Genomic DNA, 1013139 nt, shown 5'->3' on the forward strand with positions numbered 1-1013139 from the left:
TTGTTGTTGTCACAGTTTAAATTTGGTTTTATTGTGTTCTTCTTGGAGCTTTTACTTGTGGCTTTGTTTTTTTTTTGTTCTTTGTATCTGATTTGAGAATCCCCTTTAGTAATTCCTGGAGTGGGGGTTTTCTGATGATAAATTCCCTCATCTTTTCTGTATCTGTGAATGTTTTTATTTCTCCTTTATATTTGAAGGATAGCTTTGATGGGTATAGTATTCGTGGCTGAAAGTTCCTCTCTTTCAGGACTTTAAATATTGGGGTCCACTCTCTTCTAGCTTGTAGAGTTTCTGCTGAGAAATCTGATTATAATCTAATGGGCCTTCCTTTATATGTTGTATTCTTCTTTTCCCTGGCTCACTAGCCATAGGTTCCCGACCCCTGAGCTAGAACTTCATCCATATTTGCAATCTATCTTATCTCAAACTGATGAGTCTTCCAACATTGAATGACAAATCGATGAAATTCAAGGACCTTCTGCTCATAGCTTCAGGCATCTTTTGGGCAAATTTGGTGTGTATATACATGCTTGATCCATTTTGTTTCACAAACTTGAAGCACCAATTTTGCCTTTCTTTGAAATCAGTAACTCCTTTTTCATCAGCAATTCCTCTTACCTCATGCTGAACCATCTTTGTGGACACAGGAATTCCAATTGCCCTTTGTTCTTCAACCCATAACTTCAGTTCCCTCTCTACACCAGGCCATTTTGCTGACTTGCCTCTCATGGCCTTCTTCTACCATGGCATTTTCAGTAGGGTTTCTTCTTCTTGTAACCAGTCTTGGATTGATTTCTCAGTTGGACAAGGAAGGTCCGAACTTACATTCAGCAGCATGATTTCCATTCACTTTTGCAAACTGGATCACTTTTTACTTGAATTCAGCACTGTATGAAAATCTTTTCTGAGCTATTTCTGGGAAGAACATGGCAAAACGTAACCTACCATAATATTCTGGTACCAAGTGCGAAACAGTGAGCGCAAAGTCAACAACCATGAAAAAGTGGGAAATAGAAGTAAAAAAAAAGTCTACGAGTGCAAAAACAAGCATGAAAACTCGGAAAATGCAAGTAAAAAAACCCCTACAACCACTGTATAAGACGCATCCAGTTTTTAGGACCAAATTTTTCAAAAATGAGTATGTCTTATACATGGGAAAATATGGTACTTTTGCTGAAAATTAGTACCTTTTGACCCCCTTTATCCATTTTACCCAACCCCTCCCAAACCTGTATCTGGCAACCACCAATCTGCTCTCTGAGTTGTTGAGTTTGGTTTTTATGGATTCCACATATAAGTGAGATTATAGAGTATTTGTTTCTTTTTTTTTTCTGATTGATTTCACTTAGCACATTACCCTCAAGGTCCATCTATATGTCACAAATTGATAGAATTTCTTTTTTTTTAATGGCTAAATAATCATTCCATTGTGTACATATACACCAAATATTCTTTATCCAGTCATCTGTCATTGGACACTTAGGCTATTTCCATGTTTGGGCTAATAATAATACTGCTGTGAACATGGGTATGCAGGTATCATTTTGAGATAGTGATTTCACTTCCTTTGGATAAATATCCAGAAGTGAAATTGTTGGATCATATGGTAATTATGTTTTTGTTTTTTGAGGAACCTCCACATTGTTTTCTGTAGTGGTAGCACTATCTAGTAGTAGATTTTATTTTTTTTTGACAAAGAGAGGGACAGACAGACAGGAAAGGAAAGAGATGAGAAGCATCAGTTCTTCATTGTGGCACCTTAGTTGTTCATTGATTGCTGTCTTAAATGTGCCTTGACTGGGGGTGCTACAGCAGACTGAATGACCCCTTGCTCGAACCAGTGACCTTGGGCTCAATCTGTTGAGCTTTGCTCAAACCAGATGAGCCCGCGCTCAAGTTGGCGATCTCGGGGTCTCAAACCTGGGTCCTCTACGTCCCAGTCCAATGCTCTATCTACTGCGCCATCGCCTGGTCAGGCAAGTAGTAGATTCTCAATCAAAACTTTATAGGCCCAGTTTCGAAACCCCAAGACTTCTGACTTAAGTGCAGGCTCATCTGGTTTGAACACAGCTCACCAGCTTGAACCCAGGGTCGCTAGCTCCAGCAAGGAGTCACTCGGTTTGCTGTAGCCCCCCCTCCCGTCAAGGCACATATGAGAAAACAATCAATGAACAAGTAAGATGCCACAATGAAGAATTGATGCTTCTCATCTCTCTCCCTTCCTGTCTGTCCATATCTGTCCCTCTCTCTGTCTGTCACACACACACACAAAAAGAAAGAAAAAAAATTTAATGGGGACAAGTGATTGAGTTCTTGCATGTTAAATAAGAGTCTGTAGCCTTCTTATTTGAAAATCAGTTTGACTAAATAAAGACTCCATAGCTTATATTTTTGCTTTGGGTTTCTTATACAGGGTGAGGCAAAAGTAGGTTTATAATTGTTCATATGGAGTATGATGCAGTATTTAATAATAATGCAAAGAAAACTGTGGTTTGCAACCTCACAGCTATAAACCTCCTTTTGCCCCACCCAGTATATGTTACATATTCTCACTTAAAGCATTGCTCTCAAAAAGTCTGATAACTTTATTTTCTTTTTGTGTGTGTGACTGTCTTTTTGCCTAGATTCACAGACTTTTTTCCTTTTTCTAAAGTCTGGTAATTTGATTTTATATCTCATTGTTTGTCATTCTAGGTGATTTTTCTTGGGAGTACAGTGTTCTTTTAATATGTACTTTGAAATCTAAAATTTTACTTAAAATTATTAATATGTATCATAATTGTTTTGATTATATTATTATATATACACACATTATTTAGTATTTATTTATTTGGGCCTTTTCTTATACATTTTGGATCTCTTTTCCCATCTTTTTTTTTTTTTTAAGATTTTATTTATTGATTTTAGAGAGAGTAGAAAGTGAGAGAGAAGGGGAGGGGATGGGCAGGAAGAGTCATAGTAAGCTGCTTCCCATATGTGCCTTGACCTGACAGGCCCTGGGTTTACACCAATGACCTTGGCATTGCAGGTCGTTTCTTTTTTTTTTTTTTTTTTTTTTTATATAATTTTATTTTTTTAATGGGGTGACATCAATAAATCAGGATACATATATTCAAAGATAACAAGTCCAGGTTATCTTGTCGTTCAATTATGTTGCATACCCACCACCCAAAGTCAGATTGTCCTCTGTCAGCAGGTCGTTTCTTTATCCACTGCGCCACCTCAGGCCAAGCACTTTCCCCATCTTTTATATTTGAAATTTTCTATTGAATTCTTTTCATCTATATATTTTTTTCAGATTTATTGTTAAGACTTTTTACTTCTGGTTAACAACAAAATTGAGAAGATCACAGATTTCTCATATATTCCCTGCCTCCACACATGCATAGCCTCCAACCATCACTCACCAGATGATACTTTTTTTTTTTTTTTTTTTTTTACCGAGGATAAACCTTCATATCATCACTTAAAGTCCATAGTTGAATGACCCCCATTAGGGTCATTCAGGGTCATTCTTGTACACTCTGTGGGTTTGGACAAATATGTAACGACATGTATTCACCATTGTAGTATCCCCACAGAGTAGTTTCACTGCCCTAAAATTGGTCTTGTTCCACCTGTTCATCCCCTTCTCCCATTCTCTGCTAACCACTGATCTTTTCATTGTTTCCATCATTTTTCTTTTCCAGAAAGTCATAGAGTTGGAGTCATACAGCATGTAGCCTTTTCAGATTGTCTTCTTTCACTTTGTAATGTGCAATTAAGGTTTGTCTCTGTCTCCCCATGGTTGAATATAGCTCATTTCTTTTTAGCAATGGATTACAATTTATTATTTGGGTGGACTTGAGTTTATTTGTCCACCCACCTTGAAGGAAATCTTGGTTGCTTCCAAGTTCTGGCAATTACGGTTAAAGCTGCAATATATATATTTTGTATTTTTCTGAAGCTGAAAACGGGGAGAGACAGTCAGACAGACTCCCGCATGCGCCCGACCGGGATCCACCTGGCACGCCCACAAGGGGGCGATGCTCTGCCCCTCCGGGGCGTCGCTCTGTTGTGACCAGAGCCACTCTAGCACCTGGGGCAGAGGCCAAGGAGCCATCCCCAGCGCCCGGGGCCATCTTTGCTCCAATGGAGCCTTGGCTGCGGGAGGGGAAGAGAGAGACAGAGAGGAAGGGGGGGGGTGGAGAAGCAAATGGGTGCTTCCCCTATGTGCCCTGGCCGGGAATTGAACCCGGGTCCCCCGCACGCCAGGCCACCGCTCTACCGCTGAGCCAACCAGCCAGGGCCTATTTTTTATTTTTAACATTTTTATATCTTTGCAACTTCTATTTATGACATTTTTCTGCTTTGCATTCAGTCTTTTGTGTCTTCTAGTTTAGTCTTCACTGTTTAAATGATTTTAAAATTTTACTTCTAATGTTTAACTCATTTATGAATTTTTCTCATACTGATGTATATCTTTTCTATATCTTGTATCATTTTCTTCATGCCTTTTTTTATATTTATTTATTAAATTTAATGCAGTGACATTGATAAATCAGGGTACATATGTTGAGAGAAAACATCTCTAGATTATTTTGACATTTGATTGTGCTGTATACCCCTCCCCCAAAGTTAAATTGTCTTCTGTCACCTTCTATCTGGTTTTCTTTGTGCCCCTCCCCTCCCCCAACCCCTCTCTCCTTCTTCACCCCATCCCCCCTCCCTCCACCCCCACCCCTATTGCCATCACATTCTTGTTCATGTCTCTGAGTCTCATTTTTATGTCCCTTCTATGTATGGATTCATCTTAGTTTTTTTTCTGATTTACTTATTTCACTCCGTATAATGTTGTCAAGGTCCATCCATGTTATTGTAAATGATCTGATGTCATCATTTCTTATGGCTGACTAGTATTCCATAGTATATATGCACCAAAGTTTTTTGTTTTTTTTTGTATTTTTCTGAAGCTGGAAATGGGGAGAGACAGTCAGACAGACTCCCGCATGTGCCCGACCGGGATCCACCCGGCACGCCCACCAGGGGTGATGCTCTGCCCACCAGGGGGCGATGCTCTGCCCCTCCCGGGCGTCGCTCTGCGGCGACCAGAGCCACTCTAGCACCTGGGGCAGCGGCCAAGGAGCCATCCCCAGCGCCCGGGCCATCTTTGCTCCAATGGAGCCTCGGCTGCGGGAGGGGAAGAGAGAGAGAGGAAGGAGGGGTGTGGGGGTGGAGAAGCAAATGGGAGCTTCTCCTGTGTGCCCTGGCTGGGAATCGAACCCGGGTCCCCCACACGCCAGGCCACCGCTCTACCGCTGAGCCAACCGGCCAGGGCTGTACCAAAGCTTTTTAATCCACTCATCCTCTGACTGACACTTGGGCTGTTTCTAGATGTTCGCTATTGTGAACAATGCTGCCACAAACATGGGGGTGCATTTCTTCTTTTGGAGCCGTTCTATGGTGTTCTTGGGGTATATTCCTAAACGTGGGATAGCTGGGTCAAAAGGCAGTTCGATTTTCAGTTTTTTGAGGAATCTCCATATTGTTTTCCACAGTGGCTGCACCAGTCTGCATTCCCACCAGCAGTGCAGGAGGGTTCGCTTTTCTCCACATCCTCGCCAGCACTTATTCTGTGTTGTTTTGTTGATAAGCGCCATTCTGACTGGTGTGAGGTGATATCTCATTGTGGTTTTAATTTGCATTTCTCTAAAGATTAGTGATGTTGAGCATTTTTTCATATGCCTATTGGCCTCTTTGGAGAAGTGTCTATTCATCTCTTTTGCCCATTTTTGGATTGGGTTGTTTGTCTTCCTGGTGTTGAGTTTTACAAGTTCTTTATAAATTTTGGTTATTAACCCCTTATCAGACGTATTGTCAAATATGTTCTCCCATTGTGTAGTTTGTCTTTTTATTCTGTTCTTGTTGTCTTTAGCTGTGCAAAAGCTTTTTAGTTTGATATAGTCCCATTTGTTTATCCTTTTATTTCACTTCCCCGTGGAGATAAATCAGCAAATATATTGCTGCGAGAGATGTCAGAGAGCTTACTGCCTATGTTTTCTTCTAAGATGCTTTTGGTTTCACGGCCTACATTTAAGTCTGTTATTCATTTTGAGTTTATTTTTGTGAGTGGTATAAGCTGGTAATCTAGTTTCATTTTTTTGCGGGTAGCTGTCCAGTTTTCCCAACACCATTTGTTAAAGAGGCTGTCTTTACTCCATTGTATTTCCTTACCTCCTTTGTCAAATATCAGTTGTCCATAGAACTGTGAGTTTATTTCTGGGTTCTCTGTTCTGTTCCATTGATCTATATGCCTGTTCTTATGCCAGTACCAGGCTGTTTTGAGTACAATGGCCTTGTAGTATAACTTGATATCTGGAAGTGTGATACCACCCCCTTTATTCTTCTTTTTTAAGATTGCTGAGGCTATTCATGTTCTCTTTTGGTTCCATATAAATTTTTGGAATATGTGTTCTATATCTTTGAAGTATGTCATTGGTATTTTAATTGGTATTGCATTGAATTTATAGATTGCTTTGGGTAATATAGACATTTTAATGATGTTTATTCTTCCTAACCATGAGCACGGTATATGCTTCCACTTGTTTGTATCTTCCTTGATTTCTTTTATCAATGTTTTGTAATTTTTTGAGTACAAGTCTTTAGTCTCCTTGGTTAAGTTTATTCCTAGGTACTTTATTTTTTTGGTTGTAATTGTGATGGGAATGTTTCCTTAATTTCTCTTTCTGACTGTTCATTGTTGGTGTATAAAAATGCCTCTGATTTCTGAGTATTGATTTTATATCCTGCCACCTCGCCAAATTCATTTATCAGGTCCAGTAGCTTTTTGACTGAGACTTTAGGGTTTTCTATATACAATATCATATCATCTGCAAATAATGATAGTTTTACTTCTTCTTTTCCAACTTGAATGCCTTTTATTTCTTCTTCTTGTCTGACTGCTGTTGCTAGGACTTCCAGGACCATGTTAAATAAGAGTGGTGAAAGGGGGCACCCCTGCCTTGTTCCTGACCTTAAGGGGATTGCTTTTAATTTTTGCCCATTGAGTATGATGTTGGCTGTGGGTTTCTCATAGATGGCTTTTATCATGTTGAGGTATGTTCCCTGTATTTCTACTTTGCTGAGAGTTTTGATCATGAATGGGTGCTGGATTTTATCAAATGCTTTTTCTGCATCTATTGAAATTATCATATGGTTTTTCTCCTTCTTTTTGTTTATGTGATGAATCACATTGATTGATTTACGACTATTGTACCAGCCTTGCCTCCCCAGAATAAATCCCACTTGATCGTGGTGTATGATTTTTTTCATATATTGTTGGATCCGGTTTGCTAATATTTTGTTGAGGATTTTAGCATCTATATTCATCAGAGATATTGGACTATAATTTTCTTTCTTTGTGTTGTCTTTTCCTGGTTTTGGAATCAGAATTATGCTTGCCTCATAAAAGGAGCTTGGAAGTCTTCCTTCCTCTTGAATTTTTTGAAATAGTTTGAGAAGGATAGGAGTTAGTTCTTCTTTGAATATTTGGTAGAATTCCGTTGTGAAGCCTTAGGGCCCTGGATTTTTCTTTGTTGGGAGTTTTTTGATAACTGTTTCGATCTTATTTGTTGTAATTGGTCTGTTTAGGTTTTCTGATTCTTCCAGATTGATTTTTGGAAGATTGTATGTTTCAAAGAATTTGTCCATTTCATCTGGGTTTTCTAGTTTTTTGGCGTACAGTTCTTCATAGTATTTTCTTACAATATTTTGTATTTCTGTTGTGTCAGTTGTTATTTCTCCACTTTCGTTTCTAATTTTATTTATTTGAGTCCTCTCTCTCTTTTTCTTGGTGAGTCTTCTTAAAGGTTCATCAATCTTGTTTACCTTTTCAAAGAACCAGCTCCTAGTTTCATTGATCCTCTGTATTGTTTCTTTAGCCTCTATGTCATTTATTTCTGCTCTGATCTTTATTATTTCCTTCCTTCTACTACATTTGGGCTTTACTTGCTGTTCTTTTTCTAATTCTTTTAGATGCAGGGTTAAGTTGTTTATTTGAGCTTTTTCTAGCTTCTGAAAGTGTGCCTGTAGTGTTATGAACTTCCCTCTCAGCACTGCTTTCGCTGTGTCCCATAAATTTTGAGTTGTTGTATGCTCATTGTCATTCGTTTCTATGAATTTTTTTATTTCTTCTTTGATCTCATTCTTAATCCATTCATTATTTAACACCCTGCTATTTAGTTTCCATGTGTTTGAGAATTTTTGAGCTTTTCTGTTGTGATTCCTTTCTAGTTTCATGCCGTTGTGATTGGAGAAAGTGTTTGATATGATTTCAGTCTTCTTAAATTTGTTGAGAGCACTTTTGTGCCCTAACATGTGGTCTATCCTAGAGAATGTACCATGAGCACTTGAGAAGAATGTATATTCTGCTGCTTTAAGGTGAAAGGTTCTGAAGATATCTATTAAATCGAGTTGATCTAGTGTTTCCAATAAGTCTGCTGTTTCTTTGTTAATTTTCTTTCTTGAGAATCTATCTAATGATGTTAGTGGGGTATTGAAATCCCCTACTATTATAGTATTGCTGTTGATCTCGCCCTTTAAATCCATCAAAGTCTGCTTTATATATTTGGGTGCTCCTATATTGGGTGCATAGATATTTATAATAGTTATATCTTTCTGTTGGATTACTCCCTTTATCATTATGTAGTGGCCTTCTTTATCTCTTACTGTATCCTTTGTTTTAAAGTCCAATTTGTCTGATATAAGTATTGCTACCTCTGCTTTTTTTTCATTTTCATTTGCATGAAATGTTTTTTTCCATCCTTTTACCTTCAATCTATGTGTGTCTTTTGTTCTAAGGTGTATCTCTTGTAGACAACATATGTATGGGTCCTGTTTTCTTATCCACACAGCTACCCTATGTCTTTTGATTGGATCATTTAATCCATTTACATTTAAGGTTATTATTGATATGTAGTTGTTTATTGCCATTTTCTTCTTTAAAGGTGTATTCCTTTTTGTTATATTCTTTTCCCACTTTGATCTGTTTACAACAGGCCCCTTAACATTTCCTGCAACATTGGTTTGGTTGTAATGAATTCCTTGAGTTGTTTTTTGTCTGGGAAGCTTTTTATTTCTCCTTCAATTTTAAATGATAGCCTTGCTGGATAAAGTAGTCTTGGCTGTAGGTTCTTGTTCTGCATTACTTTGAATATTTCTTGCCATTCCCTTCTGGCCTCAAGTGTTTCTGTTGAGAAGTCGGATGTCATCCTTATGGGGGCTCCTTTGTAGGTGATAACTTTTTTTTCTCTTGCAGCTTTTAATATTTTCTCTTTATTGCTTAGCTTTGGTATTTTAATTATGATGTGTCTTAGTGTAGGTTTCTTTGGGTTTCTCTTTAATGGAGTCCTCTGTGCTTTTTGGACTTGTGACAGTTTCTCTTGCATTAATTTAGGGAAGTTTTCAGCTATGATATGATTGAACAACATCTCTATTCCTTGTTCCTTTTCTTCTTCAGGAACCCCTATGATGTGGATGTTATTTCTCTTCATGTTGTCACAGAGCTCTCTAAGAGTTTCCTCTGACTTTTTAAGTCTCTTTTCTCTTTTCTTCTCTGCTTTCATGCCTTCATTCCAGTTGTCCTCTAACTCACTGATTTGATCCTCTGCTCTATCTATCCTGTTTTTAATTCCTTCCATTGTGGTCTTTATTTCTGATATTGTATTTGTCATCTCCAACTGATTCATTTTTATACTTGCTATTTCTTTATTTAGGTGTTCATAGTGACCATCCATTGTTGTTCTAAGATCCCTAAGCATCCTTACAATCATTATTTTGAACTCTGCATCTGGAAGTTTGATTATTTCCATATTTCTCAGTTCATCTCCTACAGGTGTCACTTGTGGTTTCATTTGGATTGCACTTTTTTGTCTTTTCATTGTGTTTGGGTGTTTTATTTGTAGAGTTGGTTGAGTCTAGGCTTGGTGTTGTCTGCCTCCAGTTTTCAGTTGTGTTATTTCTAGGTCTTCTTGGGTTGGTATCAGCTGTTATCTGTAATCCACTTTTGGATTTGGGCAGCTTTGAAGTCTTGATTTGTTTGTTTTCTTAACAGGTGATAGTCTTGTTTACTGATCTCAGCAGGGGGCTTCCTTGAAACTGTATCCAGGAATGAGATGGCTGTAACCTGAGACTCTGAAGGCCTCTTTAGCCAGCTAATCTCACTGGGGGCAGGGTGTTTTCTCAGCTTCAGTAGGGGGAGGTGTATCTCAGATCTCCATGGAGACCTGAGTTACTGCCCTTCCTCCCCACTTCTTGTTTTCAGCTGTGTCTTGTTGCGCTGATTGGAGCTGGATAGATGTCCAGAGATCTCTGATCTGGAAGCACTTCAGCTCTGTTTTGTGAAAGGTTCAGTCACTCCCCCAGCTATGGACGCCTCCAGCATGGATGAGTCAGCTTTTTTAGTTCGTTTCCTGCATTCCTTAGCCCCTCACCATCTGTCCCTCTCCCTGTCCTTTCCACTTGGGAGATAAGCTGGTCTTTTCAACACACCTCGCTCCCTGGTCACCAGGTAAGTGGCTATGAGCAGTAGTTTCTGTTCTTTTCCCTTGTGTGAGATCCCCTCTGGGCTCAGCCTCATCCCCCCCTCTGTTCCTGTAAGCAGAGGAGATTCAGGCACTCCCTACCCGGATTATTGTGGCTTCTTCTTTGCTCCTTGGTTTTTGAGAGCTGTTCTTACAGTTCAGAGTTGGTTTTTCATGCTGATTTTTCCTAAATTGATTTGTATTCCAGTTTGGTGGTGAGAGCTGGGCGTCTGTGCATCCGCCTACTCCGCTGCCATCTTGGACTCCTCTTCTTCATGCCTTTTTTTGTGTTTGAAATAGTTACAATTTTTTTCCGTCTTGTAGGCACATCTGTTGGATGTGCTTTCAGTGTAGGATGTCATTCTTCTTCAGTTACAGCCTTCATGTTGGTCATTTGGATGTGAAATCAACTTTTCTGAACTAGTATTGGGTAAGGTAGTTAGAATAGTTTTTCTAGATTTATGATTCTAAAACTTTCTTATGTTGTTTTTATGAAAACTGAAAATATGGCCTCAGATTTTTCACTTTTTCTTCACTTTCTTCCCCACTGCATTTTTCTGGATCACCTTTCTTCTCTACCCATTGTCCTTATATTGAAGTCTTTTTTACCTGACTTTAGTACTGTTTGATGTCTTGAGTACTCACTGTCTCTCTACAATATAGGACTCTGTCCTGGCAGGGAGCTTTGGCTGATTAAGTTTGAATGTTCATGGGACCCATTATCCTCCAGCCCCTTAGACTTTACTGTGAAATCATGATTAGCATGATTCACCTGCAAATGGAGAGTGTAAAACCCTGTTTTCAATTGCTGTTCTCAGGTTGGCCTACTGTGCTTCCAGTGACTGTTGCTTATTTTATTCTCCTCTACTCTGTTCCATTAGATATTCTGCTATGCCCCTTTGCTTTCTCTTAACAGGTGTCAACATCAATTGGGGTACTAGCTTTGGAGATATTAACATCACCTGCTCAAGTTTTGGGACTCATGGGAATTTCTCATCACTTAATTTTGTTGTTTATGTTGTCCAAGGGTAAGGTTGTTGTTGTTTGCTAACTCTTCTAGTAACACTGTTTATGAGGTTTGGGAGAAATTAAAAACTATCTTCTTAGTTTATAGCAGTCTTGTGATATTTCTTAAAAATAAAAAGTTGCTAAAGCCACTGAATAAACTGCTCTAAAAAATTGGGGGATATTTCAAAATGAATATGAAGCAATAAAAAAAAGAAGCATTAGATTTTTTAAAAAATTAAGAACATCAGAAAAGCAAGTGAGAAGTCAAAGAAAGTTGTTTGATTATGCAAATGAGATGCCAAACCAACTTCAGGTCTGTGAAGGAAACATACAGACAAGGCACAGATTTGAGGGGAGTCTTTGTGGGAGAGTCACAACGGACTTGTGGAGAGTAGAGAATTAGTCCTTGGAAGTTGAATGGGGTTTGGTGAGAGACTTCCAAGCAAAGGACTTGTAAAGATTTAAGGGAAAGGAGATGAAAGGACAAGGGCCATACTAAGAGGACCTTTATACCAGCTTTGACATTTTATCCTATATTTAGAGGGGAATGGTGGATGTGTTGAAATATGGAAATGATAGAAGTAAACTAGGCTCATTTTTTCCTCCCCAGGTATATTAAATGGTCCTCTTAACACATTGTTGACCATTCACAAATTAACTCGTGTTTGCACTTGCATTAGCTATTTCAATTTTTGAAACTCAGGGTAATACAGGATTATTGTATTTGTGACTCTTCACCCTGGGGGTCAAAGTTTGAAAAACAGCACACTTCTGTATTCTCATGCAGACTCCTTTTCTTCCCACTCCTCCAGGCGTGAGACCACAAAATCAAAGATATGGTAAACAAAAACAGTCACAGTGTCGAGCTGTCTAAACTTGGATTATTTTCTAAATGCTCTCAGTTTGAATATACATATCAAGGATATTGTAAAATCTTTCTTCTTGGTGTTCAAGCCAACTAGAATGTGTAAGGTGTGTGTTTCAAAAGGAAAGTGCAGCAAAACCAGATATATTTGCAAAACATGTTGTATACCATTACACATAGGTGATTGCTATACAGTATACCACACCAAAAATAATTACTAAAATATTATAATATGTATAAAATATAATATGTAGCAGGTATGTACAAAGTTTCATTTAAATTCATTGTGTATAAATAAAGTATACTGGTTTATTTAGATTGTTTCACTTTCATACTCAATTACGAAAAAATAGCCAGTGACATGAGATAACTTCTGCATAAAATTGCAAGTCATCAATGTGTTAAATAAATGTCTCTTGGGTCCGCCTGCTCTTCCCTCTCTTGTTGTGGATTTTAGCCTTTGTAATTTCCTGCCTGTGCGGTGGCAGCAGGCTTGTCATTTGTCTTCTGGTCTCCTTCTCTTGCTAATCTATTTCTTCTCATCTTTGCTGTCAGAGATGTTTTTCAAAACACCATCTTATCAACTGTTCCACAATTGAAAGCCTTTTTCTGTTGCCCATGAAGCCCAGATTCCTGTCCAGGTGGTAATGCCTTGTATTTCTCTTCTACATTCTCCTGCTGCTTCCCACTCAACGCGCTGCACTCTGGACGCACTGGGCTGTCCTATTTCTGCACTCTATCTGGGATGACTGTGTTCCTGGTCTTGTTTACTCAGCACACTCCTCTTTCAAGTCAAATCTATAAAGTTTTCCTGACACCTTGAAGTCAACCTAAGCCTCACATTTTAGCAGTTATTTTTCTAGATTTTAAGTTTGATTGTGTTCTTAAAATCCTCTTGATTTTCATATTAGCATAAGTGCACATACCTGAAGAGGGCATTTATACAGAGCCCTTCCCTATTAGATCCTCACATTTTTTTCCTTTTCATTCCCTACCACTGTCCACTCGGAGTTCCATATGGTGAGACTATTCTCAATTGCCTGAGTGCTCTATTATTTTGATAATTTATGGACAAAACAAGCATACCCTTTCTTTTCTCTCTTTTTCTTTTTGTTTTGTAAGAGAGACAGAAAGAGAGAGAGAGAGATGAGAGGCATCAACTCATAGTTGTGGCACTTTTAGTTGTTCATAGATTGCTTCTCATACATATCTTGACTGGGGATGGAGGAGGGAGCTCTATCCAAGCCAGAGACATCTTGCTCAAGCAAGTGACGTTAGGTTCAAGCCAGTAGCCTTGAACTTCAAGCCAGAGACCATGGGATCATGTTTATAATCCTATTCTCAAACTGGCAACCCCACACTCATGCTTGCAACCTCGGGGTTTCAAACCTGGGACCTCATAGTTGCAGGTCAACACTATCCAGTGTGCCACCACTGGTCAGATAGTCCTTTCTTTTAAAATCCAACTCAAATATCATTTCCTTTGAGCTACTGATACATTTCTCATTATAACCAATCTTGATACCCTTACTCTTTGCTCACATATTAATATGTATAAAATTCTATTTTATTATTTCTTACAAACTTTGAAAAATATTTCTGTTTTCTTTGCTGGTTGTGAACTTCTTGAGGGTATGCATACATCTTTTTTTATCTTTGGATCTTAGTCTGAGGCTGGGATGAGGCATGGCCAAAAGGTTTTTTTTTTTTAAATAAGACAAAAGTCTTTATTTATTTACTTTCACTTACTCCTCCTCTAACGCTCTTTCTTTCTTTATATAGATCTGAGTTTCTAACATATTATTTTCCTTCTCTCTGAACAACTTCTTTTAACATTTCTTTTTTTTTAAATATATTTTTATTTTAATGGGTGACATCAATAAATCAGGGTACATACATTCAAAGAAATCATTTCCAGGTTATCTTGTCATTTAGTTCTGTTGCATACCCATCACCCGAAGAGAAATCGTCCTCCATCACCCTTAATCCAGTTCTCTCTGTACCCCTCCCCCTCCCCCTCTCCCTCCTTCCCTCCCCACACCCCCCGTAACCACCACACTCCCGTCCATGCCTCTTAGTCTCGCTTCTATGTCCCACCAATGTATAGAATCCTGCAGTTCCTGTTTTTTTCTGATTCGCCCATTTCACCCCACACAATGCTACCAAGACTACACCATTACACTGCAAGTGATCCGATGTCATCATTTCTCCTAGCTGAATAGTATACCATGGTGTATATGTGCTCCATCTTCTTCATCCAGTCCTCTATTTTTTTTACAGTGATTAAAAGACTTTAAGCAAACTCTTGGCCAATACAGCAAGAATCCCTAAAAGAGTAGTGTCCTTAACATGTTCACCAAGTCCAAGTTGGCCCCATAACCATGCCAAATCCCTGAAAAATGCAACCCAACCACAGTTCAGTCTGTTAGGAGCTGTCACAGGGAGCAGGAGTCCAGGAAAGTTCCCCACAGGAAAAGTCTGCATGGCACTGGAATTGTTGTCACCATTCTATACTTTGCAGCTCATGTCCAAGTCCCAATGACCGCTGCTTCTAGCTGGTAATGATTCAGGTAGACTAGAAAAAGCTATTTGCAGCATGCGTGGATATGGAGCTTCTGTTCTCCTTTGCCTGGAGAGTTGAGACCAGGTTGCTTTTCCCTGGAGCTCTGTGACTGTGGCCTGGTAAAGAGAACCTTGGGATACACTAAGCTGGGTGGCAAAGGTAAATTCATAATACAAGTTGGCAAAAGGAGGAAAGAGAGCTCTAAATTAGGAGTAGGTCCCAGCCTGAAATATGAGTGGGGCATTGAGGTAGGAGGGATAAAGGAAACACTATATATTAAGCAAAGCAGCAGAAAATAGGACTATCAACACCCACAACAGAGATCTTTGAGGGAAGAATAAAAAACCTGACTATTCAGGCAAAACATAGTTAAGTGGCCCTTGTGCGAATGAGATCAGTTTACCTGCTTCTTGGAAGAAATACCCTAGGCTCGTCCACAGTGTCGTAGATGGGGCCGACGGCCCTGGGCACCTTAAACTTTCAGTGGTAAGCCCCAGCTTTCTGGGCAAGGTTAGGTCATAGGTGGCTGGAGCAGGGCTGGAAGAGACTGAACCCTCCCTTAGAGGAGCGAGGGGGAAGCCCACCTTCCAGTGTCCCTGTTTCCTCACAGCAGAGGCGTGTAAGCCTGGCAGGCTGTAGCTCAATGACCTTCCTTTCCACTATTGAAGCAGGACCCAGATGGCATCCTATGAGACCCCTTTGGGGCATTAGAGCCTTTAAGGGTGTATCCTAAAAGCTGGTAGTTCCCCTGATCTCTATTGGGCTTTTTCTGCCTCTAGGTATCTTAAAAGCCATTCTCAGAAGATCTCGCTGAGGGGTTTGAGGATCCCCATCTGCCTATATACATCTTTTCCATATATCTGGAGCTATTTGGAAAAAAGACAGAACACTGTTATTAGCTAGATCTAATAAAGAAGGTAGTAGTTTGCAGGCGAAAAAGATTTGGTGTCTCCTGTTCATCAGCATTCAAAAGAAATGTAATTTTTTTTTTTTTTAAGTAAAAAGCATGATATGGTAGACCCGTCGGAGTCATTGGCCTGGTGTGCAGGATTCCCGGGTTCGATTCCCGGGCAGAGCACACAGGAGAAGCGCCCATCTACCTCTCCACCCCTCCCCCTCTCCTTCCTCTTTGTCTCTCTCCTCCCGCCCGCAGCCAAGGCTCCACCGGGGCAAAGCCACCCTGGGCACTAAGGATGGCCCCATGGCCTCCGCCCCAGTCGCTAGAATGACTCTGGTTTTAACAAAGCAACACCCCAGATGGGCAGAGCATTCCCCCCTGGTAGGCATGCCAGGTGGATCCCAGTCAGGTGCATGCAGGAGTCTGTCTGACTGCCTCCCCATCCCCATCCTCAGAAAAATACAAAAAATAATAAAAGAAAAAATACTAAAAAAAAGGGGGGGGCATTCCCTTGTGCTAAAGCTCCAGGGAGCATGGAGTGAGCTTGAGTATGTCCTATGAAACATGGAGCTCTATGTTGACATATAAGTCTTTGAAGAAGGAGGAACTGCTGAAATATAGTTCATCAGCATTTGACCCTAAGACAGCAGTCTTTATAGTGGGAACACCATACATAAATATTTGCTGTCTGTCTATAGATTAAGGGGGGAATATGGCAAATGCTGAAAAGCCATGATCTTTGTGCCCCTCCCCTCCCCCAACCCCCTCCCTCTCCTCCCCCCACCCTGTAACCCCAACATTGTTGTTCATGTCTCTGAGTCTCATCTTTATGTCCCACCTATGTATGGAAACATATAGTTCTTAGTTTTTTCTGATTTACTTCTTTCACTCAGTATAATGTTATCAAGGCCCACCCATGTTGTTGTAAAAGATCCTATGTCATCATTTCTTATGGCTGAGTAGTATTCCATAGTATATATATATATACCAAAGCTTTTTAATCCACTCGTCCTCTGATGGACACTTGGGCTGTTTCCAAAACTTTGCTATTGTGAACAATGCTGCCATAAACATGGGGGTGCACTTCTTCTTTTCAAACAGTGCTATGGTGTTCTTGGGGTATATTCCTAACAGTGGTATAGCTGGGTCAAAAGGCAGTTCGATTTTTAATTTCTTGAGGAATCTCCATACTGTTTTCCACAGTGGCTGCACCAGTCTGCATTCCCACCAGCAGTGCAGGAGGGTTCCCTTTTCTCCACATCCTTGCCAGCACTTATTCTGTGTTGTTTTATTGATGAGCGCCATTCTGATTGGTGTGAGGTGATATCTCATTGTGGTTTTAATTTGCATTTCTCTAATCATTAGTGATGTTGAACATTTTTTCATATGCCTGTTGGCCATCTGTGTGTCCTCTTTGGAGAAGTGTCTATTCATTTCTTTTGCCCATTTTTTGATTGGATTGTTTGTCTTCCTGGTATTAAGTTTTACAAGTTCTTTATAAATTTTGGTTATTAACCCCTTATCAGACGCTATGTCAAATATATTCTCCCATTGTGTAGTTTGTCTTTTTATTCTGTTCTTATTGTCTTTAGCTGTGCAGAAGCTTTTTAGTTTGATAAAGTCCCATTTGTTAATCCTGTCTTTTATTTCACTTGCCTGTGGAGACAAATCAGCAAATATATTGCTGCGAGAGATGTCAGAGAGCTTACTGCCTATGTTTTCTTCTAAGATGCTTATGGTTTCATGGCTTACATTCAAGTCTTTTATCCATTTTGAGTTTATTTTTGTGAGTGGTGTAAGTTGGTGGTCTAGTTTCAGTTTTTTGCAGGTAGCTGTCCGGTTTTCCCAAAACCATTTGTTGAAGAGGCTGTCTTTACTCCATTGTATTGTCTTACCTCCTTTGTCAAATATCAGTTGTCCATAGACCTGTGGGTTTATTTCTGGGTTCTCTGTTCTGTTCCATTGATCTATGTGCCTGTTCTTATGCCAGTACCATGCTGTTTTGAGTACAATGGCCTTATAATATAACTTGATATCTGGAAGTGTGATACCTCCTGATTTTTTTTTTCTTTTCAGGATTGCTGAGGCTATTCGTGTTCTCTTTTGGTTCCATATAAATTTTTGGAATATGTGTTCTATGTCTTTGAAGTAAGTCATTGGTATTTTAATCAGTATTGCATTGAATTTATAAATTGCTTTGGGTAATATAGACATTTTAATGATGTTTATTCTTCCTAACCATGAGCACGGTATATACCTCCACTTATTCGTATCTTCCCTGATTTCTTTTATCAATGTTTTATAATTTTCTGAGCACAAGTCTTTAATCTCCTTGGTTAGATTTATTCCTAGGTACTTTATTTTTTTGGTTGCAATGGTAAAGGGGATTGATTCCCTGATTTCTCTTTCTGATAGTTCATTATTAGTGTATAAAAATGCCTCTGATTTCTGAGTATTGATTTTATATCCTGCCACCTTGCCGAATTCATTTATCAGGTCTAGTAGTTTTTTGACTGAGACTTTAGGGTTTTCTACATACAATATCATGTCATCTGCAAATAATGATAGTTTTACTTCTTCTTTTCCAATTTGGATGCCTTTTATTTCTTTTTCTTGTCTGATTGCTGTGGCTAGGACTTCCAGAACTATGTTGAATAAGAGTGGTGAAAGGGGGCACCCCTGCCTTGTTCCTGATCTTAAGGGGATTGCTTTTAATTTTTTCCCATTGAGTATGATGTTGGCTGTGGGTTTCTCATAGATGGCCTTTATCGTGTTGAGGTATGTTCCCTGTATTCCCACTTTGCTGAGAGTTTTGATCATGAATGGGTGCTGGACTTTATCAAATGCTTTTTCTGCATCTATTGAAATTATCATGTGGTTTTTCTCCTTTCTTTTGTTTATGTGATGAATCACATTGATTGATTTGCGAATATTGTACCAGCCTTGCCTCCCAAGAATAAATCCTACTTGATCATGGTGTATGGTTTTTTTTATATATTGCTGGATCCGGTTTGCTAATATTTTGTTGAGGATTTTTGCATCTAAGTTCATCAGGGATATTGGCCTATAATTTTCTTTTTTTGTGTTGTCTTTGCCTGGTTTTGGAATCAGAATTATGCTCGCCTCATAAAAGGAGTTTGGAAGTCTTCCTTCCTCTTGAATTTTTTGAAATAGCTTGAGAAGGATAGGAGCTAGTTCTTCTTTGAATATTTGGTAGAATTCACTTGTGAAGCCATCAGGCCCAGGACTTTTCTTTTTGGGGAGTTTTTTGATAGCTGTTTCAATCTCATTTGTTGTAATTGGTCTGTTTAGGTTTTCTGATTCTTCCAGATTGATTTTTGGAAGATTATATGATTCAAGGAATTTGTCCATTTCATCTAGGTTGTCTAGTTTTTTGGCGTACAGTTCTTCATAGTATTTTCTTACAATATTTTGTATTCCTGTTGTGTCAGTTGTTATTTCTCCACTTTCATTTCTAATTTTATTTATTTGAGTCCTCTCTCTTTTTTTCTTGGTGAGTCTTGTTAAAGGTTCATCGATCTTGTTTACCTTTTCAAAGAACCAGCTCCTGGTTTCATTGATCCTCTGTATTGTTTCTTTAGCCTCTATGTCATTTATTTCTGCTCTGATCTTTATTATTTCCTTCCTTTTACTAGCTCTGAGCTTTACTTGCTGTTCTTTTTCTAGTTCTTTTAGATGCAGGGTTAAGTTGTTTATTTGAGCTTTTTCTAGCTTCTTGAGGTATGCCTGTAATGCTATAAACTTCCCTCTCAGGACTGCTTTTGCTGTGTCTCATAAATTTTGAGTTGATGTATGCTCATTATCGTTTGTTTCTAGGAATTTTTTAATTTCTTCTTTGATCTCAATGTTAACCCATTCATTGTTTAATAACGTGCTATTTAGTTTCCAAGTGTTTGAATGTTTTTCAATTTTTCTATTGTGGTTGATTTCTAGTTTAATGCCATTGTGATCAGAGAAAGTGCTCGATATGATTTCAATCTTCTTAAATTTGTTGAGACCGCTTTTGTGCCCTAACATGTGGTCTATTCTAGAGAGTACCATGAGCACTTGAAAAGAATGTATATTCTGCTGTTTTAGGGTGAAAGGTTCTGAAGATATCTATTCAATCGAGTTGATCTAATATGACCTTTAAGTCTACTGTTTCTTTGTTAATTTTCTTTCTTGAGAATCTATCTAATGATGTTAATGGGGTATTGAAATCCCCTACTATTATAGTATTGCTGTTGATCTCGCCCTTTAAGTCTATCAAAGTCTGCTTTATATATTTAGGTGCTCCTATATTAGGTGCGTAGATAGTTATAATGGTTATATCTTCCTTTTGGATTGCTCCCTTTATCATTATGTATTGACCTTCTTTATCTCTAACTATGGTCTTTGTTTTAAAGTCCATTTTGTCTGATATAAGTATTGCTACCCCAGCTTTTTTTTCATTTCCATTTGCGTGAAATATTTTTTTCCATCCTTTTATCTTCAGTCTGTGTGCATCTTTTGATTTAAGGTGTGTCTCTTGTAGACAGCATATGTATGGGTCCTGTTTTCTTATCCACGCAGCTACCCTATGTCTCTTGATCGGATCATTTAATCCATTAACATTTAAGGTTATTTCAGAAACATTGATACGTGAAGACACATGTAGCCCCATGTTTATTGCAGCACTGTTCACAGTGGCCAAGACATGGAAACAACCAAAAAGCCCTTCAATAGAAGACTGGATAAAGAAGATGTGGCACATATACACTATGGAATACTACTCAGCCATAAGAAATGATGACATCAGATCATTTACAGCAAAATGGTGGGATCTTGATAACATTATAAGGAGTGAAATAAGTAAATCAGAAAAAAACAAGAACTACATGATTCCATACATTGGTGGAACATAAAAATGAGACTAAGAGACATGGACAAGTGTGTGGTGGTTACCAGGGGTGGGGGGAGGGAGGACAGGGGGAGAGTTAGGGGGAGGGGGAGGGGCACAGAGAATTAGATAGAGGGTGGTGAAGGACAATCTGACTTTGGGCGAGGGGTATGCAACATAATTTAATGACAAGGTAACCTCGACATGTTTTCTTTGAATATATGTACCCTGATTTATTAATGTCATCCCATTACCATTAATAAAAATTTATTTAAAAAAAAAACATTTAAGGTTATTACTGATATGTAATTGTTTATTGCCATTTTTTTCTTTAAAACTGTTTTTCTCTTTTGCTATATTCTTTTTTTCCTTTGATCTGTTTACAACAGGCCCTTAGCATTTCTTGCAGCCTTGGTTTGGTTGCAGTGAAATCCTTGAGGTTTTTTTGTCTGTAAAGCTTTTTATTTCTCCTTCAATTTTAAATGATAGCCTTGCTGGATAAAGTAGTCTTGGTTGTAGGTTCTTGTTCTGCATTACTTTGAATATTTCTTGCCATTCTATTCTGGCCTCAAGTGTTTCTGTTGAGAAGTCAGAAGTCATCCTTATGGGGGCTCCTTTGTAGGTGATAGTCTTTTTTTCTCTAGCAGCTTTTAATATTTTCTCTTTATCATTTAGCTTTGGTAATTTAATTATGATGTGTCTTGGTGTTGGTTTCTTTGGGTTTCTCCTTAATGGAGTTCTCTGTGCTTCCTGAACATGTGAAATGTTTTCCTGCCTTAATTGGGGGAAGTTTTCTGCTATAATATGTTTGAACAAGGTCTCTATCCCTTGTTCTTTCTCTTCTTCTTCAGGAACCCCTATGATGCAGATGTTATTTCTCTTCATGTTGTCACAGAGCTCTCTTAGAGTTTCCTCAGACTTTTTGAGTCTCTTTTCTTTTTTCTGCTCTGCTTCCGTGCCTTTACTTATTGTGTCCTCTAACTCACTGATTCGATTCTCTGCTTCATCCATCCTGCTTTTAATTCCTTCCATTGTATTCTTTATTTCAGATATTGTATTTGTCATTTCTGTCTGATTCTTTTTTATTATTTCAATGTCCTTTTTTATATCTGTTATCTCTTTATTTAGGTTTTTGTAATGGCCATCTATGGTTGTTCTAATATCTTTGAGCATCCTAACAATCGTTATTTTAAACTCTGCATCTGGTAATTTGGTTATATCTGACTCGCTTAGGTCCTTTTCTGGGGATTTCTCTTGGTTTATTTGTGTTGTATTTCTCTGCCTCCTCATTTTCTCTTTACGGGAGTGGCTGTGATCACGTGCTCGGGTGCACAAGGGTTGGTGGCCTTGGCCTTTGCCCCGCCCCTGTGTGTGATGTTATGCTTGGTCCTGAGGGCACTGGCGAGCACCTTTGCTCAGCTGCGGGTCTCCGCCTGTTTCCAAGCTTTCGCCCTGCCTTTGCAGGATGATCCCACTCAAGGAACAGCTGCTAGCCTTGGCTTTACCACCAGGCAGGGCTGCGTGCCCAAGCTCAGCTCCGTAGCGGAACTCCGCCTCTTCTGGGCTTTTGGCTCCACTCCCGTGGGAGTAGCCGGCTACCAAGTCAGACCGCAAGCCTGGGTTGCACGGGTGGGGCAGGGCTGTGCTCCTCTGCCCTTGCTCCGGGGCTGGTTTCTACCCTTTCCGGGGCTCCTGCCCTTCTCCCGGAGGCTGGATTACAGGCTGCCGGCAGCTGAGCTTGACCGCTTTTGCACGCCCTTTTCTCCCCAGCCGGGCAAGATTGAGCTCACACCTGAGCCCAGTGATGGCCAGCTGGCTTCCGCCCCTTCCAGCAGAACCGCGCTTTTGTCTCCCGCTGCTGCCCGCTCTCCGGTGCGCCCTCAGCCGCGTGGGTGGGGGCATTGCAGCTCGGACCCTAAGACTCACTACTGTAGACCTGAAAGCTCCCTCCTTCTATGTGACTCTGCTCTGAATGCTGCGGGGGAGCTTGTTTGGCTGCTCTCCTACTTCCCTTTGCTGGTATTGCTGTTTCTGGGGGAAATATTCACTTCAGCTTTGGGGAGTGACTCGTCCCAGGGGTTAGGGTGGCTATCTCCCAAAATGTTTCTCCCTATGCCTCCTAGATTACACTCTCTTCCTGTTACTGTGGTTTTCGCCTCTCTCCCCCCGTCCCCATGAGCCCCAGGTGATTGTTTTTGAGAGAGATGTTCTGCGCGGTCCCTTTAAGAAGGATCCTGGGTCTGAGAAATCAGACTCTCTCACAAACAGCATCCTGACTTGTTTCCAGCTAAATACTGTCCTTACGCCTCTTCTGGGGTCTGGGGCTGCAGGCTGGGGTTTTGTTCCTGGGGCTCAGGACCCTTTCCCCTCTGCTAAACTCACTTCCCGCCACGCGAGTCTCTCCCTGCTGCCGTTTACTCCGAGGAGCTGGGCAGCCCTCTCCGCGTTTCCGCTTTCCCTACCAGTCTCTGTGTGGCTTCTTCAGTGTTCCTTGGTTGAAGAGTCCTTTTAGTTTAGTCCAAAGTTGGTTTTTCCATATGATAGTTCATAAAATTAGTTTGTAATCCACTTTGGTTCTGGGAGGTAGATGCTGGTACGTCCGCCTACTCCAGCGCCATCTTGTCTCTCAAGGTTTCTTAATAAATACTCAATTACATAATTAACCAAGCTGTTTGGGAACATTGGTAGTGAAGCCTGAGCAGGTGAAATAAATTGTCCAAAGACACACAGGTTGTCAGCAGAACTGAAATTTGAATATAGATTTTTCTAATGTCATAGTCCAAGCTCTTAACCATTAAATGTTTTCTTTGATAATTAATGAATTATATTTGTATGCTTGTACTCTTGGAAGTTTTAAAAACACTGTCTTTTATATGGTACTTTCATATTATTTCATTTCACCCTAACAATAACTCTCTGACTTTCAGATTAGCTCTACTTTATGAGTGTAGAACATGAGGCTGTATGAATAAATTATTTGCCTCAGGTTGAGTATTAGAATTAGAAAGAACCTGGTTCTTCAGAGTATATTCTAAATTTTTTTAAGTGAGAGGCAGGGAGGCAGAGAGACAGAATCCCACATGTGCCCCAACTGGGATCCACCAATCAGGCCCCTTACAGGGCGATCCTCTGCCCATCCAGGGCAGCTATTTTATTGCTCAGCAAATGAGCTGTTTCAGCACCTGAGGTGAGGTCATGATGCTATCCTCAGAGCCTGGGGCCAATATGCTTGAACTATTCCACCTATGGCTTCAGAAGGTGAAGAAGAAGGAGAGAGAGAAGGGAATGGGGAGGGGTAGAGAAGCAATCGCTTCTCTTGGGTGCCCTGACCAGGAATTGAACCTAGGACTTTCACACACCAGGCCAACGCTACCACTGAGCCAATTGGCCAGGGCTATTCTAAATTTTTAAATAAATTTGTTGATGAAAGATTCACAGAGATAATGTTTAGATTTCGAAGTTTATTAATCTTTGTTTAACACCACTTTAAAATAAAATATTTGTTTTATACCTATCCATTTATAAAGCACTTACTGGAATATTGTTAATATTTTAAAAAATGTTTTTCTTTTTCTTTTTTTTTTTTTTTGAGACAGAGATAGGGACATACAGACAGGAAGGGGGAGAGAGATGAGAAGCATGAATTCTTTGTTGCGGCATCTTAGTTCATTGATTGCTTTCTCATATGTGCCTTGATGGGGAGGGGGGGCTACAGCAGACCCAGTGACCCCTTGCTCAAGCCAGAGACCCTGGGGTCATGTCTAATCCTATGCTCAAGCCAGCCACCCCAGTGCTCAAACTGGTGAGCCCATGCTCTAGCCGAATGAGCCCGCACTCAAGCCAATGACCTCGGGGTTTTGAACCTGGATCTTCCACAACCCAGTCCAACACTCTATCCACTGCGTCACCACCTGGTCAGGCAAAAAAAAAAAGTTTTTCTTATTGTAGTAAAATACAGCATGAAATTTATCATCTTAAACCTATTTGAGCACACAGTTCAGTGGTGTTAAATACATTACATTGTGTGGCCATCACTTCCATTTCTCTCTCCAGAACTTTCTCAGTCTTGTAAAATTGAGATTCATTACCTATTTATTAAACAATAGCTCCCCATATCCCCCACTACTACCACCCCAGTCCCCACCAACTACAACCACCATTCTACTTTCTAATTTTTGTGAAGTGGCACATAGGGGTGGAATTATACAATATTAATCTTCTTGTGACTTGAATTATTTCACTTAGCATAATGCCTTCAAGGTTCATCCATATTGTGGCATATTTCAGAAAACTCTTCATTTTACATATATATACCAAAATTTGCCTATTCATTAATCTGTCAGTGGTCACTTTCCAGTTTTAGCTATTGAATAATGCTGCTGTGAACGTGAGTGTACCAGTATCTCTTTGATCTCTCAATCCTGCTTTCAATCCTTTTGGGATATCCCCAGAAATGGAATTGGATCATATGGTAATTCTATTTTTAATTTATTGAGGAAGCACCGTAATGTTTTCCCCACTTTCTGTACCATTTTACCTTTCACCAGCAGTACACAAAGGTTCCCAGTTTCTCATTGTCCTCATTACTTGTTTTCTGTTATTTTCATAGCAGCTATCCTAATGGGTAGGAGGTGAAATCTCATTGTAGTTTTGATTTGCTTTTCCCTAATGATTAGTAATGTTGATTAATGATTAGTGTTGCTCAACATCACTAATATTTGTGTATCTTCTTTGGAGAAATGTTTTTTCAAGTCCTTTGCACAGTTGGGTTGTTCATTGTTGGGTTTGGGGGGTTTCCTATATGTTTTGGACATTAATTTCTTATCAAGTACATGATTTGCAAATATTTTCTCCACTTACAAGTTTCCTTTTCACTACGTGGATAGTGTCTCTTGTACAAAATTTTAAAATTTCCATGAATTTTAATTTGTTTTTTCTTTTGCCTTTGCCTTTGGTGTCATACCCAAGAAATCATTGCCAAATCCAATATTGTGACGCTTTGGTTTTATGTTTTTCTGTAAGAGTTTTATTGTTTTAGGTCTGACATTTAGGTCTTTGATCCATTTTGCATTAATTTTTGTATATGGTGTTAGGTAAAGGCCCATTTCTATTTTATTGCTTGCAGATATCCAGTTTTCTCAGCATTGTTTCTTGAAAAGACTTTCACATTGAGTGGCCTTGACATCCTTGTCAAAAACTATTGGAATGTATGTATATGTGAGGGTTTATTCTGAGCTCTCTATTCTATTCCATTGGTCTATATATTTGTTTTAATGCCAGTACCACCTAGTTTTTTATTACTGTGGCTTTGTAGTAAGTTTTGAAATTAGAAAGTAGGACTCTTCCAGGTATTTATTTATTTATCTATTTATTTTTCTTCTTCTCCAAGTGAGAGGAGATAGACTCCATATGCACCCCAACCAGGATCCACCTGGCAAACTCCATCTGCGGTTGATGCTTTTCCCATCAGGGCCATGCTCACAGTGAGCTATTTTTTTGCACCTGAGGCAGAGACTCCACAGAGCCATCCTCAGCACCCAGGGCCAATGCGCTTGAACCAATTGAGCCATGGCTGCAGGAGGGGAAGAAAGAGAAAGTGGGGGAAGGAGAGGAGGGAGAAGCAGATGGTCGCCTCTTCTGTGTGCTGTGGCCAGGAATTGAACCTAGGACTTCCACACATGGGATCAACACTCTATCGCTGAGCCAACCAGCCAGGGCCAGAACATTATGATCTAAAAAGCATTTTTTATTTCTAAAATGTAACAACTAGCCCTGTCTGATGGCTCAGTGAATAGAGTATCAGTCCTGTGTATGAACATCCAGGGTTCCATGGGCACACAGGAAAAGCAACCGTCTGCTTCTCCCTCCCTCTCGCTCTCTTCTCTCCCTCTTCCCTTCCTGCAGCCAGTGGTTCTGCTGGTTTGTGCATGACCCTGGGCGCTGAGGATAGCTCCATTGGAGTGCATCAGCCTCAGGTGCTAAAAATAGCTCAATACTTGAGCATCGGCCCTAGATGGGGTTGCTGGGTAGTTTCTGGTCAGGACACATGCTGCAGTCTGCCTCACTATCTCAACCTCCTCTTACTCTTAAAAAAAAAAGGTAACAACCATATTGTGGGATACTTGAAAAGTAAAAAAAGTAATCACCTGTAATTCCTCTACTCAAGTTCGAGTAAGTAACTTATTTTAATTTTATTTCTGATGATTTTTATGCTTGTTTTATAACATTATTTAGTCTTTTTCCATGTTATATGGTTACTATAAATTATTATTGGTAATGGCTGCATGACAGTCCATCTGTTCAAACTGTTCATTAACACACTGTAGGAGAGAGGAGAAATGAGAAGCAAGATAAACATTTATTGTAAAGTTTACATTACATTATCTTTTTATCTTCAAAGCACCCACATGTGTTGACACTATTACATTATAAAAATGTACAATGGGATGCAGAGGGGTTAAGTAACTTAACTGTTTAGGACTTGAAACTAGTAAATTGTAGAGTTGATGTTTGAACTGAGATCTGTTGACTTCAAAGGCCTTACTTTTTACACTGTTGTTTGTATGTCATGTATTGAATTCTTCTAATCACCTCTGTGTTCTTATTATACAAAAATCTATCATACAGATAGTAAGGTAAAAGCTTAGAGGAATAAATGATAATTAGTGCAGGAACCTCTTATTTAGAATGTATTACATGCTGGGCACTGGGCTGAGCTCTTTACATTTAGCTTTTTTTTTTTTTTTTAATTAAATTAGAGGAGGGGAGATAGAGAAGCAGATAAGTCACTTCTCCTGTGTGCCCTGACAGAAAATTAAACTTGGGACGTCCATATGAGAGGCTGATGCTCTATCCCAGCGGTTCTCAACCTGTGGGTAGCAAACCCTGTGTTTTGGTTCCCCGCTGGGGTCGCAACCCACAGGTTGAGAACCACTGCTCTATCCATTGAGCTGCCAGCCGAGCCCTGTTTAGCTTTTATTACTTTATTATTTTATATATCAGAAAAAATATTGCTATGAGAAATGTCTGAGATTTTATTGTTTTCATCTAGAATATTTATGGTTTCCAGTGTAATATTTAAGTCTTTAATCCATTGTGAGTTTATTTTTGTGGATAATATAAGAAGGAAATTGAAATATGAAACTTGCAATGTTTCTATTTTAGGTGTGAAACTACATTATATTCAAACCTATAATGATATTTGCATCATTATGTAATGACATATATTGTTATTAGTTTTATCATCAAAATATTTCCCTTTTTATAAAATGAAACTGGTGTTAGCTATAAGTAGTATATGTGTCTCACACAAAAAAATTTTTCCCACAAATGAAAACTTGTTATGGAAGTAATATATAAGTTTTCACCTAATTTAAAAGTAACTGAAGATTTTACCTTTACTGATTTTAATTAAAGTCACTGCATGAATAATAGAGGTCTCACTTAGAGTTTTATCTCCCGGGCCCCTCTTGGGGTTTTAAAAGCTCTGCTTAACTTCTGAGACTCTCAGTTGCTTCTTTCAGAATTGAGAGATGCCTCTAAATTAAATGAATTATTTTTTAAGTGTTTTGTTTGGTCTTTCTAGTTTTCAATGGAAGGATTGATCTGAATGACCTAATCAACTACTACTGGTAGCAGAACTATCTCTTTGTATGTATGTATGTATATGTGTGTGTGTGTGTATAAATATTTTAAATCTTGTCTTTTTATCTTAATATTATACCTCAGCACTTTCTCAAAGTTATGTTTTTTTTAAACAATGATTTTATTAAATGCATTTACTGTATTCTGTTGGATGTACATATAACTTATTTTATATCCCTAATTTATTTTACAGTCTTGGACATTTAGGTTCTTTATTCCCCAATTAAATTTTATGATGTGAGGAACATTTTTCTATATAAATGTGTCCCATCTCAGATACTTCCAAAGAAGTAGAATTTCTGAATCAAATGATAGGATGATCAACTATAAGGTGTTGATAGCTAATGCAAAAGTACTTCCCAGAAAATATTATCAACAACTGTGTTGAGAATGGCTGTCTTAATGCATCTTTGCCAGCATTGAGAATAATTTTAAATCTCACGCTCACTTGATTGGTAAAATCCTTTTCTTATTCAGTGTTACATTTTAAAGCTATAAGCTCTTTGCCATATTTGTGATAAATGCTCTTTCATTTTGTTTGCTTTTAATTTGCAGCATTTAGTTAGTGATTATTGTTCCAGAGGTTTTGAAAAAAGTGGGTTTGTGACCCTTACTGGTTGGCTCTGAGGTAGAGCCCAGGTTTAATTACCAGTCAGGGCACATAGGGGAAGTGACCATCTGCTTCTCCACTTCTCCTCTTTCTCTTTCTCTCTCTCTCTCTCTCTCCCCCCTCCCTCCCTTCCTCCCTCTCTCACCCTCTCTCTTCATCTCTCATCTCTCTTACCCTCTCCCCCCCACACTCTCTCAGTCTCCCCTTTCTGCAACCATGGCTCGATTGGCTCTAGCAAGTTGGCCTCAGGCACTGAGGATGGCTCCATGGCCTCTGCCTCAGGCGCTAAAAAATGGCTCTGATTGCAGTGACCCCAGATGAGCAGAGCACCGCCCCCTAGTGGGCTTGTTGCATGGATCCCAGTCAGAGCACATGTGAGAGACTCTCTCTCTGCCTCCCCTCCTCTCACTAAAATATTTAAAAAGAAAATTTTTTTAATGTGGGTTTGTAATGTTTGTTATAAATTCCACATTTCTACTGAATCAGTATTTTGTATCTTCTTTGTTTTTTCCCCATACTATGTATTCAGAATGCCCACTAATATCAAGAGATTAGATCTCTAGTCAAATTATTATCTCAAATTTTATGATTCCAATGTTTTCAGTTGAGTTTTTTAAGCTCTTGAGCCAGTTTACCAGGGGCAGTTGGGAGCTGAAGGTACTAAAATTATGGGATAATATTAACTTTATCCAGGTTATCTAGAACACACTTAAGTTTGTAGTATTTCCATCACAACAAAGTCCTCTGGACTCCATGATAGTATGAAGCTTCTTGTTGGGACAGGAGGACAATACAGGTGTTCATTATGGTGGTTTCTTCTCCCCCGGATATAATACTTACAGTGTTCTCATTGGTGTGCTACCTCCCAGAATGTTCACGGCAAACAATGTGACACACAGTTCTGAGAACGAATCATTATTAGAAGGGTTAAAGGTAGATAATTACTTTTAGGAAATTTCTTACTTCTTATGAGAGTTCTTGCTTTTGTAAAAATATTAAATCTGCAATGGCTGTTACCATTAGCTGTATATTTTTTGTCTTGGAGCATCTCAAGGGAAATCAAACAGATTATCGTTTTGCAGTCTGTTGCTTACACTTCAGTATTCAGCAGCAGTTGTGAAGTAATATCCTGGGGGAGGAATGGGGAGGGAATTACAGGAAAGAAAATGGATGGAATGGGAGAAAATTCAAAAGTTACTGAAAAAGATCAGAGAAATAGAATATAACATTTAAATTTTAGACATTTACATATAAGCTCTTAAAAATGACATATTGAGAGGTCCTGACTTAGTCTCTGGGACAGAAGAACAGTGGAAAGACTGGTGAAGCCTAAATAGACTAGTTAAAATACTAACATACAAGGCATACCTTGTATTATTGCACTCTGCTTTATTATGCTTCACAGCTGTTGAGATTTTAATAAATGAAAGGCAAGACCCTCTACCAGAAAAAAGATTATAATTTGTTTTATTTATAGTAGTCTGGAACCAAATAAACAACATCTTTTTTTTTTTTTTTTTTTTTTTTTTTTATATAGTTTTATTTTTTTAATGGGGTGACATCAATAAATCAGGATACATATATTCAAAGATAACAAGTCCAGGTTATCTTGTCGTTCAATTATGTTGCATACCCACCACCCAAAGTCAGATTGTCCTCTGTCACCTTCTATCTTGTTTTCTTTGTGCCCCTCCCCTCCCCCTATCCCTCTCCCATTCCCCCCTCCCCCCCGTAACCACCACACTCTTATAAATGTCTCTTAGTTTCACTATTATGTCCCACCTACGTATGGAATAATACAGTTCCTGGTTTTTTCTGATTTACTTATTTCGCTTCGTATCATGTTATCAAGATCCCACCATTTTGCTGTAAATGTTCCGATGTCATCATTTCTTATGGCTGAGTAGTATTCCATAGTGTATATGTGCCACATCTTCTTTATCCAGTCATCTATTGATGGGCTTTTTGGTTAATAAACAACATCTTTAAGGTGTGCCAGTATACCAGAGTTAATTAATAAATTAAGGAATATTTGTTTTTTATTAGACTTACTGTGGTGCTCATTTTGCAATACGTATATGTAAATATTGAATTACTGTGCTGTATACCCAAAATTAATATAATATTATGTTGATTATATATCATAATGCTTTAAATTAAGAACTTTTAATAACTGTACTATTTTATGTAAGATGTTGACATTAGGAGAAGCTGGGTAGAGATTTATATGGGAACTTGACTATTTTTGAAACCTAATACACTGCTCACAAAAATTAGGGGATATTTTAAAATGAATATGAAACAATAAAAGCATTTGATTTATTTTTATTAAACAAGAGCATCAGAAAAGCAAATGACAACTCAACAAAAGTTGTTTGATTATGCAAATGAGATGCAAGCTCATCAACATGCTTCAGGAGGCAGGAATTGAACACATGGACAGACCTTCACGTTCTCCAGACCTGAATCCCATTGAACATGCTTGGGATACACTGGGAAGACGTCTGGCAAACCCTCCAGTGCCTCCAACAACACTTCTTGAGCTGAAAGTTGCCCTGGAGCAAGAGTGGCAGAGGATCCCACAAGAACTGCTGCACAATCTGATCCTGTCTTTGCCCCATCACTGTCAGTGTGTTTTAGCAGACCATACACCCTGCTGAACAATGTGTGGCACGATTGTCCAGTTTGACATGCTTCTGTTCACCCCCACCATTGTCACTTGCTACTCAATCATGATAATTGAGTTTGCATCTCATTTGTATAATCTAACAACTTTCTTTGACTTGTAGTTTGCTTCTCTGATGTTCTTGTTTAATAAAAAAATCAAATGCTGCTTTTTTTATTACTTCGTATTCATTTTGAAATATCCCCTAATTGCTGTGAGCAGTATATAATTCAACAACTGCTTCTGTTGGCGGCACCTTTTCCAGCTGCAGCTACAGATAGGTCAGCAAACAGTTCCTGTGACTGGAAGGCCTTAAGCAAAGAAACTAGTACCTATTTGAAAAAATTTAAATGCAAATGTAACAGCTATTTTAAATACTGTATATGTGTTCTTAGCCTTTAGGTGACACCTTTTAATGTATGTTAGACCACTTACTCTTTTTTCTAATTTTTCTAAACCCAAACTTCATTCAGAAAACAAAACCCCTTAACTAGAGCTGTTACATTCCCAGTCTATAAGTCTGAGGAGGAAGTATGGTATTGGAGTTCTCATTTTCTCTTTAGAACTAATCTCTTCATACCCTCTCCTGATCATCCTGTCCCTGTAAAAAGGGCTGAATCCATCCTGAATTTTTCCTCATGAACATCTTTGTGTTTTTCAAGACCAAAGGTCCAGAATAAATGGCTTAACTGACTTCAGTTCTCTTTGAACTAAGGAAGTTGAGCCCAACAAGCTATCACTAAAGAGAAAGTAAAGCTCTTCTTTTATTGTATCTTACTTAGCTCTATGCTGTACAAGTATCATGTGCACAGTAGCTAAGAAGACCCATCTGTGTGGCAAAATTCAGTGGATTAAAATATAACAAGGACCTGGCGTGCGGAAGTCCCGGGATCGATTCCCGGCCAGGGCACACAGGAGAAGAGCCCATCTGCTTCTCCACCCCTCCCCCTCTCCTTCCTCTTTGTCTCTCTCTTCCACTCCCGCAGCCGAGGCTCCATTGGAGCAAAAGATGGCCCGGGCGCTGGGGATGGCTCCTTGGCCTCTGCCCCAGGCGCTAGAGTGGCTCTGGTCGTGACAGAGCGACGCCCCGATAGGCAGAGCATGGCCCCCTGGTGGGCGTGCCGGGTGGATCCCGGTTGGGCGCATGTGGGAGTCTGTCTGACTGCCTCCCCGTTTCCAGCTTCAGAGAAATGCAAAAAGAAAAAAAGAAAAAGAAAAAACAAACAAACAAACAAACAAAAAACCAACAAGGAATAATATAATGTAATGCCATTTTTATTTATTTTTTAAATATTAAACTGGGACTGAAAAGGAATTTTTTTTTTTTTTTTTTTTTTTTATATTTTATTTTATTTATTTTTAATGGGGTGACATCAGTAAATCAAGATACATATATTCAAAGACAACATGTCCAGGTTATCTTAAAGTTCAATTATGTTGCATACCCATCACCCAAAGTCAGATTGACCTGTCACCCTCTATCTAGTTCTCTCTGTGCCCCTCCCCCTCCCCCTTCCCTCTCCCTCTCCTCCCTCCCCCCCCCCCCCCCGTAACCACCACACTCTTATCAATGTCTCTTGGTTTCACTTTTATGTCCCATCTATGTATGGAAAAATGCAGTTCCTGGTTTTTTCTGATTTACTTATTTCACTCCGTATAATGTTGTCAAGGTCCCACCATTTTGCTATAAATGATCCGATGTCATCATTTCTTATGGCTGAGTAGTATTCCATGGTGTATATGTGCCACATCTTCTTTATCCAGTCATCTATTGATGGGCTTTTTGGTTGTTTCCATGTCCTGGCCACTGTGAACAATGCTGCAATGAACATGGGGCTGCATGTGTCTTTACAAGTCAATGTTTCTGAGTTTTTGGGGTATATACCCAGTAGAGGGATTGCTGGGTCATAAGGTAGTTCTATTTTCAGTTTTTTGAGGAACCACCATACTTTCTTCCATAATGGTTGTACTACTTTACATTCCCACCAACAGTGGATGAGGGTTCCTTTTTCTCCACAACCTCTCCAACATTTGCTATTACCTGTCTTGTTAATAATAGCTAATCTAACAGGTGTGAGGTGGTATCTCATTGCAGTTTTGATTTGCATTTCTCTAATAACTAAAGAAGATGAGCATCTTTTCATATATCTGTTGGCCATCTGTATTTCTTCCTGGGAGAAGTGTCTGTTCATATCCTCTTCCCATTTTTTTATTGGATTATTTGTTTGTTTGTCGTTGAGTTTTATGAGTTCTTTGTATATTTTGGATATTAGGCCCTTATCTGAGCAGGTGTTTAAAAATATCATTTCCCAATTAGTTGGCTGTCTGTTTATCTTGTTATCAATTTCTCTTGCTGAACAAAAACTTCTTAGTCTGATGTAGTCCCATTCATTAATTTTTGCTTTCACTTCTCTTGCCTGTGGAGTCAAATTCATAAAATGCTCTTTAAAGCCCAGGTCCATGAGTTTGGTACCTATGTCTTCTTCTATGTACTTTATTGTGAAAAGGAATTTTTTAAATAAAAGCTACCACCTAATCAGGTGGTGGCACAGTGGATAGAGCGTCTGACTGGGATGCAGAGAACCTAGGTTATAAACCCCTAAGTTGCTGGCTTGAGCATAGGCTCATCTGGTTGGAGCACAGCTCACCAGCTTAAACTCAGGGTTGCTGGCTTGAGCAAGGAATCACTCGGTCTGCTGTAGCCCCAGTCAAGGCACCTATGAGAAAGTAATCAATGAGCAACTAAGGTGCTGTGAGGAAGAACTGATGCTTCTCATCTCTCTCTCCTTGATTGTCCCTATCTGTTCCTCTGTCTGTCTGTCTGTCTGTCTCTCTCTCTCTTACACACACACACACACACGCACACACACACACACACACACACACACACACACTACCAATATTCTGTGGCAAGCATTATATTTGTAATTCTGTTTATCAGTTTATTTGATAAAATGTATCTACCAGTAACTTTTGGCAACTATTGTGTTTAATGAATTATTATAAGATTATTACATAAGATCTTCCAACTCTGAAACGAGGATATACACCACCTAGAGTGTACCTTGTACTAGAAGACATCACCATTACAGTAAGAAAAGACAAGTTCAGTAGACTCACTTAAACAAACAATGGACCTAGCTTAGACAAATTTAAAACTTATAAGAGTATAGCAAGGTTTCTGAATATATACCAGCAACCACCAAGAAAATATTATCAAACATATGCATGCAATATCTAGAAAACCCCAAAATATGCAAGAATTTTATGTAGAAATAATTACAAAATTTTATTAAGAACATAGAGATATAAATGAATAGATAGAGCAGCTTCATTATTGGAGAAACTTAATATTGTAATGATATCTACTCTCAAGTTAATCAAAATTTCAGCAGTGTTTTGAGAGATCTTGTAAAACTGGTGCTAAAATAATTATGGATGAGTAAAAGACCAAGAGCCAAGATGAGTTTGTAAAGGAAGGGAACTACCCAAGATTGGCAAATTTATGTGGGAAAAAGGAACTTTGGTACACTGCTGGAGGAATGGTAAATGGTAGCTACTTTTGAAAAGTTAAAATACCCCCCCCCCAATATTTTTATTGATTGAAAGAGAAAGAGAGTAGGGAAGGGGGAGAGAGAAGCATCAAGTCATTGTTCCATTTAGTTGTGTACTCATTGATTACTTCTTGTATGTGCCCTGACCTGGGATTGAACCTGAGACCTCAGTGCACTGGGACAATGCTTTACCTACTGAGCCATCTGGCTAGAGCCTAAAAATAATCTTTAGCTAATAGATGCACAAAACAATTTCTTAGGGCATACTGTGAAATAAAGTCTCTTCTTCCTACCCATCTGGTAAGCTACTACTTAGGTCTCAGAAGTAACCTTTTGTCAGAAGCAATGAATGAACAACTAAAGTGCTGCAGCTAGGAGTTGATGCTTCTCATTTCTCTCTCCCTTCCTATTCCCTCCCCCCCCAATCCCTCATTCCCTGGCATCCTTGCTCTCGCTTCTCACTTAAAAAAAAAAGAATGAAAATTGGAAAGTTATATACCTCTGAAGAAAATGAGTAATAAATTCTTCCATTCTAATTCACCATCAAGTTTTCAGATTCCATTTTCTGTGTTTGCTATATTCTTTACTGATTAGATGATTTTTAAATTTCAGACAGTTTTACTGGCTCACAGAAACATGATAGCCAAAATGGAACTTAGCTTACCTGATCCTATTTTTATTTTCTTTCCTCTGGTTTTCTTTTTGATTTTGTTAGTTTAGATACATAGTCTCACATTTGACATAATTACACTTACTGAAATGGTGCTTTGAGTTCAAAAAAATGTTACCCCCACATTTGATTCATAGACTATGGTTAGATCCAAAAGGCCTGTGTCTGGGTTGAGGATGGTGAGTTTTACCTTCAGCTTTAAACCTTCCAGAGTAGTTTTTTCTGTATTAGAACTCTTCTACTGTTTTAATTATTACTTTCAAGAAAAAGATTATTAGTCTTAGCAGTTCTTTTTCTGGGAGAAGAGGTAATAATAACCTTGAAATTTGAATGCAATTGTAAACATCTTTAGAAGTCCTTGCTTGATTTTTTTTTGACATACTGTCAAAACTTCAAGTAAAGCCATTTTTTACAATAACATGAGTGACTGATTAGACTTAAATATTATGTACTAATAGAACTGAGAGACTGAAACTTCAGAACTATGGTTCCAAGCAAGAATAACGATCTTTTCTATTTTTTATTTTAATTAATGATTGGAAAGAATATAGATTAGATTTACTAAGGAGGAATTTTGAAGATCCCCAGAACCAAACTTTGAATAGTAGATGGAACCCAACCATTACTACCTAAAGCTCAAATTTAAAAGATTATTGCCTGACCAGTGGTGGAAGAGTGGATAGAGCACTGACCTGGGTCACTGAGGACCTGGGTTCAAAACCCCAAGGTCTCCAGCTCATTGGGCTTGAGCACAGGGTTGCTGGCTTGAGCGTGGGATCATAGACATAATCCCGTGGTCACTGGCTTTAGCAAGGTATCACTGGCCCAGCTGGAGCCACCCAGTCAATGCACATATGAGAAGCACTTAGTGAACAACTAGTGTGCTGCAACTACAAGTTGATGCTTCTCATCTCTCTCCCTGCCTGCCTCATTAAAAAAAAAGTTATTAACAATATCAATTAGAAGACTATTTTGTTTTTACATAATCTTTGCCCCTGCAGTATTAAAAAAGTCACTGGGAATATCACCTCTAATTAAAAAAAAAAGAGTACATGCAAGGATTTGTTTAAAAAATTACAGAGAATAGGTTCTTTCTCAATCAGCTATCAACTGTTAACAGATTTACTTGAGCTGAAGCAGCTTTTTCTCAAATATCTATTTCTGAAATGTTTTAAGAAGTCAGTTACAGGAATTTTTCTCAATTTAAAGTAATTTTATCAGTTTTCATACCTCCAGAATCTAAACTATTACTTTACAAATATAGTTGTCATTAAAAAATTGCCTGTGATTATCAGATTAGTATTTTGCTTTGAAGAAAATTTGAATAATGTTCTGTTTCACACTCTTGTTACTGAAAACTTTCAATTACAAAATGGATTAAAATTTGTTTAAGTTGGCTCTAAAAGTGTTCAAGTAATTGAGAGGAGGATAAAGGGAAAAAACCCAAAATTTCTGGAAATGCTATTACATAGTAGGTGAATGTTCTGACAGACAGACACCCCTCCTTCACCCTCTCCCAGCTCATCCATGTGTACCTGTGTCTGTGTAACTTTATGTACATTAATGGATGGAGTCAGTTTGTTTCTATTCAGCAATCTCCCAGTCTTTCTCCTAAGTATCAAAATGTGCCATAATTTATTTAACAAGGGCCCCAGTGGTGCTTATCACATTGTTTCCACCAGCCTGTCCGGTCAGGAACATTACACCTAAACTTACCTTTCAAAGGGGACATTCATATGGCTGTGTCCAGAGTCCAGGCTCACTTTCTACTCTAGAGAGCAGTCTTCTCATATTGGGTGTATTTGAATTTTATATTTCTAAGAATTTTCTTTTCCAGGGATAAAATGAGAAAACCTTAACTTTTAAGTGAAAATTGCTTATGAGATTTTATTTGTCTAAAGAATATATCTTTAAAACACAGTACAGTCAGTTGTATTTTTTAAAAATAGACAAAATAAGTTTACTTATATCTATGTAATTCTGTCTGATTACCTTCATAGGATAAATTCATTGAAGTTGACTTTTTAAATTTAAAGGATGGCACATGTAGATTTGTGATAAAAAATCACTAAATTGTTCTGCATAAGGTTGTACTCATGCCAACATGAAAGTATTTTCCAAAATTCTTTACTATTTTTTTTAAGTGAGAGAATGGGAGGAGAGAGACAGACTAGTATGTGCCCTGACTAGGATCTACCTGGCAAGCCCACTAGGGGGTGGTGCTCTGCCCATCTGGGGCCATTGCTTTGTTGCAACGAGAGCCATTTATTAGCACCCTGAGGCAGAGGCCATGGAGCCATCCTCAGTGCTCGAAGCCAACTCTCTCGAGCTAATGGAGCCATGGCTGTGGGAGGAGAAAAGAAAGAAAAGGGGAAGGGGTGAAGAAGCAGATGGTTGCTTCTCCTGTATGCCCTGACCGGGAGTCAAACCCAGGACGTCCATATGCCAGGTCGATGCTTTTCAACCAGCCAGGGCCTTTGTTACTAACTTGATAGGGTATAAATGGCCGCCTTATTTTAATGTTGCCTCATTTTCATATATATTTTTTCTAAATTACAAAGCCATTTTATCCTTTGATGCTGTGGTTATAGAAGGCAGGCATGGGTGTATACACAAGCCTATGTATGTGTGTGTGTGTCTTGTGTATGTGTATACCTGCATGGGTATATGTTTGCAAGCATGGGAGTGCATGTGAAGGGTGGGGGCATATGTGCACACCTGTGTTGTGTGTGCATGTGTGTCCGTTTTGTGTGCAAGAGTACATGTGTTTACACGTGCATATATATTTTAATTATATGGGGGGTGTATGTACTTGCATGCTTACTGGCCTCCAGTCCTGCTGGTGAACGTCATGATACTGTTTGAGTGATAACTCCTTGAAATTTTTTTAATGTGTTACAAGAAACCCTAGGACCACCCCCAAGGTTGGTGCACCATGCTGCCTTTTAGAGCAGCACTTTCAAGGAGACCTTTCTGTGGGGATGAAAATATTCTCTCTCTCTCTCTCGTCCTCTAGGAACTACTGGCTATGCGTGTCTACTGAGCACTTGAATGTGGCTTATGAGACCACAGGAAGTGGAATTCAATTTGGCACATGTGGCTATGTCTACCTACTATATCATACAGTGCAGTTTTAGAACTGCATGTTCTAAATGCCTGTACTATACCCAGAGAAGCATCTCTGGTATAAAATGTCTGCCTCATGGCTCGGCATTTGTTCTCCCCATCAAGCCATAGTTAGGACTTGGAAGAATTATAAAGGAGGGATATAAATCAGCTTGTGCCCCACTGCCCCCCCTTTCCTCATATATACAGCAGGTTATATAGCACAGTGGTTTTCAACCACCGGTCCACCAGAAATTTCATGCCAGTCCATGAAAGAGTTGACCACCCTGATGTTGTATGAAGATTATAGTCTATAATAATTGGATCTATAATCTTCATACAGCATCAGGGGTGGTTAAGTCTCACAGATCTGCACCGGTCCCCAGACTGGTGGTTGAAAAACACTGTTATAGCAAACACTGATGTGACTGTAAAATACAGTGTAGTGCACAGATTAATGGCTGTAATAGCTGATAGTGCTACATTTGCTCTGAATTTAGTGTCTCCTAAAAAGTCAGAGTTAACTTTAGTGGCAAAGAAACTATATATAGCCAAACAAAATAGTTGGCACTTTCCAGCTTAATAATTTCGCAATACATTATGAAATACATCCCTATTTCCTCCATCCTCTTTTAACATGTTTGTGTTCTTTACATAAATGAAATTTTTTTTTTTTTTTTTTTGCAGAGACAGAGAGAGAGTCAGAGAGAGGTATAGATAGGGACAGACAGACAGGAACGGAGAAAGATGAGAAGCATCAATCATCAGTTTTTCGTTGTGACACCTTAGTTGTTCATTGATTGCTTTCTCATATGTGCCTTGACCGTGGGCCATCAGCAGACCATGTAACCCCTTGCTCGAGCCAGCGACCTTGGGTCCAAGCTGGTGGGCTTTGCTCAAACCAGATGAGCTGGCACACAAGCTGGCGACCTCAGGGTCTCAAACCTGGGTCCTCTGCATCCCAGTCCGATGCTCTATCCACTGAAACACTGCCTGGTCAGGCAATGAATTTTGTTTTTAAGTGGACTAAAATATGTCATTAGAGAGCAGCATTTTGTGTTTTATGTGTCTTTACTGTGAGCACATAGAAAGTGCTAGAATGGTGAGACCATAGTGACCTACTTTTCTCCTTTTCCATATTTGGTTCTCTAAAATGAAATGTTACTCTAGTGAAATCCATTTAAAGATTTTTATCTTAGGCTTTTATGTTATGTTATAACATAAAAACTTTATATTACAGCCTGACAAGGCAGTGGCACAGTGGGTAGAGCATTGAACTGGGAACTGTGCTACTGAATGATCCCCAGAAAAGTAAAAGCTGCCACCAGAACGCATGTAGTATCTGTGCCATTTGTATGTGTAACTAGCCAAAATCTCACAATAACTTGAGGGTCATGTAGGATAGGCACACATTATTTGCATTTAAAGTGATTTATTATTTTTTTTAGTTTTGTTACTACAGCCTTTATGTTTTATTTTTTTACACCATAGGATAAGAAAAATATCACTAAGTAATTTTTGTAAATTCCTTTTAAAAAGGAAGAAATGGCCCTGGCCAGTTGGCTCAATGGTAGAGTGTCAGCCCAATCTGTAGATGTCCTGGGTTTGATTTTCAATCAAGGCATACAGGAGAAATACCCTTCTGCTTCTCCACTCCTCCTCCTCTCGCTTCTCTCTCTCTTTCTCTCTCTCTCTCTCTCTCTCTCTCTCTCTCTCCCTCCCTCCCTCCCTCTCTCCCTCTCCCCCCCCCCTTCAGTTATGGCTCAATTGGAACAAGTTGGCTTCATGGTGTCACCTCAGGTGCTAAGAAGAGCTGAAGTAATGCCCCAGACAGGCAGAGCACTGCCCCATGGTGGGCTTGCAGGGTGGATCCCAGTGGGGGTGCATGTGGGAGTCTATCTCTGCCTGCCCTCCTCTCACTGAATAAAAAACAAAAAAACAAAAGTGAGAATTTTATTAAAGATATTTATCTTATACAACAAGAATAAAGTCAGTTTGTACTGCTGGTCCAGCATCCAGTTACAATAATATTAAAATATATTGTATATTTGTAGGTGGGGCCATTTCTCTTTTCAGATTGGTCTGACGATAATGCCATAGTGCACCTCTGTCAGAATACAGGGGTACCTTGAGATATGAGTAGACCAACATACTCTTTTATTTTAAGATACGAGCTGTGATTCGGTCCGTATTTTTTTTTTTAAATAAATTTTTATTAATGGTAATGGGATGACATTAATAAATCAGGGTACATATATTCAAAGAAAACATGTCTAGGTTACCTTGTCATTAAATTATGTTGCATACCCCTCGCCCAAAGTCAGATTGTCCTTCGCCACCCTCTATCTAGTTCTCTGTGCCCCTCCCCCTCCCCCTAACTCTCCCCCTGTCCTCCCTCCCCCCACCCCTGGTAACCACCACACACTTGTCCATGTCTCTTAGTCTCATTTTTATGTTCCACCAATGTATGGAATCATGTATTTCTTGTTTTTTTCTGATTTACTTATTTCACTCCTTATAATGTTATCAAGATCCCACCATTTTGTTGTAAATGATCTGATGTCATCATTTCTTATGGCTGAGTAGTATTCCATAGTGTATATGTGCCACATCTTCTTTATCCAGTCTTCTATTGAAGGGCTTTTTGGTTGTTTCCATGTCTTGGCCACTGTGAACAGTGCTGCAATGAACATGGGGCTACATGTGTCTTCACGTATCAATGTTTCTGAGGTTTTGGGGTATATACCCAGTAGAGGGATTGCTGGGTCATAAGGTAGTTCTATTTGCAGTTTTTTGAGGAACCACCATACTTTCCTCCATAATGGTTGTACTACTTTACAGTCCCACCAACAGTGAATGAGGGTTCCTTTTTCTCCACAGCCTCTCCAACATTTGCTATTACCCGTCTTGTTGATAATAGCTAATCTAACAGGGGTGAGGTGGTATCTCATTGTAGTTTTGATTTGCATTTCCCTAATAACTAATGAAGCTGAGCATCTTTTCATATATCTGTTGGCCATTTGTATCTCTTCCTGGGAGAAGTGTCTATTCATGTCTTCTTTCCATTTTTTTATTGGATTGTTTGTTTGTTTGTTGTTGAGTTTTATGAGTTCTTTGTAAATTTTGGAAATTAGGCCCTTATCTGAGCTGTTGTTTGAAAATATCATTTCCCATTTAGTTGGCTGTCTGTTTATTTTTATATCAGTTTCTCTTGCTGAGCAAAAACTTTTTATTCTGATGTAGTCCCATTCATTTATCTTTGCCTTCACTTCTCTTGCCATTGGAGTCAAGTTCATAAAATGTTCTTTAAAACCCAGGTCCATGAGTTTAGTACCTATGTCTTCTTCTATGTACTTTATTGTTTCAGGTCTTATATTTAGGTCTTTGATCCATTTTGAATTAATTTTAGTACACGGGGACAGGCTGTAGTCGAGTTTCATTCTTTTGCATGTGGCTTTCCAGTTTTCCCAACACCATTTGTTGAAGAGGCTTTCTTTTCTCCATTGTGTGTTGTTGGCCCCTTTATCAAAGATTATTTGACCATATATATGTGGTTTTATTTCTGGGCTTTCTATTCTGTTCCATTGGTCTGAGTGTCTATTTTTCTGCCAATACCATGCTGTTTTGATTATTGTGGCCCTATAATATAGTTTAAAGTCAGGTATTGTAATTCCCCCAGCTTCATTCTTTTTCCTTAGGATTGTTTTGGCTATTCGGGGTTTTTTATAGTTCCATATAAATCTGATGATTTTTTGTTCCATTTCTTTAAAAAATCTCATAGGGATTTTGATGGGAATTGCATTAAATTTGTATATTGCTTTGGGTAATATGGCCATTTTGATTATATTTATTCTTCCTATCCAAGAACAAGGAATATTTTTCCATCTCATTGTATCTTTTTCGATTTCCCTTAACAATGCTTTGTAATTTTCATTATATAGGTCCTTTACATTCTTTGTTATGTTTATTCCTAGGTATTTTATTTTTTTTTGTTGCAATCGTGAAGGGGATTATTTTTTTGAGTTCATTTTCTAATATTTCATTGTTGGCATAGAGAAAGGCTATGGACTTCTGTATGTTAATTTTGTATCCTGCGTCGGTCCGTATTTTTGTTCGAGATCCAAGTGAAATTCCGAGATATGAGTCATTCGGGAAGCTGCCGCTAGTTGGCGCGTTGGCACATGGGTCCAGTATTGGCAGCACAACACCAGCATCTTGTTCTTTCTCACGTGTTACCCGCAGAATCAAGTCAAATCTTGTGCGCTGTACTTGTTCTTGCACCATTTTTTCTTTTTTTACTAACTTATTTTGTGTGCTATCATGAGGCCGAAAAAAGTTGAGTGTAAAGGACAGTGGTGAGAAGAAGAAGAGAATTATGTCGATAGAAGCAAGAAATAATAGAAAAACATGAATGTGGTGTACGAGTGATTGAACTGGCAAGGCAGTACAACCAGAATACATCTACAATTTGTACCATCCTTAAACAAAAGGATGCCATCAAAAGCGCAAATCCAGTGAAAGGAACTACAGTTCTGTCCCAATTAAGGACAAATATCCATGAAGAAATGGAGAAGCTTCTGCTGGTGTGGGTGAAAGAGAAAGAGCTGGCAGGAGATACAGTGATGGAGACTGTAATATGCAAAAAGGCATGTATTATTCATGATGACTTGAAGAAGAAAGAACCATCAACCTCAAAAGAGGCAGCAAAAGATACATTTAAGGCAAGTCACGGCTGGTTTGATAAATTTCAAGAGATCTGGCATCCACTTGGTGGTGAGGCATGGTGAAGCTGCAAGTGCTGACGTTAAGGCAGCTGAGGAGTACATCGCACGTTTTGCTGCTCTTATCTCAAAGGAAGGCTACATCCCCCACAAGTGTTCAACTGTGACAAAATAGGATTGTTTCGGAAAAAAAATGCCCTAGAGGACTTTCATCACCGCAGAGAAGAAGCTGCCAGGCCATAAACCCATGAAGGACCATCTGACTTGCATTGTGTGCTAGCAGTGACTGTAAAGTAAAGCCATTGCTAGTGTATCATTCCAAAAATCTTCGAGCCTTTAAGACTCGATTCTTAAAAACTGCACGTTATGTGGCACACCAATGCTAGGTCATGGGTTATGCGGCAGTTTTTTATTGAATGGGTAAATCTCGTCTTTGGTCCTGCAGTGAAGAAATATCTTCAAGAAAATAAACTCCTGATGAAAGCATTACTAATCCTTGATAATGCTCCAGCCTCCCCCCCCCATAAGGTCTTGAAGATGACATTCTCAATGGGTTCAAATTTGTGAAAGTCCTCTACCTCCTACTCAACATCACTTCAATCTTGCAACCTATGGATCAGCAGGTCATTTCCAACTTTAAAAAGCTTTACACAAAGCACTTGTTCCACCACTGCTTTGAGGTGACTGAGAATACAATTCTAACCCTTTGAGAGTTTTGGAAAGATCACTACAACATCGTGATATGTTTACGCATTCTTGACTTGGCATGACGAGAGGTTATAAGAAGAACCTTGAACTTGGTATGGAAAAAGTTATGGCCTGATGTTGTTGCAGACAGGGACTTCGAAGACAGTCCAGATTTGAACCAGAGACCAAGACCGAGGTAGAAGCATTGGAGGAGATTGTGTCCCTCAGAAAGTCGATGGGTCTGGAGGTAGATGTGAGTGACATAAATGAGCTCGTCAAGGAACATGAGGAAGAACTCTCAACTGAGGAGTTGAAGGAGCTACAGATGATGCCTCATACGGAGCTTCTGCAAGAGATTAGTAGTGAGGAGGAGGTAGAGTTGGAGGAAGTGATTTCTACAAGTGAAATTAAAGACATGCTGGCAATGTGGGAGAAGCTTTCAAGTTTCATTGAAAAGAAACACCCAGAAAAAGTTTCAACTGGTCATGCTTCAGCACTTTTTAATGACACTTGTGACATTTCCGTAACGTTTTAAAAGGCAGGCAAAAGCAAACTTCTTTGGATAGATTTTTATTCAAAATTTTTTCCTGCAAGTGAAAGTGCCGAAAGTGCAGCCAAAAAGGCAAAAACATGTAATGTTAAGCTTAGGTTAAGTTTAAAGTTAAGAAAGTGCAGTTTTTACAATTAAGTTTTTGTGGTTTCATTTTAAGTAAAGAAAGTGCAGTTTTAGTTTTGTTTAAAGAAAATGCAGTTTTAGTTTACATTTAGTGTTAAGAAAGTGCAGTTTTAATTTACGTGTCTACAGTGCCTGCATCTGTTCCTCCCTCCTCCTCCTCCGCCATTCACCTCCGTTAGCCGCACTCATCTGTCTCCAAGGTAAGAATGCAGTACTAAATAACACTTTTTTCTTTTATTTCATGTATTTTGTTATGCATTTATAAAGTACAGATGTGTGTTTCTTAATTAAAAACATCTTTTTCATAATTTAGGATGGTTTGGGGATGTTTCACAGGGCTGGAATGGATTAAATCTATTTCAGTTATTTTAATTGGGAGAAATTTGTTTGATATGTGAGTTGACTGGCTTATGAACTAGGTTAGAGAACAAAATAAACTTGTATCTAAAGGTACCACTGTATTGGCTTGGCAGCTACATGTGGAGGCTGTATTTTTATTGTTAATCAATGTCAATCAATTTTGAGCCTTGATGTAAAATAGAGATCAGTACCAGTGGGCTTCAGATGAGATCTCATTTCAATTGTTGAGCAAACTATTAGGTTTTAATCATAAGGTAGATCAAGACCTGGAAAATAAGTCAGATGAATTAATACAGGCCATGAAGGCCATCTCTTGATCCAGCACAAGGAAATTTCTGTCACATTTCATTATCACTCTTAGGCCAGGCTGCAGGTAGCCTTTGGAGAATGATTTCTTAGTGGAAGCTGGAGCTCCCCTCATGTGCATGGCTGGACAGTCCTCCTACAGCATGGTCCCCTAGTCTGCCGAGTAGTTATAGATACTGCTCACAAAAATTAGGGGATATTTCAAAATGAATATGAAGCTATAAAATATCCCCTAACTTTTGTGAGCATTTATATATACCCCATGAATCTTTTTTTTTTTTTTTTTACAGAGTTATAGAGTCAGAGAGAGGGATAGATAGGGACAGACAGAAACGGAGAGAGATGAGAAGCATCAATCATCAGTTTTTCATTGTGACACCTTAGTTCAAGGGTTAGGAACCTATGGCTCGCGAGCCAGATGTGGCTCTTTTGATGGCTGCACCTGGCTCTTAGACAAATTTTTAATAAAAAAAATACTAATGTTAAAAATATAAAACATTCTCATGTATTACAATCCATTCATTTCCTACTGCTCATGTTCATGGTTGCGGGTGGCTGGAGCCAATCAGAGCTGTCCTCTGGGAAAACACCAAATTTTTATTGGATAATGCATAACATAACGGGTCATTGTATGGCTCTCATGGAATTACATTTTAAAATATGTGGCATTCATGGCTCTTGGCCAAAAAGGTTCCCAACCCCTGCCTTAGTTGTTCATTGATTGCTTCCTCATATGTGCCTTGACCGTGGGGCTACAGCAGACCGAAGAACTCCTTGCTCGAGCCAGCAACCTTGGGTCCAAGCGGGCGAGCCCTGCTCAAACCAGATGAGCCCACACTCAAGCTGGCGACCTCGGGGTCTCGAACCTGGGTCCTCCACATCCCAGTTCCACGCTGTATCCTCTGCACCATCGCCTGGTCAGGCTATACCCCATGAATCTTATGTTATGTGATTAAGTTCCACAAAAATTCAATAGCTTTTCTTCTGCAACTCACATCTTACCTGTCAATGATTACAGGATCTGGGAGTGTCTTGTTCCTATTGCCATGATTTTCTTGTCACAGCACTGTCTGTGCATGATCTAGTGCAGGGGTTGGGAACCTATGGCTTGCGAGCCAGGTGTGGCTCTTTTGATGGCTGCATCTGGCTCACAGACAAGTCTTTAATAAAAAAAACAATAATGTTAGAAATATAAAACATTCTCATGTATTAAAATCCATTCATTTTCTACCACTCATGTTCATGGTTGCGGGTGGCTGGAGCCAATCACAGCTGTCCTCTGGGAAAACACCAAATTTTTATTGGATAATGCGTAACGTACACGGGTCATTGTATGGCTCTCATGGAATTACATTTTAAATATGTTGCGTTCATGACTCTCTCAGCCAAAAATATTCCCGACCCCTGATCTAGAGGGTCAGCAGCACATGACAGATCTCCTGAGTTCTTGATATGGCTCTAATGGGTGATGACCTGTTTGTTCATTGAATCTTTGAGGTGAACATATAGATCCTGTTCTGTTCTGACTTCGTTGCTGTACAACAACTGGAGTTTACAGTGAATGCCATTATTGGTTTTTTCCTTCTTAGGATCTCTCTCCACAAAGTACACAAAAGTGGTCTTCTGGATCTCTACGCTACCTGAAGTACAGTGCCAGCACTGAGGGGAAGAAATTGGATTTCCAGAGGTCGAAGTGCATCTGTGCCAGCTCTATGCCGCTGTGGGCTGCCTTGCTGGTGTTGACTACCCTTGCCAGGTGTATCCATGAGCAAACTGGGTTTATGCCGCTGCCCAGCACCTCCTCATTCAAGGTCGTTCCTCCATGTCAGGGTCCCCAAACTTTTTACACAGGGGGCCAGTTCACTGTCCTTCATACCGTTGGAGGGCCGGACTATAAAAAAAACTATGAACAAATCCCTATGCACACTGCACATATCTTATTTTAAAGTAAAAAAAAAGGGGAACAAATGCAATATTTAAAATAAAGAACAATTAAATTTAAATCAACAAACTGACCAGTATTTCAATGGGAACTATGCTCCTCTCACTGACCACCAATGAAAGAGGTGCCCCTTCCAGAAGTGCAGTGGGGGCCGGATAAATGGCCTCAGGGGGCCGCAGTTTGGGAACCCCTGCTCTACATGGAATATTCTCCTGAACTCCAAACATGAAAGGTGCTGGCGGTGGCTGCAGCTCCCAGCTGAGAGCGCTTCTGCGAGCAGCGAGCAGCGGCACTCAGGGCCTGGTACTCGGTGGCGGCTCTGGCTGCAGCTCATCCTGGCTTGCAGCCCATCTGGGGAAGGCAGCGCACACCCACCGGCGGATCTCCAGGAAACAGGTGAAGCAGGACGTGTGGCCTGGCGCTAGCTGTTGTTGGCAGGTGTGCATGGTGCCCTCATCATGGTGTCACCCTAGCCAGGCGGTGTTCGCGACTACAGTACACCGTGGTATCATCGGTTCTGGCACGGCACGCTTGGTCCAGAGACAAACGGGACAGCGAGTGCCGCAGCGCAGTCCCCACACAGGCGGCCCGGGCAACTCGTGGCAGGCAGAGGCACACAAAAGTCAGCCCTCTCTTCCCGAGGATCCTACATTCCAAGCCCCTGGGAGCAGCGCTGCCAGAGTGACTGAAGTGTTCCATCTAGTACTGAACTCCTGAGTGGACAGGCCCACTCCAGGCACATTTTGAGGCCAGTCAGGCTACGGGTCACCACGTGCTCCTCAGTGGAAGCTCCTGAATTCAGGCATGAGCAGCCATTGCTCTAATGACGTAGAATTTCTCCAGGAAACCTTTGGCCAAGGTGGAAATAGGTGCTCGTCCATCAGCTACTTTCCCCATTCTGCTCTGGTGTTTGAGAACATGGCCTTTCCCATCCGGAAATGAGGCGTGATCCCTTAAAGGCTGTCCCAGAGGCGCAGACCAAGCCCTCAGCAGAGCAAGAAGCAGACAGAGTTCACGCTAGAATTTCAAAAGCCAGCGGGGCCTGGGCCAGACTCGGATGTGGTTGTCAAGTCAGGAACAGGAGCCTGAGCAGAGCCCAGCTTTAGGGCAACACACAGAGCCACTCGGAAACCGGAGCAGGAGTCACATTCTCGCCCAATGTTAGTGAGGGGCGACTCATCTTTGCCTGCATCACAGACAGTCCTTAGTTGATGTATCTCGTAGGCACCGCTGCCACACCAACTGTCTGGAGGCTCCGCTCTCCCAGGCCTTCCAATGACTGGGGTGGGAGGTGGGTTCGCACCCCTGGGTCTTCCTGCTGATGCCCATACTGCTGACCATCGTCCTCAGCACTGACTTTCCATGCCCAAGGATATAGAGGTGAACCTCGAGGAGCAGTACACCCCAACTGGGAGCCCAGCAAAGTCTGAACAACGCTCTGTGCAAAAACACTTCACCTCTGGTGATAGTAATCATTTCTTGTGTCCAGGAAGAGCACCAAGATCAATTTCACTTCTATTCCAGTGGTTTCCAACACTGCCTCCTTGCTGGAACAAGAAATCTTATCAGAAGTTAGCAAACTGGACGATGCGGCGCAGGCTCTGTATGCAGCAGAGGTAAATGGAACCCAGATTCTCTACAACCAGGTGAGTGCTAGGAACCAGGTACTTACGTGTGCCCTCCAAGCCACTTCAGTCTGCCCGGCAGGTGAACAACAGGAACCTGGACTTGACACACATCACCTTCCCCGTCTACACATTAAATGGTCGGCCCATCTCCCTGGCTGGCACCCTTGGAGGAATCATCTTAGGCAACCAGATGAAAACAAACCAATTAATGCTGGAGGCCAAAGCCATGCGGCTGCAATATTACCTGAAGACAGGAGGAGAGGATAATGAGTACAGCAGGACGTGGACACTGATATAAAATGGTTAATGAATTTTATCCAGAGAACTTTGAGCCCAGAAGTTGATCTATTTGGGAACTCTCTCTCTCATTATGCACCTGTCTATAGTATGTAACATCACAGTATAAAAACATGAACATCAAGTATAAAAAGCTGTATATACTTTGTTTCTATTATTGCTATTTAGTGAAATGACTTTAAAATCAGCAAAATGCTCTTTAAGGGGAATGACAAGTGGATTCTTAAGTTTTGGTGGGTTTTTTTTTTGTTTGTTTGTTTTTTGTATTTTTCTGAAGCTGGAAACAGGGAGGCAGTCAGACAGACTCCCGCATGCGCCCGACCGGGATCCACCCGCTATGCCCACCAGGGGGCGATGCTCTGTCCATCCGGGGCATCTCTCTGTCACGACCAGAGCCACTCTAGAGCCTGGGGCAGAGGCGAAGGAGCCATCCCCAGGGCCCAGGCCATCTTTTGCTCCAGTGGAGCCTTGGCTGCGGGAGGGGAAGAGAGAGACAGAGAGGAAAGAGAGGGGGAGGAGTGGAGAAGCAGATGGGCGCCTCTCCTGTGCGCCCTGGCCAGGAATTGAACCCGGGACTTCCGCACGCCAGGCTGACGCTCTACCACTGAGCCAACCGGCCGGGGCCAAGTTTTGGTTTTTGCTGCGCATAAAGTCAGCCTGAGCCCTACACCCAACGAAAGGTCTCCTATCCCCGAGGTGCTGCAAAGTGCCAGACGGTGTAACCCAGCCCCAGTGACCTGATGGCTGAGTTCCACCTAGCTGTGCCTGGGCGGGAAACACTTCTTTCAGGTGCGCCCACCTCATCCTCATGACCCAAGGCCACCGGCCCCTCACACCCTATTACCTGCTCATTCTGTCTCTAGAATCTGTGTCATTTATTCAAAAAAACAAAATTAGTTCACTCTCCAGGCATCACCCACAGTGGCAGTTTTGTAGATCTGCATCAGATCTCTGTGATGCGGTACTGGGCTCCTCTGGGCATTTATTTAAAGAAAACCAAAACTAATTAAAAAAGATGTCACTGCAGCATTGTTTACAATAGCCAAGATACAGAAGCAATCATAGTGTCCAATGTTAGGTGACTGGATAAACAAGAAGTGGTACAGACATACAATGGAATATCAACCATTAAAAAGAATGAGGTTTTGCCATGTGCGATAACATGCATGGACCTAGAGGGCATCATGCTTAATGACCTAAGCCAAAAATGAAGGACAAATATTATATGATTTTACTTACATAAGGAATCTAAAGAACAAAATAAAAGAACTAACAAAAATGAAACAAATAGACACAGAGAACAAACTGATGGTTGCCAGGTACGAGGGGGCTGGGTAAAAAGCTAAAGGGACTAAGAAACACAGATTGGTAGTCACGAAGTCACGGGGATGCAAAATGCAGCATAGGGAACACAGTCAATAGTACTGTAACAACTATGTGTGGAGTTGGGGATTCTAGACTTACTGCAGAGATCACCTTGTAATTTATATGAACGTCTAACCACTGCTATACAACTGAAACCAATATAATATCTACTGTCAAATGTAATTTAAAAAATTTTAAAACATCACCAAGAACAAATTGTCTAAAATTTTACCACATAGTTATTAAGAATTTCTACTTCTAGAGCTGGTTATTATTTTAGGCAAAACATATTTCTCAATTAAATAAATAGTAGTTTTAAAAAGACTCTTAATGGAATGATTTAGAACCCAGTGGAATTGCTTTGTAATACCGGTAGTGAAAAACAGGAATTAAAATTCTAAATTTACACATTTTATATGATTATTTTAGTTCAAATGTGGGACCCAGGTTAGAAATAGAGTAAAATCTCTCTCCTAACAAATATATGAGACTAAAATAAATATACTAAAAAAAAACCCCTATATAATACATGACATATACTTTTGAAACTGAGAAGCACCAGGAGGATTTCATAATAATTACAAGTAACTGGATTCATTAAAGAATTTATTTAGACGAGCATTGTAAAGTCATGTTGGTATGATTTAAAAGTCACACTAAAATCCTTATCCTTGACCTAATTTCATACTCCCTCTATTGTGGGACATTGTCCCCAATACATTTTTTGTATCACTATATAGTCTCCAGCCCTTCTTCTCCAGCCAATCCTCAACTTAAGTATTTTAATTAAAGTTAAAAAAACAACAACAATGCAACGCATCATGTTTCTACACAAATGATTTGCTAGGACCAGTTTTCCATTACACAACATAAAACAATGATCGGTAGACCATTACTAAATTTTAAGCATAGTGCACAAAACCTAAATTCAGATGAGAAAAGTTAATTTCACAGGAGAACACTTTGCCTTGGATTCCAAATCAAAGTCCCCATTGTCAGATGATGGCCAAGAGTCATTAATGTCAAGTTGGATGGAAGTGTTTTAGAGTAAAATTAGCCAACAAAAATAAGTGAGTTCATTTATTTAGAAAAGCAAACAAGGAAACTGAGTGAAACGTCTACTAACTGTAGATTAAAGAAACTTTCCTGATATAATTAAAATTTGGCCTCTGCTTTAAAATACTTTTAGTTACCTAACTCTGCCCCCACCTCTCCAAGCCTATGAGTCAATGTAGACATACTCTAAATCCTGTAACAAAGGGTGACAGCCCATAAACTGGCAAAGCTTGAAGTTTATCTGTTTTCACTAAAACTCCTGAAGGCTAAATTGAAAATCCAATCATTTGCTGAGATAACTATTGCTTCCTGAACTGGAAATATCTAATGACCTAAATCCAGGTGGAAAGACAACCTGTTTCATTGCATTTTCTGTCCTTAGTTCAAAGACTGATCAACACTGGTTAGAAGGGGCTGTCTTTGTTCTTCAGGATGGAAACCTCTTATTAAGGCGACTCTATTTCTTCCTTTTAGCCTAAAGCCAACTGTACAGGGGGTTCCTTGAAATGTTTAAGAGTTAAATATCCAAATGCAAGAGACCAAATGTATATGACACCTGCATTCCCAGCCCAGGTCACCATGCTGCAGGCTCCGTAGCAGTCTCCAAACTAAATCCTCAGCCTATGAAGGCACAGACTCCAGAAACAAAGATAGGCTCAAATGACCCCAAGTAGGAGCTCTCTAGTTCCCTGCTGCTGGAAAACAAGCTAAAGGGAGTCTCAGCCGTGACTCATAACATAGGCCAGTTACCAACCACCCAACTCCATTTCTGATTGGACAGCCAGTCCCACTCTGCCCAAACTCCCAAGTACGTGGAAAGGACATCAGCTAAGTGGGAGAAGAGGCAGAGGTGAGGAGACACCTGCTGGGACCACAGCCCTATGTAGCTCAGCAATCTCCTGTCTCTTAGGACTCAAGGGGATCTAAGCCCCAATCTGCAAGTTGAGGCGCAGGTAGATGACACCACAGTCCTGTTTTTAATAAGAAAAATCTTCCCAGTGGCTCAAATTATTGTAATACTTTTCAATAGAAACTGAATTTTGCTGGTTTTTCCAATTAAGCAAACAAAAGAGCAGCAGCCTCTTCAGAACTCCCTGGAACCCTTAATCTGCCTTTTTAGAAAACTACCAACATCCTGTGGCCTCCTTTGTTGTAATTTATCTTTTGCTTGTCAAAAATCCCAACATCCGTACCTCTTTTCCCTCATCTGATCTCTCATCTACATTCAAAAGCCCATATTCCTACACCAACCCCATATTGTTCCTCTTAAAACTTTGATTTCCTGGCCCTGGCCAGTTGGCTCAGTGGTAGAGTGTCGGCCTGGCGTGCAGGAGTCCCGGGTTTGATTCCCGGCCAGGGCACACAGGAGAAGTGCCCATCTGCTTTTCCACTCCTCCCCCTCTCTTTCCTCTCTGTCTCTCTCTTCCCCTCCCGCAGCCAAGGCTCCACTGGAGCAAAGTTTGCCCGGGTGCTGAGGATGGCTCTGTGGCCTCTGCCTCAGGCGCTAGAATGGCTCTGATTGTGGCAGAGCGACGCCCCAAGATGGGCAGAGCATCGCCCCTGGTGGGTATGCCGGGTGGATCCCGGTCGGGCACATGCGGGAGTCTGTCTGACTGCCTCCCCGTTTCCAGCTTTGGAAAAATACAAAAAAAACCCAACAACTTTGATTTCCTGCTAATTCCATCCTTATCTTTCCCTGCATTCACTAAACCCACTCCCCTACCTTTCTATTATTAAAACACTTACCTACAGGAGGATAAAAAAGGAAGAGTACTAGGCTTAGAAACCCGAACTTACATCTCATTTCCACCTCTTACCACATCCAAGCAAGTCACTGTACTCCCATTCAGTTTCAAATTCCCCATGCCAGCTATAGTTGGCCAGGATGTTAAACGCAGGCTGAAGTACTGGAGGACATTTTGATTAATTGCCAAGATGCCTTAAACTCCTAAAATTCTATCTGCTATTAAAACATTTTTTATTGACTTTATTGGGATGATATTGGTTTGCAAAACAATACAGGTTTCAATTGCACAACTCAAGAAACCACCACCTGCCTGCCATATCCTGTGCCCATCGTCCCTGGCTGTGTCTCTTCCTATCCCCCTTCCCCCTTTGCCCAACTGTACCTGGACCCCACCCCACTTTACCTCCGGCCATCACAATATTGAAGGTATGCAGGTGTTATGAATATATGTTTATTGGTTAAATATATACTGCTCACAAAAGTTAGGGGATATTTCAAAATGAATATGAAGGCATAAAAAATCCCCTAATCTTTGTGAGCAGTATATGTAATTGGCTAAAACCAGACTGGGAAGTCAGTGAGTAGAGAAATCAATTAGAACTATCTTCTATATAGATGCTGAATTTAAATAACATAACATGGTTTATACACAGATATTCTTCACTCAGAGAAAAATAATTCATTTCAAGGATAGATATTATTCCTAAAAATATTTGGCTGATTAGGTCTTCCTTAGGTAAACTATGATTCTGTGGCCATAGCTAACTGAGATGTGCTCTAAAATCTTGGATGGAAAAAATAAGGTACTAGTTTTCACTGCCATTGGCGAGTACACTAAGACAAAGGCTTGGGCTAACTGGGTTTCTCAGCAAAACTCTCAGTTACCCAAGTTAGATCTGGCTTTTCAAGTCGATTAGAGCTGCATCTCTACCATGATGCCAGTGCTGCATAGGCCCCTGTCAGTTTATGTTGAGGGCAACAGATGGGTTTGGAAGCTAAGCAGGTTGACTGTCAAATCATGGTCAGCCACATGTTAAGTATGGAATCGGGTCGATTAATCAACCTCCCTGGACCACAGTTACCTAATGAATGAAAAATAAGCAATAATAGCACAACTACCTTGCAAAGCTATTGTGATGACTATATAACATGTTAAGTACATAATACAATGTCTATCCAGCCAGAGTAGAACACTCAAGAAATGTCAGTTTCTCTTCTCTGCATTCCCTTAGTTAACATACAATGTTTAAAAATCCATAAAATCCTACCTGCTTAAAGAATCTTCAGCCCCGGTCAGAGAGCTCAGTTGGTCTGTGCATTGTCCCAAAGTGCAGAAGTTGCTGGCTCAATTCCCAGACAGGGCACATTCAGGAACAGATTGATATTCCTGTCTCTCTCTCTCTCTCTCTTCCTCCCTCTCTAAAATCAATAAACATTAAAAAAATATATTCCTCGGCCCTGGCCAGTTGGCTCAATGGTAGAGCGTCGGCCTGGCATGCAGGAGTCCCGGGTTCAATTTCCGGCCAGGGCACACAGGAGAAGCGCCCATCTGCTTCTACACCCCTCCCCCTCTCCTTCCTCTCTGTCTCTCTCTTTCCCTCCCGCAGCCAAGGCTCCATTGGAGCAAAGATGGCCCGGGCGCTGGGGATGGCTCTGTGTCCTCTGCCTCAGGCACCAGAATGGCTCTGGATGCACCATAGCGACGCCCCAGAGGGGCAGAACATCGCCCCCTGGTGGGCATGCCGGGTGGATCCCGGTCGGGCGCATGCGGGAGTCTGTCTGACTGACTCCCCGTTTCCAGCTTCGGAAAAATGAAAAAAAAAAAAATCTTCCTCAGATTTCAAAATCACTATTAAGGAAAAATAGAAAAATACAATTTAAAACAACAGAAAAATACTGAACTTTAAAAGTACCAGCCTGATGTTGGTTAGAAAGATTCCTTTCTGGCACAAATAAGTAAATGGGACTACATTAAAAAATTTCTGGACAGCCTGACCTGTGGTGGTGCAGTGGATAAAGCATTGACCTAGAACGCTGAGGTTGCTGGTTCGAAACTCTGGGCTTGCCTGGTCAAGGCACATATGGGAGTTGATGCTTCCTGCTCCTCCCCCTTCTCTTTTTCGCTCCCTGCCTCTCTCTCTCCTCTCTAAAAATGGAATAAATAAAGTCTTTAAAAAAAATTTCTGGACAGAAAAAGCTGACAACACAACAAATAGACAATCAACAAAATGGCAGGTAATATTAGCAAACAATAGTCTGATAAGGAGTTAATGTTCAAAATATATAAAGAACTCACAAAGCTCAGCAAACAAACAAACAAGCAAGCAATCCAATTAAAAAATGGGGAGAGGTCCTGAACAGACACTTCTATCAAGAGGACATACAAATGGCCAACAGATATATGAAAAGATGCTCATATTCAGTAGCTATTAGATAAATGCAAATCAAAACTATAATGCAATACCACCCCACACATGTTAGATTGGCTATTATCAACAAGACAGGAAATAACAAGTTGGAGTGACTGTGGAGAAAAAGAAACCCTCATTCACTGCTGGTGGGAATGCAAATTAGTATAACCATTATAGAAGAAAGTATGGTGGTTTCTCAAAGAACTAAGAATAGAACTATCATATGACCCAGCAATCCCTCTACTGGGTATATACCTAAAAAATTTGAGAACACTGGTATGTAAGGACACATGCACCCTTATGTTCATCACAGCACTATTTCAGTGGCCAAGACATGGTAACAACCAAAGTGTCCCTCAATGGAGGATTGGATAAAGAAGATGTGGTACATCTATACAATGGAATACCACTCAGCCATAAGAAATGATGACATAGTGCCATTTTTGACAGCATGGATGGACCTTTAGAACATTATACTGAGTGAAATAAGTAAATTAGAGAAAGCTAAGAACTGTATTATTTCACACATAGGCAGGATATAAAATTGAGACTCATGGACATAGATAAAAGTGAAGTGGTTAGCAAGGGGAGATGGATGTGGGGGAGGGGTCGGGAGAAAGGAAGAAAGAGGGACAAATATACAGTGATGGAGGATGATTTGACTTTGGTGATGGGTATACGACATAACAGTTCAAATGCTGTAGAAATGTTTACCTGAAACCTGTGTACTCTATTCATCAATGTCCACCTGTTAAATTTAATTTTCTAATTAAATTTTTTTTTAAAATTTCTTGGTGACGTCAGAGAAATGGCGCCATAAGGAGCGCTCTTGATACCTCTCCCCAAAATTTCAACAAGTTCTACAACCAGAGACAGAAAAATCTATCCCTGGAGCGTCTGGAAGTTCCACACACTGAACAAGAAGGTATGATTGGGTGAAAAGTTAGCTAAATATATAATCAACCCTGAAGGAAATAAGATGGAGAACGGAACAGTCCGCCTTCCTCACTAACCTGAGCAAGGGCTGCTTTCACTTGGAACTGAGAGAGGGTGGGGGCTGGGGGCGTGGAGGGAGCCGGGCTGGGGCACAGACGTTCAAGCCGAGGAAAGAGTGTGCCTGTGGTGACTCAGCCCATGTGAGCCAACACCGGTGCCAGGCCCCAGCAAAGGCAGGTGAGCGGTGGCCGCCATACTTCCGAAATCCTGGTAGGCAAGCACAGACAGTGTGCGAGAGGTTCCTTCTAGTGCCCCAGGCATGGGTGCCCATGTTCCCAAACAGAGGAGCAGGGTCAGAGGCTTCTGTGTGGGCTGCGACCAGAGTCTCTATGTGGTCCCTATTCCCCCAGCAACAGCGCACTGAGAGTACACGAAAGCAAATTTTCCTATGCCCAGACTTCTTCCAGCAAGTGGGGCGCCTCACCCAACCATTCAGGCTACCATCCTGGGGAAGAAAAAATATGGAAGCGCTAGGGGAAGGAGTGTGCAGGCAGCTTGCAGACTGTCTCTGGAGCAGATCTGCAGATCCAATCACTGAAATTAGCTTAACCCACAGTCTACTCACTGCCCAACTGGCTTATGTGGCTCTAGTTGACAAGGTCTCTATCAGATCAGCAATCTAAGACAAGAGACGTGATTTCTTTTAGTGCCTCTTGCTCTGCATGTAGGGGCAAGGGCAACTTACTGCCAGCCGATACAGGGTAAAAAACACATTCCTACGGAACAAACCTCAGAGAACACTGCAGAAGTTAGACAGGCTAGGCTGTAGGCTTTTTAACAAGGAAGAAGCCTGCAGAAAGCAACCCCATGGAACGCCAAGGCAAATTTAACTAGATATATCTGGGGAACTGAACAGAAGTCAACACCCCCTCCCCCCTACCTGCTTAAGCTGGTGGCTCTGATTGGCAGAGCTTTCATACTCAGGGCTGTGCACTAAAAAGAGGGACTTGGTAGCCTTTAAAACCTCCTGTTCTGCAGGCAGTGACTAGGGCATCTTCCCAGCCAATGCAGGTTACAACGTGCAAAAAGCCTGGGGAGAGTAATCCCACAGAGTGCTGAGGCATACTGGACATGCCTGGAGGCTCATAGAAAGGCACCTTGAGAGCAATTGGCTCCCAACCCTGCCCGATTATGCTGGCAGCTCTGACTGACAGAGCCTTACCCAGAACCCTGCGCTGAGTGGGGATAGAGTGGGGATCTGGTAGCTCTTTGAGCCTCTTAATCTCCAAGCAGTGGCAGTGGTGACCTCATAGCTTGATCATCAGGCTGCTAATTCAGGAAGGAGAGACTAGGAGAGAGGCTCCGGGAAAACGGACTCTCCCATTGTTGGAGCCTGCAAATGCTAACAAGCCTTGACTACCAACAAGACTGAGGCCTAGTAGATGTCATCGCCAGACACATCAACTGCAAATCTCTACCTAAGCATGCCACAGGGGCAGAGCCTGGGGTACAGAGTCACTCACTAGGAAGAGGGAGAGGAAAGAAAAAGAAAGAAGAGAGCCTCTCAAAATCAATAAAAATCTACAGTCTTTAATAGTCTTTACAACTTTTTCCACTTTTTTTGTTTCTTTCATCTTATCTTATTTTTTTTCTTTTCCACCTTGGTCCTTTTATTCTCTGTTCATCTTGAACTACTTTACCCATAAGTGTTACATTTCCTATTTTTTTTTCTTTTCTTTTTTCTTTCTCTCTATGAAGGTTACACTCCAAAACCCTTAACTCTATCCTTTTTTTTTCTTTTTTCTCCCTCTCTCTTAGTTTCTCCTTTTCTCCTTTACTTTTCCTCTCATTCAATCCTCACTCACGAACAAATTATTTTATTTCAGAATCAAATTTTTTCTTTGTGGCATTTTGCGTGCTTTTTACTTCACTTTTTAACTGATCAGCATTCCCCCCCAACCCCGGCTCTCCATTCTATCTAGTTTTTGTTCCACTTAATACAATAGTATTTTTTTTCTTTTTCTTGTTTCCCTCTTATCCCTTTCACTATATCTCTTAGTTGACCATCATTTACAAGCAAATTATTTTATTCTTGATCCAAATTTTTTCCTTTTTTGCATTTTGTGGGTCCCTACCTCCTTTTTGCCCCTTTATCACTTCTCCCCACCTCAGGCCTTCCATTATAGGTAATTTTTGTTCCATTTAGCACAATATAATTCTCAGTTTTTCATGGTATTTTCTCAAAAAGGGAAAGAAAAAAAGAAATAATAATTTTTTAAATTTGGGGGGGGTTTGTTGTCTTGCTTTTTCTTTAACTTTTTACTCTTTATTAATTCTCAATAGTGGTATTAACAAAACCACCCTAAGATGCCATTAAGGGAAAGGAAATAGAATATCATGGATACAAAAGACAGATGTAGCACAGATAAATGAAAAATCTATAGAAAAATTATTTAACAGATTGGAAACTTTGGAGTTAAATGACAGAGAATTTAAAATAGAAATCCTAAAAATACTCAGAGATATACAAGAAAACACAAAAAGGCAGTTTAGGGAGCTCAAAAAACAATGAACACAAAGAATATATTACCAAGGAAATTGAAGCTATGAAAACAAATCAAACAGAGATGAAAAACTCAATTCATGAACTGAAAAACAAGGTAACAAGCTTAGCTAATAGAACAGGCCAGATAAAAGAGAAGATTAGTGACATAGAAGACAGGCAACTTGAGGCACAACAGAGAGACTCAAGAATTTGAAAAAAAAAAATGAGAAAGCCCTACAGGAATAGTCTGACTCCATCAAAAAGTAACATAAGAATAATAGGTATATCAGAAGGAGAAGAGAGAGAAAATGGAATGGAGAACATATTCAAACAAATAATAGACAAGAACTTCCAAAGCCTGTGAAAAGAACTAAAGCCTCAAATTCAAGAAGCAAACAGAACACTGAGTTATCTTAACCCCAATAAACCTACTCCAAGGCACATCATAATGAAATTGGCACAAACCAACGACAAAGAAAAAATTCTCCAGGCAGCCAGGAAAAAGAAGAATACAACATATAAAGGAAGGCCCATTAGATTATCATCTGATTTCTCAACAGAAACTCTACAAGCTAGAAGAGAGTGGATCCCGATATTTAAAGTTCTGAAAGAGAGGAACTTCTATCTAAGAATAGTATACCCATCAAATCTATCCTTCAAATATGAAGGAGAAATAAAAACATTTACAGATACAAAAAAGATTAGGGAATTTATCATCACAAAAACCCCACTTCAGGAAATACTAAAGGCGGTTTTCCAACCAGATACAAAGAACAAAACAAAACAAAACCACAAGTAAAAGCTCCACCAAGAACACAATAAAACCAAATTTAAACTGTGACAACAAAAAAAACGGGGGGGGGGGGAGAGGACGAAGATTAATAGTAACAAAGGATGATTCAGTGCAGAAGCACTCATAAGATAGTGTACTACAATGAACATGGTAGGTACCCTTTTCTTAATGGTTATTTGAAAAGATCAACAAAATTGACAAACCCTTGGCAAGACTCACCAAAGAGAAAAGAGAAAGGAAAGAACTCATATAAACAAAATCCAAATGAAAGAGGAGAAATCACCACAGATATTATAGATATACAACGAATTATTGTAGCATACTATGAAAAACTATATGCCACCAAATTCAACAATCTAGAAGAAATGGATAAATTCTAGAACAATACAACCTTCCTAGACTGAGTCATGAAGAAGCAGAAAGCCTAAACAGACCAATAAGCGAGGAGGAAATAAAAAAGAAAACTATTAAAAACCTCCCCAAAAATAAAAGTCCAGGCCCAGACGGCTCTACTAGTGAATTCTATCAAACATTCAAAGAAGACTTGGTTCCTATTCTACACGAAGTCTTCCAAAAAATTGAAGAAGCAATACTTCCAAACACATTTTATAAGGCCAACATAACCCTCATACTGAAACCTGGCAAGTGTGGCACAAAAAAAGAAAACTACAGACCAATATCTCAAATGAATGTGGATGCTAAAATACAAAACAAAATACTAGCAAATCAAATACAACAACATATTAAAAAATAATACATCATGATCAAGTAGGATTCATCCCAGAATCTCAAGGATGGTTCAACATACATTAAACGGTTAACGTAATACACCATATCAACAAAACAAAGAACAAAAACCACATGACCCTATCAATAGATGCAGAAAAGGCATTTGATAAAATACAACACAATTTTATGTTTAAGACACTAAACAAAATGAGTATAGAAGGAAAATATCTCAACATGATAAAGGCCATTTATGATAAACCATCAGCTAACATCATATTTAATGTCATAAAACTGAGGACTTTCCACCTTAAATCAGGAACAAGACAGGGTTGTCCACTCTCTCCACTCTTATTTAACGTGGTGCTAGAAGTTCTAGCCCAAGCAATCAGGCAAGATAAAGAAATAAAAGGCATTCATATCAAAAAAGAAGAAGTAAAGGTATCACTTTTTACAGATGATATGATCCTATACATTGAAAACCCCAAAGACTCCACAAAAAGATTACTAGAAACTATTGTAAACTTACCAATACAGTAAGGTAACATGATACAAAATTAATATACAAAAATCCATAGCCTTTCTATATGCCAACAACAAAACATTAGAAAACAAACTAAAAAAAAATCCCCTTTACGGTTGCAACAAAAAAAAATAAAATACCTAGGAATAAACATAACAAAAAATGTAAACGACCTATATAATGAAAACTACAAAGCATTGTTAAGGGAAATCGAAAAAGATACAACGAAATGGAAAAATATTCCCTATTCTTGGATAGGAAGAATAAATATAATCAAAACAACCATATTACCCAAAGCAATATACAAATTTAATGCAATTCCCGTTAAAATTCCAATGACATTTTTTAAAGAAATGGAACAAAAAAATCATCAGATTTATATGGAACTATAAAAAAACCCAAATAGCCAAAACAATCCTAAGGAAAAAGAATGAAGCTGAGGGCATTACAATACCTGACTTCAAATTATATATATTATAGAGCCACCACATTCAAAACAACATGGTATTGGCAGAAAAAGAGACAGTCAGACCAATGGAACAGAATAGAAAATTGAGAAATAAAACTACATATATATGGTCAAATAATTTTCGATAAAGGGGCCAACAACACACAATGGAGAAAAGAAAGCCTCTTCAACAAATGGTGCTGGGAAAACTGGAAAGCTACATGCAAAAGAATGAAACTTGACTACAGTTTGTCCCCTTGTACTAAAATTAATTCAAAATGGATCAAAGACCTAAATATAAGACCTGAAACAATTAAGTACATAGAAGAAGACATAGGTTCTAAACTCATGGACCTTGATTTTAAAGAGCATTTTATGAATTTGATCCAGAGGCAAGGAAAGTGAAGGCAAAAATAAGTGAATGGGACTACATCAGACTAAGAAGTTTTTGCTCAGCAAGAGAAACTGATAACAAAATAAACAGACAGCCAACTAAATGGGAAATGATATTTTCAAACAACAGCTCAGATAAGGGCCTAATATCCAAAATATACAAAGAACTCATAAAACTCAACAACAAACAAACAAACAATCCAATAAAAAGATGGGAAGAGGACATGAACAGACACTTCTCCCAGGAAGAAATACAAATGGCCAACAGATATATGAAAAAATGCTCATCTTTATTAGTTATTAGAGAAATGCAAGTCAAAACTGCAATGAGATACCACCTCACACCTGTTAGAGTATCTATTATTAACAAGATAGGTAATAGCAAATGTTGGAGAGGCTGTGGAGAAAAAGGAACCCTCATTCACTGTTGGTGGGAATGTAAAGTAGTATAACCATTATGGAAGAAAGTATGGTGGTTCCTCAAAAAACTGAAAATAGAACTACCTTATGACCCAGCAATCCCTCTACTGGGTATATACCCCCAAAAGTCAGAAACATTGATACGTAAAGACACATGCAACCCCATGTTCATTGCAGCATTGTTCACAGTGGCCAAGACATGGAAACAACCAAAAAGCCCGTCAATAGATGACTGGATAAAGAAGATGTGTCACATATACACTATGGAATACTACTCAGCCATAAGAAATGATGACATCGGATCATTTACAACAAAATGGTGGGATCTTGATAACATTATATGAAGTGAAATAAGTAAATCAGGAAAAACCAAGAACTGCATTATTTCATACATAGGTGGGACATAAAAACGAGACTAAGAGACATTGACAAGAGTGTGGTGATTACGGGGGGGGGGGAGGGGAAGAGGGAGGAGGAGGAACACAAAGAAAACTAGATAGAAGGTGACAGAGGACAATCTGACTTTGGGTGATGTGTATGCAACATAACTGATCAACAAGATAACCTGTACATGTTTTCTTTGAACATATGTACCCTGATTTATTGATGTCACTCTAGTAAAATTAATAATAATAAAAAAACTGTATGCTGATTCTGCTGTAACTCAACTCCTCCAGCTTTTCAGTGAAGGCTGTTCAGTTAGGATAAACCACAGTGTCACAAGGAAGTTTAGTCTATAGCCAGTACACTTTGCAGCACAGCAAAACATAGAAACAAACTGTTTCTGGCCCTATTTCCAATTGCGAGATAAGTGCAAAAGTCCCTCTGATTCCAGTTTTATGAAGTATATCCAATTGAGACTGTCTTCTTTTATGGTGGGATTCAGCCGGTTCTCACTGGTTTGGCAGAACTAAGCTCTAATTTTTTGTTGAGTTTGACAAATTGGTTGTTAAAATGGCACTTGTAATCAATGTTCCCTCTAAGGTGGATACCTGGGAAGCCTCCCAATATGGAAATTACAAATTCACATTTTTTACTCTTGACGTTCATCTCTGCAACAGTGTATTCTAAGCGCTCATATTAATAATGTTCATTACATCCACAGGTGATAAACATTGCAAGCCCGAATGCCAATCAAGAAGCAATATGGAAAAATCTTCATTAACAGTTTATTTTTGTCAGGTATTATTTAATATTTTTTCATTAATATTTTAAAACTTTCTTATAATAATCTAGTTTTGTATACTTCTTGTTCTTATTTAAGTAGTAAATGCATAAAATAATAAACCAGTACATATTGGTTTTTTATACTTAAAATAGTCATTAGGGCAGAGAACCGATTGTTAAATTACCTTATTTCCTCATGTATAAGACGCACCATTCAAAAAATCTGGGGTCGAAAAACTGGGTGTGTCTTATACATATGAAGACATATATTGCCTTATCTTCAGTTCCATCTATTACATTTGAAATGCCACACTTCTTTAAAAATCTACAGCCATTGTATAAGACACACCCAGTTTTTCGACCCCAGATTTTTTTAATGGTGCGTCTTATACATGAGGAAATAAGGTAATTTAACAATCGGTTCTCTGCCCTAATGACTATTTTAAGTATAAAAACCAATATGTACTGGTTTATTATTTTATGCATTTACTACTTAAATAAGAACAAGAAGTATACAAAACTAGATTATTATAAGAAAGTTTTAAAATATTAATGAAAAAATATTAAATAATACCTGACAAAAATAAACTGTTAATGAAGATTTTTCCATATTGCTTCTTGATTGGCATTCGGGCTTGCAATGTTTATCACCTGTGGATGTAATGAACATTATTATTTATGTATTACATAAAGTTATTGAACTCAAGTTTTTTATCTGGCTCTATGACCAACAGCTATTGGTTCTCAAACAAGTCACTTTCTCTCTGGCTCAAAGTCCTTCTTTACAGAACAAGGATCCTTCTGTCTTATACAGTGTGTCCGTAAAGTCATGGTGCACTTTTGACCGTCACAGGAAAGCAACAAAAGACTATAGAAATGTGAAATCTGCACCAAATAAAAGGAAAACCCTCCCAGTTTCTATAGGAGGATGTGGCAGCATGTGCGCATGTGCAGACGATGATGTAACACCATATATACAGTGGAGCAGCCCACGGCCTGCCAGTTGAGATGTGGACGGTACAGAGAAAATTTCAGTGTATTCTGTGGCTCGCTAAATTCGAATCTGTGACCAAAGTGCAACGTGAATATCGGCACATTTATAATGAAGCGCCACCATATAGGAATAACAATACTCGGTGGGATAAGCAGTTGAAGGAAACTGGCAGTTTGGTGGAGAAACCCCGTTCTGGTAGGCCATCAGTCAGTGATGAGTCTGTAGAGGCTATACGGGATAGCTACCTAAGGAGCCCTAAAGAGTCTGTGCGTGAGCCCACATTGAACTGCACTGAATAGATATGGAACTGGGAGAGTTTTCCTTTTATTTGGGGAAGATTTCACATTTCTATCATCTTTTGTTGCTTTCCTGTGACCAGTCAAAAGTGCACCATGCCTTTACAGACACACTGAATTACAGGGTTGTTAGAATGATTAAATGAGATAATACACCAAAGCAGAAATGCTCAGAGAAAGAAAAAGGCAAAGGAAAAATTCTGTTCATTTACTTTGTTGACACTATTTTGGAATCCCAAATAAAACCAAATGTGAACTTTTCATATGTTGTAGTTGTCAGAAAAATGTTATTAATTCTGGTTATTAGCTATTCTTTCTTTGTGGTATGTAATTCAGAGCCACTCAGCTGTTACATAACTTGCACATCATTCATTCATAAATATACTACTTCATGAAGTCAGGTAACATAATGCTCCCTTATTATTGTAGCTAATGAGACCAACGGCACAAAACTAACCAGAAGTCAGGACCTAGTCTGCACTACTATTCCTATTTACCTCCTCAACATCTGAACCAGCAGATCTTTACAAGAGTGATGCTTAGTCTTCCTGCCCATCCCCAACTGATGTGGAAAATACAATCTTACTTGTAACACATGCATATGATAACTCACGGATGGGGCCTTAGCAATTCTAATGCCCAATAACTTACTTTAAATCAAGAGCCTTCTGTTGACTGGCTTTCATGTGAGGCATAATATCAATATTCTGAAACATTCAAGTCACTTGGGAAAGTTTCATTATTATGGCAAAGAGATCAGTTGAAGGCCCAACCTTAATTATGAAATCTCTGGCAGGTTGGTGCCCACTCCTCTGGGAAGGCCGATATGGAACCTTCCCCAACCTAAGAAAAGGTGCTCTGGCCCACGAGATACAGGGTGGCCTGGGGTGCGGCTCTGGTATCAAGGAGAAAGGGAAGTCTGATCTTCTCCGGCAGCATTATCTGAAGCTCTTTGACAGCTTAGAATGGTGCCAGCTGACATCTGCTGGCAGGAAAAAACAAGATGCTCAAAGGGAAACTCGTCCGTAAAGGTCAGGGCTAAGAGGTGAGCTCCACCAGCTTTTCAGGTGCGGGGCGCAGCTGTGGGTGGCTAAAGCTAGGAGGCCCCGCTGCCAGAACAGGGCTGGTGACAGGACAGTGGCTGAGCATCCACGCACATATATCTAAACTAAAGACCTCTGTAACCTTCAAGTCCAAGTGTGGATCAGCAGGAAAACGTGGAATTTGGATCAGCAAGGGTAACCCGGGAGCAAAGGGCAGTTATGACTGTAGGACCAGTTTCAACAGCAAGTCTGCAGCGACAGACCCAATGGAAGCAACAGGATGACTAGGAAGTCCTTTTTACCTCTCCTTCAGACTTGAGAAAGAGAACTATCAAACTTGGGCTTAAAGAACCCTTTAGGTTCATAAAAAACTCAAGGGGGACAGTGGAGATAGCACCCAGAAAAGAGGTTTTTATATTAAAAAGAACATTTCAAGACCCCAAATAACTAGTTAGAGAAATTAGAGATGTGACTTAATTTGTATTCCATGCACAGGGGTTCCACAAGAAATGAAATGGATAATGTCAGGGTCCCTGATGATAAAGATCTTAAAAGTTCTGAGATAAAGAACCAGTACCCATTGCAAATTCTAACTAGTCTAGCCCTTCGCTTGGTTTCTGACTGATGACAGAGACTAACTCATTGCCATTCACAAATTGTCTGAACCCAACCAACTGTGAAATCTCACTTGCTTCATAATAAGTAAACACTTAAATTATTTTCAACCTCACTTCAGTGACAACTATCATTTTAATGAAAATACTTAACAAATTAAAACCACCAAAACCATATTCTTCTGCAGCCCGCCCACAGTCACCCTGAGAACAGACGCCCGCACCTTGTTGAGAAGCCGACTACATTGCTGGGCTGGTCACTCACAGCAGCGTGAGGGCTGCTCTCTTACAGCACAGGAACAACAGCACTCTCGGGAACTTTAGGTTATTTAAACTGCTAACTGGATATACATCACCAGGTCAGTACCCCGCTTGTCTGTGTACATGGGCCATTTACATGCTGAAATGTTTATCTTCACAAATCACCTCTCCAAGGCTAAAATGAAGGCATAAGGAGGCAGCCTCTTGTCCCACTTCGGTGTTACAAAGTAGAAGCTGATAACTTGAAGTCCTCTAACACAGTGGTCCCCAACCCCCAGGCCAGACCAGTACTGGTCAATGGTCCATTTGATACCGGTCCGCAGAGAAAGAATAAATAACTTACATTATTTTCGTTTTATTTATATTTAAGTCTGAACGATATTTTATTTTTAAAAAATGACCAGATTCCCTCTGTTACATCCATCTAAGACTCACTCTTGACGCTTGCCTCGGTCACGTGATACATTTATCCGTCCCACCCTAAAGGCCGGTCCGTGAAAATATTTTCTGACATTAAACCGGTCCGTGGCCCAAAAAATGTTGGGGACCACTGCTCTAACAGAGACAAAACTATGCTGAGGTCACTAGTCTGAAGTGGGCGAAGACTTAAATGTGGAATTTGCTGTTTCATCCTTACTCTGACATATTGTGCTTCAAAGTCAGATAAAGACCAGGTAGGTGAAAGCTCTTTGGGAGGCTTGAAACAATAATATCAATAATAATTATACTAATAGGTATACATAGAGTTGACTTTAAGCATACTAGCGCTGAAAAGCACATGCTAGACATTAAATTAACAACTAGATAATGTTATGCACAACCACCATAAAAGGATGTACTCTTATTCTCCTTTTTACACCAGGAACATAGTTGGTGACGAGTAATGTTCCCAAGGTCACACACCTGGCAAGCAGGAATGCTAGACATTAAACGCCATCTTGTGTGATCTGAAAGTCCATCTTTTTTTTCTTTATCACCCACTTATAACTTGTCTTCATTAGTGAAAAAGTTTGTTCAATTAAAGTTACCTTTCTTCCTTCTACCACACCAATTAAAAATTATGGCATCAAAATATACTAGAAATGAAAAAGAATGTATACTGATGAGCCCATACTATCTGGTAGCAATTATATTCACAGTCACTTAGGGATAACCTAGTAACATCAGTATTTGTCACAGAAAGCAATTTAAAGCAAAGAGTCATCCAAAAGACAAGACCAACTGCTATCTGTTTCACGTGAGCCTTTAAGGAAAGCTATACACAAAATAAGTTTAAAGAGCAGCAAGGAGATTGAGCCCACTACTACATCATAAAGAAAACTAATAGAGTCCACATAATAGCAAACTAGTAAATATGAAAACTCTCTAGCTAATATAAGATCATATGACCAAAAAGATCAGATTAGAAATGACATCAGTCAATATGGCAAATGAAGACGAATCCTGCAGTGTACTGATGTGGTATTTTTCACAATCATGTTAATCCTCTTCTGATTGATTAAATCTTCCTGATGTGAATTATTGTTATTACTCTAGGACAAGAGTAGAATTAAAAGAAAAAGGAGGGGGTACTCTCCCTCCCAGGAGCACGCCCTCACCTTTCCCTTCCCCCGCTCCTTCCCCAACTGACATGCATCTCCAAAACTCTAAGGGACCCCACTAACTTGGAACCAGGAAGCAATGGGCAGGGGAAGCTTGTTTGGGCTAACCCTCTGAACCTGAAGAACAAACAACTGCACCCTTCCATCTGATTGACTCTTGCCCCTCTAGTCAATAAAAGTTCCACCATTTGATCCTTGTTTTCACTTTTCACAAGTGAAAGTGGCGTGAGATCATCCTGTAAACCAGCAAAAACAATTTACAGTTTATCAAGTTACATATATCCAAGCTGAATTTAAAACTTAAATTCAGTTAATTGAATTTTTCAATTCAGTAAATGGTTAATTGAAACATTTTGAATGTTATATGTATTATATACTGTATTCTTACAATAAAGCAGATGTTAAGAAAATTATAAGGAGGAGAAAATACATTTACAGTATTTATTGGGGAAAAAAATCCATGTCTATGTGGAACTGCACAGTTCAAACCCTTATACAAGAATCAACTGTAATTATTTGTGTGGTTCCAACTCTGGGTGCTTTATTCTGTTTTTGTGACCTGTTTTGGATCCTTATGCTGGTGCCACACTGTCTTGATTACTGTAGCATTATGGTGAGTCTTCAAGGCGGGCAGTGTAAATGCTACCACCACTGCTACTAGTTTTTTTTGTTATTGTTACTTGTAATATTTTTTTTACCTCTTTCTCCTAATTCTTCTTTGTGATATTTTGTTTTTATAGCAGCTTACTGAGATGTATTTGATATACAGTAAACCTCACATATTTAAAGTGAACATTTTGGTGAGTTTTAACATAAGTATACACCTGTGCAACTATAAACATAGTAAAGAGAGTAAACATGTCCATCTCACTCCAAAGTTTCCTTTTGACCTTTTGTAATTCATCTTCTTATCCCTTCCTGCACTGCAATTTCATCCTGTTCACAGGGAACCATAGATCGGCTTTCTGTTACTTTAAATTAGTTTGCATTTCCTAGAGTTTTATGTAAACAAACTGGTCTAATTGTTCTTTTTCTCAGTCAGCCAAATAATTCTGAGACTCATTCATATGGTTCTATATATCAGAAATTCATTATATTTGTTACTGAGCAGTATTGCACTCTTGTATGGGTATATAATTAGTTCCCATTTTTGGCTATTATAATAAAGCTGCTATGAACTGGTGTACAGGATTTTGTATGGACATATACTTCCATTTCTCCTGAGTAAATGCTTAGGAGTAGAATGGTTGGATCATATGGTAAGTTTATGTTTGACTTTATTAAAAAGTTTTTGTAAGACTGGTGTTATTTCTGTTTACATTATTATATAATTTTATCTATTTTATATTGTATATAGTTATCTAAATACATGGAATTATAAAATAAATAGAATTCACTCCTGCAAGGTGGATTTTGATGTAGTTTTCTAGTTTGGTTGACATTGAAAAAACATATTGCCTAACTAACAGTATTCATTGACTCTTTACCATTTGTTTTTATTTTCAAAAACATTGTCTTTAAACTTTGTGTGTACTACCATATAGCTTATTCAGACTAAGACTTATTTTTAAATTATTTATTTATTTGTTTAAATTTTTCCATGATTTAACAGGGTGGGAAGGGAGAGACAGAGACAGAGAAACATCAACTCATTTCACTTAGTTGTCCCATCTAGTTGTGTACTCATCAGTTTCCTCTTTTTGGGGGGCAGTGTTTTGGGGGTTTTTTGTGGGGTTTTTTTGGTGAGAGAGACATACAGACAGGAAGAGAGATGAGAAGTATCAACTCGTTGTTGTGGCACTTTGGTTGTTCATTGATTGTTTTCTCATATGTGCCTTGACCAAGGCAGCTTAAGCCAAGCCAGTGACCCCTTGGTCAAGTCAGCGACCTTGGGTTCAAGCCAGTGACCTAGGAATTACCTCAATGATCCCATGCTCAAGCTGGCAACCCCTCACTCAAGCTCTACTATGGCTATATTACTGTCAATCTCTCCCGTTATGTTTGTCGATATTTGCTTTATATATTTAGGTGCTCTTATGTTAGGTGCATAGATGTTTAGGATAGTCATATCCTCTTTTTTAAAAAAATTATTATTAAGTGAGGGGCGGAGAGGCAGAGACAAACTCCCACATGTGCCCTAGTAGCCAAGCTTTTAGCATCTGAGGCTGAGGCTATTGAGCCAACTTCAGCACCTGGGGCCAACTTTGCTTGAACCATTTGAGCCATGGCTGTGGGAGGCGAAGAGAGAGAAAGAGAGAGATAGGGGGGCCAGGGAGGAGAAGCAGATGGTTGCTTCCTCTGTGTGCCCTTACCGGTAATTGAACCCAGGACTTTCACATGCCAGGCTGATGCTCTACTGCTAAGCCAACCAGCCAGGTCTGTCATATCCTCTTTTTGATTTGATCCCTTTTTATTTAAATACCCTTTTTTGTCTCTTGTTACAGCTCTTGTTTTAAAGTCTAATTTGTCTGATTTAACTATTGCTACCTCAGCTTTTTTTTTTCTTGTTTTCACTTGACATGTCCTTTTTCATTCCTTTACTTTTTTTTTTTGTATTGTTTCAAAGTGAGAGGTGGGTGTGTGTGTGGGGGGGGGAGGCAGACAGACAGACTCCTGCATGTGCCCAACTGGGAGCCACTCAGCATGCCTACCAGGGTTTGATGCTTGGCCCATCTGGGGCGTTGCTTTGCTGCAACTGGAGCCATTCTAACACCTGAGATGGAGGCCATGGAGCCATCCTCAGCACCTGGGCCAACTTTGCTCCAATGGAGCCTTGGCTGCGGAAGGGGGAAGAGGGAGACAGGGAGAAAGGAGAGGGGGAAGAGTGGAGAAGCAGATGGGCACTTCTCCTGTGTGCCCTGGCTGGGAATTGAACCCGGGACTTCCACACGCTGGGCTGACACTCTCCCTCTGAGACAACCGGCCAGGGTTGTCTCTTTACTTTTAATCCATATATGTCTTTCGATCTGAAGTAGGTCTCCTGTAAGTAGCATATGTACAGATCTTGTCTTCTTACCCATTCAGCCATCTGTGTCTTTTGATTAGAGCATTTAATCCATTTACATTTAAAACAATTATTTATTGGTATGTGGTTATTGACATTTTATTGTTTTCTGGTTGGTTTAGTAATTCTTGCATGTTCCTTATTCTCCTGTTCTCTTATATATTGATTTGTATAGTGTTGTGTTTCGATTCCTTTCTCTTTATTTCTTGTATATTTCTTACAGATATTTAGTTTGTGGCTACCATGTGCTTTATCAAGCTATGGTTATAGCAGACTATCTTAAGTTGATGGTTGCTTAAGTTTGAGTACATTCTAAAATCACTGCAGTTTTTATTCATCTTCTCCATGTTTATATTTTTGTCATTTTTTACATCTTTTGTGTGTATGTGTTTATATCTTTTTATTTATTCTTGTAATTACACATGATTTTCTTACTTTTGCTTTTTAACCTTTGCACTAGCTTTACAGTTGGTTGATCCATTGCTTTTACTGTTTGCCTTAGCCAACATTTTTTTCTTTCTTATACTTGATTATTCATATTTTCTATTTTTTTATTTTCTACTTAAAATAGTCCCTTTAGCATTTCTTGTGATACTGGTTTAGTGGTGATGACCTCCTTTTGTTTTTTCTTATCTGGGAAACTCTATTTCTTCTTCAATTCTAAAAGATAACCTTGGTAGGTAAAATAATCTTCATTGTAAGTCTTTACTTTTCATTACTTTGAATATTTTTTGCCAGTCTCTTCTGGCCTATAGCGTTTCTATTGAGAAATCAGCTGACAGTCTTATGGGAGCTCCCTTGTATGAAACTAAGTGCTTCTTTTAAGATCTTCTCTTTATTTTTAACCTTTTTCATTTTAATTATGTTGTGTCTTGGTGTGGTCCTCTGTGGATTCAGTTTGTTTGGGACTTTCTCTGTTTCTTGGACTCATATATCTATTTCCTTCACCAGGTTAGGGAACTTTTTGGTCATTGTTTCTTCAGATAGGTTTTCAAACCCTTGCCCTTTCTGTCCTCTCTCTGGTAGCCCTATGATGTGAATGTTAGCATGCTTACATTTGTCCCAGAGCTGTTTTTTTTTTTTTAAATATTATTTACTTATTTATTTATTCTAGCTGAGAAGAGAGGCATTGTGAGGTAGATTCCCACATGTGCCCCGACCAATATCCAACCAGCAACCCCAGCTAAGGCTGATGCTTGAGTACCAAGCTATATTTAGCACCCAAGGCTGTTGTGCTTTGAGGGAACTATCCTCAGCACCCAGGGCCATACTTGAACCCATCCAGCCACTGGCTGCAGAAGGAGAAGAGGGAGAGAATGGGAAGAGGGAGAGGGAGAGGAAGAAGGAGATGGCCACTTCTCCTGTGTGCCCTGACTGGGAATCAAACCCAGGAGGTCCATATGCCAGGCTGATGGTCTGTCCACTCAGCCACCAGCCAGGGCCATACCAAGCTATTTTTAGCACCTGAGGCTGATACACTCGGACTAACCGAGCTATCATCAGTATGTGGGGCAATGCTCAAACTGATTGAACCACTGGCTGTGGGAGGGAAAGAGGAAGGGAAGGGGGAGAGCAAGTGGGGAGAAGCAGATGATCAGTTCTCCTGTGTGCCATGACTGGAAATCAAACCTGGGCCATCCATTGAGTCAGGCCAGTGGTCAGCAAACTCAATAGTCAACAGTACAACAATTGAAATTTCTTTTGAAAGCAAAGTTTTTAAACTTAAACTATATAGATAGGTACATTGTTCTTAACTTAATTAGGGTACTCCTATGCTGGCCTTTGCTAAACACTCAAGTGGTCAAAGAGCCACATGTGGCTTGCGAGGTGTGGTTTGCCAACCAAGGTGTCAGGTCAATGCTCTGTCCAATAAGCCACAAGCCAGGGCCTTATTTTTTAAAAATGTATTCACTGGAGAGTGACATCAGAGAAATGGCACAGTGAGGAGTGTGACCAAAAAATCTCCCCAAATTTTCAACAAGTTTATCATCCAGAGACCGAACAATCTATCCTTAGAGTGTCTGGGAGTCCCACACACTGAAAATGAAGTGCTATCAACAAGACCACCTCCAGATGCCATTAAAAAAAAAGGAAATCAAATATCATGGATACAAAAGATAGAGAAGTAGCACAGATGTGGAAAAATCTATGGAGAAAAAATTTAATATATTGGAAACCTTGGAGCTAAATGACAGAGAATTTAAAATAGAAATCCTAAAAATACTCAGAGATATACAAGAAAACACAGAAAGGCAATTTAGGGAGATCAAAAAACAACTCAACTAACATAAAGAATATATAACCAAGGAAATTGAAACTATAAAAACAAATCAGAGATGAAAACCTCAATTCATGAACTGAAAAACAAGGTAACAAGCTTAGCTAATAGAACAGACCAGATAGAAGGTAGGATTAGTGACATAGAGGACAAACAACTTCAGGCACAACAGAGAGAAGAAGAGAGAAACTCAAAAATTTAAAAAAATGAGAAAGCCCTACAGGAATTGTCTGACTACATCAAAAAGAATAACATAAGAATAATAGGTATATCAGAGGGAGAAGAGAGAGAAAATGGAATGGAGAACATATTCAAACAAATAATAGACGAGAACTTCCAAAGCCTGTGGAAAGAACTAACGCCTCAAATTCAAGAAGCAAACAGAACACCAAGTTTTCTTAACCCCAACAAACCTACTCCAAGGCACATCATAATGAAATTGGCACAAACCAATGACAAAGAAAAAATTCTCAAGGCAGCCAGGGAAAAGAAGAATACAACATATAAAGGAAGGCCCATTAGATTATAATCAGATTTCTCAGCAGAAACTCTACAAGCTAGAAGAGAGTGGACCCCAATATTTAAAGTCCTGAAAGAGAAGAACTTTCAGCCAAGAATACTATACCCATCAAAGCTATCCTTCAAATATGAAGGAGAAATAAGAACATTCACAAATACAGAAAAGATGAGGGAATTTATCATCAGAAAACCCCTATTCCAGGAAGAACTAAAGGGGGTTTTCCAACCAGATACAAAGAACAAAACCACAAGTAAAAGCTCCAAGAAGAACACAATAAAACCAAATTTAAACTGTGACAACAACAAAAAGAAAGGGGGGGGGAGAGGATGGAGATTAACAGTAGCAAAGGACAATGGAGTGCAGAAACACCCATAAGATAGGGTACTACAATGAATATGGTAGGTACCCTTTTCATTACTTAATGGTAACCACCCTTGAAAAAACCACCACAGAAGCACATGACTTAAAAAAGGTAGCAACAGAGGAAAGAAGTATGGAATACAAACAAAAACAAATGATAGAAAAACAAAAGAGAAGAATCAAACAAGATACAAAACTAACAGAAAGCAATTTATAAAATGGCAATAGGGAACCCACAAGTGTCAATAATTACACTAAATGTAAATGGATTAAACTTACCAATAAAAACACACAAAGTAGCAGAATGGATTAAAAAAGAAAATTCAACTGTATGCTGCCTACAGGAAACTCATCTAAGCAACAGGATAAAAACAAATTCAAAGTGAAAGGCTGGAAAACAATACTTCAAGCAAATAACATCAAAACAGAGGAGGTGTAGCAATACTCATATCTAATAATGCAGACTAGATGACAACAAAAAAAACTCAGAGACAAAAATGGTCATTTCATAATGATTAAGGGGACACTGAATCAAGAAGACATAACAATTCTTAATATATGTGCACCAAACCAAGGAGCACCAAAATATATAAGATAGCTACTTATTGACCTAAAAACAAAAACTGACAAAAATACAATCGTACTTGGAGACCTCAATACACTGCTGATGGCTCTAGATCGTTCATCCAACCAGAAAATCAATAAAGATATATTGGTCTTAAATGAAACACTAGAGCACCTGGATATGATAGACATCTACAGGACATTTTATCCCAAAGCGAAGGAATATACATTTTTCTCTAGTGTACATGGGACATTCTCAAGAATTCACCATATGTTGGGCCACAAAAATAACATCAGCAAATTCAGAAAACTTGAAATTGTACCAAGCATATTTTCTGATCATAAAGCCTTGAAACTAGAATTCAACTGCAAAAAAGAGGGGGAAACCCCCACAAAAATGTGGAAACTAAACAACATACTTTTAAAAAATGAATGGGTCAAAGAAGGAATAAGTGCAGAGATCAAAAGATATATACAGACAAATGGAAATGACAATATGACATATCAGAATCTCTGGGATGCAGGAAAAGCAGTAATAGAAGGGAAGTTCATATCAGTTCAGGCCTATATGAACAAACAAGAGAGAGCCCAAGTAAACCACTTAAATTCACACTTTAAGGAACTAGAGAACGAAGAACAAAGACAACCCAAAACCAACCGCAAAAAGGAAATAATAAAAATCAGAGCAGAAATAAATGAAATAGAAAACAGAAAAACTATAAAAAATTAATAGAACAAGGAGCTGGTTCCTTGAAAAGATCAACAAAATTGACAAACCCTTGGCAAGACTCACCAAGGAAAAAAAAGAAATGACTCATATAAACAAAATCCAAAATGAAAGAGGAGAAATCACCACAGATATTATAGATATACAAATAATTATTGTAGAATACTACGAAAAACTATATGCCAGCAAATTCAACAATCTAGAAGAAATGCATAAATTCCTAGAACAATACAACCTTCCTAGACTGAGTCAAGAAGAAGCAGAAAGCCTAAACAGACAAATTAGTAGAAAAGAAATAGAAAAAACTATTAAAAACCTCCCCAAAAATAAAAGTCCAGACCCAGACGGTTATACTAGTGAATTCTATCAAACATTCAAAGAAGACTTGGTTCCTATTCTACTCAAAGTCTTCCAAAAAATTGAAGAAGAAGCAATACTTCCAAACACATTTTATGAGGCAACATAACCCTCATACCGAAACCTGGCAAGTGCGGCACAAAAAGAGAAAACTACAGACCAATATCTCTAATGAATACAGATGCTAAAATACTAAACAAAATACTAGCAAATCGAATACAACAACATATTAAAAAGATAATACATCATGATCAAGTGGGATTCATCCCAGAATCTCAAGGATGGTTCAACATACGTAAAACGGTTAATGTAATACACCATATCAACAAAACAAAGAACAAAAGCCACATGGCCCTATCAATAGATGCAGAAAAGGCATTCGATAAAATACAACACAACTTCATGTTTAAGACACTCAACAAAATGGGTATAGAAGGAAAATATCTCAACATGATAAAGGCCATTTATGATAAACCATCAGCCAACATCATATTAAATGGCATAAAACTGAGGACTTTCCCTCTTAAATCAGGAACAAGACAGGATTGTCCACTCTCTCCAATCTTATTTAACGTGGTGCTAGAAGTTCTGGCCAGAGCAATCAGACAAGAGAAAAAAATAAAAGGCATCCATATTGGAAAAGAAGAAGTAAAGGTATCACTTTTTGCAGATGATATGATCCTATACATCGAAAACCCCAAAGACTCCACAAAAAGATTACTAGAAACAATAAGCCAATACAATAAGGTAGCAGGATACGAAATTAACATACAAAAGTCCGTCCATAGCCTTTCTATATGTCAACAATGAAACATTTGAGAATGAACTCAAAAAAATAATCCCCTTCACGATTGCAACAACAAAAAAAATACCTAGGAATAAACATAACAAAAAATGTAAAGGACCTCTATACAAAAACTACAAAGCATTGTTAAGGGAAATAAAAAAAGATATAATGAGATGGAAAAATATTTCCTGTTCTTGGATAGGAAGAATAAATATAATCAAAATGGCCATATTACCCAAAGCAATTTATAAATTTAGTGCAATTCCCATCAAAATTCCGATGACATTTTTTAAAGAAATGGAACAAAAAATCATCAGACTTATATGGAACTGTAAAAATCCCCGAATAGCCAAAGCAATCCTAAGGAAAAAGAATGAAGCTGGGGGCATTACAATACCTGACTTCAAAGTATATTATAGGGCCACGACTTTCTTTTTTTTTTTTTTTTTAATTTTATTTATTTATTTTTTTTACACAGAGAGAGAATCAGAGAGAGGGGTAGATAGGGACAGACAGACAGGAACGCAGAGAGATGAGAAGCATCAATCATTAGTTTCTCGTTGCGACACCTTAGTTGTTCATTGATTGCTTTCTCATATGTGCCTTGACCGCGGGCTTTCAGCAGACCGAGTAACCCCTTGCTTGAGCCAGAGATCTAAGGTCCAAGCTGGTGAGCTTTTTCTCAAACCAGATGAGCCCGTGCTCAAACTGGCAACCTTGAGGTCTCGAACCTGGGTCCTCGGCATCCCAGTCCAATGCTCTATCCACTGTACCACTGCCTGGTCAGGCAGGGCCACGACTTTCAAAACAGCATGGTATTGGCAGAAAAATAGACACTCAGACCAATGGAACAGAATAGAAAATCCAGAAATAAAACCACATATATATGATCAAATAATTTTTGATAAAGTGGCCAACAACACACAATGGCGAAAAGAAAGCCTCTTCAAGAAATGGTGCTGGGAAAACTGGGAAGCCACATGCAAAAGAATGAAACTCAACTACAGCTTGTCCCCTTGTACTAAAATTAATTCAAAATGGATCAAAGACCTAAATATAAGACCTGAAACAATAAAGTACATAGAAGAAGACATAGGTACTAAACTCATGGACCTGGGTTTTAAAGAGCATTTTATGAATTTGACTCCACAGGCAAGAGAAGTGAAGGCAAAGATAAATGAATGGGACTACATCAGGCTAAGAAGTTTTTTCTCAGCAAGAGAATTGACAACAAAATAAACAGACAGCCAACTAAATGGGAAATGATATTTTCAAACAACAGCTCAGATAAAGGCCTAATATCCAAAATGTACAAAGAACTCATAAAACTCAACAACAAACAAACAAATAATCCAATAAAAGGGAAGAGGACATGAACAGTCACTTCTCCCAGAAATAAATACTAATGGCCAACAGATATATGAAAAGATGCTCATCTTCATTAGTTATTAGAGAAATGTAAATCAAAACTACGAGATACCACCTCACACCTGTTAGATTAGCTATTATCAACAAGACAGGTAATAGCAAACATTGGAGAGGCTGTGGAGAAAAAGGAATCCTCGTCCACTGTTGGTGGGAATGTAAAGTAATACAACCATTATGGAAGAAAGTATGGTGGTTCCTCAAAAAACTGAAAATAGAACTACCTTATGACCCAGCAATTCCTCTACTGGGTATATACCCCCAAAACTCAGAAACATTGATACATAAAGACACATGCAGCCCCATGTTCATTGCAGCATTGTTCACATTGGCCAAGACATGAGAACAACCAAAAAGCCCTTCAAAAAGGATAAAGAAGATGTGGCACATATACACTATGGAATACTACTCAGCCATAAGAAATGATGACATTGGATCATTTACAGCAAAATGGTGGGATCTTGATAACATTATACGGAGTGAAATAAGTAAATCAGAAAAAACCAAGAGCTGCATAATTCCATACATTGGTGGGACATAAAAACGAGACTAAGAGACATGGACAAGAGTGTGGTGGTTACCAGGGGTGGGGGGTGGGGGGAGGGAAGGAGGGAGAGGGGAAGGGGAGGGGGAGGGGCACAAAGAAAACTAGATAGAAGGTGACGGAGGACAATCTGACTTTGGGTGATGGGTATGCAACATAATTGAATGACAAGATAACCTGGACATGTTTTCTTTGAATATATGTACCCTGATTTATTGATGTTACCCTATTAAAATTAATAAAAATTTATTTATTAAAAAAATATATTCACTGATTTTTTTTTTTTTTTGTATTTTTCTGAAGCTGGAAACGAGGAGACAGTCAGACAGACTCCCGCATGCGCCCGACTGGGATCCACCCGGCACGCCCACCAGGGGGCGATGCTCTGCCCATCAGGGGGCGATGCTCTGCCCCTCCTGGGCGTCGCTCTGTGGTGACCAGAGCCACTCTAGCACCTGGGGCAGAGGCCAAGGAGCCATCCCCAGCACCCGGGCCATCTTTGCTCCAATGGAGCCTTGGCTGCAGGAGGGGAAGAGAGAGACAGAGGAAGGAGGGGGGGTGGAGAAGCAAATGGGCGCTTCTCCTATGTGCCCTGGTCGGGAATCAAACCTGGGTCCCCCGCACACCAGGCCGATGCTCTACCGCTGAGCCAACCAGCCAGGGCCGTATTCACTGATTTTGGCAAGAGAGGAAGAGAGAGACGGGGAAAGACAGGAACATCAATCTGTTCCTGTATGTGCCCAGAGTAGGGATTGGACCCGCAACCTCTGTGCTTCAGGACAATGCTCTAAGTGGTCTGGCTAGGGCTTTTTTTTTCTTTTGCTGTTCTGACTGGGTGTTTTCTGCTGCCTTATCTTCCAAGTGGCTGAATTGATCCTTTGTTTCATCTAATCTGCTGATGATTCCCTCTAACATACTTTTCATTTTAGTTATTTTGTTCTTTTCTTCTGACTGGTTGTTTTTTTTTTTTTATCGTGTCTGCTTCTTTGATGAAGTTCTTACTGAGTTCATCTACTTTTCCCCTAAGTTAATCGAGCACCCTTATAACCAGTGTTTTGAACTATATATCTGGTAGATTGTTTATCTCCATTGTGTTTAGTTTGGGTTTTTTCTAAAGTTTTGTTTGGTTCTTTTATTTGGAATCAATTCTGTCTCCTCATTTAGGCTGACTCCCTGTGTTTGTTTCTGTATATTAGGTAGATTTACTATGTCTCCTGCTCTTGGCAGTTTGGTCTTATGTAGTAGGTGTCCTGTGCAGCCCTGTGGTGAAGTCTCCTTGGTCACCTGAGCTGGGTAGGTTGTATGTGCCCCTCTCTTGTTATGGAGCCTTGATTGCTGTTGGGATATCAGGCTGACTGGCAGTGAGGGTTCTCTGTGACAAGAGCAGACAAGCTGTTGTGTGGGGTTGACCCCATGGTGTGAGAGTTGTTTTAGCAAGGCTCTGGTGCCAGCTATGTCTACCTTTCAGGTGTGTCATTGTGGTGCTGGCTGTGTGATGCTCTGTGTTGTCTGAAGCCAGCTACTGGGTATGTTGGATCTGTAGCCTCTTGAGAGGGTGATTTGCAGTTGTTTGTTGCTTGTGCTGGACTTGGAGGCCCTTGGGAGAGATTATGCTGCAAACCGAGGCCAGCTGCCACTAATATCAGCCTTGGGATCCTTTGGTGGGCACCATGGTGTGAACTGAGGCCTCTTTTGCCAGGCTTGGGGCCACCTGGTGGGATTTACAATACAAGTTGAGAATGGTCACTGCTTGTGCTGGACTTGTGCCTGCTTAGCAAGAGGTACAGGGAATACTAAGGCCATCTGCTGCTTGTTTGGTATTTTGGAACTTTGAAAGATTTTAAGGAAGTCCTAAGGACAAACCGAGGCAGGCCAATCGTGTGGAAAAGCCTCTGAAAATGTCTCCAACCATGTGTGTGAGTTGTTTGGGGTAGGGTCTCATGGAATAACTAAGGTGTGATCAGCACTATTAGCCAGGTCAGTGGAGAGCTGAGATTTGGCACCTGTCAGTTCGTCCTCCCAGGAGAGAGTTGCCTGACCTCTGCCCTTCCCATCCTTGCTCTGAATCTACTCAATTTAATTCTTCCCTGTACATCCCTAGTGCTTTATCTGTTGCTGCCTGTGCACTGGATCCCAGAGTAAATTTACAAGCAAGAGGGTCTGTTCTCAGGCTCTTTAAGAGGATGCTTTGGTCTACATAGCCCTCTTTCTTACTTAGAAAATGTCTTCACTGGTTTTCTCAGGCTGATGTTATGGGACTCCTTCCTGGCACTGGTATTCTGGGTTTGGGAGCCCAGTGTGGTACTGGACCCTTGACTCTTCAAAGGTCCTTTGTAGCTGAGATAGTCCTCCTAATTCTGAACGACCACACTGTGGGTTCTGTGTCTCTACCCTACAGTCAGTCTCATAGTGGTTACTTCTTTATATCCTTAGTTGTAGGACTTCTGTTCACCTATTCTTTAGGTGGTTCTCAATCATGGTTGTTCTGTAATTTGATTGCAATTTTGATATGATTTTGGGAGGAGGCCTACAGAGCACTTACCTACATTGCCATTTTGACCAGAGTCTGTTTTCTCCATTTTTAATACAAATGGTAGCATATAAGAGCCACTCACTACTACATAGGGCTTTTATTTGTCAAACTATAAAACCCACTTAACTAAAAAACCTCATATAACAAAAACTGACAAAATTCAGAAATTGAAACAATCAAGGGAAGAACTGTAGTAACTGATTTGGAAGATAGTTGGAAAATAATAAACAGGGAGAATAATGTATCAATATATTTTAGTAAATTGGAAAATCTAAGTTATGTAAATGACTAAAAAGTAAATAAAAGAAATAGAAAATCTGAATGAATCTGTGAGGAAGAAATAAGGAATTTGTCTGCCAGCCAAAAGAGGAAAGCAAATGACGCATAAGAGAAGTCAGAGAAGATTTTTTGGGTTTGTACCTTGGATATTGTTTATGACCTCAGAGTATTTTTCAGTAGAGCAATAAGAAAGGACACTCAATTGTTTGGTGACTGCAGAGAGAATTGGAGGTGAGGAAATGGAGACAGAGTAGAGAAATATTTTAGTGTAGTTCTGCTGTAAAGGGCACTCAGCATGGTACCCAGTGCAGAGTAAAGAATTTTTCCTTTAAGTTTGCAGTTTTGAGCTTATGTAAGAAATGGTTGTCTGCTGCTAGCAGAGGGGAAAGGTGTAGATGCAGAAGAGAAAATAGATAATTGATTATGACACATTCCTGAGAAAGGCAGGAGGAATTGATGAAATATAGGTGGAAGGGATTGGCTGTAATCAGGAAGGATCCCTTCCATTCTGAAATGAAGGGATCCATACAGGTACAAGTAAGCATTGGTTCTGGAAAGAATGTGCAGAAATATTTGTTTGATGGTTTTTATTTCTTCGTAGATTGGCTTAGTTATTTGGTGAAAATGAGAGGAGAAATGAAAGGATAAGAGATTTAAGAGAAAAGGGAATGGGTAATGATCAGTGCCAGGGGTCCTCAAACTTTTTACACAAGGGGCCAATTCACTGGCCCTCAGACCATTGGAGGGCTGCCACATACAGTGCTCCTCTCACTGACCACTAATGAAAGAGGTGCCCCTTCCGGAAGTGCGGCGGGGAGCTGGATAAATGGCCTCAGGGGGCCACATGCGACCCGCGGGCTGTAGTTTGGGGATGCTTGGTAGACAGTAGGAGAGAAAACAATGGGGGAGTACACTGGGACCAGAGGACACCATTGGGGCCCACGTGGTGTCCCACTATTGCTTAGCACCCTAGGTGCAGGCATAGAGAATTCCAACAAGAAGATTCTGCTAGGACAGTGCTCTCACTCACTGGTCTCAGGGCCTCTTTACAGACTTTTTATTGATAGTTCTGGAGAGCTTTTGATTATGTAGGGTGTGTTTATTGATAATGACTGTCTTAGACATACAAACTGGGGTCCTGGTGGTCAGTTCAGTTGATTAGGAGCATCGTCTTTAAACAACAGGTTTAAAGATTGGATTGGATCCTGGGTCGGGGCACACATTGGAAGCAACTAAGGAATGTACAACTGAATGGAATGATATATGAATGCTTCCCGTCCCCTCACCTCTTTCTCCCTTCCTCTCTCTGTCTCTCTAAAAATCAATAAAAATTATCCCCTGGCCGTATAGCTTGGTTGGAGCATCGTCCGTGAGCACTGGGGTTTCTGGTTCTATTCCCCGGTCAGGGCACATACAGGACTAGCTTGATGTTTCTGTCTCTCTCTCTCTCTGCCACTCTCAAGAAAAGAAAGAGAGAGAGAGAGAGAGAAGGAAGGAAGGAAAGAAGGGAAGAAAGAAAGGAAAGGAAAGAAAAGGAAAGGAAAGGAAAGGAAAGAAAGAAAGAGAAAGAAAGAAAAAGAAAGAAAGAAAGAAAGAAAGAAAGAAAGAAAGAAAGAAAGAAAGAAAGAAAGAGAAAGAAAGAAAGAAAGAAAGAAAGAAAGAAAGAAAGAAAGAAAGAGAAAGAAAGAAAGAAAGAAAGAAAGAAAATTAAAACAGGAAAATTTATTTTTTATTATTATTTTAAGTGAGAGGAGGGGAGATAGACAGACTCCCACCCTGACTGGGATAAACCTGGCAACCCCGTGTGGGGCCAATGCTTGAATCAACTGAGCTGTTCTCAGTGCCTGAGGCTGTTGCTCAAACCAGTTGAGCCACTGGCTGTGAGAAGGGGAGAGAGAGAGAAGGGGGAGGGGAAGGGGAAGAGAAGCAAATAGTCGCTTCTCATGTCTGCCTTGACCAGGGATCGAACGTGGGATGTCTGCATGCCAGGTTCTCTATCCACTGGATTAACTGGCCAGGGAAAAACTGGGAAATTTAAAAATGTTTGTACAGAGTGGGGCAAATATAGATTTACAGTTATGAATACATGAAACACAGAGTTTATTCTTGTATTATTATTTATTAATTATTATATTACTTTTCATATAATTATAAACCGACTTTTGCTCCTCTATGTATATATTTCATGTAGAAATACAATAGAAACCCATCATAAGTTAACATAAATATTACATTTTATGAAAACTGACTATATTTTCAGAAAAAAAAAGAAATTCAGAAGAATGGTATATTTGACAGTTTTGCAGATCTCTTTAATCTCTGGCATATTAGGAGACAGTTGGATTCTCCTGTGTGTTTCTCAATTCAATCTGCTGCAATATGGTGTTTTTGTTCAATTATATGCTGAATTGGAAAGGGGAGTGTTTTAATAGCCTTTTCAGATAATGTGGTTCTTTGATATTATACCATAAGTAGACGAATGGTAAATTTCTTAAAGATTAATTAAGAGTTTGGATTCTAACTCAGATCAATGACTTTTTGTATATAAAATCCATTGATATTTTCTGCTCTACATCTGTTCTGATCTAATCTGTTCATACATCTCCTGCCTATGCATGATTTTGTAACATCTTGCCTTTATAACATCATGGTTTGCTGAGTTAAGCAGCTCTTTAAATGTTGACAGATTTCATTAAATGATACAAAGAAAATCCCATTCATTAATATTATTCCTAGTTGATCAGAAAATCTTTTAAGTATTAGGAAACAATCAAATTCAAAGTGATGGATACATGTTTTCCAACATTCTAATTTTTGCTTGAAAGATGGAATTTTATCATAGGTGATCAATACTATCATTGTTTTCCTTGAAGTGACAGGCTTGCTCTGTTCAGTTTTGAGAAAATACCCAATATGCAAGTCTGAATAATTATTGCACAAGTGCTTTTCTTTGAGACAATGATCCCATTTCATTATGTAGCAGAAGTGTTTTGCTTCATTTTATTTCATTATACCAAAACTTAAGAGTTGAGATTTGGTAAAATTGTACTTTATCAAGACATAAGAAGAACTGGCCTCTTGATTTTTCTGCAAGTTCATGGTGGTGAGGAGTACAGTGACCACTGCTCCATAAATAAGGTACTTAATCTTTATTTATCCTAAGATTTCAGTAGTTTTCCTCACCACTGCTTTAGTGCCATTAGTGCGAGTGTGTGCACAGTGAAAAGGGGGCAAATAACATGTTATGAAAATAAATTTGACCTTGCAGAATCTCTGAAAAGGTCTAAGGTACTTCCAGGATTTTATCAACCACAGCTTGAGAATTGATTTAAGATTTTGTTAGTTGTGTTCAATGAAACAGAAATGAAAGGAAAAGATACACTTATTGATTAGATTGTGGACTGTGACCTGGAGAGTCCTTTAACTTTCCTCCTATATATCTACTTTTTCTGAGAGGACACCACATGTTTGTCAACTTATTTATTTGAACTATGACAGTAATCTGCTACATAAAAGGAGCAATTCATGATGCTGAAATAACATTTGGGAGTGAAGAACTGTAGCTTGGAATATTGGACAGTACAAAGGATTCAAGGACAGAGTTCTAGTCCTGCCTCCGTTACTCATGAGGTTACGTTCTGGGAATGTCACCTACCCTTTCTAATTTTCAGGTTTCTCACCTCTCTTGTGGGATTACTGTAATATTATTTGCTCCTATCTTTCACCAGGATAATTTTGATATTCAACTGATACCATCAGTTCTTTACCCCAGGTAATATCTTCATCTTTACATCATAATGCTGCATTTGGTATGTGATGAAAGAACTTTTAAAAAAACTTTATTATGAAAATTTTAAACATATACACAAATATAATTATATAATAACCTCCTGTCTGCCCCTCCCCCTAAACATTTGTAACTCTAGGAGATAGCAATATGTTTTTATATAAACAAAATGACACCCAGCAAAATTAAAATTAGGTCCTTATTATCATCAAATACTTCTTTTGCATTCACATATCTCCAATTGAATTAAAATATATTCATGTATATGTTTTTACAGTTGGTTTGTTCAAATCAAACCCACACAAAGTACAGTCACAGCATTTGTTTATTATGACTCTTGGTTTCTTTTAATTGAGAACATTTGTATTCCCCCAGCTTCGCTCCTTTTTGATGCCATTAACTTGGAGAAACTGGAGCTAGTTTTATAAACTTCCCAGTGCTTGATGGTTTCCCTGGTATTAATTAGCTTGTTCCTCTATTCCCTACATTTCTGGTAAACTGGTAGTTAGACCTAAAAGCTTGATTAGTTTTATATTTACCTTTCTGGAAAGAATGTTGTATCACATAAAAAGTGCATAATATTTCTTTTTTTTATATAAATAAATTTTTATTAATTTTAATAGGGTGATATCAATAAATCAGGGTACATATATTCAAAGAAAATGTGTCCAGGTTATCTTGTCATTTAATTCTGTTGCATACCCATCACCCAAAGTCAGATTATCCTCCGTCCCCTTCTATCTAGTTTTCTTTGTGCCCCTCCCCCTCCCCCTCCCCCTCCTTCCCTCCCCCCACCCCCCTAACCACCACTCTCTTGTCCATGTCTCTTAGTCTCATTTTTATGTCCCACCAATGTATAGAATCCTGCAGTTCTTGTTTTTTTTCTGATTTACTTATTTCACTCAGTATAATGTTATCAAGATCCCACCATTTTGTTGTAAGTGATCTGATGTCATCATTTCTATGGCTGAATAGTATACCATGGTGTATATGTGCCACGTCTTCTTTATCCAGTCTTCTATTTTTTTTTACAGTGATTAAAGCCTTTAAGCAAACTCTTGGCCAATACAGCAAGAATCCATAAAAGAGTAGTGTCCTTAACATGTTCACCAAGTCCAAGTTGGCCCCAACACCATGCCAAATCCTTGAAAAATGCAACTCAACCCCAGTTCAATCTGTTAGGAGCTGTCATTAGGAGCAGGAGTCCAGGACAAGTCCACCTCCAGGAAAAGACTGCATGGCACTGGAATTGTTGTCACAAATCTATACTTTGCAGCTCACATCCAAGTCCCAATGGCTGCTGCTTCTAGCTGGTAATGATTCAGGTAGACTGGAAAAGCCATCTGCAGCATGTGTCGAGATGGAGTTTCTGTTCTCCTCTGCCTGGAGAGATGAGACCAGGTTGCTTTTCCCTGGAGCTCTACGACTGTGGCTTGGTAAAGAGAACCTTGGGATACATTAAGCTGGGTGGCAAAGGTAGATTCATAATAGAAGTTGGCAAAAGGGGGAAAGAGAGCTCTAAATTAGGAGTAGGTCCCAGCCTGAAATATGAGTGGGGCATTGAGGTAGGAGGAATAAAGGAAACACTATATATTAAACAAAGCAGCAGAAAATAGGACTATCAACACCTATAACAGAGATCTTCGAGGGAAGAATAAAAAACCTGACTATTCAGGCAAGACACAGTTAAGTGGCCCTTGTGCACATGAGATAAGTTTACCTGCTTCTTGGAAGAAATACTCTAGGCTCATCCACAGTGTCGTAGATGGGGCCGACGGCCCTGGGCACCTTCAACCTTCAGTGGCAAACCCCAGCATTCTGGGCAAGGTTAGGTCATAGGTGGCTGGAGCAGGGCTGGAAGAGACTGAACCTTCCCTTAGAGGAGCGAGGGGGAAGCCTACATTGGAAGGTACATTGGTAGCAGAGGCATGTAAGTCTGGCAAGCTTTAGCTCAATGACCTTCCTTTCCACTATTGAAGCAGGACCCAGATGGCATCCTATGAGACCCCTTTGGGGCGTTGGAGCCTTTAAGGGCATATCCTAAAAGCTGTTAGTTCCCCTGATCTCTATTGGGCTTTTTCTGCCTCTTGGTATCTTAAAAGCCATGCTCAGAATATCTCGCTGAGGGGTTTGAGGATCCCCATCCACCTATATAAATCTTTTCCCTATATCTGGAGCTACTTGGAAAAAGACAAAACAGTGTTATTAGCTGGATCAAATAAAGAAGGTAGTAGTTTGCAGGAGAAAAAGATTTGTTCATCAGCATTCAAAAGAAATTTAAAATTTTCATAAGTAAAAAGCATGATATGGTAGACCCATAGGAGTTCCAGGATATGACTCCCCCCTTTTAAATTTTTTTAAATTGACCTTAAAATGTTTTCTGGGTACACTTTAGTAATACCTTGATTTTAAAGATTGTAAGAAATACACATAATTCGAAAGGTTTGACAAAATACAGTAAATACTCTTGCTCCATATGCAGAAGCATTGTCAGTTTAACCAGTTTAGGAAATCCAATAATAGAACAATGCATACAGACAATGAGCTATAACATGCTTAGCAGCCTCTCCTGTTCTGACAGAGGTTACTATAAATCCAGAATATGTATCCATTGTAATGTGGACATAGGACTGTTTGCCAAATGAAGGTATTTGAGTAACATCCATTTGCCAAAGTTGTCCTGGTAGGGGTCCTTGAGGGTTAACTCCAAATGAAGGGGCAGATTGTAGTATAGGACCCCTTGGACAGGATTTCCCAATCTGCCGTGCTGCTTCCTGAGAAAGTTGAAACTGTTTACACAGGGCTGCAGTGTTCTGGTTATGAATAGTATGAGACTGAATTGCTCGATCTGTCATGGTTGCTCCAAATAATTTTCTTTTGGGTAGCTTGATCAACAAGGGCATTCCTAGGCCCTGGCCAGTTGGCTCAGTGGTAGAGAATTGGCCTGGTGTGCAGGGGTCCTGGGTTCAATTCCCGGCCAGGGCACACAAGAGAAGCGCCCATCTGCTTCTCCACCCTTCCCCTTCTCCTTCCTCTCTGTCTCTCTCTTCTCCTCCCACAGCCAAAGCGCCCATTGGAGCAAAGTTGGCCCGGGCACTGAGGATGGCTCTGTGGCCTCTGCCTCGGGCACTAGAATGGCTCTGGTTGCAACAGAGCAACATCCCAAATGGGCAGAGGATCCCTCCCTGGTAGGCGTGCCGGGTGGATCCCAGTCGGGAGCATGCGGGAGTCTGTCTGACTGCCTCCCCATTTCCAACTTCAGGAAAAAAAAAAGAGAAATAAAAGAAAAAAGAAAAAAAGGGCATTTCCTTGTGCTAAAGCTCCCAGGAGCATGGAGTGAGCTTGAGTATGTCCTATAAAACATGGAGCTCTATGTTGACATACAAGTCTTTGAAGAAGGAGGAACTGCTGAAATAGTTCATCAGTGCATAATATTTCTTAAAGATTTTATTTTACTAATTTTAGGAAGAGGAGAGAGAGAGAGAGAGAGAAGGGGTGGGAAGCAGGAAGCATCAACTCATGGTAGTTGATTCTTGTATGTGCCTTGACCAGGCAAACCTGGCATTTCGAACCTCAGCGTTCCAGGTCAGCTCTTGATCCACTGCGCCACCACAGGTCAGGCACATGTTTTTTTGGTGCCAGCCTTGATCAGTGTGTTCAAGTATTGGCAGCCTGATCATTTCATTGATGGTCATTGCCTGAGTAAATGAGCTTTGGACTATGAGGTGCTACATACATGAGTAGAGGTGGTATTGAGGTACTATTATAATTACTACTAATAAAATAGGGCAATATCTTTATTTGAGCAAAGTCATCAATGGAATAAGAGCTAATGATAGTAACAAGCCTCCAAGTTAGTAACTGTAGATTTAACAGCAAGGGTAATTTTATATATGGTACAGAAAGCACTAACATTTTTTCTCCCGTCATAATAGATTCAGAGCTTGTCTCTTAACATCAAGTCATATTAAAACAAATGCCTTTAGCCTGACCAGGTGGTGGCGCAGTGGATAGAGCGTTGGACTGGGATGCAGAAGACCCAGGTTCGAGACCCCGAGGTTGCCAGCTTGAGTGCAGGCTCATCTGGCTTGAGCAAAAGCTCACCAGCTTGAACCCAAGGTTGCTGGCTCGAGCAAGGGGTCACTCGGTGTGCTGAAGGCCCGTACTCAAGGCACATATGAGAAAGCAATCAATGAACAACTAAGGTGTTGCAAGGAGAAACTGATGATTGATGCTTCTCATCTCTCTCCGTTCCTGTCTGTCCCTATCTATCCCTCTCTCTGACTCTCTCTCTGTCCCTGTAAAAAAAAAAAAAGTTATAAAACAAATGCCTTTAAACTGTATTTTTAATTTTAAAAAAAGGCTCTCTAAAATCTGTGTCTGAATGATTTTAAGGATTAATACAATTTTAAGAATTAATAAATACTATTAAATGATACAGTAAGTTTCCAAATCACAAAAAGAATTTGGACACACTCTTGGAGCTCTCTTGGTAATGAGATTTAAAATGTTTGCTATAGATGCCATAATTTTTGTTTGATTACTTCTGTTAAAAAAATATAATTAAAACATTTCACTTTATGTGGTTCATAATGAATCCATTTATAGAGATGATTATTGAACTCAAATCTTGGAAAATTAAATGAAAACTGTGAACATTTGGAAAATATTGTTGGTTTCTTCTCTTTGCTATTGAATATGTCTGTTAAAATGACACTGCAAGAAAAATAGTACTTCAAATTTAGACTAGAGGTTGAGGACAGGTGGCAAGTTTAGGAAATCAATATAATCTCTATGGAACCAAAAGTCTTGACCAATTTCTTGAAAAAGTGTTTTCCAGTTGTTGACTATGGGACATGAAATTTTACCCAAGGACATATTATTAACTTATTTCTTTCTTCAATAGGAAAATAAAAAATATTTCAAACATAGTGAACTTGCAAAAAAAAAGAAGAGGAAGCATATTATGAAAGGTGTGACTACAAGGTACGAATTCCTGCTATTATGTTAAATTGTCTATTTCTCAGTTTAAATTTATACAGTTGTCCTTAAAGTGACAAAAATTATTGATCTCTATTTAATTTATCAATGTTATATATTAGCCTATAAATGAGAAGCCATTTGGAGAAGTATGAGTTTTTGTTTTAATTTTTTCTTTCTTTTCTATCTTGAATTCAGGAAAGCACATGCATGACTTTTGGCTTGGAATGGTTTGGCCTTCAGTGGACAGCATGAAGTGGCTTGAGATCAAAACTTGATTTTGTTTTTTAAATTAAGTCCTGGATCTGATGCTGCCTCATTTTTATCTCTACCACCACTCCTCTTCCCATCTCTTCAAATAAAAGTCTATTTAAAGGGCTAAAATCATTTTATTCATTCAACAACAATGGATAGTATAAGAAGTGGTATTCTTTCTGCTTTCTCCTGAATATTTTAAGCCATTGTTTTTACATTTGCATTGTTAATAATTCCTTTTGGTTTTAAGTACCTCTGCCTGAAGTATAGCATATGCTTTTATGTAATAAGGAACCACATTTCAAACACTTGCTCAGGCTATTGGATAGAAAATGTAATATTGAAATATGTGTTAGAAACGAATGAGTTGTCTGGAAGACTATTATTTTTGAAGCATAACTGAAATTATCTTTGACATTACCTAGTTGAATAACATATTGGGTTTTTGATTGGGAGGGGTTAAAGGTTTTGAAGTGAAGTTATGTATAAATCACTTTAAGAAGACTATGTCTAGTTTTATAATTTTTTATATAATTATTTTTTTATTTTTTTATTTTTCTGAAGCTGGAAACGGGGAGGCAGTCAGACAGACTCCCGCATGCGCCCGACCGGGATCCACCCGGCACGCCCACCAGGGGGTGATGCTCTGCCCATCCGGGGCATCACTCTGTCGCAACCAGAGCCATTCTAGCGCCTGGGGCAGAGGCCAAGGAGCCATCCCCAGCGCCCGGGCCATCTTTTTGCTCCAATGGAGCCTCGGCTGCAGGAGGGGAAGAGAGAGACAGAGAGGAGGGGGGGGTGGAGAAGCAGATGGGTGCCTCTCCTGTGTGCCCTGGCCGGGAATCGAACCCGGGACTCCTGCACGCCAGGCCGATGCTCTACCACTGAGCCAACCGGCCAGGGCCATAATTTTTTAAACAAAATTTCCAAAGCTCTTTGAAATACTTTTGCCAAATCATGAATTTGAAATAAACTTTTTGCTTGTGAAACACCAATATAAAATATTTACTCTATGCATGTTGTCTTGGAAGTTCTGGAATTGAACCTGGGACTCCCGCACACCAGGCCGATCCTCCACCTCTGAGCCAACCGGCCAGGGCCCATAGTACAGTATTCTAGTATGGTCCTTTGTATATCTCTGGTTTCTGTAGTAATTTCTCCTCTTTCATTTCAGATTTTGTTTATATGAGTCCTTTCTCTTTTTTCTTTAGTAAGTCTAGCCAGGGGTTCATTAATTTTATTGATCTTTTAAAGAACCAGCTCTCTGTTGCATTACTTTTTTCTATAGTTTTTTGTTGTTGTTCTCTATATCATTTAGTCCTCTAATTTTACTATTTTCTTTCTTCTGCTTAAGCTGAGTTGCCTTTGTTCTTCTTTTTCTTGTTCTTTTAGATGTAATGTTAGGTTGTTTAGTTGGAATCTCTCTTGTTTCTCGTTATAAGCCTGTAATGATTAAAACTTTTCTCTTGTTACTGCTTTTGCTGCATCCCAGAAGTTTTGATATTTTGTGTTGTCATTCTCACTTGTCTGTATATGTCTTTTGATCTCTGCTTTTATTTCTTCTTTGACCTAGTCATTTTTAAGAAACATTTTGTTTAATTTTTACCTTTTTGTGGGTTTCTTTACTTCCTTTTTGCAATTAAATTCTAATTTCAAAGCCTTATGGTCAGAGAATATGCTTGGTTTAATTTCAATCTTCTTGAATTTGTTGAGGCTAGTTTCTGTGGGCCAACATACAGTTTATCCTTGAGAATATTTCATGCACACTAGAAAAGAATGTATAATCTGATGCTCTGGGATGAAATGTCCTGTAAATGTCTATTATGTTCATTTGATTTAGTGTGTCACTTAAGGCCAATATTTCTTTATTGATTTTCAGTTTGAATGATTTAGCTAATGCGATCAATGGTGTATTGAGTTCTCCAAGTATGATTGTGTTTTTGTCTGCTTCTATTTTTAGATCTATTAGTAGATGCCATATATATTTTGGTGCTCCCTGATTCAGTGCACATATATTAAGAGGTGTTATGTCTTCTCAATACAGTGTCCCCTTTATCTTATGAAATGTCCATTTTTGTCTCTTGTTACCTTTGTTGTCTTGTATATGTGCTATCAAGTGAGCACACCTTTGTTGTCTTGATGTCAGTATTACCAGGTATAATTATGGCTACACCTGCTTTTCTCTGGGCATTATTTGCTTAGAGAATCATTTTCCATCCTTTTACTTTAAGTCTACTTTTGTCCCTGCAGCTTAGATATGTCTCTTGAAGGCAGTATATAGTTGGGTTTTGCTTTTTGATCCAATCTACTATCCTGTGCCTCTTTATTGGTGGGTTCAAGTCCATTTACATTTAGGATAATTATTGATGCTTGAGGATTTCCTATAGCCATTTTATGTTTCGTTTTCTGGTAGCTCTGTGTCTCTTCTGCTCTTTTCCTCTGTGTTTCTATCAGATATTTTTGTTAGGTGGTATTCCATGCTTCTTTCCTCTTACTTCCTCTTTTCTTAAAGCTATGTATTTCAGTTTTGTTTTTTTCATGGGTGGTTATCATTAGCTTATTAAGAAAATTTTTTTTATATATACATGAGTCCTTTGTCTTTTGAGTGCTTCTCCACTCCATCCTCCTTAACTACTTCAGCCCTTTATCTTCTCTCCTTTTGTGTGTTTGTTGTCACAGATTGTCCTTGTTTATATTGTAAACTTGTTGGAGCTTTTACTTATAGTTTTGTGTTGTTTTGTTCTTTGTATTGGTAGAAAAGCCATTTCTTGCTGTGGGTGTTTTCTGGTGATAAACTCCTTCAGCTTTTGTATGTCTGGAAAAGTTTTTATTTTTCCTTCATATTTGAAGAATAACTTTGATGGATATAGTATTCTTGGCTGGTAATTCCTTTTTCAGTACTATGAATGTTTGGGTCCCCTGTTATAGAGTTTCTGCTGAGGAGTCTGATTGATGATGGGCGCTTTTGTGTGTGTGTGTGTGTGTGTGTGTGTGTGTGTGTGTGTCAGAGAGAGAGACAGAGAGAAGGACAGATAGGGACAGACAGACAGGAAGGGAGAGAGATGAGAAGCATCAACTCTTCATTGTGGCACTTTAGTTGTTCATTGATTGCTTTCTCATATGTGCCTTGACTGAGGGGCTCCAGAAGACTGAGTGACCTTTTGCTTAAACCAACAACCTTGGGTTCAAGCTGGTGAGCTGTGCTCAAACCAGATGAGCTCATGTGCAAGCCAACAATCTCAGGGTTTAGAATCTGAGTCCTCTGCATCCCAGTTCGATGCTCTATCCACTGTGCACTGCCTGGTCAGGCAATGGGCCTTTCTTTGTATGTTAAGTTCTTCTTTTCCATAGTTGCCTTGAGGATTCCCTTTGTCGCTGAGGTTTGTTTTGTTTCAATTTGTTTTAGTGAGAGAAAGAGATATGAATAGACAGAAAAGAAGGGAGAGATGAGAAGAATCAACTTATAGTTGTGGCACCTCAGTTATTCATTGATTGCCTTCTCATATGTGCCCTGACTAGAGTGCTCCAGCCGAACCATTGACCCCTTATTCAAGCCAGCAACCTTGGGTTTCAAGCCAGCAACCTTTGGGCTCAAGTCAGCAACCATGGGGTCATGTCTGTGATCCCATGCTCAAGCCAGAGACCCTGTGCTCATGCCAACAACCTCAGGGTTTTGAACCTGAGTCCTCAGCATCCCAGGCTAATGCTCAGTCCACTGCACCACTGTCTCATCAGACTTTTTTCTTTTTGTTTTAATAATTGCCATCTTAATGGGTGTGAAGTGGTAGTTTATTGTATTTTTTATTTCATGTCTCTACTTACTAAGTGATGTTGCCTTCGTTTTCTTTGCTTGTTGGCTGTTTGCATGTCTTCTTCTTGTCAAGTTCTTTGCCCATTTTAAATCACACTATTTGTTTTTTGTTAAGTTGTAGGAGTTTCTGTATTCTGGATATCAATCCTTATCAGATACATAATTTGCAAATAATTTCTCCCTTTCCATGGCTTATTTTTTTCACTCTATTAATAGTGTCTTTGATGCATAAGTTTTTAATTTTACTGAAGTTCATCTTATCTATTTTTATTGTTGTCTTCTGTGGTATTGTATACAAGAAACAATTCCCAAATACACTGTCATGAACTTTTCCTCCTATGTTTTGTTCTAAGAATTTTACAGTTTTAGCTCTTGCATTTAGGTCTTTGATCCATTTTGAGTTAGTTTTTGTATGTGGTATAAGGTCAGGATCTAGCTTAAGACTTCTATTTTTAGGCCCTGGCCGGTTAGCTCAGTGGTAGAGCGTCGGCCTGGCGTGCAGGAGTCCTGGGTTCGATTCCTGGCCAGGGCACACAGGAGAGGTGCCCATCTGCTTCTCCACCCCTCCCCCTCTCCTTCTTCTCTGTCTCTCTCTTCCCCTCCCACAGCCAAGGCTCCATTGGAGCAAAGTTGGCCCGGGCACTGAGGATGGCTCTATGGCCTCTGCCTTAGGCGCTAGAATGGCTCTGGTTGCAACAGAGCAATGCCCCGGATGGGCAGAGCATCGCCCCCTGGTGGGCATGCTGGGTGGATCCCGGTCAGGCACATGCAAGAGTCTGTCTGATTGCCTCCCTATTTCCAACTTCAGAAAAATACAAAAAAAAAAAGAAAAGACTTTTATTTTTATTAAATGGTCACAACTGGATGTGAATAGAATGTGGAATTTGCTGTTATTAGAAATGTGATAGCCTGTGATAATAGAGGAAACACTAGTTTTATACTATTGACATTTCTGAATGTTTCAGAGTTCAGAATAATCTTCAAGTGGTTCTCAATGATGGTGTTATATCATTTATGTTGTAATTTTGGTGTAGTCATGGGAGAAGGCAAGTATAGTGTTACGATTTACTCTGTCATCTTGACTAGTGTTCTAAAATGGTATATACTTATTATTAGTAAAAAAAATCAAGTGAAACTTCATACAAGGTGTAATTTTTCACCTTTCTTAGGGATTGAGGAATGATCTAAAAGCAGCTTTGGATAAGATCAATCAATAATACCTCAATGAATTTGTGGGTGGTCAAGAACCTTAATGATTTGCAAGTTCATAAAGAAAACACCACAATTGAAGAGTTAGAGGTAATCTTGACACCCACTTCATTTTCTGTCACACCTTTCATTCCCTGGAGCAAGTAGTTGAGTTCATCAGTTTACTCAGTTTAGAGCACAGTGTGGCCTTTGATCTTTACACAAAAGCCCTTCTTTTGTTTCATGTTTCACTCTCCTTTTTCCTCATTCTCCACTCATATACCTCTGTTTCCTGACTTCAAAAGTAGTCATTCTAATATGTATTATGTACACTGTTTTATTTTTTTGGTGGTCTTCTAAAACCAGTAGTGTTTGTGCACATATGTTTTTGATTGATATTTACATTTAAATGGTATTGTACTGTGAAATTTTTTACTCTGTTTTTTGTACTTCAAACTGTGATTTTAATATCCATCCTTGCTGTCTTATGTACAGCTAAACCTTTTCTTTTAACTGCTGAGTAATGAAAGGTCAGCTGAAGGGGGAATGAATACACCTGAGTTCAGACAAGAAAATTTTATTGAGGAGTTTTCTGCTGGGCTGACTCCTAAGAAAGCAGTCTCTCTAACATGCAGGGTTAAATAGGGAACCATTGGGTGGGGGCTATCAGGCGTTAGAGGAATGGGGAAAATGCGGTTTTGGCCGTGGATGTAAGCTTTACCCTTAAGAGGGTTACGGGATAGTCCCATATCTGAGTTGGTCAATAAGGATGTCAGGAGCAGTGATCCGGATCATCCTGTTTGTCAGAATTCTTTTCATGTACTAAGGGAGGAGGGGGTTAGGGACCCTGGCTGCAAACCAATCAAGTAATAGTTCATAATAGCATTCACTACCTTTTACTTTTGTTCTCCTGTAATGATGGACAACTAGATTGTTCCCAGCTCCCTATTACAACAGACAACTTTGTGATAAATAATCTTGTACATCGACCCCATGAGCCCAGAAGTGGGATTGCTGGGTTTACATTTATTCAACTTGTCTAAGTACTGCTAAGGTGCTTTCTAGAATGGCCGTACTAGTCTGTACCCCACCAGCAGGGTATGTCTCACATCCTACATCCCTGTCAACACTGGGTAGTCTTTTGCTTTCTAATTTTTGTCAGTATGTTAATGTGGGGTGATAATGTAATCTCAGTTGAAGTGAACGTTGTAGTATCCAAATAACTAGCTTGGACAAACGATATGGCTTAGTTTAAAGCTCTTAATACTTAAGAAAATGCTGAGTGTTAGTTTTCCTTTTCCTTTCATCATTCCTTACTCTATCTGTAGACTAGTTTTACTGGAATAATTGATGTGAGCAAACAGTTCTGAGCTTTTTTTTTCTTTAGCAGCTTTTTGAGAAATTGTATACCATACAATTTACCAATTTAAAGTACATAATTCAGTGGTTTTTAGTATATTCATGGGGTGGTACAATTATTATCACAATATAATTTTATAACGATTTTGTTCCCCTGGAAAGGAATTTCCTGTGCATTAGCAGTTATTTTCCTTACCCCTCTTCTGTCTTTTGATTCATAAAAATAACGTGTTTTTGCCTCACTGGTGGTGGCACAGTGGTTCAAGCGTCCACCCACAATGCTGGGTTTGCTGGTTTGAAGCCCCAAGGTCGCTGGCTCTGAGTGCAGGCTCATCAGCATAGGGTCACTGGCTTCAGCAGAGGAATCATCCACATATCCCCAAAGCTCACCAGCTTGAGCCCAAAGGTCATTGGTATAAAAGGCTCAAGGGTTCTGGCTTAAACAAAAGGACACTGGCCCTTGTCAAGGCACATACTAAAAGCAATCAATGCACAGCTAAAGTGAAGGCAGCAATGAGTTGATGCTTTCACCCTTAATCTCCCTTCCTGTCTCTCTCTCATTCTCTATCTTTCAAAATAAATAAATATATAAATAATAAAAGATAAAAAATAAAAATAAAAGATAACATGCTTTCAAAATTTAAATGGCAAATTGGTGTTTTTCAAAAATTTTATTTAGAAGTTCCTTTAGGCTTTTAAATATAAATGGACAGTCTGTGTAATGAAGAGCTGTGTTTAGACTAGTGTTGACAGCATACATATTCCAGTTTTGCTTTTTACTCATGAGTGGGAGCATTGTTTTTCTGCAGGCCCTGGGAGAGTCTTTAGGAAAAGGTGATAATCATAAAGACATGGACATCATCACCAAATTCCTTAAGGTAGATACTTTTAAGATAAGAAAGGAGGGCATTTTGGTTGGTTAAGAACTGTTCTTGTATTTTGGGATGTCAAGGACTAAAGACGGGGAAGAGAAGCTCAGGAAGCCCTTCTGCATGCACACTGTTGGGGACACTGCTGTGCACTTGGACACGGGTTAATCGAAGACCGTGTATATTTATGTGCCTCGTGGCATTTTTTTAAATGCTGACTTATTAATGTTAACACAAAGGAAAGGATTACAGCAGTGGAGTGAGCACGAAATTTGGGGAGTTCTTCTATATTTATTTACAACCTCTGGGAAGGAGTGCCGTGCAGGGAGAGTGCTAGTAGCTCTGAGAGAGGTGATAACATAAGGAAAGGAAGGAAGTAGGAAGACATTGGCGGTGATAAAAGCAGACACATCAGTGACCTTTCAGAGACTGTTCATTCTCACAGCTCTGCGGAGAGCTGCTTATTTGTGCTGTGAAATGCTCATTCCACCTTTCTTCTCGGCAGTCCTGTCTTCAGTTTAGGTAGAGTGTGTGCAAATCCCAGGTTTATTTCAGCATGTATTTACAAATTATTTGTGTTCTGGCCACGAGACTGAAATGCAAGATGCTTTTACTTGCATTTACAGTTTAAGAACAGCATATTAGTCATCAGGATTCTGAATCCATTCAGGAGATGATGTGGAACTAGATGGGGCACGGAACTAGTTATGAACTAGAATTTTCTCCTGGAGTGACGTCTCTCCTTACATAGGATGGCACAGGGACTGCCCTGGGGGGGGGGCATGTTCTCCTCAGCCTTCCCCGTCTGTCTGCCTCTAGAGGGTGCTCTTTGGACAGAGGAACCGAACCCAAGGGGCCCGGTGGTCGTTTTCCGGGGTGGGGTCGGGAGAGGGTATGGGTCAGCATTTCTTTTCTGTTCGTTCCTTTCTTTCCTTCTCCTTTAGTTAGGTACTTTAGTGGGATTTTAATTGATTATTGTCTTTACTGCAAAATACTTAGGGGTTGATTAAATATCACAGCACACATAGTATGGCTGGTAATCTAGGTGCAGTGAAGTTTATGTAATAGAAATACAAGTAATAGTTTATTTCTACCAGTTAGTCATGTAATTTGGTCATTCTTTTTTAGGGGGAAATGGATTATTTTTGAGCTAGGAATGTGTATAGAATAGAGAAATATGTGAATTGTCAAAAGCGCTACTTCAAACCAGCCATTACAGAATAAGCAGGTATAGTTGACTACTTAAATATTAATGGATGATATTGTAATCAGTCAGGAAATTTACACTAAGGAAGATAATACCGTATTTCCCTATGTATAAAATGCACATTTTTTCAAAAACTTTGGGGTTAAAAACTGGGTGGTCTTATACAGTGGTTGAAGATTTTTTTTACTTGTATTTTTCATTTTTTTGGTGCTTATATTTGTGCTCATTGTTATAGATGAGTAAAACTTGAGTTCAGTAGCCTTATGTAATGCATTTTTTTTTTCAAATTTTGGGCCCCCAAATTAAGGTGAGTCTTATACATGGGAATCTCTTATACATGGGGAAGTAAGGTAAATATACTGTTTTGTGTACTAAGAACCTTTATAACTTGTTCAACCACTGGGTGTCATTGTAGTCTAAATTTAGCCCTTCTTTCAACAGTTCTTCTCGGTGTTTGGGCTAAATAACTGAATGCCAGAGAAGATTATGTGAGGCGCAGTGTGCAGGATAACTGAACAGTGCTACTCAGAAACAGTCCTGTCTCACACCCCTTTTCAGAAAGCTATGGAAAAGGGTGAGCTTTCCCAAACATGTTTTTTTAAAACTGATTTTTAAAAAATAGAATACAGGCAGTCCCCAGGTTACAAACGAGATAGGTTCTGTATGTTTGAAAATGTATTTATGCTTGACTAGGCAGTGGTATAGTGGATACAGTGTTGGACTGGGACTCAGAGGACCCAAGTTCGAAACCCCGAGGTTGTTAGTTTGAGCACGGGTTCATCTGGTTTGAGCACAGCTCACCAGCTTGAACCCAAGGTCACTGGCTTGAGCAAGAGGTCACTCGGTCTGCTGTAGCCACCTCCCATCCCCCCATCCCCCACCCCTCCGGTCAAGGCACATATGAGGAAGCAATCAATGAACAACTAAGGTGCCACAATGAAGAATTGATGCTTCTCATCTCTCTCCCTTCCTGTCTGTCTGTCTCTATCTGTCCCTCTCTCTGTCTCTGTCACAAAATAAAAGAAAAAGAAAATGTATTTATATGCACAGAAAGGTTAAAATAAATACTATTATGACAAACATCTGTGTATGTTGTATTTAATAGGTAAATATATCTGTTCCAACTTACATACAAATTCAACTTAAGAACAAACCTTCAGAAACTATTTTGTTCATAACCTGGGGACTGCCTGTATATATAATTAGAATAGATGCAGTCAGTCACTACACACATTTACTCTCAAAATTAATTATGCCTTTTTTCTTTTCCAGAATCTTCCTGATGATATTAAAGAATCTATAACATATTAAATGTGAAGTACATTACCATGCATTGGAATTATGGTTATGAGTCTATTTAGGTTGTGCACATAATGTGTTCATTTAGTCTGGGAGTGCTTTATGTAGGACATTTAAGAATATACATGAGGTTGATTTGAATTATCCTAAAAAAGAAACAGTTTAAATATATTGCTCACAAAAATTAAGGGATATTTCAAAATGAATATGAAGCGATGAAATATCCCCTAAGTTTTGTGAGCAGTGTACATTTGATGTTTAAATCTGGTATTGACAAACCTTTCCCTAAAGGATCCTAGGTCTCCGTGGCAACGACTCACCCCACAGCTGCAGAGTGAAAGCTGCCTGCTGGTGTCCCAGTAACACCTCATTTATAAAACCGCAGGTGGCCTGTGAGCCATAGTTTGCTTACTCTTGGTAAAGGTATAAATCCAAACTTTTCTTTTTTATTTTAAATCTTTTTATTTTATTTTGTAAATTTAATATGATTTCAAGTGTCCTACTCAATATCACACCCTCGACTCCTTGCATTGTGCCCCCATCCCCATGCAAAGTCTCTCTGCATTCCCATTTCACCCCCTCTATTTCCCTTCCCCTGCCTCCATCACCCCTCTTCCTCTGCCAGTTGCTGCCCTGTTTTCTGTATCTATGTTATGTATATATAATTTGGCTGATCCTTCACCTTCTTTGATCCCAACTCCTCATCCCCCTTCCCTCTAACAACTGTCCTTCTATTCCTTGTAGCCCTGCCTCTGTTTCTATTTTGTTCCTCAGTTTATTGTGTTTATTAGATTCCACATATAAGTGAGATCATATGACATTTGTCTTTCTCTGTCTGGCTTATTTCATTTAGCATAATACTACTTTCCAGGTCTATCCATGCCATCACAAAAGGTAAGATTTCCTTCTTTTTCACAGCCATGTAGTATTCCATTGTGTATATGTACCACAGCTATTTTATCCATTTGTCCACTGTTGGACACTTGGGGTGTTTCCAGATATTGGCTATTGTAAACAATGCTTTTGTAACATAGGGGTGCATATCATCTTTTGAATTAGTGTTTTCAGATTCTTAGGACATATTTCTAGAAGAGGGATAGCTGGGTCATTCGAACAAGATAGAGACTATAGTACTGGAGAATGTCTCAGCACTGGGGTTCCATAGGCTGTCCCCCAGTGTCTCTCCCTGGGCCACCAACTTCACCCCCTCCTCACGTGACTCTAGTCTTCGCAGCCCTCCTTCTGCTGGAGCCCCAGGTAAGTGGCTGGAAACAAGATTTTCTGCACTGGCCCCTTAAGATGGAGCCCGCATCCCTGAGAGCTCCTGTCTCTTTCTCACAGACAGAAACCTTGGCTCTTTTCACCCCAAATGCTATCTGGTTGCTTCTACACTCTGGGGGTCTAGGCCAGGGTCCTGGCCTGGGGCTGAGGACCCTCCCCTCTCAAGGCGACCTTCCCTGCAGTGAGAGTCTCTCTGAACCCTCAGCCACTCGCTCCTGGGAGCGAGCAGCCCTGTCCGTGTCTCCACCCTTCCTACCAGTCTTGGTGTGGTTTCTGTGATTCTTGGTTATAGACTCCTCTTCATTTAGTCCAAAGTTGGTTTTTCAGGATGATTGTTCTTAAATTTAGTTGTAATTCAATTTGGTCCTGGGAGGTAGCAGTTGGGACGTCTGCCTACTTAGATGACCATTGCCATCTTGGAATCTCCATCCTAAACCCAAACTTTTCTATGTTAAAATATTTGCTATAGAGGTAATTGCAAAGTCATTCAATGAAGTAATTAGTGTAGTGGTTAAAGCATCAACTTGGAATGCTGAGGCTGCCGGTTCAAAACCCAAGGTTTGCCCAGTCAAGGCACATATGAGAAGATATGAGAAGCAACTACTACGAGTTGATGCTTCCCGCTCCTCCCCCACTTCTCTCTCTCTTCTCGCTCTAAAAAAAATCAATAGATAAAACATACCAACAAACAGTGCAGTGTGTGAAATGTGCTGATCTTCATTTTTGAGCTCAATGATTCTTGATATGTGTAAATATACCAAAATGTAAAACAAGATCTAGATGCAGAGCACGTCCAGCAGCATCCCAGAAGTTTCCTTCATGCCCCTTTGCGGCCTGAACCGTCCTCTTCCCATCAGACCAAAACAACTCATGAAGAAACTTTCTTAATGTTGACATGCTAAGATCGCATTTTTTTCTGTGACTGAATTTATAGAGCAACTTGAAACCTATGGTTTTAGTAAATGAGGCATTCAATGTAAAATAAAACTGTTAAATGAAAACATTTTAAATTGTTTTGCCATTAGAATATCTATAACAGGGGTCGGGAACCTATGGCTCATGAGCCAGATGTGGCTCTTTTGATGGCTGCATCTGGCTCGCAGAATATCTTTACTAAAAAAAATAATGTTAAAAATATAAAACATTCTCATGTATTACAATCCATTCATTTCCTACCCTCATGTTCATGGTTGTGGGTGGCTGGAGCCAATCACAGCTGTCCTCCGGGACAACACCATATTTGTATTGGATAATGTGTAACTTACACAGGTCATTGTATGGCTCTCATGGAATTACCTTTTAAAATATGTGGCATTCGTGCTGGCCGGTTGGCTCAGTGGTAGAGCGTCGACCTGGTGTGCAGGAGTCCCAGGTTCAATTCCTGGCCAGGGCACACAGGAGAAGCACCCATCTGCTTCTCCACCCCTCCCCCTCTCCTTCCTCTCTGTCTCTCTCTTCCCCTCCCGCAGCCGAGGCTCCATTGGAGCAAAGATGGCCCAGGCGCTGAGGATGGCTCTGTGGCCTCTGCCTCAGGTGCTAGAAGTGGCTCTGGTCGCAACAGAGCGTCGCCCCGGATGGACAGAGCATCGCCCCCTGGTGGGCATGCCGGGTGGATACTGGTCAGGCGCATGCGGAAGTCTGTCTGACTGCTTCTCCGTTTCCAGCTTTGGAAAAATGCAAAAAAAAAAAAAAAAAAAAAAAAAAAATGTGGCGTTCATGGCTCTCTCAGCCAAAAAGGTTCCCGACCCTTGATCTATTAGGTAACTGAAGTCATTGGTATAGAAATGATTGCTTTAAGAAAATATGTACAATAAAAAATAAGGAGACTTGGAGAACAGGGAGATTTAAGTAGCATATAAATGAAGCCTGCAAAGGTGAGCAGTGGAAGGCAAAAAGTCTGGATATTGTCAGGAATGGCTCATCCATTGAGCCCCATGGGGATGGGGATCACATATGCCCTCTTTTCTGTGATAGCAGCTCCTACCCCAGTGCCTGGCTGGTAAGCACTCCATACATAATTCCCTAAACACAGAATGTCAGGCGGGTAGGAAAACTACAAATTGCATTGGCTATGGCACCAGGTGACTGGGGCTGTGTGCCTGCAGGCAGGCAGGGAGTGAAGCAGTGAATGGCTCGTGAGAAAGTGAGGGCAGGAACTGAGGGCTTCTCTTCCCAGACATTTGGCCGAGACATGAGATGTGGTAGTAGTTAGAGGGAGATACACGGTTAGGACTTTTATTTTAAGATGAAAAAATATGAGTGTATTTATATGTTAAAGTGGCCAGGCTTGGTTTAGGGAAAAAAGAGGCATTTATCTCCACTGGTTTCTGTCTTTATGTTTTGTAGATATAATTTTAAGGTTCTTGGCAGGTGGGAGGCTTGTGGGGGAGCAAAGTGAACTGATCTCATCTATTAGGTGTTTGGCTCAGGGGCCAGCATTTAATCTGTTCACACAGCGGGCGTGGGCCCCGTGCAATCATCCCGATCGTCCCGATCATCCCGGCCAGCAGAGTCCTCACTGCTTTCAGTCTGACTGCTGTGCAGGGGGGCACGGTTTCAGCTGGATTATGGGCCAAAAGAATACAAGTGGGGTTTTTTTGTCCTTTACAAAAAAATAATTTATAATTTGGAAATTGGCCTGTGCATTATGTTATAGCAGATTTTAGAAGTCTGCATTTGATTTTTGGGCTGTTTAGTTTCTCCTTTCCCCAGGGACTTGAGGTTGCTAGTAAGCTGACCAGCCACAACTCAGATGTGAAAGGCTAGTATGCTGGTCAGTAGACACTCACCGTGAAGCTGTCCTCTCTCGGCGCCAACCACACTGCTATGCTCTGCCTGGTGCTGAGCGTCTGCAGGCCACACTTCTTCGTCAGCCGGCTTGGTTTTAGGTGGCTCCAATAGTAAGCACATGAGAGACTGGGCCGGAGGAGGGCGGAAGTGATCTGCTGTTCTCTGTTAGCTTCTGGTCCCTAACAGGCATGACACAGCTCAGCGACGAGAATTACTTCCTGCAGGAGTTGGTGCAAGTTCATAGGCTTTCCACTTGTTCAGCTTCATCGTGCCACTCAAAGCTCACAGCAGCCTCCGCCGGGAACCCTCTGGAGGTTTGAACTTGGCTCTGTGGCATCGTGCCAAGGTCCCAAGGTACCAGTGCCAGCCGAGCTACGTCCATTCCTCAGCTCTGAATCCCAGCTCCACAGGCCGTCACTCACACGCTTCTAATCCTGATAATCCTGTGTCTTTGTTTCCCATCCTTAAAAGCGGTAGCTGTTTCCTGTGTTTGTCACCTCTGTGACATCTCAGTATTCCCTTTTGGCTGTCACCTCTTCACTATCTGGCTAACAATAATTTTTTATCAAATCTCTGTTAAAATAATTGGTGTGGGTTTGGTCCCCTGATACAACAGGCAATCAGATTTGCAGCTCTGGAACAAAGAGAATGAAAGCCAGGTCCTGTCCCAGCAACCCCAAGTTCAAATCCTTGTTCCGCTAGCACGCATCAGCATGACAGGGGGACTTCCCACATTGCGATGATTAGATTGTGCAGTTCACTACGTACAGGGATAGCTGAGGTTACAGGAAAATGAGTATTTACCTACTGTCTGGTCACTAAGTCCTACCCTGTCCCTCACTCCTTTATTCTGCTGTTCCTCAGCCTTTTCAAGGCATCATCCTATTGACTCCTTTTTTCTGCTTTCTCAGTACTTTCCTGGCTTCTCTTTCTTTCTGGTCCATGTAGATGCCATTGTCATCCTTTTAGTCACTTACCCTTTTGTCCTTTTGCCACACCACACTACAAAATCGGTGTGCTCCCCCATACCCTGGCTAGTAAGTGTCAGGAGGGAGTGCAAAGCCACCAAGTGTCCAGTGGCAGCTGGGCCCTAAGTGATGCCTGGAATATGTTTCCATCTTTATTCCTCAGGCTATATAACCTAACCCTCATCACTCGGCTTTGTCCCGACCCCGCCCTGCCAGCCCTGACCCTCTCTCTCACTAGGGGCGTGGCCTCACCTACTTTTCTCTCACACCAGGGTGAATATGGAGCAAGCTTAAGGTTTGTTCACCTCCACACCTGCCAGCAGTTCTCCTGACCTGACTTGAGAAAAAAATCCCTCCTCCTTCTCAGAGGCTAAATCATCCACTGTCTCTGCTTTCTTATCACTTCCTACTGTCTTAATATATATATAATTTATTTTTTCTTCTCTACCTCCCTCCGTCCCCAAATATAATATCAGTCTCTTTAATGAAGGGACTTTACACTCATTAGTTTTGCTGAAGACATGAAGTGTGAGAGACGTGAAGCGTGAGAGAGGTGAAGTATGAGAGGAACAATCATGGATGAGTCCAAGACTTTTGGTTTGAGCAATGAGGGCTGGAGTTGCCCATAACTAGGTGGAAGAATGCAGCAGGTTTGGAGGGGAGGCTCAGAAATTCAGTCTGGACATGTTATCATGTTAGACATTCGTGTGGAGAGGTTGAGTAGGCAGTAGTAGGGTATATACGTTTCAGAGAGGAGGTGCAGGATGTAGAGATAACCTTTAAAACCATGACTTGAGAGGCGGGCTACAAAAAGAGTGTGCATAAGGAAGAGAAGCCCAAGAACTGAACCCGGGTCGCCCCACTGCTAAGAAGTCAGGGAGATAAAGAAAAACCACCATTGGGATTGGAAAGAAGGAGTCATATACTCAATGGAGGAAAACCTGGGATCCCAGAAAATGTTACCATCAAAAGCAAGAGGGATCAGTTGGTAAGTCATGTAAAATGAAAACAGTTGGATTTTAGCTTTGTGGGGAATCATCTTTGACCTTGGCAAGAATGATTTTGGTAGACTGGGTGGGGGGATGAAAGCATGATTGGAATGAGTTTGATAGAAAATGGTTCTAGGTTGTTGGGGTACAAATTATGAAGAGATAAAAAAGGGTCTCATAAAATATCTTGGGGGGCAGTTATAAATGAATGGGCTGTACCAACCAATCTGCTCAATCTGCTGAACTGTAATCCGGGCCCTTCAGCTCTTGCCCGAATAGATATTGACTATGCTGGGAGCATGGCTTTGTGCCAGGCAGAGTTATACCCGTTATGCTCCTGCGGGTTCTTGCAGCTTTTTCTTTCCGTCTCTTTGACCAATCATCTCCTTGAATGAGGAATCTGAGAGATCCTGATTATGCACTTGACATCTTATCCTTGGGACTCATTTTAATCTCCTCCTTCTGTTCAATGTTGATAACCTGATTTCCCCTTATGTTGTGGTTGTGTGCCTATTTGTCTAATTCTTCAGAGTGGAAGCTTCTGAAAACCTGGCTGCAGCACAGAACATGCAGTGAGTACCTTGAACTGCAGCCTGATGCCTGCTTGCAAGCCCTCGAGAGAATTTTATGTCTGAGCTTTCCTGACTTGGTTTTGTGGGAGAGAGAAAGGAAAGGCCTGGCTATTTCTAACGCTTTCTTCTGGAGTTTGGTGGGGGATTTTTGGTGTGTGTGTTCTCTAATAACCAAGATAACTGCTTGGAATTGCTTTGTGGCACTTCATAAGGGGGCGGTGTGTGTGTGGTGAAAGGCAGGAAGTAGTGGGGAAGAAATGGAAAAGTCCCAGCTTCCTGTGGGAGTTGTTTTCGTGTGATAGAGCCTACTGAGTAGATACTAGATTTATTTACTAAACTGTGACATTGACATGTAAAAGACTTGTAGAAGATCCTTGTTTATTTGAAATTAGTGTAGATTATCTTGACACAAGAAAGCTTTAGTTGCTTTCCCAGGGAAAGGCTTAGGAAGTATAAAATTCTGTCTCAATGAGCTCACTTCCAGACATGCTTTATGTTCTCAGGGATTGCTCTCATTTTTGGCAAGGCCCATTCTGGTGGCATCCATCTGGGGAGGGCTTTTCACCTAGGGATGTTCTTGGTTGCTAAATTCTAGCTTTCTGCTGGTTAACAGATGCATGTTGGGTTAGGTTAGGGGGCAGGGGTTCAACTGCGGCCAAGTCTCTACTGAAGTCAGCTGATGACCGTTTTGCTCATAACCATGAGGCTGTTTGTATCTGCAGGTCCAGTCGGCTGTTGCTTTGGTGATACGACGTGAAGGGTCGGTGAGAGAGTTTGAGCTGTGGTGTAAGCAGAGGTGAACAGCTGTGGTGGTAAAGAGGCTAAGCATCTCGCCCTGTGCATTCGACACAGAACCAGGGACCACACGGAGACAGGCTATGCCTGACTTTCAGAGCCCAGGGAGTCTCCTCCACCGGGGCTAACTGGTGGGAACAGTGCCCATACCTGTCACATGCTGCATGTGTATGGGTAACAGTTTGTAATGAATAGTGATATAAATACTAAAATAGCATCCTGAAAAGACTGATCTCCAATCCACATCCTTTTATGGAGTAAGAAAAATACATAATTGAGAATATGTAATCTTTGTATAAGTAACAAAAGGGAAATAGAATAAGAATCTCTACTAAATGAACCACATTCATCTACAACATCAAGACAATAAAAATAGCATCTGTACAACAGACAAATGGATAAAAACGCTGAGGTACATATGCACACTGGGATATTACTCAGTTGTAAAAAAAAGAACGAAATCTTACCATCTGTGACAGAATGGATGGACCAAGATAGAGGGTATTACAGTAAGTGAAGTAAGCCAGGTAAAGACGGATAACATAGGATTTCACTGATATGTAGACACTAAAGCACAAAATAAATGAATAAATAAAATAGAAACAGAATTACAGAGACCAGATGGATGGATGCCAAAGGGGAAGATGGTTGAGGGGTTAGATGAAAAAGGAGAAGGGATTAAGAAGTACAGATTAGTAGTTACAAAACAGTCACAGGCTGTAAAGTACAGCTCAGGAAATGAAGTCAACAATATTGTAACAACTACCTATGGTGCCAGGTGGGCACCTGAAATATCAGGGGAGGGGGCCTGTGTGTAAACTATATGGTTGTCTAACAGTTATGCTGGACACCTGAAACTAATACAGAATGTTGGATGCAAACTGTAGTTAAAAGATAAAATTAAAAAAATTAATAAAATGAATAGCACCTATAGATGAACTTTAAAAAATGACCTTAGTGAGGACGCAAGCACCCGAGTTTCAGATTCCTCGAGCATGCCGAAGCATTCGTCCCTCAGAAACAAAATCTCCAAGAAGTAACTGAGAGCTCTTCATTTTAAAAATGCTTTAATAAGTGTCAACAACACTGTTTTGCAAAATGTAAAGGTACTATACAAATTCTTAATACAAAAAGAATAAATTAAAAGCAGATTTATTTTTAATTCTGCAACTTTGTCTACAACATACATCTTCTTCATTGATTACAGTTGAAGAGAATCCAGTAAAATCATTTTACATGCTCTATAGTCAGTCTCAGGAGCAACCTAATCCTTTCCCTCCCATTATTAAACTAGAGTCCATTTTACACAACTTGTAATAAACTATTAACAATGTGTAAGAAAAACTTTACACCTAGTTAGTTAAGCAGTAACTGGTCATCTGATAGCACCTGGATGGGTTTTGCTATATTTAGAACTAAACTAATACTGAATGAAAACAAATTCAAATTTTAACATCTCCAACAATCACCTCCATATAATAAAATAAAAAACTCCACCTGTCTCACAACAAAGTCTGATTGATGTGTTTTCACCAGTCTTCTTGCTAAACAGGCAGTTTCTTACACGTATCCACAGAATCCAGTAGGGGCTTTGTATCCGACCAGGGGCTTCCTAGTTCCTAGTTTCATTTTAAAGAAATAGGGATCTATAAAGAGCTTGCAAGTGCTTGTATACTATATTGTTTCCCACCACACTGATCATTCATCATGTCAGTCTCAAAGGACTAGTACTTTGTCACTTTGTAGTCACTAAACACAGCTAAACAGTAAAACCTGTTTTACTTCATCTCTGTCTTTACTACCAGACTCTCATGATGTTTGAACTGTAATCCCCCTCCCACTCCATTCCTTTCTGCCTCCCGGAATCCAGAACCCGGGTGTTTAGAAATAATTTTCATTTCTCATTCCTTGTAGACCCGTTGGGCTAAAAGCTTGACCCGATTGACTTCAGACTATTAATGTCAAACTACTGTATGTTGTGTAACCATGTTACCTTTTCTATTTCCCCTTTGACTTTTCCTGTTGCACATAGGTCAGTTTGATTATCCACACATCAGCTTTTGGGCGAAGAAAAAAAAATGACCCGATGTATAATGCTTCCAAGTGGGGAAGGGAAAAAACTCTGCTGTTTGTGGCTTTAACCATCAAAATAAGAGCAAACAAAAAAACAAAACAAAAACAATACACCCTCACCCCAACCAACCCCCCAAATCACTTAGTAACATTATAACCAGTTTTATTTAGCCTGCAGGGTTTACCTTAAAGTGTTCTGTGAATATTAATCCCATTCACAAACTGGATCAGTAACCTAGCCTCCCACAGAGCCTCCCTGACCAGCCCTGCATTGTCCAGAGGGTCCCAGCCTGCTGAGTCCACGGGCTTTGCCAGCTGCAGCAGAGGCTGCAGCATGGTAATTTTGTTTAAGGTCCATCCACACCCTCCTGGTCTGGTGGAGTCTATTGTTACTCTTGGATTCCATGTACATGAATGACGAAGATTTTTCTTTTTATGCTAAAGCTGACTTCAGTCCTGCTTTCCCACAAAACTATCCCCTCCCCGGCTCCTGTCTCTGGCTGTACAATGCTTTTCGGATAGGAAGTCATTAAGAGTGAGAAAAAACAGCCCCGCCACCCACTTGCACCAAAAGCACAGCATGGCACCTCTGTGGAGACCGTGTGTATGCCTTTTGAATAACCCAACTAAGAGTGTGCACTTGTTACTATTATAAAAGTAGTTCTGAGGCCTTTGAAGATTGATGGCTTTCCAGTTGTGTATCAAGCGTAGCTCAAAACACATGTAAACGTGCAGCTCCCAAACCTTTTTTGCTCTTCTTTCTTCTTTTGGTGGCTGCAGACAAATGTGGTGCATCAAGGTGGCTGATGATGCTGTAGGCACACGGGCGCCCTGGGAGCTGGCATTTTCTCCAGCCCTGCTCTGCCTAGTAGACACGGGAGTAAAATCTTCCTAAGGGCATAGTTGGGTTTTTTGAATAAGTGACACATTGGTAACTGAGGTCAGATCTGAGCTCTTTGTCACACAAGTGCTACCAAACATAAAATGAGCCACAACAGTTAAACACTTTGAATGAATTGCAGTGTGCTTTTCCCTTGGTTTCCCATAAAAAATATAATGAAACACCTTGTGCAAAAAAATAGTATACAATTTTACTGGTTGTTTTAATGAGAGAGAACCACTTTTGGCAATCACCGCCTTACTTTTCCTACAAATCCCCAGAGGAGAGCAGCTCTGTCTTGGGCTTGGGAGCAGAGCAGGGCTAAGGGTGCCCACTGCTCCCCACAGGCCTGGCTCCTCCACGTCTGACTCGCGGAGCTCCGAGTCAGCCCCACCAGCCAAGACCCCGCTGACCTCACCGTCACATCAGCTTAGTGTTTCAGGCTCTCCGTGGAGAGGGGACCGGGAAGAGAAAGGGATAGAGGGGAAACAATTTACAAATGGTTGACTTTGACTCATGGTGTCTTGTAGCAGTTCAGAATTTGAGATTTCATTGCACAAAGAATGTCTTCCTCTTGGCCCCTCTTATTTTTTGTGTGTTTTTAATCTTTTAAATCTTTGGCAGCATAGAACCGACGATGACCCTCTGATGCATCTCCGACGTGTTAAGTAAGCTTCCTTTCTCATTCTCCCCACTCCCCCAAGGAATGTCTGTGTCAACTAGGCATCCCACCAGGCAGCCTCCTCTTGAAGTGCTGAGCTGGCCGCCAGGGGGCAGGCTGGCCCCAGCTCAAGTGTCTTCCCGGATCACTGGCAGTGAGTCTCCTTTCCTGCTCTCTGTACAGTCTCCTGTCCACAGGAATCTGATGCCAGCCAGCCTCTTGGATGGCTCCTGGCCTGAGGGCTGACATGGCAGGGGGCAGCCACCAAGGTGCTACTGAGGACAGGTGCCTGGCTTTCTGTGGGCAAGAAAGCCCCGGGACACACAGTGGGACCGGAAACGTCCAGAATGTCTCCTCAGTCAGGTTTCCGAGTGTGAGGGGATGCGGAGACAGGAGAAAAAGTGCTGAGGGCTGAAGCTGGTGCAGGGTGCCAGTGCTCTGGGTAAGGCAAACGAGAGGCAGTGAGGTGATCTCGGAATGGCGGCGAGGTGGTCCGTTCGAGGCCGCTGGCTCACACGAGGGTCCCGGGCTTGGCTTTCTCCTGCCCGCACCACTGGACGTCAGCTAGTTCTGGATAGAGGGAGGCATCCAGGAAACAGCCATCACTGTAGCTCCTGCAGGGAGGCCAAGGAGAGGACACGGTGAGTAGAGAGTGGCCTCTAGCAGCCTGTGTTCAGAAGTGTGTGCTCGTCTATGTGGGTTTCATACTCATCAGCAGTGTTCCCTGTCCACAGAACGAGGCCTGATGCCGCACAGAGCAGGCAGAAGGCTCTCACAGACTGAATATTCCACATAATGGGACCTAAACCTTGAACTATGCAGGAGGAAAGTGGAGCTAACGCTTACTAATGAGCTGGGCTGTGTGTCAGAATCACCTGGGATATCGCAAGAACACTCAGGTGTGGGCCCCACCCCAGAGATGCTGCTCTAGGTGGTCTGAGGTGTGCTGGAGCTTGGGGAGCTTTCGAAGCCCCCACGTGACCCTCCTGTGCAGCGCGGGACAGAACCCCTGGGCTGGACTTCCCAGGGCTCTTCTTCCACAGAACTGCTGCTCTGGGTTGTCCTCCTGGGACCTGGGGCTAAACACATCCCACCACTAGATCGTTATTCTGTCCTAGAACCACATTTAAAATGTCAAGTTTCCTCTTAGTGAAACTGGAGTCATATTTTGAATTGAGTTTTTAAAAACTGAATCAACGCTGACATATGAAATAACATGTTTGTGATTATAAGAAAGGTCTATGGAAATAATACAAGAAAGTATACAGAAAGTAAAAGGCTTTCACGTCTCTCAGGTCGGCGTCCTTCAGGGAAGGCTGTGCTTAAGGCCTAGGGTAACGTTCCTGAGACGGCGTTGGGCTGAGACTGAGTCAGTAGGTCTGTGTGGTTATGGCTGGATTATGAAGTCTGACCTCCCCCGAGAACAGGCCAATGAGGGGGTAGAAAGATCTACCTGCAAACACAGGACTTCCCATAAATGTCAGAAGAGTCTCTGCCGTGCTGCTGATGTCTCCATACCTACTGCTAGGGTGACAGGAAGAGCCCCTAATCCAGTGTGGTTCCGAGAAAAGCAAGTTTGAAGAGCACCTGAAGCAGCCTCAGGAACAAGTTTACAACTGAGAACAGTCAGTCATCACTGTTTTTCTGTGACTTGCTAACTTCTCTAGGAGCAAATGGATGAACTCATTCTGGATTTTGTTAATGTTTCTCACCTGGCTTGTAAAAGAAAACCCATGGAAGTTGGAAAATCCCAAGGTGTCTGTGAGCATACTGTGGGCTTTACTGAGTGTCCTGCGCTGGAACCTTGGTTAACGCTGCTTGAATGTGGCTTCAGAAGCAAAGCAACGTACTGGCCAACTCCCTCTCTGCCCCGACAAAAGTGGCTTTTGCCATTGTGCCTGAACAACTGAGAAACTTTTGGTGGCAAAAGGTGGTTGAACCCCACAGTGGACACAGGCTGTCTGCTGGGGTGAGTGTGGGGCTGGTGGAGTCCCCCCCGCGACTTCGCGTGGCCCTGGAGGGGCTCTTCGGCGGGCGTCACCCACACCCTCCCCCAGGGGGCACGAGTGACCCGGGCGGGCCCACTGGAGTCCGCCAGCCACAGTCACTGGGTCAGACATGGGCATACGCTGAAGCAAGGCCAAGCGGCTCTCCCACTACCAGGACGTCAGCTTCCTCCTGAGAGTGCGGGTATAGGGCCGGGGCGGAGGTGGACAGAGAACTAGCGAGTCCTGGCTCCAAGTCTTCCCTGGGCCGTGAGCCCAAACTCACTAGTTTATGGAAAAACAGTTGGAGCCAAATAAATGAAGGTTACCTGCTCAGTAGCTAAAACTTTTCATTAATATTTGTAGAGAAGACACTTACGATCTTTTATTTGGCTAAGTTCCAAATAGCCTCCCCTCTCTTTTTCCTTTAGATAAGAATTACCTCCCAAAGTCTGCATTTCAAAGACAAAGCCCAAATGAGAACCCCTGGAGAAGACCAGGTAGAACATTTATACCCCAAAGGTAAAGGGGAAAACTGTTTCCTAAATCCAGATCTTTTACAATATCTGCAGCCTTCTCAGATGAACAGGGGAGGTTCTGGGAGTGGTGTAAAGGACAGGTAGGCTCTGAATTGCTTTGTGTGCTGCATTTCTGTTCTTTCACAGACAAGATTTGTAAGACAAGCGTAGTTTTGATTCCTCAAGGAACTAAGTTGCAACTTAAATAAAGCCAAAAGGATTTTGCAGATTTAATCAGTTGAACTTTGTTTCTTAACAGCTTGGGGGTCAGGTCACACAGCTTCACAGACCAGAAACACAGGCACTGGTCCCTGTGAACCTTCTGAGTTCTCTTGCTCCCCATGTCCGAGGTCCATGGGGAAGTTCCTCTGGGTCCCGAGCTCAGCTCTCCCTGGGTTGTTGTCAATCTAACTGGCTCTCCAGTCCAGGGTGAATCCAGAGGCTCTGCCAGAGCACCAGTCACGGGCCCTTGCTTAGCCGACAGTCCCCACTGGCCAAGGTCTGCCGGTTCAGTCCGGTTCCACCTTGGGAAATGCTGGTGGTGCTCACCTAAGGCTTTCTCTTGGCCAGTCCTCAGTACCATCTCTGGTTGCTGCTGCTCTGTTAATGTGCACACGAGGTAAAGGAACAATGGTTCTATGGTTAATGGGAATCTCGACAGCAAAGCTGCAAAACTGATGAGCACAGGCTAAGCACTAAAGCTGTTCGAGGGCTTGCCAACTAACTAAGACTCATGCTAGGATAAGTTGGTCACAGAACAGGCTCCACTGACACTAGGTCACCCACCAACCTCAAGAAAATGCTCATGTATTGAAGTATTAATTTGGCTCTGAGATAGCTAACATTTAACTGAAGAAATGGAATCTTCAAGTTTCTGCCAGAAACACAATTTGTATCCATCTGTTGTTCTTCTATGAACTAGTGAGTTTTGCATTATTGTACTTGTCTCAAGGCTAAAAGTTTTAAATGAAAATTAAAAAATCTGTTTGTATGTTTATATATGTACGTTATAAATGTGTAATATTTTTCTACTTCTGGGTGGTATTGACAAAATTAGTTTGTAAAAAACACTCAAATATAAACAGTTAACCCAGATTTTTTCAAGTTCATGTGATTTAGGCTAAATCTTTAGTAAATAAAAGCTTAAGTTTATTGGTTTAATTAAACTAGATATGATTCAGAGTTAACAGCTTAACTATAATACAGAAATACAACTTTTATTCTACATGGGTTTACTAATCAAATATGTTTGCTATCTCTGTTACAAAATTTGTCAGCAAGTAAGATAACAAGATTTGGTTGTTTAATATCTTGACATAATTGTTATGAACAAGTGAACAAATATGTATTGGTCATGGTCTGTATGTTTCTCACTAGGTAGAAGCTTTTCCTGTTGATAAGCAACTGCCTTTTTTTGTAGCAAAGAAATTACTTGAAAACATCATCTCTACATGGGATGAGTTTTTTTGCATGGTGACCTCAGAGCTCATTTTACAGGTCAGGCAACCCAAGAACTCCATCCAGAGTCCTTCCTATGCTACATGGAGGCTGCACTGCCCATATCATCCTCAGTCTTCAGGGTTGGTAGAAAGGACTAGTGTGGCACCATTAAAACCCAAGAAAATTTTGTGAATCTTGGGAACTTTCCTGAACCCAGGTGCTGTCACTGGTCCAGAGAATCTAACGTCCTTTCTTAACTTACGAAAAGTATAAGCTTGCTCCCTGCAAAACAGTTACCTGCAGGTGCATGCATCAGCCTCATTCTCCATGCTCTGACCATCACACTATCCAGTGGAACCTATTAAAATATTGCTAGTTACCTAGTTTCTTTTTCCAGAAACATTCCTCAAAAGTTTAAGAATCCTGTGCATAGAGGAATACAACCTGATCTCCCTCATAGCCTACTTTTTGGAAAACGTGTCTACCGCAAAAGACATCAACTAAAGGACTCCCTCTTCCCTCACTGGAGACGACCTTTCCTGGTACTGCTTGCCAATTCCCGCACAGCTCAACTTGAAGACATCTGACCTTGGTTCACCCATCCCAAACTAAAGGCTTCACAGAACCTGAATGGACCAGCAAAGCCACCAGTGGTCTCAAACCCGAGCTCTCTGGGCAGCCAAAGCCGACGACACTGGATGCAGACAGCGATCCCAAACACCGGACCAGGCCTGTGGAGCTGAGAGCTTGATCTCCACCACTGTTCTCCTTCACTATGAAAATCATAAGAAAACTAATCAAACTCTTCTAATCTTTCCTGTTTTGTTTTGTTTTCTCTTATTTGCCCTTTCCCCCTTGCTCCTTGATCTTGTCCGTGTATATAATGCCCTTGTTCGTATCTTCTGGGTGATTTCCCAGGGTGGTAAGCTTTCAGGCTGCGGGACTTGCCACCTAAAACTCCGTCTCCCATGCTGTTGGGAGACGCTGGTCCTTCCTGTAAGCAGTGTTTCCTCTCTCTAATGCCACCATAAACAACACCCTAGTTCCCTTCGGTGCTGGCTTTCGCAGCCAGGGTCCCAGCACTTTTTCCCTCCCCTTCTCGATTATAACTTCACTTTCCCAGTCAGACACAAATACCGATGCAAACCCTAGGACACTTGCAACCCACAAGTTCCTGTGACTAAATCATACCTGCCCCAATGATGAAAAAATTGTACCAGCAGCCTCCACCTTTACAAGGAACTTAGGATAACTTTGTATTTTAGGCTAGGAGATTTACTTCCCAGATGCACCAAAACCCTAATACCCCCTACCCCTCCCACAGCTTGAATGGGCAAATAGGCAAATGCAACAATCCATGCTGATGAATCCATTAAAGACGCCACTCCAGCAGGAGTGGTTTGTGCCCTGACAGCATTTATTCTTGTCTGTGGTGGTTATGCTCCTTGGGCCTATGAACCCTAAATGGCTGCCGCGTAACCAGGCAATGCCTTGTACTTAGGTCATGTATTGTGTCCCTACCTGTCCACGACCAAACGGAGACACCTCACTAATAAACTCCCCCTGAATTTAGACCAAGTTTGATGGGATTTATTAAGAGGCATTCAGGATTCATTTCCTTTGACAGATTCCTACTTGCCGGGTTCGAAGTGAGTACAGAGGAGGCTATGGTCAGAAACCCCTTTAAGCCTTGGAAACGTCACCGACTCTACTACTAAGGCGTTAGCTGCCCCACAAAAATTCCTCGAATCTCTAGCTAAAGTTGTCCTTGACCACAGGAAAGCCCTGATTACCTCTCAGCTAAACAAGGAGGTTGTCTGTGGTTCACACCACTTGTACTTGGATTAACACTTCTGGGAAAGTTGAGGTTAAATTATATAAAATTCAAAAATAAACCTAATCTGACTCATCTTGCAATTTTGATTTATTCAGTGGGTTACCAACAGGATTGGGCTCATGGGTTTAGAGCTATACTACAATTTAGTCTTTCTAATCTATTTGTCATTTATTTTGTGTTGTGATTTTTAAAGTACTCAGTTGTTGTCTCTCCAGTCTTTGTAAAAATAATAAACCAAATAGACTGATGCTTGCCCCAAATTTTTTTCTTTTATTTTTTACTTATTCTTTTTTTTTTTTTTTTGTATTTTTCTGAAGCTGGAAATGGGGAGAGACAGTCAGACAGACTCCCGCATGCGCCCGACCGGGATCCACCCGGCACACCCACCAGGGGCGACGCTCTGCCCACCAGGGGGCAATGCTCTGCCCCTCCAGGGCGTCGCTCTGTCGCGACCAGAGCCACTCTAGCGCCTGGGGCAGAGGCTAAGGAACCATCCCCAGCGCCCGGGCCATCTTTGCTCCAATGGAGCCTCGGCTGCAGGAGGGGAAGAGAGAGACAGAGAGGAAGGAGGGGGTGGGGGTGGAGAAGCAAATGGGCGCTTCTCCTATGTGCCCTGGCCACGAATCGGACCCGGGTCCCCCGCACGCCAGGCCAACGCTCTACCGCTGAGCCAACTGGCCAGGGCTTTCCCAATATTTTGAATTGATATCTAACGCCTATGCCCTTCACAAAGTCTCCTCTGCCATGACCTTCCACTTCGATCTATTATAAGAAGCTGCTCAAATGTGGCCTTTTAGTGGATACCAACCCTGAAAGCTTTTCTCACCCTGAAGGAAGTCCATGATGTCCAGTCATGGCATCATGAAGACAAAGAAACAAACTGGATAAAGGCCTGGCAGAAGAAACATCTAGCCATATATGAGTTATCAACAACTCCTAAGAGGGACTTGATAAAAAAAGTGGAAATGTAGACCGAAACTAAAAGGAGTCACTTATGTAGAGATAAAATGGAGATGGTCAACACAGGCTCATACAGGACACTTAACCTAATCTCACGGGAATATATAGTTCTTCTCAAATCAGCAGAGGACACCAGCCAATTCCCAACTGCCAACTCTGTTGATGTCATGTCTGGACCTCCTTGTTCCCCTGACTCAGCCACCTTGATCCAAATATACAGTTTGGTTGTTGACATTTCTTGTTGTTCAAATGAGGCCAATGAATTCCACTTGCCACTTCCCTCTTCCATGGGAATAGACACCTGAGGGTGATCTTTCTCTGCTCCAGGGGACATGTACACCATCTAACAACACCTTTGATCAAGAAGAAAAAGGAATAAAACAATGCCTAAATGACATGACTGATCAGTAATGCTTTCTGCAAAAGATTCTGATCAAGAGGAAAAATGTGAAAGGATTTCGATCTAAAAATGGAACTGGAGGACACGAATTGGAGACTCACACTTGGGCCCTCAGAAGAACAGAACTTAAGAACCAGGAAGTCCAGCTTTCTGTGAATGCCTGATTAACAGAAGGCCGAGACTTGTCTCCTGACAAGTGAACACCCACCAGGACTCTCTCTCTATCCTGAAGCCAGTGAACTTACTGTTTAGACTCTGGCTGGACTCCATACCCCCTCTTTTAATACAGCCTACCCCAAATCCTCAGTGGACTTATCAGTAGCTTGCTATATATGATATAACATGCATTTCCAGGATTGTAATTCCTCTGCTATTCCTGTATAAACTCAGTTTCTGTTCATTTGAGTTTACCTCCTTATAAATATTGACCGTCATTATGGGGAGTGCTCCAGTTAGACCACAGCAATCATTTAAGTTTCTCAGTTGAAGGCAAGGGCTCCCACATCAAACAGACAAAGTGGGATACCTATTTCAATTGGCATGCAAAAACCTCCAGAAGGCTTCAAGATTCCAAAATAGCTCCACTGAAAGAGTTACTGCAAAAGTCTAATGAAAAAGTAAAGACACAGAGGTGCTTATAACAAAAGACGACAGGACTGACACAACTCCTACTACCCCACTCTACCCTCCTTTACCTGAGCACTCACAGTCTAATCTAGTGGTTTTCAGGTGCTGGTCTGCGAAAGAGTTAACCACTAGATTATATAGTCTATAACTGTTGGGTCTGTAATCTTCACACAACGTCAGGGTGGTTAACTCTTTTGCGGACCGGCACTGGTCTGCAGACTGGTGGTTGAAATACACTGGTCTAATCCTTTCTCTGAATTGCCTTTCCAATCTGAAGAGTCTACAAAACTGGAACAAAAGTCTGCCAAGTCAGTGGCCTTACAGACACCCCCAAGGTTGATGGGACTCTGAGGGCTTTTCTAGCAAATTGCTACCAGCAAATTCTACCAAATCCCTTACAACAGCCAAGGAGAAACTAAAATCAATGGAGAAAACCTTGCAAAGTTCTGGGAGATACCAGGGCTGCAGACTCTGCTCTACATGCCACTCGCTCTGGAGTCTGCAGAGTGGATCCTGGGAAAATTGGCAGAAGCTGGTGAAGGGTGAAGAGTTCTTCCTCCAGTTGGCTCTCCCAGATCTGTCTGCAGGCCAGGTCCATCCATCTATGTGGTTTATGCCACACTGGAAAACTTACTGTGAGGGAGAGTATTCTTCTAGATATTATGAAATGTAATTATAAGTTTGCTAGCCCACAGAATGCTAGTGTAACAACGTTCACAACTGCCTACTTCTTAGAGTCCACTAGGAATTAAGGATTTGAAGGGTTAAGAATTCTGATCAATGCATTCTAGAAATTGTATGAAAGCCCCTGAAATCTGATACGTTCTGGTATTATCAGTCATAATTCCAGTTATTATCTTAAGATGTTGTATGTCACAGAAATAACCAAATTCCCGTCAATTCTATTATAATGAACTGTTGTCAGATCTCTAGCAATCGGCCTACCAGGAACTCTTGACTACCAACACCACTGTTAAATCACAAGGTGTCAAATTGTGGGTGCATATTTCACACCTGAAGAAGGCTCCCCCTGACTCCTGGTTCTCTGTAAATGCTGGAGACCTCACAATCAAACTGACCAGGACAAAAAGTAGCCAACATCACAGTAGGCTGTTTCTCCCCAAGATTTCAGATCGAGAAGGTTTCTTTCCATTCCTCCTTCCCTCTCTGATCATGTTTCCCTATTTCCTACACCATAAGGGTCCTTGTGATTCTTCTGTCCACCCTTTTGCCTTGCTCTGGCCCAGAAAGATAATGCCATTGTTCACAAATTTCAGGCCCTTGAAAAGGGTGGTAATGCAACTTCCAAACAACTGCTGGGTTTGCCACAATGCTGGTGATTCTATAGTTCTGCCTGTCCCAAACTTCTGATTTCCAATGCCTCAGATTCTCTGGGGCGCATGCAGCCTCCTCACTCGTGCCAGAGTCCCTAGCCCTGGGGACCCATTTCCCTCTCTCTGGTGAATAACCCCAGACCCAGGAAACTTTGCATCTAGGCTCTGTGTCCAAAGACAGGGACACAAGGCAAGGGTGACCAGAACAAAACCACCTGTGCAGTCTACAGACCCCTACATTTCACTGGCCTGCATGCTTATCACCTTTGAAGCCCTGACCCACACACTGTGCTGTGACCAACAACACTGGCTGCACGTGGACTGACACTGTGGGGACGCTGAAACTCAAGTACACAAGATCACTGAAGACACCAGTGGCTTCAAGTGACTCCTTCACCACGGCCTTTCTGGACTTATTTGATTGGTTGGGCCGTGGGGACCATGGCTCCACAGTGCACTCCAACACTGGGCATGAGCCCACTTAGAATAATCAGAGTAGTTCCTTCTGGTGTGTTCTCTCAAAAGCTTTTACATGCCTGTTCACAGCCACTGCCACCAAGCAAATGATGCCCCAAAGAACAGAATGTCACAAAAGAAATGAAGAGAATGACCAACCTAAAGAATGTGAACCCGAGGGTGACCTGTGAACACCACACAGAGATCTGGCAAAAAACTGAGAGAACTCCAGAGCAGTGGCTGGGAGTAGCGCTAATGCCTTCGAAATTTTTCACATCTCTGTGCCTGGCTGGTGGGGGAACTCTTAACAACAAGACAGCAGGCCCCAAATGGAGCTGTTTACCACCCATCTGAGACTTAACTGAGCTACAGTTTGGGCTCTCCCAGGAATGGAACCTTAGACCTGTCAATCAGGAATCACCTGGTCAGCACTAGTGAGGGAGCCTGCCTGATCAGCCCCTGCCCACCTGAAGGAAAGTGACTGCACTTTTCCACTTCGTGTAGCTCCTCTGTCCCTGCTGCCTTCTGCCTAAAAACGCCTTTACTTGGCACAAGTCCTCAGAGCCCCTTTCTATTTGCTAGACTGAAGGCTGTCCAATTCATGAATTAGTGAATAAAGCCAACAAGCCTTTAAGTTTGTTCAAATTTCATTTAACATCATCTTCCTCTCAAAGAAAGAACCCTAATACCTCAATGTGCCAACTCAGGAGACTTGTAGTAGAAACTGTTCCGTGTCTCCTAATTTGCTCAGGACCTTGTCCCGCCTGTTCAAGGCTGAAGTCCAGCTCCTTCTCTACCGCACAATGAAGACTCTCTGTGTTCCCCAAACACCCTGTTTGTTTCTGCACCTGTGCTTTTGCCCTTGGAATAAACAGCCTCTCAGCCTTGACCTAACTGCCCCCCCAGCCTCTGAGGTCAGACTCCTGCAGCATCCCCAAGAAGCCAGAAGTCTGCTCCTCTAGGATTCCTTTTAGCACTTTGTTTCAAGTCTCAGAGCACTTCATACAAGTTTCTCATTTGTCTTGTACAGAAAATCCTGATAGGTTTACAAATTCTTGATCTGAACTTGAACTATTAGAACTCTGATCTCTAGCATGGTTACTAGAATACACTGAGGATTCATTTATTTGTTTGTTTTTATTGACTAAAATGTATAACTCTTGTATCCGCTTCTGAATAGTATCCTTATTTATTATTATTTAACCTCTGAAATGCTACTTCATTTCAATGTCTCATCGCCCATTTAGATTGTGCTGGTCTCTGAGGACAGAACCCAGACCAGCTGTTACTATTTTTATGCCCATTGTCACTGCATTTGATTCACGCAGGGATCTGGTTAAAATGCAGATTCAAGTTTAGGCTCAGGAGTTAGCTTTCTAATCAGCTCCCAGATGATGATGATGATGATGTTCTATGGACTACATTTTGAAAAGCAGGACCTAGAGTATTTGGGAGAGGACATGACTGTCAGTCAAGAATGCTGGAGGATATCATGGGGGATTTTTTGATGCTTCTGGATTAAGTCAGTCTGCCCCTGGTGCTTTGAAATATAAACTACATGACGCTGTTCTTTTCATGGACATGGGCTACTAAATGAGTACAATTGTCTGCATATATCAGTATATACGTAGAGCCTGGGAAGGTCTAAAGCAGTGTTTTCAACTGTCGGTCTGTCAGAAATGTCGGCTGATCTTCATACAACAGCAGGGTGGTTAACTCTTTCATGGACCAGCACGTATTTCTAGTGGCCGCCACCAGTGCGAGGCCTGGCGGTTGAAAGACACTGGTCTAAAACACATTCTGGGAAGTAGCATAAGAATATCTAACGTCTGATGTAAAAACATACATATAAACATATAGTTCCACACGTATCTAGAGATCAGACATAAAAACAATGGCTTCCACACCGTGCAGATGTTTCCTTCTGGAAACTGTGACATGGGCAAGGGCAACACAAATGCAACACATCTGAGAGCACAGACTCAAAAGCAGTGAAGGGGAAGGGCTGTAAGAATAAAACATTCCCTTACGATACCTCTACTCATCAGTACTTTGGTGAGTTGGAGACTCAGACCCATCCATAATGGGCGAGTGTTCTGTTGCTTCTCTAAACAAAGGAAAGCATAAGGAGGAAGAGAAGAGAGGTCGTGTTAAAGAGAGGAACTGGCACAGACACAATTTGTAGCTTATTGATACATTGGAAAGACCAGTTGACTACACACCCGAGTGTTAGTGACAAATAAGCCACGCAGAACTTTCAACCCCCATGAGTGAGTAAGAAGACCTCTCTAGTTTTGTTAGAAAGGTAGACTTTGGCACTTTTTACCCATTTCTCGTTTTCTTGTCACATCAGAGAATAGTTGTTCATGATAAGTCAATCTGATAAAAGAGTTTACTTCAAGGACCAAAATATCTTAGTTTCAAGTTTGTCTTGAGTCCTCACTATGTATGTAGGGAAACACAGGCAGGTGTCAAGACCAGCTCAAGTGTGTAGGCATGCGAGGGGTGCTTCTAAATTTCAGAGCTCGCTGTCACAGTTAATATATCTAGATCAGGTGAGACTGGGCATGACAAAGAAAATTTGGAGGCTCCAGAAAGAGAGCCTGGAATCTGAATTTCCTTACTTGGGTGAGACACTTTACCACTGGAGGAACCACAGATAAAGAAAATCTGTTATACTTCTATGAATTAATCTTGGTGAGATTCCTGGGTCCTCAGCCTTGCAGCAGCTGCCAGACCACACAAGCTAGAGCTGGGGTGTGGACGGTGTGTAAGGGAGTGTTTTCCTGATCTGTGGTAAGGACAGAGGGGAAGCTGCTGCCCAAAAGACAGACCAAGAGGTGAGAGTGGACACAAGAACACTGACTGTCAAGTTTGAGCAGGCATCAAAATCCTGTGGAGGGTTTTACTAAAACACAGACTGCTGGGCCCACCCCCAGGCTCCCTGATTCAGTGGGTTATGAATAGTCCCGAGGAACTCACTTCTAACAAGATCCCAGGTGATGCTCAGACTGCGCTTTAAGAACCACTGGCCTAGGGGAGAGAGACAAGGCTTTGGGGTCACAGAGCGCAGGGCTGAAGTTCCAGCTCCATCCAGCCATGTGGCTTTGGGCAAGGCACTTCTTTTCTCATAGCCTGACCTATAAAACTAAAAGATCTGATATTTCCTGAGCAAGGATGCAGTGAGGATTTTAAGAGCTCATATACATTAGAAGAAGCTTCCAGCCTTTGCGTACAGAGCAAGCACTTAATAAACGTTAGCTCCATTATCTTCTGTCAACACTGAGGCCCCATAAAGCCCAGCTGAAAATCACTACAGATAAATTTGCAGAAACAATAAAATGTTTGCCAAGCATGAGAGTCAGTAATACAGTCAGCGGAGTTAATTCCGCTCCTTTTTTTTCTGATGACTCAACTCACAGACAGTTATCAGATTTGTCCAGACACCCCCACCAATGCTCCAGCAAATGAGAAACTGAATGAAGAGATCCTTTACTATAACAGGTATTGACAGTATGTAACATCCACATAGAGCTAATGTCCCCGGAGCAACAGAAGAGGCAGGAACTGTGAGGAAAGCAAGCTATGTGCACCTGCCAGAGGCGACCATTCAGCAGATCAGAACATCTAAATGTCCCCAAGATCATGTCTGTCTACACTGCAAGCTATAAGCGGGGCTGCACTTTGGTTTTGTTATTTTGCTGTGGGCCACTTCTTAAAGGTTTCAAAGCGCCTGATCCCCCTTGTGTTAAGTGGTCGGCCATGACAGCGATGAAATCTCAGCCTTCTGCCTTTTTTCTTAAGATGCGTCCTGATACCAAGACAGTGGGCGCCCTGAGGCGCAGGTAAAATGGGGCTCAGGCCCAGCACGGGGTGCCTACACTGTTCTCTTCCACCCCTCCCTCCTCCGTACCTGGCATTTCAGAGCTGTCCTGGTATAACCAGACACAAACCACATGCTGTCTGCAATTCTGACCAAAGCAGCGCAGCTGGACCTGTGGCGCCCACCTTCCCAGCATTCCTGGCGCCACCGCCAACCTCACAAGGGCGCAGAGGGAATGCACATCTAACAGGCAGTGATGGAAGGAGGGGCAGGGGAACGGCAGTTCCTGGGTCTTCTTTGGAAAAGAGGAAGGTTCCCAATAATGAAGAACATTTGTTACTCTTTTCCTCACAAACCCTCTGTTACTAGGACCTCATACTCATTATACTCTTCCTGACAAGAAAGGCTGAGGATCATTCTAGAACCTGGAAGAGGAGGGTGAAAGGTCTGATAGGAACTCACCCAGATTGCCAGGTTAGGATGTGGTGAGGACTGCTTGGTGGGGTTGCTCCAATTTCACTCGATGGTGTTGAGCTTCTCTGGCTTTGAGGTAAGGCAGCTGCGTGCGGGACGTGCAGAAAAGACAGGGGTCAGACACCAGTGCAGTGCGGGAGCTTCTTTCCAGAGATGCGGGCTATAGCCCTGTAGCAGGGTCACATGGGCAAACACCCACCCCTCCCCCACATCGACCAGTTACATGCTCTGCCCCAAACCATGCAGCAGCCCCATCCTGTCAAGCTGACCTGGCAGCCTAGGTCCCTGCTCTGTCGCTCGGAACTGGCCACAGCCTCCATCATAGCAGAGACTCTGACATTCCCACAGACCTTTGGGAGAGTTCTGGGCAGGGTAAACGCAAGAGGGCCTATTTCTCCGAACACCAGGGAGCTACACTCAGGGCATTTGTAGGTGTGGCCGCAGTGTCAAATCTGTGCCTTCATTTTGAACACAGAACCTTCAGGAAGGTTCTGAAAGCTTGCTGTCTGCTGTGTTAGGCTTATAGTTTACCCTTTGGACACATCAAAGGGTGTAGGGCTTTTAATAGCTCACCTGAATCTGACTACCCATTTATTGATGTGGGCAGAATTTATCTAGTTGGGAAAATTTAGTAGAAAGTAAGTCCTCCTTAAATGTATCCTTTGCTTTCTTGGGAAAGGAACCTTTTTCATCAGGAAAACTCAGATATACTTCTTAAAATTTTTAGTCTAAAATATGTTCTAGAAGATTTTACCTAATCTTTTTGAATAAGGTAAATCTACTAGACAGGTGCTAAGATTTCGATAGAACATTAAACACTCTGTCGGGTGCTGCTGCTTCTAACAGGGCTACAGCCGAACACATCCACCCAGTCACTTGCTGAAGCTGACGGTAGACTTTGCTGGGCTTCGCTTACAGATGAAGTGGGATATGCAGGTGGTTCTCTCATGATTGCCTGGGTCACTTTCACCTCTGGGTCTTGTCGTTTGGTGGGTTGGCTCCACAATAAATAAGCCAATGGGATGTTATGATAGAATGCAGGAGCCGTGTGGTCTGGCACACCTGGGCAGCTGGCTGGCTTTTCCTCTTTGCCCTGCTCTCTCCAAGCCCCCAGAACCCCCCTCAGTCCCCAAAGATGACCCCATTTTCTGTCTTTGGAATCATCCCTTTCCCCTGATCTTGACCCTACTTTCAGGCACAAATCAACTCCTGACTTACAGTTTCCTCCATTTGCTGCTGATTCTCATTTTCTTCTGCTTTTAAAGTCATTTTTATTATTTGTCAAAACCCTCTCCCTTTCTTTCCCTACAGTTCGTATGAAGCAGTGTCTCCTCACTGCCCGAGCCCCCTCTCCTCATGGGGCTATGAGCCTGTAAATGAGTCAGTATGTGCTGGTGCCCAGGGCCCTGTCCGCACCTGGTGAGCGCTGAGTGAGTGTTGCTGGAATCCGCATGATTCTTCCGCCCACCGGATGGGAAGGGAGAGAAACTGAGGGGAAAGCATGGTTTCTCCCCTTTGTTACTTAACTGCATACTGCTCAATGCTCTGACTGCAAGAATCAGCTGACCCTTAATTTGATTATGAAAAGCTATAAGCACACTACAAAAAATGACTGTGGTTGTATCATAACACCATTAAAATGACATCACACTGACCAGTTATCCATGTGGTCACAATGAAGTCAAGTGTAGCGTTCCATGCTCTGGTCCTTAGCTGGCCCAACCTGGGGTCACACCAGCGTCATCTCGGGGCTTGAACAAGCCAGGGCCCAAAGTGAGCCTTCCTCTGCCAGGTTCCACCAGGTTTCAACCTTACTAGTGTCCTGCTCTTTAGCAAGGTAAAGGTGCACCTTTGCTGGATAAACCAACACACTATTTTACCTAACTTCTTTGATTTCTGTCCTTTCCAGGAGAAGTGGCTGGCAGGGTGGTTTGCATCCCCACTGAAATAGGAGTGAGTTGACCCAGGCCATTGGGGAGGGTCCGATGCAGTGGATCACTCCACCCCTCTGAGGCCTCTGCCACTCTTGGCAAAACCAGGACAGAATGGGAGGGGATAAAGCAGAGTGTGTGTGTGTTGAAAAACCTCAAGGATCATACATCTGACAGCTAAGTTTTCAGAATTAACCATCTCATTCCTCACTGCGGTCTCTCAAAAAATTTGGAAGCCCTTGAAAAAAGTCAACAGTTCACACCTAGGCCAGCGAGTGCCCGTGCAGGGCCACCCCGCCCCTTCCCACTCTCACCTGACGTGGCCTTGCACATCTGGGGCATTCTGGTGACTCTGCTGTGGGCCAGGAAGGTGCTCTGGGAGGAGGTGCTGTACTGGGAGCCGCTGTCAGAGGAGGTGGAGCTGGTGTGTGACAGGCGGCTGTGCTCCTTGTGCGAGGCAGTGGAGCGCTGGTACCACTGGCGCAGCTCGTCCGACACAGCCGTGCGCCCCGTGCCCTTGTCGTGGGCGCCCTCGCGGCCCAGCGATGGAGTTCCCAGGATCTGGGAGCGTGATGGCGTCAGGCGACCGGCGTCGCCATCTTCGCTGGCCCTCCAGCTCTCCCGGAACAGGCCGCCTGCCGTGTATGAGTTGGAGGTCTTGAACTGCGCCTTCACGCTGTAGTGGCCCTCCTGGTCACTCTCCAGGCTGCGCACAACCACAGGTGTGGCGCCACCCTCTATGTACAGTGGGTACTCCTTGATACGGTACTGCGAGCTGGGCTGGCTCTGGCTGTGCAGGTAGACGCCGGGGGCACTCCCGCCACCGCCCCTCGCTGCCAGGTTGGGCATGCTGCCCGAGTTCGCGGTGCCCAGCGCGCCTGCCGCCCGCTGTCTCTGTCGCTGCCGTGCGCGCGCCTTGGACGGCGAGTCCTCCGCCAGCGTGGAGTAGTTGGCATTCATCTGCGCTGGGTAGTAGTGCTCCGAGCTCGAGTGGCTGGTGCAGGAGGAGCAGTCGTCCATGGGGTCCGAGCCGTTGCTGCTACGAGTCCGTGGGGTATAGAAGTCCGGGCTCCCCGTATCATTCTCTGAGCCTAGCAGCTTCCCCTGGGATTCCAGGCTGGAGCTCCGGTGCCGAAAGTGCAGGGCGAGGCTGTGTAGGCGAGTGGGGCTGAGGTCCACTGACCTGCGGGGAGAGGCTGGTGGGTCTGGGTTTCCAGGGAAGGGCGGGGGTTGTGCAATCACGGGACTTCTGAAAGAGCCTCCAGCAAGCATGCAGCTGGGAAACAGCAAAGCTGGTTGCCCTGAAAATGCAGGTGCTTCCCATTGTTCCCAGATGAAGAGGAGGAGGGAGGAAAGCAATGCTGATCCCTGGAGTCAAGCCTGGCCTTTGCTGTGACTTGATTTTCTGTGGGAGGTGGGACTGAAGACAGAGCCCACACAGGGGTTTCCTCTGACAAAAGCGTGCCAATTGTCAGGACTTTTTTTTTTTAAGTGGAAAGGGATTCTATAGATACAAAGAGAACTAAGAAAATGCCTGTTCTAGTATTATGTTAAACCATATGAAATGCCCATTTTTGTAGTTCAAAAACAGTAGCAGGGGCATAGTTCAGGCTGAATACTATTATGAAACCCACATAAACAGATTTCCATTATCATGAAGACTCTAAAACAGAAGGTTGATGCAAAAACTTACCACTTTGTTCATAATCCCTTCTGCTTATCTGAGTCTAGACTATAAATATCCATCAATACTGCAGACAATGCTAGGGTCACATGTGAAATTAAGGGTGGCTTGTTGGCCAGCTACATGAAGACGTGAGTTCCAGTTCTGTGAGTCACCCAGGGAAGAATGCAAAGTCCCCACCATGTGGCCTTCTTCTAGTCCCACCCCACTCCATCATTGTGTTCCAGTTATACTGGCCTCCTGGGAACATGCCAAGTTCAGGCCTGTGTCCAGAGCTTTGACCTTGCTGTTCCCTAAGATGGTCTCAGACCTTGCTCCCCATCTATTTAGGTCTCTGCTTAAAGTTCAGTTTATAAGAGAAAGCTTCTCCAATGCTTCTATATTGCTCACAAAAATTAGGGGATATTTCAAAATGAATATGAAGCTATGAAACGTCCCCTAATTTTTGTGAGCAGTGTATTTAAAAGATGATCTCTAGATTGACTGGTGGTGGTGCAGTGGACAGAGTGTCGACCTGAGGATCCAGGTTGGAAACTCCAAGGTTGCCAGCTTGAGTGCAGGCTCACCAGCTTTGGAGTGGGATCACTGACATGATCCCATGGTTGTTGGCTTGAGCCCAAAGGTCGGTGGCTTGAGCAAGGGGTCATTGGCTTGGCTTGAGCCCCCCCGGTCAAGGCATGTATAAGAAACAATTAAATGAACAACTAAAGTGATGCAACTATGAATTGATGCTTCTCATCTCTCTACCTTCCTGTCTCTCCTTGTCTCTTTCTCTAGCACTTAAAAATAAAAGATGTCTCCCTCCACTCCCTAGCCCCTTGCTTTATTCATTTTCCTTAGTGCTTATCACCACTTGACATATAGTGTGTCCGTAAAGTCATGGTGCACTTTTGACCGTCACAGGAAAGCAACAAAAGATGATAGAAATGTGAAATCTGCACCAAATAAAAGGAAAACCCTCCCAGTTTCTGTAGGATGATGTGGCAGCATGTGCACATGCGCAGATGATGACGTAACACCGTGTATACAGTAGAGCAGCCCACGGCCATGCCAGTGGAGATGTGGACAGTACAGAGGAAAGTTCAGTGTGTTCTGTGGCTCGCTAAATTTGAATCCATGACCAAAGTGCAATGTGAATATCGGTGCATTTATAACAAAGCGCCACCACATAGGAATAGCATTACTCGGTGGGATAAACAGTTGAAGGAAACTGGCAGTTTGGTACAGAAACCCCATTCTGGTAGGCCATTAGTCAGTGACGGGTCAGTAGAGGCTAAACGGGATAGCTACCTAAGGAGCCCTAAAAAATCTGTGTATGAGCCCACATCCAACTGCACTGAATAGGTATGAAACTGGGAGAGTTTTCCTTTTATTTGGTGCAGATTTCACATTTCTATCGTCTTTTGTTGCTTTCCTGTGACCGGTCAAAAGTGCACCATGACTTTACAAACACACTGTATATTTCTTTACTGTGACTCTCAACTAAAATGTAAGTCTGATAAGAATAGGGGTGTGGTCTTTTCTACTGCTCTATCCCCTTAATACCTGCTACATATAGGTACTTTATATGTAGAAATGTGTTGCATGAATGAATGAATAAGGGAATTTTGTCTGGAGTGCTCTATCCTATATAAAATGGTTCATTATGGAAGATCATACCAACTGTCCTTTGAGGTATGATCCCAATGGACTCAGTTTTTGCTAAAATGGAATGACAGCTTTGGTTCTGACTCTTGGAAAATGAAAATGTGATTCATTGGAGCATCACTTTTGCCTGTTTCTTTTGTTCCTTAATGAATTTATATGTACTTTGAGGTATTAAAAAGTTCAGGATAAATTAGGGCCCAGTAGAAAGTTACATGAGGACTCTCCAGTAACCATCACCCATCTGTCCAAGGTCCTTTTGGTCCCAGCATGCTTCCTGGCTAATCCTGCTGGCCTCTCCTGCCTGCATTTCCCTTAGGCTCATACTTGCTCACTGTCTGCAGGGATTCTCCAGGCGACTCCAGGCGCCCACTGGGCACAGACTGTAGGATATGATGGGGCTCTTGGCTAATGTTGGCTGGCTGCCGCCAGCTCAGTTTTAAATTCTGCTTCATTTTAAGGAGAAACTACCTCACAAGTTCAGGCCTGGCTCTGGTTCACTGTTATCTGGTCCTGGGGTGGGGAGGCAGAGATGCCAAATTTTATCTATCTATCAATCAATCAATCAATCAATCATCTATCTATCATCTAGATATCCGTCTATTTTAAGTGAGAGGAGGGGAGATAGACTCCTGCGTGCATCCTGACCAGGATCCACCCAGTAACCCCTGTTGCGAATGAATCACCAAGCTATCCTTAGTGCCTGAGGCTGACACTTGAACCAACTGAGCTATCCCCAGCACCTGGGGCCAACGCTTGAACCAATTAAGGCACTGGCTATGGGAAGAGAATAAGGAGAGAAGGGGGAGAGGGAGGGGAGAGAAGGGGGAGGGGGAGGGGAGGGAAGGGGAGGAGGAGGGGGAGAGAAGCAGATGGTGGCTTCTTTGTGTGCCCTGACTAGGAATCAAACCAGAGATGTCCATACACCAGGCTGACGCTCTACCCACTGAGCAAACTGGCCAGTGCCAGAAATGCCAAATTTTAGAATGGAGGGTCTGGTTCAGGGAGGGAGTGGCCTGAGGGCTGGGTGGACTCACCTCGTGGAATGAACATAGTGGGGACTCCGGACACGCAGGTCTGGTGTGGACGGCATGCTGGACTGTGAGTTCCAGTGAGGGAGGCTGCGGATGGGGCTATTCTGGAGGGAGCTGCTTCCCCCTCCTGCTTCAGCACAGCTCCCTGTGCTGGGGAAGCGCTTGTGGCTGCTGCAAACCAGAGGAGGCCTGTTGGTCCCCACCACACAGCTTCCCTCCTGCTCCCGGAGCTGAGCTGACTAGCCTCCAGACAGCCACTTTGGTGCTGGGTAAGCTTGCTCAGGACTCCCTCTCTCCCTAAGATCTCTATTCTGCTTCTCAGCCTCCCCCCCCCCCCGGAAGTGGGAAGAGGAAGAGGTCCTTATCCCTGACCCCTTGGGCAAAGTGAGATGAAGACTCTTGTCAGACTTGGCTAGCAAGGGAGCATGACTGTTCTGTGAAGCCACTGTCCTGAACGTGTTTCTGTTTACAAGAGACAAATATTTACTTGTCTCTGTACCCATCTGGAGCTTGATAGGGTACAACTGAAGTAAATGAGAAAAACAGAAGCTGACCAGAAATGCCTTAAAAAACGCCCTCTCCAAGATCAGCTGAGTAATGAGCTGATAATGCACAGCTAAGACTACAGCTGTTTGGCTCCAGAATTCTGTTGGCTGAGGATTAGGGTTCTGAACTACCATATTTCCCTATGAATAAGACAAACCTTTTTTTGAAAAATTTGGGGTCTAAAAACTAGGTGTGTCTTATACAGTGGTTGTAGATTTTTTTTACTTGCATCTCCCGCTTTTTCGTGTGGATGAGGAGTTGTATGAATTTTATGATGAATAAAACTTGAGTTCAATAACTTTATGTAATACATTTTTTTTTCAAATTTCAGGCCCCCAAATTAAGGTGCATCTTATACATGGGAGCGTCTTATACATGGGGAAGTATGGTACTTCTGGATTCCTCTGAGTAGGCTTTCACTTGCCATTTTGGAATCACGCTGCCCAAGATTTCCCAAGTAATTGCTGTGGAATTTAACAACATTAAAGTCATCTGCCAATATGTTAACTATGAGCCAGAAACCCCAATTTCCTTCTGAATGACAAATCTGCACATGGACAGGGTCAGCAGCACTCTCGGAAGGCAACCCCTAGAAGGAGGAATAGGCTGATTTGGATTTTGTCATTTGTGGATGCTACTTGGGACAGCCCTCTGGTGCTTTCAGTAGCTGTGGCCCATGACCTCCTTTGGCCTTCCCCACTCAGCTCACCTGGAATGACTGTGGGAGGAACGTTTCTTGACTTTCTCATAAGGCTCGTCTAACGAGGACTCACTCCACATTTTGGGCTTTATGGGTGACTTGTCATAGTCGTTGCGATGATAGTGCATCTGCCTGAGTCCCTCCAGGGACTGGGGAGGAGGAGGCCTGTTGTGTGATGGTGGCCGAGGAGGGAGTCCCTTGTGAGGAGACTGTAAGGGGGACAGTGTGCTGGTGACCTGAGAGTCTTCTGCACAAAGACGGAAAGAGAGAAACTGAGCGTCACCTTTCCTACTGATCCCAAACAGGCCCCTCCCACCTCTGCCCCAACATCAACCCCTGGGAGCAATACCAGCATCTAGTCTTGAAGGTGCCTGTGATGCTTCCCCAGTTGCCAAGACAAGTCAACCCAGAACAAACCAAACCTCAACTCTGAGCAGCATTAAATGGGAAGAGAAGGCTCAATTCTAATTAGCTACAAATGGCATAAGCCCGAATTTCATTAAATATCATCAACTAATGACTGCTTCACACTGAATAGCAAAATGTCATCATCATTTTAAGTCTTCTTTCAATAGACAGAAAGTGTCTGATTTACTTTGGGAGGTTTCATTCAGTTCCATGAGGGCTTTGTAAATCTGTTAATTGCTATAGCCTCAGTGTCTAGAATGATTACTGCCACATAGTAGGTGCTCAATAAATGTGTTAGAAAAAAAAATGAATAAAAGCATGTCTGCTGAGCATAATTATCTACTGGGTGGCTCTAGGTATCTACTCTGCTTGTTCCAGAACTATCTTTGTACATTTTGGAACTGCTTTAGGTTCTTTTGGAAGGAGATGGGCTACAACTATGACAGATAAATAGAAAATCATGCCCTGCCTTCAGGGGAGTGACGCTCTAACACATCAATGTGCTATAGGACTTTTGGAGAAAGTGAATTCAGCCAGTCAAGGAAGGACTGTGGTCTGGAAAGGATTTTGGCAGTGGACAGGCCGAGAGGAGGGAAGAGGCCAGGCCCACATCCAGCTGTTACAGAGGGAGGGAGGGAAGAGCTCTGGTCAGTGCATGTGCAACATCCCTGCCGTGAGCACTGAGATAAGGAAGCTGCCCCAACTGACATGGGGCAGTCAATTCCTGGCCAGGCATCAGGACTAGGTCTGAAAGCCAAGGTAAATGAAGCATGGATGTGTTAGGAAGAAACCCCGGTTTAAGAACTAGTCATCTGGCAGGGCTCACACGTGCAGGCCTGGAGAGGGGCTCCTGAGGGGTTAAGGAAGGGACCCGGTGTTGAGCCCGGGGAGGGCAGTGCTGAGCAGAGAGAGGAAGGGAAACTCAGTGTTCCTCCTGAAGGCAGAGGTGGAGTTCGAGGGAAACAACACCCCAAAGCAAACCTCAACCCCCATAAGCATTCACCCAATCTTAAATCCATTTCCAAATACTGTTCTTTCCACAGCCTACTTCTCAATCCCCCTTCCGTGAGACCTGACCCTGTGGTATGCTTGCACTCCTCCTGTACCTCTCAGGTCAGGGAAGGAGAGAACCCCTACAGGGAGTGGCTGTGACGGGAGTGAGGGGTCTGGGTGAGGCAGTAATGCCCCTGGTAGTCTGGGGGTCTGGGACATGGGGAAGAAGCTAATCACAAACCATGCATCAGAATTAGCCAATGACAATATACAACTTCCCCAACTCCTCTGTTACAAAGGAATCTCATGAAATCATTTTCATTCCCTCTCCTAGAGGGACTGAAGTCCACAAAGGCCAAAACAGGGCTGGATCTGATATTCAAAGCACAGCTCCCTGTTTGAGACACACATTTCTCCCTTCCCAGGCAATAATGCTGACAGTAGAAAAATATTACGATCTCATAGCTAATAGCAGGGTCAAGACAATGGGGTAAATAACCCACCAGCCTTTCCCTACAACAGCAAGTATTATTCTTGCAATTCCTCTCAGGACTCTGACTTGGGTAGACCTTTTAATTTTCTGTCTGAATAGCCACTTATCCCTGTCCATCTGAGGTTTCCTGTGGGGCAAAAAAACCACAAACAAAACAAAACAAAACCAAACCTGCCAATTAATATATTTCCATTTCATTAATGGCCTGGCCTCCCAAGTTTGGGGTTAAATCCACAGGAACATGCTTGGAAATGGTTCTGTGTTTGGAATTCAATTCTTGTCTATGGCCATACCACCCTGAACGTGCCTGATCTCGTCTGGAATTCAATTCTTTCCTCCCCAGCCTGTGGTGGTGGGCAGGGGTCTGGGCAGGGGGTAGGGGTGGTGAGGCAGGGATAGGGGGTTGGTGAGGCAGTGTTGGGGGGTGGGGTCTGGGTAGGGAGTGGGGGGGCTGAGGCAGGGTTGCGGGGTGGTGAGGCAGGGTTGGGGGGTTGGTGAGGCAGGGTTGGGGGGTTGGTGAGGCAGGGTTGGGGGGGTGGTGAGGCAGGGTTGGGGGGGTGGGGTCTGGGTGGGGGGGCTGAGGCAGGGTTGGGGGTGGTGAGGCAGGGTGTTGGGGGGTGGGGTCTGGGCAGGGAGTGGGGTACTGAGGCAGGGTTGGGGGGTTGGTGAGGCAGGGTTGGGGGGTGGGGTCTGGGTGGGGGGGCTGAGGCAGGGTTGGGGGGTGGTGAGGCAGGGTGTTGGGGGGTGGGGTCTGGGCAGGGAGTGGGGTACTGAGGCAGGGTTGGGGGGTTGGTGAGGCAGGGTTGGGGGGTGGGGTCTGGGTGAGGGGGCTGAGGCAGGGTTGGGGGGGTACTGAGGCAGGGTTGGGGGGTGGGGTCTGGGCAGGGAGTGGGGTACTGAGGCAGGGTTGGGGGGTGGGGTCTGGGCAGGGAGTGGGGGGCTGAGGCAGGGTTGGGGGGTGGGGTCTGGGCAGGGAGTGGAGGGCTGAGGCAGGGAGTGGGGGGGCTGAGGCAGGGTTGGGGGGTGGTGAGGCAGGGTTTGGGGGTTTGTGAGGCATGGTTGGGGGGGGTGGGGTCTGGGCAGGGGGGTGGTTCACTTCTGTTTTTTCCTGCTACTTCTAGGCTCTCCCAGCAGGTTTCAGTCTCTGATTTGTGGTCTAAGCCAATGTCTGCCTCTCTCCTCCAGGAATTATGAATACTCCAAAGGAAACTATGTATGGTGTTCAGATTCTCTGTTTAGTTAAAAATGTGGTTTTGGCAACTAATGAGGTAAAGTACTACTCACTAAATATCCCCTTAAATCTTATCTCTCAGCCACAGGAAATATGAACATTCCAGTAGACAAAGTTTACCTAGCACCCATCCACTCTCAACCAACAGGAAGTGAGAGAACTGCAGGGGACCTGGCTGCCATCTTGTCCCAGCTCTTGGCTTTAGGCTGATCTGTCCCAGAGGACACACACCTCAATCCCAGTTTAATCTGTGCCCCCGACCCGTTCCCAAGCAGGAAGTAGACAACCTACCATCCTCCAGAACGAGGGCATCAGAGAGAGAACTGTCTTCACTGCCAATATTTCCATCTGAGAAGACAAAAGCAAACATCTAAGAGTTTTGTTACATCCCTTACAAAGCCTTGTCTATCAAAATCATGTAGTTAGCACCATCCCATGTCCTCCTCTTTCTAATCAGAAAGAACCCATGAAATGCAATCAAAATGCTGTTGGCTGTTTCTTTTGACAGTACCTGTGAGGTTGTCGGCTCACCCCCCCCCCCCACCCATGGCACTGCAGCGTGCCACTTTGTGCTCCTGTATGATACGGCACCGCAGTGCTGAGCAGATCCACGTCCACAGAGGCCGCCTGGCCTGGTTAGGCCACAACATTGTCGCAGCCCAACACCAGGACACGTTCTGACTGAACCAGAGGAAGTAAACCGCTATGTACTATACAAACATGAAACTACGGTAAGGGGCTTGGCTTTGCTCACGGGGCAATGAATGACTTCTCAACAAACATCTTAAGTCATTAATAGAGGAAAAAAAGCTGCTAAATATAGTTTCTATCTCCAAAACTCATGTTCACAGAAACCATTCGATTAACCATAAAAGCATGCCAATGAGGGAGATAGTAAGGTAATCCTTCCCTTTAACAGCTGGAGAAACTGAGGCACACCTAGGGAGTTGGTTTGCCCAGAGTTTTTCTATTTTCCTGGCAACATTAGTAAAAGGTCCCAGGTCTTCAGATATCAAGTTTAGTGTTTGATCTTTTTTTTTTTTTTCTTTTTTGTATTTTTCTGAAGCTGGAAACGGGGAGGCAGTCAGACAGACTCCCGCAAGTGCCTGACCGGGATCCACCCAGCACGCCCACAGGGGGTGATGCTCTGCCCATCCTGGGTGACCAGAGCCACTCTAGCGCCTGAGGCAGAGGCCATAGAGCCATCCCCAGCGCCCGGGCCATCTTTGCTCCAATGGAGTCTTGGCTGCAGGAGGGGAAGAGAGAGATAGAGATGAAGGAGAGGGGAGGGGTGGAGAAGCAGATAGGCACCTCTCCTGTGTGCCCTGGCCGGGAATTGAACCCGGGACTTCCGCACGCCAGGCCGACGCTCTACCACTGAGCCAACCGGCCAGGGCCTGTTTGATCTTTTGAAATAAAAAACCATACTAAGGAACTAAGAAGCTTAATTACTATCCTAATTCAAATGGGCTTGTATAATGAAAACATTATTTGAAAGAGGCAGCAAAATAGAGAAGATATTATCTTGAGGGGTTAAAAAAAAAAGGCTGCAGGCTTAGATGGGAGCAGTCACTCACCAGTTAGTACAGATCATAATGTGAAACAGACTGTCGGCAGCCCTCACAGATAGCCCTCACTGGGCTCGCTGGACAACGGGCTCTTCTGTGGCCAACCAGTGAGCTGCCTGTCTCGGCAGCACCCCTCCAGGCTGGCTCTGTGGGCCACCCTGGATATTTCCCTAGAGCCAGGACCCCCGAGTGCCTTGAGGGGGGCAGAAGGACAAGGGCTTTGAACTACAGGTCTGTTAGGAAGTGGGGGGAAAGTACCGAAGTGTTGGCCAAGGACAGCAAGGTGAGAGGGAGAATGATGGTTATTCCACATTTACTAAAGCAAAGGGATTGTTTTTTAATGGTATCTCTTCTTTTTTTTTTTTAAATTTTTTAAAAATTTATTCATTTTAGAGAGGAGAGAGAGAGAGGGAGAGAGACAGAGAGAGAGAGAAGAGAGAGAGACGGGGGAGGAGCTGGAAGCATCAACTCCCATAAGTGCCTTGACCAGGCAAGCCCAGGATTTGAACCGGCGACCTCAGCATTTCCAGGTCGATGCTTTATCCACTGCGCCACCACAGGTCAGGCGTATCTCTTCTTTTTTAAACTAGGCATTCTCTTTAGTTGTATTGCTTGATGGATTACGAACACCTAGCACACAGAGAGCCCTGATTTTGGCATCTTGGGGTCTAGTGTACCGTTGCTTCTCCAGCATGCTCACATTTTTAGGTTGCAGATTATATATATGTAGTAAAATACACATACCATTGTACATATATTTACCATTTTAACCATTTTTTTCTGCAGTTCAGTGGCATTAGGTACATTCACATTGTTGTCCAGACATCACCACCACCCATCTCTCGAACTTTTTCATCTTCCCAAACGGAAACTTCGTCCCCGGGAACACTAAGACTCGATTTCCCCTGCGCCAGCTCCTGGTAACCACCATCCTACTTTCTGTCTTTCTGAAGCAAAGTGTTTTAAATATGCAAAAACAATGAAGGAATACTTGCTATATACATAAATATAAATATTTCAAAGAATTTGCTTCTTTAGGAAACCAAGGATTTTAACATTTGGGAAACTTGATGGTTGTTGCTTGATTGGGGGGAGGGTCTTTCCTTCTAGTGTTTACCAAATATAATCACCCAAATTCCTAATCCCTCCTGATCGAGTTCAAGGCTCTACCAGCAGCGTGGGCAGCCCAGGCCTCCCAGCTGCAGCTTTGGGACAAAATCCCCTGGCACCGAGGAGGACAGACGGTTGGCAGGGCTGCTGGCCTGCAGTGGAGCACTTGGTCACTTTTTCCTCTGGACTGGGGAAGGCGGATTGGGTCTTGAGAATGTCAGAGCCTGGGCAGCTCAGACTGGACCAGACTGGACCAGACTGGCTCGGTTCTCTTGGCTTAACTCCCTGGAGGTTTGGAAGGAGCTTTAGCTTATGGCTGTAGGCTCTCCCAGGGAGGCAATAAATAGTAATAATGATAGTTTGATTGGCATACTCTTTCATCTATGGACCTGAGTGCACTTTATGGACTTACTAGCTCCATTTTATAGGTAGACAAATGAAGGCACAGGGTGGTTAAGTAGCTTGCTTAGGTCAGTGGGTTTCAACTGTCGGTCTGCAAAGGTGCCGCTCTGCCAGAAATATGCGCTGGTCTGTGAAAGAGCTGAGCACCCGGGTGCCGTATGAAGATCGCAGGTGTGACATTTCTGGCAGACTGCCAGCAGTACGTGGCCCTGTAGTTGAAAGGCACTGGCTTAGGTCATGCCGGGAACAGGCCTCTGGTCCACTCACAGGACGAGCACAAGTTTCCCAGGGCAGTGGGGGCAGCCTGGCGTGGGGAGGGGGCTCAGAACTGACCGTTGATGATGAGTGAGGCCCTCTGGGTGGGTTTCTTCCCAGACTTGATGCGGTTCTCGTTGATTGCATTCTCAATCTCCTGCAGCTTCTTCAGTGCATTCAGATAAGAGGTTTTTCTTTGTTTCTTCAGTTTTTTGCTGACATTGGGGTCACTGGCAAGGCGGCGGGCAGCCTCTGTAATCTGGGACTGAATGGCAAACTCTCTTTCCAGGCGTTCCAGCTCGGCTTCCTGTGAGTGAAGAGCCAGCATTACACTGAGGGGATGCTAGGCAGGGGGGCCCCTGTCCCTTCCGACCCTGTCCCCATCCCATTGTGAGCCAGCTTTCCCTACTTCTGAGGGCCACGGCACCAGGAACCCAGCAGCTGCACTGCCCAAGTCCTACCCTGCTTGACCCCGCACTGGCCCTGTTCCTAAAATCTCTGGAAGCTGGTGCCCTGAGGCACACCCACTTTCTAGACTCCTGACCCCTGTTCCACTCTGGAGACAACGATGTGTACACACGAGATCCATCACTAAGAAGCAGAGCCCTTGTGCCGAGGGCCGCCGGGTGGCCTGGCTTCATTTCCATGGTCTCCAGCAAGGCTCATGAAGACCAGGCCCTGGTGGAAGTCAGACCTATTGGGTTGGTGTTTCCTGTCGGCTTTGGGCATAGGATGCAGCCCTGTTTCGGGGCAGCTCTCTGTCCTGCTCTTCGGTGGGAGCTCCAAGGCGCCCCTCTCCCCGCCCTCCTGCACACCCCTCTGTCTCACAGTTTGAGCCCTTCACGTTGGGTTATTTCCACTCACGCAGGTCTCTTTGAAAGTGTCAGGTTCGGGTGCATGGCCCCTTACCAAAGCCTCAGCGAGCCAGGTTGGACGGTGGGTGACTCAGCACAGGGCAGTCCTGTGACTCCCCCTGAGCATCCTGATGGATGTCCTACTCCGCCCAACCCTGGGGCATCCTGACAGTTAGTCACCCCCCATCTGCACATTCTTTACTTAGTCACCACCACCCTCCCTCCCCCATTGTTTAAACCACCACAGGTAACAGAAGTCATCCCCCTGCAGCGAGAAATACACCCTAAATCAGCCCTCTATAGAATGACACTTCTCATCCTCTCGCTCCTGACTCCATAGAGCAGTGGTTCTCAAATTTTTTTGAAGTCGAGTGCATTTAAAATCCTACAAATAACTGTAGGCGCACTATATACAAATTTCTGAGAAATATGTTATAATAACTAAGTCAAATATTAAAGAAAAAAATATAAAGTCCAAGCATGCATTTATGGTAATTAAATGAAATAAATACAACAAAATTAAATTTATTCTGACATTAAAAAACTTTTTTATGTTACATGGTTTTGTTTTTTTTTTTGTATTTTTCTTAAGTTGGAAACAGGGAGGCGGTCAGACAGACTCCCGCATGCACCTGACCAGGATCCACTCAGCATGCCCACCAGGGGGCGATGCTCTGCCCATCTGGGGCATTGCTCTGCTGCAAACAGAGCCATTCTAGCGCCTGAGGCAGAGGCCACAGAGCCATCCTCAGGCAAACTTTGCTCCAGTGGAGCCTCGGCTGCAGGAGGGGAAGAAAGAGACAGAGAGGAAGGAGAGGGGGAGGGGTGGAGAAACAGATGAGTGCTTCTCCTGTGTGCCCTGGCCGGGAATCGAACCCAGGACTCCTGCACGCCAGGCCAATGCTCTACCACTGAGCCAACCGGCCAGGGCCTATGTTACATGTTTTGTTATGCTTTTTAGTATTCGTAAAAAAGAGGGGTTAAAAAATAAAAAAACAAAACAAAAAAAAGTTATCTTTTTATATACATAGATACATTTTTTAGTAAGATTTAGTAAATTCGGCAGGTCCCAGTGCGAACATGTTAAGTTTTTTCATTCTTGTGTTTATGAGAAACATGAGCCTGATGTGTCCTAGCGATTTCTTCAATGTTTGGGCATATATTTGAAAGACACACAAACTCTCATTTCCTGGTCAATACATTGAAGAATTCCTCTCTTTTTACTCTTAATTGTGTTGAGTGCAGAAAACCCCCACCATACATATCATCTTAACTTTACACCAAACAAAGGATAGAAGAAACTTGCCTCCAGTCTCTCCAGGGAACATGGGGGGTAGTGTAAACAATCCAGCACCACAGCTTAACAGCCTTTTGCAACCTAATCAGACAAGTGAGGTAGGGGTTGGGCAGACTGTCAGCTTACAGCCAATTCCCCACACCTCTGTCCCCCAAAAATCTAAACTCCAAAAGCCCTGTTGGTTTTTTGGTCCCCAACAAGCACATATTTCTCTGGAATACCACAGGGCACACCTGGAAATCTTCTAGGGCACACCAGTGCACCCTGGTGCACACTTTGAGAACCACTGCCATAGGGTCTCAGCCCATCTGTCTACAGAGGCATAAACTTCTTATAAAATTCACCAGGCCTTGCCCTGGCTGGTTGGCTCAGCGGTAGAGCATCGGCCTGGCGTGCGGGGGACCCGGGTTCGATTCCCAGCCAGGGCACACAGGAGAAGCGCCCATTTGCTTCTCCACCACCCCCTCCTTCCTCTCTGTCTCTCTCTTCCCCTCCCGCAGCCAAGGCTCCATTGGAGCAAAGATGGCCCGGGCGCTGGGGATGGCTCCTTGGCCTCTGCCCCAGGCGCTAGAGTGGCTCTGGTCGTGGCAGAGCGACGCCCCGGAGGAGCAGAGCATCGCCCCCTCGTGGGCAGAGCTTCGCCCCTGGTGGGCGTGCCGGGTGGATCCCGGTCGGGCACATGCGGGAGTCTGTCTGACTGTCTCAACCCGTTTCCAGCTTCAGAAAAATACAAAAAAAACCAAAAAACAAAAACAAAATTCACCAGGCCTTATGTGTCCCTCCTTTGGCGACCTAACAGAGAGCTCTTTCTGCGAGCTCCAGTGTTCCTCTCACACTTGTTCCTCATAACAGCTCTGCTCAGGCTGTGAGGTACGGATGGTGGGTGGCGGGGGAACCAGTGTCCCCTGCTCCTAGGATTGAGTCAGGGCATTCTCCTTCCTTTCCTTGTGCACCCCCGCCCTACCTTCACACAGATGGATGAATTTTCCCTCAAACAGAGTACTGGTCTCGGGGGAAATGGATCTGTGTCAGACAATTCCCTGCGGACCCAGAGGACAAGACATGGGACAGTGCATTTGCTGCTGTCCTCTCTGTGACTCAGTCAGCTTCTTCAAGTCTGACCTGCCAGCTGGGAGACCATGCCCCCACCTTGCCCTCCGTGACTCACAGCCATACCGAAGTCTGACAGGAACTCATCTAGCTACCAACGAGCACACTGGTGGATTTGCCAGAATCAATGTCTTTCTACACTGCTCACAAAAATGAGGGGATATTTTATTGCTTCGTATTTATTTTGAAATATTCCCTCATCTTTGTGAGCAGTATAGTTAGAGGCCGAACAGAACACCAGGCCTGGGGCACAATGCATGGGCTGGGCCTCCATTCAGCACAGACTTCTTAGCTTGGTTTAATTTGGAGTCATTTAAGCCCGAAGGAAGCAAAAACCAGGAGTGAGAAAGAAAGGTGAAGATTAGGCAGAACTATTTAGGAAATAACTTTCAGATCCTTCCGATGCCAGCTGCTCTGTTCCCTAGGAGGAAGAAGAACACTGGGATGGACCCCCACCTGGAGCCTGAAACAAGTCAGTGGGGAGAAAGACTCAACTCTGTGTGGGGTCTACCTGGCAGCTGTTTGGAAAGCCCTGAGCCAAGGCACTACCCCAAGACTTAGGATGCCCAGGACAAATTCTCTCTGCTTAAACTAAGACAAGCACACCCTGGCGGCCCTGTCTGCACAGAATAGCCTCCCACCATGTGACCAGAACAGCCCAGTGTGCTTCCAGGAGAAACGGGGAGCTCTTCCTTCCCAGAGCTACTCTGCAGCACGCCAGCTAATTCTGCAGTCCTTCCTTTGAGCGATTTCGCAACGATATATATAAGGAAGGGTGAGGAAGAAAGTGATGGACACTGAATTCTCGATGAACCAACAGCACCCTTTGCTGACAAGTGTGAAGGAGCAGCTGGTGAGATGTGGTCAGAGGCCGGGGAGGACAGCAGGGCTGGGGGAGGGGAACACTCACGAAGGCAGGGGCTGCTCTTAAAGGTTGAGTGCCTGGTGTCTTCCCAGCACAGGGGAGAGGAAGTTCCTCAGGCAATTCTGATGACAATGGAGTTGAGAACTACTTGGCCAGATGGTCTTCTAAATGCCCCCGCTGTCACCCTATTTCTGACTCTGATATAACCTCGCCCCTTCCCGCAGCACTGCGCCTGCCTGTAGCATCCCCTCTCCACGTCAAGCTCCTCATGTCTACTGATCACCAACCAGGTGTAAATCCCGTCAAGTTTCTTCCATATAATGGCTCATTTAATCCTAGGAGAGTCCAAAGAAATAAAGACTATAAACTTTATTTTTCAGAATAGGAAACTGCTGGCCTGACCTGTGGTGGTGCAGTGGATAAAGTGTTGACCTGGGACACCGAGGTCGCTGGTTCAAAACCCTGCACTTGTCTGGTCAGCGCACATATGAGAGTTGATGGTTCCTGCTCCCCTCCCTTTGTCTCTCTCTCTCTCTCTTACTCTCTCTCCTCTCTAAAAAATGAATAAAAAAATAAAGATAATATTAAAAAAAAAAGAATAGGAAACTGCCTGGTGAAGCTTAAGACTTGGATCAAGCATCCTGGTGCGACCACCAGCCCCCTGGGTGTCCTTGTGCAGATCTCAGGAGACCGGTCCACCCTTCCCACTGACTTCAGGCACCCACATTCCTGCGGACATTTTCACGCTAACCCCCAGCAAGCTCCTAGTAACAAAGGGCTGGATGCTGTTAAACAGACATGCAATGGGGATTACTAGAATGTTCTTGGCCCTGGCTAGTTGGCTCAGCTGTAAAGCACAGGCCCGGTGTGTGGAAGTCCAGGGTTTGATTCCTGGTCAGGGCACACAGGAGAAGTGACCATCTGCCTCTCAACCCCGCGCCCTGGCAGCCATGGCTCATTTAAGCAAGTTGGCTCTAGACACTGAGGACGGCACCATGGCCTTGCCTCAAGTGCTAAAATAGTTCAGTTGCTGAGCAATGAAGCAACGGCCACAGATGGTGTTGGGCAAATGAGTTTGTAAAATTTGTATTTTTTAAATTTGCTCACTTTTAGTGTTAAAAAACGGCTCTGGGCAGCACCAGGTATGTGAACTGTGAAATTGCAAATTATCTTCCTGCTTGGGAAGGGTCATTGTCTTTTTTTTTTTTTTTGTATTTTTCTGAAGCTGGAAACGGGAAGGCAGTCAGACAGACTCCCGCATATGCCCGACCGCAATCCACCTGGCACGCCCACCAGGGGGCGATGCTCTGTCCCTCCGGGGCATCGCTCTGTTGCGACCAGAGCCACTCTAGTGCCTGGGGCAGAGGCCAAGGAGCCATCCCCAGCGCCCGGGCCATCTTTTTGCTCCAATGGAGCCTTGGCTGCGGGAGGGGAAGAGAGAGACAGAGAGGAAGGAGAGGGGGAGGGGTGGAGAAGCAGATGGGTGCCTCTCCTGAGTGCCCTGGCTGGGAATCGAACCCGGGACTTCCGCACGCCAGGCCGAAGCTCTACCACTGAGCCAACTGGCCAGGGCCGGGTCATTGTCTTTCTAATGTTTGCTGGAGGAGAGGTTTCCATGCCTGAAAGTTTGTGAAGAAGGGAGGAAGCCATAGTTTTGCAGAGTTTGTGCAGAGAGAAGGGAGAAGGAGATGGGGAACAGAGGTGAGGGGCTTTTGCGAGCTCCACTGAGACTGGTGGTGCCTTTGATTCTAGGAAAAACTGGAGAAGATTCTCCTGGTTGTGAAACCGGAGAATGTGTCAGTGGTTTTGGGAGCTCTGAGTGAAAAGGAAGTGTTTTTTCTCTGTGTTTGCTTGTAGGCTGGTGCAAGACTTTAATAAAAGGAATGGCCCACCATTTTTGGCCCCACTGTTTCTTTACCATCTATCTGAATCTAATGGGAACCTGCATCTGCATGGCTGTGATGGCGATGGCTGTGACTACTGGCCACACAGATGGGCAGAGCATTGGCCCTAGACGGGGTTGCTGGTGGGCGCATGCAGGAGTCTGTCTCTCTGCCTCCCTGCCTCTCACTTACTAATAATTAAAAAAAGAATGTTCTCTAGAACAGTGGTCCTCAACCTTTTTTGGGCCATGGACTGGTTTAATGTCAGAAAATATTTTCATGGACCGGCCTTTAGGGTGGGACAGATAAATGTATCATGTGACTGAGACAAGCATCAAGAGTGAGTCTTAGATGGATGTAACAGAGGGAATCTGGTTATTTTTAAAAAATAAAACATTGTTCAGACTTAAATATAAATAAAACAGAAATAATGTAAGTTATTTATTCTTTCTCTGCAGACCGGTACCAAATGGCCCACGGACCGGTCCCGGTCTGCGGCCTGGGGGTCGCAGCTTACTACAGGCCTATCATTTTAGACAAACAACTTCCACAAAAATAGAAATGTTTACGAATGCTCAAGCAAGCTAATCATACCAAGGGAGTCACATATTGACCAATCCACTAATATAACAAGACACAAAACCTACTCCGGAGAAAAAGGAAAGGGCACTTGGCACTGTGTAGAATGCAGAAAGGTACAGAAAACCTGGGAGCCCCAACAAACAGCCAAATGAGGACAATGAAAGAACTGTGGACAAAAAAGAAAGAAAAGAAAAGAAAGACGGGGCCACAGACTAAACTTGACAAGCTCAGGTGAGCCCTGCATGGTGGCCTTGTGAACTCAGAGACCTAAAGTGACCACACAGGATGGTCTGAACTTAAAACTTTCTAACTAAAAGCAGTTCATGGTGGGTAGGCAGGTCCAAGAGAGTTATTTTTCTCTAACTAAGGTCCATGCTGACCTTCACCAAGCCTGTCTGTTGTCTTTTGCATCGACACTAAGGCACCTGGTAACAGGCCTTGGATGCGTAAGGTCATCTTTTTTGCCCCTCAGGGCAAGCACCCCACCAAGGCAGGAACCAACACACCCCCTCGTTATAGTTATTATTATCGTGTTAATTAACTGTTAACTATCTTACCCATACCCGTGTGAAAGAAGTTTCAGTACAGGGGGTCCTCCTTTAGGACAGTCTCTCAACATATGACGTTTAGAGTTTATGATGCTCACTTTCATAAAAACTTTAAAAAATGGAGAGATGAGTGCTTTGGCTTATGCTGTTAGCATTGTTACTTATGAACTATATGGGCAAACTACTTTGGTTGTGCGTGGCAGAAGAACATGCAGTACAGTGTACAGTACAGCATATTTATGTTTTTTCCCTTTTTCTGTGGCTTAGTTGTGTTTTTAGGTTCTAGATTATTGTTGGGCAGATAAATTAGTTTATGCTCACTCTGTTAAAGATGGCCACTGCTCTCACGTGGTGATGCTCTCATGTGATACAGCTAATTGCCCTTCTTGTTTGGGAAGGGGCTTGGTTATGCTAATGTGTTAGGGGAGGGCTTTCGGGCCGAAAGGTTTTAAAAGGAGCTAGGAGGCCATTTGGGGACAGTGACCACATTCTTGTAGAGAGGAGGAGCCCATGTTGTAGCAGGGCAAGGAGGCCACGTGGAGGAGAGGAGGTAGCCCAAATGGCAGAGTGCTGAAGGAGAAGCCAGTTTGTGCAGGAGAAGGAGATGGGGAACAGAGGTGAATAAGGCTGGTGAGGTGGAAGCCTTTGATTCTAGAAAAAAAGCGGAAAGAGTGGGTTTTGGTGCCCGTGTGTTTGTTTTTTACTCATTGGCTGGTACGAGTCTAGAATAAAGGAAAATGGCCCACCAGTTTTTGGCTCCGCAGTTTCTTTATGATCTGTCCAGATTAAATGCGAACCTACACAGGCCAGGCGGCTGTGGTGGTGGCCGTGGCTACTGGCCTTACAATTTTGATAGGATAGGTAAGTGACTTAGGCTAGCGTGTACTTCGACTTACACCAAAATTCTGGTTATGTCACTGTCACAGGAATGGAACTGTGTCATAATCTGAGGACGCCCTGTATATACATTTTTACTTTTTATCCAATCTCAGTGATTCCCCCTTTGCTTTCTCCCGCCTCCCTAATCTATCACCAGTCAACTTCATGTAACCTCCATACACCTTCCCCTTTGCTTCTAATGTACAAAATAAGTGGTGAAACCACCATTTTACGCAGCCCTTTCTCAATCCATTGAGACTTTGCCTCTGGCAACTGTCGACAGTTTGGCTCAAATAAACTCAAAAAAATTCTTATAGGTTTGCAAGTTTCTTATGTTGACAGAATCCAACACCAGAAAGAAAGAAAGAAGGACACACCTCTCCCTTGGGCAGGATTTTCTGTTCATCCAGTTTGAAGGCCGTTCCGATTCTTCTTCGAACAATGGGTGGCTCCTCCCCTGGATCCAGAGGATATTCCGCGGGCAGTTTGCCCGTCAGTTCCTGCAAACGTTCAACAGCACAAGGAGAAGATGGAAATCAGAAATCAGAGGGGGCGTGTGCTTGGTTTCTAGGACAAACGCACACAAGCACTTCAATGCATGGATTTGAGACAGTACTCTCAAGCAAAGTCCTTAAATAAGAGCTTCTGAAATGACATTTCATTTCTCTAAAAATGGATAAGAGCAGTCCTTTCTTCACAGAAAAGATGCACTTTGAAAAGTGTTTTCCAAAGTGACTATGTGTCAGGTAAACAGAATTAACCTTGGCTTTCATCATAAAACTTACATTTCATTTGTTAGTTTCCCAAGTGCTTCTTGCAGGCCCAGGGTGTGCCAGGCCAGGCATACTGCCAGGAAGGAGCACAGCCAAGATCTCTGGGCTTTCTAGCTCCGGTGCTCTTCCCACTGCCTCAAATCCTGCCTCGTAAATATCTTGAGATTACAATGTCTATCTAGTGAGCTTTCTTAGGAAGATTGGAATCTATATGGTGAAGTCCAGAAAAATGCATATGATGATAATTATTCCAATCAGACTGGATGCTCAGGGAACAGGCTGAGCTTAAAAGAATTAAATGTATACAAATATTTCAGTACAAACTCAAACACATAATATTGACAAGGCTTAATACAGGGCTATTGTGTGTGTATGTTGGGCTCTGACAATCTAATAGTTGTGACTATAATGGCAGTGAACTTAGTTGACAGACTTAGTGACATTGACCCTGCAAACACTGAGTCCAGGAAGTGAATCCGGATTAGAATTGGGCTCCATACTAGGGACTATGTGTGGGCTGACCAGGTGGTGGTGCAGTGGGTAGAGCGTTGACCTGAGACACTGAGGACCCAGGGAAGGTGGCGGCTTGAGCACGGGCTCACCAGTTTGGGTGTGAAATCACAGACATGACCCCATGTTTGCTGGCTTGATGACCAAGATCGCTGGCTTGAGCAAGGGGTCACTGGCTCAGCTGGAGCCCCCGGTCAAAGCAAATATGAGAAAGCAATCAATGAACTAAGGTGCCGCAACAACAAAGTTGATGCTTCTCATCTCTCTCCCTTTCTGTTTGTCCCTCTCTCTCTCACTTAAAAAAATATCAAATCTGAGTCAGCAGCCAATCAATGTGGTGGAGCCAAGGCATCAGCTGTAAGGAGTCACTTCCAGGGGCCAGAAAATCCTGAGAGTCACTGTGAGCTACCAATGGCTTAAGTGTCAGGCCCAGGAGAAGCCCAGCCCTGATTTCTAGTCCCAAATCCATAGCTGTGCTGCACAAACTCACAAAAGAGGTCATAGTTCATCATCCACACAAAGAGCTGTTGTGCTGGGTACACCAGGGCGAGTGTCCCACAGGCAGGAAGCCCAGACCATCAGATTCCAGGCGTTGACTCAGCCTCTAGAAAAGGAGTGATATGGCCTCTCCTCCCCTCCGCTGTGTGTGCGCATGTGTGCACTGGGTTGTGTGTGTGCTCAGACACATGCACACACTGAGGTGTATGGTATGTGCAACGGCGTGTGCATGTGAGTGCATCTGGGGTTCACAAGCACCCCACTCTCCGATATCCTGGGTCCCTTCCCTTTTGTGTGTGATGATCTGAGATTGCAGCCTTGAACTTTTTATCCCTCACTGCAACCATTTTGGAGCACAAGAGCCAACTGTCTTGAGTATGCAATGCTCTGCAATCTTCTTATGTTTCTTTCTTTTTCTAACGTCTAAAGTTTTTATATGTTTATTCTGCAACATTTTTATATGCTTTTCTAAAAGTCAGTTTATAATTAACATACACTGAGGATTTTATATTGTTAGGACTTTCTTTTTTACACCGAAACTTATAAAAAGCAGGGGAAAGTTACTAAGATGGCTATTGATTTATAAGTCTAAAACATCTGTGGTTTTAAAATAAAACATGTTTTAAAAAAAGGGACTACCAATTTTTCACCATCTGCTTCAAGGTAGATGAGTCAAGGCCTTGATTCTCTACATTTAATCCGATTTGACACAGAACCAGAGCCACATGAGGAAGGAGGAATTTCACGTACTGTTGTGGGGGCTTGGCTTAGTTCCTCTCATATTCTTATGTTGGTATTTCTGACAAATACTCCCACTCCACCACGTTCTGACTGCTCTGCTAGCTCTCTAGGGCAGTGGCTCTCAAAGTGTGCACCAGGGTGCACTGGTGTGCCCTAGAAGATTTCCAGGTGCGCCCTATGGTATTCCAGAGAAATATGTGCTTTTTGGGGACCAGAAAACCAACAGGGTTTCTGGGGTTTAGATTTTGGGGGACAGAGGTGTGGGGAACTGGCTGTAAGCTGACAGTCTGCCCAACCCCCACCTCACTTGCCTGATTAGGTTGCAAAAGGCTGTTAAGCTGTGGTGCTGGATTGTTTACACTGCCCCCATGTTCCCCAGAAAGACTGAAGGCAAGTTTCTTCTATCCTTTGTTTGGTGTAAAGTTAAGATGATATGTATGGTGGGGGTTTTCTGCACTCAACACAATTAAGAGTAAAAAGAGAGGAATTCTTCAATGTATTGACCAGGAAATGAGAGTTTGTCTTTTAAATATATGCCCAAACATTGAAGAAATCGCTAGGACACATCAGGCTCATGTTTCTCATAAACACAAGAATGAAAAAACTTAACATGTTCGTGCCGGGACTTGCCGAATTTACTAATCTTACTAAGAATGTATGTATATATATAAAAAGATAACTTTTTTTGTGGGCTTTTTTATAATCTTTTAACCCCTCTTTTTTACGAATTCTAAAAAGTATAACAAAACATGTAACATAAAAATGTTTTTTAATGTCAGAATAAATTTAATTTTGTCATATTTATTTCATCTAATTACCATAAAAGCACACTTGGACTTTATATTTTTTTCTTTAATATTTGACTTAACTACTATAACATATTTCTCAGAAATTTGTATATAGTGCGCCTACAGTTATTTGTAGGATTTTAAATGTGCCTGACCTCAGAAAGTTTGAGAGCCACTGCCCTAGGGGATAAGCGGAGCTGCTCTTTGTTCTGAGCTGAGGGGCCTGGTGTCTGACAGGGACAGGACGGTCAGCCAGAGGCCCTGCCGTCCGGACTACGGATGAGTCAGGAGCCTTGTGGGAGCCAGCACAGAGGCGATCTGCCTGTGGCCGTGACACTATCTCTTCTGCTCAAGTTCTGTTTTGTCCTGTCAACATTATAAAAAGAACTCTGTTATCCTTATTTTCTTTTATTTTGAAGAGATACAGTAAGACTTTCCTTAATATATGCTAACTTATCTCCCTGATACATTTCTCCAATTTTCTGATACTGACTCCTAGCTTTTTTTAGGGACATTGCCTCTATTAAAAACAAAACAACACTCTACAGATTATTAAATGCAGACACCCAAAGCCATATTTTTTAATCCTTCCACCATTTTTTTTATACAAATGCCTGTAGTTGCTGCAAACCAAAGTAGGCCATTCTGGTCATTGCCAGAGAGAGCCCTGTCTGTTCCCAGGGAGTGGACTAACTGGTCTTGGGACATCAAGGAAAAGCTTGCGTAGGATTCCTACCCTGCGCCCTCAGGGCACGGCTTTCCTAAGACTTGCACTGGGTCTGTGTTAATGTGGGTCTGCTTGAGCTAGCTCCAGTTTAAATCAGTCCAGAGCAGAATGAAGCCAAGTGCTTAATGCAATGTGATCTCACTCTACAGCCCCTTCATTTGGCCTGGGGCAAGGCACTATTACGGGAGGGAGGGGAATACAGTCTGTCTGTCCCACTTGATCCTGTCCATGTGCACACACATGCACACACAAGTCCACATACACGTGTCCATGCACAGACAGAGTCACAATGTATGTTACATTAAACATTCAATTCTTCAAACATGCTAACAGACAAATGCAGAATAAAAAGAAAGTGAAAATAAACATTCAAATAAATACAACAGTGGCCTGTCACAGCTTCTAAGTCCCAGTGAAATGTGAGACCAGTGTAGACACAAGCTTAAGGAAGTGCTGCTTGGCATAGAACTTAAGAATATTACTAGGCTAATATTTTTTTCTTTTAACTGAGTGTAACATGAGATGATGAGTTTTAAATGGGATTATATATCAAGCAAAATACTGGTTTCCTTGTAGATTCCCAGTGATGCTTCTCAGTATGATTTCCAAAGATAAATCTGAAACAGCCTCAGGAGAACTAAAGCCGCAACAGTCAGCTCTGACACAGGATCTGAGACAGTGGTGGCAGCCACTGTACTCAAGGACGCCTATCTATGAACACATGCTCTATAAACTAAGGAGCACCATGCAAACATTATTATTTACAGTTGCTTCCGTCACTGCAATTATTCCTGCCATTTGGCCTCTAGTGAGGTCCCACTTGGGACTTTGCCAGGACCTACTCTAACTGCTGTCCTAGGGTCCCATTCATGTCAACTCCTCTTGTTTCTGACGGGGCACATGAAAGGGGCTGGATACTTCCAACACAGTGTGTCAGGAGATGTCTTGTTTTCCTCTTACGATTTCCTCATGATCCATTCCCTTCCCGTGGAGACAGACGAGGGCACAGACAACACAGAGTTCCCCAGGACGGAACAGGAACTGCTTACAGCTTCTCGGAGGCAGAGTTTCTTGAGCTCCTCCAGCCGCTGGCGCAGTGTTTCCTCCAGAGCTTCCTGCCGGGACTTCAAGGCAGCCAGCATGTCTTTCTTGGCAGACTGAGAGCTATCTGATTCCTGAGAACCTGTCAATAAACAGTGGGGTCACTAGGTCAGCTGATGTGGGGACACACATGTGGACCACTAAGGAATTTAACTGCAGCCCACACTGTGGATCTGGGATTCATGCCAGGAATCAAGGAAGTGTGAAATAAAACAGGTGTTTCAGGGTTCCAAGGGTGAGGAAAGAATTCTGAGCACTTAGCAGGATTTATAACTCGTCGAAGCACTGGCAGAGAGATTTACATGCCTGAAAAAGAAGTTTTTCTTTCTTGACTATCTTACAGTATGCCAGATACCTATTTTAATTTCACTAGCAAGTTGTAATAGACTCTGTACTATGAAGGGGACAGTGAAATTCAAGTTAGTAATTTTAATATAGTTTTAATTTTTCCCCTCATTGGCAAATTTTGTTATATTTTTTTGCTCATTAGTACAAAGAAAACGCATGTTTAACATTTTGAAAATGCAGATGTGTTATCAAAATAGTCCAGAAGCTAGGTGCCCCAAAATAAGCACAGTCATACATTTTCTTTAACCATTCCATCTAAGCTGTACATTAAAAAAATAAATAAAATTAAAGCCCTGGCTAAGCAGTTCAGTTGGTTAGAGCATTGTCTCGACACAACAAAGTTGAGAGTTCAATCCCCAGTTAGGGCACATACAAGAATCAACCAATGAATGCATAAATAAGTCGAACAACAAATTGATACTTCTCTTTCTCTAAAATCAATAAAAGAATAAAGTAAAATTAGATGTTTATTGTATTTTTTAGCTTAATACTGTATCATGAGCAAGTTCCCTCTTAATAAAAGTTACACATAGTTTTACAATGTGGCAGAACCACCTGAATGCTATTCCCATTGCAGACTGCTAGATACTAAGCCTTTGTGGAAGGCCAACTGTGAACCAAACTAAAGGAAAATAAACTGAAATGCCGGCTGGAGAGATTTAGGTTGGACCAAAGCATAATGTCTAGGATGTACTGTTTACATTCTGAAATGGGTTTCCAGCTATGAAACTATTATATAGTTTACCTTGATGATTAGGCAAAGTGCACTGACTCCCTGGAAAAAGAAAAGCTGATTATTACTCTGCTTCTTATGCCCACGGTGAGCAGAAGTATTAGAAATGGACAGGTGAGGTCTGACCAGGCAGTGGTGCAGCGGAGAGAGCATCATCAGCCTGGGACACTGAGGAGCCAGGTTCAAAATCCTAAGGTCTCTGGCTTGAGCATGTGCTCACCAGCTTGAGCACGGGATCATAGACATGACCCATGGTGACTGGTTTGAGCCCAAAGGTCACTGGCTTGAAGCCCAAGGTTGCTGGCCTGAACCCAATGTCGCTGGATTGAGCAAGGGGTCACTGGCTTGGTAGGAGCCCCCTGGTCAAGGCACATAGGAGAGAGCAATCAATGAACAACTAAGGTGTCACAACTATGAGTTGATGCTCATCTCTCTCTCTCTCTAAAACAGAACGGGTAGGTGATACTGCATGTGCACTCACGGGGCCTCACACGATGCCATTTGCAAAGGAATCAAACAGCATCACATCAAGTACCTAGGGAGAAAAGTCTAATGAAAGATATGCAAGATCTTCACAATGAAAATTATAATACTTTGCTGAAAAAAACTGACCTAAAATAATAGATGTAAGCATGGTCATGGATTAGAAGCTTGATGTTGTCAAGATGTCTATATTCCAAGAATTAAACAATAAAATCATTGCAATATCAATAAAAACTGGAGCAGGATTAGTAGGGGGAGGGGATAGGGATGGTATTTTCATATAAAACATTTTTTGACAATTCAGTGAATGCATGACAGATATGAGAATAATCTAATCGGAATTACCAGTCAATTGATCAGTTTCTTCCAATAGTAAAGAAGGCAGCTCAGAGGGTTTCTGTTCGAGATAGAGCAGGTAATGCTGTGTCACCTTTCATGACCACATCAAAATTACAACTAAATTACAGAACAACCATCATTGAGAACCACCTGAAGACTAGCTGAACAGAAGTCCTACAACTAAAACTACACAGAAGACTCCACAAAGAGAGTGGTAAAAGGATCAGAGATGCAGAACAGGCAAGTCCCATGTCCATGTGTAGTGATCATGATCAAGAGGGACATTTTGGCTGCAGATGTTCCCGCTGAGGAGCAAGGGGGCCCAGCCCACACCAGGCTCCGCAGCTTAAGGTATCAGTGTTGGGAAGAGGCATCCCACAACATCTGGCTGTGAAAACCAGCATCCAGGTGAGAGGGAGGGCTTCTGTAGACCCAGGCATATTCCTAAAGGCATATTGGTTATTCACAAACTCACTCTCCAGTGTAGAGAGCAGCTTGTAAAGCGCCCCAACATATAGGAAGGAATTAAATTGACTAGCTTCAGGGCGAGGGCTGGAGGGGCAGGGGTTGGGGCTACTGCTCTCTGGGGACAGATGTGCTGGCAGGTACCACTGATCCTCTGTCGTGCCCTCTCCCGACCCAGCCAACAGGCTCAAGCGGGAGCCAAACCTGAGCTCTCCTGTAGCCTGGCCATCACTGCTTGCTCCATCTTGGTGATTCCCTGAGATCCCACCCAATTCACACACCCAGCTTGAGCTGCTTCTAACCGCTTTCTGCAGGAGCAACATACCTTGGCTCGTACTGCCGGCTTTCCTAAAATCTCTCAAAGGTTCACAAACCCCAAACAAGCAGTGACTGGCCTCAGCATGCCACGTACCTCTTCCTCAGCAACCTCAAACCTGGCACAGTGGTGACCTGTTTCAACTTGCATTGCAATACCCATCAGTGGCCCCAAGCCTGGCATAAACTGCAGCCAGTGTTGGCCTGAAACGTACCCTTAACTAAGTGGCCACAAAATCGGCACAAGTGGCAGCTAGCCTCAGCTCACATTGTGGTGACCACCAAAGGGTCCCCATCCCAGCAATAGTGTTGGCTGGCCTCGGTTCACAGCATAGCCTCTCCCAAGTGCCTGTAAGAAGCAATCAACTGCAGATCACTCTGTAGCTCCTACCAGGTGGCCCTAAACTGGCACATATGTTGACTAACTTCGGCCTGCATCTGAATCCCTCCTAAGGGACTTCAGAGCCAATATACCTGGTGTCTGGCTTTAGAACATAATAGCACTACTTAATCAGCTCCACAAACAGCACACCCAAAGGGCAGACTGGGCTGACACTAGAGCCCTACTAAAGCAACTCCCACTCTGTGGGGTCAGCTCCTGCACCACAGCTTGTCCACTGTAGTCATGGCCAGTCCTCATGGTCAGTCAGCCTGAGGGTCAATAACACCAACTGATAAGCCAACAGCAATCAAAGTTCAACTACAGCCTGACCAGACAGTGTGGCAGTGGATAGAGCATCGACCTGGGATGCTGAGGACCCAGGTTCAAAACCCCATAGTCACTGGCTTAAGCCAAAGGTCACTAGCTTGAAGTCCAAGGTCGCTGGCTTGAGCAAGGGGTCACTGGCTTGGTTGGAGCGCCCCGGTCAAGGTATGTATGACAAAGCAATCAATGAACAAATAAAGTGCTGCAACTACCAGTTGGTACTTCTCATCTCTCTCCCTTCCTGCCTGTCTGTCTCTCTCTTGGAAAGAAAAAGAAAAAAAGAAGTTCAACTACAACAGTAGGACACCCCCCCACACACATAAAAGGGACACTCATGAGTACCTGGCTCAGGTGTGCAGGCAGACTGCACCTCTGGGCCTCACAGGACACCTATTACATAAGGCCACCCTGCCAACAATGAGAGATGTTGTAGCTCTACTCAATACATAAAAACAAGGAGACAAAGAAACATGTCCCAATGAAATAATAGGACAAAACTCTAGAAAAAGAACTAAACAACATGGACATAAGCAATCTGTAAGATAAAGAGTTGACAACACTAGTTATAAAGAAGTTTAATGAACTTAGGAAATGAATACATAAATTCAGTGAGAACTTGAACAGAAAGATAGAGAACATAAAAAAGAACCACTCTAAATTAAGAATATAATAATTGAAATTAAGAATACATTAGAGCACCTGGCCAGTTGGCTCAGTGGTAGAGTGTTGGCCCAGCATGTGGATGTCCCCAGTTTGATTTCCAGTCAGGGCACACATCTGCTTCTCTACCTCTCCCCCTCTCTCTTCTCTTTCTCCCTACCCCCTGTTCATAGCCATGGCTCCACTGGCTTGAGCGAGTTGATTCCATACATTGGGGAATGCTTGTGGCCTCTGCCTTAGGTGCTAAAAATAGCTTGGTTGCCAAGCAACAAAGCAATGCCCCAGAAAGGCAGAGTATCGCCCCATGGGGGGGCTTGCTGGGTGGAATCTGGTCAGGGTGCATGCGGGAGTCTGTCTCTCTGCCTACCTTGCTCTCACTTAGTTAAAAAAACAACAACCCTGGGCTTGCCTGGTCAAGGCACATATGGGAAACAACTATGAGTTGATGCTTCCCCACCTCTTCCCTCTCTCTCTCTCTCTCTCTCTCTCTCTCTCCTTTCTCTCTAAAATGAATAATAAAAAAATCTTAAAAGCCAGCCTATTGAATGGGAAGATATATTTGCAAATAATATATCTGATAAGGGGTCAATATCCAAAATATAGAAAGAACTCATAAAATTCAATAGATAAAAAACAATCCAATTTAAAAATGGGCAGAAGAACTGAATAGACATTTTCCCCAAAGACACAAAAATGGTCAACAGTACCATGAAAAGGTACTCAGCACCACTAACCATCAGGGAAATGCAAATCAAAATACAATGACATATCACCCCACACCTGTTTGCAATGGTTACTATAAAAAAGATGAGAGGTGTTGGCAAGGATGTGGAGGAAAGGGAATCTTTATGCACACCTGATGGGAATGTATATCAGTACTGGCATTATAGAAAATAGTGTGGAGGTTCCTTACAAAATAAGAAATAGAACTAAAATAAAATCTAGCAATTCCACTTCTAATAGGGATGGAACAAGGGGGTATTATTCTAAGTGAAATAAATCAGACAGAGAAAGACAAACACAGTATATGTGGAATCTAAAGAGAATCCTGAAATTACAGATACAAAGAACAGAGTGGTTGTAGCCAGAGGCAGGGAATAGAGAACAAGCATATGGCTGAAAGTTGTTAAAAGGTACAAAGTTTCAGTTATAAGATAAGTCCTGGGAACTAAGGTGCAGCATGGTGACTACAGCTAAAGATACTGTGTTGTATATTTGAAAGTTGCTAAGTGAGTAATTCTGAAAGGGTCTCACAACAAGAAAGAAAAATTATAAGTATGTGACATAATGAATGGGTAATAACAACTTTTTGTGGTGATCACTTTGCAGCCCACATATATATGTATGTATATATATATATATCTCAAATCATTACACTATACACCTAAAATAAATACAGTGTCATATATAAATTTTATATCAGTAAAAAAGAGGTGTTGGAAGCCCCCTTCTCCCAATGAAATGGACTCTAATTTCAATTATTGAAAAATGTTGTGTAAAAACTCTAACAGGAAAATAAAAAATATTAAAACCCCAAGCAATAGAGAGATAAACCGTGGTCATGGATTAGAAGCTTGATGCTATGAAGATCTCAGTTCTCTAGGAATTAAACAAGTCACTGCTATCCCAGTAAAAATTAGAGCTGGATATTTTGGGCAGAGGGTAGGAATAAATACTTCCATGTGAAAATTTTTGGATAATTCAGTGAATGTATGACAAATATGAAAATAATCAAAATTGGGACTCCCAGAGTCAACTTGTCTGTTTCTTCCAGTGGTAAAGAAGGCACCTCAGAATCACAAGGCTGGAAAGGACTTCTACGCCTTTGTACCAAAAACTCTGCCAGACTCAAATGGGCCCCATACTTTCTTCTTTAGTCACTGAGCAGGAGATCCCATTTTCCCTCAATTACTGAGGGTCTTACAACTTTAATAATAAAAAAATCTCACTGGATCTGTATAATCTGACTTCAATTTAGGGGTTTTTTTCCTCCCTCACCCCATCCTAGCGTGTAGTAGAAAAAATCGGCCACTGCAGGAAGGCACCACCTTCATGCCTTCACAGTGGCTCACAAACATTAACTCGAATAAACAAGCAAATAAATGTTGTCAGAGTTGGATGCTGTAATTAAGTTGTACCTCATCTTGGTAGAGAAATCTCATACCTGTAAGTCATTTCTTTATAGAACCTACCTTCCCAACCTTTAATGATTTTTGTGCCTCTCTTGGATTTGTGATGTTTCAATCACAGGTTTCCAAATTCAATAGCAGACCCGAATGGAAGTACGGCTCTTAGGAAGTCTCCATTACCTCATGGCTCCCGGAGACTAAATTCACATGGTGTCACGTTCATGCAACATATTACTGAACAGGCTCCCCTTTCTAAGTGATTCGGGTTTCCTACGTTTTTAAGTCATTTAGCCCATGCGTATCAGTACTATCTCCAAGTTTATATCCATCTAATATCATACAGTGAAATAATTTTGAATCTAACCTGATTCTCTCAGTCATAGTCAACAGTCACATTTAAAGACACAGGAAAATTAAATGAGGTACTCTCTGGTCCATCATATAAAGAATTGAGGAGAATGTAAAATAATATTGGAAGGAAGTCACGCTTGAGATAGAAAAACCCCCAAAACCAGGCCTGACGAAAGTTGGGTCCAGGGAAGATGAAAGGACCCAGAGCTCACGTGAAATGTTCACTGTTTTCCCTTTCACCCCTGGCTAACCTCTCATAAGAAATGATGTTATATACAGTCAAATCTAAGAATTAACTATGTTCAAAGATGGCAAAAATCACACAACATTCAACTCCAAGAGATAAAACACATGTTGTCTCTGGTCATGGGATTTGTTAAGCTTTGGTCTTGAGTTACAAGGCTCATTAATGCTACCTAATTATTTTATTCATAATAATTATCCTAAATACCCAACCCACGTAAAAAAAGACTAGATGTATCAAGAGGCCCTTTTCATGTCTGGCACCACTAAGTCTAGCTCTTTCACACCATTATTCTGGAAGCTGTTTCATGAGGAATATGGTGCTGGGCACCAAGTTTAATCTCTGCAAACTGAGCCAGCCTGGCCTGGCCATGTGGATTTCCACGGGCTGTACAGCTCTGCATTGGATGGACGCTAAACCATTCACTAGATGTGTGACCTTGGGCAACTGACCTGCCCTCCTTACTGTGATGTAAAGACTAAGTGAAATGATGCACATATGACACCACTGTGCCTTGAACAGACAGGTAACCCCTCAATCTTGGGTAGAGATTTAACTCGAGTAAGCACATATATATTTGGACATGTGTACACACAACACATCACACACAGGTACACACACACCAGTGGAATCAGAGAGAGAGAAATCATTGAAACCACCTCTTCACTGTTAGTCAGGGAGCTATTGGTCAAAGAAAAGATACTCACTGTGCAATTTAGTGTACCATTTGGGCTTCAACGTTCACCTTTAAAAGAAGCAATATAGGTCTACTCTAGGCAGTATTTTGTGAACTATGTTTCTTAGCCCCTGGGTTTTCAGCCATGCCTTCGGGGGTGCTGGGAATGAGGGTGGAACAGGGTCACGAGATTCCACGGGTTCCGGGGCCCTACTCTGTACACATCAAGCTAGGGCAGCTCCACCTTAACCCATTCCATACATTCAGGTTCGTGTCAGACTGCATCTGAAAAGGGGTTCTCAGTGCCTTTGTTTAAAAGATATCCCCTGACCTGTGGTGGCGTAGTGGATAAAGCCTCAACCTGGAAATGCTGAGGTTGCCGGTTCAAAACCCTGGGCTTGCCTGGTCAAAGCACATATGGGGAGTTGATGCTTCCTGCTCCTCCCCCCTTCTCTCTCTCTCTCTCTCTCTCTCTCTCTCTCTCTAATGAATAAATAAAATAAAATAAAAATCTTTAAAAGATATCCCTTGTGGCAAGGGGCTCTTTTTCAGGGAATGTGGGATCCGAGCCTGTGGGCTGTAACCTGCAACCAGCTAAATATGACAATCATGAGGAGAGGTGACAGAGTTCTTAGTGACAAGGATGCCCAGTAACAGTTCCACAGAAAGAAGCTCAAGGGCATCAGGAGAAGGACCTCAAGTGGCCTGTGATGTTGAGGAGGTTTCCATGTATCCACAATGCCCGCCAGGCACCCCTGAATGGCACGGTTGACATCCTAATAGGAAGGCAGCAAGTTAGCTAGAAATCAGAAGGCAGAGACGCAATGCTAATCCCTTCATGAGAAAGGGTGATTCCAGCAAGAAACCCAATCAGGGAGGAGCTTCGGGGGCTCAGGTCAATGAGATCTTAACAAACTAAAGGTTTGTGACCATATCAAAAATTATTCCAGCCACAGAAATAATTTCAAATCAGCACCTAAACTTCCCGAATGGTACAGAGCTCTCTGTTGCCATGATTTATCCATTTCTGGTTATTTGAACACATATGAATATGCAAAACCACACCACGGTTATAAGTTTAGCCCTTCAGAAATTAAAAATATGTAAATCTGCTATCTTTGAGAGAGGCCGTGAAGGACAGGATGGACCTGGATTTCTATCACATATTTGCTATTAAATAGTACACTGCCTTGGGTTACTAACCTCTCAGAGTCATGATCTAGAAACGACCAATTAACCAACCTCTATGAGTCCTTCAAATTTGAAGAATCTATTACTTAATAACCTTCTTAGGCAGTTCCCCCTGGCTGCCAGCAGTCACTTTTGCATTTTGTACAAAAGGAACCTCGTATATATGGTGCCACCCTCCCTCTGTTCTTTACAATTTAGGCCTCCAGAGAAGAAAAATGCCCTGCCAACTCTGGTCCTTCCCCCAGTTACTGTGATAGTTTGCCATGAATTGAAAGGGAATGTCTTATGACCAGCCAGCCCCTAAAGAATTTATTCTGTCATTTTAGCAACAGACCAAGGTAAATATTTGTAAGCTTGCATGCTAAACAAGAGTGTAAGCTGTGCTGTCTGGGGGATTAGAGAAGTAGGAAGATGGATGGAAAAACTCTACTAGAGTCAAAAAAGTGAGATTTCAAATTTTATAGATTGACCAAACAGTAGCCAAGTTACTTTGAAAGGGTGTCCACACATAATGAATAGGGCAGGAAGCAAAAGAAAATGAGGTGATTTGAATATTTCTGAAAGATATCAATAATACATAAATACTTTGTTGTTGTTATGCAAAATTTAGAGCAGTACTCAAGCATATAGGAAAGAATGATCTAAAATATGGTTTGGAAATCATACATTGATCTTGTGGCCTCCTGAGGCATAAGTCTACAGCAGGGGTTGGGAACCTACGGCTTGCGAGCCAGATGTGGCTCTTTTGATGGTTGCATCTGGCTCACAGACAAATCTTTAATAAAAAAAAATAACAACGTTAAAAATATAAAACATTCTCATGTATTACAATCATTTCCAACCGCTCATGTTCATGGTTGCGGGTGGCTGGAGCCAATCACAGCTGTCCTCCGGGACAACACCAAATTTTTATTGGATAATGCGTAACGTTCATGGGTCGCTGTATGGCTCTCACAGAATTACATTTTAAAATATGTGGCATTTATGGCTCTCTCAGCCAAAAAGGTTCCTGACCCCTGCTCTACAGTCTAGCAGTTTAGAGGTAACAGGTCTGGGCTTATGTCCCAGCTCCGTGACTTTCTAGCTGTGAGACTTGGTAAAGTTACATGACCTAAGTCTCAATTTCCTCCCTTATAATGTGGGAATAAAAAACAAGACTTCTTCAAAAATTGGGAGAACTGGATGAGATAGTGCTTGAAAGATAACTTAGAACAAAGCTCAGAACATACGTGCTATGTGAATATCCAGATATTCATATTAAATAGTGTTCCTGGCCCTAGATGCCCATGAAAGCATGGAGGAGAAGGTAATGGAAATGGATTTCTACAAAACACCTGACAGGAGCTTCCTACATGTTCCACTTCATTTAATCCTCTCAAAAAGTGTCCTGGCCTGACCAGGCGATGATGGTGCAGTGGCAGAGGTCCCCAAACTTTTTACACAGGGGGCCAGTTCACTGTCCCTCAGACCGTTGGGGGGCCGCCACATACAGTGCTCCTCTCACTGACCACCAATGAAAGAGGTGCGGCAGGGGCCGGATAAATGGTGCCAGGGGGCAGCACGCGGCCTGCGGGCCATAGTTTAGGGACACCTGGAGAGTGTTGGACTGGGATGCGGAGGACCCAGGTTCCAAACCCTGAGGTTGCCCACTTGAGTGCGGGCTCACCAGCTTGAGCGCGGGGTTGCTGCCCTGAAGCCCAAGGTCACTGGCTTGAGCAAGGGGTCACTCGGTCTGCTGTAGCCCCCAGTCAAGAGGCACATATGAGAAAGCAATCAATGAACAACTAAGGTGCTGCAATGAAGAACTGATGCTTCTCATCTCTCTCCCTTCCTGTCTCTGTCTCTCTCTCTGACTCTGTCTCTGTCAAAAATAAAAAGTGTCCCTGTTGTCACAGAAGTCACTGGGATATAGAGAGGCAGAGCTAAAAGTGCAACTCTGCTCTGTGTGGTCCGTATTGGCCCTGAAATGGAAACACCGTAAGGGCAGGACTGTCTTGGTCACTGCTTGGTCACCATAGTAACGACTGTACAGTATGCAGGCATACCTGCCCTTCCAGCCCAGACCCCTTCCACAGCACTGCATGGATTAGCATGTAGGCAGAAGGAAGGCGGAGATGGAACTAGGAGGGGTTCTTCAGACATGCCAATGAAACATGCTTCTAGAGCACCTTCGTGGGCAGGTGGGGCGGTGGAGACAGACGACTGGACAGGTTCCCAGCCTTGAGAGCTTTGTCCTAATGTGAAATGCTGCCCACCAGGAGGAGGCAGGAGATAAGCCACATGAAGGCCAGTGGCAGCAGCTGCCACATAAGTAAGGAACCTACAGCCTGGGCCAACGAGATAACCTGCAGAGCTAATGGTCCCCCAGTCTGGTCGGCGCAGGGGAGGTGGTCCCTGGGGTCCCGTTATTGCTCAGTAACAACCTACTTGAATGACACGAGACTGAGAAAAAAAGAATCTTCTGATCTTTTGGCTACTTTATTATGTTTCAATCAAAATCCAAAGGATTTTATAGAAATAGACCGGTAATAATCTGGCGGGTAGGGAGTGAGGGGAAAAAGATCTGACCTCAAAAGAATCATTCTAACCAAACACGACCAGGACAGTTTGGGTGATTAGTTCAAGGTCAGAAAGTCATTTTCAGAGGGTATTTGGGAATCTTATGAGTGGATTTCCTGACGCTGTGGAAGTTACTGGTGGAGATATGGTGAAAACTTGTTCTGCTACTGCTGGCAGTTTCTGGGGAAACTGCCCCATCCAGCTGGGGAACTCCAGACTTCTCCCAGTGGGGCAGCTGGCTTCCTGGGCAGGGCGTGTGCGTGTGTGTGTGTGTGTGTGTGTGTGTGCGCGCGACACTCGAGCACACACATACAACAGCTCCTCTCCCACAGGCAAACACATGAACATATACCCTCTTTCAGCTGTGATGGAGAATTGGCTCCAATCTTTCAAAAGACCCTGACTACTCAGCACCGGATATGAGTGCGCGTCCTATGAAAGAATGTTCTCAGGAACTGTGGCTCATCTGTTTTCCACAGATGGAATACTGGTGACCAGCCCACTGATCTCAGAAAACAGAAGGGGTGCTTTCCTCTATGAGAGGAGGGGGAATTCGAAACAAAGGGAAGCCCCCCAAAAGAAAAAATCTTGTTTTCTTAAAAGTAAGCAAAGGAAATGACAATGTGTTTAGGCCTCCAGGGAAAAAAAGGAGGCATATTCCCGGCAGATCTGTAAAAGCTGTCAGGAGCAGTTCTGGCAGACACCCAGGAATAAATATGAAGGAAAGGTATGAACTCTCTTTTATGAGGAAGAGATACTTATTTGCTGTGCAAACCCTCAACGATCAATTCCTTACTTAAAAGGTGTCCTAGGAGACGATGTGAACTGATGCCACACTGCAGACTTCGGGATAGATATGTGGTCACGGAGACAGTCTCAGAGAATTAAATATGATTTTTAGCATAAAGAATGCATGCCTAGCAAACTTTTCATCAGGGTCAGAAAGGATAAAAATAGTTCATTAAAAGAGTGGAGAAATGGAAGCTATTTGAAAAGTAAAAATAAAAAATCTCTCCTGGCCCTGGCCAGGTAGCTCAGTTGGTGAGAGTGGTGTCCTGACACAGCAGATTTGAGCTCCAGTGTCGGGCACATAGAAGAATCAACCAATGACGGCATGAAAAAGTGAAACAATACATCAGTGTTTTCCTGTCTCTGTCTGTCCCTCTCTCCCTTTCTCTCTCTATAAAAATCAATAAATAAAAGTTAAAAAACAACACAAAAGAAAAGTAAGCACTTTCTGTTGGTAGCAACGAGTGTCTGGGACAGCTTCCTTGAGTGGCCACATGCCATGGCTTCAAGCATTCTCACCACAGGGTGGAGAGGACAAATATAATATGAGAGGGAAGAGAGAGAAAACAGGAATTGAACAATTGATTATAAAAACTTGCAGTAGCATCTAGTAAAACACCTAGTTGAAACTGTTTATAAGTAACTTGTACAGAAACTGCGCAATGAGGGGGCTTATCTTTCTGGCTCTGAGATGTGTTATTCTCTTGCAATACTGAGAGGGCTGGCTTACGTGGGAACAAAGCAGTCCCTAGGAGAGCGGATAACGATATTTCTTTTGCAGTGTTCAAAATTTCATCATTAGAAAATCATTCATTTAGGTTATAAATTGCCATTCTGTTTTGGTTCTCTTTAGTAGGCAAATATTCCTTTAGTAGGAACAGCTGAGGGCATAATAAATAGATCAGTATAAATGACTTTAGTGGCTTTTAATTCCCCAATATGAGAGTGAAAAGGGACAAATATTTTATCGTCTCAATTTTGACTCAGGCTTTTCCTGCTCAAACAAGTCCAGAAATATCCATTCCACAGAAAGATTCTGCAGCCCTCACTGGCTACACAGGCCAGGTAAACACACCCTAGGTAGGAGAGGCTGTGTCCTGTGCCCACCTGCAGAGCCCTGAGGGTCGGGCCAAAATGAAAGCCCCTGGAACCCTACTGTCACTGGAGCTAGAAAGGGAGGGGACAGGCAGCTTTGAGAACTTTGAGAGAATAGATGGAGATACAAGGAAGAGAGAAAGTGAGAGCAAAAAAGAAAGGATGAGGTCAAAGAGAAAAAAACCAAACCCAAAATGTGATTTATACTAGCGTAAGGCAACGTGTTTTGAGCGGAACAGAGCCACAACCACAAAGCTGGCAGGCTCTATCAGACCACTGTCTGTATGGAGAGATCAGATAGCTGGCATCCTCATTGTTACATTAGTTATTAATAAACTTCCTAACAATGGGAGGAAGTGCTAGCATTCAGAGAATGAGAATGTGCGAAGCATTGAGTAATGCATGCGGACTGATCCCAGGCTAAGCGAGGCCACATGCTTAGCATAACACATCTCCTCTAGAACGGAAACTATCAGAGCTGAGGTATAATAGCAGACTGCAGGGTGTGTGTGTGTGTGTGTGTGTGTGTGTGTGTGTGTGTTGTGTGTGTGTGTGTGTGTGTTTTAAAAAACCAAATCATCACTACATTCTTTACAATCCTGCTGATCACAGTGAAGATGACTCAACTGCCATCTCATTCCTATTTACAGACACAAGATATCGTTTTGTTTTGTAGAGAATGGGTGGCTTATGCCCCTGTATTTCCAACCAGGAAGGCAACAATCAGTCTTTTTATTCTATTTCTTTTAGAAAGGATGCACAGTACTATTCTGTGCCTGGGTGGGGAATGCAGTAAGGTGCGTGGGCCTAGGGAACACTGGGTATTTCCTAAACAAGTTGGTGCCATTTTCTTTACAAGGCTGAGAACAAAAGCTCATGTCCCTTGGGTGCTACACGCCCACTGAAATCAGAATTGTTCTGTGATAGCAGAACCCTGAAACAATGCTCAGAACAATCCTACGCTCTCCCTCCTTCAAAGGAGCTATGCGTAACCCATCAGTTGTTTTCTTTGTTTTGTCTTTTCTCTCCTCTCTTATCCTTTTTAAGATTTCAAGAAATGGGGGTTGGGAGGGGAGAAAAACAGCCTTCCAAGTTCTCACAGACAAGGATTTCAGATGCTTGTTTTGAACTCTGAAAACATCATAACCAAATGGTGTGAACTTACCGTTGTCCTCTCAAACTCTATCTGAACTTCCAAAAATTGGTTACCTGAAATAAATATGAGCAAACCAATGTTCTCACAGGGCAGAGAATACAGTGTCACCTGCTGACCCCCTGCAGTGGTCAGTCAGCAGGTTTTCTGAGAACCCACCATACAGAGCTTGTGCGGCCAAGCCAGGTGAGGCTTGTGGAGGGCAGAGGGTAGGGTTCTGCTGGCCTGGCCTGGGGGCACTGTTTCAATATCCCCTCTTCCAGGGGACTCTAAGAAGGCCAGGCCATCTCTCAGCAGATGTGTTCTGGGGACAAGGGTCCTTATATCCTTTCAAAGCCAGGCCACCAGAGCCCTTTCACAAATTGATTCAGGACATGGGTTCATAATCTTCCTGAATCCCATCTTGTGTTGGATAAGGAGGTGAGGACATAACCACTTTTATTCTGACACACACCTTGCAGCTCAGACTCGCAGGGCTCACTGCCTCTAAGGGTCTCTATTAGGGCAGGGGACTCCAGGTCTCACACGGGGCAGCCCTATGTATCACCACCAAAAAATTAGTGTATACGGGCCCCAAGCCTTTTAATACATCACTTCAACGATATTGACTTTTTCTGTTTGAAATGCTAACTGCTGGCTCATGGCATGAGTAACTATGAACTTCTGACTTCTTTAATAGATAGCAATAGTATTTATCGTTTCTTTAGCATCTTAGACCTCAGATGCCATGTACTAGATTTCAGTAATTTTAAAGGTAATAATATGCCTTCAGTTAAAAAGAAAAATTGCCTTCAAAGTTATGAACAGTTTGAAAATATACTGCTCACAAACATTAGGGGATATTTCAACCCTTCATATTGAAGTATCCCCTAATGTTTGTGAGCAGTTTATCATACTTTGTCTTTGTTTAACATCAATAAAAGTATGCACACTCTGTGAGGAGAGGGGCTATAACTTTTTAAAGATTTTATTTATTCATTTTAGAGAAGAGAAAGAGAGAGAGAGAGAGAGAGAGACAGAGAGAGAGAGAGAGAGAGAGAAGGGGGGAGGAGCAGGAAGCATCAACTCCCATATGTGCTTTGACCAGACAAGCCCAGGGTTTCGAACCCACGACCTTAGTGTTCCAGGTCAACGCTATATCCGCTGCGCCACCACAGGCCCAGCAAGGGGCTATACCTTTTTGAATGTTGTGTGTACTCCCTAGCAAAGTTTGCAAGCTGGAAAATATGTTTATACCATAGATATATTGCAGTGTTACATGGCTCAGTTGCACCCCAATTTGGGTACAGACACGGACGAAAGGATGAATGAGAGATGAGGATGGACGTGATCAGCAGTAGGAACCTGATCTGACAAGATTAGCCTTTAAAGGTCGAATATCAGCATGACCAAAGTGACACAGTATAATTAACCTGAGAGAAAATGTTGGTGGCAGGTATATGAGATTTTCTGAAAGCTCCAAATACCATGTGCTCTGGGAACCTAGGAGGTCCCTACAATGGGACACATGCAGGGTTCTTACAGGTGCTCTTCAAAATTTCACTTCAATAATCATGTGCAGCAAAATGGTGGGATCTTGATAACATTACACGAAGTGAAATAAGTAAATCAGAAAAAACCAGGAACTGCATTATTCCATACGTAGGTGGGACATAAAAGTGAAACTAAGAGACATTGATAAGGGTGTGGTGGTTACAGGGGGAGGGGGGAGAGGAAGAGGGAAAGGGGGAGGGGGAGGGGCACAAAGAAAACTAGATAGAAGGTGACAGAGGACAATCTGACTCTGGGTGATGGGTATGCAACATAACTAAACAACAAGATAACCTGGACTTGTTATCTTTGAATATATGTATCCTGATTTATTGATGTCGCCCCATTAAAAAAATAAAATTATTAAAAAAAAAATCATGTGCCATTGACATCAGTCTTGGCGATGATTTTTTGCATTTGACACCAGAAACAAAGGCAACAAAAGGAAAAATAAGCAAGTGGGACTACATCAAACTAAAAAGCTTCTGCACAGCAAAGGAAACCATCAACAAAAATAAAAGGCAGCCTACCGAATGGGAGACATTAATTGCAAACCATATACCTGATCATGTAAACTAACCTACACATGTAGCCTAACAGGGAAGCTAGCACAGATTAACCTTTGTTTAGATTTGGTAACTTTGCCTCAATTAACCTGTAACCCCACTTAGATCACTCTAAAATTTATAAAGTTTGTGTAATGCTCTCTTGTAATCTGCTGAAAGTTGCACAGAAAGACCAAGATTTACTCAGATGTTTATCAAACCTACGCAGTCCCTGACATTGCTAATTGCTAGAAATGTTTTTCAGGACAAGTTCAGGATATTTTGCAGGACAGGGGGTGAACCAGCTGAAACTACTTGAGACCAACTGGAGCAGCCTAAAGGACCTACCAGTGACCCGACCTCTTCAGCAACTTTCCTCGTCATTCCCGCATTACAATACTAAAATCTTCTCCCAGGGGTGGAAACTTTCTGCCATATTTGAACATGCGAAGTGTGTGTAACCTGACTGAGTATGTGCAGGAAGGTCCTCACCTGTACATGCAATGATGACGTCTACCTCGGTATTTACGCATGCTTTTCCCCAGTAAAGATGGATTAGAGGCTTTGTTTGGGGAACACTGGTCTGGGAACAATCCCCGGTGTGTCCTTGCAGTTAAGTCCCTTCTCATAACATTATCTCTGAGTTGTCTTTTGGATGGCAACTGCCGAGCACTTGGGTTTGATTTGGTCCGGTAACAATCTAGTTACTATCCAAAATACAAAAAGAACTCATATAACTAACTCAATAGCAGAAAAACAATCAATCTGATATTAAAATGGGCAGAGAATCTGAACAGACATTTTCCAAAGAAGACAAGCAGACCAACAGGTATATGAAAAGATGCTCAACATCACTAGTCATCAGGGAAATGCAAATTAAAACCACAACCAGCCGCCACTTCACACCTGTCAGAATAACTATTATAAAAAAAGATAAGAAACAAGCTAAATGGGAACCTTGAGCACTACTGGTGGGAATGTAAACTGGTGCAACCTCTATGAAAAACAGTGTGGAGTTTCCTCAGAAAAATTGAAAACAAGACTACCATATGATCCAGCAATTCCATTTCTGGGTATTTATCACAAGTAAACAAAAAACATCAACTGCACCCCCATGTTTACAGCAGCATTATTTACAATAGCCAAGATCTGGAAACAGCCTAACTGTCCATCATTGAATGAATACAGAAAATGCGGTGTGTAGTGTGTATGTGTATGTACATACAATGGAGTGTTGTTCCACCACAGAAAAGGCTGAAATCTGGTCATCTGCAGCAACATGGACGGACCCTGAGGGCATTACACTGCGTGAACTAAGAGAAAGAGAAGAGACTGGCAGTTGCCAGGGGATGGTGAAACGGGTGAGGAGTCAAAAGATACACACTTCCAGTTACCATATAAATAAGGCACGGGGATAGAAAGTAAACATTTTTTAAAAAATTGTGTACTGAGCACCTACTCGGTGTCAGACGCTGGGCTAGAGGTAGGTAAGAGACTTTTCAAATGATGATTCATTTCTCAGAATGCTTCTAAGGACTACTTTTTTTTTTTTTTAATTTTTAGCATGAGGCAGGAGCTGAAGAAGAGAAGACAATTTATCAAGCAGGATATTAGGTTATATGTATCATATTTTCTGAACAAAAGACAGAAATGTGGTCTGGTAAGTATAATAAAAAGTGTTTAAAATCAGGGCTGTCCTGGAGGAGTGACACCCTCTGTGTCCCTCTGTCCGTGGGAGCACATGACTAAAGGGCGATTCCAACGTGCAGTGAGGCAAGAGGACAGGAAAGGTCAAAGAGAATGGCAGGGGGCGGGGGCAGGGGAGGGGGAGGGGAGCCTCGCCTTGAGTTCTCACTGTGGCTATGGGAAACAGGTAGCTTCCGGGTGGGACTTCCAAGGACTTGCCTCACGTAAAGGCATTTTCTCCTGGCACAAGAAAAGACACAGGGACAGCAATCAGCAGCCCTAGAAGGAATGGTGACCAGATCTGTGGGTTCTAGAAATTCCCTTTGTTGATGGAAGTTTTCTGTTCTATGGTCTCTTACTCCATTGCACCATTGTCATTCCTAAGTCAAGGGAAGGGGGCATCCCCACGGAGCCTCAGCCTCACAGTCAAGGACCATGCTTCAGGCTCTGACTTGCAGGGCTGGGCAGAGTGGGAAGTGCTCCCTGGCCTATCATGGGGCATGGCTTATTCCTCCCGGCCTCTCCTGTGTCCAGATTTCCTTATGCTTAGCTGTGCAGCAGAGTGGGGGCAGGGAAAGGGCCGAGGGAATCGGTGCCCACAAATGAAGCCGCTGAAAGTGGCCAGGCCAAGGGGTCTTCATGGCCGCCTCCATCACAAGTTATCAAACATGTGAAAATCACTTTCGTATCCTGGAATAAAGATGCTTCTCTTAGTGGTGGGGGTGGATTCAGCAAGAAGGGTTTCTTCTGCTTTACCTTCTAGCCCACCAGATTGACCTTTAGTGTCAAGGCGACAACAGTAACAGAGAGGAATTACTTTCTGTTTTAAAGATGCCTGATCTCATTTCTGGTGTTCGAGGGACGTCAGTTCCATGTCAGGAGGTTTGGGGCTTCTGTTCAGAACGTCATCTGTAACTGCTGTTAGGTTACTGCCTTGCTAGCACTGGAGGCAGCCAGAGACAAGGGACCCGAGCAGATGAACCAGGGCACAAGTTAAAAGTGGGGACACCTGGGCCCCATGATCCTGAGAATTTTATCTCTTCTTCAGCAAGAAGAGTGGCTCTCCAAGTGTGGTCTCGCCCCCAGACTAGCAGTGTCAGCATCACTTGTGGCCTTGATAGAAATGCAAATTCTCAGGCTCACCCTAGACCTGTGCAGTCAAACATTCCAGAGCTGGAGCCCAGTTACCTGTGTGTGAACACACCCTCTAAGCTGTTCTGACGCACAGGGAGGTAGGAGAGCCCCTGAGCTGGAGGATCCATTCTTCTTCTGGGAATAATCACGCCACATTCATAAAGGACCCGGATTTCCAAGTGGATATGTAAACACAGTGGAAAATGCACCCTCTTGTTGAGAATAAAGGATGAGTCAGGCTTATCTGTGGCTGGACAAGGAGGTTGGTGGGTGGGTCAATCCAGGCTGGAATCTGAGACTCCGGGTCTTAGCAGGGGTTAGGAGAGTCTAGAGGAGAAACACAGGGGTGTGCTCTGCCTGGCCCTTGGCCATTCAGCAGGGGATAGGGAGTGTCTGTAATTTCAGGCAGTGGCTTAGGCTTAGAATGGCATCCATTTTAATAAAAGAAGACATTCTCTAAGTCTTTACTGTAAACCTCTAGGCCTCAGAAATATTGATTTGGCCTATTATAATGATGAAAAGTTTTTGAAATCCTGAAGCAGGGAGGGGTTGATGATAAACCCTACACTGATCTGGCTGAGGCAGACCCAAGTTTTGTTAGTCCTGAAGCTTAAATAATCTTGGTGACTCTATTTAAGAAAAAGAACATGTAATGTATTAGGTTCACAGATTTGACAAAAACACATGGTTATGTGAACACATGGCCAGGGTCCTCCCAGGGCCTTAGGAAGGCCTGTCCAATGAGGATCCCTGAGCTAAAGTGTGTACCCCTTTGCAAATCTGCCTCCCAGTCCAGGAATAGCACACACCCAGTTCCCTGTCCTGGCCCTGACCGGACGCCACCAGACCCGAGCTAACTAGACAGCTCTCAGCTTCTCCTCTTCTCTCCCCCCACCCCATTTTGTTGTTGTGTGCAGCCACTAAACATAGTTATAGAAATGACTCTGGAAGTGAGGTCTGGCAAAGACTTCTCACTGTACTTTCATGGTTCAGAAGCAAAGGCACACTGTCCCCAAGAACAATAGACGCTGACCACGGGCCTGGGGAGTGACCTGCAACAGTAATACTTCTTGCTAACATTTCCAAATAATCACTGCCTCCCTCTCTCTCCCTGCCCTCCTCAAACCCATTCCTCTTCCCGTCTCATACTTCAGCAAATGATGTCCCTTTTCCTGAAGTCTGCCAGATCTGAAGCCTCAGAGCTTTTCTGTACCTCCCAACGTCTAATGACAAAATGACTTGCCCAGGGCGCGCAGACACAGATGGCGGAATAAGATCTTTTGACACTCAGTTTCAGAAGGTGCTTAATCACTCTACCATACTCAGAGACAGCAAGTCTCTCCTTTCCAAGTGATAGAGAGTATTCTGGACTTTTGAAAGTTTCAAGAAGTTCATCTATGGATCTGGCCAGTTTGCTCAGTGGATAGAGCATGGGTGTGGTGTGTGGACATCTTGGGTTCAATTCCTGGTTAAGGCACACATGAGAAGTGACCATCTGACTCTCTTTCTCTTCCTTTCCCCCTTCTTCCCCTCACACAGCCAGTAGCTCAGTTGGTCCAAGCGCTGGCCTCAGGTGCTGAGGATAGCTTGATTGATTCGAGCATTGGTCCCAGACACGGGTTGCTCGGGGTGCATGTGAGAGTCTGTCTTACTATCTCCCCTCCTGTCACTTAAAGAAAAAGATGTTCATCTAGTCCTGGCCAGTAGCTTGGCTGGTTAGAGTGTTGTCCAGATATGCCAAGGATGCAGGTTCAATTCCCAGTCAGGGCACATGCAAGAAGCAACAAATGAATGCATGAATGAGTGGAACAACAAATTGATGTTTCACTCTCTAACATCAATTAAAAAAAATGTTCATCTAGGAACAGAATGTAGTGTCACTCAGTACCATGCCCCTGACCTGATTCAGCCCTACCTTAGTATAATTCTCTAATGACACACAAGTAAACCTCACCTGCTGTCCTTGGAGCTGACATTACTGACAGTCAGCCTCTGGCATTCACACAACACTGGAGGGTGCTTGAAGCTACTTAACTGACAAACAATCCTTCTCACACTGAGTGGTTCTACTCCCTCTCCCCCTCCCCTTTGTACTTCTCAGATTCCCATGTGGCCCAAAACCTCTGTCCCCAGACTACAGCCAGCTCCTGGCAGGCCCGCCCCACCGCCTCGTCGGCTGCTGCTGCCCCCGCCTTCCGTGGAGCCACTCCAGGGCTGCAGCCAGGCTCCGGCAGGAACTTCTTCCACGTTCTCAGGAAGGCGGCTCCCCAACCCGAGCCCCTGCTCACCTGAGGACAGCAGACTCCCGCTGCTGCCGCTGATGATCTTCCCCTTGCTCCCCATGTTGGCCAGCTTCGAGGTCTTCAGCGTCCCCGTCTCAGTCAGGTCAATGGCAATCTCACTCAGACTCCGGGCCGCATGGATCTTAGACTAGAATGAGAAAGGCCACCAGGTCATAAAGCGGTGCTGGTTCATCTCTGAGAGAACAGGAATCACTCGCCTGCTTGTAGCCCTGAAGTTTAGCAACGGGTCTCATGTCCTGACCGGCAGCATCTCTGTTTGTGCCCCCTGGCCTCATCACTGATCACCACAGCTCCCTGTGGGGGCAGGTAAGGCTCAAGAGCTGACACGTGAATAATGCATTTCCTCCTCCCCCCACCTCTCTGCCTGGTCCACAGCTCTTAATAAACCATAGTGATTATAACTATTTTGTGTTTAAAGAAGGAGGAAAAATAATTTCAGCTTTGTGAATGAAATAAGAGATACCTGAAACAAATTCATTAAATTCAATAAATTCTGAGGTGATTTAAACCTCTTAAATTGTTAGCCATGTGACCATGGAAAGTCTAGAGGACTGGGAAGTGACACAGTTGGGACCTACAAGCACAGTGCGTGCAGCTGCTCATTTGAACATGCGAGTCCCTCCAATAAGCACCGGACACGGACATGGTACTTTGCTTCCATTTTAATACCTAAACATACACGCCATGTCTTTAGATTGTGGTTAACACTCCACTCCATTTACTTCACATGTTAATTGACCCAATTTGGCTACTAGAAACAGCAGGTGAGAATAATCAGAAAGGAATTCTGAATTCACAACTGCATTCCTAAAAGTCACTGTCTGTAGTAAAGTCACTGCTGTGGTTACTACCATCTTTGGTGAGTGAAACGAGTTAGCTTTTCCTGCATGTATATTTGATGTTTGCTTTTCTTCTCTTCTTCAGGAAACCTATTTTTGTGAAAGTGCTTAGGCAACGGACTTCCCCTATATGATGGACTTTATGAAAACAAGAATCCAGGCTGGACAGCTCATATGTTTGCTAATCTCTCAGTGGCTCTGGGAGATAGCACACAGAGAGCCGGCACGAGAGGAGGTCTTCAGCCCCTTCAAGTGCACTCACAGCTGGCACTGGTGAAACCAGGTCCGCACGTGGGAGAAGCCAGCAGAGAGGGGACACTGAAGCCACAGTGGGGAAGGTACATCCCTGTCCTGTCTCCCATATTTATGTTCTGTTACCAGTGCCTCCAGCAGTCCAGGCTTTCTGGACCCCTGTGGCTCTGCCCTTCCTCTGGCCTCCGTGTTGATGCTGCCATCGGTGAAAGACAATGACTTCCCAGTGCTGAGCACTTTCCTCATGTTACCAAGAGGAAAGTCTGAGTGACAGGAAATGCTGAGACTCTGCTTGTTTTGTTCCCCGGCCATCCATGAACTGCTTCTTCCACTCTCTCAACCCCACTGGTCCTACCTTGATTGACATCCTCTTTCTGACCTCGGCTTTGTCCCTGAATTCAGAACCAGGTCACCTTTCAGGTTAGGGCGTCTTATTCATAAAATAATCCCGCTGCCAGGCCCTTGAAGGGTCTGACGGGCAGCAGAAGCAGGAAGGGCCTTCCATTTCCTTTGACGCAGCGTAGCGACAGCACCCATGTGGGAGATTTTCCTCCGCACAAACACAGAAAGCACAATCTATTACTTCCTTTCTCTCAGCACTGCTTTTACCAATGCCCATGCTTGCAGCGAGGTAACGATAACTCATGGAGACGCAGACCAGTTCAGCATCGTGGCAAAGGGTCCAGGCTCTGAGTTGAAATTCTGACTCTACCTAGTTAATCACTGTTTGACCTTGACCTTCAACCTCTGACTCTCAGATCACTGTTTTCAAAATGGAGATCCTAAAACCCATATCACAGAGTTGTGATGAGGACTAAATTAGATAATACACATAAAGGCCAAGGATATTGGAAATGGAACAGGCTGTAAGCCAGAGCCTGGCAGTAATTTGCTAAATAAGATTCAACCTGATCTTTTGGGGATCTCATTAATGACATGGAAAACCTATCTCCACTCCTGCCATACATCAACCTCAGAGGCAAAAAACAACATATGGAAAAGTGACCAAGACACCCTCCCCACGGGAAACTAGATTCTCAGAAGTTTTAAGAACTGTTGGCTTCTATTTAGAATGGAAACATGATAATGACCGACTGAACCAGTGGAGAGGGGATGCTCAGAGGGAGTGGAAACCTGCCAGGGAGATTGCCTCCTTACAGAAGCCAGTCTTTGGGCCAACCCAAAAGAACCTCCACACTTCTGACCATTTTGCTATGAGGGCCTTGCCATACAAAGCATTATTACTGCTACTCTGTCTGCAAGGTTTAATTGTCCCCTACCATCCTTTCACTCTGCCTTTGATCTAGGCGGAATGAAGACTAGCAGACTGAATCAGGAGAAAAAAAAAAGAGGAAAAGGATGTTTGGATTGTAGGCCAAGTCAAGAAGTCTCCACCCTGCATTCAGAGAGAAAGTGTCTAACGTTCACTCTAAACAACTTGAGCTTTCCAATGTTCTCCTCTGAAGTCTACAAGACATTCCTTTGCTCTGGGCTACAGAGGCTGTGGGGATCCAGCTGACAACATTTCTGATATTTGTGGGGTCAGCACATGTGTTACCAACTGTAACTGGTGCCGGCACAACCTCTCATGCAGAATAAGCCAATATACAGGAAACCAAGCAATATAGCCTCCCTCCCACTGTCTTTGGTGATGTGTGTGCATAAGACAAAGAGAGAGAGAGAAAAAATGACAAAAAGAGAGAGGCTATTTTTCTTAAATGATTTACATAATGACCCTGAAAGAAGAAAATAACCAAGTACCAGGGGAAGAACATGAGACTTCTTGGCTACCCACTCTCGCTGACTCAAACGACCAGACCGCACTTGTTTTGGGGTTGATAGGCATTACTTGGGAGGCCTGTTTTTACTGAAGCACTTCAGAGAAAGGAATGGGTGGCCTGGCCCAGTACAGTGCAGTGTGAAGCAATGGACAGTGTGCCAGCCCACACTGGCTGCCCAGAAATACCTGCAAGCTCTTCATCCCAGGCCTGGCAATCTCTACTCACCCAGGGGCCATTCTGCCCACCAAGAGCGATCACGTCATAGTTGCATAAAGAAACAAAAGGTGTTGCAATGTAACTCCTAAGGGGAATATTATCTCTGATTTAATTTGGGGACCTTTTAGAGAACCTAAACTTTATGTAAGTGTTGGCCAGGCAATGGTGTGTTGGATTAATAATGATAATAATAAAAGATAACATGTATCTCCTAAAGCAATTTCACAAGTATTGTGTCTGTGGACCAACCAAGAGTTTCACTCAGGAATTTCCTTTCCTGTTTTCTAACTGGGGAGAAACCAGGCAGGAGCGATGAAAGGCTTGCCCGGGGTCACAGAACTGGAAAACAGAACCCCCGGACTTCCACACAAAGAATTATGTTCCTCGCTCTTCCCTGTAGGATGTAGGAGTTGGTTCCTACCAGAAATGCAGGGCTCCGAAGCCTCTGTGTTCTGCAGATGCCCCGGGGACAGTGCCCCTGGGAGTGGCGTCTTGCCTTCAGTCACGGGTTGCTGAGAAGGTACAGCTGAAATTTTCCTGTTGCTGGGGGCATTTAGGTTTGGCTTCTTAAAAGACATCTAGTTAATGTGTTCTTTGATCATTACTTTTTGAGCGTTACTTATTACATCAGTGCATTGACCAGTAGCCTAATGGACAAGGCTTCTCTACCCTTGTAGGAAGATCTTCTTGGAGAGTGGGGCTTTAGTGCTTGAGAATAGCTTCCTGAGTTACCCAAAACTAAACACAGTGGGGGTTGGGGGAGGGGTTCAAACAGCTAATGTATGATCCTTAGGGTGAAGCACTCTTTCTCTTTCCCTTGTTCAAAACTATGGTGCCAGTGCTAGGGAGGGGGAGTCGGCCTGCAAGAGAAATTGGCAGGGGGTTCAGGAGGACTGCCCCATTCTTGAACAATACAGAAGATGGAATCAGTGTTCTCAGGTTTTGACTTCTAACTCCTGTCACTGGAGGGCAAAATGCTGACTCCCACCTACTGACTCAATCTCAAGCATGAGTCAAAACACTCTGGTCCTGTATCTTCTGATCTAGTCAGCCCTCGAATTCCTGTGCGATGCCCATTCCCACTAGGAGAGCTGTGGACTACTCTCATGATTCCTAACAAGAAAAACGCTCCCCCTGTACCTACTCAGCTCAGAAAGTGACCAAGCAAGGGATCAGGAAGAAGAGTTGAGAAGAGGAGAAAACATGTTACCAAGGAGACAATGACTGCTCCACGGGAAAGGCATTGATTTGAAACTGAATTATACCTTGCAGGCTTCCTTCTTTCCTTTTCTCCTGTCCTGTCTTCTTCGCATCTCCCACTAGACCCCAGCTCTCTCCCCCCCTGCCTCTCCCCAAGCCAGGGAAAGAGCAACTCCACCCAGAGGGAAAAATAAGGCAAAAGAGGAAGTCAAAAAGGTCCCAAATGGCACCAATCCAATGAGTCTTGTGCCCAGTAAGCCCACCTCTTCCCTCCTCCCCCGGACTCATACAATGGGACCAAACCTCCCACAGGCAGTGGTACGGACTAGGCCAGGGGCCGAGGTGGGTGTTGCTGTGTAGCTCTGTCTTCCACTCTGCCAGCCCTGCCTCAGGGCAGCAGGATTCTGAGAAAGGTACAGGGCCCATCTCAGAATAGCTCTTCCCCCTAGAGCTAATGAACGGGAGTGGCGGGCGGGGGCGGGCACACACGGGGAGCGCGGCAGATGCAGCTGGAAGAAGAGGGGGCAGAGTGTTGATAGAAGCTGTGTGTGAACCAGGGAGACATCACTCTCCCACCCACAGAATATGCACCCCTGTGCGTCTAGGGCAGGGCTGGATGGAATCTCCCTTGGAGGATGAGTGTTTACCAAGGCCCGAGGCTCCAGGTCTACCTGAGGGAAAGAGGGTTGTTGCATTTATTTTTTCATGTTTCCAGTTTTACGTTAAAAAAAAAATCGAATTGGCAGTTGGAGAAGCCTGGAGGGTTTTTATAGCAATTATCCTATACAGTTAGGTGGTGTCTACAAGTTGAGAATAGTTACTCCCCCCCAAAGAAAACAATATGCCACTGTTTAAACACCAAAAAGGGCTTCACTGTTTGCTCCTAGAAGAGGTTCCTGAGGTTCAAAGCACGGTCAGAATTGCTCAAAAGGGCCTTACCTGGCTGCATTCAATAGCTCGAGTGGCTCTAACTGTGGTTGGGCCAGAGCCCTTGACCAAGTTGCAAGGAATGTGCCCTCTTGAAGAGCTTGTCTCATTCCTCCTAGAGCCCTAAAAGGCAAGTCCACATCTGTGCACATCTCAGGGCAAGGGCCATAGGGCCACCCTCACCCATGCAATCCCATCACTAAACACTGAGATCTAGACAAGGACCCTCGTCAGCCCTCAGCTGGGTGCAGGTCCGCTCAGAGCAGAGTCCTTTCCAGTCCCCGCACAGGGACTTACCTTACTCTGCTTCCTGTCCAGATAGAACTGGTGCTGACTAATAGCCATTGCCCAGATGGACTTGATCAATGCCGGGCACGCGTACCACGTATGCACCGCAATGCCACTGTGTCCAAACGTCCTTCTCGTCACGGAAGCCCTGGGAAAGGAAGAATTAGGAGGGTCAGCCAGTTTGTGATGAAGAACTCCACTGATGGGTCAACAGCTTTTACTGAGAACCCACTGGGTCTCAAATGCCCTGACATAAAGATGACTGGTCTCAAAAACCATCTTTTTATTTTACTTTTTTAAAATAAAAATTGTATCTAAGATGTACAACAAGATGATCTGATATACACATACAGTGAAATGATTAGTATAGCCAGGCTAAGGAACACACTATGTTCTTCCAATCACTATTTTCCATGTGATGAGAACATTGGAAATCTAGCATTTCCAGGATACAATACAGTATCATTAGTTACCATGCTGCCCATCAGATCTCTACTTATTCCTCCTATATAACTGCAACCTAGTGTCTTTGGTCAACATCTCCCCACATCCCTCACCTCCCCACCCCTGGAAGCCACTATTCTGCTTACTGCTTCTATGAAGTTCCTTTTTTTTAGCCTCTACTTATAAGTGAGCTCCTGCAGTTTTTCTTTCTGTGTTTGGCCGATCTCACTTAGTATAATGTCCTCCAGGTTCACCTCTGTTGTTGCAAATGGCAGGACCTCCTTCTTCAAGGCTGAATAATATCCCACTGTATAAAAATTCTACAATTTCCTTATCCATTCATCTGTCAACAGACACTTAAGTTGTTTCCATATCTTGGCTATTGTGAATAACGCTAATAATTTTATTTACTGGCTCCTTAGGGGTCAGAACGGGACCAAGCTTCTGACTTGTCTGAGATAAGATGGGTCATTCCAGGTCACTGGATGGCCCCCCTTCTGGTCTTCAGCTCCTGGCGCTGGACCAAGACAAACTTCAGAGACAGGAAAAGCCTTGACAATGTCCTTTATCAAGCAGGTCATGCTGCCTATGGTGAAGGATGAACAAATTCTGGTCTGGCTGCCACGGGACCCAGCCCGTGGGAAGTCCTGAGGGAATCAGGACTTCTTTTATTGCTCTAACTCAATGTTCCTCGAAGGAGTTTGTAATCTATTTCAAATATAGTCAAAGGGCAGACAGAGTATAAAGACCAGGAGAGGAAAGGCAGAGAGCAATAAGCCCAGCTAACTTCTCCCTATACCTTGTCACCACATGCACATGTATGGAGAAGACACAGAGTACATATATGTACAGCTAACTTCTCCCTATACCCTGTCACCACATGCACATGTATGGAGAAGACACAGAGTGCATATATGGATGGTGGGAACACAGGTCCCAACATAACTCACTGAATCAGTGGCATTGGGGGAAAAAGTTATGTGACCAGGTTCTCAGTGAAGTATATTTTATAAGATAGGCAGATTATTGCACGTGTGTGTGTGTTTGTGTGTGTTTGTGTGTGTGTGTAGGGCAAGGAAAGGGGACAGTGGGTGGGGTCTGGGATAGCTGATGAGAATGTCTGATGAAAATGTGTTTTTGAAATTATGAAATCTAATTTGGAGGAAATTTGGAATAGTCCAGGACTTATGAATAATCATATTTTTTTTCATGGCACACTTTCCCTTGAAGAAAATTTAAAGCTGTTCCCATCATTTTCACTTGGGGTCTAATGATTTAAAAAAAATTTTTTTTCCATTGATGAGAAAGAGAGGAAGGGGGAAGGGGAGAGGGTGGGGAAATGGAGGGGGAAGAAGAGAGAGAGAGAGAGAGAGGAAGGGATAGAGAGGAAGGGATAGAGGGGAAGGGATAGAGAGGAAGGGATAGTGGGGAAGGGATAGAGAGGAAGGGATAGAGGGGAAGGGATAGAGAGGAAGGGATAGAGAGGAAGGGATAGAGGGGAAGGGAGAGAGGGGAAGGGATAGAGGGGAAGGGGAAGACAGAGGGAAAAGGTGAGGGGAAAGGGAGGGGAAGGGGCAGGGGGAAGGGAAAAGAAAGAGGAAAAGAGAAAGACAGAGAGAGAGGCTTTAATTTGTTGTTCCACAGGGTTGTATACTCATTGGTCGCTTCTTGTATGTGCCCTGACCAGGGATCCAACCTGTGACCTCGGCATGCACGGACAACGCTCTATCCACTGAACCACCTGACCAGGGCCTTGGGGGCTAATGATTTAATAAGAGGTCTTCTTCAGACCCACTTCTAAGGAGAAGTATAGTCTGGTGGTTAGTTGGTGATACAGATTCCAGGCAGGGTATTTCTCCCTTTGGTTAAAACAGAAGTTAAGAGCCTGACCAGGCAGTGGCAAACTGGATAGAGCATCAGACTGGGACAGAGAGGACCCAAGTTTGAAACCCCGAGGTCACTGGCTTGAGTGCAGGTTCATTTTGCTTGAGTGTGGCATCACCAGCTTGAGTGCAGGGTTGCCAGCTTGAGCATGGGATCATAGAGATGACCCAATGGCCGCTGCCTTGAGCCCAAGGTTGCTGGCTTGAGCAAGGGGTCACTGGCTCAGCTGGAGGCCCCTGGCCAAGGTACATATGAGAAACAATCAATGAACTAAAGAGCTGTAATTACGACTTGATGCTTCTCATCTCTCTCCCTTCCTGTCTGTGTGTCCCTCTCTTTCTCTCTAAAAAAACAAAACAAAACAAAAAAACAGAAGTTAAGAGGAAATGCAAGTGCAAGAAAAATGGTTGAAGGTAATGGAAAAAGAGCCGGTGAGATAGTGAGGAGGAAAATCCCAGTTACCTGTAAAGTTAAAAAGAAACTGTGATCTGAATGCCTATTTTGGCTTCCATGGCAATAGCTGCTCCTGGGAGAAAATATATATTTTTCTCTCTCCCAGAAAAGCTGCATTAGAGAAAGGAAGTTGGTCTGCATTTCAGTGAGGCAGTGAGAGCTGCAGCAGGCTAGGTGCTCAGACTCCCCAGAGGAGGTGAGAAAGAAAAGGTGAAGCTTTCTGGTCTGGGTGGGTCCGGGCGAGCACAGAGCCTCTAGCCACACACTCTTGAGTCTTGCTCCTGCCCCACTATTAATTCATCTCTTTCTTGCATCTTTCCCTTCAGGATATTCGCACCCACCCATTTTTCTCTTTTGCCTAAACTTAGGAACTGACTGTTCTCCAGGCCTAAACAACTGTAGAAACAATGGTGGGTGTTGAGTTAGGGCACACAATCCCACAGCATCTTCTGTGATCACCTCGGGAAGCACCCTGTGCCCTGAATGAGTCCCTTGTCGTCACCCCCCCCCCCCCATGTCCCATGGATGACATCTTCCTCTCTTCGTGACAAGATTTTCTCCTACCCTTGCACCCTATTTCTTTGGTTCTGACTCCCTTCCTGGTCTCGGGGAGGGACTGATCCCTGAACCATCTGGATCTCCTTTCAGATTTGTCCTCCCTGTTCCAAACAGACAAGACCACAGCAGCAGCATGACCTGCTGAATTTAAGGAGCACCATGAGACTGTCAGGGTCCTTAATGCAGTACCCAGCAGAGGCTTGGCTTATAGCTTTGTCTCTGCCACTAACCTGAAGCAGTTCCCTTCGCCTGCCTCAGTGTATTTGGAAATGGTGTCTTTCAAGCCGCGGTGGACTTGGGTTTCTACGTCTGACATCAGGATGACATCTCCCTGGCCTCTCTCGGTCTTCCCTGCGCCCCCTGCCTGCCTCAAGGCTAAGAGTGGGGATGTGAGGGCTCTGTGCTCAGCCTGCCTGGAGCTCCTCACTTTCTCTTCTCTCCTCTGCTCATCTCACAGGCGTCCCTGTCCTTCTGAGGGCCCACCTCACGCTTTAAATCCTGGCCACCGTCTGAGGTTCTGATCAGATCTCTCCTCCTTAGGAAGCCTTTCCTGGACAGCCTGGCTTCTGGAGACCTTGAGCGTTTATGCTTTTGCTGTCTGGCACTTGATACTGCTGCCTTGTGTGTGGTGAAGCAATAAGGTGTGTGAGCTTTGGAGTCAGACTTCTGGGTTTGAATCCTGCCTTTACCACTTACTAGCTACTTCTAACCTTCATTTCTCTGTGCCTCAGTTCCCCATTTTTATAACAGGAACATTAGGTTACCTATTTCCTGGGTTTATAGGGAGGACCCAATGAACGTGAACAAGTGTTGACAAAAATGCTTACAGGTTGTCAATACTCAATAAATATCACATTTCTCTGCCTCTCTCTCCAAATGTGTCAATAGTTCTTTATGGGCAGTAGACCCTGTCTTGGTGCCCAAACACAGAAGCTATGCAACAAATATGAGATTGATCACTTTTGCCTAATAGACAAACAGCCCATGTAAAAATAATATGTGAGGTTTGGGCTCTTCTCATATTCTGGGGCCTTAGGGAAGGGAATTTAGTATTATATCACAGAGAGTGATAGACCCAGAGAGAAAACACACACACACACATAAGGATATGTTCAAGGTGCCTGAGTTAGAGAATTTCCAACTGAGTACAGGCAGGATGAGCATCCAGTCCTTCTGCTCAGCCCCTTAGGCTACCCTATTTCTAGCGCTCATCCTGTCAGGCATCCCCTTCCTGCAGCTGACCCCCTGTGGCAGCATTCATTTTACTCTTTTTACCTGTTTTCCCTCCTTCCACACTTCTAAGACTGATCCAGTTCAGTTCGCTTGGACAAATAACAGTGCATTCCATTCGGGCTGGACTATTATTGTCACCATCTCTCACTCTCTCCCCCTCTCAGCCTGCACAAGTGGCTTCCTGCTTGGATGTGGCAGGGTCGTTGAACTATAAGACCCTGCTCAGGACCCTGAGAAAAGCTGGGCAAGTTGTCATTCTGCTCAATGTCACCATCTTCACCTGAGAGTGGGAAAAGACTCACTGAATTGTTCTCCATCAGCTTGTCCCGCAGGGACTGTGGGGCCTGGGCTAAGTTTCTCCTCCACCCAGTGGGCTGCTCCACGTGGATTACACCACTGGGCAAGCAGCACACCAGCGCTGCCGGCTGTCACCCGCTGCAGGGACCCAGACCAGTGCAGCAGCCTCAGGACCCTGACCGGGCGACATCCCAGTCCTGCAGCCTCAGCTCTCTGGGAGGCGCAGCAGCTTGTATGAATGCTCACAGGCCACGTATGAGGGGAGCTGGTGTCAACTCCGTGTTCCCAAACAAGGACTGGGGTACTGACGGCACCTAAAATCCACAGTAGCTCCTCTCTGGAGTCTGAGCTTTCCCGTCTCCCCAGGACTGCTACCTTACTGTAAATCCTTTTTTTTTTTTTTACTTATTCAAAGCAATTTACTCTTAGGTGTCAGGCTTGATTTTACAGAATTTTGCTGCTGCTTCTGGACTGCCTGAACTCCAGGACTGCCAGTGGCCAGAGAGACGAAAAGCAGCGGGCGCGTGTCACCCCCAGAGCCTTCCAAGCCGGGTGCTGCGTGCAGACTGGGACCCTACTGTTTGGCATCTGTCCTCACACTGACTTTACACGAGCGCTGCCTGGGACACACTATGCGGTGGGGAGAAAAGGAACTGCGTTTCTTTCACTTCCCTCCTCAAGGCAGGCACCCCAACATTACAGCTGGAGGGATCAAACAGTCTAGCACAACTGCTTCCCCAGGCAGGTCACTTCTGTGCGGGTGCGGAATGTCACACCTGACACACCCTCAGAAGCTCTGACAAGCCAGCCTTCAGATGCTCCTCAGGTAAAAACTTCCTGAAAGGATGTGGTCTGCTGCTCTATTTAATTTGGTGTCGGTGACAAAGAACTACAAATCTTCCCTAAAATGCCCTGGCACGTCAAGACAACTCCACATATATGAGCAACTAATACATGTAAGTAGATGAGATGATTGTGGAATGGTTAACCTCTCGCGCGCGGGCACGCGCGCACACACACACACACACACACACACACACACACACCCATCTTGAACCCACCACAGTTATCAGCAGAGAGGAGTGAGCAAGCTTTGCTGTCTGATTTCAGCTCTCCTCTCCGTAAGCACGTACCCTCTCCCTGCCACTATGAGCAGCAACGATGACAGCACAGAAACAGAATATCAATAATACCCTGGCGGGCCATGCCCTCCCCAAGGAAAGGATTTTTTTTCAGCTTACCTGCGAGGGTCATGAACTTCCACGGAAAACTTCTTTTCTCTGAAATACAGGTTTTCCAACTGTCTCCACTGGAATATCTGGACAGAAAACAGTACAGTTTAACTTCAGGAGTGCTCGGTTCACAGCAGCTGCAGTCCTCTCTGTGCGCAGGCTCCTTCCTTATCAAAGACTGTACAGTTGTTTTGGCCTCCTCTGCCTCCTGCTCCACACACACACACACACACACACACACACACACACACACACACTGCTCTCCAGTTCAAAACCAGGCAACCTGGGTGTGGGTTTTCCTGCAGGTTTCTCAGCGGGAACAAAACAAGTCCTTTCCAAGTTGTTGCCGGTTGCTTTGCCTTTGTTGAGTTCTCCAAGACGGTTCCCAGCTCTGCAGAGCTTTTCCTCTGAGGAGAGGGGAGGGGGCGAGTGCAGAGAGGAGCCTGCTGACGGGAGGGAGCAGGGCAGCCAGCACGGGCGGCTGGAAGGGAAGCAGTAGCCATCTGCAGGAGAATGCCCTAGGCTTCCTCCCTCCAGTGCTGAAATGGGAAGGCACTCAAATTCCCAGCCTCCCATTGGGACTCCACTTCCTGCCCACTAATGTGTAAGCGCTAGGACTCACCCTGGTGATTCGGCAGCTCAGGAAGCCTCCCTGAGAAGGGCGGGGGCTGCTTTGACCTTATTTTGGGCTAGGCAACTCCAGACAACAATCTGAGCCTGTCAAGCCCATGCTGCTTCCTGCAGCACAAAGAAAGCCCAGGGTCCTGCTACCGACTGCAGGACCCTGCAGCCCCCGAGGGCTCATGCAGGCAGGGGTGAGAGGGGGAATTAGGTAGTTCTGAGAAGTGGGCAGTAAAAAGAGTTCGTGATGGACGCCACCCCCCAGACCCTCATGGGCATTTTTCCAAGAGAGAGTCCACTGACTCAGAGCTGACTGTGAGGACTGGGAGTAATTAAGGCTGCAGTGTTGCTGGAGGGAGGGGGCAGTGTCTTTCACAGGATGAAAAAGAAAGTTAACCCTCTGGGAAATGTCAAAAGATGTTCAAGTTATGCACACATTATTTATATTTGATGCATACTGTATCCTTTTATATACTGAGAATTTGAGTTTATTTTGCTCAAAGAAGGGTAAAATAATCCTGTTCTTGTCCTCCATCCTGAAGTAGCTGACCCCTCCCAGGGGCATATGATCAAGGTGTCATCCGAGACCCTGAGTGCCATCATCTGGAGCTCTTGACCCTCTGCCACCTCCTCATGGTTTCTCTTTAAAGACTGAGTACAGTACCCCTGTGTCACCTCAGCCCCATCCTCCCAGGCCCAAGACACGGCTAGTCAGGGCTCAGCCAAAGACGCCACCCCTTTCTCAGAGGGCTGGATAAAAACCTTTCTAGAGTGGCTGCATTCTTTTCTCTTCAGAACCTGCTGGGCAGAATTTTTTGTCTGCATAGTAAGGAGGAAGACTCTTATTCTTCTGTATTACAGAGCAACCTCCTTGGTCCACAGTTCAAAGTACATGTCACTCTGAAGACAAGGGAAGCTATAATTTTCTTTCTCCTTGAGGGGCTATTCCAAGTGGGTGGTGACACATTTCAAGGAAAGTGACCCAAAGCCTGGCACTGCCTCAGACAGCTTTATGTCAAGACTCAGAGGAAATGCCATCTGAGGAGAATCTGTATGACTCAAGTGACAGGCCTGAGTCTCAGGCTCCTAGCTGATGCCGTTACATTAAATCACTCAATGAAAACCCCACAGTTCCTCTCTGACCCCCTGTTGTTAGCTATTTATAGATGTTCCACTTGAACTTGGCCACAGCCGGAAAAGCAACAGAACCATCAGCTTCCCTGACACTGACCTCATAACGTGGCAGCAGCAGAGTCCAGAGTGCCCAGCACACAGGCTCTGGAGCTCGACTGCATCTGTTGAATCCAGCATCTCCTACATGCAAGTTCTTTGCTCTCAGGCAAGTGACAGCACTTCCTTTAGCCTCAGTTTCCCCATCTGTAAAATGGCACCAATGGTGCCTCCAGGCACAGCTCAGCAACAGACCCTCAAAGCCTCACTTTGGCATAAAGCAGGCGCTCAGTGAACTTAGATCTTACCATGATTTCTAACTGTTCTCACTTCTCCCAGATCCTTGGTAATAAAAGAGAATAACTCAGAACCAAAATTTTTCTTTTAATTTCCTAGCTCAAGCTCTCACATTAGGGTTTAAGAAAAGACAGTTTGATTACTTTCATGTTGGAAATCTCTAAGTGTACAGAATTATTCCCCACTCCCCTCTCTCTTTCCTTTCTTTGGAGGTGAAGGGTGGGAGGAAGATGGCTGGTCCCTGAGGGGACCCTCAGCTTCTGCGCTGCACGCACCCTGGCTAGGACCCGTCACCGGCCTGTGACCTGAGGGCCCGTGCTCAGGAGGGCCCTTTGGGTATCGCTCTCCTGTCACCATGCTGAAATTCTCCGTGAGTGTGGAACAAGGGCCCTGCATTTTCATTTGCACGGGACCAGCAGACTGTGTCCCTGGTCCATCTTTGGTCCTGGCAGTTCTGGTGCCACAGGCACCAGGGATAAGGTGCTCACCCTGCGTCCACTGCCCCTTCTCTATCAGGAGGAAGGAGAGGAAACCTGGTGTGAGCGTGCCTGCAAACAGCACCCTTGGGCCATTTATTTGGAGTCCCTTGGCTCCCTACCTCCTGCTCCTGCAAAATACAACGAGCAAGGCCTTCCCTTGAAGTGCGCCCCATGCAGTTGATGTAAAGAGCCCTGTCCCTGCCAGAGGCCCAGACCAAACCACCCAGCTCTGCTGTGGGCCCTTGAGCCTTCGCCACCCCTGCTGCGCTCAGACTCCTGTCCCGGGCACTGCACCGGGGCTGCCTTGCTCTGGCCTCTCCCCAGAATGCTGTCTACAGACATTTTCTAACCGAGGCCAGAGCTGTGGCTTTCTCTCCTGTCTGACACACTGGGGAGAGGGTGGGAATGAGGTGACTGAACGGGCAGTTTTTCCAGACAGGACTGCACTGGGACGTTAGCGGGGTCCCAGGAATCGAAGAGGTGATGTGCACGAGGGCACCGGGGGGACGCTTTCCCCTCACTGGGCGGGGGTGGGAGGGGTGGGCGGCAGGTGTATGCAGGCAGTGGGGGGCACAGCAGCCTGATCCTTTCCCCTCACTGGGGGTGGGGGTGGGGGTGGGAGGGGTGGGCGGCAGGTGTATGCAGGCAGTGGGGGGCACAGCAGCCTGATCCTTTCCCCTCACTGGGGGTGGGGGTGGGAGGGGTGGGCGGCAGGTGTATGCAGGCAGTGGGGGCACAGCGGCCTGATCCTTTCCCCCCACTGGGGGCGGGGGTGGGAGGGGTGGGCTGCAGGTGTATGCAGGCAGTGGGGGCACAGCGGCCTGATCCTTTCCCCTCACTTGGGGGGGTGGGAGGGGTGGGCTGCAGGTGTATGCAGGCAGTGGGGGGCACAGCGGCCTGATCCTTTCCCCTCACTTGGGGGGGTGGGAGGGGTGGGCGGCAGGTGTATGCAGGCAGTGGGGGGTACAGCGGCCTGATCCTTTCCCCTCATTTTGGGCAGCAGGGGTCTGGAGGCAATGGGATGAAGCTCTGCACTGAGGGGCTGGCCACCAGATGTTCCCCTCACTGTAAATGCACCTTCTCTACACAGAGGGCTGCAAATTTCTGCCCTGGGCCCCACAGCTTAGAGGCCCTGCCTGCTAATCCCTCTGCTGAAGCTGGAACGGTAAAAACAAGCAATAGACAGAAGATGCTTGACCTTGCCCCCTTTGTAAACAGGCCATGCTGGGCTCCAGATGTGCTGGTTTGGGGGCAGCTCCTGATCCTCTGTGTCACTTCAGAAGAACCTTTCTGGCTCAGTGCAGCTTCTTCACTCTGTCACCAGGTAAAGAAGCCCATGTGCTTTGCGACTCCAGATAAAGACTCACGAGACACACACACACTAATCATTATGACTCTGCGAGTTCCTTTAGGATTTGGTATAACTCCTCTGGCCAATTATGCCCAAGGAGCTAATTAGAAGCTAAAATACATGGTCCTATCAATAATCAAAGGATTTATTAATTAATACTTATTAAATCAAGTCTTTCTAATACACTTCATCAGCGCATCTTCAAAAGCTCTGTAAACATACCTTCTTTGATCTTTTTAGCATCCCCAAGAAAAGTGAGTGGGAAATTTTCTTCTTGGTGAAAATGAGGGCATAGAAACTAGGAGAAACTGCCTAAGGCCACACAGCAAGTTAGTCAAGAAACCAGAAACAGGAGTCAAGGTCACCTGGACCATTACTCTAACCTCTAACTATGTTCCTTTCCACATGGGCCCACCAATTAGTGGGAAGAGCTTTTACTCACTAATGGCTAGTTAACTTTATGAGTGGAATGATTTTTACAAATAAGCAACAGTGTGACCATAAGAAAAAAGTATAAAACCAAATCTTTTTAGTGCTATATAGTGATTTTTCTTACTTTTTTTGCTGTCAATATTATTTCTTTCTCTTTTCAGAAAAGATTCCTTTGATTCTCTGCTCAGAGATGCCTTAGTATTTAGGAGTTTTTGAACAAGGACTAGCAACTAAAATCATGATTAAGAACAGCCTTAATAATTCGGGCTTGCCTTAATTAAATGTAGAGAAACCATTTGGCAGTGGTTTCATGGGGACGGTGTTTCACTGACACTGGCACCATGGCTGGTACTAGATGTAGAGTCATTTTTGACCAAGACTTGTGATTCCCAAGGGATCACGGATCTTCCACTTATCCTTTTTGGGACCCAATGTCCTAATGTATAAAACAGGAGATGAGAAATGTTTATCCATGGAGAGCAGAAAAGAGTGGCTAATAGCCTAACCAGGCAGTGGTACAGGGGATAGAGCACTGACCTGGGACTCAGAGGACCCAGGTTCAAAACCCCGAGGTTACTGGCTTGAGCGCAGGGTTGCATTCTTGAGCGTGGGATCATAGACATAACCCCATGGTCGCTGGCTTAAGTCCAAAGGTCGTTGGTTTGATCTCAAGGTCTCTGGCTTGAGCAAGGGGTCACTGGCTCAGCTGGAGCCCCCTGGTCAAGGCACATATGAGAAGGCAATCAATGAACAACTAAAGGGGCCGCAACTATGAGTTGATGCTTCTTATCTCTCTCCCTTCCTGCAGGTCTGCCCTTGTCTGTCCATCTGTCCCTCCCTCCTTCTCTCTCTATCTCTTACTAAAAAGAAAAAAAAGTGGCTAATAAATACTACCTTTAAGCCCTAAGTGCAACAGGGTGCATGTAAACACTTAATGGACAGGACTTGGTTACTGGATCCTATTAGCTGGTCCGATGGATTCCCACATCCTGTGTATAGCTGATAGTCATGGCAGGAAACAGCTAATGTTCCCCCAACCACCACCACCACCACCACCAGGGACAGAGGAAAGGGCCTTGACTCCAGGAGACTTCCTCCCTGCAAGTGTTTACTGATGCCGGGATAGCACGTGGGTGGTAGGCGAGCTTTCAGAATGATGTGAAAATAAAGTCTTGAGCGGAAGCTCACTCTAGTAGCACTGATTCTTGACCAGGACTTCAGGGAGTCTAGTCTCTCTCCTGTCCCTGAGGCTGAATCACCAGGTTTCTTAATGACCTCTCTCTGAGTAACTTCCTGCTTTTAGAGGGACATTATACAGAATGCCAGCAACCATCTGGTCCAGCCTCCTCCTCCCGGAGATAAAGGAAGCCCAGTGGAGAGGAGAGGAAGGTTAAGGGACTGGCAGAGGTTAAAGAAGTAACTGATGTGGGACCCAATCTTGTGACTTTTGTCCTGGGCTCTTTCTAAGACACCAGGAAGACCTGATGATAAGCGAGAACAAAACTGTTTCAGGCTGATGATTAAGTAAATGATCACTTCTCCAAAGGCCCTTGGCAGTCTACATGATGCTCAATGCTTTCCAAACACCAGCAAGGAGTTGTCTAAGAAGAATTAGACTCATGACCAGGAATAGTCTCCAGGCTCAGAGGGAAACATACATATTAAAAAACTTCTTTATTTTACTTCTGTCTGTTCACTTCTAGAAGAAGGGCTGTCATTCCCTAATCTTTGAGTATATTTATACCTTCAGTAAATAAAAATGAGTTGCCACACATCTCAAGGGCTACAGGACAAAAGAAGGAGTAGGTGAAGTTTAATTAAAATGGACGTGCACCACACAACACCCACACTTGAGTGCTCAGAGAATATTATCAGGTGAGCCCTGATGAGATTCCGCTACTATAGGAAAACCAATTCTAAGGAAGACAGAAGCATATATATATATAATTTTTTTTTTTTTGTTGTTGTTGTTGTTGGTTAACACCATATGTTAGAGGTTTTAAATATCAGTTGCACAGGTATGTGATATATTTTACTTTATGCTTAAAGAAGAAAAAAGCAAGGCCTAGAGTTTTAGGCAATATCTAATCACCATCCTCTTTCCAACCACTCAAGTAGTGGTGTTTAGTTTGCATGGCCCTATGCTAGTAGGAAAAGGAAGGATAGAATGCCTAATGTATATTTATATTGTAAGGAGCTTGCAGTCTAAATTTAGTCAAGAAGATGTAACATCCACAAAGTAGATGGCATTTGTGATATAGTAATAATTTCCTGATGGAGTTTAAAATTATCTATAGTTAATTGAGGAAGACACTAAGAAATGAAAAAATATTCTGTGCTCATGGATTGGAAGAATGAACATTGTTGAAATGCCAATGATTCCTAAAGCAATCTACAGATTCAATGCAATCTCTATCAAAACCCCAAGAGCATTTTTCACAGAGATAGAACAAAAAAATAGTAAAATTTGTATGGAACCACAAAAGACTCCAAATAGACAAAGCAATCCTGAGGGGGAAAAAACAAAGCGAGAGGTATCACATGCCCCAACTTCAAACTATACTACAAAACTATAGTAATCAAAACAGTATGGTACTGCCTGGTTGTAACAGATACACAGACCAACAGAATAGAATTGAGAGCCCAGAAATAAATCCACACATACAGGGATAAATTTATGACAAAGGAGTCAAGGACATACAATGGAAAATGGAAAGTCTCTTCAATTAGTAGTGTTGGGAAAACTGGTCAGCCACATGCAAGAGAATGAAACTAGACCATGACCTTACACCATACACAAAATCAATTCAAAATGGATTTAAGACTTGAATGCAAGACCTTACACCATAAAATAAATAGAAGAAAACAGAGGTGCTAAGCCCCTGGACATCAGTCTTAATGATGTTTTAGTGGGCTTGACTCCAATGGCAAGAAAACAGAAAATAAATAAACAAATGGGACTACATCAATTAAAAAGCATCTGTATGGCAAAAAAAAACAATCAACAAAACAAAAAAGGCAACCTACCATATGGGAGAAGATATTTTTAAATCATATATCCAATAAGGAGTTAACATCCAAAATATATCAACAACTTATACAACCAACAACAAACAAACATTAAAAAATGAGCAGAGGCCCTAGCCGGTTGGCTCAGTGGTAGAGCATCGGCCCAGCGTGTGGAAGTCCCGGGTTTGATTCCCGGCCAGGGCACACAGGAGAAGAGCCCATCAGCTTCTCCACCCCTCCCCCTCTCCTTCCTCTCTGCCTCTCTCTTCCCCTCCCACAGCCGAGGCTCCATTGGAGCAAAGATGGCCCGGGCGCTGAGGATGGCTCCATGGCCTCTGCCTCAGGCGCTAGAATGGCTCTGGTTGCAACAGAGCAACGCCCCAGATGGGCAGAGCATCACTCCCTGGTGGGCATACTGGGTGGATCCTGGTCGGGCGCATGCGGGAGTCTGACTGCCTCCCTGTTTCCAACTTCAGAAAAATACAAAAAAAAAAAAAAAAATGAGCAGAGGACATAAATCGACATTTTCCCAAAGAAGACATACATATGGCCAACAGGCATGGAAAAAATGTTCAACATCACTAATTATTAGGAAAATGCAAATCAAAACCATAATGAGATATCACTTTATACTTGTTAGGAAGGAAGGCTATTACTGAAAAGACAAGAAAAAAGTGTTGGGAGGATATGAAGAAAAGGGAAACCTGTGCACTGTTGGTGGGATTGTAAATGGTATGGCTAATATGGAAAACAGTATGGAAATTCATCAAAAAAAATTAAATCAGAACAACTATTTGATCCAGCTATTCCACTTCTGGGTACTTATCCACAGAATACAAAACACTAATTTAAAAAGATATATGCATCCATATGTTTATTGCAGCATTATTTACAATAGTCAAGATATGAAAACAACCTAAGTGTCCGACAATGGATGAATGTGTAAAAAGGGAAAATGGAGGAGGGTAGAAAGGGTCAAATGTATGGTGATGAATCGAAACTAGACCCTTGCTGGAGAACATGCTAGTATAGTGTCTACAGATGCCGGTTTGCAATGTTGTACACCTGAAACCTACATAATGTTATAAACCACTTTTATCTCAATTTAAAAAAGAAAAAAAATCATCTCTAGTTTCTGTATTAGGCTTTAAAAAAATCTATAAAATTGCTGCACCCTTTTATTGAGATATGTCCCATGCTTTTGTCTCAGATAATCAATATTCATTCATCATTTATTCTACATGATTTTGGTTCATCACTTTTATGGGTGAGAACACTGACTTGGAAGTCAAGAGATCTCAGTGACAGTTCCGACCCTGTGAGCCCGTCTGCATGTATGCTTCCTTTTCTGTACCAGGAGGGATGTGTGTGGGCATTCCTACCGCCTGTGGATGGGTTGAAGGTCAGCACTGTAAATCTCCCAAAGTCACACTGCTTCTCTTTGAAATTTAAAAATCAAGTAGCTTGTCTTAGAACATTTCCTACTTATGGGAGACCATATAGGCTAGTGCTGATTAAAAGCATGGATTTCAAAACCACACTGTCTACTGCTTACTGGCTGTCTATTATTAGCAATGCAATTTGTGTCTTAGTCTTTTCATCTTTGAAATACTAATAAGTTTTATTTTCATAAGGCTGCTGTATTAATGAATTAATACATATAAAGTGCTTAAAATGGTAGCCAGTATATTTATTTTTTATTACTGAGTTAGTGGTCAATAAATACTAGCTATTACTATGTTCTTTCATGTCCATCATTTACATGTCAGAATTATTCTTAATGTAAAAAATAATGTTCTGAATACTTTGAATATGTATCAGCCCAAAGTATAGGTCTGTGTAACTATCTTTAAAAGATGGATAATATGGTACCATGAGCATTTAAAAACTGCTTTCTATTAATTAGATTTGTTACAATGCAAGCATAAGTCCAACCCAGGTTATCAATCATTCCACTTGAGCTGCTGTTTGTGGAATTGCCTTTGGGCTTCTTGGTCCTAGTTCTTATCCAGCCAGTTTCTGGGTCCACTGTAATTCTGACCTGAGTCAATTTTGACCATTTCCCTGCTATAACTTCTAATCTCAAAACCTTCACCCTGAGGAGAAACTACCCTATTCTAATATGGCTCAAGATTACTCGAAATGGGAACCAAATCAGGTCCTCCAACAGAGGCCAACTAAGTTCACAGAGCATTTGCTTACAAAGTGCTTACGAGTACGCCCTTCCTTACCGGCACTGGGAGAGGGCTGCTGGCATCTATCTTCTGAGAGGACCGCCACCCCAGCAGAGAAAACAATGGCTAATTTTTCTCCACAGCCAGGCCTAATGGGATCAAGATGTCCCTCTAGCCAGCTGACTCCTCTTCACTGTCGGAGAACACAAGCTCTAAATTGATTTGGTTAATTCAGTGACAGATACCCAGAGCGCCAGGCCTTGACCCTTTCATGGATGGCCTCTTTTTAACCCATCAAAAACCTTTTAGCTTTGGCCTGATGAGTCATTACCATGAGAGGAAAAAGAGCAAGAGGGTTGACAAGTATGCATCAGGTCAAGAGAGAGACAGGCGATTTTATTCTTCCCCATTGGACTGAATTTCTCTTCTTTTTCTCCTGGGAGGGCCTCTCTCTAGATATGATTTTATTCTGTGGACCTTGGCTTTTCTTGCAGAAAGATGTACCATAAAACTTCAGAAGAAGTCAAAACTTTAAAGAGAAGCTGAAAGTATTTTTACTTTCTTATTCACTTCTTTTCTCCTTAGAGTGGCCAGTGGGTGTCTATGGGGTGAGTGTCTGAATGGAGAACCGGCCTGTCAGCACAACACTTGCATCTATTTTGGCCTTTGTAGCAATATGTGTGGAGGCCCAGTGTGTGTGGCTTACCCTCTCTGTGCTCTAAGCTTTCCTTTAAAAAACACTTAAAGGCTAACTACACCTGCTATGATTTATGTTGGGGGAGGATTCAGAGAAGGAATTAGTCTCAGGCATATTGGAAACATCTGAATTGTGAAGGCCACGTCACTGGCAAGGGCAAAGACTTCTCATTTTTTGGCTGTTATAAGATTTTTTTTTTTTGGATTACTTTGAAGGTCAGATTCTGGAGAAAATATATGTTTCCCTTTTTTGGTGGGGGGTGGGGTTTACCTGGCAGCTCTGTCCAGAGGTGAGGCACCCCTGATTTCCCTGGTGGAGGCATCCAACTCCACGGAAGACAGGGACAGAATGGACGATGGGTTGGCAATCAGCTCTATGTGGAAGCAAAGGTATATACTCATGACTAAAACTTGTGTAATCAAGCTAAGAAAAAAAAAAAACAGATGAAATGACACTACCCTACCCTAACGGTAGCCGTGTGAAACAAAGCTAAAAGACTTGGTAAGCCACAAATCTCGTTGGGAATAATTATGCAAGTGCAGCTTGTGTACACTTTAAACAGCCAAAGTTTGCTTCAAAGCTTGGCCCATCCTGCTGGAGAGGTTAAAGGTCTTGCAGGTGTGGCTTCTGTGGGTACCAGGAGGAGGCAGATTGTCTGCTGCCAGAGACCTTAGGTGTGAGCTCCAGCCACCGCTGCTTGGAGAGCGACTCAGGGAGTGCGGAGGCTGAGTGGCACTGGGCCAGGGCCGGCAGCGTGCTGTTCAAGTCAGGCTGCTGCAGAGAACACTTGTCGTCTTGCTGGCTGTCCTGCAGAGGTGGCTGAAGTCAGCAGACAGGGGAGCCCGGGGCCCACCCCACATCAGCCCCGATTTCCTGCTGGAGGGATGGAGGGGCCATCTCTGTAGCTGGGGCCCTGGTTAAAGTTGGTGATTTTTCTCTTAGGATCCTCTCACTGGAGCAATTGTGCATCTGCTCCACAATTTTTCTTTTCCAGAAAGAGGGGAGATGAGGCCATATTTTCAAGAGGTGAGAATTTTAACTCTCGAATCTCTGTCTCCTGGGAGGGCTGCTCCTGTTTAAAGCTCGGTTTTGTTCCTGTTTCCCTAGAGGAATTTTGAAACGGGCAGGTCAGCTTGGGTAGCTGTGAACCTGGGCAAGGTGGGGAGAGGGGGAAACGGAGCCTTCCCTGCAGTCTGCCCTAAACACTTCCCACGAACACTGTCCCCAGACTTCCTAGCCCAGTCTGGCTAGTTCTCCCAGAAACTCAGATACAGCCCTCTGCCAAAGCGATTATTGTCTCATGTTGTGATTCTCTGTTTACTCAAATGTCTTCTCTATCAGACTAAGCTCCTTGAAGGTATAGTCTGGCACCCGGCCCGATACCTGTGGCATATTAGACACTCAATAATTATTTAAGTGAATGAATGAGTGAAAAGCTTCGCGGGGTAGGAATTACGGCAACTGAAGTTCAGAGGTTAGGTCACTTTCTCAGTCACACAGCGGATAAATGGCAGGAGCTGGTATCTGAACCCTTATCTGTTTGCTTGAAATTCAGGCCACTTCCGATCGGAGGAGCCGTCAGTGGCTGAACCTGAACATCCTGTTAAAAATCCATTTCTAAACTGCAAGGGATGTGGCGAGAGGCAAGGGGCTGTTGAGTGCTGGCCCAGAGCCCCACCCGGGACGGCCTGCCCTCCTCTGGTGTCTGTCCGAGTGACGCCGGGCTCCAGACTGAGTGGGGTCTCAGGAGCTCACGGGCTTCAGCTGGAGTCCTAGTCCTGACCTGGAGTGACTCCCCACCACTCAATCCACCTGGAAACTGCCTCAGCACCCTTTCCGTCCCCCCCCACCCCCCACCCCCCGGCAGGTGCCGCCACTGAGCCCCAGGGCACCGGGCGTGAGGGCTGGTTCACACTGACACCTTTCTGGCTGTGCTAGGCTTTGGGGTCACACGGGTTCACACTTTCAGGAAGGTCAGTCAGTTCAGCCTGGGTTTTCCCTTTGAATCATTAAAAAAAACCCCAAAAAACGGAAAAAGATAAAAAAAGAAAACAGAAAAGAAAATCTCACAGAACTTGCTAAGTATAGCAGAGCTCAGCAGAAACAAGCAGAGATTGCCCAAGACAAAGTGAAGGTTACCAGATTCAATTGGCATCAGTTCCCAGTCTAATGTTTCTTGCTTCTAAGAAAGAAAAGGTGGCCAGATTAGTCAGAATTGTTCAATGGTCAGCCGTATTCCAGCAATTCATTCTCAATGTCTAGTTAGTTACTATGAGTTCTTTGGGTCCGTGTGGCTAGAGACAAAAAGTGAAACTGCGGGCAGTCCCCAGGCCTGGTGGGGACCTCGTGCACTCCCGTTGCCCTGTCAACAAGCAGAGCTGCCAGACGCCTCAGGCCCCCTCCAGCCTTCCTCTCCCTTGCAGTGTCTTCTCGCAAATCCTTCCTTACAGGAGTTCTACTGTTTATCCTTATTTCAATAAGGCTATTACACACATACGTATGAAGAAATTCTCAAAATTGGTGGTGGGTTACAACCAGCTATTAGATGTTCTGCCCTACCGTGTGCCAGGCAGCGGACATACAGTAGTGAAATAAACAAACCAGACTAAAACTTCTATATGTTTTTGTGAGAGGAGAGGTAGGCAAATAAGTGAGAAAACTACACAGTGAAGTCAGAGGATGTAGGGAAAATAGCTGTGGTAAGGCTTGCTCGCTGGTTTTCTGGCTGTAAGCACTTTGTGTGATTAGTGCATGAGCACACAGCAGAAAGCCACATTAGTGTGTAGTTCATATAAGGCTATGAGTACTTTACCTCGGGGCAGAATGCAGGCCTACCACTGTGAGGGGCGGTTTTCCTGATGGCTCATCCACCACTGTGAGGGGCGGTTTTCCTGATTGCTTGCCTACTGTTGCAAGAATCCAATAAAAAATGGCCCAACACCTTTCGGCTCCATGGTTCTTCTGTGGTTTGCCCAAATCCAATGTAAACTGTCCTGGCCTTGACCACCAGCATTACAGACAAAAGGTTCCAAGGGACCCTGGCTGGTTGGTTGAGTGGATAGAGAGTCAACTCAGCATATGGACATCCTGAGTTCAATTCCTGGTCAAGGCACACAAGAAAAGCATCCATCTGCTTCTCTTCCCATTCCTCTACAGTTCTCCTTTCTCTCCCTCTTCTCCTCTGCAGCCAGTGGCTCGATTGGTTTGAGCCTTGGCTCCAGGCACTGTGAATAGCTCAGCTGGTCTGAGCGCATCAGCCTCAGGTGCTGAGGATACCTCAGTTGATTCAAGCATCGGCCCCAGACAGGAGTTGCCGGGTAAGATCCTGGTCAGGGCACATGTGGGAGTCTTACTATCTCCCCTCCCCTCCCCTCAAAAAAGAAAAAAAAAGGTTCCACGGACAACCATAAAGGAGGACAAGAGGGGGTTGTCGGTGTTAAGGTGTTTGGGGAAGGCTGCACTGAAGTGACAGCTGAGTCAGTATCAGAAGGAAACGGGGGGACAAAGCCACGCAGCTGTGTGAGGCGGTGTAGCCAGTGCCAAGGCCCAAGGCACCGTGTGTGGCTGTTAATGTGGAAAATGCTGAAGTAAATGGCAGGAATATTATGCAGCCATATAAAAGGAAGCCATTCTGATTCATGTTATGACATGTAGAAAAACCTTGAACAATTCTTCTAAGTGAAATAAGCCAGATACATAAGGCCACAGGTTATACGGTTTTTTATATGAAATGTCTGGAATAGCCAAGACCAGAAAGACAAAACGTGGGTTTGTGGGTACTTAGGGCTTGGGGAGACGCATAAAGTGACCTGGAGCTTCCTTGTGGCCTTTCCCCTGTTTGGACGGGTAAGTCCTAGTCTGCATTATTCATGAGTCATAAGATGTTCTTCAGTTAAAACTCAGTAAAATAAATTATAAGGAGCCAGCAGACCAGGACAAAAACTCCCAGAACCCCAGTGATGCCCCTTATTCATAAGAAGACTTCCCTACAAACGCACCTCCCAACTTGTCTGACAGGTCTCCTATCAGGCCCTCCTCTCAAATCTCTGGTGGTCTCTGCAGATGACAGCTGCTCTCCCCCAGCCTGACAGCTCCGAGACATCATGGCTGAGGGATGATGTTGTCTCGGGGGAGTGTCCTCTCTGCCTCTGTGACCCTACAGTCTTTCATAGACTCAGCTAGCAAGAAATCTGGCCCCTGACCCATTCTGTATGGCTTTCAAACCCCACAGCTACAAGCATCCACTCAGTGATGTATTTAAAGACACACAGGTGTGCGCACGCACGTGCAGAGGAAATTCACTCAGCTGTGCCTCCTTGTGCTCACTGCAGGCAGGGGGGGGTCTTTGTTTCCAGTCAAATGTGAGGCCTGGAGGGAATGGCATACAGACCCCTCTGGCTCTGTGCCCTCCTAACAGGCTGGAACAGGACACCCATCACAAGGAGGCTAAGTCCGCTCCAGGGCTGGGGTTGGGGAGCCCATGGGCCACATTTGACACCAATGTGCCCTTTCGGAATGACTATAAAGACTGGCAAGGAGGCTTGCAAAACCCCACGTAGCACCACAAACACCTGCTGGCGATGCTGGAAAGAATGGGGTGATTGGATGGAGGGCTCGCTGAGGTCTCCCCAGTTGTTGGCTCAGCCCAGCTTTGTCACAAATTACGCTGTCTGTGGGTGAAGACACCATTGCAAAACCCGAGCCACAGGATATGAAAAGGAAGTCCCAGCTGAGATTTTAACATAAAAAAAATCTCCTTAACGTTAACAGTGAGCAGACCATCCAGTGGGGGAGGGAAAAGAAAAAAGCCAATAGCTAACTAGGCAGATCACAATGCTGGTCTGAAGGCCACTGAGGGCCTTGGCTGGCCTGTGAGAGCGCTGGTCTGAGGTGGTGTAATTATTAATCAGTGCCCTTGCTCACTCTCAAAAGTATTCTAGTTCGGCTACTAACACCCTGTGGCTACAAAAGGACAAATACTCTTTAGTGCCATGTATGTGAGTTCCTAGAGTAGTCAAACCCATAGAGACAGAGCAGAATGGTGGCTGCCAGGGCCTGGGGAGGAGGAAACAAGTTGTTTAGTGGGATATAATTTAAATTTTATAAGATGAAAAGTTCTGGAGATTGTTTGCACAACGATGTAAGTGATAGTAAACTGGACACTTAAAAAATAGTTTTGATGGTAAATTTTGTTATGTATATTTTATCACAATTAAATTTTTTTAAAAAATTTTAAGCCTTATGGTTTAGATGACTCTAAGACCCTTTGCCCTCAACTGGAGTGTAAAACATTTAGGAAGACAGAAACCGAGGGGAGGTTTTAGAGGGAAGGATGAGCTGTGAGCTATCCCTACCCAGAGGGAGATGAATGCCTTCTGCTAACCTAGTAAGACAGTAAATCAGGATCACCTGGAGAACTTGACAGGTGCTTTTAAAGTTAAGGGATATCTAAGATGGCTCCCTGTCTCCTGCTTAAGGAATCTAACCCACCTGGTGTCAGATGGCTTGAAGGAGCCTCACTCGGAGAGGTCAAGCCTGGAGATTTGGGTCTTTAAAAGGACTGGGTGCTCTAGTTTCTTTCTTTCTCTTTTTTCCTTCTTCCTTCCTTCCTTCCTTCCTTCCTTCCTTCCTTCCTTCCTTCCTTCCCTCCTTCCCTCCCTCCCTCCCTCCCTCCCTCCTTCCTTCCTTCCTTCCTTCCTTCCTTCCTTCCCTCCTTCCCTCCTTCCCTCCTTCCCTCCTTCCCTCCCTCCCTCCCTCCCTCCCTCCCTCCCTTCCTTCCTTCCTTCCTTCCTTTCTTTCTTATTGTGTATGTGTAACAGAGAGAGCGATACAGAGAGAGGAATAGATAGGAACAGACAGGCAGGAAGGGAGAGAGGTAAGAAGCATCAATTCTTCATTGCATCTCCTTAGCTGTTCATTGACTGCTTTCTCATTTGTGCCTTGACCAGGGGGGCTACAGCAGACTGAGTGGCCCCTAGCTCAAGCTAGTGACCTTGGGTCCAAGCTGGTGAGCTTTTGCTCAAACCAGATGAGCCCGTGCTCAAGCTGGTGACCTCGGGGTTTCAAACCTGGGTCCTCTGCATCCCAGTCCGACGCTCTATCCACTGCGCCACGACCTGGTCAGGCTCTAATTTCTTATTAACATTTATTTTGCTACTTAAAGGGACTGTGTGACTGAAATTACCTGGGAGTGGTCTGAAAAGTCACGGGCCTGACTGCATTTTTACCTAGGGAAGAACACATTTAAAGGGACAGTGTGAGATCAAAGCATTTTGCGGTTTGAATCCCAGGTGGTCAGTGTTCTTCTCAGACTAGCAAAGTCTTTGGCTTATAAACCAGAAAAACCAACTCTGTTCATATGTTACTAGGTTCATAGTTCTTTTTGGAGTCGGTAGGGCTACTGGATGCTCTTCTGCAGAGGTCTGGGATCCAACAATACTGTTTGGTTTTGATTTCCTTCTTCAAATTATATCCAATGTCAGTGGGGCTCTCAGAGTGGTGGGAATCTGCTCTGCCAGTGCTTTGGAAGCCAGTCAGCCTCAGGGGTGCTTCTGGCTCATCTGGCTGGGTGTTTATTTGCATGTTATAAATATCAAATGTTGTGTTTGACCCTGACAGTCATCACAGTCAGCATGGCTGTTTATATGGCCTTGTTAGCCCTGTCACAGGTGGCTGCTCATGTAGGGAGGACAAGTCTGAGACCAGGCACTGCTGTGTGAAATGGATGAGCCCTGGAAGACCCCACACCCCACAAAAGGGACAGATGTGTCAGTCTGGGGAAGGGAGAAAAATGAGTTCTGGTCATCTAATTGGATCTAGCTCAGGCTTTCGCTAAACTGAAGAACGTAGAAAGACCTACTGGAAAATGAACATTTTCTCTCTCTAATGCTTCTTCTGGGAACAGCTGATGTTATTATTCCTTTATTCATTCGCCCTCTTGTCTGTATGATGAATTTGCCCCTTGCTGTACTCCTCTGACTTGTTTCTAGTTTGTTTTTTAAAACGTTTTTTTTTTTTTACTTTTATTAATTTTTAGAGAGGAGAGAGTGAGAGAGAGAGAGAGAGAGAGAGAGAGAGAGAGAGAGAGAAGGGGGAGGGAGGAGCAGGAAGCATCAACTCCTATATGTGCCTTGACCAGACAAGCCCAGGGTTTTGAACCGGCGACCTCAGCATTTCCAGGTTGACGCTTTATCCACTGCGCCACCACAGGTCAGGCTGTTTCTAGTTTTAAGATTCTTCACTAAGCCTCAGGAGATTCTCGATCATCGCTATCAACCACCTTATTGACTAAGAAACTGAGGCCCAGGAAAGTGGCTTGTCTTGCAGAAGTGGAGCTAGGACTGAGCTTTCTTGCCACTACAATTAATAGGGTGCCTGAGGTGGGGCAGTAACACAGCACCCATAGAATTATGCCCAAACCGCGTAAACAGTGCCTCAGGAACCAGGTGGGTGGGACCTTCAGAGCACAGTGATAATCCAAGAGGTACTCCACGCATGTCACCCCGGGAGAGATGTGGACCTGCCCCCTCTTAAAGGTCTAACTACATCTCTCTCCTCCCATGCTCTACAGAGAAATTACTTTCACATTATTGCTGCTTTCTAAGGGATATCCACCTGGATGGGCAATGTTTTTATTTCCTGCTCATAGCATGACCTTCAAAGTGACACTATGACCCCCAGCATGGGCACTGTAGGGACAACTTCAACACAAGTACAACAAGAATGCAAGTTGGCATCCTTGGGAGTTTACTCAGCACCAGGCTCTGAAACTGCCTCCACAGGGACCTGGGGGAACGGAGGGAGCCTCAGTTCCCAGATCCAATGATCAAGAAGAAAATCAATCCTCTCACAACAAGATGTTGCCTGCTCCTTGTGGCGGCCGCACCTCTCACGTTCTGTAAAAGACTGTAACATATTTGCTATGGCAAGGGCAACAGCACTTCAATGTGGAGCAACAGGAAACTCTTTGAGAAGTAAACATACTCAAGACAGAAGACAATTAGACACACGCCTCTGAGTCTCCATTTCACAGACATAAAAAGAGAGGCACGAGAGAGGTTAAATAAGTTGTTTACTGCAACTTTTTGAATATACTAGAAGTGAGTGTAATAGCATAAAAATTACTCTTTGGTTGAGACTCTGAAGTTTACTTTGATATGGAGGCCACTTGCTTACACAACATTTTTTATTTCTGAAGGTGTAACTGCTCTAGCAAAGGATTTGATTCTAGCACAGACTAAAATCACATAGAAAGTTCCTTGTTACCTGCCCAGGAGTAGTGGTTCCTCACACTTTATAGCCTGTATCCGGATCACCCTGAGGGCTTGTGAAAACACAGACTCTCTAGTCTCTGAGTCTGTGAGTCTTGGGTGGGGACTAGGTTTTTAATTCTGACATGTTTCCAGGTGAAGCAGACACTGCTGGTCCAGGGGACACACTTTGAGAACCACTGCTGTAAAAACCTCTGTGCTGCACTGACCTGCTTCTCTACTCAGGACTGAAGGATTTAGTCTCTCCCAAGGAACCACCACCTAGCCCGCTCACAATCTCTTCCTTTAGGGTCACCTGCATTTAATGACTGCTTGATGCTAAGGCTAAGGCTAAGGCTCTATCCCCAGTCTCATGACAAAGCCTCTGAGAGTCGTTCCAAATTCAAAGCTTCAGCTAAGTCTTCATTACACTTCCGCTTCTCTCTCCGTCTTTTCCGCCATCCTTCCCTTTCCCCATTGGCGATTCTAGAGCACTTTCCAATGTGCTTCCTGCATGCAAACCCACCTCAGACTGCTTCCCAGGGAGCCCATGTGCTACAGTCTCAGAACTACTGAAAATCCCCTCTGGGAGAGGCCCTCTGGACCCCCCCTCCCCCTCCCACTCTTCCTCACTCTCATTTGTTGTCTTAGTACAACTCAGCACTCTAAAACTGTACATTAAAGGTTTCCTTAATGGTATTTAACTGTCTTCCCCACCGGACTGTAAGCTCTGGGAGTGCAGGGACCTGTCTCTTGTTCACTGTTACATCCGCAGGGACTGGAGCAGGACCTGGCATACCACAGGCACCTGGCAATTCTCATATGGGACCATTTTATTGGAGAGGGTTTCATATTCAACACCCTCTGATGAAGTTCTAAAGCTCCAGCTCAGAGCTTTCAGGTGACTGCAATTCCTGAATGGGAGGAGAGACTGAAATTCCTAGTTCAGAGAGAGAATTCAGCCACACGTAGTATTGCTGCTTTGGGAAGGGCAGGCCAATAGTCTTGGCATACAATTGCTTTGTTCCTTTCTTGGAGAGTTCTTTTAGATGGCAGACTCTCTGTGCTCCCCACGCTCACCCCATTATTCCCCTGACAGGCCTGCTCTTTGCTGTGAGGAGGGCCCTCCCTGGTGACCCATGGCCAAGGCCTGTCACCCACAAGCATTGAACTCCTCCAGGTCTCTCAGAAGAATGAGATCTGAAGGACTGATAAGGGGCAACCGGAGGAGGCCCTTTGATCAAACCCTGTGAAAGAGCCAAGGCTGCAAAATTCTAAAAATGCTAGAGGTATCAAGTGGAATTTTCCCTCTCTGGGGTGAATAGGGTATGCTTTCCACGGGGAACACAGATAATGGGAGGAGAAGCGCCCCCGCCCAGGGCCAACCAAGGTAGAGAACCCAGCAACCCCCAAATAAGCCAAGTGCATCCAAAACAGAAGCAGAAAACGAAGTCAGCAGCGTGCTTAATGGAGTGCTTAGCACGCTGAATAATTTAGCAGGCGAACTCCACTGGGAGGCAGTTCACCGTTAATGGAATATTTCCTGTAAATATTACTTCTTCTTCCTGTCTCATCAGCTCAGACAGTTCAAAAATCTTTACTAATCCAGGGGGTGACAGTAATGCATCAATTCCCTGAGCTAATACCCCTGCTTCTGAAATAGTTAGGAACCAGAAGCAAGCCACACTGGCTGCTTGGGGATAGGCCGGCGGGGCGGGTGCTGACCATTCAATCTCCTTCCTTCTCTTACCGTCTCGGAGGGGACCCCACAGTGCTCCTAACTGTGCATCTAAGTGTACACGAAAGCACCCTAATTGGATGGCAAATAAATAAGTAAATGCCGTCTGCTGAATATGTAACAAGGACTAGCATAGCCTCTCTCCCAGCCGAGAGAGCCCATTAAGTATGGGCTTGTAAGTGGGCTGCAGCCATCAACAACGATTTGCAGATATTGAATATTCCTTCTCAGGAGATTTTTTTGGAGTCACATGTTTCACACTATTTGTTCTTTAATGTTCATAGCCTCAGATGCAGCAGGCAGGAGCCTTTATTCTAACTCTCTTGGTTCAAAAATCACCTCTGTTGCAATTCATATTGGCTTCTTGTGATTAGATGGCTGGTCTGTTTGAAGAATGCCAACGACAAGGATGCAACAGAAGGCAATTCAGCTTGGAACTGAATTCCTGACGGGAAGCTGAGTCTTTAGAGTGGGAGAGGCCGACCTCCCAATGCCTTCAGTCCTGGCACTGCAAAGAAGGGGCAGACTGTCCCCAGATCTGAGCTTTCAAACTTTCTCCGGCTCCGACCTGAGGAATGCAAGTCCGCCCCTAAAGGAGGGAGCCCGTGTGACATTCTGTACAGCCTTACTTATCTCTGCCCCATGCAACCCGGTTGTGCAAGAATTAAACAATGCCTCTTCAATATAGATCACTAAATTTTCATCCAAATGTTCTCAGGAAGAAAAAGAAAAGGTCCCGCTTGTGCCAGCACCACCGCCTGAAAGTGATGGGGTAGCCATGGGACGCTGTGCTCACTGTGGGTGGCCAGCATTTTACTTTTTCCTATTTTCTTTTTTCTTTCCTTTGCTTTCTTTTCTTCTTCCTTCTTTCCTCCCTCCCTCCCTTCTTCCTTCCTTTTTTTCTGGCTTGGGTCTCTTTGCTTGACTATAATGCAAACTAAGATGAAGCCCAAGATTTACCTCAAGGACCCAGATGCCAACCTGACAATGTTTCATCATTCCCTGAGGCCAACAGGACTGTAACTTGTGAAATAAGGGCATGTTCCTTACATAGCACTCCAATTCTATATGCATACATATGCTAAAATGGGATTTTGCAGCTAGGAGAAAATAGGGTAAAATTACCTATGTAGCTGCAAGATTTTTGTTTGAGCACTGTGAGCCTCCTTCCACCTCCCTCACCATGGCTACAGAAGGCAGTTAGACATGCAGATACTGCCATCCCGTCCTCTGATTCCACTCTCACAAGTGTGCATAAAACCACCAAACCGCCGGGGGAAAGGAGAGAGGCGAGCTGAGGTAAGCAGAGGGGTGTTCTGAAGCCAGGCAGCATTTTAGTAAGTACAAGAGCACAGCAGTGGGGAGGCAGGCCCATCCTAGAGGGGGCACACGCCTGGGGGACGAAGGAATAGAAGGATTTAATGACAGTGCATGGGCTGATGTTTAACGGCTTAAAAGAAATTTCTGCAACCTGTCCTAAGATACTGTTTGGGGTTCTGCCTCATCTTTTTTTTTTTTTTTACAAGAACTCTTATGTGTAAGCAAGGGCCAATATTTTGAAGCATATAAATATGTTGTAGATTTCTTTAAATCCTATTTACTAATTTTTTACAGCTTTTGCAGGGTTACTCTTCTGCATATGTAGTTCTAAATTCTTTTTTTTTTACAGAGACAGAGAGAGAGTCAGAGAGAGGGATAGACAGGGACAGAAGACAGAAACGGAGAGAGATGAGAAGCATCAATCATTAGTTTTTCGTTGCAACATCTTAGTTGTTCATTGATTTCTTTCTCATATGTGCCTTGACCGTGGGCCTTCAGTAGACCGAGTAACCCCTTGCTCGAGCCAGTGACCTTGGGTCCAAGCTGGTGAGCTTTTGCTCAAACCAGATGAACCCACGCTCAAGCTGGCGACCTAGGGGTCTCAGCATCCCAGTTCGACGCTCTATCCACTGTGCCACTGCCTGGTCAGGCTTTTTTTTTTTTTTTTTTTTTAACACGACAGAGACAGATAGGAAGGGAGAGAGATGAAAAGCATCAACTTGTAGTTGTGTCAGTTTTTAGCTGTTCATTGACTGTTTCTCATATGTGCCTTGACCGGAAGGCTCCAGCCAATCCATTGACCCCTTGCTCAAGCCAGGAACCTTGAGGGTCAATCCAGAGACCATGGGGTGGTCATGTCTATGATCCCACACTCAAGCGAGTGACTCCACACTCAAGCCAGTGACCTCAGGGTTTTGAACCTGGGTCTTCAGTGTCTCAAGTCAACACTAGATTCATTGCATTACTACTGGTCAGGTGAACTTCTAAAACTTCTGAAGTTGACCTTGAGCATCCAAATGTTCACAAAAGCCAAAACACTGTCTCTGGGTGTTGCCACGTCTGGCTGTTCCTGACAGGTGCCCCAAGGGCAGAGAGGCTGCTTTTATTCTGACCAAGGACAGTGTTTGCATGTTGGGCTAGGCACCCATTTGTTTAGAAGGTCTAGGTTAGCAGACAGGGGTGTGTGATTGGGAGGGGACTAAAATGATCTCTTTATTCCACCTGTGAAGTACCTTGTGTATGATTCCATCTCCCCCATAGGCACTATGGCTTCAAAATGAGAGGATAAGCAATTTAGGACAGACTCTGTGACCAGAATGGCAATCTGCACCTCAACCAGAGAACCTGGAAAAAGCTACTGTCCTGCTCATCTGAACGATAATCAGTCATCCGCTTTTTTTGCTTATTTTTTCACAGGCCATATGGAAACACTGGAGTGGACTGTCACAGGAGGCTGCTGAGCCACCTGGCATGCTCATGGCTTGCTGACTCTGTTAGAACCGTGCATACCGTGGGTATCAGAGGTGCCTCAACACCCTCCAGGGGAAAGGGAGCAGGCCCACCCCTGCCACTGCCTCTACTTATATGTCGCCTCTCAGTATTATGGCGCCATGTGACATAGCCGTAGTAACTGGGTCAAAGTGTACAGAAGGACCGCTGCCTTGGCTGGAGGTACAGCTGTTGCTGCAGACGGGCCTCCAGGTACACAGAACGAGGTGCCACTCCCGGTTCCTGGAGCACTGCTGGGGGCTCAAGACAAGGAGCTCTGCCTAGCCCGAGCTAGAGGGAGTGGTACCGCCTGGAGGGCTGTCCCTCAAAGGGGCTGGCCCAGTCTTAAGTCCGTGCCTCGGAACACCCCAGCTCCGTGTGCAGAGGCACGACCAGCCACGCCTGTGAAGCCTGGCTGACCCTCCCGAAGTCTGAGCTTGGAAAGGAAGCACAGATGGCTGGGTGGTGGTCCTCAACTCCAGCAACACGTCAGAATCAACCGGGAGGCTTTCTAAACATTCAGTGGTTGGGTCAGAGATGGGGTGAGTGGGACTGGGCGAGACGGTGGCATCTATACAGTCAAATGGTTTCATGTGATTTCTGATTTTCAGCTGAGGTGAAGCATCACTGGCTTAGAGCACTGAAGGTAGACTTTGGCACTTTACACATGAATCTACATCGGTCGTCATTATAAGTCCACACAATGCTGTATAATTACAGGTCTGGACCCAGGGAGTGCACTCTTTGCCTTCAGAGACTCACAGGTGCTTTGCATGTACCAAAGATGGCCTTTTAATGATGGTGATGATGCTGGATGTGAGAAGGAACAGGTACCCTGCCTAGTTCTTCATGCTGTTGTGACTTCTTAACTGTAGCTCTGGTTTAATCTCTAGTTTTGCCTTTAAGTCTCATCTCAGGTCTTAGCAGAAGCAGGTATCACTCAGGCTAATGAAACTTGGGCTTCTCTTCCCCTTATGGGCCTTTCGAAGGCCTGTTATTAATTTCATACTCAGATGTCACCTGCATTTCTTAAAGAAGGCTTTCCAAATTACATAAGGTTCAGGGCCCATGCAACTTGGACCTGCCTCTGTGTCTCACAGAAATGTCATAAAAGGGACCTGAAACCTACTCACTGCTACTGATTTTTCCAGTGTGCCAGGTGCCTCTCCCTCTCTCTCTGTTCTGTCTCTGGCTCAGTTATGGATGGGAAGTTCTTGACACTCTTGAGCAATGCTGACTACCCCACTGCTTACTTGTCACAACTACCCAGATGTCTGATCTCGCCTCAAACCCTGCATGTCCAAATTGAACTTACTGCTCCTTCTCCTCTATCCCAGGTTTTGGTTAAGTAAGAAGCCTGGCATCATTCTAGATGCCCCTTCGGCTCTGAAAGCCATCCTCTCTCACCATACAGTTGGTCAGTCATATCTACTTCCTTAACATCTCACTTCCATTTCCCCTTATCCATCCCTACTGCTGAGAGCCAACCCCAAACCCCGCCAGCTCTGGCTATACCACTGTAACATGGCCCTGGTTTGCAAGTTCTGCCCAGCATCCTTCTGACCACCTCCACACAGCTGCCATATGATGCTTAGGACAATGAAAATATCGTATGGCCACTCCCCTGCCTCAAATGCCTGATGGCTCCACTGCTTCAAAGGTGAAACCCTCTTAGCAGAGCTTTCAGGGCCCTGGGAGCTGGCCGCCGGGCTCTTGCCCCAGGTTCCCGCCCCAGTGGCACCACCTGCTTCCCATCAGGCCATGCGGCTTTCCCTCATATGCTTTACGAGCTCAGCCTCTCAGGCTGCACGTTCCCCACCCAATCCATCCATCTGCAAAACTTCTGTCCACCCTTAGGACCCAGCCCACTTTGCTGCCTGTGAAAACCTGTCTCTCTTCCTTCAGCCCAATTGGTGACTCTGTCCTCTAACTCACCACTGACCTGTTATAGCCTGGGGGGACCAGTGATATAATTGTCACACACCTCTCTCCCTGACAGCTTGGGCAAGCCTGAGGATAGGACACGTTTCTTATTTCTCTCAGCACCCTGCTGTCTACTTGGCACATACCAGGTACTCAATAAACATTTTGAAAATTAATGAATTATGAATGAGTGAATCAATCAATCAACATGAAATCTGATGGCTTAGTTGTTCCTCAACTGGCAGTAGACATGAGAATCCCAACTACTTCCTCAGAGGCCACAGAAGCATACGTTATTAAGGAAAAACTCAGTGTAAGTAGAGCCAATACCCTAAATATATTATGTTAACCTTTCAACGGTTTTAAATGACCTGGATAAATTCCATAAATGAGAGTAAATTCTTTTATTTAATGGTTTATCATTCACACCTTTGGTTTCCTACTGCTTATCTTTAAACCTGTTTTAGAGTCTTAAGAAATAAAATTTATTGAGTTACAACTTATTTACAATTTAATAAGCCCTTGGAATGTGTTATACCCTGCTTTTTACATACATCAAGTGTTATTATGTCTTGGATCTTCACTAGTACCTCAATTAGAGAAATAAAGCAAGCTTAAACATATTAATAAATTAAACTGAACAAGTCTGAGTACTTTACTTGTTAACATGTCACTCAAAACCCTCTGAGAGGAGAATCCAGCCACTAGATCTCAATGAACTTGGCTGCAGATCGCGTGTCCACACTGGCCGTGGCCTCCCACCAGTGTGGGTGATGAAAAGCTGAAGATAGTGGAACCAGGCTTCTGTTAAAGGATCTGGGAGTATTTATTCTTGGCTCTTGTCAGCAGACAACACCATCAGGCAGGTTGAAAAGAGAGGGGCGGTCAGCATAAAGAGAAGGAGGGAGCGAAGGGAAAATGTGAGAAGAAAAAGCACAGGCACTTACAAAAGCCACATGGGAAAGAGGCAGAGGGGAACAGGAAGAGAGAGACAGTGGGCCCAAGGAAAACAAAGAGGGAAATAAGAACAGCGTCCCACTCCTGTCTTACAGGATATTGATGGAAACTGGAGAGCTTTTGGAGATAGCCACTGAATCATATGCTCTGAACAGCCAGGTTCCTACTGAACTGTTCCCACAGAAGAATTCCTTCACATCATCTGCTCAGGATCTTTTCTTAGAACTTAACTGACTTACCAATGAATCAAGTGAAAACCCACCCTAACACAGGGCCATTCCCCCATCAGTTTAATAAAAAGCTGGCTCAGGGTGGATGTTAACAGGATAGACAATGATAATTTCCCGAAATATGTGGATTTCAATTCCGTTCATGGATAAAGAAGCTTGGAGAGCAATCTGGATGACATAACAGATCAATATTGCTTTCTCTCGCCTAAAGCAAGTGTGGTTTTGATAGACTTTTAATATGCATCTCAGGGTCTGCACTGCATACTGTCTTTTCTCCATGATCTTCTGCCAGAGGATCTGAATGACAGCTCTTGCCTCAGAGATAGTTTTTCCATTATAATTTTTCAATTTGTTCTGGTCTGAAAAATGTGTGTCAATGAAAACCGAGAACACTCAAGCACTGTACTGCACCCTCTTCAAACATTCTGTCTTGTGTTGACAATGCCTTCGCATATCCCTCTGCGTCCTTTCTTTTGGGCAAATGATCTTACTTTTTCCAGATTTCTGATCACTTCTAATATGCCATAAAATAGTGACTGGATTTGCATATACACATATGCATGCACGCGCGCGTGCACACCCACACCCACACACACACACACATGCACACACGCGCGTGCACACACAGACACACCCCTTTAGGAAAACTCAGATGAGCTGCAGGATTCAAGAGTGACATTCCCCTACTTTCCCAAGGGTACAGCACTCCTGGAAATTAAGGAACAGGACAATCCCTCAAAGTCTTTTTGCCCATTTCCTTTGGGAGAGCTAAGCCAGTCTCCTCACTTTAAATAATTATAACTGCTTAAATTTCCTTAGTGACAGGGGGATAAAAACCATTTACCCAGGGAGCTCAGATTGGATTCTGCACAGTAATCTGTGTACACTGAAAGGGGCAAGGGCTTGCTGAGCCCAGAGGCCCTGGGCTGCACGGCATGGTGTTCTCACACACCTCTCTGCCCGCTCCTCTCTGTCTCACAAAGGAGAGCACACTTACCTTCCTGGGCTTCACTTTATCGTGGTAGTCATACTGGAAGATTCCTTTGTAGCTCAGTCCCAGCCACCATGGTATCCCCTGCTTGTCCTAGGACGTCAAAAGGAGCCTGGGTAAACACAGGGCCAGCGAAGATAAACACAGACCAAGAGCTCTCCGGGACAAGGGAAAATGCAAATTCCTTGAGAATGGTGCCCATCTCTCTCCACTTCTTACCTTAACAGATGTGCCCCATCATCAAATGCTGCTCAGCAGTTATAGGAACAAGGTGACCTGCAAAGTGCCCTGGGCTGGGGACCCAGCTGTGTTCCTATCCAGCGGCACAGCCATGGCCCTCTCCCCCTTTCTGAGGAAGCAGCAGACACCTTATTCTTTGTTCTCCTTCTAAGATGGTAGGTGTTCAGTGCTGGGCCCCCCAATCACCACAAGGGAAAATCTGAGAGATGCTGAACACTTTAATAAAACAAACTGAGCACAGAAGCTGTCATCATCTGAGAGCTAGAAGGGACCATGGAGACTGTGGACCTTTTTTTGAAAAAGGTTTTACTTTTTTAGAGCAGTTCTAGGTTCACGGTAAAACTGAAAGAAAGATACAGAGATTTCCAACATACCTCCACCCTCCCCCCCCCCCCCCCCCCCCCCCCCCCCCCCCGCCAACATGCACAGCCTCTCCCATTATCAACATCCCTCACCAGGGTGGGGCATTTGTCACACTGACTGAAGTCCACAGTTTACATCAGGCTCCGTTCCATGGGTTTGGATGAATGTACACTGACACGTCCCCATCATCATAGTATCATGTAGGACACTTTCACTGCCCTGAAACCCTCTGTGCTTCACTAGTCACCCCTCCCCCACCGCCTCCCAGCTCCTGGCCGCTGGTTTTGCCTCTTCCAGAATGTCTTACAGTTGGTGTCCTACAGTAGCTTTTGAGATTAGCTTCTTCACTTAGCAACTTGGACTTAAGACTCCTCTAATTTTAAAGACAAATAAATCAGAGGAAGGGTCAGTTCTGCTCTATCTGCTAAGGAGCCTTCCCTCCCGCAGCAGGGCAATGCCGGAGGGGCAGTGGGGGTGGGCAGGTCACCTCACTGTGGGAGGACAGCAGGGCGCCAGGCAGGGTTGTGTGGCTCACGCTGTGGGACAAAGTAGCAGAACTGAAGCCTGGACGTTCTGGGGATTGAATTAGGGACATCAATTTCCTCTGTTTATTCCTTTAACAGAGACCTCCTGGCACCAGACTGTAGGATGTAGATGTTGTAATTCTACATCTAAGTAGGATGACTGAACTATTAATTAAAGCTCCCAAATGCTAGGAGATGACAGTGGGTATATCAGGCAGCCTTCCCCTAGAGTTGTTCTAATTACCAGGTCTATGAATCACCTAGTACAACCTAATACATGCATTTCAAGGCGTCTTGAAAATGCAAAATTGGCTTCAAAGTTTTCAAATACTTGTGAGGCACGAGTTATTTCAAGGTAGGCACAGAGATAAAGGGCAAAAGAAATACATTCTGACTTTTTAGGAAAGTTTCAGGTATATGATAAAAAAACATTTATTTTAAAGCCATAAAACCCCAGTCTCTGGAAAGTACCTCTATGCACTGACTGCAATGGTTTCAGAGAAGAGAACAAGAGCAGACCCAAGGCTGCTGCAACCTTAGATGGACTAGGTGAGGGTTGTCATTACTCCATAAAATACAGCATCTGTGAAATCATGGTTTCACCCAACAAGGAGCCTTGATACATTTGGTTTAGGTTTGCTGGATTCATGTTTTCTTTCTCCAAGTAGCAGAAGAGCATTTGCTTAAGCTTGGAGATTCCAAAAACCAAACACATGCACACATTTGGCACTCTGAAAGTTACAAAATCTGCTTCTGGCCTCTAACGTGCTGCAAAGGAGCAAGCATGTTTCTACAGTTCTACTGGAAGGCAGAAAGCATATATGTCAAGCTCCAGGGTGGATGAAGAAATGGAACATGGCTGTAAGCAGGTAAAAAACTAGGTGAACTTATCTCAAAGACTTACAATCTATCTGAATCCATAGTAAATGGCTAACAATACACCTCTACAGACTTTCAATATCTAGGAGACTTTTGTGGGGGTAGTTGGAGAAACAAATTTCTTTTCTTTTTTTGAGAGAGGAAGGGAGAGAGAGACAGGAACATCAAACTGCTCCTGTATGTGCCCTGACAGAAATGGAACTGGCATCCTCTGTGCTCTGGGATGATGCTCCAACCAAACAAGCTGTCCAGTCAGGGCTTAATTTTTATTGATTTTTAGAAAGACAGAGAGAGGAAGGGAGAGAAAGGGTAGAGGGAAAGGAAGCATTTGTTGTTTCACTCAGTCGTATATTTTTTAGTTGCTTTCCATATATGCCCTGACTGGGGATTGAACCCAAAACATTGTTGTTTTGGGACAACACTCTTTTTTTTTTTTAATTTTTTAAATAATTTTATTTTTAATGGGGCGACATCAATAAATCAGGATACATATATTCAAAGATAACAAGTCCAGGTTATCTTGTCACTTTGGGACGACACTCTTAACCAACTAAGCTAACTGACCAGGAGAAAGCAAATTTCTTAATCTCTATTTTAACTATACGCAATGAAGATGAGGTCAAACTAAGAACAAACAGAGAATGTGGTCCAGGAAGCCCTGAGTTCCTGGTTCCCATTCTTGAAAGCAGACTGTCTTTCTGTGCATCACCTACGACTGATTCCACAACAGAGAAAGGCTCACGGTGTGATTTCTAGGAAATGCCTCTTATGATAATGTCAGGAAGTACTGTTGGATCCTTGTTTCCTGTATGGTAACAAGATGGCAGAGTGAAAACGGGCTCCACCGCTCTCACTAGCAAAACGTCCAACACTGGCAGCCAGCACAGTGCATTCAGAACCTCTTTTAATGAAAAATCCAAGTGACTACCCACTAACTTCAATGGTCACAGACTCACATGGGCAATCTCCTTAGAGAATTCATCTTTCTTATATGGAAAAGTAGACAGCTCAAAAAGTGAGGTCACACTCCTCCTGACAAACTCCAGTTTAGGCTTGAGAAGGACAGGGATGGTTGTGATGGTTCTATGAGTTCTGTGAATAATGATGAAGAGGGATTAAGAGCTTCCATTGGTGGGAAGAGATTTGGTAGGACATCAGAAAGAATATAACCATGGCAGGCTTTAAAAGATCCTGAGCTGAGCTGCTGGGTAGGACTGGAGTCCCCGCATATGCTTCAGAACCAGGCTCCACAAACAGTGTTCCAACATTTGTTCCCATGATGAAAATGCACACATCCAACAACTCAATTAAGTTGTCAAAAACACTCAGTAAATATTTCCTAAGCATCTACTAGGTGCCAGGCACTACACTAGGCTCCAGGAATTTGTAACATAATACAACATGCATCAAAAGGCTGAAGTTCAGCCCTGGCCGGTTGGCTCAGCGGTAGAGTGTCGGCCTGGCGTGCGGGGGACCCGGGTTCGATTCCCGGCCAGGGCACATAGGAGAAGCGCCCATTTGCTTCTCCACCCCCCCTCCTTCCTCTCTGTCTCTCTCTTCCCCTCCCGCAGCCAAGGCTCCATTGGAGCAAAGATGGCCTGGGCGCTGGGGATGGCTCCTTGGCCTCTGCCCCAGGCGCTAGAGTGGCTCTGGTCTCGGCAGAGCGACGCCCCAGAGGGGCAGAGCGTCGCCCCCTGGTGGGCGTGCCGGGTGGATCCCGGTCGGGTGCATGCGGGAGTCTGTCTGACTGTCTCTCCCCATTTCCAGCTTCAGAAAAATACAAAAAAAAAAGGCTGAAGTTCAATGGAAGATACAGGCAATTAAGTATAAGCACATGCAAGGTGTGTGAACTGCAATGGTGACACAAAGATGAATGAAACATGGTGCACATTCTAGTCTAAAGGAAATGAAAAACATAGCTAGGTGGAAACAAGAGAAAAGGAATTGGTAGAAGAGCAAGAGAAGCCCAGGTTGTCTGGTGGAAGTATCTTGAATTAAGAAGTGTTTTCTGCTCTGCTTTGGCCTTGAGGGAGTAACTTAAAACTTTTCATATTGAGGTAAATTAAGGAAGGGAAATAATCCTTTCTCAGCATAGAAAAGGACACACAGGTACATCGTTATCTATTATTTCAAGCAAGGGATCCCAGTCTGGGATATTATGAATAAAATGAAAGAGAATTTAGAATGGGGTCCACTCTACCTTGGACTTGCCATCATAATATTTAACAAGACAGATCCCATCTTCTTAAATAGTCATGTATTCCATTTGTCAGCCTACAACCCAGTCCTCCTCTAAAATGTCCTACATGGCCTTTGACCACCAAGAAAAACACTGTTGATTCTGCTTAAAGTTTTTGTTGTCTACATGTCCATGTATTTAGATGGAATCTTCCGACTGAGAGGCTCTGAGATCCTGATCTTCCGGGGCCCTTCTGAGAATGACAGGAAGTAGGGGGTCTTCACAAGGCGGAACCTGAGTTTTGGAGAGTAACCGAATCAAGTCCTACTACGCTAGGGGAGAAGTTCCACTGATCTAATCCCCCTGGTGAAGCAATCTTCCTGACCAAACTCTCCCCAAGAAAATTAAAAAGATGAGAATTTAAAAAAATTTTGAGGCAGGCTTGGTAACATTCAAAAAATAAGTTAACTTACCTTCACTGCATAATAGTGAACTCCATAGGTTGGGAGAGATTCCACGATGCTCATGTAGCTGGGAAGACAACACACACACACATACACACACAGGGTGGTTTTTTGGCAGAGCTGTTATCATGTACACATTTGCACGTGTGTGCATGATAAACTTCTCGGAGGGATTATTTCCTTGAAAATTAAATTGAACCATCACCCCCCTAGAGATATGGCTTTCCGGGAAGAGCTGAACAACCCTGACATTGCACAACCTCAGGAACACTGGGAAGACCACTTACTTTACGATTGCTTGACCTCTGGTCTGGCCATTCAGTTTCTTATAGTGTTCAATTACTCGGTCCTCACTAAAATCACAAGAAGAGAGTTCTGTTATTGCACCCTCCAGGTCAATGGCTGAGCACCTGCTAACGGAGATACTTCTAAGCCCGAGCAACCTCAGGAGAAGCTCCGAGGAGCCAACAGCTCCTGGAAAAGGGAACTGTCCTGAAGTGGCATTTCCGAACTGATTTAAAGAGTCTGTTTTCCCCTCAGAGAACTCTCGCTGTCTTTATCTTGGACTTATAATCACTGGACTAAGATTACAGCTCAGGTTTGGGGTTTGCTTTTTGCAAGAAATGACTCCACGAGAAAAGAGGAAGCAGCGGTGAGCAGGCACCTCAGTGCGAAGGAGCGCGGGACGAGGGGCGGGGCCAGGGGATGGGGGACAGGAGGAGGACCGACTGCCGGATCACCAGAGTGGGTGCCCTGGCCGCATTCCCTCAGGCTCTCCCTCTCACCCCCTTCATCGTCCGAGTCCTGTCTGCACAGGGCCTCGCTGGGGACAGAGCAGATGTTGACCTCAACAGAACAGCCACAGCCTACCTACCCTGGATTAGCAGTCAGGGTTGAGGGCTTCCATGGAGGACGAGAAAATTCTGGAATTTGGGTCTGGTTCACAAACCATGAAATCATTATGAAAGGCCCAGAGGGAACTGCTTTTTATCTTTGGAACTCTTCGTTCTAAAACAGTAAGAGATTAAGCTGCTGCCTTGGGAGATAATGGCCAGCCAAGGGGGTGAAGGGCCTCTCTGGTAAGTGCCTTCGAGCCAGTGGAGTGGGGGCTGCAGCTGCTCCCACTGCTGCCTTGGGAAGCGCAGGGCCAGCCTGGAGAGTGTCAGGGGAAGCACATCCCACCCGCTGAGGAGCCGCGTCCGAGGGCCTTGGCCTGTGACCTGGCCATACCACCTTGGAACGTTACTTCTCATGCTCCTGCCTCCCTCTTCCTCAGCACAGGCTAGGAGACACCACGGTGGGATGTGACCGTGGGGATGGACCCTGCAGACCGCACTGGTGGGTCTTTATTATCTGTTATGAACTCGTGACTCCAGAGCTGAGCTAAGGCCTTCTTTCACCCACCTCTTTCCTTTCCAGCTAGACCATTTCTGGGGGTAGCATGTTCTACATGTTTGTGACCTGCTACTTAGGGGTAATTTATTTACCTTCCAATGACTATATTAATCTTTATGAATATTTCTTCATTTTAGTGTTCTGAAATTTGGTGCACATAAGACCATCTGAAGAAAGCGTCTTCGTTAACAGCCGTAACTGGGGCCAGCTAGCTATGAGGGACCTTCCTACAGCATTTCTGTGGAGGCTGGGCACCTTCTGTTCAGAAAGGGCAGATGCGGCCACACTTCTCCTCAGCTCCCACGCATCATGAAGTTCTACACTGAGTGTAACAAAGCCCTCTTCTGATAAGCATCCTCTGTGGGGTAGATGCCAGCCTCAGGGACATGCAGAGTTGCCTCGGGATGTCCCTGGGTTGCTCTCCTAGCTTCCTCCCCACCCACCCCCTGAGTCAGCAGCTGCATCAGCATGTTTGCTACCACATGATCGAGCATGTGGTAGGTTGACTCCCAGGCCCAAGGTCAAGCAAGTCAGTGTAGATATGAACCTCCTTCCTTCTGAGCTCTGGGAGACAGGATCCCCCAGCTGAGCTGGAGATGGAAGTCAAGATAGTGCTGTAGCTGTGTGCGCAGCCAGGCTCAGCAGAATGCCACCGTGAGTCAGAAACGCTGTCGGGCAGACGTCTGCTGCTGACTGACTAAATGGCCTAGCCAGGGGGTCTCAACATGCCCAACAGCTGCAGGACTCGACCACCTGTCACCTCTCCCAACCTGCACCCCTGCGGAGCCCACCCGGGCGGCCACAATGCCAGTCTTCTCCTTCCTCGGTGTCCCCACCCCCCGTGTCCCACGGCCCCATCTGTCACCTCTCCCAACCTGCACACCTGCGGAGCCCACCCGGGCGGCCACAATGCCAGTCTTCTCCTTCCTCGGTGTCCCCACCCCTCGCGTCCCACGGCCCCACCTGTCACCTCTCCCAACCTGCACCCCTGCTGAGCCCACCTGTGTGGCCACAATGCCAGTCTTCTCCTTCCTCGGTGTCCCCACCCCTCGCGTCCCACGGCCCCACCTGTCACTTCTCCCAACCTGCACCCCTGCTGAGCCCACCTGTGTGGCCACAATGCCAGTCTTCTCCTTCCTCTGTGTCCCTACCCCTCGCGTCCCACGGCCCCACCTGTCACCTCTCCCAACCTGCACCCCTGCTGAGCCCACCTGTGTGGCCACAATGCCAGTCTTCTCCTTCCTCGGTGTCCCCACCCCCCGTGTCCCACGGCCCCACCTGTCACAACACACGCCCCGCCGACTAGGAACACATCCTGCCTGCAGCCCTGCTCCGACGCTCCTCCAGAAGTTACAGATGGCTTAAGGACACTGAGCTCGGTAGACAATTTCCCAGCCACCCCAGATTGGTGGTGGGGATCAGGAACCCTTCAGCCAGAGTAAACGAAATCCCAAACACTATTTGGAGGACACAGCGTTTCATGCAGGAAAGACAGACGACTGAAGCCGCCACGCCCGAGCCTCAGGCTGGGTCACGTTACATCATCTCTCTGCAGACAAAGGCCCAGGAGCTGGATGCACGGGAGATGTCAAGGGAAACGGTGACAGAGGTATGGTTCCCTGTGGGACGAGCCATCAGCCTGCAGTCGTCAGTGACTCTGGAGCAATGGGAGGTGTTCCTGCATGCCTGTCTGGATGGTGGTGGAGGTCCAGCTTTTACAAGCTAGGAACTCAAAAGAGAATCCAGGTCAGGGCCCTGGTCCAGGCTTGTTCTGCGGCCCTATGCATATCCTTCTGACGTTCTGCCTCAGATGCCTCCCCAACAGGAGCACCACATGGAGCGGGAAGCCCAAGCTTGTTCAAGGCTTGGGGAAAACCAGCAGAAAGGATTATCGCATGATTACTCAGCGTTATGATACGCCTTTCACACTTTCTAACTGCACTATGTAACTTTTTCCTTTCTTCCTCAATGATAGTCAGAATGAGGTTGGTATGGTTGATCCCATTTCCCAGGCAGGGAATTGAGGCAGCAGAGAAGTAACTTAAGTTTCCTGGATGGTCATGATCCCACAGTTCCGGGACTGGCTGAAATTCTAAGACTCACTGCTCTGCTCACTGGGCTGCGATGCCTCTCCTCACGAGTGGGGTGGAGCTCCCTATGGCTTATTTTGGCCCAAAGCTTGTCCATTACATCGGCGAAGGCCAGCCAGAGCAAGAGGGCCCTGGAGAATGCCAAATATGCATCCTTCTCTCTGAATGACCAGGCGACTTGAGACTATGTGCACCTGACTGAGGCTGTGATGCGTGGAGTGAGTGGAGGTCTCCCCAGCAATAAGCAGTCACGGTTAGTCCTGCAGACAAGGGCTGCGCTGAGGCTGAGAGGGAGAACTTCAAACAAGCTGGGGAGGCTGGCTCTGTCTCCAGCTGTATCCATGAGAAACATGAACAGCATTCATCCTTTTCTGCTCTCTCTGCTTTTAAAAAACCCAGATATGTAGGATGAAATCCAACTACAACCAGCCAGTGATAATGAAATAAGGTGAAAAGGCCCATTTGTTTTGTTTTGCTTTCAGCAATGCATCATCAGGAGGGCCCACGCTACCGGCTTACTTGTGTATAAGCTGGGCTGTGAAGCCTGAGGGCACCTGCTTCAGAAAAAGTCCCTCCCCCTGTCCTGTCACCCTCTCAGTGCACTGACACAGTGACATGAGTGCCCTGTGTCTAAACAGGCCCAGGGAAAGTGCTGGCCTGGGCACAGAGACAGAGGGATGTTCTCACAAGACAGCCACAGACCTGGATGAGGAGGAAGATGTTCATAAAGACAAAAGAGAACGTATGCATGTAAAAGAAGGAGTTTCTGTATCAGTGATAACATGTGAGATAGGACTGTGGGGGTAGGGGAGAGGGGGAGAGAGAGGGAGAGAGAGGGAGAGAGGGGGAGAGAGAGGGGGAGAGAGGGAGAGAGAGAGGGAGAGAGGGAGAGAGAAGGAGAGAGAGAGGGAGAGAGAGAGGGAGAGAGAGGGAGAGAGAGGGAGAGAGAGAGGGAGAGAGAGAGAGAGAGGGAGAGAGAGGGAGAGAGAGGGGGAGAGAGGGAGAGAGAGAGAGGGAGAGGGAGGGAGAGGGAGGGAGAGAGAGGGAGAGAGAGGGAGAGAGAGGGAGGGAGAGGGAGGGAGAGAGAGGGAGGGAGAGGGAGGGAGAGAGAGGGAGAGGGAAGGAGAGAGAGGGAGAGAGAGGGAGAGGGAGGGAGAGAGAGGGAGGGAGAGGGAGGGAGAGAGAGGCAGAGAGAGGGAGAGAGAGGGAGAGAGAGGGAGAGAGAGGGAGAGAGAGAGAGGCAGAGGGAGAGAGATGTGTATTAGAGGAGAGAGGAGTCCATAAGTCTGAAATGAGCACAGGGTGTGAAGAATATTTGGCAATAAATGAATGAGGAGATAACTGAGGGACAGATTAGGTTACAAGCAACCTGACCCTCAACTAATCCACCAACAGTACAGTCCCTGCTGGCAAACAGTTCTCCTTCACGTAGAAACTACAGGTTTCTTTCTTTCTTTTTAAAAATATTTTATTTATTGATTTTTAGGGAGTGGGGGAGAAAGAAAGACATAGAGAAAGAGAGAGAGAGAGAGAGAGAGAGAGAGAGAGAGAGAGAGAGAAAGGGAGAGAGAGAAGGGGGGGGGGGGAGAAACGGAAAGCATCAATTCTTAGTTGCTTTGCGTATGTGCCCTGACTGGGCAAGCATCGAGTTTTGAAGTGGTGACCTCAGTGTTCCAGGTCAATGCATTATCCACTGAGCCACCACAGGTCATATCCTTGTGTCTCTAGCTCCCTCACCTTTGGTTTCCTGAAAAGAAACAGCTTGGGGGGGAGAGAGAAGACAGGGCCCAGGGGGCATAAGGAATTGGGGAGAGGGCAATTATGTTTCATGAGCGAGGGAACAAGAATGCCATCTGCTGGTGTTCACATAAAGTGACCACAAGACTGGAAGTTTAGAGGTGACACATGCAATGTCCCCACAGGTTAAACAGATTCTGTTTTGGGGGGCTTCTTATAATGATATAAAGCCACTATTTATTGACCTCTACGTTACCCAATAAAGAATGACAACCGAACCATTTAGAGGGATGAAATCAGGGACGCCAGCTCCCTTACCTCTCCTATTTCCAGCCCACCTGCCCCACCCCTTGGCCTCTTGGGGAGAAATGATTTTGTACTGGAGTTTACTCCTGCTACAGCCCACCCTGTCAACACACGCCCTACCCAGAGGACGGAATCTCCCAAAGCCACCCGAGCAGCCGGAAAAGTGTCCAGACAAGAGGAACTATTAGGAACCTGTAAGCTTCATAAAGTACATTACAGGAATGCTTGCAAGAATCTTCTAATAGTTGATCAGGATTGGTTCTGCAATTTTTTTTTTCTATGAAAGCAGTCATGCTGCCTTCTGGCAAGGAGTCAGCAGGAATACAGGGAGGCTGCACTGTGCTTCTCTAAGGGCCGTGGCCAGGGCTGGTGAGCCCAGCAGAGTTTCAACACACCACCCAGGAATGCACGCCCCTCGCAACTGCGACCCAAACCACAATGTGGGCCTTTCTCAAGTGCCTGATTCATTCAGAATCAGTAATTTCGGAGCCAACAGATGAACGACAGCATCATGTTTCACGGCAGCTACATCAGGAGATGAGAAACACTGTGGGAAAATGGAAGAATCAGCCTCTCTTTTCTGAGAAGATAAAAACCCTGCGGCTCTCCCCTGTCTCAACCCCCTCACATCCTGTCCTCGAATGACAAGGATTCCACAAGGAAACTGGAGCAGCACATGAAAGGGTCTCTAAGGAGGCAAAGCTTTCAGAGTGAAATCTTAGGAGGTTTTCTTTTCTTTTTAATGACAGAAATAGGGAAAGGAGAGATGTCACACATACCGCATCATTTAAATTTAAAAATGTAGAAAACGGTTTCATGGAGACCTAAGCCACTTGATACAATTTTGAGTCGCTCTTGCTCTCCAGCTGGAGTCCATACTGACCCTGTGGTGGCCAGGAGGGAGGACTCAGTCGCCTGGAGTCACACATCCCCCAGGAAGGGCTGGCTCCGGAGAAGACGCCTGGGTACTTGAAGAGAAGCAGCTTACCAGTAGGCCAGGGAAGGGTGCTCCTTCAGGGCCTGGGTGGGAAGTGCTGGCAGCTTCTTCAAGTCACTCCTCACCACTTCATTGCTGAAAGACAGGGGAGGAGACAGACGGAATGCCAAGAAACTTGCTCGCAGAATGCCAAGGAAACCACTGCATTGTCTGTGAGAGCACACATCTGTTCTCTTTTAATGAAAACTGGTGGGAGGAAGGGGTGCTATCATCTATCTACCCATCCATCCATCCATCCATCCATCCATCCATCCATCCATCCATCCATCCATCCATCCATCCCAGAAAACATGCACAACATGCAGAGCCCAGAGCTCACAAATGGCTACGGTTCCTTCCCCAACCCTGCACACAGAGGGGGCACAAACTGCGGGCCCCTGAGCACCAAGTATCTAGGAGGAGTGTCATTGGTGTCCCTCTCAAGTCAGGGAGAACCTAGGAGGAACTTCTGAGGCCCCAACCATGAGCTCATGGGCTGAGGATGGGCTGCCTGACTGCTTTTTCCTGAGAGTTATTTCCCTTAATAACACACAATGCCAATTTCCTTCCTTCCTTCCTTCCTTCCTTCCTTCCTTCCTTCCTTCCTTCCTTCCTTCCTTCCTTCCTTCCTTCCTTCCTTCCTTCCTTCCTCCCTCCCTCCCTCCCTCCCTCCCTCCCTCCCTCCCTCCCTCCCTCCCTCCCTTCCTTTTTTTACAATGTCAATTCTTTTTGCTAGAATTGAGTACAAGCATGTTGGAACCTGTCTTTTGGAAGATGACAAATAACTACTGCTTTTGATGAGGCATGAAAATTACTTTGAAGGCATGAAATGGATTATCTGGGATGAAGAGAAGGTCCAGGCACCAAAAATTCTTTTTATCACAGACTCACACGTTCTCAGGTTTGGAAGATACTTTCACCTCCCATAGTGTCAACCAGTGTGCTTCAAAGGCTTGGCTCCCCTTTGGACACTAAGCAGACATGGAGGTGTTTGCACCCACTCTCTGCCTCCAGAGGCAGTCACTGGCACCCGCTCTGTGGTGGTTCTGGCGTTTGAAGGGTGTCTCACTAACTTGCCCACCAGAGCACCTCAGAGAACGGCAGGTAACAGAGACTCACCCTAGGGAGTCCTGCTTTGGGTCCACTGTTCTAACTTAGGCTGTGCTATCAGATTACACCCTGCACACACTAACCAAGGAAAATATTGGCCACTGGGACCTTGGGCAGTAATACCTAAAAAGAGATGAGATAGCAGCTCATCAAGTAAAAATCAGGGAAGAAAAAAACACCACAGTTATAAACAGGGAGCTCCTGAGGCATTTGGGCAACAAAGGGCCAGCACCCTCATGGCTACCTGGGGGGTGTGCCCTCCTCTGAGTCCCCACCAGCTGGACATACTGCCCACAGCATCGGAATCAGCAACTACTCTTCCAATACCAACTGGAACTGGGCAAACCACTCCAATACTTCCTCCCGATGTTTGTGGTGACAAAGAGGTACATGTATGGTGGTGGTAACATTAGAGCTGCTCCCACAAAGGGCATTTTTTCAAGTGGATTAAGAAAACATGGCAATGGATATTTTCAAATTCTGGTTTTGAACAATCACCCAGAAGGAAAAGTTCAGCTTGTTGTTGAGTCAATAAAACCAATACTGGAACTGTTATCATGTAAGTGGGAAGGCAAAGATTTATTAATAACCACAAAGTTGGAAGTATTTCTGGAGACACAGCTATGTGAAAAGTATGTTAGGGGATACAAAAACTGTGTGTGTGTGTGTGTGTGTGTGTGTGTGTATGTATGGTATATGTAATATCTATAGGAGCCAAAGTCCTTAGCCAGAAGGTGCTTACAATTTAGTGTGGGACTCAAGAGGTGTGAATTAAAAGGTAACTGACCATATGAGCAGTGTCTGATCACACTGATTAAAACAAAATTTAAAAGTCCAGAAGAAAAAAGGGCCCCCATGGGCTCTGGTGTGGAGAAAACAAGAGGAACACCATGGTTCTCCTTAATGGGAGGAGAGCATGGAGGCATATAATTTGAATCAAAAAGATCAATTGGAGTGGCTGATCCATAAGGGGCACTGAAGCTATATTAAAGGCAGATTAGGCACAGAAGTTTGAGGGCCTTCACTGCCAGGCTGAGAGAATTCAAACTGATCCAGTACAGGTGGTTCTCACACTTTTTGAAGTCAGGGCACATTCAAAATCCTACAAATAATTTTAGGCGTACTATATACAAATTTCTGAGAAATATGTTATAATAATTAAGTCAAATATTAAAGAAAAGAAAATAAAGTCCAAGCGTGCTTTTATGATAATTAGACAAAATAAATATGACAGAATTAAATTTATTCTGACATTAAAAAACATTTTTATGTTACATTTTTTGAGTTATGCTTTTTAGAATTCATAAAAAAGAGGGGTTAAAAGATTATTAAAAAAGCCCACAAAAATGTTATCTTTTTATATATATAGATACATTCTCAGTAAGATTTAGTAAATTCGGCAGGTCCTGGCAAGAATGTGTTAAGTTTTTTCATTCTTGTGTTTATGAGAAACATGAGCCTGATGTGTCCTAGCGATTTCTTCAATGTTTGGGCATATATTTGAAAGACACACAAACTCTCATTTCCTGGTCAATACATTGAAGAATTCCTCTCTTTTTACTCTTAATTGTGTTGAGTGCAGAAAACCCCCACCATACATATCATCTTAACTCTACACCAAACAAAGGATAGAAGAAACTTGCCTCCAGTCTTTCTGGGGAACATGGGGGCAGTGTAAACAATCCAGCACCACAGCTTAACAGCCTTTTGCAACCTAATCAGGCAAGTGAGGTGGGGGTTGGGCAGACTGTCAGCTTACAGCCAATTCCCCACACCTCTGTCCCACAAAAATCTAAACTCCAAAAACCCTGTTGGTTTTCTGGTCCCCAACAGGCACATATTTCTCTGGAATACCATAGGGCAGTGGTCCCCAACCTTTTTTGGGCCACGGACCGGTTTAATGTCAGAAAATATTTTCATGGACCGGCCTTTAGGGTGGGATGCATAAATGTATCATGTGACCAAGACAAGCGTCAAGAGTGAGTCTTGGATGTAACAGAGGGAATCTGGTCATTTTTAAAAAATAAAACATTGTTCAGACTTAAATATAAATAAAATGGAAATAATGTAAGTTATTTATTCTTTCTCTGCGGACTGGTACCAAATAGCCCACGGACTAGCCCGGGGATTGGGGACCACTGCCATAGGGCACACCTGGAAATCTTCTAGGGTGCACCAGTGCACCCTGGCGCACACTTTGAGAAACACTGCAGTAGACAGTAGTCAGCCCCTGTAGGTTTTCAAACAGGTAAGCGCTAGGTGGACAGGAAAACTTGATTCCCAACCAGTGTTTGGAATCTTTACCTGCAGGCTGTTGAGGCATATTTTAAGCAAGTATTAAGTTCACCAAACACTCAAGGGGGATGAATTGCTAGATCCTCTCTCTCCTGTTTAACTATAATCGGGTCCCTGAGAACAGAGATTGGAGTCACTGATTCATCAGTGCCCAGTGCAGCATCTTAAATGTCTATCCAAAGGCACTTTTATGGGATGAACTTTCATTGGATGAAATGGTGAGAAAGGCAATGAGCCGAAGTCTGTGCTTGGATTTACTCACACTCATCTCATCCAGAGTTTATTTGGGGAAGGAAGGAGCTGAAGGAGGAAGGGATTGTCTTACTACCAAACACTAGTTTGTTGGCAAACAAATTTCCCCAATGACAGTCCCAGTTTTGACTTCCTTGCTGGAGCCTGCAGTGGGTTCTCAAGCTTTCTCCCAGGGCGAGGTTACAGAGACTAATATAACAAGAAATCGCTAAGGCGTGAAGCCCGTCCAAATCCATTATGTTCTGGACAGCATCCATGGCTCTTAAACCTTCCCCAGAGACATCATGTAGAAATGTTCTATTTGCCTTTCTGCTGTCTGTAAACATCTGGAGTAACTTAGAGGTGGCCAGCCCTTCAAATGAGCTGGCCAAAAACTAGCTACAATATAGAACACTGCCCTAGTGGAAGGCTGGTCATTCATGAAGCTAAAAACCTAATGAATGTGCTGCAAGTTCCCAGCTTCCTCTCTTCAGGGTCTTTGACGCAGCCATTTCCCCCGGAGTTCGCTGCACCTGATAAATGCCAACTGATAAAACACCCTTAAACAGTTCAAGTTCTAACAGTCCTCATGCCACATTTTAAAAAATAGAAATGGTACTCTGAGAGAGTCATTTGCTAAACTGTATAAAACCAAAGTTGATTTATTTATTTATTTAAATATTAACCACATTTTATTCCAAACTTTTAGGTAGTTATTAGTGCTGCCAGCAAAAAAAAAAAAAAAAAAAAAAAAAAAAAAAAAAAAAAAAGGAGTCTCTTGATGCTGTGCTGTACTGTTATGGAGGTGGGGTTTGAGATGACACGTCTCTCTCCTATCACCTACCCCTCTAATAAAACACAGGGAGTTCAAATGACCCACTGCAGAAAAACTAAGATTTCTAGCAATACATCAAGTGAGAATTTTGCCACAAATTAGAGCAACAACAAATTTAAACAAGATATCCTAGAGTGAGGATCTCAAAGACTGAATTTAATAATACATTTAATGTAGTTCCTCCTTGATAAGTGAGTCTGGTTTCTTAGGGTTTTGTGATTTTTTTTTGTGAAAATTTTGTGAACTTTTAACATAGTTTTAAACCTGTAAAATTTAAAGCAAATTAAAATTTCTTTTTATAGATTTACAATTTGAGACTAATTTTAATTTTATTCAGACAAGAGGAAGTAACTGATTGATTTTCTACAACCTCACCCTTTAGATTGAGAATCTTTTTTTTTTTTTTTTGTGGCAGAGACAGAGAGAGTCAGAGAGAGGGATAGATAGGGAGGGACAGAGAGACAGGAAGGGAGAGAGATGAGAAACATCAATTCTTCGTTGTGGCTCCTTAGTTGTTCATTGACTGATTTCGCATACGTGCCTTGACTAGGGGGCTACAGCAGACTGAGTGACCCCTTGCTCAAGCCAGCGACCTTGGGCTCAAGATGGTAAGCCTTGCTCAAACCAGATGAGCCCACGTTCAAGCTGGCGACCTTGGGGTCTCAAACCTGGGTCCTCCACATCCCAGTCCGACACTCCATTTACTGCGCCACCACCTGGTCAGGTTAGATTGAGAATCTTAACTCTGAAAACTGACCTAGTGTCATAGCCATGCACCTTTATACTATTCAGAAAGCCAACTTCAAATGTGACATTGATATTAAATAAATGCTTAGCAAAACAGACAAGCTATCATAATACAATATTTCCTCCTTACTTTATGTTTACATTCCCATGGTATCTGAAGACTATTATCCTGCAAAATACCCTATCTGAATAGTTCTCTATACTTGGAAAATGTGAATTATACACTTGAAAAACCTCAATAAAGTGGCCTTTTGTGCACAAAACAAAGCTTTCTGTAATAATTTGTAACTTTTCCACTTGAGCATTTTGTTTCAAATTTTCATAGATTCTGTTCCTTTCAAAAGGTCCTGCTGGTCTGAAAGGTTCCAGCGGCTTCTCCCTCAAAGTCTTTAAATCTTGGGGAAAAGCCCTGGCTGGGTAGCTCAGTTGGTTAGAGCATTGTCCCAAAGCACAGAGATTTCCGGTTCCATCCCTGATCACAGCACATACAGGGGCAGATCAATGTTCACATTTCTCTCTTTCTCTCTTCCTCTCTTACTGAAGTCAATAAAAAACAAAACAGAACAAACAAACAAAAAAACACAGGAAAATATCCACAAAAACTTGTCTTTGGGCTGATAGATGTGTTTCAAGCTTAATGAATAACTTTTTTCTAAAAAGTTTCTAATAGGAAAATTTGCAGGTTTGAGTATTCGAGATTCTATTAGGTTATGTAAATTGTATTCCAAATGTTGACTATTGCAAACACAACTGTCTGAGTATTTGTTACTAATTATCTAAAAATCTCAGCAAATCTATCTGTTACTATATGATTAGTGCTAGCTGTTTTCTCTCGAGGCTCATTAAAAAAACTATAGCAAAATATACTCAAATGATCAAATGTGCTAATAATGATTTAGAACTGAGGTTGTTTTGAGTTGTAGTACTAAAAGCATTCATGTAAGTGCAAAGTAATAACACTAGTAGACTTGGATTTGTGATTTATAGACTGCTGCTTTAGATTAAGCAACTTTTTTTTCAATGTTGTCTGTTATCTGGGCAAGAAAATAACATTGTCATCTTTTTAAAGATAGCAATATATATAAATGTTTATTATTAAAAAGTGTTTCAGAATAAAATTAGCCTGGCTCTGGCCAGTGGCTCAGTGGATAGAATGTCAGCTCAGCATACGGATGTCCTGGGTTTGATTCCCAGTCAGGGCACACAGAAGCAACCATCTGCTTCTCTCTCCTTCCCTCTCCCCCTTCCCTCCCTCTTCCTCTTCTGTACCCAGTGACTCTACTAGTTCAAGTGTGGCCCCGGGCACTTAGGGTAGCTCAGGAGCACAGCAGCCTCAGGCACTAAAAATAGCTTGGGACTTCAGCATCTTCCCTAGACAGGGGTTGATGGGTGAATCCCACTTAGAGTACAAGTGGGAGTCTGCCTCACTACCTCCCCATCTCTCACCTAAAAATTTTTTTTAAAGTTCAAAACTAGCTCTTTGTCTGCTTTTCCTGTTGATCTTCTAAAGTTCTTCCTTTAACCTATGACTAGTTAAACAACATTATTTAATTTCACATAAAGGGCCTAAAACCTGGAATTTTCAGATATCAGTAAGACAACTTTTGTTTACATTAATTCACAAATGCTCTTTAAAAAGACAGAACAGATTTCAACCAAAGAAAAAAACAATTAAGAGAGGGTTTTTATTTTATTTTTTGTCAGAGACATTCCTTTATCTTTCCAGACTAGTAAACACATGGTCTGATGGTTTACAGAAGATATATAAAAAGGTCTGTATTTTTATTTTTGCTAACTGCTCTCCCTGAGTGCTAAGAACATACAGCCTGTGAAAGAGAAAAAAATACTATCAGCAAAAATAAATTCTCCAACTTCTCTTCTGAAATAGAGGTAAAAAAAAAAATCAACGTTTTTTTTGTTACTGAATGACTGACTGCCTTCATTTCTATTAACTGAGTAATGCATTGTTCTAACTCTAAAATCTGTTTGTTTTTTTTTAAAGAAATAGATTAGAGCCTGACCAGTAGTGGTGCAGGGGGTAGAGCATTGACCTGGGCACTGAGGTTCCAGGTTTAAAACCCTGAGGTCGCTGGCTTGAATACAGGCTCACCAGCTTGAGTACAGAGTCACTGGCTTGATAACAGGATCATCAACATGATCCCATGGTCGCTGGCTTAAGCCTAAGGTTGCTGGCTTGAGCAAGGGGTCACTGGGTAGGCTGGAGCCCCCCAGTCAAGGCACCTATGAGAAGCAATCAATGAACAACTAAAGTGCTGCAACTACAAATTGATGCTTCTCATCTCTCTCCCTTACTCTCTGTCTCTCTCTAAAAAACAAACAAACAAAAAGAAACAGCATTAGAAACCTGCAGGTTGATAGATCAGGGATACAGTAAGGTTTCTTAATAACCACTAAACTCTGATAAGCTGAGACTATTTTGGATAAGCATTTAACTTCGTACTGATGTCATATATACTGACCTCTAAGTATACAATCACAACTTTGCTTCTTTTTCTTTGGTCACTGTGTTTATTTGGAATAGAGAGTCTGCAGATGTGGGGCCTCCTCTGTTGCCTCTCCCGCACACAACAGGCCCTACTGAACAGGTAAGGAAAATGTGGCCCTTGGATCTTTACACAGAATCTCCTTAATATCAACCTTTTTCAGTGGCCGTTTGCTCACAGGTCCTAATAAATCTCATGCTGGTAAATTCCTGTTCTAATGATTAGCATCAGTACATCCGGTCCTCTGTAACAAAGATATTTCCAGATCCCAACAGATGGCCCGGAGTAACAGAGCTGTAGCAATCTGGTTTCAATAAATCTTGTTAGTAAAATATTCTACCTAACAGATGTCTCTTACTACGGGTGATTTTTTATTATTTCGAAGGTAGTGTGATTTGGGCAATTATTTGTGCTGTTCAGCATAAAGTATTTTTTAATTAATTCACCAATTTGGCAAATGCTGTTTAAAATGATTTTTTTCCCTTCTTTTTTGGTGGCACACTTTCAGAAGGGCTGACAGAAAGTAAAAAGTGAGGAGGTTCTCAAAATCAGAGTATGGAGATTAGCCACTAGGGTTTTCCATTAAGGTCCCTTAGAGAAAAAAACAAAAACTCAAGTTCTTGTAACACCTTACTTAATACAGCGTAGCATAGCAATGTCTTCTATTAAATTAAATTAGAATGTTACTATATAATTTGACTACCCTGGTTCAGTTGATTAAATGAGGAGTTTCCTGAATTTCTCTTTAAAAATTTTTTTAAATTGATTTGAGGGAGAGAATAGGGGAAGAGAGAGAGAAAGAAAGAGAGACAGGAACATCAATCAGCTCCTGCATGTACCCTGACTAGGGATCAAACTGGCGACCTCTGTGCTCGGGGACAGTGCTCTAACCAACTGAGCTATCAGGCTAGGGTACTTGTGTTTACCTTTTTAAAGAAGAGAATGTAATTTTTCTACAGTAGCCCAAGGTTTAAAAATATTTTTAAAACAGGAAATGGTAGTGGTCAGCAGTACTCAAACTACTACAGAGTTTTGCTGAATAAAGTACCTATAAGTCATAAAAAACTGTAGTTGACTAATGTTCAGCAGTGATTGTCAAACGAGAACTTTGTTTTCAAACTGTGCTGACACTTCTCAATCTAATATTTGCCTATAGAGCTACCATGGTTAATAGTTCTTAGGCTATTCAGTTGTTTTTAAACAGAAATGCCAACTTTACTAATTTCTCATGGTTGATAGGCATTCATTTTTTTAGAGATATACACCAGGAAATGAAATACGATGACCACATGCTGTGCTAAGGAAAATAATACATGAGAGAAAATGTTATTTTTAGATAAGACTATTTCCTAAACTTTCAACGGTATCTTACAAATTTGTCCATCATATGTTAAAATACGAACGTGTGTGAAATATATTTCTTCCTATCACAGGCAATTCTTATCTATTCATACCTGAGTCATTTTCTTCCAGCAACACTGAAACCAAGATTTCATTGTAAAGTTTAGTAAGACAGGGAAGTGAGTATTTCCCTTAACTGGAAAGAAAAGGGAGCGTTGTGTAAAAATAAGCTTCAGTGGTCTGCTGAGCTGAAAGAATTCAGAAGAACCAGACCGGCCTGTGGGCTCAGGAGCAGTTATGACTCAGGCTGCCTTCTGCAGCTCTTTCTATGAAAGGACTCAGCACTTCTGACTTCCCCTTTTTTAAAACAACTCTTCCTCTGGTACTTCAAGGAAATCGCTCCCATAATTTGTAGAATTTTAATATTCATTCTACATAAATGTAATCTGTATATATTTATAGAGACAATATATATATATTTAATATGTAAATATATAGAATAATAGCATCCTGGGCAATATAGGCTTTCAGGAAGTTAGAGCTTCGAGACCCTTAGGGTAGGAAGGGTGAGACCCTTAGGGTAGGAAGGGTTACAAATGTAACTCCTAACCTCTACGTGCTATCGTTAGTTCAAAAGGTTATGTGAGCCTCCGGGTTCTAGAATATCTTAGAATTATACCCTGGACCAGGTATTACAGAAGAGATCTCTCCAATGTTCTATGTGTTCTAAGCCGACATCACATTTTATTAATATCGTTCAGGAAAACGTGTTTACAGGGTATATACAAGTCAAAGCCATTCAGTTAAACACAACTAAGGTTGTAGAGTCTTGCATGAATTACTAATAGAGCAAAAATAACTTGCTATAAAACTAAATTATGAGACTGTAACATCTTAAATGCCTAATGTTCAGTCACCAAACCAAATGTGGTCACCTTCAATGCTTTGGGGACTTTTCCAGATGTAGATGGGAAGAAGCACCAACAAGGAATTTAGAATGACGTCTCCTGTTCCTCAACTCCAGGCCGCTCCAGCCTACTAACCACGTGGGCCTGCCCCGGCCATCGGGTGTTTGTGAGGAGTCCGCCCGCCCCGTGTAACGCCCCGTGTAACGTGTCACCTCCATGCTGGGGACCAGGGTATTTCCTGTGGGAGATAAACTGGCCTTGATAAGGGGTTTGACCTCTCCTTCCCTGACAGCTATTTCCCTCCCCAGAGAATCGCTGTTGCAAACAAACCGCGAGGCTGCCCTTTGACAAATGAAGCCAAACCAGGCTCCTTTGTTTCTCTGAAGCGAACAAGCTGGCATTCCACAAGCTCATTAGGGAGCCTTAAATAACTGCCGGCTGGCCTGCACTTCCTTGTCCCTGGCGACCCCTGTGGTGACATATTCTCATGCTCCACGGGCCAAGTAGTATTTACAGCAGAGGTTAGGGCTGGCGAAGGAAAAGATGGGGAAAGTATCTCAGAGTAAGTAGACCGGACAATGGACACCGCTGGGCCTGTGATTGTTAAACCATTTTTCATGGGACTGCAGACATCTCTGTAAATAGATATGAACTTGCACTTATCAAAACCCCCAAATTCCAATACCAAATGAAGGCATAACAAAGTAATGGAAAAAATAAACCACACAACAAGGTGTAGCTTCTATATCCTGAAAACGTTTCCTTCAACAAATTCAGCGAATGGAGACTGGCCACCTGTAGGGTTCAAGGTCCCTAATAAGGCTGTAAAAAAGCCTCAGTTAAAAAACAAAAAAGCGGCTACCTCTGCTTTATAGCAAGGATGTGGGAAACCTAGGTGAAAGGGGCCCAGAGGTCTCCTCACCCAAATAAATGTTCCCACGGAGCTGAAGGGGCTCCCTTTTACAACCCGAGGTCAGCACACTACACCCCACTGGTCAGATCCCAGTTCTCTGTTGGTTTTTAGAAGACCCGTGAGCTAAGAATGATTTTTACATGTTTAAATTTTTGGAGAGGGTATGGAAATAAAAATGAATAATATTTTGTAATCCACAAAAATATATCAGAAATTCAAATTTTCAAGTGTATAAATAAAGTTTAGTTGGAACCCTGCCGATTGTCTATGGTTGTTTTGCACTTAGAAACGGAGAGGTGAGTAATTGCAGCAGGACTGTACAGTGTGCAAACCCAAGATATTACTGTCTAGCCCTTTAGATGTCATGTTTGCTGATCCTTGTTTTACACTGTCAAATAATTTTTTGCTTTTGCTGAGATACCTGAGTGAGAACACACATCTCACATTTTGTTGGAAAGCTTTAGAAATGCATAGGAGAGCGAAGGGAAAGCAGCTAAGACCTAAGAACCAGTCAGCATGAACTTGACAAAGCTAGACAAGTACAGGGAGGCCACCAACTGAAGCGGTTAATGTTGCATTTACAGATCAAACCCCCTAAAGCCGAGATGGCGAACCTTTTCATAAAAACCGCCCACTTTTTTTGTATTTTTCTGAAGTTGGAAACAGGGAGGCAGTCAGATAGACTCCCACATGTGCCCGACTGGGATCCACCCGGCATGCCCACCAGGGGGCAATGCTCTGCCCATCTGGGGCATCGCTCTGTTGTAACCAGAGCCATTCTAGTGCCTGAGGCAGAGGCCACAGAGCCATCCTCAGCGCCCGGGCCAACTTTGCTCCAATGGAGCCTTGGCTGCGGGAGGGGAAGAGAGAGACAGAGAGGAAGGAGAGGGGGAGGGGTGGAGAAGCAGATGGGCGCCTCTCCTGTGTGCCCTGGCCGGGAATCGGACCCGGGACTCCCCCATGCCAGGCCGACACTCTACCACTGAGCCAACCGGCCAGGGCCAAAACCACCTACTTTTTGCAATGCTGGTCAACCTGGTCCCTCCCGCCCACTAGTGGGCGTTCCAGCTTTCATGCAACCAAAGGGCACTGCCACTGGCCTACCATGAAAGCTGGAATGCCCACTAGTGGGCGGGAGGGACCAGGTTGACCAGCACTGCAAAAGTGGGCGGTTTTTATAAAAAGGTTCGCCATCATGGCCCTAAAGCATAGGAAAACATACAAATTCCTTTACAGAAAAGAGGCACAATTTGTGTTTTATTTTCATACCAATTTTGCTAATATCCTATTAATGAGCCAGAATCCTCAGGCCCCAATGTTCTGTTTTCTTATGCATGTGGTTTGGTCTTTCTGTCTCTAGACCTTGATTCTAAAGAGTTGGTTTATCCTAAATTTCCTCCATGGGAGTTTGATGCAACAGAACCCAAGGAATAATGTGTTTCTGAGCCGACAATCCTGTTTGTAGACAGCTAGAACCACCTACTCTGTGAAGGCCCCAATAATGACCCTGACAAACTGGGAGGCACTCCAGCCATGCTGGTCAGTGGGCAGTGCCTACTGAAATGAATGGCAAGACTGAGGTTTGCATTTGCACAGGCTATTAGAGCAGTGTGCAGGCTCTGCAGTCTGCCTCTGTTCTCCCTAACATGATACATGGAGAAGAAAAGCAGAGGTGGAATATTTATGTTGTAATACTTTTATGAATACAGTCTCCCTGTGGGATAGCATTTTGCCCCTCAAAACATAGGGAGAAAAAAAATAAAGATATCAATTTCCATACTAGGACTGCCAGTGTTATCTGCAGCCTTATTTACACTGTAGCGATGGGCTTCACAGAGACACACAGACAACCCGACAAACCTCAACACTGTAGCCATGTGTGACACCGGTTTCTCATTCAGCCTTGTAGTAACATCTAGGCTTTTTATTTAGTACAGAAGACCCTTCTTGCTATTATTATATGGTCTATGCCCGATAGATATGTTTCAATAGGCAAGTTGAGAGCTGAATCTCATCATAAATATATATAATTAATAAATTGCCCTCTTATAAAAGGCAGAAATTTTTTTTAAAAAAATAGAGATGTAATAAAATAAATTTTTAAGCAAAATAACTTTTGTAAACTTACCTAGAAAAATCTCCCTTTGCCTCCTGTGGAAGAAAAAATTCAGTATAAGTGAAACATTCTAATTCAGAGTTAAAGCCTTTAAGATACACTACATTCTATAGTCATGACAGTTCCTCCACAGAATTAGTCCAGCTTACCTCTGCTGTGGTCCTATCTGCCACAGAACTATAATTAAGAAGGGACACATGCCTTTGCCACTTAAATATGAGACAATTAAACTTTAGAAAGTTATATACAAAGAAAGTGATTCATAATGACAAATTGCAAGTTTCCACCTCTAAGCCCTGCTCTAACTTTTTCTAGTTTAAAGATTTTGAACCAGAATGTGCATCTGGGTAGAACTGTCTATGTCTTGTGCTGCCTCTCATTTTAACATGTATCAGGGGCTATGTCCCGATTGTACTGAAGACTTTTGGAGGCGGGGACCACAGACTCGTTAGTGAATCTAGCATAATGCTTTGAACAAAGTACTTGTTCAATAAATCTTTGTTGAAGGAATAAGTTGGTGACATCCTTTCCCTTCACCTTGTAGTATTGCTAATATTCAGTATACCTCTTTTTTTGTATAAAGCTAATGGTCTTTTCCTTGTCTTTCCACAGAGCATGAAGTGACAGTCTTGGCAATTAATCCTGGCTATTTAGTGGGCTTCTCCAGAGTGGGGGAGAGCGCCAGATCCGAAGAAAACGGGGCCACTGAATGGTCTCAGTTTTCCTCAGGCTCAGGTTCTACACACAATGTTCCCTTATAGAGAGATGCTATCCTAACATTTTGGAATAACAGAATCTCCTATTTACTGCCTTGGTGCACTGTCCCCAGTAGTTCTTTCCTTCTGTGGCTATAATAACGGAGACACCAAGCTGTGGCTATTGCAGGGCCATGCACCTAAGTCTTATTCCTCATTCTTCTGGGTGTGGTCAGAAGGCGGGGAAAACTGACCTGTAAAATATAGGAGGCTAATTCAAACACCACTTCACTATCGACATCAATCAGTTCCTGCAGAGAAAAAAGACAAGGAAGGTAAGTTTGGTACTTGAACAATGACTTCATTATGATGTGTTCTGAAGAGGAGGCCTGGTCTTCCTTTTCTGAGTTCCCCTGAATCTCAAAGACTCACAGAATATCTCCGGTTCCTGAGGCAATGTCCCTTGAGTTATCTGGCCCCAGGTCCTCCCTGACATCCTCTGGTGGCTCTTTGCCAGAATGGACCCAGTGGTGCTTGGACTACCAAGTCCTCTCTAAGGCCTCAACTTTAAATCTTTACGGGAAGCTAAGAAGTGGGCCAGTCCCCAGCTTGTTACAAATCTGTTAATCTGACTGATCAATGGAGTACAGTTACTTGATCATGAATTGCCTTTTCTCTGTAAACTCTACCTCAGAACTGGTATGTAGTATGACTTTATTGAAGGAAATGTCATACTGGGATTGTGACTCTTTAAATTAAAATCAAAGAAAATTAAAAATATAGTTCCTTAGTTGCCACCTTTCTCTCATGCACTCAGTAGTTGAGTATAGCTGGTGGCTGCCCGAGCGGGAAGCACTCCTGTCCCTGCAGAGAGTCCCACTGGTCGGCACTGTGACAGAGTTTGGGCTTAAAAAGGCTCTGTCCTATTTGTCCTTCCCCTAAATATTTAATCATGATCTATGGACATGGTCTTAAAAGGACATAAACCTTTTGAAAAATATCTAATATATATTTTTTCTTTTATGTAATATATATATTTTCAATATGTATATAGCCCATATCTCTTTCCAAAGAGCTTTACTGAGGTATAACTGACCCATACAAAACTGCACGTGGTGAATAAATACAGTTTGATGAGTTTTGACAAATTCATACACCTGTGTGTACCATTGCCACTTTCAAAGAAATAAGCATATCCATCACCTCCAAAATTTTCCTCGTGTCCCTTTGTGTGTGTGTGTATTCTTTCTTTGTGTGTGTGTGTATGTAGTAAAAACACTTAAAATAAGCTCTACCTTTGTAACAAATTCTAAGTACATTACACTGTATTGCTATACATAGTTCAGATTTTAAAGACAAAGGGAAACCCAGAGTCCATTTGCACGTAAGAAAAATAACAAAACTAATTCATATATTTCTGTTGTCAAACTGCTGTTCTCTCTCTAACATCACTAGACCTATTGTAAGTGACTGGAGCACAGCAAGTCAGAGCTAGGACAGACATCCAAAACTGTAAGGGGCTTGCCCAAAGTCACAAGGCCTCAGTGTCAGTACAGGGGCTGGAAACAACTGAACTTCTTGTCCAGCATGTGGCCTTTCTGAGGGCGTGCATTCCCCCAAATCAGTTAGGACTCAGTCTTGGCAGACATATTGTCAGAACCAAACCTGTCATCAAAGGTAGCTAAGCACATATTACTGTTCATTTGAATTATAAAATAAACTCTAATTCATGCCTTTTTGTGTGTGTGTGGTCCAGAATTGGCCCCTATAATTTAAAACAATGCACTAAAGCAAGCTTGTATCTTTTGAGGGAAGGATATAGTTGGGCTTAGGGATTACAAAGATGGATAATATCGTTCACCACTGAACCACCTTAGAAGTGTGGGCTAAGAGAACTAATAAGAGCACATGAAAGAATGGGGGACAATAATTCTTTATGCTTAACTGGCAGAAGGAGCTTTATGAGCATTGTAATTGACACAAACTGTCAGTGCTGGGATGTGGAGGTATGCCTGAAATTGCATTTCTGGGATTGCCAGGTCCCATCAGAATGTAACTCACTTAACAGTGTACAAAGGATTTCCAGAAACACTATCCAGCGTTTCCGCAGCAGATCGTTTCCACTCGTTTCTACTCTATGTTCGTTGCTATTCCCACCAGCTGGCTTCCTGAAGTTGCTCCCGTGTGCTTGTTAGTGTGCTCTTCTGTCAAACATTTACACCTACGCTGCAGCCAATGGTCAATGGTGGGCTAATGTTTAACATCCAAGGAGAGGCTTATCTAATGTGTAACTCAAAACCAACCATCAGGAGACAACCGTTTTAAGTGTGAACGCAGCTTTGAGATCATTATTTGACTCATCAGCTAAATGAGAATGTCTCTACTGTGGGAAGAAGCAGAGCAGGAAAGGCAGAGGGAGGGCTTTTTAATTTGATTTGATTTCACACAGCCTATTGTGCAGCTCCCGGAAGGACTGCTGGACAGTACTCTGGTAGTGAGCATTAACTGTAACGCACTCTTATTCACAGCGAAGCTACTGAAAATGCAAAATTAAACATCTGATGTGATTTACCCAAGTTCTTTCTCACCATATTCATCCTCGGGGTACGTGGAAACTAGCACCTCTAAGTAGGGTAAGTTTTAACCTTCTCTGACTTTGACCATCTCCCAGTGAAGACATTAAACACAGCAAGAGTCAGAATGTGGCCAGGTAGAGGAAAAAGGATTAAAGAAGAAAATGGCCCAGGCATTCCTTTGTAAAATCTGATGGAAAAGAGAGCTGCATCATGACTTCTTATCATTTCTACTTAATCTGGATTGCATTCAAGAACCATCTCATCTAGCCTCAGAGAAATCAGTACAGATCGACATGGTGTGTGTAGAAACTGACCTGGGCACAGCAGGAAGACGCGTTCCTAATTGTGAAGAAAATTCCTTGTCTACCGTGCCATCTCTCCCCGATTCCTCGATGTCTACTGTTCATAATACTTCTCCCCCTTTGACATCGGCCCTCCCCACTGATTTTATCTGTAAAATTCCATTGTGATGGCGTGAGCTCTACAATTCCCCTTGTGCTTCAAAACCTGAAAGCTGAGTTAGTTCCCCACGTAGAGGAGCTGCCCCTCAGACACACACTGCCATGTCACATTAAAGAGACAACTCTACCTTTTTCTCATCTGACTTCTCTGGCGACCCAGAGGTGGCTTCTTTCATGTGTTTCTGCTCATGCAGAGAAAATAAACTGAATGGGGAAGAGTGCGTGAAAACCCCCAGACTTTCCTGGGGTGCTGGGTTTTCCCTTGACTGAGAATGGAATGAGAAAGGAGGAGGGAGAACAGGAGAAGACCCATCAGGGAAGATCTATGGGCACTTCTCACGTGGCGCCACCTAGGCCAGGGGTCCCCAAACTACGGCCCACGGGTGCATGCAGCCCCCTGAGGCCATTTATCTGGCCCCCACCGCACTTCCAGAAGGGGCACCTCTTTCATTGGTGGTCAGTGAGAGAAGCATAGTTCCCATTGAAATACTGGTCACTTTGTTGGTTTAAATTTACTTGTGTTTTATTTTAAACATTGTATTTGTTCCCATTTTGTTTTTTACTTTAAAATAAGATATGTGCAGTGTGCATAGGGATTTGTTCATAGTTTTTTTTATAGTCCGGCCCTCCAACAGTCTGAGGGACAGTGAACTGGCCCCCTGTGTAAAAAGCTTGGGGACCCCTGACCTAGGCGCTGGTCATGTGACATCTTCGGTGCCCCAGTGTGCTCAGAATCACTTGAGGATGAGTGTCTGCAGGGTTTGCTGAGCAGGAATGTCGCCTGGGAATCTAGGGTGCTCTGGGGAAGCATGTAGTAATCTTATATATACGATGTCTGGTAGTTATTGTGGCCATCTGTTTTGGGGCATCTGTTTTACGTACTACTGAATAATGTGTGCTGCCTTCTTTGATCTTTTGAAAAATGGTAGGGAGAGACAAAACATGACTACCTGCAGGTGTGTGCATGTGTATTCAGATGGGGCTGGGAGGATGGACCTGCTTCCTCCAAGTCAGCGTGGTTTCATTCCATGTGATTAAGTAGCTGAAGGAAGAGGCCTGAGGTCATTTATCAATCACATAATGTCTAACAACATTCTCAGAAAGATTTCCATCTTAAGGTCACCAACTGTTTGAACAAACAGTCCTATGAGAGCCTCAAGCGGCAGGTGTTGTGGACTTTCTCCAGAAGTCCCGAGAGCTGGAGGACCTCGTCATGGTGCTGAGGAAGGTGGGGGTGGTCTGTCCACTTAACCAAGAATCGGAATGCAAAGCATTCTTCCATGGTCAGGAATTATAGAAATTCCAACTTTCACCTAAGATTAATGAGATAATCATGACAAAAATATGACTAATAGCCACATGGCAGTGTGAGAAGATTACAGTGAGGACGACCTTTGCAAAGTGCATTTGGAAAGACTTACAGGACAGGCCTAGTGGCTTTCCGAGTGACTCCTACCAGCCGTGACCACCTTTCTGCTCGCCCACAGAACACCCAGAGATCAGGGTTTCTTGACGCCCTCCCTAAGATCATTTCTACACTCACATGAAAATGCCAGGTTCTAGTTCTAATCCCCAAATGCCCAAACAGCTCTGGAACACTGAATACATCATGGATCTTGAGTTTCATTTTCTTCATCAGTCAAATGGGAATAATGATTTCTTTTCCAATTATTCTACTGAGTTTGGTGAGGCATAAATGGAGAAGTGATCTGGAAACTAAGACAATCTACAAATATGTCTGTATTATTTATTTTTGCTCATTGGTGTTTAGATAACTTGAACTCCACAATATTGCCTCTGTCCTTCAGCATGTTTTGACATAAACAGGTATATGCCATATAGTGATATATATATATATACACACACACACACACACACACACACACACACACATATATAATTTTTTAAAGAGATAGCAGCACTTTGTGTGTGTGTGTGTATGCCTACCTATGTGTGTATATCATCCAAGTGTGTCCTGATGCCCACATTTTGTCTCCTTGTGACCATGTAACTGCCCCACCTTATTGCACAACTCACAGTGACTACACAAAGCCAACCCCAGGCAAACAGGAGCTGTGGTGCATGACAGGACTGATGTGATCTTGCACTATTCCTCTTTCTAGCCCTTTGCCGGTTTTTCATCAGCCAAGTCGCTTCATATCTGTCTAATGATCCACTGAGGTACATACGATTCATGCTGGGCCCCCCACTCTCTCATTTAGTGGCCCAGGGTTGGCTCCTGCTGTCTACTGCACACGGTCCATTTCATGATCCTAAGGAATCTTTTATAGGTCAAGGGCACAACCAAGAGTATGAGGCCACACAAGTTTGATTCTAGAGTTGAAAATGAAAGGCCTTCTCTGTTCTTTCTACTCTCTGTCCTATGACCAAACGCATTGCACATGTAATAGTCACACTAAGAGATAAGGATTAGGATTCTGTCAGTCTGAGCATCATATTTATGTTGGTTTCTTTGTCTCATAGGACTTGATTCTGGCCTTTGTTTCTTTCATCTTCAGAGAAAATGATATCTGCTCATTAACAATGCTTTTTGAAGACCTTAGATAAAGACCACTTATTCCAATTTTGTCAAGAATGATGGTATTTAGACCTAAGTGGCAAATGTGGCCCAAAACTGATTATTTAAGCTCCCAGACCAAAGTCAAAATCTTGGAAAAGAAGGCAGCATGAGACTCCCCAGCATATTGAACACGAGAATTGTAAGCTTGTTCTTTTCTGAGATGATCTGCTTGCTCTCGGTGGGTACATGTAGGCACCAAACTTGATAAATTTCCCAGGAAACATGTGAATCCTTGCTACCTGAGACTGGAAAGTAATCAACTAAAAAAAATGTACTGAGCATTGACTATGTGATTAATTCAGTGACCAGTCATGAAAGGTGATCATAAAAATTCACTCAGAAAAATGTTCATGCCACCTCTTCCTCCATCCCAAGGAGGCCAGTTTTACTCCATCTTCAGGAGGTGACTATGGGTCCTGTTTTTTTTGGCTATCATTGTCATTAAGATAAGTGTGAGATCAAGCACAATTTAATTTTGACTTTATAATTAAAAAGTGAACAGTCAATCCCTTCAGGGTAGACAGGGCTATACAGTTCAAACATAAGATTTATAACTGCACAGTCCTTTGACTAGTTCCTCCCTTCACCTGACTCAAATTATATAAATATCAAGTTACTCCTACAAGGAACTGAATGGAGATAGGTCATTCTTTATGGGAGCCAATTTTCTTGTCTCTCTGTGAAGAATATTGCTGGCTGGATCTCAGATTTCTTTATTTTCCTTATAACAACTTTAAGGTCTGTAATGTATGGGAATCCTTCTAACAAACCCCCCCCCAAAAAAAAACCCCCAGACACTGACATTTTAGACCTAGCACTTATTGTTTGCAGGGCTATTCAAACTTATTATGGAAACTAACTTTTGACATCAATTTCATTTTGTCAGTGGAGAATTTAATCCTGCAGCCTGGAGGTGGGTCAGAGCTGAGCGTATAATCTATGTCCACTCAATGGCTCCCATGCAGTACGCCAAGTCCACTGTCTCCTGGGAGGCTAACGGATGGGCCTCACTAGTTGAGGTAGGAAGCCATATCCAAAGAGGGAGAGAACCAGATGGAATACTTGGCAGTTGTGTCACTTCCCAGGGAACACAGAACACCCTTGGGCACAATTCCCGTGGGTGCTTGCCATGGGACCAGGCAGATTTCTAAATGAATCCACCCATTCTCTGGTTATAAGTTTCCTTGCCATCACACACGTCACCTTAGTTGAATTAAAACACACCAGAAGTGCTGTTGCAGCATGTGGCCATGTGGGGCACCAGTGGCCCCGCTCCATATTCATTTCTTCTTTACCTAAACCAGACAATACAGCCCTGCTCTCTTGTGACTGTAGTCTAGTTTTCTGCAGCTGGAATAGATTAGGACTGTGGTTTCCTGCCCCCCCCCCCTTTTTTTTTGTAGAAAATAGAGGGGTTGTAAAGCAAGGGAAAGTGAGAGAGAAATCCAATTTGGTCATGTGTTCTGTTTCCTGGTGAAGAAAGAGTAGGAAGGTAGGAAGGTGGTATTTGTAGTTTGGGAAAAATAATAAAACAAAAACCATTTTCTCACTTATCTACTGTTGAAGAAAGCCAAGGTCTGTTCCATGGAGAAGACGAACAGGCAGCCGGGATGAAGTGGACAGAAAGCACAGGGATGGAAAGGGAATCTATGTCCTGAACAGAAGCCACGGCCTGCTGCGGGCAGTAAGGGAGGACACTCTGGAGAGAGTGAGGAACTACGGGAAAAGCACACAAACACTGCTATCCAGGGTGCCGACTGGAAGAACTGGGCACATCAGTGGCTTTCTCCACAGGGACACTCACCAGGGAACCATCCCCACTGGCCCTGTGAGCGTCAGTTAGCTTTTAAGTGCCTCACTCTTAAATATAGGAGAACAGACCAGGGTCAACAAATACTTAAAAAAGCCTCGTACACAAAAGACACAAACCTCAATAAACAGTAAAAAAAAAAAAAAAAAGAAAGAACCAAAAACTAGACAAAAACAGAAAGGGAACAGAACATGCATGATAATATTATCAGAGCACTAAGATGATATTAGATTCAAAGACAATAATAGGATAATATATATGCATAAAAGAGAAAAGCCAGATAATATAAAGCAAGTCTTAGAAATTAAAAACATCATAGCAAAGGTTGAAAAGTTAATAGAGGAGATGAAAGGTAATAACAACAAAAACTCCTAGAAGACAGAATAAAAATACAGAGATGAAGAACAGGAGAGATGAGGTATCAAATCAGGTGACTCCTGCAATACCTGGATACCTGAGAGAAACCTTCGTTCTGTAGTTCCAGGTTCAGTCAAACTATTAATCACATATGAAGGCAGAAGACTTTTTCAAGTATGCAAGCAGCCAAATAGTTTACTTCCCATATGCACTTTCTCTAGATTACTATAGGATGTTCTCCAGGGAAATGATGGTGTAAAACAAAACACAGGAAGACCCAGGATCCAGTAAACAGAAAACCTACTGCAGAGTTGGGGTGCAGGATGGGGCAGGGGAGCCCTGTATGGAAGGCTGTGAATGGCACCATGTCCAGACCCGAGCAAGCGGATGAGGAGCCTCCAAAGGGAAGTCCCAAGAGAAACAACAAAAGACATCACAATAAAAACCAAACCAAAGACAGCTGATGAACTTCCTGTTGCACTTGGAAATTAATATTGGTATGCATTTTGGAATCTATAGGAGCTTTTGGAAAAAAATGATCGGTACACAGAAACTAAACAAGTAACTGCAAGGCCATTATTACACCTTCAGGTTAAACATCTGGTTATCTAAAAAAGAATCACAATCACAGGACGCTACGTGGATTAGTCACGCTAATGTAACGCTGACAGACAGCCTCACTTTCACCCATCACCACGCTGGGAAGACGGGAAAGGTCAATAGGAGACCTCAATCCTCAACTAACTGGGCAGGATCTCAATAAATCTAAAATGGATAAATCGAAGAATAACGCCCTTTGCCAATTATTTAGAAATACAGAGGCAAATACCAGGAGAAATAGCTAATATTGTTGAAATTGGTGGGGAAGGTGGGGCTCTTTTTCATAATAAGTCTCTTAGAACCATTCAGATTATAAACTGCATCATAGATTGTGTATGTTACATGCCACTGAGCTGGCTCCAGCCCCTGGAGACTCTGTGAAGGAGTGATGTGCAAAGTCCTGTTCTCAGCACCCTGCTCATCTCCTGTAGACTCACACCGACAGCTGCTTATGAAGTCAGTCCCTCTCATGTTTGGCCTTCTTCTTTTCCTGCTGCCTTCTATCTCTCCTAGCGTTAAATTACTTTGATGAAAATAAATATTTATGCTTTAAAAAGTAAATGAAACAGGGTCTTAGAAGCAGGAATAAATAACTTATTTTATCTGAATAACCTGGATTCCAGTACACTGCAAAAATCATTTCCCAAGAAACAGGAAGAGAGCTGATATTAAACCTGTGCTGTGTCAACCGAAGCCTCCGGTATCAGCACCATCTACAGACTACATATCTGGCGCTGCCCTCTGGCCTGAGGGCACAATGTGTGACACAAAGACCACAGCCAAGGTAAATACCTGGTGCCTGCACCCAAGCACGTAGTTCTAGCCAGCAGGAGCTACCAGTGCGCCCGGTGTGCTGCTAACTATGTTCATGCTGCATCTCGTCTGGTTTTCTCAGGAAGGTTGTGGGTAGTCTTTTAATAGCCTTGCAATCCAAAGAGGAAAATTAAGTTTGGAGATATCACAGAAGGTGCCTGCATTTACTGTATTTACTAAGAGGCGGAGCTGGGACACCAAATCTAAATTCCTAGTCACAGTCACGCTGCTACTGGGACTCCCATGTCTGACATGTTTACAGCTGTGCACAGCAGGGTCACAGCAGGCTCTCTGTCTCTGAGTCCCTTCACCTCACTGACACCAGATTTCTCCCTCTGGAAAGTTAACGGTCCCACTCAACCTCACGCATGATGTTCAAGTAAGACAATACCTGTGAACATTTTTTAAAATTAAACTCTAAGTGTGAATTTATGCAAATTAAAATATTATTTTTGATGACCAGGAGGGAGACAGGCAGTCCCGCAATGCTATTTGGTGTCCTATATAAAGTTCAGGACAGCTATCTATCTCTGGGTCACTGACATGACCAAGCTCCAGGACAGCTCCTGAGAGTAGGCTGCTTGGGCTTCTGGACTGACATCTCTCCATGTCAGCTGTGGGAGCCATGATCATAAATGAATGCATCACCATCTTCACTTGGAGAACTTGTAATACTTAGTTCGGAGGATTTATTCTTCTTTTTTATTTTCCATGAATCAAGTCCTCAGAAGCAAAACAGCCTTCAGCTCCAGCTCAGCATTTGTGGTAGACTGAACTGAGCAACAGTGAGAGAAGCTTTTTCTTCCTTTACTCTGGTTTCTGTTCAAGCATGATTTGGGGCAACTTTTTACTAGTCTGGGTTGAATGTGGCTTCATAAATTCAATAACTTTCCAGACATTTACTGCCCACGTCTGCCACCTGGTGGACAGTGCTCGAATTTTTATTCATGAACATTTTCAAAGTGCTTTCACATCCATTAAACAAAACCCAGCAGTTACACTTAACAATCTGTGAGGTATGTAAGGTTGGTATTATTTCCTTGTTACAATGAGAAAACAGGGGCTTGGAGAGAGGAAGGAATTTGCAAGTTCCTGAAACTACATTTAGTGACTCTCCCCTCCATTTGGCAAAAATTCAAAATACTTAAGTTTTATGCGCCCTGAGTTTGAGCCCAGTTTAAGCACTGGCTCAGCAATTGTCACCAAGTGAGGGTCTTTCACAGAATGATCACATGATCCAGCAATACCACTTCAGGGTATACACCCAGAACAACTGAAAGCAGGGACTTGTACAGATGTTTATAAACCTATGTTCACAGCAACATTACTTAAAATAGCCAAAAGGTGGAAGCAACCCAAGTGTCCATTGATGGATGAATGGATTAACAGGATGTGGCATATCCATAAATATACATTATTCAGTCAAAAAGGAAGGAAATTTTGACACATGCTACCATATGGATTAACTTTGGGGACACTGTACTAAGTGAAAGAAGCCAGTGACAGAAGAATAAATATAGGGCAGGGCAAAAGCAGGGTTACCGTTGTGAGTACCTGAAACACAGTTGGTTCTTGTATTATTATTTATTAATTTTGTATATTTTCCATATGATCAACTCTAAGTCTACCTTTGCCCACCCTGTACTGTTTGATCCCACTCATATAAAGTTCCTACAGCAGTCAAATTCCCAAAGACAGAAGGCAGAATGGTGGTTTCCAGGGACTAGAAGGAGGAAGAACGAGTTAGTGTTTAATGGTGCAGAGTGTCAGTTATGTCAGATGAAAAGGACTCTGAAGATGGATGATAATGATGCATGTACTCAGTGCCACTAAACTGTACCTTTATCAGTGGTTATGATGGTAAATTTTATGCATTTTAGCAAAATTAAAAAATTTGTCCCACCCCAAGTCCAATATGGTCTCTTTGAGACATATTGCTAGAACTTTTAAAAATGGTAAGTTATAGATACATTTGGATACAGAAAGTTCATTCATACCAGCGAGACCTAAATTGACTAGTCCATTTGTCATACTTGTCTAAGCTGGTAGCTTTAGTTTCATGGACTTCTAATTTATTTACAGTCATTAATTAATAAGTTTCTCCTACTAATCAATAACATCATACTGGAGGCAACAACTTGGGAACTCCAGCTTCAAATGATCCTTACAGATTTCAACGGGAAACTCTGAACAAGAAGAAAAGGTACTTACTTTGTAGATACAGGACTTAGCATTCAGAAAAAAGAGCTCGATGGTGGCATTATCCTTTAGGTATGAAATGCTTTCTATGTAGAACCTGGAAGAGAAAAACCACAGATGAATCACAGAAGCACTGACCAAACAGATAATCAACTCCTCTCCGAGCTACAGAATTTGGCATGAGGACTAGCAATCCCAATCTTAAATGCACCAAAGAAAAAGACATCATCTCTTAATCTCATACAGTATCTTTTTGAGATAAGATGGTATTTTTCAAGTCCATTTATAGCAGGTTAGGACCATCATGGCTGATAGCTCTTCCTGTGGCAAAGAATGGGCCTGCCGTCAACTTCTTAGAGTGGACTTAAACTTGACCATCTACTTTCTCTTTCCTCCCCTGCTTTCCAATTTTTAAAATAATATTATTTAACATTACTTTTTTGTTCTGATCATTGTTGAGCTGGTTTTTAAAAAGATAATTTCTTCTGCTTAATCAAATCAAGGGACCATATTTCTCTTAGAAATGGTTATGAGCTATCTTCCTGAAGTGGCGATGTGTGGTTTGATTTCTGGACATCCAGACACTTGCAACAAGTGTAACACTATATAATATTAACCCTTTGAGTAGTACGAACGTTCATGCACGTCCTTGTGCCTCCTGACCATCCAGAGTCCGATCGTAACAAAAATTTTTATTTTAAAAATGTGTAAGGCAACATTTTAAAAAGGCAAATAGATGTTCTTTTTTCCATACATTGGTCATCAAACAAACATGATTTTAGGTTAATAAGACTGTAACTGGAACTTATTTCATTTTTTTAAGAAAAACTCACTCCCAGGGGTCAGGGAGCTTGAAAAAACTCACTATTCCAAGGGTTAATGCATATTAAGCAAACAAGAATTATATTTTTATTCAGACGGAGCTTACAGATTTTTTTCCTAGATGAAATATGTTGAAATTATTTAAGTTTATATTCAATGAACCATCACACATCGACTTTGGAGTTTCTTAAATTCCTTACATAGGTAAGGTTCTTGCACTTGTCTAAGGATCAACTGTACTAAGGGAGCAGGAGTTGTGGTGACAGGGAAGAGGCAATGACTGAAATGCAGAACCTCGGAGGGGAGAAGGTTCTGAGCGCACGTGAGAACTGCTGGAGGGCCCTGGGTACCTGCCTCATGGGAACTGGGGACTCCAAGAGGGGGCTGAAGGTGAGAAAAGAAGAAGCAGGTGGTGTAACACAAGCATTACAGGTGACAGAAAAAGTCCTAGGGAGGAAGTCAAGAGGCTGGCGCTGTGGTCCCAGCTCTGTGCGACTTAGGTTAGTCACATAGTCTCTCGGCTTATTCCCCAGCATGTGAACGAAGACAGGAGGACTCAGCTGATGGTTCTACATCTAGGAAGCCACTGCTTTCAGGTACTGGGAACTAATTCAGAACAAAACAATGACAACAGCAAAAACAACAAAGCAACACTGAAGAAGGCAAACAAAGCACATCACATGCTTGATCAAGTCCACAGACCACCAAGTAGCAATCTTTTGTCTACAGACTAATGATATGTGCAGAGGCTGTTGTGATTAACACAACACAGATTTATTTAAATCTGTGAGTGAATCCAGAGTAACTTCAAGTATTAGCAGATATTTTCAATCAACAGATAGCAGTACAATTACTATCATGTGAGAGTCCACAGTACAATATGGCAGTCAAACTTGCAAAGCCTGGGAATGAGAAGGCTGGTTGATCTATAACACCCTCCACTGCAATACATACATACACACACACACACACACACACACACACACACACGTAAAAGGGTCACCCTCCTAGAGTAAGTGCTTTAGGACATGATGCCTCCACAAACATCTGCAGTGGTCTCAGAGGAACTGTAAAGTTGTATAACTTTCAATTCTCTGATAATAATGACTTGTAAAGAAGTAGCAAATCTACTTCTCAAAGCAAAGTAAGTTAAATTTGATTTCATTAAAATCTACATCCATTGTCCAGGGCTTTGCAGAGGGGTAGTTAGAATAGCAAAATGAAAACAGGAAGGAAGAAAAGGAGGGAAGGAGGGAAGAGTGTGGAAGGGAAGAGGGTGGTGGGGGGGAGAGAGGGGGAAACCCAGGCAAGGTGAAGAAAAGGAAAGAAGGGGAAGGGAGCGGAAGGGAGGGGAGGGAAAGGAGGAGAGGAGGGCAGGGTGAAAAACCTTGTATTCCACTCTAGGTGGCTCAGAAGAATGCCAGTGTGGCTGGGCAACTTGCAGGTGTGGCCTATTACAGATGAAACTTGCTTTGTGCCTTTGTTCAAGTTTTTTTTCCCACCTCCCTCCCCCCCGGAAAAAACAATTCTCCACACACCAATTTACTCCTGTGCTCCCTCCAGCCCTTGCTCAGGGTCACCACACTTTGTCTGATTCCAATGACCCCCCACAGAAGAGCTCCTCTCCCAGGCCACCATGACACCCTCTGTCTGTCGTGTTGGGTGGTAATTTTCCTGGTCCTGTAATTTTCTGTTCCTTGGGGTGTCTTCTCACTGGGCTGTGGCTGCTAACTCCTGTAGTAGTGTGTCTCCAGCACTACTTGTGGTGCCCGGCATAAACATGAGCTCATATGCAACTGTGAAGGAAACTCTGATTTTCAACAGTTCTCGCCGCTCACTGTTGGTGGGGTTCTTACTGGACAGTGAAGTGGACAATGAAAGCAATGCAGGAGGAAAGAGAAACGCAGGATTTCCCAGATGTCACCAAACTCTAGGTTAGGGGGTTTATATTCCACATCCATCCCTTCCCCCTGCCCCTTCTGACACTGTTAACACAGAAAGTTGTTCAAACAGAGCTGCTGCTTGCCTTGACTCGTAAAGACAGAATAACAGCAGAGACTTCTTGAGTTCAACAGTGAGTGACCTTAGCTGTATAATAATAATTTTGAATCTCAACCTAGTGGGTCTGAAATAACTTCATTTTCAAAGCAATGCCTATTGTCTTTACCATATTTGGTTTAATTCTTGAGAATTAAGGAGTGAAGACATCTGTCTCTCCAGCCCCAATTTTCTCAATAGTATATGAGGAAACAACACTTCTATTTTCAACTCTAATAATGGAAAACCAAAATGAAATGGCAAACTCTACTTTTCTCTTTTCTTTTTCTGTGACAGCATTCATTTCCACCAAGTTCTATGGTATTTGGCAGTCCAAGAGGCAGGAAGGTAGAGGAAATGACAAACATTCTCAGATGAAGAAAAAAAAAATCACCTCCTCTTAGCAGAAAATTTTAAAGCAGTTTCCTATTAACCTTTATCACCGAGAAGCCTGTCATATTATTATTCTGTAGCCTTGAATATTTTACTCATCCTGAACTTTCCATCTGTGCTAGGGAACTGGTGAGTCAAAAATGCCTGGAGAAAAAACAGACCCCAGATATCTCAGTTCAGGCACGGAGGCCCAGAGCACCAGGAAGAAGAAACTTATAGAGAAATGAGAAGTGGTGGTGGTTTCGGTTCAAAGTTGAGATTTTCAATTTTCTTTTTTTAATTTTATTTTTGAGAGACAGAGAGAGAATTAGAGAGAGGGACAGATAGGAACAGACAGACAGGAAGGGAGAGAAATGAGAAGCATCAATTCTTTATTGCAGCTCCTTAGTTGTTCAAGGGGGGGGCTACAGCAGAGTGAGTGACCCCTTGCTCAAGCCAGTGACCTTGGGCTCAAGCCTGTGACCTTTGGGCTCAAGCCAGTGATCACAGGGTCATGTCTATGATTCCAGGCTCAAGCTAGTGACCCTGTGGTCAACTGGCGACCTCGGGGTTTCAAACCTGGGTCCTCCACATCCCAGTCCGATGCCAGTCCAATGCTCTATCCACTGCGCCACCACCTGGTCAGGCTCAATTTTTTTTTTAATGAGCTATTTTTCCCCCTGTGAACCTTGGCAAAGGCCCTCCTTTCCAGCAGTAGATGGCAATGTTGCATTTCTTAACCTACCAGTGTGTGGCTTCCTCAAGCATCCAGTTCACAAAAATTCCAGGTCTCTGGGTAAAACCCAAGAAAATGGGTGATTTCTTATAGATTCAGAGTGTCTGAATGGACAATTCCAAGTCTGGTTTCATATTAATCCTGTACTAATACAGACATCTGGGGTGCACAAAGTGTGGGTACCCTCCCAGATTCAGCCAGTTCCTAGAGATAGTAAAGGGCTCGCTGGTGAGCATGGCTTTCATAGGCTGACCAACCAATCCAGAGCCCAAATACCCTTCTTCTATGGGGCAGGGGTTTCTTACAAGCAGGGCCACTATCCACCTTCCCTAATCACTCCAGGGGCAGGAACCAAACACCTTGGTACTGCCCCTCTGCCCCAAAGTCCTCTGTAATTATTCAAAGAAGCCAATCCTCATCCATTCCTTCCTCAGAAACAACAACACAAGCTGTCCCTCTGCCTCCTGACAGAGGCCAGTGCATCGCGGGGAAGCCCTGCCGAGCCTGGTGTGACCCCGCCTCCTGGGCAGGAGTGGAACACTGTGTCAGTGGCAGCCATCTCCCGATCTGCTGGTCTCCCTCTGCCTGAACCACAGTGAAGCCCACACTCTAACCAGTGCCTCAGCAGAGACAGCGGGGCTGAATCTCAGGGCTGCCCGAGGGGCGAAGGGAACACCTGGCCAGTGCTCTTCGGGATCCATGAGCAATGTCACACACAACCTGGCCCCCAGGAGCCCAACCCAAGACTATCTTATCACACTGTCTGAAGTAGGAACAGATATGCACTACGTCCTTATGTACTCGCACGCATCAAGGACTCAAGAGGCCTGGGAGCCTGTGTTGTGGAAGCCTCCCTTGCAGCAGCCTGAACGCTGTGCAGCCAGATGACGTCAGACGCCCCCCCCCCCCCTCGCTGGCCGCTTGCACCTCCTCTTCCCTCTCACATCCCCCCCCCTCCCCCCGGCACTTGGGAATCACTGAATATTTACAGCAAGTGTTAATTAAATGGACCAGTGATTTCATTTCATAACGAACAGAAATGTCACGTTTGGAATGCTGACTTTTGGTAGCAAAAAGGAGCAATCCTAATGAGAATGATAATTGAGAGCACTGTGAGTTTCTGTGGCCAAATAGCTCTGAAGATTAGCAATTCAATGGCAGTACGATCTTAACGGGGACACCCAGTTGAGACCTAGCGTGTTCTGGTGAGCAGGCGCCTCATTTTAGATCTGTGCTTTCATTGTTCCTGTGAGTGACAGCAAACAGCAACTGGTGTCTGCACTGGTCAGGTCACAAACTGGCTGTGAATCCCCTTGCCCAGATCAAAGCTTCCTCTTTCTTTTTTTTTCAGTTGCCCACTTCAGTTTTCTCTTTGTGAACGTCTACATTTGAGGAGAAAAGGCTCATCTTTATTTATTCTCTGACGGTACAGATGATCAGAGCTCCAGAGACTCCTGGCTGGAGAATACACAATTAAAGGGCAGCCCAGATATGGAGGAAGCACTCTGAGCACAAGCTAGTGTCTGTAAAAAGACAGAAAGACTTGCTGAGGTAGGCTGGTAACTTCCTTATTTCTTTCCCTTGACATCTTTCTTCAGCCTGCCTGGTGAACACTCTCAGAGGGCCACTGTTCTCCACTCTGGGGAGCCTGCTTCACAGAACTCTTTCGGCTCTGGCCAGTTGGCTCAGCAGTAGAGAGTCAGCCTGGTGTGTGGAAGTCCCAGGTTTAATTCCTAGTGAGGGCACACAGGAGAAGCAACCATCTGCTTCTTTACCCTCTCCCTTCTCTCTCTCTCTCTCTCTCTTCCCCTTCTGTAGCCATGGCTTGAATGGTTCAAGCAAATTGGCCTTGGGCACTGAGGATGGCTCCATGGTCTGCCTCAGGTGCTAAAATAGCTCAGTTGCCAAGCAATGGAGCAGTAGTCCCAAATGGGCAGAGCATCACCTGGTAGGGGGCTTTCCGGTGGATTCCACTCCGGGTATGTGCAGGAGCCTCCCCACCTCTCACTTAATAAACAACACAAACAAAGGTCTTTCATTGGATGTGACCTGCCATCCAGTGATCACTGGGCTGCTCGTAAAAATGTGTGTGAGAGGTAAGGGAGGTAGGGAGGACAAGGCTGGATGGGGACACAGAAGTCACATCACACAGGACATGCGGAGGACATCCTTGGGGTGATAATGAGAGTCCTGAAAAATTATGAGTAGGGAAACAGATGAAATTTATAGAAAGATGCTCCATGGCAACATATAGGAGAGATGCAAGGGGCCGGGACCAGAAGCAGAGCTGAGCCCGGAGATTTCAGAATGAAGAAAGGCCTGTGAAGGCTCTAATTATAGCGAAGGGGCGTGCGTGAGGTCAGGCCTGGAGGTAAGAGCCCAGTAAGACGCAGACATAACAGGAATTAGTGACTGAGGGGAGAGATGGGAGCAGGTGGAAGAGAGAGCAGGTGACATCACGGCTGTGCCCTAGTTTGTGGCCTGCGAGGCTGGATGGGTGGTGGTGCCAATGGCAGAGACAAGGAGGTCCCACAGGAAGAAGAGCAGGCTTGGCGGCAGAAGGCTGACACCACCTGATTCAGGCAGAGGAATGCAGAGAAGCACCTGTGGAATGTGGGGCATAGAGACCTCCACTGACCAGGGGGTGTGGGGCCTGAGGCTGGACCGCCACAGTGTCAACTCTGTGGGGACGATGAGGGGAGGGAGGGAGCGAGTGCAGACCCACCTTCTGAACCTCTGCTGTGAACAGAGGGTTGAGCAGAAGGGAGCAGCTGGAGGAAGAAGCGAGTCAGGGAGGGTATTTTTTCTGTTAGGGTGGGAGCGAGGTGGCACAGAAGGGAGCAATCCATGGACAAGCAGCTGCTAAAGACGGAGAAAAGGAGAGATGAGAGGAGGCGATCTATCTGAGGTGGTGGGATAGGCGGGAACTGAACCCGCCAGCCTTGGATGGTGAGAAAATGGTCACTCTTCCTCTTCCCATGTATGTGCATACACAGTGGGTGCGTGAGGCCACAAATTGGAGGCGGACGCAATGAAGTATGTGGGTAAGGGCACAGAAGGCTGATGGAACTCACTAATGCTAGCTTTTGTCTTCTCTGCAAAATCATAAGCGATATGACCTTCTTGGAGCAAAGGGAACAAGCTTCTGGTTTAGTCTGCAGCAAGAGGGAAGGAAGGCCACTGTGGCATGCAGATTGCGAGCAGGCATATGAACAGAACAGACTAGAAACACTGGTGATCTCTGTGAGGCTGGTCACAGTCGCTCAGGCGCCAGCAGCCAGTATATGATTTCATTCTCCCATGACCACACTCAGCAGCTCAGGGGTAGAAATAAAAAAAGTGTGTGATTGGACTGATCCCACCCTCCCAGTGTGTGTGTGTACGTGTGTACGTGTGTTGATGTGCACACATCGTGTGCCAGGCAGAAAGGGGAGGTGAGGTCCAGGGTAAGGGAGTGGTTGCAATGGTGCACAGCTGGGTTTGAACTGAATTGGCAAAGAGATGATGACAGGCACGGCTGATAGGACCTTAGAAGTTGGGGGAAATTCATACACGCCCCTCCTTCACTCAATGTTGAGCTTCCAACAGGCCACCAAGCTTTGTGACTGTGGATTCCCCTTCAGGGGGTGCTCTGCTAATGATGTCTGAGTCTACAGTGCTAAACAGGAAATGTCAGGCCTGGGAGGGCTGACCGCCATGTGTCTCTCACTCAGAGCTGGGAGCACCTGTCCTTAACGCCATCTGCAGGTGGATGCTGGTTCTGCAGACACGGCCAAAGGTCATGGATCTTGACTTGGGTGCCTCTGGTCCTCCCTGCAAAAGGAGGGACTGTAGTGGTCTCTGATGAACATCTGTGATGCTGCCTTTCACTTGTGAGGCAGGCAGTACGGTAAACGGTGAAGGGCCCAAAGTTTGGAGTCAGATCTAACTGAACAGATGCTCTAACTTCCTAGTCATGCTGGGGTGGGGTAGAATTCACCCTGCACTCTTGGGCACCCATCTCCTAACTTTAGTTAGGAATAATAATATCTGCTTCAAGGGTTGTAGTGAAGATTAACAGTCATCCTGATAATGGATAGTTCCTTTCTCTCTGACCTTTCCCCTTTATTTGATAATTATTAAGATGGCGAAGCTACTGTGATCATTTGTCATGATTTGACTGATGAGTTAGAGGGAGCAGGTCCCTTGTAGCTATATCATGGGTCAATGAAGACTGGTTCTTAGTCCTCTATCCTGCCATTTTGAAAATGTCCTGCAGGGTCCCACCAGCTTGAGGCCCTCCGAGAAAGAAATGCTCATTAAAAAGACTTACTTTGGGTCTTGGCCAGTTGGCCAGTGGACAGAGCACTGGCCAGTATATGGACGTCCCAGGTTCAATTCCTGGTCAGGGTACACAAGAGAAGCTACCATCTGCTTCTTTTCCCCTCCCTTTCCCCCTTCACTCCCTCTTCCCCTTTCACAGCCAGTGGCTTGATTGGTTCAAGCATTAGCCCTGGGCACTGAGGCTAGCTGGGTTGGTCTGAGCAGGGCAGCCTCAGGTGCTAAAAATAGCTCAGTTATTTCAAGCATCAGCCCCAGACGGGGGCTTCTGGGTAAATCCTGGTCAGGGTACAGGTGACATTCTGTCTCACCTTCTCCCCTCCTCTCACTAAAAAACAAACAAACAACAAACAAAAAATAACCCACCACCACCAAAAACACCAAAAACCTTACTTTGGCTTTAAGGCTGAGGCAGAATTCTCTTGAGTTCAAATTCACATTATTAAATATACTTGGGTCTTATTTTTCCTATTTTGTCGAAAAGAGGCAGTAATTCATCTCACAGATGTTTTGTTTTTGACAATGCCTTACAGAGGAAGAATATATAAATGTCAAATAAATCATGCTGGGATGGCAGCCCAAACTTAGATCCTCAGTGACACAGGGTTAATATTTCCACTTGATGAATTCCTAAAACTTGGCTTTAAGGAGGCTGATGTTTTCCATGGTCTCTTTTATCAGGTGGTTTTATTCCCCATTTCCACAATGGCTAATCATACACGTGTTAAACAGATGTAATATACAGATGTTTAAACAAAAGCAGAATGGCTATGAGGGGCTGGAGGGTCAGGCTGCTTCCAGGTATGCATGTGTGATGGATGCTGGACCGGGGCTGTTCCATTAGAAAGGTCAGCATCCCCACTCAGGGAAATGTTTGCATGGACTCCAGCATATTCCAGGTTTGGGTCTTTTATGGAGATCATTTATCACATCATTCCTTTGAAGAAAATGGCCTTGGGCATCCCTAGAAAGGCACTGGGTTATGAGCTGGGAATTCTTCCCAGGTTGAACACCAAGGTGAAAATACAGAATTCACCCCATGGGAGAATATGCCTTCTCTCTCAGAGAAAACAAGCTATTGGTGCTTTGCTCCTATGCTGTGCAGCTAGCTGGAAAAGGCTGACTCAGGGTCGTGGGGCTTCTGGGAGCCAGGGTCCTCCATGGCTGGTGCTAAGTGACACTCACCTTGGGAAGCGGTTGCAACAGATCGAGTGACAGAAGATGAAGAGAGGGCAGTGCAGGGAAAGATTTTGGAAGCAGCAGTTAAGAACTAATGCGCATGAGAATTTGAGAAAGAAGAAAGACTTCAAGATTGAAAGCCTACATGACCGAGTGGATAATGACATCATAAGTTCAAAGGGACCACAGCTTTGGGGAAGTGGGAGTGGGTGGGAAGACAACGAATTTGGCTTTGGACCTATGAGTCTGGAGTCCTCAGGTGACCAAGAGGTAACTGAAATAGGCACCTGAGGCTCTGCAGGAAGACCTGCTTTTGTGGAGAGGGAGCTCTGCCTGCGGCCCTACTCTCAGACGTCTGCCCCTAAAGGTTTGCTGGGAGAGGTTTTTTCCTAAGGAGCATTCTGCGAGGTACCTGCTGTGGCCAACAAGGAAAACGAGAGGGTGACACATTGCTGGGTCTTCAGTCACCCCATCCCAGTCCCCTCTATTGTCCATACCAGTTGTCCATCTGGAGCCTTCTCTGTGGGCCTGGTTTCCCAGACAGAAGTCAATGTGGAGTAGTTGGGGACAAACACTTCAACTCGAGACCTCATGTAGCCCCAAGCTTTCCTCCAAGGCTTGGTTTCCCCAACTCACAAATAACTGGGCTCATCACAGACTCCCGATAAAGAGACGGGCCACGCAGGCCAGCACTTTCTCCTCTTGCTTCATGCTGAAAAGCCCCAGGAAGGAGAAGTCAGCCTAACGCAGGGCAAGTACACTTGGCCACCTCTTATTACAGGGCACTCTGTTTTATAAGGTTACTTTTCAATGTATCTGAGGAGATTTAGACATCATTTAGGAGAACATGACATAGAAATCATGCCCTTCAATAATAAAAATGGCTAAGGTTAGCTCTGATATGTTTGCAGCTGTTACACAAATCAAAAAGGCATTAATGCAAGTTTGTTTACCTCACCAGCTATGGTAAAGATACACATACCTGTCTGTTAAATGGGGCTCTTAACTCTGATTTTAGGTCCTTCTAATACTTCCTGTGGTATCAGAATGGCTACATCCAAAGCTATATTCCTACCATGCTTTTGAAGAACTGAATTGTAAATCACTGTGTCCTGCTCTTGAACTTCTGCTCACGTATTTTAAAAGAGCTGGGTCCATGTTTTGGGTGGAAGAGCTAGTGTCCACTGGAAGACTGAGACATTCAAGCTAAATGTCTCTGCAAGTGTGTTCCAATGAAGGTTCTGGACAGGAACCTTATAAAGCCAGGATGTTCTAGCTCCACCAACCGGGGCTCAGATTCTGGTTTTGCTCTGATTTGCACTTTGCCGGAACCTATGACATGACACCCTCTGGCTTCACACAACCTTCTGCAAACCAGTGCGATAAGTCTGGTCAACTTCTTAAAATTGTTGCAAATATTAACTATAAGCAGCAAATCCAATTCTGTGCAGTTACGAAATAAAACTTGTAATAGGTTAGTGAACAGAAAATGCCCATTGTTTCTGATATTTTATCATGCCATGTACACCATTACTGGGAAATGCATTGATTTGTGGTTTACTGCTGAGGTTTAACTACTCTTATTTGGGATAATCTGGTAGGTTTCAAGAGGTCAAGTGGCACTTATAATAGAAGGAAAGAATACACAAGCTTTTGTTAGGTAGCTTCAAATGGCCACCAAAACAGAACCCAAGAGTTTGTGTTATTGTAAGAGACTCAGTTTAGTTTGAGATCTATGCTCCCCACAAAAAAAGCAAAAAAAAAAAAAGAGGCTCATTTTTTTATTCCACACAAGCATCCTATGCAAAAGCACAAATACCTGTGTCCATGAGCACACACTGACACGCTTTACACATTCATCCCCATGTCTGTATCTACTGGAAATGGAGCTACACCATCACCTCTATTGCTGGTAATAAACCAAAACAAAATTTACCTTCCTTTCTTTTGTTCACTCTACCCTTCCAGACTTCTATGAAAAAAGAATAAAAAAGCAGCAAAAGCATGAACAGCAGGTGTACATACCTGACACAGAAGTATAAAACCACTGGTCCTGACTTTTTGGGAAAGTCATGTTCCAATACTCTTCGATCTAGCTGAAGCCAGTTTAAGTGACCCCTGAAGAAAATAAAAACAATCTGATTAGGGCTTTGTATTTTACAGAAGTTTCTTGTAACATAGGTATATGTGCAGCAGAATGGGCTAGATCCCAGTTAAAGGTGGCCTGTGTCTCACTACTAAGCTTTCAATATTTGAAGATCGCAGAGGAGAATCTAGGGAACAGTGTATGAGTGGGAAATACTGTGTGACATGAGGGAGAAGAGTGACACTCAGAAAGTCAGGAGTTAGAGACCTGCTGTCCTTTTCTTAGACTGCGCTAAAATTAACGTGTCGTCAGGCTCTCTCTCACACTGCATTCCCTTCCTGCCACGCTGCAGGCTGCTTTTTCTCCTCAAAACGCACTTTAGGAACATGTAAGCAATCTCTGCAATATCTTGCTGGATACTGGCTGGGTAGAACAGCCAATAACAGGTTTTTTTTAAAAAATGAAACTTGTACTACATGTGACCTAGCCATTCTTCTCCTAGGTGTTTACCCAAGAGAAACGAAAGCATATGGTCATGCAAAGACTTTTACACACAGATGTTAAGAGACACATTATTTTTCACAGCTCAAAAACTGAAACAACTCAAATGTTTATCAACAAGGGAAAGTATAAACAAATGATATAATTATACAATGGAATACTATGCAGCAACAAAGAAAATACACTATTGATATATACAGTAACATAGATGAATCTCAAAATAATTACACTGAGGAAAAGAAGCCAGACAGAAAGAGCACAGATGGTATGATTCCATTATATGAAGTTCTAGAAAGTGCAGATCAATCTATAACGACAGAAAGCAGAGTGCTGGTTGCCTGGGGTGTGGATGTGAGGGAAGGATCACGGGGCAGAAAGAGAATTTTGGGAGAGTGATGGATTATGTTCATTACCTTGATGGTGGGGATGGTTTATTGATGCATACATGTGTCAAAACTTATTAAACTGTACACTTTAATATGTTCCATTTATTATATGTCAGTTATACCTCATTAAAACTATTTTAATATCTCAGTGAGCTGCAGAGATATTGATGATACACAAAAAGAGCAACTTGCACATTTCTTTCTTCCTTCTCTCTCTCCATCTCTCTCATTAATGTCAACTGACTTCTGGAAAAGGGTTTGGAGATGCCACAAGGAGCAAAATAAACAAGATCCCTTTTCTCCTCAAGCTTATCTGCTTAGAAAGAGACACTCAGCCACTATTTCCACCATTAATCGTATAGTAACTGTTTGCATTAGGATGAGTTATGAGAACATGTAAGGATATGATCTAGTTTGGGGTCTGAGAAGTACTGCCTGGTGTTTGAGTGGGAACTGAAGGATGACAAGAGTTAACAGAACAAAGAGCAATGGAACTGCTTTCTAAGCAGAAGGATCAGCATGTGCAAAGGTCCTGAGATGTCATGTGAGTAGAAAAGGATGAGGCTGGAGAGGGGCAGGGACCAGCAACTGGGGCCTTGGAGGCCACAATGAGGAGGTTAGTCTTTGAAGAGAGAGAGCCATGTTACAAGTATGAGCAGAGCAATCTATCCCTTTCCCCCCTCTCTCACTGAATCTCAGTCCATCATCCTGGAGGACTATGATAATGTTTACTTAGTAAACTCACATTGAACAGACACAACTGATGGCACAAAATCTCTGTAGGTGCCCGATGCTGTGTGACACCAATGTTCAGAATGCACAGACGCCTGTGAAAGGCTGGCATTTAATGCTGCGGAGGATGGGAGGCAGAAGCTGTCTGCACTGCCCCTCACAATGCCTGCTTCTCCAAGCGTGCTTCCCCAGTGCTTGCCTCCAAAAAAAATAGAACATGCTAGGAGCTTCCATCTCCATTTTAAGACTTCATTTATGCTGTATCTTTGCACAAGAAAAAAGTCTTCCACTTCCACCCACACCTGTGACCTAGAGATGATGTTTGGGTCTGTTTCTTTTTCCACCTTTTGAGACTCTCCATCTGGAAATAATTTTATTTTTCATAAAATTAATTTTCAGTTTTGGTTACTCATCTTTACAATAGTAAAGGTAAAAAATAATGGGAAAGAAAGTGTTTTTAAGGAAAGTGACTGGTCCAACTTCTCCCAGAAAGCTGGGATAAATTCCTAGCCAATTAGAACACAAACTTGAAAAGAGAAGGCTGGGGTACCACCTTTGTTTCTACTCATACCAAAATGCTGACCTCTGCACCTCATGCAACCTCACGCTGTTCCCTCTGCCTAGAATGCCGTTCCTCTCCTTCATCACTCAGCCAAGTCCGACCATTCTTCAAGACCCAGCTCTCCTCTGCCTCCTCCAGAAAGCTTTCCCTGATGCACCTCCCTCACCCAGCCTGGAACTGGACTCTCCCAGCACCCATCCCGAGCAGCCCTCTTCTGCCGCACTTCCCACAGTCCACAGAACTTACTCTGCAAATGCATCCTTTTCCCCCAACAGGCCATTTACATCTGAAAAGTACAGCAAGACCTACCTCAGAAGGTGTTAAGTCAAACGTGAGACCCAATTATTGGGGAGTAAGAAGCTTCAACCACTCCATTCCTGCCTCTGAAAATGTCCCAATTTCCCAAGGATCCTCTCTGTGTGCTCAGCCTCCTGGACACACGCTATATGCATGCTCAGCACAGTGACTGTGATCATGCTTTACTCCTAACTGGAACAGTCTCTCTGTCCCCTTTATCTGCATGCTAGCCATTGCTGGAGCCTGAGCTCAGTGCAGCCTCTTAGTGAAGTCTCCCCTGATAGCCTCAGTCTGAGCTTCCTATCAAACTTCTCCAGAGCTTCTGGTTTGTGTCGTCTGTGAGGCATTTATAGCATAGTCATGTACAAGTAGTTATTTTAAAAAAATATGATGTCTCTCCAATGAAGTTGTATGTTTTCAACATTAAAAAAAATCACCCCAGAACCTAGCATGAGTTCTGGCAAATATTAGGTTCTCAAAAGCCCTCACTCATTGATTGGATGTCTACCTCCAAAAGCAACTGATCTGTGTCCAGATCTTAATTTACAAAGGTGGCCGAGTGATCGCATGGAGAGGTCAATGTCATAAAAAGTAAAACTGAATGTTATTCAGTTACCTAGAAATGTGACACACATCACGCCAGGCAAGGCCACAAGGGGAAGCACTAAGACTGTTCAAGAGGCAGAAAAGGAACAAGGAGGCAGAGGCCGGAACCTCCACTGGGAAGGGAGCATGGCGCAGGGGAAACAGCTTAGGGTTGGCTAGTTAAAATAACTCTGGTATGCTTAGGGGTATAGGGGATGTCCCTAGTTGTCTGGTGCCTGGCCCGGGGTTGATTTAGGGAACTATTGGCTTGGTATGTGAGAGATTAAGGTAGTGGTTTGGAGCATGGGCTCTGGGCAACAGAAGAGATGTGAACAACTTTAGCTGTTAGTTTGGCTCTGTAATTAACGGATGCCAACCAAATAAAGAATCTATGAAAACTCAGAAAAGGAATCCATCCAATGACCACATAGATTTAAATTTATTCTTTTGCCTTACAGTAGTTCTTCATTAATGGTCTTTTCCTGATTCTCAAAAGAGAAATCCTTACCCCACCTCAATGGCACATTACCAACCACACAGACTGCTGGAATTCTTCTTGTTCTCTGAGAAGCATAGCTCAGTTGTTAAAGAACCTCAAAGTGGGACATTTTGCACGAAGAGACAATGCGGTAGTTGTCACTTGGCCACCTCTTTGCTCGGTGTCCTCACAGCCCATTCTTCATCCATGTTAACAGAGGATAGAGGGCTGGACTCCCTCTCTAGATCATTTTACTCCCCACATTGAACCCTTTTAAAGGATGACATTTTAGTAATGAATGTATTTAACTGGAAATATCTTTGTCCCCAAACATATATTGAGTTAACATTTATCAAGCAATGAACTGACAACAAAATAAATGGTCATGAAGCAGAGAGAACAAGGAGGCCAGAATCACCCCTGAATCGAAGAGTCTTTAAAGAAAAATAAATTTCCTTTCTCCACTTCCTATTTGAACTCCTCAACCCCAGTTCTGCGAGGGTTGGCATGATGCCAATACTCCACGGAAATGTGAGCTTCCCTATGTCTGGAGACTAGGGACCCTGAGGCGGAAGGAAGTCAGCTCCCTCCATTTTATGTGACCAAAATCTCTCCACTGAAGGGACAAGTCTCATCCAAGATCCCTTAAGATAACTGCCCAGTACTTGGGCAGAAGCTAAAAGATGGATTAAAAAGCAACCCTAGCTCTGAAACCAACACTCTGGCTGCAATAGGACTTGTTAAAATATTTTCTGTTCATTGTATGGGGTTCAAAGTCATATTTCCTGAACTCAGCAGTATCAAGCCTTCCTCACTGTTCAGGATATTTCCTTTCCTTTGAGATAACTCACAGTCCTGACACCAAGTCCCTTTCTCAAATACACACACACACACACACACACACACACACACACACACACACACACACACTTAATGTAAGACAGGGTATACCAGGGATCAGGGAGATAAAAAAATCATAGAAGCATTTTCTCAATATAGTTTAACTAAGAGATGCCTGATAACTTGGTTTTCATTATTCTCATTGATTTTTCATTTAAGAATGCACATCAGTGCATTTGCTAATAACAAAGAACAAAAATAAAAAATGCCCCACCAGACACTCAGTATTTTTTATTGTTTGACTGATAACTATCTTTAAAGCTGCACAAGATAACACTCATTGGTTTATGATGGCAGTAGGTCAAACTGTTGGGTCAATAATACATATGCAATTGCTTCCAGGCAACAGAAATTGGAGGCATTTATTTAATAGATTGCTTTTAGTCTCTGCATATAATGCAAACAGATTTCTGGTTCAAATGTTGGCACCTTCAATAGAGTTGGCCTTAAGGAGAGCTTTGTTTATGGAGAGTTACTGGAGGGTGGAGGTATATGATAAGACTATCTGAACTGATCATTCTTAGACCCCAGGGGAGAACTATACTCTGTCTTTTAGAGGTTTTCATTGTAGATAGCTGACTTCATACGGAATGAGTTGCTATGGAAAGCCTAAGCACGACAACCTTACAGATGTCCCTGGGTGGAGGGCTGGGTAGGGCGCTCTTCAGATGAAACAATGTTTAGTTTCTGGTGTCCTGACTCAGAAGTATATGCACATATCAAGCACAGCTCAGGGATATTGAGCTAGAAACCCTTAAATACTGGTCTTCCAGTGTGTGTGTGTGTGTGTGTGTGAGAGAGAGAGAGAGAGAGAGAGAGAGAGAGAGAGATTGAAGGGGGAGGGGGAGATAGGGAGAGAGAGAGAGAGAGAGAGAGAGGAGGGGGAGGGGAGGGGAAGACAGGGAGAGAGAGAGATTGTGCCTGCACCAGAGACAGACACACACACAGAACAATTAAGATAAGGAGTGTATTGGGGAGATCAGATGACTAAAATATGGGCTATCTGGTCTAACTGAATTTATGGCTTTAATTATTTACTTAGGAATGATTTACCTGTTTCAAATCTTCTTTTACAGTACTTCTTACACTGTATTTTATTTACCTCCTAAATCCAAAATATAAGGCATACAAAGAGTAAAAAAGTCTAGTTATTTCTAGTGCTAAATAAACATCTGTTAAGTGATTTTCAACCCTTTTTTTTCATGGCACAAACACACACTAATTACTAAGGTCAGTGCCCCTGACTAAATCAACCATTTTCATCTCATGGCACAAATAAATTAGTTACTAAAGAAGAAGAGGTCAGGGCCCCTTTTTCTTTAGTAATTAGTTTATGAGTGCGTGAGAAACAAAGGTTGAAAATCACAGTGGAACCAATATGGCTCAAATATGCCATATAGGTCAATATTTTTGTCAGTCTGGGGGTCATCCATGTATAGACACCACCCCTGCCCTAAGTATAATGTCTCCATATTCAGTGAGAATTCACTGTGCTCTTCCTAGTTCAGGACCTAAGCTCCACCGGGTCACTTTCTTTGGGAAGAAAGAAGTAAAAGGAAAGCCTGGATCCCTCAGGCCTCCTCAGATTGCCCTATTCTTTTATATTTATCATAGCTACACACAGAAAAAATTCTGCTAAAGCCCTTTTGTGGCCACTAAATAGAAGGTACAGCTGTTTGTCAGAATGTCTGTCAGTCTCTGAGTGACAATGAATTCTGAATGCCACATACAACCCAGGTCCAGAGGCTGTAACCACTGATTTTCTCCTCAGTCTCATGGCTCAGGGTATTTGATGAATGGAAACCCCAAACCTATTTCTAAATACTAAATTGCTTTCCCAGAGCTATCTCATATTATTGTTTCTTTCACAAGTGGAAAACTGATATTCTACTTTGTTTATTTTTAAATTGTAGATAAGCTTGTGACTGAGACTACTCATCAACTAAACCTTGTTCAGATGGCTTGGCCACTACCAGTCATGGTTTTAGTTAAGGGGCACAAGGACTCAACGGCACTGCAGAGCAAGGATTAGCCCCTTGGTCCTGGCATTGGATCTAAAGATACAATTAATTAAGGACACACTGGACCCCAGTTATCTGGATAAATCAGACTCCCCAAACAGTACTAATCAATGATTCAAGTAAAACATTGCACGTTCTTTTTAAAAAATCCTTATTTGGTTCTTAAACTAGGATTCTAGCTTCATAATGTCTGAAAACCTTTAAAATATAATCATAAATTATTTTATGTGTAAACTCTTGTGGAAGCAAGGAAATGTACCTTCTTAACAAACTTCAAAAGGGCCTGTGATAAAATAAGAGGCTAAGAACTTCCTTAATTGGCATGTGAAATTTCCTTAACTGCTATGTGAAAATACATCCTAACTGTACCTGGGTTTTAAAACGTACAGTGATTGCTAACCAAGTTTCTTTTCTTCTTCCCTCAACTTTCCAAATACTTTGGTTGTTGTTGCTGAGAGAGAAACAGAGACAGAGACAAGGAGAGAGATGAGAAGCATCAACTCGTTTCACTTCAGCTGTTTACTGATTGCTTCTCATATGTGCCTTGATGGGGTAGGGGGGAGTAGGCTCAAGCGAGCCAGTGATCCCTTGCTCAAGCCAGTGACCATGGGCTTCAAGCCAGACCTTTGGGCTCAAGCCAGAGACCTTGGGATCATGCTGATGATCCCATGCTCAAGCTAATGAATCTGCACTCAAATTGGCGACCTCTGGGTTTTGATCCTGGGCCCTCAGCATCCCAGGTTAATGCTCTACATACTGTGCCACCACCAGTCAGGCTCCAAATACTTCATAAAGGTTTTTATTACATAGATACTCATATATAGCATCTGATAGTATTCTCAAAATTTATGATAAATGATTTGAATAAAATTTAAATATATTATTATAATCATTACTTCAACTTGGGTTGTGTTTGACTTATTTCTGCTAAATAATCTAAAAGCTGTTTAGTTTTAGCTTTTGATGATGGGATCCCTTGTCAACAATTTTTTAATTTTAAAAATTAAAAACTTGGGCCCTGGCAGGTTGGCTCAGTGGTAGAGCGTCGGTCTGGCGTGTGGAGGCCCTGGGTTCAATTCCTGGTCAGGGAACATAGGAGAAGTACTCATTTGCTTCTCCACTCTTCCCCCCTCTCCTTCCGCCTCTCCTTCCTCTCTCTCTCTTCCCCTCCCACAGCCGAGGCTCCATTGGAGCTAGGTTGGCCCGGGCGCTTAGGATGGCTCCAAGGCCTCCGTCTCAGGTGCTAGAATGGCTCTGGCCACAATGGAGCAATGTCGCAGATGGACAGAGCATCGCCCCCTGGTGGGTGTGCCGGGTGGATTCCGGTTGGGCGCATGTGGGAGTCTGTCTAACTGCCTCCCTGCTTCTAACTTCAGAAAAATACAAAAACAAAACCAAACAAAAAAACACACGAGTATTTGCAAATGTCCAAACTCACCAAAATGTACACATTAAATATGTGGTTCTTTGTATATCAATTATACCTCAATAAAATTATACCTCAAAATAGATGAAACAAAAATTATGATTGAGAACAAATCAGATAATTAAATATAGGGCTTTACTGATTTAAATAATAAAATCAGAACCATAAACTCTTTAAAAACAACACCCAACATCTTGAGTGTTAAAACAGCAATGGAAATATTTCAAAAATAAAATGTAGAAATAGCATTCCTTAAATGATGGATGCCAATGCTTGACAAGTGAGTATCTCAGCCACACTATTTGGACAGATGGATAGACACTAAAGCCAGACTTCTTTGAGTTGGTTGTCAAACTGTTAGGTTTCCAGAATCTATCTGGAATGGAGAGAATCTATAACGTTGCAGGTCCCTGGCACATGTCACGATTGGCTCCAAGTAATCAAAGTTTGAGCAACATCAGCTTCTTTTCTTGGAGCTGGACAGAGAGCACAGAGGAAATATTCTCCATGGTTTCCTTGTCTCCAGAACTGGGATTTTTATACTTGGATGTATATCAGAAAAATGTTAGAAAAATCTTGCTGCTCATTCTCTTAGACCAATTAAATCACAATTCTGGGGGCAGGTCCCAGGCATTGGCATTTTATAAAACATCCTAGGTAACTAATGTGCAGCCAAGAGCCAAGAATTGAGAACCACAACTCTAGCAAAACATAAATACTTATTTTAGAATTAAATTAATACAAGGATCTTCCTTTGCTTCAGGATGTTTTAAAGGCAGCCAACCATTCATATCTCTTTTTATTTTGGCAGTTTATTCAAAATAAAAGGAGCTGCATGCTATTGAATCCTGGAACAGCAAGAGGCATTCACGGGAAAACTAGTGACATTGGAATGAAGCCTATTGTTTAATACCAATAATATAATAATATAATATAGTAATGTTTATCAACATACTATAGTTTGTAAAATATCAGCATTTGAAGAAGTTGGGTGAAGGGTACATGAGAACTCTCTGTACTACCTTTGCAATTCTTCTGTAAGTCCAAGTTTTCAAAATATAAAGGTTTTTTTTAGGTGAGAGGAAGAGAGATAGTGAGGCAGACTCCTCGCATAATCCCTGACCAGGATCCAGCTGGCAACCCCATGTGGAGCTGATGCTCAAGTACCTAGCTATTTTTAGCACCTGAAGCTGATGTGCTTGAGCCAACTGAGCTATCTTCAGTGCTTGGGGCCACGCTCGAACCAATTGAGCCATGCTTGAACCAACTGAGCCACTGGCTGTGGGAGGGGGAGAGGGAAAGAAGGGTGAGAAAGAGGGGGAGAGAAGCAGATGGCCATTTCTCCTGTGTGCCCTGACTGGGATTGAACCTGGAATGTCCATATGCCGGGCTGATGCTCTACCCACTGAGCCACTAGCAATGGCCTAATGTTTAAAAATTAAATTTAAAAAAGAGAAGGCAGAGCTAGTATTAAGGAATACTTAATACAATATTGTGGATTAGTTAACAATATTAAATATCTGTGGGCATAAAGTCTTGTGCTGTGTACTTGGACACTTCATTCATAAACACAATTTTGGGGGCAAGAGAAGCTTAGAGAAACTTCCAATTTCCAGTCTGCATTCTGCTCTATGTATCTTTTTTTCCAGGCCCATCCAGACCCGACAAAATGTCATCAACAGCAGTTAATACTGAAAGTCATACATTCTACTCTAAGGAATCATGACACTGCTGGTAATATCTTACACTTTCATGGCGTTTTACAGTTTATAACACTTTCCAAGTGTTAGTCATGTTTGATTTGCATGAGGAAATAGGCAATACATAGGCTATATCATGGACTGGAATAAAGGATGAAACTTTCAACTGAATTTGATTATAAAATACACAGTGTGGCACTTGCAGAAATATCATAGACACACATACACACCCACCCACACACACACTACATGTCTCAGTACAATGCACAATTTGAAAACATGGTTATTAAAAGATCTTATGTTAGTTTCTAGGAGCACATATTACAAGGCTAGAGCTTATTGACATATGATCACAACCTAGACTAAGTCACACCCACAGGCACAGCACTCATCCCACCCACCCCACCCCCTTTTTTGTTTTACCAGGAAAAGGAGGAAAGTTCAGATTATCAAAGAGGCCACTCATCAACATCCGTTGGCCCGAGATGCTGTCAGGCCATGACTTTTCCCTGAGTCATGGCCATGCCCTTTGTTTCTGTCTCCTGTCCTTCATTTCTGGGGGCCCCTGACATTCCCTGTTTCCCCATGACTCAGATCCACCTGCCAGTTCTTTTTCAAGAACAGTCTACAAGCTGCTGCTCTTTCCAGCTGATCTGCTGGCCTCACAGACTCGAGTGAAGGGACGGTGGGGACCACACTTTCTCCAGGCTGTGCCAGGAGATGGCTCACATTCTCTTCATCACCACCCCTCACAGAGGCCAATTCCACTCCAGAGAGTGGGGGGCTTTCCTCCAGACTGGCACACACATATGCACACACACACTTTCCAGGCCAACCCAGGGAACCAGAATAGTGCAGTCCAAAACACAGTGCCACTCGGTGGGTAAGCGGGCTGTGCTGCATGCCCCCACTTTCATTGCTGTGATGTGTGGTTCCTGCGCTTGTCCATCCCAGGACAGTGACTTTCTACCTGATAGTCAACTCCTGGCCGGTGCTGTTAAGGTGGGGACTTGACAGTCAGCAGGTGTGTTTCTTCCTCACTGGCCCAGGACTACACGCTCACTCTTTGATTTTTTTTTTATTCAATAGGGAAGTCTAACTGGGACTCATGTGAGGTCATGGGATCTTTGAGAAGAGTATTGGTATTTGGGAAATGTGAGCAGTGGAACACAATTAATTGAACCTTCTGGTTTCCTTCTAGTTAATGAGAAATGTATGAATAGCAATTTGGGGGGTTTACAGTGATTCTCAGGAGAAAGGGTAGAAGCTGCACTTGTGAAAGTAGCTGTTCTCAATGTACATTTGAAAGCATTATTTTCATTGCTAGGCTGTCTCCTTCCCACTACAGTCCTCTATTTGTGGCTCTACCCGTAAGCACAGCGATCCCTCCAGACCAGGGACCACCACTCCTGCCTTCCTTCTGGTTCAGTTCCCGACAGGCTCAGGGCCAGGGGCGGACCTGGTTTCTCTTAGCTTTCTTGAGGAAATGTGACTGCCCGTTACTTGTTCCCTGATCACCCTACCATCTGAATTGTCACTAATTCAGAGGGCGATCACATGTTTCAGTTTGCCCAAGACAGTCCCAATTTACATGGCCTTTTACTCTTAGGGTCTTGATTTGTGGTCCCCAGGGTCAGTGTATCCAGGTGCAGACCCATCTGATCACCTCTCCCACTCTCCAATGTGGCTGCCTCCAGTCCTTGCTTCTGAACCCTCCTGCCTTGATGGCACCCACTAGTTCAGTGGTTCTCAGCCTGTGGGTCGCGACCCCGGTGTTTTGGTTGTTCTCAGCCTGTGGGTTGCGACCCCTGTGTTTTGGTCGTTCGACCCCCACCAGGGTCGCGACCCACAGGCTGAGAACCGCTGCACTAGTTGATGGTGCATGGCCTGCCCTGTGCTGTCCTGGCCAACCGCTAACCCAACCCTCTCCTATTAGCATTTTAGAAAATCATCTCTGTAATTCTAAAAATTTGCAGGAGTACGTGTGTGTGTACACACACAGAGAAGAGGACATTATTGAACATTTGTTAGAACACATTCTTATCTAGCAATCAGTGCAGGGTTTTTACTGTACTCCTTTGCTAACAGTACATTGAGAAGAAAATTAAAATTTTAATAAAGATATTTAACTTATTTAAAAACTTTTTATTTATTAATTTTAGAGAGAAAGAGTAAAGGAGAGAGAAAGAGAGAGAGAGGGAAACATCAATTTGCTGTTCTACCCATTTATGCCTTCATTGCTTGATTCTTATATGTGCCCTGACTGGAGATTGAACCTACCACCTTGGCATACTGGGACAATGCTCTAACCAACTGAGATACTCAGCCAGGGCCAAGATGTTTCTTATTTGTGTTGCAAAACACTACTTCATAGAGCCAAACTGAAAGACCATTATACTTTTCTTCAGTGGAATGATCTGAATTTCTGATTTTTATACTCTATTTCAGCTTAGACACTGAAACTGCATAGATACTTTCATTTTGAATATATCATCAAATTCATTTCCTGTTATTGTTATCCCAACACTGGAGAGAAAAGTTTATTTCCAGAAGTTTTCATTTAACTTTAATAGAAAACAAACCACGCAAATCTACTAAAAAAAAAAAAAAAAAAAAATTGGTTCTGAACACAAATCTGCCTGATTATAAAAAGTAGTTTACTTAATAATTTCATAAAGAGCATCACCCTAATTACATACTTTGGCCGTTCCAGGAATGATCACAAGGCCTTTGAAATTCAAATTATGAACTTGGACTGACCCCATACCACAGGACCCAAGTGGCCTGAAGCTGATTTCCCTGCTGACAGTTGGGACAGGGGAATTTCAAATTTCCTCTCAGGTTGGGAGGGCTCGTGGGGCACTTACGTTTCATCTGTGAAGGCTATTCCAAAGTATTCCTTTTCTTTCAGATTGAAGTGAGATGCCACGAGGTCAAGCAGCTCCTTGGCCAAAAGCTTGGGCTGGAGGGGGAACAAAATGGAAAAAAGGGTAGGATGCAATTTCCGATTTACATAATTTTTAAAATGCAATGTCTCAAAGCTCTAGGGCATCAATGTAAATGACTTTTATAAAACCCAAAAAAGCAGACAATAAAGACATCCCTGAGCAAACAGCCACATACAGATGGAGACCTTCTGCTTGTGTCCTTGTGTCCTACTAGTCTGTTCCCCCAACAAATGGGACCTGCTCAGCCACAGGGCCGTCAAATCCTGTGGCTCTCCTTCCCCACACAGGAGAAGGGCTCACACTGAACTGACAGAAAGATGCCTTATTTAAGAATATACAGACACATAAAATAAATATACATATTATATGTTACAACATTATGTTTATAATAGATGGTCAATATTTACTTATTTTTAATTATTTAATAATTTAAATATGTTATTTAATACTTATTTAATTACTGACACTATAATGAATATATTCTATAATGTGTATTTGATGTCAACTATATATGAGCATATTATAAATCATAACACATTTAAGATATATTAATATATTTTAAAATTTGTTACACTATACCATAATTATATTAATATTATAGTTATTTTTTACATATTATATCTATTATGTATATATGCATTTAACATATATAGTATACTGCTCACAAAAATTAGGGGATATTTCAAAATGAAGTGATAAAATATCCTCTAATTTCTGTGAGCAGTGTATTTGCCAGGTGCCAGGCTCTGCTCTGAGCACTTTACAATATCAGCCTCTTTAATACTCAGCACAGCCCAATGAGGTGGTCCTATCATTAAATATCATTAAGCAAAATATCTCTGTTTAAGTACTGAAGCTGGGATTTGAATCCTGCCTCTGGACGCTCTGCCGTTGAACATACTATATGATGCCTTAATTAAAAATCTAAACAATAAAATTACCTCTTGCAAGAAATGTTATATCCAAAGGGCCTTGGGAACAGTATTTAAAAATGAACTGAAAATTCCATCTGGCTTCCCGAAGAAGATCAGCATTTACCTAATTATGCTTTTATCATAAGCTCTTTTTAAAGTGTCTCTGCCAATGTAAAGGAGGGTCCCAGACCTCTATTGGGCACAGGGTAAGAGCTGGTGTTCCACTCTGCTGCCTCAGGCCTGGGCTCACAGACAGCAAGCCTCTGGGCCTCAGCAATGATAAACTGACCAGTGAAACCAGCTGGGAAGGAAAGGAGTGGGTTAGAATTGAGGGCAGAGCTAGCTCCCCCCAGAAGATGTAAATCAACAGGAGAATCCATCCTGATAAAGCAAAGCCATCTAATATTCTATACTTCTGTTCACACTAAAATTTGGAAAAGTGCAAAAGCAATCTGTGACCAAGGGAATTCAAGACTTTATGTAAGACCCTCCTTCAAAAATAGTAGCAACCTGCCATGAGGAATGCAGTGCAGCACATGTGGCCTGTCCCAGAATGTCACTGATGAATTACAGAGTGGATTCTAAATGGACGGGGCTCCTGTGGCTTCTAGCTGTGTTTGCTACATGCTGCTGTGGGCTGTGTTACCAGCACCTCCTCCACCCCCACAAGGTGCCTGCCTGCCCAGATACAAAGCATTTAATGCAGAGATTGTGACTCAATATAAGGCAGCATGGATGATTTTTTTTAAAAAATATTTTATTTATTGATTTTAGATATGGGGGTGGGTGGGAAGATTGGAAGGCATCAACTTGAAGCAGTTGCTTTTTGTATGTGCCTTGATCAGGTAAGCTTGGGATTTCAAACAGGTGACCTCAGCATTGCAGGTTGACACTTTATCCATTGCGCTACCACAGGTCAGGCCAGTATCACCGATTTTTAAATTGCAATGTACCGTATTTCCCCATGTATAAGACACTCCCATGAATAAGACGCACCTTAATTTTGGGGCCTGAAACTTGAAAAAAAATGTATTACATAAAATGAATAAAAATACAACTCCTTATCACTGTCAAAACTCCCATCCATTAGCTTGTCCTCATCTGTGACTGATGATGAATCACTGTCTTCATATATTGCAGGGGTAGTCAACTTTTTTATACCTACCACCCACTTTTGTATCTCTGTTAGTAGTAAAATTTTCTAACTGCTCACAGGTTCCACAGTAATGGTGATTTATAAAGTTGGGAAGTAACTTTATAAAATTTATAAAGCAGAGCTATAGCAAGTTACAGCATATAATAATAATTACTTACCAAGTACTTTATGTCAGATTTTTGCTAAGTTTGGAAGAATAAATCCTTATAAAACAACTTACTATAGTTAAATCTATCTTTTTATTTATACTTTGGTTGCTCCGCTACCGCCCATCACGAAAGCTGGAACACCCACTAGTGGGCGGTAGGGACCAGGCTGACTACCACTGATATACTGTCTCGTCCTCAGTTCCATCGATGGCATTTGAAATGCCACAACCACTGTATAAGATGCACCCAGTTTTTAGACCCCAAATTTTTCAAGAAAGGGTGCATCTTATACATGGGGAAATACAGTAATATAATTTATCTGATTGCCCCCCTTTCAAAGTATTGTCAGTGTTTCTACGGTGCTTGCTACTTCTTAAAACACTTTGTTATAATCTTTTGTGTTTGCCTTCGAAGTTTTGTGTTCCACTTGTAAAAGCATCCTTACTCTTGGTAAATCTTACACTCAGAATGAGTTTTTTTTTCAATGGGCAAAAGTCACTTGAAGTCAAGTCTACTGAATGGGGACAGAGAAGGAGGAGGAGGTGAGCATGTTGGGTCAAACTAGTTTTATAAAATGAGGTGTGACTATAAAGTAATTATTGTGGGTTCTCAAGGGTATGGTGAGGTATCCAGCCCCAACTTAGAAATGATAGAAATAAGATTGCCTTTTCTTTGAGAGGTAACCTTTAAAGCCAACACCTCAACAGAATTGATCAGAGATACACAAATTTACCCAGGAAGAGAACAAATTACAGTCATGTACCATTTAACAATCAGTTATATTCTGGAGCGGCAAGATGGCGATGGAGTAGGCAGATGTACCAACTTCCACCTCCCAGAATCAAAGTGGATTACAATTTAATTTTGAGAACCATCATCTGGAAAAATCAACTTTGGACTAAACTAAGAGGACTCTTTAACCAAGGAACACTGAAGAAGCCACACTGAGACTGGTAGGAAAAGAGTAAACATGAAGAGGGCTGCCCAGAGCAAACGGCAGCCTGGAGAGACTCGAGTGGTGGGAAGTGAGTTTAGCAGAGAGGGGAGGGTCCTGAGTCCCAGGAACAAACCCAGCCTGCAGCCCCAGAGCCTAGAAGAGGCATATGGATAGTATTTAGCTGTGAAACAAGTCAGGATACTGTTTGTGAGAAAGAGACAGATTTCTCAGACTCAGGATTCTTCTTAAAGGGACCGCACAGAAAACTTCTCTCACAACCACTCACCCGGGGCTCTGGGGGACAGGGAGAGAGAACAGGACCAGAGTAGCGGGAAGAGAGTGTAATCTAGGAGGCACAGGAAGAAGCATTTTGAGAGACAGCCACCCTAACCCCTGGGACGAATCACTCCCCAAACCTGAAGTGAATATTTCCACTGGAAACAGCAATACCAGCAAAAGGAAGCAGGTCACCAGCCAAACAAGCTCTCCTGCAGCACTCAGAGCAGAGTCGCTTAGAAGGAGGGAGCTTTTGGGACTACAGTTGTGAGTGTTAGGGTCTGAGCTGCAGCGCCCCCACCCACATGGCTGAGGGCTCGCCAGAGGGCGGGCAGGTGGTGGCGGGACATGGAAATGCAGTTCTGTTGGCAGGGGCAGAAGTCAGCCGGCCATGACTGAGGCCTGGGTGTGAGCTCAGACTTGCCCGGCCAGGGCGGAGGGGATGTGTGAAAGTTATCAGGCCCTGATGTGGCCAGCCTGTGGGGGGAAAGGCGGGAGCCCCAGAAGGGGTGGCGACTCCCCACTGAGCAAGGGCAAGAGGGCACATAGCCCCACCTGGCGCAATAAGCCGAGGCTTGCAGCCGACCCTGAGCGGGCTCCTCTCACAGTAGCAGGGTGAAAGCCTGGCAACAGGCGAAGACCCGCAGCTGAGCAAAAGTGCTCACCACTACCTGTGGTGCTGAGGCTTATGGCCTGGGTGTGGCACATAACCCCACCTGCAGGGGCGGGGCTAAGGCCGAGGCCACTGAGGCTTGTAGACCCGGGTTCGTGATCACAGCCCCTCCCATAGAGGAGAGGTGGAAACTGCAGCAACAGCCCCAGTGGGCTGGCACCAGCAACACCCATACCCGAATGCCCTAGGCAGCAGTGGCAGAGGGGGTGGTGGGCCTGCAGACAGACCACATCTAGAAAACACAAAGGCCACACATACTGGACTCCAGTGGCCAAAGCCTTTTTATACACAGACAAAATGAAAGGCAGAGAAATGCAACACAAATGAATTGAGAAATCCCCAGAAAAGGACCTGAATAAGTCAGATATAACCAAATTAACAGCTGCAGAGTTTAAAATAACAATTGTTAGGATGCTCAAAGATCTTAGAACAACAATAGATGGTCATTATGAACACCTACATAAAGAGATAGCAAATATAAAAAAGGACATTGAAATAATAAAAAAGAATCAGTCAGAAATGCCAAATACAATATCAAAAATGAAGACCACAATAGAAGAAATTAAAAGTAGGATGGATGAAGCTGAGGATCGAATCAGTGAGTTAGAAGACAAGATAAATGAAGGCATGAAAGCAGAAGAGAGAAAAGAAAAGAGACTCAAAAAGGCTGAGGAAACTCTAAGAGAGCTCTGTGACAACATGAAGAGAAATAACATCCGCATCATAGGAGTTCCTGAAGAAGAAGAGAAAGAACAAGGGATAGAGATTTTGTTCAATCATATCATAGCTGAAAACTTCCCTAATTAATGCAGGAAAAAGTCTCACAAGTTCAAGAAGCACAGAGAACTCCATTAAAGAGAAACCAAAAGAAATCTACACCAAGACACATCATAATTAAAATACCAAAGCTAAGTGATAAACAGAAAATATTAAAAGCTGCTAGAGAAAAAAAGGTTATCACCTACAAAGGAGCCCCCATAAGGATGACATCCGACTTCCCATCAGAAACACTTGAAGCCAGAAGGGAATGGCAAGAAATATTCAAAGTAATGCAAAACAAGAGCCTACAACCAAGATTACTTTATCCAGCAAGGCTATTGTTTAAAATTGAAGGAGAAATAAAAAGCTTCTCAGACAAAAACAAAACTCAAGGAATTCACTACAACCAAACCAGTGCTGAAAGAAATACTAAGGGGCCTGTTGTAAAAAGATAAAAGGGGAAAAAGAATATAGCAAAAGAGGAATATAGCTTTAAAAAATAAAATGGCAATAAAAAACTATATATCAATAATAACCTTAAATGTAAATAGATTAAATGATCCAATCAAAAGACATAGGGTAGCTGCATAGATAAGAAAACAGAACCCATACATATGCTGTCTAGAAGAGACACACCTTAAAACAAAAGATGCACATAGACTGAAGGTAAAAGAATGGAAAAAAAATATTTCATGCAAATAGATATGAAAAAAAAAGCTGGAGTAGCAATACTTATATCATAAAAAAATGGACTTTAAAACAAAGGCTATAGTAAGAGACAAACAAGGTCACTACATAATGATAAAGGGAGCAATCCAACAGGAAGATATAACCATCATAAATATCTACGCACCTAATATAGGAGCACCTAAATATATAAAGCAGACGTTGTTGGATATAAAAGGTGAGATAAACAGCAATACTATAATAGTAGGGGATTTCAATACCCCACTAACATCACTAGATAGATCCTCAATAAAGAAAATTAACAGTAGTGACGTCACGGAAATGGCGCCGTGAGCAGTGCGTCCGACAGATCTCCCCAAAATCACAACAAATTTATCAACTAGAAACAGAAAAATTTATCCTCCGGAGTTCCACACAAACTGAAAGCAAAAGGCCTGTTATCACTTGAATCTGAGAGACGAGGGTGTGGAGGAAGCTAACTACCGCAGGGACCTTCATTTAAGCCGCGGAGGGAGTGCGCCTGTGGTGAGTCGGCCCACACTCGGGAGCTGCAAGCAGCTGCCGGCGCGCGCCCGGTCCGGTTGCAGAGCGAGCACCGCTAATGTTCCCAGTGGCCGCGCACTGCGAGTGAGAGTCCCCAGCCACCGGTGCCCGGAGCACCCCATTCGCGCGCGTGCCCTGGGCATCCTACGCACCCAGAGCGCCCTACTGGCCCGCACACCCAGGGTGCCCCATTATCCTGTGCACGGTGCACCCCAGCCGCCAGCGGCGGGGCGAGCGGGAGAGGCGCCAGGGCGGTCTTCCCTACTTGGGAGATTCTCTCCGTGGGCGGGGCACCTCACCCAGCCATTCAAGCTAACAATCAAGCGTTGGGGGAGGGGCACGCAGGCAGCCTGAAATACCTTCGGGAGCACAGCTGCGGACCCAATCACTGAAATTAGCTTAACCCATGAAATCTGCGCACCCACGGGCTCTAATTGATAAGATCTCTCTCAGTTCAGCGATCCAAGACAAGAGGCGTGATATTTTTTAGTGCCTCTCGCTAAAGGGGCGGGGCAACTTCTGATTGATAGAGCCTCCATATTCAGGGATAAACGCTAACAAGAGGGACTTGGCAGATAATAAGATCTATACTACACTAGTCGCAAGCAGAGACTAGTGCCTCTTCTTCCCAGCCAAAACAGGCTACAAAGTGTGGGAAGCCTGGGTTGAGTGGTCCAACTGAATGCTAGGCGCTGAACAGTCACCTTGACAACAATTGACTCCCACCCCCGCCTGATTACACTGGAGGCTCTGACTGCCAGAGCCTTTCCCAAAGCCTTGCGCTGAGTGGGGATAGAGTGGGGATTTCCTAGCTCTTTGAGCCTCTTACTCCCCAGGCAGAAGCAGTAGCAGCCTTATAGCTGGATCACCAGGCTGCTAATTCAGGAAGGGGGGACTAGGAGAGAGACTCCAGGAAAGCAAACTCTCTCATCGTTGGACCCTGCAAACACCAACAAGCCTTGACTACCAGCAAGACTAAAGCCAATTATATGACATTGCCATAGAACCCCATCAACTGCAAATCCCTACCTAAGTGTGACACAGGGGCAGAGCCTGGGGTACAGAATCACCGACCAGGAAGAGGGAGAGAAAAGAAAAAGGAAGAAGTTAACCTCTCAAAATCAAGAAAAATCCACAGACTTTACAACTTGTTCCACTAATTTTGTTGTTGTTGTTGTTTGTTTCTTCTATCTTATTGCCTTTATTATTATTATTTCTATTTCCTCCACCTCGGTCCTTCTATTCTCTGCCCATCTTATGCTTCCCTTTTCTTGAACTACACTACCCATGAATGTTACATTTTATTTCTTTTCTTCATCCTCACCCTCCTTTAAGGTTATATTCCAAAACACTTAACTCTCACTCTCTCCTCTTTTGTTTTTTTTTGTTTTGCTTTATTTTGTTTTTTTCTCTTCCTTTTTTTTTTCTTCCTTCGTTTTTCTCTTTTTCTTATTTTTTCCTTTCTATTCGTTTTTTCTTTTCTCGTTTTACTTTTCCTCCCATTTAATCCTCAATCACGAAATTTGGGACTCAAGGGTTTTTTTTTGGTTTTATTTTTCTTTTTCGCTTTTGTTTTTGTTTTTTTTTTGTTTGTTTGTTTATTTTTGTGGCATTTTGGGTACTTTTTACGTTGCTTTTTAACTCACTAGCATTCCTCCCAACCCAAGATCTCCATTGTATTTAGTCTTCGCTCCACTTAATACAACAGATTTTTACTTATTATTTTTATTTTTTTTCTTCTTTATTATTCTTTTTTTTTTTCTCCTTTTTTCTGGTTCCCTCTTATTCCTCTCATTATATCTCTTAGTCGACCATCACTTACAAGCAAATCATCTTATGCTTGTCTAAGATTTTCTTCCTTTTTTTTTTTTTTTGAACTTAGTAGGTCCCTACTCCCTTTTTTTGCCCCTTGAACTCTTCACCCCAAATCAGGCCCTCCATTATAGGCAGTTTTTGTTCCATTTAGCATAATATAATTCACAGGTCATCACAATATTTCCCTGAGGAGGGGAGAGGAGGGAAAGAGAAGAAAGAAAAAAGGGGGAAATAATAAATTATTACTGTTTTTTTTTGTGGGGTGTTTTACCTTTTTTTTTTTACTTTTTACTCTTTATTAATTCTAATTAGTGCTATCAACAAGACCACCCTCAGATGCCAATAAGAAAGAGGAAATCGAATATTATGGATACAAAAGAAGGAGAGGTAACACAAATAGATGTGGAAAAATCTATGGAGAAAAGACTTAACATATTGGAAGCCTTGGAGCTAAATGACAGAGAATTTAAAATAGAAATCTTAAAAATACTCAGAGATATACAAGAAAACACAGAAAGGCAATGTAGGGAGATCAGAAAACAACTCAATGAACACAAAGAATATATTACCAAGGAAATTGAAACTATAAAAACAAATCAAACAGAAATGAAAAACTCAATTCATGAGCTGAAAAACGAGGTAACAAGCTTAGCTAACAGAACAGCCCAGATAGAAGATAGGATTAGTGAAATAGAAGACAAACAACTTGAGGCACAACAGAGAGAAGAAGAAAGAGACTCAAAAATAATAAAAAACGAGAAAGCTCTACAGGAATTGTCTGACTCCATCAGAAAGAATAACATAAGAATAATAGGTATATCAGAGGGAGAAGAGAAAAAAAATGGAATGGAGAATATACTCAAACAAATAATAGACGAGAACTTCCCAAGCCTGTGGAAAGAACTAAAGCCTCAAATTCAAGAAGCAAACAGAACACCGAGTTTTCTTAACCCCAACAAACCCACTCCAAGGCACATCATAATAAAGATGACACAAACCAATGACGAAGAAAAAATTCTCAAGGCAGCCAGGGAAAAGAAGAGTACAACATATAAAGGAAGGCCTATTAGATTATCATCAGATTTCTCAGCAGAAACTCTACAAGCTAGAAGAGAGTGGACCCCAATATTTAAAGCCCTGAAAGAGAGGAACTTTCAGCCAAGAATACTATACCCATCAAAGCTATCCTTCAAGTACGAAGGAGATATAAAAACATTCACAAATACAGAAAAGATGAGAGAATTTATCAACAGAAAGCCCCCACTCCAGGAAATACTAAAGGGGGTTTTCCAACCAGATTCAAAGGACAAAAGAAAACAACACCACAAGTAACAGCTCCACCAAGAACACAATAAAACCAAACTTAAACTGTGACAACAAAGGAAAAAAAGGGGGGAGAGGATGGAGATTAACAGTAGCAAAGGACAATGAAGTGCAGAAATACTCATAAGATAGGGTACTACAATGAAAATGGTAGGTACCCTTTTCATTACTTAATGGTAACCACCCTTGAAAAAACCACCACAAAAACACTTGACTTAAAAAAGGTAGCAACAGAGGAAAGAAGTATGGAACACAAACAAAAACGAATGATAGAAAAACAAAAGAGAAGAATCAAACAAGATAAAAAACTAACAGAAAGCAATTTATAAAATGGCAGTAGGGAACCCACAAGTGTCAATAATTACACTAAATGTAAATGGATTAAACTTACCAATAAAAAGACACAGAGTAGCAGAATGGATTAAAAAAGAAAATCCAACTATATGCTGCCTAAAAGAAACACATCTAAGCAACAAGGATAAAAACAAATTCAAAGTGAAAGGCTGGAAAAAAATACTCCAAGCAAACAACACCCAAAAAAAAAGCAGGTGTAGCAATACTCATATCTAATAATGCTGACTACAAGACAGAAAAAGTACTCAGATACAAAAATGGTCATTTCATAATGATTAAGGGGACACTGAATCAAGAAGACATAACAATCCTTAATATATATGCACCAAACCAAGGAGCACCAAAATATATAAGACAGCTACTTATTGACCTTAAAACAAAAACTAACAAAAATACAATCATACTTGGAGACCTCAATACACCGCTGACGGCTCTAGATCGGTCATCCAAACAGAGAATCAATAAAGATATAGTGGCCTTAAACGAAATACTAGAACACCTGGATATGATAGACATCTACAGGACACTTCATCCCAAAGCGACAGAGTATACATTTTTCTCTAGTGTACATGGAACATTCTCAAGAATTGACCATATGTTGGGCCACAAAGACAATATCAGCAAATTTAGAAAAATTGAAATTTTACCAAGCATATTTTCTGATCATAAAGCCTTGAAACTAGAATTCAACTGCAAAAAAGGGGGGAAAAACCCACAAAAATGTGGAAACTAAACAACATACTTCTAAAAAATGAATGGGTCAAAGAAGAAATAAGCGCAGAGATCAAAAGATATATACAGACAAATGAAAATGAAAATACGACATATCAGAATCTCTGGGATGCAGCAAAAGCAGTAATAAGAGGAAAGTTCATATCACTTCAGGCCTATATGAACAAACAAGAGAGAGCCGAAGTAAACCACTTAACTTCACACCTTAAGGAACTAGAAAAAGAAGAACAAAGACAACCCAAAACCAGCCGAAGAAAGGAGATAATAAAAATCAGAGCAGAAATAAATGAAATAGAGAACAGAAAAACTATAGAAAAAATCAATAAAACAAGGAGCTGGTTCTTTGAAAAGATCAACAAAATTGACAAACCCTTGGCAAGACTCACCAAGGAAAAAAGGCACAGGACTCAAATAAATAAAATCCAAAATGAAAGAGGAGAGATCACCACAGACATCATAGATATACAAAGAATTATTGTAGAATACTATGAAAAATTATATGCCACCAAATACAACAATCTAGAAGAAATGGATAAATTCCTAGAACAATACAACCTTCCTAGACTGAGTCAAGAAGAAGCAGAAAGCCTAAACAGACCAATCAGCAGGGAGGAAATAGAAAAAACTATTAAAAACCTCCCCAAAAATAAAAGTCCAGGCCCAGACGGTTATACTAGTGAATTCTATCAAACATTCAAAGAAGACTTGGTTCCTATTCTACTCAAAGTCTTCCAAAAAATTGAAGAAGAAGCAATACTTCCAAACACATTTTATGAGGCCAACATAACCCTCATACCAAAACCTGGCAAGGATAGCACAAAGAAAGAAAACTACAGACCAATATCTCTAATGAATACAGATGCTAAAATACTAACCAAAATACTGGCAAACCGAATACAACAACATATTAAAAAAATAATACATCATGATCAAGTGGGATTCATCCCAGAATCTCAAGGATGGTTCCACATACGCAAAACGGTTAACATAATACACCATATCAACAAAACAAAGAACAAAAACCACATGATCTTATCAATAGATGCAGAAAAGGCTTTTGATAAAATACAACACAATTTTATGTTTAAGACTCTCAACAAAATGGGTATAGAAGGAAAATATCTCAACATGATAAAGGCCATATATGATAAACCATCAGCCAACATCATATTAAACGGCATAAAACTGAGGACTTTCTACCTTAAATCAGGAACAAGACAGGGTTGTCCACTCTCTCCACTCTTATTTAACGTGGTGCTAGAAGTTCTGGCCAGAGCAATCAGACAAGACAAAGATATAAAAGGCATCCATATCAGAAAAGAAGAAGTAAAGGTATCACTTTTTGCTGATGATATGATCCTATACATCGAAAACCCGAAGGACTCCACAAAAAGATTATTAGAAACAATAAACCAATACAGTAAGGTCGCAGGATACAAAATTAACATACAAAAGTCCATAGCCTTTCTATATGCCAACAATGAAATATTAGAAAACGAACTCAAAAGAATAATCCCCTTCACGATTGCAACAAAAAAAATAAAATACCTAGGAATAAACATAACAAAGAATGTAAAGGACCTATATAACGAAAACTACAAGGCATTACTAAGAGAAATAGAAAAAGACACAATGAGATGGAAAAACATTCCTTGTTCTTGGATAGGAAGAATAAATATAATTAAAATGGCCATATTACCCAAAGCAATATATAAATTTAATGCAATTCCCATCAAAATTCCTATGACATTTTTTAAAGAAATGGAACAAAATATCATCAGATTTATATGGAACTATAAAAAACCCCGAATAGCCAAAACAATCCTAAGGAAAAAGAATGAAGCTGGGGGCATTACAATACCTGACTTTAAACTATATTATAGGGCCACGATAATCAAAACAGCATGGTATTGGCAGAAAAATAGACACTCAGACCAATGGAACAGAATAGAAAGCCCAAAAATAAAACCACATATATATGGTCAAATAATCTTTGATAAAGGGGCCAACAACACACAATGGAGAAAAGAAAGCCTCTTCAACAAATGGTGTTGGGAAAACTGGAAAGCCACATGCAAAAGAATGAAACTCGAATACAGCCTGTCCCCGTGTACTAAAATTAATTCAAAATGGATCAAAGACCTAAATATAAGACCTGAAACAATAAAGTACCTAGAAGAAGACATAGGTACTAAAATCATGGACCTGGGTTTTAAAGAACATTTTATGAACTCGACTCCAATGGCAAGAGAAGTGAAGGCAAAGATAAATGAATGGGACTACATCAGAATAAAAAGTTTTTGCTCAGCAAGAGAAACTGATATCAAAATAAACAGACAGCCAACTAAATGGGAAATGATATTTTCAAACAACAGCTCAGATAAGGGCCTAATATCCAAAATATACAAAGAACTCACAAAACTCAACAACAAACAAACAAACAATCCAATAAAAAAATGGGAAGAGGACATGAACAGACACTTCTCCCAGGAAGAGATACAAATGGCCAACAGATATATGAAAAGATGCTCACCTTCATTAGTTATTAGAGAAATGCAAATCAAAACTACAATGAGATACCACCTCACCCCTGTTAGATTAGCTATTATCAACAAGACGGGTAATAGCAAATGTTGGAGAGGCTGCAGAAAAAAGGGAACTCTCATCCACTGTTGGTGGGAATGTAAAGTAGTACAACCATTATGGAGGAAAGTATGGTGGTTCCTCAAAAAACTGAAAATAGAACTACCTTATGACCTAGCAATCCCTCTACTGGGTATATACCCCAAAACCTCAGAAACATTGATACGTAAAGACACATGTAGCCCCATGTTCATTGCAGCACTGTTCACAGTGGCCAAGACATGGAAACAACCAAAAAGCCCTTCAATAGAAGACTGGATAAAGAAGATGTGGCACATATACACTATGGAATACTACTCAGCCATAAGAAATGATGACATCAGATCATTTACAGCAAAATGGTGGGATCTTGATAACATTATACAGAGTGAAATAAGTAAATCAGAAAAAAACAAGAACTACATGATTCCATACATTGGTGGAACATAAAAACGAGACTAAGAGACATGGACAAGAGTGTGGTGGTTACCAGGGGTGGGGGGAGGGAGGACATGGGAGGGAGGGAGGGAGAGAGTTAGGGGGAGGGGGAGGGGCACAGAGAACTAGATAGAGGGTGGCAGAGGACAATCTGACTTTGGGCGAGGGGTATGCAACATAATTTAATGACAAAATAACCTAGACATGTTTTCTTTGAATATATGTACCCTGATTTATTAATGTCATCCCATTACCATTAATAAAAATTAAAAAAAAAAAGAAAATTAACAAAGAAACAGCAGACTTAAAAGGACACACTAGATCAACTTGATTTAATAGATATCATCAGAACCTCTCAACCTAAAGCAGCAGAATATACATTCTTTTCAAGTGCTCATAGTACATTCTCTAGGATAGACCACATGTTAGGGCACAAGAGTGGTCTCAACATATTTAAAAAGATTGAAATCATATCAAGCATTTTCTCTGATCACAATGGCATGAAACTAAAAATCAACCACAACAGAAAAATTGAAAAATACTCAAACACTTGGAAACTAAATAGCATGTTATTAAATAACAAAATGGTTAACAATGAGATCAATGAAGAAATAAAAAAATTCCAGAAACGAGTGATAATGAGCATACATCAACTCAAAATTTATGGGACACAGCAAAAGCAGTCCTGAAAGGGAAGTTCATAGCATTACAGATATACCTTAAGAAGCTAGAATAAACTCAAATAAACAACTTGACCCTGCATCTAAAAAAACTAGAAAAAGAACAGCAAGTAAAGTCCAGAGGTAGTAGAAGGAAGTAAATAATAAAGATCAGAGAGGAAATAAATGACATAGAGGCTAAAGAAACAATACAGAGGATCAATGAAACTAGGAGCTGGTTCTTTGAAAGGGTAAACGAGATCGATGAACCTTTATCCAGACTCACCAAGAAAAAAAGAGAGAGGACTCAAATAAATAAAATTAGAAATGAGAGTGGAGAAATAACAACTGACACAACAGAAATACAAAGTATTGTAAGAAAATACTATGAAGTACTGTATGCCAAAGAACTAGATAACCTAGATGAAATGGACAAATTCATTGAAACATAATCTTCCAAAAATTAATCTGAAAGAATCAGAAAACCTAAACAGACCGATAACAACAAATGAGATCCAAACAGTTATCAAAAAACTCCCAACAAAGAAAAGTCCTGGACCTGATGGCTTCACAAGTGAATTCTACCAAATATTCAAAGAAGAACTAACTCCTATCCTTCTCAAACTATCTAAAAAAAATTCAAGAGGAAGGAAGACTTCCAAACTCCTTTTATGAGGCGAGCAAAATTCTGATTCCAAAACCAGGCAAAGACAACACAAAGAAAGAAAATTATAGGCCAATATCCCTAATGAATTTAGATGCTAAAATCCTCAACAAAATATTAGCAAATCAGATCCAGCAATATATGAAAAAAATCATACACCATGATCAAGTGGAATTTATTCTGGGCAAACAAGGCTGGTACAGTATTCGCAAATCAATCAATGTGATTCATCACATAAAAAAAAGGAAGGAGAAAAACCACATGATAATTTCAATAGATGCAGAAAAAGCATTTGATAAAATCCAGCACCCATTCATGATCAAAACTCTCAGCAAAGTGGGAATACAGAGAACATACCTCAACATGATAAAGGCCCTCTATGGGAAAAAATGAAAAGTAATCCCCTTAAGATCAGGAACAAGGCAGGGGTGCCCCCTTTCACCACTCTTATTCAACATAGTTCTGGAAGTCCTAGCCATAGCAGTCAGACAAGAAGAAGAAATAAAAGGCATCCAAATTGGAAAAGAAGAAGTAAAACTATCATTATTTGCAGATGATATGATATTGTATTTAGAAAACTCTAAAGTCTCAGTCAAAAAACTACTTGACCTGATAAATGAATTTAGCAAGGTGGCAGGATATAAAATTAATACTCAGAAATCAGAGGCATTTTTATACACCAACAATGAACTGTCAGAAAGAGAAATGAAGGAAACAATCCCCTTCACTATTGCAACAAAAAAATAAAGTTCCTAGGGGTAAATTTAACCAAGAAGATTAAAGACTTGTACTCGGAAAATTATAAAACATTGATAAAAGAAATCAAGGAAGATACAAACAAGTGGAAGCATATATCATGTTCATGGATAGAAAGAATAAACATCATTAAAATGTCTATGTTACCCAAAGCAATCTATAAATTTAATGCAATACCAATTAAAATACCAACCACATACTTCAAAGATATAGAACACATATTCCAAAAATTTATATGGAACCAGAAAAGAACACAAATGTCCTCAGCAATCTTGAAAAGAATAAAGTGGGAGGTATCACACTTCCTGGTATCAAGTTATACTACAAGGCCATTGTACTCAAAACAGTCTAGTACTGGCATAAGAACAGGCATATAGATCAATGGGACAGAACAGAGAATGCGGAAGTAAACCCACACCTATATGGACAAAGAAGGTAAGATATTTACAAAGAAGGTAAGAGCATTAAATGGAGTAAAGACAGCCTCTTCAACAAATGGTGTTGGGAAAACTGCACATCTACCCGCAAAAAATGAAACTAGACCACCAACTTACACCATGCACAAAAATAAAGTCAAAATGGATTAAAGACTTAAATGTAAGTCGTGAAACCATAAGCATCTTAGAAGAAAACATAGGCAGTAAGCTCTCTGACATCTCTTGTAGCAATATATTTTCCAATTTATCTCCACAGGCAAGTGAAATAAAAGACAGGATAAACAAATGGGACTATATCAAACTAAAAAGCTTTTGCACAGCTAAAGACAATAAGAAAAGAATAAAAAGACAAACTACACAATGGGAGAACATATTCGATAATACGTCTGATAAGGGCTTAATAACCAAAATTTATAAAGAACTTGTGAAACTCAACACCAGGAAGACAAACAATCCAATCCAAAAATGGGCAAAAGAAATGAATAGACACTTCTCCAAAGAGGTCATACAGATGGCCAATAGGCATATGAAAAAATGCTCAACATCAATAATCATTAGAGAAATGCAAGTTAAAATCACAATGAGATACCACCTCACCCCAGTCAGAATGGCACTCATCAACAAAAGAACACAGAATAAGTGCTGGCGAGGATGTGGAGAAAAGGGAACCCTCCTGAACTCTTGGTGGGAATGCAGACAGGTGCAGCCACTGTGGAAAACAGTATAGAAATTCCTCAAAAAATTAAAAATCGAACTGCCTTTTGACCCAGCTGTCCCACTTTTAGGAATATACCCCAAGAACACCATAGCACTGTTTCAAAAAAAGAAATGTCCCCCATGTTCATGGCAGCATTGTTCACAATAGTGAAGATCTGGAAACAGCCCAAGTGTCTGTCAGTGGATAAGTGGATTAAAAAACTTTGGTACAAAAAAGAAAATAACCTTTGGTACATATATACTATGGTACATATATACTCAGCCATAAGAAATGATGACATCGGATCATTTACAACAACATGGATGGACCTTGATCACATTATACTGAGTGAAATAAGTAAATCAGAAAAAAATAAGAACTATACGATTCCATACATAGGTGGGACATAAAAATGAGACTCAGAGACATGGACAAGAGTGTGGTGGTTACGGGCGGGGGGGGGGGGGGCGGTGAAGGGGAGTAGGGGGGGGGCGGGGAGGGCCACAAAGAAAACCAGATAGAAGGTGACAGAAGACAATTTGACTTTGGGTAATGGGTAAGCAACATAATCAAATGTCAAAACAACCTGGAGATGTTTTCTCTGAACATATGTACCGTGATTTATCAATGTCACCCCATTAAAATTAATAATAAAAAAACAATCAGTTATATTCTGAGACATTAAGTGATTTCATCATTGTGCAAATATCGAGTGCACCTACATAAATCCACATGGTCTAGATCAGGGGTCTCAAACTCGCGGCCCGCCGAACAATTTTGTGCGGCCCGCAGACTAATCCACGAAGTTCAAAATATTTTGGATAAAATTAAGTAAGCCTAGGGGCCTACTTGTATTTTTCATTTCTCTAGCATCCTAGCTAGATATTAGCTTAGTTAACAGCAGTTGTGATGCGAACTACAGTTTCTGGTCGTTTTGTGACACTGAGTAAACTGCATGTACGATTGTGCTTGTTGTACTGATTTTTTTTTGTTTTCAACTGCAGTGAGAAAAGTGTTGCGTAACAGTTGCCTTTTGTAGACCTAGTGCGGCCCGCCGAATGGCTGTGATCTTGCTCTGCGGCCCACATGCTGAGTTGAGTTTGAGACCCCTGGTCTAGATAGAGCCAGTGTTTTTCAACCAGTGGTCTCTGAACTGGTTCTAGTCTGCCAGAAATTTCATGCTAGTCCATGTAAGAGTTAACCACCTTGATGTTCAGAAAAGTTCTGGTGAACTGGCTCTGATCCACAGACCAGCTGTTGAAAACCACTGGTTTAGCCTACTACACATCCAGGCTACATGGTATATAGCCTATTACTCCTAGGCTCCGAGCATGTTAAATACAATAATCATTCCACAGGAAGGTCGGGCAAATGGAGGCGTCTGTGTGGAGGGGGCTGGAGAAGCAGTGGAAAGAGGAAAGGGAGCTGGGGAAGCGATGTGGTCCTATCCAACAGGTCCTGATGGCTGTGCTTCAGGGACAAGAACTTTCATGTGGTGTAAATGGGACTACTCTAGCTAATCCTATTAAACACTCAAATTACCTACTTAGCGTTCCTTCTTCTGATTCCATCCTTCCAAAAGACCTCATTGAGGTATTTCTGTCTTACATATGGTGCTGACAACCATATACGATTGTGTTACCATCTAAAATAAGAGAGGACCATTCCTTTACCAGTGAAGATTCTGGCCAGGAGAAGTCAGGCAGGCTGGGTCAAGCCAGGATTCCAGATGATGTCAAGCTGGCATCAGAGATCACCTGTTAACCCTTTGCCATTGTGCTTCTACTTCCTGGGTAAGAGGTCAAAGATCATGACCCAGGAGGTCCGTGTCTGAAAGAGGGATCCAGCACACTGACATTTTAGTTATCAGTACTGACTTATACATCAGTACTTTAAACCTGGTTAACATGAGTCTTCCCTTGAAAATGGGAAATAAAATTTCTGAGCCTGTGGAGCTAAAGCCTTGACTCAATACACTGAAAAGTCATGAGAGTAATGGCTGCCACCCTCAGAGCCTCATGGCTTTTGGACTTTTGGCCTTTTCATGGTGATGTATTCTTGTTGTCACAAACCTTTTATACTGTAATTGCTATAGTGAGAAAATTAATTTTCCTGGTGACTCATAAGCTGAAGGTAACTAAAAGGCTCTGACCAACAGCATCATCATGGGAAGAAACATTATCTCACACTCACTCTTTTCAATAATGCACCTGTTTGGATGCCTACTGTTGGTTTGAAAAATTTTTTATTTTTTTGTAACAGAGAGAGAGACAAAGAGAGGGACAGACAGGGACAGACATACAGGAAGGGAGAGAGATGAGAAGCATCAATTCTTTCTTTGCGGCTGCTTAGCTGTTCATTGACTGCTTTCTCATATATGCCTGGGGGGGGGCGGGGAGCTACAGCAGAGCCAGTGACCCCTTGCTAAAGCCAGCGACTTGGGCTCAAGCCAATGACCATGGGGTCATGTCCATGATCCCAAGCTCAAGTGAGCGACCCCATGCTCAAGCTGGTGAGCCCATGCTCAAGCCAGATGAGCCTGCACTTAAGCGGGTAACCTCAGGGTTTCAAACCTGGGTCCTTCGCATCCCAGTCCGATGCTCAATCCACTGCACCACCACCGGGTCAGGCTGAATGTTTTTTTTAAAGTTAGTCCCATTACTTCTCAATGAAGAAAAGCTTACATTTATTACCTACAATTTGAAAATGGGGAAATAAAAGCATTTAAGAAGAAAGGCATTCAGAAGATGTGGAACTACAACTCCCGAATTTCCGGTACCTTTGAAAGCCATACCCTATATGATTAACGAGTCATTATGTTGTACACTTGAAACTGACATAATGTTCTAGGTCAATTATACCTCAATAATAATACAAAAAACCACTCTATCTTCCATCATTGACAACAATCCTACCAGCTGGTAGATGTGTAGTATGAGTAAGAAATAAACCTCATTGTGAAGCCACTGAGCCGTGTGGGGTTGTACGTCATAAATAGCATAACCTAGCTTACTCTCACTGACCAGACACCAAACCTTCGCTTCTCTGGATGGTTGCTTTAAAAGCATTTAAGGCATTAGCCCTAAGTTACCTGATCTTGCAAACTAAGACAGTATCCTATACTTTTATGAACTTTTCCTAAACTAATTTAGAGCAAGTTGCTAAGTAAGCAGAAAACTTTATGCTCCTATGTACTTTGAAAGGATGTTTACAGAATCCTGATGATTATAATTTGGCAATTATTTGTGCTATAAACATCTGTAGAGTTTGTAAGAATTGGACCGGGAGTGAGGCCAGAAAGGCTGTAGCCCAGCCCAGTCCACAGGGCAAGCTGTGCAGGGCCTCCAAGTGCACCCGAGCGAGGCAACACTGTGCGTCTTGGGTTAGAGGCAGCCTGCTCTGGGCCACTGTCCTGTGACCTCTGAGGTCACCACAGGGTGGGGCAAAAGTACGGTTACATGAGTATGCAAAACACAGAGTTTATTCTTGTACTTTTTTATTAATTATTGTATAATTTTCCATACAAACAAGTATAAACCTACTTTTGCCCAACCCTGTATATTTAAGACCTTCTCTCAGCCTGCAATGAACTTTTTTTCACTCAATAGCTTTTGGAAGGAGGGCATCACCAACTCTACCACCCAGATCTGAGTTCCCACAGGCTCTGGACTTTTACAGTGGGGAACCATGCACATATCAGTACACACAGAGCTCTGGAAGAGGCATGCCTACTTCTCTGCTTCTGTCCTAAGTGGGATAGAATCAGATTGTGATGATCACAAGCACATTTCACACAGTTGTAGGACCATGAAGTGCTCTGGGCACATGCCCTTGAAAGATCCAGGTGATCTCTGTGAGCTGTCAGGTCAAGTCTAGGGAGAGGAATGTGATGACAAGGTGGCTCCCTGGCACCTCTCCAATCCTCCAAAGAACATTTTACCATCACTTACCCATTATATCACCACTTTAAACTTCACATGGTCGGGCCCCTGGCCAGTGGCTCAGAAAATAGAATGTCGGCCTGGCATATGGATGTCCTGGGTTTGACTCCTGCTCAGGGCACACATGAGAAACAACCATTTGCCTCTCTTCCCCTCCCTCTCCCTCTCCTCTCTTCTTTTTCCTCCTGCAGCCAGTGGCTCGATTGGTTCGAATGTGGCCCTGGGTGCTGAGGATAGCTCAGTTGGTCAGAGTGTGTCAGCCTCAGGCACTAAAAAATAGCTCCGTATTTGACCATTGGCCCCAGACGGGAGTTGCCAGGTGGATCCCGGTTGGGGTGCATGTGGGAATCTGCCTCACTATCTCTCCACCTCTCACCTAAAAAAATAAAAAAATAAATAAACTTCACATGGTTACATCCCAGACAAACTATAGCACCTCTCTAAGCCTCAGTGCTCTCATCTTTAAAACGATGAACTAGGTTCATGAAATGGATTACTGCCCAAAGAAGGTAATCATTATGTTATTATTAAATGTAGCTTCTTCCTTCCCTAAAAATTGCCCAGCCTTCTTAAGGGTCTGTTTACCCAGGTGAAAAACCTTTACAACCATTCTGGATTCCGCCTTGATCTCTCAAATTCAGGCAGTTACTACACATCCCATCTTCCTTATATCACCTTGGGCAAATCACTTACCCTCTCTGTGCCTCAATTTCCTCAGCTGCAAAACGGGGGTGAGGACTGTACCCACATCACAGGGCTGTTATGGGGATTAAGTGAGTTAATATCAATCTACATGAGGTACTTAGGGAGTAGCAGGAGTGTTCTATGGGTTCATTATTATTTCAGACCCTCATGACCTCACTTAGGAATTATGACAATAAACCTCTAGATAATATCAAATGCCAGCCTGATATTTAAGGCCACTTCTGTATAGAGGCCCAGTTTACCTAGCCAACCTCACTTCTCACCAATTAACTACAAATTCACTCATTTCTGTTCAATCTGTTTGTATCAAACTAAAGAAAATACCAATCTCATCTTTATTTCCATCCCTTTGCTCACTCCACCCTCTCTCCTTCCCCTTCCCATTTAAATTTTATCCTGCTCAAGGGCACTGCTTCTAGGAAGCCTTTTTTGACCAACATCCCACCTCTAAATGGTGTCTTTCTCCTCTGAGTTCCTCTAGTACTTACCAAATATATGTACCTCATTTACCTTGGCACACCTGCTCTTATGTTGAGATGAATTTATTTTAATTAAAAAAAATTTAATTGTGGTAAATAGACATAGCATATAATTCACAATCAAACATTTTTCAGTGTGTAGTTCAGTACTGTTAAGTACACTGCTCACAAAAATCAGGCGATATTTTATAGCTTCATATTCACTCTGAAATGTCCCCTAATTTTTGTGGGCAGTATATTATTTGCACTGTTGTACAACTTATCTCTAAAACGTTTATCGTGCAAAACAGAATCTCTGTCCTCATTAAACAACAACTTCCCACACCCCCTCCTCTATCAGCCCTGGCAACCACCATTCTCCTTTCTGTCTCTATAAATTTAATTATTTTAGATATGTCACGTAAGTGGAATCCTAAACTATTTGTCTTTTGTGAATGGTTTATTTCACTTAGTGTAATGTCCTCAAGGTTCTTTCATGTTGTAGCATGTGTCTGAAATCCCTTCCTTTGTATGGATAGAACATATTTTGTTTATTCAGTCATCTATCACTGGATACTGAGGTTGCTTCCCGGTTTTTGCTACTGTGAACAGTGCTGCTATGAACACAATGAGTGAATTCTGTGTAATATGGTTTGTTATATTCTGTTGCTGCTGAATGGTGGCCTCCAAATGGCCTGCCCACATCCTGATCCCCGGAATCTGTGAATATCACCTAATTTTGCAACAGTGGGATGGAGAATGTTGAGAGGAGGAGCTTTTCCAGGATTATCCAGCTGGACCTTGGTTGAATACAGCCACAGGGACAGAGGCAGAGGCATTTTTTGACACAGAGACACAGAGACACAGGAGGAAAGGCCATGTGAGTGAAGACAGAGACAGAGTTTGGAGTGATGAAGCCACATGTCACACAAGGCTGGCAGTCAGCAGAAACTAGAAGATGCAAGAAACGGACTTTGCCCTCAAGCCTCCAGGGAAAGCACAGCTCCTCTCCGCCTGCGAAAGTATCCTTTCCTGTTATGCTAGCCACCAAGTTGGTGGTGATTTGTTATAGCAGCCACAGAACACTGATACATACCCTCGGTCCAAAACCCCAAAGATCTCTTACTCCCCACAGCATTAGGCACACACCTCTGAATCCTAGGAAATTCACTATCTGTTGGTTGGATGGGATGTGAGTAAACTGGGGTCTCAGGCAAAAGCTCCTTATTAGTGTTTGCTCCGGTATTTATAGCACCAGTGACGTGGACAAAGGAGTCACATTCAAGTGCCCAGCCTTTGTCTCAGAGATGACCCTGGATCAGTCAATGGCACAGTGGGCTTCACTTCAGTGAATTCTCCCCTCAAATTCCTTTTAGTCACTATATTCTTGAGCATCTCCCAGATTCTAAATCAAAGGAATTGCCACTTCTGAATTAACTGCTTTAAAAAATTTAAGGTCCTGGCCAGGTGGCACAGTGCATAGGAGTATCATTCCAGTGCATGAGATCGTGGGTTCAATCCCGGGTCGGGGCACAGATGAGAGGCAATCAATGACTGCACAACTAAATGGAACTAAGTGGAACAAGGAGTTGATGCTTTTTTCTCTCTCCCCCCTGCCCAAGCCAATGAAAAACATAAAATAAAAATTTTTTTTAAATACCAAATGGCTCCCATCTGTGCTTCCCTGATACCAGGGTCTGAAGGCTGACCTGCCACCTCTGCTCCCCTCCCCAAGGCGGTTTTGGACAATTGTTTTGCACAGTGCCCTCTGGGCTGCCAGCAGACAGCTCCAGGACCAGGCCACACTTGCCTACCCTGACAGCACTGCAGGGCCCCAGGACCCATGAGAGCGATTCCCTCCTGCCCTGTAGAAGTAGGCGGCACCGTGGAGCCCACAGGAAGGGCCAGGTGCTGATGATGGAAAGAAACAGGTTGGCCTGACCTTCCTTTTCCAACTTTGCTGAAAACCTGAAGGGGGAGAGGGGAGAGGGGAGTGAGGAAGGAGGCTCTGAACAAAGGATGCAGTGCAGGGATGCCTCTTTGAAGCCCTGCCTGTTAGTGCACTTCCTGGAGCAGCTGGAAGCCTGGTCCTGCCCTCCCTCTGCCCCCGCCCCCCCTCTGCCCCTGCCCCTGCCCCTGCTGCGAGGGGTGAGGCAATAAGCAGGCAATGCTCACTGGCTGCTCAGTATCCCTGGGGAGGGGGCGCTGGGGAGGGAGGGGAAGCATGAGGTCATCCTGCACACAGACGGTCTGGCTGCTCCTCCTGAGCTCGGGCTGATTAGCTGCGGGGCTGCTTCCTTCTGACCCTCTCCGAGCAGCTCCTGGGTTTTGGGGAGACCACTTCCTTTCCACAGGTTGATGGGGACCGTGCTCTTCTGGGCAGGCTGAGGAGGTGGGTCATAAAGCTACGTGGGTCCTGCCAGAGGGAGCATCTATCTTGGAGGTCCCCGTTCAGTCTGAACACCAAGAAGTTAGTGGACACGAGACATGACCAGCTTCAGCGTGACCAAAAGCAGAGTGTTTCAGCAAAGCTGGTTGAAGACATGGTCAAAACTAAGTTTCCATTGACTGGATGTGGCCTGGGTTCCAGCACTGTCCTAGGTGCTTTACAGGAACTGATGGAGTCAGTCCTCACCCAAGAAGGAGGAGCACACGGAGGAATACCTTGCCAAAGGCACTCAGACCTTAACCCTAGAGTAAGGAAGGTGCTGGTCACCTATGAATGAATGCTGGATGATGGGAAGAGCCAGACAGACCAGCTACCCAACCCACTTCACTTCCGGGGGAGGGAACTAAGTCTCAGGGTGTTGAGAAGCCTGTCCAAGGGCAAGGGAGGTCGGCCTATACGCTAGCATAGGCCTGACCAGCCTTTCTGCCATTCCACTCAAGCAGGGGACTGATGGTCATTCAGAAAAGGCTGCAAAGCTCTGAAGCAGGAAGGAAAGCCAAAACAAAACAAAGGGCGATGACAAGCGGGTCCTCTCAGGCAAAAAGCGGTCGCTGGCACACACTAGGCGAAGGTCCAGCTTTCCTGGTACCTCTGGCTGCTGTCCCCCCAACCCCAGCACGGTCATCTTCTTCAGGCCACAGGCCACTCCGTGCAAGCTCCACTTACCCCATTTCATTTCATCTTCAAAGCAACCCCACAACATTCACTGATGGAGACACTAGGGCTTGGAGATGTTAGTGTGCCCCCCAAGGTAACACTCCCCCAAGGGCAAATGAGGGGCATACGTCAGGGGCTGCCTCCGAAGCTTCAGTTTTACACACTGGGTTACAGACCCAGCAGGGAACAACTAGTCCAATCAGGAGGGGTTGGAAGCTGCTTTCTCTAAATGCGATAAAATACTGCTAGCAGTGAGAGCTGGGTGGGCAGGGATCAGACTTTATCAACACTGTAGCCAGCACCTGGTAGAGTGCCTGACAAATTGCAGGCATCTGGTAAAGTATGCATGTTGTACAACCAGATAGACCTAAAGCATCTCTGCCTGATTGTTACACCAGCTCAGCCGGGAAGCTGACCCCAGCAGGGGTGAAACCTCCAGGCTGGGTCTGAAGCACAGAACTGCTAGGCAGAGACAGTATTGCCACAGACAGCTGGATGGGACCAGAGGCCATATGCTCAGATGTGTGAGCCGCCAGGTTTCAATCTAGTCATGTGCCTCCAGGTGCCCAGGCAGGAGCGGCCATGCATATGTAGGCAATGTAACTTGTAAAATCAGGAAAGGAGGTTCAGTGTCCATATTCCTAACCTTATTTTAGCTTACTTCTTCCATCTAACCCAGCATCTCCCCACAACTAACTAGGGCTCACGATCAGCCCCTTGAATCGCTTCCCTCCACCTCCTCCCCGTTCCCTCTCCTTCCAGTTAACTGCCATTTAACCTTTCTGGTTTCCCAGTTTTCTCCCCTCATCTCCCACCCCACCTTTATGTTATTCTTATATACTTTTCTTTACACTAGTTTATTCCATGGTTCTCGCCCTCCTATTTCCACATTGTTTCTTCCTCATTTTGGTAAGATACACCCTGTCTCAGGTTTAGAAAAGTTGCGGTCTGGGAAGCCATCTCCTCCATGCATGTGAATGATGCCCGACGGGAAGGCTCTGACAGGCGTACATAATTATTGCTCCTCCAGAAATGCAAAGTACTCATGCTAGCCGGCTGGGGAGCCTGCTTTATTCAGGATCTGCCCCCCTCGGGACTCTGAGCAGCGGGCAGGTGTTCATTAGGGAGTGCCTGCTGATTAACAAAGAAACCCCCAGACTGGCGCCTGCTCAGGGCAATGTCATAAGGACAGCTCATCCAGCATGGCTCCCCTCAGCAGTCTCTCTGCATTATTGAAATGATAACTGTTTAGTGAGACAAAACACAAAAAGACACACAGGACTCACTGTGTCTCCCCCAGGTAGGGCTGTCAGGTCTGCAGCCCCAATTCAGAGATGCAAATTTGGGAATGCAAAGGTTCTTGTGATTCAAGTTTCATCTTTCATAGTCATGTCTACCACTTCCATTTTTTCCCTTTAAAATGAAGCCTGCTCTGCATACTCTGTTATGACCCTACCTTGTCCTACAGTGAGTAATAAATTACTATTTTGCATGTAAACTGTCCATATATGTACTGGGTGAAGTGAGTTCTCCGAGATCAAACTGGCAGATTGGTTACCTTTCTGGTGGGCCAAATGGCACAGGACCAAATCAAATGTGAGGTCTCCATGACATTGCATCCTGAATTACTCCCTTCGCTTGATGCTCAGGAAAGAGGGGAGAAGGGCGTCGTCCAAGAGCACAGGAGATCAGAGTTCTGAGACAGGCTCTGCGTGGTCCAGACAGGAGCCATGAAGCTTTAAGCAAGTTTCAGTCATTCTAATAAACCGTTTTGAAGTTAGCAAGAGCGAGGAGCTCTTAGGAGTTTTGTATGGCAATAGGGCAGAAGAATAAGGTGAGGCCATTTTCAGGGATAGGTAAGGTGGTTGCTGCTACCTTCCCAATGTACATAAGGAGTGTGGCCCACATGATACCAGCTGTCCTTTGTCTAGAGTGTGGCATGGCTGTTCAAACAATGTGGTTTGCCTTCTAGTATGATGGTAATGAGAGTAGGGGAGTAAAATAAAAATATATACACACTCAATGTGTGTGTGTGTGTGTGTGTATGTGTGTGTGTGTGTACATACATATGTACACAAATTGCCGTGACTGATCTTAAAATTAAGTGCCCTTTTCATGCGATCTAGGTAGTAGATTTGTGGTCAGACCAAGAGAATTGAAAACCCAATTCTCTTTGATGTGTAAAGTGATCAGCATTTCCTTTCCCTTTGAAATGTTGGGGGGATAATATCTATCTTACAGGGTTGTTGCAAGGGTCTCAAAAATGATACTCATGGTCTACAGTACCCAGGGCGTGAAAGGTGCTCAGTCAAAGCAGGTTCCCCTTTTCCCCTTCAATCGGTAACTGAATCCCCACAGAAATCACTTATCCCCTCATCACTATGACAAGGACCTACTCTGATCAGAATCTAAATCCTCTTTTGACAGAACTGTCATATCCTTTATCTCAGAAACCATGAATAAATCATTACTACACAGTTTAAGGAGAACAGAAAGCAGACGACTTCCCTTGGAATTGAACTTACTCAAGCAGACTCACCCTAAATAGCACACCTCCTCCACTCCCCGTGTCTGCTCAGTAACACCCGCTCCACGCACTGCAGTGATTTACCTTCTCAAATCTGTCCCCACCTCCTGCTCTTATAGGTTAAAATGGCATTTCCTGGCTAAAGAAAAAAGAGAAAGAAGTCACCCGCTTCAGGGGTACGCCCGTCCGCAAGGGGACAGGGCGCTGGTTTTCCCATGACTGTCAGCACTTTTAACTTGGAAGTTCCCCAAGAGTCCTCCCTGTGGATCCCTTCCCTTCCCCGTTGCTCTTGCAAATTGCTGGCAGGTATGAGCTAGAGAGATGCACTGTGCTCTACCAGGGTGTCATCTTAAATATACTTACGAAGGCACTCACACTGGGGCAGGAGACAGATGAAAGTGTACAGGTACTGGTTTCCCGGGAGGGTAAAGAGGGAAGATTAACTTATGACTGAAAAATATTTATTCCTGAAGAGCAGTTTCATTCAACTCAGACAAGCAACACTGCAAAGGGCACACAGCCTCTCCGCTGTGCCACGCTAATTAAGTAGAACAGATGCTATGCTGCGGGGGTCCAAAGAGAAGCCGTGCGTATAATACTCTCATTCTCGGATCAAAATATTATTTTACTATTAACTTGCAGCCCCAGCCCCCACTTCCAGAAGGTTTGGAGAGGGCTTAGGCAATTTTAAATGATATAAAATATGGGGATTAAGAACATAAATGAGACAAAGTCCCCTGAAGATGATCAGGCTATGAGATAAACTAATGCCTGCCGCTGGCACAGGGCTTACTATGGTCCACGGGCAGACTGAAGAAACGGGCTAAGTTCACATACATAGGCAAGACTTTTCCTGGAAGTACACCCAAGAAGGAATGTATGATTCTGCATATAAGTAAGGGGCAGCAGACAGCCTGTCAGGAACGACAGAAATGCAGCTCACATGAACAGTCTGCAAGTTCAGGCCCAGTGACGCCCAGCACACAAGCTCTCTGTGCACCCTTCTCCTCACTTGGGGCAGATTTTAAAGTGATCGCCTGACACTTACTGGGTTATTCTGGGACGGACCTGATCTTAGATATTTATAAAAGTAAATTTGGCCAGGAATTTTGGAGGCAACATTTTATTAGGTTTTTAACACCTGCTAACGATGGCCATTAGGCAGCTTGGCACTGATATTCCGTCTTGATTCTGAAGCCAAGCCACAAAACAAATATAAAATCATTCCCAATTCAGGCAAAGCAAAACAGCCCTCTGTGGCCTGATAAGGCACAGGAAGGAATGACGTTCAAAAAGTCACATTCAAAAAAGTGAAAGAGGGTGATATGAGCCAAGTATTCTTGGATCTGAGTGGGATGGATCAGTAATAATAGACATCGGCGAGGCAGGGCATGGCCTGGGCCTGCGTGTTCACTTGGGTGGGTCTGCAAGCACAGCCCAGGAGACACACAGGGGCGGCCTGCACGTTGGAGGGTGGGTGGGAGAGTGGAAGGAGAAGGGGTCCCACTGCTCCCACCTGCTGCTGAGGAGCCCTGTTCTTTCCTGGGGGGTTCCACCACTGTAAGTCTACTCCTATGGCCTCCACGGCCCTTCTCTCTCGCTACTGCCCAAAGCTACCTCTTATTCAAGACCCTGTTGAATAGCCACTCTGCAGACAGAGCTGCCTGATCTCACATCCTTCTCTGGTTGCCCATCCTGGCCACCCCAGCGGTTCGCAGAGAGGACTATCAGTCTTTCCTGATGCGCTTGTCCTGATGCGCTTGTCCCAGTTTCATCTTATTCATAGTCTACTTCTTTTGAAGAATGACATCCTAAAAGAAAAAAAAAATGGCCACATCTTGGGAGCAGAAAGGGTGTCTGTCCTATACAACTTTGTTTCCATAACGCCCTGGCCCAAATGTTCAATGTTAAATGATTTTATGTGGATGGATGGATGGATAGATGGATGGATGGATGAATGAATGAATGAAGAGTAAGGCTGAGACAGGATTTGAGCAAGAGAAGTCTTTATACTAATCAAAACCAGTGTCCCTTGAGTTCCAATCATAGGTCAAGGTCCTTCTCAATCTTCACATGGGCTGTGGGGGAACTCATCTCTTCCCCGGTTCTAACTCTCACCAAATTCAAATGTCTGCCCAAACCAGCAGAGACCCCTTCCTCAGTAGGAATCAGAGAGGCATCTTCAGCTGCTAGGATCTCCACTTGTTCATTAGGACTCTCCTGGAGAAGGTCAGATGTGGGCCAACCCCTTCTCTCAGTGGATTCTTCTCTGAGCCCCAACCACCCTTGTGAGTGGAGCTGAGGAAGTGGGTGTGTGTGTCAGGGTCTGCCAGTGGAAATAAAGCAAAGCCAAGATGAAGGTGAACATCCCAGTCTTTGCTCTGGTCACCTGTCTGTCTCTTTGTGTCAAAATCATTTCATCAAAAAATAAATCAGGGGCGTCACAAGCCCAACTACATCATTTAACTGGAAGACTTTCAGTGAGATGATTCACACACAAAGCAGGACTCCCCGAGCTGTCTTGTCACCAGGGTTTGTACCTAGCAACGGTCCACCTGGGGTCAGATCGTGTACTTCTCCATCCTGCCCTCACGTACTCTCTCATTAAGGCCTTGCATTTTTTTGTCCAGAGTACCATCATACACTTTATGTTCACAATAGTGTGCCAATCTGCAGAGACCTATCATCACAGGCTGTGACCCCATGGCAGCAAGTGTCACTGGTTGCTAGGCAGGGTGTCTTCTGTGCAGGAAGCTGTCACTACTGACCCCCTTTTCTTTCCCTCCTACAAGGAAGAGTCAGTCTATGGTTCTTGTCACAAGCATAAAAGAGATTCTGTTGTCTGTGCTGCTGACTTTCAAAGCTTCTCTGAAAGGATCCTATCAAAGAAGTTAAGGATTTGAGATGGCACCATCATCAGAATGAGTGAAGAAATAATGAAAACATGACGTCTCTAAAGTCATGGTGCAGCAGAGAGACCCGGATCCGAGATCAGAGGTCCAGGTGCCTGTCCTGACCGTGCTGGCCACGGGGTTCTGTGGATTCTGGGGCGAGGAGGCTGGATACACAGTCAGCTTCCAACTGCTTCACTGTGCCTGGTCTCCGCCCTGCAGAACCAGCAGGGGGCTGCACCTGAACCCAGCACTGCTGCCTAACACTTTATAAGAGGCTGAAAGGAAAGAAAAGTTTGACTGTAAGTTAATGTTCAGGATCATACACACGTGTGCTTACTATTATAACTTTTGATGTTTAAAATTACTCTGAACCTATGACTTTCCACAGGACAGACACTTCTCAGCTGGACAAAAAGGCACAGAGAAAGGTGGGTTTTTAGACCAAATACAACTCCTCTGACCCCCTAGTAGACCTCCCCTGGATAACACGGATCTTACGAGCTGCCACCTGGAGACTTGGGCATCAAAGCCCAACTGTAAGAGCCTCGGGTCACTGTTAGTAAACAGGAGAGCTTTGGGGTTAGAGACCTGGATTATAGTCATGGCTCATGAACTGCTGGGGGGTCATGGTCAAGCAGTCTAACTTCTCAGAGCTTGAGCTTCTTTTCTATAAAATGCATATAACACTACCAACCTTATGAATATGTGAAGGTGAAATAAGCAGCCCAAGTGGCCATCAGTAGAGAAGTGGGTAAAAAAGCTGTGGTACAGTCATATGATGAAATAATACTCAGCCGTAAAAAGAAGAAAACCTTACCTTTTGCAACAGCACAGATGGACCTGGAGAGCATTAGGCTAAGTAAAATAAGCCAGTCAGAGAGAGACAAGTACCATATGACCTCACTTATATGTGGACTCTTATGAACAAAAGAAACTAACAAAGAAAATAGAAATAGACTCATAGAGAGAAGGCTAACAGCTGTCAGAGGTGATGGGGTTATGGAGGTGGATGGAAAGGTGAAGGGATTAAGCAAAGAAAAAAAAGCTCATGGACAACAGTGTGGTGATTATGGGAGGGAGGAAGGGGGGAGGCAGAAAGGGTAGAGGGGATAAATGGTGATGGAAGGAGGCTTGACTTGGGGGGTGAATGCGTGGTGCAGTGTACAGAGGATGTATTATGAAATAGTACACCTGAAACCTGGGTAATTTTATTAACCAGTGCCACCCCAATAAATTCAATTTTAAAAAAGACAGCATGTGCAGAATGGAATTCAGTTTTCAACATAATAATTTCAACATAATAATTCAGTGATTATTACTGAACGCTTGTTAATTCCACCTACACTTTCTCTCTGCACTTCCTGTGCACACCCCAGCCTCACAGCCTCATTTCATGTTGCCTCCTTTGGGTAGAAGTTCCCTAGACTGTCATCACCGGGGAAGACCCTGGCATGCACTGGGGGAGAGGCTGAGCTACTGTGACGGTCCTCATGTCTGGGTGGATTTGTATCTCATCAGAATTCATCAAACCCAGAACTTCAGGACCTTTTTAGCTGAGCCAGAAAAACATCTCTTCTTGGCCCATCGTCTTCAAGACTTTCACCTCCTTAGTCAGACTGGAGGGAGAAATAAAGAGAGCAAAAATACAACCACAACCCTGACCCGACTTGCATTCTAATACATGTGAGGTGAGCTTTGGTGGTAAGTTCGACCAGGAGAACCAGTTATCCCCTCCCTCGGGTCCCTGAAAAGCCAATGCAGACACTGTGTTTACTGATGCTCTGACTACCTCTTTCAGCATCTCTTCAAAGATACTTAGGCTGTCCTCTCAAGCTACTTGATTAAAGCACCCTCCTTGTGAACCAAAATCAATAATGAAGTCAAGGACTGTACACTGTACTCTGAAAACTGTTCCTCCAAATGTACCCTGGTGCTTTGTACAGAGCCAGAGGTTCTAAAAGAGAGGCAGGAGGTCTGGGCAGAGATGTCACTGGGGATGTTGTTCTAAATTATTGACTCCCAGTCTTGGCTGCACAGAGGATCACCTGGGGAGTTGAAAAAGCCAGAGCCAGCTGAGCCCCACCCTAGAGAGCAGTCCGATTTCATTGGACTGTGAGGGGCCCAGGGATCAGTGGAGTCTAATGTGTAGCTAGATTGAGATTTTGCTCCCAAGGTATTTATTTATGATGTTATCAGAATTCTGACATCTTTGCTTACAGACTACTTCACCTACATGGTCCCCCTGGAAGTGATGTGGCCTTTATGTGCGGGAAGGTGGGCTAGGTGCTGGGGGACATGATGGGAGGCCACTGTCCCTGACTTTAAGGAGCTCACAGTGGAGCAGCCACAACTACAGATACAGAATACCGAGGGCGATGTGGTTAAGAGTCTCTATTTAGGAGCCACTCAACACTGTGTGGTCTCAAGTTGAATGAACCACTCAATAAAATTAGAGGATCTCATTCTCATGTTGTGAAGATTAAAAGGTTTACAATAGGTAGAGCCTCCACACAGTGCCTGGCATCTTGGAAGGTGGTTAGGAGTGCTCAGTACTATACACATTATTGCAGCTACTCTTCTCAACAACACCCTGAGACCAACAGTATTGTTAGTGTTATTCCTATAGGAATGGTCACGCTGTGGTAGAGCTAGGCTTCAAACCCAGGCAGTCTGACTCTAACTCCTATGCATTTAACCAGGAGGAAGCCACAACTCCTGCTTCTGGTGCTGCTTGTGGGGAAGAGAGAATTAAAAGCCAACGAACAACCCACTAAGTTCAATATGATGGGGGAGGACTGTCATATAAGCAGGGCCTGCATGACTGAATAAACCCTGTTTCGATAAATGATAACATGCACACCAACCTATAAAGGACCTCCAGAGCACTGTCACAAAGTTGGGATCTGATTCTACAGGTTTGGGGCTGGGGGTGACGTGACCAGATGTGACTGTTATATTTATCAGAAACTCAAGAAATATACAAGTAGCTCCATTTTATGTCTGGAGACACTGAGGCACCAAGACTTGGCAGATCAGCCCACCCCAGATCACAGAGCTAGCAAGGCGTAGGTTCCAAATTCAAACCTGGTCAGAGTGACTGCTGAGTCCTCTCAAGTATGTCCTGTTAGTGGGAAATGTTTAAAACATCTCTACTTTTATTCCAAAGAGAAGCTGTAATTTAATGCTCCTTAGGGTATGCTAAATGCCCTAGCATTCCGTCTGGGTGACCGGTAGGCTGGGTAATATCCTACAGCCACAGTCTATGCTATTAGCTAGGAATAGAACATTCCAGAAAGCCAGAGGGCACGGCCCTTAGCCGGACTTGCTAGGCATCTCTGTGATTTCCGAAGGGAGAGTGAGTGTGGGTAGAGAAGGCAGAGGAGGGAACAGCCTCTGACCATGGCTTTGTGGACCTCCCTCTTTCTGGAAGTTCTCCCTCTCTTTCCCCAGGCATTGGTTCAGCAGCAGGGGAGGCACTATTATTATCTGAATTTCCTGTCATTCTCCAAGGAGCAGCCTCACGTCAGTGGGTTAACTTTGGCCTCGGTCAGGGGCCAGGTCTAGAGGGAAGATGGTCTGGATTCTAACTGTGAAGTCGCAGAGCCTCCGAGTGACCAGCACCTCTTCTCTTCTCTTCCTGAGTCCCAAGTGGGGCTGGGGAGTTAAGCAGGGTTACTCATTAAGCCTATTTGTGCTTATGAGAGTGTCTTTTATAGCTGGTACTTAAGCACTTCTTTATTTCTTTCCCCTAAAGAAGCTATGATGTGAAATTCTATGATGAGAGAATTAACATAGACATCAAGAATTTTCTCACGGTTTTGACTACTAAAATGTTTTCTCAGAAGGCTGCAAGGGATCAAAGACATTTTTGAAAACTGTTGAAATATACCTTACACAAAATTTGCTATTTTAACTATTTTAAGTGTATATTTCAGTAGCATTGAATATATTCATGTTGTCATGCAACCAATCGCCAGCACTATTTACTTTGCAAAACTGAAACTACATTCATTAAACAAGGTATCACGTATATTTTGAAGGAAAGTTAAATCAGTGATATTTGCAGGATTGAGAAGGTATGGCTGAGGGAAGAAGGTAAAATACACAAACTTACAGGTCTTTGCAATACCGTTAATTTAGAACTCCATCACTTATTCCAGTTCGACTCCTTACATTTCCCTCCCTTGTTTCATGAACAGCATAGAGAAAAGGTAAAAAAATAAAGGTTCTCAATAAATATGAAAGTCCAATTGTGCAGAAAACACACTAATTCCTCAAGACTCTGACCTTACTATTATCTGCTTTCAGCCCACTGACACTTTAAGAGAAGGAGTCACACATTTTATGTTTAAACTGAATCTGAAAACTACGGATTTTTAAAAATTCTTTTTAAAAAGAGCATCCTGAAAAGGAAATCTTAGGGAACTGAGACACTGAGTCACATTTCCTCCAGGCCTGAACAGAGGGTAAGAGTCATACATGTGTCGCTTGAAGTAGTAGCCCTGCCCTCTTCATGCGTACCAGCCATTGTTGGTCTTTTAATTCTCACTGACATGGGGCTCTGCAGAGGTCTGACTGTCAGTTCACCTTTGCCCTTGCTTTCTGAATAAATCATGGCCCTGACATTGAATAGCCAGCCACAGGAAAAGGCAAACAGATTCTTTGTGGAGTGAGTTCCTACTACGATACCACACAGAAAGGGCACCTGGCACAATAATCACCCAAACAGGTGAGACACATGACTCGGGTTAAAACCATTTACAAGGCCACAGAATGTAAACAAACTATATGGACAGTTCATGTACTGCATACACACCACAGAGGGGCCCACACTTGCTAGTGTGGGGCACTACCTTTGTACTTGGACTTCAGATAACTGCCTCTGTCTGCGAGTCAGTGGCATAAATAAAACGGGTATTTTGAAATGAAACTTTTATAACTCAACACTTTCAAAGTGACTGACCCCTGGCAATCTCTACTTAATTTTGGTTTCTTGAGTGTACACCCAGGATGACAACAGGGACCTTGCTCAGGAGTCCAAAGCCCAATTGTGAAGCAGTTTCCAAACCAAAAGGAAGAGAAGGAAGGTGGAAGTGTCCATGAGACAGCCTGGGGAACCAGCAGGTCAGTTCCTGAACTGACACTTGTGCTGGTGTGCACCCCCAACACCCACCCAGCACTCGCCGCCTGTGCCTCCTTCAGCACTTATTCTAGGTTCGCTTCCTGTTGAAATGCTCCACTCCTAGGGCTCTTCCTGCCCAGTCTTCCTGTCCTGGTGCCAGTGGGGAAGTGAAACCCTCTGCCCATGCTGACTGTGCCCTAGGACCCAGTTCACAGGAATCCAGGCTTCATGTCTCACTGTCACCATCCCAGCAAGGTTTCAAGGCCCAGATAGAACCCTGGGCTGTGTTCATGACCCTCAACACTCCAGCTGAGAGTCTGGGAGTAGAGCCATGAAGAAGTAAAAAACACTGTCTTTCCTTCACAGAGCCCCAACAAATTCCTAACCTGGTTTCCAGAGCCCATGAGCTCCTGTGACAAGCCAGCCCCGCCATCCAGGGCTGTCCTGTGAGGTCCCGTGACCAACAGCTTCATAAAAAGGAATATCGAGAAGCTGGGGGTTGTGTGTGTGTGGGGGGGCTGGCTCATGAGAGACACACTTTTTGGCTGTGGTTACAGAACTAGCCAGACTTTTTGATGGTTTCACAGCTGTATACACAAGCCAAAATGATCAATTGTACACTTTAAATATGTGCAGTTTGACATAGGTCAATTATGCCCCAATAAGCTGTAAAATATATTTAGATGTTTTTTTTTTTAAAAAAAAAAGATGGCACAAGTTACAAACGGTAAAAGCTATCCACAGTGAAAGGTACAGAAAATGACCCTGACCCACCCCAGACTCCCAGGGCTAGGGGACTTTCAGACAGAGGCTCTGGTCACACACAGAAGCAGCTCTCAGTACTCACAAGTCAAGCCCAAAATGGACACACATTAGGAAGAAGTTCTCGTCTGTGAAAATGTGTAAGCCAGTTTGAAAAATGCCAAGTACTGCAGCAGCAGCAGAGGCAGTTGGTTTTCTTAAAAACCAGTCTCTAAACACAAATTGGTTTAGTCTTCCCTAAAATATAACTCTGTCTGCAGACATGAGCTCAACCCCCTGTTCTCCTTTCCAGGAGGGAGAAAAAATGGAAAGGAATCAACCCCCTTGCCCGTGAGGCTCCTTTTAGCTCCCCAAGTATTAATTTTTGAATAATCAAAGGCTACCAGAATCTGAAAGCCTGACTTTAGAAAGGAAACTTTTGAAGAGGCTGACTTCATCCCCCAGGGCATAGGACTAAATTGATGGGGCTGAAATTCCTAGTCCAGAGAATAGTCTGCAGTGTTACAAGGAACATCAATAGGAAAAGAAATGGGGCCTGAAGGAGGTGAGCAGGGAACAGAGGCAGGCACATGTTAATATACAACATACTTCCAGGAAGGCTATTAAGAGGGGGTGATTTAAATGAGTTTGAGAGAGAGCCAAATGGCTTTTTAAGATGACAGGGTAACATTTCTCCACTTGACTACACAGACCTTAGTCTTGCCTCTGAAGTTCTTCTCTGTTCAGCTTTTTCCCTTAGTCGTGCTTTGGTGAACGGACCCTCAGACAATTAGATAATCCCCCATGGTGGCTATGTGCACAGAGCACCTATTAGCAGAGCATCGCCTAAGACCAAGGAATCCGGCTGCCAAGGGAGGGCCTGAGATAGCGGTCATTAGAATGAAAATGGACTAGAAAAGACTTTCTTTTCCCTTTCAAAATGCATTCATTAAGCACAGCAACAAACATGATGGTTAAGAGCAGGGCTCTGATATCGCACAAATTTGGGTCTGAGACCAGTTCCTTCACTCCTTGTGACTCAGTCTCATCAACAGTAGAATGGGCGGAAGAACAGCTTCTCCCAGAGTTGTCACGAAGAACCAATGGAAACATACAAGGAACCTAGAGGGTATTATGCTAAGTGAAGTAGGTCAGACAGAGAAAGGCAAATATGATGTGATTTCACTTATATGTGGAATCTAAAAAAGCAATACAAATGAATAAAGAAAAAAGAAATAGCCCCATAGATACAGAGAACAAGCTGAGGGTTGCCAAATGGGAGGGAGTAGGGGGATGAGACTAAAATAGAAGAAAATGTATAAAATGTTTAAACCTTAAAATAAATGTACTGCAATTAAAAGAGAAAACATTCTAGTGCATTCAGTAGTGTGCCTGATGTGTAAATACTCGTGATTTTTATATACTGTTTGTATTCAGTTACTTATTCTTTATATTGCATTATTATTTTTATTCATTGATTCAATAACAATCTAGACAGCGTCTATGCTAGGCCCAGCACTGTGCAACTCAGTACAGGGTTTTTCCTTAGGGAATGAGCACCAGTCTTTCCTGGAAGGAACTCTTATGATACTCATCTAACGTTTTGGTGGTACCATCTTTCCAAAAAGCTCAAAAAATTTTTTTGTTATTTTCTAGATGTCTGTAGCTGTCCTGGGAAGGAAAAAGAACCACATCTATAGAAATCAACATATTTTGTTGGGAAAACTAAGGCACAGAAAGGCCAAGTGGCTTGCTCAGAGCCATCCCATTAGTCCACAGTAGGCTGGCAAAATAAGCAAGTACCTTTATTGCAGGCCTTCTCAATGGTGTTAACAGGCAAATGTGCCCATTGCTCAGATGGGAATGTACTATGAGGCATTTCCCAAACTCACTTACCACAGAACCCTCCCCTCATGGAGAACCTTCTGGGCATTATATTTCATGGAGCACATTTTTAGGAATGCTGGCCCAGGGAATGGTTTCTTTAGAAGGTGGCCCTTTGAGATGACCATCCAAAATTAGAAATACAAGTTTTTCTTTTTTCTTTTTTTTGTATTTTTCTGAAGTTGGAAACGGGGAGGCGTCAGACAGACTCCCGCATGCGCCCAACCGGGATCCACCCGGCATGCCCACCAGGGGGCAATGCTCTGCCCATCTGGGGCATTGCTCTGCTGCAACCAGAGCCACTCTAGCGCCTGAGGCAGAGGCCACAGAGCCATCCCCAGCGCCCGGGCCAACCTTGCTCCAATGGAGCCTCAGCTGCAGAAGGGGAAGAGAGAGACAGAGAGGAAGGAGAGGGGGAGGGGTGGAGAAGCAGATGGGCGCTTCTCCTGTGTGCCCTGGCCAGGAATCAAACCCGGGACTCCTGCACGCCAGGCCGATGCTCTGCCACTGAGCCAACCAGCCAGGGCAAAAGACAAGTTTAAACAAACCAAACAGCCTCCCCTCTTTCTCCTTTGATATGCTCACTGAGCTGAAAAGAACTTCTAATGCACATTGGGCAGAACCTGTCAAGGCTCAAGGGCCTTGACACTCAGGCCCTACTGCCCCAAATGGGTTCTGAATCATTGCTTCTCCTGTGAAAGGCATCAAGATGCCAAGAATTCCAGCCAAGCTTCCTGACCTGTTTAATGAAACTGTTTAGAGCTCTCCAAGGACCAGAAAGTCAGCAGTGGGGAACGGGGAACATACAACCATCACAAAGGTTCAGAGATCATGTTCTCAGCCACTGTGCTTTTACCAACAGTTGTTCAGAACGAGAAGCTTCTGATTTTTTATCCTCTTGGGCAATATTATCCGTCTGTTGGGCAAACAAGTGTGTAACAAGTATGTTAGGCTTGCTCACTTGTATTTTGCCAGATCGGTGCATGAGCACGGGGCAGCGCCATGTGTGTCCAGTCTATGTAAGGCTGCCAGTTCTTGCCCTCAGGGAAGCAGACTGTAAATTGCGGATTGCTTGCCTGCTTGGGGGAAGGGGTTCCCCCCACCCCGCCACCCCCAACCTGTTTTGCTGGTGATTCCTGAAAGAGAGAGAGAGAGAGAGAGAGAAGTGGTTTTCCCTGCCTGCTTGTTTCAACAGTCTCAGTCTCCCACCATTGGGAGATGCTAATAAATGGAATGGCCCACCATCCTCCGACTCCACAGTTCCTTTACTGTCTGCCCAAATTCAATGTGAATCTGCATGGCCACGGCCACTGGCCTTACACCCTCATAGTCAATCTCACCTCTAGGTTAGCACTGTATCTATGTTCACATGGTGCTCTGACTCTGAGAGTCTAATTCTGAACTCACCAATAACTGCAGTGCCATTATGACTTCCTACTTTCTTCCCATTAAATTCCAGTTCCACTCCCTATTCTGCAAGGTGTTCTATCATTCATACAACTTCAGTTTTACAGAACCACTGGGCACCTTCTTTTCACTTCACTTCCTCACTCTTTCTTCTGCTTCATGCTCTGGCCACACCAGAGCCATTGGGTGTCTGTCTCTGGCCTTTATGATACCCTACCCAGTGAGTATCTTTAACAAAGATGGAGAGGGAAATATGTTTTAATTCCACCAGAAACTCCTCCTGTCCATGGAAGACATAACTTTTCCTCTCCCCTATTCCAAACATCATGGGAAAGACTCTTTTATTCCATCACACCATTTATGGACAACTCTCGTCAACTAACCTCTTGGTCTGTTGCCTGTTTCCTGTCTGGATTTTTCCCCTGAATTTCTGATTGTACTGACATTATAATTGTTTGATGATAAATTCCTGGGGCATGGAGACATTGCCTGTCTTCCTTTATTATACAGTCTAAAATATTGACCAGGACCAGGACCATGACATTGAATAAAAGCCATCTGATGATGATCAAGAGAAACACAATGATTAATAAAACTTTAGGCTTGGCTGGAAGGATCACCATTTCTAAGGCTCATCCCAGGCAGCACGCAGGTGTCCCTGCAGAAATGGTGGTGTGAGGTCCAGGCGTGCCCTCAGGGTGCCAACGGCGGGCAGCTTCACACATACTGCTGCATTCATGCCTCACAACTACCCCTCAAAGGAAGGATCAGTTAGCCACTTTTATTTTCTTTCACTTAATTTTCTTTAAAAAAAGAAAAAGAATTAGATTCAAAGGCTTAAAATGGTTTATTTGCTCATGATTACCGTTATAATTTCAAATATGGGTTCCCCTGCCCCAACTTCACATGTTAAAATTTAATGTGACTGTAATTGGAGAGTTATGAAGGTTAAATAAGATCACAGGATGTGGCCCCAACTCAGCGGGACTGGTGTCCATACCAGGAGAGGGGGAGACACCAGGGATGCCTGTACAGGGAAGGGCCACGTGAGGACAGTGAGAAGGCAGCTGTCTGCAAATCAAGGAGGGAGACACGACAGGAAACAGAACCTGCTGACACCTTCATGTGGGACTTCTAGATCCCAGAACTGTGAGAAAATAAATTTCTGTTCTCTGAGCCTCTCAGTCTGTGGTATTTCATCATGACAGCGCGAACTGACTAATAGAGTCACACAGTTAAAAAGTGGTCTGATGTCACAGGTCATGCTTGGGAGCAGCAGAGACTTCATACATTAACTTTGGTCTTGTTTCAACAGTCTCAGTCCAAGCCTTAAGATTTCGAATGCCTGCATCATTAGCTATTATTGTATAATAAAGAAGCTAATTGGCTTCTGACCCTAGTTCCTGGGAGGAAGACTCTAAATCCTCAGAATTTCCTCTGTGACAAGAGTATCTATCATTTTATCATTATCTCTAAGTCTCATAACAATCCTGCAAGGTAGTTATTATCATTTCCATTTCCATTTTAGCAAGGACAAAGCTAAGGTTAATGAAGGCAAATACTTCCCAAGGCCACGCACCATCCACACAGGAAGAGAGAACCAGGATTCAAACCCAGATCGGACTTTCCAGTGTGAGGTTTCACATCAATGCCTTCTAAGCCTTGGTACATTTTTCCATGGGCCAGTGTTGAAACAAGAAAAGTAAGTTTAATGCATGTAAACTTCATAAAGCTAAATGTATCCTAATTAAGAGACTTCTTTACTCGGCTTTCCTATCCTTTTTGTTGTGTTTTTCTTTTTGATTACATAAGGTTACAGTAATCAGCAATATATTTTAATCCCTTTACTTGGCAAGAAAAAACATTCCAGCTGCCACACTCCCTTATCATTAAATTTTCTGGTCCCTAAAAACCGCAAGTCTGGGAATGTGCCACAGAGGGACACTCCAGAAAGGCGTGCAGCTCAGTAACCGCCTCTACGTTCAGTCCTCACTGCCTCAGTATCCTGTGTTCTGGGGAAGCACACAGGCCTCAGGGCAGAATGCCCTGGGTTAGGCTCTGGCTCTTCCCTGGGTGAAACCTGAGAATTTACATTTCTAACATGTTCCAGAGTGACAGTGATACTACCAACCCAGGACCACACTTGAGACCCACTGGCTGAGGCGTGTCACATTAACTCTATTTCTTTGGCAGTGCCTGGTTCAGATATGGGACCATGAACCAAGTATGGCCTGGGGGGGCACAGAAGAAGGGGTGGGAAGGTTCCTCCTCCATGATAAAAAAGGTAGTAAGAGGAGAAGCTCCCTTTCCAGTTTTTGAGCATTGCTGTGGGAAGATGTGGCGCCTGGAGCTGAGCAGCCAGCATGTGACCAGTCTAACTGTGCAGGTGGCAAGGACAAAGTCAAGGAACGTGCGGACCTGCCCTGCAAGTAACTGCATTTAATTTCACTTTGCTCAAAGTGACGATGAATGAAAATCTATAATTTTTTCATGCTTATAATTAAAATTTGGCTGGAACATTGTTGTTGAACTAAGAGTTACATGATAGAACTACCCCCTAAGAGTTATGCAGAGAGAAAGAGAGAGAGAGAGAGAGAGAGAAAGTGTCTGAGCCAACTTAACGTGGGAGGCATTTTGAGATGATAGTATCATTTGCTTATACGTATAGGTATACCTTATTTTACTGTACTTCACTTTACTGCATTTTTTTTATAAACTGAAGGTTTGTGACGACCCTATGTTGAATAAATCTATCAGTGCCAAAACGTATTTTTAAATTAAGGTATACACAGTGGGTTTTTAAAGACATAATGCTATTGCATACTTAACAGATGACAGTATATTGTAAACATAATCTGTATGTGCACTGGGAAAGCAAGAAATGCATGTGACTTGCTTTATTGCAATGTCTACTTTATTGCAACTGTCTGGAACCAAACCCACAGTATTTCCAAGGTTTGCCTGTTTATCATTTTCTTAATCTCTAAAAGGTAGGTGAGAAGGCATTTACCCACTTTTCTGACTCTCTTATGGATACCTGATAAAATGAAATGGAGAACTAAGGTAATTTGGAGGATTATTACAGCTCTAACATACCTACATAGGAGTCTACTTAGACTTTGTTATTTTATAAATCACTGGCACTATTACAAGAGTAAGGAAGGCTAATGAAGGATTTTTACAATACTGACAGATGGCTCATTTTAATTTAGTAAACATATCTTAAGATCTATCAACATTTAAATGGAAGCACCATCGTACTGTTCTATTTCCACACTCAGAGGACTCTGCATGAAATTTTAAAATCTTCTTCCCTCAAAGAAGAAAAAAGTGTTGACCAGTTTTGAACCAACAGTTAGGCATTTTAGAGACATGAGGTTTTCACAGGAATCATCAGATTGCTGAGAGCTAGCAGGCCAGGTTAGATACATGTTCTTCTGCACCTTGCAGAATGAAAGAAAACACACCCGAATGCCCCCAAATGTCCATCCCACTCTGCTACAAAACCTGGCTAGCGTGGCACAACCCCTGTAAAGAATACAGCTATGAATGGGAAACAAGCTAAAACATGAACTTGTGAGAACTTGACTTTGTGAGTAATGGGCTAGGAAACCAATCACTAATTTGTTCACAAGGATAGTGTTTGTCCTCAGTTCTTCCCCCTTTTTTTATGTCACAGCCAATACAATACATTTGTATATAACTGTGCTTGAAAATCATTTTTTAAGTGAGAGGAGGGGAGATAGAGAGACAGACTCCTGCATGCGCCCAGACCAGGATCCACCCAGCAACCCTCGTCTGGGGCTGATCCTCAAATCAACCAAGCTATCCTTAGTGCCTGAGGCCGAAGCTCAGACCAACTGAACTATCCTCAGTGCCCAGGGCCAAAGCTCAGACCAACCAAGCTATCCTCCACACCTGAGGCCAACCAACCTTAGAACCAATTGAGCCACTGGCTGTAAGAGGGGAAGAGAGAGAGAAAGGAGAGAAGGGGAAGAGATGTAGATGGTTGCTTCTCATGTGTGCCCTGACTGGGAATCAAACCTGGGATGTCCACATGCCAGGCCGATGTTCTCTCTACTGAGCCAACTGGCCAGGGCCAAGACATCATTTTTGATAGACAGTTAAACCATCACTTGTCAAGTGAACTTACATTAAACTCTAAAAATACTACATAAAGTATTACACAGTCATAATAAAAACCAAGTTACTTGAATAACACAGTAAATTATGTACCTTTCTCCAAAAGGCCAAGATAGTTATTCCCATTTTATAGATAGAAAGCAAAGGCACATGGCTTGTTCAGGTTACTATAGCTACTGAGTGGTCCAACCCAACCTAGGCATCTGATTCCAGCTAAGAGAGTACCCATGAGGTGCCAGGAAGTCTTCTGAGCATTTTACATGTTCTAATTCACAGAATAACCACAACTCTATAAGGCAGGCACTAGTATTAATTTACAGATAAAATTACACCAGGAAAACTATAGAGGTATTTATCATTCCAAGGTTACAGATAAAGAAACTGAAGCTTAAAGAGGTAGTGCATCAATTGCACTAAGTGTTGAAGTCAATAGCTCTGTGACCTTGGCTAGTTTTGAACTGTGGCCAGCTTCTGAAGCCAGGCCGTCTGGCCCCAAAGCCTGTGCTGTCAGCATCCTGGTGACAAGCTGGTTCTTACTCTGGAACCAGACAGCCTGATTGTGAATCAGGTCTCCACAATTTACCAGCTGTACAACTCTGAATAAGTTACTAACTCCTCTGTGTCTAAATTTCCTCATTTGGAAAATGGGGACAGTAACAGTTACCCTCCAGAGAGCTGTGGATTGTCAGGTGATGGTTTAGCACCTATGAAGCCTTTAGAACAGTCTGACAGGGAAAGAAGTGCTCCACTGACTTACTGATGATTCATCACTAAGCTATAAAATTTCCCAAAGCATTTAAAAGGTGACTTGTATAATTAAAACTCGATTTACATTGAACTATCCAGGAATGTGCTCATTTGCATGAAGGATATGTACCTTTTTAACAGCTGGATTCTATGTAGAATAGTGATTTCCAAACCCTGCAGGGTCTGCTGAGGCCCCTTGGGTGAATCCCTGTTAGAAGTATGAAACAAGCTGGTGGGTTCAGACTGCCTCCATTTATATGATATTGGACACTAGGATTCTGTACATAAAAGAAGTTTGAGAACCAGTGGTCTAAAAAACAAGAGGAAAGTCACATGGTTGCTTCTGTCCATCACTATGGCTACAAGTCCTTGTCATTACAAAGTTCAGGCCCCCAGCTATGACACTATGGGGCACATCCAGAGAGGAGGCATTTAGGGGCAAAAATATCTTCTCTCTTTAATATTCTGCTGTTATAAGAAGAATAGGGCCACGTTATGAAGACATGACAGAGGAATTCAAACAAGATTTACTATTAAGGCTCTAAGCAGTGACGGGTCATAAAGCTGTAGTTAAGGAAGAACAGCCCACCTGTGCTGTGCAGGACAGGCTGGGAGTTACTGAGCTTGGCAGGGAGGCTCTTACAGGACTCCAAGCAAACACCGCAGGGACAACGAGCAGGCTGAAAATGTCAAGTCCAGGGTGGTAAGTGCCTAGAAGAGGTGATGGTGGGAATGGAGAAGGAAGGTCATTTCCTCAAGAGAGGAAAAGGACTGGCAGGCTTCAAGATGGGGACAGGGGTGAGGAATAAATTAAAAAAAGAGTCTAGGTTTTTAAGCGTGGTTGCCTTGGAGAATGGTGGGTTCACCTTTAAAGCAGGTTCAAGAACAAGATGCCCTGGATCTGATGAGGCCTGGGGACTAACAGGTTTGAATTGTATGCATGGAGTCTGAGCCGCCACCTCAGTAGTCACTTACACATCCCTAGCAGGCACTGAGGGGCGGGACTCAGGCTTGGCCAAATCTGGAGATCTTCTGAGTTACTTTAACAGCTAAATTGTTGGTTCAGTGCTAGGCAAGTGAGGGAAGCAGAGAAATTCAAGGCCCATAAGGGCGAAAGAGTCAGGGCAAATATAAAGCTCCTTCCTCCCTGACCTCTATACTAGATAACTCCTTGTTTCTCAGCAGAGGGTTTCCTTTCCTTCCTCCCTCCCTCCCTCCCTCCCTCCCTCCCTCCCTCCTTCTGATGAGTGCAACAAGCAGCAGCCCCCAAATCTTCCTGTAGCCCCTCCTTACAAGGAAGAAAGGTACACTTGGTACAACTGCACAAAGGGGGCTGTCCCAGCCACAGGGGACCATCCGAGGAACAAAAAGAACAACCACCTCTAGAGTTGTAAAAGTCACACACACAAAAAAGCCCCTGAATAATCATTTCTCACCTCTAGCAATAATCTCCTGTGCCCAAGGGAGGCACATGTAGATCTGCACAGCACAGCGACAGAAAAACAATAAAGATTTACCAAATGAGCAAGTGTTTGAATTGAGCAATGTGACGAAAATCAATCTGTGAGTTCTGGATAAAAAACAGAAACACCCAGACTAGCTCTCAGACTCCTGTGACACCACCCTTCCCAGATGGCCAGCCTTCTCTCCATATCCACACTCTTCTCAGGGGCGTGTGCTTGAGTGTGTGTTTTATGTGTGTCTTTCCCCTAGCAGCATGACTATTCACATTTCGCTGAACTGCGTATGTGCTAAATTCATTTTAATCTCTTCTCTTTTCCCTGTTGAGTGGGAAACAAAAATTAGGAGCCCACAATTTACAGGCATCACCTGAGGTTCCTTATCTGCCAAAGCTGCCATTGGGCTCCCGTAGAGGATATGTGGAAATGACTGTAAAGGGATCAAAGAAAAATATAACTCAGCAGCAGCAAAACCAAAAGCAACGAAAACATAAAATCCACTTTCCAGAGGGTTCTTCTGGAAGAGAAGGAGATGTGCTGTCTTCCCTCCTTTCCTTTCTCTCTCACATTCAGTTGGAACCAAATAAAACTGTCCTTTTAGTAGGAAATGGCCAAATACTGGCCATTTCAAATGGTTCCAAGAAATACATTTTAAAACCGATTAAAATGATCATCAGGGAGAATGGGACACAGACATGAGGGTGGGGTGGGGTGATAAAGGACGGTAAGGTGGGGGTATTGCTAAGCAACCAGAGCTTGGACCCCCTATAGCCCAGAGAAATGGCCCCCTCTCTTCAGCCTCTGCCAGGCTGAGCTGTCTGGTCCTGGAGCTGCACGTGTAACTTTGTGTGTGTGTTGGGGGCGGGGTCCCTGGATGATTACATCAATCTGCTGCACCCTGGCACTCCTCCCTCCCTCACACTGCACAGAGACTGGGGTTCTCTTTGTTCCCAACCAGCGCAGGCTTACTGCCTTTTGCACCAAGGCCTTTGCCAGAGAAAGGCGATGTAGCTAGCAGTCCCCCACCCCCTCGCCGACAAGAAGCCCTTTAGCTCCTGTGTCACCCAATGGTATCCTTTATGAAATATTTCTGATTCCTCCAAGGCACTAAATGAACTTTTGATTACATGTAGGGTTGCCATTCCATTATCTGCCTCTAACTTGTACCTGAGCATCTATTTGCTTCACCATGTGCCTTTAAAATGTTAGTATTGCCAGCCATCCCCAGAGGCTAGAAAGACATCTGTTAGGCTCACTGAGGTACTACTGCCCAGCTGTGCACCGGGAAGCCTAATGAATGGTGATGGCAGTCACGGAGAAGTCCAGAGAAGTGCTGCCTGACACTTCTCTGGCTCTTATTTTATGGAGTGGCCTGGTGGCCTGGGAGGTCCCGGACAGAAGGTTCATAACCCTGGGGCCCTTGGTCTGCGCTCAGCTTCTGCACGTGGTTTCTCACCCCTGGCTTACACTGGACCTCCTGGTGAATTCGGACCAGACAGGAGCAGATGGCAGACCTGGCTCACTCATTACAGAATGAGCCAGTGAGCAAATTGAGCCACCCTTCACAGTTAAGAATATGTGGAATCAACTCCGTATTTTTTTTCTTGGCTACATGTGCTTTGAGGGGGATACCCTGTATTTTTACAGAAGAACATTATAAACCACAAAAATAGCTGAAGATGGGGTGTGAGTGTGTGTGCACAAGTTTGTTCTGTTCACTTATTCTAAATGGTTAGAATAGTAGCATGATTAGAGTTACAGAAAATTTTTAAAGTCATATACGGGCTTTTTGTTCCCCAGCTCATTATAGGCCAGACTATTTGTCTTCAATGCTGCTTTATTTGGAGTCTGTACTAACTTACTTAACCTTTAAGACAGAGTGTCACCAGCACCGTTTTCGGACAAAGTGATGAGAAGGCTACACTGATTTAATCTGCTTATTTAATCTTCTTCCACACCTGATACCTTCAGGCTCACATACATGATGCGAAAATTCTTCATAATCACATGTCACATGCTTAAATCTTCGAAAGAGAGCTAAGAAACTGAGTTCGAAGAAATGGAATGACCTGGGTAAACCTGTCTTCAGTTCTCGACTGGAGATCAAATTCAAAATCTTTAATTCCTGTCACTTATAATGTGGTGGTAGGGGCCAACACAGCAGCCACATTACAGGTGAACTATGTCCTAGATCAGGTTTTTACTGTATGTATTTTTTATGGCACAGAGAACAGAGACTAGGACACAACATTACAAGACCTATGTTTAAACTAAACTGTATGTACTACTATGTGGTCTTGAGCAAGTCATTTTTCCTTTCTGAGTTTGTTTCCTTATCTGGGATAGTATCTGTTGGGAAAACAGCTATATTAGGCTTGCTTGCTCGTTCCTTGCCTGATTAGTGCCTGAGCCCATCATAGCGCCACGTGTGTATAGTGTATGTAAGGCTATGGGTGCTTGTCCTCAGGGTGGATTGCGATTGCCTGCTCACCAGCTATTGTGAGGGACCGTTTGTTGCTGTTCGTTCACTTGCTGCCATGAGAAGAGGTTTTCCCCTGCTGGTTTGCTCATCTGCCATTGGGAGACTCTATTAAACAGAATGGCCAACCCTTTCCGGCTCCGCAGTTCCTCTACCATCTGCCCGAATCCAATGTGGACCTGTCTGGCCTCGGCCACCGGCATTACAGCATCTATGTATTTACTTAGCATTTATGTATTTCCTTATCTGAGATGGCATCTACAATGATTAAGTAAGATAAACTTCATAGAAACTCTATAAAGAACCATAAAATGTAGTCATTACTGTGGAAGACAGTATTACATCTGGATAACCCTAAATAATTCTATTATGTTCAAAACTGCTTTTATTATTTAAATGATCTTCTCTCTATTCTTTAGAGACTGCTTTCCAACAGAAATATAATATGAGCCACAAATGTGAGCCCAATATGAAATTTAAAAAATTTAGTAGTCATATTTAACAAGAGAAAAGAAATAGGTGAGATTAATTTATGTATATATTAACCTAATATACACCCAAAATATCATTTCAACGTGGAATCATTAGTGTAATGCATTTTACTTCTTTTTTTCATATAAGGTCTTCAAAATCTGGTGCATATTTTAGACTGACAGTACATGCAGTCTGGACTGGCCACATTTCAAGTGCTCCAAACTGTGCTACACAGAACAGTTTTAATATGTCGCGATGCTTCTGTCTCACTGGCTTTCCTGGGATTAGAAACACCATGTCATGTGCAACAAAAACCCCGCTACCATCTTTAATATCCTTGAAAAACACTGACTAGTTGAAGTTGGCTCCACTTCTCTGGTCACAGGACCCCTGGTTCCTCTATTTTAGCAGAAGTAGAAGGTTACAATGGTGCTGTCAATAGCCATGAGAGAGGGGGTCAGAGGACAAGGCCCTGTAATCCTAGAATAATGCCTTACCAGAAAGCTTCCTAAACAAGAAGTGGGGTTCAACTAACTTGAAAGACATATGCACCCCTATGTTTACTGCAGCATTATTTACAATAGCTAAGATATGGAAGCAAGCTAAATGCTCAATGATAGGCAAATGAGTAAAAAAGATGTCATACATAGGATATATACAATGAAATATTACTTGGATATAAGAAAGAATGAAATCTTGTCATTTGTGACAACGTGGATGGATCTAGAAGGTGCTGAACTAAGTCAGAGAGAGAAAGACAAACACCATATGATTTCACTTGTAGGTGGAATCTAAAGAACAAAATAAACAAACAAACAAAACAGAAACAAACTTCTAGATACAGAGAACAAAAACTGATGGTCAGCAGATCAGAGGGGACTGAGGGGTGGATTTAGGTGAAAGTGATTAGAAAGTACAAGTTGCCAGCTATAAAAATAGTTGTGAGGATGTAAAATTCAGCATAAGGAATAACATCAATAATATTGTAAAAACTATGTATGGTGCCACATGGGTACTAGACTTCACAGGATGATCACTTTATAAGGTCTATAAATGTCTAATCACCAGTAAGTGTGTGTGTGTGTGTGTGTGTGTGTGTGTGTGTGTGTGTGTGTGTATAAAACTAGGTATAGTATATACCTGAAACTTTTTTATGTGTATATATATATAAAACTACGTATAGTATATACCTAAAACTAATACAATATTTTATGTCAACTGTAATTAAAAAATAAATTCATTAAAAAAGAAGCATAAAAAAGAAGTTCATTGTAGCAGAGTTGGGAGGATGGAAAGGACTCTGAAGACATAAATCTACTCATCTAAAGTGCTGGAGAAAGCCCTGAAATCAGGGAGCACTTGTCTCTGGAAGCACAAGGCTCACATCTGTTTTTCTTATCCTGGCCTATATTTCTGTAAGACAGGAGAGATAACACAGTATCATGAGCCTCATGAGAAACTAATAAGGAAGGACCACGACTCAGCCATTCCAAACTAGTGAAAATCTACTTGGTTTTTAAGATCCCCAAGAGAAAGAACCTGGAACCTTCTCTATGAATGGCTTCCATCTTCTGACCCTCACTATTGGAATACTCTTCTTGGTCTTATTTAACAGCTCTTACGAAGGCTAAACCACATTTCCCTTTCTTTGTTTTCAAAATGTTCCCCTAAATATGCATTCTGATCAGAGAAAAGTGAAGAAAGTCCATTTAAAGAAATAACCATAGGAAGATAAGACTTGAGAAGCACAATACATATCACACCTGGAACCCTCTGGTCTGCTGTAGAAGCCTCAGGAAGAGGCTGGGAGACAAACGTTATGGTGGCCTCTCTCATTTTGACGCATGCTTCTTGAATACATTTCTAATCAGTTGAAACAATCTTGGAGGACAAATCAAGACGATGTCTCCAGGTTGACTGGGAAGGATCTGGCGGGACCACCTGCCCCACATCAATGACCTGGCTTGATTTGTTATGAAATGCTCACATTCCAAATCTTCTAGCTGTCCTTAAATGGAATTTAAAGATTCAGTCACATGGTAATGTCCTGAACCTGGCTATGGATTTAGGGAAGCCTTTCGACTAGTAAATTCTAGAATGGGCACCTGAGCCCTTTCCTCCATAGGGGTGATGGAGGACTTACGTGGGGCAGTCAGGGATCTGAAATAACAGATTTCACTCAGAAATCTCAAAGGGCTTTAGAAACAGCATTAAATTTGAGGATTATGGCCATTTTGTTCTGTAACCCAGAGAAAGGAAATGCTACCATCCCAGTGGTCATGTCTATGCCACTGCAGAAAATTATCTCTGTGGTTGACTGGTAACCAGCATCCTCTTGGTGGAAGCCATTGTTAGTTGTTGATTCTGTCAGCTCAGTTTCTTCTTGCTTCCAAAGGTCAGAGGTGTAGCCTTTGATGTGTCTCTTACCCTAACAGTTAGTGATTGAAAACTAGACCTCTCATCTCCATGGCTACTTAGGAATGTCTGTCAGTCAGTCATCCTTGTGTAAATCATGTGCTTCTGGGAGATAAACATTTCCTAAAACCCTAAACCCAACTCTCCATCTTATGCACCTTGTCAAGTACACATGCAAACACTGAAAGGCATTGATTGCTTAGTCTAAGGCTTGTTACAAATACTCTGAAATTGCAACAACAATGACAAAACCTTTAGCAATAATGAAGCCCATCACTCTGTGAACTGAAAATATCAAAAAGGATATAAAGTCAAAATGTATAAGGCTGTTAAAACTTTGGGAGAATAGGGATTCCCTTCAGAAAAGATTCTGTCAAAAGAACATAATCCTGGACAACAAAATTTTGTTGAGAAAGAAGTCATATATTTCGGTCGGCTTTTGTCAAATAGTTTTGACCTCGTGTCCCAAAGTTTTGCAGAAGCCCACTCTGCAATAATGTAGAAAGGAGTTTAGAATTGTTCTCTCTTTCTTTCTGTCTCTTTCTTCGAATTAAACTAAGTAAATCCCTTTCCAAGCAATGGTTCTATGACAAGAAGTCCTTTGGGAAAGTAACACCAGGGAACCCTACAATGTACCTATTCTTTTGCTCAACAACCATTTATTTAGTGACATGTGTGCCAGGCATCAGGCTGGGTACTGGAGATACAGTGATCAAGACACAATTTGTTGGTGACTCTGGGAAATGCTGACAAGTGAACAGATAATAGCAGCGAGTGTGACAGTGAGTTGCCGCAGTGCTGTAAGAGGGAAACCATGGGGATGGGGGCAGCTAAGACCCAGCTAAGGAGGGGCAGAGGGTAGGGTCAGGGACAGCCTTAGGGGGAAATGTGTCTGCTAAGCTTTGACCTGAAAGCTTAACCGAAACCAGCCAGGGACAGGACAGGGGCAGGAAAGAGTGCTCGAGGAAGAGGGAAGCAGGAAGAGAGCTCATGAAGTGGGCTCTGGAAAGGAACGGGGAGAGTGCAAACTCTTGTTTGGCCTAATTCAACATTTTCTTGATTGTGAAGAGCTGAGAATGGCCATTCCTAAACAGTTAATAAAGCATGTTTTCTGTGATTCTAGCCCATTTCGGATGCCTCCACTTGTACTTTCCCAGGGCAGGCTGGCCGAGGGACCCTAACTTCACTAGATCACTTGAGGCCTGTTTCCTGTTTCACAAGGTGGCTGCTAAGCCTCCAAACTTTGATATAAATAAAGCATCCAGGACACAGCGACCACTCACCTGAGAATGGCCCACACTGATTCTTAACAACTTAAAGCTCCAAATGTTTTGTTAGTTCCTCATCCTATTAACTGAAGGGATCTTGCTCAATTCCACCACCTCACACCCCAATCCAGACCAGAAATTTGACTTTTCATAAGACTGGAGGTCTTTCAATCTAGCCTAACAAGGACATAATCCAAAACTTAGGGGGAATTCTACACACATGGATAAATTAATCCCAGCATTTCCTTGTCATAGTGGAAAAACTATAAAACAACAACACACCCATAAATGTACCCAAATGAATGAATGATTACCTAATAATGGTATATCCATTTCTGAAATTTATGCAGCCATTAATAAAGATGACAATTTATAACGTGGAAAATGCTATGAAAGGCAATGTGAAGTGGTAAAAAAAAAAATACAAACATTATAATTACAACCATGGAAGGAATATAAACATAAACAAAACAAACAAACATAAACATAAATATAAGATATGCCAAAATGAGAATAGTACTTGAATTAGTCAGTGTGCTGTGATTATGAGCTATTTTCTCTGTTTCCTACATTGCATTTATAATGCCTTTTTTTTAAGTGAGAGGAGGGGAGATAGACAGACTTCCACATGCACCCTGGCTGGGATCCCTTGGCAACCTCTGTCTGGGGCTGATGCTTGCAATAAGAGCTATTTTTAGCACCTGAGGCTGAAGCACTTGAACCAACTAAGCTATCCTCAGTGCCTGGGGCCCACACTCGAACCAGTCCAGCCACTGGCTGCAGGCAGGGAAGAGGGAGAGAGGGGGGAGTGGGAAGGGGTAAGAAGCAGATGGCCCTTCTTCTGTGTGCCCTGACCCAGAAATGAACCCAGGACATCCACACACAGGGTTGACACTCTATCCACTGAGCTATTGGCCAGGGCCGCATTTATAATGCCTTTATAATTTAAATCCTAGTAAAAGTATTAAGTTTTTAAGTTAGTAATTGGAATGTTTTGAAATCCAAGTGGCATGTACAAGGGAATACGAGATGAGAGTATCTATATGTGACTGTGCCCATTGAAGCAGTACCCCCCCCCCCCAACTGAAGAGCATGTAGGTGTCATTACAATCTGGTGAAGTGTAGCTTTTTCATGGTAAAATGGGATGGATAAAGAACACTGCCCTAAGAATTAGAGAGATATTTGAGAACATCAAGCAAATATAGTTATAAAAGCTAGAGTTGAGCAACAGATTTGGAATTAAATTCTTTATATCAAGTTTGTAAAATCATCATTCGTTAGGGTTCTGGGTAAAACAATGGCTTTTTTCAAAAGTAAGCAGAGCAAGACCAGCATCTATGATTCTAATTATTTCATTGACTTCTCTGACAAGGATATGTTCTTAGTTCAGAGATATATTGATTTTCTGTATCAGTGTCCCCAGATGTTCCCAGAAGTTCAACAGAGATGGCAATGTTGACACAACAGGATGGGGAAAGGAAGTTACTCAGCTCTTAAGAGGGGAGTCAGAGACTAGTGATTACTTCTCTTTCTTCCTATCTATGAAAGCTTAAGTTGAAAATAATGAACTATTTTCTAGACAACTAACCGAGTTTTAGCTGCAGCAAGAGTTATTTAGGTTATACTATAATTAACTTCTTTCAAGCATAAAGAGTAGCTAATGGCAGTTGTGGAATTTCCTTTTCTAGAGATTTGCAACAATAGATTAAATACACATCTGACCTTGAATGCCTTAGGCATGGTATGAAAAGAAAACAGAATGAACAAAAGTAGCAATCACACAGAAATAAACACCAGAGTGTGTCCTACTCTTCTCTCAGACTTTTATAGATTTAAACGGACAAAGTTTACATTCTTGCCCACCCCCTAGCTGAATCAAAGTGTGAACCACATCAGTCACATAAGAAACTTAGAAAGTTAGCCCAAAGTCATTTACCTGTACTAGGAGTTCCAGCTTCCTGTCATCAAGAAGATGTACTTGACATCGACGGCCCTCCGTCATCTGAGAATAAAGAGAAATGATGGTCACTGAGAATCTAGCAGCCTGACAAATGGTTAGTGGGTCCCCTGTGCTAGACTCTACCAGGAAAATTCCTATAGGCAAAACGTCCTCTGTGATTTGACGCTATATCATGCCAACAAGCAGCAGAACTGGTTCACTCATTCAAAAATATTTATGAGCACATTCTATGTGCCAGGCACTACTCTGGGAGCTGGGTGTACAGGAACACACAAGACAAGGTCCCCCCTGCCTTCACGGAGCTTACATTCTTATGAGGAGATATAAAATAAAATAGAAAATACATGTATAACATAATATCAGGGCATGATAAAAGTTATTCGATTTCTTTAGTCATTCTTCCATTCAATAACTTTAAAACCATACATTAGGGACAGAATTCAGTGTCTGGTCTCTGCCATCTCTGAACTGTCCCTCTTGCTGATCACCAGGGAGCAGATGACCACCCTGTGGCAACTGTATTTAATTGTGTTAACCCTCCTCTCTCTTCATTAATGACCCCTGTCCCACAGTGCTTTTACCTATAATAGAACCCTGCAGAGAAGCACACACAGCTACGCCTGACCCTTAACGTTGGTGCCTTTTCACTACCAACCCCTTGGTGTGATGTAACAGGAAGAGACCCTAGGCAGGCACCAGGAGACCCAAGCTGAGTCTTGGTCCCACAAGTTACTGGCTGCAGGACTTCGAACAAGCCTCTGTTCATCTCCACGCCCCAGTCTCTCATACAAAAATGAGTGGGTTGGGCCCACTGGGTGCTGGTGAATATTTCATAACTGTCTTTCTGAATGAAGAGAAAAAAAGCTTTAATTTGTAGCATTTGCTGGAGCCCTGGCATCACCCTCAAAGGAAATTCCCTGAAGGACAAGTCTTCTCACAGAAGTCAGCTGGCCACCACCCTCACCAAAAATTATCTTCTCGGAACTTCACCACGTCTGATTTCAAGCCCCTGTCACAATAACACTGACAGTACTTCAAACAGATACAATAGACATAAGTGACCTCAAAAGTGCAGATGATAGTAGAGTAAAATAATTAGGAAGTAATGGATTTTGAGTATTACCTTCACTTTTAATATCATTTACTTAATGCTATGTTTATATCATTTTAATAATGGCTATATTTTACAGCTGGCATGCGAAATTCCTGAAAATGTAACAATAATACACTAATATGAGCTGGCTCCCAAACCACTGTCTGCACCAGAAGCCACATTGGCTTCCTTCCAGCCCCTGGATTTGTAGACGAGCCTGTAACCCTCACTGAAGCCCCCTTTCCCCAGCTGCCAGCCACCTCGTGTAGATCAAAGGAAAGTGCGAACATGGCAGCTCCTGGGCCTCACCTAGCTGCACGCCATCAGGGTCAGGTCCCTTCTCTCGAGCGTTTTCCCCATGAAACCTGGAAAAGATGGTCTTTTCTCTCCTTGTTCACTAGGGCTTATCACTAGGGCTTATTCTCCAACCATGAGCATGTCCAAAGCCATCATGCACTCCCACGAGAAAACTCTCTTGAGTCCTTCCTCCAAAGAAGCCAACTCACCATCCTTCCATCAAGCCAGACTTCTCTAGCAATGGAATCTAAACCAAAGCCGCATGTCCTGCTTGGGTGGGGCGAAAACAAACAGTCTCTTCAATCTGAGTTTAATGACTCAGCCGTTCCCAGCTCTGAGAAAAGTAAAAAAGTTTCACATACTCAGAAGCATCCTAACAGAGGTTGAAATAGAGTAAAAAATGAGGACAAACTTCGGTCTAAAGGCTTGCTATTTTGCACATTTAAGCCAGAGAGGCAGCTGTGGATGAGATGGGCCTATGCAAAGTCCTTATTCATCTCTGAGGTCTTAAGGTCAGGTGTTCATTGTCTTAGCCACAAAATGGGCTCACATTCCATTAGAATCCATCAACCTTGTAAACAGTAGTCATCCTCGCTGAACAACTTAATTCAAAAACTCATTAGCTTTAAAAAATAAACAAGTGGGACTACATCACACTAAAAAGCTTCTGCACAGCAAAGGAAACCTTCAACAAAATGAACAGGAAACCCACCAAATGGGAGAAAATATTTGAAAATCATATACCTGATAAAGGGTTAATAAACAAAATAAAGTAAAAAGGTCTTACAACTCAATAGCAAAAAAAAAAAAATCTAATTAAAACTGGCAGAGGATCTAAATAGATGTTTTTCTTTTTTTAAATTTTCCATTAATTTGAGAGCAAGGAAAGGAGACAGATAGAAGAAGGAAGGGAGAGGGAGAGAGAAGCATCACTTATTGTTCCACTTAGTTGTCCACTTAGTTGTGCACTCATTGATTGCTTCTCGTATGTGCCTTGACCGGGGATCAGACCCACGACTTCAGAGTGCAGGAACAATGCTCTATCTACTGAGCAGCCTGGTCAAGACTAGACATTTTTCCAACAAGGACATATGGATAGCCCACAGGGACATGAAAAGGTACTCACCATCACTAATCATCAAGGAAATGTAAATTAAAACCACAATGAGATATTACCTCACACATTTAGAAGGGCTATTATCAAAGAGACGAGAAATAACTAGTATTGATGAGGCTGTGAAGAAATGGAAATACCTCTGCACTGTTGTTGGGACTGTAAATTAGTATAGCCGCTACAGAAAACAGTCTGGAGTTGCCTCAAAAATTAAAAATAAAATACCATATGATCCAGAAATTCCATTTGTGGGTATTTATCTGAAAAATATAAAACCACTAATTCGAAAAGAAAGAAAAAAATTTACAATGTAAATAAATGACTTTGATAGGGAAAAATCAATCTATCAGCTTCATTTTAATCATTCCCCGATTCAAGTTTAATGCAAGATACTAAAATTTTAAATTAGACTAAAATATGTATCATACCATAATGTATAAACAATTCTTTCATTAAAAAAGTACACCAGAAATGTTCAAGTTTCAACAGCAGTTGACAGCAATGGCTCAGCTACCTTGAATAAATTTAAGATACTCAGCAATTCAGTTCTTATTAGAAAGAACCGAACTTGACTAAATGTTCTAGAAGGAAAAGGCTAAGATCATCTAGTATATTATTTTGAAATTCCTTTAAAGCATTTATTTCAAGTTTGAGAAAACTCTCTGATGGGTGGGGATAGGGGAGAATTTTAAGAAAAAAATTCTAGTTGTTCTTCTCATCTTTAAAACAGAGTTTTGAGCTTCACTGTATCATTTTGTTTTGTTTTGTGTTGAGTGTGAGGAGGGGAGATAGAGAGACAGATTCCAACATGTGCCCCAACAAAGATCCACTTGGCAACCCCAGTCTGGGGCTGATGCTTGGACCAACTGAGCTATCCTCAGCACCTGGGGCCACGCTCAAATCAATTGAGCACTGGCTGCAAGAGGGAGAGAGAGAAGGGGGAGAGGGAGAGGATGAGAAGCAGATGGTCACTTCTCACGTGTGCTCTGACTGGGTATCGAATCCAAGACATCTGCACGCTGGGCCAACACTCTATCCACTGAGCCAACCAGCCAAGGCCAACTTGATTATATTGTAAAAAGTTAAGGATATAAACACATTTTTGAGTTCCTTATTCACATTCTAACACATTTTATAAAACAAAGGAATACTGGTATTTGAAAGACATTACTGTATCAAATAAAGCTTTTTAATTTCAAAATGAAATTTAATGGGCTGACATTGGACAATAAGAGTACATAGGTTTCGGGTGAACATCTCTATAGCATTTGAACTGTAGTTTGCGTGGTGTGCCCATTGCTGAAGACAAATCCTTTTCCACTGTTGTATCTTTGTCCCTCTACACTCCCTTTCCCCTAACCTCCTCACCTGGGTAACCATTTAACTTTTCTCTATGTCCATGAGTCTCAGTTTTATATCCTATGTGTGAAATAATATAATTCTTAGCTTTTTCTGGTTTACATTTCACTTAGTATAATGTTCTCAAGGCCCATCCATTTTGTTGTAAATGGCAATATGTCATCATTTCTTATGACTGAGTAGTATTCCATAGTGTATATGTACCACATCTTCTTTATCCAATCCTCTATCAAGGGACACTTTGGTAGTTTCCATGTCTTGGCCACTGTGATTGATGCTGTGATGAACATGGAGATGCATGTGTCTTTGTGTGCCAATGTTTTCGAGTTTTTCTGAGTAGGTACCCAGTGAAAGAACTGCTGGGTCATACGGTAATTCTATTCTTAATTTTTTGAAGTACCACCACACTGTCTTCCATAATGGTTGTACTAATTTGCATTACCACCAGAAGTGAATGAGGGTTCCCTTTTCTCCACAGCCTCTCCAACACTTATTATTACCTGTCTTGTTGATAACAGCCAAATTATAGGTGTGAGGTGGTATCTCATTGTAGTTTTGATCTGTATTTCTTTAATAGCTAGTGAAGATGAGCATTTCTTTTTTCATATATGTTGGCCTTTTGTATGTCTTCTTGGAGGAAGTACCTGTTCAGGTCCTGTACCCATTTTTTAAATGGATTGTTTGCTTGTTTGTTGCTGAGTTTTTTGAGTTCCTTATATATTTTGGATATTAACCCTTTATCAGAGCTGTTGTTTGTGAATATCAACTCCCATTTGGTGGGCTGCTTTTCTGTTTTGTTGTTGGAGTCTTTTTTTTATATGAGAGGAGAGGAGATAGTGAGACAGACTCCCACATGCCCTTCAACTGGGATTCACCTGACAAACCCATCTTAGGCCAATGCTCAAGTACAGAACTATTTTTAGTGCCTGAGGCTGATGCACTGCAGTGGAGCTATCCTCAGTTCCCAGGGCCATGCTAGAACCAAAAGAACCACTAGCTGCAGGAGGGAAAAAGGGAGAGACAGGGAGGGGTAAAAAGTAGATGATTGCTTCTCTTGTGTGCCCTGACTGGGAATCAAATCCAGGATGTCCATATGCCAGGCCAACATTCTATCCACTGAGCATCTTGCCAGGACCTTGTCGGCTTCCTTAGCTGTATAGGTTTTTAGTTTGATATCGTGCCATTCATTTATTGTTGCCTTTACTACCCTTGCCTTTGAGGTCAAATTCATAAAATGTTCTCTACAGCCAAGGTCCATAAGTCTAGTACTTATATTTTCTTCTATGTAATTTATTGTTTCAGATCTTATATTTAGGTCTTTGATTCATTGTGAATTAATTTTTGTGCATGGGGACAAACTTTAGTCAAGTTTCATTCTTCTTCAGTGGCTTTGCAATTTTCCCAGCACCATTTATTAAAGGGACTTTCTTTTCTCAATTGTGTGTTTTTGGCTTCTTTGTCAAATATTTTTTGTCCACATACATGTGGTTTTATTTCTGTGCTCTTGATTCTGTTCCATTAGTATTTATGTCTGTTTTACTGCCAATACCATGCTGTTTTGATTATCATAGCTCTATAGTATAATTTGAAGTCGGGTAGCATGATACATCTGGCTCCATTCTTTTTTCTCAGGATTGCTTTGGCTATTTGAGGTCTTTTATGATTCCATACAAATCTAGAGATTTTTTGCTCTATTTCTTTATAAAATGACATTGGGATTTTAATAAGGACTGCAAAATTTGTATATTGCTTTGGACAATATGGCCATTTTAACTATGTCGATTCTTCTGATCCATGAACATGGAAGCTATTTTTCCATTTCATTGTGTCTTTTTCAATTTCTCTTAGTAATACTCTGCAGTTTTCAGTATATAGGGTCATTCACTTCCTTTGTTAAGTTTATTCCTAGGTATTTTATTTTTTGGTTGCAATTGTAAAAGGAATCGTTTTTTTTCAATTCATTTTCTGAAGTTTCACTGTTGGCATATAAAAAAGCAGTAGACATTTGTATATTGATTTTTGTATCCCACGACTTTACTGTATTTATTTATTGTTTCCAATAGGTTTTCGGTGGAGTCTATGAAGTTTTCTATATACAGGATCATGTCATCTGCAAAAAGTGATATCTTTACTTCTTCTTTCCCAATATGGATGCCTTTTATTTCTTTCTCTTGCCTGACTGCTCTGCCTAAGACTTCCTGTACTACGTTGAATAAAAATGGAGGGAATGAGCAACCTTGTCTTATTCCTGAGTTTAGAGGAAAAGCTTTCAGTTCTTCATCATTTAGTATGATACTGGCTGATGGTTTGTCATCTATGACCTTTAGTATCTTGAGGTACTTTCCTTCTATACCCATTCTATTGAGTGTTTTAAACATAAATAAACGTTGTATCTTATTGAATGCCTTTTCTGCATCTATTGACAGATCATATGATTTTTGTCCTTTGTTTTGTTGATGTGGTGTGTTACATCAATCAATTTACATATGTTGAACCATCCTGTGCTCCTGGAATGAACCACTTCATCATGATGTAGTAATTTTTTAATGTACTGTTGTATTCTATTTGCTAATATTTTGTTTAGGATTTTTGCATCTGTATTCATTAGAGATACTGATCTGGAGTTTTCTTTTTTTGTACTGTCTTTGCCAGGTTTTGATATAGAGATATGTTGGCCTTATAAAATGTGTTAGAGAATACTGCTTCTTTTTCAATTTTTTTGAAGACTTTGAGAAGGATAGGTACCAAATCTTTGAAGGTTTGGTAGAATTCAGTAGTATAGCCATCTGGTCCTGGACTTTTACTTTTTGGCAGATTTTTGAGAGTTGTTTCTATTTCCTTCCTGTTTATAGGTCTATTTAGGTTTTCCACTTTTTCATGACTCAGGCTAGGGAGAGTGTGTAGTTCTAGGAACTTATTTATTTCTTCTAGATTGTTGAATTTGGTGGCATATAATATTTCATAGTAATCTAGTATGATCCTTTGTATATCTATGAAGTCTGTGGTCATTTCTCCTCTTTCATTTCAAATTTTGTTTATAGGAGTCCTTTCTCTTTTTCCTTAGTGAGTCTAGCCAGGGATTTGTCAATTTTATTGATCTTTTCAAAGAACCAGCTCTTTATTGTATTAGTTTTTTCTATAGTATTTTTGTTCTCTATTTCATTTAGTTCTGCTGTAATTTTTACTATTTTTTTTTCTTCTGTTGAATTTGGATTGCTTTTGTTCTTCTTCTAGTTCCTTCAGATGTGATGTGAGGGTGTTTACTTGGGATTTCTCTTGTTTCTTGATATAAGCCTATAATGATATAAATTTCCCTCTTATTACTGCCTTCGCTACATCCCAGAAGGTTTGATATGCCATGTTATAATATTTGTTTGTCTGTATATATCTTGTGATTTCTGTTTTTATTTCTTCTTTGACCCAGTCCCTTTTTGTAAAAGTACGTTGTTTAATTTTCACAGTCATGTAGATTTCTTTACTTCCTTTTTGCAGTTGAATTCTAATTTAAAAGCCTTATGATCAGAGAATATGCTTGGTATTATTTTAATCTTCTTGAATTTGTTGAGGTTAGTTTTGTGACCCAATATATGGTCTATTCTTGAGAATGTTCCATGCACACTGAAAAACAATGTATGTTCTGATGTTCTGGGATGAAATGTTCTGTAAATGTCTATTACATCCCTTTGGTCTAGTACAGTGATGGGCAATCTTTTGAGCTTGGTGTGTCCAAATTTGCCAAAAATCCGAGCATAACTCAGGTGGTGTGTCATTTTGAGAAAAAAACCCCATAATTTCACGATATTTATAGTTTAAATAACAAAAATGTATAATTGTAATATATAACTGTATTTAATAAACCAAAAACTAATTATTTAACTTACTTGCTTAGTGACTTCTTTGTTCATCTGTCAGTTGGTTTCTTTTGTTGGTCTTGATATTATTTAACTTGTGTGGGGCGCCATGAACTAAGATAAGTGAGGGGGAGGGGGAATTCTTTAACTAACCAGCCTATAAGTGACTTTTTTGTTGCTGAATTTCATTGGCTAAACCTTCAATTGAAGATTGGTATTTTGTACACTTCAAGCCCAGCAAGTGCTACTAACTTCATCTGTCAATCTGTTTCTTTTGTTGCTTTTGATATTATTTAACACTGAGAATAAGGTCTCACAAAAGTACGTAGAGGTAAAAATTATGAGTAAAGCCATTGCTATATTTTTCAGGGTGCTAAAAGTGTCTGGTATTCAGTTCTAGGCACTCCAAATATCCTGTTCGTAGCGGCACTCCTCTTGATTCTCCAAGCGGCACCTTTCCAGATTCTCAAGCTTTGACCTCAAGTCAATAAACACCTAAGCCCAGATGCTGTCTTGAAATTCTGCAAGTTGCATCTTATGTAAATTAAGATGGCTGCCACTATTTCTAGTGGTGGGAAATGGCATATATAGCACAGGCCCTCGCCTCTCCCAGCCTCCCCCTCACTTATCTCAGTAATGATGGTCAATTAGAAATCCACGACACCCCAGAACAGTAGATTGGATGATGGTTGCTGTGGTTATGTGGTTGCTGGTAATGGCGATCACAGGGTCCCCAGAGATGTGTACCCTGTGGCATTCCGCTGCTCCCTGCTCCGCTAGCCGGAAGTGAGGTCAAAGATCCCCTAACAGCCTAACTGGAAGTCCCAGAACTAGATGCTCTGTGCCAGAATTCTGTTGTTTTGGCCTACAGACCTCTGGCACAGAGTGTCTACACTACAGCAAATGTTTTATCCTCAGCTACTGCACCTAGCCGTACAGGAGCCGAGAATGAAATGTCCTTCTTGGCATGCAGCCCCATACTTCTCTGGTATGCGGCTGCATGTGGCCATATGTCAGCAAAAATGTCTACACATGTCAGTGATGACACTCGTGTCATAGGTTTGCCATCACGGGTCTAGTATGTCATTTAAGGCTATTTATTTATTGATTTTCTGTTCAGGTGATCTATATAAAACTGTCAATGGTGTGTTGAGTTCTCCAAATATGATTGTGTTGTGTCCTTAGTATACTTTGGTGCTCCTTGATTTGGTGCATATATATTAAGAAGTATATGTCTTCTTGATATATTGTCCCCTTTATCATTATGAAATGTCCATATTTGTCTCTTGTTACCTTTGTTGTCTTCTTGTTAGTATTTTCAGATATAAGTATGGTTACATCTGCTTTTCTCTGGGTATTTGCTTGGAGAACCATTTCCAACCTTTCACTTTGTCTACTTTTGTCACTGCAGCTTAGATATATCTCCCGAAGGCAGTATATGGTCGAGTTTTGCTCTTTGATCCAATCTGCTACTCTGTGCCTCTTTATTGATAAGTTCAGTCCATTTATATTTAGGGTAATTATTAGCATATGAGGATTTCTTACAGACATTTTATGTTTTATCTTCTGGTAGCTCTGTGTCTCCTTTGAATCTTTTGTTTTGTGTTCCTGTCAGTTGTTTTTGTATGGTGGTATTCCGTGCTTCATTCCTCTATTTCTTCTATTTTCTGTTTTGTTTTCCATAGATGGTTGCCATTAGGTTATTGAGAAAAAAAGTTTCATATATACAAAAGTCTTATGAGTGCTTCTGCATTTCATCCTGCTTTGGTACTTCAGACCTTTATTCTCTCCCTTTCTATGTTTTTGTTGTCTCTGATATCCTTGTTTATATTGTAACCTTGTCAGAGTTTTCACTTATAGTTTTGTGTTATTTTGTTCTTTGTATCTGGTAGAATAACTGCCATGAGTATTTCCTGCAGTGGTGGTTTTCTGGTGACAAATTCCCTCAGCCTCTATATGTCTGTAAAAGCTTTTATTTCTCCTTCATATCTGAAGGACAACTTTGATGAATATAGCATTCTTAGCTAGTAATTACTCTCTTTTAGTACTTTGAATGATTGGGTCCACTCTCTTCTGGCTTGTAGAGTTTCTGCTGAGAAGTGTGATGATAACCTGAGATTTCTTTCATCATTCATGTTGGACATTCTTATTAAAATGTGCCTTGGAGGAGGCCTGTTTGGGTTGAGGTAACTAGGCGTTGTGTTTGCTTCTTGGATTTGAGGATCTCTTTTCATAGGCTTTTCTCATCAATTCTTTGTTCGAATAGGCTCTCCATTCCCTCCTCCCTCTCTTCTTCTTCTGAAATACCCATTATTCTTATAGGGCTCTTTCTGATGGAGTCAGACAATTCTTGTGGAGTTCTCTCATTTTTTAAATTCTTGAGTCTCTTTCTTCTTCTCTCTGGATGTTTCATTGCCTAAATTTGATGTCACTTATTTTCTCCTCCATATGGCCTGTACTATTAGCTAAACTTGCCATCTCACTTTTTAATTCATGTATTGAGTTCTTCATCTCTGTTTTTAAAGTTTCAATCTCCCTAGTGATGTATTTGTTTTGTTTTTTGAGCTCATTAAGTTGCCTATCAGTGTTTTCTTGCATCTTGCTGAGTATTTCCAAAACTTCAATTTTGAATTCTTTATCATTTAACTCCAAGGTTTCACGTAATTTGGATTACTTTCTAGAGATTTTTCACTTTCTTTCTGAACTGCATCTCTTTCTTGGGTAGCCATGGTATTTGTGTTTTTCTGCCTTGAAGGCATTTGAGTGGTATTGTTAAGAAATCCAGCAAAAACAACAACAAAAAATAATAATAAAAATAAAATTTAAAGAGAAAAACCAAAAAACAATAATCAAAAACAAACCACCTGACCAGGCAGTGATGCAGTGGATAGAGTACCAGACTCAGACATGGAGGACCCAGGTTTGAGACCCCGAGGTCGCCAGCTTGAGCGTGGGCTCATCGGGTTTGAGCAAGGCTCACCAGCTTCAGCCCAAGGTTGCTGGCTCAAGCAAGGGGTCACTCAGTCTGCTGTAGCCCCCTGGTCAAGGCATATATGAGAAATCAATCAATGAACAACTAGGGAACCTCAATGAAGAATTGATGTTTCTCATCTCTCTCCCTTCCTGTCTGTCTGTCTCTCTCTTTGACTCTATCTATGCAAAAAAACAAAATAACAACAACAAATATAACTAAAGGAAAACAAAAAAATAGAAGAAAAAATTTCAGAGATATCTATCTTTTTCTAGTAAGTGGCACTGGTTTACAAATTTTAGCTCTGTATAATCCCAGCTTGAACTCTGCTGAGAAGCTGCTGTCACAAAAGTGGACATGGGGCTGTGATTGCAATGATGGGTGGAACTTCCAAGGCCTTTATGGCTTTAGTAATGGCGATTTCAGGCCTCCAGGTGCTCCTCTCTGCATCCCAAAAGAGCAGGGGACTGGACACAGAGCACCTCTGTTCTTCAGCTGTGGGGTATGCCTTTGTCACTCTCATATCCAAGAGGGAAGAAAGGCTGTATCTGGGAGGCTGGAGGGCCACACTTTGTATTTGTGTGTCTTCGTCTGAGTGGGGGCTGCAGCCAGACCATGGGAACACTGGTGGTGACCTCACACTCTGCTGCTTTGGTTCAGTACCAAACCAAATCCCTTCTAATCTTTCTGCTCCTCCCAGAAGGAGACCTGCTCACTCTGGGTTTCTCTCCCCTCCAGAGCCCCTGCAGATGAAAGCCCAGACAGTCTGGTGCTCTCCCCTCTCTGGACCCTGACTGGGAGTGAGTCTTATCTTCTGCCTGCGTTTTTACCCATCCCACTTTTAGTTGATTGGGTGTGTGGATCTTTCAGGCAAGTCTGCAAGCCCAGCTGGGGTTCCTTTGCTGAGTTATAACTGTTTAATTTGTTGAAAGTTTCATTTTCCTTTTTTAAGAGAGGCAAGGAGAGAGAAAGGAGACAGAAACATCGAGCTGCTACTGTATGTGCCCTGACCAGGGAATCTGACTGGCAACCTCCATGCTCCGGGAGGACACTCCAACCGAACTGTCCAGCCAGGGCTTAACTATTTTATTTTATTGATATTTAGAGAGACAGAGAGAGGAAGTAAGAGAGAGGGGAGAGGGAAGGGAAGTATTCATTGTTCTACTCAGTTATGCATTCTTTGGTTGCTTCCCATGTATGCCCTGACCGGGGATTAAACCTGCAATCTTGTCATTTCATGACAATGCTCTTAACTGACTGAGCTCACTGGCCAGGGCCCAATTTGTTGAAATTTCAAGGGGAGAGATCAAGGGTATCTCTCACGTCACCATTACTCTGATGTCATCTAAGTCTCCAAATAAAGTTTTAATCACAGTAATAAGAGGTAGTACATCACATATTTTACAACCTGCCAAGTGTGATGTGACACTGAGATTGTACCCATGTCTACAAGTTTTTCCTTAGGTTCTCAATTTCATCTCAATTACATTAATCTACCTTATCTGCTCAGCACTTTAAGGAAGTAACATGCGTTGAGATTTTAAGATGCACTCAAGGTCTTTCAAGTTCACTTTTCTCTTAAACAAAGTCCCGCCGCTCAGTCCTGGGGGATTTATAAGCATCACCCTCTTTGCATCAGGAATTTATAAGCTGCCTCACTTCTGGAAGGCAGAAGACAAAGAGTCAGCCTAGAAACGTGGGTCTAAACACAAACTCAACTTTGAATCATCTTGTGTTTGAAAGGACAACTTTCTTTTGACAGTACTGCTGTCGTTTTTCCTCAAAAGGAGGGCCCATTTTTTTTTTTTCATTCTGAAGATGGGTGTATCCCGTTGTCAGTTCAGAAAAGGTTACCATTCTGAGTGTGTATGCTGAAAGAGTGGACATTTGTAGCTTTGTCTTGCTTGCCAGGCATACTGAAATTTCCTGTTGAATACTAACAATTGTAAAACAATATTGCTTTCCTTGTTTTCCTTTTCAGCTGCGCAGGCACACCTGGAGCACTGGCATCACCCTCTAAGGAAATCCTTTAGGAGAACAAGGCTTCTCATCGATGCCAGCTCACTGGCTACTACTCCAGCCATAAATTGTCTCACTACAATACAATGCTATATCAAGTAGAGACATGCCAAGTGTGCTGTGATTCAAAATGTATAGACAAGTATTATTCTGAAGGTGTCTACCCCATTTATCCAACTTTTCTAAGATATACACTGAATCATGGAGACTGTGCAGAAAAATGGACTTATGGTACTAGCCTAAGTGAGCATAGTAGAATATGAAACGATCTGGGAAATATAAAGTCAGCCAATAAAATTGTTGTACAGATGGACAGGAATAGAAGATACGAATAAAGCTGGTGTGCTAGGGTAACAGGCTTATGGGGGTTCCCCCTCCCCCACCCAAATGTTACTCAAAATGGTTTTTTTTCCCCCAGTTAGAATAATGTAACAAACTTTAGAAAAATGAATGAGAGTGTTTGAGGTCAGCCATAGGATATGGAGCCTGAGAAGCTTCTTTCTCAGGAAATTTAGATGGCCCATGTTTTTAACATATCAAATCAAATCAATTAATTTAAAAACATGAATTGCAATTGTCATATAGGTCAGAAATCTGAAGAATGGAAGTCTGACACATTCTCTCCCTGCAGGCAGAATGAACAGGAAGCCAATTGTGACCATAAATGTTTCAGGAAACACAGAATCTCAAAGGGGAGACTATAAATATCTCTCTCTGAGGGCATCCGTCTATAGTAGCTTGATTTACTCCTGATGGTGAAGGCACTACTGTCCAAATGTGGCATGGGGGTCCCTCTCCGCAGGACATTACTAAAGAACAAACAATAACTAACTAGCTATGACAACTCCCCAAATGGCAGTCTGAGTCACTTGACATGGAAAGCTCAGCATGTCAAACTATGCTTTACTAAGAATATTTTCTCTTCAAACTCAAACCCATTATAATATGCTTCTCATTATGACTTTTTTCTATATATGTCACCTCTTTCTCTCTCTGCCACTTCTTGGATGTCCTCTCCCCCTCCCTCCGCCAAATAATTTATACACCATGTACATACATGTAGAGAAGTGCTCTGAATCAATAACCCTAGTTCCACTGTGTATTACATTTTCACAGAAATCTAATGTAGTAGTGTATATAACTCTAGAGAAACAGATTCTGAACTTAGAAAAAACACGTGGTTTATAAAAACGAAAATTATCCAATTCACATGTTATCATTACACTTCCTGATGCTTATTTGTACTGAAATTGTTATCACAGACACAGGGGAGTGGGGTGAGGGTGGGTGGGCAGGGGGAGGACAGCTGCACAGAGGAGGGTTCCCAGCCCTGCAAACACACTTTCCCACCTGGCTATCCCACACCTGCTTGTTTACATCCCTGTGCACAGTGAGTTACCAAGTTGTGATTCACATCCATTTTAGAGACAATACCCTTATGGGAGAATAAAATAACAATATTAAAGACTCACTAGAATTGTATAAAAGGAAGAGTTAATATTGCACAAACATGCTTCATTTGGGAAAATTATCCACGTTCCCTCAAACAACCTGAAATCCTATCTTTTCAAATTGTATCATCAAATGAAAAATTCAGATTTCAAAAGCATGTTGACCAAAGCCCAAACACAAGTATTTAAGTCTTCCAGCACTCCCTCCCTGCATGTGGCCCAGGAGGCACGAACCTCAGAACAATCCAGATGTGTTATAGCAGCACCTCACAACGCCCCTTGACCCAGGCCATTCTGAGACTCAGAAGGAAATTCCAGAGATATGACTACAACTTCCCGGTGCAACACATTGTGGAAGCTTCTGCTCTCAGGGTCACCTTAGCATAGCCCATCCCTCATTCCACTTTACTGTCCTCCTCAGACAAATGAGGCCCAATAATCCCCTAGGTGCCAAAGAGTTGCAAGATTACAAAATCTCAGTAATCCTAAAGCTGTATAACATCTAAGGAACGGATGAATGTGATACATTCACAGTGGTCTACAGAAATTCAACCCCACAGCAAATTCACACATAGAAAGGACATCAGAAAAATTAAGATTTGTTAAAAATATTCATCCACTCGCTGCCCACAATTAACCCGTACCATGGAAATTCATATATAACAGTAATTATAATGTAATATAACAGAATATGAGGGGGTCTCTGCTTATAACCCTTAAAGGTTAAAAGTTTAGTGAACTTTTTAAATTTTCCTCTCTCTTCAATTTATCTCAAGCTTACCTCTTTTTTTGTCTTTAAGTCACAACGTATTAAGTAATATGATAATAGAAGGAAAAGAGACGCAAGGTGCTAGACACCAGAAATCTGATTCAGAGAAAACGACCTTGTTTCTGCTTTGCTCCAGGACCTCTGGCAAATTATCCCACCTCTGTCTTTCCCATGAGTCTCCAGGCCTGTCCTTGAGGCTCTCCGCTCTTCAATATAGTTATAAAACTCAGATGAAAGTGATTTAAGTGAGTGGCTTTGCTAGAAACAAATTCACATGCCAATGTACTATTACATAAAAACTGAAATAGCCTCACATTCTTTAAAGCTCATCCCTCTGCAAGTCTGCATTTGATGAGGTCATAAGTGGGGCCCATGTGTTACAGAAGATCTTTGTGCAGCCTATTTTAGGGTTGCTGCATTGCTCAAATCCCCCCAATCTCCCTCTCTCTCTCTCTCTCTCTCTCTCTCTCCACACCCCCACCTTCAGCAAAAGGAAACTGGGTTTTCTCTGGTAATGCAGGAAAAGAAGTTGTGATGTTGGGTGCACTTGGGGACAAGAGAGGGCTGCTGTCTGAAGTGGACAGTTTTAGTCTCGGACACTGTTGCCCTGGAGACCACTGCTGTGTGTGGTGGAGTCACAGACCTATAGAACAGTCCATTTCGATCCTCTCCAGATGGTACCAAAGGGCAGAGGGCCAGAAAATATTATCATTAGTCTTCAGGCCTAAAGTTTAGAAGGCCAGGAACGGACCCAGACAGGTAAGAGGGAGAACATCCAGGAGCTCCATCAATGGTCTTCTGCGGTCCCAGGGGAGAGGAGCTCTAGCCCGAAGCTAAGCTGCGGGATGTGGAAAGGAAGGGCACTCTTCTCCCCCACCAACAGGGTGTGGCACAACATTTGAGGACAAGTTATTGACATGGAGGTTGGACAGGGGGGTCTCAGTATGGAAGGCCAAAGTCGAGCTGGTGCATTTCAACCCAGGTCCAGAGTGTTACAGACAATCGCCCTCTTCTGTCTGAGATCACCCTCTGACAAAATGGTCTGGAGAAAATGGACACTAGGAAATCTGAATGCGTGGGCTCTGGCGTTAGGTTTGGCACCACCGATGCCCACCTGGGGGCCCAGGACAGTAAGCCTGCTTTGGTTAAGTTAACTTAAGTGCTGTTAAGGCTCCAGAAAGATACCAGAGCTTTCTGCATTACACTCTAGCTGACCAGACACGGAAAGAACAGGAACTTGATTGTCATACCCAGGTTCTGCCCTGCTAAAGTATCTTCTGAAGGCAGGATTTTCTTTACTTCCATTTTGAGTACTTTATTAAATCCAATCAATAACACAGACCCACACACACCTGCAGGCTTTTGCTTTCTACCCAGGCTTAGAATCCCAGACAAGTTTAGTTCTGTGATTGGAGCAACCGGAGATTCTGAAGATACAGAGACTTAATTCTATTCAGCATGGATTACATTCTCCTTCTCCAGGGAGGGATCGGAAGGGAAGAGTGCCTACTCCTTCACAGGAAAAGAGAGTTGGGGATTTCCACCAGAGAGACCCCATGTGCAATCTGCGTAGAAGCTGACAGGTAACAGAGGGGGGAATGTGTGGAGAAAGGATCCTGCGCAGTTGTGAATGAAAGGCCTCAGAGTCAAGGCCTGAAGAACAGATTTCTGATGTTGCTATAAAACATCTCCCCCTCATTTAGCACCATCCTATGTACCTACTACCATTTGTGAAAGATGGATATCTCAGTGCTGAATCACAAGTCCTCTGAGATCTGACCTCATCTAACCTTATCTCTATTTTTTTCAAATGCTCTCTTTCCCTATGCCCTCAGTCCCAGAGGCCAGCCATCCTGGACTTCCGGATTCTTTCCTTCAAGGGCCACCCCTCCCATGCCTCAGGGCCTGGCCCACACTGTCTCCTTTGCCTGCAAACACCTTTTCTTCACTGATGTCCTCAAAGGACCACCCTTGCATGTTTACTCAATACCAGGCAGTTACGTGCAGCAGACACAGCAGGGACCAGAGAAACCCTGGTCCCACTTCGTAGAGGTTGCTGGCTTGAGGGAAAGATGGGCACTCACTTTCGCTCACCTTGCAGATTCAGTTGTGCCGAAACATACCCTTTCTCCTCTCCATGGGGTCCCCCCGCCTGGCAGCTTCCCGCCACAACACATGATGCCAGGCTCTGTGCCTCCCTGGCTGTCTTTCCCCGGCCACTCAGAGCACAGTACAGAGGATGGGGTCAGACTCCAGGGCCTGAGTGCTGGGCCTGTTTTATCTTGTCTGCAATGGGGAGTAGTGGTGTGTGACCCTCCCCAAGTCACTGCACCCACTTATGCCTCAACCCTGTCAAGAAAATGAAGACCATTCTAGTGCCAACCTTGAGAGGTGGCTGTGAGGAATAACTAAACTAATGTGGATCCTCAATGTGTGTTACCTTCAGAAGGCTCTAGCCAGGGAACGCAAAGTGCCTCCGGGCAGGAGGCTCAGAAAGTGTCCTCATCCCAGACAGACAACGTAACCACGCCCCACCCCCACCCCACCCCCCGCCTTCCCAACACACTCCGTCAGGATGGCCCAGCGAGGTTGTTGCTTTCTGTCCTCTCATCCCAGAGGTTCTGCCACTGTGGTGGGTGGGTGAGGAGGCTGGTCAGGGCAGGCTTCCCTGGGTGGCTGACCCTAGCACTGAGCAAGGACCAATAGAGCTGTGTGGGGACCCAGTCATATCTAGAAGGGGCACTGCATCCAACAGGGCGCCCCAGGCCCAGTCCTCCTGCACTAGCTGACAGCCATGAAGAAAGAGTTGGCACAGGAATGCTGGAGCTGGCCTAAGAATGGGGGGTTAGGAAAGTGAGTGTGTGATGTAGGCGACACACCGGCGCGGACAACAAGAATTACCAGGCCATACACCGCAATGCAGACAAAGGAGAAGACCTCACGTGAACGCGGAGGCCTCGCCCGCTTCCCTTGGCAGGCTCCGGGTGTCATTCTTACCCACACACTGTTCACAGCACAGGTACAACGTCCATTACAGAGGTGGCTGAATGAAGTGTAAGCGCCAAAGAAACAAACATGCAAAGGAGCAACAAGAACCTGTAGCCCCTTCTAACACCCTCCGTTCTCCTTCAAGTGAGGAAAGATGAGAGCAAACACCTGGTCTCTGTCATGTCTCCAGTGTCTTGGCTTTAGTATTTTAGTGACAGGCTGTTCTGGGTAGAATGAAGATGATTTTTTTCCAAAAGTAAAGGTGAATATCCACCTTTTTTTGTTTTGTTTTGATGACTGTACTTGGAATTTTCACAGGAGAAAAGGAGACCTGATGCGTAGGTAGTTTAGATGGCACCACAAACTCAAGGAGAACTGTTTTTAAAATTTCAGGGAAAAAGATAAGGTTGACCTCATAGGTCTAAAAGAGTATCAACTGTATGAGGTGAAGACTTTAAAAGTAAAAATTTGATAACATAGTAACAATAAAATTGAATGAGAAATGAAAGGTTGAGATGCCCAATGAACACCAAGTATCTGCACGGAGAACCCCCAAAGGAGAACAGATGTTAGCACAATATATACCAGGTGCCAAGGGCACAGTAAGTCCATTATCCATATCATGTCCATAGACGAGGAGTGTCATAATCTTACAGGGGCCGCAGTAGAAAATCAAAGCTGAAATTTAAAACAAAGAAAGTCTAAGGACAAAGGAAGAGCCTTTAAAGATATAGTCAAAGCAAAAAGATCAAGGAAAGGAATGTCTTCATTGTTTGGAGCCAATGGATTTTTGTTAAAAGATGAACCACTGAACTACCCAGTTCCTGTTCTGTTTCAATATTCTCAACTAAGACAGGAAATGGTAGGACTAACCACTCAAGAATATAAACCACTGCACCTCTTCCCCCAAATAAATTCCAGGTGGTTCAGAAAGTGATATATTAAAAATGCATAGGCAATTATTTATTAGACCTTTCAAAGGATAAAAGCAAAGGATGAGCCAAAAGGAAAATATATAAAGATTTGACTACAAGTTATTTTTGAAAACTTTCTACTCCACAAAGCAGCATAAGCAAAAAGAAAAAACAAACTAAAATTTTGGGGGGTAGGATGACAACTCTAAGGAAGGATTAATATGTTAAAGATAAAATTATTCAATTAGTAAATAATTATAAATTAGTTGGAAGAATATTAAGTCCCTACTGGAAATAAAACTAAAATGCAAATTACTTCATATTCTAAAACTCAGTAATTTCTCTTTTAGAGAAGAGAGCCATCTTGCTAGTAATCAAGAGAGTAAGTAATCTAGTAATCTATCCTAATGAGCTAGAAGAAATGGGGCTAATGAGTATATGTAATAATGGCTACTAGAGTGTGTACTGTATTCATTCAGCAAGTGTTTATGATACATTCATTACGTGCTAGACACCTTACTAGACATATGATGGACATGATTTTGTTCCCATACTTAAGGGGCTTCTATGTTCACTAGAGAAGCTACCCAGATTAGCAAGCAATCAGGTGGGTATAAAATACTATGGGGTGGGACCTAACACACACCTGGGAAATTGGTCCATACTCAGGTGAGGAAGTGGTATCTGGCAGAGGCACCCTGATGAAAGAAGGCCTGGAATGGGAGAGAACACACATATTCCGAAAACATGAGCCATGCAGTAGAGCTGGAACAGAGTGGTGGGTGAGTGAGGAGCAGAGGAATACGGCTACAGAACCCTATTTACAATAACAGGGAGGAGAAACAATCATGTATGCAATGGACTGAGGATGGCTAACACACTGATGAAATGGTAAGTAGCCACTGAACACTGTGTTCAAATCAACTTAATCCTAACTGATACAGAAAGGGGAGTCTGGAAAGAAGGCTCGGTGCGTAAGAAGATATATAAGCAGTTGGAAAGCTGTAAAGATATATTAAATCATAAGCTATCTTTCTCAATATGTGTATTACCTCCCCCACCAATGATCTGTAACCAGATACAGAGAGTGTGCTGATCAAATTTACAGTGGACAAAGAGGTTTAGAAGATTCAAATTTTTTTTTGATTGGGATCTTTTTTAGTGTGTGTGTGACAGAGACAGACAGACAGGAGAGAGATGAGAAGCATCAATTCTTTGTTGCGGCTTCTTAGTCTCCTTAGTTGTTCATTGATTGTTTTTTCAATGTGCCTTGACCCAGGGGATACAGCAGAGTGAGTGACCCCTTGCGCAAGCCAGTGACCTTTGGGCTCAAGCCAGCGACCTTAGGCTTCAAGCCAGTGACCTTTGGGCTCAAGCAGTGACCATGGGGTCATGTCTATGATCCCATGCGCAAGCCAGCAACCCTGCACTCAAGCTGGTGAGCCCGCGCTCAAGCTGGATGAGCCCATGCTCAAGCTGGTGACCTCAGGGCTTTGAACCTGGGTCTTCCATGTCCCAGTCTGATGTTCTATTCACTGTGCCACCAGGTGGTGAGGCTGGGATCATATTTTTATAGTTTTGTGTCCTATTCTTAGTTCATATGCTAAAAGCATAGTATCTGAATATCGGGATTAAGAGGCTTCCACTATAGTTAAACCATTTCTGAAGATCTGTGCTCAATTCTAGGTACCATATTTTATGTAGGAAATAAGAGAAACTGTAGTGAGGCCTAAAAGGAGTCTTCAGACTGGGTCAAGCTGTGGAAGCCATGTCTTCTCAGGACTCTAGCCTACGTAGCAGACTTCAGTGGTAGGGGGCCCTATAACCTATTGTTCATGCCAACACACTTTTGTGAGTGAAAGGGGAATCATTATTAATTACATGGAGATAACAGGTACAAACTGGACTGTCCTGAGCACACCTGGATTTGGAAATGTGCAGATTTGATGATTATTTAATGCTAATTTAATGATTAAATTTGATGATTTAATTAATGCCAAGGGAGAAGAACACTGCTTAGGTGGGCAGAAGACACATCTGAATTCAACAGAATGGAGAACTGTCAAACAAGCATCACTGTTCAAAATGGAACTGGTCATCCCATCATCACGTCAAGTGAGCAGGACAGGGCCAGAAGGCCGTTAGCCGGGGCTGTGGGAGAAAGATTACTGAACTCTGGGGGGAAGGGGGAAGGTGACCAGACACACTCTAAGCCATGGTGCACACTGACAGACAAGAAATACCATTCATTCTAATAACTCATGTATTTACTTATAATGCTTCTGGTTACAACATTACATACAGCTTGATAAAACAAATATTTATACCATCCATTTTATTGCTTCAGGCACACTACAGACCAGTAGGTATACATCTTTCTACTTTTTTCCCCACCAATTTCCTTGGTATAAATGGACAATCAAATGTCCTCTATTTAAAATGCAGTGTTGTGTGAAATGTTTATATGTGTCTGCTGGTTTAGTATGCATGTATTTGATAACCAAGAACTTCAATGACATTTTCTTGGTAGCATGAATTTGCCTATTTGGCTCCAATATCTAATCCAAATGTGTCATTTTCTCCACCTCTCTCTCTCCCTGCCTCTCTCTAAAATTTATGTTATGATCAGTAGGATGAGATACTATTTACAACTATGCATCTACTAAGCAATAGGTTATCACATTTTTATAGCAAATACTTTATTGATATTAAAATAAAATACATGTGTGATTGAAACAATGACGACTGTCATAATAGGCACTCTATAAATATTTTTACATGAATTAATAAATATATATTTAAATAACAGATATCCTATACATATATCATTTTAAGAGCAATTCCAAAATATATGTATTGTACAACTTAACTTGCATTCAGTGAGATATGTTTTAATTTGCCTATTCTATGGAAACGTACCCAAACACAGGTTCAGGAACATGCCCATTCTCTGTAATTTATATTATCTACATGACCACATGTGGAGTGGGCAGAATGGACAGTGATCTGCCATCATCAGTGGGAGCCAGAGTGTTTTGCCACAGAGATAAGAATTTGGGAGAGGGTTTTCCTTCCCATAAACAACACCCTTTGCACATCACTATAGTCAAACTCTCCACTAGCTCTGGAGATGTGTGGGAGGAAGGAGGTGAGAAAGAAAACAGTATTCCAGACGATTTGAAAGCTACTGGAATTCTGCCCTTAGGTCTTTGGTGATTCAGAAAGCAGAGAGGGAGAACATCCACCTACCAAAGTGGGACGGCCCTCCAGGCCACCTGCTTCCACAGGACCTGCATGGACACAAAACAGTCACTCATGCCCTAAGTGCCTGAGTCCAGGGGCCCAGGGCCTAGATGTGAAGTCCTCCAGGTTTGCAAGGAAGCACTCAGGCCCAACTGCTGACCCTTGTGAGACTCATGCTTAAATCTAACCAAATTTCCAGTGACATCACAGCATAGAATATCTGAGGAACAGGGATATTTCCAATCTGTAAAGCCACCAGCCTCACAGAGTGGTCCCAGATCCAGAGGTAGCAGCAAACCCTTGTCCCTCCCCCATCCAATATCCAAATAAAAGGTGTAGGAAGAGCCGGGAAGCCTGCAGTGCATACATTAGGGACATCTGTATGGGGCAGCCCATCCGGGCTGGAGCCTGCATGTTTACATAACTGTGTTCTCTGGAACAGACTCTGCTGGAGCCTCTCTGGCAGGGACTCCTCCCACTTGCAGGAGCTGCTCTGGCAGATCCCTCCTCCATTCATCTCGTCTGAGGTTTCAACACCGGCTGCTGCCCACGAACCACCCCAGACACCTCCTGGAGACCTGCTCCTGCTGCCCAGCTCTACACAGAGGACAAGCTCCCATAGCTGATGCATTTGTTCCCCCAAAACATTTAAAGTTGGGAGTGGGGCATGAGGCTGGGAAAGGGGTTGAAGTGGGAGGGAGAGTATTCTGAAGCCAAAAAAGGGCTCCCCTCCTTTCACTGGAAATCATGCAGGGCCTTCTAATGCAACGGCTCCTGCAAACGGGACAGCTGGGGTGCACATCATTAGGAAACACTTACAGCAATAAAGATGCTATGTGGTATCTGTTAGTCAAATCAAAAATTCTAATTGGACACAGAACAGTTTCTCAAAGCTCACGACAGGAGATAATTACTGTGTTGACTACACATAGTGAAAAAGGATGACACTGAGCCTACTGCTTGGACTGTTTCCTCAAAAGAAGGAATGTGAGGTACGATTTTGCCTGTATGTGAACTGATTAACAGATGGTAGGATTCCTAACCTTTCTTCTGTTCTGATATCGTTTATGTGTGTCTTTTCAAACACTTTGGTAACCAAACTTGAGTGTATTTTCAGCATGTGCTCCAGAAGAGCCCTGGACATGAGTCTGTGGCTAGATCACTGAATAGGGAAAGTCAAAATTTTAAATCAGAACAAATACATGAGGCAGGGGGAGTGATTATACCTGATATCCTTCATAGTGTCCAGCATAGCATGCAGCTTTAAACACAAATGAGTCTCAGTAATTATGATTGATTGAAACTATAGAGTTACAATTCTTTATTTTTCTTTTCATTTTTAGGTGATAGGAGGGGAGACAGTGAGAGAGACTCCTACATGCACCCCAACCAGGATCTACCTGGCAACCCCATCTGGGGCTGATGCTTGAGTTCCAAGCTATTTTTAGCACCTGAGGCTGTTGCATTCCATGGAGCTATCCTTAGTGTCCTGGCTGGTGTTCAAACCAATGGAGCCACTGGGTGCGAAAGGGGAAGAGGGAGAGAAAGGGGAGTGAGGGAAAGAAGCAGATGGTACTTCTCCTGTGTGCCCTGGCTAGGAATCAAACCCGGTCATCCATACACTGGGCTGATGCTCTACCCACTGAGCTACCAGCCAGAGCTGGAGTTACAATTCTTGATGGCAGAGATGGTTTCATAGGTGTAGTAGACATATGTCAAAACTTACCAAACTGTATGTACACTTTCAATATGTTCAGCTTATTATATATCACTGATATATCAATAAATTCATTTAAAACATGAGTCAGAGATGTTCCTTTCATACACACACACACACACACACACACACACATACGACAGACCACTAGGATAACAAGGAGAGTTCGATTTGCTCCAGAGTATATTTCAAAAGGGCTGTTCACATTTTTTTATATCTTACATTCTCTTTATTTGAAGTGCAGTAATTACAATTTTTCTCAGACGTGATATTCAGGACTGAGCCATGGAGACTGCAGATATCACCCACATGGCTGAGACCCGCTTTGTATTCCTACTCAGACTTTCTCCTCTCTCAGGCTTGTGTATGACTGTAACTGCCCAGTCAGCATCGCTATCTGAATATCTGTCAAACAGTCCAAACTCTTGTCTCCCATACGGAATTCCTGGATGTTCTTCCCCCCCAAACCAACCCAATCCACAGCTTTTCCCTCTCACATAATGCCAACTTTCTAGCCCCATGTTCAATTCTTTAGGCCCCCAAATTTTGGACTTCTCTCTTAATCTCGTGTCAAATCACCGGAAAACCTTGCTTGTTTCCTTAAAATATCCAGACCCTGAATACTTTTCAACATCATCACTGTATCACTTTCTAGATTCTTACAATGGACACCGAACTGGCCACCCTGCTGTTCCCTAGCCTGCCTGGCAGTCTGATCCCCACACAGCACCCTGACCACCACTGTGCAACCCAAGCATGATCAGGGAGCTCCCCAGGTCCATCCTCTCCACCAGCCCCACGCTCCAGAGCAGAGCCTTAAAGGCCCCACTGATTTCTACCTCTGAACCCCGTCGCTGGGACTGCTCCGTCACACTGATCTCCTGTTGCTTCCTTCTCTTCCGCCTTGGGAATTTTGATGAGCTCTTTCCTTCTGGAATGTTCTCCCCCAGACACACAAGGCTTACCTACCTCTTCATGCCCTGAAAAATCTTTGCTCAAATACCACCTTTTCATAAAGCCTCATCTGACTCTTGCACATAAAAGGGCAATCTTGCCATAATTTCCATCATCTGCTTTATTTTCCTCACAGCAATTAACACCTTCAGGAGTACTATGTAATTTACTTATTTATTATGTCTACTGCCTGCCTCTTCCCTTTAGAATGCAAGCTCAATGAGGGCAAGAATCTTTGTCAGTGTTGTTCACTGACACAGTCCTGAGACACAGAATACACCAACAAGTATGTATTGACTGAATGAATGAGTGAATGAATGAGCGAGCTGTGGTCCTCAAATATTTTATATTGTTTTGCCAACTGGGGACTGCAAGGCCATATTCATGTGAAAGACAGCTGTGCTACCCCATCCTCATTCTCTTCTCTTTGACAAGAAATGTACAGAGAGCTGTCCGAGATGCAAAGCAAAGAGAGAAGGGCAGGTTAGAACACTATGCCTACGCAGGCAAAATATCATGCTAGCGATGTGCAAACAAGTAAAGAAATAAGAAACACAATATATGTCAAATTATTACTAAATTTACATCTTGAGCACCTACCAAATGAGAGGCATACTATTAGGTGCCGTTGACTCAAAGATAAATAAGACATGGTCTTTCCCTTAAAAAGGTATGGGAAGGTCACTGCAACAGGTATCTGAGAAGGATGCTTTGGGAGAATACAGGAGGAAGACTCACTCTGCTTGAAGAACAGGAGAAGGAAACATTGGGGCTGGAATTAAGGAATGGAGAGGGGTGTCCTGCAGAGAAGGAATGGGAGGGGCCTCTTAATCTGAAGGCTGAGCATTTGCAAGAGGATGATGTCCAGAAAAAGTCAAATGTGTTTGGAAAAGGCAAGGGTGTGTGTGTGTGGTGTGTGTGTGTATGTGTGTGTGTGTGTGTGTGGTGTGTGTGTGTGTGTGTGTGTGTGTGTGTGTGTGTGTGTGTGTAGGGGAGATAATAAACAGATAAGTTGTGATGATTTTGTAATTACCCAGGATAGAAAGAGGAGGCCCTGAACTATGATGGTAGCAGTGGACACCTCACCCCCAAAGAATCTGGAAAGGAAGCATATGAATGAGGTGTTAGAGAAACGTATTGTAAAAGGCCAGAAGAGTTAAATACTACTGGTAAGGCAGCAAAGAGGAAGAGTGAGACAGACATGGTGAGTCACTTATCACAGGACAGTGATTTTTAAGCTGTAGGAGGAAGTGAAACAGAGGTAATCAAAAGCCCGCAGATGGAGCCAGTAATAACAATGGGACACAGGAGAGCATGTGCTCAGCCTCGAATCTCAGAGGGAGGTCCCTTTAGGGAATCATATTTAGGGAAAGTTGACAAATAGCCAAAGAATCAGCCATTTCAAAGCCCATCTGGCAGGCAGCCTCCCACCCTGAGGGTCTGATGAGGAGGGTGAATAATGCTGTGTTACTGTTTCATTTTCCCCATCAGCAGGCAAGGCTGTGTCACTCATCAGTCTTGCTCTCACCTTCCCTCACTACAGACAAGCAAGGACGCTCACACACCGACTTTTTTCTATTTCCATTATAAAACCAAAAACCACAGTATAAAACTTAACAATTTGGCCCTGGCTGGTTGGCTCAGCGGTAGAGCGTCAGCCTAGCGTGCGGAGGACCCGGGTTCGATTCCCGGCCAGGGCACATAGGAGAAGCGCCCATTTGCTTCTCCACCCCTCCGCCGCGCTTTCCTCTCTGTCTCTCTCTTCCCCTCCCGCAGCCAAGGCTCCATTGGAGCAAAAGATGGCCCGGGCGCTGGGGATGGCTCTGTGGCCTCTGCCTCAGGCGCTGGAGTGGCTCTGGTCGCAATATGGCGACGCCCAGGATGGGCAGAGCATCGCCCCCTGGTGGGCAGAGCGTCGCCCCATGGTGGGCGTGCCGGGTGGATCCCGGTCGGGCGCATGCGGGAGTCTGTCTGACTGTCTCTCCCTGTTTCCAGCTTCAGAAAAATGAAAAAAAAAAAACAAAAAAAAAAAAGAAAAAAAAAAAAAAAACAAAAAACAACAATTTAGCCTGACCAGGTGGTGGCGCAGTGGATAGAGCGTCGGACAGGGACACAGAGGACCCAGGTTTGAAACCCCAAGATCGCTGGCTTGAGCGCAGGATCATAGACATGATCCCATGGTCTGTGGCTTGAGCTCAGAAATCACTGGCTTGAAGCCCAAGGGCACAGTCATGAGCAAGGGATCACTCGCTCTGCTGTAGCCCCCTGGTCAAGGCACATATAAGAAAGCAACTAAGTGAACAACTAAGATCCCACAATGAAGAATTGATGCTTCTCATCTCTCTCCCTTCCTGTCTGTTTGTCCCTATCTGTCCCTCTCTGTCTCTCACTCTGTCTCTGTCACAACCCCCCTCCCCCCAAAAAAAACCAAAAAAGAAATTAACAGTTTGTGGAATTTTTCTACTGGGTTTTGTCAGCTCTCTAGGAATACGAAAAGAAGAATCTAGCTATATAAAAAACAAAGAACTGTGGTTTTGGCTTTTACTCTCCAAGTGCTCAGATATCTTTCCAAGTTGAAGTTATATACCTCTATGTCTAAACAGCACAAAATCTCTATTGACTAATTTACAACCTTAGGAACAGGATGGCAGATGAACCACACTGTGGCGGGTGACAGAAGCCATATTTTCCACAATAAAGAAAGAAGGAACCACAAACAAATACCAGCTTATAATTTCTCCCTAAAATGACAGACACACTCCACCCTGTTAAGGCAAATGAATGCCCACAAACTGTCTCTAAGGCTTCACCTAAAATACACCCTTGTCCTGGATGTAGCCATAATGTTCTATAAATACTTTCTCTGTTTTTATATTTGTTTAATGCTCTGATTCTGTGGCCAGTGTAAGCCTCTTTAACCTTAACCCAGCTCCATAAGATGGACCATTTATCATTTTCACTTATTTTATTTAACACTTAGGTTAGTAAGCGAATAAATAATTTTCGATGACTGTTAAGTAAATTGGCATATTGATGTCTCCTGCTACAAGAAAATTGGCCCAGTATTTTCAAAGTGGTCAGGTGGTGAGTGCAACAGAATAGAAAACCTCTCTCAACCATCCAGGACACTCGCAGGTTCTATGCTTCTTTCTGCCATTAACTCACTGCACTAATTACTTGGGTGGAATATAAATATGGAAACAGAAGTTAAAATTCTTCCTACTTAATGGGAATGAAGGGAAAGTAACCAAAGAACTGTATACAGCAGGGGTCCCCAAACTTTTTACACAGGGGGCCAGTTCACTGTCCCTCAGACCACTGGAGGGCCGGACTATAAAAAAACTATGAACAAATCCCTATGCACACTGCACATATCTTATTTTAAAGTAAAAAAACAAAACGGGAACAAATACAATATTTAAAATAAAGAACAAGGAAATTTAAATCAACAAACTGACCAGTATTTCAATGGGAACTATGCTCCTCTCACTGACCACCAATGAAAGAGGTGCCCCTTCCGGAAGTGCGGTGGGGGCCGGATAAATGGCCTCAGGGGGCCGCATGTGACCCGTGGGCTGCAGTTTGGGGACCGCTGGTATACAGCATCTGGATTTTAGCCTTTGTTGCTGAGAAAAAAAAAATGGCATTATCACTGATAACAAATCTTGGTAATTCTTGTTTCCATTCTCAAATTTTTTTCAAGATAGAAGCCCTAAGAGCTGTCTGATCATTTTTGAAAACAGAAGAATTTTAAAGAAAGTGCAAAGGCAAAAGTCATATTTCTTCTTGTCCTCCCCCATCAACCTTCTCCATTTTAGTGTTCCAGGACTCACCGGAGACTCTCGGACGGACGCAGCAGGATGCCTCCTGTGCTTAGTAAGCCTTCTCTGTCTCTGTAATGTAAGGCTTACTGGGGTGATACCTTTACCTGCAAAGTCCTTTCTGGAAGGCCAGGTGACATTTATACAATATCAGAGGTAATGGTTGTTCCCTAATTATGCTACTTTCTCTTTATAAAATTCATGTCAGGACTGAAGGTGATGAGGTACCATTAATTTCAGCGGTAACTCCATTTCCATGGGACTGGCCTTCTTAGACCCCAATGTGTCTCAAACCTCCTGAAGTTAGCATTGTTTGGCCATGTGACATAAGCAAGCGAAAGGTGAAGTACAGAATACAAAGACAAATTTCATATTTTAGGAGTCTCCCCCTTTTTTTGTGTGATAGGTGTTTCACAGATTATCTCATTGGCTCCTCTGTATATAACTTTTCTTATAAATAAAAAAAACTGGGGCTCAGGAAGATTCAGTAATTCACCCAAAGCCTTATAGCTACTACGGGACAGAGCCGGAAATCAAACCAGGACCCTATGACACCAAGGCTCCACTCAATCTGCCATACTAGACTGCATCACACAAATCCTTGTCAGTGGCAAACATCTAGTCTTGGCACTAAGACTTGGCGAGGTCCCCTAACATCTGCAAGCAGCTCCTCATTTGCAAAAAAATGATCTATATACCCACCTTTAATTGCTAAGATCCATCCATCTGAAATGTTTGACTTGACTGATAACCCCCAGATCTCATCTGTGCATGGTTCACAGACTGCACTGCACATCTGGTGTGACTTCAGCCCTTTCTACTCTGCGGTACTCGAGGTCTCTGCTCTCCTGCCAAGATCTGCAGGCTACATCTGTGCTACTGGTCACTCTGTAGTTACTCTGTTAGAAAACACTCAGCCATCCCAATAAAGGGGGATTGAGAAGGCAGAACACTGCCCTTCATTGTGCTCAGTTCCAACCCGGTTCTTGTCCTCACCACTCTCCCTCTTTTCTTCTCTCTCTCTCTCTCTCAGCAACAGAGAAAGAAATCTTCAATATTTATTGGGGCAGCCAGTGGGAGCAGAGAAATGGGTAAGCCCATGCTTCTCAGCTCAGGTTGTAGGTGTATTGCCAAGTGCCAGATCCACACTATTTGGTTTCCTAGTTCGCGTTCATCACATCTATAATACACTTGTTCACAGGCATGTGGTGAGAGCATAATTGTGCATTTTATGGTTATGAATGGCACAGCCTGGCAACTTTCCGATTATTATTTCCATTCACTGTCATGCACTATCAATCTAATTCCCCATTACACGCTTTTTTTTTTTTTTTTTTTTTTTTGTGTGTGTGCAGATGCGCACGAGAGAGAGAGAGAGAGAGAGAGAGAGAGAGAGAGAGAGAGAGAGACAGGGACAGGAAGGGAGAAAGATGAGAAGCATCAACTCATAGTTGCGGCACTTTAGTTGTTCATTGATTTGCTTTCTCATATGTGCCTTGACCAGGGGTTCCAGCCGAGCCACTGAACCCCTGCTCAAGACAGCGACCTTGGGCTTTGAGCCAGCAAGCACGGGGTCATGTCTATGATCCCATGCTCAAGCCAGCAACCTCACTCTCAATCTGGAGAGCCTGCACTCAATCCAGCAACCTCAGGGTTTTGAACCTGGGTCCTCAGCATTCCAGGTTGACTCTCTATCCACTGTGCCTGGTCAGGCTACATGCCATTTTTTCCTCATGTATTCCTCACCCATCAAGGACAAAGAAAGGCAGAAGCCCTGTGAAGAAGGCTGCATCACCAGAAGAACAGGCTGATTTCGATGGAATTAGGGAGTTTCAGCCTCAAGTTAGGGGGATAGCTTTGGGCTAATTTGAAGTAAAAATTTTTGTTAAAAGGTTTAGTACTTTGCATTATTTCCAAGATTTCTGGCTCCAAGGCTGGCAAGGTTTTATTAACTGTGCAAAAGGGGTCATACCACAGTATGAACTAGGAAAAGCTCGGAAACAGGAGGACCTAACAGGTGACACTTCACATTATATAACTCGGGACTTTCAGATTTCTAAAGACACCTAAATATATCAGTGTGGGAAATGTGGAGTGAAAGATTTGCTCAGTGTTTTACTCATTCCAGCAGGATCTACTGAGTGCCCATCATAAGCAGAGGGTTCAGTGCTGTGAACATTAAGTGAACAGAAAGAATGTAGTGACCACGTATTGGCAAATAACTGCTAGTAAGAGAGGAGCAATAAGGTGCCCGCAGATGTAGTCTGAGTTTGGGGAGAATGGTGCTCAAGTACAAATATTCTTGATTGTGGACAACTAGCTTCTTCTTGTGATGCATCATAATGTAATCGGAGCTCCAATTTAAAAACAAAAACCCCAAAAGCAACATAGATAGAGACCTGGCTTCCTAAGAAGCTAAATCCTACATGCTGAATCTGAGGTAGCTCTGCTTGAATATTTGCAGAGGGCTTACTTAGTCCAAACAGAGGCTACCAGCACATTGCTTCTTGATTATTTGGTAGTAATAAGGGCACGACACTGAACCAAAGTCTTCAAATTCCTTCTGACAATCATAGCCTTTATTCTTAGTAGCAATTTCTTTCTTCAAAATGTATTTCTCTTTTGGGAGAAAATACCTAATTTCCACTGATACAACTAAGAATTGAAAACACACACACATACACACACACACACACACACACACACACTCAGCAGCACCCAAAATAAGCATGAATGTAATTCACTAAACAGTAGAAACAACTCGGATCATCTTCTGAGAATGACATAATGATATTTTTAGGATAATGCTATTAGTGGTGATACAGGCTGCTTCAAATATCAGTGTATGCCTAAATTATTCCTTATAACACAAAGACATGCTGACCCCACAGGACAGAGGAAGGGCAGCAGCTGATGGATACAGGGAACCAAAGGAAACTGCTGTGGGGAGAAACTCTGATAAGCCAGATTTATGCTGATTCAGAAAACTTCGTACAGAAGAGAGTATGAAACCAGCAAGCCTTTGAGTACAGTGGTAACCCTGAAGCCCAGAGTTCCAGGAGCTGTGAACCAGCTCTTAAGATAAAATGGGCTGGGAAAAACAAGCAGAGAAATGGAAACCACTACCAATACACTTCGGTCTGATGATGGCTGGAATGAACTCCATAAGGCGCAATACTCAAACCTCACCCTTCTCCAACAGGCTTGACCTTGAGTGGCCACTTTCCCAAGAGTCTTTCAGTCAGAATTTGCTTATCGCAGGAAAAGTCCAAGTATCTATGTATCCTACAAAACCGATGGAGGATCTTTTCTCTTCCTTTTTTCACTTCAACTCCTGACTTTTAAGAAACATTCAATGTCTTCTTTTGTTCCTTTGTTCTATTTTCAGAGAGTAATGGACAGCAAAGAATCAGAAAGGGATAAGGTGGAGCGCACGCACAACCAGTGTCCTCAGTGTGGGCTGCGGCACCTGCTGAGCCTGTCCAGGTGAGGCAGCTCCCCTTCCTCTCCTCCTCTAGTCCAAAAACGGTACAATTTTTAGAACTTAGGTCAAATAATCATTGGAAAATCTTTATCCCATAGTTTCTTTATCCCATAGTTTCAGATGTCTCTGAAATCACTTTGAATTGAGATGCTGGAACTTTCCACATTTAATAGATCTAAATAGAAAATTTCTGCCACAGATATAATTAGCAAGTCAGGTGCTATCCACAATACAGAAGGTATGCATTAAGTCAACGAATCCACTTATACACTCTGATATTATGTAGAGTGGTTTAAAATAATTCTATCAGCTATTTAACAACATGTTAACATGTCTAGTTCTCATCTTAAAATATTTCAATGGAAATTCTTCAGATGCTAAACTGTTCCTTTTTAAAAAAAATATTACATATGCAAAATATCTAAGAACAAAGTTTTAGATCTGAAAGCGTCCCATCATTTTTTTGGTCATTCAGTTTGTCAGACTAAATGCAACTCTTATAACAGATAAGTATATGGCATATGAATAGACACACAGGCATCAATAATGTGACCATAAGGGATGTATTTATGCGGTCAAGTCAGTAAAGATCTTTGCTAGAGGAGGCCTTACTATTCCCCACACTTACTAAAGGACAAGACCCCTCTATACCAAAGTTCCTGTATCTGTCCTCTCATCCCTGCCTCTCCCATCACAAACTGACCACAGTGTTTTCAGTTCATCAGGGTTGACTCAAGAGCCCTTCTTTCACACCCTTGGTGTATGCACTATCCCACACAGCTTTTTCCAAATTCTCAAGCAAGGACTCGTACTTGGCTTTGCCTTTGACCTCAGACTATGCCTTTGCTGTTATGATAAAATGGAGCAGTGTAAACACCTGGGATGCAGTTCCCATGGGTTACAAAATCAGCAACTCACTGGACCTCAAGGGGGTCTCACTTTCCCCAACAACAAGATATGCTAATAGTAGAAGCCACGTGCCAGGTTATCAAGGGACTTGGCAACATGTCTACAAATTACACAGAGACCATGTGTCATAAATAACAAGTCTTATTAATAAAATTAGTCCAAGACAAAGGCCAAAAAAGATTATAGTGGTCCAAAACTGCAAAGGAATAGGCAGACGAACGTTCCACTAGCCTCACTCCAGGATGAAACTGGTGTTGTAACTAAACTTAAGAACAATAATCCTGAACAATCAACTCATGACTGAATGAAGAGAAATCTGTAACCGAGGATTCACAGAAGATACCACATCAACAGACTTGTAAGAAGGGCAGAGACATAAAAAGGGCTGCTCCTGTTCCCAGGAGCCAGCATTGGCTGAGGGTCCTCAGAGACATCTCAGCTGCAGGAGAGGTCAGCCCTTAGAGGTGTGGGTTCTAAGCCCCAGACCAAGTGCCTCATCCCAGAGCACCAAAGCCTAGAAAAGTTGCCCACACAGTATTTGGTGGTGAAAAGAGGCAAGGTTTCTATTTGCAAGAAAGAGACGGGAGTTCTCAGAGATGCAGGCACCTTCTTAAAGGGGCAACACAGAAAACCTCATTCACAACCATTTACCCTGGGCTCTGGCAGAATGAGGGCTGAGAGGTCTAGAGTCACATGAGGAGGGTGTGAAATTGGCATCCCTAGGGAGAGACACAGTGGGGGACAGCCACCAGAACCCCTCTGCTGAATCATTCTCTAATACTGGAGTTGCCACCTTTCTTGGGTAGAGCAATACCCTCTGTGTGGCATCAGCCTTGGGAAAACCAACTGCCCACCTTTGGGAATTTCTCTTGCTCCATCCTACAGAGATTGGGCCCTGCTGAGAAGGGCCAGAAAGCAGGGGGCTGAAAAGACTCAGGGGTGACAGTGACTCAGTTGTCTGGTGTTGAGATCAGAACTTTCCTCCTTACTTTCCTGAGAATATAACTGGTACTTCCTACTCACAGGAGACTTAGTAGAAAGTGTCTTGACTGTGGGCAGACCACATTTCTGGGTTTCAGAGGCCACACCCACTGAATTCCTAGTGACCACATCCTATGGGGGCCCTGGAGTGGGAACCTCACCCTACCACCTTTCCTGATGCCTGGTTAGCCCAGGCCTCTATACTCTACCACATATTTTCAGAGGTCAAGCCTAACAAGCAGCCAGCAGACAGACAGCATGAGACAAGTCTCAGGGAACCTTGCATCTTTTGCTGACTTGCCCTCAGACCCATTACTGGTAAAAGCTAGACTAAGTATGCAGCTTGGTCCTTCCATGTGCACCTACACCCAGCAGAGGCAGCCACAAACTCTGGATCACTTAAAGCTCCCAAACGGTTGCTGAGGGCCAGTCACTGGTAGAGTCTTACACTGGTCTGCACCAGTTTCCCTCCTAAGAGACCCAGAACAAACACAACCAGTAGTGGGTGTCAGACCACACCAACATTAGACTCAACCAGCCACACAAATGGCACGCCCAAAGGGGGAGACCAACAGGCACCATATCCTGCTGAGAATAACTATGCCCCATGGGATAGACAATGCACAGCATCTAATACACATGATTAAGGTTGATTCTTAGTGCCAGTGAGCCTGAAGGGTTAACTCCACCCATGAGAAGGGCAATAGTATTCAAGACTCACTTACAACTGGAGGGTAAATACGACTCTCAAGAAACATTCATAGAGCCAAGAGCTCAGGTGGCCTAGGGGTGAATAGCACTGAGCTCACCTTCTTCATACAGACATTGCAACATATTTGGAAGTCAGAGCAGAGCTACTTAATACATAGACAAAATAGGTAGACAAAGAAATATAGCCCAAATGAATCAACAAGAGAAATCCCAAGGAAAAAAGAATTAAATTAAATAGAAGCAACCAAACAACCAGACACAGAGTTTAAAATAATGGTTATTAGGATGGATGCTCAAAGATCTTAAAAGTAAGAATGGATGATCAGGTGGTGGTGCAGTGGATACAGCATCGACCTGGGATGGTAAGGATCCAGGTTTGAAACCCCAAGGTCACTGGCTTGAGCGTAGGCTCACCAGCTTGAGTGTAGGATCACTGACTTGAGTGTGTGGTCATAGACATGACCCTAAGATCGCTGGCTTGAACCCAAGGTCACTGGCTTGAGCAAGGGTCACTGGCTCTGGAGCTCCCGGTCAAGGCACATATGAAAAAGCAATTAATGAACAACTAAAGTGCCACAACTATGAGTTGATACTTCTCATCTCTTTCCTTGTCTGTCTCTGTCTCTGTCTCTCACTGAAACCATAGAAAAGAACCAGTCAGATATGGCAAGTACAGTGTCTGTAATGAAGACTGCCCTAGAAAGAATCAACAGCAGGTTGGATGAAGTGAAGGATCAAATCAAACATATAGAGGAAAATGTAAACATACGCAGAGAAGCAGAGCAGCAAAATGAATAGAGGCTCAGAAAGCTGAGGAAACTCTAAGAGACCTCTGTGACATCGAATGAAACAATATCTGCATCACAGGAGTTCCTGAAGGTGAAGAGAACAAGGGATTGAGAACCTGTTTGAAGAAATTATAGCTGAAAACTTCCCTAACCTGGTGAAGGAAAGAGTCAAACAAGTTCAAGAAGCATAGAGAGTACCATTAAAGATGACCCCAAAGAGGCCCACATTAAGACGTATCAAAATTAAAATGCCAAAGATAAGAGACAAAGAAAGAATACTAACAGCTGCAAGAGAAAAGCAATTAATTACCCACAGAGGAGCCCCCATAAGGATGACATCCAACTTCTCAACAGAAACACCTGAGGCCAGAAAGGATTGGCAAGAAATACATTTATTTTCTATTGAGAAAATTAAATATAATTGGGTGACAATTGGTCCATAAGAGTATATAGGTTTCAGGTAAACATTTCTATAGCATTTGAGCTATTGATTATATTGTATACTCATCACTCAAAGTCAAGTCATTTTCTGTCACCGTATATTTGTCTTTCTTTTCTCTCTTCTCCCTACTTCTCCCCCAGATAACCACTTCACTTTTATCTATATCCACAAGTCTCAGTTTTGCATCCCACCTATGTGTGAAATCATATATTTCTTAGCTTTTTCTGATTTACTTATTTCACTCAGAATAATGTCCTCAAGGCAAGATGTAAAGTGATGAAAAACAAGAACCTATGACCAACACTACTTTATCTAGCAAAGCTATCACTTAAAATTGAAGGAGAAATAAACAGTTTCCCAGACAAAAAAAGGCAAAAGGAGTTCATTATCACCAAACCAGGGTTGCAAAAAATGTTAAAGGGCTTGATATAAGAAAAGGAAAGGAAAAAAGAAATTGAGAGAAAGAGGATTATAGGTTTACAGAATAAAATGGCAATAAATAAGTACATATCAATAATAAGCTTACATGTAAATGGATTAAATGCTCTAATCAAAAGACATAGGTAGCTGAATGGATAAGAAAACATGACCCATATACATTAAGTCTAAAAGAGACCCACCTCAGAACAAAAGATACACATAGACTGAAAGTGAAGGGATAGAAAAAAATATTCCATGCAAATGGAAACAAAAACAAAGCTGGAGTAGCAATATAGATATCTAACAAGTCTTTGAACAAAGGCCATAATAAGGGAGAAAAAGGTAACTACATAATGATGATGGGAGCAATTCAACAAGAGGATACATTGTAAACACCCAATACAGGAGTACCTAAATACATAAAGCTGATTTTGATAGACATAAAGGGAGAGATTGACAGCAATACAGTAATAGTAGGAAAAAAATTTTTTTTTAAGTAAGAGGAGGGGAGATAATGAGACAGACTCCTGCATGCACCCTGACAGGGATCCACCCAGCAATCCCCATCTGGGGCTGATTCTCGAATCAACTGAACTATGCTCAGAGCCCAGGCTGAAGCGCGAATGAGTCGAGCCACTGGCTGTGGGAGGAGGAGAGAGAAAGGAGGGAGAGAAAAGCAGAAGGTCGCTTCTCCTGTGTGCCCTGACAGGGAATCAAACGTGGGATGTCCATACGTGGGGCTGCCACTCTATTCACTGAGCCAACTGGCCAGGGCCATTGGAAGGAAATTTTAACACCCCACTGATATCAATGTATAGATCCTCCAGACAGAAAATCAACAAACAGCAGTCTTATATGACACACTAGATCAACTGGATTTAATTAATATCTTCAGAACATTTCACCCCAAAGCAGCAGAATACACATTCTTTTCAAGTGCTCATGGTACATCTTCTAGGAGAGACCACATGTTAAGACACAAAACAAGTTTCAATAAATTTAAGATTGAAATCATATCAAGCATCTTCTCTGACCACAATAGCATGGGAATATAAATCAACTACAATAAAAAACTTAAAAACATTCAAACACTTGGAGGCTAAATAGCATGCTATTAAACAATAAGTAGGTTAACAACGAGATCAAAGAAGAAATCAAAACTTTCCTTGAGGCAAATGAAAATTAACACACAACAACCCAAAATTTATGGGACACAGCGAAAGCAGTCCTGAGAGAAGTTCACAGCATTACAAGCATACCTCAGGAGGTCAGAAAAATATCAATTAAGCAATCTAACCTGCACCTAAAAAACCTAGTAGAAGAACAACAGACAAAGCCCAGAGGAAGAAGGACGAAAATAATAAAAATGCGAGGGCAAATAAATGACATAGAGGCTAAAAAAGCAATACAAAAGATCAATGAAACCAGAAGCTGGTTCTTTCAAAAGATAAACAAGGTCCTGGCTGGCGGCTCAGTGGATAGAGTGCCAGCCCAGTGTATGGACATCCTGGGTTTGATTCCCGGTCAGGACACACAGGAGAAGTGACCATCTGCTTTTCCTCCCCTCTCCCTTTTCTCTCTCTTCCCGTCCTGCAGCCAGTGGCTTGCTTGATTGGTTCAAGTGTGGCCCTGCACACTGAAGATAGCTCCGTTAGAGAGCATCAGCCTCAGGTGCTAAAGATAACTTGGTATTTGAGCATTGGCGCCAGATGGGGTTGCTGGGTGGATCTCAGTTGGAGTGCATGCAGTAGTCTGCCTCATTATCCTTCCTCCTCTCACCTAAAACAAACTCAGCAAAAAAAAAAAAAAAAAAAAAAAAAGAGAGAGAAGATCCAAATAAGTAACATTAGAAATGCAAGAGAAATAACAACTGACATCATAGAAACACAAAGGATTGTAAGAAAATACTATGAAGAAAATATACGCCAAAAAATTGGACAACCTGGGTGAAATGGATAAATTCCTAGAAACATACAATCTTCCAAAACTGAATCTAGAAGAATCAGAAAACCTGAGCAGACCAATTACAACAAATGAAATTAAAACTGTTATCAAAAACTTCAGCAAACAAAAGTCCTGGACTGGATGGCTTCACAGGAGAATTTTATCAAACATTCAAAGAACTAACAAGCTATTCCAAAAAAAATTCAAGAGGAGGGAAGATTTAAGAGCTCATTTCACAAGACATGAATTATCCTAATTTCAAACCAGGTTAAGACACTATGAAAAAATAATAATAATAAAAAGAGAAAGGAAAGGAAAGAGAACTACAGGCCAATATCCCTGATAAGCATAGATGAGAAAACTTTCAACAAAGATTAGCAAATGAGATCCAGCAATACATGAACAAGATCATACATCATGATCAAGTGGGATTTATTCCACGGAAGCAAGGCTGGTACAATATTCACAAATCAATAAACATCATTCATCACATAAACAAAATGAAGTATAAAAATCACGTGATCATGTCAATAGATGCAGAAAAAGCATTTGATAAAATCCAGCACCCATTCATGATCAAAACTCCAGCAAAGTGGAAATAAACGAAACATAGCTCAATAGAATCAAGACCATATATGACAAACAAGACATACAACATCACATTCAATGGGCAAAGATGAAAAGCAATCCCCTTAAGATCAGGAATAAGACAAGGGTGCCCCCTTTCACCACTCTTATTTAACATAGTATTGGAAGTCCTAGCCACAGCAATCAGATAAGAAGAAGACAAAAAAGGCATCCAAATTGGAAAGAAAGAAGAAAAACTGTTATTATTTGCTAATGACATGATATTGTACATAGAAAACCCTAAAGTCTCTGCCAAAAACTACTAGACCTGATAAATGAATTCAGCAGAGTTGCAGGATACAAAATTAATATTCAGAAATCAGTGGCATTTTTATATACCAGCAATGAACTGTCAGAAAGAGAAATTAAGGAAACAATTCTACATACTATAGCAACAAATAGTCAAATAAATTACCTAGGAATAAATTTAACAAAGGAGCTAAAAGACTTGTACTTGGAAAATTGTAAAATATGAAATAAAGATATCATCAAGGAAGATACAAACAAGTGGAAGCATATACTGTGTTCATGGATAGGAAGAATTAACATAATTAAAATGTCCACACTACCCAAAGCAATCTATAGATTCAATGCAATTCCTATTAAACTACCAATGGCATAGCCTGACCTATGGTAGCACAGTGGATAAAGCACCCACCTAGAATGCTGAGGTTGCTGGTTCAAAACCCTGGGCTTGCCAGGTCAAGGCACATACAAGAAGCAACTACTGCAAGTTGATGTTTCCTGTTCCTGCTCCCTCCCTTTCTCTCTCTCTCTCTCTCTCTCTCTCTCAAAAATCAATAAATAAAACCATTAAAATACCAATGGCATACTTCACAGATCTAGAAAAAATACTCCAAAAATTTATATAGAGCCAGAAAAGAACCTGATAACCTCAACAATCCTGAAAATAAAGAACAAAGTGGGAGGGATCACACTTACTGACATCAAGCTGTACTACAAGACCAATGTAATCAAAACAGCCTGGTACTGGCATAAGAACAGGCAAAATGATCAATGGAACAGAACAGAGAACCCAGAAATAAACCCATGCCTCTATGGTCAATTAATATTTGACAAAGAAGGCAAGAGTAAACAATAAAGTAAAGATAGTCTCTTCAGTAAATAGTGTTGGGAAAATTGGAGAGGTACATGCAAAAAGTGAAACTAGACTATCAACTTACACCATTCACAAAAATAAAATCAAAATGGATAAAAGACTGAAATGTAGTTCACAAAACCATAAAATTCCAAGGAGGAAACATAGGTAGTAAACTGTCAGACATCTCTCGTAGCAATATTTTTGCCGACATATCTCCTTTGGAAAGTGAAATAAGGGACAAAATAAAGAGGACTAGATTAGACTAAAAAGCTTTTGCATAGCAAAATACAACATTAATAAAATAAAGACAACCTTGACTGGTTTGCTGAGTGGTAGAGCATTGGCTGGGCATGTGGATGTCCCCAGTTCGATTCTCAGTCAGAGCACACAGGAAAAGCACCCATCTGCTTCTCCACCCCTCCCCCTTACCCTCTCTACCTTTCTCTTCAACTCCCACAGCCATGGCTCAGTTGGAGCAAGTTGGCCCCAGGCACTGTGGCCTCACCTCAGGTGCTAAAATAGCTTGGTTGCTGAGCAATGAAGCAACAGCCCCAGATGAGCAGAGCATTGCCCCATAGGGGGTTTGCCAGGTGGATCCTGGTTGGGGCACATGTGGGAGTTTGTCTGTCTGCCTCCCTGCTTCTCACTTAAAAAAAATTTTTTTAAATAAATCAAAGACAACCCACTCTATGGGAGAATATATTTGCTGATACATCTGATAAGGGGTTAATAATCAAAATATAAAGAACTTATAAAACTTAACACCAGGATGAGAATTCAATTAGAAAACGGGCAAAGGACCTGAATAAACATTTCTCCAAAGAGGACATATAGATGGTCAATAGGCACCTGAAAAAATACTCAACGTCAGTGATCAGAGAAACGCAAATTAAAACCACAATGAGATATCACTTCATACCTATTAGAATGGCACTCATTAACAAATCAGCAAACAATAAGAGCTGGCGAGGATGTGGAGAAAAGGGAACCCTCCTACACTGCTGATGGGAATGCAGACTGGTGCAGTCACTGTGGAAAACAATATGGTGTTTCCTCAAAAATATAAAAATGAAATTGCCTTATGATCCAGTTATCCCACTACTAGTAATATATATATATCCTAAGAATCTCAAATCACTAATTCAAAAAAAGACATGTACACCCATGTTTATTGTTTGTAATAACCAAGATCTATAAACAACCCAACTTTCCATCAGTGGACAAGTGGATTAAAAAGCTGTGGTATACACCATGGAATACTACACAGCCATAAAAAATAAGGAAATCTTACCTTTTGTGACAGGATGGATGGACCTGGAGATTATTATGCTAAGTAAAATAAGCCAGGCAGAGAAAGACAAATATCTTATGATCTCACTTATATGTGGAATCTAATGAACACAATAAACTGAGGAACAAAATAGAAACAGAGTCACAAGGACCAGATGGACAGCTGTCAGAAGGAAGGGGGAAGAGGGGACAGGATTGTAAAAGGTGAGGGATTAGCCAAAATCATATATATATATATATATATATATAACATAGATACAGTAACAGAGTAGCGATAGCCAGAGGGGAAGGAGGCTGGAGGTAGGGGGAGTGAGGGCGAAGGGGGAATTATGGGGGTGGAAAGAGCCCTTGCATGGGCACGGGGGGCACAATACAGCGTGTAGAGGGTGTTATATTGACTGGGACCCTTGAAACCATGTCACCACAATAAATTAAAAATTAAAATTAAAAAAATTTGTAAAGAAAAGATTATAGCAATAGCAGGGGGGCAGATCATACTTGGTCAAAATGAAAGAGGGTAGAGACATTTTCTGATCCTCATTTCTACTAACAGGGTTCCTCTTTAATACGAGAAGAGTTTCAAGTTTTTGGTTTTCTTTTTTTTCTAAAAGGTTACTTCTACCCCCACAACTTTACAATCAACTGTTACTTCATTTCAAGTTGTCTGGAAGCAATATTCTATTCATTGACCAACAGAGGCGGATTTAACGGGGGGTGCATCAGGTGTGGACCCTGGGCCCTGACTTCTGAAGGGACCCACAAAACCCCAACTTTACACTTTTTTCTAATGTAAGGGGCCCAATATTTTCTTCTGCATCTGGGCCTCAATCGACCTTAATCCGCCTCGGCTGACCAGACAGTATAATGTTGATTTCATAGTACAAATATTGTTTCCAATTAAATTAATTGTGCTATTTAACCTCTCAGGACCAAATGGATTCTAATCTACTCGCATGAGGACCCTCCTGTCTGTTGTACTTTAAGTAAAACCAAATTTCATTTGCACCAGAACGGATCCCTCATTTAACAGAAGTGGCCCATACCCTGACACTCCAGCTTACAAGAGACAAGTGACACTTTTGAGGATCAAAGTCAAGATTTCCGCTGATCTGGAGATGTGCTCTGCTGGCCCTGCCCAAATCAGACTCCAATGTAATGGGGTGAAATTTAATGAATGAACTTCAAGTAATTTGAAGACCATAGGCAAAACAATGAAATGTGTCCTCCCATGCTCTCCCCAAAACCCACTTTGTTGCACATCTTAAAGATGACACAGTTCTTGAAATATAAGTGCATTTAACGCCTTAGGTACTTTCCCCGGGGTCAGGGGTGGCTTCCCTGGGTGAAGTAAGAAGTTGGCTCCTGGCTCTCTGGTGCTTTCCCACAAGTCACACTCATGCTTTTGGAAAGGACCAGGCTAATCGGATGCAGAGGTGGAAGGGGGATAGGCATAGCTGTTCAAAAGTCCATCAGGTAAATGCAGATCAAGTCAGCCCGGCCATACACCCAGGGCAGCTCCAAAGTTAAATAGGCTGTTTAACCTGAATGGCTTGGATTTAGAAATATGCCTGCCTTAGGTGTTCTGAGTATGCCTTCCATCAAAAGCAGTGAGGATTCAGACTGAAAGAAGCCAGAACAGCAGCAGCCACCGCTGTCTCTGTTGGGACAGTCCATTCATTCAGAGGGGAGAGAGAGCTTCATCCATTCATGGTGGGGTCAGGAAGTCTTTTCTGGCACTGGATGGCCTTTCTTAGGGAGTTGAACTTCCCGGGGAGCTACATGGCTGCATCCTTCAGAATGAGTATGTCTATCAAGTAACTACTGCCAGAGTATTACTAGTACAGCCATTCCTTGGAAATTCCGCAGAATTTGCTTGAATTTAACAAGCATTTGCTCTGCTAACAAGGCATTGGGAAAGGTACTTGAGTTACTGATTCCACATGGGCAGCCCAGACAGCTTTCAAAGTGCAGTACTGGTTGGTTAATCTCTTCTAAATGCAATATGCACCTACCTTTGGGACGCTGCCTGCAGTACAGAAGCATTGCGTGGGGTCATTCTTCAATGACCACGTACTAAAGGGGGTTTCCTCCTCTCCTCCTCCCCTATCTTTCTGCATCAAACTTGCTGCAGCCATTTGGGATGTAAGGAGTAGTCCATTTTGGCAGTTCCCCGGCAGCCGGCCATCAGCCGCCGGCCTCCCGCCACCCTTGTCAGAATTGCTCCCTCTTGCACCCAAAGGGCACAATTCGCCTGACATTTCCACAAAAACGCTTTTTGTCTTTTGGGTGTTTTTAGTCCCACCTGGTCTGCATACAGCAATGCCCTTTCCTTTCTCCCTGGGTAAATTCAGAAAATTTGGTGCCAAAGGAAAGTGCCTGCAGGGGAGGAGGAAGATTGCAGAAGGGAGTACAGTGCGGGCCGCACGTGGGGTGTGGGGTTTGCACTGAAAAATGTCACATCCGCGACATGACATATTCTATGCCCTCCGTTAAGAAGTGTCATCTCCCTTTCATCGGTCCAGCGTTTAAAAATGGACACAGAAGTGATGCATAGTCAATAGCCTCCCTGCGATCCCGGCTGGGAAACAAAGACACATTACCTTTTATTTTGTCGCGCGTCCGAGGGAGCCGAGGAACTTCACGTTTGCAGCGGCGGAGCCACGGAAACCCGCGTCCCATCCGCCCTCGGAGCGCAGGCCCGTGGCCTACTCCGCCGCATCCGCGCCCGAGGCGCCCGCCTGCACCTCCGCCGCACCCGCAGCCGCCACGCCGCCCCACTGCCCGCGCCCGCCGCCGGCCCTGCGTCAGCCCATCGCCTGCTCGCGTCTCTACTTCCGAGCCTGGCCGCGCGCCAGGGCGCCCCGCCGCCGGCCCGCCCCTCGCCAGCCGAGCCGGGCCCGCCGCATGGTGCGGGCCCTCCGCCCCTCAGCCGCGCCACGCCCCCCACGCACACGGATCGCGCTCGCCCCGGCGGGCGCGGCCCCCGCCGGCGGGGGCCCTGCGGGTCCTGTGCACGCCGGGCTCCGGCAGGTCCAGCCCCGCTCGGTGAGCACCGGACAACAATGAGCGCCCCGCCCGCGCTCGGCCTGCGCGGCCCGGTGAAGCCCGGGAGCCCCAGTCGCTCCAGGCTGGCCACGCACACGCAGGGCCGAAGTTAGGTTCTGAAGGAGGGAGGCTGTGCGGGAGGAAGAGAAGGGAGTCTGAAACGGACGCATCCCCCCCTCCCCGTTACACACACACACACACACACACACACACACACACACACACCACCCCCTTTGCTAGCCTAATTTTCTGGAATTTTCATCTCCCCTCAACTCTTTGGAATTGGAAATTCCTGCGAGACAACCTAGCCATGGGGCTATTATCAGTTACTGAGGAAAGGGGAAGACTTCCATTTCCAGAAAAAAAGGAAGTGGGAGAAGACCTGACAAGTGCTCTTTCCAAAAGAGAGAAACTCAGAGAATATTCCTACCAAGAACAATAACTAAGTTCACATGGCATATCTAAATATTTATTGCTTCAGGAGCTCGATTTGCCCTAGACACATTTTTTTTTTCATGAATTGTCAAAACAGTTGATAAAGGGTGAAGTAGGCAAGGACACCGCTTAGCTAAGGTGCAAAAGCTAGCTTGTCTCAGGGGTAAATCTTTCTGTGGTGGTGCAGTGAAGAGATTGTGGACCTGGAATGATGAGGTCCCGGGTTTGAAACCATGGGCTTGCCGGGCCAACGCACATAAGCAAATCAAGTAAGGCAACTATGAGTTGATATGATACTTCTTGCTCTCCCCACCCTCTCCTCTCTCTGTAAAATTAATAAATAAAATCTTAAAAAAACAAACAAACAAAAAAAAACAACCTTTCTCTAGAACAGGGGTCCCCAAACTTTTTACACAGGGGGCCAGTTCACTGTCCCTCAGACTGTTGGAGGGCTGGACTATAAAAAAACTATGAACAAATCCCTGTGCACACTACACATATCTTATTTTAAAGTAAAAAAACAAAATGGGAACAAATACAATATTTAAAATAGAGAACAAGTAAATTTAAATCAACAAACTTACCAGTATTTCAATGGGAACTATGCTCCTCTCACTGACCACGAATGAAAGAGGTGCCCCTTCTGGGTGTGCGGTGGGGGCCAGATAAATGGCCTCAGGGGGCCGCATGCGGCCCACGGGCCGTAGTTTGGGGACCCCGTCTCTAGAACTTACTCATTGCTGAATTTCCCAGCATCCGTGCATTCATCATCCATCCAGTACTCAAGGGAGAGATTGGCTCTCTTCTCACCATAGTTGAAAGAGACCCTGGCAGATCTACCACTATTATTTCCAGGACACTGGCAGGAGTGAATTTTACAAACTTTGTAATATAAAGAAATCTCGCAATCCTATCTTCCAACTGATCTTTCCAGAACAACACCCATTGTGTGTTCTTCTCTAAAGATCTCTGAAGAAAATTTTTGACAGTTCAAGAGATCTCACAGTCAATAATGGGAAACTGCGTATACAGTTAGAGTTGGAAGAAAAGGTGAATATGGTTAGCACTTAACTATCTTCCTTCAAGCTGTTTTGTGGGTTTTTTTTAGGTGAGAGGTGGGGAGATAGACTTCCGCATGCACCCCGACCAGATCTACCAGGCAGCCCCCATCTGGGGCAGACACTCAGACCAGCCAAGCCATCCTCAGGGCCCAAGGCTGATGCTCAAACCAGTTGAGCCACTGGCTGTGAGAGTGAAAGAGAGAGAGAAGGGGAGATGGAGGGGGAAAGAAGCAGATAGTCGTTTGTCATGTGTGCCCTGACCAGGGATGGAACCTGGGACATCTACATGCTGGGCCAAGAACCAATTAAGTTTTACTATGGTTTATACTATACAGTACTATGTACCTTTTAAATCATGCCATTGTTCTGGAAAGTTCCTTAAGAGCAGCCCATTGTTTGACTATTCCAATAATGCCTGGTGCTGGTTAATCTTTGTAGAGAAGTAACCCTTGCCCTACCATACCACCTTGCATCCAAGTGTCTCCAGCAGCCTCCTAACTGGGTCTTATGTCTGAAATGCATTCTCTACACCAGCTGGAGTGACTCTCCTAAAACTCAGATCTGATCATCTAACCTCTTTTTTTTTTTTTTTTTCAGAGAGAGACAAACAGGAAGGGAGAGAGATGAGCAGCATCAACCATAGTTGCAGCACCTTAGTTGTTTATTGATTGCTTTCTCATATGTGCCTTGACTGGGGGGCTCCAGCCAAGCCTGTGACCCCTTGCTCAAGCCAGGGACCTTAGGCTTCAAGCCAGTGACCTTTGGACTCAAGTCATCGATCCTGGGGTCATGTCTGTGATCCCACGCTCAAGCCAGCCACCCCATGCTCAAGCTGGTGACCCTGCGCTCAAGCAGGAGACCTCAGGGTTTGAGCCTGGGTCCTCAGCGTCCCAGGCTGACGCTCTACCCACTGTGCCACCACTTTGTCAGGTTGATTATATGACTTTTTGCTTAAACCCACACTTCTTTAGATGGCTGGAATAGCCTGAGCAACAAGTCCTCCTTTATCCATCCAGCTTTATCTTTTGCCATCTGACCCCATCAGTGTCCCGTAACCCACTACCCCCAGCTCCATAACCCTCTTCCAGGATCCTGTATTCTAGGCTCCCATTCATCCTCATCTTCTTGTTAGCCAGCGGCCAATGACTTTAGAAACAACTCACATGATGTCATTGCACAACTTAACCACTGTTGATGGCTTCCCTTTGCTCCCTCCATATTTGTCACATGTTAACCTCCCTGTCCCTCTCTGCTTTGTTACACAGGCCACCTTTCTGCCTGTAAATAACTCTTTTTTACTCTTCGCTTTCGTATTTCTTGTTCTTCTTGGCCTGAATGTTCTTCTACCCTCACAATTTTACCCTCTGTATAGCTGGCTCCTTGTCATCCTTCAGGGTTTTAGCTCAAAGGCTGTCTACTAAAAACCTTCCCTGCTCAACGCATGGGAAAAGGCCTTTTCCAGGCACTCTGTCATTGTCCTGTTTATTTCCTCCTTAATGCTTAACCACTATGGGTATTCACAGCTACATGATCAGGGCACAGAACAATTTCAGACTGCCTGGGCTTGACTCTTGCCTCGGCCATTTTCTCTGTACCTCACTTTTCCCATCTATGAAATGGGAATAAGAATACTGCCTTCCTTATAGGGATGCTATGAGGATTAAATGAATCAATATATGTGAAGCACTTAAATAGGGCCTGGCTATAGGCACACAGGCCCTGCGAGGACCTTTATGTGTTTTATTCTCATTGTACCTAGGCTAGTATCTTTTTACCCCCTAAGCCTTTTGTGTTTGGCACCCAGACACAGAATAAAAAAACTTATGGGAGAAAAACTTTATTTGTAGAATTTAAGAACTAAGAGAAATAGGCCATGACAAAACTTAGTGAATGAGATAAAATTCAAACTAAATTTATCCGGAAGTTAATGAAAATATAGAGAAGGCCCTGGCCAACCAGCTCAGTAGACGGAGCATCGGCCTGGTGTATGGACATCCCAGGTTCAATTCCCAATCAAGGCACACAGGAGAAGCGACCATCTGCTTCTCTCCCCTCTCTCTCTCCCTTTTCTCCCTCTTCCCCTACCATAGCCAGTGGCTTGATTGATTCGAGGGTTGGTCCCGGGCACTGAGAATAGCTCACCTGGTCCAAGTGTATCATCCTCAGGTGCTAAAAATAGCTCAGTTGATAGCATTGACCACAGATAGAAGTTGCCAGGTGGATTTTGGTCTGGGTGCATGTGGGAATCTGTCTCATATCTCCCCTCCTCTCACTTAAAAAAAGAAAATATATTCTCTGTTTTACCAGTTGTGATCCTTAGAGTTGATGGATGACAAGCAGTTTTGCCAGTCAGAATTCTGTAAGGGTCTGTTTTCTGATAGCAGCCAATGCCACCACAGAGAATGCAGGCAGTTACTTGCAAAGGCATAAAGAATCAAAAGATCCTTGCAAAGTGCTGGTCCATCTGCCCACCCTGACATACAGTTGTGAGGGAAGAATACAGTTTCCATTTACAGCTTCAGTTTGATACTTTTTGAAGTTTAACTGAAAAAAGAAACATAGGAGGTTGGTTTCTGGACATGTACCTTTGTGTTTTGCTTTCACTGCTTGGAAAATTTCGGGGAAAAAAAATACTTTTCCTTTTGTCCTTGTAGAGTTCAAGAAGGGTTTCAAGCCTGAATACCCTGGGCTCCCCTTGTCTCTCTCACACACACAGAGTTAGGGAACTCTGTTTTGAAAAGAACTCAACTCTCAAAGACATATTGTTCAAAGCACTCTGAGGCTTGGGAATTGGGGGGTAAAAAGGGATGGAGAATGGGCACAGCACCCCCAGAAGAAGAAAAGAGGCAACATCTGTCTACATGCCTCAAGAGGCACCTGCTAGCTGATGGGCAGCGTGCGGGCTCTGGATGGGGCACTAACTTCTAAGAGGTTTGTCTTAGGCAAAGGAGCTTGGGGTGGGGCCAGGAGGGACGACATCTGTGGCTTTAAAATGGATCTCAAGTCCATTTTAAAGACACTGAGCATCTCAGTGGATTGATAACAAGAGATCCCTTTTCTGCCTTAAGGTACAATGAGAGCTGGGGGAGAGGAAAGAGTGAGTGAATTCTTGCAAGCCTCCAGCCTCCTTGATGGGTGAAAATGTAATCAGATTTAACTGGGTTCAGAGGACAAAATTAGTGTAATGTTTTTTATGCTTAAAGTTGCATATCAAAAATTATGTGCTCACACCTGACCTGTGGGGGTGCAGGGGATAAAGCGCTGACCTAGAAGGCTGAGGTTGCCAGTTAGAAGCCCTGGGCTTACCTGGTAGAGGCACTTACAAGAAGCAATGGCTGCAAGGTGATGATTCCCACTTCTAGCCCTACCCCTTCTCTCTCTCTCTCTCTCTCTCTCTCTCTCTCTCTCTCTCTCCTCTCTGTAAAAAAATAATAATAATTATGTGCTCGATACTAATACAAAGTACTAGGTTCTTAATTCTGAAATCTAAAGTCATAGATTTACTGACAAGTTCTGGACAGCATGTGGGAGCAATTAAGAGGAGATTCAGCTTGAATCTTTGTCAGTGTAACTTTTTTTTTAAGTGAACAACAGAGAGAGCGAGCATGAGAGGGGCAGACAGGGACAGACAGGAAGGGAGAGAGATGAGAGCATCAACTTATAGTTGTGGCACATTGGTTGTTCATTGATTGCTTTCTCATATGTGACTTGACCGGGGGGCTCCTGCTGAGCCAGTGATCCCCTGCACAAGCCAGCAACTTTGGGTTCAAGCCAGTGCCCACGGGGTCATGTCTATGATCCCACACTCAAGCCAGCAACCTCGGGGTTTTGAACCTGGGTCCTTAGTGTCCCAGGTCAATTCTGTATCCACTGTGCCACTGCCTGGTCAGGCCGGAGTGTCACTTTTGGTGGGAAAAAACAACAACATAGCTCTCACTTGTGACTATATTATCTGCCTTGCTGATGACAGGTGCCAGCGTGGGGGTAGATCTAAGTCAGGGCTGCATAATCCCTTCCTAGGAGCCAGTGACATCAGACAGCCCTTGACCCTTGCTATTAAGGCCTAGTGTGACCTGGAGTCCCTTGACTTTTCGGTACCCATTTTTTCACCTTTAGAATGGGCCTGATAATAATCTCTCCAGCCTTATGAAGACTATGGATTCAACACATAACTATTTCCAAAACCAGGCAATTGATAACAGCTGATAGCTAACATTATTTGAGTACATACTCTGTATCAGGCACAATACTAAGAACTTTCCAAACATCACTTAATTGGCATAGCCCAAGGTCCCCTGAGATGGGAACTATTTTTATCCCTTTCTACAGATGAGGAACCTGGGATTTAAAAAAAGTAAGCAACATACTGAAACAACTCTGTTAATCACATCTGAGTCCAGAATCATTCTTTTGAGACCCTGAGCATCACTGCCCGTGTGTGGGCTACCATGTAGTAGACACATGAAATATGCAGGCAGTCCCAGTGAGAATGGCCACAAATTTACTTTATGTACAACTGTTAGTTATAGAATGAATGAAGCACAGCTGGAGTTGGATGGCACCTGGGAGGTGACAGTAAGTTATATTGTTAGATTAGTTCCTAACCTGAGCCATATGGACAAAGATTTATATGCTATTTTCTATCTTTCTAGAGAATAACACTGGCATCCTTCCCTTTTAGACTCTAACCAGTTTCAAGATAAAGAAAGACCCCTTTGGGGCAGGTTATAGTGTTGGACTGGTTTTAAGTAAACCCTATTCTATTTTTATACCCAATTCTTTTTCTCCATTCTCCCCAGTCAGTTAAAGGCCAATGATGAATTACTTCAATCAAAAAGAAGGAATTCCTGCTCCTCTCACGACCTGAGTAAGTATTTAAAACCGTCGTCCCAGGGGTAGAGGAAGAACTCATTTAATAGCTGTCTTTTATTTCATTATTTTTTAAAATAGCAATGTCATTTTTTAATGACTATGTTTTATAATCTTGTTATGTTCCCATTATATTAGATTATTGCTTATCATTCTTTCCTGGTTGGGAATCATGGTTTAGACTGCCTCAACTCATGGCAACAGAAACCCAGGGCAAATCTTTCTGAAACACAGAGAAGGATCAATCAAAACACCACAAGCTAATTAATGTAATTTGGAGTCCCTGGGAGCAGTTTTATTACAGTGAACACCATAAAATTGGTGTTCATTACAGGTGCACTCAAGTACGTAGGTTAGCTCTCTCTCCAAATCTTTTCTGTTTATTTACTCAGAAAACATATTAATAACTAGTTAACACTTAGTTGGCGCTTACCAAGTGCCAGATACTGATTATGGGCTTTACATACAACAACTTATTTAATCTTCTCAACAGCCCTTTGAGGCTGGTACTATTAGTAATGACATTGACAGGGGAGGGAATGAAAGTACCGGGAGAGGTTTTATGACCCATCTACGGTCCTCCAGATGATAAGTAGGCAACAGCCCATTATCCAACTCGGGCAGTCTGACTTCAGAGTTTGCTTTGTTAATCCTCACTCATCTTCCAACTGACAAGTATTTGGAGGCATCACATGCCTTATAGTGCCTAGCACAGTGTCTACCAGCTGGAACTCAGTACTCATTATTTATTTGTTTACCTTTTACCTCATTATAAAAGGGGAGCTAAGATGGAAATATACTGCTCACAAAAATTAGGGTATATTTCAAAATGAATACGAAGCAATAGAATATCCTCTAATTTTTGTGAGCAGTATATTTGTGAAATTGAATGAATAAATTTCAGCAAATATTCCCTTTTCGACTATAACTATTATTATGAGTGTGAAGTCTTCTATGCAGGTGACATCAATCAATCAACCTCTCAAGGAAGTAACAAGACTGTATTAAGATCTGGAAACAGCTCAAATGTCCATCAGTGGATGAGTGGGTTAAAAAGCTGTGGTACATATAAACAATGGAATACTATGGGGCCATGAAAAAGAAGGAAATCTTCCCTTTTGCAACAACATGGATGGACCTGGAAACTATTATGTTGAGTGAAATAAGCCAGGCAGAGAAAGAAAAATATCATATGACCTCACTCATTTGAGGAATCCAAGGAACAATGAGAACTGAGGAACGGAATTAAGACAGAGGGGGGATCAAAGGGACCAGAGGGAAAGAGGACAGAGGGAAAGGGGATGATAGGATGGGATAAACCTGAAGGGAAGGGGGGAGGGCGTTGTAGGGAGGGGAGAAAGGGAGATGTTGAGGGGAATATGGGGGAGGGGGGATGCATTCGGGGTGACCCTAGAATCTATGTAAACACAATTCACTAAATAAAAATTAAAAGAGACTGTATTAAAATGATGGGTCAGTGTGGGAGGAACGGCTCCAGGATTTAACAAACACAGGCTCCTGTCCCGTAGGGAGAAAAGGCAAGTCAGTTTCTTGGAGGTTAGATGGGGCTGGAAGCTGTCATGGAGTGACACCTTGTGATGGGATGATTTCTCCTGCCACCAAATATGAATCACACCTACCTCTAAATTATAATGGCAAAGAATTTGTTATAATCCATGTTATAAACAAGGTGAGTTCAGTGTAGCATATTTCTAGGGTTCCGACTTCACCAAATAGGAAGCTGGCTAGGCTATTTGTTGAGATGGGGATTGGATATACAAGATTAGATAGAAGTCACAAAGAGATTGTGAGTGGAAGATTTTAAATGTTGGGGATTTCCAGTGGCAGGCTTCCCCCAAATATGCCAAAGTAACACAGTGATTATTTTGAATTAAAGTTACTTAAAAAGCGGCTGGTATGAAAAGGGCACTCTGAAACTCCTTCTGTCCCTCTGAGAGCAAGAAATAAACTTTCATGGGCAAAGTACCCTTCCTGCACCAGGAGGAAAGAGAGACATTCTTATTACCAGAGATAGAGAACTCAGGGCAGAGAAGCCTGTATAACAAACCTTGTTACCTTTTACTAATTTACTATCCAAAGCACAAACTCTACCTAGATTCCTTGCTAATTAAGCACCCAAACCTAAGTTTCTTTGTCATGTCAAATACTCACAAATTTATTGTTTCTTTGCATAAAAAGTATAAAAGTTGCTTGTTTTGGTCATTTTCTTCAGGTCCTCATTTTTATGAGACCTCCTTATGTATGTATGTAATTAAATTTGATTTTCTCCTATTATGCTGTGTCATGGGCATTTAGTTCTTAGACCACCCTGAAGAACCTGAAGGGTAAAGAAAAGCTTTTTCCTCCCTAACACTATACACTTAAGACATTTGAACCTAGAGAAATTGATGAGATTATCTAGAAAAGAAACTCTAGGGAGAAAGGAGGTCTTGGGACCTGCTCTAAGACTGGTTCTCAGACATAAGCCGGCATCAGGATTACTGGGAAGGCTAGCAAAACAGATGCTGGGTCTCACCATCTCGTGCCCCCTAGAGTTTCTGGTTCATACATAGCTCTGTGTTAGGAGTGTAAGAATTTTCTTTTCTAACAAGTTCAGGTGAGGCTGCTGCTGGTCGGATTAGTACCACTCTCCTACCAGTAGGTCTTCACTTTGCTCCAGGCACCCTGGCCTCCCTGTGGTCCTCCCTGGTTCTCAGGGTGTATCAGGCCCCAGGCCTTTGCACTTCCCCAGGTATCGGCAGGAACCAAGCCTGCCCTTGTTCAGGTCTCCAATCAAACATGACTTTACTAGTGAGATCATTTCTGACCATCTTTCTTTTGTTCTTTTTTTTTTTTTTTTTTTTTTTTTTTCAGTAGAGAGGAATGGAGCTAAGTTTTATTTCTTTATCATAACTGTCACTCAATTTTTAGATGCCAAAAATCGCAGTGACCTATGATCATTTCCTTAAAAAATAGTAAATCCTCCCTTTCTGTCGCTGCCCTCTCTCTAATCTCTTCCTTGGTTTATTTTTCCTACTGTCCTTATCACCTTCTCACAGACAATATAGCTGTATTTTACTTATGTGTTTGTTTATTACCTGTCTCTCCCAGGAGAGAAGGGATTTATGTCTGTTTTGTTTATTGCTGACTCTCCTTAATCTAGATCAGTGCCTGGCACATAGTGAACATTCAATAGATATTCATTAAAAGAATAAATAAAATGAATGAATATCCTCACATGTAGAATTGTAGTTTTAAGAATTTAATTCTGATGGAAACTCTTCCTAATTGGTGACTTCCGTATCAAAAATGAAATATAACCATGTTGCTTCATTCTGGAAAAAAAATCTCCTTTGCACCTGGTGTAAAGCCAAAGGTCCTTCCTTGGCAGGTATATATTCCTCAGTAGGTACTGGTTGGGACAGGGGCATGACAGGGAATAGACTCTGCATGATCCCTGGCCTCCTTTGCTTACTCCTTAGGTATAAACAGGGACCTCCTGCCTGTCCAGCCTTACTACACACTCTTCCCTGCTGGCATGTCTCTCCCCCAACCCCCAGCAAATGAGAAACTCATGCAAGTCCCTGTTGATTCTGTTTCTGCTCACACTTTACCTCTGGGCAGAAGGCCTGCCCCTTCCCCTTCTCCTTCCCCTTCCCCTTCCCCTTCCTCTGCCCCTTCCCCATCCCCTGCCCCTTCCCCTTCCCTGGCCAGCTCCCCTCATTCTCCACACGCATCCTCCTGGCCACCCTGCCAGAGATTCCTCTCTGGCACTCTAAGACAGCCCAGGCATAACTTTACACGCAGCACTCTATTATAACCATATCTGCACATGTCTGTAATCTTTACTCAATTGGTGATTTCTCATGATCAGAAAATTAGGGCAATGCTTTGCTTATTTTTATTTTATTTCATTCCAAAGTCTTCAAAATTTGTTAATCTGTACATGGGGTATTTACTTTTGCTTTACTACTTTTCTTGGGCCAAGCATTATAATAATTACCCAATAGATTTTTATAATTAAATTCATCCAACTAATTAAAAATATAGCAAGAGCATCTGTGATGGACGAGAACAGCAACTGACCAGTGTTTATATGCAATTTCATATAACTGTCTTAATAAAGACAGCCTAAATTATAGTCAGTCTGAAACTGTAAGCTGGCTTTGTCTCTTCTATTGATAAATAAATGAGCTGGAGTCAGTTGCGATGTCACAATGCAAACATCAAAGCCCAGTTTTGGGAACCCTGCAATATGTTCTGCAGATTCCGAAAAGTGCTCGTTGAGGTTTAATGGAAGCATTTACTAATCCAGCAGGTGTCATTTCTACCTTGAGATGCATGCCCTGTTCATCTCTCCTCTTAGTCCCTACTTAGTGAACTCTAAATTACTCTGATGTTTGCTTTTGGAAATCGAAGGTACTTAATTTATATTCTTTTAACACCTCTCGTGTGGTCTAGAAAATGTCTTCACAGGTCTCTTTTCCTATCTCATCCCCCTTTTGCACTCTCTCAAAAATTCAAAGCCAGGCAAATCAACACTGTGGCATCAAGTTGAGCCTAAGTTGAGGCCTGGATGCCTGGGGACCATTTTAGTTTTGTGTTTTCCGTAGAAGAAAGGATAGAATGTGGAGAGAAAGGAAAGTATCTTTAAAATCTTCAGGGAGAGCCTCCTGTACTCTTTTATTATTAATTATTAATTATTATTATTATTATTTTAGAGAGAGAGAGAGAAACAGGGAGAGAGAGACAGAGAGACAGGAACATCAAGCAGTTCCTACATGTGCCCCGACCAGGGATGGAACCAGCATCCTCTGCACTTCAGGATGACGTTCCAACCAACCAAACTATCCAGCCAGAGTTAATTTTTTTAATTTGATTGATTCATAGAGACAGAGAGGAAGGGAAAGAGATGGGAAGCATTCATTTGTTGTTCCACTTAGTTGTGCACTCATTGGCTGCTTCCTGTGTGTGCCCTGACCGGGGATCGAAGCACAACTCAGTTGTTTTGGGACAACGCTCTAACGACTGCTAGGACCAAGCTTCCCGTACTCTTTACAAAGGAAATAAGCCCTTGGAAATGATTATACCCTAAATTGCTATCAGATAACAATAATAGCAGCTATTATATATTGATTGGTGCCAGGCATATCATTTATATTATTTCTAACCCTTGCATAGTAGGTATTACAGTCATGCGCTGCTAACATTTCAGTCGATGACGGTGGTTTATCATAGCCCACATGTGTAGTAGACAATATTACCTAGGTTTGTGTTAGTACATTCAGTGATGTTCATATAATGATGAAATTGCCTAAGGATACACATCTTAGAATGTATCCCTGTCATGAAGCAGAGCATGACTGTATTAATTCCCATTGATAGACCAAGAAATTGAGGCCCAGAAACGTTAATTAACGTGTAAAAAATCCAAACCCAGAAAGAGATGAATTTGAATCTGTCCCCAAGGCCACCAAAGCATGTCCTTTCCAAGGAGGCTTAATTTCGAGCCAAAGCAGAAACTGATCAATTAAGGGTTCAGAGCGAGGAGTCTCAGAACTGGTTCCTGGTAGAAGGGGAGGTCAAGGAAACCACCAAAGGTTCTATTCAACTAGGTGATGTTTTTGCTGATTGCTGCTCCCAGCTGCCCCTGGTCTTCAAAATTATTCCCACCCCAAGCTGAACTCTGCAGACACATGGAGGTCTCTCCAGGAGGCCCATTCAGTGACAGGGCATTGCTGAGTCATTGCTAGCGCCGGTTTCCCAACCTGGCAAAATCCTTGGTTGTACTTTTACAACAGTTTTTTTTTTTTTTTTTGGATTCCCTCTATATTGACCATAATCCTAGTGTTTAGCACAGTCACATGTCTGATTCTCCTCCTCATCCTTGAAGGGCTTTGGAAGATTCAAGCTGCATCTTTGGGCAGGGCCTTCTTATCCATCTACATAGCATGTTGAAACTAGTGTGAAGATTCACTTTTCTTCATTAGCCCTGGCCGGCTGGCTTAGTGGATAGAGTATCAGCCCAGCATATAGAATTCCCAGGTTCAATTCCAGATTAGGGCACACAAGAGGAGCAACCATCTGCTTCTCTGACCCTCCTTCTCCCCCTTTCTCTCTCTTCCTTTCTTGCAGTCATTGGCTCAGTTGGTTTGAGGATTGGAGCTCAGCACTGGGGATAGCTTGGTTGGTTTGAGAGTCAGCCTCAGGCACTAAAAATAGCTCAGTTGATTTGAGTATTGGCCCAAGACAGGAGTTGCCAGGTAGATTCAAGTTGAGGCACATGCATGAGTCTGTCTCACTATCTCCCCTCCTCATACTTAAAAAAATTAAAGAAAAAAAAATTAATTCACCTTCCTGTCAAAAAACACCAAGAAGATAATCTTAACAGTTTGGATTTTATACCTAGGTTTGAACCACAGGTAAACAATTTACTACCTGTATAGTCAAAGGCTGAATTCTAAACTTCTCTTAGTCTCACTTTCCTATTCATAAGGTTGCCATGAGGATTGCACATATATATAGAATTTTGAGCATAGAGATGTGTTTAATAAAATATATTCTATTAATATTCTGATTTGCATTCTGAAACCCCAAGGTCACCTGCTTGAGTGCAGGCTCACCAGCTTGAGCGTGGGGTCATTGGCTTGAGCATAGGATTATAGACATGACCTCATCATTGCTGGCTTGAGCCCAAAGGTTGTTGGCTTGAGCTCAAGGTTGCTGGCTTGAGCAAGGGGTCACTGGCTTGGCTGGAGTCCCCCAGTCAAGGCACATATGAGAAGCATTCAATGAACAAGTAAGGTGCCACAACTATGAATTGATGCTTCTCAGTTCTCTTTCTTCCTGTCTCTGTCTGTCCTTCTCTCTCTCAAATAAATAAATAAGTAGCTCCCATTTTCCTCAAAGCTTGACTTAAAGTAGTAGGCAAGATTCCTCTTTTATGATTATTGTAATTACTAGATCACTCTGCTTCTGACTAGAAAAGCCAAAATATGAGATACAATTAGAAACACATGATGCCAGTTAAAAATTATTTAGAAACAAACAAGTTCAGTACTTCGTAATTTTTTTCCTCGCTCTTTAGGACACAGTAGAACTGAATCATTACAATGAGGCATGTGACGGAAATGTTGGCTGTCTCTGCCATGTCTGTCTATTTATGACTTCTTCAGACTCCAGTTATTGCCAGTAATAAATAGACGGCATTCAAATAGTAGAAGTGGTTTGCGATTCAGTATTATAACTAACTGTTAGTAGCTCATTCTTTTGGTTAAATTATGACTGTAAAAAGTAAGAAAACGTATTTCATCCATAATAATAACCTAGAGTAATCAAGTATTTTCATTAAAAAATAACAAGGAATTCACACCTTGGAAACAGAATGAAATGGAAGACTCTATAATGGGAGGTCTATCTGAGTGAGTCTTTCCAGGGTGCAATTTTATAAAAAAAATATCCATCTATTTGAGTTTTAGAAGCTTCCGTACATGTTTCCTCGAAGGTGATATTTCACTAAATCGGGTCTTCCCTTTCATCTCAGGGGATTCTACAGGGTACATCTTCAGCTGTTGGCAAACCCCAAGGCCAAGTTAAAATGTCTAGGAACAAAATGCACCAGCCACCAGACAGGGGTTCCTGGGCATGGACTTTTCTACTCCCAAAGTACAGGTATCACAATCTTGATTTAAACTCTGCCTAAATCTATTTCTGGTGAAATAGGAGATCATGTTTTTTCTGCTCACACGGGCGTGTACCAGCACACACACACGTAAATCCAAACCAGGTGTGTTAGCACAACATCAGGTGTTCCTATATAGTACTTTTGATCTGATTAGCAAATGGCCCAACCTGCTTAGACCATAAGGCTTCATCAACTTACATATTTCTCAAAGCAGCTATATCCCAGTATGCCTCATACTAAGTTCAAGATCTTCTAAATGCCAATTTTTTTAAACCTAAACTATTGGAAAGGTGGGCCTTATCTATTTTATACACAAGCAGTTGATTTTTGATATATTTTATATTATTGCTGAAAATCAGTCCTAACACATTCTAAAGAGTTCACTGATTCGAAGAAATTTTATTAAATCCTTACTGTGTGCTAGTCTGGGAAATTGGGAGGTGAATAAGCTACTTCCTTTTTCGTTGTTAATTTTTTAATTTATTTTTTTAGTGAGAGAGAGAGAGAGAGGAGAAGCATCAACTCCTAGTTGATGTCAACTTTAGTTCGTTGATTGCTATCTAAATATGTGCCTTAACTGGGGGGCTCCAGCCAAGCCAGTGACCCCTTGCTCAAGCCAGCAACCTTGGGTTTCAAGCCAGCAACCTTTGGGCTCAGGCCAGTGACCCTGTGCTCAAGCTGGCAACCTCAGGGTTTTGAACCTGGGACCTCAGCGTCCCAGGTCGACACTCTATCCATTGCGCCGCCACTGGTCAGGCACTATCTTCCAATTTTTAAGTGTGGCTCAGTATTGAAGGGAAGAGATATGACTAAACTCTGAAGTTCTAGAGCAACATGATGCCCGAAGCGTATGCCAACATTAAGGGAGTACCACCTGGGTGTGTTTAATCATGGGGGTGATATAAGTTATGGCTGGGGGCAGGGGGATGCAAGAAAAACTTTCCAGCGCAAGCTGCTATTTAGCTGGGTTTTAAAAGTCAAGGATAAATGTTTTTACATCTTAATTCTATTATTTTTTCCCATTTTGTATTATTTGCAAGTCTTATGAACATACTTCCTACATTGGCCAGTGAGGGAATAATGAAAACCAATTTGGGCTACAGCGCTTGGCCTTTGATAGTATATTGTCCAGGCAGCTGTCAGAGCAACTCCTTAAAACCATAAGCAAGATCACATTATGCCTCAGCCCAAATTTCTCCAAGACTCCCTCCATCTAATTTGGAATAATGTCTGAAGTGCATACATCAGCAAAAAAAAACACAAAACAAACAAACAAAAAAACCCAACATTATTTGAAATACCTTCTCTATTCCAACTCATCTCCTCCCACTTTCTTTCTCTCTCCCTCCTTTAATTCCTGTCACTGGACAAGCCATGCTCCGATCTCTATGCCATTTGTACTTGCTATTCCCTCTGCCTGAAACTCCCTTCCCTCGGAAAAAGTCTCTCAATTCATGTAGGATTCCTCTCAAAGAGAATCCTTTCCTGATCACCATCCAAAACAACATCCTTTTCCCTGCTATCATTGTCTGTCCTTCTGACTGCTTTGTTTTCTTTACAACATTGTTCATCATCTGACATTGTACAGATTTATTTATTTTCTGTCTCCCTATTTCCTTTCAACATGGAACTTCCATGACAGTGGGCATGCTTTGTTCTCTGCTTTATATCCAGTGTTTAGAGGAGTATCTGGCTTATAATGGGTTCTCAACAGCCATTATTTAAAGGAATGACTTAATTCAGTATGCAGTTTGAGTATTTATTTAGTAGGCTGCACAGACATTGTGACACAATTGGTGAGAGTCTTCAGTCACTGAGAGATCACGGGATGATTGGGACTAACCTCATCACTGGTCAGAATTCAGATTCAATGGGTGCACCAATAATGGGTCTTGAACTTGACCACTGGGCAAGAAGGATAGAGAAAAACAGACATCATAGGAAGAATTTCCTCTAATCACAATTTTTACAGCCAACCAAAAGCTGACTCTAAGTTTTTTTATTTTTTTATTTTTCCGAAGCTAGAAACGGGGAGAGACAGTCAGACAGACTCCCGCATGCGCCCGACCGGGATCCACCCGGCACGCCCACCAGGGGGCGACGCTCTGCCCACCAGGGGGCGATGCTCTGCCCACCAGGGGGCGACGCTCTGCTGCGACCAGAGCCACTCTAGAGCCTAGGGCAGAGGCCAAGGAGCCATCCCCAGCGCCCAGGCCATCTTTGCTCCAATGGAGCCTCGCTGCAGGAGGGGAAGAGAGAGACAGAGAGGAAGGAGAGGGGGAGGGGTGGAGAAGCAGATGGGTGCTTCTCCTGTGTGCTCTGGCCGGGAATCCAACCCGGGACCCCTTGCACGCCAGGTCGACGCTCTACCACTGAGCCAACCTGCCAGGGCTCTAAGTTTACTTTTGTGTGCAAATATTCAAGCTCACTGATCATCTTCCACTCTCTACTTTTGTGTATTCCATCCATTTCTCTAGGAAAGTTAATTTGTGTCAGAGAGAGAATGCCAGAGCTCTTTAATTTTAGCTTCTTTCTCTAAACTATAATACTAAAATCCATTTTTAGTATAATACTATGAAATGTTCCATTGCAGTGAAAGTTTTTCTAGTATAAAGTTTCCCTTCTGTAGGTAATTTCATGTTACCAATCAGTAAATTTATTTGGTTGATTTTATTTGGTTGATTGAATATGGTACATGGTAAAAATGTGTTGCTCACAGAAATCAACTTTGCATTTCTTCCCTTTATGGGGTTCAAAGAAATTCCTGGCTACAGAGATTAGAAAACCATAGCGAAAGAACGTATTCAATTTTGACCCATGTCTGCTTTCTTCACTGAGAGTCATGTGAAGAAATAGAACAGGGGAGCCAGCAAAGCCATACACCCGAAACGTCTCTCATCCTGCTCTGGCAAATCATGAACACAGACCCTAGAGAGTCAGTGTAAAGCTTCTTTTTAGGGTCATTTGCAACCAGATTGGTCCAGACCATTGAGATTTTTTATTGTAGAGAATAATCCTGTCTGTACCCCCTCTAGGTACAGGGGAAGGGAGGGCAAAGATAATGTATAAGGCTATTTTTTGTAATAAGTATTGATTAATGCCAAAGCAATTCCAGTCCATAGGGGAAAAAAAAACCCAACACAACAGTAGTGCCAATAGTCAACCAGCAATTTAGAAGTCAAAGCTAATGATTAGAAGCCTGTGTATTCACTTGTAAGCTTCTTAATGCCATCTCCCCCAGACACTCACAGAAAGCACATCAGTTCCTTTGTGACCTACCCATTGTCGTCGGAACAGTTAGCACTAAGAGAGGAAGTCGGCCTCACTCAGAGCTCCCTGAGCATGCCTATTTTCATGTGTTCCCTTCTACTTAGGCAATTTTCTTACATAGACAAAAGCAATATGCTCGAGGCAAGATGAACAAGGACCCACAGGATGAAGTGAATCAAGACATCCGGAGGTACCACCAAGCACCAGATACTTTTAGAACAGCTACCGCAGGGTCACTTTGGGAGGCAATATCTATCTTTATTCTTACTTATCGAATCCTCGACCTTTGCAAAGAAGATGCATGGTTAAGTTCTTCCAAGTCTAAGAGTACATTATAAATCTCAACTTATAATTTCTACTTACAGTGAATCCCAAATATCATTATTATTTCCACTAGAATACAAAACCATCCATTCAGTAAGAATGATTCTATGATATAGGAAATGTTTCCAGAACTTAGCTATCTTAGTCTGTTTGAGATGCTATCATAAAATACCAAAGGCTGGGCAGCTCTTACACAACAAAAATTTATTTCTCACAGTCCTGAAGGCTGGAAGGCTAAAATCAGGGTTCCAGCAGGGTTGGATTCTTGTGAGGACACTTTTCCAGGTTGCACATGGCTAATTTCTTGCTGGGTCCTCACCTGGTGAAAGGGGCAAGAGAGCTCTCTGAGGCCTCTTTTATAAGGGCACTAATCCCGTTCATGGGGCTCCCTCCTTGTGACCTATGCATCTCCCAAAGGCCCCACCACACTTTGGGCATTAATTTTCTAAACATAAATTTTATGAAGACACAAATATTCTGACCATAACTTTAGACTTACCCTAAATTCATGTCTGTCTATGAATTTCTGTGTGAAGATTTATTTTCAGTTTATTGAATCATACATCGATATCTGATTTTTCTTGCAGTACTCAAGAAATAAAAATTTTTCATTTCACTTGGGTTCAGTTGTTTTCTTTCTTTTACCTGGATACAAGTTCTACAAGGATCAGCAAGATAGTTTTAAAATACCCAATCCAGAAGGAAAAGATCAGGAAAAGAGTCTAGTTGTTTCCATCAAGCTGTTTTCTTTTAAAATTGAGGATAACATGATTATGAAGGCAAAGACCTTATAAATTCCATATATGTGAAGAGACCATCAGTACTGAAGACTGTAATTTCATAGCAATGTATGGAAAGTGAACACAATTAGATCTTTTAATTCTAAAGTACTTGGCAGAGTTGGATGTTCAAGATATTTAAATTCTTTTAGAACATGTAAGTTAAGCTAAGGGTCATAAGAAGTAAAATTGACATTTTTCCTAGTATCATTTTTAGAGTCCATTTTCAGAATTCAACTGAGTTGTATTCAGGATTTAAAATTATATCTCAGTGATCTATTTTAAAAAGTAGAAGCACAGCCAGAATATAAAAGGATGCTTATACGTAATACATCTTTAGTTGATTTCAAAATTAAGTGTTTTTCTTCTACTTAAAAAAAAAATCCTGAACTGTGAATTCTAATAATGGAAATCAAACTATTTGTACAAGTATTTGAATCAGCATTTAAATCTAGGGATGAGGTCAGTGACTCAGATGCATGTGTTATTTTTGTTGTTTTTTTGTTTCTTTTTTTTTATTTTTCTGAAGTGAGAAGCAGGGAGGCAGAGACAGACTCCCGCATACGCCCAAACGGGATCCACCTGGCAAGCCCACTAGGGGCTGATGCTCTGCCCATTTGGGGCATTGCTCCATTGCAACTGGAGCCATTGTAGAGCTTGAGGCAGAGGACATGGAGCTGTCCTCAGTGCCCGGGCCAACTTTGCTCCAATGGAGCCTTGGCTGCAGGAGGGGCAGAGAGAGATAGAGAGGAAGAATAGGGGGAAGGCTGGAGAAGCAGATGGGTGCTTCTCCTGTGTGCCTTGGCCAGGATCAATCCTGGGACTTCCACATGCCGGGCTGAGGCTCTACACCTGAGCCCACCTGCCAGAGCTGATGCACGATATTTTAAAATTCATGGAATTAAAAAATATAGACTCTTTCTAGAAGACTAGCAGTTTTAACATTTTTATTTTAATGTTGCCATTTCATTTCTTTCTGGTGATAAATTGAGATGATATATTCTCCTTAATAGCTTGGTCTGATTTCACACGGCACAGAGGCTGGCTACAGGCTGCTCTGAGGTCATGTGGAGGTGTCCCTGGGCAAGAGATGGGAACTGCTGGGAATCATGGCCCATCCTGGCTCAATCTTCCCCAAGGTCAGCTGAACACACTGCTCAGAAGGCCCAGGGGGTATCAGTCATGGAGGACTTTCTCCATTTCCCCTGTCCCTATCTTTCTGCTTTTTCAGAGATGTGTGACAGAATAATGAGAAGCAGGAGGCCTATTTAAAATAATGTGACATGGAATTTTTAATTTAGTAGGACCTCCAGTTTGCTCCAAGTGTGACTGAGCATTTGGTAGCATTGTAGAAATTGGTCCCAAAGTAACTGGACATGATTGGGGCCCTTGTCTTCCTGTGCCAAGCCATCTTTTTTATCCTCAGGTTGTTATTTCCTTATTATTTGTAGAGTGCTTGGCTGCACAGTGAGTTCTAAATTATTTGTAGGATGGCAGCCAGCAGCAATATTTTATTTTTAAGCTAAAGTACCACTTGACATACAAAAATGTAAATTTCCCGTAACCATGTAGTAACTGTGACAGCCCCAGGTTTCACAATGTGTTGAGGCCTTTCTTTTTCCAGACGGAATGACTAGCAGGTCATGTAGAAGAACTTCCTCACATGTTCTCCTGGATGAGCTCTTGCTGGAGACTACCCTGAGCTCCAGCTGCAGGCATCTTTCCTGGACACCCTCTGTGAGAGCTGGGACCTGTGCAGCAGAAGCAACCTGTTGGCCTCAAGTCTGTCCATGTCTAGGGTTACTATTAAGGTTTCATAGGAGTGACTCACCTTTATGGTTTTCAGTGGTAAAGTTTGGAGAGAAGTGTTGTCAATTTAAGGTGAAACCAATTTATAAAGATGAGAACTTAAGTCACTAATGGATGGAGAACCCAGAACAACAGGGGTAACAGCTGGCGCTTGGCCTGATTTTGTCACCAGAATAAAAAGAGGGGAGGGGACCAGAGCCCCCACCGCCAGAGGCTTAGTTCCTGATATTAACTTAAAGGCATTCCCAAGTGTGAACCCATGCAAACCTTTTATAACTTCAGTTTTGAATTCTGAGCAGGCACAGGGCAGTAAGGTATAGCGGTAAAGAGGCAGGATCCGGGGTCAGCTCTATGGGTTTGAGAGTTGGCCATGCCACTTACTAGCTCTAAGATGAGGCAAAATTAATTTAAATTGTCTGTGCCTCAGTTTGTTTATTCATTAAATGGGGACAACATCTGCCTCATAACATTGTGGGAATTAAATGAGATATTTCATGAAAATCACACAGGCCAGAGCCTGGTTCATATTAAGCATGTAGAAAATATTTGCTAAAATTATTATAATAATTATTATTCCATCTCAGGACATAGAGACTTTCCAGAAAGAAGAGATATGTGTTAATGCAGCACTTCCAACTTAGTAAGAAGACAGAGATGACTTGACGAGTGCCCAGAATTGTGTGTCTGTGGAGCACTTCCAGCTAAATTCCAACAGGCAAAGCCGAGTGTTCATGAGGCTGGATTCGATACTTCTTCCCTTACTCATTGCAGCCTGCTTTCATCAGAGCTGGTGCACTGGATTTGCTGGCTTGTGTGGCTCTGGCTGAGACTACAATCAAGAGCTGATGAGTGACAGTAGTATAGGCTCCTGCCTCTATCCAACTTCTCCACTGAGTGCCTGATAATGCTGGTTTCTCCTAGATAAGCCACAGGGCTTACTTGTCCTGTGTGAATATTCCGAGGAATCAGAAGGGAAGCCTACAGCTCTACAGGCCAGTTGGTGCCTGTGGGGTTGGTTAAGACAGTCTGTGGGTTGTATTCTCAGTGAGGTACAGTTTGTTTCTAGGGTATAGACGACTCTCTCTAATCTATTGTAAAACCCAGTCACACACACACACACACACAAAAGAGCATCACTTTTAGTCATTCTCAAAAGGACTGGGGGGAAGAGACAGAGAGAGAGAGTTTCAGCTTTAGAGGAAAATGTTTGAGCGAAAGAACACTTACCTGACATCCCAGTGCTGAGTTAAAAATAATGGTAAATTGGCCCTTTAATTGCCATAGGTCCTTCACCTAAATCTTACTGGTCCCAGGAAACATTCTAAAATTTTAACTTTAGACATGATGGCACTAGAGGAAAACGGGGAAAGGAGGTTTAAGATAATTCAGTCCATCAACACTCTGCCGGGAAAGGAGCTAAATCTGGAGAGACTGATGAGTGTCTCAAGGTCCCACAGCAGGACTAGATCCCAGGTCGTTGTCCTTCTACTTGGGGCATTTTATAAAATTCCACAAGGTCTTTAGGACTTGGATGGCTCCAGCCAACTGGGAGCTTCACCCCAGGCCTAACCAAACCCATTCTCCTTTCCTACACGTTGTGGCGCTCCTGAGGACCTCTTACAATGATGCAGGTTGCCGATTCATTTTCCTGTACCCCTCACAGTTCAGAGTTTAGAGCCCACCACATCATTCAGTCAGCAGTTAGGGCCTTTGCTGACCCCTGAGTGCTAGCTGAATGCTTCTAGAACCTGCACTGTGGCCGCCATCACCAAGTATTTTACACTTGGATATAAATGACTGTGTTTGAAAGACAAAAATGCAGTTAAACAAGAACATAAAGATCCAAAATTAAGAAACAATAAGGTGCTTTGGCTGGGTAGTTCAGCTGGTGGGAGCATTTCCAATATGCCAAGGTTGCAGGTTTGGGCACATACAAGAATCCAACAATGAATGCACAAATAAGTGGAACAATAAATTGTTGTTTCTCTCTCTCTCTCTCTCCCTCATCAGTAAATAAATTTTAAAAAACCCCAATAAGGCAAATCTTTGTACGCTGGTGGGAATGTACATTGGTGCAGCCACTGTGGTAATCAGTATGGAGGTTCCTCAAAAAGGTAAAGATAGAGCTACCATGTGATCAGGCAATTCCATTTCTGAGTATTTATCCAATGAAAATAAAAGCACTAATCGAAAAAGATATGTGCACCCCCATATTTATTGAAGCATTCTTTACAATATAACTAAGACATAGAAATGACCTAAGTGACCATCAATGGATGACTATATAAAGAAACTGTGATAAGGCAATGGTGGGTTAAATCAGCAGGTTGGAGCATCATCCCCAAACACCAAGATTGCAGGTTTGGTCCCCAGTCAGAGCACATACAGGAAGCAATCAATGAGTGCACAGTTAAGTGGAACAACAGGTGAATGCTTCTCTCTCTTTCTCTCTCTCTTTCTCTCTCTCTCTCTGTCTCTTTAAAACCAATCAATAAAAAGAAAAAAAAACTTTGATATATACACACACAATGGAATATTATTCAGCCATAAAAAGAATGAAATATTGCCATTTGTGACAACATGAATGGACCTTGAGGATATTATGCTAATGAATAAGTCAGCCAGAGAAAGACAAATACTGTATGAAGTCACTTATATGTGGAATCTATCAATAAATAATGATTACATAGATACAGAGGACAGATTAGTGGTTGCCAGAGGCAGGGGGTAGGGGGTAGATGAAAAAAGTAAAGGGGGTCAAAAGGCACAAACTCCAAACTCCCAGTTATAAGATAAGTAAGTCTTTCAGTGTAATGTTCAGCATAGTGACTATAGATAATAATAGTGTACTGCATATTTGAAAGTTGTTAAGAGAATAGATCTTAAAAGTTCTCATCACAAGAAAAAAATGTTTACCTTTGTGTGATAACGGTTAACTAGACTTATAGTGGTGATTATTTCATGATATATACGGATATCAAATCATTATACTGTACACCTGAAACTAACATAATGTTAAATGTCAGTTATTCTCAATATTAAATAAAAGAAAAACAGATAAGCAAATGGCTTTTTTTCCAAAAAGAATTGTAGAGAAGTCATTCCTAACTCAAACTATTGTCCCCTAGAAAAACCTTTTTGTCTGGTTCCCACTCCCCACTAATTAAAAGTTTGCAAAAGCAGCAACCCAGTCTTTGTCCTTTGCTCTTGGTATCTCTTCCCTGGCAAAGAGGAGGTGCTCAAAAAATGTTTTTTAATGACAGTTGAATGAATGAATGAATTTTAACTAATTAAGAATTGATCTTGCCTTACCAGGAGGTGACACAGTGGATACAGCCTCAGGCTGGGATGCTGAGGACCCAGGTTCAAAACCCCGAGGTCACCGGCTTGAGTGTGGGCTCATTCAGCTTGAGCGCAGGGTCACTGGCTTGAGCGTGGGATCATAAACACGACCCCATGGTCTCTGGCTTGAGCCTAAAGGTCGCTGGCTTGAAGCCCAAGATTGCTGGCTTGAGTCCAAGGTCACTGGCTTGAGCAAGGGGTCACTCGCTCTGCTGGAGCACACCTCCCCAGTCAAGACACATATAAGAAAGCAATCAATGAAAAACTAAGGCATTACAACAAAGAATTGCTGCTTCTTATTTCTCTCCCTTCCTGTCCCCCCCCCCCCCCCCCCCGCCTCTGTGTCTCTGTCTCTAAAAAAAAAAAAAAAAAAAAGAATTGATCTTGTCCTCCCTGTGTCTTTTTTTCTTTAGGCTAAATATTTCTACTCTTTGTGTTTCTCATAAGACATGGTTTCCAGAACTTTTATCAACTAAAAACCTCTTCTGGGAAAACTACAGGTTCTCAAAGTTCTAATTAGCTGGTCACTCTGCAGAGGTTACAGCACAGTCCAGATGGAGCAGGCCGGCCAGTCTGGTTTATTCTCCGCATGTTTCTATGAATGAGGCTTTAGATTGTGTCATTTCCCTTAACCTTTAGGCATCACTCTTGGCTCATCTTGAACTTAGACTCATCTAAGACCCCCATCTATTTCTAGAAGGCCTGCTTTCAAAGAACCTATAGTCTATCTGAAGAAATTAAGAATATTACACAGAATAATAGAGGACGACACATTTTAATATACAGGTATGGGGATTTTCAAGCAAGTAATTGGTCTGATCCACTGTGATTAAAAATAAATGATTTCTGACTACATTTTGAAGAGTGAGGGGTTTCTAAATTAAATACATAATAGAAATCACATTCCAAATATAACCAGGCAGCACCAATACAGAACATAGTAATAGGGGACTAGAAACTTTTAAAACTCAGATTTGTCTACATTTAAAATTTTCCCTCCCAGTTTTTCAATGTAAGGAGAAGTTTCATGATTTTTTTTGATATTTTGGTTGATTGTGGCCAATGAATGTTGCATATGTCCTACATCTATTTTCCTGGGGTCATTCAGGCACAAGGAGAAAGGACCCACCATCTCCAAAGATTTGGACAACAAATGAATTGGCCAAAGAATGGTGGGCAGATGGAGAGAGACAAGAAAGAGAAGCTCATTTTACTAACAGCCAAGCCCAACCCTGGGAGTAACTGAGCAAAATATAGAAATATCAACACTGTAAATGCCAGGAAACATAGTATCCTTGACAGCTCCATAATTAGTATGCAGAAAATAGCAACAGCCAGATTCATCCAAGGTTGTAAAGAAACATTGAAACTGTTATGAATGAAGATCTAGAAGACTTGATAAAAAAAAAGTGCTACAGGATTTGGCAAGCACCTGTAGGTAGGGTTAATTAAATTTTCACACTTTGGAAGGAAATATATGAGTTCTGTGCCTAAAAAGTATTGATGATGATAGTTTGTGGGTGGTGAGAAATATGGGAGCCTTGAAGCAGGATAGAAAGGGTAGGGTTTTGGGGGCACATTCATCTTATTTCTTATTATATCTAAGTCAAATGATAGCTAGAACAAGGAACAGATTCTAGTAAGGCATAGACAACCTAACTTCTAATTGTGCTAGCCAGCCAAACAGAGAACTATTTATCACATGTAGATGTTAGCTTGGAGAAAAGTCTGAATTCTTTCCCTCAATAAATATCTGGGGATGCCCTTTATTCGTTTACTTGTTAATTTATTAAATTAACAGCTGAATTTTATATCTGGAAAAACAGGTTTCTCCTTGCCAACCATTTGCAAACGCTTTCAAAAATTGGAGAAATGACTCCTTTAACGATCATTGACCAAAGGACAGAAGAAAACAAATTTTGCTAAGTATTCCCACTTATATCTCTGTTGGTAAATACAGAAGCTTCCTCAGAGTATAAGCTTTTCTACTACACATTTGCTGAAATAAAATGTTCAGTCCTGCACTGGCCAGTTGGCTCAGGTCAGTTGACTCAGGTCAGTTGACCCAGTGTGTGGAATTCCCAGGTTCGATACTCAGTCAGGGCACACAGGAGAGGCGACCATCTGCTTCTACCCCCACTCCCTCCCCTTTCTCTCTATCTCCCTCTTTCTCCTTCCCACAGCCATGGCTGGTTGATTCAAGCACGTTTGCCCCAGGTACTGAGGATGGCTCCACGGAGCCTCTGCCTCAGTTACTAAAATATTTGCTCAGTTGTGACCACAGCCTTAGATGGGCAGAGCATCTGCCCCAGATGGGGGTTGCTGGTTGGATCCTGGTCAGGGTGCATGTGGGACTCTGTCTCTCTATCTCCCCTCCTTTCACTTAAACAAACAAACAAAAAAGGCCAGTTCTTTTGCTATCAATTACTTACAGAACATTTTTACATGTCTAGTATTAGACTAGAATGCTAAATAGATAGATAAACTAAAATTAGACCACATAACTACCTTGTAAGGAATTTGATATCAGATTATAAAGAGAACAGTGCAAATTCAAGACTAAAACAGCTACCTTCATTCTAGAAGTGATGCCAACTGGTGGATGATATTCCGAGAATGACCCAGAGCTAGAGTCTGAGCCCCCAACTGGGCTCCTTGGTTCAGTGACCCATGCACATTGGGCAGACTAGAATGGTTTTCCTTGTCAATGAGGGGTGGAACCAAGGATGCTTGGGTTCCTTTGAATCCCAAAGATGTAAGGGTCTATGTTACACTTTGATTTAAATTTTTTTCCTCATTTTGTCACACTTTCATCACTTATGCAAACTCATGTAGTAACTGAGGTTTTTCCTTTAAATAAATTGTTTTGACATTTCTTTGTGCTGCAGCTGATCCATTTACTAAATGCTGCCCGTGACTAGACAGGCACCAATAGCATTTTTGGCTGGGCTGCCCAAAGGAGTCTTCAGTTCCCAGCAAGGTGGAAAGACACCTGTAAACCAGAGTTTGTCCAAGTCCTCTCTAGAGGGGACATTTTTGTAAACCTTTTGGTGAGAAATCCTCTTTATTCCTGGAAAGCATCAAGTGCTTGCCAGCCCTAGAAGCTAAACCTCTTTGGAGAGAGGAAAGACTAACACTCATTTTGATCATCATAAACTCAGGTGGGTTGTAAAAACCTGTTTTTTTTTCTGATTACAAAGGTGCTTCCCACAGGATCTGAAATAATTAACCCCATTCTCATGTACTTAATAAAGCAGAAAGGGACAATATAAAACAACAGTGAGCAGATAAACTAAAAAACAACTTAGGTTCAATCTGTAAACAATGCAACCCCAAACCACAACTCCTCCCCTCATCCCAGTGCCAAGCCTTCCAGTGTCCTACTTGTATTTAGGGTGTTGTCCCTTTGAATGTGATCATGGATAAGGAATGGTGTGTTTTAGGTTTAGATCTGCTTCAAATTGAGTAAAGAAATGGTCAGTTCTTTTACACTCACACTGCTTTTTGGTTACATGTGGTAGTGATAGTCATTAACTTTTGAGAGATAGTATGTCAAGGCCCTTTGGGTATTGGTGCTCATAAATTAATATTTATGATGAAAATTAATAAAACTGAAATGGAAACAAAAAGGACTTGAAATTAAAATTTAAAATGCTCTTTAATCTGTAAAGCCATTTCCCGTGAGAGGGCTGGAAGAACAGTTAGTACCATGTGTGCTCTGAAACATTTATCAGTAGGCAGATCTCTTTATTGTAACCGTTATATTATGCTATGAATGATCTACTACTCTCTCCATTTCATTCTCCACTGTTTCTCATCTAAGCACGTTCTTGTTTCTCCCTCCCCTGTATGACTAGTTCTTCAGCTAAAGAAGAAAAATACCTCTTGTGAAATAATTTTTCTTTGTATTCTTGTATAATTATATGCCTTTCTGCATATCCTTTTTGTTAAAAATAAAAGAAACCAAACAAAAAGTTTGAAAAAGGACTTTCAGGAAATTCTATTCTATTTATGTGTCCTTACCTAAACAATCTACTACAAATAGTCTTTCATCATAAATATTAAAGACCTTCAAAGAGTGGCACTGAATATATCTCATTACTAATATATCAGAAAAGTTTTTCTTGTGCTCAGAAACCACCCCTGTTGTGGTGTCAATGCACTGAATTTTGTTTTGTTCTTACACAGTCTCAAAAAATCATGATACCATATATTCATACAGCACAAATTCAGGTTGATTCTTGGCAAAGCTTTGTCCTAAGCACAGAGTGGTTAACAAAGTGGTTCCACAGGGGGTGACTTTGCTTCCTTCCTCCACCCTCAGGGAATGTTTGGCAACATCTGGAGACATTTTTAATTGCTACAACTCCAGATGTGCTCCTGGCATCTCATGAGTAGAGGCCAGGGGTGCTGCTAAACATCCTACAATGCACAGGACTGCTCCCACAACACAGAATTATTTGGACCAAAATGTCAATAGTGCCAGGGTTGAGGAAACCCTGGCATAGGAGAAGGTGGTGGCTACATGGGAAAGGGAAACCACACAAACAGCTGTAGGGATTTTACTCAGGTCTTAACTGTGCAATTCAAGTTGTTCAGTCTCATGGAATTAATCAACATAGAATGAGATCAGGGAGAGATACCAACCTGGAGAGCATTTGAAGTTTTGAAAATTATTCACCATATGATTTTAGTTACACTTTGGATCTACTTATTTTACCATGAGATTGCCAACTCAATTTGCCTTCTATTTTTATCAGGTAAAAAGTAATTAATTATTTGGGAATTTTAATTTTTCAGGAAATGTTTTGGCTTGGTCAGTTTAACTGTCAGCCTCTTGACATACTTCCTTGGCATAAAGAGTGGGATTTATTTGTAATATAAACTTCTGGCTGGTTAGTCCCTGGCTCCAACTTTAGAAACTGCTACATTCTGGGGGAAGGGGGGGGGGTGACTGTACTTTCCCAACATTAATGTGAGAGCTTGAATGTTATTTTTTCCCTCCAGAAAAATGTCTATGTGTCAAATGTCAATGATATAAAAGTATTCCTAATTTCATAGCAAGCATGACTAAATATAGACTGGAACAAACCCTTACATGACCGTGGAGCCAACAACAACAAGCATTATCAATGGTGCTGCAGTGGCCATCTTGCCTGACAACTTCCAGAGGTGCGCATGTCTTTCAGCAGGATGGCCACAGAGGAAGTTGATATAGAACCTGTGTTAAATCAGATTTCCTATCCTGGCAGCAAGAAGATTTTTCCATCTCATCACCTTGGCTGTAAAATATAACTCAATGTCCTGATAGATGAAGTACTTTCTAAACGGCAGAGGGATACACGCTTGTAAGGCTTGTCAAGGTATGAACGTCCAGTGTTTTGGCAGAGCAAACAGCAAAGCTCTTTGATTGAAATAAATATGGGAAAACAACTTGATACTTATGGAAGTTCTGGCCACCAGAGTTAGAGGGAGAGAAATACTACTACCACCCATGTTTTTCTTGGTGATTCACTCAGAGCAGTGTCAACTGAGGCCAAGGTCAGAGGTTGATGTTTCCCATAGGCAGTCAGCTTCTTCAAGTCCTGTGGCCGAAGCCAGCCTCCCTAGCCTTCTCCAGCTGCCCATTTAAGAATATCTGAATAACTGTAGTTGGAAGAAGCAAGAATGTGGGATCGCTCCTACTGGTCTACTTCCCAGAAAGGACATTCTGCAATGTAGTGTTGAGTAATATTCAAAAGACAGGAGTCTTTGAATTTAATATGATGGTATATATGTCAGCATTTCTTATTCCCTTTTTAAAAAAATGATGTTCTTATGTTAAAAATAGATTTCTGCAAAATGTCCATCTATTGGCCCAGTAACATTTCTCCTTCTCAGTCTCGATGTGATGAGTCTGGAGCATAAATGATGACATCTCTGCTTCTTCACACTGTGTTACCTGTCTTTCCTGGTGAATTCCAAAGGGAGTAAGGGATGGAGAGTGACCCAGGCAGTGAGGAGAAGTGGATGCTCACAGGGGAAAGGTCTGGATGTTGTCTTGAAAGAACAGCTTCATGCTGAGGCTCATCCATTTTGCCTCTCAATGCAACCTGACATTGTTGTCTTCTCCATAGACACATGGAAGGTTACAGCTCAGAAATGTCCTTAGGGCTGTTCAGTTCAATCCTGAAGTAAACCATGGAGCAGAGTGGTTAAGTGTGTTAATGGTTACCCAGTCATCAGTGGCCAGGTTGGAGTTATCCCTTTATTCTGCAGTGCCACTAACTATAAAGGAAGGAAGCAGAGAAAGGGTGACACCAGAAAAGGTTAAAGGTCTTCCAGAGCCATAACTCTAGCTTGCTCCTTAGGACTGTCCCCTGTAAACACCAGATCCTGTTCTGGCCCCATTATTAGCCCCTGCACCTGAGATAGAGTCCAGAGGGCATGCTGGGAAGGGACAGGTTAGGGGTCCAGCATGTTCAGAAAGCATGCTGAGATCCTTGTTTAGGTGATTCCTGAAAGGAGCTGCTAATGGAGCCCACAGAGGCAAAGGCAAGTGCCCCAGATAGCCAGGCCAGCCCTGTCACCTCCATTCTGGGTAGTATTACATTTTCATTGTGGTCTCTCTGTGACGGAGAAGCCCTAGCCTTCTAACATTGCTAACCCACTCTGAAAATGGCTCTGTGACAGGGTAAATGACTCATAAAGTTTCTGATTTAGCCATAAATGAAACTGGGGAAGGCTCATTAGAGGCACTAACGAGCTCTCTCTCCTCCTCAGTGCTATCTTGATTTCTCCAGTGCTGTCACTGTAATGCTGAGACCCTGTGCTCCTCATGGGAGAGAAGAAAGGACTGACAGAGTGAGGTTGAACTCTAGCAACAGAGTCTAAAACAAGACTGAAAGGCAAGTCCATCTTGTAGACATTTCAGAGATCTGGGGACAGCAGGCACCACGGCTTCATCAGGGAAGGGGGAGGATGGCTGAGGGCCTGCCTGGGAGTCTGTTATCAGAGCAGTGTGAAGGGCATATGGTGCTGCAAACGAAATGTCTGTGTTCCCCTCAAACTCATATGCTGAAATATAATCTCCAATGTGATGATGTTTGGAGGTTTGAGGAGGAGCTATCATTAGTAGGATTAGTATCCTTATAAAAGAGACCCCACAGAACTCCCTTGCCTTTTCTTCCATGCGAGGACACAGTGAGAGGAAGCTGTCTATGAAGCAGGAAGCGAGTCCTCACCAGACACCGGATCTGCTCCACCTTGAGCATGGGCTTCTCAATCACTAGAATTGTGAGAGATAAATTGCTGTTGGGCTTGGGCCCACTCAGTCCATGGTGTTTTGTTGCAGCAGCCTGAACAAACTAAAGCATATGTCTTGAATTTTTATTGACCAAGATGCCCAGAAAAGGAGTGAATAAATGGTTTCACACCAAGTTTACAAAGATCTCTGAGTTTTGTGCAAAAACACAAAGCCTTCTTCCATTATGGCAAAGAAAAGGTTAAAAAAAAGAATGTGTTCTGCTTTTATTTTCCTTGAGAGAAACAAGATGTATTGTGGTTTATGTCATAAAATGTCTGATCATAAAAAGGAGGGGAAGGGATTTCATGAATTATAAAATGCTGTGAAGTCATTCTACAATTGTGGCTTATATGTTTCATATTGCAAATATCTGATATTTATGAAGAAGTCTGCTTTTCCATACGGCAAAATGTCCAACACAAAGATATAAGAGCCAATCACAACTCTTCATCAAAATAGGTAATTTGATGAAAAACAGACATAAATAAAAAAGTAATGTATACTTCTCGTTTTTTGTTTTTTTTTTGGATAATACTAAAGCCAAGTATTTACTGTCTTTAAAAATACCTGATATGGAAGTGGGTTGGTAATGAAAGGGATAAGACTGTACATAACATGAACCGCCAGTGGGAACACTCAAATGTTTCTTCTACCTAGAGACAACAGAATTAAAGAGCTGGAAAAACCACAAAAGGCTGTCTGTCCAGTACCTCTCTTGGGCCAGTGGCTATTGAAACCATCAGGCCATCATTTTATTTCTTGGGGATATATTTTTTTTTGAGACAGAGAGAGAGAGAGAGTCAGAGAGAGGGATAGACAGACAGGAATGAAGAGATGAGAAGCATCAATCATTAGTTTTTCATTGTGCATTGCAACACCTTAGTTGTTCATTGATTGCTTTCTCATATGTGCCTTGACCGCGGGCCTTCAGCAGACTGAGTAACCCCTCGCTTGAACCAGTGACCTTGGGCTCAAGCTGGTGAGCTTTTTGGTGAAACCAGATGAGCCCGTGCTCAATCTGGTGACCTCGGGGTCTCGAACCTGGGTCTTCCGCATCCCAGTCCGACGCTCTATCCATTGCACCACCACCTGGTCAGGCTCTTGGGGATCTTTTATGAGATGGGGACCACACATCCATTGGCAGGGTGTGACAGAGCATTACACTGTTGGGCCTGCTTCATGTTCAAGATGCTTTCCCTGGCATTAGACTGAAAACTCTCCGGTTTGTACATTTGTAGTTAATTTTTGGAGACTAATGCTACCTTGGTTTAAGGACTGACTGTTTTGGCAGATTCTTTTGTAAAATGACAAGGCTTATTACCGGGCATTATGATGATGTGCCTTCACTGCCTGGGCACTCACTCAGCAACCAATAGAAGATGGCCCCAGCCCTCCAATGAAGAAGGTTGATTATCGGAGTCTCTGTGAGACCCGATCTGATGAGGATAGTCCTGTGGGTGGCCCTCATCATAGAGAGGTCAGCATTATCAGATGGGGCCATGTGTGTGTGAAGTCATATGAGCAGGTATCAGCATGGGTGTTACTCAATTATCTCTGCTATTCCAGTGGCTCTGTTGTGCCTCTGGAGCAGCAATGGGGCAGGGGGAGAAACAGGAAATACGTCTCAGCTGGTGGGAAGCTAGGCAGATAACAAGCTGCCCAGGCTGATGCCAAACCTAGACTCAACAGGCCAAACATTGAGTAAGTAGATGGGGCATATCTTGGGTAGGTCTGGTGCAAACTGCCAGTCTGTGTCTTAAATATTTCTTTCTGCAGTAAAATCTTAATCTGTTACCTTGGCATGAAGTCTGTGTGCTTAGTCTCCTTTTAAACATGGGTCCAACAGCTTACTTTGTTTGGTCCTACAATTCTTTTTCAAAAATGCAATGAAGAATTTTTAATAGGTTTCTTTCTTCTCCTTCCTTTCTACAACAGTCTGGGAAAGGAGTTTAAAACCAGAATGTTATCAAATCCTTTATGAAACATTTGGGGTTAATTAACCCTGCTGGAAGTCTCAGTATTTTTTTCCCCTTGCCTCTCTCCCTCTCTCTCTTTTCATTTTAATGGAACACAGTGCAAGTCTCATAAATGCTTAAATATGTAGCTGTAAAGTTTGAGATGTCTCATGGGCACCCCTGTCTGCAAAGCTGCCAGGCAGGGCTCTACGGAGGTTCATATTCAACTGGTTTCTGCCTCTCGAACAGCATGTTCTATAAACTGGGCTGGGAGACTTTACATGCTCCACGCAACAAGTCATTTAATAAAGTTTCCTCCATTATATATCCAGGGTTGCCCTTGGAAGTCTTGCCACCTCCACATTTAAACAGTGTGGCAGAAGTATGCATTTGGCTGGTGTGACTCTCTCCTTACCCAGTTATCACCAGCAGCTAAAGCCTTCACTCTCTTGCTCATGAATTACTCCAGGCTTGAGGAAGAAGGCAAACCAGACCAGAGTCAGATACCTCAGTTTCACTTTCATTTGGCTGAAATCAAACCTATAAATCAGGCCTAACCATTATTTACACACCCTCTAGGTTTTGCCTTCCTCCCTCTCAAAGAGATACACCAATGGGTTCAAGGAAGTAAAAAGTAAGTGCCCAGTGTGGAATAACTTTGGGTCCTGCAACTATGAGTTGGGGTCCAAAAGGGGCAAAGGAAGAGACCTGATCTACCTTGAACTTTTTGCTTATAACCCTGTCCTGACCCAGCACACCTGGCCACCAGGAGAACAGAGAGGCTGGCACAACCAGTGAAGTCAGAGACACAAGCGAATGCTTCCTGAAGCTCAGTTCTGGAAGAACAAACTCAGCTGGATTTTCTAGGCAGGCCTTTTCCTGAACGCAAGGGACGTATCTGATGAGTTGACCACCTGCGGCTGGAACCAGGAGGCTGAGATGTTCTTGTTACCCAGAATCCCCTGCTCCACCTCTTCTACCTTGTCAGAGGTCAGTCCATGCCAGAGACTTCTCAGGAGAGAAGAGCATTTTTCTTATCATAACAGAAATTTCAGGTGCTCCAGTGCAATAGTCACTTGTTTACTTAACTAATATACTAAAATTTTTCCAAGTCACACAAATGTGTCTTTTATACACTGAACACTGTTTATTTCCCTTGGGTCACTCTAGAAACTCTAGTGGCTGCTGATTCACTTTCAGTGGTACTTGGCCACGGGAATGGAATCCAGTGTTTCTTTTTCCTTGTCTTTTTAAAGTTAATATCCTCTAACTTCCACTTCTTTTCTCTTAATACAGAATCCTTATTCTGGCTAAGTAATAAAGTGATTAATCAGTTAAAAATCAGCATGGACAGCCTGTAAGGGTTATATGAAAAGAATGGGCAAGAGAAACAGGACAATAAAAAGACCAGTGGTTTCTGGGGGTAGAGGAGGAGATAAACAGGCAGGGCACAGAAGACATTGAGGGCATTGAAAATATTCTGTATGATATTATCATGATGGATCCATGTCATTATGCTTTTGTTTAAAAACCAAGAGTGGCCCTGGCTGGGCTGCTCAGTGGTTAGAGGATTGTCCCGATATGCCACAGTTGTGGGTTTGATTCCCAGTCAGGGCACATACAAGAATCAACAAATGAGCGCATAAATAAGTGGGACAACAAATCAATGTTTCTCGTTCTTTCTTCCTTCCTCTCTCTCTCAAATTAACAAATAATGTAAAAAACAAAACAAAACGCCAAGAATAAATGAACCCTAAGGCAAACTATGCACTTTGGGTGATTATGATGTGTCAGTGTGGGTTGATCATTGGTAATAAAGGTAACACTCTGGTGAGCGATGTTGATAATGAGGGAGGCTATGCATGTGTGGGGGTGGGGAGTACATAGGATATCTCTGTACTTTCCTTTCAGTTTTGTTGTAAACCTAAAAGTGCTCTAAAAAAATAAAGTCTTTTTAAATATTGCAGTATAAAAGAGCTAGGGTTATAGAATGTGTCAAATGAGGGATGTGTTCAGTCAGCCAATCTGTCTGTCTATCTAGGCACTTTGGGTCTGTGAAATTTTTGTACATGTCTGATTGGGTCATCATTCCCCAGGTCATCAAGAGTCAACAAGAACAACTTTGTCCTGGCCTTTCCAAATAGACAGGCCTGTGCATGTTCACTCTCAGAGCAAACACATATCAAAGTGTTCCAGGATTTTCCTGGTATTGTGCAACCAGATATGATTCCCAATGAATGGCCTTATAGTAAGAAAATTTTATATGTTCACACTGTTAGAATGTCATTGGAGTTTAACCTGTGATTCCATACTTTAAAAAGTGTTTTCCTGCTAAAATGTTTGGTCCTGAAAGGTAACCAATAATCACAAAAGGCATTGATATTTTAGCAGAGAAGCAGCTCACTCTGTAATGGGTGAGGTGAACTGAAGGTGAAGATAGTAGCAGAAGGATGGGAGAAGGAGTTAGAAGCAGCCAGTGGGTGCAGGATGGGGGAGGGTCTGAACAAGGGAGCCGGTGGTGGAGAAGGGGCAAGAGCGCCTACAGAATTGAGAGCCTGCAGAAAGGGAAAAGATTTTTGAAAGTTAAAATGTAAATAACTTATTTGATTGCTAAAACACTTTTGACATTTGCCCTATATCAGCATTTTTCAACTGGTGTGCCACAAGAATTTTTAAAACATGCAATACCAGGCCCTGGCCGGTAGCTCAGTCAGTTCAAATGCCAATGTTGCCGATTCAAGGTTCAATCCTCAGTCAGGGCACTCAGGAAACAACCAATGAATGTATAACTAAGTGGAGTAACACTTATTGGATTAACAAGTTAATACTTTCTCTCTCTCTTTCTTTCCCCCTTCCTCTTTCTGTCTCTCTAAAGTCAATAATAATTTAAAAATGCAATACCTGACCATTTAGTTAGGGGCACTGATTTCTTTTCCCTTAGATTGTCAAATGAAAAAATGACAATAGTCAACACAACAATAGCTGTCCAGTGAGTGAATCAAAATTATACCTATTTCTTTGTCAGATCAGCAAAAAACATATTTTTTTGATGTGCCACAGAATTTTAGTATATTTGCTAGGGCTTAAAATCTGGAACTCACTCATTTTTAGTACTAATTAAATCTTTCATTGAATATATATAGTTCAAAATACAAAATTAAATGGTCTTCCATCACTGTGTAACCACTCTGAAAGGCCTTTCACTTTCAAGATCATTTGACTCAGGGCAGGCAGGTTCTACCGAACACCAGAGTAAAAGATGAGGTTAATCCCGGTACGGGGGAATTTGCCAGAGAAGCTATTGCCATGTTTTAGGTAAGAAGTCTTCTGTTTGCAGTTTCTAAAACTTAATTGTTTAGGAACAGCTTTGCTTACTTCCACAGCAATTACATTTATGTGGGATTGAGTACATGACTTCAAGTGAGTTTTCTTTGTGTGCTCATCAGCCTAATTTGGGAACTACATCATGGGGCCTAGAAACTCATGTCTAGGGCCAGACTTAATCAAAGGGAACTCTGGGAATATCTTGTTTGTGCAGCTCCACGTAACAAAGACCAGAATTGATACTGCCAAGATTTTCCCAAAGCTTCGAACATATTTAAATTTTGTAAGACCTTGTATGACTGAAGAATCAATTTCACAAACTTGTGACCTTTCTATCAACTCTATGGGGCAGATTTTATAAATCCCTGGTTACCAAACAAGGACACCAAGGCCCAGATTGGGTAAGTGACAGTTAATAAATGCTACCTCCCTTATACCAGAACCTATGTGTGATACTGTGATTTGTAATAGGAAATATAATATTTGTTCTTTACCCCTGTTCCTAGCACAGAGCTCCTAAAACCCTCTGAATTAGTGAAAAGAGTGATAAAGGTATTTATGTTAATGGAATGACTTTTGGAAAGTCCCTAAGGATGGGTGGGGGTTGGTTGCTGGGTGAAATGATTAGAGATTGGCACTTCCAGTCCAAACCTTTGGTTTCAGGAGAGGGGAGAGGGGAGAGAGACTGGAGGTTTAATTAGTTGCCAGTAGGCCCTGGCCGGTTGGCTCAGTGGTAGAGCATCGGCTCGGCATGCAAGGGGTCCCGGGTTCAATTCTCGGCCAGGGCACACAGGAGAAGCACCCATCTGCTTCTCCACTCCTCCCCTTCTCCTTCCTCTCTGTCTCTCTCTTCCCCTCCTGCAGCAAGGCTCCATTGGAGCAAAGATGGCCCGGGCGCTGGGGATGGCTCCTTGGCCTCTGCCCCAGGTGCTAGAGTGGCTCTGGTCACAGCAGAGCGACGCCCCGGAGGGGCAGAGCATCTCCCCCTGGTGGGCATGCCGGGGCGCATGCGGGAGTCTGTCTGACTGTCTCTCCCTGTTTCCAGCTTCAGAAAAATACAAAAAAAAAAAAAAAAAAATTAATTAGTTGCCAGTAGCCAATGATTTAATCAGCCATGCCCATGTAATGAAGCCTCCATAAAAACCCAAAAGCATGGGTTTGGAGAGCTTGCTGGTTGGTGAACGCACGGAGGTCTGGGGAGTGGAACTCGGAGATGGCATGAATGCTCTACGCCCTTTCCCCAACTCTTCCCTATGATCAATCGCCCTCCATCTGGCTGTTCCTGAGTCACATCCTTTGATAGTAAAATGGTGAGCCAGTCAGTAAAATGTTTCTCTGAGTTCCATGAACCACTCTAGCAGATTAATGGAACCCAAGGAGTGGATGGTGGGAATCTCCCATTTCTAGTGAGTCAGAAGCACAGGTGACAGCCTGGACTTGGGATTGGCATCTGAAAGGGAGGAGGGAGGCAGGGACAGTCTTGTGGGACTGAACCCTTAGCTTGTAGAATCAGACACCGTTTGATCCAGGTCACTTCACAATTGAGTTAAATTATAGGACACCAAGCTGGTGTCACAGAATTGTTTGATGTGTAGGAGGCTCACTCACCTAGTGCCAGAAGTGCAGTTGAAGTAGTGCTGTAGCAGTACTGAGCTGAGAAAAAACATAAAAGTGTTTCCCCTTTATTCTGCGTTTCCGACTCCAAGGTGCACCCTAAACTTCTGAGATTTCTCAGCGCAGTGTTTCAGAAGCAATGGATTTGAAGAGCAGACATTCATATCTGTGCATTTTTCTGTTTGGAATGCATGAAATAAGATGCTAGTCATTCTCCATGTCATCAAGAGTCAACATGTCTTATGACAGATCACAGCACCTCAAAAAATGTTTAATTATCAGCGTTACTGCCTTTGCAACATGTAGACGACTTCCCCAGGAGAGAGTCTTCTTGGTTAATTCAATGTGACCTTATCTTCTGTTAGGAATTCTCCTCCACCCACAGCTGTCCTGTGGGGATGGAAAACATGCACACGCCCTGAAATCTTGTCCCATGTGAGCAGTTTAGGGGATGCTAAATTCCCAGCCAGGGAAAGGCAAAAAAGAAAGGGACCCTCAGTTTAGTTATTCTAGCTAAATTTTACTGATTTTTCAGTGTGATATTATTTCTGGCATCAAGTTGTTCAGTGACTCAAAAGCTGGTTTTAACTTGGGGTAAGTCTGAATCTTAACAGATTACATTTCTGTCTCTTCTCCTTCCTTGAAATTCAGCTAATTAATATTTTGTTGATCTAGTGCTGGAGAGAATAGAAAAACAAGGAAAATCTAATTTCTATTTGAGATGCCTATAGTAGGAGATGCAGATGCCACTACAAGGCAGAAAGATAATAATAGAATTACTAAGTAATATAGGAATTTAACATTTCATGGCAGTCAACCTTTCCATATGCCCTTTCTTTCTCTCTCACCTTTGCTCACCATGTTCTAGCCATGCTGTTTTTTTTTTTCCTCTGCCTAGAACAGGCCACCTTTGTTTCTGCCTCAGGACCTTTGTACTTGCTTTGCCCTCTGCCCTCTGTTCCATGAGAACTTTGCTGTCTAGTTCTTTTTCATGATCTGTGTCTTAGCTCATATGTCATTATGACAGGTTGTCCTTCCTGATGATTTTTTCCTGGTTATTTGTTTAGTTATTATATCTCTTGTCCAATAGAATATACCCTTCATATATATATATAAGGAGTAGAGGATAAACTATGCCATGAACATGTGGCACACAAGAAGTACAGAGGTTCTAAGAAGTATACAGAGAGAAGAGAGCGAGGCTGGGAATTGATCTTTGGGTTTATCTATTTAGGTGGAAGGGGAACAAGAGCAACCAGCAATGGAAGCTGAAGTAAAAGAGAAGGAGGATTGTACAGGGAGCTGGAAGGCACGAGTGCTGTGCACCTCCAGACAAAAAGGTGATCAAGGCTTCAGAGACATTGACAGAGATGGGAAATCTGCATTGCATGTGACAAGTGAATGGTCACTGGTGATATTTTTTTCTTAAGTTAGAAGCGGGGAGGCAGAGAAACAGACTCCTGCATATGCCCTGACCGAGATCCACCCGGCAAGCCCCTACACAGCAGTTCTGCCCATCTGGGGCCATTGCTCTATTGCTCGGCAACTGAGCTATTCTAACTCCTGAGGTGAGGCCATGGAGCCATCCTCAGCACAGGCCAACTTGCTCGAACTGTTCCAGCCATGGCTGCAGGAGGGGAAGAGAAAGAAAGAGAGAGGGGGAGAGAGAGAGAGAAGGGAGAGGTGGAGGGTTGGAGAAGCAGATGGTCGCTTCTTCTGTGTGCCCTGACTAGTAATCGAACCTGGGACATTCACATGCCAGGCTGATGCTCTACCACTGAGCCAACTGGCCAGGGCCGCACTGGTGATTTTTATGGGAAACAGGACAAGAGGGGCAGGGGCCAAGACTACGAGGGCTGAAGGAGTGGGTGGTGAGGATTCGGTGGAGACATTCAGTACAGAAGGAAAGAGAGAGTTAGTATGCTATTGTGGGATTACAGCAGCTTGAGAGAACTCGCCTCTTAGGACAGAGAAGAGGATCTAAGCCTGAGTGCACACTGAGAGGAAGCCACAGAGGGAAAACACTGCAGATGAGTGGGGCCCAGGAGATGTTATAGAGAAAGCTACTGAAAGAGGGGGAGAAGAAAGGGAATGCAGAAATAAAGGGACTCGCTGGCCACACTGGGGGTGGCGGCTGCCATCCTCACCAATAAGAAGAACTTTCAGGATGATCAGCTATTACAACCTAGAATTTTACAGAGAAGTGATGGTGAGAATATCTGTTCTCTATGCTTTCCCCAGTTGTGGAGTTCTTGGGATATTTTTTAAAGATTTATATCTTAAATTAGAAGCAGCTTGTTTTAGAGTTAATTAAATCTGGCTTAATTTAACGTCTTGATGAAGCAAGTGTGACAGCTTTTACAATGTATATGTTTCTCCGTTTCATGCTTTTTATTTTCTGATATTTTCAGGTACTATATGCTCATTGTAAAAAGAAAAGTTGAAAAGCACAGAAAAGCAAAAGGAAGTTAAAATATGTCTGTAATTATACTACCCAAAAATAACGGCTAAAATATAGCATAGTGGCAAAGAGCTTGAATTCTACAAGCATCTGCTGTGGTTCAGAAGTGGCTGAGTCACTTCTTACTGTGCCAACTGCCTAGCAGGGCTGTTGTGAAGGTAAATTAGATAACATCTCCAGAACATACACCTGATTCCTGGCGTATGGGGAAGTCCTCACAGTCCACTTTTATGACAGTGGTGTTTCCTACCTGACTTCCATAGATGCTTTTTCTCTTGCAAAATGGGGATTGCTTTGTATAGATAGTTGTGTATCCTGCTTTTGTTCCCACGTACCATTAACTCATGAACACTTTCCAGTAACATTTACAACATTTCCTTTTTTATTCTAAAGTGAGCTAGGTAGGGCCCTGGCTGGGTGCTTCAGCGCACAGAGCATTGTCCCAGTGTACAGAGGTCATGGAGTCAATCCCTGGCCAGGGCACATATGAGAAGCTACCAGTGAGTGCACAACTAAATGAGATAACTAAGTGGAACAAGTTGATGCCTATCTCTCTATCTCTCTCTCTCCCCCCTATCTCCCCTCCCTTCCCATCTCTCTCTCAAATAAATGGAAAAATTAAAGTGACCTACAGGATTTCCCCAAGAAATTAAAAAACTGCTTATCGTCATTATCTTTGTTCTGAAGAACCAACTCTTTTACTCTTTGTAAAATTTAAGAACACAGCCTGCCATAATCACATAGGAGGTTCACTTTACAGAGTCACCGTAGGGGCCCTAGCCATGTGGCTCAGTGGACAGAGTGTTGTCCTGGCGTGCCAAGGTCCAGGTTCCATCCCCACTCAGGGCACTTACCTGGAGCAATCAATAATCAAGGAGTGCACAACTAAATGGAACAAGTGTGTGAAACGAACTGATGCTCTCTCTCTCCTTTCCCTCCCTCCTCCTTCTTATCTCTCTCTTTCTCAAAAGGAAGGGGGGGGGGGGAGTCAGCACAGGGCAGCAGCCAGTCCTTATTCCTTCTTTACAAAAGTAAAAGACAAGCAGAAACGAACCATTCATGCTGTGCTGGGACGTCAGGGCGGAAACAGACCGAAACGCGTGTACTCTTCAGTTCTCCACCCCGTCTCAGCTACTTTTCTTTAGATTGGGCTGTGTTTGCACAGACATATAAAGGGAGACATCTCTTTCTAATTAGTTTCCTATGTTGCTCAGTGGCTCTGTCTGTCCAAGTCATGGAGAAAGGTTGTCAAATGAGAAAGAAGCATGGCCTTAGCTCCATCAGATCCCTCCCGGGAAAGGGCTCCACAGCCCCAGGGTAGCATGTCCCCATTCCCTTTCATGGCAGCCTGTGTGACTGTTGGATTCACGGGCAAAGTTCCTCCAAGGCAGGAAATCCATCACAGACCCACAGGCCTGGTCTGAAACCCTGCACCGAAACCCTGCACTAGAGTGCCTGTATGAAATGCAAGCTCGCCACACAAACCTGGCTGTTGCTACCCTTTTAACTAGAAATAATTAGCAAATTGTCTTCTGAAGCAATTTGACTTTTCTTCTGAGAATGAACACTAACTTCAATTCTTTTAGCCATAGACATAATTTTCTTTCTTAGACAGTCCCCATTTTTCAAATGTCACAAAATCTCAACAAAGCATATATCATATTCATTTGGGTGAGGTAGTCAGCTAACTCGATTTTAATAATTCTGCTCTTAAGTGCCATTTAATGGGTGATCCATCATCGTACTCCTAACCCAAGTTACTGAGGTGTCAATGCACGAAGAAGTATATGGCTGGTGGGGGTGACGATACAGCCTTGCAAAAGAGGCTCTCTGCGGCTCCAAGTGCCTCCATTCTGCAGACTGGGACTATCAGCCTTCTACTGCACAGGGCCAGGAGCTCACCTTTGAAGTCTGGGTTGCTGTTCTCTCCTTAATTAAAATCACATTGTAATACCTGAGTGGCCCCCGATGGCAGGCTGGTTTGTCAACATGGGGCCAGTACTCTTCCAGGGTCTGCTTTGTTTTAGAATTTCTAGTATTAAAGGCCCCACAGAACTGTGTTCCATGTGTGGAGATACTCAGTCTTCCAGAAAAGCACAGTTTAAGGCGTTGTGTAGTTTGTTAGTAGTCAATGCTGGGAGGGGAAGAAGGACATTGTTCTTAGACATAAAGCAGTATGTATGGAGAATATTTCTATTTTCTCCAGGCTCTCTCACTCTTGATTTGAAATTGGTAATGCATGTAGAAAACTACCAAGGTGGTTTTTATTTTAAGCCCTTTCAAATTCATCTCTAATGCAGCTGCAAAGGATCTTCCTAGCAAAGCCAGATTTCCAGAAGTGTTTAAATGATGAATACAGGATTAACAATGAAATTATTACTGTTACTGAGCACCTTGGATGCGCTCTATAGTATGCTGAGTGCTTAAGGTAGGATACCATATCCTTAAAACAATCTCAGAAGAAATTGATTTTCACCCTATTTTACAGGAGAGTAAACAGGTTCATCACAACTGAGTAGCTTGCCAAGTTCACACAATAGGTAGACGATGGACCTGCATTTGGTGGAGACAGGTGATTGGACCTGTATCCATCTGATACCAAAGTCTCTGCTTTATCTCACATACACCATGATGCAATTTAAATTTTTAGTTGCACCTGTGTTTTCACTACAGCATTAATCACAGTAGCTAGGACATAGAAACAACTTAAGTTTCCAATGATGGGTGGACAGATGAAGAAAATGTGGTATAAATATAGAATGGAATACTGCTCAGCCATGAAAAAGAAAAAGAAATCCTGCCATTGTGACAACATGGATGGAACTTGAGGGCATCATGCCGAGTGGAATGTTAACAACATCAATGGCCAGAGGATAATCCAAACAGTTTATTAATACAAGTCAGTCAGAGAAGGAGAAATGTGATTTGATCACTCTTGTACACAAAATTTTAAAAATATGATACAAATAAAAAATAAATCAAATTCATAGAAACAGAGATCGGATCTGTGATTACCAGAGGTGAGGGTGGGGGGAGGAGTCAAAAGGTATAAATTCCAATTATAAGATGAAATAAGTACTATGAATATAATGTACAACATGATGAATCTAGGTAACACTACTACTGTATGATAGGAAAGTTGTTAAAAGAGTAAATATCAAGAGTTCTTATCACGAGGAAAAAAACATTTTCTATTTTAATTTTTGTATTTATATGAAATGATGAAAGTTAACTAAACTTACTGTGGTAATCACTTCATAACATATATAAGTCAAATCATTACAATGTATACCTTAAACTTATATAGTGATGTATGTAAATTACTGTATATCCCAATAAAAATGGGGGAAAAAAGTAAAATTACTAGCTAAGAAAAAAGAAAATAATTGTGGATATATAGATGTGTATTGGTGCTGTGGCACAGAAAACTGAATTGATTGAGCATAAGTTTTAAGATTCTAATGAGTTGACTAGAATTTTTGAGCAGTATTCATGACAACAGCACAAGGCTGGGTAAGAAAACACAAAGAACAAGCTACTCCCAAGTCTTGGCCTTCAGCAAGTGTCTGGGTAGGGCCAAGAGCAGAAGACTGAGCACAATGAGCTCCACACTGTTGGATCCTCCTGCTGGTCCCCACCCTAGTCACTTCCTTAAGCCTAAGAACTGAGTGTCTGCTTTTTTAGAACATTCTGGTTAAATAACTGGCATAGGACATTGGCCCCAGACAGAGGTTGCCGGGTGGATCCCTGTCGGGGCACATGTGGGAGTCTGTCTCTCTATCTCCCCTACTCTTATTAAAAAAAAAAAAAAGAGTCACAGCTTCTGAACCAGAGGATAATCCAAACAGTTTATTAATAACATGACCAGCCCTCTCTCTGCTGGATGGGTGGCTCTAACTTTATACAGACATGTGTGGGAAGGAGAGTCTGTCTTTCAAGCTGAAAGATTAGACAAATAGGCAGGCCCTTTTGAGAGGCTACACTGCCCAACTGTTGACGAATCTCACCACTTCTTTTTGGTTTATACTTTATCATAAGCAGAATCCAAACAGAAAGGGGATAGTGTAAACCCTCTTTACTAGGGAGAACATGGTGTCTCTCATACTGAGAATATAGTGGGAACTGGGAATCCTTGTTCTGGCTGTAATATTAATTCTGGCTGTAATATTAATTAATAGGGTTGAACAAATCACTAACTTTTCCCCCCTTCACTTCTATTTTTGTCCTTGTGTCTCTTTGGCCCGCAATTCTCCCCTTCTCTCCCTCTGTACTGTAAGCTACTTAAAAAGTTGATCATATATGGTAACTATAAACCATTGTATGTTTTCTTTCCTGTGTCCTTTCTTTTGCCTGCAATGTTTTTCCTGCTTGCAAACCCTCCTCTCTACTACAGCCTAGAAAAATCCTGTCTGTTCTTCATCTTCCTCTGAATCCTGTGAAGCACTGGTCTCCCTTCCTATGAAATCCAACAGTGTTCGCTGTCAGATTGGCTGTCGGGGCACATGTGGGGTTCCCTGTCGGGGCACATGTGGGAGTCTGTCTCTCTATCTCCCCTACTCTTATTAAAAAAAAAAAAAGAGTCACAGCTTCTGAACCAGAGGATAATCCAAACAGTTTATCCAAACAGTAGCCAGTAGACCAACTGGCTACTGCCTTGCATCCTAGTTAGCTTTTATTAATTACTTGACGGATTTACTGGTTGCTTTGAAAGTTGTAGCAAATACCGTATACGACCCTCTTGTGTTTGTCTCAGTATTAGCATGCTGACTGGCATGGGACTCAGTAAATGCATGTCGATTGGACTCTACACAGTAATGTTAACAACATCAATGGCCACCTTTTCCTGAATGCTTACTGTTGTGGGGTTGGGAGTGAGTCTCCCCAGAAAGTACTACCCTGGCATGAAGATCATGTTGAGCTGAGAACAATTAAAGCCCCAAAAAGTCAAGAAGAATTTCTTTACCTCCCACTTTTCTGCCTAAAGAGGGTCAGACAGAAAAACTTGCTTCAGGAAAGGAAGCATAACATACTCAACTCAGCACGTATGAATTCTGTGGCAGGCAGAGAGGATCCAAGCAAAGTCTGTGTGCTAGAGTCTACTTTGTGTCTAGTTGCTTCTAGATGGCCCAGCAAGAGTTTGTGTACCCAAGGTTTGTTCTTTCTCATCTACCTATGAATTGTGTACCATCCCATCCTTACTCCAAAGTGACACATATATCTCATTCTGCTTCACTGTCTTTGGAGTTTTCACACTTATGTAAATTCCCCATATGAATGTATTAAAATTTCATTTTCTCTTTCTTATCTGCTAAATGTCCTTTGAATTCTTTGACCATCCAGAAAAACTAAAGGGGTCAGGAGAAAGTTTCTCCAGCCACACACTGTCTGCCAGAATGATGCTAGGAGCTTTACATGAAATATCTCACTCATTACAACAAAGTTCTGAGGTCTTATATATCTCTGTTTACAGTGGCAGAAGCTGAAGTTCAGTAACAAGATAATGATCACATAACTAGTAGATGCTGAAACTGAGATCTGGCCTTAGAGACATAGGACAAGCATCTGTCATTCTGGCCCAATCAAGAAATACTTGATGATTGATTAAAACAACAATGGAACAAGAGAGGGACATTTGAATTTTTAAAATTTAAGTGAGAGGAGGGGAGATAGAAAGAGAGACTCCTGCATGTGCCATGACCGGAATCCACCCACCAACTCCCATCTGGGGCCAACTCTCTGCCCATCTGGGGCCATGCTCTCAACTGAGCTATTTTTAGTGCCTGCAGCGGAGGCTCCATGGAGCCATCCTCAACACCATGGCCAATGCACACTCGAATCAATCAAGCAATGGCTGTGGGAGGCGAAGGGGGGGGGGGAAGGAGTGGGAAAGGAGAGGGGAGGGTAGAGAAGCAGATGGTTGCCTCTCTTGTGTGCCCTGATAGGGAATAAATCTGGGACATCCTGTACACCAAGTTGATGCTCTATTGGGACATTTGAATTTATGGTTAACATGGCTATAGAAATGGTGGGCTGGCAGAACATAAGGAAGAATGAAATGATATAAGGATTCCATGGAAATACCTTTGCAGTCAGCAGGCTCTTCTATTGTACCAGCTATATTGCCTACTGCTTCACACCCTGAACTCTGAAGTTAAACTGACTGGGTTGGACAAGTGATTGACAATTCCCTCAGTTTCCTCATGTGTGAAATTGGACAATAATGGTACCTCCCTCACTTGGTTGCCATGAGGATTAAATATATACATGTGAAGTACACACATAATCAAGCACTAAATAAATGTCAGGTATTATTATTAAGAACCCTTAACTTAGACCAAGTAATAGGATCTAGGCTCACAGGCAGAAGTTGGGTATTTCGCAAGGTGGGAAAGGGCTCTGTTTTTATTCTTCAACCTCAAATACAACAAAGACACTGCAAACAAAGATTGATAGTTTCAGAAGGAGAGAAAGGCAACTCAATGATTGTATCTTTACGATTATCAAACATGGCATCTGGGCTGACCAAAAACTCATCATGACTGAAATGAGAGAGGTGGGGAGAATGAGAGGGAGAGAATGCACTCAGATGGCTGTTGGAGCCAAGGTGGGCACCAGGAAGGACCTCCTGCTGGTCGATGGTTACACTAGACACAGAGCTAAGGAGCCAACTTACATCTGGCCTCTTCATTTCTTCTGAGCTGTGTGACCTTGGGCTGGGTGATCTAACCTTCACATTTTCTTATCAATAAAGTGAGTAGTCATAGTCGCTACCTCATAGTCTCATTGGTAGAACTAATGTATATGGAGAGCACTCAAAACAGAATTAAATAAACATATTTAATTTATTTTACTTTTTTAAATTGATTGATTGATTTTAGAGAGACAGAAAGAGGAAAGGAGGCAGAGAGAGAGAAGCATCCATTTGTCATTCCACTTAGTTGTGCATTCATTGGTCACTTCCCGAATGTGCCCTGATGAGAAATCAACCCACAACATTGGTGTCTCAGGATGATGCTCTAACCGAGTAACTGTTGAGCGCCTATTTCACTTTCTATAGTTATAACCAATCTAGACAAGTAAGTTCCTTGGGTGTTTGAGATGTAGCCTTGTTTTCACAGAAGGGATTACCTTAGACTGAGTTAACAAGATTGCCCAACACTGTATTTTATTCTATGAAGTGGCTTAAATATAGGAATTTTATTAGACAGCATTGGGGGAATTCTCAGAATCCCTTCTTCTCAAAAACCCCCACTCTCCAATGGTTATCAAATAATGTCTACACACATTCAAAAGCTCTGATTTTGTTGTTGTTGCTAAGATATGATGTCAGCAGGTGATTATGCTGTTAATATCCTGTGGAGATCTTTTAGAGAAGTCCCTATTGTGTGACAACAGCTGAACCTTTTTTTCCCACGGGTTTATCTAAGGCAGGGGTCCCCAAACTTTTTACACAGGGGGCCAGTTCACTGTCCCTCAGACCGTTGGAGGGCCGGACTATAAAAAAACTATGAACAAATCCCTATGCACACTGCAAATATCTTATTTTAAAGTAAAAAAACAAAACGGGAACGAATACAATGTTTAAAATAAAGAACAAGTAAATTTAAGTCAACAAACTTGTAAGGTCGGTGGATAATGAGGGATGGTCACGTGGGGAACCCAGGCCCATAAACTTCGGCTAGGACCGCCCACAATCAAGCCCGCCAAAGGAAGCTTCCCAGGAACCATTTGGAAAGAAGCGATCGTCTGCCAGCCAGTGAGATTTCACCACATCATAGTAGCTCCACTTCCCTAGAGGGACCCTTTGAATATCTCCCACGCGGTTTAATCTTTGCAACTTCCCTGGCCTCCATCTTTCTTTCCTCAGGTCCAGGGAACCTTGCCGGGCGGGATGCGTGCTCAGTACCCAATAAAGCCGTCTGCTATTCCACACTTTGTGGCTCTAGCCTCTTCCTTCCTTCTCGGCGGGGAAAAATAACCTTACAAAACTGACCAGTATTTCAATGGGAGCTATGCTCCTCTCACTGACCACCAATGAAAGAGGTGCCCCTTCCGGAAGTGCATGGGGGCCGACTAAATGGCCTCAGTGGGCCACATGCGGCTTGCGGGCCGTAGTTTGGGGACCCCTGATCTAAGGCTTTATGGGCCTGGAGGTAGACTTATTACAACATCAATTGTTAAAAGATGTCCACACTAACCTCATCCTCTTCAGTTCCTACTTCCCAAGCACACAGTGAGAGTGGTACTTCATGCATTTTTGCTGCCTGGCTTAGATCAGAGCCCTCAAAGGATGAGTCGGCTCTAATTTGTTTGCCAGGGCTGAATGCCAACCAGCACCTCTTCTTGCTCAGAAAATGCTCAGGGTGCCTGGTGCTCTTGACTTGGCCAAGAGAGAAAACAGATTAGGGGTTATTTGGCTCAGATCAGTAGACACTGTGAAAAAGCCATGTGGCTGCCCCCAACCAGGGATGTTATAAACAAAATGCTCACTTAGGGAAGCACAAACAGAGCCTCATGGTGTGGGAGGAGGCAGCCCCGTGCTGGATCCAGGCTTGCAGGGTGGGGAGAACAGAGGGCCCTTCAGATTTCTAGGAACCACTAACCTCCTGACTTTATTTTAGCTGTGAATTCTCAGCAGAGTCTGCTACCTAAGAACCCAAAATTGCCTGCTTGACTCTTGGGTTGCCGCTTGTTTATTTCTTGACAAAACTGTCAAAAGACTTTCTTAAATTTCCCCTGGAAACTTGAAGGAGACATAGGAAGAATAATCCTATTCGAAATTTGATAAAGGACTTTTTTCTTTTGAGAAATTAGAAATATTGTTTTGTCCTCCCATTCATTTCTAAAATGAGATAATACAAAAGGATTAGATTTGCTTTCATTTTGTAAAAAATGAATAGAATACCTTGATAATGATGGCCTAACATTTGTTGAACATGTAATATTTATTAGGCTTGGTCCAAGTATTTTACAGGTAATCTTTACGATAACATTATGTGGTAAATAGAGTTGCTATTTCCATTTTATAGATGTCAAGATCTGCTCTGGATATTGGGACTTATATCTAATTTCCTAACTCCAGGGCACACCCTTACCCCAGGCTAAACTGCCCACCCACCTGCTCTTCCCAGCATTCCTGGTGGTTGGAGCTGGCCATGTGACTGCATTCTGGCCAATGGGATGTGAGTAGACAGGAAGGCCCATAAAGGCTTTCAAAGAGTGCTTCCCTTCTCTGTCTTCCTTTGCTCAATGACTATGCCATTGAGACCTTTGAGGAATATCAGGTCCCAAGATGACCCTGAATGACCCTGTAGAAAGCTGTCTACCAACAGAGCATTGCTGGACTTACTATGAGTAAGAAATAAATTTCTGTCATATTAAGTCACTGAGATTTCCAAGGCATCACTGTGGAAGCCAAACTTACTTTAAATGATGTACCCTGTGATAAAAATGGATCAATTTTCTGAAGTTAAAAAGTGATTGTTAGTGGATTCTTATTCCAGAATTAGCACCTAGTTCTGAACTGTGTGTTTTCTCTCAATCTTCAGGGTGTGTGGCCAAAATGAGGAAATTCTCCTCTGACTTAGAAAGATGATAGAGACCCCTGTACCCTATTGTCATCTTCCAAAGGCAGTGAGCATGACATGAGAATAATCAGATTGCACAATCATAATTTATTGGGAACCCATCTGGTGTGGTAATGAGCTCACACCCTTGGGGATGAAAACAATTTCCAGCTGAAGCTGGGTGGTGAGGTTTCCAAAATTGGCCAGCTGGTTTTCACAAGTTCCAGTGCGGGGTCAGGACAATGCCTGATGAAGAGCATCCAGTGGTCAAGCAGTATGGTCACCATTATTGTAAATAATATAAAACAAATTATATTTATTAAATAAGGACACATGATTGTTAGGAGTAACTAACTCAGTAGTCTTGTCTTCCCTTCTGCTGTGGCAACTTTGGGTTGGTACATAGTGTTATTACTGTCCCCCACCCCCAGTCTAGTTAACTCCCAGTTCTCTTTAAGATTTCTGCTTATGGATTGCCTCCTCAGGAAGCCTTCCTTGGCATCTCAAAACACATAAGTTCCCCTGTTATACCATCTTAGGCCACTATGTATCTTGTTCTCAAAGCATTGACCTCCAATTTTAATTTTACCTGAGTTTGTATAACTATTATAGTAGGCTGTTGAATAAACAAATGATTATCAGGTTTCTACTATTAGTATGCAACCTCTATAAGAATAAGAAAACATGTTTGGTTTTGCTCACCATCTCATCTCCAGAACCTAGAACAATATCTGGCACATACCAAGTGTTTGTTCATTTTTGTTAGATGAAATTACAAAAGATGAGTAAATAGTCCTGGCCAGAGAGCTCAGCTGGTTAGAGTGCCGTCCTCATACACCAAGGTTTTGGGTTTGATCCCCGGTCAGGGCACATACAAGAATCAACCAATGAATGCATAAAGAAGTGGAACAACAAACAGTTGTTTCCCTTTCTCTCCCCTCCTCTCTCTCTCTAAAATCAATCAATAAAAAAAAATTTAGGTTAAAAAAATGAGTGAATAAATAAGTGAATGAATAAATCTTAATTTAACTTGCGAGGGAGCTGAGCAGAAGTATGCCATACCCTAATTCATTGGAAAAACTAGAAATATAATTTAGAATACTTGACTTCAGCATCTGCTGCTAGCCATTCTTCTTCCCAATGACTGCTGAAAGAGACTACTCCAAATCTGCTGCCATTTACCTGGGTGCTCATCACTCCAGAACAAGTGTCTACAGCATGACTGCTGAGATCCTTCTCCACAAAGGGCCAGCCACTAACTTTTCTGAGTTCAATGCAGTATCCTGATTTATAAAACCTCTCAGTGGTATTAAGAATAAAAAATAAGATTATGCATTTGAAAGTACTCTGTTAACTCTAAAAAGACATGCATGTATGCTTTTATTTTCTTTTTCTTTTATTTTTTTTTAAAGTTAGGATGTGTGGAAAATTGCTGTTTGATTGATGAGACTCTGAAAAGACACCAGTATTTTGAAGAATAGTACTTTTTGAGGTTGTTAAGCAAAGTCTCCATTTAGTTAAATCTTATTTTTCAAGGTGATGACAGAGAGAAATTAAATCTCCCATATTCTTCACAGCCCCACGCCAACAGACCCCCAAACAAACATACAATTTAAGTAAAAAACTGGCTACAGTCCTTCCAATGGGATTGCTATATCCAGACCTCACCTAAGTAGAATTTTAGAAGCCCTTGCTATGCAAATGTAGTTTGATGTTGGTCAAAAGCTAAAACATGGAGTTGATTCCCACAATGTTTTGAAAGTAGATTAGCATGTTGGGAGGAACTAACTCAATGGGAGAGATGATTGAGATAACTGAATGGTAACCCTCCAGAAATATTGTTTTCTCACTGGAACCAGGAAAGTGCTTTCTAGGAGGGCAAAACATACCACAAGTCAGACTCAAAAATATTTTATGAACAGAGTAAAAACAGAACTCTATTGTTTACAAATACTGTCCACATCAAAGAGAATAAATTAGCAAACTCAAGAATAAACATTTGCTTCCAATTCTATTACAAAGACATGATTCCATGTCAGTGTAAGAAAATACTTGGCCTGACCTGTGGTGGTGCAATGGATAAAGTGTTAACCTGGACTGCTGAGGTTGCCGCCGGTTTGAAACCCTAGGCTTGCCTGGTCAAGGCACATATGGGAAGTGATGCTTCTTGCTCCTCCTCCCCTTCTCTCTCTCTCCTTGTTTTCTAAAAATGAATAAATAAAATCTAAAAAATATTAAAAAAGGAAAACACTATAGCAGGAGACAGGGTGTGTGATATTTGAGCACACTGGTGGGAATGCAAACACATCATCCTTTACTGACAGGTACCAACAGGCCCATAACTGTCAGAAAAGGCTAAAGCAAACACACAGACTTGCCAAAAGTTACAAACAAACCTAATAAAGTGGCTAATTGTTCTTCTTAGTGCAGCCTATTTTTCCTTCTTTAACCATCACACATGTTATAGATCATCAAAGAAAAGGCTAAGCCCCCACACCATATGCAGGCATTAAATAATACAAAGGGCATAGCCCTTTGAAAACATACATTGCCATAACAAAATGATGAAAGGGGAACAGCAAAAATAGCAAATTGAGAATCAAAGCCTAACTTCCCACATGTGGAAATGCTTGTTTGAATCAGGGCATAATCCATCGGCCCCAGACTGGTTGTACTAGGTAGGTGCTTCAGAAGACACAACCCAATCTCTTTTTAGAGAAATTGCTCATTATTAGAATTTATCACTGACATCATCATAATGAATCATGCCTATAACTGATAAAGTTCCATTTTCAGAATAGTTCATGTTTCTAGAACCTCTCAGTACAGAAGTGCGAAGACACAGAAATCATTATCTATGATGACAAACATCCACTCCCAGAGTGAGAAGACGAATTTATCTATTAGCTCGGTTGTTGCCCTATTCTTCTTATGGTGCTTGTAGGAAATGTAGTATCTATAGGTCATTGCAGGCCTGGTCTGTTGGCCACAGAGCTATTGTTAGAGCATTGGGTTAGAACAGGTATATATAAATTGTAAAAAGGACTCTCCCCACTGACACTTGAATGGTCACTCTAGCCACTGGTATATATTTCCTTCTAGAAGCAGCAGAGATGGGTGAACCATGGATGACTTTAAAACCATGTAACAAATCAGACTTCTTGGAGAAAGGTGGGAATGCCCCCTGGTACACCATTTCTCTCCTAGTTTCTCTAATACATCTTACATCTTAAAACCAGGAAGACCAGGTATATTGCTTCTCTTATGCTTTGCCCATCAGGCATTAATAATAATAATAATAATAATAATACAGAAACAAAGTGAACAACTGTAATGGAGGATGCAGTTTCTACAAATAGACCAAAAAAAAAAAACCCCAACAACAAAAAAAACTAATGACATCCAACTTAAAAAACCCAGTAATCTGAAACAGGCTTACATATGCCATACATATGTTCTACATCTTTGAGGCCAGAAGCAATTTATGGCATGGCAGTAATTCAGGTTATTGGTCTTATTTATTTTATTTTTCCTATAGTTTGTACTGCTCAACCAGGGTTGATGGGAGGTGGGGTGGGAAGGTACAGAGGTGGATTCATCATGAAGCTAATCAAGCTTTCACTGCAGTTGTGACTAATGTCTCTTTCCACAATAACTTTCCCTCTATTAAACTTTCCATCTTGATCAGGTAGCATCAGAATGGCTATGGACAGTTTTTTGGAATTCAGCTGAAGAAAAGTTGAGTTGGGATACATGTAGTTTAGGTTAGGTGAGATGTATTTATGAAGTTCACAGTCACTTCCATCTATGAAAATGAGCTGTACCGGTGTAAGTATGGCTTCTAACCATGCTCCTCACCTGAGAGTTGTACATGAAGGTAAAGGGCCAAGTTTTAACCAGGTATTACTACATCTTGTAGCACCTGGCTATGGAGAAATGTAGCCTTCACATAGGACATGGTTTTAAAAGCTAGGAGCCAGAAGCCAGTCAGTGAAGAAATCTTCTAATTATCAGATAGTAAAACTATTAAGTAGAGGGTCCAGTTCTCATACTTTCCAGTCAAAAGCAGAAGCTTGTCCCATCAGGGGTATATATAATATACAATATACACTACTATAAAAGTACCACATAATTTTTTCTTTATTAAAGGAAATAAAATGTGATTAATTTTTTTCAGAATTCGGGTGTTTAGAGGGCACACACCCATACTTTTACTATAAATGAAAAGATTGCTTGATAGTAGATTATATGTAAAATAAGCTTGAGAGAGGGCTTTCTAAATTTGACAATAATTTAAAAAATTTGAACAATATTTCCAATGACAAGTTGTGAATCTGAAAGAAACCTTTTTAAACTAACACTAACAAAAGGAAAAATTTTGATCAGTCATGTGAGAGAGAAAAGGCTAAGTTATCTTCCTCTTCTGTCTTTACAGAAATATTACAAAATCATTTGAAGAGATCAAAGAGTAGGCAATCAAACATGAAACACTTTCTAGGATAGACTATTCAGGCCACAAAACAAATCTCCATAAACTTAATGCTGAAATCATATCAAGCATCCTCTCAAACCACAATGGACTGAAACCAGAAATCAGCTACCAGAAGAAAACTGAAAAACACACAAGAACATGGAGGCTAAACATTCTACTAAACAATGAATGGGTTAACAACAAAATCAAGGAAGAAATGAAAAGATACCTTAAGATAAATGAAAATGAAAACACAATGATCCTACATCTATAAGACACAACAAAAGCAGTTCAAAAAGGGAAATTCATAGCACTACAGGTCTCCCTCATGAAACAAAAGCAAATCTCAAATAAGCTAACCATACACCTAACAGAACTAAAATAATAATAATAATAATAACAACAATAAATAAAGTCCAGAAGGACTAGAAGAAAGAAAATAATTGAGATAAATAGAGCAGAAATATACAAAATAAAGTCTAAAAAGAATAATACAAAAGATTAAGGAAACTAAGAACTGGTTCTTTAAAAATACAAACAAAATTGATAAACCTTTAACAAGAGACACCAAAAACAAGAGAGAAGATCCAAATGGATAAAATCAGAAATGAAAAAGAAGTGACAACTGACACCACAGAAATACAAGTAAGAAAAATACTACCAATAATTATTTGCCAACAAACTGGACAATCTGGAAGAAATGGATAAATTCCTAGAAATATATAATCTTCAAGACCGAGTAAAAAAGAAACAAAAAATCTAAACCAACCAATAACTACTAACAAAATCAAATCAGTAATCAAAAAGCTCCCAAAAAACAAAAGTCCTAGATGAGATGGCTTCACAGGTGAATTCTACTAACCATTCAAAGAATAGTTAACAACTATCTTTTTGGAACTAGTCCAAAAAAGTTAAGAGAAGGAAATGCTCCCAAGCTCATTATATGAGGCCAGTATTATCCTGATTCTAAAACCTGACAAAGACACTACACACACACACACACACACACACACACACACACACACACACACACACACACACACATTATAGGCCAATATCCATGATGATCATAATGCAAAAATTCTTTAAAAATATTAGCAAACCAAATTCAGGAATACAATAAAAATATTCTATACCACCAAGTGGGCTTTATTCCTGGGATGCAAGGTTGGTACAATATCCACAAACCAATCAACATGACACACCACATAAACAAAATAAAAGATAAAAATCATATGGTTATATCAAAAGATGCAGAAGAAAATTTTTACAAATTCCATGTTCCCTTCGTTATAGAAACTAACAGCTAAATGGGAATAAATGGAAAGTACCTCAAGATAATAAAGGCTATATATGATGAGTCCAGAGTTAACATCATACTTGTTTAGGAAAAGCAAAAAGAATTTTTATTGAGATCAGAAACAAGACAAGGATGTCCACATTTACTACTTTTATTCAACATAGTATTGGAAGTCCTAGCCACAGCAATCAGACAAGAAAATAAAAAGGCATCCAAATTGGAAAGGAAGAAGTGAAACTGTCATTATTTGAAGATGACATAATACTATATATAGAAAACCCTAAGATTCCACCAAAAACTACTAGAACTGATAAACAAATTCAGCAAAGTAGCAGAATACACAATTAGTATACAGAAATTGGTTATATTTTTATACACTAATAACAAACTCTCAGAAAAAAAATTAAGGAAGCAATCCCATTTACAACTGCATCAAAAAATATCTAAGAATAAATTTAACCAAGGAGATAAAAGATTTGTACTCTGCAAATTATAAGACATTGCAGAAAAAAATTAAGAAGATACAAATAAATGGAGGCATATACTGTGTTCATGAATAGGAAGAATTAACATCAGTAAAATGTCCATACTAGAGTGAGTCCAAGATGGTGACGAAGTAGGCGGACGTTCCAACTGCCACTTCCCAGGACCAAATTAGATTACAACTTAATTTAAAAACAATCATTTTGAAAAACCAACTTCAGTCTAAACAAAGAGGAGTCTATAACCAAGGATCACAGAAGAAGCCACACCGAGACTGGTAGGAAGGGTAGATACACAGAAAGGGCTGCCTTGCTCCAAGGAGCTAGCAGTAGCTGAGGGTCAGAAGGGTCTCTCACTGCAGAGAGGGTCATCCTGAGAGGTGTGGGTGCTCAGCCCCAGGCCCGGAGCCCCAGCCCAGAGCCCCAGAGCCTAGAAGAGGCACCCACACAGCATTTGGCAGTAAAAAGAGTAGGGTTTCTGTCTGTGAGAAAGAGACTGAGCTTTCCAAGATGCAGGCTCCATCTTAAACGGCCTGCGCAGAAAATCTCAGTCACAGCCACTTACCTGGGACTCCGTTGGAGGGAGGGTTGAGAGGAATGGAGTTGTGGGAGGAGAGTGTAAAGTTGGAGGCCCATGGAGAGACACTGTGGGGGACGGCCACCAGAACCCCTGTGCTGAGTCATTAGCCAATACTGCAATCACCATCTTTCTTGGGTGGAGCATCCCCTTTGTGCAGCATCAGCCTGGAGGAAAGCAACTGTTCTGCCCTTGGAAGTCTCTCCTACCCCAGAATGGTGAGGGTTCAATCTGAGAGACCAGGAAGCAGAAAGAGTGTCAGTGGCTGAGTTTTCTGGTGTTGAGACCGGAGCTTCCCACACACACACTCCCAACTCTAGGACTGGTGCTTCTACCTCATGGGAGACTCAATAGAAACTGTCCTGAGAGCAGGCAGACTACACTTCTAGGTCTCAGAGGCCGCCCCACCAACTCCTGGTGCCACACCCTACTAAGGTCTGTGAAAAAGTCTGGACAGACTGATACCTAGGGCCAGGGACAGAGCCACACCCACCATCCTTCCTAATCCCTAAATTGCTTCAGACGCTAAATTCTAACAGAGGTTTTTTCAGTGGCTGAGCCCAACAAGCAGGCAGTAGGCAGAGGCTGCAGGAGGCAGGACTCAGAAAAACTTGGCCTTTTAAGCAGACCTTGCCCCAGGGCCAGTGCAGGTAAAAGCCAGCCTATGTGTGCAGCTTGGTATTTCCATGTGCACCTGGGCCCAGCAGAGGCAACCACAAACTCTGGATTGCTTGTAGCTCCAAGAAGGGTTGCTAAGGTCTAGTCACAGGCAGTGTCTCCCACTGGTCTGTGCTGGGTTTCCTCCAGGGAGGCCCAGGGCTGGTATATACAGGGGCCAGCTGCAGAGAGCATCGGTTCAGGACCTAACAACCCTTGCAAGAGTGGTATCCTAAGGAAAGTCTCCTCACACCTGACCCAGCTGAGGTGAGTTCCACTCTCTGTGATCAGTGGCTCATGAGCATTGGATAGGGTGGAGCTTCACAGTCAGCCGGCCTGGGCACAGGATATCCTGCCCTGCGTGGCTTGATTCCACAGGGGGAAAGGAGAGAGGCTTGGAGCATGGACATTTAACGTGTGGGTCTCTGTGAGTCTATTGTTGGATCTGGTCAAGAGGCTTAGCCACCTTTGGTGGAGGCACTGTCAGCCCCAGGAGAGGACTCTCTCAGTCTTCCTCCTTGAGACCAGGGTCTCACCAGCTCTAAGAAATTCTACAGAGAGGACTGTCGGCCATACTCAGTCTGAACCTGCTGCTCACCTGGTTGAGGAGAAGTAAAATTTGTGTATCCAGCAGTGGCTGAGGGATTAAGCTCTAGAGTAGGGGCCACATTCCCTGTACTAAGCTCCTAAACAAGAGGCACCTGATGTAGGGGGTCCTACTAATGTTGTATTCACAACCTCAGCTGCCCTAACCCACAAAGCATGCAACCTGTAGAGGGGTTGGTTGGGTGAGGCCAATTTGAGCCCACGCTACAGTCTTAATACAGAAAACTCTGTGGGAAGACCAGGCAACTACAAGAGGAGGAGGAGGAGCTGAAAAGTGGAGAAAAATCTTATGGAGCTTGGGGCATTTATGGAGCTTCTGTCATCTCAAAGTAGAAGGAAGCTGATCGTTATATAAAGGTTGGCCCCACCCACACTACCTAGGCACAGATAATGCTGACACAAACAGTGAAAAGAGCAATACCTGCAGACAGGTAGCCCACAGCAGGTTACAAACCCAAGAATATCTAGAGCCAACACAACTGGTAGTGGGTGGCAAACAGCACTATCCCTAGACTCAGCTACCTACACAAGCAGCATGCCCAAAGGTGGAGTCTAGCAGGCATCAGACGCTGTGGAGAATAAATATGCCCTATAGGACAGACATTGCACAGTGTGTAATACACATGATCAAAGTTGACCCTTAGAGCCAGCCAGCCTAAAGGGATAACCATACCCAAGAAAGGACAAATGCTTTTAATACTCTCATACAATAAGAGGGAAAATAGCACCCTCAAGAAGCATTCTTAGAACAACAAAAATAGGTGACCTGGAGGTCAGTACTACCAAGCCAACTTTCTTCATAAAAACACCACAAAAAATTTCAAAGTCAGGCAGTGCTACCTAATGCACAGACAAAAAGGGAAGACAGAGAAATGTGACCCACAAGGAATCAACAAGAGAAATCCACCAAAAAAGAACTGAATAAGATGAAAGTAACCAAACTACCAGATGCAGAGTTTAAAATAATGACTTTTAGGATGCTCAAGGATATTAGAGCAACAATGGATGGACATAATGAGCACCTAAATAAAGAGATAGCAAGCATCAAAAGGTACATTGAAATCATAAAAAAGAACCAGTCATAAATGACAAATACAATATCAGAAGTAAAGACTGCACTAGAAGGAATCACTAGCAGGCTGGAAGAAGCAGAAGATCAAATCAGCAATTTAGAGGACAGGATAATTGAAAGCACAGAAGCAGAGCAGGAAAAAAAGAGGCTCAAAACATTGAGGAAACTCTAAAAAAGCTCTGTGATAACATGAAGAGAAACAACATCTGCATCATTGGGGTTCCTGAAGGAGAAGAGAATGAACAAGAGATAGAGAACCTATTTGAAGAAACCATAGCTGAAAATTTCCCTAAACTGATGAAGGAAAAAGTCACACAAGTTCAAGAATCACAGAGAGTTCCATTAAAGAGGAACCCAAGGAGGCCTACACTAAGATACATCATAATTAAAGTGCCAAAGTTAAGAGACAAAGAAAGAATACTAAAAGCTGCAAGAGAACAGCAGTTAATTACCTACAGGTAAGGATGACATCTGACTTCTCAACAGAAATACTTGAGGCCAGAAGGGATTGGCAAGAAATATTCAAAGTGATGCAAAACAAGAACTTATAACCAAGACTTTGTTATCCAGCAAGGCTATTGTTTAAAATGGAAGGAGAAATAAAAAGCTCACAGACAAAAAAAAATGTTCAAGAAATTCATTACAATCAAACCAGTACTGCAAGAAAAGTTAAGAGGCCTGCTGTAAAAAGAGCAAAGGGGAAAAAAAATCTATAAAAAGAGGATTGTAGATTTAAAGAATAAAATGGCAATAAATAAGAACATGTCAATAATAACCTTAAATGTAAATGGATTAAAAACTCCAATCAAAAGACATAGGATAGCTGCATGGTTAAGAAAACAGGACCTGTACATATGTTGTGTACAAAAGACCCACCTCAGAACAAAAGATACACATAGAGTGAAAGTGAAGGGATGGAAAAAAGTATTTCATGCAAATGGAAATGAAAAGAAAAAGCTGGGGTAGCAATATTTATATCTGACAAAATACACTTTAAAACAAAGGCTATAGTAAGGGATAAAGAAGGTCACTACATAATGATAAAGGGAGTAATCCAACAAGAGGATATAACCATTCTAAATATCTATGTGCCTAATATAGGAGCACCTAAATATATAAAGCAGACTTTGATGGACATAAAGGATGAGATCAACAGCAATACTATAATAAAAGGGGATTTTTATATGCAACTAACATCAATGGATAGATCCTCAAGAAAGAAAATTAACTAGGAAACAGCCTCCTTAAATGACACATTAGATCAACTGGATTTAATAGATATCTGTAGAATCTTTCACCCCAAAGCAGCAGAATATACATTCATTTCAAGTGCTCATGGTTCATTCTCCAGGATAGACCACATGTTAGGACATAAAACAAGTCTCAATAAATTTAAGAAGATTGAAATCATTACAAGTGTCTTCTCTGATCACAATGGCATGAAACTAGAAATCAACTACAATAGAAAAACTGAAAAACATCCAAACACTTGGAGGCTAAACAGCATGCTATTAAATGACGAATGGGTTAACAATGAGATCAAAGAAGAAATAAAAAATGTCCTTGAAACAAATGAAAATGAACATACAACAACTCAAAATTTATGGGACACAGCAAAAGCATTCCTGAGAGGGAAGTTTATGGCATCACAGGCATAACTTAACAAGCAAGAAAAAGCTGAAATTAACAATTTAACCCTGCATTTAAAAGAACTAGAAAAAGAACAACAAATAAAGCCAAAAGGAAGTAGAAGAAAGGAAATAATAAAAATCAGAGCAGAAATAAATGACATAAAAGCTAAAAAACAATACAAAAGATCAATGAAACCAACAGCTGGTTCTTTGAAAAGGTAAACAAGATAGACAAACCTTTAACCAGACTCATCAAGAAAAAAAGAGGACTCAAATAAATAAAATTAGAAATGAAAAAGAAGAAGTAACAACTGACACTGCTGAAATACAAAGAATTGTAAGAAAATCTATATGCCAAAGATTGGACAACCTGAGTGAAATGGATAAATTCCTAGAAACATACAATCTTTCAAGACTCAATCTGGAAGAATCAGAAATCCTAAACAGACTGATTACAACAAATGAAATTAAAACAGTTATCAAAAAGCTCCCAAAAAACAAAAGTCCTGGACCAGATGGCTTCCCAGGGGAATTTTACCAAATATTCAAAGAAGAACTAACACCTATCCTTCTCAAGCTATGTCAAAAAATTCAAGAGGAGGAAACACTTCCAAGCTCCTTTTGTGAGGCAAGCATTGTCCTCATTCCAAAACCAGGTAAAGACACTACAAATAAAACTATAGGCCAATATCCCTGATGAATTTAGATGCTAAAATTTACAACAAAATATTAGCAAAACAGATCCAGCAATACATTAAAAAAGTCATACATCATGATCAAGTGGGATTTATTCTGGGGAAGCAAGGCTGGTACAATATTTGCAAATCAATCAATGTGATTCATCACATAAACAAAAGAAAGGATAAAAATCTCATGATAATATCAATAGATGCAGAAAAAGCATTTGATAAAATTTAGCACCCATTTATGATCAAAACTCTCAGCAAAGTGGGAATACAAGGAACATAACTCAACATAATAAAGGCCATCTATGACAAACCAACAGCCAACATCATACTTAATGGGCAAAAGTTAAAAGGAATCCCCTTAAGATCAGGAAAAAGGCAAGGTGCCTCCTTTCACCACTCTTACTCAACATAGTTCTGAAAGTCCTAGCCACAGCAATCAGATAAGAAGAAGAAATAAAAGGCATTCAAATTGGAAAAGAAGAAGTAAAACTATCATTATTTGCTGATAAGATGATACTATATATAGAAAACCCTAAAGTCTCAGTCAAAAACCTACTAGACCTCATAAATAAATTTGGCAGGGTGGCAGGATATAAAATTAATATTCAGAAATCAGTGGCATTTTTATACACCAACAATAAACAGTCTGAAAGAAAAATTAAAGAAACAATCCCCTTCACTATTGCAACAACAACAACAAAGAAGTACCTAGGAGTATATTTAACCAAAAATGTAAAGGACTTGTACTTGGAAAATTATAAGACATTGAAAAAAGAAATCAAGGAAGATACAAACAAGTGGAAGCATATACCGTGTTCATGGATAGGAAGAATAAAGATCATTGAAATGTCTATATTACCCAAAGCCATCTATAGATTTAATGCAATTTCTATTAAAATACCAATGGCATACTTCAAAGATATAGAACAAATATTCCAAAAATTTATATGGAACCAAAAAAGAACGTGAATAGCCTCACCAATCTTGAAAATGAAGAATAAAGTGGAAGGTATCATACTTCCTGATATCAAGCTATACTGCAAGGTCACAGTAATCAAAACAGCTGGTACTGGCATAAGAACAGGCATACAAATCAATGGAACAGAACAGAGAACCCAGAAATAAACCCATGCCTTTTCAATCAATTGATATTTGACAAAAGAGATAAGAGCATACAGTGAAGTAAAAACAGTCTCTTTAATAAATGATGTTGGGAAAATTGGACAGGCACATGCAAAAAAAATGAAACTAGACCACCAACTTATACCATTCACAAAAATAAATTCAAAATGGATTAAAGACTTAAATGTAAGTTGTGAAACCATAAACATCTTGGAAGAAAACATAGACAGTAAACTCTCTGATATCTCTCATAGCAATATTTTTGCCTATATATCTCCACAGGCAAGTGAAATAAAAAACCAAATAAACAAATGGGATTATTTCAAACTAAAAAGCTTTTGCACAGCAAAAGACACCAAGAACAAAATAAAAAGACAACCCACACAATGGGAGAACATATTTGCCAATATGTCTAATAAGGGGTTAATAACCACAATTTATAAAGAATTGCTAAAACTTAGCACCAGGAAGGTAAACAGTCCAATTAAAAATGGGCAAAAGAAATGAATAGATACTTCTACAAAGGGGACATACAGATGGCCAATAGGCATATGAAAAAATTTTCAACATCAATAATCATTAGAGAAATGAAATTAAAACCATAATGAGATACCACCTCACACCTGTTAGAGTGGCGTCCATTAAGAAATCAACACACAGTAAGTGCTGGTGAGGTTGTGAAGAAAAGGGAATCCTTCTGCACTGCTGATGGGAATGCAGACTGGTGCAGCCACTGTGGAGAACAGTATGGAGTTTCCTCAAAAAATTAAAAATGAAACTGCTTTTTGACCCAGCTATCACATATTTAGAAATATATCCTAAGAATACCAAATCACTGATTCAGAAGAATATATACATTCCCATGTTTATTGCAGCACTGTTTCTAATAGCCAAGATCTGGAAACAGCCCAATTGTCTGTCACTGAATGAGTGGATTAAAAAGCAGTAGCATATACACAATGGAATACTAGGCGGCCATGAAAAAGGGTATCTTACCTTTTGCGATGGTATGGATGGACTTGGAGATTATTATGCTAAGTCAAATAAACCAGGCAGAGAAAGACAAATATCATATGATCTCACATATATGTGGAATCTAATTAACAAAAGTGAACTGAGGAATGGAAAAGAGACAGAGGCAGGGTCACAGGGAGCTGAGGGACAGCTGTCAGAGGGAAGGGGGATAAGGGTGATGGGATCAGAGAATGTGAAGGAATTAGTGAGATTATGTATACATAACACATAGATACAGATAACAGGACAGCAAATCACAAAGGGAAGGGGGAGGGGTGGACATATGGGACAAGGGGGTGGGGGTGAGGGAATTATATTCAGTGGGACACTTGAATTCATGTTTACACAATAAATTAAAATTAATAATAAAAAAGACAAAAAATGTCCATACTACCAAAGCAATCTATAGATTCTTTTTCTTTTATAATTCAGTGAGAGGAGGAGAGGCAGAGACAGACCCCCACATGTGCCCCAACCTGGATCCACCTGAGAAGCCAACTAGGGGATGATGCTCTGCCCATCTGGGTTGTGGCTCTGTTGCTAGCAACTGAGCTCTCCTTAGCACCTGAAGCAGATGCCATGGAGCTATCCTCAGTGCCCAGGGCCAACTCGCTCAATTGAGCCATGGCTACTGGAGGGGAAGAGAGAGAGAAAGAGAAGCAAGAGGGTGAGGGGTAGAGAAGCAGATGGACACTTTTTCTGTGTGCCCTGACTAAGAATCAAACCTGGGACATCTATATGCAGGGGCAAATGCTCTACCACTGAGCCAATCATCCAGGGTTGCAATCTATAGATTCAATGCAATACCTATCAATGGCATTTTTTACAGAACTAGAACAAATAATTCTTAAATTTATATGGAACCACAAAAAACCTCAAATAGCCACAGAAATCTTGAGAAAGGAAAAGTTGGAGGTATCGTACTTCTTAATCTTAAAGTATACTATAATATAAAGTTATAGAATCAAAATAGCATGGTACTGGCATGAAAACAGACATATAGATCAATGGAACAAAATAGAGAGCCTAGAAATAAACCTATATTTATAAGGTTAATCTATGACATAGGAGGTAAGGATATACAGGGAGTAAAAACAGTCTATTCAATAAATGGTTTTGGGAAAACTGGACAGATGCATGCAAAAAAATGAAAGTAGGTAACCTTCTAAGACCATATACAAGAATAAACTCAAAATAGATTAAAGTCTTAAATGTTAGACCTCAAACCATAAAACTCCTGGAAGAAACATGGGCAGTAAACTCTGGCATTACCCTTCCTTCCTTCCTTCCTTCCTTCCTTCCTCCCTCCCTCCCTCCCTCCCTCCCTCCCTCCCTCCCTCCCTCCCTCCCTCCCTCCCTCCCTCCCTTCCTTCCTTCCTTCCTTCCTTCCTTCCTTCCTTCTTCCTTTCTTTTTTTTTTTGTTTTGAGAGAGAGACAGACAGATATAGAGACAGATAGGAAGGGTGATAGATAGGAAACACCAACTTATAATTGTAGCACTTCAGTTGTTCAATGATTGCTTTCTCATATGTGTTTTGAAAAGGGGGCACCAGCCGAGCCAGTGACCCCTTGCTCAAGCCCACAACATTGGGCTCAAGCCAGCAACCTTGGGCTTAAGCCAGCAACTATGAGGTCATGTCTATGATTCCGTGCTCAAGCTGGCAACTTCAGGGTTTCAACTAGGTCCTCAGTGTCCCAGGTCACCTGGTTAGGCTATCGGACATTACTCTTAATAATAATTTGTTGATATATCTCCTTGGGTAAGGGAAAGGAAAAAGGAAAAAAAATAAACAAATGGAACTGCATCAAATTAAAAATTGTTTGCACAGCAAACCATCAACAAAATGAAAAGATAATCTACCAATTAGAAGAAGATATTCACAATACACTGATAAGGGGTTAATATCCAAAATTTATAAAGAATTCATACAACTTAACACCCTCCAAAAGTCTAATTAATAAATGGGCAGAAGACCTGGATAGACATTTCTCCATACAAATAGATGGGCAATGAACATATGAAAATAAGCTCAATGTCACTAATCATCAGAGAAATGCAAAAAACACAATGAGATATCACCTCACAGCTATCAGAATGCCTATCATTAATAAGTCAACAAACAAATGTTGGCAAGGATGTAGAGAAAATGAAACCCTCTCTTATTGTTAGTGGGATTGCAAATTGGTATAGCCACTACGGAAAACAGTATGGAGGTTCCTCAAAAAATTAAAGGTAGAAGTACCTATGACCCAGCAATTACACTTCTGAATATTTATCCAAAGAAATCCTAAACAGTAATTCGAAAAGATATGTGCACCCCTATGTTCACTGCAGTATTATTTACCATAGCCAAGATATGGAAGCAATGCAAGCATTCATCAATAGACAAGTGGATAAACAACAAGTGGTGCATATATACAATAGAATATTATGCAGCCATAAAAAGAAAGAACTCTTACCATTTTTGACAAAGTGGATGGATATAAAGAGCAATTCTACAAAAGATAAATAGACAAAGAAAGATAACTACCATATAATTTTGCTTATGTGTGAAATCTAAAAACCAGAATAAATGAAAAAACAAAACAGAAGCAGACTCATAGATACCGAGAACAGGCTGCCAGAGAAGTGGTGGGGTACTGGATGAAACAAGTTAAGATAGTGCTCTGGTCAGTTACTTAGCATACCCTCCAGGACACAAAGGTCGTGGGTTCAATCCCTAATCAGGGCACATATGAGAAGCAACCAATGAGTTTAGCTAATAGAATAGGACAGATAGAGGAGAGAATCAGTTACACTGAAGACAAACAACTGGAGATGATACAGAGGGATGAAGAGTGAAATTCAAGAATTTTAAGTCTGATCAGGTGGTGGTGAAGTGGATAAAGCATTGACCTGGGATGCTGAGGACCCAGGTTTGAAACTCAGAGGTTGCCAGCTTGAGGACAGGCTCATCTGACTTGAGTGTGGGCTCACCAGCTGGAGGACAGGGTCTCTGGCTTGAGTGAGGGATCACAGATAATGGTTGCTGGCTTGATCAAGGAGTCACTGGCTTGGCTGGAGCTCCTTAGTCAACAGACATATGAGAAAGCAATCAATTAACAACTAGGGTGCCACAACTCTGTGCTGATGCTTCTCCTCTCTCTCCCTGTCTGTCTGCCTCCCTACTCTCTCTCGCTAAAAAAACAAACAACAACAAAAAAAGAATTTAAAGAATGAGAGAGCTCTATGAGGATTATCTGATTCCATAGAAAGAGCAATATAAGAGAAATGGGTATATCAGAAGAAGAAGAGAGGGAGAAGGAAGTGGAGAGCCTATTCAAACAAATAATTGATGAGAACTTCCCAAACCTATGGAAAAAGTTAAAGCCTCAAATCCAAGAAGCAAACAGAATGCCCAGTTACCTCAACCCAAACAAGCCATCTCCAAAGTACATTGAAATAAAACTATCAAAAATCATTGACAAAGAAAGAATCTTCAAGGCAGCTAGGGAAAAAAAAAACACAATATATAAAGGAAAGACCATTAGGTTATCATCAGATTTCTCAGCAGAAACTCCACAAGCCAGAAGAGAGTGGACCAAAACAGTCAAAGTATTAAAAGAAAAGAATTACCAGCCAAGAATACTATACTCATCAAAGTTATCCTTCACATATGAAGGAGAAATAAAAACTTTTCCTGACACACAGAAGCTGAAGGAATTTATCACTAGAAAACCCCCAATGCAGGAGATACTCAAGGGGGTTATTCTACCAGATACAGAGAACAAAACACACAAAACTAGAAGTAAAAGCTCCAACAAAACTAGATGCAAAAAAGGCATTTGATAAAATACAACATCCATTTATGTTTAAAACTCCAACAGAATGGTTATAGAGGAAAGTACCTCAACAAAATAAAGGCCATATAAGACAAACCATATCATACTAAATGGTTAAAACATGAAGGCTTTTCATCTAAAATAAGGAACAAGACAAAGATGCCCACTCTCTCCACTCTTATTCAACACAGTATTGAAAGTCTTAGCCAGAACAATCAGGCAAGAGAAAGAAATAAAATATTCCATATTGGGAAAGAAGAGGTAAAGTTATCACTTTTTGCAGATGACATGATCCTGTATAAAAAAATCCCAAATACTCCAGCAAAAAACTATTAGAAACAATAAAAAAATACAGTAAAATTGCAGGATACAAAATCAACATGCAAAAGTCTACTACTTTCCTAAAAGCCAACAATGAAACTTCAGAAAATGAATTTTTTAAAAATCCCTTTTGACCCTGGCCAGCTAGCTCAATAGTAGATAGAGCATTGGCCTGGCATGTGGAAGTCCTGGGTTCGATTCCTGGCCAGGGCACACAGGAGAAGCATCCATCTGCTTTACCACCCTTCCCCTCTCCTTTCTCTCTATCTCTCACTTCCCCACACACAGCCCAGGCTCTATTAGAGCAAAGTTGGCCCAGGCACTGAGGATGGCTCCATGGCCTCTGCCTCAGGCTCTGGTTGCAATGGAACAATGCCCCAGATGGGCAGAGCATTGCCCCCTGCTGGGCATGCTGGGTTGATCCTGGTCAAGTGCATGCAGGAGTCTGTCTCTCTGCCTCTCTGCTCTTCACTTCAGAAAAATGTTTTTAAAAAAGAAAGAAAAAGAAAAACAATCCCTTTTACAATTGCAACAATAAAAAAAAATACCTAGGAATCAACTTTTGTTTTAAGGTGAGAGGAAGGGAAATAGGCAAACTCCTGTATGCACCTCAACCAGGGTCCACCAGCAACCCTGTCTAGGGCCGATGCTCAAATATCAAACTATTTTTAGCACCTGAAGTTGACACTTGATCCAACTAAGTTATTCACAGCACCCAGAGCTTCACTCAAACCAAACAAACCACTGGCTGTGGAAGGGAAAGAGGGAGTGTAGGGGGAGAGGAAGGAGGAGAGAAGCAGATGGTCACCTATCCTTTGTGCCTGACTGTGCCGAGACGTCCATATGCTGGGCCAACAATCTATCCACTGAGGCACCAGCTAGGGCCAGAAAAACTTACCAAAGAATGTGAAGGACCTATATACTAAAAACTACAAAGCATTATTATAAGAAATTGAAAAAGACACAATGAAATGAAAAAATTTCATGTTCATGGATCAGAAAAATCAACATAATTAAAATGGCCATGTTACCTAAAGCAATATACAAATTTAATGCAATCCCCATTAAAATCTCAATGTCAGTTTTTAAAGAAACAGAACAAGGAATCACCTGATTTGTATGGAATCATTAAAGACCTCAAATAGCCAAAGCAATCCTGAGAAAAAAGAATGGAACCAGACGTATCACACTATCTGACTTCAAATCATGCTTTAGAGCTACAGTGATCAAAACAGCTTCGTATTGGCAGAAAAACTGACATGCAGACCAATGGAACAGAATTGAGAGCCCAGAAATAAAACTGCATGTATATGGAGAAATGATATTGGACAAAGGAGCCAAAAACACACAATGGAGAAAAGAAAGCCTCCTCAATAAACAGTGCTGGGAAAATTGGAAAACCACAAGCAAAAGAATGAAACTTGACTAGAGTTTCTCCCCATGCACAAAAATTAATTCAAAATGGACCAAAGACCTAAATATAAGATCTGAAACAATAAATTACATAGAAGAAAACATAGATACTAGACTTATGAACTTTAGCCATAGACAATGTTTTATGAATTCGACCCCAATGGCTCAGGTACTAAGGCAACAATAAATAAATGACACGATATCTAACTAAAAAGCTGTACAGCTAAAAAAGCCGACAACAAGGCCCTGGCCAGAGGCTCAAAGGCTCGGTGGATAGAGCATTGGCCCAGCATATGGACATCCCGGGTTTGATTCTCAGTCAGGGCATACAGGAGAAGTGACCATCTGCCTCTCCCCCTCCCTCTTTCCCTGTGCAGCTAGTAGTTCATTTGGTTTGAGTGTGGCCCCAGGCACTGAAGATAGCTCATTGGAGCGCATCAGCCTCAGGCACTAAAAGTAGCTCAGTTCTCAAACATTGGCCCACGATGGAGTTGCCAAGTGGATTGCAGTCAAGGTGTATTCAGGAGTCTGACTCACTATCTCCTCTCCTCTCACCTAAGAAAAAAAGATGCCAACAAAATAACAAAAAAGGCAGCCAACCAAATGGGAGTTGATATTCATAAACAACAAATAGCTCTGATAAGGGGTTAATATTTAAAATACATAAGGAACTCAAAGAACTCAGCAATAAACAATCCAATTAAAAAGTGGGTACAGGACCTGAATAGATACTTCTCCCAAGAAGACATACAAAAAACCAACAGATATATGAAAAAATGCTCATCTTTGCTAGCTCTTAAAGAAATGCAGATCAAATCTATGATGAGCCCTGGCCGGTTGGCTCAGTGGTAGGGCGTCGGCCTGGCATGCAGGAGTCCTGGGTTCGATTCCCGGCCAGGGCACACAGAAGAAGCATCCATCTGCTTCTCCACCACTCCCCCTCTCCTTCCTCTCTGTCTCTTTCTTCCCCTCCCGCAGCCAAGGCTCCATTGGAGCAAAGTTTGCCCAGGTGCTGAGGATGGCTTTCTGGCCTCTGCCTCAGGTGCTAGAATGGCTCTGATTGCGGCAGAGCGATGCCCCAAGATGGGCAGAGCGTCGCCCCCTGGTGGGCATGCCAGGTGGATCCTGGTTGGGTGCATGCGGGAGTCTGACTGCTTCTCCGTTTCCAACTTCGGAAAAATACAAAACAAACAAACAAACAAACAAAAAAAAACTATGATGAGATACCACCTCACACCTGTTAGCTTGGCTGTTATCAACAAGACAGGTAATAAGTGTTAGAGAGGCTGTGGAGAAAAAGGAGCTCTCATTCACTGCTGGTAGGAGTGTAAACTGGTACAGCCATTATGGAAGAAAGTATGGTGGTTCCTCAAAAAATTCAGAACAGAATTACCTCATGACCCAACAATCCCTCTCCTGGGTATCTACCCAAAGAACTCGAAAACATTAGTATGCAATGACCCCCGTGTTCATTGCAGCATTATTCATAGTGGCCAAGATATGGAAACAACCGAAGTGTTCCTCAATAGAGGACTGGTTAAAGAAGATGTGGTACACATGTACAGTGGAATACTACTCAGCCATAAGAAATGACCTATTGCCATTTATGACAGCATGAGTGGACTTTGAGAACATTACATACTAAGTGAAATAAGTAAATCAGAAAAACTACTGTATTAAGGAAAGAGAAATCAAGCCTTCCCTGAGGAGGAAGAAACAAGGGAAGGGAGCCTGCAAGGGTAGCTGAGTCAACCAGTTATGAATTAACTATTTCCTATAGATCTCTGAAAGGGTGCCTGGGTCCACTTGCTACACAGAGCAAAGATAGAACTTATCCGAAACCCCTTCTCCTTTTCTTTTCTTTTTTTTTTTTTTTCATTTTTCTGAAGCTGGAAACAGGGAGAGACAGTCAGACAGACTCCCGCATGCGCCCGACCGGGATCCACCCGGCACGCCCACCAGGGGCGGTGCTCTGCCCCCCAGGGGGCGATGCTCTGCCCATCCTGGGCGTCGCCATATTGCAACCAGAGCCACTCTAGCGCCTGAGGCAGAGGCCACAGAGCCATCCCCAGCGCCCGGGCCATCTTTGCTCCAATGGAGCCTCGGCTGCGGGAGGGGAAGAGAGAGACAGAGAGGAAAGCGCGGCGGAGGGGTGGAGAAGCAAATGGGCGCTTCTCCTATGTGCCCTGGCCGGGAATCGAACCCGGGTCCTCTGCACGCCAGGCCGACGCTCTACCGCTGAGCCAACCGGCCAGGGCTTTCTTTTCTTAAAAGCTTTTAAGAAACAATGTTTACATATCTTAATTTAAAAATTCCAACACTTATCCTCTGAAACCACCTAAACTCACCCTCCCATCCTGGAGTCATGAGAGTGACGTATACCTCTAGGCAAAGGGATCACAAACCCCTTGCATGAAAACCTGTATTCTGTAAAAGGTATATAACCTGTAATAAAATCAACTTCAGGGAACATGTGTGTTTGGAGCTACTATTTCACGTGCTCCACCGGCTACTAATAAATTCTCTTTTCCTCTAATAAAGTTATCTAAGTGTCTATCCTCTGTTGGATTGCTTCCTGCTACACCATAGGATTTCACACATAGGTGGGATATAAAACTGAGACTTATGGGCATAGATAAAAGTGAAGTGGTTACCAGGGGGAGGAGGTTGGGGAGAGGGGGAGTAAAAAGGGACAATATATGGTGATGAAGATCATAGATGGGTGATGGGCACACCACACAATCAACAGTTCAAATGCTGTAGAGATGTGTACCTGAAACCTATATACCCTTATTGATCAATGTCACCTGACTAAATTTGATTTCTAAATTAAAAAGGGAAAGAATGTTATTAAGAGAGATTTCCAGGCCCTACTCTCAGACATTTTTTTTTAACTTTTTAAAAATTGTTTTGAGAGAGAGAGAGACAGCTTTCATTTGTTGTTCCACTTAGTCGTGTATTGATTTTTCACTTCCCACATGTGTCCTGACCAGGGATGGAACCTGTAACCTTGGCGTTTCAGGACAATGCTTTAACTGATTTAGCTAACTGGCCAGGGTCTCAGACATGGTTAATCCTTAAGTCTAAGATGGGACTCATGAAATTAATACATGCATTTAAAAAAAAATTTTAATGGGGTGACATAGATCCATCAGGATACATAGGTTCAGAGAAAACATCTCTAGGTTATTTTGACATTTGATTATGTTGCATACCCACCACCCAAAGTCAAATTGTTTTCTGTCACCTTCTATCTGGTTTTCTTTGTGCCCCTCCCCTCCTCCTACCCCCTCCCCTCCTCCCCCACCCCGTAACTACCACACTCTTGTCCATGTCCCTGAATCTTATTTTTATGTCCCACCTATGTATGGAATCATATAGTTCTTAGTTTTTTCTGATTTACTTATTTCATTCAGTAAAATGTTATCAAGGTCCATCCATATTGTTGTAAATCAGGGGTAGTCAACCTTTTTATACCTACCACCCACTTTTGAATCTCTGTTAGTAGTAAAATTTTCTAACCACCCACCAGTTCCACAGTAATTGTGATTTATAAAGTAGGGAAGTAACTTTATAAAATTTATAAAGCAGAGTTACAGCAAGTTAAAGCATATAATAATAACTACTTACCAAGTACCTTATTTCAGATTTTTGCTAAGTTTGGCAGAATAAATCTTTATAAAACAACTTACTATAGTTAAATCTATCTTTTTATTTATACTTTGGTTGCTCCGCCCACCATGAAAGTTGGAACGCCCACTAGTGGGCGGTAGGGACCAGGTTGACTACCACTGTAATGATCAAATGTCATCATTTCTTATGGCTGAGTAGTATTCTACAGTATATATGTACCACATATTCTTTATCCAATTATCTATTGAAGGGCTTTTTGGTTGTTTCTATGTCTTGGCCACTGTGGACAACGCTGCGATGAACATAAGGCTGCAGTATATATGCATTTTTAAAGTGTCCCTTTCCTTCAGTGATTCTGATTGAGGGTTTGTAAGCATCTGCTTGCTTCTGGACAGAAGAATAAACTGAACCTCCATCAACTCAGGGGCTCTCAGCTGGATACACATTAGAATGCCCTGAAAAACTTTGAAAACAACCATACGTGGGCTCCGGATCAATTAAATCAGGATCTCTGCGAGACAGGCCTAGGCATGGATGATTTTAAAGCTTCACGATTGAATTTCAAGTCCAGCCAGTGTTCAACAGCCATCTCTTTAGCCAATGGAGAAACTGCAAACCATGAAAGCATTGCTATGAAATAATAAAAAATACATATATTTTGGTCTCTGTTCCAGTTTCTGGCACTGAGCTCCTGAAATGCTTGTAATTTCCTAAGTGATAATAGCACTACTAGAGTACCTTCTATTTACTATATATTTGGTCTTTTAACCTGGTTCCTGACACAGAGTCCCCAAATCCCTTTGAATTTCCTGGGTGATAGGAGGAGTATCTTTTGTTTTAGTGATGTGATTCTGGCTGGGTTCCTGGATGGTGGCTGGTCACCAGAAAAGCCAAGCCATGATTAGAGACTTGGAAACTCCAGCCCCACCCGTATCTTCTAGCAAGAGAAGTGGGGCTGAAGATTAAGTTAACAATCAATCCTGCTTGTGTTTTGATGCATCCATAAATATCCCAAAATTACAGGGTTCGAATAGCTTCTCAGCAATCTGCGCACATATGTATGTCAGGAAGGTGACACTCCCTAACTCCGCGGGACAGAAGTCTCTGCGCTCAAACCCTCACAGTCCCTGTCCTATGTCTCTGTTAATTCATCTGGCTGTTCACATGTAGCCTTTTATTATATCTGAGAGTGGTAAATGTAAGTGTTTCCGAGTTCTTTAAGCTGTTCTAGAAAATGAGTAAGCCCAGAAATGGGCTTGTGGGAACCTCCAATTTGTAGCCAAGATGGACAGAAATTGTGAGTAACTTGGGGGCCTACTATATGCGATTGGCATCTGAAGTGAGGGGCAGTCTTGTGGGACTGAGCCCTTTACCTGTGGGTTCTGCAGCAACCCCGGTTTGTGTCGGAATTGTGTGGTGTGGGGGAAATCCCCGTTTGGTTGTCAGAAGTGTTGGGAGTGTGATACTAGTAGTGTGGGAGCAAAAGGAAAAAGTTTTTTCTATACAATTACCTAAACAAAATACATAAAAATGGCCATTAATCACCTTATCACTAAAAAAATAAAGGCACTCTTGGTAAACTTTTTTCAAGATAAAAACCTGTAGGAATATATAGCATATTAAAAAACAATATTTCTCATTTGTATATACTTAGTATTGCAGCACACTTTAACAAATGTGTCCTTATTTTTTATGTGGCTAAGAAGCTGTCGCCCCAAGTCTTCAAGGGAGAAAGCAGAGGGCAGGCACAGTGCTGCTGCTCAGTAAGTGTCTGATGAACTCGGTGGCGGTTAGGAAGCAATTTACTATTCTTTTCAAACCTGGTGGCCAATAAAATTCGATGTCCTTTTCAGTACACTCATAACATTAAGAGAAGTCCTGCAAAAGTCCCTTGATGTGGGAAAAATCCATTCTGCTTACTTGATGCAGAATCTTGGTTTTCGTATAACTTTCTGAGACATGAGAGAAGGAAGGCAAACAGGAGACAAGGAAAGTAGACAATGGAGGGAGAAGCCAGCGCCCTCAAATTCATTCATGAGCACAGCAACAGCTAAGACAGAACTACTTAGGAAATTACCCCCAAACGCCATGCTGTTTGAAATTTGACTCTAAACCAGGGTTTTGGAAAAACCTTCCAACGGACAAACCAACCACGTGACTAATTGACTCTCTTATTAGGGAGATTTTTTTCCAGATTTTTTTCAGATTCACAACTCATCACTGAAAATATTGCATATGATTTTTTAGATTGTTGTCAAATTTGGGAAGACTTCTCTCACATTTCACTTATATAAGATCAATTATGAACATATTTGCTGTTAATAGTAAAATTGTAGGTACATGCCCTTTAAACACAATAATTCTGGGGTGGGGGGGGATCTCGTTTCCAGAAACCATTTGAACCATCTTCACAGTCCAACTGCCGGTGGGAAGCTGAAGAAGCGGGAGCAGGGGCCTGAGAGGGTTGCCGTCCTCTGCAAAATCGTCTCAGGGCTTCGGGGCACATCTTCCAAGGAGCTGTCGTTTCGTGTAAGTCCAGACATTCCACAGGAGGGGAGGGAGGAAGGGTGGCTACATGGGCCTGCATTGTTCAGTCATTACAGTTCATTAAGGGATTTTACGCCGCCAAATTACGCCTAAAAATACAAAGGCCAGCTGTGCCTGTTTGGTTCCAAGCATGTGGTGAGCCAGCTAACAAGGAGAGAGGGCCAAAACCACTAGAGTTGACTTAGTGAAATAAACTGGGTTACAAAACGCCACCAACTGAGGAAGAGCTAGTGACACCCTGTTCAAGAACCAGGTCGGGGAAGCCCTGCCTCCCTACTTCCTCGCTTTCATTCCCCACAGTCAGACTGGCTTCTTCCTCTCAGGCTGGGCTGGGTCTGTGAGGACTGAAGTCTCCGTGGCAAAATGATACCAGTCTGGATGGATGAACAGAGAAAACAGATGCTCTCGTCTCTCCCTTTTAAGTGCTCTGCACCCCCAGCCAATTCAGTCAAAAGGGCTACCTCTGCAGAAAATTTTCCCTTTGTCTTCATACATTTGAGAGAAGTTTGTGTGAATGTCTGACTTCAGAGGTCACTATATAAGCCAGCAAAGGAACAGGGAAGTGAGAACGGAGACTTGATATTGTTGCTCAGTGTTCTTCCCTTTTTGCCTCCTGTCCCCTCAGCCATATGTCCCTTACTAGCTTGTCACCACCCCAACACACACTTTGAGAAAACAGAGTCTCTTGTAAAAGCAACACGAAATCATGGAAAGGGCATCCTCATCTTTGTGGCCAGAAAATCTACGGTTTAAATTGTTGGGCTCTGTCATTTACCCACTGGGTGACTTTGAACAACTTCAGTCCTTCTCTAAGTTTCAATAACCTCATATCCAAAATGTTGACAGAAGCACCCACTTTCCTGGTGGTTTGGAAAACTGAATAAGACACTGCTTACAAGGTATCTCTCACAGTGCCTGCTACCTTGGACAGGATGCTCAATTAATGTTAACCATGCCCCCCTCCCCCTATTCATTATCACACACTTCACAGTCCTAAACGTCTGACAATAGTTTCTGCCCTTCGCTACAATCCCCCACATTTCCCATGCTGTAAAGAAATGTACGAGTAGTTGCAGGTCCCACCTGGTAGACAGCCCTGGAGAAGCACCATGGTTTCAGCATCAGCTGCAGGACCCGAAGGCTCTCCCCTCCGCAGGTCTTCAGCACCCCGCAAGTCAGGTCCCACAGCAGCTGGCCCCAGCCACAGAGCAGATCCTCCGCGCCAAGCAACTCTGCAGCCATGCAAGCCCCAGGCCCTACCTTTACCCTCTGGCCCCAGGCCCCACCAACGGAGCTGGGTTCTTTTAGTAATGCAAAGTTCAAATGTCACCAGATCTAATCAGCCAAGGAAAATAAGCAGTCAAAATAACAGTTTCGTCTTGTTCCACTCTCCTCTCCCTACCTTCCCTCTCCACCACCCCCACTAATCTTTGGGGACCCTTTCCGCAAGGATCAGCAAATGGCTCCTAATTCAAACTGTTTTCTCTCTGTCTCTGGGCACTCTCCAGGAACAAGGTGAAAACAAGACTCACCCTGCAGAAAATCCCACATCCCTCCCTCTCGGGGACACAGAGCCAGCTTTTTGGGTAGAATGGGGGGAGAGCATGAACCCAGAGTCATCACTGAGTTCCCTTGGTTCCGGGAGTTCGTCCAGGGTGAGAAGCAGAGAGGAGAGAGCTCTGGCCTCCCCGCCAACATTCCCGAGGCATTCCATCTTGGCTCTGATCTCTTTCAAACTTAGAGGACCAATGAGGATCCAGATGGCAAAGGAAAAAAGCCATCTTATACCAACCCTGGAGAAATTGCTATTCTGTGGCCAATTTGTAAAAAACAACTCAGGCATTTTCTTTGGAAATTTCCTAAATTGAGGTTATGATGAAAAGGGCTGTAAGGAAGATTATCTGATAGATTTAACATCAACATCTTCAATTTGGAAGGAAAGTCAATAAAGGACATTAAGGTAAAAGGTCTCACATTTCCCCACGATGGGGCACTTTCTCCAGAGCTGTGACAGTTTTATTCTATATTGGATCAGTCCTGTGTGTGTCTCACCCAGGGACGGATAGCAACTGAAGATGGTACAGCTATCTGAGATTTCAGCTCAATTGTTCTGAGTTTGGTTACTATAAACCATCTGCATCTTAATTTAATAGATACCAGAGCAGAAAGGAGAGGCAACAGGTCGGAGAGGTTCAGTCACAACACACCTGGACAGTTAAGGGGCGTGTTTAGTCTCAGTAGCATTTGGTTGGATAGCCCTGAAAAAACAGTAATTATTGAGGAATATTTGCTTTGTGTACATACTTCCTATTTGTTCATTCACTCATTCACTCACATCTCCTCAATTTGAACTTTAATATCCTCAGAATGGTAGGAAAGTACATAAATTACTAACCTACTGGAATGTCCTGAAATCAGACATACCTGAGTTTAACTTTGGCCCTACTGCCTACTGTGTAACCTTAGACAGATTAATTACCTTCTCTGTCATATTTATCTGTAAGATAGGAATCATACCAACCTCATAGGGCTGTTGTGAGGATTAAATGAGACAATATACTTAAAGTGGATTGTACAGGGCATGGCATGTACCTGATTTTATTTATTTATTTATTTATTTATTATTATTATTATTATTTTTTTTCTGAAGCTGGAAACGGGGAGAGACAGTCAGACAGACTCCTGCATGCACCCTACTGGGATCCACCCGGCACGCCCACCAGGGGCGAGCTCTGCCCACCAGGGGGCGATGCTCTGCCCCTCTGGGGCGTCACTCTGCCGCTACCAGAGCCACTCTAGCGCCTGGGGCAGAGGCCAAGGAGCCATCCCCAGCGCCCGGCCATCTTTGCTCCAATGGAGCCTTGGCTGCGGGAGGGGAAGAGAGAGACAAAGAGGAAGGAGGGGGGGGGTGGAGAAGCAAATGGGCGCTTCTCCTATGTGCCCTGGCCGGGAATCGAAACCGGGTCCCCCGCACGCCAGGCCGACGCTCTACTGCTGAGCCAACCGGCCAGGGCCTATTTATTTATTTTTTGTAGCACTCAACATGATTAGGCAATTCAAGGATATTACCTACCACTGATAACATGAAGCTCTTGAGGTCATTTCAAAATTTGTGTTTATTAGAATCATCTCTTAATTCCTTTTCTCCTTCTGCTATGAGTTGATACATTAATTAACTTAATAAATATAAAGTGATCATTTTCTTTTAAACTCAGCTTTGATGAAGTCTATCATTTTTCCATGAGTAACGGCTCTGGGTAAAACATTATGCATGATTTCATTCCTGTGTGTTATTCTTTATTTCCACATACCCTGTAATAAAAGGTATAGGAGGAGAATGCTAAGGAATCTTGCCTTTCTATAAACACCCCATCAGCAAAGATAGTTTTATTTAAGAAGGAAGGAAAAAAGGAAAGCAAGAGAAGAGAGAAGAACAATGAAAGATAGAAAGAAGCTAAATTAAAAACCAAATGGTATGTAGGAAACACACCATTAACATTACCTAACCACCTTGGTATTAAAAATAAACAACAAAGACCAGCACTACTATCACAGTTAGCTTTTGCCTGTGTCCCTTACCTCATGCTCTCTGTCCTCTGGAGACTTTGGCTGTAAACCAGGCCTCTTATTCAAAGCATGTAATTATGGAACAGATAGGGACAGTTTTAAAGGTACTGGTTACTTTCTGATTAAATAATGTGACTTTAAATTAAAAAAATATTTAACTTATAGTCTGGGAATCTATAAGTCTATAGGTGCCATAATATGCTTTTTAAAGACATGCCTGGCCTGACTAGGCGGTGGTGCAATGGATAGAACGTTGGACAGGGATGCAGAGGACCCAGGTTTGAGACCCCAAGGTTGCCAGCTTGAGCGCGGGCTCATCAGGTTTGAGCAAGGCTCACCAGCTTGAGCCCAAGGTCGCTGGCTCGCGCAAGGGGTCACTTGGTCTGCTGTAGCCCCCCAGTCAAGGCACATATGACAACTAAGGAACCGCAACAAAGAATTGATGCTTCTCATCTCTCTCCCTTCCTGTCTGTCTGTCTCTGACTCTTTCTGTCTCTGCCACAGAAAGAAAAAAAAATGCTTGAATACAACATATTAATTCCTGACAACAGCGAGACCTACTAAAACTGTTCTGAAATCTCTACCACTAGTGAGGACAGGGACGTCCTCCTCAAAGACTTGCTCTGGAACCTGCAATCTGAGCCTGGTAACATTCACAAATGTCTTCCAGTCCTTGGAAGCACAGGATACAGGAACTAGTTATGCCCCAGTGTTGGTGGAGGATGCTGCCCAGTTTCACCGGCTCAGTCTCTTCAATCATGTCTCTGATTCTGCCATAGATAGACTCTATGCTGCTATCCTACTATCACAGGGCACCTGCCCAGTGGTGGGATTCAAGTAATATAACAACAGGTTCTCTGCCTTAATGACTGCTTTAAGTATAACAAAAAGATATACTGAAAGATAGTTTATTATTTCATGCATTTAATACTTAAATAAGAACAATAAAAGAAGTGCACAGAACTAGATTATGCTATAAGAAAGTTTTAAAATATTAATAAAAATATTAAATAATATCTGACAAAAACTTATTTAAGATATTTCCATATTTCTTCTTTTTAAAAAAATTAAAAAAATTTTTTTTATTTTTCCGAAATTAGAAGCGGGGAGGTAGTCAGACTCCCGCACACGCCTGACAGAGATCCACCCGGCATGTCCACCAGGGGGTGATGCTCTGCCCATCTGGGGCGTTGCTCCAGAACCATTCTAGTGCCTGAGGCAAGGCCTTGGAGTTGTCCTCAGCACCGGGGGCCAACTTTGCTCCCATTGAGCCTTGGCTGTGGGAGGGGAAGAGAGAGATAGAGAGGAAGGAGAGGGGGAAGGGTGGAGAAGCAGATGTGTGCTTCTCCTGTGTGCCCTGACCGGGAATCAAACCCGGGACTTCCACATATCATGCCGTCGCTCTACCACTGAGCCAACTGGCCAGGGCCCATATTGCTTCTTGATTGGCATCCTCAGTTGCAATTTTTTTTCACCCATGGACGGAATGAACATTACTATGGGCGCTTAGAATACGCTGTTGCGCAAATGAACGTTAAAAAAAAGAGTAAGAAATGTAAATTTGTGATTTTCACATTGGGCAGCTGCCAGGCACCCACCTTAGAGAGAACCCTGATGACAAGTGCCATATTAACAACTGGCTCACTGAACTCAACAAGAAATTAGGTATCAGTTCTGCCGAACCAGTGCAACCGGCTGAATCCCACCACTTCCGCTGCTCCAGTGGCCTCTGAGAGGCTGTGCATGCAAGTATACTGCCACTGACCATGATGCCCTTGCTTTTAAAAGGGATTTATAACACTCAGAGCAATTAGATACAGATGTGTATGTTTATGTCTGTGTCTATGCATGTCTCTGTGACTGATGTGTGTGTCTGTGTATATGTATGTATGTATCTGTGTGTCTTGTGTGTGTTTGTGTGTGTGTGTGTACACTTTCATTTTACAGAAGAGGAAATCACAGTGCAGAGGGTCAGAGTGGCCTGCCTAGGCCACGGGATATTGTGATGGAGCTGGAACCTGACAACAGGGCTGGGCGAACAAATGAGCTGGACTGTCTTATTGACTTTCAGATCCTTTAACTCACTTTCTTTATTCTTTACTAAAAATCATGGGAAATTGGCTTTTTTCTAGGCAGTTTACCGCTTAGTCAGATAATCAGCAAACTTAAAGAGTAATGAATCAGTTACCTCCTGGTGCCTAAAGAGAGATATAAATAAGAGCAATCATTATCATTTCTCTTTTTTGTTTTTCAATTTTGATAGAGGCAGGGAGAGAGAGATAGAAAGACAGGAACATGAAGCTGTTCCTATATGTGCCCTCACTGGGGATCGAACCAGCAACCTCTGCACTTTGGGACAATGCTCCAATCAACCAGGCTATCCAGCCAGGGCGATCACTCCTCTTTTCCTGAGTCTTTTGCTAATGTTTGTGTGTGTGTGTGTGTGTGTGTGTGTGTGTGAGAGAGAGAGAGAGAGAGAGAGAGAGAGAGAGAGAAGAGTGTATTAGGTATTTGGCAGAATTGGATCAGTTGTGTGTAGTTTCCTATTGGATGCCTTAAGAGGAACATCACAAGTAGGCCTGAAGTGTTGGTCCTGTGGTTCCACGTTGGGAAGGGTGCTGACCCTGAGAAAGAGGAAGTCATTGTGACGCCAGGACTCCTGCCCAGGACAACGGCAGGAGGGGCAGAGAGACTCTGCAGGGCACATGGGACCATCCAGGGCACTGACAGGCGCTTCCAGCACTGCCCCTTGCCCGGTTCCCCTCACCTGCCTGCCCAGCTGTTCATCTTCTGCTCTGTCTTCATTGCCACACTTATGTGTTTTCTGCCCCCGACTCTAGTTTGCTTTTTTGTAAAGCTGTATATATGTATTTTAAAAGCCATAAATGTCTTTGCCTGACTCTAGGAATGTTTTCAGACATAATTATTGCCTTGAGAAGAACTTGAAAAACTCTAAATTGCAAGTAATGTGTAGCGCAATTATAAACGCAAATACGTGACGATACAGGAAATCGCACATACATGGAGAAGTATATTTATAGCAATCAAATAAATATATTCAGAAATGCATTCTCTGGTAACTCATCTTAATTATTTGGTAATTATTTACTGAAGTTTATTTTAGAGAATGGTAGCCCTAAGAACGATTAGAGAACTCCTACACCCTCTGTCAAGTCAAAGTCATCTATTGGGAGGCATCTAACACTCTTCGATGGGTTTTGTTATCTTTTACTGACAGGATCTGAAGGTAAAGGACAGTTCCTCCAACATCAAAGCCCAGTCCAATGGATTCCTAAAATACCAAGACATTTCAACCCGAATGAAAGTGATACCATAAGCCACATCTCTTCTTTTGGAAGAACTAAAGAGGATCAACACACAACTAACTACAAAGTGAGCCTGGGAAGGTGCTGGAAAATAAATAAATACACAAGAACAAGGAAAAGCAGGATGTTAGAAACTTTTGTCAGCCATATTTTCAGGTCTTATAGAAAGCAGATTCCTCTTGAGTATGGTGCGCAGTTAGCTTTTCTGCGCACATACGGACCTTTTCAGCTCTTCGCTATAAATTCCCATTTTAATTCTACATTCCCTTCTGACTTCCAACACGAGACTCAAACTTAGGTTTAAATCTGTTGCACATTTTGTTTCTTCTACCCACTGAATGCTCTGTGATTAAATCTCCACGTGTAACCAGACTGCTGGTCTGGGGCAGAGCTGTATGTTAATTCATTAAATGAGGGTAGCCGTAACTCTTCATTAGTGTTCTTAAAAAAACAAAACATTTTATTGAGATATAAATTATATACAGAACACTTTGTCCACTTAAAACATACAATTCAGTGTTTTTTCAGGGTTATACAACCATCACCACAATCTAAATTTAGAACATTTTCATCACCCCAAAAAGAAACTCTATACCCATTAGCTGGCATCACCACTCCTCATTTTTCTCCCTTCCCCAGACACTGGCAACCACTAATTTACTTTCTGTCTCTATAGATATGCTTGTTCTGGACATTTTACATAAATGCGAGTTGGGGACTGGCTTCTTTCCCTAAGCGTAATGTTTTGAAAATTCATTCATGTAGCATGTATCAGAACTGCATTCTTTTTTCTCGCTAAATAAAAACCTATTGTGGATAGACTGCATTTTGTTTATCTATTCATCCAGTGCTAGGCATTTAGGTAGTCCCCACTTTGGGGGCCATTATGAATAACGTTACAGTGAATAGTCACATCCAAGTTTTTGGGTGAACATTTTTCTCTTCTCTTGGGTTGATACCTGGAAGCGGCAATGCTGAATCAGATGGTAGGTAACACTATGTTTAACCTTTCAAAGAACTGCCAAGCTGTCTTCCAGAGAGGCTACACCATTTTACATTCCCACCATCAGTGTTTGAGGATTCTAATTTTTCCATATCTTTGCCAACAGTGTTACTGTTTTTTTTTTTTTTCTTTTCTTTTCTTTCTTTTCTTTTTCCCCTTAGGTGACAGGAGGGGAGATAGTGACACAGATTTCCATATGCGCCCTGACTGGGATCCACCTGGCAACCCCATATGGGGCCAATGCTCCAGTACTGAACTATTTTTAGCACCTGAGGCTGATGTACTAAGATCAACTGAGCTATTCTCAGCACCTGGGCCAATATTTGAACCAATAAAGCCACTGGCTGTGGGAAGGGGAGATGGAGAGAAAGGGGAGACAGAGAGAAGCAGATGGTCACTTTTCCTGTGTTCCTGGACCAGGAATTGAACCTGGGATGTCCACATACCGGGCTGATGCTCTATCCACTAAGCTGCCGGCCAGGGCCTTTTTTTTTTTTTACTTTAGCCATTCTAATGGGTTTGAAGTGACCCATATGGGTTTTACAGGACCCTAATGGGTTCCTGCTTTCCTAAATGAATTCTATGGCATGGCCATTGGGTAGGGTGGGGTATGGGTAGCAAGCAGAAAGGGCTGGCTTTAGGGTGCTGGCCTGCTGCCCCCAACTTAGTCCCAAGCATGCTGTAGCAGATAAACCCTGGGAAACAGAGGTAGAGAGTATGGAAAAACCCAGCAATTTCTCTTCCTTCATTAACAGCTCCCTTCCACCTCCTCCTCCTTCTGTTCCTGACACTTTCACGCCTACCATCTGGAGCAAAAATCCAAACACTTTTGGAAGTTTCCATTTGTCACTTTATAATCCCAGTGCCAGCTCTTTGGGGAAAGGATATTTAGAAATAGTGGTTGCATGGTAAAGTGAGGGGACAATGGACAAAACCCACACCCAAACAATCTTTAGAAATCCCGAGGCATTTTAGAACTGCTCACTAACACATTTAATCCCATATTTGGGTCTGGAAAATGTCCCAGCTCTGACAGAGTCATCGTTGCGTCATCATCCCTCAACCTGAGAACCTGAGGGACCCATTTATATAAACACAAGGGCGCCCACTCTGTTCATTTGGCGGTAGAAGAATCATTTTTGAAAAATGCTTGGCTGTGTATATAAAAATATTTTGGGTCCCTGGGAAAGTAGATGGAGAAGGCAGGAGCTGCCCTCTGCCTTAAGTGCTCCAGAGCTGCATGCCAAAAGCTATGTTTAGAAATATTTCCCTGAAGCTTCACAAACCATTATACAAGTGGTCCTACGGCCATAAAAGTGATGTCATCCTATCAATTTCCCCGGTTACGAAAATCACTTCTCATATATATGCAAGACTCCAACAGAAATAAAATCAGGGCTGTCTGGATTAAAGCAGCCCAGGCCCTGCATAAGAAATTAAATGTCCCCAGCTCTTCTTTTCTTAATCTCTTGGTATTTGATCTCCATGGAACTCAGTTGCCAAAGATGAGTTTCAAGCATATTATTTTAAAACGTGTTTATGTGATCACAGCTTTATGTGAAAACATATAAGCCTTGTTTTATTTAGGAGTTACATAACTTGGAAGAGCCATAGTCTGGGGCCTGTCAGGAGTAATGTTGTAAATTAAGAGTCCTTTTCACAACAAATGTGGGTCTGCCTACTTGAGAGGTGGGTCTGCATTGAGAAGGGTAAGAGCTTGGGAACCCCTTCCTTCTCACAGAAGAAGATGAAGATGGGTTAATGCCCAGAGGAGAACTGCTGAGGGATAATTAACACTTTCTCTCTACGTGGTAACCTGGAAGACCTTAGAAAATTTGTGTCTAAAAGCTGTGAAGTTAACATTTTTCTTTCAACATAAAGGAAGGCAAGTGAAATTTATAACCAGTAAATAGGGATAAAACCCCTCATACTTTTTAACCATAGTTTAAATTCCATTTAACTCTTGATCCAACTGTAGGAACAATAAGTTAAATGAGTTTAATGTCTTTGATAGTTTCTGCAATTTTAAGAAAAATGACACATAATGAAACCAATTTTAGTATAAGCTAATTGATAGGAACAAGAGCTCATCAATGTTATAATGAAATGACATTGAACTGTGGTAGGCAGTTAGACAGACATGGCAGGGTAAGACAATAGGCCAAGCACAGAAGGCCACAGGGCAACAAGTCCCAGGTGCCTCGCAATGGGAAACAAAGACCTCGCCCCCAGGGTGACCTTGCCTCCCTTAGCTGATCTTGCAGTTTAGACCCCCTGATTTCACATTGTTGGTCATGGAGTTGGACCTTCCCCTGAGTTTCCTCCCCTCGCATATCACTAGTTTTGTGGTTTCAGAACTCTTAGAGGAGGAACGAACAAGAAAGCTGGAGAGTAACACTTAAGCATTAACCCCTAGAGATGACATTTAGGCCTCAGTGTGTTTTAGCTCCAGGCCCAGAAAAGCAGCAAAACCAAATAAAGGAGAGCCAAGGTTGACCACAGGACAAACTGCATTGACTAATGACCCCTTGCCACTGACCAATGAGTGAAGAACTCCACCCTAAGAGAACACATCTGTAAAGCCGATGGGTATTCTAGTAAAATCGTTCTCTGGGACCTCCCTTAAAGTCCCCACCCTTAAAATCCTTTAGGACAAAGGTCCCAGCACAGTCTCCCTTCCAGGAGTATGCTTGTGCCTTTCCCCTCCTCCTTCTCCTCTTCTCCCCCCCCCCAGGCACATTTTTCTTGCCCCCCTCTTTTTTCTAAGCTCTGAAGGATCCCACAGGACTTGCAACCAGGGGAGCTGTGGGCAACGGCAGCTCATCCTGAGCTAACCCCCCGAACCTGTCTCCAATATCTCCTTTCTCTAACTTTCTTCCTGCCTGGCCAATAAACTCTTCCTTTAGCCGCTGCATTTTGTCTCTTGATTGAATTCTTTCTCTCACAAACATAAGAATTGAGATCTCATCACCCCCCCATTATAAAAAAAACTAAATGATGTTATTTGAGGACCTGCTATCATATATTGTTTATAATACATTAGAGGGTTTTCCTTAGAAAAGAAGTATTATTCATTTCTAGTAAAGTCTCCTTCCTCTCTAAAACTCATCCTTCTAATTTAGCAATCTTCCTTTTTTATTTTTAATCTCTAGTGTCTTGGACTTAACAGGAATGTCATGATTACTGAATGAATGAAAATGTGTATTTTGTATAGAAGTGTAAGCTGTAACTTTTCCTGCTGCTCCTGGGCGACACAGTTAAACCCTGGAGTAGTTTAACTCCCTAACGGGAGTTACCATTTTCTCTCGTTTGGCTTCTGGAAGATCCTGCAGATTACTGTCAGCCCTCCATTCCCTTTCTTACTCAGTAATGACTTGACACACCATGACAGTGACAATACAGGAGGCTGATGAATGGGAATGGAATGGCCTCGCTAATGTAAATGGGGTCAATGTAGCTTCTGTGGGTCAGATGCAATTTTGATGAGCTAATGACTTCGGAAAGCCATTTTCTAGGCTACTATTTTGTCTTTATTTCTTAGAATGTTTTTCTCAAGGGGAAAATATACAGAGATGTAAAAGCTGTTTTGCCATCCAGAAAATCCCAGCTGGAGACTCTATACTGCCCCACCCCAGAGCTCTGCCTCCTTAGTTAGAATCACTAAATCCAAGGGTTGGGACTCCAACAAGCCCATAGTCATGCCTGGTTCTAGAGACTGTACTTCAACATGGGTGAGGCAAAAAATCTATTTTATTCTAGTCTACCACATTTCTTATACTCACCAAAAGTCCTCTCACAAAGCAACACCCACAACAACAATGACAGAAAAACCCAAAACAGTGAAAACAAAATAGAAAGCAACTGAGTTCTCTATGTTTGGTTCATCAGTGGGAGTCAGATTAGCCAATGAGTTGAACTTCTGCAGTACAAAATTAGTGCTGTTATAGGATAAACATTAATCTTTTGAGTTGCCTACACTACCACTGAAGACTACTACTGTACTGTCTCAATAAGATTGCTTATAGATAAAAATATTTACTATATTACTTCTGTTTTTCAGGAGCCATTTAAATTATAAGTCGTGTGGTCTCTGTATCTGTGGCTAACTAAGCATAGTAGGAATGGCTTAGGATTTAGCAAGAGAGCTTAGAAAACCAAGAACGATATTGAGGTCTGAGATCTAGGCAAATTATTATTAGGATATCAGGACAGTCACCACAGACATCCAGAGTCATCCAGAATTTCAAGGTGAATCAATGAATTCAAAGCAGGAGATCAAAATATCTGTGAGTAATGAGTACAGAGTTCATACTGACCAGGAGGCTGGAAACCAGGTATACTGAGAGCAAACACAACAGAAGATACAGAACAAAGCAGACCGGGTGGTCACAGCTGGTTGGAAGTCTGAGGGAAAGGAAAAGAGGCTGAAAGCTGCTTCATCTGCCATGAAATTTTATATCTTTCCTATTAGGGCAGCAGTCAAGCTCCCAGTGGGACACAAGTGACCTGCAGGTGAGTGGGGACCTGCCACAGGGCAAGTGTGCAGGGGAGGAGGAAGGAAGGTCTTGCCAGGTTACTTTTATCAGCCATGTGAAATCAAGTGTCACTTATATGACAGTGATCCCATAAGATCATAATGGAGCTGAAAATGTTCTATTTCATAGTTATAATGTAGCCGCCATAATGTTGTTACAATGTGTTTGTGTTTTAAGCTAAGTGTTGTTACAAAAAGAGTAAAAAAGTTTAAAAATATTAAAAAGTTTATAGTCCCTATCCGGTTGGCTCAGTGAATAGAGAGTTGGCCGGGTATGTGGAAGTCTCGAATTTGATCCCCAGTCAGGGCACACAGGAGAAGTGACCATCTACTTCTCTTTCCTTCCCTCTCTCCTTTCTCTTCTCTTCCCCTCTATCAGCCAGTGGCTTGATTGGTCCAAGTGTAGGCCTGAGGACAGCTCGGTTGATTTGAGCATCAGGGGATGCCAGGTGGATCCCAGTTGGGGCACATATGGGAGTCTGCCTATCTCTCCTCCTCTCACTTAAAAAATAAGTTTATAAAGTTAAGAAGTTACAGTATACTAAGGTTAATTTGTTATTGAATAAAATATATTTTTTAAAAATTTAGTGTAGTTGTACAGTGTTTGTAAGGTTACAGCAGTGTACAGTAATATCATTCCCAGCTCACTTCTTACTCACTCAGAACAACTTCCACTCCTGCAAGCTCTATTCATGCTAAGTGCCCTACACAGAAGTACCACTTTTCATCTTTTATACTGTACCTGGTCTATGTTTAGATACATTTAGACATACAAATACTACCACTGTGTTTATTCGGTAGCCTGGATGTAAGAGGCTGTACCTGATTGTCTAGCTGTGCAGCAAGATATGCCATCTAGGTTTGTGTACATGCACTCTATCATGTTTGAACAAATTACCTGATGCCAAAATTGCCTGACAACACAATTCTCAGAACACATCCCTGTTTTTAAGCGATGCATGACTATAGTTGGATCTCTTCTATATCCTGCCTATTTCTGACAGAGGCCAAGCAGTCCACGTAAGTGAAACAGTTACTTAGCCCAAGGCTCAGGGTGCCCCTGAATTTGTAAGAGGTCCTTTCCCTCAATTGGCCCTAAAATTGGAGAGGCAGGAGGGCCAGGGAAATAACCGATGGAAAGAAACTGAACTCCCTTTAATGACTTAAAGAGAAAAAATGTAATTACACCCATCTAGGCCATGAAGTCATCTGAAACTCTATAAGAAAAATCAGCTTAGACGTTATTATTTGATTTATCATGAAAAATAGAATAAAGTTTTTAAGAAACTTTTTTTTAAAGGCTCCATGTAGTATAATTTGTGGCAAATTTCCAAGCGAGGAAAAGGAAATTGGATCAGGGTGTTGATTATTTCTCCCTTGATGTAGAAACAAAGGTGAAGATTTAAGATTCTCCTTCGAGGAGCAGCCTTTTAGCAGCTAAGTGCCTTCCGTTAGAGTCTCTTAATAAACCTGGGACAATCATCTAATTGTAGCACAGCTGGGGCCAGACTTCTTGTTAATTAAGCACCCGTGATGGGCAGGTCTGCATCTCCTTCCTGAGTTTGACCACAAGGCAGTGGCCGGAGCGCTCTCTCAAGGGAGTACTTCTCCTCCTCTACCAAAACTCAGGACGCATTTCAAAATGTGAAGGCCAGAGCAGCCCCAGCAGCAGGTGTTTTAAGAAATTGTGTTTAGAGTTCAGACCCAAGTTGACAACTCCTTTCTCACCTCCTGTAGGGAAGTATTTACTTGTCGGGTTTTACACCCCACAACCTTCTGGGTTCCAGATATTGATTTCTTAAAAAAATTGTGGTAAGATAGACCTAACATAAAATTTACCATTTGACCAGAGTAAGACAGAGAGAAAGAGAGACAGACAGGAGGGGAAAGAGATGAGAAGCATCAACTTGTAGTTGTGGCACTTTAGTTGTTCATTGATTGCTTTCTCGTATGTGCCTTGATCAGGGGGCTCCAGCTGAGCCAGTCACCCCTTGTTGAAGCCAGCGACCTTGGGCTCAAGCCAGCAACCATGGGGTCATGTGTATGATCCCACGCTCAAGCTGGTGCGCCCGTGCTCAAGCCAGTGATCTTGGAGTTTTGAACCTGGGTCCTCAGCATCCCAAGCCAATGCTCTATCCACTGCACTATCGCCACTGTGCCACCACCTGGTCAGGCCCATTGACCACTTTTAAGTGACATTAAATATATTCACATTGTGCAAGTGTCATCACCATCCATTTCCAAAATGCAAAACTGACATTCCATACCCATTAAACAACTCCCCCCAGCCCTCGGCAACTACCATTCTACTGTGGGCAGAAAAGGCACCGCATGCTGAACCTGACAAGCCCAGGGAAAGCCTGCATGGTGGCCCTGCAGCCTCAGAGACCTCGAGTAGCCACACAGGATGGTCTCAGATTAAAACTGTCTAACTACAAGCAGTTCATAATGGGTAGTCATGTCTTAGGGAGGTATTTTTGTCTAACAAAGGTCAATGGTTATCTTAGTCTAGCCTGTCTGTTGTCCTTTTTGCATCTACTTTAATGTACCTGATGACATGTTTTTAACGTGTAAGGGTCTTTTCCCACTCCCCTCTGGGCAGGCACCCCACCAGAGTGGGAACCAACAAACCCCCTCATTATTATTGTTATCATGTTAATTGCTAACTATTAACTATCTTATTCCTGCCTATGTAAAAGAAGTTTCAGTTTATACATTTTTACTTTTATCCAGTCCCAAAGATTTCCCCACCTCCGCTTTGCTTTCTCCCACCTGTCTCCCTAATCTATCACCCATCAATTTCATGTAACCACTTTATGTCTTCCCCTTTGATTCTGGTGTATAAAATAAGTGGTGAAGCCACAATTTTCCAGCACTTTCTCAATCTGTTGAGACTTTGCTTCCTGGCAATTGTCAACAGTTTGGCTTAAATAAACTCATAAAAAATTCTTACAGGCTTAAAAATTTCTTACATTAACACTACTTTCTGTTTACGAATTAGAATACTCTAGGTTCTTCATATGAGAGAAACCATACAGTATCTGTGATTTTGTGACGGCCTTATTTCTCTTAGCATAACATCTTCACGGTTCATCTAGTTTATAGCATGTGTCAGAATTTGCTTCTTGGCCCTCAGCGGGTAGCTCAGTTGGTTAAAGCATTGTTCCGACATGCTGCAGTTGTTGGTTTGACCTCTCCTTAGAGCACATACAAGAATCAACCAGTGATACCATGAGTAAGTAGAACAACAAATCGATGTTTTTCTCTCTGTCTCTCCCTTCCTCTCTAAGAATCAATAAAAAAACAAAAATTTGATTCTTTTTTAAGGCTGAATAATATTCTATCGTATGTATACATCACTTTTGTTTGTCCTTCTATCCACTGATGGACACTTGGGTTGTTTCTACCTTTTTGCTCTTGTGAATAATGCTGTTATGAGCATGGAAATTCAAATAACTGTTTGAGTCTCTGCTTCCATTTCTTTTGAGTGTATGTATACCCAGAACTGGAACTTCTGGATCATATAGTGATTCTGTTTAATTTTTTGAGGAAGTGCCATAGCATTAGATACTAATCTTTTCACCTACTGTTTCTGCCTTGTTCCGTCCCTGAGCCTGTCCTGAGGCAGGCTAGGCCTTTGCGCAGAGACAGTACTGATATTTAGCATTTGTTGGCTGGCGGCCCTGGGTGACCTAGTGCTCATTTGCATGCACAAGCCTCAGCTGGCACCGCCCTTTGCTACATCTCTTTAACCTGCATTCTCATTCCTAGGCTGGGACTGGAGTCCAGCTTACATTTTCGGGGGCAAGGCACCCAGAGTGGCCCTAATGGCTCCTTCCTCCTGGATATTCAGCACTGACCACTCTGCTTGTCATGACCATGGGCCTTAGTAGTAAGGCAGGATGATTCCTCCACTGAGGGCCATGGGCGAGGGAGGGAGGTTGAGCATGGGCAGTACCCACTGAGCAAATGACTCTGACTACAGGCTAATTGAGGCTGCGGCCTCATTTAAATTACCCTGAACATATGTCAAAGGGTGTGAGTTACGGTCAGGCACCAGGATGTGGAAAGTCACCAGAGAAGAATTAGGATTCTTTCTCATCTGAAGAAGGGGTCCCTACTAGAAGCAGGGTTAGCAAGAGGGAGCAAGGCCTCAGGACCACAGCCTCAGCAGCCCCAGCCTCCACGGAAAGCAGACAGTGCAGACTGCAGGGCACTAGCCCACTGGCTTGGCCTGAGCTGAGGAAGAAACAAGCATACCTGGGGCATGCAGGTCCCTGGCACACCCTCCGCCGTTGGACACCAGGCTTCTGAGCCAATAGACTCGGCCTGCTGGAACTCTGCCAAACTCTGTCAGTGCAGATTCAGGAAGTAGTGAGGCAGGAGCAGCGAGGAGGGAGGGGGTCTGACAACTGCCAACGAGCTCTAAATGAGGCCCCCCAAACCCCCATTGTGCCCAGTGATGACAGTGAAACCACCAGTGGCTTCGGCATCTCCGTAGTCTTGAATGGCAGGTCTGCCCTGCACTAAGGACTGCCAGCTCCCTGCCCCGGGTTCAGCGTTTCCGCTGAGCAACCCTCTCCTGCCCAGTCTGTCTTTTCCCATGGACCAACAGTTGTCAACCCTGGCTGCCCATCACAGACACCTGGGAAGCTTTTACAAAATGCGTTCACCTGGTCCCACCCCTAGGGACTACAGTTCTATCTGTCTAGGGGAGAGAGTTGGTATTACTATTTTTAAAAAGCATCTTAGGGGTTCTAATGTACAGCCAAGGAAAGAACCACTGCCATCCTCTTGCACTGTGGTCACTGTCCTGCAGAGTGTTACCTAAGTGTTAAGCCAAATTCGGAGGGACCCAAAACATGAAAGACAGGAACAAGGTCCGTCGGTTATACATCAAAGCTTTATTGTCTAGCTTGGCCAAGCAGCAGCAGCTCCAACAGAAATCTGAGGGAGAGCTCACCGGCCCTTTGTTCTACATAGTTTTTATAGTTTTGTAAGTGGGAAGTACAGAAGCAAAAATTGTAATTAGGAGTCCTTTACCACTATTGGTTATAGTCATATGTCCTTTAACATGATAGGATCATGTTCAATTTGCAAGCCATACATCATTTTGGAGAAAACAAAATTTACAAGCCAACACAATGGTAGAAAGATGTCTCTTTACATATTAAAGGCATTCCTATATTATCTAGTGTTCATCTGCTATCTCTCTGTCCAGAGTCACACGTGTTAACCACACGCATTTACATAAGAGAGGTAGTTTTGGTGGGGACAAATGCCCGCGAATGGCTCATTGCTATAAGAAAAGGTTTATTTTGGCTTTTCTCTCCCTATTCCTGGCTAGCCATTCACCCTTTTCCCCACAGGTGTGGTGGAACGTCTGGGAATCCATGTTTTCCTCCCCTTTGCATTTACAATACAATGCCAAGGGCCATCCTGGTCATGCCAATCACACAGTACAGAGAGAGACTACTCTCACAATTTCTCTGCACACCTTAACCCAAATTAATAAAATGTTCTCCAAGCCTCTTAAAATATTAATTCTGTAGTTTTTGGTACCTTACAACACCTCCGGATGAAGTGGCTCAGTGGCTCCTCACTAAGAGTCTAGAAGATCAACCTGCATTAGAATCCCCTGGAGCAGTGGTCCCCAACCCCCGGGCCGCAGACCGGTACCAGTCCGTGGGCCATTTGGTACCAGTCCGCAGAGAAAGAATAAATAACTTACATTATTTCCGTTTTATTTCTATTTAAGTCTGAACGTTTTATTTTAAAAAATGACCAGATTCCCTCTGTTACATCCAAGACTCACTCTTGACGCTTGTTTCATAAGTTCGACAATTATATTTAAAAATACCACAGTTTTACGCAGGTCACATAATTTTATTTTGTGCATTTATCCATCCCACCCTAAAGGCTGGTCCGTGAAAATATTTTCTGACATTAAACCAGTCCGTGGCCCAAAAAAGGTTGGGGACCACTGCCCTGGAGGACATGTTCCAGTACAGATCTCTGGTCTCGCCTCAGTTTTTGGCCCAGTAGACCTGGTGTAAGCCCCAGATGTTTTCGTTTCTCACATGTTCTCAGGTGAGGCTCAAACTCTGGCCAAGGGACCGCACTCTGAGAACCCTTGATCTAGGTCCATGACATTCCTTAGATTCGGGTAGCTGACAGGAATGGAAGAAATGTAGTCATGCACTGTATTTACTGTTTGCAGCTTCATTCACCCTCTTCTAGAAAACTGCCCTTTACATCTGAGAATCATGGAAGAAATACTCAAGCCGGGCGGCCTGAGCCTGGGGAGGGAGCACTAATAAATGACTCCTTCTCCATGTGCAGAATGGAAAGTCAGCGCTTACGGACCTTCCACCCAACTCTCTCTTGTCCCTCCTCTGAAAAAATAATTAAGGAGTTAAAAGAAACATTTTGTTAAACGGAATCAGATTTTTCTTCCCACCATGAGGGCCCCCTCTTATTGACTTGAAAAGCCTGAATGTTAGCAACACATATTTATTTCTAAATTAAAATGGTTTCTTACGATGTGATACTTCAGTGCTTGAGTTCCCCAAAGGCAGAAATGAAGCAGCCACACAGAGACCCTGAATCACTCACTCTTTTGTCCCTGGTGGCCCAGAGGCCAGAACATTCAGAGGTTACAATCTGCCCTCAACAAAGAGTGTTTAGACTCTCGTTTTGAAAAGGAGTGACTCATCTTTGGGTTATTTTCTTGTCTATCTCCCATCTCAGCCTTCTCCCCACCCCTCCACCACAAAGCTACAGGCAACACACTTACTCTTCTTTATCTCAATGCAAAAAACACACCAATGCTGCTGACAGTGGAACCTGACTTCCTGTTATTAAGGAGGACACGCTACAATTTAATGGAGCAAGGTTTCTAAGCAAAGCAGAAAGCCAGGGTTTGCTTCCCACCTACAACTAACTAGGTCACAGCTGTAAAGGAAAAGACAAAACAAATTGAAATCTCTCCAAGGTAGGGGCACTTGATGTCATCTGTGGCTAAAACATAAACACTCAATATGTCTTTTTTAGAAGGAGGAGCTCTAAATTTTATGGAAACAAATATAGACAAAGTGTTCAGGCCTGCTGGTTTTATTTACTGTTTCTACAAAACAGAGAGGGAAATGGGAATGGTCTTCATATTGTAAGGTCACAAACTGCCTTTAATCCATGCAGAGGACTTCTTGAGGATTGTGCACAACGCATTAAGATTCCCATTTGGTCACACGAGGGTTACAGGTTTTTTAAGGCCCAGACTGTTTTAGGTCTATAGGACTTCCAAATTTGGCAAATGTCAAATACTCATAGTGGATTCTTTGACCTTGGTAAGATGTCAAGTAGGGAGAGACTATTTCAAAGTGTATTATATTTTTTTAAGATCCACCGTTTCCAAGAAAAGCATGCTTTTCAGAAGGAACATGTGAATGTGCTGTGTTTTTTCCTTTCCCTCTTACGAGCCCCTGCACCATGGGGATTTCAGTTCTCATGAAGTGGCTTGGACAGTCACACTGATCTTGCCCAGATGTTTGTATAGAATAGTCACGGTAAAGATGATAGACGACAGATAGATAGATAGATAGATAGATAGATAGATAGATGATAGATAGATAGATATAGGTAAATATATATAGCTATAGATAGATGGTATAGATAGATAGGTACATAGATACACAGAAATAGAGATATAATGAGATCATAAATAAGTAAATATCCGGAGATCTAGATAGATAAATGATAGGTAGATACATGGATAGATGATATCTAAAATAAAGATGAGAAGAAAAATAATCTATGTCCATGTACTTAGTTAGGACACGTTAGAGTCTGACTACTCACTAAATCTTCCATGGACCCAGCACCAGTCTGACCAGGGAGTTTGTTAGAAATGTAGATTCTCACGCCCTGCTCTGGACCTGCTGAATCAGAACTTGCACTTGACAAGATACCCAGGCGATTCCTTTGTATCCTGAACAAGATGCACAGCTTTAGAACATGACATCCTGGAACAGTGATTTTCAACAACTTCTGTTTTCAGTGATGGAAATCTTCACCCAAATGAAATCTTAGATGGAAACATAAGTAGCTCAGAAGTAGCATTCCTGTGATGAAGGTAGGGGTGAGGAGTCTGTCTTCCCAGACCTCTGGCGGCATGTCCCACCCCGACCACGTCTTTGTGGCAGTTGCTTCTACGTCTGTGGGGGCAGCAGGGATTCTGAGTGTATGGGCCCTAACTCTGACTGGCTGGAAGGACACAGGTGACCAGTCCGAGTCTCTGAACAACATCTGAGCACTGACATATTTTGGGTAGCCAAGCAATACTAGATGATGATTAACAATAGATTTTAAGATATGATCACATGCTGAAGTAGAGCCCAGAAGAAGTTCCACTGAAGGAGAAATCAAGAGAGCTGACTTAACAGGAGATGGAGACAACACAGAGATTGAAGAAATGGTGGTAGCCCAAGATTAGGGCTACCAGACAGAAATAGGACACCCAGTAAAATTTGAATTTCAGACAAAACAAGATGAGACAGACTTATATTCAAGAACTATTTGTTATTTACCTGAAATTCCAATTTCACTGGGCATCTTGTGTTTTGATTTGCTGAGTCCGGCAGCCCCAGTTCCTTTCTCAAGGGTACTTTTCTCAGCAGCGTGGGCTCCAAGAGTCTCACTCTAGTTTAGACCTCAATCCAATTCCCTCTGAAGAGTTCTCTGGAGTCAGTCTGCCGGGTTCAAATCCCAGATCTGCTAATGCTGGCTGTGCAACCTAAGCAAAGGATTTCATCTCTCTGTTCTGTTTTCCTTTTATTGTACAAAGTAGAGATTCATGTGAAAGCTTGCCTCACAGGGCTGTCCAGGGATTACAGAAAAAAATATCTGTAAACTAAAGCACAGTGCCCTGCACACAGCAGGAGCTCAGTGAATAAATGTACTTTACATTTTTATCTTTCAGGTCAAGGCCTCCTGGGTTTCGGAGACTTCTTTTCTGAATTTGCTCCTGCTCATTTTCTTGGGACCTGGGACCAATCTGAAGAGGGAAGTGGGGGAAAGAAGAGGACATGGTGCCTGAAAAACCACAGAAGGAGGCGCTTTCCTCTTCTCCCCCAGGGCCCTGGCCTGGCGTGTCCATCTGGTCAATGCATTTCCTTCTTCCTGCTCCCGGAGTGCCCTGTCTGCGGATGAGCCAGGGAAGGAGGCAGGAAAATGTGTCACTTGCTATTTGCTCCTTGACCCTGGCTGACCCAGTTAATTTACTCCAGGATGGAAGGAAGCACATTCAGGAGACCTTCCTTTGCCAGAGCTTCTTGGCTTTACGCAATCAGGGAGTGAGCGCGCTTTTACTTCCTCGATACTCAGTTGAGTGATGGGAGTTCTCACAGCCTGGCCAAAGGGACAAGCCCTAGGACAGTGAGAGCTCCCATCTCAAGGTCAGGTGTTCTCAGAAATCTGGCCAAGTACTGGAGCAGGCATTTGGGAATGTCTTATTTCTTCTTCTTGGTGTAAACCTGACCTACCACTGAAGCCGATTGTCTGCCAGCTTTTGTTCCTATCTTTCTTTTCATGAACTCCAATATCAGAGACTAGATTCTGACAATGGTCTTAATGGTTGGTCCTAAATGTTAAACAAAGCAAGAAAACCAAGGTATCTTGACAGGGAGTATGGGCTCCAAGTCCGCCCAGAGAAGATGCTGGAGTCAGCTTCCGTGATGGATTCCCAGCCAGAGACCCTAATGGAATCAGGCGATGATCCCGAAATGGCTCTCTGAGTGCTGCACGTTTCCCTGAAACAGTGTTCTTGGCTTTACTACTACTCCTCTTGGCGCCAACCCATCGCCTGCAGCCACAACTCTTTCCCAGGAAGCTATTGTTATTTGTGCATCTGATAGTTCACAGCAGAGCACACTGACAGCAAAATTTAGAAAGGAAAGGCAATAAAAGAGCGTCGCTGAAAAGGACAAAGCGCAGGCTTTCAGTCTCCTGGTGGGAACTGAGAAGCAGAAACCACCTCTTGCCCCGCCCTCAGTACAGCCAGTCAGGACTCTATAAAAAATCACTCTCAGGCACAGTGCAGCTTGCATGGAAGGTGGGGTCTGCCTTGGAGATTGAGAATGAGAATATGCACTACTGACCCTCCACTGGGGATCCCTCTCTATAGTGTATTCTCTGCTCTGCCCAGAAATACCCCTTCAACTGCCACCAGGAGCTGCTCCGTGTCCCCAAGTACACACAGCACACACAATGGGGTGAAAGGAGTGGTTCTGTTTGATCAGGGCCAAACATTCCAAATAAATTCATTCTCGTCTGGGAAAAAGCACTGCCTTGTTCAGAGCACAATGTTCCCATGTCTCAGCTTACCATAAAGCATTTCTGATACACCTGTTGGGATCATTAGTTCTGCCAAGAGAAGGGAAGTAGCATCCTTTGTCCTATATATTTTTTTTTTACTCTCCATTAACTATGTTTCCATTGTGGTATTGTCCCTTAAGAGAAACTAACACAAACAGAAGAGAAAGTTACAAGATTTCTTGTGGCTTGGCAAGTTGCAAAATATATGCACAAAAAAATACATGCTTCAATAATAAGGGTAAACTAGGAAATTAAGGATAATATAAAATATAAAAAAGAAAAGAGCTACTTAAAAGGATAAGTGTGGAAAGGTATCCAGAATGAACCAGTTCAACCCCATCTGTAGCTCTGAGTGTTCTGGCAGCAAAGGTAAAAACAAAAGTAAGCATATTAAATCAGAATTTATCTCCTAAAAGAAATTAACAGGGTGAAATATATATAAGGGATATTGAAAAAAACATCATATGGAACAATATCTTTAAGTGTAATTTTTTAAAAGCCTCAGAAATATTATTAAGTATGTTTCTTTTCTGGGCTTTCTGAGCCAGGTGGGGCCTTACCTGGTCCTACCTGCCCACCCACCGGCCAGGCTGTACCCAGACACCCCCACAGCTCTGTGAGTGCTTCATGCAGTGCTTCAAGACTATTCCTGCTACCTTTTGCTTTGAATCTACTTCTCTAATTTCTCTGGTCTTCATCTGGCTATTTCACTCCAGATTTTTCTAGCTCCATCTAACATGACCCATTCACCTTTCTGTGGGGCTTGTTTTAGAGATCACTGCCATCAGCAATCTCTAACATTTTGCCTGGGTTTCCTATTTTGTAAATCCTGCTCACCCTATTCTACGTCCTGCCTGCCCAAGACCTGGGTCACTTGGCCCCAGTTAAAGGCTCAGAATAGATTGCTGCATGTCTAAAAAAAAGGATACTGGGCCCTGGTTGCTTGGCTCAGCAGTAGGGCATTGGCTCGGCATGTCGATGTCCCAGGTTCAATTCCCGGCCAGGGCACACAGGAGAAGTGCCCATCTGCTTCTCCACCTTTCCACCTCCCCTTTCTCTCTCTCTTTCTCTCTGTCTTCCTTTTCCCCTCCTACAGCCAGTGGCTCAATTGGTTGAAGCACATCAACCCCAAGCACTGAGTATGGCCTCTGCCTCAGGCGCTAAAAATAGCTTGTTTGGAAGCATGACCCCAGATGGGCAGAACATTGGCCCCAGCCTGGGGTTGCTGGGTGGATCTCGGTCAGGGTGCATGTGGGAGTCTGTCTCTCTATCTCCCCTCCTCTCACTTGGAAAAGAAGGAAAAAGAAAGGATACTGAACATCAGCCCTCAATAAAGATGAATTAAATCTTAATAAAATAATCTCATCAGAGAGTTAAGAAAAAAATATCAATAGGTATATTGATATTTGATTATTTAACTTCCTAAGTATATAATATAAAGGGCGCAAAGCTATGAATAGCTAACATGTCCATCGACCTGCTTTTCTTCATGTCAGATGTCCCTATGAGGTGTTTGACTAAGTGCTGGAAGGCAGGCAATTCAGTTGCTTTATCACACAAGAGGCAGAAGTGAAGATATTCTGAGATTAAAACTAAAAAGATTAATCTATGCTGTGATAAATATTCAGAACAAACAGTTGAGAAGTGAGACTTATATTGTCCACCAGTTGGAGCACCATTTCACATTGACATCTGTTGGGCAGATAAAATATATTATGCTCACTTTGTTAAAGATGGTGCTGCCCATGTGGAGGCCCATCGCCCAGGTGATATTAATGTGTGTTGGGGGCGGGCTGTGGGCAGGCAGGATCCTTGTAGCCTGGGGCTTGGTTTTAGGACTAAGCCTTTCCCACTCTTTTTGATGTGGGGTGGTGCAATCCCATCATGCCTCAGATAAGTGACTTTGTATTAGAGACTTCCCTATTTTGTATATTGGATTAAAGGTTTTGATTTCTGCACTATAAAGTGGGGCAGACCGGGAGCTTGCTCTCTCGGTTTCTGAGATTAGCATTAGAGAGGAGAGCAGAGAAAGGCCACGTGGAGGAGAGGAGAGGCGAGGCAGCCAAGATGGCAGAGTTCTGAATGACAAGTCAGTTTGTGCAGAGTTTGTGCAGAGAGAAGGAGACGGGGAACAGAGGTGAATAGGGCTGGTGAGGTAGAAACTTTGATTCTAGGAAACTCAGATAAGTCAGTGGCTTTGGGAGCCCTGAATGGAAAGGGAAGTGTTTTCCCACTGTGTGTATTTCTTGCCCACCAGGTGCAAGCTAGGATTAAAGCTAACAGCCTACCAATTCTTGGCTCCATTGTTTCATTACTGTCTGTCTGAATCTAATGTGAACCTGCATGGGCCAGGCGGCTGTGATGGTGGCCGTGGCTACTGGCTTTACAACATCCTGGTAAGTATGGATAGAACTAATATTTTCATCAGAAAAAGAGCTGTGAATCCATTCAAGTTCTTGGTCAAGGACTTGGTTGGGACCTCAGAATTCTCCTCTATCAACCAAAAAAGAGATTTAGAACGAGCCACTTCAATCAAAAAGAACCTCATTTGGCTCTGATTTTGAGTAAGACTACACACTGCTGGTTTGAAAATCTGAGTTAGGAGCAAACCAGACTTCTAGGTGGTGGAGTGTTTGCTTCATTGGGTGAAATTGTTCACTACCGTCCACTTTAACACCAGAGAACTTCGGCCAAAAGCAAAACAATGTGGCTGATGCTAAACCGCCCTATCAGGCGATGATCAGACTGTATGTTCAGTTGCTTCTGATGTTTTATTCCCCTTGCTAGGTAATAAACTCATGCTTTAAGCAAAGAGGATGCAGTCTTCCAATTTCCCATGGCTGGAGGGCATGCATTCAATTTATTTAAATGTAATTTAGAATTTGCATGTGACCTGTCAAAGGATTCTGATTTAGCAGTAAGATTATGTGCCAGCTCGAGGGCCTGAGGATCTATTCAAAATTAGTTTTTTGTACCAAGATGTCTCCTTCTCATGAAATTCAAGACTGGGGAGAGAAGATAAAGATATTTGGGTTGGAGTGGCATTCGCTTTATCGCAGAAGCTGAAAAATGGTATCTTGTGGTCCAAATGTGGCCTGCAAAATGCTTTGTTTGCTATGCAATGTGTTTGTCTAAACTCAGAATAATAGCCAGCATATAAATATTGAGATATTTCAACTCTCATACATATATTTTAAGAAAATTGCACAAAGATTTTCTTTTGAGAAGCCAGAATTTCCAGGAACACCAGCCCCAGGTCCCTGGGTGGCAAAGCTGAGAGGAGCTGGCTTCCGTTTCTGGGCCCGAGTGCTCCCGTCTGCAGTGTGCCTCCGTCCTCACTGTCCGATGTGTATCTAGCCAGCCTGGCTCCTACATGCATCTGAGTTATAATGCCTGTATGGGGCCCTATTTTACAGGATGACTAGAATGAATAGAAGCAGTTAGAATTAAGATGAGGGATTAGGTCCTCAGGGTACTATAGAGAAGCGATATAAGTTTTATAAAATTGCCTGTTTCTGATGGGTGGGTCCCAGAAGGAGCAAGGAAAGTCTTGTCCTACATAAGCCCTATTCAAACACACATTGCACATGTTTTTCTCATGCCCCTTAAGGCCATTTAACTGAAGGAAAAAAGAAATCACAGCATCCTGAAGATACTTTTGTTTGCTGTCAGGCATGTGGGTTCAGTGTTACCCAGAGTTGACCACAGAACACATATCCAGGAATTGTACTATAAATAAAAGAAAATGAAGATGACCTGTGAATGGCTTCTGTGGCTGAACTGAATGCCAAGATACAGGTATTGCCCCCAGGAGTGATGTTGAATGGGACAGCGTGTGGCCTGGCCAGCCTGGGTCCTCTCATTGGGTGGGTCCTCAGGAGGGACTGGATAGCTACCAGCAAGGCTACGGTGTAAGCATGGCACTCTGTGCTGCTGACTTCAAATCTACAAGCACCCCTGTGTGTTTCCAGAGGGTTTACTCTTTCTTTGGTAGCTCTGCTACCTGAAAACCCAGAGCTGGGGGCCAGAAGGATAAGGGGGTTCTCTCTCCTCTCCTTCTCCTTAAGTACTGAGTTGACATCTTAACGAGATGGGTTCCAGGACCTGGCGCCTACACTGCTGCCTACATGGATGGACCTGGCCACGTCACATGGCAGTGCAAAAGCAAGGATGTTCCTGCACACGTGCAGAAGAAGAGCTTTCTCAGAACACTGGTGGCAAAGCATGTCCACACCCAGGCACACCAATTCCACTTTGGAACAAAAGAGGCCCCTTCACTAACATCAGCCCAGAATTGGTGGGAGGGACTCACAACAGGCCCGCTGTTAAAACTATTGTTTCACTCGGAATTTGATGTTCCAGAGGCACCTTCCTCCCTAAAAGGGAAGTGTAAGGGGCTGAAGAAAGGAGGTATGCATGCTATAACTGTGTGAATAGCCTCTATTTCCCAAATAGTAGACCTTTTATAGCTAGGATCCAAATGAAGGGTTATGTTCAAATTGCTAAAGGCTGTGATCTTCCTTGAGTCCCAGCTGGCAGACGAGGGCAAGATTTTCTTCTATAAGAGAGCCACGAAAACCCAGTGAGACAGAACCTGATACCGAAGACATGATGTCTGCAAGTTCACTTCAAATCTGTTTGCTTTACAGAGTAGTTCTGAGTCCTTAAACTCAGAATGCAAATTAGGACTTGTTCATTTCTGGCATTTGGCTGTTGACTCCATCCTAAATTATACTTTCTAAATAAATTCTTGGACTTGGCTAGGTTATAATGTCCTGACACATAACATCAACCCAGTTTTGAAATTTTTTCAGAGGCAAAGAAAAACAAAAGGAAACAAACTAATAGGTTTTCTTCAGATACCTCTGAGGAAGTCTAACATTTAGGACTGAAGTGCTGGCTTTGCTGCAGGCCACCAACATGTGATGCTGAACTCTGCCTTTTCCCTTTTCTCTGGCCTTATTTTGAGGGGAGGGGTAGAAAAGTTCTAAGGGACAATTGCAATTCCTTTTTTTCTTATATAATAGATTAAGAGACATAGGAACACCGTGTTTCCAAGGCGCCATACAGAGGAAGATTCTCTGCTGGCTTGGTTGTCATGACCTGCACCCACTGTTCCCATTGTGGCCTCCACTGGCCTTGCTCAGGACTGCCCTGAGCTTGGGTGACAAGCATGCTAACAGTTCCTCTCTTTTCCTGTCTGCATCATTTTCCCTTCCCTAGGCTGTATTCTTTTTTCTACCTCACTGGTGCCTACTTTGCTGGAAAACTGTACTTCAGATACTGTTTCTCAAAGCTTTGTCCATGTCATATGTCCCAGAGGTTGAGACTCAGTATGTCTGTGGTGGGGACAATGCATCCGTGTTTAGGGAACACAGGGCGATTCTGATGCATGCAGTCTGCACACATGCTTTTTGAAAATGAGAAGATGGTTGCTTGGTCCTCATCTTCCTTGACTATCAGCAGCATGGGACAGACCAACATTCCTTCTGAGAATTTATCTTTAATTCTCTTTCTACCTCACTGGTTACTCCTTATTTGTCTGCTTTGCTTGTTGGTCCACAAGCAACTGAATTCTATTCTTTGGAGTGGCCTTGGGTCCAGTCTTCTGACATTCCCTTGCTCCCATTCACACACATTCTCCAGGTGATATTACTGAGTCCTGTACCTTTAAACACCATCCTTCAGTGTTGTACTGGTAAATGTTTATCTATTAATTCTTTAGAAAAAAAAAAAAGCCCTGGTTTGTAATGTTTGCCAATTTTCATAGTGTAAATTCCCCCACCAAGAAAACTATCCTCAGTGCCTGAGGCCTGCATTTGAATCAATCAAGTCAGTGGCTATGAGAGGAGAAGAGAGAGAGAAAGCCGAGAGGGAAGGGAAGAGAAGCAGATGGTTGCTTTTCATGTGCACCTGACTGGGGATCGCACCTGAGATGTCCACACACCAGGGCAATGCTCTATCCACTGAGCCAGCTGGCCAGGGCCATGTGATCGGTTTTTGTAAGCCTGGAGAAGCCGACTCCAGTACACTCCCAATTAACATCCATGTTCATATCTCCACTCCAGACCTCTTGCCTAAATACAAAACTTACATTTTTAATGTCCTCCATTTGAATTTTTAATCGTTATCTCCAGTTTAACACATCCAAACAGAGTTCTTTCTCTCCCCAGTCCCGTCTGTCACCCCAACCCGCTGTTCCTGCAGTATTTCCCCTCTTCGTGTCAGTGCCCGTCTGCAGTTGGTCAGGAGTCATTCTTGACTCCTTGCTTCTTCTCTCACTCCCCACCCAGCCCATCTGCCAATCCTGTCAATTCTATCTTCTCTCTATCCATTTCTCACTGCCTCCAGTACATCATCTGGCCCAAACCATCATCATGTCTCATCACAATTAGCAATCCCCTTCACAGTACGCCAGCTTTGGTGACCCCCTTGCTGGTCCTCACATCCCTAAGGGCACTCGGGCGTTATACCTTTGTACTTGTGGCTTCCTCTGTCTGGACTGACCTTCCCCAAATGGCTGCCTGGCTTACTGCCTTATTCCTTCATGTCTTTCCTCAACCATCATCTTAACAGAGAGCCACATTATATACCAATGTATCATCTCCCCTCTCATCTTATCTTGCTATATTTGCCTTTAGAAACCTTATCATGAGAGCAGTTACTTCACTCTATCCCTTGGGCCTAGAACACTGCTTGACATGTAGGAGGTACTAAATAAAAATTTATGGAGTTAATGAATAGGTTGTTGGGTTCTAGATATTACATTCCCCATGGTATTTATGTTCTAAGACTGATTTTATTTGATTGAACTCAGACCACACACTCCAGAAATAATCAGTATACTTGTAAGCTTTATTGGTTTTCCAATGTTCTAATGGAGAGACTGGTGTGACCATTTGTAAGTAATTTATCCTTGTGCAAATGTGACCCTGGCATTTTTGAAAAAAGTTAGTCAGTAATGGAGGAAAATCATCAGAGGCATATTTATAGACTATCTCAAAATATCCACATACAGATTCTGATTGGGAAGGAAAAGGGCTGCTCCTGCAATCACAAGTGTAAATTGTGTTTTCAGATTTCAAGAAGTTTTTCATAATCAAGTTCTCCGCAAATAACTGGCATTCTCACGTCATAAGGTATATAAATGTTAAATAACTATATTGTACACCAGAAGCCAATATAATATTGTATGCCAACTTTACTTTTTATAAACTAAACCCCCCTCAAAACTAGCATCCCTAAATAAGTCACTTTGTTAAGACTGAGCTTGACACAAATATTCATCTTAATAAGAAAGACAGGCACTTGGCAACCCTACCCTTCAGGTGACAGTTCTGTTTGATTAAAGGTTTGAGTTTATGGGCCCTGGCTGGTTGGCTCAGTGGTAGAGCGTCGGCCTGGCATGCAGGAGTCCCGGGTTCGATTCCCGGCCAGGGCACACAGGAGAAGCGCCCATCTGCTTCTCAACCCCTCCCCCTCTCCTTCCTCTCTGTCTCTCTCTTCCCCTCCCACAGCCAAAGTTCCATTGGAGCAAAGTTGGCCTGGGCGCTGAGGATGGCTCCATGGCCTCTGCCTCAGGCGCTAGAATGGCTCTGGATGCAACAGAGCAACGTCCCAGATGAGCAGAGCATCGCCCCCTGGTGAGCATGCCAGGTGGATCCCAGTCAGGCGCATGTGGGAGTCTATCTGACTGACTCTCCATTTCCAACTTCAGAAAAATACAAAAAAAAAAAAAAGGTTTGAGTTTATGACCATATGTATGTATATACCTATATATGACAGGCATTGTTTTAGGTTGTGGGGAGTATTAGAAAAACTGACCACATCCTCTGAAGTAGTTAGTTATTAAGTGACTTGAAAAGAGAAAAAAAAAGATTGAAAAAATTCACAGATGTGGTTCATCCACTCCCAGATTAGAAAACAAAGACCCATGGCCATAGTTTCTTCTATATTGTTTCATGCACATAAGATAATATTGTTCTCAGAGGCGTGCTGATGAAACAACACAAGTGAAAGTGGATTCTTTTCAACTTTGTGCTCAAAGAAACTCTTATGTTACACAGGTGGATAGTATTCATTCTGCTACAGCAATTTATAAGCGATCTGATTTCAAAACACCTACAGAAAGTGTTCTAAGAATATGTGATTGGTTTTGTGAACATAGCTGCAAGATGGCATGTGGAGAAACCTGGAAGGGGCTTTGTCCATACGCCAGTGGAGAAGAACTGTGCAGGAGGAGCTGGGCTGGATATTTGTGATTTCAAACTGACTGGAAGTCCTGCATGCCTCTCCAACTTTAGAAGGCTGAGTTTAATCATCCAGAAAATGATCTCAGTGTGCTGGTTACTGCATAGGATGTCTCAGGATTATGGACCCAACTTGCAAGGAGCTTAAAAGTGTTTTTTTCCCTATTGGGAATAGCACTTTTGACTAAAAAATCCAACATAATCAACTTATTTCTTTCTTTTTCATGTGAAGACACAAGAACGCACAGGAACTAGCTAATTCTTCTTAAGCTAGCATTTGAGCAGAGGTTCTCAATTTGGTTGCACATTAGAATCATTGGGGGGCTCAAATACTGATGTGTGGGTCCCCTCTCCAAAGATTCTAACATGCACTGGTCTGGCAGACGGCCTGGGCATTGGGATTGCTAAGGCTCCTCAGGTGCTTCTAATGTGAAACCAAGACTGAGAAGCACTCCTTTAGGGTGAGTCATGGAATTTGACCTATGATGCTAGTGAGAGTCCCAAGAAGTAATTAGGACTTGGGGAGGAGTAGTCTAAATAGAGAAACTATCATCTGGTTTTACATTAAGCACAATATCCACCCTTTGGTCAGGACGGTGACGCTCTTGGGGGTCCTGATCACTGGAAGAGAGTTCCAGTTCTGCTTTCCACACCAGCATGGCCAGAGGTGGATTAAGGTCAGTTGAGGCCTCAGGCACAGAAAAAATTATTGGGCCCCTTACATTAGAAAAGAAGTGCAAAGTTGGGGTTTTGCCAGGCCCTTTAGAAGTTGGGGCCCAGTGTGCCTGCCATTAAATCTGCCTCTGAGCATGATGAATAAAAAGTCTGGAGTGGAAGCAGTAGGAATGGCCTTTCCACCATCCAATCTCATTCTGGCCAAGATGAAAAGTCATTGGTTTAACTTGACATAAGCTGCTGTCAGAAATGAAATCAATGTTGGTTCACCAAGCTGAGGTCACTTAAAACTGTATCAGACTAAACAACATGGACAAAATGGTCTTCAGTGCAGCTTGTGAACCAGAGTCCCTGAGATTTCATGTTCTTTATTCTCCAGAGAGGTGTGTATTTATAGAAGAAACAAAACCTACACAGGATGAGGGGGTTGGATAATAATATGTGTGACTACCCTGATCTGTGAACAGTTTCTTGGCCGTCTGCTTTCAATGGTAATAAATATTCACTAAAAGCCGTCTGCTGTATATGTTTTTGGTAGTCTTACACTTGCCTGCATGATTACATTCAGAATGTAAGCACGACACACTTAACTATAGAGACCCTGTTGTATTCTGAATTCTTAAGTTAGCTAGCTTAGCAGCTGTGATAATGTAATGGTTTGCAAAATTATAGATTGGCAATATGTCAACCTGGAGTAACACATCAAATAATGAATAACGTGGGTGCAAAAAGGTTTAATTTATATTGTGTTAAAAATACTGCTCCCAGAAATATCACACCATTTCAATTTTTCCAAGACAAAAAACAAACAAAAACAACCCTTTCACTCAAATATTCAAATAATTGTGGTAAAAGAGAATGCTTTCTTGTTTCTTTTTTCCCAATAGAAATGTTAAATTTACATTTAGTCTGAAGAGACGTATCATCTGAATCTGGTCATTTGTGCGTGCACACCCTTTGAATGACTACAAGATTTATGGTATGGACTTAGAGTTCAAAATACATAGGAGAAGAGTATGAATCTCCTCTGTTTGAATTAACATGTAAAAGTGGACACATTTTCCACCAGCAATAATGGGGCTCGTGATAATTTAACATAAGAAGTGAGGTTGTTTCTGTTAATATTGTAACTCTGGTCCTCTTCCCAAATTTTCTCACTAAAGAAAATTTATAAGAACTTTCAAATTTCATTCATTTTCTCATCTAGTGAATATCTATAACACTTCTGTTTCGAACCAGAGTCCAAGATGCACTCCCTGCTCTCAGAGCTTGTCGTCATGTAGAGGATGGATGTGATGGAAACAGGATGGAGGGAGGAGGATTCAATACAGTGTGACCTGTGCTCCTATATGGAAAATGCAGAGGGCTGTAGGAGTCAGAAGGAAGAGCTCTTTGGGGAGGGGATGGGGACCTGGAAAGGCTTCCACAGGATGTTACCGTTAGACTGAAGAAGGGTGAATAGAAAGTTAAGAAGGTGAGGAGGCCCTGGCCAGTTGGCTCAGCGGTAGAGCGTCGGCCTAGCGTGCGGAGGACCCGGGTTTGATTCCCGGCCAGGGCACACAGGAGAAGCGCCCATTTGCTTCTCCACCCTTCCGCCGCGCTTTCCTCTCTGTCTCTCTCTTCCCCTCCCACAGCCAAGGCTCCATTGGAGCAAAAAGATGGCCCGGGCGCTGGGGATGGCTCCTTGGTCTTTGCCCCAGGCGCTAGAGTGGCTCTGGTCGCAACATGGCGACGCCCAGGATGGGCAAAGCATCGCCCCCTGGTGGGCAGAGCGTCGCCCCATGGTGGGCGTGCCGGGTGGATCCCGGTCGGGCGCATGCGGGAGTCTGTCTGACTGTCTCTCCCTGTTTCCAGCTTCAGAAAAATGAAAAAAAAAAAAAAAAAAAAATGAAAGTTAAGAAGGTGAGGGAAGAAGGCAGTGTATGCCAATCCGACAAAAGCCTGTGCAAAGGCCTTGAGGCAAGGAAGAGCACAGGAGTTAGGATATATAGGTCTGGATAGTAGAGAGGATAAAACAATGGGGAGACAAGCATCCTTATTAAGTGAATGCACTAAATGTTGAAACCAGTGGTTTTCAACATTTTTACACCTGTGGACAGGTGAAAATAGGAGAATTATTTCAGGAACCACTAAGACAGAAATCAGCCTAAGCATAAGTGAATTTGACTAAGATCACTGAGTCTACAATCTTCATACAACATCAGAGTGGTTACTCTTTCACGTACGGCACAAAATTTCTGGTGGGCCAATCTGCAGACCAGTGGCTGAAAAACACTGCTGTAAACAGCACAGGCTGGGCCACATCGAGCTCTGCTCACTTAGGTTTTGGTCCTGTAACAGTAATTACCAACATGAAACTATTTCCTCAGATTGTAGGATCCTAGTAACTTAATAAAACATTCACCCCTGCTCCAAGGCAAACTGCCAGAAAAAAATGTCCACATTTGCCTTTCCTTCACTCATTTATATGTTATGTTCTTACATTCATTAGAATTTTCCATGAAGTTCATTTTTACCTTTGGAGTGAAAACATCTGGCTTTAGAGGTAGGTGAGCCTATGGAAATAGTGGGCTTGAGCAGGTTTAATTATTGGCACAGGTGTGCAAAGAGTTAGAAACACTTTGTTTTCCACGTGTCTTACATACGATTGAGAGTCTAGAAAAGGGCATTTATTTCCAGGAAGTAACAACTGTTTTGGCTCTTTTGCATGAATATCCCTCCAGGACTGCCCTGGGTGACAGTGAGGTATGACTAAGAATGTGTGTAAAAGGCCATCAGTTATTAAATACACAATTCAAGTGGTTTTTCACTCAAAGACAAGCAAACTTAAAAAAAAGGCCTTTCATCAATGATTGATTTCTATATGCCAGGTATCATGTTAGATTCTTACATATAGTATCTTAAATCTTTAACATATGAAAATAAATATTCATTAATGCAGGTGAAGAAACCGAGGCTGAGAAAACCTGGACCACTTTGTCAGTTCCACACGATAATTAGTTAGGAACAGTGTGGCTGCAAACCTTTCCGCCCTTCCCTGCTGCTCCCTGTAACACCTAAATTGTCTTCATTTCCTTTTTTTTATAACTTTTTTTTTAATTTTTATTTTTTATTTACAGAGACAGAGAGAGGGATAGATAGGGACAGACAAGAACAGAGAGAGATGAGAAGCATCAATCATTAGTTTTTTGTTGCAACACCTTAGTTGTTCATTGATTGCTTTCTCATATGTGCCTTGACCGCGGGCCTTCAGCGGACCGAGTAACCCCTTGGGTCCAAGCTGGTGAGCTTTGCTCAAGCTAGCTAGATGAACCTATGCTCAAGCTGGCGACTTCGGGGTCTCGAACCTGGGTCTTTCCGCATCCCAGTCCGATGCTCTATCCACTGCGCCACCTCCTGGTCAGACATCTTCATTTCTTATATAGCTGAATTAAAGCCTTATTATACTGACTTAAAATTGTTCTATTTATATAAACCTGTAACCCTAATCTCCCCTGTTTTACCAAACTTAGCATCTTATATTTTTTTTTCTGTTTTTTGCCCTGCCTGGCATTGGGATGGACTCATGGAAGTCTGTGGAAACATGTGAAAAAGAACCTGCCTCCCAGCCTCAGCGAGGGTGTCTATAATCCGGATTTGATGAATATATTAGCATCCTTAAAAAGGTGCATTTCTTCTCTTTCAGCTCAATGCCCAGGCAGTTAGAAAACAGAAACAATTGCCAGTGCCCTAGAAATCATCAGTTATTCTCCCAGTTGGTAGCTTCTCTGCCTTGGTAAGTCTGCCATATTCCCTTGCATGTGAAGTTCTGGGGGCAGGTGGGCTGTAGCCAATTTCTCAGGGCCACACTGCAATATCGAAGCACACCAGAGAGCAAAGTGACGGAACACAGACTAAATGGCACAGTACCTAATTTAGGCCCTGCTCTGTCATTGGCTGTATGTCCCTAGAGAGATTAAGTCTCTCCATGCCTTAGTTTCCCTGTTCAAACATGACAAAAGTAATACAGTAATCCCATTATCTGTGTAAATGATTCATGATGGTAAAGTAAGGTGATGGATAAGAAGGCGCACTGGTATAAAGATGTTATAGAAACGCGAGGCCTTGGCATCACTAAATAGGCGAGACAACTCCAATGATTGTCAGCCTTCAGGCTGCTCATGTCACTGAAAAAGCTGCCATTGCTATGAATGCAGGGAGTCCTCAGATTAGAAAGCTGGTCCTCAGTGTCTTCCCTTAAAGCAGATGCCATTTCTTACCTTTCCTGCCCTCTTTTTATATAAACATAAGACTGATCCTGAATATTGTCATAAAATCAGCAACAATATAAAACATCCAATTGTAACTGACATGACATCATATATTCTAATTAGTCTCTCTCTCCCTTGTGGGAGAGGATGGGATGGTGGGCTCATAGAAACACAGGACACTTTCGTTGTGAGTAATGTCCCTGGGGTCCTAGCCGCACTGCTTCCATCTAGCAATAGACAGTAATAGCGTGTCTGATGCTCCAATAATGGGCGTGCTTCTCCTAAGGGCCCAGACGCTTTCAGGTCAGGCTTCCAAGCCCTGGGCAACACTGGCTTGTTCCCAAGGGCAAAAACCAGGTCTTTGTATTTTATACGTGACACTGTGTTCATATATTGTCAGTTTTTCAAAAATTGGTGAACAATGAATAACAGAAATGGTAACTGCATACATCTTGATTTATTAAACTTTCAGCTGGAAATTATAATGCTTAAATAAAGGTTTCCAGGTTACTGTGGATTTTTTTTTGTGTGTGTATGTAGGATAACTCTTTCATTAGTATTGCCATGAGATACAACTCCAGTGTATACAATTCATGTTTCCAAGCTAGTGTTTGTGAACAGAATCTATTAAATAACCTTAGTTACCATACAGATCAAAACATTTTCACCAGAGCTTAAAATCACATTCAACATAAACCTGAGAAATTTATAACTTTTGCAATAACTGTTGGTCCTATGCTCTAAAGCCCCTGGTATAAAAGGAACTGCACAGTAGGCACTGAATATATACAAGCTGATGACCCTGATATTGAGCACAAGAGAGATGTCTTACTCTAAAGACCTACACATAGCCAGAACAAGAAGTTATGGTTTTTTTCATTGTTACTCAAATGGCAGAAATAAATATAACTCATCAAAAGTCAAGAAATCAACTCTTTTTAAAAGTCTAGATAACCCTTCCATATTTTTAAAGCTTTAATTATTCTTTCCTTAAATTTACAAGTCACTGAGTAGTAAGTATACAAACCTGAAAAAAGTTACTTAAATTAAACACCGTTCCCCTTTATAAAATGTGGCAGGTTGTTATTGATCAAGAGAGCCCCTTGCCTTGTTGATCTCAAATTAGACCTAAAGCATCTAAGTAGACGTCCAGAGCTCACAAAGGGGCCTGCCACGATTCAAACAGGGGCTCTGGGGGTTTCTGAGACCGACCAACGATTCCACCTCTACATGAGTGTAGGCACTGTCCCCACACAAAGGGGCCCAGCATTTCGAGGACAACTAGCTTTGCATTAACTACAGTCATCACCCAAACTGCATCTGCCACTCCAGAGAAGTAAAAATTCTTGGTATTGTTTTACAAGAGCTTCTCTGCCAGGGGCTACGGTAAAGTAAGCATGCCTTCAGAAAATTAACAGTAATTTTGAGCCAAAATCTATGGTAGTAAAAAACAATCAAACAAAAACAACAAAAAGCCCCTACAAAAACCAAAAGGATAGCAAGGTATTTGAAACAATAGTAACAAACAACAACAAAACAACAGAGGTGATTTTAACCAACCAGGTGTACAACTTAAATCCTCAAGGTGTCACAACTCCTTTAACGTCATGATTAGCCCCTTTGAAGACACTGTCACCCAGAAAGGAAATTTGCAGCCTGCTGCACTAACGGATCTGTTTCACTAAACACAGAGGAGAACGGGTTTCACAGCCCCTGCAGCACATCAGATGCTTTCCTCCACGAGCACTCACATCTTTCATATCCATTACAGGGGGCAGCCCCCACCCAATCTTGTCGTTCCTTAATCTCTAATGCACCCCCCCACCCCACCTCACATGCATAGCTGACAAAAATTTTTGTTTCAAATCATTACCATTATCTATTATGAAAAAAAAATTACATATGACTTAGTATTCGACAACCCCAGGAATTTGAATTTTTCAGGAAAACAGAACTAGCAGAGGGAGGTTATATACAATGAAATCAAACATCACCCTTTCTTTGGAGCAATTGCTGGGTGAAAACAAACAGCCGGCTGGGTCGCTTACCCTCTCCACGCTGCGTCTTCTCAGAGATCCATAAGGAATTTTCAGTAAAAGTCTTTGGGATCTATTCGGAGCCACTGCAGCCTGAACCACCATGGTGTAGAGCTGTGTGTGTGAGTATGTGTGTGAGTGTGTGTGTTTGCGCGCGCATGCAGGAGCGAGTTCCCAGCAAAGGGAGAGACAGAGGCTTCCTCAAAACAAAGTTATGGTCTCCTGGAGGTTTTCCAAATATCAAATAACTGAAAGAGTTTTTCTTTTGACCATATGAGTCAAGATGTGGTTTGTAAGAAGGTGGGGGGATGGGGAAGAAGAAAAAGAGCCCAAGTTATGCAAGTTGAGTGCACTCTTAGCAGCGTAGCTTTAGCTCCCTCCTGTCTGTCCCTGTGGGTCTGTCCCTCCGTGAGGCTGTATGTCCCAGAGGTGGGCAAGTAACGCTTCTGGGGAGAGTGATCCAGAAACGTCAACTTTGTTTCTCATGGCTTCAGATGGTAACCAGGTCAGTCGTCTAATCAGAGCTCTCTCAGACGTATTATTTATTCTATCACGTGATGCTGGAGCCCCTCGGCTGTACAGCAGGTCACATGCTCACCTTAAAAAGACTATTTGGAACATCACCATCTGGTGCAGAGATTACGGTCAAATCCTGTGTTCTGATTTCACTCTCTTCCCAACACAGGAAAAAATATTTGAAGACCAGTGACATACATAGCACTCTAGGGACTTGGGGGGAGGGTCCCTCTTGGTAGTCATAGATTCTACGTATAACCCTGAGAGTCAGACAATCATATCTGCTTTTTTCCTTCTGCTTTCCAACGCATAGAAAATAAATACAATTAATTATAAATGTGAATGCAGCCCACAAAGAGAAAGTGTGAGAGAAGGAGAAAAATGTTTGTATCATGTGGTTCAGATGAATCAACTACAAGCTACTTGCATTTGGCACCTCCTCATTTAAATGTCTGTCATAGAACAGTTATTTTTCTGTGCGTCAGTAAACGTAAAGGAGTTATGTTTGATGATACAAGGCCCTGAAAACAATCTGTCCAAGCTCACACTGCCCCATCACATTTGCCTATTATTTTCTAATCTTATTGTATAATTTCATATCAGGTGATCTTCTTAGGTTATCTGAAGGTCTAAAATTTTAACTTTTCTGTAATATTGTGTAACTGATAAACTGTTTACTTGCCCCCCCCCCCCCCAATTGCTACTCTTCCCTGAAGCTGATTACTCCTGTTGCAGAGACAATTACTATAAAGAAAAATAAGTAGGGGGCTTTCAGAACTGGAGGTATTTTAATCTTCTGTTTTTAAGCGTATTTCTTACATCCACAGCTCTTCTCTGCTCTGGGTTTTATGGAAGAGATGCCATTTCCTTTGCAATTTTCCCATGCTTTGGGGTGTTAACCTGATATCGCTCATATACTTTGGGAACCAGCTTATATTTACTCTCTACAGAGCAGTTTATTGAAAACGATGGAAAAGAACGTTCTGTTTATTCAAAGAATCTAATAGGAAGTGGGGGTGGGTTGTGAAGGGAAGGAGTGGAATTTTATACAGCTATAAAATGAATCAGGAAAAAGGCTCTGAGAAGGAGGGTCTGGGTGGGGGCAGGGGCGGGCAGGCTGGAAACGCGGGTCTGGTCACCCAGCGCAGACACACATTAAGAGGCAGTTAAAGAAAGCATCAAGTTGATGTGGGAAATACCAAATATAAAACAATCGGGCTTTGTTCGTAATTGGTTCCATATGTGCAGTGGGAGAGTTAGGGGGTGAGAGAGAAGGGAGCGACAGGGAAGGGTGGAGAGCTCTGCGGCAGGACCGGACCGGCAAGTGTCTTCAGGGAGGTAGTTCAGGCTTCCTACCTTTTCTCCTATTTCTCACTTCCTTCCTGCACAGCCTGGTTTCAATTTATTTGGGGGTGGAAATAAATCTGGAAGGATGCCCAATTATTTGGCCAAATCAGTAGAATCTCTTTCCTTTATAAAACTCCGCTTCACTACGTAACAGTGTTGAACAAAGGACAGGCACATTTTCAAAGCATTTATTTGTCTGGAGTCTTGGGAATTTTTCTGTCTCGTGCAGTTGGAGAGGGGGCAATGGATCAGATCAACTGAGAAGTCCCTGTCTCCTTCCTGACCCAGGCGAGGGCAAAGCCCCTGGGAGCTGGCTTTATTTATATTTGACTAAATACAACTTCCTGTTTCCCAGGGGTATTAATGAGCATTTCACCGAAGAGCTTAAGGAGTCATTGCATAGTTCAGATCATAAAGGACACTTTGATGAACTAAGTGCAAATAAAGCAAAAACATATGCAATTGATTAAGGTTAAAATACATATAGAAGAGAATGTTAATGGAAACAAAAATAATCCTGGGCCAGACTCCCACACATTTGAGGCCCACACATTTCATTTGCCTCGGGGACGGGAAGCATGATCATTTCTCATGTCAGCACCAGCACCTCCTCCCAGCGAATGGAGAGGAGAAGGTGGCTCAGAGCTCTCCCCAGTCCTCACAGGGTAGGTAGCCACCTCCTCAGAGAGATTTGAAGGCTCTCAGAGGTCAGCTTGTCCAAGACTATCTTTCTGATTGTGGGTGTTTGAGATTTATATATTTAAAATTAATTATTAAGTCTTAAGTATTTATTTCTAGAAGGCCATTGCTATCATACAAACATGTTACCCTGGAGGGGATATGCACACATACCTTAGTGCATATGACCACTTCAGGAGAGGTAAGGGGACTTAATGTTTACTGAGTACCCAGTACTTGCCAAGCAACATGTGGAAGTTCAGTAAAGCTGTCTCAATGGCAGAACTGAGTTTTATTATCTATATTTTACAGGTGATGAAACTGAAGCTGAGGGAGGTTTGAAAAGTTGACTAAGATAACACAGAATTGTCAAAGCCAAGGTGAAAACCAAGGTCAATCTATTTGATTTCAAGACCTGGTATGGTTCTTTATACCCTCATATGTCACAGAGGACTTTATCAGATTACATCAGGTTGTAAATCCAGAAAGGAGATATATCCAAGGGCCCATTAGGAAAGTGAAAATAATCTCTGTAATTAAAAAAAAAAAAGATAATTTCAGACAGGAAATAGTATTAGATTTAGCAAGTGTGGGGTCTTTGATGTCTGTTAGAGTTACACACAGGTGATGGAAGAGGAAGGAGCCCACAGAAATTGGAGAGGAAGCCAAAAGCCAACTTAGCAAGAGCATGTTTCTGCCAGGGTGGTGGATGAGGGGGTCCCCTGTGCATCCAGAGAACTGTGCAAGGGGCACGGGACAGATGGGCCGGATGGGGCTGGGACAGGTGCCAGTGAACCCTGGGGAGGTCAGGCAGAGAGGATACACTTCTGTCCCAGAGCCCCTGAAGCTGCTGCCTTTGATGCCTTTTGGAACACTCAAAGGCAGTGAAGTTTTTGGGTTGTTTGTTTTGAATGTTTCTTTCTCAATGAAAATGTTTATATTTAAACTCTGAAACAAAAATGCATAGGAATCAATTGAACCATATTTCAGAAAAATCAATGGTCTTGAGACACCAAAGCAAGATGTATCAAGTCAAATGGGTATTCTTGGTCATGAATGGCACAGTCATGGAAAAGGGTGTTGAGGATGAGGGCCTGTCAGAGAAAGCAATTTGCACCTCCAGTGCAGGGAAGGGCCAACCCCAACGGGCCAGCGTGCATGGGCATGGGGCGGTGCTGACTCACAGGTCAGGCCCTGGCTGTGCTGGTGCACACTAACAAGCCATGGGCAGGGTGGGTCATCTTCTGACAGAGTACATGGCACAGACATGGGGACTGGTCATTATGACTTCTAGGCTCTGTTCACAGTAAGCCTCACATAGTAGACTGAAGTGTTGTTCCAACTATTGGTCTAGTGCCTGAAATGACCATTTGAGAGGCTGACCTTTTGGCCATCTGAAAAGCCATGTGTATGCACATCTTACCTCAGTGGAACTCACTAGCACAAGTACACTCACTTGTAACACTTTCATTCATTTGGCAGAATACAAGAAGAATGGTCTATAGAACAGAAATGTCGGCTTGGGCAAGGGGGTTGGTAACGGCCACACTGCACAGTAGGTGCCATAATGAAGCTTCGGGTCAGAGGGCAACCTGAAGCCACCCTGAGCTGGGTCAGGGCCAAAGAGCAGTGAGCTGAAAAGTGCTGAGATGGTGAGCTGCAGTGCCCTTCCAGAAAAGCCAAGCAGAATCCATTCAGAAAATGAATCTCTTTTCTTTTTGTTCATTTTCATTCTTTCTCTGGTAAAAGGTGAAATATCACTTACATGAAGGAAACAAAGACAATAGAAAACAGACAGTGTGGACGCCTCTTTCAATGTCATCTCAAGTAAATTTAGCAGGATGTTACAAGGGGGCTCTTTCTCAATTTATTGGAGAGCCCGAGACAATGGGTACGAGCCATTCTCACCTTCCACATCCACTAGGGGACTTGGGATGGAGGGGCTGGGACAGTTCTGAAGCCCTAAGTTGATCTCAAGCTTCAGAGAGGAGTCTCTAAGGCTGTGAGAGGAGGAGGAGGGAAGAGGCCAGAGCCCACGGTTCCTTGCCTGAGGCCTGGTAAGAGGGGCTCTGAGGAGCTTGGTGGGGAGTGGGCACAGGGAGCTTTCTAAAGAGAAAAAGACAGGCAGAAGCAGCTGGTGGCAGCAAAGGGAAAGAAAGAGTGGGAGGCATGGAGTAACTTCCATGCCATTGTCCTGGGTCAGCTGTGGCTGCCTGAGAGACTTGGTCTGGGTTCCTCTTAGGCACTCAGTGCATGTGTGACAGGCCAGGGCACCCACCTGGAAGAGCGGGGGGTGTGGGGCCCAGGCGAAGAGAGGAATGTTAGATGACTCACTTGAGGGGATTCCTCACTTGTTCCAGGGAACTGCACTGAGAAACCTGCAGCAAAGGGAAATGGGGGCAGGGCCTTCAAAGACCCAGCAGGTACATCACAATGACGAGAGGTGGGTCTAAATACCTGTCAGTCCCAGAGGGAGAGAGAGCTTCCTGCCCTGACTTCTCCTGTCCGCCTCACCCCTGGACATGCTGACTGAGGCTGCCCGGGAGGAGGGCCCACACACCTCTTGCCCACTGCGGGCGGTACCCAGACTGGAGCAGGGGGCCGGGAAAAGCTGTGGCCTTGAGTGGAAATTGCAGTCGTCAATGACTGCCATATGAAACAGGTGAGAGGATAAATAGGATGACATTGACCCAAATATGCACATGAAGGAAACACAGTCCTAACCAATTTGGACAATTCTTGGAGTAGGAGGGAGGGAAGTACAGAAAGGAGCTCCTAACTCAGCGAACCTGGGTAATTCATGTCACATCTCATTAGAAAGAGCTGTGACTGAGGTTATGCAAACAGAAACACTGCCTACATACATAATTTTCTGTTTGAAAAGTGGCCGGAATTCAGGCCAAACATGAAACCTAACATCCCTAAGAATGAAAACATCAAGCAACACACTTATCACCAGACCTCACATGCCCAGGGCCTGGGACATTATCTGAAGTTCACCAGAGCAGGACACTACCTTTTTCTTGATTTTATTTTTTAATTTTTTTCTTTTTTGTGACAGAGACAGGGAGAGGGACAGGTAGGGACAGACAGAAAGGGAAAGAGATGAGAAGCATCAGTTCTTTGTTGTGGCACCTTAGTTTTTCATTGATTGCTTTCTCATATGTGCCTCGAGCAGGGAGCTACAGCAGACTGAGTGACCCCTTGCTTGAGCCAGTGACCTTGGGTTCAAGCTGGTGAACTGTGCTCAAACCAGATGAGCCCGCACTCAAGCTGGCGACCTCGAGGTCTCAAACCTGGGTCCTCTGCATCCCAGTCCAACATTCTATCCACTGTGCCACCACCTGGTCAAGTGCTTTTTCTTGATTTTAACTAAGGTTTGCATCGACACAGTGCAATGTTGATATTACCCATCTTTGCACAGACTTTGCCTGTTCCTGTGGCATTTGGAAGGAACTGTAGGTAGTACTGTAGCTAGCTTGGTGGACAGATAAATTTTTCCTTCCCTTCCCTACTTTTTTTCCCCTCCCCTCCCCTCCTCTCCCCTCCCCTCCCCTCCCCTCCCCTCCCCTCCCCTCCCCTTCCTTCCTTCCTTCTTTCCCTCCCTCCTTCCTTCCTTTCTTCCTTCTGCCTTCCTTCTCTCCCTTCTTCCCTCCCTCCCTTCTTTCCTTCCTTCTCTTCTTTACTTTCCCTTTTCTACTTGGACTACATCTGGGTTTCATTTAATATGTAGTTCTCCATGAACAACCAGGCAAAGAAAATAAAATAAGTTTCAACTGAATTTTCTTGTTTGACTTCTGACTATCATGGCTGGTTAAGGTCTGGAGGACTGGGTAAGTGCCTCTACTACTTGCTTCTGAGATTACCTTGTCTGTGCTCTTCTGGTAATCAATACCAAGCTCTATGATATTGGCCTTGCCCTTGTCTAAACCAATTTTGTTGTTTCATTTTATTGCCTATGCCATATCACTCACTCACCAATTATTTTTCTGAGCATCTAATAAAATAATAGCAACTCCCTTGTGTGGCACATTCCATTGCAGTTAATATTCTAAAGGTTTTAAAATATATTGGTTCATTTAATTCTTATGACACTTTATCAAATAGGTACTCTTATTTACCTTACATGAGTATGAAGACAGAGGCAAAGAGAAATGGAGCAATCTGCCCAGGGACACCATAAGTGGCTTCAGAGTCCATGAACCAGTGGACTGTCCTGTACAGCTGCTGTGTATCAGGTACTGGGCCAACAAGTGAGGAGATGAGGAAACTTTTGCTCATGAGAAGAGTTTTCTTATAGTATTCAAACTTGGCTCCTCTCTGTGGTGATGCCTGCAGTGAAGTGAAAAAGCTTATACCTGAATTTGTACCTGAAAGGTTACTGAACACCTACCTAACAGGATGGAATAAAATAATGATTGTGAAAGTCCTTTGTAAATGGCACACATGCACGTGCACATGCTCTCTCTCTCTCTCTCTCTCTTTCTCTCTCTCTCTCTCACTGGCTTGTTTCCACTCTCAATTCTGTATCCTATTTTCCTGCAGTCTCCATTACAACAACAGCCTTCCTGGCCCTCACCATCCAGCTGTCTCATTTTGTACATGTGCTATTTTGATGTCCATGTTTTATGTGATGTCCATGTTTTATCCATCTGATTTTTTTTTTTATTCAGTGAGAGGCGGGGGGGCAGAGAGACAGACTCCTATATGTGCCTCGATCAGGATCTACCTGGCAAGCCCCCTATGGAGTGATGCTCTGCCCATCTGGGGCATTGCTCCATTGCTCAGCAACGGAGCTCTTCTTAGCTCCTGAGGTGGAGGCCATGGAGCCATCCTCAGTGCTCAGGGCCAACTCACTCTAATCAAGCCATGGCTACAGGAAGGGAAGAGAGAGAGAGAGAGAGAGAAAGAGAGAGAAGTGAGAGGGGGAGGGATGGCAAAGCAGATGAGCACTTCTCCTGTGTATCCTGACCAGGAATTGAACCCAGGACATCCACATGCCAGGCCAACACTACCACTGAGCCAACCGGCCAGGTCCTATCCATCTGATTTCTTAAAGGTCATCCAGCTTAGTCACATATTTAGGGGGATAAATAGGCATTTCTTAGACATTCCTGAATTTTCTGTTTAGTATGTTTCATTTGAGTAACTAGGAGAAGAGAATCAATTACCCCAGCATAAGATCCTCTATCTCCATCAGTGCAAAAACATACATCCCATTACAAAGGAAACCAGACCTTCATTCTGCCAGGTTAGCAAGAAAATGTAGCACTTGCTGGATGAAAACCTCACATTCTAATTGGACATCTCAGGATCTTACTCAATCTTGATGGCCATGAACAAGCTGTAGAGAATGTCAAGTAGAAAATATTAATAGCCTGTGTGGAGGATTAGTCTATATTCTGTCTTTACATCCCTTGCTTCATGGACACCAAATACCACACTCATTGGCATGCTGACAGAGTTATTCAACTGTTCACCCATGGAAAGAGGGAGCTGGCAGAGATCCTGCTCACCAGCACAGAAGATTTTATTCGTCTGCACGAAGGTCCTTCACATCTGGCCTTGGTATGCTTTGCCCCATCAGAGCACCACTTGCCCTCCCCAGTAGGAAGCTAAGTCAGGCAATCAATGGTTGCAGCCTGGGATAATGGCTCTTCTGCATGGTGGGAATAGCTTTCAGCATGTGCTATTAGGAGTGATGTCATGTCCAGGTCCTGACAAATCCATAAAACTTCTAGGATGCCTGTGTGATTAAGTAGGTAATAAGCTGCCTGGTGTGAGGCAGGCCGTGTGGTTTGGCTTTTGAGACCACTCTGCAAAGCCCTTTCTCACATGCTATCTGTTGTGGATGGTTTTGATAACAAGCATTGATTTGCCATATTTATAAAGTGAAGTTTGCACAGGGTAAACTGTTAACTGCACCTTGAATGGCAAAATAAATAATGTCCTTATCCATGGTATTGGCTACCCAGGACTAGTGGAATATATGTAGTACACATTTTAAAACAGTCAATGGATGTCGACTTTTTATTTTTACCAGGTTTAACTTCTAATTTTTAGGTGTTTTAGATAAGCATTGAGTGGCTAATGATTAACTTTTTTTTTCCCCAAAGTTTCACATGTCATTTTCTTCAATAGGAGAATGGTTCATTTTTGTTTAATCCCTGTGGTACTGCAAAGGACGATGGCTTTCTTTTGGGTTGTCAGATAGCTTTCTCTCCTTTGCCCAGGGACATGTCACTCCCCAGGACAACTGCCCATTTGCCCAGGGGTCTCTGAGATAAGCCACGTGGTCTGAATTTTCCCAAGGGTAAAAAAGAAAAGCACTGCTCTGTTAGAAAGATGGCTGCCTGGAAGTCTCACATCCTGGGATTATGGTTTATCTTGAGTGTGCCATGGAGGATTCCTAATGTCTCAGAAGTCAAAAATACCAAAGGGTTTCTCAGTAGGAGATTGTGACCAGAATGGGCAAACTCTTAGATATTTCTCTTTAAACAGACAAATCCTTAGACTTAAATGAGGATGGACAGGGGATTCTAATTATCACTGCTTGCTTAGGGGTATTCCATTCTATTTGATTTTAGACGTCTATAGTATGAATATAGATAAGAGTGCTGTGAAAATTAAATGAGATAGTAGATGACAATGAGACCAGATTCTGACTTAACATATATAAAAATGTATTTTAGAGCTTATTCTGTGAGCAAGAAGGATTCACTAAAAGTTGCATTTTGGGAGGAAGTGATACCATCTAGCCTACATGTTTTTTTAGCTTAAGTGATAGAGAATAAATGGTACAATGGAGAGACAAGGTGTATTAGAGAATAGGGGAGCAGTTATAACATTGTTGCAATTGTCCAAATAAGCAATGATTAAGTCCCAAAGTTAGGATAGTGGTGTGAGATTTAACACAAGAAGTTGGGGAGTGATAAATGGGGAGGGAGGGAGGTGGGCAGTGTTTTCCTACAGTAACAGGACTAGCGCAGGAGAAGAAGGTTTGGGGAAATGAAACTGAGGAGTTCTAGACATACAGAATAACTTCTGATGCCAGAACATTTTGATGTGGAACTTAGGAGTCAAACATAGAAATATAACTCTGAGGCCCTGGCTGGTTGGCTTAGCGGTAGAGCGTGGGCCTGGCGTGCAGGGGACCAGGGTTCGATTCCCGGCCAGGGCACGCAGGAGAGGCACCCATTTGCTTCTCCACCCCCCCCTCCTTCCTCTCTGTCTCTCTCTTCCCCTCCTGCAGCCAAGGCTCCATTGGAGCAAAGATGGCCCGGGCGCTGGGGATGGCTCCTTGGCCTCTGCCCCAGGCGCTAGAGTGGCTCTGATCACGGCTCCTGGTGGGCAGAGCGTCGACCCCTGCCGGGGTCCAGCCCCGGGGGGGATCCAGGGGTCCCACAGGAAGAGACGGCGTCGGCGAAATCCAGTGAGAGAGCCGAATTCTTTTCTTTCTCTTTATTCTCTAGTTAGCATTTACTGCCAGGCATCTCTGCTCAATGCTAGTATAGCTCCCTTTTTATACACACACACTGAGTTACAATTACATGGTGTTAATCATTGCTTCTGTTTCACTATGTTTACATGTTTCTGGATAACAGTTAATTTATATCTATAAATTACAAACCAGGTAGCAAATTATTCAAAATACAAAATAACTTGAATAGTGATAACAACATCGGTAAAAGCTTTTAAGGTATTAGTACTAATAGTTAACTAACTTTACTGCTGTTGTGAGTTAAGGGGCAAAGAGAGATTAGCAGACGAGATTATTAAGGACTAACAATGGACAACCGTTTGCTCAGATAAATGGCTTTGAGTTTAAGCAGTGTCCTACCTTTTTTTTTCACAAGATTCTAAAAGGCTTGCCTATAAAGAAATTGACAGAACATTAAGAATAGCTTTCACCCAAAGATATACAGAGTGCACTTGCAAGATAGCTTAGTAGCAACATAAGACATTAATTGTTATTACTTCTATGGATTTCCCTACATTTCTCTCATTATTAAAGAATTTTGGAAAGTATGTAAATCTCATGAGAACATCTCATTGAGAAAGCCTAGCAATTGCCTTTAGTCAAAAGACAATTTTCTTAGTAAAACACTCTTTTCTTGCTGACTGCGCTTTCATCCTAGGCCACACAATGGGCCATTCTATTATACCTTACCTAAGATACTATTGTCTAGTCAAATATTACTTATTTATTATATTTAAACACTAGTTAAGTTCTACCTCTATTCTTCTCAGAGTGTATCACTATCTGCAGATCAAATAAGCAAGAAGAAAGGAATGTTTCTTTACTCTATTACATGAAAAGGCTAGGAGGAAAAATGTTGAATTAAGTGAAGGCCGAGAGGTGCTCTGTGCACAGCCACTGCCTCCTATCTAGTCACAAGTCACAATCTATTCTTTCTAACATGATTAAGAAGGAATTCTCCTACAAACTTAACCCTTTATGAGGGATATCATAGCCAGCCTCTTATGTCTATGAGCCCAGTTCAAGGGGCTTACAGGCTTTTCTGTGGAACTTACACCCTCTGTCTCATTTCCAAAGAAATTACTATGAATCTACAGGGAAAGCACGGTACTATTATCCCTGTGCCATAATTAATAGTACACACCCAGAAAAAAGGGGGGATATAAGGCCAGATTAATATAAAAAGTTAAAGGGGGAAGTATCGTGCCTTTCTTTGCGGTGACTTTGTCAACCCGCAGCTGTTGGTCTTTACTGCGGTGACTCTATCTTCTTTTGCTGTGACTTTGTCAACCAGCAGTTGTGGATCTTCTTCTGCTGTGACCTAGTTAGCCAGCATTAGTGGATCGGCTCCCGACAGACCCCTGGTGGGCGTGCCGGGTGGATCCCGGTCGGGCGCATGCGGGAGTCTGTCTGACTGTCTCTCCCCGTTTCCAGCTTCAGAAAAATACAAAAATAAATAAATAAAAATAAATAAATATAGCTCTGAGTTTCAACAGCAGACAAGTAACTATGAGACAAGTTAGTTAAATGTAAGGGTAGATATTCAAGAACTAAAATTTTACTGCTCGCTCACCTTTTCTCAGAAGTTTGCTGGAAGACAGTCTCCAACAGAACAAAGTTAGACCTACAGAGAGAAGAGCATGATTTCTAAGGAAAGAACTTATCACAGCAGAGGTGAAAAGGGAGTTCTCAGAACAATGGAAAAGAGGAGCTTCAAGAAGGCGGTCATGCAAGAGCCTCAGAAGCTGGCCCGGGTGTTGTGGGAGGATGAAAGGACCCAGGAAAATGTCTTAAAATAAGAAAAAGAGAGAATATGTTTATTGTTTGATGAGTTTCCTGGATTGAGAGGAGATACACAGTTCTGTTGAAGAATTTAGAGAAAAATGATTGAGGGGTACATAGAATATTAAGCAAATAATGAAATAAGGCAATTATTAACTCCTGAAAAAATAATGTCATAAAATTCAGGATGTGTAGCCATAGCATACAATATATCTCAGCTGTAAACAATATTTGGTAGTCATAATAAAACTGAATTTTGAAAAAAACCTGAATTTTGATTTAAACTCTGCTAGAGATATATTGAGAAGAAAGAAGAACTATGTGCATTCTTAGGGATATGGAGTGAGGCTGGAAGTAAGTTAAAGCCTCATCTTTCGGGGTGGCAGCATAAAATGTCAAAAGTTGAGTAATTAAGAAATCACAGTATAATTATATGATGAGAAGCCCTGAAGTAACTACTAGAAGCAACGGCTGAAAGGGATGTCCACAGCTGGCCCTGGCAAGAGGGGCTCAGAAATGGCAAGAAAGACTCTAGGTGGGTTTTTTGTTGTTGTTGTTGTTTTTTTATAACCCCTAGAGTACTCTAGAACATTACAATGTTATTAACATTACCATGAAGGTGTATTGTTTTGATAAAAATAAGAATTAAGTTCTAAACAGAAGGAGCAATGTTACAGAGAGTTTAAGCCAGATCAGAGCCGAGAGCCATGGGGAGGGCTTGGAAGGTGGCTGGTGGCTTTGAGAGGTCTGCACGGAGTGCTGTGAGGACAGCTGGAGCCACCCCGTCTCTTCCTGAGTGAACAAACTTGAATCTAGATATTGGGTTATTTAATGCAACAAACAGTATTTTGGGAGACTGGCTTAATTTCCTCTGTTTTCTTTTCCTTCCGAGTATATTACGGCACTCTTAGTCCATGGGTCTGCTAGCAACACAGCCACTGGATGCAAAGCCTCCAAGTTATACTTTGGACAGAAGCCCCTTAAATCCTTTGAAATGAGATGAGGATAGACAGACAAGAGGAATAAGACAAATACATCAGCAGTGCCTTTCTCAACAATTCTGGTGCTCGTCCTGAAGGGTCATTCATACATGTTGACTGACCTCACCTTCTGTGCTCTTCACGTTGGTGCGGTGTTGGGTATGTGTGTTTGTGTGTGTGTATATGCTCATTCACACAAATGTGTGTGTTATTTTTGTTCATGAATCCAGCAGCACTACGGCAGCTATAGGAACCCCAGGGTGGTGACATCTAATTATGAAACAACAGGTCTGATGTGTCCTTTTTTTTTTTTAAATATTGGAAATGATCATTTTTTATAAATAATAATTTGACCAGCAAGTTCAACAGAAAGAGCCAAATGTAGACAGGTCTTCCTGTTGACCCCTCTTTTTTAAAAAAAGTTTTTATTAATTTTAATTTATTGTGTTAACATGGATTCAAGGGGTGGGGAGTGAGGGAGTAATATGTCCCTTTTCTTTCATCTTGCAGAAGCCTTGTAATCCCACACAATCCCTAGTGGCCTTTTGTAATCCTAGAAAGAGTCAATATGGAAACAGCTGTTCTTGAGATAGTGGGGTGACATCCTAATGAGCATGCTATAAGCTGTAGAGAAAATTCAAAACTAATGGCCCTCTGATAGAAGTAATATTTCTAGGCAATTAGACTCAGGTGAGAAAGCCTTTAGTCCTTAGCAAGGATGAAAAGATAAATACTATTTTAAGGATGTCAAGTGCTCTCATTCTTATGTGAGTTTTCATCCTCCCAATCCCTATGGGATGTCAGACATTCTTCCTGACTCTCTTCTGGGAAGTGGCTTTGGAAATACTGCTCAAAGTCACCTTGCTCAGAAACCCCCTCACAGAAACTCAGCTGGAGAGCTGAAGTAGCTGAGCACAGTCCTGTCCCCCAGGGCCCCATCCCCATCAGCTGCAGACCAGGTGCCTCCTGCCAACTTGGCTTGGGGAAAACAGCCACATCTCTGTTTAAAGCAGGGAGCAAATGCTGTGCTTTGACAGAACCAAAATCCCTGATACTTCAAGGAGAAATGTTAGGTGATAACAGTGAGAGACATCTTGAGGAGCAAAGAATGGGAAATAACTTCTGTGGTTAGCCGCTTCAAATAGATGCCTTTCCTAGGGGAAGGCAAAGGGCAGAAGAGGGTTAACTTGCCAAGTGCCTCCTTCGCATAAGGCATGGCCCTGTCACTTGCTCTAAATTACCTCTTGTTAATCCTCGCTATGATCCCGTAAACTGTGTAGTATTAGCTACACTGATAAGGAAATCAAAGCTCAGAAAACTCAGAGAGATTAAACATTTGCAGATGGTCACATGACTAGGGATGGTGCTGAGCTGGGATTGAGACCTAAATCCATGCAACTTTAAAGCTCATTCTCAATATTCCTTAGTGATGTGTGTATGAAGGTCTGGCAGAGAATTCTGTTCTTCACAAGGTCTGCCCTCAGGAGAAAATATTTTGCCAGTAGAATTGATAAGGGGAAAGCAATTGACAAAATCCAACACCTATTCATGATAAGTACACTCACTAAACTAGGAATAGAGGGGAACTCCCTCAACTGGATGAACAATATCTACAAAAAGTCTACAGCTAAGTTACTGGTGAGAAATGTGAAGCAAGGTAAATATGTCCCTCTCACGGCTGCTTTTCAAGATTGTATTGGAAGTCCTAGCTAATGAAATAAGGAAAGGAAATAGGTATATAGATTGGGAAAAAAGAGTAAAACTGTCATTGTTCACAGATGACATGATTGTTCATGTTGGAAATCTGAAAGAATTTGAAAACATGCTCCTGGAACTAGTTAACAATTATAGCAAGGTTATAGGATACAAGGTTAATATACAAAAGTAAGTTGCTCTCCTCTAGACTGGCAATAAACAAGTGGAATTTGAAATTAAAAACATTGCCAATTACATGAACACCTTAAAATAAAAATTCAGGTCTAATGAAATATAAAATCTGTATGGGGAAAATGTGAAAACACTAATGAAAGATATCAACAAAGAATTAAATCAATGGAAAAATATTCTGTGTTCCTGACAGGAAAACTCAATGCTGTCAAAATGTCAGTTCTTCCCTACCTGTTGTATCGATTCCACATGATCCCAATAAAAATCTCAGCAAGTTATTTGTGGGTATTAACAAACTGGTTCTGAAATCAGTTTATATGGGTGACAAAAACCCCAGATTATTCACTTCAGTATCAAAGGAAAAGAACAAGTTGGAGAGCTAACATTACCCAACTTCAAGACTTACTAAAAAGCTACACCAGTTAAGACAGTGTGATATATTAGTGCAAGAATGGACAAATAGATAAATGGAGCATCTACATCAATATAATCAACTGATTTGGCAAAGGAGCAAGGGTCATTCAATGGAGCAAAGTCTTTTCAATAAACAATGCTGGTATAACTAAACCTCCAAATATATATATATATAAAATCTAAGCACAAACCTTATACCCTTCACAAAAATGAACTCAGAATGGATTATAGACTTAAATATAAAACACAAAACAATAAAAACTCTAGAGGATAACATATAAGAAAACATAGGTGACCTTGGATATGGTCATGCCATCTTAGATCCATGATCCATGAATATAATAATTAATAAGCTAGATTTCATTAAAAGGAAAATTTTTATGCTCTGCAAAGAAGATTGTTAAGAAAATGAGAAGACAAACCATAGATTGAGATAAAAATATTTGCAAAAGACATATCAGACAAATGATTGGTATCCTAAATACACAATAAACACAACAATAAAAACACAACCGATAGAAAGATGGACAAAAGACCTGAACAGACACCTCAGCAAAGAAGATATATAGATGGCAATGAAGCATATAAAAAGTGTCCCACATAATATATAATTAGGGAATTGAAAATTAAGACAACAACAAGATATTACTACACACTTATTAGAATGGCTAAAATCCAAAATGCTAACAACATCAAATGTTGGCATGAATGTGGAGAAACAGGACTCACACTCACTGTTTGTGGGAATGTACCAACCATTAAAGACAGTTTAGAAGTTTCTTGTAAAACTATACTTACTATTACCATATGATCCAGCAATAGAGCTTCTTCATATTTACCCAAATTAATTGAAACTTTTGTCCACACAAAAACTTGCACATGGATGTTTATAGAAGCTTTATTCATAATTGTCCAAACTTGGAAGCAACCAAGATGTCCTTCAGTGGATGAATGGATAAATAAGTGTGGTGCATGCAGACACTAGAATATTATTCAGTGCTGAAAGGAAATGAGCTATCAAACCATAAAAAGACATGTTAGAAACTCAACGGCATATTGATTGCTACGTGAAGGAAGCCAATCTGAATAGGCTACATACTGTGCGATTCTAACATTCTGGAAAAAGCAAAACTATGGAGACAGTTAAGAGATGAGTAATTGCCAGGTGTTAGAGGAGAAGGAGGGAGGAATATATGTAGCACAGAGGATTTTTAGGGCAGTGAAACTATCCCGAATCTACTGCAATAAAGGACACATGTCATTATCCATCTGGAAAACCCACAGAGTGTACAATACTATGAGTGGACTCTAATGTAAACTATTACTTTGACTGATAATGTTGTGTCAATGTAGGTTCATTGATTGTAACTTTTGTGCAGCAAGATGTCCATAGGAAGGGGGTTGTGTGTGTGTGTGTGTGTGTGTGTGTGTTATGGGAACTCTCTGATACTGCTCAATTTTGCTGTAAACCTAAAATTACTCTAAAAATACTTTTTCCTTAATTATAAAAATAGAGTGTGAGAGGTTGACCCGGAGATGACAATGGTAAGATGAGCTGGAGGAGAAATGCTGAATGCAGGAGAATAAGTAGATATTTAGTCCAAGTGAGAGGTGGAAGGGTTTCAACTGGGGCCATTAAATTATGGGTTGTATTTACAGAAAAGAATGGAGTGTGTGACTGTGCTTCCTTCCAAGAGGGAATGTATCTGGGAGCTTCCAAACAAAGTCATAATGGTGGAAGTGTTGGGGAAATGGTTTAGGGGTAGGAGCAGTTAAGGAGAAAAGGGAAATACATAATGACTTTGTGGTATTTAAATAAATCAACTTCCTGTTGGGTCTCCCCCCATCTCCATGACCAAACTCACACCAGCCCTTTGGTATACCACAGACCGCCCCACAGGAGACCCTACCGCCATCCCAAACAGCTCCCACCATGGCAAGTGGTGGTGGCTGGGCAGAAACAAAGGCTGTGAAAGAAATTTCCCCAGCCTGCTGCTCATTCTCTATTCACATTTCAGATAAAGTAATGGTGCTGCTGGTCATGAACCTCACATTATCAGAAAGCCAGGAGGCCGCCCTCTGTTCTTGACACATTCCTCTTTAAGTCATAACCTCTCAGCCCTGTGGTCAAATGAATCCCGGTACCCAGCACTGAAAGGCTAGTTCCCTCTAGGAATCCTGCCAGTGCAATGGTACCTCAATCTGAAGACAAATTACAAATTAAAAAAGAAAAAAAATTCCCCAGACTCTCATGTCTGCCCAAACACATCATTTCCCGAAAGGACACCCCTTCCCAGATTTGAGATGCAGACTGGCTTGTCCTCAAAATGTGCCAGTCTCCTTTCCCAGGGCAGGGCCAGTGTTGTTCTTGGAAAGAGAACACCTTTCAGCTGTGTTACCACCTGCATGTTTCACGGTCTGTAGCTCCCTAAAACCCATCAATAATGCAGAACAGATAGACCTATCACCAACAGAAAACCCTAAGACTAAGCACGCTAGTGATAGGTGTGGGGAGAAGCAGTGTTTAAGTTGCTATGAATGCCAAGAGTTTTCAAAGACTGTGTTTCTAAAGTCATCAGAAGAACAGAAGTGTCCTTGTCGGCCACTATTTCTTTAAAAATGAGTCACACAAATAGCCTCATGCCATATAATCTGCTCGTGGGGAAGTCTTGGTAACTAATACCTATGGCAGTGGTAAGAGTCCAGGCACTGGGACACAGGGGAGAGGGAAGTTCTCATTCTGCCCTCAGTGTTCTCCGTCTGAAAAACGCAGTGTTTGGAGCCCAACCTCCCCCCCTTTTCCGGAACTATCACTTCACGAACCAATCTGATTCCCTCAAGGAATGTCTGTTGCAGCTGCTTTTGTCTCTTCTGGCCACTGTTATATTTCCTCACCCTATGTATTCAGACTTCTGGAAGTTATTTGATTTAAAAAAAAACACTTCTCTGCGATGTAACCTGTACAGACCATCCTGTCCCATTCCAGTATTTAGAGACTTTATGATTTTTCCCCCACAAGGCATATGAGTGAGAAATAAGGAGACTGTGACAATTGCTCAATTGCGGAACAGAATCGATTCAGTAATGGGGACAGTCGCAAAGACTCTGCGGGTGGCCAAGGAGGGTCTATCATATGTGAAGTGAAAGCCTTTACTTACAAACACGTCCATGAGCAGATGTTCCAGCGTCACTTCAAAGTCTTCCAGTTTGGCAGCGAATGTCATAATGAGCGTTTCGACTAGTTCTTAGGCTGACAGCCCAAACCTGTAAATTCTCAGTTCAGAAAACACTGCTGGCGTCAAATTTAGTCACAAGGCAGAATTGCCACTAATGGGAAGTAGAAATCCTTAAAATAAAACAGACCATCGCAGACAGTACAGCTGGTGCTTTGTAACCAGAGATCTTAAAGTATTAAAAAAAAAAAAAAAAAAAAAAAAGAGCCGATCCTGGCCGGTTAGCTCAGTCGTTAAAGAGCATCGTCCCCAAATCACAAGGTCGGGACATACACGAGACACGCTCAATGAGTGCACAACTGAGTGGAAAAACAAACGAATACTTCCCTTCCCATTGCCCTCTCTCTCCTTTTCTCTCTCTGTCTCAATCAATAAATAAAAAATTAAGCCCTAGCTGGATAGCACAGTTGGTTGGAGCGTCGTCCAGAAGAGTGGAGGTTGCCAGTTTGATTCCTGGTCAAGGTACATACAGGAGCAGCTCCTTGTTCCTATCTTTTTCTCCCTGCCTCTCTCTCTCTCTCTCTCTCTCTCTCAAAACAAAACAAAAGCTGTATTAATGGTGCTATGGGACCCGACTGGACTAAAAGTAATATCACCAGGTAAAGAATCAGCCCACTGCCTGCTCTTTATAATATAACTCCACAGTCTGAGGCACTGGGAAAAATGCAGGGAACCTCAACAGCGGGTGAAAGAGAAAGAGACAGTGAGATGGGGTGAGAAGCCAAAGCGAGGAAAAAATGCAAGAAGCCGTCTGACTCTGATATTTATAGGGCCACATGTTTTTGACTCGAGCCATTTCTTGGTTCATTTATGACCTTTCAATAAATGGCCAAACACACTGGAGTGTATTGTAGATGGGGGCAGTGGGTCCCACAGAAGTTGGCTGTGACCAAGGCTTAGGCAATTCATACAGACATGCCATCAATAGTTCTTTGTGAAATACGCATCAGACCTTGTTCTGTACGCGATGACAGAAAAGCACATAGTCTTGTGAAAAACAAGGAAACGAAAATTGTGGGGGTACTAAATTTTTCCTCAGAATATTATTAGATCCCTTACACTCTCCCTCTCCTCAATTCTCCCCAGCCCCTCCTCTGCAAGAGTAGACAAACATCAAGGAAAAAAATTTAATCTTTTGTGTCAACTCCTCAAGCTTCTGCCAGTTATAGAACATTCATGAGATCTTGAAAATGTCATTGCTCCTTTTCTGCTTCCAGAGTTGGCTTCATTTTTTTACTTAAAAAATTTGAATCACGGTAAAACACAACATAAAATCTACCGTCTTCACAATTTTTAAATGTAAAGTTCAGGATTGTTAAGCACCTCCACATCATGATATGACCAATCTCCAGGGCTCTTTTTGTCTTACACAACTGAGCCTCTGACACTCATTAAATAATAACGCCATGTTCTCCCTGCCTCCCAGCCCCTGGCAACCAGCATCCTCCTTTCTAGCTCTCTGGGTGTCACCACTCTTGATACTACATATAAGTGGAATCAGATAATATTTGTCTATTTGTGACCAGCTTATTTCACTCAGTATAATGTCCTCGAAGTTCATTCATGTTGTAGCATGTGTCTGAAGTTCTTCCCCCTTTCAAGGCTGAAATTTTGTATCTTAAGAAAGATCACTGCTTTGGAAAGCTTTCTAGGCTTGTGAAAATCTCTTAGGAACACTTGACTGTCAAACCTAGAGTGGCCATTCTTGCTCTGACTGTTGTATGAAAAATAGCCTTGGTCTGCAAGAGAGTCCTGTCCTGTTTCCTAAACAATTTCCAAGTTTCACAATCCATGCAAACTCCAACCTCTGAATCCAGATAGAGTATGCCACTTAGTAGTCAATACCGATATCAAAGAATAAGATAGTTTACATGAAACTGAAAAAAAACTGTAGTCTTTTCTCTAAAATACAACTTTCCCTATTCTTGTCAGAGCTCTATAAAGTGGGAACAGATGAAACTCTCTAATTTAGTATCTTTCTGTGAATTTTCATTTTCCCAAAGGAGATATAGACCCACTTAAATTGACACTTAACATTTGAACAAAGCAACCATAAATAAAGGACAAAGAAAAAAATTTATTAGAAAGCATCATTTTATTTCTAAAGCGATTTGGAATCTGTCTGAGAAGTTTAGCTTGACAGTTGGTCATAAATTAAACATAAGTGTTCTTTGAGTTATGGTTTGGATTCTGTTTTGGGGCCTCTAATAGAAGAATTAGAGTGGGCTTCATGACAGGCATCTCTTGTTAGGCAAAGGCACAAGGGAGGGGGTCCAATACTGTGATGAATGGTTTCAATAGCCAAGAATGTATAGAAAATATATTTCCTTGATGAGCAAACTCATATTCACAGACTGCATAATTTGGGCAGTGTCAGTGGTTAGTATCCTTGAGCTAGGTCTCTAAGGAGGATGTATCAAGAACATCCTACTTTTGGGAACTAAATCAGCTATTGTGTTTACTATGTCTGTACTTGATGCAATGACCAGAGTGAGCAATGTCAGCAACAAAGACTCAACTAGCTGTTGCCATCTTTTGTTAAAACTACAGCTGCTGATCCTGGCAGGTTGGCTCAGTGGTAGAGCATCAGCCTGGTGTGTAGAAGTCCCAGGTTCGATTCACGGCCAGGGCACACAGGAGAAGCACCCATCTGCTTCTCTACCCCTCTTCTCCTTCCTTTCTCTCTCTCTTCCACTCCTGCAGCCAATCCTCCATTGGAGCAAAGTTGCCCTAGGTACTGAGGACGGCTCCATGGCTTCTGCCTCAGGCGCTAGAATGGCTCCGGCCGCAATGGAGCAATGCCCCAGATGGGCAGAGCTTCGCCCCCTGGTGGGTATGCTAGGTGGATCCCGGTTGGGCACATGCAAGAGTCTGTCTGACTGCTTCCCGGCTTCTAACTTCAGAAAAATACAAAAGAAAAAACAAAACAAAACAAACAAAAATAAAAAACACAAAACTACAGCTGCCATCAGGTCCTTAAACAGCTATGTGTCTCCCATCACCAGATAAGATGGGAGAACCATCCGTGGTATAACCAGGGACTACTGGGGAAGACATATGACATAAATGCAGTATTTTTCTGGTCTTCTGGAGACCTCAGGAGGGCTTTCAAAACCAGGTTGGCTCTTGCCCCTTTCCTTATGAATTACACTTGGACAAAGAATTTTGAATAGCTGGAATTTCATAAAAGATGAACTTGTTTATTTCATTAATCTTCTTCTTGAAATGGAAAAGAAATCAACTGATGAAGAGCAGTTAATATTTTTCATCTAAGGAAGTCTCCCATTCCCAGCACTGACTTTACACATTATTTTCTAAGACAAATTCTTAAACTTTAAGGGCAGTCCACGACAGTGATTTCTTCTGGAATATAAACAACAAACTTCAAGGAGAAGAAACTGCATAATTTGGGAAGTGTTAGTGTTTAGTATCCTTGAGTGAGGCCTTTGGGAAGGATTTATCAAGAACTTCCTACTTTTGGGAACTAAATCACTTTAACCATTTCCAAAAGGGAGAAAGTGACCAGAGGGGAGTTAAGATGAAGAGACAATGGGGAAATTAGTAGTGGGTGGTGGATGTCATTCATAAGAGATATTTATTATGAGTTCTGGTATTAGTGGATAATATATTGAGCCATGTGGGGTAAATTGTTATGTTAGAAGCAGAAGGACCACAGCAGAGCAAAGGCAGGGAAATCCTTGAAGACACATGATTATAAAGTCAAGTTCACTGCCGTCAGTGCTTATCAGTAGATGAAAATATGGTAAAAATGGCTTGGCAGACTGAATGGGAAAGCTCTTTTAGTAACTACATTATGTCTAATTGATATACATTTTGGGTAACTAGAGAAGTTTTGTTGATGCTTATATAAAATCTGAACATTTATTTGTTTGTTTGTTTATTCATTCTTTTGACAAATATTTATTCTAAAACTGGGCAAGATACTGGGATGTGTATTAGTTCTGCTAAGAAGGTTAAGACAGATCTTCTCCAAGACCTTATAATCTTGAGAAGACATGGCAAGATATGATGTAATTTTATACAGTATCTCCCTTTACCTGTGGAAGATAATGTTCTAAGACTCTCAGTGGATGCCTGAAACTGCATATAGTACTAAACCCTACACACACACACACACACACACAAACACACATACACACACACATATATATTCTATACATACACACCTATGATAAAGATCAACTTATAAATCAGGAACAGTAATAGATAATAACTAATAATAAAATGAAATAATAATAACAATATACTTTAGTCAAAATTATGTGAATGGCTTTAGGGCCATTATTAAGTAAATAAAATAAGGGTGACTAGAACATAATCCTGACCCACCACAATAGTCGATGAGATAACCTAGACGGCTACTGAGTGACTAATGTATGGGAGGAATGATAGTGTAGAGACGCTGGAGAAAGGGATGATTCATGTCCCTGGCAGGATGGAGTGAGACGGCACAACATTTCATCACACTACTCAGAAAAATGCAGTTTAAAACTTATGAATTGTTCATCTCTGGATTTTCCATTTAATATTTTTGGACTGTGGTTGACTGTGGGTAACTGAAACCATGGATAAATGGGTACTACTGTACTATCTTTTGGGGGGTATTTGAAAGAACAGTGGACTTTCTTATTGGGAGCACTTACTCTGGGACTTGGGAGACAAGGGAGAGCTCGCTAACAAAGGGGTAAAGGCGACCATTCCCCTCGCCACATGGGAAAGCCAGTAAGCAGTAATGAGTGAGATACAGAGCACACCTCCTGAGGAAAAGGTTTTCAGCAGTTCGTGATAGGAGTATGGCTGGGGCCATGATAGACCCAAGGGTTTGAACCCAGAGACCACTGGGTTTGAGGAGGTGGCAGACAAGGACTCAATAGTGGCAGCATAGGATCCTGATTTCACCCCATAGACATCACTTTGAAGGTGTAAATCACAGCTGGAAAAAAACAAAACACTTTATCCATTGATGAAAGATTAGTGACCACCAGACAAGGATCTGACTCATACCATCATGCTAGGGCTCAGGAGAACAATTAATCAGCAACATACCTTATCTGTTAGGCAAATGTGAGAATTTGTTCTGCATATTTAAATAACCTTTTTTGGTTATTTTTTCCCCATTGATTTGAGAAAGAGAGAGAGGGGAAGAGAGAGAGAGAGAGAGAGAGAGAGAGAGAGAGAGAGAGAGAAGCATCAGCTTGTTGTTTCACTTAGTTGTGACTCATTGATTGCTTCTTTTTTTAAATTTTTTATTTTTTCCGAAGTTAGAAGTGGGGAGGCAGTCAGACAGACTCTCGTATGAACCTGACCAGGATCAACCCGGCATGCCCACCAGGGGGTGATGCTCTGACCATCTGGGGCTTTGCTCTGCTGCAATCAGAGCCATTCTAGCACCTGAGGCGGAGGCCATGGAGTCATTCTCAGTGACCGGGCCAACTTTGCTCCGATGGAGCCTTGGCTGCGGGAGGGGAAGAGAGAGACAGAGAGAAAAGAAAGGAGGAAGGGTGGAGAAGCAGATGGGCGCTTCTCCTGTGTGCCCTGGCCGGTAATTGAACCCGGGACTTCCACACGCCGGGCTGACATTCTACCACTGAACCAACCAGCCAGGGCTGATTGACTCTTTAATGTGCACTGACCTGGGATTAAATCTGTGACCTTGGTGCACCAGGATGACACTCTATCTACTGAGCAACACGGCCAGGTCTGATTATGTTGTTAAATTTAGAGTTTCTTTCTATTTGAATCTTGGGTGACCACTTTATTCTCCCATATTTATGAAAAATCTTTCACAGTAGGCTTAACATTTTGGAAATAGGACTCAGATAAAAAGAAAGTCTCTGGAGGGTAGGAATTGGCTAAATTCCCTGTACAGATAGGAAGCGAGTGTCCCCTCAGTCCTCCCTAAGGAAACTGTGGGTAAACCATCCTTTTAGAGAGAACTGTGTTATGCTGCAGCCCTGAGAATAAATCTCCACTTCAAAAGCGTGAGCACTCTGCAGAGGTGAGGTCCTTGGTTCAATTAGCTCATAGTTCTATTCACATCAAACAATCTCTGTTAAGTGCAACGGTGTGCAAGCCTGAGGCAGTGAGCAACATGCAAAATGTTTTTCTGGAATGGGCTCTCTGTGACCCTAGTACAGTGATTTTCTGCTCAGCAAAACCATTTATGTGAAGGTCAGGTACAAAGCAGTGGATCGCACCACCATAAAGTTGATCTGAATTGGTCGTTAAGATAACCTAGTTAACCATTTTTATGCCTTGATTAGTGAGGCTAAACAGAAATTTGAAACAAAGATTAAATAATTACTGGGATTTTAAAAAAAAGCAAAACCAGTGGCTTTTACCTTAATCGTTCCATTATGTTCTATGGATGCAGTTTATACTTCAACCACCCCCTCAACGATACACGTGAAAGCGATGGATATGAATGTCTTATTGATGTACCATAAAGTTTCTGCCTTAACTTACAACTAGAGAGAGGATTTTTAAAAGATATTATGCGTGTTTAAATAAAACAGGCTTTTTTGATGGCCTCACAGACAGCTGCCTGCCTGAGTCTAGTTATAAAGGCTCTCCTGTCTGGTCTCGCTGTCTCTCAGGAGCCTTGCTTGTATAGGGCCCCCACAGGCTGGCACTGCAGTGGATCAGGGCAGTGGGATCAGCAGACCATACACACAGTGCCTGCCTCATTCCTCCTGTGTTCATGTTAGATGGCTTACACAACCAATTTTGTCTTCTCCATTCACAATGCAGTTTCGATTTTGACAGCCTCTCTGACAAGGACAAAGGCTCTATTCCTTCACATCTGTCTCACCCACACCAGTCCAGCCCTGCCTTCTACACCCTGATACCCGGCCTGTTCACAAGGATGAATTTTAAGACTTTCAGAACTAACAAGCAGTGAAATTGGTGTCAGGCACATGCAGTGGTGCTCTGGGCTTATGATGGAAACACATAATAACTTGCCTGATCTTTCAGGCTTGCCACCTGTCATTGGCTCTGCTGTTTGGAGTAAAAGGGACCTGTAAGAAATTCTGCCATCGACACCAGCAGGGCAAACCGGGAACGTGCCAGAATAACCAACTCGGCCCCAGTAACTGCACTCTATAATGAATACAGGTTGTGGGAGCACAGAGCCTTGCTATGTTCTCCCAAATCTTTTAGGAACGTTTTTGATGGCTCTTTATCATTTGTAAAAGTTACAAAGGATGTAAAGATTTCCATGACTAACAGTGTTGTGTTTGAGAATAAACTTGATAACTCTAGATAGAGCACTTAGAGTTAGTCTGAAATGAGAAGATATATACATTATTCCAGACAATGAAGACTCTCTCTATATATATATTCAGGCATCAACTGTAAATAGTACTTCCTTGTCTTGAATATTTCATTTAACCTATTCCCCATTGATGAGTATTTGAATGAGTCACTAATACACAGAAAGTGTGTTTTATGTATGTGCCAAAATATTTATAATGTAGACTTCTAGAAATGGAATTGCTGGCTCAAAGTTCATGTACATTAAAAATAGATATTGTACATTTCGCTTTCCATATAGGTTGTACCAGTTTATATCCCCACAATATAGAGAATGCCTCAGTCAGCCACATGGTATAAGAGCCAAGTTTAGAATTTGGGGCAATGTGATGAGTGAAAATGGAATCTCATTTTTATTTCAATTTATAATCTTCTTTAATAAGCAAACATACTGGTTAATAAACTTCTCTAATACTAATTCCCCTTTTTAAACCAAACTTTCATTGATTCAAAAGTGTCCAGCTGTGTCCCGTAAACATTCCAATAATGGGCATGAACTACCGATTAGCAACAAGATGTGTGATACATCTATCCATGGAAGTTCACATTTAAAGGCAATCTAGGAGAATCTTTATTAATAGTTCCCTTATGCATCTCTGTATTACCTACCTACCCCAAACACACCTGTTAAGATAAATGGAAATTAAAACCACACTAAACAAGGACAAAGGGTAATATGTCCAAATATTCCCCTTCATAAAATGTCCCTTTGACTTTGAGAAGCGGTATCAAAGCAAAGAAAAAGTTGAATCTTAAAAGACTTTGGACCATGATACCTAATCAGATGTAAACTGTATAAGATTGATAACATTTGTCAGCTACTCGATTTCAAATCTCCAAAACTCAGAAGCTAATCTCATAAAGGATCAGCAGCGTAGGCAATAAAGGTGCATAGAATTTCCACTGTGTGCCAAGATATACGAGAGTGTCAACGTCTTAGGTAAGGCTGCAAGCTCCCCTGAGATGTGGTTGAACACAGACTTGTTACCAATGACTTTTTATCACTAAGGCTGATCCCACTGCCTGCCTAAATTTATAGTGGGCCTTGATTTTATTCTGTTGCTAATCCCGTTATGTTTCCATTTATTCTCAAGGTCACTAGCTATGTTTGAATAAAACAATAACATTGACCTTCTGGACACAATTTCTTGAGTATTTTTGAAAGGGATAATGTAGACTCCTTTGTTTTCTTAAACATGTAAAATATCATTACAAAACTGCAACCAACACACTAAATAATTCATATAATTAATTTAACTTAATTAAACATTAAATATTTACTGAGTTCTTTTCTATTGAACGTGCATTGAGGCTGTAGTGATTTTTGTCATATACTGCAAACACCAAGCTATTAATCCTGTGGCCAGAAATACTTAAACTGGTGAATTATTAGAAGGCTATTTGTATAACCTGTACTTAGACCATTTACTGGTATTGTTTAATAACATCTTTTTTGCCCACAATGGGTTAGATGTTAGATATTCTATAGGTGAAACAGGTCTTTTGTACCTAAGAATGTACATTATTTTTCTTAGCAATAGAGACAGAGCAAGAGAGAGACATAGAGAGGGACAGAGAAAGGGACAGACATGGACAGACAGACAGGAAGGGAGAGAGAGAAGAGAAGCATCAATTCTTTGTTGCAGCATGTTAGCTGTTCATTGATTGCTTTCTCATATGTGCCCTGACCGGGACAGCGGGATAGGGGTGCTCCAGCTGAGCCAGTGACCCCTTGCTTCTGCCAGTGACCTTGGGCTGAAACCACTGACCTTGAGCTTCAAGCCAGCAACCTTTGGGCTCAAATCAGCGACCATAAGGTCATGTCTATGATCCCATGCTCAAGCCAGAGACCCCATTCTCAAGTTGGTGAGCCTGCACTCAAGCCAGCAAGCTTGAGCCCAAGCTGGCAACCTCGGGGTTTTGAACCTGCGTTCTCTATGCCCCAGGCTGATGCTCCATCCACTGAGTCACCGCCTGGTCAGGCTAATATACTTTTCTAATTTCTAAGTAAGCTCTTATTACTTAAGTAAGTCCTTTCCTTATCTATCTATCATCTATCTATCTATCTATTTGTCTATCGATCTCCCTTCTAATCTTTACTCTGTGTCAGGTATTGTTCTAAGTGCCTTACAAATGAACTTCTTTAATTCTCATAGCAGCCCCTCGAGGTGGTTATGATTTTTATCATTCCCATTTTACAGATGGGGAAACTCAGGAACAGAATGGTTAAGTCACATCTACTCATACAGCCAGCCCAGTGGTGGAACTTGAGTGTGAGCCCCATCCTCCGGCTCCAGAGTCAGTGATATCACCACTACACTGGGCTTGTGTGTGGACAGCTATCTAGTTTTGTGAACAGTCACTGGTTCCCTGTCAGTGAAGAAAATCATTCTTCTGTTGAATGAAACAGAGTGCTCTTGTGAGGAAGTAAAAACAGTTTAAAAGTGTGTGTGGTTGTGGTGGTGGAGGGGAGCTTACTGGAAAGTGGTGTTCATTTACAAGGTAATCTTAATAGCATCTTCATTGTGTAATGGAGAGATTCAATCATGGTACTAGAGGAATTTAGTTGAAGTTAATGTTGGAGCAAAAACATAGCGTGATGCAATTCTTAAAGTTGGAAGGAGTGTAAAACTCTTCTAAGGTGAACTGTGTTTTGGAGATGAGGGAACAGGCCCCAAGGACTTTGGCCTCATTTGGCCCCTCTGCTGAAGGCCAGCCTGGGACCAGTGACCCAAATCCAGATGTCATATCTTCCGGTGTAGCCCTCTGACTTCGGGCTCCTCAGACCCCATAGATCAGCTCAGGTGTCTCCATGGCCACATCACAGGAACTGAGGTCAGAGGAGGCAGTCTGCCCAATAGTGTTCCCTCACACAGGTGTTCCACTTAATGAGGTGTTGGTGGGAAGACGGTGGAAACAGAAATGTGCGGGGTGTGAGGAGAAGCAATGGCAAGGTGTTGTATCTACAAGCCTATATAAATATATCCCTGCAGGCTGTGAAGTAGCGTGCACCAGGCCTTCAGAGTGGAGTAACTGCTTTACTTACTTTTAATTAAAGGAATTATATGGTTCCCTTGTGAGAGCAGAATGACTTCTTTTTTTTATCATAATGAAGCTCTGAAAGCAGCAACTTGTAGTACTTTGAAAAAGTTGTGGAGTATATGGAGTTACACTCTGTTCTGTTGTGTTTTGCTTTTTTGGTTTTCAGGCTGAAATTGGGCAATTAGAACACTCTGCTTTCTCCAAACAGAACAGAGCTCTTTCTGTCCTTCAAATTCTTCACAGCTGCTTTTTAAGGAAGCCTAGCTTGATTTCATCATGATATTTTTCAAAAAGCTTTTCTTATGATGTCCTCTGAAAAGTCTTGCTTGACTGTGGTGCTTCCATTATTTCTACATATTATTTACGGATTAGTAAATTCTGACGAACTAAAATTCCTTTTGCCTGTTTAAAGATTAATTTGTTTTCTGCACCAGACGGGAAAGACACTATCATCTTCCCACCTGAATTATTTTGTTAAAGATTTAAAATTGAGAAACATTTACAAATGAGTTTCACATCTAGGCATATACCTACAGAAATGTGTCTGTATGTGGACCAAGGACACACCCAGGGATTTTCAAAGCAGCAGTATTCATAATAGCCCCTATATTAATATTATCCAAATGCCCATTAGAGGTAGAACAGATAAATAGGTAATATATTCCTACGATTAACTATATAATGGAGTGAAATATTGTATAGTAATAAAAATGAATGAACCTCTGTTACACTAAATAACATGAGTAGATCTATAAATACATTTTTGAACAAAGGAAGTTAGACAGGAAGGTGTGTATACCATGGTTATACTTAAAGTTAAAAAACAGTGAATGTCTTGAAGGCATAGAGATAAGAAAGGACACAGAAACTTTTTCAAAAAGATATTTTTACTAGCAACATGTTACTATGTTATCTATGAATTGACAAAAAGTGTTTTCATCAAAAATTTGAATACATATAAATAATGTATAACATTAAAATTGCAGAGGAGTGTATACAAATATATTTCTGAGGAATTTTTTTTTTTTTTTTTTTTTTTTTTTTTTTTTTAAATTTTTATTTATTTATTTATTTTTTACAGAGACAGAGAGTGAGTCAGAGAGAGGAATAGACAGGGACAGAGAGACAGGAACGGAGAGAGATGAGAATCATCAATCATTAGCTTCTCATTGTGGGTTGCGACACCTTAGTTGTTCATTTGATTGCTTTCTCATATGTGCCTTGACCAAGGTCATTCAGCAGACAGAGGAACCCCTTGCTGGAGCCAGCGACCTTGGGTTCAAGCTGGTGCGCTTTTGCTCAAACTAGATGGGCCTGCGCTCAAGCTGGCGACCTCGGGGTCTCGAACCTGGGTCCTCTGCATCCCCGTCTGATGCTCTATCCACTGCGCCACCACCTGGTCAGGCTATTTCTGAGGAATTTTTTATGTGTGATTTTTGCTCTGGGCTTGAGTCTTCATTCTTTTGTCTGTTACATTGGACTCCTCATTGATGTCCCTAAGTTGTCAATTTTCCCCCAAGTTAATTCTTTCTACTTTTGGCCTTTTTTTTTTTTTTTAACAGAGATAGAGAGAGAGTCAGAGAGAGGGATAGATAGGGACAGACAGACAGAAACGGAGAGAGGTGAGAAGCATCAATTATCAGTTTTTCGTTGCAACACCTTAGTTATTTATTGATTGCTTTCTCCTATGTGCCTTGACCGCGGGCCTTCAGCAGACCAAGTAACCCCTTGCTCAAGCCAGCAACCTTGGGTCCAAGCTGGTGAGCTTTGCTCAAACCAGATGAGCCCGCACTCAAGCTGGCGACCTCGGGGTCTCAAACCTGGGTCTTCCGCATCCTAGTCCAATGCTCTATCCACTGTGCCACTGCCTTGTCAGGCTACTTTTGGCCTCTTGATTGGTTTAAATAGTGTCCCTTCATATCTACCCGGAACTTGTGATTATGTTATTATTTGGAAATAGGGTCACTGCAGATGTGATCAAGTTAAGATGAGATCATCCTGGATTAGGGTGGGTCCTAAGTCCAATATGATTGTTACATTTATTAGAAGGGGAAAATTTGGACACAGACATACTGAGATAACAGCATGTGAAGGCAGGGCAGAAATTGGAATGATTTATCTATAAGCCAAGGAATGCCAAGGATTGCTGGCAAACAGCAGAAACGGAGAGACAGGGGATATACCCTCCTCCAGCTGTCTGAGGGATCATGGCCCTGCTGACACCTGGATTTCACATTCCCAGCCTCCAGAACTGTGAGAGAATAAATTTCTGTTGTCTAGAGCATCCAGGTTGTAGTAGTTATAGCAATCTTAGGAAGGTAATAGAGCCATCATCACAATCTTCATAGAACTACTTCTAATCATAACACTTCTCTGCTCAAGGACCTCCAATGCCCATCTTTTGTCTTCTGGATGAATTTAAGCAGTATCTCTATAGTCAGGCTCTATGCTCTGGTCCTTCTGCTGTTAGAAGTTCATGTGGGTTATGCTATAGCCTAACAAATCTCCTTTCTTGATCTTTCTTTTGCATATCCCTGTGCCTTCTTTTACACAAATTTATTATGAAATATTTATGGCATAAGTATAAATAAATGCTGTTTTAGTAGATTGAAACACTGAAATGCACTTTTTGATTTACTGACCAAACACAGTAGGTCTTTAGGATCATCTGCTCTGATGTATTCTGTCACACACACAAATTCTGATTTCCTCTACACATGTTAAAATAATTCAAATATATGCTTATGATATAATCAAACATTATAATCACTACTGTTCTAAAGTGACTGCAATGATCAAGATTTGTGACACTTTTATCTACATAAAATCCTTAGGTGAAAACTTGTTAATGTAACAGGAGGAGCTACTACCTTCCTCATCTATATTATGCATTGGAATGTTTTAAAATATAAGAAAAACACATGTCGCCTGACCAGGCAGTGGCGCAATGGATGGGGCATTGGCCTGAGACATTAAGGACCCAGGTTTGAAACCCAAAAGTCTCCAGTTTGAGCATGGACTCACCAGCTTGAGTGTGGGGTTGCCAGCTTGAGCATGGGATCATAGACATGACCCCATGTTCGCTGGCTTGAGCCCAAAGGTCACTGGCTTGAGCAAAGGGTCACTGGCTTGAGCAAAAAGTCAGTGGCTTGGCTAAAGCCCCCCCCCCCTCCCCCCCGTAAGGCACATATAAGAGAGCAATCAATGAACAACTAAGGTGCCGCAACTATGAGTTGATGCTTCTCATTTCTCTCCCTTCCTGTCTGTTGCCCTCTCTCTCTTGAAAAAAAAAGAAAAAAGGCACATAGCAACATGCCAACCTGTTGTTTTTTTTGAAAAAGTATTTTCTAGATTAGTTGAGTCCAAAGGGCCTAATTTGACCATATTTTAACAAAACAGGCCCTGGCCAGTTTGCTCAGTGGATAAAGTGTTGGCCCGGCGTGCATACATCCCGGGTTTGATCACTGGTCAGGCAGAGAAATGACTATCTGCTTCTCTTCCCCGCGTTCTCCCCCCTTCACTCTCTTCCCCTTTCACAGCTAGTGGCTCGATTAGTTTGAGTGTTGGCCCTCAGTGCTGAGGATAGCCAGGCTTATTGGAGCACTGGCTCTAGGCAGGGGTTGCTGGGTGAATCCTGGTTGGGGCGCATGTGGGAGTCTGTCTCTTTATCTCCCCTCCTGTCACTTAAAAAAAAGAAAATAAGACAAAAGGCAGAATTAACTAATTCTTGTTAATGCCAAGGCAGAGGTAATTTTCAGTTTATACTTTCTCTGGTGGTCTGGTTCCTGACTCCACAGAGGAAATAATTTCTGTTTGCTCAGGGTGAGGATGAGGCCTTTGACCTTTCACAGAGAGAATGCACAGGCAGGCAGTGATTCAGGATCCTGCCTGGCTTTGCCCTACACCAGCCCAAAGACTGGTTAAGGTAATGACCCTGTGTCTGCTTTAATGAAGAAAATCTAAATTGATCTAAACGTGGTGATATACAATTCCTACCAAGTAGTCACTGCTGCTGTTGGGAAGTGTTGTCATCAGGGCTGGTTGCTGGGGATTATTTGGAGAAGAGAAAGAGCAATGTCTTTATCAGCTGTGGAGTTATACCAGGGGCCATGCTACCCATTTTCCTTCTGATTTGTGGCTGGGCTTCCATCTCCAGCATCACTCTCAAGATATTGTGGAATGACCCCCTGTGAGACATAGTAATGTCCTGATCTAAACAGAATTTTGATGGATCTTGTGTCAAAATTTCAATTATGTTAGATTCGTTGGATAAATAATAGATTCTTCATCATGGAAATAAGCCAATGCAAATTGCTTTAACTTCCTCACCCTTTGGGATTTTACTTTCATTGTTGTCCTTGCTTGGTAGAAAAATGAGAAGAACAGCTCCTTGGATCCTCAGAAGTGACAGCCGCCCACAGATTCTGAGTGCTTCGGTTGCAGGAGACCAGCATCTCACAGGGAAGCCCCACACAATGACACTGCCTTGGAGGCCTGGGCTCCAGGGTATGGCAAGAAAATTTTTCATATGCCCCCTACCAGCATGGAGTCCGGGAACTCTTCTCTTGTTCCCTGATGGGAATGATTACCCATTCTAGAGTGGCAGCTAAATGTGTCTGGGGCAGACAAAAGGTCTAGGCCTTCAGCACCACAGCCCACAATGGAAACTAGCCCAGAGTTGATATCCCATACCTAGACAAAGTGACAGGCTGTGTTCTGGAGCCCAGGCCGGGGGTGATTCAACCGGTGTTGCTTTTGCAAATGACTTGGAGGGAAAGAAGAGGGTCTTAAAGCTAGAGTCACAGCTTAACCATGGCTGGGGGCTAAGCTTGATCCTCAGGTGGCTTCTGGAACATCTTCTTTTAAAAATTGTTGATTCAATGTTGATCATCTTTACAAGAATTCTCAGCTTGGAGGCCTTGGGGGCCCTCAAAGACCATACACATGTACATAAATAAATACACATGCAAAGAAGAAAGAGAAGCCACTGTGCTCATTTCAGTTTTTCAAACCAGAGTGACAAGTTTCAGTTATTTCAGAGGCAAAGGGTCAATCAAGAGGGTTAGTATGAATTCTAAACCATCCTTATAGCATCTAGAATGAGTATCAGCTGATGGGAAAGATGATTTACATATTTCTGTTGATTTCCCTCCCAGCTGTATTCTGAAAACCCAAAGAAGAACCTCATTGTATTATTAGTACTGAATAATCCAGAAAACAAAACTGACTGTAACATGAAATGTGGAACCTTAGGGATAAAAAGTACTTTCCATCTTAAAAATTTCCCCTTTGAGGGGTTTCCAAGTCTAAGAAGTATGGGAGAATGTGACTCCTTAGGGCTTTAATACCCCTGCTTGGCATGAAATAGAAACAGGCATTTGAGTCCCCAGAGCAGAGTTAGAATCATGGCATAGCTGCTCCCCCCCCCCCACTGTGGGGCCCACGGCAGACTTTAGAAGTCCAGCTTCTGCTTCTATCTCCACCAATGGGAAAACCAGCACCCACCTCCCAGAACTGTTTTAACCATTTCATAAAAGATGTGAAGGCATTTTAGCACACAGCCTAGCACACAGTCACTCGATAAACAATAGACATTATTTCTGCGTTGTTAATCATAAGATCCCAAGATAATGTGGTGGTGGATAATATATAATCATATATCCCAAGATATAGAGGTTAGAGTTCTTGTGGAGAGCAGGAAATTGTGGGGAAATAGCAAAGAAATGTGAAGGGGGGTGGGGGGGGCATGAGGCAGTAGTCAATGGCCCTGAATCAGGTTGATGAATGAACCAAGATATTACCAGGAAGGCTGCCATGACCCTGACAGTCCCAGACAGCTACAGGACTCAGACAGTCCCCATGGATGTTCAAGCTCAGATGAAGAACTGCTGGGGCTGGGGTGGATTTGAATGGCAAAATAGGAACTGAGGAAATTCTGGCCAGCAAGCTCTGAGACTGCCTTTTTCACTGCATTCGCCTCTTGGTAGCACAATCCTTCATTTTACATGACTGATTTTTTTCTTTGAAACTCCCATGTGTTATATTATGGCAGAGTTTTACAGTAATTAAAACAACAATAATTTTTATAAACAAAATGGGGCTCTCCCCGGTTGTTACTAAGACAAAAATATTTCTTTCCTTCTGTCCTGGGAGATTCCATTCAATGATGGTACCTCCAGTTCCTAAAGTCTGCTAAAACATGTGATGAGAGTTGGTGTGTAACAACAAAATCTCTTACTGGCAGAATGTGGAGAAACTGCGTGTGGCCCAGAAAGCAGGATGCACGGAATGACCGAATGATCCGGCCACCTGAGCTCTGTGTTCAGGAAGAGCCGGGGCTCACAGGATCATGTGGAAAGAAGCTGATGCTTGTTGTGAGAAGCCAGTTTCTCTGGGAGAGAAGTGCTGGCTTTGCCCAGGGCTGCACTCCTGATTTACTGGTTTAATGTGCTGGATTAATTTGTACCTGAGACCTCTCTCATACCTTTTTTAAAATAAAGAAGTTTAAAGGTAGTAAACGAAGCAATTAAGCCAATCAGAATTACAAATAGGCAATGGGGGATTTGGGGGCTAGGGGGTAAAGGGTGAGGAGATAGATAGTCGTCAGTATAGAAGAGCAATTAGGAGTGAAGACTATAGTAGTTTTACACGAGATGGAGTATTTAAAATAGGTTGAGAACAGGAAGTTGGAGAACCCTGCTGGCAAGCGTTCTGGAACTTTAGGAACAAAAGGTGGATTCTGGGGGGAACCTCCAGCACATTAGGAAAGAAGTCAGCCAAGCCGTTCCCTTCCACTCTTCATAATTTATAGTGATCTAAAGTAAATCATTTTTCTGCCCAAATATCCTGAAGGGCTGTAGATTTTATCTTTACTTAAAGTTATTAGAGAAGAAGAAGAGACTCAGAGACAGACCAGAGAGAGGAGAAGGCCTGTGATGACAGAAGCGAGTTTGGAGGGTTGGACCCACAAGCCAAGCAAGACCCAGGACTGTAGGCAACCAACAGAACCCCAGAGAGAGGCGTGCCGCAGGCTGCCCCGTGGCGCCTCTGAAATGACCAACGCTGCTGACACCTTGGTTTTGGATTTCCAGCCCCAGAACTGTAAGAGAAACATTCCTGTGGTTTTAAGCCACCCAGTCTGTGGTGATTTATTATAGCAGCGCATGGGAACTAATACAGACACCTTAGACATCGTCCTGGGCACTCACAAGACACACGGGGAACATTCTGAAGGATTCTTGCAGAGGTGGCAGGATCAGAACCACATAAACACTGTGTTTTGATTCTCTGATTTTCTCCCAGGCTAATAATAGCTATGAGGAAGGGGAGGTCCCGGAATTTCATCTCTCTATACGGCAGTATATTAGCAGAGACTCAAGACCACTGATCCATAATGGCAGCATGACTGATGAGCTGCGTCCAAGAGGATCAGATCTCCATGAGGAAATTTTCAAAATGTGAGATCTTGGGGTCAGAGTTTGCAGGAAGCACTCTGTGCAGACTGGACACCATGTACATCACATTGCTTTCCCACCAGCACAACCTATCCCTGCAGACTTCCCCTGGCTGGAAGTTGGAATGTTCTTCTCCATGTCCTTACCTCCTTACAACTCCATTTCCCAAATACCTTTCCTTTGATCCTTAGCTCACTGTCCTCACGGAACTCATACAACTTTCTTCTATATTCCCTGACTGGCTTAGTCCGTTCACTGCTATAACAACAATACCATAGACTGGGTGGCTTGTAAACAATAGGAGTTTATTGCTCACAGTTCTGGAGGCTGTGAGTGTGCAGTCAGGGTGGCAGCATTTTCGGGTTTTGGTGAGAGTCTCATTCCAAGTTACAGAGAGCAGCGGTCTCTGTAGCCTCACAGGGCAGACAGCAGAAAGGGGAAGCAAGAACTCTTACAAGGGCACTAATTCCATTCAGAAGGGCTTCACCCTCATGACCTCATCTAAACAGAATTAACTGCCAAAGGCCTCACCTTTTAATAGCATCACATTGGGGGCAGGGTGGTGGGGTTTCAACATGTGAATTTTGGGGCACACCAGCATTCAGTCCATCACAGTGAATACAGCTGTCCCCCTTTATCTGTGGGGGATACGCTCCAAAACCTCCAATGGATACTGGAAACCATACTATGATAAAGATTAATTTATAATTAGGCCCAGTAAGAGATTAACAACAATAACTAATAATAAAATAGAACAATTATAACAATACAGTATACTGTAATAAAAGTTATGTGAATGTGGTCCCTCTCTCAAAATATCTTGTACTGTCACTCTTCTTTTTCCTGCGATGCCTACTTTATGAGATGAAGTGAGGTGAATGATGTAGGGATTGTGATAAGGGTGACTTAAACACATGCACTGTGATATTGTGACAGTTGATCTGATAACGGGTTACTAAGTGCCTAATGGAGGTCGGGGTGGGGCGGGGATGCAGCATCTGCAGCGTGGAGACGCTGACTGGGCAAAGGGTGACTCGCATCCCGGCAGGATGGAGCAGGACAGTGCAAGATTCCATCACGTCACCCCAAACAGTGTGCAATTTAAATCTTATGAACTGTTTACTTCTAGAAGTTTTAATTTAATATTTTTGGACTACAGTTGACTGTGGGTAACTGAAACCATGAAAAGAGAAACCATGTGTGGGGGCAGACTGACATACTTGGCTTTAGTTTTCAGTTTTCACTTCTATGACCTGGGAGTTACCCACCTTTGACATCTAAGTAAGATTACACTTGCTTTTTATGCTCATATTACTGTGGTATCATTCCACCTCCATCAGAAAGACCCCTGCTCTCTTTCTGAGTGCTTCTTGAGGCTCTGCCTTCAGAATGCTCTGGAACAAACAGCTCGAGTCCCTCAGCTCAGGCTCATTCATCTACTGCCATGCCCCAGCCACTGCCTCTGCTGTTGGTGACTCTGACGAGACTGCCTCTCTTGCCCCAGACCCTGCTACCTCAATTCTGGTTTTGTGACAGGGGACACTGCTCTTCCTGCCCGCATATCTCTGTCCTAAGAATAGACATGAACCTTGCCCTAATTGTTTCAACGACATCTGAGAATATGCTGATACTTGTACTAAGGCTTTATTGAAGATTCAACAATAGGAAAAAGAAAAACTAAAGTTGCTTTATAGGTTTATACACAGTCTAGAAAGAGTCTGGTAGACAGCCAGCCTCTGGCGTGGAACCTGAACAGTCTCGAGTGAACAAGGGAGGCTGCCCAGCACCCCTTCAAGCCCAGGCCTCTCGAGGCCTGATTCAGAAAAAACTGCCTTCTTGGGTTTCAAGAGAGAAAATTCCTTTGCTCCTATTTCAAGTTCACTTTGCAGGTCTTGAATTTTTGCTTTTTTCCAGGAAGATGGGAAGTGGGTGTACTAATTTACTCTAGAAAACCCCCATCTCAACCACATAAGTATCACCTGGACACTTATTCCCAGTGACTCAAGTACAGGCACTTTGTTAACAGGAATTAATGTATGAGTGCATCATTTTCTTCTAAGGAAGATTCAAGGAGCTTAGGTATTCAGGTTACCTCATATGAATATGCATTAGTGGATCAGTTCTTTCCAGATGCCATATTCATTTTATTGACTGTATGATGTGTTCCAGCTACACAATGAGATCCTCAGTAATAGAGACTAAGTTTTATATTCCCTTTCTTCTGACTTCCCTATACCCTCCTTCACTACCTTGTTCCAGCTACACACACACACACACACACACACACACAAGACCTAAAATCCACAAATTGGGGGTGATGGGGGTGGCTGGGGAACTGGGGAAAGAAGTGAAGGGACTAAGAAGCACAAATTGGGCCCTGGCTGGTTGGCTCAGAAGATAGACTGTTGGCCCAGCATATGTACATCCTGGGTTCGAGTTACGGTCAGGGCACACAAGAGAAGTGACTATCCGCTTCTTTTCTGCTCCCTCTTCCTCTTCTCTCCCTCTTCCCCAGTGGCTCAATTGGTTTGAGCCTTGCCTCGGGCACTAAGGTTGGTCTGAGCTCAGTCAGTCTCAGGTGTTAAAAATAGCTTGGATGATTCGAGCATCAGTCTCAGATGGGGGTTGCTGGGTGGATCCAGGGTCGGGTGCATGTGGGAGTCTGTCTCACTCTCTACCCTCCTCTAACTTAAAAAAAGATACAAGCACAAATTGGTAGTTACAAAATAATAAGGGGGAAGTAAATAAAGCATAAGAAATACAGTCAATGATCTTGTGATAACTATGTATGGTGCCTGGTGGGTATGCAATTACAGAGTCCTAAGCAACCACTCAATCTAATTCCAGTGTATTCATACCTAATTTCAGTATATTCATAGTGATTATGTAGGGTTTATGAAGTCTAAGGAAGTTATTCATAATTCTCAGCCTCATAAAAATAACTTTCCCTTGTAATTTTTTTAAAAGACATTTTCTTTAATCATTCTCTTAACGTTTTATTTACTAATACACATATTTATTGAACAAACAATACAGAAAAATGACTGGTTCAAAAAAATAAAATAAAATAAAACCCATGAATTGGGTATACACAGAGGAACTGAATAATCACCAGATTTGTGGGTTTTCTCACAAAGTTTCTGAATCAGCAACTGAAGGATCGAAAAGACTTTAAATAAGACCTGCCTTCACTCTAAAAATATTTACTCTTCTCAGTTTTATCACACCTATTTCATTTCCTTTTAAATTGAAAAAATAAATTTTTAAGACTTTTCCCCCAGATTTTCTCCAGCACTAGTCTTAGTCCTAGTTACCACTTCCCCGGCCCCCTGTTGTGTACATGGCCTCATTGATTTGTCATTGGCTTTCTAAATTGCCACTCATGCATCTGCAACCCTATCCAAACCCAGAGCTCACCAGAGCCCACCCCACCACCATCTGCTGGGTTCCTTCACCAGCAAACACACAGGTATTTCAAATGTATGGCTAAGCTTTTTGCTGCTTCTTTGTCTCCTCTAGTAAGAGCAAAGAGCTCCTTGTACATTCAAAAGGAAAGTAAAATGATTGCTTCTAGGATATTTTAAAAATTCATCATTGCCGATATCTTCCCATGCAGCAAGTGAGTTTTCTGTGGTTATAGTTAGTCCTGTCAGGCCTGGCAGATTTGTCACAAAACCAGGAAGCCTTAGCACGTGGACCAACGTGTTCTGCATCTCCTTTGGCTTGTCATAACTAAGAAGCAGCAGACAATAAAAAATGCAGGAATCTGCTCCAGTCAGGCGTAGGGGATGAGACTTCAAAGAGCCTTGCAATTAAGGCATTTTGCTCATTAGGTCAATGGAAGCTATGTAATGTAATATTGTCAACACAGATCTTAGACTCAGTCATTTGCCTCTCAGATGAGGCAACACACACAGAGATCACACTGGTCCCTTACTTTTAAATTCTAATGAATACAGCAACATCCACAACTTAATGAAAGCAATAAGAGAGATTTTCTTCCTTCTCAGTGCAATCTGCATATGTTATGCTCTTCACCGTATACAGCTGGGTTTATAAGAATATGTCATGTTGATCAATAATAAAATAGTAAACACCAGGTTCTGTATCTAATTTGCATTTTTACCTCTGCTCAGGAAATTTCCAGAAAAGGGAAACATGAAACAAAAGACAAAAGTCAATACACACTGCAGGCAATTTTGACCAGAGAACCCCTTTCCCATCTACTTTGTTTGTGGACAAGCTTGACGCTCATCACATGCATCAGAGTCTCTTGGAACCAAGCTCAGTTTGCTTTTCTGTGTGGTGAATGTGATTTAAAAAGATAATAATAAAACTTACCCCAGAATAAAAGGACATTGATCAGGGAAGTAATATTTAGTTCCCTACTAATGAAACAATTCATTCATCTTTATTCAGGTCTTAAATTGAACCTGGCATAAATGCATTCCCTTTCTGGTTCATTCAATGGGTACAACTGGAGAGAAATGAGTTAAAAAATTCAGGCTTGACCATTGCCTGGTAGCTCAGTTCATTAGAACATTGTCTCAAAATGCAAAGGTTGTAGGTTCGATCCCTGATCAGGGCACATATGGAAAGCAACCAATGAATGCATGTCTAACTGGAACAACAAATGAATACTTTTCTCTCTTTCTCCCCCCCCCCACTTCCCCCTTCCCACTTCCTCTCTTTGAAATCCATCAATTAAAAAGAAAAAAGAAAAAGACTTGGTTTAAGAATGTGGTACACGGTGGGAGGTTCTTCTTACTAAATATAGTCCATTCCCAAATACTAGTTTCTTCTTTTCCCAAGCCCCTGGAAGGAATTTTGGCTATCTTCATACTAAATTCATCTGTCACATAGAATTCATTGATTTAGGATCAACTTGGTTTGAGCTTATATACCTTTTGCTTTTTTCTAGAACAAACTGTAGTTAGATACATGCAATTCACTTTCAAAATCTTCATTTCTCCTCCTAGAATCTTTCCCCCATTTGTCTTTTAGGTATATTAACTAGTCTGGATCAATAAAACATGGCATAAAATTGAAGTGTCTGAGAGAGAAGAAATGTAAAAGATATTTTTCAACAACCACGTTACTATCCCTATGTAGAACTTTCCATTTTCTGTAGTGTCATAGAACCTAGAGGAAAAAACTGACTACATTTCATAGAAAAGATAAATATATTCGTTGTTGATGGAGGACCTAATCGAGGTGAGTACAATTGGAATGCCTTGGTCCTTTGTCTACAACTTGTGTGGCAGAAGGGGACGAGCTGGTGGGAATGCTGCTGACGTCCCAGGACGGCTGTCTCCGAGGGCAGCATGTATCCCTTCAGTAAAAGAACAAGCCGCGGAGCTCTCTGTAATTACAGGGTTTACAGAGAGCGGACTGGCTGTGCGTGTTTACACATACCCACCAGCTGGACCACAAATCCAGATGCAACGTGCAGCACTCGAGGCCACAGGCTGAGTGTTAGGTTGCCATAATCAGGTATTATGTCTACTCTTGGGTTTGAAGGTGCGTGGGAACAGAGGGAAAATATGCCCTGGCTAAACTAAAAATGTTTCTTGTAGTCAAGGTGATAATGATGGATTTAGAAATAATGAACAGAAAACAAAAAACAAAATGCAAAGCATACCTAATTTATCTGTTAATTTTGGTTGAAAAACAGCGAACTATAAAGAGCTTATTCTAAATCACATAGGATTGAAAGAGAGCAAACCTGGTGCAAGTCTAGTTATGTTTTGTGAAAGTTATTGCGGAGTCTAATATTTGTGTGTAAATGAAACCAGGTGGCAGTGTTAACTCTTGTCTCCTCTGCAGTTCCAATATTACCCCAAAGGAAAGAATAAGGTTGAAGCTAGAGGTGGAATTTCTTGGAAACTACCCCTCTCTGCCTGTTGGGGTTTTTAATAATGGAAGTTTCCCATGGGCCCCTCAAAGTTGTTTTTCACCCTCCTTTAGTCTACTGCCAGGATTCTGAAATTACCTGGAATCAAGTGACATGATATCTCTTCAATAATTAAAATAGCTTTATATATTTTGCATTTACTAAGTGTCAGGCATTACTCTAAGCACTTTGCATTTATCAATTTATTTAATAATTACAACGATCCTATGAAATAGGTGCTATTATTATCTCTATTTTACAGATGAGAAAACTGAGGCATAGTAAGTTAGGTTAAGTAATGAACCCAAGAGGAGCCAACCAGTAAGTGTTGAGAGGATTCCAGCCCCTGCAGTCTGTTTCCAGAGCCTCTGCCGTTAACCACTATGATGTCCTTCCTCTAAGGTTAAGCAATAGCTAACATGCATCGCACTCTCCCTCTACACCAGACTCTAAGCATTTTACATGAATTCGCTCATTTAAACATCACATCAATTCTATGAAATAGGTACTATTATTATCCTTTTTTCTTTTTTTTAGAAAAAGTGAAGTACAGAAAAGAGAAATATTGTGCTTGAGGTCATATGAGGTCACAGTTATTATTAGTGGACAACTTAGGAATCAAACCAGTCACTCTTGGTCCAGTGCCTGCACTTTCTACTAATAATAAGCATATGTTTGATTAAGGACAAACACAGGTTCTAATTCATCTGTTTCTACTGTCAACCATAAGCAAGAGGTTCAACATTGCAGAAAATCAGTAAATATTGGTTGAATGCCTCATTTTTCACATATGGGAATTAGTATGTGATAAGGATGGCATTCTCCAGTTAATGGGGAGAAGACAGGTTATTTAATTACTGTTTTCTGGGACAGATGGCTAGCCATTTAAAAGAAAAAGTATTAGAAGATAATACAGGTGAATGGTTTTTGATCTTTGGGTTGGCATGATTGCAAAGTCAGAAACCATAAAGAAAAAATTGATAAATTTGACCCTCTAAAATTAAAAATTCTGTTTCACAAAATTCATCATAGATAATGCTAATAGATAGATAACAAATTAGTGAAAAAATTACAATGATTCTAATACCCTAAATTTACTTTTGCTAATAGACCCAAAGCCAATTAGGAAAAAACACAAGAATAAACAAAGGGCCAGATATAATCAGACAGTTTTATAAAACAAGAGCCAAAAACAGTCAATAAATATTTGAGAAGATATTCAATAAGCAGATAAATTAATATAAAACAAGATATGATTATTATATCTCAATAAGAAAAGAAATAGCTCTCTCTTCCAAAAACCCAAATCAAGGTATCATTTTAAATGTATTATCAGATTAACAAAAGGTGGAAATACAGGTGCTGGTGGTAAAAATATAAGAGGATACAATCTTTCTGTAAAGTAGTTCTTCAGTATTCTACTTATTCCAAGAATTTTCTCAGCTAACAGACCGCCGATCTCCATTAGTTGTCCAGCCTCTTTCGCTAAGTGATGCAAAGGGGAATTTGCTGGGAGCTTGTGGGAAACACTGTCCTTGTGATAAACAGAGGAAATGCTGGGAACTGTGGCAACATTGTGTGACTATGAAGGACAAATGTGAGGACCAAGTTAATTGAAAATACCAGATGAGCCAGATGGAAGAAGACTTTGGATACAGTGACATTACTGAGTTGCTGACTTAATGCTAGAATGCTCCAACTTCCAAGTTTCTTATGCAACATAATCAATTCTTTATTTTTTGTGCCTTTGATTGGATTTCTTATATTTTGTAGGTGAAGGTATTCTGACAAAATGAATCAAAACTCAAAATGTGTATACCCTCTGAATTCCAAATGTAATTTGTAGAAATTTATCCCAGGGAGATAATCAGATGAGTACACATAAATGTACACATAACACTATTGATAGCAGTGAAAAACTCGGGAACCACTGTAATGCCCTTCAAAAAGAAATTGGTTAAATATTAGGTGAAATCATTCACTTTTACACAGACAATAAAATGATGCAGGTCTATACTTACAGACAAGAAATTTTATTTTAGATATAGTATTCAGGGGGAAAATCAGATTACAAAAAAGCATGTATCAGTAAGGTTTCACTTATGTAAAATTATATATATGTATCTGATTAAAGAGATGTGTAGAGGATATTCACCAAATTGAGGATGAGGGTGGGAGTGCTGAGCCATAGATACAAGGAAGGGAGACTAGCAGAGATAAACATAGGCAGGGTCCTTATGGCCAATACTCACAGGAAAAGAAATCCTTTCTACTACACCCTTTCCTCTTTTTTTCTTTTTAAAAAGCCTTATGTCAAATGCTTTAATTCTGTATTCTTAATTTAGTGATACATTTCTTATTGTTCTTTTCTGTGGAAACCCAGCAGGGTCCAACCAAACATTGGGCATGTAGTTATCTCTTAAGAACTATCTGGCCATTATCTAATCAAACTAGGTTAGACCAGGGATCACTACTTAAACGCACACAATCTTGTGAGTAGATTTAGCAAACTCCCATCTGCTATGCATTTTGAAATCCTTAGAATTTTCTATCTTTCTCAATGTGTAGTCAAAACATTAGATTAAAACTACTTGTTATCTGCGTGCCACTAATAAATTACCTCAACAATTTTAAGCACAACAAAAAAGAAAAACCTGATACTAGAAATTTTACAGATTCCCTGAGACTTCTGAGGCCAACTGAATGGCTCAAAAGCTTAAGAGCAGCAGTATATCTACTGGGGATTTGAAAAATCAAGTCATGTTCTTCCTGCTACTTAAGTCAATACCAAAGGTAAAGATTTTGCAATCAGAAGTGCACTAGCAATTTTGCCTGGAAGTGCTCGGAATGGACGGCCTCTTAGTCCCTCCTCCCAACCCCCAGTTGCATGGGAGCTGCAGCCCAACAGAAGCCAAGTGTGTCGTCCTCATAAAATATGACTCAGAGGCATTCACAAAGCTGAGATAGCAAGGTCCTAAAATAGCCTGTTTTTATATTGGTATTTTCCCCAATTACAGCTTCACTGAAAGAATGCATGTGTTCCTAGTTCCAGTTTTCCTCCCCATAGTGCTTTTCAATTATGTCATATAGCCACTTCCAGTAGTCCCAGAAACATTTCTTATTGTAAAACAGTGCCATATGCAAGCCCCCATCTGAGTATCTAATTCCTCCACCCGACATTGCTATGACCACTGGAGAGGAAGGCTTTTCTTTAGCCTTTGGATAACAATAAATGCTTATATTCCAAAAATCATGATTTCTTCTGTGTGAACTCTGAAAGGCACTTTGCCGGTGCCCGTTACTGTGGTGCTCCCAGTGAAATGCAGCCATCAGAACATTATGCTCATTTTTAACACTGAGGAAATAGATCATTCACTGAGAGTGCAGCAGAGGCAAATTTAGAATCCAAAACTGCAGTGATAATAATATATTAAATAAAGCCACCAGCCACTTATCATATACCATACTATTTTTAAGCATGTCCATAGTACTCTCTAATTTATATGGAAGAGCATGCTACACCCCTGTTGCTGGCGCAGAGGGTCTTCGCTGACACTCACACTGATGTTTTATCCCGCCGGTAACGAGGGGGCAGATGGAGAACAGCAGCTTCCCACCACTCAGTCAGACTTGGTTTCTCTAGTTCTCATCTGAAGGAGCATCCGCGTGGAGGCCTTGCTACATTCTCTCCCAATTACCCCCTAAAATTCCTAAGTTACAGAAAGTGAAAAGAACTCACTCCAGTGCCCCAAACTGAAACATCAACATGCAACAGAATCTGGGAGAAATTTCCACTATTAGAAAGGCTGTTGGAATCAAAGTTAAATAAACAGTGGCGTAAGCATGCTTAATGTTAAAAGACAGAAAGATACACTGTCCCTCCTTTTGTATGCCCCAGGTGCATAGACTCAGGGTCTAAATAAAGCACGAACAGGGTTGGTTGTAGTGCTGTCTTCTCCATGGAATGCTTTAGAGGTGACTAGAGTCCTTGCCCCTAATTCTCCCTGCTAACATGATTATATGGGCACAAGCGCCTTGTGACTTCCAGGAAACAACAGAAGAGGAAATGTGCAGCGGGGAGTGTGGGGCATGTGTGTGTATTGTCAGGAGCTGGAGACAGATGCCATGGCAGCTCAGACCCTTTGGGAAGTACAGCCTTCTAACACGAAGCAGAGTGAGCAGAGGCTGCTAGAAGCACACAGGGAAGAGAATGTTCAGAAGGATTCCATTGATTCAGCGTTGTGGAAACCTGCACAATTGAGGAGGACGAGAACAGCTTGGTACAAGAGAATTGCACTAGGAACTGGGTGGGCAGCTGTGCACTTGAACCTACTATTCTGGTAGAGATCAGAGTCGGGGACGGGCCCTCCAAAGTGCAGTTGAGCCAATGCCCCACATCCTCCTCTAATGAAGGTGACTGGCAGGCCTGCCTGAGTGCTTGGGTATGGATGGGCACACAGCTGTTTCCTCGGCTCAGCCCCTTGAGGTTGGGAACCTGGCTGATTATAGCTTAGGTATTTGCTAATGGAACATGGGAATGCTTAGAGTCTGGACAGAGAGGATGAGTGAGGAGGATAAAAATTATATGTATGTGTGTTGAATGTAGAGAGAGGACTGTAAAAAAAAAAAAAAGACCCAGAAGGACAAGGAGCAGGGATTATCAGCCTTTGAAGGATTCAGAGTGGAGCCTATATTTGTGTGCTGCTCACTGAGTTCATGAAAAAAAGACTCATGAAGGATGAAGAAGGTCAAAGTATATTGGAAAAGGATATAGAATCCATAATGACAATAAATTGGGAAACTATCTATAGCAAATAACCTAATGGAAAAATACATAAAGCAGAAACCTTTTAAAAATATAAAGAGAAATTAAAAGAAACATTATTATTATTGATTGGTTGAATACACAAAGTTAAATAATAATATGGAACAATGTTAAAAATCATGGGGGTGTATCAATAGATATACATTTGACCTTCCATTCTTCAGGGCATAAACCTGCTCTGAACCCATACAATAACTTGTAATATAGGAGGTCACACACAAAAATAAATTTTTATGGTAATTAATAACAAAATATTTAAACAATAACAACCAGTATTGAGGAAAAACAGGGAAAAGTAAAACAATGTATAACAAAATTTAAAGAAAAGAAAAGCTAGACTTATAAAAGTCAGCCTTATTTATGACAGCAGAACTAGGATATATATAAGCTTATCAGTTCCCTGGCTTGCTGCCTTACTAAGAACACTGACATGAACACACATCTATATGAATATGCACACACAGAATCATCTCATTGGTCATGGGAGGCACTAGCAGAGCCAGGGCTAATTCCAATATCAAAAATAATAACTAGCATAGCAGGACTTAACTTGCACTGGAAAAGTTCCCTTCTACTCCAAATATTTTCTCCATCTAGGACGGTGTTGTCCCATCTGAAATTATACCATTAGAAGCCCATTTTAAGGAGTTAAGGAATGCACTTCTAGGATTATCATTTGGAGTATATGTGTCTGAGAAGAATAAGGTATGAAGTCACTAACACCTTAGCCAGAATTACTGGTCATATCACAAAGTCATCCTTTTCTAGGCTCAGGCCCCAAGGAGTATGAAGGCTCGACTAGTGTCATTGGAAAGAATAGTGAGTCATTCTGTGGATTGCTTCTCTAGGTGGTGGTGATTATACCACATATCTAAGGGGGAACTTTTGAGAAAATAAACCAGTTATGATCAAGAAAGGTTAATATATATATACCAGACCCCTGATAAGTATTGTTTTTCCTGTGATTTTATGATTTAAGTGTGGTGCAAAAAAAATTCTAGTTTAATAAAGCTTTGATAAATTACCATCTTGTATACTTCTGTGTTACTATATTTTGTTCATCATGTTTGTATTTAAATCTGACTTTGGACTGTGCTAAATAACTAAGAACTCAGAGTTTTTAACCTTAGGATCAAAACCTTAGGTTCTGGGGTGTGAAAGGACATTTTGCCTCCCCTTTCCATTGCAAATCATTAAAATGTGCAGAAACAATCATCTTTACATTTGTTATCACATACTCATGTGTGAGCTTGAAGTTCTCATGCATATATTATCGTAGGCTGCTGGGTAGCTGCTGAACTCAGGATTTTCACACATTAGGACATTCATTTTATTAGGGTTAATTGGAATTGTTTCCTGGCCCCCCACCCCCAGGTTAAGTGAGATGAAGGAAGCTGTCTTATGCAGTCAGCTCTATCTTTCTCTTAAAAATAAATGCAATGATTTGTGGGTGTGTTAGTCTCTCGTGGCACCGTGCCTTGCTTTTGTTCTCTCTCCAGTGTCACTGTTTCTAATTACTCTTCCTTTCCACACTCCCAGCCCCCACTCCTGACTCCAGAGGAGAGAGAAAGCACCGTAGATTTGCTGACTTACTTCTCTGTATTGTTTTGTCCTCTGTTTTATATTCTAAGAGTGTTAAATAGTTTGGTTCAGTTAAAGCTGAACTTCAGTCATGTGAATTTTATTCCTGGGTCTGTACTAATTCACATGGCGATCGACTGTAAGTGACAGAACGCCATGGCTTAGTATTCACTACTAAAATTATGATCGCAAAGACGACTGGCCATGGTATGTTTAATTCAAATGACAGATCTCCATCAGTGCAAAAGGTTCTATGGAGCATCAGTGCTTCTTTTAGAGATGAACTCTCAGAAGTTTTTCACAAAGGCTTGTGTGCATATATGCATGTTTTCTTGGGACAGAGTTCATAAGTGTCATCAGAGGTCACAGGAGCCTGTATGCCCTGGGGCCTCCAAGGTAACTGTTCAGAAACATTGGTCTGGGGACCCATGATGAAGTTTCCATTGCTCCATGATGAAATGTGAAAAATAAAAACAGCGGTAAGGGAGTTTCCACCAAAGACAGATTGTGTTTTATTTTAAAAGTATATATTTCCCAGTTTTTTGGTGTTTAATTTTCTATTACGATAGTTCTAGTAGGACAGTCATCCCTCCCTCTGCCCCAGTGACTTCCCTTGGCAAAATTTAGAAGTTATGTTCAAAAGCTTTTCCTTTTTCTTGGTCAGGGAGGGTAACTGTTGAAGAGAGGCAGAGAGGAGGGGAGACCGTGAGGCAGACTCCCACATGTGCCCTGACCAGGATCCACCTGCCAAATCCATCTGGGGCTGGTACTCAGGTACCAAGCTCAGGTACTGAGCTATTTTTAGCACCTGAGGCTGAAATGATTGGACCAAATGAGCTATCCTCAGCACCTGGGGCCACACTTGAACCGACTGAGCCACTGGCTGTGGAAGGGGAAGAGGGTAAGGAGGGAGAGAGGGGGAAAAGCAGATGGTTGGTTGCTTTTCCTATGTGCCCTGACTGGGAATTGAACCTAGAATGCCCATAGGCCAGTCGGTGCTTTATCCACTGAGCCACTGGCCAGGGTCCAAAAAACTTTTTAAAATTTCATTACCTGTAAAACCAAATACTTGGGAATTACAGCTTTTATGGAGGAGTCCTCTGGCCTTTTATTTTTAAATTCTAACTTTTGCTGTCTCTCTGGCTATTTTGAGAGTAATATTAATCAAGTATAATTGGGCTGCCTCTAGAGCCAGTTTACTCAACACAAATCAATAGCCATCAGCCTTGAAGAATGAGTAGGTCTTTGCCATGGTTGCCCCTGAAGGGATGGTTCACACAACACATACAGCATCTTTAGGCTCTCCTTCCCCTCAGATCTCTCATTGACCAGAACTGCTCAGCTTCTTTCCCTCTGTCCTGCTGTCAACCCCTCCCTGCATGCTCCACCTCCTCTGAGCACAGTGCCATGCCCCATGCTGTGCTCCTCCCTGGGACCCTCCACTACATACAGACTCCTGTTGGGTGCAATCCAGTGTCTACTCTACCCACTTTCCTCTGTCCCCTCCCTCAAAGCAGTCTTCCTGGAAGTTTGGAAGATAAAATCCTCCACCTTGTAATGGAAGCTTTAGTTGTCCTTCCTTATCTACAGGGGATATATTTCAAGACCCCGAGTGGGTGCCTGAAATAAACTCTATATGTACTGTGTTTTTTTCCTATATATACATATACTTTGTGGTTTTTCTCTGGCAGATCTGAATTGTCAGCATCCCTGTTGTGCTCTGGGGTAATTATTAAGTAAAATAAGGGTTACTTGAACACAAGCACTGCAATACCGAGACAGTCAATCTGTTAACAATTGCTACTCCATTACTAAAAGTCTTCTACTCCATGACTAAAGGGCGAGGAGTGTGTAGAGCAGGGGTCCCCAAACTTTTTACACAGGGGGCCAGTTCACTGTCCCTCAGACCATTGGAGGGCCGGATTATAAAAAAAACTATGAACAAATCTCTATGCACACTGCACAAATCTTATTTTAAAGTAAAAAAACAAAATGGGAGCAAATACAATATTTAAAATAAAGAACAAGTAAATTTAAATCGACAAACTGACCAGTATTTCAATGGGAACTATGCTCCTCTCACTGACCACCAATGAAAGAGGTGCCCCTTCCGGAAGTGCGGCGGGGGCCGGATAAATGGACTCAGGGGGCCGCATGTGGCCCGCGGGCCGTAGTTTGGGGACCCCTGGTGTAGAGCATGGAGATGCTGGAAAGAGGGATGATGATTCATGCTCCAGGTAGGATGAAGTGGGACAGTGAAAGATTTCATCACAGTATTTAGGACAGTGTACAATTTAAAATGTATGAATTACTTATTTCTGGAATTTTCTATTTAATATTTCTGGACTGTATTTGACTGCAGATAACTAAAACCATGAAAAGCAAAACCACCATTAAGGAGAAACTGCTTAAACAGTTCAAATAAATGAGAGTAAAAAATGGCAGCTATAAGCAATCCTTATCTTAATCTTTCAATGTATTTGTATTTTTTCCTGATGATGTTTCTTCTACCAACATTTTACTAGCCATATAGAAGGGCGGCCCATTGGAGAAGAATTGGATGAAAGTAACATGGTCAGGGAGGGTAACTGTTGAAGAGAGGCAGGAACAGAAAGAGCTGGTCTTCTGCCTGAGCAAGAATGGACTGGATGATGGAGTGCTGTCTGGAGTTTAGAAACATGGCACTTCTCATCTATCTCGGGGCTCTGAAGCTTCCTCAGACTGTTATCATGTTGTCATGCTATATCTTGGTTCATTTGCTTATATAGTAGCCATTGAATGCCTAGTGTGTACTAGAAACTGTGCTAGGCAAAGGGGAAGCCAGAGTGAACAAGTGCAGACCTGGTGTTTGCAGATGGGCTGCTCAGAGTGTCGTTGAATCAGCAGGATGGAAAAAGGTATGTTCCAAGATCACTGAGTTGACAGATTCATTGCCAAAGGAGTTTCTTAATTTCTTAAAAGTAGATGCCAGGATTTCAAACCAAGAGTGATGCACTAATCAAAGGGAATCAATGGGTTGCAAAACAAGATCCATACCATGAATCTTGAGTTATTATTTTTAATTATTCTTTAAGGAACAGGCATAAATTGAAGTCACTAATGTACCAATGCAAACACTCCTTTCTATAGAAAGAGCCCACATCCCTGAAAACTTGTATCTTACTTTCTTGAGTTGCCTTTCTGCTGCTCCATGGGGCCATTCTGTCTGTGAGGACATTTAGATCTCAGTTTCTCAGAAGTCAGTCCAGAGCAAATGTAAATCCAAGGTGGATTTAGTGTCCGCCATCCCTATTAACATGCTATATTTTTAAAAAGAAGTCTTCAAGAGATGAAATTAAATCAGCCTGGTATCTTCATTTGGCTGGGGAGGAAGTCTAATGCTGACGACCTTTAAACACTGTTCATATTAACACTGCCCACTGTGTTAATCCTGCTTTTTCTGCTGAAGGAAAAGTTTACCATTCAAATTTCTTGTCTACATTACCAAACACAGAAGGAGACTTTGCATTAAGATGAATTACATTAAATTTTTTTTTAATAGCAAGATTTTCTTTGTAAATAATACAGTGATTTTTTTTTGATTTTTTTTTTTTTTTTTTTTTTGTATTTTTCTGAAGCTGGAAATGGGGAGAGACAGTCAGACAGACTCCCGCATGCGCCCGACTGGGATCCACCTGGCACGTCCACCAGGGGCGATGCTCTGCCCACCAGGGGGCGATGCTTTGCTCCTCTGGGGCGTCGCTCTGCTGTGACCAGAGCCACTCTAGCGTCTGGGGCAGAGGCCAAGGAGCCATCCCCAGCGCCCAGGCCATCTTTGCTCCAATGGAGCCTTGGCTGCGGGAAGGGAAGAGAGAGGCAGAGAGGAAGGAGGGGGTGGGGGTGGAGAAGCAAATGGGCGCTTCTCCTATGTGCCCTGGCCGGAAATCGAACCCGGGTCCCCGGCACGCCAAGCCAACGCTCTACCGCTGAGCCAACTGGCCAGGGCCTGATTTTTTTTTTTTATCATCTGAAAATACTTCATGTAAAGAATCAATTTAGGGGGAAAAATACCTACTTTGGATTAGAAAACATTTCTGAATCAGGAGAGGAAGATATAAGGATAGGGTGGGGAAAAGGTTAACATCTTAATTATTATTGTCCTTACACTCTGTTCTTGGGACTTGACTAGACCGGGACTTGGGCATTTTTGGTGGCTGAGGATATGAGTGGAAATAGGCAGAGAAAATGACCAGATGCGCATGTGGAAAGATGAGCTTATTGGGCATCTTCTCCAAGTGAACACTGTATGAAGAACTAAGACCTCATGGAAAGCCTGGGTGATGTGGACACTGGGGTGGACACTTGGATAAGATATAAGCTGGAAGCTGGGGTGAGAGGAAGAGTGAAAGAAAGAGGTCTTGGAAAGGACTTCTCTTAATTTTGTGACTTTGCCACAAAGCACAAAGGTCTGTAACCAACATGTAATAAAACTTCAATAAATGTTGATGTTTATACCTAAAATTCCCGCCATTAGACATCAATTTATGTTAACAACGTCCTGCTTAAAATAAAAATTCTCCTGGGGAAGTTCAAGTCAATTGACCATTCATTCTTTACATTGAATGTTTAATAAGATTACTTTCTTTTGTGTGTGTGTGTGTGGCAGAGACAGAGAGGCACAGATAGACAGGAAGGGAGGGAGATGAGAAACATCAATTCTTCATTGCGGTTCCTTAGTTGTTCATTGATTGATTTCTCATATGTGCCTTGACCAGGGGGCTACAGCAGACCGAGTGACCCCTTGCTCAAGCTAGCAACCTTGGGCTCAAGCTGGTGAGCCTTGCTCAAACCAGATGAGCCTGCGCTCAATCTGGCGACCTCGGGGGTCTTGAACCTGGGTCCTCTGCATCCCAATCTGACGCTCTATCCACTGCGCCACTGTCTGGTCAGTCAAGATTGCTTTTTTAAGGATATCTAATTGATACTAGTGGGACAATGAGAGTTTAATGGCAAAGTGGGTAAGAAGAGGCAAGACAATTTAGGACCAAGGAGATTGTTGGGCAAATGAATTTGTAAAATATGATTTTTGAGTTTGCTCACTTTATTCTTAAAAATGGCGCTAGGCAGTGCCAGGTACATGATCTGTGAAATTGCTAATTATCTTCCTGTTTGGGAAGGGCCATTGTTATCTAATGTTGCTGGAGGAAAGGTTTATGCACCAGAAAAGTTTTAAAAAGAAAGGAGAGGAAGGAGGAGAAGGAGGAAGAAGCCAGAGTGGCAGGGAAGAGAGAGAAGCCAGTTTTGCAGAGTAAGAAGCCATGTTGGCAGAATGAGTGCAGATGTGGAACCAGAAGTGAGGGTCTTTGAGGCTGGTGGGGTTTTTGAATGTAGGAAAAAATGGAGAAGATTTTCCTGGTTGTGGAACCGGAGAATATGTCAGTGGCTTTGAGCCCTGTGTATTTGTTTGCTTGTCGCTGGTGCAAGTCTTGAATAAAGGAATGGCCCACCATTTTTTGCTCTACCGTTTCTTTACCATCTGCCCAAATCTAATGAGAACCTGCATGTGAATGGCCATGACAACCGGTGGCGGCTATTGGCCATACAGAGACGCTGGGCTGAATTTGGGTGCAAATGGGGTCTTGGGGAGTCAGAAGTTTCAACTTCTTTGGGACAATATTCTCAAAATGGCAAGTGAAGAAGATATCAGGAAGAATAAGCCAAATATAACAGCTGTGGTTATGCAATTTTGGGAAAAATACAGGATTCTCATAACCTCATTCTTCTTAGTTCTAATCATTCTTTGGAATATTAAAAATCTGAAATATTTTTAAGTTAAAATTTTGTAAGTTGGAGTGGTTGTTTTAAAAAAATCTAGTGCTTTCTGAGCCTCAGTGGCATTACCCCACATGCAAGCATCCACATTTGCTGTCCAGACCTAGGAAGCTCTAATTTTCAGCAAGATGTAGAGTAGGCATCTGACAGCAGTAGAAGCAGCAGCACAACCTTCACCACAAAGGATTATTTATCAGTTTTGGGGAAGGGGAGGAATTTTTTTTAGAAGACAGGAAACTATGTTAATTAGCTTTTTGTCTGCACCCACTACCCACTGAGATCCCATATCAGTATATCTCAGTTGGTTACATATTTAGCCTTAAAGGAAAATGAGGTGAGATGGAGATATTTGAGTCATAAAAGTAATGAAACATGCTTCTGGAAAATAGCTTTCAATCCTTCCCTAACTCTGAATCTCCCAGCCATTTGGTTTGTTTCTTCAATGCAAATCTTAGTAGAGTATAGCTATGGGTACTGATTACTAGAGAAATATATACATATGTTTATAATTTATATGAAGGGGAAAAGAGAAAGAGCCAAAGAACAAAGATTAAAGAAAAATAACAAAGGGTAGGAAAAAAAGAAAAGAAACAAGGACAAGGCTTGCTCTATGTGGATGCTCTGTAATTTTACCCATACCAGGTTCCCTGGCAACCCAGGGTGCCTCCCATCCCGTGGCTTAGATGTTGATGCCAGGCAGTATCTTCTAGTAATGTGACCTCCCTGGTGTGTTGGGGACTGAAAAATAAACAGGGTATTTTGCAGTCTGGATTTTGGGGACAGAGGTGTTGGGCCCAATCCCCCATCTCACCTGCCTAGTTAAGTTAACAAAGGGCTGTGCTTCGGTGCTCACCCTGCCCACCCATGTTCTCTGGAAGGACTGGAAACTAGTTTCTTCTTTGTTTAGAGTTAAGTATTGGTGGCGTTTTTTTCTGCACCTGGTGGTTTTTTTGGTTTTCCTTGGAAATATGATTGAATTGCTAATGGCCCATCTTGCCCAGAAAATAAAGACAGATGTCTTTCTGGGGGCAGCCATGTTCTTGTGGCTTGGCCAGAACAGTAGTGACTATTGGCAAGGAGCTGTGGCATCCTCCCGAACCCATCCTGTGTATATCTTTAAGCCTGTCTATTTTTCATTCAATTTCATACCATTTCTCACTCGGGACCCTGGAATAGACTCGTCGCGTGGCTTGTGGCCCTGGTGATCTTGCTGATAATTGTACTTTTTAAAATCCCCTTAGGGATTTTAAAACTGGGAGCAGGGGTGACCTGCATGTTGAGTTGTCGATGTGAGAGAAAGAATGCAAGAAGTTCGATGGGATGAATCTTGGAAGCATCTTTGTATGAAAGGAAGTGTTCTAGTTCACAAAGAACTAGATCCATAGAATTGTCTGCAAGAAATGAACATTCCTCAAGTTCTCACATGATTCACTAAATTTGCCCATCAGCTTTGTAAGTTTGGTTTTGTGGTTGAAATTAAACACAAAGCACCATCAATATACATTCTAAAGCCAAAATATAACTGGGGCCTGAAGTCAGATGTTACATGCTGGTATCTGTGATGGGAAAGATCTCATATGATGGCTGATGTGGTTTGTGGTGTCTCGCTTCCACCAAGTGCTGATTTTGAGGGAGGAGATAAAGTGATGGGCAGTTCCAGGAAAAGAGTATGCCATTTTCGTGGGTTGTTCATGTTCCTATTATGACCACCCAAATGGTCAAATTGAAATCTCTGATAATTCAGGTGTTGGAAGACTGGAAGTTGCCCTATATGAGTTGGGTCACCAAAAATTCTCATTAAATTTTGTGTAAACAGTACCATGGTACCAACAAGATACTTAGATGGTTAGTAGAACAGTGGTCAAGGTGAGTTGTAAGGGTGCAGGTTATAGAATGGGGTCTCAGGGGACAGAGCAAAATAGAAAGCAGTGGAAGGCAGAAGGGCTGGGAAATGTCTGAAGGGTGTGCCAACTGCCCCTTGACCTAAGTTCTGGGCTCCAATCTTCCCACTTATTCAGAAGCTGAAGATCAGAATCAGACAGTGCAAGTGTTTAAGACCTGGGTGTTCAACAAGATGAATTACCAGCTGTCTCATGGCTGAAATGTTGGATATACACAGATGAGAAAAGCAACAGTGATCAAAATCAACAGTTGAGAAGACACCACAGATATTGTGAAACCTATAAACTACTATGCAGAACAACAGCACTTCTGTGCCCTGGTGTAATGCCCCTGGGACTAATGCTTTCAGAGGCCAAGCACAGTGAGCACATAGAAGAGGAAGCGTCTCATCCAATGGGGTGTTGGATTGATCTACACATGTTTGCTTGTAGAACTAGCTTTTCTCCCTTAAAATTTTTTTGAGTCCAGAAAGTGCCCAGTGATTAGTTTGTCTGTTTACCTATTGTTACACACTGCTGAACTGGAAGCAACTTTACTGGGGGGTGGGGGGAGGAAGACAATACTTGCACAGGACTGGAGGGGATTTTAAAAAGATAACAGTGGTAAGCCATGGTTAACCAGGTGAGGCTGGGTGATGGGAGGCTGTGCAAGAGAAAAGCCTTTAGGTCTTGACTTCAAGGAACATAGTCTTAGGTGATTTAATCTAGATCCTATAGAAGCCTATAATATAGCAAATCCTGTAGATAAAGGTGGAGATTACTCAGAATTAGTTAACACTCTATAATGTATAGTCAAAAAAGATGCCCTTAATAATTTTTTAAAAGCTATAATAACTCAAGCCAACTTCTAGCTAATACAGCACTGCCAAAAAGAGTTTCTTCAAGATCATCAGTAGTGACTAGATGTGGCTTATGTTAAATGGCAATCACATTTGCATACAAACAAAAATGTTCTACATCTCTTAAAATGTTTTTTTCCTCTCCAATAAGTACTTCATATTCTGATGAAATCTTGCTCATCTGATTATTGAGAAGAGGAGAGACAAGGAGGGGAAGAAATATTATTTCCATAGCAGGGAATCAATCTAGGCACATATTAATTACTTCACCTCCATTATTATATTTAATCATCACACACTATACACTACTTATTAGTAATTCTATTTTTCCAAATAAAAAAAAAAAACACCAAAGAGTTTACACAGCTTTCCCAGCCACTAATCACAGACAGAACTGGAACCTGCACCTATCTTCTTTTAGAACCATTGCTCCTTCCTGGATACTGTGCTGCTTCTCAAAACCAACAGTGCAAAAGTATACTTTAGCCCAACCTCAGCTGACATATTTTATCTGTCAATGAGAGACATTTCACTGGGTACGTATGATGCAAAAATTTTAAATATAGGTTATATATCATATATACATATTTGTGTATATGCATGAGTACATGTATAGTATATATATATAGTATGTATATATATACACATATATGATGGAATATATATTCCATTAAACAGTAATCTAGGAGCCACAGTCTGAATTAATGATATTCCTCATTGTTATAAAGACAGAGAGTGAGACTTTCCAATTTACAGGACTCTGTGTTGGTACCTGTTTGTTGACAAATGTTTATATGTTGGGCAGAATTTTGCCTAATTCTTGTTTTACTTCTTATATACCACCTACCTCTAACCACAGAAGGGTACTAATACTTATCAGAAGAACCTGTCCTCAGCAGGACGGCTACTTGGTCTCGAGTCTGTCTGCTACATCAGAGCTTCTGAAAAAGCAGCCTCCTTGCTGAGGCCAGTGCACCATGCACCTCCCATGCACCCTTTCTTGTTCACCTGTCTAGCATGAGTCTAGTGCGATAGTCTACGGCAGTGTCACAAAGGCCTGCATATGAATTCCTACCAGTCTCTCCAGGTCACCTGTGTGTTCACTAAGGACTCACAAGTCTTTGAACATGGCTAAAGAATAAAATGTACTTGGGTAGGTTTACTTTGTAATTTCTGGGGCTGAGTTAAAACCATCATTTATTTTATATTTTATTTTATTTTCCTTCTTTTCCAAATGAGAGGAAGGGAGATAGACAGACTGCATGCACCCTGACTGGGATTCACCCCCTTGTTCTGGGGCTCATGCTATGCCCATCTGGGGCCATGCTCACAACCAAGCTACTTTTAGTGCCTGAGATGGAGGGTCCATGGAGCCATCCTCAGTGTCCCAGAACAACACACTCAAATCAATCAAGCCATGGCTATGGAGGGGAAGAGAGAAGGGGGAGGGGAAGGGGTAGAGAAGCAAATGGTTGCCTCTCCTGTGTGCCCTGACTGGGAATCAAATCTAGGACATCCACATGCCAGGCCAATGCTCTACCACTAAGCCAACCAGCCAGGGCCAAAAGCCATCATTTAAAGAAGCTAACACATGGAAAGTTATTAAACACATTACTATTATTATTGGGTGAAAAAAAAATTAACATGGACTAAATCCACTAATTTGCTTTTTGTTAAACTTGTTCATATTTTCCCCTAATAATTAGTTAATTAACTTTTCCATTTGTTCATTTCACAGAATATGCCCTGAACTGTGGCAACCTGCTTAGGACACAAGGCTGCATGAGGTCTGGTCCTTGCCTTCATGGAGCTCTAAAGGAAGGGAGACAGGAGAGAGCAGAGTGACGCAGAGTCATTGCACTGAGAGGACGTGTGCAAGATCAAGAGTGTTGAAGAGAGAGCAGAGTCTGGAGGCTAAGGTAAGAGGCAGCCCTTGGAGTTTCAAGCTTTGATTCTTGTAATGGAGGACCTGGGTCAAAGTAAACTTTCCATTTTCCATAAGGGACAGGTCTGTGCCACCAAACACCTTGTGAAGTGAAGATACGCCAGGAATCTCAGGTTCTGCCACAGAACCTGGTAGGTACCACAAGGAACTAAAATTCTTCTAGGGACTAAGGAAAATCCATGATACAAGAAATACATGTAATAAGACTTTTACTCGTTGCTCTTGGGGTATATTCCTAAAAGTGGGATAGCTGGGTCAAAAGGCAGTTCGATTTTTAGTTTTTTGAGGAATCTCCATACTGTTTTCCACAGTGGCTGCACCAGTCTGCATTCCCACCAGCAGTGCAGGAGGGTTCCCTTTTCTCCACATCCTCGCCAGCACTTATTCTGTGTTGTTTTGTTGATGAGCACCATTCTGACTGGTGTGAGGTGATATCTCATTGTGGTTTTAATTTGCATTTCTCTAATGATTAGTGATGTTGAGCATTTTTTCATATGCCTATTGGCCATCTGTATGTCCTCTTTGGAGAAATGTCTATTCATTTCTTTTGCCCATTTTTTGATTGGATTGTTTATCTTCCTGGTGTTGAGTTTTACTAGTTCTTTATAAATTTTGGTTATTAACCCCTTATCAGATGTATTGTCGAATATGTTCTCCCATTGTGTAGTTTGTCTTTTTATTCTGTTCTTATTGTCGTTAGCTATGCAAAGGCTTTTTAGTTTGATATAGTCCCATTTGTTTATCCTTTCTTTTATTTCCCTTGCCCATGCCCCCATGTTTATGGCAGCATTGTTCACAATAGCAAAGATCTAGAAACAGCTCAAGTGTCCGTCAGTGAACAAATGGATTAAAAAGCTGTGTACATATACACAATGAAATACTATGGGGCCATGAAAAAGAAGAAAATCTTACCTTTTACGACAACATGAATGGACCTGGAAACTATTATGTTAAGTGAAATAAGCCAGGCAGAAAAAGAAAAATATCATATGACCTCACTCATTTGGGGAATCCAATGAACAATGGGAACTGAGGAACGGAATTGAGACAGAGGAGAGATCAAAGGGACCAGAGGAAAAGAGAACAGAGGGAAAGGGGATGATAGGACGGGATAAAGCTGAAGGGAGGGAGGAGGGCGCTATGGGGAGGGGACAAGGGAGATGTTGAGGGGAATATGGGGAGAAGGGTGCATTTGGGGCAACACTAGAATCTATGTAAACACAATAAATTAAAATCAATTAAAAAAAAGAATTTTACTTGGGACCCCAAATTATTGTTTTTATCAAAAGCTCTTCTTACTGGTATGCAAGATTTAGATCTGGCCAATAGAAATGGGGGTCCTTCTTTTACTGGAAACTTAGAGCTGTGGCTTTCTCATTCATTAAAAATAATTATAATCATAATTGTAATAACAGTGCCTACTGCACAGACCTGTCAGGGTTGTTATGAGGCTTAAAGGGGACAATGTATATGAAGGTTCTTTGTAAATGCTAAAGTATGCCTAGTATTGCAGTCATCATTATTTGTATTGAAAAAATGTCACTATCTGCATTCCCTTCTATTGGAGTGGAAAGGGTTCCCCTTACCCTGATGTTAGGAGGTCACTTGTGTCAATTCTGAGAGGCCCTTTGCAACATGGGAGCTTGATGTTGCATATTGTGGGGAGTGATCCATTTGGGGTAACCTGCCCTTAAGTTTCGATGAATGCATTAATCTTAAGAATCAAACACAAGGGGAAGCATATCTGTTTGAATTGAGGTTTCTGTCTAGTGCTCAGAGGATATAATAGATCATAGACTGCATATTCTGAAATATTCAGAAACAGTCCCATTTACATATAGGCTCAACATCCGTCTCACATATTCATGTCGCTTGTTTCTAGGAGATATCTGTGTTACATGGCATGTGAGTGCACGTGCACACTTACCCACACACGAGTAAGGCACAGGGTAGGAAAGAAGATGAGAAACTATCTCATAAAATGAAGCCAATTGTGCAAAATATTACATGATAGTAAATATTTTCAGCCTCAATCCACTTGACAATCACCCTGGCTTCAAGGATTTAATGACCCATATCATTTGATTTCTGAGGCAGAAAGTACCTCATTGTAGGAGACCAGTCCCATGAATGAATAATCATAATAAATACAAATACAGTAAATATAAAACAGAGGGTTCGTCTGCCACTATCTGCTTGGCTGGATCCTGAATGAACAATAGCTCTGATCGGAGTATGCTCAGGTTTGAAGGATCCAGAGGGTCAGTATGTGTTGTCCAGTGGGGAATTCAAATAATTTAACAACCGGTCCTCCGCCCTAATGACCGTTTTAACTATGAAGAAACAACATACTGAGAGGTAGTTTATTATTTCATGCATCCCATACTTAAATAAGAACAATAAAAGAGGTATGCAAAAATAGATTATGTTATAAGAAGGAGTTTTAAAATATTAATGAAAAATATATAAAATAATAGCTGACAAAAAACAATAAAACTGTTATTTAAAATATCTCCATATTGCTTCTTGATTAGTGTCCTCATTTGCAATTTTTTTTTACCTATGGACAAATGAACATCACTACAGGTGCTTAGAATATGCTGTTGCACAGATGAACATTAAAAAAGAGTGAGGAATGTGAATTTGTGACTCACATTGGGTGCCTGCCCAGCCACCCACCTTAGAGAGAACCCCGATTACAAGTGCCATTTCAACAACCAGTTTGCTGAACTCAACAAAAAATTAGGTATAGGTACTGCCAAACCAGTGCAAACCAGCTGAATCCCACCACTGGCTTTGTCCCTTGTCTCTAGGCAAGGTTACCCCCAAACCAAACAAAATAGGGTAGCAACCGCTTTGACACTCCTCTGAGAACATGCTTAAGACTTTAAGTACCCCGATCTCAGGAAGTCTTCTGAGAGTCAAATCTGAAATGTACCTTACATTTTGTCAGGGCCCAACTACATCTATGGCAATGGAACTCATTTTCAGTGGCACACGGAAGAAAGCTGACTATTCTTACTGTCTAGAAGAGTCAATGGTGCAGGTGACCTTCTGCCTGAGTGGCAACTGCCACAATCTTTTATTGAGCACCTAATATGTGTGAAGTGCTCTCTGGGACATGTTACATTTTATAGCATTTGACATCTGTTTTCTCCTGTGACCCCCACAAAAACTTTACATGTTAGGGTTTGGTGGGGTTCATGACCTGTCTATGAGGATGAAGAAACCGATGCTCAGAGAAGTTACGTGAATTACCCAAAGTCTAAGGACAGTAAAGTTCAAACTCAAGCCTTTTGTCTCCAAATGCACATGCTTCTTGTTCTACATGTCAACCTCTCTCTCCTCGAGCTGCTATTCCTTTCCATAGAGACAAATGCACCTGCATTTAGCCCTTTCTGGCTGGGTGTTCCCATTAAGGCTTTATATTCTGGATGAATCCTAAGAATGCTCCACTGTTAGAGGGAAGCTTGACTCCTGCTCAGTCCTGAAGGTTTTCCCTTAGAGACTAGGACAGTCCAGTGTTTATGCTTGATCATCTCAGAGTGTCAGAGCACCTGCTTGTTTTCCTTTCATTCACCCCAGTCATCCAGTGCTGCTGTGCAGGAAGAGCCCAGCCTGTGCCCCTCAGTGTAGTCAAGAGGTTGAGTTGACCCTGCAGGTGGTTCAAATCCCAACTCTGCCTCTGGCCACCTGTGTACATAAACTCCCCGTGCATCACTTTGTTCATCTACATACATACAAAGATGAAACAGATAATGCCCCAGAAAGCACTTAAAACAGTGGCCAGTTCTGAGTAAGTGTTCAATAACTGTTAGGTATATTTATGTCTCTTAAGTGAAAGAAAAGTAAATAAAATAAAAATGATAGAAATGTTTTCTAATATATACATCAGTGAAAATTGTGATTCCTGATGAAGTCGTAATTGACAGCCAGCACTAATTCTCAGGTAATCAAGTCTATATAGTGATGGTGTTTAATGGAATGGGTGAAAACTGCAGGGCTATTAGACCACAAATTTACTGTGATCAGTGAGTCACAGACTACATAGACTTGGTTTTGTGTATCCTTTGGCACCTCAAACACTCTACTATTTAGCATGTATGATAATATTTAGTATGTATGATAATAGCATTTGTCCACCTAGTGCTCCATCCTCCCCCTGCACCTGGAGTGTCCAATAGCGTGACATTTCCAAACAATCCAGTTTCTCTGTTACTTTTCCACTTTGACATGTGTTCCTTATGTACCAGTGAAAGGTTTATATAATGTTCTGTATTACCCTGTCCTTTTCTCCATATTTTTCCAGCCTGTGGACATTGGAATTGGCTTCTAGCTAGGATTAGCCTGGGAAGGGAGCCCAAAACCCTCCGGCTCTTCATACCCATTTTCATCCAACTCAGAGAACAGCGATGTCACAAGCAGGGAGTGTTCTTTGCTGGTGTGCTCTTTACTCATGCCTCTTTAGTGCCTGGGGCCAAGAGGACAAGCCTCTCCCAGGCTGGGCATTGCGTGACAGCACTTTGCTGGACCAGATGTCTTTTTGGGTGCTAGGCATGGCTTGCAATGATTAAAGAGACATAGGAAAGCAGTCACGCAAGCCCCTTAACTTTGAAGGTAAAGAAACTGAAGCCTGAGAGGGGCGTGTCTTGCAGCCAGAGGCTTACTGGGAAAAGAATCCAAGTGGTTAGCACCCAGTTGGGATGCCTACGGCTCATCTTCTGCCTGCCTGATCACTTGCTAGGCTTGTGTCATCAGGGCAAGAGAACAATGTGTCAGGGCAGAGAGAGGCTTGGCTAAGAGGCACTACACTTGAGGTGGGGAGCACGCGGGGTGCCTAAGCCAGCTCAGACTTGAGTGGCAAGTAGTCATCATCTCTGTAAGGGAGAGAGCAAGCACTGCTCTAACCAAATCATAGCTCTTCACTGTTTTTATATAAAGATTACTCATTTTGTGATAATGGCCCATAAATTAATAAATGCCATTAAGTTTATGGGCTTTTCTTGGTCAGTGTCCTTTTAAGCTATCAATTTAGTTTTTAATAAACTCTCCATGACTTGTAAAACCACAGTAGTCAATTTTTGGCCTGTGCTAAAATCACATTTCTAATAGCAGCTTCCTTCTGTCTGTGTGGCAAACGAAGGGGAAAGGGCCAACAACAAAACAAGCATTAGGCCATGAGACATATGTTAGTTCACTACATTAGGCAAATGGATTAAGTCCAATGTGCCTCTCTTAGGGTCTGAGTACCTGGACAGGTGATCTTGTAAGCATGCAGCTGGTTAGCTCTGCTTGAAGAGCAGACAGGAAAGCCACCTCTGATTTAAGTGCTCTGAAGCAGAATTGGATGGGAATCGTAGCTGACCCAGCATGTGACATCTCACCTAAGAATCATACCACCTTTGCATAGCTCATAGGAATGATGGAGGATAAAACAGGTGAAAGTTCAGTAGCAAACTCTAAGTTCACTAACACAATAATAGTAACAACTATCTTATACTGAGTGTCTTCCACCATGTAAGACGCTGTGCCAAGCACTAGACATTCTTTATTGTTTTCAATGCCCACAGTTCTCTTAGGAGGCAAATATCACTCTCCTCAGGCTCAGAGGGGAAGGGTAACTTGTTTGGGGTGACACAGCTAGCTTACTGTGGCAAGTTCAGACTTCCAATGCTGGTCATCTGGCTCTGGTCATGGTCCAGTCATGGTCTTGCATTGCCCTACCATTCAAGTCATAATTTTTATTAAGGTATATTTGTTTTGTATACTTTTCAAAGATTTTCCACTAACTGCTAAAAACACAGATATAACCTAGGGGTTTTTTCCATTAACATTTCAGGCTTGTATTCTGCAAAAGGTGTGCAATTTCTGTTGATAACCAGTGCCAGAGGCTTCATACAGAACTCAACCTTCTTTCCCAAGAGTGACTAGAAGCTGTACAAACTTGGATGGGAAATGAGGTCTATCTTAGGAACTGACTATTCAAGCAAGGCCTAGAATTCCTAATGGCATTTGGAATAGATCTCCCTTGGGCTATTAAATTTGGAAGAAATTGTAGCGTTTTTTGAATCTAAAACCCTTATTCAACAGAAGACATTTTGTTAGCTCAAGGAGTTTGCATTAGTACATCCAATTAGGTTACTCGTTAGCTGGTGTCGGAACTGGGTTGGTTACTCTAGCCCCCGGTGCTCCTTCCTTCATGTCACACTATACTACCTATTGGGCTGAGTGGTCAACCAATGACCCACTGCTGACACATCTCTGTAATCCAAGCTGCAGAGAGATGGACCAGGGGTTGCAGCTGGGTGTGGAGAAGGTGTTTGAAACACAGATGCATTTGAATTAGTGACTAACCCTCATTCGTTACATTTAAATGTAAACGAAATGGCATTGCAGCCCGAAGCTGACTCTACAAATTACCTCTCCTATGGCATTTTCAGACAGACCAGTGATTATGATAGGTAGCCATTCATTTGGGTAGGTTTGATTGTAAATTATTTATAGTGCCCTGAAAAGATCTGACAAAGATATACATATATAGATTTTTTAAGAATAAGCTCTGGGCTCTAGCTGGGTAGCTCAATTGGTTATTGTCATCATAAGCCAAGGTTGTAGGTTTGATGCCTGGTCTGGGCACACACAAGAATCAACCATGAATGCATAAGTAAGTGGAATAACAAATCAGTGTTTCTCTCTCTCTCTCAAATCAATAATAAAAAAAAGAATGTTCACTATTATATCCCCAGTACCTAGTAGGATGTCTTATATATAACATTACTGACAAATATTTATTGAACAAGGTAGATATTAATATCTCAATTAACTGAAACAGTGGTGCCCAGAAGCTAAATCCAGTAACTTGTTGTGTATCACACATATTTAAAAGGTAAGGTAAAATTTGAAGTTAGATCTGTTTGCCTGCCAAGCCCCTACCTCAACCACTTTTCAGCCCTAAATTCTAAAGTGGGCTCTCATACATCAGTGGGCTGAGTATGTATAAAAACTGGCAGGGGCACAGAAGCCTGGAACCTGCCCTGGAGACTGTGATTTTGTAGGACCTTTGTCACAGCACGGCATGTAATTTGGATGCAGGTAGACCAGAGGTCACACTTGGACAAATGCTGTTCTAAAAGTCATTAATGAACGGCTGACATTTTTGAGTCCTTTCTCTGTCCAGGAATAGCTCTTTAATCCTCTCGCCAGCCCTATGATATAGGTTCTTTTATTATCATTGCAGTTTAGAGAGTAGGAAAGAAAAGCTTGAAGCTGAGAGGGGTTACGTGACCAGCTCTGGCCACTGAATTGCTCTGAGTCAGAAGAGGAACTAACTTGCTGCAGGGCCCTCGCTCTCAGCCATCGGCTCTGTAACAGGAGGGTAGAGGGGAAGGTGGAGTGTGATGACTGCTATTGTCTCTAGTAGGTTTAATCTTAGCATAAAAGGCACTAGGTCCTCAGGTGTCTCCAGGTCAAGGGAAGGCTAACAAAGTTGGCCCCACCAAGCATGGCTTCAGTCTGAGGGTACACCTAAGGGCAGAACTAAGCAAGCACTGGATGGACAGACAGAAGAAGTTGGCAGTGTCTCTTAACTGCTACTGTTTAGTGCTCACCAATGGATGAAGAGACATTTAGAGAAGCTTCCTCTTTTAGGCACAATTTCTTCATTAATGCTAGCAAAGCATATAGATAAGCACAAAAGACATAAATAAAACAAAAACTTTGGTTTACAATAGCCAAGATCTGGAAACAGCCCAAGTGCCTATTAGTAGACGAGTGAATAAAAAAGCTGTGGTACATTTACACACCGGAATAAAAAATAAGTAAACTTTACCTTTTGTGACAGTGTGGATGGACCTGGAGAGCATTATGGTAGTGAAATAAGCTCGTGAGAAGAAAACACGTACCATACGATTTCACTCATATGCGGAATCTAATGAACGAAATGAACTAACAAGCAATTAGAGACAGACTCATACATCAAGAGCAGGCTAACAGTTGTCGGCGGGGGAGGGTTGGGTGAAGGAAGTATTGGAATTGAACAAAAAAAGGACCAAAAAGAAAAAAAAAAACCTCATGGATATGAACAATAGTGTGGTGACTGCCAGGGAGGGGAAAGGAGAGGAGGGCATAGGACGATAAATGGTGGTGGGTGAAGACTTCACTTGGGGTGGGGGGTAGACACACAATATGCAGTACAGAGATGTGCTGCAGAATTGGGCACCTAAAACCTGTGTAATTGTGTTAACCAATGTCACCCCAATAAATACAATTAAAAATGTTACAACAACATCAACAAAACCTCAGAAAACTTCGTATGAGCATCGTATTATTAAAAGCTTATAATAACATCATGAACTTTGTTAAGCATCTCTTCCCACCTTTGTCCAACTGAAACTTCAATTGGTAGAAATTTTGATTGTTAAAGAAACAGATGATCATGGCCTTGGCCGGTTAGCTCAATCAGTTCTGAAACAACAAGATTGCGGGTTCAATCCCCAGTCAGGGCACACATGGGAAGCAACCAATGAATGCACGACTGAGCAAACCAACAGATGAATGCTTCCCTTCCCCCTTTCCTCTTGCTCCCTCCCCACTCTCTTCTCTCTCCCTTCCTCTCTCTGTCTCAATCAATAAATGAAAAAAAAAAAAATTAAGCCCTGGCCGGATAGCTCTGTTGGTTGGATCATCAACCTGGAGCATGGAGGTTGCCAGTTGGATTCCCCAGTCAGGGCACACACAGGAGCTGCTTGATGTTCATGTCTCTCTCTCTCTGCCTTTCCCCCTGGATAAGCCCCCTAAAAGGAAAATAAAACAGATGATCATATATCTAAAGAAATATTTATGTGATTCAAGCGCCTGGGCTAATACATTTATGAGAGGTTATATTCAGATGAAAAGATTAAAGAGGCATATGTCAGTCCTCTTAGACTTGTAAAGAGTTCATATGCAGTGTGTTCTAAATAAAATGTTGATAGCCATGACTGCTGCTTATGTTGTTATGGGGAAAGGTACAAAACACACATGTACAGAGGGATTTTAAGTGCTTCTTGTATTAATCATATATAATATTTTTTTTTATTTTCTGATGCTTTGAAATCTTGGTACCTTGTAGACTGGAGGACAGCCTGCTTCTCCTAGAGGTGGCTAACAATTAGCCTGCAAGTGCAGGTTTATAGGCAAGCTCATCAATTCTGAGCCGTACCCCCACCCACCTCCCTCGTCAGGTTCCTGCAGCCCAGGGTATCATCCCCGTGCCCTAAGCACCCCCTGGCCAGACACAGGATTACCAGAGACCACCTCCTCAGCTCAGCGCCCATCCCCATGCCCTAAGCACCCCCTGGCCAGGCACAGGATGACCAGAGGCCACCTCCTCAGCTCAGCGCCCATCCCCGTGCCCTAAGCACCCCCTGGCCAGGCACAGGACGACCAGAGACCACTTCCTCAGCTCAGCGCCCGCTCAGCTGCTGCCCCTGCCTCGCCCGTCTCTCCCCTGAAATGCCATAATGAAAACTCTTGTCCATGCTGCTTCCCTGTGTGACCTTGCATGGCGTGCTCCCTTCTCTTGGGAATGGTGAGGAACAAACTCTCCTTACAATGTCCTTATCATACCTGACTGAAAACAAAACCTTGGGTACATTTTGAGATCCTTCCTTCCTAAATGCCAGAATAAGTTCTAGTTTTTACTATGGAAATTACTCCTCCATCTGTCTGTAGATCATGAGGTATTCTTTGCATGCCCTGAGTGCCTTCTCACAGGACAGGGTGGAGTGTCTGGTACTGGAGACAGAGAAGTGGTTGAATCCCAACTACTTACCCTTCATGTGACTGCAAGGAATTCCCTCTAAGTCTCAGTTTTCCCGTCTGTAAATGCCAGTGTGAATGGCCACCTCCCATAGTCATGGGCTGTGCATGAGGTGGTGTATGTAAAGAACAGAGTACAAAAGCAGGTTGCAATTACAGTGCTTCATTGTGTGGAAGTACTGCCATTTATCCTGCTGAAAGAAAACCGTGTTTGTTTTTGATTTTGCCTTAATGCAGGTAAAATCATGACAGACTAACATGGACAATTAGGTAAAGAAAAAAAAAAAAAGAACAGAGTACATTGTTTGGCTTCCAGGTAGCAATACACAAGGTTAGCCTTTAGCAGTTATTCTCTCTAATCAGCAGTCTTGGTACTGTTGTACCTTGGTAACCCCTGGATGAGGCTCTAACACTTCACAGGGAGTATGCTCCCTGATCAAAAATTCTTTCTGCAGTGAAGAGATTGAGCCGACCTCAGAATCACTGGCCTGTCAGCTCAATGCCCACAGGTATGCTGGGAAAAGAGACTGCTTCAAGCATTAGATACTGTAACATGCCAGTGAGAGCACCCTGGGCAAGGAAAGGGAGCTGTGGGTGTGTATTTTCCCGTCTATTCATTTGCTCTCAGTATCCTGTGAAAACCTCCTCTCTGTGAAATTGGCTCAGTCACGGTTTCGGGGATGGACCATCTGCCTGGACCCCAATGTGACTCATTAACTTGGAGGGATTTCATTAACTGTTCAGTTCAGCAGCAGGAATTATCAATTCATTTAATTGCTTTGAGAATTGGCACGCCTTTCTTGGGACTGTAGCAGGCATCCATGGCTCTGCCATTTCGATTAGCATTGCAACAATTTTTTTTCTTTTTTACAAATCTTCTGCCTTCAACTTCAACGTGATTGGAAGTAAGCCTTTTGTAGCTGGTCTTTCAAGAGACCTCCATCATATATAAGGGCACATATTTCCACCCAGTATGTATATTTCTCTAGTAAATGTACACATTTAGCATAAGTGTAAAATAAATGATAGTGATATGGTTTTCTATTTGTGTACAAAGAAATAAAACTAATTAGATGGGAGAATGTAATATAACAGTTAATTTCATTATCTACTTAACTAAAGGCTAAACAGAAACCTCAGTGTCATTGCTGTCAAGTTAACAAAAATCCTTTCAAATGTACTAGCTTGCTTTTCCGCTTTTAGGAGACTGAACATTTGATGAATCTTTGATACTTCAGCTTCTGACACCACAAATTCACTAATACCTCAAATTCACTAATATGAATATCAAATCTGTCAATATAAAAGATTTGAATCAATTTTCATGTATTCTAAACAAAGTTTAGAAAAAACATGTATTTTAAAAATTCTTCATAATTTATATTTTTGTTTCTTTTTTAGATTTTATTTATTCATTTTTAGAGAGAGAGTGAGAGAGAAAGAAAGAAAGAAAGAAAGAAAGAAAGAAAGAAAGAAAGAAAGAAAGAAAGAAAGAAAGAAAGAAAGAAAGGATGGAGAAGCAGATGACCGCTTCTCCTATGTGCCCTGACCGGGAGTTGAATCCAGGACTTCCACACACCAGGCTGACACTCTACCACTGAGCCAACCGGCCAGGGCCTTAATTTATGTTTTTATGATTTGCATCTTACCTAATACTAGTGAAAAATAGGGCTATTTCTCTATTTTGAGATAATCTCAAAGTAGTTTGATAAACCTACTCATCCTCAGCTTAGAGGGAAATGGCCATTTCTAACACTGATTAATGGACTTACTGTTTTTCCAGAGTCATTTTTGGAGCAAAGTTTGTAACTTTTTTGACTGTGTATAGGTTAACATTACTAAGTAAGCTTATGTTGACAATCTTTTATTTTTATTTTTTTTATTTATTGATTTTATAGAGTGAGAAAGGGGGGAGGAAGAAAGAGAAAGAGAGAGAGATAGACATTGTTGTTCCCCTTATTTATGCATTCATTGGTTGTTCCTTGAATGTGCCCTGATCAGAGATCGAACCCATAACATTGGGATGTCAAGATGACATTTCAACCAACTAAGCTAGCTGGCCAGGGTATATGTTGACAGTTTTCTTTACGGATTGATTTTAGAGGGAAAGAGGAAGGAAGAGAGAGAAAAATATTGTAATGTTCCACTTATTCATGCATTCATCGGCCACCTCCCATATGTGCCCTGATTGAGCATCAGGACAAGGCTCCAACCAACTCAGCTTTCTGGCCAGGGCCTGTTGACAGCCTTTTATGTGTAAACTCCCTATGAGAGTTTATTTATATAATATGTTTTGTGAGAATTGTGGGTGATCATCATGGCATAAAGAAATATCACTGAGTGGACTCCTTTTTCTTCTGCCTGACTCCAGGGGATCCTTAGCCCTGCCGCCAGCTGGGTAAATGATTTCATCCCTCTCCAGCTCAGCCTCTGGATTTCTTGGGTGTGTCTTAAAGTCCTTCCCAACTCCAGAATTCTGGGAGTGTATGATGCTTTACGCTAGTGTGTGTGTATGAGAGAGAGAGAAAGAGAGAGAGAGAGAGAGAGAGAGAGAGAGAGAGAGAGAATGAGAGGTAGAGAGACAGAGAGACAGAGAGAATGAGAGAGAGCCAAGCATTCTGGTTTTCTCAGAATTGAGCAGGGTGCCTAGGACTCTGGACTTTCCCTGGGAACACTGGGAAAGTCACTGACAAACTGGGACACACTGGCCAACCTAGTCGGGTATGGGGGTGTGACATGTGCTGCGTAAGAGCACAGGCTCTGGTTGATGTGGTGTGTTATTGATGGTGTTAAATCCGAGGGTTGGGGTGTAGATGGAAAGGAGATTATACAGGTAACGTATTTAGCATATTCCTGTGCCGAAGCATGAAGTAAATGTTAGTTATTAGTATTTTTGATGTGCCTCCATAACCTGTTCTTCATATTCACAGCAATTCTGTGAGTCAGGAAGGACACTGAGACGCCCGACGATGAAATGACTTAGATACTTCTGTGGTTCCTGGTGAAATGCAGGGCAAAAAGTGAGACTTCTGAATTGAAGGGCTGGACCACACACCTGACCTGGTACCCTTATCAGTTTACCTCTCTGGGAAATGGAAATTAAATATGAAAATTCATTTCACATGGCGCCACAAGTCCCAACTCAGAAGATGGCTGTGATTTTAAAAAGCCTACATGCAGCATAGATTTCAAAGTAGTTTACAATCAAGAATTAATCTAAACACTATTGTGTATGCCCCATTATTAAAACAGAAGAGGAAACAGAGAAGAGACCAAGAGAATTCCTTTTGAAGGCTCATGTTGCGGTGACTTCTGTTAGATACTAAAAAGCAAATTGTAGTTGGGAATTGTCATTCACAAGACAGGGAGACAGATTCCTTTACATTCATAAAGTCACCTTGATGTCTGGAAGAAAAGCAGAAACTATCAGAGCTACTTAGCAGTCTAAGATGCTAACTCACTTGGCTTTTTTTCTATTAATATCCTTATCTGAAAAGAAGGGCAAGGAAACAGGGACACTGTGGAGATGTGACTAAGACGATTGTAAAGCAGACTAGAACACTGCAAACCAAACAGTCTGGGCGTTCAGAACATCACCACCTATTTGCTCACACATTTCTCTGGGCTCAGACCCATCTATTTTGCCTCTAGAAAGCATGCCATGATCAGCCCTAAACATTTCACAAGGTCTTCCTGGAGCAATGCTAGTTACAGTGAACTTTTTTGTATTTATTTCTATTGCACCAAGTGCCCTATATCCACCCATTTATCTATCTATCTATCTATCTATCTATCTATCTATCTATCTATCTATCATCTATCTATCTTCCTGCCTGTCTATATATTTATCTGTCTATTCATTTATCTACTTATCTACCTATCAGTCTGACTACCTGTCATCTATTATCTATTTCTTATTGATCCTTGATAAACACTACGGTCTTGGAAGCTGGGGTAAGCGGTCTGAATCCTTTCCACTGCTTGTCAGCCCCTGCGTGGATGCCCAGGGTAATTGGGAGGCTCTGTCCTGCCACACCCTGTGAGGTCAAGCAGCCTTTAGAACCTGCAGACAGAAGGAATATTCATAAAAAAAACTTTTGAGCAACTTCCTCCCATCCGGCCTTCCCCTCATAGCTTTACATTTTTCTTTCTATGACAGTTCTGCTTATACTTGAAGTTAGCCCTCTTTACTGCCTACACTTTTCTTGTCTGGCTAACCACACTCAGTCCCTTCAACTCCTGCCTCCAGATCGATAATACATACAGCATTCCAGATTGCCGCGCTCCTCCTTGAGGGCAGTGATGGGAACTGCTCGTGAAACTCCAGAGGGAGATGGTGAGCTTAGAGTCGGATGAAACTGCTCCTTGTAGAGTTCAAAAAATGGCAGTTTCATGAATGTAGCTAGTCTGTATTAATGTTTTTGGTAGTTTCAACTGTGTGTTGACCCTGGGAAGTTTATTGATAGATAAATCCTCTGTGTGTTTTCCACACAATGGACTGTACACCGAGGACTGGTGAGCTTGTGTTTCCCATGCTCATTCCGCTGTTCCAGCCCGTGTGGTCCTTCTAGGTACTCTGTCATCAACAGGTCCCCATCTCTCCCAGCCTGTGTCCTTCTCAACACATAACCGAGGAGTGGTCCTGTGAGGGAGCTGAGCACTGTGAAAGATGCCACTAAAACTAGCACATGTATAAACATAGATTACGACTGGTCCGTTCCCAGCATGCTGGGTGAGAGGTTGAGGGTAATGTGTGACGGGGCACTGGGAAAAACTAGAGTTACTAAAAGTTCACTGTATGAATTTAGGTAGGAAGTTTGTAGGAATCAACTCATTTAATACTCACAATAATGCTATGAAATAGGTGCTCCTATCCCACAGCGTAACGGGCACCTCTGTTGGTGCCTCTCTGAGCCCCTCTACCTGTGGGTTCACCCCGGCATCTGCGGGCTTTGCTGCTAGCGGCTCACACTCGCTGCTTCCCTCAGAGTGCTGCCCTCAGGCTGCTGGAGCTGTTTTGCTCAAAGAGAGGGAGCCAGAGGTGCTTGGGAACTGAAGTCTACCCCACCAACGTAGCAATGACTTGACTGCTGGGAGCATACAGAGACTGGATGGATCCCTTTCCTCCAGACATGGCAACTCCAAGTGCAACTGCAATGCTGGCGGCCGAGGCCAGGCAGGTCCACTTTGTGTTCTGGCAGATGGTAGAGGAACTGCGGAGCTGGAAAGCCATTCCTGTTTATGAGACTCTACTAATGGCTGGGGACAGGCAGGGGAAAAACCTCCCCTTGCTGCGGGCAAGCAATCCACAATCTGCCATGAGTGAGAGTACCCATAGCCTTATGCAGGCCACACACAGGGCTCTGACACGTGCTCAGGTACTAATCACGCAAAGTGCAAGCAAGCAAGCCTAACACAGCTGTTTTCCCTACAGCAACTTATCCCGCAGAGCGAGCCAGGGTCGGGCCGCTGCTAGGACTTCCTTCACTAGCCGTCCCATCTTCTGTGGCTTCTTTACCCACTTATCCTACTCACCTGGCTCCTTTCCTGGTTCTTCTGAAAGCACTTCCTCAATAAGTCACTTTCACTTGGATCTTTAGCTTAGTCTGCTTCTGGAAGGACTGCCTGTGTGGCTCAGTGCTGCACAGGAGGAAGTGGAGGCACAGGCAGGGTGAGTCACTGTGCAAGATCACACAGCTCGTGGGACATGCGCCCCAAGCACACTGGGGACTGGGCTCCTGTCACTGCTCCCTGCTGCTCTGATAATGAGCCAGCTTGTCGGGAAAGGACAAAAGCAAGGGCAGGGGTGGTCTGGACGATACTGGGAAAGGTCCCTAAAGCTGAGTCCTCATTTATAAGAAAGCTAGTGAGGCTCATTCAGCTGACTTCTGGTCACCACTGTTCCAAAGCCTCTTTGTTGGAATGCCCCCATCACTGGAAGTCCATTTACTTTCCCAGCTGATTTTAGTCACAAAGGTTGCTCCCAACTGTACCTATTTTCCCAAAGGCCCCTGGTGGTGGCTCTCAGAAGGCTCTGTTTCCATGAGAAGAGAACAACGAACAGCCAAGGCCATTGGCTGACTTCCCATCCATTATTCATTCTTTCCCCCCTCCAGTCCCTCAAGCACTTAGGATCCCCACAGAGGGTGGGCTGGCATTACTCTGAATTGTCACCTGTTATAAGGACAACAAAGAATCTCTCCCCCAACCCCTCAGCCAGTACATATGCTGGGAACAGAGCCAGCCCCATTCTATGTTTTCAAACATGCTCATAGGTAGCAGCTTTTTGTGTTGATTATCCATTAGGGTCTTGGCCTCAAAACGCCTTCTTTATTGGGAATAGAAAAGTTTACCCTCTCAAGCTTAAAAACAAAACAAAACAACAACAACAACAACAAAAAGAGGCTCTAGTTTTACTGGAAATTGTTCACTTGTGGGAAGATATTTGCCTGGCTCCTTGAGAGAGATGCCATCACCAACAATTTGGATTCATTGGAGGGGGCTGGCCCAGCTCCGTGAGGCAGGAACTCACAGTCCAGATATTTAGGTAATTTTCAGACCTTGTTTTGTTTCCTTCATCCTCTTTATGAGTCTATGGGTTGAACCTCATTGGTCAACAAACTTCTGAGTGCTTTGTATAAATTGCACTGATTTTTAAAAAAACTGAAACTGAAATAATTCTTCCTCTCTCCTAACAAAGCAGGGTTGGTATTCTTAGGAGAGAGGTGAATTGTTGAAATGGCTCTAGAAGGAATAGCAGTACTGTGAGTGTGTAACCCAAACAGAAAGTATGAAATAGTAAACTGTGCTGCAGGGGCAGTTGGTTGCCAGGAGGATATTTATAGCAGGGGCCTAGAATTAAATGTAAAGGAAAAGCCTTCTGAGTAATAGAAGATGGGTTGTCAAGGTAAAACTCGATCTAGAAGATATTCTTGCTCATGTCTGAAATCCTGGAGGGCTCCTCATCTACACTAATCCAGGAGAGAATTTTTTTGTGGTATTGAAATATAGAAAAAAAGAAGGTCCTTAGCATGAATAACTCTTAACAGAACTTTTTCTAAAACAAAGGGACTTTTGGCAGGACTTACTTTTCTACAAAGGCTCCCTATTCCTGGCCTTGAGGATGGTCTCCCATACTGTGGCCCTGGGCTAGCTTTGCAAGGTGGCAGGTGTTCTCAAAATGTCTCTCCCTGAAGAAAAAGGAACCCTCATACACTGTTGGTGGGAATGTAAAGTAGTACAACCATTATGGAAGAAAGTATGGTGGTTCCTCAAAAAACTGAAAATAGAACTACCTTATGACCCAGCAATCCCTCTACTGGGTATATACCCCCAAAACTCCGAAACATTGATACGTAAAGACACATGCAGCCCCATGTTCATTGCAGCATTGTTCACAGTGGCCAAGACATGGAAACAACCAAAAAGCCCGTCAACAGATGATTGGATAAAGAAGATGTGGCACATATACACTATGGAATACTACTCAGCCATAAGAAATGATGACATCGGATCATTTACAGCAAAATGGTGGGATCTTGATAACATCATATGAAGTGAAATAAGTAAATAAGAAAAAACCAGGAACTGCATTATTCCATACATAGGTGGGACATAAAAGTGAGACTAAGAGACATTGATAAGAGTGTGGTGGTTATGGGGGGAGGGGGGAATGGGAGAGGGAAAGGGGAGAGGGAGGGGCACAAAGAAAACTAGATAGAAGGTGACAGAGGACAATCTGACTTTGGGTGATGGGTATGCAACATAATTGAAAGACAAGATAACCTGGACTTGTTATCTTTGAATATATGTATCCTGATTTATTGATGTCACCCCATTAAAAAGATAAAATTATTAAAATAAAAAAAATGTTTCTCCCTGAATTAACCCTATAGATAAGCATTGTAAGAAAACTTGTTTCTGCTATGCTTCCTCTCCTCCCCATTCCTCAATCAGTATGTAATTTTGTCTTTAAAAGCTAGCCCACACTGTGTTTGAGACCACATGATTGGAAGGCTTCAGTCTCCATGTGGTCATGTCAGCATTAATAAAGGCTCCTTAATTTGGTTTCTTAATTGTGTGTGTAGCAAGATGTCTGTTTCTCACTGTTCCGACACAACAGTATCAAAGGGCATATGTGGACAGCTGTGTTAGGCTTGCTCGCAGGTTTACCAGCTGCAAGCACTTCGCTTGATTAGTGCATGAGCAGGAAGCAGCGCCAAGTGTGTACGGCCTATATAAGGCTATGGGTGCTTGTGCTCATGGGGATTGCAGATGATGGATTGCCTGCTCACCACTGTGAGGGGCTATTTTGCTGTTTGTTTGCCTGAGAAGTGGTCTCCTTGCCTGTGTGCTTGTCCGCCATTGTAAGACTGTATTAAACGGAATGGCCCAATGCTTTTCGGCTCCACAGTTTTTCTACCATCCGCCCAAATCCAATGTGGACCTGCCTAGCCTTGGCCACCAGCATTACAGCATACTGAAGTACACGTCCTATAGCTCTGTGCTGCACAAATATGACAGATAGGGATTGGAAACAGGAAGAGAAGTAACAAGATTATTAAGAAATAATTGGTGAGTTTTGCACTGTACACTGCGGAATTGCAGAGAGAGAATCTGAGGACACTATTATCAACATGACAGTGGGCCCTTGCTGGTGCCCACTTTGTAGGGACCTGAGCAGGGAACAGCAAGACTTGTAGAACTGGGTCGAATCAGGATGCATCACCCAGCTGCTCTAAGCTGAAACCACCAGGGTTATTAGTTACTGCTGGGACCATATAGCAATGAAGCCTGGTCACTGTAATTTTTTCTATATTTCTAACTTTATGAACTGTATCAAGTGCACTTGGTGGCATGGCTTCAGTACTCTGCAATAATCTTTTTGTCACTATTAGAAATTCTTGAGCTTCAGGTTTCATTAAAGAGAAGTACTCAAATTAAGGACTGAGACTAACACTGAAGACACTACCCTTGGGTCCTGACAGCATGGAAGAGCAAAACACAAAATGACACCAAACCAGTTAGAAATTTGAGGCATGAACAAGATTTCAAGAAAGAGCAGGAAGAGTGTTTAGATTCCTTAAAGGGATTTCCTTATATACCAGATTTCTTAAGTTAGTCATTTTTTTTATCTTGTAAAATGCATTAAAAAGCAATCAAGTGGTATGTGTGTATGTGTGTGTATATGTATTAATATACAGAGCATAAGGTATCACCTATACAGCATTAAAAACAAAACAAAATGCTACCATAATCAAATTTTGGAGAAAATAACTGCATCAAAATATTGTGCTGTGTTCTTAAAGGTTTTTGTTTGTTTGTTTTTTACAGAGGATCCCTTCCTAAGCTGAATTTTCTAATTTTAGTTTCCCTGTTAGGGTATTTTTCATGTCTGCCTCATTTCAATGAAAGGACCAATGAGGAGTTTGACATTTACTTACTTGCTTTCCAGCCAGTAGATCACTAAGATTTATTATGTGCATCTTTAAGTCTCCAACTAGAATCATCAAACTTATTAAATACCCACACTGCTCACTTACAAGGTAATTAACAGAGTATCAGAAGCACAGCTTTTCTAGAAAGTACAACTGTCCACTGTATTGAAAACAGCTCCAGATGATTTCATCTTCTTAGCAAGGGAGAGCTTAGATTAGACTCTGCTCAGCTCCACCTCAGGATCTCTTGATCACCCACTGGATTACAAGTGAAGGCAGGGGTGGCTGTATGTGCCTGACATACCTATGGCAAGTTAACCAGGCAGAACTGGAGTGGGCTGTCGTTTCACACCGCAAGCCAGGCAGTTCCCTCACGCTGCTCTGTGTTGTCCTTGCTTGGTGGGGGCCCCGGACCACGCAGACCCAAGGAGACAGTGACTGCCTGATGACACAGCACTCCAGTTCCCTTCCTGCACTGAATAAAGTAGCCCCGACCTGCCTGTGGGTAAATATTGAGAGAGTTTCACCTGCAGCTGAACAGGACACCTGGATGAACTCAGGCACAGCCATCCATGGCCCGGCTGGCTGCAACAGGGCTGGGCCGATTGGGAGTGACTGTGACCTAGAAGACATTCTTCCTGCAAAAGTGAGCAGGTCTGGGAGCAGACTCTGCCGCTGGCCTTGGGAGAAGGTGCCGCGCTAGAACTTGGGTCTGGGTAGGCTGGAGCTCTCTGCTGACAGGAACTATGTCTTCTATCTTTGTATTCAGTACCCAGCTTGGAGCCTCACACAGTAACCCTGTATAAATATTTGTTGGATGCAGACATCAGCAAAGTTAGAGGTTTTTAAAATGGTGATTCTTATTGGGATCATATGCCATCCAAACACCTCAGTGGAGGACACCATTGGGGACTCAGAAATTACCAATAACCATCAATCAGAGGCATGCAGTTGGCAGAGGGAATCTGTCATCTGACAGTGGGGTCCCAGCACCAAGATGAGATACAAAGATAGGACTTCAGAACATAAAGAGTGTCTGGCAAGGGCAAAGCCAGACCAGAGAGGGTTGACTGGTTCCTAAGACGGGTGCTCAAGCCAAGAGCATGGTAGAGACCTGGGTATTGAAAGGGACCCAGCAGCCATAAGAGCTGGAGTCTGCTCACAGGGTTTGAGCGGCAACACACTGGTGCAATGAAGTGGTGTGTCCAAGAACATGTGGCTAGAAACAGTGGAGCTCCCTGTCTCTCTTCTGACACAGCCCCCAGGCTGGGGCGGTGCTAAGGATGGAGAGGAGGGGTGCAAAGGTGAGGAAGGAACAGTGCCTGCACTCTGGATCCAGTGGGGCTAAACTCTCCAGCCACAGACAAAACTCAAAGTTTATAGAAGCCACCAACCCAGTTGATTTACAATTGTTTTCTTCCCCTCTGAACAAAGTGCATTTAGGTTAAAAACTAGACAATGTATAAATAAACTAAATGAGAGTATATGCACTAGTATTTCAATGTCCTTTAATAAATTTCAACTTTCAGAGCCTTCCCTAAGCAGAGGCAGTCTAGGATTCCCGGCTTTAACAGTTGAGAAAGCTGTGACCCTGCGTTTAATAGGGTGAAAGAGAGTCCTTGATGGAAGAAAGGAGATGATGATTATATAGAGAAAGAACAATGACACTTCAGACTCTGAAGTGATCATGAGGTTGACACTTCAAACCCTGAAGTAATCATGAGGTTCTCCTGCCTTCTAAAGAAAACACACACATTTACACCCACTCACCCTTACACACACACTACATGCTTTGACTGAATGAGTAGGACCTGCCTCTAATCATTATTTTCTGTGAAGGAAATTTGTATATAGGTTCTCAGTAAATGTCTCTGGGTGTGACAATGTTATGACTATAACCAGAATAGAAATGATCAGCAGAGTGCTAAAAAGATGAATCTTGCATTTCATCATTCAGTACAAACTGCATGTTCCCTTAAAACTACAGTTGGTCTTCCGTTAGTAAGGTGTGTCAGAGCCCACAGCTTGTGGGAGGGTTGTTTACATTTTGAATTTGATGTCCTGCCCTACTCAATGGCACTTGCCAGTGAACGCCTTTTCAGAAGCAGCCCTCTTTCCCTCACTGTCCACTGCCATCTAGTGAACTGACTTGGGAAAGAAACTATAGCCGGGAAGGAAATGCTTTCTAAAAGGCAACAGCTTGAACCAGTGACGTCAACTGTCGAATTATAACGTGCCTGGGGGAAGAAGGGGCAAGCTCCTGCTGAAAGAGCCCCAGTGGAGAAAATGAAATTGACCCCTTGGAGCGGAACACATAAACAAAGCCACTATCCGGGGGCCTTCTGCAAAGAGCAGATTGGGGTGAGCAGTTGGGGACAGCACAGCACATAGCTTCTGATCAGGGCTGTTCGACTCCACAGAATCAGTCTGTTTCTTTGATTGCCCTTTGCTTGAACCCAAATGCAGGGTCCCACATCGCACTGCTCACCGGGGTAGATGTTAGGTGTTTGGTATGCAGAAAGGTTGGTTGGAATGAAGAGGTCTGTACAGTGAGACATTAAAAACACATTAATGAGGCCCCCTGGGGGGACAATCACAGAAGTGAAGCAAATGTAATTATAATGGAAATGTTTCCCACATCCTCACCTCTGGCCAGTCTGCCCTCCATGTGACACAAAGGCTGTAATCTCCAAATCCAGAGCAGGCCAGGCTAGCCTCTGGGTCCCATAGGCAGCGTCACTGGACACTGAACGGAGGCATCTTCCTTCACCACTGCACACATAAACTGCAGGAGAGGTGGACATGATGCTGATTCAGTGACCACTGTGGTCTGGTCTTCCAGGGAAAATCCTGCCTGCTTCTGAATCCACCCTGCTTCTCTCCGTTGGGATTTGGAGAGCCCTCAGCCTTGCCCAGGATTTATGCACACGGAGGAAGAGCAGGCTCTTCAGGTTTCAGGGAGTAATACCCATGTGGGTACCCGGAGAGGAACAGTGGCTACTGTATTGGAACGATTGTATATGTGCATGCGTGCATGTGCATGGCTGTATATGTATGCATATGAGTGCATCTGACTGTATATGTGTGTGTGCATGTGTGAATACTAAGGAGCTAATGACATTGAGTCTCATTGTCTTATTGTACATTGTCTCTGAAGGTTGAATTTTAATGACTATGATAGTTAAGGAGATGGTAAGAAACTAAGAAAAATAACCCAATACTTTTAATAACTAAATGAGACCAAAATGAAACTCTAAGATTTATTTGTTCACTCAGAAGATCACTGACCATATAACTCATGACATCTCTCCCCTAGATACCTTACAAGTGTAAATGTTTTTAACTCCAGGAACCAGTTCAAGTTCTTTTTTTTTTTAAGTGAGAGGTTAGGAGATAGTGAGACAGACTTCCACACGCACCCTGATAGGCATCCACCTGGCAACCCCTGTCTGGGGCTGATGCTCTAGTCAACTGAGCTATTTTTGGCACCTGAGGCTGACACGCTTAGCTATCCGCAGCACTCAGGGGCGATGCTCAAACCAATCAGGTCACTAGCTGTGGGAGGGGAAGAAGGAGAGAAGGGGGAGAAGAAGGAGGAGAGAAACAGATGGTTGCTTCTCCTATGTGCCTTGACCAGGAAGTGAACTAGACATCCATATACTGGCTGATGCTCTATCCACTGAACAAACTGGTCAGGACCAGGTGTGAATTAATTTTAACAGATAATTTTGAAACAGGAGAAGAAAAAAATGACACCAGAAATCGAGGGAGAAAGGATATCAGGTAAAGGGCAAAATGGTGAAGAAAGGAGATAAAGAGAAAACCAGTGATATATTCTACCTATTTTATTCCCTACCTACCATATTTGGACGTGGACTATGTGAACACCATACTCATGCTTGGGAACTTCTGCATTCAATTGGTAAGCCTGACCTCTACTGCTAACACAACACCACACCACACCACACCACACCACACAAAAGCACACAACACATCTCTCTTGGTGAATAATACCCATAAACTATTCACAGAGCAATTAATACATTGAGTCTCTCTTCCTTTCCTCTTTACTTTGGCATTTTCTATCAAGGTCATCTCATCTAATTTTAAACATATCTCCACCAGATCTTGGGGCACCATTATCTCTCAACTATGTCATGAACCTACATGAAATAATCAAGCTGCTTTTACTGGATGAAAGCCCAACCCATAGACATTAGGGATAGTGATGCAGATTTCCTCCTAGTTCAGCATATTAAAATATATATATATATGCCAAAGAGCTTAGAAAAAGCTATGGGAACAGAATGTAGGTGGGCTTGTCCACTGATTGGGAGACCCTTTGATAAGTAGCAGACTCAAGGTTCTATACTGCCAAGATGGCTTCAGTAATATATATTCATAGCATGTAACTTAACCAGTTAATTTCCCTGCTCATTTCCTATTAAACTAGCTTTGATTACACAATTATGTCAAGGCACCCTGACCACAGATTATCCAGACTCCACTGAAACTCACATAATGTATAAGATGTGGTCTACTGTATTACAGTCCACAATTTTAAAAGCTTTGGAAATTAAGAAACTTTTCGATGGGAAAGGATACCTATGAAAGATTTCCCTCAGCTATATTGTCTTCTGTAAGTTTTCCAAATTTTATATACAACAAGTATCTGAATTTCAAAGGATTACTCAATTAGATGGATTTAGCTTCTAGTATAATATTATTGTTAAGTCTTGAAGAGGAATAAAAAGTCTCCCAGAAGTATGTTCTTAAAAAGAGCAGGGCTTGGGTGTTCACATTTGGTGTGTAGCCTTTAAATAGATCTGACAGCTCAATTTTCCAATATGATCTACAGGAAATATGAAATTAGCTCCCAATTACATCTTGTTCAGTGATTATGTGCATGGGAGGTTTCATGCAGGGTAACTTGTCACAGCAACTTCCTGAAGCTTTGTTTTCTAAAATTCTAAACCCAGATTATAGGAAATCAAGAGCACCTAAAATAATGGGAGGAGGAGCATCACATGATTTACTTTTTGTTCTATTAGGTTGTCTTCCACATATGGTTTCTTAACAAAAGCCTCTCCTTTTTGCAATGGTCTTGGACAAAAGCAGATTCCACTACTAAAGTGACAGATGCAGTGTCAACCCAAATCTGCTTTGTTCTGTCCTCTTCTCCAGGTAGCAGAACATGTGTTTTAATCAGATCAGCAATGAGCCCACCATCTCAAGGGGTACACACATATTCTTATGTAGACATGTTCCATAAATATGCTTTAATGGATGCTGATAAAAGTCTCCTTAACTAGGAGAGCCATAGGCCTCTCCCCCTCACTCCATACTGCAGTATAAAGTACAGAGGTGATGTTTCTGCTTCAGGTAGCCATTTGGAGTCAGGAGTTGAGATGTTGAGAATGGTGGAGCAAGAGGCTTGGTGCCTGCTGACCACAGAGCATCTACCCCAGCCCAGAATTGTCTGTCTGCAGATGGTTTTTCCTGAGAGAGAAACAAATATTTATCCTGTTTAGATGCCTGTTAGTAACCCTGGTAAGCCTTGGTTTTTCTGTGATACTCAGCTGAATGTAAACCTAATTGACATAATTGCTATCTTTCAAATATCAAGTTCCAATTAGTACATAATTACTAAACACAGGCAGCACTCTCTAAAGCAGGGCCCTACCTGTCTCTTCACTCCATGGCCTGACTTTTATTTGGAATGGTTAGTTGGAAAATCACCCAGATATTTACCTTCCTGCCTCTTTTCCTTCCTATAATTTATCTTTCTTTCTACAATAACATCTAGAAGTTTTTCTAAAACTCCAAAATTCATAAAGATGATGAAATATTGAATTGGAAGCAAGGAACCTAGTCTAAGCTATAAGAATTGCATATATATATGCAATTCTTATATATATATATAATGTCAACAATTCCTGTTCAGCTGAAGCCAGCCAACTATGGATAAAGTATGGTAGCAATTCTTGGTCTTCCTTGCTGTGAAATGCAGCAAACATTGCTAAGAGAAAGGTCTTCTCTCATTCTGTTTTCCATACTAACTGTCTGTCAGCATTCTCATGCCAGAGGGATATGACACTAACTTCTCAGTCTTAGAGTGTAATAAAACTAAGTCTCTGCTACTAAAATTACTTCAAGTCAAAACCCTAATCTATGCCCTAATCAGGTTTTTCTCTTCTTTGAGATGGCTCTGCTCCCCCAGAAAGTGAAGGTGATGTCATAAAGATCCCACCTACTCCTTTCAGGCATTGGGCTCCACGTGGTCCTGCTCAGTCCCTGAGGCTCCAAGTCTGTGCTGTAACCTCAGCCTGACATGTGTATAAAAGCGAGGGATAGGCCCTGGCCAGTTGGCTCAGTGGTAGAATGTCGGCCTGGCATGCAGGAGTCCCAGGTTTGATTCCTGGCCAGGGCACACAGGAGAAGTGCCCATCTGCTTCTCCACCCCTCCCCCTCTCCTTCCTCTCTGTCTCTCTCTTCCCCTCCCGCAGCCAAGGCTCCATTGGAGCAAAGTTGGCCCGGACGCTGAAGATGGCTCTTTGGCCTCCTGCCTCAGGCACTAGAATGGCTCTGGTTGCAACAGAGCATCGCCCCAGATGGGCAGAGCATCGCCCCCTAGTGGGTATGCCAGGTGGATCCCAGTCGGGTGCATGCGGGAGTCTGACTGCCTCCCTGTTTCCAACTTCAGAAAAATACAAAAAAAAAAAAAGCGATGGATATAAAATAAGAGACATTCCCCAACCACTCTTTTTTGTTTCTTTTTAGTGAGAGAGACAGAGACAAAGAGAGAGACAGCAAGAGGGACAGATAGGAACAGACAGACAGGGAGGGAGAAAGATGAGAAGCATCAATTCTTGGTTGCAGCACCTTAGTTGTTCATTGACTGCTTTCTCATATATACCTTGACCACAGGGCTACAGCAGAGCCAGTGACCTCTTGCTCAAGCCAGCAATCTTGGGCTTCAAGCCAGAGACCTTTGGACTCAAGTCAGTGACCATGGGATCATGTCTATGATCCAATGCTGAAGCCAGCAACCCGGCACTCAAGCTGGTGAGCATGCGCTCAAGCTGGATGAGCCTGTGCTCAAGCTGGTGACCTTGGGGTTTCAAACCTGCGTCCTCTGTGTCCCAGGCCAATGCTCTATTCATTGTACCACCACCTGGTCAGGCTCCCCAACCACTCTTGTTCCCATGGGCTAATCCCAATATTCAGAATACTGAGGTTGGACCATGTGAAATTACCAAGAGTCAACCACTGTTGACCAAAGAAGCTGGCAATGTCCTGTGGTTCAACTTATCACTATTGCTCTTACAGTCTGTGCCTCTCCCATAAGAGAAAAAACAAAATAATCTCACACAATCCTATCATAACAGCAATTTTTAAGGTTTCAAATTCCATATGCTGCAGGAGCAGGTCTAATAACTGTCTTTAGATGGCCTCGGAAAAGGGAAGAGCAAGGAGTATCAGTGTGTAATAGACCCAACCTTAGTTATACTACACTCTTCCACACTGCAGGCAGGACTTCTGGGCATGGGGTACATCTTTTGTGGGGTACCCTCCCATCATTCCAGACTTTCACATGACAGATTCCCTCTCATCCCTATAATCTCTGCCCAAACATCCTATTTATTCAGCTCTTGGTCCCGGGCACTGAGCCTGAGGAATGGGTTGTATTAAGAGCTAAATGTGTTCTCATTTACTCCCTTTCTTTAAAAATTTTTCCCAGCTTTGTTGATATATAATTGACATATAACATTATGTAAGTTCAGGTGTACAACTTATATACGGCAGAATGTTTACCACAATAAGGTTACTTCATACATCCTTTACCTCACATAACTACCATTTTGTTCTTGTTATGGTGAGAACATTAAGCTCTACCATCAAAGCAACTCTCAAGTATATAATACACTCTTGTTAATATGGTCACCATGTGTAAGTCAGATCCCCAAAACTTATTCATCTTTTTTTTAGGAGGGAAGACAGTGAGATATACTCCCGTGTGCACCCTGATCGGGATCCACCTAGCAACTCCAATCTGGAGCTGATACTCAAATCATCCAAGCTATATTTAATGCCTAAGGCTGATGCTCAAACCAACAAGCTATATTTAGTGCCAGGAGCCAACACTTGAACCAACTGAGCCACTGGCTGTGGGAGGGGAAGAGGGAGATAAGGAGGAGAAGGAGAAGGAGAAAAGTAGATAGTTGCTTTTCCTGTGTTCCCTCACTGGGAATTGAACCCAGGATGTCCATACACTGGGATGATGCTCTATCCATTGAGCCAGCTGACCAGGGAGAACTCTATACCTGAATGTTTGTACTCTTTGGCCAATATCTCACCATTTCCCCTATCCCCTCAGACTCTGGCCACCACCATTCTACTCTATTTCTATGAGTTTAATATTTTTAGATTCACATATAAGTGAGATCATATAGTATTTATCTTTCTCAGGCTTATTTCATTTATCATGATGTCTTACAGGTATATAGGCAATATTTTCACTCTTATTTATTTCTGCTTTTTAAAATCACAGGCCTTTATGTCATGGGCTTTCCTGAAGCATGGATCTAGTGAGATTGATGGGATAATATCCCAACTGTGATACAGCTCAGGGTTTTGTTGCCATTGGATAGCTTATAAAGTGCACAGATTCTAGCTCAGATAGTCCTTTAAATATCTAGCTTAGATAGTCCTCTGTTCCTGGAAGACTATCCTAGCTTAACACACTATGGTTGAGTCTACTATGGGAAAGATTTGAGTATAAAAATAATTATTCATTAGTTAATTAATTCATTCATACAAGAAATGTTTATCAAACATATCTACTGCAGGCCAAACATTGAGTCACATACCAAAAAGAATGTCATGATCCTTGCACTGAGAAACCTGAAATCTTATTAAGAGATGAGATAAACACATTTTAAAAAAATGAACAGTATATGTTATAGACTGAATGTTTGCTTCTGCCTAAAATTCATATGTTGAAACCTAATCTTTAGTGTGGGCTCTGGGAGGTGATTAGGTAATGAAGGTGGAGCCCTCATGACAAGATTAATGCATTTATAAGGAAACCCAGATTGTACCCTAGCCTGTTCTGCTATGTGAGAACACTACAAGAAGACAGCTGTCTATGAACCCCAAATGGAGCCCTCACCAGACACTGCTGTGTCTAGCACCTCGATCTGGGACCTTAATAATCTCTAGAACTGTGAGATATAAGTTACTATTGTTTATAAGCCACCCAGTCTGTGGTATTTGATATAGCAGCCTGAATGGACTAACACAAGTGCAACAATTGTATTAGGGATTGTCACAGGATTCTATGATTAAGTGCCAAATTAATGACAAAAATTCAGTACTATGTGCTCTGGAGAAGGAGAACATCCTGTACGGCAGGCAGGTTGGAGAGCAGGGTTCACACACAGCTCCTGATACATGGCAGGTGTCCGATGATCAGTGAAGAAGGAAAGAAAATACATTTGAAAAAGCAAAGTGAATGACCAAAGAGACTGCATGGCCTGGAGAATAGTGTGAGTGAATGCTTGGTGTTGGGAAAGTTCACCAATTAGCTGGGAAATGCTAGCAGATTGGTTTTCAGCAGGGAGAACACAGGTGTGGAGGGGCCTGAAGAGGAAGCTTGGCTAAGAGAATGTGGACCCTGGTTGGGAGAGCCTGGAGCAATTGAATCTGTTTTTGAATTGAATTCGCCAAGTAATTAGGAGCTATGAAGATGGGTGAGCAGGAGTAGCATGATTAATGTGGCATTTTAGGAGAATCAATCTGGCAGGTATGTGCGATGGATGAGCACAGAGAAGAGAGCTGAGGACAGAGAGCCATTAAGAACACTCTGTGTGCTCTTGATGTGGCCGTGAATGCACTTTCCTCAACTGATTTCAGAAGAATGGGAAGGCCTTTACGAGATTACACAGCTCCACCGGGACCTCACCATTCATACTTTAGGCTGTGCTTATAGGAAGGTCATGATTAAACTTTCTTTCCAAACTCAAAGGACATCCATTTTATGCTTCCATCTTCATCTTCACTTAGTGGGTAAAATTATTATAATTAAGAGATCTACAAAGAGGTTATTAAATAGGGGCTCTGTTTAAGCGCATGCTAATTGTGAAATACACACCAAGAGGGCAGCCTGAATGACTTTTGGGGATTGGGGGAAATGAGCTTTGGTATCTAGTACAGATTTGTACTTAAAATTCCTTTTAATGGCACTGATTTTGTATACGTTAAGGAAAAACCAGCTCGTAGAATGTGAGTGCATCGATTTTCAGATTATTTGTCAGCATTATTACTAAGTTAAATGTTTCTTTAAAAATACAACTATACATAATTAATCCATTTTCAGAACTCATTTGTTGCCCGTTTCTTAAAATTTTCCAAATCAAAGACTAATTAGTAAAGCCCTAATTAGAAATGTAAATATATGTATGCATATATTTGTTTTTCTTCTTCAGTGAATTTGTATTCTTGAAGTGAAGACCCTTGTCTCTTACTGAACTGTCTTGGAGTCAGACCTCTTTAACTCCAAGGTCAAGGGTCAAAAAGGTCCATTCTGCTGCTTCACACCACCTCCACTCATCCTATCACCAGGGATGCTGGAAGTGACTGTGGGTTGGCCAGGCTCCAGGGCTTGGGTTAGGCTGCAGCCTCAGAGGGTGGCTCTTTCAAAGCTCAGCACACTTGGATATGGCTTTCTTTGGAAACTGTTTTCTCCCTATGGTTTCTCTAAAAATTTGCACCTGCCCATTTCTGCTGTGCATTCCAACAAAGACTCAGGCAGGATAGTTTGGGCAAGCTTCAACTAGACGTGGGGAGATCTGTTCCCTGTTCTCCCTTATTTTTTTATCTTGGGCTTTCCTCTCTATGGACAAGCTCTGGCCTTTCCACCAGCTGGGCTCTACTCTCTGAGATGTAGTGGGGCTTTGAGAGCATCATTCAAGCCAGCTTTAATCTTATACCCCTCATAGCAGCCTTGCTCCAGTAAGTCTTTTGAAGGCATTTGACTCAGTTTATGGGAGCTCTGCAGTCAAGCAGGAGACCCCCAGCTTGGTAGGCAGTGAGATATTCCTTCATTGTTCTTGGTTCTCTGTGCATATATTTCCTAAAACAGCTTTTTGGAGTGTGGTTGGGTAGATCTGAGTGCCTTGGCCAAATATTCTCTTAACCTCATCTCCAATTGCTTCTAACTTTCCAAATCCTTCATTATCCTAGATACAACTTAGCCTCATTTTTCAGAGCTCGCTTTCCTGGTAATACCACTCACCTCAAAGGCAGCCAGAGACCAGCGGGAGGGAGATGCCAGGGAGAGCCAGCAGAAAGAGAACAAGGTCCCTGCTCCAAACCTTGTGTCCATCCTCTGCAGATGGCCTCACACACTCTTACTCAGAACCAATTTATTCTTATTTTTAGGCACAATTCTAAAAATATAATTTTTTGTTTTCTCAGCCCTTATTTGTTTACAGCCTGTAATTTAGAAGAGGCAGACTCACAAATAACAGGAAGAAATGACCACACAAAACCTGACAATGAGGGAGCAGTCAGAAGAATGACATTAAGCAAAGTAGGTGACCATAAAACCATCAGAGAAAAGAAGAAATGTAACACATATCTTTTGGGTCAACTAAAACGTTTTGAAATATTTAAGTGCTTAGAAAGCAGGGAGGGACATTTTAGTATGTGGAGCTAGGAGCTCCCTTCAGAGAGTTTCTGAATCCCATGGATCTGCTGAGAGGTATCCTGTTTGCAAAGCCCTTATTTAAGCTGCCAGGATTAGCACAGGATCTGTGATGCCATCTGCATGTCGGAGACCTTAGACAAGTTCTGAGTAGACTTAAATGGAATATTATGAGTGGGTGTCAAGCGAGATAATAAATTATCACTTATTATTAGTGACAGCACTGGTGTGTACTTGACTCACACTCATCAACCCAACAACATCTTAGACCACCTTGTACATTCCAGAAAGGGTGCTGTGTTCCAAGGATACAATTTGAGAACCCACACCCTGGAAAGCTTACCATCTAGAGCAGCCCCGTTTTCAAAATATAGAGAATAGTTTCTACTTAGAACACCTTCATTCAGAAAAGGCACACTGCAAGCATACAATAGCCACATGTGGGAGGTGCTATGTCACTACACAGCACAGATCTTAACATATCTGGTTACTCCTTGATCATTACTAATGCAAAGGTCCCAACCTTTCTGTGGCAGGGCTATTTCTAGCTTATAGTGTATCTCTCAGGAAGTTACAAACTGCATAGAAAAAATAATAAGTAATTACTCTTTTACCTAGTTAGATATACCATGACTAACTAGTCTTACAGTCTCCTACCATGGATTAAGGAATTGCTTATATGATAGCTCTCTCCTCTACCTTGGGCATAGGAACCAATGTAAAACTTCATTTACCTCCCCTGAACCTCACCCCTTGTCTATCAGCATCTCTAGCTGTAGTGTATTCTCTATAAATATACACACAATAAATTTTTTTCACAATAAATATTTTTGAATGAATGACTGAAAAAAATTTTTGTAAATGTCATCTGCACTTACCGATTTCAAAGCACCGGGAAACAGCACCGGTATTCAAAAACCCTTCAGATCTCAGGCATGTCAGTCATTTCCCTTCCCGGGCTATCTCAGCTTTCATGCATGTAAATAGAAGGGTTAGCATGAAAATCTTATGCCCTGCCTCATTGCCCCACCCCATTAGAAACCAGACTGATACAGAAAACCAGGAACGTGTTTCACTCCAGAAACGTGTGTAGTATCTGTTAGGAAAACCGAACGCCTCCACGACAGCTTGGTTCCCACCTCAGATTCAAGTGAAGAATGCACAGTTGAGAGTGGTTTCTGCATGTTGATTCCTCTGTTAATATCAAATTGCAGCCATTGGAACTGGGAGGTTGGCCAGATTTAAACAAGTGTTACGACCCTTTGTGTCTTCTGCCTCAGCTGAAAGCAGAGACTGAGAATTACCCCCAAATTGCTTACACTGGGATCTGCCAAGCTCTGACACTGCAGGTAAGGAAGCCACAGTTGCGAGACGGCAGGGGGTGAGGGCTTCTGATTGCGGGATGGAGGCCCTGGAACTCAGCTTCTTCATGGGCAAAGACCCATTTGCAGCAGCTTTAAAACCAAAGGCCACCTCCAAGACATTGGCACAGCCCATCTTCCTCCCTCAGTAAGAGTGTGAACTCAAACCAGCACCTGGCAAACTGATAGGCACCAGCCCTGCATTATTCCTTGCCTTTACATGATAGGAAATGGTTACTGGCCAAGCAAATCTGAGCCACCTCAGGAAGAGGGATGTCACTTACTCCTACGTTAGATCTGACTTCATGCCCAAATGTCCTCGTGCTCCCCTTCTCATTCTGGTTTTGGTTAGAAGCATGGCTCTGTGGTCACCAGGAGAATGCACCTGGCAGACCTCAGCTAGCAGAGGGCATAACTGATTGAGAGCCCTCTGCTGTATATGGAAATCCACTGCGGAGCTGGCACTGAGGCCTTGCCTCCCCTGGGCTGCTCCCTGCCAGTGACTGAGGACAGTGGAGATAACAAGGTAGACCCATTCCTGGAAGATGCTGGATTCACTCATTGGCCAGTTTAGGTTCAGGCATGCCCCAATGGCTCAAGCACTCCTGCCACTGCACAGCAGTTTAGGACACGCCCACACAAGCTTCTCTCCCTCTCTGAGTCTGTTCAGGTTGCTTTAACAAAGTCCCACAGACTGGGTGGCTTATAATCAACAGAAATTTACAATTGACCTTTGAACAACGGGGTTTGAATTGCATGCATCAACTTATATGCAGATTTTTTCCAACAAATATTGAAATGTTACAATTTTCTTAGTAACATTTTTTTCTCTACTTTATTGTAAGAATACAACATATAATACATACAAGGTGGGGGAAAAGTAGTTTTATAGTTATAAGTACACGAAGCAGAGATTATTTTCATATTTTTATTTATTAATTATTGTATAATTTTTCATATGAACAGCTGTAAACCTACTTTTGCCCATCCCATAAGATGTATAAAATATGTGTGAATCGACTTTTTGTGTTAGTGGTAAAGCTTCTGGTCAAAGGCTATTAGTAGTCAAGTTTTTTTATAGTGAAGAGGAGAGAGAGAATGGGAGAAAGAGAGAGAGGGAGAAAGAGAGATGGGAGAAAGAGAGAGAGGGAAATACAGGAAGGGAGAGAGATGAGAAGCATCAGCTCATAGTTGTGGTACTTTAGTTGTTCATTGATTGCTTTCTTTTTTTATGATAATTTCTTTTTTTAAAAATTTTTATTTATTCATTTTAGAGAGGAGAGGGAGAGACAGAGAGAGAGAGAGAGAGAGAGAGAGAGAGAGGAGAGAAAGAGAGAGACGAGGGGAGGAGCTGGAAGCATCAACTCCCATATGTGCCTTGACCAGGCAAGCCCAGGGTTTCGAACTGGCAACCTCAGCATTTCCAGGTTGACGCTTTATCCACTGCACCACCACAGGTCAGGCTGATTGCTTTCTTCTAAGTGCCTTGACTGGGGGTGGGGGCTACAGTCGAGCCAGTGACCCCTTGCTCGAGCCAGTGACCTTGAGCTTCAAGCCAGCAACCAATGGGGTCATGGCTACCATCCCATGCTCAAGCTGATGAACTCATGCTCAAGCCAGCAACCTTGGGATTTTGAACCCAGGTCCTCAGAGTCCTAGGCCAGTGCTCTAGCCACTGTGTCACTGCCTGGTCAGGCATTAGTAAGTTCTGGGGGAGTCAAAAGTTATACATGGTTTTTGGCATATGAGGGTATCTGTAACCATAATCCCCATACTGTTCAAGGATCAACTGTATTTTTCACAGTTTTAAAGGCTGAAAATCTAAGATCAGGGCACCAGTATAGGTGAGGGCCCTCTTCAGAGTCACAGACTTCTTGTTATATCCTCACATGGCAGAAGGAGGCAAGAAGTTTCTCCAGAGCCTCTTTTATAAGGGCACTCATTCCATTCATGAGGGCTCCACTCTTGTGATTTCAGCTCCGGCCAAAGACCTTAATATCCTCACCTCTTGGGGTTAGAATTTCACCATATGAATTGGGGGGGGGTGACACAAACATTCAGTCTCGTGTCCCCTCTCTCCTTCACTCAAGTTCATACTTGCACTGCCTTTTCAGGGCTCTCCAAGCCTTTCCCAGCTCTGCCCTATCATGCAGGCATTTCCTCTAAAAAATCCTTGCATATGTAACCTTGTTTTGTTGGCTCTTTCTTGCAAGGCCCTGACTCACATAGGCTCCTTTCCACTGACCCAGAAGAAAGCAAAAATCCATTATAACATGAGGCCTGACCAGGACCTTGCACATAGTAGGCATTCAAGTAATATTTGTTAAATGAATGAGAGAGTGAATGAATGAATGAAAGATCCTTACACAACTAAGGAGGTAGCCCTAGCTATAAAGAGGAATCTTTTTATGACGTAGTGCAAGTGACAGTCTGTGGACCTCCTTATTATGGAGGCCATTGCCCTGCATTCTTAAGGGAGCAGGGGTATCATTTCCTAGAAGTTGATGGAGGTAGGGGGTTCGTTCTTCTAGTGCCATGGGAGCCACAGTGAGTCCAAGTCTCTGAAACTCTAACTTAAAATTTAGCAGCACTCACTGAGCTCCATGCTCTTAAGGTACAAGGCAATAATCACTTCCTTTTTGCCTAGTGGGTCCAGAGAAAGGAGGCCCTGTCAAGAGGCCAACATTTTCAAGGAAGGGCTAAGGCTGACTCTAAGCCAGACAGATTGGTTACCCTGAGTACGGCAGGGAGGAAGAAGACGGCAGAAGAAGAGCTTGAGAACTGGTCCTATCTTAACGTGAATAGGAAGAGACACCGACTGATGCAAGGGAAGCCTTAACTCGCCCCACAAAGCATCCCTCTGTCTCCTGGCAGCATGTTTAGCATCACCTGGAAGTCTAGGACACCTGGGATGTATTTCCTCAGCTGTGGATGGTGAACCTGTTTAGAGCCAGGGTTGAGGCACAGACCCCCTACATGTTCAAGCAGTTAACCGTGAGTGCAGTAATGGTGAGAGGAAGAGTGTGAAAGTGCTGAAGAATTTTAACTTTGAAGTTCTAGGCCAGTTGTCTCAAACACTTACTACATCGCAATTCTAGATCTAGGTGCTGAGAATCTGAATTTTAATAAGCTAAATGGAGTCTACGTGGCTGGTATTGAAAACAATACAGTTGGTGATCCAGAGAGAGATGGAGCCCATTTTCTGGTGGTAACTGCAAAGGTAGGGGGATTACAGATAGAAACTTAACTGAACAAACTTCCATTGTTAGCCAAACAGAATCGAAACTCCCAGGCCCTGAGCACCCGGAGTGTCAGAGGTTACCAGCCCCTGTTAGCAGGGAGGTAAGGAGACAACAGCAGATGTTTGCAAGAGTTTGGAGAAGTGGTAGGATGAATGAACAATGAACTCATTGTCAGAGTCTGAAGTTGTTAAGCGCCTGTTATGAATAATGTTACAAGCTAGCCAGTGTTGATGAATTTCAACCTCATTTCATCCCTCCCAGGCATGACACAGAAGCAGCCAAGCGCTAACCTCCTTTCTCTGTTTGTGGCATGTCCACAGAATGAATGTCTTGCTCAGCCAGAGGCAATTTCCTGCCACGGAAACTAAAAATAATTTTGTGCTCTCTCACTTTTTCAGTCTCCCTGGCGGTAGGGTGTGGGCAAGGGAACTGGGCACATGCACTGGCCTTTAGACCTCTAGCGGGAGAAAGCTGGTGTCAAGAAACCCTGGGCTCCCAGAGACCTCCCAGTGGTATCAGCAGTCGGGGAGTCTCTGGTGCCCGGGCAGCAGCGGCAGCCATCCTTGTGAGGGTGTCTGGTGTCCTAGCAGCTCTGGGGATGCATGCTGCAGCATCAAGGCCTGATGGGGAGGTTGTGGCATCCTCAGGAGGCCCATTTGGTGGTAGGATTTGGGGCATCTTTCCTGGCCATGCAACCCTGAATCCAGCAATGCTATGGCTCACGTGGAAATTCTTCAACCTCCTGGGGTGAACTTCCTCTTTACAAATTTCCTTCCAGCATAATTCGCCAGATGTGTTTCTGCAGTCAGAAACTAGGAACCCCAATGTACCAAGTAGTTTTTTGTTGGGGGAAGATTTGGTTTTGGACTGAGCGTGCAGCTCAAGAAGGTGGCCGTGAGCAGTGCTGAGGAATCTAGGAGTCTCTGGCCAGCAACCAGGGCAAGCCAGGTGAGCATCCAAGTTTAGAGGAGGGACAGACATGATGGAAAATAACTCATTCTCACCACTGCTGACGCCAGAGCTACAGGCTTCTGTGAACAAAGAGCTTCAAGGAAAGCATTCTGCAAAAGCATCTTTGGGAAAGAAGAAAAAGTCAGAAGAGGAGAAAGTATACTTCCAAATAAGACTTGAACCTGCAATGTGGTCTGCAGGAGACCCTGTGATGGTGGGGGCAGAGCTCCAGGGCCCCTGGGAAGGATTAAACCTCCAAGAACTTCCTCATGGGTGCATTTGATAACGTCAAAGCTTTCGGGATCCACAGTGGGAGGTGGGATGGAACAAGTTTCCAAGACCTGCAGATATCACATTCACTTTGCAGAGGTGGATTAAGGTCGGTTGAGGCCCTGGGCACAGAAAAAAATATTGGGCCCCTTGTCATTAGAAAAAAGTATAAAGTTGGGGTTTTGCAGGGCCCTTCAGAAGTCAGGGCCCAGGGCGTACACCAGGTGCACCCGCTGATAAATCTGCCTCTGTCACTTCTCAAGAAGTTCATCAGGGACAGACGCTGGGCCAGTGACAGTGATGTTGCCTGTGATGTATTAGCAGCATTTTTGAAGCAGGTCAGGAAGCAGGCACAGCTACCCCTGCACTAAACTTCAAATCAACCTGTCTCTTGTGCATTCAGAATGTCCTGTGATTAATGGAGGTCCGTAGCCCAACAGTTGAGAGGAAATGACATCATGTGGCCTGCTCTCTATTCTTATTAAGTTATTAATCACTCCCTAATTATGAAAGACAGAACTTTGGGTCCCATCTCACAGATCTTCTAAAGCAGTGGTCCTGAACCCTCCGGGCCGTGGACTGGTACCGGTCCATGGGCCATTTGGTACCGGTCCGAAGAGAAAGAATAAATAACTTACATTACTTCCGTTTTATTTATATTTAAGTCTGAATGATGTTTTATTTTTAAAAAAATGACCAGATTCCCTCTGTTACATCCATCTAAGATCCAGTCTTGACGCTTGTCTTGGTCACGTGATACATTTATCTGTCCCACCCTAAAGACCAGTCTGTGAAAATATTTTCTGACATTAAACCGGTCCGTGGCCCAAAAAAGGTTGGGGACCACTGTTCTAAAGGACATCTTTGGGCTGAGCATTTGGTGGGACTATGGTTTCTAGCTTGTCAGAAAGCCCTGCACCACTCATGATTGGGGCAATGTGTGAAATCTGCATGTCCCTTGTTAAGTAATGAGTTCCCAGAACAAGGCAGATGACAGCTGTTCAAGGACTAAAGAATATGGGGTAGTGTAGAGTAGCTTGCACCCCCATTCCTGCATTTATAAAGGGTGTTTTAGTGAGGGAGCTCATTATAGGGGTGTGTATTGTTTTCTGGGTGACTAAGTGTGAGGGTAACATACAAGTGTATGGTCAGGACTGTTGGCCCCTTTTGCTGTCATTATGGGCCAGACCACAGGTTCACTGTTTCCCATCTCACAGGTGACAGGCAACCCAGCCATTCTGAATTGTATTGCTCGGTGCCTGTCACCATTTGTCCGACCAACACTTCAGTTTCCCAAATGCCGCTTCCAGAGCTTTACACATGCAGCTTGCTCAGCAGTCTTGATCCTTCACACTTCACTCTTTGACTTGTTTATTCCTTCCACCATGTCTACACTTGGTTTAGTGTCCCTTTCTCCAGGAAGCCTTCCCTGATATCCCTGCCTGAAACCATAGGTTCTCTCCTATGTTCTCAGAGTACTCCTGCTTATTGCTACCAGCAGTTGCCAGTCACTGGGCTGCTTGTCATCTTCCCCTCTGGATGCTGGGCTCTTTGTGAGAAGCAGTGATTTTATTCACCTTGTCATTCCAAGTTCCTTCAAACACTTTAACAAATGTTTGTTGAATGAATAAATGAATGAGTGAATACATAAATCTTACTCAGTACTCAATATTATACACACATTTGTTCATTTGTGGACAAAGTAAATGAACAGTTGAGAGCTGAAGACTTTCCAGTGAACTGTGTTGGAGACTGCTGGCTGCTCTTGCTCCTGAGACCACGTTTAGATGACATCTCCCACTTCTCCTCGCAGGTAGAGGGGGCCATGGAGTGTGAGGGGAAAGTCATGGGCATCACTTCAAGTTTTCTGGCTAGCAGAACCCTCCCCACTGATTTAAATTTTGTACAAGTGAGAAATATCTATTACATTAAGTCATGGAGACTTTGTTTATCTACCACAGTAGCTGCTGTTACCTTAACTAACACATCACCTTCTTGTGAACGACCGTGTCTCCTGACTGATGTCCCTCCATGTGACACCAAGGAAAGCTGCTTCCCTATCTTCCTCGTCAGGGAAGTAGTGAGATCTGAGGGTCATTTCGTCGGCACAATCCCACTCTGCTCTCTCCTGGGTCAGAGCTTCTCAGTCTTTGAAGTGCGTACATGATACCTGGGGATCCTGTTACAGCACGGGTTCCGGCTCATAGATCTAGGTGGACACCGAGACTGCAGTTCTAATGAGCACCTGGGCGGGGGCATGTTGATTGCTCACGGACCACACTTCCAGGAGCAAGAATGGAGGAAGAGGGTTTCAGTTACTCTTATGGGTTAACTGGGGAGAGTGCCACCGAACTGAAGATGTGACAGGGGAAGGCCGGATCTCCTGGTGCGGGGCCTGACGACCTGCATTTCTCACAAGTTTGAAGGTGATGTTCAGGGTGTGGTTCCCGGGAGCACACACTGAGTGTGTGCTTCATGGCTAGCAGCGTGCACTTGGAAGCCATTCCAGCTGGCTTTAAAACCTGGCCCTGTCACTCACAGCTCTGCAAAGTTGAGCAAATTACTTCATATCCTGATGCCTCAATGTACTCATCAGTTAAATGGTCATGATGCTGGCAATAATATCTACCTTATCAGGTGGTGACAAGCATCACCTGAATGTATAGAAAGTGTGTACCTGGTTCTCTGTCAGGGTGAGCTATTACTATGACACGTTTAGAGATGTGGCTCATCTACCTCTCACTTCGGTCTCCAGGCAAATTATTCAATTTCTCTTAGTTTCATTGTCTTCATTTGTCAAATGGAAATAAAAGAGCTGGCTTCACAGGGATGTTGTGCAGATTACATAAGAAACTGCATATAAAGAATTACATGACTCAGGCCCTGGCCGGTTGGCTCAGTGGTAGAGCGTCAGCCTAGCGTGCGGAGGACCTGGGTTCGATTCCCGGCCAGGGCACACAGGAGAAGCACCCATTTGCTTCTCCACCCCTCCGCCATGCCTTCCTCTCTGTCTCTCTCTTCCCCTCCCGCAGCCAAGGCTCCATTGGAGCAAAGATGGCCCGGGCGCTGGGGATGGCTCTGTGGCCTCTGCCCCAGGCGCTAGAGTGGCTCTGGTCGCAACATGGCGATGCCCAGGATGGGCAGAGCATCACCCCCTGGTGGGCAGAGCTTCGCCCCATGGTGGGTGTGCCGGGTGGATCCCGGTCGGGCGCATGCGGGAGTCTGTCTGACTGTCTCTCCCTGTTTCCAGCTTCAGAAAAATGCAAAAAAAAAAGGAAAAAGAATTACATGACTCAAAAGTCGTGGCTGCTCAAGTTAATGACAACAAGCCCGACTTCAAGCAGATTTAGGCATGCTCTTGCCCTGCCATTCTGAACCAGGCAATTGGCTAGAGCTGCTCTGCTCCAATGTTTAATCTGATGCGGGGGCGGCGGGTGTCTGCCAGCCCTTCACTGGGCACTGCTGCGCGCACGGGCCTGCCTTATTGTCCTGCTCTGCTCCGGAATTCTCTTTCATGCCAGGGTCTGACTTCAGGTTTCTGGCCCAACCTTTCAGCAGCTGTATCCAGCTCCATTTCTTTTTTTTTTTATTTTATTTTATTTAGAACATTAAATTCAGTGGGGTGATATTGATTAATAAGAATACATAAGTTTCAGGTAAATATCTGACCTTTTGATTACGTTGTATACCCATCGATTATCAATAAGACAGTTCCATTTCTTTTAATGCTGGGAGGGGTGTGAAAACAAAGCTGAAACCCTGAGAGCTCCTGTCCTCTCCCCACATGAGGAAACGTAACCTCTCCGGGGAGGTCGGGATCCTCTGCAGTCTCTAGGCCACCTCACTTGCTCTCCCCATCTTCGTTTCTGGTTGTAAAGGGACAAGAGACCTTGGGCTGTCTTCCTTCCTTCCTTCCTTCCTTCCTTCCTTCCTTCCTTCCTTCCTTCCTTCCTTCCTTCCTTCTTTCTTTCTTTCTTTCTTTCTTTCTTTCTTTCTTTCTTTCTTTCATGAGAGAAGGGGAGAAATAGAGACAGACTCCTGCATGTGCCCAGATCGGGATCCACCCAGCAACCCCCATCTAGGGCCGATGTTCTCTGCCCATCTGTGGCCATGCTCGTGACTGAGCCATTTTTAGAGCCTGAGGTGGAGGCCATGGAGCCATCCTCAGTGCCTGGGCCAACACACTAGAACAAATTGAGCCATGGCTGTGGAAGGGGAAGAGAGAGAAAGAGAGAGAAGGGTAAGGGGAGGAGATAAGTAGATGATCACTTCTCCTGTGTGCCCTTACCAGGAATTGAACCCAGGACTTCCACATGCTGGATTGATGCTCTACCACTGAGTCAACCAGCCAAGGCCTCAGTCTGCTCTCTAATTTATGATCCATGGACAGCCTTTCTCCAGTGGAAATGGCTTCTGTGTGCTAGACATTTCGTTTACCTCTCAGAATCTTAAAGAATTCTAATGTGCTCTGGCCTCAGTCCGAGGAGAGAGGTCACCAGGCTCTTTTGTAGCTGAAGTTTATGTTTAAATACCCTCTCTGCATTACGCCTCTCTGTAGCATATCTTCCCTGGTGTGCTCAGCAGTCACTTAGGTATCTGAGTGGAGTGGTCTTCATCTTAGTTTAGGCAGCCTCCTGATTCTTTCAGACTGATTGGCCATTTTATTTGCAACTTACAGTACAACCCCATTTATTCACCAGTGTGGCACAAGAGGATATAGAGCGTTCTGGAAAATGCTATAGACAGCTGTGTTTAGGGAAAATATTTGGCCCAAAGCCCACCAACCCACACCAGCATCCCCTGATACCTGGACAGTGCCAATCTCTGGGTACAAAATAAGTGACACCGTTCACTGAGCAGGCATTACAAATGCCCAAACTCCAGGCCTCCTTACTCAAGCAGAGCTATGTGGTCTAATCAGACCAGACTCAGGCGACATGAATTTGTGTCCCAGCTTTCCAACAAACGCTGTTTGTGACTTTTCAACATAATAATAATGACAGGCCTCAGGAACTGAACACCTGTTCTGTGCCAGGTACCATGATCATGGCTTGATCTGTGAGTCTCATGATAGGTGCTAACAAGGCAGGTGTTATTCCCATTTCACAGGACAAAACTGAGGCTTGGATAGAGATAAGTAGCTTAATATGTACTAGGTGATGGAGGCAGGAATTGAGCCCGGGAGCATCTGATCACCAAACAGGACTCTGTTCAACACTGGGCACCAACCTTACCTGGCTTTATTTTTCTCACTCGTAGAAAGACAGGTCTGGATCCTGTGTGCTTCCCTGTCATCTCTGGGTGAGCCCTTCCTTGCTGCCTGCAGTCAGACCCAGGAGCCTCCGAGCACCATTATAGACTCTCTGAGCAAAAGGATGGAGAGGGGAGATGCTACTAAGAGTTTTGCCGCATCAGCTCCTCTTATCAGCAGGTGAGCATGAAGCCTTGTGTGGGGCTGTTTTCCAGCTTCCTTTTACAAATTAGGTTGTAGAAAATAACGTTAATGAAGCAACTCAGCTATGACCGGAATGCAGCAGCAAGTAATCAAGTTCAGACCATGAGCTGGTTGCCATGACATTCCAAAGCATGCACCAGGATTGCTGTCTATGAATATTCCCTGCCTTGACGGATGGTGAGGTGCCTCTCTTATCTTGTAAGCAAATGTGATAACACTATTAGGCAATTACAAGTATGTCCCCCAGCTGCTTCTTTACTGCCTTGGAAATATTATTTTATATATGCCAAAATAATTGCAAACTTGTTAACAAGGAAATGTACCCTTACCTTCCCAAGACAAAAGGGTGACAAGCTTCCTTCCAGGACATTCAAAGACATCGCTACCCTGCCACATAGCCTGAGGCTTGGAAAAATCCAACTGCATTTTGAAGAAGCTTTCTGGATGGATTCTACACAAGCAGCCACAAAAGGCCCATCAGGAGTGAGGTAGGAATTTTGTCAGTCCCAAGGTTAAAAACCACTTTCCACCCAGTGTGGCTATTTCACCTTCACAATGCTGCAGCACAGCCATATCCAGCAGATGTTTATCCACAACCCACTAGGGACAACATCATAATGTTCCATGAGGAAAGCCATCCCACACATGCACGTGCATGCCTGCCTCTTGCTACCTCAGCACTCTCAGGTTGGTCCAGGGGAGAAATGCTAACATTACTGTGTATAGTCTGACACAAGGGGGACTGTGATAAACAGGATACCAGTGGGGCCAACAAGGAGCAATGGGTGGAAGCAAACAAGAAGTAAAGATGAATTCATATTCACTTTAATTTATAAAATTGATTTTGAAAAATGTCATGAACGTCTGGTCTGGATGACTCTCATGTTATCCAGGGCTTTCCATCCAAGTTATGAGAACATCCATCCATCCATCCACCCACCCACCCAGTGGTCCAATCCAGAAAACAAGGAGTCTTCCTTAAAATCACCTTCTTCATCCTTCATCTCCCCAAACATAACCAAGTCTTGTTCACTTTTACCTACTAAATTGCTCTCTATTATTTTCAACTCCACTAATACACTGGCAACAAGATGACCACCAGCAGCAGCTGAGACAACTGGCAGCCTTGTTCACCTACAAGAATAGCCTTCTTACAGTCTGTTTGCGCAGCTTACTTACCTCATGGGCCACTCCTGGGCCAACAGTGGTTGCCAGAGGTGGCAAATAATCAGAATCTCCTCCTGGAACAGGGGATCGCATGGCTATCTGAATAAATCATGGGTTTTATAGGAAGGAAAAAGAGGATGATGCTTCTTAGGGAGCAAACAATAGTAATAAGCCTCAGGGAAAAGGCACCGTAGGAGAATACATGATAATTAGTAATTTGCCATATTCCATATGTATTGTGCTTCTTGAGGTTTTAGGCACCGCCCAAGGCTATCATTTATTCCTTTGCTAGGTATTTAGTGGCAGGCTTTAGAGACACAGTGTTGAATAAAAATACACAGCGTTTCTTCCCTCATAGAGCTTGGATTCTAAAAGGGAGGGCTGCCATTCACAACGGGGTCATGTGATAAGGGCAAGTGAGGCCCTGCCAGGAGGAGGAGACCCACACGCACTCTGGGAGGCTTGGGAAGCAGAGCAGACGTCACGAAGGAGTCAGAACAGCTATCCTGAGAGGCAGTCCTGTAACTGAAATGGGGAAGGGGAGCAGACAGTGGGGGGGGGGGAGATATTCAGCCAGTGTAAAGGTGGGCCCATGAGGAGGGGATGGTCGGTGGAGAGGAGGGAATGCCTTAGGTCTGGAAGTTACTGTTGAGCTGCTGAATTAATCAGTGATGGCTCTTGCCTAACCTCTAGACTTTTTGTTTTCTGAGGTCAAACAGTTTGTTTTAATTTCAGCTAATTTGAGTTGGGGGTCTGTCACTCACAACCAAAAGTAAAATGACTGGCAGTGGTCCTGTGAGGTGGAGAGAAGACCCCACCATACCCTGGGAGAAGCTAAAGGTGGAGACAGGATTTCGAGCATGCAGACCAGAGGTCCTGTCATGCAGCACTGGGGGGTGGGGGGCTTCTGGGATCAGACTACCCAGACCCAGCTCCTGGCTTTGGGACTGTGCTCCCTCTGTGCCTAGCATTCTCATCTGTAAGTGGGATGATGGTGGCATCCACCTTTGCCTCTGACACCCTTAACAATTGGACCGATTATCCATCTATATTTCAGGCTTTTTATTCAGAACCCTCTTTCCTGTGCTCTGTTATAATCCCATTTGGATTGATCATTACTCTCTCAACATGGTCACGTTTTTCTCTTCTGTGCCTTTGCTCAAGACATTTTCTCTTCCCAGAATAACTCTGGTTCTTCTACTGAAAGCCACTCATCCTCCAAAAACCAAATTGAATTCCATCTCCCTTAAACCTTCTTCAAGTACCCCCAGCCGTCTTTGCTGCCTTTGAGGTTGCTTTTATATGTTGGGCCATTTCCCCATCACTTATCTTTTGCTTTCTTGTATAGCATCAGACACATGCGATTCTTCCCTGTACTTGAGCAAAGTGTTTGAGGGCAAGCACCATTTGCATAGTCATTGTATCCCAAGAATCCTCGGCACTCAAATTAGATACAAATCTTGGTATGTTTTCCCTGTGAAGATTAAACAGATTTTCTGGTCTGTACACGGCTTTGAAGATTGTAGCTGAGCAATCTAGGATGTAAGGTAAGATTTTCTCCTTTACACCTCAGAGTCCCAGACATTACTGCAGAACCAGTCTTCTAGGTTTGTAATGAGAAAATGCATGTGGCAATTCTGGACTGTAAAGCACTCTATGCATATAAATTACTGTTGTCATCACCATCAGCACCGTAACTGTTGTCACTGCTCTCAGACCTGGCACCATCTCCAGTGTGACTCAGCCCTCCTTTGACCTCACTTAACCTCCTCTGCCTTACATTCCTCACCACTGGATGGTGAAGGTCAGGGAAGACAAGGAATCCAAAAAGTCCCAGGTGCATGAATGCAAGGGACACTGTTTTCCAGCTGAGAAAATAAGATTGATTTGCAAGTTTGCCTTTAACAGTATAAGTGCTGTTCGCCAAACACCATATTTCCTTCTCCTGCCCCATGACTTGCCTGATGTGGAAGGACATTCCCATCGATAGCATCTCCATCTCAATAATCTTTGATTTCTCTTTTTCTCTTTCCCCCCTTGTGAATGGCAGTGAAGCATCTTATTATAGTATAACTAGTTAATCATTCAAAGAACCAAAGCATAGAGGCATTGTTTTTCTTTGATCATTTGATTTAAATCAGGAAAAAAACCCAACCAAACAAAAAGGCTCTCTGGGAGCCTTAGGATTGCTTACTGATTAAAAATCACCAATAGTTGATAACAATTCCATTATTATTCCTAGTTATATGTGAACTGTAGGATGCAATTTAGAATCAGCCATTTAAAAATGAGCTTAAAGTCACAGAGAGGGTCAATACCAAAGTAGACTGGGCACTCAGGACCCAAGCCTGACTTCAGAGAGTGCCCTGCTGGGAAGGCACCCCCCAGGCAGCCCAGCTGCTGGACAGGAGGTCAGGTCCTGGGAACAGATGCTCAGGCCACCGCCAGTCTGGGCAGGAGAGTCAGTGTAACAGCTCTGCCAGTGTGGCCAGGTGTGTGTCACTCTGGATAATTAGACCTATGTCCTGTTGCTATTCCCGCTCCCTCACCTTTTAGCACTCCTGGGAAATATCTTCCTGTTTTTTATTTCACCTTTGGATGATATTAGTAGCTCTGATTAACATTAAACAACAAGAAGGCAACGGTTGATATTTAAAGTAGGCCTGGCTCTTTGTTCACATGCCGCCAAATAGTCCGTCTCGTGGGCGCCTGGCAGCTGGCTCTGCCTGACTGGGACTGAGGAGCTGTCCCGGCCGGCTTCTTTGCGTTGCAGATGTCCCCTCCATTTCTGTGGCTTTCTGGGGCTGTCCTCACTGCCACCTCCCCAGGATGTGGTCCTACCTCTAGGACCACAGGGCTGCGGACCTGCCCTGCTTGCTCTGCGCCCCAAGGTTTCCTCACCTGTGCAGCTGGGGATGGCCACAGGTGGAGGGAGCACGTTTGCTTTTGATGTCACCAACACTTCTTTCTCCCCCTCCCTAAGACGTCTCCCATTCCTGTCTTTTTTATATCCAGAGACCTTTTGTTCTCCATCCATCTGGGGACCTTCCTCTGTGACACTTGCCACAGTCAATAATCTTAAGTATCTCTTCAGAATTTATTGCAAAGTTTGGTCTATAAACCACAGTTCCAGGTGATATTGTTAAGTGTGATCTCATAAGTGCTTGTGATGTGATGATCACATTCCTAAATAGTGTATATAAGCCACAAAAGGCATAGATGTTGCTACCTCTCTGCATGCATACATTTGTAAATGTATGTATATTTACTTGACAGAGGAAATAAAGCTTTATACAATTATATCAAAACCTAAACTCCTGGCTCCCAGGAGTCCCTGAAATCTGTTTAGCCTGGAATCAAGCTCCACAATATCTAAGTTCTCCTATGAGACATGCAACTTGTACTGTGGGTTGGAAGTCAAGCTTTGGTCGAGGTTAAGGCATCAAGGTGGAATCTAGACTCTCGTCTGCGTGCCTGGCACCTGGAGCAGAAGTGCATGACTGCTGTTCTTTCAGAAGACGTCAGCTGCAGGAGAGAGCACTAAATCCTCACGTAGCATCTGCACGGTCTGTAACTGGCCCCATTACACCAGGGGTGCCTAACAGCAGCAAGTGTAATATGGACTTGAACCACACAGACCCCCAAATTATACTTTTGCTAGAACAAAGGAAACAATGAATTGTAGAGTTCAAAAATCTCTCCTCTAATTATGCCACACCCCAAACCACCAGGGAGAACAGAGGCTGGATGATGTGGAAGCACTGAGGGGTCCCCAGAGCGGCCCGAAGATGGAAGGCGGGAGAAAGACACGTTCCTGAATGTTTAGCTGATTACCCAAGGCGCCGTCCCCCAGGGACCCTGCTCTCTCCTCTGTTTGGTGTCTCTCTTGAGTCCCCTACGTTCACTACTCAGCCTTGATGATGAAATCCAGTTAAGTGTGATTGTTTTGGAGGCTGTTGGGAAGGATACAGATGCAAACATGAGCAAAACAGACAGCATAACTTAGTTAGCTGTCCGCAGCTGGGCTGTGTGGCTGCTTTGGTTCCTAAAACAAATGTCTGCGGCTTCTATCTGAAGTTTCAGATGCACTTGTCAGTTCGTTCAGGAAATTTGGGCATAGACAACAATGTACTTTAAAATCCTGACTCAAAGAGATAGAGACAACACTGACACTGCACCCCTAGATGGATGGGACCATTTTCTGCACTTCACCAACTCAGGAACCCTCGTTCTCCATTCCCTGCAGAGCCTGCAACAGTGTTGTCAGGGCTGGGAGCTGGGCTGTTGAAATCACAGACCTCTTTCTTATTCTTTTAACCATGACAATGCCCTCTTTCTTCCTAATCAAACACTCCATCTCTATCTTGTCCTTTTAACCATGACAATGTCCCCTTCCTTCCTAATCAGACACCCCATCTCATCTCTATCTTGTCCTTTTAACCACGACAGTGCCCTCTTCCTTCCTAATCAAAACACCCCATCTCCGTGCTCCCATCTGAAGACTCCTGCTTCACTGGCATTACCCTCTGGTCTGCGGTCACGCAGGCAATTTCCAATTTCCAATTTCTTATCCCTGATCAATGGGACAGAAAACTCAAACATACAGTTAGGTGAGAGTTCCCAGGGAGCCAACTTTCCAACTTGTTCACCAACCAAACTGAGAAATATTGTGGGAAAAGATAAGCTGAATGAAGGCATTGTGGGTGGGAGGATGCTAAGAGTTCATGGGGGGAGAAAAGGGCTGGCAAGGTTTACCTCTTACTACCTTTGATCCTGCTGACATTGTTGTCAGCAGCACTGATTCCTGTTTGCTATGAGCCTCCCCACAGGTACCAAGGAAATTCACAAGGCTATCCCTGGAAATGGGAAGCAGAGATGGCTGGTGCGATGGTCCGAGTTGTTGTTTTCCCCCTCGAATTCACTTAATGAAGTGCTAATTCACAATGTGGTGGTGTTTGAAAATAGGGCAGTTGGGAGGTGGTTAGGGTTAGATTAGGTCATACAGGTGGGACCCGCACCTGTATAATGGGAATAGTGGCCTTATGAAGAAGAGACAAAAACTCAATATCTCTCTCTGTCTCTGACTCTGTCTCTCCTTATTCCCTGTGTGCACTTGCCAAGCAAAGGCCACGAAAAGACATAACAAGAAGGCAGCCATCTGCAAACCAGGAAGAGAGCCCTCACCAGACCCCACACCTGTTCTCACCTTCATCTTGGACTTCCCTCCCAGCCTTTAGAACTGTGGGAAATTAATGTTTGTTGTTTAAGCCCCTCAGGTTGATGATGTTTACTATAGCAGCCTTAGCTGATTAAGAAAGCTGGATTTTGAGTGTTTCCCATTATTCCCCATTTCTGTCTTCTAAAATCCTCCATGTAGTGTTGGTGGGCAAGCAGTGGCCATCTGGGGGAGTTGAAGAACAGGACACACCATGGCAGTTGTGGTTCTCACACAGCCTGAGTATGAGAGAGCTACAAAAGTGATGCATTTCCAGCTCAGTCTCGTCCTTTCTGAGTCACAGATAGAGGGAGGGAGACAAGTGTTATTCCATTTTAGGCACAATCTGGTCTCATTTTGAGCTAGAGAACAGGAGTTAGGCTCTTATCACCATTTCAAGTAGATTCAACAATAGTAATTTCTCATACTATTAGAATTCTATAGACTTAGTATCTACCCTGATTCTCTCATTTGTAAAGAGCTGGTCCTATTTTAGCCTTGTGCCCTCATCAGTAAGATCAGAATAAGAAAGGAGAAGATTGGTGAAACTGGATAATTTCTTACCAAACTTCAGAAGATTTGGTTCAAGACTTGACTTTGGAAGGAAGAGCATTGTTGACAAAAGTGATTTGAATAAGCATATAATTAAGTTGACTGATGTTGAATTAGCCAGAAAAGATGATGTCTTGCTAAGAGACCCTTGGGACATTGCTATTTGGGTCAAGCAAATACCAGTTTGTGAAAGCCTATAGGCTTTAAAGTATAAAGCTGACATGAAAATTGAGTAAATAATGAAACAGTTGGATTTTACATGCCAAAGCAATGTTTGGAAGTGCAAAAGTGGGGTGTATGTTTAACCATAGGTTTTCAAAGCATGTGTGGATCCCTCATGCCCAGGCAGCAGAGTAGTCCCTAACGCTTGGCCATCTCAACAGGAAACAGGACCATGGATTATTTAGGGAGGGCTTAATGGCCAAGGCTGGGGGACAACCTGAGCTAGCAGGATCCCATAAAGTCCATTGGTGGCTGCTGAGGCCCAGCTGGCAGCCAAGTGGGAGAGGAAGGACCTAGTTCCTTATGGTTCACCATCTCCTATGTGCTATATTCTGCATGGAGAGATGAGTTCAAGAACTCTTTACTCCCTGTTTTGTCCAGGGCTGTCCCCTTGACCCCCACTGTCTTGCTTTAAAGCCTGCTTACTCTTTGCCTGAATCTTGTGATTCTGTATTCTAAAAACCCATAATTTAGAGGACAAAGGGCCCATCTCTTTCTCCACCATTGGAATGAAAAGTCAGTTCCAAACAGATGAATTCAGATGGGAAAATCGAGCTTCTTAGGAGCATGTAGGGATAGGCAGAGAGGGGAAAATAGGAAGACACTGAAGAACATGTTTCTCTTGAGCATCTTGTATGACCTGTGATGACTAGGGCAGGCTGATTTCTATTTGTTATGACTACTGGAAAATTTAGAGCTACTTCTGTGATCCACTTTTTTATAATTTTTACAAGACTTTTGGTTAATATTTCGATAGACTACCTTAATCTTGGACATCCTTTTATCAATTTTTTTTGTATCTCTTTCTTTGTTTCTTTTCTGTCGTAAAGTATGATTGCTTTTTGTTTTGTTCTGTTTTTAATGTAAGATGTCTTAAAATCTTTTTAGAATGAACCTTGGGAAGCATGAACAGGTGGGTGAGTGGATGAGTGAATGAAGGAACAGTCATATACTAGAAAGATAAATGAAGTTGAGACAGTGACAAAGACTTAGACAGTGAGAGAAAAAATATATATATGCTACCCTTGTCTGACTGTTGACAAGGGAGATAAAAGAAAATTAGAAGGATTACTGAGGACAGGACTCAACTAAGGTTAGAAACACATGGTCACCAACCCTGTCATGGCAGGGTTCAAAATTTGATGCCTTTTATAATTACAGAAAGGGGGAATAAAAAAGATTTTGAGGGGATATATATGTTGGACTCAGGGCTGTGCAGGTAACCTACCATTATTCTATTTTCATTAATAAAATTTAAAATAAGAAAAAAAACCCCTCTCTCTATCAGTAGGATTAAACTAAAAATTCAGCTTTCTGATTCATTTTTACAAGTACTCAGGGTCAAGAGATAAAGTCTAAATGCTCAACTAATTGTGACCATATCCTGGACCCTCTCTAACCCTGATTTCCCCTTGTCGTCAAGGTCAACCTTGACCTTCTCACTGCCTTCTCTGGAGAGGCTGATTGAGGTTTTCTTATCATCTCATTAATTAATCCCTAGGCTATGGTAGGATTCAAGTGTTCATGATTAGCATTTTGGATTTTGCAGAAATGTGAAAGCAAGAGAGAATCAGGCTTGCCAGGGAAGCGAAGCCATGGCAGCGCAGGTCCCACAGATGCGCACATCTGTCCTCCTCACCAGATAACCTCGTCATGTTAGTGTCGCTGCCCCTCCTCCCCTCAGTTATCAGCACGTGCCAATTATTCCCCCTCAACAAGAGCTGTGCCATTTAGAGAAGCCATCAAGGGTCTTGTCATTCTGAAATCTTGAAAGTTAGTGAACACAGATGGATTTTTTTAAGATGATGCCTACAAGGAGGGCCTTGCTACTTCAGCATTACCACCCTTCAACTGAAATGCAACAAGTATAATTTGAACCTCAGTTCATTAAAAATCATCTTCCTCAATGGGAATAATCAACCTTTCCCCACACCCCACCCCCAACAAATGAAAGGATGCATTCGGATTCTTGAAATAAGATTCACAGTCTACATGCAAACACATCATGTCATTTCAGGTGGGCTTTCCATTTTGCCTGGGAACATGTGTGTTTTGAAGTGATGAAAGGTGACAAAAAGGTTCGACTGAACAGAAGCTTTTAGTTGATTTGGCGATTTTCTCCTTTTCTTTCTTCCCCATTGAAACTCCCACCTTTTGAATTTTGCCTTGTGACTTGAGAGCTAACAGCAAACACAGATTTTGACATCAAGAAGTTCTTTGCCTAACGTAAGTGAAGTTATTAAAGTTGAATAGAGATGAGTAGAGAGGCATGATAAAAATTCATGCTGCACAGCCCAGGAAAACCTGCTCTCACTGTATATAAATAGTTCTGGGATGTGGTTCCCTGCCCTCACCTCCCGGCCCTGGCTTCCTTTCCTACCCTTGGTCATCTCTCATTAGCTGCCAATTGCTTATAGTATATTTTTTTCTACCTCTGAATATGCAAGAATGTGCTGCTGCCCTCCTTCTCTGTTCTCTAATTTAATTTTAATTCTGTCTGAACACATTTTCATACCTGCTTCTTTCCCTCTTTTTATGAGCTGGAATTATTTAAGCTCTGAGTTCTTTTCCTCTAAGCACAAAGAAATCCTTTGAACAAAGTACTCTGTACATACCTGCTAATAAGCAAGCCTGGGCCAGCTCCTCACAATAAGACAGTTGTCAGATACAAAGACTATCTTAGCATCCTAGGGAATAAGCCACGGGACCCAAAGCTGTCAAAGTTATTTACCTAAAGGCAATGGAAAATAGGTCATTGAGTTTTCAACTAGCTCTGGAGTCTGAAGGGATCAACAGTCAACTCATTCAGTCATTCACAAATATGTATGGATCACTTTCTATGTTCCTATGACAGTGTTAGTCATTGGAAGCACCAAGGTGGCTATGCCGTGCCTTTGCTCTCCAAAATTTTATGATATGGCAGGCAGATTGAAGCTGCTAAATCCACTGTGTCTAGTGGAAGAGACTACAGCATTGTAACTGGCTCATCTTCTCCCAAAGATATTAACCTATTTCTAGTAATGCAATAAATGGTTGATGACAATGATAACAAAATAATTCCAATCCACTTTGATAATGAACCCATAAGTAATTGAAGGCCTAGTAATTTTAACCTACCTTCTAGCATTCATGATATTCAGCAAGTACAACTGCTATGGATGCACTGCTTGTTAAAATACTAATTTTACACTGGTTTGTAGATAACCTTGCTCTGAGCTCCATTGCCTCGACTGCCATCGTGTCCTTGCTTCCAGTTCTTCTTTAAGGTGCACCTCAGACGTTACCCTTCCTGTGAAGCCTCACTTGATTATTACCCACCCCTCCCCACTTTTTGCCCCAACCCACAGGCAAGGTTAATTGCTTCCTTCCTTTATAGTTTCACATCGAAATTGGTTGCTTCCACTTCCTTTTTACTAGTGCTTCTCACTATGAGGTCTTCATGGTTTAGAGTTCAGAATGTGTGTGTTTGTTCCACGATATTACCAGCTTCTTCTTCATATTTTTTTTTCTTTACTGTGCCACTTCTATTCAATCCTCCCCCACCCAAATCCCTAGCCCAAGCAACCACCAAGAGTAACACCCAGGAGATGAGGTTCTACCATTGTAAAATAAACTTGTCTTTCCTAGAATTTCAAAGAATTATTCATATATAGTATGTTCTCTTTTGAGTCTGGCTTCCTTCATTCAGCATTATGTACGTATTTGAAATTCATCCATTTTTTTATGAATCAGTAGTTTGTTCATTTTAACTGCTTAGTACTATTCCATTCCATGAATGCACCATGGTTTTTCTATCCATTTGCCTATTGAGAGACATTTGGGTTGTTTATAATTTTTTGGCTGGTCTTTGTTTGGACACATCTTTTTATTTCTCTTAGGAGAAATCATACTTAGGAGTGGAATGACTTGGTTGATATGGTAAGTGAATACTTAACTTCAGAAGAAACTGCCAAACTTTTCTAAGAATGGAATTTCCACCAGCAATGTATTAGATAGAGTTCCTAATGCTCCACATTCTTACGAACACTATGGAACCATTCTAGTAGGTGTTAGTATCTCATTGTGGTTCTAATTTATACTTCTTGGATGGCTACTGATGTTCCAGATCTTTTTATATGCTTATTGGTCATATTTTTGTGAAGCGAACAAATGTTAATAAGCAACTGATATTTGCTATGCATGTATCCCCTGGTCCACTTGGACTTCTAGAAAGGCTACCAGAGTTAGACTGTCCCTACTCAGTCATACATCTTACTTCTTGTATCTTTGGATGCTCTGATGCCTAGTATAGTGACTGAATTAACCCTTTGAGTAGTAAGAATGTTCGTGTATGTCCTCGCTCAAAGGGTTAACAAAAAACTCATTACTCAAAGGTTAGTTAAAGGTTGGTTGACTAATAAATCTTATTTCCCTTTAAACATTACAATATATATATTGGCTCTAATAGGTTCTCGTGTCACAAAGAAAGGTTCATGAAAAAAAAAAACAGGTTCGTGTGACTTATTGGATCAATAATATGTGATAAAATCTCTTTACAGAGAGAGATATTACAAGGAGTGAAAAGTGATTGTTCTTTTTCTTTTTTTAAAACAAAGTGCTATGAGCAGGAAAGAATTTTCTGGTCAGAAAATTCCAGCTTTCTTATCTTTAACCCATTGGGTAGGCATCTTCTCTGTCATGCAATAACTGGTATTCAAGAGGCATGCATCATTTATGTACATGTTCTGGTGACATTTTCTACATTGTTGAGCACAGGTTGTCTAAGTAAAGTGAACTCTTCACTATTAAGGGACACTGTCAGGCAATTTAAGCAATAAAATGCTGACCCTTCAGAACTGTAATCTCATCGGGACTGTTTCTTAGAATACAAATACTGTCAAAAACTTGTCACACACCCTAAGAGCATTAAGAGGAGCAGAAACACAGAGATACACATACTTAACTGGAAATCCAGCTCTAGGACATGGATTTGAGGAGTTTGTGTACAATAAGCTCCCCAAACCAATGTTTCAGTCATCATCAGCATCAATGACTTTCCAACCTGGAAGAGACCTTGAGAGATAATATAACCCAATATTATAGGCAGGAAAAACTGAGAACAAAGTGCAAAGAAGTACTTAAAGCCAGAGAGTGTTTAATGGCTGTATTTAGACCCAAGCCTTCAATATATCTGGGCTTAGAGCTTCCTGCCATACCTGGCTGCCAAGGTAGTGTTATTCACGTAATAAAAACAGAATATAAAGGTATCTCTCTCACTAAGACACTAAGTGAGTTAAAAGTGAGAGTTTAGAAACTGGAATAAAATGTTCAAACTGAAAAGATGCTAAGGTGTAGACAACATAACTAAATAGAAGAGGAGGTTCCATATGCTCTTAGGGAGGACTCAAGGTCCCCCAGGGTCCTCTTTATCTGCTGCCTGATACTCAAAATGTCTTCCTTGGAAGTTCATTCAATTGACTTGAGGTTGTGTTAAAATGCAAAACATTACATTGGGAGCCACAGCACAATCAACCACAGGCTCCCCAGTGCCTTCAGAGAAAACGGCCGGGGGCTCCCCTGGGAACTGGTTCTGGTGGGGGGAGCAGACCTTAATAACTCAAAGAATCCTTTCTTTCTTTTTTTGACAGAGACAGTGAGAGAGACAGAGAGAGTACTGATAGGGACAGAGACAGGAAGGGAGAGAGGTGAGAAGCATCAGTTCTTTCTTGCAGCTTCTTAGTTGTTTATTGATTGCTTTCTCATATGTGCCTTGGCCGAGGGACTACAGCAGAGCAAGTGACCACTTGGTCAAGCCAGCGACCTTGGGCTTTAAGCCAGCGACTCCGCGCTGGTGAGCCCATGCTCAAGCAGGATGAGCCTGTGCTCAAGCCGGTGACCTCGGGGTTTTGAACCTGGGTCCTCTGTGTCCCAGTCTGATGCTCTATTCATTGCATTACCACCTAGTCAGGCAAAGAATCTTGTCTTATTTTTTTTTGCTTCTTTTGAAAAATCAACAAAGTGCTCAGGTGAACCTTTCAAACAGTACAAATAATTGTTCTTGTTCTGCATCATACACAATTTACATTCCACCAGTTGAAAAGTACAAAACCCTGATGTGTTTCTGCTCTAAACCACCTCCCTGGAAATAAATGTGTCTTTATAGCAGTTTTCTATCTACTATCAGCAGCATTATCATTTGTTTGGTAATTGTCTCAGCACAATTTGTATCACTCAAAAGGGTATCATCATGCTGACTGCCATATGGGAATCTGTTCTGATGGGTGGAATGGCCATTCATGATCTTGAAAGAGAGGAAACAATTTCCCAAGCCTTGGGTGGGTTACAGAATAGCTTTGTAATGAGAAAAACCTAGACTGTTTCTCACTCAGCTTTGTTCTGGGCTAAGTAGTGAAGACCAGGGTATAGAATGGCAAAACTATAGAGAAGAATATGGAGTCAAGAGAAAGTTTGGAGAAGAAAATTACTGGGTTAGAACAAAGACACAGAAACTGACACAGACTCTGTCTTTGACTAAACTTGAGTCAGGTTCCTCTAGACCTCGACCTTCAGTGTCCTTCCTTGTGTCCTTGTCACTCTTGCACTGTCTAGTTGTAGCAAGAATCTTGACAAGTCGGTTTAGCTAGGATCCTCACCCTCAATATCTAATCACTTTTAACAGCTGAGCAAATTTCTCATCTCTCACTATGTCCAAGGTGATATGTGTTCACCCCAGCCATCCTGTCAGACAGCATGAATCCTGTCAAGTCATTTTGGCCAGAACCCCCTTAACCCCTGATGTCTCCTCTTAGTATTTTTCCATCCACTGACCTCACCCTAGTACTTGGCTATAAATCCCATGTTCACCATGCTGAATTCATAATGAAACCTTTTTCCACTTTTCCTGGATGTCTTTTCCCTTATTGCTATATAGTTCCTGAGGAAAATCTGTTTTTTACTGCTTTAACTCTAATTATCTTTGGTGAGAAACTCCCAAAGAGAACTGAAAGGTCCTTCAAAAATATCTAATGTTGCTCCTTCATTTCACCAAGGCCTGGAGAAACTGTTGGGGGGTGTGGGTTTTGGTGGCAGAGAAGAGAGAAAGGAATCCAAAGTCACTGCAATGTTCATTCCTGGGGCAACTTAAAGAATAGTGTTGCCATGAACAGACATAAGTTAACACTGAAAGAGCGCACACACATGCATATAAGGACCAGCGGCAGAAATATAAATAGAAAAAGCATGGTAACACCATGGATCAGAACCACAAAGTAAGCAAGAAAACCACAGGTAACTAGAATCCTAACCCTAATTCTACCCCTGATTTGCTGAGTTACTTTGGAAGAGTCACTTAATTAACCTCCCCCAGATAAACCCATCACTCTCTTCTGTATGTTGAGATAATGCATACAATTAACTAATGCTCATAAAAGTGAGTTTTATTTATAGGTTGAGAGACTTGGTGTCTCAGATCCTTATGTTCAATTTTGAGCCCTAAGTGTATGTCCCCCAGGTTCAGGGGAAGGGTCCCCAAAATTCTAACATTTGTTTGCATTGTGCTCCTTTTTATATATACAAATGATTAAAACATTATGACAAAGCTATTTTGTAGATATAATTACTAGTTTAGTAGTTATAACTATAAAATTTGTATTTACAACATGAGAAAACTGAGGCACAGAGAGGTTAAGCAATATATCCAGGCCACAAAGCCAATGGCAGAACTATGATTTAAAATCATGCTGCCTTGATCCAGAAGACAGCTCTCAGTTTCTCACTATAGTGCCTAAGAGATAGAAACTAATCCAAAAAATTGGAGGTGTGTTTGCCTTCCTTACAAGCCAGGACTTAAGGTCTCTGACACGGGACTAGGAGTATTTTCATTTTGGAAAAGAAGTGGATGTATTGGTACTGATATAATAAAATAGGATTAATGGGTTGTGGAAACTTAAAGACAGTTTTCAGATAAAACTTAGAACATTCTCCTAACAGTGCTATCTAGAAACAAGATAATCAGCTCTGGCCGGTTGTTTCAATGGATAGAGTGTCAGACCAGTGTGTGGACATCCCGGGTTTGATCTCCAGTCAGGGCACACATGTGAAGTGACCATCTGTTTCTCTTCCTCTCCCAGTGACTCAGTTGGTTTAAGTGTTGGTCCTGGGTGCTGAGAATAGCTCGTTGATTCAAACATCAGCCTTAGACAGGGGTTGCTAGGTGGATCGTGGTTGAAGCACATGTGGGAGTCTTTCTATCTCCCTTCCTCTCACTTAGATAAAAAGGGGAGTAACAAGATAATCATCTCAAAAGATTTGGTTTAAGAGCTCCGCTATCTGCTGATCATGCAACCTTGAGCAAATTACTTAATATCTTTGTGTCTCAATTTTCTCATCTCAGTAATGTGGCTAGTAACTGGACCTACCTCACAGAGCTCTTGGAAGGATCAAGTGAATGGTTATGTGAGGAATGCATAAAAGATGCCTCACAGAGAGTGCTCAGTAAACTTGTCACCATTCCTCAGTTTCGTTGAATGTGACAGCTAGATGATCAAGTGGCAAGAATAAAATAGGAAGGAAAAGATTCCTACATAGTGTGGAAGGTAGTCAGGATGGGTATTTCCTCTGAAGATCTACGAATCCAACGACATTACAACACAATACATACAGTTCAAGGCAACACAACACAATATAATATATAGCAAAACAAGATCTAGCATTTTGATCAACTCTCTATTTATATAGCTGTTGGCTTCTATCGTGGCCATTATTCATATATGATATAATAAAGTAACTGATACCTGTTAGAATCCTGAAAGTTAAGGATTAGTTCTCCCACACCTGAATGGTTTTTAACCTCTCAGAATCCTTAGTTTGAACATATAAAATATAGTAAGGCACTATGCCATCTGCAATCTAGTTCTCAGCTATTGGCTCATGTGTATCAGCCTTTCCCAGGGGCTAAATGTCAGTATGTACCCATGTCTTAAATGTCTTTGTTGCAGCTAGAGCACCTAGCACTTACTGGCACATGGCAGGCTCCCAGTAAAAATGAGTCTATTGGTGGGTTGAAAATAAATGTGAAGTTCTGCATGTGACCAGTTACAGTACATGACAGAGTAATAAATGTAATGCTTAATTACAGTAACTATAATCATGTATTTGCTTCATTTCCTTTTCAGGTTTGTAGTTTTCTATTTTTATTTAATCAGCATATGTATACATTTTTTTTTATTATCAGCTGTTTCAGCTCCATTTTGGAAAAAGATATGTATTGTAAATAAACAGAATTCCAGACAGGCCAGTTCACTGAAAGATGGCCTGGAGTTTGCAGGATTTAGGAGTCCTAGGACATATTACCTTTTGGGAAAGATACAGGCATTCCTTTCCTTATGCCTGCCTACAGATGAAGAATAGTGCATGAGCCGGCACAGGTAAAAGTCTAAAGGACAGGTGGGTGAGAAGGTCCAGGGTCAACTCTGAGAGGTACTCATTATATTCCTAAAATGGTTAATTGGCTTTAGATTCTGGGGCCAAACAACAACTCCACACCAGAGATGCTATAGAGCATTGCTAAGCCTGTGGGCTCTGGACTTACTCTGCCTGGTTTCAAATCTTGACTCATTCACTTATTATGTAATGTTGACACAGTTAGTTCATGTTTCTGTGCCTCGGTTTCCTTGTCTATAAAGGAGTAGATGGTCTAAATAATTCCTACCTTAAGGTGTTTCAGTATAACTTAATTCCAGTAAGCTTTTAGAACCCTGTCTAGAGCAATGTATGCTCTTGAAAGTGTTGGCTGTTATCTGTTATGATTCCCTTAAGAAGTACACTCCGTACCAATGTGTATTGGGCAATTGGTACAATATTACTGAGAAAGTGTTGAAGAAGACTCAGACCCCCATGAGTTTGAAGAGTGTACCCGCCCTATTTAACATCCTGGAGTCCACGAGATATAGTCAGATGTTGAAAGAAAATAAAGTAATTTAATGGCCTTTCTTCAGCTTCCAGATTATGAGCTTCAGGGAGTTTATATGTCATGAGTATTTTATTCTTTTCATCTCTATTATAGAAACTACCATTCCATCTTTCAACACAGTTGACCAAAACTCATGGCCATGATTTGACCATGACCTCAAGCAGGAGCTCTCCTTTGCAAACAATGAATGAACAAAGACATTCTCACAGAGATTAAGAATCAAGAGAAACCCCACCTCCTTTTTAGAAACAATGAAAACAAAAATTTTCTTTCCCCTTGTTTCTGTGAGGACTTACAGATCTATCAATGTTTAAGATCTGGGGTAGGACCTTATAGCAACAATGTATTTCTGAGATTATGAGAGGTTTGCACTAAGATTTTACTTCCCATATACATACTCAGCCATAAGCAAACACTCACACACTTGTAATTACAAACAGGCTATAATATGGCATTGTATCCACATCACTGAAAATAAACCTAATTCACACACTAACGCACAGAAATGACAAAATGTCAACAAGGGTGATTCTAGGAACCACCCATAAACATCACGAGCAAGTCAAATGCTAAGTTCTTAAAACTTACTGAGTTGTACTTGCTTACAGTTAAACTCCAGTCCTTCAGGGACCACTGCTTTCACAGAAAACTCATGTCATAGAAGAAATACAACTGAAAAAATAAATTACATTATTTATCAGGCAACTGAATGCCTCTCATATTATATTAGTGGCATCGAAATATCCAGTGGGTTTGCTGTAAATTTATTTTAAATATCCCTCTCATCATCTTAAATATGTAGGTCCATTTACCACCCTCAAGAAGAGTGGAAGAAAGGTTGTGTGTGCAGACTGTTAGCTTCGCATGTTCACGTCCCAAGTGGTATCCCCCTCCCAGCCAACTTTCTTGCATTAATGTCCTAGGTGTATCCTGTTGATTATAAAAGGAAGTAGACGAAGGAGAGGGACATTTCACACATTTAATACATGGCCCCTATTAGCAAAAACAAACCAACACCTGTGACTTGCTAGTAGTGTAAGTAGTATCAGCTTCATTCTCAGATGATAATTAGGTTGCTATTTCCATTTATAGCACAAAGCCAAAGTAGCAATAACAGCTATTAGTTCATTTGCACATTGCTTAACATTTGCATATCAATGAGACTAGATTGTATTTTGTCTAGCCAATGTACTTATTTTTATTTCTCCCACCCTAGCCCGCCTTGACCTCATCAACAGTTCCAAAAAATTTCACTAAGAATAGATTGTTTTCTTTATTAATTGGGGCTCAGCCATTAATTTCTTTTTTTCTTTCTTATGCATATTCACCTTCATATTTCTCACTCCTCCCCTCTTGTTCCAGAGAGCCTCCTGGCCTCCACCATGCACGATTTTCTAGGAGACATGCTCACAGCAGGGAGCTGCAAACTACACATCTTCGTCTTCCTCCCCTGGTGACACAGGTGAAAAGACATCAACACTTTTAAAAATTACTCCACAAATTACTTCGCCAATTTCATACTCATTCATGGAAAGACAAAGTAATTGTAGAAGATGGGCTTTTTCTAGAAAAAAACTCAGTTAAAATCACACCTAACATCCTAAGTATTGAATTTGTCAACTGCTTAGGCATTTTACATGCTGCTCAGAGGCTAAGACTGAGGTTATTGAAATTCCTTGACTTCTCAGTTAGAAACTCCATGTGGTAGTTCTGGTGGTTATTTGCTGGTATACCCCTGTGCTCAGAACAGTGTTTTTTCCATTGCAGGAGAATGCATGTCTGACTGAAGGAACAGAATCTTCTTGAATGAAGGCAGCCCACCCTCTTTGTAGCTCTTTCTCCCTCCCACTACCACGGTAAATTTCTTAGAAATGCTGTGGGCTAAATTTTGGAGGTGTTTAATTAATTTTTCTCCTTATATTTTTCTTCCCTTTGTTTTAGGAAGGCAGCAGGTCCCTGTGCCCCTCACTTAGGCAAAGTTTCCACCCCAGCCCATTGCCAGAAGTTGCTTGCTTCTGTCCCAACTCTACTTTCCTAAAACCAAGCTTGTTGAAAAGCTTTTGTTAGCATTCCCAGGGGGTGAAGAGAGAGGGGATGGGACTTTGAGCAGCATGAAGGAAAGGCAATATGATGTTTTTATGCTGTCTCTCAATAAATTAGAATTTGCCAGAAAATAAATAAGTATGTACCCAAACCAAAATATTTTCCTGTTCTCCCATTAGATAACTAAAGAGAGTAACTCAGTCTGTGAAATTGAAATAACAACAACTGGCTGGCATCTTGGCTCACTGACCAAGGAGCACCTAAAGCCAAATATCCTCTCTTTGAACATCCTTTGTTGGGCATGTGCATTTACAAATGGAGAGAAGAGAGACTCCCCCAGTCTGCAAAGGGGGTGGAGGTCAGATTTCATAGTTCATGAATAGTAGAGATCTTTAACCCCACTCTCTGGTAGAACTCAAGAGAAAATACATGATCCAAGGGGAATATGGTAGCAAAAAGCTTGTTGAAATGTTAATTCTGAGCAGTAGGGTTCCAGGCTGTGGCAAAAAATTTCTGGGTCTCATACAAGGCAGACAAGCAGAGTACTACCCAACTTCCCTCATGCAGAACCCACAGTGAGTGGTCAGTGGTAACCACAATGGACTGAAGTGGAGAGGTCTTTCCCATTTATTTATGCACAATCTGAGAATAGTGAGGAGATTGAAATCCCCACCAATCAAGAGGAATAAAGACTTAGATTCAAATTAATTAATTTAAGAAAATAAAGAAACAGACATTCATGCACACCTGCATATTTGGATAGACTTTGATTCATATCTGCTGTATATAGATGCTAATGTTTATGTTGTCTTATCAAAGACTTTTCTGATGAAGTCAGAAGATAGAGATGGTATGTACCAAATATAAGTGCCAATACTTTCTTTCTGCACTCATGACAGACATTCTTAATCAATTCATCACAGATAGAGTCACAGGAAATTCAACACAGGACTCCAGGCAGCCACAGCAACCAGTGAGAACTGGTACAAAATAGGATTCTTATTTGCCCTCCCTACGGTGAGTTCATACCAGTATAAAAGATGGAATCATCCAAAATTGCTTGTTCCCAGTGTCAATTATCTGAGAGAAGTGGGGGGTTATGAGCAAGAACACAGAACTCTGGAGGAAGACTTCATGTGCCTGTCTCCCTTCCTTCACCCTGCTGTTCACCACAGGGAACATCCTCAGGGTCCCTTTCTGTTGCCTTTGTCAATGGGGAAAAGTGAGGGAACCTCTGTGCTGAATCATATTCCAATACTGTCCTGTAGTTGCTGTCTTTCTCAGGTGAAGTAGCCCCTCTGTGTGACATCAGCCTGGAGGAAAGCACTGCCCTACCCCCAAGAATTTCCCTTGCCCCACTCTATGGAGATTGGGCCCTGCTGAGAAGTAAGCAGCTTTGGCCAGGGAGCAGGGGTTGCAATAGTGATTTAGTTGTCTGATGTTGAGAGTGGAGCTTTTCCCTTCACTTTTCTGAGAATATGACTGGGGCTTCCACCTCATGGGAAATTTAGCAGAAACTGTCTGGACTGTGGGCAGGCTAAATCTCTGGGTTTCAGAGGCCACACACACTGGACTCCTTGTGGCCATACCCTACTGAGGCATATAAAAAAATTCAGGATAGAATGACACCTGGGTCCCTGGGGTGGGAGCCACACCCACCACCTTTATAATCCTTGAATTGCCCCAGGCTCTAGACTCTACTAGAGGTTTTTTTCAAAGTCCGAGCCTAAGAAGCAGCCAGCACACAGAGGCAGCAGGATGCCACCTCAGGGAACCTTGGGCCTTTTGCTGACTTTCCACCAGGGCTAGTGCTGATAAAAGCCAGCCTAGGTGTGTAGTTTAGTCCTTCCAAGTGCACGTAAGCCCAGCAGTGACAGTCACAAACTCTGGCTTGCTTATTGCTACAAAAAGGTTGCTGAGGGCCAGTCATAGGCAGTATATAAGACTGGTCTGCATCAGGCTCCTTCCTAAGAGGCCCAGAACCAACACATCCAGTGGCCAGCTATGGAAGACATCAGAGTAGGACCAACTAGTCTTTCTAGCAGCATATCCAAAGGGAGAGCTCATCAGGCACTAAACCCAGGTGAGATAAATTCTGCTTTTTGTGGTCAACACCTGCACAGCAACTTACATACATGGGACGAAATAGAGCTTCACAGTCAGCAAGCCCAAGACCTGAACATCCTGCCCTGTTGGGCTAAGTTCCACAGGGGAAAGGTAGAGAGGCTCAGAGCACAGACATTCAAAGTATGAGCTCCTTGGAGCCTATTGTTGGGACCAGTCACGGGGCTTAGCCACCTTCTGGGTGGCAGTCAGCCCCTATGAAAGTCTCTCTTACCTTTCTCCTGGAGTCCAGGCTCCCAGCTAAAAGAACTTCTGCAGAAAGGACTGTTGGCCACACCCAATCTGAACCTGCTTCTCACCTTGCTGGGGAAAAATAGAATTAGAGTACCCAGCAGTGGCTGAAGGATTAGGCTCTAAAGTAGGGGCCTCTTTCCCTGTACAGATTGCCTGACCAAGAAACCCTTGAAGTAGAGGGTACTGCTAACATTGTCATTCTGACCTCAACTGCCCTAAGCTTGCAAACTGTAGAGGGTTTGGTAGGGTGATGCCAGTCTGTGCCCATCCTACAGTCTTTCTGCAGAAGACTCTGCAGGAAGATCAAGCAGCTGCAAGAGGAGGTAGAGCCGCTGAAAAGTAGAGGCAAATCTTAAGGAATTTGAGTCCTTTTATGGAGCTGCTGTCAGCCCCAAGCAGAAGGAATCTGATTCTTACACACAGGTTGGCCCCTCCCCCAACCCACACCCAGGTAAAGAAAATGCAGACACAAACAGTCAACAGAATGGTAGACCGTGGTGGGTTACAAACATCTGACATCATACCTGAATCCCACCCAGGAGGAACCAAATCAACACAATGAATGGTGGGAGGTAGGCTGCACCAATGCTAGACTCAACTAGCCACATAAGTAGCAAGCCCAAAGGAGAAGTCCAGCAAGCACCAGACCCTTCTGAGAACAACTACACCCCATAGGACAGACACTGCACAGCGTCTAATACACATGATCAAGGTTGACACTTAGAGTCAGCCAGCATGAAGGGTTTATTCCAGCCATGAAAGGGTCAACAGTGTTCAAGACTCACATACAACAGAAGTGTAAATATAACCCTCAAGAAACATTACTAGAGCAAGGAGCTCAGGTGGCCTAGAGGTTAATACCACTGAGCTCACCTTCCTTATAAAGACATCATGACAAATTTGGGAGTCAGAGTAGAGCCACCTAATACACAGACAAAATGGTCAGACAAGAAAATATACCCCCCAAAAATCAACAATAGAAATCACCATAAAAAGAATTAAATGAAATGAAAGTAAACCAAACTACCAGATACAGAATTTAAAATAATAGTTATTAGGGATGCTCAAGATCTTAGAGCAAGAATGGATGGTCACAATGAGAATTTAGTAAATATTATAAAGGACACAGAAACAATAAAAAAGAATCAGTCAGAAATGGCAAATACAATATCTAAAATGAAAATGCACTAGAAGGAATAAACAGCAGATTGGATGAAGCAAAGTATCAAATCAGAGATTTTAGAGGACATGATAAACATAAGCAGAAGCAGAGCAACAAAAAGAAGTTCAAAAAGGCTGATAAAACTCTTAGACACCTAAGACAACATGAAGACTCTGTGACAACATGAAGAAAAACAACATCTACATCATAGGGATTCCTGAAGGAGAAGAGAACGAACAAGGGATAGAGAACTTGTTTGAAGAAATCATAACTGAAAACTTCCCTAAACTAATGAAGGAAAAAGTAACACAAGTTCAAGAAGCACAGAGAGTCCCATTATAGATAAACCCAAAAAGGGCCACACCAGAAATATCATAAATAAAATGTCAAAGATAAGAGAAAAAAGAAAAATATTAAAAGTTGCAAAAGAAAAGCAATTAATTACCTACAAGTAGCCCCCATAAGGCTGACATCTGACTTCTCAACAGAAACACTTCAGGTCAAGAGAAATTGGCAAGAGTTATTCAAAGTGATGCAAAACGAGAATCTACTACCAAGACTACAATATCCAGTAAAGCTATCATTTAAAATTGAAGGAGAAATAAAGAGCTTCCCAGACCAAAAAAAAAAAAGGCAAAAGGAATTCATTATTACCAAACCAGTATTGTAATAAATGTTAAAGGGCCTGCTATAAAAGAGGAAAGAAAAACAGAAATAAAGAAAAGGAGGATTATAGGTCTAATGAATAAAATGGCAATAAATAAATACAAATCAATAATAACCTTAAATGTAAATGAATTAAATGCTCCAATCAAAAGACATAGGGTAGCTGAATGTATAAGAAAACATGACCTATATATATGCTGTCTACAAAAGACTCAACTCAGGCCCTGGCCGGTTGGCTCAGTGGGAGAGCGTCGGCCTGGCGTGCAGAAGTCCCGGGTTCGATTCCCGGCCAGGGCACATAGGAGAAGCGCCCATCTGCTTCTCCACCCCTCCCCCTCTCTTTCCTCTCTGTCTCTCTCTTCCCCTCCCGCAGCGAGGCTCCATTGGAGCAAAGATGGCTCGGGTGCTGGGGATGGCTCCTTTGCCTCTGCCCCAGGTGCTAGAGTGGCTCTGGTCGCAACAGAGCGACGCCCTGGAGGGGCAGAGCATCGCCTCCTGGTGAGCAGAGCATTGCCCCCTGGTGGGCGTGCCGAGTGGATCCCGGTCGGGCGCATGCAGGAGTCTGTCTGACTGTCTCTCCCCATTTCCAGCTTCAGAAAAATACAAAAAAAAAAAAAAGACTCAACTCAGAACAAAAGATACACATAGACTGAAAGTGAAGGGATGGAAAAAAATATCCAATGCAAATGGAAATGAAAAACAAATCTGGGCTAGCAATACTTATATCTGACAAAACAGCTTTTTAAAAAAAGGTTATAGTAAAGGACAAAGAGGGTCACCACATAATAATAAAGGGAGCAATCTAACAAGAGGATATAACCATTGTAAATATTTATGCACCCAACATAGAAGTCCTAAACATGTAAAGCATATGTTAGTGGACATAAAGGGAGAGAGTGACAGCAATACAATAATAATAGGAGATTTTAACACCCTACTAACATCAATGGATAGATCCCCCAGACAAAATCAACAAAAAAAAAAACCAGTCTTAAATGACACACTAGATCAACTGAATTTAATTGATATCTTCAGAATATTTCAACCCAAAACAGCAGAACATACATTTCTTTAAGTGCTCAAGGTACATTTTCTAGGATAGAACACGTTAGACAAAAAATTCTCAGAAAATTTAAGAAGATTGAAATTATATCAAGTATATTCTCTGATCACAATGGCATGGAACTAGAAATCAACCACAAAGAAAAACTGAAAGATATTTAAACACTTGGAAGCTAAATAGCATATTATTAAATAACAAATGGGTTAACAACAAGATCAAGGAAGAAATAAAAAAATTTCTTGAAACAAATGAAAATAAACATTACAACAATCCAAAATTCATGGGACACAGCAAAAGCAGTCCTGAGAGGGATATTCATATCATTATAAGCATACCTCAAGAAGTAAGAAAAATCTCAAACACTCTAACCCTGCAACTAAAAGAACTAAAAAAAGAACAACAAACAAAGCCCAGAGGACATAAAAGAAAAGAAATAATAAAGATCAGAGTGAAAATAAATGACATATAGTCTAAATATATATATTATAACATATTATATATAATATATGTATATTCTAATATATATCTCAATGAAACCAAGAACTGGTTCTTTGAAAAGGTAAACAAGATTGATGAACCATTAACCAGACTCATCAAGAAAAAGATAGGATTCAAATAAATAAAATTTGAAATGAAAGAGGAGAAGTAACAACTGACATCACAGACATATGAAGGATTGTAAGAAAAGACTATAAAGAAATATATGCCAAACACTGGACAACCTGGGCAAAATGGATCAATTTCTAGAAACATGCAATCTTCCAAAACTGAACCTGGAAGAATCAGAAAACCTGAGCAGACCAATTACAACAAATAAAATTAAAAGTTATCAAAAAACTCCCAGCAAAGGAAAGTCCTGGACCAGATGTCACCACAGATGAATTTTACCAAATATTCAAAGAAGAACTAACACCTATCCTTCTCAAGCTATTCCAAAAAAAGTCAAGAGGATAGAAGGTGTCCAGCTCATTTTACAAGGCATTATCCTAATGCCAAAACCAAGTAAAGACACTATAAAACAAACAAACAAACAAAAAAACAAACAAAAACTATAGGCCAACATCCTTGATGAACATAGATGCAAAAATACTCAACAAAATATTAGCAAACCGGCTCCAGCAATACATTAAAATGATCATACATAATGATCAAGTGGGATTTATTTTGGGGAGGCAAGGTTGGTACAATATTTGCAAATCAATAAACATGATTCTTAACATAAAATGAAGGATAATCAGATCAATAGATGCAGAAAAGCATTTGGTAAAATCTAGCATCTGTTTATTATCAAAACCCTCAGCAAAGTGGGAATACAGGAAACATATGTCAAGTTAATAAAGATCACATATGGCAAACTGACAGGCAATATCATACTCCATGGGCAAAATTAAAAGCAATCCTCTTAATATCAGGAACAAGACAGGAGTGTCCCTTTTCACCACTCTATTTGACATACTGGAAGTCCTAGCCACAGCAATCAGACAAGAAAAAGAAATAAAGGGCAAAAAAACTACTATACCTGATAAACGAGTTCAGCAAAGTTTCAGGATATAACATTAATATTCAGAAATCAGTGGCATTTTTATGCACCAATAATGACCTGTCTGAAAGGAATATTAAGAAAACAATCCCGTTTATTATTGCAACAACAACAGAAAATAAAGTACTTAGAAATAAAATTTACCAAAGAGGTAAAAGACTTGTACTTGGAAAATTATAAGACATTTAAAAAAATAGAAATTAAGGAAGATGAAAACAAGTGGAAGCATATATCTTGTTAATGGATAGGAAGAATTAACATCATTAAAATGTCCATGATACCCAAAGCAATCTATATATTCAATACAATTCCTATTAAAATATCAAGGGCATACTTCACAGACATAGAACAAATATTCTAAAAATTTATATGGGACCAAAAGGAACCCAAATAGCCTCAGCAATCTTGAAAATGAAGAACAAAGTGGGAGGTATCACACTTCTGGGTATCAAGTTATACTACAAGGCCATTGTACTCAAAACAGCCTGGTACTGGCATAAGAACAGGCATACAGATCAATGGAACTGAACAGAGAACTCAGAAATAAACCCATGCCTTTGTGATCAATTCATATTTGACAAAGGAAGCAATAGAGTGAAGACAGTCTCTTTAATAAATGGCATTTGAAAAATTGGACAGGTACATGCAAAACAATGAAACTAGACCACCAACTTACATCATTCACAAAAATAAACTCAAAATGCATAAAAGACTTAAATGTAAGTTGCAAAACCATAAAAATTCCAGACGTAGGCAGTAGACTGTCTCGTAGCAATATTTTTGCCAATATATCTCCACACACAAGTGAAATAAAGGACAAAATAAACAAATGGGACTATATCAAACTAAAAATCTTTTGCACAGCAAAAGACACCATTAACAAAATAAAAAGACAACCCACTCTGTGAGAGAACATATTTGCTGATATGTCTGATAAGGAGTTAATAACCAACATTTATAAAAAAAAACTTCTAAATCTGAACACCAGGAAGGTAATTAAAATTAAATTAAATCTAATTAAAAATGGGCAAAGGAACTGAATAGAAACTTCTCCAAAGAGAACATACAGATGGCCAATAGGCATATGAAAAAATGTTCAATGTCACTAATCATTAGAGAAATGCAAATTAAAACCAGAGTGAGATATCACCTCATACCTGCCAGAATGGCTTTCATTAACAAATCAACAAACAACAAATGCTGGCAGGGTGTGGAGAAAAGGGATCCCTACTGCACTGGTGGTGGGAATGCAGACTTGTGCAGTCACTGTGGAAAACAGTATAGTGTTTCCTCAAAAATGTAAAAATGGAACTGCCTAATGAAGCAGCTATCCCACTTTAGGAATATATCCTAAGACTCCCAAAGCACTAATACAGAAAAAGATATGCACCCCCATGATCATTGTTGCACTATTTACAATAGCCAAGATTTGAAAACAGCCAAAGTGTCCATCAGTGCACTAGTGTATAAAAAAGCTGTGGTACATTTACACAGTGGAATACTATGCATCTGTGAAAAATAAGTAAATCTTATCTTTTGTGACGGTATGGATGAACCTGGAGATTATCATGTTAAGTGAAATAAGCCAGGCAGAGAAAGACAAATACCTTGTGATCTCACTTATATGTGGAATCTAATGAATGTAATAAACTGATGAACAAAACAGAAACAGAGGCAAGATCATAGGGAACAGAGAGATAGCTGTCAGAGGAAAGGAGGAAGAGAGGCAGGATCAAAGGTGAAGGGATCAGCCAAATTATATATACACAGCACATAGATACAGAGAAGAGGGTTGAAATTCCTAGAGGGAAAGGGGGGATGGGAGAAGGTAGAGGAGGGCAAGGAGGTAAGAGGAGGGTGGAAAGAGACTTTGCCTGGGGCATTGGGGGCACAATGCAGTGGGTAGAGGGTGTGACATTGAGTGGGACACCTGGAACCATGTCCACACAATAACTGAAAAAAAAAAGAAAGAATCTCCCCCTCCCTGCAAAAAAGCAAAATGCTTTTGTATGTGACCTTTTGTGGCAAAGAAATGAGGAGAAATAAACTATAGTCAGTAATTTAAAAAAAAAATCTCTTTATCCTTAGAGTTCTTATATAAAGTCAAATTTGTAAATTAGATACACACACACACACACATATATCTCAATAAAATTCAAATGAACATTGTTAATTTAACCTGATGATGGTTATTTTCCCCTTAAACTACCATATTTTTCACTCCATAAAACACACCTGATCATAAGACGCACCCTAGGGTTTTAAGGAGGAAAATAAGAAAAAAAATATTCTGAACCAAATTGTGTGTAAAAATGTTTAATAAAATACTGTATTTTCACTCCATAAGATGCACGAGCATTTTCCCTTCCACTTTTGGGAGAAAAGTGCATCTTATGGAGTGAAAAATACAGTAAATAGCTGCTTTTGAATAGACATGTCTGACTCCCACGTGGCAGAGTCTTTAGACTGTGGCATGCCTATATGACCATGTGCTGGGCGAAGGCAGTTCTATCGTTTTCTTCCTGCTCAAATCTCTGCACAACCTTTAATAACACAGGGAAAGGCCCTTGGCCCACATTTAGCAAAACCACCTAGTTTATTATTAAGTAAATCTCTACTTTTTCTTCATTAGCCTGAAAGAAATATGATGATGGTGACATCGCAAGCCAGGGCTTGGCTATAAAGTGGTCATCGAATGGTATACAATTATCTCCTGTTCTTTGTGTTTTAAACATTTTTGTGTTGAAACATAAAATAAAATTCTTGTGGAAGCCCTCTGAAAAACAGTACTTGTAATCATGTCCCTGAGGCCAGCTGAGTAGTGATGGCAATAAATAATGAGTGATCCCCAGGGAAGCTGGACCTCAAGGAAAAAAATGGAAAACTCGAAGGATTAGATGAAGTAATAGCTACTATTTTCCACATGGAGATTCTTCTTTAGACAGCCTTAAAGGACATTGTTGGTCAACTAAGTTTGTAAATACGATATAGATGTTTGCTCTCTTATAATTTGCATTGGGTGTGGGGGACAGGCTGTAAACAGGCAGGGTCGTCATAGCCTAAGGCTTAGTTTTAAGACTAAGCCTTTCCCACCCTTTTAATACTAAGATCTTTTCAAATCTAAGCTTTTCCCCACACCCTTGACTGTTGCATGATGTGGGGTAGTGCACTCTCATGAGGAATCCCATTATGCCTCAGATAAGTGACTTTGTATCAGAGACTTCCTTGTTTGTATATTGGATTGAAGGTTTTGATTTCTATACTTATAAAATGGGGCAGAAGAGCCCATGCTGGAGGAGAGCAGAGAAAGGCCACGTGGAGGAGAGGAGAAGCAGCCAAGATGGCAGAGTGCTGAAGGAGAAGCCAGTTTGTGCAGTTTGTGCAGAAAGAAGGAGATGGAGAACAGAGGTAAATAAGACTGGTGAGGGAGAAACCTTTGATTCTAGGAAACTCAGATAAGTTAGTGGCTTTGGGAGCCCTGAATGGAAAGGGAAGTGTTTTCCCACTGTGTGTATTTCTTGCCCACCGGTGCAAGCTAGGAGTAAAGCTGATGCCCCACCAGTTCTTGGCTCTGTTGTTTCATTACTATCTGTCCGAATTCAATGAGAACCTGCACAGGCCAGGTGGCTGTGATGGTGGCCGTGGCTACTGGCCTTACAGACATGGGCTTGGTTTTAGTAACAGAGTCTGGTAGGTTTCCTTACAATTTTATGAATTTTCTGAAAATAAAAAAAAAAGCAAGTAACCTCTGATTGTGCCATACTAATAATACATAAATTAATCATTAATTAACATATTAATTAACTACATATATTAACGCCTTACATATAACAAAATTCACACTATGGAGGGCACTGAGCTACTAGGACGATGACATTAAAAGTTCATGTTAGAGTAGAATGATAGTGAGTGGAGGTTTTGGAAGGAAGTAATCAAATCTCTCTTATTTTTGTTTATAGGATGTAATGCAAGTGTAATAAATTTCTGTATGTAAATGGGAATATATACACTGTTCCTTTTATGGCATCATTCTTAATTATACGCAGTTGCACATACCATACAACACAGTGAAGACAGAGGTGTTGTATAGGGAAAGAAAACGTCTTTTAATAGACAGTCTTTGGAGAGAAATTTAATAAATGTTGGAATGTTCATAGATCCCCTCCCAGAGATAGACACTGGGGAAACCTTTCTCCATGAGCTCAAGGATACATAAGTAAGAATGGATATGGCAGTATTGTTTGCAATGATTAAAAAGAGAGTGAGAACTGTTCACCTGCAAGAGAATAAATATATGACTGGTGATATATTCATGTACTGCTGTGCTCAACCAATTCCTTCAGGAGGGAGAATGAATGAACTACAACTAAACACATTCATGGTGGTAACTCACACAAAAACTTTTTAGTGGCAAGAACAAGTTGCAGAAAATTTATACACTTAGAATACATATACCTTGGTACCATTTCTGGAAAGCACTAAAATATACATAGACTATTATTTATTTTTATTGCAAACATTGGTAATAGAAATATAAATAAAGATATGAGCTTATAAATACAAAATTCAATATAGGCATCCCCTCTGGGAGGCAGGAAGAGGGAAGTGATGGGGAAGGTAACACAGGGTCTTCAACTCATTCAGCAATGTTATATTTCTTAAACCAGGTGATACATACATAGATCTATAATTTTTATGTGTTTTATGTTTCCCAAATAAGTCATGATACATAAAACATTTTAGCAAGCCAGTCACCTTACATAATACTCAATTCTGCTTGGAAAACTCTTCAATGGAAACCTTTGAAGTGTCCACAGACTACTGGAACATAGCTTGTAAAGCTGAACACAAGCCTTGCCTGATGATCTCATTAGGTTTCTCCATCAAACAGGCTTATTTACCTACTTGTTATTCTATGAAGACTTATCTCCATGAAAACGTTAGTTTGCAAGTAAAAGAAACAGCAATCTTGATAAGTGTTATTTTAAAAATAAATCTTTATTGATTGATTTTAGTGAGAGAGAAAGGGGAGGGGGGAGAAAGACAGAGAGAGGAACATCAACCTGTTGCTTGTTCTTGTATGTGCCCTGACCAGGGATCAAACTGGCAACCTCTGCACTTTGGGACAACACTCTAACCACCTGAGCTATCTGGCCAAGCCTGGATAAGTGTTGTCTTAAAGCATATACACCCATGAGAAAATAGCTGGTGTCACTGTTGGTGGTGGCTCATTTCTTTGATAGAGGCAAAGCTTCTGGGAACAGCACAGCGGAAGACACGCCTTCACTGCTAAAACTCACCACCCCTTGGGAGCTTTGGGGTTCAGGTGCGAAAGCTGCAGCAAAAGTGTAACCCGAATGTAAAACTCAGTTGGAAGAGAATTCCCCCATGCTCCTCAGAAAAGGTCCTGTACATCAAAGCAGTCTCACAAGGGGACATACCTCAGTTCCTCGGATGTTGTGCAATCTGGACCTTGCATAGAAAGCCTTTGAGTCTTCTCTGTGGTCCCTTTGTGTTCACATGCAGCCCAGGACCTACTTCTATCTGGCTCACCCTTCATTCTTTTTCCTGAGAAACTGTGTCTCCTGTATACCACACTCAGAATACAAAAAAAAAAAAAGAAAGAAAAGAAAAAAGAATACAACCAACAAGAAAAATTTGGAAGACATTTGGGACAGTGGAATGAGTGTGGGATTTGTGGCCAAATAAGGGTTCGGATCCTGGCTCTATTCCCTCAATGACTATGGGGTCTTGGGAAAGTTACTTGACTTTTTTGAGGCTCTGTTTTCTCAGCTTTAAAATGGGGGTGAAAACACCTCACTCATGCACTAATAACACCAACTGTCAGCAGAGGGCATCATTGTCCCCATCATCTTGGAGCCCAGCCAACACCCATACTGACACAGCTCCTGCTGCAGGTGAGCCCACCTCTCTGGCTGAGGTGAACCTGGTCTGAGGCATCTGACACTCACACATCTGTAGGTGAATATCAGTCTTATATGCTATGGCACTCACAGAACGGGAGGCCAATATTTAACTGTGCATCTAACAAATTTATAATTCATGGGGGACGATTCTGAGAGCTTAATCTTTAAATGACAGTTTTATCTGTTTTATCAACTACCTGTTATGTCCGTAAGTAGCAAGTGTTGTGTATGTATGGGAGAGGGGTAATGGGCACAACTGTGGAGACATGAGAAAAGGTGACCCTAAGTCTGCCCTCAAGTTATGGAAGGATTCATGAAAGAAGTGACACTTAAGTCAACTTTGAGAGGACTATAGAATTTCCAGGAAGACAAGAGAAGAGCAGAAATCTGGACATAAGACTCAGCATGTGCAAAGGCCTGGGGGCCAGGGATGTCATAGATTTTTGGTGAAGCATCAATAATAAGCATAATATCCTCAAAGGCAGTGGCAGCAGCAGAGACTGAATAGATAGGCAGGAGCCTAATTACGAAGGGCCTGGATATCACAGTAGAGGAAATTTTGAGATGAAATATCACACAATCATATCTGTGTTTAAGAACAGTAATGGATTGATGAATTAGAGGGAGTGAGTTGTGGACCCCAGAAACCCAACTAGGAGACTATGGCAAGAATTCAGTCAAAAGACGGCCACTTGCACCAGAACTGTAACCGTGTGGATGAAAAGGAAGGAACAGATCCAAGATATACTGAAGAAATGAAATAATAGGATGTGGAAACTGATAGGATATGAAGAGTATGGGCAACAGAGAGGTGTGTGAAGACCTAGGGCTTTGGCTTGAGCCTGGATGGAGGAGGCTGGCCCTTGGTGAGATGGAGGACAAAGAGAGAGGAGCAGCTAACAATGATGTCATGCTTATATTAAGGTAAAAATATCTCTGGAATACCTAGGCATTGATTTAAAAACAACAACAACAAAAACACCTTGGGTATGTAACCAGAAACTTAAGAGATAAGTGTGGTTCAGAGGAAGAGTTTCTGGAGGCCTCACATAATTGTGGGCAACAGAGCCAAGAACTTGGACCTGTTCTCTGGGGAGAAGTGGAGGAAATTCCCTTATGTAGAGACTGATAATGCCTCCACACAGAATGCCTTAGTATCTGCAGCAACTCGCTATTGAAAATCCCTACAGGAATGCAGTTAAACAAAAGGGATAGATCTGAAACGACACTTGGAATGGCAACAAAAAGAAACTCAAGACTAATGTTAAATTGACTGGGAGGAAAGTGTGGAAAATAACCACATTAACCACTTAGAAATGCCGTGTTTCCCTGTGTCCACATGTTCCCTTTGACCTGACACTGTGCCCCCTCTTCACAATGGGAGCACTGAGCTAATCCATTCTTTGTGTGTAAGCATCAGCTTTCACTATCGAGGCCAAATTCATCCCACCAAATATGCTTGTACCAGAGCTCCTGCACTGTACCAATCACAACTGCAAAATAGCACTGGGGAGAGACTACGTTGTCAAAATGAGCTATTAGAACAGCAATCGCCATTTACCAATATTAGACGAATCTCAGATTCAGGGCTTCTTTGGTTGTGCCAATAAATCAGAGCTGCCCTATCTAGTACAATGACCACGAACCCCGTGCAGCTACTGGGCACTTGAAGTGTGGCCAGTCTGGACTGAAATGCACTGTAAGCAGAAAATGCACACTGGATTTGGAAGATAGTATGAAGAAAACTGTAAAATATCTCATTCATAAATTTTATATCAATTACATAGGGAAATGATAATACATTGGGTATATTTAACTAAATAAAATATATTGTTAAAATGACATACTGTTTTTTCTTTTTAAGTGTGTTTATTAAAAAATTTAAAATGATTCATGAGGCTTGTATTGCAGCTAGAACTATAATTCTACTGGCCAGCACTGAGTTAGTTAAATATTCTCCACTTCTGGACATATATATACTATGGCATGTTCTAGGCACATATTATGCTTCATTTTCTTATTTATTCATAAAATTAAAAACAAAGTAACTTAGTGCCAATGTTATTAGCTCTACCTAAGAACCTACCTACCGGTGATCTATGATTTACTCAACCTGTGAAATAAATGAAAAGTTGATTTAAGAGCTAAATCCTACTCCATTGTTATCACATATACTGGTACTGGAATTACCTTCAGAAGCATGGATTTTGGGAAAGTGAATGACAGCTACACATATACATGTGGTAAATGTAAGTCCCCCCTTCCAAATTTGTGGAGACTAAAGAATAATAGAAAGTCCACTTATGTTCTTGGGGTTATTCTAGTTCTCAAAGCTCACTATTTAAGTAAGGACTTCGGTCTTCATCAAAGTGCATAGTATCCTACACTGTGTTTTCTAAGCTGTTTCCCCTAGTGTTAAATACAGTGTTTTACTTGGGAATCTTAGGAGGAATGAGTACATTTTAGTTTCCCCATTTAGAAAAGGCGTCCGTATGAGTTCATGCTCTTTGTGTAAGATAAAGAAAACCTTACAAGGCTAAATCGGATCCCCCTTCAGGCATTTGTATTCCTTTGAAGGCACTCAGTTATTACCATTAATGTAGTAATTCCCTTTGAATATCAATGTGGAGTTAATTTACCCAATTGCTATCATCCACTTGTATTAAAAGTATCGCACTTAGTGAAAAGTGGCCTTCAGCAAAATGATTGTCTCCTGCTTCTAGCTGCCATTTGTTTCCAAGGAAAAATGATCGGGTTGCTTTGTGGACTCTCTAACACTTTCCTTTTTGTTTGTACAACCTTGACAGAAGAAAACATGTTTATTGCCTAACATTAGATATGTACATGTAATAAATCCTTGTTGGATGAATAAGTAAATGAGAAAATAACAGTCAGATGTCTTTTTCCTTCTCAGCAGCTTTGCTGCTAAGAGTTCTCCTCTCTTCTTGCTTGGGATGTAAAGAACAGATTTGACAGGGAAAATAAATAGCATTACCATCAATAAATTAAATCCCCTGTTTTTTATATATCAGAAGTTCTCATGTCACTCTCCCTCCCCTCCCGCAGTCATGTTACATTTTACCTGCCACACTCATATTCCAGCTTATTTATATATACAGCATGAGACAGTGGCTTGGGGCCTCTCCTCCTCCTTCTAACCAATTGACTAGCTCCCCCTGCAAATGTAGCCATACCCATTAGCCCTTAGGAGTGGCCACCCATGACCCTGTTATCCCATTTGATGAATCCAGTGGCCTGTGTATTTTCTCATTCATCAGCGACACCCAGATGGCTTTATAAACTCTTCAGGGCCAACGGTATTTTTTGGCACATGGTGGAAAAGGGCTTTGAGCCAGCCATGGGTTTGAAAGCCCGGCAGTGGTGCGTTGTGGTGCATTGCTGGCCTTTCTATCCACCTCTGGGGTGTGGGGCAAGCCTTGCGTCCCACATTTGCCCAGCCCTACTCTTAAAGTGCCACAGCCATCACTGTGTGGACATAGGAGCCCTCCACTGGGGAGACTGAGAAGGGGTGTCCCTGTGCCCGTTCCCAGTGCTTCCTCTCAGGCAGCTGCCAAAGCACTCCAGGCTCCTGTACCCCTGGCAGTTCTGAAGCCATTTCTGCAGCTCCTGTGATAAATTTTCTCAGAAATCAAGCTGTCTCAGGTCTTAGGTGATTCAAATGAGATGAACTGATGGATTAGAATAAGCTAACACTCCAATCTCCGATCACTCCCAGTTTACAATGAGGCAATGGTGAATTCAGACTCTTTTCCTCCTATTTCTTCATTTCTAAGCTGGTCATGGGGAGCAGGGGGATGATAGAAAGAGGGTGGGCTTTGGGGCCAGGGAGTCCCCTCTTTCTCTACTTATGACTTCCATAGCTTTGAGAAACCCAACCTCTTGGAACCTTCATTTCCCATTTATAAAATAAGGTTAAAAATATCTGCTTAGGCTCTGGCTGGTTGGCTCGGGAGTAGAGCATGGGCCTGGTGTTTGGAAGTTTGATTCCTGGTCAGGGTACACAGGAGAAGTGACTAGCTCTTCTCCATGCTTCCCCCATCCCTTTCCCCCCCCTCCCTTTCTCTCTTCCTCTCCCAAAGCCATGGCTTGAATAGTTCAAGCAAATTGGCCCCAGGTGCTGAGAATAGCTCCATGGCCTTGCCTCAGGTGCTAAAATATCTCAGTTGCCAAGCAATGGAGCAGCGGCCCCAAATGGTCAGAGTAGTGCCTGTAGAGGGCTTGCCAGGTGGATCTGGTCCGGGCCCATGCGGGCATCTGTCTCTTTGCCTCCCCACCTCTTATTTAATAAAAGAAAGAAAAAAAAAACCTTGCTTATCAAAACTCTTATAAGGATTATATATTTTTTTAAAAAAGTGAAATACTTTTTTAATAGTAAATTTTCAATAAATGGCAATTACTATTATTATTAAATATTACTTAAATATCTTATAAATTAATATTGCAATATATTTTATTAATATACTATATTATATTTACAACTAATACCAATATTGTATAAATAATATATTATGTCACTATATTACTAAATATCTACTGAAATGTATTTATTGCCTTATTAAAATATTAACATATTATAGCTATTATACTATTTACATATTTTCCATTGTAGTAATATGTTGTCATTAATTCATAGTTCTTTCTTTTTTAAGTGAAAGGAGGGAAGATAGTGAGACAGATTCCCGCATGCACCCCAATCAGGATCCACCCAGCAACCCCCAACTAGGGCCAATGTTGAAATCAACTGAGCTATCCTCAGTGCCTGAGAACAACACTTTACCAACCAAGCTACCCTCAGTGCTGGGGCTGGTGCTTGGACCAATTGAGCCACTGGCTGCAAGAGAGAAAGAGAGGGAGAAGGGGGAGAGGGAGAGGAAGAGAAGCAAATGGTCACTTCTCATGTGTGCCCTGACTGGGTATTGAACCAGGGACATCAGCATGCCAGGCCGATGTTCTGCCCACTGAGCCAACCGGCCAGGGACCACAGTTATTTTAATATTGATTAATATCATTTTGTACTAAACAAGGAATTAATTTGTTTTACTGTTTTTTTTTTTAACTCATTTATGCTTCTTATTTGAGATACACTGGCAGTGAAGTAAAGTCAGCATTTTTTCCCATTTTTTAGAGTAAACACAGGCTTTTTTATCTGGAAAAGAGTCATTTATTTTTTCAACAAAAATAGAGCCATTAAGACATTTTGGAATAAAAAGTCCTGACTATAAGTCAGGAATCACAATAACCGCAAGCTGAAGTCATTGCTAGCCCTCAGTTATGGTTCCTCCACTCTACACTCTCCTAACCTGGAAACTATTAAGACACTCCGGCAATGTTAGCTATTGTTACTAAACAGAAATGACAAGATAGGAAACAAAAAATAAAAATGACCTACCCACTATTTGTCCCTGAAAATTTTGCCGCAGGGGTCCTGCCCTGTGGAATTTGCCTATCCTATTTCGTGGAGATAGTGAGCTGGCTGCTCTGGCCTCACGGCATCTGCTCAATGTCCAGGATTTGTCGAACCTAAAGGATCCCTTAGAGACCTGTAAGTGCTTTGTGTCCTGAAGTTAGACAATAAACACATAGCAAAAGCCTACAATTTTGCTTGCACCATGCTACCTGTTAGGTAAACAGGGTGAACAAGATATGGTGAAACTTGCTCTCAGGAAGCTCCTGGCCCATTGCAAAGGGAGCAAATATACATGTGGTAACTGAGTGTGAGGAAGGCTGGGCCCACATAAGCAGAGTGTGCTGTGGACCCACCCTAGTCTTGGGCATCAAAGACTTCGCAGAGGTAGGTTTGAGCTGGCATGGGGGACAGACAGGGTACGGTGCTGCGGGCAAGGCATGTTCAAAGATCTGACATGTTCAGGGAGCTGCAAGGCCTTCCATGAGGCGACTGGGTGGATGTCATGGTTCTTCACCATGTGGTAGAAGGATCATCCAAACCAGAGTCCTCCAGCCTTTTGGCAAAATGCCAGTTCTTGGGCCTCATCTCAGACTTACTGAATCAAGATCTCTGGGAGAGAGGCTGGAGACTGTTAAACCACCTCAGGTGATTGAATGGTTCCGCTGAAGCCTGAACACTGCCAGAGTAGAGATTATGCATGAGGCATAATCAAGTCAAGCCTGGAAGTCCAGCCTCGATACCTGAACTTTTTTTCATGCCGGTACCAAGCAGTGGTGTGTTAGAAATGACTAACAGCCAGTGCTTGGATGGGAGGGCCCTATTTCATAGCTAGTTGATTTCTGGATTGTTAACTACTGTAGTAAAGATCATATGAAAAAAATGTATGTTCAACAATTGGACTTTGGGTGATGGGAATGCAGCATAATCAAATGTTAAAATAATGTAGAGATGTTTTTTCTGAACATATGTACCCTGATTTATCAATGTCACCCCATTAAAATTAATTTAAAAAAATGTATGTTCAATTTTGTAAGATCTAAAGCACAAAAGACAGATTTTTTTTATTATTATTAAGTGGTCAGATAAAAGATGATAAAACCAAGCACCAGCACAGGAATGTGATTTTCTTGAGTCTCAGAGAGGAAACTTTTTGGCTTAAGCTGAATCTACTGTCTTTCACAGACTGGCATGAAATTTCTGGCAAACCAGTGGTTGAAAACCACTGTTCTAAACAATTTACCTATCAAAATTATTTGTTGTGAAAGCCCTTATTGTAATTAAAGCTGATTGATACTTTAAAAGCATCTGTTTTATTTTGTGCTCTTGATAAGGTAGGCCCCAGCTTCACAGGGATCCTGCAGGCAGAAGGAGTTCTCCTTCTATGTATGAGCTCACAGAATCGTCCTGAAGATAGATCATCTGTCGTTCCTACTGCAGTCATGACTATGACAATTCATCCTACACACATGTCCAGACATACATTTCTGCACGGTATTCATCTGTGTATTTGTTCATACATTCATACTAGTAACAGCTAATATTTATTATGGTGTGCCCAAGACCTTATAGGCATTAACTATTTACTTCTCACAATAACCTATGATAAAGGCTACTATTGTATGTATCTTACACAGGAGGAAACTGAGGCTCAGAAAAGTTCTCCCCTTGTAAGTGGTGGAGGTAGGGTTTGAACCCAGATAGTCTAATTAGGGTATGCAATGGTGCCTCATTCCTCTCCTTTTCACAAACCAAATAAATTGCCCTGGAGTCCCCAACTTCTTTCCCATGATTCACTAATGCCTTAAAAACAGTCATTTGAAAAAGAATAAAATTGTATCTTGTTCACACCCAACTGAGTTCAGTGGTTCAATGAAAACATCACAGGTTCAATGAAAACATCACAGTGCAGTAGATCTTTGTAAAGGAATTTGATGCATGACTTATAAACAAACCTTTTTCTGGTTTTATTGGCTTTATGGTAAAAATTCACAGCATCATAAAAACATGGAATGTCTTAAAGGCTCTTCCTGGCTTCTCAAGTAGGATCCCCCTTACCTTTCCCAGAGGTCTCCAGACTAGAAACTGTATCAGCCTTCCTCAGGAAAACATTTTAATGTCAAGAAACAGTGCCTTGAATTTAAACCTGTCATGCTTGAACTCCAGCAGCTTTCCTCTTGGTTAAGCCTCCATTAAGATAAAGTATAGCCTGTCATTAGCTGGCGAATGATGTTGTGTATATTTAACGTGTTTGAAAGTAATTGTCAAGCCTCCCTTTAGTCTTACCTTGCTCAGCTCACCATCCTTCAGTCCTTATTGCTGTCTACCTCACAGAGCTCTTAAAAGGGACATTCCCATATTTAATCAGAATCCATGTATCAAGTGGGTAGAACACAATGGATCGTTTCAGGTTCTGTTCTCTCTGGAGACCTGGCAAAGTTTCCAGCAGATTCAGCATAATTCTAAGTGACTTTAAAGCCTTCTTATACTGTATGATAATTGATCTAAAAAGCCAGACAGCCTTTGACTATGCTCTTTTGATGCTTCTTTTGCTATCTATATTGTCTGTAAATTTAGAATTTTTCACATCTTATATCTATATCCAAATTGCAGTGTGCTTGAGACAGACAGTTCTTGAAAGACTTGTTAACAATGTGTGGCACTTACCCTGGGTACATAAGAGCAGGACTTGCAGGACACAATTTTTGTGTTAATTTCAAACGCTCACTCTTATAAGCTCAGCCTCTATTTCCCAGTAAGTGTCCCTTTCATAAATGGACTGATCTTTTCAGAAAAATTACTGTAGAAAACTACTTCATACCATAAATCATAAGCCATTTTTTTTTAAAGTAACTGTAGTGCAGGAAATGGCACAATGCCTTTGTGACAGAAATGAGAGCGGTTCAGACAAATAAAAAGCACCTTCTCTGGGGAATCAGCTAATTGTTAAGGCAGCAGTATCATAGTATTCTAAAAACCCTAGTTAGCACATAAAATAGTTACTGAGTTGGCAAATTAAGCTTTTAAAAAATTAATACTCCATTCTTTATAAAGAGGTAAACTTTCTGACATATAACATTAAATTAGCTTCAGGTATATAACATAATGATTCTATATTTGTACATATTTTGAAATAATTACTACAATAAGTCTAGTTAATATCCATTCTCCAGGTTAATTATACTCCACTTGCCATTCACTATGTAAGTATTTAAAAAAAAAAAAACCCTGTATTTTTGTTCAGACATAAAAGATAGGCCTCCAGTCTTAAAAAAAAAAAAATTAGAAGTAGAACTATCCTATGATACAGCAATTCCACTTCTGGGTATATATCCTAAGTAACTAAAATCACTACATTGAGAAGATATCTATACCCCCATATATATTACAGCATTATTTATAATAAATAAGACAGAGAAGCAATCTAAATGTCCACTGACACAAAGATGCATAAATAAAATGTGATATATATACATGTGTGTACATATATATGTGCATATACACACATAAATACACATATGTGTATAATACACATATAATAAAATACTATTGAACAGTGAGAAAGAAGGAAATCCTGCCATCTTGACAACATGGATAAAAATTGAGGGCATTATGCTAAGTGAAATAAGTTAGAGTAAGACAAATACTGTATGATCACACTTATATGTGGAATCTGAAAAACAAAAAATCAAAATAAACCCAAGTCATAGTAAAGGAGATCAGATTTGTGGTTGATAGAGGCAAGGGATGGGGTATAAGAGAACTGGCTAAAAGTCGTCAATAAATACAAACTTCCAGGCCCTGGCTGGTTGGCTCAGTGGATACAGTGTCGGCACACGGTCGTCCCAGGTTTAATTCCGGGTTAAGGCATTTTCCCCCTCCCTCTCCACCTTCTCTCTCTTCCTGTCTTGCAGCCAGCAGTTCAATTGGTTCAAATTTTTATCCTGGGTGCTGAGAATAGCTCAGTTGATTTGAGCATTGGCCCCAGATTGGGGTTGCTGAGTGGAATCTGGTCAGGGCACATGAGGGAGTCTATCTCCCCTCCTGTCACTTAAAAAAAAAAGCAAACTTCCAGTTATAAGATTAATAATGTACTACATGATGACTATAGTTAACACTGCTGTATGGTAAACATATTTGAATGTTTAAGAGACTAAACCTAAAAGTTCTTATCACACACAAAAATTTTGTAACCATATGACATGATGGATGTTAACTAAACTTGACATATATAATGTATGTTAAGTCAGTCTGCTGTACATTTTAAACTTATTCAGTGCTATATGTCAATTATATCTCAATAAAACTGAAAGAAAAAACAAGATGGTTCTTCGGCCAAGCCATTCTCTTCTCCTCCCTTCTTTTCCTCTCCCTTCCTTATCTTTTCTTCCCCTCTTTCCCTTTCTTCCCTTTCTCCTTCCTTTGCATGCTTTTTTGATACTGCAGCTTCTCCAGAACACACTCCTTACATCCATGGAAAGTACAGACTTGACTTGATCTCACGTGGCCATAGCCAGGTGCTCACTGTAAATTTTGCAGCAGGCTCTGGCAAGCAGGCATCACAAGAAGCCGAAAAAGAGGGGACTTCTTTGCCTACCTCACACACTGGGAGCAGTACACAAAGGATGAAAGGGAATTATGAAGGTTGGAGAATTAAAAATCAAATTTAAAAAGGACACATTTAAAAAGTATGCAAAGATGATTAATCATAAAATTCCTTCCTTTACCCTCATAGGAGAAACAACTTAATCAACGTTTCTTTTTTTCCATCCCCCCCACCCTCGCCTCTGCAAACATCATTTGTTGTGGTTAGAATTCTGAGGCCTGTGTTGTGGCCTGCCAAGAGGCCAGTCAGAAGTACATCCATCAGCCTAGAGACTCTATGAGATTGCATTATATATAAAAGGAAGAATAAAGTACCCAAGTGAATCCATCCAAAAGCCAATAGCTGTGCTCAGCCCGAGTATCACTGACAGCACACTGACTGTGACACGGGGAAGCCAGCTGCTGTGTTGTCTGTTTCTAGGTGCTTCATGTGTGGCCACCACCCAGGAGACAGTGCCTGCTCAAGTGCCCTCTGTGCAAATGCCTTAATTTTAACACTTGTGAACAATTTGCCCACCCCATTTTGCCACTTGCAGTTAACCTTGTGCATATTTATGAGTCAATTATGCAAATCCCAAGATAAAAATGCATTAAGCACCCATGATTTAGACCGGTTAAGTCTATTACATGGCATAATGAAATTACCACATGATGTCCAATTTACTTCAACACTCACTTTAAACTAACTGTCAGTAAGTTAGTCAGTAACCATACACACCAAAACTGAGCTGCAGGAGGCTTCCTTTGTCCAATCTATCATGACACCATGAAATCAGAAACTTCAAGTTAAATCCTTACTGAAGGGAGAGAATATTCCAAAACAGACTTAAAAGGGCATAGTGTGGATCAAAGGTTAAGAATGATAACATGCTGTTCCTCATGAAAGAATTTAGGTCAATTTTTAAAAATCACAGGTAATGTCGCCTGAATGGTGGTAGTACAGTGGAGAGAATGTCAACCTGGGACACCGATTCCAGGTTCGAAACCCCAAGGTGGCCAGCTTGAGTTCAGGCTCACCAGCTTAAGCGCGGAATTGCTGACTTGAGCATGGGATCATGGACATCATTTCATGGTCACTTGCTTGAAGCCCAAGATTGCTGGCTTGAGTAAGGGGTCACTGGCTCAGCTGGAGCCCCCCAGTCTAGGCACAAATGAAAAGCAATCAGTGAACAACTAAAGTGATGCAATTATGAATTGATGCTTCTTATTTCTCTCCCTTCCTGTCTGTCCCTCTCTCTCTCTCAAAATAAAAATAAAAATCAATGGGTAATGTCAACAACACAGGACATAGCAATTTTTAAAGAAATTAAAGCTCAGTCCCATCAATGAGAGTTTTACCCAGTGGGTATTGTTCCCTGAGTCATGATGATACTGTAGGTCACTGAATTCAAATGTAATTTAAAACTTTAATATGGAAATATTGATTTCCAGAGTCAGAAATAAAGAAATTAGAAAAGAATTAACCAAAAACAATTTCACACACACACACACACACACACACACACACACACACACTCACTCAAACACCTTGAAACCTAAAAATTAAAAGGTTTGAATGAGAATCAGTTTACCATGTAGAGATTTTATGTTTGAACCTTGGTAGGACCTAAACCCTCACAGTTTCAGTGTTCTTTAGATGACATGATAGTTAACGAACAAGCTATGATGTGGATTAAATTGATAAACAAAATATATGAGTGGCCTGACCCACTGCCATCCATCTCTTCCCCCACTACAATGTGTCATTTTAATAGGCTCACAGTGTGATTTATACTGTGCTTGTGTCCCTACTCATTTGCATAGGGAATGCCCCTCAAAGTCTTTGAGAACTGTACTTGCCTGAGGTTATGAGCTCAGATCCACTGATCTGATCAGAGCCTGAGAGTAAACAATACTAGGACTAAGTGTCTGAGGTAGCAATTTCAAAAGTGGGCAAATAAAAAGATTATACTGCCATCTACTAAAGCATTCAAACCCCATCCTGTCAATAAAAGGAAACAGGAATCGAGTGCTACTAGCCGTTCTCTTTGCAGTGGTACTTCCATATGAAACAGTGCCTGCTGTTCCCACAGCCCTTTGGATTGAGGTCTGCTGCCTGCAAGCATCATGACTTCAGCTCCATGTTCGGGGAGAACAAATGGATCACGGACGGGCTCTCCCAGTAGATCATCCAGCCAGCCTAGGGGCTAGGATTAGAACCTTTGGTAACAAACTCTCACTTGGAGCTATCCTTCAAATGAATGATGATCAGAGGGCTAGTGAGCATGACAGGGAGATTGAGAATTCTCTCAAAGGATGGGACGCTTCCATGCTCAAGACCCTAGTGTTAACTTTATCTTAAAGCATTGTGGTCATGCACATTAACTAGCAGGAAAGAAAATGTTCAATGACAAAAGAGTCTATTTGTGCTGAAATCACTATAAGAGCATCAAAGAGATGAGGTCAAAGCCTTCCTCAGTTGGCTTTAATTCTGCCATGTGCTTGTGGAGCCAATTTCCCCTGATGTTTTGGAATTTTCTGAATAAGAAAAGTAATATTTCTATTATGATTTAGAACTTTTGGTCCACGCATTAAAAGTTCTATGTGGATTTAGCAGAAATCAAATAGCCTCCTCGCCACCTGCGCTTTCAACAGAATGCCCCGTCTTTGAGGCAACCCTATCTCAAGAAAAAAAGCAAGCTCCACTGGGCAGAACAAGTTCCCTGAGCCGCCCGGAGACTGTCAGCAGTTCCCCTGGAACATTTCAGTCCAAGTTCAAGATGTCAGGCTAGCCCAGCGTTCTGCATGTTTTTCGGCTGGTCTGGTAGTTCTCTGAAAACGTGCTGGCTTCCAGAATGCATTAACCTACTTTCCACAGAGGGTCCCCTGGCCTTGTTCTGAAGAGGAGGAGGAAAGAGGAGATTTCAAGTGGGAGCTGGGCATGCTCTGCTTTCCATGTGTTACTACTGCTCATCAGCAATGTAGCCTGAGCAGTCGGTACTTCCTGCAATGAACAGCTCCCAGGACTGCACGGCCCCCAAGGAAGAGTGATGGGAAATCCTGCTAAAATATGGCTGTCTAATCAACCGAGAGAACTCATTTACTAAGATCCCCATTGTCCACGCTGACAGATGGCTCTCTCACTCCTGTGTTCCCTTTCCTGCACGCCGCACTATCTGGGAGGCAAGCCTATTCTCTGAGAGATCCAGTTGCATTCGCCAGCCTAGTTCTGAAACAAGACAAAAGCTCAGTGAGCCTCCCGCTCAGAGGCTGTCTGTCTTTTCTGTCCCTCCAAGCAGCATCAAAAGAAACCCATGATTCGTTCCCCTTACCTTCGTCCTCATCGGAGACAGGAGCCCTTCCATTTTGTTGGAATCCTCATGCCCGCTGCTCTCCTCTCCAAGTTACTGCCCGTGTGTGCAGTCCTTAAGCATCCCACACGAAAAGAGCCATGTCGGAGACGCCGGTTGCTCGCTGCTCCCTGGTGGCGCCACAGCACCGCCACCCTGTCTAACTTGAATTCCCTGTGCCTGAAAAGCGCTGTCCTGCAGGAGCCTGCTCCTCTCCTAACCCCCTTCCCTCTCTCTTTCTCTCTCTCCTGTGCTCTCTCTCCTCCCTCTCTCCTCCCTCTCTTTCCATAATCTGCCTACAGCTCTCTGTGTTCCATGCTCGCTTGACAAACGATCCCTGTCTTAGGTACCACATTTGAGCCAAGAAAAGTGATCTGAACCAAAACGCAGGGGCGGCTCACCCCGGACGGGAGGCGAGGGGGTGCTGAGCTTTGCCTGAGTTCACTCTCTCTAAAGCTAACAGCTGAAGGCGCTGCTTTTTCCTGTTCATTCATTCCTCTTAAGAAACTGGGACCCGGATCCACTTGCTACCATTATTCAGATGGTTTTCTGGTTTGAGTGCAGAAAAATGAAAAAGAAATCTCACCACTTGGATATTTTCAAACTTGCTTAACTTAGTGTTGACTTAACATCTGGATAGTTAACTGGATTTTTTTTCTGTTTGACCAGATGTTTAGAAGCATAGCCTCTTCTTAGGAAAAGTTCCAAACCCAGATTTATGGACTCTGTTTCTGAACAGCTGGGCACTAAAGAAGAAGTGTGTGTGCTCTTCAGGACTCCAAGTAAACCAGGACTGACTATTTTATTCTGCATTGCTAGTCACTTGTAAAAAGTAGACAATGAAAAGAAAATTTGCAAAGACCTGGGTCAGGGCATAATGAAGCTGAAAAGATGAGATTTTCCTGAACTTCCTTAGGATTGAGATATTCTCTATGTGGAAATAATTTAACAACTCTTCTTCAACTGGTGACTCCTTAATTGTAGCTAAGAACACCTATGCCATTACCAAAGATTTCACATCATGTATATGACACACATGTACCATGTATGAATTCATCAATCATATGTAAAGCTGATGTCCCCTGTCCCTTGGCTCTTGGGTGCAACATGTCCATCTAACTGCTGTTATGACTCTCAACACATCTCCAAGACCGGGCAATCCATACACTGCCCCCCATATGGTATCACAGGCTGGCCCTCTTTACTCTACCTCTTCCTCCATTCAGGTTCTTAATTCTTGATGAACACGTTTTCTTCTCCAGTTCATACACATGCATTCTAAAGAACTTCAGATTCTACACCAACTATATTACCTCTTGATTTGTTATTTCTTGTCTGGACCTTGTTTCTCTTGTTTTTGGTTTAAACATTACTTTTCCTTGTTCAGCATCCTAGTGTTTGGGGTCACTTAATTTTTTGTTTTATTCATTCAGTCATTCAACAAATAGTTGCAATGTGCCAGCAAGTGCAGGAACCTGTTTTAGTTTCAGGTGACAAAGTGGAGGACAGGACAGAAAAAGCCATGGTCCCCATGCCCTTCTGTTCTCTAGCAGATTTGATACAAAACTAATCAAGCCCTCCCCTCAGTCACCTTATTTTGTATATCAGCCTCTACTCATGTTCTTGTGTTTCTCCACAGGATCATCACCTCTCCCATGAGACTCTCCTTCCACCACAGTGCCATTCTCTGTGACCCTTCTCCTCACTGGATAACCATTAGTAACTTTCTCTGAGACAACTAAAAACTAATTTGCTCCACAAGAATTCCATTTCTTCACCTCCATCTTTAATTCTATTTCCTCTCTTCTTTCCCACATTCTCCCTCTATCCCCTTGAAGGCTTGAGTTCTTTTAGGTGGGGAAGAAAATCACTCGACTTTTGAAGGTATTATTACTCATCTGCCTCACTTACTTGCCCCAGGCATTAAAACAAGCTTGCTACCCGGCTTGTTGTTGAGACATCACTCACTTCATGTACCATACTCATTTGATTCCTCAGTGACCTGAACAAGGTATATCCACTATTTACTTTTTACTTTTGACAATTCTTTTTCAAAACATTCTGTTCTGGTCTTAATCCTTTCAGAATCCTAGAGACCCTGTCTCTGGGATTACCAATCACAATCACTTTTCTAGAGTTTAGTCCTTGAGTTTTATTGTCTTGGGCACACCTGATCACCCATCTCTTCTTACTCACTCCACCCTAATCTCTTAAAGGGTTAGTTTAAAGTGGTGGAACTGAGTGGGACTGTGTCAAGGTTAAAAAAAAACACATTAGATTGATTATATGTTTAAAGCTGGTTGACAAACTCCATCATAGTTTTTAGAACCAAAACAGGCTTCCTGAGCCAGAAGAGAGTCTTTAGGGAAAAAAAAATTGAATATCTTATATCATCACACTGCTTAAGGTATGTGTAACTTTTCTGGTGGTTCACACCAGTCACCCCACCCCTGGAGTCTGGTTTGTTCACAATGTTTTCACAGTAGTCTGAGAGACCCCTGACTAAACCAAACTCCTGGGAATAGACAGGACCCAGAACCAAAATAGGATCTTGAGATGATGCTGATGGCGGTGATGAAGATGAAGATGGCAATAGCTGTTGCGTACTTCCCTTGTACTATGCACTGCACTGGCTAATTTTCATGCAATAGGTCATACAGCCCCCTCAGCTACCCTATGAAGAAGGAACTGCTCACTGTATCCCACAAAAGCTGCAGTGAAGTAATTTTCCCACACAGGGACCTACACTGAGCTCCATGAGGCTGCTGCTAGCTAGAACATGTCCTTCTCATCTCCTCCAGCAACATCAGACCTAGAAATAATTAAGTGCACATTTAATGGTCTCTTCTGTATTAGTCAGGGGCTGCAAATTCTACATTTGAAACTATTACCTTAGGCAGTTACGTTAACTTTTAGTACCTCATTCACTTATTTGTTCATGAAACTAATATTCATCAGCCATACACATAAAAGGCACTTACTAAGCACAAGTCTTGTGTTATTAAGATAAACAGTTATTTGTAAAATGGAACATACCAGTTAATTTAATACCCATCATTTTCAGGTCCTTTAAGAATTGATTACTCCATCTCTTCTGTATATGTATAAAGTAGCTCAGTTTATTTGGGGATGAGAGGGGGCAGGAGGACAGGTGGCAGTGGTGGTGGGGTTCAGAAGTGGTCTAGCCTGGGCAACAGATGTGCAATGTCTGTTGCACAATAATCATCAGATCATTAGCCATCCGACACTGTGGAGAATGGTCAATGTTGCCAAAATATTTATAAGTGGCAAAAACTTCCAGATTCCTTTAAATGGAGGAGGGGGTATGGGGTTGCTCTCTGCTTGCAACTTTATGTTCCAAAAGACTTCCTTCAGCTTCAAAAAGGGCAGAATGTACAATCTGGGTTAACCCAGCCTTGGAAGAAAAAGTCAATGAATACCAATTATATATTCAGAAACTGGTAAAATGTCAATTAAGCTTGCACTTCAGGCAAAGGGAATGTTAGCTGAAATCTGACTCAAGGAACTTCCACCATGCTGCGGGGGCTTTTGACCAAGGGAGAGAATGTCCTTGCACCAGGAAACCTCTCTTAGCAAATACCCCTGTCCTATGGGCCATTTTCTTCCCCATTCTGATGTTTAAAAAACAAAAAACAAAAAACAAAACAGAACAAAAAAACTTGATAATGGACCTCTCTAGACCAGGAGCACTTGGAAATGTCACAAAGGCCCTTAGGTCATAGTCAGACATTCAGATTTCTCCTCTCTGATGCATTAAAATGCTGACTCTTTCTTCCCCACATCTTTACCATCTTCAAGGTTAATTTCTTTAGGGCCCTTGTCATCTCTGGGGACAGCAGACAGTCACACAATTAAGGGTTATTATCTGAGGATTGGATTCTCCTGCTTCACAAACACTTTACGATTTATTAAGGTAAGAGGATTGTGTCCTAAAAACTGTATAGGATTTTCCACTGTGACCCATCACTCTCTATTTCTTAGTGGGAACTATCTTTATTAAGACTTGAGCTTTAGGATGATAAAGAACAGAAAAGACCTTATTCCTGGTTGACTCCAGATAGGCTGGGCCACAGCTAAGAGAGTCCCTTAATAACGCTGTAAATCTCCCTGCACTCACTCTCTTGCTCTGCCCTCACTGGAGGCTGCACATAGTGGCTTTGCTTTATAATGTAATACAATGTATATTACCAAAAAAAATATTTCAATCACTACCTGCTGAAGTGCTCAATGAAAACTGTGATTTAATATTCAAATACTTGAGTTTACATTTGTATTCTTGTAAGGACAAGTATTCTATAAGTTACTGCACTATAAATATTATGTAGTGATTGACTTTTTCTCAAGTGCTTTCATGTGTTACTGTTTTTTGGGGTTTTTTTCAGGGACAGAGAGTCAGAGAGAGGGATAGACAGGAACAGACAGACAGGAACGGAGAAAGAGATGAGAAGCATCAATTATCAGTTTTTCGTTGCAACACTTTAGTTCATTGATTGCTTTCTCATATGTGCCTTGACCGCGGGCCTTCAGCAGACCGAGTAACCCCTGCTTGAGCCAGCAACCTTGGGTCCAAGCTGGTGAGCTTTGCTCAAACCAGATGAGCCCGTGCTCAAGCTGGAGACCTCAGGGTCTCAAACCTGGGTCCTCCGCATCCCAGTCCGATGCTCTATCCACTGCGCCACCTCCCGGTCAGGCTCATGTGTTACCTTTTTGAAAATCACAATAATCTTATTATGTGTGTCAGGTATAAACTACCATTTTGCAAGTTTTTTTTGGGGGGGGGGCAGCTTTTTTTCATTATCCTGGGAACAGGTCTCTACCTATCCCTGTGTTTCATGGAAAAGTATGAAGAACACAGTGACATTACTTTGCAAAGTGTTTGATAAGAGGTATTTACATTCTTTCTTTTCTTCCTTCCCTCCCTCCTTCCCCTCTCCTCTCCTCCCCTTCTTCTTTACTTCCTTCCTTCCTTCCCTCCCTTCCTCCCTCCCTCCCTATCTCCCTTCCTCCTTCCTTCCTTCTTTCTTTCCTTCCTTTCTTCCTCCCTCCTTCCCTCCCTTCCTTCCTCCCTTCCTTCCTTCCTTCCTTCCTTCCTTCCTTCCTTCCTTCCTTCCTTCCTTCCTTCCACATATTTGGTTTAAGTGCTTTTGTCAAGAGGGAGGAATCTAACAGTTGCCTGGGCCTCAGATCATTACTCCCAGGTCTGATTAGAAGACCTCTGCGAGCCAGATAAGGAGAAAGCCCAGCAAGGGCCACCAGGGGAAAGGCACCCAGGAAGCTGCTGGCACTTTTCTTCCTTCTAATCCTTACACAGGGAAGCAGTTAGATGCTCCTTTAACTCTCTCCACCCATCTCCTTACAAAAAAGGGATATCACTAGCATCTGTATAGCCTCCTGTGTCTCCTGGGGTACTTATTTCAAAGCTCCAAAATGAAGCATTGTGCTGAAGGATATTATGTAAGGAAACATTTTTCTTGATATTTCTCTCAAAGTGTTCACTTTTCTGCAATTGTTTTTCAAAACCTGGACTTGGATGAGACAAAAATCACAGTGACTGACAGAGACAGGAATCAGACGTGTTTGGGTCCTCAAGCTGTTTAAACAGAACAAGGACTTTTTTCTCCAATGGGCCTATCCCGCACTCTAGGGCTATGAAAGAGACCTCCATCTTCACTGGAGAAACACCTCATTAACTACTGAGCTAGGCCATGCTTGGCACTGGGACACTACAGGGTTCCTTCACGCCATACCCATGTGTTAAGAAACATCTTTGTTCATCTGGGCAGCTATAACAGAAATATCATACATAAAAACAGCAGAAATTTACTTTTCATGCAAGTTCAAAATCAAGTTACTGGCACATTTGGTATCTTGTGAAGACCTGCTTCTAATTTCATATACAGCTTTCTTTTTCCTGTGTCCTCACAAGGAGTAAAGGGGAAGGGAATTCTCTGGGGTTCATTTTACAAAGGCACCTATCCTAATCATGAGAGTGCAGCCCTCATGACCTAACCACTACCAAGGGGTCCCATCTCCAAGTACTATGACACTGGGGATTGAGTTTCAACACTTGAGTTTTAGGGAGACATAAACATTCAGTCTATAGCAAGAACCTATATATGTCAGACTCCGAGGTTACCAAGATAACAAATACTGACCATGGCTCTTGAAGAATTCCAAGGATTAGAAATGACAATCAATTTAACAAACAATCTGAATGATACTGAGGGTCAATTAGCATAGAGGATTGGATAACTAAAGTGGAACCAAACGTGGGAAGAAGTACTGATTTGCCCGTCATTGTGGATTAAAACTTCACCAAGGGGACTATCCTAATGGCTTCAAGGCTGCAGAGGGGAGGTCACTCTGTTGGTGCTTAGGGTGGTCAAGATGGGGGATGGGCAATGAGACAAGTGGGATTGAAGAAAGAAAAGATTTCAGGCAGAGATCAACACATGCAAAGGAAATACACGGGCGGAAAATATTATGATGCCTGATGACCAAGGTAAGACCACTGAGGTGAGCAGAGTGCTGATAAATGACTTCCAGATTATATGATCTCAGATGTTATTTTTCTTTTTTTATTATTTTTTGACAGAGAGAGGAATAGACAAGGACAGACAGGCAGGAAAGGAGAGAGATGAGAAGCATTAATTCTTTGTTGCAGCACCTTAGTTGTTCAGTGATTGCTTTCTCATATGTGCCTTTGATGGAGGTGGGGGTTGGGGGGACTACAGTAGAGCAAGTGACCCCTTGCTCAAGCCAGAAACCTTTGGGCTCAAGCCAGAGACCATGGGGTCATGTCTATGATCCCATGCTTAAGACAGCGACCTCGTACTCAAGCTGATGAGCCTGCACTCAAGCCAGTGAACTGGGGGTTTTGAACCTGGGTTCTCTGCATGCCAATCCAGTGCTCTGTGCTCTGTCCACTGTGCCACTGCTTGGTCAGGCTCAGGTGTTACTTTTCTAGATTTTAAAACTTAACTTACATCTCATCTAGTTTGAAAAAAAACTTCTATACCACACACAAATGAAATGAGTCCTGGTTTACTTTATAATACTGTCAGTGTTCTCCTGAAAAGTTGCATATTAATTTATTTAGAATTCTGCAGGAAATTCCTTTCTATTATCAATTCTCATTCTTCTAAGGTATTTAACTTTATAAGTTGAATGTATAGCTGCACAGTACTTGATGGTCTCTTTAATTAATAGTAGTGAGACCTCCTTATTAATAGAATTACATTGAGAATGTGACCTTTCCCATTCTAAACATTAAATGTGCCTCACTGTGCATTATTTTCATAGCTCTGAGGAGTTTTTCAAATCAATTCTGCATTTTAGATTTTGTTGGCCAGTTTTGACCTAGGGCACAAAGGAAAACAATTGCTTGATTCGATTCCTTACCATGTCAAAAACATGAGATTAATGCTACTTATTGATGGGCATTATTTATCCAATAACCTGGAATTGCAGTCTTCTTTGCAAATAGAATCTTAACCTTGATATCTAAATATGTGTCTTAAAAGTAAAACCACTGACTTAAAAAAAAAAAAAAAAAAAAAAAAAACAGAAAAAGAGGCACCAGTATTTGAGGTCACAAAGTCAGAATCACATTTGAATCAGACTTAAGGAATATTTCTGCTTCAGTTTTAATAAAACATGATTTTTCTAATTCAGAATTTGAATCCAAACCCGAGAAACCAAACATTGAAGGTGAAGTGTAATGCCTTTCCACACAATGTAATTAATCATAAGAACCAAGAGAAATCATAAGTTGTGGAACACAGCGGCAAAAAAAAAAAAAAAAAAAAAAAAAAAAAAAAAAAAACGAGACTATTGTTTCCTAGCATGGTTATGGAATGGCCACCTGCTCATAGCTGTAGAAAGAGATTGGACCTTTCAAAACCAAATCATCAAAGCTTCACAGGTCTTATTTCTTGCATCTAGCTTGTTGAATAATCTTTATTTACCTAGCTTCTCTTAGCCAACTTCCAATTGTATCAAATTTAAAATGGGAAAACTACTTACTAGTTTTCAAATGTTTCAAAATCTTTCTGGGGGAAAAATGTTATTTTCTTTACAATTTTAGTAAATTCATTTGCTCAACAAAAATTGAAGTTCTCTATGGAGGCACTATGCCCATCTCCCCAGGGGCACCTTGAGTGTTTGCAGAAGCACGTGCTCAAGCTAGGCAAGATGTCACTTCTTTTCAACTCTCAATGAAATAAATCTCTTGAAGTCCTCATTCAAAGTAGCCCAGATGTGTGATGTATAGGTGATGCATCAGAAATGAAAGGAAGGAAGTTTGGGGAATTAAAAACGTGTTTCTCTCTCTCTCTCTCAAGGAAATGTTGGCTTTCCTTACTGTATCCTCCTGCAAGGATCACCAGGATGCAACTCTGTGGGCACAGAGGAGCCTAAACAAACATGACCACTAACACTAGAGTGTTTCCTTTTCATGTCTGAATATGTTTAGACAGCTACACAACCAGAGAGCTTGGAATGAGAGAAAACAATGGCCAGGAGAGAAGAATGCTTTGAATTTGAGATGCTGGGCCTTGATTTTGCTTACTTTTTCTTTGTGGAATCAACCCATAGTATTGCACACATTGATCATCCTTTGCCAGAGACTGTATCTGGACAAGTCTGTCCTAGGAAAATAGCTCAGGAACAGCCTTTCATCTTACTTTTCCTATTATATGTATATTATGGCATAGCCCAAAAGTACTCTGGGATCTAATCTGCATGTCTGTTTCTTGAAGCCAGGAAAACATCATTTGCATATAGCTCTTGATTCCTGGGAGACCCTAGAAGAAAGATTTAGAAACATTTAGAAGAACTAAATATTGTTTTATTTTTTTTATTTAGTCTTAAACATTCACAAGAAAGATATGTGTTATTTAACCCCAACATCTTCAGGGTGTTCTTGGGGAAAGAGGTACTACCCTGAGTGAAAGGAGAAGTGCTAAATATCAGACCATTGCAGCAGACACAGACCCCACAAACCAGGCAAGAAGCACAACACTATATAGTTTTTCTTATCTAAATTAACTATTTGTGAAGCTAGGTTAAGTCTTCTAGGTCTGAGGACTATATTACTGAAGTGTTGGAGACATATAATATTTTGGTCAAAGAAAGAGGCAGAGGGAGTGTAAGGTACCATGTATATAAAGGGATTGTGCCTTGTGGGTAAGAAGCCACATGGACTATAGTTGGTATTATAAGTGGGCTGATTATATTAGCCTATGGCAAGGCAATGGCAGTAGCATCAAATGTTGGCAGGGTGGAGTATCTTGTAGCCACGTGAGAACAGTGTCCACAGTTGCAGCACAAGGGAAGTGGCATCTTCAACAGTTCTAGGATATGATGGTGGTGGCAATAGAGAAAATTGGTACCAGCCCAAACAACCAGAAAATATATATAATTCAGACTAGTCTTGGAAGGCATGCTGGCTGAGCTGGGCTGGATCCAGCAGAAGCAGCAGAGGCCAAGTTCCATACAGAATGGGATAGAATGATAATGGCATTCATGCCGCAATAGGCATAGAAACAGCTTCAAATAGCATCAGGCATGATTGCAGCTAGAGCTGAACCATTCTGAGTCAAGAGTAATGACAGGAGCAAGCTCTGAGAATGAGCTGCACAGAGTCTATGGTCAACAAAGCAATGGATTAGGTAGGGGTGCAGGCTGGGACCCATGTAGTTGAGTAAAGGAACCATGATGGAGACCTTACTGCTCTTTTATTTAATGTCACTCACGTGGGACCCACAGGAATAGATTGTGCATCTTACTTCCTCTTAATTATATTTGTATGCTCCTGAGAGAGTAGAGGGTTTTTCAGTCTCTGAAGCTGTAGCTGTTGGGTGAAGCCTCAAGATTTTTGACCAGGGAATTCAGCCAAGAAACTCTGTAAACTTTGACAACTCAAGGTCATCTAGAATATAAGTGGTACCCTTAAAGGATAATTTACAATAAGAAACAGCTCATATTCTATAAATACAAGGATGCTACTTCTCAAAGGCATTATAAGCCTAACTCCATTATATGAAAGCATAGGAAATCTATTTCAATTAGTCCCTCTACCCATTTCACAAATACTGTAAATTGAATCCCAGAGAGCTCACTAGACTTCCTAAGAGTACATGAATCCTCAGCCCTCCTAATTCTCCTCCAACATACTCCAATAAAGAAAATCTCCTTACAAATACTGGTGAATGACTTAGAATCTCTTCATGAATCTTTGCTCTGATTTGTATGCAATGAATGTCTCCAGTCACCCTGTAAAGTACATCGGGAAAAGACTGCCAGGTATGGTGGATGGAAGTTCAGAGTGAGTGTGAGCCTGTCACGGAGAAGGTACTCAAGAAACACCAGCTGAATGACATATCTTTGGGTTAGAAATAGACTTATAGAATTTGGTTTTTTGAGTCCATAATTTGCCAGGAAAAAAGAAAGATAAGAAAAAAAAAGAAAATAAAGAGAGATGGAACTACATAGAAATATATGGCTCACATTACACTGGGGTGCTGAATAGAAAGTAAAGAAACAGATCCAACTCTGCCCTAGTAATTAGAATTACATCATGCCTAAGCAGAAGGTATTTCCCAATGGTGGCCAATCTCGGCTGTGCCCTGAATAGAACATAAAATGTGCCATTAGCCTTCTAGGCTATGCAGCTCTGGGCTTCCCCATTTCCCATAAGGAAGGTGGGGGGTATATTCAAGTAGCCCTGCAATGCAAATGCCCCATCTCTAACACCTTACAGGAAAGGTATCCCCATCTACCTAGAGTCCTTCAAATTTTATAGATTCAAAATTCAACTATAACCTTTTTTTTTTTTTTTTTTAATCTCAAATGAGCTCCCTGCCCAGACTTTCCAAATGCTGCTATGAGTGGTAATAATTCTTTCAGTCAGCCTTGTACTCACTCTTGTCTTCTGCCTCTCTTCCTATGCCAACGTCCCATGACCCAGTGCCTGGGCCATTTTGGTGGTCTCCTTTTTGCTTTTCCCGATGTTTCTTTCCTAACTCTTACAATTGGGTACACATCATTCCCTACTAAAATACATACAATGTACTGAGAAAAACAAAGTTCAAATTCCTTAATTTGGCTTTTAGAATAATTTACTATCTTTTTCCCTATTTACCACCTCTCTCCTGTCAAACTCATTATTCAGTCATTTCCACTTCTCAGCCATGATTTCCATCTCCCTATTTTTATTCCTATAGCAAGAATTCCCCCCTTCATCAATGAGATAAAGAGGGCAAAGTGCCTAATGCCCATTACTTAATAAGCGCTCAATGAATATTAGCTCTCTTCAAAGTCTACATTCACTTCTTTTCCTTCAGGAAGCTTTCCTCAGCTACCCAGCCCACTTCTTATTTATACTGCTTATTTGACAGTTAGCTTAGGTTACCTTTATTATTATCTTTTAACCTCAACTGCATTTTAACCCTCAAGCACAGGCTCTCATAACTCTTTGTATTTCCATCACTGTGTATAGTGTCCAAACCATTGCTAATGATAGTCCTTCATGGTAGCCCCAGTCTCTGTATCACTAATAAGAAAATGCAATCAACTGCTTCTCTGTTTCCTATGCAGTGCATCAGACATCATGTGACCACACAGAAGAACAAAAAGTAGTATCAGGCTGTTGCTATGGAGACTTAAGAGCCATCTGAATTGCTATGGCATCATAAAAGCAAAATTCTAGTCATCAGTCTTTAACCAGAGGGCTGTTTAAATCTAGCTCATATTTTTAGAATGTGTGACATTTAATACATTGATGAATATTCCCAGCGCCAGAATACATTCCTTGCTTTCATATACAGATGTGATTTTTTAGTTCAACTAGCTGGATTTTTTTTCTCCTGGTATAAGATCCATCTCCCTATGAGTGATTGCAACTCTTTATATACTAATTTTTTAGATGTTTTTTCATTCTCGCTTCCTCTTTTCTCTTTATTCTATAATTAAACTCATTTTCTCAGTGGTTGCCTATTTCCACTTCCACCAGACCATCCTTAGTTAGATGTACCATATTCCTACTTAAAACATCACCCAGATCTTAATCACCACTGGTTTTACCTGATCACACTATAAGTCTTAGTTGCTAGTAATCAAGAGTCCTGAGCCCCAACTAAAGGTGCATAACTACTTCCCTAGTTATTCTTTATCTCTGAAGTTACCAATTTCTTATCATTCAAGGGGATCTCAATTTATTGTCTTTTTCAGGCTTTGTATAAAATCTCTCTTTTGGATCTGGAAAAATAAGTATGTCATTTCCACTTTTCATCTATGAGAACTGCTAACACAATTTTGTTTAACTCTACATATGACTACTTTGGATATAAGTGTATACACCCCCCCCCTCCACACACACACACTCACAAATACATTATCTAATTTGAAAGAAGCCAAAATAAATTGATTACCTTGTTAAAAAATAAGAACTCACAACCTAGTTAGCTCAGAAAAACGGTAAAAAATTGAATACACAGACAAGAAGTATACACATTCTGTACAAAGAAATCTGTTACGTTATACCCTTTTGGGTGGTAAGCTTCCTCCATTCCACATTGCTTTTATTCATCCAGCCTCAGCCTCTTCAAACCTTCTGGTTTATGTAAGAGCCTTCTCCTTTGAACCTCTTTCCTTAAGAGAGTTTCAGGATCTCTTGGGTTATTTATTTTCCTCCCCTCTTTAAACCTCTCCAGAGAAGAGCTTTCTTGCTCCCTCTGCATTTTAGACAATAAGCTCCAGCACGTCTGTGAGGATGGCATTGCCAAGGTGTGACTTGTGTCTGTGAGTTTCCAGGAACTGATGTCTCTGCCTCTACATTACTGAATTTAAAAACATAACAAATTCCTTGAGTTTTTGAGCATTTTTGAGTCAACTTTTCTTTCAGAGGTCAACAGAATCTTCCAGAAGATTATTTACTTATTAACTGTTACATGTATAATAACCCCCAACAGGTTGCAGTTGTCAGGGCTGTGTATGTAGCAATGTAAACTAAATATGTTTGCACAGAGAGTAATACCACAAAGGGAAATAAAGGATAACTGATAGAGTCAGCCTGTATTTGCTGACTCTAACCTCAAGGACTGTACTGCTATCTTTGCCAATATCTAGGTCAAGTTAAATACTGTGTTCAGAAATTTCACTCTGGGCCAACCATGGCTAATTTTCTTTTTTTGTTTGAATGCAATTTCTGGCAATCATGATGTGGTAAAGAACATACTCTTACTTCAGTAGATTTTAAATACATTTTGACTATCTGTAAACCAATGAACTGTACTCTACCTTGCTTTTTTTTCCTTCTTAATCAGGAAATCAATATCAATCAACCAACCAACTAACCAATCAATCAATCAACAATAATGCACCAAGGGATTGAGGACTTGCCTTGAGAACTGTGCTGGGGAGGCAATCACAGAGCCTTTGCTAACACTTCCACTTAACTGTTTCAGGTCCGGACACCTGGTTTTATTGATCAGAAACTAAACTCCCAGGTAAAAAAATATCATAGTGTATTGCTTTATAATCCTTACAGTACCTTATCACATACCAAATGTGCAATAAAATCATAAGAAGTAGATAAAAAATACCATAGAAGTGAATGCAGAACCAGACCCAGATGAGTCTTTAAGAAGCTTACAAATTTGTTGGGTAGAGAAAAGATAAGAAACCGTTCATAGTTAATAAATGTTGGTCTGGGCCATCACACAGGATGGTGTAGAGACCAGGAGTGCTGTGAGCACTTGGGAAATGGAGAAGCCAGTTAAAGAGAAGAATTATTGAGGAAGACTTTATGGCTCCCTGGATGTGTGGATTGGGTTTTCCACAGCAGGAAGAATCTAGAGACGCAGGGCAGAGACGGAACAGTGAAACAGAGTGGATGACCTCAAAGGACAACTCTACGCAGGGCAAGAACAACAGGCCATGCATCCAGAGCTGAGTGATCCTCACTTAGACACCATGACATAGGGGTACTGGTTGTCAGAAACTGTTACTTGGGCTCTCTGTGCTTCTAGTTTGCCTCTTCAGCAATAATTAAAGGGACTTTAAAAAAAACTAGAGGCTTTATAAAGGTAAAAAATTAATAGAAAAAACTGATTACCATTTAATGAATAATAGAAACAGTGTAAATCAGCTTAAACATTGTACATTAGTGATAAACTAAAAATTATATATATATACATCTATGTTGTATCTATATATGAGATGATATACTGATGTAGTCATAGTTGCTATTGTACTTATAGTTTGTTTAACAAATATATATGCTTAGAGTTATTGCTATGAAGTTCTACTGTGAACTCTAGTCTCCTCTAAGCCACTGGCACACTACTTAGCTTGGTGAGGCTGAGGGAAATGCATTGCTCCTTTCCAAGACCTCTGTGTTTTGTTTTGTTTTGTTTTTCTGAGTTGGTATTATTATTATTATTATTATTGAGACTTGGGGAGGCAGAGAGACAGACTCCTGCATGCGCCACAACCAGAATCCACCTGTCAAGTCCCCTACTGGGTGATGCTCTGCCCATCTGGGGCTGCTAATCAGTTGCTCATTAACCAAGCGATTTCAGTGCCTGAGGTGAAGCCATAGAGCCATCCTCAGTGTTCAGGGCCAAACTTTCTTTAACCATTCATTTGTGGGAGGGGATTTTGAAAACTGAACTTCTACAGGAAACATCTTCCAGTATGTAATTATTTTCCTTTTTATTGAGGTAACTATTTCAGTGGCCTTTACTACAGTCATAATGTTGTACAGCCACTGCCCATATCCAGTTCCAAAATATTTTCATCACTCCAAAAGAATATTGCAACTCAATGACAATAGCAAAAAATCCAACAAACAATTGAGGCAGAGGATCTCAATAGACATTTTTTTCCAAACAATATATATAGATGACCAACAGGTACATAAAAGGTGCTGAACATCACAAATCATCAGGGAAATACAAATTGAAATCACAATGAGATATCACCTCATGCTCCTTAGAATGACTTATCAAAACAACAAGAAATAACAGTGCTGGTGAGGATGTGGAGAAAAGGGAATTCCCATGCACTTTGGTGGGAATGCAGATTGGTGCAACCACTGTGAAAAACAGTATGAAGTTTCCTCAAGAAATTAAAATAGAACCACCTTATGATCCAGCCATTCCACTTCTGGGTATTTAGCCTTAAAATACAAACACAAACTCAAAACAATATATACACCTCCATATTTACAATTGCCAGGACATGGAAACAATCCAAGTGTCCATCAGTGAATGACTAGATAACTCAATTATGGTACATATATACAATGGAATTTTATTCGGTCATAGAAAGAATAAAATTGTGCCAGTTGCAACAATATGGATGGACCTTGAGGGCATTATGTTAAGTGCAATAAGTCAGAAAGAGACAAATTCATAAGATCTCGCTTATATGAAGAATCTAAACAAACACACACCAAAAAACTTACAAAGACAGAAAACAGATTGGTGGTTACTAGAGATGGGGATGAGGGTATGGGCAAAATGGGTGGAACAGGTCAAAGGTAGAAACTTCCAGTTATAAGATATATAAATTCTAGGGACAGCATGGTGACTACAGTTAACAATATTGATTGTACATTTGAAAGTTACTAGGTGAGTATATCCTAAAAGTTCTCATCACAAGACAAAAAATTTATAACTACATGTGGTGATCATTTTACAATATATACAAATATCAAATCATTATGTTGTACATCTGAATCTACTATAATGGTTTATATCAATTATATTTCAATTAAAAAAGAATTCTAGCAATGAATAGTAACAGTCATGGCAAAACACAGAATACTAAGTTCAACAGTTGTGACCTCATTAGTGCTTATTAGTTCCTTTTCCTTTATGTCTAGAACACTTAAAAACACTTAAAAAAAAAAGGATTCCTAATCATTTTTTTAAAAAAGGAAATGGTGTGGAGCATTAAACACTTGCTCCCCATATCTCCCTCTCCCAGCCCCCTGGCAACCAGCAATCAGCATTCTGTCTCTATCGATTCACATATTCCGGCATTGCAAATCAAAAATATCATATAATATGTCATCCTTTTTTGTCTGTTTTTTTTCACTTAGCACATGGTTTTTGAAGCTTACCATCTGTTGTAGCATGTATCCAAACATTATACTTTTTTTTTTTTTTTTTTTTTTTCATTTTTCTGAAGCTGGAAACAGGGAGAGACAGTCAGACAGACTCCCGCATGCGCCCGACCGGGATCCACCCGGCACGCCCACCATGGGGCGGCGCTCTGCCCACCAGGGGGCGATGCTCTGCCCATCCTGGGCGTCGCCATATTGCGACCAGAGCCACTCTAGCGCCTGGGGCAGAGGCCGAGGAGCCATCCCCAGCGCCCGGGCCATCCTTGCTCCAATGGAGCCTTGGCTGCGGGAGGGGAAGAGAGAGACAGAGAGGAAAGCGCGGCGGAGGGGTGGAGAAGCAAATGGGCGCTTCTCCTGTGTGCCCTGGCCGGGAATCGAACCCGGGTCCTCCACACGCTAGGCCGACGCTCTACCGCTGAGCCAACCGGCCAGGGCCCATTATACTTTTTTATTACTGGATAATACCTTACATGGATATACTGTCATTTGTTTATCCAATCAATAGTTGATGGACATTTGGGTTGTTTCTACCTTTTGGCTATTGTGAATAGTGCTGCTGTGAATAAGAGTACATGAATATGTATGAACACCAGTTTTTTCTTATTCTTTTCCAAGTGAGAGGAGGGGAGATAGAGAGACAGACTCCCGCATGCACCCGCAACTGGGATCCAACTGACAATCCCCGTCTGGAGCTGATGCTCTGTCCATCTGGGGCCATGCTTGCAACTGAGCTATTGTTAGCACCTGAGACAGAGGCTCCATTGGGCCATCCTCTGTGCCCAGGGCCAATATACTTAAACCAATTGAGCCATGGCTGTGGGAGGGGAAGAGAGAGAAAAAGAGAGGAGAGGGAGAGAGAAGGATGGAGAAGCAGGTGGTCACTTCTCCTGTGTGCCCTGACTAGAGTTGAACCTAGGACATCCACACACTGGGCTGATGCTCTACCACTGAGCCAACTAGCCAGAGCCAAGTTTTTAATTCTTTTGGGCATATAACTAGGAGTGGAATTGCTGGGTTATATGGTAATTCTACATTTAACTTCTGAGGAACTGCCAAATTGTTTTCTACAACAGCTTAACCGACATCAGAATTTCAGCTGGGAAATACTGAAAGTCTCAGGAAGTCTTATGTATATTCTCTAAAGGGCTGTTTGCCTGCTCCTGTCCCCAGCAGGTGGCTGGAAGAGAGAAGTGGATGTGTGTGCTTCCTGACAGGAGAGACAAGCTGCGTCTTCCCCAAGAACACAGGTGCCTACAGACAGAGGACACGATGAAGCAAAAGGAGAAACACAAGTGGCTCATGAACACATGGTGAAGCGAATCAAGAGGCAGCAGGATGGCCTTGCCTCCTAGCTTCAGAAATTTTCCTAAAGAAGACAGGTAAGATGGCATAACTATCTATAGTCAAGGAAGCTATTAGAGAATTATTTTCACAGTAAAAACTTAAACATCGAATCTGCAAGAAGATTTAATTATATCAAATACATTGAATAACATTTTAAACAATATTTTGAGAAAATATTCACATTGGAATATTAATTGGAAAAAGAATTAATCACAACTATCCTTACATTAGGGTGTCAAGTTATAAAAATGATGTTAGGAACTTAAACACAAACATCCATATGTGTGTGTGTGAGTGTGTGTGTGTGTCCATTTCTATATGCACACATGTCTGAAAAACAGAGGGAAATATGCCAGTATTTACAGTGGAACTCCTGTGATTATTATTTTTCTTTTCATACTTTTTTTCCTTTTCCAAATTTCTTATGATGAACTTCTATAACATAAGCAAAACCAAAACGAAACAAAACAATAGCAAACAACAAACCACCGAGTAGATGCCGGAGCATTCCTTCGTCCTTCAGTAACTCGTCTCCCTATATGGTCCTTCATTCCCTCATCAACCATGTGCAGGTCCCTGTCCTTCTTACAGCACTAGGCTCAGCATTGGGGGCTGCCGGTCAAACACCAAAGATGTTCTTGCCGTTAGGAACTTGACATCTCTGAGATGTGGAAAGGATGAAATTTATGAAATCTTGTATTTCATGATCACCTCTCTCTCTCTCATATCCTTACAAAATACAATAGCTTCTTTCTATTCTCAAATATATATATATATATATATATATATATATATATATATATATATATATATATAGTTCTGTCTATATTTCAAGTCCTTTGAAAAATGCCTCACCTAGTTTTGCAGATACTATTAGATGAAAATTATGAACCACATCCTGAGGTTTAGAGAAGAAGGCTCCCCACTCCACATTAGGTTGATCAAAACATTAAATAATATCTTGTTGCTCTTTTTTAAAAATTTCTCTTAATTCCTTAGATATTAAAGGGCAAATATTATTCTTAAGGCAGTTTTAAATAAAACAAGGAGAATTATTAGTAGTAGTATCTGGTATTTCTTTCTTCTATAACATCAAAAATAATGTAGCATATTTCTTTGACATTTTATTTTATTTGGGCTAGATGTCCTAATTCTTATTTTTGCTTGAGTGGAAATGCCCAGAGGGGTTAAGAATATTGCTTATTATAATACAGTAAATTATAAATGGAGCAAGAACTGGAAACCAAATCTCCAAAACCTGGCCCAGGATTTCAGTGACATTTCAAAAGGAAAACATACCTGGGAGAGAAGGATAGCTGCATGAGACAGTAAATCTTTCTTACAAAAATAAACCATCTCTCTTGTGTGTCTTTGCATAAAAAATCAGTTGTCATCAGGAAATAGCAGAGAGACTTAGGGGTGTAGTTATAGACTAAAAACTACCTGTAAAAATTATTTCCCTAATGTTCCCTATTCATTCCATTCTCTCCTCCGATAATAAATAAACTTGCTCAGTTTTTGAACATCAAGTCTGACTCTTCTTGCAGTGAGACCTCCAGGTGTTCCCTGTTACAGGAAGAGTCAAGCTGGGTCCAATCAATTTCTTACATAATTGCCAGGAACAAGGTGGTAATATTCATAATGGAAAAGACCAGTGTGAAAATGTCTTTACCAACAGGGTATTCCATTATAAAATTCATAGTAGCAACTCCTTGGGTTAGGTCCATCAAAACCTTCAGCATGGGTACAGCCCAGGAAAAGTTACACAAAGGAAGGTGGTGATTATGTACACTGTCATTGTCTCTTGTGCCCACATTGAACATATGCAAACTAAGAATCTGAAGTATTCTTTACCACTTCACAACACTGAAAATTTTCATTTGGTTTATTCAGAAACCAGCTATCATGTCTCTTTATTAGCATTTTGTCAAGTATCAGCAGAGATTCAACAAAGATTTTTCCAGGGAAGGCGAGTCAGTTTAAATTGCGAGGAACTACAAAAATATATCCTGATTCCCATGCTAAAACCCTTCCTGCATAACTATAGGTACCCATGCACAGTCATAAGGAAATATGGCAGGAATTTCATTAGTAGAAACCTGGGATATCTGGGTCTGAGTGGGACCAGTGATGAACATTAACTCAACCTTGACCTAACCTGGCTCACCCTCCAAGGACTGGTCCCAGACTCTCTCACCAGGCTGACTTTCAGCTCAAGTTGCAGAAGTTCCAGATAGGTTGTAAAACATTAAAATGTACCTATTATCAAATATAACCGGGGTACGTGAAGAACATTAAAAATTCAAATAGAAGGCTAAAATTCAATTTAAATCAAATTTTCTGAAGGTTCTGTTTTTGTAAAAGAAAAAAAAATCAAGCTCGAATCAAAATATGTCCTATATCAGGCATAGATATGGAGAGACATCCACCTTAATGGAAGGATGTGCATTAAAGCAGTGTACAGGGTCCTTCCATTTATGTTTATTTGGTATTTGATTAGTAATGCTTTTTTAATGTAAATTGCTAGCCCATAGAAATCTCACAAAAGCTGTTACTACTATTGTGATTACCAATGCTAACTGCAATAAGTTGAATTCAAATAGAAAGTGATTGGCAATTTGTACCCACCCTCTGTGCTCCAGCCCTACTTCTTTAAATAGGGTGAGTAAAGTTCTTACCTTGAGGACAGGTGATGTCAAAGGGAGGCTAAGACCAGTCAGGAGAAGACAGGCAACCCTGTCTAGGAAGGGTCCATTCAATCTCACTATTTTGCCAGCCCAGTCTCCATGAATTGGAAACCAAGTAATTGAGAGAATGGTACTATTGCTACTACTGTCTTCAAAGTCTCAGCCAGTCACAAGTCCAGAATTATCCCTATGGATATGTAAGTCTGTTCAAGCAAGCTGCCACCAGGTGGTGTTAAAACAAGGCTGCTACCAATAGCTCAACCCAGAAGCTCACACGTTCAACTCAATAATCTCCCAATGAAGGAACCTCCTAATTATACAATTGACAAATTGGAACCCCACTTATTATGTCATAGCTACTGTGTTATGATAGCTTTTAAGGGTGAAAGGACACACTACAATTATGTTGGAGCAAAAGACAGACACCAAAAATTGCACCTGTGGAGCAAGCCAATTGCACAGGGGACTTTATTATTTTCCCAGGACAAATAGGGTATATGGTTAATCCCATTATAGCAAGGCTTACATCATCATCATCATCATTATATACCATTATACTGCTCTAAAGTTATTTGTAACACAAGCAAACATACATGTAAACTTTGGTGCCTAAAATGCCAACTTTCTGCTAATGCCTGAGTGTCTATAGCTTATGAACCCTCAAAAATGAGCATATTGTGAATGTAAGCCTTGAGGTAGTAATAACCCCCAACCATTCTAAAGAGACAGGAAAGTCGTACTTATTTATCATCCACCGCATGTCAGGCCAGCTCAAAACTGTTTCCTGTCACTCTGCTCTCTGGTGAGGCAGAGTCTACAAGATGTGCCATACCCTTTGGGTTGCTTCTCAATGCTCAGTTTCAGCCCAGCAAAGCACATCACGCCTGGATAGTTCCTTGTAATTCCCAGACTTTGAAAATATACTCCCAAAGCATATTTGAGAGTGACTTGAGATGGTGACACAACTCGAAGTAATAGGTACCAGAGGGGAGTGGCTATTTGGACATAGAGTTTTTCTTTGTAATTTCCAGAGGAGCATATCTCTGCAAGGACTGAGTTCTTTTATGAGCATTGAGTCTTGGGGTGAGGGAGATGAAGGTAGTAATGTTATATGACCTCATTTGAACCTTCAAGCTGGTGAGACCTGGGATGTTGTGTCAAGTGCCATGCAATTGCAATGAGGCTGTGGGCAGAGGCAGATTTGACAGCGGGCACACCGGCATGCGCCCTGGGCCCCAACTTCTGAAGGGCCCCGCAAAACCCAACTTTACACTTTCTTCTAATGACACTAAGTTTGGTTTCATATGTGCAATTTTAACATTAATAGTACACAATAGTTTTTATTTATTTAAAAATATGGTTAACATGTATTTTTATTTTCCCTGTCTCTCTCTCAATGTTTCTTCTGCACTTGGGGCCTCAACCAACCTTAATGTGCCTCTGGCTGGGGAACATGCATCAGTCAAAGCCGGCAGGCCATCTGGGCTTTTGAAGGGTCAAGGCTGCTTTGGAAGCCATCTTTGTCAGGCAAGAGAAAGAAGGGCCTAAGGGAAGGCTTCTACCAGTTCATTAAGCTTGAGGCAAAGGACAGAGGAGACTCCCCAGGCTCTAAGTGCACAGGGGACTGGACAACACAGAAACAAACCTGGACCTGCAGAGCAAGCCAGTTTCAGAGGACTTCATTATTTCCCCACATTTTTTTACTTTTATGATTTTGTTACCTCCCATTTTTTCCTTTTCCTCTTTTCTGATTTTTGCCCTCCTTTTATCACAATGATAGATAAATCAGTCATTCAGCATTCTTTGGTATCTCATTATATTATATGTACTGATCAATTTGTTTTTCCCTCTCTACTTTTTGTTATCTTGACACTCTCCTCAAAACTTGGGCTTTGCATCTAGATAAGTCTAGCTATATTTAAGCTCCAACTCCATAATTTTACAAGCTGTGAGGCTACTCCAAGTTCAGTCTTCCAACCTATAAAATATGGGGCTTAATCACACCTGCCTAATGGGGCCATGCGATTTAAATGAAATACTGCACTGAAGCACTTAGCATAGCATCTGTCGTTCATTCTTTAAATGCTTCATAAATAAAAATTGTTATTTTCTATTACTATTATTTTCTATTAAGCTCCTTGTTTCTACTCTTTCTGGTTTTCTCCTCCTTAAAATTAACTTAAAATTAATTTCCCACTCTTATTCAAAAAAGAGTTTAATCGTACTTGGCAAGTTTTATTTTAAAGTAGTATTTGTTGATATTATTTTTATGTTGTTTAAATTTCACTTTTAAAACTTTCATCTCATTTGTTTTTAATCTATTGTTTTAATGCTCATTTATTTCCCTTCTCCTTATGCATTAGATTTTTAATTTAATTTAATTAATTTATTTATTTATTTGTATTTTTCTGAAGCTGGAAACAGGGAGAGACAGACAGACTCCCGCATGCGCCTGACCAGGATCCACCCGGCATGCGACCAGAGCCACTCTAGCGCCTGGGGCAGAGGCCAAGGAGCCATCCCCAGCGCCCTGGCCATCCTTGCTCCAATGGAGCCTCGCTGCGGAAGGGGAAGAGAGAGACAGAGAGGAAGGAGAGGGGGAGGGGTGGAGAAGCTGATGGGCGCTTCTCCTGTGTGCCCTGGCCGGGAATCGAACCCAGGATCTCTGCACGCCAGGCCGACACTCTACCACTGAGCCAACCGGCCAGGGCTAATTTTATTTTTTAACCAACTAATCACCTAATTTATTTATCTTTGGTGACAACATTTATGTTATATGCTTAGCAAATTTTCTGTTATACAATATAATTTTATCAACATTAGTTATCATGTTACTCATTAGATCCTCAGACCTTTTTCATCTTATAGCTGTAAGTTTGTACCCTTTTACTGACGTCTCCCTATGTTGCTCCCCACCGCTCAGAGGCGTCAGTACCTCCTCCCAGAGCTGAGGAGGCAGCTGAACAGACCCCCTCCTCCCAGACCCCAACCCCTGCCCCACAGCGCTCCCTTAGAGGACTGACTTACAGCTAGCTCCACTGGCCTCTTCCTCCAAATTTCTCAGCTCAACAATCTCAGCCTTCTCCTTGGTTCTCCATGCTGGGAGTGGTAACAGCTTACCCAGGGGCTGCCTCTTGGATCTCAGTATCATTTTTTTTTTTTTTTTTGCCATCCCAGCTCCCCAGTAAATAAATCTTTATATCAAATTCTCCCTGTTGCAATAATTGTCATGGGTTCCATCTCCTAACTGGACCTGACTGATATACTTACTGATAAGTGAATTTTCCTTCTTGGGAAAGGCAAAGAATTCTGAGTGTTGCTTCAGGGTTAGTGTGCGAAAAAAAATCCTACAGATGTTTCAGAAGATGACATGCCATGTTTGAGCCGTACTAATGCATTCTTCCCTTTCAATCCCCTTTAGTTTCTGCTATTTTATAACTTGTTTTTCATAGTGCTTAGCAAAGGGAGGGATCTGGGCAGAGAGAAGCTCCTCACTAAACCTTGGAAGCTGTCACCCTTCCTTTCAGCTGCTCCCGAAGCCATACTGCAAGACTCCCCACTCTGAGAAGCAAGGCTGATCGCTAGTCAGTGAGTCCCCAGAGCTGCGACTCCCTCCACACAGGTGGCACGGGGCTTTACTGCAACGGGGCTGTTTCCTGATACCTCACTCACACCATTCTGAATAGGAGGATGCTCATGTTTTTGAAATCCAGATAGAACCATTGGACTTTAGAAACCAGTCAGTGGGGTACAAGGCAGTGGTGGGCAGACGTGTGCAACCAGGGAGAAGCCTCCTGTCTGTGCCTAAGCCTGACATTGGTCAGGAAGCAGGAAGTGGTGATGCCCCTTGAAAAGGGGAACGTACAGTAAAGAGGCTCTAGAATAAAAAAAAAAATTGGAAGTGAATTGAAGAAACTGAAGTGAAGAAATTGACAATAGATATTATTTTTTCATTTTCTATCTCAAAGTTTGGTGGGGATAGGCTCTCCTAAAATGAACCTAATTATTACACAAGTCATCTTCCTGTAGTGAATGGAGAATGTTTCTACAATGTCACAAGCACAACAGGGAACATTGAATAAACATCTGACTTAGATAATACTGGATTCTAGACAGTATCTAGATCTGAGGAAATCAGCAGTGATGTTAGTTAATAAACAATAACAATGCCAAGTTGTTTTTGCCCCTATTAATAAACATAACAGATATTCACTCTTCTAAATTTACTCCTCTTTTCCTATAGCATTACATATTTGGTTATTAAATCAGTAAATGCTCTCACAGATGTCACCTGCTTTGTTTGTCATCTCGTCATTTGGTACTGTTCCATCATATTGAAAACTTTTGCATACGCTTTATTTCATTTCTGCATTAATTGGGAGTAGCAGAGGATAATACGGTTCTTTGTAGGTAATGGAAAGGCTAGTGTTATACTTTGGCTAGTAAACTTTCTTATTCAACCTTTGCTTTTAAAAAGTACTGGAAGAAGAAAGGGTGACTTACTCAAAGATATAACTATATCATCCATAAGTAATTATCAATTAGGACAATAAGGCTCAATGTAAGAGTGGAAAGTCACAGCAGACTAAATTTTCTTGCCCAAGGTGAGCTGCCATCGTCAGGATTAAATCTTTTCTTTTCCTCACAACTCTGAAGTGAGTCAACAAGGACCCACTTCACCAAGGAATAAGAAAGATAAACGACACTCGAGCTGTTAGCTTCCTTTTGCAGGCACCTCTTTTTTCTTCATTAAGTTGCCCTTCGTTTATTTTTTTATGTGGGCACTGTCATACTTGATCAACACCTAGAAAGATGACAGTGTCACACTCACATCTGAGCAGCCAGACTGAAACGCACTCGGAGAACTTGAGAAGATTAAGCAGAGAGCTCTCCTGCCTGGGATAACCCAGCTGTGCAAAAAATCAAGTCTATTGAACAGAGGGCACCAAACCACCAAACAACCATTCTAACTAGGAAGGAAAGGAATAAACTCCCTGGCAAGGCACAGAGATGGACAGAAACTCAGGTGTATTTCAAACAAGTTCATTCCTGTCTCTCTACTCTCAGCTATGTGCCTTTGCCTCAGTTTACTAAAGGTCTGATCACTCAGTCTTCTTTTTCTTCTTTTCTAGTAATTGGTATCAACACTTCTTCATATAAATCAAGTTTGTCTAAAACAGGATTTGGGTTTTCAACATTGTTAGCCATAAAACTAAAAAGCTTGTTATGGCTTTTATTTTATTTTATTTTGAATTATTAAATTGGCCTTTTTTTTCTTTTCTTTTTAATTTTAATGGGGTGACATTGATAAATCAGGGTACATATGTTCAGAGAAAACATCTCTAGGTTATTTTGACATTTGATTATGCTGCATTCCCATCACCCAAAGTCCAATTGTCTTCTGTCACCTTCTAACTGGTTTTCTTTGTGCCCCTCCCCTCCCCCAACCCCCTCACTCTCCTCCCCTCCACCCCATAACCCCCACACTCTTGTCCATGTCTCTGAGTCTCATTTTTATGTCCCACCTATGTATGGAATCATATAGTTCTTAATTTTTTCTGATTTACTTATTTCGCTCAGTATAATGTTATCAAGGTCCATCCATGTTGTTGTAAATGATCTGATGTCATCATTTCTTATGGCTGAGTAGTATTCCATAGTATATATATACCAAATCTTTTTAATCCACTCATCCACTGACGGACACTTGGGCTGTTTCCAGATCTTCGCTATTGTGAACAATGCTGCCATAAACATGGGGGTGCATTTCTTTGTACTGTTTAACACAGCTGCCATGAGCCACAGGTGACCATTTAAATATAAATTCAGTAGAATAAAATAAACATAAAAGTTAGCTGCTCACTTACACTAGCCACATTTCAAGGCAAGTGTAAATGTAGCAGGAAGTTCCTGAGGCAATGAGAGGGTTATGGAACTCTGATTCCACCATTCAGCTGGTTGTGTATTCCAATGACCTTTCTGACACTCTGAGAGCCTGCCATTTCTGCTACCTGGTTGAGCTCCTCATACTACTTCTCATGCAAACTCAGATGTTAGGAGTTCCCCAGGGCCTTGATGGCTTGGGTTATTTAGAAATTGTGCTCAGTCTTGTAGGCTTTGCAGCCTCTGCTTCACTGGGACACCAAAGGAGACTTCCTCCAAATCTCTAAAGTAGCCTCTTGAGATCACTGTCATGGTTAATTTTGTGTGTCAGCCTGACTGGGTCACGGGTACCCAGGTTGTACATAATTTCTTGTTGTGTCTGTGAAGGTGTTTACAGATAAGATTAGCAGGTGATTCAGTAGACTCAGGAGAACAGACTGGCCTCCCTAGTGTGGGTGGGCATGATCCAAACCATCCAGTCCACAGAACAAAAGATGGAAGAATGAATTCACTCTTTTTTTTTCTGCCTCATTGATCAAGCTGGGACAAGTCATCTCATCTTCTCTTGTCCTAGAACTAAGATTTTCAACATCAGCTCCCCTGGTTCTTGGATCTGAATTACATCACCTGCTTTCGTAGGTCTCCAGTTCGCAGATGGCAAACTGTGGGACTTCTCAGCCTCCACAATTATGTGAGCCAATTCCAATCACCCTCCTTATTGCGCTAAGTATACAGTTGTGCAGGTGCTTTGTTAAAGCCCATGGAAAAGCTAATCTATAAAACTGCTCTGTCCTGTCTGAGCTTCAGGACATGATGCCTATGAGGCTTGCCCATAGGGAGAGAGCCTGTCTCCTGGTTCAATCAATGGCTAGGCAGCAGTAGGAGAGTTCACACTTTTAGTCTTTGAAATGCAACAAAGATTTGGAAACCAAGGATATATAAGATAAGGTGAATAGAGACCATCTGGAGTGGCCAGTCCTCCAGCTTGGTTCCCAGAGGGACAGCAGGTTTCACATCTCATCTGGACTTGTCTGAACTATTGGGATCTTTTCCTGTGCAATTATTATACAAGAACAGTGACTAACCCCAGAACCTGTCACTTCCCGAGACTCTTATTTCTTTCCATGATTTACAGTACATTCTGGAGGGAGCAAGTTCAAGCAGATTAAAGCTGTCTCTCAGCTGATTTTGCCAGAGGCCAGCCCTTGTGTCAATGAGCCAACCTGCCTCTCTATTTGATGTCCCGCATGTCCAGCTACTGCCCAGAAATTGATTGGCTGTTTGATTATTTTCAAAGCTAAATATTCAGAATAATCCAACCGACTCCCATATAAACAGATAAATACACAAGGTTGTCATAACCTTTTCAAAGTGAAAGTTCACATCTCTTCTTCCCATTCTGGCAACAAACTGACAACAAGCTAACATATAAATAAATTTTTAAAAAGTGAAAGAAGGATCCACCACCTATATGTTTTCTTTTAAATTTTTGCAGCTGTCTTTCCACACTAGAGATCTGTGTTTTGAATTTTAATATATATATTTATCTATTGTATGTTTCATTGCCCACTTTAAACCTCATTTATTTTTACTGTCTCTTATTTGTGAACCCAAAAGTTTCATACTGAAAAATTCTTTCAAAACCCAAGCTTTAAAAGGAGAAACAAATTATATTTTTTAAATTGCATAAAACACTGGAGATTAGATCAATAGGCTTATATCCCACTGATAGGAATCCAAAATGATCCAATATTTCTGGAAAGCAATTTCATTCAGACCAATCAATGGCTTTAAAATCATCCACAATGGATTCCAGTCAATATGGTGGAATAGGTAAATACTGTGCTCACCTTCTGTCACAACCACATAAAAATTATAGCTGAGGCCCTGGCCAGTTGGCTCAGCGGTAGAGCGTCGGCCTGGCGAGCGGGGGACCCGGGTTCGATTCCTGGCCAGGGGACATAGGAGAAACGCCCATTTGCTTCTCCACCCTCTCCTTCCTCTCTGTCTCTCTCTTCCCCTCCTGCAGCCAAGGCTCCATTGGAGCAAAGATGGCCCGAGCGCTGGGGATGGCTCCTTGGCCTCTGCCCCAGGCGCTAGAGTGGCTCTGGTCGCGGCAGAGCGACGCCCCCGGAGGGGCAGAGCATCGCCCCTGGTGGGCGTGCCGGGTGGATCCCAGTCGGGCGCATGCGGGAGTCTGTCTGACTGTTTCTCCCCGTTTCCAGCTTCAGAAAAATACAAAAAAAAAAAAAAATTATAGCTGAACTTCAGAAAAACCATTATTGAGAACCACCTGAAGTCTAGCTGAACAGAGATTCTGTAAGTAGGAATATGCAGAAAAAGTCACATTGAGACTGACAGGAGGAGCAGAGGGTAGAGACATGGAATGGGCTGATCCCACACCCATGTGTGGTGGGTAAAAACCAGGAGGGATATTTCAGCTGCAGAGTTCCACCCTGAGGAACGAGGTATCTCAGGCCTACACCAGGCCACCAGTCCAGGGTTCTAGTCCCTATAACTCCAGACAGTGAAAAAAGTGGTGATTTTGGCTAAGTCAGACAGAGAGCTACTGAAGTCCCAGGCATACCTCTTACAGGGCCTGAACACAGACTTACTGATGAACTCACTTGTTTGGAGCTCCAGCACTGAGGCACAATTTGAAAGGTGTCAGGAACTTCTGAGGAGGACCTGAGTGATCTGGCTTCAATGTGAGGGCTGTAGGGGCAGGTTTCTCCAAGGCACAAGTGCTAGCAGAGGCCAATGTTTCTTTGTTGAGCTCTCCCCACACCCAGCCTGCCCAGAAATCTGGGCACTATGTCTGAGTTTCCATCAATCTAACACCATTTGCCTTACCTTGGTGATTTCCTGAGACCCAGCCCCACTCAAGTTGTGGGAATATCCATGCTGCTTCCAGCAGCATTTTCATACAAATAAAGTGTCTTGCCCCATGATGCCAACTTTCTAAAATTTTTCAAAGCTTTATAAACCCCCAAAAAGCAGCATCTGGCCTCAAAGTGCCTTTTACTTCTCTCAAAACAGTCCTGAGCCTGGCACTGGCAGTAGCCAGCCTCATTTTGTAGCTTAGCCTCTTCCAGGCACCTCCAAGTCCAGCACAAGTGGCATCTGCAAATCATTTTGTAGCTTATACCAAATGGCCCTGGGTAGGGTATAGGTAGCAACTGACCTTGGCCTGCCCCAGAGTCCCTCCCAAGAGGCCCAGAACCAACACACCTGGATGCCAGCTTCAGTCCACACCAGAGCACCACCCAACAACCTCCAAAAATGATACGCCCAAAGGGAAGGTTCAGAAGGTACCAGAGTCCCACTAAAGTGAACCCTACTCCATAGGGTCAGCCCCTGCACAACAGCTCCTCCATTGCAGTTCCAGCCAATCCTCACAAGCAATCCGCCTGAGAGGGTCAATCCTTCCCGCTAAGGTACCAACATCAATCAAGGCTCAGTTACAAAGGAGTGTACACACAACCCACGCAAGGGACACGCCTGAAGCCCATGGCTCAAATGACCAGGGAAACTGCACTACTGGGCACCACAGGACACCTACTGCACAAGGCCACTCTACCAAGACTGGGAGATGTAGCAGTACTACCTAATACACATAAACAAATGCAGGGAGGCAACCAAAATAAGGAGACAAAGATATATGCCCTAAATTAAAGAACAGAATAAAACTCCAGAAAAAGAACTGAACAAAAAGGAGACAAGCAATCTACCAGATGCAGAGTTCAAAATACTGGTTATAAGGCTGCTCAATGATCCCAGCGAGAACTTCAACAAAGTGATGGGAAACATAAAAATGGAGATAGAAAACATAAAAAAATCCAGTCAGAAATGAAGAATACACTAGAGGGAATCAGCAGTTGATTAGGGAAAACAGAGGATCAAATTAGAAATTTGGAAGATATAGTAGCAAAAAATATTTTAACAGAACAGCAGAAAGAAAGAAGAATACAAAAAAAGTGAGGATAGTTTAAGGGGCCTTGGGAAAATCATCAAGCATATTAAATTAACATTTGCATTAAAAGGGTACCAAAAGGAAAAGAGGAAGAACAAGGAATTCAAAACCATTTGAAGAAATAATGACAGAAAACTTTCTTAACCTGGCAAGGGCAATTGACCTACAATCCCAGAAAACACAGAAAGTCCCAAACAAGGTGAACCCAAAGAGGCCCACATAAAGACATATCATAATTAAAATGCAAAAAGATTAAAGACAGAGAGAGAATCTTAAAAGCAGCTAGAGAAAAGCAGTTAATAATTAACTACAAAGGAGCTCCCATAAGACTGTCAGCTAATTTCTTAACAGAAACTTTGCAGGCCAAAAAGGATTGGCACAAAATATTTAAAGTGATGAAAAACAGGGACCTACAACCAACGTTACTGCACTCAGTAAAGTTATCTATCATTTAGAATCAAAGGGCAGAAAAAAAGAGCTTCCCTGACAAGAAAAGGTAAAGGAGTTCATCTCCACTAAACCAGTATCACAAGATGTGTTAAAGGGACTTCTAGAAGAAGAATAAGGAGGAAGAGAATGAGAAAATATAAGTATATAAACAATAAAATGGCAATAACTACATATTTATTAATAATTACTTTAAATGTAAATAGATTAAATACTTTGATCAAAAGACATAGGGTAGCTGAATGGTAAGAAAATATATGTTGCCTACAAGAGGCTCCCTTCAGACTGAAAGACACACACGCTGAAAGTAAAGGGATTGAAAAGATATTTCATGAAGATAGAAATAAAAAAAAAAAGCTGGGGCAGCAATACTTATATCAGACAAAATATACTTAAAACAAAAGCTATAACAAGAGACAAAGAAGGGCCCAGTAGTTCCACTCCAAAGAAACCCAAAGCACTAATTCAAAAAGATATGTTAATTATGGCATTATTTACACTGGCCAAGCTATGGAAGCAACCTAAGTGTCCATCGATAGATGACTGGATAACAAAGTGGTACCTATATCCAATGGTAATCACTCAGCCATAAAAAAGAATGGAATCTCGCCATCTGAAACAGCATGGATGGACCTAGAGGGAATCGTGCAGAGTTAAATAAGTCAGACAGAGAGAGACAAATGCCAGGCGATTTCACTTATATGTGGAATTCAAGAAACAAAATAAACAAAACAGAAACAAAATCACAGATACAGAGAACATTTTGATAATTGCCAGATGTGAGGGAAGTTGGCAAAATGGCTGAAAAAAGTGAAGGGATTAAAAAGTACAAGTTGGTTGTTACAAAATAATCATGGGGATATAAAGTACAGCATGGGAATATAGTCAGTAACATTGCAATAACTGTGTACAGGTAATATAGGTTCTAGATTGATTGGGGTGATCTCTTCATAAGTTATATAAATGTTTAATCACTATGCTGTACACCTAAAACTAATATGATAATTATTATTATTATTTTTTGTATTTTTGTATTTTTCTGAAGCTGGAAATGGGGAGAGACAGTCAGACAGACTCCCGCATGCACCCAACCAGGACCCACCCGGCACGCCCACCAGGGGCGACGCTCTGCCCACCAGGGGGCGATGCTCTGCCCCTCCGGGGCGTCACTCTGCTGTGACCAGAGCCACTCTAGCGCCTGGGGCAGAGGCCAAGGAGCTATCCCCAGCGGCGCCCGGGCCATCTTTGCTCCAATGGAGCCTTGGCTGCAGGAGGGGAAGAGAGAGACAGAGAGGAAGGGGGGGGCAGGGGTGGAGAAGCAAATGGGAGCTTCTCCTATGTGCCCTGGCCGGGAATCGAACCCAGGTCCCCCACACGCCAGGCTGACGCTCTACCGCTGAGCCAACCGGCCAGGGCGATAATTATTTTTTAAAAATAGAATCATTCACATCCTTTGACCTAATACCTCTACTTCTGGGGAACTAGCCTAAAGACCCAATCAGATATCCCACAAACACTCATGCCTGGGACGTTCATCCCTGTGTCATTCATAATGCTGAAGAGCCAGAGAGGGAACATAAAATGTTCAACAAGAACAGGAACATGGTTAGATGAAGCATATATTTGCATATACTCTGAATGTTATGTAACCATTAAAGATCATGTTTTTAAAGAATATTTAATCCTATGGAAGATGCTCATGTTATTATGTTATGTCAAATGCATAATATAAACCCATTTGTGAAATATGAACTCAGTGAAGGCCTCAGTCTCTGTACCTGTAAAATGCTATTAATTATGGTACCTCCTCACTTTATATTTTCTGGAAGGATTCAATAAAATATGCCTTGTGAGTTCTTAGCAAAATGCCTAACACTGGCAGAAGAGCCCTATTGTTAACTATTATCATTATATATGACAGAAAATACACACACGGGAGAGAGAGGGAAGGGGAGAGAGCCAAGACTAAGAAGCAAAAAATAGTATCAGTAGATACTAGTAGTGCAAGCGATTATTATTTCCATCTTTCTTGTTTAAATTTTCAGTGTTCTACAATGAGCATATATTACTTCTGTAATCTGAGGAAGATAGTACAAACCTCACCTTACTATTACAAAATAAAGTTATTGTTTAAATAATGCATGCTCTGTGGGAGAGGTTATAGGTAAGGGTGCTGGTCATAACAGCTGAAGGAATAAAACCTGATCAGACTGCCTGTGGCTCTTGGCTATCCTGGGGTTCAGCTGTCACTTCCATAATAGAGAACCTCATTAACATGCTCGCAGACCTGCGCACACACCCACTCTGTCCATACTCTACATTCTCATTTTACCTATTGCAAGGACACTACAGGAGGGCAAAGGGCTTTTCTAGTTACTCCTAACAGGCTAACCTGACCAGGCGGTGGCGCAGTGAATAGAGCATCGGACTGGGACGCGGAAGACCCAGGTTCGAGACCCCGAGGTCGCCAGCTTGAGTGCGGGCTCATCTGGTTCAAGCAAGGCTCACCAGCTTGGACCCAAGGTCGCTGGCTCAAGCAAGGAGTCACTCAGTCTGCTGTAGTTCCCCCCCACTCACACACACACACCTGGTCAAGGCACATATGAGAAATCAATCTTAACAGGTTAATCTCATTGTGATACATCCTGCGTGGGAACCTCCTCGCTGGGCTGAAGGGAAGTCACTTGCCCCACAACCTCTCCTCACCCTGGCCTTTGTTTCCCCAGTAGGCCTATCAGCCCTCTGCCTACAGGCTAGGAAATGTGAGGGCCAGAATGAGTCCAGGTTATCTCTGAACATAGAGCTATCCTTTCACAAGTGGGAAACTGAGGCCCCAAGCAGGGCTAATATTCAGGCAGCACAAGAGGGAACCAAGCCAAGAACCAGTATTGAAATACAGAAATAGTCCTAGGGTGGATGGGAAAGAGCTGCTCTCTGAGTCTCTCCACCCTGGATATTATCAACACCACACCAAGTAAAATGTGGGAGCCTTTTCTCCTGTTGATCTGTTTTTCCACAGCTTAATTTTCAGATGCTATATTCTGAACGTAGAGGGTAGAAGAAAAGATTTTCCATTCCTATAGTTTCATACTTCTGGCCTCCAGAACTGTGACATAATAAATTTCTATTGTTTTAAGCTACCAGGTGTGTGTGCCCTAAGAAACTAATACAACCCCTTAACTCCAGACATCCTGGACTTAGATCCCTGACCATGTCATGGGGCGTCCTTCTTATACGTGGTCATATTCAACAGGATAGTCCTTAACTACCATTTACTGAGCATCGACTATGTGCCAGTCTCTGTGATAGGTGGTAGAGAAACACAGATGGTAAAGTCGGGGTCCCAGCTCCTAAAGAGGTCTGTACATCTTTAAAATACAACACTTAATGTTGGGCCTGGTACCACGATTATTTGTCTTTTAGGGAAGTGTTACTGATAGAGGATCAAGAAAATGGGACTTTTAGCTTAGATGAACTGGGTTCCTATTTCAGCCACATTTCTTGGTTTATCAGTACTAGTAAAATAAATGTATAATGTTTGAGAGTATGAATGATATCAATAGCTAATTTTTATCCAAGAGCTCACATTGTGCCAAATGTTCTCTAAGGACTTTGGTCATTTAATTTTCCAGCAGCCCTGATATGGGCACTGTCATAAACCCCATTGCACAGGTTAGAACACAGAAGCTGGGAGAAGTTAGGTAACCTGCTCAGAGTTCCAGAGCTAGCACTGAGATCAGCTAGATCTGAGCAGTAGATCCTGGATCTGAACGCACACTCTGGCTTGGGGACTCTGCTTTTATTTACAGTGTTATTACAAGAGCCCCTTAAGAGATCAATCTGTATTTCACAGACAAGGAAACTGGGATTCATAAATATTTCTAAAGAGCTGTGATAGAAATCAGGCCAAATTATGCATATTGTTTATAAAGGGCCACTTACTATTTCTCTTAAACCCTGCCTTTCCTCCCTGCCATGGTAAGATCTTTAGGGGGTAAAGATTGTATTTTACTTATTGTGGGATTTTGCTCACTGTCCCTGAGAGGGAAAATGAGAATTAAGTGTCAGCTATGGGCCAGGCTGAATTGTGAATTTGTGAATTTTGACGTTCCCAAGACCACAAAGTGTTTGGGGCTGGGATCTAACATTTAAGTAAGAATCACAAGAATGAGACAAATTAAGCAACTTGACAAACTGTCAGACATTACAGCACATTATACTCCAAAGCTGTAGCTGGGCCGCCAAGAGAGATATATAACCCTTTGAGTAGTGAGTTTTTGGTAACCCTCTGAGTGAGGACGTACATGAACGTTCGTACTACTCAAGGGTTAAACTTGAAATGCTCAGAAGCCCTGACTCTCCCTCAGTGGTGCCTCAGCATAGGGAAATAGGTTGCAGGACTTTCTCATTTCTTTAGTGGAAACCTGAGTGGGATAATAAAGCAGAATAAAGCTCCAAAAGAATGCCTAGGGTATGAACAGACATGCCTTTTCTTACCTTGAGACAAGAAGTCTTTTTTGGTGATCGAAGAAGTACCCCAGGATAGCTCCAAATTGGTCTTCCTCCCCCAGGAGGAGAGAGGGGGCACCCCATCTCTGCAGGGCCACCCCCTCACCTCCCCCATGGGACCCCACTAATAAGAGCTGCTCAGCAGCATCAGGGCCAAAATTCAGAGGCACTGAGGCCTTTGTACGGGCAGCCCTGGGAAGAAAGCCTTTGGGAGATTATTAATTATACGAGAAAGTACATTACGGCCCTTTTGCCTCTTTAGACCTCCTGCTTCTAGTGAGGGATGGAAGTGCTCCAACTGTCTTCCTAGCTTCACCTAATTGCCCCCAACACCCACCCCTGCCACCTTATCGGAGAAGAAACAGGCTGTATCAAATGTCAGCTCCAAGCTCCCAGCATCCAGTGATCTTATTTCCTCCTTAATGGAAGCACAGATCTGTGCTCCTGATACTGGAAGTCATTTAGCTTTCGCCCTGCCAGCCACAAGCTCAGCCAGCCCTCTTTATCCAGACACTGGATACCAGGAAAAGAAATATATATATATTTCTCCTTCAAGCACACGAAGCTGCCTCTGAATTCAGATCAGGAAAGCGGGAGAATGATTCTGGGTAATGTGGTAGATGCTTGTTGTAGACAGCATGGTGAACTGTTTCTAGAGAAGGTATTCAAAATTTGAAAACTGACTCACTTAGTGACATTTGAATGAATGCCCCAAGCTTTATGGTCACTGAGGAAGGGCTTTGTTCATAAATACATTTTTCACAGCCCAGGGACATGCCTTTATCTTTGCTGCTGTGGAGAAAAAATAGAGATTTACCCCAAGGCCTCAGAGGAATTGCTCAAGGCAAACCAAAGACTCGGTTAAAAAATCTGGGGTGGATCACAACTCTAATAATTAAAAGAGCAAACAAGTGTTTCACACTTGAGTGCTATAGACTGAATATTTGTCCCAAGGTGATGGTATTGGGAGATGGGGCACTTTGGGAGGTGATTAGGTATTGAGAGTGGGGCCCTCATGAGTGGGATTAGTGCCCTTATAAGAGAGACTCCAAAAAGCTCTCTCCTCCCTTCAGCTATATCAGGACCCAGGAAGAGGACATCTGTCTATGAACCAGACACCAAATCTACTAGTGCCTTGATCCTGGACTTCCCAGGCTTCAGAACTGTAAAAAACAAACATTTGCTGTTTAAGCCACCCAGTCCATGGTGTTTTTGTTACAGGAACTGGAATGGACTAAGACACTTACCATAGACTATGTGCTCTGGTAATTGCTTTATAAGCATGATCTCATTTAATTTTTACAACAACCCTATGAAGTAGATGCTATTATTATCTTTGAACTCAGAGAAGTTGAGTCACTTACCCAAGATCACACAAATAGTAAATAGGGGAGCCAGTATTTAAGCCCTAGTCAAGCTTTTAGCAATGCCAAAGATTTTTGAGATTACCAGTCCCTGAAGTGATGTCCTATTGATTAGGCTAGATCAGGGGTCCCCAAACTTTTTACACAGGGGGCCAGTTCACTGTCTCTCAGACCATTGGAGGGCTGGACTATAAAAAAAACTATGAACAAATCCCTATGCACACTACACATATCTTATGTTAAAGTAAAAAAATAAAATGGGAACAAATACAATATTTAAAATAAAGAACAAGTAAATTTAAATCAACAAACTGACCAGTATTTCAATGGGAACTATGGGCCTGCTTTTGGCTAATGAGATGGTCAATGTCCGGTTCCATATTTGTCACCGCTAGCTGTAACAAGTGATATGACGCGCTTCCAGAGCACCGGAAGTAGTACTTGTACGTGAGCATTTTGCAGCGCTGCCACATACAGTGCTCCTCTTACTGACCACCAATGAAAGAGGTGCCCCTTCCGGAAGTGCGGCGGGGATATAAATGGCCTCGGGGGGCTGCATGCAGCCCACAGGCTGTAGTTTGGGGGCTCCTGGGCTAGATCATCCCTCAGGGCTGCCCAGACTAAGGTGGTCTACCCAAACAGAAACATAGCCAGGGAACCATACAGCCCAAAGCAGTGAAAGCATCTCACCACGCCAGCGGTTCATGGGTTCTGCCTGCATAAATCCCATCCTTTGTTAGAATGTCTTCCACTCCAGGAGGTGGTCACCAGGATCCCTGGAATAGCACCTACAGATAGATGCACAGTGCCCAACCTGCACAACCCTACTTGGGAGCCCTGAATGTGTCCTCAAAACCCAACTCAAATCCCATTCAGCTATGAAGCCTTCCCTGATTCCCTTTCTGGAAATGAGGGAGGCAGTGATGGGACCTAACGTACTGGGCTGGGAGTTAGTGAACATGGGATCTGGCTTTGACGATGCTATAAATAAACCAAGAGACCCTAGGCAAATCTTAACCTTTCTGGACCTCAGTTTTTTTCTGTGGAATATAAAGGAGTGGTACTCAGTGAGTCTGAAGCTCCGCCTAGCTCTCCAATTCTATAACCTGCCCCTTCTGAACTCAAAACATTTGCAACTTAGTACTTAATATACATTATCTTTTATAGCATTATTGTATTCGCACATCTCTATTTCTATCATATTCTCTAAAAATTGGGAATTTCTTACAGGTGGGTCTCTCTAGATTCTCAATCAATACTTATTCATTTTTGGTGTTCAGAGTTCCACTGTTCACAGAGAAACTTGTATTTGACATATTTCTCAAATGCCTGGAAATCCACCATCATTGTACCAAACAGACAGAACCAAAGGTGTAGCATTCTGCGAACAACAGAAAGGAAGGAAACCAACCAATTGTGGTTTTTAAAAATCTTCTTTGTATGGTGCCTAAACATAAACAAAGAGTTATCTAAGTAATAGCCCCTTGCTAATTTACACTTTTAATATAACCTGTAAGACTGAATCACACCAATAAAGCTAAAAGGCATGTAATAAAAAGCACATTATCCTCTTCCCCCTCCCTTTTTTGCAGTTTATTATTGTGGCTGAATTAAAGCAAGCATGATGACCTGGGTCACTTAATCAGATTAAATTTAAGATAAAATAATGTGAATTTTAAAGTACCAATAGTTGGACCATTAAATAGCATAATAGCAGCCAGTTAAGGAGGAAGAAAGGTAGATGTCATCAACTCTAGAAGCCATTGTCTTGGCATTAATGAAAAAGTGTTGGAAAAGAAATATATTCCAGGTTCGCAAAAGTTATTTTAAATTCCATGTGTACATGTAAGTGAAAAACAAGCCAGTCTTAAAATAATTAAAGCCATCAATATGAACTAAGTAGGTTTGAAAGGAACTAATATTTCTTACTCATAAAAAATGAAATAATATGTGCAATGTGGTTTCTTTGCCATCTGCTACTTGAATTGCAGGGTATTATTTAAAAGTTAATTTAGCACCAGAATATGATTATTAAGACAATACAATGCCTAGTCTTAGCCTAAGCATTAAAGAAAGGCTTTTTTTTTTACCATCATTTTTTAACTTTGTAAACTAAAAGTAACCAAAGTGACTTTAGACATTTTTTTTTTTGCTTCCCCTCAGTTAGAGGAAAAAGAGCATTAGGTGGGAAGAAAATGTAATAAACTTGAGTGTAATAGCACAACTCCCCACAGACACTGCGGCAAGGTGTTCAGCTGTTCCTCCCACTCACGTCGAAAGCTTTTCTGAGAGGTACTATTTAAGGATCTTGGTGGAAATCTTGAAAGAATAGTAAAAACAAGTGAGTGGAAGTTTATATTAACCAAGCAGGCAGTCAATTCACCAGGTTTTATCAAAGAATAAGGAAAGCCTACTGTGAAATTAACCATTTCATACTCTTTAAAAATTTAGTCATGGGATTCTCCACTGCTACTGTCCAGGCCTCCGGCTGCCTTGTAGCCTCAGCCAGGGAGCCTTACTATTCTAAGCAGTCAGTCCAGTGTCTTCTTGGGAGAAAAAAAAAATGCTTCGATTTCTTTTCATTTCGAAAACTGCTAGCATTGCAATCCCCACGGGGAAAGGAAGTTCAGCCATGCTTTCTGATGGTGACATGTTCTGCTGTTTTAGGACACGGGCTCTGTGTTTGGGTTTAGGAAACCCTACCAGCTTTGTGTAAACTGTGGTTATTCCAAAATTCCCCTTAGTATTCCGGGATTTGCTGAATAAGTGTTCACCTTGTCCTTTCCATTCATGATGGAATTGACTGCAAAGATAATCAAAATCAGTTTGATTTTCTCTCTTCTATCCCTAAATACGCCCAAATTTTAGGGTTTTCTTTTTGGTTTCTTATCCTTCTCAAGGTAAATCTCACAAGAATCTCACTTCCAGTCCCAAGCAGGGACAATACCTGGGTTTAATCAAAAGTATGTAGAATACACTTGTGGGTTTTTGAATGATTTCTGTTCATGGGAAGAGGATGCTTCAGGTTTTCCAAGGAGAATGCAAATAATTAGTCTTATACCAACTACAATTCACCAGGGAGCCCTTCTCCTTGATGAGATGGAGAAATCCCAGAGACAGAGACCAAATTCTTAAATCCTTTTATCTAGAACCTCCTTCTTTATTTCTCCCTTTCTCCAATGTCCCATCCTTTCTTTAATTATTTCACATATATTTCCTAAGTGTCTATTATGTCCCCAAAACGTAACTGGCTGGTGAGGATACAGCTTTTGTCATTATACCTGATGCACTCACCCTTTTTATTTAAACATTTTATTATACAGAATAAGTTTTAAAAATAAATATGCACTCTTTTCTGTAGACCACTTAAAAGGCCATCAGATGAAATATCCCAAGTGCTAATCCTGAGAGGGCCATGTGGTTCCCACTCTGGACCATCCAGCAGGGTTGACCGGTGGTGGCCTGTTGAGAGTATCTGGTCACAGGGTCATTGGACTGAAATCCAGCCCACTCTCTGCAGTCCAGACCCGTCTCCTGGGACAGGCTTTTTTGCCTGCAGGTCGGACCAACTTCAGAAATTCTCCCAAGGTGCTGTGAAGGCTAAGCAGAGTCTCCTCCCAAAACATCATCATTTATCTCTACTTTCTCTTTCCCTAATATGCTAGCCACACCAACAATTTTCCAATTCCATGATGATTTAGTTTGTCTGAATTGGTGTGAAATAAAATTAAAGATTGTCCTAAAGTTTATACACACTGGGCCCTAGTCAGTTGGCTTAGCAGTAGAGCATTGACCTGGCATGTGGATTTCCCGGGTTTGATTCCCAGTCAGGGCACACAGGAGAAGCGACCTTATGCTTCTCCACCCCTTGCCCTCCCCCTTACTCTTTTCCCCTCCCACAGCCATGGCTGGATTGGTTCAAGCACATAGGCCCCAGGTGCTGAAGATGGCTCCGTGGAGCCTCTGCCTCAAGCACTAAAAATAGCTGGGTTACAAATGGCCCCAGATGGGCAGAGCATCAGCCCTAGACAGGAGTGCTATGTGGATCCCAGTTGGGGCACATGCGACATGCGGGAGTCTGTCCCTATCTCCCATCTTCTCACTAAAAAAAAAAAAAAAAAAGATTATACACCAGCAGAGGATTTAATTGATAACTATAGTAATTTCTTCTTCCACTTAGAAGGCATAGTTGTTTAAATGCTCATTAACTGCCCTAGATAAGAACTCAGTATAGCTAAGTTCCTATCCATAGGATTAACCCACTGAGTTAACCCTGATACAAGCATCTTCCCCACCACCAACATCATACTTTTTTACATTTGTATAAGATTTTATAGTTTACAAAGTTCTTTTGTATATAGAATCTTATGCTGTCTCACATGATTCACTTAAATTGCGGTAGGTCATAGGAATGGATTAAGATGGATTTTAGCTATGAAGACACCCAAAAAGAAGAGGAGGTTAAGACAGGGGGCTAGGAAAATAGGAGGCGAGAACAAGCCAGAGAATAAGCAAGAAAAAGCCAGATACACAGAGCTCAGTCGGTGTGAGAAAAAAAAAAACTGGAAACAGCATAACAAAGACATCTCAAAAGCCAATGTGTCTGTTTCACTAGCATTGTCTGAGCACTAGGGTGAGTTCTCTTTCTAATTCTGGGCACCTTGAGTTTCTGGACACTCTTTGTCAGGGAAGCTGTTCTTCTTTGTTCAAGGACACACCTCTGTCCACTCTACCTGCTCCTTTTGATGAGGACCTAAATTTCCCAGAACCTGTATCAGGACTAGCGTGTTTGAAATGAGCTAAACTACCATTGTTCCACAAAATTTACTGAACACCTACTACATGCCAGTACATTCTAATCCTTCCACAAATTTGCAGAGCAAGTAGAATTCTTTCTATTTTATTAAGATATTATCCTATACAATGAAGAAACTGGCTCAGAGATGGTAAGACATCTATCTGAGATAACAGTATCAGGCAATGGCCAACCTGGGATCCCATCAAGTCTCATGCTACCAAATCTTTGCTCTTTTTAATGAGTTGTGGCACCCCACATAATTATGTTTCCAAAAATTTTTGTTTAGTTTGTAAGAACTGAGGAACAAATAGTCACAGCTATATCAAATGGGATAGACAGGGGTTCTGAGATTTTCAGAAGTGCCGAAGGAAAGTGGGCAAGTATTACTAGACACCCCCAATCTACACTCATTCGGGGAACAAAACCTGACTGCAGTGAGGAAGAAATCTGGTTTTGGTCAGGGCTTGAATTTTAAAGAGGAACCATTTGCCTGACACTCTCAAGTGCCTGCAGTCAAAAGTAATAAAAGTATTTTTCCCCTTATGTCAAGACAAGAAAGAAAATGTGGTGACTCTTAGAAACATTTTTACATGACCTGTTGTGAATCTCATCATAGAAGCTGCTTGTGAAACAAAAGACTGGTTTTTGAGGCAGGCTATTTACCGTCCATGATGCCCACTTGGACCTGGAAGGCCTGAATCTTGGCTGTGCTCTGCTGTCATTTTAGATCAGGGGTCAGGAACCTTTTTGGCTGAGAGAGCCATGAATGCCACATATTTTAAAATGTAATTCTGTGAGAGCCATACAATATGTTTAACACTAAATACAAGTAAATGTGTGCATTTTATGTAAGACCAACACTTTTAAAGTACAATAAGTCTCTGAATTCTTTTTAATAACGTTGTTATGCTATTGCTAACCAATGATGAATAAAGGACTTCTTACCATTAATGAGACTTCTGGTGCTGCATAGTTTTGCTGATGGCTTTGTAGTCTGGTTGATACGTGGTGAGGTTAAGCTTCATGCAGGCATTGAGACCTCTATCCATTAAACGTGATCATAGGTTGGTATTAACGTTCTTTAGATGTGAGAAAGACTGCTCACATGCATACATAGAGCCAAACATTGTCAGTACAGCAATACTCACATGCCGCAGTGTGTGGTATGTGACGGGAAGTGCGTCCCAAGTTTTGACAATCAGCTGGTCCATGGGTTGAAGTTTTTTCATTTCTCCTCACTTGTGTTTGCTCACCAACTCTGCTTGCTGTCATGCAAATCTTTCCAAATCCTCATTCAGTGACTTAAACTTATTCACCCACATGTCTGAGGCCTTCAGGTCTGCAGCTTGTAGCTCAACATCTCTGACGGAGACGCCGGGGATATAACTCAGGTTGGTGCTGTCCACTGCACACTTGTGTGGATGGGTGATGAACTTAAAAAGACGAAAGCACTCACGAAATTCTCCAAAGCGTGTTTTGAATGACTGCAGGAGATTAGATGTGAAACCTGCTAGCTGCTGGAGATCAAGATGTTGAACAGGGTCACTTGCTGTGCGTGCATCTTTAAACTCTCCCAGTTTTTTGAAGTGTAGTAAACGACTTGTTTCAATGTCCACAATGAAGAGTTCCAGCTTGTTTTCAAATGCAAATACTGCTTGTTGCACTGTTTGCATATTCACATTGAGCTGGTTCAGATGTTCAGTCATGTCCACAAGATAGTAGAACTTCAGGAGCCACTCAGTGTTAGCTAACTCAGGATGCTCAACATTTTTTATTTCAAGAAAAGTCCAAATTTCGCTCAGACAAGCTGCAAAATGGCTGAGCACCTTCCCTCTTGACAACCAATGCACATTGCTGTGCAGAAGCAGACCAGGATAATTATTCCCAACTTCATCCAGCAGTGTTTTAAACTGGCGATCATTTAAAGCTCGGGCAACAATAAAGTTGACCACCTGAATGACCAGCGACATCACCTCACCAAGCTGCTCACCACACATCTGAGCACAAAGTGCCCCCTGATGTAGGATGCAGTGAAAACTTAGGATAGGTCTCTTTTCATGTTTATGAAGAAGCACTACGAATCCTCTGTTTTTCCCCACCATGCACAGAGCACCATCAGTACACACCGAAATAAGTTTACCCATTGGTAGATTTTTTTCTTTAGTGAACTCAGTGAAAGACTTGAATAAATCCTCCCCTCTTGTTGTCTCTTTCATAGGCAAAACAGCAAGACTTTCCTCACATAGTGTGTCACTGACAGCATACCTGGCAATCACGCTGAACTGGGATAAACGGTTTACGTCTGTTGACTCATCCAAAGTGAGAGAATAGAATGGTGCTGCATTTATGTCCTTCACTTGTGTTGCCTCAATTTGATTTGCCATCATGATGGTACGATCGTGAACAATTCTTGCCGACAGAAGCAAGTCTTTTATTCATTTGATTATCTTGTCTTTATCAGAAAAGTCATCAAAAAGTTCATTGGCAACATCAAGCATGAATGTTTTGGCATACTCCCCATCTGTGAATGGCTTTCCATTTCTCACAATTGCTAAAACACCAGCAAAGCTAGCTGAATTCCAGTCACCTTGTTGGGTCCAAACACGGAGTTGCTGCTGACTAGCTTGCACTCTGCACAGTAGCTCTGACATGCTTTCTTCCTGCTGTCCCCCGCTGGATATTTTGATGCAAATGTAGTATGGTATATGTCAAAGTGTCGCTTTATATTTGATTGTTTCATCAATGCAATTTTATTATTGCATATCAGACACACTGCAGAACCTGGTCTCTCTACAAAGGCAAATTCCTCTGTCCATTCCTGCTGAAAAGTATGGTACTCCTCATCTTTTTTTTTTTTTTTTTTTTTTTAGCCATCTTCTTCATCAAAAGGGTTTCTGCAATTAGCTAGATGACTACTTGATTAAAAGGAGGGAAGTTTACTTCCTGACCTCACAACGACCTGTGTACGTTACACATTATCCAATAAAAATTTGGTGTTGTCCCGGAGGACAGCTGTGATTGGCTCCAGCCACCCGCAACCATGAACATGAGCGGTAGGAAATGAATGGATTATAATACATGAGAATGTTTTATATTTTTAACATTATTATTATTTTTATTAAAGATTTGTCTGCGAGCCAGATGCAGCCATCAAAAGAGCCACGTCTGGCTCACGAGCCATAGGTTCTCGACCCCTGTTTTAGATCTTATGTTCTGCTGACTCACATCAGTTTGCTCTTTTCCATCTAAGTGACAAAACTGTTCAGCACTGAGCAACTATAACTTATCATCTTTATCCAAAGAAGTCCCCAACACAAGGTCAGTGTGAATTAACTTCATCAGATCAAGTCTCAAATTGACCTGTTTATATAGCTCCTGTAAACAGTTTTAATTTTATTTGCATTATTGGTAATATTACTAACATTGCTAGTTATGCCATTCGAAAATAAAATCAGTTGCTAACGTGAACTCTTTTAAGTCCACTGTGGGCAGAGCAATACAAATTTGACTTCTAGAGTAGTGAGGTCCACAATGACTCCTGTCCCTCTTGCTTCAAAAGGGGACCAGATGGCTTCATCTCTACCTCCACTCTTTTTGTCATTTTTTTTGTATGTGTTGGGTATACAGCTTGAAAGTGTTCTCGTTGCCGTGCTCTCTAAAACCCCTCCAATCTGAGGAAATTCACATAGCTTAAAAGCATTGTGACTCTGCAAGTAAGTGATGTTTCAACTCACCAGTAACAATGAGAAAGTGGGCATGTCAGAACCCTAGATCCCTCCACCAGACTGGCCAGATGCCTGCTGGGCTGTCTGGCAGCCTGGAACACAGGAAGCAATCAGAAGTCTGTACTGAGTTGCACAGGGTTTCTGTAGCTCAGAGGCAGGGCAAGCCATGGAGGCAGGCACGTGTGGTGATGTTAGGGAGCAGGAACCGCACCACATGATGGGGTGACAGGTGGGAAGACTGAGGAAAGTTTTTCTGAAAAAAATAAAGGTTCATGAAGCCAGTGGTGGCAAGGCTCAGGAGCAAGGGAAGCAGGGTGCTGAAGCCAGCGAGGGTGGCAGAGCAGAGGCTGGGATGACCTGATGTGCCGCCCATCTGACCTGGGGGCCTTTAACCCTTTTGACCAGATGAACGCCACTGTGGGAGCCTGGTTCAGGGCCTGCCCTGGAGAGGTCAGGGCTAACTGTTCCATCGAAGTGGGAAGGACTTTTGGGAGGGGGAGCCATGCAAAGACTTTTGGAGGTGATGTCCTAGTTTCATAGTTTGGGGACCTGTGGAGAGGGAGCTTCAGAAGTTGGATGCTGCAAAGAGAGTGTTATGTGGGGGCAGTCACCAAGGAGGGGCTCACGGTGTGATCTGGGAACACAGATCTCAGCTTCCTTTGATACTAAGTCAGTTTGCTAGAGCTCTAAAATGTTTAGAACTCTCACTGAGTTTGTATTTCTTAATTTGTGGAGTTTTCATGTGAATAATTTTATTTCTGAATTCATCTGTGTTATTGGAAGGGGTGCAGTTGGCTATTGCATAGTGAGGCATAGTCTTACTTTTCTAGAAAACAGACTTCAAAATAATGGTTGCTTCTCTTGAGGATAGGTGATTACTTCCTGTTAGCCTTGCTGTCCCTGCCTTCCTAAGAGAGGAGACCATTTGCCTGTCCATGAGCACGCATGTGCCACATATGTCCAATGTCTCAATTTTAGTTCATCAGCTAAGTATGAAATTATTTAAAAATGACATAATTTTTGATATTCAAATGAGAGTCAATCTGGCAAGAAAAATTATATGACGCTAATTATTCTCTGTGAATATAAATCAGCTGTGAAATCCCTGGAAACTCCTCTGTGTTTGGGTTCCTCACTGGCAGTGCAGAATAATTTCCAGCAAGTCTCACATAGCAAAAGGTTAATTATGCAATGTGAGCATAGCTTGGGTAGGAACTCCCTGGTGTGCAAAATGACAAACTTAGCTTGTCTCCCCCGTGAAACACATCAGAAGAAGGCACATGATGGTGGTCCAGTTGCCCAATAATCAGAATCACTTTTGGAGAGCAGAAGATATGAGAATCTGAGAAGATTTGATTAGAGAGGGAGGGAGAAAGGGAAGCAGAAAGAGAAAGAGGGAGAGAGAGAGAAGCTAAGTCCTCTATAACAGCAAATGTTCTGAATCTAGAGTAGAACTAGAGACTTAGAACAGTTATAATGTGATGTTGTCACATGATCCTTTTCTGTCAACTTGTGCTGCTTGCTCCTGACCCACTGCAGATTTAGACCATGTCACTGAAACTGGTAAGTCCAGAATATAACTAGATAAGAAAGGTAAATATTATTTACTGTTTCCCTATGTTTTCAGGTGGCACTGGTGGCTATTGGTGATTGAAGTGAGATTTGGAACTTAATGAACTATTGAGAACCATTAGTCCAGTGACTTTCTTTTCCCCAGGAGAGAGACCTCAATGGTTCACACTTCTGGGGGAGTCAGGCACAGCTGCTGAGCAAGGTCAGCACCGCATCCTCCGTAGCGACCAGTAATGCGTGCTCTAGCACTGTGACCAGCAAGGAGAACCTTCCTCCTCCGTCCCCCAAACCTAGGCTGAAGGCCAAATTCATGCTAATCTCCGGGGGAGATGCTCTCTGAAGGCAACAGACTCCCCTGCCATTGGCCCTGGGGCATTTTCTTTGGGGTTCTCAGAAAAATGTTTAAACCTGCCAAATGCGACCTATAGGCTGATGTAGTTGTAACCAGGAAGGGACCCTTTGGGAATGCTCTGTCTCTATGGCTGAACTCTTGTCTTCAGTCTGAGAGGCGTGTGTGGCATGGGCTCCTGCCCCCCAACTTGTGTCTGCTAAGGGCTTGCTCAAAGGATTTGAGGAGACCACTCTCCAAAACTCATTGTTAGCAGCAGGAGGCCTGGACTTGTGTGCCCTCAGCTCACTCTCTTTGAAAAGCTGGCATAGTGCTGAGGTAACATTCACTGCCCATCACTCCGCTCAGGGAAGAAGTCCTGCCCTTCTCACTACAGGACTGGGTAGCTCTGATCCCTCTGATGGAAAGAACTAACCCCTCTCTTTCAAATCCATGCCCCCCAAAATGTGTGCAGAAAGCCAGCTCCACAGAAATAGCGCAGTTTCTGCAGTGTCTTACAGATCAAGATCCTTGTCCTAAATGAGTTATGTCCACCAGCAGAACTGCACCATCTACCAGATGGGTTTGTCCACACACCCTTATTTGCTGCAGCATCCTGGGCTCTCTTAGAACAGCTGTCACAATGTGACCGTTACTGGCCGGTGTGTCCATCTCCCCATCAGATGAGGCACTCTGAGGGCAGAGCTGTGTTTATTTCACCTTGCTTTTCTTCCCTCACTTCCATACTTAGGCCAGGAAGAAAGATTTGAGGTCTCACCGATTAAAAGACAAGTTAATACATTTACCAGACAAGTGTTTTTGACCATGAACATTGCACCTTGACTACATTTTGAAAAAAATTTTTTTTCCTGCAAAGAGGTGCAGCACACCAGCGTCTGGCGAGCAAGCCTTCATGGATAAAATTCTGGCAGTCAGAAGCTCAGGCTCCTACCCAGATCTCTGTCCAGAAGCAGCAGAAGATGAAAGAGGAAGCTTAAGAGAGACTCATGTCTGTCTCCTTAGAGCTGATGGCTGTTGATGACTGACTGTGTTACAAGGAGACACTTGGTTAATCTAATTTCATTGGCCTGAAGCTATAGGGAGAAAGGCTTGACATGTTAACTTTATTGGTAAGTCCAACTTATGGTGACAGAGCAGCCCCACGGGAAACTATTATTTATTGACTCAAAGTAAAAGGAAAATATTCAAGAGGTCTCAAATAAACAATATGGCAAACCTTACATAAATGCACACTGTCTTTCCCATCATGATACCCTGTCATCTGAATTATAAAACAACAAAAACCAAAAAAACTAAAACCCTAAAAGCAAAATATCCCCAGAGTAATAGAGTCATGTGACTCTAAAGAAACTTGTCATTCTGGTAAGGATTAGCAGGAAGAGTGAATATTAACCAATTATAGTAAGTTAATACTATTTTACAAAATATCTTTTAAAATTTGCTGAAAAATATTTAGCCTGAAATAACTACTACCAGAACTATTTTTTTAAAATATTATATTTATGCCTATTTAAGTAATTGAAATGACAGCTACAGTGAGGCATCTCTCCATCCCTATCATACCTCATGACCACAAATAAAGAAACAAGGGAAATTAAACTTTAAAATCAACACCTAATGGATTAGAGCAGAGATATAGAATTATTTCAAAGGTGAATGTGTCTCAGGGCAGCAAGACAAGCTTTAAATCTGATTGAAGATATTAATATTTCAAAGACAAACCGTGTCTTTGTTAGACAGAGTGGATCATCTACAGAAGCAAGGAAGCTCACGGAGACAGAAGTTGGCAGTGTCCAGGGCAGAGGGCAGACAGCTGATGGCCAACGGGGACAGATGGACCTACACTCCGCTTGACAATTATCTGTTGATCATGCAGAGTACCACATCAGCTATTGGAGCCTGATCTCATTACCAACTCGAATCATTAAACTATCCCCTGTTCTAGTTCCCTGTGCATCAAACAACCTTCCAATCACCTATGTCCCTCAGTAGCTCCTCTGTGATAGAAGAGGCTGCTTAAGCAGACTTAGAGATCAGTTCCGCTACCAGTTCTATTTTTAGTATAAATTCATAATTTGATATTTGTGTTCTAGACATTGTCTTCTATAAGTTTTGTGAGTGTGAATCAGAATCACTGAAACTGTCCTGGGACCGTCTCAAAGGGACAATACCTTAACCCAAGGGGTGGCCAAGGCTGGCCCCTGCTGGCCCACCATTCCACTTGACATCCTGATCTTGCTCCATACTCTCTTCTTACCAATTCCTACAAGCAAATATTCTAAAATAACACATGACAGAGCCTTTTTAAAAAATCTACTTGACATAAGAAAACAGTGTCCAGCACCGAAGTGACAGCAGGGCTCTCTTCCAACTCAGCACTCACCCTGAACACTCTTCGCAAGACCCACTCGCATGGCATCACTTCCGTCTGCATGTGATGACCCTCGGTCTGGAATGCCAGCCCAGCTCCCTCTCCTGAGCCCTAACTACTCGACGGCCAATTGGACCTCTTGACTCAGAGATTGGACAAGTAACTCAAAACTAACACGTCAAACTGAGTTATCACTGTCCCCCTCAATAGGCTTCTGCTCCTTTGACCCTGCTTAAAACTGCATGTGTTCAAGCTTAAAAACGGAGTGGCCATCTGTATTAGTTTGCTAGGACTGCCTTCAAAAAGTACCACAAAATACATGGCTTAAACAACAGAAATTTTTTAGTTTCACTATGCTGGAGGCTGGAACTCCAAGATCAAGGCGTTAGCAGGGTTGGTTGCTCCTGGGGGAAGGATCTTCTTGGTTGTAGATGGCTATCTTCACTGTCTATGTTTGTGTCCCAGTGTCCTTTTTTTAAAAAAAATATAAAAACACTAGGGACTAGGATTTCAACATATAAATTTAGGGAACACAATTCAACCCATCAGAAAATGCTTAATTCCCTGCCCTCCCTCAGCTCCCACGCCAAAGCCATTAACAAGTCCTGCTGATTCTACCTTCCAACTATTTCTCCTTCACTGTCACTTCCCTCTTCTGGATCTCTGTCATTTTCTTCTTACTCTCTTCCTGTGCTTCCCATCCCAAACCCATAATCTATTCTTCATAGGAAGACTGAGAAGTCTTTCTTTAAAGCACTTGCTATGGCCTCTAAATCACTTCAGTGGTGCCCCCTAACCCAGACTGTAAAGTCAAAATTCCTCACCACAGTTTTTAAGGGCTTTTGAGGTTGGCGACCTCTTACCCAGATTTATTGCCAGACCACTCCTTACTTACCCAGGGCTGTGCATTCCAGGAAGAGTGACCCACTGACAATCCCTCAAAGGTGCCAAGTTCTCTCTCGTTTCCAGGTCTTTGAACATGATCTTCCTCCAACCCAGAAATTTTGCTTGTCTCTTCCATGCATCTGTTCTCACTTTGTGTATTACTCACACATCTTTTTTTCCCTTTTTTTTTACAGAGACAGAGAAAGAGTCAGAGAGAGGGATAGACAGGGACAGACAGACAGGAACGGAGAGAGATGAGAAGCATCAATCATCAGTTTTCCATTGTGACACCTTAGTTATTCATTGATTGCTTTCTCATATGTGCCTTGACCATGGGCCTTCAGCAGACTGAGTAACCCCTTGCTCAAGCCAGCAACCTTGGGTCTAACCAGATGCTCAAACCAGATGAGCCCACGCTCAAGCTGGCAACCTCAGGGTCTCGAACCTGGGTCCTCCACATCCCAGTCCAATGCTCTATCCACTACGCCATTGCCTGGTCAGGCTACTCACACATCTTTTCGTATTCTCATGACAGCCTTTCTTCTCTCATCATAAAATACTGGTATGGTCCATTAATTCATCTTCATCCTCCACTAGACTTTAAGCTTTGCACCAGCTTGGACTGTATCTATTCAGCACAAAATTGCATTCCTACTGCCATGTACAGTAGGAATCCTGATCTTGCTGCATACTCCCTTTTGGCTCATACTAGGTATTAAAGAGCATTGCTAGATATTTTTTAAATAATCACTTCATAACTATTATTTTCAAATAAGTCTTTCTGACCAGAAATTTTAATCAAGTTGAACCTTAATTGAATCTATTTAGATTCAAAATAGGCAATAATGTTGGAAGAATTCTACTGTGGTTTTAGTTGCAAAACTTACTAGTTATGAGTTTCATGAGGAAACAAATCCTAGTTATGTACTCACAAAAAGTATATTATGAAAATATTTTTACACTAGCGTAGTGACCATATGTCCTCATTTGATTGGAGCCACTGGTTTAAGCCTATTGTTCAGGCATAATTATTAACAACACTCCTATTCACTCTCCTAAGCACACGGGTTTCGATGATTGATTATGCAGTCATATACTCATAGACCAGTTTATAAATGATTTATTTTGTAAATAAAAATAGTGTTTTCCTAACTCTGATTTCTTAGGATAAAGTAAATATCTAGGTTTCCAAATGCAGAATATACTCTGTTTGAGAAAAATGGGGTTTAGAAACAAGAGGGTAGCAGTAGCTAAGGTCTGCTAGATGCAGACATTTACCAGAGAGCAAACAATGAAACAATAAGTTTGAATCAACTTGTGGCTCAGTATCTGAAACAAATGAGGTTTGAGATGAATACAAATCACTAATTTCTGCTTATTTGTTTTTCTTAGTCATTGAGAGATACCTTCAATTAATTTCTTACATTTAGAAAAATTATGATCAAGCCCTCACAGTTCGGAAGCATAAAGCTGGAAGGGGTTGCATATCGGTTTTCTAGAACTCCCACCTCAGATTTCCCAGCCTTGCTTTGTGATGTAGTTTCAAGTGCTGAGTACCCCCCAGTATCAATCAAACCTCCATATGTAATGTAAGCACAAAAATGCAGCTCATGGCTTATTATAAGTGCTGCTGGGACTCTGTTCATATGAATTTCCTAATTTTGTCCTCCCTCTCCAGCACCAATGTTGGCAAAATGTTTTTAGAATAAAAATGAACCTTTTTCACCTGGGAAAAGATTACTTTGCCATCTTTTGACTAAGATAATTCATATTTTAAAAGCATATTTTAAAAAATAGTTTCTACCAGAGGTAATAAAATGAAGACTCTGCATATGCACCAACACAGGGTTTAAACATGTTAACTGAAGGAAGGCCAAGGTAGTTACACGGGTGGGTGTGTGGGTGTATGTCCATGCATGCGCATGTCTACAACACCATTTACATTTGTGCTATTCAAAATATTGCACTTCTTTAAATGGTGCCATTTTAAAAACTAAAATCAGGTATAAAAATATGGCAACCAGAGAAACGTATTCTTATAAAAGGATATGAATATTTTGGGTTTTTTTCTTAAGACCAATTAATAATACAGGGCTATCATAGTATATTATAAATATATACACATAGTAACATAAACCTTTTTTTTGTCACAGAGACAGAGAGAGGCGCAGATAGGGACAGATAGACAGGAAGGGAGAGAGATGAGAAGCATCAACTCTTCACTGTGGCACCTTAGTTGTTCACTGATTACTTTCTCATATGTGCCTTGACCGGGGGTTATAGCAGAGCAAATAACTCATTGCTCGAGCCAGCATCCTTGGGCTCAAGCTGGTGAGCCTTGCTCAAACCAGATGAGCCTGCAGTCAAGCTGGAGACCTCGGGGTTTTGAACCCGGGTCCTCTGAGTCCCAGTCCGATGCTCCATCCACTGTGCCACCGCTGGTCAGGCCACACATTTTTATTAAAAAAAAACAAACAAGCAATTTAATGTCAACAGGTCCTATATCAAACATAAAACTGCAGTTTGACTCTCCAGAGTTTCATATTGAAACAGACTGAATGCTCAGATAGTCCAGCTTGCCTGGCCTCTCCATGTCGGGTCTCCTGTGAGCTACAGAAGCTGAGTTCATGCCCTTTGAGAATTGGTGGAAAATACAATTTGTCTCATTTCATCTCTATCTCCAAAGAAAGGCTGATCAGAGAGGTTCCAGATCTCACCTGCTGAGAGAGTTTCCTGTAATTAGTCACTGTCCATCTTTCTAACAGCACTGGGTACACATCTCTGAATAAAACACAAGCCAATGTGTGTACCTTTCCTTTACAGTCAATAGAAGGTTCATTATAGTTGCTCATTTCATAAGTGAGAAATGCAGAACCCTCTTTCCCCTGTACATCATGTGACAAAACACCTAATTTGGGGCACTTTTGCCCATTGCTGTCACCACTGAGAAGTGGTTAAGACCTTGGAAGCTGTATATTATAGACCTGGGTGTAAATCCCAACTCCATCAAACTACAAATTGTGTGTCTATTGTTAGCCATTCTAGGTCTCAGTTCCCTTGTTTATAAAATTAGAATAAAAATTCTGTCTAAATCAGAAAATTATTATGAGGATTACAAAGATAATGCAAACAAAGGTCACAGCAATAAATATTAGTTGTTATTATTGTTTTTGTGGGGTTTTTTGGCTGTTACTATTGCTATTCATAAAAGCTACTACTGGCACTCCTAAGCCCATGCAATAATTCTTCGTTGTACAGATAGAGTGGTAAAGTAGAAAAAAAAATACACATTTTATGATCAAACTGCTCTATATTCCAACCCAGTTCTGACACATAATATTTATGTGACATTCTGCTATTTTCTTAACCCCTATGAGACTCAGTTTCCTTATCTGTAAAATGGGGATGATACTTACTTCACAGGATTATTGTGAATTAAAGGTAATGTCTATAAAGGTAATTGAGAAAATGAGAGTAAGCACTCATTAAATGGTTGCAATTGATTTTATAATAAAAAAATCTTCTTCAACCTCTAGAATAATAGCATAGAATAATCATGTTCCTGTACCTCCATCAAGCCATAAAAATAGACAAAACCATCTAATCTCATGGCATTCCCCTCATATAAAACACAATCATCCTGGGCACCTTTGTGACCCTAGTCAGTTCAGTGTAGAATATAAAGGCTTTGAAATTTTATAAGAATAGCTACAGACTAGACAAGAACAAAAACAGGTGAGCAGAAAGAGACCCATTGGCTTTGCTTCTCTACAGAAGAATGCACTCAGCGCAGGGGGCAGGGAGGGGCACAGGCAGCTGCAATTAAGACCACGGCCTCACGGGTGACTGGCTTTTACAATTTGGAGAGCTGAAGTCAGAATCAGAATCCATTTCAGGTTTTAATTTAACATTTAAGGACTGGAAAGATGCTTTTCAAAATGGGTGTGAAATAATAAATCAATGTGACGTAAGGAAAAGATTCTAAACAAGCAATGGTTTGTCATTGCTGAAAATTCAAACATCTCTTTTTTGCTACTGTTTTGAGATGAAGGACAAAAAAAGAAACTCCAAGCTGATGGCATAGAGAGCTACCGACCGTATTCTCTCATGACACTAAGCACAGAGCACTCTGTATTCACTGTGCTCAGAGGAAGCGAGCAGATAAATGAAATGCCATCTTTCTTGTCTGAACACTTGACATAGCACCTCTGAAGATAAGCGTCTAAGATATTGATTGCCTATTCGCCAGGACTTCAGGTAAGGGAAAGAAATTCAGCGTTGGCTGAATAACCACTACAACCTCATTTCTTTAGATTGGCTTGTGTCAGTCCCTGGTGAAGAGTCTGTCTGTTTGAGGCAGCCCAGCCCACTGATGAAAACATCAGAGACTGATCTGTTTTACCTTTGTATTAGCATGGAGTTCTTGTCAGCAACTTCTTCTCGCTGTACCTCCGGGCTCCTCAGAAGTAATCTCATGGTTGATGTGAAACAGGCATAAGGGAATTTCTCACAGGGAGCCACCAGCCCATCTGACACAAGGCTGTTCAGACTTATTGCCCCAGATGGAGCCCCAGAGAGCTATGCTCTGGCATCGGAAAGGCACATTCAGGCAAAAGCAGTTCTTTTGTGCTCTGGGCTGTGGATGTGGGAGGTGAACCACAGTAAAAAGGAAACAGGTCTTATTTTAGAAACAGAGCTCAATAACTACAGGGGAGCTTGATGCTCAAGGACGATTCTTCCTTATTAAGATGGCTGAAATTTTCAGCCAAGAGCAGTTGGAGAAATGTCTCTATGCTGAGGACTCAGATCCTCTCCTTTTATGATCAAACTCTGCAACCTTCATGGTCTCACATCTACCAGCAGCCCCTGTGGCTCTACATTAGGTCAATTACTTCTGTGTCTCTTGCAGAATTCATGGATAACAGGGAATTTTTAGCACCACTTAAACTTGCTCCAAGCTTAGGTTTAAAGCATTTGTGTTTATCAACTGTTCTTTTTGTAGCTCTGGTGGCTTTTTTTTCTTATTTGCTACTATGTAGTTGCATGCAGAAATGGAAGGTGTAGCTCTCTTCCAGTTAGCAATTAGTCCACCTGTAGTTGCATTCACTACAATGTAATTTTCTGAGTCAGAGATGCTCCAACAGGAGGCTTTTCTGAACAACTCCCATCTTCCCTGACACAGCACATCTGCATTGCTAGGAAGCACCGCACTTTAGAGATACTTCCTGTATCACACTCTGATACATTGCCCAGACTAATGTGCGATAGTGCCCATTTGTTGCTTCAATAGGGTTTTGATATTAAACATTTGTTATGCCTGTTAACACATGTATTACAGAATCAGCCCCTGCCACGTGTCCCGTAGGTGAGTTACCCTCCAGACACTCTCCAGTCAGCCCAAGACAGCTGTATTTTTGCAGAGTTCACAGAAATGAATAGAGAATCTCAGGGTATGGTAGGACATCTTCTGTCCTTGGGACTATTTGCTGGTTTTGCCATCTGGCAGGCAAAGGAAGTAGTTAGGATGACTTTATTAGCACTGTACATAATAAGCATAGATCATAATCCTCATTCCAAACTATGCTCACCCATGATTCTGCTAAGAATTTTCAGCAAATCCAACCTTTGACATTAAAGATGCAATGACCATGGCAAAGAGAGTATCTGAGTCCCACAAAATCCTGTAACAAGAATTGAGCAGGATCAAGAAGGTGAAATGGGAAGAACTTCATCTAGTCCCATGAGTGACTATCCTCCATGGGGTCTCTGAATCTTTCTTTTATATTCTTTAAGATCTTCCAAAAGGAATATTTTTTGTTGCTGGACTTGCTTTCAATCTGATGGTGAAAAAGAGAAAAAAGCAAAACAAAACAAAACAAAAATACCTTTTCCTCAGTCCCATTCCACTTCTCAGTAGGGGAGCATTTTTCCCCAGATAGAAAAATACCTCAACAGTTGAATGTGGCCTTTATTTCTCAGCAACATGGATGATAATTCTTGCTTGTAACCAAGAAAGCAGCTTCTGCTGATTCTGTCTGATTCAAGCAAAATAGGCATTATGGGAAGGCTGTGGGGAGCTCACTGCACTGAGAGGAAGACTAGAGGGCCAGAGTCAGAGAACAAGTGAGAGAGAGGGGTACAGGTAGAACAGAAAGACAGTTGAGGTCTCCCACAATCAGTTAGGACAGCCAGCCCCACATCGCTGAACACTGATGCTCCCTCTGAACCTGGAGCACCTCTAAGCATCTCTACCTGTCCCTGTGCTGGTGCACTGTCTCTGTAGAGCATCTCTACCTGACCCTGTGCTGGTGCACTGTCTCTGTAGAAGCAGAGAACCAGGCATAGTAGGCAATTGGCTGGTTCTGGATCACATGTCTGCATCCAGCTGCCAAAGGACAAGAGAGGAAACATCTGGCTCTGCTCAGATTCCAACCTGGGCAATAAGACCCCATCTTACATATTGGGTGGGAGATTCCCCTAAAATTAGCAAGGAGTTCAGATGATGGCCAACTAACAAATACATCAACAAACAATACAAGAAGCAAATATTCAGAACAGATGATATTTAACAATAAGGACAATTAATGTTTCAAGGAAAATGCTCCTTAATCCTGTGTGACCTTGGTCAAGTGTCTTAGGGTTTTGGGGGGTCTCCATCTACTTAGCAACAAAGTACACATAATAAAGGCTATATTTCAGGAGGTGCTGTGAGGTTTAGAGATACTGTCCATAAAGTGCCCAGAATAAGAACTCACATACATCAAAAATGATTTATTCGTCTTATTTCAACGTGTAAATTGACCTCACCAAAGAAGGTAGTGGTAAGAGAAGGTTCAACATTTATTTGGCTCATTTACTTTCCTTAAGGACTTAGAAGGAAAACTGCACAATCTGAAGACATAAAACATGGCACGTGCTCTAAAAGGGAGGAACTGGAAAAGGTAAGGGGAGGATGGAGTGGGGAGTTCCCAGGAAGCGTTATGACACAGTCCATACGTAGCAGGGAGATCTTGCTCAGTCGAGAGCTGAAGAGCAGAGAAGGACTTGGCAGACATGGGAAAGGAGGATTAGGGAGGAGGAGCTGGTTGAGTCAGGGACAGACTTTCTCATCAACTTGCCTATAAAGCCTGACCTATAAAGGTGGCGCAGTGGATAGAGCGTCGAACTGGGATGTGGAGGACCCAGATTTGAGACCCTGAGGTTGCCAGCGTGAGTGTGGGCTCATCTGGTTTGAGCAAGGCTCATTAGCTTGAGCCCAAGGTCACTGGCTTGAGTAAGGGGTCACTTGATCTGCTGTAGCCCCACGGTCAAGGCACATATGAGAAAGCAATCAATGAACAACTAAGGAACTGCAACGAAGAATTGATGCTTCTCATCTCTTCCCCTTCCTGTCTGTCTGTCTCTATCTGTCCCTCTCTCTGACACTCCCTGTCTCTGCCACAAAAACAAAAACAAAAAACAAAAAACAAAAAAACCCAAAAAAACTTGCCTGTAGAAGAGACAGGAGTGGAACAGTGGGTGGGGTAGACTGGGGTGGTTGGGGGCTGCAACACCAGCCTATCAGAGGGCAGAAACTTCTTATGAAGAGATCTGGAAAGCAAAGAGGAGCCCTGGAGTTCATGGATCGGGTCCTAGAGTATGGCAGAAATTATATATTTTCTGGGTTTCCTTCCAGTTTGAGTGACCAACAGTCCAACTTTGTCCTGGACTGAGGGGGTTCCCTAGAGGTGGGTCTTTCCAGGAAAACTAGGATGAGTTGGTCACCTTACTTTCAGTATTAGGCTGGATCTCTGGTGGGAATTCCAAGTGGAAGCAGAGCAACTAGGTGGTGGCAGAAAGTAGGGGAGAGGCAGAGGACTGCCATTCCCTCCCCTCCCGTGGGGCCAGGGTATTTTCATAGAGATGAAATAGAAGCAAGGTGGATGTGGAACATCTCAGAGACATCTATTTCTGAAAGCAAAGGCAGGGGAGGGCTGAGGGTTCTGGGGAAACTTTGTAGTGAAGGCAGTAGCATAACTACTATGTCTGGCTTGTGGTTGACAGCCACCCTTCACACAGTGGGGTTACTGTACTAGGGAACCCGCTGACCCGTTTCCACACTGAACAGAAGCCCTGGAGACCATCCTGCTAAGCAAGAGAAGGTGAAATCACCAGGAGCATCTGGCTAACTGCTGAATGTTGCAGTGTCTGTTTGACACTCCCTAGATTAGTGCTCCCAGCCCATGCTCTGAATGGCAAAGGCATGTTGACATTGCCTGGATTTTTTCCTTCATCTCAGATCTCTCTCCTAAGCTGAGCTCATACATCCAACTGTGTGCCTAATTGCCACTTTGATGCCTAACAGGCATCTGAAAACTAGATGGAGCTCCTCGTTGATGCCCTCTTCTAAACCAGCTCCTCTGCATTGGTAAGGAAAATAAAGAATGACCACAGGAAGTTATAAATCCCAAGTATTACCAAAACACTTCCTATTTGGAGCCCAACAGGAGGTAGTCTGTTGTTTTGTTTGTCTTTAAATTGTATTTTATTGTGGTAAGGACACTTACTGTGAGAGCTACAATCTTATCAAATTTTTAAATATATGATGCCTTACTGTTGACTGTAGGTATATATAATGTACCACAAATTTCTAAAGCTTTTTCATCTTGCTTGACTAAACTATACTCGTTAATGAGTAATTTCCCATTTCTCCTTCCCCTAGCCCCTGTCAACCACCATTCCACTCTTTGATGCTATGAATTTGACAAATTTAGATACTTCATTTAAATAGAATCATGGAGAATCTGTCTTTCTGTGACTGGCTTACTCTACTTGGCATAATGTCCTCAAGGTTCATCTGTAAACTGCACATTACAGAATTTCCTGTCTTTTTAAAGCTGAATAAAAGTCCATTATATATACATAGCACATTGTCTTTATTAATGCGCCTACTGATGGACATTTAGATTGTTTTCACATCATGGCTATGCCATTGTGAATAGTGTTACAATAAGCATCAGATTTGGGCTATGACCTAGTTAAGACCTGAAGCCCTCCCAGGATCTTGTGATGTGCATTTACCATAATTTGACATCAAATGCATTAATGACTTACCTCACACCTTTCATATCCTTTGTTACTTAATTGGGCAGGAAAGATCAATAGCAATCATTGTGCCATTAGTAGTAGTAATAATACTTATTATATGAGAATCAAAAGAGCTACCAATGGGAAATGTTACATACACATGTGTTAAATCACTACAGAGATTGGCTACTAGACTGTATTTTTACTGAGTGTGATTTCCCCAAAGGAAAATGTATAAAAATATTTAAGCACTAATGTAAAGTAGCAACATTTCTGAATTTAAATTTTAAGGTATTTCTAAAAGATCCATATTACATACATATTAAACCTTCCTAAGATTCAGTCTGTTTCATTATGATTATCATAATACCTTCAGCACTAAATAAATAAAAATATGCCTTCCACTAACGGATTTTACAATAGATAGAGAGGGAACTTATTTTTCAAAGTTTGCTACCTAGAACATTGATAAGATAAGCATTTGTTTTGTATGTGGACATGTTTGCACGACAGATCAAACCTCCAGGAGTGCAAAGGTCAGGGCTTCCTTGGCCTTCAGAAAAAGCTAGAGCTCCTCATTCTGAACTTAAAGCAACTCTAATGCTCATAAATAAATGATTTGTTCCTCTACTAGAAAAATATTCCACCCAGTTGTTTTTGCTTTTTGGTATTTTGGTAACTATAGTATTTAATTATTAAAGAAGTTAAGATGACTCAGGCCAACTATATTGGATCTCCAAAATCTCAACTGTGTTGTGATCAAAAGAATATGTCCACTTTCTTATTAGTTACTTATCCATAGGCAGTGAAGGAAGGGCTCTGAAGGGTCAAATTCTCAGTGGCACAAATGCGCAGAGGCACCTGTCAGCGGAGGAGTGGTCAGAGCAGTCTAAGCTAACCAGCCACGGCCGAGAGGAACTCTCCAGAATTATCAGTAAGAGGGCGAGTAAATGAGACAAAAGGAAGTACAATTAAGAAAGGCTCTATTACTGAGCTGATTACTGCTGTGGCAAGCGGGCTCAGTCTCACAAGGGACACTCTAAGAAGCCTTGCAGAATGCCCCTCAAAACTGTCCCCTTACAGACTGGAAGCAAGAGCACTTACCTACTGACTCCCACCCCCACTGGCTGAGGGCTGCCTCCAAGGGTGTTAACTTTTTCAGGTTCAGGAGGCTTCTTGGGAAATTCTGAAGGAATCTCTGTGCTTAGAGGAGTTTCTGGCCACATGTAGTTGCTGTCCCCCAGCTGCACTGAAGCCAAATGGGACCCAGAGACATGACATGGCCATAACAAGCACTGTCACAGTAAGTCAAGACTCTAGGATGTCCCGGCAGAAGATAGGCATTAGGTCCTGGGCCTTATATACTGCTCACAAACAATAGAAATATTTCAAAATGAATATAAAGTGACGAAATATCCCCTAATGTTTGTTAGCAGTGTACTATACTTCGTAGGCTGACATTTAATAAGGGATAAACCACAGATTTTGAGCATCAATTTCTCTTCTGGAGAGACAGAGACAGAGAGAGACAGACAGACAGATAGAGAGACAGACAGACAGAGACAGAGAGAGAGAAGCAACAACTTGTTTTACCACTTAGTTGTTCCATTTAGTTGTGTACTCATTGGAAGAGGGCTGTTGCTAGGCTCTAAATGCTATTCATTATGTTGACCACTTGAGGTCCCTTCTGGGAATCCATTATTTACTCTGGGTCTGTGAGCGTCAAACACTAGTCTAAGACTCTGTAAGGCGGCTAAAGTTATTGGTGAAGCTTCCCCCTTAACCCCCGCCAACTTTTCCCTGGAGCGAGTAGCAGGGCAGACGTGATATTGGTTTCATGTCTTTGGATAGTACTCGTTCCCTCTCTGTTTGTGTCATTCTATGTAGGTCTCTGCATTAACAGGATCCTTTCAAACTGCCTTCAAGCTCAGAGTCTGTAAAAGGACAGGCAGGCTGCAACTACCACACCTCCCACTCTGACAACTCACTGTTCTGTTCCTTCTGGACTTCTGCCTAAGAACTTCTTTCCCATCAACTTACAGTAAAAACAAGGCGTCAACTCCCCTAACATCTGTTGCAAGCTTACCATGTGCCAGGCAACTCTACCAAGCGCCTTATACTCTATGTGTCATCTAATCTCACAATTATATATAGTATGTATATAACATGTAATTATCATCCCAAATTTAGAGGCAAAATGGGAGCTTATCTAGATTAAACAACTTGCTTATAGTGACTTAGCAGTAAGTGGTGGTGACAACAAATGAGTCCAGGCCTGATCCAGAGCCAGAGTCCTAAGCCAATGTGTGACATTCCAACCAGAAATCAGATAATTGCCCACTTTATTTTATCCTTAGGGAAATAATAGTATAACCTGAACCATCACCTCTCCAAAGGTTAAATTTCTGTTTCCTCCCCCCCCCCTTTTTTTTAGCAAGATACACTTTTTCCTTCATCGATGTATTTCTATTCTTCCTCTTGGTGATCTATAAATTTGTCTAAATATCATACAATTTTAATATAGAGAACACAGAAAAGCAGGCACAATATTTCACCCTGAAGCTACAGTCATTTTAATTGTCTGGCACACTCATAGAAGAATGTCCTGGAGACATGTCCCTTTCTTTTCCTTTGTGGTGACGTAGCTGCATCATTTAAGGTCTGAAATGTCTGAAGCAGGGATGTTTAGGTGCTGTCACAGTATCGGCATTGAGACATTTATGAACCACTTTAATTTTTCTAATTAAAAATAGCTTTATAATTGGTTAAAAAAAATAACTTTTGCTGAGAATTGTTTCTGTAAAACTGGTAAAGGGAAGGTGGGGTCAGGCAGCTTTCCATTGATCTACAGCCTAACTACTCAAACCACATGAGTCCCAGCTTACTGCTGAGAGTGCACAGATAGGCCAAGTGGATAGAGAATATGAGGGAAAATGTGCTGCTCCAAGGATTTGCTCAGCTCAGAGTGGTGTGAATTTTGGGAACACCCACTTGGGCTAATCTATTTCATGAACAAGGGTGACACTTTATGCTGGATAGATGGAACACCTTTAAAAGAGCAACTAGGCCCTGGCCGGTTGGCTCAGCGGTAGAGCGTCGGCCTAGCGTGCGGAGGACCCGGGTTCGATTCCCGGCCAGGGCACACAGGAGAAGCGCCCATTTGCTTCTCCACCCCTCCGCCGCGCTTTCCTCCCTGTCTCTCTCTTCCCCTCCCGCAGCCGAGGCTCCATTGGAGCAAAGATGGCCCGGGCGCTGGGGATGGCTCTGTGGCCTCTGCCTCAGGCGCTGGAGTGGCTCTGGTCGCAACATGGCGACGCCCAGGATGGGCAGAGCATCGCCCCCTGGTGGGCAGAGCGTCGCCCCTGGTGGGCGTGCCGGGTGGATCCCAGTCGGGCGCATGCGGGAGTCTGTCTGACTGTCTCTCCCTGTTTCCAGCTTCAGAAAAATGAAAAAAAAAAAAAAAAAAAAAAAAAAAAGAGCAACTAGTCTTAATAGGGCTCTTTGTATCTCAGAAAGTGAATCACCATCATGAGCTATTTGGTAATCTGTCAATCAAGTCATGTATTGATTTAGAGAATGCTCTAAGTGGGTGTTCACTTGGGCTGTGTATTGATAAAATATAGTATGGTATGGACTGTTACTAGAGTTATGATCCCAATACTTATAGAGCAATGACATTGTCATTATTTCTTGCCCACTCTATCTTCCCTTCCCTTCCAAGCTTCCCCCAACAGAGGCAGAATGGTTACATAGTACGTCTAACACTGTCATATAACTGGAACATTCTGTTGAAAGGTTTAGTAAAAAATCACACAGGCAGGAATGAGATATAGCTGCATGACAACTATTTCTGATTTCCCAGTCCTTCCTCCAGTGTGTGTACATAACATTTCTATCATGTGGCACACTCAATATCTGTGTCAGGCCTTTCTCTAAACAAGACTGCTGGTGTATAATGATAAATAGTACCACAATCTACTGTGATTCCCACCCCTCCACATGCTGGCAAAGGTCGCCTAGCAACTGTTGTTATGGGCAACACCAGAATGTTTAGTTTAATTCAGTGTAACAGGACAGCTTTGGTCTCCTGGTGGAGGTTCAATCTACGCCCAGAAGATTAAGAACCCCTCACAGATCCACACCTTCCTTGCACTTGCATAAGGTTGCATCATTATTACTAAATTTGCCCATTTAACAAGATCAAAAGGGTCATTTTGAGCATATCACACCTTCTGCAAAGGTAGTGGGGAAGGGCTCCTATATGACTGTTACAAAAAGGTAACAGCTTGTCCTCATTTCTTTCTCTTCTTAATATTCACAATGCTGACTTTAAATGCTTTCCCAACTATAAAGCCTGGTATAAAAATAAAAAGTAAAAAGAGAAGGGGGGAAAAAAGCATTTTATTAAGCCCATGCTGGGATATTTTTCTCTTTAATGCACTTCAAAAAAGAAGAATAAGAGGAGGAAGAAGAAGAAGAAGAAGAAGAAGAAGAAGGAGAAGGAGAAGGAGAAGGAGAAGGAGAAGGAGAAGGAGAAGGAGAAGAAGGAAGGAGAGGGGGAGAAGGGGGGAGGAGGGGGGAGGGGGAGGAGGAAGAGGAGGAGGAAGAAAAAGAATAATAATAAGAAGAAGATGATGAAGAAGAAGAAGAAAAGAAAAGAAAATCCAACCCTGCACAATTTTGCATTTAGATACATCAACACATCAGCTGAAAATGTCTGTGTTTGTGGATTACACCACCCCCTACTGATTGATCCTCTTACAGGCTCAGCATTTTGCAAATGAAGCAGCAGTTATCCCAGTTCTGTTGGCTATTAATTCAGCCCACCCAGGTTTCTGCTGGTTTAATGAGAGCAGGTATCTCCCACCAGAACGATGTGTTTTTGAGGTAGTCATAAAACAGTCTATATTAAAAATAGCCTATAATACCATAAGCAGCTAGCTAATGTAAAATTTAATTTCATGTCACCATACTTATAAAATAGCCAGTCAGTCTCCATTTAGAGAAAAAAGATTGTATATGAAACAAACTTAACTTTGACATGAGTTTTTTTTAAACTACTCAATAGTGAAGCAGTTGGAACTATCTGTAAATTGCTATTTAACTACTAAAACCTCTCTGTTATTGGCAGCATTTAGATAACTTTTGCATTTACTTGAGGCTGATTATTCAACAATAATTAAAATTCTTATTTAGCATAAAAGAGATTTCAGTTACGAGCTTATTTTTATTTCTGGGTTTAAAAAAAATCTTCCAGACCAGGCAGAGGTGCAGTGGATAGAACATTGAACTGGGACACAGAGGGCCCAGGTTTAAAACCCCGAGGCAGCCGGCTTGAGCAGGGGGTCACTGGCTTGAGTGTGGGATCATAGAAATGACCCCTTGGTTGCTGTCTTGAGCCCAAAGGTCTCTGGCTTGAGCCCAAGGTCACTGGCTTGAGCTAGGGGTCTCTTGCTCTGCTCTAGCCCCCCGGTCAAGGCACATATGAGAAAGTAATCAACGAACAATTACGGAACCACAACAAAGACCTGCTGTTCTCATCTCTCTCTCTTCCTGTTTGTCCGTATCTCTCCCTCTTTGTGACTCTTTCTCTGTCTTTGTCCAAAAAAAAACAAAAAAAAAAAACTTCCATTCTTAAAGAGCAGAAATACCGAAATTGTAATGATTTGAAGGATACCTGTGAGTTCAGACATTTTTGTTGTGTTTATATAATTTATAATCAAATACTTTATTAACCAGCATAGATTTCACAGTGATTCTATTTCCCTTCTTTGGAGAATTGAAGGAGATTTATTTTTCCCTTGAAAAACAAAAGCCAACTGAGAATTAATAGAGGTGATGTCAAGAATAGAGACAGCAAAATAAAGTAAGATAAAAGTAAGCAATGGAAGAACTGTCACTGCGTATGCATCGCTGCCTGGAAGGCGGGGCAGATGGTCTTCTGAGGACACCAGGACCACTCATGTGGGGGTTTCTGGGGCCATATAAGAGGGGCAAAGCCATAGTTAGACAGCCTTTTGTTTTCCTAGGCTTGTGTCACCACCAAGCTGATTTTCTTGGAATACTAAGCACACAGGTAGAAGGAAACTGCTATTTGCTAAGACAATGCTAGTGGAAGAGAGTCTGAATGCAGAAGTGAGCATTGGACTGTGGGAGAACTTGTCACTATTATCTCTACATTATCTCTTGAAGCATTTGTACCTCTCCTTACAGGCGAAGCACACAATCTTAGCAACTAAAACCCCCTCAGGTTTGGGACCTAAGAGATCTGGTACAAAGAAAACAACTCAACACTTCAAAGAAAAAGGACGTAGATTATATTGAGAAAATGGGGAAAACTCTACTGATGAGGTACTAACGACCACCCAGAGTCATGGACATGGGGAAGGAGAACGTTGCAAATTTAACAATATTCTCCAAGTGTTTTTCCCCCAGTATAGTAACATGTAGTCAGATACATCTAGTATATCTCAAAGTTAGATGCTAAATAAACACAAAATACATTCTTCAGATTAATTTTATTCCCACAACTCTCTAAGGGCTGCATTTCTATCTTAGGTTTTTAAGATATTTCTTACACATTGCTGCTAAGGATGTTGAAAGAATTTAGTGATAGATAGCCCAAAGTTATAGGTAGTACATTAACAGTAATAAGAAACAACAGAAATCCAATAAAGGCATGCAAAGAATAACTTCTGCATCCACATGTTTTTTGTGAGGATATAAAGTATAACTTATGGCACTGCCACATGACTTCTGAACAAAATTAAAACAAGAATAGGAGGCAATAAAGCCTGACCTGTGGTGGTACTGTGGAGAAAGCATCGACCTGGAACACTGAGGTTGCTGGTTCAAAACCCTGGGCTTGCCTGCTGAAGGCTCATACAAGAAACAACTACTACTACTTGATGCTTCCTGCTCCTCCCCAACCCCTTTCTCCCTCTCTCTTTCTCCCTCTCTCTCAAAAAAAAGAGAGACGGCCTGACCTGTGGTGGCGCAGTGGGATAAAGCGTCGACCTGGAACACTGAGGTCGAAACCTTGGGCTTGCCTGGTCAAGGCACATATGGGAGTTGATGCTTCCTGCTCCTACCCCTTCTCTCTCTCTCTGTCTCTCTCTCTCACTCCTCTCTCTCTAAAAAATCAATAAATAAAATATTAAAAAAAATAGAGAGAGACAATAAATATCAAATTAAGTCATGATAGATGGGATGCAAGAGGGATCCACCCTGTCCTTTGTACAACTATGTAAAAGAAGTAGCTGATACTCCCAAGTTCTTCATGGGGATGCCAGCCAGGGGTAAAGGGTGAAAGGGACACTGCTGGTAGGAACATGAAGTATTGCAGTTGCTATAGAAAACAATATGCCGGTTCCTCAAAAAAGTAAAAAGAATAACCATATGCTCCAGCAATTCCACTTTTGGATATATACTCAAAAAAACTGAAAGCAAGAAATTGAAGAGATATTTTCATACCCATGTTCAAAGCAGCATTATTCAGAGTAGTCAAAAGGTGGAAGCAACTTAAGTGACCATTGATGAATGAATGAATGAACAAACCTAATGTGGTATATACACACAATAGAACATTATTAAATCTTAAAAAGAAAGGAAATTCTGACACATGCTAAATGGGTGAACCTTGAAGATATTATGCTAAGTGAAATAAGCCCATCACAAAAGGTCAAATACTGTATGATTCCACCTGCACGAGGCACCCAGAGTAGTCAACTTCACAGAGACAGAAAGGAGAAGGGTAATTGCCAGGGGTGGGGGAGGGGAAATAGGGAGTCATTATAATAGGCATGGATTTTCAGTTTGGGAAGATGAAAAAAATTCTGGAGATGGATGGTAATAGCTGCACAACAATGTAAATGTAATTAATGCTACTAAACTAAACGCTTAAAAATGATTCTAGTGGTAAGTTTTATGTTATGAGCATTTATCACAATTTTTTAAAAAGTAAAAGGGAAAGAAGATGTCAGCACTGGGAGTGCAACCTAAGAACATTCAAATAAGTGCTAAAAAGCAGTGTGGCCAAATAAAAATAACCACCGTGAGTTTCATTCCCTGCCGGAGACATACAGACATTACACTGTGTCACATGCATAAAATCTTGCTTCCAACCTACTGTCAAAATGCCTCCTCTTGATAATTGAATCTACACAGCTCCAGCACGACAAGTCAGAGAATAATAATCAACTTTGGGATATTTATGGATAATTTTCTCCAAGGGTGAGAGGGCAAGATGACATGTGGCTAAATCAATTAGACCGCTTAATTAGGGTTAATTAAATCTTGCTTGAATGAGAGAAATGGAATAGAATACAGTTGCTTCCAGAAAAGACTGGGCAAGTCTTAGGAATGTCTACCATTTACTGAACACCTTCTATAGCTAATGAAGTGTCATCACTGCTGTTCATGAGCTAACCCTAGCTCCGCCTTGCAGGTCAAACCTCCAATCTCACCACCACCACCACCACAATCCCAGATGAAGTCATGTGACTAGCTCTGGCTAATTAGCTTAAAGCAGAAGTGACATGTGTCACTTTCAAACTGAAGCATTTAATTATTTGTACAACATTCTCCAGAGACCTCTGGTGACCAGCAATACTTGAGATGGTGGCTCTTCTATCATGGGAAGGGTCATGGGTAGTTATACCATATTAGGGTAAACATTTGTAGTTATAAACTACTAAAATTGGGTGTCATTTGTCCCATAGTTTATTAAGCCTAGCCTATTTTTGCTGCAAAACTATAAATAACCTAGTAGTAAACTGGGAACTTTACATATATAATATATAATCCTGCAATGATCCTGCAAAGAGATACTATAAACCCATTTTTCAGATGAAGCAACTGAGGCCAAAACATCACACCCAGTAAGACAGCACTTATTAAAATTCCAAGATGATTTTCTTTCCCTGTAATACAATGTTGCCTTTAACATTGTCTTATTTGACCAGTAAGAACCATTATGAGCCCTGGCTGGATAGCTCGGTTGGTTCGTCCCAAAACACAGAGATTGCTGGTTTGATCCCTGGTCAGGGCACATATAGGAACAGACCTGTGTTTCTGTCTCTCTCTTTGTCTCTCTGTCTCTCTCTTTTTCTCTCTCTCTCCCTTCTTTCCTCTCTCACTAAAACAGCTAAATAAAAATAAATTTTAAAAAAGAACCATTATGAGTCATTTTGGTTATCTCTGAATGGCTACGATATTCTTTCTACCCAAGATGAAAAAGATGATTACTCTGCCTCACTTTACTAGCATCTAAATAAGCAACATCTTTTTGGAAGAACAATCATCTTTGTAGGCAGAGACCTTCTGAGCTCTTGAATCTAGGATCTTGCACAAAGGCTCAATGTTCTAGTACTCAAGGTGTAACATGAGGGTAATCATGACCCCAGTGCTCATTCTCATGAGGTGTTAGTTCATAGACATTGCACAGCCAGAATCTAGCTTGGGTTCTGAGGAGGAAGTTAAGTCATGAGATTTTCTAATACAGGGGATTAGTGGTGATGAAGGAGAGTAGCAGGTTGAGGTAGGGAGGTGGATCAGCCCAGGGAAAGAGTGTGGAGTGGAGTCAGGCTTCTGGTTCATGGGTCAAGTACCAGCGCTGAGGTATGGGCACATTGTCTTTTTCCAATTTTCCCATGCATAGAATGGGGACAAAAGTAACACCTACCCTAAAAGAGTGGCATGTGGAGAAATTGGTTCTTAGATATAAAATACCCAGGTTGTAAATCAGAGAAACATCTGGAGTCAATATTTTTGCCAGTAGAAGAGAAGGGAGTGCTTTTTAGAAGCTTCAGAAAGCCTGTCATGGGCTGAGTTGTGTCCCCTTTCCAAAATATTCAATACATGTGCTGAAGTCCTAACCCCAGCACCTCAGAATCTCTCTTTGGAGATAGGGATTTTAGAGAAGTAATTAAGTTTAAAAAGATTATTAGAGTGGTTGGTCTTTATTAAAAGAGGAAATATGGACTCCGACATACACAGGGGAAAGGTCATGTGAGGACACAAGGAGAAGACGGCCATCTGCAAGCCAGCGTGGCCTCACGAGAAATCAACCCTGACCACACTCTGATCTCGGACTTCTGGGATTCAGAATTATACGAAAATACATTTCTGTTGTTTAAGCCACTCAGTCTGGGACTCTTGGCATAGCAATCTTAGCAAACTAATACAAGCCCTATTGGTTGCCAGTGGCCAGAGAAACTCTGAGAACCCCACTAAACACTGATGCTGGACAGCCGAAGCGGCCTTGACATATGTCCTGAATGGACATAGCAGCCCTGCAGCCACAGACAGTCCTCCAGTCCTCACCTGCCTTTGCTGCAGTCATCTTGTGAACTGACGCAAAGGGAAACTTCCAGGGTTCACCCAGGGGACCCTCAGATCAGCCTCCTACGCCCCAACAATGGATACAGTATCAGGCTCAGTAGTGACTGCCTGGAGAAACTGTTGGCCATTGCTGGGTTTCTGATTGAATCACCAATTTTTTCTCAGATCTAATTAAAGATCTAGGTCTTCAATTTAAGAGTGTTACAGAGAAATGGAGGCAAAGGCAATTTTTCAAGAAGAAACTATAATATAGCCAAACATAAGACTTAATGTTACTAGTATCAGGAAAGCACTCTTCAAACACCCACACAGGTCCAACAAGTGCTAGTTCAGAATGACTAAGAATGCCTTCACTAGTTGGCTCAGTGGATAGAGCATCAGCCTGGCATGCAGATGTTGTAGGTTCAATCCCCAGTCAGAGCACACATTAGAAGCAACCATCTCCTTTTCTTCTCCTTATTCTCCCCTTTCTCTTATTCTTCTCCTCCCACAGCCAGCAGCCCTAGGAGCTGAGGATAGCTTGGTTGGTCCAAGCATTGGCCTCAGGTGCTGAGAATAGCTTGGTTGATTTGAGCATTGGCCCCAGATGGGGGTTGCCGGGTGGATCCCTGTTGGGACACATCCGGAGTCTGTCTCACTATCTCCCATGCTCTCATTTTAGAAAAAAAGAAAAGAAATGACTAAGATGCACTTGCACACACACACAATCACACACCCTTTACCCCACTGACCTGTAAGTAATTAAGTTATTTTGACAAGACACCAAATCTACTAGGCAAAAATGTTTAACCCTATTGCCTAAGGAGGCATGGTGCCAAAAAGCAAAAGAGGGAAAAAAAAAACTTCTTTCAAGAGGAATCAAGAAGAGAGAAAATATGGAAACAAGGAGGGACTAAACACTTGTAGGAGGAGAAAGACTGCTTCAAGTGGGAAGGAGTAGGTAGCAGGAAGGAGGAGGGATGGTCAGGTAAGAGGCCTAGAAAGGAAGGAAGCTATAGTCACAGGCACACAGCAGGGCCGGAGGGACAGGGAGCCTTTAGGAGCACATGAAACCATAGAAACCTTCAAAAGAGGCTTTTCCAGCCTGAGCAGGTGGTGGTACAGTGGATACAGCATTGGCCTGAGATGCTGAGGACCCAGGTTCAAAACCCCGAGGTCATCAGCTTGAGCATGGGCTCACCAGTTTAAGCATGGGGTTGCTGGCTTGAGCATGGGATCATGACATGACTCCATGGTTGCTGGCTTGAGCCCAAAGGTCACTAGCTTGAAGCCCAATGTTTCTGGCTTGAGGAAGGGGTCACTGGCTCAACTGGAGCCCCCCACCCTGGTCAAGGTATGTATGAGAAGCAATCAATGGACAATTAAAATGATACAAACTATGAGTTAATGCTTCTCATCTCTCTCCCTTCCTCTCTCCCTCTCCTTCTCTCTCTTTCTCTCTAAAAAAAAAGAGAGAGGCCCTGGCTGGTTGGTTCAGTGGTAGAGCGTCGGCCTGGCATGCAGAAGTCCCGGGTTCATTTCCTGACCAGGGCACACAGGAGAAGCGCCCATCTGCTTCTCCACCCCTCCCCCTCTCCTTCCTCTCTGTCTCTCTCTTCCCCTCCTGCAGCCGAGGCTCCATTGGAGCAAAGATGGCCCGGGCGCTGGGGATGGCTCCTTGGCCTCTGCCCCAGGTGCTGGAGTGGTCTGGTCGCGACAGAGTGATGCCCTGGAGGGGCAGAGCATCGCCCCCTGGTGGGCAGAGCGTTGCCCCTGGTGGGCATGCCAGGTGGATCCCGGTCTGTCTAACTGTCTCTCCCCGTTTCCAGCTTCAGAAAAATACAAAAAAAAAAAAAAAAAGAGAGAAAAGAGAGAGAGAGAGAGAGAGAGAGAGATTTTTTCCAAAGGATCTAATGGCAATGGCAGTTCTTTGCTTTGCATACAACTCTTCCAGGATGTGCAGCTAATGAGAACTGGAGCACAATACAGAGAGTTGGTCTCCTTCAGCGTTCGCATGGACAAGTTGCTAGTTACACAGAGGGTCTAGTGAGCTAACAGAGACCAACGGGAGACTGAATGGCCATCTCCAGTGCAAGTCAGTGTGCTACCTATACAGCTAGGAGAGAGCCTCAGAACAACCTTCAGTCATCTCCCAGTGGTCCCCACTGCTTAACAGTGGCACATGCACACTGAATTCCGGCCTCAGGCCCTGGGATATAGACATTTACCTGGTGCCCAAAGCAAAGCAAATTGAAAATTCAGCTCATAGTGCGCCTGTCAAAAGAAATAAGATCACATTATAATTCTTGCCATTTTTTTCCTGTTAAACAAGCTAGCTTAACATTCAGGTAACCCTTGCTAGTGAGCTCTCTCCCTATGTGGGTGTGTGTCTTTCTCCCCTGAATAGTCAGTTTTCTGGAGAGTGGCCCAAGGATCCATATGTCACAACCTGGCTGAGGAAGCTGAGAGGAAAGACACATTTATTCTTTTCCTTTCAAAATGCATTGGGAAATAAGCCCATTTAGGGAGGTTCAAATCTATATAAGGAGAGGGCATGGAGCTCTCCTGGAACACAGGACCTGCTCTGAATGTCGAAGCCCAGCCCCCACTCTGTACTTCTACTTGCTGTGACTGAATAGAATACTTTGGTAGTAATTTTTTTTCTTCTTTTCCAAGTGAGAGGAGAGGAGATAGAGAGACAGACTCTTGCATGCGACCCAACTGGTACCCACCTGGCAACTCCTGTCTGGGGACAATGCTCTGCCTATCTGGCCCCATGCTCACAACTGAGCTATTTTTAGCACCTAATGCAGAGGCTCCACAGAGCCATCCTCAGTGCCTGGGCCCATGTGCTCAAACCAATTGGGCCATGGCTGTGGGAGGGGAAGAGAGAGAAAAAGAGAGAGCAAGAGAGAAGGGGAAGGGGAGGGGGGAGAAGCAGATGGGCACTTCTCCTGTGTGCTCTGACTGGAAATTGAACCTGGAACATCCATATGCCAGGTTGACACTCTACCACTGAGCCAACTGACCAGAGCTGGCTGTAATTTTTAAAATGCTTGCAAACATTGTACAAAGGTCAGGTGCTCTGCAGTACCTTTACAAAAAACAGCACTTTCGTGAGTTAAAAATAATTTTTTTGGGGAAACAGATAACTGTGCATGGCCAAACCCTATTTAAAGCCAGTCTGCCTTCTGTTCCCTTTGTCCTAAGACCCTCCTACTTACCTCCTTTCCCAGCAGTCCCGTGGGTCTATCCAGAGTTTGCACCTGCCATCTGACTGTGCATGTGCCAGGAGCTAGCATGAGTCAACACTTGCTATGTGCTAGCAGAGGGCGCAGCACCTTGTAAACACCACATTTTTATTTTCACACAACAATGTGTGTTAGATGGCTAATCTATCTGCCCAGATATAAGGAGACCCATTTTAACCGACTGAGAAGATTCCTCCAACAGCATTTTTTTCTCTGGTTAATTATATAAATTAGGGGTATAGCTAACATAAATACGACCTATAAAATTTGTTAATTCACCTGCACGTCTATATTTAAATCACATACTATTTAAATACTCCATTAATGTAGAAATATTGCCTTTTTTTAGTCTTATATTATCATTACATAATTTTATTCACTAATGTGTTCATTCTCTCTCTAGCCAATTTTGAGTCAGTTCATTTTTCCAGGGCATAGAACCTTCGTTTCCATCTCAGCTGTTTGAGATATAGCACATCGTCACTGGAAATTTTATCCCAACACACAAATACCCATTAATATAACATAAGGGCAGTTGTCTTATTTATTCAAAGTATAGGTGTATATTTGTGAGCCCCACAATGTAACCAGTTCCCTTATTGCCTTTTAAGGGAAACTTTAGAGGTATGAATACAAAGGTTTCCACTATTTGCATTCATGAGGTTGTATTCCCAGAAATAATTGCTAAATCTCTGTTCTCCTCATTTGCCTCTTTTGTGTTTACTGATTCTCTAAGGAAACCTCTGTGAGCATCCCTCACAAACGCTGATTAAAGTCATTTCAAGCCAATGTACTTTCTTTAAAGAATGCCATGGGGGGAGGGGGTTGTTTTTGTTTTCTTTTAAAGCAAATGAGACAGCATCCCAAAATCTGTAACACTTTAGAAGAATTTCGGTATTTGTAACTGCCTTCTTTTCTAAGTGATGATTTTGGTAAAAACCCTTGGACCTATGTTCTGATTACATGAATGAGATCATTAACGTCATTTTACAGATCATGAAATTGAGGTTCAGAAGTTGAAGGAACTTTGTTAAGATCAAAAAGCTAGTGTTGGAATAAAATGAAGCTGAGACTGCAGGCCTGGAGGCCACGTGTTGAATGGCCCAGTGCTCTGCTGGTGGTCTCCCATGGTGGCCCTGACCCCATGACCACTTTCTGCAGCCAATTCCCTTTCAGAGCATCTTTGCTGCTCTGAGAATCTATGCTAATTCTCCTTACTTCTTCTGACTCAGTAATTTTACTCATGGGAATTTATCTGAAGGAAAGCATCAGAAATGTGCACAATAATTTAGTCCAAGAATATTCATTACAGCATTATGTTTAAGGGCAATACCTTAGAAACTACTAAACATCTATAATGAGGGACATTTTAAACTAGCCTTATGCTCTCAATAGAATGCTAAGCAGACATATTTAACATTTGTAAAATACGAAGTAAAAAAATTAGAAGTTGTATAATATGGTCCTAGTTTTATTTTATTTTTAATAAAAGCATATATACATCAAAAAAGACCAGAGGCAAACACAACATGTTAACTTGTTTAATCCCTGTAAATGAAATTAAATGATGGTTATTTTCTTAATTGTACTTTTCTGTTTTTCCCCTCCCCCAAATCATGCCCATTCTAAAAGGATAACTTCAACAGTGAGACTTCAGGGACAAAGAGAGCAGAAATGTGTCACAGGGAATGACAGGAGAAACTTGAGAGAAAATGTCTTGTTTTATAAGCTGTTGCCTCTGCTATGTACACAAAGGTATTGCCCTGCAAAAGGATTTTCCAATTAAGGGGAAAAGATGAAGGTTGTAATCCTGGGAAGTTATCAAGTCCAAAATCTGGTCTCTGTTACAATTGTACAGGTATAATAGAGACAACTAAGTGTACAAACCACTTGGTCACGTTTTAGGTACCTTTTTTTTTTTTTTTTTTTTTTTTGCTATGGCTAAAAACCAAGCAAGCTCTTCTATAGAATTAGCTAGGGCTCTTTTTAACCTAGCCTCTGGCTCAGGGTTGTGCTAGATGTGAAGTAACAGATTTAGCAAAAATGACACATCCTTCATCCTCAGGAAGTCCACTAATTCAGCACAGACATACTGATGAAGACATAGACACAATGAGCAGGAAAGGAATGGGCACTCTCTGGGGATGGCCCAAAGTCACAGCCTGTCACCTGCTAGTATGTGTGAATATTGTCCAGTACGTACCTAGAAGGCTAATGGTATTGGATAGAAAAAGGTAATATGAGGCCAATTTGGGGTTATTGCCCTTAGAAAGTTACCATTCCATACCCTTGTCCCAAGGTTTCTAGCTGCACTAAAAAACTGGCCTCTGTACTACCCAGACTGGTACTACATCCATTTTTGGAGAGTAGGGAGCTGATCTGGGGGCACCCTTGAGAGAGGCCTTGAAACCTCACTTTGCATCAGTTCACAAGACAATTGCAGCAAAGGCAGGTAAGGACTGGGGGTCTTCCTGTGGCTGAAATACTGTTAATGTCCATTCTAGGACTTATGTCAAAGCCAGATTCGATTGTTCAACATCTGTCTTATGAGGGTTCTCAGGGTTGTTCTGGCCACTGGCAACCAGTAGGGGCTTCTATTAGTTTTCTAAGACTGCCATGCAAAGAACAACAGACTGGATGGCTTGAACAACAGAAGTTTATTTTCTCACAATTCTGCCAGAAGTTGGAGATCAGGGTGTAGGAAGACATAGATAGGTCAGTTTCTCCTCCTGGATGGTCACCCCACTCTACAAATGACTCTTAAGAAATTCCCTTTACTTGGTTGAGGTAGGAGAAGGACATATCCCTGCTCAAGAAGGAAAACACAGGACAACCTGACAACTCTCTCTAAAGAATTCCCAAGTCCCTCAAAATCTTAATCCTGCCCTTTCTTACATGCATAAGCTTGAAATGGGAGCTGGCTAAGGGGAGAAGGACCAGTTTTAGTCATCTTCTTTCATTTCTTTATTTAGTTTTTATTTTTAAGTGAGAGTGGGGGAAATACAGAGTCAGAGCACTGCATGCACTTCAACCAGGATCTACCCAGCAATTCCTGTCTGGGGCCACTCACAACAAAAGCTATTTTTAGTTCCTGAGGCAGAGGCTTCACGGAGCCATCCTCAGTGCCTGAAGCCAATGCACTTGAACCAGTTGAGCTATGGCTGTGAGAGGAGAAGAGAGAGAGAGAGAGAGAGAGAGAGAGAGAGAGAGAGAGAGAGAGAAGGGGAGAAGGAGGTTGGGAGAAGCAGATGGTTGACTCTCCTGTGTGCCCTGACCAGGAATTGAATCTGGACTTCCACATGCCAGGTTGACAGTTTACCACTGAGCCATCTGTCCAGGGCTTCCTTTCTTTAGAAAATGAGGTGTTTTAATACTTTCTAGACCTCAAGACAGGGAAAATGCTATCTGACACTTGATGTAAAAGAAATGCTTTGTGAATTATATTATTCCTCATTGCTATAAATTCTCATAAGAATGGCAGCCTAGGTTTCAAGGGGAAGGAAGGTGAGGCAGTAACGGCCATTACAAATGTTCTACAGAACTCTCTTTCCATGAAAGCTTCTTGATGGAGGATCCCAATCTATAGGACATTAATTTTTCCAAGTTTTGTTTCATTTGTCTCAAAACTGCTTAACTTCCTGTAAAGGATAACATCAGGCTTGCAGCCCAAGAAACTAGATATATCAGCTTTCCACTGAAACACCTATGAAACAGGAGAAAAAGTTAAGAACTTACAACTCTTTCAAAATTAGTAGCGGCTATCAGTTTGTTGCTAACATCCAGGGGTAGAGAGTATTTCTATATCTGCATAGATGGAAAAACTAACCTCCTAAAAGTGGAAGAAAAACCCTTCCTGCTTTCTCTGCTTGTCGATCTGAACTGAGCTAAAATATGGGCAGCCCCTTCTATCATCTAATAGCTGTCTTCTAAGGTAGCCCCAGTTCTGTCTGTACCACAGCTCTCCTCCACGTGATTGGAGAATTAAAGAGAGTGGTTCTCAGGAAAACAAATCAGGTATGACCTAGAATAGACACTAATAGTAGGACATTGTATCAAAGTATGGAGTATAAAAGGAGATGCAGATGGGGACACAAGAAGAGCCCTGATAATATTGCTTACTAGGAACTGCATATTTTAATGCATTATAATATTGAGAGTTTTGGAGAACAAAGCAGCGGAGGTAGGAGATAATGAGACCAGCAGAGTAGTGCTGTCCAGGCAGTGGGAATCTAGCTATGAGCTGAAGACACTAATCTGCCCTCAAACTGCAGATCTGAAAACATTAATCCAGTCACCAGTAAAAAGAAACATAAAAGAAAAGAAAATAGAGTTTAAATTTTGGATGCCAAAGGGGGATAAAGGTAATTTTTTAAATTATAGAATTGGGCCTGGCCTGTTGACTCAGTGGTAGAGTGTGAGCTGGCATCTGGATGTCCAGGATTTGATTCCCAGTCAAGGCGCATGAGAGAAGAGACCATCTGCTCCCCCACCTCTTCCCCTCCCCCTTCTCACTCTCTCTCTCTCTTCCTCTCCTGCAGACATAGCTCAATTTGTTTGAGCACATTGGCCCTGGGCTCTGAGGATAGCTCTGTGGAACCTCTGTCTTAGGGACTAAAGGTAGCTCGATTGTAAGCATGGCCCCAGATGGGCAAACATTGGCCCCAGATGGGGGTTGCCGGGTGGATCTCAGTCAGGGCACAGGCAGGAGTCTGTCTCTATCTCCCCTTCTCTCACTTGGAAAAGAAGAAAAAAAATTATACAATTAATAAAGGTTGTTTTAGTAAGTGACCAGATAAAGTACAAGTATACCAAAAGCCTTTATGTTCCTAAAAACTAGCAGAAACTGGTTTAAAAATGTAATAGAAAAAAATACTCCATTTATATATTTTCTATTTTATTTTTATTATTATTATTTTTTTTTGTATTTTTCCGAGGTTGGAAACGGGGAGGCAGACAGACAGACTCCTGCATGCGCCTGACCGGGATCCACCCGGCATGCCAACCAGGGGGCGATGCTTTGCCCATCTGGGGTGTTGCTCTGTTGCAACCAGAGCCATTCTAGCACCTGAGGCAGAGGCCACAGAGCCATCCTCAGCGCCCAGGCCAACTTTGCTCCAATGGAGCCCCAGCTGCGGGAGGGGAAGAGAGAGACAAAGAGGAAGGAGAGGGGGAGGGGGTAGAGAAGCAGATGGGTGCTTCTCCTGTGTGCCCTGGCTGGGAATCGAACCCAGGACTCCTGCACGCCAGGCCGACGCTCTACCACTGAGCCAACTGGCCAGGGCTCCATTTATAATAGTAGGCAAAAAGTACAAAATATCTAGGGAGAGACTAATAAAAAATGTGTACTAGAAACCTAAATGATTAAAACTATAAAGCTTAATAAAAGATAAAAAAGACCACAAAAGAGAGGGCATATACAAATTTCTCTATGACATATCTAAAATTGAAAAGTGACAGCTCTCTTCAATTATGTATGGTACAGGCTACTACAGTAGAAACTAAAATGACTTTAACATTTTTAACGAAATATTTAAAAGTTCATCTTGAAGTGTAAACCAGAAAAAAATGAAAATGATGAGAGATCTTCCCTCATAATTATTAAAACCAATTATAAAGTTATAATGGTTAGTGCCAGTTAGTACAAATCTCAAAAGCAGTAATAGAACAAAATGGTCATTAAATCGGTATTAACATAGAGTCTTAGAAGAATTTAAAAGAAGCACTGGAAGGAGCAAGAGATGAATTATCCCACAAGTAGAAAATAGCTATTTTTAAAAAGCATATGTGATCATATATACACATTTATGTAACATTATAATCATGAATGTATATTTACAATTTAAAATTCAAACTAAGTACTAGGCACTTAGAGAAATTAATTATTTTGTGGAAAAAACTTTAACAGTGTAACCTACACCAAATTCCAAAATTTATTTCAGATTTTAAAAAGTTAAATCATTCAACAAACTGAGATTAATATTTGAACTGATATCAGGATGAGCAAGGACTTTTGAAGCTTAAAGACAAACAAATCACAGAATATAACTCACAAATATAGTTGATTGTTCTTCAGCACAAGTACCCAAATAATTTATACTAAGTTAAATTCATGTCCACTCAAAACCCTAGAATGTGATCTAATTTTGAAATAGGGTTTTTGCAGATATAATTATTCATGTTAAGATGAGTTCAGAGAGACACACAGAGGAAAGACTGTCACATGAAGAGTGACGCAGCTACAAGCTAAGGAACTCTAAGGGTTGGGGACTCTTGTGCTGGCAACCACAAGGAGCTAGGAAGAGGAAGGAAGGATCTAGAGTCTTCAGAGAGAGCATGACTCTACCAGCACCTTGATTTTGAACTTCTAGCTTCTATAATTATAAGAAAATTAATTTCTGTTGCTTTAAGCCACCCAGTTTGTGTTAATTTGTTAAGGAAACCCTAGAACACCAATCTAAAATTCAGCGGTAAAAAGAATATAGTATCAACAAATGGTGCTAGAAACACTTGGATACCATATGGAAAAATAAATAAAACTTGATCTTTACTTCACACTATACAGTCATGCTCCACTTGGGGATAACGTCTAAGAAATGCATGGTTAAGCAATTTTGCCATTGTATGAACACCATAGAGCAGGGGTCCCCAAACTTTTTACACAGAGGGCCAGTTCACTGTCCCTCAGACCGTAGGAGGGCCGCCACATACAGTGCTCCTCTCACTGACCACCAGTGAAAGAGGTGCCCCTTCCGGAAGTGCGGCAGTGGCCAGATAAATGGCCTCAGGGGGCCGCATGCGGCCCGCAGGCCATAGTTTGGGGACGCCTGCCATAGAGTGTACTTAACACAAACCTGATGGTACAGCCTCCCACACACCCAGGCTATGTGATACAGCCTATGGCTCATAGTCTATAAGCCTATACAACCTGTTATGTATAAAACAACAAGAGGTTAAATCAAGCACAGAGAAAATAAAGAAATGAGTCTGCTGCTGATATAATACCCCACTGTGATCCCACTTCCAATCATTGCAATCTCTCCCTCTGTACCATGTACTCAGTTGCTTTCAGAGGAGTTCAAGTTTTAGATGGAGATCTATCCATCCTTGAGTAAACTAATAAATGAGTTTAAGTCTCCACAAGTCAACTCATCTAACAGAGGGAGACTGTCCAGTCTGCAAGTATTGACACCAAACAGTGACTTTGTCAATGGATCAAACTGCAGAACAGCTGCAACAATATAGAGAAGGCATGAAATGTCCTCTTGGGCTCAGGGTTAACACACCGATCCAATTAGAGGGTTATCAGTTGTCCTTAGTACTCATTAAATTACAAGTAAAGAGTGTTTTCTTTCATGGCCTGCCACCTTAGTAACAGGGTTGAATCATTTTTAAGATTAGAACCGTAGCCAGAAGTATTACCATTCAAAGCACATGCTGGTCTTAACCACTTCAAATTGGCCACCCCTGGCTACCTCCAGTCAAGGGACAGAACAGCTAAAAACATTCACAGCTATGATCACAGTCTTCACCTCCGTTCTTAAGAGAGACACCCAGCAATGATGAAACATGGATTTTACCAAAGCAAACTATTTCCTTGACCATAAAATTGTATTAAAATAAAACGTGAATATGGGTAAAAATCTGGACATTTCCCCAAGCAACAAAGAATGTTAGATTCCAAGTGGACCGCTGGGGTCAAGTTTTGCTTCTGCCACAAAGTTTTTTGGGCACATCAATTATCTTTCTAGGTCCCAGTTTTCTCACTGGTAATATGAACATGTCGGAGATGATCTCTAAAAGCATTATGCCTCATCACCTGGGAAGAATTCAAACACCATATGGGATCTGCTCAGTGGATACATGGTATTGAGAGATAGAGCCTGGTTTTGAGCCTTAAGAGTGGCCCATGGCTTTTTTGCTCTAGACAATGTTTAATCTTTCCTCCATAATGGTTGTACAAATTTGCATTCAGATGTGGGCTATTTGGATCACTCATCCAAAGTGTTGAAAGAGTGGACTCATCTTCCTGATTTGCCAACATTTGTCATGCATTTGCCAATACATGGGCCACATTCAATTTCTCTACAGGAACCTGGGACCATTTCATAACTGTGTGAGGTCTTTACTACACCAATTCCTAACTACCTCTGCATTTCTATTTGTCTTATAATTCTTAATTATTCTTATTTATTTAACAAGTACATATATAGGGTAGAGCAAAAGTAAGTTTACAGTTGTAAGTATGAAAAACAAAGTTTATTCTTGGATTATTATTTATTAATTATTGTATTATTTTTCATATGAACAATTGTAAGCCTACTTTTGCCCCACCTTGTACAGGTCTAATGCTAACTGCATACCAGGTAGCTTTAAATGTTCTATGAATGTGAACCTGTTTAATCTTTATGAACCATCCTATAGAGCCATCTATTGATTGGTATTATTCCAATCTCCTTTTTTTTTTTGTATTTTTCTGAAGCTGGAAACGAGGAGAGACAGTCAGACAGACTCCCGCATGCGCCTGACTGGGATCCACCCGGCACGCCCACCAGGGGCGACACTCTGCCCACCAGGGGGCGATGCTCTGCCCCTCCGGGGCGTCGCTCTGCCGCGACCAGAGCCACTCTAGCGCTTGGGGCAGAGGCCAAGGAGCCATCCCCAGCACCCGGGCCATCTTTGCTCCAATGGAGCCTTGGCTGCGGGAGGGGAAGAGAGAGACAGAGAGGAAGGAGGGGGGGCGGTGGAGAAGCAAATGAGCACCTCTCCTATGTGCCCTGGCCGGGAATCGAACCCGGGTCCCCCGCACGCCAGGCCGACGCTCTACCACTGAGCCAACCGGCCAGGGCTCCAATCTCCATTTTATAAATGAGGAAAGTGAGGGAAAGATGGTAAGTAGAGCTTAACTGCCTGATCAGACAGTGGTGCAGTGAATAGAGCATTGGACTGGGATACAGAGGACCCAGGTTTGAATCACCAAGGTTGCCAGCTTGAGCACAAGCTTATAGACATGACCCCATGGTCACTGGCTTGAGCCCAAAGGTTGCTGACTCAAGCCCAAGGTTGCTGGCTTGAGCAAGGGATCTCTTGCTTTGCTGTAGCTCCCTGGTCAAGGCACATATGAGAAAGCAATCAATGAACAACTATGGAGTCTCAAGGAAGAATTGATGATTCTCATCTCTCTCCCTTCCTGTTTCTTACTCTGCTTCTTTGTCTCTGTCACACACCAAAAAGTACAGCGTAACTATAGGCTTACATATAGGGTAAGAGACAGAGCAAGGATTCACTTTTAAGTCCATGTCCTTAGCCCTGCTATTATAAGCTCCTATATCTTGGAGAGAAGTGAAGGAGGAGGGGTTTGTTTCTAAGTATTATTCTCCATCTAGTTGCTGTTCTTTCAGAAGGAGAAGAAAAATAAAAAGAAACAAAACTTTCTGGAAACTTGAAGAAAATAGACAGCCCAAGGCACTAGGGCAGGCGTGGCCAACAATTTTTGCCCCCGGGCCAGATTAGAAAGAAAACATTTTTCATGGGCCGGACAAAATATTAAAATTAAAAAATGTTAAATACAAAATCGATTCATTTAAGTAAACAAAATTTTATTATGTAATTTGTTTACGAATAAATGTAAGTGAAAAAAATTTAATATACAGTATTATTTTAATAAAAATATAATTACATACCATATATATACAAAATGTATCGCAATCAATCAAAACAATATTTAATTAATAGAATGAGCTTGAAGGGGTTATATTGCAAATAAAACAATTTTTGTTTTACAAACAGCCTACACACGTTTCCAGTTATCAACTGTAGCTATTGTCAATGCTATAATACCACTTGATTCAGCACACTTGTCCACAAGAATAACGAATTGTTTGACCTTGGGTGTGCACTGGCAAACTCCGCTACTTTTAACCGCCCACTGGTTCCACAGTAATGGTGATTTATAAAGTAGGGAAGTAACTTTACTTTATAAAATTTATAAAGCAGAGTTACAGCAAGTTAAAGCATATGATAATAATTACTTACCAAGTACTTTATGTCGGATTTTTGCTAAGTTTGGCAGAATAAATCTTTATAAAACAACTTACTATAGTTAAATCTATCTTTTTATTTATACTTTGGTTGCTCCGCTACCGCCCATCATGAAAGCTAGAACACCCACTAGTGGTCGGTAGGGACCGGGTTGACTACTACTGTTCTAGCAAGAAAGGTTAGGCCAGGGGTCAGGAACCTATGGCTTGCAAGCCAGATGTGGCTCTTTTGATGGCTGCATCTGGCTCACAGACAAATCTTTAATAAAAATAATAATAATGTTAAAAATATAAAACATTATCATGTATTACAATTTCCTACTGCTCATGTTCATGATTGTGGGTGGCTGGAGCCAATCACAGCTGTCCTCCGGGACAACACCAAATTTTTATTGGATAATGCATAATGTACACAGGCCATTGTATGGCTCTCATGGAATTACATTTTAAAATATGTGGCGTTCATGGCTCTCTCAGCCAAAAAGGTTCCCGACCTCTGGGTTAGGCTTTCCTGTCCTGTCCTTCTTTTGGGGAGGGGATGGAGAAAAATATAGAAGTTTCTGGCTTGCAAGAACAATGGGTCATTTAGTTTTAAATCTAAAATAAAAGTTAACCAGTTAACTGAGAAACTTCTTCTCTTTCAATAGGAGACAGAATTAACATACCACCATCGTACATGGATTGTAGTTCCTCTTCCTTCCTGGAGTCTTGAGAGTAAAATATCTCTAGGCTAGTGAGGAAAGATGAACCCTAAAAGATTTGTAAACATCTTTGATTGTGTTACCTTGGAAGTCTTAATGTTTCTGTGTATCCCCTAAACAAATATTGTCAGCTTGTGCCATGATGTCATGCTCTCCCCCACCCGTGTGTGATCAAGGATATATAAGCAGCCCCTGAACTATTTTTGGGACTGCAGGATTTGGGTCTGCTGCCCCGTGTCCACCATATGCGGCCTCCATATTTAATAAATCTCCTCCTTTAATAAAACTCTTCAAAGTTTATCTGGATTGGGTGTCTCTACGTGAACTCAATGAAATGATTTACAGTGCCTTTCAGAATCTGGGGTGCAGTACTTTATAACATTTCAACCCTCAGGGAACAAGGCAGCAAGCACCCTGCAACAGAGAAAGACCTGGGCTGACATTCCACTCTGCCTTGCAGGTTGTATGACCCTGAGTAAGTCCATTTAACTTCTCTGTACCTTAGTTCCATTGTCTGAAACCTAAAGGGTTATAGATAAACCAGGAGGGATTTCTCTCCCCCACCACAGCATTATTAAAGTAGTTAGCAAAGATCTTTTAATACTTACTCTAATAGGCTCATTAGTGCTCACTGTGTTGAAAGCAAATTAAGAGGCACCAACCCAGAAACTAGTCTCAACGGGCGTTATTAACCAATCTGTGGCTGATGAGAAGCAGCTATTCACACTCTTCCCAAACACACACACACACCCCTTATTTTCACTGTTTCTACTCTTCTGTCCCTTGCTCCATCTCTATTTATCATTCCTCAATATACTTCCTCTACCTCTACGCACTTCCAAAATTTAAAGTGTAATCTTTGGTTCATAAGTAGAAAATCTTCACATGGCAAAGCCACAAAATAAAGAGAGGTCATACTTTAGTCCATGGCTTTCTCCAAATTTTGACATGAAAAATGGGTTGAGAAATTGTTTTCCATTCACTATCTGGCATGGTTATTTCTTCTCCTGGACCCTAACATGAATTTGGTAGCCCTGAGCAAGTGACTTCATTTTTTACATCCTGGGTCTATAAAATGGAGTTCAAATACTTACTGCATGAGGTTGTTGTGAGTGTTAAAATTTCAGCATCTGACATAGTGTACATTCTTGGTAATTATTCTGTGTAAATATAAATATTAATAGTGATGTTTCCTGTAAGGAAGCTTACCTAGAAGGCTCTGGAATGTGAGTATTATGCCGTCAGTATGGTCAGGAGCATAAAGGGGCAGAAATGGAGTATTTTTCTTCAGAGACCTAAACTGACCTCACCACATTCTCCTGACTCAGACCCTTGCCAGAGCCCACGATTTAAAAATACATAAAGGCTCCTGAGTGGAGAGTAGCAGAAGGAATTTGAAATGAGCCTCTTTCCTTTCTTGGAGGGGTTGAAAGACAAATAATAGTTTTCCAAGAATGGGGGAAAATACATAACAGCCCATCACAAAACTATACTTGTTCTGGAGCCACAGACCCCTGTGCTGTTTGAGAAGGACCTCAGGTACGTAAGCAATACTATGAGGAGCATCCTGTCCAAAAGGACATTTTCTTGTACAAGTAAATTAAACAAGTCAGAATACTGAATAGCTCTGTGATTCATCAGAAAAACCAGAGGGCGAGCCATAAAAGAAGGAAACAGTAAATCCAGTCCATGCTGCTCTCATTCTGTCCATCAGAGCTGGCAAGAAGGGCAAATAAACCAGCGCAGTGTCCTCCTGGCCTGGATCCCTGTCTCATCCTTGCTCGGAAGTCTCCTTTCAGCACAAATGGCCTGGAGGGTACCTGTGTGCTATTTTCTGATGGCTTTGTTAAAGGAGATAGAGCCATAAGGTTTGAACTGACTTGATTTGAGAGAGCAGGATATTGATGCCTACTTTTGTGAGCTGGCACGAAAGCCTGACGACGCAGCGTGGTTCCCGCCCTGCCAGCCACATCCGAGCAAAGCTCCGGCTTGGCAGGGCTGATGCCCCCACACAAACTGGAGCACACGGCCCTGACTTCAGCCAGTTTAGGAGGAGTCTGAGGAAGGCCACATAAATCATGTGGAGCAACTGAACAGTCCTGCTGCTAACAGTTGCCCAAAATTTCTATCTTCTTCTTGTGATTCATAAACTTAAAATATAATTTAATAAATGGATCTATTCCATGTTTTCTGGACCCTCAAAATATCCAAATTTTTCAGTGTCCGTGCCATCAGCCTTCGCTGGCCAGTCACCCCACACACAGTCGCTCTGGTCTCCTGACTGTCCCTGCACCACACGCCATCTGCCCACTGCTCCAGGGAGATGCTGCAGGGACAGTCAAGGAGGTGTCATCTCAATGGTGAGATCTCTGGATCCCAGACTTGGCTCTCTATTCCTTAGCATTCTGGAGCTAGGGTGTGGGCAGAGCAGGGACAATGTTCAAGGAGGTCCCTGGAGTCATTAAAGGAGCTATAGTTCACAACTTCCATTGTGACTCCTGCCTATCCTTGACAAGTGCTATAAACTAAATGTCAGTGACCACTCTCCAAATCCGTATGTTGAAATATAACCCCCAAGGGGATGGTATTAGGAGATGGGGCTTTGAGAGTGAGTAGGTCATGAGGGTAGAGCCCTTATGAATGAGATTAGTACCTTTATAAGGAGACCCATAGAGCTCCCTCACTCCTTCCACTATGTGAGGACATGCTAGGAGACGGCTGTCTATGAACCTAGAAGCAAGTCCTCACCACACTAAATATGCCAGAATCTTGATCTTGGACTTCCAGCCTCCAGAACCATGAGAAACAAATTTCTGTTATTTATAAGCCACTCAGTTTAAGGTACTCTGTCATAGCAGCCCAAATAGACTAAGACAATAAGCAAATCCCAAACCTAATTAAGACATTCCAGCAGCTGGGTCAGTTGTCAGGAAAGGCAACCCAGAGAAGGTACACGGGGGTAGATCGGGGCGGAACAATAAGTAGTCTGTGGGCATCAAAAGGAAGGAAAGGGTCACAGCAGCATTGGGCCCTTCTCCTCTGAGCGAGCATCATGCTAAGCACAAGGAGTTGCTGCATTGATTACATGACCCCTCACTGAAGACTCTCTCCCAAAGCGTCTATGAAAACTAATGAGTGCAATCACAGCACATCTCAAAAACATTTCACCCGTCAAGCACTTTGCAAGATCAGCTCATTAATCCACACTGCCCTCCTGTGAAGCTGGTACTTATTATACCAAGTTCAGAGATGGGGCAACGTAGCAGAGATGAGGCAAGTGTCTGGAGTTCCTGGCGCAGAGCAGCACTTCTCGGTCTGCAAAGCAGAGTAAGGTCCCTGAGCTACATTATTCCTGTGTTTTCTTTAATTTGCACCTTCCCTGTGGACATGAGTATCCCTGAACAGGGTAGATACAGGTGGGCTGGTCAGTTCTTCTTACTGAGAGGCTGCCCTGTGCATTGTGGTTTATTTAGCAGTATCCTTGGTTTTTACTGATTAGATGCAGGTAGCACCTTCTTCCAATTCTGACAACCTAAAACCTCTCCAGACATTGCTGAATGTTCTCGGGGATGAGGTTGGGGCAATAAGATAGCCCCTAATGGGAACCATTGCTTATCCTGCAAGTAGTTTCTCTCCAAGTCAGATGTTGGAGGAAGTGCCTTAAGATTGTTAATGATGTTTTCAGGTATAATGCCATTGAACTATTTAATTAAATGTTCCCATCTCTGTTTCCTGGATGTTTAAAACCCCAGGTGTATGTATGTGGTGGTGGTGGTGGTGGGGGGGGGGGTTATGCAGGGTAGTTTCACAGAAACACTCAGAAAAGCATAAAGGCAGAAAAAAGCTGTTTAAAAAATGTTCACCAAAAGATTAATGACATAAATGGAATATATTCATAAGAGAAAAAATATGGAAGGAGAAAAATCATATTTTTATATTTGAGAGTATACATTAGTTTACCTGTCTTTATTTTCTTTCTTATCATGAAAAGACTCCAAGAAGTATAATTATGCAAATATAGTCAAAAGGTAATGATACTATTATAAATAGTGCTCTTTTACTACTCTCTGGGGAACACTAAGAATTTCAGAGGGAATAGCTGTGTATAAATGTACATGTTGTATAGTCAATATACAATTTATATCATAGAGCTAACACTAAATATAATGAATTCACACACTGTATTATGGAAATAATCAAGAGCAGAATTATTTCTTCTTCAGAATTTTTAAGCAGCATTTAAGTTTCAGTGTTGGTAACACTGTGTATTGACAAAACACATTTTATTGAAGAGACTCAATGCCTGGGGCAGGCAGATAGATACAGTTAACAACAGAGTCAGAACGAAAACAACAGGGAGGACATGACTGGCTCAAATTCTACGAATCACCGCTATGGCTGAAGAAAGAAAGGGAGGTTAAAAAAAATAAGAAGTCAAGAACTTGGGCCTTTTAAATCGTTATTTTATATATTGCATATCTCTTTCAGAAAAATGAGGCTATGTGTGCAATGTGGTTCTTGTGAGTACATGTCTAGAGGTTTAAAAGGGAGAAGAAGAAGGAAAACACAGGTATTTCAAAGGTGAATCTTCATATATTATTTCACTTAATCCTTCTAATATCCCTGGGAAGTAGGTGTTGTTGACCCATTCTTTTAAAAGATTTTAAGTATTCATTTTAGAGAGAAGAGAGAGAGAGAGAGAGAGAGAGAGAGAGAGAGAGAGAGAAGGGGGGATGAGGAGGAAGCATCAACTCCCATTTATGTCTTGACCAGGCAAGGTCAGGGTTTTGAGCCCACAACCTCAGCATTCCAGGTCGAAGCTTTATCCACTGCACCATCACAGGTCAGGCTGTTGACCCATTTTAAAGATGAGGAAACTAGAGGTTCAATAAGTAACTTGCTGTTGGGCAAATGAGTTGTAAAATCTGTATTTTCTGGTTTTGCTCACTCTTCCTGTTAAAGATGGCTGTTGCTCATATGATGATGCTTTCACGTGATACAGTTAATTACCTTCTTGCTTGGGAAAGGGCTTGGTTATGCTAATGAGTGCTGGAGGAAGGGTTGTCCCAGGGAAAAGTTTTAAAAGGAGGTGCTAGGAGGCCATTTTGGAGAGAGAGACTATGTTGTTGTAGAGAAGGAGAGGCCATGTGGTTGGAAGGGAGGAGGCAGCCAAAATGGAGGCTTGCAGAAGGGACTGAGTAAGGCTGGTGAAGCCTTTGATTCTAGGAAAAAAATGGAAAGAATGGGTTTTGGTGCCTGTGTGTTTGTTTCTACTCGTTGGACAGTACAAATCTAGAATAAAGGAAAATAGTCCACCAGTTATTGGCTCTGTTGCTTCATTACCGTCTGTCCGAATTAAATGGGAACCTGCAAAAGCCAGGCGGCTGTGATGGTGGCCGTGGCTACTGGCTTTACACTTGTCCAATGTCAAGCGAGAAAGTAAATTAATTCACTATAGCTCAAGCTTGACTCTGTTACACATCAAGGCCCTCCTCTTACTCATAAATGACTCAGGGTAGGCTCTCTGACCAAAATAGGTATTTTTTTATTTCCAGCATGGACTACTCTCTTCATTTTCTTTCAGTGTCTGCAAGTCAGCCAGTTAGGAGTTCATTTAAGTTAACAAATAACCGCTTTTAAAATTCTAAAAACTGTGGGTTAAATGATTATAAATCATGTATGTGTTAGTGTAAATAAAGATAAGCAGGTGAACGGGTTTTCAGAATTTAGATTTGAATCTGACTCTTTGATTTACTAGTTATGTTTCATGGGGAATGTCACTTAGCTTTGTGGAGATTCAAATGCCTTATTATGACATAAACAGACATTGGTGATCTAGCCTAGACACCTAATCACTATGTGGGACTATTTATAAGAAATAAGGGCTCTGGATTCTAAGTAACTGATTTACAAACGCTAGAATATATTCTAACCTTAAATAGAGGATACCTAGATTTTAAGTATCTAGCTTGGGTTTAGCCATTCATTAGTAAAATTAACTATCTGGGTTTCATAATCTGTACAATGTTACTTTATCTATGCTGTTACGATTTTGATATGGGTGTCAAATAGAATAATGTATGTCAAAGTGCTTTGGAAATAACCAACTAAGAAAAGAAAAATTAATTGCTATTTTATGTTATATTATATATATATGTATATGTTTTTATTTGTTTTGTTTTATCTTAAGTCTAAAATGCAAGTGTCAACTCACAATACTTTTCAATAAGAATGTCATGCAGCAAAGGGCAGGTTTTCCCAATGTTATAGGCCGCTTTTACTGTCCACACTAATACATAGAACAGATCATTAAATGTGATTTATTTTGGTAGCTGTCTTTGTTGAAGCAATGTACACCTTGGACTCTTTTCATACATAATGCTTCAACCCTGAAAATAGGCCTACACACTGCAGATGTAATATACTATAAGATTCCCTCAATTCATTTATTTTTTCATTTATCTTCATAAAAAAATAGCAATGAAATTGCTATAGTTTTTCATGTGCCACCTACTTGCCAGGGGCTCCAACAAACTAGAGAAGATTAATATTTAGAGAAAGCCACTTATATTCTGAAATATATCGTCCATTATGAAATCTACATGATATCCCTATGGAAGTGCAGTTTTGCTGCTCTTGATTTGAAATTCATATGCTCAAACAAGACATTCCAAGGCAATGTTCTGGCCAGGCTAAGCCAATACCCAATAGAAGCATATCAGCATTTCCCATGATGCCAAACTCTCTGGGGAGCCAAGGCTCATTTTGCAGAAGTTTTATACATTTTGTGCTTATCTTCATGTATAAATGGTCCAAATCAAATGGCAATTGCATTTTAAAATAGTCACATATTTGAAACAACCATTGAGTAATAGTTGTCCACTAAACACAGCTCTTTGGGAGAAAAGCCAAGGACAGGTGACTAGTAACAAAACTATTTGAACTTTGAGTAAAAAAATTAGGGGACAAGAGAGGGGAACATCAGATGAATTTCTGCCTCGCTTTGTAGGAAGACGATTGCTGACTGAGCTGTGCAGTCATACTACAATAGCTTTGTGAAAGCCATTGGTTGGGTAAGGCCTTGGAATAGGGCGGTGGCTCTTTGTGAAGGAGTGGGGGACAGGTGAGCAGTAGTCTAATGCTACGCTAGTCATAAACTTAACAAAGGATATGTTTGCAATGTAGCTGCATCATAGGTTGGCTGCATGAGAAAAACTGGCTGCTTTATGAGAAGTCTTACAATATAGTCCATGGTTGTATCAGGTTCCTATTGTCATTGGAGCAAATTACTACAAACTTAGTGGCTTAAACAACCCAATTTTATCATCTATTTTGTAAGTCAAACAGCTGGTAGGTCGGAAGTCTGACATGGGTCTCACTAGGCTAAAATCAAAGTATCAGCAGGGCTGCTCTCCAGTCTAGAGGCTCTAGGCGAGAATCTGTTTCCTTGTCTTTTCCAGCCCTTTGGAGAACTATTAGCCTGCCTACCAAAATGGACCACAATCTGAAGACTCCCAAATCTACTACCCATCTATTCCCTTTAACAGCAAATCGTACCCACCCACTGCAGTGAGCGATTTTACCTGCTGCATATTAACTTCAAGAAGTCATTATTATTATTAGTCATTTATATAGCAAACTCTCCAAGTCTCTCCTGATGGATGCTATGTGACAATTCGTAGGATATACCTATTCTCTATCACAACCTTCTTCTTTATTCTTAAGAACAGGAACTTCTTATAATATTGGGTTTGAGATATCTTTGAATTAAATCATTTTTTTACTTAATGATCAGAATCTACAAAGATCTTAAGTTAATTGAGAGGGCAGTAAGGCATTTGCCTGGTGTTCTGTCACATAATCACCATCTTAAAAAACATACTTTATATACAGTTACTGGGATACAAGTTACCAGTCCTGCTCTGGAAACTGCGGAGTACCAATGTCATGGAATTTCTAAAGTCTGATCCATGGAACTCTGATGGCTATTACTTAATAATTAGCTTAGTTAGTACATTTATAATTAATTTTCACTATATCCAACCACCTTGGCAGAAGAATCATAAAGAAACCTGTTACATTGATGAGGTTAGGATAGGCTATGATACGGCAATAAACAAATCTTGATATATCAAAAAATCTAATGGGCCCTGGCCGGTTGGCTCAGTGATAGAGCGTCAGCCTGGCGTGCTGACGTCCCGGGTTCGATTCTCGGCCAGGGCACACAGGAGAGGCGCCCATTTACTTCTCCACCCCTCCCCCTCTCCTTCCTCTCTGTCTCTCTCTTCCCCTCCCGCAGCTGGGGCTCCATTGGAGCAAAGATGGCCTGGGCGCTGGGGATGGCTCCTTGGCCTCTGCCCCAGGCACTAGAGTGGCTCTGGTAGCAACAGAGCGATGCCCCGGAGGGGCAGAGCATCTCCCCCTGGTGGGCAGAGCGTCGCCCCCTGGTGGGCGTGCCAGGTGGATCCCGGTCGGGCGCATGCGGGAGTCTGTTTGACTGTCTCTTCCCATTTCCAGCTTCAGAAAAAAATAAAATAAAATAAAATAAAATAAAATAACTAGTGAAATCAGGTTTTATACTTTCTATGTAAGGTCCAACATAGTTCAGGTAATCTTTCCCCATCTTGTATCTGTGCCATCAAGAAAGTATGGATGCCAAGGTTGCTGAAGCCCATGTCACTTCCCTTCACAAGATTAGCCAGAAATAGTCACAAGACACTAACTTGATTGCAAAGGAGGCTGGGAAACAGAGGGGAGTTCATGGGCCATTGGTGAGGGTTAATCATCTTTGCTACTCCCTTATCTTCATACCCTTCACTGACTTCCTTTGCTTTCCTACTGTGAAAGATGAGCAAATGGAAGTAGAAACAAAAGTGATCTACAGCTAAACCAACCAAGCCGTCCGCTGTCCTCACACTTCCGTTAGTGTTCTGCCATTTGCAGCTTGGGACTTTTCTGAAGGCAGGATCATTTTCTCTCTCTAAGAGAGTCTCTCAAGTTGCCTAATTTAACTAATTTCCATCACAGAGCTGGCAATTTCAGTGACTTACATCTTGAAGTCACATCACTGGTCTTTCCTGAATGACTTACCCTCTGCATGGTCAATGAGGTTGACTGATTCAAAGTTCATAATTCACAAAGGGCTTGAGTGTCACTTTCATAAATATGTTCAAAGTTAATACTTTAATTAATATAGTTTGCAAATATTTTATTCACATAGATATATTAGGCTCTGAAATATTTTCCTGTTGCTTTTTCAAAACACATATCTTCTGGGGGTTATAAAGTAACCAATTCTACTACCTTAGAGAGCTATGGGGATTTGAAGCTATAAAGCCAGATGGAAAAATGCTAGTTAATTATTCCCAGTTACTCCGTTGATCTATGTTCTAGTAGTCAATCATCTCTTCATCATAACACTTTCTTCCTATAGAATTCAACAAAATTATTTTTGCAAGTGAAATATCAAACTAGGTGATATAAAATGTATCAGGTCACATAAGCTGGTGAATTATTTTTTGAGTGAATGAAAGTAGCTCATCTTTTCAAATTAAAATAAAGCCTGGATTCTAAGTAGAAGTGAATTCTAACCTTTTCATAGACCCTTCCCAATTCAAACACGAGACACAGATGTGAGAGTTATGGCGGGACCTCATCTCCATATACCTCCAGCTTGGGGCTCTGGGTGGTCAGAATTAGCTCTAGGGTTCCTTGTGGTAACAGGGCTTCATAACCTCTGGGTGAATGGGTATGGGAACTTTGGTTCCTTTTATAAAGTCTCTGGATATCAAGACTCAGACCAGCTTATAGAGAAGTTGAGATTTATTCAGTCATTCAATAAATACGTTAGAGACTTCACTATGCTCTTATATTGTGCTAAATCTGTGATATATCAACAAACAGGAAAGATATCATCCCTAACTTTTTAAGATTAGAGTCTGGTAAGAAAGATACTAAAGGTGATGATGAAAGGAAGAAAAAAACTCCCATAAAATAATTATGAGTAATGGTGATTGCCAGGGAGAATATAAACAGTCCTAATGTTTATTACATTAGCTAATAAAGAGAATACCAAAGGAAGGTGCTGAGCATAGGTGGAGAACACCACCTGAAGACTGGAGTGGACAACGGGCTGGTGTCCTGCTCTCTGTATAAACTCAGGGGGAGAAACAGAAAGGCAATCAGTTCAGACCTAGGGAGCCACATGAGTGAAAAGTTTCCTGAAGGGAATGAAAGAACTTGAGGATCACCCGCTGCCCAAATCTTTACAGCTTATGATCAAAAACTTTTTTTTTAAATGAGAAGAGGGGAGATAGAGAGATAGACTCCCACATGCACCCTGACTGGGATCCACCCAGCAATCCCTGTCTCGGACCAATGCTCGAATCAATTGAGCTATCTTCAGTGCCTGAACCAATGATTGGATCAACTGAGCCACTGACTGTGAGGGGAAGAGAGAGAGAAGGGGGAGAGGGAGAAGAGAAGCAGATAGTTGCTTCTCATGTGTGCCCTGACCGAGGATTGAACCCGGGATTTCCTCTTGCTGGGCTGATGCTCTATTCACTGAACCAACTGGCTAGGGCCAGAACCAATTCTTGAGGACTGGTCTCAGTTCTAAGCATGGTACATATGTGAATTCCTTTTATACACTTAGAAACTGAAGCTCAGAGAGGTGCAGTGACTCAGCTCAGGTCACTCAATGGCAGAGCCAGGTGTTAAATCTAGATTGTCCGATTCTAAGGCCTCCATTCTAACCCACTCTGCTATTTTACCCTAAGAGAGATACAGACTCCTCTGGGGAGAAGAGAGGCTGGGGGAGATCCTGAAACTTGGAGAAGGAGAAACAAGTAGCCTGCCAGTCACCTAGGAGACTGATATCTGCTCCTAGACCCAATGAGAACCAGCTAATTCTGACTGACTGTCAAAAGATTCTGAATTTGACCAGGACTCCTCATATTTATGTGCACGGCTGGAAAAACAAGGGCTGAACCTCAACCAGGGTGCCAAGAGGAGGAGATGAATGAAGAAAGGGGCAACGGAAGAGGATATGCTTCCACATTTTAGAAACATAATAGTTAATGCATATGTCAATGCAGATTTTTTTTTATTGTACTTTTTTTTTTTTCTTCTGTATTTTTCTGAAGCCGGAAACGGGGAGAGACAGTCAGACAGACTCCCGCATGCGCCCGACCGGGATCCACCCGGCACGCCCACCAAGGGGCGACGCTCTGCCCACCAGGGGGCGATGTGTCGCTCTGTCGCGACCAGAGCCACTCTAGCGCCTGGGGCAGAGGCTGAGGAGCCATCCCCAGTGCCCGGGCCATCTTTGCTCCAGTGGAGCCTCGGCTGCGGGAGGGGAAGAGAGAGACAGAGAGGAAGGAGAGGGGGAGGGGTGGAGAAGCAGATGGGCGCTTCTCCTGTGTGCCCTGGCCGGGAATTGAACCCGGGACTTCTGAACGCCAGGCCGATGCTCTACCACTGAGCCAACCAGCCAGGGCCGTGTCAATGAAGATTTTTAAAGTGCTTCCTGTCCAGCCCAACTCCCAGCACCTGGCTAAGCTTTAAACCAGCCATCTAGGCAGTGGACAGGCCAGGGTTTACCAAGGCTGTTCCTAGGAGTCATCTGACCCTCCTTCTTTGGGGCCTCTCTCCTCTCCTGATCCAGTTTAGGTCCTAAAACTCAAGTTGGTTCTTACTCTTGCCTTCTGTTCTTGGTGTTGGAATTTCAGTTTCCAGGTTGACATCTGTTCCTTCCTCAATTATTGGTCTTGCACCATTTTAGTAGGTAATTCCTGTGTGCCTCAGTCTTCAGTACGACACTTTCTGTCCTGGTCAGTACTTAAGAACCCAAACTCTGACTCTAGGTGCTGGCCACTGCCAGGCAGTTCCACCCTGTCTCTACGAGAGGAAGGTCTGACTTCCTGGGTGCCAGGCTCTCTGCCCCATACCAGGCACATGGAGATCATCAGCAAGGAAACCTCTTATGAACTGATGACCTTCCAGGACTCACAATCAGTTCGTAGGACTTAGACCAAATCAGAACTAGCTAATAATGGCTGCCAAAGTCTCAGCCTCTCCAAATAAGACTAAATATAATAAAAATCCACCTAAATTATATAAGGAATGTATCAAAAAGTAGAATGCTATATGGTGGATATGGACAAAATATATCAGAAAATGTGCACAATATTGCCTTTCTTTTTAACCAAAATATTCAAATACAACTTGTATTTTTATAACAACAACATGATCGGTGGCCATTTTAGTATGTTGAGCCTATGTCCAAGACATCAGGCAACGCTGAGAATGGAATATAGAAAGGACAAACAAAATAAACTGTCCAAGAGCAGAGAATTAAGCCAACCTACACTTTCTAATGGTATTTAAGTTGTTTCTGTGTATCCTGAAGTTTGCCTTTTGTTATGTATAATCAGACTTACATTAGACAATAAAGGTGATTGAATGCAAATATCACTGTATTCAGGTAAAAATTTAAGATTTTTCCATCAGGAGTTGATCCCAGGTTTTTAGAAACATGAAACAGTAGAGTGCAATGGGACCTTGAGGCTCTGGCCTTGGGCCGAATGGTGTTTGACATCAGCCAAGTAACATGACCTCTAGGTGATTTTTTTTTCCTACCAGAAAATAGTATTTTCTATTAGTTAACCTGTAAGGACCCTTTCAGCTCTAAAAGTCATGCCTCGGTGTCATGACTATCAAACACTGCCCGAGAAACTGGCCATGTGGGGACATTGTATACTTCCGAGAGCTGAAGAAAAACAGTTCAGTAGAAGTTAAATGTGACCAGCTTCATAATCTGAATTTGACTCAACTTGAACACTTCCTCTAAGGAGCCTTCTGAAGGACCCCACAGAAGCCACTTGGCACAAACCTCTGCACCCTCATTTGTCTTCCTCCCCACCTCTTGGGAAACCTATTCAGGGCGAGAGCTCCCTTCAGATCTCCTAATGAGATCTTTCAGCCTTAGAGCTCAGGAACTCTGTGTCCTTATTTTCAAGGTCCAGTTTCACTCTGGCCCTCTGCCTCTGGCTTCCATCCCTACCCTGGGAAATTTGAAGTGGTTTAACCTGTGTACAGAAAGCTGGCCCCTGAGTCATGGACCCCCACAGGCAGGAAGAAGAGGTGAGGACCCTTACATTCCCAGAGCTGGAGAGGGCTTTGTTTTCTGTCTATGTGTTGACTTCTCTACAGTTTTAAGCCTTGCCCTTCCTTGGCAAGGTGATCAGCAGTGTGTATGTGCCCTCCATTCTTCACATCCCACAGTTCCCAGCTTTGCAGGCACAGTGCCCTCCGGTCCCGACCAGAGGAGCTGCTCAGGAGAAGCCCTTGCAGATTTCAGAGAGAAAGCTCTGAATCTGAATCTGAGCCTCAGGAAGGACAGACAAGTCAGGTTTTTAGACAGAGAATCATTTCAGCAAACAAGGAAGCGAGTCCTCCCCACACACTGTTATTGTACTATCTTTCTGGTCTCTCTTTTCCTCATGCCAAGTTGCTTGAGAGGACATTCTTTGTTGAGTCACAAGTTCTTTACCTGTCAGGGAATGAGGTCCCAAGGTCAGCAGGGTCCAATAACAGGGAGCTCAGGCTTTCTCTGACTTCTCAAGGTCATTTCCTCATAATGGCTTGAGCTCTGCCCAATGAACACCACAATTCGGTTGTAAACATGGGAGCTTAAATCCAACACCAAGCATACATGGAGAGGTTCTATGGACAAGATCGGGAAAGAACCTGGTTTGCTCCCAGCCTGGAATTTGAATGGGACCATGCATTTTCCTGGTAAACATGCAAAATTGTCTTTACAGCTCCCAGAGCTTTGTGCCTGAGCAAATGGAGCAGTTGATTGCCTTCTGTCTGACAAATGTTACAAGGAGACCAGCAGCTAGGAGAGTGGGAGGACAGTCTTTATTTTCTGCATTCAGTTCTGTGTTCTCATGAAGAAATACATGGATTTCTCTTCCCCCAGTCAATCGCAGCTGTGCTGTTGTACTTTCCCCCTTTCCCTGTAGTACTTCAGTTTCCTTGTTGTGTCAGCTGGAGAGGCATGGGCGCCTAGCAGGACCCCCGCCATCTCAGGCTATGCTGACAACTTGGACTGTGCTCCATCACAGTGTACCTGCTGGCCTTGATTTCTGAGTATTCAGAAAGCACGAGGTCAATCCAACCCCAACTCACTATCGAAGTAAACTATTTCCCTGAGGAAATGGGGTTTTTCAACTTTTATAAAACTCAGACAGAGTGCAAATTTACAACTCATAATGTTCTTCCTTCACATTTCTTCCAAGAAAGACAGTTATTCATCCCATCAGATGGAATTTCCAGCACTTTGATTTAAAATTATAGAACCAGATGTTCCAAACTCAGAGTGGAAGCTTAGATGGTGATGGTGATGGTGATGGTGATAGTAATAATGAATACTTACCATATCCTAGATGTTCACATGCATTCTCACTTAATATTCAATCTATGAGAAAGTCTATTACTTTCCTCATTTCAAAGAAACTGAGTATCAAAAACAAGAAATGTGCTCAACATGATATAGCCTTCCAACCCACGTCTGTCTGTCTCAAGTCCACATCCACTGCAGACTCTTCACATCCAGTGCATGTTCCATGCTTTACAAATGAAGAAACAGAGGCCCAGAGAAGTGCCACTGATCAATATCACCATACTAAGTAGTGGTAGAGCGAGAAAGCCACTAAGGGCTTTGACTTTGGGTAGAATTTGACTTTGTAAGGACAACAATGCCTGGGGCTGCGGCACGCAATGCGGCAGTGGAGCAAAATACATGGAGGACGCTGCTCACTTCCTCTGCAAGCTAAACTTGGAGGAAAAGCATCACGGAGAGCCCCCTTGTGCTGGGTCAGCTTCATTCCACCCTGCTTCGGCTATAGACATAATTAATCTCCTTATCTTTCAGACCTACCAAGTCACTGTGTAAGTGATTTCTATCTATAAACAATCCAAATTTACACAAATCAATTTTTAAAAATAAATATAATAGTCACTTACAAATATAGTCTATTGACTTACAGTTCTAGTTATGGCTATGAAAGTAAGCAATTGGGCTCATTATCTTCTTCTGCTTTGTCAGACGTTGCTCCTGGGAAAGTATTAATATTTCAGAATGCCCATGTATCTCAATTCTGGAAGTTCTTCACTGTGTGAATTTTGAAAAAGCTTACAGACAATACTCATTTTGAGAATCACTAAGCTACAAATTGGAGTTTTTTGGCTCTTTCTGATAAACAAGTATAATATCCTTTTTTATTTTTAAATTGTTCTTACGGGTTGAATTGTGTTCCCCTCAAATTCATATGTTGAATCCCTAACTCCTGGTAGTTCAAAATGTGACTGTATTTGGAGAAAGGGTCTTTAAAGAGGTAATTAGGTTAAAATAAGGTCATTAGGGTGGCCCCTGATCCCATACGGCACAGACAGGCACAGAGGAAAGACCTAGGAAGACACAGAGAGAGGGCGGCCATCTACAAGCCAAGGAGAGAGGCCTCAGGAGAAACCACTACACCAACACTTTGATCTCAGACCTCTGGCCTCCAGGACTGTGGGAGAAAATTAATTTATGTTCTAAGAATCACCCAGTTAAAACCACATATATATAGTCAAATAATTTTTGATAAAGGGGCCAAGAACATACAATGGAGAAAAGAAAGCCTCTTCAATAAATGGTGCTGGGAAAACTGGAAAGCCACATGCAAAAGAATGAAACTGGACTACAGTCTCTCCCCCTGTACAAAAATTAACTCAAAATGGATCAAAGACCTAAACATAAGACCTGAAACAATTAAGTACATAGAAGAAGACATAGGTACTCAACTCATGGACCTGGGTTTTAAAGAGCATTTTATGAATTTGACTCCACAGGCAAGAGAAGTGAAGGCAAAAATTAATGAATGGGACTACATCAGACTAAGAAGTTTTTGCTCAGCAAGAGAAACTGATAACAAAATAAACAGAAAGCCAACTAAATGGGAAATGATATTTTTAAACAACAGCTCAGATAAGGGCCTAATATCCAAAATATACAAAGAACTCATAAAACTCAACAACAAACAAATAAACAATCCAATAAAAAATGGGAAGAGGACATGAACAGACACTTCTCCCAGGAGGAAGTACAAATGGCCAACAGATATATGAAAAGATGCTCATCTTCCCTAGTTATCAGAGAAATGCAAATCAAAACTGCAATGAGATACCACCTCACATCTGTTAGATTAGCTATTATTAACAAGACAGGTAATAGCAAATGTTGGAGAGGCTGTGGAGAAAAAGGAACCCTCATACACTGTTGATGGGAATGTAAAGTAGTACAACCATTATGGAAGAAAGTATGGTGGTTCCTCAAAAAACTGAAAATAGAACTACCTTATGACCCAGCAATCCCTCTACTGGGTATATACCCCAAAAACTCAGAAACATTGATACGTAAAGACACATTCAGCCCCATGTTCATTGCAGCATTGTTCACAGTGGCCAGGACATGGAAACAACCAAAAAGCCCGTCAATAGACGACTGGATAAAGAAGATGTGGCACATATACACTATGGAATACTACTCAGCCATAAGAAATGATGACATCGGAACATTTACAGCAAAATGGTGAGATCTTGATAACATTATACGAAGTGAAATAAGTAAATCAGAAAAAAACAGGAACTGCATTATTCCATACGTAGGTGGGACATAAAAGTGAAACTAAGAGACATTGATAAGAGTGTGGTGGTTACAGGGGGAGGGGGGAAAGGGAGAGGGAAAGGGGGAGGGGGAGGGGCACAAAGAAAACTAAATAGAAGGTGACAGAGGACAATCTGACTTTGGGTGATGGGTATGCAACATAATTGAAAGACAAGATAACCTGGACTTGTTGATCTTTGAATATATGTAACCTGATTAATTGATGTCGCCCCATTAAACAAATAAAATTATAATTAAAAAAAAAAAAAAAGAATCACCCAGTTGGTGGTACTTTGTTATGGCAGCCTATTACAACTGTGGTAAAAATTTATGTAATGTAAAATTTATCATTTTAGTCATTTTCAGGTGTGCAGTTCAGTGGCAGAAAGTCCATCCACATTGTTGTGCAACCATCACCACCACCTATCACGAAAACTTTTTCATCTTCCCAAACTGAAGCTCTGTACCCACAGAGGCACAAACTCACCATTATATCTAATTCTTGTCATCAGTGAGCACAATCTCTTCTTACTTGATTCCAACCCGGATGTGGGAAACTCACACAGGGACATGTAGAAACAGTGAGTCAATAAATTACAGGAAAAACGTGTGAGAATATTTATTAGGAGTTGGCAAAGGCCCCTTTTAAAGGATTTGGGGCTTGATCCAGACCTTTACATCAGTTAAGAAGCTCATGGCCTGAAGAGTCAACTCTCCTGCTTGCAGACAAGATAAACTAGCAACTGTGGTCATCTATCTTTCAGAACGCTCAGTTGTCTCCAGGCAAGTACTCTAATAAAATGAGTAATTGTTTTTGCTTTAGCCACAAGGAAGCAGTAACAGCTCCACAGATTAAGTAAGAGTAGGGGAGGTGGGGAAATTAATACATTCTAATGCAGCCTTGTCACAAGGAGATCTTCTGGAGTTACCTCCAATGTTAAACAGAGCTAACCACAATCTGAGAACGTGGGAACCTTCCAGGACAATAGGTAGAAATAAACTGCATATATAAAGTAACTGAAAATCAGCAGAACTCAGACTCAAGGTTTGTATGTGAACACATCTGAAAAATTAAATATACGAGAGTGTTTGCTATTTGATCAATCATTCAGCAGTGGTAAGAATTTGAAAACAGGGTCCTCCGAGCAAAAATTTATATCCATGACATCTTCCCTCTGCCTATTGCTCTCAGGGATATCTTCTTACACCAGTAGGCAGGTCCTTCTTCCTTTTCTGTCCCTACATTGTTGAACTTGGAGACATTGCCCAAGCCTTAGCTATACTCATAAAAAGTAGATTCTTCAGGTTTGACTTAACATCAAAGTGCATTCCTCCAGAAAGAATTGTGAAAGATAAAGTTTAAATAATTTTGCTACTGGACACTGACAGCTGTATCTTCAAACGACACTTGTGAGTTCAGGCATGAGCTGAAGCTTAGACTCAGTGGAGAGCAATACTTGCTAAATATCATTCACAAGCTTCTTCTCCAACCATAATTCTCAACTAAATCTCCCAACTTCAGATCTGGGTTTCTACTAAGAGCTGATTTTAACTTAACAAGTTTTCAGGGTTCAAAAACTTCAAATCGGAATGACCACAGCCAAAATTTCCAATTATTAAGGCAGCAGCGTTCAAATTGGTAGTGACTGAAAGTTGATTCCTAAAAAGAAATAAGGCCAAAAATAAAGGAAGATACAAAACACACTTAAGTCCAGGCTTTCATCATTGCTTTAATTTATATATTCTTATAATATGGTAAAGGTGAGAAAAAAAAGACTAGGAATTTTTTTTTTTTTAAAGCAGAGAGAATAGGGAAAAAATTCAAAAAGGGAAGATTTCTTTATTGGATTGGTCCCATATATTGGTGCTCAAAACTCTTGAGTATTTCTCTTATGTTCACATCCACTTACTCACCACCTCATAATTACAAGAATTCCTTTGATTATGTGTAATGTTGACCTTTACTTATCTACTTATAATAAGTGTTGTTTCAACAACTTTGTATATTTTGCAAATCTGTCATGTAGGTCATTAAATCTGAGCTCTAATTTTAAAATATGTAAGTACATACTTTGGAATCAGATGTAATAGTGTTCAATTTGGAACAAGTTTCTTAACTTCTGCAGTAATAACTAAAAATAGCTATACTTCATTGAACACATATGTACTGGGCCAATGGCTGGACAGACATCATCTCAATTAATCTTTCAACAATCCATTGATGAGTATATTATTACTACTAGTTCACTGACAAGGTGAGTGATATTTGGAGAGGCTAATAACTTGTTTGTGGTCCAACAAATAGCTAGTGAATAAGAAGTTGTTATCCAAATACAAACAATTCAACTATACTATCTTACCTGGAAGTTTCAGTTATCTCAGCTGTAAAATATGAGCAAAAGTATATACTTAAGTGATAGGATTGATGTAAAATATAAATGAGATTACACATGTAACCAATACCACAGAGGCTGACACAAGGTAGGTATTCAATAAATATTGGTTGCAAATATCGTACAGCTTCTTAAGGTAGCAAAAATTGTCACAATGCATGTCACCATCAAATAACACAACTTATTCACACTTATTGTTGGCATGCATGCCAAATAATACTTTTAGATAGTGATGAAGATAACTGGAATATACAACAACAAAATAAAAACAATTATAAAATACTGTTGCAGGGCTAAATATATTGATTTCTTGGCAATAAAATATGCATAACGACTGTAAAACTTGTGTGGTGACTATGCACTTGTGTAGTGCTTATTCTACCTGCTTGCATGATGGTATTAAACCTTGAGTCCTCATTCCTGTCTTCTTGTCCTAGAAAACTCCTACTCATCCTTCAAGGCACACCCTCAGTGCTTCTTCCCCTGTGAAGCCTTCCTGTACATCAGTAGAAAGGAATTGCCCTGTCTTCTGGACTCCTACAGAACTCCACTAGATACTTGAGAGCAGTGACTAGATCTTAGGAAACTTAGGATACCCAGGTCCAGCATGGGGCTTAATACAGATGAGGTACAGAGTAGTTGTTTATTTAACAAAGGAACACTTTGAGCTAATTTTGAATTTCAATAGCATGAATACCTGAGATCATATAAAGCCAGCCAGGTTTAATATCTGTTATGCTGAGTCTAATATTCATTAGACTTTCGGCATTAGAATAAGTGTTGCTACTTTTTAATCTGGCTATACTGAAGGGTCAGGCTTAGAGTACTGAGCAAAGTGTACTACACACCCCCACAAGGCAAATCTATCGGGGCTCTCTCAGGTCACTGGCCTAGTTCCCATATTTACATTCTTGGGTCTGAACTCAATTCTTGCTTTCAAAAAGCCCTCTTTAGGGTTGAGAGTTGCGTTGGGGCATAAGTTATGTTCCAGCAGCTGCTGATTTTCTAGACACAAGAAACGATGTGGCTGGAAAACACTAGTCGCACAAAGAGGTTTTATTGGGGCACCTGGGAGGTCATCAGAAGCTGTGAAGCGAGCTCTCTCCTTAACCTGAATGAAGTTTTCCGAGTTCTCACTAGTGAAACAGTGTCCACGCATGGTGGCATATGGGAACCAGAGACCTAGCTGACATTGCTGTTCCCGTCGCAGCCTCGGTGTAGTGCGAAGAGGGTAGTTTCAGAGCAACACTGGTCTGTCCCCTGGTTCTACCACACGCCAGCTGTGAGACCGTAAGCAACTTACTCAGTGTATCTGACCATCTGTGAAATGGCATAAATAATACATATCAACTCCATTTGAGGATTATAGAAAGTACTAAATGTTAAGCACCTAGTGTTGAACATAGCACCGGGTATTCAATAAATATTAATTCCTTTGCTCTTCTCCCCATACCAGCTTTCTCTCTAAAACAATCTATCTCTCTCATCTCATGGTTTAAGATCATGGATTAGTGCCAGCTGATTAGCAATCAATAGATCAGAGTTTCCATTTGCCTGAAAGGCCAGTAAACTAATCAACCAAATGATGGAGATGATGTTTTGGTCTAAGCAGTTTAGGCTGGAAAATACTAGTTTCCTACAGATCTAATCAAAACCGTAAAATGGCAGATCTGTGAAAGAACTTTAGTTCCTAAAATATCACAGCCATGCAACACAGCATGTGGACCATTAGAATTCTCCTCATGCGCCTGACCTGTGGTGGCGCAGTGGATAAAGCGTCAACCTGGAAATGCTGAGGTCGCCGGTTCGAAACCCTGGGCTTGCCTGGTCAAGGCACATATGGGAGTTGATGCTTCCAGCTCCTCCCCCTTCTCTCTCTCTGTTTCTCTCTCTCCCTCTCTCTCTCCTCTCTAAAAATGAATAAATAAAAAAAATAAAAAAAGAATTCTCCTCATGCATTATGGTGCTACTTCAAGATCAGAAACTGCCCTTCTATATTTTGCTTTTCAAAAGCCTTGGCATTTTCATCTAAGCCCCAGCTCTTCTTGGACTCAGTAAATGGATTTGCATGTGTTTGGCTGAGAAAAGGAATTGCAAATGCTCAGTAGATATTTCTATTCTCATCCTCTCGACATTGAGAAACACAGTTGAAAGGAAAAAAAAAAGAGAAAAGGGATGTGATGGTGTTGGCTTCTATTCTCGCCCATCTATCTCCTAATTGTCACTAAAGGAAAGCCTGGGCACGACAAGACCCTCCTGGGATCCTCAGCAACATTGTCACGTGTCCAGGTGAAGTGAGCCTCTTGCCACTAAAAGTTTTCTGCTGAAAATGCATTATTTATATTCATGTTGCTCTCTCTTAAATAATAGTTTAAGAAAAAATATGCCAAAAAATTTTATGATGGGAAAAGAGCTACATGACAAGAAACACAATTCCCAGCTCTTTGGTGAGGTTATATATCGAATAACACCCCAGAAGTTAAGAAGCAGTGTTTTCCAGTTAGAGGCCAGGAGCACACCTGTCTTGATTCCAGAAGTCACTTTCATTGTTGCAAATGGTCTTTCTGAGGCCACAATCTTTACTCAGCAGGGGGAGATGGAAAGCCCTCCGTCTGCTCTGTATAAAGTAAGCCTAAAAAATTAAGCCCTCAAAAAGATCAGATAGGTTTGGAGGCAGGATGAGGCCAAGGGAGGTGATGGGAGGAGACCAGGTCCACATGGGGAAGTTGGCCAAGGCCTATAGGACAGGAATCTGGTTGCCCTCACTAGTGAGGCCAGTGAAAGACTTCAAATGTTGGAGGTCACATCCTGTTAAGCGGTAGGAACAGCATATTTTCATTCTCAAAAAGAGTATATTTCAAGTTGCCTTTGGGTTCTGTTCTATTAGGGTCAACCTTTAATAAAAGTGCAAAGAAGATGAAGTTTATCCTCTAGTTTCACCTACCAGTGTCTCAGTCTTTCTTCTTGCTGCCATCTTATTCTTTGGCATGCCTCTTCTGTGACCCAATCATGCTCTCAGATAGCCATCAGGTCATAGATAACCCTCAGCCGGATATCCTGGTCATTATGCTGTTCCTCTTTTGTGTTTTTGCAGAAAGTGTGTGTGTGTGTAAACGCTGATCCCATGGTGGTAATGACAGCTTTCTGATGTGTCCTGCACCAGCCTGTTAGGTCCTTAAGGAACAAGGGTAGTTCCTTCCTTCCCAGCAATGGTTTTGACACTTAGTATTACTGAATACGTTTTTTAAAAATAATTAAATAAATTAAGGTATTAGTTGATAACACCAACACATTAAGCATATTTTCTCTCAGACAAATATTAAAACATGTTTACCAACCAAGGATCACAAGACCTTTAGGATCTAAGGAGTGTGATGTCAGACAGGGGGGTGGGGGACAGGATAGCCCACTAACAACTTCTTAGGCCCAGTCATACTGGGAGCTCCCAGCAACTCTTATAAATAAGCCAGTCCCCATTATAGAGACATTCGTCTTCTTACTAACGAGGAAACAAGGCCCCTCTGCATGCTGCCCATTTCTCTCTCTTGTCACACATCACCCATCCTGTTGAAGCAGCATTCTCAATCTTCTTAAGGCTTCTCTCTCTGCCAGTTTTTGCAAAGACTTGGTAAATGGGAAAAATGGTAAATGTCAGGTTTGAGAGAATAGGCAGTTAAGACAAAATTCTTTAATATCAGAACTGACAAAATAACTCTTATCCAAAAAACTCAAAGAACCTTATGGACCAATAATAGGAATTCTCCTTAGATGCCATGGTGATTCCTGGTGTTTATCATCATTTTCAGAGAAAATTGATTCTCTAGATGAAATAATTCTCCAGTAATATATATATATATATATATTATATTATATTCATATATATATGAATAACCTACCCTGACTTATGCCAAACCATCCCCCTCATCAACCTTTTCATCTTTACCATTAGTTTTTTCAAAAATATAAGTATTACCTAGAGTATCTAAACAAGTAGTTAAGGGTGCAGGCATTCATAATAAACCTCACAGTCCAACCTCCCAAAAGTGAAGTTGGGTATTCCACTACTCCAAAAAGAAATTGCAAAATCTTACTGTAATGTTTTCTGCCTTCTTAAAATGTACTGATGTGGTTTGCCTAGAGTTGGGAAAAAGTCCAATTTTCATACAAAGTTTAATACATACAATTTTATAGTGGGAATTTAGACTTTCCACAGTCTAAGCAAGCCATCCCCACGAATTAAAAATACCTCCCAAAACTGAAGGAAGCGACATTGTGGTGTAGGGTAGAATGGTCTTGTGTGGCTCCATCTTGTGGAATCTTGGATAAGCTACTCAATTTCTTTCAAACTCAGTTTTGTCATCTGTAAAATGGGAATAATGATAGCTACCTCACAGAATCTTAGGTTCCAAAATATTTTAAAAATATAAAAAATGCCTAACACAAAGCCTGGCACATGGGAACTCAATAAAAGGTACCTATTACTACTAGTGAAATTTGACTCCATTATAAGTAATTGACACCTCAAGAGTGTGGGACTTAATCCACAGCAAGTTTGGAAGAGAAATAGAATGAGAAAACCTAAACTATGATCTTTTACACTCAACTATGATCTCCTTAGCATGAGACCTGGAGAAAGGGAAGATGCAAGTTAAATTAGTGATTTTCTTGCTATTTTCAAGTTGTATCAGATAGTAAAAATGAACATGGATTCTTTTTTCCTGGACATAGATCCAGAATTTTAAAAAATGAAAACCATAAAAATATACAAATTACATATATTTGTAATGCCATATAAAATTTTAAATAAATTGTGTTTTTATAAATGAGGAAACTGAAAATCAGAGGGAAACTAGTGTCTATTCAATTAAAATGTGGTTGCAGACAATAACACTGAGACATGGATTTTATTATTTTAAAAAACGTAAGCAAGAGGAAAACTTAAATATAAATATTCTGACTCAGATTTGGATTTTTCTACTACACTACGATGTATTCAACAGGCTACCAATCATACTTCCTTGGTTTTATATCAGAAATGCAAGATTGGCTTAATAGATTAATGTGATTCACTCCATTAACAACTTAAAAGCTAAATGATACCTGATCATCTCTGTAGATGCAAAATAATAATAATAATTCAACAAAATTTAACATCTATTTGTGGTAAAGATAATCTTAGAAGATTTAGAATAGAAGGAAGATTTATTTCCCTAATATCCTAATAAATTGTATCTATATAAAAACCTTTATAAAAAGTAACGCATTTTATGATGGAATGTTAAAAAGCATTCTATAACACTGTCAGAGCAGGAACAAGGTAAGAATCCCCACCAGTACTACTCCTATTAGAAGACCTAGTTAGAAGACTAAGGCAATTATACACATACACACACATTTATAATTGAAATAAATAAACTATCATCAATTACCACTTTTTTGATATATAACTCAAAAAACAATCCATGCCTGATTGATTAATTGGAGAGTTTACAAAGATGAACTTAAATAACATTAAATTTAATCATGTTAAATGCTACGTATTAAAGCTACCATCACAATAGTTATACACATATACATATTTCTCAGAAATGAATCAAGTACTTATAAATGCTTTGAAAGAAAATGAGAAGTATTTAACGAAAGACTTCAGAAATTTAAATAAATGGAAACCTAAATAATTCATGAATAAGAAGACTCAAGTAGTAAAAATGTTAATTTCTCCCAAATTTATCCATGTGTTTAATGTAATACTGTTAAAAATACCAAAACGGATTTTTATGGAACAGGATGAGCTGACTCTATAGTTTATATGGAAACATAAAGGGCTAGGAATAACCAAGATGCTCTTAAAGAACAACTTGGAAGGACTCGTCTTACAGATATCACATGTTTATGAAGCTATAAGAATTGAGACAGCGAGCTACTGGCACTGACTATGAGAAATAGACCAACTGAACCAAGTAGAAAGCTCAGAAAATGCCCAGGCATATATGGAGATGTGATTTATCACAGACGGGCATTGAACAAATGAAGGAAGGATAGACAATTCAATAACTGCTGCAGGGACATTATTCCTCATGTTGAAAAATTAAATTGCATATCTTCCTCACATACTACACAAAAATAAGCCCCTGGAAGATTCTTATTAAACTCTATAGGGAAAATGACAAAACTTTGAGAATAAATCGGGGTTATCTTTATGAAATCCAGGTAGAATTTTGTAAACAATACACAAATGTGTAATCTATAAAGAAAAGACTTAAAAGTTTGACTATATTAGAATCAGGAATTTTTCTGTTCTCTAAAAGCTGTTATGTTAAAAAGAGTGAAAATATAAGCCATTAAATGGAGATATTACAATACTTATAACTGACAAGGATAAGCAGTATGAGCATGTAACAGACTGATAAAAATTAATAAGACAATTGACAGAAAAATGTGCAGGAGAACAGGAGTTTTAGAGAATAGGAAATGTGCATCCCACTGAACAGAAATGCTTTATTTCACTGACAATTAGGAAACTAACAAAAATTATTTAACAATTCTTGTTTCATTGTTATTTCACAGTGTAAGGTTGGCAATTCTAAGTTTTGATGAATATATAGACAAAACAGGTTATGCTTGTTAGAGGTTAAATTAGTGCAACCTTATTGGAAACATTCTGCATTACACACGTTTATCCCAAGGCCCAGCAATTTTGTTCTTTGGTGTAAACCATGGAGAAGCTTTTGCATGTGTGTGTTGGGGACTGAAATATAAACAGGGTATTTTTATAATCTGGATATCTTGAGGACAGAAGTGCTGGGCCTATACCCCCCACCTCACCTGCCTAGTTTACAAAGAACCATACCTGAATCTCGCTTGTCCCACCTATGTTCTCTGGAAGAGACTGGAAGCTAGTTTCTTATTGGTGTAAAGTTAGATCTAAATGGTATGGCGAGGGTTGTCTTTGAATTGTCTTGGAAACAAGTGAATTGCTAATGGACCACGTTTTTTCCCTGAATAAAGATGGATGTGATTCTGGGGGCCACCATTTTATCGGCTCAGGAACAGTAGAGACTGTTCTCAGTGCCGTCCTCCCAAACCCATCTGTATGTATATATCTTTAAGTCTCTGTCTATTATGTATTCAATTTCATGCCTTTTCCCTTTCGAGACCCCGGAATAGACTCGTCACAGTTGGACTGCGACATGTATGCACCAGGAAATATACTGAAACCTATTCATGCAGCATTGTCACACCAGCAAAAATCCAGAAACAACTCAGATGTTCAACAATAGTTCAATGAATAAGTAAGTTGTGGTATATTCACAATCAAACTTTACATCATTGTGAAGGGACCTAACAGATACTGTTAAGATAAAGAATAAAAGCCCTGGCCGGTTGGCTCAGCAGTAGAGCATCGGCCTGGCGTGCGGGGGACCCGGGCTCGATTCCCGGCCAGGGCACATAGGAGAAGCGCCCATTTGCTTCTCCACCCCCACCCCTTCCTTCCTCTCTGTCTCTCTCTTCCCCTCCCGCAGCCAAGGCTCCATTGGAGCAAAGATGGCCCGGGCGCTGGGGATGGCTCCTTGGCCTCTGCCCCAGGCGCTAGAGTGGCTCTGGTCACAGCAAAGCGACGCCCTGGAGGGGCAGAGCATCGCCCCTGGTGGGCAGAGCGTTGCCCCTGGTGGGCGTGCCGGGTGGATCCCGGTCGGGCGCATGCGGGAGTCTGTCTGACTGTCTCTCCCCGTTTCCAGCTTCAAAAACAAAACAAAACAAAAAAGATAAAGAATAAAGTTAGGGAGGAGTACATACAAAATGATTTCATCTATATAAAGTTGAAAAATAGGCAAAAAATGAATGCACCATTTGAGATTGCTACACAATGCAACTAACTACCAATGCAACTACCAAGAAAACCCATGGAATGATTTATGAAAACACAGGCTAATCCCCAGGGGGGAGGTGTGAAAGGGTGCGGTCAGGGACGAGCACGCAGGACTTCTAAGTGCAGCTGATACTCTGCTTCCTACATAGAATGGTAGGCACACTGATGTTTATTTTATTCTTCCTCTTTAAATTGGACATACTTTTCATACATTCTTTTGTATGTACAATCTATTTTGTACTTTTTAATAAATAGGTATGCTTTCTTTTAAGTCATCAGTGATGCAAAAAGTCAGGGCCTTGAAGACCACAGTTCCAAGGTACTAGCATGGACTAACAAAAAAGGACAAGTACACACATGTATTCAGTGTTCTCCACGTCCCCCAGATAAAATAACATGCCTGAGGCTTTGCAGTAAATGCAATATGTCTGCAAAGTATTGCAATCCATAGTTCACTGACCCTTGATATGGGGATGATTACCATGCTCCCTTCATGCATAGCCTAAACTGGCCCCGAATTCAGACAGATTCAAATGGACAAACCAGTGAAATTGAAGCCTTTAGTATCTTTAAAATAAAAAAAAAAAAAGGAAAGAAAATCTAATAAAGACATAAAGGGTTTTCTTCTACAACAGTGAGCACATTCTGAATTGCGTTAACCTGCTGACACTATTTGTAGTGGCATAAAAAGGTCACTGAAGCCTAAATCTTTTCAGCAAGCTTCCCCACCACAATCTGCTCAAAGAACTTGTGTTAAATATCAGCTCTCATCTTATTTCCAAGAAGGCGGCCCAAAGGTTACAGCGGGCTCAGGTGTGCGAAGTGCAGCTGTTATTGCATCCTCCACTGGCATAGCGTCTGCCCTCTGAGTCACTCAGCATGTCTCGCTCAGAGTCTCACATTAATCTTCTACCTACCTTGGCCACATAGGGATGTGGTAAGCTGGAATTCCCGCTTTTGGTAAATGGGGAACCTAGAGTCCAAGACAGAATGTTTTTAGTAATGAGATTAATTCTCTTCCTGTTTAAAGTAGTGATGCCAAGGAGGTCCAGTTTCTCGAAAGGCAGGCTTTGTTACAAGTATAAATGGAGTGGAAGAGATAAGGAGGGTATCAGCATACTGTGATTCTTCCAGGTTATCCCAGGGGCTCAGCCTCTTGAGACGCTGTGGCATTAGGTACATGGAAAAATGGCCCCAGAATGTCACATCTGCCTCTGTGTGACGCCCTGGTTTACTGGGAGGATTTACTATAGCTGCCGAAACACCTAACTTTCACTAAAGATCTAATTCACTGGGAAGCTCTGATTTGCTGTTAAGTCAGGTAATTACAAAACCATAAACACAGGCTGGTTTTGTTTCTTTTTGCTTTTGGGTGCAAGGGAAAGAAAGCTAATGCAAGGCTTTTCATTCCTCAATTATCTTCCTGTCCTAAATTAGTGATGAAAATATGTAGCCGTGTGCCCTTTGCTTCCTTCTGTGCTATGGCAACATCGCTGATTGATCACAGAGCTGTCTTTCTCTCTCTCTCCCTCTGAGCCTGGGAACAGTCTCACAGCACTTCTCAACACAGTGCTGCAGGCATCCTGGACACCTGTTAATAACTGACCAGCAACAACCTACAAGGTAAAAGCTATTGGTCATCTCCCTCTTCACTCTGCCAAATCCAGTTCTGCCAGATCCAGAGAATGCCAGCTCTCAATAGACTCTTTTCTGATGTTTTTTTTCCCTAAACTTTTAGAGAGATAAATAAATAAAAAGAAGCATATGTATGTCACTCAAGCTTCAATTTTAAGAAACCATACTTAGAGCAGAAGTTAAGAATGTAGCACTTCTAAGGCACAGAGACTACCAAGAGGAGAAAGATCACTTTAGCCTACGTTCTGCTAAGCTCCACCATCTCTACCTTCCATTTTTATGCCTACAGCTGCCATCCTATCACTATGTCCAGCAGAGGATAATTGAAGCCCAGGGGGAGGCTGACCCAGCAGTGGATGCATGGTAACATGAGTGGAGGAAGGTATTTGTGCCAGGCTCTTGAGAGTTAAAAAGCTAAGATCTGTGGGATGACCCATTTTCCTAGGACTGAGAGGCATTTTCTAGGCTGCAGGACTTTCAGTGCATAAACTGGGATAGTTCTAGAAAACGAACATTTGCTCAGCAAATAGACCTGTCCAGAGGCTATTCTGTAGTCCAGCTACAAGGTGACAAAACTGCTAAATTCAGAAGTTCTTAATCCATTCTGTTCTGATATTCAACTTCTTGCCAAAGTTTCTGTGGAAAGGGATGACCTCCTTAGCTCTCCTTATGCATTATTCCAGGTGTATTCTAACCCTGACCTTCTAGCAGCAAAACCTTACCCTGAAAGACTATGGTGATTTAGTGTCAGGAATGTGGGCATATGGCTAGCCACTGGAGGAGCTATTGGATAGGAGGCTGTAGTGAGGAGGATAGTAAGCTTGCTGCTGCTAAAATAATAATAAATCCTCCTGTGGAGAGAGTGCTTACTATGGCTTAACACTATTTGTAACAATGCATACAATGCAAGTATCATTTTTACCCCATTTTGCAAGTGCGGTAGCTGAAGAGGTAACTTGCTTGATGACAGACAGCTATAAAGTGTGCATTGCTTGATGACAGACAGCTATAAAGTGTGGGAGCCAGAATTTAGGTTGAGTCACTCCTAACCTCTACTCCGATAGCACACTTTACCTCCCTCACCCGTCATTGCTCATCTGTCTTTTTGGAAGTCCTGGCCATCAGCACTGATGTCCACCTCCCATGAACTAAGTGAGCTGCTTTAGCCAAGGCGTTTCAGCGGCTAGAAAATAGCCTGCAGCCTGAAGGGGACTCAGAAGAGAGCCACATGGATAATTCAGCATTGAGAAGGACTTCTCTGTCAGGAAAGATGGAAGAATTCAATATGTGTAGTCTGGCTAAGCTGGGAAAAAGGGAGGAGGCTGGAGGCGGGGTGAAATAGGAGGGCAAAGTCGTCACAGAATGGGTGGGCTTCTCGTGCTACAGCACAAGAAAGCACCACTGAGAGGAAGGCACGAGAGAGGGGAAGCACAGGTAGAAGGTTCTAGAATGATCTCCTATGGAATAAATGTTGTCCCAGAATTCAGAAAGAAACCCAGTCTAGACACCTACACATGTAATGCAATCCCTAAGGCTCTACTAGACAAGGGTCAGTGAGTTTGTAAAAGCTCTGGAGCTCTGTTTTCCTTCTTTCCAGAAGGAATACATTTCCTTAGCAAAGCACTGAATTCAGGGTCTTCCCCACATCTCTCCAGCCTCCAGGGCTTGCCCAGGTCTGACACATCTGAAATTTAACAGCTTTATTTTATAGAGTCATTCTCAATGAATCAAGAGCGAATAGGCTGGGAGACATGGAGGGATAACAATGTGCTCTCACTTTGCTAGTCCCTGTCCCAAGCATCTCACAGACAGTCAGTCCTTGATTCACTTATGCAAAGTCACATAAGTGGTTAGCCAGTCTGCAAGTTGTTGTTTTTTAAAGGCAGCAATCTATACTTGTTTTCTAGGTCATTTTTATAAGTCCAACACTGTGACTAGTAGTGGTGACCAAGGCAGGTTCAGTCCCAGCCCTCATGGGATGTATAATTCAAAGAGAGAGACAGATATTAATATGATACTTACTCAAGTCATTGATATAAATGGTGTAAATACTATAAAGGAAAAAAATATGGTGTTTATGAAACAGTAAAACAAATGAACAGCTCAGTCTGAGGATAGAGAAAGGCTCTTGAAGAATGGATGGACAAACTGAGGCCTGACAGTTAGGTGAGAGGTGCTGGGATGTGAAGAATTCACCTGACCCAGAGGTCTCACCCGACCTCAGCTACTGGGAGGTGATCTCTATCTAGGATCCTGGCTGTCATACTTGATAGGGATGTCTTTGTATGCATGGGGACTTTGGTCACTGGACGGTTTAACAATATGATTTATGATGGGGGCTTTGGGCCACATTGTATTAGTTCTGCCTCCAGAGGGTTGGAAAGTTGCCCCATGGTAAGCATAAGTTTGAACTCCAATAAAAAATCTGGATACCAAAGGCTCAGATGAGCTTCACTGGTTGGCAATACTTTTTGTGCATATTGTCAGACATTAATACAAGCAAAGTAACACTGTCCTGATTCCAAGACCAATGGGTGATCAAGGAATCCCACTTGTGGGTATACATACAAAAGGACTGAAATCAGGATCTCAGAGAGATACCTGGCTCCCCTGTTCATTGTGGTATTATTCACATGAGTTAAGATATGGAAACAACCTAATTGTTTTTCAGTGGATGACTTGATAAAGAAAGTATGGTGTGTTGCCTGACCAGGCGGTGGTGCAATGGATAGAGTGTCAGACTGGAATGCGGAGGACCCAGGTTCAAGACCCTGAGGTTGCCAGTTTGAGCACGGGCTCATCTGGTTTGAGCAAAGCTCACCAGCTTGGACCCAAGGTCGCTGGCTCCAGCAAGGGGTTACTCGGTCTGCTGAAGGCCCGCGGTCAAGGCACATATGAGAAAGCAATCAATGAACAACTAAGGTGTCTCAACAAAAAACTGATGATTGATGCTTCTCATCTCTCTCCATTCCTGTCTGTCTGTCCCTATCTATCCCTCTCTCTGACTCTCTCTCTGTCTCTGTAAAAACAAATAAAAAATAAAAAGAAAGTGTGCTGTATACATACAATGAAATATTATTCAGTCATTTATGAGGAAAAAAGGAAATTCTGCCATTTGTGACAACAAGCATAACCTTGAGGGCATTGTGCTAAGTGAAACAAGTCAGACAGAGAAAGACAAATGCTATATAATTTAACTTATATGTGGAATTTTAAAAAATCAAAAGAAATGAACAAAAAAAATAAAACAAAAACAGACCCATATAAACAAAGAGCAAACTGGTGGTTGCTGAGAAGAGGAAATAGGGAGGTGGATGAAAAGGTGAAGAGGAACATAGTCAATAACAGTGTGATTACTTTACACAGTGGCAGATGTGGTGTTCACATCACAAGCTATGTAAATGTTGAATCCTATTCATAAGACATGCTCACTTTGTAATAAAGAAACATTACTTAAAAATAGCATAATGGTTAAAATAATGGGATCTGGAGTCAGACTCCAGATTCCAACTCTGTCATGGACCTGTGGTGTGACCTTGAGCAAATTATTGAACTTTTCTGTGCTTCCAATGCATAATGGAGATAATATTAGGACACATGTTATTGGTTTTTTTGTGAGGCTTAAGTTAGGTAACACATATGGACCTTTTAGAATAGCATTTAGCATATAATTGTTCAATAAAGGGTTGAGCCAGTATGTTCTACCCTGAAGCAACACAATTAGAATTTCAGAGTACTGGCTATTTTTTAAAAAACTTCCTCCATCCCCGTGATTCTAATATGTAACCAGTGTTGAAAGCCACTGCTCTCCCGCCTATACAATGGCTTCTCATGAGGGGTTCTTCTTTAAGTGCAGATTCTGATTCAGTAAGTCAAGGCGAGACTTGCACTTCTAACAAGCTCCCAGGTGATGCTGCCGCTGCTGACTGGTGGACTGTGGATGCTAGGGCCTGGCAGCAGAGACAGTGTTTTCAGAGAAGCCCAGAATGGATGCTCAGTCCTTGCAACTTGGTTACTAGATCCTAGGGTCCAAAAGTGTCTTGATCCTGAGTCCCATTGGATGAAAGGAAGACACATTGAAATCCATCATATTCTTTTCAGGATGGTCAGGACCCTGGTGCAGGTCTAAGGTTGAACACATGGGCAGTCAGTGAATTCAACCAGGGATGAGGCAGCATTTGTAGCCAGAATGAAGGGATCTAAGACTTAAAAGTAAAAAGAAGTAAAGGTGAAATATAGAAAAGAAAGGCTCTTAGCCTTTTGACAGAACTTACTTTCTCTAAAACAAAGAGATCTTTAGCAGAACTTACTTTTTCTAAAAAGACTCCCTAACCCTGGCCTTGAGGTTCCTGGCCTTAGATAGTTCTGCAAGGTTGCAGATGTTCCCAGAATGTTTCCCCCTGAATTCACCTTATAGATAAACACTGTAAGAGAGCTTGTTTCACTGCTTTGTTTTACTGCTATGCTTCCTCTCCTCCCCATTCCTCAATCAGTATGTAATTTTGTCTTTAAAAGCTAGCCCCAAACTGTGTTTGAGGGCAATTTTTTTTGTATTTTTCTGAAGTTGGAAACAGGGAGGCAGTCAGACTCCTGCATGTGCCTGCCTGGGATCCACCCGGCATGTCCACCAGGGGGCGATGCTCTGCCCATCTGGGGCATCACTCTGTTGCAATCAGGGCCATTTCTAGCACCTGAGGCAGAGGCCATGAAGCTATCCTCAGCGCCCAGGCCAACTTTCCTCCAATGGAGCCTCGGCTCTGGGAGGGGAAGAGAGAGACAGAGAGGAAGGAGAGGGGAGGGGTGGAGAAGCAGATGGGCGCTTCTCCTGTGTGCCCTGGCTGGAAATCATACCCAGGACTCCTGCATGCCAGGCCAACACTCTACACTGAGCCAACCAGCCAGGGCTGGGGGCGCATTGATTTGAAAGACTTAGGTCTCCATGAGGTCGCCAGCATTAAAGACTCCTTAATTTGGCTACTTAATTGTGTGTGTAGCAAGATGCTTGCTTCTCACTGTTCCAATACAATACATCAAAGGAACCAGCAGCCATTTTTCCTCTCTTGCCCCTCTCCCTCAGCCCCAGGCAGCCATTATTCTACTTTTCTCTCTATGAATCTGACTACCCTCGATACCTCCATACAGGTGGCATTATAAAATTCCAGTCTTTTACTGCCTGGCTTATTTCGCATAGCATAATCTCCTCAAGGTTCTTCCATGTTGTAGTAAATTTCCTGCCTTTTTTAGACTGAATAGTATTTCATTGTGTTTATCTATTCATCTTTCAATGAACATCTGCGTGGCTTCCACATTTTGGCTCTTGTAAATAATGCTGCTATAAATATTAGTGAACAGCCTGACCAGGTGGTGGCACAGTGGATAGAGCGTCGGACTGGGATGCAGAGGACCCAGGTTTGAGACCCCGAGGTCGCCAGCTTGAGCGTGGGCTCATCTGGCTTGAGCAAAAAGCTCACCAGCTTGGACCCAAGGTCGCTGGCTAGAGCAAGGGGTTACTCGGTCTGCTGAAGGCCCACGGTCAAGGTACATGTGAGAAAGCAATCAATGAACAAATGTGTCATGATGAAAAACTGATGATTGATGCTTCTCATCTCTCTCCATTCCTGTCTGTCTGTCCCTATCTATCCTTCTCTCTGACTCTCTCTCTGTCTCTGTAAAAAATATATATATATATATTTATATATATATTAATATATATATATAATATATATATATATATATTAGTGAACAAATATGGCTTTGAGAGCCTGCTGCCAATTCTTTTTTTTTTTTTTTTTTTTTTTCATTTTTCTGAAGCTGGAAACAGGGAGAGACAGTCAGACAGACTCCCGCATGCGCCCGACCAGGATCCACTCGGCACGCCCACCATGGGGGGGTGCTCTGCCCACCGGGGGGCGATGCTCTGCCCATCCTGGGCGTCGCCATGTTGCGACCATCCTGGGCGTCGCCATGTTGTGACCAGAGCCACTCTAGCGCCTGGGGCAGAGGCCACAGAGCCATCCCCAGCGCCCGGGCCATCTTTGCTCCAATGGAGCCTTGGCTGCGGGAGGGGAAGAGACAGACAGAGAGGAAGGCGCGGCGGAGGGGTGGAGAAGCAAATGGGCGCTTCTCCTATGTGCCCTGGCCGGGAATCAAACCCGGGTCCTCCGCACGCTAGGCCAACGCTCTACCGCTGAGCCAACCGGCCAGGGCCCTGCCAATTCTTTTAGGTGTAATTCTAGAAATGGAATTGCAGGACAATATGGTAATTCTATTTTTAGTTTTTTTAAGGAACCACCAAACTGTTTTCCATAGCTGTACCATTTTACATTCCCATCTATGGTGCACAAGGATTCTAATTTCTCCACATTCTTGCCAACATTTGTTATTTTCTGTCTTTTTTTTTTCCCAAATAGTAGCCATTCTAATAAGTATAAGATCATTATCTCATTGTGGTTTTGATTTAATTTGTACTAATGACTCGTGATGTTGGGAGGAGTAGGTTTATTAAAAATGGATAATCTCGGCCCTGGCCGTTTGGCTCAGCGGTAGAGCGTCGGCCTAGCGTGCGGAGGACCCGGGTTCGATTCCCGGCCAGGGCACACAGGAGAAGCGCCCATTTGCTTCTCCACCCCTCCGCCACGCTTTCCTCTCTGTCTCTCTCTTCCCCTCCTGTAGCCAAGGCTCCATTGGAGCAAAGATGGCCCGGGTGCTGGGCATGGCTCTGTGGCCTCTGCCTCAGGCACTAGAGTGGCTCTGGTCGCAATATGGCGACGCCCAGGATGGGCAGAGCATTGCCCCCTGGTGGGCAGAGCGTCGCCCCTGGTGGGCGTGCCGGGTGGATCCCGGTCGGGCGCATGCGGGAGTCTGTCTGACTGTCTCTCCCTGTTTCCAGCTTCAGAAAAATGAAAAAAAAAAAAAAAGGATAATCTCACTCTCAGCATTTATAAGCAGCCTCCCATTATTTATACTGTGAGTGTTAGTCTTAGGTTCTAGCTAGACTGAAGACTTCATGGACCAAGGAGATGGGCCGTCTTGCTCCTGTGGCTTCAGAGCATGTTACATCCAGCTGAGTCAGAGTAGGTGCTCTGTTCACTGCTACTACAGTGAGTACTCTCTGTGTCCTGTCAGACTCTCTCCTCCGTCACTACTACTCATTTAAAAACACTACCCAAGGACTTTTCTGCCTGGTAGAGGGAGAATCCTCTTCCACCACAGAGCACATTGGAAGTGCCAAATCAGAAGCGCTGGAGAAAGCTGGACAGAGCAGCCTTCAACCAGTGATGGATGGAGGGCTAGTGAATAAAGACCCCAGCTGCCTCTTCCCCACACTGGGGTAACTCTGAGGCATCTTAAATGCTATCTCCAAGAGTTTCCCGACTGAGTGGCAAATTCTTGCAGTGGGATTAGTGTAATAATACCTCCTTTTCCCATTTCCTGTCCTTCCCGCCTCACTTCCCCACTTCGCTTCAGATAGTTTCTCAGATCATCTGCTCAATAAACAACCTGTGCTTGAATCCTTGACTCGGGGTCTGTGACCGGGCGAACACAAATCAATACAGATGATAGCGCACTTCTTTCTAGTACCAATACTTGTTAATAGCACATGCCTAGTCTTGGTTGGTGTGAGAAAAGTTAGTGAAAGATTTTTTGGTTTGTGAAAATGCTCAGGAGAATCTATGCTTCCTCCTTAACCCCTCTGCCAGTTTCCATTATTTGTATTTCCCCACAACATGGACATGCCTAAAGGAGAGTCACATGTCCCATACACCACCTCTAATTATGAAATCCTTCAATGTAGCATACTGCACACAAGAAACTACTATAAAGCAGTTTATATATCAAAGTAACATGGTTTGGACCCTTTCCCATTAAAAAGACTTGATTCCATGGTAAAATAATATATATTCGAACCCACATATCTTTCATGCCAAGAAAACACCTTCACAGAGTTTAATGCTAGTAGTAAGGTAATACATTTAGTAAGCACAGTGACCCTGCATGCCAGATGTTCTGGTTGGGTTTCCCTCGGTTGTTAGCTGCCCCTCCATAAATATCTGGCTCAGAACTATTATGTAAAAAGTGAGACTACAGAAGCCACTGTTATATGAGAAACATAAAAACGTTTCCCAAAAGGTATATAGAGATATTTTAAAGTCGAGTGAAAATTAACAATTAGCTAAGTTTAAAATGGAAAAGAAGGGAAATATTTTCTCAAAACACTGAAGAGGTCATCAGCATTATCTTTGTAGGAAAATAAATTTTACCCAAGAGAAGCTTGAAGTCTATGCTAAGTGAGAGCCAGAAATAGTAACCAGTTACTGCATATAATGCAGCAAACAGCTAAGCAAACTGAGATGACACTGGAAAGATCCAATGTTTGGTTGCAAGATTATAGCCATAATAGCTGGAAGCAATAGCATTAATGGTGAATTTCATGAAGTGAGCATACAGAGACAAAGGGTCTCTCTACCAAGTACCTGCTCATCTTTTCACCACAGAAAAGAGTTAAAGGAGCCTGTTTTGGCATTTTGATGTAAGTCCATAATTTGAACCTATTAACAGGTTGGTAAAAAGAAGAAATGTTAATGTAACAATTCAGTAAGCTTTTTTCAGAGTAGTCTGTGTTTAAGATGTAGAGGTTAAAATGTTTAATTAAAGTACCCCAGCTCTTGAAAAAGTTAAATGGTTTGTCCATTATACATCTGAAACTCAGAACCCAAAACACTTTCACTGTGTATATGTAGGGGTACGAAGGGCAGGAGGGTGGGGGAAGTAATCAACAATATTTAACAAAATCCTAATCCTATCGAGAAAAAGTGTTTTTGCTTCCAATAAGACCCTGCTCCTATGACTAATGTAAGAGGCAGGAAAATGCAAAACAGTTGAAATGTGACCATGTCGGTAAAAGGCAAATACCTTTGCTATTACAAATTCATTCACACTTATTAGCTTTTAATTCTGTTTATTAATTTTCTTTGACTCTTAGTTTCTGACTTCTGACACTGTTCTTTGATAAAACATTTGCATCCACTTGTCACGAGCAAGAAAACACACATTAGTAAAGCTATTGATTTCAACCCAAGGACGAATCAGAGAAACGTACACAGAGATAAAAAACCAACACTTCAGAAAGGGGCTGGGCCTTGCGTGAAACTGTGTTAATGAATTGTTATAGATTGAATGCTTGTGTTCTTCAAACTTTATATGTTGAAGCCCTAATCTCCAAGGTGACTATATTTGGAGATAAGGCCTTTAAGGAAGTATTGTAATTAGATAAAATGATGCTCATAAGGGTGGGGCCCTAATCTGATTGGATTGATATCCTTATAAGAGGAAGAGACACTAGAGCTTGCTTTCCCCTGTGTCAGGACACAGTATGAAGGTGCCATCTAAGAGCCCAGAAGAGAATCTTCACCACATACTGAATTCCCAGCACCTTGATCTCAGATTGCCAGCCTCCAGAATTGTGAGAAATAAATTTCTGCTTTTCAGGCCCCTCAGTCTTTGCTATTTGGTTATGACAGCCCAAGCTGACTAATACATTAATCAAGAACACCCCCAAGTCATAAATCACTCTTCCTGAAAATGAACCCCCAAATGGCAAAAAGCATGAGCATATGACACATGGCTCTGGATGGAGGCTGTCATGAGTGACATTTACACAGTGCTTCTGAAATAAATCTTGGAAAGCAAATGCTAACCTTCTGCTTCTTTTCCTTTTAATGCTACACCTCCCAGAGCCAGAACTACAAACTTACGCTTGGTCTGTCCTGCTAGGACAGGGACAACAACCCTTTCCCTGACTACACCTGCTTTGACAACTGCAGGAGAAAAGCCCAAAGGGGAGAAACAAGAGTGACAGCTGGAGGCAGGGACCATTGATTCCACTGAGGTTCTTTCAGGAATGAGGAGAGAATTATCAGGGCAATTCCATGGACAGTGCAACACTTATTTTCCTTCCCCAACATTTCTTCTCACCAAACTCCACAGAAGATAAGGGAATTAGTCTTAGTGGGACCTGAAGTTCCAGGCACACTGTCCGGGTAAGAAAAAGATATTTGGTTTCCTCTTGGAACCGACTCTAGTCCTGGTTCCTAATTCTTTCCTGAGGTCCTGGTTCCTATCTCTCAGTTCTCTTCTCCGTAGGATTCATTGGGAGACAGTGCCAAGTCAGCGCAGGGAGACCTGTGTGGGAAAGTGTCTAAGGTGTACCACACACAGTTAGTTCTTTCTCGCCCAATCAATAGCCTTTGACACAACAAGAAGGAAAAATCAATTTTCAGTACCCTGAAACTCTGTCTTTTAAACAAAAGAGGACTTGCTCAATGAAGTTTCATCATCTAATCATTTAAACACACTAAAATTGCACCATTTTTGAAGAGAATTTCAAAGTCTATTTATAAACAAATTATACTATTGATTGGTATCAACTGTACATTCCGTTTCTCATCCAAATCCCTTAATTGGTCTTGAGTGACAACCTTTTAAACGACTTTGGGAGGAAAAGGAGAGAAGCATGCCAAGGAAAACGCAGACAAGAAAACTCACATCCTGTCTTTGTTTCCTTTTCTCTGGCGCAGATACTGACGACCAACTTACTTATTTATTTTTGCTTGAGCAAAGTAGTGAGAATGTGAGCAGTGGTCTGAATTTTTCTTGCTCTGTTGCCATAATTAGAAACGTAGAATGAAATTATGCAGGAGCAGACTGAAGGGAAAATACAGCTCTGCTTTCATATGGAAGCGTTAACTCTTTTTGAAATTCAAAGGTTTTTCTCTCCCTGTATATATATCTGTCATCTCTGAATAGTTAACTGGACCTCTTTTAAATCTATTTTCAGGTTGGATGACAAGTGTACTCTTTGAAAAGTCTCCAGCACTGAGAACTGTGCCCCCGACCATCACCGCCATTGTTATAAAATACAGCCCTGATACCCCGGTGTGTTCACTGTGGAGATTAGCACAAGACCACCACCCCATCCTTACAGAATACTGACAAAATTAGATTGCAATTGAAGAAGCAAGACACACTGTTTTCACATGAATTAAAATGTAACGTATCAAATCACCCTTAGATCAATCACCATACAAGACATCTCTGTCGGCCACAGCTAATATTGGGAAGAACTGTGAAAAATCATTCAGCAGATGCCCACTTTTTATGTATCAAGAGTACATAAAGGATTTAAGTATTTCCTCTCTGCCACCTCCTTCCCATTGATGCCCTTCTTTCTTGGGGGGAGGGATGTGCTTTCTGAAACCCTCTATTCAAAGCACAGTCAGTTTACAGATAGACATATTAGGGCACAGAGAATTCCTCAACATTGGGTTGAACCATCTGCAACCCAATCATCTGGGGTGGTTTTAAAAATTACAGAGTTAGACAGCCACGGCCCACTGAGAAAATTAGAATCTCGGAGGTTAAACTTGAATTTTAAACGAACTCCCAAGGTGATTCTTGGATTGTCTGAAGTTCTGAGAACCTGTGAGTCAGCTCACCAGCTGCTGTCACTAGGGCTTTGCTGAGACGGCTTTCAGAAGTCCAGCCCCCGGGTCTTCCTCCTGGCCCCACACCCCATGGATGCTCCATCACATTCAGCACTCTGGTTCCTTACATCTTTCAGGATTTCTGTGATCATTTCCCAACTAATCAGCCCACCTCCATTTCCCCTCCCCAATAAAACCCTCCTGCTCAAGAACCTGTAATAGACTCTCATTTGGAACTGAATTAAAAACAAATTTCTTAAAGCCTGAAAGAAGATTCCTTTCTGGCCTGAATTCCTGCCCCCCTCATCACCCCCACTCCATCTGTCTAAACCTTTTTAATAACTCATTACTTTTCCAGTGCACCACTGATGTCCTGTGCTTTCTTTTGCTCTACTTAATCTGTCTGGTGGGTGTCCACTTTCCCAGCCCCTCTTCTTCAGCCTGACAGGATGAACTCCAATGTGTCCTCAAGGCTCACAACCTTATATGTCACCCTGACACCCCCAGCTGGCTAGAATCTGTTTCTGCAGCACTTGGTTGATACTTTCCGTGGGTTCTCAGCTCATGTGACCTTGCCCTTTCTTCCTCTGTACACTGAATTTGCCCACACTGTACCTCCTCCAACGAAGGAACTCTCTTGCTCAGCTTTTCACTACCCTCTAGCTCCCAGCATGGGGTTTGAAAACAGTGGACCCTGGATAAATACTTATTAGATTGTTTAATGGGCTCCTTGCTGAGTATAACAGCCCAAAGCATGACTTATTGTTGATCTGCAGGAGCATTCTGCATACACTACAAAAATTCTTTCCCCTAAATACTCCTTCCACTGTCTCACACTCATTTCCTATTATTTCCTATAGATTCCTCCCAAGAATAGCCTTTTGTGACATGGTCCCACCCCATCAGCCAACTTACTCCAGCATCACACACACTCTCCCTGCTCAGCCCAGGCCTTGTTTAGCTCCACCCACGCACGGCTACCACACCTTGCTTCCAGTGTTTCCCCCCTTCTCCCTCACACTCCACAAAACCAAGCCAATGCCTCTCTGTCTCACAGAACCCCCGACAGTTCCCACATACAGCAACTCCTTCCTTCTTTGGATTGCCAGCATAAATGGTTAAATTATACAGCTTAGCATTTAGAGGCTGTCTTTATTTGGCCTTTAATCATTTAAGTTTTATGTATTGATTTCTCAACTTGAATTGTAAGGTCACTGAAGATAGGGACATGTATTATAATTTTCCTTGTCTGTCATTCCTCAGTGTTAAACAATTACCGGGACTCAATATATAGCAATGGATTAAATCCTGACCCCACATATCTGCTTAGTAAAATGTGTAAGATGGTTTCTTTGTGATTTTGCTTAAAATTAATTGGTTGTATAAAAAAGTGCAATAAAAAGTGAATAAAAAGAGAGGGGTGCAGTTGAGGAAGAGATGAAATTTGGGTATAATTCTTGGGACATAAAATTAAAAGGCCATCTGCCTTTGAGATGCAGCAGCTGTGTAATTGATATTCACTGCTCATTTGCCACTTGAATTTTGCAGACATGTAATGCTGTAATTGTTTAAACAGTAAGATTCTAAATACCCTTTGGAGAATAGCTCACTTTTCTTTTATCCCTATATTCTCTGCCAGCAGAAAAGAATTGGTTCTTATATTCCTAGAACTTCAAAAGTAGAATTTTTGGATGACGTCAGAGTAATGGCGGGGTAGGAAGCGATATTGATAAATCTCCCCCAAAACTCAACAAGATCTTCAACCAGAAACAGAAAAACCTATACTTGGAGCCTCCAGATGATTCGCAATACACCCGAAGGTATGGTCGAGTGAAAAATTGGCTAAATATATAACCAAACCCCGAAGGAAATAAGGAGTAAGAAATGCTCCGCCTTCCTCACTAACCTAAACAGGGCGGCTTTCTCTGGTAACTGTGAATATAGAAACGGAGGCGGGCAAAGGGGGTGAATAGATCCAGGCCGCGGCACAAACGGCCGAACCAGGCTGTGCACGGAGATCCAAGCCAAGGTAAAACTGATCCTGTGGCAACCCGGGCAATACAAGCTAACACTCGCGCCAAACCCAAACAAAAAAAGACAAGCGGGGCAGCCATTTTACCCGGTCTCCTGGTCTGTGTGCAGTTAGTGGGTGAGAGATTTCTTCCTAAGCCCCGGAAGTGGGTGCCCGTGTTACCCCACAGAGAGGCAGAGTCAGAGGCCTTTCTGTGGGCCGAAAGCAGAATCTCTGGGCAGCCCCAGCGCCCTGGGAAAGCCGCGCATGGGAGGGAGCGAGAACTAATTCCAATGGTGGAAATTTTCCGTACTGGTGGGGGTTTCACTCAGAGGGAAACGCGGCCGGCCTCATATCCTGGTTTGCGCGTGCACATAGGGAGTGAGAGATTCCTCCGAGTGCCTCGGCAGTGCGCGCCCATGTTATTGCACAGAGGGGCAGAGTCAGGGGCCTTTGTGTGGGCCAAAGCGGAATCTCGGGCCGCCCCAGCGCCTTGCAAAAGCCGCGCACGGGGACAGAGCGAGAGCCAATTCCAACGCTGCAACTTTTCCATGCGGTTGGGGGTTTCACTCAGAGCGTGAGAATGCTGGCCGGATATCCTGGTCTGCGCGCCCAGATAGCGAGAGTTTCCTCCAAGCGCCCCGGAAGTGGGTGCCCGCCTGTGTTACCGGACAGAGTGGCAGAGCCAGAGGTTTTTGAGTGGGCGAAAAGCCCACCTGATTATGCTAGCAGCTCTGACTGAGCCTTACCCAGAGCCCTGTGCTGAGTGGAAATAGAGTGGGGAGTTGCCAGCTCTTTGAGCCTCTTACGATCCAGGCAGAGGCAGCAGCAACCCCATAGCTGGATTATCAGGCTACTAATTGAGGAAGGAAAGACTAGGAGAAAGGCTCCAGGAACACGGACTCTCTCACTGTCGGAGCCTATAAATGCTAATGAGCTTCGACTGCCAATGAGACTAAAGCACAATACATGACATTGCCATAGAGACTTATCAACTGCAAACCTCTACCTGAGCATGCCAAAGGGGCAGAACCCGGGGTACAGAGTCACCGACCAGGAAGAGGGAGAGAAAAGAAAAAGCAAGAAGATAACCTCTCAAAATCAAGAATAATCTGCAGACTTTATAACCTATCCCATTTTATTATATTTGTTCGTTTGTTTCTCTTATCTTCATTCTTGATACTTTTTTTCCTCCTCCAATTTGGCCGATTAACTCTCTGCCGGTCTTACTCTCTCCTCTCCTTGAACTACACTACCCATAAGTGTTACATCTCCCATTATCTTTTCTCTTCTCTTCCTTTCTCTCTATGAGGCTTGCACTCCAAAACCCTTAACTCTCTCTCTCTCTCTCTCTCTCTCTCTCTCTCTCTCTCTCCTTTCTTTTTTCTTCTATTAGTGGTTCCCTCTTTTTTTCTCTCTCTCTCTTTCTTTTCTCCCTCTATATTAGTTTCTTCCTTTCTCCTTTACATCTCCTCTCATTCAAACCTCAATAACAAACAAATTATCTTATCTGGGACTCAAACTTATGTTTGTGGCATTTTGGGGGGGTTTTACTTCACCTTTTTAACTCACTAGCAGTGCTCCCATCCCTGGCTCTCCATTTTATCTAGTTCTTGTTCCACTAAATACAATAGTAATTTTTTAATTTGTCTCCCCATTTTTCCGTTTTCCTCTTATTCCTCTCATCATAACTCTTAGACAACCAACACCTAAAAGCAAATCATTTTATTCTTGACCCAAATTTTTTCCTTATTTGCTTTTTGTGGGTCCATACGCTCTTTTTTTTTCTTTTTCTTTTTTTTCTTTTCTTTTTTTTCTTTTTTTTTTTTGCCCCTTTATTACTTTTCCCCAATTCAGGCCCTCCATCACAGGCATTGTTTGTTATAATTCACAGTTCAACACAAGATTTTCTCAAGAGAGAGGGGAGAGGAGAGGAGAGGAAAAAAGGAGGGGGGAATAATTTCCTTTTTTAAAAATTTTTATTTTATTTTATTTTTCTTTATTTCATTATTAATTTTTTTTAAAAAAAACAACTCTTTTCGATTTATTTTTTATTTTTTTACCTTTTTATTCTTTGTTAAATCTCATTAATATTATCAACAAAACCACCCTCAGATGCCATTAAGGAAGAGAAAATCGAATATCATGGATACAAAAGAAAGAGAGGTAACACAGCTAGATGAGGAAAAATCTATGGAGAAAAAATTTAATATATTGGAAACCTTGGAGCTAAATGACAGAGAATTCAAGATAGAAATCCTAAAAATCCTCCGAGATATACAAGAAAACACAGAAAGGCAATTTAGGGAGCTCAGAAAACAACTCAATGAACACAAAGAATATATGTCCAAGGAAATTGAAATTATAAAAACAAATCAAACAGAGATGAAAAACTCAATTCACGAGCTGAAAAACGAAGTAACAAGCTTAGCTAATAGAACAGGTCAGTTAGAAGAGAGGATTAGTGAAATAGAAGACAAGCAACTTGAGGCACAACAGAGAGAAGAAGAAAGAGACTCAAAAATTTAAAAAAATGAGATAGCCCTACAAGAATTATCTGACTCCATCAAAAAGAATAACATAAGAATAATAGGTATATCAGAAGGAGAAGAGAGAGAAAATGGAATGGAGAACATACTCAAACAAATAATAGATGAGAACTTCCCAAGCCTGTGGAAAGAACTAAAGCCTCAAGTTCAAGAAGCAAACAGAACTCCGAGTTTTCTTAACCCCAACAAACCTACTCCAAGGCATATCATAATGAAATTGACACAAACCAACAGCAAAGAAAAAATTCTCAAGGCAGCCAGGGAAAAGAAGAATACAACATATAAAGGAAGGCCCATTAGATTATCATCAGATTTCTCAGCAGAAACTCTACAAGCTAGAAGAGAGTGGACCCCAATATTTAAAATCCTGAAAGACAGGAACTTTCAGCCATGAATACTATACCCATCAAAGCTATCCTTCAAATATGAAGGAGAAATAAAAACATTCACAGATACAGAAAAGATGAGGGAATTTATCATCAGAAAACCCCCACTCCAGGAATTACTAAAGGGGGTTCTCCAATCAGATACAAAGAACAAAAAAAAAACAGAGCCACAAGTAAAAGCTCCAAGAAGAACACAATAAAACCAAATTTAAACTGTGACAACAACAAAAAGAAAGAGGGGGAGAAGATGGAGATTAACAGTAGCAAAGGACGATGGAGTGCAAAAGTACTCACAAAATAGTTCGCTACAATGAACAGGGTAGGAACCCTTTTCATTAGCAAAGGTAACCACCATTGAAAAAACCACCACAGAAGCACATGAGATAAAAAAGATAGCAACAGAGGAAAGATGTATGGAATACAACCAAATAAAAACAAAAGATAGAAAAACGAAAGAGAAGGATCAAACAAGACACAAAACTAACAGAAAGCAAGATATAAAATGGCAATAGGGAACTCACAAGTATCAATAATTACACTAAATGTAAACGGATTAAATTCACCAATAAAAAGGCACAGAAGTAGCAGAATGGATTAAAAAAGAAAATCCAACTGTATGCTGCCTACAGGAAACTCATCTAAGTAACAAGGATAAAAACAAATTCAAAGTGAAAGGCTGGAAAACAATACTCCAAGCAAATAACATCCAAAAAAAAGCAGGTGTAGCAATACTCATATCAGATAATGCTGACTACAAGACAGGAAAAGTACTCAGAGACAAAAATGGCCATTTCATAATGGCTAAGGGGACACTGAATCAAGAAGACATAACAATTCTTAATATATATGCACCAAACCAAGGAGCACCAAAATATATAAGACAGCTACTTATTGATCTTAAAACAAAAACTGACAAAAATACAATCATACTTGGAGACCTCAATACACCGCTGACGGCTCTAGATCGGTCATCCAAACAGAGAATCAACAAAGATATAGTGGCCTTAAACAAAACACTAGAGCACCTGGATATGATAGACATCTACAGGACATTTCATCCCAAAGTGACTGAGTATACATTTTTCTCCAGTGTACATGGATCATTCTCAAGAATTGACCATATGTTAGGCCACAAAAACAACATCAGCAAATTCAGAAAAATTGAAGTTGTACCAAGCATATTTTCTGATCATAAAGCCTTGAAACTAGAATTCAACTGCAAAAAAGAGGGAAAAAATCCCACAAAAATGTGGAAACTAAACAATATACTTTTAAAAAATGAATGGGTCAAAGAAGAAATAAGTGCAGAGATCAAAAGATATATACAGACTAATGAAAATGACAATACGACATATCAGAATCTATGGGATGCAGCAAAAGCAGTGATAAGAGGGAAGTTCATATCACTTCAGGCATATATGAACAAACAAGAGAGAGCCCAAGTGAACCACTTAACTTCCCACCTTAAGGAACTAGAAAAAGAAGAACAAAGACAACCCAAAACCAGCCGAAGAAAGGAGATAATAAAAATCAGAGCAGAAATAAATGAATTAGAGAACAGAAAAACTATAGAAAAAATTAATAGAACAAGGAGCTGGTTCTTTGAAAAGATCAACAAAATTGACAAGCCCTTGGCAAGACTTACCAAAGAAAAAAGAGAAAGAACTCATATAAACAAAATCCAAAATGAAAGAGGAGAAATCACCACGGACACCGTAGATATACAAAGAATTATTGTAGAATACTATGAAAAACTTTATGCCACTAAATTCAACAACCTAGAAGAAATGGATAAATTCCTAGAACAATACAACCTTCCTAGACTGAGTCAAGAAGAAGCAGAAAGCCTAAACAGACCTATCAGTAGAGAAGAAATAGAAAAAAACATTAAAAACCTCCCCCAAAATAAAAGTCCAGGCCCTGACGGCTATACAAGCGAATTTTATCAAACATTCAAAGAAGACTTGGTTCCTATTCTACTCAAAGTCTTCCAAAAAATTGAAGAAGAAGCAATACTTCCAAACACATTTTATGAGGCCAACATAACCCTCATCCCAAAACCAGGCAAGGATGGCACAAAAAAAGAAAACTACAGACCAATATCTCTAATGAATACAGATGCTAAAATACTAAACAAAATACTAGCAAATCGAATACAACAACATATTAAAAAAATAATACATCATGATCAAGTGGGATTCATCCCAGAATCTCAAGGATGGTTCAACATACGTAAAACGGTTAACATAATACACCATATCAACAAAACAAAAACCACATGATCTTATCAATAGATGCAGAAAAGGCTTTCGATAAAATACAACACAGTTTTATGTTTAAGACTCTTTACAAAATGGGTATAGAAGGAAAATATCTCAACATGATAAAGGCCATATATGATAAACCATCAGCTAACATCATATTAAATGGCACTAAACTGAAGGCTTTCCCCCTTAAATCAGGAACAAGACAGGGTTGTCCACTCTCTCCACTCTTATTTAATGTGGTACTAGAGGTTCTAGCCAGAGCAATCAGACAAGACAAAGAAATAAAAGGCATCCATATTGGAAAAGAAGAAGTAAAGGTATCACTTTTTGCAGATGATATGATCCTATACATCGAAAACCCCAAAGAATCCACAAAAAGACTACTAGAAACAATAAGCCAATACAGTAAGTTCGCAGGATACAAAATTAACATACAGAAGTCAATAGCCTTTCTATATGCCAACAATGAAACAATTGAGAACGAACTCAAAAGAATAATCCCCTTCACAATTGCAACAAAAAAAATAAAATACTTAGGAATAAACATAACAAAGAATGTAAAGGACTTATATAATGAAAACTATAAACCATTGTTAAGGGAAATCAAAAAAGATATAATGAGATGGAAGAATATACCTTGTTCTTGGCTAGGAAGAATAAATATAATCAAGACGGCTATATTACCCAAAGCAATATACAAATTTAATGCAATTCCCATCAAACTTCCAATGACATTTTTTAAAGAAATAGAGCAAAAAAATCATCAGATTTATATGGAACTATAAAAAATCCCAAATAGCCAAAGCAATCCTAAAGAAAAAGAATGAAGCTGGGGGCATTACAATACCTGACTTCAAACTCTATTATAGGGCCACAACAATCAAAACAGCATGGTATTGGCAGAAAAATAGACACTCAGACCAATGGAACAGAATAGAAAGTCCAGAAATAAAACCACATATATATAGTCAAATAATTTTTGATAAAGGGGCCAACAACACACAATGGAGAAAAGAAAGCCTCTTCAATAAATGGTGCTGGGAAAACTGGAAAGCCACATGCAAAAGAATGAAACTGGACTACAGTCTCTCCCCCTGTACAAAAATTAACTCAAAATGGATCAAAGATCTAAACATAAGACCTGAAACAATTAAGTACATAGAAGAAGACACAGGTACTCAACTCATGGACCTGGGTTTTAAAGAGCATTTTATGAATTTGACTCCACAGGCAAGAGAAGTGAAGGCAAAAATTAATGAATGGGACTACATCAGACTAAGAAGTTTTTGCTCAGCAAGAGAAACTGATAACAAAATAAACAGAAAACCAACTAAATGGGAAATGATATTTTCAAACAACAGCTCAGATAAGGGCCTAATATCCAAAATATACAAAGAACTCATAAAACTCAACAACAAACAAACAAACAATCCAATAAAAAAATGGGAAGAGTATATGAACAGACACTTCTCCCAGGAAGAAATACAAATGGCCAACAGATATATGAAAAGATGCTCATCTTCTTTAGCTATTAGAGAAATGCAAATCAAAACTGCAATGAGATACCACCTCACACCTGTTCGATTAGCTATTATTAGCAAGACAGGTAATAACAAATGTTGGAGAGGCTGTGGAGAAAAAGGAACCCTCATACACTGTTGGTGGGAATGTAAAGTAGTACAACTATTATGGAAGAAAGTATGGTGGTTCCTCAAAAGACTGAAAATAGAACTACCTTATGACTCAGCAATCCCTCTACTGGATATATACCCCCAAAACTCAGAAACATTGATACATAAAGACACATGCAGCCCCATGTTTATTGCAGCATTGTTCACAGTGGCCAGGACATGGAAACAACCAAAAAGCCCGTCAATAGATGACTGGATAAAGAAGACGTGGCACATATACACTATAGAATACTACTCAGCCATAAGAAATGATGACATCGGAACATTTACAGCAAAATGGTGGGATCTTGATAACATGATACGAAGCGAAATAAGTAAATCAGAAAAAAACAGGTACTGCATTATTCCATACGTAGGTGGGACATAAAAGTGAAACTAAGAGACATTGATAAGAGTGTGGTGGTTACGGGGGGGGAGGGGGGAATGGGAGAGGGAAAGGGGGAGGGGGAGGGGCACAAAGAAAACAAGATAGAAGGTGACAGAGGACAATCTGACTTTGGGTGATGGGTATGCAACATAATTGAACGACAAGATAACCTAGACTTGTTATCTTTGAATATATGTATCCTGATTTATTGATGTCACCCCATTAAAAAAATAAAATTATTATATAAAAAAGTAGAATTTTAAAAAACAAATTGACATGATGCCTTTTTTAAAACAATATCTATAAAAATTTGAAATCATATCCCTCAATGCAGCATTCTCCATCTAGAAATTTATCCCACTGTATACTCAAGCCATCTGCACGAAGATGGACGGCACACGAAAGTTTACTGCAGGATTGTTTGTAATTACATAATATTCAGAATAGCCTGATGTCCATCAAGAAGGGTTAATTAAATATATTATGAAGTCTTCATACAATATAATATTACACAGCCTTTACAAAGAATGAGGTAGTACTATATACAATGACAAGGGAAGATACTGCTTATGAGTAGAGAATTTCGCGAAGCATTCCCAACTATACATATAGGAGAGTGTGTGTGACGCTGAAGTAAGTTTGGGTGAATGGAGTGGGACCACATAACAAAAGTCCATGCTTGGGAGGAATATATGGGAAATATCTCTATATCTCACACACACACACACGTGTGTGTGTGTGTGTGTGTGTGTGTGTGTGTGTGTGTGTGTGTGTTTGGGAAATGTATTTTTTGGATCTCAGCCTCTATACTTTAAGAAAGCATTCTAGAGAGGGGCTGTGGGAGGAGGCTGAGTGAATCAATCTGCAACGTGTCACATAAGTGACTGTTTTCAGCCAATGAAAAATAAGGGTAACTATTCTGGAGACTTGCTGGGAGAGATTTTCCTCTTCAACAAAAACAGAGACACAAGGAGAGCTCTTTTCACTGTCCCCCTTCTTTTTGCTTCTGGACACAAGAATAAGAGTCATGATGCTTGAAACTTCAGCCATCATCTCGGACCTGTGAGGGGAAGCATTGCTAACATTCCTCCCATACCCCTTGTATTTTCCATCTTCAATCTCTGTGAGCCTTTATTCTTAAGTCTACAGCAATGTTCCCAATTCCCCCATCTCTGAAATACCTGTCTTGTTTCTCCCACCCCTTAGGCTATCATCCGGCATCTCTTCTCCTATCTCCTATATTCTCCTCTCTGTGTTTACTTGTTCACCTCCTATTCCCTATTCATTCACCTGCAACCTGGCTTCTGATTTTATAACATGTAGGAAGCATCCCACATTGAAGTGACCACTGCCATCCTGATTGGCAATTTCAACAAGTATTTTTCAGTTTTTATTTTTTTTAATCTCTCTGCTGCACTTGGCAGTCTTGATCATCACTCCTATCTTTCTTGAAATTCTCTAATCTCTTGTCATCCAAGGCAGTTTATGTTCCTGGACCTCCCCACTTCTCTCACATTCTTTCTTTGCCTCTTTTATGGGCTTTCCTTCCACTTCCTGCTCCTTAAATTTCTTATTCATGGCTCATGGCTTCACTAAGGTGACACTCCCCAGGTGGTTTTCACTCTCCCATGTTGTTCTAATCATCACTTGAATGTTCTAACATCACTGATGATCCTGTATCTGTATATTCAGTTCAGAAATTTTACCCAACTCCACATGCATACCTCTAATGATGGCTAAACCCCTCTACTAGAATGCTCCACAGGCACCTGAAATGAACCTATCCAAAAAGAGGGTATCATCAGTCTTTTTAAACCTGCTCCTCCCAGATGACTTGAGGTCATCCTTGACTCCTCCTTCTGTGTCACTTGCTCAATTAAAATCTTATCAGCTGCTGGCCCTGGCTGGTTGGCTCAGTCATAGAGCCTTGGCTGGCTCAGTCTTAGAGCCTTGGCCCAGCATGTGGGTGTCTGGGTTTGATTCCCATTCAGGGCACACAGGAGAGGCAACCATTTGCTTCTTCATCCCTCCCTCTCCCACATCCATGGCTTGATTGATTCGAGCAAGTTAGCTCCAGGTGCTGAGGATGGCTCCTTGGCCTTCACCTCAGGCACTAAAAAATAGCTCAGTTGCCAAGGAACAGAGCAATGCCCCAGATGGGCAGGGGCATTGGACCTCAGAGGTCTCAGAACAGGCAGATTAGTACATTCCTCATGATGCATACATTCTCTGGGTAATCTTTAAAGGTATAACATAAAAGTCCCATAGGGGACTTGCCAGGTGGTAGATCCAGGCCAGGGAATATGTGGGAATCTGTCTCTCTGTCTATCCTGCTTTCACTTAATTAAAAATATCATCAGCTCCTGATTTCACCTTGTTGTTTGTTACTTGCATTTCTATGGCAGTTTTCCATATATTGTTGGCTTAGTGATCTACACAAATACAGATATGATTATTTCATTCTCTTGCCTAAAATTTTCAAATGTATTTTCATTATCTACAGAACGTGGCTCAAGCTCCTTAACAGAGTACAGTCCTTCTTTACCTCTCCAGCCTCAACCTCTGCTTCTCCATGCCTCAAGTTTTTGTCCCAGCAATTCTAAACTCCTTGAATTTTCTGAAACGTATCTTGCAACTATATGATTCTTTGCTTTTGCCATTCTTTTAACTCTGCCTGAAATTATTCCTCTATTTCATTGCCTGTTCTGCACCTTCAAGCTCAGATACTATCACTTCTTATATGCCTTTACTCATTCAACAACTGTTTACTGAGCACTTGCTATGTGCTGGGCACTGAGCTAAAAGATAAAGAACTGCCATAGTCCCTGCTCTCAAGAAACTTTCACTCCACCTAGTGGCTTCCCTCTTCTTCCAGTTCTCCTGGGCAGATGGAGTGTCTTTTTCTGTGCTCCAATTGTAGATATTGTTGTTCGTCTGTGCCCAACCACACCCACCTTTCTTCCTCCCTGTTATGTGAGACAATGAGAACTGACCCCATTCCAAGCTTCAGCAGTAAGTACTGGTATATAAAGCGAAGCATAGTAACTCCATGCCTCTTGGCTAGCGATCAGTTCAGTATCCCAGGCTGCAGCCAATCAGTGCCTGACTCTTCCCTGGGGAGGACAGATAGCCTGAATCGACCTTCTCACAAAACAAGGAGAATTTATCATTCTTATTTGAGGACAGACATTTCTTCTTTCCCCACTGGGCTGACACAAGGGAGTGAACTGAACAGTTGTGGCTGACTGCCCTCTCTTGAACCATGTGACGGAAGTCAGACTGAAGACAAAGCCCACAAACACCGGAGCCAAGAGATTCCGGGGGATTAAGGCGGGCGTAGGACCAGAGTCAGAGCCTGGAAACAACTGCACCTCTGGACTTGATATATGAACTAAATACTTTCTCTATTTTTAAGCCAGTTTGAGCAGCCATTTATTTTACTTATTAATGAGAGTCATTACTAACCACCCACCTCTGTTTCCCACTTCAACAGTCCACAAATCTTAGCTCCTTCCTCCATTCCCACTGGCTCGGCATTAGTTCAAGCCCACTTCATTGCTCGACAGGAGGACTTCCATATCTTCCAATCCAGACCCCTCCCCTTAGGTCACCCCTTCTTTCAACCCATTCTCCATATTAGGGCCAGAGTAGTACTTCTAGAACTTAATTCTGATCATGTCATTCTCTGTTTAAAATCATCAATATCTATTAGTAGAATTCAACATAAAATCCAAACTTCTTACCACTTATTCGGAAGATATTTTGTGTCTGCCCCTAGCCAGGGTTTTGTTTGGCCTCTTCTCCATTCCCTTTTGCTTTCCCCACACCAACATGTCACATAGTTGCTGGAACATACGGCTCTGTCATTTGCATTCACTCTCTCACACGCTTTTCCCTATACCTGGGACTCCTCCCCACAATCATCCACCTACCCAACCCCTAGTTCTTCAAAACTTACCTGAAACATCAGCACCCTTTAACACTTCCTATTCTGGACTCCTAAGGCACTTTGATCATTGCTTTGTCATAACATGTATCTCACTGTGTTGAAATTCTTTGTTTATTGGATTTTGCTAATTAGATTTTCTAATTAAACTCTAAAAATCATAGAACAGGAACCAGGTGGTATTTATGTCCCCATACCCTTGGTGCTCACCAAGGGGAGAAGAGGGAAGGGAAGCTTCAGATCTGTCCTGCCCTTGGGGCTTCAAGCCTTCGGAGTGTACATTAAAACGGAGGCCTCGCTCAGGAATTGCGGGGGATGGAGAGTTAACAAATAGTTGTTGACACAGGTAATGTTTATGTTCCCAATTGCAGAAGCATATGGCACTAGTTGTAATGGCCTAACATAAAGCATTCCCAGACAATATTAATGACCAACTAGGTTAATGACGAATACTAAGCCTCAGGCCATGAACACATTCTCCCTCTCATTAATCCCTGGGAAATGACCTCAGCCGTGTTCATTACAATTCAATTATGCTCACACTCCTCACAAGGAAACAAAGCATTTCAGTCTTAATACCAAGCTACGTCCCTTCTTTTACTTTGACACATGGATAATAAAGACACAAAACAAGTTGTTAGTTCAAATACCAAGCATGTAATGGTAACATTATTGCTTTATTAACTCCCAATCATCAGTGGGAACTAAACCAGTGGACCTCAGAGGTCACAGAACAGGCAGATTAGTACATTCCTCATGATGCATACATTCTCTGGGTAATCTTTAAAGGTGTAACATAAAAGCACCAAGCATGAGTTACTCCCTAGATGTTGAGAGTTTGGATGGTAACCTGAAAACTCAAAGGCAACTTATTATTAATATGCCAAAAGTTTTAAATTGGCTTCTTCTAAAGACAACCTACTGCTCAAACGATCAATATTTACAGATTGCTTCCTCTGAGCAAAGTCTCATGGATGAGTTGTGAGAAACTGCAAAACGTAAGACCCTCAGAACCAAGAAATTAAGTTACACAGAATAAATACATGCTGTGGTGGTTTTAAACATATCAGAAAACATGTTAACACACTTTCACAAAGAGGGGGCTGATATCCTCTCCCTTTGAATCTAACTGTTGGTAACTTATTTGCCACCAAGACAATGCAGCAGAGGCCAGTGGGTGTGACTTGTGAAACAAGTCATGAAAGATAACGCAGCTCTGCTTCATCAGCTCAGATGCTCAGTTCTGGGTCCTGAGCCACATGTAAGTTGTCCAACTACTTTGAAGCAGCCATGTTGTAAGGAAGTGCAGAACATGTGGACAGGCTCTTAAAAATGTGCTATGGTCAACAGAGCCAGCTGTGCTCTGGCTGACAGCAACACCCCCTGCCAGGCATGTGAGTAGAGACACTTTCAGGAGATCCCACCAATCAAGTCCTCCCAGCTGAGGCTGCAGACATTATAGAGCAAAGACAAGACATTACCACTGTCACCTTTTAGAACTCCTGACCCAAAAAATTAGTCAGCATAAGAAAATGGTTGTTTTAGGTGATAAAGAGTGGAGTAGTTGTTATGCAGCAATAGTAACTGGAACAACCCCCCTCCCCTACACAGACACATGATACATCCAGCTGTTTTATGAAGTTTAGTAACAGTTTGCATATGTTTGTTCCTAGTTAAGCTATGCCCAGAGAAATTTGTGAGGAAGTTCAGTCATCTAAATAGAACTGCATTTAGCAGCATTTAGCAAAAGAAGCTCGGCAGCTGCTTCAATGAGGTCATGTGGGACATTTATTGTGAAGAAAATTAATGCCAAAGTCAAGGTAACATTGATCTGGTACAAATGTGACCTTGTATCACAAGGTAATATGAACTCTTTCTATCCATGGCTTATAGAATCCTCCTTTCATAAGGCTGACCATCTGTTCTTTTCTCTCTATAATCTTTCTTCAGGATTCCTTCCTGTACTTCTAGTCTCACTCCCAGATGTGTTCCTCCAAATTGAATCAGAGACTTAATGTGACCACTATCGCCAGCTGCCCGTCAGCCATTTCTGCTGGGAAATCCCATTACCTCAGCACCTTAAACTTGGTGGTCCTAAGTTAATTACAGCCTATTCTTCATTCTCTAGTCCCCACCCTGAAGATGTCCTTCTGCTTGTGGTCCCGGCTGATTCCTCCCTGTGCATGGTCCCTGTCATCAATCCATCATATGGTCCTGATGATGCTGCCTTCAGGATGTTCCTTGAATTCATCCACTTTCCTCTTTTCTTACAGCCATCACCATGATGCCTCTTCACCTCCCCTCAGCACTCTTCCTCCCATCTCTCCAGGGCACCATACATGCCACCACCATTTTAAACTTGCCAACCCCCACCTCCATTAAGTTAGTCCTCATCTAAGAACATGGAGAGGCTGTTAAGGCTCTGTGGCTCCAATCCAGATCCCTGCAGGACATTTGCAATCTTTCCTCATCTGGTTGCAACTCGCTTCACCAGCTTTCCTCCTTCACCACAATGTACATCTCCTTCATCTAGTCCCGTAGGCTTCCTACTAATTTCTTTTTCACACCCCACCTCTGCCCTCATTCCCTCCCACGTTTGGCCATTTATAATCATTTCCTTTGTAATTTCCTCATCACTATTTCCCCTTTGCTGGGAATACACCCCACCCCCATCAAAAATAAATGCACCCCAATCCCATTTTTGGGTATAGATCCAAAGGAGGTGAAAACAGGATTTCATAGTGATATCTGTACCCCTATGTTCATTATAGCATTATTCACAACAAAATATTCTATTATTCACAATAGAATATATTAGAATATATATATATAATAGAGAAGTAGAACTACAGTACAGAAAACACCATGTGAGAGGAAACCTGCAGCCAAGAACCCTGCAGGTTAAATGCCACCATCTCAGAGAAGGCTCCCTTGATCACCCACTCCAAAGATGTGACCCACACAACCTCTTTCCATCATCATTTCTAATTTGTGCTAGAGTACTTATCACTCCAATATTTGTATTTTTAATGTATTTACTTTTGATCTCTCCTCAGAAGAGCATGAGCCCTTTTCACTTCAGAAAAATACATACATACATACATACATTAATTAATTAATAATATATATATATATAATTCAAACTCTCCCCCCCCCCAAAAAGAAGGAAATCCTGCCATTTGCAACAACATGGATGGAGCACAAGGGCATTATACTAAGCTAAATAAGTCAGGAAGAGAAAGAGAAATACTGTATAATTTCACTTACATATGGAATCTGAAAAAGCCAAACTCATAGCAACAGACTAGAGTGGCAGTTGCTAAAGTTTGAGGTAGAGGAAATGGAGAGATGTTGGTCAAAGGTACAAAATTCCAATTAAAAGATGAATAAGTTCTGGGAATCTGGTCCAATGTAAAGCATGGTAACTATATTTAACAATAATGTATTATGTATGCAAAAGTTGCTAAGGGAGTACATGTTAGATGTTCTCATCACAAAAGGAAATGGTAAGTATGATGTGGTGGAGGTGTTAGCTAACACTACAATGGTAATCATTTTGCAATATATAAATGTATCAAATCAACACAGTTTATAGCTTAAGGTCATACAATGTTGTATATCAATTGTATCTCAAGAAATCTGAAAAAAAAATAAAAGTACCCTTGGCCCTGGCTGGTTGGCTCAGTGGTAGAGCATTGACCCGGTGTGTGGAAGTCCCAGGTTCAATTCCTGGCCAGGGCACACAGGAGTAGTATTGTCCATCTGCTTTCCACCCTTTCCCCTCTCCTTTCTTTTTATCTCTCTCTTCCTCTCCCGCAGCCAGGGCTCCATTAAAGCAAAGTTGGCTCAGGTGCTGAGGATGGCTCCATGGCCTCTGCCTTAGGCAATAGAATGGCTCCAGTTGCATCGGAGCAACATCCCAGATGGGTAAAGCATCGTCCTCTAGTGGGCTTACCGGTGGATCCCAGTCGGGCACATGTGGGAGTCAGTCTCTCTGCCTCCCCACTTTTCACTTCAGAAAAATACATACATACATACATACATACATACATACATACATAAATAAATAAATAAAAGCACTCTTTAAAATGGGCTGTCTTTTTCTTCTACAGACTCTGTCCTAACGGAATCTTTAGGTCTCCCGCCCCTGGCCCTCCCCTATCACTCCTCTGGATTACTCTGTACACAGAGTTGGTAGAATGACATGTGAGGCCGTTTCCTCTCACATGGCGTTTTCTGTACTGTAGTTCTACTTCTCTAGTGAGATATAAGCTCTGGGGCAAGGACCATGTGTTGTCTTTACTCCAAATTCTTCCCACAGCCGGATCAGTGCTAAGCTGTCAGAAGCAATCAATTAATACTTTAATTTACCAAATTTACGGAACCCAATTTAAAATGCTGGACCCTACTAAACTCCTTTCCAGTTCTTTGGTCTTTTACTAGTTGGAATGCTCTGCCTGTAACTTTCCACCATTGTTCTCTTATAGCCAAGAACCCTGCAGGTTAAATGCCACCACCTCAGAGAAGGCTCCCTTGATCACCCACTCCAAAGATGTGACCCACACAACCTCTTTCCATCATCATTTCTAATTTGTGCTAGAGTACTTATCACTCCAATATTTGTATTTTTAATGTATTTACTTTTGATCTCTCCTCAGAAGAGCATGAGCCCAAGGACAGCAAAGCCTCAGCTGTCTTATTCACTACTGCATCCCTCACATTCACGGACATTCACGTACATTCACGAACATTCACAAACATTCACGTACATCCTCGTGCCTACTGACCATCCAGACCATTCATTTTTTGGAAAAAAAAAACAAGCCTCACTCTCAGAGGTCAACAAACATGACAAAAACGCACTACTCAAAGGGTTAATACAGTGTTTAGAAGATAGTAGATGCTCAATAAATATTTGTTGAATGAATAAATGAAAGATACTCTACACTTTTGACGTGCTCACATTCTATTAAGAAAACCAGATACATGGCAGTTACAGGGGAGTGGGGAGGCGCGGGGCGGAGGGGAGGGGCACAAAGAAAACCAGGTAGAAGGTGATGGAAGACAATTTGACTTTGAGTGAGGGGTATGCAACATAATCAAATGTCAAAATAACCTGGAGATGTTTTCTCTGAACATATGTACCCTGATTTATCAATGTCACTCCATTAAAAGTAATAATAAATTTTAAAAAAAGAAAACCAGATACAAAAGTCAAATATCATATAGCAGTGTTATCAATAGGTGAAATAATAGAAAATATACCTGTGAATAAAATAAAGGAGAAATTGAGGATGGTGGGCAGAGTAGCAATCAGATAGTGGAAAGAGTGCATCCAGAAGTGCACAGATGTGAGTGCATGGTGCTTGTAGGGTGAGGAATCGTCCAACACTGCTAGAGTGTGCATTTTTAGGGGTGGCGGAAGGAAGAGTGGAACATGTACAGTAGGCAGGAAGGCAGATGCCAAAGCTTTATGTGGCCAATGTGACATATGGAAAGCTTGAGCATTACCCTATGTACAATCAGGTGTGATCAGAGAAATTTAGGTAAAGTAGACCTTCAATTTATAAATATCACTATGGAAAATGCACAAAGGACAAACATAGTGAAAGAGAGTAGAAGCAGAAGACAGGTCAGTGGCTTTGTGACAGCCCACGTGTGAGAGATGGCACACTTGAACTAAGGCTGGGGGAGGGGAACAAGGAGGAGGACCCAGGTTAGAAAGAAACAGAGTGAGCAGAAACAACAAGACCTAGCCATAACTGGACAAGCTGGATGAGGGAGAGGACGGAGTCAAAGGTGAATCCTGGGGTGACAGGGAAATCGGTGCTACTACAAAGATAAGAAGATAAGACATGTGCAGGCTAAGAAGATCGTAAATCCTCTTTGGGGTGAACTGGGTTTCAGGTATCTGTGGTACAAGCCAAAGGGTAAATTTGATAAGCATTTGCATTGGTAGTTATCAGGAGCTTGGGGACAAGGCCTGAGCCAGAGATACAATTAGAGAGTAGTTAGTATACAGATGGGCATGCATGGCTTTGCTAGGGGAAGGGAACTGGATCTTGCACTCTGGAAACTGTTTCTCCAGGCAGACTGAGAGACTAAGATTTCAATATACAGGGTCATAAAGAGGACTTGTTGCTGTGTAACATGAGTCACAGATCAGTGTTACTTTGACACTGGAATGTAGTCTCATCATTTGGTATGTACCACATGGTATTAGTCAGGCATGTTCTTAGGACCTTTGATTACGACCAGGCTAAATACCATATGTTCCATTAGACTTCACATTTTGGCATAGAATTCAATGAGAAACTGCTCCTTGCAGCAGTGACATATACTCTCCAAACCACATTACACTTTGCAAAGCAGCCTACAATTAATTTGTAGCAGAGATGCACAGATAGCCACCCAACCATGTGCAGCAGAGTTGGATGGCATGCATTTTGCATTTGCCAGAGAGAACATATTGCAGCTCATATTTTAGTCATCTCCCCTTAAAGGATAAAAAAAATTGTTAGTTATTCAAGACAGGAATAAAAATTTAAATGTTTGCCTGACCCTATGGGCATCTGTTTTTCTAAAACTATTGGCTGGTTGTCGAAAGGTGGTCACAGATTGTCCAGGAGCTGGGATGCAGAAAGAAAGAATAAGGCAACTTTTTTTTAAAGACTGATTCCAAGAAGATGAGTTCAGATAGATGGCTGTTTCATATTATTTTAAAATAAAACAAATAATTGCTAATACTTACTGTATTTACTTTGGTCCAGAACAGTGCTAAGTAATTTACATGCACATCTCATTAAATTATGCCAAATCTTATGTGGTAGCTATTATTATCCTACTTTATAGTTTATGAGACTTGTTCAACCTAGCATAAATGATTTAGATGACTGGGTTTTTTCCATTTGTATTTCTTTTGAGGGAAACTGAATCTATGAATTAGGGTTCACAGATGCTTTCTTTTCCTGGCTAGTTTTATAGGAGCCTTATAACGGTATATATACAGGATGCAAAGACCTTTGTAATAGATGGCTATTGTTGTTGCTTTCCTGTATTCCTTCCCCTCTTCTGGTAAAAGACTTCTTTTCCTTTTGGAATCTTCCTTTCCTTCTCTATGTGACTCAGATAGAGTTATCAGGCAGGTGACTCTTCACCTCCCTCTCCACAGGTCTAGACATAGAAACCAACCTGCTTGATCAGGGAACCCATCCCTGGATCCAGCAATTGGCCTGGGACAAGCCTATTTCCAATAGGGCCAAACAGATGGTAAGAGATGTCCTAGTAAGGAAAGTCCTGCTCATCTGTCTGGGTTCACTAACTCTAAGGACAAGTAACCCCAGAGCAGCTAGAGAGAAAAATCTGCCAGAGACAAAAGTCAACACAGAGCAAAGTGGAATTAAGACATGGGGAGAAGTAGAGAAACAGGGCCCTGACTTTGTCCCCTGAAGTCCTTGATCCAGCTTTTCTTGAAACTATTTCATTTCTTGGACTTCCCATTTATATCAGTCAATACATTTCCCTCTTTGCTAATGCTAATTTGAGCAGGTCTCTGTCACTTATAACCAGAGAAATAGATTAGACCTAAAATGAAATAACAATATATTTAGCAAAAAAAAAAAAAAAAAATCAAAACATGATCTGAGAGAACTAGTTTGACAATCATTGATCAGACTTCATTTTCTGAGACAGACAAATATGTACATTAAACACTAACTACAAAATTATTAACATCAAGATTTCAGATATGCCTATTAGGAAATAATAACCTTACACCAGGGGTAGTCAACCTTTTTATACCTACCGCCCACTTTTGTATCTCTGTTAGTAGTAAAATTTTCTAACCACCCACCAATTCCACAGTAATGGTGATTTATAAAGTAGGGAAGTAACTTTACTTTATAAAATTTATAAAGCAGAGTTACAGCAAGTTAAAGTATATAATAATAATTACTTACCAAGTGCTTTATGTCGGATTTTCGCTAAGTTTGGCAGAATAAATCTTTATAAAACAACTTACTATAGTTAAATCTATCTTTTTACTTATACTTTGGTTGTTCCACTACCGCCTACCATGAAAGCTGGAAGACCCACTAGTGGGCGGTAGGGACCAGGTTGACTACCACTGCCTTAGAAGGTATATATATAATTGAGTTTAAGAAAGATTTTAGCTACTGAATTAGATGAAACTGTAATATGGCACTTTCCAGAGACTTTTTAAATAATTACCTTATTTTAAATAAACCAGAAAAATAAATGATAAGAACCAGTCACATCCATAGACCTGAACATCCGGGGTGTCTCTCCTGGGCCTCATGATCTCACTCTATATACAGTACCAGAGATGGCTATACCTTTTATTCATACATAATTATTATTCTCTACATTTCCATAAAGATCTCCAATATCACATTTTCAAACTATGCATTAACCATCATGGAAAACTAGTATCTCAAGTTCATCAACAATTAGCCAAGTCATCTTGGGCAAGCCATTTAACATTTCTGGGTCTCAGCTTCATCATGTAAAAGAAAGATATAGTTACTATCCTGCTTGACTTGTAGAGAATATTTGTAACACAACAGGTGTAAAAGCACTCTGAAAAAAAATAGTATGATTGTCTTTATCAACTCACGAGTAAGATTTCTCAAGGCAGAATTCAATTTTATACTATGCCTTTCACCAACTGGGATCTGGAGAAAATCCATGATCTTATCAGAAATGCAGAATAGAGACCCATCAGAGGTCAAATGTAGGTCAAAATTAGGTTCTAGTGACAGGACAGGACATTGGTATCACCACCAGCCTGACTTTTTTACCACTTAGCCCTTTGTCACCTATAGGAACTCTGTACAAACCAGCTGGCTTTATAGTTCCCAAACACAAGCCAGACTCTGTTGTAATTCAATCACTCTCCTCCCCTCAAATCTGCTCTTTTAACTCATTCATCCCTCAATATATTACTTTTAACACAAAGAACTAGTTCCTCCATGCTGTCAAGCAGTGCACTCCAGGGCTCTTGAACTCAGAGCACTCAGGGCCACCCGGTGATGGGTTACACATCGTCTTATTACAGTTCCTGCATGATCCTCTAACACTGTCCTGTGGATTCTTTGTTATTACAATTCCATGTTTATCTGGTCTCACATATTTGATTGTCGGTTCTTCTTGTATAGAGGAAATACTTAGCAAATATATTTCAGTTAATTTAAACTAAAAATGTCCAAATGAGGTAAATGGCTGAAGAAAAATGAATTTACACTTAAAAAAGTGAAAGAGATAAAATTATAGGACAGTAGTTTGGAATCTATGCAAAATAGACCAGAAAAGTAGTCTATTCAAGAGGATCACAAAACAAATTTTATCCAAATATTATATATTTTTCATTCAGGGACTTAAGTAGTAAGTATATATAAGTGAAAAAGAAAAATCCTTTAAATACTATATCTCTTCTATTAATAGTCTTAGCTAAAGTTTTATGACAAAATTAATTTTTTCATCATTAACCCTAAAAACTTAACCACATCAACTTTAATCTTAGGCTTTGTTGAAATTTCTTTCATCATATATAAATATTTGAATTGGGTGATCAAAGTTGTACCAAAGACAAATCTTCCATTAGGTAAACGTCACTGACTAGTATGAGAAACGGTTCTTGCATATTTAAGGAGTTGGCAACTTTTAATGCACCACTAAAATTTTAATAGAAGGTATGATCTGGAAGAAAATGAACACTTTTCCTGATATACAAAGATTCTAAGTCTTCTTTCCTTAAGCATTTTTGAGTGAACATGTTACATTTCCACTTTTACATCATTAGTTTCATAGCCTTGGGAAATTTTGGGTTATGATGGTAGTGAATAAGGTAGCCAGGGAAAATTTCAACAGTACTAAAACAATGACTTGGAGGGAAAAAATAAAATAGAAGAGAGAGAGAATGCCAGAAATCTGAAATCAAATTTTTGGAATGGAAAAGACTTTTAACATAAATCTAACTCCACCCTTTATTCAGTGAAAATAATCACCCACTAATTTCTCTAACTTATAAATTAGTGTTGTTACATACTTAATTTTTTTACTGTAAAGCACGATGCTTGGCAATTTCTTAGAAACAGAGTCCAAGAGAATAAGACCCTGAAAATATGGAAAATCTTTTATGGATATAAATATATTTCTTCTTGTTTGAGTCAAACCAGAGCTTTTGAGCCAGACTTGTGGTATCAATTTTCAATTTTATATTTCAATATGGAAAAGAATAATGATAAACAGGAAGGCAGGATTACCCACTGAGAAATGTGGAAAATGCCAAATGGCTCAGAGGTGAGACCCCCGTGAGGGGCTGATCCAGTGATGGAAGACCCTGGCAGTCAGTTCTCAAACTTTGATAGCATATAAGAAAAAATCACTGGTTTGAAGTCTGCACACTTCAATTTTGAGACTTTGAGCCATCAATTTCACTTGTGTGACCATTGACAGGTTCCCAAATTATGATTACCAATATTTTTGTCCTAAAAATATGGTTCTTGAATGAGATAATGCATGTAAAGTCACTTTGGAGACAAGCAAAGTGTATTATTACTTAGTTAATTTATATTAAAATCTATTTTAATCCAGCTATTTGAGCTTCCAGGGTCTAAAAGCCAAAATGTCATAATACTGCCTCTATACCCCCTTGGTTAGGCATCTCTATGCTGCAATTAAAGGAATGATCAAGGAATCCCTGGCTCCAGTATGTTCCAGTCCTTGCAGCAGACCACATAGTCATGTGGCTTCAGCAAACAACACAGAGCCAACAGCTTTCTTTCTGCTCTACAGTCAGTCACAATGGGCTGAAGGCTCAAACAGTGTGGTGAACACAGCAATATCTTTTCTTGTTCTCAAGATTTCTGTCAAGATGGGCTTTTCCATACATGTGAGGCTGACTCCATCAGTAACTCCTGTCCTCTCTCTGATTTCCTCATTTGAGGGGCTCCATCCTGCTCAGATACTCGTCACCCCCTATACTAACTGTACTTTGACAGTGTCAGTGAAACCCTTCCACCTCAAGACAGTCAGCATGTGCTCACAACCCAGGACCCCTCTCAGAGCTCCCAACCCTGTAACAGCTTGGAAAGGCACCTTAGGTACTTCGTAAAGATCACTTGCTTTTGTCCAGCAGAATAAATCAGAATCCTGTGGGGTAGAACTATGGAAGAGAAGTGTGAATGAACTCTAATAATCACCCATCCCAACAAATAATCTGAGACATACTTGCCCTGGCATTAAATCCATATGAATGGGAATAAATCCTACCATTCAGAAGCAACACTGCTCATGTGTTAGGGTGCAAATAAGACACAATGCTGAGTAAAGTGTCAGAGTTGCCTTCCAAGGAGCTCTGTTCTAGACAGCATTCTTAGAGGTCTCAGAGGATGTTTAACAGAGCTGAAAGGTGATGAGTGTAACACCTCAGTTAGCAAATGACATAATTATGGCAAAGAGAGGAAGTGATGTGCCCAGGATCATCGAAGCTGGGAAATGAGCACGGGGTCTCCACCTCCAGACTCTGCTGCTCCTTCCATAACCAAACACATTCTGCCCTGATGCATGAGAGTCTGTACTGAATATAACTGCTGACTGCCTCTTGACCCAAAAGCAAGGCAAATGGCCAAAGCTCTTCCCTGGTTCCCTGCAGCCCAGTGACTACACACGGAATCAAAATTGCAATCAGGCCACTTGACATTGATAGACGAGGGGTTTACGAGCTCCTCCTACTCTTGCTCTTAAACCATGCTACTCTTCTCAGTCAGCAGGCATGCCACTGTCGGTACTGAGATCTAATTGGCTGATTGATTAGAGAATAAACAATAATATTTACTGCTTCCTTCCTGAATTCACAGCCAAAGCAGCTCTGCTAAATGACCCCTCTTCCTTCTTTCTCTCCTCCTCCACTTGCCTATAAATGTTGACACTTATTATACAACAGGTCAGAGAAGAAATTACTTTGAGGTTTACCCTTAAAAATGAAAAAAAGCAGTGAAGTCCATCCAGGAAGTCTCCCTAAACCAGCAGCGAACCAGAAAATATGTACTGACTCCAATTACATATGGCACTTCAGGATCTCTAATCTAATGGTCCATCGTGGTGTCAACAGCCATGTCCCTGGCTTCTGGGGGAAACAGGCATGCAGTCCTTCCATCGGAGCAGGAGGTAAGCACTAGGGAGAGATCTGAAGGCAGAGGCTGCTGACAGTGGAGGATAAAGTCAGAGCTCAGAGCCCTTTAGGATAGCAACCATAATATTTGGAGGCTCAAGAACAGGAGGACGTGTGTGGCAGGAGCAGCCAGACTGGGATGCTGAGCCCCATTCTGTTTGGATGCTAAGAATTCATCATTAGGGCCCAAATAAAACAGACACTTGTCTGAGTGCTCAGAAGCACGAGGAGAATTCAGAGCAGATATCTGGAGGCAGCAGGCCCAGCTCTCCCTGGAGCTATTTTTCAAGAACACATTTCTTCTGTATGTTAACATGTGCAGGAATTATTTCTATTTAACAATATTAGGAAATATGCATATGCATACCTGCATGTGAACGTATACACTTATATCTTTTGCATTTAACCCAGATTCCCAGTTTCCCAGGGATCTCCTGGTCCTCGCAGACACTGCTACCTCAGTGCCTGCCACGTGCACAAATGCTCGCTAGCGCCCTTACTCCCACTATATGACCACAGGTAAACAATGAGGAGAAACTATCATCAGAAAATAAAGTGAATGAGGGAAGAAAGACAAGTAAAGGGTAATTTCTCCAGAAAACAACTTTATTCCTTCCACTCTTCCTCTACCAGCAAAGTCAGAAGTCAGCAGAGACCCATGAGATGCAGGCACTTCAAATGCCTCTGTGGCCTAAATGACATTTGGGAGAACAAAGAACCAAGATATCTGTTTCTCCGAACTTCCCTGGGCTGGCCCCCAGAGCGGGGGAGGTAGGCTCCTCACTCTCTTATCTTCCAGGTGGCCTCAATAAACTCATGGGGCCACGCAAAGCTGCATTTCTCCTTCTCAGTAGAAAGCACAGACCAATATACACAAGAGGAGCACACATGCTCTGTTCACAAAATCCCCTGTATCACTGTTAGAAACATCCCGACACCAAGCTGACTGGCTATCCGGTCAGCATTACCACGGCAGATGGGCTGCCCCTGATGACAAGGCTAAAGCAAGCTCTGAACATGGTGTCAAGCAAAATGTCAATCAGATTAAAACAAGGTGATGCCACTGTCCTTGTTTGCTTAAATATGCTAAGAGCAATGGCCTTCTTAATGACGGAGTTCATAGGGAGGCTTAAAGTAGGTCAGTGGTCCATACACAGACACATGCCTGGACAAGGCCTGGCAGTGTCTCCTCAGCAACTCTAGCTGGGAGATAAGCGTCCTCTAGCTGCAGTGTCAGCAAAGGTCACGGTGAACCACCTCGGCTGCTTCTGCAGAGAAATCTGAGCAGATACATAGGCACCTTGAAAAAGGATCCTATTCAATTGCCCTGTGGGCAAAAAATTACACAGTTGCCATGAGAAGATATTTTTAAAAACCAACCAACCAAACAAAAAGCAAAACACCAAACAAACATGATTACCTCAATTTAGAAGCAAAGAGTATTGGGTGAAAGGATGCTGAGAGCCGGGGAGAAGCACTGATGGGAATCTATTTCCAGGGGCTCTTAGCACCTGTTTGCAAGCACATCTCTCAAAATAGCATTAAGCAACAAGTTTCTAAAACGACAAATGGAACGCTTCTTTTCCCTGAAAGTGCTTTGTCATGGCTGATACTTTTTACACAAGAAATCATTTCAAAAGAGCGTGCAGGATAAAGCAGAGGGATTTTAACATGTCTGCAGCTATGGCTACAGCAGCAGACCACACAGGGTGCCATGCCGCTGCAGAGGCTGGAGCTGGGCGCCGCCTGGGCCCCACCTCCTCCCGGACCACTCACCATCAGCAGGCTGAGCGCGGAGTCTGGCACCAGCTGCACTGCCATGGTCTCCGATTCCCATGCACAAACACTTCTGCACAGTCAGTCAGCCTGGGCCCTGGGTGACTGCAAAGCATCCACAAATACCTGCAGAAAACCAGTCACAAATCTAGACTCAGGGTGAAAGAGGCTCAAGATGAAGACAGGCCACATTTCACACAGGCTGTGGGGAGGTCAGAGGGTTGTTGGGAAGAAGGGGTGGGAACCAGGCTCCGGGAGAAGAAAAAAACAAAAAGGAGGAAAGCTGCAGGTTATTTAAAGGTGAGCCCTGCCTAGCTTCCCTAAGCTGCACAAGCACAGACACCACATCAAATACAAATATAAAAGCTTAGAACACAGAATTTTTAACTGACACCTTAGCCTAGGCAGCAACTATTCTTTTAACTGATAATTAAAATAAAATAAAATGTTCCCTAGTGCAGATAAATCAACCAGCCCAAAACCCCCCCTCCCCTTCCCTGCATCTCTCAGCGATTCTGCTGCATAAACATGCTGAATGTCACAACCTACCGCTTACAATCTGGTCAGTGTCTTCTTTCCTGCAGCAAGGTGTGTCCCTTTTGCAAAATCAAGTATCTGAGAGTCAGGGAGCCGAGCCTGACCACCAGCACCAGGCAGTCACTGGAGATCAGCAAATGCCCTCATTATAACTGAGTGGGAAGTCAGTTATGGACTGACTCCTTCCACCATCCCCAAATCTACTTTTCCTCCCCAAGTGCACTGGCAAGCTTACTTAGTTCCCGGTGGGGCTAATGTACTTGCGAGGAACATGTAATTATACTGCCTGTTCTGTTAGCGTTCAGATCTCCCTGCCTGCACCACATGCACACAGAAGACAGACACTCTCTACCTCTCTCCCTCCCTTCCTCCCGCCCTTCCTCCCTCCCTTCCTTTCCCTCCCATCTCTCCACCAGGCAGCCTGTTAGGAATTTTGAAGGAGCCTCTCTAGCTCAGGGAGGCATGGGAGGCTAATTTGTAGCAAAGGACACTAAGGCTTAACACAAAAAGGCAAATTAGCCTTGAAAATCATATCATGCAGCATTTTCCTTGGAAGATGTCAATGGAGAAAAAAATAAAGTCTGCCCAGTCTTGTTACTTAATGAGTGGTTCAAAAGGCTCCCTGAGTCAAAGATTTTAGAAAATTAAAGTATTTTTTAATGAGTGCTGCCAAGCTTCTATCTTTTTATGGAAGCCACTCATTCAACTAAAAATAGCCATTACTAATATTTATGGTAATAATTTTCCATGTCCTTTTGTGGTTTCTTCTTTCACTCACCTGCTGTAATGACTCCAAAAGTTTCTTGAAATGAGCTTGACAATGTAAAATGTAGAAACACAGAAACCATCTTTCTAAATAAAAACTGGGGAAAAGAAATGAATAGACTTTAAATGTTACTATGGACAATTATAGGTTCTGTACCACATAATTTATACTTTTAAAAGCATTTGTTTGATCATCACAGTGCTTGACACAAAAGTAACTGCTCAATAATATTCCCCCATTGAATGAAAAGATTCCTCTTTCACTGTTTATCCTATGGTGGTCCATGTTGTGTTATTGAGTTCTAATGCCCTTGACCTCAGGCGTTAGAATCACTCTCTACTGTCAGAGAGTAGGACTGATATGACTTGAAGAGTCATAGCAAGATCTGAGTCACATGAGTGTGGCCTTGTATTGAGCGTAACAGAATATTTGGAACTTCATGGTGGGTTTCATAAAAGAATAACTTTTAAATTAATTAATTAATTAGCTAATTATTTAAGGAACAGAGCTATAGTGTTACCTTACCCTTGCAGATAGGTTTCTAAATGTAACTGATGGTAGTTCTGTGGTCACAGAGTGCCGCCTACTGTGTGCAGATCTCCATGATGGGCTTTGTAGAAGATACAAAGCTAAATCATATTCTCTGCCCTCATGAGCTTTTTATCTGGTAGATGGAGTAATATCAAAAAATAACTTATGATACAAGACAATATGTGATAAATGCTATAAAGCGACAAAAACAAATAATTTGGGCTGTATAGAGCAGGGGCAATTTACTTTAGGCTTCAAGGAGATGGTAGTGCAGATTTGAGCTGGAAATTGAGGAATAAGCAGAATGTCTTTTTCATGACTTCTGTTTTATAATTCTACCTATGTTTGTAAGATACAGAAAACATAAGGAAAACTGTTAATATTGGTGCTATTGCACTCGCGGATGTGAGCAGAGAAAGGCTGTGCCCTGTGGAGGCCTCAGCAGGAGCAGCGGCTGGTGTGGAAAGTCCGGGACAGGCTCAGGGCAGAGAGGGAGGCCTGAGAAACGTGTCCTTGCCCAGATTCACTAGGAAGAGCCTGCAGCAGATCTCACGTGTAAAAACATGACCAGGAGGTGCAATCTTGAGGCAACAGGAGTAAAGGAGCTGGGAAGGTACATCAGGGAGGGGAAGCGAGTGGGAACAAGGTGGTGGATCTGGTCATAGGACCGCTGTTCAGTTGCACAGAAGTGCTTCCTGGAGGGACTATTCCTTAAAATAGACAGAGGGAACCAGTTACCAGCCTGCTCCTGCTTTTTTGCTGACTCTTGATGGTCAAATTGACACCCATAGGACATGAGCTCCCTTGTACTTCAGAGTTCTGTTACCAGCTCCACCAGGTAGCTGTGAATGAAAGGGTATGGCATCGGAGTCCACAATGGAGGAAGATGCCTCAGCTTCTGTGCATCAGTCAGACAGGCCGTGGACACTGGAGTTGCAAGGCTTCCTCCTCAGAGCACATTAGGGGTGTTGTCCCAAAGCCCGGCCCACAGCCTGCAGGAAGCTGGAATAGCCAGCTGTACCAGGGGCTGAAATGACAGTGGCAGGATGTTGGCTCCCCACCAAGCAATCCCAGGGGCCAAGGAGGAGCCAAGCAAATCTGTAAGTTGCATGAACTAAGTCTGATGAAATTTTGTGTGTTTACATAACTTTCAATGTCAAAATCCTCCATGTTTCCTGATTATTTTCCATTTGGGGGTTCATATTTGCTTTTTTTTTACAACTTTCAGTCACTGGGTTTTTTTTTTCTTCTTTTCCAAGTAAGAGGAGGGGAGATAGAGAGACAGACTCCCGCATGCACCCAGACAGGGATCCACCCAGCAACCCCATCTGGGGCCAATACTCTGAACATCTGGGGCCATGTTCACAACCAGAGCTATTTTTAGCACTAGAGGGAGGGCATTCGATCCTTAGCATCGATCCAATTGAGCCATGTCTGGGGGGAGGGGAAGAGAAGGGAGAGAAGGAGGAGTGGAAAAGCAGAAGGTCGCTTATTCTGTGTGCCCTGACTAGGAATCAAACCCAGATATCCACACTCCAGGCCAACGCTCTACCACTGAGCCAACCAGCCAGGGCCAAATTACTGAGTTTTTAAATGTCTGTTTATTTTATGACAGTTATTCACCCTCCTCTATTATCCCTCTACTAGAGAGTGAGCAACCTGGTGTTAGTACTAGGGTACCATCTTTCTCTACGTACTCCTGAAGCTTAAAGCATCAAGCTCAGACAATAGTAGATGCTCAGTTATATTAAATTGGGCACCAATAGAGATGCTAAAATGTTAAGTACAAAGAGAAAGAGTCAAGGACAAAATCAGGGGGTGGGGACGAGATGCTGGGTAGAACATGGGAGTCTGGGTAAAGTGAGTAGCATCTGAGAGAATAGGAGTGTCAGAGAAGAAGGGAGTCCCAGAATTCCAGAGTGAATGGTGATTCCACAACAAGGCCTAGAGCTTTTAGCAGAGTTATGCATATGGATATTAAAGTATGAAAAATTATGGAGAAGTTTGTGAGGAAGAGGAATTAATTAGTGTAAAGTAGACCCTCATCCAAAAACAAAACAAACCAGTGAGATATGAGCTCTCTAGGCCTCTCTGTCTCTCTCTTTCTTTCTCTCTCTCTCTTTTAAGTGTGAAAAGGGGAGATAGTGAAACAGACTCCTGATTGCACCCTGACTAGGATCTACCTGGCACTCCCCCTCTGGGGCCAATGCTTGAATCAACCAAGCAATCCTCAGCACCTGAGGCCGATGATCAGACCACCTGAGCTATCCTCAGCACCAGCATGATGCTGGAGCCAATCAAGCCACTGGATATAAGAGGGGAAAAGAGGGAGAAAGGGGGAGGGTAAGAGAAGCAGATGGTCTCTTCTCATGTGTACTCTGACCGGATCAAACCTGAGATGTCTGTACACCAGGCCAATGCTCTATCCACTGAGCCAACCAGCTGGGCTTCCAGGTTTTTACAAAACCTTGTCTAAGAGCAATCAAGATCACAAAAAGAGAAAGGTGTGACAATAGCAACCTTTTCCTCTAAGTAAATAAATTTCATCCTTGACTAACCTTACCTCCCAAGAAACTGACATAATTTCTGCTAGTATAGCACCTCCCAAAAGCTCCTCAATTGAAGGGGAGTTCAATGTCACACCTATCAAAAGCCATTACAAAATAAAAACTCATTAAAAACTTAACTTAATATGTATTTAATATGAAGCTGTTGTGATGTTGACCATTGGATCAATGTCATTTGCCTGTATAAATTGGCCCCCTGTAAGAAATGTCTCTTGGCTGGTACAATATTCACAAATCAATCAATGTGATTCAACACATAAACAAAAGAAAGTATATAAATCAAATGATTATAGCAATAGATGCAGTTAAAGCATTTGATAAAATAGAGCATCTATTCATGACCAAAACTCTCAGCAAAGTGGGAATACAGGGAACATACCTCAACATGATAAAGGCATCTATGACAAACCCACAGCCAATGTCATACTCAATGGGCAAAAATTAACAGCAATCCCCTTAAGATCAAGATCAAGACAGCGGTGCCTCCTTTCACCACTCTTATTCTACATAATTTTGGAAGTCCTAGCTACAGCAATCAGACAAGAAAAAGAAATAAAAGGCATTCAAATTGGAAAAGGAGAAGTAAAACTATCATTATTTGCTGATGACATGATACTGTACATAGAAAACCCTAAAGTCTCAGACAAAAGACTACTAGACCTGATAAATGAATTCGGCAAGGTGGCAGGATATAAAATTAATATTCAGAAATCAGTGGCATTTTTATACATCAATAATAAACTGTCTGAAAGAGAAATTAAGGAAACAATCCCCTTCACTATTGTAACAAAAAAATAAAGTACTAGGAGCAAATCTACCCAAGAGTGTGAAAGACTTGTATTCATAAAATTAAAAGACATTAAAAAAAGAAATCAAAGAAGATACAAACAAGTGGAAGCATATACCGTGTTCATGGATAGAAAGAATAAACATCATTTAAATGTCTATACTACCCCCCAAAATTCTATAGATTCAATGCAATTTCTGTTAAAATACCAATGGCATACTTCAAAGATATAGAATAAATATTCCAAAAATTTATATGGAATCAAAAAAGAACCTGAATAACCTCAGCAATCTTGAAAATGAAGAAAAAAGTGGGAGGTATCACACTTCCTGATAACAAGTTATACTACAAGGCCATTATGATCAACAGCTTGGTACTGGCATAAGAACAGGCATATAGATCAATAGAACAGAACAGAGAACCCAGAAATAAACCCACACCTGTATGGTCAATTGATATTTGAGAAAGGAGGTAAGAGCAGACAATGGAGTAAAAACAGTCTCTTTCATAAATGGTGCTGGGAAAATTGGACAGGTACATGCAAAAAAAATGATACTAGAGAACAAACTTACAGCATTCACAAAAATAAACTCAAAATGAATAAAACACTTTGATGAAAGTCACGAAACCATAGACATCTTGGAGAAAATGTAGGCAGTAAACTCTTCGATATCTCCCATAGCAATATTTTTGCTGATTTATCTCCATGAGCAACTGAAATAAAGGACAAAATAAACAAATGGGACTATATCAAACTAAGAAGCTTTAGCCCAGAAAAAGACACATGAACAAAATAAAGAGACAACCCACACAATGGGAGAACATATTTGCCAATACGTCTGATAAGGGGTTAATAACCAAAATTTATAAAGAACTTCTAAAACTCAACAACAGGAAAGTAAATAATCCAATTTAAAAAATGGGCAAAAAACTGAATAGACACTTCTCCAAAGAGGACATATAGATGGCCAATAGGCATATGAAAGAATGCTCAACATCGCTAGTCATCAGAGAGATGCAAATTAAAACCACAATAAGGTACCACCTCACACCTGTCAGAATGGTGCTTATTAACAACACACAATAAGTGCTGGCAAGGGTGTGGAGAAAAAGGAACCCTCCTGCACTGCTGATGGGAATGCAGAGTTCTGCAGCCACTGTGGAAAACCATATGGTGTGTCCTCAAAAAATTAAAAATGGAACTGACTTTTGATCCAGCTATCCCACTTTTAGGAATATATCCTAAGAAAACCAAAACACTTATTCAAAAGAAGATATGCACCCTCATGTTTATTGCAGCATTTTTTACAATAGCCAAGATCTGGAAACAGCCCAAGTGTCTGTCAGTGGACGAGTGGATTAAAAAGCAGTGGTACATATACACAATGGAATACTACACAGCTGTGAAAAAGAAGGAAATCTTACCTTTTGCGATAGCATGGATGGACCTGGAGATTATTATGCTAAGTGAAGTAAGCCAGGCAGAGAAAGACAAATATCATATGACCTCACTTATATGTGGAATCTAGTGAACAAGGTGAACTGGGGAACGGAATAGAGGCAGAGGCAGGGTCACAGGGAGCAGAGGGACAGATGTCAAAGGGAAAGAGAATGAGGGGATGGGACCAGAGAAGGTGAAGGGATTAGTGAGATTATATATACGTAACACATAGATACAGATAACAGGGCAGCAAATGCCAGAGGGATGGGAGGAGGGTGGTCTGAGGAGGGGGCAAATGAGGTATAATGAGGGACTCGTGGGTAGGGGTGAGGGTGTTATATTGAATGGGACACTTGAATCCATGAAAACAAAATAAATTAAAATTAGTAAAAAAAGAAATATCTCTTGGAATTTAACACAAGGAAAATGTCTCTTCTGAGGCAGCCTGGGTGCAGGATGCTGTTAGCCTCAGAATTCCTGCAGTACCATTTTCTTCTTGGAAACCAGAACACCTCTTCTGTCATTTTCTCTGTGACCCAGAGTAAATGCCACAAGGGTGAAGTGAAAATTAAATAAAATATTATTATATCTTTTGTGAAGCTGCACCCAGTAGGCATTCAATAACTGTTAATTCCCCTTGTGTCTCCTTTTTCCTCTGACAATAAAAATAAGGAACTAACCACAGTTGGCACATTTGGCAGCCAGAATACCCAAAGCCCAATTTTGCTTTCAATTAGAGAAGATATTATCATAATTGGCATTATTACTTCCTTGGTTTTTCTTAACCTTCTTTTCTTCCTTTCAATACATAATGCAACAGTCTTATTTAGTAGGCCTTTTTGTCAGTAAGCCATCTGAAATCATTTTTAGGAAAGAGGTAGAACATAAATCATTCTTTAATGTATAAACAGCTCTCAAATAAGTCTGGCACACTGTGGAATATTTTGCAGCTATTAAATGACAATTATTTTTTTAAAACTAAAAATATGGAAACTGTATGAACTATAATGCTTATTTGACCATGAAATGATACATATACTCTTAGTTACAACCATGTGAACATTTGTATTTTAAGAGGATATGAAGGAACTTCTGCTTCCAGCCAAGATGGAGTAACAGAGATGAAGTTTACCCTCCCACCAGAAACCAACAAAAAAATGGTCAAAACATTAGTCAATATTTCTCAAGACACTGGACATAGGACAAACAAGGACAATAATTCATAATAAACTTTACAGTTGTTCCAGGCTACTGAATTAAGAGTGTTTCCAGGTCACAGAATAGAGAAGTGGAGCCCAGGTGGAAATAAAGATTTCCTGAAAGGAAGAGACAGAGCTAAGAGTCAGGGGGAACCAAAATGGGTAGAGTTAGTAGGGCAGAGTACCAGATAGGAGAGAGGTACAGAGAGAGAAAACTCCAGAGATTTGTAAAAGGGTCCCCTGTGGGTATTCAGTTGAGTACTGACCACCTTATGCACAAGAAGAAACTATCTGAAGCCAAAGAAAGAGCCACCTAAAAAAACTAGAGAGATTGGTGACATACCTGCCTTATGATCCAACTATCCCAAGAGAAATGAAAATTAATGTTCAAAGACTTGTATATAAATGTTAATGAAAGCTTTATTTGTAATATTTAAATTCTGCAACAATTCCAAATATCCATCCACATGTTAATGTTTGAACAAACTGCATAGCTGTAAATTAAATAATATTCATCAATAAACATGAATAAAGTACTTTTACATGGGACAACATGCATAAACCTCAAGAATATTACATTAAGTGGAAGAAGCCAGATGCAAAAGACCACATACTGTTTATTCCATTGATAGGAAACATAAAAAGAAAAAAGTAAAGTGGATTAGAGGTTACTTGGATAAGTGTGACTGCAAAAGACAAAAGACCTTTGCGGAGTGGTGACAGAGTTCCTGAAATGATTGTGGTGATGGTTGCACCATTCTGTAAATTTACCAAAAGTCATTGAACTATACACACTTAAAATAGGTGAATTTTGTTGTATGTAAATTATATCTTTAAAAAGCTGGGGTGGGGGGAGTTAGATAAGAAATGAACTATTGAAACTGTCAACAACATGGATGAATCTCAAAATAATTGTATTGAGTGAGAAAAACCAGACAAAAAAAGAATGCATACTGTATGATTCCATTTATATAAAACTCTGGATAATCCAAATGAACGTATAGTGACAGAAAGCAGATCAGCAGTTGCCTAGGGAACAGGTGTGGGGTAGGAAGGGGTGAGCAGGTAGCATGGGGTAGGAGGGAGGGATTGACAAGGGTCATGAGGGAGCTTCAAAGAGTAATGAGTCTATTCATTATCTTCATTATGGTGATGGTTTCATGGATGTATCAATAGGTCATAAGTGAACAAGTTGTGTACTTCAGATACAGAATGGAGCAAAAGTAGGCTTATAGTTGAGAGTATGCAAAACAGTTTATTCTTGTGTTATTACTCATTAATTATTGTATTATTTTCCATATGAACAACTGTAAACCTACTTTTTGCACAACTCTGTAAGTGCGAGCTATTGTATGTCAATTTTACCTCAATAAAAATATTTTTAAGGGACATAAATGGTATAATTACAAAACTAAATTAAATTAATTCTGTTAAAATAGTGAAATTAAGAGTAATATTTCCGGCCCTGGCCGGTTGGCTCAGCGGTAGAGCATCAGCCTGGCGTGTGGGGGACCCTGGTTCGATTCCCGGCCAGGGCACATAGGAGAAGCACCCATTTGCTTCTCCACCCTCCCCCCCTTCCTCTCTGTCTCTCTCTTCCCCTTCCGCAGCCAAGGCTCCATTGGAGCAAAGATGGCCTGGGTGCTGGGGATGGCTCCTCGGCCTCTGCCCCAGGCGCTAGAGTGGCTCTGGTCGCGCAGAGCATCGCCCCCTGGTGGGCAGAGCGTCGCCCCTGGTGGGCGTGCCGGGTGGATCTGTCTGACTGTCTCTTCCCATTTCCAGCTTCAGAAAAATACAAAAAAAAAAAAAAAAAGAGTAATATTTCCCTCTTTCTAATTTGTCAACTAGTACTTACATCATATTTTCAATAATTAAAATGGTGAATTAAGAAATTGTTCATTACTTTAAATGAGAAGGAAGGTACAGACTGAGGAGCTGGTAGAATCAGAAGATGTTGATTGTTGCTGTTGTTGAAAGCAGAAAGCCCTTGGTTTATTTTAAGGCACGTTAACAAGAAGCCAGAAGAATGAGAAGGCAGAAAGATTCTGTAAATCTGGAAGGAGTGGAGGGAGAGTGGAGTCAGGGCTGGAGGGGTTAGTTTTCATAGGGATGAGGGCTGCCTGTCCCTGAGAGATGAAAAGAAAGGTGAAATTGCAGAATAATGTTGAGAAGACATAAAGGAGGAGTGTGAACAGAGATATTTTCATCTGCTAAGGAGGGGCTGAAGCACCTTCTTTAAGGGTCTTATCTCACCAGAGATCCCACATATTTCTGTTCTCTTTCTCTTTCTGCTTCTCTACAATAGTGGCAAGTCTTGGTAGCTGCTGGTACCAGAAAAATGGTTCACCCCTCCACCTCCGTCCCCTGCTGGGCCCCTCAGTGAGAGTTGCTGCCTAACATGAATGCCCAGGGGTCCAGAGGCCCCATACAAGGCCTGTGTTAGGCCAAGCTTCCAGGGCAGTCTCTCTAATGCCATTTCAGAGATGCAGCTCGGATCCTGTCCCATCCTGCTGCAGTCCAGACCCAGCCTCTGATGACAGGCCTCTAGAGGTCTATGCCTCAGAAGTAGGACTATCCACTGCAGTCCCACCTCTAGCCTCCCCCAGGCCTCCCAGTGGGTTTATAGATGGCTCTCCCCAGCAGCCACAGTCTTTGCAGCTCTAAACCAGAACAAGGAACCCACTGGTATCATGTATTGTCCCAAGGGGACCTGGTACCTGCAGCCTTCCTCAGCTACATCCTTACTAAGTTGGTTGGATTCAGTACTTGGCAACCGTCTACCTTTGTCCTCTGCTCAGCAGTCCAGTTCTACAAACTCTAGGTCACAGGCAGCAGAGCAGCCTGGGTAAACTTCCCCAGCCCCACCCACCCTAGGACTCAGAGGCAGATTTAACAGCAGGTGCACCAGGCCCGTGACCTGAGCCCCAACTTCTGGAAGGTCCTGCAAAACCTCAACTTTACATACATATTTTCTAATGTAAGGGGCCCAATATTTTCTTCTACACCCAGGACCTCAACTGACTTTAATCTGCCTCTGCTAGGACTCCCCTACCCCAAGGGCCCACAGAATAAAGGTGCTAATAGGCTTAGTGCTTTCAACACCCAGTTCCAAAATGAAATGATTCACATTGCTTATGGAAGTCAAAGTACAAGAAGTGTGTAAATCAATACCTTCCTTTTTCTTTCTTTCTTTCTTCCTTTTTTTGTGACAGAGACAGAGAGAGACAGAGAGAGGGACAGATAGGGACAGAAAGACAGGAAGGGAGAGAGATGAGAAGCATCAGTTCTTCATTGCGGCATCTTAGTTGTTCATTAACTGCTTTCTCACATGTGCCTTGACCGTGGGGCTACAGCAGACCAAGTGACCCCTTGCCCAAGCCAGCAACATTGGGCTCAAGCTGGTGAGACTCGTTTAAACCAGATAAACCCCATGCTCAAGTCGACAACCTCGGTGTTATAATCCTGGGTCCTCTGCGTCCTAGTCTGATGCTCTATCCACTGCACCACCGCCTGGTCAGGCAAAATCAGTACATTTCTAAGAACACCCAAATGCCACCAGTTAATCAATCTGTTTATATATATAGATGTTTACATTAATTCCTTTTTCAATTCAACTATAGTTAATATACAGTTTTATATTAGTTCAGGTGTACAAAATAGTTATTCAACATTTATATACCTAATGAAATGGTCACCATGATAAGCCCAGTAACCACCCAATACCATCCAAGGTTATCATGTTAGTGACTATTCCCTATGCTGTATGTTATAGCCCTGATTACAGAATTTATTTATAACTGGAAATTTGTACCCCTTGTTCCCCTTCATCTTTTCCACCCTTTCCTTGACACTCTTCCCCTTTGGCAACCATCCATTTGTTCTCTAATTCTTTAATGTTGACTTCTAAAATTTTGTACAAATTATACCCTGGATTCTTTCACCTAGACTCAATTACCTTTCTCAAGAGCACCGACCACATTATCCCTAGGTAAATGTTCTTTAATATTTGGATCATGGTCAAAATACTGTGTTCTGCTATTTCTCTCTATGATTGTTACCTGACAAATATGTTTCTAAGTTCCCATCTCAGACTCATAACAAACAGCCTCCCATCACATAGGTTTCTTCATCATTCTCCGTTACTGAAGATTTATTTGGTTTCTAGTTGTAATTATACTACTATAACGTGCCTTTGTACAGGTAATACTTATCTTTTTTAAAAATTACTTTCATACAATAACTTCCTCATAAGATTTTTATAATAAAGCTAAAAATGTGCTAATACTGCCTAAAATATTGCCTTATTAAAGAATTAAGCCCGTCTATCATGTCCTCTTTATGGTATGAGTCACCTTCCCTTAAAGATTCAGTAGTGCTTCCCCCTGATGTTGGCTTAATAAGTAATTTAATATTTAATTTAAATAGGTGATTTACTTCTGAACGAGTTTCTATTTATTTCCTTTTAAATTGGGTTAAGTGTTTTTTTCTTTTTTTCTATTCTGTGTATACATATACATATATTTGTCTATTGGAGACTTGGTATGATTTTTATTTTATAAGCACTTTATATGTCTTATCTATCACATTAGTAGATTTGTAAAATTTCAGAAAATCTAAAGAACATTTAATAACACTGCCAATGCGATATTTGAACTTCCTGCAAGTACTTAAAAATATTTTCTTTATTTTGTGACTATTGTCTTTGTTTCATTTTAAGTGTACAGATGTTTGGATTTATGTATATACCTTTGCCCATCTTTTTTTCATAATTTCTTGAATTATTGAAATTGTTTTTTCTTTGAATAAACTATCTGCTTGTATATGATATTATTTTTATTTTAATTTTTTGAGATAAATTTGTTGAAATGAAGTTACTCTAGCACATGTATAAAATAATTATGCTCTTTTGAATTCTATTATAATCATTGATCACATATTACAACTTTGTATGTATTTATTTATGCATGTTGTATTTTGTTTTAATGGTCTATATTTCTCCTTCTAATCCAGTGTTATATTGATCAGTTATTATTTTTTTTTCTATTTATTTTAGAGAGAGGAGTGGAGGCAGAGATATGCACCCTAACCATGACTCACCTGGCAAGCCCACTAGGGGGTGATGCTCTGCCCATCTTGGGCTCTTACTATGTTACAATCAGAGCCATTACTTAGTGCCTGAGGTGGAGGCCATGGAGCCATCCTCAGTGTCCCATCCAACTCGCTCTAATAGAGCCATGGTTGCAGGAGAGGAGGGGAAGAGAGAGAGAAAGTGAGCAGGGGAGAGGTGGAGAAGCATATAAACTTTTTTCCTATGTGCCAAGACTGAGAATCGAAACTGGAACTTCTATACACCCGGCGGATGCTCTACCACTGAGCCAACTGGCCAGGGCCTCAGTTTTTTATTCATTTATTTTTTTTAATTTAAGTGAGGGTGGGAGATAGATTCCCACCAACCAGGACCCACCCAGTGACCCTGTCTGGGGCCGATGCTCCACCCATCTCGCAACCAAGCTATATTTTGTGCCTAAGGCAGAGAGGCTCCATGGAGCCATCCTCAGCGCTCAGGCTCTCGAACCAATAGAACCATGGCTGTTTAGGGGAAGAGAGACAGAAAGAGGGAAGAAGGAAGAAGCAGATGGTCGTTTCTCCTGTGTGTCCTAACTGGGAATTGAACCTGGAACTTCCACATGCTGGGTTGATGCTCTACCACTGAGCAAACCGACCAGGGTTTTATTATTTTTTAGAAAGACAGTCTATGTCACAAGATAATTATTATTTCTTCATTAACCCTTTAATATTTTTGTCTATCTTCCCAAGTATATACTATAGAATCAATTATTTTGAATTCTGTAGTATTGGTATTTTAACTGAATTTATGTTTAAAGTACAAATTAAGTCAGAAATAATTGCCACTTCATTTGATCTTCCCATCCAGGAGTAGGACATACTTCTCTATGTGTTCAAGCAGGTTTTTTTTGTTGTTATTGTTTTCACCATTAAAATTTTGTAGATTTTTTTGGATAGGTGTTACATATCTTCACATAACTGTAATTAACACATAATTCAATTTTGTGGCTAGCATAAATTTGAAGTCTTTATTATATTCTTAGCTGGATAATAAAGGCATTTTAGTGTCGGGCTAACTTGTGTTAGTCTGTCTTTTGCCCAGCAGTTTTTTCCCCAGTGTTCTGTTATTTCTAATAGCTTTTGCTTGATTACTTTAGCTCTTCTAGATGTCTAACCATAGTTTTCTAATGGAATTTCTTTTAAACCTTATATCTTTTTTTTTGTACTTCATTACATGTATAAGAAAATATAAATCTCTACAGAACAGTCATTGTGAAAGCCATTTCATCCTTCCTGTGTTCATGCCAAAAAGAAATTCTTACCTGCATTTTATCTATCTGCAAAACTCATTGGCTCCACCTTCAAAATACCTCCAGCATCCCACCTCTCCTCACCATGTGCACTCCACAAACCTGTTCTCAACCACCATCCCCTCTCACGTGGATTAGCACAATGGCCTTCTAATCACAATCCAAAAGAGCAGCCAGAGTAATTTTGAGAATTTAGATCAGATATTGTTACAATTCTGCTTCAAACTCTCCAAACTCCTGATAGTTCCTTACAAAGCTCTGTATGGTCTGACTCCCCATCTGTCTAACCTCCTACTCTATTTCTTATTCATTTCTTTGCAGCGACAGGAAACTGCAATTTCTTGAGCATACCAAATATATGCCTGCCTCAGGGCCTTTGCACTTACTATTATTCCCAATGCCAGGAAAGTTTTTCCTCAGGTATTCGCATGACTCATCTTCTCTTCTCCTCCAACTGTTCTATCAAATGTCAAATTCTCAGCCAGGCCTCCCCTGACTCTCCTATTTAAAACTACCTTCTCCAGAGTATGATGATTGCCAAGGCAGAGTAAGGGGACTTGAAGTACGGCATAGGGGGATAAATAGTTATGGATAGAGACTTTACTTGTGGGGAGTGAACACATAGTACAGTGTATAGAATATGTGTTGTAGATTTGTATACCTGAAATCTACATAATTTTGTTAACCAGTTTTACCCCAATAAATTCACTTTAAAATGATTAAAGTAAACAATAAATAAATAAAATTACCGTCCCTTTTCCTCTCTGTGTGCCCTAAGCCTTTTCTGCTTCATATTACTCCACTACACTTTTTTTTTCAAATATTTTATTTATTCATTATAGAGAGGAGAGAGAGAGTGAGAGAAGGGAGGGAGGAGCTGGAAGCATCAACTCCCATATGTGCCTTGACCAGGCAAACCCAGGGTTTTGAACCGGCAACCTCAGTGTTTCCAGATTGACGCTTTATCCACTGTGCCACCACAGGTCAGGCTTCCACTACACTTTTTGTTATCAGACATTCTATGCACAGTTACCCCCCCCTTATCCATGAAGTATACGTTCCAAGACTCCCATGGATGCCTGAAACCATAGATAGTACTGAGCCCTATATACACTATGATTTTTCCTCTACATACATATCTATGACAAATTTCAATTTATAAATAAGGCCATTTCACAGATAAATTCATTCTTACCATAGATCTCAGCAACCTCAGCATACAATTATTTTTCTTTCCTTGTTAACTTTTTCTCCTTTTTTACTTAAAGGAAACACTATAGAGCTTCTCTTGGACATATTCAAACCACCAGCATCACTATTCTTGTGCTTTGAGGCCATTATTAAGCAAAATAATGGTTTTTGAACACAAGCATTGTGATACCTCAGCAGTTGATGTGGTAACCAAGGTGGCCACTCAGTGACTAAATAGGCAGGGAAGGGAGAAGAGCCGGGAGATGCTGGACAAAGGGACAATTCACGTCCCGGGCTGGACTGAATGGGACTCTGAGATTTTATCACCCAACTCAAAACAGCGTGCAATTTAAAACTTATGAATTAATTACTTCTGAAAATTTCCATTTAATGTATTTGAACTGTGGTAGACCACAGGTAACTGAAACCAAGGAAAGTGGAACTGGATAAGGAAGAACTACCGTATGCCTTTATTTCTAATCTGCCTACTTACCGCCTTCCTACACTCCCCCTCCCCCATCACCAAAACTAAAATATAAGCTTCAGAGTGCAAGGGGTTCTGTCTGTTTTGCTCATTCCTATATCTTTTGTATTTGAAAATAGATGCTCAGTAAAATTTTGTTTTGTAGCAGGTTGAAGGTGACTCTGAATATATCTAAATTCGGTATTATTTTTATCTATATATTAAGTGAGTCTTCTATCATAATCAAGAAGGATATATTTATTCCTTTAATCAGTCACGTATAATCTTATATGTTATGTCATCCTACAGTGTGTTAATGCATTTCACTAAACATTTCTCCCTTAAATGATTAAATGAAATTAATCTCTGGGGGTATTCCTAAAAATATTGGATGTATTTATTGTTTTACTGGGCTTATTGCCTTTTCATGGATACAGGCTAATGGTTGTTCCACTAGAGAGCAAAGAAGAGGAAATTCTAATATAAGCAAGAAGAGGAGAAAATGCTTTGCTAACATATTTCAAATTGACCCCTGTGAATGTCTTATTTGTTTGTGTATATTACATTGATTAATGACTGTGTCTGGATTAGTTGATGGAGATTCCAGTTGTCATTACTTCTATGCATACAGTGTTTCATAATCATATTGCATAGCCCATGAGTTATCATTTCTTTTAACCTTGATTACCTGAATCTTTTACCAACATCTGGCAGTTTCCCTATTCCCTACTATATACTACAATTAATAGGCCCACAGGTTAGAAGTAATAAAGGTTTTAATTCTAACATATGGATCTGTGATACTAACCCAAGAAGTGTTATAATATTATAATGAATAAATTACATTAACCTTTGTGTTTCAGTGGCAAATGTCTGGTTTACTCCTATTTACAACAGTGTGGGATTCTGAATACTTAGTAATAATTTTTGTGTTGTTTTTATACTTGCAAATATTTAGAAATCAAATGAAATTTTAACCTGGAAGAAATTCAAGTATTTTTTCAATTTTAAGTAGTTTTGGTTTATTCCTTGCCTAAGCAATCTTTCACTACCCAAAATTAACATTATGGTCATAATTTGTTTTTCAGGTAAAATCTATATTCCTGACAGGTAGCACACAAATAAATTGCTTTATCATCTTTTAAATATTCAGTGGAAATTTGTCATTTGAAAGGATGCTTGACCTGGTTAACACTACCTCTTCTACCTTAGCCAGGTAATCAAGGTCAATATCAACAGTGACATCATACTGATCGTATGAACCCTTAATATGACGTGATGAAAATGGCACATTATTTCTATGGTCTGTCTCCCCAAAACCCATAACTCCAGTCTATTTGTGAGAAGTATCAGACAAATCTTAATTGAAGGACATTCTAGGAAACTGTTAAAGTCATTAAAAAATAAGGGAAACTAAAAAAATCTGCCCTGGCCAAGAGGATCCTAAGGAGACATGACAACATAAATATACCATGGTATTCTGGATGGGAGCCTGAAACAGACAACGGACATTAGAGAAAAATTAAGAAAATCTTAGTGAAGGGTGAACTTCAGCTACAATTAATCATCAATATTGATTCATTGTAATATAAGATGTTAATACCAGAGGGAACCGTTGCATCCTATCTTCTCAATTCTTTTGTACATCTAAATGTTCTAAGTTAAAAAGTTTATTTAAAAATAGAATTTTAATAAAAATGTATAAAATGTTTATAAACTTAAATTTATAATATGTAAACATAATAATTTTTATAGAATATAGGATATGGTTTAAACTTAGCCAAAAAAATCATTATTATGATTTGTTTTCATAAATGATGATAAAAGGAGTTTCAAACCTGTATGTAAAAAATTCAATAATATACCTTACAGGTAAGTGGTAATGTAGATTCAGATTACTCTTACTTCAATTTTTTGATGATTTCAAGGTAATTTTTGGCTTGAATAATCAAGGGAATTGTTTTAATATTCTATGTTGCTTATATATTATATCTGTGAAAGTAACCTAACTTTATAAAAATCTAACAACACTGGTTCTAACTGACAGTACGTAAGAAACAGCTAAGGATCCAACTTTTTAAAAATGCTATGATAAATATTTTTTCAAAACTGATGATCTCTTTGTAAAATATATGACCATTAGATTTTTCTTTGTAAATCTTGTTTTTCATGTACTGCATTTACTTAAAAGAATGTAAACTTCTACAGACAGCAGTCTATATCCAAGGGTATTAAATCAAAGATCTTCCTAGGAACAAGGTGTCAGCAGACGAGTAAAACCATAAAGATTTAACAACTATGTCTATCAATAGACAATTGGATAAAGAAGATATGATACACAGAACATGGAATATTACTTGGCCATAAAAAAGAATGAAATCTTACCATTTGCAACAACACAGATGAGCCTAGAGGGTATTATGCTAAGTAAAATAAGTCAGACAGAGAAAGAAAAATACCATATGATTTAGCTTATATGTGGAATCTAAAAAAAATAAAATAAATGAACAATCAAAAACAGAAACAAACTCAGATTTAGAAAACAAACTGACAGTTGCCAGATGGAAAGGGGCTGGGTGTGGGGGGGTTACAAAAATGAAAGGATTAAGAAGTATAATTAGCAGTTACAACACTCACAGAGATGTAAAGTACAGCAAAGGGAACAGAATCAATATAATGTAATAACTATGTCTGATGTCAAATGCATACTAGATTTATCAAGGGTAGTCACTTCATAACCACTATGCTGTACACCTGAAACTAATATAATATTGACTGTTAACTTAAATTGAAAATAAAGAACTACCTGACCTGTGGTGGTGCAGTGGATCAAGTGTCGACCTGGAACACTGAAGTCACCGGTTCGAAACCCTGGGCTTGTCGGGTCAAGGCACACATGGGAGTTGATGCTTCCTGCTCCTTCCCCCTTCTCTCACTCTTTCTCTTTTGCTCTCCTCTCTATCTAAAAATGAATAAATAAAATATTTTTTTAAAAAAAGGATCAGATAGCTCTGCACTTACTTGTACAGCTGAAAGTAGAGCATCAGCCAGAAGAAAAAGTTCCTGCAACTTGAAAATAATATGGACAGTCCCTGGATTACAAATAAGATAAGGTCTGAGGTTTGAAAATGTTTAAGTATTTATATGTACAGAAAGGGAAAAATAAATACTATGTTAAGGTAAACATCTAAGTTGCATTTAATAGGAAATGTACCTGTTCCAACTTATATACAAACCAACTTTTTTTTTAAGTGCAAGGAGGGGAGATTGAGAGACAGACTCTCACATGTGCCTCAACAGGGATTCACCGAGCAACCCCTGCCTGGGGTAGATGCTCAAAACAACCTAGCTATCCTCAGTGCCTGGGGCCAAAGCTCAAACAAATCAAGACACTGGCTGAAAGGGGGGAAGAGAGAGAGAGAAGGGGGAGACTTGGGAAAAGTAGAAAATGGTCTACTGTGTGCCCTGACCAGGGATCAAACCCGAGACATCCGCAGGCCAGGCCAATGCTCTATCCGCTGAGCAAACTGGCCAGGGCTTAAATTCAACTTAAAAACAAGCCTATATAACCTATCTAATTGATAACCCGGAAATTGCCTGTAAGTCAATCACCTTCCTACAGGAGTTAACAGGATTGGGCCCAACCAGGTCAACAAATGGAAGCCATGCAACCCAAAACATGAAGTAGCATTCTGTACTTATCATCCTGAGCTCAAGTCATGACAGAACAGTCAAACAAAGAGCTAAGAGTGAAGAAAGCTTTGGGATTATAAACCAGCATTGCTATGAAGTTGAGTAAACATATCCCTAAATTGTAATTTTCTGTGTCTCTGTCTTTCCAGGTGGGCTTCTGACATTTCTCTCATAGCAGAATCAAGAGAAAACATTCCCTAGCAATGTGTTTCATATAAAAAAGCTGCAAAAGGGTTTGTGAATGAATGTCAGAAATTATTTTCAAAGATTTAGCTTCTATGACTATGAACAAATTCATCACTGACTTACTATTTTTAAAAAGTGTTTTTATATTTTAAATATGTATTATACAAAAGACAGTGATATTAGCATATCTTAGGAATATACTAAATATGATACTTCTATTAAACTTCTCAGGAAGAAGTTCACTAAGAACACTAAAAATATTAAAGTAAAAATGCTAATAAGTTAACCATATGCATTATGGAAAATTTTTCCATTCTAAAATATTCAAAAATAAAATTATACAAGTCATAGTAAAGAAAACAGAGAGAAATTAACCTAAAAATATTTAAAAATCCAAGAGAAGTATTCCATAGTATATATGTACCAAAGCTTTTTAATCTACTCGTCCACTGACGGACACTTGGGTTGTTTCCAGATCTTCGCTATTGTAGACAAGTGGATTAAAAAGCTTTGGTACATATATACTATGGAATACTACTCAGCCATAAGAAATGATGACATCGGATCATTTACAACAACATGGATGGACCTTGATAACATTATACTGAGCGAAATAAGTAAATCAGAAAAAAACTAAGAACTATATAATTCCATACATAGGTGGGACATAAAAATGAGACTCAGAGACATGGACAAGAGTGTGGTGGTTATGAAGCTGGGGTAGGGGAGGGGCACAAAGAAAACCAGACAGAAGGTGACAGAAGACAATTGGACTTTGGGTGATAGGAATGCAGCATAATCAAATGTCAAAATAACCTGGAGATGTTTTCTCTGAACATATGTACCCTGATTTATCAATGTCACCCCATTAAAATTAATTTAAAAAAATCCAAGAGAAAAATTGTAATGTAGCTTTCCTTTCTCTCCTAAACAGTATTCTACCATCTTAGGAAATACTGTCACTGTTATTAAGTGCTTTAGTTCCCTGTTTGTCTTCACTTGTTCTTCACAATAATTCTCATCTTAGCAATGATGTCTCCCAGGGCTGTGTATGGGCTTGTCCAGCATTAACATGGTAGTTAAATATTATGCTTCTACTTGAGAAATAGTCAAACCAGCCATTGGCAGCCCATGCCTCATTCCTCCTCTTGGTTGCTAACAAGAGGAGTCTAGGAGACCCTGGGCTGGCTCCAACACAAACAGAAAAGGCAGTTAAGAAGAGAAGAAAAAGTGATGGATATACCTTTACTTCTTATTTTTGCTAGAATAAGAGCTAAAAGAGAATGCATTTTATAATTTTCGAAGGTCAATTTCCTCCCTTGGTTAGAACCTGAAAAAAATGCAAAGAACGTTCATTATAAAATAAATTAATACCAAATGCCCAAAGGATTAATACCTAGATAGAAAATTTCAGACTGTGCTAGCCATCTACTGGGAAATGGTCTTTACCATGCAGTTAGGTTAAATATTAATGCTCCTCTATGCCATTTGTTCATGTAAAATAAAAGAAAATATATAAATGTTAGAAATTCTACTTTAATTATAGGCTTTTGTCCATTTCATGTGTAGCTGCTATCGGGGTAGGTATAGAGTATCTGGATGAAATGTAGTTAATTTTAAGACTGATTGTACATATTATTTATTTATCTCTCTTATTTTCTATCCAAGTGACCAAACAGGTCTCACTAATTATTTGCTCAGTAGAACTCTATTAAACTGTTCCCATGTTTATACCTTTTTAAAGAATTTTAAAAATGAGACTAGCCCTTCTTTTAGTACTTGCAAAGAGACAGCACTGCCAGGTCTCAAAAGGCTATTCCAAGGACTTCATTTACATACTGGGTCATGCAAATGCTTCTTCCCGGAGCCCCGTGGCCCCACAGCAGGGGAAGAGGATGGAAGAGCTCTAGGTTAGGGCATCTGCTGTCAGGTGGTAGATGGCTCACTTCCCAGGACAATCCCTTGTTACTGCCTTAAGCAGGTGGCAAGAATAAGGACTGCTGAGTCAGCAATCCTGGCTGGTAGTGTAGATATTCAGCTTCATTTTTGCTTCTGCACCAAACGGTGCTGCACCTCAGACCTCTTCTTGTTCTCAGTGCCCATATCCAACTCCTTAACCTAAATTTAAAAAGAAACACTGGCCCGAAGGCCCAGAGCCCAAAGGTCCAGAACCATTGATAGCCTAGTAGACTTTGAACAATGAATGTATTAGAAATGTAATCTGGTAATTGATTTTTCTTTTTTGGTTCACTCCCTTTTGGTTGACATAAATTCCTGTATGGACAAGAAAATTTTAGGGACATATGCAGAAGGCAGCAGGTAAAAGTTGTTGGAATATTTTTTTTTTTTTCTTTTTTCATTTTTCTGAAGCTGGAAACGGGGAGAGACAGTCAGACAGACTCCCGCATGCACCCGACCGGGATCCACCCGGCACGCCCCCAACAGGGGGCGACGCTCTGCCCACCAGGGGGCGATGCTCTGCCCATCCTGGGCGTCGCCATGTTGCGACCAGAGCCACTCTAGCGCCTGAGGCAGAGGCCACAGAGCCATCCCCAGCGCCCGGGCCATTTTTTTTGCTCCAATGGAGCCTTGGCTGCGGGAGGGGAAGAGAGAGACAGAGAGGAAAGCGCGGCGGAGGGGTGGAGAAGCAAATGGGCGCTTCTTCTGTGTGCCCTGGCCGGGAATCGAACCCGGGTCCTCCGCACGCTAGGCCGACACCCTACCGCTGAGCCAACCGGCCAGGGCTTGTTGGAATATTTGTAATGGGATTGGGACCAATAGCCTGACATAAAAGCTATCTGTTACGAATCTTAACTTTCCCAGCTTCGTAGGTGGTAGGTTCATTGACATCTTAAAACAGGAACAAGTCTAAGAGGCAGGGGCAGCAAGAGGCTACACTCAAACTGACTTTAAAAATGTTCTGAAAGGAACTAGGCCTCTGGAGTGAAAGGGAGGCAATAGAGCAAAAAGCCAATATAACGGGTCAGATGGCCTAACACCTCCACCTTTGGACTTGGAGCCTCAGAAACATAGTGAGGTTTCATAAAAAATCATCTGAGAAGGCCACCAGTCAAATGTCAGGGCATGTGTTCACAAGTTTTTATCCATTTGTAATTTTGTAAGCAGGGTCAACCCTAAACAAAATTGAGCAGAGGGCAGTGGCTGCAGGGCTCTGGTGACTCTCAACCCTTGAACTCCACTGTTCTCTGGGTCCCTCTGCAGGTGATCAGCATCAGGACGCTGGCAGAAGCTCTTTCTTTCTTTTTTCTTTTTTTCTTTTCCAGGTGAGAAGAGGGGAAATAGACTCCCACATGTGCCCCAACCGGGTTCCGGCAAGCCCCATCTGGGGCTGATGCTCTGCATATGTGGGGTGATGCTCGCATCTGAGCTATTTTTAGCATCTGAAGCAGAGGCTCCTCAGAGCAATCGTCAGGGTCAGGGGCCGATGCGCTTGAACCAATTGAGACATGGCTGTGGGAGAAGAAGAGAGAGAGAGAAGGGGTAGGGGAAAGAGTGGAGAAGTAGATTGTCGCTTCTCCTCTATGCCCTGACTGAGAATCAAACCCAGGTTTGATCTACCAATCTACCACTGAGCCAACTGGCCAGGGCCCAAAAGTTCTTTCTATGGAAACTTCTCACTCTGTCCCTTGAGCTCCCTCCTTGTCACTGTGTTTATGTCCCCTTAGGGCACATACCCTGTTTTGTCATGCAGTTACTTACTAACATGCCTATGAATCCAAGCTATATATTCTTTGACAGAATAAAGTATTCTGTATCTTTATATTCTCCTGCCGGATCCTGAAAATGTTGGTACTCAATGAAGACTTGCAAAATTAATATACATCAAGAATGGACAATACATAACAAAATCATTTCTAATAGAATTTCAATCTCTGTAACACCTGAATATAGTAAAGAAGGGCTTTCTGTACCTTTAAGTATTTCTTATGAGTGTAATCAGCTTCTACAGGGGTGTATAAATCTACAAGCAGTCTTTGAAAGGTAATTGAGGGATATAAAATCACTCTTTGCTTCCTGGGATGTAAAACATAAATATAACTAATTTTCTTTCTTTTATATTGAAATTTTATATTATATGAGTCATAATTATAAATCACATTACAGTATTCTTTGTCTTCTCTCAATACTAACTTGAATTTTCAGCAATTCATAAAGTTTGCAATCTTCGAGACTACCAGAACTATCGCTAAGTATTAATGACAATAAGCTCTTCCTAGAGTAACTGTGCTTACCTCTGGCATTTTGCCTTATTTTACCCTCATGATGCCTGTGTCAATATAGAATCCTACTCTATTACTATTAATTATATATGGTTTCAAGTCCCTTTTTTGCTTTTTTTTTTTTTTTTTTTTTTTTTTTTTTTTTTTTGCTTTTTTAGCAATAGAGAGACAGACAGACAAACAGGAAGAAAGAATTTTCCAGGAAGTCATCTTTGCTGGTTCTTCCCTTTGTCCCAAATCTCTCTCTCTCTCTCTCTCTCTCTCTCTTTCTTTTATTTTCAGAGACAGACAGACAGACAAGAAGGTAGAGAGATGAGAAGCATCAACTCGTAGTTGCGGCACCTTAGTTGCTCACTGATTGCTTTCTCAGATGTGCCTTGATGGGGGAGGGGGGACTACAGCAGAGCAAGTGACCCCTTGCTCTAGCCAGTGACCTTGGACTCAAGCCAGCAACCTTGGACTCAAGCCAGTAACCCTGGGCTTCAAGTCAGTGACCTTTGGACTCAAGCCAGTGACCATGGGGTCATGCCTGTGATCCCATGCTCAAGCCAGCAACCCCATACTCAAGCTGGTGAACCAGTGCTCAAGCCAGATGAGCCTGCACTCAAGCTGGCAACCTCAGGATTTTTAACCTAGGTCCTGTGTACCTCAGGCCAACACTCTATTCACTGTGCCACCACATGGTCAGGCCCCATTTTATTTTTCAAGCAACAAGTTAAAGAAAATGATTTGTTTGTTTAAACTTTAATAAATACATGCAAAGACTGTGATGCGGAGAGAGACAAGATGGCCCTGGAGTAGGCGGACATACCAACATCTACCTCCCAGAACCAAAGTGGAATACAAACTAATTTTAAGAACTATCATCTGGAAAAACCAACTTTGGACTAAACTAAGAGGACTCTTCAACCAAGGAACGCTGAAGAAGCCACACCAAGACTGGTAGGAAAAGCGGAAATGCGGAGAGGGCTGCCCAGCTCCCCAGAGCGAACGGCAGCAGGGAGAGACTCGCGTGGTGGGAAGTGAGTTTAGCAGAGGGGGAAGGGTCCTGAGCCCCAGGAACAAAGCCCCAGCCTGCAGCCCCAGAGCCCAGAAGAGGTGTAAGGACAGTATTTAGCTGGAAACAAGTCAGGATACTGTTTGTGAGAAAGAGCCTGATTTCTCAGACCCAGGATCCTTCTTAAAGGAACCGCGCAGAACATCTCTCTCACAAACACTCACCCAGGGCTCCTGGGGACGAAGGGAGAGAGGAGAGGACCAGAGTAATAGGAAGAGAGTATAATCTAGGAGGCACAGGGAGAAACATTTTGGGAGATAGCCACCCTAACCCCTGGGACGAGTCACTCCCCAAAGCTGAAGTGAATATTTCCCCTGGAAACAGCAATACCAGCAAAGGGAAGCAGGCGAGCAGCCAAACAAGCTCCCCCGCAGCACTCAGAGCAGAGTTGCATAGAAGGAGGGAGCTTTTGGGTCTACAGCAGTGAGTCTTAGGGTCCAAGCTGCAACATCCCCACCCACGCGGCTGAGGGCGCGCTGGAGGGCCGGCAGCAGCGGGAGACAAAAGTGCGGTTCTGCTGGCAGGGGCGGAAGACAGCTGGCTACCACTGGGCTCAGGTGTGAGCTCAATCTTGCCTGGCTAGGGAGAAGGGGGCATGCAAAAACGGTCAAACTCAGCTGCTGGCAGCCTGTAATCCAGCCTGCGGGAACCCCAGAAAGAGTGGAGACAAGCCCTGGGGCAAGGGCAGAGGAGCACAGCCTAGCCCTGCCCGTGCAACCCAGGCTTGCGGTCTGACTTGGTAGCCGGCTCCTCCCATGGGGGTGGAGCCAAAAGCCCAGAAGAGGCAGAGTTCCGCTACTGAGCTGAGCTTGGGCACGCATTCCTGCCCGGTGGTAGAGCCAAGCCTAGCAGCAGTTCCTCGAGCAGGCTCCTCCTGCAAGGGCAGGGCAAAAGCCCGAAAACAGGTGGAGACTCGCAGCTGAGCAAAGGTGCTCACCAGTGCCCTCAGGACCGAGCATAACGTCACACACGGGGGCGGGGCAAAGGCCAAGGCCACCAACACTTGTGTACCCAAGCGAGCGCGTGATCACAGCCACTCCAGTCAAGAGAAAATGCGGAGGCAGAGAAATACAACACAAATAAACCAAGAGAAATCCCCAGAAAAGGACCTAAGTGGATCAGATATAACCAAATTACCAGATGCAGAGTTTAAAATAACGATTGTTAGGATGCTCAAAGATATTAGAACAACCATAGATGACCATTATGAAAACCTAAATAAAGAGATAACAAATATAAAAAAGGACATTGAAATAATAAAAAAGAATCAGTCAGAAATGACAAATACAATATCTGAAATAAATAATACAATGGAAGGAATTAAAAGCAGGATGAATGAAGCAGAGAATCAAATGAGCGAGTTAGAAGACACGATAAATAAAGGCACGAAAGCAGAGCAGAAAAAAGAAAAGAGACTCAAAAAGTCTGAGGAAACTCTAAGAGAGCTCTGTGACAACATGAAGAGAAACAACATTCGCATCATAGGGGTTCCTGAAGAAGAAGAGAAAGAACAAGGGATAGAGACTTTGTTCAAACAAATCATAGCAGAAAAATTCCCGCAATTAAGGCAGGAAAACATTTTATATGTTCAGGAAGCACAGAGAACTCCATTAAGGAGAAACCCAAAGAAACCAACACCAAGACACATCATAATTAAAATACCAAAGCTAAGTGATAAAGAGAAAATATTAAAAGCTGCTAGAGATAAAAAGACTATCACCTACAAAGGAGCCCCCATAAGGATGACTTCTGACTTCTCAACAGAAACACTTGAGGCCAGAAGGGAATGGCAAGAAATATTCAAAGTAATGCAGAACAAGAACCTACAACCAAGACTACTTTATCCAGCAAGGCTATCATTTAAAATTGAAAGAGAAATAAAAAGCTTTACAGACAAAAAAAACTCAAGGAATTCACTGCAACCAAACCAAGGCTGCAAGAAATGCTAAGGGACCTGTTGTAAACAGATCAAAGGAAAAAAAGAATACAACAAAAGAGGAATACAGTTTTAAAGAAAAAAAAATGGCAATAAACAATTACATATCAGTAATAACTTTAAATGTTAATGGATTAAATGATCCGATCAAGAGACATAGGGTTGCTGTGTGGATAAGAAAACAGGACCCATACATATGCTGTCTACAAGAGACACACCTTAAATCAAAAGATGCACACAGACTGAAGATAAAAGGATGGAAAAAAATATTTCATGCAAATGGAAATGAAAAAAAAGCTGGGGTAGCAATACTTATATCAGACAAAATGGACTTTAAAACAGAGACCATAGTTAGAGATAAAGAAGGTCACTACATAATGATAAATGGAGCAATCCAAAAGGAAGCTATAACCATTATAAATATCTACGCACCTAATATAGGAGCACCTAAATATATAAAGCAGACTTTGATGGACTTAAAGGGCAAGATCAACAGCAATACTATAATAGTAGGGGATTTCAATACCCCACTAACATCATTAGATAGATCCTCAAGAAAGAATATTAACAAAGAAACAGCAGACTTAAAGGACATATTAGATCAACTCGATTTAATAGATATCTTCAGAACTTTTCACCCTAAAACAGCAGCATATACATTCTTTTCAAGCACTCATGGTACATTCTCTAGAATAGACCACATGTTAGGGCACAAAAGCAGTCTCAACAAATTTAAGAAGATTGAAATCATATCAAGCACTTTCTCTGATCACAATGGCATTAAACTAGAAATCAACCACAATAGAAAAATTGAAAAACATTCAAGCACTTGGAAACTAAATAGCATGTTATTAAGTAATGAATGGGTTAACATTGAGATCAAAGAAGAAATTTAAAAATTCCTAGAAACAAACAACACTGAGCATACATCACCTCAAAATTTATGGGACACAGCAAAAGCAGTCCTGAGAGGGAAGTTTATAGCATTACAGGCATACCTCAAGAAGCTAGAAAAAGTTCAAATAAACAACTTAACCCTGCATCTAAAAGAACTAGAAAAATAACAGTAAGTAAAGCCCAGAGCTAGTAGAAGGAAGGAAATAATAAAGATCAGAGAAGAAATAAATGACATAGAGGCTAAAGAAACAATACAGAGGATCAATGAAACCAGGAGCTGGTTCTTTGAAAAAGTAAACAAGATTGATGAACCTTTAATGAGACTCACCAAGAAAAAAAGAGAGAGGACTCAAATAAATAAAATTAGAAACGAGAGTGGAGAAATAACAACTGACACAACAGAAATACAAAATATTGTAAGAAAATACTATGAAAAACTGTATGCCAAAAAACTAGACAACCTAGATGAAATGGACAATTCCTTGAATCATATAATCTTCCAAAAATCAATCTGGAAGAATCAGAAAACCTAAACAGACCAATTACAACAAATGAGATTGAAACAGCTATCAAAAAACTCCCAAAGACCTGGGTTTTAAAGAGCATTTTATGAATTTGACTTCACAGGCAAGAGAAGTGAAGGCAAAAATTAATGAATGGGACTACATCAGACTAAGAAGTTTTTGCTCAGCAAGAGAAACTGATAACAAAATAAACAGAAAGCCAACTAAATGGGAAATGATTTTTTCAAACGACAGCTCAGATAAGGGCCTAATATCCAAAATATACAAAGAACTCATAAAACTCAACAACAAACAAACAAACAATCCAATAAAAAAATGGGAAGAGGATATGAATAGACACTTCTCCCAGGAAGAAATACAAATGGCCAACAGATATATGAAAAGATGCTCATCTTCTTTAGCTATTAGAGAAATGCAAATCAAAACGGCAATGAGATACCACCTCACACCTGTTCGATTACCTGTTATTAGCAAGTCAGGTAACAGCAAATGTTGGAGAGGCTGTGGAGAAAAAGGAACCCTCATACACTGTTGGTGGGAATGTAAAGTAGTACAACCATTATGGAAGAAAGTATGGTGGTTCCTCAAAAAACTGAAAATAGAACTACCTTATGACCCAGCAATCCCTCTACTGGGTATATATCCCAAAAACTCAGAAACATTGATACGTAAAGACACATGCAGCCCCATGTTTATTGCAGCATTGTTCACAGTGGCCAGGACATGGAAACAACCAAAAAGCCCATCAATAGATGACTGGATAAAGAAGATGTGGCACATATACACTATGGAATACTACTCAGCCATAAGAAATGATGACATCGGTACATTTACAGCAAAATGGTGGGATCTTGATAACATGATACGAAGCTAAATAAGTAAATCAGAAAAAAACAGGAACTGTATTATTCCATACGTAGGTGGGACATAATAGTGAAACTAAGAGACATTTATAAGAGTGTGGTGGTTACGGGGGGGAGGGGGGAATGGGAGAGGGATAGGGGGTGGGGAGGGGCACAAAGAAAACAAGATAGAAGGTGACAGAGGACAATCTGACTTTGGGTGGTGGGTATGCAACATAATTGAATGACAAGATAACCTGGACTTGTTATCTTTGAATATATGTATCCTGATTTATTGATGTCACCCCATTAAAAAAATAAAATTATATAAAAAAAAATTAGGAAAAACATTAAAAAATTAAATATTTTTAACAAAAAAAAAAAAAAAAAAACTCCCAAAAAAGAAAAGTCCTGGGCTTGATGGCTTCACAAGTGAATTCTACCAAATATTCAAAGAAGAACTAACTCCTATCCTTCTCAAGCTATTTCAAAAAATTCAAGAGGAAGAAGACTTCCAAACTCCTTTTATGAGGCGAGCATAATTTTGATTCTGAAACCAGGCAAAGACAACACAAAAAAAGAAAATTATAGGCCAATATCCCTGATGAACTTAGATGCTAAAATCCTCAACAAAATATTAGCAAACCGGATTCAGCAATATATGAAAAAAATCATACACCATGATCAAGTGGGATTTATTCTTGGGAGGCAAGGCTGGTACAATATTTGCAAATCAATCAATGTGATTCATCACATAAACAAAAGAAAGGATAAAAACCACATGATAATTTCAATAGATGCAGAAAAAGCATTTGATAAAATCCAGCACCCATTTATGATCAAAACTCTCAGCAAAGTGGGAATACAGGGAACATACCTCAACATGATAAAGGCCATCTATGACAAACCCACAGCCAACATCATATTGAATGGGCAAAAATTAAAAGCAATCCCCTTAAGATCAGGAACAAGGCAGGGGTGCCCACTTTCACCACTCTTATTCAACATAGTCCTGGAAGTCCTAGCCACAGCAATAAGACAAGAAAAAGAAATGAAAGGCATCCAAATTGGAAAAGAAGAAGTAAAACTATCATTATTTGCAGATGATATGATATTGTACATAGAAAACCCTAAAGTCTCAGTCAAAAAACTACTAGACCTGATAAATGAATTCAGCAATGTGGCAGGATATAAAATCAATACTCAGAAATCAGAGGCATTTTTATATACTAATAATGAACTGTCAGAAAGAGAAATCAAGGAATCAATACCCTTTACCATTGCAACCAAAAAAATAAAGTACCTAGGAATAAATCTAACCAAGGAGATTAAAGACGTGTACTCAGAAAATTATAAAACATTGATAAAAGAAATCAGGGAAGATATGAATAAGTGGAGGCATATACCATGCTCATGGTTAGGAAGAATAAACATCATTAAAATGTCTATATTACACAAAGCAATTTATAAATTCAATGCAATACCGATTAAAATACCAATGACTTACTTCAAAGATATAGAACACATATTCCAGAAATTTATATGGAACCAAAAGAGAACAGGAATAGCCTCAGCAATCTTGAAAAGGAAGAATAAAGCAGGAGGGATCACACTTCTGGATATCAAGTTATATTATAAGGCCACTCAAAACAGCATGGTACCGGCATAAGAACAGGCACATAGATCAATGGAACAGAACAGAGAACCCGGAAATAAACCCACAGCTCTATGGACAACTGATATTTGACAAAGGAGGTAAGGAAATACAATGGAGTAAAGATAGCCTCTTCAACAAATGGTGTTGGGAAAATTGGACAGCTACCTGCAAAAAAATGAAACTAGACCACCAACTTACACCACTCACAAAAATAAACTCAAAATGGATAAAAGACTTAAATGTAAGCCGTGAAACCATAAGCATCTTAGAAGAAAACATAGGCAGTAAGCTCTCTGACATCTCTCGCAGCAATATATTGGCTGATTTGTCTCCACAGGCAAGTGAAATAAAAGACAGGATAAACAAATGGAACTTTATCAAACTAAAAAGCTTCTGCACAGCTAAAGACAATAAGAACAGGATAAAAAGACAAACTACACAATGGCAGAATATATTTGACATTGCATCTGATAAGGGGTTAATAACCAAAATTTATAAAGAACTTGTAAAACTTAATACCAGGAAGACTAACAATCCAATCCAAAAATGGGCAAAAGAAATGAATAGACACTTCTCCAAAGAGGACACACAGATGGCCAAAAGGCATATGATAAAATGTTCAACATCACTAATGATTAGAGAAATGCAAATTAAAACCACAATGAAATATCACCTCACACCAGTCAGAATGGTGCTTATCAATAAAACAACACAGAATATGTGCTGGCGAGGATGTGGAGAAAAGGGAACCCTCCTGCACTGCTGGTGGGAATGCAGACTGGTGCAGCCACTGTGGAAAACAGTATGGAGATTCCTCAAGAAATTAAAAATTGAACTGCCTTTTGACCCAGCTCTACCACTGTTAGGAATTTACCCTAAAAACACCATAGCACTGTTTGAAAAGAAGAAATGCACCCCCATGTTTATGGCAGCATTGTTCACAATAGCAAAGATCTGAAAACAGCCCAAGTGTCCATCAGTGGACGAGTGGATTAAAAAGCTTTAGTATATATATACTATGGAATACTACTCAGCCATAAGAAATGATGACATAGGATCTTTTACAACAACATGGATGGGCCTTGATAACATTATACTGAGTGAAAGAAGTAAATCAGAAAAAACTAAGAACTATATGATTCCATACATAGGTGGGACATAAAGATGAGACTCAAAGACATGGACAACAGGGTTGGGGTTACAGGGTGGGGGGAGGAGAGGGAGGGGGTTGGGGGAGAGGAGGGGCACAAAGATCATGGCTTTTCAGCATTTGCCATATTCCCCTTTAATCTATAGACAGACAGCAAATATTCACTTATGGTGTTTCCACTATAAAGACTGCTGTCTTAGGGACAAATGCTGATGAACTATTTCAGCAGTTCCTCCTTCTTCAAAGACTTATATGTCAACATAGAGCTCCATGTTTCATAGGACATACTCAAGCTCACTCCATGCTCCCTGGAGCTTTAACTCAAAGGAATGCCCTTTTTTTTTCTCTTTTATTTATTTTTTTTTTTGCTGTATTTTTTCTTTTATTTATTTATTTTTTGTATTTTTCTGAAGATGGAAATGGGGAGGCAGTCAGACAGACTCCCACATGCACCTGACCAGGATCCACCTGGCATGCCTACCTGGGGGGAAGGCTCTGCCCATCTGGGGGGTTGCTCTGTTGCAACCAGAGCCATTCTAACAACTGAGGCAGAGGCCATGGGGCCATCCTTAGGGCCCAGGGTGGCTTTGCTCCGGTGGAGCCTTGGCTGTGGGAGGGGAGGAGAGAGATGGAGAGGAAGGAGAGGGGGAGGGGTGGAGAGTAATAACACTGTTTTGTCTTTTTCCAAATAGCTCCAGATATATGGAAAAGATTTATATAGGCAGATGGGGATCCTCAAACCCCTCAGTGAGATCTTCTGAGCATGGCTTTTAAGATACCTACAGGCAGAAAAAGCCCAGTAAAGATCAGGGGAACTACCAGCTTTTAGGATACACACTTAAAGGCTCCAACGCCCCAAAGGGGTCTCCTAGGATGCCATCTGGGTCCTGCTTCAATAGTGGAAAGGAAGGTCATTGAGCTAAAGCCTGCCAGGCTTACATGCCTCTACTGTGAGGAAACAGGAACACTGGAAGGTAGGCTTCCCCCTCACTCCTTTAAGGGAGGGTTCAGTCTCTTCCAGCACTGCTCCAGCCACCTATGACCTAACCTTGCCCAGAAAGCTGGGGTTTGCCACTGAAGGCTGAAGGTGCCCAGGGTCGTCGGCCCCATCTACGACACTGTGGACGAGCCTAGGGTATTTCTTCCAAGAAGCAGGTAAACTGATTTCATTTGCACAAGGGCCACTTAACTATGTTTTGCCTGAATAGTCAGGTTTTTTATTCTTCCCTCAAAGATCTCTGTTGTGGGTGTTGATAGTCCTATTTTCTGCTGCTTTGCTTAATATATAGTGTTTCCTTTATCCCTCCTATCTCAATGCCCCACTCATATTTCAGGCTGGGACCTACTCCTAATTTAGAGCTCTCTTTCCCCCTTTTGCCAACTTCTATTATGAATCTACCTTTGCCACCCAGCTTAGTGTATCCCAAGGTTCTCTTTACCATGCCACAGTCGCAGAGCTCCAGGGAAAAGCTACCTGGTCTCATCTCTCCAGGCAGAGGAGAACAGAAGCTCCATATCCACGCATGCTGCAAATGGCTTCTCCAGTCTACCTGAATCATTACCAGCTAGAAGCAGCGGTCACTGGGACTTGGACATGAGCTGCAAAGTATAGAATGGTGACAATTCCGGTGCCATGCGGACTTTTCCTGGATGTGGACTTTTCCTGGACTCCTGCTCCCTGTGACAGATCCTAACAGACTGAACTGTGGTTGGGTTGCATTTTTCAGGGATTTAGCATGGTGATGGGGCCAACTTGGACTTGGTGAACATGTTAAGGACACTATTCTTTTATGGATTCTTGCTGTATTGGCCAAGAGTTTGCTTAAAGGATTTTAATCACTGTAAAAAAAATAGAAGGCTGGATAAAGAAGATGGGGCACATATACACCATGGTATACTATTCAGCTAGAAGAAATGATGACATTGGATCACTTACAGCAGAATGGTGGAATCTTGATAACATTATGCGGAGTGAAATAAGCGAATCAGAAAAAAACAAGAACTGCAGGATTCCATACATTAGTGGGACATAAAAGTGAGACTAAGAGACATGGACAGGAGTGTGGTGGTTACGGGGGGTGGGGGGAGGGAAGGAGGGAGGGGGGAGGGGGAGGGGTACAAAGAAAACTGGATAGAGGGTGACGGAGGACGATCTCTCTCTGGGTGATGGGTATGCAACAGAACTAAATGACAAAATAACCTGGAAATGTTTTCTTTGAATATAAAAAAAAAAAATGGGCAAAGGACCTGAAAAGACAATTCTCCAAAGAGGACATGCAGATGATCAGTAGGCATATGAAATAATGCGCAATGTGACTAATCATCAGAGAAATGCAAATTAAACCCACACCTGCCAGAATGGTGCTCATCAGCAAAACAACACAGAATAAGTGCTGGCGAGGGAGTGGAGAAAAGGGAACCCTCCTGCACTGCTGGTGGGAATGCAGACTTGTGCAGCCACTGTGGAAAACAATATGGCATTTCCTCAAAAAAATAAAAATGGAACTGCCTTATAACTCAGCCCTCCCATTTTTTGGAATAGATTCTAAGAATTCCAAAACACTAATTCAAAAAAAGATATGCAGCCTGACCAGGTGGTTGCACAGTGGATAGAGCGTCAGACTGGGATGCGGAAGGACCCAAGTTCGAGACCCCGAGCTTACCAGCTTGAGCGCGGGCTCATCTGGCTTGAGCAAAAAGCTCACCAGCTTGGGCCCAAGGTCGCTGGCTCCAGCACAGAGTTATTCGGTCTGCTGAAGGTCCTCAGTCAAGGCACATATGAGAAAGCAATCAATGAACAACTAAGCTGTCGCAACAAAAAACTGATGATTGATGCTTCTCATCTCTCTCCATTCCTGTCTGTCTGTCCCTATCTATCTCTCTCTGTGTCCCTGTAAAAATAAATAAATAAATAAATAAATAAATAAATAAATAAATAAATAAATAAAAGATATGCACCCTCATGTTTATTGCAACATTGTTTACAATATTCAAGATCTGGAAACAGCCCAAGTGTTTGTCAGTGGATGAGTGGATAAAAAAGTTGTGGTACATTTACACATTGGAATACAACGTGGCCATAAAAAAGAAGGAATTCTTACTGTTTGTGACTGCATAAATGGACCTGGAGAACATTATATTAAGTGAAATAATCCAGGCAGAGAAAGATCAAAACCATAAAATCTCATTTGTATGTGTAATCTAATGAAAACAATAAACTGAAGAACAAAATAGAAACAGAGGCAGGGTCACAGGAAACAAATGGACAGTTGTCAGAGGGAAGGGGAAAGAGGAGATGGAATCAAAGAAGATAAGAGATTTTCCAAGTTATATATACATAACACATAGAGCAGGGTCCTCAAACTTTTTACACAGGGGGCCAGTTCACTGTCCCTCAGACTGTTGGAGGGCCAGACTATAAAAAAAATATGAACAAATCCCTGTGCACATTGCACATATCTTATTTTAAAGTAAAAAAACAAAACGGGAACAAATACAATATTTAAAATAAAGAACGAGTAAATTTAAATCAACAAACTGACCAGTATTTCAATGGGAACTATGCTCCTCTCACTGACCACCAATGAAAGAAGTGCCCCTTCTGGAAGTGCGGTGGGGGCCAGATAAATGGCTTCAGGGGGCCGCATGCAGCCTGCGGGCCGTAGTTTGGGGACCCCTGACATACAGACTACAGGGTAGTAATTCCCAGAGGGAAACGGGGTGTGGAGATAAGGGGAGGGGGGACAAAGCGGGTGAAATTGGAATGGAAAAAGACTTTGCATGGGGCATGGAGGGGCAGAATGTGGAAGGTAGAGTGTGTTATATTGAGTGGGACACTTGAAACCATGTCAACACAATAAATTAAAAATAAAAAAAATAAATACATGCAAACTGGAATATTTAATGCCAAGAAGAATTTTTCTGTCTTTGAGGAGGCTTCTTCTACTTATTTATAAATGGGTTTTTGTTTATAATTAAATTTTAACACATGACCAAAATCTCTGCTTATATCAGCATTAAGATGATAAATTGATAGATAGATGTGTAGATGATAGCTAGACAGGCTCATCTATCATGAGTGGAAGGTAGAACATGAACTTGGTTTATATTGTATGTTCATATAGCATAAAGGCAAAATGCCAATCAATCTTGGAAAATTTCTTTCGGGTGATAAGCTATAACTTAGACATGAAAGAAAAATATATATGGAAGGACAGGTTTAGCAGAGGGAGATTATCCTACCAGAAAGAGAGGCCTACCTGAAGGACTGGGAGGGAGCAGTGATGCGCTCTGCAGCCAGGTGAGTGAATGATGACAAGTGAGCTCAATGAGAGAAGTCAGAGCAAAACAGTGAGTTTTCATCTTAATTATGTTGACTCACTAAGATTGGGCCAGTGAACGAATAGAGATTCCTTTACAATAGACATGGCTACACTCATTTTTTCAGCAGTTTCAAGAGAAATATTGTTTATATATCATGAAATATACTCAATATGGATAAATACAATTTATCTGCATACACAGAAACCCTCATGGTTAGTAGTCAATTATATTTATGACAATTACACACAGAGACATATATATATTAGAAGGAGAAAGGATTCCCACAGATGGTCATATTGTAGATTTAGATTCATCTGTCAAGAGGTAGAAAGTAAAGTTACAGTATAAACTAGTTGAAAAATTAATTATTTTTTGTATTGTTTCATTTTTGCACTGAAGTTTTCTCACCACAGAATTATGTATTTTCCCTGCATTCCACAATTTAAGAAGACAGTCCAAGAAGGTCTTTGAACCTGAGAAATCAAGAGTTAAGTTGCCTAGGAAGAAGCAACATATTTTGTTTAAAAGCGTAAGTCACAGACCCTGGCCAGTGGCACAGTGGATAAAATGTTCTTCTAGAGTGCTGAGGTTGCTGGTTTGATTCCAGGGTCACCGGCTCACTCCAGGGGTTGCTGGCTCAATCCTGAGGGCATTAGCTCAACCCTCAAGGTTGTAGTTCAAGCCCCAGTCAGGGCACATATGAGAAGCAATGAATGGTAAAATTAAGTGGAACAACAAATTGATACTTCTCTCTCTGTCTTTTTCTCTCTCACCCTTCTTCTCTCTCTCTCAAAAACAAAAAGTGTAAATTGCAAAGGAAATAGAAGTGACTTGTCCCAAAGAAAAGAGAATTGAAAAAGAGGGAACAGGTCCACCCTAATCTTGACTCCTCAGACCAAAAGGATGAGAAGGGGAACACAAAGGGGTGGTTGCTCCCTGGCAATGGAGCTGGACATTAAGCCCACAGCTTTATGAGCTTCAGCAAGGGTCCCCTCTGACCAAGCTTGTGGCTGGGGGAAGACTCCCAAAACAGCTGGCTGGAGACCAGGACAACAAAAGTACCATGCACACGTAGCCATGGCAACTATGGTGTAGCTATCAGAATGCTTTCATTGTAAGCAACCAAAAAAATGACACCAGTGATTAAAAAGGATAAATTAAAGGGTGTCACAAAATCAAAGAAAAAAGAACTGAAAAACAACATCTCTGAAAGAACAGAAATCAAGGCAGTGCAGGGTAGCTAGAAAACTAACGATGTCTACTCTCCTTGGGACTCTATTATTCGAATGCTTTGATTCCAACTCTTTTCTGTTCAGGTGTCAAGTACTCAACTCCACTCAAACTCCCACAAAACTGAGTGTGACTGGCTTGATGAGTTGGATGCCTAACCTTTGGCCAAAAAGGGCAGGATACATATTTGGCAATCCCACAAAGCACTATACCACTGAAGGGGAGTCGTTTCCCAGATGAAAATGAGGGACTATTTTCTAAAGGAAGTAAACATGCTAGCTAAACCACAGGTGTCATTAGAAAGATAGCCCACTGTGAGCCAAGGCCCCTTCCAACTTTCCTTATAGTCACATCAAGCCAAGATTTTTATATGACCCAGTGTAGTACCAGGGAGCCTCCTAATGATTGACATTTCCTTGTGATCTACTATAATAAGGGCATCTTGAGCCAGTTTTACCTTGATTTAGAAAATTAAATCAATAAGATTTTTCTTGTGCCCAAGCATAGTGGAGTAAATTCATTCTAGTATGTTCCAGTGTAGTCACTGGTGATTTTCCCTTTGTTTCTCCATGCTCACTTTGTAGCTTTTTTTTTCCTTTCCTGTCTGTCCATCCCTGTCTATCCCCCTCTCTGACTCTCTCTCTGTCCCTGTTAAAAAAAAATAAAATTCAGCTACTCAGAAGTGGAAGCATCTTTGATTATTGGAAATCGAGATATTTTTAGAAGATAGTGATATGCAGAAAAGAATTACACATGTGTCTGACCTGCGGTGACGCAGTAGGTGAAGGCATTGACCTGGAACACTGAGGTTGCCGGTTTGAAACCCTGGGCTTTCTTGGTCAAGGCACATATGGGAGTTGATGCTTTCTGCTCCTCCTTCCCTTCTCTCTCTCTCTCTCTCTCTCTCTCTCTCTCTCTCTCTCCTCTCTCTAAAATTAATAAATAAAATCTAAAAATAAAAAGAATTACACATGTGACTAACCTAGGGTTAATTCCAATAAATGGTTGAATGGATTCGCGATACTTCATTTTTTTTTATAAATTTATTATTAATTTTAATGGGGTGACATTGATAAATCAGGGTACAAATGTTCAGAGAAAACATCTCTAGGTTATTTTGACATTTGATTATATTGCATACCCATCACCCAAATTCAAATTGTCTTCCGTCACCTTCTATCTGGCTTTCTTTGTGCCCCTTCCCTCCCTCCTCGTCTCCTCCCTCCACCCAGTAACCACCACCCTCTTGTCCATGTCTCTGAGTCTCATTTTTATGTCCCACCTATGTATGGAATCATATAGTTCTTAGTTTTTTCTGATTTACTTATTTCACTCAGTATAATGTTATCAAGGTCCATCCATGTTGTTGTAAATGGTCCGATGTCATCATTTCTTATGGCTGAGTAGTATTCCATAGTATATGTAAGGTTGGTGGATAATAGAGAATGGTCACATGGGGAACCTAGGCCTGCGAACTTTGGCTAGGACCACCCACAACCAAGCGCGCCAAAAGAGGCTTCACAGGAACCGTTTGGAAAAAAGCGACCGTCTACCAGCCAGTGGGATTTCACCACGTCATGTTAGCTTGACTTCCTTAGAGGACCCCTTTAAATATCTCCCACATGGTTTAATTCTTGCAACTTCCTTGCCCTCCATCTTTCCTTGGGGCCAGGGATCCTCGCTGGGTGGGATGCGCGCTCTGTACTCCATCAAGCCTTTTGTTATTCCACACTTGGTGGCTCTGAGCCCTCTTCCTTCCTTCTCGGTGGGGAAAAATACCTTACATTTTGGTGCCAAAAACCTTGGAGGAGTAGAAGTCTGCAAGGACCGCTCCTCTTCCTCATCCCCTCCGAGAAAGAACCAGGATCTCCGACTTTCCACCCACTTCGGCGCACGGTGTGGTAAGTCCCCTGCCTCTGCCTTCCTCTCAGTTCTTTCCTCCGAGACTCCCTGTCCAAAACCATAGCTACGTCAGGGAAGTCTTTTCCGTCCGTCTGAGTGTGTGTGCTTGTGGAGACATCCCCAAACACATTCACTTTACCTTCTCTGTCCATGGCCAGACCTTGAGTATTTAGGATGCTAATACTCAAATCTGACCACTCCAAGGACTGAGAGCGGCCGTGGGGGCACAGGAATCTCCCTCCCTAAAGAAGAAGAAACTTTCTTCTTCTCCGCTGTGCCAGGCCACAGAACCCACTGAATTAGCCTCCTGAAGGGACTTTCGGTGTTAACACCCTCACCAATTTAACTATCGCCAAAAAAGCTGGGAACTGATTGGAGATCTCTTACATACACAGCTTCTAATTATTCGTGCACCATCCTTAATCTCTGTGCCGCCTGTTCCACCGCGCAGGCCTTTTTCTGGCCAGAGAAACCTCACCTAAAATCTCCACTTCTGATCTTTCCTTCTTCACAGACTCCCAACTCTCTCTCCCTCCTGTCTGAACCCCGGGGGCACCCCTCTCTTGGGACTTCTCTGGTCCCTCTGTGGACCTCTTTTGTGCTCGGGTCTCTTCCCTCTGAGAGCCCCCTCCCCTCCCTTTGCAAAAACCTGTTTCTTATTTACCACTACCATCTCTCTTTCTCCTTCCCTGCTGGCCAGGGGCCCCTCCCTTCACCACTGTGTTCTTAAACTCCTCCTCTGTCAGGCCATTCTCAGCCTGGCATTGGCTCTTACACCGATTTTCAGGACGTCCAACCCCAATTTTCTTGCAAGAAGTTCTGGCCCTGTGCTGCCTTTGGCTCTAGCGTTTCCTGTGGGATCTGGGTGCCGGGCTCCACATGAGCCCTCCTCCTCTTATTCCCAATCCCCCAAACCCCTATCCAGAACCCGTGAACACAGCATTTAAAATTTTTAACAGTCCCAACTAGTAGAAACAGGCCAATGCTGTTCACCAGGCCCACATGCAGCAGAAGGTAATGCTCCAAACCCCTGAGGCCCATAGAACAACAGTGGCAAGGCACAGGAGGTGCCCAACCCAAATCCAAGCCACAAAGAGAAACCCCACCAGCAGCTGAGCCCTGCCCTGACTGCAAGCAGCCCAGTCACTGGCGGAGCAATTGCCCCTTTGGGCAACAGATTTTTCCTCAGTGCCTCTATGTGGAGGACAAGCCACCTGAATGGGAAGGCCAATCCAGCCAGGTGGGTGCATCGCTCGAACTCCTAGGACATGGCCTGGACACAGAGAACCCAGGGTATGCTGCAACAAGTGGGTAAGTCCATCTCATTTCTTGTGGACACGGGGGTTACCTTCTCTGTTTTGCCATCACACTCTGGACCTCTAGTTCCCTCACAGGTCTCGGTTATGGGAATGGATGGGACCCCTTCTTTTCCCCTTTTTAAGCCACTCCTGATGTGCAGTTCTGCCTCAAGCTTGCCTCCTTACAGGACCACTGGCAGTCGGAACCACTGGACTCCATCCATCTCCAGCTCACCAAAAGGCTGGACCCTAAAAATCCCCCTATTACTCCTCTTTTTTTTTAAATCCTTACAGGACTGCATCCACGAAGTTTCTCAACTCACGGCCACACAAATGTTCCTCCTGACACCACTCCAAGCCACCACCTTCCGATCTCCCCCTCCCCACGATGCCCCTATTCAGCAGGAAGTAGCCAGATGAATAAACGGTGCCCCTTTTTCTATTTAACACAAAAGGTCAGAATGTAAGGTCGGTGGATAATGGAGAATGGTCACATGGGGAACCTAGACCCGTGAACTTTGGCTAGGACCACCCACAACCAAGCGCACCAAAAGAGGCTTCACAGGAACTGTTTGGAAAAAAGCGACTGTCTACCAGCCAGTGGGATTTCACCACGGCATGTTAGCTTGACTTCCCTAGAGGGACCACTTTAAATATCTCCCACGTGGTTTAATCCTTGCGACTTCCCTGGCCCCCATCTTTCCTCGGGGCCAGGGAACCTCGCCGGGTGGGATGCGGGCTCTGTACTCCATAAAGCCTTTTGTTATTCCACACTTGGTGGCTCCGAGCCCTCTTCCTTCCTTCTCGGCCAGGAAAAATACCTTACAGTATATATGTCCCAAAGCTTTTTAATCCACTTGTCCACTGATGGACACTTGGGCTGTTTCCAGATCTTTGCTATTGTGAACAATGCTGCCATAAATATGGGGGTGCATTTTTCTTTTTGAAACATGCTATGGTGTTCTTGGGGTATATTCCTAAAAGTGGGATAGCTGGGTCAAAAGGCAGTTCGATTTTTAATTTTTTGAAGAATCTTCATACTGTTATCCCTAGTGGCTGCACCTGTCTGCATTTCCACCAGCAGTGCAGGAGGGTTCCCTTTTCTCCACATCCTCGCCAGCACTTATTCTGTGTTGTTTTGTTGATGAGCGCCATTCTGACTGGTGTGAGGTGGTATCTCATTGTGCTTTTAATTTGCATTTCTCTAATGATTAGTGATGTTGAGCATTTTTTCATATTTCTATTGGCCATCTATATGTCCTCTTTGGAGAAGTGTCTATTCATTTCTTTTGCCTATTTTTTGATTGAATTGTTTGTCTTCCTGGTATTGAGTTTTACAAGTTCTTTATAAATTTTGGTTATTAACTCCTTATCAGATGTATTGTCAAATATGTTCTCTTATTGTGTAGTTTGTCTTTTTATTCTGTTCTTATTGTCTTTAGCTGTGCAAAAGCTTTTTAGTTTAATACACTCCCATTTGTTTATCTTGTCTTTTATTTCACTTGCCCTTGGAGATAAATCTGCAAATATCAATACATTGCTGTGATAGATGTTGGAGAGCTTACATTTTCTTCTAAGATGCTTATGGTTTCACAACTTACATTTAAGTCTTTTATCCGTTTTGAGTTTATTTTTTTAATTAATTTTAATGGGGTGACATTGCTAAATCAGGATACATATATACAGAGAAAACATCTCTAGGTTATTTTGACATTTGATTATGCTGCATTCCCATCACCCAGTCTTGCATCACCTTCTGTCTGGTTTTCTTTGTGCCCCTCTCCTCCACCAACCCCATCCCTATCCTCCCCCAACCCTGTAAGCCCCACACTCTTGTCCATGTCTCTGAGTCTCATTTTTATGTCCCAACTATGTATGTAATCATATAGTTCTTAGTTTTTTCTGATTTACTTATTTCGCTCAGTATAATGATATCAAAGTCTATCCATGTTGTTGTAAATGATCCAATGTCATTATTTCTTATGGCTGAGTAGTATTTCATAGTATATATGTCCCAAAGCTTTTTAATCCACTCGTCCACTGACGGACACTTGGGCTGTTTCCAGATCTTCGCTATTGTGAACAATGCTGCCATAAACATGAGGGTGCATTTCTTCTTTTCAAACAGTGCTATGGTGTTCTTGAGGTATATTCCTAAAAGTGGGATAGCTGGGTCAAAAGGCAGTTCGATTTTTAATTTTTTGAGAAATCTCCATACTGTTTTCCACAGTGGCTGCACCAGTCTGCATTCCCACCAGCAGTACAGGAGGGTTCCCTTTTCTCCACATCTTCGCCAGCACTTATTCTGTGTTGTTTTGTTGATGAGTGCCATTCTGACTGGTGTGAGGTGATATCTCATTGTGGTTTAATTTGCATTTCTCTAATGATTAGTGATGTTGAGCATTTTTTCATATTCCTATTGGCCATCTGTATGTCCTCTTTGGAGAAGGGTCTATTCATTTCTTTTGCCCATTTTTAAATTGGATTGTTTGTCTTCCTAGTATTGAGTTTTAAAAGTTCTTTATAAATTTTGGTTATTAACCCCTTATCAGATGCATTGTCAAATATATTTTCCCATTGTGTAGTTTGTCTTTTTATTCTGTTCTTATTGTCTTTAGCTGTGCAAAAGCTTTTTAGTTTAATATAGTCTTATTTGTTTATCCTATCTTTTATTTCACTTGCCCATGGAGATAAATCAGCAAATACATTGCTGCAAGAGATGTCAGAGAGCTTACTACCTTTGTTTTCTTCTAAGTGCCTCATGGTTTTACGGCTCACATTTAAGTCTTTTATCCATTTTGAGTTTATTTTTGAGAATGGTGTAAGTTGGTGGTCTAGTTTCATTTTTTTGCGGGTAACTGTCCAATTTTCCCAACACCATTTGTTAAAGAGGCTGTCTTTACTCCATTGTATGCTCTTACCTCCTTTGTCAAATATCAGTTGTCCATAAAGATGTGCGTTTATTTCTGGGTTCTCTGTACTGTTCCGTTCATCTATATGCCTATTCTTATGCCAGTGCCAGGCTGTTTTGAGTACAATGGCCTTGTAGTATAACTTGATATCAGGAAGTGTGATACCTCCCACTTTATTCTTCCTTTTCAAGATTGCTGAGGCTATTCGTGTTCCTTTTGGTTCCATATAATTTTTGGAATATTTTTTCTATATCTTTGAAGTATGTCATTGGTATTTTAATTGATATTGCATTAAATTTATAAATTGCTTTGGGTAATATAGACATTTTAATGATGTTTATTCTTCCTAACCATGATCACGGTATATGCTTCCACTTGATTGTATCTTCCTTGATTTCTTTCATCAATATTTTATAATTTTCCAAATACGAGTCTTTAATCTCCTTTGTTAAATTTACTCCTAAGTACTTTATTTTTTTGGTTGCAATAGTGATGAAGGGGATTGTTTCCTTAATTTTTCTTTCTGACAGTTCATTGTTGGTGTATAAAAATGCCTCTGATTTCTGAATATTAATTTTATATCCTGCCACCTTGCTAAATTCATTTATCAAGCCTAGTAGTTTTTTTATTGAGACTTTAGGGTTTTCTATATCAAATATCATATCATCTGAAAATAATGATAGTTTTACTTCTTCTTTTCCAATTTGGATGCCTTTTATTTCTTCTTGTTGTCTGATTGCTGTGGCTAGGACATCCAGAACTATTTTGAATAAGAGTGGTGAAAGGGGGCACCCCTGCCTTGTTCCTGATCTTAAGGGGACTGCTTTTAATTTTTGCCCATTGAGTATAATGTTGGCTGTGGGTTTGTCATAGATGGCCTTTATCATGTTGAGGTATGTTCCCTGTATTCCCACTTTGCTGAGAGTTTTGATCATGAATGGGTGCTGGATTTTATCAAATGCTTTCTCTGCATCTATTGAAATTATCATGTGATTTTTCTCCTTCCTTTTGTTTATGTGATGAATCACATTGATTGATTTGCAAATATTGTACCAGCCTTGCCTCCCAAGAATAAATCCCACTTGATCATGGTGTATGATTTTTTTCATATATTGATGGATCCAGTTTGCTAGTATTTTGTTGAGGATTTTTGCATCTAAATTCATCAGGGATATTGGCCTATAATTTTCATTCTTTGTGTTGTCTTTGCCTGGTTTTGGAATCAGAATTATGCTTGCCTTATAAAAGGAGCTTGGAAGTCTTCCTTCCTCTCGAATATTTTGAAATAGCTTGAGAAGGATAGGTGTTAGTTCTTCTTTGAATATTTGATAGAATTCACTTGTGAAGCCATCAGGTCCAGGACTTTTCTTTGTTGGGAGTTTTTTGATAACTGTTTCAATCTCACTTGTTGTAATTGGTCTGCTTAGGTTTTCTGATTCTTCCAGATTGATTTTTGGAAGATTATATGTTTCACAGAATTTGTTCATTTCATCTAGGCTGTCTAATTTTTTGACATACAGTTCTTCATAGTATTTTCTTATAATCCTTTGTATTTCTGTTGTGTCAGTTGTTATTTCTCCACTCTCATTTCTAAGTTTATTTATTTGAGTCCTCTCTTTTTTTCTTGGTGAGTCTGGTTAAAGGTTCACCAATATTGTTTACCTTTTCAAAAAATCTGTTCCTGGTTTCATTGATCCTCTGTATGGTTTCTTTACCCTCTATGTCATTTATTTCTGCTCTGCTCTTTATTATTTCCTTCCTTCTACTACCTCTGGGCTTTACTTGCTGTTCTTTTTCTAGTTCTTTTAGATGCAGGGTCAAGTTGTTTATTTGATCTTTTTCTAGCTTCTTGAGGTATGCCTGTAGTGCTATAAACTTCCCTCTCAGGACTGCTTCTGCTGTCTCCCATAAATTTTGAGTTGATGTATTTTTATTATCATTCATTTCTAGAAATTTTTTTATTTCTTCTTTGATCTCATTGTTAACCCATTTGTTATTTAGTAACATGCTATTTAGTTTCCAAGTGTTTGAGTATTTTTCAGTTTTTCTGTTGTGGTTGATTTCTAGTTTCATGCCATTGTGATCAGAGAAAATGCTTGATATGATTTCAATCTTCTTAAATTTGTTGAGACAGCTTTTGTGCCCTAACATGTGGTCTATCCTAGAGAATGTACCATGAGCATTTGAAAAGAATGTATATTCTGCTTCTTTGGGGTGAAAGGTTCTGAAGATATCTATTAAATTGAGTTGATCTAGTGTGTCTTTTCAGTCTGCTGTTTCTCTGTAAATTTTCTTTCTTGAGGATCTATCTAGTGATGTTAGTGGGGTATTGAAATCCCCTACTATTATAGTATTGCTGTTAATCTCACCCTTTATATCTATCAAAGTCTGCTTTATATATTTAGGTGCTCCTATATTAGGTGCATAGATATTTATAATCGTTATATTTCCTGTTGGATTGCTCCCTTTATCATTATGTAGTGACCTCATTTATCTCTTACTATAGTTTTTGTTTTAAAGTCCATTTTGTCTGATATAAGTCTTGCTACCCCAGCTTTTTTTTCATTTCCATTTGCATGAAAATTTTTTTCCATCCTTTTACCTTCAGTCTATGTGCATCTTTTGTTTTAAGGTGTGTCTCTTGTAGACAGCATATGTATGGGTCCTGTTTTCTTATCCACGCAGATACCCTATGTCTTTTGATTGGATCATTTAATTCATTTACATTTAAGGTTATTATTGATATGTAGTTGTTTATTGCCATTTTATTCTTTAAAGCTGTATTCCTCTTTTGCTAAATTCTTTTCCCCCTTTGATCTGTTTGCAGCAGGCCCTTTAGCATTTCTTGCAGCATTGGTTTGGTTGTAGTGAATTCCTTGAGTTTTTTTTTTGTTTTTTTTTTTGTTTTTGTCTGGAAAGCTTGTTATTTCTCCTTCAACTTTAAATGATAGCCTTGCTGGATAAAGTAGTCTTGGTTGTAGGCTCTTTTTCTGCATTACTTTGAATATTTCTTGCCATTCCATTCTGGCCTCAAGTTTTTCTGTTGAGAAATTGGATGTCATCCTTATGGGGGCTCCTTTGTAGGTGATAACCTTTTTTTCTCTAGCAGCTTAATATTTTCTCTTTATCACTTAGCTTTGGTATTTTAATTATGATGTGTCTTGGTGTAGATTTTTTTGTGTTTCTCATTAATGGAGTTCTCTGTGCTTCTTGAACTTGTGAGATGTTTTCCAGCATTAATTTAGGGAAGTTTTCAGCTGTGATATGGTTGAACAAAATCTCTATCCCTTGTTCTTTCTCTTCTTCTTCAGGAACCCCTATGATGTGGATGTTATTTCTCTTTTTGTTCTCACAGAGCTCTCTTAGAGTTTCCTCAGACTTTTTGAGTCTCCTTTCTTTTTTCTGCTCTGCTCAGTGCCTTCATTCATTTTGTCCTCTAACTCGCTAATTCAATCCTCAACTTCATCCATCCTGCTTTTAATTCCTTTCATTGTGGTCTTCATTTCGGATATTGTATTTCTCATTTCTGACTGATTCTTTGTTATTATTTCAATGTCTTTTTTTTATTATATATTGCTATATCTTTATTTAGGTGTTCATAATGAACATCTATTATTGTTCTAAGATCTTTGAGCATCCTAACAATCGTTATTTTAAACTCTCCATCTGACTCATTCAGGCCCTTTTCTGGGGATTTCTCTTGATTCATTTGTGTTGCATTTCTCTGCCTTCCCATTTTGTCTGTATATAAGAAATGTGTCTCACTTTGTAGCTTTCATTAATCCTCTTGGAGGCTGACTAATGTAGGCTACATAAGGACTCCCTCACTCTCTGGCTTCTGGCTGAAGGGCTGGGCTAATAAGAGGTAACAGTTTGGAGAGCCAGAGGAGTATGAGTGTGCTTATTCCCCCAGCCCCTCCCTGCTGGTGGCCTGGAATGACTGCATCTCTGAACTGAAGGGCATGGCTCCAGTCAGGCAGCCTCTGCTCACAGCCATTCTCCCCAGGTTCTCAGACCTTCTCCCTTCTCTTGCCCCTTCAGGGGAGTTAACGGCTTCAGTTCACCAAAGGGTCCTTCACCATCCCTTGTTAGTTTCCCCCAGATAACTCCCTGGCCCACCTTATAAAAAGTGCCTTTAATGAACTCTCTGCAATTATTCCAGTGGAATATTCCATCTGATTCCAACGTTCCCTGATAAAAAACAAATTCAAGTGAAAGAATCAGGACAGCAATAGCCAGTGTGACTCAGCCAATCATACCATGTTGGCAAGTCCAAGTGCCAGTGCCTCCTTCTCCCAAAATTAAATATGATTTGAGCAGCTGCAGCAGCAAATTCCTGCCTGGCATGGAGCCAACAGTCACAGGAGTCCATGAAAAGCCCCAGTCCTTACTTCATACCAAAGCACATTCAGCTATTTTCACACTTGAGGAGAAGGGGCAAGATGTGGCCAGGTTTGGGCACCATCACAACCTCAAGCTCTTCCACACCAGCTCACACAGGTGCTGTCAGAGCCCATGTGCACCCCACTGGCTGTCGTGGGCTGTGCCAGGGTGATCTAGGAGGTTTGTGCCAATTGCCATAGGGGAAGACAGTGGCTAGACCACACACATTACATATGTGTGACTGTGCACTGGTGCCAATTCGTAGCATGTGTTGTTGATTCTATTTCAGAAGCACCCAACAGTCAGCTGCATCAGGGGAGAGAGATATGTATTGCCAATCAGAGATAGATTTAGGGGCGAAATATCATGTGGTGCCATTGTCAGACAAAGCTGTAACCTGTCCCCACAAATAGAATTGTCAGAACAAAAGCCATGCCAAAGACAGGTTGTGTTTAGAGGTTCTAAGAATCACCTCTAGCCTCTAACATGTTAGTACAGACCAACTGCCTGGTAGTTTTTCCTATGGATTGGGGAAAAGCTACTGTGAATTGTCAGAGCTTTTAAAACCAGAGTGCTAGTGTCACCTTCACAAAGGAAAGGACGGGAATGAGTTAAATCCCAAAACCGAAGACTGCCAGGGGAAAAGGGTCAGTGCATATAATTGAATAATATGCCAAAAGAAGGAACCATAGAGAAGCTCTGAGTTGGAGTCTCTCTGAGTTGATCTGGAGGGTTGCCTCTTCCTGAAACCAGCCAAGATTGTATAGAAGACTCCTCCCACCTCTAGCAGATGCTCCGGGCTGGCTCACTCAACATCCATTCCTGCTCCTTGTGTGACTTCCTGCATTGCAGATTCAAATGTCAGAACTACATTTCTCAGACTCTCCTACATCCAGATATAGGGAGTTTGATCTTCAATATATCATTTTGGGGGACAAAAAAAGAAGTCCTTTTCCCCTTTGTATGGGAGAATTGAAGTTCACTCCAAAGTCTTACTGTGGTAATGGCTGCCTAGTTTGGTAATTGCTGAGTGAATTGAAAAATATTTCAATTTTCATTCAACAGAAGGTGTCTAGCATCTCAATTGATCCTTTTGTTGCTTTATTTATTTATTTATTTATTTATTTATTTATTTATTCATTTTAGAGGAGAGAGAGAGAGAGAGAGAGAGAGAGAAGTGGGGGAGGAGCAGAAAGCATCAACTCCTATATTTGCCTTGACCGGGCAAGCCCAGGGTTTCAAACCGGCAACCTCAGCAGTCCAGGTCAACGCTTTATCCACTGCGCCACCACAGGTCAGGCCTTTTGTTGCTTTTGAAGCAACTCAGAGCTTCAGTAGCTCATATGGTATGGAATACCTCTACACTAAAATCTAAAAATATACAATTGAGAGGGGGGAAGTGTTTTAATTAAATGAATCAAGGGGCATGCGATTTTCATGGACTTTAAGACATGATATTGTAAACATATCAATTTTTCTCCTAGTGAATCTATAAAATTAATGCAGTCTCAATAAAAATGCCAGAATTTTTAAAAAGAAATTGTCAAGCTAAACCTAAAATTCTTATGGAAATAAAAAAAGGCCAAAAAGAGCTAAGGCAATCTTTAAAAAGACGGACAAAGCCACAGAACTTCCACCTTTAGATATTGAGACCTATTATAAAGCTGTGGTGATTAAGATAATATAAGAATAAAACAGACACAAAAACAGACAAACTGACCAATGAAATAGAAAAAAAGTCCAGAGAAAGCCTTAAATATACAGTCCCATCAGAACATCCTCAGAGTACACAAAGATGTCTGAAATACTAAAGATGTCAAAAAATATTAAACTTAAAGAAAAAAATTGATAAATTAGACTATATTAAAATGAAATAATTATGTTCATCAAAAATCACCATTAAGAAAATTAAAAGACAATTGACAATGTTGGAGAAGTTATTAGAAATACATATATCTGATAAATGACTCATATTCAGAATATATAAAGACTCCCTATTGATCAATAAAAAAAAGACAAATAACCAAGAAGGAAAATAAGCAAAAGATTAGAAGCCAACACTTCACAAAAGAGGACTTACAAATGGCCATTAACATAAAGTGTTCACCATCATTAATGAACAGGAAACTGCAAATTTAAAAATACAATGTGATACACACCTGCCAAAACAGCTTTAACAAAAAGGACAGGCAGTCAAGTATTGGCAAAACTTTGGAGAGGTGGAACCCTTACATACTGCTGAAGAGGATGTAAATTTGTTCAGCAACTTGGGAAAACCATTTCTAGTATCTAGAAGAGCTGAATACCTGCAAACATTTCTGGGATGCCGGTAATATTCTGGACTTTGGTCTGTTTACTTCATGGAAAGTCATTAGCTGTATACTTTGTTCTGTACACCTTTCTTTATGAATATTCATTCTTAAAGTTTGAATGTTTTTTTCTTTAATAACCTTCTTGGATATTACTAGGCAAAAATACCTAAACTTGGAGGACCTAACTGGATAGTCATGAGAACTTTGAAACATAGAGTCATTACCCGAGGTGTCCCAGCTTGGGTGACCCAGGAGGCAGACACTGCATCAGAGATATACAGGATGTGGACTCAGGAAGCTCTGATAAGGGAATGACAGGGAAAGAAAGGAAGCCAATAAAGGACTCATTATCAAACCAGTTACTAAGGGCAACCAAAGCTCCATTCCTCAGAGTGATCTGGGGGACACTGAGGGGCAGGAAAGCCAGTCTTTTCCCACCAACTCCCCTCTGTCATGGGCTCAGAGATGTTCCCTGAGCTACTAACTCTCCAGCTTGTCTGCCATGTCCTGAGGCAGGTTGAGTGTGGTCCCAGGACCAGGGAGAAGTCTCTGGGCAGGGTCACAGTTTTTCTCTGTAAGCTGCCTTCAGTGTGCAAAGGAATGCTTCCCCAGGTGTGTCTGCTTCAGGACAGCATTGATATCACTCAGCTCCACTCATGCCACATGGTAAGTCCCCTGTATCCTTAAGATGGTGGCCAGTCACAATTAAACATAACAAAAATGGGTTGCAACAGGGGTGTTAGTGGGACATGCTACATACACCTAGACAGCTACTCATAGATGCCCACTGACCAGAGTATTTTAGTGACGCTGGCTCCTCTGCTGTTCTTCAGTGAGGTCCCATCCAGACGGTGACAGGCCACAGGCATGGCTGCAGAACTGCAGTCTCCCCATTACCGTGATGGCCACAGTGCTACTTCCTGTTTCTGGTTCCACTCCTGCCACAGCTGGACAGCTGCCACGAATGAGCCCGCCGTATCCCAGATAACATCAGAGTATTTCACAATGGGCCCCATGGAAACCTTCTGGAACAAGCCCACATTCCTAAACTATTTCATCTCGGGACCCCTTTCTATACTTTAAAAATAATTGAGGGCCTAGGGAGACTTGCTTATATGGATTTTATCTGTCGGTACATTCCAGAATAGAACTTAACACTGAGACATTTAAAAAATGGCTACTTATTAATTGATTTAAAATAATAAAAAAGCCTTTACATTACCCAAATGATATGTTTTTCATCAAAACACATTTCTTTTTTGTTGTTGTTCCACTTATTTATTCATTCATTTTTTTTGTAGTTTTATTTAGACAATTAATTTTAATGGGGTGACATTGGTCAACTAGAGTTGGGTGATGGGTATACACATAATCGAATGTCAAAATGATCTGGAGATGTTTTCTTAAAACACATTTCAGTGAGAAAAGTGGTATGGTCTTGAACTTCTTTTGCAAAAACACTCAAGTGTCTGGTTTAAAAGAAAACATTTGAATGAACTTTCATGTCTTCTTCTACACTCACTCAGTTGTGATATCACAAAGCCTGTAGTTTCTGGAAATCTCCACCATACATTCATGGAGAACGAGAGTAGTAAGAGGCAAATATATCCTAGTGTCACTGTAAGGAGCAGTTGTTTCAACTAGAGGAGCGAGAATGAAAGTTCCTGGACTCATCAGGTGATTTGTGTACCGTGCCCTCTACATGGCCATTTTAGCTATTCCCATTATATAGATAACAAAAGTGAAATAGGTTATACGGTTTTCCCAGGCCACAATGACAGATAGTGACCATCGGAATTCGAACCTCAGTCTGAACCGCAGTCTGAACTGCAGAGAATGTGGCTGAGGCAGGATGCTCTCCAAAAGACACCAGTGTGGAAAACTGAATTGCTAGCACCTTCTCAAAAGTAACCTGTGGCCTGACCTGTGGTGGTGCAGTGGATAAAGTGTCGACCTGGAAATGCTGAGGTCGCCGGTTCAAAACCCTGAGCTTGCCTGGTCAAGGCACATACATATGGGAGTTGATGCTTCCAGCTCCTCCCCCCTGTCTCTCTCTCCTCTCTCTCTCCCTCTCTCTCTCTCCTCTCTTAAAAAAAAAAAAAGTAACCTGTGGAAGTTGACTTACCAGCCCTTCTTTTCCTCTTCTGTAACATGGAAAACAGTGATTTTTTTAACTCATAGGTCTGTAATTATTAACTTACAATAAGTACTTATTAAATGGCCTACTTGAAACCTGTAAATAGCACAATAGAAAGTATTCTAGGATCCCTAGAATGGCATTCAAGGGTTCTACATGTGTCCTCTGCCTTATCACCTCACTCTCCATCCCCATAATTGCATCCCCTACTCAACTCTGTGGAAACCAACCTCTCCTCCTAGAACACACATCCCACCCTTCCCACTGGGTCCCCTCTCTCAGGAGGCTTCCCCTGGTGCCCAGGTGCTCCTCCCTCACGGCCTTGAGTCTCTACTCACAGGTGCAGCTGCCATGTGCTGAAAAGATGAAAGCACAGCATGCCTGGACTGTCTGGTTGGCGACCAGCTGCTGCCCCAGGGCCACCAAGTATCCCCACCCAACCACCCGAAGGTCCCTTGCCCAACATAGCCTTCTCAGCTAGAGTGGGCCTGGATAGTGGCAAGGGGGATGACTACCCTGGTGACAGTTCTGGGATTCACAGATGCTAAACAACATGGCTAGGATTTGAACTCTGGCACCAGAGCATGTTCACTTCTAACTGTGCCATGGCAGAGCCCAGGTGGATGGCAAGCAACTTGTCTGCAGTGCACTCCCCAAATATCCCACTGACAGCGGCAGCTTGCCCACAGGGGCCAGCAGCTGTCAACATGAGACCAGGCCAGGAGTGGGAGTCTGGGCAGTAACACGGTGCTCAGCACAGAATCATGACCCAACCAACGGCTGGCTCAGCTGATCCACCAGCCGGAGGGTAGATCATTGGCTGAAAGCCGACTCGGTGTGGGGAGAACCGGCTGTTTACTGGAGATAATAAAACAGGAAGCATTTCAACATTAAGGTATATGAGCTTTGGCAGGGAAAGATTTGATGACTTAATCATGAGCACTGGAGGCTAATTTGAAAACAGCAGAGAGCTCCAGCTATACCTAAAATAGTAGCCGATCTATTACAGTGGAGTGTGCTGACAAGCCTGGAGACAGAATTATTTAAATTGGATGGGGTAGAGAATTCTCAGAATCAGATGATGGCTTTTTTCTATTTAGGATTAATGATGCGGCGCTGGGCCTGTTCACGTTGGAGGCCTGGCTGTGTGGGTGGCACCTACTGTAGGCTCGGATGACTAGAGGCGGCTGTCAGTTCTGCTGGAGGGGTCCTTTGTCTTAGGACAAGGGAGAAACTGGAGCAATCAGCATCTCAGTGTGACCCGCCCTCACATCTGAGTGCCCTACTTCTCCTCTGCCTCTGGATCTACACAGCCAGCTTGAGTTACCTAAATCAAGAAAGGGAGGGAGTTTGGCCTATCTGTAGACAGTTTAGTGTTTTGACCAGTGCTGCTGAAGCACCAGTGTGAGGTTGGTTTCTGGGACGTGATGATGAATTAAACCCCGTCCTCATCCTGGACCTGCCTACATTACAGTTACAGGAGGAAGGCCAACAGGCTAGTTCAATGTGATACGCTAAGTGATTGCACAGCACCCAGCACGGGCAGCTATGGACTGGGATGCTGATCTAAGCTCCAAACAACCCAGAAGGTGTCCTGAAGAGGCTGTAGTTCCCACATTGAACAGGGGAAGGTGATACTGAGGGTGCACTGGTTGACAGTGGCTGGCTTTGTCCTTAGGGGCCACTCTATACATAGTGCCTGGTATATAATAGGCCTCGGATAAATGCTAGTTCTCATTTCCATTCTCTCCCTCCAGTAGTGTGGCATTGACTATTGTTTTGTATGTTGTGGACCACTGAGATTAGAGCAGGAAGGAAGTTACCTGAGAGTCCCTGGTGCAAGCAGCTCAGTTTGCAGACGAAGAACATGAGACCCAGAGACTGAAAATGTATAAGGATCTGTGGCTGGAAAACGTTTCCCATACCTCCTGACTATATAGTGACCTCGCTCCCCTGAACAGCTGGAATCCTTTCATATCCACCAGAAAGGGACTCTGCTTGAGGCCTTGATACTGGTATGTGTAGTTTCACACCAGCATGGGCACTGCACAATTAATAAGTACATTCAGATAAACAACTAAGTGAATGGCATCTCCAGAATTGGGTCCCCGGGCTTCTCTGTGAGGAAAGGAACACACCTTCTCTTCTTAGGTAGGACCAACCAACAAGAGGGACAAACACTTCACACCCAGTTGGCATTATGAAGCCCATGATATGGCAAAGAGCTCACTGGATGCTGGCCTCAGACAACAAAGCACGGACTCAGTGGTTTCTGACAGCCACCAGTTTTGAAAGGGTCCAGATTGTACCCATTCAATTGGTAAATACAGTGTGTCTGTAAAGTCATGGTGCACTTTTGACCGGTCACAGGAAAGCAACAAAAGATGATAGAAATGTGAAATCTGCGCCAAATAAAAGGAAAACTCCCAGTTTCATACCTATTCAGTACAGTTCGATGTGGGCTCACGCACAGATTTTTTAGGGCTCCTTAGGTAGCTATCCCGTATAGCCCCTAGCAGGGGTCTCCAAACTTTCTACACAGGGGGCCAGTTCACTGTCCCTCAGACCATTGGAGGGCTGCCAAATACAGTGGTCCTCTCACTGACCACCAATGAAAGAGGTGCCCCTTCCAGAAGTGCAGTGGGGGCTGGATAAATGGCCTCAGGGGGCCGCATTGCGGCCCGCGGGCCGTAGTTTGGGGATGCCTGCTACAGACTCGTCACTGACTGATGGCCTACCAGAACGGGGTTTCTCCACCAAACTGCCGGTTTCGCTCAACTGCTTATCCCACCGAGTAATGTTATTCCTATGTGGTGGTGCTTCGTTATAAACGCGCCGATATTCATGTTGCACTTTGGTCAAGGATTCTAATTTAGCAAGCCACAGAACACACTGAACTTTCCTCTGTACTGTCCACATCTCGACTGGCATGGCTGTGGGCTGCTCCATTGTATACACGGTGTTATGTCATCATCTGCGCATGCGCACATGCTGCCACATCATCCTACAGAAACTGGGAGAGTTTTTCTTTTATTTGGTGCAGATTTCACATTTCTATCGTCTTTTGTTGCTTTACTGTGACCGGTCAAAAGTGCACCATGACTTTACGGACACACTGTACTGTAGCTATGAAAATTCTACTCTGAGGTTTGTGATAGACTGTGGCAATAATGTACCCCATATTTGTTTCCCATTTATTGCACCAGTTGGGGGTGGCAGGTAAGGAGTGGCTCGGCATGGCTCAGCCACCAGTCATGGTGGTGACAGTTGCAAGAAAAAGGGTCTCCCCTGCAGTGGAGCTCTGTCACCTAGGAGGACCAGATGGTCAACATAAATGTGAAAGGGAAGGGCAGGCACTACGAAGCCTACTTCTGGGCATTTAGAGAAAACAACGCTATGAAAATAATACCAGACTATTTCCTTTATAAGTCTCTGAACAACAAACCAACTCCTCTGACATGTATTATCTTTACTCTGGGAACATAAGGAGATCTGGGCTCTACTATGTCCCTGTGTTGTGGGAACCACAAAGTCGCTTCTTTGTATCTACACAGAGAGGATACATGTACTCAACTCACATGATTGTGTTTCAAATGTGCCTAGAGCTTTCAAACATGGAAAACCCTGTACCACTGCCAGAACGCAAGCTGTAAACCACAGAAACCTAGACATGGCTAGGTGTGTCTTCCTGCGGGGATAAAGCATTTGCACAACTCTAATATCAAAACTCTAATAAAGAATTGCACTGAGGGGCCTTGCATCTTGCCCTAATCCACTCTATTCCTCTTGTCCCCCAAAAGGACCCATTTTCATTAATTTTTTTCTACCTTACATTGTTTTTTTATACACATGCAAGCAAAAGTGAATATATGTCCATTTTCCTCCATTTTTTTATGCAGAAGTTAGCACTGAACCATTTTGCTTCTTTCTCTCTTCCACTGAATAACATGTCCTCGTAATCATATTGTGTCAGTATAAAGAGCATATCCTAATTCCTCTTTTAGTGGCATAGGACCCTGTTATGTATTTGTGGCATGGCTTTTTCTTAAAGTAGGTCTCTTTTTCATTACAAACAATGCTGAAGATTTTATTTTATGACAGGGAAATGAACATATAAATTCCAAAAGTGGGAACTTCTGCCTCAAAGAGGAAACACTGTCATAGCATTACTAAATATAAAAATCAAAATCTAAGTCTGAAGAACGTTATTTTCTGAGCATTTTAAAAATCACCTTTTCTGCCCTGGCCAGTTGGTTCAGCAGTAGAGTGTTGGCCTGACATGTGGAAGTCTCAGGTTCAATTCCCAGTCAGGGCACACTTGAGGGGCAACCATCTGCTTCTTCCCCCCCCCCTTTCTTCCCCTCCCACAGCCATGGCTCAAATAGTTCAAGCAAAGTTGGCCCCGGGCACTGAGGATGGCTCCATGGCCTCCACCTCAGGCATTAAAATAGCTTATTGCTTAGCAACAGAGCAGCAGCCCCGATGGGCAGAGTATCACTTGGTAGGGGGCTTGCTGGGTGGATACTGGTCAGGGCACATGTAGGGGTCTGTCTCTACCTCCCTGCCTCTCACTTAATTAAAAAAAAATCACCTTTTCTAAAAATCGATCCAGAAGATAGGACAAATTATCTCATTGCCACTAAAATGTGTCGTCACATTTACAGTAGACCAGGAGAAGCACCATGTGTGAAGAATCACTTTGGTTTAGCTCTTTTTTTACAAACACTGAATCTGAACCTCGTGATTTTCTTGGCATTTACAAAAAGGTCATTTCTGTCTGGGGTTTGTACCACTACAAAGCTTTTAAAGGAGCGATAGACAAAATGACAAATTCCCCACATTGGAGGCACTTTCCTGGAAGCAAGCAGTGTGGCTACACAAACCACCCTGGGAGCTTTGCAAACATCACAGCAAATCAAATCCCCTGGCCATCTGTGGTTTCCTGTCTATGGGTGGGGAGAAACCCAAGCTGCCTCTCTGGACCTCAGCACGTGTGCTGGGGCTGGGTCCTGACCACCACCGTCTGTGTCCATCCAACAGATGCCTTTCCATGAGCTCAGGGTTCCGGACTCCTGTCTGAACAAGCACAAGAACAACACACTTCAACATTGTCCTCATGAAAACTGGTCTTCAGGGAGCTCGCATACTCAGTAGCATGTCTGAGGTCATAAAGGGAGCAGAGCTGAATATGTGGCGAGGACTAGAAAGAGGTAAGGAGAGTCAGGGCCGCATCTCTGCCACGGAGGAGCCTTCGATCCCAGCGTGCCTGTGCAGCAGGCTGGGAGGCGCCACTCGCCACAGCACAGGCCGTTGCTGCACCTGCACATGACAGGTGACTCGAGCTAAAGGGCCTGGGATAGCAGGGTGAGTGGGTGATCCCTCCAGAGGACTCTTAGGTGATTCTGCAGCCAGAGGTGTCCGCCAGAAGGCAGAAAGATTTGGGGCAAGATTTGGCACAGACGCCATTATGGAAAAAGTAGTGCTTGTCTCCGGGGTCTCGAGTCCTCCTTTGTACGACCCTTCTTTGCAGTGTCCCCACTCTCATTTCCCACCTGAAGTACGGCCCAAGCAGGAAGAGTGATAGTTTCCCATTCAAGTCTGGCCATGCAGCTCAGAAGCCTGCAACGCTTCTCTTTTCTTTCACAGCGAAGGGCCGCGTGGGGGCTGGCCTCCCTTCCCGCTGACCTCCTCCCTTCCCAGTCGCCTCGCTCTCTCTCCTCCAGCCACCAGGCCCCCTTGCTGCAGCTGGTCACCATCAGAGTCCCACCTACCCACTTTTGCATTTGCTGGTCCCCTTGCCTGGAGCACCCACCCCCTATTTGCTTCTCTCTGAGACCTTCCCTGCCCATCTGACTGAAAAGGGTGTCACTAACCGCCCCTCACTGTAATTCCTTACCTCCCTCTGCTTTACCTTCCAGCAAAGTACTTACCACATCTACATCCACGATTTATTTTACTCACTTGTTTCTTCACTATGTCCCCCCTCCACACTAGGACACAAGCTCTGTGACAGCCTGGGCTAGTATTTGCCTTGTTTACCACCATAGCCCCCACGTTTAAGACAGAGCCTGGCAGGCAGTAGGAGCTCAACTACCTGGTGAATTAATGAACACAGGAACAAGGGGATGCACTTCGTCTAAGCAACCTCATCTCCCTGGTCACTGAAGAAAACCAGCTAGAAACCCATGTACAGTAACACTGGATCACTGTCCCTCTCCCTGTCCTGCACCATCAGAAATAATGTGTTATCCTCACTACATTTTCAATGAGAAAGGCCAATGTTTAACACGGAGGGAAAGAGCTCTCACACTGCTATTCCATGCCACAGTGAAGGGAATTATTTTGGATAGGGAGCTTTCCTGGATGTCCAAGACCCACTGTGCCCTCTGCCCAGGCCAGCAGGGAGGAGAGGACAGGGTCTGTCCGGGTCTCTGCCCTGGGTCTGCACAGCCAGCCTGGGGCTGTGTGAGACATAGAGATTATGAAACCATATCACGTGCTGGAAAGCAAGCTCTGATGCCCCAGACCTGGTTAGCCTGGGGATCATCAGCCGAGTGTGACCCAAGCACCTGGCTACCACAGCTTGGGTGCTGTGACCTTCATGAGTAGATAGCAGGGGACACTGTTCCTCTTCTACCACTCCCACCAAAGCCAGTGTCCTAGTTAATTTGTATTGGACATCCAGGCTGAATGTCAGTCACTTTCAAAACATTTTGTTTCTAAAATGAACTAATGGTGGTTGATACTCTTTTTTTTATCACAAAATACAAGGTATGTATGTAATATATAATAAAATTTAAATTTTTAAAATTTTGTATATAGAATATAGATGTATAAATATATTTGTGTTTACACACACACACACACACACACACACACACGCACACGCACACCAGGAGAGGCAACCCAACGTGCTCTGCTATAGTCCTTTCATCCTTTCCAAGCAGACGAGACCTGGGGAGGGCTGTCCCTTCCACACTTCCGAATTTCCGATTCCCGGGCTGACCTTGGGAGTGTTATGCTGGGTTCAATCTGACATCTTTCAACATGGCCAGATTTCATCAAAGCCAAAAGAGCTCATGCTCTGGCCATGAAGGAACATGAAAAGAAACAACTAGAAGAAGGTGATTATATGAGCTCTCATGGATTCCAAATCAAAGCTGCCCGAAGCCCAGAACACCAGTGCTCCCTGTCTCCCTTCCACGCAGCCTTTCGTGTCGGACACCAGCAGTTAGATACGAACTGTCTATTTAGATGATAACACGTGTGGCCCTATTCTCTGGAGCCCACCCTAAGACAGACTGAGCTGTCTGTTATGACGGGTGTTTAAAGAAAGGACAGGCCCTGGCCGGTTGGCTCAGCGGTAGAGCGTCAGCCTGGCGTGCGGGGGACCCGGGTTCGATTCCCGGCCAGGACACATAGGAGAAGCGCCCATTTGCTTCTCCACCCCCACCCCCTCCTTCCTCTCTGTCTCTCTCTTCCCCTCCCGCAGCCAAGGCTCCATTGGAGCAAAGATGGCCCGGGCGCTGGGGATGGCTCCTTGGCCTCTCCCTCAGGCGCTAGAGTGGCTCTGGTCGCGGCAGAGCGACGCCCCGGAGGGGCAGAGCATCGCCCCGGTGGGCGTGCCAGGTGGATCCCGGTCGGGCACATGCGGGAGTCTGTCTGACTGTCTCTCCCTGTTTCCAGCTTCAGAAAAATACAAAAAATAAAAATAAAAAATAAAAAATAAATAAAGAAAGGACAGATGTGATGGTAAAAGCCTGTATCTGTTTCATGACAACTATATAAACAACTAGCCATCCTTAGCTTTTACTACAATCATTGTTACTGATGAGAAAAAAAATCTGAAATGTCCTAGATTAAATTAGAGGAGGCTTGAGGGTGGGAGGAAGAGGCAGGATTGACTAATCAGTAAACAGCTACAGGCCAGAACCAATACAAGACTGATTATATTCCTGAACATAAACTGAAATTCTGAATTAACTTCTGATTATTTCCACGATCATCTAGAGAACAGCCAAATAGCCAGGTGTCACCCTGTCGTACTTATGCATGAACTTTCCGGACTGTTGCCCAAACCAGTCTGAAAGAGCAAACACTCCTTCCTTGAGGACTGTTCCAGAACTAGCCTGCTCCCTCACCCCACCACCGTTCTTTAGAGCCAGTGAAAAGTCTGTCGAAACAACTAACATCTTACATGCTGTCTTCTCCACCCAGCCCTGCTGCTGGTGGTTCAGACGTCATGGCCCAAGACCTGGTCCTTTTCTGACTAGAATGTGGCTCAGTATATCCTTTCTTTCAGAAAAGCTTTTTGTAAAGGTGGGGTTTTTTGTTTGCTTTCTGTTTGTTTGTTTTTAACATATACTCATCATTTCTAAAATATATATATATTATTTATTTTTAATTGAATTTATTGGAGCAACACTGGTTAACAAAATTATATAGGTTTCAATTATACAGTTCTATAGTACATCATCTTCAGAGTGTTTACCAGCCCATGTCTTCTCATCACCATTTATTCCCCTTTTACTCTCTCCTATCTCTCCCCTACCCCCTTATCCTTCTTGTAATCACTATATTGTTGTCTGTGTCTATGAGGGGTTTTTTTCCTTTGCTTAATTCCTGCACTTCTTTTATTTATATTAATTGAATTCATGTCCCAGGAAGACTGAAGTGCCATTATCAATTTGAAAAGTAATAAAAGTTCTGCCTGACCAGGTGGTGGTGCAGTTGATAGAGCGTCAACCTGGGACACTGAGGACCCAGGTTCAAAACCCCAAGGTCACCAGCTTGAGCATGGGATCATAGACAGGACCCCATGATCACTGGCTTGAAGCCCAAATTCGCCGGCTTGAGCAAAGGGCCACTGGCTTGGCTGGAGTCCCCTGGTCAAGACACATATGAGAAAGTAATCAGTGAACAACTAAAGTGCCTCAGCTATGAGTTGATGCTTCTCATCTCTCTCCCTTCCTGTCTCTTTCTCTCCCTCTGTGTGTGTCTCTCTCACTAAAAAAAATAATAATAATAAAAGATCTAGGTTTAGCCATTTCCTGTATTTGTTTAAATTTTTTATTGATTTGAGAGAGAGAGTGGGAGGGAAAGGGGAAGAAAGAAAGAGACAAAGTATTAACTCATTCTCCTTAGTTGTTCCATTTAGTTGTGCACTCATTGGTTGCTTCTCATGTGCCCTGACCGGAGATGGAAACTGCGACCTCTGTGTGTTGGGACAACTATCCACTGATCTACCTGACCAGGGTCCGTTTTCTGTATTCTTAAAGCAAACCAGGCCACAGTGAAAGTTTTGCATACTTAAGTCAAGGTCACCGACTGCTTCAGTTTGCTAATCCACTGCTCTCCTTCCAGAAGTCTTTCTATCTCCCTTTTTGTGTGCTGGGGTGCCTGAATTTCCCTTCTGTCTGACCTGCTGTTCCTGTTCCATCTCCGTGGCTGCACCTTCCTCCACCAGACTCTGCATGTGAAGTCTACTGTCCAGTGCTACAGTCTGAATAAATCATCTATATACGAATGACTTTCCAATGTGAAGTCTACTGTCCAGTGCTACAGTCTGAATAAATCATCTATATACCAATGACTTTCCAATGTGAAGTCTACTGTCCAGTGCTACAGTCTGAATAAATCATCTATATACCAATGACTTTCCAATGTGAAGTCTACTGTCCAGTGCTACAGTCTGAATAAATCATCTATATACCAATGACTTTCCATTTTCTGTTTTACACCTGGCTTCTGGGCAACAGGCTCACAGCCCAACTTTGCCTCTTTGGTGTCTTCACCTAGATGGCTGAGGAACATCTTGGACATCAGATGTCCCACATGGCATACTGATTGTTCCCACCTCACCTGGATGCTTCACCATAGTAAATAATGACACCCCCCCTCCACCCAAATTACAAAAGCCCAACTTGAGGGCTATTCCTGGATCCCTCTTTTGCTCAAACCACACACTGAATGGAGCAACAAGCCCTGTCTACTCTGCCTCAACAACACTTCCCAGCATTGTCACCTGTTCTGAACCATTGCCCAATCTCCTGACTGGGCTCTGTGCTTTTACTCTCACCCTTCTCGCTTTCATTCTCCCCTCAATAGGAGGTGATGCTCTAATACTGCACCTCAGGTCTCTCCTCTCCTTAGGCCCTTAGGTGGCTCCTGGTTACTCTGAAGCTAAAGTTAACATTCACAAGCATGCACATGTGATTGGGAGATCATCACTTCCTTTGCCTCCCCTCACAAGCCCTCCCTTGTTGGCTCTGTTCTGTCATAAGCCTCCCGCGTACCCTGCCCCCAGCACCCCGGATTTCCTGTGTCCTCTGTTTGAGCACCTCTTCCACTGATTCTTTATTTTTCTGGACTTAACATCCCTGTCACCTTATCAGAAAGGCCTACCTTGACCACCCTCCTTGACATGCCCCTTCATGTGTGTTAATTCATTGTCCTCAGTGCACTTACTACTATTTAATTATCCTGCTTGTCACTTGTTCATTGCCTGCCTCCCACACCAAGTGACAGATCCATCAGAATAAGATTCTTGCTTTGCTTCCTCACTGCTGTGTCCTGAGTGCCAAGCACAGTGGCTGGCACATGGTAGATACTCAACATGTAGTCATTGAGTAAATAAGTAATGTCAGACACCTATAAAAAGCCAGTGGGTTTTTTGTTCTTTATTTTCATACTATATCATGGGCATTTCTTTTAGTACATTCTTCTAGTATCTCATTAAATTATGCTTCTTATTCGTGTGGTGAAGATAAATGAGATGGCTTACTCTGGAGCATATATTATAATGGAGCTGTTAGCAGATGTTAATTATACACCACTGAGTACCCTTCATGGCCGCAGGCAGCAGCCTAATGGAGAGCATCAGTCACACCCTGATGGGCACGGCCATGCTGCAGAGGAAGTGGAAATATGAAAAGAGAGTGAAATAACCCATTCAGTCAGTCCTCCGACTCACTCAAATATTCAAGCCCAGAACACAATCCTGAAATAGTGTCCCTCTAAACCACTGTGACCTGAGCAGCTGGGAAGTGCCTCCTGGTGGCTCCCTAGGGAGGTGGCACATGCTCCCCCCTTGGCCCCTATCCTCAGAGTGACCCTGATACTCTCACAAGTTTCCCTAGTGGCCACTCTCAGCTTTCACATGTGCTTTCTAGAATTTTATTTTCGGCTCCTCTCCAGTTCTCCCACTGCTCCCTTGGTCCAGGTTTCCCAAGCCCTCACCTGGTCTGCAAATTGCCTTCTAACTTCTCTTGCTGTTATCGGACCTTGAATTCCAGGTGTTTGAGTCTCAATGTCATAGAAATGGGTGCTGATCTCAATACAAGATCAAGCAGATGGAGTTTATTGAAAAACCCTGTGCACAGGGAGTCAACCAGAAAAGAGCAGCTGAGCTACCAGAGGGGTTCTTGTGTATGGCTGACATAGGGGTTGGGAATGAGAATGAGGTCAGTTGTCCCTCGATTGCCATTGGGTGGTGGTTGATCCCAGGGTATCATAAGTTGTTTTGTATGGTCAGTGGACCACTCAAAGGGCCTGTAAAATAATGCTTGCACAAGTATTCTAGTTACCATTTAATTGAAAACCATCTACAAGCAGTCCCCGGGTTATGAACAAGATAGGTTCTGTAGGTTTGAAAATGTTTGAGCATTTATACACACAGAAAGGTAAAAATAATACTATGTTAAGACAAACATCTGTCTCAGTTGCACTTAATACCTGTCTTGTTTATAAACAACTGCCTGTATTTTGTAGAGCATGATGTTAAAAAAGGATGTTATCATCGTACATTAAGGGTGCAACTAGGTTAATTTGAACGGCAGAATTTTATCGATAGCAAAGAGTCATTGTCAGGACTCGAAGATGGAGTCCTTTCAGTCAAGATGCAGTCCAGTGCTACTCCTATCCTGTCTCATTCCTGCCTCTGGTACTTTATCCACACATGTCTAGAATTTGCTTCCTAAAGCATAAGTGGGACCCCTTCGCTCATGGCACATAGCTCAACATTTTTTGAGTGAGGTATCAGGACCCCCCATGTCTTCTGGGAGGGCAGCTTAAGGGGAGTTAGTGTCCCCCACGACTGCCAGCTTTGTAGCCTGGCCCACAGTCTTGCCCGAGCAGCCCCTACTTATATTTCCAGCTTCCCTGCCAGCCACTTCCCATCTGTCCCAGCACCCTGAGCAGTCCGTCCCTCCCCTCTGCTGCTGCTTTGTATCCTGAAAGCTTCCATCCAAACGCATGTCCTGGTTGTTCTGACTTTATAACCCAGAATAAATTCTATTCCTTCTCTGATGTCCAGTTGTCCCTAGGCATAATGCTACTAAAGTTCTTTCCCCATCACTTTCATTTCATTTAAATTGTTTTATTTTATTTAAATTGTTTGTTATCTTACCTGTCTTTCCTCCTCAAGGGCAAGTCTGTGTTTGACTCAACCTTTTTACACCATGCCTGGCACAAAGTACACTCTAAAAAACTGTGTTCAATGAGTGAGTGACCACCGAAACACTATTAGAAACAATAAACCAATACAGTAAAATCACAGGATAAAAAATTAATATACAAAAGTCTATTGCTTTCCTATACACCAATGATGAAACTTTGGAAAATAAACTCAAAAAAATACAATTCCTTTTACAATTGCAACAACAAAAATACCTAAGAATAAACTTAACAAAGAATGTGAAGGACCTATATACTGAAAACTACAAAACATTATTAAAAGAAGTTCAAAAAGACACAATGAAATGGAAAACATTCCATGTTCATGAACTGGAAGAATCAACCAAATTAAAATGGCCATATTACCCAAAACAATATACAAATTTAATACAATCTCAATTAAAATTTCAATATAATTTTTTTAAAGAATTAGAACAAAAATCGCCAAGTTTGAATGGAACCATAAAAAACCCCAACCATCCAAAGCAATCCTGAGAAAAAAGAATGAAGCCAGAGGTATCACTCTAGCTGATTTCAAATTATACTACAAAGCCATGATAATCCAAACAGCATGGTATTGGCAGAAAAACAGACATACATACCAATGGAACAGAATTGAGAGCCCAGAAATAAAACCACATATATATGGACAAATCATCTTTGACAAAGGAGCCAAAAACACACAATGGAGAAAAGAAAGCCTCTTCAATAAATGGTGCTGGGAAATTCGCAAAGCCACATGCAAAAGAATGAAACTCGACTACACATTGTTCCCCTATGGGAAAATTAACTCAAAATAGATCAAAGACCTAAATATAAGATCTCAAACAATAAATCACATAGAAGAAAACATAGGTACTAAACTGATGGAACTTGGCCGTAGAGAACAACTTATGAATTTGACACTAAAGGAAAAGAAAGGTAAAAATAAACTAGTGGGAGTACATCAAACTAAAAAGCTTCTGAACAGCCAAAAAAACTGAAAACAAAATAAATAGGCAGCCAACTAAATGGGAGTTGATATTTACAAATAACAGCTCTGATAAGGGGTTAATATCCAAAATATATAAAGAACTCACAAAGCTCAGCAAAAATCAAGCAAAGAATCCAATTTAAAAATGGGGAGAGGACCTGAACAGACACTTCTCCCAAGAAAACACACAAATTGCCAAGAGATAGATGAAAAGATGCTCATCTTCACTAGCTATTCGAGAAATGCAAATCAAAACTACAATGAGATACCACTTCAACCCTGTTAGATTAGCTATTATCAACACAACAGGTACTAACAAGTGTTGGAAAGGCTGTGGAGAAAAAGGAACCCTCATTCACTGCTGGTGGGAATGCAAATTAGTACAACCATTATGGAAGAAAGTATGGTGGTTACTCAAAAAATTAAGACTAGAACTACAACATGACCCAGCAATCCTTCTACTGGGTATCTACTCCCAAAACTCGAAAACATTGGTACCTAAAGACACATGCACCCCCATGTTCATCACAGCATTATTCACAGTGGCCAAGACATGGAAACAACCAAAGGTCCCTCAATAGAGGATTGGATAAAGAAGATGTGATACATATATACAATGGAATACTACTCAGTCATAAGGAATGATTACATACTGCAATTGACAATAACATGGATGGACCTTTAGAACATTATACTGTCCCAGTAGAGCCTAAGCTCTATTTCAATCAGGTGTCCCCAATTCAACTTCCCCATACAGTGGGACACTCCTGCTTATCAGCAAGGCTGGCAGCCTCTTCAAGACTACTCTTGAGGCGGCTATGAGGATTCTACTTATCAGTGCCGAGACCAACTACCACCAGAGGAAAGACAAGACTGACACACAAGTTAGTTGCAAGAATCACACAGGGAGTTTATTACTCACAAATCCTTTTGACGTGCCTGGGTACAGCTTAAGGGGACCCCATCAGCAGTGCTCCTCTTGGCTGTCTTTGGTCAGAGCAGCGTGGAGACAGTCCACATCAACATTGGAGTCTGGACGACTACTATACAGCAAGGGGCCCCTTAGCTCTAGTACTTTCTTTGGCCAATGCATTCTAACAGGTGTCAATCTATAGCAGGGGTCAGGAACCTATGGCTCACTAGCCAGATGTGGCTCTTTTGATGGCTGCATCTGGCTCGCAGACAAATCCTTAATAAAAATAATAATAACATTTAATAAAAATATAAAACATTCTCATGTATTATAATCCATTCATTTTCTACCACTCATGTTCATGGTTGCAGGTGGCTGGAGCCAATCACAGCTGTCCTCCAGGCAACACCAAATTTTTATTGGATAATGCGTAACGTACATGAGTCATTGTATGGCTCTCATGGAATTACATTTTAAAATATGTGGCATTTTACAATACCTGACTTCATACTCTATTATAGGGCCACGACAATCAAAACAGCATGGTATTGGCAGAAAAATAGACACTCAGACCAATGGAACAGAATAGAAAGTCCAGAAATAAAACCACATATATATAGTCAAATAATTTTTGATAAAGGGGCCAACAACACACAATGGAGAAAAGAAAGCCTCTTCAATAAATGGTGCTGGGAAAACTGGAAAGCCACATGCAAAAAAATGAAACTGGACTACAGTCTCTCCCCCTGTACAAAAATTAACTCAAAATGGATCAAAGATCTAAACATAAGACCTGAAACAATTAAGTACATAGAAGAAGACATAGGTACTCAACTCATGGACCTGGGTTTTAAAGAGCATTTTATGAATTTGACTCCACAGGCAAGAGAAGTGAAGGCAAAAATTAATGAATGGGACTACATCAGACTAAGAAGTTTTTGCTCAGCAAGAGAAACTGATAACAAAATAAACAGAAAGCCAACTAAATGGGAAATGATATTTTCAAACAACAGCTCAGATAAGGGCCTAATATCCAAAATATACAAAGAACTCATAAAACTCAACAACAAACAAACAAACAATCCAATAAAAAAATGGGAAGAGGATATGAACAGACACTTCTCCCAGGAAGAAATACAAATGGCCAACAGATATATGAAAAGATGCTCATCTTTAGCTATTAGAGAAATGCAATTCAAAACGGCAATGAGATACCACCTCACACCTGTTCGATTAGCTATTATTAGCAAGACAGGTAATAGCAAATGTTGGAGAGGCTGTGGAGAAAAAGGAACCCTCATCCACTGTTGGTGGGAACGTAAAGTAGTACAACCATTATGGAAGAAAGTATGATGGTTCCTCAAAAAACTGAAAATAGAACTACCTTATGACCCAGCAATCCCTCTACTGGGTATATACCCCAAAAATTCAGAAACATTGATACGTAAAGACACATGCAGCCCCATGTTTATTGCAGCATTGTTCACAGTGGCCAGGACATGGAAACAACCAAAAAGCCCGTCAATAGATGACTGGATAAAGAAGATGTGGCACATATACACTATGGAATACTACTCAGCCATAAGAAATGATGACATTGGAACATTTACAGCAAATTGGTGGGATCTTGATAACATGATACGAAGCGAAATAAGTAAATCAGAAAAAAACAGGAACTGCATTATTCCATACGTAGGTGGGACATAAAAGTGAAACTATGAGACATTGATAAGAGTGTGGTGGTTACGGGGGGGGGGGGGGGGGAAGGGGGAGGGAAAGGGGGAGGGGGAGGGGCACAAAGAAAACTAGATAGAAGGTGACAGAGGACAATCTGACTTTGGGTGATGGGTATGCAACATAATTGAACGACAAGATAACCTGGACTTGTTATCTTTGAATATATGTATCCTGATTTATTGATGTCACCCCATTAAAAAAATAAAATTATTAAAAAAAAAATACGTGGCATTTATGGCTCTCTCAGCCAAAAAGTTTCCCGACCCCTGATCTACAGGATTATCACCTCAAACCACCTTTTTGGGAGTTCTCAAGGGAGCCCTTTTTATGTTAATCTACTGAAATGTTACATCAAGCCACTTTTAAGGTGTTCCTAGGGAAGCTTTGTGTTTATGTTAACCTACAGAGTAATGACATCAAACCACTTCTTATCTATATATAACTTCACATACACACTAACTGGGCTCTGCACGAAAGGCAGAGTCTGTTTATCCTGTCAATATGCACTATATTAATTCCTATCCAGATGGCATAACTTCATTTAATTTTCTTAATTGCTTTTAATATTATATCCTGATTATTTTTATATATCTTTCATATTCTTCTATATTTCTATATGTTTAATTACTATAACATTATCTTACTGCAACATATACTGAGTGAAATAAGTAAATAAGAAAAAGCTAAGAACTGTATGATTCACATATAGGTGGGATATAAAACTGAAACTCATGGACATAAATAAAAGTGAAGTTGTTACCAGGGGAGGAAGATGTGGAGGAGGGGTGGAGGAGAGGGGAGTAAAGAAGGACAAATATATGGTAATGGAAAAGGATTTGACTTTGGGTGATGGGTACACAACATAATCTACAGTTCAAATGCTATAGAAACATTTACCTGAAACTTATGTATTCTTATTAATCAATGTCATCCTGTTAAATTTAATTTTTGAAAGAAAGGAAGGGAAGGGAAGAAAGAAAGAAGAAGAAACAAAGAAAGGAAGGAAGGAAAGAAGGAAGGAAGGATGGAAGGAAGGAAGGAAGGAAGGAAGGAAGGAAGGAAGGAAGGAAGGAAGGAAGGAAGGAAGGAAGGAAGGGAGGGAGGGAGGGAGGGAGGGAGGGAAGAAAGAAGAAAAGAAAACCAGGCACAACGACCAGGAGCCACTAAGCTTCAGTGCTCCAACCTGTGAAAAACTGCTTTTGCTTAATGAGCAGAAAGACCCAGCACTAAGAAATCTTATTCTCTAAAATGGGAGACTTTCAGAAACTTTTCTGTTTGAAATCACGTCACTAAGAATGGACTATCCCCCCTCTTACCTGGAAGATTCGAGTGTTGGAGACGCAGAGAAGCAGCCTGGGTTTCCAGCCCAGGTAGTAGAGCTTCAGATGAAGAGGTTGTGGACTGCACATTCTACATTTCTCTTAACCCTGTAGTTTCCAGGGAAACAGGATGCTGAGTCTACCCTCAGTCCAGGCTGATGGTAATTCCTTCAGACAAGCAGCCCTGCTTTGCTTTGAGCCCATCAAAACAGGGCTTCATTTGTAAATCCCACCATTTCCCCAAGTCCTGTAAGAACCTCCTTGTTTCCTTTGTTGATGAGTTACTGATTCCCTGGAGCACTATCTGCATTGTAACAAGTGAATTAGCTTCACTGTGGAAACACATTTATATCTAGTGATCCCAATGTTTATTCCTTCAGGCATTCCTGGGAGAGTGAGCCCTGAAAGTACACAGCAATATGTAGAATTTGAGAAGTAACTTTGAAAGCTTAAGATATATGGTTCTCTGGGTTGTATGAATGGATGGATGGATGGAAGGATGGGTGGATGGATGGATAGATAGATAGATAGATAGATAGATAGATAGATAGATAGATAGATGATAGATAGATAGATAGATAGATAGATAGATAGATAGATAGATAGATAGAAAGAAATGGAGTATGGAGTATAGTAGGGAGTCGTCACTGGGGATTTTTGGAGTCAGAAAGTCCTGGGTGAAAGTTGCAGCTCCCCACTTTCTAACTGGGTGTTACCCAACCTGTCTCAGCTTTCATCATTTTTATTCTGGGGTGCTGCGAGGATTTAATGAGGTAATGCCTGAGAAATTTCAATTATGGTGCTTGTCATATATTAACCACTCTGTTAACTGTACCTATTTGTAAACTAGGAATGGATATTAATTTGAGATGAATCATGAAAAAAGGCACCTTCTCAGAGATGCCTCCCTGACTATTGTGTGCATGGACGTAGACACACAAATACACGCACACACATAGAAGGTAAATTCTTCCATTCCCACCACACTATCATCTATATCCTGCTTTCTTTTCTCTCGCAGCATTTATTGCCACTGGACACGCCACGTATTCACTTTCTATTTGTTTATTTTCTATCACTAGAAAGAAATGATCAGGGACTTTCTTTATTTTGGTCACTACTGTATTTCCAGCATGTAGCACAAAGCTGGCATAAAAGAGATGTTTGATTAATATTTTTAATAAACTATATGAATAAAATCTAAGGTTTTAATGGATGTTAATTACTTCCCATGCACTGCTGAGCAAGAAAGACAATAGCATTTTTCCTTTTCATCACATGAAACAAACAATAAAAAGAAAGTCAGTGATTTTATCCCAGGCACATCAGGGCCAGGGAGTTCTCACCTGCTGCTCTGGTAGAGGAAAGCAATGGACTTCGCAGAGTCCCCAGAAGTCAAGGGCTCATGTCTGTGTACACACACACACACACACACACACACACACACGCACACACTTGCATACAGTGGTGCAGAAGAAAACCTCACCCAAGGAAGCAGGCTGTCTACTGCCAGGCCACCAGGAGCAGCAGCTGCACTCACTGCCATTTTTAGAACTCTAAAGCAGCTTGTCGGCAGAGCCCACTGAGCCAGGCTCAGTGTCCACATGCTGTAGTTCTCGAAGAGCAAGCCCAGAGCAGCCTCAGCTGCATCTCCTGGGGGCTTGTTTAGAAATATGGTATCTCGATGCCAGCAGACCCACAGGCTCAGAGTTTGGGAGACTGGGCTCAGCACTCTGCTTTAACAGGCCCTTCAGGTGATTCTGATGCACTAAAGTTTGTGAACCACTTACCTTCGTGGATAAGTAAGAGCATATGAGCAGGATAGAAAGTATGAAAACTGATAGAATTGTTGTCTAATATTAAGCTCTGACTTGAATGTGTCAGGCTGTATAAATCTGAAAGAACTTCGGAGGTGAGGGGACCAGGAGCTTTCTGGAAATTGGAAATCCTGTTGCTTCCCCACTACTGATCTTTGACCCCAATCCAGCTGTTTCTGTCCAGCTGGTGGGAAATAGATTGACAACATCTCTAGCTTCCCAAAAACAGGTATCTCTGGCATCATCACAGCAACCAGTATCACTGCCCACACCAGCCAGGCGGCCCTACTCAGGTTAAAAATCAAGGTGACTAAGTGGGTCCTGGGGATTGGGTAACCTTCTGCGGACTCCAGGCTGCCTGTGCTGCACGCACTCCCACCCCATTCCTGCCCTGTATACGGGAAATAGGGGGCATTATGGAGTGGCCTAGAAATACAGAACAGTAATGAAGTCTGTGGAAGGAAAAATAGAGCCTAGGCCTTCGTCCTAATTACACTACGCTTTTAGCTCCCAGTGAGCAAGGCCGACTGTGGTTAATAATGTCGTCGATATCTATCCATACTGATTCTAGATCCAGGAGCCAGTATTACTGGAGTCCATCACATAATCACTCAGAGAGAGACACAGACCCTTCTTAAAATGTCTTTTCCCTGTTTGAGCTCCATGACACCTTTCCATCACATTTAGAATAAATCCTAAACCCCTCACCTCCACCACCACCACCCACCAACACAAGCAAGCAACCTAATTAAAATAATGGTCAAAAAACTTGAATAAACATTTCTCGAAAAAAGATATACAATGGCAAACGGGCACATGAAAAATGCTTAGCATCTAATTATTAAAAAAATGCAAAGCAGAACCAGTGAGAGATCACTTTACCCCATTAGGATGGTTACTATTAAAAAGTTAAACAAAACATAAAGTTAACAATGCTGATGAGAATGTGGAGAAATTGCAATCCTAGTACATAGATGGTAGGAATGTAAAATTGTGCAGCCATTGTGGTAAAAAGTTTGACAGTCCCTCAAAAATATTAAACATAGAATTACCATATGGCCCAGCAATTCTTCTTCCCAGTATATACTGAAGAATTTAAAGCAGGGACTTGACCAGGTATTTGCACAGCAGTGTGTATGCAGCGTTACTCACAATAGCCAAAAGGAGGAAACAACTCAAAAATTCATTGATCATTGATTGGATAAATAAAATGTGCTGTCTGCAGGCAATAAAGCATTATTCAGTCTTAAAAAAAAAGAATGAAATTATGATATATGCTGCAACATGGATGAGCCTGGAAGACATTATGCTAAGTACAATAAGACATACACAAAAGGACAAAGATTGCATGATTCTTCTTATATGAGGTTCCTAAAGTCATCAAAGCCATAGAGACGGAAAGTAGAATGGTGGTTGCCAGGGGCTAGGGAAGGGGAGAATGGGGAGTTAGTGTTTAATGAATACAGAGATTCAGTTTGATTAAAACGTTCTCAAGATAGATGGTGGAGACAGTTGCATAGCAATGTGAGTGTACTTAGTAAAACTGAACTGTACACTTGTAAAATGTTTAAAATGGTAAATTTTTAATGTATATTTTATCACAATAAGAAAAAGTCTTAAATCCCAAAGCCCTCTCCTAATCTCACCCTCATCCATATTTCCACCAATCTCATAGTGCTCCACCCCTTGCTGACAGTACTTCAGCCACACTGTTCTCTTTTCAGTTCCTCAAACGTGGAAGCTCTTTCTTGCCTCAAAGCCTTTGCACACACCCTTCCTCCTGTCAAGAACATTCCTCCCTTTTTTCTTTGCAGGGATAAGTTCTTTTAATCATCTGAATCTGCAGCAGAAACTAGCTATCTGTTCACCAATCTGCTTCCTCTTCCTCCTGGACACACAGCTAGACCTTATTTCCCAGCCTCCCTTGAAGTTAAATATGTTGAGTGACGGTGAGCAAAAATAACATGCATCCCTTATGGCTTGCACACCCCTTTGAAAAAACATGATGCAGAAGAGCATTGCAGCAATAGAAGTTATGTATTGAAAACTGAGGAGCCACAAGATGGAAGGGGCCAGGGTCCCTGAAACACTCCATGGAAAAGAGCCATCAACTGATTGGAAATATTTATTTTGAATTTTACATGAGAAAAACTTGTCATTGAGCTATTATCCATTTAGGGGGTGTTCCTGTTGTGGATAAAACAGTCTTACTCTAACACAAATCTTAGGAAACAGTATTCTCTGTCCCACCAACATCTAACACAGGGGTCGGAAACCTATGGCTCGCTAGCCAGATGTGGCTCTTTTAATGGCTGCATCTGGCTCACAGACAAATCTTTAATAAAATAATAATAACGTTAAAAACATAAAACATTCTCATGTATTACAGTTTATTCATTTCCTACCACTCATGTTCATGGTTGCGGGTGGCTGAAGCCAATCACAGCTGTCCTCTGGGACAACACCAAATTTTTATTGGATAATGCGTAATGTACGTGGGTCATTGTACGGCTCTCATGGAATTACATTTTAAAATATGTGGCATTCATGGCTCTCTCAGCCAAAAAGTTTCCCGACCCCTGATCTGAGAGCTGTCCTACAGTCCATTATTTGTGTGTCACCCAGTATTTTCTTGGCCTCTCTTTGCAGTTTATAAGTTATTTATTCATTTAATACATTGGTTTTGGTATGTTTTCCCCACTAGCTAGTAACCTTCTTTGGTATGCAAACTCTGTGCCTGGTTTAGCACTACATTTCTCAGTGCCTAATAAAAGCTTAATGAACATATACCATATAAATGAATAAAAGCTAAATTTCAGCCTAGGTGTTGGTCCATTCTGTTAGAGTCTCCTCTGAAATCATGCTCCTCTGAGGTCACATGTGTCTTCATTAGTCCTCTGCTTGATAGTCTCAGAGCCTTCTGAATTTGGCACATCACATTTTTGTGTAAATGCTGCAGTTAACACTGTCCTTCAGAGGCCAAGTTTTCCCCAAGGTGCATTTGCATTCTTAGTGTCTAGCATGTAGTAAGCAGTCAAATGAACTGAGCAAGCGAGTGAATAAGTCAAGAGAAGGACTTAACACTGATCCCGTCTCAAGTCAGAGGCAGAGCGCAGAATACAGCATTGGCAAGTTTAGCCTATTCCTTGTCTAGACAAGTGTCATGAGTCACCACATCCCAGGAATGGAGTATGGTCTGGAAAGAGCGCTGGCCAAGGGGACAGGAGACATGGGCTCAGAGCCCACTCAGTCCCCAGCTCCCTGTGCACTCTCTGGAAAGTCACCTATCTCTCCCAGACGCAAATCTCTAATTTGTAAATTATGGGATTTGGACTAATCAATATTGAAAGGCCATTTTAACTTTAAAATAACATTATTTAAACCTGAGCAGCCAAAGAATAAACAAAGAACAATGCTCTGCCTGTTTTATTTCAGAAGACATGAACCACATGGAGCTATTGAGAGCTTGAAATGTGGCTAGTCCGATGAAATATGCTGTGAGTGTGAAATGCACACTGGATTTCAAAGACTGGGTATTTTTTAAAAAACATGTAACTATCTCATTCACAATTGTTATATTAATTATGTGTAAAAATAATATTTTTGATATATTAGGTTAAATAAAGGATACTATTAAATTAATTATACCCATTTTGTTTTGCTTTTTTTAAATATGGTTACTAGAAAATGTAAATTACACACATGACTCACACTGTGGACAGCACCATTCTGTGCCATCAAGAGTGCTGTAATCCAGCTGCATAATCCAAACTGGGATGCATAAATCATTGCTCCTAAATTCTTTTTGGAGTTCTCCAAATTCATTGTGAAATGAATCCATAAGAAGTTCACTAAAGTGGAATTACCTGTATTGAAATTTCAATATAAATATATGCCATGTTTTGTAACCAGTTTGTTTTAGGTTGAAACTGTTAGAAAGAAAACAATTGCAGTGATGGAATTCCAAGCTGAAACAATTTTGATGGAGACAGTGAAAGACACACACACAAAAAGGATAGCTTTTCCAGATGTGGGATAGCCCTCTTTGCACCCTTGAACTTCAGATGTAACTGCTGTGTTATGAGGAAAGCAAAGTGAATGTCTTTTCTTTGTTTTAGTCATTTCTCATTTCAGACATGAATAGAGTATAATCTGAGATGGTGGTTGGGGCTGGGAAGAGTTATAAAAAGGAGACTGTTGGGTAAAGTAAGTGTCCACATGAGAAATGAGAAATCTGAGGGAAGCAGAGTGGGACCAGAGCGAGAAACCAGGAGAGAGATATGGGGATGGCTTACAGGACCAGCAGCAGCAGGTCAACATCACCTGGGAAACTGAAACAAATATAAATTCTTGGGTCCAACTCAAATGATCAATATGGGGCCACTTATATCTTTCCCAGGACTTTTCTCTCTCCACAGAGTCTTGGCAAAACACTCATCTAGGGCTGGGGTTTCCAAGGAGTAGATGGCAAAGATTTTTGTGGTTGAGCCCAGGCCAGTATTGTCACACAGTCTTCTCTTAAACAACCCACCCCCATAGGGCAGCTGGAATTACCTGAAGGACTTGGGGAGAAAGGTCCCTCCCTTGTCACTTTGGGTCTTAACTGTCAGTAAAATTTTTCTCCTACCTGTCTACCTAACCTACTGTCTCCTAAGGGAACACATCACCTTTGTAGAAAAGGCTGATGCATAGAACTATGAATCCAGGACTTAACAAGTGAGTCATTCAGACACTGAAAACATGATGTTAAAAAATAATTTATCTCCAGGCCTGACCTGTGGTGGCACAGTGGATAAAGCGTCAACCTGGAAATACTGAGGTCACTGGTTCGAAACCTTGGGCTTGCCTGGTCAAGGCACATATGGGAGTTGATGCTTCCAGCTCCTCCCCCCTTCTCTCTCTCTCTCTCTCTCTCTCTCTCTCTCTCCTCTTTCTCCCTCTCTGTCTCTCTCTCTCCTCTCTAAAAATGAATAAATAAAAAAAAAATTAAATAAATAAATAAATAAAATAATTTATCTCCAGATGCAGTTTTCTGGTCTCAGTAATCAAGCACCAAAGACAGTAGGGATGAAGAACAACACCCAGCCAAATTTGTTTCAATAGCAACAAGAGTTGTTTTAATTCTCAATCATGCCCTTAAGGAAAGTGGAATCTAAACAGAAGGCAGATGGAAAAGTAACACTTTTAATGCCCAAAAGTCACCTCCTAGGAAGTCCCCATCTCAATCAGGGCCCCATTGTTAATCTCCACCTTCATTCTTCTTCACAACACTTTCCACCATGGGAAATTATATGTGTATGTATATTTATCTCTTTAATGTAGGTCTTTTCTACCTGACCATAGCTCCTTGGGAGCAAAAACCTTGTTTATATTTTCACTTGTGTATCCTCAGATGCCTGGTTCGTATTGGGCATTGGTAAATATCTACCAATGGAATAAGTATCCAAGATGTGCTTTATAATCATGAAATAACTACAAGACTTAGTTCTCTAATTTTTTATGAAAAATAATACTGGGTTTGTAGAAGTGTGTGGTCATGAGCAGCAGACAGGTGAGAGAAAGGGTCAGGGCTCTGAAAGCTTCATTTTGTCCACAACAGCTTGAAACACAAGTCAAAAGACTGTGTGAAAATCCAGACAAAACCCCACCCAGGATGAAAGGGAAGGGAAGTTTATCTGGGAGAAGAAGACTTCCCCATATAGTTGACACATAACCAAAAAGAAGATGAGAGGAAAACTGCAGAAGTTGATTTTTGGTTTAAAAAATGTCAGCCTCCATGGTGAAACCTTTCAAGTGTGAAATAAGAAACAAATTCCTTCCTGAATTATGTCTAAATTGGATCAGTTCACAACTGTGTATTTATTTCATGTTATTTTCCACAGTTATGTGGACTATACCTGCCCATCACTTCTCAGTCTACACAGTTCTCTGACCTGAAACCCATTATATCACGTTCCAGTGACCAGTGTTGACACTACATTGCTAATCTGTAGGAATCCCCATGCTGACAGGACAGACGAGTCACCAACAGTAACTGTTGTTAATTGTTCCTCCTCCTCCATTGTTAAGAGAACCTTCTCATCTGAAGATACCAGAGGAGTGGGGAGAAAAAGATACATCTCAGGAACACCCCCTGCAAAGTTTATCTTTTTTCTCCTCACATCTACAATCCCAGTAGTTCAGCAGACAATATTAGTAGGCCACTTCTCTTGTCCTAAATAAATAAATAAATAAATAAATAAATAAGCTTTGCAGAAATGAACAGATGGAGGAAAAATTCAAAGCAGCATGTGGGCGTTTCAGGCTCAAATCACATTAACAGATAACAGGATTTATAATAGCAGCTCCCACATGGAGCTTTGGTAATTTTAAATTTGTGTGTAATAGACTGGGTTCCCCCTTCCCCCAAAGTATCTGCATTGACATCCTTTCATTTGGGTCAAACTTCTTTCTCTAAGCTAAAGTGTCAACGTTGCCATTCAAGAAGTATGTGTTAGGGGCAGCAGGTGTTAGGTGAGAAAGGGGCCTGCAGGTGGACAGCACAGGGTCTTATCATTCATATGGCTTCTTCTATCTTCCTTTCCCAGGAGTTGTTCAAATTCTGGAGGGGTGGTGGGTTGGTTGCGGTAAAGCAGAACCTTGACACAAACAAAGGAAAGAAGATTTCAAGCATGGATACTCTCAGTAACCTAAAGACATGGCTGCCTTGTTTCTATAAAACAAGAAAACCTAGACTCAAGTTAATGTCAAAATATTAAGAGGCACCACCTAGCGCTCTAGCAAAGATATTGATGCCGTTCTGAAACTACGCAGGAGAGAAGTAAGATCACTCAGGGACAGTCAGGAAAGGACTCTCAGAAGCAGATGGAAGAAATCCCAGGAATCCCTGGCTGGGATGGGAAGGATATGAGGAGGTGTTTGAAGAGGGAGCTGCTAACTGGAAGCCATTGTTAGAGAGACCCATACTTATTCGATTGTCCCCCTCAGTTTGATAGGGAAGTAGAAGCTTTGCTCTTAAAAGTTCATTGATTATCCTAATACTCAGGATACGCAAGGATAAAAAATCCATGATGGCCATGACTCAAAATTGAAGAAGACGTATAGAGTTCCTAGCCCCTGACCTGGGTACTAGCCTCAGAGTGTATATCTCATTGAATCACAGGCTTCCAGAAATGCAAAGACAAGTGATGCCATTTTACAGCCAACTCATGGGGCCGGTAGAACACAGTAATAGAGTCAGTGCTCCCGGCACATCTTAAAACCCAGTAAAAATGTCACCCATGCTACACACCAATAAACAAATGTTACCATCCTATTTCAGTTTCAACTACCTCAAAGAAACCTTCCTTGACTTCCCCTGACTCAGGCCTCCCTGTTAAATATTTCCATAGCACGCCGTTCTTCTTCATTGCATTTAATCTACCTGTAATCATGCATTTAATTAGTTGCCATTATATACTTAATATCTGCCATTCCTGCTAGACTGTGAGCTCTGTGAGAGTGGAAAAACATGTTTATTTTTCTCACCATTTTATCACTCGTGCTTAAAAAGTATATGTTGACTACTTTTGGACTAATAGCCAAGAATAGTTTAGGCATCATTTATTAAGTAAAATAACTGAATAAAATGAATTAATAAACCAATAGCATTTAATTAGAAAAGAGAGCTTATGAGATTACTTAAATTAGGATATGGCACAAACCTTTTGATTATCTATCATAAGATCCAAAAAATGAAAATAGAATCTGGTGAGCTGGGTAGAGACATTGACTTTGAAAAAAATCTAATGAGAAGCCCCATTTGAAGATGACGAGCCAAACCCTCAACTTCAATGTTTGTCAAATGTATATTTCTCCAATTTGGCATACCTTCAGTAGGTCAAGGTAAGCAAAGAATGTCTTGATGTGTTTGGTTCTTGAACTGGATCCCTTGGGAGAACTGAGGTATCTTTTCTAGCAATGAGTTATTACTCAAGAATTTAGAATGTGCACTGATCTATGCAAATGACATTGAGTCCGAAGGGCCACTTGAAAGGAATCTCCACTTGAAAGGAGGCTAGTACTCTCCCAATACACATAACCATTATTTACTAAGCTATATTTATTCTAAAGGTCTAGAATGGTGTTTCCCAACGTGGGGCCCACGCCCCACAGGGGGGCAATTCGATAGTTAAGGGGGGCAATTTGAAAATGGACTCGACACGACTTTAACTCTTTCGCCCCGGGCCATTTAAATGCAATGCTAGATATCGGTGCCAAATTTAACAAAAAATGCAATTCTTAAATAATTGCGGTAGATAATTATTAAGTATAATTTTGTTTGACGAGACCAAAATATCAACTGGGTGACTGGCGTCGTCAAGTAAACTTCGTCCTGGGTTCACCGCGGAGCGTGCTGTCTGCCGCGGGGAACCCCGGACGTTTTAAAAACTCGCTAAACAACGCAGTTATTCTCACCTAATTGGCCCATCGCAACTTCTGTAGTGTTTCACATCATTCAGTTGGTGTTAATTTGAAATAAGTGTCAGTCAAAACTGTTGTAAAAGCTCGTTGATTTAATAAATATACATATATATATATTGTATAGATATAATTGGTAAGTATTTGATTTTATTTTTATCAAAATTAAACTCTTTATTAAGTACTTCTTGCATCGGGGCTAGAAAGCACTAATATTTTATAAATATTATTGGGGCTATAATAGTGCATGCACGACAATTTTAATTTTAGAAGCATAACTTTCCAGAAGATTTTGTCAAGTGGAAAAAATATAGATACCTTTTGATTTGCGGTGGTAGTGTAGTAAATGTGTTATATACATTTAAATAAATATGAATTTTTAGTATATGTTTACTCTATGTCACATTGAATATATTTTAACACATATTTTAATATTAGTTTTTAATTGATCTTATTTTTATTTCTTATAGCCCATAGTAAAATGAGTGGTGCAAGCAAGAAAAAAATTCGTCAATATTCGGAGGAATATTTAAAATTTGGGTTCATACCCACTGTTCACGATGAGCGGATTCCTTTTTGTCTTTTATGCCAGCAATGCTTGACCAATGAATCAATGAAATGAGGTCGTCTTGAGGCGCATTTGAAGGTGAAACATAGTGCTCATATTAATTCAGATTTGAGTTACTTTAAAACTTTAAAGAAAAATTTTGAAAAAAGAACAACATTAAAGTCTCTATTTACTGCTCATACTTCAACTAATAATCGTGTTCTTGAGGCTAGGTATCAAATTCTTTATTCATCACTAAAACTGGAGAAAATCACACTGTAGGAGAGAATTTAATAAAACCATCAATATCAATATTTCTTAAAATGGTTCTTGAAAAAGATGACAAAGATGTAAAAGCTATGCCACCCAGTAACAATTCTGTTAGCAGAAGAATAGACAAAAATGAATGAGGATATTGAAAAACAACTTATTGAAAAGCTGAAAACAAGAAAATTCTCCTTGCAAATGGATGAATCAACTTTGAGAGACAGTGAGGCAGTATTGATAACTTACGTAAGATATATTGATAAAGGACATTTTGCTGAAGAAATGTTGTTCTGTAAAAGATTAGAAAGCACCACTACCTCCAAAGATATATATATAATAAGCTAAAAAACTACTTAGATGTCAATGATATACCAATGAAAAATATAACATCTTGTGCTGCAGATGGTGCTCCCAATATGATGGGCAAGAAAAATGGCTGCTTAAAATTGATGAAAGATGCGAATCCAGAAATGATTCTTGTGCATTGTGTTATTCATAGGGAAAACTTGGTAGCTAAAAACATCTCGCCTGTTCTGAATGAAGTATTACATACAGTAATAAAGTGTGTTAATGCTATTAAAGCTAGTGCCAAATGTGAGCGTCTTTTCAAGCTATTTTGTGAAGAACAAAATGAAGACCATGTGAGAATTTTACTTCATACTGAAGTAAGATGGCTATCTAAAGGAAACTGTTTGAAAAGATTTATGGAACTGTTTGATACTCTTAGTGATTTTTTAAGCGACAAACCTGAAATGAAGTATCTGTTAACAATAGATGGTAAAGCATTTGTGAGTTATTTAGCCGATATCTTTGAAAAACTAAATATATTAAATAAGCAACTTCAAGGAACAAATAAAACTCTTGTCGATGCAAAAGCAAAGATATTTGGTTTCTTTACCAATATTGAGTTATGTCAGAAATATATTAACAACAAAAACTTTAAACAGTTTCATTGGCTCCAAAAATGTGAAGTAACTGATACCACTTTACTTGTTATTGTCAATCATTTGAATATTCTATTGGCTGATTTAAAAGAAAGATTTTCTGATTTAAAGCAAATTGATTTCCCAACATGGATGATGCAGCCAATGTTAGTGGATTTGTCTGATATATCAAATATGCAGTATCAAGAAGAACTCGCAGAATTGCAAAATGATGAGTCAGTTAAAGCTTTATTTAATACAGGGGTCCCCAAACTACGGCCCGCGGGCCACATGCAGCCCCCTGAGGCCATTTATTTGGCCCCCACCGCACTTCTGGAAGGGGCACCTCTTTCATTGGTGGTCAGTGAGAGGAGCATAGTTCCCATTGAAATACTGGTCAGTTTGTTGATTTAAATTTACTTGTTCTTTATTTTAAATATTGTATTTGTTCCCCTTTTGTTTTTTTATTTTAAAATAAGATATGTGCAGTGGGCATAGGGATTTGCTCATAGTTTTTTTTTTATAGTCCGGCCCTCCAACGGTCTGAGGGACAGTGAACTGGCCCCCTACGTAAAAAGTTTGGGGACCCCTGATTTAATATCAAAGGAGCGATGGCATGGCTTTGTGAGGAAACAGAAATCAAATATCCAAATTCAACCAAATGTGCAAGAAAACTATTGCTACCGTTTCCATCTTCATTTTTAGCTGAATGTGGATTTAGTGCTGTAAATGATTTACTGGTAAAAAAAAAGAAATCAGCTGGATATAACACAACATGGAGACTTGAGACTAAAGCTAACAAATTGGAACCTAATGTAAAATCTCTGTGCAGCAAGCATCAAGCGCAAGGATCACACTAAATTAAAATAATAAATTAATATAGAAAAATCTGTATTAAAATTATTTGGAATTTAAATTTCTGTTTTTCATTATATGTTTTGAAATTTTACTTACTGTGTTTTGTTAACAATTTCATAGTGATTTCTTCCTAGAACCTATCATTTATGTTTATTAAGTGAACAAATCAATTTTTTAATGTTAAAAATTATGTATGTTACATAGGGGGGGACATAAAAATTTTAGAAAGGTTAAGGTGGGGCATGGCACAAAAAAGGTTGGGAAACACTGGTCTAGAACATGTCAGCCATAAGCATTTTAGGGGATTATAGTGAGTGCCCTGTATTCATTAAATAACCTTGACTTTCCTACTTTATTTAGGTAAAATCAATCAGAATCTTAGTTGGATAATGATAGACAAATCCAGACATATTAATATCATTGAATTCAGGAAGGCTGTGTGTCTTATTTAAGAGGGAGTACATATATTTTCTCAGTCTGTCACATCTGCTCAATGGCAGCTGTAAGAACAGGTATCAGTGTCCTGAGTTGTGGTGGCTGAGTGTATCCTGGAAATGTAGTATTCTCTTGGAAGCTGAATGACAAGGTTTGACAGTTCACACGTTAGACTAGGTAAGTTTTCTAAGGTTCTCTAATCATCCAGAAAAGGAGATAGCTCCAAGATAGACTACACTCCGCACCTACATTGGCGTGGGAACTGTGAAAGAATGAGCATTCATGGTTGTGAAGTATCTCCTTTTACATATGCAGCTGACTCTCAAAAAGAAAATTGGCTTCTGAAATATTTTTCTGAGCAGCGGGAGCATTTACCAAGTTTATATTATTGTGGCCAGTAAAATAATAGAAGTTTGGTTATTGGTGAGTAAATTTAATTTCCTATGGTAGAGTTTATAACTGTAAGAAAATAAACACAATTTCCTTTGACAACTATTTTTTTAACAAACTTTGAAGTTTATGCAAGCGTATAGCTTTGGGTCCTAACCTCAGGTGATAATTTTCCAAAAGTAAATAACCTCTGACTGAGAGATCAGCTCTCAATTAAAGTATTCTATGCCTTTCATTAATCAAAATTTAGGAAGAACTTTCCTGATATCTACAAGTATCAGAGCATACACAAATTTTTCTCTTTCTCTCTCTCTCTCTCCTTTCTCTAAAAATGAATAAAAATAAAATTTAAAAAGTAAATATAACTAAAAGACAAGGTTTCTTCCTTTGGCAAGAGTCATTAGTCCATCAAAGCCTTCATAACCTAATTTTTTTTTTTTAGATTTAACCAGACTGAAATAATATAATTTTAAGTTATCATTTTTTCATTTTCACAGGCTAGTTTTAACTGCACTTAGGGAAATAAAAGAGACATGATCATATTTATACCGCAAAGACTATAGAACAGTTTCTCCCTGTTGTTTTACATAAAGGTGTAATATTGTATTTACCAGCCTTTGTAGCATGACTTTGTGGAGGGGTTTTATTCTCCTTTCATATGGGCTTCAGGAGAGCCAACAGGGGACTAAGCTTCCAGCAAGGTCTGTGAAGTGCTTCGTTTGTGGTAGGAGGAGGAGGGAAAATATCTAAAAAACTATCAGTCTGCGTTTAACACACAGAATAAAATTATGTAAAGAAGGGCCCCTGGAACTTAATCAAAGCACTACTACATTTTAAGCTACAGGCTGGACTATTCTCTGTCTCCCTCTAAAAGAGCAGAATTTTAACCTTACCCTTCTTTCTCACTGTCACTGTCATCCAAGATGTGGCAATCCCCCACCACTCTGTCCTTAACAGACACAAGCTTGGGAAAATACCCGAGGTTCACATCATTCTCTTTATCCTCTGTCACCCGTGGCCTCTCTGCTCATTCTTCACACCACTCAGATGTTCAATGCCCTCTTTCGTCCTTCTATAAAAACCTAGTCTCAGTAAGTGTCCTGATCGACTCATGAACATCTAAGTAAATATGTCTGATGAACTGGCTACCCCTCCCAAGAGCGCTTGCTTTTCAATAAAGAAAAAGTTTTAAGTCAAAAGAATGATACTCTGCTGGTCCAATTTCAGGATTCATTTACCTGGTGGCCACGAATGGATATCCTGGTGATTCTGACATCACACTCCAAGAGGGGCCCCATACTCTACCACATACTTGCAGACTTGTCTGGTATTCTTCTCCCCATCACCCCCACGCACAGTCTAATTAGTTATCTCCGCTATGAAATTCTCTCTAAGATCCAGAGCACTCCAAGCTCTGGCATCTTATAAGAAGAACAGGGTATAAAGGTTGGCTTCAAAAGTTTCTTGGATTCTAGTAATGGCACAGTCAGTCTCAGATCCAGTGGCATCAATCGTTCCATCTAATTCTGAGAGCAAAGGGCATAGGACTATGGAAATTGTAACTACTAAAAAGAAAGTGTCAAAACCCACAAAATGATACTGTTATCTTAAAGGCTAGGGGCCAAAAATATTAAGAAATCATCTGAGTGCTTAAATCTCCATGAAGAGAACAGTGATACACAGGGCTGCTACTGACCAGAAGCAGCATGGCTTAAACCCAACCCATCTGCTGGACATCTCATCCCAGTCACAAGCTCCTCAGGGGCTGGAAGCTCCCACAAAGCTGAAGCAGCAGTGTGCCAGCGCCCAAAGCTGTACAGCTGATAATGTCATTTAGGGCATGGCCAGCCACCTCACTTGCTCTGGACAGCAGGCAGAGTGGGGCCAACAGACCAGCTGTGTCTGATGTCCATGCTGGGGGTGGACCTCACCACCCTTTTAACTCCACCCACTGAGTTCTGGCTTCAAAAGAAACTAAAGACAAACCCAAACAGTGCAGAAACAGGGAATGGGGCAGAGTTTCCTGGCCAAACCGTGTGGGATAGTTCTGAAGGAACTTGGGTCTGAAAAATTCTACAGGGACCCTTGTACAACTATCAGTTCATTTTCCTGAACACATGGGATGAAAACCTCTTTCTCTGGGTCAGATCTGTAAGCAGTGCTCTGTGTGTAGTACCTGGCACTGGGCAAGCATCAAGCGAAAGAAAATCAGAAATAAAATGCACGGAGTCTACTTTCTCATCAGAGTTGAGAAACAAGCCATCTTTGTGACCGTACCCTGGGCATAACTTCACTTGACCAGACATTGTCATTGCGTTCTGAGTCACATGGAAAATCGCAGTGGCCGCCAGCCCCTACGTGTTGCTTATTTTACAATTTTCAAAGGGGACTTTCTGAATAAAGCTGCCGTCATTTGTTGAGCACCAAGCATGTGAAGGCACTTCATCAGGACAACGCATTCCTGTGTGACTTCATCTGATCTAAGCAAGCTTGAGATGCAGGCCCGAGAGGTGCGTGTCAGTCCTGCATCTGCACAGTGAGAGAACAATGAGCGCCTTGTGATTTACTAAAAATCGCAGCGTTGGTAATTTATGAAACTAGGTTTATAACCCAGGCTATCTTACTCTCTCTTTAGGAATTTTCACCATACCGGTGGCTCCCCTGAGAATTTCTCAATCTAGCTGGGCAGAAAAGAAATGTGAGTATCTAATGCAAAATATTATGCCTCGTGAGCAATACAGTTAATAAAAGCCAAAAGAAGTCAGAGGAAAAGTCTGGTGGGAGGCTGGAATAGTGAGGAAAGACTTCCCAAAGGAGGCAGGACAGGAGTTTGGGTTTGAACGTGTGTAAAAGAGGGATAGTTGAAGAGAAGTAGGGAGTTCTGGACATAAGAGTGTAATTAGGGTGGTTTCAAGGTGGGAAGAAATCATTTGGCCAGTCGGGTTGTAAAGGACAAATTGTAGAAAATAATGTGAGGACAGTAACATGAAGTCAGATAGCAGAGGGCTTGTAGGGAATGAAGCGTCACAGAGAATCTTGAACAGGGGAAAGTTATAAGAGCTATAGAACCTATTGAAAGAGCTATAGAACCTATTGAAAGTCTCATTTTTCTCTGGAAACTCTATGAGTTTATGGTGCATGAAACAAAATCAGGAGAGAGAAGGAACTAGAAGTGTGAACAACATCTAAACATTTTCAGGTTAAGTCTGGCAAAGGTGACGAGGTGGTGACCTAAGGCGAAGGTGAGGGAAAGGAAGGGAAGGGCTCAAGAACAAGGTGCTTTGGGGAGGGACAGTCACCAGGGTCTGGCAATGAATTGAGTATACGAGTCAGGGTGGCTCATATCAACGTTGTCCTTGTCTACCTGTCACTGATGATCTGTGTGACTTTAGATAAGTCAGTTCTGCTTTAAAAAAATAAAAAGTTTTTACAAGCCATCAACAATCCTTGGGGATTTATGTGATTTCCCAATCTCAATAAATTTCCTCGTAGCCACATCTCTTGACCCACAGATGAAAACTTCACCCAGCTAACAGGTTTCCCTCATCAGAGTGGGACTGATGGAGAATTTGTGAAATGTGGAGTTATCCTGGTTGAAATGAAAAAATTAAAGTTATTGCTAATAACTATTTAGTACCCCATATTTGGTGCCATCAGTCATCCAGATCTGGAAGGCAATTTTTATCTCTCCTTTTCTCTCATACTATTTAGTAACTAAATTTAGGTCTTATATCATCTGTTGACTGAGTTTCTGCAAAATCTTCCTTAACTGGTCTCCTGCCCCCATTCTTCCTCCCTCCCTCCCTCATATCTTCTCTACATAGCCAAGAATGTGTTCTCTACAAAGCAAACATGGCTCTAAAATCTTAAAATACTGAAAAATCCTCAGGGATATCCTACAGGATAAGATCAGTGCTCTCTACTCAGCACAGCGAGGCTCTCATATTCCGCCCTGCTTAATTCTGTGGACTAACCAAGCACTCTCTGCCTCCTCTCTATGCTGGAAGAAACTGTATCCACTACAGGTCCCTACATTTGTTGATTTGCCCCAGGGCCTTTGTTTATGCAGTCAGCTTTGTGCCCAGTAAGCCCTTCTCCTTTTCCTACCCTTTTCTCCATGGCACCTTTTATGTCTGACTTAACTCCTTCACTCAGTCACCTTCCCCAGGAAGTCCGAACCGACATGCCACTCAATCAATCCCTGCACTTCTTGCATTCCACACCCTGATTTCATTGCATGCTTCCTCTCTGCACTTATAATACTTTGAGTGTAGCTCAAGCTTTAGGCTTACTGTATGGCTTTATAACCTTTTATTTTCACGTTTGTTCTCCTCCAGACTATTGGCTCCATAAAGATAGAAGCAGTATCTTCTTCATCTTTCTCTGACATGTAGCACATAGTAGTGCTGGGACATAGTAGCCTCTTATTTAGTGTTTGTTGAGTGAGTGAATGAATGAATGAGATCCCATCTTATTTACCAGTCAGGGTCAATGTTTCATTTTGGTCAGTTAAGTTATAAATCTTTTCAGTTATATTCCTCTGTTTCTACCATTTCTACCCCTTTAACTATGAGAAACTATGGTGGATTAGTGCAGAGTTCAACCAAAGCCGAGTCTACGAGTTTAATTCCTTCTAGTTTTGTTCCATTTCCAATACTGAGATCTCACCCCAACAATAGCTAATTGAAGTGAGCTGAATAGTGGCCCCCCCAAAAAAAGGTATGCCCATGCTCTGAAACTGTGAATGTAAAGATGACCCTATTTGAAAAAAGAGTCTGTCCAGATATAATTAATTTAAGGATCTCATAATGAGATCAGAGATGAAATAAGATCCTGGATTATCTAGGTAAGTCTTAAATCCAATGACAAATAAAAGGGCAGACACACAGAGAAGAGGAGAAGGTCACGTGAAGACTAAGGTAGAGATTGGAGTGATGTAGAAACAAGCCAAAAAACACTTAAAACCACCTGAAGCTAGCCTGACCAGGTGGTGGCATAGCGGATACAGCATTGGCCAGGGATGCTGAGGACCCAGGTTTGAAAACCTGAGATCACTGGCTTGAGCATGGGCTCAGGAGCTTGAGCTCAGGATCACCAGCTTGAGTGTGAGGTCGCTGGCCTGAGTACGGGATCATAGACATGACCACATGGTCACTGACTTGAAGTCCAAGGTTGCTGGCTTAAGCCCAAGGTCACTGGCTTGAGCAAGGGGTCACTGTTTTGGCTGGAACTCCCTGGTCAAGGCACATATGGGAAAGCAATGAGCAACTAAGTTGCCACAACTATGAATTGATGCTTCTCATCTCTCTCCCTTCCTGTCTGTCTCTCTCTCTTTCTTGCTAAAACAAACAAACAAAAAAAACAAACAAAAACCACCTAAAGCTGGAGGAGACCAGGAAAGATTCTCCCCTAGAGCCTTTGTAGAAGCACAGTCCAGCTGACATCTCGGCTTTAGAGTTTGGGCCTTTAAAACAGAGAGAGAATAAATGTATACTGTTTTAACCCACAGGCTTCACAGACTTCTTATAACAGCCCAAGGAGATGACTGCACAGGCCAGTAGACTTGGGTCCTTCCACGGGCAACACCAGAGGGCCCAGGCTGCAGAGGATGCACTCAGCAGCACAAGCATCCCCAGTCCTGGGAAAACAGTCATAGAAAGCATCGTCAATAATAAAAGTAAATTATTTTCTTAGGAAAACAATAATAGTTTATATTTATTGAGTTCTCATTAAGTGCCTGCCGCTGTTCTAATCATTTCATACTTAGAAGTCAGTCTTCTTGACAATCCTATGAGATAGCTAGTGACATCATCCACATTTTACAGACAAGCAAACTGAGCTCCAAGTGTTTCACTCACCTGCCCAGGTTCTCATAGAAATGAGCAGCAGGGCCCACTCAACCACATCTTTGCATAAAGCACAGTGAAACACAAAGGGAAGAACATTCGCTCGCTCCGGGTTAGAAGGGCCTGGATCTCATCTCAGATATTGGTGGGCAGGTTTCCTGGACTCTCTGAGCTGGACCAAAGCTCTGGCCGGTCTCCCCAACTCTGACATTCTGGGGTCTCCAAAATCTGTTCTAATTCTGAAATGTTATGATTTGCAAATCAGGTGTTTCCTATTATCAGTGATTTGCTTCTCCGTTTGCACAGCTCCCTCCTGCCAGAATTTGGAGCCCAGGCCTGCTTGGCCACTCAGTCGGGAGAGTAAGCAGCAAGGCAACAGAGCCAGCATATTCCCCAAGCATATGGAGGGGTGGTAAGAAAAGCACCTCATATTTTAAAATGACATTTCCTCCACCCCCACCCCTGCAACCAGGCCTCACTGACAAAACAGGCCCCAGAGCTGCCAGGAAACCAAGCTGCCTCTTGTTCTCATATTTAAATTTAATTTAACCGTAGCATTACCCTGCATGTCAACAGTTTGGGATGAATTGATGGATTCAAGTTTAACTATTTAGCTGTGCCAGTGGTAATACCTTCAATCCTGCATTAAATTCAAAACGACACTTGAAAATATGTGTATCCTGGACCATAGTTCTGTGCACCAAATAGGAAAAGATTTAAAATGCTGTCTAGTGGAGGATTACCACTGAAGATGCATGAATCTCATTACAGCAGGCTGCACAGAACACATTTGCAAAACTCCATTTAAAAGGCTCTCAGATTGTACAGCTTGGTTATCTGGCTGGCTAAACAAGCCATTTCCTTTCCTGAGGAGAAAACCTAGCTTCTGCCAAAGCAAAAATGTCAATGTCGCCTAGCTCCTAACACACACCTTGATTCCTGGGCACCCACCCTCGGCTCATGGGTCACCTATTTTGCTTGGGGTTGTCTCAATCCCTTTGCTGTGCCCTCTCCCTCCCAGGGCAGTGGACATATAAAAAATGGCTTTCATGGAGCCTCAAGAATGAAACAATCCAGCATAATGTGGACTGCAACACGGTACACCCGCGCCAGCGCCTCCTCCAGTGGTACCGGAACCATTATGAGCAGGCAAAGCGCCTGGTCAATGGCTGGGCCTCCCCACTTCCCTCTCCCCCGACGCACATGTCCAGTAATGCCTCTGAGATGCAGGCTCGTCTTCCTGTTTCTCTACATGAGCACAAGTCTAACTACTGTCATGATAGCAAAATTCAAATAAAACCTCATTTCATAAAAAGTTCAATCACATTACCCAGTTAAATCCATGGCTCCTGAAATAATCTTACTTTCTAGAAAATGAACAAAGATCAAGTCTAAGACATTTTTCTATTTACCCAACTCCACTTCTGTTCATGTCTCTTACTTCATATGTCCTACCTTACTTCCATCTTCTAGTGATAGGCTGGGACGTTCCATTTCCTACAGAAGCCATACAGACACTCAGTTTTGCAGTTTTGCATTTCTTTCTCGCGTGCCCCACTGAGAAATTCCCATTTTCGGGAGCTTTACCGCAACCTAACCTTGCAGAGTTCTCGGTTGAGCTGGCCGTGGCGCTGAGAGGACAGCCTCAGGGCGAGGCCATACTAACCCGATTTCAGCAGTTGGCTTCTGAGTGTGCTCGCATCTGCTCTCTTAATGGACTGTGAGGGATGCCAGACTGTCTTCTAGAACCTGCTGTCAAGGTTGAAGAACGCAGGCAGACAGCACAGCGGGAGCCTGGATGCTCAGTGGCTACCCTTGGTTGGCTATCTCGTACTGTCAGGCAGGTCTGTCTGGAAGCCTCTAGCTTTTCCTGTTCCCCTTTTAATTTTAAAAGTAGAACTATTAAACATGGCCTGAACTTATTCAATTAAAATATAACTAAATATTTTCATCAGTCTCATTTCCTGGGGGTCATTTTAGTATCTTGTCCTTTGTGAGAAGGCCCAGGCATTTCCATGTATAAAATCTTCCATTACAGAGCTCTGACAAAGCAGGCACAGGACGGGCCCTGCTTAGGCAAAGCAGACACATTGACCATAAACAGAGGTTCTGTCTAATCAAACTGAAATGCACTGTTTGTTTTTTTAAATAGCTATTATTTGTTGAACATTAACTGCATCCCGAAATTTATGGTTGTAATAAGGTGCCAATGAACTGTGAACTTAGCAGTAGCAATGCCATTTTAAAGAGGAAAAGTCAGGCCTCTTACCCCCTCCTTTCTGTAGAGAATGGAAAGAGAAGAATGCAGGAGCTTCCTGGCTTACAAGGACAACTGGGTCATCTAGTCATAGTTTAGTTAATTCCTAGAATTCTCTGAAAGGGTGCCTGGGACCACTTGCCACACAGAGCAAAGAAGATAGAACTTATCTGAAAACCTTAGAAAACAATGTTTATGTACCTTAATCAAGAATTCCTCTGGCCCTGGCCAGTTGGCTCAGTGGTAGAGCGTCGGCCTGGCGTGCAGAAGTCCCGGGTTCGACTCCCGGCCAGGGCACACAGGAGAAGTGCCCATCTGCTTCTCCACCCCTCCCCCTCTCCTTCCTCTCTGTTTCTCTCTTCCCCTCCCGCAGCCGAGGCTCCACTGGAGCAAAGATTGCCCGGGCGCTGGGGATGGCTCCTCGGCCTCTGCCCCAGGCGCTAGAGTGGCTCTGGTCGCAACAGAGTGACGCCCCCTGGTGGGCAGAGCGTCGCCCCTGGTGGGCGTGCCGAGTGGATCTCGGTCGGGCGCATGCGGGAGTCTGTCTGACTGTCTCTCCCCGTTTCTGGCTTCAGAAAAATACAGAAAAAAAATAATAAAATAAAATGGCATTGCTAAAAAAAAAAAAAAAGAATTCCTATACTTGGACTCACCCGAAAGTCATGAGAGTAACTGTTGGTTGATGGATACATGAATCTACCAAAACTTCCAAACTGCCCTTTTGCTAGCTATCTGACCCCACCCTTACTGGACTATCGCCCCTGAAACAGAAAAGTTCTAGAAAGCTGGTCAGCCACCCTGAGGAGAAGCGTTCTAAGAAGCCGATATCGTAGGACTGCAGAAGGGAGCATACCAGAACTGCTGACGCAACACACACTTGCTCAAAGCTCTCCTTTAACCCTATAAAAATTTACCTCAGAATCTGTTTGGGTGCACTTCTCCTGGAGAAGTGCCCCGGCAGTTCTTTCTCCTCTAATAAAGCCTGCACACCTGGTGTTTGAGTGCCGTCTCATTCTTACATTGGTCAAATAAGGTTGTAAATATCATATCTATGTTTGCTCGCTTATAGTTTGCATTGGGTGTGAGGGACAGGCTGTAAGCAGTTCAGGTCGTTATAGCCTAAGGCTTAGTTTTAAGACTAAGCTTTTCCCTACACCCTTGACTATTGCATGATAGCGGGTGGTGCACTTTCATGAGGAATTCCATTATGGCTCAGATAAGTGACTTTGTATCAGAGACTTCCTTGTTTGTATATTGGATTAAAGGTTTTGATTTCTACACTATAAAATGGGGCAGACCAGGATCTTACTCTCTTTTGGTTCCTGGCATTAGCATTAGAGAGGAGAGCAGAGAAAGGCCATGAGGAGGAGAGGAGAAGCAGCCAAGATGACAGAGTGCTGAAGGAGAAGCCAGTTTGTGCAGAGTGTGTGCAGAGAGAAGGAGATGGGGAACAGAGGTGAATCGGGCTGATGAGGTAGAAACTTTGATTCTAGGAAACTCGGATAAGTCAGTGGCTTTGGGAGCCCTGAATGAAAAGGAAAGTGTTTTCCCACTGTATGTACTTCTTGCCCGCTGGATGCAAGCTAGGATTAAAGCTAACGGCCCACCAGTTCTTGGCTCCATTGTTTCCTTACCATCTATCTGAATCTAATGTGAACCTGCATGGGCCAGGTGGCTGTGATGGTGACTGAGGAGCCACTGCGCCACCTCACCCACAGGTGTTGTAAAGTACCGAAAGCTGCAGAATTAATATTAATATTTTAAGAGGCTTGAAGAACATTTTATTAATTTGGGATAAAGTGTGCAGAGAAATTTTGAGAATAATCTCTGTACTGTGTGATTGGCCTAATACCAGGATGGCCCTTGGCATTGTATTGTAAATGCAAAGGGAAGGAAAACATGGATTCCCTGACATTCCACCACACCTGTGGGGAAAGGGGTGAATGGCTAGCCAGGTGCAGGAAGAGAAAAGCCAAAATAAACCTTTTCTTATAGTAATGAGCCATTTGTGAGTATTTACCCCATGGAAACTACCTCTTCATATGAATACATGTAGTTAATGTGTGTGACTCTAGACAGAGAGATGGCGGATAAAGAATATAGGAATGCCTTTTAATATGTAAAGGGACATCTTTCTACCATTGTGTTGACTTATAAATTTTGTTTTCTCCAAAATGATGTATGGCTTGCAAATTGAACATGGTCCTATCATGTTAAAGGACGTATGACTATAACCAATAGCAGTAAAGGGCACCTAATTGCAATTTTTGTTTCTGTACTTCCCACTTGCAAAACTATAAAAACTAGGTAGAACAAAGGGCCGGCGCGCTCTCCCTCAGATTTCTATCAGAGTTGCCGCCGCTTGGCCAAGCTAGACAATAAAGCTTTGGTGTGGAGTCGACGAATTTTGTTCACGTCTTCAATATTTCAAGTCCCTCCAGATAAGGCTTACAGTGGCTGTGGCTACTGGCCTTACAGTAATGTATACCTCTAGACAAAGGGATCACCCCAACCAGTATGTGATTTGGTCTATAAAATCAGCCTCAGAATTGTAGGGACTACTACATGATTTGGGATTGTGCCCCATGTAGCTAACTGGTTGATTAATTAACTCCTCAAAAATTCATCTGGACTTGCTGTCTTTGAGGAACTCACTGCTTACATTACAACATGGTAAAGACTTTAAGTGACCCTATCACTGTCCCCGGTAAAGGTCTTGGTACTTGGCCAAGGTTACATACCTAGGAATAGAGGAACAGGGTTGGAATTCATACCCAAATCATTTGATAACATGGTCCATCATTACTGGTTCTTATAAGGGGAACAGGTTTTACTCTTAGGAATGAAATAAACTGATGGCAACTCTGGAGAGCTAGGTCCTGGTTTGAATCTCATTCTTCTGTTCCACTCATTTTTATCCTTTTCCAACATTAGAATCCCTTTGTTCTCTTCAAAAAATGCATCATTGTTGTTTGGTTCCTGTTCCTCACACGGGCACCACTTGTCACAGAGACAATGACTACTCAGAGACCACCTGGAGTGCCCCGAAGGACCTAAGGGAGACCACCTCACAATCCCCATGCAAGTTTCAGGAGACAGTCCGGACCCCTGTCCTTACGGGTATTTATTGATACACACAGATAGAAGCAGGGATGGGAATGAGGAAGTCAGGAAGCAGAAAAGAGAGTAAGGAAGTCAGAGGGGAACTTCTGTAGAGCAGACAAAAGAGCAAGAAAGTAGCTCAAATGTCCCCACCTGTTGATTAATCAGAATTGCTAATTCTATCCCTATCGTGCTGCATTCAGCACAGTACTGCCTTTAGTACTTTGTCAGTAAAGCCACTGTCGCTTTTGCCTCAGGGCACTGAACTCTGTCCCTATTCTATGTTCTTATTCAGGGCCTCTACATATCTTGATAATCACTATTCTCTCAGTACACATTGAATAATGCAAAAAGCTAGTGTGAATTTAATAACATTTATAAACAAGTTTGCATCTTATTCCTTACAATCAATTCAGTGAACACAACATGTGTGTGAAAGTCATTATTATCCAGTCAGCACGCAAAGCTTAGGGTGCATATGGATTCTTGGGTCCCTTGAACTACTTCAGAAAGTCACCGTCAGGAATGATTTCTGCCTCTGCTCCTTGTCTCATAGGAGCCCAAAGTGGGTGGTGTAAAGATAGATAAGCATTCTGACTTAAAAATAACAGCACAATAACAACAATGAAACACATTTAAGTGTTTAAATCAAGGGGTAATCTAAGAAGACACTGAACTTACTGTGAATGTTCTTGTCTTCTTAGGGTTGGGCACAAAATCAGCCTGCAGAAGAATGAAAGATTCTGGGATATGAGAGGAACTATCCTTTTAGAGAGTTTCCAGGGCCTTAAAGAAAGAGCCTTGGTCTGAAGTGAACTGTTTCTCTAACCAGGACAGGACAAAGTTCCCAGGGCTGCCCACTGACTGCCTGGGCTCAACCTGGAGTCTGTGATCTATTGTTTTTGCTTTCTTGTTTTTTGCTAAAATACCAAGATTTTGTCTTGCACCCTTGGTAGGTCACCTTCATTATGTCGTGACAGTCGGTCAAAGGACTCCAAATCAACATGTCTCTTCTAATCAGCATTAGATCAGCTCTAACAAAAAGCAAAAAAGTTTCTTTCAAATTATTTTTATTCTCTTGATAGAGTCACTTTACTTTCTGAGTTTCTTGGTCTTAGATGCTGCAGGGTAATCTGCCATCACAAAGCTGCCTGACCACAAAGGCGCGACAAAGTCTGGTGGCCTTACCACTGCCAAATACACTGCTCACAAACATTAGGGGATATTCATATTCATTTTGAAATATCCCCTAATTTTTGTAAGCAGTATATTTTGAGTTCTCTTATTTTTCAGATGGGTTTTGAGTAACTCCTGGCATCAAAGGAATAACTACCATCCTAGCAGTCCCTAGATTATAGGGATGTTCACAAAAGAAGAAGTCCCTTCTGCTAGATATGTGTTTGTTCTAAAATTAACATGGAAAGAGAATTCATCCTAAATTTTTTTATTAGAGACCCAGAATTTAAGTCCATATTATTGGCACTGCTACTTATCACAGGGAGAGAAAGCTAACAAAGGATGACTTGTATGTGTCATATGACAGGTGTCCCCAGGCAGACTCCATCAAGTCATGTGTCTGTTTGGATAAGGTTTAGTCTGTGGGGCCCAATGCTTCAGTCCACAATCATGGTTATAACTCAAAGACCTGCTAAATAGACACCTAGGAAAGCATTTCTGACACCGTCCTTTCTCACCTCCAATTCTCACACAGCAGAAGTGCAACTCAGGCTGCAAACTCTGCCTCAGCAACAGAACCAAAGTCCCAATCAGTCTCCGATTTGCCAAGGAATCCATTCACAAGAGGGACTGGAAGACTACAGGATGATTACGGGACAGACCCTGATTCTTGTCGATTCTACTAAGTGCTTTTCTCCTGAGTGGTTTGTAGCTAGTCTTGACTTGCTAGCCTTTACAACTCTCTATAAGACTGAGAAGAACAACATTTTTTAATCTTATTTTTATTAATTTTAATGCAGTGACATTGATAAATCAGGGTATATATGTTCCGAGAAAAAAATCTCCAGATTATTTTGACATTTGATTATGTTGCATACCCCTCACCCAAAGTCAAATTGTCTTCCATCACCTTCTATCTGGTTTTCTTTGTGCCCCTCCCCTCCCCCCCACCTCCTCTCTCTCCTTCCTCGCCCCCTCCCCACCCCCCCACCCCCTATTACCATCACATTCTTGTCCATGTCTCTGAGTCTCATTTTTATGTCCCATCTATGTATGGGTTCATATAGAAGAACAACATTTTTTATATGTTTTTCACTTGGGAAGCTCTGAGGCGAGACTTTTTGAGCCCCCTGACTTGTCCACAAGTTAGTCAGCAAAATGATAAATAGGACTGACATTTCATGACTTATCTTTTCAGCTGTATATTTCCTGGGAGAGAAGGGGGAAAGACGTGTGATTGGCCTCCCAAATTGAAAAAATAAGGAAGAGTTAATCCTTAACTGAAAAGTTATTTAGGAAAGGGGTCAGAGCCTGGGGACAGCTCATTGAATATTGAATATGGTACATGACCTGTCAACACTTGGTCAACTTATGCAGCCTCTCTAAGTCTTAGTTTCTCTTTCCTATAAATAAAATCAAATAGTGTCAGCACTACATAGTTATTATGAGGATTCAAAAAAATAACGTTCATTAAGCTTGGAACCAATGGGATTTTGTCCTCCAATATGGCTCTAGCTTAAGGTAGAGTTAAGTCTCTTGTCACTTTGCTTAAACAATCCTTCTAGAGCCCTGACCCTCACTGCCTAACTGGGACTGGGGCACAATGAAAGAAAAATGGCCCAGATGGGAATATCAATCCTCACTTTTTTCTCAGATATTTAATACAGATCAGAAAATTAATCCATGCAACTCTTATTCGTATCTTCTCTGTTCTCCAGATCCCCCAGCGTAGGTCAGTCTTTTGCCCTAACCAAATCCACCAGCCACCCTTCCCCCCCTCATCGCTGCCCCAGTTCCCTTGTTTCTCCGTGCATATCACCTCCACACTTCCAAGAGAAATTTTTTACAAAAATCTGTGCATGTGGCTTTTGTCCTCTTTTTTCCTTGGGAGGAAAAAAAAATAAAACAGGGCTGGAGACAATTCTGAGGCAAAGGGGCTCAGGGAGCTATGAACTCCTACACATTAATAATGTTTATACCATCTTATAGTATTAAAACACAGGGTTCTTTATTTTATCAAGTATTATGTTGCTATATATAGTGTTTAAATTTCCCAGGAGTTTAAATAAAACATTTTATATGGTCCATAAATTGTGATATTAGCCCTGGGATGGCCTGGGAAGCTCTATAACTTTTTCCCAGCCATCAAAATCATGCTAGCATCACTGTAGCAGTTTCTTTTACAACCGTCTCTGGATTTCTTCTTCATTCCAATTTTTATTTATATTTTAATAGTCATTTGACTGAAAACTCTTTTTTTCTTTGTAACTTAACTGAAACCATATTTTCTACTCTTGACATAGCCATGCTAAATTCTAAAATGTTAGCCTACTCCTGTGGAATATTTATAAAATAAGGATGTTTTTCTTTGTATATATACTTATATCACAGGAAACAAGCTTGAAGACTGCAAATATCATACAAAGTTTAAATTTTTTATTTATAAATGTTAATTGACAAGGAAATAATGACAACTGTCGGCCTCAGGAGTGTATAAGTAGCTAAAAACAGAAACAGAAGAAATTACATTTTTATAAAAACTAGTACCTTACCACTATTTTTAGGTTCTAAAATTAGATGAAAGAAATGTTTTGATCTGGATTCTCTTAAACCAGACCCTCTCATTTGATTTCTTGACCCCTTTTATTCCTGCATGTCAGTTAGTTCCTTGACTTTAACCCTCACACCTCGTCTCGTGAGTGCTTCTCACTCCTCTGCCTTTCACCCTGTCTGTGACCATCTGCCCTGCCCTGAGTGACTGTCTCTTTTTGTCTACCCCTTTAGTCTCGCCCCTCAAATAACCCCCTGTCCCCTACTTGTTACTATAAAAATTAAGCTAAAATGGACATCAAAAGCTAAAAATATAAACATCCATTACATTTTCACCTAAAACTCTGCTTAAAAACCAAAGATTCAAGTGGAGCCGCTGCTAAGCAGAAAAGCCTTTCTCCAAGACCTGCAGTCTGAGTTGAGATGGAGACAGAGAGAAAAGCCAAGCAGAACAAGTACGGCATTGCCAGAATTCCTGATGTCAACCAAGAGGATGGAGAGCAAGCAGTGAAGAATGTAATGTCAGGCACTGGTGTAGTCCTAGCTTTGTCTTCTGTTTCGTTGTGTTGCTTTGTAGGCAGTTTATCTCTCACTGAATTAGATCATCTTAAAGTACCAATGTGTTTATTATTCTCATTTTCTTTCCTACTGTTTGACAAAAATAATACAACTATCCTATCTCTCTCTGAGTCACTTCAGCAGGAAGTGACTAGAAATCAGGGAAGTTCCTGACTAGCAATTGTAATTAGCCAAAGTGAATCACACACATTGCCAGCCTGTGTCAGAAAAACACAGATGTCCTTCAAAACAAAACTATGAAAAACAACCACCGAAAATTGAGTCATGGGATAATAGACAATGAAAGAAATGTTCTTCTTGTTTATTCAAATTTTCTATTGCTTGAATAGTAAGAAAAATATAAAGAATTACAACAGTTTTGTATATAATTTATTTTGAGTGATGGATATTTGTAATATTTTTCATGGCTGTTCTATTCTAAATTATATGTCTTTTTTGTAAATTTATAACTGATTGTTACAGTTATTGACAGGTGAACTGCTACTGGCTTTGGAATCTCCCTCAGACATCCTGTGAATGTGTAATCATGGAGCTCAGAGACAGTAGGTTGTTTGTTTGTTTGTTTGTTTGTTTGTTTGTTTTTAGTGCATGAATCAGCAATTTTTTTATTTCTGTAAAAGCCCAAATAGCAAATATTCTAAGCATTGTGGATCATAGGACCTCTGTCACAACTATTCAACTCTTCTTTGTAGTGCAAAAGCAACCATAGAAAACACAGAGTGGGGCAAAAGTAGATCTACAATTGTTCATATGGAAAATAAAAACAATAATTAATAAGTAATAATACAAGAACAAACTGTTTTACACACTCAAAACTATAAGCCAGGGGTCCCCAAACTACGGCCCGCGGGCCACATGTGGCCTCCTGAGGCCATTTATCCAGCCCCCGCCGCACTTCCAGAAGGGGCACCTCTTTCATTGGTGGTCAGTGAGAGGAGCACTGTATGTGGCGGCGCCACAAAGTGCGCTGTCACTCACATATAGTACTACTTCTGGTGACACGGGACGCACACCTCATAGCTCCGGAAGCATGTCATATCACGTGTTACAGCTAGCAGTGACAAATATGGAACTGGACATTGACCATCTCATTAGCCAAAAGCAGACCCATAGTTCCCATTGAAATACTGGTCAGCTTATTGTTTTAAATTTACTTGTTCTTTATTTTAAATATTGTATTTGTTCCCGTTTTGTTTTTTTACTTTAAAATAAGATATGTGCAGTGTGCATAGGGATTTATTCATAGTTTTTTTATAATCCGGCCCTCCAACAGTCTGAGGGACAGTGAACTGGCCCCCTGTGTAAAAAGTTTGGGGACCCCTGCTGTAAACCTATCTTTGCCCACCCTGTACACTTCCATGGAAATGGCTGTGCTTCCATAAAATTTTAATCAACCAGGAGGGGATTGGAGGAGAAAGGATTGTGATTTGGCAAGCAGACCGTGGTTTGCCAAACCATGGTTGTATACAACCTCAGAGATGAAGGCACCAAATAAATCTGAAAGCAACAAATCAATGGATTTGAAAATAGAATTGAAAGCGTGAACACGATGGAGCTAGGTCCCAGGACCCACCTGCCATCTATGGTAACCAGGTTCAATTTCCTCCCACACTAGAGACTGAAGGACTAATGCCTGGGAAACGAATGCAGGGGATTCTGGATTCGGGCACATAGAAAGGTAGGTGAGATGTTCTAATAAAAACAAAAGGCTAACTTAAAATATCTCAAACTCTAGTGCCCAGTTGGCTAGCAGGACCTAGCAAGCAGGCTTGAGTTCTTCCATAGAAGACTAGTGGCTTCCTCCCTGGGGTAACTGCCAAGCCCAGAGAAAAGATCTAAAGCTGCTGAGTGCATAACCCAACCTAACAGGCCTGCCAGACCCTCCTAACATCCTAGCATAAACCTCTCCACTTAACCTCTTCTATCTTAAAGAAGCACCCTCTGTCATGAAAGACAGCAATTTGTGTGTGTGTGTGTGTGTGTGTGTGTGTGTGTGTGTATTGATATATGTATACATGAACATTTTTTGAAGAAAAGGAAAAAACCTTCCAAGGAACAGAGCAGATAGCCCAGAAAGCTTCAAGATAAAATAATAAATTCTCTTCTGAGAATAAGAGAAGATATTGCATCCATGAAATGAAAATAGGAGGCTGGAAAAACAAAGCACCTTCAGAGAACAAAGAACTCTCAGAAACTAAAAATGCAATGGCAGAAATAACGAATTCAAGGGCAGTGCTGGAAAAGACAGCTGAGAAAACCTTCTACTAAAACAAGATAAGAAAAAAATATATAAAATTACAGGATGGACCAAGGGGGTCTCACATCTAAATAAAATTATTCCCTTAGAGAGAACAGAGAAAATATGCTGTTCTAGAGCTCTTCTGTATTTTTATAAAATGTCACATTTTTTAAAAGCAAAGAGAGACTGTGATTTAAATTCATAAGCCTTTAGATTTATTTGTCTGTTGAGAAGAAACCTCCAGACAAACCAGAAAGGATCATTCATATTGCAGCTGCGTTTCCTTCCAACACCTTTAAAATCATTATTCAAACTAGCAAAGAAAAAATTAGTTTTTCTCTTTCTAAGCCATGCAAAACAGTTTAATCATCTAATATAATGCATACATTTATTCCTTACTGGTTTTTTCCCCAATGGATTTCATCAAGGTTTGTCACCCCTACCATCACCTGTGCCTTAGTATCCCTAAAATCCAGTCTCTCCAAACAGAATGCTCCCATCCTCTGGCAGGTGTGGGAAAGCCAGCGCCTAACTGCTGGGCGTAGAGCGGGGACCTGGGGTCCTAACTCTCTCTTTTAGACACTGTCAGATCCTCTGCCACCACTTTCAGAAGTATTCAGTAACTTTAATGCCCATATTTTTTTTAATTTAGAAAATTAAATTTAATGGGGTGACAATGATCAATAAGAATAGGTTTCAGGTGAACATCTCTATAGCATTTGAACTGTTGATTGTGTTGTGTGGCCATCACCCAAAGTCAAATCATTTTCCATCACCTTATATATGTCCTTCTTTACTCTCTTGCCCCCACTCTTTCCCCCACATCCCCCACCCCCGGTAACCACTTCACTTTTATCGATGTCCATGAATCTCAGTTTTATATCTCACCTATGTGTGAAATAGTAGTTCTTACTTTTTCTGATTTACTTATTTCACTCAGTATAATGTTATCAAGGTCCATCCATGTTGTTGTAAATGATCTAATGTCCTCATTTCTTATGGCTGGGTAGTATTCCATTGTGTATATGTGCCACATCTTCTTTATCTAATCCTCTGTCGAGGGACACTTTGATTGTTTCCATGTCTTGGCCACTGTGAATAACACTGCGATGAACATGGGGATGCATGAGACACAGTAGTTTCTGCGAGTGATAAAAATCACAGTTTTTATCAGCTACATTAAAGTGCCATTTGTACCCTTTGCTACCATTGAAGGTCTGTGCTCTGCAGCCCCCCCAGCAGTGAGATTCCCTCTGCTCAGTAATTCTGGTGTCAAGTCACTGGCTGAGGTGTGATGGCTTCCTTCAGCTTTTCCTCCAGAGTAAGAATTTTCTGAGATTCTGTGCCCTCCATTGAAAAGCCTTTGGTTTAAAAAACTTTTTAATAATTTTATTAAAAAATCATCCTTGTCAAAACAAAAAAAAATGTTAAATATAAAATGAGTATACCTATTGTTGTCTTTGATTTTTTAGGCATTGCACAGATTGACCCAAAGCTGTTAACACAAATGGAATTTTATAGGGACAGTGAACATAAAAAGCCGCTGTTTTTACTCCTGTCATATTTCAGTGAGCTCTGCAGTCACATCAAGATTTGAAGCACTGAGGAGTCTGCTGGCTACTGAAGAAGGTATGTCAAAGATCATAATAGTATCTATCTCACAGGGTTGTAGTAAGGATTCGTTGCATAGTTATACCTATAAGAGCTTGGTATAATGACCAGGATCTACTAAATACTGCATACACAGTAGTTATTGTCTTATTGGGACCACAGAGCTCTGTGTAACTTGTGGCCCCATATCCCAGCATCCTCTTCTCACACACTGCTCCGGAGTAAGCGCTGAAAAGATGTGTTACAGAGAAGTGCTTTACTCCACCCTCAGAGTCATTGGTCTTGGCTTATTCTTCCACCTAAATGTTTTTTGAGAGAAGTTTGATCCAGGTTTGAATCTCAGCCTTATTGCTTTATTTCTGGAGCCCAGTTCATCTGGAAAGTGAGGACAGTACCTGTCCAGTAAAACTGAGTTGAGCATCTTGAGTCAATGTGTGTAACATTACAGCACCATACTCGGTCCATCACAGGCACTTCATAAGTGCCAAATATAGCATTATTATTACTATGATTTCTAAAACAAAAGATGGCACAGAGTTTGACTGTTTTCCTGACTTCCTGCCCTTGACTTTGCCATAGAAAAAAGATGAGAAAAGACTCTGAGAACATTCCTGTTCTTTCTCAGAGGAAACAACCAGTAGAAACTCCTTAACAGCCACAGCTCCATAGGAATTGGGGAGGGGGTGCTGGTTTCAGCTTTTCCATGAGTCCTGGCAGATTCAGAAGTCTCTCGTGGAGTGCCCTTGAGGGATAAATGAATGGCTCACTAAATGTGACAGCCTGATTTTACTTTAGAGAGGAAGTCACACAAATACCTAGTTACAGCTGTGATATGTGTATTCCTACACATTCCCAAAAGCTACCATTCCAACTAAAACCAAAGATAACCTGAAGTCTAGCAAAAAAAATTGTACCACTCAAAGTGCCCTTGGGAATTTTTGCAATTGTCAGCCTACCTTATGTGGGCTTCATTTGACTTAATTACTTGATTTATGAATGGTCAAAGTTATTGACCATATAGCTGCCCATAGACCCTTCCACTTAATAAAACAGTGGCCTAATAGCCAGCTAGTTCAATAAAGCATCAAAGCACAGCGGTATCTGTGGGGACATCCAACGCAATGCAGCTGGGCTCCCCTGTCTCCACAAGCAGTTTTGCGAAGATGGTAGAGATTTTACTTTGGATTTATAGATGCCTTGTTTGATTTTGCATAAGGAAATTACTGTGTGAACTCTAACTTATTTTCTCTAAAGAACAGTGAATATTGGTGAGCTTCAAGCTTCAAAAACACTGCTAAAAATGTACATTTATACACATCTGTAAAAAGAGTGTATTCAATCTTATGGACTGCTCAATCTCCTAGCGATGTGCCAAATATTACAAAATTATTAATTCCTTTACGTAATGCTAGATTTACTGCTCCTGTAAAATAAAGCATGGTGAGTACAGATCACATTGAAAAGAAAGCCTTTTGTGATGCAATAATACTATTCATGCTAAGGAATCTTAGGGTTCCTTGAGATGGTTGTGACATCTTAGGACAAGCGGTGCAGGCCACCAGCTATGAAAACTGAGTATATCCAGTACATGGCTGGAGGAAAAAAGATAAACAACCGTTAGAAATGTAGCAATATTTTCCACTGAACTCTATGTACCCAGATCAAGGAAGCCTCTACCCTAGAGACTTAGCCAAGAACAAGGTCAGCTAATCGCACCTCTCCCGCCCTTGTAAACATTGCTTGCTTGATCAGCCTAGATAGCCACCCTATAAAAAGGAGCCATTTTAGAAGCTCAGGACTGCAGTGTTCCCTTGCATGGGTTGCCTGCAGTCCCTGCGCAAATTTGCAATAAAACTTATAAAATTCACTTTGGGTTGGCTGTGGTCTGTCTCCTGGGATGTAACACATGGAGGCCCCAGCGAGATTGGCTATGTAAGACCCCTCCTCATGGAGTGGGCTGCAGCAGACACTGGTAGCTGGCCAGCCTCCGGCAGTTGCCATTTGAAAACAGAATTTGGCTGATTTGAAACATTTGGAGTCTCGAGACTGTTTGGTAAGGAAGCTTCTTCTTTGAATATTTGGAAACAGAGCTCTGATTAGAAGAGGGTGTAGTGGAGCAGGTGGGATGCCACCTGATTTCTCCCCATCTGGTCAGTCGGGGAACGCAGGACGCTGCCTGTGGCTTTGGTTTAGAAGTTTTGTTTGTTCCATGTGCATATTTGGTTTGTTTGTCTGCTTTGCCCATTGCTTCCTCACAGGATTCCTTCGAGAGTCAAGAGCCATGGGTCAGGGGCAATCTGCTGCCCTAACGCCTCTTCAGTGCTTGCTTGATAACTTTTCTGATTTCTCTCGCAGGGCACAAGACTATGGGACTCCTGTTGATTCCGCCACGTTGCGAACTCTTTGTGAACTAGAATGGCTAACCTTTGGTGTAGGGTGGCCCTTGGAGGGCACATTCAATTTACCCACACTCTTTGCTGTCAGGGCAAATGTCTATCTGGTCCCGCACCCTGACCAGATGCCATATATAGATGTGTAGATTGACATAGCCATGAGAAGACCAGGTTATGTTAAGAAATTTTTTAAGAACTATATTAAAGGAGATAAAGTCCGGGCAGGAGGAAAAGCTGTCCTATTGGCAACCCCAAATGAAGGCAAAGGGAGGCTTCCCTCCCAAAAACAAGAAACTTTGAGAGAACAGCCACAGCCTGCCCACAGACTTTATCCAGTAATACAAGAAGATCCAGGGGCCGCTGAGTCCTTACTAGATCCCATTCCTCCTCTGTATCCAGAGCAAGCTGAGGACCTGCCTAAAGCCACGGGGCTACCCCCCACAGCAAACCCACAACCTGGACTGGCCCCCTCTTGGGAAAGCCCGCCCCATACCCGTACAGGGGCCAATTATGGTCAACCTAGTATGCCACCAGCTCCAAAGCCAGCACCTTCACTTCCCCTCCGAGAAGCTGTAGGGGGGGATCCTAGGGGCCCGGCTAGATTAATTGATGTCCCCTTCTCTACTAGTGATTTGTATAATTGGAAACATCAGAACCCCCATTTTCAGAGAAACCCCAGAGTCTAATTTCTCTTCTTGAAACCATTTTCCATATTCATCGTCCTACTTGGGATGATTGTCAACAAGTTCTTTATACTCTCTTCACTTCTGAGGAAAGGAAAAGAATCTACCAAGAGGCTGCTAAAGCAGCACTAGGGGATGGAGATCTACATAGCCTTAGTTGAAGGCAAAAACTAGAGGAAGTTCTCCCTTTGACCCCCCCCCCCGACTGGGACCCCAACACTTCTAGGGGACAGGAGGCTTTACGCAAGTATCATGATTTCCTGCTCAGGGGTCTCCAGGCAGCAGCAAGGAAGCCAACTAATTTTAATAAAGTCAGCGAAATCATCCAGGGAAAGGATGAATCTCCTTCGGCTTTCCTTGAAAGGCTTTTAGAAGCCTATAGAACATATACTCCATTAGACCCGGATGCCCCAGAGAACAGGAGGCTCATAAACGTAGCCTTTGTCTCCCAAGCGGCTCCAGACATTAGAAAGAAGTTACAAAAGTTAGAAGGATTTGAAGGAGAAAATAGAAGCAAGGTTTTAGAAGTTAGAAAGTTTATATGAACAGGAAGGATCCAGAGATACGAGGTGTGGAAAAGGTGACAAAAATACTAATTGCAGCCCAACAAAAGAAACCCATTAAAGGAAAGCCACAAAGGAAAGGGCAGAATAGTAGACCACCTCTAGACAAGAATCAATGTGCTTATTGCAAGGAGACAGGGCATTAGAAAAATGAATGTCCTAAGCTAAAGGAGAAGAAGGGACAGAAAGCTAAGGTCCTCTTCAAGGATCAAGACTGAAGGGGCTAGGGTTCCATACCGTTAGGCCCCCAGGAACCCATAGTAACACTGTTCATTGATAGGAAGCCCACAAATTATAGGAACTAACTAAAGACCTAAGAGAGTGCTAGAGGAAGTATAGAGTAGAAACTAGTTTCAGATATTCACCTACTGACCCAAAGAAATTTTACCCATTTAGAAAATAAAGGGTAAGAATTAATATTAAGAAGATACATTGAGAACTCTGTAAATTAAAATGGCCAACTTAAGAGCAGACTGGCCAAACCAAGGATTGCTAGACCCATAGAAAACATAGAAAGTCTAGCATACTATCACCGGCACCCACCCACAGGCAGGTGGCACGGTCAGTATACAGCCCACTACAGCAGCAGAGGTAGAGAAAGAAAAGGCAGCCAGGCTTTTCTTTCTCTCTGGCTGCAGGAGAAGCAGCAGAGAAAAGAAGAAGCTGCAGGCTCCCCTCACAGTTTCAGGCACCTGCCCCTCCCCCTTGGGCACCGGGAATCCCAGGCACCCTGACTGATTCCCTTATAGTGTATATAACAAAGAAACCTCTTTCTTAGCTCAAGGGCTGAGCCACTGCTTGGTCAGGCAAAAGATAACAGCACAGTAAGCTAGAGGTTATCATCACCTTGCTACAGCCCCCTAACATCCTCTGCTTTGGCTCCGGGGAATCCCCACCTCTTACCTGGAGCCAGACCCAAGGAGAAAATTTAGGGAATATGGCCCCTTCTAAACCCACTGCTTTAGCCATAATAGTCAAGAATTATAAGAAAAGGGTCCTCAGGGAATTATAGGGTTACTATGTCCCTGAGGAAATTGAAGACCTTAAGTAAACTAGAATACCCCACTGTTAAGAAAATAAGTTTATAAAATTGTGTTTTTTAGTTTGCTACCCCGACCCTTATAATGACTTAATGTTGTAAAGTTCTATAGGTCAAAAAGAGGGTTAGCATCTCTTTGCCAGCTAGGAAGCCACAAAATAGTAACTACATTTTGACCATTCCTTATTTTTCTCTGAAAATCAGTAGTTCCTTCGGGATAGTAGTTACAATCTCTTATTGTAAATCATACTAAATTTGTACTAATAATAAAGCATATAGAATTGTATAGTCTGTCAAAGACAAAAACTTCCTTTTTGTACAAAGGATCTGTTGTTATAAAAAAAACCAAAATATTTTCTATATTAGAAATGTATATGTTATTTCAACAGTCTTTTGTTAATTCTCCTTTTCATTTGCTATTTCATAGCCTGTAATGTTAAATTTTTAGTTTAAATATTAGGGGATACATAATAATTTAGTAATTGTTAATTGTTCAATGTTAGGTCACAAAACCCAGAGTGACAAATATTACTATTGATTAGCTTAATAGAAGAATTCTTAACATAATAGGTAGAAAAGAGAACTCTAGAGACATAATCCTGAACCTCCACCTGATTTACCATCCTATCAAACTGCAATTGTTAATCAGCTAAGTAAATAAGTACATTAGGAAAAGTGCAGAGGTAAAACTGCTCGGGTTTTACTTAATATTTCCTATGGAAATGTCATAGATTAGAGCCCTCATAGTTCCAACCGAGTTAAAGGGCAGGGTGCTGATTTAAGGTGGCATAAGAACAATAGTTCAATTTTAGCTGATAGTCAAGGAAGGAGAAAATAAGAAATAGTTTAAATTCTTTTTTCCAAGTAGCCTACAGAATTAGAAAGCTCAGAACCCCCTTTTCTCAGAGGAGCCTCAAGCCTGAACAGGACTGTTAGAAATATGTACTGTACATAGGCTGCCCCACTTACAACAACTGAGACCACCTTGAGAAAATGTTTCTAATTGCCTAGCCTAAGCGGGACCTCACCACTCAAGCAAGTGAAGAAATTTTTAGACACTTTCGACCAGTTTCTGTTAGCCTAGATCAGAGAAGATACTCAGAAAAACAACCATAAGTTTATCTAAGGTGTCAGAAGTTATTCAGGATCCTCAGAAGACCCCCACAGCTTTCTTAGACTATAGAAAGCTTACAGAGTCTATACACCCCTAGACTTAGAGGAGCAAGAAGATACTAAGGCAGTCAACCTACCCTTTACATAGCATTCAGCTCTAGGAATTAGAAAAGAAATATAAGTTTTTCATTAAGTAGAAACATCGGCTGCTAAAACTAAGTATTTTAGAAGGGACGTTGCTTCTCCTTCACTCTCATGGCCATAAATAACTCTGGCCCCTAAGATGGCTGGTTAGCCAAAGACGGGTAAGATTCCTGAAGGCAGGAACAACCTAAGACAAGCACAGTCGAAGAGGGGCCATCAGGAGAAAGTTTAAGAACCAGCAAAGGTGAGGCTCAAACCCTCACCCCGGAGAATACAGGAGACTGCTCTCCTGAAGTAGTGGTCATCATCCACTGTCCAGGCCACCTAGAGAGGAGGACTCCATAGAAACTCTCAAGAAAAACCAAGCAAGCAGCTGATAATACTACCAATAAGGTAGCCCTAAAACCAATAGGGTTTTAGGAAATTTTAGTAACTTTTCTAGAACCCAGGTTGCCAAAGGTTTTTGGGTTTTTTACAACCAATTAGAAAAGTCATACTTAGAATCTAATAGAGAAAACATAATTTCTAAGTGTTTAGTCTGTACCAAATAAATATTAAGCAAAGTAAAGAAATTATAAAGAGAAACAGAGAGAGAACTTTCCCAGGTAAACGTTTAGAAGTAGATTTTACTAAAGTAATTAACAGGTAGAAAACATGAATCGGATCTTAAAGAAAAGTTTAAACTTGTTTTAAACTGGTAGAAAGTAGCCCACCTTACTCCCCTTAGCCCTCCTTAGGGCAAGGTACACCCCCTACAGGGAAGAATTTACTCCTTTTGAGATAATGTTTAGGAGACTTCCTCCCTTCCTACCAAAACTCAGAGAGGAAATAAAACAACTAAATTAAATAACCACTCCTTTCTTAAGTACTTACAGCAGGTGTCCCCAAACTACGGCCCCCTGAGGCCATTTGTCTAGCCCCTGCCGCACTTCCGAGAGGGCACCTCTTTCATTAATAGTCAGTGTACTAGAGTACTATGTGTGGCAGCCCTCCAGCGGTCTGAGGGACAGTGAATTAGTCCCTGTGTAAAAAGTTTAGGGACCTCTGAGTCTTACAGGATCTACAGATTACTCAGCAGGCTGTCCAAAAGACTGTCCGAGAGGTAATTCCAGCACTGCCAGAAGACCTAATACATTCCTTCCAGCCTGCAGACTCAGTCTAGGTAAAGAAGTACACCACCCAAGAACTGACTCCCACGTGGATGGGTCCACACACCATGATCCTGACCACTCCCACTACTGCCAAGGTAGAAGGCATACCCGCCTGGGTCCACCGCAGCCAGCTGAAGCTTGCAGTCCCAGCAGAGACACCTTTGTGGACAGCAGAGACTGACCCCGCCAACCCTTGTAAGCTGACCCTGAGAAGGACAGCATACTCTGCTTCAGCCACAAACTAGAAGTTGACTGGTCCACGCATGGCTAATGCCTAGAGAAACTCACTAAAGACCTCCTTTTAATTAGACTTTAGGGAGGGAGGGGAACTAAGGTCAAAGGAAAGCCAGAACAAGTTGTCTTAAAAGTTAATACATGTACTACTATAAGTCCCTTAGTTAGAAGGGAAGCTACAAGGTAATGAAAAATATATGTGTACTTACACTTAACCTATAAATACTAGCTACTTAGAGGGAGGACACCTCCAAGAGGAAGTATACTTTAAAGAAAATTACTTATTACCAGCTTAATTGTCACTAAAGTTAAAGGTTAAGATTTTTAAAATTAAGAATTCTGACTGAAAGAAAATTGTAGTTTTGGTAATAAAAGGTATAAGGTATGGTTTATATAAGTTGCAGAAGGTTTCTGCAAGTTGTAAGAAGTTAGTACAGAGAAGAAAAATACAAGGCAGAAAGAAATTAGTATAAGAATTTATTCTCTTCATCCCCTTAGCTCACTATGTTACTTACTGCTCTTATCAGACCTCTCGTTTTGCTTATAGTAGGGGGGGGTCACCATTGGTTCGTGTATTATCAACTGCCTCATGCAGTATGTGCAAAAGAGAATTCAAGCCATAAAGCTTATAGTACTAAGGGCACACTATCAGCGTGCCAGCACATACTAGGGAGGACCCCTGACCCAATTAGCTAAAACTACAGCTAAAGTAGAAAATTCTCATGAGCCTCACAAATCTAATCTTGCTAGCAAAGGCAGGATGCGTTCCTTGTGTACCAGCCCTGCAGATATTGCAGGAAGGTAGTTTATTATCTTAGAACAGTGTGTACTTGTGTGCTTTTGCAAAGATATTGTACAAACTATTGTACAATATCAAAGTTTTTGTGCAAAGATATTGTACTGAAAACATTGTAGCCTTGTAGGTTTTGCCTATAAATACCCCTCTCCCCCTGAGCTCATCACTGACCATTGTGAGAGACATAGTAGGCTGATCACTGGCCAGTGTATAAAACCCAAATTGATTGCATCAGTTTAGGGTCCAGTTCCAGTTTGTTGCGATTGCACCACAGCATTTATTCGAGAAAGAATAGATACTGTAAGACTTATAGTCTTAGCTCAGCCCTGCCAGATTATACCCAGTTCGGATAAGCAATACCAAAGTTCAATGATTTGAACTAGTAAGAAGAAAATGGGGGAATGTGACATCTTAGGACAAATGGTGCAGGTCACCAGCCATGAAAACTGAGTATATCCAGTACATGGCTGGAGGAAAAAAGATAAACAACCGTTAGAAATGTAGCAATATTTTCCACTGAACTCTATGTACTCAGATCAGGGAAGCCTCTACCCTAGAGACTTAGCCAAGAACAAGGTCCGCTAATCGCACCTCTCCCGCCCTTGTAAACGTTGCTTGCTTGCTCAGCCTAGATAGCCACCCTATAAAAAGGAGCCATTTTAGAAGCTCGGGGCTGCAGTGTTCCCTTGCATGGGTTGCCTGCAGTCCCTGCGCAAGTTTGCAATAAAACTTATAAAATTCACTTTGGGTTTGCTGTGGTCTGTCTCCTGGGATGTAACAATGGTAATCCCAACATGAACACAAGGTCTGTGTGTATCTATTCCCTTTGAAAATTTACTGTTCCTCACATGGTATAAATGATTTAACTCTGGACCAACTTCAAAGTGAAATGCTCCCATACTCTGGTAGAGTTTTCCATTCCCCTCCCCTCCACTATATTCAAACTGTATCTGGGAATTCTAATTTTAAGCACCTTTAACAAAGATCAGAGTTTAATAACTTGTTTCTTGCCTCTGAATGAATTGTGAGTTCAATCTTGTGATGTGAAGGCACATTAGAAACTCTAAGTCTCACCTGACCAGGCCATGGCATAGTGTATAGAGCGTTGGACTGGGACGCAGAGGATCCAGGTTCAAAACTCAGAGGTTTCTGGCCTGAGCGTAGGCTCATCTGGTTTGAGCACAGCTCACCAGCTTGAACTCAAGGTCGCTGGCTTGAGCAAGGGGTCACTCACTCTGCTGTAGCCCCTTGGTCAAGGCACATATGACAAAGCAATCAATGAACAACTAAGGTGCCGCAATGAAGAGTTGATGCTTCTCATTTCTCTCCCTTCCTGTCTTTCTGTCCCTATATGTCCCTCTCTCTGTCTCTCTCTCTGTCTCTGTCACAAAAAGAAGAAAAGGAAAAAGAAATTCTAAGTCTCTGACATACCCCAGCAGTTTTGCTTGAGACTTGCTGCACAACAGCACAGGAACGGAAACCCAGCTCTGCTATGCTCAGCATGTGGTCCTGCAGAAAGCCCCAGCAATGGACAAGAAAGAGCCTTCCTTTTCTGGCACTACACTCACTATCCATGTCGGAAAGTCTTTCTTTTGTTCTTTCTTTCATTCGTACCTTTAATGAAAGCCCTTAAATCTGTGTGGATAACTAGGAGACTGGAAAGAGGCTGGGAAGGGGCCAGCTCTTGGGGAACAGATCTGAGAGTGGGCTAGTCCAACATTTCTCCAGCTAGCCAGGCCCTCTGCTAGGGCAGAATTGACACTGAAATGTTATAGGCACCTGTGAAAACCTGATAACATGGAAGCCATTGAGATATACAAGAAAGCCAAGACCTTCTGAGAATATTTTTTTTATTTTGCTGAATATTTACAAAATAATTATATTATTTATTACACTGTTTATGAATTAGTCCAATATTTTGGGGTCAATGATAGTCACTGTTTTGCATAAATTTTTAGTTAAGCACATAAATAATTTATACTTTAGTTTGGTTCTCATGGTTTTACATAGTTGTTATTTATAAAAACTGAGGGGAAAAAAGTGTAATGTAGAGGATTCCAAGGTGGTGATGAAGTAGGCAGATGTTCCAACTGCTACCTCCCAGAAAAAAATTGAAGATATAGCCATTGTAAATATTTATGCATCCAATATAGGAGCATTCTAAATATATATATACAGCAAATTTTGTTTGACATAAAGGGTAAGATCAACAGCAATACAATAATAGTAGGGGATTTTAATATCCCACTAACATTAATAAATAGATCATCCAGGCAGAAAAATCAAAGAAATAGCAGCCTTAAATGACATACTAGGACAACTGTATTTAATTGATATCTTTAAAACATTTCACCCAAAAGCAGCAGAATATACATTTTTTTCAAGTGCTCATGGTACATTTTCTAGGATAAACCACATGTTAAGATATAAAACAAGTCACAATAAATTTAAGAAGGTTGAAATTATATAAAACATCTTCTCTGACCACAATGACATGAAACTAAAAATGAACTACAATAAGAAAACTGAAAAACATTCAAACACTTGGAGGTTAAATAGCACGTTATTAAATAATGAATGGATTAACAATGAGATCAAGGAAGAAATAAAAAATTTTCTTGAAACAAATGAAAATGAACACACAACAACCTAAAATCTATGGGACACCGCGAAAGCAGTCTTGAGAAGAAAGTTCATAGTATCCCAGGCATACCTTAAGACAGTGGTCCCCAACCTTTTTTGGGCCATGGACTGGTTTAATGTCAGAAAATATTTTCACGGACCGGCCTTTAGGGTGGGATGGATAAATGTATCACGTGACCAAGACAAGTGTCAAGAGTGAGTCTTAGACGATGTAACAAAGGGAATCTGGTCATTTTTTAAAAATTAAACATTGTTCAGACTTAAATATAAATAAAATGGAAATAATGTAAGTTATTTATTCTCTGCGGACCAGTACCAAATGGCCCACGGACCGGTACTGGTCCGCGGCCTGGGGGTTGAGGACCACTGCCTTAAGAAGCAAGAAAAAGTTCAAATAAACAATTAAACTCTGCACCTAAAAGAACTAGAAAAAGAAAAACAAATAAATCTCAGAGGAAGTAAAAGGAAGAAAATAATAAAGATAAAGATCAGAGTAGAAATAAATTACATAGAAGCTAAAAAAAAAATACAAAAGGTCAATGAAACCATAAGCTGTTTTTTTGAAAAAGTAAACAAGAGTGACAAACCTTTAACCAGACACATCAAGAAAAATAGAGAGAGGACCCAAATAAAATTAGAAACAGGAGAAGTAATAACTGACATCATAAAAATACAAAGGATTATAAGAAAATACTAGAAAATTATATGCCAAAAAATTGGACAACCTTGGTGAAATGGATAATTCCTAGAAATGTACAATTTTCCAAAACTGAATCTGGAAGAATCAGAAAAACTAAGCAGACAGGTTACAAAAAATAAAATTGAAACAGTTATCAAAAAACTCCTAGCAAACAAAATCCTGGGCTGGATGACTTTACAAGTGAATTTTAGGGCCCTGGCTGGTTGGCTCAGTGGTAGAGCATCAGCCTGGCGTGCAGGAGTCCCAGGTTCGATTCCCAGCCAGGGCACACAGGGGAAGTGCCCATCTGCTTCTCTACCCCTCCCCCTCTCCTTCCTCTCTGTCTCTCTCTTCCCCTCCCGCAGCCAAGGCTCCATTGGAGCAAAGTTGACCCAGGCGCTGAGGATGGCTCTGTGGCCTCTGCCTCAGGCACTAGAATGGCTCTCGTTGCGACAGAGCGATGCCCCAGATGGGCAGAGCATCGTCCCCTGGTGGGCATGCCGGGTGGATCCAGGTCAGGGGCATGCAGGAGTCTGTCTGACTGCCTCCCCATTTCCAACTTCAGAAAAAAACAAACAAAAAAAAATCAAGTGAATTTTAGTAAACATTCAAAGAACAACTAACACCTATTCTCAACCAATCCAAAAAATTCGAGAGGAGGGAAGACTTAAAAGCTCATTTTATGAGATAATTATTATCCTAATTCCAAAACCAGTTAAAGACACTACAAATAAAACTATAGGCCAGTATCCATGGATGAACATAGATGCTAAAATTCTTAACAAAATATTAGCAAACTGGATCCAACAATACTTTAAAAAGATTATACATTATAATCAAGTGGAACTTATTCAAGGGAGGCAAGGCTGGTACAGTATTCGCAAGTCAATAAATGTGATTCATCACATAAACAAAATTAAGGCTAAAAATCATATGACCACATCAATAGATGCAGAAAAGCATTTGATAAAATCCAGCACCCATTTGTGATCAAAACTCTCAGCAAAGTGGGAATACAGAGAACATACTGTAACTGGAAAACAAAGCCAGACTCGGGGTTACCTGTCACCCTCAACACCAATAAAAAGAGACGAGGACCAAGTGGAGTAAGATGTGTCTTTAATTTCAAATTGCAGCAACTTGAGAAGCAAGGTGATTCCTGTCCAAAAGAACTGCCTTAACATTCTCCCGAAGCTGGCAGTCTTTATAGGGTTCAGGGCCTGTTAGTAATGTTATAAGGGGAAAAAGAAAAAAAGGAAAAAGCCCATGCAGTTAGTCACATAGCACTGTGCGGGAAGTGGGAGTCTGGTTTGCAGGAATGTCTCCTCTGCAAGTTCTTCTGATGTAGAACAGGCCTAATCAGCATGGTCCTATCTGGTGCACTTAGTATCTATTCAAGGCTGTGGGGGCAGGTGTCTCCCAGGTACAGATGGGGTTGTGATACCTCTGGGAACTTCTGTAATATGTAGAACTCCCTGTATTTCTTAGGCAACAAAATCAAGATTAAGGTTTGTGAACTGAGCTCCTAGTTATCTACAGTGCCTTGACTCCTTGTAGAAAATTTGGTGCCTCAGTGCTTATAAAAATTATTGTAATTTAACCTCTTAAATACTTCAACATAATAAAGGCCATACATAACAAACTAATGACCAAAATCATACTCAATCAGCAAAAATGAAAAGCAATCCCCTTAAGAACAGGAACAAGGCAAGGGTGCCCTCTTTCACCATGCTTATTCAACATAGTTCTGGAAGTCCTAGCCACAGAAGTCAGACAAGAGAAATAAATAAAGGGTATCTATATTGGAAAAGAAGAAGTAAAACTGTTATTATTTGCTGATGACAAGATGTGTACATAAAAAATCCTAAAGTCTTAGCCAAAAAAAAAAAAAAGACTACCTGCTAAATAAATTCGACAAGGTGGCAGGATATAAATTTAATATTCAGAAATCCATGGCATTTTTATACACCAACAATAAACTGTCAGAAAGAGAAATTAAGGAAACAACCCACTTCATTACTGCAACAACAAAAAAATAGAGTAGCTAGGAATAAATTTAACCAAGGAGGTAAAAGACTTATACTCCAAAAATTATAAAGACATTGGAAAAAAAAATTAAGGAAAATACAAACAAGTGGAAGCATATACTGTGTTCATGGGTAGGAAGAATTAACATCATTAAAATGTCCATACTACCCAAAGCAATGTATAAATTCAATGCAATTTTTATTGAAATACCCATGGCATACATCACAGGTCTACAAGTATTCCAAAAATTTATATGGAACCAAAAAAGAACCCGAATAGCCTCAGGAATCTTGAAAATGAAGAATAAAGTGGGAAGTATTACACTTACTGATATCAAGCTATACTACAAGGCCATTGTACTCAAAACAGACTGGTACTGGATAAGAACAGGCATTCAGATCAATGGAACAGAACAGAAAATCCAGAAATAAACCCATGCCTTTACAGTCAATTAATATTTTCTTAATTTGTTGTGTTTACATAGTTACAAGTGTTGCCCCGAAAATATCTCCCTCCCTCCCTCCACCACCTTTCCCCCTTCCCTTTATGATTTACTAATCTGCCCTCTATCTCTCCGTGTTATGTATATATACTTTCCTAATGTCTTTCCTTTCTTTGATTCCCTCTTTTCATCCCTGTTCCCTCTGACCAGTTTCCCTCTGGACTCTAACCCCTTCTCTGCCTCTCTTCTGTTCTTCAGTTCACACTGTTCATTGGATTCCTTATATGAGTGAGGTCATAAGATAGTTTTCTTTCTCTGCCTGGCTTATTTTGCTTAGCACAATAAACTCCAGGTCCATCCATGTTGTCGCAAAGGGTAAGATTTCCTTCTTTTTCACAGCCACGTAGTATTACATTTTGTATATGTACCACATCTTTTTAATCCACTCATGCACTGACAGACATTTGGGCTGTTTCCAGATCTTGGCTATTGTAAACAATGCTGCAGTAAACATGGAGGTGCATATCTTCTTTTGAATCAGTGATTTGGTATTCTTAGGATATATTCCTAGAAGTGAGATAACTGGGTCAAAAGGCAGTTCGATTTTTAATTTCTTGAGGAATCTCCATATTGTTTTCCACAGTGGCTGCATGAGTCTGCATTCCCACCAGCAGTGAAGGAAGGTTCCCTTTTCTCCACATCCTCACCAGCACTTGTTATATGTTGTTTTGTTAATGAGCATCATTCTGACAGGTGTGAGGTGGTATCTCATTGTGGTTTTAATTTACATTTCTCTAATGATTAGTGATGTTGAACATTCTTTCATATGCCAATTGGTCATCTGTATGTGCTCTTTGGAGAAGTGTCTCTTCAGTTCTTTTGCCCAATTTTTTATTGGATTGTTTACTTTCCTGTTGTTGAGTTTTACGTGTTCTTTGTAGATTTTGGTTATTAACCTCTTATCAGACATGTTGGCCAATATGTTCTCCCATTGTGTGGGTTGTCTTTTAATTTTGCTCATGTTGTTTTTTGCTGTGCAAAAAGCTTTTTAGTTTGATATAGTCCTATTTGTTCATCCTGTCCTTTATTTTGCCCGTGGAGTAAAATCAGCAAATATACTGCTGCAAGAGATGTCGAAGAGCTTACTGCCTATGTTTTCTTCCAAGATGATCATGGTTTCACAACTTACATTCAAGTCTTTTACCAATTTTGAGTTATTTTTGTGAATGCTATAAGTTGGTGGTCTAGTTCTAATTTTTTCATGTATTTGTCCAATTTTCCCAGCACCATTTGTTAAAGACACTGTCTTTACTCCATTGTATGCTCTTACCTCCTTTCTGAAATATCAAGTGACCATAAAGGTGTAGGTTTATTTCTGGGTTCTCTGTTCTGTTCCATTGATCTGTATGCCTGTTCTTATGCCAGTACCAAGCTGTTCTGAGTACAATGGCCTTGTAGTATAACTTGATATCAGGAAGTGTGGTACCCCCCACTTTATTTTTCTTTTTCAAGATTGCTGAGGCTATTCGTGTTTCTTTTTGGTTCCATATACATTTTTGAAATATTTGTTCTATATTTTTGAAATATGACATTGGTATTTTAATAGAAATTGCATTGAATTTATATATTGCTTTGGGTGGTATAGACATTTTAATGATATTTATTCTTCCTACCCATGAACACAGTATATGGATACCACTTGTTTGTATCTCCTTTGATTTCTTTTATCAATGTTTTATAATTTTCCAAGTACAGGTCTTTAACCTCCTTGGTTAAATTTACTCCTAGGTACTTCATTTTTGGGGTGCAATAGTGAAGGGGATTGTTTCCTTAATTTCTCCTTCAGACATTTCATTGTTGGTGTATATAAATGCCACTGATTTATGAATATTGATTATATACTCTGCCACCTTGCTGAATTCATTTATCAGTTCTAGTAGTTTTTTGACTGAGACTTTAGGATTTTTATGTACAGTATCAAGTCATCAGCAAATAATGAAAGTTTTACTTTTTCTTTTCCAATTTGGATACCTTTTATTTCTTCTTCTTGTCTGACTGCTATAGCTAGGACTTCCAGAACTATGTTGAATAAGAGTGGTGAAAGGGGGTACCCCTGCCTTGTCCCTGTTCTTAAGGGGATTGCTTTTAATTTTTGTCCATTGAGTATGATGTTGTCTGTGGGTTTATCATAGATGGCCTTTACTATGTTGAGGTATGTTCCCTGTATTCCCACTTTGCTGAGAGTTTTGATCATAAATGGGTGGTGGATTTTATCAAATGCTTTTTTTGCATCTATTGATATTATCATGTGGTTTTTAATCCTTCCTTTTGTTTATATGATGAATCACGTTGATTGATTTGCAATATTGTACCAGCCTTGCCTTCCCAGAATAAATCCCACTTGATCATGATGTACAATTTTTTCTTGTATTGCTGGATTGATTTGCTAATATTTTGTTGAGAATTTTAGCATCTAAGTTCATAAGGAATATTGGTCTATAGTTTCGTTTCTTTGTAGTGTCTTTGCCTGATTTTGGAATGAGGATTATGTTCGCTTCATGAAAGGAGTTTGGAAGTTTTTCCTCCTTTTGAAATTTTTTTGAAATAGCATAAGAAGAATAGGAATTAGTTCTTCTTTGAGTATTTGGTAAAATTTGCCTGTGAAGCCATCAGGCCCAGGACTTTTGTTTGTTGGAAGTTTTTTGATAACTGTTTCAATCTCTTTTGTTGTAATTGGTCTTTTTAGGTTTTCTGATTCTTCCAGATTGATTTTTGAATGATTATATTTTTCAAGGAATTTATTCATTTCATTTAGGTTGTCCCATTTGGGGGCATACAGTTCTTCATAGTATTTTATTACAATCCTTTGAATTTCTGCTGTGTCAGTTGTTACTTCTTCACTGTCATTTCTAATTTTATTTATTTGAGCCCTGTCTCTTTTTTTCTTGGTGAGTCAGGTTAAATGTTCATCAATCTCATTTACCTTTTCAAAGAACCAGCTCTTGGTTTCATTGATCTTCTGTATTGTTTTTTTGTTTTGGGCTTTATTTTTACCTCTATGTCATTTATTTCTGCTCTGATCTTTATTATTTCCTTCCTTCTACTTCCTCTGGGCTTTACTTGCTGTTCTTTTTCTAATTCTTTTAGGTGCAGGGTTAAGTTGTTAATTTGAGCTTTATCTTGCTTCATAATGTATGCCTGTAATGCTATGAACTTCCCTTTCAGGACTGCTTTTTCTGTGTCCCATAAATTTTGAGTTGTTTATGTTCATTTTCATTTGTTTCAAGGAAGTTTGTTATTTCTTCCTTGATCTCATTGTTAATATATTCATTATTTAATAGCATGCTATCTAGTCTCCAAGTGTTTGAACATTTTTCAGTTTTTCTATTGTAGTTGATTTCTAGTTTCATGTCATTGTGAATAGAGACAGTGCTTGATATGATGTCAATATTCTTAAATTTATTGAGACTTGTTTTGTGTCCTAACATGTAGTCTATCCTAGAGAATGTACTGATAGCACTTGAAAAGAATGTATATTCTGCTGCTTTGGGGTGAAAGATTCTGAAGATATCTATTAAATTCAGTTGATCTAGTATGTCATTTAAGGCCACTGTTTCTTTGTTAATTTTTTGTCTGGAGTTTCTATTCATTAATGTTAGTGGGGCATTAAAATCCCCTACTATTTTAGTATTGCTGTTGACCTCACCCTTTTTGGCCATCAAAATCTGTTTTAGATATTAGGAGCTCCTATATTAGGCACATATATTTATATATTTATAATAGTTATATCTTCCTATTGTAATGCTCCTTTTATCATTATGTAGTGATCTTCTTTATCTTTTACTATAGCCTTTGTTTTAAAGTTTATTTTGTCAGATATTAGTATTGCTACCCCAGCTTTTTTTTTTCATTTGCGTGAAATATTTATTTCCATTCCTTTACTCTCGGTCTATGTGTATCTTTTGTTTTGAGGTGGGCCTCTTGTAGACAGCATATGTATGAGTCCTGTTTTCTTATCCATGCAGCTACCCTATGTTTTTTGATGGGAGCGTTTCACCCATTTACATTTAATGTATTATTTATATGTAGTTGTTTATTATCATTTTATTCTTTAAATCTATAATACTCTTTTTCTCAATTTCTTTTTTCCTTTGCTCTTTTTATAGCAAGCCCCTTAACATTTCCTGCTGTGCTGGTTTGGCTGTAATAAATTTCTTGAGCTTTTTTTTTTTTTTTGTCTGGGAAGTTTTTTATTTCTCCTTGAATTTTAAATAATAATCTTGTTGGATAAAGAAGTCTTGGTTGTAGGCTCTTGTTTTGCATTACTTTGAATATTTCTTGCCATTCCCTTCAGGCCACAAGTATTTTGGTTGAAAAGTTGGATGTCATCCTTATGGGGGCTCCTCTATAAGGTAATTGACTTCTTTTCTCTTGCTGCTTTTAGTATTTTTTCTTTATCTCTTAGCTTTGATATTTTAATTATGATATGTCTTGATTGTGGCCTCATTGGGTTTCTCTTTACCCAGACTCTCCATGCTTCTTGAATTTATGTGACTTTTTCCCTCATCAATTTAGGAAAGTTTTCAGCTATGATTTCTTCAAACAGGTTCTCTATCCCTTGTTCATTCTTTTCTCTGTTTGGAACCCCTATGATGCGGATGTTATTTCTCTTTATATTGTCACAGAGTTCTCTTATAGATTTTTCAGACTTTTTGAGCCTCTTTTATTTTTGCTGCTCTGTTTCTGTGTTTTTATTTATCTTGTCCTCTAATTTGCTGACTCAATCCTCTGTTTCATCCAGTCTGCTGTTGATTCTTTCTAGTGTAGTTTTGATTTCTGATATTGTAATTGCCATTTCTGATTGATTCTTTTTTATGATTTCAATGTCCCTTTGATTGATGCTTAAAGAATTGATGCTTGCAATTTCTTTATTTAGGTGTTTATTAAGTCCATCCATTGTAGCTCTGAGATCCTTGAGCATCCTAACAATCATTATTTTAAACTCTGTGTCTGGTAATTTGGTTACTTTCATCTCATTCAGTTCTTTTTCTGGGGATTTTGCTTGTTGATTCATATGGATTACATTCCTCTGTCTTCCCATTTTTTCTGTGTGTGGTTTGCAAGCTTGTTAGGGTTGTGGGTCTGAGGTTGGTATATGGAATGTGGCTCCTCTTCCAGGTCTTTATTTCTCAGCCTCTTCTGGTTACTTGGATTTTAATTCTCCTTAACTAGTACAGCTGCTTAAAAATCTTTATTTCCCTGCTGTCTGTTTGCTGAGCCCACAGGGAGCTTCTGAGTTTAGGACAGGGGTATCGAGTGTATCTTTTTCTTTGGCCCCAGTTGAAACTCTATCCAGGAATGTGGTGTGTGTGACCTCTGAGAAGCAGATGGTGTGGTCTTCCCAGTTACTCTCTGGGGGCAGGGTGCATTATTCATATCTGAAGGGGGAGGTGTAGCTCAGGTCTCCTTGGATACCTGAGTCACTGCTCCTCCCCTTTATTTCCTCCTTTCCGAATGACCTTTTGTGCTGATTGGAGCTGGAGAGCTTTTCGGAGGTGGGTCAACTGGCTCCACACTAAGCTTGTGCTAGATGGAGGGAGTGGCCTTCCCCCCAGCTATGGCCGTCTCAGCACTGGAGAATGACTCAGCTCAGGTATTCTCCCTATCACTGGTGTGTCCCTGTTCCTCGATCTCCCCACTCTCTTCATGCAAGACCAGTCCTCTCAGCCCTCCTCACCCCCATAGCCCCAGTCAAGTGGCTGTGAGTGATATTTTCTGTGCTGGCCCTTTAAGGTTGCAACTTCTTTGCCAGCTGTTTCCCACAGACAGAAATCCTGCTCTTCTCCCCACTCAATGCTGTCAGGCTGTCTCCTCCAGTCTCTGGGTATCTAGGCTGGGGCTCCAGTCCTCAGACTAAGAACCCCCACCCCTCAGGGTATCCCGCAATGAGAAATCCTCTGGACCCTCAGCTGTCCTCGCTCCTGGGAGCGGGGGAGCCTCCACTGTGTCCCTGCACTTCCTACCAGGTTTGGTGTGGTTTCTTCTGTTCTCCTTAGTTTTCGAGTCCTGTTCTTTTAGACCAAAGTTGGTTTTTATGATAATTGCTCTTAAATTAATTTATAATCCAGTTTGGTCCCATGAGGTGGAAGTTTGTATGTCTGCGTACTCTGCTGCCATCTTGGAATCCTCTACAGTCAATTAATATTTGGCAAAAGAGGCAAGAGTGTACAATGGAGGAAAGACAGTTTCTTTTAAAATGGTGTTGGAAAGGCCCTGGCCAGTTGGCTCAGCGGTAGAGCGTCGGCCTGGTGTGCGGGGGACCCGGGTTCGATTCCTGGCCAGGGCACATAGGAGAAGCGCCCATTTGCTTCTCCACCCCCCCTTCCTCTCTGTCTCTCTCTTCCCTTCCCGCAGCCAAGGCTCCATTGGAGCTAAGATGGCCCGGGCGCTGGGGATGGCTCCTTGGCCTCTGCCCCAGGTGCTAGAGTGGCTCTGGTCGCGGCAGAGCGATGCCCCAGAGGAGTAGAGCATCGCCCCCTGGTGGGCAGAGCGTCGCCCCTGGTGGGCGTGCCGGGTGGATGGATCCCGGTCAGGCGCATGCGGGAGTCTGTCTGTCTCTCCCCGTTTCCAGCTTCAGAGAAATACCAAAAAAAAAAATAAATAAATAAAAATAAATAAATAAAATGATGTTGGAAAAATTGGGATGGTACATGCAAAAAAAATAAATAAAACTAGACTACCAACTTACACCATTTACAAAAATAAATTCAAAATGGATAAAAGACTTAAATGTAAGTACTGCAACCATAAAAATCTTAGAAGATAACATAGGTAATAAAGTTTCCAATATTTTTCTTAGCAATATTTTTGCTGATATATCTCCTTGCCAAGTGAAATAAATGACAAAATAAATAAACGAGACTAGGTCACACTAAAAAGCTTTTGCACAGCGAAAGTCACCATTAACAAAATAAAAAAACAAGCCACTCAGTGGGAGAACATATTTTGCTGATATGTCTGATAAGGAGTCAATAACCAAAATTTATAAAGAACTTATAAAACTTAACACCAGGAAGGTAAACAATCCTATTTTTTTAAAGGCAAAGAAACTAAATAGACATTTCTCCAAAGAGAACATACAAATAACCAATAGGCATATGAATAAATGCTCAATGTCACTAATCATCAGAGAAATGCAAATTAAAACCACAATTAGATATCACCTCACACCTGTTAGAATGGCTTTCATTCACATATCAACAAACAAGTGCTGGCAAGGGTATGGAGAAAAGGAAACCCTCCTGTACTGCTGGTGGGAATGCAGACTTGTGCAGCCACTGTGGAAAACAGTAATTGTGTTTCCTCAAAAGAATTAAAAGTGGAACTGCCTATGACCCAGCAATCCCACTTCTAGGAATATGTCCTAAGAGTCCCAAAACACTAATTCAAAAGAAGATATGTACCCCAATGTTTATTGCAGCATTGTTTACAAAAGCAAAAATCTAGAAATAGCCCAAGTGTCTATCAGTAGACAAGTGGTACATATACACAATGAATACTATATAGCTTTGAAAAAGAAGGAAATCTTACTTTTTGTGATGGTATGGATGGGCCTGGTGATTATTATGCTAAGTGAAATAAGCCAGGCAGAGAAAGATAAATATCATATGACCTTACTTATATATGAAATCTAATGAACACAATAAACTAAGGAACAAAATAGAAACAGAGGCAGGATCACAAGGAACAGATGGACAGTTATAAGAGGGAAGGGGGAAAGGGGATGAGATCAAAAAAGGGAAAGGAATTAGCCAAATTATATATATATAATACATAGACACAGATAATAGGGTAGCAAGTCCCAGAAGGAAAGGAGGGATAGAGGTAGGAGGGGCAAAGGAGGTGAAATGAGAATAGAAAGGGACTTTGCATGGGGCATGGGGATCATGATGCGAGGGGGGGTGAGCATGTTGGGGGGACACCTGAAACCATTTTAACACATAGATTTTAATTAAAATATTTACATTTAAAAAATTTTATAACAATAATCAGCCCTGGCCTATTGGCTCAGTGGTAGAGTGTTGGCCCAGCATGGGTCCTGGGTTCGATTCCTGGTCAGAGAACACAGGAGAGGCGGTCATTGGCTTCTTCACTTCTCCCCTTCCCTCTTTTCTCTCTCTCTTCTACTCCAACAGCTATAGCTCAATTGGTTTGAGTGTATCAGTCCCAGGCACTGGGGCTCCATGGAGCCTCTGCCTCAGGCACTAAAAATAGCTCAGTTATGAGCATTGGCCCCAGACAGGGATTGCCAGTTGGATCCTGGTTGCAGTGTACGTGAGAGTCTGTCTCTCTAGTTCTCCTCCTCTCACTTGAAAAAGAAGAAAAAGTATATAAAGAACTCATAAAGCTCAAAAGCAAACAATCCAATTGCAAATGTCTCATGAAGACAAATAGCAAACAAATATATGAAAAGATGCTCATTTGCTAGCTATTAGAGAAGTGCAATTCAATAAGATTCCACCTCATACCTGTTAGATTGGCTGTTATCAAAAAATAATTTAAAAATAAATAAAGAGAACAGCAATAACCTAAAGGTTATAAAAAAGAAATTATTATATTTCTTAGTGGCTTAACATAAATAACATTTATTATGTTATAGTTTCCATGAATCTGGAATATTGTAACTACTTAGCTAGGTGGTTCTGGTAATATAATCAAGAACATTTATCATAGTGTAATTTTAAGAGCAAACCATTAGAAACGATCTAAATATGCAACAGTAGAAATGATCCAAAAAAGTGCATGTACCAAAATGGTGATTGTGCTAAGTAAATGATCACTCCAAAAATTAGTGGATTAAAACTATAACCATTTATTTGTTAATGATTCTATAGTCTGGATAGTTCTGCTGGTCTCTCCTGGAGTCACTTATATGGCTGCAATCACCAGATGGCAGGACTGAGACTAGACATCCAAGGGGGCTTCACTCACCTGTCTGGCCCCTCAGCTGGGATGGCTAGAACAGTTAAGATTGCCTGAACCTCTGCCCCTTTCTCTCTCTTTCTCTCTCTCTCTCACTCTCTCTCTCTCTCTCTCTCATTCATTTTCCATGGTCTCTCCAGCAGGACAGCCAGATCTCTTCAAATGGGGGTTCAGCACTCCAAGACGGAATATTCCAAAATAATAACCCCTAATATGCAAGCGTTTATTAAGTCTATGCTTGTGTTACATCTGCTAATATCCCGTTAGCCAGAGATGACATCTGAAATCCACAGGGCAGGCTGACAGACTGGCAATTAAGGTAAGAATTAATGTTATAGTCTTGAGTCTGAATTCCAGCAGTCTGGAAACTCAGACTGGGTATTTTATGTTGCAATCTTAAGGAAAATTTCTTTTCCTTAGGAAAACCTTAGTCTCTGATCTTAAGTCCTGCAACTGATTAGATGAAGCCACACATAATATGAAAAGTAATCTGCTTTATTCAAAGTCCACTGATATAAATATTAACCACCAGTCTAAAAATATCTTCACAGTAACAACCAAACTTGTGTTTGACCAAAAAGCTGGGTACCATTGCCTGTACAGTTCATTTAAAATTAACGATCACACATGGCCAAACCCAAAGTCAATGTGGGAAAGGACCACACAAGGACAGAAGCACAGTCCATTGGGAGCCACCCACAGAACAGGCTACCATAGTGGGTACAGCTGGGTGACAGGCCTTTTCTTTTCTTTTCTTTTCTCTGTATGTTTCAAATCTTCTGCAAAGAGCATATATAATATTTTGAAAAAATAATAAATGTTATATAATAATTCATATTTGTTATTTTAAATACAATAGGACAAAGAAGACAAAGGACACAAAAGGATAAAGAAGAAAGCAACGAATCACTGCAAATCTCACCATTCAGAAATAATCAGTGTTAACATCTTATGATCATCCTTGCAGCCCCTCTCTGATATTTATACAATGTTTGGAAAGAGAGAAGAGAAAGAAAATTAAGTTTATAAATTTAGTATTTTTTCTTGAATTTAACAGAAAAAAAGAAACTGGAAAGATTTTGAAAGACTTATAGTACAATAAATATTTCTTCACTCCTGAAAGATACTAACTCCTTAAAAATTACTCTAAGGTTAAAGAAAATTTTTAAATATTACAAAACCCATTAAGAGGTTGCAGTCATAAATTTTTGGATTAAGATTTTAAATAGTATTGACTAACACATCTTTCTAAGCAACATGAAAGTGGTAATAATTTCACACTTCCTTTACCTTCCTTTCCCCACCCCAGAGTGTCTTCAGTTTAGGTTGACTTTACTTTGCTGGAGATTATAGTAGTATTCTATTCTGTAATCGTAATTTGCCTGGGGGAAAAAATAGGTTTTTATTCAAATGAATTCATTGCTTATCACCAGTCCTTTTTTTTACAGCCTCGCCATACTTTATCTCATCATCAAAGATGCTGGTTTCATGCCAGCAGGTAGAGTGGGTGCCCAATCCCAACTGTGATTTCATATTTCACACTACTTGTCTGCTGCCTTCAGACACAGGCAACTCCTTGGCCACAAATAGTTTTTTTAGGTTTAACTTTCCAAACTTAAAAACTTTGTTATTTCTTCACTGTCCTTAAATAGAGTGTTACCATGTATGTGGAAAGACAGCCTCATCTTAATATAAGCAGCTCAGTTCATAACACCTCCCTGCCTTACCTGGGACCAGTTTACTTTCCCCTGGTCTGAATTTCATTTTGAGACCTGGATGTTGTTGGTCTAGCCACTTCTCTGTAGCCTGAGAGAAGACAGAGCTCAGCCAGGAATTAGTTCAGCCTTTGCTTTCTTGATTTTAATCGTTCTACTAAATGTATAGAGACACCACACTGTATTTCTAATTTGCACTTCCCTAATGACTAATAATGTTGATCACTTTTTCTTGTACTTATGAGCCAGTTTTATGTGTTATTTAGTGAAATATCTATTTAAGTCTTTTGTCCATTTTTAATTGACTTGCCTTCTCATTATAACTTTTTCTTTTTTTAAAAAAATTTTTTTTCTGAAGCTGGAAACGGGGAGAGACAGTCAGACAGACTCCCGCATGCACCCGACCGGGATCCACCCGGCACGCCCACCAGGGGCGAAGCTCTGCCCACCAGGGGGCGATGCTCTGCCCCTCCAGGGCGTTGCTCTGTTGCTACCAGAGCCACTCTAGCACCTGGGGCAGAGGCCAAGGAGCCATCCCCAGCACCCGGGCCATCTTTGCTCCAATGGAGCCTCGGCTGCAGGAGGGGAAGAGAGAGACAGAGAGGAAGGAGAAGGGGAGGGGTGGAGAAGCAGATGGGTGCTTCTCCTGTGTGCCTGGCCGGGAGTTAAACTCAGGACCCCCGCATGCCAGGCCAAGGCTCTCTCATTATAACTTTTAAGAGTGTTTTCTACATTCTGGATAGAAGTCTTTTATCAAAGATATGATATGCAAATGCCTTCTCCAAGTTTGTAGTTTGTCCATGCATTTTCTTAATAATGTCTTTTGAAATGTAAGATCTTTTAATTTTAATAAAATCCAATTTAGCAACAAAAAACCTGTAATGCATGCTTTTTATAATATTTATAAACCCTATATAACAAGAGGAGAAGGCATCATATACATATGTGGGTGACAGCATCTGTATACTTCTATGTTTTCATAAGTAATAAAGAGTCTTAAAATTGCTTAGAAAGTGATATTTTTTTAATTTTATTTATTTATTTATTCATTTTTAGAGAGGAGAGAGAAAGGCAAGGAGAGAGAGACAGAGAGAGAGAGAGAGACAGAGACAGAGAGAGAGAGAGAAGGGGGAGGAGCTGGAAGCATCAACTCCCATATGTGCCTTGACAGGCAAGCCCAGGGTTTCGAACCGGCGACCTCAGCATTTCCACTGTGCCACCACAGGTCAGGCGCAGAAAGGGTATTTTTAAATTTAGCTATACAACACTTCAATTTATTAAAACATAAGTAAAACCTTCGAGTAGCTAGAATATTGCTCATTCTGTTTTTGAATGGAAAAGGTAAATGAAAACATAGCAAACTAATGTTAGAGGTTTATTTTATGACACTTATTTTATACCACCCAGAAGTGTATTTAGATTATGCATATTCTACATACACAGAACTGTCAACTGTATAAGATATTCTTCAAATATTAAACAAGAGCGGAAACAGACTACTTCACCTTCCCAGGAGGTCCATTAATTTTATGACACCTTGCCAGAGCATTTTAATTAAGCATGGCCTTCATGACTAATTGAGGCCACGAGTACATGTGTGCCTCACTTATGATCCATTTAGCTTTACAGAAAGATCTAGAAAACAATTACCCTACAAATGTTTAGTTCAATGGATGTCATACACCTTCATCAACCTGGAAACATAAACTCATCAGTGGGTAACCAATAAGAGACAATCAATCTGCAAACAGACGCTCATCAACAGATACTAAAAGTAGTAAGTGAAAGCTTCATGAGAAACAGGAAATTTACTTTAAGTCACATGGTATCTCCCCATAAATCACTGATTCACTGCAAAGGGAGCAAGTGACTCCCAAGGGAGCAAAGTCACCGTCACCGACATTGCACGAATAAACACGTGCCTTCTGACGAGATGCACTGAGAAGGACAGAATAGCACTTTTGTGCTATTCTTGCCAAAATCCAGAACCTGAATCTAGTTATGAGGAAATAGCAGGCAAACCAAATAGGGGGACATTCTACAAAATAAAGGGCCTCTACTTTTCAAAAATGTCAAGATCAAGAAGATAAAGACAGGCTGAGAAATTAGATTAAAGGAAAACATGCTGTGACAAATGGAGGCAATCTGGCTATAAAGGAAATTATTGTTACCACTGAAGAACCTGGATATGGCTGGACTGTGGAGGAAGTAGTAGCATTGTATCAGTGTTAAATTTCTTTATTTTTATGATAGGATAGTTATGTTGTAGAATACTCCTGTTTTTTTAAATGTGTACTGAAATATTTCAGGGTAAAAGGGAATGTTGTTTCCAACTTTTATGTATTGCAGGAAAAAGTGTGTGTGTGTGTGTGTGTGTGTATGTGTGTGTGTACAAAGAGAATGAAAGAGTAAAATGTGAACAGCTGGTGATTGTGGGTAAAGGATTTTCAGGAATTCTTTGGACTATCCTTATAACTTTTCTGTAATTTAAAATGTTATTAAAATTTTACTCTGTGTTTGTGTCACACTGTGTCAGCTAGGTGGAGTTTTGAAATTTCTCTAAGCTGCTCTGTCTCCTTTAGAGGACAATGCATGTCATCTTAAAGCAGGCTTTCACTATTATGGACATAGTCACGTGAATGGCCACTGTTCACCATGTCAAAGTAGGATAACATTGGAAAGGTACTTCCCCTGGAGATTCTGATGTAGACAGACTTGGGGGACAGATGGCTACATGCTTACCAGGAGGGAAGAGCCCAGAACTGTTTGAGAAAGGTTACAGAATGTCAGGAATTTTATTAAATTATATGTTCTATTTAAGTACATTAGAAGATTCTCCCAAAACAATAGTGCAGCACATATTTTTACAATGTGAACCTCTGAGCTGGCATCACATCATCATCTGTAAAAATCTAGTTTCAAGCAAACTATCTCTGCAATAGCATTTACATTATTTCAGATGCAAACAAAGGTATAATATGCATTTCACAAGTCAAATAGAGCAAAGCTAAAACACTCATCTTCCAGTTTACCCACTTATTTCTATTGTGAGCAATGTTAATCACCCACTAAATGCTCAGTAGACAAAAGCTCTTAAAGCTCTTCTCTTTCCTATTATTTGGAATTGGAGGCGCATTTACTTACCCTCTAATGAGCATGTCAGATTCACATAGGCTGACCATACTCCTGATTCCCACATTGCCTTCCCAAGCCTGTACCTCTTCCATCTTTTCCATCTCAGCAAAGGGCAGTGTCATTTTCCTAGTTCCTCCACCCCAAAACCTTGGAGACAGTCTTGACTCCTCACTTTGTCTCACAACCAGCATCTAAGCTGAGAACAAGTTCTCTCTGTGCTACCTTCAAAATAGATCCCAAGTCTGGCCATTGAATATCTCCGCCACTTCTTACCTCTCAAAACTGAGCACCATCACATCTCACCTGGATTATTAAAATAGCAGCGAGCTGTTCTTCCAGCTTCTGCCTTGCCCCGCACATTCTGCACTCACACAGAAGAAAGAGTAATCTATTTTAAAAGGAAAGTCACTGCTTTAGTCTGCTTGGGCTGCCATGACAGACTGATGGGCTTAAACAACAGACATTTATTCTTCTCACCACTCTAGAGACTGGAAGTCCAACATCAAGGTGTAGACAGGGTTGGTTTCTCCTGAGGCCTCCCTCCTTGGCTTGTAGGTGGCTGCCTTCTCCCTGTGTCCTCACATCAACCTTCCTCTGTGTGTCTGTGTCTTAATTTCTTCTTCATATAAGAGCACCATTCAGATTGGATTAGAATCCACGCATATGACCCAATTTTACTTAAATTTGCTCTTTAAAGGCCCTATCTCCATATACAGTCACATTCTGAGATACTGGTGGTTAGGATTTCAACATAGGAATTTCAGAGGGACACAGTTCAGCCCATAAGAGCCAGGCCACACAGTCCTCTTGAACTGTCAGTGGCTCCCGTTAACACTCAGCATAAAATCCAAAATTCCTAGAGTGACCTACAAACCCCGAGACGGCTCTGACCTTCTATCCATTATTCTCACCTGGCTCACTCTGCTCCCACCTCACTGGCCTCCTTGCTGTCCCTATGATACGCCAAGTACATCCCACATCAAGGTCTTTGTGAGGCTGCTCCTTCTGTCTGGACCTCTCTTTCCCCAGATATGCACATGGTCTTTACCTTATTTTCTTCAGGTCTCTACACAAATGTGATTTGATCAAGGTGAAGCCCTCCCTGACCACTCTATATAGCAGAGTTGGCAAAAGTACTTTTGCAGTTGTTTATATGGAAAAAGACAAGCAGGTTATGATTATTACAATAGCTTTATTAACTCAAAAGAACATCACAATGGCAGAGTGCACTTAGGTACAATCTCTAAGTGCTTGAGTTGCCAGCCTTCATTATTCCCACAGTCTTGTACTGTAGTTACTCTAAAATATACTCTGTTTCACGTATTCACAACTGTAAGCTTACTTTCGCCAACCCTGTATAATAGCAAACAATCCCGCTATGCCCTACCCTTCGCCTGATTTCTTTCTCTCTATAGCTCCTGCCACCAGCTGACATTATTTACTTTGCTTGTCATCTCTCTCCCCCACTGAAATGCAAGTTTCTAACAGTACCATATTTTTCCAATTTGTTGACTATGATAGCCCCAGCACTTAGAACACTTGGTGACTTTTTATTGCAAGATTGAATAAATTAACTTATTTTACTGGTTTGCACTACACTTTGTGAGAAATATGAAATTCACTAGCACTTTTCTGCCTTCGAGAAGAAAAGTTTATAGTCTTAAAGAGTGTTAAGAAATTACTTATTAGTTGACGTTTCTTTTTTTAATGTTTAGAAATAAAGGAGGGTAAGCAAAATTCTCTTCAGTTTTACAGAGTGATGGAAGACTATCTTCTAGCCTGTTTATTTTCTTGAGACATCTCCATTCTTATAACAGCATGTACTTCTTTATTATAATTGCGAGCCTTAGAAAATACATTTAAAAAATAATTATGCCTGGTGATTGGTTTAATTGTCCCTCTCTAGAGCACTAAATCTGCCACAAAACATGCCACAAAGGGTATTTTTAGGTTTCTTTTCTTAAACTATAAATATATACAACTCAAATGGCATCTGCCTGCTCTTGTTAATTGTGCTTGGATAATTCCTATTTACATCACTGGTTACAAAGTTTAATCTCTCTGAAGAGATCTCCGTGGTCCCAAGGGGAATTGTCTAGAAGACTCTAATAGGTTGTATCACTTCATTTAATGTTATTAAGTGACAGCAAAGGCTGAAAGTCTGAAGTGGAAAAGAAGCCCTCAATTCTACCTCAAATTATTGTGATGAAATAAAACCTCTGACATTTGATTTGTTCCTTTGGGTTGGCACTCACCATCTTCTACCGTCCACACTCGCTGTGTTGGAAGGCACTCTGCAGCAACAAGCTAACTCCTAGCCTGATCAAAGCTGTCCCTTCAACCGCGTACTCTGCATGCAGCCAAAGAAATCTCCAATCATGTCCAGCCATTGCAAGTCCCCAAGCCTTTGCCCAGATGTTCCCACACATGAAGCCTCTCACTTGCCTATTTGACTAACTAACTTCAATCATTTTTCCTGACCCAGCTCAAGTATCATCTCCAAAGTCCTCCTTTGGACTCATTCTGACAGCGAATAATTCCTTTCCCCAGGCTCCTATAACACTTACCTTATTCATATCTGAATCTTGGCAATAGTCAATGGGTTAGTCAGGTTAGTCTAGATCAGGGGTCTCAAACTCGCGGCCCGCAGGCCACACAAAATTGTTCGGCGGGCTGCATGCGGCCCACGGGCCGCGAGTTTGAGATCCCTGGTCTAGATTATGCTTCAGGAACAATAACTCCCCAAATCTTAATTATTGTAAAAACAAAAGCTTATTTCTCTTTAAAACAAAATCTGCTCAAGTAATGGTGAGAAGGACACCTGTACTCCATGTGGACTCAGTAATCCCACCTTTCTTATTTGTTTGTTTCTTTTAGGTGAGAGGAGGGGTGATAGTGAGGCAGACTCCTGCATGCGCCCTAACTGGGATCCACTCAGCAACCCCATCTGGGGCTGATGCTTGAGTACTACAATATTTTCAGTGCCTGAGGCTGATGTGCTCCAACAGAGCTTTCCTCAGCATCCTGGGCCAGCTTGAACAAATTGAGCCACTGGCTGCAGGAGGGGAAGAGGGAGAGAAGGAAGGGTGAAGCAGATGGTCATTTCTCCTGTGTGCCCTGACCAGTAATCAAATCCAGAACGTCCATATGCCAGGCCAATGCTCTATCCACTAAGCCACTGGCCAGGACCTGATCCTACCTTATAATGATTAGTCACATTGGTCCTGTCTAACTAGAAGAGGGAGTGTCTGCCTAGGAGAAAGGCTTAAGGTCTGAATGAGCATTACAGGTCTGAATGCAATTAATTTTGATTGTACTCCAGTCAAGTTAAATGTCTCCAACAACAGAGTGTGAGCATGTTAATTGGAAGAATCATAACGATTCACCTCACTGCTGTATTCCCAATTCTGAAAACAGTACCTGTATGCTAGATGTGTTTAATAAATATTGAAGAAATGAAAAAATAACTTATACTAATTAAGATCAACTGTCCAGGACTGAGGAAAAGCCCATCATTTTTAAAGTATATGGCCTCCTGGGCCAGGTGGTTCAGTTGGTTAGAGCATTGTTCTGATATACCAAGATTGCAGGTTTGATCCCTGGTCAGGACACACACTAGAATCAACCAGTAAGTGCATGGATAAGTGGAAAAACAAACTGATCTCTCACTCTCTCTTCCCCTTCCTCTCCCTCTCTCTAAAATCACTAAATAAACCAATTTTTAAAAAGTACCAATATCAAAAAGAAATCAAAATTTGTTTTAAAAAATGGAAGAGACAAAGTGGCTGTTAAGAAAACATTAATGGGCCCTGGCCGGTTGGCTCAGCGGTAGAGCGTCGGCCTGGTGTGCAGGGGTCCCAGGTTCGATTCCCAGCCAGGGCACACAGGAGAGGTGCCCATTTGCTTCTCCACCCCTCCCCCTCTCCTTCCTCTCTGTCTCTCTCTTCCCCTCCCGCAGCGAGGCTCCATTGGAACAAAGACGGCCCGGGCGCTGGGGATGGCTCTGTGGCCTCTGCCTCAGGTGCTAGAATGGCTCTGGACGCAACAGAGTGACGCCCCAGAGGGGCAAAGCATCGCCCCCTGGTGGGCATGCCGGGTGGATCCCGGTGGGCGCATGCAGGAGTCTGTCTGACTGCCTCCCCGTTTCCAGCTTCGGAAAAATGAAAAAAAAAAAGAAAAGAAAAAAAAACATTGATGTAAACTGCAGCTTTTTACAAATATTTATTGATTGAGTAAATGTATAGATGGATGGATGAATGGATGGATGGATGGATGGATGCAAGGATGGATAGACAAATGGTTTAGGAAACTGCTTCCCCATCCCTATTGCAAAAGAGTCTACTGTGCTCAGATCACCAAAGCTATTACAACATCTGTTATAATAAACATCACTGGGCACAGTCATTTTTCTCCCTCTACACTGATGTCAGGGTCATCCTCTAAAATTCAGATTGGATCACATCGTCACCCTATTTTCTTTTTAAAAATCAATTATTCCTAATTTTTTAAGGAAAAGAAAAACATTCAAAGTCCTTTATATGATATTTGAGATCCTTCACAATCTGATTGGAACGTGCTCCTTGACCATCTTCCACCCGCCTCCTCCTACCGCTGTCTCTCCACAGACCCAGTCAGCTTTGGCCACATGAGACTATGTGCTGTTTTTTGAAAAGAATGTGCATCTTCACATCTCTGTGCTTCTGCTCATTCTTTTCTTTTTCTCCCTATCCCAAGATGTCCAAGTCAACTGGTATTTCCTCTGTAAAACCTTCCCAGATCCCTTCAGACAGAATTCACCATTTCCTTTTATGTTCTCCCATTATATGGGTCTGTACTTTAGAAAAGACTACTACATACACTTAGGATAATACACTTTACACTTGGACTTAGACCTTTTGAACTAAAAACAGGACACTTTAGTTGTGTAAGTGTATCTATTAGATTATATTTTTTTGAGAACAAGCACCATATTTGACTCTCTTCAATCCCAATTACTCACTGTTTCATTGAACAAATGTTGAGTGCTAACTATGTGCTAGGCAGTGAACAAGACAATTCATATTTGTAGATATGAATTAAAACCTGAATAGAATTCTGTTCACCAGAGCCCTTATGTTATTTTTACATAGTCTACAATTTCATGTGATGGTTATATCATTAATAAAGCTTATTTCATAATTAAATATTACTTCATTATCTTGTCCTGATGCCTACAGCATTCTTGATATACAATCTTAGAAAGGGAGAAACAGTGACCCTTGCTGTGAAATACTTCCCTGATAATATCTTATATTCATTTCTCAGGAGATTAGGTTGCCACTCTCTGAATTTTTTGGAAGTTTTTATGGCCAACTTGGTCATTTGGATATGGACTAGTATTAGTTACAAGATGCAGAAATTAGACACGCCATGTTGGCGCACATTTATTGCTGCACACATCTCCATTACTCAAGACAAAATGTTTGTGGTGTTTTTTAAGATGATCCTTAATCTTTTCAATGGTCCCATAAAATTGTCCTTGTGCACGATGAGCTTTCATTTTATTTCTTTTTAAGGCATTGATAGAGAAAAATTGAATGCTTCCAAACAGCTTCTATTTTTTTTCATGGTATAGAAGTTGGGGGTCGAAATGCACACTGCATTTCCTACGCATGGGTTCAATAGCCAGAACCGGCACTGCACTCTAAGACATCTATTCTCCCTTCAGACAAGGCCCTGAAACTCCCACTTCAGTTAACAGAAACAATCATACCCACAAACTAAAAGGAAAATAAACACTCATTTTGTAAATTAGTCCAGTCCTGGTACAAACCAGGAAAGAGTAACATGGAAGCATGACTCTCTCTACTTAATTGTCTGAAACAAATGGGAAGCTTCCCATTCCCTCTAATAAAAAAGGAGAGACAGCAAACTCTCAGCAGCAACTTGAGAAATTAGTCTGTGAACTCCTCCACTGTTTTCTTACCAAACCTTTTCTACAAATGGTAAATGGCCAGCCTGCTGATTGCTTTTGCCAACCCCATAGATCTACATGGAACAAGTCCCACTTTCCAGAAGCCATTTCCCATGGAGAGAGACTGGCTTGCTTTTAATTGTGTTCATTTTTTATTAGACAAAATAAAAATAGATCTCTCTCTCTCTCTTTTTAAGATTATGAAAAACTGAAAAGTGTATTTCCCCTTTCTAAAAACACCTGCACTTAAATTCAATGCTGACAAAGTCACAAGTTGACTATCTAAGATAGGGCTGAAATAGCCAAAAGCAGTGGTCCAGAATAGGACCAGTCATTAATAGTGACCTTTGGAGGGTCCTCCTTTTGGGGGAAATACACTCAGCAAGCACCCAGTCATCATCTAGATGTGGAGACTGCAAGGACACCTCTGATAAAGCAGTCAAAATTCACTTGCCCAGTTTGCCCTTAGAACAAAACTAATGTATTTTGAAAATGACCCAAGGCATGGAGATTTATCTCCACTTACAGACAACTGTTGTCCTTGCAGTGTTTCCCTGGGACGTTCCATCATCATCTTCCTACAACCTGGCCTTGGTCCTCTCCTTTTGTACCTTAGTGACCCAGGGCATACCTGAGAACAAGAACATGGCCTTCACTCCATCTGGGCATTTAGTATTCCTGAGCATGTGCGTCCGCTAGTTGATAATTGTGCTATAGCTATGGCTGCTGGGTCCCAACAGCCAGAATTCTCAATAAACTAAGAAACGGTTGCATCCTAATGTTCTTATAATTCTTTCTTTGCACACATAAAACCTGTTATACTTTGAAAAAATATTTTTTAAAAGTTAAAACTGAATATTAAAGCTACAAGAGATAATATAAATTTATATAGGTAATATCTTGCATAAAGATACACAATTAGAAGAAAATTTAAGAGGATAAAAAGACTTCCAATATATAGTAAGAATGATCACAATATTATTCATGATAATAAAAAATATTTTCTGTTGTATTCACCACTGAGCCTCCAGTCCCTGTGTGAAGCTTATTATAGTCATTAAATATTTGTTAAATTAATAAATGGCAAATGAGTTATGAGATTTCATAATTTAAAACTTTAATTTGTTTTACATAAGAAATATGTTGATCTGCCTGACCAGGCAGTGGTACAGTGGACAGAATGTCTGACTGGGGCACAGAGGACCCAGGTTCAAAACCTGAGGTCACCAGCTTGAGCACATGCTCATCTGATTTGAGTGTGGGCTCACCAATTTGAGCACAGGGTTGCTGGCTTGAGTGTGGTGTCATAGACATGACCCCATGGTTGCTGGCTTTAGGCCAAAGGTCTCTGGCTTGAGGCCCAAGGTCGCTGGCTTGAGCCCAAGGTTGCTGGCTTGAGCAAGGGGTCACTGGCTCTACTGTAGCCCCTCCCCCCATCAAGACACATATGAAAAAGCAATCAACAAACAACTCAGATGCCACAATGAAAAATTGATGCTGGGAGTGACATCAGAGAAATGGCGCCGTAAGGAGTGATACCAATAAATCTCCCCAAAAATTCAACAAGATCTTCAACCAGAGACAGAAAAATCTATCCTTGGAGCCTCCAGAATTTCCACACTAAACACGAAGGTATAATCGAGCAAAAAATTGACTAAATATATAATCAACCCCAAAGGAAATAAGGAGGAAGAAACACTCCGCCTTCCTCACTAACCTAAATAAGGGCTGCTTTCACTGGGAACTGAGAGTATAGGAACTGAGGCAGGCATAGGGTGTGAATAGAACCAGACTGCGGCACAAACATCTGAACCAGGCTGTGGCATGGATATCCAAGCCGAGGAAAAACTGTGCTTGTGGCAACCCAGTCAACACAAGCTAACACTCGCGCCAAACCCAGACAAAGAAAGGCACTTGGGACAGCCATCCGCCCCAATCTCCTGGTTCGCGCATGCAGATAGTGGGCAAGAGATTCCTCCTAGAGCCCCAGGAGTGGGCGCCCGTGTTACCACACAGAGGGCTGAGTCAGAGGCCTTTATGTGGGCTGAAACCGGAATCTCGGGGTCGCCCCTGTGCCCTAAAAAGCAGCGCCCGGGGATGGAGCGGGAACAAAATTTCCTACACTTGAACTTTTCCGTGTAGGCGGGGCGCCTTGCCAGGAGTGAGAGGCAGCAAGCCTGATATCCTGGTCGGTGAGCGCAGAGAATGGGCGAGAGATTCCCCTGGGAGTGGGTGCCTGTGTTACTGGACAGAGGGGCAGAGTCAGAGGCCTTTCTGTGGGCCATAACTGGAGTCTTGGGGTCACCCCTGCACCCCGAAAAGCAGCGCATGGGGAGTGAATGGGAGCGAAATTCCCTACGCTCAAACTTTTCCATGTGGGCGGGGCGCCTCACCGGGAGTGAGAGGCAGCTGGCTGGATATTCTGGTCGGCGAGAACAGATAGTGGGCGAGAGATTCCCCCGGGAGTGGGCGCCTGTGTTCCCGGACAGAGGGGCAAAGTCAGAGGTCTTTGTGTGGGCCGAAGCCCCACCTGATTATGCTAGGGGCTCTGACTGATTGAGCCTTACCCAGAGCCCTGTGCTGAGTGGGAATAGAGTGGAGATTTGCCAGCTCTTTGAGCCTCTTACTCTCCAGGCAGAGGCAGCAGCAACCCCATAGCTGGATCATCAGGTTACTAATTCAGGAAGGAAAGACTAGGAGAGAGGCTCCGGGAACACGGACTCTCTCAATGGCAGAGCCTGCAAATGCTAATGAGCCTCGACTGCCAACGAGACTGAAGCCTAATATATGACATCGCCATAGAGACTTATCAACTGCAAACCCTACCTAAGCATGCCAGAGGGGCAGAACCCGGGGTACAGAGTCACCGACCAGGAAGAGGGAGAGAAAAGAAAAAGCAAGAAGATAACCTCTCAAAATCAAGAATAATCCACAGACTTTATAACCTATCCCATTTTATTACATTTGTTCGTTTGTTTCTCTTATCTTCTTGTCTTGATTATTTTCTTCCTCTTCCAATTTGGTCGTTTAATTTTCTGATGGTCTTACTCTCTCCTCTCCTTGAACTACACTACCCACAATTATTACATCTCCCATTATCTTTTCTTTCTTCTTCCTTTCTCTCTATGAGGGTTGCACTCCAAAACCCTTAACTCTCTCTCTCTCTCTTTTTATTCTTTTTTCTTCTTTTTGTGTTTTCCTCTTTCTTTTTTTTTCTTTCTTTCTATATTAGTTTCTTCTTTTCTCCTTTACTTTTCCTCTCATTCAATCCTCAATCATGAACAAATTATTTTATCTGGAACTCAAATTTTTCTTTGTAGTGCTTTGGGGGTTTTTTACTTCGCTTTTTTAACTCACTAGCAGTGCTCCACTAAATACAATAGTAATTTTTAAATTTTTTCCCCTTTTACCTGTTTTCCTCTTATTTCTCTCATCATATCTCTTAGTCAACCATCACCTAAAAGCAACTCATGGACCTGGGTTTTAAAGAGCATTTTATGAATTTGACTCCAAAGGCAAGGGAAGTGAAGGCAAAAATAAATGAATGGGACTACATCAGACTAAAAAGTTTCTGCTCAGAAAGAGAGACTGACAACAAAATAAACAGACAGCCAACTAAATGGGAAATGATATTTTCAAACAACAGCTCAGATAAGGGCCTAATATCCAAAATATACAAAGAACTCATAAAACTCAACAACAAACAAACAAACAATCCAATAAAAAAAATGGGAAGAGGACATGAACAGACACTTCTCTTAGGAAGAAATACAAATGGCCAAGAGATATATGAAAAGATGCTCATCTTCATTAGTTATTAGAGAAATGCAAATCAAAACTGCAATGAGATACCACCTCACACCTGTTAGATTAGCTATTATCAACAAGACAGGTCATAGCAAATGCTGGAGAGGCTGTGGAGAAAAAGGAACCCTCATTCACTGTTGGTGGGAATGTAAAGTAGTACAACCATTATGGAAGAAAGTATAGTGGTTCCTTAAAAAACTGAAAATAGAACTACCTTATGACCCAGCAATCCCTCTACTGGGTATATACCCCCAAAACTCAGAAACATTGATACGTAAAGACACATGCAGCCCCATGTTCATTGCAGCATTGTTCACAGTGGCCAGGACATGGAAACAACCAAAAATCCCATCAATAGATGACTGGATAAAGAAGATGTGGCACATATACACTATGGAATACTACTCAACCATAAGAAATGATGACATTGGATCATTTACAGCAAAATGGTGGGATCTTGATAACATTATACGAAGTGAAATAAGTAAATCAGAAAAAAACAAGAACTGCATTATTCCATACGTAGGTGGGACATAAAATCGAGACTAAGAGACATTGATAAGAGTGTGGTGGTCAGGGGTGGGAGAAGAAAAGGGGGAGGGGGAGGGGCACAAAGAAAACTAGATAGAAGGTGACAGAGGACAATCTGACTTTGGGTGATGGGTATGCAACATAATTGATTGACAAGATAACCTGGACATGTTTTCTTTGAACATATGTACCCTGATTTATTGATGTCACCCTAGTAAAATTTTAAAAAATAAAATAAAATAAAATAGAATTGATGCCTCTCATCTCTCTCCTTTCCTGTCTTTCTGTCCCTATCTGTCCCTTTCTCTGTCTCTCTCTGTCTCTCTCTCTCTCTCTCTCTGTGTCTCTGTAACAAAAAAGAAAGAAAGAAAGAAAGAAAGAAAGAAAGAAAGAAAGAAAGAAAGAAAGAAAGAAAGAAAGAGGGAGGGAGGGAGGGAAGGAGGGAGGGAGGGAGGGGAGGAAGGAAGGAAAGAAAGAAAGAAAGAAAGAAAGAAAGAAAGAAAGAAAGAAAGAAAGAAAGAAAGAAAGAAAGAAAGAAAGAAAGAAAGAAAGAAAGAAAGAAAGAAAGAAAGAAAAAGAAAGAAAGAAAAAAAGAAAGAAAAAAAAAAGAAAGAAAGAAATATGATGTTTCAATGATGCTGGCAGTAGTTACATTTGCAGGGATGAAGTATAGATGAGGCTGGGACATTTTGTGGTATTACATGTGTAACCACTACAGAGATCATCACCTCCTGCATCCCACAAGATGCCCCAGCCCTGTCTATACTTTGTCCATACATATATAAATACAAAAATTCATCCTGGTGCACACTTGAGATTAGTGTTACATGTTATGATATCTATGATGTCCTCAGTTAAGAAAAAGTAAATGATTATACATGATGCTTCTAATTTGTTTTGTTATCTTTTCAAAAGGACTTTTATCAGCCCTGGCCAGTTGGTTCAGTGGTAGAGTGTTGGCCTGGCATGTGGAAGTCCCAGGTTCAGTTCCTGGCCAGGGCACACAGGAGAAATGCCCATCTGCTTCTCCATCCTTCTTCCTCTCCTTTCTCTCTATCTCTCTCTTCCCTTCCCGCAGCCAAGGCTCCACTGGAGCAAAGTTGGCCCAGGGGTTGAGGATGGCTCCATGGCCTCTGCCTCAGTGCTGGAATGGCTCAGGTTGCAACAGAGCAATACCCCAGATGGGCGAAGCAATGCCCCCTAATGGGCTTGTGACGTGGATACCAGTCGGGTGCATGTGGGAGTCTGTCTCTCTGCCTCCCTGCTTCTCACTTCAGAAAAATACAAAAATATAAAAAATAAAAAGCCTTTTCTCTACTTTTGTGTGTTGGGAATCCTTATTCCAGGGCCTTTCTAACTATGATTTGATTAAAATTTACATACTGGTCTTATTTCCCACTAGCTCTTACTTAAATGATTTATGATTCCCAGATTACTGAATTTGTTTTGTTTTGCTAGAAAAAAACAAACAAACATGTAACTTGGTCCTGCAAAATAAAAATGTAGAACAACGTAACATAAACAGATAAATTTTTCAAACACATTTAGACATATATAAGATTTAAAAATATATTAAATTGGTCATCATCTTGTGTTTTACAAAGCTTAAGATCTCTAATTAAGGAAGCACCAAAAATAATGTCAAAAAACCTCTCCAGTTTGCAATCTTGACAGGCTCTCTTCCCAAGCAACTTTCTACTCTAACTGGAGAGCACCTAACAACTTCACACCAAAGGATGTGATATTCAGGAAACAGATCCCACTGGCATGTGATGTTAAACCAGTCATGTAGTCCCTTCATTAGGCTTCAGTTTTCTCTTAAAAAACAAGAGACTCCTATCAGGTCTAAGGTCACAGTCAACTCTATCTTTCCATATTTCAATGCAAGATGAACTTCACTTGTATTAGTAGCATTTCTTAAGTGTTCAGTTTAATAGCATCTACAAAGACACATTTTCTCCTTACCTTTTCTCTACATAAAGATGGCTTTGCTTCCATTTCCCAATTCAATGATGTGAATAATTGTTGTCTCATGTGAGGAACATTACACAAATATTAATTAGAAGAAAAAAAACTTTTGTTTTTTGTATTGTGCCAAATTAACAGCACCTCGCTGGTTCTCGAATATTGATTAATGTCTTTGAGCCTATTAAAATTAATTAATATCTCCAATGCCCCAGAGTTAATAGACTACCACAAAGTAAGCAGCCCATTCCCATTTTAGGAGTCTGCAGTGTTTCTAAAATTTTCTTAAGAGTTTATGATCAGACCACCATTCACATTCTAAGTTAAATATTAATATTTAACAAAACTGGGAGGAAACCAGGAAAACTCAAAATAAAGACTGAAACTCAGCCTTGAACTTGCCTTATGATCTATCATAAAGGGCCAGAAATGAATGAGGCCTATCAGGTAAGTTAGTATCACTGTGAATGACGTGGGCTTGTGTTACTCGACCACAGATATCTGTCATTTCTGCCCACTGACAGTCTCTTCTTAAAGTCTGTCTCATGCACAGCTCAGGAAGGGTGACTACCCATCACATCTGCTAGGAGCGAAGAAAGCAGAACCTGATCTGGACTGGGCTGTCAGCTCTTCCCATGCAGGAATCTGGAATTGCCAAACAGGTTTGAATCAGTCAGATGGTGTTGGAACTGAAGATTCATGTAAAGTTAGAGCTCCATAGCATGCAAAAGCCAAATACTAGGCAAAATTATTGTCTTACTCCATTTGAGCTGCTAAAACAGAATACCATAGACTGAGTGTCTCATAAACAAACATAAATTCATTTCTCATCGTTCTGAAGGCTGTAAAGCCCAAGATCAAGGTGCTAGCAGATTTGGTGGCTGGTAAAGCTACGCTTCCTGGTTCAGAGATGGTGCCTTCTCACTGTGTCCTCATAAGGTAGAAGGGGTGAGAGAGCAAAGAGGAGTCTCTTTTATAAAGGGCACTAATTCCATTCTTGAGGATTCTACCTTCATGACCTAATCACTTCCCAAAGCAAGGGGCAGGGCAGGGTGGAACTAAAAGATTCACCACTTTTTTTTATTTTTATTTTTATTATTTTCTTCTGAAGCTGGAAACCGGGAGAGACAGTCAGACAGACTCCCACATGCGCCCCACCGGGATCCACCCGGCACGCCCACCAGGGTCCACGCTCTGCCCACCAGGGGGCGATGCTCTGCCCCTCCGGGGCGTCGCTCTGCGAGACCAGAGCCACTCTAGCACCTGGGGCAGCGGCCAAGGAGCCATCCCCAGCGCTCGGGCCATCTTTGCTCCAATGGAGCCTTGGCTGCGGGAGGGGAAGAGAGACAGTGAGGAAGGAGGAGGGGGTGGAGAAGCAAATGAGTGCTTCTCCTATGTGCCCTGGCCAGGAATCGAACCCAGGTCCCCCGCACGCCAGGCCAATGCTCTACCACTGAGCCAACTGGCCAGGGCCAAGACTCACCACTTAATACCGTCACCTTGGGGGTTAGGTTTCAACATATGAATTTTGTGGGGAAACATTCAGTCTGTTGCAGTTATGGACATCAGAAACTAGGAGGCCGACTAAGAAAGCAGGGTAGCTCTTTAATTCTTGGAGGCTGACAACATAGCAAACAAACATAATTCCACCAAGTCATTCCATCATGTTATGTCCCAGGCTGGCTTTGGCCACCAGAAAGACGTCAGGCCTCACCTCCCCCACTGTCAAGGAGTTCATTAGAATAGTGTTGCCTCCACCTGTAAGTTTCTGAGAATGCAAGTGGAAGAGAAGGGGCATTCCTGCATTCCTTATTTCAAACACTGAGAGCGTACCACGTTCTAGGTACCAGTTAGCAGTTTACTGCACTTTCCCATAAATAAGGGATATAAAACTGAGACTCGTGGACATAGATAAAAGTGAAGTAGTTACCAGCAGGAGAGGGATAGTGGAGAGGGGAATGAGGAAGGGGTAGGGGCAAAGGTATAAAGAGGGACAAATAAAAGGTGATGGAGGATGATTTGAGTTCGGTTGATGGGTATACAACATAATCAACAGTTCAAATGCTATAGAAATGTTAACCTGAAATCTATGTATTCTTATTGATCAATATCACCCTGTTAAATTTAATTTTCTAAATAAAATTTTTTTAAGTAGTTATGCTTCATTATTTATTATAACGTGTCCCAAAGCTATTATATGCAGGTCTGGAGACCACACGACTCAAAAGTGGTTTGCAGCAGGGAAAAATTTTTTTTGAAAATTTCTTTTTTTAATTGAGATGATGACAAAAGGGAAGTAAGGTAGGTATTGAATCATAGCCCTCATCCTTACTGCAGAGCTATGGCTTAAAGAAATGTCCATCATCCATTCCTAGTGAGAGGTATTCAACAAATTTTTCTTGAGTTCTCATACATGCTAGGCATGATTCTAAACTCTTGGAACACATCAGCCATTGAAACAGACAAGCTTCCCTCTTCTCTAGGGGCTTCCTTTCCAGAGGATGTCATAAAATAAGAATTTTGGACACTCTGATTATTTGACCCATTTATTTCCATTTAGTGATAGTGCTGATGATTGGAAAGATTCTTAAAATTTTTTTCTGATACTCACTTAGAAATCATCACTAAAAAATCCATGTGCTTCCCTCACGGTATTGAAAGCATGGTTTCAACCATATTCATATCAGAAATGTGTACTGAAAGATTTTTCTGTGGCAAGGAAGTGTGCTGACAAGTAGGAGGGAATATAAACATGTGGAAAACATTTCTGTAAACTTATCCTTTGGTGGGTTGCATCTATACCATGATTTCAAAGGAAAATACTGTCATCGCTATGTTACAATGTTGGCCGATGTTATAGTTCCATTGACTATCATAGAGTTGTAACTCTACCTTCTGCTAACTAAAAGTCCCTGTGGTTCAGATAAGTGTACCTGGACAACTAAAATGGGAAGCAAAGAGCACATGACACTCTTGGTGGCATGGAGGGTCATTTAAGCCTAGTCCTGGCCATCATGGTTCTAGCAGGATAAAGACCCACCCAAGATCACTAAAAACCAAGATGTAGGAATAGAATATAACCTGTTGGCCATCTGATCATCTGATATCATATATTATTCTCTTTTCAGAACCAATTGAGAATGTTCTGTGACAGAAGGTGATCTTAAAGGAGGTGACAATTTGATCTTGATTGCCACATAGTACAAGTCAGTCAGGGCTGAAAGGAACTGCTACTTTTATGCAGAAAGTGACAGCTTGTGCTGGAGATGAGAACCGCAGAGCGTGAAGTCAGATTCCTTGGTTAACCGAAAACACTTGGCCACATTCAAAGTTCTAAACCATGTTCTACAATTTCTTGGTTTTGAGTATTTGGCAAAATCCACAATTTTCTATTTTTAATTTAGCATAAAGGGGTCAAGGAAACTTCTATGAGTTTCTCAGATTTTTCTTGACCTGAAAGCGTCTTTAAGAATAATATTTTGATGAGTTAAGAATAAATGACTCAGAAACATATGAATTGTATTTGCATTGATATATCAGACTTTAACACAAAGTGGATTAAAACACTTCGCAATACCTTGTGTTCTACCAAATGTTTGCAGAAAGTGTAGTAACATAAACAACTCTGGGCACTTCACTACTTTTGAATGCTTCTCTTTCTTTTCATTTTTTCCTTTCACGCTTTCTGAAATAAGTACTGGACTTCGGATAATAGTCAGCAGCATGAGGGGCTTCCACTTCCATTACCCAAGAAGTGCCTGGGATGGTCTGCTCAGCAAAAATGAATAAACATAGGAAAAGGCCACACTATGTTCTCAACCACAACAAGGCAGCCTTTCTTAGTGTTTCATTCAATTCCAGCTTCCTGCTTATCTGAGAAATCGATCAGGGCTGGTGTTGACAGGATCATAATTCGAGGAGCTCAGTGCAAAGTAAAAGTGTGGGTCCTTTGCCCTGGTGGGATTCAAATAATTTAACAACTGGTTCTTTGCCCTAATGACCATTTTAAGTATAAAAAAATATTTATATATACCAAAAGATAGTTTATTATTTCACATATTCAATACTTAAATAAGAACAATAAAAAAGGTACACAAAACTAGATTATGTTCTAAGAAAGAGTTTTAAAATATTAATGAAAAATATTAAGGCCCTGGTCGGTTGGCTCAGTGGTAGAGCGTCGGTCTGGCGTGCAGGAGTCCCGGGTTCAATGCCCGGCCAGGGCACACAGGAGGAGCACCCATCTGCTTCTCCACCCCTCCCCTTCTCCTTCCTCTCTGTCTCTCTCTTCCCCTCCCGCAGCCAAGGCTCCATTGGAGCAAAGTTGGCCCAGGCACTGAGGATGGCTCCATGGCCTCTGCCCCAGGTGCTAGAATGGCTCAGGTTGCAACAGAGCAACACCCCAGATGGGCAGAGCATCGCCCCCTGGTGGGCATGCCGGGTGGATCCCAGTTGGGCACATGCAGGAGTCTGTCTGACTGCCTCCCCGTTTCCAACTTCAGAAAAAAAAATACAAAAAAAATACAAAAAAAAAAAAAGAAAAATATTACATAATACCTGATAGAAAAACAATAAAACTTATTTAAGATATTTCCATATTTCTTCTTGATTGGCATCCTCACTTGCAATCGTTTTCACCTGTGGATGGAATGAACATTACTACAGGCACTTAGAATACGCTGTTGCATAGATGAATGTTAAAAAAGAGTAAGGAATGTAAATTTGTGATTTCCACATTGGGCGGCTGCCCAGGCGCCCACTTTACAGAGAACACTGAAGACAAGTGTCATTTTAACAACCAGTTCACCAAACTCAACAAAAAATTAGGTACTGGTTCTGCCGAACCAGTGCAAACCGGCTGAATCCCACCACTTGTTCAGTAAGTATTCAGAGTTTCAGGATGGCACAAACAGAGCATTGGAAGCAGCATGGTGAGCCTGGCCCTGAAGCCAGCTGTACGTGGCAATACACTGAGGCACTTGCTCCCTGAACACTCCTTATCACAAATAAAAACAATTTGATGGCAGAATAATTGGTGTGAATTCAAATTAAAAATGTGACATAAAGTTATAATTTAAGAATTTGGATTTCCCAAGCACTATTAACTAAAACAGCAAGAGTGGGAGGGGCTGATGTCCCAGGCTGAAGCAGTGAAAGGTCTGACGAACAAAGGGGTGGCACCTCTGGGATTAAGCTGTGGCTGTGGGACTCTAGGCCACTGGGCTGCTTCCTGCTGGGGCTCTGAGACAAGAATTCTTTTTAGAACTGATGGCACCATTTTATTATAACACACCAAGGACAATTTTAAAGGAATGTGGAATAGCTCCGGGATGTTTAAGTGGGGAAGTCTCTGCATTTGCAATTTTTAATTTTACCATATGCCACCTGACCAGTGGGTGCCACAGTGAATAGAGCGTTGAACTGGGACACAGGGGACCCAGGTTTGATACCCCGAGGTCGCCAACATGAGCGCAGGCTCATCTGGTTTGAGCAAAAGCTCACCAGCTTGGACCCAAGGTTGTTGGCTCGAGTGAGGGTGTCACTCGGTCTGCTGTAGCCCCCACCCCCCTCGGTCAAGGCACATATGAGAAAGCAATCAATGAACAACTAAAGTATTACAACAAAGAATTGATGCTTCTCATCTCTCTCCCTTCCTGTCTGTCTGTCCTTATCTGTCCCTTTCTTGGACTCTTTCTTTCTCTGTCACACACACACACACACACACACTAATAATAATAATAATAATAATAATAATAATAATAATAATTTTACCATATGCCTTATTCAGTGTTGCCTAAGAAAAACCTCCTCTTCTTCCCTCACCATTTCCAGAGAAGAATAAATATGCAAAGTTACAATGTGGGAACACAGAAATCACCTTAGAAAAATTCCTTTAAGATTGAGCTTCAAGAATCCTAGTATCTAACTAAATGTAGACATTGCCCATAAGCATTTCTTTAAAAATTTGTACACAGCACATGTTTATATATTACTTTTTTCCTGTTGATAAAATTTTGAGCATGTAGAACACAAAATAAAATTTCCTTGGTTATTTCTCTCTCTCCTTTTATGAGACACCAGATACATATTTCCTAACTTTTCTATTTGTCATATTGTATTATAAAGATCATTTTATAAGTTTAATAGTTTTCAGTTTCTCATTAGTCCTTTTTGTTTACCTATAGTGTCTATTAAGACTTGCTTTTAAGCCCTGGCCAGTTGGCTCAGTGGTGGACATCGGCCTGGCGTGTAGAAGTCTCAGGTTTGATTCCTGGTCAAGGCACACAGGAGAAGTGCCCATCTGCTTCTTCCCCCTTCCCCCTCTCCTTCCTCTCTGTCTCTCTTCCCCTCCCGCAGCCAAGGCTCCATTGGAGCAAAGTTGGCCCAAGGGCTGAGGATGGCTCCATGGCCTCCATCTCAGGTGCTAGAATGGCTCTGGCCACATGGAGCAATGCCCCAGATGGGCAGAGCATTGCCCCCTGGTGGGCGTGCCGGATGGATCCCTCTAGGTGCGTACAGGAGTCTGCCTGATGCCTCCCCACCTCTAATTTCGGAAAAATACAAAAAAAAAAAAAAAAAAAAGACTTGCTTTTAGAAAAAAAATGAGATAAGACAGCCTGTTTTACATTCTTCACACAGTTCTCTCTCATCTTTAAAAGAGAATGGATTCTATTTTTTAGCTAAGCAGCATGAGGTAAATTATTAAGTATTCAATTGCATTTTTGTATCATATTTATTTATGAAGACGAATGAATCTATGTTTTTTTTTTCAAAAAGTAAAGTAATAAGTGATTCATATATTGCAGATAATAAATATTAATTCAATGAGGAAACTAGAAAATACTCAATATTCCAAAGACTTGGCTTTAGGCAAAATATCAGTTTAGTTACATTCTATAACCATTTGTTAAATATTTACTGGTTAGCTACCACATATCTAAAGATAAATTGGACTCTACCCTGGCCTTGTGCAGCTTTGCTGTGTGTAAGAATTGTAGATGCGAAAATGCCCAAACACTGCGGACTCAGTAAAGTGCTGGAAAGAAAGAAGCTTGTCCCAGTATAGTGGGTCAGGTGACTCAATGCCTTTCATTTCAAACCTATGTCATTTCATAAATAGCAAAGCAGTGCATAACAATGCAAGGACTTTATTTCCTTTATAGACCCCACTATGGAAAACTGTCTAGCAGATTGGGAAGTAGTTCAACCAGTATAATCTACACTTGTTCGATTCGGTAAGGAAAGGCCATGTAGGACACATTTATTTTCCTTGACTTTCTTCTACAGAGGTTTTTCAATTCCTTGCAAGTTTTCAAAATTTGGTAGTTGACAACTGATCTCACAGTAACAGCAATGAATTAGGCAAGTCTGGCTTTCAGAAACATGAGATTTCTACATTCTGTTAAGCCCTTACAGTTAGGAGTGGTGAAGACAAGTTGGGGGAATTGAGAATATCTATGAATTCCTACCAAAAAAAACAAAAACAAACTAGGTTAGAAGTAAACATCCCATCTGAGATGATTCTCATTTTTTTCTATTTTAATAAATCTAGGTGTTAGAAAACAGAGACTTTCTTTATCCACAGCATCTATTGCATCTGAAGGTGTGTTTACAAAGTTGGAGATGTGTGTGTGTGTGTGTGTGTGTGTGTGTGTGTGTGTGTGTGTGTGTGTGTCGGTGTCTTTGGGAAAGGAAGGAGAAAAGTTAGGTGGGAGACAGCAGCAATGCATGGACCTACAGAAGCAAGGTTGAAGACCTGGCATTGTCTACAGAAAAGGAGGCTGCAGACTGCTTTTGCTTTACTCCTTTATTCCCAATGCCTCTGATGCACCCCTTCTTTGGCCTTGCTTACTTACATACAAAACAGGGCAGCCCCAGGTAGACACTGGTTTGGGCAGGCTTGAGCAGAGTGAATGGAACAGAAAGCATACAGCTTGCTATCTTCGATATCCCAGGGTTGACATAATAGATACTATAGATACTACAGATTCATGGCTTTGTGTCTCACAGTTCTGAAGGCTGAGAAGTCCAAGATCAAGGTGCCAGTAGATTCGATTCTTGGAGAAGGCTCTCTTTCTGGCTTGAAAATGGCCACCTTCTCATTGTGTCTTTTCATGGTGTTGGGTAAACAAATGTTTTCAAGTTTGCTGCTTGTATTGGGGCAGTGTCTTGTGTGTATCGTCTCGGTTCTTGCCCTCTGGGCCACAGATTGCAAATTGCAGATTGCCTTCCTGCTTGGGAGGAGTGATTGTTTGCTGGAGAAGGGTTTTTTTTTCCCCAGCCTGTTTTGCTAAAGAGAGCAGAGCGAGAGAAAGGTGGGGGTCTGTGAGTCAGGGAGTCTGGAGAATGAGTTGGAGCTTTGGGGAGCCCTGAGTAAGAGGGAAGTGGTCTTCCCTGCCTGTTTGCTCATCTGCCATTATGAGACTTTAATAAATGGAATGACTTACCATTTTCTGGCTCCACGGTTTCTTTATGATCTGCCTGAATCCAGTTTGGGAACCTGCATGGCCATGGTAGTAATGGCCCTTGGTCTTATATCTGGCATAGTTGGCAGGATTCGGATCAACATGGTATGAAGCCGCAGCCATCATCCTTAAAGGATGGGGTAAAGGACTGGTCATTGCTCTCCAGCATATGGTTCCCATGGCTCTCCTTTTGGGGACTGTCAGATGGCTGTTTATTATATCCCTGCAAGAGGAAACTGAGAGCCGAGGCCAAGAGCTCCAGAAAGAGCTGCAGATCCAGAACTGCCGGTCAGGCTAAAGTCTGAGAACAGCAATGACTCAAACTGGAGTGAGTGCTGGAAAAGGAGGTAGACCCGGTTCAAGAGCTGCTGAGCACTGATGGTGCCTGGAATTGGAGCGATCTACAGGCTTGTGAGTTGCAGTTTGCCCTGCACTCAGAAGTGGAACACTGGCAGCAACAGTTGGTGGAGACACAACTGCAAGGTCACCTTTAGGCCAAGAGCCAGCAGCCACAGGAGCTGAAGATGTCGCTATGCCGGCAGAGTGGCTCTGAATCAGCAAGAGCAGATGTTTCCAGCTCCTCTTCTGAGGATGAGAATGCTCAGGCTGAAGCTGCCATTTACACACTCAGAGCTTGGCCGGTGGTTTCCCAGAAGGTAAAAACCCAGCACCAAAGAGTCCCTCAGGGGCAACCACAGCCTCTTCCCCAGGTAATGGAACACTCTGTGATCCAGCCTTATACCCTGGCAGAGCTGATGGAATTTCTGTGATTGTGGTCCCAGCAATTGGGGTGGATGGCATCATGCTCTCTGAAGCAAAAATAGAGAGGGTGGCCACTGTTGCCATGAACTCCTCCTTGGGGCAGAGTCTCCAGCGCTGCCATGACTACAGGGATGAAAGGGAGGCCTAAGGACCTATGTGAACCTAGTTGCCTGTAATGGACCTTTATCTTGGTGATTTGCACAGGCGGGCTGTCTATCATGAACCAATTCTTAGACTGAAACCAAAGGGGGACACCAGCTCCCCTGTTAAATGGACATACCGCTTTTGGATAGTATGAGAGACCCTGACAGGGGGCGCTGCTCTGGTGGAGGCCCTCCTGCACTGGAAAGCTGCTCTCATTCAGTTGGAGAGATGCACCAAAGGCACTTTAAGGTTTCCATGGACTATACAGGGCCTCCCACCTACCATGGAGTAGGGGGCTAGAGATGGGCCTCCAGTTTACACCTTGGGCAGAATGCTCAAGGAGACATTGTAAAGGACACCTTTGTAATTATTGTAATTGTATAACTTGTGCTGTTGTTATAGCCTGTTTGTTTATGTATGGTACCTCATTCTTCACACAGAAATACTTATGGTGTAAATTGTAAAGTGAGCAAAAGGGGTGGAATGTTGGGTAAACAAATGTTTTTTGAGTTTGCTAGCTTGTATTGGGGCAGTGTCTTGTGTGTATAATCTCAGTGCTTGCCCTCCGGGCCACAGATTGCAAATTGCAGATTGCCTTCCTGCTTGGGAGGGATGATTGTTTGCTGGAGAAGGGTCTTTTCTTCCAGCCTATTTTGCAGAGACTGTAGAGAGTGCAGAGAGAGAGAAAGAGGGTGCTGAGGCTGGGGGGGGGGGGAGGGGAGCTGTGAGTCTGGGAGAGTCTGGAGAATGAGTCAGGGCTTTGGGAGCCCTGAGTGAGAGGGAGGCAGTCTTCCCTGCCTGTTTGCTCATCTGCTATTATGAGACTTTAATAAACAGAATGATCCACCATCCTCTGGCTCCACAGTTCTTTAACCATCTGCCTGAATCCAATGTGAACCTTCATGGCCATGGCCATGGCCCCTGGCCTTATATTGGTTTAACATTAAAAACTATCAATGTAATTAACTACATTAACAAGTTTAAAAGAAAAGATGTACAATCAACTCAAATTAATGAACAATAGGCATCTGACAAAATTCTACAATTATTCATGATAAAAACTCACTGTCAACTGTGATTAGAAGCAACTCCTTCAACTAGATTAAGTGCATCTACTAAAAATCTGCAGCTAATATAAGACATCATCATGAAAGAAGGAATATGTTAGTTTAAAAAAAAGCAAGAGGCCCTGGCTGGTTGGCTCAGTGGTAGAGCGTCGGCCTGGCGTGCGGGGGACCCGGGTTCGATTCCTGGCCAGGGCACATAGGAGAGGTGCTCATTTGCTTCTCCACCCCCCCCTCCTTCCTCTCTATCTCTCTCTTCCCCTCCCGCAGCCAAGGCTCCATTGGAGCAAAGATGGCCCGGGCGCTGGGGATGGCTCCTTGGCCTCTGCCCCAGGTGCTAGAGTGGCTCTGGTCGTGGCAGAGTGACACCTCAGAGGGGCAGAGCATCGCCCCCTGGTGGGCAGAGCGTTGCCCCTGGTGGGCGTGCCGGGTGGATCCCGGTCGAGCGCATGCGGGAGTCTGTCTGACTGTCTCTCCCCGTTTCCAGCTTCAGAAAAATACAAAAAAAAAAAAACAAGAACATCCATCCTTATCACCTCTATTCAATATTACACCTAGCCAGTGTAACGAGGCAAAACAAATAGAGGACTAAATTGGAGAGAGAAAAAAATAGTTTCTTCACAAGTGGCATGATATATATCAATTCTAAGGAACCCACTAGAATGCTACAAGAATTCATAAGGGATTTTACAAGGCTGTAAAATACAAAACCAACAACAAAAATCAATTGCATTTCTATATATAATTAACGAACAATTGGGAAGTGAATGAAATACATGGAAAACTGAGAAACTCTGATGAGAAAAAAAATTTTTTAACCCAAATAAATGAAGATGTACACTATTTCATGAATAGGAAGATTCAATACTGTTAAGATGTTGATTCTTTCTGAATCAATCTGTAGACATAATGCAACCTCAAAATCCTAGCAGGCTATATCTAGAACTTAACCTCACACCATATATTTTTTGTTTATTTGTTTGTTTGTTTGCTTTTGTATTTTACCAAAGTTAGAAGCGGGGAGGCAGTCAGACAGACTCCCACATGTGCCCAACCAGGATCCACCTGGCATGCCCACCAGGGAACGATGCTCTGCCCATCTGGGCCATTGCTCCATTGCAGCTGGAGCCATTCTAGTGCCTAGAGGCAGAGGCCATGGAGCTGTTCTCAGCACCTGGGGCCAAGTTTGCTCAATGGAGCCTTGGCAGCAGGAGGGGAAGAAAGAGACGACAGGAAGGAGAGGAGGAAGGGTGGAGAAACAGATGGGTGCTTCTCCTGTGTGCCCTGGCTGGAAATTGAACCTGGGACTTCCACACAACAGGCCCACTCTCTACCACTGAGCCAATCAGCCAGGGCAACGTCACACCATATTTAAAAATAACTCAAAATGGATAACCTTAATGATGTAAAAGCTTAAAGTATAAAACTTCCTGAAGAAAACATAGGAACACCTATAAGTGAACTTGGATTAAAAAAAAAAAAAGACTTTTCAAGTAGGGCACAGAAACATAAACTTCAAAAAAATTTGATAATCAAATCTGATAGGTCAAAATTTAAAATTTTTGCTCTTTGAAAGACAATTTAGAATATAAAAAGGCAAGTCTCATCTTGGGACAAAATGTATGCAAAATGTTAGGGTTAAATTAGCCCTTGTAAAACTCATATTTCCCTCACCCAAACATTTTGTAAAGATAGAGTTAATTTGCTTGCTATTCTCTCTCCTAGCAGCTGTCTAGCCTTCATTTTGAAATGTAGCAAAAGCTTACTTTCACAAAAATGTCTTAAAAAGTTTGCATTGGGAATCTGACCATTAGGAGAGCTTTAAACCACAATAGTTATTTGTGACAGCAGGCTCACAGACTCAGGCCCCCCACTATTACTGGGAGACTGAACTCTTAGCCATCTTCAGGATTTACCAAGGACACTAAGTCTGTGCTACAGCAAAGAACTTATGTCTCTGTAGCAAAATTACTCTAGTTAAATCAGTAACCAAGGCCACAAGAACCCCAATATGCTAATCTAAGCTTGCCCAGGTGTATGAACCTCATGCCAGCAAATTCCCTATGTCTAATGCCTCCTCCCTCAGCTCAGGACTGACACCCTTTGCTCTCAGTCTGCTTGCCCCCAAACAATTTTGGAAATAAAATTTCCTTTTGAAACACACCAGCCTCATGTTTTTGGTTCGTCCAGTGCTTTCTGCCTTTCATAAAACATATATCTAGTTAAAGACTTTTAGGGGAATATAAAATGAAATTTTACAATTCAATAAGAAAAACAAAATCAATAAAAAAAAAAACAAGATAGGCAAAAGATATAACCTTCCTAGTCTTAAGAATGGCAAACAGCCCATGAAAGTTCAACATTACTAGTCATTACGGAAGTGCAAATTAAAATACAAGATGATATCACAACATAACCACTAGAATGGCAAAAATGTTTAAGACTGACAATATTTTTATTGCTGAAGATGCAAAGAAACCAGAATTTTTCTTTCTTAGCTGGTGAAGATTCTCCTTAAACAACCACTTTCAAAAACACATTGACAATTTTTAATCAAATTAAATATATGCTTATCACATAACCCAAAAGTCCTCTTTTTAGGTATTTATCTAAACAATAAAGAAAATGTTCACACAAAGCCTTGGACATAATTTTGATAGCTATTTTATTTGCAACACTCCCCACACTGAAAACAACCCATAGGATGGATCGGTGAATGAATAAACAGTGATAAGTTTGTACAATGAAATCCTACTCAGCAATGAAAAGGAATGAATCACTAATACAGATGACAACATGGGCAAATCTCAAGAGCATTATGCCAAGTAGAAAAGTCAGATTCACAAGACTACAATATTATTATATTTGTATTTAATTCCAGAAAAGAAAAGAAAAGTACAGAGACAGAAAGCAAGTCAGTTGTTGCCAGGACTGAGGGAAGAAAAAAAGAAACTATCCACAAAGACTCACAGAGGAACTTTTTGGGGTGGTAAAAATATTCTGTACCCTGATTGTGGAGGTGGTTATATGATTAGACACATTTGTTAAGACTCATTGAATGTACACTTAAAATGCATGAATTTTATTAATAGTGAAGTACAGCTTTATAAGAACATATATAGGCCCTGGCCAGTTAGCTCAGTCAGTTAAGAGCATTGTCCTGAAACAAGGTTGTGGGTTTGATCCCCAGTCAGGGCACACACAGGAAGCAACCAATGAATATATGACTGAGTGGAACAACAAATAAATGCTTTCCTTTCCTCTCTTTCTCCCTTCCTCTCTTTGTCTCTAAAAAAATAAAATAAAAATTAAGCCCTGGCCAGATAGATGGCTTGGTTTGTTGTAGCATCATCCTGGAGTGCAGAGATTGCTGGTTCAATTCCCCAGTCAGGGCACATACAGGAGCAAATCAATGTTCCTGTCTCTCCCTCCCTCCCTGCCTCTCTCAAAAAAAAAAAGTGGGGGGGGGGAGAACATATACAAACAAAAGCAAAAGAATATTCATTACATTGTTTTTAAAGATTGCCTCTGGAAAACGGAGGCAAACAAGAGTAAGAAATAGAAATAAAAGAGAAGGAAGAGAGAGACCTGAAGATGGCAGCAGAGTAGGCAGACGCACAGACTCCCAGCTCACACTACCGAAATGGATTATAAACTAACTTATGAACAATCAACGTGAAAAACCAAATCTGGACTACAAGAACAGCTTTCAAAAACCAAGGAGCAAAGAAGAAGCCACAACAAACCTGGTAGGGAGCACCTGAATCTCCCCTGCTTACAGGAACAGAGGGGGGAGGGAGTGAGGCTGGGCTCTCACTCCAAGGAAAAGAGCAGTAAATACTGCTCACAGCCACTTGCCTGGCGACCAGGGAATGAGGTGTGTTGAAAGGGCCCGCTTGTATTCCAAAAAGAAAGGAGAGAGACAGAGACGGATGGTGAGGGGGAGAGGAATATAGGTGATGACATGAAAAGCTGAATCATTCAGTGCTGGAGGCGGCCATAACTGGGGGAGGGGCTGATCCTTCCACAAAGCAAAATACAAAAGTACTTCCAGGTCACAGAGATACAGACATCTCTCCAGCTCCAATCAGCGCAACAAGACACAGCTGAAAACAAGAAGTGGTGAGGAGGGGCAATAACTCAGGTCTCCATGGAGATCTGAGATACACCTCCTCCTACTGAAGCTGAGAAAGCAACCCATCCCCAGAGAGATTAACTGGCAGAAGAGGACTTCAGAGCCTCAGGTCACACCCACCGCATTCCTGGATACAGTTTCAAATAAGCCCCCTGCTGAGATCAGCAAACAAGACAATCACCTGTTAAGAAAACAAACAAATCAAGACTTCAAAGCGGCCCAAATCTGAAAGTGGATTACAAATAATAGCTGATGCCAACCCAAGAAGACCTAGAAACAACACAAGTAAAAACTGGAGGCAGACAACACCAAGCCTAGACTCAACCAGCTCTACAAAGAAAACACCCAAACACCCAGACACAATGAGAAGACAAAGAAGTGCAATCCAAATGAAACCACAAGAGAAACCTTCAGGAGATGAACTGAGTGATATGGAAATAATCAAACTTCCAGATGCAGAGTTTAAAATAATGGTTGTAAGGATGCTTAGAGATCTTAGAACAACAATGGATGGTCATCACGAACACCTAAATAAAGAAATAGCAAGTATAAAAAAGGATATTGAAATATTAAAAAAGAATCAGTTGGAGATGACAAATACAATATCAGAAATGAAGACCACAATGGAAGGAATTAAAAACAGGATGGATACAGCTGAGGATCAAATCAGCGAGTTGGAGGATAACTGGAATGAAGGCATGAAAGCAGAGAAGAAAAAAGAAAAGAGACTCAAAAAGTCTGAGGAAACTCTTAGAGAGCTCTGTGACAACATAAAGAGAAATAACATCCGCATCATAGGGGTTCCTGAAGAAGAAGAGAAAGAACAAGGGATAGAGGCTTTGTTCAATCATATCATAGCTGAAAACTTCCCTAAATTAATGCAGGAGAAACTCTCTCACGAATTCAAGAAGCACAGAAAACTCCACTAAAAAGAAACCCAAAGAAACCTACACCAAGATACATCATAATTAAAAAGAGAAGGAAGAGAGAAGGAGAGAGGAAGAAAGGGAAAGAAAGGGTAGGCAATAGAGGAGCTTATATATACCAATACTGATAATATGCCATGAACTGAGGTTTTTGATAATTAACCTAATCTTCTATACCTGGGTATAGATGGGAGAGAAATCTTTAAACCAATGTAATATAAAAGAAAAGCCCAGATATCGTATTACTGATCATGCTGAGAGAACAAAGTATTCATAAATGATGATGGAACACCTGTCACCCATTTGGGAATAACATTTAACCTGTACTTTACAATATACACAAAAATTAATTCCAGGTGGAATAGAGAATTAATTTTAAAACTCAACACATTAAATTTTTTATATAAAAACATTTTTAGAGCTTTGGTTGAGAAAGACATCCTGACACAATATGTAAAAGGAACAAACCATAAACACTGACAACTTTGACATTAAAATTAAGATGATCTCTTTATTCAACAACAATCTAAAGATATTCAAAAGCCAAGCCACAAGCAAGAAGATACAAAACCCATATAATTGACAAAAGATTAGTGCCCAGCATTGATAAGGAACTCATAAAATATTAACAAAAAGACAAGTAATAGAAAAATGGATGGAACATATGAACACTTTTCTAGAAATAAAAAGACAATGGCCAATGGTGGAATATGCAAAGATACTCAACCTTAACTGCAGTCCAGAAAATGCAAATTAAAACCCTAATACAAATATCAGTTTATACTCCACTCCCAAAAGAGGCAAAATTTTTAGAAGTTGCAAAATACCAAACGTTCACAAGTTTGCAAAAACAATGGAAGCTTTTATACACTGATATTGAGAGAGTAAATTGTTATGATCACTTTGGAAAGCAATTTGACATTATCTGATAAAGCTGAAAATGAACATGCTCCATGATTCTGCAATTCCATTCCCAGAAGCAGACCCTAGAGGCCCTTGCTCTGGAGCATTGGGGAACATGCTCAAGAATGTTCATATCAGCCTGACCAGGCAGTGGTGCAGTGGATAGAGTGTCGGACTGGGATGCAGAGGACCCAGGTTTGAGACCCCAAGGTCGCCAGCTTGAGCGTGGGTTCATCTGGTTTGAGCAAAGCTCACCAGCTTGGGCCCAAGGTCACTGGCTTGAGCAAGGGGTTACTCGGTCTGCTGAAGGCCCACGGTCAAGGCACATATGAGGAAAGCAATCAATGAACAACTAAGGTGTCGCAACGAAAAACTAATGATTGATGCTTCTCATCTCTCTCCATTCCTGTCTGTCTTTGACTCTCTCTCTCCTTAAAAAAAAAAAAAAAAAGAATGTTCATATCAGCACTGTTTGTAAATGCAAAAACACAAAACAAAGAAACTAGAATCAATGTCCTTCTATAGGAAAATGGATAAATAAACTGTGGACCAGTTATTCTATGAAATATTATAGATCAGTTACAATTAACTAAGCATAATTACAAACACTAATTGATTTTTCTAAGAATGCATCTATGAAACAAGAAATGCAAAAAGTGAGTCACAGAAGAATAAAAACAGCAGGATACTATTCATATAATGGTCAAAAATACAAATCAAAGTCATCCAGTCTAAGGGTTCATACTTAGGTAGTAAAATTACAATAAAATCAAGGGAATGAGAAACACAAAAATCAGAGCAGCATTTATCTAAAGAAGGGAAATGTAATCATAACATAATATTCTTAAGTTGGATGATGAGCATTTGGCTGTTAATGATGCTTCATAGCTTAAACATAGATATAATAGAAATCTTTTTGATATCTGAACCATATTATAATAATTTTTAAATTAACAAACAAAAAATTTTTTAATGTGGGAGAAAATAAATAGCCATGGAATTCAGATTTATCAGTGAACTTTTGCTTCCATACAAAATATAGCTTCAGCACACTGTGTTACAAAGTGCTGTGGGATTTGGGGCATTTTCTGTAGATGACTTGTAATTTCTCACAGTCTCAACCTTGCTTTAAGGCTACTTGGTAGCAGTCAGGAGAAAAGTCCAATACTTCCCCTTGCTGACATATTCTTTTAATCAAAGTATAAATTTTATTTTTTTATAAGAGTGGGCACTATTGGGTGCCCCCTTGGGTTAGAAAAACAGTTTATTTTTCCGTGTTAAACAGATTTGTCAGCCATTCCAACAGCACAAAATGTCAAAGTACCAATGAGGAAAGGGGTGATCACTGCAATATTTAGGTGGTTATCCTGTTTAATTATTGATATGTTGAAGATCTAAATCTCCACAGACTGTTTTTTAATAATGTGACTGGGTTACATGTTCTCGCAGCCTACCCGATTGTCACATGGAAACCAGCCATTTAAGTGTGCTCTACACTTTTCTCCTTTCTTCCAGAAACTGCAATCAGTGTTTTGTCCCTTGTTTCTATAATATCCAATGACATATTGTATATAAAATTACTTTGACTATACAAAGGAATCTCTATATGAACTATGACCAATTATTACTATCCTTGTCCCCCAGGTAAAATAAGTGAGGTGGCAACTTTGACCTTCCTCCCAAATCTGAAGCTAAGAAGGAAAAATAGTGAGTTTTCAATCTTTAAAATGAAATAAACAAAAAAAATCTGTACAACTTTTTGCACAATAAAATCCTGCAAATTGCTAACAAAACAGTTGAGTGACTCTCGCTGGCACATAGAGGATCTGGAGACAGGCGGCTCAGCCCCTTCGCAGGCAAGAGGGCCTGATGGCCACACCCAAAGCCCTGGCAGCCCAGAGACTCCTCCTGACCTCAGAGGTTGCTAAAAGTGAGGAGGTGGCATAAGTGGGGGACTTTCCTAGTGATTAGGCTGGACCCTAAACATTATGGTGTTCTGTTGGTACCAAGCATGCAGTCACTTTCTCCAAAGCCAGTCAGCAATCTTAGAGTGACAGAGTCAGGGAAGAGTCCAGGATCCTGACCACCTGGAAGAGTGCCTGACACAGAGTGGGCACTTAGTGAGTATCTATCACAAGTAATCAGTGAGTGAATGAGCATCGAGGGGCTGCAGTGCCTAATCTACTCCTCAGTAGGGCACCTACGCGTTATACCCTCTTGTAGCCGATCTGTCATGTAAAAATGAATGAATGCACATAGAGCGCCATGCCAGACACACCCTTTCACACTGTGGTGTTGACACAGGTACCCTCCCATTTGATGATGCTAGGTATGCTCATTTTCCTGCTTTGCCCTTGGGCCACCCACTTTCTCCTGTGCAGTTAGCTTTGAGTGATGGCTCCCAGAGCTGCAGGAGGGAAAGAACCTTGTGCTGCTGGCCCATGACCCCCGCCAGGTTGCTGGGGATAAGTGAAGTTCCCCCTTCTACACAAATCAAGTAGGACAGTAAGGCTGGGCACAAGGGCAGGGGCAGGTGGCAGGAGCTGGCTCTAAAGACACAAAAAGTTATCAACAAAGAAACCCAGCCATGACCTGGGCAGGAAAGTGGACAGTGGTAGAGAAAGCAGTCCAGGAGAGGGAGCGAGGTGCAAGAGGAAGAGAAAAGGGAATGATAAAAGGGAGCAGAAGAAATCTGTCCTTTTCTGATCGTGCTAGAGACACCATCTGAGCCATGGTTCAAATGATGAGATAGAAAAGGATTCTGACACTTTCTAAGTTGGTTCCAGCTGGGAAAGCTGACTCACTGAGAAAGTTGACATCTCTTCTGCCTTTAAAATCACTATGTGTTCTGGTTGCCTTTGCCCCTTGATTAATAACATTCCATTTTCACATATGCACACACATATGCACCAACAGATACAAACACATTTAAATTACACATACACAAACACACATGTGCACACATATAAATACGCACACACAAATATACACATGCTAACACATGCACTTAGAAACATAATACATATAGGCACACATGTATAAACACACACAGATGCCCTGACCAGTTGGCTCAGTGGTAGAGCGTCGGCCTGGCGTGCAGAACTCCCGGGTACGATTCCCGGCCAGGGCACACAGGAGAAGCGCCCATTTGCTTCTCCACCCCTCCCCCTCTCCTTCCTCTCTGTCTCTCTCTTCCCCTCTCACAGTCGAGGCTCCATTGGAGCAAAAGATGGCCCGGGCGCTGGGGATGGCTTCATGGCCTCTGCCCCAGGCGCTAGAGTGGCTCTGGTCGCGACAGAGCAACACCCCAGATGGGCAGAGCATCGCCCCCTGGTGGGTGTGCTGGGTAGATCTCGGTCGGGCGCATGCGGGAGTCTGTCTGACTGCCTCCCCGTTTCCAGCTTCAGAAAATACAAAAAAACAAACAAACACACAGACATAAACACATACATGAACATATTAAATATGCAGAGATGCACAAATAATATACACCATGCACATGCTCAAACATGCATGCACACATACAATCGTATGCATGCGTACATATACACACAAACATGCACACACACAAACATGCATTCTTATATAAATAAACATGTAAACATATACACAAACACATGCATGTATACACATATGCACATACACACATACTGTGACATTTAGTGCTCAAATGGTCACACTTCATTCCAGAAAAAGAAACAAGAAAAAAAAGCTAAGTGCAGAGGAGTTTCTGGGTCTGACATCCTGACCATATGAATAGAAGTGGGTCCTTTGATTCAGCTGAGACCTCCCTGGAAAAGCTGTGGGAAATCTTCTTCAGCGAGAAACAGGTCTTTGTGACCCTCCGAGTAGAACAGCCTTCTTCCCTGACACAACCAGGGGAGTCTCCCCCTCAGAACAGGAGGGTCCAGCCCACCCAGAATGACAGTCATAGAGGGCCTCCCAAGGGTCACATAGCCAGGCCTGGCTGAGCAGATTTCCTCACTCCCCCTCCCAGGTTGAGAGAGGTCAGCTGACAGAGCTCCAGGCCAGTTCAGCATCTGGTCTACAGTCGATTCCGGTTATTCACAGTAGCTATGTGCTATAAAGTCTCCTGAACTCTGATTTGTAAATTCTGAATCATTGCTCCGCAGGGAAGTATGTGTGTACACACACACACAGCTCACACAGATTATGATCTTAAATGCTAAACACAACTCATCCTGTAGATTTTATTTTTGTTTTTACAAAAGAGAAACTGAGGTTCAGCATGTTACATGACTTGCCGAGGCTGCCCCACTAACAAGAACCAGACCGGGATCAAGCCGTCAGCTGGTTCCAGAGCCAGAAATCCTGGTACTGCCTGACAGTGACCATCTGCCTCCACCCTCTGGTCATTTCTGGATGGGGTTGAAACACAAAGGCAGAGAGCTCTGCTTTACTCTAGCTGAGACTTGTACTTGAGGCCATTTAAATATTTCATGAGTCTGTGCATATCCATGAATGACCAGCCATTAGTATTGATTTTTGGATTACAGATAAATTACAGCAAGTGGGATAATTTGCAGGCTCCAAGAGAACAATGAGAATGACTGTACTCGTACACAGGTGGACAAGATGAGAACCAGCGATGAGGAACGGGCCCTGGATCAGGCATCCATACAAGTCCTCCAGCCACCAAGTCTATTTTTGCCAATAAAGGCTTGAAAGGAAACCTGAATAGAATGCAATCATATGTACAGATAAAGCTTTTAAAGCTGAAACCCATTCTAATGCAGGCAAACATCTGGAGCCTCTTCTTCTAGTGTTGCTTTGCTCACAACAGAAATGCTCTTGGAAGCTTCCCAGGAAAGGAGCAGAAACAGGACAGCTGCTAAGAGAATGCAGAATCCCATTGCTCGAAAGGAGGCCAGTCACGTGGCTACCACTTCATTCAAGACTTAGGAAGACAAATGAAGGAAACTGAGACCTCTAGGAGACAGGCCCCAGGAAGGTCAGTGGGAGGGTATGTACTAACTGGCAAGAAGCCAAGAGTGCATGCTGCTCGAGTGAAGGTGGATAGCTTTATTTCTGCAAGGCCTTCTTCCTTCTAACAGCAGAATAAATTTCATTCTGCAAATACAGCTGAAGGAGAAAGAGATGTTAAAGGATATACAAGCAAAGCCTGACTGGGCAGTGGCTCAGTGGATAGTCAGACTGGGACACAGAGAACCCAGGTTCGAAACCCCAAGGTCGCCAGCTTCAGTGCAGGGTCACTGGCTTGAGCATGGGATCACAGACATGACCCCATGGTCACTGGCTTGAGCCCAAGGTTGCTGGCTTGAGCAAAGGGTCACTGGTTCTGCTGTCATCCCCTAGTCAAGGCACATATGAGAAAGCAATCAATGAATAACTAAGATGCCGCAACAAAGAACTGACACTTAGAATCTCTCTTCCTTCCTCTCTGGCCCTATCTGTCCCTCTCTTTCTCTCTCTGTCTCTTTTAAAAAAAAAAAAGGATAAAAAGGATATACAAGCAAAAAAGTGGTTAGCTTGGATTGAGTTGAAGTTTGGGGACATTAGTGAGTAGCTGCCATGTGTCACCTCAGAGCACAGAGTGGCCCAATGAACCCCAATTAAACAAGGGGAGGGAAAACTCTAGCCATCAGCAGGCCTGGGCCTGGCAGTAAGCTCCTGACTAAATCTCCACTCCTTGCGGTTGGAAGTTGTCCCCAGGCCTATTCAGGGCAGGGATCTAGCGGGCAAGGGAGGGAAGAAGGAGTTCGCTCGCAGAGTAACCCTCCCTCTGTTCTCTGGGTTCCTTGGAGTTCAGACAAGGATCAACTGTACCCCCCTGCAAGGGCTGGCTCCCTCTCCAGGGAGACAATTATGGACTGAATGGGTCTTCTTAAATTCATATATTGGTCCTAACCCTCAATGTGATGCTATTTGGGAGAAAATAGATTCAGATAGTTGGTGCCCCCATGCCAGAACAAGTGTCCTTATAAGAGGAGGAGAAGACAAAAGAGATTTCTCTCTTTTCTCACAAAGAGGTCGTGTGAGCATACAGCAAGATGGCTGTATGCTGTCTACAAGCACACCAAGAACAAAATCTGATGGACATTGTTCTTGAATTTTTAGCTTCTAGACCCATGCGGAATATATATCTGTTGTTTAAGCCTCAGTCTATGGTATTTCATTATAGCTGCCCAAGCTGCCTAAGATAGTGGCTTCTCTGCCATCTGGAATCCCAGGATTCTCTCTGTAAAGCACAGTCTAATAGATGTACTCAAAAATGCACCCTAAGGTTTTAAATCCACAAGTGTTTTATAAAATATTCTATTAGGAATTTGTCAGGGTCAAGAAGTCCCTTGGAAGGTAAGGCAGTGCCAACGGAAAAGAATGCACAAGGAGTTGACATGGGGGAGAGCAAGTTACAGAAGCTGCTAGGCACTTTATTTCCCAGGGGCAGTTTTATACCATGCAGAAGAATTCATGCATGCACAACTCCCCTTCTGCTAAAGCAAACTATAGATAAGGTAGCAGGTTATATAAGTGTGGGAGCAATTGCACATGCCCTCCCACTTCTGGGTCATGTCCTTTGGCATAGCTACTGTGCAGACACTCAGGGCTCCAGATCATAGCTGGGCTCTCATAGAATTGTACCTTCAGCCCTAGCACCCAGCTCTAGTACCATGCAGGGCACATTATGAGCATGGGACAAATGTTTGTTGAATAAAGAGAGGCATTTAATGTCACCAGTTCTCTTAAGACACATTGCTTGGGGTGTTTACAGTTGTTAGTTCCAAAACTTGATTCCAAATGAGTGTGGAAGGATCAAATAAAAAGGTCACTATCGGCCCTGGCTGGTTGGCTCAGTGGTAGAGTGTCGGCCTGGCATGCAGGAGTCCTAGGTTCGATTCCTGGCCAGGGCACACAGGAGAAGCGCCCATCTGCTTCTCCACCCCTCCCCCTCTCCTTCCTCTCTGTCTCTCTCTTCCCCTCCCGCAGCCAAGGCTCCACTGGAGCAAAGTTTGCCCGGGTGCTGAGGATGGCTCTGTGGCCTCTGCCTCAGGTGCTGGAATGGCTCTGGATGCAACAGAGCGATGCCCCAGAGGGGCAGAGCATCACCCCCTGGAGGGCATGCCAAGTGGATCCCGGTCAGGTGCATGCGGGAGTCTGTCGAGAGTCTGTCTGACTGCCTCCCCGTTTCCAGCTTCGGAAAAATACAAAAAAAAAAAAGTCACTATCAATTTGGTAACTGCCATTGTGGCATAAAACTCTGACACCCTTTTAGGATTCTAAATGTGTCCCGTGTCACTACATGGCACCTGGAGAGAGAATGAAGCCTGGCAGCCCGCCTTACCAGTGCCAGGAAGGTAAGGTACCTGAAGGAGCCTTGCTATGAAAATTACATTTTAATCTGCATTGCATAGTTGATTCAGAGCCAATTATTTCTCTGTCCAGAAGAGTGACTGCCTTCTTTGAAACCTTACAGTGGAAAAGCATTCATGATGTGCCCTTTCTAACAGAAGGTAATTTGCACATGCTCTTTCTCTGGGAGCATGTCATTTAAATGAGAATAAACTTCCTTTAAAAGGGGGGGGGGGGTAAAAGAAAATTAATGAGACATTCAGGAAAAAAAAGACATCACCAGAATGCGTCCCGACCCGTGCCAGATTGATCACATCCTTGGGAACCATGCTCAGAGTATCATCACGATATTCCCCTCACCTATCACTGCTTAAAATTTAGAAGACTTTCAGATGCTTGTAGCAATCTCCGTGAGTTAGTTTCCAACCACACTGTGCATCTCAGATATGACATAAACCTGTGAGGCAACAGAAGCTGTTGTTTATTTATGGCACAGGTCTTTTTAATGGATGCATATTTCTCTGATGTGGTTATGACCAGCTGCCTTTGGTGCTGCATTTATTTTCTCTGCACTGCTTGACCATGAAAGAGAGCTGCCTTCAGGGTATATTTCCTTTCTATTCTAATACCCAAAATGTTAACAGAAAATTGCTGCTTTATGGGTGTCAAGAGTTGGCCCAACGTGAAAAATGAATATGATTTCAAAACTGGGCTTTCACAAAACTCTCCTAGTAACATAAAACTACCTCCTAACTCCACATTTCCAAAAAAGGCAGAGTAGAACCAGTAAATTATTACCTTCATAACAACAAGGAAATAATGCCATCACCCTACATAGTTATACGCATTATACTTTTCTGCAGGCCCACTTCTAACACCTGGCCCAAGCTACCATCTCCTGCACCTGGGCTGTTACACTAGGCTCTCACTGAGCCCCGACTCCAGGAGGATCAGAATTAGGGGGAGGCAACTGGTCACTGCAGGTTCAAAATATAACAAGGTGCTGAAAAACATAGGAATCAAGACGAATAATATTTTAGTGCTATATTTTTTTAAAACCCAGGTTTTTTAAAACATTACCACAATGAACAAAGTATCAAAATTATAAATAAAGACATTGCACACTGCCTTACGCACTCAGACTGAGCAGAAAGTGTATCTCTATCCACAGGCTTTTACAGAAATTTTTAATTGTAACATTTTTAGAACATTAAAGTAGTTCAGAGTATTAAAATTTGAAAAGAAGGTTTAAAACTCAAATGTTATTTTAAGTTTAAATAACCCAAACAGAATTTATTATAATTCAACTTTCTTAGATATAAGAAATGACAGCCAGCCTGACGTGATGGCGCAGTGGATAAAGTGTCAACCTGAAATGCTGAAGTCACCGGTTCAAAGCCCTGGGCTTGCCCAGTCAAAGCACATATGAGAGTTGATGCTTCCTGATCCTCTCTCCTCTTTCTCTCTCTCTCTCTGTTTCTCTCTCTTTCCTCTCTCTAAAAATCTATAAAGGAAGGAAGGAAGGAAGGAAGGAAGGAAGGAAGGAAGGAAGGAAGGAAGGAAGGGAGGGAGGGAGGGAGGGAGGAGAGGGGAGGGAAAGGGGGAGAGGGGGGAGGGCAAGGGAGGGAGTGGGAGGGGGAGGGAGGAAAGGAAGGATTGAAGGAAGGGAGGGAGGGGAGGGGAGGGCAGGGCAGGGGAGGTGAGGGGAGGAGAGAGGGGGGAGGGTGATGGAGGGAGGGAGGGGGGAGGGGGAGGGAGGAAGGAAGGAAGGAAGGAAGGAAGGAAGGAAGGAAGGAAGGAAGGAAGGAAGGAAGGAAGGAAGGAAGGAAAGGGAAGGGAAGGAAGGAGGGAGGGAGGGAGGGAGGAAGGGAGGGAGGGAGGAAGGGAGGAAGGGAGGAAGGGAGGAAGGGAGGAAGGGAGGAAGGAAGGAAAAGAACTGTCTGACATGTAGTGGTGCAGTGGATAAAATGTCAGCCTAGAATGCTGAGGTCGCTGGTTTGAAACCTTGGGTTTGCCCAGTCAAGACACACAGAAAAAGCAATTATTATGAGTTAATGCTTCCTACTCCTCCCCCACCCTTTCTCTCACTTTGTCTCTCCCTTCTCTAAAATCAATTTTAAAAATCAGAAGAAGAAAGAGGAGGAGAGGGGGGAAGAAGAGGAAGAAGAAGAGGAGGAGGAGGAGGAGGAGAAGAAAACAAGATAAATAAATAAATAAATAAACAAACAAATACCAAATGTCACAGGAAGCAGAAAGAACTGGTATCTGCAGATAGGGAAGATAGGCCAGGGCTCCAGTGTCAGGTTCTCTCCCAAGGGAAAGCGGGGACAGATCAGAAAAGGAAGCCTTGGGGTTTCAGGCAACTTATGAATTAGTGTGTTCAGGCACAGGGACCGAAAAGGGGCCAATCCTCAGAAACCAAAGAATCAATACAAAGCAGGATTTGAATAAGAACATAATATATTCACTGGGATGAACAGGGAAAGTCACTGGATGCTAATCACCAGAATATTAGAGAACTATTAGAATCATCTCCTAACTGGTCTTCTGCTGCTGCCCTTGCCTGGATGGTGTTTTCTCCAAACAGTAGCCATAGTGAGCAAGTTAAAACACAATTGGATCCTTTCATTCCCCTCCCAAGGAGATCCATCTCACATAGTAAAATTCAAATTCTTTACACTGGCCCTCAAGGCACTGCCCACCCAACCTCATCTTGCTCCAGCCCCACCAGCTACTGTACAGGGCCTCAGCCTCTCCAGCACAGTCCTGCCTCCAGCCTTCACCTAGAACACTCTTCCTGGAGCTATGCCTATGCTGCCTCCCTCACTTCCCTTAGGTCTGTGCTCACAGCTGGCCTTATCACAGTTCCTCTCTGACCAAACAAAAAAGCTTCTGCACAGCAAAAGAAACTGACAACAAAACAAATAGGCAGCCAACTAAATTGGAAATTATATTTGCAAACAACAGCCCCAATAAAGGGCTAAAATCCAAAATATATAAAGAACTCACAAAGCTCAGCAACAAACAAGCAAACAATCCAATTAAAAAATGGAAAGAGGACCTGAATAGACACTTCTCCCAAAAAGACATACAAATGACCAACAGATATATGGAAAAAATGCTCATCTTCACTAGCTATTCAAGAAATGCAAAATCAAAACTACAATGAGATATCACAGCACACCTGTTAGATTGGCTATTATCAACAAGACAGGTAATAACAAGTGTTGGAGAGGCTGTGGAGAAAAATGCACCCTCATTCACTGCTCGTGGGAATGTAAATTGATAGAGCCATTATGGAAGACAATATGGTAGTTCCTCAAAAAATTAAGAATAGCTCTACCATATGACCCAGCAATCCCTTTACTGAGAACTTACTCAAAAAACTAAAAAACATTGGTACTTAAAGACACATGCTCCCCCATGTTCACTGCAACATTATTCACAGTGGCCAAAACATGGCAACAACCAAAGCATCCTATGATAAAGGACTGGATAAAGATGTGATACATAGACCCTGGCTGGTTGGCTCAGTGGTAGAGTGTCGGCCTGGTGTGCAGAAGTCCTAGGTTTGATTCCCAGCCAGGGCACACAGGAGAAGTGGCCATCTGCTTCTCCACCCCTCCCCCTCTCCTTCCTCTCTGTCTCTCTCTTCCCCTCCCACAGCCAAGGCTCCATTGGAGCAAAGTTGACCTGGGCGCTGAGGATGGCTCATGGCCTTTGCCTCAGGCACTAGAATGGCCCTGGTTGCAACAGAGCAATGCCTCAGATGGGCAGAGCATCGCCTTCTGGTGGGCGTGCCGGGTGGATCCTGGTCGGGCGCATGCGGGAGTCTGTCTGACTGCCTCCCCGTTTCCAACTTCAGAAAAATACAAAAAGAAAAAAAAAAAAGATGTGATACATATATACAATGGAATACTATTTGGCCATAAGAAATGATGACAGGAGGAATTCAAAGATAGCAACGGAGTAGGCAAACATTCCAACTGCCACTTCCCAGGACCAAATTGGATTACAACTTAATTTAAGAACAATCATCTTGAAAAAACAACTTTGGGCTAAACAAAGAAGAGTCTATAACCAAGGATCACAGAAGAAGCCACACTGAGACTGGTAGGAAGGGCAGAGACATGGAAAGGGCTGCCCTCTCTCAGGAGCAAGCAGCAGCTGAGGGTCCAGAGAGACTCTCACTGTGGGGTGGGTCGCCCTGAGAGGTGTGGGTGCTCATCCCTAGGCCCAGAGCCCCAGCCTAGAGTCCCAGAGCCTAGAAGAGGCACCCACACAGCATTTGGCGGTGAAAAAAGCAGGATTTCTGTCTGTGAGAAAGAGACTGAACTCTTGGAGATGCAGACTCCATCTTAAAGGGCCTGTGCAGAAAATCTCATTCACAGCCACTTACCTGGGGCTTCGGCAGAAGGAGAGCTGAGAGGACTAGAGTTTCATGAGGAGAGTATAAAGTTGGAGGCCCAGGGAGAGACACTGTGGTGGACAGCCACTGGAAGCCCTGTGCTGAGTCATTCCCCAGTAATGCAGTCTCCATCTTTCTTGAGTGGAGCAGTCCTCTCTGGGTGGCACCATCCTGGGGAGAAGCAATTGCTCTGCCTGCCCTTGGGAGTACCTCCTGTGTACTCAGTCATGGCGACTGAGTCATGCTGAGAAGCCAGGAGGCAGGGGCGCATCAGTGACTCAGTTTTCTGGTGTTGAGGCTAGAGCTTCCCCCCGCCCCCATACTCCCGATTCTAAGACTGATAATTCCACCTCACAGGAGACTCAGTGGAAACTGTCCAGAGTGTGGGCAGACCACTCTTCTGGGTTTCAGAGACCACAACCACTGGACTCCTGGGGCCACACTCTACTGAGGTCTGTGGAAAAAGTCTGGAGAGACTGACACCTGGGGCCGGGGCAGAGCCACACCCACTATCCTTCCTAATCCCTGAATTGTGGCAGGCTCCAGGCTCTAGCAGAGGTTTTTCAGTGGCTGAGCCCAACAAGCAGCCAGCAAACAGAGGCTGCAGGAGGCAGGACTCAGGGAACCTTCCCCCAGGACTAGTGTGGTTTTAAAGCCAGCCTAGGTGTGCAGCTTGGTATTTCCATGTGCACCTGGGCCCAGGAGAGATAGCCACAAACTCTGGATTGATTGTAGCTCCAAGATGGTTGCTGAGGGCCAGTCATGGGCAGTGTCTCCCACTAGTCTGTGCCAGGTTCCTGCCAGAGAGGCCCAGGACTGGTACATCCAGGGGCCAGCTGCAAAGAGCATTGGTTTGGGACCTAACAACCCCTTGCTACAGTGGTATCCAAAGGTCAGGTTCCTCAACCTGGCCCAGCTGAGGCGAGTTCCACTCTGTGATCAGCACCAGCACAGCAGCTCATGTGCATTGGGTAGGGTGGAGCTTCATAGTCAGCCAGCCCAGGTGCTAGATATCCTACCCTGCTGGGCTAGATTCCACTGGGGGAAGGGGGAGAGGCTTGGAGCATGGACATTTAAAGTGTAGGTCCCTGTGAACCTAGTGTTGGAGCTGATCGAGGGGCTTAGCCATTTTCTGCAGGGGCACAGTCAACCCCAGGAGAGGACTCTCACAGTCTTCCTCCCTGAGACTAGAGTCTCACCCACTATAAGAACTTCTGCAGGGAGAAAAAGATGGCAGCGGAGTAGGCGGATGCACAGATGCCCAGCTCTCACCACCAAACTGGAATACAAATCAATTTGGGAAAAATCAGCATGAAAAACCAACTCTGAACTGCAAGAACAGCTCTCAAAAACCAAGGAGCAAAGAGGAAATCACAGAAATCCTGGTAGGGAGCCCCTGAACCTCCTCTGCTTGCCGGAACAGAGGGGGGGGGTGGGGCTGAGAGCCCAGAGAGGATCTCGGAGGGAGGGGAGCAGAAACTACTGCTCACAGCCACTTTCCTGGCGACCAGGGAGCAAGGTGCGTTGAAAGGACCAGCTTATCTCCCAGGTGGAGAGGACAGGGAGAGGGACAGACTGTGAGGGGATAAGGAATGCAGGAGAGGAGCTAAAAGAGCAGACTCATCGTGCTGGAGGCGGCCATAGCTGGGGGAGGGACTGAACCTTTCACAAAACGGAGCTGAAGTGCTTCCGGATCAGAGACCTCTGGACATCTCTCCAGCTCCAATCAGCACAACAAGACACAGCTGAAAACAAGGTGTATCTCCATGGAGATCTGAGATACACCTCCCCCTACTGAAGCTGAGAAAACACCCTGCCCCCAGAGAGTCTAGCTGGCTAAAGAGGCCTTCAGATTCTCAGGTTACACCCACCACATTCCTGGATACAGTTTCAAGGAAGCCCCTGCTGAGATCAGTAAACAAGACTATCACCTGTTAAGAAAACAAACAAATCAAGACTTCAAAGCTGCCCAAATCCGAAAGTGGATTACAGATAACAGTTGATACCAACCCAAGAAGACCTAGAAATAACACAACTGAAAACTGGAGGCAGACAACACTAAGCCTAGACTCAACCAACTCTACAAATAAAACAAACAAAAAAAAAGAGGATGAGAAGACAAAGGAGTGCAATCCAAATGAAACCACAAGAGACACCTTCGAAAGATGAACTGAGTGATATGGAAATAATCAAACTTCCAGATGCGGAGTTCAAAATAATGATTGAAAGGATGCTTAGGGATCTTAGAACAACAATGGAGGGGCAGTTTGAAAACCTAAATAAAGAAATAGCAAGTATAAAAAAGAATCAGATGGAGACGACAAATACAATATCAGAAATAAAGACCACAATGGAAGGAATTAAAAACAGGATAGATAGAGCAGAGGATCGAATCAGCGAGTTAGAGGACAACTGGAATGAAGGCATGAAAGCAGAGAAGAAAAGAGAAAAAAGACTCAAAAAGTCAGAGGAAACTCTTAGAGAGCTCTGTGACAACATGAAGAGAAATAACATCCACATCATAGGGGTTCCTGAAGAAGAAGAAAAAGAACAAGGGATAGAGACTTTGTTCAATCATATCATAGCTGAAAACTTCCCTAAATTAATGCAAGAGAAACTCTCACAAATCCAAGAAGCACAGAGGACTCCATTAAAGAGAAACCCAAAGAAACCTACACCAAGACACATCATAATTAAAATACCAAAGCTAAGCGATAAAGAGAAAATATTAAAAGCTGCAAGAGAAAAAAAAGTTATCACCTACAAAGGAGACCCCATAAGGATGACATCTGACTTCCCAACAGAAACACTTGAGGCCAGAAGGAAATGGCAAGAAATATTCAAAGTAATGCAGAACAAGAACCTACAACCAAGACTACTTTATCCAGCAAGGCTATCGTTTAAAATCGAAGGAGAAATAAAAAGCTTCCCAGACAAAAAACAACTCAAGGAATTCATTACAACCAAACCAATGCTGCAGGAAATATTAAGGGGCCTGGTGTAAACAGATCAAAGTGGGAAAAGAATACAGAAAAAAAAAAAAAGAAAGAAAAAAAAAAGGAATACACCTTTAAAGAAGAAAATGGCAATAAACAACTACATATCAATAATAACCTTAAATGTAAATGGATTAAATGATCCAATCAAAAGATATAGGGTAGCTGCGTGGATAAGAAAACAGGACCCATACATATGTTGTCTACAAGAGACACACCTTAGAACAAAAGACATACATAGATTGAAGGTAAAAGGATGGAAAAAAACATTTCATGCAAACGGAAATGAAAAAACAGCTGGGGTAGCAATACTTATATCAGACAAATTGGACTTTAAAACAAAGGATATAGTAAGAGATAAAGAAGGCCACTACATAATGATAAAGGGAGTAATCCAACAGGAAGATATAACTATTATAAATATCTATGCACCTAATATAGGAGCACCTAAATATATAAAGCAGACTTTGATGGATTTAAAGGATGAGATCAACAGCAATACTATAATAGTAGGGGATTTCAATACCCCACTAACATCATTAGATAGATCCTCAAGAAAGAAAATTAACAAAGAAACAGCAGACTTATTGGAAACACTAGATCAACTCGATTTAATAGATATCTTCAGAACCTTTCACCCTAAAGCAGCAGAATATACATTCTTTTCAAGTGCTCATGGTACATTCTCTAGGATAGACCATGTGTTAGGGCACAAAAGTGCTCTCAACAAATTTAAGAAGACTGAAATCGTATCAAGCACTTTCTCCGATCACAACGGCATGAAACTAGAAATTAATCACAACAGAAAAGCTCAAAAATTCTCAAACACATGGAAACTAAATAGCAGGTTGTTAAATAATAAATGGATTAAGAATGAGATCAAAGAAGAAATTTAAAAATTCCTAGAAACGAATGACAATGAGTATACAACAACTCAAAATTTATGGGACACAGCAAAAGCAGTGCTGAGAGGGAAGTTCATAGCACTACAGGCACACTTTCAGAAGCTAGAAAAAGCTCAAATAAACAACTTAACCCTGCATCTAAAAGAATTAGAAAAAGAACAGCAAGTAAAGCCCAAATGTAGTAGAAGGAAGGAAATAATAAAGATCAGAGCAGAAATAAATGACATAGAGACTAAAGAAACAATACAGAAGATCAATGAAACTAGGAGCTGGTTCTTTGAAAAGGTAAACAAGATTGATGAACCTTTAACTAGACTCATCAAGAAAAAGAGAGAGAGGACTCAAATAAATAAAATTAGAAATGAGAGAGGAGAAATAACAACTGACATAACAGAAATACAAAATATTATAAGAAAATACTATGAAGAACTGTATGCCAAAAAACTAGACAACCTAGATGAAATGGACAAATTCCTTGAAACATACAATCTTCCAAAAATCAATCTGGAAGAATCAGAAAACCTAAACAGACCAATTACAACAAAGGAGATCGAAACAGTTATCAAAAAACTCCCAACAAAGAAAAGTCCAGGGCCCGATGGCTTCACAACAGAATTCTACCAAATATTCAAAGAAGAACTAACTCCTATCCTTCTCAAACTATTTCAAAAAATTCAAGAGGAAGGAAGACTTCCAAGCTCCTTTTATGAGGCGAGCATAATTCTGATTCCAAAACCAGGTAAAGACAACACAAAGAAAGAAAATTATAGGCCAATATCTCTGATGAATATAGATACTAAAATCTTCAACAAAATATTAGCAAACTGAATCCAACAATATATGGAAAAAATCATACACCATGATCAAGTGGGATTTATTCTGGGGAGGCAAGGATGGTACAATATTCGTAAATCAATCAATGTGATTCTTCACATAAACAAAAAGAAGGAGAAAAACCATATGATAATTTCAATAGATGCAGAAAAAGCATTTGATAAAATCCAGCACCCATTCATGATCAAAACTCTCAGCAAAGTGGGAATACAGGGAACATACCTCAACATGATAAAAGCCATCTATGAGAAACCCACAGCCAACATCATACTCAATGGGCAAAAATTAAAAGCAATACCCTTAAGATCAGGAACAAGGCAGGGGTGCCCCCTTTCACCACTCTTATTTAACATGGTCCTGGAAGTCCTAGCCACAGCTATCAGACAAGAAGAAGAAATAAAAGGAATTCAAGTGGGAAAAGAAGAAGTAAAACTATCATTATTTGCAGATGATATGATATTGTATATAGAAAACCCTAAAGTCTCAGTCAAAAAGCTACTGGACCTGATAAATGAATTCAGCAAAGTGGCAGGATATAAAATCAATACTCAGAAATCAGAGGCATTTTTATACACCAACAATGAACAGTCAGAAAGAGAAATTAAGGAAACAATCCCCTTCACAATTACAACCAAAAAAATAAAGTACCTAGGAATAAACTTAACCAAGGAGACTAAAGACTTGTACTCAGAAAATTACAAAGCATTGATAAAAGAAATCAAGGAAGATACAAACAAGTGGAAGCATATACCGTGCTCATGGTTAGGAAGAATAAACATCCTTAAAATGTCTATTGTACCCAAAGCAATCTATAAATTCAATGCAATACCAATTAAAATACCAATGACATACTTCAAAGATATAGAACACATATTCCAAAAATTTATATGGAACCAAAAGAGAACACGAACAGCCTCAGCAATCTTAAAAAAGAAGAATAAAGTGGGAGGTATCACACTTCCTGATATCAAGTTACACTACAAGGCCATTGTACTCAAAACAGCCTGGTACTGGCATAAGAACAGGCATATAGATCAATGGAACAGAACAGAGAACCCAGAAATAAACCCACAGTTCTATGGACAACTGATATTTGACAAAGGAGGCAAGGAAATACAATGGAGTAAAGACAACCTCTTTAACAAATGGTGTTGGGAAAATTGGACAGCTACCTGCAAAAAAATGAAACTAGATCACCAGCTTACACCACTCACAAAAATAAACTCAAAATGGATAAAAGACTTAAATGTAGGCCGTGAAACCATAAGCATCTTAGAACAAAACATAGGCAGTAAACTCTCCGACATCTCTCGGAGTAATATATTTGATGATTTATCTCCATGGGGAAGTGAAATAAAAGACAGGATAAACAAATGGGACTATATCAAACTAAAAAGCTTTTGCACAGCTAAAGACAACAAGAACAGAATAAAAAGACAAACTACACAATGGGAGAACATATTTGACAATACGTCTGATAAGGGGTTAATAACCAAAATTTATAAAGAACTCGTAAATCTCAACACCAAGAAGACAAACAATCCAATCCAAAAATGGGCAAAAGAGATGGATAGACACTTCTCCAAAGAGGACATACAGATGGCCAACAGGCATATGAAAAAATGCTCAACATCACCAATCATTAGAGAAATGCAAATTAAAACCACAATGAGATATCACCTCACACCAGTCAGAATGGCGCTCATCAACAAAACAACACAGAATAAGTGCTGGCGAGGATGTGGACAAAAGGGAACCCTCCTGCACTGCTGGTGGGAATGCAGACTGGTGCAGCCACTGTGGAAAACAGTATGGAGATTCCTCAAAAAACTGAAAATCGAACTGCCTTTTGACCCAGCTATCCCACTTTTAGGAATATACCCCAAGGACACCATAGAACGGCTCGAAAAGGAGAAATGCACCCCCATGTTTGTGGCAGCATTGTTCACAATAGCGAAGATCGGGAAACAACCCAAGTGTCCGTCAGAGGACGAGTGGATTAAAAAGATTTGGTACATATATACTATGGAGTACTACTCAGCCATAAGAAATGATGACATCGGATCCTTTACAATAACATGGATGGACCTTGATAACATTATACGGAGTGAAATAAGTAAATCAGAAAAAAAACTAAGAACTACATGAATCCATACATAGAAGGGACATAAAAATGAGACTCAGAGACATGAACAAGAATGTGATGGCAACAGGGGTGGGGGGTGGGGGGAGGAGGGATGGGGTGAAGAAGGAGAGAGGGGTTGGGGGAGGGGAGGGGCACAAAGAAAACCAGATAGAAGGTGACAGAAGACTATTTAACTTTGGGGGAGGGGTATACAGCACAATCAAATGTCAAAATAATCTAGAGATGTTTTATCTCAACATATGTACCCTGATTTATCAATGTCACTGCATTAAATTTAATAAATAAATTTTAAAAAAAGAACTTCTGCAGAAGGGACTGTTGGCCCCACTTTGACCTGACCCTGCAGCTCACCTTGTTGAAGAGAAATAAAATTTGAGTATCCAGCAGTGGCTGAGGGATTAGACTCTGGATAGGAGCCACATTCCCCATACTGAGCTCCTGACCAAGAGATCCCACTGAAATAGTTGGATTCCCAACCTCAGCTGCCTTAACTCAACAAGCTTGCAACCTGAAGAAGGGTTGGTAGGGTGAGGTCAGTCTGAACCCACACTATAGTCTTTCTACAGAAGACTGTGGGAAGACCTGGCAGCTGCAAGAGGAGGTGGAGCAGCTGAAAAGTGGAGACAAATCTTACAGAGCTTGGGGCTTTTACAGAGCTGATGTCATCTCTCAGCAGGAGGAAGAAGCTGATCCCTATATACAGGTTGGCCCCTCCCAGGCACAGAAAATGAAGATACAACAGCAAAAAAAAGCAGTAGCAGCAGGTAAGTAGCCCACAGTGGGTTACAAACAACAGCTGACACTAACCCAAAAAGATCTAGAACCAACACAACTGGTAGTGAGTGGAAGACAGCAATAACCCTAGACTCAGATAGCTATACAATCAGCATGCCCAAAGGAGGAGTCTAGCAGGCACCAGACACTGTGGAGAATGAATACACCCAACAAGACAGACATTGCACAATGTGTAATACACACGATCAAGGTTGACCCTTAGTGCTAGCCAGCCTAAAGGAATAATCGTACCCACAAAAGGTCTAACTGCATTCAATAATCACAGACAACATGAGGGAAAATAGAGCCCATCTTCCTCATAAAGAAACTACAAAAACTTCAAAGTTAGACAGTGCTACCTAGTACATAGACAAAAAGGGTAGACAAAAAAATATGACCCAAATGAATCAACAAGAGAAATCCCCAGAAAAAGTACTAAGTGAAATGGAAGTAACCAAACTATCAGATGCAGACTTTAAAATAATGATTTTTAGGATGCTCAAGGATCTTAGATCAACAATGGATGGTCATAAAGAACACCTACATAAAGTGATTGCAAGCATCAAAGAGGACATTAAAATCATAAAAAGAACCAGTCAGAAATGAGAAATACAATATCAGAAATCAAGGCAACACTGAAGGAATCAGCACTAGAAAGAATCAAAAGGAGGCTGGATAAAGCAGCAGATCGAATCAGTGATTTAGAAGACAAGATAAACATAAGCACAGATGTAGAGCAGCAAAACAAAAAGAGGCTCAAAAACAGGAAACTCTAAGAGACCTCTGTGACAACGTGAAGAGAAACAACATCTGCTTCATAGGGATTCCTGAAGGAGAGGAGAATGAACAAGGAATAGAAAACCTGTTTGAAGAAATCACAGCTGGAAATTTCCCTAAATTGATGAAGGAAAAAGTCACATAAGTTCAAGAAACACAGAGAGTCTCATTAAAGAGGTACCCAAGGAGGCCTACACCAAGACACATCAAAATTAAAATGCCAAAGTTAAGAGAAAAATAAAGAATACTAAAAGCTGCAAGAGAAAACCAGTTAATTACCTACAGAGGAACCCATATAAGGATGACATCAGACTTCTCAACAGAAATACTTGAGGCCAGAAGGGATTGGCAAGAAATATTCAAAGTGATGCAAAACAAGAACCTACAACCAAGACTTCTTTATCCAGCAAGGCTATTGTTTAAAATCAAAGGAGAAATAAAAAGCTCACAGACAAAAAAAAAAAACAACTCAAGGAATTTATTACAACCAAACCAGTACTGCAAGAAATGTTAAGGGGCCTTCTGTAAAAAGAGCAAAGGAGAAAAAAAATCTAGAAAGAGAAAATTGTAGATTTAAAAAATAAAATGGCAATAAACAACTACATATCAATAATAACCTTAAATGTAAATGGATTAAATCAAAAGACATAGGGTAGCTGCATGGATAAGAAAACAGGACCTGTACATATTCTGTCTACAAGAGACCCACCTCAGAACAAAAGATACAGATAGACTGAAAGTGAAGTGATGGAAAAAGTATTTCATGCAAATAGAAATAAAAAAAAAAAGCTGGGTAGCAATATTTATATCTAACAAAATAGACTTTATAGGCTATAGTAAGGGATGAAGGAGGTCACTACATAATGATAAATGGAGCAATCCAACAGGAGGACATAACCATTGTATTATTTATTGTAATATTTATGTGCCTAATATAGGAGCACTGAAATATATAAAGTAGATTTTGATGGACATAAAGTGTGAGATCAACAGCAATACTATAATAGTAAGGAATTTTAATGCATCACTAACATCAATGGATAGATCCTCCAGACAGATAATTAACAAAGAAACAGCCATCTTAAATGACACAGTAGATCAACTGGATTTAATAGGTATCTTCAGAACCTTTCACCCCAAAGCAGCAGAATATACATTCTTTTCAAGTGTTCATGGTACATTCTCTAGTTCAGACCACATTGTTAGGACACAAAACAAGTCTCAATAAATTTAAGAAGATAGAAATAATATCAAGCATCTTCTCTGATCACAATGACATGAAACTAGAAATCAACTACAATAGAAAAACTGAAAAATCAAACACTTGGAGGCTAAATAGCATGTTATTAAATAACAACTGGGTTGACAATGAGATTAAGGAAGAAATCAAAAACTTCATTGAAACAAATGAAAATGAACATACAACAACTCAAAATTTATGAGACACAGCTAAAGCAGTCCAGAGAAGGAAGTTCATAGAATTACAAGCATACCCTAAAAGGAAGAAAAAGTTCAAGTAAACAACTTAACCCTACATCTAAAAGAACTAGGAAAAGACAACAAATAAAGCCAAGAGGAAGTAGAAGAGAGGAAATAATAAAGATCAGAGTAAAAATAAATGACATAGAGGCTAAAAAAAATACAGAAGATCAATAAAACCAAGAGCTAAGTTTTTAAAAAGATTGACAAAACTTTAGCCAAACTCATCAAGAAAAAAAGAGAGAACTCAAATAAAATTAGAAATGAAAGTGTAGAAGTAACAATTGACACAGCAGAAATAGAAAGGATTGTAAGAAAATACTATGAAGATCTATATGCAAAAAAAATTGGACAACCTAGGTGAGATATATAAATTCCAAGAAACACATAATCTTCCCAAACTCAATCTGGAAGAATAAGAAAACCTAAACAAACCAAATACAACAAATGAAATTGAAACAGTTATCAAAAAACTCCCAGGAAACAAAAGTCCTGGAGCAGATGCCAGATGGCATCATAGGCAAATTTTACCAAATATTCAAGGAAGAATAACACCTATCCTTCTCAAATTATTTCAAAAAATTCAAGAGAAGGGAAGACTTTCAAGCTCCTTTTATGAGGCAAGCATAATACTCATTCCAAAACCAAGAAACTACAAAGAAAGAAAACTATAGACCAATACCCCTAATGAACTTAGATGATAAAATTCTCAACAAAATATTAGCAAACCAGATCCAGCAATATATGAAAAAAATCATATATCATGATCAAGTGGGATTTATTCTGGGGAGGCAAGGATGATACAATATTAGCAAATCAATCAGTGTGATTCATCACATAAACAAAAGGAAGGAGAAAATTTTCATGATAATATTAATAGATGCAGAAAAAGCATTTAATAAAATCCAGCACCCACTTCTGATCAAAACTCTCAGCAAAGTGGAAATACAGGGAACATACCTCAACATGATAAAGGCCTTCTATGATAGACCCACAGCCAACATCATAATCAAAGGATGAAAATTCAAAGCAATCCCCTTGAGATCAGGAATAAGGCAGAGGTGCCCCCTTTCACCACTCTTATTCTACATAGTTCTGGAAGTCCTAGCCACAGCAATCAGACAAGAAGAAGAAATAAAAAGTATCCAAATTGGAAAAGAAGTAGAACTATCATTATTTGCTGATGACATGATACTGTACATAGAAAACCATAAAGTCTCCATCAAAAAACTACGAGACCTGATAAATGAATTTGGCAATGTGGCAGAATGTAAAATTAATATTCAAAAATCAGTGGCACTTTTATACACCAAAATTAAACTGTTTGAAAGAGAAATTAAGGAAACAATCCCCTTCACTATTGCAACAAAAAAAAATAATAAAGTACCTAGGAATAAATTTAACCAAGGAGGTAAAAAAACTTATACTCAGAAAATTATAAAATATTGATAAAAAAAATCAAGGAAGATACAAACAAGTGGAAACATATATCATGTTCATGGATAGGAAGAATAAACATCATTAAAATGTCTTTATTACCCAAAGCAATCTATAAACTTAATGCAAGCTCCTATTAAAACACCAATGGCATAGTTCAAAGATATAGAAAAAATATTCCAAAAGTTTATATGGAACCAAAAAAGTACACGAATAGCCTCAGCAATCTTGAAAATTATGAATAAAGTGGGAGGTATCACACTTTCTGATATCAAGTTATACAAGGCCATTGTACTCAAAACAGCTTGGTGCTAGCATAAGAACAGGCATACAGATCAATGGAACAGAACAGAGAACTCAGAAATAAAATCACACCTGTATGGTCAATTAATATTTGACAAAGGAGATAAGAGCATACAAGGGAGTAAAGACAGTCTCTTCAATAAATGGTGTTGGGAAAATTGGACAGCTAACTGCAAAAAAATGAAACTAGACCACCAACTTACACCATTCACAAAAATAAACTCAAAATGGATAAAAGACTTAAATTTAAGTTGTGAAACCATAACATCTTGAAAAAGCACATAAGGAGTTAATTCTCCAATATCTCTCATAGCAATATTTTTGCCAATTTATCTCCACAGGCAAGTGAAATAAAGGACAGGATGAACAAATGGGACTATATCAAACTAAGAAGCTTTTGCACAGCAAAAGACACCATGAAAAAAATTAAAAGACAACCCATACAATAGGAGAACATATTCGCCAATATGTCTGATAAGAGGTTAATAACCAAAATTTATAAAGAACTTCTAAAACTCAACACCAGGAAGATCAACAATCCAATTTAAAAAATGGACAGAAGAACTGAATAGACACTTCTCCAAAGAGGACGTACAGATGGCCAACAGGCATATGAAAAAATGTTCAACATTACTAATCATCAGAGAAATGCAAATTAAAACCACAATGAGATATCACCTCACACTAGCCAGAAGGGTGCTCATCAACAAAACAACACAGAACAAGTGCTGGCGAGGATGTGGAGAAAAGGGAACCCTCCTGCACTGCTGGTGGGAATGCAGACTGGTGCAGCCACTGTGGAAAACAGTATGCAGTTTCCTCAAACAATTAAAAATGGAACTGACTTTTGACCCAGCCATCCTACTTTTAGGAATATATCCTAAGAATACCAAATCACTGATTCAAAAGAAGATATGCACCTCCATGTTTATTGCAGCATTGTTTACAATAGCCAGATCTGGAAACAGCCCAAGTGTCCATCAGTGGATGAGTGGATTAAAAAGCTGTGGTATATATACACAATGACAATGGAATACTACATGACCATGAAAAAGAAGGAAATCTTACCTTTTACGATGGCATGGATGGACCTGGAGATTACTATTCTAAGTGAAATAAGCCAGGCAGAAAAAGACAAATATCATATGATCTCACTTATATGTAGGATCTAATGAACAATGAGAACTGAGGAACAGAAAAGTGTCAAAGGTGGGGTCACAGGGAGCAGAAGAACAGCTGTCAGGGGGAAGGGGGATGAGGGGATGGGATCAGAGAAGGTGAAGGGATTAGTGAAATTATATATACATAACAGATATAGATAATAGGACAGCAAATCCTAGAGGGAAGGGGGAGGAGTTAGGGAGAAGGGGTCAAAGGGGGTATAAAAAGGGACACAGGGGTAGGGGGTGAGGGTATTATATTCAGTGGGACACTTGAATCCTTGTAAACACAATAAATTAAAATTAATAAAAATTAAAAAAACAAATGATTTTATTCCATCCAAAAAAAATTCTTAAAGATACTGAGACAGTATAAATAAATATAAAGATGAATTTAAAAAAGAAATGATGACATAGTGACATTTACAACAACAGGGATGAACCTTAGGAACACTAAATGGAATGAAATACATAGATCAGGAAAAGCTGAGAACTATATGATTTCATACATAGGTGAGATATAAAACTAAGACTCATGAGCATAGATAAAAGTGAAGTAATTATTAAGGGGAGTGATATGTGGGGGAGGGGTGTTGGGAAGGGAGTAAAGAAGAACAAATATGGCCCTGGCTTGTTGGTTCAGTGGTAGAGCATCAGCTCAGCATGTGGAAGTCCCAGTTTCAATTCCTGGTCAGGACACACTGGAGAAGTGACGATCTGCTTCTCCACTTCTCCCTCTCCCCCTTCTCTCTCTCTTTTCCCCTCCCACAGCCATGGCTCAATTGGTTTGAGCAAAGTTAGCTCTGGGTACTGAGGCTGGCTCCCTTGCCTCACCTCAGACACTAAAATAGCTCAGTTGCCAAGCAACAAAGCAATGGAGCAATGGCCCCAGATGAGCAGAGCATTGCCCCATAGGGGGCTTGCCAGGTGGATCCCAGTTATGGCGCATGTGGGAGTCTTTCTCTGCCTCCTGCCTCTCACTTAATAATAATAATAATAATAATAATAATAATAATAATAATAATAAAGACAAATATACAATGACAGAAAAGAATGTGACTTTGGGTGATGGGTATGCAACATAATCAGCAATTCAAATGCTTCAGAAACATTTTCTTGAAACCTATGTACTCTTATTGCTCAATGTCACCCTGTTAAATTTAATTTTCTAAATAAAATATTAATAAAAATAAAATAAAAAATAAATTGATACCTTCCAATAATATTTAATGGTATTGAGGAAACTTTACAGAAATAGTACTGAATGAAAAGAACAGAAACAAGTGTCAGTAGAGCATGTCCAAATTTAGTTTGACAAGTACACATACACAGAGAAGACACTATAAAAAATAAACAAACTATTACTTTCATCTCCAGTGGAGAAATTACAGGTGGGGTTTCTTTTTCTTATTTTTACTTATTTTCTACCATAAGTGTGTATTAGTTTTAGAATCAGAAACTAAGTTTTTTTTTATTAATTTTACTAGGGTGACATCAATAAATCAGGGTACATATGTTCAAAGAAAACATGTCTAGGTTATCTTGTCGATCAATTATGTTGCATAAGTCAGATTGTCCTCCATCACCTTCTATCTAGTTTTCTTTGTGCCCCTCCCCCTCCCCCTTTCCTTCTCCTTCTCCCCCCCCCCCCCAACCACCACACTCTTGTCAATGTCTCTTAGTCTTGTTTTAATGTCCCACCTATGTATGGAATAATGCAGTTCTTGGTTTTTTCTGATTTACTTATTTCACTTCGTATAATGTTATCAAGATCCAATCATTTTGTTGTAAATGATCTGATGTCATCATTTCTCATGGCTGAGTAGTTGTGTATATGTGCCACATCTTCTTTATCCAGTCTTCTATTGAAGGGCTTTTTGGTTGTTTCCATGTCCTGGCCACTGTGAACAATGCTGCAATAAACATGGGGCTGCATGTGTCTTTACGTATCAATGTTTCTGAATTTTTGGGGTATATACCCAGTAGAGGGATTGCTGGGTCATAAGGTAGTTCTATTTTCAGTTTTTTGAGGAACCATCATACTTTCTTCCATAATGGTTGTACTACTTTACATTCCCACCAACAGTGAATGTGGGTTCCTTTTTCTCCACAGCCTCTCCAACATTTGCTATTACCTGTCTTGTTAATAATAGCTAATCTAACATGTGTGAGGTAGTATCTCATTGCAGCTTTGATTTGCATTTCTCTAATAACTAATGAAGATGAGCATCTTTTCATATATCTGTTGGCCATTTGTATTTCTTCCTGGGAGAAGTGTCTGTTCATGTGTTCTTAAGCAATAAACTGATTGTTTTCCTTTAAAATAAAAGGATATAGCTCTCTCTTCTTAGACAAAAGGAAACTCAGTCAGAATATGTATAAATAATATAGATTTTTCTTATTTTGTTTTTTCCAACCCTTTTGAATAAATTAGGAGGATCCAATATCAACAATAGCTTTTTACCCAAATAGCTTTATTTATATTTTGGTTCAGTCTATTTAGTGCATTTATTCACTCAAAGTCTCATCCACTTTTTGCTTTATAAATGTAGGGGATTTTTTGTTTTATTTTGTAGGGTTTTGGGCTTTATTTTCTTTTTGCTTCTTATACTATAAGTTAACACAGAAAAAATAAAATATTTATTGGAATTTTGGTGTGCTGGGTGTTTTGTTTTGCTTTCTTTCCAGATCTCTGTTACTGCTAGTATAGCATGGTTCATGCAATTTAAAATTTTATCACAGCTTGGTTCATCTGGTTCCACGGTAGTGTCTGGAAAGGTGAAATGCAGTCTTGTCTAAGTACCCATCAATCATCCACACAGTGAGATCTTGGAACTGGAGGCATGACTCACAGACCAGCCATCTGTGACCTAGACTTGTGTCCTTCATGGCTCTTAAAAACCAACAGTATGACATGAAGTCATCCTGAAAGACGGCAGACGCGTATGCTAAAACGCTGGAACAGTGCCCAGCCTTTAGAAGGAAACAGGCATCAGTTTGTTTTGGCGCTAATGTCTTTTCCATTTTCAATCTCTGTTTCAAGTTCATTTTCAGGGTGGGTCACTGAAGAGTATAAGAAAGATACCCTGGCATGGCTCCAAGTTTTTTTTTAACTTCCTGGATTTTTTTCAGTTTCTGTATCCATATTTATATATATTCTCAGAAGCTAGATGTGTAAATAAAGTTAGTTAAAAAGCAATATAAATCAGAATATGTCACGTAGGTATTCTGTCCTCACATTTCCTTAGACTGCCTGCAGGAACATTACACCAGTGATAGTTCACCGTGGCTTTCCTAGGAATGGATTGTGTCAGCTGTCTATTGGACAGATCAAGCCACACGGCCAAGGTCAAAGTCTTGAACAATTTTTAAGTGTGCCCTGGACACCTGCCAGGAGAAGTGCCACCATGCCCCCTGTAATGCTGGTGGCTGAGGCCAGGCAGGTCCACATTGGATTCAGGCAGATGGTAGAGAAACTGTGGAGCCAGAAAGCGTCAGGCCATACCCGTTTATTGGAGGCTTGCAAAGACAGGTGAGCAAATAAACAACAAAAGGGAAAGAGCTAATAAAAAAGGGAAATCTGTTATTCACAGGCAAGGGCAAGGGAGCAAGGAAAATGGCACCTCACGGTGGCTGAGAGTGATCTGGAAGAATCACCGCCCAGGGGAAGCACCCATAGCCTTATAAAGGCTATGCACATGTGCTTCTGCCATGTGCTCACACACTAATCAAGCAAAGTGCTTGCAGCTGGTAAACCCGCAAGCCAGACTAACACAGTTGCCCCAAACCCCCATTTCCATAGGGCTCTTTTCTCCCCCATCCAAGAGGGGACTCATTAAAACCTTTGCAAAAGGACTATAAATGTTTCTTTAAAATAAAATGTAATGCAGGTCCAAGCTGGAGCTTCAACTGGGATTTATATCTGTTGAACTTGTCTGGTGAACTGGTGGGAGAGACGTGTTATTTGCACCTGGCACTGGCATTTCCTAGGAAAAACCTCATTTTTCCTAGGAAAATGAAGGGTAAAGGAACGAGGCATGGAGGATAGGATTCATAAGAAGGGCACACTGGCTCTTTATCTAAAGAAGAAAGAAGAATGGAAATAAAATCAGACAGGCTATTTTATTAAAATAGTTGCAGAACTTCATGGCACAAGCATGACCAATTGCACACACACATGCACACACAACATAGAGTAACAAAGAGAGCTGTTGGTTCTCCCACATCTTGCCACAGACAGCCACACAGCTTGGCAACAGAAATGCCCCACTGAATTAGGAGCAGTGCCCAGAGAATGATGCCATGGTATCAGTGGAAGACCATAAAGCCCAGGGAAAATAGTGAGATATCAGATGTACCCAGGGAGACACTGCATGCCCAGAGTAGAAACAGTAACAGTACTCCAAGGAGAAGCCTTATTCAAGGGCAAGTGAGGCATGCTCCAGGGAGCTCTTGAGATGTGTTAGGAGAACCTACACTGAAATAAAGGTCACCGAGGAGGCAGGGCAGAGGAGCCAGGGGGCATTAGTAGGAGACAATAAAATTTGAGTTATGACTCATAATGTGATCCCATTAGACATACAGGTTAGCAACCGCCAGGGAAACACAGGCTGCGAGACTGTATCTGAGGTGTAATTATCAGTCCACTTATTTTCACTGATGACAGGAACAGAAGCCCAGAAATTAGAGGAGACTCAAACATATTGTGTTCCATCTATTCCATATTTTATAGGGGAAGCTTACAACCAGATGAACTCTAGGACACACTATGGCTCATTACTTTTGACAGGCTGGGACAGAAAACATGAATTGCCAAGTGATCCATCACCATTTGTACTCAGATCATAAATCTTTATTTTCCAAAAGTTATGTTTTGGATTCAGGACAGACCATAGTTTTTATTCTTTTTCATTGACAGCCAGAAGAATAGCTTCCTGATGTCCTTCCCTATAGATTTTATGGTGTCTTTGGGGACCATTTTACACACTTTCTTGTAATTTGTTTCCCACCCAATTAAAAAATACAGCTGCTGTAATGAAGGAAAGGATTTTCCACAAGTCAGTTTTCAAAAACCTTTGGGGTGATTGTGTTGGCCCTGACCCTGCTAAATTGTAGTTCATTGGTTCACCTATTATATAGAGTTAAGGAAGTCAAAATACTATTTTAAAATTTAAAACGACACAATTAAATGTAAAAATACTCCATGTTCATGGATTGGAAGAATCAGAATTGTTAAAATAGCCATATTACCCAAAGCAATATACAAATTTAATGCAATCCCCATTAAAATCACAATATCATTTTTAAAAATAGAACAAAAATAACCAGATTTGTATGGAGCCATAAAAGAACCTGAATATCCAAAGCAATCCTGAGAAAAAAGAATGAAGCTGGAGGTATCACACTACCTGACTTCAAATTATACTACAGAGCCACAATAATCAAAGCAGCCTGGTATTGTCAGAAAACTAGACATATGGACCAAAGGAACAGAATCAAGAGCCCCCAAAATAAAACCACATATATAGAGATAAATAATCTTTGACAAAAGAGCCAAAAACACACAAAGGAGAAAAGAAAGCCTCTTCAATAAATGGTGCTAGGAAAATTGCAAAGCCACATGCAAAAGAATGAAACTTGACTATATATTGTCCCCATGAAGAAAAATTAATTCAAAATGGATCAAAGGCCTAAATATAAGATCTGAAACAATAAATTGCATAGAAGAAAAACATAGGTAATAAAGTTATGGACCTTGGCCATAGGGAACATTTTATGAATTTGACCCCAATGGCAAGGGAAGTAAAGGCAAAAATAAATGAATGGGACTGTATCAAACTAAAAAGCTTTTGCACAGCAAAAGAAACTGACAACAAAACAGCCCACTGAATGGGTGTTGATATTGACAAGTAACAGCCCCAATAAAGGGTAAATATCCAAAATATATAAAGAATGCACAAAACTCAATAATAAACAATCCAATTAAAAAATAGGGAGAGAACCTGAACAGATACTTCTCCCAAGAAGACATACAAATGGCCAACAGATATATGAAAAGATGCTCATCTTCACAAGCTATTAGAGAAATGCAAATCAAAACTACAATGAGATACCACCTCACACTTGTTAGGTTGGCTGTGATCAACAAGACAGGTAATAACAAGTGTTGGAGAGACTGGAGAAAAAGAAACCCTTATTCACTGCTGGTGGGAATGTAAACTGGTACAGCCATTATGGAAGAAAATATGCTGGTTCCTCAAAAAATTAAGAATAGAACTACCATATGACCCAGCAACCCCGTTACTGAGTATCCAAAAAACTTGAAAACACTGGTATGTAAAGACACATGCAGCCCCATGTTCATGACAGCATTATTCACAGTGGACAAGACATGAAAACAACCAAAGTGTCCTTTTCTTTTTTTCTTTTTTTTTTGTATTTTTCCGAAGTTGGAAACGGGGAGGCAGTCAGACAGTCTCCCACATGTGCGCAACCGGGATCCACCCGGCATGCCCAACAGGGGGCGATGCTCTGCCCATCTGAGGCGTCGCTCTGTTGCAACCAGAGCCATTCTAGCACCTGAGGCAGAGGCCACAGAGCCATCCTCAGCGCCTGGGCCAACTCTGCTCCAATGGAGCCTTGGCTGTGGGAGGGGAAGAGAGACAAGAGGAAGGAGAGGGGGAGGGATGGAGAAGCAGATGGGTGCTTCTCCTGTGTGCCCTGGCCAGGAATCGAACCTGGGACTCCTGCACGCCAGGCTTGGGTAAAGAAGATGTGGTACATATATACAATGGAATACTACTCAGCCATAAGAAATGATGACCTATTGCCATTTACAACACGGATGGACCTTGAGAACATTATTCTAAATGAAATAAGTAAATCAGAAAAAGCTGAGAACTATATCACTTCACACATAGGTGGGATATGAAACTAAAATTCATGGATATAAATAAAAGTGAAGTGGTTACCAGGGGGATGAGGATGTAGGAGAGGGGTGTGGGGAATGAAGTAAAGAGGGAGGATAAATGTTGGGCAAATAAGTTTATAAAATTTGCATTTTTTTGAGTTTGCTCACTTTTACTGTTAAAAAATGGTGCTGGCGGTTCTGTTGGCAAGGGCGGAAGCCAGCTGGCCACCACTGAGGCCCAGGATGAGCTCAGTCTTGCCTGGCTGGGGAGGAGGGGGTGTGCAAAAGTAGTCAAGCCCAGCTGTAGGCCGCCTGCAATCCAGCCTGTGGGGGAAGGGCAGGAGCCCTGGAAGGGGTGGAGACCAGCCCTTGAGCAAGGGTGCAAGAGCATAGCATTGCCCCGCCTGCGGAACAGAGGCTTGTGGCCTGACTTGGGAGCCGGCTCCTCCTGCGGGGGTGGAGCCAAAAGCCCAGAACAGGCAGAATCCCACTACTGAGAGTGGGCACGCAGTCCCGCCTGGCTTGTGGAGCCAAGGCTTGGAGCCATCCCAGGAGCAGGCTCCTCCTGCAAGGGTGGGGCGAAAGCCCGGAAACAGGTGGGGACTGCAGCTGAGCAAAGGTGCTCGCCACTTCCCTAAGGGCCCAGCATAATGCCACCCACAGGGGCAGGGCTAAGGCCAAGGCCACCAAGGCTTATACACCCGAGCACATGATCACAGCCACTCCTGTGAAGGAGAGGCGGAAACCACAGCAACAGCCCAAGTGGGCAGGCACCAGCAATGCCCATACCCGAACACCCTAGGCAGCAACAGCAGAGGGGGTGGCAGGCCTGCAGACAGACCATACCTAGAGAACAGAGGCCATACCCAGTAGACTCCAGTGGCCAAAACCTTCCTTTACACAGAGAACATGAGAAGGCATAGAAATGCATCACAAATGAATCAAGAGAAATCCCCAGAAAAGGACCTGAATGAATCAGATATAACCAAATTACCAGAAGCAGAGTTTAAAATAACAATTGTTAGGATGCTCAAAGATATTAGAACAACAATAGATGGTCATTACGAACACCTAAAGAGATAGCAAATATAAAAAATGACATTGAAATAATAAAAAAGAATCAGTCAGAAATAACAAATACAATATCAGAAATGAAGAACACAATGGAAGGGATTAAAAGCAGGATGGATGAAGCTGAGAATCAAATCAGCGAGTTAGAGGGCACGATAAATAAAGGCACAAAAGCAGAGCAGAAAAAAGAGATTCAAAAGTCTAAGGAAACACTAAGAGAGTTCTGTGACAACATGAAGAAAAATAACATCTGCATCATAGGGGTTCCGAAAGAAGAAGAGAAAGAACAAGGGATAGAGACTTTGTTCAACCATATCATAGCTGAAAACTTCCCTCAATTAAGGCAGGAAAACATCTCACATGTTCAAGATGCACAGAGAACTCCATTAAAGAGAAACCCAAAGAAATCAACACCAAGACACATCATAATTAAAATACCAAAGCTAAGTGATAAAGAGAAAATATTAAAAGCTGCTAGAGAAAAAAAGAGTATCGCCTACAAAGGAGCCCCCATAAGGATGACTTCCAACTTCTCAACAGAAACACTTGAAGCCAGAAGGGAATGGCAAGAAATATTCAAAGTAATGCAGAACAAGAGCCTACAACCAAGACTACTTTATCCAGCAAGGCTATCATTTAAAATTGAAGGAGAAATAAAAAGCTTTACAGACCAAAAAAAAAAAAACTCAAGGAATTCACTACAACCAAACCAATGCTGCAAGAAATGCTAAGGGGCGTGTTGTAAACAGATCAAAGAAGAAAAAGAATATAGCAGAAGAGGAATATAGTTTTAAAAAATAAAACGGCAATAAACAATTACATATCAGTAATAACCTTAAATGTAAATGGATTAAATGATCCAATCAAAAGACATAGGGTAGCTGCATGGATAAGAAAACAGGACCCATACATATGCTGTCTACAAGAGACACACCTTAAAACAAAAGATGCACATAGACTGAAGATAAAAGGATGGAAAAAAATATTTCACACAAATGGAAATGAAAAAAAACTGGGGTAGCAATACTTATATCAGACAAAATGGACTTTAAAACAAAGACTATAGTTAGAGATAAAGAAGGTCACTACATAATGATAAAAGGAGCAATCCAACAGGAAGATATAACCGTTATAAATATCTACGCACCTAATATAGGAGCACCTAAATATATAAAGCAGACTTTGATGAATTTAAAGGGTGAGATCAACAGCAATACTATAATAGTAGGGGATTTCAATACCCCACTAACATCACTAGACAGATCCTCAAGAAAGAAAATTAACAAAGAAACAACAGACTTAAAGGACATACTAGATCAACTCAAATTAATAGATATCTTCAAAACCTCTCACCCTAAAACAGCAGAATGTACATTCTTTTCAAGTGCTCATGGTACATTCTCTAAAATAGACCCCATGTTAGGGCACAAAAGTGGTCTCAACAAATTTAAAAAGATTGAAATCATATCGAGCACTTTATCTGATCAAATGGCATGAAACTAGAAATCAACCACAACAGAAAAACTGAAAAATACTCAAATACTTGGAAACTAAATAGCATGTTATTAAATAACGAATGGGTAAAAAATGAGATCAAAGAAGAAATTAAAAAATTCTTAGAAACAAATGATAATGAGCATACATCAACTCAAAAATTATGGGACACAGCAAAAGCAGTCCTGAGAGGGAAGTTCATAGCATTACAGGCATACCTCAAGAAGCTAGAAAAAGCTCAAATAAACAACTTGGACCTACATCTAAAAGAACTAGAAAAAGAACAACAAGTAAAGCCCAGAGCTAGTAGAAGGAAGGAAATAATAAAGATCAGAACAGAAATAAATGACATAGAGGGTAAAGAAACAATACAGAGGATCAATGAAACCAGGAGCTGGTTCTTTGAAAAAGTAAACAAGATGGATGAACCTTTAACCAGACTCACCAACAAAAAAAGAGAGAGGACTCAAATAAATAAAATTAGAAATGAGAGGGGAGAAATAACAAAAATACAAAATATTGTAAGAAAATACTATGAAGAACTGTACGCCAAAAATCTAGACAACCTAGATGAAATGGACAAATTCCTTGAAACATAAAATCTTCCAAAAATTAATCTGGACAAATCAGAAAACCTAAACAGACCAATTACAATGAATGAGATTGAAACAGTTATCAAAAAAACTCCCCAGAAAGAAAAGTCCTGGGCCTGATGGCTTCACAAGTGAATTCTACCAAATATTCAAAGAAGAACTAACTCCTATCTTTCTCAAGCTATTTCAAAAAATTCAAGAGGAAGGAAGACTTCCAAGCTCCTTTTATGATGCAAGCATAATTCTGATTCCAAAACCAGGCAAAGACAACACAAAGAAAGAAAATTATAGGCCAATATCCCTGATGAATATAGATGCTAAAATCCTCAACAAAATATTAGCAAACCAGATCCAGCAATATATGAAAAAAATCATATACCATGATCAAGTGGGATTTATTCTTGGGAGGCAAGGCTGGTAAAATATTTGCAAATCAATCAATGTGATTCATCACATAAACAAAAGGAAAGAGAAAAACCACATGATAATTTCAATAGATGCAGAAAAAGCATTTGATAAAATCCAGCACCCATTTATGATCAAAACTCTCAGCAAAGTGGGAATACAGGGAACATACCTCAACATGATAAAAGCCATCTATTACAAACCCACAGCCAACATCATATTCAATGGGCAAAAATTAAAAGCAATCCCCTTAAGATCAGGAACAAGGCAGGGGTGCCCCCTTTCATCACCCTTATTCAACATAGTTCTGGAAGTCCTAGCCACAGCAATCAGACAAGAAAAAGAAATAAAAGGCATCCAAATTGGAAAAAAAAGAAGTAAAACTATCATTATTTGCAAATGATATGATATTGTATATAGAAAATACTAAAGTCGCTGTCAAAAAACTACTAGACCTGACAAATGAATTCAGCAAGGTGGCAGGATATAAAATTAATACTCAGAAATCAGAGGCATTTTTATACACTAACAATGAACTGTCAGAAAGAGAAATTAAGGAAGCAATCCCCTTTACCATTGCAACCAAAAAAATAAAGTACCTAGGAATAAATTTAACCAGGGAGATTAAAGACTTGTTCTTGGAAAATTATAAAACATTGATAAAAGAAATCAGGGAAGATACACATAAGTGGAAGCATATACCGTGCTCATGGTTAGGAAGAATAAACATCATTAAAATGTCTATGTTACCCAAAGCAATTTATAAATTCAATGCAATACCAATTAAAATACCAATTACTTACTTCAAAGATATAGAATGCATATTTCAAAAATTTATATGGAACCAAAAGAAACACGAAGAGCCTCAGCAATCTTGAAAAGGAAGAATAAAGTGGGAGGTATCACACTTCTGGATATCAAGTCATATTATAAGGCCATTGTACTCAAAACAGCCTGGTACTGGCATAAGAACAGGCATATAGATCAATGGAACAGAACTGAGAACCCAGAAATAAACCCACACTTTTATGGACAACTGATATGTGACAAAGGAGGTAAGAAATACATTGGAGTAAAGAAAGCCTCTTCAACAAATGGTGGTGGGAAAATTGGACAGCTACCTCCAAAAAAATGAAACTAGACCACCAACTTACACCATTCACAAAATTAAACTCAAAATGGATAAAAGACTTAAATGTAAGCCGTAAAACCAAAAGCATCTTAGAAGAAAACATAGGCAGTAAGCTCTCTGACATCTCTCACAGCAATATATTTGCCGATTTGTCTCCACAGGCAAGTGAAATAAAAGACAGGATAAACAAATGGGACTTTATCAAACTAAAAAGCTTCTGCACATCTAAAGACAGTAAGAACAGAATAAAAAGACAAACTACACAATGGGAGAATATATTTGACAATGCATCTGATAAGGGGTTAATAACCAAAATTTATAAAGAACTTGTAAAACTTAATACCAGGAAGACAAACAATCCAATCCAAAAATGGGTGAAAGAAATGAATAGACAGACACTTCTCCAAAGAGGACATACAGATGGCCAATAAGCATATGAAAAAATGCTCAACATCACTAATCATTAGAGAAATGCAAACTAAAACCACAATGAGATATCACCTCGCACCAGTCAGAATGGCGCTCATCAACAAAACAACACAGAATAAGTGCTGGCGAGGATGTGGACAAAAGGGAACCCTCCTGCACTGCTGGTGGGAATGCAGACTGGTGCAGCCACTGTGGAAAACAGTATGGAGATTCCTCAAGAAATTAAAAATCGAACTGCCTTTTGACCCTCTTATACCACTGTTAGAAATATACCCCAAGAACACCATAGCACTGTTTAAAAAGAAGAAATGCACCCCCATGTTTATGGAAGCATTGTTCTCAATAGTGAAGATCTGGAAACAACCCAAGTGTCTGTCAGTGGTCGAGTGGATTACAAAGCTTTGGTACATATATACTATGGAATACTACTCAGCCATAAGAAATGATGACATCGGATCATTTACAACAACATGGATGGACCTTGATAACATTATACTGAGCGAAATAAGTAAATCAGAAAAAACTAAGAACTATATGATTCATACATAGGTGGGACATAAAGATGAGACTCAGAGACATGGACAAGAGTGTGGGGGTTACAGGGTGGGGGGTAGGAGAGGGAGGGGGTTGTGGGAGGGGAGGGGCACAAAGAAAACCAGTTAGAAGGTGACAGAAGACAATTGGACTTTGGGTGATGGGAATGCAGCATAATCAAATGTCATAATCACCTAGAGATGTTTTTTCTGAACATATGTATCCTGATTTAATAATGTCACCCCATTAAAATTAATTTTAAAAAATGGCACTGGGCAACCACCTGTGTGCTTGCCCTCAGATCAGGGCAGTTGATTGCAAATTGCGGATTGCACTCCTGCTTGGGAGGGGCCATTGTTTTGCTAATGCTTGCTGGAAAAGGGGTCTTTGTGGGCCCCCCTTGTTTTGCAGGGAGAGCAGAGAGAATGCAGAGTGCTAAAGAAGAAGCCAAGTTTTGCAGAGAGAGAGAAGGTGTGCAGATGGGGAACCAGAGCTGAGGGGCTTTGGGAGCCCTACTGAGGCTTGTGGGGGTCTTTGATTCTAGGAGGAACCGGAGAAGATTCTCTGGTTGTGGAACCAGAGAATGCGTCAGGGCTTTGGGAGTCCTGAATGAAAGGGAAGTGTTTTCCCTGTGTGTTGGCTCATCAGCCAGTGCGAGACTTTAATAAAGGAAAGGCCCATCATTTTTTGGCTCCACTGTTTCTTTACTGTCTGTCTGAGTTCGATGAGAACCTGCATGGCCACGATGGTGGCAGCAGCCACTGGCCTTACAGCAAATATACAGTGATGAAAAATAATTTGACTTTGGGTGATGGGTATACAACATAATCAACAGTTCAAATGCTACAGCAATGTTCACCTGTAACCTATGTACTCTTATTGATCAATGTCACCCTGTTAATTTTCTAAATAAAATTTTAAAATGAAAGTTTTGGGGTAATTTGCTACAAGCAATTTATTATCAGAATACCCCAAACTCCCAGAAAAACAGATCTTCTTTAAAGGTACTAGCAGAATAGAGGCTCTGTACTTTCAAAGAAATGCATTTCATATAGAAAAGTGATTGCCATGTTTTGAAACCAACATTCTGCTTATAGACATTTAACTGTTGTTTTTGTTGTCATCGCACTGAGAAGAGATGATTGGGTTGGGGATAGGGGCGGTTCCAGGCACTTGCAGTGTGAGGGAGAACCTTGCCTGGAGATTCCAGCCTATCTTCTGGGCTACAGCAAAATGAAGTTAATTGCCAGGCTATAAAAACATGATGATCATTAGGTCCCTCAATGCGCTACCATCACCATCTATTAGCATCATGACAACTGCAGAATCAGGTGAAACAAACGTACTTTCCAGCCTCCCAGCTGAAGTACTGCTAAAGGTTAATTGAAGTACATTTCGGAGTCTGTGCATCTCAGAGGGGATTGTACATGTTAATTGCAAGCCAAAATACAAGATGCTGTGGCATTCAGCTCACTTCAGGTCATAGTTGCACGCTGCCTTTCCCAAATTAATGCCATTGTCAGGTTTTGAGCTCCCCCTACCACCAGCAAAGTTTCAAGCTATTAGCAATTCACAGGTGTTCTTGCTTGTTGATTTGTAAATTGCAATGGTGTTTGAGTCCAGTCTCTTTGCAGAGAGAATAAAGGGAGTCAAGCAAAGGAATTTCCTGTTATTTCATGACAGTGGGTGGGCCCAGAGTTGCCAATACATGTGAAACACATTAACTTCCTCCTAATTTGTGGCTTGGTAACAGCCAGCTAAGAGGCTCTGCCAAAAACCAAAAAACCAAAAAACCCAAACAGAGCCCTGGCTGGGTAGCTACAGCATCCTCTGGATATGCCAAGATTGTGGGTTTGATCCCTGGTCAGGGCACATAGAAGAAACAACCAATGAATGCATAAATAAATGGAACAACAATTGATGTTTTTCTCTCTCTCTTCTTTCTCTAAAATCAATAAGTTAAAAACAAACAAACGAGCAAAATTCCAAAATTCCAGGGTGGCAAATTAACCTATCTATAATCTGATGTTCACCTTTTGAAATTGAGGTGTCAGAAATTTCTAGAGCACCATTCCTGTAATGCTGGTTGCCGAGGCCAGGCAGGTCCATATTGGATTTGGACAGATGGTAGAGAAACTGCAGAGCCAGAAAGGGTTGGGCCATTCTGTTTAATAAAGTCTCATAATGGTTAAACTGCCTCTCAGGCAAAGAAACAGCAAGACTGGCTCCTCACACTGGCAGGCAGGCAATTTGCCATCTGCAGTTCCCTCTCATTGCAAGCACCCATAGCCTTACATAGGCCATAGCCTTACATAGGCCATATACACGTGGTGCAGCCACACACTCATGTACCAATTATGCAAAGTCCTTGCAGCTGATAAACCAGTGAGCAAGCCTAACATAGCTGCCCCCAAATTCCCAACATGGGAATGTGTCTGTGGCACACTCCCCACCCCTCTATTCTTTGGCTTTTCATACTCTCAGATCATTGTTTGTCCTAGGGTTGTAAAATCCATTCAAAGGTGCTCAGCACAGGTCCCCTGCCCCCACTGCAGTGTGTATGAGCTCATCTCTTGATGTAATTGACTTGGTAAGTAGTAAAGTCACTTTGAAACAAGTCAGGGCACCAGTGACTATGTAGAATTGCCTGATAACTTGTACAATTTTCTACCACTTCCAAACCAGGTCCTAAGTCTCCAGCAGAAGAAAGTTGGCCTTGACTAAGCACTTACTGGGTCAAATTTTCTTGGCTACACATATTTTGTACCAATTCCCAAGCCAGTGGATTTGGCAAAAATCCTTGAGGACTTAGCCACTGGATGTGAGAAAAACAACTTTGGTAGGTTAGTTGCAAGCTATTCCTTGGTCCTAAGTTGGGAAGTCTCTAGCTCAGGGGGCACTGGACATGGAACTAGAATGAAAACTTGGAGAAAGCCCTGTACCAACCTTATACCTGGGCAACCAGGGTCCCTGCCAACATCCTGAGCTGGTCTTTCAGCTGAGCCACTTATATGCAGAGTAGAGTTCACTAAGTTAAGGGTATGTCCTCTCCCCACCCAAGTCCCTGACTTCAAGCCCCTTGCAGGCCTGACACTGACCTCCTCTTCAGTTCCATGCTCTCTAGGGCGGCCCGTGCTGCCTACATGCATCATCAGGGACACAGAGCGCCATGAAGTGGGTGCTTACACGGGAAAGGACTGGAGGTGACTATGGTGCAGGAGAAAAAAGGCAGGCTCTTTCCTGGGTCCTGCAATGCTGCCATTGGGCGTTCATACAAGATTAGTCCTGGAAAAATTCTATTTGTTTTAGCAACAAGGATGTGTAATGCCAGTGGTCAAGGCCAGGCAGGTTTACATTAGATTTGGGCAGACCACAAAAGAACTGTGGAGTCAAAAGACATTGGGTGATTCCTGTTTACTGGGTTCTCATATAGGCAGGCAAGCAAACAGGTGGAGAAGAACACCAGCCACTCACAGTGGTGCGCAAGCAGGGGCAGATTTAAGGGCGGGCACCCCAGACGCATGCCCTGGGCCCCGACTTCTGAAGGGCCCTGTAAAACCCCCACTTTACACTTCTTTCTAATAACACCAAGTTTGATTTCATATGTGCAGTTTTCACATTAATAGTACATAATATTTTTTATTTATTTAAAAATATGGTTAACATGTATTTTTATTTTCCCTGTCTCTCTCTCTTTTTTTTTTTTTTTTTTATATTTTTCTGAAGCTGGAAACGGGGAGAGACAGTCAGACAGACTCCCGCATGCGCCTGACCGGGATCCACCGGGCACGCCCACCAGGGGGCAACACTCTGCCCACCAGGGGGTGATGCTCTGCCCCTCCGGGGCATCGCTCTGTTGCGATCAAAGCCACTCTAGCGCCTGGAGCAGAGGCCAAGGAGCCATCCCCAGCGCCCGAGCCATCTTTGCTCCAATGGAGCCTCAGCTGTGGGAAGGGAAGAGAGAAACAGAGAGGAAGGAGAGGGGGAGGGGTGGAGAAGCAGATGGGCGCTTCTCCTGTGTGCCCTGGCCAGGAATCGAACCCGGGACTTCTGCACGCCAGGCCGACGCTCTACCACTGAGCCAACCAGCCAGGGCCTCTCTTTTTTTTAAGGGGCCCAATATTTTCTTCTGTGCCCAGGGTCTCAACTGACCTTAATCTACCTCCGTGGGCAAGCCATCCATGCTGAGGGAAAGTACCCATAGCCTACATAGACTATACACACATGTGGCTTTCTGCCACGTGCTCATGCACTAATCACACAAAGTGCTTGCAGCTGGAAGACCAGCAAGCAAGCCCACCACAGCCATTTCCCCTACAGAAGACACAGCAATCCTTTTACCCTCTTCCCCTCTGCCCCATTGACACCATGAGGGTGACAAAACCCTGACACTTCTTATTTCTTTGCAAGTCATCCTTCTATTTTTTGTTTCCTAACATACGTTAAAATTTTCTATTTCTCACTTCAGAAGCAATGGTTAGTCTTTTTGTGTGCTCAGTGGGGCAGCTGTGTTAGGCTTGCTCACTGGTTTACCGGTTGCAAGGCCTTTGCATGATTAGTGCTGGAGCACATGGCACAGGCACGTGTGTATGGTCTATATAAAGCTAAGGGTGTTTGCGCTCAAAAAGATTGGAGATTGCGGATTGCCTGCCCGTCACTGTGAGGGGCCATTCTTGCTGTTTGTTTGCCTGAGAGGCAGTTTTACCCTGCCTGTGTGCTTGTCCACTGTTGTGAGACTTTATTAAATGGAATGGCCCAACCTTTTCTGGCTCCGCAGTTTCTTTATCATCTGCCCGAATTCAGTGTGGACCTGCCTGGCCTCGGCCACTGGCATTACAGGCTCTTTCATTGATTTCGTATGAGTCATTGATTCTTGGTTGAAAAATAACACAACCACCAAGGTCTTCCTCTCAGCACTTGCTGGTTGCATGTGAAAAATGAGGGTGCTTCAAGGTTCTGAGGAGCCCTGAATCTTGGGATGAAAAGCCAGTCCTGGACTAGGCACAGCCTAAGCTAGAAGACCTGGTATCCTTGAGTTTATGATTATCCCTATATCAGGGGTCCCCAAACTACGGCCCGCGGGCCACATGCGGCCCCCTGAGGCCATTTATCTGGCCCCCGCCGCACTTTCAGAAGGGGCACCTCTTTCATTGGTGGTCAGTGAGAGGAGCATAGTTCCCATTGAAATAGTGGTCAGTTTATTGATTTAAATTTACTTGTTCTTTATTTTAAATATTGTATTTGTTCCTATTTTGGTTTTTTTACTTTAAAATAAGATATATGCAGTGTATATAGGGATTTGTTCATAGTTTTTTTTTTTAATGTCCGGCCCTCCAACAGTCTGAGGGACAGTGAACTGGCCCCCTATGTAAAAAGTTTGGGGACCCCTGCCCTATATCCTTCCATATCCTTCATGCCTGATAACGTGAATTCATATATGGGAACCCACAGAATGGAGGCCACCCTGTGGCCCAGCCCATGTCACAAATCTAACCCTAAGAAAGCTTGCACAGGAAACACCTGTCCAGGAGACCTAACACCCACAGTCACATTTCTCCAAATGAGCTTCAGCTTGCTCACCTGACATTGGAGAGCCGGGCCCGCTGGCCTGATAAGGAAATCCCAGCCCCGTCCATCATGCCCAGCTTCCAAGTTGCTGCTTCTATCACCCTGTAAAAGCTATTCTTGCCCAAAATCCCTTGGGAAGAGTCTCCTTTGCTTGTGATACACCTCACTCCCTGAATCTATGGATTGCTTTCCCTTGAATCAGGACATCAAACTCATTACTGAATTGTTTTCATGTCATCCTTGGACATGCCACTACCAGGAACAGGGAGTTGCATACCTTGCTTATATTCCATGGTTATATTTCAGTGTAAAACTAGCAGCCAGACCCAGATTGCCTCCCAGATGGGAATGAGATGAAAGGAACTGAATAAAGTCAGATGGCTAATGCAAGAGCCAGATATAAATAAACTAAAATTGAACTGGGGCTAGGATTTGGGGGAAGAAAATAGTTCCTTTCTTGTGGCTCTGGCCAGGGCCTTGGCCATATAGGACTGATGTAGAAGATCTAATTTATAATGCCACAAAGAATTCACTGGTTCAAATTTCCTCTGCTCCTCACTTTTTGTTCCAAGTCAGAAGCCTCTGACGCTGGAGGTTCCGGGCAGGGCCACTGGGTCCCACGGAGAGAAGGACCAGCTCCCCCTCTGCCTCTCAGCCGCACTGTTCACTCGTGTGTTGATTTCTCTCTGATGATGACAGTACTGTTTCTCTGAGAAAGCCTTGATTTAAAAGTTTAAAGGAAGCATTTCTTTCACTTTGGGCATAACTTCAATACATTTAGGAATGGCAAAATATAAGCTGTAACATACAATATTAAGGAAATCCTTAAGTAACCAAAAATACTTATTAAAGGCTTATTAAATCTTCAGCCCTGGGGTAGGTACTCAGAGTAATTTCAAGAAGCCTAAGATACAAAAAGGCAACTCAAATAGCAGTGGTGAGTGAGTCCTGAATGAATAATGTGGTTATTAAGTGTCTATCTTTCATTTATATACTCAACAGACATTTATGGAGTAAATCTGATGTTTTGGGTACTTAATAGGCACCAAATGACATAGATGAGAGACAAAGCCCCTTTCCTCAAGGGCTCAGAGGTGATCAGGGGAAGCAGACACATTACAAGTAGACTGAACAATATTCAAACGGCAGTACTTCTAGCCAGAGCTAGAAGGGGAGTCGGGGAAGGGTATTTCAGACCTAGTGAGGGCCTGAGCAAGCTGGAGCTCAGACAGCACAGGTGGGGCTCAAGTCTGGCTGAAGTCAGGTTTCCTACAGGCACTATGGGAAGGAAGGCTAACCAATGCTACCCTTTCATTGGTTCATTGAACTGACTTGCTGAGCACATTGTGTCATCAGACCCTGGGTTCTGCAGAGAGGTCACCAAGATGAGCAAGACACAGTCTGAACTCTCATAAACACCTCGTCTAGTAGGGGAAGGAGACAGGGCAACAACCAGCCACTATTCCATGACATAAGCACAACCCAAGAGCTGCGCCAGGGCCCAGCACGATGGAGAGAGTGACCAGCTGAGCCAAGCAGTCACCGAGGAGGCTGCATTTGGGTGGAATCTTCAAGAGGAACAGCAGTGCCCAAAGTTGATGAGAGGAGGAAGAGGAGATGCGGAAGGCACACCAGGAAAAGCTTGGCCTCTGCAAGCACCACTGTGAGAGGTTCCATGAGATCAGAACCTAGCTCATGAGTCTGGGGTCTTTCTTGAAGGTGAGTGAGACTATGGAATTATGGGGCAACCAAAACAGGCTGTTTTGGGATCCCCCCAGAGGCCTCTTTTTTCAGAATGCTGAAGCTGGAGTCAGGAAGTGACACAGTAAAACTTTTACTTTTAAATGACAACTGGAGATTTTATGAAAAATAGATCGAAGGAGCACAACCCTCCAGTTTGTATTGATGGCAATTACACACTGTTGAGGGATTCCTGAATTCAATGTTGGGAAGTTCAACTGGCCAGGGAAGATCTAGAATTGATTTTGTTTGGGCTAAAATTTCTTCCCATTATTCTCTCAAATTAATGATAATAATCTTAACTGTGCAGTTATTTATTGTACCTTTAGAAAATGCAAGGTGTCATATGAAGAACCCTACCTGAGAACTGATGTGAGAGAGGATCCCCATTTCTCAGATAAAGAAATCGAGGCTCCCGGAAGCTAAGTAATTAGCTTAAGTTTGTATTACTACCAAGTAGGGGATCTTGGATTTTTTTTTAGACTCCCTAGTCCACACTTTTAACCCTATACAATCTTCTAATTTTTTTAACCATTAATCAAGGTCCTTTGTTGATGACTAACCCTCATGCGAGAATTTGTGCAATTGTGTGAGTTACAAATGAACGTGTTTGGTAAAGAGCCAAGTGCTACCATCCTTGTTGCCAACATGTTAAGTGAAGTCAGGAAAGTTTTCAGTGCTGGTTATGAGTGTTAGTTCTCTAAACTGAGCATGGCCAAAAGAGCCTAAGAGGGCAAATTTAAAGCTGAACTGGAGACAAAACTTGCACCACAGGATTCTTTCCATCTTCCCTGATTGTATCCTGTTGGCTGACATCACATCTCTTCTTGGTGCCAACAAGGGCTGCTAAGCCAAGGAGAAAATTCTGGAATGATCCAATGAAAGAAGGATTTTTTCTTTAGCATAGCTTTCATCAAAAATGTATCCTTTGACCTAGTATTAATCCTTGTGCATTGTCTGCTCCAGCATGGCAGCTGACATCAGGATGTTCATTACATGTGTCCATTGGTACCAGCTTTACTTTAAAATTGAAAGTCGCTCAAAGCCTGATTGATCTCTGTGCCCTGAAATGCACTTTCAAGAGCTGAAGATCTCCAGAGTGATTTTAGCAACATCAGAGCACTTCCATTAACTTCTGTATTATTATTTCCAGAAACAATAGAAAAGTGAGAACCAATTCTTGCCTGACTTTATAAGTGTTCTGGATAGAAGACCTTACACTGAGGTTAGCAAGCAAAATTTTATCCTTGTGTTATTCTACTACTTAGCAAAAACAATTTTCTCTTTTTTATTCCTCCTCTTTACCTCTTCTGCTCCCTCCTTCTTTCCTTGTAACTGTTATTTTTCCTGGCTTATCAGTCTCTCCTGGAGGACTCTGAGTACCAGTAGGACCTGTAAACTGCTTATGAGATGGCTACCCCTTGCCCAAATGCTGTTCTGCAAGTCCAACCTTCAGTGTGCAGATACGCCCAGTCCTCCTCAGAACCGTCTTTTCCACTTCACCTCCTCTTGGTACTTAAATTCTACACCTACCAATTACTTTACACCTTGAGGAGTTGGTTTCTATTTGAACAGGCAGCTGGAGGCAGTCAAAGCATGACTTAAATGATCGTTTGCTATTGCAAAGCTCCCTTCATCCACAGGCTTACCATTAATCACACTGGAAAATAATAGAATAATAAAGAGTGACTGCTGGCATTAATAAACCAACCAAACACAGCCAACAACAGCCAACAACAGAACCAACCAAACACAGCCATTGGGAACTGTTGTAATGCCTTATTACCTCTGAGTGATTGTCTAGCTGCCAGACCCTAGCTATGCCCTCACAAACAAAAAGTTACACTCAGAGGAACACCCCAGACATCAAGAAGGCTGGCAGTGGGGTTCAGACATGGCAACATCTCTGGGCTTTGCAACCCAATATAACAGAGAGCTGGTTGGATTGTTAAACAAAATGTCAATTTATTACTATGCAATAAAAGGTAAGGTTTGTTAAATACAGGAATTGAAAAGCTAGTAAACTATTAGGCAAGTTGTTGTGTGACTCTTACATTACAGAAAAGGAAGTGAGGACAGTCACCCAGCTACCCCAGCTGGACTAGTCACCCTTCTCTACTGTCACGGGTCCTTACATTCACAAATATTGGCAGGGACTCCTGTGTACCAGACAGACAGTTCTAGGGGATGGGGCCAGAGAAGCTGGCACACAAAGCCCTTGCCCTCTTGGAGTTTATTCCCATTGATTAGAAAGGCAAAGGCGTAAATAGATAAATGTCAAAGAGAAATAAGTACTAAGAAATAAAAGTAAAACAAAAAAGGAGAAGAAACAGCCGGTTGTTTAGGAACAGTCCCTCTGAGAAGGTGACATCTAGGCAGAGACTTGAGTGAAGAGAGGATAGGCTTTGTGAGTATCTGGGGCAACGGGCAGCCAGCAGAGGGGAGGCATGTTTCCTGCGCTCAAAGGAATGGGCTTTGCTTCCTAACAAACATTGTAACAGACTTGATGTACTCAAATTAGCACATCTGTACCCTCAAATAAGCACAGCACTTTATGAGATCGCCATTTTGCAATTGCCTATATAGAATCATTTTCAGATCGCCATCTACATCCTCTGCCTTTCAGGTTTCCATTAAAATAACCAAAGAACATAAACATAAGCCAGAAAAAGAGGGCTTGGAAATAGAGGGCCATCAGCAGGCCAGAAACTTGTTTTTTCAACAAGAGAATTCCAAATGACCTTCCCTATGAAGAGATGGTTGTACTCTCTTAGCCTCATGATAGGGGCCAATAGAAGTGGAGATGAGGGGGTCTTGCTTTGTTTTGACAAACATAAAAGGCCAATATGCATTTGACAGATTTGTTACAATTGTCTCTAGTGCTCTTGATTTTTAAAAACTAATAGGTAAAGCAAATCTTCCTAAATCCCTTTGCTGCAATATTAATGCACCCTGGAGATGCAACCACACCTAAACCCTTGGAACAGAAAAAGTGCATTTCTCCCTCTGTGCATTGGCAGTTGTTAAAACCCACTGGGAGTGCCGGTTGATATTTTTACAGAGCAGTGGGAGGACCTGATCTGAGATGAAATTAGACATCTTTTCTTGAAAAGATCATACTGTGAAAGCCTCTTGCTTGGCTCCTTTGCACTAGCCTGGCTTCCTTCTCCTTTCCAAATATGCTAGTGTCCACTTCCTAGGTGACCAAGGTTGTTGTTTTTATAACACCATTCATAAGATTTCATTAAAAATTCACACTTTAAAATAAATTTAACGTGAAATATCTCATACTATAGACGAGTGTACCAAACACATGTCTGTGTTGTAAATAACCATAGAGCAAACACCGACGCGACCATGACCCAGGCTAAGAATCAGAAGGTGAGCACAATTTAGAAACTTCTTACACTCCTCTCTCTGATGTCTCCTCCTTCTTCATCCCTGAAAAGTGAAATAACTGAATCCTGAATTTTGTACGGATTATTTCCCTCCTTCTTATTGTTTTGTCACATTTTAATGTGTCGCTGTGCAATAGCTTTCGTTATACAATAGTCTCATTTTGCCTCTATCTATATACTTTGTGTAAAGGAAGCCAAACTGTATGCAATCCTTTGTGATACATTTCTTTTGTTTAATATTGTGTGTGAGATTCATCTTTGGGTCCTTTGTCAATGATTGTTTTATTAATATCTTCCTTATAATTTTTCTCTTAAGAAATACTTCACTATTCACTCCAAAGAAAAAACGATTTCGGGTTTAACCTACCTAACCTACCTTCCAAAAAAGAGAAAATTGGCCACCACTAGGGAGCCATCCTTTTTAATTTATCAATGGCAACACTTTTTAGGCTCCTTCATTCCTGCCTCCACTTGTTAGATTGTTAAATTGCACAAGTAATTTACATTCATACTTCTCTGTAATGCTCCCCATTTTCTGATGTTAGGCTCCAATTTATAGGCAAGGAAATTGATTACCAAAATCAAGTAATGAGGTTGAAGAGCCAGCATCTGAATCTAAAAACCTGAGGATTAGAAGAGACCTCAAAACTCATCTTTGAGCTCCTTGTTCCACTGAGAAGATTAATCATATTTAGCCAGTGAAGGGCACAGCCCCAGCCATAACCAAGTTCCTGACTCCTAGGCCACGATCCCTTCCATTACCTGGTAAGGTTCTCCCCCATGTTGGAGTCACTTTACTGAAGCTTGTTAAAGCTCTATAAAGAGGGTCAGGCTTGCTTTTGTACAAAGTAATAGATAAAATGGCTACTCAGCTGCCATCTCAAGAGCAATGCAGGCCCGAAGGAGGAATAAGGACTGACTGACTTAGTAACCCAGCCCATACCTCTTTTGTAGCTGGTTGCTGATAAGGAACGGTTGAGCCAGGTGTAAACAATTTTGAAGAACTGTGATGCCACTCCAGTCCACAAACAAAGGAAACTGTCTTGCACCAGCAGATGCAGCAATGTCAGCTGCTTTTGCCCCAGGCCCTTTGATTTATCTATATCAGTGATTTTCAACCTTTTTTGAGCCGCGGCACATTTCTTACATTGACAAAATCCTGGGGCACACCACCTACCAAAATGACACAAAATGACACTCTAACAGTACATATTATACATATAGTTAATAATATAGTTTCTAAATGTATTTATACTCACTTAGTGTGAAACCTGGGCCTGTTTCAATGAACACAAAAGGGATATCCTGGCAGGAATAGTAGAAAGACACACACGAAGCTCTTCCTCAACAGTTCTCAGTCTCTCTCTGTTTTTAGTTTTTATCACAGTCAAGCTTGAGAACTCAGCTCACATAGATATGTGGTTGAAAACGGGAGCAATGTCAAAATAGCTTTGTTGGCCAGAATGGGGAACTCCTTGGCAACAGATAACCAAAAACTGTCCAAAGGAAGATGGCAAACTTTAGCTTTAAAGTTAGATAACATTGTGATGCACTGTGATGCATTGTATATCACCCTCTGCGGGGGCCTCTTTTAAAAAGAAAAAGGTCAAATATCTATATACACCATCAGGATAGACATAACCAGCTGAGGCTGAGGCTTCATCTAGTGGTGGCAACATTTACCTGCAGTCCTGACCAGGATTAGAAATCAGAACCATGGGGAGGAGTAGCAGCTTCAACTACTCGCTGCGGCCACACAATGACAAGTGCACGGCAGCCGGAGCGGGGACCTTCGTGGGTGTGGATGAGAGGCGGCCTACTATTGGTTCATCCTAGTGGTCGGAATGAATCCTAGAAGGTGATTGGTCAGTGAGCATTCCCTGTGCCTCGCCTCCACTCCCACTCTTCCTGTCGCTGATAGCTGGAGGGATGGTGAGGGGAATGTTTATGTTCGGATGGAGGCAGCTGGCAGCGGGCTGGATAAGTAGCCTCCATGGGCTGTATCCCGCACGCGGGCCATAGTTTGGGGACCCATGTTTAATTTCCCCACAGCACACCTGACCATGTCTCACAGCACACTAGTGTTCCGCGGCACACTGGTTGAAAAACACTGATCTGGTGACGTCACGGAAATGGCACCGTGAGCAGCGCGTCTGACAGATCTCCCCAAAATCTCAACAAATTTATCAACTAGAAACAGAAAAATTTATCCTCGGAGCATTCCGGAGTTCCACACACACACTGAAAGCAAAAGGACTGTTGCTGAGGAGAGAGCACACCTGTGGTGAGTCAACCCACACGTGCAGCTGCCCGCCCACACTCGGGGACCGCAGCCTGGGCACTGGCAGCCGCCCCAGCATACCCTGAGAAACCGCGTGCGCGCCCCGTGCTGCGGTCCCCGACCACTGGCATGCGGAGAAACCGCGCGCGCCCCATGCCGCGGTCCCCGTCCACTGGCGTGCGGAGAAACCCCGCGCGCGCCCCGTGCCGTGGTCCCCGTCCACTGGCGCGCCCGTGCCGCGGTCCAGGAGGAGCGCCAAGGCTGTCTTTCTTAGGAGATTCTCTCCGTGGGCGGGGCACCTCACCCAGCCATTCAAGCTAACAATCAAGCGCTGGGGGGAGGGGCGCGCAGCCAGCCTGAAATACTTTCTGGAGCACAGCTGCGGATCCAATCAATGAAATTAGCTTAACCCACGAAATCTACGCACCCACGGGGCTCTAATTGATAAGATCTCTCCCAGTTCAGTGATCCAAAACAAGAGGCGTGATATTTTTCAGTGCCTTTCGCTAAAGGGGCGGGGGCAACTTCTGATTGACAGAGCCTCCATATTCAGGGATATACCTAACAAGAGGAATTTGGCAGATATTAAGATCCATAAAGCAAACAGCGACCAGTGCTTCTTCTTCCCAGCCAAAACAGGCTTCCAAGTGTGGAAAGCCTGGGTTGAGTGGTCCAACTGAATGATAGGTGCTGAACAGTCACCTTGACAACAATTGACTCCCAGCCCCACCTGATTACGCTGGAGGCTCTGACTACCAGAGCCTTACCCAGAGCCTTACCCAGAGCCTTGCGCTGAGTGAGGATAGAGTGGGGATTTCCCAGCTCTTTGAGCCTCTTACTCCCCAGTCAGAAGCAGTGGCAGCCTCATAGCTGGATCACCAGGCTGCTAATTCAGGAAGGGGAGACTAGGAAAGAGACTCCAGGAAAGCAAACTCTCTCATTGTTGGACTTTGCAAACGCCAACAAGCCTTGACTACCAGCGAGACTAAAGCCAATTATATGACATTGCCATAGAATCCCATCAACTGCAAATTCCTATCTAAGAGTGACACAGGGACAGAACCTGGGGTACAGAGTCACTGACCAGGAAGAGGGGGAGAAAAGAAAAAAGGAAGAAGTTAACCTCTCAAAATCAAGAAAAATCCACAGACTTTATAACTTGTTCCACTAATTCTTTGTTGTTGTTGTTTCTTTCTTCTATCTTATTGCCTTTATTATTATTTCTATTTCTTCCACCTCGGTCCTTTTACTCTCTGCCCATCTTATGCTACCCTTTTCTTGAACTACACTACCCATGAGTGTTACATTTTATTTCTTTTCTTCATCCTAACTCTCCTTTAGGGTTACACTCCAAAACCCTTAACTCTCACTCTCTCCCCTTTTGTTTTTTTTTTGTCCCCTTCCTTTTTTTCTTCCTTCGTTTCTCTCTTACTCTTATTTTTTCCTTTCTATTCATTTCTTCTTTTCTCCTTTTACTTTTCCTCCCATTTAAGCCTCAATCACGAACAAATTATTTAATTCGGGACTCAAGTTTTTGTGGGGTTTTTTTTGTTGTTCTTTTTTTTTTTCTTCTTCTGCTTTTGTTCTTGGTTTTCCTCTATTTGTTTGTTTTTGTGGCATTTTGGGCACTTTTTACATTGCTTTTTAACTCACTAGCATTCCGCCCAAGCCAAAGTCTCCATTGTATTTAGTCTTCGCTCCACTTAATACAACAGATTTTTACTTATTATTTTTATTTTTATTTTTTTATTTTTTAATTATTGTTTTTTCTCTCCTTTTTTCTGTTTCCCTCTCATCCCTCTCATTATATCTCTTAGTCGACCATCACTTACAAGCAAATCATTTTATGCTTGTCTAAGATTTTCTCCCCCCCCCCTTTTTTTTTTTTTTTTGTATTTAGTAGGTCCCTACTCCCTTTTTTGCCCCTTGAACTCTTCACCCCAAATTAGGCCCTCCATTATAGGCAGTTTTTGTTCCATTTAGCATAATATAATTCACAGGTCATCACGATATTTCCCTAAGGAGGTGAGAGGGGGGGAAGAGAAGAAAGAAAAAAGGGGGAAATAATAAATTATTACCTTTTTTTTTTTTTTTGTGGAGTGTTTTCCTTTTTTCTTTTTTTTTTCTTTTTTTTTTATTTTTATTTTTTATTAATTCCAATTAACACTATCATCAAGACCACCTTCAGATGCCAATAAGAAAAAGGAAATCGAACATTATGGATACAAAAGACAGAGAGGTAACACAAATAGATGTGGAAAAATCTATGGAGAAAAGATTTAACATATTGGAAGCCTTGGAGCCAAATGACAGAGAATTTAAAATAGAAATCTTAAAAATACTCAGAGATATACAAGAAAACACATAAAGGCAATTTAGGGAAATCAGAAAACAACTCAACGATCACAAAGAATATATTACCAAGGAAATTGAAACTATAAAAACAAATCAAACAGAAATGAAAAACTCAATTCAAGAGCTGAAAAACGAGGTAACAAGCTTAGCTAATAGAACAGCCCAGATAGAAGACAGGATCAGTGAAATAGAAGACAAGCAACTTGAGGCACAACAGAGAGAAGAAGAAAGAGACTCAAAAATAATAAAAAACGAGAAAGCCCTACAGGAATTGTCTGACTCCATCAGAAAGAATAACATAAGAATAATAGGTATATCAGAGGGAGAAGAGAAAGAAAATGGAATGGAGAATATACTCAAACAAATAATAGATGAGAACTTCCCAAGCCTATGGAAAGAATTAAAGCCTCAAATTCAAGAAGCAAACAGAACACCAAGTTTTCTTAACCACAACAAACCCACTCCAAGGCACATCATAATGAAGATGACACAAACCAATGACAAAGAAAAAATTCTCAAGGCAGCCAGGGAAAAGAAGAATACAACATATAAAGGAAGGCCTATTAGATTATCATCAGATTTCTCAGCAGAAACTCTACAAGCTAGAAGAGAGTGGACCCCAATATTTAAAGCCCTGAAAGAGAGGAACTTTCAGCCTAGAATACTATACCCATCAAAGCTATCCTTCAAATACAAAGGAGATATAAAAATATTCACAAATACAGAAAAGATGAGAGAATTTATCATCAGAAAGCCCCCACTCCAGGAAATACTAAAGGGAGTTTTCCAACCAGATTCAAAGAACAAAAGAAAACATAACCACAAGTAACAGCTCCACCAAGAAAACAATAAAACCAAACTTAAACTGTGACAACAAAAGAAAAAAAAAAGGGGAGAAAGGATGAAGATTAATAGTAGCAAAGGACGATGAAGTGCAGAAATACTCACAAGAAAGGGTACTACAATGAATATGGTAGGTACCCTTTTCATTACTTAATGGTAACCACCCTTGAAAAAACCACCACAAAAACACTTGACTTAAAAAAGGTAGCAACAGAGGAAAGAAGTATGGAATACAAACAAACAAAAACAAACAATAGAAAAACAAAAGAGAAGAATCAAACAAGATACAAAACTAACAGAAAGCAATTTATAAAATGGCAATAGGGAACCCACAAGTGTCAATAATTACACTAAATGTAAATGGATTAAACTTACCAATAAAAAGACACAGAGTAGCAGAATGGATTAAAAAAGAAAATCCAACTATATGCTGCCTACAAGAAACTCATCTAAGCAACAAGGATAAAAACAAATTCAAAGTGAAAGGCTGGAAAACAATACTCCAAGCAAACAGCACCCAAAGAAAAGCAGGTGTAGCAATACTCATATCTAATAATGCTGACTACAAGACAGGAAAAGTACTCAGAGACAAAAATGGTCATTTCATAATGATTAAGGGGACACTGAATCAAGAAGACATAACAATCCTTAATATATATGCACCAAACCAAGGAGCACCAAAATATATAAGACAGCTACTTATTGACCTTAAAACAAAAACTGACAAAAATACAATCATACTTGGAGACCTCAATACACCACTGACGGCTCTAGATCGGTCATCGAAACAGAGAATCAATAAAGATATAGTGGCCTTAAATGAAATACTAGAACAACTGGATATGATAGACATCTACAGGACACTTCATCCCAAACGACAGAGTATACATTTTTCTCTAGTGTACATGGAACATTCTCAAGAATTGACCATATGTTGGGCCACAAAGACAATATCAGCAAATTTAAAAAAATTGAAATTGTGCCAAGCATATTTTCTGATCATAAAGCCTTGAAACTAGAATTCAACTGTAAAAAAAAGGGGGGAAACCCCACAAAATTGTGGAAACTAAACAACATACTTCTAAAAAATGAATGGGTCAAAGAAGAAATAAGCGCAGAGATCAAAAGATATATACAGACAAATGAAAATGAAAATACGACATATCAGAATCTCTGGGATGCAGCAAAAGCAGTAATAAGAGGAAAGTTCATATCACTTCAGGCCTATATGAACAAGCAAGAGAGAGCCGAAGTAAACCACTTAACTTCACACCTTAAGGAACTAGAAAAAGAAGAACAAAGACAACCCAAAACCAGCCGAAGAAAGGAGATAATAAAAATCAGAGCAGAAATAAACGAAATAGAGAACAGAAAAACTATAGAAAAAAATCAATAAAACAAGGAGCTGGTTCTTTGAAAAGATCAACAAAATCGACAAACCCTTGGCAAGACTCACCAAAGAAAAAAGACACAGGACTCAAATAAATAAAATCCAAAATGAAAAAGGAGAGATCACCACAGACATCATAGATATACAAAGAATTATTGTAGAATACTATGAAAAATTATATGCCACCAAATACAACAATCTAGAAGAAATGGATAAATTCCTAGAACAATACAACCTTCCTAGACTGAGTCATGAAGAAGCAGAAAGCCTAAACAGACCAATCAGCAGGGAGGAAATAGAAAAAACTATTAAAAACCTCCCCAAAAATAAAAGTCCAGGCCCAGACGGTTATATTAGTGAATTCTATCAAACATTCAAAGAAGACTTGGTTTCTATTCTACTCAAAGTCTTCCAAAAAATTGAAGAAGAAGCAATACTTCCAAACACATTTTATGAGGCCAACATAACCCTCATACCAAAACCTGGCAAGGAGGGCACAAAGAAAGAAAACTACAGACCAATATCTCTAATGAATACAGATGCTAAAATACTAAACAAAATACTGGCAAATCGAATACAACAACATATTAAAAAAATAATACATCATGATCAAGTGGGATTCATCCCAGAATCTCAAGGATGGTTCAACATATGTAAAACAGTTAACGTAATACACCATATCAACAAAACAAAGAACAAAAACCACATGATCTTATCAATAGATGCAGAAAAGGCTTTCGATAAAATACAACACAATTTTATGTTTAAGACTCTCAACAAAATGGGTATAGAAGGAAAATATCTCAACATGATAAAGGCCATATATGATAAACCATCAGCCAACATCATATTAAATGGTGTAAAACTGAGGACTTTCCCCCTTAAATCAGGAACACGACAGGGGTGTCCACTCTCTCCACTCTTATTTAACGTGGTGCTAGAAGTTCTGGCCAGAGCAATCAGACAAGAGAAAGAAATAAAAGGCATCCATATCGGAAAAGAAGAAGTAAAGGTATCACTTTTTGCTGATGATATGATCCTATACATCGAAAACCCGAAGGACTCCACAAAAAGATTACTAGAAACAATAAACCAATACAGTAAGGTCGCAGGATACAAAATTAACATACAGAAGTCCATAGCCTTTCTATATGCCAACAATGAAATATTAGAAAATGAACTCAAAAAAATAATCCCCTTCACGATTGCAACAAAAAAAATAAAATACCTAGGAATAAACATAACAAAGAATGTAAAGGACCTATATAAAGAAAACTACAAGGCATTGCTAAGAGAAATAGAAAAAGACACAATGAGATGGAAAAATATTCCTTGTTCTTGGATAGGAAGAATAAATATAATTAAAATGGCCATATTACCCAAAGTAATATATAAATTTAATGCAATTCCCATCAAAATTCCTATGACATTTTTTAAAGAAATGGAACAAAAAATCATCAGATTTATATGGAACTATAAAAAACCCCGAATAGCCAAAGCAATCCTAAGGAAAAAGAATGAAGCTGGGGGCATTACAATACCTGACTTTAAACTATATTATAGGGCCACAATAATCAAAACTGCATGGTATTGGCAGAAAAATAGACACTCAGACCAATGGAACAGAATAGAAATCCCAGAAATAAAACCACATATATATGGTCAAATAATCTTTGATAAAGGGGCCAACAACACAAAATGGAGAAAAGAAAGCCTCTTCAACAAATGGTGTTGGGAGAACTGGAAAGCCACATGCAAAAGAATGAAACTCGACTACAGCCTGTCCCCGTGTACTAAAATTAATTCAAAATGGATCAAAGACCTAAATATAAGATCTGAAACAATAAAGTACATAGAAGAAGACATAGGTACTAAACTCATGGATCTGGGTTTTAAAGAACATTTTATGAACTTGACTCCAATGGCAAGAGAAGTGAAGGCAAAGATAAATGAATGGGACTACATCAGAATTAAAAGTTTTTGCTCAGCAAGAGAAACTGATATCAAAATAAACAGACAGCCAACTAAATGGGAACTGATATTTTCAAACAACAGCTCAGATAAGGGCCTAATATCCAAAATTTACAAAGAACTCATAAAACTCAACAACAAACAAACAAACAATCTAATAAAAAAATGGGAAGAGGACATGAACAGACACTTCTCCCAGGAAGAAATACAAATGGCCAACAGATATATGAAAAGATGCTCAGCTTCATTAGTTATTAGAGAAATGCAGATCAAGACTACAATGAGATACCACCTCACCCCTGTTAGATTAGCTATTATCAACAAGACGGGTAATAACAAATGTTGGAGAGGCTGTGGAGAAAAAGGAACCCTCATACACTGTTGGTGGGAATGTAAAGTAGTACAACCATTATGGAAGAAAGTATGGTGGTTCCTCAAAAAACTGAAAATAGAACTACCTTATGACCCAGCAATCCCTCTACTGGGTATATACCCCAAAACCTCAGAATCATTGATACGTAAAGACACATGTAGCCCCATGTTCATAGCAGCACTGTTCACAGTGGCCAAGACATGGAAACAACCAAAAAGCCCTTCAATAGAAGACTGGATAAAGAAGATGTGGCACATATACACTATGGAATACTACTCAGCCATAAGAAATGATGACATTAGATCATTTATAGCAAAATGGTGGGATCTTGATAACATTATACGGAGTGAAATAAGTAAATCAGAAAAAAACAAGAACTACATGATTCCATACATTGGTGGAACATAAAAACAAGACTAAGAGACATGGACAAGAGTGTGGTGGTTACCAGGGGTGGGGGGAGGGAGGACGCAGGAGGGAGGGAGGGAGGGAGGGAGAGATTTAGGGGGAGGGGGAGGGGCACAGAGAAAACTAGATAGAGGGTGACAGAGGACAATCTGACTCTGGGCGAGGGGTATGCAACATAATTTAATGAGAAGATAACCTAGACATGTTTTCTTTGAATATATGTACCCTGAATTATTAATGTCATCCCATTAACATTAATAAAAATTTATTAAAAAAAAAAGAAAAACACTGATCTATATAACCCCTGCCCTTTCTCTCCCTTGGGGCTGACACCCTCTGCTGGTCTCAGCCGGCTTGCACCCAGGCGTTTTTAAAATAAATTTTCCTTTTTGAACACACTAGCCTGTGTTTTTGGTTTGACCCGCGGTTTCTGCCTTTCACAAAGTCTGTATAGGATAGTTTCAAGTTTGTCTCTCAGTTAGAATAGGACATTTCCCCATGTAGTAACCTCTGGTTAGAAGGGCAGAAGCAGGCTTTAGTTGAGATGAAAAGTGAACGAAAATCAAGGAGACAATTCTCAGAACATTTCACATTCTAAATCTGTTTACATTTTCTAAAGAAATTATAAAACTGTCTGCTGGCTTATGTTTTTCTGATGTTTTAGTTTACAGAGCACTTTCTCCTATGCTGTTCATTTACTGAACTCAGCAAATCTTCATTTAGTTCGGACTGTGGCAAATGGTTACGAGACACCTGCCTTGTGTCCAGAGAGGCAAACGAGGACACCACCTCTATCATCCATGACATAGCATGACACATGCCGTGACTCTTCTAGGGCTGGAAGTAGCAGAGCACTGTGGATGTTAGGAGCAGCCTGGTGATCAGGATATTAGAGCTGGGTCATGAGCCATGGGTGAGATTCAACAGGTGGCAGTGGAAAGGCACTCACGCCAGGAGTGAGGTGCAGAAGCGGGAAGAAATGTGCAGTGGGTCCTAGTGTCCCAGGGTGTGGGCTTTGCTATCTGGAGGACCTGGGTGTGCGTGGCAGTGCTGCTGTTTACGCCTGTTAGTATGATCTTTGCATCTCTCTGCCTCTGATTCCTTATAGCAAAACAGAGCATATGAATAGGGCACAGATTTTTGGGTTGCTGTGAGGAATAACAGATAAAGCATGTGGCAAAATACCAGACACGTGGAAAAGGCTACCTGCTATTATTTCAAAACCTGTAAGTAGCCTGACAAGGTTGGCCAGTGTATTAGGGTCAGAGTGTCCATGACAAATAAGCCGGATTTTATTCACTGACAAGGGAGAAGGTTTCTGAGCAAGGCCGTAATATGCTGAGATGTGTTTCAGGAAAGAACCAGCAGTATTATGGAAGAAGACAGTCTGGAAGCAGAGAGCCATCTACTCACTAGTGTGAAGAAAGTTTTAACGGTTTGTGCCCTGTGTGTGTGCATCTGTTTCATCTACAGAACGCTGGCTCCCTGATAGCAGCACCCTGCCCTGCTTATTTCCTTGGGGGCCCAGTGCCAGAGTGCAGCCGGCTTCACTGCATCACCAGATGAATGAATGAGGAAAACTGTGACCCTTACAATGCTACGCAGCTGTGGGCAGCAAAAGTATGGTTGACTCATTTCACAGATGAGGAAAAGTAAACACCAGAAGGCTGGGTGACTTGCCCTTGTCCCTCAGCAGGAGGCAGCCCAGGGTGAGAAAGGAGGACTTTTTCCTACGTTCAGGAACCTGTCCTATCAAACTGACAGAGCACTTTCTCCTGTGCTGTTCATTTACTACAACTCAGCAAACCTTCATTTAGTTCGGACTGTGGCAAATGGTTACGAGACACCTGCCCTGTGTCCAGGGAGGCAAACGAGGACACCACCTCTATCATCCATGACATAGCATGACACATGCCGTGACTCCTCTAGGGCTAGAAGTAGCAGAGCAATGTGGATGTTAGGAGCAGCCTGGTGATCAGGATATTAGAGCTGGGTCATGAGCCATGGGTGAAATTCACTTTACGTTAGTTCACCTCAACCAACAACAGTAGATTAATGTTCTAAGAAAAGAATTTGAAGCCCAACTGAGTAAATAATAATAATGATGATAATGAGTGAATTTCAAGTCTGATTTAAAAAGTTTAAAAGTTCTGTTGATACACACTAGATGGCAGTATCTTGCACCATTTTAAGGACAGTAACAGCAGCAACCACATCCCTCCGTGAGGGTCTGTAGAACCGGGCCCTAAGCTAGGGCTTGAGTTTATTATTTGATGTGTGCCTCACAATCACTCAATCTGATAAATTAAAATCTCCCAGCAAAAAGCATCAAATCCATCTTGCAGAAGCCTGAGGCCCACCAGCCGTCCTATTGCCAGGGTAGGTGTGGAAAGAGTTTCAGCTGGCTGCTCTGCCTCTTCACTCAAGACACTGCAGGGGAAGCATTGATTCCTAGAAGCCTCTCAATTAGGGCTTTTCTGAGTTAAGGAGGTGTGGCAGGACAGAGGCTTCCCCTGGGTCTCAGAATGGGCCGGCAACAGCTCCCATCTGCCTTCTCTCCTAGCCCCTGCCTTCAGCGAAATTGGGCCAGCCCTGCGCACACTGGTGACAGCCCACACCTGCCACTGCCGAAAAGCCCTCTTTCCAGGATCTATCATTTAATGGCAAATGATTATGGAGCACCCACTCTGCACCAGGCATTCTACCCCAAATGCCAGCCTGCCACATCCACATACCTTTACCCCCATGATCCATCCCCTTCCACCTCCTCTTCCAGACTCCTCAGGGCTCGTGCTTGCTGTGCCTGAGCCTGAATACTCACAGCCTGGCTGTTTCTCCCTTCTCAAGCCCAAAGGGGTTGCCCCGGCTGTTCCCAGGGCCTGAGAAAGCACCAAGGGATCTCTGCTAAAGCAGTAACAGATAAATGTGCCATGTCTCCCCAGGAAACGGCACAGTGGGACTTTAACAGATCTATGCTGTGGTTGGCATTTTAAAGGTTAATGCTGTGGGCCTTCAGAAGAAGAATTCAGAAGCAGTAGATGTTACGCTTTAAATCCTCCCACAAGGCAGAGGGTCTTGTCAGGAGGATTGCCCTGGGCCTGTGCATTGACTATGTGAGCAATACAGTCTTACAGCGACTCTATCCCACACAGGTGTCTGATGACTGAGCCCGGACTTGCTCAGACCTCATAAATACAACATACAGTTAACAAAGTAAGGAACAGCAACAACATTAATTGCTAATGTTTGTTAACTACACCTTTAACTCGTACAATAACTCAATGATGCAGATACACATATTATCCCCATATTTCAGATAAGGAAACTGAAGCCAGAGAATTCATTTTCCCAGGATCACAGAACTAGAAAGTAGTAGGGCTCAGCTCCCATCCAGAGCCTGTGCTCCGTTTTTCCCCAAACTCCAACCCAACATTAAATATGAACTCCGTTCAACCCTGGTTATGGAAAGCAGCCCCTCCTCCCACACACACACACACACACTCATGCACACACGCACACACTCATGCACACACAACCCTCCCACTGAAGGCAGCCGGCTCTGATCCTGCCTGGTTCAGGCTGTCGGCCAGTGAGAGTTATTCCAACAATTAGTTCTGAACTGCACTGTGGAAAGGAAGCACCAAGACTTGAAAGTTGGCCGTTGCCCTTGGCATTGCTACATTTTGCTTTTATACAAACAATGTGCATGTGGGGTGCTCAGGTATGTTCATATGGTGACACAGACAAGACTGTGGAGCTTCCTGATGACACCTGCATTTGAACGTTCTTCATACTCTCTTAAGAAAGTATAAATTGCGCTTTCATGGCTCCTACACTTTCCACATCCATCTCTGTGAAGGTCAACACACAAAGGCTCTTTGCATGTTGAGGACACTGTTTACCTGTAGGGTCTCCAAGGAATATAAGCTCAAGAATGGGGACTCCGTGCTACTGGGGTTTCACCTTCCTGCTGACAAGCACACACGGTTGGTGTTCAAAAAATGTTAGCTGACACCTATAAAGTGTGACCACACCCCAGGGAGGGTAGAAGGTGGGCTCAGGGAAGAATGGGTCTCTCTTGGTTCCTGCCACTCACTGCCTGGGACAGCCTCCCGCTCCCATCCTGGTCTCACCGCCCCTCACTGGTGCTCCCTCACTGGTGCTCCCTCACTGCTCCATACTCAAACAGAAGGAGGTGTGAGAAAGCACACCTAGGGCCGAAAGCCATCATGAGTAAAATCAGATGGGAAGAAAGGACCACAGCGCTGCAGAAAGAGCCAGCACAGCTTGTATTAACAGGGCATCTGCAAGGTTTTTCAAGACCGCGTGTAACAAACTGGCTGCTATAGAAAACAGTGTAACGGGCAGTGACTCCAACGCAGAAAGTTGACTCATCTGAGCCTTGAGGTCACAGGCTTGAAAAAAAAAAACTCACCTGCCTAAATAATTTGAGAACAGTGCTGAAGATTTATGGGTTGTTGTTTTTTTAATTTCACTAGGTAAGAAGGAAGGAGAGAAAAGGTGGGGAGGAAACGTTAATGAGTTGTGTGGAGAATGAGGGGAGAGGAAACTTATTTTTAAGACTAACAGCTTATTAATTAACTAACAGCAAATAAAAAGCCTACATTTGGGATCTCCAGAGTCTGAGTTACAGATTAAGTTCCCTTGCCTGGAAAACAGAACGTGGAAGAGCAAGGGTGATTATTTGCTGTTCTAGTCGGACCTGTCCACGATTTTTCTGTCTAGTAGTTTCTAATTGGCTAGATGTGTTCACAGTGACTGGCCCACCCTCACTGCCTTGCTCCTGCCTCTTTTGGGGGCTTTGAAGCACTCACCAGAGCTGTCATTTTCTATTTGTTGGTGTGGTTCTCTCAAAAATCTTTGTCTGCTAACTAGATTATGTTAAGCTCCAAAAAGCAGGGACTGAATATGAATTTGTTCAACATTGTGGCCCCATCACTGGGGGTTGAGATAAAAAGGGACCAATAGCCTAAACACAGAATGCATGCTTCCTCAGAACCCATGCATTCCTGCGTGCCACTATAGACAGGTACAGAAGACAGCCTGTCCCCTGGCTGGTACTAATTACCCCACAGCAAAACACACCATTCTTCCAGTTCACGTCAGGAAGCAAATCTAAACTCACCACATCCTAACCTCAAGCACCCCAGGAAGTTCTTTGGAAATAAGCAATGGCAGGTGTTAGCTGGCAACACCACTGTCACTGTCGCTCATGGGCGGGGGGCTGTGGGTTCTTTTTCTGCCGCCTCCTTGCCACACGCCACTCTCCTGTTACTGGTACTCATAAGGACTTGAGTTTTCAACTGTCCAGTTGTATTTTCTGGAGAAGAGTCTGTGAAACAGGAAGATCAAGACTAAGAGTCCCAGTTAATTCAGAACATCATTTGATCTGTTCAATTTCCCCGGCCTCCCTCAGAGAACGTTTCTGTGGGCATCGACACGCAGCAATATAACCGTCTGATTTAGTGTTTCTTTCTTTCCTTAATTTGCTCCCATGGCTCTTATGTTCTAGGTGTTCACATGGCACTTTAATTTAGTGCTTGTTATTATTTATTACACCTTATGCAATGTCTTATCTCTGAACAAGATTATAAAAACTTCAAGGGCTGGAACCAGCTCCTAGCAAGATATCTTGTAAACCACTCCATAAGTAGTTTACTGTACTTGACTGGTCGCCCCGCTTATTTTTGAGAAACTGAAATCACCGAGGAAGGAAACAGGAATGGAAAGGAAGAGCAGAAACGGAAAGAATCTTCTCCACATAGCAAAGCCCGACCCATCAAATTTATAGTAGCCAAGAAATTTCCTTTGCTCACTTGAGTGTCCACAGTAAATGTTGCCCTTGCTATCGTCCGGGGGTGGCTGTCAGCCCCGGAGGCTACGTAGGATCCGACCCTGACTGGCTCGCAGTTCCTTGGCTAAGATCCAGCCCTGCTGGTTAGCAGATGTTTTAGTCGTGCTGCTCCCCTTTGCCGGCATCTGGCTGACACAGGTGCAGTGGTTTCCTGACCTTGTCAATGAATAAATCACTATGGGTCAATGAACAAAGAGGTTATCATGTGGGTGCACCCCAGACTTCAATAGTGATGTCAGAACTGCGCCTCTGTTCTCTGCTGTGAATTCAATTCTAAGTCAGCCTCTGGCCAACCAAGAGTCTCTCCAAGGCCCGGGACACAGGGTCCAGTAGTTACCACTGAGCTGCACTTCCTCACCTGCCGTCACCTTGACCTTGGCCAACAAAAGCAACAGTGGGAAAATCATTTCTGTAACCATGTTGCCTTAAATTCCAGGAAACATAAGATAAAGCTACAACTGCACCCCTTATGAGGAACCCCAAGTTAGGCCTCTGTTCCCTCATTAGGGGTCAACCAGAAATTGGAAGTTTCTCGCTGACATTCTGGAGTCTAAACTCTCTATTCCAGGGGTCCCCAAACTTTTTACACAGGGGGCCAGTTCACTGTCCCTCAGACCGTTGGAGGGCCAGACTATAAAAAAAACTATGAACAAATCCCTATGCACACTGCACATATCTTATTTTAAAGTAAAAAAACAAAACGGGAATACAATATTTAAAATAAAGAACAAGTAAATTTAAATCAACAAACTGACCAGTATTTCAATGGGAACTATGCTCCTCTCACTGACCACCAATGAAAGAGGTGCCCCTCCAGAAGTGCGGCGGGGGTCGGATAAATGGCCTCAGGGGGCCGCATGTGGCCCGCGGGCTGTAGTTTGGGGACCCCTGCTCTATTCCTTCCCAGGGCCTTTTTTATCTTTGACTCTCCATCCTTTACATGTCTGTGTGCTTAAAATTGGACTTCTTTTTAAGTTAGAAAATTAAATTTAATGGGGTGACATTAATCAATGAATACATAGGTTTCATGTAAATATTTCTATAGCATTTGAACTATGTGTTGTGTGCCCATCACCCACAGTCAAATCATTTCTTGTCGCTGTATATTTGTCCCTCTTAACTCCCCTTCCCCCCATCTCCTCCCCACAACCCCTCCCCTGGAACCACTGCACTGGTATCTGTGTCCATGAGTCTCAGTGTTATATCCCACCTATGTGTAAAATCATAGTTCTTAGCTGTTTCTGATTTACTTATTTCACTCAGTATAATGTTCTCAAGGTCCACCCATGTTGTCATAAATGGCGATGTCATCATTGCTTATGTCTGAGCAGTATTCCATAGTGTATACGTACCACATCTTCTTCATCCAGTCTTCTATCGAGGGACACTTTGGTTGTTTCCATGTCTTGGTCACTGTAGTGTTGGAATACAGGCCTCTTAGAAAAGACTGACCCTGTATTTTCTGGGGAAAATATTATTTTGTAGCCTTCCTATCTAAAAAAGGAAAATTTTAAAAAAATCCTTTAAATTAAAAAAATTGGACTCTTGATGGTTTCCTAAAATAGATTCACTTTTACTTATTTTTTGGAAACAGTAAAATCATTGTGTTGTAATTTCTCACCAGACGTGCACTCTACACACAATTATGATACAAATAGCCTTTACATTTTATGAAGCAGGCACATTTTCCAAGATTCTTTTTATTTTTGCTTCTTATGCCCTTTTAAATACTAGTGATTCAAGAACACATTCTAATTGTATAAAGCTTTTTAAATATAAAAACATGCAGAATAAACACAGAGCACCCTGTTATTATATTTCTAACCCCAATTTCCTTCTTTCCCCATTGTTAACATAAATAAGCTTCCAGTTCTATTTACAAGCCTTTTTTTAGAAGAATGGATATATGTACTTTAAAATTTTCATGTAAATGAGATTATACTATGTGTAGTCTTCTGCAGCTTGCCTTTTTATATAACAGTATAGCTTCAAAGTTTTATTTCTGTATATGTAGAATAATATAATAATATTATTGTACATAATCTAGTAAGCTAGGTGGATCATTTCCAAGTAAAATTATGAGAAATGCTACCAAAATATATTTGAACAACAATCTTTGTGCACATAAACATTTTTGAAGACCAAATTCCTAGAGATGCAACTGTGTATCAGAAGGTATGTACATTTTAGAAGCTTTGTTGAGGTATAACTCAAATGCCATAAAACTTACCCATCTCAAGTGGATATTGTTATATAACACTTACACTAATATGATTACTAGTACATATAAGAGTTGTGCAATCGTCACCGCAATTTTTTTTTCAATTGTTTCCATCATGTATGCCCATTAACTGTCACTCCCCATCCCCACCAAACCCACCACCTCCAGCCTTAGGCAACTACTAATCTACCTTCCGCCCTTAGTTTTATCTATTCTGGACATTGCATGTAAGTGTCACTATGCACTATGTCCCTGTTTGTGTTTGCTGCCTTTCACTGACATTGTGGAATGTATCAGTACTTTGTTCCTTTTTATGGCCAAATAATACTTCATTGCATGGATATACATTTGCTTATTCACTCACCAGCTGATAGACATTTGGGCTATCACTTGTTAGCTGTTTGGGTTTCCATTTTTTACCTATTACAAATAATGCTGCTATGAATATTTGTGTGCAAGACTTTGTGTGGATGTATGTTTTCATTTCTCTTGGGTAGACACTTAAAAGTAGAACTGCTGAGTCATTTGATAGATCTATGTTTAACTTTCCAGGAAACTTTGCAAGACTTTTCCAAAGTGGCTAAGCCATTTTACATTATCACCAGCATCCTTGTCAACACCTGTTGTCTTTCTGATGATCTCCATTCTAGTGAATGTAAAGATAATGTGTTTTAAAATTGACTTTACCAATTTGTATTCCTACTGACAGTATGCATATAAGTGTACCTGTTTCTACACATCCTCACCAACAATATCAATTATCGATCTATTTAATTTTTGCTTTCTGAATATATTGTCAAATTACCTCACTGTGTTTAAATTTGCATTTTCCTGATATTAGTGACATTGAGCATCTCTTCATGTGTTGATGGTCCATTTGTATTTCTTTTTCTGTGAATGGCTTGTTTTATATTTGGACATTTTTTATTGGACTGACAATTATAGACATTCTGTATGTAACGTATTATTCATTTGCTGACATATATGTAGTATACCTTAGTCTGCTACTTGTCTTTTAATGTTTTTTATACCAAAAAAGAAGTTTATTTTTCACCAGCTAAGTCTGTCAGCTTTCTTCATTATAGATTTTGTTAGATGTATTGCTTAGAAACCTCTTCCACTTCCAGGATTATAAAAAAATACTCCTTTATATTTTCTTCTAATAGTTCTATAGTTTTATTTTTTATCCACTTTGATAAATTTGGAAATTAGTCTTACATATGATATTAAATAGAATACATATTTATTTGGTTATAATTGCCCCCAAACCTTTCATTGAATCATTTATCCTGTTGTAACTAATTTGAAATAAAATTCTATCTCAATCATAAATTCCACTATGTAAATAAGTCTCCTTCTGGACTTTATTACATTCTATTGATCTATTTGTCTACTCTGAACCAATATTCACCCAGTTAAATGACTATTTCTTGAAAGTGTTTTATATCAGACAAGACCCCTTTCATAATTCCTATTTTAAAATAAAATCCCTCTGTAAATTTTTATAAGTGTAATGAAAACGTTTGTGGTTCACTGAGACTCATACTATAAGAAATACAAGGTAGAGTCACATCAGGGGTAAAATGGAAAATCCAGGGTAACTTGACATCCTTTAGCTCTATCACTACTCAAAATGCAGGAGCACTTTTCTACTCCAGCAACTCTCTAGTGTACCTCACGCCTGATTTTGACCTCTATTTCCATTTGCCATCAAGAACCAGTACTCCTTAAAGACATGTAGTCCTATGTCTGTCAGGAAAGAAAAATAGGATGGTCTGAAACATCATACTGTTGTAACAAAATAAGGATACATTCATAAACTGTTAAAAGTAATATTATAAAAAACTCAAAAAAATAAAAAGAGGAATAAGCTTGAAAAGCTTCCACTAGCTAAGTTTTAATATTCTGAACTAAGAAAAGAGGTGGAAAATTTAAGTTGAATATATATAGAAGGCCACAGATTCATGATACTAAAGAGAAAAAGGAAATGTAATGGAAGGGAGGAAAGGAGGGAGGCAGGCAGGCAGGGAGGCTTGGTAAGATTATACAGCCCAGGAAACATGATGAAGTATAACTGAATTCTTAGTGAGATATGATAATATATATGGCCATAATAATAGTAGGGAAGTTTTTTTAAAGTAAAAAAAAATATATATTAGACAGTTTAAAACTCAAAAGTTTATTTATAAAACAGACTTTTAAAAATGTTTAGTAGGCCCAGCGTGTGGAAGTCCCGAGTTTGATGCCTGACCAGAGTACACAGGAAAAGCGCCCATCTGCTTCTCCACCCTTCCCCCCTCTCCTTTCTCTCTCTGTGTCTTCCCCTCCCACAGCCAAGGCTCCATTGGAGCAAAGTTGGCCCAGGTGCTGAGGGTGGCTCCATGGCCTCCGCATCAGGCGCTAGAATGGCTCCTATTGCAGCAGAGCAACGCCCCAGATGGGCAGAGCATCGCCCCCTGGTGGGCATGCTGGGTGGATCCAGTTGGGCGCATATGGGAGTCTGTCTGTCTGCACCCCCCTTCTCACTTCAGAAAAAAAAAAAATGTTTAGCATTGTATTCAATTGTACTAATTTTATGTATTGACTTGACTGAGCTACAGGGTGACCAGACTATAAACATCACATCCATGTCTAAATGGTTTTTCCAAATGAGACTGGCATTTGAATTGATTGGTGGACTCAGTAGATGGTGCTCTCTAATGTGGGTGGGCATTATCCAATCAGCTGAGGGCCTAATAGAATAAAAAGGCAGAAGAAGGGAGGTTTTGCTCTCTCCAGGCAAAGCAGGAACACTGGTCTTCTCCTGCCCTTAGGCTAGGATTTATACTATCAACTTCCCTAGGTCTTCATACTCAGACTTAATTAACTACACCACTTGCTCTCTTGGGTCTTCAGTTTACAGACGCCAACTGTGGGATTTCTCAGCCTCCATAACTGCATGAACCAATTTCTCAAATACGTAAACCTTGCTTTATACATATAATATATTTATACCATGGTTTTCAGGTTATGACACAGTTCCATTCCTAACAACAGTGACATAACCCAAATTTTGGTGTAAGTTGACACACACCCTAGCCTAAGTCACTTACCTATCCTAACACAGTTATGAAATCATAATCTAGAACATAAAAACACAACTAAGCCACAGAAAAAGGAAAAGGACATAAATACACTGTACTGTACACTATACTGTAAGTAACAGAAGAAACAACAAAAAATGAGTATAAAAAAAATCCCTTACCTTTATTTCTGTGGTTGGCTTGCACACTGGAAGGGGCATTGCAAGGTGGGAGAGAGTGACTAATTGGGAAAAGGAAGCTGGAGAGGCAGGAGAACCTGCAAAAGGTGCTGGAGATACTGGGTCAGGTGAATCAGGATTGCGTAAGGAACATGCAGGAGACAGTGGAGATGATTCTACCTGTACTACAGGTGTTTCATCTTGAGAAGCAGCTGATGTAGAGGGTACAGGAGCTGTTGCAGGCCTCTCTACCTTCTTAAAGAATTGTTCCAGGCTAGTCTGGAAGTACGATGTAGTCTATAGTATGATGCTAACAGCGTAAGCCAAAACACTCATGTCTCAATTTTTTAGTGTTTATGGGAGTAAGCATTGTAAACTCAACGTCATATGTCAAGGCTGTCGTAACCGGAGGACCTGCTGTATGTACCTTTCCTGTTTGCCCATTTCCCCCCAGCTCTGTTTCTCTGAAGAACCCTGACAGATACATCAAGCATGGTTCATGTGCTTTTTAAGGAGTTTGAAAGGTTCAACACAATTAGGCATGCTAAATCAGTAACTGCAATTTAAGTTGTTTGAGGCAATTTAATTAAATTCACAATAAATGTTTAAATGCTCAAGAAAAAAAAATGGTGTTTCCTTCTTTCCTTCCCAAGTAACACCGGCAAGGCCAGAGTGAAGATGATTGGATACGAGAGGGTTGAGGAGGTCCGTACACAGGGCAGGCTGGCAGCCAGGCTTTCCCTGCAAGAAAAGCTGCAACTATAGAGAGGAGGGAAACAATAATGTGCTATTGGGTTAGAATTGGGGATGTTGCTGTTACCTAATGATTTTCAATAACCATCGATATAAAAAAAATATCAATGTGAATGTACAAATACATATTTACATTTAACACACACAAATATATTTATATTTCCTAACCTTGAGGGGCCTAGGAGGAATAACATCCCAGTAACAATCAGCATACTTCCTATAAATAACCAAACACCAGTTTAATTGGCAAGGTGATTAGCAACCACGATCTTGCTAGAAAATCTAGACATTCAAACCATCCCCAATTGATAATCAGAATGCATCTTCTCACGAGAAAAAAAAATTAGAAATTGTAATTATGAGACTGGCTTATAAAGTTTTTTATATCATAAGACTTCAAAAAGAAAACACTCGTTTCTCATTATACTAGTAAATGTGAGCCTAGTAGTAATATTCTAATACTTCTTTTAGCTGTACTATATACAGCATTACAAGTCTTATCAAACACATTGATTGCCCTCTGTATTCTTTCAAATCTATTACAGGAAGTCCCTGAGTTACCAATATCCAACTTACATACAACCTGTACTGATGAAGAATGCCATAAGGCTATTGATCATCAACTGCAATGGACATCAGTGAAAATGATATCATAGAGTTACTTGACTCCCATGGTAAAGAACTAACCAATGAAGACCTTATAGAACTAGCAGCAGATGACAGCATTTAGGGAAGAAAACAGGGGACCTACAAACTCCAGAACCAAAAGTTTTCTACAAGTTAGCTGATGCTTTTCATCTACTGAAGCAGGAATGGCAAAGTCAGAAGAGCAAGATCTTGATAGAGAAGTTCACCAAAGTTTACCATACAGTTACTGAAGGCCTGAGATGCTACAGAGCCATTTATGATGAGAAAAAGAAAAGCTCTGTACAAACCTCCCTTGATGCTACTTCAAGAAACTGACTCCAGCAGCAGAATGACTGTCTAACACCAGTCCCATCCTCTCCAACAAGTCCTTCATCTTCTGCATCATCCAAGATTGTTTAAGGTTGTATTTGAAAATGTTTAAGTATTGATATTTATAGTCACAGAAGGTAAAAATGACTACTATGTTAAGACAAACATCTAAGTTGCATTTAATAGGTAAATGTATCTGTTCTAACTTACATATAAATTCAACTGAAGAACAAACTCACAGAACCTATCTCGTCTGTAACCCAGGGACTGCCTGTACTACATATATTATAATAAACATATAGTGCGTTCCAATGAAATGAACTGACTGCCTCAAAATTGTCACAGTGAGAAAATGCATAGTTAATCCAAGGATAATTCAAATAATTTTTGGAACCTATCTTCTGTGCTAGCCTTTAGAACTCATGGCATAACCTTAGAGGTAGCAAATCTTTATTGCCCTAAGTAGATCTGATTTTCAAAAAAGAGTCCAAAGATACTAAGAATCAATGATCAAGCTGAGGAATAATTTGGGCTTGAAAAAGTAAAGAAACTGAAACCTCCAAACTAATTTAACCAATAGAATAATGAAATCTTGTGCATAGCTTCCCCAAGTAACTTCTTTGAGGAAAACAATTTAATTGCATAAGCAAAATAATTTTATGGTCACACTTGAGACATGCACTAGTTTACAAGAACTAAAAAATGTTCCTTCCCAAAATATATCTCCCACTGTCCTACCAAGCTATCTAAAATTAAGAAT

At 41.9% G+C, this 1013139-nt stretch overlaps 1 protein-coding gene and 1 non-coding gene across 8 annotated transcripts; one reads left to right on the plus strand and one right to left on the minus strand.

Moving 5' to 3' along the window:
- Positions 1-109640: 109640 nt before the first annotated feature.
- Positions 109641-783267, minus strand: FRMD4A (FERM domain containing 4A). 7 transcript variants are annotated; one of them, XM_066384150.1, is made up of 24 exons: positions 783050-783267; positions 782501-782626; positions 327924-327989; positions 273544-273638; positions 261028-261120; positions 249549-249633; positions 238394-238450; positions 237457-237479; positions 224457-224540; positions 218228-218293; positions 217950-218007; positions 213298-213384; positions 186175-186251; positions 180074-180212; positions 174547-174688; positions 153076-153209; positions 148367-148489; positions 140050-140278; positions 136928-136984; positions 133521-133758; positions 132269-132436; positions 128218-129086; positions 125961-126057; positions 109641-112732 (listed from the first exon to the last, which is right to left on the minus strand). In XM_066384150.1, exons 2-24 carry the CDS (start codon positions 782543-782545, stop codon positions 112630-112632), a joined length of 3135 nt encoding a protein of 1044 aa, XP_066240247.1. In that variant the 5' UTR covers positions 782546-782626; positions 783050-783267; the 3' UTR covers positions 109641-112629. The 7 variants fall into 7 exon arrangements, with proteins under 7 accessions (XP_066240247.1, XP_066240248.1, XP_066240250.1 ...); XM_066384148.1 differs by lacking the exons at positions 782501-782626; positions 783050-783267 and adding exons at positions 123711-123782; positions 485410-485806 and having other exon boundaries at positions 112655-112732; XM_066384151.1 differs by lacking the exons at positions 782501-782626; positions 783050-783267 and adding an exon at positions 631767-631806.
- On the plus strand, positions 554278-554406 carry LOC136407348 (small nucleolar RNA SNORA69). Its single transcript, XR_010751893.1, has one exon. It is a non-coding gene; the product is annotated as a small nucleolar RNA SNORA69 (small nucleolar RNA).
- Positions 783268-1013139: the final 229872 nt, after the last annotated feature.

The sequence above is a fragment of the Saccopteryx leptura genome, chromosome 5 (assembly GCF_036850995.1).
Source record: "Saccopteryx leptura isolate mSacLep1 chromosome 5, mSacLep1_pri_phased_curated, whole genome shotgun sequence".
Lineage (NCBI taxonomy): Eukaryota > Metazoa > Chordata > Mammalia > Chiroptera > Emballonuridae > Saccopteryx > Saccopteryx leptura.

Coding starts and splice junctions, on each gene's coding strand:
- FRMD4A (XM_066384146.1), bottom strand. CDS start 485,502: ATGGTGGTTCAGGCTGCAGTGGCTCCGAATAGATCCCAAAGACTTTTA. Junction 140,279..148,366: donor AAATCCTGCCCAAGGGAGAG/GTGTGTCCTTCT, acceptor CTTCACTCACAG/GAAGCCGAGCTGGAACGCCT. Junction 126,058..128,217: donor GATGTGCAAGGCCACGTCAG/GTGAGAGTGGGA, acceptor TCCCGCACGCAG/CTGCCTTACCTCAAAGCCAG.